General features: G+C 40.9%; 3 protein-coding genes and 1 long non-coding RNA gene across 5 annotated transcripts; 2 read left to right on the top strand and 2 right to left on the bottom strand.

Moving 5' to 3' along the window:
• The first annotated feature begins 109,729 nt into the window (after positions 1 to 109,729).
• On the top strand, positions 109,730 to 355,782 carry RTTN (rotatin). The gene is made up of 50 exons (XM_075826473.1): positions 109,730 to 109,842; positions 116,034 to 116,103; positions 128,250 to 128,437; positions 141,272 to 141,446; positions 150,250 to 150,342; positions 155,083 to 155,176; positions 159,250 to 159,364; positions 159,946 to 160,096; positions 160,860 to 161,019; positions 162,965 to 163,146; positions 167,100 to 167,215; positions 167,651 to 167,821; positions 171,452 to 171,664; positions 188,730 to 188,839; positions 193,207 to 193,333; positions 194,284 to 194,409; positions 196,093 to 196,209; positions 200,569 to 200,705; positions 202,080 to 202,251; positions 202,524 to 202,623; positions 203,738 to 203,826; positions 207,275 to 207,392; positions 208,748 to 208,844; positions 210,608 to 210,667; positions 217,661 to 217,852; positions 220,002 to 220,241; positions 225,315 to 225,459; positions 227,458 to 227,612; positions 254,006 to 254,225; positions 265,345 to 265,473; positions 266,192 to 266,302; positions 272,690 to 272,848; positions 277,744 to 277,821; positions 284,774 to 284,960; positions 285,946 to 286,028; positions 291,143 to 291,224; positions 293,986 to 294,184; positions 301,440 to 301,530; positions 302,152 to 302,302; positions 314,437 to 314,574; positions 315,198 to 315,394; positions 316,046 to 316,151; positions 319,366 to 319,460; positions 321,534 to 321,611; positions 325,632 to 325,758; positions 327,155 to 327,357; positions 329,757 to 330,024; positions 332,612 to 332,715; positions 352,944 to 353,013; positions 354,976 to 355,782. The coding sequence occupies exons 2-50, from the start codon at positions 116,073 to 116,075 to the stop codon at positions 355,053 to 355,055; spliced, it is 6,630 nt and encodes a 2,209-aa protein (XP_075682588.1). The 5' UTR covers positions 109,730 to 109,842; positions 116,034 to 116,072; the 3' UTR covers positions 355,056 to 355,782.
• A 34,858-nt stretch (positions 355,783 to 390,640) lies between these two features.
• Positions 390,641 to 449,048, top strand: CD226 (CD226 molecule). Of its 2 annotated transcripts, XM_075828381.1 has the most exons (6): positions 390,641 to 390,683; positions 390,789 to 391,121; positions 421,955 to 422,305; positions 440,992 to 441,085; positions 445,859 to 445,925; positions 448,930 to 449,048. In XM_075828381.1, the coding sequence occupies exons 1-6, from the start codon at positions 390,641 to 390,643 to the stop codon at positions 448,987 to 448,989; spliced, it is 948 nt and encodes a 315-aa protein (XP_075684496.1). In that variant the 3' UTR covers positions 448,990 to 449,048. The 2 variants fall into 2 exon arrangements, 1 of the variants encoding a protein (XP_075684496.1); XR_012847896.1 differs by lacking the exons at positions 390,641 to 390,683; positions 390,789 to 391,121; positions 421,955 to 422,305; positions 440,992 to 441,085; positions 448,930 to 449,048 and adding an exon at positions 445,558 to 445,655 and having other exon boundaries at positions 445,859 to 445,931.
• A 56,615-nt stretch (positions 449,049 to 505,663) lies between these two features.
• DOK6 (docking protein 6) lies at positions 505,664 to 1,106,071 on the bottom strand. The gene is made up of 9 exons (XM_075828380.1): positions 1,105,769 to 1,106,071; positions 877,837 to 877,944; positions 842,676 to 842,790; positions 786,996 to 787,115; positions 768,892 to 769,081; positions 743,700 to 743,838; positions 663,830 to 663,947; positions 606,609 to 606,682; positions 505,664 to 507,933 (listed from the first exon to the last, which is right to left on the bottom strand). Exons 1-9 carry the CDS (start codon positions 1,105,832 to 1,105,834, stop codon positions 507,661 to 507,663), a joined length of 1,203 nt encoding a protein of 400 aa, XP_075684495.1. The 5' UTR covers positions 1,105,835 to 1,106,071; the 3' UTR covers positions 505,664 to 507,660.
• Positions 546,715 to 578,346, bottom strand: LOC142652708 (uncharacterized). Its single transcript, XR_012847895.1, has 3 exons — positions 578,229 to 578,346; positions 577,949 to 578,042; positions 546,715 to 546,817 (listed from the first exon to the last, which is right to left on the bottom strand). It is a non-coding gene; the product is annotated as an uncharacterized LOC142652708 (long non-coding RNA).
• Positions 1,106,072 to 1,153,433: the final 47,362 nt, after the last annotated feature.

Below are 1,153,433 nucleotides of genomic sequence, written 5' to 3'. Positions count from 1 at the left end.
CAAGTAGACTGAGCAATCCATCGACTATTAGCTCCACTTTACTCCCTAAATTATTAGGCTCTTTCAAATGTGGCCATCAACGTTGTATGTGCTGTACTGTGATCACTCATAGAGCCACTAAATATACTTCAACAGTGACTGATGAATCTTTTAAAATTAATAATTTCCTTAATTGTGGGAGTTCTTATATTATTTATATGCTTGAATGCCCTTGTCGTTTGCAATATATAGGCCGCACTACTCAGTGCCTGCGAACCAGAATAAATAGTCATAGGTTTAATGTCACCTCTGGTTTTATGAAACATAGTGTTTCACGTCATTTTGCCTCCACTCATAACAATCATTTTAATGAAAGAACGGTCACACCCATCGAACTAATCTCATCAAACACTGCAAATAGGTTTAATAAACTCAAGCAGCGCGAAAACTATTGGATCTTTAAACTCAGGACTCTACAACCATATGGTCTAAATGATCTAACTGAATCTTCCCTAGATTAATTATCATTTATTAACAGTACATTTTGTCCATCCATTCATCATTAATTTCTCTGCCCGTTCGTTTGGGTCCGTTTTTTCCTCACATTCGTGAGTATTTTGCATTTCCTATTTTTATGTACTCCTTTAAATTCGTTTGCTTCATAATTTAAGGTCATTTTTATGTAGCGGCTTTTTTTCGCAATTAAATAAAGATCATTAGTGGTTTTCCTTCCTGCTCTTCATTTTCGTGATACCCGATTTTTCAATTACTCCCTCACATTTTGGCTCTATATATGTTGCCTTTACCCAGCCCCCCTATGATCTTTCTATATATTGGTGTTCATGCAACTTGTTCCCTTTTACCCCGGTTTTTTTTTTTTTATGTCTATTATCATTTGATTTTGATTTTGTTTTGTAATGCATCTACATCATTGGATTCCGTAATTGTACATAATCGCATAATTGTATTTCATAACTGTATAACATCTCATCGTAACACCATTTTTAATGGTAGTTTATAGTATAACTATGTATATCATGCCCATTACAGTTTTCTATGCCCGTCTTTTACCGACAATTGCGCTATCTCTTCTGTTCATTTCACCCATTCTACATCTTCATTTTACATCATTATGTACACTTTTCCCAACATCCATTTGTATGTTAGTTTTTAAACATCCATTTGGATGTTAGCTATTCCGAGTAAGCATTTTGCGGCACAGTTATCTTTTTACTGTATATCTGAATCCTTTTTTGTTTCTCTTTTATATGTGGCTTTTATTACTCTTATTTCAACATTATTTGCATTTTATCATTGATTATCCCTTCTGCAATTTCGCATTTTTATACCCTATGTACCATTATTATCCTGTCGGCTATGTACTTTCCTTTTATACAGTTGCGTATGTTTGACACTACTGCTGTCCATGGTCCTGACTGCTGTTTTACTATCTATTGCCTCGTGCGAACTGTTACATTTCTTTTCATTCATGACGTCATCTGAGAACTTTGACCCCAGTCATATTGGCGGGTTTTTTAATTGGTCAGTGTGTATTTAAACTGTGCAGATGTTTTATTTCTTTTATGGCCTGATGAAGATGCCGGTGCGGCATTGAAACGCGTAGCCTTGTTTCCAATAAATCACCTTTACTTGACACATCGTTTGCTTATTGCTTTCCCGTGCAGCAGCGCCTTGGAGACTCAATTTTTTTCTGTATATCAGCATTACTTTTGCGGTCTTCCTTGGATCACCGGCACCGAGTCCTGGCAGCAGCAGCAGCATTTCTCTCCATCGTTCGTTGTCCTTTGATTCTAGGTGAGCACCTATTTGGACTTCGGGATTTTGCTTCCTCTTACCTTTGGTAATCTACACTATGTGGCGCCGTGTTTTGTGTCTTTTTTCTGTTTAAGCAAAGGAGGAACAGGAAAGGCAGGTATAAATAGACAGAGGGCGGGAGCTAGCTCCGTCTGGCCAGGCTGTGATAGGTTCTCCCACTCCTAAGCCTGCCACCCTGAGTGGTGGAAGATGGAGTCAGTCTCACAGACATAGAAGCAGGTGCAGACTGATTATCTATGGGCGTTAACCCCGAAGCTGTGCCTGGCAGATCCTTTACACTTTAATGTTCAGAAATAGGGGAAGTGTTACAAAAAGTTCGCTCACCACATATCCACTGCGCTTCCACTGCGTTTCCACTGCGTTTCCAATGCATTTGAATGATGCAAGTTGGTATAAATGAATCCAAATACTGCAGGTGCTCGTAGATATTCCCAAACTGGTCCTGTGTCTACAGCAGGTAATCAAGGCAATAGTGGTGTATAGTGTAGGTATATCCAGCACTCAGAATAAAAGTTATAAGGTTTATTAGATCATTTTTAAAACAAAAAGGTTAAAACAAAAAATCCCAGAACCACGCTTACGCATTTCAGACCAGTGAGGTCCTTAAGGACCTCACTGGTCTGAAACGCGTAAGCGTGGTCCTGGGATTTTTTGTTTTAACCTTTTTGTTTTAAATATGACCTAATAAACCTTATAACTTTTATTCTGAGTGCTGGCTATACCTACACTATACACCACTGTTGCAGTGTAATGTTCAGGGCAATGTTCTGCTGGGAAACATTGGATCCTGGCTTTCATGTGAATTTTACTTTGAAATGTACCACCTACCTAAACATTGTTGCAGGCCACATACACCCCTTCATGGCAACAGTATTCCCTAATGGCAGTGGCCTCTTTCAGCAGGATAATATCTCAATCCGATCAAACATCAGCGGGTTGTGCTGCAAAAACAAGTGCAATACACGGAAGCCCAACCTTGCAATTTACAGGACTTAAAGAGGACATGTCACCTCACTTGACATTTCTGTTTTAGTAATTACTTATAAGAATATAATATAAGAACTTTGAGGCATCTTTTCTTTGTGCCGTTCCCCCTAGAAAATTCTGAATAAATTGGCATCTGGGTGTTAACAGTTGGGGGGTTGACCATGCACAATCTTACAATGTCCAACCGGTTCTGACAGTTTCATACTGTGTTGACAAGGGTAATGATAACACCCAGTTGTAAATGTATTCCTTAATTTATAGGAAGAATAACAGATGCTCCGGAATTGTGATTTTATGGGGAGTACAAGTATTCACTAAAACAGATATGTCATAAGAGAAGTTTCTCTCTATGCTGCATTCATCCATGCCACATACAACAGATAAAGTGAGCCACCATTGCGTGCAATAATGAGCGCATTACAATAAAATAAAGCAATCACAAGTATATGCAGTACATATAAAAGATCTCCAATAGTCTTCTCCAGGATATGGACCTGTAGGGAAAAACAGTTAAAACAAACATAAATCTATGCACTTAAACAGTAGCATGTTCACTGGAAAGGGACCGCTCTCCATCCTTACAGTTCCAAATGTATTGATGACTGAAATCTCAATTTATTGTCTCTTTAGAAGCAAATAATTTTTGGGGTGTCCTTGACACCCCCGAAACGCGTTGCTTTAATTGAGACTTAATAAATTGAAATTTCATTCATCGATACTTACCAAAGAATAATTATTTTATTAGAGGAGTTTGCGCCTGAACTTATTCCAGACCAGCAAATCTATCTACATCTTCCGAACCCATATTTTGTTAAGCTGCTAAGAATGAATGTCTAGTCGATATGAGTGAATGGATTATATGCGAATCGTGACAAATTGGCGGTCCCAGGCAAGCGAAAGATGCCATTTTACAATTAGCAAAAGGATCACATGACCTGCGCCATGCTTTCTCAAAAAGCCTTGTTGGCAGCCTTCTTAAAATGCGCTGGTTATTCCTCCCTCTACCTATATATGTCGCTGTCACTTACATTCATATTACATGCTGACTTAGCGTTAAAGAGTTGGAAAAGGATTGGATTAAACTTGAATACAGTTCTAGAAGACATCAGAGAGTCAGACATGAGTTTTCAAGGCAATTGGACCAAATTGAATTGGCATTCTGATTCAGCCAAATTGGACCTGAAATGAACATTGCAAAATTCGCTTGTCTGTAGTGTCTGGACACTTGCACTATCTCCAATACATGCTTAAAAGTAGCGTTGTGCCTATATAACAGCACAACCTGATCAAACTAGCAACTTTTCTGCCTTTAACCTTTATGTGCTCACAGAAAATGTGTAGAGTCAATGTATAGTGTAGAATATGTATCTATGTAGAGCCAATACACTGCAAATAGGGTTTGATTGAAATGTCATGGAGGGTCATAAAGATGACTCTGTTCTCCCAGCTGCTTTATTAGTTCATTGCCCTGCAGATACAATTTCCACCAGCACCTTTATGATCAATAAGAATGGAAATCATATATTTATTAGGAAGGAGAGCATTCTCAGTAAGGCATAGCCTGAATAAGAGTTAGGAAACATTAGTTTCAAATTCTGAGCATTACTACAATATCAGATCTGATACTTTATCGTTGTGACAATGAGGAGCCTGCATTTTTGGGGTTTGTAACATAATATCTGGGTATTATATTTTTATTATTTTTCTCTACTACATACAGTAGCTCATTAATTAGAAATGGAAATGAGCAAATATTCACATGTTTGATCGGTGAGGGGCCGAGCACTGAAATGAAGCAGCAGATGTGCTCGGGTGAGTTTGGAGCTGCTTGGTTTCTGATCGGCTGTTTTCGGAAAGCCGAGCAGTTGGTGTACGGACTCAATAGGAAGTCTGAACGTTTCACCCGATCTCTTCTGCCACTTCATTTTAGCGATCCGTGGGGGTCTCAATGCTCAGACTACCTCCGATCAAAACTTCTGACATGTCACTATGACCACAATTCACTGTAAATATTGGTTTACTTGTAGTTTTCCCTTGGATTTAAACTAAAATTCACTGTATTTCATATCACAAAGGATATATTAAATTATTACTACCATCTAGCCATGTTTCATTCATTTGTCATCTTGACATGAACAGATTATGACAACAATGTGTCCTTATTGCTAGCGCCTGTGCACTTTATATTGACACCATAAATGTAGTGAGGTAGATTAATAAGTTTAAATTGCTGCCTGTCTGAAACAGAAATTCCTCTATATTTGTTTTTATTTTGTTTTTATATTTTTGTATTTTTATATTTTTATTATTATTGTTATCATTTATTTATACAGTGGATGTGCTTCCTATTCCACTCTGTTTCCAAGCTCCTAGAACCTAAATAGAGGAGGTTGCAGGAGATCAGGGGATATAGCACAAATGCAGTCAGACGGCGCTATTTAGTTATCTACCTACTACTAGCCCTACGCGTTTCTTTACTAGATTATGTCTCTGCCGTAAACCATCAGGTGCTTGCAGAGTCAGAGTGTTGTAGCTTCTAGCATTCTAGAAGTGTCCAATTTATTAAACCAGAATCGTTTATAGCGTGGATATCAATGCCAGCCGGCAGGCCTGAGGAAGACGCTAGTCCAGCGTCAAAACGCGTAGCATTATTATCATTATTATTATTAAATTCACTTTTCAATTTCTACTCTTCATAATCTCGAACTACTTTGACTTCCTATGTAGCAGCGCAGTATATGGTCTATTTTTTCTGTATATTGTGCTAAGCAATAGAATAGTAATGGCAGAAAAATACCAAGCTGTACATCTAGCATACCTCTTTTTGGATGTTTTTTTTTTCTTTATAATATTTTCTCTTCTTTTGTTTGTTTGTATTTGCAAATGGAAATCAGTACCCTTTACTATTCCAGGAAAGCTTAAAGGGGTTGTCTGAGAGTATAAAAAAAAAGTGCATGAGCTGCCATACCAGACACAGTCCATATATAAGAGTAGCACTTGTTTTTAATACAAGCAGAGCTTTTTTTTTATTCTATTACAACCCTTCATGGCCTCAATTACGTATTTCTCTTTATGGCAGCTTTTTATGGCCACGAGAATGAGATTTTCTAAAAATGTCTTCTTTTCCTAGGGCTGGCTGTGCTTCTTTTACTTATTTTTTTAGTTCAAATTTCTGCATTCTCTTGCTTTTATGTTTTCATGGACTTGTTTCCTCATAAACTTGAATGAGGAAAACAACAAGTCAGGAAAATTGTATGTAAAAAAAATGTGATCAAGCTTATGACATGCGATATTGTGATGCAGTTTTTCAATGAGTCTTGGTGCTGTAACACTACTGCAGAGAGAATAAATCTATAATCATTTAAAGCTTTCTTATCACATGCTTCCTTTCCCTTGTTTTCTCAGGAATACATATTAAGACAAAATGACTCAGAACTAGAGCATTATTGTACCAAATCATGCCACAGAGCTCCACAACAATTAGGCTTTTTTAGCTGAGAATGTGCTACTGGGTATACAAGAATATGATGTTCCATTGATCTAAAGAAAACAGAGGAAGAAAGTAATGATTTATTTATATATCCTGAAAATCATTTTGAAAGCTGATGTGATGATCACAAGAAATATTGCAACCACATGAGAAAATAAGGGTGCAATTGAAGCAATATATTAAATCGAATTTGTCTATGGCTTTAAAACTGTTTATGTTTTTATTTGCTCTCAGCAGATCTCAGTCGTACTATGATATTATGACATTCAAAACGTATGACTGTTTCATTATTTATGGGATAGAAAATTGTGTGTCCTATTCTCCATACAAACATGCCGATTTCTTCAGCGTGTAGGAAAAAGTTGATCAAGAAGTATTTCCTTTCTTGGAAGGCAACTTGCATTGCACAGTTAAGGGTATACATACGTAAAAATAAAAGATACTTATAAAGATGTCTTCTACGTAGAATTATTTTAGACAATGTTTCCCCATCATACATGAATTTACAAAACTCTTTTCTGCTGTTGACTCTTTTGGTTCTGCTGGACCATGAGCTTGGCAGCAGAAAACTGCAGGTAGTATCCAGGTGGAGTTGCAGGTGATACGCCTCCCTGGAAGTCATAAATGCCTATTCTTCTCATCAGTTAGGCTAGATTCACACAAACATGTCAGTTTTCCGTGCGTAAAAAACGCAGCGCTTTTCTTGCGTTGCAGTTCCGTGTGGCATCCGTGTACAGTGCGCATCTGCGTTTTGTACACGCGTATGTCATTCGCATGTCATGCGTTTTTTACGTCTGCAAAAACAACTGAAGGAGGGGGGTTTTTTTCTCATCTTTTCTTTAGCAACTGGTATGTGAATCACAGACAGCACACAGATGACATCCATGTGCTGTCCGTTGTTTTCACGCACCCATTGACTTCAATGGGCTGTGTGGTGCACAAAAATAGGACCTGCAGTAAGTTTCAGACAGCGGACACACGTTGAGTGAAAAACTGAATAGCCCCATTGAATTACATAAGTCTGTGCGACGGCCGTTGTTTTAACGTCCGTAACACGGACGTAAAATACGCACGTGTGAATCAGGCCTTACCATGTATATTACTAATAGGAGTTAAGAGCTTCTCTTTAGGCCTAATTAACACCCCTATTTCACCTCCGTGTGCTGTCCATTTAAATAACGAACAGCACACTCACCAATGAAATTCAATGGGGGTATTCACATATCTTTTTTTTATTTATGGAGCATGTGTCTGCTGCGTGAAACTTACTTCATGTCCTATTCTGGTCTGTTTATGCACATAAGACTCGCCCTTTAAAGTATATGGGCGCGTGAAAAAAATGGACAGCACGCTGACGACAACCGTTTTTCACGCATCAGTTGCTAAAAAAATGCAGAGAGAAAAAAAGAAAAGTAAGACCAGGATGTGCTTGCAGAGGAGAAACACGGACGAGAAAAAAGGATGACAATTGAAACCACCCTTACACAACATGGACAGTCATATGCATGAAGAACGGCACGTTTTTTGTGCACGCAAATCCAACACGCTTGCTTGAATAAGTCCTTAAGCTTCTGATTTAAGCCATTAGTCATGCCTATTTTCCATATCTCATAGGAGCTATAAACTAAATAATCTTGGGGAGCTCCACAAAAATAGCGCTCAATTGTAAGTCTCTTAATGAGACGGTGTGCAGCAAGGGCATATACAAAATATTAAAGGTAGTCTGTGAGGACCTTTATGGCAACTAAACAAATAACAGCGACGGGTAGGGGACTTGAACATTGTTAGGGATCTGCCAGGTACTTCATCTAGCTATACTCCTGGGATTAATCAATCCACACCTGAGGCCAGACCTGTTCGACTGACACCATCTCCCACCAACCAGGGTGGCAGGCTCAGGAGTGGGAGAGCCTATCGCGGCCTGGTCTCTCGGAGTTAGCTCCGCCCCCTGCCCTTTATTACCTGCCCTGTGCTCTCCCTCAGTGCTTGTAATTCTTTTGGATTCCTGGCCCCACTGCTGCTTGCTCCAGCCTGCTTCTGCCGTGCTTCTGCCTTGCTGCAGTTCTGCTTGACCTGCTTGCTTGCCCTGGCTTGCTTCTGTCTCCGTGCCCGCTCGGGTGTACTCACTTCGTCCTGGTCCTGACTGTTCGTTCGCCGCCCCGTTTCCTCGTGGCGTTCCGTGGCTACTGCCCCTTCCCTTGCGTGTTCCCTGTTTGTCTTCCTGTGCACTTAGCCAGCGTAGGGACCGCCGCCCAGTTGTACCTCGTCGCCTAGGGCGGGTCGTTGCAAGTAGGCAGGGACAGGGCGGTGGGTAGATTAGGGCTCACTTTCCCTTCACCTCCTTCCTGCCATTACATAATTACAAGCCCTTACCTAGTCTACCATTTCTCCTACGCTGACGCTATCATGGACCCCCTTGAGACCCTGACCCAGCAGATGCAGGGCCTCTCCCTACAGGTCCAGGCCCTGGCCCAAAGGGTCAATCAGGGTGACGCTGCTTTAGTAGTACCCCTCACCTCACCTCTAGAACCCGACCTCAAGTTACCTGACCGGTTTTCAGGGGACCGTAAGACGTTTCTCTCCTTCCGGGAGAGTTGCAGACTGTATTTCCGCCTAAAGCCCCACTCCTCAGGTTCCGAGAACCAGCGGGTGGGTATCATCATATCCCGACTCCAGGAAGGGCCCCAAGAGTGGGCCTTCTCCTTGGCTCCTGACGCCCCTGAACTTTCCTCTGTTGATCGTTTTTTCTCTGCCCTCGGACTCATTTACGACGAGACTGACAGGACTGCTTTAGCCGAGAGTCAGCTGGTGACCTTACGTCAGGGTAGGAGACCGGTTGAGGAATACTGTTCTGATTTTAGGAAGTGGTGCGTAGCTTCTCAGTGGAACGATCCGGCCCTAAGGTGCCAGTTTAGGTTAGGATTATCTGACGCCCTGAAGGATCTGCTGGTTAGCTACCCCTCGCCTGACTCCCTTGACCAGGTTATGGCCCTAGCAGTACGACTTGACCGACGTCTCAGGGAACGTCAGCTAGAACGCTTCAGTGTGCTCCCCTCTGACTTTTCTGCGATTCCCCCCGAGGTCCCGTCTCCTCGCCCCTCCACGGAGGACTCGGAGGTACCTATGCAACTCGGGGCCTCCATGTCCCCTCGACAACGTAGGGAGTTTCGCAGAATGAATGGTCTCTGCTTCTACTGTGGGGACGACAAGCATCTACTGAACACCTGTCCCAGGCGCAAGAATAAGAAGCCGGAAAACTTCCGCGCCTAAGTGATCATCGGGGAGGTCACTTGGGCGCACAGGTATTTCCCGTTAATGTGAAACGCAATAAAATTTTGCTTCCCTTTCAGGTCTCGTTTGCTGGCCGGTCTGCCACGGGCAGTGCTTTCGTGGATTCTGGCTCATCTGCTAATATCATGTCTGTGGAATTTGCTATGTCTCTAAAGATGCCTTGTATTGATTTACCTTATCCTATCCCTGTAGTAGGAATCGACTCAACCCCCCTTGCTAATGGTTATTTTACTCAGCATACTCCTGTTTTTGAACTCCTGGTTGGCTCCATGCATTTGGAGCAGTGCTCTGTACTGGTGATGCAGGGATTATCGTCTGATCTGGTTTTAGGCCTTCCCTGGTTGCAGTTGCATAATCCCACATTTGATTGGAATACTGGGGATCTCACCAAATGGGGTAATGAATGTCTTATGTCATGTCTTTCTGTTAACTCTATTTCTCCCCGGGAGGAGGTAAACACGCTTCCTGAGTTTGTTCAGGACTTCGCCGATGTGTTTTCTAAGGAGGCCTCCGAGGTGTTGCCCCCCCATAGAGATTACGATTGCGCCATCGATTTGGTGCCTGGTGCCAAGCTTCCTAAGGGTAGGATATTTAATCTTTCATGTCCTGAACGTGAAGCGATGAGGGTGTATATCCAAGAATGCCTGGCCAAGGGTTTCATTCGCCCCTCGACTTCTCCTGTAGGTGCTGGCTTCTTCTTCGTGGGGAAGAAGGATGGTGGTCTTAGGCCGTGCATTGATTATCGTAACCTGAATAAGGTCACCGTAAGGAACCAGTACCCACTTCCTTTGATTCCGGATCTTTTTAATCAGGTTCAGGGAGCCCAATGGTTTTCTAAGTTCGATCTACGGGGGGCATATAACCTTATCCGCATCAAAGAGGGGGATGAGTGGAAAACTGCGTTCAACACACCCGAGGGTCATTTCGAATACCTGGTCATGCCCTTTGGGTTGTGTAATGCCCCTGCTGTCTTCCAGAATTTTATTAATGAAATCCTGAGAGAGTACCTGGGTAATTTTCTTGTTGTGTACCTTGATGACATACTGGTGTTTTCCAAGGACTGGTCCTCCCACGTGGAGCATGTCAGGAAGGTGCTCCAGGTCCTTCGGGAGAATAATCTGTTTGCTAAGACTGAAAAATGTGTCTTTGGGGTACAGGAGATACCATTTTTAGGGCAAATCCTCACTCCTCATGAATTCCGCATGGACCCTGCCAAGGTTCAAGCTGTGGCGGAATGGGTCCAACCTGCCTCCCTTAAGGCGTTACAGTGTTTTTTAGGGTTCGCCAACTATTACAGGAGATTTATTGCCAACTTCTCGGTCGTCGCTAAGCCTCTTACGGACCTTACACGCAAGGGTGCCGATGTCCTCCATTGGCCCCCTGAGGCCGTCCAGGCCTTTGAGACTCTCAAGAAGTGCTTTATCTCGGCCCCCGTGCTGATTCAGCCCAACCAAGAGGAGCCATTTATTGTGGAGGTTGACGCTTCCGAGGTGGGAGTGGGGGCCGTCTTGTCCCAGGGTACCAGCTCCCTCACCCATCTCCACCCCTGTGCTTACTTCTCTAGGAAGTTTTCGCCCACGGAGAGTAACTATGATATTGGCAACCGCGAACTTCTAGCCATTAAATGGGCTTTTGAGGAGTGGCGGCACTTCCTGGAGGGGGCCAGACACCAGGTAACGGTCCTTACGGATCACAAGAATCTGGTTTTCCTAGAATCGGCCCGGAGGCTTAATCCTAGACAAGCTCGGTGGGCACTATTCTTTACCAGATTTAATTTCTTGGTTACCTATAGGGCTGGGTCCAAGAATATTAAGGCTGACGCTCTGTCACGTAGTTTCATGGCCAATCCTCCTTCCGAGAAGGATCCCGCTTGTATTTTACCCCCTGGTATAATCGTCTCTGCCACGGATTCTGATTTAGCTTCTGATATCGCGGCTGATCAGGGTGCAGCTCCCGGGAACGTCCCTGGGGACAAACTGTTTGTTCCCCTGCAATACCGGCTGAGGGTACTCAGGGAAAACCATGACTCCGCTCTATCTGGTCATCCTGGCATCTTGGGCACCAAACACCTCATTACCAGAAACTATTGGTGGCCTGGGTTGCCTAAAGATGTTAGGGCTTACGTCGCCGCTTGTGAGGTTTGCGCTAGGTCCAAAACCCCTAGGTCCCGACCTGCGGGCCTACTACGTTCCTTGCCCATTCCCCAGAGACCTTGGACCCATATCTCCATGGATTTTATCACCGATTTGCCTCCATCTCAGGGCAAGTCGGTGGTGTGGGTGGTAGTCGACCGCTTCAGCAAGATGTGCCACTTTGTGCCCCTTAAGAAGCTACCTAACGCCAAGACGTTAGCTTCTTTGTTTGTGAAACACATCCTGCGTCTCCATGGGGCCCCAGTCAATATCGTTTCTGACAGAGGGGTACAATTTGTTTCCTTATTTTGGAGAGCTTTTTGTAAAAAGTTGGAGATTGATCTGTCCTTCTCCTCCGCCTTCCATCCCGAAACTAATGGCCAAACGGAAAGGACCAACCAATCCCTGGAACAATATTTAAGGTGTTTCATCTCTGACTGTCAATTCGATTGGGTCTCATTCCTTCCCCTTGCTGAATTTTCCCTGAATAACCGGGTCAGTAACTCGTCAGGGGTCTCCCCGTTTTTCTGTAATTTCGGGTTTAACCCAAGGTTCTCCTCCGTCTCCCCTGGTTGTTCCAATAATCCTGAGGTAGAGGAGGTTCATCGGGAACTGTGCACTGTCTGGGCCCAGGTTCAGAAGAACCTAGAGGCGTCCCAGAGCGCACAAAAGATTCAGGCGGATAGTAGACGTTCTGCTAACCCCCGGTTTGTCGTCGGGGATTTGGTCTGGTTGTCGTCCAGGAACTTGCGCCTTAAGGTCCCGTCCAGGAAGTTTGCTCCCCGATTTATTGGACCTTATAAGATCATTGAAGTCCTCAATCCTGTATCCTTCCGTCTGGAGCTCCCCCCATCCTTTCGCATACATGACGTCTTCCATGCCTCCCTCCTTAAACGCTGCTCCCCGTCCTGGTCCCCCTCGAGGATACCTCCTGTTCCCGTTCTCACCCCTGAGGGGGTGGAATTCGAGGTGGCCAAGATTATGGACAGTAGGATGGTCCAGGGCTCCCTCCAGTACCTGGTCCATTGGAGAGGATACGGGCCGGAGGAGAGGACTTGGGTACCTGCCCGTGATGTTCACGCTGGGGTATTGATCAGGAGGTTCCACCTCCTCTTCCCCACTAAACCGGGTCCCCTTAGTAAGGGTCCGGTGGCCCCTCATAAAAGGGGGAGTACTGTTAGGGATCTGCCAGGTACTTCATCTAGCTATACTCCTGGGATTAATCAATCCACACCTGAGGCCAGACCTGTTCGACTGACACCATCTCCCACCAACCAGGGTGGCAGGCTCAGGAGTGGGAGAGCCTATCGCGGCCTGGTCTCTCGGAGTTAGCTCCGCCCCCTGCCCTTTATTACCTGCCCTGTGCTCTCCCTCAGTGCTTGTAATTCTTTTGGATTCCTGGCCCCACTGCTGCTTGCTCCAGCCTGCTTCTGCCGTGCTTCTGCCTTGCTGCAGTTCTGCTTGACCTGCTTGCTTGCCCTGGCTTGCTTCTGTCTCCGTGCCCGCTCGGGTGTACTCACTTCGTCCTGGTCCTGACTGTTCGTTCGCCGCCCCGTTTCCTCGTGGCGTTCCGTGGCTACTGCCCCTTCCCTTGCGTGTTCCCTGTTTGTCTTCCTGTGCACTTAGCCAGCGTAGGGACCGCCGCCCAGTTGTACCTCGTCGCCTAGGGCGGGTCGTTGCAAGTAGGCAGGGACAGGGCGGTGGGTAGATTAGGGCTCACTTTCCCTTCACCTCCTTCCTGCCATTACAAACATATGTTTAAACCTACCCTTGTGGTTGGAGATAGACGTAGTATTTCAGAGAAACATAAATTTGTTTGCATAAGCAAATAAGGTTGCAAGAGCCCTGAGGACTGTCCCAAGTACTCCAGCTCTCATAAGTAAACCTTGCCCGACACCTACCCCTTTGTCTTTATTGACAGCACCAGCTTTTGACGACATCACTGTCATTAATGCTGGAGCCGCCAATCAAGGCAAAGGGGGAGGCGTTGGGCAGGATTTACTCACAGTATTCGGAGCACTTGCCAGACTTAGGACCACACTTAGGGTACTTGCAACCTAATTTGTATATGCAAACAAAGTAGTTTTTCTCTAAAATGCTTTTTATCTGTGGCCACATAAATATATTTAAATGTACCGGCACTGTTATTGGTTTAGATGCCATAAAGGAACAGACAGACTTATTTTACAGGGCTGGCCTTTTCTAATAAATAGCTGTCAGATGTCATATGCCACAAATAAAAAGTTTTCACACTTACAAATGCCATGTATTATTACATTCCTCTTCCTCGGGTCATCTGTTAGATGCACTGCAGGATAGGCACATGTAACTGTGGTGGCAATAATGGAGGTGTCCATAGCATCCCTGATTGCTAGGGTTGCCACCAGGCCTATCGTTCTTTACACTTGGAGGCCAGTGGTAGTGTATGATGGGGTAGGGAAACAGACAAGTGAGCCCTAATCTACCTGCCACTCAGTCCCTGCCTACTTGCAACGACCCGCCCTAGGCGACGGGGTACAACTGGGCGACGGTCCCTACGCTCAGTAAGTGCACGACAGACAAACAGACAAGGGTACACAGAAGCCAAGGGAAATGGGGCAGTTGCCCACGGCAACACCGTGAGCAACAAGAGTGGTGAACGAGCCGAGTCAAACCAGGAGTGTACGAGGTACCAAACGCAGAGCAGGAGAGTAGTGAACAAGCCGAGTCAAACCAGGAATGTACGAGGTACCAAACGCAGAGCAGGAGAGTAGTCAGTAAGCCAGGGTCAGTATGAAGTAGGGTCAAATAGTTCAGAAGCTGCAGCAGGGCCAGGAAACCAAACGAGAAGAATCACAAGCAAGGAGGAACAGGAAAGGCAGGTATAAATAGACAGAGGGCGGGAGCTAGCTCCGTCTGGCCAGGCTGTGATAGGCTCTCCCACTCCTAAGCCTGCCATCCTGAGTGGTGGAAGATGGAGTCAGTTTCACAGACATAGAAGCAGGTGCAGACTGATTACCTATGGGTGTATACACAGAAGCTGTGCCTGGCAGATCCTTTACAGGTAGTAAATGTTTTATTAGCAATAGCTATCATTTTGCATAATGCGTGCACAGTCAGATTATTTCCTATTTCGAATGGATACTCCTTCTTTACCAGTCCCATCTAGCAGATCCTCTCCACCATGAGCTTCAGGTAGGTTTTCCCTGTGCTAAACCTGATAGGATCTGTTTTTACTGGGCTCTATTATACTGTAATGTCAAACTCTGGGCCCACTGGGGGTTCCTCTGGTGGTCCAGTCTGACCCAGACCCTGATATTAACGAGTCCCTAAATATAGAAATAGAGATATGTCACAGTACAGCAAGTGGATATGTGCCATCTGAATCTAGAGTCTTTTTGAAGACAATTAATATGGTGTTTACTTTATCGCTGAGCATTTTTGTATTGCACTCAATAAATATAGTAGAAGAAAATAAATTGGCTATTTCTTCATCTCATATAACTTTATGTTTGCCTTTGTATTAGGCTCTGTTCTCTGTGTATTGGCTTGTAGATGGTTGACTGTTTGTGACTCCCTTGATTAGTTCCAATCTTCATTTGTTTCTTAAGTGTTTCAAGACCTTGCAAAAATATTGGCTCTGATTTCTTTGTTCACATCTGTCAAAGGCTCCATTCTTAGCATTCATCGCAGATTCCATCAGATTTGACAGGAAGAATAGCATGGCATGTTGCTATATTTTTCCCATCAAAATGACAGAATCCAACAGATCCCATTATAAGTCAATAGATAAAAATCAGACCTCGTAATGTGATTGACACACAAGTGCTCCTCTTGCTTCATGAAACAGCACTCATAACAGTCCTGCACCTATATGTCTGTAAATGGGTCAGACATGAACCACACCAGTTGTTCAGCAGAAATTGTATCATTATTATTCACTTTGTTTGTACATCACTGGGGTGGTCGAAGCTGTAGCGCAGCTGGGGAGCTCAATCCTGCGGGAGTCGACCTTGAAATTGTTGCGACAGAGTATGTGTACGACTGGTCAATCACGTCTTATCTGCTCCTCCACAGGGGCTACCCAATACCTTGTAAAATCCCGAAGTAGTAAGAGCTATGCCCCACAACTACAGTCTCCACTACATTATAAGGTTAGCTTCCACCCTTTCACTACTTTCGCCTATGCGGGTCCTTGCAGTTGATGGAGAACCCCGTCTTTAGACTTACCTAACGACAACAGTGATTTAAGATTTATGACAGTATTGCTAAGAATTACCAGTCTTAATTCCCTCATCTATTTGCCCTGTGGCTCCGTCTCTATACCGGGGTACTCTTGACATTATACAGAATGTATACAACTTCAATTTCAACAACGGAACCCCATCAACATGTGAACGTAATCCAGTATATAAGTAAGGACGAGAGGGTGATCTAGGAAGACCATAGGTGAAAGAAAAGGATTAGTAATGTTCCTACATTATGTCTGACATGCCTTACTGTTAGCAGCTGTACACTATTCCCTCAGCCTCTTTCTTTTCTGTCACACTTGCTGGGTACTGAGGAGGACTTCACTCCCCAGCACCTCTCTTCTCATTCAGATGCTCAGTGCCTGACTGAGAACAGGCCATACTTTCTCTGAGGACACAGACAGCTCTACTGTACTACCCTCAGCCAACATCTCACACACTCGACCCCCCATCCTGCAGTTCTCCCTTAAAAGACTCTCCTCTCCTGCGACTCAGATTGACATTCAATTGGGCAATCAGCCAGTCCTCCACCAGCACTGTTGTCAAGAAACAGTAACTCCCACAGCGTCACAGTGCCAGGGCTGTTCTCTGCTGTCTTCCTTAATTCCGCCCCTGCGCTAGAGGCTTTATTACCAACAGCCTGCAGCCCTCACAGCAAGCAGAAAAGGACAGATAGGACAGGCAAGAAGAACCTTGTAGGCAAGTCAAAATAAGTTCCTATTGAAAGACTGCAGGCAGAGATCTTAAAAACCGTGAGGAATTGATTCATAAAGTATATGGTAAAATTGTATAACTTTTCATTACACAACAAAATAACATAAAAATAATTGCTAAACCCAAGTACCCTTTTTAACCCCAAAAATCCAGGCTCCTGAGTTACCTTATAAACCGGCAGAGATGACTTCAAGTGGAGAATGTAGAATATTCAGCAAGAGAGAATAAATAAGATGAATACAAGCGACCAATGATAACATGTTTTCAGGGTCAAATTTTCTTCATCAGTTTATAGATAAGATGTGTTTGATCTGAGGAAGGAATTTTAAACCTAAAATTTTTATCATTGGACATTTTTATTCATCTTTAAAAAAGATACCAAATATGTAGAGTTTTTTTTAAAGTTTTAGTACTATTGCACAATTAAACATGTTTTATGGAGAAAAGTCATTTTTGTATTGCCACATTCATAGAGTCAAACCTTTTTTATTTTTCCACTGATGTAGCCGTATGATGGCTTGTTATTTGCGGGATAAGTTGAAGTATTTAATCGAAATATTTTATATTGACTACATTTTTTTTGTTATTTAAGATGTGCGGTATAAATAATAAGTTAACTTGGGGTGACGATGGTTGTTATGGCAGCCCAGGGGCCTAATGAAGGCCCCTAGGGCTGCCTTCACTCTGCCTCTACTAAGCCCTGTGGCAGGGCTTAACAGATGCCTGTAAAAATGATGATATACTTCAATACGTTAGTATTTCAGTATATTGTACCAGCGATCTAATGATTGCTGGTTCAAGTTCCCTAGGGGGTGGCTAATAAAGTGTGTGAAAAAAAAGTAAACAAAAGTTTTTAGTAGTGAAAAAAAATAAAAAAATTACAAGTTCAAAAAAACTCCCCTTTTACTATTTTCCCCCTAAAGTAATGTAAAAAATAAAAAAGTTAACAAAATTGGTATCGTTGCATCCGTAAAAGTCTGAACTATTACAATATAGTGTTATTTAATGCACACGGTGAACGCCGTAAACAATAAAAAATGTAAAACGCCAAAATCGCTGTTTTTTGGTCAATTTAGCTTTAAAAATTTTTTTTATGAAAAGTGATAAAAAAGTTCTATGTACCAAAAAATGGTACCGATAAAAACTACAGCTCGTTCCACAAAAGTAAGCCCTCACACCGCTCAATTGGTGAAAAAAGAAAAAAGGTATGGCTCTCAGAATATGGCGACAGAAAACATTTTTTTTTTTAACAAAGAGTTTATTATCAATAAAAATAGTAAAATATAAAAAAACCTATATTAAATCACAGTTTTTTCCAACTTCAGCCCGCAAATATTTTTCTTTCAGTTTCCCAGTACATTATATGGAACTATAAATGGTACCAAAAGAAACTGCAACTCGTCCCGCAAAAAATAAGCCCTCACACCACTCTATTGACCGAAAAATAAAAAAGTTATGGCTCTTGGAATGCAGGGACTGAAAAACGAAAATGAAAAAAACAAAAAATGGCTTCGTCCCGAAGGGGTTAAATTCAATTTCACTTTTTTTGTCCAAATTTGGGACTTGAAGGAGCGATCCTTTGATCGCTTTTATAATGCTTTGGAATAAATAATATTCCAAAGCATTATTGCTTGTCAGTGTACCACTGACAGGCAACCGATTAGACAGTTGCTCAGGGCACATCTGGGGGCCTTTGTTAGGCCCCCAGCTGCCATGGTAACCCCTTCCCTCTGTCTTACACCTTACTGTATGACAGCCGTGCTCCTGCAGCTGATCTCGTTAGTACAGTGGCAATACCCACAAGATCCGAGTGATGGATATATTCGTCACGATGAGGCAACTAGCACCCGCTCGTGATCGATATATCTGTTGCTCATCGTTAGTGGGTTAACCGCAGTCATAGCATCCTGCCATGTTTCTGTTATTCCCACTATGTCAAAATTTTCTTCTTACATTATCTATTCAAGTTCATTCATCTTGTTTGTGCGTTTTTTGCCATTTGTAAACATTATATGTGATTCATCTGTTGCAGATCAAAGACATTTGCAATTCACTAAACTATACAAATGTCTGAAATTTCCTACAAAACTAAAATTTGACAAATTGGTTTGCTCATCTGTCAGAGACCGCTAAAAAATTATTATCTTCCATCTACCCTACGTTTCGCTATGTGCACATTTTTTTAATTTAAGATGCATTGGATGCAATGGTGGAATGGTGTTCAAATGCTTTAAATTTATCAACCACATACCCACCTACTTTGCCAACTAGGTAGTGGCTGGTAACATATGGGAAATAGCAAAGTATAAGGCCTCATGCACACGACCGTAGTGTTTTTCTGGTCCGCAAATTCCAGGACCGTGTTCCGTGAAAAGTCCTCCGCAGTTCATCCGTATGTAATCCGCAGTTCATCCGTATGTAATCCGCAAAATGCGGATAAAAAAAAAAAAGGTTCAATTTAAACAGGATGTCAAAAGCTTGTCCCAACCCCTTTAGAAGGTCACATGATCGCTCAGGAGCCATTTCCTTGTGCATTTTTCCTGATCTTTGCTTTGTGCGAGGTCGGTCAGATTGCGCTGCTGATATAGCTGTGGTTTTTGGCAGTTCCTCACTGCGAAGATGTCTTCTGATGATGTGGATGATGGACTCCTGTACTGGCTCCTCTCCAGGCGATTTGGACAGCAACCACCAATGCTGGACGAAGAACCGAGGAGGAGGAGGAGATATTGGGTTCACCCCATTGTCTCCCAACGGCTTAGGAAGGGGCATTTTAACATGCTGTACTCAGACCTGCGGCAGCACCCGGACAAGTTCCTCAGCTACTGCCGTATGTCCGTTCAAACTTTTGACTGTCTGCTGGTGGACCTTCGTCCTGGACTGATCTTCCAGGACACCACCATGAGACGTTGCATTTCTCCAGAGGAACGCCTGATCGTCACTCTGAGGTAAGAAAACCTAAATCCCCTTCTACGCCATGTCTCTACCCTGCAAACAATATTAGTATACTTGTCCCCTGTGCATATTGCCGCCATGTCACCGTGGTGCAGGTATTTTTCCTGTATGTGCATATTTTTATATATATATATATTTTTTTTACAGATTTCTTGCAACCGGCAACTCCTTTGCATCGCTACATTTCCATTTTCTGCTGGGATGCTCCACTATTTCTAAGATTGTCAAGCTTACCTGCGAAGTCATCTGGCAGCAACTTCGAGCAGCAGTGATGCCAAAGCCCAAGCCTGAGGACTGGATTCGGATTGCCGATGGCTTCTTACAATCAGCACAGTTTCCCAACTGTGTTGGTGTGCTGGATGGTAAGCACATCCGCGTAAAAAAGCCTGCTCACTCAGGGTCACAGTATTTCAATTATAAACAGTTTTTCTCGGTGGTGCTGTTGGCCTTGGCTGACAGTGACTATCGGTTTATAATTGTCGATATTGGGGCCTATGGAAGCTCTGCGGATGCTGGCATCTTCAGGGCTTCCAGAATGGGTGAACGGCTAGCATCTAACCAGCTCGACCTTCCGGAACATAGACAGCTTCCAGGATCTACAGGACCACCAGCACCCTTTGTCATTGTGGGTGATTAAGGTTTCGGACTGTCCCCTCACCTGATGCGTCCATTCCCTAGGCGTGGCTTAGATGAACGGAGGCGCATTTTTTACTACCGTCTTACCCGTGCGAGACGGTATGTGGAGTGCGCCTTCGGAATTCTAAGCAGCAAGTGGCGTGTGTTCCAGAGCTCCATTCAGATGAATCCTGAAAATGTGACAAAGGTTATCCAAGCCTGTGTTGTCCTCCACAATTTTCTGAGGATACATGAGTCGGCAGTGGACGCAGAGCTGAACCATTTCTCAACAAATTCCATCGCTTTGGACTACACACAACATGGAAGACCTGGAGTGTCTTGACTGTCAGTCCGTAATTTGTATACAGACTATTTTGTATCACCTGAGGGAGCAGTTCCTTGGCAAAGGGATGTGCTTCGTCTGCCAAATTAAAATTTAATAGGGACTGTTGTATTTCCTGTTTATGTTACAAATGTTAGTAGTTTAAATTTGCAGTATGTAGAGTAGGGACTCGCAAGAGAATGAGGACCCTTGACGCGGGTTGCGAGCTAATGTATTTCTGTAGTTTTTTTTTTTTAAATTATTTATTAATTTAAAAAAAAATATGTGATTCTTTGCATTCGGCAGAAATGCAAACCAATACCTCATTATGTTTTTCAATAATAAGAAATGCAAACACATAATAAACTATAAACTTCTTTTATTCTTTACACAAAACAGTGTCATGAAACAAAAACAAATCTATATAATATTACAAAATTATAAATCATAAAATAATTGAGAAGGTGCAGGGTCGTGATGGGGTCGTGGAATAGCCTCCCCCTGCTGCATGTGCCGATAATGCTGTGGCGAAGGTCCAGGCATGCCATACCCTGTACGATCTTGACTGAATAGTGGCATTGAGGCTTCATATGGTGGCTGCTGGCTGGCTTGAGCGGTTGCTGCAGGTGTTGGAGGGACACAGCGGAAGTTGCTTCCATCACACCCCCGCCTATGATACTTTATGGCTTGATGGATTTCACGTGGGTCTGGATGTGTTGCAAAAATTTCTACAACTTCGATTAGGGCTGTTTGGCACCTCATCTGCCTCTCAATTGGCACTCTTTTTAGCAGATTTGAAAGAGAAAGACAGAAGGTGCCCTCTTCTGTTTCTGTCGCTCTTTTTTCAAGGTGTTCTAAAACACGCAAGTCGACCTCCTGCCTTGGCTCTGTACGTGTTGGACCTTGATTGGCAGAACGTCGGCGTTTACCTCGGGGTAGAATTTCGGCTTCTGGATCTGTGGCACAGACTGGATTATCCACTGGTGTATTTTCCGCAGGCACAAGAGTGGAAGTGGACCTAGCACTCCCCAAACCTACATCAGCCTCTTCTATTAGAGTGGCATCAGAGTCGTCTTCCGCCTCCAGATTATCCTTGGTTCTGTTGGAAAATTAAAACATAATGTTAGGGAATTTTAGTAGTAATTTAACGTCATGTCTACAGCAGGGCAAATACACTATGTAAACATATGCAGCTTATCCGATGGGCTGCCTAGAGGTAATTATGTGCTTGAATAGACCGCATAATTGGCCACACCAATACGTACTCTTTTAACATACTCACATGCATCACTACATGCAGGGGCGTAACTAGGAAAGACTGGGCCGCATAGCAAACTTTTGACTGGGGCCCACCCTCCACTGGGTGTCATACAACCCCCCCCCCCTTGTAGATAGTGCCTTTTTTACAGCCCCCCACCCCTGTAGATCACGCCATACAGCCCCCCTGTAGATAACGCCATACAGCGCCCCACTGTACACTGTATGGCATTATCTACAGGGGGACTGTATGGCGTTATCTACAGGGGGACTGTATGGCGTTATCTACAGGGGGACTGTATGGCGTTATCTACAGAGGGGGCTGTATGGCGCTAACGCCATACAGCCCCCACTGTAGAGAACGCCATACAGCCCCCCCCCTGCAGGGAACGCCATACAGCCCCCCCTCCCCCCCCCCAAAAAAAATGCGACCTATAGTGTGTCCTACAAATAACATGCATCCTCTATCCACAGGATAGGGGATACATGTGTGATCGCTGGCAGCGATAGGGAGAACGGGGGACTGAAAGTCCCCTGAAGTTCTACATGACTAACCTCTGACTTCCGGCGTCTGCGCAGCTCAATAAAAGTGAAAGGAGCGCTGGTCACGCATGCGCACAAGCGCGACCGGCGCTCCATTCATTTCTACGGAGCTGCGGACACAGCCCGGAAGTCCGAGGTTTGTGATGGAGAAGTTCAGGGTACTTTCAGTCCCCCGTTCTCCCTGTCAATGCCAGCGATAACACATTTATCCCCTATCCTGTGGATAGGTGATACATGTCTTTTGTTTAATGGCAGAGTGGGGAGATACCTCCCTGCTCTGCCGTACTATTCAGTGACGTCCCGCTGTAGCAACCATAGCGGCTGCTAGCGGAGTCTCCGTACATGGTGGAGCCCCCTCATGCCGCGGTCCCCGTAGCAGTCGCTACGGCTGCTACGGCGGTAGTTACGCCACTGACTACAGGGCCAGACTACAATGATCAAAGTATATAAGCAATACTTACAGGCCAACCTGCATGACATCCAGAAGGAACGACAGCTGTTTTGTGTATAGGTATGGTCTTTTTTTCTGCCGTCCGTCTCCGCTCCTCCCCTTGTCATTCAGCTCACGCTTGAATTGGTCACGGCACGTGTTCCAGCGTGTTTTCACGTAGTCAACTATGATATAAAATAAAACAATCACAGATCAACATATTTGAAGTGTACATTACTAAAACTTAGGAAATGTTGTTTTTTCGCTGAAAATGTTGGTGCAGATTTTGGGCGTTTACGCAACAAATCTGCACCAACATTTGCATATTTGACAGGTAATTCAGACGTTGCAGAAACGACTGCGTACTTGCCACAGTTTTCTGTTTTCTCATTGAATTCAACATCAATTCCACCACGTCTGCCCGTGCCCACACGACAGCGTCCGTAACGGCTGAAATTCCGTTGATGTTTTCAGGAGAAAAAATCCCCGTAATTTCAGCCGTAAAGGCATGTGCAGGCGCTTGAACGCCGCGTCCAGTACGGGCGTAATTGGCGCTGCTTTTCATTGGAGTCAATGAATAACGGCTCCAATTACGGCCCAAGAAGTGACAGGTCACTTCTTTGACGCGGGCGTCTATTTACGCGCCGTAATTTGACAGCGGCGTGTAAATATACACCTTGCTTGAACAGACAAATGTCAGCCCATTGCTTTCAATGGGCAGATGTTTGTCCACGCTATTGCGGCGTATTTAGCGGACGTAATTCAGGGCAAAAACCCCCGAATTACGTCCGTAATTAGTGTGTGTGAACATACCCTCATAGTGACATGTCACGTTTTGATCGGTGGTGGTCCGAACCATGAGACCCCCACAATCTCACGTGCACTTCTGCAGCTTCATTTCAGCGATTGGTGGGTGTTTCAGTGATCCAACCCCCACCAATCAAAACTTCAGGCATGTCATTATGACATGACAGGAGTACTATTTAAAAAATAAGAAACCGCATCAATGTGTGAAACTTACCCATACGTTTCTTTTGCGCTTTCGTTGCCTTCTCCCACTCTGAAAGATGCAGCTCACCGCAGACCTCCTGCCAGGCAAGATCTTTGAGATTCCTGTCAGCATACTCTTCCAGGCGCTTATCCCATAGACAGGACTTGTGCTGGACCAGGATGATTAGCTTCTCCACACTGATAATTGAAGCCATGCTGCTCTCTGCTGCTTTCCTGCACTGTCTCCAGCCTTCACGACGACAGAACTTATTCCCGGTCGTCGCCTAGCAACATTTCCGCAAATCCGCAAACTGCGGATGACACACGGAGGTGTATCCGCAATTTCCACGGGCCCATTGACTTCTATTGCCATGTCCGCATCGAATTTGCGGGCCGTAATAAGACATGTCCTGAGTTTCTGCGGCACGGATGTGCGGACATGCAGAGACCCGTGAAAACACGGATAGTGTGTATGGGCCCATAGAAATGAATGGGTCCGCAATTCTCCCGTGGATTTGCGGGGGAATTGCGGACGCAAAAACACGTTCGTGTGCATGGGGCCTAAGAAATGATAAGATGGATCATATAGAAGTCAAAACCTCATAAGGCAGAGTAAACAATGACGTGACAATGGATCCGTGCCTGAAAGAAGATGTAACATAAATCCCAGAACCCTTTATGCAATAGTGTATATAGTGTATGCAAAGTTGACGTACACGAGGAACATAGGAAAGTAGCAAAAACTAGAGTATTTAATAAATATGTAAATTAGTGACAGTCTTTGTACATCAGTTAGTTCATTTTAGGAAAGTACATAAACGACAGTGTGATATTTACCAGAGGTCAATATCTCAAGGCACTAAATCCCATCATCGAAAACTATTACAATCAAGAAATGAGCACATATAGCCTCGTAACAATATTTCTAATTCTCATCAAAGGATGTCATATGCAATCTCTAGAAGAGATTGTCAGGATAAATCATATCAATCAATGTCTCAGATCATGACACAATACTAAGGACTTTTGAACATGCCATTTGCAGCCTTAATAGACACTGTTTGGTTTTCTGCATGGACCCATTTAAGCGAACATAATTTATCATTTTAAGTAAACCTTTTATTTTAAAGGGAACCTGTCACCAGCATTTCACCTATTAAACCGACTACACCTGGTGGTAGTGGGTGAAAAATCATTTCTATATAACCTATAATTGTCTTCTTAGTCGGCTCTGTAGCTTTAGCATTTAGCTTTTTAGTGTTCCCACACCGTATGCTAATGAGCAGAAAAGAGTCAGATCTTCATTTGAAAAGAGTCAAATCTTCGTTTGGAAAGAGTCATATCTTCATTCCTCAAGTCTTTCCAAGTTTACTTCGCCTCCTTACTTTTGATTGACAGCTCCTCGCCTTCCCTCAGCACACAAAATCCTGCGCTTGTGCATTGATGTCCTCTTTTGGTGTGTGCACACAAAAGGACACCGGATTATTACGATAAAAGGCGCGAAACGTTTGCAGACCGATATTTACAGTCGGAAGAGGAGTTTAGGAGCGGGGATAACGGCAATTAACTTTTTATAGCAGCGGCCAGTGAGGGATAAGTAAAGTTCAATAGGTGAAATGCTGGTGACAGGTTCCCTTTAATGACAGAAACTGTATCTCTGGCTATATTTCCATTATCAACGCTAATTAATATTCCCATATACAAAGGGTCCCAAATGCATGTACAAATGCACAACCAATTTGAAAGATTAATGCAGGGCATAAAACATATTAATCCAGTAAGACACGCCAATTGTTTATTATTTTCATTAAATAATTTATTCAAGTACACTAAAATCAATAAAAAAATTAGTACACACATGGTAATCACATATGTATGTGGCCGTATAATCCAAAGGTAATTTCGAAGTCAGCTAAGTGCCACGAAGTGCAGACTATGATCGTAAATACAATTAAATGGATGTAAGTTGCAAATACTGCTAGAGTAATGGCCCCCAACACAGGAATAAACGCAGCATATAATAGAGAAGGAGCTGAGCAGATTGATATATAGTTTTGTTCAAAAAGATAACTTTAAGATAGTTTATTCATTTAAATTCCTGCTCAATGTGAGCTAAAGAGTCCAATGGGTGGTCCTACACAGTGATTGACAGCCTGTATGAGTCTAAATACAGAAATGACCGTCAATTACTGAAGAGTACTGTCCACTAGAATCTTAAACCCAGAATTAACAGGGATTTAAAACAATAAATTACAGATTATCCTTTATCTTTTCACATACACCTACAGTGGATATAAAAAAAAGTCTACACACCCCTGTTAAAATGCCAGATTTTTGTCATGTTACTAAATCAGTCCAAGATGAATAATTTCAGAACTTTTTCCACCTTTAATGTCACCTATAATCTGTACAACTGTGTTGAAAAACAAACTGAAATCTTTTAGGGTGGAAAAATAAAAATAAAGAACAAAAATAATGTGTCAGGGTCTGGGCTCTGACTGGGCCATTCCAAAACGTTGATCTTCTTCTGGTGAAGCCATTCTTTTGTTGATTTGGAGGTATGCTTTGGGTCGTTGTCGTGCTACAAGGTGAAATTCTGAATTGGCTTTTTAGCAGAGGACTGAAGTTTTTTTTTGTTGCCAATATTGACTGATATTTGGAACTGTTCATAATTCCCTCCACCTTGATTAAAGCCCCAGTTCCAGCTGCAGAAAAACAGCCCCAAAGCATAATGCTGCCTCCACCATGTTTCACTGTGGGTATGGTGTTCATTTGGTGATGTGCAGTGTTGGCTTTGCGCCAAACATACCTTTTGGAATTATGGCAAAAAGTTCAAGCTTGGTCTCATCAGACCATAACACGTTTTCCCACATGCTTTTGGCAGACTTGATGTAGGTCTTTGTAAAACATAGCTGGGCTTGGATGTTTTTCAGCCCAGACATATAAAGAATATGGGAGATTGTTGTCACATGCACTACACAACCAGTACCTGCCAGTAGGTCCTGCAGCTCCTTTAATGTTGCTGTAGGCCTCTTGGTAGCCTCCCGGACCAATTTTTGTCTTGTCTTTTCATCAAGTTTTGAGGGACATCCAGTTCTTGGTAATGTCACTGTTGTGCCAAATGTAATCCACTTCTTGATGACCATCTTCACTGTGCACTGTGTTCCATGGTATCGCTTATGTCTTGGAAATTCTTTGGTACCCTTCTCCTGACTGATGCCTTTCTACAATCAGATCCCTTTGATGTGTTGTGGAGCACTTTACAGACCATGGCTTTTGCTGTCACAAAAAAAATGTCAGGAAAATCCTAATAGAACAGCTGAACTTTATATGTGGTTACTCAGGAACACTTTAAATAATGGCAGCTGTGTACTGATGACTATTTAACATGAGTTTAAATGTGATTGGCTAATTCTGAACACAACCACGTCCCCAATTATAAGAGGGTGTTCACACTTATGCAACCACATTATTTTTGTTCTTTATTTTTATTTTTCCACCTTAAAAGATTTCAGTTTGTTTTTCAATACAATTGTACAGATTATAGGGGACATTAAGGGTGGAAAAAGTTCTGAAATGATTCATCTTGGACTGATTTTTTGACATGACAAAAACTTGGCATTTTAACAAGGGTGTGTAGACTTTATATATCCACTGTATATATCAATCTGTTCTGCTCCTCTTTCTCTATAACATGCTGTCCACATATCGGATTGCATGTTTGACGTGAAATCTTCAATATAAAATTACAAAAGCATGACAGTTTCCTGCCAAAAACAGTGCCACTTTTGTCCATGGACTGTGCCTCGTATTGCAGTAAAGTGAATGTGGCTAAGCTGTAATACCAGATATTACCTATAGACAAGAGTGGTGCTGTTTCAGGATAAAAGCTGCAATGCTTTTTAAATCTCATACAGGTCCTTTAATAAAAAGTTAAAACAAACAAACAAAAGTAATGGTAGAGCTAATAAATAATGTACTGTATGAAAACCGATAAATGGAAATGGAAACTGATAAATAGAAATGTACTTTGTGATTTTCATATACATTGTTGTCTATTAATTATATATTAAAGGGGTTTTCCACTACCGGAAAACTGATGACCTATCCACTGGATAGGTCATCAGTATATGATCGGTGTGGGTCTGACAACCGGACCCCGCATCAATCAGCTTCTCTGGCTGCCTATGGGCACCGAATGTCATTGCACAGTATGCAATGTACGGAGCTGGAATCAGTTGACTCTGTACATTGATTAGTGGCTGTGTTGCAAAATTGCATCTCTGGTGGATAGGTCATCAGTTTTCCGGTAGTGGACAACCCCTTTAACTTTAGTTTGCTAGTACAGTACTAAGCATTGTAGCAATAAGAAATGAGCCCTAGATGCCAAGTTACAGTAAATGAATACAACTGATTGGGATCCAGATTTATAAGATTTGAGATTTATAGCAGTTTGTAGGGAAGTTATAATAGCATTCTCCATATGTAGAAAGAAACAATATTTGCTGATCCCCAAAATGCATAAAACATGTACATATCTCATGCCCTACAACAGGAAATGAACCTACTGTATGTGCTCAATGTAAAGTATAAATATTGGGTACTGATATACACAAAAGTTCTAAAACGTCTGAGGTAAACTGTATATAAATAGCAGATTGAAGGCAAGTCATTTTTTTATGTTATTTTTACTCTGTACTTAAAGCTATGTTCATTATGGTCACTTGTTTGATTTGTGGAAAATGTGACTAAAAATTCTATAATGCAGTTGTTGGCTTTTTCAATCATCTAAAGTAAAGTAATCCTTACTGTTCAGTGAAAAGTGCAGCTCAGAAACAGGATGCATCACATATCCATCTATCTATATTGTATTAGAATAGGGCTTTGTTTAGGAATGAATGGGTACTACTGTAAGACGTAACCTGCAGTAAGTAAGGATTTAGGGGTGTCTAAATGTTTCATAATATTGCTATTAGAACTGGTACCTGCAAGGTACATTCATTTATAACACACCTTGTAGGTCATGCAGCTTATCTATTTGGACAAAATACATCCATAGACTACAATGCTGGAAAAGCTGCATGGACAACTATGCCTGCACCATAGATACATGTGTCGGTCCTTAAAGAGGCTCTGTCACCACATTATAAGTGGCCTATATTGTACATAATGTGATCGGCGCTGTAATGTAGATTTAGATTTGTAATGTGTTTTTTATTTAGAAAAACGATCATTTTTGACGGAGTTATGAACTATATTAGATTTATGCTAATGAGTTTCTCAATGAACAACTGGGCGTGTTTTACTTTTTGGCCAAGTGGGCGTTGTGGAGAGAAGTGTATGACGCTGACCAATCAGTGACCAATCAGCGTCATACACTTCTCCCCATTCATTTACACTGCAGATAGACACAGCTATATCGCTATGTGCAGCCACATAAACACACTATAACATTACTGCAGTGTTCTGACAATGAATATATATTACCTCCAGCCAGGACATGATGTTTATTCAGAATCCTGACACTTCGCTAATACAATCCCGACACTAGAGCACAGGAAGCATAATCTCGCGAGATTACGCTGTAAACTGTCATTTCAAACGAGATTACGCTTCCTGTACTGTAAAATGTCCTTCTTTTTTTTAAAATCAGATATTTTTTATTGAAGTTTCAAATTTAGACAATGCAAAACAGAGCATACAAAACCTTCCCCTAAACCTCCCCCCAGGCACTATCATATATTACATAAATAAAAGACATATGTGGTGAGACATATTCCAAACATTGAATAATCAATTCACATGAGAACAATTACAATACATTTTCAAGACAGACATAGAACTCCCTTAATCCCCCCATCCTTTATGAGATAGATATGAGATTATGAGATAGATATGAGATTATGAGATAGATATGAGATTATGAGATAGATATGAGATTATGAGATAGATATGAGAGAGATAGATATGAGAGAGATAGATATGAGAGAGATAGATAGATATGAGATAGATAGATATGAGATAGATAGATAGATAGATAGATAGATAGATAGATAGATAGATAGATAGATAGATAGATAGATAGATAGATAGATAGATAGATAGATAGATAGATAGATAGATAGATAGATATGGGATAGATAGATAGATAGATAGATAGATAGATAGATAGATAGATAGATAGATAGATAGATAGATAGTATTCAAAAAATAGGCAGCACTCCGCAGTAAATGTGAAAATAGGGTACTTTTATTGCCCCCTGTGCAACGTTTCAGCTCTGTCCTCTAGAGGACAGAGCTGAAACGTTGCACAGGGGGCAATAAAAGTACCCTATTTTCACATTTACTGCGGAGTGCTGCCTATTTTTTGAATACTATCAAGTTTGGAGCGTGGTCTGTTCCTGAGGATTTGCACCCACCATACACCGGTGCTGCTGGATATATTTGTTTATCTAGATAGATAGATAGATAGATAGATAGATAGATAGATAGATAGATAGATAGATAGATAGATAGATAGATAGATAGATAGATAGATAGATAGATAGATAGATAGATAGATATGAGATAGATAGATAGATAGATAGATAGATAGATAGATAGATAGATAGATAGATAGATAGATAGATAGATAGATAGATAGATAGATAGATAGATAGATAGATATGGGATAGATAGATAGATAGATAGATAGATAGATAGATAGATAGATAGATAGATAGATAGATAGATAGATAGATAGATAGATAGATAGATAGATAGATAGATGATAGATAGATAGATAGATAGATAGATAGATAGATAGATAGATAGATAGATAGATAGATAGATAGATAGATAGATAGATAGATAGATAGATAGATAGATAGATAGACCTTGTATGTGATTTTTGAGCAATAGAATGCTTCTCCATGTGAGGGATGAGACACAGATCATGGAATATACTTTGGGCTATGGGGGGAGTCATGACTGTACAGATTGAGTACAGCCCTGGCATCTATGCCCAGTCTTCTGTATAAGGGCAATCATTCTGTAAAGAAAAGGGAAGTTTGTGCAATTTCTCCATTACACAAATGAAGTCTGCAGAGCTGGAATAACAATGCTAAGAGCAGTAGGCTGTCTTTAAATTGCAGGTGTAGTGTTGGCACATTCTCAATGTGATGTGAAAACGCGTTACTTTGACGTGTGATTTTATTACACCTTCTACAACACGACCTTGCTGATCATTCCTCTTTTTTATTTCTTTTCTATGTGCGTTGGGTGAGCATTAGACACCTCGTTGAACACTCTGAATAAAACATCTCTTCTGTAACTTACCAGCTCACAACACTGGCTGCTAAATTTAACAACAAATACTTTCATCATAACGGCAAACATACACTTCCACAAATGGTAAGTATCGAACATTCTTATGAGACACTGCTAAGTGGTACCTTAAATGCTGGGAAAGTGGAGCTGTCAGCAGGCTGAATCTGAAATTGGATATGTTCTATCTATAACAGACAGAAATAGTAGTTCCCTTTCCTGTGTGAAGGTATTTTATGTAGAGCACATGCCTTAGCTCCTGGGAGACAAGTTACATAGAAACATATCCTTCTTAATATTATCTACTGATCACAATGAATTATATCATATTACACATCCTCATTTCATGACAGACAAGGACAGTTAGTCATAGACTTCTTTTCACTTCAACAAGGATATGGAAAGAGCATTAGTTATAAGCCGAGTTCAGTTACAGTGTATTTGGTGCATAAATGAATTATGTACTGGAATATACTAGATTGTGGTTATTTGTGCTAATTGCGTAAAACTTCCTTTACTGTTACTGTAATGTTTTTGTGTCACAGTAACACAAAAACAAATGGCACGCAAGTTTGGCAAAATAATGTGTATAAAGTTTCCTAGGTGGTATCTTAGTGTGCTTTGTAGTAAAAACCAAACAAACATGGTGTCTTGAGGTCACTTGGGCATGTGGTGGTAATTGACACATCACACTTCCGCTGCCTGTTTGTCAAAAGTACAGTCATTGTTTAGTAACTGGTGGGCAGTATTTTTGTTAGCATCACAGTGTGTATTGGTGTGTTGAACTTTCCGGTTTTGGTCGCAAGTGGCCTAAAGCACATTCATTGGCTTCACCCCTGGTACTGTAGTGAGGATTCCTGTAATCCTTGGTGGTCCATTGCAAACTTTTAGTTTGCTAGTGGGATATTGTAATTCTTGGTAGTGTAGTATTATAGAGATTAAATTCCTGCGATACCCAGAGAAAGAACCTACCGGACGGCACAATTTCACCTACAGCACCCCTCTTTCCCACAGCCAGTTATAGTCAAGGTACTTGGCTGGTCCCTGAACTTAGGTTCCTTTAGGTAGTCCAGTGACTAATGCTTGAAAAAGGCTGGGCTACAGCCGAAACGTGGCATGTTGGAAACCCCTTGTTTTTCCACTACCTCCTGAATGGACTGAGTGCTGTAGCCTGTTACCATTTTTCTTACGTTACTTGTTGATAGTATATGGGTGAGTCGGACCAAGCCCATCAGGTGATGTGCACCAGAAAGACTTCAACTTGGGTGCTGCTTAAACTTGCTTTATTATAATCCTTACGATAACGTTTGGAGGTAGGGAATCAGACCAAATGAGAAAAATAGGAGATACGGTTGCTATGGGCAATAATACTCGTGAAAGTCACTAAAGTACTAGAGATTTTACTGAAATTTAGTCAGCTAGCCTAGGGTCGATAATAGAGATGATTCAGAGACGGGTATGCAGTATAGGAGCAGGCAGTTCAGAGGGAATTCAGACGAGCCGAGGTTCTGTAACAGTGATGTATCAGTGTCATGTATGTGGTACAATTTGGATAAAGCAGTAGAGAGGGGAAACAAGCCAGATCAATCAGGAGTCAAAAGACAGCTCAGAAATAAAGCGATAAAGGGAGCACTGAGGTCAGTGCTTTTCAGTTGTAAATATGGCTCCTTTAACTCTGATTGGCGAGTTGGCATGCCCTTTGCAGATGAGCCATCTGGCAAACCTGCTTGCCCCCCATGAGACTCATTACAGTGGCGCTTGGCAGACTGAAATGGCGCCGGAGCCTGCCGAACTAAGGACCTGCGGGTTTAGTTAGGGTCCTTAAAGAGGTATTCCCATCTCATTTTTTGGCATATCCAACAACAATTTCTAGAATGGAGCTCCCTGATCACATTCTACTGGTGATGTCGCTCGGTTCTGGCCACTTACTTACGAGGTGGCCAGGTTTTCGGAAAACAACTAAGCACGTTTTGGAACTCTGTTTTTGGAACAGCTATAGAAGTAAATGGGAGTTATGGAAACAGCAAAGCACAGCAAGCTACGCTGTTTTCAGAACTCAGGAGCTTGGGTCCTTTTGTAATCTGAAACAGGGGTGTTCCTGTATTAGTTTATTAGTACAGTTAGGAATTTTACAGTTGTCCTATAATGCGATAATAACTACACAATCTTAAAGGTAATTCTCAAACTAAAATAAAGACATTGTATCAATTTTGTATAGTTTATATTAATAAAATAGTAACTATTTTTCAATATTTTCATTTTGCTTATTTCAGTGAAACAATTTACCGATTCCAGTAAAAATATAGTCGATTTACATTAAAAAATGTTTTTTATGCATTTCTGAACTGAATCATGTATTTGTTTATTGGACATTTGACTGGCCATTGCGGAGCTACAGGTTTGTTGGCTTTGTTTTCTTACATGTCGTTCTGATGAATGATTTATGTTGTCATTCCTCCTTAAATTTGCTGCTTTCTTTCAGCCACAGAAGTGAGAACACAAGGGCATTTGGCCAAAATAAATGACATAGCTGAAAGAAGATGTCAGCACTGATTGATTTCAATGTTATGTAAGCGAACTCATAAAGTTGTAGTGATAGGTGTAATACTACACTTTTATTCAAACCATTGACTATTTTAAAGTATTGCCATACAAATATGGTCTCTGCCTTGACTGTTGCCTCTCGACATCAGTGTCACTGAACGCTCCAAAAAAATATGCACTTTAACCCATAGTTGTGAACAAATGTCTGTTAGTTTTAGCACAATTTGGCATTAATTGACAATCAAACATCTGTCTATACCCATGAGTAACCCGCAGCCCAACAGGTGCACGTTGTCTGCATTGCCTCTCTATATAGTTACACAAGGCAGCGGCGTAACTCCTAGGCCCAGATGTAAAACTTATAACTAGGTCTCCAACTGTCATGCTGTTTCGTCCATGGCCGGGGGTCGTCGTTCAAACTCATCCCTTGACGATCCCGGCCATGGACAGCTCTCTTGTCGGCGTCCGCTCCCTCCCGGGAGACGCCGGCACCAGCCCAAATGGCTGCTGGACTATAAAAAGGGGCTCTGCCCACTGGTTCCTTGCCTGAGCGTTGTTGTATACCCTAGTTTGTCTTGCAAAAGGTCTCCCAGTGTTTTCCTGCTGCATCCGTGGTGTTACCTGCTGTGAAAGTCAAGTTGTGCCTTCCCGCTGCATCCGCGGCGTTACCTGCTGTGAAAGTCAAGTTGTGCCTTCCCACTGCATCCGCGGCGTTACCTGCTGTGAAAGTCAAGTCCTGCTTCCGCCACTGTCTACATTGCCTCAGGTACCCGTTCTGAACTATAGACATTATTTTGTACCTTGTTGGCCAGCTGCTACTCCGCTACGCGGTACGGCCCAGTAGGTCCACACCCCGCGCCGTGACACATGCGTCATTAATAGCACTGGTCTCTTCAAATGGGTCAGGAGCCACCTTTTGGGCCCCCTCAGGATCCAGGGCCCAGGTGCGACTGCTACCTCTTCACTGTTTATAATTACAGCCCTGACAATAGACCCCCATATCAAAACTGTCATGGAGAGAAAAAGTGTTCTTGTCGACCATTGTAACTAATCAGAGTTTAGTTTTCATTCTTTAAACTACTATGAAATTGTGACAGGTGGCCATTTCTGATACATAAGACCCCAACCCTTTTATATAGGATTTTTTTTTAAACTGGGGATAAGAGGAATATATGGCATTTATCAATATGCTGTTTTTAGAAGTTTTGCCCTGTTATCCATGTCTCTTCTTGCCCACCAGGAAACTAGTGCAGATGAAGTTCATTACAATAGGAGAGGCTGATGGACGGTGTCACATCATATGCCACCCTTAAAGTTTCTAATTTGATGAGCAAATTACACCAAAATTGTGGACGTTGGACGCTTTCATATAGATAATGTTTTTTAAACAGTAGATGGCTAAATGGAACTTATTAATATACTGTGTTTAGAAGTTCTGCCCTGTTTTGTTTCATCTTGATCTCAAAAATAGGTGCTGATGGAGGGACACGTTACGTGACTCCATCCATCAGCGCTCCGATTGTAATGCACTGCGCCTGCGCTAGTTTCCTGGAAGTGTTTTGAAAGTATTATGCAAAGTTTTTATCTGTGCTTGCGCATCAGGAAACTAGCACAGGCGCAGTGCATTACAATAGGAGATGCTGATGGACAGGGTTGCATCACGTGTTCCTCCATCAGCGGCCATATTCAGGTCGAGAGCAGAGCAACTGAAAAGGGTTCTATACAATCCTAGAAGACATCAGAGAGTCAGACACAAATTTTCAGAGCAATCGGGGCATTTGTGATTCATGGCGGATTTATTCGGCCCGAATTGAATCGGACGGCCCAAAACCAATTTCGATCACAACAAATTTTGGGAAATTTGCTTATTTCTAATGCTGACACATACTATAAACTGTATCCAGGGGATACCTATCCCGCACCTATCTCTGAAGCAGGGGTTACCTAACTTCCATCCTGACTGGTCAGGCAGCCGCAGGCCTCTGCATCCAGGCAGAGAAAGAATAAAAAGAGGTGGCCATGCATGTGCACAGCTCTCTATGCATTCCTATGGCAGTTACGGAAACAGCCGAGCTGGCTTGCTCAGCTGTTTCCATAGCTCCCATAGAAATGAATGGAGAAAGCCACATGATCACCTGTTTCTATAACTTCCATAGAAACGAAGGGAGAGAGTCGAGCACATGCGTAGCAGCCACTCAATTCATTCTCCGCTTGGATGCGGTGGCCGTTCTGGAGATAGGTGCGGATCCCAGTGCTGGGACCCCCATCTATCAGACATTTATGGCATATCCTGTGGGAATATTCCTTTAAGTCATTATTTGAAAATGAATTATCCCATCTGTTCTATCGGCTCACAATCCCATAGGATGTGCTGCTATAGGACGCACGAAAATGTATAAAGCCACCAAGATTATTTATTACAGAGAAAGACTACTATATGAAAAATCCCTTGGTGGATAGCAATGGAAACTGGTTTACTTGATTGGTGAATAGCACAATGTCTAGAAAGAGACTGTGCTATTTGGGTTGGGCAAAGCTGTTATGTCTCTCTTCACTCTTTGTCTAAAAAGTCCTGCTATCATATTTGAGATTTTATACTTTTACAGTTCCAAGTCAATAATAAAATAGTAGGCAATAAGCTCCTACACTCCCCCTAGTGGTGGCTGCAGGCAGCTAAAATTTTTATGTATAATCCAATTTTATTGCGTTTTTTTTAATTTTTTATATGAAACAATAAAGAGATCCATAAAAGTAATTCTTCATCAATAAAGTAATACAATCAAAAATAAACATTGCTTCAGAGCATCTGTTCTTACAATTGGTTGATAAAGAAAGTTAAACATCTGGGCCAACACAAAACAGAGCACAAGACAATATGTTTAGCCTAAGGGTATGTTCATACGACCTATTTTTGCCCGTTTTTCGGGCCGTGAACGCCAAAAAACGGCAGAAAAATCGGAAGCAGAACGCCTCCAAACATCTGCCCATTGTTTTCAATGGGAAAAACGGCGTTCTGTTCCGATGGGCCGTTTTTGTACGCAGCCGTTTTGAAAAACGGCCCTGTAAAAAAACGGTCGCGAAAAAGAAATGCAGGTCACTTCTTCAGAGGTTTTTGGAGCCGTTTTTCATAGACTCTATTGAAAGCAGCTCCAAAAACGGCCTTAAAAATGCAGCGAAAAACGCAGCGAAAATCGCTAGTGGCTTAAAAAACGTCTGAAAATCAGGAGATGTTTACAGCTTTGTATTTTCAGACGTTTTTGACTCGTGTGAACATACCCTATGGAAAACTTCTCAGAAAAATCCCCCTTTAATATATGTATTACTTAAAGGTTATGCTGATCTCTCCTAGATTGATCAGTGAAATAAAACAGATTGCCAATCCTTGAGAACAACTGCATATGAAATGAAGGTATGAACAAAATGATCTGGGCACGCCTAAGATGTGCCAGAAGGCCAAGAATAAAGAGAAATGTTACGCAAAAGCCCTGGTCTTCCAGAATAAACATTGAGGAATTCAGAATTTAACACAAATAAATGTGAATATGAAATATGAAAAGAAGGAAAAGGAGCAGAAGGAAAAAGGCAGGGGAACATAATATTATTATACAAAGAGTCATAATGCTCTCTGAAAATATTAGCTATTTGACAGGGATTGTGTACGTCATCCCCCTCAGGGCCTCTAAAGGATGGGATATAAGAGAATTTTTAAGGTGCAGCATACGCGTTAAAGTGTGGCCGCATTTATTTGAGTGTTCGTTTAAATAACTACAAAAGCATTTGTAGCATCCATGGCCGCGGACCATCGGGATTACTCAACCCTCCACGGCCACAGCCATGGACTTGTGAGCGCTGGCCCAGATCTCCTCCCCAGGAGACGACAGCGCTCGCTGCCGCCCCGCTATGCTGTGTCCCGTAGGGTGCGCGTTCATACTCGCGCCCGTCCTTAAAGAGCCAGTGCGCGCACATATAAAACATCATTAATTATCCCATGATCACCCTGGACTATAAGAACGGCTCTGCCCTTTTACTACTTGCCTGAGCATTGTTTGTATTCCTCTGTTAGTCTTGCAAATGGTCCAGTAGTAGTATCCTGTTCCCTGTGTTCCTATGCCCTGCTACCCGTATCCTGTATACCGTTCTGTACTTGTTCTTGTGCAATCCCTAGTGTGGAGTGTCCCATTGTGCTGTCTATTACACCTGCTGTGTTACCCCACGTCTAATGTCCTCCGCCACGTCTTGCATCACCTGCTGCCAAAGGTCCAGTCTGTGCCTAGCAACTACTACTGTCTGGACTATCACAGGTACCCTTGTGCTTGGACTACATATATTGACTTGGTACACTGTTCTTTGGCCAGCTGCTATCCCGCTACGGCAGTGTGGCCAAGTGGTCCACACACCCACACATCGTGACAGTACGCTCAGGCCATGGACCACGTAGGCCAACCCAAGACGATGACCACGTCACAAGCCATGCAGGCAGACATATGAGACCTTCGGTCGCGATGGGACCAACTCCTCCTGGCGGTGAATTCCATTGCACATCGGCTGGATGCGCAAGCTGCAGCTGCCACAGCACCTGTTGTTGTTGCTCCGGCTGTTCCAACTGTTACACCTCCTGTCAGTACCAGGGCCGACTTCCAATTTTCGCTGCCAGTACCTCCTCGCTACAACGGAGACGGAAGGTCGTGCAGGGGATTTCTGAACCAGTGCCAGATCCACTTCAAATATACTATATGGGTAAATCCTGGCTCTTTCTAGCTATTGAGATAGTTGATCATCACTGGAGAGGGGAGGATTACATTAAAAAAAATTAGCAAACAAGAGTGTTTCTGGATATACCAATTGAAAATGCTCCAACCCCTTGGACTTAATTCAGACTTTGAACTTAAGTGTTTTCTATAGAATATGCATGATTAGTCTTGCAAACATCTGGTTATAGATTTTTCCTCTGTCCTTACATACTTTAGAGTGTAGTGCTTACAATTGCATAATGTCTTTAATGTTCCTTTGAATGAATATAAAATATAAGTTCTAAATTGTTTAAATATTTTCTAATTATGGTAAACATATTGCCAACTATGTTGTTTCACATTTAATTAGGATAGCCTATGGACTTTCTGTTCATTAACTACATTACTATATAAATATTCCCCGTTTGCTAGATTTAGTAAGAATATAGCAAGGATAGCAACTTAGTACTGAAAGCGCAACTGCGTTCTCTCTGTGATGTAACAACTATATATTTATTAATCTCTTTGATAGTAATATAATGCTAAATATGCCACTGAATTTATCCATAGTGTTGATTATGTTCTTCTCCATCTAGATGTAATAACAAAATATCCACTTACGTACTTGCGGATAGCAGTGTGGTGCTGAATATGTTACTTTGTTCTCACTTAGTAGCGCAGATCGCTCTATTTTGTCTTTTCTTATCTTGATTTAATTATAATAATATTTCTATTTCATGTAGTGTTGTGCTGATTGTGTTATTTATTTTAATAACGCTGAATGCACGATTTTATTTAAAAGTTTTTTTCTATTTATGTCTATGTGGACAGCATTGTGGTGCTGAACTCACCACTCAGTTCTCTCATAGTAACCTCACAGCTGTGACAGATTGTTGCTGATAGTCTTTTTTCTCAATGAGAGCAGTCAATCTTTTGAGCTGGCTCGTGATTGGTTTAAGTGTTTTCTCATTCCTATTGGTGGGGAGATTAGTTTTGGGCTTGGTCACAGCGGCAAATTTGAAAGTGCTCAGTTCAGTATTATGAATATACAGATATGTCATTTCTCATATGTCATATGTCATATGTCATTTCTCATTTCTCATTAATATCTCATATGACAAACTGTTGTTAATTTCTATATATAGAAGATATGAATTAAGATGTTTTTTTAAATATATATTTGTATATGTATTTTATATATATCATATATTTATTTTATTTTTTTCATATATTTTGAAAATTTATATATATATGACAAAGATCCCTTAGAGAGGGATCGAAACGTTGCCTGCCTGGGGTGAATAAATACACCACTTTTTTTCACCAATTCCCTTGGAGTGCTGCCTCTTTTTTTCATTTTTTATTTATTTTAGATTTTATATATGTATATATATATATATATATATATATATATATATATATATATATATATATATATATGCATAGGATATGGTGATTCACAGTCGTACATGTTGACTATTTTTATTTTGTTATATTATGTTGCACACTTGTATAATTGTTCCAACATCTATTTAAACCATGATTATCTAGCACGTCACTCATGCCCCAGAGGAAGCCGGAAGGGCGAAACCCAGTGTAAAGGATCTGCCAGGCACTACTTCTGTGGATACTCCCAGGATTAATCAATCTACACCTGAGGCCGGACCTCTTAGACTGACTCCGGCTCCCACCAATCAAGGTGGCAGGCTCAGGAGTGGGAGAGCCTATCGCGGCCTGGTCAGTCGGAGTTAGCTCCGCCCCCTGTCCATTTACTCCTGCCGTTTTCTCTTCCTCATTGCTTGTGATTCTTCCTGGTTTCCTCGCCTTGCTACAGCCTTGCTCCAGCCTGCTACTGCCTTGCTTCAGCCTTGCTACAGCTTCCGCTTATCCTGCTTCGCTCTGACCCCAGCTTGCTTTCTGCTCCTTGCTCTGCGTTCGTATACTTCGTGTCATCCTGATTCTGACTGGCTCGTTGACCACTCTGGTTTCCTCGCGGTGTTCCGTGGGCTACTGCCCCTTCCCTTGCTTGTTCCCTGTTTGTATTCCCTTGCACTTAGTCAGCGTAGGGACCGCCGCCCAGTTGTACCCCGTCGCCTAGGGCGGGTCGTTGCAAGTAGGCAGGGACAGGGCGGTGGGTAGATTAGGGCTCACTTATCCCCTTCCCCTTCTTCCGGCCATAACACCCAGGGTCTGGCTAGTTTGTTTGACGTGCTCCTACTGACTTTATTTGAATCATTAATGCTTTTATTCTTCTTCTTTCTGTAAATATGGAATAAATCTTGCGTATTGCAAAAAAAAACAGAGGGTGTTGCACTATTTCTCCTTTTCTCTAATGGAGTCATAGGATTTATCCTGCCTGGAGCTTGAACATTGGGATACACTGCAAAGCTCCGTAGCACTACAAGGAAAAGAACAACTGCACACACCTTCTCTGGATCGTAGATTGTCTATCGCTTGTGGACTGAGCAGAAACGTTTATATGACTACAGGTTGGACTGTGTTTCTCGGTGCTGTTTGAGCGGTGGAAAACTTTCTTTACCAGATCCACTTCAGCATACATGCCAGAGCATTTCCTTCCGACGGCACTAGAATCGCATTCATAGTCTCTCTCCTTGCTGGCAAAGCTCTGTCATGGGCGAATCCCATCTGGGAACCTCAGGAACCAGAGACACCTGACTTACAGTGCTTCCTACAAACTTTCCGCACAGTATTTGAGAAACCTGGACGAGTCTCTTCAGCAGCTGCATCCATGCTGACCCTGTGCCAAAGAGACACCTCTGTGGTCGAGTACGCCATTCGGTTCCGTACACTGGCGGCCGAGCTGACCTGGAACAACGACGCCTTCTCAAATCAAAGACGAGCTTCCCGCTCGAGACCTGTCTTCTACCCTAGATTACCTCATTCTTCTAGCTACCCGGATTGACATACGGATTCAGGAACGGTATTAAAAGGTGCGCCGGTCCAGAAGACTTCCTAGGCTGGCTCCTACATTTCAGCAACCCCTGTTGCCCTCATCAGCTGCTCTACCTGAGAAGCCTATACAAGTAGACCACCTCAAACAACGCAGACACACTTCGGGACTATGTCTGAATTGCGGCCTCGGAGACCATTTTGTGCATCTGTGTCTCCAAAAACCAAAAAACCCCAGTTCCTAGCTTTGGTTAGAGAGAGGACCCAAGGCGGAATGGCGCTAAATAAAAGACTCTCTCCCAAATTGTCCATTTCCGTGTCCATAGTGTCTACTGAGAAGACGCACCGGGTCTCTGCCTACCTAGATTCCGGGTCCGCGGCAAACTTCATCCAACAGGCCCCAGTGGATCAGCTCCAGTTGCAGATGGCTCCCTTGGAGACACCCCTCGCTGTTGCCTCGGTGAACGATCTTCCTCTGCCTGATCTCATTGTGACCAAGTCCAAGCCACTGAAGCTCCAAGTGGGTGCTCTTCATAACGAGCAAATTACATTTCTTGTCTTCCCAAAAACGATCAATACAGTGTTGCTGGGCCTGCCCTGGCTCCGGCTTCATGCCCCGGTCCTGGACTGGAATTCCGGAGAAGTTCTCCAATGGGGCTACAAATTTCTCCACCGCTGCCTGTTACAGGTTCATCCTGTTCTGTATCCTATATCTCAGTCATTGACAGGACTACCTACTCATTTTGCACAGTTTGCGGACGTCTTTGGCAAGAATGAGGCTGAGATGCTTCCCCATACCGGGCGTAAGACTGCCTGATTGAACTGGTTCCTGATGCTTCACCTCCCTGCAGACACGTATATCCCTCTCCTTGCCAGAGACTCAGTCCATGTCAGCCTATATCAAGGAGAATCTGGAGAGGGGTTTCATATGAAAATCATCCTCCCGGCCGGTGCTGTGTTCTTCTTCGTAAAGAAAAAAGACAGATATCTTCGTCCCTGCATTGACTACTGTGGTCTCAACCAGATAACGGTCAAAAACAAATACCCTTTGCCACTGATCTCGGAATTATTTGATCCCATACAAGAAGCCAAGATTTTTTCTAAACTATTCTTACGTGGGGCCTACAACCTAATTCGGATCCGTCAAGGTGACAAGTGGAAGACGGAATTTAACACTCGAGACGGGCACTATGAATACCTGGTGATGCCCTTCGGCTTGTGTAACGCTCCCGCGTTCTTCCAAGAATTTGTCAATGATATCTTCCGGGATCTCCTCTATGTCTGCATTGTAATCTATCTTGATGACATTTTGATGTTCTCCCCTGATCCGACGACACATCAGAGACATGTCCGTCAAGTCCTGCTGCGATTAAGGGAGAATCGCCTGTATGCCAAGCTGGGGAAGTGTACTTTTGAAAAAATGTCCTTGTCCTTCCTGGGCTATATCATCTTGGATCAGGGTCTCAAGATAGATCCTGAGAAAGTAAACTCCGTCCCGGTGTGGCCACGTCCTCAGGGCCTGCGGGCCATACTGGGTTTTCTGGGATTCGTTAACTTCTTATGGTAATTTATCCCAAACTTCTCTTCACTGACGTCCCCATCTCTACCCTTACCAAGAAAGGTATGAACGCCAAAGTGTGAACTCCAGAGGCAGAATCAGCATTCAATAAGCTCAAGAATGCCTTCACTTTAGCCTCGATCCTCCATCATCCTGATGTGTCTCGTCAGCTCTCGTTGGAGGTGGACGCTTCTTCTGTTGATGCAGGTGCACTTCTGTTCCAGAATAGCTCCAAAGGAAAGGCAGTAGTATGTGGCTATTACTCTAGACTTTTTTCTCCCGCAGAGCTCAATTACTCTATTGGGGGATCGGGAAATACTGGCCATCAAATTAGCTCTGGAGGAGTGGAGACATCTGCTGGAGGGCACAGCTCACCCTATCCTGATAAATACCGACCACAAGAACCTCACCTATCTTCAGTCTGCTCAACGGCTGAACCCATGTCAAGTCAGGTGGTAGTTGTTCTTTACCTGGTTCCAATTTGTGCTCCACTACTGTCCCGCTGACAAAAATGTGAGGGCTGATGCACTGTCCAGGTCGTTTGAAACAGAGGACACTGTGAAGTTCCCTCAATGTATCATAGACCCATCCTCCATTATTTCTGCTAATCCCCTGCAAGTTAGAGAAATCCCTCCTGGGAGGACTTTTGTGCAGTTGGCAGACAGGAAGAGAATCCTTCGCTGAGGACACAGTTCCAAACTAGCTAGACACGCGGGTGTTCATAAGACTAGAGATCTGATTGCTTGTAATTTCTGGTGGCCCATGCTGCCCAAAGATATTGTAGACTTTGTTGCTTCCTGCACTGTCTGTGCTTCCAACAAATTTGCTCACTCCAAGCCTGCCAGTCTGCTCCAAACTCTGCCTGTGCCCAATGCTCCCTGACAGCATATAGCAATGGACTTTGTCACAGACCTTTCTTCCTCAGCAGGATGCAATACGGTCTGGGTGGTGGTGGACCGATTCTCGAAGATGGCACATTTTATCCCGCTTATCGGCCTACCTTCTGCCTCTTGACTGGCTAATCTCTTCATCCAGCCTATCTTCCGCTTGCATGGCCTGCCCCTCAACTCAAAATTCTGGAGAGTCATCTGTAAACACCTAGATGTGAAATTGGACTTTTCCTCAGCCTACCATACCCAGTCCAATGGCGAAGTCGAGAGGATTAACCAAATCATGGAGAATTATCTTCGCCACTTCATCTTCATGCAGCATGATGACTGGGTATAGCTTCTTCCAAGGGCCGAGTTCTCATGCAACAACCACACAAGTGAGTACACTGCTTCCACACTGTTCTTCATTGTCTACGGCCAACATCCACGAATCTCTCTTTCTGTGTTGCCTACATCTCAGGTACCCACATCTGACTATGCATTTGGAGACTTTCTGCAAATCTACCAACAGTCCTGTTCTTCTATTTTGCTGGCAGTCGATCGCATGAAGGGAAAGGAGGATACTAGAAGAGAGACAAATTCACTGAGTTTTGTATCTCAAAGGATGTATTGTATATATTACCATCTAAATGTGGTTACATTTGTTACATTGTTTTGTGAATTTTGCTCTAGCTTCAAGGGAAAACTACAAGAAATTTGTTTTTTACAGTGAATTTTTTGCTAAAGAAAAAGAGAGCTGCCTCAGTATCTTCCGGGTACCAAAGTCTGGCTGTCCTCAAGGAAAACCCATCTGAAGGTGCCTTTGTAATGACGGGGTAGGGAGACAGACAGGTGAGCCCTAATCTAATCGCCACTCAGTCCCTGCCTACTTGCACGGCCCGTCCTAGGCGACGGCGTACAACTGGGTGACGGTCCCTACGCTCACTATGTGCATGACAGACAAACAGACAAGGGTACACAGAAGCTAAGGGAAATGGGGCAGTTGCCCACGGCAACATCGTGAGCAACAAGAGTAGTGAACGAGCCGAGTCAAACCAGGAGTGTACGAGGTACCAAACGCAGAGCAGGAGAGTAGTCAGTAAAGCCAGGGTCAATATGAAGCAGAGGTAAATAGTACTAGCAGGAGCAGCAGAGCCAGGAAACCAGACAGAATCACAGGCAAAGGAGGAGCAGGAAATGAAGGTATAAATAGACAGAGGGCGTGAGCTAGCTCCGTCTGGCCAGGCTGTGATAGGCTCACCCACTCCTCAGCCTCCCAGCCTGAGTGGTAGCAGATCGAGTCACTCTATCAGACTTAGGAGCAGGTGCAGACTGATTAACAATGGGCGTCGACACAGAAGCTGTGTCTGGCAGATCCTTTACAGTACCCCCCTTTTATGAGGGGCCACTGGACCCTTTCTAGGTGGACCTGGCTTGTTGGGGAACCGAAGATGGAACCTCCTGAGCAATACCCCAGCGTGAACATCCCGGGCGGGTACCCAAGTCCTCTCCTCAGGCCCGTATCCTCTCCAATGGACCAGGTACTGGAGGGAGCTTTGGACCATCCACAATCTTGGCCACCTCGAATTCTACCCCCTCAGGGGTGAGAACAGGGACCAGAGGTTTCCTCGAGGGAGCCAAGGACGGGGAGCAGCGTTTCAGGAGGGAGGCATGAAACATGTCGTGTATTAGAAAAGACGGGGCTAACTCCAGTCGGAAGGAGACAGGGTTAAGGACTTCAATGACCTTGTACGGCCCTATATACCGGGGAGCAAATTTTTGGGACGGGACTTTAAGGCGCAAATTTTTTGAAGACAGCCACACCACATCCCCAACCACGAACAAGGGGTTAGCAGAACGTCTTCTATCTGCCTGAGTCTTTTGTTTGCTCTTCGACGCCTCTAGGTTCTTCTGAACCTGGGCCCAGACTGTGTACAGTTCCCGATGAACGACATCTACTTCGGGATTGTTGGATGGTTTACGGTCCATATTAAAATCATCAGGATCACCCGTACCCGGATGATCCTATTCGTATGATTTGGTGAAGCGAATGGAAGTTAGGAATAAGAAAGGTATTGTATGTTATATGTATTAGAAACCACAGGACCAGCCGCCGCCCGGTAATGGCCGCCGTACCTCATGTTGAGTGTGTCCTCATTGTGTCTTCCCCCCCCACCCATGATGAGGTCACGCCCGGCCCAACCAAATCAGTATAAAATGATAGCCTTGTTAATTTTGTAATTTCCCTCAGTAACACATGCTGCAGTGTTTTCTTCTATTTTAGCTTCCGTCCCAGCTGTACAGGACGCTGTGCACTGGTGAGGAGACACGTCATCATAATATAGAGATTGGACACTGTTACAGATTATGTGTTTGATGTTTTGAACGTAGAAAGTTCCTATACAATAGTGTGATGAATGATTGCAGATACGTATGTTGTTTTGCCGGCATTGAAATTGTTAAGATTGTGAGAATAGAAGTTGTGAGGAGTGAGTGTGTGACCCCCTCCTGTAGAATTCGGTTGGGAGGGGGCTGTGGGCTGTCTGCAGTGGTATACAGGGCGTGAACTGATTTTGGATCTATATTCTATGCTCTTATTGTTAACAGCAGTAATGTCTAAAAACAATAATTCTTAGTGTTTTGAGTATGGGGTTATGATCAGTTTCTTTTTTCCTGTGTACGGGAAAGTTTCTTATCTTTGCGCATGCGCTGTTGATGTGATAAGATTTAATGTGTTTTGATGTTAATTCAAATGTATTACACTATAGATATTGTGAGACACGGGGTCTTGAAAATGTATGTGCCCCCACTGTTCCCTATTCTTATATACAGTTTATTGGTTTGTAGTAATTAATATTACCAGATATAATATTTTCCGTTTTATTGTATAACTAATTACAATTGTTTTGTTTTTGTTTTCACACATGAGGCACGTGCTATGGTGCTGCCTAAATGTTATTTTGGAAAATGTGAAATGTTTTACAGGTAAATGGTTGCAAGTCATTTTAAAGATAAAATGTATTTTTGTCAGGAGAAAGTCCTTTTTGTTCCAGGCTGTTGTGTATTACAGGGGGTTAAACTAGTGCCCCCCAGATAGAGTGCCGCGACCTTATTATGTTGAGATGTAGTTTTGAACTCTGCTACATTACTTTCGCAGAGTCCACAAAGGGGAGAATGGTGAAGGGACTGATCCGGTACAATTTTGGTTTGTTTTGAATTAATGAATTTGTTTTCAGGAGATCTACAAAATGTGTATGAGACCCCAATGAGTAATCCAGATTAAATGTTTATGACAGTAACCTATATTTTGAGGTTTTTCTGTGTAGATGGTTCCAGATCTTTCCAGAACGGTGAATATGGCACTGGGTAAGCTGTGCTGTAGTCTCCACCCAATATGAGGTATTGTGTAAAAGACCATCCCCCTCCAGCAAATTTACAAGGGAGGTGAGGTGACGTCACTCACAGATGAGTCTTTATAGATTTAGATGGGGGAGAAGGCAAAACAAAAAAAATTGTCTGAACATTGTTTATTTTATGCCAGATTTCAGTAACATATTTTTATTTGTTTTTGTATTAATCAAGTGTTTACAGAACCTGATAAAAGTGAGATTCTCAAAGTGTTCTGGATTATCGGATGAGTGTGGAGAAGTGTATAACATTTGTTTTTATTTTAGAGGATGAAGACGCCACCCCTTTGAAATGTTCTATCTATATGTGACATGGGTTTTAATGTAAATTTGTAATGTAGAAATACTTAATCATATACAGAATGTACAAGACAGGATACGAGGCACAAGGTAAATCATCCAGAAACCACTCTCACCTTCTTGTTCATCTCAAGGAGCGGAGCTGGAGGTGCTCGCTGAGGCTGTAACCTGGCAGAAGGAAGAGTCCGACTCCGAATGGAGGCGTGAGAACCAGATTCTAACAGATGTGGACGATAAGGGAAGGTGAACCGGTAACACCCCAGGCACTCTTGATGGCACTTGCATTGATGGTGTATGACCTCACTTATGTCCCAAGACTGCAAGGATACATGTGGTAAGATCTAATTGGTATGCCCCAGGTTTTACAGCTGATGCTGCTAAATTCTGTTAGAGCTGTTTGATTTGCCTACACAACAGTCCTGGCAGACCGGTGCCAACCTTATCATACCAGCCTCCCACGAAGAGAACAGACCTTGAGAGGCCTTCCCATGCAATACAAATTAGAGTAAGAAAAATTGGTTTGCGACGCTTGTCAGATAAACATGTGGAATCTATGTATATTTCTGTGAATAGGAGATGTTCCAGGTAAATCAGCTGAGAATAAGGTATAAATCCTGCTGGAAAGTTTAAACACCAAGTTCAAATATAATGTACCCAGTAATCACACATCTTCTAGCTGCCCTGTCCAGTGGAACAGAGAAGTTTTTCTTATATAAAGGTGTTTGAGGTGGTTTAAGGGCCTGTCATTATTATTGTATGTACTAAGAACAACGTTTATAGTGTATTCGGATGATGTTATCACCAGATTAGTATTTATTTCAACAATTGACAAGGGTTGGGGGTCCCCAGCAAGTGCCAGTAAACATGAACTAGAAGACTTTTAATATGATGAACTCCATCACTGAGATGCGGCAGGCGCGTTTATCATGAACTGACGGCAGTGTCACAATTCTAAGCAGCCGTGCAGACAAGTAACTTGCCAGAGGAAGAGGACAGATGCGGAGGGTTTGTGGTAGTCACAATAAAACTCCACTAATCCGTCTACGTGGGAACTCACCCCAGGCTCACATCATGAGGTGCTATGTACAACCCGGTGATGTATACTAAGAGAGACGGTGTCTGACAGACGAGAAGGACCAAACCAAGTACTGATGACATCAGCAAAGATCAAAGTAAAGACCTGAGTGAATCCGTCAGCAGTATCAAGTGTTTTAATAAGTAAGTGACCAGGTGGAGGATAGTAATAAATCCCCTACTGGACACCACCGTACAGTCCGACTCCACAGAAGAGCAGAAGCCAGAAGAAGAAGAGGACGATGATGTACAGGAGTGGCAATGAACTGATGGGACCCAAATCCTGAGGGTGATAGCATGAGATTGGTGATAGCATTATATTATTAGTTGAGGCTCTATTGTTTATATTGTCTGAGGTTTATAATTATAATGTGTGTAAGTATGCAGCGGCGCTGCAAATTACGATCTGAGGAGGTTTATGTGGAGGTCACTGGTTGTTGTCACTCATATGTAAGAAGTACATGGCAGCAATGAGAGCCCGGGGGTTATGTTACCCGGGGTTCTTTAGGTTTGGGGAAGATGCTGCCCATCACCTGTTATGTCTGCAGGGGTAGAAGTCCCATTAGGACAGTAAGTGACAGTGCGACAATTATTATCATTAATAAAATGTAGACTGGATTAATTATATATATTACAACCAGCAGCGGTTTGTAGATTATACCAAGACAACCATCCTGTATCCTGAGGAGAATAGGAAAAGTTAGGACCACTCCGAAACCTTGGAAGTCCAGGTACAAAGGGGGGTTACTCATCAGGAGTAGCTCGTCTCAAGCTGGTGAAGAAATCAAAACCCCTACCCGCCTGGTTCGAGTGGTCATTGGTAGGTTGCTAGGCAAGACTCAGGGATAGTGTAATAATATTTTTAGGGGGGACTGTACGGGATCATTACCATGTATATTGTTTGCAAAAATATTATCCTCACATATGTATGTATATATCAGTATATTACACAAAGAACTGGAATCTAATAAAATGAAGAATGTATAAGGGGCACGCCTATGGAGACACCGCCCCTGGAATGCAAGAGGAGTGTACAGAAGAACTTATAGCTGAATAGAGCCAATGGGGCTTAAAGGGAACCTGTCACCAGCATTTCACCTATTGAACATTACTTATCCCTCACTGGCCGCTGCTATCAAAAGCTCATTGCCGTTATCCCATCTCCTAAACTCCTCCTCAAACTTTAAATAATGGTCTGCGAACATTTTGCGTCTTTTATCGTAATAATCCGGTGTCCCGTTGTGTGCACACCCCAGTAGAGGACATCAAAGCACAAGCGCTGGATTTTGTGTGCTGGGGAAAGGCGAGGAGCTTTCAATCAAACGTAAGGAGGCGGGGTAAACTCCGAAAGACTTGAGGAATGAAGTTATGACTCTTTTCAAACTAAGATTTGACTCTTTTCAAACGAAGATATGACTCTTTTCTGCTCATTAGCATATGGTCTAAGAACATTAAAAAGCTGAATACTAAAGCTACAGAGCCGACTAAGAAGACAATCATAGGTAATATAGAAACGATTTTTCACCCACTACTGCCTGGTATTGCTGGTTTAATAGGTGAAATGCTGGTGACAGGTTCCCTTTAAGCACGTCCCACCTTCCTACAGAGAAGATTTCTTTGTGTTTCTTTGTTCAAATAAAGTTTCAGTTCACTTCCAACTTGACTGAGGGAAAGATGTCTACCAACATTTGTCTGTGTGGTGTACTTTTTCCATGCATGCATGCTTTCAGTTTTCAATTTACAGAGGTGGTTATTCGGTGTGAGATAACAGGAAGAAGGAAGCTACCCTGTCAGCGCCACTCTTCAAATGCCCATTTAATGGCTAAGAGTTCGCGGTTGCCAATGTCATAGTTACTCTCAGTGGGCGAGAACTTCCTGGAGAAGTAGGCACAGGGACGGAGATGGGTGAGGGACCTGGTACCCTGGGACAAGACAGCCCCCACTCCCACCTCGGACGCATCAACCTCCACGATGAATGGCTCCATTTGGTTAGGCTGAATCAGCACTGGGGCCGAGATAAAGCACTTCTTAAGGACCTCAAAAGCTTGGACCGCCTCTGGAGGCCAGTGGTGGAGATCAGCACCTTTGCGAGTAAGATCCGTAAGAGGCTTAGCGATGACCGAGAAGTTAGCAATAAATCTCCTGTAATAATTAGCAAACCCCAGGAAGCACTGTAACGCCTTCAGGGAGGCAGGTTGTACCCATTCAGCCACAGCCTGAACCTTGGCAGGGTCCATGCGGAATTCATGAGGAGTGAGGATTTGACCCAAAAATTGTATCTCCTGCACCCTAAACACACATTTTTCGGTTTTAGCAAACCTTCCGGTTGGAGCAACTTCCTGACATGCTCAATGTGGGAGGACCAGTCCTTGGAAAACACAAGTATGTCATCAAGGTACACTACAAGAAATACCCCCAGGTAGTCTCTTAAAATCTCACTTATGAAATTCTGGAAGACCTCGGGAGCATTACACAACCCAAAGGGCATGACGAGGTATTCGAAATAACCTTTGGGCGTGTTAAACGTAGTCTTCCACTCATCCCCCTCTCTGATGCGGATAAGGTTATACGCCCCCCGTAGATCAAACTTAGAGAACCATTGGGCACCCTGAACCTGATTGAAGAGATCAGGAACCAAAGGAAGGGGATACTGGTTCCTTACAGTGACCTTATTCAAGTTTCCGTAATCAATGCACGGCCTAAGACCACCATCCTTCTTCCCTATGAAGAAGAAGCCAGCACCTACCGGAGAAGTAGAGGGGCGAATGTAACCCTTGGCCAGGCATTCCTGGATATAGAGAAAATATGGGGGAGAGATCCTCCAGCTCACCTGACACGTAGCTTATGTGTCGTAGACGTCGCTCGGATCCTCGTGTCGGTGCACGATAAGTAGAAGGCAAGAAGCAAGGGGTTGAATCCAGCGCTGTAGAGGTTAAAACGGAATGTCGTTCCAAGTTTACTAATATATGGTTAAAAGGTCCAAAGATATGGAGTCCTAATGTGCAGGAAGGAATGTCAGTCCAGTCGTGGAGCCTACGCGTTTCAGACGTGTTAGACGTCCTTAATCATGGCTGATTAAACAGCCATGATTAAGGACGTCTAACACGTCTGAAACGCGTAGGCTCCACGACTGGACTGACATTCCTTCCAGCACATTAGGACTCCATATCTTTGGACCTTTTAACCATATATTAGTAAACTTGGAACGACATTCCGTTTTAACCTCTACAGCGCTGGATTCAACCCCTTGCTTCTTGCATTCCTGGATATACTCTCTCATGGCTTCATGTTCGGGACAAGAGAGATTAAATATCCTACACTTAGGGAGCTTAGCTCCTGGCACCAAATCGATTGCGCAATCGTATTCTCTATGAGGAGGTAACACTTCGGAGGCCTTTTTAGAAAAAACTTCAGCGAAGTCCTGAATAAACTCAGGTAGAGTGTTCACCTCCTCATGGAGAGAAATAAAATTAACAGAAAAACATGACGTCATAATTACCCCATTTGGTAAGATCCCCAGTATTCCAGTTAAACGTGGGATTATGCATCTGCAACCAGGGAAGGCCTAAAACCAAATCGGATGATTATCCCTGCATCACCAGTACCGAGCACTGCTCCAAATGCATGGAGCCAACAAGGACTTCAAAAACAGGGGTATGCTGCGTAAAATAACCATTAGCAAGTGGAGTGGAGTCGATACCCACTACCGGGACAGGTTTAGGCAAATCAATCAATGGCATAGCTAGAGACATAGCAAATTCCACAGACATAATATTAGCAGAAGACCCTGAATCCACGAAGGCACTGCCGGTAGCAGACCTACCCTCAAAAGAGACCTGAAAGGGAAGCAAGATCTTATTAGGTTTCATATTTACGGGAAATACCTGTCCGCCCAAGTGACCTTCCCGATGGCCACCCAGACACGGAAGTTCTTCCGGCTGCTTATTCTTACGCCTAGGACAGTTGTTCACTTGATGCTTGTCATACCCACAGTAGAAGCAGAGACCATTCTTCCTGCGGAGCTTGTTGGGGAGACACGGAGGTCCCGAGTTGCATTGGTTCATCCGAGTTTTCCGTGGAAGAACGAAGCACCGGAACCTCGGGAGCCATCATGGGGGAGCCAGAGGAGAAAGCACAAAAACGTTCAAGTCGTCGTTCCCTGAGACGTCGGTCAAGACGTACCGCTAAAGCCATAACCTGATCTAGAGAGTCAGAAGAGGGATAGCTAACTAACAGGTCTTTCAGGGCGTTCGACAGACCCAATCTAAACTGGCACCTCAAGGCAGGGTCATTCCACCGAGAAGCTACACACCACTTCCTAAAGTCAGAACAGTACTCCTCAACGGGTCTCTTACCCTGACGTAAGGTCACCAGCTGACTCTCGGCAAAGGCAGTCTTGTCAGTCTCGTCATATATGAGCCCGAGAGCTGAAAAAAAAAGATCAACAGAGGCAAGTTCAGGGGCGTCAGGAGCCAAGGACAAGGCCCATTCTTGGGGTCCGTCCTGGAACCGGGACATACTTATACCCACTCGCTGGCTCTCAGAACCTGAGGAGTGGGGCCTTAGACGGAAAAAGAGCCTACAACTCTCCCGAAAGGAGAAAAAAGTATTCCGGTCCCCTGAGAACCGGTCAGGCAACTTGAGGTGGGGTTCAAGCGGTGAGGTGGGGGGCACTACCAGGGTAGCATCATGCTGGTTGTCCCTCTGAGCCAGGGCTTGGACCTGTAGGGAGAGGCCCGTCATTTGCTGAGCCAGGGTCTCAAGGGGGTCCATTGTTGTGTCAGGGACCAGGGTAGAAAAGGTATATGGGCCTGTGATTATGTAATGACGGGGTAGGGAGACAGACAGGTGAGCCCTAATCTACCCGCCACTCAGTCCTTGCCTACTTGCACGGCCCGTCCTAGGCGACGGCGTATAACTGGGTGACGGTCCCTACACTCAATATGTGCACGACAGACAAACAGACAAGGGTACACAGAAGCTAAGGGAAATGGGGCAGTTGCCCACGGCAACACCGTGAGCAACAAGAGTAGTGAACGAGCCGAGTCAAACCAGGAGTGTACGAGGTACCAAACGCAGAGCAGGAGAGTAGTCAGTAAAGCCAGGGTCAATATGAAGCAGAAGTAAATAGTACTAGCAGGAGCAGCAAAGCCAGGAAACCAGACAGAATCACAGGCAAAGGAGGAGCAGGTAATGAAGGTATAAATAGACAGAGGGCGGGAGCTAGCTCTGTCTGGCCAGGCTGTGATAGGCTCTCCCACTCCTCAGCCACCCAGCCTGAGTGGTAGCAGATCAAGTCACTCTATCAGACTTAGGATCAGGTGCAGACTGATTAACCACGGGCGTAGACACAGAAGCTGTGTCTGGCAGATCCTTTACAGCCTTCATACAAATTTGCTCCCAGGTTCCACTGACCTTTTGAGATCCTGCATCAAATTTTTCCAGTTTCCTATAAGCTTCGCCTGCCTCCTACCTCCAAAATCCCCAACTCCTTTCATGTGTCCCTCCTGAAGCCTGTGGTTCTGAACCGCTACACTAAAACTCCTAGTCCTGCAGTTACTCCCAGTGGTTCTTCCGATGTGTTCAAGGTAAAGGAGATCCTGGACTTCAAGAGAGTAGGAGGAAGGACTTTTTATTTGGTGGATTGGAAAGGGTTTGGTCCAGAGGAGAGGTCCTGGGAGACAGAAGAGATCCAAATGCCCCTACTCTCGTTAAGAAGTTCCTCTCCTGCTTTGGTCCCTAGAAGAGGGGCATAAGAGCGGGATACTGTAGCATCCACGGCTGCGGAGCGTCATGATTACTCACCCCTCGATGGCCATGGACTTGTGAGCGTTGGCCCGCATCTCCTCCCCAGGAGATGCCAGCGGTCACTGCCGCTCTGCTCTGCTTTGTCCTGCTGAATCCCTGTAACTACACATTTTAGGGCCTCCCACTGCAAGGAAGAGCGGTTTGATCAGACACATGATCCTCAATAAATTTAGAAATGGCCTCTCCGTCACGCTTTTACAAACACTATCTTTCAACAACGCCTCATTCAAACGCCATGTGCATTCCCTAGCCTCCAATTTGGGCAGATCCAAGGTTAGGTAAATGGTTGAGTGATGAGACCAGATGGCCGTACCGATAGATGCCACTGGATCGAAAGTCAAAGCATACTAGAATACAAAGAACATATTCAATCTGCTATGAGTACCATGTGTTGGGGTGTAATAAGAGTAATCTCTATCCTTAGGATTAAGAATTTGCAACATGTCAACCAACTGATGCACTTTAAAAGCGGCTTTCGCAGCGTTGAGTATGTGTCCGGACATCGAGGACCTGCCGGAAGAGGTGTCCAAGAAAGGGACATGACAAAATTAAAATCTTGCTCAATCATCAACACCCCCTTCTACGAATGGATCCAGTTTCAAGAAGATATCTCTAAAAAATCTGGCCCTGATCTACGTTTTGGAAAAAAAGATACTCCCAATGGTATATACCTTCATTGAATTTTAAATGTCAAAAAAGCATATATGCCCTCCGAGCTGACTAAGGTATCAATGTTAAAATATGGTAAAGATCTGTGTACTGCAATGGAAGCACCTTTGGATTTGGATCTAGGAGTGGTGCTATGAAGCCAATAGTTATAAGGTCTGGTGTAATGACCCCTGATCCCCGCATTGTACTTACCTTTTCCCGGCATCTTGGTCTACACCATGCCTCTCCTTCCCGCTTTGTGTCTAGCGGATGCTCTTGCATGAGCTGACCCTTGCTTTCTTAAAGGGCCCACACGTGCTAAATTTATTTTCCCCCAGCTTCCCTAAGTATTTAAGTCCCTCCACTTTTCTTGCTCCTTGCCAGGGCAATTTGGCTCTTCTAGTGTTCTTAGTGTTCCTAGAGTCTCAGCTATCTCATTTTTTTAATTTCCCATGTTTTTTACTTAAGCTTGTAACTTGATTATCTGTGCCTGCCGCCTGCCCTGACTTTATGCTTTGTTACCCGTGACAAACTACTGCCGCTTGCTCTAGCCACTAGCTACATTACCTGTTTTGTACTTTGCAACCTGCCCTGACCACGCTTATTTCCCACTCTACCGGTTATGTTGGCAATCACCAAGGGAGACTTCCCTGTGTGTAACGACTTTGGGTTCCCCTGCAGCGAAGTCCATATCCCTGTAGAGGGGTTAAAGGGTGAAGACCAGGGGTTCCCTTAGACACCTCTCCCCAGTTTAACCCCACGTCAATTCCTTAGGTGACAAGATAGCGCATTCCAGAAACCTGGCCAGTTTTAAAGAGGCTCTGTCACCAGATTTTGCAACCCCTATCTGCTATTGCAGCAGATAGGCGCTGCAATGTAGATTAGAGTAACGTTTTTATTTTTAAAAAACGAGCATTTTTGGCCAAGTTATGGGCATTTTTGTAGTTATGCAAATGAGGCTTACAAAAGTCCAAGTGGGTGTGTTTAAAAGTAAAAGTCCAAGTGGGCGTGTATTAGGTGCGCACATCGGGGCGTTTTTAATACTTTTACTAGCTGGGCGCTCTGATGAGAAGTATCATCCACTTCTCTTCAGAACGCCCAGCTTCTGGCAGTGCAGACACAGCGTGTTCTCGAGAGATCACGCTGTGTCGTCACTCACAGGTCCTGCATTGTGTCAGACGAGCGAGGACACCGGCACCAGAGGCTACAGTTGATTCTGCAGCAGCATCAGCGTTTGCAGGTAAGTAGCTACATCGACTTACCTGCTAACGCCGATGCTGCTGCAGAATCAACTGAAGCCTCTGGTGCCGGTGTCCTCGCTCGTCTGACACGATGCAGGACCTGTGAGTGACGACACAGCGTGATCTCTCGAGAACACGCTGTGTCTGCACTGCCAGAAGCTGGGCGTTCTGAAGAGAAGTGGATGATACTTCTCATCAGAGCGCCCAGCTAGTAAAAGTATTAAAAACGCCCCGATGTACGCACCTAATACACGCCCACTTGGACTTTTACTTTTAAACACACCCACTTGGACTTTTGCAAGCCTCATTTGCATAACTACAAAAATGGTCATAACTTGGCCAAAAATGCTCGTTTTTTAAAAATAAAAACGTTACTGTAATCTACATTGCAGCGCCTATCTGCTGCAATAGCAGATAGGGGTTGCAAAATCTGGTGACAGAGCCTCTTTAAATGCGTTTCTTGCAGAATGTGAACCCTCTCCCTGTGCATTGCATAGCTGATCTTTTTTCAGAAGTTTTAAATCTTCTTACATTGAGGGAAGCCAATTTGAATTCCCACACTGACCTATACAGCTAACTAGCTTCCCAATGTAGGGAGTAACAATGCCAAGAGGCACAAACCCTAGATAAGGAGCAGTCTTTCAACAACAGTATTAAGGAGACTGCCACAAGGCTCCTAATCTTTCTAGCTAATAAGAATGATACCCAGACATATTAGTGCGCTCAAGATCTATTCATTTCATAAACCATTAAACTAGGAAAAGGAAAAACCCCTAAAGACTAAGGCATGGCTCTAAAGAATCTTTTTATCAAGCCTCGGTGGGATTGCCTGCTTGTGACCAAAAAAATGGAACATAAATGCTCCTCAAGATGGGAATTGCAACACCAAGAAGCAAAGGTTTTGGAATTGTGGAAATCACAGGATCGATAGACATGTTAACAATATGCAAATACTAATAAAATGGAAACAAAATCTTCCAAACATCTTCATTTATTCAGTATCACATATGAGCGCCACACGCTGAAATACACGCACTTACACGCATTGGCATGCTATCAATAAGGTTATTAATGGTTGTCTGGGGAATGTTATGCCATGCTGAATGCACTTCGGCATGCAAATTATCAAGATTGACTGCTGGCAGCTCCCTTTCCAATTGCCAACCAATGACATCCCAGATTGCTCGATAGGAGACAAGTCCAGAGACACTGCAGGCCATGGTAGCACATTTAGGCCAGGCAAACTGCTCACAGTAGCTTGACCAACATGCGGCCTGGGGTTGTCCTGTTGAAAAACGGCTTCTGGGACACTTTAGAAAAATGGCTGTAACACTGATTCCCCCGACCAAATCAATGTAAAGCCGAGCTATTACTGTACATGAAATGAAGACCAGAGGGGTCCAGCTACCGTACATTATGCCACACCACACCATAATCCTGGGAGTAGGACCGATGTGATGTTCGCTTGTGAAGGCCTCTTCATGACATTGCCCCTGTGGTCTCTAGACCAATCTCCGGCTATCATTGAATCCGAGAGAAAAGCGGGACTCATCACTGAAGAGGATAAACCTCCATTCCAGCCTCCATTGCCGTTTTGCTATGCACCATGATAGCCTTTGACAGCGGTGGCGTGTGGTCAATGAAACACTTGTAGCGGGACGTCTGGCTCATAGCCCAATGTCGCTTAAACACTTACTGATGGTTTGTGTCAATACTGGTTGGTGCCCTAAGCTTGGGATGTGATGTCCAATCTCACTTGCATGTACAGAATGGATTACTACGCGCCATTCTTCCAATCAGACGATCTGTCCGTGCAGAGGTTAGCCTCAGCGCACTTCTTCCTGTCATTTCCGTCTACTGTTCTCCTAACCTCCGGGACACGCAACGTTGAACAGTGCTGACATCTCGGCCTAGAAGCGTAGCAATCTGCTGGAGTGATAAACCAAGGTCTCTCAGAGAGGATTCTGTCCCTCTCAGTTTGCGACAAGTGGTGATAACTGGCACATTAACAAACAAGAGGCATCGCACAATCATCCCACACCATTTGACCCGATTTTTGAGGTTTCATGTGGCTAAAAAACTTTGCTTTCAATCTGGCTTTTATGTTCCTCCCACATGCCAGAGATTGGAGCTAGGTGCTTGAAAATATAATCATTTGCAGATCTTAGCGACACCTGCTACTTCCTCGATTTGCTTAACCTTACAGATTGCCCTTCTTGGTGTTGCAATTTCAACGTTGAGTAGTGTAGCTGTAAGTCAGCTATATGTGCCCAAACCAAGCCAAACGCGATTACAGATACCAGGACCCTAGACGTTGGGTTGTGAGCTTTGCGTATTTTGGCCAAAATAACAACTAATACCCCATGTTCCATGGATATTTTTACTATGTATACTTTTTTTCAGGACGCGGCCAGGTCTTATATGCTGGGAGGGCATGATGTGCTGGTGTTTGGTTTGGCATGCAGAGCAGCTAACAGTATAGGCGTTACAAATAGGCTGTGATTCGGCAAGATATGCTTTGCCTTACGACTAGCACATTATCCCTCCACGTATTACACATAGTACTGACACCCCATGTACTTGTTAGGGATCTGCCAGGTACTTCATCTAGGTATACTCCTGGGATTAATCAATCCACACCTGAGGCCAGACCTGTTCGACTGACACCATCTCCCACCAACCAGGGTGGCAGGCTCAGGAGTGGGAGAGCCTATCGCGGCCTGGTCTGTCGGAGTTAGCTCCGCCCCCTGTCCTTTATTACCTGCCCTGTTCTCTCCCTCAGTGCTTGTAATTCTTTTGGATTCCTGGCCCCACTGCTGCTTGCTCCAGCCTGCTTCTGCCGTGCTTCTGCCTTGCTGCAGTTCTGCTTGACCTGCTTTGCTTTGCCCCTGGCTTGCTTCTGTCTCCTTGCCCGCTTGGGTGTACTCACTTCGTCCTGGTCCTGACTGTCCGTTCGCCGCTCCGTTTCCTCGTGGCGTTCCGTGGCTACTGCCCCTTCCCTTGCATGTTCCCTGTTTGTTTTCCTGTGCACTTAGGCAGTGTAGGGACCGCCGCCCAGTTGTACCTCGTCGCCTAGGGCGAGTCGTTGCAAGTAGGCAGGGACAGGGCGGTGGGTAGATTAGGGCTCACTTTCCCTTCACCTCCTTCCGGCTTTTACATAATTACAAGCCCTTACCTAGTCTACCATTTCTCCTACGCTGACGCTATCATGGACCCCCTTGAGACCCTGGCCCAGCAGATGCAGGGCCTCTCCCTACAGGTCCAGGCCCTGGCCCAAAGGGTCAATCAGGGTGACGCTGCTTTAGTAGTACCCCTCACCTCACCTCTAGAACCCGACCTCAAGTTACCTGACCGGTTCTCAGGGGACCGTAAGACGTTTCTCTCCTTCCGGGAGAGTTGCAGACTGTATTTCCGCCTAAAGCCCCACTCCTCAGGTTCCGAGAACCAGCGGGTGGGTATCATCATATCCCGACTCCAGGAAGGGCCCCAAGAGTGGGCCTTCTCCTTGGCTCCTGACGCCCCTGAACTTTCCTCTGTTGATCGTTTTTTCTCTGCCCTCGGACTCATTTACGACGAGACTGACAGGACTGCCTTAGCCGAGAGTCAGCTGGTGACCTTACGTCAGGGTAGGAGACCGGTTGAGGAATACTGTTCTGATTTTAGGAAGTGGTGCGTAGCTTCTCAGTGGAACGATCCGGCCCTAAGGTGCCAGTTTAGGTTAGGATTATCTGACGCCCTGAAGGATCTGCTGGTTAGCTACCCCTCGTCTGACTCCCTTGACCAGGTTATGGCCCTAGCAGTACGACTTGACCGACGTCTCAGGGAACGTCAGCTAGAACGCTTCAGTGTGCTCCCCTCTGACTTTTCTGCGATCCCCCCCGAGGTCCCGTCTCCTCGCCCCTCCACGGAGGACTCGGAGGTACCTATGCAACTCGGGGCCTCCATGTCCCCTCGACAACGTAGGGAGTTTCGCAGAATGAATGGTCTCTGCTTCTACTGTGGGGACGACAAGCATCTACTGAACACCTGTCCCAGGCGCAAGAATAAGAAGCCGGAAAACTTCCGCGCCTAAGTGATCATCGGGGAGGTCACTTGGGCGCACAGGTATTTCCCGTTAATGTGAAACGCAATAAAATTTTGCTTCCCTTTCAGGTCTCGTTTGCTGGCCGCGCTGCCACGGGCAGTGCTTTCGTGGATTCAGGGTCATCTGCTAATATCATGTCTGCGGAATTTGCTATGTCTCTAAAGATGCCTTGTATTGATTTACCTTATCCTATCCCTGTAGTAGGAATCGACTCAACTCCCCTTGCTAATGGTTATTTTACTCAGCATACTCCTGTTTTTGAACTCCTTGTTGGCTCCATGCATTTGGAGCAGTGCTCTGTACTGGTGATGCAGGGATTATCGTCTGATCTGGTTTTAGGCCTTCCCTGGTTGCAGTTGCATAATCCCACGTTTGATTGGAATACTGGGGATCTCACCAAATGGGGTAATGAATGTCTTATGTCATGTCTTTCTGTTAACTCTATTTCTCCCCGGGAGGAGGTAAACACGCTTCCTGAGTTTGTTCAGGACTTCGCCGATGTGTTTTCTAAGGAGGCCTCCGAGGTGTTGCCCCCCCATAGAGATTACGATTGCGCTATCGATTTGGTGCCTGGTGCCAAGCTTCCTAAGGGGAGGATATTTAATCTTTCATGTCCTGAACGTAAAGCTATGAGGGAATATATCCAAGAATGCCTGGCCAAGGGTTTCATTCGCCCCTCGACTTCTCCTGTAGGTGCTGGCTTCTTCTTCGTGGGGAAGAAGGATGGTGGTCTTAGGCCGTGCATTGATTATCGTAACCTGAATAAGGTCACCGTAAGGAACCAGTACCCACTTCCTTTGATTCCGGATCTTTTTAATCAGGTTCAGGGAGCCCAATGGTTTTCTAAGTTCGATCTACGGGGGGCATATAACCTTATCCGCATCAAAGAGGGGGATGAGTGGAAAACTGCGTTCAACACACCCGAGGGTCATTTCGAATACCTGGTCATGCCCTTTGGGTTGTGTAATGCCCCTGCTGTCTTCCAGAATTTTATTAATGAAATCCTGAGAGAGTACCTGGGTAATTTTCTTGTTGTGTACCTTGATGACATACTGGTGTTTTCCAAGGACTGGTCCTCCCACGTGGAGCATGTCAGGAAGGTGCTCCAGGTCCTTCGGGAGAATAATCTGTTTGCTAAGACTGAAAAATGTGTCTTTGGGGTACAGGAGATACCATTTTTAGGGCAAATCCTCACTCCTCATGAATTCCGCATGGACCCTGCCAAGGTTCAGGCTGTGGCGGAATGGGTCCAACCTGCCTCCCTTAAGGCGTTACAGTGTTTTTTAGGGTTCGCCAACTATTACAGGAGATTTATTGCCAACTTCTCGGTCGTCGCTAAGCCTCTTACGGACCTTACCCGCAAGGGTGCTGATGTCCTCCATTGGCCCCCTGAGGCCGTCCAGGCCTTTGAGACCCTCAAGAAGTGCTTTATCTCGGCCCCCGTGCTGATTCAGCCCAACCAAGAGGAGCCATTTATTGTGGAGGTTGACGCTTCCGAGGTGGGAGTGGGGGCCGTCTTGTCCCAGGGTACCAGCTCCCTCACCCATCTCCGCCCCTGTGCTTACTTCTCTAGGAAGTTTTCGCCCACGGAGAGTAACTATGATATTGGCAACCGCGAACTTCTAGCCATTAAATGGGCTTTTGAGGAGTGGCGGCACTTCCTGGAGGGGGCCAGACACCAGGTAATGGTCCTTACGGATCACAAGAATCTGGTTTTCCTAGAATCGGCCCGGAGGCTTAATCCTAGACAAGCTCGGTGGGCACTATTCTTTACCAGATTTAATTTCTTGGTTACCTATAGGGCTGGGTCCAAGAATATTAAGGCTGATGCTCTGTCACGTAGTTTCATGGCCAATCCTCCTGAGAAGGATCCTGCTTGTATTTTACCCACTGGTATAATCGTCTCTGCCACGGATTCTGATTTAGCTTCTGATATCGCGGCTGATCAGGGTGCAGCTCCCGGGAACGTCCCTGGGGACAAACTGTTTGTTCCCCTGCAATACCGGCTGAGGGTACTCAGGGAAAACCATGACTCCGCTCTATCTGGTCATCCTGGCATCTTGGGCACCAAACACCTCATTACCAGAAACTATTGGTGGCCTGGGTTGCCTAAAGACGTTAGGGCTTACGTCGCCGCTTGTGAGGTTTGCGCTAGGTCCAAAACCCCTAGGTCCCGACCTGCGGGCCTACTACGTTCCTTGCCCATTCCCCAGAGACCTTGGACCCATATCTCCATGGATTTTATCACCGATTTGCCTCCATCTCAGGGCAAGTCGGTGGTGTGGGTGGTAGTCGACCGCTTCAGCAAGATGTGCCACTTTGTGCCCCTTAAGAAGCTACCTAACGCCAAGACGTTAGCTTCTTTGTTTGTGAAACACATCCTGCGTCTCCATGGGGCCCCAGTCAATATCGTTTCTGACAGAGGGGTACAATTTGTTTCCTTATTTTGGAGAGCTTTTTGTAAAAAGTTGGAGATTGATCTGTCCTTCTCCTCCGCCTTCCATCCCGAAACTAATGGCCAAACGGAAAGGACCAACCAATCCCTGGAACAATATTTAAGGTGTTTCATCTCTGACTGTCAATTCGATTGGGTCTCATTCCTTCCCCTTGCTGAATTTTCCTTGAATAACCGGGTCAGTAACTCGTCAGGGGTCTCCCCGTTTTTCTGTAATTTCGGGTTTAACCCAAGATTCTCCTCCGTCTCCCCTGGTTGTTCCAATAATCCTGAGGTAGAGGATGTTCATCGGGAACTGTGCACCGTCTGGGCCCAGGTTCAGAAGAACCTAGAGGCGTCCCAGAGCGCACAAAAGATTCAGGCGGATAGTAGACGTTCTGCTAACCCCCGGTTTGTCGTCGGGGATTTGGTCTGGTTGTCGTCCAGGAACTTGCGCCTTAAGGTCCCGTCCAGGAAGTTTGCTCCCCGATTTATTGGACCTTATAAGATCATTGAAGTCCTCAACCCTGTATCCTTCCGTCTGGAGCTCCCCCCATCATTTCGCATACATGACGTCTTCCATGCCTCCCTCCTTAAACGCTGCTCCCCGTCCTGGTCCCCCTCGAGGATACCTCCTGTTCCCGTTCTCACCCCTGAGGGGGTGGAATTCGAGGTGGCCAAGATTATGGACAGTAGGATGGTCCAGGGCTCCCTCCAGTACCTGGTCCATTGGAGAGGATACGGGCCGGAGGAGAGGACTTGGGTACCTGCCCGTGATGTTCACGCTGGGGTATTGATCAGGAGGTTCCACCTTCTCTTCCCCACTAAACCGGGTCCCCTTAGTAAGGGTCCGGTGGCCCCTCATAAAAGGGGGAGTACTGTTAGGGATCTGCCAGGTACTTCATCTAGGTATACTCCTGGGATTAATCAATCCACACCTGAGGCCAGACCTGTTCGACTGACACCATCTCCCACCAACCAGGGTGGCAGGCTCAGGAGTGGGAGAGCCTATCGCGGCCTGGTCTGTCGGAGTTAGCTCCGCCCCCTGTCCTTTATTACCTGCCCTGTTCTCTCCCTCAGTGCTTGTAATTCTTTTGGATTCCTGGCCCCACTGCTGCTTGCTCCAGCCTGCTTCTGCCGTGCTTCTGCCTTGCTGCAGTTCTGCTTGACCTGCTTTGCTTTGCCCCTGGCTTGCTTCTGTCTCCTTGCCCGCTTGGGTGTACTCACTTCGTCCTGGTCCTGACTGTCCGTTCGCCGCTCCGTTTCCTCGTGGCGTTCCGTGGCTACTGCCCCTTCCCTTGCATGTTCCCTGTTTGTTTTCCTGTGCACTTAGACAGCGTAGGGACCGCCGCCCAGTTGTACCTCGTCGCCTAGGGCGAGTCGTTGCAAGTAGGCAGGGACAGGGCGGTGGGTAGATTAGGGCTCACTTTCCCTTCACCTCCTTCCGGCTTTTACAGTACTATTAACAGCACTGACCCCTATTCATCACACTTATTTATTTTCTATTACATTATCACACAGTTCTGACACTTCCATACATACACATTTCTTTTTTACCATACATTCACACCCTTGCACTACACTAACACTGACACTCATTTATCGCACACTTGTGAGCACTTAGTTCGCCACTCCCCTCAAGACTAGTGGGAGTGGCTATTACTATTTAATGCACCCTCCTTCTGCAGCATTTTTGACCTGTCTGCGTCCTGCTGGGAACGGGTTTTCACCAACCCACTTAGTAAGTATGGCCTTTTTTGTGGTTTTGAAGTTATCTATGTCCCATTTTTTTCTGCTGGCGATTACAGATAGGACCAAAAAACTCCCTGCTATAATATGACAGGACCTGAAAATATCTATTGTGGTTAATGCAATTAAGGCAACAAATTAAGGTATATTCTGACTGAAGCTGGCAATGGACTCTATCTTCCTCCTCGCCATCGGACCTCAGGAAGGGCACAATTGTGGTTATGAGCTGTAGAATAAAGCCTTGTGGTGGGAGATCCACAGAGATGCCACGACATGTAGCCGCAGCTAGAATTATTTTCAAATGTAAATCTAGGGCTGTATGACTGTACAGGGGATTTGTAACTCTGTCCCAGAAAAACATATCTCCAACTTTTGTAAAGATATATTATGAAATTAATCAGAAGAGAATTTTTTACCTAAAAATTTAATGAAATGGTGTTCATGGTTGGCGTTAAATGTTTATTTTCAGCACAGGTATAACTCAACTAGTTTAGATAAGTACTTTTACCTACTAACACATTATTTGACCTACTTAGCTGTGCTGTGTTATTTTTGGCTGAAGGAAGGAAATATTTTCTTACTTGCAGATTCTTTGATCCATTCCTATATTTGCCCAAAATAATGTACAGAGGTAATAGGGATCAAAACTACAGAAGCTTTACTTTAGATGTACAGTATATAAACGGAGATTGTTCCAAACTTATAGAATTCCATGCTGAGGTAACACACCAAATATAGACCAGAAAGTGATCAGCGAGTGCAGTTTAGGTGCTTTGTCTAATAAGAGATTGAGGTAGTTAGAAAGCCACCTCCTGTCTGAATAGAGGCTATGTTCACCTTCTAACATCATGTCATTTCTTAGTATATATGTATAGTGGTCAGAGCTCTGTTATTCTGATACGAAGCACCAAAACCAAGTTTCTGACTGCCAGCGACCACCAATGGGGAATAAGAGTTTTCTCAATACTCTTTCTGTATTAATATGTAGTAAGCTCCCAAACTCCCCCTAGTGGTGGCTGTAGTCATCCAGAATTGTATCATTTAACATATACATTACGAAATCAATTTTGTTTTCAGGAGAACTTAACACAGAACATGACGTATTTAGAAAAAAAGAAAAAAACATTCAAGGTTTATCATTCACTTTATGCTATTGCTTTGTTCCTCACCAGTGTTTTACAGTTCTGTTTATTCAGATTGGCTGCTTTATATGGATAGAATTTCTTAGACTTTAGATTAAAGTGAATGGCAACCTTTTTACACCATTTCATTTTAAGATCAAAATTCTGTGGTGATTATTTTTTTCTAATATATTTTTTTAAGAGTCATAACATTTTCTGATATAATTTGAAATCTCCTGCATAGACATAGAGTAAAATGAAAAAATCTGGACCGCCTGCAGCCAGCATTTACTGTATATGACTTATACATTGCACTCAATAATTACACAGTATGCAGTAATATCCTAATCTCCCTCTAGTGGTGGCTGCATGCAATCAGAATGTAAACATTTAGCAATGCAGTAAGTCTACGCAGGGGATTTGGCACTTTGTATGTGAAAAACTGAGCTCTAACCCCTATAAATGTATATTAGGATTATTTTTTTCCGCACAGAATATTGGATGTATTTAATTAGAAATGGATGATTTTTAACTGCTTCAACATATACTGTTTTTATTTTATAATGGAAACCATAAGCAGAATATTCTGACCCCAAACTACAGCTCAGGTCAACTACATTTCCTTTCCATCATCAGCTGATCTATTGCTGACAGGTTTATTTTATCTAGTAGTTCACACTTTCAAGCGTTATATTTTTGGCTAGAATGAAAAATTAAATAGCAAAAGTTAATACAGTATATAGAAATATGATATAATATTTCTAGAGAAACTAAACACACTATCCAATCATTATGAATACCTATAAAATATTAGAATACTCTGGCTTAAAAAAGAAGAAATAGAGCCCTGTTAATAGTGAGGACAGTTTGATGTCTATAATGCAAAGCCAGTGTGGATCTTCCTTGACCCAAAGATTTCAGTGTTCATTTCTTTCAGGAAAGGGCACTTTGGAAAATGTGTCATTTACCATCTAGCTGAAGCGAAAAAATCACATTGATTTTTTATGTGATAGACGTTTCTTTACTCTTGTCAGTAACAAGCACTTTCCAAGGATAACATGAAATTAAACAGCATGTTAGACATGGAAAGAATAGGTTATGATGGATAGTCATAGAAATAAATTTATATTATTCTGGCTCTGACAGCAGAAGTAAAACTTTATCATTCGTTTGGTGAGAAAGTACACATTATCTAAGAAACATTTTGTTTTGATGTTACTTTTACAGTGAGTGATGCTTTTACAATACTGTATCTAAACTAAACAAAAAAAAAATCACATAGTGTGTGGAATGTATTTGGGTGAAGACAGCAAAGTGTCATTTAGAAAAAAAAAATTGTTAATGAATGTGTAGTTAAGGGTGTGTTCACATCAGCGTCACCCTTCTGTTCATGGGTTCCATTAGACCTTTCTGTCGGAGGAACCCATGAACGGAAAGGCAAACTGAAATCATAGCATCCATATGCATTACCATTGATTTCAATGGTAACGCTTCTCTTGCAAATGATTTCCGTCTCTTTCTGTTCCGTAAGGTTTCTGTTTTTTTGGCGGAAACAATTACGCAGTCGGAAACCATTTGCAGTGGAAGCATTACCATTGAAATCAATAGTAATACAAACAGAAGCTATGGTTTCCATTTGCCTTTCCGTTCATGGGTTCCTCCGACGGAAAGGTCAAACGGAACCCATGAAAGGACGAATGACGCTGATGTGAATAGGCCCTAACACAGTGTCATTTTATATATGTGTAACTAGATTATTCCAACAATAAGGTATTTAAACAGAAAGTTCATGCCTCAATTTTACATAGTAGCGGAGCATATAATAAGTAGGGAAAAATTAACCCCTTCCCGCTGCAGCCACATTTGACCTTCCTGACAGAGCCTTATTTTTCAAATCTGACATGTGTCACCAGGGGCGTAACTAGGAAAGACTGGGCCCCATAGCAAACTTTTTACTGGGGCCCCCCCTCCCGTGGGTGTCACACACCCCGCCCCCCCTTGTAGATAGTGCCTTTTTTACAGCCCCCCCTGTAGATAACGCCATACAGTCCCCCTGTAGATAACGCCATACAGCGCCCCCCTGTAGATAACGCCATACAGCCCCCCCTGTAGACTGTATGGCGTTATCTACAGGGGGGACTGTGTGGCGTTATATACAGAGGGGGACTGTGTGGCGTTATCTACAGGGGGGACTGTGTGGCGTTATCTACAGGGGGGACTGTGTGGCGTTATCTACAGGGGGGACTGTGTGGCGTTATCTACAGGGGGGACTGTGTGGTGTTATCTACAGGGGGGACTGTGTGGCGTTATCTACAGGGGGACTGTGTGGCGTTATCTACAGGGGGGCTGTGTGGCGTTATCTACAGGGGGCTGTGTGGCGTTATCTACAGGGGGGACTGTGTGGCGTTATCTACAGGGGGACTGTGTGGCGTTATCTACAGGGGGGACTGTGTGGCGTTATCTAAAGGGGGGACTGTGTGGCATTATCTACAGGGGGACTGTGTGGCGTTATCTACAGGGGGGACTGTGTGGCGTTATCTACAGGGGGGCTGTGTGGCGTTATCTACAGGGGGGCTGTGTGGCGTTATCTACAGGGGGGACTGTGTGGCGTTATCTACAGGGGGGACTGTGAGGCGTTATTAACAGGGGGGACTGTGTGGCATTATCTACAGGGGGGACTGTGTGGCGTTATCTACAGGGGGGACTGTGTGGCGTTATCTACAGGGGGGCTGTGTGGTGTTGTCTACAGGGGGGACTGTGTGGCGTTATCTACAGGGGGACTGTGTGGCGTTATCTACAGGGGGCTGTGTGGCGTTATCTACAGGGGGGACTGTATGGTGTTATCTACAGGGGGACTGTATGGCATTATCTACAAAAAATTTTTTATTTCCACAAGAACTAAAAGAGAAAATGCAGTTTTTGTAGATCAGTTTCTCCCGAGTACAACAATATCCCATTTGTGGTCATAAACAGCTGTTTGGACAGACGGCAGGGCTCAGAAGGGAAGGAGCGTCATTTGACTTTTGGAGCTCAAATTTAGGTGGAATAATATGCAGAGGCCATATCGCATTTGCAAAGCCCCTGAGGGGACAAAACAGTGGAAGCCCCCACAAATGATCCCATTTTGGAAACTACACCCCTCAAGGAAATTATTTTTACAGAGGTGGTTGTGTATGTTGTGCTTTTACACGTGTATATCAAATTTAAAAGGACAAAATTTAAAAAGGAAGAGAAGAAAAAGAACAAAAGAATAAGATAAAAATTTTGTTAAGAGACAAAATGTACTGAACTTTCAATATAAAACTGTAATAAAACCTAACTACATGACACTAACAAATTAACCCTAAACTGTAAAAAAAAATTGAGCCACAACTGTGTCACTACGCTATAAAAAATTTAGTGTCCGAACTGCAGTTAAAGAAAACCTGAATGTCCTTCACTAACAGACGCCAACAATAACTCTGTAAATTTACACTAAAACTGTCGCTATGATATCAAAAAATTAGTAAACTAATTTCACATAAAAAATATGAATGTCCGTCACTAACTGACGCTAACTATAACGCTGTACATTTACTCTAAAACTGTCGCTATGCTATCAAAAATGTAGTGAACGGACTTCAATTAAAAGAAACTGAATGTTCGTCACTAACTGATGTTAACTGTAAGGCCCCATGCACACGACTGTAAAAACTCTCCGTAATTGCGGACTGTAAAATGTTTTGCAATTACGGATCAATTCAGTTCTATTGGCCGGGGACACCTTTCCGTATTGCTATGGATGGGTGTCCGTGCCATAAAAATGTTCTGAAAATTATGGAACATGTCCGTTCTTTTGCATTTTACGGGCCGTGCTCCCATACCAAATGCAGGCGGCCGTGTGAATGGGGTCTAACTCTGTAAATTTACACTAAGACTGTAGAAAAAATATATAGCTAAAACTTCTGCTATATATTTTTTTTACAAAACGGACGTCAGTAAACGTCAGGTACTCTAACGCCCTACCTATGCAGGTACGAACTACACCTAACTATTATTTTTTTTAACTCTTTTTTACAGTTTCATATTAAAAAATGGCCCAAAAAAACCTGCGTTAACAAATTACCACTGAGGCTTATTATAGACTCAGCACTCAGTGGCCGCAGCGCACACACAAGAAGATGGTTCAGTAAAAATAGGCCAAAAAATATAACCTGCGCCATAAATGAGCACAGATGCCAATCAGTGATAGCAGTCACTGATGAGCGCTCAGTGGCCGCAAGACACACACAGGGAATTTGTGCAGGTTGAAAAATAATTTAAAAAGAAGGCCAAAAAAACCAGAGTCAACAAATTACCACTGAGGCCGATTCTAGGCTCAGCACTCAGTGGCCGAAGGGGCGCACACAGGTAAAAAGAAAAAGGCAAGAAATTTAAAAACCTGCGCTAAAAATTTAGCTCAGGTGCCGATCAGTGATGGCAGTCACTGATCAGTGCCCAGCGGCCGCAGAATGCACACAGCGAGTTGGGGCAGGCAGAAAAACACGAAACAAAACCATGCATTAAAAAAATGACCACAGATGCTGATCAGTGCTGGTGGTCACTGATCAGTACTCAGTATCCGCAGGGTGCACATAGGAAGACTGTGCAAAAAACAGAAAAAAATAGTCCAATGCAAAAATGTTAGCACACAGGCCGATTAAGTCATGGCGAACTCAGCAGCTGCAGGATGTAAAATGGGGAGGGGGAGGGGTACAGGAACAGGGACTGGGAAATTTATGGACAGAACTAGTGCTGCTGCTAAAATAAAAATAAATCAGCAGCAGCACAGATGATGGTAACCACAGCAGCAGTGATCACACAGCAGCAGGATGTAGACGACTCAAAATCGCAAGACCAAAAGGTCTCAGAACAGGTAAGTATTGGCTCACAGACGGTCACACGAGCTCTGTTTACCGTTCATAACTGGAATGAGGTGGGCAGAGCAGGTGCAGGGTCTTAGAAATACCCGCTATGGCTGCAATTAGTCGGTCTATGCAGAACGACCAATCGTAGCGATCGGGGGTTGGCACCATCGGCACATTCTCATCAATACATGCTAGGGATTGGCGCTGTCCTAGACAGCACCCATCACCACCATAACATTGTGCCCTGTGGCACAGTGATTAGTTAAAGCCGCAAACAGCTGGAATTGGCCGGTCTGAATTGACCGACCAATCGCAGCGATCGCCCATACGGGGGTTGGGAACAACAGCCATCTTTAAGAAAAGACAAAAAATTGGATCCAGCGCTGAGTTTTTTAAGTCTGTTTAAAATAGGAATCTTCTTCCAAGTTTTATTGGCAAAGGATAAAAAAACAAGTGCGGTGAAGTAAGAATAAGAATAATGACAGCAGCCATGACTAAGGACGCAGCTAGCGTCAGAAACGCGTAGGCATCGCTCACATTGCTGTACCATTCCTCTATTTGTACTTTGGAAATTATTCTTACTTCACCGCACTTGTTTTTTTATCCTTTGCCAATAAAACTTGGAAGAAGATTCCTATTTTAAACAGACTTAAAAAACTCAGCGCTGGATCCAATTTTTTGTCTTTTCTTATGCTTGCACGTGTGCCGACACGGGGATCCGTGCGTGAGTGACTCTACACATCCATAATAAGGTGAGCTGGAGGAACCCTCCTATTTTTTCAACAGCCATCTTTACTTAGTAACGTTCTACTTTTACATAGTAACCGCTTCCCTGTTTGTCGTAGGGATATGGCAATTTGCGGGAAGCACTGGCTTTCCATGACATATTCATACCACAAATGTCGGGAAGGGGTTAAAATGTGGTACCAGTCATGGTGCAAGCCCTAAGTCGGCAACCCAAACCTCCACATCTCCTTTCCCATGTGCAAGCTCTCTATGCCTTACTTTCCCCCCGTCAATTGAGATCACTCTATGAGAACCATGTAGAATGAGAGCAGGGTAGATAAGCAGTTTAGTGCCACAGGATAAAACAGAAAAAAACCTTCAAGCCTTATTCCGGTCCACATAAAAGCGTTTACAGAATCATTTGCAGAAAGACACCACCGCTTATGTGTCTCGAACGCAAAACACGTTCTTAATCATAAGCAGCAGGTTCAAGGTGCAGTCACATTTTTAAACAGACCTTAACCAATAAAAAACGTCAAATAAATTGTGATTCATTGCCATGTCAATATCATATATGTAAAGTAGATTGCGATTGTGCAAATAATCTTACAGCATGACAAACACATAGATACAATACAATGTTGTAGGCAAAACAGTTATCTATCTGTTACAGTGTTACAAGTGCAAAAGTACCTGCATTAAGTATATATCAATATTCAGATCCCAAACCGGTAATAATTTCCTCAGGGATCATTAAATATTGCACTCTTTTCCAGAAAAATGAATATTTGGGAAATAACTGCATAATATATATGTGTTATTAATAGTGGAACATCATTTCTCTCCTTAAAAATAACCTTTCACCTGGCCATACATGTGCAGCTGAGTGCACCATGTAATAGGCAGGGCTGCACAGAACCTGGGGCACTTTACATTTTTTTCCTATCCTCCCCTGTTATTTAGATATCGGTGCCGTTATATTTGGCGCCCGATATATAAATAACCCCTTGAACTGTCAATGGGGCGTGTAATTGCCAAGGGGGCATGTAACCTCGCTGTGATACTCTCCAATTAGCTACAGACACCTGGAGAGAGGAGAGCATGTGCGAGAGATCACACGGTCCTGTCGTCCCTGTCTGCCGAGAGCTGGAGTGAAAGCTTGCACGTGCATGCTCGCACAGCTCCGAGCTGTGTGCGCACACGCTCTCCTCTCTCCAGCTCTTGCTGTGACACTGTCCGTAGCTGATTGGACAGTGTCACAGTGATTTTACATGCCCCCTTGCCATTTACACGCCCCATTGACAGTTCAGGGGGTTATTTAAATATCGGGCGCCAAATATAACGGCAGCGATATCTAAATAACGGAGGAGGATAGGAAAAAAATGTAAAGTGCCCTAGGGTTTGTACAGCCCTGCCCATTTCATGCTGCATTCAGCTGCACATGTATGGGCAGGTGAAAGGTTCTCTTTATTGGCACTTCAAAACTGAACTGGTCCACAAAAAAATCGGTTTTGGAAATTTTCTTGAAAATGTGAGAAATTGCTGCTTAAAGAGGCTCTGTCACCAGATTTTGCAACCCCTATCTCCTATTGCAGCAGATCGGCGCTGCAATGGAGATAAGAGTAACATTTTTTATTTTAAAAAAACGAGCATTTTTGGCCAAGTTATGACCGTTTTTATATTTATGTAAATGAGGCTTTCTAAAGTACAACTGGGCGTGTTTAAAGTAAAAGTACAACTGGGCGTGTATTGTGTTCGTTACATCGGGGCGTTTTTACTTCTTTTAATAGCTGGGCGTTGTGTATAGAAGTATCATGCACTTCTCTCCACAACGCCCAGCTTCTGGCAGTGCACAGACACAGCGTGTTCTCGAGAGATCACGCCGTGACGTCACTCACTTCCTGCCCCAGGTCCTGCATCGTGTCGGACCAGCGAGGACACATCAGCACCAGAGGCTACAGTTGATTCTGCAGCAGCATCGGCGTTTGCAGGTAAGTCGATGTAGCAACACTCGTCCCATTAACTCTGACATCTCTTTCCATAGGGTCCCCAATATTCCGCAGGACCAAAACATGTGAAAAATATCCGCCTTTTCTTCCGGACACCGAGGACACCTGCCATCCGCCCGTAAGCCCATACTTTTCAGAACCCAGGGGGTCCTATAACCCTATGTATCAGAAATAGTTGGGACCTCCTTTGCGCTACATTAATAGGCAGAGTACATGGTGATGCCAAGACAGCCTCCCAGTGGTCCTTGGGGATAGGACCCACATCTCTTTTCCCATTTAGCTTTAACTGGTGCCATAAGATCGCCCAGATGTTCCGACAGTAACCTGCGATAGACCAACGAGATCAACCCTCTTGATGTAACTGCTTTCGCAATATGTTCCAACACTCCCGTTGCATGGATCGTCATGTTCACCCTAGCAGCTTGTGGGAATCCAGCAAAAACCCATTCCTTAGTTGCTGAAATTATTTGAGTATGTCCCCCTCGTACAACTGACTCAGTCTTATAACGCCTCGCTGCTCCCACCCCTGCATCCCTTCCAATTTTGTACAATTCCCACAGATACGGATTCCGCCAAAGCGGAGTATATTTATTGCATTCCCCTATCTCCAACAATTGCTTACACTGCCACCACACCTTATGTATGAGAAGCAGGGTGGGTCGATTACTCGCTAGCCTCTTATAACTGTGTGCTTCCAGTCCTGCCAGCGGATTATCCCCACCCCCCAGATATGATAGAATACGTGCACAGGACCCCCAGGTTTCCTCCCGCTCCCACCCCCAAAAGTGCTGGCACTGAGCAGCCAAGTAATACACCCATGCATTGGGCAGAGCCAAGCCCCCCTCATCCTCAGGCAATTGCAGCTTCTCCAGTTTAATCCTGGGCAATCCCCGCTTCCACACTAGGTCTCTAAAAAGGTTATGCAGCCTCCTAAACCAATATTTGGGGATCCACACCGGGTAATTATGGATGACGTATAACACTTGAGGCATAAGCATCATTTGGATCAAATTAGTCCTACCCAGATCAGATAGTGGGAGCTTGTTCCAAGCCTCCACTTTGGCCTTTATCTTTGGTAACATTGGCAACACATTAAGGGACATATAATCCTGCACTTTCGCCGTCATCTGAACCCCCAGATATTTAAACTCTGTGACCACCGGTATCACAACTTCCCCATCCCCAGTCTGGATAACCCCCGGATCCATGAACATAAGTGCAGATTTCGACCAATTTATTAGTAATCCAGAATATTTCCCAAAGCGTTTAATCAGGGCCATGACTAATGGTAGGGTGTGCTCGGTATCCGCCATGAACAACAACATATCATCCCCATATAATGCAATTCGCTCCTCCACTCCCCCATATCTCAACCCCTGCATGTCTTCATGTTGGCGGACCGCACATGCCAATGGTTCCACCGCCAGCGCAAATAACAATGGTGACAAGGCACAGCTCTGGCGCGTTCCCCGTGCCAGCGCAAACCGATCAGAGGAGGCACATTTCACCCTTATTCTTGCAGTTGGGGCTACATATAACAGCCTTACCCATTTTATAAAATTAGGACCGAACCCCATTTTATCCAGGACTGACCATAAATAACCCCACTCCACGCAATCGAAAGCTTTAGCAGCATCTAATGAAAGAATGGCTCTCCCCCTAGGATTATCCGGAAGCAGCTGCAAATTCAAGAACAACCGTCTCAGATTCACTGCCGTTGACTTAGATGGCATAAAGCTGGCCTGGTCTCCATGTACCACCCCAGCCACTGCTCTAGAAAGTCTAAGTGCCAAGACCTTCGCCATAATTTTAATATCCTCCGTCAATAGGGACACTGTTCTATAGGATTCCGGCAGCTAAATATCCTTACCCTCCTTAGGCAGAACCACTATAGTAGCCTCATACATTGAATCCGGGAGCTGCCCCCTATCAAAACTTTCCAGCAGAGTAACTAGTAACTGAGGTGTTAGCTCCTCCCCATATTCCTTAAAAACCTCTACCGGAAGACCATCCGGCCCTGGAGCCTTTTCGTTTGCTAGTATCCCTATGGCTGCCTGGAGTTTCTCCAGAGAAATAGGCTCCTCCAATGTCGTTCTCTCCTCCCCTCCAAACCTGGGAAGACAAACCTCCCCTAGATACTCCTCCAACTGTTGAGATGTGTGCTCTGCTCTCGAGGCATATAAATCTGAATAAAACTGCTAAAAGACTTTCAATATCCTTCCTGTATCAGTCTCTGGCCTTCCCCCCTCCCCCTTATGGTATGTATATAATTATTCTCCATCTGGGCCTGTGCCATTTTGGCTAACAACCTTCCTGTTGTTTCCCCTTCCTCATAATATTGGCGCTTCAGAAACATCCTTTTGTTATCCGCCCTCACCAACTGGTGCTGTTTTAACAACCTCTGCGCCTCCACCCAATGCCTCAAAGTGTCCGGCGTATTATCCACGATATGTAACCGTTCTGTCTCCGCCACCCTTTCCAACAATGTGTCCCCCAACTATCTAGACCTCCTGGTTTTTACCGCCGTAATGTGCTGGATGAACACCCCTCTCAACTATGCCTTCATTGTGTCCCACAGTATCTCTTGTGGCACTGTACCAGAGTTGAACTGAAAATATTCCTTTATTAGGTCTAGAATCTTTTTATTATCTATCAACTTCAGCCTAAATGCATTGAGCTTCCAGTACCCCTGACCCCGCCCTGTCCTCCCCTCCGTCTCTACCTTCAGTAACAAAGGAGAATGGTCCGATAAAGCTCACTGTAGGTACTCTATCTGGGCAACAAAGGGTACCGCTGTAGGCGGGCACAAAACTAAGTCAATCCTGGAGAGAGACTGATACGTTGAAGAAGCACAAGAGTACTGATACCGGCTTGGATGCTTATCTCTCCATATATCCCGCCAACCCATCTCAGCAATAAGACGACCAAACGCTGTTATCCCTCCCCCCACCGTACCAAATTTATCCATACCAGTATTCATCACAGCGTTAAAATCCCCCATCAAAAGTAAAGGCACCTCCGGGAATCTAGACAGTTCTTCCACTACTTTCCTATTACACCCACTTGAAAAGGGAGGAGGAACATACAGCACCACCAACACACATTCCCAATGATAGAGAGAACAATGCACCCCTACATACCACCCCTCCCCATCCTGGAAGGAAGAATGATAAATAAATGGTACTGCCCTATGTATGAGAAGACTCACCCCCCTGGAATAAGTAGTGTGGTAGAAATGAAAGCTATGGCCTATCCAGGCCCTATGTATCATGGAGGCAGAGTCCCTAGTCATATGCGTCTCCTGTAATCCAATCACCCGTGCCTCCTGTTGCTTGAGAAGTTCAAACACCGCCTGCCTTTTCCTGGAGTCACGGAATCCCCGAACATTCCAGGACAGACAATTAAGTGATCCCATCAACCCTCAACATAACCCAATACTTCGTACCCTGTAGCTGTATTTGTGCATATCTGACCGGCTGAGTCAAACTCCCCCCACCTCTTCCCTACCTCCCCCCCCTGTAACAACCCAAATAAACCTACCCCCTTCAAAGGGTCGGGGAGACAGATAGTGTCTGTCATAGCCCATAACGACAAGCATCGGCAGGCCATCACCGCCCACCACACAATCAGTGATACCATATCCTGCATTCCACTCACCATACTCAACTGACCATTACTCCCACTGCCCTTTGCAAATAATCAGCAATCCCTTCAACATATTATTTCCCCTCAATGTCCATAGACAAACCCCCCCCCTCAGTATTTACAGCAGAAAGGCCCACAGAGGCAACCAGATATCCCACCAGGAAACCATACACAGCCATGGGCAGTCAGTGCCAGTTCTTGCAATAGTCTACGGCACCTGCCATAGTCCCGTATCACCGGCCTCGTCGTCCCAGCCGGTCCACTCCAGATCAGCGCTGTCTCTACGCATCCTCCAGTCTCAAATGGCTTTCATGGCTGTCCAAACATCTAACCGCTTCTCTCGGTGTCTCGAAAAATGAAGTCGTTCCCAGGGCCACCACTCTATGCCTGGCAGGATACATCATGGAGTATTGCACTTGCAACGCCCTGAGGCGCCTCTTTATATCCATAAATTGCGATCTTTTCCGTTGCACTTCCATAGAGAAATCAGGAAAGAAGGATACTCTCACCCCATTGAAGGAGATATCTTGACGTTCTCTCGCTTTCCTCAGGATCTTGTCTCTATCCTTGTAGTGTAAAATCTTTATGAGAACGGGTCTCGGTGATCTCCCGGAGGACCGGGTCTGGTCGGCACCCTGTGCGCTCTCTCCACTGCAAACAGAGGAGTCAATTCCTCTCTGCCAAATGTTTCGATCAGCCATTTTTCGAAGAAATCATCCGGATTCGTGCCCTCCACTCGTTCCGGAACCCCCACTAGGCGAACATTGTTCCGTCTCAGCCGATTTTCCATATCGTCTGTCTTTGCTAGTAAGGTAGCCACAGCCTGAGAATGTGCTTGTACATCCAGCCGTATGTTAGGAATAGCATCCTCCATATCTGATACTCTCTCCTCCACAGCAGTGGTGCATTCCACTACTTTTTGCAGATCATTTCTAAGCGACAAAATGTCCTCCTTCAATCCACCCATCTGGCATGATAAGGCAGTAAGGACCATGGAATTCTGCTTTACTGCAGCAAAAATGTCCTTTAATGAGGATTCCCCCTTTCTTGCTCCACTCTGCCCCCCAGCACCTGGCTGACTCCGCATGGCACCGCACACCTCCTCATCCTTACTCCTCGTGTCCCCTGCCAAATGGGAGTACCTTGATCCATATGAGGAACCTCCAGCAGCCTGATCTCCTGCCGATTTTCCCTGGAGTGCAGCCGCACCCCCTGCTCTCGGCGTGCAGGCGAACCGCTCCAGCTTCTCTGCTGCTTCCTGAATGAGGCCTCTGGTCCGGCTGTCCTTCTCGCCGGCACCATCTTGGGATTTCTGTTTCTTCGAGCGGGTCATCACGGCCGGGCACTCCAACACCACCACCTCCAGATCGAGGTTAGGCACAGGGGAGAAAGTTTTCCCCGAATTCATCGGGATATAAAGGATGGGTACAACAGGAGCTCCGGTCAAAACACGTCCTCTCACATTCACCACTAGGCCACGCCCCCGGATCTGGTCATTTCTAATAATGCAGATCTTGTTGGGAATGTCAATGTTCATGAAAACCTCGGTAACAGTGATCACAATATAGTGACGGATGGGCCTATGCGATGTCACACAGGTACCTGTGGGACATACCATATCCCCATGCGTTACATGTAAACACAATATCAAGAATAGCATGTCCCCTGGCAACATAGCAAGGTGTGATGGATGGGGCTATGCAATGTCACACAGGTATCTGTGGGACATACCATATCCCCATGCGTTACATGTAAACACAATATCAAGAATAGCATTTCCCCTGGCAACATAGCAAGGTGTGACGGATAGGGCTATGCGATGTCACACAGGTATCTGTGGGACATAATATATCCCCATCCGTTTAAATTAAACACAATAGCATGTGACATTTGACATAATTGTATACTTACGGTCCAATGTCCATCACAGCTTTCAAGAACTGTAGTTGTTGCGTAAATATGTACGCCTTTCAACACCATCTCGCGGCGGAATTGGTCGCGACAGGTGCTCCATCGTGCCTTAGCATTAGACACTGTGGGAAAGAAAACAAAGAGAATTGGAGTATACATTTGCATTAAAACATAGCGTGATTGCAATAACATTTGGGGGGAGGGGGTGGCAACTTACCTAGTTTGCGATGCTCCCTCACCCTTGCCGACTCCCATTCCTCAGGATGGAGGGACTTCACCACCTCATTCCAGGCTTGCTCCTTTGCCACGGTATCTTTATACTCCTCCAGGCGTTTGTCCCATATCACTGGGTAGTCTTGGACAAAGGAAATGAGGCTCACCACTTGTACTTTTGTCAGTGCCATCTTTCTCTTCATCCACTCTTATAATAAATGAAGACGGTGGCCTGCAGACAGGGAAATCCCCTGACGTCGCCTAGCAACGGTCCCGTAATTACGGGTGCACACACGTAGCTACCCGTAATTACGGGAGCCCCATAGACTTCTATGGGCCTGCCCGTGCCATAATTACGGCCTGAAATAGGACATGTTCTATATTTTTCAACGGCACGGGCACCTTCCCGTAAGCAAACTGGGAGGTACCTGTGGCCAATAGAAGTCTAATTACGGGCGTTTTCACATTCGTGTGCATGGGGCCTAAAAATGTAATAAAATTAGCAAACATACAAAATGAAAGGCAGGTGGCCAAGGATAGTAAAACAAATTCGAAAAAAATCTTCAAGTATATAAATGCAAAAAAGCCAAGGTCTGAACATGTAGGACCCCTAGATAGTGGTAATGGGGAGTTGGTCACAGGGGATCAAGAGAAGGCAGAGTTACTAAATTGGTTCTTTAGCTCTGTATATACAACAGAAGAAAGAGCAGCTGATGTAGCTGTGCCAGTGCTGTTAATATATCAGTTGATATACTGAATGGAATGAATGTAGATATGGTCTAAGCTAAATTAAATAAAATAAATGTGCACAAGGTCCCCGGGACCAGATGGGATACACCCTTGAATTCTTAAAGAGCTTAGTTCAGTTATTTCTGTCCTCCTTTTCATAATATTCAGAGATTCTCTAGTGACTGGTATAGTGCCAAGGGACTGGCACAGGGCGAATGTAATGCCTGTTTTCAAAAAGGGCTCTAGGTCTTCCCCGGGTAATTATAGACCAGTACGCTTAACATCCATTGTGGGGAAAATGTTTGAGGGGCTATTGAGGGACTATATACAGGATTATGTGACAAAAAATAGTATTATAATTGACAGCCAGCACGGTTTTACTAAGGACAGAAGTTGTCAAACTAACATGATGTGTTTTTATGAAGAGGTGAGCAGAAGCCTAGACAGAGGGGCCGCTGTGGATATAGTGTTTTTGGACTTTGCAAAGGCATTTGACACTGTCCCTCATAGACGTCTAATGGGTAAATTAAGGACTATAGGTTTAGAAAACATAGTTTGTAATTGGATTGAGAATTGGCTCAAGGACCGTATCCAGAGAGTTGTGGTCAATGATTACTACTCTGAATGGTCCCCGGTTATAAGTGGTGTACCCCAGGGTTCAGTGCTGGGACCACTATTATTCAACTTATTTATTAATGATATAGAGGATGGGATTAATAGCACTATTTTTTTTTTTTCAGATGACACCAAGCTATGTAATATAGTTCAGACTATGGAAGATGTTCGTGAATTTAAACAAACTAAGTGTTTGGGCATCCAGTTGGCAAATGAAGTTTAATGTAGATAAATGTAAAGTTATGCACCTGGGTACCAACAACCTGCATGCATCATATGTCCTAGGGGAGCTACACTGGGGGATTCACTTGTTGAGTAGGATCTGGGTGTACTTTTAAATCATAAACTAAATAACAGCATGCAGTGTCAATCAGCTGCTTCAAAGGCCAGCAGGATATTGTCGTGTATTAAAAGAGGCATGGACTCGCGGGACAGGGATGTAATATTGCCACTTTAGAAAGCATTAGTGAGGCCTCATCTGGAATATGCAGTTCATTTGTGGGCTCCACATCATAGAAAGGATGCCCTGGAGTTGGAAAAAATACAAAGAAGAGCAACGAAGCTAAGTTATGAGGAAAGATTAAAAGAATTAAACCTATTTAGCCTTGAAAAAAGACGACTAAGGGGGGACATGATTAATTTATATAAATATATTAATGGCACATACAAAAAATATGGTGAAATCCTGTTCCATGTAAAACCCCCTCAAAAAACAAGGGGGCACTCCCTCCGTCTGGAGAAAAAAAGGTTCAACCTGCAGAGGCGACAAGCCTTCTTTACTGTGAGAACAGTGAATCTATGGAATAGCCTACCACAGGAGCTGGTCACAGCAGGAACAGTAGATGGCTTTAAAAAAGGGTTAGATAATTTCTTAGAACAAAAAAGTATTAGCTCCTATGTGTAGAAATTTTTCCCTTCCCTTTTCCTGTCCCTTGGTTGAACTTGATGGACAAGTGTCTTTTTTCAGCCGTACTAACTATGTAACTATGTAACGTCCTGGAAAAATAAAAGGATGTTCAAAAAACGATGCAAAAATAAAGTAGACAAATGGGAAATGTTAATTAGTAACTATTTTGTGTGGTATTACTATCTGTTTTACAGGCAGATACATTTAAATTTAGAAAAATTTTAATTTTTGCAAAGTTTCTCAAAAATGTTGGTGATTTTCACAAATAAATACTGAATTTATCAACAAATTTTTCCACTATCATAAAGTAGAATATGTCACGAAAAAACATTTGCATAATTTCTTGAATAGGTAAAAGCATTCCCAAGTTATTACCACATAAAGTGAGACATGTCAGATTTGAAAAAATTGGCTGCGTCCACAAGGCCAAAACAGGCTGTGTCCTGAAGGGGTTAAGCAAGAATATTTGCAAGTTGCTTCATTTTTATTTTAAACGGATTGTTACAACATAAAAAAAAGTGGTTGCAAAGGGGTATTCTAAAAACTAACATTTATATCATAAATGTCCTATTGGTGGGGGTTTCAGCGGTGGATTGCTAGAATAAGTCTAGACAAAAATAAGAATACAAGTATATGGGAAATGCAAATGTATTTGGTCCCTGTTCACCTTACTAGTGGGGTCCCACAGGAGTTACCCCATCAATCTTCAATTTATTGCATATGCTATAAATATCTGTTATCAGAATACTCCTTTAATGTTAGGAAATCACTTAATCTTTTCACTAGGAAATAGCCTTAATATGTTTGTTGCCATACTCAAACTGCTGATATGCCTCATATTTCCTGAAAATCATTTATTTCATCTACACTGAGTTGCTCACCTCTTACACACGTACAATAACATATTGGTGGTACCATGGCAGAGATATTGAGGAGCTGCTATATGTTCAATACAGCTGATTCACTCCCACTATACATATGGCAACTGCAGGGAAATCAAATTCCCCACAGTTGTATTAGAATCCTGTCAGTAGACTACAGATCAATTTTTATAGCAATCTATAGTCCTCCTTTAGAGTACAGACTATAGACTAAAAATAATCTATAACCTGATGGCAAACTCAGGAAAAACTGCTAGGATATAAAATTTCCAAATGGCTTCCCTTCTCCAGCTCATTCAGGCTTGCAGTAGGAGTAATTCGACTAAAAAAAGTATTTAAAAAAAAAATACTTATAATGCAATTCCCTACTATTTTACTCAAGGTATCTCCAAATCAGAACTACATTTTAAAGGGTTTGTCTCACCCAGACAACACTATATTCTATTGAAATCCGCTTGGCTTTCAGTTCATCATTGGACTTCCATCTTTGCAAACAGTTGTTATTGCTGGGGGCTTCCCAAACATTTCTACTACATTGGCCACTGAGGGGAAATGAAGTATTACAGGCCGACAATAGAAATAAATAGCTGTCCATGAAATACATTGACAGTCATGATCCAACAGAGCGATACTCTTTGTCAGTCAGCAGCTCGCCACTCTGGCTTAAACATGGGGATCCCAAAAGATGTGGTGAGAGAGCACATTTAAGTTAAGGTGGTGTACCAGAAGGTCCTGAACTACCACTTTTTTAAAGGTTACAATTCTCTTTAATTATCGTTAGTACAAATATATTTTCATGTATCATGTACACCCATAAAATGGTTTATAAATGCAAAAACAAATTTGCAATATTACAGCTGGTTAAGCTACTAAAGCAATAGGATAAGGACCTATGTTGCTCAGCAACAAAGGTTAACACAAGAATAGCAATACTCAATAATTAATAAGGGAAAACAGATAAAGTAAAAGAAAAATCTTCAAATTAGCAAATCATCCGTGTAGCAATTCTTGTTACAGTGAATAGTGTCTCTGCTGGCAACCTCAATCACTACTTTCTAATTAGGTTCCAATTTTGTTGTTAGCGCACTAATAGGAATGGGAAAGTTTCGAGCTAACCTATAGCGTTGCTGCGGCAACTTATTACTGGTGGACATCATCTTTGATGTATACAGAAGTGCATACCATTTTATGCAGCTATTTGCATGTACACTTTGCAGATGTGAATAAGTGTTTCCCTTGCCCAAGATCCCCGAGCTGTTTTGTCAAACGCATTTCTGTGCCCATATCTCGGATTTAACTATTACTTTATACTTTAACGAGCATCTTATATCTAAAGTATATGTATATTGTACTTAAAAAGAAAGACTTGTTTTGCTTACGTTTGTGTAATTCAGTAGTACAGTATTAACTGCTTTGTAAAGAAAAATGTATTTTCAGACTGGCATTACATTGCAGAGCCATTTCTCATTTGAGTGGTAAAGATATTATATAAAAAGCAAAGATGTCCTGATCCTGAACTGAAAGCTATTCGGATTATAGCACAAAAATAACTCATTATTAATAAGGCACATTTTACAAGCATGTATTGCTGGAATCACTTTTATGGCTAGTCCCAGACTTTTTGCAATACCATTTCAGTAAATTTTGTCTCAGAGCCTATGGGAGACACATTTAATGGAGTACAGAGGACACCAACGGTAAATTACCATCTTATGGATGACTACAAATCTGTCCTCTTTGTTGTTAACTGCAAAAACAACACTTTGTCTCAATTCTCTGTGTCCTTGTTAGAATAGATGCTAAAATGTGCAAACATTCATATTATTTATCAAAACAACAGTGTCACATGAACATGTTTGAGTTTAAAGGCTATGAAAACTTTTGATGGCATTTTTTTATGTAATGAATGTGTTTGGACATAATAAAAAATGTTCTAATATAGTTTTATTACAAATTTTATTTTGTTCCAGCGCTGCAGCTTCTTTGTATCAGCTATGCATAGACACTGCATAACACTGCTGTAATTCTAATCTGTCAGTCTGCTGGACTGACAGCTCTGCTCACAGCAGTTCCTGTGTGCCTCTGACACACAATCTAACCCTGTTATGCCCGCAGTCACTGACCACCGACCTCTCCCTCTTTCCGGCAGCCGCATCTTCCTCCTCAGAGACGCCGACACATATGGCTGCAGCGCTCTCCTGTGTCCCGTAGTGTGCGCGCGCGCTCACTTCTGGCCCTAAAGTTTCCAAACCAACCCAGTGACACCCTGATCTTTAAAAAGGGCACTGCCCTTCCTCTCCTTGCCTGAGCAGTGTTAGTCTTCCTGTGTTCGTCTATGCAAATGGTCCCTTAATTGTATCCTGCTCCCAGTGTTCCCGTTTCCTGCTTCCAGTATCCTGTATCCTGTTGCTGTGTTTCGTTCCTGCTCCTAAGCCTATTGTTGCAGTCGTGTGTGCCTCATCTGCCACGTCTGATATCATCTGCCACGTCTGTTATCACCTGCCATGTCTGATATTATCTGCCACGTCTGATGTCATCTGCCACATCTGGTGTCATCTGCCACGTCTGGTGTCATCTGCCACGTCTGGTGTCATATGCCACGTCTGGTGTCATCTGTTACATCTGGTATAATCTGCCATGTCCTGTGTCATCTGCCACTCCAAGTATCACCTGTGCCATGTGTTTGCTACTCCGAGCATCTGCCTGAACATCCTCCCAGGTACTCCTGTCCGAGTGACTGTTATTGACTATTGTTTGGCCAGCTGCTTCTCTGCTACGGCGGAGCGGTCTAGTGGGTCCACATACCCCACAGCCGTGACAAATCCTAGTAATGATCAAATCTAAGACTAGGGAACTTTTACTTCAATATTTTATTTTTAACCATAGCGTAATGTCAAATTTCTATATGACATTACATTATTGCCTGTGCATGTAAAATGCACATGCATTTGTTAGGAAATACCTAAGGTATGCACTAACAGGCTACACTAGTGTACAGCTCAGTCAGCCTCTGTTACACCAGGGTTGTCAGTAGTAGACCACCCTGCAATCATGATGCCAAGGCTGACGGGCACAGTACATACCGTCTCATAAAATTCCAATGGAGCTCCAAACAAACTTCTTCTCACCTGGTCATTTGTATGAGGCAGAACTCAGGAACTCCATTCTCGTAATCTAGCAATTAAATATTTGTGGATATGTGATAAATGTATTTGGTTGGTGAAGCTTCTGAAGGCTCATATACTCGTAACCATTGCAATTCATAGGTTTGTAAGCAAGAATTGCCCAGTATAATTCCAGAAAATCATAATCAATAAAGTATAATTTATATATTTTGTACTGTAAATAGGTGTTGCCCAACTTACCATATAGAACTAAATTTCTAGTATCATACTTGCATATAGAATTGTCCTATAATGTTTAGGTATAATGATGTGAGTATCCATCTTGGGGGTCATAATGATTTTGTGTGTTGGGGATCATTTATTGGTGGTTTAGAAAAATTGTGACACATATAATAATCACTGGAATAGTTTCAATTGTGTGCAAATTCACCTGTAACTGGAAGGTTCAGCTGCTGAGGAATCAGTTTCCTGACAAAATGTATACCATAAAGACAAAATAAAACACGCCAAACAACTGTGTGACAAAATTATTGAAAAGTACCAGTTAGTACTGAATAGCTCTCAGAGTACAGTTAAGCCAATCATTTAAAAAATATAATGAATGTGGCAGAGGTGCAAAGGTCGCCATTAAGCTAATATAGTTATCGTCCTTACATAATTTGGCGACAGATAATTTACCCGCCTCACCACAAAAAAATGCCTTTCTAGAATGTAATTTCTATGGAAAGAGATAAGTAGCTGAATCATCCTGAGGGCGATGCTTCTCCGATGCGAGCGTTAAGAAGCTTGTAAAGGTACAGTGTAAATATAAGTAGCACAAAACAAGGACTTTGAAAGAAACCCTGCTGCAGTCTACAGGGGAACTGAGAACTGTGCCACATAAGACAACTTACCCACATATACAGCCAACGCTATTTAGGATTGGCTTAAATATGACAACTCAGAGTCTAGACCAAAAATCATATGAACATTGTACTGTTTTGCAATTAAGTACAAGTACAGAGCTGATAGAGACCTATCCATACAGGCTGATATTACTGCCTAAGGTGCCTGTACTAAATAGTGGCATAAATGGGTAAACAGTTAATTTAATTATTGAATATTTTTAATCTATGCATTTAATGGTTGTAATAAGTGTAGCTCACGGTAAATAAATTTGTTTTTGCTTAAAGAAACATTAAAATGGCAGTTTAGTTATACTCTCCCGCTCGAAGTGACATCTGGCACGCTTAGCAGTACTGTTATCATGGCAACCATACGACGGCCGGTGAGTATCGAGCACGGGTCCAATTCGAATTACTTTGACACATACACGATACTCTCTGGCCGTTGCACGGTTGCCTCGACAACAGTACCGCCCAGTGTACAGGAGGATCTCTCCACGCCTGATGTTAATTTGGGCAGGAGAGTAATAACTAGAGTAACACATTAAAGAAAGTTACCAAAGTAATGCATAAAAGTAAAAGGTAGAAGTGAACACACTTTATGGACAATTAGTCAGATTTGTGTCTGCATCTAGAAAGTGTCAGAAAATGCGCCAAATTTTGGTGCATTTTGGCACATTTTCCTAGACACGCTAGACACTTTTCTCTACCTTATACCAACACTTTGTTGGCCTATATTTCATTTTAGACTAACTTAAGAACAGATGTTTGCCTCCCACTAGACACATTTAAAAAGTGTCTAGAAAAGGGGCGTTGTTTAGTAATAAGGGAGAGTGGCTTAAAATGTTGTCAAATCCGCCAAAAAATAAGCCAACCAAGAATTGGTATTAGAAAGAGAAAAGTGCCTAACATGTCTAGCAAGATGTACTACATTTATCATACAGCGTGCACCACTGTGATAAATTCGGCACAACTTGCGACTGCCTATTTTAAGTTTAGGATGTCTAAATCTTACACAGCATTAGTAAATTTGTCCCAATCTGTATTATTACATTATGGTATAAGCAAGTCCCTGATAGACTATGAAGAGTAACATTAAAAAATGTGCCCCTGTGTCTTGCGTTTATACACTTGTACATGCTGCTTTGCAACCTTTTTGCGAAATACATTTCATTTTTATACTGATGTTAAAAAGACATTAATATGATGCGACTGAGCTAACTTTATTTCATAGTATATGAGGAAGTGCTTTAGAAAATAAGCAGATGCCCTTTTGAAGATGAAGGCACACATCTGTGGGAATGTGATTTAATTTGATTTATGTGCATGTTATAGAGCGCTTCCATTGTGAGATCATTTAAAATGGTTGTCATGTCAAACAGACCCTTTTCAAATACCCTATTTGAGTTTATAGATGGATGTACCCCTGTTGGGACCCCCTTCTATCAACCAAAGCAGAATGCTGTTACAAGCAGGAGGTCCTTTTAAGGTAAAAGCGGTTATCCATGATGGACTAATGTAATACTTATTAAATTAGTAAATTTCCTAAACTGTCTCTCTGCTAAAGTTTTCACTACAGAAAATATCTGGTTGTGAGCTTAAAATTGAAATGGAAGGCCGTACTCAGTACCTATAGGTGCTGCTTACCTGATATTGATTTTACTCAGTGTTTGCTGCTTGGCTGCCTATTAGCTCCACTCCATTAGAGGATGATCTATGAATAGAGCTTAGCTAGAGTGCCTACAGGGAGTCTGAGGTAGTCTGAAAATCCGCCTCCTGCCTCATCATTGCGTCAGAATAGTTGTTTTCCATTTTAATTATGTGGCCCAGCATTCTTGTTTTCATTTTGCTAGGGGTTGAAGTCCAGTTCACATTATTCCTCTCCCCCTCTCACAGACATTGACATTTATTTACAGCTGCCTGCATGCCTCTCTACTACAAGGTGTGAAGATGTGTGGTAATTACGCACTGTTTGCTGCTATCTGCTGCCCAGCATGTGAAACATAATCCCTCCAGAGACAGGGTGGGGGGAGATTTGGGCGCAGAGGAGATAAGATGCATGTGATGTGTAACATACACTACAGAGAGGGGGAGAGGGGAGATAACCTCATGTTCAGTGTACAGAACGCCACACAAGCAGTATCCACTTCTGTCTTCGGTTAAAGAATAAATATAGTTATTCAACCCCTGTACCATGCTAAAATCTCGCACATGCTCAGTATAAGCTGCCGTTTCCCTGACTCTGCAGGAAGAGCCTGTCTACCAGCAGCAGTATTAGTGTAGAATTAAAGCTTCTTACTCCATCTGCTGCTTTCTTTTACTGCATAGCCAGGGAGACTGCAGCTTGTACTGAGCATGTGTGAGTTCAGCATAGAAAGGAAGAACGAACACTAATAGGAGCTTGTCTTTTTAGGTGAGGGGTGATTGAGATTACAAATACTTGGTCTCATAAAATGCTTATATTAATATCAGGCAGGAAAATTTGAGAAAGGATTATACAGCCATTCTTACACAGATTTTCAAAGTAACTACAACAGCTTCATCAGGTCTAACAGATGTATTTAATAATGTATGCCGTTTATATTGTGAAATCTGGTGACAGACCATCTGGTCATGAGCATAATGCAAAAAACAGCATTTTAAATCAACTTGAAGTTAGAAAATGTACATTTTAACCCCTTCAAGACTGAGCCTGTTTTGGCTTTCATGACGAAGCCGATTTTTCAATTCTGACATGTATCAATTTATGTGGTAATAACTTCGGAATGCTTTTACCTATCCAAGCGATTCTGAGAGTGTTTTCTCGTGACATATTGTACATTATGTTAGTTAAAAAATTTGGTCAATAAATTCAATATTTATTTGTAAAAAAACACCAAGATTTGAAGAAAATGTGGAAAAATTAGCATTTTTCTAAATTTAAATATATCTGCTTGTAAAACAGATAGCAATAGCACACAAAATACTTACTAGTTTATATTTCCCATATGTCTTCTTTATGTTTGCATTGTTTTTTGAACATTCTTTTCTTTTTCTAGGACGTTACAAGGATTAGAACGTTAGCAGCAATTCCTCATATTTTCAAGAAAATGTTAAAAGGCTATTTTTTTCAGGGACCAGTTCAGTTCTGAAGTGGCTTTGAGGGCCTTATATATATTAGAAAGTCCCCATAAATCACCCCATTTTGAAAACAGCATCCCTTAAAGTATTCAAAACAGCATTCAGAAAGTGTTTTAACACTTTAGGCGCTTCACAGGAATTAAAGCAATGTATAGGTGCAATTTACAAATTTCCATTTTTTTTTTTCCAAAATTCATTTGTAATAAAAAAAAAAATTCTGTACCACAGAAGGTTTTACCCCAGAAATGCAACTCAATATTTATTGCCCAGATTCTGTAGTTTTTAGAAATATCCCATATGTAACCCTAGTGTGGTAATGGACTGATACACAAGCCTCAGAAGCAAGGGTTGGGATTTTGGGGCCACCTTTTTTAGAATATATTTTAGGCACCATGTCAGGTTTGAAGAGGTCTTGTGGTGCCAAAACAGTGGAAACCCCCCAAAAGTGACCCCATTTTGCAAACTACACCCTTCAAGGTATTTATCTAGGGGTTTAGTTAGAATTTTGACCCCAAAGTTTTTTTGCAAAATTTATTAGAATTAGTATGTGAAGATGAAAATCTACTTTTTTTCGGAAAAAACGTAATTATTATTTTTTTTTACAAGGAATAAAGGAGAAAAACACCCCAACATATGTAAAGCAATTTCTCCCGATTATAGCAATACCCCATATGTGGTAATAAACTGCTGTTTGAACCCACAGCAGGGCTCAAAAGGGAAGGAGCGCCATTTGGATTTTGGATTTCTGATTTTGCTGGAATAGTTTTGAGTGCCGTGTCACGTTTGCAATGTACTGGATGGACCAAAACAGTGGAAACCCCCCAAAAGTGACCCCATTTTGGAAACTACATCCCTCAAGGAATTTTTCTAGGGGTAAAGTTAGCACTTTCACCCCACAATTGTTTTGCTGAATTCATTGGAATTAGTCGGTAAAGGTAAAAATCTACTTTTTTTCCTGAAAAAACCTAGACATTCTTAATTTTTACAAGGAATAAAGAAGAAAAAGCACCCCAACATTTGTAAAACAATTTCTCCCGATTACGGAAATATGCCATATGTGGTAACAAACTGTTGTTTGGACCCATAGCGAGGCTTAGAAGAGAAGGAGCGCTATTTGGCTTTTGGAGCTCAAACTTTGCTGAAATGGTTTTTGGGTGCCATGTAGAATTTGCAAAGCCCCTGAGAGACAAAAACAGTGGAAACCACACAAAAGTGACCCCATTTGGGAAACTACAACACTTAAGGAATCTATCTAGGGGTATAGTGAGCATTTTGACCCCACAATTAGGCCGTGAAAATTAATATCAACATTATTTCAACTAAAATGTTGAATTTTTTCAATTTCACAAAGGATAAAGGAGGAAAAAGCACCCCAACATTTGTAAAGCAATTTCTCCCGAGTATGGCAATACCCCACATGGGTGTAAAGGATCTGCCAGGCACAACTTCTGTGTATACGCCCAGAGACTGACTCCATCTTATACCACTCAGGATGGCAGGCTTAGGAGTGGGAGAGCCTATCGCAGCCTGGCCAGACGGAGCTAGCTCCCGTCCTCTGTCTATTTATACCTGCCTTTCCTCTTCCTCCTTTGCTTGTGATTCTTCTCGTGTGGTTTCCTGGCCCAGCTACAGCTTCTAACTATTTGATCCTGCTCCATACTGACCCTGGCTGACTGACTACTCTCCTGCTCTGTGTCTGGTACCTCGTACACTCCTGCTTTGACTCGGCTCGTTCACCACTCTTGTTGCTCACAGTGTTGCCGTGGGCCACTGCCCCATTTCCCTTAGCTTTGTGTACCCTTGTCTGTTTGTGTACCCTTGTCTGCTTGCACTTACTGAGCGTAGGGACCGCCGCCCAGTTGTACCCCGTCGCCTAGGGCGGGTCGTTGCAAGTAGGCAGGGACAGAGTGGCGGGTAGATTAGGGCTCACTTGTCCGTTTCCCTACCCCCATCATTCTTTTTCGTGTGCTTTCCTGGCCCAGCTACAGCTCCTGCTATTTTTGATCCTGCTCCATACAGACCCTGGCTTACCGACTACTCTTCTGCTCTTCGTTTTGTACCTCGCACACTCCTGGCTTGACTCGGCTCGTTCACCACTCTGGTTGCTCACGGTGTTGCCGTGGGTAACTGCCCCTTTCCCTTGCTTGTGTTCCCTTGTATGTTTGTCGTGTTTGTCGTGCACTTACTGAGTGCAGGGACCGCCGCCCAGTTGTACCCCGTCGCCTAGGGCGGGTCGTTGCAAGTAGGCAGGGACAGAGTGGGGGGTAGATTAGGGCTCACTTGTCCGTTTCCCTACCCCCATCATTACATAATCACAAGCCCATATACCTAGTCTACCCTGGTCCCTGACACTACTATGGACCCCCTTGATACCCTGGCCCAGCAAATGCAGGGTCTCTCCCTACAGGTTCAGGCCCTGGCTCAGAGGGTCAACCAGCCTGACGCTACCATGGTAGTGCCCCTCACCTCACCTCTTGAACCCCACCTCAAGTTGCCTGACCGGTTCTCAGGGGACCGGAGGACTATTCTCTCCTTTCGGGAGAGTTGTAGGCTCTACTTTCGCTTAAAGCCTCACTCCTCAGGTTCTGAGAGCCAGCGGGTGGGTATAATTATGTCCTGGCTCCAGGAAGGGCCCCAAGAGTGGGCCTTCTCCTTGGCTCCTGACGCCCCTGAACTTTCCTCCGTTGATCGTTTATTTTCTGCTCTCGGACTCATTTATGACGAAACTGACAGGACTGCCTTTGCCGAGAGTCAGCTGGTGACCTTACGTCAGGGTAAGAGACCTGTTGAGGAGTATTGTTCTGACTTTAGGAAGTGGTGCGTAGCTTCTCGGTGGAATGACCCTGCCTTAAGGTGCCAGTTTAGGTTGGGTCTGTCGAACGCCCTGAAAGACCTGCTAGTTAGCTATCCCTCTTCTGACTCCCTAGACCAGGTTATGGCTTTAGCGGTACGACTTGACCGACGTCTCAGGGAACAACAACTTGAAAGTTTTTGTGTTTTCCCCTCTGACTCCCCCATGATGCCTCCCGAGGTCCCGTTGCTTCGCTTTTCCACGGAAGACTCGGAGGTACCTATGCAACTCGGGGCCTCCGTGTCCCCCCGACAACGTAGAGAGTTCCGCAGGAAGAATTGTCTCTGCTTCTATTGTGGGGATGACAAGCATCAAGTGAACACCTGTCCTAGGTGTAAGAATAAGCAGCCGGAAAACTTCCGCGCCTAAGTGATCATCGGGGAGGTCACTTGGGCGCACAGGTATTTCCCGTAAATATGAAACGTAATAAAATCTTGCTTCCCTTTCAGGTTTCTTTTTGTGGTAGGTCTGCTACCGGCAGTGCCTTCGTGGATTCAGGGTCTTCTGCTAATATCATGTCTGTGGAATTTGCTATGTCTCTAGCTATGCCTTTGATTGATTTGCCTAAACCTGTCCCGGTAGTGGGTATCGACTCCACTCCTCTTGCTAATGGTTATTTTACACAGCATACCCCTGTTTTTGAACTCCTTGTTGGCTCCATGCATTTGGAGCAGTGCTCTGTACTGTTGATGCAGGGATTATCGTCCGATTTGGTTTTAGGCCTTCCCTGATTGCAGTTGCATAATCCCACGTTTGACTGGAATACTGGGGAGCTTACCAAATGGGGTAATGAATGCTTGACGTAATGTTTTTCTGTTAATTCTATTTCTCCCCCTGAGGAGGTGAACACGCTACCGGAGTTTGTTCAGGACTTCGCTGATGTTTTCTCTAAGGAGGCCTCCGAAGTGTTATCTCCTCATAGAGAATACGATTGCGCTATCGAATTGGTACCAGGAGCTAAGCTCCCTAAGGGTAGGATATTTAATCTTTCTTGTCCCGAACGTGAAGCCATGAGAGAGTATATTCAGGAATGCCTGGCCAAGGGTTACATTCGCCCCTCTACTTCTCCAGTAGGTGCTGGCTTCTTCTTCGTAGGGAAGAAGGATGGTGGTCTTAGGCCATGCATTGACTACCGTAACTTGAATAAGGTCACTGTAAGGAACCAGTATCCCCTTCCTTTCATTCCTGATCTCTTTAATCAGGTTCACGGGGCCCAATGGTTCTCTAAGTTTGATCTACGGGGGGCGTATAACCTTATCAGCATCAAAGAGGGGGATGAGTGGAAGACTGCGTTTAACACGCCCGAAGGTCATTTCGAATACCTCGTCATGCCCTTTGGGTTGTGTAATGCTCCTGCGGTCTTTCAGAATTTCATAAATGAGATTTTAAGAGATTACCTGGGGGTATTTCATGTAGTGTACCTTGATGACATACTGGTGTTTTCCAAGGACTTGTCCTCCCACATTGAGCATGTCAGGAAGGTGCTCCAGGTCCTTCGGGAAAACAAACTGTTTGCGAAAACCGAAAAATGTGTGTTTGGGGTGCAGGAGATACAATTTTTGGGTCAAATCCTCACTCCTCATGAATTCCGCATAGACCCCGCCAAGGTCCAGGCTGTGGCGGAATGGGTCCAACCTGCCTCCCTGAAGGCGTTACAGTGTTTCTTGGGGTTCGCTAATTATTACAGGAGATTTATTGCTAACTTCTCGGTCATCGCTAAGCCTCTTACGGACCTCACTCGCAAAGGTGCTGATCTCCTCCACTGGCCTCCTGAGGCTGTCCAGGCTTTTGAGGTCCTTAAGAAGTGCTTTATCTCGGCCCCGGTGCTGGTTCAGCCCAACCAAATGGAGCCATTTATCATGGAAGTTGACGCATCCGAGGTGGGAGTGGGGGCTGTCTTGTCCCAGGGTACCAGGTCCCTCACCCATCTCCGTCCCTGTGCCTACTTCTCCAGGAAGTTTTCGCCCACTGAGAGTAACTATGATATTGGCAACCGCAAACTCTTGGCCATTAAATGGGCATTTGAAGAGTGGCGCCACTTCCTGGAGGGGGCTAGGCACCAGGTAACGGTCCTTACCGACCACAAGAATCTGGTTTTCCTAGAATCTGCCCGGAGGCTAAAACCGAGACAAGCTCGATGGGCGCTATTTTTTACCAGATTCAACTTTTTGGTTACCTATAGGGCTGGGTCTAAAAATATTAAGGCCGATGCACTGTCGCATAGCTTCATGGCCAGCCCTCCTTCGGAGGAAGATCCTGCTTGTATTTTGCCTCCTGGTATAATCATTTCTTCTATTGATTCTGATTTAGTCTCTGAAAGTGCGGCTGATCAAGGTTCAGCTCCCGGGAACCTTCCTGAGGACAAGCTGTTTGTTCCCCTGCAATTCCGGCTAAGGGTACTTAGGGAAAATCATGACTCCGCACTATCTGGTCATCCAGGCGTCCTGGGTACCAAACACCTCATTGCCAGAAACTATTGGTGGCCTGGGTTGCCTAAAGACGTTAAGGCCTACGTTGCCGCTTGTGAGGTTTGTGCTAGGTCCAAGACCCCTAGGTCCCGACCTGCGGGCTTACTACGTTCTTTGCCCATTCCCCAGAGACCTTGGACCCATATCTTCATGGATTTTATCACCGATTTGCCTCCATCTCAAGGCAAGTCGGTGGTGTGGGTTGTAGTAGACCGCTTCAGTAAGATGTGCCACTTTGTGCCCCTCAAGAAATTACCCAATGCCAAGACGTTAGCTACCTTGTTTGTCAAACACATCCTGCGTCTCCATGGGGTCCCTGTCAATATTGTTTCGGACAGAGGGGTACAATTTGTTTCATTGTTTTGGAGAGCCTTCTGTAAAAAGTTGGAGATTGATCTGTCCTTCTCCTCGGCCTTCCATCCTGAAACTAATGGCCAAAGTGAGAGGACTAATCAATCTCTAGAACAATATTTAAGGTGTTTTATTTCTGACTGTCAATATGATTGGGTCTCATTCATTCCCCTCGCCGAATTTTCCCTTAATAACCGGGTCAGTAACTCGTAAGGGGTCTCCCCCTTTTTCTGTAATTTTGGGTTTAATCCACGGTTCTCCTCCGTTTCACCTGGTAGTTCCAACAATCCCGAGGTAGAGGTCGTTCATCGGGAACAGTGCACAGTCTGGGCCCAGGTTCAGAAGAACCTAGAGGCGTCCCAGAGCGTACAATAAACTCAGGCAGATAGAAGACGTTCTGCTAACCCCCTGTTTATGGTCGGGGATCTGCTGTGGTTATCGTCTAGGAACTTGTGCCTTAAGGTCCCGTCCAAGAAGTTTGCTCCCCGGTTTATTGGGCCGTATAAGGTCATTCAAGTCTTCAATCCTGTCTCCTTCCGACTGGAGTTGCCCCCATCTTTTCGAATACACGACGTGTTTCATGCCTCCCTCCTTAAACGCTGCTCCCCGTCCTTGGCTCCCTCGAGGAAACCTCCTGTTCCCGTTCTCACCCCTGAGGGGGTGGAATTCGAGGTGGCCAAGATTGTGGACAGCAAGATGGTCCAAGGCTCCCTCCAGTACCTGGTCAATTGGAGAGGATACGGGCCTGAGGAGAGGACTTGGGTACCCGCCCGGGATGTTCACGCTGGGGTATTGGTCAGGAAGTTCCACCTTCGTTTCCCCAATAAACCAGGTCCACTTAGAAAGGGTCCGGTGGCCCCTCATAAAAGGGGGGGTACTGTAAAGGATCTGCCAGGCACAACTTCTGTGTATACGCCCATAGGTAATCAGTCTGCACCTGAGTCTATGTCTCTGAGACTGACTCCATCTTCCACCACTCAGGATGGCAGGCTTAGGAGTGGGAGAGCCTATCGCAGCCTGGCCAGACGGAGCTAGCTCCCACCCTCTGTCTATTTATACCTGCCTTTCCTGTTCCTCCTTTGCTTGTGATTCTTCTCGTGTGGTTTCCTGGCCCAGCTACAGCTTCTAACTATTTGATCCTGCTCCATACTGACCCTGGCTGACTGACTACTCTCCTGCTCTGCGTTTGGTACCTCGTACACTCGGCTCATTTACCACTCTTGTTGCTCACGGTGTTGCCGTGGGCAACTGCCCCATTTCCCTTAGCTTTGTGTACCCTTGTCTGTTTATCTCGTGCACTTACTGAGCGTAGGGACCGCCGCCCAGTTGTACCCCGTCGCCTAGGGCGGGTCGTTGCAAGTAGGCAGGGACAGAGTGGAGGGTAGATTAGGGCTCACTTGTCGGTTTCCCTACCCCCATCATTACAATGGGGTCATAAATGTTTTTCATTAGAAAGTAATTAACCCTTTCCAGATTGATCTATTTTTGCTTTTTCTTTTTCGTTTTTCCCTCCCCGCTTTCCAAGAGCCATAACTTTTTTATTTTTCCGGTAATAGAGTAGTTTTTTGGTAGAGCTAAGGTGACCAAAAAACTGTGATTTTGCAGTTTTAAATTCTTTTTTTTTTCACGGCGTTCGCCGTGCGAGTTAAAAAATGCTATATTGTAATAGTTTGGACTAGTTACAGACACAGCAATACCAATTTTGTGTATTTTTTTAAATTACTTTAGAGAAAAAAAATGAAAAAGCTTTTTTTTTGGACTAATATTTAATATTTGATATTTAATTTTATATTTATTTTAAAAAAATCACTAATAATAATTTACTTTTGTTTTTACACATTTTATTAGTCCCCCTAGGGGACTTGAGCCAGCAATCAGTAGATAGCTGGTACAATACACTGCAATACTAATGTATTGCAGTATATTGTAATTTTTACAAGATCCTGTAACAGCGCGACCGCTGTTCCTGTCCGTTAGTCCCGGGTGTTAGCTGTAATACACAGCTGACACCCACAGCGTATGGCGCGGGCTCAGTGCGTGAGACCGCTTCATACATCACCCCCCACACCACGACATGCTATTAAGTCGTGGTGCGCAAAGGGGTTAATGCGCAACGGATGGGGCGGAGTGAAAATTCACATTTTCCGCCGATATGCCATTTTAATGCACAATATGTTATGCCCAGTTTGTGCCACTGAAGACAAATACCCCATAAAATATTAACCGGGTTGTCCCGGGTATGGCGATGCCATATCTGTGGACATAAACTACTGTTTGGGCACGCTGCAGGGCTCAGAAGGGAGGGAGCGGCATTTGGCTTTTGGAGCGCAGATGTAGCTTGGTAGTTGTTCTGTTTAGCGTTTTGCTGGTATTACAGTTTATAATGTGGGGGCATATGTAATCTGTGCAGAGTACATCAGGACATAATAAGAGGGTATAATAATGGGGTAATTAAATAATAATCCACAGATATGTGACCATCTTCGCACTGATAAATGGTGCCCAATCTTATCCGCTTTTGGAACACTCTGCACATTTTTCATAGCCTAAGGCCTCATTTACACGAGCGTAATATACGCGCGTGCGACGTGCGTGCTTTTCACGCGTGTCGTACGCACCTATATTACTCTATGGGGCAGTGCAGACAATGCGTGAATTTTGCGCAGCGCAAGTGCGTTACGTAAAACTCATGACATGTTCTATAATCGTGCGTTTTTCGCGCATCACGCACCCATTGAAGTCAATGGGTGCGTGAAAACCACGAAGGTCGCATGGAAGCACTTCCGTACGAACTGCGTGATTCGCGCAAGAGTTGTCAAACTGAATGTAAACAGAAAAGCACCACGTGCTTTTCTGTTTACAAACATCCGAACGGAGTGTCTTAGAGATGAGCGAACCGAACTTCACCGGGTTCGGCCGAACTCGTTTTGACCGAACCCGGCAGGAGACAGTCACTGTCCAGGGTGCTGAAAGAGTTAAACTGGTTCAGCACCCTGGACAGTGACTTCCGATCCCAATATACGTGAACGTGTAAAAAAAAAATAGTTCTGACTTACCGATAACTCCCGGCTTCTTCCTCCAGTCTGACCTCCCGGGATGACAATTCAGTCCAAGTGACAGCTGCAGCCAATCACAAGCCAAGCACAGGCTGCAGCGGTCACATGGACTGCCGCGTCATCCAGGGAGGTGGGGCCACATGTCAAGAGAGGCGCGTCACCAAGGACGTGTCTCCAACGGCCGGGAAGTTCTCGGTAAGTATGAACCTCTTTTTTTTTTAAACAGGTTACTCGATATGGTGATCGGAATTCACTGTCGAGGGTGCTGAAAGAGTTACTGCCGATCAGTTAACTCTTTCAGCACCCTGGACAGTGACTGACTTCGACTAGCCTCATCTCTATGATGGCGGCTGCGCGAAAATCACGCAGCCGCGCATCATACACTGATGACACACGGAGCTGTCAAGTGCATTTTGCACACGCAAAACGCTGCGTTTTTTTGCGTGCGCAAAACGCACACGCTCGTGTAAATGAGGCCTAATTCTGAGAGCCAGAACTTTATTTTTTCTTCACCAGAGCTGAGTGAGGGCTCATTTGTTGCGGAACTATCTGTAGTTTTCATTGGTACCATTTTGGGATACATGCGATTTTTTTGATCACTTTTTAATCCATTTTTTGGCAAGCCAGGTGACCAAAAACCATCAATTCTGACAATGGTTTTTATTATTAGTTTTTTACGCCGTTCACCCTGGGCTATAAATGACCATTTTACTTTATTCTGTGGGTCTGTATGATTACGGTGATACCATATGTATATAGTTTTTTTTAATGTTTTGCAGCGTTTGCGGAATAAAATCACTTATTCATAAAATAATTTATTGTTTGTGTCACCATATTCTCAGAGCCATAACTTTTTTATTTGTCAGTCAAAAAAACTGTGTAAGGGCATGTTTTTTGCGGGACGGGTTTTAGTTTTATTGGTACTATTTTGGCATGCAAGCAAATTTTTGATCACTTTTTATTGTATATTTTGGGAGGGGTGGTGACTAAAAAATAGTGATTCTGGCATTGTTTTTTTACTTTTTTTTTTGCGGTGTTCATCCTGCAGGAAAAATAATTTTATAGTATTATAGTTGGGGTCGTTACGAACGCGGTGATACCAAATATGAGTACTTTATTAAAAGACTTATTATAGGAAAAAAAGCATTTTTTGTTTATGTAACTTAAAACTTTTATTTTTACACTTTTTTAAAACATTTTTATCTTTTTTTTTTCTTTTTTTACTTGTCCCACTAGGGGACATTTAGACTTGCAGCTCTGATCGCTGCTAGAACACATTACACTACCTACATCATCTTGAAGATTCGGATCAGGTACAGGGGGGGTAGATGGGGGGAGTTGATCGGGGGTGTAATAAGGGGGTGCTGGCCCTTATTTAGACCATTTCTCTCTTCTCTCACAGAATATATTCTGTGAGGGAAGAGAGAGAACGAACCGCCGCTGTTTTTACAGCGATCGCCGTTATTCGTTGAATAACGGTGATCACGTGACCGGTGACCGGACAAAACGGTTTAAGCGCCTCCCGGGGGCGCTATCTTTGGCATAAGTACCCTTAATGGCCGCCGTGAAAACACGTATAGGCGGTCATTAAGGGGTTAAATATTTAAAAGAAAGAAGGAGAGGATCCAGTGATGTATAATAAATGTGGGGAAACTCGGTTTCCACTTTTATTAGATGTGAACAATAAATAGCGAACACTGGAAGAGTAACAAGGTGGTTAGAATGGCAAATAGGTGGAAGCTTCCACCTATTTGCCATTCTAACCACCTTGTTACTCTTCCTGTGTTCGCTATTTATTGTTCACATCTAATAAAAGTGGAAACCGAGTTTCCCCACATTTATTATACATCGCTGGATCCTCTCCTTCTTTCTTCTGCATTGTCTGCCGTGTGCCGTCGCGGAGATCCGGGCGAGATCCGAATACAAGAACGTGGAGCTGGTGAGATGGAGGTTTCCTCCTACCCTCTCTTTCCCCTCTACAATTTCTGTTAAATATTTAAAATTCGGCCTCCATTACACATTCCAGTCAAAACTTCAGGCACAGAGGGATCTGTTAGGCTCTAATGGTATCTGGCGTATGCTGGATCCGGTTGTGGTTTATAAACAGATATGAACAGAGCCTTAAACATATTTACTGTAAAAAAGCGTTGCTAGTTATTGGGGACAGAGCTCAGGCCACCACCAGCTGTGGACTATACACTTCACCAAACGGTAACTGAATATGACTCTTCTTTATAGCAAAGTATGAATCAGTAAAAACAGTACATGACTTGGATGGCTTGATAGTTGCCTGCAAAAAATTGCTATATTCAGAATTTTTTTTAATAGATGCACAAAACTTCAGTAAAATTATTATAAGAATGCAACAATTAAAGCTGAACGTATATGAAATTCTGGTTACAAATTGTATTGCTGTGCTTAATAATGCTATATTCAACTAGACTACAGTATATTACTGAGGGATGTGTCTGTGGCTTGCTCACATGGAGTAAAGCAAATCATTGGGGAGAATAGAAGGGTAAAAAAATGTGTAGGATGATAAATGGCCTCCTTAGTCTTGTCAAATGAACCTTTAGTGGATCCTTTCAGAGTATGACTGTATTCCAATTAGTAAATCCTATGAATATGTGAATATGTTGATACCGAAAACATAATTAAGGAAAGTCGTTCTGACAGTGCAAGGATGCCCTCTTGTGTCTGTGAAAGTCTCTAAGTCTCCAAATGTTTGCCCTGCGTAGAATATTACAATGTTAATTATGTTTGATGATCATGTTTTACAGCCAAATAGAAGCACTTAAATACAGATAATAGTGTTTTTAGAGTATACTTAGACGTGAGAGACTGTACAACTCCCCACATCCCCTATTGTCAGTACTCCCTCTTACAATAGAGGATGTCGGGAGTTGTAGTCAAATGGTAGGTATAAAGTCAAAGCCCTGTAGAATACTTTCCATTGCAACATATGATAAGAGCAATGCATTCGAAATCAAAGACTGATCGACTGCATACAGCTGTAGGTACTTCACACACAGACTGTGCTGGGTATGATTTTTTTTATTTTTGAAACAAAATATTAAAATCTAAAAAACAAAGGTGCTTCATTCTCCCTAATTATTCGTTTAGCATCTCGAACTGTGAGTTAGACAATGTTTCAAAGCCTTTGAACATCAAAGTGATAATTGTAAGGAAAAGCAAAACAAAGGATGAGAAGTGCGGCTTCACAACTTTACAGAGTAGGCATCTTTCATAAAAAACATATTTTAATTGCTTCTACAGTGAGCTTTCATGCATAGACATAAGGCAGATTGTAGTTACGGCTTTACATGGCTTTGCTGAAAAAATGGGATGTGTATATATAAATGTAATTGATATTGCTGGAGTAATTATGACTCTCATTTACACAATGAGTGGATGGGACTGTTTTATGTCTTAGATTATTTTCCATTTATACAAATATACAGTGATAATAGCACAGATATGCTTATAGCATCAATACAGTGGGGGTTTTCTTTTAAACAAGGTTTGCTAAGTATGAGTTGTGTTTTTTTGTGAGTGCAACCATGTTTGAATGCTCACAGAAATGAACATTTGGTTCTAAATTTCAGGGAGTTGTGCAAAGGATGGGAAAATAAGAGCAAGCTCTGAAAAACATTTTCTAAAAGATGCACCACCCCGAATGTCAGGACATGGCGTTGCCGTGCTGTGATGTCCTGGTGCCATCATGGGGCGGCAGAAACATTTATCAAGATGATCTCTGGGCCGTTCATCCTGGCGCCAAGCAATTTAGAACTTCAGCCAGTCAACCATCTGCTGCACCTACCATAGAAAAGAGTAACGTTACAGTGCAATAAACAGCAGCACAAGTACAACAGGCCATACCGGCTACTTCTTCTGAGGAACGCCACCTGGGGAATCAAAACCTCATAAGCAGCACACATCAAAGGCAAAGTTCACAATATTAGGTATCTTTACTGCTGCATAAATATTAAATAAATCTAAGTCCCCCAAAAGTTGTTGAACCATAGGTTGTTGATCTAAACATAGAACCTATATAAGTATTCCTAATATAAAAAAAAGCACCTCCAAACTACAAAGATGTACAAAAAGGCATTCAAGTTTATTAATTGGACCATATAATATTTTACATACAATGCACATAAATAATCATGTAATAAGAAACCAGGGCCAAGATGACACTGCCCAGACACTATAAGAAACGGAAGACACCTCCTTAATGTCAGACCAAACAAGATTGTCCAGCCCCAGTATAAGCCAAAGTTTTTTGATCATACCTAGGCAAAGAAATATAGATAATAGTATGGTGATAGTAGGTCAGAGATTAAAAATGAATGTATCAATTTAATATACATATTGTGCTTTCATCATAGAAATATTTAATAGATGACCAACAACTCCAGTCCCCTAACAACATAATGCTGAGTGTATGTGGATCAAAAATGTTCAAGTATCTCACCCCTGGACATGGTGTCCGTGAGATAACTTGGTCATAAACTTTTCAATAAACTTTGAATAAATCAATAGTACAAGTCAATATAAGAATCTTTTTAATATATACCATATAGAGAAAAGTATTGGGACACATCATTGAATTCAGGTGTTTTGTTTAGTCCCATTGACACAAGAGTATAAAATCAAGCACCTTGCCATGCAGTCTGTCTTTGTATATATGAATGAATGAATGAATGGGTCTTTCTAAAGAGCTCACTGAATTCAAGCGTGCTACTGTAATAAGATAAAACCATTCATTGCAAGAAGTAAGTTTGTGAAATTTCTTCCCTCTTAGATATTCCATGATCAGCTATGAGTAGTATTATTGCAAAGTGGAAGTGTTTAGGAACCACAGGAACTCAACCACAAAGTGGCAAACCAAAGTTGCTTAGTGCTGAGGTGCATATTACATAAAGGTTGCCAACGCTCTGCTGACTCAATAATTGCAGAGTTCCAGATATCCTCTTGCATTAACATCGGCACAAAAACTGTGCACCGGCATCTTCATGGCCAAGGAGCTGCCTGCAAGCCTAACATCACCAAACACAATGACAAATGTCGGATGGAGTGTTGTAAAGCGCGCTGCCACTGAACTCTGGAGCAGTTGAAACGTGTTCTGTGGAGTGACAAATCACGCTTCTCTATCTCACAGTCTGATGGACAAATCTGGGTTTGGAAAAAGCCAGGAGAACGTTACCTGCCCAACTGAATTGTGCCAGCTGTAAAGTTTGATGGAGGAGGTATAATGCTATGAGGTTGTTTCTCAGGGGTGGGCCTAGGCCCCTTAGATCCAGAAGGGAAATCTTAATTATTCAGCATACCAAGACATTTTATATGCTTCCAACTTTGTGGAAAAAGTTTGGGGAAGGCCTTCTTCTGTTCCAGCATGAATGTGCCCCAGTGCACAAAGCAATGCCTATAAATGCAAGGTTGGGTGAGTTTGGTGTGGAAGAACTTGACTGGCACAGACGGAGCCTGGACCTCAACCCCATTGAACACCTTTGGGATGAACTAGAATGGCTTTTGTGAAACGGGCCTTGTCCAACATCAGTGTCTGACCTCACAAATGCTCTTCTGGATGAATGGGCAAAAATGCCCACAGACACAGTCAAAAATCTTGGAGAAAGCCTTACCAGAAGAGTGGAAGCTGTTTTAGCAGCAAACAGGGACTAATTCCACATGAATGCCTGTAGTGTCCATGGCCACGGACCATCGTGTTTACTCACCTCCCGATGGCCGCAGCTGTGGATCTGTGAGCGCTGTCTCGCATCTCCTTCCCAGGAGACACCAGCGCTCACTTCTGCTCCGGTCCGCTGTGTCCCGTAGGGTGTGCGCGCACGCTCGTGCCCAACCTTAAAGGGCCAGCGTGCGCACAAGTGGAAATCATCATCATCAACTGCCCATTAATTCCCAGACTATAAGAAGGGCCCTGCCCTTCTGATCCTTGCCTGAGCGTTGTTAGTTACCTGTGCCCTGTTATTTTTATCCTGTATCCCATGCTGTGTTCTTTTTCCTGAGCCTATTTGTGTTGGTGTCGTGTCCTACTGCACCTGCTGTCATTTGCCATGTCCAGTGTCGCCTGCCACGTCCAGTGTCGCCTGCCACGTCCAGTGTCGCCTGCCACGTCCAGTATCGTCTGCCGTGACCAGCGTCCTCTGCCACGTCTAGTGTTATCCACCATGTCTGGTGCAACCTGCTGCACCCACCTCCATCCATGCTGAAGCCTCGGCCTCTGTCTGGACTTTCCCTTGTGTTACGAACTGCTAGAGACTCTTGTATAGACTGTGACTAGGCCAGCTGCCTCTCCGCTACAGCGGAGCCGCCTAGTGGGTCCACATACCCCGTGACAATGCCTATGGATGTCATAAAAGCTCCTGTAGATGTAATGTGGACGTTTCCCAATATTTTTGTCCATATCATGCATTTTTTTGAGAAAAATGCCTCTTTTCCACTATCAATCTCTCCCCCACTGATCAATCACTCTGAATTTACTGCTAAATCCATCTCCTCAAGACGAAAATGGACTATCAGATCACTGAGGGATCAGGTTACATGCTGTCTAGAAGCCTATGGAGAGGGAGGGCACAGGAGGGAGGAGTAGAGTAAGAGAGAAGCAGAGAGAGACACAGATACACTGCTGCAGCTTCCAGTAAGTGTTATAGCTAACCCTGGTGCTGAATTTACATCTACACTGCTTATTACTGCTGCATAATCTCCTCCATGTTGCTACTGCTTCAATGGACAAAAGTATTGGGACACACCACTTGGTCTTTTATTGTTTTATTCACTCCCATTTCAACAGGTAAAATCCAGCACCTAGCCATGCAGTCGGACCTTCAGACATTTGTGAAAGAATGAGTCGTTCTAAAAAGCTCACTGAATTCAAACGTGGTTCTGTAATAGGATGCCACCGTTGCAACAAGTCAGTTCATAAAATTTCTTCCCTCCTAAATATTCCAAGATCAACTGTGAGTGGTAATATTGACAAGTGGAAGCCACAGCAAGTGGCAGACCACCAGGGGCTGGCTGGCAGATTTGACCCTTGGGGCAAGCACACAGCAGTGGCCAATGAGTAGCGGCGCCTCAGTAACCTGCTTACCTCTGATTGCTGTATAAAGGCGGCAGAGGTAACTGGGCTTTATATCCAGCCGACAGCTGGAGGTGATGTTCTTACGTTGGGATCGCACACGCACGTAAAGTTTTACATAGATGATTGAGATGTTAGCAATAGAGGGACTAGGAACTAATAACTATTGGTTCCTGACTCTGTGATTACTGTAATAACAAATCTCCCCCTTACTATATATTACACGCAGGCTAGAGACCCTTCTCCTCCATTACTATAGATTACATGCATTCTGGAGACCCACCATTAATATATATTACCTGCTGGCCAGAGACCACTTCCCCATTGCTATATATTGCATGCAGGCTAGAGACCCTCCTTATTATATATTACATTCAGGCTTGAGACCCCCCCCCATTACTATACAGTATATTACATGGAGGCTAGAGACCCCCATTAATATATAGTAGATGCAGGTTAGAGACCCGCTATTACTAGATATTACATGCAGGGTAGAGACCCCTCCTACCCCTTACTATATATTACATGCAGGCTAGAGACCCCTCTCCTCTCTTACTATATATTACATGCAGGCTGGAGACCCACCTTACTATATACTAAATGCAGGCCAGAGACCCCTTCCCTCTTTTACTATATATTAGGCTGGGTTCACACAACCTATTTTCAGACGTAAGCGAGGCGTATTATGCCTCGTTTTACGTCTGAAAATAGGGCTGCAATACGTCGGCAAACATCTGCCCATTCATTTGAATGGGTTTGCCGACGTACTGTGCAGACGACCTGTAATTTACGCGTCATCGTTTGACAGCTGTCAAACGACGACGTGTAAATGGACTGCCTCGGCAAAGAAGTGCAGGGCACTTCTTTGCCACGTAATTCGAGCTGTTCTTCATTGAACTCAATGAAGCACAGCTCAAGATTTACGAGCGTCTCAGACGCCTCGCAAAATGCGAGGAGGAGCATTTACGTGTGAAACGAGGCAGCTGTTTTCTCTTGAAAACAGTCTGTCTTTTCACACGTAAATGACAGCTAGCATGTGAACATACCCTTACATGCAGGCTAGAGACCCCTCCTTACTATATATTATATGCAGGCTAGAGACCTTACTTATTATATATATTTTTTGCAGACTAAAGACCCCCCTCCTCCATTACTATATATTATATTCAGTGTAGAGACCCCCAAAGGTCAAATTAAAAGTGTGTCCCCCACTTTAACAAGGGTCAAATTGTTATGTCTAGATGACTGGGTCAGAGCATCTCCAAAACGGGCAATCTTATGAGCGTGTTCCCGGTATGCAGTGGTTACTAGAGGGGCGGATCAAGGATTGAAATCTATGGGGGGGAGAGCAATGTACGCCGCATCGAATTTCACTTTATTTGGTTACGCCACTCCCTTAAATATGTAAACCACACCATCATAACAAGGAGGAAAATAAAAGTGGGACTTAGAAACACCTAATCACACAGTCAGGGACAGACCTACACTATAGAAACACCAATATATTTCCGATAATACCGCCATACAGCGACCATACAGTGGTCAGACACCAGTTATACATGGTGCTCTGCAGAGTATTATCATGCTGCAGACCATACAAGAAAATATAGAACTGATCAGACACAGTTACAGGCAAAATACCTAACAATTAAAGAGGACCAGTCACCACTCCTGGCATGTATTTTTTAGTAAATACTTGCATTCTCCATAATATAAGAATTCTGGAGTATTTTTTCTTAGAACTTTGTATTGTGCCGTTACTCTGTTATTCCTACGGGAAATGTAGGAATAAATTGACAGTGGGGTTTTACCATTCCCCCTGTAAAAATGGCTGTGTTTCTACACACTCTGACAGTCTCCAATCATCGCTGGCTGTATGTTTAGGGAAACTTCCTATTGACAAGGGGAATGGTAACACACAGTTGTCAATTAGCCCTGGAATACAGCCTCGTCAAAAGAAGTGCAGGACACTTCTTTGGACGTTTTTGGAGCTGTTTTCTCATAGACTCCAATGAAAACAGCTCCAAAAACGGATGTAAAAAACGCCGCGAAAACGGCGTGAAAACGCCGCGAAAAATGCGAGTTGGTAAAAAAAGTCTGAAAAGCAGGGTCTGTTTTCCCTTGAAAACAGCTCTGGATTTTCAGACGTTTTTGTTGACTACGTGTGAACATACCCTAACCTCTACAACATGGGCAAGACCAAAGAGCTTTCTAAGGATGTCAGGGACAAGATCATAGACCTGCACAAGGCTGGAATGGGCTACAAAACCATAAGTAAGACGCTGGGTGAGAAGGAGACAACTGTTGGTGCAATAGTAAGAAAATGGAAGACATACAAAATGACTGTCAATCGACATGGATCTGGGGCTCCATGCAAAATCTCACCTCGTGGGGTATCCTTGATCCTGAGGAAGGTGAGAGCTCAGCCAAAAACTACACGGGGGGAACTTGTTTATGATCTCAAGGCAGCTGGGACCACAGTCACCAAGAAAACCATTGGTAACACATTACGCCGTAATGGATTAAAATCCTGCAGTGCCCGCAAGGTCCCCCTGCTCAAGAAGGCACATGTACAGGCCCGTCTGAAGTTTGCAAATGAACATCTGGATGATTCTGAGAGTGATTGGGAGAAGGTGCTGTGGTCAGATGAGACTAAAATTGAGCTCTTTGGCATTAACTCAACTCCAGTGTTTGGAGGAAGAGAAATGCTGCCTATGACCCAAAGAACACCGTCCCTACTGTCAAGCATGGAGGTGGAAACATTATGTTTTGGGGGTGTTTCTCTGCTAAGGGCACAGGACTACTTCACCGCATCAATGGGAGAATGGATGGAGCCATGTGCCATCAAATCCTGAGTGACAACCTCCTTCCCTCCACCAGGACATTAAAAATGGCTCGTGGCTGGGTCTTCCAGCACGACAATGACCCGAAACATACAGCCAAGGCAACAAAGGAGTGGCTCAAAAAGAAGCACATTAAGGTCATGGAGTGGCCTAGCCAGTCTCCAGACCTTAATCCCATCGAAAACTTATGGAAGGAGCTGAAGATCCGAGTTGCCAAGTGACAGCCTCGAAATCTTAATGATTTACAGATGATCTGCAAAGAGGAGTGGGCCAAAATTCCATCTAACATGTGTGCAAACCTCATCATCAACTACAAAAAACGTCTGACTGCTGTGCTTGCCAACAAGGGTTTTGCCACCAAGTATTAAGTCTTGTTTGCCAAAGGGATCAAATACTTATTTATCTGTGCACAATGCAAATAAATATATATAATTTTGACAATGTGATTTTCTTTTTTTTTTTTAATATAATCTATCTCTCACTGGTAAAATTAACCTAGCCTAAAAATTCTAGACTGTTCATGTCTTTGACAGTGGGCAAACGTACAAAATCAGCAAGGGATCAAATACTTATTTCCTTCACTGTATATTGAGAATTGGGGTTCCCTAATTCTGTCACCGTCCGCATCCAGGCGTAGACTCAGTGGATAGATGGCCGGGATTACGGAAACAGCCGAAATCGCTGTGCTAGGCCGTTCCAATAAGGGTATGTTCACACACACTAATTACGGACGTAATTCGGGCATTTTTGCCCCGAATTACGTCCGAAAATAGCGCCTCAATAGCGCTGACAAACATCTGCCCATTGAAAGCAATGGGCAGACGTTTGTGTGTTCACACGAGGCGTAATTTACGCGCCTCTGTCAAATGACGGCGCGTAAATAGACGCCCGCGTCAAATAAGTGACCTGTCACTTCTTTGGCTGTAATTGGAGCCGTTATTCATTGACTCCAATGAATAGCAGCGCCAATTACGTCCGTAATGGACGCGGCGTTCAAGCGCCTGCACATGCCGTTACGGCTGAAATTACAGGGATGTTTTCAGGCTGAAACATCCCCGTAATTTCATCCGTTACGGACGCCCTCGTGTGAACATACCCTAACTCGCACAGAAGAGAATAGGAGTTATAGAAGCGGCATAATTCCCGTCACCTCTCCACGGAGTCTGCGCCTCGATGCGGGGGAGGCTGTCTGCAACTGACTTTAGGAACATTCTATCTATACAAACTATTGCCTACAACTTCTGTATCTATTATACTTGCCTAGAAGCCACAAATAATTATTTCAATTTCATATGTATATTTTCTTAATTCTTTTTATCTTTATTATCTAGTAAAGTGTTCGTGATTTTATTTATATATATTATGTCCCTCTTTTGCTTTATACCATATCCATTCCCTTCACTCTCAAATATGTTAAAACTCAATAAACAGCGGAAAAAAAATTATATTATATTAGCATATATATAAATATATATATATATATATATATAATATTTATTATATCAAAATATACAATAAAAATGTGACATTTGCAGAAGGTTTTTTTGTGAAATTGTCAAGGACAGCTGACTAGTATAAAATCCATGTGAAGCATCCCCGAATAATGTGGCTGCAGTGTGAACAGACGTCACAGCTCCACTAGTAAAGTTACAAATCTCCCTCCTTTCTTCCCTCCACAGCAGCATGTATACATTGTCAAACCGTCAGACAGCTGCTTCCAGCCAATAACAGCGCTTCTCTGGTGGAAGCAGATGTAGCGGGGGCGCTGATTGGTCTCTGGTAAGAGATATGCCGATTAGCTATGAATGGATGGGTGGGCGGAGCTTAGAGCAGCCGGGAAGTGTAGTATTTTCATGTTAGTGTGAAGCTTCCTGTCATAGTGGTTGTTCGTTACACTGTGCCTGTGACTACCTGCAGTGTGCTGAGTGATGAGTGGCCCTGACTGGTGGCATACAGCTGTCATTGTTACTGTGTGAGGTAGGTGACGCTTTGTGTTCCATCAGATAATCAGTTTATGTATTAATGCACAACCATAACAGTGTACTATAAAGCCCAGCAAGTCTTCTTGCCACAGAATGTGTGTGTGTGGGGGTTGTAATATATTCTATTACATTGTATGGGGGTGATGTCACATATTTTAATCCGATGTTTATGTAGGTTCTACATCTAAAATCTTCAGCAATTTATAGCACAATACATGTAGATAAGGTTTTCAAAAAGTGGAAAATTCTCTGTGGAATTCTGGGCATTCCGTGGATTTTCAAATGCGCAAAATGTCAATTCTGTTGCAGATTTGTTGTAGTTTTTCCACTGCAGATTTCACGTTTGACAGCGCATAAGGTGAAATCCACAGCAAAATCTGCATTTAATTTGGCTGTGGATTTGTGGTGAAATCTGGGGCAAGGAAAGTCTATTACATGTGGACACGGAAACGGAATCCGCGCCCAAAAAAACGTCCGAAATTGCCTCCCATTGATGGGCAGTCATTAATTTTCCCGGGTGGCTTTTGGCATGTCCTTTCTTGCTGCAGTTTTCGCTTCTGACCTCCCATTGAATTAATGGGAGGCTGTAAAAACCTGCTTCACTCGCTTCTGAGCATTTTCCGTGGCGTTTTCTTGCTCACGGTCCTTGCATCAGCTTAGATGGCCGCAGGTGGAAAAAGCTGCGAAAACCATTAAAAAAAAAAAAAGCGCGGGCAGTTCAAAATTCCTGAAGGATTTCTGAGGCAGATTTTATTCTGCCAGCAAAAAACTCAATGAATCCACAGTGTTTCCGCAGCTAAATCTGCATGTGTTACAGGTAGGGAGGCACGATGCATCGAAACTTCGATACTGTTTCGATACTCTGCATCCCCAAATGGTTTAATACCGTTATTTCGTGTATTTCGATACTAAGCTGTGCGGCCGCACAGCTCAGTATAGTAACACATGAATGTATGAGAGCGGGGCTGCGGGTGTGTGATACAGTCATTGCCCCGCTCCTGAGTCCTGAGGAGTGCGAGCCGTCAGGATGATGCGGCCGGCGCTGCACTAATGAGCGGCGGCACTGAAGACCGATCATGGCGGGCACGCTGCAAAATACCCCCATGTTCTGTCTTCAGTGCCTGAACCGCCGCTCATTAGTGTAGCGCCGGCCGCATCTCCTCAGGCTGACCGCGCACGCACTTCCTGTCAGGAGCGGGGCAATGACTGTATTACACAGCCGCAGCCCCGCTCTATAACGGCGGAGATCAGAGAAACCCCTTATCTCCGCCGTTATTCTCCTGAATGTTGCGATCAAAGCTGACTGCAGCGTTCAAGAGGAAGTGAAATCCTACAATCCTACATTTAAAAGGGTGAAATCCGCAGTGAACATCCGGACAGAACGAGCATGCTGCAGATTTGAAATTCCTCAGCATGATTTAATTTTTGCATTGATAATGTTCTGCATCGTGTGGATGAGATTTGTTCGGATCTTGTTCACATGGCTGGTACTGTAATCCGCTGTGGATTTTGCGTGACATCCGCACAGAAATCTGTATCCTTATAGTTTGGTTCTTGGAGATAAATCAACTCGTCATGTCACTTATGTAAATGCAGTTACCAGAGATGCGTTGTGTTCTTTCTGTACCATTAGGCCCAGTTCAAACTAAGGTTTTTTGGCGCTGATTTTGATGCGGACGCTACATTCGAATCGGCGCCAAAAGTCATCCGAAACATTGAGACCTTGATTTCAAAAAGAGGCGGAGGTGTCCGTGTCATCAGGCCTGCTCTCTCCTTGCTGTAACCCCATGCCGATAATTGACAATAGCGCCTGTCCCCTACGTCCTCCAAATCTCGCTGCAAATCCCATGGAGGGTGGGATCCAATGAGATGGTGTCAGGTGATGTCGCGAGGCCATTAACCCAGCGTATGCGCAGTTTTACCGTGAGGCTACGGTAGACTTGTGTACACTATTCTGAGCATGCGCTGAATAGTATGCTGAATGGGCATGCACGGGATTTCATTTCTAGTAGACAGGGAGACACTCTTAGGGCAATAACGCAATATGAATGGGCCCTAAAGAGGTTTTCCCAGAATCATAAGTGATCACCTATCCACTGGATAGGTGATAGTTCTCTGATCACTGGAACCCCCACCATTCGTGAGAACAGGGTTCACTGTAAACCCCGCAGTGAGGAGGACATTGAATGGATCGGCATGCGGTCGCTGCTACATTCACGGTCTATGGGAATGACGGAAACAGCCGAGCGCTGTACTGGGCTGTTTCAGTTACCATAGACTTTGAATGGAGCGGTAGCACGCATGCTCGACTGCCGCTCCATTTAACGTCCTCCTCACTGCAGTCGAGCAGTAAGGAGGAATGTTGAGTTTGGGGCCCACGTTCTCACGATCAGTGGGCCTCCAGCGATCAGAAATCCTGTGGATAGAGGATTGTTTATGATTTTGGGAAGCACTCTGGCTTTCTTTTCCCATAACCTCCCATTTGAAAATATAATATTGTGTATTGACTTACCTGGGGCTGTATTTTATGGGACACTGCTCTGAGCTGAGCCGCCGTGGGTCACGTGATCTTCTTTCTGACGCCGTCTATCCTACAGGCTGTGAGAGCCTCCATGTGAGTAATAGACTCTCATTGAGAGACTGACCTATTTCTACAGTAGACCCCACGGCAGCCCACAATCGAGCGGCGTCCTATGAAATACATCACCAGAAAAGTCAATATACATAACTACATTACATTTTCACACCGGAGAGGAGGGGTCCTAAATGATGCGCTAGTTTTTTTTACTTTTTTCCTCTCCGCATTTCAGCAGACATAATTTTTTTCATTGATGTGGCTATATGAGACCTTGTTTTAAGTGAGAGAATTAATTTTTTTGTTGCTGGTACATATATATTACTGTGAAATTTCAATAATTTGCACACATTTTAATCTACGGATTATTAGGCCCCGTTCACACAGTTTCTTGGCACGATTTTTGACGAGGAAACTGCACTAAAAAACATCCGAAATCGCCTTTCAAGGCGGAGGTATTTTTTTTCCTGCCAACCAAAAAAAAACGCTCGTGGGAAAAAGAAGCGTCATGCCCTTTCTTCAGGCGTTTGTCTCTCAAATCCCATTAACATCAATGGGAGGCAGAGAAAGTGGCTTTCGCTGCGTTTTTTGACGCGGCGCTCAACCGCTGCGGCCAAGAAACGCTGCAGAGCGTGCAGGCAGGTCAAAATCTGCCTCAAAATTCCTGGACAAATTTTGAGACTGATTTTTCCTCCTGCGAAAAACTCTGTGTGAACAGGGCCTTGCAGTGGTTTGGATATATATATTTTTTTAATCATTTTTTTTTTAATAAACAGATTTTTATTGATCCAGTATACATCTAATCATTACATACAGCAATGAAACATTGCAAACAAAGCATTGGGATAAGGATCACATTTTTTACAGAAAAAAACAAAAAAGAAACATACAAACAAACAAAACTCCGGATCCAGACACAACAAATTGACCACATATTAGACTAAGGTAATCATAAGAGTATGTCGGAGTAAGTAGAGTCAGTCCATTGATCCCATAAGGAAGTACGAGCGTAGGACCCTTGAATAGAGGCTAAAGCGCGTTCCATAACACAATTATTGTTATCATATAAAATCACTTCACTCATACTAGGCACTTTTGTAGATTTCCAGTATTTTGCAATCAATATTTTTGCAGACCGCAATACATGAAAAAGTACGTTTCTGACACCCGGAGAGAAATCCACCAATCCCACATGCAGTAGGGCTATAGCAGGGGCGAGCTGAATGTCAACCCCTAAAAGAGATCGTAAGAAATGTTCTACTTGCTGCCAAAAGCTGGACAATACTGTACACTCCCAGAAAATATGGAGGATGGTACCCTTAGAAGTGAGGCACCTCCAGCACCTATCTGATGATGTTGGATATATTCGCGACAAACGACTAGGAGTGTAATACCACCTATACATTATTTTCCTAGACGCTTCCAAATGTGTAGCGCACTTAGAGAGAGAGAACAAGCTAGATTGAAAGTGGCTTCCCAATCCTGCGTACTTATAGGGATTCCCAGATCTCTCTCCCAATGCCCCAGACAAGGAAATTCCTCCCGAAGCAAACCCTCACATAATACCTTATAAATTTTTGATATCCCTTTGCATGTTTTATCCAGATTAGTGAATGACAATTCAAAAGGCGTTTCAGGGGAATCAATCAGAGGAGGCAATGTACTCAACAAGTGACGTATTCTGAGGGATTTATAGAAGTCCCTACGGGGTATGTTGTACTTCAGACATATATCATTAAATGCCAGTAGATGAGTTCGCTCCATAATGTCAGAAATACACTCAATGCCGGACAACAGCCAATTTTAGATATCAATATCAGGTATCAGAAGCGGAAGCAGTCGAAGAGGAAGATCAGAAAATCTCACCGGGATTATAGGGTGAATAACAGTCAATTTTTTCCAGACCTGGAGCCCTGCATCAATCGTTAAAGAAGATTTCGATATTTTAGCACCAGTAGACAATAGCCACATGCGCGCTTCTACAGAAGATCCATCAAGTAATTCCTTTTCCATAGAAATCCAATGTTTCATAGGAACTTTAGTCTTCCACATTCTGGCTTGATCCAAAATTGCTGCATAATAATAATGAGCCAAGTTCGGGAGACCCAAACCCCCTTTAATAATTGGCTGGTATAATACCTCCGCCGCTACTCTAGGGCGGGAGTTTTTCCATATATATTTATTCATTATACCTTGGAGTCTTTTAAGATAAGATACCGATAGCAGAATAGGTACATTTCTAAATAGATATAGTATTTTTGGGAGGATCATCATCTTAACCGCAGAGATTCTCCCTACCCATGATGCCTCATACTTTATGTACTTGGATAAGTCTGCTTCTATCGCAGATACCAATGGTATATAATTGTAATCATTTTTTAATATTTTTTTTTTTTTGGCCTGTTTTTATTGATGTCTATGGAAATTTTTATTTCTAACTATCCCAAATTGGCTCCTGGACTGGTCTAAGGGTATGTTCACACGCTTAACCAAAAACTTCTGAAAATACGAAGCTGTTTTCAAGGGAAAACAGCTCCTGATTTTCAGAAGTTTTTTAAGCCACTGGCATTTTTACTGCCGTTTTTGGAGCTGTTTTCAATAGTCTATGAAAAACGGCTCCAAAAACGTCCCAAGAAGTGACCTGCACTTCTTTTTCACGGCCGTTTTTTTACGCGGCCGTTTTACAAAACGGCTACGTATAAAACAGCCCGTCGGAACAGAACGCTGTTTTTCCCATTGCAATAAATGGGAAGATGTTTGGAGACGTTCTGCTTCCGATTTCTCGGCCGTTTACGGGCCGAAAAACGGCCGAAAATAAGCCGTGTGAACATGCCCTAAGGAGGCGTTCACACAGAGTTTTTTGAAACCGCGTCAAAAAATGGCCGAAAATGCCTCCCCATTGATTTCAAACTGAACTTTGAGGCAGATTTTCCTCCTGCAAAAAACTCAGGGTGAACTCACCCTAAGGCCTTATTCACACGAACGTGTGCATTTTGCGCGTTGCAGTTCCGTGTGTCATCAGTGTTTGCTGCGTGATGCCATCCTTATGACACGCGGTTTTGATGTTTAGAAAAATAAATGAGGGAAGTGCTTTTATTTTTTCCTTCATTTCTTTATCTACTGTTTCCGCGAATCACGCGCGACACACGGAAGTGCTTCCGTGTGCGGTCTGTGATTTTCACGCACACATTGACTTCAATGGGTGCGTGATGCGCAATAAACGCACACGTATAGGACATGCAGTGAGTTTCACGCTGCGGACACGCTGCGTGAAAAACACTGGCTGAATGGCCCCATTGAATTGCATAGGTCCGTGTGACGTCTGTTATTTTAACGCACGTAACACGGCCATGAAATACGCTGGTGTGAATAAGGCCTAATATGTATGGCCAGCTTTAATCTGAGAGGTTCTTTCTGCTCTGTCTTCTGCCTCAACATTATATTGCAATTCTATGCTGGGAACAAGGGTCAGATTATCAGACTTTCTGGAGTATTTACTGTATTTTTTCTTACATCCTTTCTTAATGCTACTGTAGCACTAGGTCATATCTATAATTGTGATATACGGCTTACATTCGGTTACAGTCATGATCTTTTTGTCTTTTTTACAGAACATATTACAGTGAAAATAGAAGATTTAATAACTCATCATGGATCTATCTTCACTGGTGAAGAAGCTTGGTAATATTTTATCTACAAGTATGCATGTTTATAGGGAAGTCGTAGTGAGCCCTCGGCCGATGATCTCATGTGTATGGCCAGTTTTCACACTCCCAGTCGACTGCGCTATTGCTTCTGTCAAGAACAACGGAACCCTGTCACAACGGTGACAGACGGAAACCATTAGCTAGGTTTCCGTCACCATTGATATCAATGGTGTGGGAAACGGAAGCTGAGGTTTCCGTTTGCCTTTCCGTTGAGGGGTTAACACGACCGAAACCTCAGATGGAAACCCCTCAACGTTGATGTGAACAGGCCCTGAGCTGTGCGGACCACAATTTCTTCTTTTGTGTTTACTATATATTTTTTGTGCAGAAAATACTCCTTTTGGTTATGTTGCTCGTGTTCTCATTTTGATCCTCCCTGTTAGGCTCTATTCACATTATGTTTGAGCCTTCCGTCAGAGGTATACATCACAACATTTCCCGACGTAGACCACTGTATAGTTGGACATAGAGTAGCATTGCAAAAAAAAGTATACATCACAGTATATGACTGTTTGCGGGATGCCTCTGTGTAGTATAGTGTAGTCTTTGGTGTGTCATGAATTCTTATTTGTTTTTCTAGGATCCTTATTTTAGGTCGGCAGATCTACAGTAATGTAAACAAACTACCCGCTGACCATGATTTTAATAATGTACAGTCTGCCTTATTTTCCATAATGCTTGAGCTATAAGAATGACCTCTCTTAGGCCTCATGCACACGAACGTAAAAACGCCCATAATTACGGGCCCATAGACTTCTATTGGCCACGGGTGCCTTCCCGTTTGCTTACGGAAAGGTGCTCGGGCCGTTGAAAAATATGGAACATGTCCTATTTCAGGCCGTAATTACGGCACGGGCAGGCCCATAGAAGTCTATGGGGCTCCCGTAATTATGGGTGGCTACGTGTCTGCACCCGTAATTACGGGAGCGTTGCTAGGCGACGTCAGGGGATAGTCACTGTCCAGGGTGCCTAAAGAGTTAACTGATCGGCAGTAACTCTTTCAGCACCCAGGACAGTGACTACCGCTGGAGTTAATAGTATTAAAAGTTAACTTACCTGCTTCTTCCTCCAGTCTGGCCTCCCGGGATAACGTTTCATCCCTTGTGACCGCTGCACCCAATCACAGGCTGCAGCGGTCACATGGACTGCCGCGTCATCCAGGGAGGTCGGACTGGATGTCAAAAGAGGGACGCGTCACCAAGACAACGGTATGTATGAACTTCTTTTTCTTTCAATGGCTGCGGAAACTCTGCCCGAAAGTGCTGTCCCTTCTCTCTTTCCAGCACTGATAGAGAGAAGGGGCTGCCGATTAGTGCAGAGAAAACGGGTCCGTAAATACGGGTGGTATACTGGTGACACCGGACCCGTATTGACTGGCACGAGTCTGTAAATACTGGTGGAATACGGATCGAATACGTGTGACAAAGGACCCGTATTTACGGGAGGAAAAAAATAAGTTCGTGTGCATGAGGCCTTACTCTGGATTACATATTAACCCCTTCCCGACATTTGCCGTATGGGTACGCCATGGAAAGCCATGACTTCCCGCAAATTGCCGTATCCATACGCCAAATGTTTGGCACTGGCTCAGAAGCTGAGCCGGTGTCATGATCGCCGGATCTCAGCGGTATCCAACAGCTGACATCCGGCTGTAAGGCCGGATTCACACGAGCGTGTGGGTTTTGCGCGCACAAAAGGTACTTAACAGCTCCGTGTGTCAGCCCCGTATGATGCGCGGCTGCGTGACTTTTGCGCAGCCGCCATCATTATGACGCTCCGTTTGGATGTTTGTAAACAGAAAAGCACGTGGTGCATTCCTGTCTTCATTCATAGTTTTACAGCTGTTGCGCGAATCACGTGCATCCCACGGAAGTGCTTCCGTGTGGTGTGCGTGATTTTCACGCACCCATTGACTTCAATGTGTGCTCGATGCGAGAAATACGCACAAAGAACGGACATGTCGTGAGTTTTTCACAGCGGACTCGCTGCGTAAAAATCACGCAACTATCTGCACGGCCCCATAGACTAGTATAGGTCCGTGCGACACGCGTGTACCACGTTCGTCTGAATAAGCCCTAATGGTGGGGACCGAAATTAGCTTTGATCCCTGCCATTAACCCCTTAAGTGTTGCTTTCAAACGTGATCGCTGCACTTAAGGTGCTTGCAGCTCATCGGAACCCCAGCAATGAAATTGCCGGGGTTCCGGTGGGTGCAATGGCAACTGGAGGCCTAATACTTGCCTCCCGGTCTGCCTAGCACGGAAGCCGGTCAGGACCCGCCCGGCGGCGGAGCCTGATCGGCTTCCGTAGCCGCCGGCAAGATGGCGCCGGCTCAGGAGCTGATCCGGCTTCATCAGAGGTGGAAGTCAACTGGAATGTTACAGCTGACATCCACCTATAACGACTGGAACCGGAGCTAGCTCCGATTCCTGCCATTAACCCCTTCGATGCAGCAATCGAAAGCGATCGCTGCATCTTAGTGGTTGCAAGGAGATCGCCAGCCCTGACAGGCAATCAGGACTGGCGACTGCTGCTATGGCAACAGGAGACAATGGCCTCCTGCTCTAGCATTGCGGAAGCCGATTAGGCCCCGCCAGGAGGCGAAGCCTAACCGGATTGATGTCAGTGAATAACTGACAGATTTAATACATTGCACTACGTAGGTAGTGCAATGTATTAGAAAAAAAACATCAGACGGTTGGACCTTCAAGTCCCCTAGTGGGACTTGAAAAAAAGTGTAAAAAAAATATAAAAAAAGTGAAAAAATAAAAGTTTGAAAACAATAAAAGTTTAAAGTAATAAAATAAAATACAATCGCCCTTTTTCTCTTATCAAGTCCTTTATTATTGAAAAAAAACAATAAACCATACATATTTGGTATCGCCGCGACCGCGACCGTAACGGCCTGAGGTATCAAAATATTCTATTATTTATTGCACGCAGTGAACAGCGTAATAAAAAAACCTCGTAAAAAAACTATACCAGAGTTTCTGTTTTTTGGTCACTTTGCCCTACAAATATTGGAATAAAAAGTGATCAAAAAGTGGCACGTATCCAAAAATGGTACCTATAAAATCTATAGCTTGTCTCCCAAAAAACAAGCCCTCATACAGCTCAGTCGATAAAAAAGTTATGGTTCTCACAACTTGGCGACAGAAAAAATACATTCCTTTTACAAAAGTAATTTTATTGTGCAAAAAGTTGTAAAACATAAAAAAGTTCCCTAAATTAGGTATCACTGGAATCGTACTGACCCGCAGAATAAAGTTAACATGTAATTTATAACGCGTGGCGAATGCTGTATAAAAAAAACTATGGCAGAATTGCGTTTTTTTTGTTTACCTGGCCTCCCAAAAAATAGGATAAAAGGTGATAAAAACGTCGCATGTACCCCAAAATGGTACCGATAATAACTACAGCTCGTCCCGCAAAAAAACAGCCCTCATGCCGCTACGTCTATGAAAAAATAAAATTCGTTATGGCTCCAATAAGTCAGGAAATAAAAAATATGCAGTTGTGCAGGTCCGAGGGGAACTTTTCTTCTGTTTCAAGAGGCGATTTATCAAGGGCCTAAAATTAGGGAACGAGGAAGGGGAGAGCCCAAACATATCTGCTGGAAGCGACGATGCCTGTATTATACCAGGACAACACTTCCCAGCAAAATTCCCCAAACTGCAAAGGCGCGGAGTGTGGATCAAAAGGGGGATAATAAAGGACGCCATATATCAGTGCGACACCGGCCTGTGCAGAAAGGATTGCTTCACAGCGTAACACACATCTATGGATCATTTTATTGTTTTTTACCCCATTATTATACCACCTGACTATGTCCCTGATATACTCTGCCCAGCTTACATGTACCGCCACATTATAAATGGAAACACCAGCAATGCTCCAAACAAAACTACTACCAAGCAAAATCCGCTCTCCAAAAGCCAAATGGCGCTCCCTCCGCTCTGAACCCTACAGTGTGCCCAAACAACAGTTTCCTTCCACATATATGGCATCGTCCTACCTGGGAGAACCCTTTTAACATTTTTTGGGGTGTGTTTCTCCAGTGGCATAAGCTGGGTATGACATATTTGCCACTGAAATGGCATATCTAGGGAAAAATAGACATTTTTAATTTGCACCATCCGCAGCGCATTCAATTATGGAAAAGACCTGTGGGGTGAAAATGATCATTACACCCCTTAATAAATGCCTTGAGGGGTGTAGTTTCCAAATGGGGTCACTTCTCAGGGGTTTCTTTTTATTATTTCACATCTGAGCCTCTGCAATTGTGAACCAATTCTTTGTAAATCGCCAAATTAGGCCTCAATTTTACATGGTACGCTTTCACTCCTGAGCCTGGTCGAATGTCCAGGCAAAAGATTAGGGCAACATGTAGGGTGTTTCTAAAACCGGGAAACACCGCATAATAATTAGAGAGCAGTCTAGTTATGATGGCACAAGCTGGGCACCACATATTGGCATATCTATGGAAAAAAATCCAATTTTCACTCTGCAACATCGAGTGCACACTAATTTCTACAAAACACCTGCAGTGTTAACATGCTTACTACACCACTAGGTAAATTCATTGAGGGGTGTAGTTTCCAAAATGGTGTCACTTCTGGGGGGTTTCCACTGTTTTGGTCTCACAGGCGCCCAGAAACCAATCCAGCAAAATCTGCACTGCTAATGGCGCTCCTTCTCTTCTGATCCTTGCCGTGTTCCCAAACAGCAGTTTATGACCACAAATGGGGTATTGCCGTACTCCAGAGAAGTTGCTTTACAAATGTTGGGGTTCTTTTTTTCCTTTATTTGTTGAGAAAATGAAAAATTTTGCTCTAAAGCTGCGTCTTATTGAAGAAAAAGGATTTTTTTTATTTTCACTGCCCAATTCTAATAAATTCTATGAAACATCTATGGGGGTCAAAATACTCACTACACACCTAGATAAACTCCTCAAGGGGTGTAGTTTCCTAAATGGAGTCACTTTTCCGGCGTTTTCATTGTTTTGTCCCCTCAGGGGCTTTGTAAATGCGACATGGCCTCCGCAAACCATTCCTGCTAAATGTAATCTCCAAAAGCCAAATAGTGCTCTTTCCCTTCTAAGCCCCGCCGTGTGTTCAAACAGCCGGTTATTACCACATGTGAGGTATTGTTTTTGTTGCAGTGCTTTTTCTACTTCAGTCCTTGTGGAAATTAGAAAAAATTAGCTAAACCTAAATTTTCTTTGAAGAAATGTAGATTTTTATTTTCAGTGCCTACTTCCAATAATTTATGCAAAAAACCTGTGGGGTCAAAACGCTCAATATACCCCTAGATCATTTCCTCAATGGGTCTAGTTTCCAAAATGGGGTCATTAGTGGGGGGTTTCAGCTGTTTTGTCTCCTCCGGGGCTTTGTAAATGTGACATGGCCTCCGCAAACCATTCCTGCTAAATGTGAACTCCAAGAGCCAAATGGCGCTCTTTTCCTTCTAAGCCGTGCCATGTGTCCAAACAGCCATTTATTACCACATGTGGGGTATTGTTTTACTCGGGAGAAATTGCTCTACAAATGTTGTGGTGCTTTTTCTACTTTAGTTCTTTTGGAAATGGAAAAAAAAATAGCTAAACCTACATTTTATTTGAAAACATGTAGATTTTCATTTTCATGGCCTAGTTACAAATTTTTTTTCAAAAAAACTGGCGGGTCAAAATGCTTGTTACACCCCTAAATAAATTCCGCGAGGGGTGTAGTTTCCCAAATGTGGTCACTTTTGGGGGATTTCCACTGTTTTGGCGCCGCAAGAGCCCTTCAAACCTGACATGGTGCCTAAAATATATTCTAATAAAAAGGAGGCCCAAAATCCTCTAGGTGCTCCTTTGCTGCTGAGGCCTGTGTTTCAGTCCATTACCACACTAGGACCACATTTGGGATATTTCCTAAAACTGCAGAATCTGGGCAATAAAATATTGAGTTGCATTTCTCTGTTAAAACCTTCTGTGGTTCAAATAAAATTGATTCAAAATGAATTTCTGGAAAAAAATAATGAACTTTGTAAATTTCACCTCTACTTTGCCTTAATTCCTGCGCAATGTCTAAAGGGTTAAGAAACTTTCTAAATGCTGTTTTGAATACTTTGAGGGGTGCAGTTTTTAAAATGGGGTAACTTATTGGGGGTTTCTAATATCTAAGGACCTCAAAGCCACTTCGGAACTGAACTGGCCCCTGTAAAAATAGCCTTTTGAAATTTTCTTGAAAATGTGAGAAATTGCTGCTAAAGTTCTAAGCCTTGTAATGTCCTAGAAAAATAAAAGGATGTTCAAAAAACGATGCCAAACTAAAGTAGACATATGGGGGATGTTAATTGGCAAAATTTTTGTGTGGTATAACTGTGAAAAATGCTAATTTTTGCAATTTTTCACTAAATTTTGGTGTTTTTCACAACTAAATCCTTAATGTATCGGGCAAATTTTGCCAGTAACATAAATTCCAATGTGTCATGAGAAAACAATCTCAGAATCGCTTGGATAGGTAAAAGCATTCCTAAGTTATTACCACATAAATTGAAACATGTCAGATTTGAAAAATGAGGCTCTGTCAGGAAGGTCAAAATGGCCAAAGAGGGAAGGGGTTAAAGCAAACGTTGAAAACATAAAAAAAATCAGAAAAAAGTGGCGGAAATTAAAAAAAAATTCTCTCTCCCCTGGAAATAATGAGTAAAATATAATCAATAATTTAAATGCACCCCAAAATTGTTCGAAGAAAAACCAGCCCATATAAAGCTACATCGACAAAAAGTTATGGCTTCTGTAATGCAGCGACATGAAGTGTGCTATTATTGTGCAAAAGTAGTAAAACATATCCATATTTGGTATCGCTGTAATCATACCGACCCATAGAATAATAATAATAATAATAATCTTTATATAGCGCCAACATATTACGCAGCACTTTACAATTTAGAGGGGACATGAAACAAACAATATCAGACATTATATAGTGACAAAGCGAATTTACAATTCAAACCTGGGGAGTGAGGACCCTGCTCGCAAGAGCTTACAATTTATGAGGAAGTAAAGGAGACACAAAGTGTAACAGTGTTTGTTCTGTACAATGGTCCGGCCATTTTTATACACATGCGGTGGTAACATAAAGCTGCATGAGCCGGTCACCAGCCAGTATCCGTGTATGACGGACATGAAGAGAAGGAGTGTGAGGGAATCTTATTCTGATGACTAATCTAAAAGGAGGGCCATGGAAAGGAGTCAGATTAGGGAATGTTATAGGCCTGTCTAAATAGATGTGTTTTCAGGGCACGTTTTAAGACTGTGGATATTGGGAATTAATCTGATTGTCTGGGGTAGCACATTCCAGAGGACGGGTGCAGCACGAGAGAAATCCTGGAGACGGTAGTGGGAGGTTCGGATTATGGAGGATTTTAATCTAAGGTCGTTGGCAGAACGTAGAGCCCGAGTAGGGTGGTAGACAGAGATGAGGGAGGAGATTTAAGGAGGTGCAGCACTTTGTGGGTGAGAGTAATAAGTTTGAATTTTATTCGGAAGGGGATGAGCAACCAGTGCAGTGACTGGCACAGATTAGAGGCGTTGGTGTAGCGGTTGGTCATAAAGATGAGCCTGGCTGCTGCATTGAGGATAGATTGGAGAGGGGAGAGTTTAGTGAGGGGAAGACCGACTAGTAATGAGTTACAGTAGTCAAGACAAGAGTGAATCAGAGCAACAATGAGAGTTTTAGCAGTTTCCTCCGTAAGAAAAGAGCGGATTCTGGAGATGTTTTTGAGGTGAAAATGACAGGAGCGTGAAAGTGATTGTATGTGAGGAGTAAAGGAAAGATCTGAGTCAAAAATAACCCCGAGACAGCGGGCGTGCTGCTTAGGAATGATGATAGTGCCACACACAGAGAGGGAGACATCAGGTTTAGGGAGGTTAGTAGATGGTGGGAACACAAGGAGCTCAGTTTTAGAAAGATTCAGTTTCAGATAGAGAGAGGACATGATGTTAGAGACAGCGGACAATCACTGGTGTTCTGTATTAGAGCAGGGGTGATGTCACGGGAAGAGGTATATAATTGGGTGTCATCAGCGTAGAGATGGTACTGGAAGCCAAATCTGCTGATGGTTTGTCCAATAGTAGCTGTGTAGAGAGAAAAGAGCAGCGGACCTAGGACTGATCCCTGAGGAACCCCGATATCAAGGGGAAGAGCAGAAGAAGTGGAACCAGCAAATGACACACTGAACAAGCGGTCAGAGAGATAGGAGGAAAACCAAGAGAGTGCCGCGTCCTGGAGGCCAATAGAGTGGAGCATGTTAAGTAGGAGTTTGTGGTCTACAGTGTCAAAGGCTGCAGAGAGATCCAAAAGAATCAGGAGAGAGGATTTACCGTCCGATTTAGCCGCCAAGAGATCATTTGAGACTTTAGTAAGGGCAGTTTCTGTGGAGTGTAGAGTGCGGAAACCAGATTGTAAGGTGTCAAGAATGGAGTTAGCAGAGAGATAGCGGATAAGGCGAGAGTAGACCAAGCGTTCCAAGAGTTTGGAGATCAAGGGCAGATTAGAGGCTGGTCGGTAGTTGGCAGCGCTGGATGGGTCAAGAGTTGGTTTTTTCAATAATGGGTTTATAATGGCATGTTTAAAAGCGGAGGGAAAGATACCAGAGGAAAGAGAGAGGTTAAATATTTTAGTCAGGTGACTAGTGACAGCTGGGGCGAGGGACTGGAGGAGGTGTGAGGGGACAGGATCACTAGGGCAGGTAGTAGGACGAGAAGAAGAGAGGAGCCTAGAGACTTCTTCTTCAGTTATTGGGTCAAATGCTGAGAGTGAAGAAGAGGGAGTGCGGGAGGGAAGGGGATCGATGTTACTAGGGGACTGGGAGAGAATATCATGCCGGATGTTGTCAATTTTAACTTTAAAATAATTGGCCAGGTCTTCAGCACTGAGATCTGTGATTGGCGTCTGCACTCTAGGACTAAGGAGGGAGTGAAAAGTATCAAAGAGGCGTTTTGGATTATTGGAGATGAGAGAAGTGAAGTAGACTTGTTTGGCGCGGTGAAGGGCAGAGTTGTAAGTTTTGAGCATAAATTTGTAATGGAGGAAATCTGCATCCAAATGCGATTTTCTCCACAGTCGTTCGGCACATCTCAAGCACCGCTGAAGAAAGCGGGATTGAGGCGTGTGCCAGGGTTGTCGTCGTCTTTGTCGGGTGGTACGGAGTGTAGGGGGGGGGCTGCTTCATCCAATGCATTTTTGAGAGTGTTATTGTAAAGTTTGGCAGCCAGATTGGGACAGGAGATGGAAGAGATAGGGGACAATGAGGACTGTAGACTGTCTATGAATTTCACAGTGTCAATGGCATGTAGATTTCTGTATGTCTGATACGTAGGGAGGACCTGAGGAGGCAGAGAATATTTGATAGTAAAGGAGAGAAGATTGTGGTCAGAGAGCGGGAGAGGAGAGTTAATAAAGTCAGAAACTGAGCAGAGCCGGAAGAAGACCAGGTCAAGTAAATGCCCGTCTTCATGTGTAGGAGAGTTAGTAAGTTGTGACAGACCTAGGGAGGAGGTTAAAGATAAAAACTGGGAGGCAGCTAGGGAGATTGTGTTATCAATGGGGATGTTGAAGTCACCCATGATGAGAATGGGTGTTTCAGAGGATAGAAATTGTGGAAGCCAGGCAGCAAAATGATCCAGGAATTGGCGGGGTGAGCCCGGGGGGCGGTAGACAACTGCCACTCGGAGGGAAAAAGGGTGAAAGAGTCTGAGGGTGTGGACTTCAAAAGAGGGAAATGTGAGTGAGGGGACCGGGGGAATGACCTGGAAAGTGCAGTGTCAGACAGGTGTAGCCATGTTTCTGTAAGAGCCAGGAGGTTGAGAGAGTTAGAAAGGAATAAGTCATGAATAAAGGTGAGCTTGTTGCACACGGACCGAGAGTTCCAGAGAGCACAGTTAAAAGAGACAGGAGAAGACATACAGGGAATGGTAAGAAGATTTGCAGGGTTTCTATGTGTGGCAGGTAAGTGGTTGAGCTTGGCAGAAGAAAAGGGAGGCCCAGGGTTGGGAGAGATGTCCCCTGCAGCTAATAGCAGGAGAATGGAGAGAGACAGCAGATGGTTCTGTGATTTATGTGAGTGTTTTTTATGTTGGGCAGTGGGATGAGATGGGTTAAGTTGACTGAGGAAAGTGAATAATGAATGGGAGCTGTACATGGGCGAGGCAAGGAGAGAGGAACTGATGTGGACTGTTTTTTTGGCAAGGCTTAAATGGGCGATAGGATTGTAATCCAAGAGCAGCTATAATGATGAGAGCAGTAGCAAACATGTTTGTTTACAGATAGTTAGTATTCTAATATTTAGAGCGTGGGCTAGTTTGTTTGGTTTGGTAATGCAGCTTACCTGTCACTGACCCTGTCCAACTGCCATGTATAACTGCCATGTATAACTGCCATGTATAACTGCCATGTATAACTGCCATGTATAACTGCCATGTATAACTGCCATGTATAACTGCCATGTATAACTGCCATGTATAACTGCCATGTATAACTGCCATGTATAGCTGCCATGTATAGCTGCCATGTATAGCTGCCATGTATAGCTGCCATGTATAGCTGCCATGTATAGCTGCCATGTATAGCTGCCATGTATAGCTGCCATGTATAGCTGCCATGACACTTAGACAGAGATGACTTCTGCCTTTGTGCCCCCCTGCACGAGTGCCTTCCCCATATGCTACATCTAAATTTATAGGGGAGTAGATGCTCAGATCTAGGCCTAATTAAGCTCGTTCAGCTATTCATCAAATCAACTAGACACATGAGGTGAAAAGCTCTGCAGAGATAAACAAACAAACTAGCAGGTCTGGATGATCATAAAACTTAACGACGATCAAACACTTTGACAAAACTTAGAGATAACATTAGACTATATAGCAAAACATAGCATGCTATTTGTGCCGCATGGTCAGTGAACGGTGTGAACTTAAAACGCAGAAACACAATGGAGGATTTGATGTATTTTTTTTGCAGGTTGTATTTTTTATTGGCACACATTATACAGCTAATGGAGAGGAAGGTTGTTCTTCTGCCCGCCGAGTGCTTAATTGCCTTTGAAGGATAGTGGAGGAGAGACGTGTGGAGGCGCTGGGCATTGCTGTATTTGCAACAACGGTGCTTGAGGAACTTTTATTTTAAGGAACTTTTGTTTTTTTTGCAAAGCAAGTAAAAAATAACTCGCTCACGCGCCCTGTACACGGAGCACTCCCTCTACCTGCAAATAGAAGATCTTCGTTACACAGGCTTTAGAGGAATCATGCAGCGTAGGGTCAAGAAGATCTGCTAGCATCATACAGTAGGTGGCAAACGTATGTGCAGATAACGTTTCTTAAATATTTAATACCGTTTTGCTCTGGCTCGTATGTGCGGCTCGCTGAAGATACTTCTCTATATGCTAATTAGAAGCAGGACTCGTGACAGCGCACACTGCCCAAAGGCAGTCTGGGAGATGTAGTCTCCCGTGGATGAATGCGGTCATGTGACTTCACACTAAATGCCTCGCAAAGAGAACAGATTTGCAGTGCTCCTACAAGACCAAAGTTAAAAACAGTAGTTTTATATGGAAAACAACTAAAAATGACAGTTTAGTGGGAAAACCTCTTTAAGTAGCGCGTTCGTAGAGGTTGTATGGACCTATGGGTATATATAAACAAAAGCTGCACGTACATATAGCCCAGCTGAAAGACCAAATTTTCAATGCAATTCTATTAGTTTGCGCGTCTTGGAGGGTTTACACCTAAAATGTGTAATGGGCCATGGATTAGTAAATCAGAAGTCAGAGCAGTATTCTGTTTGCTAATTTTGTTTATTTCACATTACATGCAGATATTAGAATTTTTCTGTTGTGTTGCAGCAGACAATTTTTCGAAAAGTGACAACAGGAAGTGCAGACAATTTGGTTGTCACCTTTGAATTTGCTCCTGAGGGTAAAATATCTCACAAATCTGTTCAGTCAATAACAGTCACAATTTACAGAGCAGAAAATTCAGTGATGACAACCAATATGGTAACTTTTTTTAGGTGATGTCCCTCTAATTTATGGAGATCCTTTCTTTGAGTTACAGATTTTTTTTTTCTCTTTTAGGCCACCACCTTGCCGAAATTAGAGAGCGAGCACTAAAAAACATAATTTGTAAACTGGACCATAACCTTCTTATTCCTGCGGATCTAGTGCAAGAAAAGTCATTGTTTGTATGTCTTCTAGACTGGTTCAACTTCCCTAAAGTTCCAATGAAGGAAGAAGTTCTACAACTTCTAAATAACTTGGTAAAGGTGCGTATTTAACAACATATGTATGCATTATGTCAGCACATTGTTAATGCTTCTGTATATGTGTAGTATTTGATGACTGATAATTAATTGTCTTTCGTTTTCTATAATTAGACTTTATTAGGCCCTGTTCACATGACGGGTTTTCCCTATGTTTACCGTATACACCAGCAAAAGCTCCCGATGTTTGTTAACCCCTTAAGCCCTTGAGGACCAAGCTCATTTTGGCCTTCAGGACCAGACCCATTTTTTCAAATCTGACATGTTTCACTTTATGTGGTAATGACTTGGGAATGCTTTTACCTATCAAAGCGATTCTGAGATTTTCTTGTGACATAGTGTATTTTATGATAGTGGAAAAATTTGGTCGATAAATTCAATATTTATTAGTGAAAAACACAAAAATTTTGTGAAAGCATTTTTCTCAATTTAAATGTATCTGCTTGTAAGACAGGCAGTTATACCACACAAATTTGTTGCTAATTAACATCCCCTATATGTCTACATTAGATTGGCATATTTTTTTGAATGTCCTTTTATTTTTCTAGGACGTTACCAGGCTTAGAACTTTAGCAGTAATTTCTCACATTTTCAAGAAAATTTCAAAAGGCTATTTTTACAGGGGCCAGTTCAGTTGTGAAGCGGCTTTTAGGGCCTTATATATAAGAAACCCCCAAAAAGTCACTCCATTTTAAAATCTTCACCCCTCAAAGTATTCAAAACAACTTTTAGAAAGTTTCTTAACCCTTTAAACATTTCACAGGAATTAAAGCAACGTAGAGGTGAAATTTTTCACATTTCATTTTTTTTTGCAGAAATTAATTTTTTATCTATTTTTTTTTTTTGTAACACAAGGTTTTACCAGAGAAATGCAACTCAATATTTATTGCCCAGATTCTGCAGTTTTTAGAAATATCCCACATGTGGCCCTAGTGTGGTAAAGCACTGGCCTCAGAAGCAAAGGATCACAGTGGATTTTGGGCCTCCTTTTTATTAGAACATTTTTTAGGCACCATGTCGGGTTTGAAGGGCTCTTGCGGTGCAAAAACAGTGGAAATCCACCAAAAGTGACCCCATTTGGGAAACTATACCCCTAGATAATTTCCTCAAGGGCTGTAGTGAGCATTTTGACCACACAGGTTTTCTGCAGAAATGATTGATAATGGGCCGTGAAAATGAAAATCTACATTCTTTCAAAGAAAATGTAGTTTTTGCTAATTTTTTTTCTAATTTCCACAAGGACTAAAGGAGAAAAAGCACCACAACATTTGTAAAGCAATTTCTCCCGAGTAAAACAATACCCCACATGTAGTAATAAACGGCTGTTTGGACACACGGCGGAGCTTAGAAGGGAAAGCGCCATTTGGCATTTGGAGCTCAAATTCAGCAGGAATGGTTTGCCCATGTCGCATTTCCAAAGCAAGTGAACCAGTGAAAACGCCAAAAAAGTGACTCCATTGAGAAAACTACACCCCTTGAAGAATCCATCTAGGGGTGTAGTGAGAATTTTGACCCAACAGGTGTTTCATAGATTTTATTAGAATTGGGCAGTGAAAATAAAAAAAATCCTTTTTCTTCAATAAGACGTAGCTTTAGCTCCAAATTTTTCATTTTCTCAACAAATAAAGGAAAAAAAGAACCCCAACATTTGTAAAGCAACTTCTCTGGAGTACGGCAATACCCCACACCTGGTGATAAACTGCTGTTTGGGCACACTGCAGAGCTCAGAAGGGAAGGGGCACCATTTGCTTTTGGAGTAAAGATTTTGCTGCATTTGGTTTCTGGTCGCTATGTCGCATTTGCAAAGTCCCTGTGGGACCAAAACAGTTGATTCCCCCCCCCCCCCCCAGAAGTGACCCCATTTTGGAAACAACACCCTCAAGGTATTCACCTAGGGGTGTAGTGAGCATGTTAACCCCACAGGTGTTTCGCAGAAATTCATGTGTACACGATGTAGGAGAGTGAAAATGGGATTTTTTTCCATAGATATGCCAATATGTGGTGCCCAGCTTGTGCCACCATAACTAGACTGCTCTCTAATTATTATGCGGTGTTTCCCGGTTTTAGAAACACCCTACATGTTGCCCTAATCTTTTGCCTGGACATTCGACCAGGCTCAGGAGTGACAGTGTACCATGTAAAATTGAGGCCTAATTTGGCGATTTACAAAGAATTGGTTCACAATTGCAGAGGCTTTGATGTGAAATAATAAATGAAACCCCTGACAAGTGACCCCATTTTGGAAACTGCACCCCTCAAGGCATTTATTAAGGGGTGTAGTGCATTTTCACCCCACGTGTCTTTTCCATAAATGATTGCGCTGCGGAAGGTGCAAATTAAAATTTTCCCCTAGATATGCCAATTCAGTGGCAAATATGTTGTGCCACTGCGGACACACACCCAAAAATTGTTAAAAGGGTTCTCGCGGGTATGGCGATGCCATATATGTAGAAGTAAACAACTGTTTGGGCACACTGTAGGGCTCAGATTAGTGGGAGCGTCATATGGCTTTTGAAGCGTGAAATTTGCTTGGTAATAGTTTTGTTTGGAGTCTTACTTGTGTTTCCGTTTATAATGTGGGGCATATGTGAGCTGGGCAGAGTACATCAGGGGCATAGTCAGGTGGTATAATAATAATGTAAAAAAAATAATAAAATAATCCATAGATGTGTGTTACGCTGTGATCGAGCCTTTCTTCACAGGCCGGTGTCTCACTGATAAATGTCTTTCCTTATCCCTGTTTTGGTCCACACTCCGCACCTTTGCAGTTTGGGGAATTTTGCCAGGAAAGTATTGTCCTGGTATAATACGGGCGCCCTCGCTTCCAGCAGATATGTTTTGGCCCTCCCATTCCTGGTTCCCCAATTTTAGTGCCTTGATAAATCGCCTCTTGAAACAGAAGATTTGTTCCCCTTGAGCTGCACAACTGGATATTTTTCTTTCCTTACTTATTGGAGCCTAAACTTATTTTATTTGTTCATCGACGTAGTGGTATGAGGGCTGTTTTTTTGCGGGACGAGTTGTAGCTTTTATCATACTGGGGTACATGCGACTTTTTGATCACTTGTTATCGCCTTTTTGGGAGGCAAGGTGACAAAAAAAACAGCAATTCTGGCATAGTTTTTTTAGTTTTTTTTTTTATACAGCGTTCACCATGCGTTATAAACTACATGTTACCTTTATTCTGCGGGCCAGTACGATTACGGTGATACCTAATTTATAGAACTTTCTGTCGCCATGTTGTGAGAGCCATAACTTTTTTTTTTAATTTTTTCGTTGATGGAGTTGTATGAGGGCTTGTTTTTTGCGAGACGAGTTATAGATTTTATAGGCACAATTTTTAGATACATGCGACTTTTTGATCACTTTTTAGTTCAATTTTTGGAAGACAAAGTGACCAAAAAACCGCAATTATGGCAGTGTTGTTTAGTTTTTGTTTTTTTTACGCCATTCACTGCGCTGGATAAATAACATAATATTTTTATAGTTTAGGTCGTTACGGTCGCAGCGATACCAAATATGTATGGTTTATTAGTTTTTTTTCAATAATAAATGACTTGATAAGGGAAAAAGGGAGAGATTGTGTTTTTATTTTATTACTTGAAACTTTTATTTGTATGTTTTACAACTTTTATTTTTACTTTTTTTTACACTTTTCTTTAGTCCCACTAGGGGACTTGAAGGTCCAACTGTTTGTTTGATGTTCTAATACATTGCACTACCTATGTAGTGCAATGTATTGGAACTGTCAGTTGTTCACTGACAGCAAGCCGATCAGGCTCTGCCTCTGGGCGGGGCCTAATCAGCTTCCGTAATGGCAGACAGGAGGCCATTGTTAGGGCTCCTGTTGCCATAGTAGCAGTCGCCAGCCTTGCCATCGCATGGCAGGCTGCCGATTTCCTACAAAACTCTAGGATGCAGAGATCGCAGTGGATTGCTGCATTGAAGGGGTTAATGCCAGGAATCGGAGCTAGCTCCGGTTCCTGCCGATAGATCGGGGTGTCCGCTGTAACATACAGCGGACACACACTGCTGATGACGCCGGCTGAGCTTCTGAGCCGGAACCTGAGCCGGCGCCATCTTGCTGATGGTACCGGAAGCCTTTTAGGCCCATCCGCCGGGCGGGGCATAGGAGGCTTCCGTTGCTGGCAGACCGGGAGGTAAGTATTAGGCCTCCGATCGCCTTTGCAGCCACCGGCAACCCAGCGATCACGTTGCTGGTGTGCTGGTGGCTAAAAACTCCTCACATGCTGCGATCTCTATTGAACGCAGCATCTGAGGGGTTAATCGGCCGAATCGGATGCTAGCTCCGGTCCTGGCCGATACCTCAGGGTGCCAGCTGTAACATACAGCTGTCACCCGGCGGTGATGGTGCGGGCTCAGCTCCTGAGCTAGCTTCATCTCCATCACGTACAGTAACGTGAAAACGCGTTAAGACACCAGTTTTCATCACGTTACTGTACGTGATTGGGCGGGAAAGGGTTAAGGACACAGACAATTTTTTCAAAACTGACGTGTCCCTTTATGTGGTAATAACTGGAATGCTTTTATGTATCCAAGCAATTCTGAGATTTTATCGTGACACAATGTGCTTTGTTAGTGGTAACATTTGGTCGATTTTATATTCAGTGTTTATTTGTGAAAATCCTCAAAATTCAGAGAAAATTTGCAAAAATTTGCATTTTTCTAAATTTAAATGTATCTGCTTGTAAGACAGATAGTAATACCACACAAAATCGTTACTAGTTAACATTTCCCATATGTCTACTTTGTTTGCATCGTTTTTTTAAAAATATTTTTTTTTTTTTAGGCCATTACAAGGCTTAGAACTTCAGCAGCAATTTCTCACATTTTCAAGAAAATGTCAAAAGGCCATTTTTTTTCAGAGACCGGTTCAGTTCTGAAGTGGCGTTGAGGGCCCTTATATGTTAGAAAGTCCCCATAAATCACCCCATTTTAAAAACTAGACCCCTCAAAGCATTCAAAACCGCATTCAGAAAGTGTTTTAACTCTTTAGGCGTTTCCACAGGAATTAATTCAAAGTAGAGGGGAAATTTTCAATTTTCATTTTTTTTGTCAAAATTCATTGGTAATAAATTTTTATTAAACTTAATATTTATTTCCCAGATTCTGCAGTTTTTAGAAATATCCCACATGTGGCCCTAGTGTGCTACTGGACTGAAACACAGGCCTCAGAAGCAAAGGAGCACATAGTGGATTTTGGGGCCGCCTTTTTTAGAATATAATTTAGGCACCATGTCAGGTTTGAAGAGGTCTTGTGGTGCCAAAACAGTGGAAACCCTCCAAAAGTGACCCCATTTTGGAAATTACACCCCTCAAGAAATGTTTCTAGGGGTATAGTTAGCATTTTGACCCCATAGTTTCTTTACTAAACTTATTGGAATTAGTCTGTAAAAATGAAAATCTACCTTTTTCGAAAAAAACTTTTCATAAGGAATAAATGAGAAAAAGCACACCATCATTTGTAAAGCATCTTCTCCCGATTACGGCAATGCAACATATGTGGTATTAAACTGCTATTTGGACCCACGGCAGGGCTCGCAAGGGAAGGAGCACCATTTCGATTTTGGAGCAGATTTTGCGGGAATAGTTTTCAGTGCAATGTCGTGTTTACAATGCCCTGGAGGGACCAAAACAGCGGAAACACCCCAAAAGTGACACATTTTTGAACCTACACCCCTCAAGGATTTTTTCTATGGGTATAGTTAGCATTTTGACCCCACACGGTTTTTGCAGAATTTGAGAATTATGCCGTGAAATTGAAAATATGAATTTTTTCTAATAAAATTTAGTTTTAGCTCAGATTTTTTCATTTTTACAATAGATGAGAGAGGGAAAAGCACCCCAACGTTTGTAAAGCAAACTCTTCTGAGCACAGCAATACCCCATATGTGGTAATAAACTGCTGTTTGGACACACGGCAAGGCTTAGAAGGGAAAGTGCGCTATTTGGCTTTTGGAGTTCACATTTAGCAGGAATGGTTTGCGGAGGCCATGTCGCATTTACAAAGCCCCTGAGGGGACAAAACAGTGGAAACCCCCCACAAGTGACCCCATTTTGGAAACTACACCCATTGAGGAAATGATCTAGGGGTATATTGAGCATTTTGACCCCACAGGTTTTTTGCATAAATTATTGGAAGTAGGCCCTGAAAATAAAAATCTACATTTTTTTTCAAAGAAAATGTAGGTTTAGCTAATTTTTTCTCATTTCCACAAGGACTGAAGGAGAAAAAGCACCGTAAAATCTGTAAATCAATTTCTCCCGAGAAAAACAATACCCCACATGTGGTCATAAACGGCTGTATGGACAGACGGCTGGGCTTAGAAAGGACTGAGCGCCATTTGACTTTTGGAGCTCAAGTTTTGCTGGAATGGTTTGCGGCGCCATGTCACATTTGCAAAGCCACTGAGGGGCTAAAATAGTGCAAACTCCGCAAAAGTGACCCCATTTGGGAAACTACACCCCTCGTGGAATTTATCTAGCAGTATAGTGACCATTTTGACCCTACTGTTTTTTTGCTGAATTTATTTTCACAAGGAATAAAGGAGAAAAAGCGCCCCAACAATTGTAAAGCAATTTCTCCCGAGTACTGCAATACCCCATATGTGGTAATAAACTGCTGCTTGGACACACGGTGGGTCTCAGAATGGCAGGAGTGCTACTTGGCATGTAGATTTTGGTTGATTGTTTTTTGGGCGCCACATTGCATTTGCAGAGCCCCTGAGGTACCAGTACAATAGAAACCCCTAGGAAGTGGCTCCATTTTGGAAACTATACCCCTCAGGGTAATAATCTAGGGGTGTAGTGAGCATTTTGATCCCTCAGGTGTTTCATAGATTGTATTAGAATAAGGCAGTGCAAATGAAAAAAAAAAATGTTTTTCCGAAAAATATGTAGTTTTGCACCCAATTTTTTTTCTACAAGGAGTAATAGGAGAAAAAATTTGTTATTCAATTTCTCCCGAGTACGGCAATACCCCATGTGTGGCCCTAAACTGCTGTTTGGGCACATGGCAGAGCTCAATATGGAAGGAGAACCATTTGGCCTTTAGAGCGCAGATTTTGCTGGACTGGTGTACGGGCGCCATGTCGCATTTGCAGAGCTCCCTGAGAAGTGACCCCAATTTGTAAACTACACCCCTCAAGGCATTTATCATTTGCCTGGACATATGACCGGGCTTAGGAGTGAAAAGCGCATGTGAAGTCTATTTTGGTGATTTTCGCAGCATTAGCCCACAATGGCAGGGCTCTGCGGTCAAATAGTAAAACAAACCCCCCAAGTAGTGACCCTCATTTTGGAAACTGCACCCCTGAAGGCATTTTATTAAGGGGTGTAGTGAGCATTTTGTTTTTTTTATTAGAAATTAATGCTCAGTGAATGGTGCAAAGTGAAAATTGCACATTTCCACAGGTATGTGACATTTTAGTGCACAATATGTTGTGCTCAGATCGTACCACTGAAGACAAAAAAATTCAAACTGTTAAGCGGGTTCTCCCGGGTATTGCGATGCCAGATCTGTGGATGTAAACTGCTGTTTGGGCACGCTGCAGCGCTCAGAAGGGAAGGAGAGACATTTGGCTTTTGGAGCCCAGATTTTGCTTAGTCGTAGTTTTGTTTGGGGTTTTGCTGGTATTTCAGTTTATGATGTGGGGGCATATATAATCTGTGCGGGGTACATCAGGGCATAATAATGGGGTAAATAAATAATATTTCATAGATATGTGGCCAGCGTCGCACCGATAAATGATACCAGATGTTATCCACTTTTGGACACTGCACATTTTGTATCGCCATATTCTGAGAGTCTTTATCTTTTCTCCACTGGAGCTGTGTGAGGGCTTATTTGTTGCAGGACAATCTGTAGATTTTATTGGTACCATCTTGGTGTACATGCGATTTTGTTTTATTTTTTGATTACTTTTTATTTCATTTTTTGTCAAGCAAGGTGACCAAAAACCAGCAATTGTGATGTTTTTTATTATAGATTTTTTTTACGGCGTTCGCCATGCGCTATGAATGACAATTTTACTTTATTCTGCGGGTCGATACGACTACGGCGATACCATATGTACCCTATTTTTCTAACTATAAGACGTACCTGACCATAAGACGCACCCAGGTTTTAGACAACAGAAAATATGAAAAAAATTATTTGTTAAAAAATAATTTAGTCTTCACCACATTCTGAGAGCCAAAACTTTTTTTTTTATATTTGTTTTTATCGATTGAGCGGTGTGAGGGCTAATTTTTTGCAGGTGAGCTGTAGTTTTTATTGGCACCATATTCACGCTGTGCAGTGAAAGAAGCTGGGCTGGAACAATGAGAAGTGTATGAAGCTGATTGGTCAGCATCATACACTTCTCTGTACAAGGCCCAGTTGGTAAAAAGTAAAAACACGCCCAGTTGTCTATTAAGAAACAAATTAGCATAAATCTAAAATTGCTTATAACTTGCTCAAAAATGATCGTTTTTCAAGATAACCACTGTTATCTACATTAGATCGCCGATCAGATTATGTAGGAGATAGGGCACTTCTAATCTGGTGACAGAGCCTCTTTAAATGCAGGCTGTTACAGATGCAGAGCAATAGCATCCGTCACTCCTAGACTATTAGGGGACATATTAAATGGATATGTCATAAACTCATACAGCATACGTTAAACAGCTGCCTTCATCGCCTATGGGAGACGGATGCCAATGCTAGGCCTCGGTCACAGCCATTCGTCACCCATAGGCTATTATGGTATCTGTGCAATGGATACGTCATGAAAAGCTCATGACATATCTGTTTATCGGATTCCTGTCATACAGTGGCATCTGTCACCCACTCGTCCCATGTTGAGAAAACGTAACTTTTTTTATTTTATTTTTATGGAATCCCGTTATAGCGAATAGCCCAGTCTACTACGCTATTCCATACCTCTAAAACAAAAAAAAAAGGAAAAAGGTAGACCCACATATACCAGCCCTCTTTGCCTACGTCGGGCTGATGGAGCCCTATGGACACGTTTAGCATGTACTTTAGGAACTTTTCTGACGTACGCGCTAAACGTAGGGAAAAAAGTGATGTGAATGGGAATCCATAGTGCTGTGAAAAACTCCATAGTGAGTACTCGATATTCATGAGGTGCGGGAAGCCCTGTCCACCAGCTGCTGATTTTTAGCTTTCTCCCAATGAACAATACGGGGAGAAAGTGGTCATCGGCCGGTCTGCTGGGCTAGCAGCAGCTAAAGATTACTACCGATTGCTGGCAAGTATGTAATACAGCGTTGGGAAACCTTGTGAAAGACTCCCTTTCAGGTGATTCAGGAAAGTGAATATTGCATGTGAGCTGCACTATTTGTGTATTTCTCTTTCCTGACAACCACTCTGATGACACAACCTGTGGATATACTCGTCCGGTGGAGGAAAATCATTGCCTTTGTACAAGCGTATATTCGTTTTGCCAAACTTTTCAGATATAAACTCAACCAATACAAAAATACCAACCCCAAGCTTCCAAAGTGTCTTATTGAGAAAATTATATATATTTTGCCCCAGCCTTCTGACTTCACCAGTTAACTTTCTTGTGTAACTTAATTTTTCATGAAAGCAGTAATCTAATGGAAGTATGATTGCACTAATACAGATTAGGACTCTTTGTGCTAATCCTAAATGAGTATTAACTGTATAGAGAGCAGATCTGACTGATGCATCTCCTTTCTTTTGTGTTTGACTCAAATAACTGAGCCAAAAGCTGCCACAAAAACTGTATCAAATCGATTTGTGTAATCCTGGCCTGAGGCCCTGTTCAAATGGAAACCACGGCAAATTCAGAGACAAAAAAAAAACAGCCGTAAATCTCCCTATATTGATTTCAATGGGAAATAGGTCTTTTTTTTTTCCTGGATGTTTTCTGTCCAATTGCGGAAAAAAAAGCGTCATGCCCTGTCTTGGAGTGGTATCTTGAAGTGGAAATCAATGGGAGGTGGGAAAAACCGAAGCCGTTCATTTATAGCGATTTTTGTTGGTGTTTTTTCCATTTGCTAAATTTCGCCTCAAAAGAGCGCTAAAAAAAGCTTGCATTTTACAATCTGCCTTACAAGTTCAGAAGGAATTTTAAGGAAGGATGCAGCTGTATACTTCAACCTAAAATAATCTGTCTTTGAGGTCTGCTTTCCGAAACCAAATTCAGAAGTATTAATATTGAAAAAATGTGAGCACTTCTTCAGGTTCTTAGTATAGTGGGCCCTGTTCATTAATTCAAGTGACCCTCCGATATACATTTGACCTCTTCTCAACATGTACGACGGAAGTCAGACAGGGAAGTATAGATCGGGGTCACAGGCTGAGCCTTCTCAGTACGTTGTTGGTGTCTGTTGTGTATTACAGCTGACTTACTGCATTAATGTCCGTGATCAGAGATCATCCTGTCCGTTTAACTGCTTAGTCAATAGCTTCATCATAACTTTAGATGGGGAGGGACGTTCCCGCTGTCGCCAAATCGGCAAAGCTTAGCCCCTTAAGGACGCAGCCTACTTTTGGCCTTAAAGAGGCTCTGTCACCACATTATAAGTGCCCTATCGCTTACATAATGAGATCGGCGCTATAATGTAGGTAACAGCAGTGTTTTTTATTTAGAAAAACAATCTATTTTCACCAAGTTATGAGCGATTTTCGCTTTATGCTAATTACTTTCTTAATGCCCAACTGGGCGTGTTTTTACTTTTGACCAAGTAGGCGTTGTGGATAGAAGTGTATGACGCTGCCCAATCAGCGTCATACACTTCTCTCAATTCATGTAATCCGCACATAGTGATCCTGCGTTGTTCACTATGTGCAGTCACATACACCCACATTAACTTTACTGAAGTGTTCTGACAGTGAATAGACATCACTTCCAGCCAGGACGGGATTTCTATTCACAATCCCGACACTTCGCTAACGTTTCTATGGGACTTACAGCACAGCAAGCGTGATCTCGCGAGATCACGCTGTAAATGACAGCTTACAGCGAGATTACGCTTGCTGTGCTGCAAGTCCCACACAAACGTTCGAGAAGTGTCGGGATTGTGAATAGACATCCCGTCCTGGCAGGATCCCTATGCGCTGAGGAAATGAATGGAGAGAAGTGTATGACGCTGTTTGGTCAGCGTCATAAACTCCTCTGTAAAACGCCCACTTGGTCAATAGTAAAAACACGCCCAGTTGTGTAAAAATATTTTTACACCACTTTTTAACTTTTGATTTTTATTTTGTCCCATTAGGGAACTAGAAGGCAGGAGGCCCTGATCACAATTCTAATACACTGCACTACATGCGTATTAGAGCTCTCAGCTACTTGCTTACAGCAAGCATAGTGGTTCCTGACTTTGTCAGGACCCACTAGGCTTCCGTAGGTGTCATAGCCGGAGGCCATTGTAAGGCCTCCGGTTGCCATACCAACCATCGCTGCCCGCTATCATGTAGCAGGATGTCGATGGTGGTTAAACCCCCTAAGAAGCCGCGATTGCTATCGAACGTGGCTTCTAAGGGGTTAATCAGCGGGGACACCGCGATCGGTCCCTTCTGAAGGTGCTGCGGCAACTGCTGTGCGAGTCAGCAGTTGTCACAGCTCCTGTATGTACCGGGAGGACGGCCGAAATGGAGGATCCTCCCGTGATGTACTGTTAGGTCATGGAGCGCGAACGATGCAATTACCATGACCTAATAGTACGTCAAGGTAATGATCGCTTGTTCAATTCCCCTAGTAGGTTTAAAAAATGAAATAAGGTTTTTAGGAATATACAAAACCTTAAAAAAATAAAAATAAATTAAAAGTCCACAATCCCCCTCCCATGTCTTATTTTTCCACGAATGTTATGAAAGCAATGAAAAAATAAACCTAATTGGTATTGCCAGGTTTGCAAAAGTCTGAACTATTATAATATAGCGTTATTTTCCCGCACAGTAAAAAATATATAAAAAGCGAAAGAATTAGGCCTCATGCACACGACCATAGCCATGTGCACGGTGATTTTCGGGTCGGCCGGCAGCGGACTGTCAGCCGCAAGCCGCCTGCAAATCGCGGGCAATGCACATGGCCGCGGCCATTATTTTCAATGAGCCCGGACCACAGAATACGGCCATAATAAAACATGTCCGTTCTTACTGCGGTGCGGGCTCCCGGGCCATGCACAGACCGTAAAAACTACGGTCGTGTGCATGGCCCCATAGAAATGAATGGGGCCGCAATTCTCCCGTGGATTTTCGGGGGAATTGTGGCCGCAAAAGCATGTTCGTGTGTATGGGGCCTTACTGTTTTGTTTTTTTTTGTCACCTAACCTCACAAAGTGGAATAAAAAGGGTTCATAAAGTCGTATGTACCTGTAAATAGTATAAATAAACACTACAGCAAAAAAAACCAAAAAAAAAACCTTATAGAGCTCCATTGATGGGAAAATACGATATGGGTCTCAGAACATGGCGACACAAAACAAATTTAATAGGTAAAAGAAAGTCAATAGGTCGGCACTACTCACAGGCTTCGCTTTATCTTAGGAGCGGGTATGTCTTCAGGGGGATGTTTGAATAACAGGTCACGGTGGTGCTCGGCTGAAGAGTAAGTATCTGGCTATCCATCAATACAAAGAAAAGGCGGCAACTCCCCATCCTGTATAAAATTCTGTTTATTTCTGCTCATGAAATGTCCATATACAAGGGGTAAGGGAGGATGATCCCAGCGGACAACAGCCTGTTTTGTGTAACAACACTTTCTCTGGCCCAATCATGGTGATTTTCTTTGTATATAATCTTTATCCGTAATATATTTTCTGCTTTTTTATTTTTTGCAGTATTCTGTAGCAGCTCAATGGTTGATTGATATGGGGGCAGTGGATTTCTTCTCTCAACTTCGTCCAAATTTAGAGCCAAATCTCCAAGCTATAGTGGATGATATCTTGGATGGTCTTTTTCTTCTTCCTACAGAAATACCATGTGATTCATCATGGCAAGCACAAGACTATCCAGGTAATTACTGATATCGTCAAGTCTTTCCTCTACAACTGTATTTTTACAGATAAAGCAAGGGGGGGCTGTGTGGCACTGCCTGCAAGGGGGGGGGGGCTGTGTGGCACTGCCCACAATGGGGGGGGGGGCGCTGCCCACAATGGGGGGGGGGCTGTGTGGCAGCATCTACAGAGGGTAGTGTGTGGCAGAAAATGTACAAATTAAATTCATCCGTTTATCAGTTAAAACGGACAGGGAATAAATCTGATGCAAAATGGGTCAAAATCGCTTGTTAAAAACGGAAACACGGCCTGTAACGGAAACGGAAAGCATGCAAAACGGCCGAGAAAAACGGACCAAAACGGCCGTTTTTATCGGCCGACACTCGGACCCTGTCGTGTGAATAGAGCCTTATTTCAGGAAATTAAGTATCCGAGTTCAGTCTTTCTGATGCAGTGTGCCAATCCCTGCATAGGCATATATTTTATACCCTAATATTCTGGAAGCTTAATAATAATAGCAATAATAATCTTTTTATATAGCGCCGACCTACTCTGCAGCAAGAGTAAGAAACAAGTCCAACAAGAGGAGTGAGGACCCTGCTCGCAAGAGCTTACAATTTATAAGGAAATAGGGGTGGCACAACATGTAAAAAGTGCTTGTTTTGTATAATTGTCCAGACATTTTTTATTAACATAGTGTAGAACACCTGAGCCAGCCACCAGCCAGTATCTGTATAGACGAGAAAAGAAAAAAGCAACAAAGCGCACATAGGGCATGAAACAGTAACAACCCTGATATGTAGTAGGTTCAAGATATGCTAACCTTGAAAAGTTATGCTGGGAGCATAACATCCAAAATCGTGTGGTCCAGTAGTCCTCTGGGGCTTCAGTATTTTTGGTCTGGGTGCAGCCGGAGATCCGATTCGAGGGCTGGAGGAGTCTCGATATTTCAGTAGGAAGAATACACAGGAAAATGTGGATATTTCCTCTGGCACAGCCGCTATTGGTTTTGTTTGTTCCACCCAGTCACAAAGCAAGGTGAGTAAAAAAGGTTTTTTATTTCGTGCAAGATACAACCACAAAGTGTTTCAAGACCGGACTGGTCTCTTCCTCAGGTGGTGTACAAATAGTCAGTGTAAACCAGATCCATGATATATAACCGAGAGAGGAGTCGGCTAAAATAACGACTACCGGGTCATGGTTACACGTCATATTAACGGGTAAACACGTAGAAAAAAATAATATATATATGATATAGATAAGAACACATTTAAAAAATAAGTATACAGTTTAAATCACATTTTGTAATATCTCTTATATTAGAAAACTATTTTTTAGAGTTAAATAGGTTAAAATTTAATAAAATACGATCTTTAGTGGCATAAAAATTCATGGATTTAAAAATCTATATAAATACATCTACATGGTTGTGTGTCAGAGTAAAATAAGAAACCTGATAAAGTTGACTGAAATTTGGAGAAAACTATCTGCAGATTTTAGCTTTCATTGCAACGCGTCGCTGGTTGTCATGGTGATGTACCGCTGTATTTCTAATAGGATTTTTATTCGAGTCTTGTTTGAAATAATTACCACAGTAAAAAAAAAAATAAGTAAGAAAAAAATGGACTTGGATAATAAGATAAGGAAAGGGAAACGAGGATAAAAATGTACTGGCTATATAGGTCATTATTTTGGTGGTTTGAGCGATGATACAAGCCGCAAATATTCGGCTGAAAGTTTTTATATAGATATAGATATATATATATTGTATTTTGTAGAGGCACGATTTTCTAAAATAATAATTTAATCAATATATCGATCTTTGGTATAAATTTTGGAACTCTCTTAGAGATTGCCCTTTTGTAAAAATAATAATATTATCTAATAATAGTTTTTATTAGTTGCAGTATTCCTTCTGATTAGAATATATTAGATACATTTTCTCATATCAAATGATTGTCTCCATTACTTCATTATTAGGGTTTTTAATTTATATATCTAAAAAAAATCTCTCGTTTACAGAGGAATCAAACCGATCTGCTCTAGATTCAGCTATTTGTTCAATTGGTATGATAGCAAAACATTCAAAATTATTATTGTGTACAGTGTTTTGAAACACTGTGTAACAAAAATGTATTTTTACAGTTTAATCGACGTTTGTTAACACGACAATGTAGGGGTTGTATTGTTCTACCCACATATTGTAGACCACACTGACAGTTGATTAGGTAGATTACATATTTTGATTGACAGTTCAATTTTGTGTTGATTTCCAGTTTGATTTCATTCAAAGCAGTCAGTGTTAGGGATCTTGCCACAACAAAGGCACCTCTCTGTATAAAGTGCATTAGGGTGCAAGGAGTGTGGGGGACACTGCTGACTGAAGGAGTCAGGTTCTGATGACAAATGTAACAGGGGGCAAAGGGAAGGAGTCAGATTAGGGAATGTTATATGCCTGTCTAAATATGTGTTGTCATGTCACTCCTAAAACTGAATGTTGGGAATTAATCTGTTTGTCCTGGATAACGCATTCCGGATAACTGTTTCAGCACAAGAAAAGTCTTTGAGATGGGAGTGGGAGGTTCGTAGTCTTAGATGGTTGGTATAATGTACAGTAGTCAAGATGAGAGTGAATCAAAGCAGGGATGAGAGATTTGGTTATTTCCACAGTAAGAAAAGGGCGGATTCTGGAGATGTTTTTGAGGTGAAAGTGACAGGAGCGTGAATGTGTGAAGTAAAGGAAAGATCTGCGTCAAAAATAACCCCAAGACAGCGGGCGTGTTCCCTAGGAGTTATGCTAGTGCCACACACTGAGATGGAAATATCAGATTTGGGTAGGTTAGTACATGGTAAAAACACAAGAACCTCTTATTTTGAACGATTCTATTTCAGATAGAAAAATAACATGATGTTATAGACAGCTGACACACAATTAGTGGTGTCTTGTAGTAGTTCAGGGGTGATGTCACAGGAAAAGGTATATAATCGGGTGTCATCAGCGTAGAGATGGTACTGGAAGCAAAAATCTGCTGATCGTTTGTCCAATAGGGGCTGTGAATAGAGAAAGAGGAGAGGACCTACTGTAGGACTAAACCTTGAGGAACCCCAACAGCAAGAGGAGAAGTAGAAACAGCAAATGATACACTGAACGAGAGGCCAGAGAGGTAGGAGAAAAACCAAGAGCGCAGTGTCCTTGAGGACAATGGAGTGGAGCATACTGCGTAGGAGTTGATTGTCTACAGTGTCAGACTCTGCAGAGAGATCCAGAAGAATCAATAAGTGTAGTTGCCGTTTCAGGAGATCATTTAAACTTTAGTATGGGCAGTGAGTGCATTGTGCAGAAACTGTATTGTAAGGAGAGAAAAAAGATGATTAGGCGAGAGTAGATCAAGTGTTTCAGGAGTTTAGAGATAAAGGGAATATTAGAGACCGGTTGGTAGTTAGCACCGCAAGAGTTGTTTTTTTCAGTAATGGGGTTATAGGGACATACTTGAACAAGGCTAAATATTTTAGTTAGCTGACTAGTGACAGCAGGGCGGAGAGAGACTGTACGCGGTGAGAGGGAATAGCAGTCCGTGTAGGGATGCTCTGCTTCATCCAGGGCACTTTTGAGCACTTCATTGCAATGTGTGGCAGCCAGATTGAGAAAGGAATGGGAAGAGATTGGGAACAATGAGGACTGTAGACTGTCTACAAGTTGCTCAGTTTTCATGGTATATCGATTTCGGTCTGTGTGATGGGTAGGTATAACCTGACCAGGAAGATAACTTTTAATAGTAGAAGAGAGAAGGTTGTGGTTAGAGAGCGAGAGAGGAGATTTAAATAAAACAAAAACGAGAAACTCAGCAGAGCTGGAAGAAGACTAGATCAATTGAATTCCCATCCTTATGTGTAGGAGAATTAGGAAGTTGTAAATGGCCTAGGGAGGAGGTTAAACATAGAAACTGGGAGGCAGATGAGATTTGGTGATGTTAGTCACCCATAATGAGAGTGGATATTTCGTAGGCTAGGAAATAAAGCCAGGCAGCAAAATGATCCATGAACTGGCAAGTTGAGTCAGGGGGGATGGTAGACAATCGCCACTTGCAGGGAGCATGGGTGGAAGTGACTTAGGGTGTAGACCTCAAAGGAGAGAAATATGAGCGAGTGGGTACTGGGGGAATGAACTGGAAAGTACATTATGGGAAAATAAGTATTCCTACTTGTGGAACCTGCTTGTTCTCAGGTCTGGTGATATGAGAAGTGTAAGATAGAGCATCAGCGGGAACAGTGTCAGACTGTTGATGCCATGTTTAAGAGATTCAAAGAGTTGGAAAGTCATTTACGCCTTCCTGCCCAATGCCCCCTATTGCGTCATGGAAATTAAGTGGTTCCCGTAAACTGACGTAACAGTACGTCGTGGTGATCTTGCGGGTACGCCATCACTTGCAGGTGTTGGCTCTAACGGACAGGATCGGTGAGAACACCGTTGACGAACGTTTAAAGAGAACCTTTCACCTGCACATACATGTGCAGCATGTAACAGGCAGGGCTTCACAAACACTGTCTCACTTGAAATAATTTTTCTAACTTCCTCCGATATTTACATATCGGTGCCATTATATTTGGCGCCCGATATGTAAATAAGCCCCTGATCTGTCAATGGGGCATTTCTATCTAAATGTCAAGGGGGCCTGATGTCTTTGCTCTGACACTGTCAACTCCGCTACGGACAGTGTCAGGGCGGCTTGCACTGTTTAGCCTCACATGAATCCAATACTTTTTTCGTTTTTCAGCTAAGTGGCTCTGTTGCAGCGATAATCAATTTATTCCTTAAATGCAAATAATATTTTTGGAGCAACGAGGGCATCACTGTTGCTTAATACAGCTCTACCTTCTCTGCACAGTCCGATACTCCCTCCCTCCCTTCCTTCTTTGATTGACAGGGGACAGGCCGTATAAAAGCCGTGATCATGCCTGGCCTCGTTTTCGCCTCAGCGTGCCCGTGCCTCTGCTTCCAAATCGGCGCATGCGCAGTACATCCCTGAAGTTTCACAGGTCTAATCAGCTGCATGCCTGGGCATAGTGTGACATAATCGTTGCTCCAAGAAGCTCATTTGCATATAAGGAAAAAAGTGATTATCGCTGCATCGGAGCTGAAAAATTAAAAAAAAAAAAAAAAAAAAGAATTGGATTGAGGTGAGGCTTCGCTATATTACTGTGCTGCTGGTTTGATAGGCACGTTTCTGGTGACAGACTCCCTTTAAAAAAAAAAAAAGTTAAAATGTTTACAAATATAAAAACAAGTAAGTACACAAACCCCCCCCCCCATTAAATTTTTTTTGTTATATCAAAACGTATAAAGAAAATAAAGCGTGTATATACTAGTCCTTCTCAATTAATTAGAATATCAAAAATGTAATTTATTTCAGTAATTCAAAAAGTGAAACTCATATATTCTATAGATTCATTACACACAGAGTGATCTATTTCCAGCATTGTTTTTCTTTAATTTTGATGATTATGGTAACAGTTAATGAAAACCCAAAATTTAGTGTCTCAGAAAATTAGAATATTATATAAGCCCAATTTAAAAAATGACTTTTAAAACCGAAATGTTGGCCTACTGAAAAGTATGTACAGTATATGCACTCAATACTTGGTCGGGGCTCCTTTTGCATGAATTACTGCATCAATGTGGTGTAGCATGGAGGTGATCAGCCTGTGGCACTGCTGAGGTGTTATCAATGCGGCGTGGCATGGAGGCGATCAGCCTGTGGCACTGCTGAGGTGTTATGGAAGCCCAGTTTCCTTTGATAGCGGCCTTCAACTCGTCTGCATTGTTGGGTCTGGTGTCTCATCTTCCTCTTGACAATACCCCATAGATTCTCTATGGGGTTTAGGTCAGGTGAGTTTGCTGGCCGATCAAGCGCAGTGATACTGTGGTTATTACACCAGGTATTGGTACTATTGGCAGTGTGGGCAGGTGCCAAGTCCTGCTGGAAAAAGAAATCAGCATCTCCATTAAGCTTGTCAGCAGAGGGAAGCATGAAGTGCTGGAAAATGTCCTGGTAGACGCTGCGCTGACTCTGGACTTGATATAACACAGTGGACCAACCCTGCTGCTCAGTGGTCCAAAGTCCTGTTTTCAGATGAAAGTATATTTTGCATTTTATTTGGAAATCTCGGTCCCAGAGTCTGCAGGAAGAGTGGAGAGGCATCAATCCAAGTTGCTTGCGGTCCAGTGTGAAGTTTCCACAGTCAGTGATGGTTTGGGGAGCCATGTCTTCTGCTGGTGTTGGTCCACTGTCTTATATCAAGTCCAGAGTCAACGGAGCTGAAATTTTAGAACACTTCATGCTTCCCTCTGCTGACAAGCTTTATGGAGATGCTGATTACTGAAATCAACTTTTTGATATTCTAATTCTAGTGTATAATGGGTATCGCTGCATATGTAACAACCTGTCCTATAATATTTTTACATTATTTAACCCGCAATAGGAACGTCGTATAAGAAAACCTTAAGCAAAAAAACAGCAATTCTGTCAAAATGTATTATCATGCCTCACAAAAAAAATTGAATAAAAAGCAATCAAAAAGTCATATGTACAACAAAAGGGTACCAATTAAAACATCAACTTATCCCGCAAAACCAAGCATTCATACGGCTATGTTTAAAGAAAAATATAAAAAAAATGATGGCTCTGAATGCAGCGACTAAAAAGCATGAATTAAAAAAAAAAAAGTGCTTTTACTGTGCAAATGTAGCAAAACATAAAAAAAATTATATAAATTTGGTATCGCCATAATCGTACAGAGGACCTGCAGAATAAAGTTAGCATGACAATTATACCACATCGTAAACGTAAAAACCAAACAAAGGCTTGCCACCCTTGGATCGCCACTTGTTTTTCCTCCTCGTCACAAATGAATCTTTTTTTTTTTTTTTATATAAGGGCAGATTCACACGAACGTTGCGTTTTTGCGCGCGCAAACAACGCAGCGTTTTGCGAGCGCAAAAACCATTTGACAGCTGCGTGTGTCATGCGTGTCTGATGCGCGGCTGCGTGATTTTCGCGCAGCCGGCATCATAGAGCTCATGCTTGTCAACGCCCGTCACTGTCCAAGGTGCTGAAAGAGCTAAATCTTTCAGCACCCTCGACAGTGAATGCCGAACACAACAGCGAAAAACCTGTAAAAAAAAAAGATAAAGTTCCTACTTACCGAGAACTTCCCGGCCGTTGCCTTGGTGACGCGTCCTTGGTGACGCGTCCTTGGTGACGCGCCTCTCTTGACATCGGGCCCCACCTCCCTGGATGACGCAGCAGTCCAAGTGACCGCTGCAGCCTGTGATTGGCTGCAGCCTGTGCTTGGCCTGTGATTGGCTGGAGCTGTCACTTGAACTGAAGTGTCATCCCGGGAGGTCGGACTGCAGGAAGGAGACAGGAGTAATCGGTAAGTTAGAACTTCGTTTTTTTTTTACAGGTTAATGTATTTTGGGATCGCAAGTCACTGTCCATGGTGCTGAAACAGTTTAACTCTTTCAGCACCATGGACAGTGACTATCTCCTGACGTCGCGTACCGATAATTTTTTTGCCGGGATCGGCCAAAACGAGTTTGGCCGAACCCGGTGAAGTTCGGTACGCTTGTCCGGCTTCGCTCATCGCAAAGACACTCCGTTTGGATGTTCGGAAACAGAAAAGCACGTGGTGCTTTTCGGTTTTCATTCATCCTTTTCACTGCTGTTGCGCGAATCACGCTCGTCCCACGGAAGTGCTTCCGTGTGGTGCGCGTGATTTTCACGCACCCATTGACTTCAATGGGTGCGTGATGCGCGAAATACGCAGAGTTATTGAACCTGTCGCGCTTTTTGCGCAGCAGACAAACGCTGCGCAAAAAGCACGGACTGTCTGTACTGCCCCATAGACTTGTATTGGTCCATGCGTGCCGCGTGAAAACCACGCGGCCCGCACGGACCGAATACACGCTCGTGTGAATCCCCCCTAAAAGTTACACTATTAATTATATTTAGACCAAAATGGTGCCATTAAAAAATACAACTTATCAAAAAAACAAACAAAAAATACGGCTGTCGACGGAAAAAAAAAAGTTATTGCCTTTTGGAATGAGTTGATTTAAAAAAACAATAATAATAATTGACGCGTCTTGAAGGCCAAAACAGGCGGCATTTTTAAAGGCTATGTGGATCTTTTGTAGCTTTTTTTTCTTTTTTAGTTAATATATGTGCTGGCCCCCTCTCCTCCTCCACATGGGTTAAAAGGAGATCTGCAAATATATGCAGCTGCCACTTCAACTTGCTCTAACTTAGGCTAGGTCGCAGCTAAAGCTGCAATCCAGGAAGATGGGAAAAAATAATTGTATACCATAAATTAAAACTTGCAGTGATGAAAATAATGGTTTAGCAGAGAGAAAATTCAATGACACAATTTGAATAATTAAAAAAAAAATGGTTTCAAGGTTGAGTATTCACTTTAAGAAATAGAAACCAAGATGCTTTAGATATAATTGTATTTATCCTCCTTGATCAGCACACATAAATTTACATGTATAAAATCGGGGCCATTTGTATAAGATTTGATTTCTAGTTCATGCTTCCATAGATATAATAGTAATTTTAGCTGTTAGAATACAATCCCTCCTGTACATGTTGTAACCGTTTAGGCTTAACCTAAAAGTATTACCGCTAGTAGTTTCACTCGGATATTACCTGGCAGAATGTCTGCTAAAAATATACTTTGCAAAATACAATGTATGGCTAGAAGTCTGTGCCAGGGGACAGGATGTACCGTTGCAGTCACAATTTGTATTTTTCCCTCTCTAGTTATACAGCAAAAGGAAGCTCTTTCTGTTGGATATTTTCAGCAAGACACTTTAAGGCTTCAACCCACCGAAATGTGTCAAGAAAAAAACAGAGGTATGGATCATGAAACTTTTGTCATTTTAAATAACTTGATAGTTGTGCCTATATATTTTCTTGTGTACATAGGTAAAAACATAAGACCAGAGCAGGAGGACCTGAGCAAATTGATAGGTACTGTATTTTTCGGACTATAAGACATAACTTACTATAGGATTCACCCAGATTTAGACAACTAAAATTGGAAAAAAACATTTCATACGAATTAAAACTTCTCTGGTGGTCTACGAAAGTGGCGATCTTAATATCCCTTACTTTGGTAGTCCTTACTATTTAACTTTTTAAGTTTTCCTTTACGTTTTTTAGTTATCTTTATGCATCCCACATCCCTGCTCTATTCCGCATTTTCACATCCATATATTAGTGCACACCATTCTGCCAGTGCTAATCACCCCCAACACCCGTATAAGGAGCAGCCTTCCAGGAATCGGGCATTACTCCTGTACACACTGTATATCTAGGCAGCCTCTAAGGTACAGGGCCTCCATCATCCGCACACAGCACTAGGTACTGTGTACTCAGCATTATCCAGGAGTGTGGCAGGTTGTAATCACTGCAGACCCAGAGGTTCCTCCTACCCGACTCCCATAGCTTCCAGCCCCGTGGAGGCGGCAGTCCGTGTTGGATGTAGTGGCAGTATCCTTGCTTCCTATACCGGGACACATCTCTCTTCATTTACCGCTAAACTGCTTCCTTTGCTCTGCCTTGAACTTATTAGCAACACGCCATCCCCTTTATTCTGCCACCCCAGTAGCAAATATGGCTCGGATGTTCAGAGCACTTTTTGAGCACTGTGCCTGATCATTAAAGGAGTGGTTGGGGGGGGGGGGGGTCTGGTGCTGCCAGGCCCCCCCTGACTGTGGACTATAAGAGGCAGGGACTTTTTGGTTCTGTACAAAAAGATTCAGGATAGACAGTAATTTATTCAGTTTAAAGGGGTTATCCGGGGACCAAAAATTGCATTGCAATAATCTATTTGTGTGAAACTAAGTAACTTACTAATATACTTTAATTAAAAATTCTGTGCTAAATGGTGCAGTTCAAAGCTGATGAATTATTCAGGAAGTGCTGGAGCTTTTCTAAAAGTGATGACGCTCCGACGCGGCCCCACGTGACTGAGCTCTTGCTTCATGTTCTGTTCGTGAACATGACCGCAAGGGGCTGGCACATTTCCTATTGCTTGAGTCCCAAGCAGATCATCAGCTAGCGCTTTTTTTGGGACTCCAGCACTGCTCCCGATGTCCATATTTGGTGAATTCAGGGGTTTCCTATCGCTGGAGTCCCCAGGCAGAGCATCATCTGATGCTCTGCCTGGGGACTCCGCAACTTCTGCCGACGGCACTGTCCATATATGGACAGTGACGTCGGCAACAGTACTGGAGTCCCGGAGCAGAGCATCAGATGATGCACCGGATAGGTAATCAGTACATGATCTGTGGGGGTTCGACAACCGGACCCTACACAGATCAGCTGGTCCGGCGCCTCCGTGCACCAGACGTACTGGCCGGAAGCAGTTAGCTCTGGCCACGGAACAGCGGCTAAGCTGCACTACTGCAGCTATGCTCCTATTCAAGTGTATAGAAGCAGACCTGCAGTTCTGCAGCACAGCCGCTATGCTATGTAAGGAGCCAACTGCTTCCGGGCTCCGTACATAGCATTATGTGCCACAAAATCCCGAGGGGTGTCGGACCCGCACTGATGACATACTGGTGACCTATCCGGTGGATAGGTCATAATTTGTCTGGTAGTGGAAAACCCCTTTAATAGATAATTCATTGACAACAATGTTTATGAAAATCACACAGTACATTTCTGTTTATCAGTTTCCATACAGTACATTACTTACTAGCTTTTACCATTACCTTGTTTTGTTTATTTTAACTTTTTTTTGAAAGGAGCTATGGGATATATGAGATATAATAAGCATTGCAGCTTTTATCCTGAAACAGCACCACTCTTGTCCATAGGTAATATCTGGTATTGCAGCTTAGCCCCATTGACTTTACTGCAATACGAGGCAAAGTTCATGGACAAAAGTGGCACTGTTTTTGGCTAAACCTCTGATCGCCGCCGCTATTCTCTTGAATGCCACGATCAAAGCTGACCGCTTCATTCAAGGTGAAAATGCGAAGGGGAATACCCCTTGGATCCCGTCAGAGGACATACCATATATGGGCAGACAGCCCAGGTCCATTGAAGGACCCCAGGGCTGTCTGACCATATTTCCTGTTGTTAGGGCATACTTCGGTATGTCCTAACAACTGCTTGTGTAGTATAAGTCTCAGTACATAAAATATACATATATTCGGTATCGTCGTGACCATAATAACCTGCACAAGAAATTTATAGCGTCATTTATGTGTACGATCTAAAAAAATAAAAAACGGCTTTCGTTTATTAATGTGAGGCACGAGGTGTGATGAATTTAGTACCTCCATGTGCCTCACATTAATAGTAATTAACCCCATCATGATCCTCACACTTTAACCCAATGTTGTCTATTATGACTGAGAAACATCATGGGGTTAATTACTATTAATGTGAGGTGCATGGAGGTTCAAAATTCATCACACCACGTGCCCCACATCAGAAAATGGAAGAAATTTTTTCTTTTTATTAGGCCTTGTTCATACGGCGCTCGAAAAAAAACTACTTGTAAACACGTAAAAAACGCTACAGTTTTTCAAAGTGCTATAGTACAGGCGTTCTCGACGCATTTTCTTCGTCGTATTTTACCGAGTTTTTGGTTGCGTAATTAGGACTCCCATCGACTATGGGAATTAGGCGCGTCTTCTGACCTTTTTTTTTTTTTTTCCCTTTTACGCACCAAGAATTGACCTGAAGCTGCTTTTTTTTACATGATGCGTTTTTTAAACACTTGTTTAAATGCGTAAAAAAAAACACCTCGTATGCACTACTATGCATTTTCCAATTGATGTCAATGGGAAGCTTAAAGCAAGCATTTTTGACTAGTTTTTCGACGCATAAAAAGCTTTAAAAACGCGTTGAATATACGGCGTGTGAACAAGGCCTAATTATTGTTGGCAAAGTATTGTTTTGGTATCGAGAATCGCAATACTATACAAAGTATCGGTATCCGTCTAAATTCTGGTATCATGACAACCCTGGTGCAGACAGCACAAATTTCACTGTGCAAAGAAATGTAAAGCAACTGGTGAGGCTACCTGCGGCCATTACCCCATCAATCAGCAAGTTACATGCCGTCACTTGCTGTGGCTTTGCGCTGCCAGTGGTTTCGGGACAATTTTCACACATTTTACATACACAAATAAAACCTACATTAGAAAATAAAAAAGTTATATTATACCCCGATACCCATATGTGCTCTGAAAGGAGACACTTGGCACATTTTGAAAATACCAGCCAGCGCTTTTTATACGTAACGTTTTGAACAAAATGCATAAAAAAAGAAAAAATCATGTTTGTGGCTTCATCAATGACATTTTATGCCTATTTAGTTTTTGTTTTTTTTATTATCTTTTCATACATTAGTAGAAAATCCCCAGACTGGGGAGAAAAACAAACAAATATAAGTGTATGTAACACCCCCCCCCCCCCCCTTACAAAGCCCAGGCTGAAGTGGGAAAACAAACCCAACAAAACACAGGAAAGGGAACCCACGTTTTCTTGTCCCTCTCTCTCTCTACCCTCCGATACCTCACCCTCTATTTACCCCTAAATTTACAGTTTTTCTAATGAAAATCAAACCTCTAAACCAAATTTATGCCTATTTCTACATGTACATTTTGCAAAAATCCGCGAAACATGTCTGCAATCCATATGGCAGTAAACATTTCAGACATTCAGTTGAATTTGCCATGATAAAGCGCAGGGGGTGGTGATTAAATAAATAAGTGCCCTATATGTTAGTCAGAGAGCACATATTCTTTCTAATTGATAAGGGGTTGGGGGGAGATATAATGTATCACATTCCTGGAGTCACTAGAAGGCTGTTCAGAGGGGAAGATCACAGTAAAGGACTCTATTCTTCTAACTTGCAGCTCCCCACTTACCCCTTCCCCTATATCTACACACACATAACCAGGAGGTAAATCTTTTCATCCTGCTCCCTGACGTCCTACATGTGCTGCGCCCTGATTTATTGCAGCTTTTATTTTGGTTCTTAAATAGCCCTTCTATTCTAGATGCGGCAATCCTTTTAAGTCATGATGTCTTATCCGTCCTCGGCAGTGAAAGGGTTCATATTAAGCAATGTATGTGAAATCGTGTTTCGTATCATTTTTGATATCACGAAGTTCTCCAGCAGAAGTTCAAAAAGTAATGATATCCATCTAAGATTGGCAAGGAATGTGTCTTCTGTCCGTTGTTATGCCGCCTACAACACACATTATTTGTGGTCTTCTTTTGGTATTTGGTGCGATTTTGAGATAATGATATATCCTATTCCTAAAATAAGGTTTTTGTCTTTTTTATAATTCCGACTATCAAAAGGAATATTGTTGAAATAATATAGTGAAATTGTTGATGAGCATACAGAAAAGCGTCCTCGAATATCTATTTTATTTTTTGCTTTCTCCTCACAAAATGGAGCTCTGTTTGGTTCCATAATTTCAGGCATTATTTTTATGATCGCAATTCCTCTATGACCGGTTGGATGAAAGGGAACATTGTGGTGACTATGTCTTCATGTTTGCTCTTCTATGCTTTTCTATCAATGAAATCTATACTTTGTATCTTCTATATTTCCACAACCAGTACTTCATGGTAAAACCACATGTTTGAAGTTCTCTACATTTCCCTGGTTGACATTGACTACGACAGATAAGCATGTGCTGTCCTCAAATGAATCGTAAGTAAAGCATTTTTTTATGAAGGTCATACTGGACTGGGAAGACATATTGCCAATTATTTAAGGTTTTCACTTTGATATTATAGGTAATATCAGGATGAATGTAGATCAAGGTAGAATGTGATTTACCTACCTTCTAACCACTGCTAGTGGCCCATGGGCATACATAGAACTCTTCAGTGCTGACTTTAGGGGGCATAGGGGCAGCCGACCATCGTTTTAATCACAGACCCTGATATGCCCAATAAGCAGAGACGTTTCCTTATACAGGGCATAAGATTCATCCTGTTACAAAACACCTTTAGCTTCAACGCATGTATTTATCAATGAATTAAAGGTTGTGCTATGGGGTCGTGCTTCGCAACGGCTTATGCAAATTTATACATGGGATTCTTTGAAAGTCAATTCATCAAGAACCGCCACAAGTACAGAGAACATATTTTATTATATTGTAGGTATATTGACAACATTTTCTTTTTTTGTCAACGGAGTGAGAGCGAAGCCAACAAATTCATTAGGGCCCTCGATAATAATCTTTCACTATAATTTACACACCAACTCTCACCTGATGACAAAATTAAATTTCTAGTCCTAGTGATCGGCAAGGATTGCCAGGGTAATCTGACCACCAGCACCTTTTCTAAATCAGTAGACGTGAATCGTTTTCTGAATTTTTGTAGTGCCCATTATCCACCATGGCTTAAAATTCAAGTGTATCAGGAAAAAAGTGTTCCGTTGAGAACACCTTTGAGAAACAATGTGAAACACTCCGCAATCGTTTTCAGGCTAAGCATTTTCCGGACAGCCACATTAAGGGTATGTTCACACGATTAACAAAATACGTCTGAAAATACGGAGCTGTTTTGAAGGGAAAACCGCTCCTGATTTTCAGACATTTTTTGAGCAACTCGCGTGTCCTGCACTTCTTTTGACGAGCCGTCATTTTACGCGCCGTATTTTGACAGCGATGCATAAAATGACCGCTCGTCTGCACAGAATTTCATAAGACCCATTGCAAGCAATGGGCAGGTGTTTGCCGACGTATTGGAGCTGTCTTTTCAGGCGTAATTCGAGTAAAACGCCCCCATTACGTCTGAAGAGAGGTCGTGTGCACATACCCTTTAGCCTCACCCAGGGGGTCTTTAGCCTCACCCAAGGGGACGGTCTACTCCAAAGGGGAGAGGGGACCATAAAGGACAACGCATAATTTTATAACGACCTTCAACTCTAGGCAGAAGGACCGTGAAAATACTGTCCCGGTACTGGCATATCATCTGCAACGACCCCTATCTGTAGGCGACAATACCAAATAAACCACAGCTGACGTACAGGAGATCGGTAACTCTGAAAAATATCATCGCACCTAGTAGATTGCGTACAATAAGACCAAATGTACAGAATATGTTCCCCCCCACTGTGGTTGGCTCCTACAGATGTGGCGAACATAGATGTTTGTGTTGTCAAAGTATTTTGCATGGAGTGGCTACGTTCCAATCACTAAGCAAGTTGGAAGAGTTTTCCATCAAATCCTTTTTAAATTGCAGCAGCGATTATGTAATATACCTACTTTGTTGCCCCTTTGGACTACAATATGTAGGGCGTACTATACAGGCTTTGCACATCAGAATCAACAAACCTAGATCTAACACCGAGCTGGGGTACCTCAAGCACAGTGTGTCACGACACTGCACAACCGCTTGTAATTGAACCTTCGCTGGGGTTAGTGTAACCCCAATTGAACATAATTGGGTCGCCACTCCAAACAGATTCATTAAGCTCAAGCAAAGATAAATTTTTGGGGATATAAAAACTGTCAACATTACATTCAAATGTGCTCGATTATTACGCATCTCTACACACGCACACGCATGCACACACGCACGCGCGCAGAGACGCAGATTTTCCACCTTGTCATTTGCGGCATGCCATGTCAAGTGTAATTTTAACCCATCCTGTCGTATGTGACAAACAATAGTGTGACTCCCGGTAAACCTGGAGACAATTAGGTTTTTAGCCTCCTACGGTTGGTAATGACTTTTCATTTTAACTCCTGTGCACTGCCGTAATAACTTGTGCTGTAACCCCCACCATGTCCAACGTGATGATGAATCTAGTGGTTTTCCCCATAATCCGAATACATCTCATCATTTTATTGTGTTTTACATTTACAACTTCTCCTTATTATTGCCAAGATGTGCTGAGTTGTAGTAGATTTAATGCTATTGCAGATAAACTGCAGACACCAGAAGAACTAAGAGATTTCACAGTTGGTGCAGTACACATGCGTATATTCCTCAACTCCCCTGAGCCGAACAAATGGGCAAAAGATATGTAGTTATCAGGCAAGCGATAGAAGGCATAAATACTCCGAATATAGAAGCTTTGTTCCAGTCCACTGAGAATTTAGCGCTGTTCATAAGCCTTTATTCCCAGATCTGTTTTTGTTTAGCCTTGCTATGTGGTGACATTTAAGGCTGCATCATGTAAAAAAGCAAAGTCAATGGAGGTTTGAAGTGCAGTTTAATTTCTCTTTTCCTCAAGTCACCGATGGCATCGCAATCTGCTGAGATGATTGAAATCTTTGTAGCTGAGTACAGTTTAAATTGTCACTTTGTAAGCGGCGGCTCGTGTTCTTGACCAGAGTACTACGCAGGTGTCTTGAGGAGCGTTCCATAGTGTCTCATTTTTCCTGTTTTTGTTTTGTTACTTATATTAATTTAGTAACGGATTCCAGTAAACGGTTCAGTACCTGAGTCATTTTCATTAATGGAGGAGCTTTGTTCCACTCAAAAAACATGTGTCTGCTTGATACAACATCTCATGTAGTACAAACACTATTGTAAGTGCTTTTTAATTGCTTAGCCACTTGATCAGTCAATTGCATTTCAAAATTCATTTCCATGTTCAAAGACGACCAAACATGAATCATTCTTGGATTAGAATTAAACAGGTTGAAAAAAAAAAAAGCCACAAAAGCCATGAATAACATACAGAGTTTTCTAAAATGCCCCTCTTTTCCATTACATTTCAATTTGTGCCTATGAATGACGTCACAGTAACATGATTCATGTCCGACATGAAGAAATGTTAGGGTTTTTTTTGTGTAAAAAATAAAATGCAAAGCAAATTGTAGTTTTATATTTTTTAGATGATGCCTACTGTAAGCGTTTTTTGAGAAATAATCAAATATTTCGAGATAAGTATTTAGTATAATGGCACATGCTGAGAAAATGAAGGCGAGATGGTGTGTTTGTAAGAATGTAGGCCAAATAAAATGACTGTAATTTTAGCTATTACTCTTTGTACAGTGCTCTATGCCGCGCTGAAAGAATCGCTAGAACAAGATTGTTACTCGGCAGTCCTCCGGTTCCATGAATTGTACACAGAATTGTTTGTCGCATATCTTTCTAATTTAGGAAATCAAAGGGAGTAAAGTAAATAAACTCTGGTAACATGTTTTTGTCATTCTTCCATTAGCTATTTTTTTTGTGGAACCTTTATCTTACCCCTTTTTCATTTCTAGACCTGTTTTGTCAGTCATTTACTAAAAAGGGAAGATTTATCAAAACTAGTGTAAAGGAAAAGTAATGCAGTTGCCAAAGGGGAGCTGGGGGGGAATCGGTTGCTGTGGGCAACCGCAGCACTTTTTTCTTTGCACTAATTTTGATAAATCTCCTACAATGTGTCCAAGGCGGAACCCGCACCTATCACACATTTATGGCACATCCTGTGGATATGCCATAGATGTGTGAGTTGGGAGTACTCGAAGCCTGAGGCTGCACTACTGAAAAATTCTAATAACATGCTCCCTTTATGATGTCTGTGAGGTCTACATTGTTGTAAAAGAGACCTTGTGCAAACCCAAATCATCCGTTTTTCTGCATGAGACACATTGTGTGTGGATTTTAGAATGAAACCTTTTTGTATAATTCTTTACATGAAATGTCAGTGTTGTATGACACATAAATTCTGATAGAGCATGGGCATTTTTACACTGTTCATATAAGACCTATATCAAAGTTTATGAAAAGTTTGCGTTATACGGTATGCTGTTAAAATATTACTATTTTTAGCTCTCTGAGAAGCAAAGACCATGGTTTAATATGGAGAAGTTGTCATCTACTACAAGATGTTGTAATGGAAGATTTTCCATCTGAAATCTTTCTTCAAAGACCGAAGATTGTGAAGGTTAGTCAAAAACTGATAATGTTTATGGGATTTTAATTGTTCTATTTAGTTCTCTAAAAGGACCAGCTTTACAAACCATTATTGTATTGCTTCTAAAATGAAAAATGAAGCAACTTTGCGATTTTAGTCTTCTTGAAAATTTCCTCCTATCCTTTTGTGTTTACAGCTCCTATAGAGAACTGTGTGTCTCCATAGTAACAGACTGCAAACTAACCCTGTGTAGACTGATCCTCATATTGCCATCTGCTATCCCCTACTTCTTACTAACATACATTTGGTAGTTTAGCCAGAACTGGTCACCAGCTCAATCTAGTGAATCGTGGGCTCACTCAGAATGATGAGGAGACAAGGAATTCCAGCTGTGGGCTGCTGTTTTGTGCCATAGTGAGGGCACACTTGTTTGCAACTGTTTTCATCTGTGATTACTTATTTAAACATTTTATTATTGCTAAGACAGGCGTTTTACTTGTTGTAGTTTTTATTTTCTTGAAATATAAGACTATTATAATAATTTACGTATTAGTAGTTTTGCGTATCAAATCACTTTCATTAATACGTGCTAAATGTATTACACCCTTTAGAGCCTTTTGTCTTTGCTGAGCTTTGCTTTTGAAAAAGATGGGCAACAACATTTGGCATTTCAGTCTGCTTCCTGTTTACATCGCTTGTGTGTACTGCTAAGAAGCCGACTGAACTTTCACAGCGATCCTGGCTTCTTCAGTGCTAAACAAGGTACTTTTTTTTTTTTTCAATAATTAGAAAGTGAGTTTATTAAAGTATTGTTTTTAATTTAATATAAGATTGCAGATTTGTGAGTCATAGGTTTTGTATAATATTTTTCTAAATCTAGTATTAATGGTTGAACCATCATGACAATCCGTGTCTACATGCTCTGTTCGGGAATAGGAAGGTCATTAAGAGGGTTCTTGCTCTTGCGGACTCATTCTGACTGGCCATTCATCTGAATAGAAGCCATGTAATATTACATTTCTGAAAGGTTTTCCCTTTGGAAACATCTGTTTTTTTCAGGGAAAGCCGCAGTCAGCCAGAGGATTTCCCTACTGTGGCTCCCATATTAAAGTGGTTGTCTGTGATGACCCAATCCCTTTAAATGGAATCTCTAGATGTAATTTACAAAAAACCTTAATGAATTTCTACTTCCCGAATACAAGAGGCTCTACTTTCGTCCAGGCACATAGTTCCCCAATGTATTTTATTGCCCCAGCAAAAAGGTCAAGCCTTGTATCCTTCCTGTTCCTCAGTCATACTTCCAGATTGTCTTTTTTCTTTTTACCTCTTTTCTTTTTATTCCTGTTTTCCCTTTTTTATTGTGTTTTATATTTCTTTTTTAGCTTCTAAAACCTGTGTCTATAACTCTAAATGCTGGTGAATGGAGATAAAATTCATAAAACATTGATCACCGCTTTAATTGTTGATGATCACTGAGACTTTACCGTACATATTTGAATATATTTTTGCATTGGATATTTTGCAGATGTCATTTCCCAAAATTCCTCTGTGTCATACCATACTCCAGCAGCTCGAATTTCACAGAATGTTTCGCCTGAAAATGAACATCTCCGACCTTCTGCGGTGGGACGAGCTAACCAAAGGCTTAGTGGAGATGGGCAGGATTGGGATGCTACATCCTCCAGGTAAGCGACTATTAGACTGTGAGCCTTCCATACGTTTTTTCATAACTAGATACATGTATGACTTAAAATATTCTTTTTACTTTACAATATGTAATACATTTGTCGCAACCCACGGGACATTAGACTTTTACAGAACACTAGACCCATTTCCTATGCCACTTCTTATGCCACCTCATAACCATGTGTGCCATTGTAGCAACTTTGTTGCATGTGTTATGGTATATATTGCAGATCAAGAATAAATATTGCCCACACTGTAATGTAATGCACGCCACTTTTCTGGTGCATTTTGTTCAATATTTTACTAAATCAGTCACATTTATCATTGTATGTATTTTTCAGGGAGAAATTATATTTATTGGTACTTACCTTTTAACTGGGTACAGTCATGTAATACGGTTTTCTTGCTCGGTCTTTACTTATTTCTCTGAATATTAAATTTAAATTGAGCTCTCCTTTTTTTTGCTGCTTTTTGGGGTTTAGGAAATGTGTTCCACAAAAAGTATTTTAATCCCTCCCAGCCTTCCAAAAGCCATAACTTCTTTTTTTTTTTTTTTTTTTTCTCCGTCAACATAGCTATGTTAGGGCTAGTTTTTTTCGCGGTGCATGTTGTCATTTTTAATGGCACCATATAATGTACTGGGAAATTCAAAAAACTTCTTTTTGGGATGGGGAACCCTGCGATTCCTCTTGTGTATTTTGGTTTCATTTTACAATGTTCACAGTGCTGTCAAAACGACGTTACCTTCATTCTGCGGATCAAAACAATCCATACCAAATTTATGTATTTTTTTTATGATGCACTAAAGAAAATCTGTTTTGTGTCTCTATTCTGAGTCGCAACTTTTTTTAATTTATCAGTCAATGGAGCGGTGTTTTTTTTATTTTTTTACACACACACACACACACACACACACACACACACACACACACACACACACACACACACACACACACACACACACACACACACACACACCTATCTGTCTGGACCCTCAATACAGTCTTTCAGCAGAGCAAACAGGCACATTTAGGCAGATGTAAAAGTTCAATTTGTGCAGGATTTATTGAAAATAGAATAACCGCAAACGTGCTTAATTCAGCAGATAATCAGAAATTGAATGTCCTTAATGTCAGCCTTTAAACCTGAACTCAAAAAACAAAACTTCTCACCAAACTTTGGCGGTTTAGTTCCAATGGGCTTCTCACTTTGCAGATTGATTATTTCCAGCTCCGCTTTCCCAACTCCTCAGACCAACACACATAACTCTGGTGTCCGGCAGTTTGTTTTTTCTTAATCCTTGTCCAAGCCACACCTCGGCTATGGCAGGGGCCTTCCCACCCAGGCTCTTCAGTCACTCCTAAATCCCGGACCCAAAATCCAGTATAAAAACTAACTCGGTGATAAAGCACCACTGGTCACAAATTTCTCCAGGACTAGATCACTGAGACAAGAGTCCTCTATGACACACATCTGCCATCCACCACTTTGCCACCTGGCTGTTCTTAAAGTTTCTGTTTATTATCAGATTCACAAAAGCATTCTATTGGTTGCAATTTATTATGTTTGGTAAGGCCTCATGCACACGACCGTAGCCATGTGCACGGCCGTGATTTTCGGGTGAGCCGGCAGCGGACTGTCAGCCGCAAGCCGCCCGCAAATCGTGGGCAATGCAGAAGATGCCCGGACCGCAGAAGATGGCTGTAATAAGACATGTCCGTTCTTTCTGCGGTGCGTGCTCCCGGGCCATGCACAGACAGTAAAAACTACGGTCGTGTGCATGGCCCCAAAGAAATGAATGGGGCCGTGGATTTTCGGGGGGAATTGCGGCCGCAAAAGCACGTTTGTGTGCATGGGGCCTAAATGTTCCTTTTTTTTTTTTTTTTCGTTTTTTTCTTTAATATCTGAGGTTGAGTAACAAAAATATAAACCCTTCTTTTAAAGCGGAACCAGTATTCAAGCACATGCAAACTCCAGGACCTCACATTGGTCCCCATTGGACAGAGGCCATTCAGACCCCGCAGAACTTGAAAATGAAGATACATTAGATCTGCAATTTCAACAGCTCAGTCTCCCTCAGTTTTGTGTTCTAGTTTTGGAAAATACAGCATCTCTACTAAAATCAGGTCAGTTTTACATTTTGGTCACATTGTAAAAAAATATATGGCACCACCAGATACATTATGGTTTACATATTTACCCATAAAATCTGAATCTAGGATTGAAATGTTTAAGAGACCCAGACAAATTTTCTAGCAAAATTCTGAGATTCACTAGTTATATACAGAAGATGTGTGGGTTATAGACTAACCTACGCTATATGGACTAAAGCATTGGTAAACCTACAGGAGCTTTTACGACATCTTCTATATTTATAGGCATCAATATGAAGGGTGTCCCTCCCCCCCCCCCCTATCCGCTAAAGCAGCTTGCACTCTACTAGGAAGGCCTTCTACAAGATTTTGGAGTGTGTCTGTAATAGAAAGTATAAATTGCACAGAATCAAGTGGGAGAGAAGAGGAGATGGGGATAGGAGAGGTGACAGTAGCATAGGAGAGGTGACTTTGGGATAGGAGAGGTAATAGTGAGATATGAAAAGTTTTTAATTGCACATAGCAGGGCAATGGATAGATTGCATTGAACTATAACAACAACATTGTCAGGAGACCTGTGTGCCCTCTTTACTAAACTTCTCTTAAGCGTGGGATTATGCCCTGCCCTGTATCCCATGACCTCCTTACCTACTGAGCTTTGTGGTAATTTATTCTTAATGATGTCCTTGCTTCTCCGGTTGTGCCAGCTTTGTCAGATGCAGCTTTCATTGTGCCTGACTCTCAATGCTCCCTGCTGAGTGCCCCCTGTGGAGCCGCTCTACTTCTTCTGTGTTGCCTGGCAGAGGTGGTGCTATGTTGTAACGTCATCACGCCACCTATGTCGGGGCGCCTAGGTCCTTAGCCTCTTGTAGGCTACAGGCTGATAGTGATGTGTTGCCTACTAGAGTGAATGGTGGAGCAGGGAGCTGATGGCTCCACCATGGTTTTCAACCGTTTATATTGCCATAGGATGCAGACACAGGTAAAAATGGTGCCCCTGCCAGGGGGCCTATACTGGAGCACCATTTGCCCCTGTGGTTAAAGCGGCCCTGATGACAAGACTTATAAATAATTATTTTTTTCATCACTTCTCATAATTTTATTAAAAAACCTCACGTGTAAATATAGCCTAACTAAAAACCTTTTGAATGTTTTATTTGACTAAACAATTATTCTTCATAACTAGGCAGATTACCTGAGGAACTGTTGAATTATTGTATGTACAGTAGATCAAAGCATAGCCTGGTATTAATAACAGTAGATTTCTCAGCCTGGTATTAATAACATAGTAGATTTCTTAGCCTGGTATTAATAACCTAGTAGATTTCTTAGCCTGGTATTAATAACATAGTAGATTTCTTAGCCTGGTATTAATAACCTAGTAGATTTCTTAGCCTGGTATTAATAACATAGTAGATTTCTTAGCCTGGTATTAATAACCTAGTAGATTTCTTAGCCTGGTATTAATAACATAGTAGATTTCTTAGCCTGGTATTATTAACATAGTAGATTTCATAGCCTGGTATTAATAACCTAGTAGATTTCTTAGCCTGGTATTAATAACAGTAGATTTCATAGCCTGGTATTAATAACCTAGTAGATTTCTTAGCCTGGTATTATTAACATAGTAGATTTCTTAGCCTGGTATTATTAACATAGTAGATTTCATAGCCTGGTATTAATAACATAGTAGATTTCTTAGCCTGGTATTAATAACATAGTAGATTTCATAGCCTGGTATTAATAACATAGTAGATTTCTTAGCCTGGTATTAATAACATAGTAGATTTCATAGCCTGGTATTAATAACATAGTAGATTTCTTAGCCTGGTATTAATAACCTAGTAGATTTCTTAGCCTGGTATTAATAACCTAGTAGATTTCATAGCCTGGTATTAATAACATAGTAGATTTCTTAGCCTGGTATTAATAACATAGTAGATTTCTTAGCCTGGTATTAATAACCTAGTAGATTTCTTAGCCTGGTATTAATAACCTAGTAGATTTCTTAGCCTGGTATTAATAACCTAGTAGATTTCATAGCCTGGTATTAATAACATAGTAGATTTCTTAGCCTGGTATTAATAACATAGTAGATCTCTTAGCCTGGTATTAATAACATAGTAGATTTCTTAGCCTGGTATTAATAACCTAGTAGATTTCTTAGCCTGGTATTAATAACCTAGTAGATTTCATAGCCTGGTATTAATAACATAGTAGATTTCTTAGCCTGGTATTAATAACATAGTAGATTTCTTAGCCTGGTATTAATAACATAGTAGATTTCTTAGCCTGGTATTAATAACATAGTAGATTTCTTAGCCTGGTATTAATAACATAGTAGATTTCTTAGCCTGGTATTAATAACATAGTAGATTTCTTAGCCTGGTATTAATAACATAGTAGATTTCTTAGCCTGGTATTATTAACATAGTAGATTTATTAGCCTGGTATTAATAACATAGTAGATTTCTTAGCCTGGTATTAATAACATAGTAGATTTCTCAGCCTGGTATTAATAACCTAGTAGATTTCTTAGCTTGGTATTAATAACCTAGTAGATTTCTTAGCCTGGTATTAATAACCTAGTAGATTTCTTAGCCTGGTATTAATAACCTAGTAGATTTCATAGCCTGGTATTAATAACCTAGTAGATTTCATAGCCTGGTATTAATAACATAGTAGATTTCTTAGCCTGGTATTAATAACCTAGTAGATTTCATAGCCTGGTATTAATAACATAGTAGATTTCTTAGCCTGGTATTAATAACATAGTAGATCTCTTAGCCTGGTATTAATAACATAGTAGATTTCTTAGCCTGGTATTAATAACATAGTAGATTTCTCAGCCTGGTATTAATAACCTAGTAGATTTCTTAGCCTGGTATTAATAACCTAGTAGATTTCTTAGCCTGGTATTAATAACCTAGTAGATTTCTTAGCCTGGTATTAATAACCTAGTAGATTTCTTAGCCTGGTATTAATAACATAGTAGATTTCTTAGCCTGGTATTAATAACATAGTAGATTTCTTAGCCTGGTATTAATAACATAGTAGATTTCTTAGCCTGGTATTAATAACCTAGTAGATTTCTTAGCCTGGTATTAATAACATAGTAGATTTCTTAGCCTGGTATTAATAACCTAGTAGATTTCTTAGCCTGGTATTAATAACATAGTAGATTTCTTAGCCTGGTATTAATAACATAGTAGATTTCTTAGCCTGGTATTAATAACCTAGTAGATTTCTTAGCCTGGTATTAATAACATAGTAGATTTCTTAGCCTGGTATTAATAACATAGTAGATTTCTTAGCCTGGTATTAATAACCTAGTAGATTTCTTAGCCTGGTATTCATAACATAGTAGATTTCTTAGCCTGGGAGCACCAATCACACAAGTTGTGGTGCTTTGAAATCTAGAATGTATAGCTGGTATCGTGCTGCGTGGACAAACAAGAGGAAGGGGGGGCTCCACGTACCCAGAACTTACTAACCATACATTTTGTTTGCATAGTCTTTGTTTACATGCTGCCAGCGATTACTCCCTGGCAGCCTGTAAACAAAGACTGCCGGGGCCGCCGAAGCATCTGCGCTGCATCAGCGAGGGATTGAAGAGGTGAGTACTGATTATTTTGATATTTTAGAACATTTTGCTGCTTCTGTTTTTTGTTTTCTCCCAAATTCTCGGACAATGCCTTCATCTGTGGGATGTAGTAATTGCAGAAAGTAGACAAAGTGAGAATTATTGGGGCTGGAGGAACAAGGGGAATCTTGCCATCTTTTTTGTGTTCACCAATTCGCTTGTAAACCTCCCTTTTTGAAATACAGTGGTTTTGTACATCAGATGTATTATGTTATAAATAGAGTTTATTTTAGGTGCAAATCTACAACATAACTTCTATTGTACGTAATTTACATAATTTTGTTATTTATGGTAGTTCTCCATCATTTAAGTAAAAATCTTTTTTTTTTTGTGACTGTTACAGAAAGACGTAAGCTTCTAATCTTGATCCTTGAGCTGCTCACTGAAAACTTGGTTCTGCTTGGTGGGGCCATTTCAGAAAATGTTTGGGAGGATGAAAGTCTCATAGGACAAGAGCTGGTGAGGGAGCACTATTGTGATTATAGATAGATTAATGCATGTGTAAAGTATCTCCTCGTCCGGGAATTAAATGATGATATTGGTTGTCATCCTATATTAAGTTTGCATCAATAAAAACATGCTTTCAAAGCACTTCTTTGCTCATCATGAAATAAAAGGTCTAGCCAGCCGTCGGCGTTGCTTTGGTAACCTTAGAAGGCAAGCAATAAGACAATGTCAATAACACCTTTTATTTCTCTATTTCCTTTTTTTTTCTAAAGGTTATGCATGGACAACAACGCTGCAGAAATCTGAACTTAATTAGGAATGATTTTTTCGGAGGGGGTTTTTTATATTTTTTTTCATCTTTTGCTATAAATTGCACATTTCTTATAGGATTTAAACCTATTTCAATAATGTAATAAGAACTCAGTTTGCATTTTCTTTTTTTCCCAGAGATGTAAACTGCTTTTCGTGCTTGATACACTTGGGGAGACTATATTGTATCATAAAAATAACAATAGTTCTGAGAAGCCTGACTCTTCTCTTGTGAACCACAGAATGGCATTTATCAGCATCTCTCTTTTTACAATGCGACTACTGCAAACACTTATCCCAGTGGAAAAGGTAAGAGATGAAGAGCAATCCTGAAAAGTAGAAACCTTTTAAAGGCTTCTTTCTCAAGATTGTTTTGGTTAATATTAATGCCCCAGGTTATACTTTGCAATCTTCACTCCTCAGCTACACTTTTCAGTTGAAGGTGTACAGCGACCACTCTTTAGACCTAAATTTACAGTCGTGACTTGTTTATCTATACACACTATTGATCTGTCCATTAACCAGTGTGAAATAATGCAGTGCCAGGACATATGATTTACAAGTATAATACACAGTAGTTGATTTCTCTTTCTTTTTTAATGTCTAAAAGTGCATTGTTTAAAGGGAACCTGCCACCAGCATTTCACCTATTGAACTCTACTCACCCCTTGCAGGCCGCTGCTGTCAAAAGTTAATCGCCGTTATCCCCTCTCCTAAATTCCTCCGCCGACCGTAAATAACAGTTTGCAAACATTTTGCACCCTTTTACGGTACTAATCCTGCAGTCTCGTTCGTTCCTCTTCTTATCCCTGCCCATCGACAAAAACTGGCCCACCCTGAATGACAAAATGTTATCTGAGAAAGCACGCATTCGCCTGTCATGTATGGTCCGCCACCCTTCCCTGCTTCGTTTGGGCCTCAAATCTAGTTATTGACGGTGCCCCGCTATGGTGTTCCGTGGTGCGCATGCACCAGAACAGGACATCAATGCGCAAGCACAGAATTTTGTGTGTGCTGTGGGGAGGCGAGGAGCTGTCAATCAAAAGTAAAGAGGCGGGGGAAACTCGGAAAGGCTCGAGGAATGAAGATATGACTCTTTTCAAACGAAGATATTACTATTTTATGCTCATTAGCATACAGCACAGGAACACTAAAAAACTGAATACTAAAGCTACAGAGCTACTCTGTCACCACATTATAAGTGGCCTATCTTGTACATAATGTGATCGGCGCTGTAATGTAGATTACAGCAGTGTTTTTTATTTAGAAAAACTATCATTTTTGACAGAGTTATGACCTATATTCGCTTTATGCTAATGGATTTCTCAATGGACAACTGGGCGTGTTTTACTTTTTTACCAAGTGGCCGTTGTGGAGAGAAGTGTAGGACGCTGACCAATCCGTGACCAATCAGCGTCATACACTTCTCCCCATTCATTTATACTGCAGATAGCGATATAGCTATATCGCTATGTGCAGCCACATAAACACACTTTAACATTACTGCAGTGTCCTGACAATGAATAGACATTACCTCCAGCCAGGACGGGATGTGTATTCAGAATCCTGACCACTTCTCTGCACTTCTCTGTGAGTTACAGCATAGCAAGCGTAGTCTCGCGAGATTACGCTGTAAACTGTAATTTACAGCGAGATCTCGCTTGTAGTCTCACAGAGACCCTACAGAAGTGGTCAGGATTCTGAATACACATCACGTCCTGGCTGGAGGTAATGTATATTCATTGTTAGGACACTGCAGTAATGTTAGTGTTTGTGTATGTGGCTGCACATAGCGATATAGCTATATCGCTATTTGCAGTGTAAATGAATGGAGAGAATTGTATGACGACTGATTGGTCACTGATTGGTCAGCGTCATACACTTCTCCCCACAACGCCCACTTGGTCAAAAAGTAAAACATGCCCCGTTGTCCATTGAGAAACTCATTAGCATAAAGCTAATATAGGTTATAACTCCGTTAAAAATGATAGTTTTTCTAAATAATAAACACTGTTGTAATCTACATTACAGCGCCGATGACATCATGTACAATATAGGCCACTTATAATGTGGTGACAGAGCCTCTTTAAATGATAATTATAGGTTACATAAAAATGATTTTTCACCCACTTCCACCAGGTATTGCTGGTTTACTAGGTAAAATGCTGGTGACCGGTTCCCTTTTAAGGTGAAAAATGCTTAATTAATTAACTTGGAGACTAGAGCAGAGTGTCAGTAGATCATGTCATGGTGAGTTGTAAGCTTGTACCTCTGCTGATTTCTAAAGCATCCAAACTCATTTGGCACCATTTAGATATTTTCCCAAATAAAAATCTATATCGCAATATTCTAAGGAAACTGCCCCTGATGTGAATGTCCCTTTTGTTTAGAATGTTGTGCAAAAGATTTCCAGTAAGTAAGGGATGCTGAATAGGCCACAGACCACAGACCATTCTCCCTGAAAATCCATAGAGGTACGGGCTTATAGACTACCTTGTTATCTTCTGACACATATCTATTACATGCAAGAAGATCTCAACCAATGATCGCCTTCCCTGTAGAAGTTTGAATACAGAAATAGCTGTCCATCAATGTGTAAGACCGCCCACTGGACTCTTAAGACCAGAGTTAGCAGGGATTTAAAACCGTAAATTACAGATCATTCTAAACTTTTACCTACACAACTATATATCATTCTGCTAATCTCCTCTTGCTCTATTACATGATGACTGCAGATCGGGCTGCATGTTTGTTGTGACAGGTTTCCTGTAATGGGTTGCTGTGTATTACATAATATACAATTTCTTCTGTAAGGTCTAATATCTTCTGGTTCGAAAATATCTACAACTGCACTTGTACTAGTACATAGTACTAGAATACTGATTGGAGCACGGGGAACGTTTATAGATGTTTTATAGGATTATGTCATGTTTTTTGGATGGTTTTCCATTAAACCTTATTGCAATCATAATCCACAATACAGATTTTTTTATTTATTTTTTTTTTTTAAACAGCTAGACGATAATTAAATTTTAATTTCCAGTGTAATACTGTCTTAAGTCTTGTGGTTAATATCCCAGTAGCCGCGTATGTATCTCCGGTTTCTCTTCAGTGACAGTCATGTAGATGTAAAACTGCTTCTCCTATCATTCCTGGGTGTCTGCTGCCCTCTGCCTGTCTCCAGATGTATGCTTAATCCCTTTAGTTTATAGTATCTGCTTTCTTTCCCCTTATATTGTGTTTTGATAATTTTAAGCTTTACAAAATTTCTATCACGGCAATATACGTCACACTATACATTGCAATACAATATTTAGCAGGTACATTCTCAAGGCACCCTCGAGTCCCATTATCATGGTGTTAATTATCAAACCCTGGACCACTGTGTTTGGTGTAATGTCTTAGTAATAACACCAATTTAGACGATCAAGATTTCAGAAACCGCCAGATTTAAAGAAAACTAAACACCTTTTGTTATAGAGATGCGCTTCACCCCAGTGGCTTGAAAATAATGAGGACAGAATGGATAGGTTGATATTCTGCTCATATTCCTAGTCATTGAAAATACATGCTGTGCTAAGCACATTAAGTCACAAAAGTGACTCCCTTTAGTAAGTTTGATTTCTGAAGACATTACAGTAGAGCTAGGAATTCTAATCAGCACAGGCACTATTCCGTAGAACGCTGGAGAGCTCACTGAACAAGCTTCTCCAAATTGGTCCTTTAGGGAACTGCACTGGGCACATTGATGGCATGGTTTTATGTCTTTGTGTCTCTCAATGAAATATTTAAATATAATGTGTCTCGATGAAATATTTAAGTATTTGTACAGTTGGGACTTTAGCTTAAGGTTGTCATGGTGCAAATAAAGTCTTGACCTTTTATGCATTGCATATGTGTGTTTTTTACATGTTTTTTGTTCTTTTCTCTTTTCCAAAGGCAAATCATGTGTTGCCGGAGAGCTCGATGAATGCTTTGTTTCTCTTATCTGTCGACCTGCCGTTCCGTACTGCATACCCCAGTGTACATGAATCTGTTATAGCTTTTATGGAGCAGCTCAATTCTGAAGACTTTTGGGTTTATAAACAAGCCTCGGAGACCGCCTATTCAATTGAATGTACAACTTCTTTCATGTCCTGCTCCACCAAAGAGGTTTGTGCAGCGTGTATTTATTTGGGGCCACTACATATATAATGTGCAATCCCGAAAAAAAAAAAATATATATATTTGTGTCTATATATAATCATATATGTACACACTTAATATTGCATAGCTTCCGTTTTTTAGCCAAAATATATTAAAATGGTGTTCCAGGGGAAACCTTTTATCACCTGTCCAGTGGAGCGCTCACGCAGCGGTTTCCGTTGGTCCCATAGAGTTTTATAGCATGGCAGTACACATACTCTAACTTCACTTCATACAAACTCCTCCTCACTGCTGTCATGTAGGTGGAAGGATTGGGAACAAGAGTCCCTCAGTCTAATAATTGTTCGGGGTCCTAGCGATCAGACACCCACCAATTTAACATATATCACCTATCCAATGGATAGATGACAAATATGTTTCGCTGCACTGCTCCTTTAACTCGCATTGTAAAACATTATGGCGTATCGCTAGGATAGGCCACAACCTTTCCATCGGTGGGTGGCCAGGACCACCATTGTGCTGGGAATTGCAACACAGCCCAATTCAAGTGAGGGAACCCCGGTATTCATGTTGAATTTAATGTAATTGGGTAGTCTGGTTTATGAATTATTTGGTTTATAAATTAAGTGACTGCTGTGAATTGGGGAAGGGAAGATTTTAGGGGATAGCATGAAATCCGTCACCTGTGAACTCCTGCATTTGATGACTCTAGTGTTGACTACACTGCAGATTCTACTGCAGCCTGGAGTCAGAAGCCCATCATAGGTGAGTACAGTATGTTGACAATGGGGATGTGTTCTTATGAAGTAGCTCGGGGTAGAATAATTTAATTCTAGCTTGTTTTAAGAGTTGAGTTAGAGCAATTTAAAAATGTCATTACTATAAGAGTGCAGCTACTCATTATAAAAGCAAAAAGAACTAAGGTAAAGTTGTGACAATCTTTCAGTCAAGCTAACTTGGTTTTAATAAATGTAATTAAAAAAAAAAACAACTAAAGTGTTCCTATCACTTCTCTTTTTTTGAAATTCTAAATAGTTACAAGATTCTGTGCTTCATAACAAATCTTTTATGGGGATCACTGCTGTATTTTCCTGGTGAGTTTTCCCTACTCACAAATGAAAACGTTCTGTCTGCCTGCAGCCACCCCAAGGGAGAACATAGGAGCTTCCTGAATACGGATTTAATATGGAGTTGAATGGGAGCTGTTTAAAGGGGACCTGTCACTGGGTCATAACTCGTTTACTGACCTGAATAGTGCTGTCTCCCTGATTCCAGCACTGCCTGTTTTTTTTTTTTTTTCTGGACCCGATTTCCAGAGATATGGCCCACTGTTGTTTTGGCTCCATCTATGCTAATTTGCTATAGTTAGCCAACAGGACGTGAGGTTGCCTCGCACTCGTTGGTCAACATCAGATGCAGGGAAGCTAGCTCCAACCTGTTGGCTATCTATGTAGCAAATTAGCATATCGAGAGCCAACACAACAGTTTGCTGTATCTCTGGAACCGGGGGGTCCAGGAAAAAAACCAACAGACCTTGAATCAGGGAGACAGCGCTATTCACGTCAGCTAACCAGTTCAACTTATATGACCTAGTGACAGGTTCTCTTTAAAGACTTTGTACACCTTTTTGAAAACTTTATTTTTTCGTTTTTTAAAAGCAGGATATACCTGTTATCGATCATGTAAGTTATGGACTTAGATGTGAGCGGTAACCGCTCGATCCTGCGTGTCCGAGACAAGCCACTGAACCCGTCAGTGCCGCTGATCTGACGGATACAAGTTTCAGCACAAGATACAGCTGCTCTGTATACAGGATACAAAGCAGAGGTATCTCAAAAAGTAAGTCATTTTTAATCATAAGTAATTAGGAAGTTGCACCAAACACACTGAAAAACTTTTTTTTATATATATAAATGTGTATCAAAGTGTAAATAGCCTTTAACCCCTTCAGGACCAAGCTCATGTTGGCCTTCAGGACCAGTCCAATTTTTTTTCCAAATCTGACATGTCACTTGGTGGTAATAACTTTGGAATGCTTATCCAAGCGATTCAGAGATTTTCTCATGACATATACTTTCTTAGTGGAAAAATTTGGTCAATAAAGTCATTGCCTATTTGTGAAAAACACAAAAATTTGTAGAAAATCTGAAGAAATTATGATTTTTCTAATCTTAAATGTCTCTCTAGATACATTTAAGATTAGAAAAATCATAATTTCTTCAGATTTGTAAAACAGATAGTAATACCGCACAAAATAGTTACTAATTAACATTTCCCATATGTCTACTTTTATGTTTGCATCGTTTTTTGAACATTCTTTTATTTTTCTAGGACGTTACAAGGCTTAGAACTTTAGCAGCAATTTCTCACATTTTTAAGAAAATATCAAAAGGCTATTTTCAGGGACGAGTTCAGTTCTGAAGGGGTTTTGAGGGCCCTATATATTGGAAACTCCCCATAAAACACCCCCTTTTGGAAACTGCACCCCTCGACGTAATCAAAACAGCATTCAGAAAGTTTTAACCCTTTTAGGTGTTTCACAGGAATTAAAGCAAAGTAGTGGTGACATTTCCAAATTTAATTTTTTTTGCTAAAATGTATTTAGGTAAGGGTATGTTCACACGGCCTATTTTCAGACATAATTCGGGCATTTTCCGCCTCGAATTACGCCTGAAAAGACTGCTCTATTATGCCTGCAAACATCTGCCCATTGCTTGCAATGGGTTTTACGATGTTCTGTTCAGACGAGGTGTAAATTTACGCGTCTCTGTCAAAAGACGACGCGTAAAAAAGACGCCCGCGTCAAAGAAGTGCATGTCACTTCTTTGGACGTTTTTGGAGCCGTTTTTCATTGACCCCATTGAAAAACAGCTCCAATTACGTTCGTAATGGACGCCGCGAAAAACGCGAGTACTTGCAAAAACATCTGAAATTCAGGAGCTGTTTTCGCCTGAAAGACTTTTATGGGCCTGCCTGTGCTGTAATTACAGCCTGAAATAAGACATGTTCCATATTTTTCAACGTAATTACGACCCGTGATTACGGACGTTTTTACGTTCGTGTGCATGAGGCCTTACAATGACTACAGGAGCAAAATGGTAGTAAATTTTAATGACGACGATTTAGAAAGTTGATACGTTTTTCATTTAGAAAGCAAATGAAAACGTAAAAAATATATATTTAGCATAAATGCAGACCAAGGGTTAGTGACTATCAGGCTAGACTACATCGAATTCTAGTCTAATTTCTATCAAACTACAGGAAGGTTTTATTTTAACATGTTAATAAGATTTAGGCCCCATGCACACGAACGTGTTTTTTGCGGCCGCAATTCCCCCGAAAATGCACGGGAGAATTGCGGCCCCATTCTTTTCTATGGGGCCATGCACACGACCGTAGTTTTTACGGTCCGTGCATGGCCCGGGAACCCCGCAGAAAGAACGGGCATGTCCTATTACGGACATCTTCTGCGGTCCGGGCTCATTGAAAACAATGACGGCGGCCATGTGCATGTCCCGCGATTTGCGGGCGGACCGCGGCTGACAGTCCGCAGCCGGCCGACCCGAGAATCACGGCCGTGCACACGGCTACGGTCGTGTGCATGAGGCCTAATTCATTAGTTTTTATTGTTGCCATTTTGAGGTACTTGCGAATTTTTGAGCACTTTTTAATTTCATTTTTTTGGGGATACATCGTGACCAAAAAAGGAAATTCTGCCATTTTGTTTTTTATTTTATCTTTTTACAATTTTCACCTTATGGGATAAATAATATATTTTTATAGGTCAGGCCAATACAAACGCAGCGATACCTGTTATGTATAGTTTTGTCTTTTTTTTATTTATTTTTTGTTTTTTTTCTAATTATAAAGGACTTGATCAGGAAAACAGGGCGACTTTATTGTTTTTATTACATAAAACTTTTTTTATTTATCTAAAACATTTTTTTTACTTTTTCACTTTTTTTTTTTTTTACACTTACCTGGGGACTTGAAGATCTGATCTTCTCATCCCCAGTACAATACACTGCAGGATTTATGTAGTGCAGTCTATTGTAACTGTCATTTTACAACTGAGAAGCCTATTACGTCCTGCCTTAGGCAGGACGTAATAGGCTTCCGTACCTGGCAACCACGAAGCCGTTGCTAGGCTTCCTGGTTGCCATAGCCACCATAGTCACCTCGTGATTTTTCGTGGGGTACAGAGGGAGCCCCCTCCCTCTGTGCCAATTACTAAAATACTGCTGTTGCTATTGACAGCGGGATTTAAGGGGTTAAACGGTGGCGATCGGAGATCACAATGATGGCCGCCGTTGCAGTGGGATGTCGGCTGTATATTACAGCTGGCACCTGCTGAAGATGTAGCGCGCACAGCTTCTGTGCCCGCTTCATCCTCAGGGCATTACTGTACACCCATTGCTGGAACGCACCGCTAAAAAGGACGTACAGTAACGCCCATTTTGTTATATACTTTTTCAGTTAGCTCCCCCTAGTGGCTGCTGAAGGAAGCCTGAGTTGTTTTATTTAACTGCATGGGTAAGTGAAGAGAAGCAGAGGACTTGGAGCTCTGTATCAGAATGAAGCTCCCAGCTCCATAAAGATATATTATGATGTTATGCCTAGTACATTGCCTGAGGAGGAGGTGCATGACACAGGAATTCTCTCTGATCTTCTTTGAATCTTTGTGTCAGGCACCATCCCTCAAACCTTATACTAGGCATAACAGATTGTATAGATTTTTGCCTAGTTTGTTCCTTCACAATAGCAAGCAGTGGATTTCTATATCAGAAATAAGGAGACCCGACTGCTTTGCAGATATATTAATCACCATAAAAAAAAAAATTTTCGCTGTGTTTTTCGCCTGCGGCCATTGAGCACTGCGGGCATAAAACGCCGCAAAATACACTTTCTCTGTCTCCCATTGATGTCAATGGGAGGTCAGAGACGTAAACGCCCGAAGATAGGGCATGTTGCTTCTTTTACCTGCAAGACGGTTTTTCCGCTTGCGGGAAAAAAACGTCTCCGCCTCCCATTGAAATCAATCGGAGGCATTTTTGGCGCGTTTTCCGACGCGGTTTCAGTGACAAACGTGTAAAAAAACTCTGTGTGAACTGGCCCCAAGGCTTCATTCACATCTTCGCCGAGACTCTGTTCATGGGTTCCGTCTGAGCTTTCCGTCTGAGCCTAACTGGATTTGCCGGACTCCTTAATGTTCGATACATACTGATTCGGTGCTTTATAGATTCCTTCAAATAAGCTGGGTTAAAAAAATCTATTATAGGATTAGTCCTTTTGCTTTTCAGCATTCATAGGGGAAATGTTCAAAATATAGGCTGTTAGGGCTAAGTAATCTAGCCCAAATAATACAGTAGGTATCCCCTGACTTTACATATTGGCCATTTGCTGCAATGTGCCTTAATGGTAGCAAGGTGTTCTTTTGTTTGATGCATAAATGACTAAACTGCACTTCTCACTGCCTTAGTGACCATTGATCTTTGGAAATAGTGCCTTCTTTTGATCAGGCTATTGCCATGCTGTCAAGTGGTGGGAACTTTCCCTCGGCACCTATGAAGCATTTTATTATAGACCTAGGAGCAGAAATGAAGGATTTCATCCCCCTCCCACACCTACACAATCCGTTTACTGGCAGACCTCTTCTAAATATAGTGTATTTACTAGTATAGAGCTTCTGCATGTGAAAACCGGCGTAGATGTGGTTATAATTAATATGATGTAATATTTCTCTCTCAATATCCTTGCATAACAGCTAGGATTCATTCAGAGTCTCCGTTGCTCCATTTACTGTTTATCTCTTGCTGTAGATGTAACTATCAGGTCATTAACAATATTCTCATTACTGCTGCAGAGATAATAGGGACTGCATTGTGTACTGGCAGTTAGTCCATTAATGAAAAATGGGACCATAGGGAAAATAGAATGGATCCGTGTAAGATTTTTAAAGCGGTCTATAAACACTCACAGTACAATTGATGCTAGATATAGCATATCTTAAATTTTAGCTTTGTAAAAATAACACATCTAGAATGTAATCTCTGCTGGGTAGTTTTCTAAGTGTCTGACTGAGCGCATGCATTGACTATAAATGCTGACTTGGTGTAAATGATAACATTCAAAAACATTAATGGAGCTGCCAGCTGAGGGGATGTTTAATAGGAGCTTCCCAAGCCAATTGATGCCCATCGGGTGAATGATATCAATTAACATGACTTTTTATGAAATCAAGAAGTAACATTTTTCATCCTGCTCCACAAACAAGTGCTCTGCCCCAAATATTAAACCTGGAATGTTCGTCGTATTTGAAAGCTAAGATTCTGTTCTTTAACCCTTTCATGACCAAGGGTCATTGATGCCCCTGTGTCCAGGTCAAATTTTTCATTTTTGATATGCACTTCTTTAAACGATAATACCTTTGTAACTGCTTTGAATATCATAACGACAGTATTTTTACTTTGTTTTTGTTTTTTTACAAGACTTCTAAGGGTTTTCTTTTTTTAGATTCATTTATAATTAATTCCATGTTTTAAGTTTTTATTATTTTTTATATATATCTAACGTGTGTGTGTGTGTGTGTGTGTGTGTGTGTGTGTGTGTGTGTGTGTGTGTGTAAGTAAATAATATACAGCTCTATAACAATTAGTCCTCTTCTCTCTCAGTCAGCCTGGATCGCTGTGAGTGAAGAGGGCTATATTCACACAACAGTGAAAAAAAGGGCAGTTAACAATGGATCAACTGTCAGTTTTTCATGGCTGTTTTGCATGAGTGTGTCTCAAAATTTGAATTAATTTCCTGGCCGTCTGAGCATTTTTTTTTTTTCCCCAAAAATAATTTTTATTGGGTTTTTAAGAATAGTATACAACCGTACATAATAAACATTGCATAAAGAAAACAGCAATGTTGCTATGGCCTAGGAACAATCCTGGCTTAATATGCTACCCGTTGTAAAAAAAAACAACTCTACAGGGTACAACACCTGCGGACAAAGAGCTTTTATGCAAGTAATAACAAAACAGTCAATTACCACACTGAACATTGATGAAGTGTAAAGTAATGATATCAACACCGCAATGAAATATATCCAATTACATAGGTAACCACAAGTAACCTGAAAAAAAAAGGGCAAATCGGAAGGAATAAAACAAAATAATAAAGATCTAGTGGCTTGTGATATAAGTGCAGTTATAAAACCTGAGTTAAAAAATGGAGTTAAAGCCCCTGTAAGTACCCTTCTTTTACTTTGACAATTGTTCACAGTTTTTTTTGTAACTGGGATAATGGACAGCAAGATTCAAAGTTTTCTTCAGTGCACAGTTTGCCATATGTATGCATGACTGGAGCTGGAATTCCAGGGTGAATACCTCTATGGCAGATGTGAGCATGTTGTTCACCTGGAAGCTCGCATTAGAGATCTGGAGGAGCAGAATGCAACACTGAGGGCGATAGACAATCTTGAGCAGAGCATGCTTCTGACTGAGCAAGCAGTTAGTGGGGTAGAACTGGAGGATGCAGACATGGGTCAGCAGGATCAGGCAAGTAGCGTGCTTAATGTAGTTGGGGGCAGTACAAAGGGGTCCAAGAAAAGGAAGGCCAAACCTGTTTCTGATATTCCAAGCAAAATTGCCAAGTTGCATGATGATGCGAGGGTGCCGGTCTCAGAAATGGCAGCCCTAGTGGATACTGATCTCCCTAACAGCCGGGAGAACAGCCCAGCTAATAGTCAGCGGGATGGTAATGTAGGTAAGGCAAAACAATTGGTAGCTGTAGGGGATTCTATAATCCGGAAGACTGATAGAATCATTTGTCGCCAAGACCGCCTCAACCGAATGGATTGCTGTCTCCCTGCTGCCAGGGTTCGGCATGTGGTGGAACGGGTGGATAAATTACTGGGAGGGGCTGGTGATGATCCAGCTGTTGTGGTACATGTAGGTACCAACGATAAAATAAATGGTAGGTGGAGGAGCCTTAAGAATAATTTTAAAGAACTAGGCTACAAGCTGAAGGGAAGGACCTCCAAGTAGTATTCTCAGGAATACTGCCTGTGCCATGCGCATCACAGGAAAGACAGCGGGAGCTCAGGGAGTTAATTGCATGGCTTAAGTCTTGGTGTAGAGGAAAATGCTTTGTGTTCCTAGAGCATTGGGCTGACTTTTCATTGGAGTACAAACTGTATTCTGCAGATTTGTACCTAAATGCAAGGGGGTCGGCTGTGCTGGGGGAGAGAATTCTAGCTGGGCTGGCAGAGTATTTAAACTAGGGCTGAGGAGGGAGGCCAATGTAAGAAATAAAGGGGTAGTTAGGTTAGAGAGGGGTCAGACTATATTGGTGGCGGGAGAGGACTAGACAATAGGATATGGAGATCATTTCGTTACAAAACAGCAATGAAAATAAAAATGCCCAAATAATGTCAAAAAACATTTCTGATACTGAAAGTGAAACGTGTAAAGGCAAGTTAAAGTGTATGTTCACAAATGGCAGAAGTCGAGCAAGAAAAATGGGGGAGCTGGAGGTTTTGGTACTGGAAGAAAATTTAGATATACTGGGTGTCGCTGAAACATGGCTAGGCTCTTCACATGATTGGGCTGTAAATCTACAGGGTTTTACACTGTTTCGGAAAGACAGGGCGAATAGGAAAGGTGGTGGTGTATGTCTGTATGTGAGAAGCGATATGAAGGTGAGTGTGAAAGAGACCATAGTGGGGGAAGATTGTGAGGAGGTTGAAACCTTGTGGGTGGAATTACAAAGAGAGGTAAAAAAATTACTTTTGGTGTAATCTATAGACCCCCCAATATAACTGAGGAGATGAAAGGTCAGCTATATAAACAGATGGCGTGGGCTGCACAGGGGGGTACTGTAGTATTAATGGGAGATTTTAATTACCGGGATATTGATTGGTGTCATGGTTCGGCTTCAACTGCAAAGGGGAGAAATGTCCTCAACCTGTTGCAGGAAAACTTTATGGGCCAGTTTGTGGAAGACCCGACTAGAGGTGAAGCTCTGTTGGATCTGGTCATTTCTAATAATGCAGAGCTTGTTGGGAATGTCAATGTTCGTGAAAGCCTCGGTAACAGTGATCACAATATAGTTACATTTTACCTATACTGTAAAAAACAAACACAGGCTGGGAGGGCAAAAACACTTAATTTTAAGAAGACCAATTTCCCCAGGATGAGGGCTGCAATTCAGGATATAGACTTTTGTAAAAAGGTAATAAAATCCGCAAAAATGCAAAATGAAAGGCGGGTGGCCAAGGATAGTAAAACAAATCCCCAAAAATTCTTCAAGTATATAAATGCAAAAAAGTCAAGGTCTGAACATGTAGGACCCCTAGATAGTGGTAATGGGGAGTTGGTCACAGGGGATCAAGATAATGCAGAGTTACTAAATGGGTTATTTTGCTTTGTATATACAACAGAAGAAAGAGCAGCTGATGTAGCCGGTGCCAGTGCTGTTAATATATCAGTTGATATACTGAATTGGATGAATGTAGAGATGGTCCAAGCTAAATTAAACAAAATAAATGTACACAAGGCCCCGGGACCAGATGGGTTACACCCTAGAGTTCTTAAAGAGCTTAGTTCAGTTATTTCTGTCCCCCTCTTCATAATATTTAGAGATTCTCTAGTGACTAATATAGTGCCAAGGGACTGGCGCAGGGCAAATGTGGTACCTATTTTCAAAAAGGGCTCTAGGTCTTCCCCGGGTAATTATAGACCAGTAAGCTTAACATCCATCATGGGGAAAATGTTTGAGGGGCTATTGAGGGACTATATACGGGATTATGTGACAAAAATAGTATTATAAGTGACAGCCAGCAAGGTTTTACTAAGGACAGAAGCTGTCAAACCAACCTGATTTTGTTTTTATGAAGAGGTGTGCAGAAGCCTAGACAGAGGGGCCGCTGTGGATATAGTGGTTTTGGACTTTGCAAAGGCATTTGACACTGTCCCTCATAGACGTCTAGTGGGTAAATTAAGGACTATAGGTTTATAAATTATAGTTTGTAATTGGATTGAGAATTGGTTCAAGGACCATAGCCAGAGAGTTGTGGTCAATAATTCCTACTCTGAATGAATGGTCCCTGGTTATAAGTGGTGTATCCCAGGGTTCCATGCTGGGACCACTATTATTCAACTTATTTATTAATGATATAGAGGATGGGATTAATAGCACTATTTCTATTTTTGCAGATGACACCAAGCTATGTAATATAGTTCAGACTATGGAAGATGTTTGTGAATTGCAAGCGGATTTAAAACAAACTGAGTGTTTGGGCGTCCACTTGGCAAATGAGGTTTAATGTAGATAAATGTAAAGTTATGCACCTGGGTACGAACAACCTGCATGCATCATATGTCCTGGGGGGAGCTACACTGGGGGAGTCACTTGTTGAGAAGTATCTGGGTGTACTTGTAAATCATAAACTAAATAACCGCATGCAATGTCAATCAGCTGCTTCAAGGGCCAGCAAGATATTGTCATGTATTAAAGAGGCATGGACTCACGGGACAGGGATGTAATATTACCACTTTACAAAGCATTAGTGATGCCTCATCTAGAATATGCAGTTCAGTTCTGGGCTCCAGTTCATAGAAAGGATGCCGTGGAGTTGGAAAAAATACAAAGAGCAAAAAAGCTAATAAGGGGCATGGAGAATCTAAGTTATGAGGAAAGATTAAAAGAATTAAACCTATTTAGCCTTGAAAAAAGACGACTAAGCACACGAACGTAAAAACGCCCGTAATTACGGACCCATAGACTTCTATTGGCCATGGGTACCTCCCCGTATGCTTACGGGAAGGTGCCCGTGCCGTTGAAAAATATAGAACATGACCTATTTCAGGCCGTAATTACTTCACGGGCATGCCCATAAAAGTCTATGGGGCTCCCGTAATTACGGGTGACTACGTGTGTGCACCCGTAATTACGGAAGCGTTGCTAGGTGACGTCAGGGGATAGTCACTGTCCAGGGTGCTGAAAGAGTTAAACGATCGGCAGTAACTCTTTCAGCACGCTGGACAGTGTCTTCCGATCACAATATAGATCAACGTGTAAAAAAAAAAATAGAAGTTCCTTACTTACCCAGAACTCCCTGCTTCTTCCTCCAGGGATGACGTTTCAGCCCATGTGACCGCTGCAGCCAATCACAGTCTGCAGCGGTCACATGGACTGCCGCGTCATCCAGGGAGGTCGGGCTGGATGTCGAAAGAGGGACGCGTCACCAAGACAACGGCCGGGTAAGTATGAATTTCTTTTTTTTACTACGGAAAGGGCTGCCCCTTCTCTTTATCCTGCACTGATAGAGAGAAGGGGCTGCCGATTTAGTGCAGTGCAATTTTACAGCGAAAACGTGCCTGTAAATACGGGTGGAATACTGCTGACACCGGTCCCGTATTTACGGGCACGGGTCCATAAATACTGGTGCAATACGGGTCGAATACGTGTGACCAAGAACATGTATTTACGGGACGAAAAAATACGTTCGTGTGCATGAAGCCTAAGGGGTGGACAGGATTAACTTATATAAATATATTAATGGCACATACAAAAAATATGGGGAAATCCTGTTCCGTGTAAAACCCCCTCAAAAAACAAGGGGACACTCGCTCCGTCTGGAAAAAAAAGATTCAACCTGCAGAGGCGACAAGCCTTCTTTACTGTGAGAACTGTGAATCTATGGAATAGTCTACCGCAGGAGCTGTCACAGCAGGGACAGTAGATGGCTTTAAAAAAGGCTTAGATAATTTCCTAGAACAAAAAAATATTCGCTCCTATGTCTAGAAATGTTTTACTTCCCTTTTCCCGTCCCTTGCTTGAACTTGATGGACATGTGTCTTTTTTCAACCATACGAACTATGTAATACCAGGCATTTAAGGCTGAGCGTGGGGAATCCTAGTAATGAGAGGGAAAAAAATATATAAAAAAATGTAGAAATGACCGGACACATCTATTCTCCTCCACTCTAAAATGACAAAAGATAAACACTCTCCACCACAACTCTAAAATCTCAAGTCTTGAGAAAGGTGTGATTTGAGAAATTCCGGGACCCAATGTTTTAGAATGTCCCCCTCCCTGCATTGCCTGAGCATTGTTGTCATACCTTAGTCTGCCTAAGCAAATGGTCTCCTAGTGTTTCCCAGTGTTTCCCGTTCCTGCTACCTGTATCCCTTGCTATCCTGGTCAAGTACCGTGTTGAAGAAAGAAAGCAAAAAACACACGGCGCCACCTTGTGCAGGTCAAAAGGTTGAGTGGGTGAGACAGGGGGGCAATTGTCATGCTCACCTAGGTAGGATGTTTTGAAGCGTGAGGATATAACCACAGTGCTGCTGCCAGATCCGAGTCGGTACCCCGAAGGGACCGCTTTGTTGACGGAGAGAGAGGGAGAAAAAGTTGGATCTTGTGGGGGCGCTGCTGCGTGGCGAGATTTATATGAATGAAGTCCAGGGTATGATAAATAGGAATAGTTTATTTCAATAAATGGCTACGCGTTTCAACGCTGAACAAGCGTCTTCCTCAGGCCATGTACACACTGTGCTTGCAATACTATGTAATACTATGTAAGGCTACCCAAATATCAATGGAAGGAATCATAGAGTTAAGGTAAAACAGAGGCATGCTATGAAGGGTCACAGAGTCAGAGCTATTAGCTACATATTTACTCCATGCTAAAGTCGTAGCTTTGCCGTCTGACCATTTTTAACTGCCATTTAACATCTATTTTTTATGGCTGTCAAAAAATAAGTAAAATGTATGCATTTTATTTCTTAGGTTTTTTTTGTCCAAGCCACCTGAAAACACCACAGTGCCGATGTACAGGGTGGGCCATTTATATGGATACACCTAAATAAAATGGGAATGGTTGGTGATATTAACTTCCTGTTTGTGGCACATTAGTATATGGGAGGGGGGAAACTTTTCAAGCTGGGTGTTGACCATGGCGGCCATTTTGAAGTCAGCCATTTTGTATCCAACTTTAGTTTTTTCAATGGGAAGAGGGTCATGTGACACATCAAACTTATCGAGAATTTCACAAGAAAAACAATGGTGTGCTTGGTTTTAACGTTACTTTATTCTTTCATTAGTTATTTACAAGTTTCTGACCACTTATAAAATGTGTTCAAAGTGCTGCCCATTGTGTTGGATTGTCAATGCAACCCTCTTCTCCCACTCTTCACACACTGATAGCAACACCGCAGAAGAAATGCTAGCACAGGCTTCCAGTATCCGTAGTTTCAGTTGCTTCACATCTCGTATCTTCACAGCATAGACAATTGCCTTCAGATGACCCCAAAGATAAAAGTCTAAGCGGGTCAGATCGGGAGGCATTTCTTCTGCGGTACCTTCCTGTTTGCTTACGGGTAGGTGCCCGTGCTGTTGAAAAATATGGAACATGTCCTATTTCAGGCCGTAATTACGGCACGGGCAGGCCCATAGAAATCTATGGGACTCCCGTAATTATGGGTGGCTACGTGTGTGTACCCGTAATTACTGGAGCGTTGCTAGGCAACGTCAGGGGATAGTCACTATCCAGGGTGCTGAAAGAGTTAACTGATCGGCAGTAACTCTTTCAGCCCCCGGGACAGTGACTACCGCTGGAGTTAATAGTATTAAAAGTTAACTTACCTGTTCTTCCTCCAGTCCGGCCTCCCGTGATGACGTTTCATCCCATGTGAGCGCTTCAGCCAATCACAGGCTAATTACAGGCTGCAGCGATCACATGGACTGCCACGTCATCCTTGGAGGTCGGACTGGATGTCAAAAGAGGGATGTGTCACCAAGACAACGGCCGGGGTACGTATGAACTTCTTTTTACTTTACTTCTTTTACTTTCAATCGCTGCAGAAACTGCCCGAAAGGGCTGCCCCTTCTCTCTATTCAGAACTGACAGAGAGGAGGCTGCCGATTAGTGCAGAGAAAAAATGGCTGTAAATACGGGAGGAATACTGGTGTCACCGGACCCGTAATACGCCAGGATTTACGGGAGGAAAAAAATACGTTCGTGTGCATGAGTCCTAACTCCTTTACCGAGCTGGAGTCCTGCAAATTCTGACATAAATCAGAGAGAACACGGTTCCTTTTAGGGGCTGATGTCATATGCTCTCCCCCTCCCTTCTCTTAGTGTTACAGATGGCAGCAGGGAGGAGGAGGTTGTACACAACAAAGCAAGCTGTATTCGATAGGGAGGAGAGAACCCAGAATCGGCAAGGGGAGGGGGAAGATCAAGCAGATTGTACATAGGGAGTAGAGAACCCACAGCAGAGTACAGATGTGTCCTTCCATACCTTTTCTTTCATTTTAACACATTCTGAGATATGTGGTGCAAGATTACCAGCTTTGGTTAAAAATAAAATCAAAACGCTATCTTGCGATTCTCAGACTCATATGGTATAGAGTTCTCATAACAATGTGTGGCCACTCAGTGGATATGATGCAAATTGCAGTCTGTGAAGGGTTTTTCTAGCATGTCACAATAAGGTAAGAGTGTTCACATTTGTATGCAAGGGGATCACAGTCTATCGTGATGACACCATCACAATCTGTACTGTAGCACAGTGTGGACAGAATGATACACTCAGGCAGCATCAATGTCTGTTTCCACACAGGAGAGAAAAGATCACACATGGGTTGTATAACTATTTCTAGGAGGGAAAGCAGTACAGGAATGAAGCTGTGCTAGTAGATGAGAGCTAGTGAGGGCAGCAGCATCCCTGATTAACATACAGCATGTTTTACTGGGAGGGACATGTTCACATGAGAAAATTCTGAAACTAGGAGCAGGTTATAAACTGAATATCCAGGGTCTGAAAATTAATGCAGAGAAGATTGCAGCCTGAAACTCCTGGCAAGCAGTAACTATGTAAAAAACATTTTTTCATGTCAAAGTTGTCCATGGCCTTTAAGCTCTTGTAAAAATCCATATAAATATACAGTTGCAAGAAAAATAAGTGGAATTACCTGGATATTTGCATTGAGTACTAATAAAATATGGTCTGATTGTTATGTTATAAAAATCTAAACTAATTAAACACATAGTTGTACTATTCATGTCTTCTATTGAGCACATTGAGTAAACCTCCATAGTGCAGAGAAAAAAGTAAATAAACTTCTCTGTGTTAATGATTTCTTAAGGGCGAATGGCAAAAGGTGTTTCACTTTAAAGGTTTTTTCTACGTTCTGACAACTGATGACCTATCCACCAGATAGGTCATCAGTATATGATTGGTGCGTGTCCAACACCCGGACCCCGCACCGATCCGCCACTCTGGCTGCTTGCGGGCAGCGGGCGATATTGCTGGAAGCAGATTGCTCTGGTCAAAAAATAGCGGCCGAGCTGCAGCTCTGCTCCTATTCGAGTGAATAGGTGCAGAGCTGCGGTTCCGCCGAACGGCTGCTATGCAGTGGTTGGAGCCATTTGGTTCCGGCTCCAACTACAACATACCGTTCAAAAACATCCGGTGCACGGAGGCAGCCGGAGTGGCGGACCGGTGCAAGGTTTGGTTGTCGGACATGCACCGATCATATACTGATGACCTATCCGGTGGATCATCTGTTATCAGAAAGTGGAAAACCCCTTTAAGGAGATGAATTTGGAAGTGTGGGTTGAACACTTACTTTGCCCATTAAATAAAGGCACGCCAAAGTATTGGTGCTTACAATTATGTTCCCCTCAAGAAAGATTGGTTAGTGTGAACCAAGCCTCGAAGCAAATAACTTCCGGAAAACGTGTTCCACGGTTAAACAAAATGTCTACAAGTTGAGAAATTTCAGAACTGCTGCTACTCTCCCTAGAAGTGGGCATCCCATTAAGATTACGCCAGTAGCACAATGGGTAATCCTGAAAGAGGTGTGAGGGAACCCATGGGTAACAGCAAAAAACCTACTAATGACTACAAACTGCTAAAACTTTTTTCCACGTGTCTACTATTAAAAAAACTGATCAAGAATGGTGTTGCTAGTCACTGTTGTCCAGAAAAAAAACATTGCGTCTAGTCTAAGTTTGCCCGAGGCCACCTGTATTTTCTACAATAATTCTGGAAAATGTTTTATGGACAGATGAGACAAATGAGACAAAAGTGGAACTTTTAGCACAAATGTACAACACGATGTTCGGAGGAAAAGAACACTGCACACTCAAACCTCATCCCAACTGTGAAGCATGGAGGAGGGAGAATCATAATAAGGAATTCAAAGGTGTTTTTAAAAATATTTTACAGAAGAATGTAATGGCAGCAGGGATGCAGCAAGATAATGACCTAAAGCACACAAGTAAATCCACTAAAGAATGATTGAACAAGTAGATTTTGGTTTTGTAATGGCCAAGTTAGAGTCCTGTCTTTAAGGGTATGAGCACACACAAACTCAAAAACGTCTGAAAATATGGAGCTGTTTTCAAGGGAAAACAGCCCCTGATTTTCAGCCGTTTTTTAATCATACTCGCGCTTTTCGTGGCGTTTTCAACGGCCGTTTTTGGAGCTGTTTTTCTATAGAGTCTTATGGAAAACCTCTCCAAAACACGGCTGAAAAAGTGACATGCACTTCTTTTTTGCGGCCGTTTTTTTATGCAGCCGTTTAAAGGGGCAATTGTCCAAACTTCCTTCACAATGTTGTCCAAATCTTATTTGCAGCTACAGGAAACATTTGGTGGAGGTGATTGCAGCTACAGGGGGATCTATAGGTTTTTAGATTCAAGGGTTCACTTACTTTTTCTTCCTGCACTGTAAATTGTTTATTCAATGTGTTTAATAAAATACATGCACAGTACAACTGTTTGTGTGTTATGAGTTTATTAAGTTTTCTGTTTGTCTATAATTGTAACTTCAATAAGTCAGACCCCATTTTAATAGTACTCGATGCAGAAATTACAGTTAATCCCAAAGGGTTCACTAACTTTTTCGTGTGTGTGTGTGTGTGTGTGTGTGTGTGTGTGTGTGTGTTCCTGCAGAAACGCCACAAGTGTATAAGATGGAAAAACCCCTTTAAGTAATTGAATAAATACATGATCTACCAATCCCTCCATGGTAAATTGTTTTAATAGTTACCTTTTTATTTTTTCTTTAGGGTGCAAACTTTTTGGAATTGGTGGAACTTGCAGAGAAAGCCATCACTAGCCTTCCTTACCACAAATATTTCCCTTTGGTTCGAAAATTCATCCGTATTTGTTCAAACATGTAAAGTATATATTTCTTTGTTGCATTCTGTCATTGATATATACTGTATAAATACTGTATTTCTGCACAGGTAGAAAACCAGAATTGCCAAACAGAAGTGTCTCTTACTTTTTCATATATATATATATATATATATATAGCTAACAAGAAAGCAGCAGCACTCACACGGAATCAATCGATCAGGTGCCCAGCAAAACGTCCCGATCCTCGGACGTGTATTGATATACAAAGAAAGAAGATTTGCAGCACTCCAATGTGAAAAAAGTGGTGGTTTATTCAATCCAAGAACAACAGCAACGTTTCAATCCTACAATAGGATCTTTCTCAATAGGATCTATTATTTTACTTTTTTCATTAAAATATATATTTCTGTTTTCATTTTCTAAAACCGTTTTTGCCTGATAATAGTTTATAAAAAAAAAAATATAAAAAGAAAAACAACGCTGCACAGCAGAGCTCTTTGCGTTTGAAGCCAGCAGAGGTCAGGCAATACCAATTAAAGGAAGTCCTTCTTTATATTTAGCTATTATTTTCCTTGCATCGTTCTTCTTACATGCATGTGTTTATGCAGAGAATGTGCGGTTTCTTCCTAAAAATCTAAAAGTTCAATTAATTTACTAAGTCTTTGAGTTCATATGTTAACTTCAGTTTGATAATTTGATTTTTTTCTTGTTTTTTATTTTTTCTCTCAACTGTATTCTATAGTATACTGGTAACATTAGTTTTCTACAATATCTTGTGTCAACCATTGGCACTACTATTAGTACTACTTCCTCACCCGATGAATAGTGCAAATATAATAACATTGTTCTAATACTAAAACTAACCACAGAAAGGACTACTTTGTCAATTTATCAACAAATTTATTAAACGCGTATGTTCACCTTTTTTAGATAGCATTTTATATTTTACATCTAATATTACCGCATTTTTCGGACTATAAGACGGACCTGACTATAAGACACACCTAGGTTTTAGACAACAGAAAATACTGTTCATTTTTTTTGTTTCACTACATACTGAGAGTCGTAACTTTTTTTATGTTTTTTCATTGATTGAGCGGTGAGAGGGCTTATTTTTTGTGGGATAAGCTGTAGGTTTTATTGGCACCATTTTTTGGTACATGCACTAAGGTGACTAAAAAAAACAACGATTCTGGTGTTTTAAAAATGTTTTTTACGCCGTTCACCGTGCGAGTCAAATAATGCTATATTGTAATAGTTTGGACTTTTACGAACGTAGCAATAGCAATTTTATTTTTGAATAATTTTTTTTATTTATTTATTTTACATTGTGCTTGGGGAAAAAGTTTTTTTTTCTTCAACTTTTAATGTTTTTTTTACACTCCTGAAAATGTATCTAACTTTTTTTGTTTTTACACATTTTATTAGTTCCCCTAGGGGACTTGAACCAGCGATCGTTAGATCGTTTGATCGCTGGCACAATACACTGCAATACATGGATGAATTACAGAAACTGCGTAACTCGCTGAGCTACGCTGTTTCTGTAACTCCCATAGTAGTGAATGGCAGTTAGGGCATGACCACACGTGGCGGATTTCCTCCGCAACTGTCCGCATCAATGCCGCACAGAATCTGCGTTGCAGATTCTGCTGCGGATCTGCACAAAATGTGCAGTACATTGATGCGGACTAGCTGCTGCTGACTGCGGGAAAAGTGCTTCCCTTCTCCCTATCAGTGCAGGATAGAGAGAAGGGACAGCACTTTCCCTAGTGAAAGTAAACGATTTTCATACTTACCGGCCGTTGTCTTGGTGACGCGTCCCTCTTTCGGCATCCAGCCCGACCTCCCTGGATGACGCGCCAGTCCATGTGACCGCTGCAGCCTGTGCTTGGCCTGTGATTGGCTGCAGCCGTCACTTAGACTGAAACGTCATCCTGGGAGGCCGGACTGGAGACAGACGCAGGGAGTTCTCGGTAAGTATGAACTTATATATTTTTTTACAGATACATGTATATTGAGATCGGTAGTCACTGTCCCGGGTGCAGAAACAGTTACTGCCGATCGCTTAACTCTTTCAGCACCCTGGACAGTGACTATTTACAGACGTCTCCTAGCAACGCTCCCGTCATTACGGGAGCCCCATTGACTTCCTCAGTCTGGCTGTAGACCTAGAAATACATAGGTCCAGCCAGAATGAAGAAATGTCATGGTAGTAAAACCAATACGCTCCGCAGCACACATAAGATCTGCGGACTTCATTGCGGAATTTTGACTCTCCATTGAAGTCAATGGAGAAATTCCGCCATGAGTCCGCCACTGCTCCGCAACAGACAGAGCATGCTGCGGACACCAAATTCCGCTCCGCAGCCTATGCTCCGCAGCGGAATTTTACGCCTCGTCTAAACGAACACTGCTAAATTAAAGTGTAAGTCAATGGACAAACGGCTCCGCTGCGGATTAACGCTGCGGAGTGTCCGCAGCGGAATTTAAGTGAAATTCCGCCACGTGTGAACCCAGCCTTACAGAAGAAGCGTAGCATGCGAGCTACGCTGTTTCCGTAACTACTATTCAGTTCGATAGGGGTTACGGAAACAGCGTAGCTCAGCGAGCGCTCAGCTGTTTCCGTAACTCCGACTACCTAACCAGGAAGTGGATGGATGGCAGCGGAGCCGAGTAAGATGGAACGGGGTTTAGGGGTTTAAAAAACAGCTGACACCTGTAGTGTATGGTGCGCGCTCAGCAGTGAGCCCGCTCCGCTCCAAACATCATCCCCTCCCTGCCGGCACATCATGGGTCGGGAAGGCGTTAAGTACTTTTTAGCAAGACCTATTCTTGCGAAAAACTGCATCGTATAGTCTGAAAAATACGGTAATCTGCATAAGGATTTGGGTAAATAAATACATTGCTTTACTTACTTTTTCTTTTTTGTACAATTTCTTTTTTCATAGCAAAACACAAAGATATAAAACAATCATATTATCAACCACAAATAAAAGCCAGAATTACAGCAAAAAATAGATTGATTTAAAGCAAACTGGATCGGTACACCTCAAAACATGTGTTATTTTGCCATCTAGTACAAATTTATTTTCTCAAGTCTGGAAAGATCAGTCTTGATTTTCTGACAACAATTAATTTCCGTTTATTTCCCTTGTTTTATTTGTCTTTTTGTTAATGTAAATCTCTACGTAAAAGTACCTATTCCAAAGTTAGTGTGTTTAAAATCCCTTTGTATTATTTTTAATAGTATCCAAATCCGTAATTAATGGCAGTAACAATGGTTTATTTAAAAAAAATTAATACTCTCGTATAATCTTATTTATATAATGTTACAGAGACAATGGGATAATTTATGGATAAAATAATCGGCATAGAGTGTGAGTTTATAGTTATCTAGATCGGTCTCTATACCTAGAACTGTCTCCCTTTCTCTGATTTCTCGATGAAAGACAAGGGGTAAGACAAGGACATGAGTAGTGCCATTTGTAATGTTTAAGAGGACCTGTCGCCTCTCTTGACATGTCTATTTTATTCTCCATAAAACAACCGGTCTGGAGCTCGTTTTCTTAGAACTCTGTGTTGTGCTGTTCTTCTGTTATCCCTCTACGGAATTTATGAATAAGTTGACGCACCACCACCTGGTAACACCCAGTTGTCTTAAATTCACAGGAGGAATAACAGAGGGACTGACACAATGCAGAGTTCTAAGAAAAGATGTCCTAGAATATTTATATAATTGGGGCTACAAGTATTTACTATAACAGACATGTCTGGGGATATGATCGGTTCTCTTTAAAGCTATTAGACATTTTTCTTTTATATTGGACTCTTGCTTGAGGTGTAGAATACAAGGACAGGATTGCTCTGGAGCACGGACCTCATGAAGCCCCAGCACACACTCTGTGAAATGCTTTCTCTGCATCTGGTGCACTGGGGTATCCAAGCTGCCTGGCAAATAGAATTAAGTCGATGGCCTTGCGAGTGGCATCCCTTGCTTGCCTGCTTGCGATAAATACTTTACTTATCTTGTCCTGATCTGGAGGTACAGCTTGTTTTATAGTTGCATTGACAATTCTGCAGGTTTTAGAGCTGAAGTTTCCTAGTATTTTTTGCTTTCTCAGCAGGTTTGCATTCTTGGAATGAAGTCTTTACAAGCACTGTATAGTAACCCAGTGTTGTAAAAACTGTTTCACTGCGTTATTGGAGCTCAGCTAAGTTATTAGGGGTGTGTCAACAAGTTTGACTGTTTCCCATAACAACCAGCAGAATGGTTAAAACCGCTCCAGACCACGGTATACAAACTGCGATTCAGCATGAGGGCACTGCAATGTGTTTACAAAGTTACTCCAGTTGATCTTCAAATGTGTGCATTGTCTTTTTATGATGATCTTTGTCTTTAAACAGCTACAGTTCTGCGCAGAGTGGCCCTGTATTACTGGAGGAAAGTCAGAAAGTTCTCTTGCGAATGATGTCCAATTGGGTGCCTGCAGTGAGAGCAGAAGCTTATAACTGCTGTCTTGAAATTGTTAAGGTATAAATGCCAATTTTATTTTATTTTTTTATTGCAGGAAGTATGTGTAATCCGAAGAAGCCGAAGAGGGCTTTAATGTTGTAAGAAAACTATTTTTCTTATATAGGTGCCATAAGCGTAATCCCTATTCATGATTCCAACATCATTCATGAAGTATAAAATAGGTCCCACTGTTAACCAGTAGCTTGGGAGCCGCATATGGCTCTCCGATGCCATGCATGTGGTTTGCTGCTAATATTGTGCATTATGGCATATTTACACCTTCCAATTTTGTTATGGGTGCGAAACCAACAAGTAAAAACCTACACAGAAATGTTATACGTGGTACCACATGTGGCCTCCTAGACCACTAAATCTTTTTATTTATTTCATGAACGAAGGTCACATGTAAATCATTAAGCTGCAATTGTCTTGGTGAAAAAGGTCAGGAGCTGGTGCTACAACTTAAAACATATTATATGTACTAAACACTACACCTCTACACCTATTAGTACGTGAAATATGTTTTTGACTAAAGTATTAGAATAGGGTGGCTTTGCTTGATGCCTGATTCAGTCAGAACAGTAGGGAACATCTCCACTATCCCCCAGCCAGAGAAAAATCAATCTAAGCCCCATCTTTCCTTCTTTATCCATTCTCTTAGCTGGTAACCTAAACATAGGAAGGGGAGATCAATGAACGTGACATAGAAGAATGAAATTATTATTTTTTTTAAACTGGTTTTGATTAAAATTTGCAATAGAATACTAGAATAGTATCAGGGGAGAGTGGATATTCAACTAGGCAGCTGGTATTACTATCTTTTATTTATTTTTCATTTTAGTGCCTCTATAACCCTTTCATGGTTATATCAAAGAGACCTGTTTTTAAAGTAAATATGTTTTATAGTAATAAAAAAACAAACTCTTATTTAAATGTTTTATTTATCCTTTATTTTGTTGTCATTTTAGGATTCTTTAGGGGTTCACAATGTCACCAAGCCCGTGTCCTCTATTTGCAATGGTATACATTTTCTTCTGCAACCAAAAGTTCTGTATGAAATCACTACATTTGGCCTACAGGACTCCAACAATGAGGTGCTCCCTTTACTTTTGTCTTCTACGAAACATGTTCCAAACACATACAATATGCGTATGAGATGTTTATAGTGTTTTACTTGTTTATTTGTTTTCTGACTTCATTTTTCCACGTGGAACGAGCAATAATGGAAGGTATTTAGGAGAGGCCAACGTGATGGCAATAGGGAGACTGGTTACTGCAAACCCAATTAATCATTGTATGTACCACTCTATTATTGACTCCCCCCCCCCGACTGCTGCATCACTGCCACCTTCTTTTTACATATTTACCATTAAAAAATCTAACATAATGGATATCTTCACTTGCAAACACTAGACACACATTACTGATAAATATTGAAATTTACGATACGATACCTGACTTGCGCAGTACAGGCAGTACGTCTCATGCTGTCCTGGCAAGCTCTCGCTAGTGCGCGTGCTTGGCTTTCTTGCAGAGGAGCAGTGAGAAAGCAGAGTATGATTCCGAGGCAGAGATCAATACTCCACTAGGAGCCCTGAAGATCCTTGGTACACTCCTGTCTGCGGGTCCTCCAGCTATAGCATGGTCTGATGGACGTGCAAAGAGTGTGACTTGGCTACATCAGGGGGCGCTAGTTTAAGTAAATACTTCCTATCTCCCAGACTAGCTAAAGGCTTTTTCTTTGTTTTTAACTATTTCAATTGTAGAAAGAGTTAGTTTCCTATAAGGAATAGGATCCCATGCACACAACCATATTTTTCATCCATCCATAAATACTGTCCTTAAATATCCGTAGTCATCCGTAAATCATCAGCATACATTGAACGGTGTCCATAAATAAGGTCCACAGTGCATCCGTATATACGGATCCACAAAAAAAAAGAGGAATCTTGGCTAATCACATGGCGTCGCATAGCAACGCTTCCGTAATTACGGACGGCTACAGGTACACATCTGTAGCCGTCCATAATTACATAAGCGCCCATGGACTTCTATGGGGAGTCCATGCCGTAATTACGGATAAAAAAAGGACTCATTCTATAATTTAGACGCCACGAACACCCATCCGTAAAAATACGGAAAGATGTCCGTAACCCATTGAAATGAGTGGTTCCGTAATTACGGTCCATAATTACGGCTGAAAAATACGGTCGTGTGCATGGGGCCTAAGAAGTTGTTGCGGGACAACCCCTTTGAAATAACTTGCATAAATTAATATTACCAATTTTTTAATCTGTTTAAAGTTCTCCTGAACATGTCAGCATTTTATAGTAATACAATGAAATAACAATGTAATATATTGCATAACCAGCAGAAAAATAAACAAATATATAAACTTCTATACATTTTTGTGAGTATGTAAAGGGGATTTACAATATTGCTGTGTGCATTGATCTCCTAGTAAGCTGTCAGAATGGGACTGGAGAGCAACTTGTCTATTTGACCGCAGTCCTGCCCACATTCAGCTGCTGTGTTATATGCAGTGTATTGTTTCGCCTGGACAACCACTTTCACATGGATCTTGGATTATTTTTTATGTTCTATTACAGTAGACAATCCAGTTTATTATGATTGGTTTACATTTGATTATGGATAAGGATTATAAAATTTGGTCAGCAAAAATATTTCTCACGGAAGATCAATTTATTAAAGTTTTTAGAAATGTTTTACATTCTGAAAAAAATTGCAGAAGTCTCATAACTTTTCTTTGCTTACAGGTTTGTTTGGCTGCTAAAGCTGTTCTAACATATTTCCTACAAGGGCGTCTTGTGATGACTGCATCATCTTGGAATATGTTTATTGAAGCACTATATCCAGTAATGCCACTTTTACAGGTAATATGCCCACCTATGAATAACTTGAAATGGTTTATGCTGAGAAAGTAGAAACGCTGGCTGCCTGAATATTGCAATATTGAATATTACATGCTCTAGTGAATAAATGACTTTTGTATTGTACTGAGGCTGTAATACTATTAAATGTTTTGATTGCTTTATTTTCAATATTAACTAGAAGTAAATTTAAAATTTTCTGTCGTGACCTAGTGGATACTGATCTCCCTAACAGCCGGGAGAACAGCCCAGCTAGTAGTCGGTGGGATGGTAATGCAGGTAAGCCAAGACAATTGATAGTCGTAGGGAATTCTATAATCAGGAAGACGGATAGAATAATTTGTCGCCAAGACCACCTCAACCGAATGGTTTGCTGTCTCCCTGGTGCCAGGGTTAGGCATGTGGTGGAACGGGTGGACAAATTGCTGGGAGGGGCTGGTGATGATCCAGCTGTCGTGGTCCATGTCGGTACCAACGACAGAATAAATGGTAGGTGGAGGAGCCTTAAGAATAATTTTAAAGAACTAGGCTACAAGCTGAAGGGAAGGACCTCCAAAGTAGTATTCTCAGGAATACTGCCTGTGCCATGCGCATCACAGGAAAGACAGCGGGAGCTCAGGGAGTTAAATGCATGGCTGAAGTCTTGGTGTAGAGGAGAAGGATTTGGGTTCCTAGAGCACTGGGCTGACTTTTCATTGGGGTACAAACTGTATTCTGCAGATGATTTGCACCTAAATGGAAGGGGGTCCGCTGTGCTGGGGGGAGAGAATTCTAGCTGGGGTGGTGGAGTATTTAAACTAGGGCTGAGGAGGGAGGTCAATGTAGAAAATAAAGGGGTAGCCAGGTTAGAGAGGGGTCAGACTATATTGGTGGGGGGAGAAACAGAATGTGGGGAGAGGACTAGACAACAGGATAAGGAGATCCTTTCGTTACAAAACATCAGTGTAAATAAAAAGGCCCAATTAATGTCAAATCACATTTCTGATAATAAAAGTGAAAAACTGACTGGTAAGTTAAAGTGTATGTTCACAAATGGCAGAAGTCTGGCAAGCAAAATGGGGGAGCTGGAGGCCTTGATACTGGAAGAAAATATAGATATAGTTGGTGTTGCTGAAACATGGCTGGACTCTTCACATGACTGGGCTGTAAATCTACAGGGTTTTACACTTTTTCGGAAAGACAGGACTAATAGGAAAGGTGGTGGTGTATGTCTGTATGTGAGAAATGATATGAAGGCGAGTGTGAAAGAGACAATAGTGGGTGAATACTGTGAGGAGGTTGAAACCTTGTGGGTGGAACTAGAAAGGGAGGTAAACACTGAAAAAATTGCTTTTGGTGTAATCTATAGACCCCCCCAATGTAACTGAGGAGATGGAAGTTCAGCTATATAAACAGATGGAGCGGGCTGCACAGGCGGGTACTGTAGTGATAATGGGAGATTTTAATTTCCGGGATATTAATTGGTGTCATGGTTCAGCTTCAACTGCAAAGGGGAGACATTTCCTCAACCTGTTGCAGGAAAATTTTATGGGCCAGTTTGTGGAAGACCCGACTAGAGGTGAAGCTCTGTTGGATCTGGTCATTTCTAATAATGCAGATCTTGTTGGGAATGTCAATGTTCGTGAAAACCTCGGTAACAGTGATCATAATATAGTTATATTTTACCTATACTGTAAAAAACAAACGCAGGCTGGGAGGGCAAAAACATTTAATTTTAAGAAAGCCAATTTCCCCAGGATGAGGGCGGCAATTCAGGATATAGACTGGGAAGAACTAATGTCAAATAATGGAACAAATGATAAATGGGAGATTTTCAAATCTACTTTGAGTTATTATAGTGCAAAATTTATTCCTACAGGTAACCAGTATAAACGACTAAAATTAAACCACACATGGCTTACACCTTCTGTGAAAGGGGCAATACATGACAAAAAAAGGGCATTTAAAAAATACAAATCTGAGGGTACAGCTGTAGCCTTTGTAAAATATAAAGAGCTTAATAAAATCTGTAAAAATTTAATAAAATTAGCAAAAATACAAAATGAAAGGCAGGTGGTCAAGGATAGTAAAACAAATCCCAAAAAATTCTTCAAGTATATAAATGCTAAAAAGCCAAGGTCTGAACATGTAGGACCCCTAGATAGTGGTAATGGGGAGTTGGTCACAGGGGATCAAGAGAAGGCAGAGTTACTAAATGGGTTCTTTAGCTCTGTATATACAACAGAAGAAAGAGCAGCTGATTTAGCCGGTGCCAGTGCTGTTAATATATCAGTTGATATACTGAATTGGATGAATGTAGATATGGTCCAAGCTAAATTAAATAAAATAAATGTGCACAAGGCCCCGGGACCAGATGGGTTACACCCTAGAATTCTTAAAGAGCTTAGTTCAGTTATTTCTGTCCCCCTTTTCATAATATTCAGAGAATCTCTAGTGACTGGTATAGTGCCAAGGGACTGGCGCAGCGCAAATGTGGTGCCGATTTTCTAAAAGGGCTCTAGGTCTTCTCCGGGTAATTATAGACCAGTAAGCTTAACATCCATCGTGGGGAAAATGTTTGAGGGGCTATTGAGGGACTATATACAGGATTATGTGACAATAAATAGCATTATAAGTGACAGCCAGCACGGTTTTACTAAGGACAGAAGTTGTCAAACTAACCTAATCTGTTTTTATGAAGAGGTGAGCAGAAGTCTAGACAGAGGGGATTTAGTGTTTTTGGACTTTGCAAAGGCATTTGACACTGTCCCCCATAGACGCCTAATGGGTAAATTAAGGACTATAGGTTTAGAAAATATAGTTTGTAATTGGATTGAGAATTGGCTCAAGGACTGTATCCAGAGGGTTGTGGTCAATGATTCTTACTCTGAATGGTCCCCAGTTATAAGTGGTGTACCCCAGGGTTCAGTGCTGGGACCACTATTATTCAACTTATTTATTAATGATATAGAGGAAGGGATTAATAGCACTATTTCTATTTTTGCAGATGACACCAAGCTATGTAATATAGTTCAGACTATGGAAGATGTTCATGAATTGCAGGCAGATTTAAACAAACTGAGTGTTTGGGCGTCCACTTGGCAGATGAAGTTTAATGTAGATAAATGTAAAGTTATGCACCTGAGTACGAACAACCTGCATGCATCATATGTCCTAGGGGGAGCTACACTGGCGGATTCACTTGTTGAGAAGGATCTGGGTGTACTTGTAAATCATAAACTCAATAACAGCATGCAGTGTCAATCAGCTGCTTCAAAGGCCAGCAGGATATTGTCATGTATTAAAAGAGGCATGGACTCACGGGACAGGGATGTTATATTGCCACTTTACAAAGCATTAGTGAGGCCTCATCAAGAATATGCAGTTCAGTTCTGGGCTCCAGTTCATAGAAAGGATGCCCTGGAGTTGGAAAAAATACAAATAAGAGCAACGAAGCTAATTAGGGGCATGGAGAATTTAAGTTATGAGGAAAGATTGAAAGAATTAAACCTATTTAGCCTTGAAAAAAGACGACTAAGGGGGGACATGATTAACTTATATAAATATATTAATGGCACATACAAAAAATATGGTGAAATCCTGTTCCTTGTAAAACCCCCTCAAAAAAACAAGGGGGCACTCCCTCCGTCTGGAGAAAAAAAGGTTCAAGCTGCAGAGGCGACAAGGCTTCTTTACCGTGAGAACTGTGAATCTATGGAATAGCCTACCGCAGGAGCTGGTCACAGCAGGGACAGTAGATGGCTTTAAAAAAGGGTTAGATAATTTCCTAGAACAAAAAAATATTCGCTCCTATGTGTAGAAATTTTTCCTTCCCTTTTCCCGTCCCTTGGTTGAACTTGATGGACGTGTCTTTTTTCAGCCGTACTAACTATGTAACTATGTAACAAGGGCATCTATAAATTGCCCTCGAAGGGTTAAACCTACTATACAGAGATCAGAACCAGAGTGCGTGGGGATGCATACTGTGTCTGGAATCCAGCTGAAGAGAACAGATGGGAGAAGCCCTGTCCAACCCAATCGGCATAAAACAGAGTGTTCTAAGCAATGCTGATCGGCCGAGCGTAGCTGACAGGGCTGTACTCACAAATGTTCTTTTTAGCTCTATGCCAAGTACAGTTTACAGCCCTTCCACGCAATGGTCCTGTATAGTTGGGGACTCTAGCTCAACCCATCATGGACATCTTATAAAGTGTCACAATCGGAGTTACTCTTTAACTTGGATATGCTACACTAGCTGCAGTCCACGATGTCTCCTTTTCATTCTCGCAGCCTCTTTTGTGTATAATGGGATGGTCTTCACTGTGATTTTATATTGTTTGTGTTGTGCACCGCCATCAACTAAAATTCATTTTGTCAACTCAGGGTTTTGCTGACACGGAGGAAACGCTAGGCACTTCAATTGTGGCTTTATGTGAAACATCGGAAAGTGGGGAGGGAGTTTTGCCCAAAACAACTCTGTTAAAAGCAGCAGTACGGTTTCTATTTGCCAAAAAACTAACGTAAGTGAAGAACTTTTTCTTAATAAATTTTGTAATAGTTTTCAATTCTCTGGTTTGTTTTTAAATCAATAACTCTTTCAGCATCATATCCAAAAGTAGTAGTTTGTGATATTTCACACTTTTGCGCCTCTTGATAATATAGACATAATGGGCCAACCTGTGGGGTTTATTAAAACATGGCAACAACAGAATGAAGTAGGTTGGCACTCAGTGACTTCATCAGCTGTGCCTGCCCAGACTGTTGGCATCTATTACAAGCCCCGGCACCGTCTTAGACTACTGCTTCCTCCCATGTTGCCACTGAAGGCAAACGGCAGTAGCGCAATTCTCGTGAAATAATCTAAATAAAACTACTCAGCCCTGACATCACATTTAAAATGAATGCACACTGTTGCTATGAAGAAAACACCTGTCCATATTATTCATTAGGGCATATGGACGTCATATAGGGGATACACCGCTCGGCCTCCAATGAGCCAAAACTCTGGAGGACTTGAGCTGACCATGTATTACATGGCCGGCCATTCCTCTGAATTGCCACCATGCAATAATACATTTCCCCTAACTGGCTGTGGTGATGCCGGGAGCCAGACCTCTAATCTGAAATGTGTTGTCTGTGATAAGTCAACACCTTTAAAGAGGTTTTCCGGACATTTTAGATTGATAATCTATCCTAAGGATAGACTGTCAATATCAGATCGGTGGGAGGTTTCATAACGGCTGTGCCTGGGATTGTAGTTCCGGATTGTAGCCGCAATCTAAGACACAGTCGCTATAGAAGTGTACGATGCTGTGCCTGGTAAACACTAAAAAGGCTGCGGTTACGAGCGCCGCACCCCGATCAATCAGCTGATCGGTAAGGGTGCCGAGAGTCGGACCCCCACTGATCAGATATTGATGGCCCATACTAAGTATAGGCCATCAATATAAAATGCCTGGACAACCCTTTTAAGTATCTTGGCAAATACTTTTGCTTTAGTGTTTTTGTATGATTTCAAGTTATTTCGCGCTATTTTCCTTATTCATGCTGCTTTCAAAATTCTTCCTGTTGACCTTGAAATCAGACAGCAAGTCTTTCTTCCTCCACTGTCCGATAAATAATCGACTATCTTAACTCTTCTCTTTATAAATCTGTTCATTAGTTTTGTTATACTTGAATTTACCATTGGTGTTGGTAAAGAAGCTTCTCTATAGTATGATCACTTTTAAACGTTCTGTTGGAGCTCGAAGTACTGCAGCAAATTGTTATAGCTGTCATAAAAATGGGAATAGGTTATTCCAGGTTTTTGTGTCTTCTCTTATCAACTATCAATATACTTCTTTATAAGTCACTTTACAGTTTTTCACCTGCTTTTTATGGTCTTATTTTTCTAGGCTACGTTCATTGGGCATTAAGTGGTTATCAGTCCATTTAATGAATGAGAAGGAGTCGAATTGCAAGCGCCCCGAGCTGCAAGGACATTTAATATCTAAGGCTGTCAGTCTTTATATCGCTGAGCGACCAGTTGACTTAAAGCTGGATGACAAAGGAACATCTTTTTTCAAGGTAATATTGGTATTAATCACATTATATGAGATCACTGATGTACATTCGGTGTAAAGCTCTTATTATGTGCTTGTATGCATACACAAGTATACACATGGATTTTAGTGTTGGGATTCTTTGTGCATCTAGTTGTGCGTATTTGTATTTATTGTAGTTTAACTTGGATGAGTTGTTGAATACATCTCGCCATTATCGCTCTGAGCAGTGTGCTTTTATTGCCGTGTGCCAGGTTTTTTTTTTTAATCAGTATTCAATGTGCATTGAATCTGTAGGCAGACACTGTCAGGAAAGTGGCTGAAGTCTTTACTTCGGAAACTGTGGACATGGCACTCCGCAAATCAGCAGCTGAACAGCTGGCAGTTATAGCACAAGGTAAGATAAGCAAGATGTTTGTTTTTATTCCTCGTGTCACCTGAGAATAATCAGTTAGATTAACTTTGCTCCTCTACAGAAAAGATACATCAGCAGGTCGCACGGAATCCATTACATTTGTTCTTGTAAACTTGCCGGTTATTAGAATTCCTTTTGGAAAGTTAATTTAAATGGATTTTTTAAAACATGAGATGAGCGTATATAAACCACACACGGCCTATAAAACAGGCTAAAGAATGGGTCTTTTTTGGAGGACAAGTGACCACTTATTATAGAAAAAAAATTCATAGCGGCCGGTGTTAGGCCCTGTTCACACGGCAGATTTTGCGTGGCGGGAAGATTCAACCACCCGAAAATCGAGCAGGGCGCTTATTTTTCCCGCTATCTGAAAAAAATCAGCTATCGGGGAAAAAGAAGCGTCCGCCTCCCATTGAAATTAATGGGAGGCGGTTTTTTGCAGCGGAACGTGTAACAGGGCCTTAGTGTGATACGTTTATTTTGTGTGTCAAACGTGTTTTCAAAGTGTCTTTGACTAGATCTTAATATACATTTTTCAGTATATCCCATGATTTTAAGTATATGCCTGATTATCGTCACTTAAAGAGGACCTGTCGCCTCTACTGAAATGTGTCTTAGTAAAGAATTGTATTTCCCATGAAATGAAAATTCCGGACCATCTTTTCTTAGAACTGTGTTTATTCTGCTGTTCCTCTATTATTCCTCTTAGAAATGTATGAATAAATTGACAACTGGGTGTTAGAAACGTATGACTAGTCATACGTTTCTAAGAGGAATAACAGATGGGAACGGCACAATGCAGACTTCTAAGGAAATAAGTTCCAGATTTGTCTTATAGGGAAAACAAGTATTTAGAGGGGACAGGGTCCTCTTTAAGTGATCGTGCACCCTCTCAGACATTCTGCACATGGCCAGTCTAGCTCTTCTTAATCGGTCATTATATCCATTCTTCACCACTATGGTTTGTCACCATTTCTAATTTCAGGGAATTTACATGGAAGAGCGATGTGCATTAAGCTGTAGATGGTATTTAATAAGAAAAATAGGATTGATGTTATAACAATTATTTAATTCTAGATGACTCTTTTATTTACAGACGTGGCGATGCACAGTGTTTTTAAGGAACTGGGGATTGTGCGAAAAATCTGTAGCATATTACAGAAATGTGTGCATCATAGTGGAGAGGTAAGTGCAGCTACTATGGAAGAATTGATAGTGAACAGGCTAGCTGTGATAGAATCAAAGGGGTATTCCCATCTTGGGCATGTATGGCATATTCACCGAATACCCCTTATAGAATACCCCTTTTAAGCCTAATTTGCTTTGCTGTAAAAGTTCAACTGTAGAGATGTATTATAGGACTTTTTCTACCTACAATAAAACCACCTGTTCATATAAGTTATTTTGTCCTCTTTCTTTCTTAATAAATAGTCTAATTTGATAGTTTAATAAGTTTCTGGGAAAGCTGGGTGACTACCAGTATGGCAGATTCCAGAACAGCAAATCAGCCTAGTTATGCAATAAAATATATACCTTTTCTCTACCATATTGCAGAACATTCTTTAAAGGTTGACTAACCAAGACCACCCCTGTCAATATGCCTGTTAGGGCATGTGGACGTCATAGAGGTCTCCTGCTCTAGACCTCCCTGTGTCGGAACGGACACAGAGACCCAGCAAGTCAATGCATTACATGGACGGACGTAAATATTTGAATGGACAGCATTTAATGCTACGTAACCGATCGTGGCTTCCCCCAGCATAACAGCTGATCTCCAATGGTAGAAGAGCTGGACGCTTATAGTTGCGCCAACTTCTTTTTAAAAAGGAGGAACAACCCCTTTAAGTACTTAACAAGTTTTTTCAACCACTTTTTATCGTAAAAAATAAAATATATATTTTTTTAATGTTATGGGAGAAATGCAAGGAACAGCTTGAGCTCATTGCAATAAACATTGAGGGAGTTTCATGACAACTGTCTAACAGAAAATCATAGCAACCGATCACAGCACAGTTTTAATTTCTTAAAGAGCTCTTAAAAAAAATAAATCCTGGACTGTGGTTGATTTTGACAACAAAGACCGTTTTTCTGTTAGACCGTTTCCTTGAATCTTTGAGTGTAGTTCTGCACTATTTATTATCGTTCTTATTCTTTATTATTACACAGTGCTATATATATATGTGGGTGTATATCCAAAGGAGAAGCGCGCAGCACTGTAGAACAGAAAACCTCCAGAGTATTAGGATGCAGGCCTCCAGGCATCCGACTCGTAAATCCACAAATGCAGACAAAATGGAAAAAGAGGCAGCACTCCACAAGTCAAAAGTAGCAAAATGTATTCACCCATCAGTGAAAAGGTGCAACGTTTCAGCTGCTCATTGCAGCCTTTGTCAAGCAATGTAAAACAGATGGTTCAGTACATTTATACAACCCACAATGGGATGAGCCATAATCAGAGGTAAACATCTTCGTAAAAAGATTTTACATTTTATAAGCGCATAATTGATCATACAAGATCCATAGTGTCAATATCATAACATAGAAGAACCACGTATTTGTGAACATATGAACAGCAATAAGAAGTGACCTAATAAAAATAACATCGCAATATCCTAAATCAGACTCAAAGTTTAATATTCACCAGCTGTAAAGTTTCAGGTGTATGGAGGAAATACATATAAGTGTATAATCACTGGCATTCACCCAAAGCGAAGGCACATAGCACTCACGGGTCCAACGCATCACACTACTCCGGCATCCATGAAACGCAACTGCGCATGCGTGGCCCACAGTCACGTGATACTAATGTCAGCCGTATAGCCGTACTCGGGCGTAATTGCTTTACAAATGTTGGGGTGCTTTTTCCTCCTTTTATCCTTTGTGAAATTGAAAATATTCAACATTTTAGTGGAAATAATGTTGATCTTAATTTTCACGGTCTAATTCTAATAAATTCTGCAATAGACGTTTGGGGTCTAAATGCTCACTATACCCCTAGATAGATTCCTTAAGTGGTGTAGTTTCCCAAATGGGGTTACTTTTGGGGGGCTTTGCAAATTCGACATAACACCCAAAAACTATTCCAGCTAAATTTGAGCTCCAAAAGCCAAATAGCGCTCCTTCCCTTCTAAGCCCCGGTGTGGGTCCAAACAGCACTTTATTACCACATATGGCGTATTTCCGTAATCGGGAGAAATTGTTCTACAAATGTTGGGGGGGCTTTTTCTCCTTTATTCCTTGTAAAAATGAAAAATGTCTAAGTTTTTACAGAAATTAGATTTTTACCTTTACAGACTAATTCCAATGAATTCAGCAAAACAACTGGGGTATTGCTATAATCGGAAGAAATTGCTTTACATATGTTGGGGTGTTTTTTCTACTTTATGCCTTGTAAAAATACTAATTCAAATTTAGCAAAAAAACTGTGGGTTCAAAATGCTAACTATACCCCTAGATAAATTTCTTGAGGGGTGTAGTTTCCAAAATGGGGTCACTTTTGGGGGTCTTTACTGTTTTGGTACCACAAGACCTATTCAAACCTAACATGGTGCCTAAAATATATTCTAAAAAATGGAGGCCCCAAAATCCACTGGGTGCTCCTTTTGTTTCTGAGGCCGGTGTTTCAGTCCATTGGCACACTAGAGCCACATGTGGCATATTTCTAAAAACTACAGAATCTGGGCAATAAATATTGAGTTGCATTTCTCGGGTAAAATCAGTGGTACAGAAAAAATGTATTACAAATGAATTTTGGCAAAAAAATCAGAAATTTGTACGTTTCACCTCTACTTTGCTTTAATTCCTGTGAAACGCCTAAAGGGTTAAAATACTTTCTGAATGCTGTTTTGAATACTTTGAGGGGTGCAGTTTTCAAAATGGGGTGATTTATGGGGACTTTCTAATATATAAGGCCATCAAAGCCACTTCAGAACTGAACTGGTCCCTGAAAAAATAGGCTATTGAAATTTTCTTGAAAATATGAGAAATTGCTGATAAAGTTCTAAGCCTTGAAACGTCCTAGAAAAATAAAAGAATGTTCAAAAAACGATGCAAACATAAAGTAGACATGTGGAGGATGTAAACTAGTAACTATTTTGTGTGGTATTACTATCTGTTTTACAAGTAGATACATTTAAATTTAGAAAAATGCAAATTTTTGCTAATTTTATCTAAATCTTGGTGTTTTTTACCAATAAATATTGATTTTATTGACCAGATTTTTTCACTAACAAAGTACGATATGTCACGAGAAAACAATCTCAGAATCGCTTGGATAGGTAAAAGCATTCCGGAGTAATTACCACATAAAGTGACACATGTCAGAGTTGAAAAATCGGCTTCGTCCTGAAGGCCAAAACAGGCTCAGTCCTGAAGGGGTTAATATAAAAACGTATCAGAGTAACAGATTATACAATACAAGTGTGAACTTGGCCTTAGCACACAGATTCTAAGATATAAACTGCGTCTTATAGTCCAAAAAATACAGTAGATGTTTTCAGTTTCTTACTGTATTTGGTTAATTATGTTTCTTATTGAAAGAGAAAAGAAATGATGGGCTTCCAAATATGTTTAGTATGTATAGTATTGTTAGTATGCTCAATCTGTCTTTTTTTTTTTTTTTAACAATCTGCAGGATTTTGAGTGTTTGGTTTTGCCATGTCTGGCTTTACTACGGAAGATGGTGTATGCAGATCCTGTATTGCGCTTGTCACTGGCACAGGATGCAGAGTTCTTCTTAATTTTAACTAGAGGTAGATAAAAACTTGTTTTCATTCTGACACGTGTAAATTAGATTTTTTTTTTTTATTCCAATATGAATTCAAAATATTGATCCATTTATTAAGGTGCAAAGGGAAGACCTAGTTAACTTGTTATTAGACATCAGTCCAGTACGATGACCTTTATTTATGATAATTTTTATGCAGGTCACATTGTACTTTAAGGTTCTTGATAAGTTTGACTTTCCCTTCTCTTCAGTTTAAAGCTATACATCATAATCTTGACTCTTAAGGTATGTTCACACAGAGTTTTTTGCAGGCTGAAAATTCTGCCTCAAAATTCCGTCTGGACTTTTGAGGCAAATTTTGATCTGCCTGCACGCCGTTTTTCATGGCGTTTTTTGCCCATTGAGTGCTGCGGGCAAAAAAACTTGTCCATATGGCTCAGTTAGCCCAATGGAGGCCAAAAGAGTATCCCTCTGTCCGTTGGACTGTTATACGTCTGGAGCAGCACCATATAGATAAAGAGAGATGCGGATGCAGGCCCTGTAGGATGAAGGCTATATCCTTGGTAGTAGATTCAAAAAAATAGGGCAGCACTCAGGGATTTCAAAGTGAAAAAATCAAGTGATTGACTATATTTCATAAGCGACGTTTCGGCAGTTGCAACTTTCACGTATGCTTGAAAAAGGCAGTTGCATCTGCCGAAACATTGCGGAGCCCGCAAAAAAAAGTATGTACCGTGTGGTATACTTTTTGTTTTTTGTTTTTTTAACATTGGAAACTATGGGTGACATATTCCACTGTATGCCATATTTCATAGGCATCCTTTTAACAGATACATAATGGATTTTCCAATAGCTTTTCGTGACGTATTAACGGATACATCATTAAAGGGGTTTGCCCATCAGGGACATTTATGGCTAATCCTCAGAAGTGAATTGCCATTCACTTCTATGGGAGTTACGCTGTTTTCCTGATTACATAGTCAGAAATTACGAAGTGGCCCAGGGGAGGCGGAACTGAGAAAGGTAGAACGGGGTTTAGTTTAGGGTGCCCCGTTCTAGTGATAGGTGCTGGTCCCAGAGGTGGGACCCGCATCTATGTGGCCTTTATGGAATATCCTGTGGATATGCCATAAATGTCCCCAATGGGCAAACCCCTTTAACTCTCATGACCCCATTTCACTATGTATCCGTTTAGGGTTACCATTAAAGTCTATTGTGTCAGATGCCATTGTTGGGCATCTGTAAAAGCCTATGTTTAACGTATGCGTCAGGAGCTTTTTCCCAACGTATGTGTTAAAGATAGGTTGTGTTCACATCACATATTTTTGCCTAACTGTGAACTATAAACTGAAATTCAATGCATATTCTATTTATTTTCAGCATCCCTATTGTTACAAAATGACAGTGTTTTACTGGGTGAAGCAGCAGCTGTGATGTGTCTTCTTCTGTTTGATGAAGTCTCAAGAATGGACACATGGTAAGATCACGCTTTTTCAGAGCTCCACTCTTTCAGAATACAAATAACAACACACTTTAGGGTTGTATTAGAACTGTCTTTTAACAACCAAGCAGAGCTCTGCTTTTTTTTCCCTGACTTGTTCTTGTTGCTCATGGTAACCAACCAATTTTCTCTGAGATTGTTCTAGCAAGAAGTAGTTCTGATTGTGCTCATATTCTTAAATGCAGGGCCAGCCTTAGGGGCGTGCGACCTTTGTCCCTGCTTAAGGGGGTGCCACCAATGGCTTGACACAGGAGGTCTGTGACCTCTGTAAATCTGAAATGGGTCTTCTGGGATTTTAGCATTGATGGCCTAGGTTTTTTGGCAAAAACAGGAGCTGATTCCATCAGTGGAAAGCGGAAACACACTATCACATCTTTCAGATGAAATTCCATTCTGTTTTGAGAATGAAATATACGGATGTAACAAGGATTGAATATACGCCCAAATTTATACAATTTCATGTCTGGTCTAGGTTATCACATGTCATGAAATCAGTAAAGTGGATTTATTTGAGTAGATGAGAATGTTTTAATGATGCAACTATATATATATATATATATATATATATATATATATATATATATATATATATATAATATGGTTTCATATTGTGAACATCCATAGCATGCGAGTAGGTTAGCGGTAGTTTGTTCTCTCAAAACTTTAGGCAGGAAAGTGGTTACTTAAAGGGATTTTCCACTGGATAGATTATCGGTATATGATCGGTGCCTGTCCGACCACCGGACCACGCACTGATCCGCCACTCCGGCTGCCTCCGGTCATCAGACAATTTTCCGGAAGCAGATGGCTCCGGAAGCAGAATACTGGCCGGACTGCAGTATTGCAGCTCTGCTCCTATTCAAGTGAATGGGAGCAGAGCTGCAGTTCTGCCGAACGGCTGCTATGCGGTGGTCGGAGCCATCTGTTTACCGGCTCCAACTATTGCATTGCGTTCAAAACATCCGGTGCATGGTGATAGCCGCAGTTGCGGATCGGTGCGGGGTCCGGATGTCGGACACGCACAGATCATATACTGATGACCTATCCGGTGGATAGATCGTCAGTTTTCAGAAAGTGGACAACCCCTTTAAGTTTCCCGTTCTCCCTAATGTCACACTTATAGGGATCCAGGAAGTCGGGATCTAGAGAGTTGCTTGCATGATTTTTTTTATTGAAGCGTTGTTTAAACTTTTCTTTTTTTTTGCCTGTTAAATGGAGAGGGAAATATGATCAGTTTTAAATAAAAAAATAATAATTTTATATATATATATATATATATATATATATATATATATATATATACACACACACAAAAGATCTTGCAGCACTCCGAGTTAAAGGTATAAAACTGGTTTATTCAGGCAACATCAAAAGGTGTGACGTTTCAATCCTTAAATCCCACATTGGGATCTTTCTCATGCTTGAGAAAGATCCCAATGTGGGATTTAAGGATTGAAACATTGCACCTTTTGATGTTCACTGAATAAACCAGTTTTATACCTTTTTAACACGGTACTGCAAGAACTTTTTTGTATGTTTATACCGTCCCTAGGATCGGGATTACTTGCTGGGCACCCAGACTTCATATGCCTTTTTTGTTATTTATTATATATATCGCATAGTGGACTTCTACAAGATATGCTGCAGATATGTGAGGTACTTACCGCTGACATGAAGAGGTCAGGAGTAATTATGTACTAGTCGTGGTTAATTATTTGCGCTTTGTACTATATTCATAGGTCGGAGGATGTACCTACCTCTCCACCTCCATTCAGCTTGCCTGTATCTGTAGTTAGACGGTAAGTAACCTGTGAACTTTTTATAGTGTCTTATGAAACACTTTTTTTCTGCGACTTTTCCTGTTCTAGAGCAAACCAGTCCCGTCAATATTTCTTGAAACTTAATTGACTTGGGTTAGTTCACCAATGTATCAAGTTTGCGTATGTAAATGGTACTTCTCTTAACATGGAGCATTGATAACTCGGTAAAAACTTTTAAACTCAAGTCGTCTGGAAAAATGTGCACCTACAAAACTATATTAACTGGTTAATGCATCTGAATGAACATATACTAGTCCTTCTCAATGAATTAAAGAGGCTCGGTCACCGGATTATAAGTGCCCTATCTCCTACATAATCTGATCTCCGCTGTAATGTAGATAAGTGGTTTTTATTTTTGAAATTTTTTTAGATTTATGCTAATTAGTTTCTTAATGCCCAACTGGGCGTTATTTAACTTTTGACCAATTGGTCATAGTAAGGAGAAGTGTATGATGCTAACCAATCAGCGTCATACACTTCTCTCCATTCATGTCCATTTGTATTCACAGCACATCGTGATCTTGCGAGATCACGCTGTGCTGTCACATACACCCACATTAACTTTTTACTTTAGTGTCTTGAGAGTGGACATTGCCTCCAGCCAGGATGCGATGTCTATTCACACTCCCGACACGTTGGTAAAGTTACTGTGGGACTTACTCATGGCACAGCGTGATTTCGAGAGAGCAAGCTGTGCTGTGTGATTAAGTCCCACAGAAACTTTACCGAAGTGTCGGGAGTGTGTATAAACATCGCATCCTGGCTGGAGGCAATGTCCACTCTCAAGACACTAAAGTAAAAAGTTAATGTGGGTGTATGTGACAGCACAGCGTGATCATGCGAGATCACGCTGTGCTGTGAATACAAATGGACATGAATGGAGAGAAGTGTATGACGCTGATTGCTTACTACGCCCACTTGGTCAAAAGTTAAACGCCCAGTTGGGCATTAAGAAACTTATTAGCATAAATCGAAAATTGTTCATAACTTGCTCAAAAATTATCGTTTTTCAAAATAAAAAACACTTATCTACATTGCGATCCGATCAGATTATGTAGGAGATAGGGCACTTATAATCCGGTGACCGAGCCTCTTTAAAGAGGCTCTGTCACCACATTATAAGTGCCCTATCTCCTACATAAGGAGATCGCCGCTGTAATGTAGGTGACAGCAGTGCTTTTTTTATTAAAAAAAACGATCTGTTTTCACCACTTTATTAGCGATTTTAGATTTATGCTAATGAGTTGCTTAATGCCCAAGTGGGCGTGTTTTTACTTTAGACCAAGTGGGCATTGTACAGAGGAGTGTATGACTCTGACCAATCAGCCTCATGCACTCCTCTCCATTCATTTACTCAGCGCATAGGGATCCTGCTAGATCCTTATGTGCTGTCTTATACTATCACATTAACGATACTGAAGTGTTTAGACAGTGAATAGACATTCCACGGGATGTCAATTCACAATCTCTGCACTTCGTTACTGTTTCTATGGTAGTTACAGCAGAGGAAGCGTAATCTCGTTGTAACCTGTCATCTACAGCGTAATCTCGCGAGATTACGCTTCCTCTGCTGTAACTACCACAGAAACAGTAACAAAGTGTAGAGATTGTGAATAGACATCCCGTGGAATGTCTATTCACTGTCTAAACACTTCAGTATTGTCAATGTGTTCGTATAAGACAACACATAGCGATCTAAAAGGATCCCTATGGGCTGAGTAAATGAAGGGAGAGGAGTGCATGACGCTGATTGGTACAACGCAAACTTGGTCTAAAGTAAAAACACGCCCACTTGGGCATTAAGCGACTCATTAGCATAAATCTAAAAACGCTAATAAAGTGGTAAAATAGATTTGTTTTTTTAAATAAAAAGCATTACTGTCACCTACATTATAGCGCCGATCTCCTTATATAGGAGATAGGGCACTTATAATGTGGTGACAGAGCCTCTTTAAAATATCATCAAAAAGTTAATTTATTTCAGTAATTCAATTAAAAAAGTGAAACTCCTGTATTATATGGATTAATTACACACAGAGTGATCTATTTCCAGCATTTTTTCTTTTAATGTTGATGATTATGGGAACAGTTAATGAAAACCCAAAATTTTGTATCTCAGAAAATTAGAATATTATATAAACCCAATTTCAAAAATTATTTTTAATACAGAAATGTTGGCCTACTGAAAAGTCTGTACAGTATATGCCCTCAATACTTGGTAGGGACTCCTTTTTCATGAATTACTGCATCAATGCGGCATGGCATGGAGGCGATCAGCCTGTGGCACTGCTGAGGTATTATGGAAGCCCAGGTTGCTTTCATAGCGGCCTTCAGCTCGTCTGCATTGTTGGGTCTGGTGTCTCATCTTCCTCTTGACAACACCCCATAGATTCTTTATGGGGTTTAGGTCAGGCGAGTTTGCTGGCCAATCAAGCACAATGATACTGTGGTTATTACACCAGGTATTGGTACTTTTGCCAGTGTGGGCAGGTGCCAAGTCCTGCTGGAAAATGAAATCCGCATCTCTATAAAGCTTGTCAGCAGGAGGAAGCATGAAGCACTCTCAAATTTCCTGCTAGACGGCTGCGTTGACTCTGGACTTGATATAACACAGTGGACCAACACTGTTGCTCAGTGGTCCAAAGTCCTGTTTTCAGACGGAAGTAAATTTCACATTTCATTTAGAAATCGGGTTCCCAGAGTCTGGAGGAAGAGTGGAGAGGCACTTAATCCAAGTTGCTTGTGGTCCAGTGTGAAGTTTCCACAGTCAGTGATGGTTTGGGGAGCCATGTCATCTGCTGGTGTTGGTCCACTGTGTTATATCAAGTCCAGAGTCATCGCAGCCGTCTACCATGAAATTTTAGTGCACTTCATGCCGGGAAAAAGAATGCCTCTGCCTCCCGTTTAAATCAGGGGCGGTTTCCGCATCAAAATCGGTGCCAAAAAACACTGTGTGAACTGGGCCTTACTGTATTGTGCTCGGTGGTGTTCACATTTTATATACAGACAGTCTGAATCTTTTGAAAGGAGACAAAATCTTTCTTGTTATAGTAATTGTCAAGATATACCTGAAGTAGAGTAATAGGACTAATAGTATGTTAAAATATTTCCAAATAAAGTTAAAGAAGCACTCTTTTTTTTTTTCTTTTATTAGTTACCCATCCCCCCCAATATATATACTCCAGTATTACCTTTATTTAGTTATCCCTTTTAATCTGAATTATTCTCTTCAGTTAGGTCATGTGATGTCGCTCTGACCTGATAAAATCTACGGCAGTTAATGTAAATAAGAGTCAGCTTTCCTGACTTATGGATTGTACCAAACAGGTTCTCCACATAGGGCATACAGAAACCACTGTCACTAGCTACTGATGACACATAACTACCATGCAGTTATAATGAAGGAGGTTGCAGGTCAGCCTCTTCACTTATTACACTGATGGTTATGTGTCTGCTCATCAGAAGCTTTTTTTTTAAAATAGTTTATTCAGTTATAATTAAAAATAACAGATATTACCATACAGGTTATGAAAATAGATATATTTATTCCCCACAGGCTTACAAAAGCAAATCCCCCTTACATGAGCACAAAGATACAAGCCCTAAGATTTTAATAAAAAAACATATATATCTTGTTTGTCAAACAAGCGTCTCATTAATCTTTCAAATATTGACTCTGATATCCTTGTTTCTGATAGATATGAAGCCATTCTAAGGTAGTGTAAAATGTAAGTGTACTTAGAAACTCTGACTAGGGCGGTGTACCAGATTTTGACCATGAGTTCAAAATGATCTTAGCTGTCAATGTCAGTAAAGAAATAAATCTCCTGGTTTCTATTTCATATATTGCTAAGTCTGAGTTGAAAACAAGTGTCCAGGGATCTAGAGTTACAAATTCGAACCAATACGGTGTTTATAAATCCACTGATCGCCGAAACCTGTGGACCTTTGGGCATCTCCAGAGTGCCAAAGTCCAGCCTTAGGAATTGCACATTGTGGACAGAGATCAGTAGGATATTGTTTCTCAAGAGTTACTTGATTCCCAGTGGTTTTAGGTGTAAATGCAACATTAAAAGCGCCATAAACTGAAACTTATCATCCACTGAAGTTCCCTCAGTATCTACGACTTTAGTGCTAGATTGTTCTACCCGTCCTTGTATATTATTTTTCTGGATCTGAGGTGCTGATATTTTAATATCTGGGGAGATCTATTTTACCCATTTATTTAAACGATTATTATTTAGCTTCTTATTAATTATTTGTTTCGTATATAGTATATGATAAATACGTGATATTGAGGGTCTCCCTTCTGTTTTTAGGTATTTTATAAAAATCTGTCGGATTCCATAAATTGGCATGCTTTATGCAAATCCAATTTATTGAATGTCTCAACTGGTGATAATATAGGTAGTCCTTTGGTGTGAGCGAGTATTTATTTAATATTTCTCAAAGTATAGATAAGCCCATTTTCTCGATGTATCACTTGTGTGATCTGCTTCAGCCCAAGTTCTTGCCATTTTAAAGTAACTCTTTTGTGTATAATAGCAAGCAATGCCGGATGTTCTCCTACTACCGAGAGTCTGGTAATATGTGGAGAAATTTCAAATATTGTAGTACACTTGCCCCAAACCTTCCAGGTATCTCTGAACAAAGCCCTATTCCTCTGTACTAATTACATGTCTTTGTTCCTTGCCAGAATCATAGAATTTAGTGGAAACGGCGAGAATAGAAACTTCTCAAGTTCAGTATCTACAGGATATGGTGGCCTCATGCACACTTCCATCACCGTTTTCTCGGCCGTTTTTGATGGATCCGTGTGTCCGTTTTGGTTTCCGTGTGTACTCATTGTACGTTCCGTGTTTCCGTTTTAAACGGACGGTGTGCTTCTGTTTCGTTACCGTGTTTCCGTTAAGAAAACGGAAGGTATTAAACTTTAAACTTGTCACATGTCCCAGTCTGTGAACTTTGTCACGCCCTGCCATTGCTATGGCAACGGATCTGTCAAAAACGGACGGCACACGGAACGCTTCCGTGTGCCGTCCGTTGTTTTTTGACAGACCCATTGACTTCTATGGGCCTTACGGTCACGGAATCACTGACCAAAGTAGGACATGCTCTACTTTTGACGGAACTAAACAGATCCATCAAAAATAACGGAAGTGTGCATGGGCCCATTGAAATGAATGGGTTCAGGCTGCTATCAGTGACAAAAACGGATAGAGCCCTGAAGGAAAAAACTGAAGTGGGCATGTGGCCTAAGAAGTTTTTTTTAATCCATTTTAATAGGATATCTCCTAATACATGCCCAGTTGTATTTTTTTAATTCGGGAAGGATATGACACCTCCGGGCTTGGTGGCCTATAATATCTCAAGAGACATTTTATGCCTTTTCCCTATACTAATAAATTGGAGAGAGGCTCTTACCAAATGTTTTTTTTCTTTATTTTTAATTAGAAGTTATCATTTGAACTGTATATAACATTTTTGGAAGTATTACCATCTTCACTAGTGACATTCTAACAAACATAGAGAGTGGCAAGTCCTTCCATTTCTGTAGATTTTTTTCAGTATTGACTACTTTGTCTTGCTTTGCGATAATTTTTTTTACATTTTTTTTAAATGTACTTATTTATATTCCCGGTCTTTGAACTTCCAAGTGTCCTTCAGCGTATTGTATTTAATCAATGAACAGAACCTCAGTTTTATCATGATTTACTTTAAAACCTGAGATAGGGCCATGTTCATCTAAGATATTCATTCCTTTAAAAAGGTCTTTGTCTATGTTATCTAAGGAGACAAGCAGGTCATCTGCAAGCATTGCCGAATATATATACAGTACACTTAAAGAGGCTCTGTCACCAGATTAGAAGTGCCCTATCTCCTACATAATCTGATCGGCGCTGTAATGTAGATAACAGCAGTGGTTTTTATTTTGAAAAACTATCGTTTTTGACAAAGTTATGAGCAATTTTAGATTGATGCTAATTAGTTTCTTGATGGACAACTGGGCGTGTTTTTACTTTTTACCAACTGGGCGTTGTGGAGAGGAGTGTATGACGCTGACCAATCCGTGACCAATTAGCTTTATACACTTCTCAATGTTCCAGCCCAGCTTCTTTCACCGCACAATCACGCTGGGCTGGAACAATGAAGTGTATGACGCTGATTGGTCACCGATTGGTCAGCGTCATACACTCCTCTGTACCACGCCCAGTTGGTAAAAAGTAAAAACATGCCCAGTTGTCTATTAAGAAAGTAATTAGCATCAATCGAAAATTGCTCGTAACTTGCTCAAAAATGATAGTTTTTCTAAGTAAAAACCACTACTGTTATCTACGTTACAGCGCCGATCAGATTATGTAGGAGATAGGGCACTTATAATCTGTATATATACACGCACACTCACTAGGTATCCAATGATAGAAAATTAAATAAACTTCATTGAATTAATGAACCCCATAACTATAGTGACCTGTACAATAAAGTTATCTATAATAATGATTGGTAAGGGGTGTAGCAAATGAAATAAATAACAATGACGGAATAGCTAACCCACAGTGAGGTAAAAAAGTGCTGCTTGTCCTCCAAAAACAGCTATATTCATCTAAAAAGAAGTTATGACTGCTGCAATGCAGAAAGATAAAATCAAACAAACAAAAAGTCTTCTAATCCTCAAGGCCAAAATAATATCCTTAAGGAATTACATGATTAGCAGCTCCTTGTTATCTTATCCGAATGATTCCCCTTGGGAGCAGGAGCTTTATGGGAATACTGTGGAGAATTGCCAGCATTTTTCCTGCAGATCTGTCAGCAGGCTTGTAGTCTGTGGATGGGACATAAACTGTGTGAGCCTATCCTAGCTGTATATTTATAAATGCTAAAGGTTAGCAGAGTCTGATCATTGAGAGATGGCGAAGTTCTGCGCTGCTCCAAGAGCTTCTATAATTCCTTATCCAATGTTATTTTCTATAGGTTTCACCTTCCTGTTTCTGCAAGTACCCATCATGCAGTAAGTCCATACACAATGGCTTCTCCTTTGTGCTCAGAGTGGATAACATTGAAGCCAGTATCAGATATGCTGCGCATCGCATGGAATCTGTCATGGAACCAAGGAATGGATAACTTTTTGAATAATCTAGCAAAAGAACCAGTTGAAAATGAAATGTAAGGCACTACATGTAGAAGTTTCTTATGTTTCTTACATACTTTCAATTGTATGTCACCCGTAAGTGTTTGTTTTTTTATTTAGGAGTGTGGTGATTATATATATATATGTGTTCATATACTGTTGGGCATTTATGGACTATTCTGTACGCTGATGAGGGCTTTGTAACCAGAACAAATTACATTAGACTGTAAATACCTTATAAAGAAGGAGCTCCAAAATAACTTTAAGTGGCGGCAGAAATTAAGATAATTATTTTGAGCCATCCGTGATTTAGTCACAGTAGCATTTAAAGGGGTTGTCCCAAGATGAAAAGTTATCTCCTAACCACAGGATAGGTGATAACAAGCAAAACGGTGGGGTCTGACCGTTGGGACCCCCACTCATCACGAGAACGGCGGTTCCGTTCCTCCGGATGAAAGGAGCGGCTAGTCGCCCATGCACCCTGCTGCTCCATTCATTCTCTATGGCACTGGCAGAGATTTTCAGCTGAGATTTTCCATGTGGATCAGTGTAAGAAATGCTATAAGTTTTCCATATGACAGACATAACACTGCATTCATACAGGACTTTTTTTCCCAGCGTTTTTTTACTTTGCACAGCAGGCTGATCTGCGATCTCAACAAATGGGATGGTTTTTGAAGGACGGTTTCCTGGTGTTAATATGCTAATTTTGAGTAAAGATACAGAGGAGACCTCATCTCTCCTCAGTATGCGTTGCCTCCTGTAGCACTGTGATTCTATCCAATCAGAGCAGACCGCCTCAGTGATGCAGAAGACCCGCTGTGATTGGACAGCGGCACAGTGATGCAGGAGGAGATAAGCTCTCCTCCTCTCTGTACCTTTACTCAAAATTAGCATATTAGGCGAGGAGCAGGGGCAGTAGCGGGACAACTGGAGGGCCAAAAAAAATTAAAATTACAGCGCTGGAATCGAGAGGATGCCAGGAAAAAGGGAAGGTATGTGGTTTAAAAAATAAATAAATCTTTGACGGGTACATTTTAAGGGAATTAATGTACCTATAATTTCATTAGCTGTAGTCTAAATAGGTACACCATTTTTTTTGTATAGGGGTCAGAGGACTGTTTTTTTTTTTTTGTTTTTTTTTCTCTGATACAGAGCTCCTAGTCTTTTGCTTCCCTTCACACAACAATAAAGTTAGGCTGGGTTCACAGAGTTTTTTTCAGGAGTAAAATCAACCTCAAAATTCCATTTGGAATTTTGAGGCAGATTTTCCTCTGCTGGCACGCCGATTTTCGCGTCGTTTTTTGCCCACGGCCATTGAGCACCGAGGGCATAAAACGCCGCAAAATACGCTTTCTCTGCCTCCCATTGATGTCAATCGGAGGTCAGAGGCGTAAACGCCCGAAGATAGGACATGTCCCTTCTTTTTCCTGCGAGCTGGTTTTTCCGCTTGCGGGAAAAAAAACTCCTCCGCGTCCCATTGAAATCAATGGGAGGCATTTTTCAGCCGTTTTTTGGCGTGGTTTCCGCGTAAAAAAAGTGTCAAGTCTCTGTGTGAACTGGCCCTTATATTATAAAATTCTGCTGTCTACAGCTACCACTAGGGGGAGCGCACTACATAGAGATTTATACAGCTCCCATTAAACTCTATAATAAATCCATATGCATTGAGCTTCCCTTGTAGTGGCAGAAAGAGTTAGTGTTTAATCCTGCTTCTCATGAATGATTCAGATTGAGGTGTTCATGTTGGGACGGTGCAGTGTCAGATATGACAGAACCATTAGGATGCGTTTTATATATCCTTTATGGTTCTTTCCCCCACCCCTTACATTGACTTCCAGTGGATCTAATGGGTTGGTTTTTTTGTTTGTTTTTTTTTTTTGTATGCTACTCTTCAGACGGACAAATGTGATCAGAGCCTAAAATATAAACGTGCAGTTTAATTTTTTTTTGGTCGTTTTTCCCTACATTGTTTGACACGATAATGTGTGAATGTAAGGCTAGCTCTCCTATCGGAAAGGCATGAGCTTGTTTAACTACCTGATGTTCCAGTGTTTAGCTTCCTATGAGGCATTAATATGACACGCAGCTACTCATAGCAGCTACAAGGTTTTTTTTATTGCTGTACCTGTGTGTATAACATTTCAAACTGTGACTATTTTTTATTTTTTTTCCTCTCCCAAGTTTTTCAGATACATTAAAGTTATCCCCAGAAGAAGTCCTGACATTGAGGATGACACACTCAACCAGTGGACTGCAAGATTGCCTGAGTTATATCATTCAGGCTGTGTCTCATGGGGAAGTTCGTTCTGCTGTTGCTAGGATGAATTTTTATCTCCTAAATGACAGACTGGTTCTAAACTGCCTCACCGACTATAACATGTCTTCCTTGAAGTGTTTGCCTTGGCATTCTGCATTAAGCAGGTAAGACTCGCTGCACAATTTCTAATATAAAATATGCCCACACGATTGATGATTAAAGTGGCCCGTGCAAGCAGATTTTTACATTCCACAATATTTATTTAGATATTCAGGAATCATAAATATTTATTTCTTGAGTAAAGTATTCATTTGGGGACATCTAATTTCTTTAATAAATCCTCATTCTACACTTACTGCTGCTTAAAATAAATATGTAATATTTCTATTTATACTGGTTCTCCCAAAATTGTCCATTTTTCCAGAACTCCAGGTACCTTCCTGCATATATAAAACCTATAGAATCATGCCCTCAAACTTTCTTTGTAATTTATTTCTATACTTTTGGCCTCTGGTTCCTCCGTTCAACTCTATGCACGGATGGCCCTGATGAGCATCCCACATGACTATTGATCCAACGTGATATACTGCATTTGGTCCGTCGATCTTTACGTTGACAATTGAGGAGCTTTAAAACATTTTATTTGCTCTCTTCACCGTTCAGCCATAACATTAAAATCGCTCACAGGCGAAATGAATAACATTGATTATCTGGTTAAAATTCCCTCTATCAAGGGGTTGGATCGATTAGGCAGCAAGTGAACAGTCAGTTCTTGGCGTTAATGCATTGCAAGCAGGAAAAATGGGGAAGTGTAAAGGACCTTTTACACTGGCCAATTATCACAGAACGCTTGTTCCCGATAATTGCCCAGTGTAAACAGGGCAACGGTCAGCCGATGTACGAACAAACGCTCATTCATTGTCTGATTTCATAGGTTTAAATGCTGAAACTATTATCGTTGTTTGCAGCACATCTCCCTGTGTAAACATGGAAATGTGCTGCCGACATGATAAAAATGTATGGGGACGAGCGCTCGTCCCCATACTAGCTCCTTGTGATAGCAGTAACCGAGCTGTTTGTCTCGTTGATCGGCGCTCGTTTACACTGCCCAAGTCGGGCCGTGTAATATCACCTTAAGGACCTGAGAAAGAGGCCAATCTTTGGAAAGAGGTCAATTGTGATAACTAGACAACTGGGTCAGAGCATTTTCAAAACGTCAGGTCCTGTGGGGGGTGTTCCCAGTATGTCGGGGGGGTTAGTACCTACCTAAAGTGATAGGTGAACCTGCGTCAGGATCATGGGCTCCCAAGGCTTATTAACACCATTGGGGAGCGAATGATGGCTCACCTGGTCTGATCCTACAGATTAGCTACTGTGCTGAAAAAGTTAATCCTGGCAATGACAGAAAAGTGTCAGGACACACATTGCATCACATCTTGCTGCATAGCTGCAGACCGGTCAGAGTTCCCATGTTGAACCCTGTCCACCGCTGAAAGCGGCTACAGTGAGCACATGAGCATCAGAACTAGATAGTGGAGCAACGGCAGAAGGTGGCTTGGTCTGATGAATCGCATTTTTATTTTCTCGTTAAATCGTTCATTGGGGGACATAGCACCATGAGTATATGCCCGGACACTAGAAGGCTAACATTAGGAAAAAAACTAAAAAAGTGTTGGCTCTGCCCAGTGGGCTATATCCTCTCCTGTTACACCAAGCTACTCCGTTTTAGCCTAGTGTCTGTAGGAGGCAGACATTACCTGCATACAGGCCTTTTGCTTTTTATTTTATTTTTTTCAGGTTGCAGGGGGGTCGTCAGCGTGTACCTCCCTGCGGGCGCTGGGTGCAATTTATGTTTCCTCACTTTTTAGGTCATCCAGTCCCCAGCGGCTGCAGAGGCGGCAGGCATGCTGGTGATCCTATTCAGTGTAAGACCACCGAAGGGGTGACAAGGCATGTGCCCGAAGACCCAGACGGGTAAGTGAACATTCCCAACCCCCCCGGCGTCTCATCATGTGGCCCCCCTTTGAGGTTCCCCTTGGGAGGCTGTGCCTTATACTGCTGCTGGGGCTGTTTTCTCTATTATTGCTGTTATGTGATGTACTTGCTGCTGGTCTGATGCATGTTATCTCATGCTGGGCCCTTTTTCTGTACACTCCGGCAAGGATATGGCTTCAGGAGCTCCCCTTCTGTTTTTCGGCATTCCCGGGCATCCGTTTTCGGTCGCGCTGGTGATGCACGGTTTGCGGCAGGCTTCATAACTTTAGTACCCAGCCTAGGCTGCGATTATGCACGCCCCCTTTCATTCAGTCTCAGGATTCCTCAGCCTCCCCTTGGTCGCAGAGTGGGCTCTGGTTACATGGTCTTGATCGGTCTTATCTACCTCTTTCCGCCTTTTCCCCTCTTGCCTCAGGTCCTCAAGTCAAGGACACGGGGGTTCCAGCCATTCTAGTGGCTCCTGATTGGCTGCGCAGGGTGTTGTATGTGGATCTCCTCTTCCTGCTCGCAGACGTGCCTTGGCCTCTCCCTCGGTGGCACGACCTGCTTTCCCAAGGTCCTCTGTTCCACCCTATTTCACCTCGACTGCGTTTGACGGCATGGCTGTTGAAGCAGCGGTTCTGAAGTTTTGCCGTTTCTTTGAATCGGTCATTCAGACCATGATAAAGGCTCGAAAGCCTCAGTCCCAGAGGATCTACCGCCGCACGTGGTGGGTGCATTTCAGGGGGCGTGAGCTTTAACGCTTCCACCCCCTTCGCTGTTCTGGCCCGTGCATCCTGTCCTTTGTTCGGTTGGGCATGGACAAGAGACTTAGTCTGGCGACACTGAAGGGTCAGATTTCTACTCTGTCGATTCTTTTTCAGCACGGGCTGGCTTTCCGTGCTGCAATTAAAACGTATTTGAAGGGGGTCACCCACTGTGCCCCTCTGGAGCCCTGGGATCTCAACTTGGTCCTTGGCACTCTTCAGTCGCCGCAGTCTCACGCCGTGTCTTGTCCTGGAAGATTGCTTTCTGGTGGCCATCACTTTGATCCGCAGGGTGTCTGAATTTGCCGCTTTATCTTACAGACCCCACTTCATGGGCTTCCATAAGGACAAGATGGTACTTCGGCCAGTTCCGTCCGTCCTTCCTTCCACCACAATGAGAACATTGTTCTGCCTTCGTTCTGTCCTAACCCCTATCATCCGCGGGAGCGTTCTCTGCACCAGCTGGACATGGTCCAAGCACTCCGAATCTATCTATTGGTTATGGAGTCTTTACGCCGCTCTGACTTTTTTTTTTGTGGTTCCTGAGGCTTGGTTTAACAGCACAGAACATTACCCTCTGGGTGTAGCCAACACTTTTTTTATTAGTTTTTTTCTAGTGTCAGCCTCCTAGTGGCAGGGGCATATACCCATGGTGCTGTGTCCTCCAATGAATTAAACAAGAAAATTATACAGGGAATACAAAAATCACATTTGACATCACGTGCATGGCTGAGTGCGTGTGTGTCACTTACCAGGTCAAGATAAAGCACAAGGATGCATTATGGGAAGAAGGCAAGCTGGCGCAGGCAGTGTGATACTCTAGGCAATGTTCTACTGGGAAAACCTGGGTCCTGACATTTATGTTCATGTTATTTTGACACACCTACAAAACATTGCCTCAGACCTTCTATGACAACGGTATATCCTAATGGCAATGGCCTGTCCCTGCAAGATAATTATTTCTCCCCTCTAAATGATTTCAGTTTGTTTTTCAATGGAATTGTAGAGATTATGGGTCACATTAAAGGTGGAAAAAGTTCTGAAATGATTCATCTTGTGCTGATTTTTTAACATGAAAAAAACGTGGCATTTTAACAGGGGTGTGTAGACTTTTTATATCCACTGTACATCGCAGAGCTGAATTTGTTGTTTACTTCAGAACTGAATTGATTGTGCATACTACAGTAGTTTAAGTTAAAAAAAAAATCGCTGCAGAATATGTAATGCAATGTTCATAATTTACAAAATCACTGCTTTATATCAACAAATGTAAAACCTATTTTTTAATGTGCATTTAGAGGCTAACAAACCTGTCCTGAACATGTCAAACTGACACAGGTCGATTTGTTAAAGCATACCTCCATTAAGCCACTTCAATATCTCTTAGGATATGCACCTTAGTGTGTCAATTCAAGTTTCTAATCTAGAATTGAATTGTGAATGCTCTATCATGGTTATTAGCTTAATTAACTTTTGGATGGCACACCCCAGTAAAGCGTATCTGTCATCATACTATGCTGCTCTGGTCAGCATAACATGGGGACAAGTCCGCTCTGCTATTAGCCCTAACGGCATGTGGGGGTAGTGCTTCCTTCATGGACTTCCTTCATTTATTAGACTCTTTTAGCCAGTAGAGTGGACCACACTATGCTGCCCTTAAACAACACAGCATGGTATAACAGATCTGCTGTCATTTCACTATGGCGCAGAGCAGGAGGAGACTTGAATTACTGCAGCGCTTTGCTGAGGAAGATAGACGGCTAGATAAATAGTGAGAGTGGCAAAGAATACTACAAAGTCAAATAACTTTAAAGTCTACATCAAATAAGCTGTATTTATCATACATAAAACAGAAAAACTCCTCTAAGGCCTCATGCACACTTCCATCGCCGTTTTTGACGAATCAGTGTGTCAGCTATGGTAACAGTGTGGTTTCCGTGTGTTCTCCGTGTCCGTTCCGTGTTTCTGTTAAATAAACGAAAGGTATTAAACTTCATTTGAACTTGTCACATGTCCCAGGAAACACCCATAGGAAGACCACAAGTTTTTAGTGCGGTTTCTAGTGAACTTTGGCACGCCCTGCTGTTGCTAGGGCAACGGATCCGTCAAAAACGGACCCATTGACTTCTATGGGCCTCACGTTCACGGAATCACTGACAAAAGTAGGACACGCTCTACTTTTGACGGAACGGAACAATGGATCCGTGAAAATAACGGAAGTAGGCATGGGCCCATTGAAATGAATGGGTCAAGGCGCTATCAGTGGAAAAAACTGATCGCACCCTGAAGAAAAAATTATCGTGTATGTGTGTGTTTTTTTTATTGCATGTATACATTCTTTTATATTTATTCATACACGCACTAATATATTCTCACAAACCCGCACGTTTGTTTTTTTGTTGCATAAAGTATATAAATACAGGCTTTAGTTTGCCGTCAGAGTTTACTTTGCCCCAAGCAGCAGAAAGGTTAATGTTTGTTCTTCTTCCTCTGTAGGTTTTTGCTGGTTCAACCAGCGTGTGCTGAAGATGAAAAGCTACTGGCAGATGTGATAAGTTTCTTAAACAAGATCCTGAGAGAACAGAGGAGAAGCTCAGACTCGCTGGATCTCCAATGGATACTAGAGATGCTACTTAAACAAGTAAGAACAGTACCTTAGAGTATTGCAATTGCCACTTCTGTCAGATGATACAGCATTACCATCCATGGCCAATAAAGATAATTTAGCTGTAAAGAGTATACATTTATTTTGTTCACCTGCCAATGGAATTCTGATGGGACCTCTGAATCTGTCTCACACAATGCTCTGGGTCTCCATAAAACAGCACATACTGCAGCAGGAGTGACATTGTATGATGATCAGAAAAGATTATTATTTGGTTGCTGGCGCCCCGAGTGTACTTACTGGTCTTATTCTGCCTTGCATTTATGGACTAATGCAGGACCGGGAAATTGGACCTTCGTCGTGGCTTTTTACATTCTTTCTGTCTCTCATCTTAACATTACTGACTCATTGTCTGCTCTTCTTTCTAAAGGTTAAAGTTAGGTTAGTAATGCATTTTATGACCACTTAAGGATGCATTCACAATATATTTCTCATGTGAAGTGACTTGAGTGGCATTTAATTGAATATTTCTTTCACATCACCTTGCGGACATTGCAGTAAGATATCTGCAGGAACATTACCACTGCAGGGCTGATCCTGAGCGCTGTGTACTGTACTACTTATTGCATTGCAGTGGTTTGTAGTGTTTATTCTCTTTCAGGGAAACTTGAATTGTATAGATTTAAAGGGGTTGTTCAGGATTAGATAAAAATCCTGTCCATGTGCTGTGTTTTGTATTACAATACCAGACACAGCCCTTCCACGGATGTGGTGCTGTTTGTAGAAGAAAAATAAGAAGATCCTCCTTTTTTTTTTTTTTTCTCCTAACCCTGGACAACCCCATAATTGTCCATTGCATTGTATTCTTTCAATAGATACCTTAGGAGGTCTAAAACCTTAAGATAACCCCATAGGTTTAGCTGCATTCTACAAAAAGAAACACCGATAAGACATTGTTTATCATAATGCGTTGTCTGATAATACCCTCCTGCATTGTAAAACGCAAGTATTCTAAATCGGTATTTACTGTAGTCTGTGTAACGGGGGCAGACATTCTACTCTAACTTTACAATATTCTTTGGATTTGGTCCCCAAGTGCTGAAGTCAGGGACTGCGGCTGAACACTGGAGATTGTTAATTTAGAAGTAGATTATCCTCTTTATATTTATCATGTCCATTAAGAAGTCAAATAAAAACAAATCTCAGTCCGCTGCCTTGTCCCCACGATCATGGACCAAACATTTTTGTGCCCAATGCTATGACGATTTAGAAGCACTTTAAAGCGTACGATGTAGCTACATGCTGAGACCGTTTTACAGAATGTGAATACACCTTCTGTGAAATGCAGAAGAATGGAGTTACAATGCGCTTGGGTAAATGAGCCCCTGCTATTAGTCTTTTGTAACGCTTGGAGGATATGTAGAAGTTCACATTGCTGTATTTTCAAGTTCCTTCGATATCCGTTTTAGTAAATTGTCCTACATGCTAGCAGGTAACTTTTTAGGTCTCCGCATTTGAGAACAAATCCGCCATATAATTACTGAAAACATAATATCAAATAAAAAAGTTGAGGCTTGTCTTCCTAACCTGACTTTTCTCTTTTACTTTGTTTATCTTCAGTTATAATGGAGCTATGCAGGCTGATAGACCTTATTAATGATGTATTGCTTACTAGCTAATGATGAATACTTTGTAGCACTTAGAGCCCTGCGGCTACAAGCATTTTAGAAAATTTGGCTGCCGAACTAAGATTTTGGTTTATGCAAAGTAATTAACGTTATTGATATTACATTGTTATAAAAATGTGAAAAATATAAGCATATGTGTTGCTCTTTTATAGTTTTATCTTGGCTTTAGTAATTTGTGAGAATAGGATGCAAATGTCACCTTGTAATTCACCGTTCTGTGCTGTTAATTTTATCTGCTTGTTTATAGACCACTGATGTCAATCACAACTTTCCATCATTACATAATACTTGGGCAAGTACCGTGTATCACCAAAGCACACAGTTAATTTTAATGTTACTTTTTTAGAGTCCAAGTCCACTACTAGATCTAATCGTCCAGAAAGAGCAAACAGCCAAAAAGGACTTGGATGATACACAAGCAGCTGTGAGGCAGCATCTGCAGAAAGAGCTGATGGTGTTTTTTAACACGCTAATGCTCTGTTTAACTTCAGTTACTGATCGGTAAGTGCCAACTTGCATTTTAAATCCAGATTTTGAGTGTGCCGGATTAGTCACACAGGGCTTTAAGGACATTTGACTTTTGTGTTGATTTATAAACCATTAAGATTGGAACATTTTCTTTGCTTACTTGTTTTCTTTTCGCCAAGCATTAAATTAAGAACTGTTCCTTTTATGTAGAAGTTTAGTGATCCTTGCAGCTTTTGTTTTTTTAAAACTTCATATTTATGGGGCTTGAAAATATAATGATTCTCTTTAGTCCAAGTAAATATGAAACCACTTTCTCAGTCTTATTCAGAGTTTTACGGTAAAATTCACCCCTGTAATGGTGCGGTTATATTAGGTTTTTCTGTAATTTTTCAAAAATCGAGATATGTCCGCAGTGTGTGAATACACCATAATTCTGTTAAATTAAAGTGTTTTAACCCCTTAGTGACCAGCCCATTTTAGGCCCTAATGACCAAGCTATTTTATTCGTTTTTCTATAGTCTCATTCAAAGAGCTATAACGTTCTTATTTTTTCGTCTACATAGTTGTATGAGGACTTGTTTTTTGCGGGATTAGTTGTGCTTTTTAATGGCACCATTTTTGGGTACATATAATTTTTATATTAACTTTTATTAACCTTTTTGGGGGGGATTATAAAAAAAAACTGAAATTCCGCCATTGCTCTATGCGTTTTTAAATTGACGCCGTTCACTATGCGACGTAAATAACAGGTTACCTTTATTCTATGGGTCGGTACGATTACGGCGATACCACATATGTAGAGGTTTCTTATGTTTTACGACTTTTGCACAATAAAAACACTTTTGAACTAAAATTATTTGCTTTTGCATCGTCGCTTTCCAAGAGCCGTAATTTTTTTATTTTTCCATCAATGTAGTGATTTTTTGGGCTTGTTTTCTGCGGGACAATACGTAGTTTTGAATGGTACTGTTTTGGGGTGCATGAGACTTATTGATTCATTTTTATTATGACTTTTTTGGGGGGCAATGGAAAAAAATTGCAATTTCGCCATGGTTTTTTCCGTTTTTTTTTTACGGTGTTCACTTTGCGGTTTAAATTACATATTAACTTTATTAATGGAGTCATTACGGTCGCGGCGATACCACATATGTGTACTTTTTTTTATTTTTTTACACTTTTACTAAATAAAACCACTTTTTATGGAAAAAAATGGTTTTATTTATTTTTACTGTACTTTTTATTAATAATCTTTATTTCACTTTGATGACTGATTTTATTAGTCCCACTAGGGGACTTTACTGTGCGATATTCCGATCGCTGCTATAATGCTCTGGTATACTTCGTATACCAGAGCATTATTGCCTGTCAGTGTAAATCTGACAGGCAATCTGTTAGGACGTGCCTCCGGCGCGTCCTAACAGGAATATGTCCAGGGCAGACCTGGGGGCTTTTATCAAGCCCCCGGCTGCCATGACACCCCATCGGAGACCCGCGATTTCATTCGTGGGCCGCCGATGGGTGACAGAGGGAGCGCACTCCCTCTGTAAACAAAGTTAAATGCCGCGGTCGCTATTGACGGCGGCATTTAACGGGTTAAACGGCATTGGAGCAGGAGCTCAGCTGTCATCACGGGAGACCCGTGCAGGACTTCGACTAGGCTGACGTGAAAAGGCGTCAGCCTAGCCTAAAGCCCTTTAGTGACCGACGTAAAAAGGCGTATTAGTGGTCACTAAGGGGTTAAAAAAAAAAAAAAAAAAAGCAGGCTTTGTACATTATAATTATCTAAGTTTTGCTATGAAATGAAGGGTACCAGGATTATTTCCAAGATAATCACACCCTTTCTTTAGCGTAAAGCCAACTGAAAAAGTGAATCTGGGCACGCGCACACACATACGTTTTCTTTACAGATTCCCAAGCAGGGCATGACTACTACTGCTTAAGGCCTTAGCGCAGTATTAGACTGCAAGAGCGGCATGCAACAAGTCCCCACAGTACTTTTCCAGGAAAAATCCCCTTATCCACTGTATTTCAAGAGAGAACTTGTCAACTGTGCTCAGTGATGGGTATGTTTGTTAAAAAAAAAAAAGTAAGCAGAAGGTCGATGCACAACTCCCTTCAAACGTTTTATCGTAAAAATAACAAATATTGTAGATAGGACAGCCCTAACAGAATGTTTGTCCTGAAAAGGATATCTGGACAGATGTTCCATTAAGTTCAGAGGTAGATTTGATGGGACTAATAATATTTGTAGCAGTAGCGTAACTACCGCGGTAGCAGCCGTAGGGGCTGCTACGGGGCCCGGGGCTTGAGGGGGCCCGTGCCGCCAGCCGACACGCCCACCCAAATGCCCGGTGGCGCCGCTAGCAGCCGTTATGGCTGCTACAGCGGTAGCGCCGCTACTGTGCGGCCTGCGCCGCCGAGCCTTACACAGGCCCTCTCATGCCTGTAGGTGTCGCTAGCACCGGAGGGGGCACCAGTGCTAGCGGCAGCCAAATACATGTATTAGCACTGAATGGTCGGGCATGTTCCGTGCCTGACCATCCAGTGCCTTACAATTACAATGATTGGCTAGCGGCGCGATGACATCATCGCGCCGCTTCCATGCTTGGAAGGTGCTGATTGGCGGGGCAAGTCATTCTGCCCCGTCAATCAGCGTCATTGGAGGACGCTCGTTCAGCTCCTGCAGACATGCTCAGAAGAGAGCATGTCTGCATCGCCAGTGAACAGCGTGGGAACGGGATCATGCGAGTATGTCAAGTTTATATATTTTTTTCCTCATAAAAATGAGAATGGCATTATCTATAGTGGGGGATCTATCTACAGGGGGGGGTCGTCTTTATGTGGGCTGTTATATATAGGGGGGTCTATATGTGGGGCAGTAGCTACAGGGGGTCTATATGTGGGGGTGTGGGCCACTATATACAGGGGGCTCTATATGTGGGCCATTATATACAGGGGGGTCTATATGTGGGGGTGTGGGCCACTATATACAGGGGGCTCTATATGTGGGCCATTATATACAGTGGGGTCTATATGTGGGGGTGTGGGCCACTATATACAGGGGGCTCTATATGTGGGCCATTATATACAGGGGGGGTCTATATGTGGGCCACTATATACAGGGGGGGTCTATATGTGGGGCACTATATACAGGGGGGGTCTATATGTGGGGCACTAGCTACAGGGGAGGTCTGTATGTGGGGATGTGGGCCACTATCTACAGGGGGGTCTATATGTGGGGCAGTATATGTGAGACACTATACAGGGGTGGGCTATATGTAGAGCACTATCTATAGGGGAGCTATATTTTAGGGTACTTTTTATAGGGGTGGGCTATGTGTGGGACACTATATACAAGGGTGCGTTACCTGTGGGGCACTAGCAACAGGGTGGCTATATGTAGTGCACAGTCTACAGGGGTGGGCTATATGTGGGACACTATATATAGGGGGAGCTATATGTGAGACACTATCTACAGAGGTGGGCTATACGTGGAGCACTAACTATAGGAGAAGCTATATATAGGTCAGCACAGTGGCTCAGTGGTTAGCACTATTGCCTTGCAGCTCTGGAGTCCATATGTGGGCACTATCTACAGGGGCTTCTATGTAGGTCACTATCTACAGGGGGCACTGTGTGTGTGTGTGCGCGCGCGCGTGTGTGCGCGTGTGTGTGTGTGTGTGTGTGTCAGTTATATTTAGAGGTGTTTTGAATTTTAACTTTGTTTATAGGTGCAGAAATGTTTTAAAAGTGATAAGCTGAAGACATCTGAACGGAAAACTGCAGAAATGGGTCATGGCCGGGAGAAATCCATCATAGATGTCTGAACCGGAGAGAGAAGAAAAGAACTAGAATCTGAGACGTCACCGGTGAGTCACTTAATGTAAATGTTTATTCTGCCTCTAATCAGTATTGTAGTCACTGTATGATCTGCAGCGAGATGATGGTGGTATGATTTTATTTTTGTGAAACCGCATCTCCCAGCATATCCTTACCATTGTTCCGGCCATGCTGGGAGCTGTAGTTTTACGCCGTACAAACCTATACACAGTGGCGTAACTACCGCTATAGCAGCCGACTTCTACGGGGCCTGCAGTATGAGGGGGCCTGTGCCATCCGCCGGCACGGCCCCCTCCCATGGCCGCAGGCTCCGCTAGCAGCCGCTATGGCTGCTACAGCGCGACGCCACTGAAGGGGTTGTTCCTACAAAATAAATGTATCCCCTATCCACAGGATAGGGGATACATGTGGGATCGCTGGGACGCCCAGCGATGAGGAGAACGGGGGACCGAAAGTCCGACCTAAGTTCTCCATGACAAACCTCGGACTTCCGGGGTCTGTGTCGGCAGCTCCGTAGAAATGAATGGAGCGCCGGTTGCGCTTGTGCGCATGCGTGACCAGCGCTCCTTTCATTTTTATTGAGCTGCGCAGACGCCGGAAGTCCGAGGTTAGTCATGGAGAACTTCGGGGGACTTTCAGTCCCCCGTTCTCCTTATCGCTGCCAGCGATCACACATGTATCCCCTATCCTGTCGATAGAGGATGCATGTCTTTTGTAGGACAAACTATAGGCCGTTTTTTTTGGGGGGGGGGGCTATATGGCGTTATCTACAGAGGGGGGCTGTATGGCGTTATCTACAGGGGGCTGTGTATGGTGCTATCTATAGGGGGCGCTGTGTGGTGGAATCTATAGGGAGGCACTATCTACAAGGGGGGGGGTTGTGTGATACCCAGCAGAGGGGGGCCCCAGTCAAACGTTTGCTATGGGGCCCAGTCTTTCCTAGTTACGCCCCTGATTTGTAGTGTTTCTAAAGATGCAAATTTAAATTTAGCTGTTTTTATGCTTCCCCCTAGGATTTGAGAAGGTCAAAAAAGTATACGTCTTAGGGCCTGTTCACATCAGCGTTGCTTTACGTTGAGGGGTTCCGTCTGAGCTTTCTGTCGGGGGAACCCCTCAATAGAAAGGCAAACGGAAACTTTAGCTTCCGTTTGCATCACCATTGATCTCAATGGTGACGGAAACTTTGCTAATGGTTTCCGTTTGTCACTGTTGTAACGGTTCCATTGTTTTGGCGGAATAAATACCGCAGTCGACCATAGGCTGAACTATACTACATCGCTGGGTGTCATCTGCAAAGATTACATAATCCGATCCTCTATATCATTAATTAATAAGTTGAATAATAGTGGGATACCTCACTTATAGCCGGTGAGTATTCAGAGTAGGAATCAGCGTCTGAGGGACAGTGTCAAATGCCTTTGCAAAGTCCAAAAACATTATATCCACAGCGTCCCCTCTGTTCAGGCTTCTACTCACCTCTCAATACCTATACCAAACCCGGCCAAAAGAATACATATGATATGCGTATATCAAAGCTTAGAGATGATCCCTATAGTATATACGTCGACACTACCATATTGAGACTGAAATAACACAATAGCACACCATAGGTATCATACAAAAATACTTTTATTATATTTTAATCAGATATTTAAGAGCAATGGCCATCAAGACCTAAAATAACACACAAATTAAAACCACATGGTGGTGGTGGGAGGGACTACAATACACAGAACCGCATATCACACCAATAGTAGAACAAGAAAGTACTAGTAATATAAATATATCTCATAGAATATCACCCTCTATACAAATTAACATAGTTTCAAGAGACAAAGAGTATACACTCAGTATAATACTGAATATCAGTGCGGTCTCCAAGATAAAAAGCCATTCAAAACATAGATACTGCCAAGGTGGAATACCAACCACTGTACTCCATAATGAGTCCCAAATCACACCAGACAACCACCACAGAACCCCAACGCACATTTCGCCGTCGGCTTTTAATTATTATTTTTTTTGTGTGACAGTTTAGATCACACTTTTTAGGAACCACAAAGTCAGAATGACATAAATCTTGAACATGTTCTCAATATTTTAAAATTAATTATTATTACTATATGCATACCTTATTACAGAATTGTAACCCTAAATACGATGATAGATGTGTGTGTGTGTGTGTGTGTGTATATATATATATATATATATATATATATATATATATATATATATATATATATATTAGTGTGTGTTAAAGGGCTGGTATAATAGTGGGGTTGACTGGCTCGTGTCACCCACTCTTACTACTGATCAATACATATAATAACTTAATATGTACTATGTATACTAATACTACACGTGGCACAGTACCTGTACAGTATACAATATAATGGACTCACACTTCTGTGCCCCCCTCACCTGGCTCCACCGGTTACTAAAGGGTTAATCTTGAACACTAAGGGGAAAGACAGAGGGCAGAGGGTAGGTTGTGTTTGCAGCTGTATTTTAAGGGTTCGTGTAGTGTAGGGTTAATACAATTACTGCTGTATTTGTGTGTATTCTAAGTAATGTTTGAGGGTGTAGGTCCAGCGGAAGTTGCAGGGCCAAGACGGGAGGTTTGTAGGGGTTAAATGTATGGGGAGAAGGGTAGGATAATGACCAGAGAAATGCTCATTGTATAGGGGAAGAGAGAGTTCACATGGAGAGGGGGCGGATACTTAAAGGTGCATCGGGTCCTTCCTTTGTAGAGATCCTCCTCTGGTGGGAATCACGGAGAAAAAGAGGGAAGTGTAGGACTGTGTCCTTTTTTTTATTCCTTGCCCGTGCACTTCTTTATGACATCACCGTGCCAGACTCGTGCAGGTGGGGGGGAGGCGGCAACAACTAAAATTGCTCCAGCCCCCCACCCCCTGCTGAGTGGGGAGACAAGAGAATATAAGGATTGTAAACAAGACCATGCAGTCGGCTGGAGCCAACTCTTCCAAAGGGCATATGTGTGAATACAAACCTATGTCTGATGGGACAATATATATCTACATACACATGCATTTAGATATAAATACATAAAATCCTTCCCTTTACTCTATATATCCAAGTATCTTCCTTTTGATGTTTTCACTCTTTATTATTTCTTGTAGATGAACCATCCCTTGTGGTGTAATGCAGTTTTGAGTTTTGTAATGATTACATTTTTCTCTGACCTGCATTGTTCGTAATTTAGTGCTCATTGCTAGTTTTGTATGAAAAGATAAAAGACTAAAACTTTATTAAGACCAAAAAACTAATTGTTGGTTATTACACTGTAAAATAATGAATCCTCTTAACTTTAATAGTAGAATGCATGCGGCTAAGGAGTCGAAGACATATCTTTTTCTCCACTGCAATATTGGCTAACCACAAACCTAATGATAAAATGGCCTCACCTGAATGCCGGCTGTTCTTTTCACTTCAATCTTAATAGGATTTTTCATGGTTGATATGTTTTCTAATGGTAATTATCCTTTAATGAATGCTGTGTCAAAAATTAAGTTCTATCTATCCACACAGAGCCTAAAAGGTTCATTACCCGTTTTCTTTTCTCTGCCTTCACTTACGGAGCCTGGATATGTAAAGTCAATCGGTCTCCATTTGTGTCAATAGAAGTCCTGCTTTGTTTTGGACTGTTAATATTTAGACGCAAACCCACCAAATGAAAAAAGAAACGAGTGCATACAAGCCAATATGTAGTAAAAATAAGAACAATGTTTCATTGGATGTACATAAAAAATTAGTCCCACAATAACGGGGACGCCAATCAGTAGTGTGTGTATTACACTTATAATTTTCTATCTTAATGTACAATATCCCCAAATAACCAGACTATTGAACATTATTACATAATAAAGTGCCACTGTACAAGAATCTGATAGCTATAATCATATAGTCAAACAGTACTGTCTATGTACCCATGTTAATTCTACCACAGCATTTCGGTTTAGGGCCTTCATCTGGGGGTGGTGCTCAATAGATGAGTCACTCCATTAAAACCCCCCTTCCACCAATCATGTAAAGGGGTTTAAATGGAACGCTATCTTTTTGCCTAATTGTTGCTAGTTGGAGGCTTTGCTTACTTAGGACTCACTTTTTTTTGTACTAAAAACATTGATCCTTTCGCTAACAGAGGTTTTGGGTTGATACAATGAACAAAAGTTAATGCTTTTCAACCCTGGGACCACTGGAAGGGCTGTACACGAAGCGTTCTTTGTTCCTGCTCTTGATTGGAGCTTTCTCCGTCCCTCCTTTGTGTTCACACCTGTGTTGGAGGCTCCGTTACGGGCCTCCGTCGCAGATCTGGCAGGTTTTGCTGGAGTTTACCGGAGACAGTAGCACAGTATGATGCGCCATTGTGTCCGGTGAAATCACGGACACGCCGACGGAAGCCATTAAAGTAAATGGTTTCCGTCGGCAACCGGCAGTATCCATTGTGCAATGGAACCGTTGTTTCCGTCGTTCCCTTGTTCTGCTCCTCTGAGCAGAACAACGTAACACCAACGCATGTGTAAACCCAGGAAACTCCTCCTGCTCTCCAAATATTGCACTTAATGCTTTAATTTGAAATCTAAGATTCTCGGCTTTACAATTATAATCAAAGCTCTTGTATTCTAGCCAAAACGTACAATCCGTGTGTCTGTATTTTGTATCTGTATTTGTAAGCCAGGTGTGGGTCCAAAACATAGAAGAGGTACAAATCTTTCCATTATAGTATTTTCTGTGTAGGTTTCTCTCCTGGTTTAGACTTACATGTACTGAAGTAAAATACTGACCAGAATACAGCCGTGTAAAAGTGGCCTATGTCCTTCACCGCTAAGCTGCTAAGTTACTTGAAATCTATGGTCCTAGTACTGCAGTAGTATAAACTACTGAGACACAGTGCCACTTGCAATCTGAGACTAAGCCCATATAATGCAATTATAAGACCTTGTGATATGCCCAGTTGCAGATAAGTAACATATGACAACTTCCAACTAAAGTAACACTCGCAGATTATTGTAATTGTAAAACCTAAACAGATTTTATTTGTCACATCTAAAGGTCCTTTTACACCAGCCAATTTTAGGACAAACGCTCGTTCATAGCACGTTCGTTGCCGATAATTTCCCTGAGCAAGTAAACACGGCAGCGATCAGCAGATGAACAAGCAAATACTCGTTCATCTGCTGATCATATCGTTTTAAAAATGAAAAATATGTAAACAGGGAGACGTGATAATAATGTATGGGGACGAGCGATCGGAGTAATGAGCGATCATCCTCATACATATCTCCTTGTGAAAGGACTGGCAGTGTAAGAGGAGGCTCTGTCACCAGATTTTGCAACCCCTATCTGCTATTGCAGCAGATAGGCGCTGCAATGTAGATTACAGTAACGTTTTTATTTTTAAAAAACGAGCATTTTTGGCCAAGTTATGGCCATTTTTGTAGTTATGCAAATGAGGCTTGCAAAAGTCCAACTGGGCGTGTATTATGTGTGTTACAACTGGGCGTGTTTACTTCTTTTACTAGCTGGGCGTTCTGACGAGAAGTATCATCCACTTCTCTTCAGAACGCCCAGCTTCTGGCAGTGCAGACACACAGCGTGTTCTTGAGAGATCACGCTGTGACGTCACTCACTTCCTGCCCCAGGTCCTGCATCGTTTCGGCACCAGAGGCTACAGTTGATTCTGCAGCAGCATCAGCGTTTGCAGGTAAGTAGCTACATCGACTTACCTGCAAATGCCGATGCTGCTGCAGAATCAACTGTAGCCTCTGGTGCCGATGTGTCCTCGCTCGTCCGACACGATGCAGGACCTGGGGCAGGAAGTGAGTGACGTCACAGCGTGATCTCTCGAGAACATGCTGTGTGTCTGCACTGCCAGAAGCTGGGCGTTCTGAAGAGAAGTGGATGATACTTCTCGTCAGAACGCCCAGCTAGTAAAAGTAGTAATAACACCCCGATGTACGCACATAATACACGCCCACTTGGACTTTTACTTTAAACACGCCCAGTTGGACTTTTGCAAGCCTCATTTGCATAAATACAAAAATGGTCATAACTTGGCCAAAAATGCTCGTTTTTAAAAAATAAAAACGTTACTGTAATCTACATTGCAGCGCCTATCTGCTGCAATAGCAGATAGGGGTTGCAAAATCTGGTGACAGAGCCTCTTTAATACTCTTAGCCCTTTAGCCTAAATTGAAAGTGCATGTCACCATGGATTAAGATTTGTTAAACATCCTGATTCTGTTATTCCAAGCAAAATTGACAAGTTTGGTGATGATTCGAGGGTGTCCGTCTCATAAATGGCAGCCCTAGTGGATACTGATCTCCCTAATAGCCGGGTGAACAGCCCAGCTAGTAGTCGGCAGGATGGGGATTCTATAATCGGGAACACGGATAGAATAATTTGTCACCAAGACCCCCTCAACCGAATGGTTTGCGGTCTCCCTGGTGCCAGGGTTCGGCATGTGGTGAAACGGGTGAATAAATTACTGGGAGGGGCTGGTGGTGATCCAGCTGTCGTGGTCCATGTGGGTACCAACGACAGAATACATGGTAGGTGGAGGAGCCTTAAGAATAATTTGAAAGAACTAGGCTACAAGTTGAAGGGAAGGACCTCCAAGGTTGTATTCTGCCTGTGCCATGCGCATCACAGGAAAGACAGCGGGAGCTCAGGGGGTTAAATGCATGGCTTAAAGAGACTCTGTCACCACATTATAAGTGGCCTATCTCCTACATAAGGAGATTGGCGCTATAATGTCGGTGACAGCAGTGCTTTTTATTTAGAAAAATTATCTATTTTTAGGAGCGATTTTAGCTTTATGCTAATTAGTTTCTTAATGCCCAATTGGGCGTGTTTTTACTTTAGACCAAGTGGGCGTTGTACAGAGGAGTGTATGACGCCGACCAATCAGCGTCATGCACTCCTCTCCATTCATTTACACTGCACTAGCGATATAGCTATATCGCTATGTGCAGCCACATAAACACACTATAATGTTACTGCAGTGTCCTGACAATGAATATACATTACCTCCAGCCAGGACGTGATGTGTATTCAGAATCCTGACACTTCTGAATCTTTTCTGTGAGATTTCCTGCAAGGCGAGATTACGCTGTAAACGGTCATTTAAAACGATATTTCGTTTGCCTTGCTGGAAATCTCACAAAGATTCAGAAGTGTCAGGATTCTGAATACACATCACGTCCTGGCTGGAGGGTAATGTATATTCATTGTCAGGACACTGCAGTAACGTTAGTCTTTGTGTATGTGGCTGCACATAGCGATATAGCTATATCGCTATCTGCTGTGTTAATGAATGGGGAGAAGTGCATGACACTGATTGGTCAGCGTCATACACTCCTCTGTACAACGCCCACTTGGTCTACAGTAAAAACACGCCCACTTGGGCATTAAGAAACGAATAAGCATAAAGCTAAAAATCGCTCATAAAGTGGTAAAAATAGATCGTTTTTCTAAATAAAAAAACACTACTGTCACATACATTACAGCGCCCATCTCCTTATGTAGGAGATAGGCCACTTATAATGTGGTGACAGAGTCTCTTTAAGTCTTGGTGTAAAGGAGAAGGCTTTGGGTTCCTAGAGCACTGGGCTGAATTTTCATTGGGTTACAAACTGCAGATGATTTGAACCTGAATATAAGGGGGTCCTCTGTGCTGGGGGAGAGAATCCTAGCTAGGATGGCAGAATATTTAAACTAGGGCTGAGGAGGGAGGTCACTGTAGAAAATAAAGGGGTAGTTAGGTTAGAGAGGGGTCAGACTATATTGGTGGGGGGAGAAATTATACCGAACGTGGCCATTTGAAATGCAAGTTAAAGTGATTGTTCACAAATACCAGAAGTCTAGCAAGCAAAATGGGGGAGCTAGAGGCCTTGGTACTGGAGAAACCTATAGATATAGTTGGCGTTGCTGAAACATGGCCAGACTCTTTTTATGACTGGGCTGTAAATCTACAGGGTTTTACACTGTTTTCGAAAAGACAGGGCAACTAGGAAAGGCTGTGGTGTATGTCTGTATGTGAGAAGTGATATGAAGGCGAGTGTGAAAGAGGCAATAGTGGGTGAAGATTGTGAGAAGGTTGAAACCTTGTGGTTGGAATTACAAAGGGAGGTAAACACTGAAAAAATAAATTTTGGTGTAACCTATAGACACCCCCCCCCCCCCCAATATAACAGAGGCGATGGAAGGTCAGCTATATAAACAGATGGAGCAGGCTGCACAGGCTGGTACTGTAGTGATAATGGGAGATTTTAATTACCGGGATATTAATTGGTGTCATGGTTCGGGTACAACTGCAAAGGGGAGACATTTCCTTAACCTGTTGCAGCAGGAGAAATTTTATGGGCCAGTTTGTGGAAGACCCGACTAGAGGCGAAGATCTGTTGGATCTGATCATTTCTAATAATGCAGAGCTTGTTGGGAATGTCAATGTTCGTGAAAACCTTGGTAACCGTGATCACAATATAGTTATATTTTACCTATTCTGTAAAAAAGAAACGCAGGCTGGGAGGGCAAAAACACTTAAATTTAAGAAGGCCAATTTCCCCAGGATGAGGGCTGCCGTTCAGGACATAGACTGGGAACAACTAATGTCAAGTAATGGTACAAATGATAAATGGGAGATCCTAAAATCTACTTTGGGTAATTATAGTGCGAAATTTATTCCCATTGGTAACCAGTATAAAAGACTAAAATCAAACCCCACATGGCTTACACCTTCTGTAAAAAGGGCAATATATGACAAAAAAGGGCATTGGAAAAATACAAATCTGAGGGTACAGCTGTAGCCATTGTAAATTACAAAGTGCTTAACCCCTTTCCGACATCCGCCAAATATATACGGCGCTGTCGGGAGGTGCTTCCCGCAAAGCGCCGTATAGGTACTGCGCAACGGGAAACAGTCATCGGTGCTATTTGCACCGTGACAAAGTAAAGACGTCTGCTGTCCCTGACAGCAGGCCATCTCTACTACTCGCCCAGGGTGCCGTTTCGCCCCTCCCCCCCCCCGCGCATCGTCGATCGCTGCTATTGGTCAGTGAATTCTGAACGGCCAATAGCAGGGATTTTTGTTAAAACTGCGCACAGTTAGGGCACAGTTAGACAGTGGCGATTGGTGCTGTCTAAGACAACACCCATCGCCACAAACGTCACCTAGGGAGGTGGCAGTGATGCCACCTCTAGGAGCGCTCTGATTGGTCGGTCTGTAATGACCGACCAATCAGAGCACTGGGGAGTGTTGTGAACATAGATATTGATGCATAGCGGTTGAGAGATTGTCTGCTGCAGATTTCCTGGGATTTGTAGTGCGTCCTGCACTACTGTGTAAAAAATAAGAGAGCCCTTTTGCTACATCTGTCTGATCACCAGTCTTTTTTTTTTTTTTTTGTGATCAGACAGATTTTTTTGGGCCTGTCCCTGTCCCAATCCACCCCCTCCCTGTCCCAATCCACCCCCTCCCTGTCAATAAGTTTGATGTCACATGACCCTCTTCCCATTGAAAAAACGAAAGTTGGATACAAAATGGCCGACTTCAAAATGGCCGCCATGGTCAACACCCAGCTTGAAAAGTTTCCCCCCTCCCATATACTAATGTGCCACAAACAGGAAGTTAATATCACCAACCATTCCCATTTTATTTAGGTGTATCCATATAAATGGCCCACCCTGTATAATAGTAGTTAGGTGTAGCTAGTAGGTAGGGAGTTAGGTTAGTATGCGCCAGCGTTAGAAACGTTCATTTAGTTTTAGATCTAGATAGATATTTCTAGCAACTTTTTTCTGCAGTTTTAGTAGAAATTTACCGTAGTTCAGTTAGACTACAGTTTTTTTTAGTAATAGATAGCGTCAGTTACTGACAGACATTCAGTAGTTTTTTTTACTGACGTTCGTCCAGTAAATTCTATTCTTTTTTTCCTTTTCGTCTCTTCTTTCTTATCTTCTAATTTCTGTACACTATACACGTACATACACACCCCCCTGTGTAAAAATAAAAGTTGATTAGACGTGTAAAAACACCACACAACCCCCTGTAATAAATCAAAATGTCTCAATCGTCCAGAAGGATGTATTCAGTCGAGGAGGCATACGCCATCATTGCCTCTGTCACTGATTCGGCCAGCGAGGGAGACGAGGAATATGCCCCACTCCTTTTAGTTTCCTCCTCTTCCTCCTCCAGTGATGAGGAACCCCCCCCAAAGGCGACCGAGGAGATAAGCTGATTGATCCCATGTGGACTCCACTCCCTGAAAATTATGAGCCTCAAATTCCTGATTTTTATAGGCAGCTCACAAATTCAGTTTGAGACTGAAGGCCTCACAGAAATTGACTTTTTCAAGGTTTTTTTCTCTGAGGAATTTGTTAATTTAATGGTGGCCGAGACGAATCTGTACGCCCAACATTTTTTAACCCAAAACCCCACTTCATCATTTGTTAGGTGGACCCCAGTAGATGCAGCGGAGATGATGACATTTTGGGGCCTTGTGCTGCATATGGGACTAGTGAGGAAGCCAGAGGTTAGGCAATACTCGAGTGTGGATATTTTGTACAATACTCCAATTTACCGCATGGCCATGACCCGGACTCGCTTTGAAGCGATTTTAAAATTCTTGCATTATAATGATAATGCACAGTGCGCGCCCAAGGACGACCCCACATTTGACCGTCTATTTAAAATCAGGCCACTCATTGATCATTTCTGCACCAAATTTTGTACAAAAGTGTACACCCCCGATAAATATATTTCCATAGACGAGTCCCTTGTTCATTTTAAGGGGAGGCTTAAATTCCGCCAATACCTGCCCAATAAAAGGGCAAGGTATGGAATTAAATTGTACAAACTGTGTGAGAGTACATCTGGGTATACACACAGGTTTTCGGGTTTACGAAGGGAAGGACTCTATTATTGAACCCCCAGAATGCCTCTCCGTCCTGGGAGTTAGTGGGAAAATAGTGTGGGATTTAATACACCCATTGCTGGGCAAGGGTTATCACCTTTACATAGATAACTTCTATACCAGCATCCCACTATTTAAGTGCCTTTCTGCCAGAAGTACTGTAGCATGCGGTACTGTGTGCAAAAATCAGAGAGGCATCCCTAAAACACTGCTTAGCCAAAGCCTCAGAAGGGGTGAGAGCAGGGAACTATGCAGCGAGAACATGCTGTTCGTCAAATATAATGACAAGAGGGATGTCCTTATATTGACCACAATTGATGGCAGCGGCAGCACCCCTGTCCCTGAACGAGGTACCACCACAGTGACCCAGAAGCCAAATTGCATCCTGGGCTACAATAAGTACATTGGCGGGGTTGATCTTTCTGATCACGTACTGAAGCCTTATAGTGCCCTACGGAAAACAAAGACATGGTACAAAAAGCTGGCCGTGCACATTATAAAGATGGCATTGTATAATGCTTACGTACTATCCCGATGTGCAGGCCGGACAGGGACATTCCTTAACTTTCAAGAGGTGGTGATCAAGGCAGTTCTATTTGGGAACCAGTCAGGGGCGGGCATAAGCACATCTGCTGGTAGCGATACTCAACGTATTATACCAGGGCAACATTTCCCCAATGAAGTGCCCCAAACGGCAAAGAAGGGAAGGACACAAAAAAGGTGCAGAGTGTGTTCCAAAGGGGGAATAAGAAAATACACTATTTACCACTGTGAAACCTGCCCCAAAAAATCAGGCCTGTGTATCAAGGATTGCTTCAAAGAGTACCATACATCAATTTCATGCTTCATTAACCCCTTTATTATGCCAAAAGCAACATTGCGTCCACACACGTATCCAGCTAAATCCTAGTTCCAAAAGTTAAATGGCGCTTCTGAGCCCTGTCGTGTGTCCAAACAGCAGTTTATGACCATAGGTGGGGTACTGTTTTACTCGGGAGAAATTGCTTTACAAATGTTGTGGAGCTTTTTCTCCTTTAGTCCTCGTGGAAATGAGAAAAAAATTAGCTAAACCTACATTTTCTTTGAAAAAATTTAGATTTTCATTTTACTGCCTACTTCCAAAAATTTCTGCAAAAAACCTGTGGGGTCAAAATGCTCACTACACCCCTAGATAATTTCCTCAAGGGGTGTAGTTTCCAAAATGGGGTCACTTTTGTAAGGTTTGCTCTATTTTGGCCCCTCAGGTTCTTTGCACATGTGACATGGCCTCCCAAAACCATCCCTGTCAAATTTGAGCTCCAAATGCCGCTCTTTCTGTTCTGAGCCCTGCCATGTCTCCAAACAGCTGTTTATGACCACATGTGGAGTATTGTTTTATGCGGGAGAAATTGCTTTACAAATTTTGTGGAGCTTTTTCTCTTTTAGTCCTTGTGGAAATGAGAAAAAATAAGCTAAACCTACATTTTCTTTGAAAAAAATGTAGATTTTCATGTTCACTGCCTAATTCCAAAAAATTCTGCAAATAACCTGTGGGGTCTAAATGCTCACTATACCCCTAGATAATTTCATCAAGAAGGGGTGTAGTTTCCAAAATGGGGTCACTTGTGGGGGGTTTCCACTGTTTTGGCCACTTAGGGGCTTTGCACATGTGACATGGCCTCCGCAAACTATTCCTGCTAAATTTGAGCTCCAAAAACCAAATGGCGCTCTTTCCATTCTGAGCCCTGCCGTGTGTCCAAACAGCCGTTTATGACTACATGTGGGGTACTATTTTACTCCAGAGAAATTGCTTTACAAGTGTTGTGGAACTTTTAGTCCTCGTAGAATTGAGAAAAAATAAGCTAAACCTACATTTTCTTTGAAAAAATTTAGATTTTCATTTTCACGGCCTACTTCCAAAAATTTCTGCAAAAAACCTGTGGTGTCAAAATGCTCACTATACCCCTAGATAATTTCCTCAAGGGGTGTAGTTTCCAAAACAGTGCCACTTGTGGGGGGTTTCCACTGTTTTGGCACCGCAAGAGCCCTGCAAACTTGACATGCTGCCTAAAATATTTTCTAATAAAAAGGAGGCCCCAAATTCCACTAGGTGCTCCTTTACTTCTGAGGCCTGTGCTTCAGTCCATAAGCACACCAGGGCCACATGTGGGATATTTCCTAAATATGCAGAACCTGGGCAACAAATATTGAGTTGCGTTTCTCTGGTAAAATCTTCTTTGTTAGAAAAAAAATGTATTCAAAATGAATTTCTGCAAAAAAAAATGAAATTTGTAAATTTCACCTCTACTTTTGCTTTAATTCCTGTGAAACGTCTAAATGGTTGATAAACTTTCTAAATGCTGTTTTGAATACTATGCAGGGTGCAGTTTTTAATATGGGGTGACTTGTGGGGGTTTGTATTGTGTAGGCCCCTCAAAACCACTTCACAACTGAACTGGCCCCTGTAAAAATAGCCTTTTGAAATGTTCTTGAAAATGTGAGAAATTGTTGCTAAAGTTCTAAGCCTTGTAACGTCCTAGAAAAATTTAAAGGATGTTCAAAAAACTATGCCAATCTAAAGTAGACATATGGGGGATGTTACTTAGCAACAATTTTGTGTGTTATAACTGCCTGTCTTAAAAGTAGATACATTTAAATTCAGAAAAAAAGCAAATTTGTGCGATTTTTCGCTAAATTTTGGTGTTTTTCACAATTAAATACTGAATGTATCGAGCAAATTTTGCCAGTAACATAAAGTCCAATATGTTACGAGAAAACACTCTCAGAATCGCTTGGATAGGTAAAAGCATTCCGACGTTATTACCACATAAAGTGAAACATGTCAGATTTGAAAAACGAGGCTCTGTCAGGAAGGTCAAAAGTGGCCAAAGCGGGAAGGGGTTAATAAAATCTGCAAAAAAAGTAATAAAATCAGCATAAATACAAAATGAAAGGCAGGTGGCCAAGGATAGCAAAACAAATCCCCAAAATACTTCAGGTATATAAATGCAAAAAAGCCAAGGTCTGAACTTGCAGGCCCCCTAAATAGTAGTAATGGGGAGTTGGGCACATGAGATCAAGAGAAGGCAGAGTTACTAAATGGGTTCTTTAGCTCTGTACATACAACAGAAGAAAGAGCAGCTTATGTAGCTGGTGCCAGTGCTGTTAATACATCAATTAATATAGTTAATTGGCTGAATGGACCAGATGGGTTACACCCTAGAGTTCTTAAAAGGGTTTTCCAGCGTCTGACAACTGATGACCTATCCACCGGATAGGTCATCAGTACATGATCCGTGGGGGTCCGACACCCGAACCCCACACAGATCAGCTGGTCCAGTGTCTCCGTGCACCGGACGTACAAGCCGGAAGCATTTGGCTCCGGCCACGGAATAGTGGTCGAGCAGCAGTACTGCATCTCTGCTCCTATTCAAATGAATAGGTGTAGACTTGCAGTTCTGCAGCACGGCCCCTATGCTGTGTACGGAGACAACTGCTTCTGGTATCCGTACATAGCATTATGTGTCAAAATATCTGGTGCCCGCAGGCCACCGGAGCGGCTTATCGGTGCGGAGTCCGGGTGTCGGACCCGCACGGATGACATACTGATGACCTATCCGGTGGATAAGTCATCAGTTTTCAGAAGGTGGACAACCCCTTTAAAGAACTTAGTTCAGTTATTTCTGTCCCCTTCTTCATTATATTCAGAGATTCTCTAGTGACTTGTATAGTGCTTAGGGACTGGCACAGGGCAAATGTGGTGCCTATTTTCAAAAAGGGCTCTCGGTCTTCCCCGGGAAATTATAGACCAGTAAGCTTAACATCAGTCTTGGGAAAATGTTTGAGGGGCTATTGATGGACTATATACAGGATTATGTGTGAAAAACGAGTATTATAAGTGACAGCCACCACGGTTTTACTAAGGTCAGAAGTTGTCAAACCAACCTGATTTGTTTTTATGAAGAGGTGAGCAGAAGCCTAGACAGAGGAGCCGCTGTGGATATAGTGTTTTTGGACTTTGCAAAGGCATTTGACACTGTCCCTCATAGACGTCTAATGGGTAAATTAAGGACTATAGGTTTAGAAAGTATAGTTTGTGATTGGATTGAGAATTGGGTCAAGGACCGTATCCAGAGATTTGTGGTCAATGATTCCTACTCTGAATGGTCCCTGGTTATATGTGGTGTACCCCAGGGTTCTGTGCTGGGACCACTATTATTCAACTTATTTATTAATCATATAGAGGATGGGATTAATAGCACTATTTCTATTTTTGCAGATGACCCCAAGCTATGTAGTATTGTTCAGTCTATGCAAGATGTTTGTAAATTGCAAGTTGATTTGATCACACTGAGTGAGTGTTTGGGCATCCACTTGGCAAATGAGGTTTAATGTAGATAAATGTAAAGTTATGCGACTGGGTACCAACAATCTGCATGCATCATATGTCCTGGGGGGAGCTACACTGGTGGAGTCACTTCTTGAGAAGGATCTGGGTGTACTTCTAGATCATAAACTAAATAACAGCATGCAATATCAATCAGCTGCTTCAAAGGCCAGCAAGAAATTGTCATGTATTAAAAGAGGCATGGACTTGTGAGACAGGAATATAATATTACTGCTTTACAAAGCATTAGTGAGGCCTCATCTAGAATATTCAGTTCTGGGCTCCAGTTCATAGAAAGGATGCCCTGGAGTTGGATAAAAAAATACCAGGAAGAGCAACAAAGCTGATAAGGGGCATGGAGAATCTAAGTTATGAGGAAAGATTAAAATAATTAAACCTTTTTAGCCTTGAAAAGAGACGACTAAAGGGGGACATGATTAACTTATATAAATCTATGAATGGCACATACAAAAAAAATTTTTTTTAGTGGGTTTTACATGAAACAGGATTTCACAAGGGGACACTCCATTCGTCTGGAGCAAAAAAAGTTCAATCTGCAGAGACGACAAGCCTTCTTTACTGTGAATCTGTGGAATATCCTACCGCAGGAGCTGGTCACAGCAGGAACAGTAGATGGCTTTAAAAAAGGCTTAGATAATTTCCTAGAACGAAAAAATATCCGCTTCTATGTCAATGTGTAGAAATTTTGTTTCTTTCCTTCCCTTTTTCCCATCCATTGGTTTAATTTGATGGACGTGACTTTTTTTCATCCGTACTATGTAACTACAGTATCTGAACTGAATAAGCATAATTTTGACCCGTATACGGTAATATATTTTTATTGAACCAACATTTTAGAATCCCTTTAAATTTTCATAAATGATTAATTTTTATCAAAAAATTGCTAAGTAAATGCAGATTGGGAAACTTAGACGCTCTTTATCTAAATGTATAAAAATATTAGAAAGTCTGCTTAACATTACAGCTTTAAATTGGGACTGGCATGGCATCACGGCTGTCAAGCTCCTTCTCCCATTCTTTTCTCTGTCAGCACATTGGGGGATCATATTTTAATTGAAGAACTGAGTAATGTCTGACTGTCAGGATATTAGAGAGAGGGTGCATTTACACATTGTGGGTTTATCGAATTTTTTTTCGTGTGCTTTTTTGTTAAAATCTTGTCCACCGCTACTAGACCAAGGGCAGAAATTGACCGAGGTTTGGCCGAGCTTGAAGTGTACCTATCAGTCCATAATTCTGTGCTGAGTGATTTCTTATTCATCTTTATAGAGGTCAGATCTCCTTTTTTTCTGTTATGCTATTTTCACACAAGACAGAATTGCTGCATTTTCCTTCCGGATTTATGAACGGAAAAAATCAGATGCGAAAACACTGCATAAGTTGACCTTTAGTGGGGATTTTGTTTTCGCAGCATGTCAATTTATAAGGTGGAAAAATTGCACATTTGTTGCGATTTTTGCGTCAGAAAAGCTGTAAATCTGCCGCTATAATCACAAATCTAAAAATAATTAACCTTTTTCATGTTTACATTTAATTAAAAAGTCAATACTTTCCTTACTGACGTTACTATAGTTGAAGGGTCTTTGTTCCCCTCGCTTTTCATTGTGTTGCTAGCATCCATGCTTTTCCCCTCTCCAATGCTGCTGTGCATCCATTTCATGCCCCTCCCCCAATCAAATGTAATGCTTTTGGGCATTTTGTCCCTGCCCTCTCACCTAACAATTTCAATTCTGTTGAGCATTCTTTCTTGTCGTCCTAATCAAATTTAAAGCTGCTGGGCTAGCACAATAAAATCGATTAGCAGTTTAAAGAAGCCCACTTGGCTCCCAAACCTATTGACTAAAACACGCTGCCTATAAGTTCCAAGCCACGACAGGGAGAGGGAGGGAGACCAGCATTGTTTCTCTCTATCGTCTGCAGCTAAGGCCTCACCCACACGACCGTAGTGGTGTGCACAGGCCGTTACTTGCGGCGTGGACGGCCGCGGAGTGTCACCCGCGGCCACCCACAAATCTCGTGCTGTGCACATGGCCGCCTGCATTCATTTCTATGAGCTTGGACCGCAAAACACGTCCGTAATAGGACATGTCCTTTCTTTTTGCGGTCCAGGCTCCTGGGTAATGCACGGACCGTGGAAACCACAGTCGTGTGCATGGGCCCATTACAATGAATGGGGCCGCAATTCACCCTCAGATATGCGGGTGAATTGCGGCCGCAAAAATATGTTTGTGTGCAGTTAGTGCTGATTGAACCTACGTCCATAGATACACCAGTCCAGCCTCCAAATAATATTCCCTGTCAAAACCATATATATGTAATGTGCACATATAATAGTATAACTAGCTAATACCTCCACACCACTATGACATATAACTACCATAAAGACCAATATTACCACAATACGGTGACCATATAGTAGAAGATTCAGTTCTACCCTGATGCACTGCAGACCATGTAAGTGATTACAGTACAGTAATATCCAGTGGCTCATAGGTGACGTCTTCTCTGATTGGAGTCGTTTGCTTTACCTTTTATTCTCCATCTGACCCAAAAAAAAATTCGGACACAACTTGTTTCTGCAGAGTTTGCTGCTCAGATGTGCTTGGCTTTTTGCTTTTCCAGCACATCCTTTCCATCCTACTGTCCTGTCAACATGGCTCTCCAGCTGCAAAAATAGTGCCACACAGATAGTGCCGCTAAAAGTTATAATGGCTAACTGATAGAGCCCCCTTAAGTGCTCCTTAGTGCCGTATATAGTAATAGTGCCCCCACACAGTAATAGTACCTCCCTTTGTTGCAGACACAGTGATAGTGCCCCCTTAGTCCCTCCCACACAGTAATAGTGTCCCACATATTCATAGTACCCCTTAGTGCTGACGGTGTAATAATGCCCCCACTGTAATAGTGCTCCCCACACTGTAGTAGTGCCCCCCTGTAGCCCTAGAGTTATAGTGCCCTTACATAGTAATGGTGCTCCCATTTAGCAACACACAGTATCCGTACCTCTTTTTGTACCCCACACAGTAAGTTATTTCCTCCAACCAGTAATAGTGCCCTCCTTTTGTGTCCCATGCAGATTTAGTGCTCCCTTAATGCCCTCACAATGTAATAATGCCCCCCACTGTAATAGTGCCTTCCTTTAGCCTTCTACAGTAATAGTGCCCCCTTCATATCAATTGTTCTTCCCTTTAGCCCCAGACAGTAAAAGGGCCCCCGCACAGTAATAGTACCCCTTACCCTCTTTATTATCCCCTCACAGTATTGATGTAATGGGTCTCTTTAGTTTCCCCCACCAGGAAATCATGTCCCCTTAGTGTTTCAAGCAGTGTAATGGTGTCCCCCACAGAATTGGTGCACCCTTAGTGCACTTTAGAATAATAAAATGTATATTCACCAAGACCCATTCCCACAACGAACAGAGCAGTAGTCTACAGGCTTCTTCCAGCATGTACAGTTGGTGGCGTGCCAAGCCGCCGGTGGAGTGAATGGTGGAGCAGGAAGCAGATGGCTCCCTGCTGTACTATAAAGCACCAACTGCCGCTCAAGCACCTTCTGTCCATGGTGCTACTGTGCCTGTGAGCTAGGAGGTTGTGCTCATGAAAGAAGAAGTGCCCTACTTACCAGAGGTTATCATGACCAGCTATGCATCTAAATAAAAGACTGGGTAGTTTATTAAATAAACTACTCAGTTACTATATGGATGCATAGGCGACCGAGAGCGAGGCTGTGGCGAGAGCACAGTGTAGGCTTGGAGGGGCGGGCTTTGACTACACAAAGAGGTGCACTTCTTGGTTTATGGGCCTACTAGGGAATTCACTGGCTCCCGGTTGGGTCAATCCGAGCCTGGGCACTCTGCATTTCTGTAAGTAGCGTTCCCTGGCATCCGCCAAACCCAGATTCGTCCATCAGACTGCTATACAGTAAAATGGGATTCATTACTCCTGAGAACATGTCCAATGGCGGCATGCTTTTCACTCCTCCAGCCGACACTTGACTTGTTCATGGTGATCTTAGTCTTGTGTGCAGCTGCACGAAGACCATGGAAACTTATTTCATGAATCTCCCTACGCACAGTTCTTGTACTGATGTCACTTTCAGAGGCAATTTGGAACTCTGTAGTGACTGATGCAACAGGGGAAAGCCAGTTTTTACACGCAACCTGTTTCTCCACTCGGCAGCCTTGCTCTGTGAGTTTGTGTGGTCTTTCACTTTGTGGATGAGCTGATTTTCCTCTTACACGCTTTCACTTCACAATAATAACCATTACAGTTGCAGAAGAGGCATCCTATGACAGTGCCACATTTACTGGTGTCTGTACTATGGGTCAATAAAATGATGTGCTTTTTTGGAATGCTGACGTCATTGCTGCTTCTTCCAGTGCCACATTTTAAGTCACTGAACTCTTCAATATGGCCCGTACTGCTAGCAATATTTGCCTATGGGGATTGAATGGCTATGTGTGTGATTTTACATACCGCTTTGCAATGTGTGTGGCTGAAACACCTGAGCTCCATAATTAGATGTCCACATCCTTTTGATCATAGTGTATATTCATATAGTGTATATTTATTTGATCTACGTACCTAGGATTTTTTTTTGTGTCTTTTTTAAACTAATAGTCTGATAAAACAACTGCATAAAACCAGTAGGCTGGTAAGATTATTTGATTCTGCCAGTGTGTCAGCCTGCCAGATCTCATCCCGTTTTCTCTCTTTGTTTTTCCACCTCCACTTATTGCCAAATTGGACAACAAATCTGGCATTTGATCAACAGGATCAGCCCATCTGTTGCAGTCATAAAGAATTTCTACCATGGATTGTGTATAGGGAGCATGTTGTATAATGTTCTGTCACTGGGGGAACATGTCACTGGTGTAAGGTCACTGGAAAGGTTCTTTAGAAACCTATAATTCTTTTACACTATACGAGGCTTTGTACAGAGTAAAGTAATGTATGACTTGAATGTAATTTATGCTTCATAACAGACATTACAATTTGGCTGCAGCTTTGTTTGCTGCAGAGAATAGACTGGAATACAGATCTCTGTACATCATTAAACAGATGTGTTTCCATCTCGGTGTATCGGCTTCATATTAGTCTAACATCAGAATTTGGCTGTTAATTTAACCGTAAAATGACTACTGGTGTTCCGTTCAGGTTTGTGATTTATGTATGTTTGCTAAAATATGTTATTTTCTTACGTTATTTTAAGGCTTGTTATACGCTATAGATTTTTAGAAATATTGCCATTTTGATTACTGGTCAGTGACCAGCTGTGTCTTATTATTTATTTGCTGACTTAAGAAATTTTCCTGTTCTTGTTGCTAAGTGTTTAGTGATTAACCCTACATGTGGGACCGGTGCATCGTTGCAGTTTATTGCCTAAAATAATTTATTAAATATCATGGGACTCCTCTCAAAATATAGTTATTGGGCCCCATGTCTGTCTGACCAATGAGCCGCTCCTGTTTAATCTGTATGGAGTTTTTTAGTAGCCCATCTACAGATCTACAGCCAATATCTACCGAATATTGCTGCGTATAACATAACAAAAATAGTTTTCCAATAATCTTTTAATGCAAGCGGGACTACGTCATATAGGAGAGGGAAATCACAAGTTCAACACACTGACCAATGGCCACACACACCTAGGTGGATGAATGCTCAGCTTTGCAATGACACAAAGTACACAAGCACTTGGTCACATACTATTAAATCAGGCAGGAATCCCAGCACCTTGCATACACCGAACAGTGCTGCAAGTTTCCAAACTTCAACATTTATATGGCAACTCCGTGAGGGCTCGCTTTCTACCGACTGCTATCATTTAAAAGTCAGTGGCTCAAAGTTGAAGAGAATGTCTACTCGGACCTCCTGAGATCAGCTGTAATCTATGAAGAACAGAGTAGCAAGTGTTCAATTGCACTGCAGAGAAGGAGCACTATACAGTACCTGTTGAAATCCATGCACCGTGCAAGTAATGCACAGATGTAGATCCTCTAAATTGAGAGACACATTTTCTAACTGCTCCTCTCTCTGTCTAATAGATGAGTCCTCTGTTCATGTCTCTTATCGATTACCTCAGAAACCCCAATATGGTAAAATTCAATTTATTTTGCAGGCAGCATGGCGCAATCTGGTCTCTGGTGCCTGCATGGTGACGTGTGTGCATACGTACATTTTTCTATCCGGGCCGTCTCACGGACCTTTGTAATTCAATGTGGTCGTTCACGCAGCAGTTGTTTCAACGGACGGTGTGGAGGGTCCATGACATGTCCTATTTTTTCACGCGTCACGCATCCCTCCATAGACTCCTCTTTTGGGGATGGGAGACATTGCGCCCCGCAGCACAGAGCACGGATGCACCTTGGATGTGAAAAACTACAGTTTTTCACGTCCGAGATGCGCCACGCTCGTGTAAATAAGGCCTAAGGCTCCTGAGACACTTTTACAGTGTGCCTATCATTTAAAAGAAATACACTATGCAGTTGAAGATGTATATTAAGTGCAGCCACAAATTGTGGGTGTAACCTTTTTTGTCTTTTTCCATCCCACTGCTTTATTTTTTTAGGAACTGCATCTTGCTCTCTCTATGCCCACCTAGTAGGTGGGCACTTCCTGATTTGATACTCCTACACTCTGATCCAATCCGATATCTCCCCACTTCTGCTATCCTCTTGGCCTGCCTCATACACATCAAGAAATTGCAGCTGCATCACCTTAATTTTTCTATCTATTCCTATTGTGTTTACTGTATAACTGCAGATGGGTTTTTGGGGACTAAGTTGACCTTTTTTGATAATGAGATATATTACATAATATAGTTACATATACCACAGGTTTATGCAAAACAAATTATACAATTGGACACATGATTCGCACTGTTCAGGTGCATGTGACTGGCACTGTTAAATGGCCAACTGTAACATGGATCTCTCGTCAAACATTTTTTTGCTGCAGAACATCTACTGTACAGTGTATTTACCATGTTAAATGTCAAGTTACATTTTGCTACATCTGTATAAAATGTTTACCAGTGCTTCTCTCAGGCCATTAAGAGTAAAATGTGTATTTTGAAATGTAAAGCGTTCCATTCATTCTAACAAGATAATGAGATGTGTTTCTTTGGCATGTTTTTATTTTTGGTCTGAAATATTCAACACAATATAGTAACATTGTAGAAGTATAAACCTGGTAGATACAATGAGTAATAAAATGTCTCTTCCTGTGATTATTCTACCTCTTGATCTAATTTTATTCTCCAGGAAGTGTTTAGCCCTTGCTGGATCCTTCCGGACGCTACTTTCCTTGCAGTTGATTCACTGTTTAAAAGTGTCGGATGCTCCCCATTTTTATGGACTTCCATCATTGGCAAGAACTCTTAAAGGGATGGTACATGTGACATCACTGCCTGGTTGGAGCTCACATTGTTCATCTTCTGAACCAATGACAATATGTGTGAAAGCACTGACCAGTCTTCTTGAGGTATGGGACTATAGTGGTGTTACCTAAGAAATAATCTTCACTAATATATCACAGGCATTGTGTTTACCGGTTTAATGACTTTATTTGACTCTATGATCGCATCCTTTTGAAAAGGCAAAACTTTAATGGCACATGTGGGGAGATTTTTGGGGAATTTCTCAAAGCTTTAAGGTTATGCATTTATATTGGAGATGTGTACAAATAGGTAAAACAAACCGTCTCAAAAATGTATCTTAGGCCTTGTTCACATCTGCGTTAGGGCATTCCTTTGTTCTGCTCCATCAGAGGAGCAGAACAAGGGAATGCCAGATGCGATGGGTCCGTTGCAATACGGACACCACTTTAATGGGTTCCGTCGTTTTTGCATTGCTTTAGCAGAAACATTAGCACAGCATGTCGCGCTATTGTTTCCGGTAATTTCTGCTGGATCTGCGACAGAGGCCCCTAACGGCGCCTCCAATGCAGATGTGAACAGTCCCTTAATGGTTATCTGTGCTGGTCCTTAGTTTTAACGGATCCGTCAAATTTAACGGAAACGTATGTACGTATGTTTAGAAGCTGAGCCAGCCCGCGCCATCACCAGCTATTGTCAACTGTATATTACAGCGGACACCCTGCTATAACGGCAGGGACTGGAGCTAGTGCCGATCCATGTCTTTAACCCCTCAGATGCCGTGGTTAAAAGCGACCTCGGCATCTAGGTGGTGGTTAGCCAATCGGCACCCTCTGACGCGATCGCGGCGGTGCCAATGGTTCCTATGGCATCTGTAGGCCTAACCAGGGTCTCCTAGTCTGCTAAATACGGAAGTCTATTAGGCCCTGCAGGAGGAGCGGCATAATGGGCTTGCTGTCAGCACAATACAGATGGTGCAGGCTCCGCTCCATCAGCTGCGGGTGTCAGCCCTATGTTACATTTGATACCTTGCTGTAATGGCAGGGACTGGAGCTAGCTCCGTTCCCCGTCGTTAACCTGAGATGCAACGGTCGCTTTTGGTCAAACGTATCCGCTGCATCTAGGTGGTTTGTAGCCGATCGTCACCCCCGGTCGCTATGGCAACCGGAGGCCTAACAATGGCTTCCTGGTCTGCCAAGTACGGCCCATTAGTCCCTGTAGGAGGCAGGGCTTAATAGGTTTGGTTTCAGAGTGACACTGACCGTTTCTAATGCATTGCACTATGTAGATCATGCAATGGTTTAGAATAGAGATTAGTGATACAGATCTTCAAGTCCCCTAGTGGGTCTAAAAAAAAAGTTAAAGTGAATAAAAATGTTGTACACAAGAATAAAAATAAGTTTCAAGTTAAAAAAACAAAAACCGCCTTTTTTCCCATAAGCCTTTTACTATAGGGAAAAAAGTATTAAAAAGTATACATATTTGGCATCGCCGCGTTCGTAACAACCCAATTTATAGTACTATCATGTTTTTTTTCCCACACGGTGAACAATGTAAAAAAAAAAGCCAAATTTGCTGTTTTTTGGTCATTACCCCTCCCAAAACATAAAAAGTGATCAAAAGTCGCATGCACCCCATAATAGTATCAATAAAAACTATAACCGTCCTGCAAACAACAAGCCCTTACACAGCTTTTTTTTATATAAAAATAATTATTGCTCTTAAAATATGGTGACACAAAAAATGATGGCTCCTAAAATATGGTGACACAAAGAATAAACACTGTATCACATTAAAAAAAACGATATACATTTGGTATCGCTTTAATCGCATCAACCTGCGGAATAAAGTAAAAATTTCATTTATAGCACACGGTGAACACTGTAAAAAATAAAATAAATTAAGACTAAAATACAATGTCAGAATTGCTGGTTTTTAGTCCCCTTGCTTGCATAAAAAGTGATGAAAAATTCACATGTCCCTTAAAATGGTACCAATGAAAACTACCACAAAAAATAAAGTTCTCGCTCTCAGAATATAGCGGCACAAAATGTGCAATGTTCAAAAAGGGAGGTAAGATCGGGCACCATTCATCAGTGCGACACTGGCCACACATCTTTGGATTATTTATTTACCGAATGACTATACCACCTTATTATACCCTGATGTACTCCGCACAGCTTGCATATGCCCCACATTATAACTGAAATAGCAGCATAAATCCCAAACCGAACTACTACCAAGATAAATCTGCGCTCCAAAATCCAAATGGTGCTCCCTCTGTTCTAAGCGCTGCAGTGTGACCAAACAGCAGCATATAGCATATTTGTCATTACCGTATCCGGGAGAACCCGCTTAACAGTCTGAGGTATTCGTCTTCAGTGGCACAAACTGGGCATAACATATTGTGCACCAAAATGGCATATCAGTGGAAAATTTGCAATTTTCACTTTGCACCATCCGCTGTGCATTAATTTCTAAAACAAACAAACAAACAAACAAACAAACAAACAAACACCTGTCTGGCCAAAATACCCACTACACCCCTTAAAAATCCTTTAAGGGGTGTAGTTTTCAAAATAAGGGTCACTATATGGGGGTTTGTTTAACTATTTGACCTTAGAGCCCTCTAATTGTGGGCCAATGCTGCAAAAATCACCAAAATAGTCCTCGAACGGGAATTGTGCTTTTTCACTTCTAAACCCTGTCCTATGTCCAAGCAAGTGATAAATACCTTGAGGGGCGTAGTTTCCAAATTGGGGTCACTTCTAGAGGATTTCCATTGTACTCTGATACCTTAGGGGTTTTGCAAATGCGAAATGGCACCCGAACATCCAGTAAAATCTGCGCTCCAAATGACGCTCCTTCCCTTCAGAGCCCTGCCATGTGCCCAAACAGCAGTTGATGGCCACATATGGGGTATTGCTGTACTCTGCACAATTTTTTACTCAATTTCTTCCGTGTATTTTCTACTATTACTACTTGTGATAATAAAGAAAAATGGTAGATTTTCACTGCCTAATTCTAATCAAATCTGTGGGGTAAAAATGCTCACTACACCCCTAGATGAATGCCCTGAGGGGAGTAGTTTCCAAAATGGAGTCACTTTTAAGGAGTTTCCCCTGTACTGGTACCTCGGGGGCTCTGCAAATGCGACATGGCGCACAAAAAACAATCCAGCAAAACCTGCATGCCAAATAGCGCTCCTGCCTTTCTGAGCCCTGCCTTGTGTCCAAACAGCAGTTGATGGCCACATATGGGGTATTGCCGGACTCGGGAGAAATTGCTTTTTCAAATGTTAGGGTGTTTTTTTCTCCATTATCCCTTGTGAAAATGAAAAAATGCAACAGTTTATTGGAAAAAAAAAATATTTTAATTATTCAAAAGGCCTGTAGGGTCTAAATGCTCACTATACCCCTAGATAGATTCTTTGGGGGGTGTAGTTTCCGAAGCGGTCACTTTTGGGGGGTTTACACTGTTTTGGTTACGCAGTGGCTTTGCAAATGCGACACGGCATACAAAAGCCATTCCCGCAGAATTTGAGCTCCAAATGGCGCTCCTTCCCTTCTCAGCATTGCAGTGTGTCCAAACAGCAGTTAGACCACATATGGGGTATTTCCGTACTCTGGAGAATTTTCGTTACAAATGTTGGGGTGCTTTTTCTCCTTTAATTTTCTGTGGAAATGAAAAAAGTCTGTTTTATTGAAAAAAAATATATTTTCAGGTCCCAATACAAGTGTATTCTGCAAAAGCCCTGTGGGGTCAGCATGCTCACTCTACCCATAGATGAATTCCATGAGTGGTGTAGTTTCGTCAGTTTTCGGGGGTGTCGCACAAGACCTTCAAACCTGACATGGTGCCTAAAATATATTCTAATAAAAAGGCCCTGAAATCCACTTCGTGCTCCCTCATTTCTGAGGCATCTGTTTGCGTCAAATAGCACACTGGAGCCACACGTGGGATATTTCTAAAAACGATAGAATCTGGGCAGTACATATTGCGTTTCATTTCTCTAGGAAAACTTTGTGTCACAGAAAGAAATGGATTAAAAATGAATTTCTGCAAAAAAAACAAATTTTACCTCTACTTTGCTTAACCCATTTACGACGAAGGCCATCTTATGCAGGAGATAGCGCTCTCCGATTCTGGCAGTTTAACCCATTAGATGCCGCTGTAAATAGCTTCAGCGGCACCTAATGTGTTTGACAGAGGGAGGGTGCTCCCTCTGTCATCCCATCGGCACCCCCCACAAAAATTGTTGGGCGCCGTTGGGTTACCATGGCAGCCAGAGGCCTGACAAAGGCCCCCAGGGCTGCCTCCTGTAACTGCCTATTAGGCCATGCAGGTCAGTTTAAGGGCCCATTCACATGAGCGTGAATAACGTCCGTGTGCTGCGCATGAAAATCGTTCACAGCCTACGGACCTATTGATTTCAATGGGGCCGTTCACACGTGAGTTTTCACAAAGCGAGAGTCCACTGCGTGAAACTCACTGCATGTCTTTCACGCACCTATGTGCCCATTGAAGTCAACGGGTGCGGGATAAAGGGTTTTTATTGTGCAAACGTAGGAAAACATATAAAACCTTTCTATAATTGGTTTCCCAGTAATTGTGTCGACCCATAGAATAAAGGTAACAGGTTATTTATGCTGCATAGTAAACGGCGTAAATTTATAACGTGAAAATCAATGCTAGAATAGCTGCTTGTTTTTAATTCTCTCCAAAAATAAAGTTAAAATAAGTTTAAAATCTGGTTATTTATGGAGTGTTTCTAATATATAGGGCCATTAATGGCACTTCAGAACTGAACTGGTACCTAAAAGAAGATAGGTACTGGAAAATGTGAGAAATTGCTGCTTAAGGCCCCATGCCCACTTCAGTTTTTTCCTTCAGGGTGCCAGCCGTTTTTCTGACGGCTAGCACACTGACCCATTCATTTCAATGGGGCCATGCACACTTCAGTTTTTTCCTTCAGGGTGCCAGCCGTTTTTCTGACGGCTAGCACACTGACCCATTCATTTCAATGGGGCCATGCACACTTCAGTTTTTTTGAAGGTCCCATTGCTCCGTTCCGATCCAAAGTAGAGCATGTCCTACTTTTGGTCCGGGATTCCGTGACTGTGAGGCCCATGCAAGTCAATGGGGCCATCAAAAAAACTGAAGGCACACGGAAGGCTTCCGTGTGCCGTCCGTGTTTGACGGAGCCGTTGCCTAGCGGGCAGTAACACATAACAGAAATATTACACTAATCGGCAGCCACTTGTCTCTATCAATCACTGATAGAGAAAAGAGGCTGCTGATTAAAACTAAAATAAAAATCAGTTCATACTTACCCAGTCATTGTCTTGGTGACGAGTCCCTCTTCTTCCTCCAGTCCGACCTTCCAGAATGACGCGGCAGCCTGTGATTGGCTGCAGAGGCCGCTGCAGCCTGTGATTGGCTGCAGAGGCGGTAACGTGGCATGAAGCGTCATCCCTGGAGGCCGGCCTTCTGACGTCATCCTGACGTGCGTGACCGCCACTACAGCCTGTGATTGGCTGCAGCGGCGACATGGATGAAACGTCATCGCTGGAGCCGAGCATGGTACTGTCCAGGGTGCTGAAAGAGTTACCGCCGATCAGTGCAGCCCTTTAACTCTTTCAGCACCCTGGACAGTACCATGCTCGGCTCACGAAAATGGAAACACGGAGTGCACACGGCCGATAAAACGGACACACGGATCCATCAAAAACGGCCGTGAAAACCGTGTCGGAAGTGTGCACGAGGCCTAAGTTATAAGCCCTGTAAAAGCCCTCCAAAAAAATGAAGCAAACCTAAAGTAGACATACGGAATGTGTGAACTAGTAACTATTTTGTGTGGTATTATGATCTATCTTACAAGCAGATGCATTTAAATTTAGAAAAATGCTAATTTTTGCAAATTTTCTCTAAATTCTGGTGTTTTTCATAAACACTGAATTTATCGACCAAATTCACCATTAACATAAAGTACAATGTGTCATGAGAAAACAATCTCAGAATCGCTTGGATAAATAAAAGCATTCCAAAGTTATTACCACATAAATTAACTATGTAACTCAGATTTGAAAAAATTGTCTGTCCCCACATGGCCAAAACAGGTTGCCGCCTCAAGGCTGGGATCACAGTTTTTTGCAGGTAGAAAATCTGCCTCAAAATTCCGTTTGGAATTTTGAGGCAGATTTTGCTCTGCCTGCGTGCCGTTTTTCGCCCCCGCGGCCATTGAGTTCCGCGGGTAAATAAACACTGCGAAATACGCTTTCTCTGCCTCCCATTGTTGTCAATGGGAGGTGAGAGACGTAAACGCCCGAAGATAGGGCATGTCCCTTCTTTTTCCCGCGAGCCGCTTGTTTCCGATCATGGGAAAAAAACGCCTCCGCTTGAAATCAATGGGAGGCATATTCCGCAGTTTTTTGGCGCGGTTTCCGCGTCAAAAAGTGTCAAAAAAAACTCGGTGTGAACTGGCCCTAAAGGGTTAACCCCTTAACGCTCCAGGACATACTATTATGTCATGGTAAGTGCATCGTTCGCGCTCCATGACATAATAGTATGTCATGGAGTAAACACGGCGCCGTTCGCGCGGGGCGCGTTCATGAGCTGTGATAGCTGCTGTTTCCGACAGCAGACTATCATTGCTCAATGTGCCGGGACCGATCGCGGAGCTCCCCCGCCGATTAACCCCTCAGAAGCCGCGTTCAATAGCGATCGCGGCTTCTTAGGGGTTAATCCGCCATCGCCGGCCTGCTACACTATAGCGGCCGGCGATGGTGACTATGGCAACTGGACACCAAACAATGGCGTCCGGCTATGCCATAGACGGAAGCCTAGTGGGTCCTGACAACGTCAGGACCCACTATGCTTGCTGTCAGTGAGTAGCTGACAGTTCTAATACACTGCACTACGCATGTAGTGCAGTGTATTAGAATTGCGATCAGGGCCTCCTGCCCTCATGTCCCCTAGTGGGACAAAGTAATAAAGTAAAAAAAAAGTCAAAAAAAGTTGTGTAAAAATAAGAAAATAAAAGTTTTAAAGGTATTAAAAGCAAAAATCCCCCTTTTTACCTTATCAGTCATTTATTATTAATAAAAATATATAAACAAACAAATAAACTATACATAATTGGTATCGCCGCGTCCGTAACGACCTGAACTACAAAATTATTTTGTTATTTATCCCGCACGGTGAACGCCGTAAAAAAAAATAATAATAAACCGTACCACAATAACAATTGTTTGGTCACTTCACCTCCCAAAAAATGGAATAAAAAGAGATCAAAAAGTCGCATGTACCTAAAAATGGTACTGATGGAAACTACAGTTCGTTACGCAAAAAATAAGTCCTCGCACGGCTTTATTGATTGAAAAATAAAAACGTTCTGGCTCTTAGAATAAGGTAACACAAAAAGTGAATGATTGTTTACAAAACGTATTTTATTGTGCAAAAGCCATAAGACATAAAAAAAAACTATAAACATCTGGTATCGCTGTAATCGTATCGCCACGCAGAATAAAGTGAATAAGTCATTTATAGCGCACGTTGAACGCTGTAAAAAAAATTGAATAAAAAAACAATAGTAGAATTGCTGTTTTTTAGTCACCACGCCACCTAAAAATAGAATAAAAACTGATCAAAAAGCCACATGCACCCCAAGAAAACTACAATGGATTCCTCAAGGGGTCTAGTTTCCAAAATGGGGTCACTTTTGGGGGGTTTCCAATGTTTTGGCACCACAAGACCTCTTCAAACCGGACATGGTGCCTAATAAAAAAGAGGGCTCAAAATCCACTAGGTGCTCCTTTGCTTCGGAGGCCGGTGCTTCAGCCCATTACCGCACTAGGGCCACATGTGGGATATTTCTCAAAACTACAGAATCTGGGCAATAAGTATTGAGTTGCGTTTCTCTGATAAATCCTTTTGTGTTATAAAAAAAAATGGTATAAAGAGGATTTTCTGACAAAAAAAAAAAAGTAAATTTCACCTCTACTTTGCTCTAAATTTCTGTGAAACACCTAAAGGGTTCATAAACTTTCTACATGCTGTTGTGAATACTTTGAGGGGGTCTAGTTTCTAAAATGGGGTGTTTGATAGGGGTTTCTAATATATGGGCCCCTCAAAGCAACTTCAGAACTGAACTGGAACCTAAAAAAATAAATAAATGAGGCAATACTTCGCTTCTTACATTATACTGATAATGAGCCGTGCCAACCCAGAGATGACCCCAGTTTTGACCGTTTGTATAAACGGAGACCCCTATTAGACCGTTTCAGTGCCCGGTTTTCCCAAGTATACACCCCCGAGAAGTGTATTTCTATTGAGGAGTCCCTGGTACATTTTAAAGGGAGGGTTCAATTCCGCCAGTACCTGCCGGGTAAGAGGGCAAGGTATGGCGTGAAGATGTATAAGCTGTGCGAGAGTGCATCAGGGTATACCTACAGGTTTAGGATATATGAAGGAAAGGCCACCCCCAAACCAGACTGCATCCTGGACTACAATAGGTACATGGGAGGGATGGACTTGTCAAATCAAGTCCTGAAGCCCTACAGCGCCATGCGGTGTGGTATAAGAAGCTGGCCGTGCACATCATACAGATGGCTTTGTACAATGCGTACGTGCTACGTCGATGTGCAGGCCAGAGGGGAACTTTCCTGGAATTTCAAGATCTAATCTTTAGGGACCAGGAAGGGGGGGCACCCAGTACTTCTGGAAGCGAGGCCACACGCATCGTACCAGGGCAACACTTTCCAGGAGAAGTTCCCCAAACCGGTGGAAAGGGAAAGAATCAAAAGAGGTGCAGAGTCTGCTTTAAGAGGGGGATAAGGAAAGTCACAATATACCAATGTGACGCGTGTCCCGAAAAACCAGGGATCTGTATAAAAGATTGTTTTAAAATGTATCATACATCCCTTGATTTTTTATTTACCCTGATGCACTCCGCACAGCTTACCCCCCTCATCTTTCCCTTCTGAGCCCTGCTGTGTGCCCAGGCAGCTGATAACAGCCACATGTAGGGTATTGCCGTACCCAGGAGAACCCACATTACAATTTAAGGGGTGTATATCTCCGGTGGCGCATGCTGGGCACACTATATAGGACACTGACATGCCATATATATATATAAAATTGCAAATCTCACTCTGCACCATCTGCTGCGCATTCTTTTACACAGTACCTGTGGCGTCAAAATGCTCACTACACCTCTAGATGAATGCCTTAAGGGTGTAGTTTTTAAAATGGGGTCACTTCTCGGGGGTTTCAACTGTACTGGTACCTCAGGGGCTTCTGCATACATGACTTAGCACCAGAAAAGCTCCAGTAGGCCAAATGGTGGTCCTTTCCTTCTGAGCCCTCCCATGGGCCCAAACGGCAGTTTATCACCACAAATGGGGTATTGCCGCACTAAGGACAAATTGGGCAACAAAATGGGGTATGTTGTTCCCTGTGAAAATAAGAAATTTTGATCAAAAATGACATCTTATTGGAAAAAATATCATTTTTTTTCATTTCACAGCCCAATTCAAATAGGTGCTGTGAAAAAACTGTGCGGTCAAAATGATAACAAAAACCAATAATGAATTCCTTGAGGGGTGTAATTTCCATTGTTTTGATACCTCAACACCTCTTCAAACCTGGCATGCTGCCTAAAATATATTCTAATAAAAAAGAGGCCTCAAAATGCACTAGGTGCTTCTTTGCTTCTGGGGCTTGTGTTTTAGTCCACGAGCGCAGTAGGCCACATGTAGGACATTTCTAAAAACTGCAGAATCTGGACAATACATATTTAGTAGTGTTTCTCTAGTAAAACCTTCTCTGTTACAGAAAAAAATTTAATAAAATTGAAATTCAGCAGAAAAAATGAAATTTGCAAATTTCATTTCCACTTTTCTTTAATTCCTGTGAAATGCCTGAAGGGTTAAAAAACTTTCTATATGCTGTTTTGAATACTTTGAGGGGTCTAGTTTTTAAAATGGGGTGTTTTATGGGGGTTTCTAATACATAGGCCCCTCAAAGCCACTTCAGAACTGAACAGGTACCTTAAAAAAAAGGCTTTTGAAATTTTCTTAAGAATATGAGAAATTGCTGTTTATGTTCTAAGCCTTGTAACGTCCAAGAAAAATAAAATAATGTTCAAAAAACGATGCCAATCTAAAGTAGACATATGGGAAATGTGAACTAGTAACTATTTTGGGTGGTATAACTGTCTGTTTTACAAGCAGATGCATTTAAATTCTGAAAAATGCTATTTTTTGTAAATTTTCTCTAAATTTTGCAATTTTTCACAAATAAAGACTGAATATATCGACCAAATTTTACCACGAACATGAAGCCCAAAGTGTCACGAGAAAACAATCTCAGAATCGCTTGGATAGGTTTAAGCATTCCGACGTTATTACCACATAAAGTGAAATATGTCAGATTTGAAAAATGGGCTCTGAGCCTTAAGGCCAAAACTAGGCTGCGTCCTTAAGGGGTTAAGGATCTGTCTGTCTTCTATTTATTTCCTTTTTTTTTTTTTTTTGCCTTATTTGGATGTAGTGAGTGATTTGCATAACAAAAAACTAATCTGTTAAATGGAATAAATAACGAATACAAACGGAACACATTCTGTATGAATCAGTCATTCATTGACATCCATGTAAAAGAAAACAAAAAAACAGAAGTCTCTCTTCAGTCAAGTTTCTGTCATTTTGGATGGAAGAAAGTGGCTCCGCAAATTATGCAATTGTTTCAAACAAAAAGATGGAAACCTGACGGAACGGAGCCAAACTGAGCACAACCGAGGTAAAAAAACGAAAACCTAATTGAATTCAGTTGGTACCTTGTTGGAAGCGTTTCTCCGTGAAAAGAGGTGGTGGTGTTTTAGTAGCTTTCCTTTTATATTCGGATCCCTGTATAATGACTGCGGCTGTACCTAAGAGTCAAGGCTGCACGGTTTCCTGAGAGAGGCTCACAGTGGGGTGGAGTATCTGTGACAAGTTATTCTACAGCCCCCCCCCCCTCTCAGATTTGACAGTTTTGGGGTCTGTTTAGTGAGCATCATACCAAAACCCAAGCTTCCTTTAAACCATGCAGTCCGCTGTATTGACTATTAACTTATACTAGGTATTGAGTAGACTCAAGTATACATAGTTTAAAGCGGTATTGTGCCATTTTATTTTGTACTGCGATGACTTGAGTCAAGCTACCATGAAATTGTTTTTCTCTTATCAGATCATCTCATCTTTTTATGTCGAATGGGGAGGAAATGCTCTTTCCTATATGGGGAAAGGTGTCACAAAGAGCACAGTATTGTGCTTGCTTCACTTGTCCCATGAGATGACAGCTGAAGCCAGGAACACGGTAAGCAAGGAACGGCACTCTTTGGTACATGCGATGTGTGGTAAGAATTTTCTGTGAAGTGGCCGAGATGTAAGAATTCATTTTCTCGTTTGTCCTGTTTTATTGATGTAATGTTTGCGCTTTGCTGCAGCAATTTCCTCGTTCTCGAATGCTTTTAACATGGGTACTGTTCTGAAATAAGCGGTTTCTTTCAACCACTACTATTATGCTAACCATGCAATTAAACACATGTGGAAAATATAATTTTTTTTTCTGATAGCTGAAGAAGGATGTTTGTTGACAACAATGGTTCAATAGTGTGGTTTACAAAAATATATTCATCCTTTAGAATCTCTTCCCTACCTATCCGATTATGTGCAGATGGCTGTTTGAAACTGTATCTCCTTTGAGGCACTGAAGCAAAATACCAATTAATTCTGCCTTATGGCGTACTTTTTGCTTTTTCAACGTTCTACAGCTTTGTTTTGTTCCTTATTTGGATTTTTTTTTTCCCCCTTGTAAATATTGTCTACGCAGCCATATATATTTTGACATATTGGATCCTTATTGGGTCATTTTAAGTTCATGAATCTAGCAGATGTGGAACATTAATAGAAGCAATTCTGTTTATGCATGTCCTAGTACAAATCATTTGCATAATCTATATATCTTTTTCACAGGAATGAATCTATAATAGTACGTATGATATATGAAACAACTACTGTTATCTGTCTTACAGGACTGGGTAAAACTTTGGTCTTTACCTTACGACCATGGCAGTGAAGAACAAGTCATATCAAGGTTGGGTTTAGAGTGGTTGATACCCTTGTGGGTGGACAGAGATCCCGAGGTTAGTACAAATTGTAACCTTGGGAGTAAGGCCCCATGCATACGACCGTAGTTTTCATCCGTAATTACAGATGAAATTGCGGACCAATCTATTTCTATTGGTCACGGACACCTTTCCGTATATTTATAGATGGGTGTCTGTGACGTAGAAGGCATCCGCAAATTATAGCCAACGTCCATTTTTTTTGTCCATAATTACGGCACGGATTCCCCATAGAAATCTATGGGAGCTTCCGTAATTCTAGGCGGTTACTGATGTGCATCCGTAGCCGTCCGTAATTACGTAAGTATTGCTATGCGGCACCAGCGGATTACCCAAGATTCCTCCCTGTTTTTTTTGCGGATCCGTATATATAGATGCACTATGGACTGTATTTGCAGACACCGTCCCGTATATGCATATAAGTTGCGGGTGACTGTAAATTACGATGGATCCGTATTTGCGCATGGATGAAAACTACGGTCGTGTGCATGAGGCCTTCGCGTTATTTGAGTTCTTGACCTTGTGGATGTTTATGTATTAATTGTAATGAAGTATTGTTGTGTAATGTAGATTAGGTGGCAAGCAATGAATTATTTATCTTGCTTATTTGACATCTGTTTGCCATTATCATTATAGTAATGGATCTTTCTGTCCTTCTACTGCCTGGGTACATTTGATTTTTTTTTATCTTAACACCAATTATTTTATAATGCCTAGAGTCAATAAGTCCTCAAATACAGTCTTTAAAAGTGTATTCTAAAACACTCCATCTTTATATAGTTATTCTACATCTTCTCATTTCTTATGCTAAAGATTAAGGACAACAATATATAGTGTATTTAACATGTGAAGACTGAATTTTATTTACCAACTTCAAATGATAAAGAATACAAATGCTAAAATATACCAATGGCCTCCTATGCACAGATCACATCGTATAGGTAGCCTTTGTGAAACGGTTACTGGTAATATATTTAGGCACATTACATTCAGCGTGTTATCTGCAGTTGTTCTGCTCTGTTTTTAAATAAATGATGTGATGGTTCTCTGATGTGTGTGCTGTTCTTCTCCGCAATGCTCCAGGGAACCGTCCACACAGAATATAGAATGTAACTTTAATTTAGTTGGTAATTAAATGTCATTGACTTGTTTCTGACCTTTCATGGTAGGATCAGCTACAGTGAACATCTGCTTTTCAATTTCTTGGTATTAAATAGTTTAAAACACTGAAAGGTATCATCAGTCCAGAGGGAAGATTTTTGAAGAAAAACTATGTAAAGCATTAAAGTGCTGCTTTCGGTTTAAACTACTTGTTGAAATATATTAGAGAATTGTTTTTTGGTTTTTTTCCACTTCTCCATAGTGTAATGTGATAAATAAAAAAGCTACTGTTAGATAGTTTTTTTTTTTTTTTGTTTTTTTTTTATCCCTTCCCTCCACCTCCTTTTGGGTTATGGGTGGGGGTGGGTTTTCTGGGAATCAAAAAAAGGAAAATAATTGAAATATTTTTCTGTGACCGCTCCATTCTTCTGTATAGCCTGAAAATAAGGTTATATACCAGCCTGTGGTCTTCTAATGGATAGTATGAATAGGGATGTTAATTCTGTAATAAAATCACAGGCTCCCCCTTTACCTGCATAACTAACTACTGTATATTTGGTAAGTACAGTAGAAAGGCAATGCTGTTATCCAGGTGGGCGATACAGACTTTTATGGCCATATAAGAAAGAATGGTTGGGATCTGAGAACCCAACTAGATCTGAGAACCCAACTAAATCTGAGAACTGGGATTATGGTTGGGTCACCCTCCATTAAAGTCAATGGAACATACTGAAACCCAGAGTGTCTCAGTATGATTAGTTTGCATGTTGAGTGCTTCAAATGCCCATATGACATAGCGGTAATTACTGATAAAATATCAGGTAAACTATGACATTTATTAAATACTGTTTACCTATTTTGGGCTTGTAAATTATTTTATCAACCAATATATTAGCAAAATCCAAAAACATTCAAAGCTAATATATCAAAAATATTCCACTGACTGGGAGAACTTCTTATCCAGTAAAAATAAACAGAAATAAATTAAGTCTCAGGAGTGGCTCGGGACTAGTTAATAAGTCCGTAACCAAGTGTCAAACATTACACTAGCAGTGTACCTTAATAAAATAAGATCAACCTTATCAAATAAAAATTTGAATGTCCGGAAACGTACGGGGTAGCCGCACAAAAAAACGACTGCATTAAGTCTAGAGACCCTGTCCTTTGTACAAATGTGTTCCCTACAGCAGTCTTATAAAAATATATGGAGCATTTGCCCTGAAAAAGTCACCCCACTCACCCTTTAACCCCTTCGCGCTCTACGACGTACTATTCCATCGTGCTGAGCACATCGTTAGCGATCAGTGACGGAATAGTACGTCCTGGGGAAAATGCATCGCCATCTTTCCCCGGCGTTTCATCGAGCTGTGATGCCTGCTGTTTCCGACAGCAGGCTATCACATCTCAGTGTGTCGGGACCAATTGTAGTAATCCCGCTTCCGCGATCGCTGCTATTGGTTAGTCAGTGACGACCGGCCCATAGCAGCGATCGCATTCATAATTTCCTGGTCTGACCTCAGATCCGGCCGCACCTGCTCTCTGTTGGAGTTAGTTAGTGGTAGAGAGCGGTTGTGAAGAGTCAGTCAGAGCAGATTTAGAATAATAACAAAAATATCAGGGTTTTTTTGCTTTTACCAACTTTTATCCACTGCCCACTCCTGTCATTGTGTTCTTCTTGTGTTCCCCTTCTTACCCACGTTTTTGGTCAGTGATCTCTATCACTGACCACTTTTGAGTCTTCAGGGCCACATTTCTTGGTCCCTGTGGATTATTTTTCTTTTTTTTTTTCTTTATACAATATAATGAAAACTATTTATTTATTTTTTTAAAGTTTCGTTTAACAGCTAGTTAGTTTAGTATTAGGGTTATTTAGTGTCAGGGAACCGTCAAAAAGCGTAGTTAGGTATAGCGTCAGTGAATTTAGCGTCAGGAATGAGTCACCGTAGTTAGGTTTAGCGTTAGGGATCCATCACTGTAGAGTTCACATAAAATAAGTTGTTAGTGTCAGGGAAACGTTCGGTATAGCCTCAGGGAATTTAGTGTCACTGTAGTTAGGTTTAGCGTCAGGGAATCGTTGCCGTAGTTTGGTTTAGTGTCAGGGAAGGTTCACATAAAATCTAGTTAGGTTTAGTGTTAGGAACCCTCGCCCTAGTTGGCTTTAGTGTCAGGGAAGTCTACTAGTTCTATAAAAACAAAATTAAAAAATATATATATATAAAAAAAAGTTTAGATACTTAGTTATCTGCAGCATCTCAGCTAGTATTAGGGTTTGTTCGTGTCAGGAAATCGTTTGATATAGCGTCAGGGAATTTAGTGTCAGAAATCCGTCACTGTAGTTAGGTTTAGCGTCAGGGGAGCTTGGAATAAACTAGTTCGGTTCAGTGTCAGGGAATAGTCTCCGTAGTTTGGTTTAGTGTCCGGGAAGTTCACATAAAATCTAGTTAGGTTTCGTTTTCGAGACCCTTGCCCTAGTTAGGTTTAGTGTCAGGTAAGTCCACCCGTTCTATAGAAAGAATTTTTTTTAGCAGTCTATTGCTTCTAGTTGGGGAAGTATACTTTTATATTGTTCTTGTCATACTTTCTAATTTTTTATTTTTTTACTGTATACACAATACACGTGTCTAAGATGTCCCAAAGGTAATTTTTTGCCGAAGAGTCCTATACGTTTCTTGCCTCTGACAGAGACTCGTCGGATGGCGAGACCATTTTATTTGTCAACCTCCTCATCCAGTGATGAAAAGGAGAGACCCCCTAGGAGATGCCCCAGGACCACCACTACAGTTGAAACCCCTGAGAGAAGTGACCCCATTTGGACCACCACACCAGACAATTATGAGCCCCAAATCCCTGAGTACATGGGCAGCCCAGGGATAAAATTTAATACAGCAGGGCTCAGTGAGATGGAATTTTTCAAGATCTTTTTCGCGGATGAATTTATAGAGCTTATGGTGTCCCAGACAAATTTATATGCCAAACCGTATATAACAGAGAACCCCACATAATTTTATGCCCAATCCCACAGGTGGGCTCCTGTAGACGCAGCAAAGTTGGGCAAGTTCTGGGGACTGCACTTGAACATGGGGCCTCTGAAAAAGCAATCCATTAGGACCTACTGAAGTACAGACCTCTTATACCACTCCCCGATGTACCGCATGGTCATGTCCAGGATGCGTTATGAGGCAATACTTTGCTTCTTACATTATGCTGATAATGAGCAGTGCCCACCCCGAGATGACCCCAGTTTTGACCGTTTGTATAAACTGAGACCCCTATTAGACCATTTCAGGGCCCGGTTTGCCCAAGCATACACCCCCGAGAAGTGTATTTCTGTGGATGAGTCCCTGGTACGTTTTAAAGGGAGGCTTCAATTCCGCCAGTACCTGCCTAGTAAGAGGGCAAGGTATGGCGTGAAAATGTATAAGCTGTGCGAGAGTGCATCAGGGTATACTTACAAATTTAGAGTATATGAAGGGAAGGACACCAGTATTCAGCCCCCAGAATGCCCCCCCCCCCCTTACTGGAAGTTAATGCAAAAATTGTGTGGGATTTGGTGCACCCACTGCTGGACCAGGGTTACCACCTCTACCTGGTTAATTTTTATACCAGCGTCCCACTCTTCAAGTGCCTCGCTTCCAGAAGTACTGTGGCATGCGGCACTGCTAGAAAAAAATCTGAGAAGCCTCCCTGAGACTCTGCTTGGGCAAACACTCAGAAGGGGTGAGAGCAGGGCACAATCTAGCAACAACATATTGTGTGTCAAGGACAAAAGAGATGTCCTTGTATTGACAATACATGGCCACACCAGTACCCATGTGCCTGTACGAGGTACCAGTACAGAGACCCCCAATCCATACTGCATCCTGGACTACAATAGGTACATGGGAGGGGTGGACTTGTCATATCAAGTCCTGAAGCTCTACAGCGCCATGCGGAAATCGAGGGTGCGGTATAAGAAGCTGGTCGTGCACATCATACAGATGCCATTGTACAATGCGCACGTGCTACATCGATGTGCAGGCCAGTGGGGAACTCTCCTGGAGTTTCAAGAGGTGGTTATCATGAACCTAATCCTTAGGGACCAGGAAGGGGGGGGGGGCACCCGGTACCTCTGGAAGCGAGGCCACATGCATAGTATCAGGGCAACATTTGGCAAGAAGGGAAAAAGTCAAGAAGTGCAGATTCTGCTCAAAGAGGGGGATAAGGAAGGACACAATATACCAATGTGACACGTGTCCCGAAAAACCAGGGCTCTATATGAAAGTGTTTTTAAAATGTATCATACATCCTTTGATTTTTAATTTACCCCAGTTTTACTTACCCTGATGCACTCCGCACAGCTTATCCCCCTCATCTTTCCCTTCTGAGCCCTGCTGTGTGCCCAGGCAGCTGATAACAGCCACATGTAGGGTATTGCCGTACCCGGGAGAACCCACATCACAGTTTATGGGGTGTATGTCTCCGGTGGCACATGCTGGGCACAATATATCGGACACTGAATTGGCATATATGTATAGAAAATTGCAAATCTCAATCTGCACCATCTGCTGCGCGTTATCTTTTTACACAATATCTGTGGGGTCAAAATGCTCACTACACCTCTAGATGAATGTCTTAAGGAGTGTAGTTTTTAAAATGGGGTCACTTCTCGGGGGTTTCAATTGTTCTGGTACCTCTGGGGCTCTGCAAATGTGACATGGCACCCGAAAACCAATCCAGCAAAACCTGGACTCCATGGGCTAATACTCCATGGGGTATTACCACACTCAGGACAAATTGGGCAAAAAAATTGGGTATTTTATTCCTTGTGAAAATAAGAAATTTTCTATATATTATTGGAAAAAATTAAACATTTTTTAAGTTCTGTGAAAAAACTGTGGGGTCTAAAAGGTCATAACACCCATAAATGAATTCCTTTAGGGGTGTAGTTTCCAAAATGGGGTCACTTTTGGGGAATTTGATGACCTTCATTTAACTTTATTAAAGAGCACACAGCTATAGTTTTGGAAACACTGCATTAGGATGCGAAAATTGTTAGTCAATGAAAATGCGTTCAGTTTCCTGAAACCCATCTTATTTGGTACTTTTAGCAAAGTAATATATATAGTAGTTTATATTTTGTATGTTTGTTTTTGTAACTGCATTTTCGTTTTACAAATCGTGATAATAATAATAGGTGAAAACAGTATCTTTAAATATGTGAATAAATATAAATAGCCCTATTTTTATATCTAAAATTTTTTTTGTATAAAATCAGTTATAAGATACATTTTTTTTACATTTTTCTATTTTTTAAACTATTTGTAGGTGAGGTTTGCAAGCCTAGCTATTGGGTCAGCACTGACATCCATTAAAGAAGGCTGTGTTATCTTGTCTGACAGCTGTCAGAACATTTCTGGAGGCTTATGGGGAACAGTTCTAAGTATCTTTGTCGACCAGTATGAATGCAGCATGGTGCGCAGAGAGGTGAGTCATTCTGTTGCCTAGCTAGGATTTGATTTTATAAAGAACAACTTCATCGCATCAATTTTTTATGTTTACCAGGACAGAAATACAAAGCAGCTTTGAAACTAATATATGGGAAGTAGTAATGTTGGGAATGTTCAGTTGATATTGATCGGTTACTATTAGAGCTGTCCATACATCAGAGGTGCTGGAGACAAATGAGAGTAATTTACATAATCCAGAAAGAAGCCCATTAGCAGGTTTTAATCAGTGTTTACGGTGGAATCTTCAAAATATTCTAGATTTATTACTTGAGATCAAACCCTACCTCAGACTAGTGGATGAGCCATGAATGTTGTCTGTATAAAGCCCGACTATGAAAAAAGGGGTCATGCGCTTTGGACAATTCCTTTTTGCTAGAAAGCTCTCCTGATAAGCTAATTGCTGAGCATCCCGCAATTGTTTAAGGCATACCTCCAGTTATAAATAACTAAGCATAAATCAACAGTACAAGTGAGTATAAGAAACTTTTGTAATATATGTTTTTCAAGAAAAAAAGCTTCTTATCAGACTCTCTTCGTCATCACCCCATTTTCTTAACTCTACTCAGAATTCACTCTTGGAATCCATATTTAGTGAAGCAGAGAGGATATGGTTTCTAAGCTCCACTGAGAGATTAGGTTACAGCTGCCAATAGAAGTCTATGGAGAGGGGAGGGGAGGGGAGAGCAGGAGGAAGCGAGCAGCTGCAGATTGGGGACGTGCACACAGACACTCCAGCTTTTGGTACGTTTTTTTACTTTCTCACCCCATTGCTGGATTCACAGTTAGACTGCTGCTTACTGCTGGATAAAGGATATTTTCTGTATGCTGTGTTCGCTATTATTCTGCTTCTGCCTTCCCTATCCATAGACTTCTATGGGCAGCTGTAGCCTGATCTCTCAGTGAAGTAGTAAATCTGTCTCCTCTCTGTTCTAGAGATTGTATGAGTGACTTCCGAGTAAGCGCACAGGGGGGAGTCTGCACTCTGGCAAATAAATGAGAACCTTGTACTGGGTGCCTCCATCTATTAACTCTGTATTCTCTAATAAAGCATTTTAAGCATTAGTTTTCAAAATCAGACATCCCTTTAAACTAGTTTGTGATGGAAGAGGATAGGCTAACATTGGAGAAAATGTTTACTACAGTACTCCTTTATGTTAATTTCCTCGCTGTATAGGGGGACTGGCCTATATCAGTAATATGTAAAGCCTGTAATTCCACAATTTAAATGTAGCCGTTAGTATTTTTCATCTTTTTACAAGTTGCTATTGTATAATTGGATTCAGTCATACAGCTGTATTTTCTATAAATGTTTTGCATACAATGTGCAAAAAATAACAAACACCATTCTAATATGGCATTCTTTTTAGGTTATGTTCACACGCACAATTAAAAATGGCTGAAAATTACAGCGCTTTTTTCAAGTGAAAACAGCCTCTAATTTTCAGCCATTTTTGAAGCAGAAAACAAGATTTGAGGCTTTATTTTGGGACTTTTTGGAGCTGTTGTTTAATTGACCCTATGAAAAACAGCTCCAAAAACTGCTCAAGAAGTGACATGCTTGAAGGATCCTCTCCGCACTGCATCAGCAACTGTCAGCGGCTACTACCTCCCCTCACACCGTCACCTGCCCTCCAAAGAGTAGTTCAGGTGCCCAAGATTCCCAGGAAACGAAAATCGGCGTCCAACCCGGCAAAGCTAATGGATTTTTATTTCCCTCATGATCGGTGGGCAGACCAAGTTGGTGCCTATGACTGCTCTCAAGCGGGATCTTTAACATCAGACCCGGGCTCTCCCGAAGACCTGTTACAGCACCTCCGCCCCGGTGTTATCACCATACGCACTAGCGGACACTCAAAGCTCTCCTTCAGAACAGCTTGTGTCTCCACACCCCGTGCTGCCAGATCTTCGAGGTCGCCATTTTGAGGAACGCTCACGAGGCCCTCTACCTTCTTCACCGCTGTTTACTGAGTCCAGGAGCCCAGCTAAACCAAAAAAAAAAAAAAACACCTGCACACTGCCCAGCACTTGCTGGAGCAGGTAGGAGAACAAATAAGGGATGACTGTCTACCTTCTGTGCAGAATGACATGTTTGATTCTATCCCGTCAACATCTTATCCTGTCACAGGACATACTCTTTAAACTATGCTACAAGCTTTCCAACACTGTCTTCACTCAGGATTCGCTCAATTACTTAAACCTATGTCTGCAGCTGTTAATGCCATAGAAGACCAGGTACAATATGCAGAATTCAAAGTGCCTTTGCTTCATCTCACAACAGACTTATTGACGGTCATTATGACCTAGAATCAGACCTGTCTCAAATGAAAGCAAAAATTGTCGATATGGAAGACATATCTCGCCGAGGCAACGTTAAATTTCGGGGTATCCCTGAAGAAGTAGCAGCTAAAGATTTGACTCCTTACATTTAGCCATTCATCAAAACTCTTCTTCCTAAATGTTCACCCAGAGATCAGATAATAGACAGAGTTCATAGGTTCCCAAGACCAAAACACTTAGCAGATGATGTCTTCGCTTGCTTACATTTTTACCACATTAAGGAGCTCTTCATGGCGGCGTCAAGACAAAAGAAAGTATTACCCGCTCAGTATAACGTGATCACTGTCTATGCAGACCTATCCCCCACCACTTTGCAGTTCCGGAGACAACTCTATCCATTACTACTGCACTCAGAGATAACAAGATTCTTTTATAAATGGGGATTTCCGGTCCGTTTGCTGATCAACAAGAATAATTCTATGCATATAATTGGATCCTTGGAAGATGGGATTTTGTTGCTAAAACAATGGGACATAACGATCATCCCCTCAAATCCTATCCTCAGGGCTTCTCCGCAACCTTTCAGAGATGAATGGCAGTCAGCCAAAACCCTCACCCGTCCACATCGCTGAGGTAACTTGTATGGAACATGCAGTGTTGTGCTTGATACCTGAAAGTCTGGTTTACTTTTCTAAGTCCTGTCCACTCAAAACATGGAAAACAGAATTGGGTCGTTCTTTAGAAGACAAAACTTGGATGGCTTCCTTTAAACTTCTACATGCTTCTCTTCCGTGTATTCAACATGTAGAAGCAGCCATTAAAACATCTTTGTGATGGGACTTTACTTCGGACTGTCTACACAGGATGTTCCCTGAATCTTCACCTATATGCTGGAGTGGTTGCGGCCACATAGGCACTCTTTACCATATCTTATGGATATGTCCTAAATTAGATGTATACTGGACCCAAGTGTTTGACCTTCTATCGCAAACTCTTCAATGTCAACTTCCACAAACGCCCCAATTTGCATTGCTCTTTATAGACCTGGGCAAAATACCTGTTAAAACACGGTGTCTGGCTTGCAAAATTCTTGTAATGGCAAAACCAGTTCTAACTCGACACTGGAAAGAGGTTGATACTCCTCCGCTGAAAGAACTAATATCCCTAATTAATACCACATATGCATATGAAAGACTCTTAGCTTTAGGCAATTCCTCGTTCCACAAATTCATTAGTATATGGAATTCCTGGTCTCTCTGTGTTTATCATAAAAGCTGCTATTGATTTGTTTTGTCTTTCCATATTACCATGTATACTATAAAGCTGTGTATAAATGATATCTTGCAGAAGTCCAACTAATCTCAAGTTCTCGCCGATTTCTGCCCAAGTTATTGTTTTTTCGTTCTCTACTGTTTTTTATTTGTTGTACTTACTATTCCAATCGTGCCAGTCACGGCTTTCTTCTTTGAATGAGATGCTTTCTTTAACGCAATTGTACTTCATATGTACAAAACCGGTTTTCCCATTGATTACAATAGGAAGATGTTTATCGGCGTTTCACTGGCCTTTTTTCAAGGCGTATTTTGAGGCGTTTACACCCCGAAATATGCCTGGAAACTCTGTGTGAACATACCCTTACTCTGAACATTTTGACCTGTCCGAGTAAGCACTGAAATATATTCAACTAGATTGATGGAAGCAGTATTATTTTCAATCTCCTTCCCTTTGACTGTAAAATCACTGAACAGGCTATACTTGCTCACAAGGGCAGGTACACACACCACTTCCCAGCAAGACGCAGATAAACTACAATACTACATAGAGGGAGATTGCACAGGTGCAATATACTGATGAACAGACACTCTAAGGCTATGTTCACACGGGGTCTTTTGCCGAGTTTATTGACGCGGAAACCGCGTCGCAAAACTCGGCAGAAACGGCCCGAGAACGCCTCCCATTGATTTCAATGGGAGGCGTCGGCGTCTTTTTCCCGCGAGCAGTAAAACTGCCTCGCGGGAAAAAGAAGCGACATGCCCTATCTTCGGGCGCTTCCGCGTCCGACCTCCCATTGACTTCAATGGGAGGCAGGAGAAAGCGTGTTTTATGCCCGCGGCGCTCAATGGCCGCGGGCGAAAAACGGCGCGATAATTGCTATTCACACGGAGTGTTTTGGGGGAGGAATATCTGCCTCAAAATTCCGTTTGGAGCTTTGAGGCAGATATTCCTCCCCCAAAATACTCCGTGTGAACATAGCCTAACGCTTACTGTTGATGAGGGGGGTGGCTGCTTGGTGTTATCATTGTACACAGATATAGCTTTTAGAAGTGTGTCAGTCACATGGTTACATGTAGTGCACCGTTCTTGCATACAGCCTATTCGTTACCCGCATACTATTAGACCAGGCCGGCTGCCCAGCAGCTTCCAAATGTACCACACAATATACTGATACACTATTCTCCCCCAGCACTACAAGGCCTGACTGCATCCTGAAAAGATATCCATGATAAACGATAAATATCCATGATATTGTTGACTGTACTTGCAAGCAATTTCATCTAGATGGCAGTATTGAGATTTTTTTTTTTTTTGTTTCAGACTGCATTTATTCTGCAAAACATGCTTGTTATCAAAATGTCAGAAAACACAGAAGATTCTAAGGAGTCAACTTTTCAGGTTTGTAGCATTTTATGTACATAATGCAGTAAAAACAAAACATAGTATCTACTTTACTAACCAAATAATAATAATAATTTCTAACATCAATTTACAATATGGTATTCTATGTAATTATGCTCATTCACATTTTTCATTGCCTCATGTTAACTAGCATTCTAACTTCTCCTCTGCTCTAATAGCGGAAAAAGTCATTAACTGTACACCTAGAGAAAAGCTATAACAACTTACAAAACTACAGGCAACTGGCATCCTGCAGCTTAGAAAGATCCAGAAAAGTAATAAGCTCTTTAGCTCTGGCTTTCATGCACATGTAGGATTAAGGAAATCAACAAAAAAGGATTTCGTTTTTATCCTAATGGATTTTAAAATAACTAACCTCTTCATTACTAGTGGTTATTTCTGTCCTTAAAGGGTTTTTCCCATAATCAATATTTATGACCAATCCACAGGATAGCTGTTAAATATTTGATCGGTGGAGGTCCCACCACTGGGACCCCCACCGATCACGAGAACGGGCTTACCTGGGAGCCCCATAGGAATGGAGTGGTAGTTTGCGTGCTCGGCCACCGCTTCATTCAATTCTAAGGGTCTGCCGAAGATAGCGCTCGGCAGCCCCATAGATATCGAGCTATGGTTGACCATGCACACTACAGATCCATTCCTATGGGGCTCCCAAGAACGGCACAGTAAACCCGTTCCGGTGATCGTGGGGGTCCCAGCAGTCGGACCTCCACCGATCAGATATTTATTACTTATCCTGTGGATAGGTGATAAATAATGATTATGGGAAACCCCCTTTAAGGGGTTTCTGTAATTGGGGTGAGGCTAGTAGGAGACTTAATAGGAGCAGCAGCAGTGTCTGTTTTTGTCATTCTGCAGCAGCTCCCTCACCTCTCCATAAACATCTTTGGGCAGCAGCTGTAACCTGATCGATCAGTGAGGCTGATAATCAATCTTCATCACTGCCTCACTAAATTCACTGGTAAAGTGCGTTTTCAGAGTCCGTGTACAGTGCATAATGCAGAGGTGGGGGCAGAAGGGCCTGATAAGTGGAGAAAGAAGAATTTTTCAGTAATAAGACATATTCCAACTTTTGTCATCTAGTCTTGTACTATTAATTTATGTCAAATCAGTAATGCTTTAACCCCTTAACGACGAGTGACGGATATATCCGTCGCAAGCAGTTGTTCCCGCATAGCGACGGATATATCCGTCGCTCTGACCGTGTGGGTACTGTCCGTGTACCCATGCGATCAGCGGCAGGATCACGGCTGTTATACACATACTGGCTCCTGCCCCAACTGCCGGAATCGAAGTGCGCTCCGATTCCGGTAGTTTAACCCATTGGATGCCGCTGTCAATAGCGACAGCAGCATCTAATGTGTTTGACAGAGGGAAGGAACTCACTCCGTCACCCCATCGGCACCCCCCTGGGTTTCCTTGGCAGCCGGGGACCTAACAAAGGCCCCCCAGGTCTGCCTTCAGCAACTGCCTATTAGGCCATGCCTCTGGCATCTCAGTTTTACACTGACAGGCAATGATGCTTTATATAAGCGATCAGCAGATTGCATGGTAAAGTCCCCTAGTGGGAAAAAAAAAAAGTAAAACCAGTTAAATAAAGATTATGGGGAAAAAAAAATCAAATAAAACCACTTTTTTTCCCCAAAAAGTTGTTTTATTCAGTAAAAGTGTAAAAAATAAATAAAATAACACATATATGGCATTGCCGCGATCGTAACGACACAAACAAAGTTAAAACCTTAATTAAACCACCAGGCAAATGGCGCCCAAAAAACAATGGCAATATTCCTTTTTTTCTCCTATTCCCATCATAAAAAATAAAATAAAAGTTAATCAATAAGTCCCATGTACCCCAAAATACTACCAATGAAAACTACACCTTGTCCCGCAAAAAAACGGGCCCACATATAACTACATTGACAGAAAAATAAAAAAGTTACGTCTCTTGGAATGCAGTGATGCAAAAACAAACAAGTTATTTTTTTTATTTTTTTTTTAAAGGGTTTTTATTTTGCAAACGTAGGAAAACCTAAAACTGTTACATATTTGGTAGCTCCGTAATCGTGCCGACCCATCGGATAAAGGTAACATGTTACTTATGCCGCATAGTGAACGGCGTAAATTTATAACGTGAAAAACGATGCTGGAATAGCTGTTTATTTTCAATTCTTTTTTAAAATAAAGTTAATAAAAGTTAATCAGTTTATTACATGCACCCAAAAATGGTGCAATTGAAAAATACAACTCGTCCCGCAAAAAACAAGCACTTATAAAGCTATGTCGATGGAATAAAATAAAAGTTACGACTCTTAGACTTCAACAGTGAAAAAACAAAAAATACTCCTTGGTCATTAACACACAAAATGGCCTGGTCAGTAAGAAGTTAATATTTATAATTTAATATTAATGTATAATGTTACGCCATTCACCAATCACCTCAAGTAATGTTACAGATTTATATCTCAGCTTGTTACATTTACAGTGATATCTACTATGTGTGGATTTGTTTTGTAACTGCTATATAAAAAAAGTTATTAAATGTAAAAATATTGCTGCTCTTATTTTTTTAATTAATTTATGTGATTTTTGCTATCCATGATTTTCTATAATAATGTACTTGTACTTAAATACATGTATAAATGCATCAGCCTGTGCACTAATAAAGCAACCTGCATTTGTTACGGCTTTATAAACAGACAGCCATAGGGTCCTTTAATGGATCCTTGTCCTTCTACCTATATAAGGTATGGGTATAGATCAAGTCAGACTTTATCACACCATGACCGTGTCTAACCAATCAGAGCAGTGTAATGGTACGGCACAGGTCCACTGAGGAGTTAAATATTGCATTAGGGGATTTCATAAATGAACGGTTTCATTATCTGATGTTGGAACCTGCTCTTTTACAGGGAATTTGTTTCCCTGCAGGAGCTGTCATTTATGGCATCCTGTATATGTTAAATGCATTGCAGAAACATGATTATGTAAAACTCCGTCGTTATCGTTGCCTTACTCTCACTTCTTCTGAAGGCAGCAATTCCGATAATCATATTTAATTAGTCCTATGTGATATGTCGTCGTTTTGTGACCACATCCAGGTGGGCAGCAATTCACATGACATGTCACTACATAAGTATATACACAGACCTCAATAGGGAGCTGTGCTGGCAGTAAAATGTTAGGCCTTTTTCATTCCCTGGAAAACCCTTTAGGAAAGGTTCACACACAGTTTTGATGCAGTATTTGTGGCAGTTTTTAGTCCGTTTTTTTGAGCCAAACACAGAAGTGAACACAAATGAAAGGAGATACATAAGACTACATTCAGAGTAACGTAGCCAACCTCACATGTGAAAAACTGCTGTTTTCCGCGTCCGTGGTGCACCTGTGCAGGAAGCGTTATCACGCATCCCTCAGACTAGAGTCTATGGAGGGCTGCGTGAAGCACAAAAATAGAGGACATGTCCTATTTTATTACGGACCCGTCACACGCTCCGTTGAAACAATGGTCGTGTGAACGGCCCCTTTGAAGTACATGGGACCACATATACTCTCGTCTGGATGAGCCCATAGTCTTTTCTTTATACCTTTCCTTTTCTTTTAGATTCACTTTTTTGGCTTTGGCTCAAAAAACAGCCAAAAACGGCATCAAAATTAGGTGTGTGATCCTGGCCCTTAAAGTGGTTGTCTCATGACCCCTAATGACCGCATATTGCGAAGATAAGCCATCAACGTCCTAACAGCAGGGATCCTCTTCATTTGCTAGAATAAAGTTCCGACAGTGCCAGGGAAAGCACCATACCAGTTTGTCTGTCACCTATCAACTCTGATTTCCTTTTTTTTGGAGGCTACATAGTTGGCCCATTGTGCCACCAGCAAAAGTGTAACTAACTAACAAAGTTTCTCATGTCACCCTCTAAGTCAACCAAGCAGAATATAATCAATGTTTGCAAATGTACTATCCTCCTTCCCAAATATCTGTGTAGTTGAGTTTCTATTCTATAACAAGTCTATGCAGGATTTTAGTTTTTTTGTATGAAAATAAATTATTCTGTAGCCTAAAAGTGTTTGCATCTCCACAGCCAAACAATAGTCCGCGTGGTTAATAAGGAGCTCCTCTGTCATAGACAATTCTTTTTGTTAAGCTTCAATTACACAGATCTAGTGATTCAGTGTTTGTCTTTTAGCAGTCAAGCACAAAAACTGCTTATGTTGATATTTCTCTTAATAACTATGCAAAGTTCCAGTTTTTTCACTTTCTTGATTTACATTTCCTTGCAATAGAGATCGCTTAGTCTGCATTTGTATACCACGCAAAGTAGAAGAACTTGTGTTATATAATTCTTAATTATATTGCTAACGTTATTTTTGGCAGCACTCCGTAAAGCATAACAGGAATGAATAGGAATTTAAAGCAGGTCCAATATTTTTTTATTGTTGAAATGATCAAATCTGTTCACTATTATAAGACTTCTAGAAGCCTATAGAAATGGTGACAGCCGCAATGAACAGCGTTTTTCATGGAGATTAGTAGAAGTTTGCGATTTACGCTAATGTATAGAGTATGAAAATGAATATACGGTATAAAGTAAAATTCATTCAATCCAGTTTTCCATAATCTAGAGAATCGAATAGTCTGGCTTGTTTTCAGGAAAGGATTTTACAAGGATGTAAGAGCAGAATACTGAGCAGAGATATCTAATTGGGACTTTCCTGTAATATAAAAACAAAGATATAGTTGCAGATTTTATGTTGGCAGTTTTTATTTTAGGCTTTCCTAATGAAGGTTTTGTACCCTTACAAGTGACATACCTATACTTTTTTATGACTGCTCAATATCCCAGAAATTTCATCGTGTGTGCATAATAAATAAATATATATATATATATATATATCTCCCAATATGTTTAAACAACATGTATTTTATTACAATGGTTTGTGAAACACTTAAGTTTCCATTTCAAAAAGATAAATTTTTAAAAGGTTGATAAAAAAAGAAGGGTAGAATTACATGGAAGTTGGCTATGTTATGTTGTCATAAGCTATATGCTCACGTTTTTGAATATTTCATCATGCTTAATACATTTTTACTAAACGTATAATATTTTACTATGTATTATTACATTTTTCACGTTTTTTAAATATACAGAACAATATGTGGGATAAAACTAGAACAAGATCCCATAGTCATGATATGTGACTTTAAAAGTGGTGGTAAGGCCGGTAGAACAACGATCTGCAAAAAACGGATCTGCATTTTCTGGTTTTTTTATCGGGGGGGGGGGTGGAATAATAAGCATTGCAGGAATGTTCACTACAGGGTGTGGTAATGTGAGGGGCTACTTGTTTTCCCGGTGCAGAATGGATGTGGGTTGAGAGGATTTGATTGAAGAAATGACAAAGCTCTGAGGAAAGTGAGCAGAAAGAATCTGTTGCATCTTACTGCATCTAAAAACATTGAATGAAATGTTTTATTTTCTTTACATACATTTCTAGTGTGTCACGTATTACTTGAGTTTTTTAGTTTGTACAAAAGCATTGGATATGATTGAATATGATTTATTAGGGTTCATAAGGGACAGAATTGTATTCACTGGAAATAAACAATGAATGTTCCTACTGAATAACAAGCAGAGATCTTGAAAACCATGAGGAATTAATACAAAAATTATATTGGAAAATTGTAGAACTTTTAATTATATAAAAAATATTGTGAGAGTGCATCCTTTAATCCTGGGAAGTAATTAGAATATACCGTAACATACAGTATTCTAAGTAAAAGTTATGGTGTGATTCCTATTTGGATATAACAAAACACACATATGGGTATGTAAATGGGAAACGGACTAAATAGTCACTACAAAATTACACAGAAATAAGTTTATTTAGAAATGAGCACACTACATAGACATGTTTAAAATCATTTAAAACTGCACATCATGCTTGACAAAAATACAAAGGGGGGGGTTGCCACCTTGATAAGCAACCAAATATATAATACCCCCAAAACCACCTAAAGCCCTCAGCTTGTATAGTTAAAAAGACATAAGAAATGTTGCATCAAACCGTAAACATGGGGACGACATGGATATCAAATAGCCAAATGGTTTGGATGAAGGGGTCTGACTGCCCCACGTGTATCGCCACAAATGTGGCTTCCTCGGGGGTGATTCCGATTTGGACTTATCAACATTTTTTAACTATTTCATTGCATATGTGGTGAGTTGTTGTTTGATTTTTGAATTGCTACGAGATAAAGAGGATCTTATTACCAAGTATGCTTATTCAGTGCTACTATACTTTAGTTACATTGCCACCAGTTGTAGTTGTGCTAACTGCTTTACTAAACTTTTTTAGTCCTGGCAAGCCCTGGTCATAGAGCATTGTTCTTTAGCAGCAAGTTTGGTTCTTTAAATACTTCCCTATTTCAAACCAAGAAAGATATGAGAATCTCAGACCCTCAAACAGCAAGATCAGCAAACCGCGAGTGACTTCAGTCAAAAACCTGGTGAGGAGTAAAAAAGTGGTTGGTGCAACGTCTAAGATTGCTTCAGAGATGAGCAACGTGACCGGCTTGATGTTTGGATGGGTACAAATGCATCTTCCACTTCCTAAACGATGACACTGATAGTATGTATGTAATTACAGATGGAAAATTAGCTGAATGTTATTAGTTCTCTGATTGTTAAAAAATAATTCTGTTTATTAAAAATTGCACGGTCTAGTTGATTTGTGAAAAATGACTGAACAATACTGTCCGGTTCCGTGCGGAAATCCTTCACACTATATAATAAATAACACCGTACTGTATTCAAACAATTGACACATGTAAAAGTGGATCTGTCCGCTTAATGTGCTGCCCTGTGGATAGCTACAGGTCCGTATTGGTGGTCAGTTTTAGTCATGTGTAGCTTTTTTTTTTTTGTCCCAGGGCCCAAGCACACAAGACGAAGAGTCAGGAATGGCTTTAACAGGAAAACCTGCAATTGTAGCCCTTTTTAGAGACTACCACTTCTATGAACATGTGATCCAAATGGCCAAGAACTGCTATCTTGGGCGTTTTACTTTTGACCTGGATAATTCCATGGAGGCATGTGAAACTCTAGAAAATGTTAATTGTAAGTATTCTTAACCTTTATTAAATGATTATTTTCCCTTGGCATTTAAAGGTTGGCAAATGAAGAAAGAATTTAAAGACCTAAACATATAACCTTTAGAAAGCGTGATGTCATGAAAGTGATATCAACTAGACTAAAGGAAGACTAAATGTGATGTTCTATATCATGCACCTGATTGCGATGCTTTTCCAAAGACATTCAGTCTTCACTATTTACGTGTACTCTATTCGGGGGGGGGGAATGTTCACCCAGTTTAAAGAATTTTAAAATCCAGTCAGATTAACCCTCGGATGTCATAGATGCACATGAGAATATGACATTGGTGTAGTCTCTGATCTTGGACCACCGAAGATTTCCAGTGCTTACCTCCTGCAGTGCCATGTTCTGGAAATTCTAGGCAGTTCAATATCAAAGTTTTCCCTGTGTGTGATCTTCTCGCATGCATTCATTACATATCACAAGATTAGGCTCTGTTTACATAATTTTTTCCTTGTACGTTCAGCATACACGCGAGGGAAATCTCCCGGCACATTCAGCAAACATATAGCCTCAGCTGCATATATTGCCTATTGACAAAAACGTATGCAGTACATTACTTTGTAGAATCTCTATATATCCGATTATATATCTCTACATAGCCGATTATACTGTACAATAGAGTAAAAATGGGACATTATTTTGGCATATGTCCGCTCCATTATAGTCTATGTATACAGTAAATTTCCTGACCTTACTTTGATGCTTGAAGAAGGTATTAAAACAAGACACACACACCTCCTACTGAGTCTATACCTACCATTCACCCAGAACCTCTCCTCTTTTTTTTTTTCCCCTCTTACAATCTTGTTATGCTTATTTCTTATTTGTTGTTGAATTGATTGATAGTACAAAACCTAAAAAACATGAGCCCTGAGGTGGTATCATTGATTTTGTATTTGTATCGTCTTAGTATTTCAGTATTATACCTATATGATCTAAATTTCAGGCTCTGAAGATTCGCTTTATGTTTGGAATAGTGCTACCAATGTTTCCAGCACATCTGGTTCAGAATCGACACTAAGCACAATAGTAAGTAACCTTTACTGACTCGTGTACACATATATTTGTGTGTGTATGTATGTATGTATATATATATATATAATTAATTATTATTATTATTATTCTATATATATATTTTTTATTTTTTATTTTATTTGACTGGTCTGTCTAGATGACTAATGGTAAACCATCTCGTCCTGTACAATTAATATCTAGTTCTAGTTCTATTTTCACACTTCTATATATTTCTGTTTCTCTATTGGTCAAGTGTAGCTCTAAATCTATTCACTTGATATCAAATTGTAGACTTTGTTTAGTGGTCAAATGACTGAGCTTTATTCAAATTCTAGAACTTTATATTTATATAAGGAAATTATTTTAATGTCCTCTCCCTATTTAGAGTTCCTACCTAAACCTGTTTTAATAGTGAGCTACCGCTCTGCTTTATTTTGTTGTATTTTATTACTTTTAAATATTTCATCATATATAAACTAGGAAAGCCAGGGATTACACTTCTTTTTGAGGAGAAGTAGAACTGCATTTTAAACAAGTCCGTGGTTGTCAGTCAGCAGCTTTCTCCAGCCATAACTGCACAGCCCTTATCACAGTGCCAAAGAAGATAAGCAGACACCAGGCTGTGACACAGTGACCGTGCAATCTGTTGTACAACACATAGCGGCCAATGAGGAAAATAAATGATTCAACTCGAGTCATGTCAGTACACGGCCTTTATTTAATGGTTAATTGATCATCTTCAAAGAAATTGTGTGTCCATGTAAATCTATCTCATATCTATCTATCTGAATCATATCTATATCTATCTCATGTCTATCTATCTGAATCATATCTATCTATCTGAATCATATCTATATCTATCTCATATCTATCTATCTGAATCATATCTATATCTATCTCATATCTATCTATCTGAATCATATCTATATCCATCTCATATATATCTATCCATCTGTTTCTAATATAGCTACATTGAAATGTTCTACTGCTTTTTGAATGAACTGCTGTTGGAAGCAGAGGTCACGATGAGGTCTCTGCAGGCAATTTAGAGGATCTGTCACCACTTTATCAATTCCCATCTCCTAACTAATCTAATAGGCGCTTTCCTGCTGATAACTACTGTGTGATTTGTTTTTGTTTTTTAAATGTTTATTATTTGCAAAGTTATGAGCATTTTTCTAAATATGTAAATGAGCCTTTATTAGACAAGTGGGAGGTAACCGCAGCGATTCTCCTGGGGTGGAGCTACCTCACAGCCTCTGACGCTGTCCTATCAGCATGAAGATGCTTCACACAGTGTGAGAGACTGAGGGTAGAGGGAAGGGGGAATCACTTCAAACAGCCATCTAGAACAACGGTACTGGTGGCATATGAAAGAGTAGATTCTAATTTTTCATATGACACCAGGATCTAGCTGTGACACAACCGGAGATATCGCCAGTTGAAAACACAGTCGAGAATGGAAGCTGTATACTATATGATCACACAGTGTTGATGGGTAGGAAGGCGGAGAAGCTGTATGCTGATTGGACAGTGTCATACAGAAAATATAACACCACCCAGAGTGAAAAGAGTCACCTCCTATTTGGCTATTAGAGTTACATTAGCATATATAGAAAAATGCTCATAACTTTGAAAATAAGTTGTTTTTTTTTTTAAAACAAATCACACTAGTTAGCAGCAAAGTGCCTATTAGACTAGTTAGGAGAAAGGGAATTGATAAACTGGTGACAGAGTGCCTTTAACTCTCTCTTTCATACCGGAGCTTTCAGGAACCCTGGTCTGCATGAGTAGACATCACCGCTGAGCTGGTGACGTGTATTGATGCAGCGCCATGGTATCGACACCCGTGCGGCTGTTAGGCAGCTCTGCTATGAGGAGACACTTCCTCCAACATGCTGGCCTACTTGTCTCCATTCTGGGGAGTTAGGGAAGGTGGCGCTGCCCGTGCTGTGTGGCATCAGCTGATCATGTTTTCCTCACTTCCATTAAGGAAAAAGCTTTCGACTGACAGTGGTATGCATCACATGACCCCTGATGACTTTCACATACGGGAAAGCATTGATGATGGAGCAGGCAGGGATATGTGTGGATTGGCCGCAGGTGCAGGGCACTGACATAGAGTTGTATAACTGCTAACATGGGGGATCTCACTACAGCATGTGTTTATGCTCTGCAGTTAGCTTGTAATCCTACAATCACTTGTACTGGTGGTTGGGAATCACCACAACATTGACTTCAGGCTGTGTCAATGCACTTGTTTTGCATATGAATAAGGGAATTCATTGGAAACTTAATGCTGATCTGTCACAGAGCGAGAGGTTATTGTGCGATTCAGCAACTTAAGTTATAGTAATGTTTTCCTGCATAAATATCGAGGTTTAACACCACATAATTTGAATTACCCTAAATTACGTACTCCGCCTTGGCTGGAAATACTCCTCAAAAATGCTAAGAGGAGTATTTTTATTCTCTTTGAAAATATATTTTTTTCTTTTTAATTTATTTGTATTACTTCAATTATATACCATTCAATCAGAAAAAAAGAATACAAAAACAGAGAAATCCATCAACAAAAATCAATATACATATTCCCACCCATAACCCAACCAGCCCCCCCCCCCCCTCCGCCAATTCAGCCAACCAGGAAAATAAAGAGAAGAGGAGGGACATCCCTACAACAAGAACGGAGTCTACCAAATTTTCCATCTTTCCTGAAAGAGAACTGGCTCTTGAAGTTTATCGGTAGCTGCAATCTTATTCATCAGAAGCACCCAAGAGGAGACCATAGGTGGTTTATGATCCTTCCGATTTTATACATTTTTGGAAAATATGTAGTTCGTCCTCTGGTTGGCAGTTGTAACTTATAAGATCTGTTTTTCTCTACATTATTCAGGTTTCCATCACACACATTTATTGTGTGGCTTGTTTTCAAAATAGTTTTTGTTTTCTAGGTGGCATTTTTTACATTGTGTCAATGTGAGGAATCTTGATTAACATCATTTGCAATCATAATTTTTTTTTTTTTGTTAAATCTATGGGGAAAAAAGCCACTAAATACTGGAAAAAAAAACTCCAGTTCAAGCCTAGCTGCGATTTTGTGTAAATTCTACCAAAAAAAAAAAAAAGCACTGTTTTTAGTATGTCTAACTACCCCATTACTCCCTACTGACTTCAAGCTAACATCTGACCGTGGTGTTTTTCCTAAAAACGCTGCCCGCGAAGCCTCTCACATTTCCTTTAACATATCTGTTCACTTTTCTGATGGTAGATGCCATCAGTTGGATTCAATTAGCCTCAATTCAGTCAGGTTTCTATTGATTTTGGTGGAAAGAAAAGCATTTTCTACCCAGTAAAAATAAGGCCAAACGTGACGATCCCATTAACTCCTTCCCACTGCAGCCAGGTTTTTTCGTTGTTCTCTCCACACATTCCAAAACTCATAACACTTTTTACTTTCCATCAACATGCCCTATGAGGGCTTGTTTTTTTTCTGCAGTACGAGTTGTATTTCTTAACAGTACCATTTAGTGTGCCCTATAATGTGCTGAATAGAGCTGTGTGAGGGCTTGTTTTTTCGGGACAAGCTTTATCTTTTATTGGCACCATTTTTACGTACATGTATGACAAATGTTGGGCAGGAGTTAAACTTCATGAGATCCAGTCTTGGACTGGGCTTCTTGGACTCACCAGAGGAAATTAACATGACGGCCCACCCTCCATCTATACAGGACACATGTACGTCCTATCATTGCACACACAGGACATATCAATAAGGTCAAATATGTTGTTTGTGAATTAGCCAAAGAGATAGACCCTAGTAGCCAGGGATTGGCTCCAAAGTTCTCTACAAATGGGGTTGTCTTGTGCTCAACGCTTTGTGCCTGTTATTCTATCGGAGCCTGAACCTACTGGAGGATCCTCTGGCACTCTGGTGGGCCAGTCCGACCCTGATGGGATCGATCATGCTTCCCATTCTACCTGTTAAAACCTGATCTGTCAAATGGAAGCCGCGACACAGATGTAAACGAAGCCTTATAAATTTATGAACTACTAACACTAGAAGAAACCGAGCGATATGTGCCCATTGTACACATACACACAGGTATGCCACACAGTGGAAAGTGACTGTCTCTATGATTTGTGTGTAGAATGCAAAAACTCTGGACCCTCAATTGCTTGTTCCGAAAATATGCAGTGTTGCCATATTACAGCTAATTAATACATGTTTGCCAAGTGGAGGATGGCAAGACACAGATTCATGTGATCAGAGGATGGCACACAGAAGTGAAGGCAGATTTACCTTCCAGTTCTTCCCGTTTCTAACTGGAGATTGGAAAATGAAATACTGTGAAGTTTAGTCCTCTGACATAAATAGATTTTCTATGTTACCTGTGTGGCACAATAAAGTGCCAATCATAACTCCCATTCATTCTGCCTCACAAAGTTTGATGAAATTGAAAGTCAAGTCCACCCTGCAATTACAAGTCGCAGTATGATTTTAATTGTATTCTATTGATCAGCTTGAGTTTTTCCAGGATAATATTACAGATGATCCGATATTGAGCCGTATGGTGAATTTTGTTTTCTTTTTCCCCTGTGAGTGACATTTGTTCATTTCATTTGGATGTAATGTATTTGCAGCATTTCTCACTTTTGAGCGATGTCCTTTATTGCCTTAAAGCAATATGTACATCTTTAGAAAGGACGCCGCCTTCATCCTGTAGAAAGCTGAGCATTTTTGCTTTTCCATTAACAGCAACATTGTGTGAAACAAAATTGCCCAAGGTGCACTTCATTGTAGAGGAGATTGATTTTTCAAACCAACAATATTTGTCAATCTCGTTCCTTTCAGCAAAACTTTGTATAATTTATAGTTGGACAACAAGTTGTTTGAGTTTTGGACTGAAGCTGAACATTTTAAGGGTAAAAAGAACTTGATTTGACTAAAATGGCATTTATCTTTGCATTACCTTCTCCTGAATGTTACTAGACTATATAAAGAGGAACGCATGGAGACTATTAGGTTTAATGACATGGCATTCTGCGTTTAGGATTGCTGCACCCGGGGGCTCTAGTTTAAGCTTAGTTACTTCATTTTGCATTCCAATCTTGTTTTATGTTTTCAGATTCTCACTTCATCTGTGAGCAGCTCGGAACGCATGGTTCCAATCTGTGCTTCTTCTGTCTTGGAAAATGCAGCTGATCAAGGTGTGTATACATTGTAATTGTGTCAAGTTTTAGGAACCAAATTAACCCCTTAGTGACCAGCCTCTTTTAGACCCTAATGACCAAGCTATTTTTTTTTTCATAGAGACCTTTTTTTATTTTTCCATCAACATAGCTGTATGAGGACTTGTTTTTTGCGGGATTAGTTTTACTTTTTAGTAGCACCATTTTGGGGTACAAATCATTTTTTTTTTATCAACTTTTATTAACTTTTTTTGGGGGGAATAGAAAAAGCACCTGAAATTCCGCCATTGTTCTATGCGTTTTAAATTCACACTGTTTACTGTGCGGCGTAAATTCTTACAGATATTCTATGGGACGGTGGGATTACGGCGATACCACATATGTATGGGTTTTTTATGTTTTACTACTTTTGCACAATAAAAACTAATTTGAACTAAAATTATTTGTTTTTGTATCGTCTCCTTCCGAGAGCCGTAATCTTTTTATTTTTCCGTCAATGTAGTGATATGAGGGCTTGTTTTTTTGTGGGACGAGACGTAGTTTTGATTGGTACTGTTTTGGGATACATGGAACTTATTGATTAACTTTTAGGCCTCATGCACACGACCGTAGCCATGTGCACGGCCGTGATTTTGAAGTCGGCCGGTCACGGAGTGTCAGCCGCGAACCGCCCGCAAATCGCGGGCTATGCACATGGCCGCGTCCATTACTTCCTATGAGCCCGGACCGCAGAACACGGCCGTAATAAGACTTACCCATTCTTTCTGCGGTCCGGGCTACGGGGCCATGCACGGCCCGTGGAAACCACGGTCGTGTGCATGGCCCCATAGGAATGAATGGGGCCGCAATTCTCCCGTGGATTTTCAGGGGGAATTGCGGCCGCAAAAGCACGTTCGTGTGCATGGGGCCTTATTATGACTTTCATTGGGGGCAATGGAAAAAAATAGCAATTTCGCCATTGTTTTTTGTATTTTTTTTTATGGTGTTCACCTTTGCGGTTTAAATTACATATTAACTTTATTGTTTGGGTCATTACGGTCGCGGCAATACCATATGTGTGTACTTTTATTTATTTTTTACAAAATAAAACCACTTTTTATGGAAAAAATGTTTTTTTGTTTTTTACTGTAATTTTTATTAAGATATAAATGTGAAATAAAAATTTTTTGTTAGTCTCCCTAGGGGACTTTACTATGCGATTTTTAGATTGCTGCTATAATGCTTTGGTATACTTAGTATACCAAAGCATTATTACCTGTCCGTATAAATCTGACAGGCAATCTATTAGGACGTGCACCCCATCGGAGGCCCACGATTGCATTTGCGGGCCGCCGATGGGTGAGAGTGAGCTCTCTCCCTCTTCAAATGATTTAAATGCAGCAGTCACTATTGACCGCAGCATTTAACGGGGTTAAACGGCTACGATCTAAGTAAACTTCGATCGAGGCCATTGAAGCAGGAGCCCAGCTGTCAGACAGCCAAGCCCCGGCTCCAACCCGTGCAGGACTTAGACTGGGCCGCCGTGAAAAGGTGACGGCATAGCCTAAGGCCCCTTAGTGACTGCCGTGAAAAGGCGTATTGGTTGTTACTAATGGGTTAAATGCATTTTTTCCCATATTATAAATACATATTCACACAGCGTTTTTTGTCTGCCAGAAAAAAATCAAGGAATTTTGAGGCAGATTTTGAAACGTCGGTGTTTGTGGTTTTGTTTTTTTTTAAACACTAAGTTTTTTGCAGTGTGTTTGCCGTATTTTTTTTTAGCCATATGAATCTAATGCAAAAAATACGTTAAAAAAATGCTCAAAACAAGTGCTGCAGGTTTTTTCTGCCTCCCATTAATTTAATTGGGATGTCATAGACGAAAACCTACTCAAAGAGCATGCCGCTTTTTTTGTTCCGTGAGCGGTCAACTGCCGCTTAGGTAAAAATATCTCTCCTTCCATTGAAATCAATTGGGGGGCAATATGCAAAATCAGCGCTGTGTGAACTTCACCTTACACTACAATCCGTCCATTGTTTGGCATACCGTTTTCTGTTTGATGTTTTTCTGCTAAATTATTTCTAACTTCGTGTCCTTTCAACTAGAGCAGGGGGTGGAACTACCTTATGTCTGCACCACATATCTATGTGATGATGTATATCTGTAAATATGTATATGTGTCGATTTATCTGTTTGTGTGGGGGGGGCGATGACACTAATCCATGTTTTTCCACATGAGTGCTTCCTTTGTAGTCTATTCAGTTCTAGTGTCTATTCCTGACTTTTCTTCCTTATCAAGCTCTCCAATATGAACGTGTGTTTTAATAGATTCCATATATAATCCGAGGGCAATGTTCTGACATTAGGGTGCGTTGGGCTATATAGAACACCAAATTCCTTTACCGCTAGCAATTTGGAGCATTCTGGGGAGATGTATGTTGATTGTTTCTTAATACCTCAAGTTGTCAACTACAGTATGTATCCAGAAGCGCTAGCATGTAGCACAAATGTAATGCAGATCTGAAACGCTAACATGCCTTTCTAAGCTGATAACTTAGTCATAATTATGCAGTAATAAACTCTGACTGGTGGCTTGTGAATAATATGTATGTACTAGGGGCTGACTTAGATATGTAACATTTCCATTTAGCGTACATTAAGTAGACCAAGACTTTTCATGTTTTACAAGCCTCAGATATTTTTTAATTGGGCACCAGAATGTACATTGTCAGGAATATGAATTATCTGTCAGTGTTTTAATATAATATGGATTATCCTTTTGTCTTTTCACTGCAGGTCAGAATAATAAAGCAAGAACAGCATCTCTGAGCTCAGAAGAGATTTGCGCTGCTGTGTGCATGCCTGACCAGCGATCCTTAGTCACACCGTCTCTCTTGTCAGCAGTATGTGGCTTACTAGAGAATCTGCTAGTAATGAATCCAGAAGACATAGGAATTGCCTTGTCTGAGAGACATTTGCTGGCAGATCTCATTAGGTACAAGAAAGGAGCAGGTCTCTTAATTTTGTGGAGATTTACAATTTTTAATAGTTTCAGCCATCTTCTGAAAAAGAAAAAGACATTCATGACTTTAAATTTGTTCAAAATTGCTTAAACGTGAAAAGTTAAATATTTGTAGGGTGTTATTTTTATATATGTAAAGTTTTTTTTCTGCCTGATTTTAATATGTACCGTGATGGAGTAAATAGTTCCTGAGCATATGCAGAGCTGCTGATATTGACAACATTTTAACCACTGTTGGCTACAGTTGCTCTGGAAAAATGCCTTTACTTAGAGTTAAAGGGGTTGGCCATGATTCATTTTTATTTTTACTTAATGCGTCCATGCCCCCTCCTCTCGCTGCGTTACCCGCCCCGTCTCCTCGCTGCATCCATGCCCCCTCCTCCTCTTGCTGCGTCCATGCCCCTCCTCCTCTCAGGCATTACCCGCCCCGCCTCCTCTCGCTGCGTCACGTACCCCGGCACCTCTCGCTTGGGAAAGCCCTTAACATCACTGTCCATATGTGGACAATAATGTCAGTGGCTCATCCAGGAGCGGAATATCCAGCAATTGGGTTGCCGACGCTCTGGCCAGGGATTCTGCTTCTGGCGAAGCCCCTGGTGCCACTACTCCTATATGGACAGTGACGTCAGGGCTACTCCTGGAGCGGAATCCCTGGCCACAGCGTGGCCGATGCTCGAGCTGGAGATTCCGCTCCCAAAGGGAGTCCCAATGGCGTGATCTACAGGGGGTGGAGCTATCGTCATGGGCAATGTGGCACTGTATGGGTACTATCTTCAGGGACACTGGTGCTATCTACATGGGCACTGTGGCACAATCTATGTGGGCGCTGGCCCCCTTAACCGCCCCTAGTGCATTATACGTAATGGGGCATCTGTATGGACATTGTATGGTATGGGGGCATTACACTGGGGCAGCTGTGGTGGCATGGGGCAGCTGTGGGGGCATCTGTGTGGGCATTATACTGTATGGAGCAGCTATTTGGATATTCTAGTGTACGGAGCCGCTATGGGGGCATTATGCTGTTTGAAGGCAGCTACGGGGTATTATGCTGTATGGGGGAAGCTATGGGGGCGTTATACTGTATGGGGGAAGCTCTGGGGGCATTATACTGTAGGAGGGCAGCTATGGGGGCATTCTACTGTGTGGGAGGCACTATTGGGCATTATACTGTGGGGGGGTTTCTATAGTGTGGGGACACTCTATGGGAGAATGATACTGTGTGGGCTGACCCAAGTTTGTATGGCCGGGGTTAGAGGCGAGGGTAAAAATTGCCGTGCCATGCTACGCTCAACGCATCGGTCTTCCCTCTTTGTGATATTTGACATTTGGGAGGTATGCAGACAGAGACTTACATACGTTTATGGTAAATTATGTAAAAAAAACTTTACTGCCATAGTCTAGAGTAGTGTTTGGTGTTTGCTTCACTGTAATACAGGATCTTTTGGCACAGATCCAGCAGCAGGTGAGGAAGATGTGCTGACTGGATTGTGTGTACCAAGATGTCTCACATAGGTGGAATGGTCGGACTTGCATCTATCGGGCTGTGAAAGGGAGTGGGGGATTGAGCTGGGTGCCTGTGTCTCCATCTGTCCCTGCTCTAATTACACGCACCCAGCTACCTCCCTGCACAGTGTCACAAACACTTACTAATAATCATAATGCTCCTCTGTGTCTCCATCTGTCCCTGCTCTAATTATAGAGGAGCATTATGATGATTATTGGGTGTTTCAGACACTGTGCAGGGAGGGAGCTGGGTGCCTGTAATTAGAGCAGGGACAGATGGAGACAGAGGAGCATGATGATTATTAGTAGGTGTCTGTGACAGTGTGCCTTAACGGAGCTAGGTTGCTGTCATCAGAGCAGAGAGGGACCCTGTAAATATAAAAGGGTGTGGCGGTATTCAGATAGCTGGCCGGAATGCTGTGGAGGGAGGAAGGGAGGGGGGTTTGTAAGCTGTCTTCTCAGTTAGGCTGGGTTCACACGACCATGTTACGTCCGTAATGTACGGAACGTATTTCGGCCGGAAGACCCGGACCGAACACACTGCAGGGGGCCGGGCTCCTAGCATCATAGTGATGTACGACGCTAGGAGTCCCTGCCTCTGCGTGGAACTACTGTCCTGTAATCATGATTACAGTACGGGACAGTTGTCCTGCAGCGAGGCAGGGACTCCTAGCGTCGTACATCACTATGATGCTAGGAGCCCGGCTCCCTGCACTGTGTTCGGTCCGGTTCTACCGGCCGAAATACGTACCGTACTTTACGGACGTAACATGGTCGTGTGAACCCAGCCTTACAGCAAGGGATCATGGGCATGGTGGGTTACAAGACAGGAAATAGCCAGGACCAGAAGTAAGGGATGTAAACAAACCGAGCAGCACTGAGATTTTGATTAACCCCTTTAGGACACAGCCTGTTTTGGCCTTGTGGACACAGATGATTTTTTTCAAATCTGACATGTGTCACTTTATGTGGTAATAACTCCGGAATGCTTTTACCTATCCAAGCGATTCTGAGATTGTTTTCTCGTGACATATTGTACTTTATGTTAGTGAAAAAATTTGGTCGCTAAATTGAATATTTATCTGTGAAAAACTTCAAATTTTAGCAAAAATTTGCAAAAATTAGCATTTCTCTAAATTTAAATGTATCTGCTTGTAAAACAGATAGTAATACCACACAAAATACTTACTAGATAACCTCCCCCATATGTCTACTTTATGTTTGCATCATTTTTTTTCACATACTTTTATTTTTCTAGGACGTTACAAGGCTTAGAACTTTAGCAGCAATTTCTCATATTTTCAATAAAATTTCAAAAGGTTATTTTTTCAGAGACTAGTTCAGTTCTGAAGTGGCTTTGAGGGCCTTATATATTAGAAAGTCCCCATAAATCACCCCTTTTTGAAAACTGCACCCCTCAAGGTATTCAAAACCACATTCAGAAAATATTTTAACCCTTTAGGCGTTTCACAGGAATTAAGGCAAAGTAGAGGTGAAATTTACAAATTTCATTTTTTTTGCCGAAATTCATTTGTAATAAAAAAAAATCTGTAACACAGAAGGTTTTACCAGAGAAACGCAACTCAATATTTATTGCCCAGATTCTGCAGATTTTAGAAATATCCAACATGTGGCCCTAGTGTCCTAATGGACTGAAACACAGGCCTCAGAAGCAAAGGAGCACCTAGAGGATTTTGGGGCCTCCTTTTTTTGAATATATTTTAGGCACCATGTCAGGTTTGAAGAGGTCTTGTGGTACCTAAACAGTCGAAACCCCCCCGAAGTGACCCCATTTTGGAAACTACACCCCTCAAGGCATTTTTCGAGGGGTATAGTTAGCATATTGACCCCACAGTTTTTTGGCAGAATTTAGTGGAATTAGTCTGTGAAGATGAAAATCACCTATTTTTCTGTGGGAACATAGATTTTTTTCATTTTTACAAGGAATAAAGGAGAAAAAGTACCCCAAAATTTGTAAAGCAATTTCTCCCGATTACGGCAATACCCCATATGTGGTCGTAAACTGATGTTTGGACCCACAGCAAGGCTCAGAAGGGAGGGAGCGCCTTTTGGATTTTGGAGTGCAGAGTTTGCTGGATTGGTTTTCAGTGCCATGTCGGGTTTGCAACGCCCCGGAGGGACCAAAACAGTGGAAACCCCACAAAAGTGACCCCATTTTGGAATCTACACCCCTCAAGGAATTTTTCTAGGGGTATAGTGAGCATTTTGGCCCCTCAGGATCTTTTTTAGAGCTAAGGTGACCAAAAAACAGCGATTTTGGCGCTTTAAATTATTTATTACAGCGTTCACCGTGCGCAATAAATTACGTTTTAATTTATGCTGCCGGTCGGTACGATTACGCCGATACCATATGTGTATCATTTTTTTAAAGTTTTGCAGCGTTTGCACAATAAAATTACGTTTCTATAAAACAATTTCTTTTCTGGGACACGCTATTCGGAGCCGTAACTTTTTTATTTTTTCGTCAAAAAAGCTGTGGGAGGTCTTGTTTTTTGCGGGACGGGTTGTAGTTTTTATTGGTACCATTTTGGGGTAAATGCGACTTTTTGATCACTTTTTATTCTATATCTTGGGAGGGGTGGTAACCAAAAAATAGCGATGCTGACAGTTTTCCGTTTATTTTGTTTGCGGCGTTCACCGTGCGGAACAATTAACATTATAGTTTCATAGATTGGGTCGTTATGAACGCGGCGATACCAAATATGTGTACTTTTTTTTAACGTTTTCATTTTTTCCCTATAATAAATGACTTATAGGAAAACAAAACCTTTTATTTTTACACTTTTATAAAACATTTTTATTAACTTTTTTTTACTTTTTACACTTTATATTTTTGACCTGCAGCTCTGATCGCTGCTAGAATACATTACACTACCTAGGTAGTGTAACGTATTCCAACTGTCAGTGTGACGTCACAGTCACTCTGACAGTTGGTCTACGAGGACCAGCAGAGGCTGATCCTCATAGGCTGACATACATGGCAGACCTGGGGGCCGTTGTCTTGCCCCCGGGTGCCATCACAAGCATCAGAAGCCCCCACGATTGCATGGGGGCTGCTGATGCGCTACAAACCCGCTACATGCGGAGATCGCAATCGAGCCCCGCATGTAACGGGTTAATTGCCGAAATTAGCGGCGATGAGCCGCTGATCGGCAACACTGGAGAGTGTCAGCTGTCGGGGACAGCTGATCTCCAAGTTCCCGATGCACACTGTCGCCGACAGTGTGCATCGGGAACGACACATTGACTTCCTGTCACTCTGGCAGGAAGCCTATCAGGACCAGCCGAAGGTTGGTCCTGATGGGCTTCTGTCCATGGCAGACCCGGAAGCCATTGTTTGGCTTCCGTTTGCCATACTAACTATCGGCAGACCCCGCGATTTCGGACGGGGGTCTGCCGATATGTTAGAAACCCCTAAAATTCGGCGATTGCACCCGATCGCCGAATTTAAGGGGTTAATGCGCCGAAATCAGCGGCAAAGGACCGCTGGCCGGCAAGAGGGGAGTGTCAGCTGTCGGCGACAGCTGACCTCCCGGTTCCCGGTGCACACTGTCGCCGACAGTGTGCACCGGGATTAACTCAGTAACTGTACGTCCTCGTGCGGGAAGTAACCTCCCGAACCGACGGACAGTTACGTCCTGGTGCGGGTAGGGGTTAAACAGAAACTGGTTAGAAGTTATGTATGGGGTTTTAGGGAAGGCAATCCAAGGCTGGGGGACATTTTTTTTTTTTTATATTTTTTCCCTAGCCAACCCCTTTAATATTTGTGCACTCTGACAAAATGTATGAATTACTGGAATCACTCAAGGAGTAGAGCGCTGCAGGCAACTCATATTCCCCACTGCTGCCCTTAGTCACAACAAAGTACTGGAAGCTAACAAAATGAAAACATGTATACTTGACTGAACCTCTTGAGTAAATAGTCTCTTTATTATAACATCAGAAAATGCAAAAGACAGAGACAACAATTAAGAACATTAAAAATGCACAAACATGTGCAGGACATGAGTCCTAACCTCTTATGTCCATTTCACACTGAGTTTTTTTTACGCGGAAACCACATCAGAAAACGTCTCCCCGCGAGCGGTAAAAAACGCTGGCGGGGAAAAGAAGCGACATGCCCTATCTTCGGGCGTTTACGCCTCTGACCTCCCATTGACATCAATTTGCGTTTTTGCCCGTGGGCACGTGCTAAATACGAGGCAAACGCCGTGCAGGCAAATCAAAATCTGCCTGCAAAAAACTCTATGTGAACTCAGTCTTATTGGGCTAAAGGAGGAAATAAATAGCAAAGCATAGGTTACAAAGGATATAGAATATAGTGAGTACCCACAATACATGCATATATGAAGGCATAGCAGGTGGTAAAAAAAACAATGCAATATCAAAACGCGTACGGTTAAAAAGTAAAGGATCTTAGGACTAATGCCCATGCTGTGGTTTTTTGTGTGCTATCCGCACATCCATTCATATATATGGATCCATGCACACGATTGTGATCCATGGATCTATGTGGGGTCTGCGAGTCCGGGCCGCAAAAACGAAGCCATTTTTTTTTTGTGGATCTGTGAATACTGATGACACACAGATGCACTACAGAAGGTTTTTTGCAGACAAATGGACCACAACGGATACGTGGTTTGGTGGACCGCAAAATCAGTACGGTCTTGTGCATTAGGCCCTACAATGGCAATCAAAATTTTTTTTTGCTTATGCCTTCATGTGGATGAGAAGACCCATCAAATAACTACCGCCATTTTTAGCACGCTTAGTCTATTATTAATAAAGAAGGCAGAGGTGCTCTCGCCTTAGAGAGGTTTTCGTATAGTAAATTGTGGCATATCTCTGGAAAAGGTGGAAATCTGACCGACCATGATCCCTTATCTCTGCATAGTGCCTTTACCAATCAGAATCTTCTGAGGGAAATTCAGCATACCCCTATACAAACAAATGTGCTAAGAAAAGGCAGACTAGGAATTGTCTGGATTCCTTGCCCAATTTCGGCAACAAGGGTCATGGACCCCTCACAAACCCACAAGATTTTAAATTAAAGTCATTTTTTAAGATTACCAAGTATTGCAAAAGCCCTGACAACCTCCTGTACAAAATAAAAATGCTTTTACTATTCTCAATTCTTGCCTGTTCCCTGCCCCTTTATTTCACTCTTTGGTGAGATAACTAGGCCACAGTGAGGATGTGACTATTGTTATGTCCCGCCACGTGGTCCCATCATTTAACGGCTTCCCTGGGACTTTATATACCTATAGATCCTATGACCATTCTAGCTGCCTGCATATGCATTATACAGTGCCTGATTCTCCAAATGGTCAGTTTCATACATTAATTCATTAACCCATATGTTTGTATAAAAAAAGCTGCAAACATGTTGTTTTTCTATAAACACACATTCCTCTTTTCTTTATAGCCATGTGCACTTTTTTTATATATTTTTTTTTTTCCTATTCAAAAAGTTTTCTTTTTACAAATCACAGTGTAATCGTTTAATGTGAAGCTTCGATTGAAGCGCAAATATGCATATGTCATTATATTTTTATTGCATGAGAAGGAGCTGCAAAACTGAAATGATGGAGCCCAGAGCAGCAATTCTTTGAATATTTCAGTGTCCTTGCTGCATCTGCTGTGTAATGTTATCTGGCCATGTAGAAAAAGCTTCTGATTTTCCTTTGTGTCCTCTCATTTACAGTCTCATAAAGCCAGCTGTGCTAGAAAGATGTTTTTCTGATCTTAAGACTTCATTCATCCCTGAAGGTCGTGCAAGAAATGTAAAGTCACAGGTCAGCTTTTATTCCCGCACATAGGTTAATGTTAGCGCTACACAGTAAATATGTGTTGAGCTCCTTTGTCCCTCTATCGGACAATGTAGTTGACCATATTAAAGTGGCATTACCTGTATTTCACTGGTCTCTGTCTAGTAAAGAGAAGTAAATTTCTCACACACAGGTGTTTACATTAGTCAACAAATTCCGAGGCAAAACGACATGTTTATGACTGGTGATTTCTGTGACATAGTCTCTGGGTGTCTATTGGAGATCCCTATTATGACTGGTAACAATGGTTCAAATCTACATAAGCCATACACAATCATTGACTTTCACGACAACTTTAGATTTTCTTACAATTTACAAGTCACATTAATAAGGCTGAAAATGTGATATTACATGTATCTGTTCATGTGTTCTGTTCACATAATAATCAATAAGATATACCAGTGCAAGCGTAGTCCCACATTAGAACATTTATTTAACCAAAAAATAATCACATTTTCCCAAAGTAATTTTTTTTCTCATCCGTTCCCGTTTTGGAGATCAAAAGCAAGTTAGAGTAAAAAAGATCTTTATTTTATATATTTTTTGGGTGTCTTTTTGTGTTTAACAGTTTTTGTTTTTGTTACATAGGTGCTTATTCTGCTTCAGTTCCTGTCTGCATTGACCAGATTTCTGCAGTCATGTTTGCTGGTCAATGCTAGTTTGCTGACAGAAGACAAGATATGCCCGTTATTGGCAACTTTATTTTCGTTGCTGTTTATACAACACAAGAAAGCTTTTGGTATGTGGTGTTTAATGCATTTTGTAGTTATCCATGCAATGCAGATGTAAAGCACACGTAGGCCTTGTTTACACAGTGCGGATTTGCTGCATATTTTGCATGCTTTTTTTTTTTAAGCCAAAATCAGAATTGGATCCACAAGAGGACACGCTTTAAGGCCTTCCTTTTTAAATTTTTTCCGTTTTAGGTTTCGTTCCTAGTTTTGGCTTAAAAAAATATATGCATAATCTGCACTGTGTGAACAAGGCCGTGTAGTGTTCATATTCGAAAATTAAACTCCGTTCCCAAGATCAGCTTTGAGGAGAAACACTGTTTATGCACACTCAGTAGCACAATTGTATAGTCTTTTAAAGGGACACTGGCTTGTAAACGGTGATCAGTGTACACCGGTCGTCCGTATGGCTGCTGAAATTGATGCCCATAAGTAAACCATGATCAATGAGAACAGACAGAATGAAAATTGTTGGGGACTAAATTTTGGCAATACATTGAATGTACTTGTTTTATTCACTCTTTAAGACATTTCCTGTTCACTTTACAAAAACGTGTATGGAAGCAAAAACTGTGTGGAGGTTTGAAGGGTAGTTCCAAAACTCCTTTACTGGAGAGGCTTCCGACGTCCTACAGTTGTCTAGGCAACCAGACCGCCCGCTCTCCATTCTGTGTTTCCAGCCGACACTTTTTTAAACTTCTGGCAGGAGACAAATCCAAAGCCATATCTAGAATTACCCTTTAAATACCTCATTCTTTCTAATTACTTCACGAGGATTACCTGCTCCACCAAAAATACATAAGAAAAAATTACTACTAAATATATAAGTACTTGAGTTATGTTCTTCACTTTATTTTCATTTTTGAGCTGCTTTTTAACTGTAGCTTTTACCTCCTACTTGGTTTCCAAGTGACAACAAGAAATGACAGCTATTACAGCTCCTACATCGGATGTCACCTGTTTTTCCTAGACTCCTAAATGGCTAATCTGTTTTTACAATGCAGTGATAATGGGGCATGCAAGGAATCACTGCAAACATTACTACGCAGATTAATCATTCCAGGAAGAACAGTTTTAAGAAACCGCTGAACTGAAGAGAACAACTCAAGGAAATATACAGTGTGTGTGTATGTATGTATGTATATATATATGTATATATATATGTATATATATATATATATGTATATGTATATATATATATATATATATATATGTATATATATATATATATATATATATATATATATATATATACTAGTCCTTCTCAATGAATTAGAATATCATCAAAAAAGTAATTAAATTAAAAAAGTGAAACGCATATTTTATATAGATTCATTACACACAGTGATCTATGTCCAGCATTTTTTTTCTTTTAATGTTCATGTTTTGGGTTTTCATTAACTGTTAGCCATAATCTTCGTGTCTCAGAAAATTAGAATATTATATAAACCCAGTTTCAAAAATGATTTTTAATACCGAAATGTCGTCCTACTGAAAAGTATGTACAGTATATGCCCTCAATCCTTGGTCGGGGCTTCTTTTGCATTTATTATTGCATCAATGCGGCGTGGCATGGAGGCAATCAGCCTGTGGCACTGCTGAGGTGTTATCAATGCAGCGTGGCATGGAGGCAATCAGCCTGTGGCACTGCTGAGGTGTTATCAATGCAGCGTGGCATGGAGGCGATCAGCCTGTGGCACTGCTGAGGTGTTGTGGAAGCCCAGGTTGCTTTGATAGCGGCCTTCAGCTCATCTGCATTGTTGGGTCTGGTGTCTCTCATCTTCCTCTTGACAATACACTATAGATTCTCTGTGGGGTTTAGGTCAGGCGAGTTTGCTGGCCAATCAAGCGCAGTGATACTGTGGTTATTAAACCAGCTATTGGTAGTGTGGGCAGGTGCCAAGTCCTGCTGGAAAATGAAATCCGCATCTCCATAAAGCTTGTCAGCAGAGGGAAGCATGAAGTGCTCTAAAATTTCCTGGTAGACGGCTGCGTTGAGTCTGGACTTGATATAAATATATAATATTTATTTTGATTCCAGGTGGAAAACCTTTTTAAATATTTAAGGGTTATGTTCACTCAAAGCAAAAATAACATGATTTTCAAAAAAAAAAAAAAAGGCATAGATGTCCTTTTATCGATAAATAATTCGGACCACAATTATATACCAATCAGATTCTATCTTTCATTTTCCAGAGCAGTTTTTTAAATGGATGAACTGCTCTGATTGGTTGCTAGAGGCAACGCTAACATACTTGTTTCGATTGTAATGCTGGGGATGAAAAAAGTGCAGGCAGCATGAATGACTACAGAACTATGAAACATAATAAAACGTGAATTGTTTGAGAACTACGCATTCAGGCCAGTATCTGGCAGTATAAACCTGGTTAAAATGATTTTGTTGCCTAAATTTCTATATGCCCTTCAGCACAGTCCGGTTGTCGTACCTAAATCCTTTTTTAAACAGCTCAACTCCTTGTTAACACCGTTTATATGGGGGAATTCTAGACATAAACTCAGGATGTCCACGCTCCAAAGGCCTAAGGCATGGTCAGGGACGGCTCTACCAGATTTCTTTTTATATTATTTAGCGGGTCAACTGAAAACTTTAAGTTCCTGGATGCCTGAAAAGGATCTTTCCAACTCCGAGCACCATTTGGCTCATGTACTTGGGAGTCCATGTCTGCTCGGCTCCCTTGAAGTAAATTCTCTCCCTGCTCATATTAAACCCCTGCCCTTACACAAGCTGGCCCGTGTGGTTTGGAGACCAGCGAAAAAGCAGCTGGGTTACAATGATATTGTGTCTGAAATGCCTCTATGGAATAATGCTTCTTACTTTCCTTTAATGCCCCACGGTTATCTCCAGCTATTGGAACTATAGGGGACCTATATGATGATAATGTCCTACTTTCATTCACTCAGTTGCAGACTAAGTATGACATACCACGCACCCATTTTCATAGGTATCTACAGACCCGACATATTTTACAAACCCAATTCCATCACTTGAGAAATAACTTGACAATCTCTTCCTTTCCACTGATAGGGATTCTTAACTCCCAGGGTCCACGAGGCCTGATATCCGCTCTATATACCCATTTGTTATCCGTCACGGTGAATTCCACTCCACTAGCTATAGAGAGTAGATGGAAACGATGAATTCCTACCATTCAGACAGATGAGTGGGATGATATTTTGGAGTCTCATCTTCAGGTTTCCCCATCCGCAAACCATAAAATGATCCAGCTATATATAATACACCAGGCATACTTGACCCCGGTTAGGATACACAAAATGGGACGTTTGCCCTCTTCAGAATGTCTGAGATGCCATGTTCTGGAGGCAGATTTTTGGCATATGATGTGGTTATGCACATAAGGGACTTCTGGAACGACATACTATCCCTGCTATCGTCCTTATTGCATGTAGGCATTCCTTTATGTCCTAAGATATGTTTGTTTGGTATACTGGATGGGGAGACATGGAATCACCACACTAGAATATTCTTGAGAGAAACTCTGTTTCTAGCACGGAAAACAATAGCACAACATTGGATGAATGATCGACCTCCATCCATTGGTTATTGGAAAGGATTGGTAAATTCTGTAATACCTTTTGAGAAGGTCGTATTTCTGAATCGTGGTTGTAGTACTAAATTTTCTAAGGTTTGGGATATTTGGAATAACTCCCCTCTGACAGTTAACCCCGCCGCTGGTTCACCAGATACTGTGAGATAGTAATATAGGTGACCCACAAATTTTTATTATGTATCTCCATGAACTTGCTGTACCAGATTTATCAGTTGCTCGTGGGTAACATGGGTCCTAGGTTGTTTTGTTTTCCTTTATATCTGTTTTTGGTTTGTGTCTTTTTATTGCAATTGTCATACATACGTCCAAGCAAATCAGTCTAAGCGCCATTATTTGTGGAAAATCATCTTTTTGAAATGGTTTATATGTACTCATTACTTGACTTGCTATTTGTACATCTCCTTGATCCAATATGCCATATATTGTAATTAGTGATATGTGACTGATTTTATACATTTTACTGTAACAGTTCTTAATAAAACGAGTTTAAAAAAAAAAAAAAAACTACGCATTCAGGCATATATTTAAGCGTACATTCTTTTAAACTAGCCTTTACCTAATACTGTCTCTTGCTTCTCCTTATTACTATCCCTCTAATGCAATATCCTAGCATGAAATGTAAGTGGAATCTAAAGCCTTCAGTAATGCACCATTAAATCTTCCTGAAATTGTACTTGCTCTACGATTTTATTCAAATTGCCAAGTTTGTTTTTTCGCAATCTAATAAGTGCAGTTGAAAGGAAATTAATGGTAACTCAGCAGTGTACAGAAAAAGGAACCATTGCGTTAATGGATTTTTTAAGAAAAAATATTTGTGTTCACATTTTTCAGAGCATTACACTGTGGATGTTGCCGTATGTTTTGGCCAGCAGAGAGTAGCATGAGGAATCCACCTTTCACTTCCCATGTTCCTGACTTTATTGTATCCGTTTTCCCTGGTGCTTTTTCTGAATGCAACAATAATTCCGTAAAAGTGGAATTTCAGCCAATAATGTGTTATGGGTGGGAAAATGTCTTTACATTGTGATTGAGCCAAGACAAGTGCAGATCTTAAACTCAACAGGACTATGAATAAAATACTATTGCATGATATAATGACATTGCTGATGATAATTTGTGTATATGAGGCTGCATTGCGTCCATTGGTCTTATCCAACCAGAGAAACCGTTTGTTTGGGTGTGTGCATTTCCATTCTTGAGATATTAAAATTTGCTTGAGAGCCCAATGTGAGTGATAGACAAATTATGGATTATAAGTAAATAACTATAGAATAGTCATATATGAGTCTTCAACAGACCACATTCAATAAATTAGATATCTTTTCACTGGATCTCTTGTTATATGAATACAGCCAAGTATATGTATAAATATATATACAGCCAAACCTTTAAACCACTTGCGTAATCTTGTGTAGGTTCCACTCAACCTGACAGAACACCTCTGACCAGTCAAGACATGGACTCCACAAGACCTATGACTGTCTCCTGTGGTATCTGGCACTAATACATTAGCAGTAGATCCTTTAACCCATTAGTGACCGCCAATACGCCTTTGAACGGCGGCCACTAACGGGCTTTATTCTGATGCATATGCCTTTTTACGGCGCTGCATCAGGATAAAGTGAACAGAGCAGGGAGCGTCAAATCTCCCTGCTCTCAGCTGCCAGAGGCAGCTGGGGGCGTCCCTGCACTGCCGTGTGAGATCGATATTAGTACCGATCTCACCCGTTTAACCCCTCCGATGCGGTGCACAATAGCGTGCACCGCATCTAAGTGGTTTTGGAGAGAGGGAGGGAGCTCCCTCTCATCCCACCGACACCCGGCGATACGATCGCCGAGTGTCTGTGTCTCTAATGGCAGCCGGGTGTCTAATAAAGGCCCCCAGGTCTGCCTGGAGCGAATGCCTGCTAGATCATGCCGGAGGCATGTCCTAGCAGATGCCTGTCCGTTTTAAACGGACAGGCAGTAATACACTGCAATACAAAAGTATTGCAGTGTATTATAATAGCGATCGGAGATTTGCTTATTAAAGTCCCCTGGTGGGACTAGTAAAAAAGTAATAAAAAAGTTGAATAAAGTTAATTTTAAAAAAAAATTGAAAAAAGAAAAACCCAGCTTTTCCCCTTACAAAATTCTTTACTATTAAAAAAACAAAATAAAGTAAAAAAGCTAAACATATTTGGTATCGCCGCGTCCGTAACGACCCCGACTATAAATCTATTTTATTATTTAACCCGCTCGGTAAACGCCGTAAAAAATGTAATAAAAAACTATGGAAAAATTGCTGTTTTCTGTGAATCCTGACTTTAAAAAAATGTGATAAAAAGTAATCAAAAAATCGCATCTACTCCAAAATGGTACCAATAAAAACTACAAGTCTTCCCGCAAATAAAAAGCCCTCACACAACCGCATCGGCGAAAAAATAAAAACGTTACGGCTCTTCAAATATGGAGACACAAAAACAAATCATTTTGAAAAAAAAGCGTTTTTACTGTGTAAAAGTAGTAAAACATACAAATTTGGTATCGTTGCAATCGTAACAACCCGCTGAATAAAGTTATTGTGTTATTTATATCACAAGGTAAACGGCGTAGATTTAAGATGCGATAAAGAGTGGCGAAATTTCAGGGGTTTTTCTATTTCCCCCCCCCCCCAAAAAAAGTTAATAAAAGTTAATAAATAAATAATATGTCCCCAAAAATGGTGCTATTAAAAAAATACAACTTGTCCCGCAAAAAACAAGACCTTATACAGCTATGTCGACGCAAAAATAAAAAGGTTATAGCTCTTGGAATGCGACGATGGAAAAACGTAAAAAATGGCTTAGTCATTAAGGTTTAAAATAGGCTGGTCATTAAGGGGTTAAGTGCTGTGTAAACACTGGACATGGAAATAAATTATGTTTATATGTGTTTGTGGTTACCTGGAATTAAAAATTTTGCGCTGAGTTTCAGGTTAAAATCTTTATTCATTTTCTTTCCCCCTGATATTCAGTTTGCAAGCTGACGTAGTTTCAGACTTTTCTCCTGTGGATGCATCCGTCCCAGTAATACATGCTGAATGTCAGGTTTACATGTCCAGGAGGCTGCTGCCTTCACTTTATATTATGTATGAGCACAGCTTTCTCCCTACACTGATAGCCTGTGTGATTCTCCTTCCTATGTACACTCTGATACTGACAGCATGTGTGATCTGCCCTCCCTGAACATTTAGAAGCTTTCCCACATCTCCACTCTCTGATCCGCTGTGTACAACTTCCTCCCTCTACTTCTATCTCTAGCACTGAGAGAAGGGAGAGCGGATTACGAAAAGTGGACTGACGGATTTGAATTAGAAGCAGAAGCGCAGCCTCTTATCTACAGGAGCTTCACGTACTCTTAGCAGCAAAATGGTAGGAAATATTTAGTGAAGACCGTTTAGAAAGTTCCCTTATTTTACATTTAGGAAGCAAATGAACAATAAAAAATTCAGTGCAAAGTTGTCCATAGCCTTTATGTATGGCAAGGTGGGGTACAGATGCTCAATTAAATTAAACTTTTCGGCATGTTTCTTGAACCATTCCTCGACTGTTTTTCAGTGTGGCAGGGCGCATTATCATTCTGAAACAGACCAAGTACACCTCTTCATGGCAAGGGTATTCTCGAATAGAATTGGTCGGCAACAATGTTCAGATAGATGGTACGTGTTAAAGTTATATCCACATGAATGCCAGGACATAAGGTTGCCCATCAGAACATTGCTCTGAGCATCACACTGCTTCCATAGTGCATCCTGGTGCCATATCTGTTCACGCAATATAAAAAAAACTGTGGAAAACGTTATCAGACCTGGTCACCTTCTTGCATTGTTCCATGGTCCAGTTCTGATGCTCACGTGCTCATTGCAGGAGTTTCAGAGGTGGACAGGTCAGCATGGGCGCCCTGACTGGTCTTCGGTAATGTAGGTTAAACGCAGCAAGCTGTGATGTGCTGTGTTCTGACGCCTTTCTATCATAATCCGCCTTAACTTCTTGAGCAATTTGTGCTATAGTAGCTCTTCTGTGATATCGGACCAGACTCATCGATGAGCCTTGGTCGCCCATGACACTCAGATCCTTACTTTTACCCATTTTTAGTGCTTCCAATACTTCAACTTCAAGAACTGACCATTCACTTGCTGCCTAATATATCCCACCCCTTGACAGAGGGCATGGTCACAAGATAATTTCACGAGATAAACTATGTTATTCACTTAAGCTGTCAGTGGTTTTAATGTTATGACTGAATGTTTATTATATAATTGTACTTGTGCAAGTTTGAAATTGATTATCTTATATTAGTATGTTTTTATAGCCCTGAGCTGCATGTAGAATTCTGCTGGTTGCTACTTAAATCTGTAAACACTGTCCACAGACAGAACTCTGGCAGCTATCGACCTAGCTATTAATACATATTATGGTAATGCCCTTTTAAAGAGACTGTCATCAATAAGTGCCCTATCTCCTACATAATGTGATCGGCGCTGTAATGTACATAAGTGTTTTTTTTATTTTGAAAAACTATCATTTTTTACCAAATTATGAGCAATTTTAGATTAATGCTAATTACTTTCTTAATACCCAACCGGGCGTTTTTTAACTTTTGACCGAGTGGGCGTTTTGAAGAGAAGTGTACGACGCTGACCAATCCGCGTCATACACTTCTCTCCATTCATGTCAATTTGTACTCAGCACAGCATGATCTTTCGAGATCATGCTGTGCTGTCACATACACCCACATTAACTTTAGTGAAGTGTCTTAGGAGTACAATACAAAACCCCCATAAATCACCCCTTTCTCAAAACAGTATTCAAAACCTTTAGCATTTAAAATGTTTCTTAACCCTTTAGATGTTTCACAAGATTTAAATAAAAGTAGGGGTGAAATGTACAAATAAATTTTTTTTGCAGAAATTCATTTCTAATCCTTTTTTTCTGTAACACAGAAGGTTTTACCAGAGAAACGCAACTCAATATTTATTGCCCAGGTTCTGCCGTTTTTAGAAATATCCCACATGTGGCCCTAGAGCAGTACTGGACTGAAACACCAGCCTCAGACGCAAAGGAGCACCTACAGGATTTTGGGGCCTTCTTTTTATTAGAATATATTTTAGGCACCATGTCAGGTTTAAAGAGGTCTTGTGCGACCAAAACAGTGGAAACACCCCCAAAAAGACACCATTTAGGTAACTACATCCTCAAGGAATTTATCGAGGGGTATAGAGAGCATTTTGATCCGACAGGTTTTTTCTGAATTTAGTGCAATTAAACCATTAAACCATAAAATTGAAAAGATCATTTTTTTCCGATGAATCGTCAACATTATCATCAACATTATCAATTTTTACAAGGAATAAAGGAGAAAAAGCACCCCAACATTTGAAAAGCAATTTCTCCAGATTACGGCAATACCCCATAAGTGGGCATAAACTGCTGTTTGGACACACGGCTGGGCTCAAAAGGGAAGGAGCACCATTTGAAGCTCAAATTTAGCTGGAATAGTTTTCGGGTGCCATGTCACATTTGCAAAGCCCCTGCATTGCGAAAACAGTAGGAGCCCCCTAAAAGTGACCCCATTTGGGAAACTACACCCCTTAAGGAATCTATCGAGGGGTATAGTGAGCATTTAGACTCCACTGGTCTTTTGCAGAATTTATTGGAATTAGGCCAATTTCCCTAGGGATAAAGGAAAAGAATCACCCCAACATTTGTAAAGCTATTTATCCTGAGTACGGCAATACCCCATATGGGGTTGATAGACACACGGCAGGGCTCAGCAAGGCAGGAGCGCTATTTACATGCAGATTTTGCAGGATTGGTTTTTGGGTGCCATGTCGCATTTGAGGTACCAGAGTACAGTGGAAGCCCCCAAGAAGTGACCATTTTGGAAACTACACCCCTCAAGGCAGTTATCATTTTTCTGGACATATGACCGGGCTCAGAAGTAAAGAGCACCATGCACATTTGAGGTCTATTATGTTGGCTTTCACAGCATTGACCCACAATTGCAGGGCTCTGAGGTCAAATAGTAAAACAAACCCCTTAGACGTGACCCTTATTTTGGAAACTACACCCCTTAAGGCATTTTAAGGTGTGTAGTGAGCATTTTGCCCCCACAGGTGTTTTTCCATGGCAATTTTCACCATTCGCTGCATATTAATTACCAATTTTTCCCCTGATATGCCATTTTAGTGCACAATATGTTGTGCCCAGTTTGTGCCACCGGAAACACACCTCGTAAACCGTTAAGCGGGTTCGTCCAGGTATGGAGATGCCATATAAGTGGACGTAAACTGGTGTTTGGGCACGCTGAAGGGCTCAGAATGGAGGGAGTGCCATTTGGCTTTTGCAGCGCAGATTTAACTTGGTGGTTATTCTGTTTTGTTTTTTTTAGTACTTCAGTTTATATTGTGGGGGCATATGCAGACTGGGCAAAGTACATCAGGGCATAATATGACCGTACAATAATGGGGTAAAGAAATATCTTTTACGGATTTGTGGCCAGTGTCGCACTGATAAATGTTACCCAATCTTATCTGCTACAGCACATTTTGTCGCTATATTCTGAGAGCCAGAACTTTTTTCTTTTGTCTCCGTATTTGTAGTGGGACAATCTGTAGTTTTCATTGGTACCATTTTGGGATGCATGCGATTTATTTATTTTTTTTTGGATTTTTTTTTATCACTTTTTATTCAATTTTTTTGTCAAGCAAGGTGACCAAGAACCAGCAATTCTGACAATATTTTATATTCTTTTATTTATTTTTTTACAGTGTTCACTGTTTGCTATAAATGGCAATTTTACTTTATTCTGCATATAGATACGATTACGGCGGTACCATATGTATAGATTTTTTTTATGTTTTGCAGCGTTTGCACAATAAAATCACTTTTTTTAAAACTTATTTTATGTCTCCATATTCTAAGAGCCATAACTTTTTTTTATTTTTTAGTCAAAAAATATTATTTTTTGCGGGACAGCTTGTAGTTTTTTATTGGTACTGGTTTGTGGTACATGTGTCTTTTTTTTTTTTTATCACATTTTTTTTTCTATGTTTTGGAAGGGGTGGATAGTTTTTTTTTTTGTCCCACTAGGTCACTTGAAGGCCTGCACCTCTGATCTTTATTCTAATGCATTTCACTACCCGTGTACTGCAATGCACTAGAGCAGTCAGTTACTCACTGACAGCAAGTCTATTATTCTCCGCCTCTGGGCGGGTCCTAATGGGCTTGTGTAGATGGCAGACAAAGAGGCCATTGTTAGGCCTCCGGTTGCCATAGCAACCATCCGCATCGCGGCAATGCCGATGGTTTACAATCCCTAAGATGTCACGATTGCTATTGGTATCGGCATCTAAGTGTTTCATGGCATGGAGCGGAGCTAGCTCCGTTCCCTGCCGTTACAGCAGGGTGTTGGCTGTAACTTACAGCCGACACCCGCGGCTGATGGCACAGGCTCAGCTTCTGAGCCTGCGCCATCTTTTTGCGATCGGAGGCCTTACAGGCCCCTTCTCTGGGTGGGGCCTAACGGGCCTCTGTATTTGGCAGACAGGAGGCCATTGTTAGGCCTCCAGTTGCCAAATCAGCCATCAGAACCCTATGATTGTATCGTGGGGTACCGATATGCTAGTAAACCCCATGGATGCAGCGCTCGCTTTTGAGCGCTGCATCGCAGTGATTAATCAGCCAGATCAGTGGTTAGCTCTGGTACTGGCCTTGCAGCAGTGATAGCGTTAAGCTATCACTGCTTTAGAACCGTGTCTGCAGACAAAGTAGCCGGTTAACGCGATGACATAATAGTACATCACTTCGCGTTAACAGGTTAACCCCCGTTCTATAATAGTACAGTACGTCTCAGGGCATTATAGGGTTAAGGATGTGTCCTATTTGGATTTCCAAATGCAGACATTTTATTTATTTTTTCATCCATGCCTTCTGACATTACTTTTTATTTTTTTCGCTTTTTTTTGTGAGGTGGGTTGTATTTGTGGACTTTTTATTTGTGAGGTGGGTTGTATCTTTGTAATACTATTATTGTGGGGTACATATAATGTATTGAAAAAAACCGCAATACCGCCATTGTTTTTGGGTTTCATTTTTACGGCGCTCACCCTGTATTATAAATAACAGGTCGGGTCATTACATACGCAAGATCGTGACTTTTGTTTATAACATAATCCAAAACGCAGTGCCGGTTCCATCGTCCAACCGAGTCCGTTGGGCATCGGTGATATCTATTGACCTATAATTAGTTCCATCACAGTGACCATCGTTTCACGGGAAGATTTGACCTATAGCGCTATTCTTCCTGTCAAATCAGGGTATAGTGCAGTATTGGCTGGAAATATTTAATTTTGTAAGATTTGTTTATTTCAGTCCGCACATCAAAAATTTGGTAAAAGCTTTTATTGTTTTGTGCCCTATCGTTTTATGCAGCTCTTTGCTTTTACTAATTTTTTTCCCAAATGTTTCCTAATGTGGTCATTGCAGGCATTTTTATTTTCTAATATATTTTTATGTTTATTAATATTTCAGATATCGAGCTAAAAGCTGCAGTTTATCAGTCGTGGACAGACACATTTTCATTTTTAACCACCTTGCTAAGAAAAAATGGCCCTGGTGTTATCTCTCCCATAACAGCAGCCTTGTCAAAGTACGGGATTGCATTCTTTGGTAAGGCTTTTCTTTTTTTTTTTTTTTTAACGTACAGACTTTTCTTTCAGTTTTAAACAACATCCTTAGTAGAATGTATACTTCATGCTTTCTTGACCTAATATAACCCCTATAAATAAAGTTAATTTCCACATGTTATAAACCATATTGTTTTAGGTCCAACATTCTGAGCTCCAAATCACTTGCTTCTGTCAGATATTTGGAGACTTAAATGCTAAAATTCTATCTCCCTGCAGCTGTTGCTATAAAGAGCTGTGGAGCTTACTGCAAACAAATATGTTATTGAGTTTAATATATAAATCACATATGTAGTAAACTGCTATGCTCCCCCCTAGTGGTGGCTGCAGGCAACCAGAATTTTAGCATTTAACTGTGGCTATGCAGAGGACTTGGAGCCCTGTATCAGAAAAATGGAGCGGTGACTGCTTATGTCCAGAATTTTTTAAGCACAGAATTTTGAGTCTATTTAGATTAAAAAACAAAATCGTGTCAAATGGTGAACCATCACTTTAGTCATTGTATAATGAATAGTTATGCAACTTAGTCATATACTTTTGTCTTCCAATTCCTTACTGGTTTCTTCTAGAAATGTTGGACATTACTACTTTTTATATTTTTCCTAGACACCATTTCTGAATGCATAGCGCTATCTGGAAAACATCTGAATTTGTACATGGCCAGCCTGCAATTTCTATCAGTTCTTTTAGCAGAAGAAGGAAATCGACAACCTTATGAGGCACATGAGTCAAGTACAACCTTCCCTTCTCTGTTAGATGGAAATCTCAAAATAGGAAGTAGCCTCTGCAAAATAATTGTACAGGTTCGTATCTGTTCTATATACATTCCGTGTATATGTATATACATACATTTGTTATGTATATAGCATGTTCAATATAAATAAAATAATTTTAATAAAAATGACCCAGTCGCGTGTTTCACTATTGCGTACTTTTAGAGTGCAAAATACTGCAAAATCCAATGTAAAGAAAGCAGCCAAGCAGATTTAAGTAGATAGAATATTATGTTATTTATGCTGTGGAAGAATACTTATATATTGTCAGGGAGTTTCTTCCTTTTCACGTCGAGAGCTATGTGGTTTTAGTCATGGGAGATATTCATCTTTTCTGGCTCTGCTCACAAAGAATTTACGGTCATAACATAACATTTCTTGAATTGTGAAAGCTATTTTAATTTTATTTATTTTTTCTCGTCAGAGCTTGCCAGAAGATGAATTTCCTATTTTTGCCGTTGTCCAGACTTTAAAAAAACATGGCTGCGTTCCTCCATTAACAATACCACAAGTAAATGGGGATGAGTTGCTATACCACACACAACCAGGTGTGGTGCTGTTTATGGTAGAAAGCAGCCATGATTTTCTAATCCTGGACAAAATCTTTAACCAGGTTATAAATGTTTGCATGTCTAGTTATATTTTGATTTTCTTAATTCATCCTCTTGATATTTGATGCAGACCTATGAAGATAAATCAACAGAGGACCCTCTAAAACAAATCTGTGTAAATTGTTTAACCTTGTTGTTGGCTGTCAGCAGAAGCGCCCAGGCATACAGTCTACAAGGTGAGCTTTTTTTTTTTAAATTCAATTTAAAGGCACCATAATGCTGTTCGGTTTATTTTATGATTTATTGAACAATAGTTACCTATGAAATGTAAGAGACTGCCTGAAGTTGTATCTCTTCCTAGGACTGTGCTTTAGGCCCCATGCACACGACAGCAAAAAACCTCTGTTTTTGCGGACCGCAATTGCGGTCCGCATAAACGGAGCCATTCACTTTCATTGAACACTGACACCTTTCCGTAGCACTACGGAGGGGTGTCAGTGCCGTGTCAGTGCCGTGGAAATGTTCCGGGAATTATGGAACATGTCCGTTCTTTCGCATTTTGCGGGCCGTGCTCCCATACTTTGTATGGGAGCACGGCCCGAAAATGCGGCTGTCAGTCAGCGGCCGGCCGTGATTGCGGGCACGGTCGTGTGCATGGGGGCCTAACTCCAATATAACCTCCTACAAGTAGTTGGATGACTTCCCAATGATCATAAAATAAATTGGTATCCAAAGCTTGTCTGCCTGGCTGATTGTAAGGAAAAAATATACAGCGGTGACTGTCCCTTTTATTTTATGCAAAAATGCTTTTTTGACTACATAATGTACAGACCCCTTCGGATATCTTAAGGACGACGTTCTTGAGTGCACTCTCTCTTTAAGTTGCTTTCTCAAGACTGTCCTAATGTCACAAAACAATATTTGGGTGGCTGTTTCCTGTACGGCTGCTCCTGTCTGCGTAATGTGATTATAAAGAGTGTACAATTACTTACTATCTGCTAACTGCATTGCTGCTATGAGATTGTTTCATCTGCCATAGGAAAATATTGGGTCCCTGCCTAATGCACTCTTTTCTCAATACTGCATAAGAACGTATGTACTGAGCCTAGATATTAAGTACTGCACCCCGGAGCCGGCATCTCCTCATAGAATTATCATTCTAAGACTGGTAAATTAACATTTGAGTGGCTTTCCATTGCACTTGTGTTCCTGTTTGCATAATGAACCCATAAAGGGAATGCGATTACGCCTTGACCACTCACTGTATCGCTACTATAAAACGCTCTGATTAACGGCTGTCTTTTCTTATTGCACAAAAATCTAGATGTATCTGACCACTCTATCCATGTTGCCTTGAGCATAAATAGTGACCTTACACTAAGAATAGACATCATAATTGTCATATTCCAAAAGGAGTATACCTGCTCATTGAAGTGTCATTTTTAAGACTACCTTACCTGTTGTCTAACAACATTTAGGCGATTTACTTGTTGTACTATCCTTTAAGGCCGCATGTGGTACTAATGAAGGTGGATGACTAGCTGATAAAAGTTTTATTGAATTGTCAACACACGATCTTCTTAATGGCTGCTTAAAAAGAAAATAAAAATGTGGACATATACCCAGTGCATCTGTGACTGGTGATTTGCATAGGGTGCATAAACTGCGCTTCGATATACAGGCCATTTTGATCAACATAAGGCTCCCATTTGTTTGAAATAAGAGCCTGTTGAAGAAGCCTTAATCACTTAATATCAAGAATAACGGCAGAGTTGGCATTTTCTCAAACCGTCTACTTAAAAGCGGAGAGAGGAAAAAAGAGAAGGGGGAGAAAAAAAAGAAGAGAAAGGTCAAGAGGTACATGACAAGGGACCGCATAAACCACAAGATCTTTCTTAAAGACACATACTAAGTGCAGTGCAGTCATGTAACAAAGAAATAATGGCAGTATCCACACAGACCGCCTACATCCACACAGAGAGAGCACTATTTTGACAAGACGTGATTACGATTAGGGACCGTATCAATGAAACAGAGAATTGGCTGAGTATGCTTGAGGATAAGCTCCCCAAAATTAATAAAAAGACCAGGAACTGGCAGAAGAGAAGATTATATGTCATAAACATACGGGTCTAGAATATCGATCACATCTCTATAACAGTCGGCTATGGGGCTTTCCGGAAGTGTCAGAAAGAGGTGACGCTACGAAGATAAGTGGCTTGCTTCTGGATAAGTTTGGAACAGAATCCTTCTCTGAACTATGCCACATAAAAAGAGCCCACAGGATACCAACGTTACCATTACCACCTGGCAGCAGACCACGCCTGATACTCGCTAAACTTATTCTTTTGGGTGACAGAGATACAATTCTGAGGAAAGCAGATCAAACCCAGAACTGACATACGATGGAAATAAAATAAGTATACCCAGCACACAAAAAAAAGCGGACTGCTTTTTAGAAAGTTAAAAAGGATCAAAAGAGATTGAATATTTAGTACACATCTTTGGAAATGCTAAAAAAAAAAGGCTTGTGACTAGCAAGATAACGCTTTGAGGAACGACCGCCTCACATTAGGAATATTGTTCAGGGGAGGAGATCAGGTGGGGGTGAATGCTGCAATGACGGTCTATTCATGGATTGGCAGTACGTAATAGATAGTTGAGGATTAGGACCACGGCACATAGACGAGGGCCTTACTTTCCTTATTTTTTTTCCTATTTTTTTTCCACTCTTTTTTTTTTTCTTGTGTTTTTTGTGAATTCTAAAATAACAGCATGGAATGTCCGTGGGATAAATGACAAACTGAAAAGAACTGCTGTATTTGACTTATGTGACTCTTTTCTGGGCTTTTATCCTTATTTTAAGGCTCATCTCCTTATCTATACATTATGTGCAAAGACATTGGGTTAGAGCAAGTTATAATGCAGTTTTCTCTACTTAACAATTATTATGGGGAGAGGGGAAAGAAGTAGGAATTATGTGGCTCCAATGATTGAATTGTGGAAATAAAATAAAAAATTCTTTCTTTTATTGAAGTAAGCAAATTATTAAAAAAATCCAATGTCAGTGATCGCAGATGTGCAGATGTCCCCTAACTCTGCACTAAGGACAATGTAGTCCAGATATTTAAATTGACTCTGTAATTCCAAATAAACCCTAGGACAAATGAGTCCAATAATCGAAGTTTTGCTAGTGTTTTATTTAAATGGTTGAGAATATAAACTTCATAGTGAGAGGTCCCCCTTTTATAGCCATTATGGGAATAAGCTGCAAAGTGAGGATCTGGTGAGCTTAGCACAACCTTGTAGTAAATGGTCATCCATTAATTGAAATTGGTGCCATGTAATTCTATACACAAGGGAAAGTGTGGCCAACAGCACAGTTGGGATCACCCTTTTAAGCCTATGCAATTTCGGTTTTCATAAAGCTGTTTATATTTCTTTTTCTAGCTAACCTTATAGACACCTGCATTGAGAAGATGAAGCATATTCATGCACAGCTGACTCTGGAGTCCTTGAAATCCGGAAAATCACAGAAAAAAAAGGTATTTACTGTAGTTTTATATAGAAATGAAAGCTCTAAAAATGATACAATGTTTTCTCCTTGTATCGTTAAAGGGATTCAGTATTGAAATAAAATACTGAAGGGGAGTGTCATCTGTGTAGATACAGGAGATCACATCCTGGAAGTCTTGGCCATGAAGTACTCCCGTGTCTACAAAAGTGCCTATTCTATAAGATGTAGACAAGACTCCCAGGTTCTCCTGTATCTGTATATTAGAAAATAGTAGAATCCCTTTAAATATCATGACAAGTGTAAGTAAATATTATGCAAAGAGTTAACATTCAGCAGCTGGTCCTTTTGTATTGCACGTCTAAGAAGTGTTCCTGTATGTCCAGGGCAGTTTGATGAAAATACAAACTGCTTAATGCATTTTATAAGCTCGCCAACAAGTTTCCTGAGGAAGTAACTGAAGGAAGCAAGTATATTAAAGATTGAATGTGGTTAACCTGTGAAACTGTTGCTCTATCGGTAATGATGACAGGTTTCTAGGTGCTGAATCCGAGGCATCCTGTTCTTTAGTTTCATCTTATGTCCATCTCACAAATAATGAGTGTACATAGTTACTGTATTTACACACCAACTGAGCGATCACTCCATTTGAGATTATCAAATATTATCAAATATTTAAGAGAATGCAAATGCATAACCACCTGAAAATAAAGAAATTGCAGTAAATTTATTTTTTCCCAGGTTTTTTGGCCTATATAGTGCAGCATAGGCTGTTGTTAAAGAATAATCTATAGGCTCTTGTGTTTTTATTGTGTACACTTGTTTTAGTTAATGTGCCATTTATGGGTTGTCTGCCATTTTGGTTCCTTCTTCCCCATCTGATATGGTTTCCCTAATGCAGTCTAAATTTCACATAATCCTTCTGGCTTTGCAGAGGGGTGAAATCTCCTCACACTGCACTTGCTCTCCTATCTATATCGGTGACATAGAACTTCTGTACGCTCACTGCAGAGTCTGTGTGTTCCTGTGAGATGCAGCTCTGCTTGTCTCCTTCTTGTCAGTCTTTACACTGTAGGCAGTGAGGTGTAGCATCTCATAGAAATACACTGGACTCATTGACTCGCCTATTATATCACTGCACTCCTGGTCCCTTAAATAGGGCAAAAATTATCTCTTCAGCAGGATCATACAGATGTAGCCGTCTTTATCTTGACTGTTAACACATTAAATACACAGTGGCAGGATCCTTTATCTTGACTCTTTCAATTACTTTTCAATGGCTTTTGTTGTGTGATATCACGCTGCAGCAAGTTATCAGTCAAGATAAAGATGGGTTCATCCGTATACATGGGGGATATACAGAGGAACAAGACTGGTGGTGGTGGGGGAGGGATCTCAGAGCTTCAGGTGGGATTTGGTAGGTGGTGATGTAATCCTGTAGTTCACAGGAAGTCTGCTACACAGGAGACCTGTCTACACATGAGAGCATGGTCTATTTTGGTGGTCCGGCAGCTATCACATGACACAGCTGCCAATAATGAAAGGGATCAAAATCTATAGAAGAAACACATGACACGGCTAGAATATTTCTGGTGAGTTAACGTGATATATGGGGGGAAAAAAATCCCAGAGTTCTATACATTTTAAAACCATTTCTATAGCTTCTCTACAGGGCTTTTCACCAAGAGTTCTGCATGAAATGAAAATCTTCCCAGTCCTAAACACTGTATAACATGACAAACTTTGTGTTCAAAAGTCTTGAAAAGCTGTGTGACAAATGTGGCACGGTACATTACAGCCATATTGTCACTCGGCTTTCCAAAACATTGTAAATTACCCAAGGAAGTGTACAGATGTAGCCAAGTCTGGACTCTGATAACTTGCTGCAGCCTGATATCGCACAACAAAAGTCATTGAAAAAGTCAAGTTAAAGTTCTTGCTTATTTAATTCTTTAAGTCGAGATAAAGATGGCCACATCTGTACTGTAAGTGCAAGTCATTTTGTGTAAGGTGAAAATGCTCTTTAAGGAGATCACAGACAATGCATTTTCAATTAAATGTTTGACACTGGTTATTAGTGAACGCGACTTCTCTTCTATTACAGGAGGAAAATCTTTGCAAGCAGTTAAAAGTTAATATGCATCTTTTGAGGAACTGTATTTACAAAAATGAAGAGTGCAAAGTAAGTAGATATTGGTTGATATGACCTGAATGAGGAGTGTCATGTGTATCCTGCATTGTGAGTAAACACATGGAAAACCCCTTCTCCAAGCGTGACGGCAGGGGAAGCATTTTAGAAGTGTATGTTCTGGCAGGGATTTGTCATCTGCACATACATGGCAATGGGTGAGATTTATCAAAAGTGGTGCAAAAGACAAGTAGAGTAGCTGCTCATGGCAACCAATCAGATTTAAAAGGGGGGGGAAGGACAACTCTGGATCACAATGCTGAGTACGACTCGCCCCTACGAATAATTGATATTTAAGCTGGAGAATTACAATGTAAATGGGGCACCCATTTGTTTCAAGGAAACCCTGTAATACTGTACTCCCTGAAATTAGTGGGCGTCCATTGTTTTCAGTATATGTGATAACTGTGCTGGATGTAGTGGTTTGTAGCTTCATCTTGTAGATGGGTCCTGACCAGCAGAACATTCTGTTACCTCGCCATGTCCTAATAGGGCAGGTGACAAAATATTTGTAGTTCACTTCTCAGTGATAGCGCTTGAGTTCTTATTATATTTATTCATTTGAGTTCTTCAGTCAGAATAAAAATTAACTTGGAAAATATAGAATTGATAGTGGGCACCGCTAGAAGGCATAAGAAGGAATATAGAGGAGATAAACCGTTTTCCACTCACTCCATGTGTATTATATCTGTATTGACAGCTGCATACCTAAATCTTTTAGATATGTTATCAGTTTTGTAACAGATTGCTGGAAACACTTGTTTCTTAATCATAATGAAAATCATTGCTTCGGGCTGTGTAAGAATGTAAGAGCTGTGATATGATTCACATAGTGTCTATTAGAAGTGCAGTCTCTTCACTGAAAATACCATTTCATGATCTAGGTAGAAGGTTGGAGCATGAGCAGTCTTGGTTTCCATAGAGTTGACTTTATATCCTCCAGAATTTGCACATGTAATTGACCATGAGAAAAGGGTCACGCTTTTGTGTTGATATAATTTAACAGCAAATTCTGTTGTGATATTTAAAAAATATAAAAAAATGTAAGCTTTACTACAACCAGATAAAGGCGTAGTGGTTCAGATCGCACAAGACTGGGTAGGTGCACAAATAGGGTCCCAACCCAATCGTAACAACAAAAAAAAAAGTATTCGGCACACAGGTATGAAGCTGAAGAAATGTCGTTTTTTGTGTTTGTAATTATGCCTGGGGCTTAGTTTCGCGTGACGTTTCGGTCGTAAATGACCTTTATTGGGCACTGAGCTGTACTGGGAATTGGTATAACCTGTAACTGCCGCTGTTTTTGGAATGGCGCTGGCATAATTCCAAAAATAAATAACGATACCTCTGTGCCGAATACTTCTTTTAGCTACAACCAGATAAACTCAGCCACAAAGTATTATGGATAAGACTACAACACCCATCAGTGAGGTTTTTTTTGTTTGTTTACAGCATTTGTAGCAGAGCATTAAAGAGCAGATACACTTAAAGCTAATCCCTTTTACACGGGCAGATGATATGAACACTCGTTCCCGATCATTGCCAATGAAAAAATGATCGTTTGTCGACAGCATATCTCCCTGTGTGAACAGGGGATGTTTTACAAACTGTATGGAGAAGAACGATCAGATTAACGTTCGTCCATCATTGTTCCATGTACATTCCCAGATAGAAAATATGACCCTTAGGCCAGCCTTTTACACAGCAGTTTTTAGTCCGTGTGATACGGACGGTATGTCGACCAGATTTCTCAGACTGAACACAGTTAAGGGATCCGGGATCCTAGCATAATAGTTCTCTATGATTCTAGGAGTCCCTGCCTCTTTGTGGAAATACTTTCCTGTACTGAAAACATGATTACAGTACAGGACAATATGCCTGCTGGGAAGCCGGTACACCTGGCATTATAGAGAACTATGATGCCAGGAGCCTGGCTCGGTGAACTGTGTTCGGTCCGGGAAATACGGCCGACACATGGTCCGTATCTCACGGACTGAAAACGGCTGTGTGAAGCAGGCCTTAGTTAAAGAGTCTTTAAAGATCCCTCACAAACCGGATCAGCGGCTGCAGCCTGCTTGTAAACGTTGTCTGTATAATGCAGCCTAGCGCTTTGTGCGCGTCATATCAGCACATTGAATTACAGCGTTGCTGATGGGTGCAACAAAATCTTAATGTTTTTAGCAAGAACTGACACAGAATGTTGAGTAACTCAATGCATAATAAGCTAATATGAAATAAATTATACATTAGATAAATTCAAGTAAAAAAATGTAAAACAAGTCCATGCACTACTAATGCTTAGTTCTTAGACTCTTTAGTGTGTCAATACTTTCCCTGCCAACAATGATAATAGTTTCAGCATTTAAAACAATGCACAGGGCAATTATCGAGAGTGCTCGTTTGCCCCATAATTGACGGTGTAAAAGGGCCTTTAGTCTTTATACCAGAAAATTCTTGAGACAAATGTAAATCTCTTCAGCAGCTTAAGCTGGAACAAAATTTGGTCATGCAGCAGGACAATGATCTCAAGCACTAGGAGTCAAAGTCCAGACCTCCATCATTGGGATCATGCTGAGGTGGGATCTTTAGAGAACTGCATAAAGGAACTCCCTCAAACCTAAATTTACTGAAGCAGTTTTGTGGGCCAAAGTATTTCCAAAACAATGTGAGAAACTGATCAAGGCGGTTGGTTCTACATGTTACTGAATTACAGGGTGTACTTCTTTTTTCCCACCTGGTTTTTGAATGTTACTTTACATTTAGGAAAAAAAATTACAAACATGTTGAAATCTGTTTGGGTTTTTTTCACCAGAGGTTATTTGTTTGTAGAAATTGGTCAGCACATAATTGTTATTTAGGCCCTGATCTATAATAACCCAGAGGTAAAAAATTAACTTTTTTTATTTTATTTTCTTTAAAGTGCCCGGCCAATTTCAATCTGTAGCGTTATCTACCACCAAATGAACCTAAATGACTCATTATATACCAAAATAAAAGTAGGGTAGGGCAGACGCCTTTTTTTTTTTTTTTTTTTTTTAAAGACCGTTTTAGGGTTTCTTATCTGTAAAAAAAAAAACAATTGCAAAGATTCCATCACAGCAAAAAGTTTTAACCGTTAAACCAGTTTTTACTAAAAAATAATTGAATAGTTTAAAAAACCTCTGTAGATAAGATCTGTTCAGTCAGTGTTTTTTTAATGTCTTGCGAAGCCTCATGTAAAAGCAATAACTCATAACTATATTGATAATTAGAAGTGTACATTCTGCAGTCCTTGGCCTCTTCAGTGTTTTCATAGCTGTAGTTGACAGATCTCTTCGTATTTTCAGCATTTCTCATGCTTTTAAGTAGCTGTACAACTGGCAGCCGTCAATCAGCGGTGTACAGGGCAGGGGAGCAGGACCCCCAGGTACACTGGCAGTGAATAAACAGCTTTTCATATGAAAGTATTGACAGGTGTAATTTGGCAACTACCCAATACTATAAAACTTGTTTCCAATAACTTCCCGAAACCATATCACTCCCACTCACCATACTGCTTCCAGTAACCCCCTCCCTTATCCATTGGTTTTTTTTAGTGGCCCATTGACAACACTACTAGTGATTTTTGTGCGCCAGGCCATGTTATATATTCAAATATATTAAAACAAGCAAATTCAAATCACCGAGAACTGTACACCCTCGAGTTCACCATACCCCCCCTTATCTGATGCTGAATAGGGTGACATAGGGGAGTATAGGAGATATCATGACCAATTTTTCATAATAAACGGACAATGGATATAAAGCAAAAGCGAGAAAATAACACATTTTAATTACGTTTTTTACATTTGTATTACAATGCTACTGATGTATTTATCAAAGTTCCTATGTTTTTGTGTATATTTTATCTTCATACACTCATATAATTATTATACTAGGCTTTTACATGTTATTTTGAATGTGGAGATAAATTATGATTTTTTTGAGGCAAGCTGGACCACACATTCTTTTTTCAATGAGCTTTTCCGTTGGCAGGCAGCTGCCCTCGAGTCTCAGTTTGTTCCTGTGCTGTATTCTCTTTGGCCGTGGCTTTTGATGGATGATACGCTGATGCAAGGTGCTCTGCAATTACTTTGTGTCTACACAGCAAACTTTCCCTCAGGTATGGAAAAAGATGAACAAATTCTCCTTGCCCATATATCTAGAATGCCTAAATTTCATAACTGTAACTGAAAAGATGATCGTTTCAGAAGTTCTTCATTTTGCTCTATGCTTAGGTATTGAAACGCTTTATATATGTATTAAAGGTTGTGACTGTTTGTACTGCCCTTACAACTCTCTTTGTAGTACTCGTAGTACTCACTCATACTGTTCCTCTATTTCCAATTCCCCTTTCATTTATAGCGGGAAAATGTAGTTTTATTGCATTATAATAGGCTTTTTTTTGGGGGGGTGGGGGGGTCAAAATTGGTTTATTCAAAGGTTTCCTTACAAGTCTATGAAGTCCGTGAGGACTCGTCCGTATATGTTAGAAAACATATCCAGCGTTGCTGTCATCGCTTTGTTATGCACAGAAGCCATGACGCTAATGTAAACAGAGCCTTAAAGGGAATATATAATTGTATATTTTTCTTTTACTAATTAAAACCAGATAGTGAAACATATATATATTTTTTTCTAATCTTTTGGGGTTTTTTTGGTTGTAATTTTTTTAATTCTATTTTCTGCACATGATTATGGGGGCAGCCATCTTGCTTGAGCTGCTGTTAACAGATGCTTTACAGCAGCCACATGGACCATAGGAACTTGTAGACTGGAGATTGTCATTGACTTCTTTGAGAGGGTTTTCTAGGCATGCTTTGTGATCTGTGCAGAGATCATTGTGCAGGAAGGGAACGGTGTCCAACAGCGCCATGACACAGTGGCCAGCCGCTATCCGCACCACTAGCGCTCGTCCATGCAGTTTTCCAGCACGGCTCAGTGCCTAATGAAGGTCGCTTAGACCGAAACGTCGCACTCTGCCACTGGCATTAAAAACAAAATAAAAATGCCTTTGTTTCAAAATTGGTGTGCCGGATACTCTTTTAGAGCTTATTCAGACAAACATAAAATACGTCCGTGCAACGCGCGTGATTTTCACGCGCCTCGCACTGACCTATGTTAGTCTATGGGGCCGTGCAGACAGTCATTTTTGCGCAGTGTGTGTCCGCTGCGTAAAACTCACGACATGTCCTATAGTTTTTCGCGCATCACGCACCCATTGAAGTAAATGGGTGCGTGAAAAGCACTTCCGTGGGACGCGCGTGATTCGCGCAACAGCAGTAAAAAGTATGATTGAAAACAGAAAAGCACCACGTGCTTTTCTGTTTACAAACATAGAGTGTCATAATGATGAAGTGTCATATGGTGAAGTGCCTTTTGCGCGCGCAAAACACACACGCTCGTGTGAATCCGACCTTATACTGTAGAGACAATTACTATTATGCAACATTAAGCAGAAAGATTTTTTTTTGTCGCTCAAGGTTTTACTAAATGATGTAATTTTTCCTATTGTCAAGCATCTAGTTCATTGTGCTGGAGTAACACCGCCGCAGTCTCCACCCAGCCATCACCAAAATCTCCAACAAGCAACTCCATGCTGCACAATGTTTTAAAGATTGCTGCAGACCCATCATCCTGTAGCAGCCATGTACAACAAGTGGCGTTTGGGCTCCTTTCTAATGTTGCAGATACTCAAGACTGCAGGTGTATTATTCAGAAGGTATGGATAATAGGAAGACTGAAAAGTAATAATACTGTATGCAGCATACTTACTGGTAATGATTCTGTCAATGGCTGCCTGCTTGATTGGTGGATATTATCAATGATGGTTCTAAATATGGAATTAATAAAGTTATGTAGGTTAAAAAAAAACAAGTCGATTTTGTGCAGCCATTTGTCTTCTAGCAAAAGATCAGATATAAGTTGACCTGAGTTGTATCCGCTAAAAGTTGATACTGCACGCTTAAGGTATGTTCACACGACAACGCCAAATACGTCTGAAATTACGGAGCAGTTTTCAGGAGAAAACGGCTCCTGAATTTCAGACGTTTTTACAAGTGCATGCGTTTTTCGCGACGTCTTTTTCGGACGTAATTGGAGCTAGTTTTCATTGGAGTCAATGAAAAACGGCTCCAATTATATCCCAAGACGTGTCCTGCACTTCTTTGACGTGGCCGTAAATTTACGTGCCGTCTTTTCACAGCGACGCATAAAATGACAGCTTGTCTGCACAGAACATCGTAAGACCCATTGCAAGCAATGGGCAAATGTTTGCCGACGTATTGGAGCCGTCTTTTCAGGCGTAATTCGAGGCGTAAAACACCTCCATTACGTCTGAAAAGAGGTTGTGTGCACATACCCTTATATATTGTGTGATTTCCACCTGTACTACATTTTATTACGTGAGCGCGGAGTGCTATGAAAATATATGGGCAGGAGTGTCAGATCTGCATAACAAACATTGAGTGTAATTAGGTATACACAGTGTTCCAAATTATTATGCACATTGGATTTAAGTGTCATAAACATTTAATTATTAGTTTTTCAATTACACTCATGGATGGTATTGTGTCTTGGGGCTCTTTGGATCATTGCAATCAATCTCAGACACCTGTGATAATTAGTTTGCCAGGTGTGCCCAATCAAAGGAAAACTACTTAAGGACATTCCACATTATTAAGCAGGCCACAGGTTTCAAGCAATATGGGAAAGAAAAAGGATCTCTCTGCTGCCGAAAAGCGTGAAATAGTGCAATACGTTGGACTAGGTATGAAAACATTGGATATTTCAAGAAAACTTAAGCATGATCATCGTACTGTGAAAAGATTTGTGGCTGATTCAGAGCACAGACGGGTTCATTCAGATAAAGGCATAATGAGGAAGGTTTCTGCCAGACACATTAATGGGATTAGGAGAGCAGCTGCTAAAATGCCATTGCAAAGCAGCAAACAGGTATTTGAAGCCGCTGGTGCCTTTGGAGTCCTGCGAACCTCAAGGTGTAGGATCCTCCAGAGGTTTGCAAGTGTGCATAAAGCTATTATTTGGCCACCCCTAAACAATGCTCACAAGCAGAAACGGTTACAGTGGGCCCAGAAATACATGAAGACTAATTTTCAAACCGTGTTGTTTACTGATCAGTGCCGTGCAACCCTGGATGGTCCAGATGGACGGAGTAGTGGATGGTTGGTGAATTGCCAGCATGTCCCAACAAGGCTGCGACGTCAGCAAGGAGGTGGCGGAGTCATGTTTTGGGCTGGAATCATGGGGAGAGAGCTGTAGGCCCCTTTAGGGTCCCTGACGGTGTGAAAATGACCTCTGCAAAGACGTAGAGTTTATGACTGACCACTTTCTTCCGTGGTACAAAAAGAAGAACCGTGCCTTCCGTAGCAAAATTATCTTCATGCATGACAATGCACCATCTCATGCTGCAAAGAATACCTCTGTGTCATTGGCTGCTATGGGCATAAAAGGAGATAAACTCATGGTGTGGCCCCCATGTTCCCCTGACCTCAACCCTATTGAGAACCTTTGGAGCATCCTCAAGCAAAATATCTAAGAGGGTGGGAGGCAGTTCACATCAAAACACAAGCTCTGGGAGGCTATTCTGACATCCTGCAAAGATATTCAAGCAGAAACTGTCCAAATACTCGCAAATTCAATGGATGCAAGAATTGTGATGGTGATATCAAAGAAGGGGTCCTATGTTAACATGTAACTTGGCCTGCTAAGTTTTTGTTTTTTTTATTGAAAGAGCTTTTGATTTCCGTAAATATGACCACCTGATGCTGCAAATGCAACAAATTACCATTTTAGTTCTCTTTACAACCTTTAAAATGTTTTGATCTCTGTTGTGCATAATAATGTGAAACAGTGCATTTTGAGTTTTTTACTTCTAAAAAAAAATCTGTTATCATTAGGAGATTTGTTCAATAAAATTTGCATTATACTCCAACGGTTGATGGCTTGAAGATTATACTGACTGTCATTTGCATCGACTATTTAGGAAAATCAGCGAAAAATAACATTTGCATAATAATTTGGAACACGGTGTAGAATCCCTAAATGAATTGTAAATGCATTTTGTTTTTCTAAATTGTTTTTTTTCTTCTTCATTTACAGAGTAATTTTCTACAAAACTTTTTAGCCCTCTCCTTGTCAAAAGGCAGTAACAAGAGCCTTAATGTTGGAGCTAATCTGTGGCTGAAATTTTTGTGGAATTTGTCACTGGGAAGTGATGGTCAGGTGATGATTATGAAGCTGAACGGGAGCTTAGATCTTCTTCTAGAGTTTACGAAATACAAGCAGAAGGTTAAGTTCCCCACTGCCCTGCTTATTTTACATAACATGTGCTTCAATCCAACCAATAAACCAAAGATGCTTTCCAATGGTAAGAAATCATCTAGAAATGTTTGATATTTGAATCCAAAATTGTATTTTTATTTTATTTTTATAACACATCCTCGTGTGGAAGATTTGCCTTTCTTTCTTTTTTTTTTTCCTTCAAATCCATGTTTTTTCAGTATCTATACTCTAGTGTCAGTCTACTAGCAAAAGCTGCATCAGAAATTCTTCCGTGATATTGATCTAATTTAGCACAGTCCAATTACAGAGAAAGTTGCAGAATAAATTAGGCATACATAATTTGGTGAATGACATTAAAAAGAATCTGCCAAGATAGATAGACTACTCCATTTAAAAGTCTATATACTCGTGCCCTGAAACACAGGCTTTGTCTCCAATACAGTGATATAAATTTCCTAGGATTATTTTCTGCCCTAATCGGTAAGATGTTTTGTTTCCACTCATTTTGCATATTGTGCAGACATGAAGTATGGATGATAGATTCTCAATAAATATAAATTATCCATCCTGCAAATTGACTGTACGTCCATTTTAGCGATACATTCCAGCAAATGGACGTTATGGTACGTCTAGAAGATGGCACAGGAGCTGTGCCCGCGCTGTCTGCAGCTAGTTCTGTCTGTGCGGGCTGTCATAGACCGCTAATAACTGGCTGCAACAGCTCTGACCCAACCATTGATCCTGTTCGATGCCGCAGTCAAATCTGACCCCAGCATCTAGGGGGTTTTGGGGGTATGGCTACCCCCGTTCTGGGACCCGCATCTATCAGACATTTATGGCATATCCTGTGGCTATGCCATAAAAGTCTGAGACGGGAATAACCCTTTAAAGAGGACCTATCACTTAATTGGAAACCTCATGAAGTAATCTAAACCGAAATATAAATCCTTTCTCAAATACATAGAATAAGGAAAATCCCCAATTTTTTTTCTAAGTTATGGCTAAAAAATGCTGCCCTTTAAGAAAGGGAGACGACTTCCTGTTTGTGCTGGGAAAGCCCGCTATGAGAGATTAAGGCCTCATGTGTGATACCCAGGAAAATTGCTGTTTATTTACTGTCATTGTACTGTTGCTTTAGTATGCAGGTTTTAATGTGCTTTATTCTGTAATCGTGGTTGGTACTGAATTCACTTCCCTATATGACTCAGCAGAAACATAAATGGGCTGCTTCACCTTTAAGATGTATTCTCCAGAGAGAGGGGAGGGGTGTAGCTAGCTGGGGACACAGGAACAAACCTCAGGCAGTGCAGTGTGTGGAGCAGCGCAGTGCAGAAGTGAGGAGAAGTGTTCAGCAGCGTGCAGGCAGAGGAGAGCAGACAAGTCAGTGTCTAAAGTTGGATTCAGGGAGATGCTGCAGCAGACATGTGGATCTGAGAGGATCAGCTACAGCCATGTGGAAGTGAAAGGAGTGCAGGTCAGTGTGTGTTGCATGTGGCACAGAAGCCAGACATGGAGCTTGGACACTACTGAGAGTGCCTAGAGCAAAGCAAGGAGCTTGCACACAGCCTAGAATCCCCAAGGGACACCATTCCTCTGTGATAGTGCAACTGGATTGGGACAGTCAGCAGCACACCTTCCAGCACAGTATAGAGAAGAAAGAGGAGCAGAACTCACAGCACACTTGGAGGAATTACAGACAGAGTCAGGGAGGTGAAGCAGGTACCACCATTTGCAATACCCTGTGATATGTTTATACTAATTAAAGACATTGCCTCTGTAACAAAAGTAACCACCAAGCATATTGTGCCCAGTAAAACTACTGTGAAAGTTTATTGAACCCTGTCTCCTGGAACATCCTTATTTTGGGGTACACCACATAACATCCCAGGGGATAGAGAACAGTGTATCCTACAAGCACCACTTATTTCACTGGTTCTGCGGCCCGAGGCGCGGGAGAGAGAAAGTGCGCCACCGTGACCAAAGGGCGCGAATACCAACTTCAGCTCAGAGAGCCCCGCCCACCGCGACTCGGCGCCCGCGTTACCACACATGCACACACACTTTTTTTGCGTCCTCCGGTCATCCACCAAAATGCGCATTATTTGCGGACCCATTTATTTCTATGGGCCCATGCACACGACCGTGGTTTACACGGACCGTGCGGGGGCCGCAATTACAGACCGTAAAAACTGCGGTCCAACACCATTGAAATGAATGCACATCTTTTGGCAATGGAAGATGGATTCCTGTGTATTATGGTGGAGTAGGAGACTAAGAGAAGCAGCAGAGGTCACAGCTTTCTCCTCCGTGACTGTTGCCGGCTCTGTGTGTTTTTTGTAGCGCGTTTTCGCTAATTTGTCGCCTATGACAATGCATTGGCAAATTAATTCAACAGGGTTGAGATTCGCTTAGAGAGAGTTTGACAGAAATTGGGGAATCGATTCTCTCATTGTATTCTATGGACCAGCAAATCAACAAAACAGTGAGATAGACAAATTGATTTGCTTACCCCGAATTCTGACAAGATCTGAGCACAAGACTCCACTTTGCCTTTCATATGCTGTATAGAATCCGCTCCACCCCCTCACAGATTCTTTGGTGCTTAAATTCTAGTTGTAATTTTAATGTTTTCCTTGTACTTGGTACTCCATTAATTACTTTTTTTGTTCTAGATAAACTTGTGACTGCTCTATGTGACTGTCTGGAAAATGAGAACCCCAATATTCAGAGAATTGGAGCTTCTGCATTATGGGCTTTACTTCACAATTATCAGAAGGTGGGTGCAATATGAAAGGAAAAAGTAAGTGTTGTCATTCTTAAAGAATAGATGAATGTTTTGTACAATACAGTGTAATGCATTGGTGTAACTTTTAAAAAAATCTTTATATAGTGGTAGTTAAACCCTTCCCGATATCTGCCGAATATATACGGCACTGTTGGGAAGTGCTCTTGTACACGTACAGCAGGGTGATGGTGCAGGCTCAGAAGCTAACCAGACCCCCACAAGCTGTTTGAAGTATACTATACTGTGTGCTAGCTCAGATCCCGGCCGTTTTAACTTCTTACATCCTGAAGTCAATAGCGACAGCCGCATCAAAGTGGTTTAAACCCCACCCCTACGACGCAATCACTATACTATCACAGCCAGAGGCCTAGCAATGGCCTACAGGTCTGCCGTCTACAGAAGCCTATTCAGCCCTGCCATAATACACTGCAATACATATATACCAGTGATCAGGAAGTTGGGTCTTCATGTCCTCTATTGGGACTAAAAAAAATGTATTAAAATATAAACTATTCTTATTCGGAAAAAAAACTATGCATAATGGGTATTGCAGCGTCCTTAACCCCTTCAGGACCCAGCCTGTTTTGGCCTTCAGGACACAGCTGATTTTTTCAAATCTGACATGTCACTTTATATGGTTATAACGTTGGAATGCTTTTACCTATCCAAGCGATTCTGAGATTGTTTTCTCGTGACATGTTGTACTTTATGTTAGTGAAAAAATGTGGTCGATAATTTTGGTATTTATTTCTGAAACACCAAAATGTAGGAAAAATTTGCAAAAATTTGCATTTTTCTAAATTTAACCCCTTTAGGACGCAGCCTGTTTTGGCCTTGTGGCACAGCCGATTTTTTCAAATCTGACGTGTCACTTTATGTGGTAATAACTCCGGAATGCTTTTACCTATCCAAGCGATTCTGAGATTGTTTTCTCGTGACATATGGTACTTTATGATAGTGGAAAAATTTGGTCGATAAATTCAATATTTATTCGTAAAAAACACCAAAATTTCGAGAAAATTTTCAAAAATTTGCATTTTTCTTTTTTAATTTAAATGTATCTGCTTGTAAAACAGATAGTAATACCACACAAAATAGTCACTAGTTATCATTTCCCATATGTCTACTTTATACTTGCATTGTTTTTTGAACATCCTTTTATTTTTCTAGGACATTAAAAGGCTTAGAACTTTAGCAGCAATTTCTCACATTTTCAAGAAAATTTCAAAAGGCTATTTTTACAGGGGCCTGTTCAGTTCTGATGTGGTTTTGAGGGCCTTATATATTAGAATCCCCCAATAAATCACCCCATTTTAAAAAGTGCACCCCTCAAAGTATTCAAAACAGCATTCAGAAAGTATTTTAGCCCTTTAGGCGTTTCACAGGAAATAAAGCAAAGTAGAGGGAAATGTACAAATTTCTCTTTTTTTTTTTGCCAAATTTCATTTGTAATAAAAAAAATTGTGTAACACAGAAGGTTTTACCAGAGAAATACAACTCAATATTTATTGCCCAGGTCCAGCAGTTTTTTTGAATATCCCACATGTGGCCATAGTGTCCTAATGGACCGAAACACCGGCCTCAGAAGCAACGGAGCACCTAGTGGATTTTGAGGTCTGCTTATTTTTCGATTATATTTTAGGCACCATGTCGGGTTTGAAGAGGTCTTGTGGTGCCAAAACAGTGGAAACTTCCCAAAAGTGACCCCATTTTGGAAACTAGACCCCTCAAGGAATTTATCTAGGGGTATAGTTAGCACTTTGACCCTGCAGCTATTTTGCTATATTTATTGGAGTTAGTCTGTGAAAATGAAAATCTACTTTTTTTCTGAAATAACATAGAAATTTTTAATATTTACAAGGAATAGAGAAGAAAATTCACCCCAACATTTGTAAAGCATCTTCTCCCGATTACGGAAATACCCCATATGTGGTAGTAAACTGCTGTTTGGACCCACGGCAGCGCTCAGAACGGAGGGAGCGCCATTTGGATTTTGGAGCGCAGATTTTGCTGGATTGGTTTTTAGTGCCATGCCCATTTTCTAGGGGTATAGTAAGCATTTATACCACATAGGTCTTTTGCAGAATTTAGTAGAATTAGGCCGTGAAAATAAATATAAACATTTTTGTCCACTAAAATGTTGAATTTTTTTCATTTTCACAAGGGATAAAGGAGAAAAAGTCGCCCTAAATTTGTAGCGCAATCTCTCCCGAGTATGACAATACCCCACATTTGGTAATCATTTATTTTTTTAATAGAAATTAATTAACCTTTGCAGGGCTGATCCTTTTTTTGCTTTTCCATTTTAGTTTTTCACTCCCCGCCTTCCAAACGCCATAACTTTTTTATTTTTCCATGAATTGAGCGGTGTGAGGGCTTATTTTTGGCAGGACGAGCTGTAGTTTTTATTGGTACCTTTTTTGTACATGCAACTTTTTGATCACTTTTTATTACGTTTTATTTAGAGCTTTGGTGGCCAAAAACAGTGATTTTGGCGTTTTAAATTCTTTATTTCTTACGGCGTTCATAATGCGCTATAAATTACAATTTTACTTTATTCTGCGGGTCCATACGATTACGGTGATACCATATGTATATAGTTTTTTTATGTTTTGCAGCGTTTGCGCAATAAAATCACTTCTTTATAAAATAATTTATTTTCTGTCTCACCATATTCTGAGAGCCGTAACTTTTTTATTTTTCAGTCAAAAAAGCGGTGTAAGGGCTTGTTTTTTGTGGGACGGGTTGTAGTTTTTATTGGTACTATTTTCGGCTACATGCGAATTTTTGATCACTTTTTATTCTATATTTTGGGAGGGGTGGTGACCAAAAAATAGTGATTCTGCCATTGTTTTTAGTTTGTTTTTTTTGCGGCGTTCACCGTGCGGTAAAAATAACATTATAGTTTTATAGATTTGGTCGTTACAAACGCGGTGATACCAAATATGTGTACTGTTATTTAACGGTTTAATTTTTTCCCTATAATAAGAGACTTCTAGGGAAAAAAAAGTCTCTTATTTTTACACTTTTGTAAAACATTTTTATTAACTTTTTTTTTTACTTTTTTCTTTACTTTTGACACTTTCTTTCTTTACCTGCAGCTCTGATCGCTGCTAGAATACATTACACGACCTAGGTAGTGTAACGTATTCCAACTGTCAGTGTGACGTCACAGTCACTCTGACAGTTAGTATACGAGGACCAGCCAGAGGCTGATCCTCATAGGCTTGCATACATGGCAGACCCGGGTGCCATCTCAAGCATCAGCAGCCCCCACAATTGCATGGGGGCTGCTGATGTGCTACAAACCTCCTACATGCAGAGATTGCAATCGAGCCCCACATGTAACGGGTTAATTGCCAAAATCAGCGGCAATGAGCCGCTGATCGGCAACAGTGGAGTGTCAGCTGTCAGGAACAGCTGGCCTCCCGGTTCCCGGTGCACACTGTCGCCGACAGTGTGCACGGGGAACCACTCAGTAACTGTACGTCCCTGTGCGCGAAGACACTGGCCACATGGGCGTACTGTTGCGTCGTGGTGTGCCTAGGGGTTAAACGTATCTGCTTGTAAAACAGATCGTAATACCACACAAAATAGTCACTAGTTAACATTTCCCATATGTCTACTTTATGTTTGCATCGTTTTTTGAACGTCCTTTTATTTTTCTAGGACGTTACAAGGCTTAGAACTTTAGCAGCAATTTCTCACATTTTCAAGAAAATTTCAAAAGGCTATTTTTTTCAGGGACCAGTTCAGTTCTGAAGTGGATTTGAGGGCCTTATATATTAGAAAATCCCCAGAAGTCACCCCATTTTGAAAACTGCACCCCTCAAGGTATTCTAATCAGCATTCACAAAGTGTTTTAACCCTTTAGGCGTTTCACAGGAATTAAAGCAAAGTAGAGGTGAAATGTACAAATTTAAAAAATTTTTGCCGAAATTCATTTCTAATACATTTTTTTTTGTAACACAAAGTTTTACCCAAGAAATGCAACTCAATATTTATTGCCCAGTTTCTGCAGTTTTTAGAAATATCCCACATGTGGCCCTAGTGTGGTAATGGACTGAAACACAGGCCTCAGAAGCAAAGGAGCACCCAGAGGATTTTTGGCCTCCTTTTTTTTAGAATATATTTTAGGCACCTTGTCTGGTTTGAAGAGGTCTTGTGGTGCCAAAACAGTGGAAACACCCCAAAAGTTACCCCATTTTGGAAACTACACCCCTCAAGGAATTTAGTTAGGGGTATAGTTAGCATTTTGACCACACAGGTTTTTTGCAGAATTTAGTGGAATTAGGCAGTGAAAATGAGAATAGTTTTTTTTTTTTCTGAAAAAGCATAGAAATTTTACATTTTTACAAGGAATAAAGGAAAAAAAAGAACCACAACATTTGTAAAGCATTTTCTCCTGATTACGGCAATATCCCATATGTGGTAATAAACTGCTTATTGGACCCATGGCAGCACTCAAAAGGGAAGGTGCGCCATTTGGATTTTGGAGCACGGATTTTGCTGGATTGTTTTTCGGTGCCATGCCGCGTTAGCAACGCACTGGAGGGACCAAAACAGTGGAAACCCCCCAAGTTACCCCATTTTGGAAACACCCGTCAATTTTTCTAGGGGTATAGTGAGCATTTAGACCCCACGGGTCTTTTGCAGAATTTATTAGAATTAGGCCGTGAAAATGAATATCACAATTTTTTTCCACTAAAATGTTGCATTTTCTCATTTTCACAAGGGATAAAGGAGAAAAAAACAACCAATTTTTGTAAAGCAATTTCTCCCGAGAACGGAAATACCCCACATGTGGTCAAAAGTTTTTTTTTCATTAAAAATGAATTAACCCTTTCAGGACAGATCCATTTTTTGCTTTCTTATTTTCGTTTTTCACTCCCCGCCTTCCAAGAACCATAACTTTTTCTCTTTCCATCAGTAGAATGATGTGAGGGCTTATTTCTTGCGGGAGGAATTGTAGAATGTACTGGGAAACTGAAAAAAATAGGACTATAGGAAAAAAATCTGATTCCATTTTTTGGGCTTTTCGTTTTTACAGATTTCGCCGTGCAAGTTATATAATGATATATTGTAATAGTTCGGCCTTTTACTGACGTAGCGATACCAATTTTGTTTGTTTTTTTACATTACTTTAGAAGAAAAATGTGAAAAGGTTTTTTTTGTTTTTTTTACTTGAAACTTTTTTTTCTTTCTCACTACTAATAACTTTAATTCTTCTACACGTTTTATACTGCATACTAATGTATTTCAGTATATTGTTATTTTTACAGGCTTCTGTAACCGCACAATCGCTGTTCCTGGTTTAGTCCTGGGTGTCAGCTGTAATACACAGCTGACACCCGCAGCGTATGGAGCGGGCTCAGCACGTGCGCCCGCTCCATACATCAACCCCCGCACCATGACGTGCTATTAAAGGGAATGTTTTTTTTTTTTAGTTAAACAGTTAGTGTATGAATGCTTAAACACTGTCCAAATTTTTTTAATTTTTTCACGAGTCAGGAAATATTATAAATTAGATTCTAATTTATAAAATTTCCCAGTGCTGGTCACTAGATGGAGCAATTCCCAAAATTGCAGCATTGCATGTGGTAAAGCAACCACATTGCTTTATGCTGCAAAATTTTGGAATACTCACTCACTCTAGTGAGCTCACAGAATCCCCCCTCCTTTATCCTGGCTAGTGCCATGAGAAAGGAGGGGATTGAACGGTCAAACCGCCTACACTGTGTGTCGCCATTTTTTGAGCTAACACACAGTGTAGTAGGTTAACATACAGTAGTAAACACACAGTAAAACACGTACATACACAGACCTAACTTACCTGCTCCTGCCGCCGCCGTTCCCTCCGGTCCGTCCGCTCCGGTCTGCTCCCTCCGCTCCTCGTTCTTGCTTCAGAACACAAGTCCGGAAGTCGTCATCTCACAGTCCGGCCACGGCTTACGTTCGACATGTACATGGCGCCGGATTTCGCTCTAGTGAAGACCTGTCTTTTGGTCTGTGTGGGAGCGGCGCATGCGCCGCTCCCAAACAGACCCGGTACGCTATAGTGGATGGAACGGCTCCCGTTCGCATTCTCTATAGGGATGTGTGTGCCGTATTCCATCACTGTATGTGTCGTTAATCGACACATACAGAGATGGCAAAAAAAATGGCAGCCCCCATAGAGAAGAAAAAGTTAAAAAATAGAAAAAAGTAAAACACAAACACACACACAAATAAAAGATTTTATAATAAAACACTAAATGCAAATTGATATGAAATTTATTTTTTTTCGTGACACTCGTCCTTTAAGTCATACTGCGCAAAGGGGTTAATGCACATCGGATGGTGTGAATATTGCAATTTTCCACTCATATGACATTTTAGTGCATAATATGTTGTGCCCAGTTTGTATCACTGAAGACAAATACCTCAAAGCGTTAAGCGGGTTTTTGGGTATGGCGATGCCATATATGTGGGCGCAAACTGCTGTTTGGGCACGCTGCAGGGCTCAGAAGGGAGGGGTGCCATTTTGCTTTTGGAGCGCAGATTTTGCTTGGCAGTTGTTCTGTTTGGGGTTTTGCTGGTATTTCCGTTTATAATGTGGGGGCATATGTTTGGAGAAGATCAGGGCATAATAAGAGGGTATAATAATGCAGTAAATAAATAATTCATAGATGTGTGGCCGGTGTCGCACTGATAAATGGCGCCCAATCTTATCCGATTTTGGAACACTGCACATTTTGCATCGTCATATTCTGAGAGCCAGAACTTCTTTATTTTTTCACCACCGGAGCTGTGGGAGGGCTTATTTTTTGCGGGACAATCTGTACTTTTCATTGGTACCATTTTTTTTTTATCACTTTTTACAGCCCCCTGTATATAGCGCCATACACAGCCCCCTGTAGATAACGCCATACAGCCCCCCCCCCTGTAGATAACGCCATACAGAGTCCCCCCTGTAGAGAACGCCATCCGGAGTCCCCCCTGTAGAGAACGCCATCCGGAGTCCCCCCTGTAGAGAACGCCATCCGGAGTCCCCCCTGTAGAGAACGCCATCCGGAGTCCCCCCTGTAGAGAACGCCATCCGGAGTCCCCCCTGTAGAGAACGCCATCCGGAGTCGTCGTCCCCCCCCCCCCAAATAAAAAACGGCCTACAGTTTGTCCTACAAAAGAGATGTATCCCCTATCTTCAGGATAGGGGATACATGTGTGATCGCTGGCAGCAATAAGGAGAAAGGGGGACCAAAAGTCCCCCAATGTTCTCCATGACAAACCTCGAGCTTCCGGCGTCTGAGCAGTTCAATAAAAATGAAGGGAGCGCTGGTCACGCATGGGCACAAGCGTGACCGGTGCGCAAGTCATTTCTATGGAGCTGCAGACAGACCCCGGGGGGCTGCCGATGTGCTTCAAACCCCTTAAATGTGGCGAACGCAATCTGTCGCCGCATTTATGGGGTTAATTGCCGAAATCAGCGGCGATGGTCCGCTGACCGGCAAGACTGGAGTGTCAGCTGTCGGGGACAGCTGACCTCCCGGTTCAGTGTGCACAGGGAACTACTCCGCAACTGTACATCCTGATGCGGGAAGCAAGCCCTCTGCAGGACGTACAGTTGCGGAGCAGCGCGTGAAGAGGTCGACAAACAAAATTATAAAATAGGCACATTATTTATCCCGAACAATGGATGCCATAAAATAAGCAAATAAAAACAATGTCAATTGGTTTTTTTTGGTCACCTCTCCGCCCAAAAAGTTAGTAAAAAGTGATCAAAGAGTTACATGTAGCCCAAAATGGTTTACAAAAAAACTACAGCTTGAAAACTACAGCAAAAATAACCGTTCTCACACAGCTTAGTTGATGGAAAAGTTATGGCTCTTAGACTTAGATTTTTTTTTTATTTATTTTTTCATTGTGCAAAAAAATAAAATAAAAAGTGATCAAAATGTCATATCTACCACAAAATGGTCCCAATGAAACTATAGCTCATCCTACAAAGACAAAACAAGGCCTCACAGCTCAGTCGACTAAAAATTTAAAAAGTTAAAGCTCTGCGCATATGGTGACACAATTTTATTTATTTTTTTTACGTTTTTATTATACAAAAGTAGTAAAACAAAAAAAAATAAGAAAAACTATATAAATTTAGTATTGCCGCAAACATATGAACCCACGATCGTTGTCGTGAAAACAATACTCAGCAATTTCGCATTTTTTGAGGTTTGCTTTGGTGGTTTTTTTTTCAGTCCCCCCTCCCCCCAAAAAAAAATGGATTACATTTTTTTCAGTACATTGTATGGGACATAAAGTCAAAGTGGTATATCTCTATCCACAAAATCTTTTAGTCAATTTCTAAAGTCGTTTAAAATTAAGGTGTGGTACAATAAGCTGGCGTGCACGACAGACAGATGGTATTGTATAATGCCTACATGCTATCCCAATGTGCAGGCCTGCCGGGAATATTCCTTCAGTTTCACAAGGTGGCTATCAAGGCCCTTATATTTGGGAACCAGGAAGTCCAGTGCCTAAGCACATCTATTAGAACCAAGGCCGCCTGTGTTGTACCAGGAAGACACTTTCCCAGTGAAGATCCCCAAACTGCAAAAACCAGGTCTCTAAAAAGTTGCGGACTGTGTTCCTAAAGGGGATAAGAAAGGATACCATACATAAAAATAATTGCTTTAGATCTTACCGGACATCCATGGATTATTCATTTTATCATTTATTTACCCAATTATATACCACGCTATTATCCTAATGTACTCCGTACAGCTTACCTATGTGCCGGGACCTTTATAATTAACATACTAGTAAAACTCCAAACAAAACTACTACCATGCAAAATCCATGCTCCAAATGGCGTACCTTCCCTTCTTAGCCCTACAGTGTGCCCAAACAGCAGTTTATGTCCACAAGTAAGGCATTACCATACCCGGGAGAACCCGTTAAAAAACAATTTATAGGGTAAGATTCTCCAGTGGCACAAGCTGGGCACACCATATTGTGCGGTGAATAGGCAGATCAGTGGAAAAATTGCAATTTTCACTTTGCATCATCTACTGCGTATTAATTTCTGAAAAATTCTTGTGGGCTCTAAATTCTCACTACACCCCTTGATAAATGCCTTTTAGGGGTGTAGTTTCTAAAAAAAAAAATGTTGTTACATCAGGGTTTTTGCAAATTCAATATGGAGTCCGCAAACCATTCCATCTATGCTCCAAAAGCCAAATAACACTCCTTTACTTCTGAGCCCTTCCATATTTGTAAACTGTAATTATAACCAAATATGGGGTGTTACCATAGTCGGGAGAAATTGCTTTACAAATGTTGGGGGGCTTTTTCTTCTTTATTCCTTTATGAAAATGAAAAATGTTGATCTAAAACTACACCTTATTGGGAAAAAAAATCAATTTTTCATTTTCACGGCTTAATTCTAATTAATTCAACAAAAAACCTTATAGGGTAAAAATTCTCACTATACCCCTAGATGATTCCTCAAGGGGTATAGTTTCCCAAATGGAGTCACTTTAGTAGTGTTTCCACTAAACTAGTACTAGAGGGGCTCCACAAATGTGACATGATGCACAGAAACCATTCCAAAATCCAAATGGTGCTCCTTCCCTTCTGAGCCCTACCGTGTGTCCAAACAGCAGTTTATGACCACATATGGGGTATTGCTTTACTCGGGAGAAATTGCTTTACAAATGTGGTGCTTTTTCTCCTTTAGTCCTTGTGGTCCTCTTTTATATCCCTAGATAATTTACTCAAGGGGTGTAGTTTCCAAAATGGTGTCACTTGTGGGGGTTTTTCACTGTTTTGTCCCCTCAGGGGCTTTGCAAATGCGACATGTCCTCCACAAACTATTCCTGCTATATTTGAGCTCCAAAAGCCAAATGGCGCTCTTTCCCTTCTAAACCCGGCTCGGTGTCCAAACAGCCGATTAGGACCACATATGGGGTATTCGTTTACTCGGGAGAAATTGCTCTACAAATGTATTGGTGGTTTTTCTCCTTTAGTCTTTGTGGAAATGAAAAAAAATTACCGTATTTTTCGGACCATAAGACGCACCCAGGTTTTAGACAACAGAAAATAGGAAAACAATTATTTGTTAAAAAATTATTTTTTCTGTTTCACCACATTCTGAGAGCCAACGTTTTTTTATATTTTTTTTCATCGATTGAGGGCTTATTTTTTGCAGGACGAACTGTAGTTTTATTGGCACCATTTTTTGGTACATACGATTTTTTTGATCACTTTTTTTATTTCATATTTTAAGCACTAAGGTGACGAAAAAACTATTTTGATGTTTTACATTTTTAATTTAATGACTAACTTACCGTGCGAGTGGAAATGAAAAAAAAAATAGCTAAACCTACATTTAATTTAAAAAAAAAGTTGATTTTAATTTTCATGGCCTACTTTCAATAATTTCTGCAAGAAACTGTGGAGTCAAAATACTCCCTATACCCCTAGATAAATTCCTTGAGAGGTGTGGTTTCCCAAATGGGGTCACCTTTGGGGGATTTCCACTGTTTTGGCACTGCAAGAGCTCTGCAAACCTGACATGGTGCCTAAAATATATCCTAATAAAAAGGAGGCACCCAAATCCTCTAGGTGCTCCTTTGCTTCTGAGGTCTGTGTTTCAGTCCAGTACCACACTAGGGCCACATGTGGGATATTTCCTAAAATTGCTAAATCTGGGCAATGAATTTTCAGCTGCGTTTCTCTGGTACTCTTTTAATAGAAAAATATAAAACATTACAAAATAAACGGTTTTTACAAAACAAACACAACAAAACAAAACTTATGTACATTTCTGTACAATTTACCCAGCCTGACCCTTCTTACATAAATCCCCATGCATACATAACTATAATCCCATACTCATTCATACACACACCTAAACCCCCCCAACCCCAAGAAAACATAACTATAACACTATATACAACATACTCTTAAAAACCATGTGCCAACCAATGGCCCCCTAAAAAAAAAAACCACCACATATATAAAACAAAATAAATAATAATCATAATAAAAATAAACAAAATAATAATAATAATAATAAACTCTAAAAATAAAAGTTACCATCTCATGGTGCACTTACTTCAGTGCACCATGTAAATGAAAAGAAAAGAACAAAACATAAAAAACAACAAAACAAACCCCAAAAAACAAAGATTTTTTTTTTTTAATTTTTTTTTTCTTTTTTTTTTTTTTAAATTTATTTTTATTTTTTTTTTTTTTTTTTACATTTTTTTTTAATATTTTTTTTTTTTTTATTTTTTTTTTTTTATTTTTTTTCTTTTTATTAACTTATCCACATTCATACCTAACCCTGTACATACTACCTTATCCATCACCACCCATCACCTCCCCCAACCAGCATCACGCCTCATGTCCTTCCATGTCCGCATAGTTCAGATGCTGGCCCCCACCACCCAACACATCACCCAACCAGCCCGATCCCACGTCTCATGTCCTCCTCACGTCCACGTAGTCCAGAATCAGGCTGGGCACACCCCCAGGCCCCCCACCCCACCTATCTACTGCCCATCTTACCTAAACATTCACACAAACCCATGCATAGACCTATACACCATATCGACACATAACTATAACCAAATACCATACTATATACATAAACCCGAAAACCTAAGTTTGGCTGCTTGTAAGCCCTTTTTCTGTCTCCAAAAAGCTCAAAACAAAAACCTACTTGTGCTTACTCAGCCCATCACCAGAGGAGAGAGAGAGGAAAGCCCCCCTAGAGCACCAGACCAGAGGCCAAAGCCAACCCCCAACCACCACCCCGGTCCCTATCGCTAAACCTATCCTGCTTGCCCTATCTCTATCCCTTATTACTTTATAAACTAATCTGTCCCTCCTGCTGTCTCTCATTCTGTCCCTATCGCTATTTCCCGGTGTCATGGCCAGGTGCAGACCCCCACCTCCAGTCTAATACCCAGGGGCACTCCCTCCCCTCCCCCTGAAGGTTGGTTCCACCTAGGGCACCCTAAAATTGAAGCCCCTCCAAAGTCGAGAGGCCTTGGATGCACCCAGTTTCTCAACCTCCAGAGACCGGACCTTCACCAGGTCACCCATGATATTCCTACACACCTCGTCCTCCAGGAGGATTTTACACTGAGTCGATACTAAGCACCGTGCGTTCCACGTGAAATACCTGATCACTAAACTAACTAAAAAAGAAGTGCAATGATCCCTTCCACCCAGGTCTCCGAATGCCCCATAGGCCCAACCAGCGTAGGAGAGGTTGGTCAGACCGGGCCAACCGATGGAGGCACCCACCCGTTTGTAAACCTCTGCATTGAAGGGACACTGAAGCAAGAAATGGTCCATGCTTTCCAGCGTGTCATCGCACTCCTCCCGAGGACAACCTCTTTCATCGGAGTTTCTAAACTTCAGATTGCCCCTTACATACAGCCTCCCATGGAAGCAGCGCCAAGCCAGATCCCAAAACTTCTGGGGAATCCTCACAGAGTTTAAAAGTTTTAATCCCACCCCGAGGTCGCTACTTGGGCAGTCCCTGAGCGCCAGGGGCTTCTGGAAGCAGGTCAACAAGACCTTTCTGTCAAGAAATTTTCTCGACATGGTCTTGATCTCCCTCGCCTCCAGACCCCACCGACGAACAACCTTCAGAACCGGGGCGGCATAAGCCGGGAGGTGCCCATGGGGTACACGCAGGTCTTTCGCTTGGCCTCCTGTCTCCCATTCCTGGAAGAAAGGCCGAAACCATCCCCTGCAGGAGGATATCCACAGAGGAGCCCTTTCTCTTTCAAAGAGGTTCGCCAAATTAATTTTAATGAAGGTGTTTACTAGAAACACCACTGGGTTAACCATACCTAACCCACCTAGTTTCCTCGGTAGGTAAGTAACCTCCCTCTTGATTAGGTTAAGCCTGTTTCCCCATAACAGTTGGAAGAACAGGCTATAGACCCGAGTCCAGAGAGGCTCTGGCAACATGCACACGCTGCCAAGGTAGAGCAACATGGGCATCAGGTAAGCCTTGGCCAGGTGAACCCTTTCCCTAAGGGACAAAGACCATCCCTTCCATTGGCCAACCTTCTGGGCAGCTATTGATAGCCTACCTTCCCAGTTTTTCTTGGGGTAATCACCCGGGCCAAATTCAATGCCTAAGATTTTAGCAGACCCTTTGGGCTCTGGGAGGGTGTCCGGGAGATCAAAACTAGGATCCCCTCCCCCCAGCCAGAGACTTTCACACTTGTCCCGGTTGATCCTGGACCCAGATGCCCGTGAGTAGCGCTCAACTTCTGACATCACCCACTCTGCCTCCCCTCTCGAGGAGACAAAGATAGTGACGTCATCCGCGTACGCAACCACCCTCTGAGTGGCTTCCGGCTCCTCCAAGTCCATCCCCACCCCCGCCAATGGCCCACGATCGAGCCGCCTAAGAAAGGGGTCGATCGCGAAAACATACAGCAAGGGGCTTAAGGGACAACCCTGGCGGACACCAGACCCAACCTCAAAGGGGGTTCCAGTCCAACCGTTCACCAGTGCAAAAGACTCAGCCCCAGCGTATAGGGTCTGGAGCCAATTAACGAACTCACCCGGTAGGCCATACCTCAGAAGGACTGACCATAGGTACTTGTGATTCACCCGGTCAAAAGCTTTGGCCTGATCCAAGGACAGCATGTACCCCTCCCATCGGCCAGAATGTCCCTGCTCCACTGCCTCTCTGACACTGAGGACAGCACTAAAGGTGCTGCGGCCTGGAACAGAGCAATGCTGGGCCGACGAAAGGAGCCGGGGTGCAAACTTCACCAGCCGATTAAACAGTACTTTTGCGAGAACCTTTCTGTCCGTATTGAGGAGCGCTATGGGACGCCAGTTCTCAATACGGGTCGAATCCTTACCCTTTGACAGAATGATCAAGGCCGACTTGCCCATTGACTTTGGCAGAGCGCCCGAGGAGAGGCACTCATTAAAAACCGCAGTCAAGAGGGGAACTAAGGTTCCCTTAAAAGCCTTATAAAACTCAGATGTTAAGCCATCTGGGCCTGGCGACTTTTTGATGGCCAACCCATCAATCGCCAGCATCACTTCCTCTTCCTTGATCGACTCTGTCAAAACACCAAGCGAGGGGTCTGCTCCTGGCTCAGGGATGGTTTCAGCCAGGAAAGCCGACATTTCGTCTCGGTTTAGATCCTGCTCACCCAAAAGCTGCGAATAAAAGGATCTGATGACCTCCAGGATCCCTGATTTGGATCTCATCAGGGAGCCTGTACTATCTACCAGTCCTGTCACCACCTTACGACTCACTGACATCTTGCAGTTCTTGTAAGGGTCGGGCGAGCGGTACCTCCCGAAATCCCGTTCAAGAACCAAAGACGTGTGCCTATCATATTGGCATCTTTTGAGCAGAGCTTTCACCACGGAGATTTCCTCACGGCTACCTCCGGTTGAGACTAGATGTTCGAGTTTCCTCCTCATGTCTTGATACAGGCGATACCTGCTCATAGACCTGAGGCACGAGATCTGACGGAAAAACTCAGCCACCCGTTCTTTGAACACCTCCCACCACTCAGACTTAGTACCACCTAGATCCAATAAAGGTACCTGGCTCTGAAGAAAATCCTCGAAGGCCTGTCTTATCTCTGCTTCTTCCAGGAGAGTAGAATTCAGCCTCCATATACCTCTTCCCATCTGGAGGGACTCTGCAACATTCAAAGAAAAAATAATCATACAGTGATCGGAGAACTCCACCTCAACGACGGACACTGCCGAAGAGATGGCGTCCTCCTTTAAAAAAAACCTGTCTATCCTGGACCTACGACTACCACTATGATAGGTGAACCCCGAGTGGCCTGGGGTATACCGAATGTGGATGTCCTCCAGGCGAGCATCACTAGCTATTCTATTCAACTCGACACTATCATAGGCCAGTACCTTTCTGGAACCTCCTCTGTCTTGGGGCCTAACGACAGTGTTAAAGTCCCCTCCAAAAATGACTTGTCGGCCTGTAAAAAGGAAGGGCTTAATCCTCATGAAGAGACTTTTCCGGTCCCACTTTGTCTGGGGACCGTAGATGTTGATAAGTCTTAGTTCTTGTCCCCTCATGAGAACATCTAAGATCAAGCACCGCCCCATTTCTAACTCGATCATCCGCCGGCATGTGACCGGTGCGGTAAAAAGTACCGCCACCCCGCTATATGGCTCAGCCGCAAGAGACCAGTAGGAGGGCCCACGTCGCCACTCCCTCCTAGCTTTCACGACCTCTGCCAAAAGTGACAGTCTGGTCTCCTGCAAAAACAAAATGTCAGCTTCAACCCGGCCGAGAAAATCAAAGGCTGCAAATCTAGCCATATTCGACTTAATGCTGGCAACGTTAATCGATGCCAGCGTCAACGGAGTGGGTGCCGCCATCATAAATGATTGAGTTAGACGGTTTTCTTCTTCCCACCCCTTGCTTTCTCCTCTGAGGAGGACCCCTCACCCTCTTTACCTCTTTTTTTTGTTTTTGAGGAGTCCATAACCTCCACCACCCCCCTCCCATTCTCATCTCCTGGGTCCGGGCCGACCCCCTCCCCCGGGGACAGTGGCCCCCGCAGAAGAGGAGGCTCAACGACACCTAGACTCCCTACCGTGCTCTCCCCCCCGGCCTGGGGGTCTGGAATATCCATGAGAACACGGTATCGGTTGGGGGAGCACACCAGGGGGGTGCAGGTTTTGCCTTCCTTGGCCGGGGCAGGGCCAGATGTTTTTAGCCCTGTTTTGATGTTACCCGGTGTCCCCTGTTTTGTTTTAGGCTGTGACCTCCCTTCCTCTTCCACACTTTCATAGTGGGAGGACTGGGAGTCCTCAGCCCTCTGCTCTCTCTCTATCCTCCTTATCTCCTCGTCCAGTACGGCCCCCCCAAGAGCATCAGTATCCTGGGGGGCATCCAGGTCCGAGCCAGAGGAGTCCCCAGTTTCCTGGGTCCTCCTCAGCTCTCGTTCCCTTCTGCGTTTTTCCGCCCTTCTCTGACGAGAAGGGGGTCCCCTCCTGGCGTTCGTCCTTTGCTCTTGGGCTCTATCGTCTCTGTCCACCCCCTCGCCCACGGAGACCTCCCTCCTTACATTCTCCGTAGGGTTGGAACAGACATTGACGACTGAACGCGGACACCGACTGAAAGGGTGACCTAGGTCACCACACAGGTTACACCTAATCTGCTCACACGATGCGGCCAGATGGCCTACCCCCCCACAATGAGCGCACTTCTGCACAGTGCAGCTTGCGCTCAAGTGTGAGGGGTCGCCACACCGGTGACACAGCTTCGGCTGCCCCTGGTAGAAGACAAGGATTCGATCTCTTCCCAAGAAAGCAGATGATGGTATGTGGGACACCGTCTGCCCCAGACGCTTAAGTTTGACCATAAACGTCCAGGCTCCCGACCAGATGCCAAACTCATCGCAGTTCTTCCGTGGCATCTCTGCTACCTCACCGTATCTTCCCAACCAGGTCATGATGTCCACACAGGAAAGCGACTCGTTACGGGTAAGAACGGTCACTTTCCTGAGACCATTCTGGCGAGAGATTGCTTGCGCAGCAAACCCTCGCCAGCCGGGCTCGCTTTTCACCAGCTCATAGTTCCCCCAGAAGACCTCAAGGCCCCCCGGCTGAACAAAGCTGATGTCAAACTCAGCCGTACCATGAGGATGTATCAAGGCGTAGATGTCACTCGCCTTGAAGCCCATCTCCAGCAGCAGCTCCACCACCCTCTTACGAGGAGGGCACGCATCATTGCCACGCCACTGGAGACGGACCACATTCCTCCTGGCCACGGCCGGCCCGGTTGTTGGGAGCGACCACTGATCTCCCCGTCTCTCTCGGAAGGCATCCAGACCATACCTATTTATCCAAAAGGATAGGTCCTTCTGCACTCCCCCTACTGTTATCGTCTGCTTCCCCTCCCTTAAGGCTTCTAGGAGGCGCTGTTGCAAACTGCCGTCCCCGGGCCCAGAAGATGAGGATGGGTGGGCCGACGGTCCCCCCACCACAACGCCCGCATACGACCTGCCGGGCGCTCTGGCAGAAGGAGCAACCGGCCCGCCACTGGTTGACACTCCCCCCACAATATTACAACCCACATTAACATCCACAACATTACCACCACCAACAATATTACCAACACTACTAACATTACCATTAATATTTACATTTTCACTTACATTCCTCTCCACAACTTTCATACCGGCCAGGCTGGTTACAGAGTTCTTCCTCTTGTCGATGGGCTTTTTATAAGTTGTTTTTGTCGTTTTTGGGGTCTCCACATCATCAGGTGCCGCTACTTCTGGGGTGCCGCCGGATATCTCAGGCGGCAATCCCTCAGCACCCTCCGCTTCACCGACCTCCATATCTGCTGCGCCACCAATACAATGTTCGGGAGGAGGGGTGCCGTCACCCCCCGTGCCCGCTAAACCCCTCCCACCGCCTTGCGGCGATGCAGATGGAGGGGCCGCAGGCACCGCTAGAGCCGCTCCCGGCACCAAACCAACCCCCCCTCCCGTCGGGGGTTGGCCAGCAGTGCCGGAGCCTCTCCTACCGCCACTACTCGCTTCCGCAACACTTTCTGGTGCGTCCGCCGGCCGAGTCACATGACCAGCAGACTTCCGGTTTTCCGGCGCCACATCCGGTTTCCGGTTCCCCCCGTCCCCCGGTCTCCGGCTTGCGCCAGAGGCCAGCTTCTGAGGTTCCCCATCCGCCGGACACGGGGACACGCCCCCTAGCGCCACGTGGCCATCGACACCACCTCCTTTACAGGAGACGGCGTCTGGTGCCATCTTGGCCACATTGCTCAAAACCAGCACCATATCTTTCTGCCCACTTACCCGCCACGACCCCACTGCAGAGGCCGGAGCTGGGGGATTTGCGGGGTTTGCGTCCCGAACCGAGCTCTCACCCGGTCCGGAACGCAAGGAAGACAGGTAGGAATATTTGTAAGATACTCCACCTGTCTTCCCCTTTGCATTTTTCCGCCTCAACTTCCATAATTTTTTCTTTTTTTTTTTCTCCTCCTCCGGTGGCAACTCATCTCCAAAAGTAAAGTTCTGGAGGGACACTGGGGACTCCTGCAGCCGTATTTGCGTGAGCAACCCCGGGGGGTGCCCACTGCCCGATTCAAAGTTTTGCACAACTTGGCTGCAGGAAAGTTCCCCACTTGCCCCTCCGTTACTGCCTTCCCAGGGGTCCTCCGAGCCCGTCTCCTCCCGGGTTGGCGTCCTCTCCACATCCACGCTTTCCTCCATTTCTGTGGCCCCCACTTCTGCGGCCTCCACTTTTGCGGCCTCCACTTTTGCGGCCTCCACTTTTGCGGCCTCCACTTTTGCGGCCTCCACTTTTGCGGCCTCCACTTTTGCGGCCTCCACTTTTGCGGCCTCCACTTTTGCGGCCTCCACTTTTGCGGCCTCCACTTTTGCGGCCTCCACTTCTGCGGCCTCCACTTTTGCGGCCTCCACTTTTGCGGCCTCCACTGCCTCTGCACTTTTAACAGCCAATGCCTTTACTCCCCTTTTGCAGGGGGTTTCATTACTTTGCGTGGGGGACGCCATCAGGGAAAACCTTTCATCATTCTCCAATTTCTCCCCGAAGGCTCCCCCACCGACCACAATCTCCATCTTCCTCTCCTCCACCATATTAATTTCCTCCAAAATTGTCTTTACCTGTAGATTATACCGGGACCTCTTGGCGCCTGATGTTTTCGCGGCTCGTCCCCTTGCGACCGCCAGATCTTCACGAAGCCGCCGCAGGGACTTACCGAGGTCCCGGTATTCTTCCAGCCGGGCAGCTAGGCGGGAGCTGAAGGTTTCCACCGACTCTCCCGACCGCAGTAGCCCCCATTCCTCTACCGTGCTCTGGTCCTCAGGTCTGGCATCTGGCCTTGCTGGGCCTTCTGGTCCTCCACCTGGATGATCCGCCATGTCTCTCCTCCTGGCTCCTTCCAGAGCCCCAGCATCAGGGGGGGCCGCACAGATCTTTCCACGGGATGACCTTCTCACCCCTGATGCTGGCTGCACGCTCCCAGCAGGTTGGGAAGACCCCCTACCCCCCGCCTGCATGCTCCAGGGGGTAGAGGTCTGAGGCTCCATGTATGAATGGAGCCTCCTTCAGGGAAGCTTCCTTAGCCCAGGCAGGTGATAGAAACCTGGGCTGGTGAAAGAAAGGAAACTCCCTGGATTCCGGGTGTGGTCCACACTCACAGCACACACTCAGCAGCTCTCTCACACACAACCTCCCTCCTTGCTAGTCACTGCTGGTGTGGCGTTTCTCTGGTAAAACCTTCAGTGTTCCAAAACCTTGCAACGTCCTAGAAAGATAAAAGGATGTTTAAAAACTGATGTAGACATATGGGGGATGTTAATTAGCAACTATTTTGTGCGGTATAATTGCCTGTCTTACAAGCAGATACATTTAAATTTCGAAAAATGCTAATTTTTTTAATTTTTCGCTAAATATTGGTGTTTATCACAAACCAGTAACATAAAGTCCAATGTGTCACAAGAATCGCTTGGATAGGTAAGAGCATTCCGAAGTTATTACCAGATAAAGTGAAATATGTCAGATTTGAAAAATGAAGCTCTGTCAGTAAGGTCTAAAGTTGCCACAGCGGGAAGGGGTTAAAGATGGATCTGTTTGCTGACATGATGACAGATGTGGTTTACAATAATTAGGTAAACTTATTTAGCACAAACCTTATTCAATACTTTTTACTATGCGGTTTTTTTAACATTAAAGTCGATGGGAGGACATGTGCAGCAGTACAAAATGCATGTCATGGATCACATCAATATTTTTATTTTATTATCCCTTTGATTTCAATATAAAAAAAAAAAAATCTTTTGACTTGTGTGGTTTAAATGGGTCAACGGATGGGAAACCGAAGCAATTAATGACTGGTTTCTATGATGGAATTGGTGATGAATCCTGTTCTTCAATGTTTTGAAAAGGGAATGCTGAGGAGATATCTTTTTGTACTATTTTATATCTTTGTTCTTTTTTGTTGTTGTTGCACTTATAAATATTCCTAATTCTGTTAGGTTAATGAAAAAGGTAATTTTTTACATGTAAGCTTAAAATAATTGAAGATACTTCAACCATAGGTGAAAAACGGGTGGCTGTAATGAGACATTTAATTGAATTTCATTTTAGATAATAATGCGATATTTGTTCTGCAAGATATGTTCCAATAACAGATTAAACTCCAATTTGTATTTTAGGCAAAAGTTATTCTGAAGACTCCACTGTTAAAAGGGAGAATAGAAGATGCCATATCCACATTTAGGAAAGGTAACTGACGTAACAGTGTAGATATTTTATAAATTACACATCCCATGAGTTGTGGTTTTCAGATTATTTTTACTATGATATTAAGCTTTCATGTTAATTAATGTACTGCTATTTTTATGGTTATTTACATGAAATACTCCATATATTAGCAAATCGGAAGTTACCGTGTTGCCTTATATTGACATTTTGTTTAACCCTTTCATGACCAAGGGTCATTGATGCCCGTGTCCAGGTAACCTTTTCAATTTTTGATCTGCACTTAAACGATAATATCTTTGGAATCGCTTTGAATATCACAACTATTTTTACTTTGTTTTTTTTTTACAGGACTTATGAGGTTTTTATTTTCTAGATTAGTTTAATTCATTCTGTGTTTTTCAATTTTATGAGTAGACAAATCTCTAAATTTAAAAAAAAACACTTTTTGTAATTTTTTTTATCTATCCATCTATCTATCTATCCTGTAGAGCTCTGTAACAATTAGTCCCCTCTCTGTCACCCTGGATCGCTGTGAGGGGAGAGTGAAGAGTGCTATATACATACGACCATGGAAAAAAATGGCAATCAACAACGAATCAACTGTCAGTTTTTTATGGCTGTTTTGCATCAATGTGTCTCAAAATTTGAATCCATTTCCCGGTCGTCTGACCGTTTTTAACAGGCATTTGCCATCCGTTTTTCATGGGCATTAAAAAAAATTGAATTAATTTTATTTATTAGGGTTTTCTGTCCCAACCCCCTGAAAACACCACATTGCCCATTTAGATAGTGATGCAATACCGTTGTAGATAGTGCAACATTGCCCACATAGACAGTGCCAGTGCCCACATAGTACCACATTTTTCCTTGTAGATAATACCCTCATAGTGCCACACACAGTGCCCATGTAGATAGCACCACAGCTATGGAGCATCGGCAGTTAGAACGTATATAGCCGTATGGCAGTCGTGAAGGGTTTAATTCTGCTTATGGAATTTCTGCTGAAGCGACAACAGTATCCACCACCATATTGAGCACACCAAACTGTGTTTGTAAGGGTATGTGCACACACACTAATTACGTCCGTGATTGACGGACGTATTTCGGCCGCAAGTCCCGGACCGAACACAGTGCAGGGAGCCGGGCTCCTAGCATCATATTTATGTACGATGCTAGGAGTCCCTGCCTCGCTGCAGGACCACTGTCACGTACTGAAAACATGATTACAGTACGGGACAGTTGTCCTGCAGAGAGGCAGGGACTCCTAGCATCGTATATAAGTATGATGCTAGGAGCCCGGCTCCCTGCACTGTGTTCGGTCCGGTACTTGCAGCCGAAATACGTCCGTCAATTACGGACGTAATTAGTGTGTGTGCACATACTCTAACAGTTGTTACTGCTTGAGCAAGACCATGCCGGTGTAATGGGGTGAAACGTTGCTCATCGTTTGTCTGACAATCTGGACACAATAAATATGGAATATTGAATAGGATGCTGTTGCCTTTGCTTCTATTTTGAAGCCATGTTGTATGTAATGTTGCAGAGAACTAAATGTAACTGTTATTAACGGTCCATACTGAGAAAGTTTGTATTGCGGCCACCCACCTGTAACTCAATGGTGGAGAAACAAATGTCAGGCACGTTGAATTTGCCGGATGGTGGTGTGTAAGTCGCTGCCAGAAATGTCTGCTCGTGATTCGTGTGACTGTTTATGGGGAAGTTGGAGGAGATAGAGGTCTGCCAAATTAAGGTTATCAGCGGTCTTTTTATAAATGCTAGGTTATATTTGTAATGGTACTGCCATAAATGTTTTCTTTGCAACCTTGGTTTCTACACTCTGTACCCAGGATGATGTGTTCAAGAAGGGTCATAAGGTAAACCTCACAATCATTGTGTTGATTTGTGGTCTGAGATATATGGTACATTACTTGAGGATATTCTATAATAGCAGATGTTTCTACATTTATGCTTCTCTGTTTACAGACGGTTCTTCTTTCGGTGAAAGGCTTGAAGTTTATCATTTGAAATGTCTGGAGAATCTGGAGCTTGTTCTTGCCAGTTGAAGCTGATGCACTTATGAATAACCCTCAGAAAATGTTTTAAAGATTCAGCACAGGCTTGGCCTATCTTGTACAATGGGAGGAACTGTTTTTGAGAGCCTGTACAGTCATCAGTATACAGTAGAATGTGGTTTCATACTTTGCTGCTTTCTATATACAAATTCTCAGTTAATGTTTATCTAGTTTAGCACACTACACAAGGTTTTACATCTGCATTACACTTTCTGAAATGAAGATTTTCCTTCATAATTTGAGGTAGGACAACATGTTACAGCATATGAAGCTTGTCTTATTTTGAAACTGTAAGGAATTATGTTTTCTGACTCCTGTGGCAGTCTATGAAGTTCCATTATGTTCCATGTAAACCAAGTAATTCACTAAAAGTACAAAAAGCCCATTTTCTCTTTCCATGAGCAATAAAGCTCAAGATCCTGCTGTACATATAAAATAACTACCACATACATCTAGAAATCTCTACCTATACTTCTAAGAATTTGATTTAAGGCGATGACCGGTGGTAAATTCTGGACATGGAAGGTTAAATTAGAAAAGGAATTAGAAGCGGTTTGGTAGTTTTCGTCCTGGTCTCTTAGCTGTGAGGTAATACTGCTGGGGGGCGACCATTGCCTCATTAGTTTGGATTGTCTTTTGTATGCATACATTTATTTTTTTTCTGGTGTGTTTATATTCGCAGTAAGATTTTTTTTTTTTAATTTGTAAGTATGTATTTATTGGTATAATAAAATGATTCTTTATATGTTCGTTTTTCCAAATTTCTTTCATTATTATTGGAAACCATATCTAAACATTTATCTGTCTCTATAGCGCATTTTATAAGTTTAGCTTTTCATTGTCTTTGACTTAATTTGTGCAATTAGTTTTCACATTGAGAAAATTTGTTTTATATTACTCTTTATTAAAACTTCAGTGAGCGCAGCTTCATGAATATATAAGCTTTTCAGTTCATAAGAAGTTGAAGAATGATGTTTTGTAAGTGATGAGAAATGATAAGTTTTACATGGTATAGACAGACATTCTTAACTCACCTTTTTCAAGACTATGTATAACTATAACGCAAGGTGTAGCTTGAATGTCCTGAGTCAGAATGGAAAAGCTCTACCTGGGCCCTCGACCAATCAGCTAATGACATCACATGTCACTGTACCTAATTATGACCGGCTATAAAGAATCTATATACATTATAAAATGTAGTAATTTGTATGGCAAGGTAACTATATACATGTATACATTATTATGCATATAGAAGTGAACAATGTACTACCTTCCTATAATCCTGCTTTCTAATGTGGCTGGGTGAACTATCGAGACCAAAGGTATTTGATCCAGTTGAAATTACTTCCCCTGCGTCCCCTATAGCTTACACTCTAAAGGGTTTCTTTTTTTTTTTTTTAATAGATGGCATACAGAATTGTGTTTGTTCATTTGTATATTATAATCAACATTTTTTGCTCACTCTAATTTTTTTTCATGTGACGGTTAGCGTCTGTTCACATCAGCGTTGCCCTTCCGTTTAGGGGTTCTGTCGGAAGTTTCCGTTAGGTTAACCCCTCAACGGAAAGGCAAACTGAAACCTCATCTTCCGTTTCTGTCCCCAATGAGAACAATGGTAAGGGAAAATTAAGCTAAGGTTTCCGTTGAGGGGTTAACCTGATGGAAACCTCCAACGGAACCCCCTCAGCATAAGCGCAATGCTGATGTGAACAGGCCCTTAGACTAAGATGATTTAAATTGCAGTAGCTAGAAGCTGAAATCCTGAATCTGTTACTTTTTATTATGGATGAATTTATATGAAGACACTATCGTACAAGGACGTTCAAATATAAAAATAAACAAGGTGGCTATAGGAACTAAAAGAAGGCTTGCTCAAAGTGTGCTTTATCTGTTTTCCTGTTTAAAAAGAAATACCCACATAGTCCGAAGACCAAAGTAGCATCATTTCAGGAGCTGATTTGAAGCAGAATTCAGTAATCCGACACTATTATTAGCAGGGTCACCCATTCCACGGGGCTAAGTAGATGTGTGTCGGATTGGGGGACCTGGAAGTCTAGGAAGATCCTGTTATCATTGATTAGAATTGTGTGAATTAAAGAGGCTACAGTATGGAGAGCCAAGGAGGCAGTGCTATCTGTGCCTACATAATTTTGTAGGTAAAAAATTCCCACTACATTATACTAGAACCTAAACACTGAGATGTTGATCACTTTGCTGTCACATGGGTTGTTATGCTGTGGCCGCTAGTCAATAACAGTACAAAGAGAATAAGGTATTACTATTCAAGTACATTAGAAAAAGACAACTTACCTAGAGAAAACTTTTTCATATTAGTACTTCTATATCAAAGCCTTAGAGCCAAATATTCCAAACATGGCACTTAAAATCATGTGATAACTCTGATTATTATTTATTGACTCCCACTGTAGGCACCATAATGCATCATTTACAACTGTTATTTTATAAATGTTACCATTGTTATTTTATAGATGTTACCATGGGCGGATTGCAAATATCTCATGACTGTATGCAACAATAGGACGGATAAAATTTGCTTACCTGACATTTTTCTTTCCTTGAGTCCAAAGGAAGCATGCAAGTGGTTAATGTCAAGCTCTTCCTAATATACAAATACACCAAAAAATATCCCTTACGCAAGAGCCACACGTTTTTAATAATGCATTGCTTCATAAAAGGAGGAAAAATTTGTACTGCCTTTAAAGTCAAAGACAAAAAATTCAGGTAAGCTAAATTTATCCATCCTTATTCTACAGGCAGCACGCAAGGGGATTTGAAAAGTGATAATTAAATAAAAGTGGGTGGGTTATGTTTGTAGCGCTAGAAAGCACTTGTCTGCAGATTTGGGATGGCTGAATCTTTTTCGCAAGTGCAAACCATTCCTGTATTGGGGAAGCAAAGGTGCCGTCGGTGAAGTCAACAGAACACCACCACTGTGATCATCGCTTTTCCTTTTGATGGCACTAGCAGAGAAGCAAAGGAGCTGCTAAAGTTGCAGAATGGAGGCACATACCCTGGAAATTCAGGCTGAGCAGTGTCACACACAGTAAACCTGTAAGGATCTCAGCCGTGCAGAAACAACTCCCAGATGCCCGAAGGCCATAGAAATCACCAAACTCCTGGCTTCAGTAGACAATACATTTAAATTGGAAAAACTTGTGCACTGGGAGCCCAGAAACCATCTCCAGTTCAACGACACATGGCTCTCTTGGGCCACTTTTTGTAGTGTTTCTCCAGGGATTGCTAAACACTGATATAAGAAGACTCAACATAATTCAAGATCAAATTAATATATAAGATATGACCTTTTCATCATAACATCCTAAGGAACTATGTTGACACTTGCACTCACCTAATCCAAACAATAGCATAGTAACTTGATCTGGTCTCGGCCAACTCTTTGTTACCTCACCAACACCGTACTCTAATCACCCAATGCACCTGTTCTCCCCCGGTTCAATGTTATAAGACTGACATCAACGGTAAAGTTACAAGAGGCACCGCACATAGGGTTCAACCGCATTGACATCTAGTTTCTTATCTGACCTCTGTCAAACTAAACCCCCACTTATCCGTCCTACAGTTTGTCTATTATAATTATATACAGTATGTTAATTACTGTAATCCATTTCTAGATTCCCCAAACTGGAAATATCTTTGTAAATATCCCTTTTCCATATGTGTGCTACACTGGCAATGTCTGTTAATGGTAATATCTATTTACTCTTTTAAATTAAAAGAAAATGTATAAAGCTAATTATCAATGTGCTTTTCAAAGAATTTGACATTCTTATTGTAAATAATCAACAGCCCTTATTCTTTTGGGAAGACTTTCTTCATAATCTTGGAGTGTGTCTGTGGAAATTTTTGCCCATTCACCCGAGAAGCATTTGTGAGGTCAGGCACTGTTGTTGGTTGGTCCGTTCTACTTCATCCCAAAGGTGTTTGGGGTTGAGGTCAAGGCTCTGTGCAGGCCACTCCACACCAAGCTCATCAAACCATGTATGTTGTAGTTAGAGATGAGCGAACTTATCAAAAGTTCGGTTCGGCTAGTTCGCCGAATTTCACAAAAAAGTTTGGTTCGGACCGAACTAGTTCTGACCGAACCTGTCACTTACGTGCGCCGAGCATGCTACTGTCCGGGGTGCTGATAGAGTTAATGGGCTGCACTAACTCTTTCAGCAACCTTCACAGTAGATGCTCGGCGCGCGGAAAATACAATTTAAATGTAATAAAAAAATAAAAATTATACGTTCGTACTTACTTTCCTCCTGTCTGGCCTCCAGCGATGACGTTTCATCCCTTTCGCCGCTGCAGCCAATCACAGGCTGTAGTGGCGGTCACGCACGTCAGGATGACGCTTCATCCCACGTGACCGCCTCTGCAGCCAATCACAGGCTGCAGCGGCGACATGGATGAAACGTCATCGCTGGAGGCCGGACAGGAGGAAAGTAAGTATGAACGTATTATTATTATTTTTTGGCATGTATGTATGTTGGCATGTATGTATGTTGTCATGTATGTATATCTGTGCATGTATGTTGGCATGTATGTATATATGTGCATGTTTGTATGTATATTTGCATGTATATATTTGCATGTATGTATGTATGTTTGCATGTATGTATGTTTGCATGTATGTATTTTTGCATGTATGTTGTCATGTATGTATGTATGTTATGTATATATGTGCATGTGTGTATGTATATTTGTATGTATGTATGTATGTGTGTTTGCATGTATGTATGTATGCATGTTTGTATGTATATTTGCATGTGTGTATATTTATATATATGTATGTATGTATGTTGTCATGTATGTATATATGTGCATGTATGTATATATGTGCATGTGTGTATGTATGTATTTGCATGTATATATTTGCATGTATGTATGTTGTCATGTATGTATGTATATATGTGCATGTATGTTTGCATGTATGTTGGCATGTATGTATACATGTGCATGTTTGTATGTATATTTGCATGTATATATGTTTGCATGTGTGTATGTATGTTTGCATGTATGTATGTTGTCATGTATGTATGTTGTCATGTATGTATGTATGTATATATGTGCATGTATGTATGTTTGCATGTTTTTATTTTTGCATGTATGTTTGCATGTATGTTTATATATATGTGCATGTATGTAATTATGTTTGCATGTATTTATGTTTGCATGTATATTTGTGCATGCTTGTATGTATGTATGTATGTATCTTTGCATGTTTGTATGTATGTTTTCATGTGTGTATGCATGTATGTATGATAGTTTGCATGTATATATGTGTGTATGTTTGCATGTATGTATATATGTGCATGCTTGTATGTTTGTTTGTATATATGTCTGTATGGCCATGTATGATACTGTCTGCTGGCGCCCTGTATCTAAGTCAACTTCACGGCAGGCTTCTATACATGGTATAACAGTCAGTATCACACATTAAACTGAATCTAAGCCTACAACATGTTTTATTTCATTTTTTTTATTTTTTTTTTACAGGTTTGGTGTTTGGACTACGTCGGTTTCGAGGACTACTTAGATGAGGTTATTTTTTTCTACAATAAAATGGTTAATGAGGGTTGTGTTGGGGGTGCTTTATTTCAATAAAATATTTTATCTATATCTTTGTCTTTTCAAATTTTATTACTACCACTTTAGTAATGGCCGCTGTCTGAGTGACCACATCCATTACTAAGGCGAGGCTTAGTGTTAGCCGGTGCAGAGGCTAACACTAACCACCATTTTTACCCCGGTACCCACCACCACCAGGGGTGCCGGGAAGAGCCAGGTACGATCCAGTACCCGACCATCTGTTGTGATGGTCGGGCTCTGGGGCGGCTGCAGGCTGGTATTATGAGGCTGGGAAGGGCCAAAAACAGTGGACCTTCCCACCCTTGTAATGCTAGGCTGCTGCTGCTGTGTTGTATCTGGCTGGTTATAAAAGTGGGGGGGACCCCACGTCATTTTTTTAAATTATTTATTTACATTTTTTTTTTAAAAAAGACATGGGGTTCCACCCAATTTATCATAACCAGCCACATACAACACAGTGTTATTAGCCTGGGAATGGACAAAACCAGTGGCCCTTCCCACCAATGTAATGCCAGACTGCTGCGGCCTTGTATATGGCTGGTTATTAAAAATGTGGGGGACCCGTCTATTGCTAAATTTGTTAAATTAAAAAAAAAAAATGACGTGGGGGTCCCCCCCATTTTTATAACCAGCCCGATACAACACAGCAGCAGCAGCCTAGCATTACAAGGGTGGGAAGGTCCACTGATTTTGGCCCTTCCCAGCCTCATAATACCAGCCTACGGCCGCCCCAGTACCCGACCATCACAACAGATGGTCGGGTACTGGATCGTACCAAGCTCTTCCCGGCACCCCTGGTGGTGGTTGGTACCGGGGTAATAATGGGTGGTTAGTGCTAGCCTCTGCACCGGCTAACACTAAGTACCGCCTTAATAATGGACGCTGTCAATCAGCCAACTACCATTATCTAGGCACTAATAAAGTTTAAAAAAAACCACAAAGACAATTCTTTTTTATTGAAATAAGAAATCCCCAACAAAACCCTCGTTAACCATTTTATTAAAATTTGAAAAAACGTAGATCTACGCAGTAGTCCAACGAATCGAAGATGTAGTCCAATCGGTACATCAAAATCTGCAACAACATAAAAAAACAGTTATCAATGTGAACAATACCAATACTTCTACTCACCTACACACATATATACACGCACACACACACAAACAACCATACACAAACACACACATATATACACAAACACAACAAGATATACACACACACACACACACACACATAAACAGACAAACACACACACATATACACGAACTCACACATATACAAACAAAAACACACATATCCAAACACACACACGAACACATATACACATATACAAACAAAAACACACATACACAAACATATACACAAACACACCCATATATACACACAAACACACACATATACAAAAACACACACAAACATCTACACACAAACATATACACAAATACACCCATATATACACAAACACACCCATATATACACACACACATATACACAAACACACATATAAAAACAAAAACCGACAAAGTCACATACCCAAACACACATATATACACAAACACACACAAACGCGGTTTCTTTTAAATGCTGCTGGGGAACCCGCTCGATCCACTATATAAGGCTGCGCTACAGTGCAGCATTTAAAAGAAACAGGATCCTGACCTGTCCATAGAGTTTAAGGCAGCACAGAGTATTTTAGGAGATGAGCGTGCAGATTCAGTGCTGCTGTGAACTCTGCTCTTACCATTACGTAGCTCTCAGTCTGTTACCTCTCCTCCACTCCTGTCCTCCAGAACACCTTCACATGATTGGCAAGTCACCACGTAATGGTAAGAGCAGAGTTCACAGCAGCACAGAGTATTTCAGGAGATGAGCGTGCGGATCTTGTGCGGGGTGGTGACTTGCCAATCATGTGAAGGTGTTATTGAGGACAGGAGTGGAGGAGAGGTAACAGACTGAGCTACGTAATGGTAAGAGCAGAGTTCACAGCAGCACTGAATCTGTGCTGCTGTGAACTCTGTTCTTACCATTACGTAGCTCAGTCTGTTACATCTCCTCCACTCCTGTCCTCTATAACACGTTCACATGATTGGCAAGTCACCACCACGCACAAGATCCGCACGCTCATCTCCTGAAATACTCTGTGCTGCTGTGAACTCTGCTCTTACCATTACGTGGTGACTTGCCAATCATGTGAAGGTGTTCTTGAGGACAGGATTGGAGGAGAGGTAACAGACTGAGAGCTACGTAATGGTAAGAGCAGAGTTCACAGCAGCACTGAATCTGCACGCTCATCTCCTGAAATACTCTGTGGACAGGTCAGGATCCTGTTTCTTTTAAATGCTGCACTGTAGCGTAGCCTTATATAGTGGATCGAGCGGGTTCCCCAGCAGCATTTAAAAGAAACAGTATCCTGACCTGTCCACAGAGTTTAAGGCAGCACAGAGTATTTCAGGAGATGAGCACGGGCAGCCGTTCGTTTTTCCGAGCCGTGCTCCCATTATGCACACGACCGTAAAAACACCCGTTATTGCGGGTCGTAATTACGACCCGCAATAACGGGCTCATAGACTTCTGTTACCCACGGGTACCTTTCCGTTTTCTCACGGGAAGGTGCCCGTGGCGTTAAAAAAATAGAACATGTTCTATTTTTCTATTTTACGGGCCGTGCTGCTATAATTATAATGACAGCACGGTTCGCAAAAGCGGCCGGCTGCCCGTGGCTGGCCGGCCGGCCGTGCTCGTAGTTACGAGTCGTAATTACGAGCACGGCCCGTAAAATAAAAAAATAGAACATGTTCTATCTTTTTAACGGCACGGGCACCTTCCCGTGAGAAAACGGGAAGGTACCCGTGGCTAACAGAAGTCTATGGGCCCGCTATTTCGGGTCGTAATTACGACCCGTGATAACGGGTGTTTTTATGGTCGTGTGCATGAGGCCCCGTAATGACGGGTGGCTACATGTGTGCACCCGTCATTACGGCAGCGTTGCTAGGCGACGTAAGTAAGGGTATGTGCACACACACTAATTACGTCCGTAATTGACGGACGTATTTCGGCCGCAAGTACCGGACCGAACACACTGCAGGGAGCCGGGCTCCTAGCATCATATTTATGTACGACGCTAGGAGTCCCTGCCTCGCTGCCGGACAACTGTCCCGTACTGAAAACATGATTACAGTACGGGACAGTTGTCCTGCAGAGAGGCAGGGACTCCTAGCATCGTACATAACTATGATGCTAGGAGCCCGGCTCCCTGCACTGTGTTCGGTCCGGTACTTGCGGCCGAAATACGTCCGTCAATTACGGACGTAATTAGTGTGTGTGCACATACCCTAAATAGTCACTGTCCAGGGTGCTGAAAGAGTTAACTGATCGGCAGTAACTGTTTCAGTACCCTGGACAGTGACTACCGATCACAGTACCTGTAAAAAAAAAGACGTTCATACTTACCGGGAACTCCCTGCTTCCTCCAGTCCGGTCTCCTGGCCGTTGCCTTGGTGACGCGTCCCTCTCGACATCCGGCCCGACATTCCATTATGACGGTGCAGCCCATGTGAGCGCTGCAGCCAATCACAGGCGGCCTCTGCAGCCAATCACGGGCTGCAGAGGCCTCTGCAGCCAATCACAGGCTGCCGCGTCAGAAAAGGTCGGACTGGAGGAAGAAGAGGGACTCGTCACCAAGACAACGACCGGGTACGTATGAAATGCTTTTTATTTTATTTTTAATCAGCAGCCTCTTTTCTCTATCAGTGATTTATAGAGATAAGTGGCTGCCGATTTGTATAATGTTTTTGACCGGGTTCGGTCGAACCCGGTGAAGTTCGGATTCGCTGCGAACCGAACTTTTCCGGAAGTTCGGACCGAAACCGGGTTCGGTTGTCCCGGTTCGCTCATCTCTAGTTGTAGTATTAACATGGCCCTTTATTGGAAATAAAGGGGCGAACCAAGACCATTATCCTTCCCTCATCAAATTGTACAGTAGGCATTATGCATTCCAGTAGGTAGCGTTCTCCTGGTATCCGCCCAATCCAAATTGATCTATCAGACTGCCAGATAGTAAAACATGATTTCATCACTCAAGAGAAGATGTTTGCACTGCTCCAGAGTCCAGTGGTGATGTGCTTCACACCACTCTAGCTGACACTTGGCATTGTGCATGGTAATCTTATATTTGTGTGCAGATTCCCAACTATGGAAATATGCAAACCCATTTCATAAAGCTCCTGACGTATAGTGCTTGTGCGGATGTCTGTAGTGAACAATACAGCAGAGGATAAACTATTTTTGTTACATTTTTGGGAAGTGTCATTTTGTTGCTTCTTTCCCCCAAGTTATCATTATGAGGCTTTTGAGACCTAACAATGTCCGGTAACTTTTAAATTTGCAATGACACAAGAGAAAAAAATTAAAACCCGTATAGGGTAAAACTGTTCAGGAGGGCAGGTCATTTTCTTTAAAAAACAAAAAAATATGGCACTTCATGTTGGGGTTTGATTTTTAAACCTTGTGTAAATGCAGGACCATATAGAGCATTGGTGGGGAAATTTTTTTCTGCCAAGGGCCATTTAGATATTTATAACCTGATTCGCGGGCCGTACAAAATTATTAACTTAAAAATTTGCCTGCTATATTTGGTCGACTCTTTGCAATGGTATGTTTTGAAAAGAAGTTCTCGCAGGAGTAAGTTACTTATACCCGTTTTCCCATCAGGGACATTTATGACCTATCCAGTCCCACCTCTGGGATCCGCACCTATCTCTAGAACGGGGCCCCCTAAACCCCGTTCTACCTCTCTGTGTTCCGGCTGATTTCTGACCATGAAGAAGAAACCAGCATAGCTCGCTGAGCTACGCTGTTTCCGTAACTCCCATAGTAGTGAATGGCAGTTATGGAAGCAGCGTAGCATGCGAGTTACGCTGTTTCCGTAACTACCATACAGTTCTCAGCGAGTTACGCTGATTTCTTATTCATGGTCGGAAATAATGAGCTTCAGCCACAACACAAAGAGGTAGAACAGAGTTTAGGGGGCCCCGTTCTAGAGATAGATCTGGGACCCGTACCCATCTGAGATTTATGACCAATCCTGTGGCTATATCATAAATGTCCTTCATGGGAAAACCCATTTATTCACCTGACCTCACTTCATGCGTTTAGGACAGGTCCTATGTCTACACTACAGCTACATTTCTACATTTAGGCCTCAGCTAAGTTTCTAAATTTTTGAACAGGACGAGGGCAGATGGAGCCAAGTACTGTCATTCACTACTTGTGAATGAGAATGCGGTGCTCTGCGTTAGGTGAGGTCAGTGTGTGCTGGCCTCTGGTCAGGTGACTGGACTGGTCCACTCCCGGGCCGTCATGCATCGATCTCACTCAGACCGCTGCCATACTTGGCACTGTCCGCCCTCCTCCTAAATGTGAGTGAGTAGGGTTGGCAGAGCCAAGCAGGGAATGACACGGTGGTGGTCAGAGTAAGGTCGGTGCGTGCGGTTACGGGAGTGGACCAGTCCAGTCACCTGACCTCATGTAGCTGACGTGAGGTCAGGTGATAGGGTTGTGCGGGCCATACTTGGCTCAGTCTGCCCTCCTGCTCCTAAATGTGAGTGAGTAGGGCAGACGGAGTCAAGAAGCTAATGACGCGGCGGCAGCATGGTCTGAGTGAGGTCGGGCCAGACCAAATGATCTTGCAGGCCCGACGTTCCCCACCCCTGATATATAGAAAGGAAACACAAACCACAACTCTTCTGTTGGACACCAGTACAATGAAACCTAGCAGAGAATTAATATCAAAATATCTTTCTACCGAATGGTTTGCTGTCTCCCTGGTGCCAGGGTTCAGCATGTGGTGGAACGGGAGGATAAATTGCTGGGAGGAGATGGTGATGATCCAGCTGTCGTAATCCATGTGGGTACCAACGAAATAATACATGGTAGGTGGAGGAGCCTAATTTTAAAGAACTAGGCTACAAGCTGAAGAGAAGGACCTCCAAAGTAGTATTCTCAGGAATACTGCCTGTGCCATGTGCATCACAGGAAAGACAGCGGGAGCTCAGGGAGTTAAATGCATGGCTTAAGTCTTGGTGTAGAGCAGAAGGCTTTGGGATCTTTGAACACTGGTCTGACTTTTCATTGGGGGTACAAACTTCTGCAGATTTTCACCTAAATGGAAGGGGGTCCGCTATGCTGGGGGAGAAAATTCTATCTAGGATGGTGGAGTATTTAAACTAAGGCTGAGGAGGGTGGTCAATGTAGAAAATAAAGAGGTAGTTATATTAGAGAGGGGTCACACTATATTGGTGGGGGGGAATAGACTTGTGAGAGGACTATACAACAGGATAAGGAGATCCATTTGTTACAAAACGGCTATGAAAAAAAAAAAGCACCAAAATAATCACATTTCTGATACCAAACGTGGCAATTTGAAATGCAAGCTAAAGTGTATGTTCACAAATGCCAGAACTCTAGCAAGCAAAATGGGAGAGCTGAAGGCTTTGGTACTGGAGGAACATATAGATATAGTTGGTGTTGATGAAACATGGCTAGACTCTTCTCATGACTGGGCTGTAAATCTACAGGGTTGTACACTTTCGGAAAGACAGCAAATAGGAACGGTGGTCGTTTATGTCTGTATGTGAGAGGTGATATGAAGGTGAGTGTGAAAGAGACAATAGCGGGTGAAGATTGTGAGGAGGTTGAAACCTTGTGGGTGAAATTACAAAGGGAGGTAAACACTGAAAAAATAACTTTTGGTGTAATCTATAGACCCCCAATATTACTGAGGAGATGGATGATCAGCTATATAGACAAATGGAGCAGACTGCACAGGCTGGTACTCTAGTGATAATGAGAGACTTTAATTACCGGGATATTAGTTGGTGTCATGGTTCGGCTTAAACTGTGAAGGGGAGAAATTTCCACAACCTGTTGCAGGAAAATTTTATGGGCCAGTTTGTGGAAGACCCGACTAGAGGTGAAGCTCTGTTGGATCTGGTCGTTTCTAATAATGCAAAGCTTTTTCGGAATGTCAATGTTCGCGAAAACCTCGGTAAGGGTACGGCCACAAGGAGCGGCACTGACATGGTCGCAATGCGGCCAACAACCGCGCTTGCACTATGTAGGAGCGGCTGTCAAATACCTAGTTAAGGGGTATTCCAGTTGCATACGCACTGCCGCTCCATTCATTCTCTATGGGAGCACCGGAGATAGCCGAGTGCAGTGTTCTGCTTTTTCCGGCGCTGCCATAGATAATGAATAGTGGGTAAGTTGTTGTAATTTGCAAAATCGTGCGGCCATAAAGAGTGTATTAATTCATGGCCGCACAATTTTGCAGATAAAGGGACGGTTTACCTGCGTTAACAATGCGGCCACTAACAGGCTGTTTGACAGCCGCACCGAACATCGTGCCGGTGCGGTTGTTAGCCGCGTTGTGACCGTGTCAGGGCCGCTCCATGTGGCCCTACCCTAACGGTGATCACAATATAGTTGCATTTTACCTATACTGTAAAAAAACAAACACAGGCTGGGAGGGCAAAAACACTTAATTTTAAGAAGGCCAATTTCCCCAGGATGAGGGCTGCAATTCAGGACATAGTCTTGGAAAAACGAATGTCAAATAATGGTACAAATGATAACTGGGAGATCTTAAAATCTACTTTGTATAATTATAGTGCAGCATTTATTCTTCTAGGTAACAAGTATAAACGACTAAAATTGAACCCCACGTGGCTTACACCTTCTGTTAAAAGGGCAATACATGACAAAAAAAGGGCATTTGAAAAATACAAATCTGAGGGTACAGCTGTAGCCTTTGTAAATTATAAAGAGCTTAATAAAAATCTGCAAAAATGTAATAAAATCCAAAATACAAAATGAAAGGCAGGAGGCCAAGGATAGTAAAACAAATCCCCAAAAATTCCTCAAGTATGTAAATGGAAAAAAAAAACAGTCTGAACGTGTAGGACCCCTAAATAGTGGTAATGGGGAGTTGTCACAGGGGATCAAGAGGAGGCAGAGTTACTAAATGGGTACTTTAGCTCTGTATATACAACAGAAGAAAGAGCAGTTGATGTAGCCGGTGCCAGTGCGGTTAATGCATCAATATACTGAATTGGCTGAATATAGATATGGTCCAAGCTAAGTTAAATAAAATAAATGTGCACAAGGCCCCAGGACCAGATTGGTTACATCCTAGATTTCTTAAAGTGCTTAGTTCAGTTATTTTGGTCCCCCTCTTCATAATATTCTGTGATTGTCTGGTGACTGGTATAGTGCCAAGCGACTGACGCAGGACAAATGTAGTGCCTATTTTCAAAAAGGGCTCTAGGTCTTCCCCGGGTAATTATTGACCAGTAAGCTTAACATCCATTGTGAGAAAAATGTTTGAGGGATTATACAGGATTATGTGACGAAAAATATTATAAGTGACAGCCAGCACAGAAGTTGTCAAACCAACCTGATTTGTTTTTATGAAGAGGTGAGCAGAAGCCTAGACAGAGGGGCCGCTATGGATATAGTGTTTTTGGACTTTGCAAAGGCATTTGACACTGTTCCTCATAGACGTCTAATGGGTAAATTAAGGACTATAGGTTAAGAAAATATAGTTTGTAATTAGATTGAGAATTGGCTCAAGGACCGTATCCAGAGGGTTGTGGTCAATGATTCCTACTCTGAATGATCCCCGGTTATAAGTGGTGTACCACAGGGTTCCGTGCTGGGACCACTATTATTCAATTTATTTATTAATGATATAGGGGACTGGATTGATAGCACTATTTCTATTTTTGCAGAGATGACACCAAGCTATGTAGTATTGGTCAGTCTATAGAAGATGTTCGTAAATTACAAGCCGATTTGGAAACACTAAGGCCTTATTCACAAGAACGTATTTAACCCCTTCGCGCTCAGCGACGTAATAATCCGTCGCGCTAACTGTATCGTTAGCGCTCAGCGACGGATTATTACGTCGCGGGGATAACGGCCATTTCGGCCGTCCTCCCGACACATGCAGGAGCTGTGACAGCTGCTGTCTCGTACAGCAGCTGTCACAGCTCCTACAGCGGGGACCGATCGCTGTGTCCCCGCTGTTTAACCCCTTAAAAGCCGTGTTCAATAGTGATCACGGCTTTTTAGGGGTTAAGCTACAATCGCCAGCCTGCTACGCGATAGCGGCTGGCGATGGTGGCTATGGCAACCGGACACCAAACAATGGCGTCCGGCTCTGCCATCGACGGAAGCCTAGTGGGTCCTGACGAATTCAGGACCCACTATGCTTGCTGTCAGTGAGTAGCTGACAGTTCTAATACACTGCACTACGCATGTAGTGCAGTGTATTAGAATAGCGATCAGGGCCTCCTGCCCTCAAGTCCCCTAATGGGACAAAGTAATAAAGTTAAAAAAAAGTTAAAAAAAATGTGTAAAAATAAGAAAATAAATGTTTTAAAAGTATTAAAAGTAAAAATCCCCCTTTTCCCTTATCAGTCCTTTATTATTAATAAAAATATATAAACAAACAAACTATACATAATTGGTATCGCCGCGTCCGTAACGGCCTGAACTACAAAATTATTTCGTTATTTATCCCGTGCGGTGAACGCCGTAAAATAAAATAATAAACCGTACCACAATAACAATTGTTTGGTCACTTCATCTCCAAAAAAATTGAATAAAAAGAGATCAAAAAGTCGCATGTACCGAAAAATGGTGCTGATCGAAACTACAGTTCGTTACGCAAAAAATATGTCCTCGCACGGCTTTATTGATGGAAAAATAAAAACGTTATGGCTCTTAGAATAAGGCAACACAAAAAGTGAATGATTGTTTACAAAACGTATTTTATTGTGCAAACGCCATAAGACATAAAAAAAAACTATAAACATCTGGTATCGCCGTAATCGTATCACCCCACAGAATAAAGTGAATATGTCATTTATAGCGCACGGTGAACGCTGTAAAAAAAATAGATTACAGAAACAATAGTAGAATTGCTGTTTTTTAGTCACCACGCCACCTAAAAATAGAATAAAAACTGATCAAAAAGTCGCATGCACCCCAAGAAAACTACAATGGATTCCTCAAGGGGTCTAGTTTCCAAATTGGGGTCACTTTTGGGGGTTTTCCACTGTTTTGGCACCACAAGACCTCTTCAAACCGGACATGGTGCCTAATAAAAAGGAGGGCTCAAAATCCACTAGGTCCTCCTTTGCTTCGGAGGCCGGTGCTTCAGTCCATTACCGCACTAGGGCCACATGTGGGATATTTCTCAAAACTGCAGAATCTGGGCAATAAATATTAAGTTGCGTTTCTCTGGTGAAACCTTTTGTGTTATAAAAAAAATGGTATAAAGAGGATTTTCTGACAAAAAAATGTTTTTAATTTCACCTCTACTTTGCTCTAAATTCCTGTGAAACACCTAAAGGGTTCATAAACTTTCTAAATGCTGTTGTGAATACTTTGAGGGGTCTAGTTTCTAAAATGGGGTGTTTGATAGGGGTTTCTAATATATGGGCCCCTCAAAGCAACTTCAGAACTGAACTGGAACCTAAAAAAAAAAAAAAAATCAGGCAATACTTCGCTTCTTACATTATACTGATAATGAGCCGTGCCCACCCCGAGATGACCCCAGTTTTGACCGCTTGTATAAACGGAGACCCCTATTAGACCGATTCAGTGCCCGGTTTTCCCAAGCATACACCCCCGAGAAGTGTATTTCTATTGATGAGTCCTTGGTGGATTTTAAAGGGAGGGTTCAATTCCGCGAGTACCTGCCGGGTAAGAGGGCAAGGTATGGCGTGAAGATGTATAAGCTATGTGAGAGTGCATCAGGGTATACCTACAGGTTTAGGATATATGAAGGGAAGGACACCAGTGCTCAGCCCCCAGAATGCCCCCCCCCCCTTACTGGGAGTTAATGCAAAAATTGTGTGGGATTTGGTGCACCCACTGCTGGACCAGGGTTACCTACTCTACCTGGATAATTTTTATACCGGCGTCCCACTCTTCAACTGCCTCGCTTCCAGTCCTGTGGCATGCGGCACTGCTAGAAGAAATCTGAGAGACCTCCCTAAGACTCTGCAGGGCACATTGTAGCAGCAGCATATTGTGTGTCAAGTACAAGGACAAGAGAGATGTCACACCAGTACCCATGTATCTCTACGAGGTACCAGTACAGAGACCCCTAAACCAGACTGCATCCTGGACTACAATAGGTACATGGGAGGGGTGGACTTGTCAGATCAAGTCCTGAAGCCCTACAGCGCCATGCGGTGTGGTATAAGAAGCTGGCCAGGCACATCATACAGATGGCATTGTACAATGTGTACGTGCTATGTCGATGTGCAGGCCAGAGGGGAACTTTCTTGGAATTTCAAGAGGTGATTATCAAGAACCTAATCTTTAGGGACCAGGAACGGGGGGGCACCCAGTACTTCTGGAGGCGAGGCCACACGCATCGTACCAGGGCAACACTTTCCAGGAGAAGTTCCCCAAACTGCCAAGAAGGGAAAAAGTCAAAAGAGGTGCAAAGTCTGCTATAAGAAGGGTATAAGGGAGGACACAATAGATCAATGTAACGCGTGTCCCGAAAAACCAGAGCTCTGTATGAAAGTGTTTTAAAATTTATCATACATCCCTTGTTTTATAATTTACCCCAATTCTACTTACCCTGATGTACTCCGCACAGCTTATCCCCCCTTAGCTTTCCCTTCTGAGCCCTGCTGTGTGCCCAAGCAGCTGATAACAGCCACATTGAGGGTATTGCCATACCCGGGAGAACCCACATTACAGTTTATGGGGTGTATCTCTCCGGTCAAAATGCTCACTACACCTCTAGATGAATGCCTTAAGGGTGTAGTTTTTAAAACAGGGTCACTTCTTGCGGGTTTCAACTGTACTGGTACCTCAGGGGCTTCTGCATACATGACTTCGCAATAGAAAATCCCCAGTAGGCCAAATGGTGGTCCTTTCGTTCTGAGCCCTCCCATGGGCCCAAACGGCAGTTTATCACAACAAATGGGGTATTGCTGCACTCAGGACAAATTGCGCAACAGAATGGGGTATTTTATTTCTTGTGAAAATAAGAAATTTTCAGCCAAAACTACATATTATTGGAAAAAAATTATTTTGTTTTAATTCCAAGCCCAATTCAAATAAGTTCTGTGAAAAAACTATGGGGTCAAAATGGTCACACCACCCATAAATGAATTCCTTGAGGGGTGTAGTTTCCAAAATGGGGTCACTTCTGGTGGGTTTCCATTGCTTTGATACCTCTGGGGCTCTGCAAATGCGACATGGCACCCGAAAACCAAACCAGCAAAATCTGTACTCCAACAAACACATAGCGCTCCTTTCCTTCTGAGCCCTCCCATGGGCCCAAACAGCAGTTTATCATCACAAATGGGGTATTGCCGCACTCAGGACAAATTGGGCAACAAAATGTAGTATTTTATTTCTTGTGAAAATAAGAATTTTTGAGCTAAAACGACATATTATTGGAAAAAATATTATTTTTTTTAATTCCCAGCCCAATTCAAATAGGTGCTGTGAAAAAAGTGTGCGGTCAAAATTGTAACAACAACCATATTTGAATTCCTTGAGGGGTGTAGTTTCCAAAATGGGGTCACTTCTGTGGGTTTCTATTGCTTTGATACCTCTGGGGCTCTGCAAATGCAACATGGCACCCGAAAACCAATCCAGCAAAATCTGGACTCCAACAAAAACATAGCGCTCCTTTCATTCTGAGCCCTCCCATGGGCCCAAACGGCAGTTTATCACCACAAATGGGGTATTGCCGCACTAAGGACAAATTGGGCAACAAAATGGGGTATTTTGTTCCCTGTGAAAATAATAAATTTTGATCACAAATTACATCTTATTGGAAAAAATGAAATTTTTTTAATTTCACAGCCCAATTCAAATAGGTGCTCTGAAAAAACTGTGCGGTCAAAATTGTAACAACAACCATAAATGAATTCCTTGAGGGGTGTAGTTTCCAAAATGGGGTCACTATTCGGGGATTCCTACTGTTTTGGCACCTCAACACCTCTTCAAACCTGGCACGCTGCCTAAAATATATTCTACTAAAAAAAGGCCTCAAAATGCACTAGGTGCTTCTTTGCTTCTGGGGCTTGTTTTTTAGTCCACGAGCGCACTAGAGACACATGTGGGACATTTCTAAAAACTGCAGAATCTGGACAATACATATTTAGTAGTGTTTCTCTGGTAAAACCTTCTGTGTTACAGAAAAAAAATGAATAAAATTGAAATTCAGCAAGAAAAATGAAATTTGCAAATTTCACCTCCACTTTGCTTTAATTCTTGTGAAATGCCTGAAGGGTTAAAAAACTTTCTAAATGCTTTTTTGAATACCTTGAGGGGTCTAGTTTTTTAAATGGGGTGTTTTATCAGGGTTTCTAATACATAGGCCCCTCAAAGCCTCTTCAGAACTGAAGAAGTACCTTAAAAAAAAGGATTTCGAAATTTTCTTAAAAATATGAGAAATTGCTGTATATGTTCTAAGCCTTGTAACGTCCAAGAAAAATAAAAGAATGTTCAAAAAATGATGCCAATCTAAAGTAGACATATGGGAAGTGTGAACTAGTAACTATTTTGGGTGGTATAACCGTCTGTTTTACAAGCAGATGCATTTAAATTCTGAAAAATTCTATTTTTTCCAAATTTTCTCTAAATTTTGCAATTTTTCACCAATAAACACTGAATATATCGACCAAATTTTACCACGAACATGAAGCCCAATGTGTCACGAGAAAACAGTCTCAGAATCGCTTGGATAGGTTTAAGCATTCCGACGTTATTACCACATAAAGTGAAATATGTCAGATTTGAAAAATGGGCTCTGAGCCTTAAGGCCAAAACTACGCTGCGTCCTTAAGGGGTTAACGTCCGTGTTACGTGCGTTTGGACGTCACACGGATCTATGCAATTCAATGGGGCCATTCAGACATTGTGTTTTTAAGCAGCGTGTATCCGCTGCGTGAAACTCACTGCATGTCCTATACTTGTGCGTTTTTTGCGCATCACACACCCATTGAAGTCAATGGGTGCGTGAATATCCCGGACAGCACACGGACGCACATCCGTATGCTGTCCGTGATTCACGCAACAATTGCTAAGGAAATTATGAAAAAAAGAAAAACCCCTCCTTCAGTTTTTTATGCTGACGTAAAAAACGTGTGAGATACGGATGACAAACGCGCGTAAAAAACGCAGACGCGCACCATACACGGATGTCGCACAGAACTGCAACGCAAGAAAAACGCTACGTTTTTACGCACGCAATACGGACACGTTCGTGTGAATTAGGCCTAAATGTTTGGTCATCCACTTGGCAAATGAGGTTTAATGCAGAAAAATGTTTCTGGGACCCAACAATCTGCATGCATCATATGTCCTAGAGGGAGCTATACTAGTAGAGTCACTTGTTGATAAGGATCTGGGTGTACTTGTAGATCATAAACTAAATAACAGCAGGCAATGTCAATCAGCTGCTTCAAAGGCCAGCAAGATATTGTCGTGTATTAAAAGAGGCATGGACTTGCGGGACAGGGATGTAATATTACCACTTTACAAAAGATTAATGAGGTCTCATCTAGAATATGCAGTTCAGTTCTGGGCTTCAGTTCATAGAAAGGATGCCCTGGAGTTGGAAAAAAATGCAAAGAGGAGCAACGACGCTAATAAGGGACATGGAGAATCTAAGTTATGAGGAAAGATTAAAATAATTAAACCTATTTAGCCTTGAAAAGAGACAACTTGGGAGGCATAATTAACTTATATAAATATGGTTGAACTTGATAGACATGTGTCTTTTTTCAACCGTAGTAACTATGTAGCTATATGACATATACAATGTATACATTTACAGTATTATATGCGGAGTTAAATAGGGCTTTGTTAATATGTATGTTTTGCATCTTACGGTCGTGTGTAAAATCAAACCATATGGTCCCAGTAGCCAAGAGTTTTTTTTTAGGGGGTCTACAGGTGAATTGGTTTCCTTAAACAGGCTCTGTCACCACATTATAAGTGCCATATCTCCTACATAAGGAGATGGGCGCTATAATGTATGTGACAGTCATGCACTCCTCTCCATTCATTTACTCAGCACATAGGGATCCTGCTAGATCCTTATGTGCTGTCTTAGGCCTGATTTACACGAGCGTGTGCGTTTTGCGCGCGCAAAAAAACGCTGCGTTTTGCGCGCGCAAAAGGCATTTGACAGCTCCGTGTGTCATCCGTGTATGATGCGCGGCTGCGTGATTTTCACGCAGCCGCCATCATAGAGATGAGGTAGTCGACGCCCGTCACTGTCCAAGGTGCTGAAAGAGCTAACTGATCGGCAGTAACTCTTTCAGCACCCTCGACAGTGAATGCCGATCACAATATACACCAACCTGTGAATAAAAAAAGACGTTCAAACTTACCATGAACTGCCTGCTTCCTCCAGTCCGGTCTCCCGGCGGTTTGCTTGGTGACGCGTCCCTCTCTTGTCATCCGGCCCCACCTCCCAGGATGACGCGGCAGGCCATGAGACCGCTGCAGCCTGTGATTGGCTGCAGCCTGTGCTTGGCCTGTGATTGGCTGCAGCTGTCACTTGGCCTGAATTGTCATCCCGGGAGGTCGGACTGGAGGAAGGGGTCGGGACTTATCGGTAAGTCCGAACTTCTGTGTTTTTTTTCACGTATATGTATATTGTGATCGAAAGTCACTGTCCATGGTGCTGAAACAGTTTAAGTCTTTGAGCACCGTGGGCAGTGACTGTCTCCTGACGTCGCGTACCCGAACATTTTTTGCCGGGTTCGGTCAAAACGAGTTCGGCCGAACCCGGTGAAGTTCGGTGCGCTCATCTCTAATTTGACACTCCGTTTGGATGTTTGTAAACAGAAAAGCACGTGGTGCTTTTCTGTTTACATTCATTCTTTTGACAGCTCTTGCGTGATTTTCGCGCATGCAACGCAGTAGCGTCCGTGTGGCATGCATTGTTTTCACGCACCCATTGACTTCAATGGGTGCGTGTTGCCTGAAAAACGCACGATTATAGAACATGTCGTGAGTTTTACGCAACGCACTCACGCTGCGCAAAATTCACGCATCGTCTAAACTGCCCCATAGAGTAATATAGGTGCGTACGACACGCGTGAAAAGCACGCGCGTCGCACGCGCGTATATTACGCTCGTGTAAATGAGGCCTTATACTAACACATTAACAATACTGCAGTGTTTAGACCGTGAATAGACATTCCACGGGATGTCTATTCACAATCTCTGCACTTCGTTACTGTTTCTATGATAGTTAGGGTATGTTCACACGGCTTATTTACGGACGTAATTCGGGCGTTTTACGCCTCTATTTACGTCCGAAAATTCGCCTCAATAGCGTTGGCAAACATCTGCCCATTCATTAGAATGGGTCTTACGAAAACAGCCCCGTAATTTCAGCCGTTACGAACGCTGCCGTGTGAACATACCCTTACAGCAGAGGAAGCGTGATCTCGTTGTAACCTGTCATCTGCTGCGTAATCTCGCGAGAATACGCGTCCTCTGCTGTAACTACCACAGACGGAGTAACGAAGTGCAGGGATTGTGAATAGACATCCCGTGGAATGTGTATTCACTGTCTAAACACTTCAGTATTGTTAATGTGTTAGTATAAGACAGCACATAAGGATCTAGCAAGATCCCTATGCGCTGAGTAAATGAATGGAGAGGAGTGCATGATTCTGATTGGTCAGCGTCAGACACTCCCCTGTACAATGCCCACTTGGTCTAAAGTAAAAATACGCCTTCTTGGGCATTAAGCAACTCAATAGCATAAATCTAAAATCGCTAATAAAGTGGTAAAAATAGATCGTTTTTTTAAATAAAAAGCATTACTGTCACCTACATTATAGCGCCCATCTCCTTATGTAGGAGATAGGGCACTTATAATGTGGTGACAGAGCCTCTTTAACAGGGATGGAAAAATTTCCCCGGCCAACTTGCTACATAAATTACATCACACATTTTTACATAGGGTAGTTTAGAGGTAAGCGTTAGTATTCCTGTCCTACCCCTGGTGGTTTAGAGTGGATTATCGGTTAATAGCTAATATGATTAATGGCGATGAATGATTTAATACTGATACTCATTATACCTTGTGGTCTAGGGTGATTGTGGGTTATTATCTAATACTCCTGGAGGTCTAGGGTTGTTTAGTGGTGAACATTAAAGGGGTTGTTTCATGTAGGTAATACCTTTCCATATGCCCTACTCGGGCATATGTTAGTGGGGGGCCCTGCTCAGGACCTCCTCTATGAGCCGCCATGTAACACTACTTTACTCCTGCGGCTTCCTCTAGTAAAGTTTGCTGGGATGTGGGTAGGTGCGTTGCTGGGATTTAAACAGATCAGGGGCACAAGACCCCAGGCAAATCTTTTGTCCCTTCACCCACAAAACCTTTTAGAATACAAAGACAGCATAGCTATAAAACAACTTTTAGAATACGATAGGCTTACATACACCATTTTATCAGCACACTGCCCCTGGTAATTACTTTTGTATGGACATCTGTACATATAGTCATGCTGTTACCAAATAATATTTCTATCCACCACAAGGACCAATAACACTACTACTATACAGTGACCATATAATGGTCACATACCCACTGGCGCTCTGCATAGTATTCTCAGTCTCAAGACGTATATGTGTATATATATATGTGTATGTATGTATGTATGTGTGTATATATATATATATATATATATATATATATATATGACAAAACCATAGAAGACTGAACGGCACCAGGACTTCAGTGTAGATGAAAACACGGTTGTTTATTCACCTCAAGTGGACGACGTTTCAGTTCAACACAGAACCTTTCACAAGCTAATGCACTATACAAAGTGTCAGGTATAAATAGAAAGTGCATGTAGTGATTTACAGAAACATAGTTGTCTAAAATTTATATAGAATATAATAAACGATCAGTAATTTCACTCACTAAAAAGCAATCTATTTAGTGTATGAGAAATACGTAGTGAATTAATGTTAAACGAATTTGATCGTCACAATGTACAGTGTACAAAAATATAAAAAATGTGTAATTAACAGTTAAGTTAAATTGGAAAGGTACATAGGCCAATCAAGAACATTTTGCATAGATTACGAAAAAATGAAGCATCACCAGGTATGGAGGCATCGGAAAAATGGCGTCTGCCCACATCTACTGGACATGTCAAAAAAATGGAGTCCAAACCGGAAATCTGGTAGATGGAACGCATAGATCCAAAGAGACACTACTGCATATAAACCAATATGGTGTTTGCGTTTCAATACTCCTGCGCATGCGCCAACTACGGTGCTTACATTTCAGCACTGGGCATGGCAAATGACCCAAATTATTTCTCCCTACACAGGGCAGTTTAATAAATCAGCCATATATAGACCTGCAGCTTGATATTAAATCTGCCAACCAACAGACCACTGTGGAATACAGGGTTTAAACACAAAACAACTGATAATCAAGTTAATACATCCAAACTAATATATGCATAGGTTCAAAAATAGATACATAAGATGTGATAAAAGGTTACCTAGAATTTTTCATGTTAAGAATAACCCTAATAGGAACAATACCAGGGTACCTACAATATATTTTGTCATAGATGGTATCTAACGGAGAAATATGACCGCTCCAAAAAATAACGTTAACTGCGTATCTGGAGTATTTACTCAAAATTAGCACATCATAAATCCCATGAAGTGATTAACCCCTTAGTGACTAAGCCTGTTTTGGCCTTCAGGACCAGCCCCATTTTTGCAAATCTGACATGTGTCACTTTATGTGGTAATAACTCCAGAATGCTTTTACCTATCCAAGCGATTCTGGGATTGTTTTCTCGTGACATGTTGTACTTTAAGATACTGAAAAAATTTCGTCGTTAAATTCAATATTTATTTGTAAGAAACGCCAAGATTTAGAGAAAATTAGCAAAAATTAGCATTTTTCTAAATTTTAATGTATTTACTTGTAAAACAGATAGTAATACCACACAAAATACATACTAGTTTATATTTCCCATATGTCTACTTTATGTTTGCGTCGTTTTTTGAACATTCTTTTATTTTTCTAGGACGTTACAACGCTTAGAACTTTAGCAGCAATTTCTCATATTTTCAGGAAAATTTCAAAAGGCTATTTTTTCAGGGACCAGTTCAGTTCTGAAATGGCTTTGAGGGCCTTATATATTAGAAAGTCCCCAGAAGTCACCCCATTTTGAAAACTGCACCAATCAAAGTATTCAAAACAGCATTCACAAAGTATTTTAGCCCTTTAGGCGTTTCACAGGAATTAAAGCAAAGTAGAGGTGAAATTTACAAATTTCATTTTTTTTCTTCAAAAATTCATTTGTAACAAATTTTTTCTGTACCACAGAAGGTTTTACCCAAGAAATGCAACTCAATATTTATTGCCCAGATTCTGCAGTTTTTAGAAATATCCCACATGTGGCCCTAGTGCGGTCATGGACTGAAACACCGGCCTCAGAAGCAAAGGAGCACCTAGTGGATTTTGGGCCTCCTTTTTTTTAGAATATATTTTAGGTACCATGTCAGGTGTGAGGAGGTCTTGTGCTGCCAAAACAGTGGAAACCCCCCAAAAGTGACCCCATTTTGGAAACCATACCCCTCAAGGAATTTATCTATGGGTATAGTTAGCATTTTGAACCCACAGTTTTTTTGCTACATTTATTTGAATTAGTATGTGAAGGTGAAAATCTACTTCTTTTGTGAAAAAAAATGGGGAAATTTTAAATTTTTACAAGGAATAAAGTAGAAAAAACACCCCAACATATGTAAAGCAATTTCTTCCGATTATAGCAATACCCCATATGTGGTAATAAACTGCTGTTTGGACCCACAGCAGGCCTCAGAAGAGAAGGAGCACCTTTTGGATTTCTGATTTTGCTGGAATAGTTTTCAGTGCCGTGTCGCGTTTGCAATGCACTGGAGGGATGAAAACCGTGGAAACCCCCCAATAGTGACCCCATTTTGGAAGCTACACCCCTCAAGGAATTTTTCTAGTGGTAAAGTTAGCATTTTGACCCCACAGTTGTTTTGCTGAATTCATTGGAATTAGTCTGTAAAGGTAAAAATCTACTTTTTTTTCTGAAAAAAGGTAGCCATTTTTAATTTTTACAAGGAATAAAGGAGAAAAAGCGCCCCAACATTTGTAAAACAATTTCTCCTGATTACGTAAATACCCCATATGTGGTAATAAACTTCTGTTTGGACCCACACCGGGGCTTAGAAGGGAAGGAGAGCTATTTGGCTTTTGGAGCTCAAATTTAGCTGGAATAGTTTTTGGGTGTCATGTCGAATTTGCAAAGCCCCTGAGAGACCGAAACAGTGGAAGCCCCCCAAAAGTAACCCCATTTGGGAAACGACACCACTTAAGGAATCTATGTAGGGGTATAGTGAGCATTTAGGCCCCACACGTCTTTTGCAGAATTTATTAGAATTACGGCGTGAAAATTAATATCAACATTATTTCCACTAAAATGTTGAATTTTTTCAATTTCACAAAGGATAAAGGAGAAAATGCACCCCAACGTTTGTAAAGCAATTTCTCCCGAGTACGGCTATACCCCACATGTGGTCATAAATGTTTTTTCATTCGAAAGTAATTAACCCTTACGAACTGATTCATGTTTTGCTTTTTCGTTTTTCCTCCCCGCTTTCCAAGAGCCACTACTTTTTTATTTTTCTTTCAATAGAGCGGTGTGGGGGCTTATTTTTTGCGAGACGAGCTGTAGTTTTTATTGGTACCATTTTTTGGTACGATGCCATATCGGTGGACGTAAACGGCTGTTTGGGCACGCTGTAGGGCTCAGAAGGGAGGGACGCCATTTGGCTTTTGGAGTGCATATTTTGCTTGGTAGTAGTTCTGGCGTTTTGCTGGTATTTCAGTTTATAATATGGGGCATATGTAGACTGGGCAGAGTACATCAGGGGCATAATAAGAGGGTATAATAATGGGGTAAATAAATAATAATCCACAGATATGTGGCCAGTGTCGCACTTATAAATGGCGCCCGATCTTATCCACTTTTGGAACACTCTGCACATTTTGCATCGCCATAATCTGGGAGCCGGAACTTTTTTTATTTTTTCACCACCAGAGCTGCGTGAGGGCTTATTTGTTGCGGGACAATCTGTAATTTTCATTGGTACCATTTTGGGGTACATGCAATTTTGTTGATCACTTTTTATTAAATTTTTTCGGCAAGCAAGGTGACCAAAAACCATCAATTCTGACAATGATTTTTATTTATTTTTGACGGCGTTTACCCTGGGCTATAAATGACCATTATTCTTTATTCTGCGGGTCGGTACGATTACAGTGATACCATTTGTATATAAGTTTTTTTATGTTTTGCAGCGTTTGCGCAATAAAATAACTTATTTAGAAAATAATTTATTTCCTGTGTCACCATATTCTGAGAGCCGTAACGTTTTTATTTTTCAGTCAAAAAAGCTGTGTAAGGGCTTGTTTTTTGCGGGACGGGTTGTAGTTTGTATCGGTACTATTTTGGCGTACATGCGACTTTTTGATCACTTTTTATTGTATATTTTGTGAGGGGCGGTGACCAAAAAATAGTGATTCTGGCATAGTTTTTCGTTTATTTTTTTTGCGGCGTTCACCGTGCGGGAAAAATAATATTATAGTTTTATAGTTGGGGTCGTTACGAACGCGGTGATACCAAATGTGTGTCATTTTTTTTTACGTATTCATTTTTTTTCCTATAATAAAAGACTTATAATAGGAAAAAAGCAGTTCATGTTTATGTCACTTATAACTTTTATTTTTACACTTTTTTTAAAACATTTTTATTCTTTTTTTTACTTTTTTCACTTGTCCCACTAGGGGACACTTAGACTTGCAGCTCTGATCGCTGCTGGAATACATTACACTACACACGTAGTGTAATGCATTCCAACTGTCATTGTGACGTGACAGTCACACTGACAGGAAGCCTACGACGACCACCCTCGGGGTGGTCCTCATAGGCTTCTGTACATGGCAACCCGGAAGCCATTGTCTGGCGTCCGGTTGCCATGGGTACCATCGCCAGCCCCCGTGATTTCACATGGGGGCTGCCGATCGGCGCTAAAGACCTTAATTGTGGCGTTCAAAATCGAGCGCCGCAATTAAGGGGTTAACTGCCGATATCAGCGGCGACAGGCCGCTGATCGTCAACGGGGAGAGCAGGGCTGACACCCTGCACAGTTAACCACCGCTGCGGTGTAGCGCCGCGCGGCGGTTAGCTGTCAAAGCACTGACGTAACTGTACGTCAAGGTGCGCGAATTTACTGCTCACCATGACGTACAGTTACGTCATGGTGCGTTAAGGGGTTAAATTATGACCTTAATGGGCAAAAACTACAGTTCTAAAATCATATGCAGAAACATATGTAGAAGAGTAAAAAAAAGATCCCAACAATTTTGTTGGTAGTGTTTCTATGGTCTATATTGAAAAAAAATATATATTTTTTTTGCCATCAGAATATCCCCAACATCTGGCAAAAACAGTCTAGGAAATAAACACATAGCCCTACTGAAATGAGTATGAATAAATGTACCAAAAAGCGGCCTCTGTTCCTTTGCAAAAAAAAATAAAATGTCCGTTTCCCAATACAGTAAATATCTGTAAACAAAGAATAAAAATTAATAATAAATCTACAATTTATATAGATAGACATATATAGACAAGTCAATAAAAATATTGAAAATATATATACATGGAAAAAAAATCGAAATTACACTGTATATATAGCACGCAGACAAACTAGCTAAACCAGAGAGAGACACGAAAGGCATATGTCAAGGCCACGGCAAGTCACCTTCTACAGTTCTAGGTATGTGGGCCATACGAATATTCAATATTTAACTCTTTGGGGGACAGAGTATCAAGCCTGCAGATCCACTCCAATTCTTTCCTTTTCAGGGCCAACTCTCTATTCCCACCCCGTCTCATTGTTGGTACTGAATCTATAATTCTAAATCGTAATTGCGATATCCCATGTTTATGTTCCAGAAAATGTCTGGAGACTGGTAAGTCACGTCTCTTTGTAATAATGTTTAACTTGTGATTACTCGTCCTGAGGGTCACTTCTGTTGTGGTCTCCCCTACGTAGTGGAGTCCACAAGGACAGATAAGTAGGTAAATAGCATAGGAAGTATCACATGTGAAAAACCAATTGATTTTCATTTTTTACTTGTCTGTGGATGATCAAATGTATTACCCCTAATCATATTATTACAGACATTACATCCTAAACACAGGTTACATTCTAATTTTGGAGGAGCCAAAAATGTTTGTGAAATACTTTTGGACCCAATGTCAGCCTTAACCAGGCGGTTCTTGATTGTCCTCCCCCCTCCTATATGCCATCATGGTCATTTCTTCAATTCCACAATTTTTGGGAATGCTCTCCTTAAGACACTCCAATCCTTTCTCAGGATAATACCAATCTCTGGGCTAATGGGGGAAAAGGTCAATACAAAGGGTATAAGAGCACCCTTTCTCTTGGTTTTAACAGTACTCAACAGATCATGCATATCTAGTGTCTGTACCTTTCTTTTGTTGATCTCTAACACTGTCTTCGGATAGCATATATATATATATATATATATATATATATACACACACATGAAGTCTTCCCTGACTGGATTCACTTTCCGTTTCTTCTTCTTCCGTACCAGACCTTGATAACGACTTCTTCCAGCCACCACTGGTTTCTGCACAGTTTGCTGCCCCCTTTAGTGCACAGCAGGGTATTAGTGCCCCACACAAAAATAGTGGTTTCCTAGGGCCCGCCATAGCAGCAGTACCCCCACACAGTAATGGTGCCTCCATAGTTTCCCACACAGTAATAGTGCCACCACACACAAAGTTGCCCCCCCAGTATTTTTACCAACTTAGTGCTCTCCACACAGTAACTGTGCCGTCACTCAGCAATTGCGCGCTTTATTGCCTCCACTCAGTAATAGTGCCCCCTTAAAACCCCCACAATAATTATGCCCCCATAATTCCCCCCAGTAGTACTACCCCAATAGTACTTTCTCCCAGTAATGTTGCCCCCTGTCACGGTTGGCGGGTATGTGGACCCACTAGGCCGCACCGCCGTAGCGGGGAGGCAGCTGGCCAAACAAAAGAGCGCCCTAGAAATACTAAGTCCCGTACTAGGGTACCTGGGTAGTCCAGACAGTGGCCGCAGCTCTGGCACGGATGAAGGTGGGTTCAGCAGGTAACACCAGATGTGACGGATGACAGTAGGTGCCGCAGGTTGCGCCAGACGTGGCGAATCACTACGGACGTGGAAGATGATACTGGACGTGGCAAATGACACAGGACATGGCAAACGACAACAGGTGCAGCAGACACGACTCCAACACTAGTAGGCACAGGAACAAGAACACAGCACGGGATACAGGAACAGGTAACAGGGCACGGGTAACAACTGGAACGGGAAACACTAAGGAGCCATTTGCAAGACAGACTTGGGATAAACTAACAACGCTCAGGCAAGGTTCAGAAGGGCAGGGGCCCTCATAGTCCAGGGAATCATGTGAGTTGATGATGATGATTGTTTTCATGTGCGCGCTGGCCCTTTAAGAGCGGGCACGAGCTTGCACATGCACCCTACGGGACACAGCGGACCGTAGCAGAAGTGAGCGCTGGCATCTCCTAAGAAGGAGACGGTAACAAGCTCTCATGGATCCATGGCTGCGGGCGTCGGAAGGTGAGTAAACCCGACGGCCTGCGGCCATGGACGCTACACCCCCACAGTGCCCCTTACTTAATTATGCTCCCCTAGTTAGTAATGCTGCCCCAAGGTCCCCCCCACTCAGAAATACTGCCCCCCACTAAATAGTTCAATGTCCTCCTCACTGCGGTCGACCAGTGAGGAGGAAGCGATGTATGGGACATCTATTCTCGCGATCGGTGGGATTTCCAGGGGCCCCTAGTAATCAGACAATTATTACATATTGATTCTGGTGCAAAACCTTCAACACCGGTTTTGAAACCATAACCATCCTAGAACAACATACAGTTAGGTCCAGAATTATTTGGACAGTGGCGCAATTCTCATGATTTTGGCGCTGCATTACACCACAATTGGATTTGAAATGAAACAACTGAGATGCAATTGAAGTGTAGGCTTTCAGGTTTAATTCAAGGGGTTGAAAAAAATATCCTGTGAAATGTTTAGAAATTGCAACCATTTCTCTACACAGCCTTCTCATTTTAAGGGCTCAAAAGTAATTGGACAAATTAACATTACCATAAATAAAGTTTTTTTTTAAATACTTTGTAGGGAATCCTTTGCAAGCAATGACTGCCTGAAGTCTGGAACCCATGGACATCACCAAATGCTGGGTTTCCTCCTTTGTGATGCTTTGCGCGGCCTTTACTGCAGCTGTCTTCAGTTGTTGCTTGTTTGTGGCTCTTTCTGCCTTAAGTTTTGTCTTGAGCAAGTGAAATGCATGCTAGATTGGGTTGAGATCTGGTGATTGACTTGGCCATTGCAGAATATTCCACTTATTTGCCTTAAAAAACTTCTCGGTTGCTATCGCAGAATGTTTTGCGTCATTGTCCATCTGCACTGTGAAGCGACGTCCAATCAACCTTGTTGCATTTGGTTCAATATGAGCAGAAAGTATATCCCTGAACACTTCAGAATTCATCTGGCTGCTTCTGTCTTCAGTCACATCATCAATAAACACTAGTGACCCAGTGCCTTTGGCAGCCATGCATGCCCATGCCATCACACTTCCTCCACCATGTTTTACAGAGGATGTGGTGTGCTTTGGATCATGAGCCGTTCCAAGCCTTGTCCATACTTTCTTCCTCCCATCATTTTGGTATAGGTTGATCTTAGTTTCATCTGTCCAAAGAATGCTTTTCCAGAACTGGGCTGCCTTCTTTAGATGTTGTTTGGCAAAGTCTAATCTGGCCTTTCTATTTTTTAGGCTGATTAATGGTTTGCACCTTGTGGTGAACCCTCTGTATTTGCGCTCATGAAGTCTTCTCTTTATGGTAGACTTAGATACTGATACACCTACTTCCAGGAGATTGTTCTTCACTTGGGTAGTTGTTGTGAAGGGGGTTTTCTTCACCATGGAAGGGATTCTGCAATAATCCCCCACTGTTGTCTTTCGTGGACGTCCAGGCCTTTTGGAGTTCACAAGGTCACCAGTGCACTCTTTTTTTTTTTTTTTTCCAAGAATGTATCAAACTGTTGATTTGGCCACTCCTAACATTTGTGATATCTCTCGGATTTCTTCAATTGTTTTCTTCAGCCTAACGATGGTCTGTTTCACTTGCATTGAGAGCTCTTTTGACCTCATGTTGTGGGTTCACAGCAGAAGGTTCCAATTGCAAATGCCACACCTGGAATCAACTCCAGAACCTTTATCTACTTAATTGATGATGGATTAACAGGGGAATAGCCTATGCAGCCCATTAAATCACTTTTGAGATAATTGTCCAATTACCTTTTGGTCCCTTGAAAAAGAAGTAGCTACATATTAAAGAGCTGTAATTCCTAAACCCTTTCTCAAATTAGGATATGAATACACTCAAATTAAAGCTGAGGGTCTGCACTTTAAGCTCATATTGATTATATAACTGTGTATTCAATATGTTTTGGTAAACAGCTAAAATACCAAAACTTGTGTCACTGTCTAAAAAATTATGGACCTAACTAGGTATTTCCATTAACACCTTCACCAACCTAGGCCATCATATATATTCAATACTAATACCAAAACCACTGTTGACCACAGGGATAGCCTAAGGGTATGTTCACACGCAGTGTTTTCAGGCGTATTTCGGGCGGTTTACGCCTCGAATTACGCCTGAAAAAACGGCTCCATTATGCCTACAAACATCTGCCCATTGCCTGCAATGGGTTTTACGATGTTCTGTTCCCACGAGCCTTTATTTTATGCATTGCTGTAAAAAAACGGGGTAAAAACACGCTCCGTAAAAAGTAGTAGCATGTCACTTCTTGAGGCGTTTTTTGGAGCAGATTTTCCACTATGAAAAACGTCTCAAAAAACGCCTCAAAAGAAGCTCCAAATTTAATTTTCAGCTTCAAAAATGCCTGAAAATCAGAGGCTGATTCTATTAAATCAGCTCCATATTTTCAGACGTTTTTTGTTAAGCGTGTGAACATACCCTAAGGAGTTCGCTGCAGGGATCTAGTGTTAAAGGTTGTCACAATACATGATGGTACTATCGCAGTTTTTTCATGATTTTTTCAGCGATAATACCTCCAGCAATCTGAGCGGAGAACCAGGTGAAGAAAATAGCTCCCTACTCATAGAGATCCATCCTGGCTCGCAAAGGAAGGACTGAGGACATCTCCTGCTGTGTAAGTGTGCCTGTGTGTGTGTCTATACAGTATGCATATGTGTGTATACATGTGCATGCCTCGCAAACCTTCCTGAATCCAGCAGGACAGTCCTGGATTCTGGGCGCTGCCCCTGGAGACCTGCGGCATGTCCTTAGGATGCATATACAGTTGAATATAATTGCAGGGAGCCACCAACTCCTTGCTTCAATTTTCACCCTGTTACGTTGTCGAAAGAGGGCTAGGTGAGTATTTTAGGGTGCATTATATTGTGTGTAGGGGGCACTTGGGGTGCATTATACTGAGTGTGGGGGCTTTATGAGGGCAGTATACATGTGGGGAGGCACTATAGGGGCTTATACTTTGTGCAGGAATTATAATGTGTGGAAGGCACTATAGGGGCATTATACTGTGTAGTTGGCAGGCACTATGGGGGCAATATACTGTTTGGGGGCATGATACTGTGTGGGAAGGCACTATGGGGGCATTATAATGTGTGGGGAAATGATTTTGTGTGGGAGCACTACGGGGGCATGATTCTGTGTGAGGAATGACAGAAACCACCATCAATTGACCCTCTTTCTGACAATTATGGGGGCTACAGCATCAGACTCCCACCTAATAAACATTTATGGTAATTCCTGTGGATTAATTGTGCATCAATTTAATGATGTGTGGCTGCATTAACAGGTCTGAGGATTACAGTTGATATTAAAATTGTACTAGGGGTAGGTGGCGGCATTAATAGTATTGGGGGTGGGGGCAGCCATTACAAACACTTTTTCAGAACTTGGATAACCCCTTTAATTGGACACTGATTTGCAGAATTAACTGATTAATAGTTGTATAGGCAAAATTAATTGAGTACTGCAATGGGGCACAAAGTAGGAATTAATTGGAGAAAACTGTGAACCTCCACTTTGAGTAACATCAATTCTCTCTTGTGTTGCTTTTTATGCCTTTTGTATTTTATCATTTGTGATTGATGTATGCGTGAATTTACACTAATGACAACACTCCAGTGTAATATGTTGCCTGCTGAACAACATTTTCTTAATAATTCGCACCGATCCGCTGTTCCATCTGCCTCCGGGTACCTGAAGTAGTAGGCGTCAACCACTATATAGCAGCCTAGCTGCAGTACTGAAGCTCTGCTCCTATTTAAGTGACCTGCAGTAAACCAGCATGGCCCATATTCAGTGGTTGGAGCCTTCTGCTTCCGGCACCAGCCCCTGCATAGCTTCCGGCGCCCAGAGGCAGCTGGAACAGCTGATCGGTGCGGGGTCCAGATGTCGGACCCCCACCAATCGTATACTGATGATCTATCCTGTAGCTAGGTCATCAGTATAAAAAACAGCCCCAAATCTGGACAACCCCTTTAAGCTTTATGGGTTTACCGCCTATAGTCACAATTAATTATAGAATATGGTAAGACATTAAATTTTTAACCTTTTGCCGACTAATGATGAGTATGCTTGATGATCTCCTCTGATCTCCGCAATTAACCCCTTGAATGCCGTGATTAAGGCTGAATGCGGCATTCAAATGAAAAAGAGTGGTTGCGTCATAGGAAATCCTTGTTCCTACCTTGTCCCTTGTAACTTGTATGACCATATATTCTCTTGTTAGGGCATACTTAGATATTAATATATGCCAGTACATCATCATTTAAAAAATAAAAATCTAAATTTAAAATACCCTTATGAAATAAAATAAAAAAAGTTTACATTTATTTAAAGAAAATTTAGGTAAATAAAAAAAAAATGTTTAAAAACAAATACACAAATGTATGTTTTACAATAAATAAACTTTAAGTAACAAAACAAAACATACACATATTTGGTATCATTACAACCATAACAACCTTTACAATAAGTTTATAGCATAATTTATGATGATTGGTGTATGTTGCAAAAAAATTAATTTAAAAAAACTGCAGCGGAACTACTTTTTGCCAAAATAGAAATTAATATAAATTGAACGCTGATGTATATGTACCAAAAAATGTCACATACATAAAGCTCAACTCATCCCGCAAAAACAAAACCTCAAACAATTATGTTGAACAAAAAAATAACGTTATGACTGCCGAGATGCAAAGAGGAAAAATAAAGAAATTGTTCAGGTCCTATTGGCCCGGTTCTTAAGAGGTTAAATAAAAATAGAATTGTATTGCTGCACCTTTAAGAACATCAGTTCAAGAATTTTTGAATAAATAGCTGTAAATAAGTTTTTTTATACTATGAACATAGGATTGTCAAATGTAATGCCCAGAGCTGTTACAAGCATACAAGAGAATCAGAAAATAAATATATCTGGTGACTGTATGTTGAAATTGACTTTCAACTTTTATTCTCTAGTTTTCTAAGGAGAGGAAGAGCTATTTTTGAGACCACTTAACTGCTTCACCCTGATAGAACGCTTTCTGTGTCTTTACTGGCTTCCGGAATTAGTTTCAAGAAAGGAAATGATGTTGCTGTGCACAAGCCAAAAGCTGTCTTTACTTTCCTCTTGCTTAGAAGTGCGGAGATCTACATGAGAAGATGAAAATTATCATTGGTCTATTTTTCCTGCACATAATTAAAAGTAAGAGTTTGTATTTAATACCACATTTCTGAATGTGATGAACTGTACAGTGCAAATACCTTGAGATGTTTCTTCTAAGTTTTGTGGTGTTTTTTTTCCCCCTAGCTATTCAAATTGAAGATATAGTGGATACCACTTTAATGCTCAGAAGTACAATAACTTTGGACTGCAAGTATTCAGGAAATGAAACCGTCATTCAGATTTACTGGACAAAGTTCAATGGATCATTTGAAGAAGCAATATGTACTATTCATCAGAATTTTGGAAAATACATTTCACAAAATTACATGGGTAGAATGTCATTTGCAGTTAAGAATTTATCATCAGATCTATCCATAACATTGAGAGAAACATCAGAAGCAGATATTGGGATCTATTTCTGTTACCTGACTTTGTTTCCAACCGGAACCATGAAAAAAGTTATAGCAGTGCAAGCAGGTAAGATTGCGTGTTTCATCACTAATATAGGGATTAACAGCAGCATAAAATAGGTATCAATATAAATGTTTCGCTGCTGTATATATGGTGTATATTTATAAAATATAAATTTTATGCTTTATATACTGTGTTGCATGATAAGCCCTTCCCTCCTCAACCATTTTTGGGATTTTCACTTATGTTTTTTCCTTCCCATCTTCCATAAGCTATAATTTTTTTATTTTTCCATCTATATAACCATATGAGGGCTTGTTTTTTGCAGGACAAGTTGTAGTTTTTCATGGCACCATTTATTCGACAGCATAATGTACTGGTAAGCTGTAAAAAAAATATTTCTGGGATGAAATGGGCAAAAAACAGCAATTACGGCATCTATCAGGCAGTAAAAACGACATATTCACCTCATTCTACAGGTTGATACGATTACGGCGATAGCAAATTTATATGTTTTGTTCTATGTTTTACCAATTTTTTTAAAAATAAAACTATTTGCTAAATTAAAAAATCTTTTGTGTCTCCATGTTCTGAGAATTTTGGAAGAAAACATGGCACTCCAAAAATTCTTTGTTTTTGAAAAATAATTTTAATTGCAATCTACAGACTTGGACAATGTGACGTTTCGGCCAAAATAACCAGACCTTTTTCAAACAGTCTGTAAAATTAATAAAGAAGTTTTTTTCTATTAACCAATAACAATATTCATGTCATCACCATCAAAAATTGAAATTTTAGCTAATATAATAAATGACATATTCTGAAACCATAACTTTTTCATTAATTTAGCGATGTGAGGGCTTAAATTTTGCAGGGCGAGCCGTAGTTTTCAATGATACCATTTTGGGGTATATGCAACTTTTTGATCCCTTATTTATTTCATTTTTTTTGAGCACTAAGATGACCAAAAACCATATATATTTTTACCCCATTCACCGAGCGGGTTAAACAACGCTATATTGTGATATTTCAGACTTTTACGGACACGGCGATACCAGTTCTGTTAACTTTTATTTTTTTTAACATTGATTTAGGGAAAAATGTGAAAAGGGTTTTTTTTTTTTTCACTTTTAATAATTTGTTTTGGAACATAACAAAAAACGTTATTTAACTGTTTTTTAGGAGATTGAAAGCAGCGATCGTTGGACCGCTTGCATGGTATACTGCAATACTAATGTATTGCAGTATATCGTGATTCTAACAGTCTCCTTTGGAGCTTCAAAGGAGTACAAAGTTTGTAGGCCTGGGCGCCTTTGTTAGGCCCCCAGGCTGCCATAGCATCCGTTGTTACCAGCCGATCACGGCGCAGGGGGGGGCGATGGCTTGTTTGAGGGGGCGCCCCCCTGATTCTAACACTTTAAATTCCCACGGTCACGATTGACCGCGGCATTTAAGGTGTTAAACGGGCGGAATCAAAGTGATCTTTGTTTCCGCCCATTGCAGTGAGGTGTCGGCAGCGTAAGACAGCCGTTACCCGCTGTGTATGGAGCGAGCTCAGCCCGTGAGCTTTCTCCATCCTTCCCCTTAAACCTTATCACTAAGGCCTCGTGCACACTTACGTCACCGTTTTCACGGCCGATTTTGACGGGTCCGTGAACCCGTTTTAGCGGCCGTGTGGTGTCCGTGTGCACTCAGTGTTTCCGTTTCCGTGCGCCGAGCATGGTACTGTCCAGGGTGACAGTACCATGCTCGGCGCGCGGAAAATACAAGTTCATACTTACATTCCTCCTGTCCGGCCTCCGTCGATGACGTTCAATCCATGTCGCCGCTGCAGCCAATCACAGGCTGCCGCGGCCTCGGCAACCAATCACAGGCTGCCGCGGCCTCGGCAGCAAATCACAGGCTGCCGCGTCACAAAAGAAGGTCGGACTGGAGGAAGAAGAGGGACTCGTCAACAAGACAAATACCGGGTACGTATGAAATGCTTTTTATTTTATTTATAATCAGCAGCCTCTTTTCTCTATCAGTGATTGATAGAGACAAGTGGCTGCCGGTTAGTGTAATATTTTTCTAATGTTTTTCTGCCCACCCGGCGGTTGCTAGGCAACGGCTCCGTCACACACGGACGGCACACGGATTTTGACGGCCCCATTGACTTGCATGGGCCTCACGGTCACGGATTCTCGGACCAAAGTAGGACATGCTCTACTTTGGAACGGAACGGAGCAACGGGACCGTCAAAAAAACTGAAGTGTGCATGGCCCCATTGAAATTAATGGGTTCAGGGTGCTATCCGTGACAAAAACGGATAGCACCCTGAAGGAAAAACTGAAGTGTGCATGAGGCCTTACAGTTACGTGATTTTGTGTTAAGGGGTTAAGGAAAGAATAAAAGAAGCAGGGGATTGATGGCATTTCAATTTTCAAGTAGGCAGTGACTTATTTCAACTCAAGATGTAATTTGAATCCTATAATTTTATTTCTTCCCATAGAGTTCAATGGAAATCACAATTGTACATGATTCCCTTTGACTTTTTATGAAATGCAACTGTTCTTTTAACAATGTTGGATTGTAAAAATGTTGTAGTTTGCTACAGCTTTTTGTGGCTTCTCCTTTGTAAAGGTATAAGTTTGCCGAAGTAGCTGTGAAAGAAAAATAAATACAAAATATATTTGTTGGAAGGGCAGGCACATAGATACATTAACTGAAAACTTATACTTGTGCTGCCATATGCCAAATGCACATTACCTCAACATGCCTCCATACAAGTCTGACAAAGAAAAAGATTGTAGCATGCTCCATCGGACTCCATATATACAAAGCAGAGGTGTTCTTTCTTAAAAGCATTGTTTTTAGGGAATAATATCTCTGTACATATTCTGCCTAATAGAGACTTGTAGAGCGGGTCACAGAGGCAGTGCGGCTTCACACTCAGGTGACGTACGGCCTCCATGTAATGCCGTACAGATTCCATGCCTATATACATGACCCCTTACTAATATTCATGGCATGGGTGCACAACCAGTGGCCCACAATGCCGTATTTGCACCCCCAACCATCAGGACACAGAAATGCCTGTCTTTGACCTAATAGTTTAGAAAGACATATCTGTCAAGATAGCTGCATCATTCTGATGCAGAGAATGGATTGCCACTATTAGACAGCAGTTGCATTCCGTCTTCCCTGCACTGATCATAGATATCAGTGCAGGTTTTGGAAGATACGTGAGTGTCCCCTTGTGGCTGCTTGTTTCTTCCATGTCAGAAAAAAGAGGAGCAGCACAGAAGCAGGGACAGGCAAGTGCTAATGGTGCACTGTCTGTCTGACAATTTATGGCACTGTCTGACTGGCACTCTTATGAAGGCCACTAGAGGAGAGAATCACCACTGTTGTGGGGTCACTGCAGCGCTGTATTTGTTTTATATTTGAAACAACTTAAAAGAGCCAATCAAGACAAAACTTTTATAGTGTTATGCCTAGTTCAGGTCTGAGGGGCAGTTCATAACAGGTATACTCTTTTTGGTGCTCGTCCCTGTAGCCCGGCACTAGGCATAATACAGTGCATCAGTCTTACGCAGAAGGGTCCTTTAAAGGGTTATTTCCACCGTAGACATTTATGGCATATGCACAGAATATGCCATAAATCTCTGATAGTTGGGGCTTTCATCTCTGGGACCTTCATATATCTAGAGAACCAGTGTCCCATGATCCATTGTTAAACACTGCATAGAAGAGGTGGAGAGGTGGCCGTTCATGTATATCACTCTCTCCATTGTAGTTTATGGGAATTGTGAAATTCTCTGATGTTTCATTGTTCTCCTGATATGTGTGTAAAGGGAAGTGTCCCCTTTTAATGGAGATGGAGGGGGGTATGTGTAGTGTGTGTGTGTGTGTGTGTATATATATACAGTGAAGGAAATAAGTATTTGATCCCTTGCTGATTTTGTAAGTTTGCCCACTGTCAAAGACATGAACAGTCTAGAATTTTTAGGCTAGGTTAATTTTACCAGTGAGAGATAGATTATCTAAAAAAATAAACAGAAAATCACATAGTCAAAATTATATATATTTATTTGCATTGTGCACAGAGAAATAAGTATTTGAACCCTTTGGCAAACAAGACTTAATACTTGGTGGCAAAACCCTTGTTGGCAAGCACAGCAGTCAGACGTTTTTTTGTATTTGATGATGAGGTTTGCACACATGTTAGATGGAATTTTGGCCCACTCCTCTTTGCAGATCATCTGTAAATCATTAAGATTTCGAGGCTGTCGCTTGGCAACTCAGATCTTCAGCTCCCTCCATAAGTTTTCGATGGGATTAAGGTCTGGAGACTGGCTAGGCCACTCCATGACCTTAATGTGCTTCTTTTTGAGCCACTCCTTTGTTGCCTTGGCTGTATGTTTCGGGTCATTGTCGTGCTGGAAGACCCAGCCACGAGCCATTTTTAATGTCCTGGTGGAGGGAAGGAGGTTGTCACTCAGGATTTGACGGCACATGGCTCCATCCATTCCCCCATTGATGCGGTGAAGTAGTCCTGTGCCCTTAGCAGAGAAACATCCCCAAAACATAATGTTTCCACCTCCATGCTTGACAGTGGGGACGGTGTTCTTTGGGTCATAGGCAGCATTTCTCTTCCTCCAAACACGGCGAGTTGAGTTAATGCCAAAGAGCTAAATTTTAGTCTCATCTGACCACAGCACCTTCTCCCAATCACTCTCAGAATCATCCAGATGTTCATTTGCAAACTTCAGATGGGCCTGTACATGTGCCTTCTTGAGCAGGGGGACCTTGCGGCAACTGCAGGATTTTAATCCATTACGGCGTAATGTGTTACCAATGGTTTTCTTGGTGACTGTGGTCCCAGCTGCCTTGAGATCATTAACAAGTTCCCCCCGTGTAGTTTTCGGCTGAGCTCTCACCTTCCTCAGGATCAAGGATACCCCACGAGGTGAGATTTTGCATGGAGCCCCAGATCGATGTCGATTGACAGTCATTTTGTATGTCTTCCATTTTCTTACTATTGCACCAACAGTTGTCTCCTTCTCACCCAGCGTATTACTTATGGTTTTGTAGCCCATTCCAGCCTTGTGCAGGTCTATGATCTTGTCCCTGACATCCTTAGAAAGCTCTTTGGTCTTGCCCATGTTGTAGAGGTTAGAGTCAGACTGATTAATTGAGTCTGTGGACAGGAGTCTTTTATACAGGTGACCATGTAAGAAAGCTGTCTTTAATGCAGGCACCAAGTTGATTTGTAGCGTGTAACTGGTCTGGAGGAGGCTGAACTCTTAATGGTTGGTAGGGGATCAAATACTTATTTCTCTGTGCACAATGCAAATAAATATATATAATTTTGACAATGTGATTTTCTGTTGTTTTTTAAAATATAATCTATCTCTCACTGGTAAAATTAACCTAGCCTAAAAATTCTAGACTGTTCATGTCTTTGACAGTGGGCAAACTTACAAAATCAGCAAGGGATCAAATACTTATTTCCTTCACTGTATATATATATATATATATATATATATATATATACAGTCCAGAGTAGATGAACACAGCACTCCAATGCTATAACAAATCAGGCCATGTGCACGTTACCTGGGGGTGAATCAATTCCCCAAAATCCAATAGAGAAAGATGTAGAGCACAGTAACGGCACCAGGACTTCAAGGTAGATGAAAGCAAAAGTGGATTTATTTCACCTCAACACAGCAACGTTTCGGTTCAACAGGAACCTTTCTCAAGCCAGCCTTGGCTTGAGAAAGGTTCCTGTTGAACCGAAACGTTGCTGTGTTGAGGTGAAATAAATCCACTTTTGCTTTCATCTACCTTGAAGTCCTGGTGCCGTTACTGTGCTCTACATCTTTCTCTATATATATATATATATATATATATATATATATATATGATATGTATATCTTGATGTCCCAGGAGCCAGGTCTGTAGAAACACAGACCTGGTCGTGGGAATCTACTCAAAAGAAGACAATTAGTCATTGTCCTGATTTGATTAGTGAGACAGGAGATACTGTCTTTGATATCCTGTCTCCATTCTCTGACAGGGACTGGGGATGTATCCTGTGATGCACTCTTGTACCACAGGACATCCCCCACTGATTAACAAACCTCCCTCCCCCCTCACCAGGTAATGAGATTCTGGGGGAGCAAAAGATACCCTTGCCTCTTACAATGCCATGCCCCCCCCCTTGCATGTGCATGGGTATGTGATGTCATACAGACGTGCATGGACAAGGTATAAGAGGGGCAACAGGCATGCTGATCCCTCTCTTGGTCCTGCCTCCCTCACCAGACACCAATTCTTGTTTCTGACTCACCAACCTAGGACCACGTGCACCACTAAGTATCCACGTGTAGCAGCAGATAAACGTAACCCTCTCCCCCTACACAATTAACCCTTCACCTCTCTCCCCCTATAAACTTAACCCTTACTCCCCCCTAAACAAGGAGCTGGTGCCCCATCTTACCCTTCTCCCTACACAACACTTCCCTGATCAACCCTTTCCCACCTCCCTGCACATTACCTGCATATCCCCTGGTACCTGTACATCCCCTGGTACCTGTTTAACCCTTTCCCACCATTTACCTGCTATCCCCTGGTACACAGCAACCCATTCCCCTTGTTAACCCTTTATCCTCCTTATCCCTTGTTCACAGGGACAGTTCTAGCTAGGAGGGAGTGGGACAGAAACAGTGAGCGTGTGTATTGTAAAGCAACTTATATGTATGTTAGTTAGAGCTAGGTGGGTGAGGGTATCACAGAAGCAAGCATGATTGAGTGCACTGTAACTTGTATGTATGTTTATTTAAGTGGGTGGGTTTTAGTATAGTATTGTAATATATTGAACTGGTACTGTGGCACGTGTAGTATAGTATACTTAATACATATTAAGTTATTATATGTATTGAGGCGTGCTGATACTATATTGTGAATTATGTTAGCTAAGTGGGGGGTGGTATAGAATAGTATTGTGTTTATACTGCAACAAGTGTATTCAATACATATTAAGTTGTTATGTGTATTGGGATACACTGACACTATACTGTAACTATTAACTTTTTTCTGTGTGTGGTGTTTTATTTCAAAGTGTGATTACTGTGTGTATTAATAAATATTGCTTTATTTACTATACAGTCCTATACACTTACTTAGTAGCAAAGCAATTAAATTGCCCTACCCTGAAAAAGGTAGGGGAACTAGGCATAACCCTAGTAACCCTTATACAAAGGAGGTAGTAGGAGTGGGCGACGCGAGCCAGTGAACCCCACAAATTATGAGCCCTTTTACAACGTGTGAGTCCCAAAAGTGGAACCTCCACCTGAAATGTATGGCTGTTTAAATGCCATACATGTGGGAATATCTTTTTAAGTTTCATTGCCGCCTTTTGGAGTTATACAATCTGACAATGTGGCCATCGGACCAAAAAAGGTTGTGTACCCCTGATTTATGGTAATTACTTTGAAACTAGGAGATTTGATTTTCACCCCTCTCTCATTGGTAACTTCCTACTTTCACAAGTGTCATCTACAATACAGAGTAGTCCGCATATGTTGATTTTTATAATTGTAAATCCTTTATGATCAGACTTCTTTTTGCATTTTTTTGTCACGTGTTGGTTAAAGGCCTGTAATGTATTTATTCTGTCGTTTGATTCTTTTTTTATTTGGGTTTAAAGGGGTTGCCCTATTAGGACAACAACTTTTTTAAATGCAGACCCATTGGCAATCATTGTCGGGGAAAGCTGCAGGTGGCCACTGCACGAGAACTGTATTACATGGTGCACATTTAAGTAAATTAGCAGTTATGTAATACATGTTTGAGCCGAGTCTACCAGGACGGGAGCAACTTTTCTCTCTCGCTACTAGAGAAGGCTCCTGAACGGGAAACTCTCCCACCTATAATATCCAAACTAAAGACAAAGTTTTGTCATAATGAATTATAATATTTTGAAAATGTAAGTTTTTTACTGTGCCTTTATTTTCATTCACAAAAATATGGGTGTGGTAGTATACGTTCACTTGTATTGACTTATATTTAGAACTGCCTGTGTAAACGTTTTAAAACAAATTTTATTAAACATAATTCATTATTAAAAAATGTAGGGCAACAGTTGCCAAAGAAATCAGCTACAGGCGTTGGCAAGCAAATCCGGATTGCACACAATAGATTGCGGTGTGTGAACATGTAGTCAGCACCAAAATAGAAGTGCCTAGCATGTAATAAACACCCCACACATTCACAGCTGCTAGGTGTGCTGGCAAAATATTTGAATGGGTTTGCCTGCCACAGATATAAAAAGACCACTTCCCAACGCGTTTCTGCACCAAGTAGGGGAGCGTCCTCAGGGGTATATCTTGTCTTATTAATCTTTATTGGTAAAGGGCCGGTCAGCATGTATTATGCTGTTTAAATTTCAGTTACGGCACGTATGAGACATCTGATGTCGATCCCAACACGTGCCGGCAGAACCCTGGGATCTTATGCACATCAAGCCCCACCTCCCTGGCCGGAGGCGTGATCGAGCCGTACCAATCAAAACACAAGACGTCAGAACAGACGCCCATTCGATCAGCCGGCCCCCTTGTAACCACTCAGCCAAAGTGATCGATGCAAACAGCATCGTTAGTAACATGGGGGGAGCCAAAGGCGACCGAACCCAGCAAGACGACATAGCACCAAACTGAACGCTGTGATACAGCAAGGGAAACAGAATCGGAAAATGACAGCCCGAAGGCCGTAAATGGATGTGCGTACAGCACAGAGTAGAGAGCCAGGACGACATAGATGCCGGCATCAGTCGCCGACACCAAGGCACAAACATACCATAAAGTACGCACATCAGGATCCAATTAAAATGCAGCAAATACACCGCATAGTAACATAGGCGGAGATCAGACGAGTCACAGAGAGAAAGCACGAATCAGGCCGATAAAGCGAGCAAACCCCCCCCCCCCAATAAAAAAATAAAAAAATAAAAAATAAATAAATAAATAAATAAATAAAAAAAAATAAAAAAATTTAAACTGAAATTTAAACAGCATAATACATGCTGACCGGCCCTTAACCAATAAAGATTAATAAGACACGATATACCCCTGAGGACGCTCCCCTACTTGGTGCAGAAACGCGTTGGGAAGTGGTCTTTTTATATCTGTGGCAGGCAAATCCATTCAAATATTTTGCCAGCACACCTAGCAGCTGTGAATGTGTGTGGTGTTTATTACATGCTAGGCACTTCTATTTTGGTGCTGACTACATGTTCACACCCCGCAAGCTATTGTGTGCAATCCGGATTTGCTTGCCAACGCCTGTAGCTGATTTCTTTGGCAACTTTTGCCCTACATTTTTTAATAATGAATTATGTTTAATAAAATTTGTTTTAAAACGTTTACACAGGCAGTTCTAAATATATGCCTTTATTTTCAGTGACATTTTCATTGACATGTACAGAATGTAAAGAGTCCTGGGATCATTTGATAATATTTTTCAGACAAGGGGTTAATGTGGGTCATGAAATCACTAGAAACAGGATATGGAAGCATGTACTTTGTTTACATTGCATAGTGATCAGAGGCAAGTCTAAGAAAAAGTCCCAAAAGTCTCCTGGCTCTGATGGCCTTACCAATGATTATTTAAAAAAAATTCCATTCCATTCTTGCTCCACAACTTCTCCAATTATATAACCATATACATTCCACAGGAAAGATTCCCCCGGAAATGCCTTGAGCCACGGTAGTCAACTTACGGGGAAACCATCGAACAGGCCGCAGAATTTTAGGCCTATTAGTCTATTTAACACAGACTTAAAGTTGTATTCTAAGATATTGGCTTCCCGTCAAAAACGGTTATTTGCCGATGACGTGCTTATCGCATTACCTGATCAAGGTAATTCCCTCTCACAAGTGTTAGAACGTTTCAGTTCCGTTTCCTAATGTGAAAGTAAGTAAGTCTCAGATTATGAATATGGGCTTATCACCTGAAGTCGCACAAATGTTAGTCAATTTTCCTATTCGTGGACTTCCCGGGGTTTCCAATACTTGGGGATCAAGTTGTTGTATTCTGCACCACGTTTGTATGCACTTAATTATCTCCCACTACTTACCCGGGAACTTTATGACTACCTTAGATTTGAAACCTCCTGGATAGGCCGTATTGCAGCCATTAAAATGCTAGTCTTACCCAAGATTCTTTATGCCTTAAGGAATCTTCCTATACTGGTTCCGGTCTCCTGTTTACATAAACTTCAAAATGTATTTGTGAAATATGTTTGGAAGAGAGGCAGGGTTAGAGTTGGCACTCATATTTTGTATCTTCCTATAGCGAAAAGAGGCTTTTCTCATATTGTAGCATATTATCATTCTTCCATTCTGCACCGAATTAGACAATTGATGACCCCCATAAATCTAAAGCTTTAAAAAATATTGTGGGCATTGTAGTTCACTTGATACCTACTTAGGGGCCTTCGCATTTAAAGAGGCTCTGTCACCACATTATAAGTGGCCTATATTGCACATGATGTGATCGGAGTTGTATTGTAGATTACAGCAGTGTTTTTTTATTTAGAAAAACTATCATTTTTGATGGAGTTATGACCTATATTAGCTTCATGCTAATGAGTTTCTCACTGGACAACTGGGCGTGTTTTACTTTTTGGCCAAGTGGGCGTTGAGGAGAGAAGTGTATGAAAATGTATAGAATTTTTGTGTTGAATGTGGATTCAGTCTGATCGCCATTTGGGTTCAGAAGCAACATTTTTCCTTTTTAGGGCAGATTGGTTCATGCCTCGTGGATTTTTTCCCTTTCTCTGGATCAATAGATGTAAAACAAATTTCTACCCATACCCCTTCCCTTCATCTACGTCCTGTGCCATTCCTTGGTTGAATGTACCATGTATTTTTTTCAAGCATACTAACTATGCAATTATAAAAGAAAGGAAAAACGTGTTTTAAATTAAGAAGATGTCCAATTGTGCTGCAGCAGATAAAAGTCAAGGAGTAAAAGAGTGTATTTTTGTGGCAATAGTGATAGCTGTAGTATGCTTACCTTTACATAGGATAAGCAAACTTAAAGGGGTATTCCCATCTGAGACATTTATGGCACTCTCTCCATTCAAGTCTTTCAGAGTTACAGAAAGAGACGCGCAAACACCTGTTCGATTGGAGGTCAGGGAACCCCCACTCTCCCGATATATGGAACCCTTACCTATTATAAATTTATGGCCTGAACATACCCTAAATGTCTCAGATGGGCATACCCCTTTCAGTCCTGAGCAGTAACAGACCTTCTATAAAGGCAGCAGGAGGGGAACTTTATACTGAACTGTTTATCTCTGAACCCTTGATTACACATTCTAAAACAAGAGCATTGTCTTTTGTAACCTCTGCATGCCTTCTTTTTAGTATCTACAGTACTGCATGGGGTATAGAGGAGAATACATCCTCTGTAGTGATGCTTATCTCAAAAGGAAGAGTGTTATTACTCATCAGGAAGGAGGAACGAGAGTAAGGCTTGGTACACATCTGCGTTGGAGGCTCCGTTAAGATTCTATCATATTTGCCAAACAAAATAGCGCAGCATGCAGCAGTATTTTGTCTGGCAAAATGAGGGGAACCTAATGAAGCCTAATAAAGTCAACGGGTTCTGCTGGGTGCCGCTAATGACATTTGTCATTTGATGCATCTGGCGCTTCCATTATTTTCGTTACTCTGTTCCTATGATGGAACAGAATAGCAGAAATACAAGTACAGATGTAAACAGAAACTTAGCGGTTAGCAGATTGAACACCAGTAAAATGAGCAGTTGGGCCATTTCAGGAAAGTTCAGGCACTAATAGAATGTGCTTCGATTTCCCATCCAAGAAATATACCTGAAATTCCACTGATTTTATAATTGGAAGACCTTTATATATAGAGGAGCACTGTCTATCTGACCTCATTATCACAACACTTAGAGAATTGTAGGATGTTTGTTTGCGCAGGAGTACTAGCGATCTGACCTCCTAACCTGCAGGAGTTTGAATATAGAATTATCTGACATCAAGGTCCAAGATAAGCTTGGAAATGTTGCTGGACCTTGTAGCGTGTCATTTTAGTTCAGAAGCAATGTGTCATTTGATGACCCAATTCCTTATACATACTGTAAACCTATGGTGCTTTTATACAGTAAGCAGCGCCAATCGACAATCAGCATGTCGATCGGCACTTGTTACCTTCATTTACATATATGGGGCGATGGTTAATACAATCGTTCGTCTCGATACATGTTTACAAAGAGAGGTACACTGCTGACAAACTACCATTTTTATTGCAGCATAAAAGATCCATTCAGTCTATTTAATGAACCATTGCTCGTTCTTCAGATGATGTTTACACTGGCCAATGATCGGGAACAAGTCCTCGTTCATCCGATCCTCGGCACATTTAAGAAGGCCCTTAAGAGGACAGCCAGAAAGACCCTTGTCATCCTTATCAGCTTTAAATAGGGAAAGTAAAAGAAATTCTTTATAAGAATAAATTCCTCCCAAGACTTTACGTTAAGTTTTATGTGGAATTTCCCTTTTAGTCCCATACATAGACCAGTTGATACACTAGATGTGATCTTAAAGTTTTTCAAATCTAGCTGTAATATAATGTTTAAAAAAGTTATAAAAAATAAAAAAAAGTGATGTTCAAATTTCAGATCTAGCAGTACAACTGCTACATTACATTTTTCATTTTATCATTTTCAAATAAAGTTTAAAATGGTTGCACAACTTTACAAAGGGAAAGGTACTAAGTATAGGTAAACCATCTAAACAAAGGTACCTAGTATAGTTGCCTTTATTTTTGGTGCATTTGTTGAAAGGCATAATTTTATTTTTTAAACCATGAAAAATAATAGTATTTGTGTGAAAATGATCAGAAAAACAGTAATGCTTTAGTCTTTCTTCAATATCACAAGAACGGTAATATCTGGCAGTAGCTCTACATCATGCCACAGTAAAAAGCAATACATTTATGGAGCAGTTATTCTTTTTCCTTAATGCAAAATACAGTTTAAGATAAAGTAGTTTGAATAGAATAATTGGATACAGATCTACAAAGAAATTGAATTTATAAGGAAAAGCATCAAGAATGATTTAGGAGGTGAGGTGTAAATTACATGTGTTGTAGATTTCATAAACAAAAGGGATTGTTTAATTATAGAAACAAATACATTTCTATGTAAATTTTTCAGAGGCTCCAGTATCCGTTAATAAATGGATTTCAGTGTAAATTGATTAATTCTATTCATTTGAGTTATTTATTGAATGTAATTGCCAGAAAAGATAGATTCTTTAAAAAAAATTACAATCATCATTTAACTTGTACAATGTACTGCTACTTAAAGGGGTTGTATAAGATTAGCAATTATTGCTTCTCAGAAACAGCATGACACTTGACCAAGGACTGTGTCTGGTATTGCAGCTCACTTGAGTGGAGCGGAGCTGCAATACCAGGCACAGCCTATACACTAGAGTGGGACAGGTTTTTTTTTTTTGGGGGGGGGGGGGGGGACGAACCTTATTTCTGATCTTACACAACCTTTCTTCTTTTATTAAACATTAACAACATTTCTTTCCCGACGTGTCCTCTTACATGGGTGGCACATTGATCTAAATTTGGGTCTCACATATGTACTTTTAGTAAAGATTACTTTTGTCCAATATTTGCCTAACATGAGGGGCTGAAAAAAATTAATATATTTATTACAAAAAGTAAAAAATATTTTTGTACCATGTTTGCCAGCAGGTAGAAAAGAAGAAAAGTGTCCGTTGTCATTAAGTATAGTTAACATTTCCCTGCAACCAGAAAAAAAGTAAAACCTGTCCATACATAATGACCACAGGTAAGGTAAAGATTCGAAACACACATTAGGATTACTCGAGTCACATTCAAATGCACCTCAACAAATGTGGTCTACTTACTTCATCTGTACAAAATGGAGGTGAAATAGGACAGAATCTAAGAACAAGAATGAACTCTCATCATCACACAATAAAGGGATTTATGCAAATTAGTTAGAAGAAAACGGTTTCTCTAGACCCAATTATAGATGACTACCCCGTAAGTCAATATACGACCCTATATAGAGCCTTGAAGCATGACTCGGATTAATAGTCGAACCAAAGTCAGGTCATTTTTCAAGACGTGTACAGTTCGAAAAAAAGGGAAATCCCACTGCTCCTCTCCACTGATGTGTTCTTAGCGTTTTCATCGACAGACCATTACTCAAACGATATTGCATATTTTGTATACCATAGAAGCAATACATGAAGCCCTTTCTCTGGGTTATTATTATTATTATTTTTGTTTTATAGTAACAACATCACTAGATAAACACAATTTAATTTATCATACTTACGGGACCCCAAGCCGACCGCTTCTTCTTTTCCATTTTTTCTTTCTTCTTATACATGTCCTGCATAAGATGTTTTTAGACTATATCTATGATATTCCAAAACCCTCTGATGATATTCAGGATGAATCCTTATGAGGAACATTCTGCTTTTTAATGGTTCATCTAGGCTGCCGTCGAGTCTGGTCGGATTACCTCCAGTCCAGGTTGGCGGTTTGACAAAATAAACCGTTCATACTATATGATTACCGAAGGGTCTATCACACATTCTAACGAGGCCTTTGTAAGTAATTAATTAACCCCTTAATGACCGCCAATACGCCTTTACACGGCATAGCCTTTTCATAAGCCCGGCATGGGTGTCCTGTGCTGGCTAAAGCAGGTGTCCGGCCGTCTAAAGACAGCCAGACACCTGTACTAACGAGCGGGATCAATTTTAACATCGATCTCACCCGTTTAACCCCTTAGATGCGGCGCTCAATAGCGAGCGACACGTCCAAGTGGTTTTGGAGGGACCCCATCGGCACCCTGCAATTGCAATCGCAGGTTGCCAATGGCTTCTATGGCAGCCGGGGGCTTAACAAAGGCCCCCAGGTCTTCCTGTAGCGGATGCCTGCTAGGCCATGCCTGAGGCATGACCTAGCAGGTGCCTGTTAGTTTTACACTGACGGGCAATAATACGCTGCACTACAGAAGTATTGCAGTGTATTATAAAAGCGATCAGAAGATCGCATAGTGAAGTCCCCTAGTGGGACTAAAAATAAAGTTATCAAAAAGTTTAATAAAGTTAATAATAAGTAAATAAAAATCCCAAATAAAAAAAAATTAAAAAGCCACTTTTTCCTTTATAAAATACTTGAATATGAAAAAAAATAAATTAAAACATTACACATCTGGAATGACCCCACCTATAAAGCGATTACATTATTTAACTCGCACGGTGAACGCCGTAAAAAATACAATCATAAACAATGCCAGAATTGCTGTTTTCTTTTCATCCTGCCTTCAAAAACATTTAATAAAAAGTCGCATGTACTCCAAAATGGTACCAATAAGAACTAGAAGTCGTCCCGCAAAACACAAGCCCTCATACAGCTGCATCGGCGTAAAAATAAAACAATTATGTCTCTTAACCCCTTAACGGCGAAGTCCTCCTGCAGCTGCTAGTTCGCGCAGGAGGACGGATATATCCATCGCGCGGGTACTGACAATGTACACACGCGATCAGCGGCAGGAGCACGGCTGTTATACACAGCCTGGCTCCTGCCGGAATTTAAGCGAGCTCCGATTCCGGCAGATTAACCCATTTAATGCCGCTGTCAATAGTGACCGCGACATCTAATGTGTTTGACAGAGGGAGGGAAATCGCGGGTAGCCGTCGGGTTTCCATGGCAGCCGGGTGCCTAAGAAAGACCCCCAGGTCTGTCTTCAGCAAATGCCTGTTAGGCCATGTTTTACACTGACAGGCAATAATGCTTTGGTATACCAAGTATACCAAAGCATTATATATGCGATCGGCAGATCGCATAGTGAAGTCCCCTGGTGGGACTAAAAAAAAAATGTAAAGCAGTTAAATAAAGTTTGTGAAATAAAACAAAATAATGTACAGTAAAAATCAAATAAAACTCTTTTTTTTTTGCTCAAAAAGTGGTTTTATTTAGTAAAAGTGCCAAAACAAATAACACATACACATAACACATAACATGAACACATTAATTAAACCGCCGGATGAACGGCGTCCAAAAAAAACACAAAAAACAACGGCAAAATTCTCCCTTATCTCCCATTTCCCCCATAAAAAATGTAATAAAAGTTCATATATAAGTCCTATGTACCCCAAAAATAGTACTAATGAAAACTACACCTTGGCCCGCAAAAATCAAGCCCACATACAGTCACATTGACGGAAAAATAAAAAAATTACGGCTCTTGGAATGCGGCGATGCAAAAACAAGTAATTTTTTTCTAAAAGGGTTTTTATTGTGCAAACGTAGGAAAACATATAAAACCTATACATATTTGGTATCCCCGTAATCGTGCCGACCCATAGATTAAAGTTAACATGTTATTTACACTGCATAGTAAACGGCGTAAATTTATAACGTGAAAATCAATCCTGGAATAGCTGCTTATTTTCAATTCTCTCCTAAAATAAAGTTAATAAAAGTTAATCCATATATTATAAGCATCTAAAAATGGTACAATTACAAAATACAACTCGTCCCGCAAAAAACAAGCCCTTTTACGGCTATGTCAACGGAATAAAAAAAAAGGTTCGACACTTGGAATGTGACCGTGAAAAAACAAAAAATAATCCTTGGTCATTAACGCGCAAAATGGCCTGGTCATTAAGGGGTTAAAACAAGGCGACACAAAAACAAATAATTTTGAAAAAACTGTGTTTTTACTGTGTAAAAGTAGTAAAACATAAAAAATCTATATAAATTTGGTATCGCCACAATCACTGTGACCCACTGAATAAAGTTATTATGTTATTTACACAACACAGCAAATGGCGTAAATCTAAGACGCAAAATTGGGGCGAAATTTATGGGTTTTTTTTCCATTACCCCCCAAAAAAAGTTAATAAAAGTTAATCAATAAAGTATATGTACCACAAAATGGTGCTATTATAAAATACAACTTGTCCCGCAAAAAACAAGACCTTATACAGCTATGTCGACTCAAAAATAAAAAAGTTATAGCTCTTGGAATGCGACGATGGGAAAGTGCAAAAAAATAGCTTGGTCATTAAGGGGTAAATGACCTATACGAATATTGAATAATGAAATTAAATTTTATCTGTATCGATTTCTATTTTTCTGTTTGTTCATTTTTATATATATATTTATTCCTATCTCAATTTTTATTTAATTTTATTGAATTTAATTTCATTGTATCGACTGGCGTGCTGATGGCTAGAATAACAATGCCTTACTAGTAACAGTGTCTAAGTGTATTGTGCCAATACCGAACAGGAGAACTGTTTGTACTTTATCAAATTTATACAACCATTTGTGAACTCTGACCCCGGAACCTCCCTATGGGTTTGTGGCCAGTTATATAAGCAACTGTCAGGGCAGAGTACTGTCCATGTGTTTTTTCAGCCTGATGAAGAGATCGGTCCGGTCTTGAAAAGCGTAGCTTTCTATATTTTAACTTTTAAAAACACAGCAATAAATAGCCAACCATCCAGTTTTTGGTCATGGACCTCATACATTTACGGAATATCGCCAGTGTTCATCCACTGGCGAATCTCGGTAAGAACACATCAGTGGAGAGGAACAGCGCTGATAAGTGGGATTTCCCTTTTTTCCAAATTCTACACATCCTGCCTAACGGAACCCTACGGGTCTCCCTAAGAATTTAGATTTACACTTAAGGCAGGGCGTTGTGCTCCCAGCACAACGCTACCAGGTGAGCACCACCAGATCTCCTCTGACACTGTATTTGCAAACCTCTTGGGATGATGTGCCGTGTGCGCCATGTACTTTTTATCTTTTTCTAAACAGGTCATTTTTCAAGGCTCTATAAAGGGTTGGCCATTGACTTACGCTGTAGTCACCTATAGGTGGCTCTAGAGAGACAATTTTCTTCCTTCTGGAGGAGAGCTATTCTGCATTCTTTTTTCCCCAGGAAGCATTGCCATTAAGACTCCATATAGCTGGTTCTCTGCAAGGAGAATTAGTACTGTCCAATATATTCTCTTAAGACATTATGGGGGCATCACACTCATGGAACAAATCTCAGAGGACAATAAAACTTTCATGCTCATTCCTTATGACCTTCTTCAATTATTTACAGTTACAACTGTGTACTCGCCTACCTATATTGATAGTTATGCTTTTCATCACTTGTCCTATTTACCACACTATTTATTTGTTCTTTTGTGTATAAATATGTGATTCTTCAGGTTTTGTGTTAAGCCATGCCTTATGAAGAGACATAAGTAGCCTGGAAAGCTTGCTATTTGTCATTATCTTTTTAGTTAGTCATTAAAAGGTATCAACTACTGAGGACTCAATTTTCATATTTTTTACAAGAAGTCATACTTTTTTGCTATGTTAGCCTATTTTTGGTTAGGGTGGATTTATGACTGAAATCCTGAATCCATGTGTGATATAGATAAAATGATATGGAGCTTCTGTTAACAGTCAGGAGAAGTATGTGAAAATTAGTTGATCATTTCTCTCTCCATTTCCTTTAAATTATTTAATAGCCCATGGCACCAGAGCTAAAAGTTTGCAATAGATATGTGCAAGACATGCCCTGTAATTCCACTAAGGTAGAACTTCCTTTAACGTGTGTTCAGTGATTCCCATTTTGGAATGTAATGGTATATTGGTAAAATATGACATAACACTATGATTGGTGGGAGCCAACCTCTGGGATCCTTTTAGATCCTGAGTACAATGGGATTGTGGTACCTTGAGCTGTTTCCCTAATGAAGTCTGCTCCCATCCTTCCACTGTGCAGAGAACTCAAGTTAAAGGAGCATGTTGCAGTTTTCTAGAATTAGCACTAGAATTAGCACTATGATCTGTTCATTTGGTGATCTCGTGGGTCCCACCAGTCAGACCCACACCTAGCAGGAAATTATGTCTTATCCTAGCGATATGCTATAATTCTTCTGGTGGTTAAAACTCCTTTAATGGGAATTTATCTAATGTATGCAATTTTAGTTTCATTAATTTAAAGTCTGTAGAAGAGGAATACTGTCATGTGGACTCTATTATTATAACTTTTTTAATGTTGTAACTTTTTTTTTTTTTTTTAGAAATGTCCTTGTTGGCAACCATATTGGAGGCATACATCCTTTCTGTATTATCTTACAGCAGGGTGTGTGCTTTGTGGCAGCTGAAATTAATGGGAGTTAATGTAAATATGAATACAGCCTCCTTGAAGACCTGGAGTACAGCTTTCCTTCCCACCATAGACCAGGGATTCGAAGGGTGAATACATACAGAGCCTTATCTGTGTGTATAGTGTTGTTAGCCTACCTTACCTAGTCCTCAAGCAGTACAAGAGAGCTGTCACCTTTGCCCTCTAATGATAACAAGATGAAGATGACTTTGCTATTCCTGCTTATACATCAAAACTGAGAAGTGAACTGCAGAAAACAGGAATTGTCAGCCTAACTGCAATATTTCATTATATTTTCTTTCAACTCCTAAAAGACGCTACCTAGTTTCATCCATTAGGACGCAGAAATACTGTGCTTTCTCTCAGATTTCCAAGAGCCATGATGGCATAATGTACTCACCTCATCCTACTCCAGTGCTGTCTCTCCCTGCCAGCCACTGCTCCAGTGAGACTCTCGCCATGGCTTATAGGGATACTGGGAAGAGTGCAGGGCCGCCCATCCAATTAGAGAGTAAGGTGCCATACAGATGTAGCACTCTTTGTCTTAACTCAATGCATTAAATACACAGTGGCAAGAAACTGACCTTTTCAATGGATTTTTAATTTGACCTAGCTCATTTAACTCCTCTTCTGCTTTATCCCCGCTGCAACGCAGACTCGGCTCTGCTACATTTCCATTACAGAACCTTGGCTTGTCTGATAACTCTCCTAAATTACCTTCTACTATACCGCATACCTGGCTCTGCTACTTACCATAGGATTAACCACTGGACCAGCTAGAGGCACCAAAGTCCTGGGGCCAGCTGAGTATTTTGACCCTAACTGAAGTCATACGTAGTACTTTTTTTATTTTGCCATCGACTAAACCATATGAGGGCTTGTTTTTTGCAGGACCAGTTGTATTTTTTATTGACACCATTTTGGTGGTTACAATTTCGGCAATACCATATATGTATTTTTTTATAGCTTTTTTGTTTACTATTTTTACTCAATTATTGTGGAAAAAAGGGTTGTTTATTTTTTCACCTGTGGCAGACCTGGGGCCTTTGTTAGGCCCCAAGCTGCTAGGGTAACCCTTCAGCACCCCGCAATCACAGCACAGGATCGCTGATGGGCTAAAAAAAAGGACTCCCCTTCATCTGGCAAAATCCTTAGGTACTGCCGTCGTTATTGACTGCAGAATCTAAGGGGTTAAACGGCTGGAGTCAGAGTTTTTATCATCTACACTGCATTAGTATGACAGTTTGTGGGAATGATCCTTGAACCACAATGAACTATTGCAGCACAGAGAGCGGAAAAGGGTTAAATATGGATAGCTACCATTTAAAAATATGTTTGCAATAAAAACCAGATTTAAAAAATTTCATATATTTTCCGATTGAATATACTGTCACGGTAACAGGGTATGTGGACTCACCAGGCTGCTCAGTCGTAGCAATTCTATAGCAGTTCGTAACACTCGGGTGAACTAGTCCAGACAGTGGCTGTGGCTTCAGCACGGATGGAGGTTGGTGCAGCAGGTTGGGCCAGACGTGGCGGACAGTACAAGATGTGGCAGAAGACCCTGGATGTGGCAGAAGACAATGCACGTGGCAGAATACACTGGACGTGGCAAATGACAGCAGGTGCAGTAGGACACGACTCCAACACTAGTAGGCACAGGAAGAAGAGCACAGCATGGGATACAGGAACAGGTAACAGGGCACGGGTAACAACTGGAACAGGAAACACTAAGGGACCATTTGCAAGACAGACTTGGGATATACTAACAACGTTTAGGCAAGGATCAGAAAGGCTGGGGCCTTCTTATAGTCCAGGAAATCATGTGAGTTGATGATGATTGTTTACATGTGCGCGCACTGGCCCCCAGCGGACCAGAGCAGAAGTGAGCGCTGGCGTCTCCTAGGAAGGAGATGGGGACCAGCACTCACAGATCCATGGCATGCGGGCTTCAGGAGGTGAGTAAACCAGACGGCCTGCAGCCATGGACGCTACAGTATCCCCCCTCTTATGCCCCTCTTCTTGGGGCCAAAGCGAGAGAGGAATTTCTTAATGAGAGCAGGAGCACTGAGGTTCTCTTCCGGCTCCCAGGACCTGTCCTCAGGACCAAACCCTCTCCAGTCCACCAACTAGAAAGTCCCTCCTCCTACCCTTTTGCAGTCCAGGATCTCCCTCACCTCGAACACATCGGAAGAACCGCTGGGAGCAACTGTGGAACTGAAAGTCTTGCTGTAGTGGTTCAGGACCACTTGTTTCAGGAGGGACACATGAAAGGAGTTGGGGATTCTGACGGTAGGAGGAAGCCGCAGCTTATAGGAGACAGGGTTTATCTGTTGCAAAATCTCAAAAGGACCAAGGAACCTGGGAGCAAACTTGTATGAAGGCACCTTCAAACGAATGTTCCGAGAGGACAGACAGACTTTGGTACCCGGAAGATACTGAGGTGGCTCTCTTCTTTTTGTATCCGCTTTTCGCTTCATGCAATCAACTGCCATCAAAATAGAGGACCGGGTCTTTTGGCAGATTTCCAGAAAGTCCCCAAATGCAGAGTCAGCAGCGGGTACGTGAGATGTAGTCGACACTGGAAGAGGGACTCTAGGATGTTGACTGTACACAATGTAAGACGGAGTGGAAGTGGTGGACTCACTTGTGTGGTTGTTCTACGAGAACTCGGCCCATGGAAGAAGCTGTACCTAGTTATCGTGCTGTAAAGAGATGAAGTGGCGGAGATAATTCTCCATGATCTGGTTGATCCTCTCGACTTGACCATTGGACTGGGGGTGATAAGCTGAGGAAAAGTCCAATCTCACATCCAGGAGTTTATAGAGGGCTCTCCAGAACTTTGAGGTAAATTGAACCCCCCAGTCGGACACAATGTGAAGGGGCAAGCCATGCAAGCGAAAGATGTGCTGAATGAAGAGACTTGCCAGTCAGGGAGCAGAAGGTAGGCCGGTCAATGGGATAAAATGTGCCATCTTCGAAAACCGGTCCACCACCACCCAGACAGTGTTGCATCCTGTTGAGGGAGGAAGGTCTGTGACAAAGTCCATCGCAATGTGCTGCCAGCGGGCATTGGGTACAGGTAGAGGCTGAAGCAAGCCGGCAGGCTTGGAGTGAGTAACTTTGTTAGAAGCAAACACCGTGCTAGAAGAGACAAAGTCCAGAACATCTTTACGTAGCGTCGGCCACCAGAAGTGACGAGCAATCTAGTCTCGGGTTTTACGAACACCAGCATGCCCAGCCAGTTTAGAACAGTCCTCCCCGAAGGGATGTCTCTAACCTGCAAAGGATTAGCAGTGACAATGCAGGACGGGTCTATGATAGTTTGATGGGACTCCACCATGTCATCTGTCTCAAATGACCTGGACAGGGCATCGGCCCTCACATTCTTTTCAGTGGGACGGTAGTGGAGCACAAATTTGAAACGGGTGAAGAACAGTGACCACCTGGCTTGACGGGTATTTAGTCGTTGAGCGGACTGAAGATAGGTAAGGTTCTTGTGGTTGGTGTAGACCAAGATGGGGTGAGCTGCGCCCTCTAGAAGATGTCTCCACTCTTCCAGAGCCAATTTGATGGCCAGTAGCTCCCGATCCCCAATAGAGTAATTGCAGAAGAAAAAAGCCTTGAGTAATAGCCACATACTACTGCCTTTCCTTTGGAGCTCCTCTGGAACAGAAGTGCACCTGCACCAACAGAGGAAGCGTCCACCTCCAATGAGAACTGCCGAGATACGTCAGGATGATGGAGGATCGAGGCTGAAGTGAAGGCTTTCCTGAGGCTAATAAATGCGGACTCTGCCTTTGGAGTCCACACCTTGGCGGTCACACCCTTCTTGGCAAGGGTAGAGATGGGAGCCATCAGAGATGAGAAGTTTGGAATAAACTGCCGGTAGAAATTTGCGAATCCCAGGAACTGCTGTATGGCCCTCAGGCCTTGAGGACGTGGCAATTCCAGGACAGACTTTAGTTTCCCAGGATCCATCTTAAGACCTTGATCCGAGATGATGTAGCCCAGAAAGGGCAAAGATCTCTTTTCAAAGACGCACTTCTCCAACTTGGCATATAAGCGATTCTCCATTAGTAGTAGAAGAACCTGACGGACATGCCTCCGATGGGTCATCATATCTGGGGAGAAAATCAAAATATCATCGAGATAAACTACAACACACATATAGAGGAGATCTCGGAAGATATCATTGACAAATTCCTGAAAGACTGCGGGAGTGTTACACAGTCCGAGGGGCATCACTAGGTAATCGTAGTGCCCGTCACAGGTGTTAAATACCGTCTTCCATTCGTCACCCCGGCGAATCCGTATTAGGTTATAAGTCCCTCGCAGGTCTAGCTTAGAAAATTTTTTGGCTCCTCGTATGCGATCAAACAGCTCGGATATAAGTGGCAACGGGTATTTGTTCTTGACTGTGATCTGGTTGAGACCACGGTACTCAATGCAGGGTCGAAGAAATCCGTCACTCTTCTTAAAGAAGAAGAAGCCGGCCCCAGCCGGGGAGGAAGGTTTTCGTATAAAACCCCTCTCCAAATTCTCCTTGATATAGGCTGACATGGATAAAGTCTCTGGCAAGGAGAGAGGATATACCCGTCCACGTGGAAGAGAAGCATTTGGAACCAGTTCAATGGGACAGTTATAATTCCTATATGGACGCGACGTCTCAGCCTCTTTTGCTTGCAGAAGACATCTGCAAAACTGGCATACTGAGATGGTAGATCTGAGAGTGACTGAGGCAGAGGGGACATAACAGGACGAACTTGTGACAGGCAAAGGCTATGGCATCTGGAACCCCATTGAAGAAACTCTCCGGCACTCCAGTCAAGAACCGGGGTGTGTAGGCGAAGCCATGGCAGACCCAGCAGGATAGAATTGATAGCCTTAGGTAGTACAAGGAAGGCAATCTGCTCCGAGTGAAGAGCTCCGACCCGTAGTGTCAACGGCTCCGTGATGAACACAATCGGATCGGGCAATGTTAGACCATTCACAGAGGCAACAGCCAGGGGTCTCTCCAGATGAACTGTGGGTAGATGTAAACAATCCACTAGAACCTGCTGGATGAAATTAGCCGCTGCTCCGAAGTCAAGATAGGCAGAGGAGGGATGTGACGTCTCTCCGGAGACGATGGCCACAGGAATTGATAATTTGGAAGAGGTTTTAAAGTTTGGAGACGTCCCACCTAGAGTTGCCTCTCCAACCAACCCTAGGTACTGGAGTTACCCGGTTTCTGTGGGTATTAGCGCACAAAATGACCCTTAACACCTTCCCGACCGCCCACTGTCTTTTGACGTCAGGCGGTGCGGGTGCTTAGTCTACAGAGACGTCTTTTGGCGTCGCTGCAGATCAGGCTGATGAGCGCTCGTGAGAGCTTGTCCTCTAAGCAGGAGCTGTAACTAACAGCTCCTGATCTTAGAGCAGCCTCCTGAACACAGCTGGGGCCGGCAAACATTTGGACCCCAGCCGTTTAACCCTTTGATTACCGCGGTCCGTGACCACGGCATGATCAAAGGGAATTCCCCTCTTTGATTGCATCACCGGGATTCCAGTGATGTGATCAAACACTGGGGAATCCCTCTGCAGGTAGTGCACTAGGGGAAGGCAATAGTGATCTCTGGACTGAGGGTGCTGGTCTGTGGCCCCTGCTCTCCTGTCGAACCTCTTGAGTGCGCTCCCGGATTCTCATGTCAAGGTAGAAGGAAGGTCGTGGACAGCCAGTTCGTCCTTGATGTGAAAGGATAGTCTCTGCCAGAAGGTCGTCACCAGGGTACGGAAGAAGATAGCATACTCCCCTACTGTGGAACCCTCTTTCTTGAGGGTCAACAGAGTGGCTGCGGCAGAGGATGTTCAACCCAGCTCCTCGAACACGGCACAAAAGGACTGCAGGTACAAGGCTAGGTCCGAGGATACAGGTCCTGTTGCTCCAAGACTGTGTTCGCCCATGCGAGGGCCTTGCCAGCAAGAAGGGAGATGATAAATGCTAATTTGGCCTCCTCGGAGGGGAAGAGATGAGCCCGTAGCCTAAAATGAACCGTGCATTTGTTAATAAATCCTCTACATGCTCTGGGATCACCGTCATAGCTAGGAGGAAGAGGCAGAGGATCTGTGGATCCGGAACAAACAGGAGGAGCAACGGGCAGTGGCACAGCAACAGCCTCTGGAGGAAGAACTGGAGGTGGAACAGTTGATCCAGATGGACCATGATAGAATTTAAAGCCTCAAGGAGTTGATCTTTACGTGTGCGTAGGTCATGCATCTCCGTCTGTATCTTCTGGACTGCGGTCTTGGGCTGGCCAGCGGGTTCCATGGCCTGAGCATACTGTCACGGTCACAGGGTATGTGGACCCACTAGGCCGCTTCACCGTAGCGGAGAGGCAGCTGACCAGGCCTCAGTCTATACAAAAGTCTATAGCAGTTCGTAACACTCGGGTACCTGAACTAGTTCAGACAATGGCTGTGGCTTTAGCACAGATGGAGGTCGGTGCAGCAAGTTGAAAGTACAAGATGTGGCAGAAGGCACTGGATGTGGCAGAAGACACTGGACATGGCAGAAGACACTGAACGTGGCAAACGACAGCAGGTGCAGTAGGACACGACTCCAACACTAGTAGGCACAGGAACAAGAACACAGCACGGGATATAGGAACAGGTAACAGGGCACGGGTAACAATTGGAACGGGAAACACTAAGGGACCATTTGCAAGACAGACTTGGGATATACTAACAACACTCAGGCAAGGTTTAGAAGGGCTGGGGCCTTATAGTCCAGGAAATCATGTGAGTTGATGATGATCATTGTTTACATGTGTGCGCTGGCCCTTTAAGAGCGGGCACGAGCGTGCGCGCGCGCACCCTACGGGACACAACAGACCAGAGCGTAAGTGAGCACTGGCATCTCCTAGGAAGGAGATAGGGACCAGTGCTCACAGATCCATGGCTGCGGGCGTCGGGAGGTGAGTAAACCCGACGGCCTGTGGCCATGGACGCTACATATACCATTTAAAACTGGCAATTGTGGAAAACCCTAATCCAATGCAACCTATTTTATTTATGCATAAGGCAGGTTCCCTTACTTCTTACATACAACCATCCACCAACACATGTTCTTTGTCAACAAGGGCACAGTCTTGCTGTAACAGGAAAGAGCCTTCCCCCTGTGGCCACAAAGTTGGAAGCCTACATTACTATAAAATTTATTTGTATGCTGTAGCACTAACAATACCCTACACTGAACCTAGCTAAATCCCTGAAAAACAGCCCCAGACCATTTTCCAGCCCCAGACCTCCGTCACCATATTTTACAGTAGGCACTATGCATTCTAGTAGGTAGAGATCTCCTGGCATCCGACCGTCAGATAGTGAAATGTGATTCATCACTCCAGAGAACATGTTTCCACTGCTCCAGAGTCCAGTAACGGCATGCTTTACACCACTCCAGCCGAAGCTTGCCATTGATCATGGTGATCTTAGACTTATGTACATCTGCTTATGGATATCGATTTCGTGAAGCTCCCGATGCAAACTTCTTGTGCTGATGTCAATTCCAGTGTCAGTTTAGAACTCTAGTGAGAGATGCAACAGATTACATGTGATTTTTACAGTGAAGGAAATAAGTATTTGATCCCTTGCTGATTTTGTAAGTGTGCCCACTGTCAAAGACATGAACAGTCTAGAATTTTTAGGCTAGGTTAATTTTACCAGTAAGAGATAGATTATATAAAAGAAAAAACAGAAAACCACATTGTCAAACTTATATATATTTATTTGCATTGTGCACAGAGAAATAAGTATTTGATCCCCTACCAACCATTAAGAGTTCAGCCTCCTCCAGACCAGTTACACGCTCCAAATCAACTTGGTGCCTGCATTAAAGACAGCTGTCTTAAATGGTCACCTGTATAAAAGACTCCTTTCCACAGACTCAATTAATCAGTCTGACTTTAACCTCTACAACATGGGCAAGACCAAAGAGCTTTCTAAGGATGTCAGGGACAAGATCATAGACCTGCACAAGGCTGGAATGGGCTTCAAAACCATAAGTAAGACGCTTTGTGAGAAGGAGACAACTGTTGGTGCAATAGTAAGAAAATGGAAGACATACAAAATGACTGTCAATCGACATCGATCTGGGGCTCCATGCAAAATCTCACCTCGTGGGGTATCCTTGATCCTGAGGAAGGTGAGAGCTCAGCCGAAAACTACACGGGGGGAACTTGTTAATGATCTCAAGGCAGCTGGGACCACAGTCACCAAGAAAACCATTGGTAACACATTACGCCGTAATGGATTAAAATCCTGCAGTGCCCGCAAGGTCCCCCTGCTCAAGAAGGCACATGTACAGGCCCGTCTGAAGTTTGCAAATGAACATCTGGATGATTCTGAGAGTGATTGGGAGAAGGTGCTGTGGTCAGATGAGACTAAAATTGAGCTCTTTGGCATTAACTCAACTCGCCGTGTTTGGAGGAAGAGAAATGCTGCCTATGGCCCAAAGAACACTGTCCCCACTGTCAAGCATGGAGGTGGAAACATTATGTTTTGGGGGTGTTTCTCTGCTAAGGGCACAGGACTACTTCACCGCATCAATGGGAGAATGGATGGAGCCATGTACCGTCAAATCCTGAGTGACAACCTCCTTCCCTCCACCAGGACATTAAAAATGGCTCGTGGCTGGGTCTTCCAGCACGACAATGACCCGAAACATACAGCCAAGGCAACAAAGGAGTGGCTCAAAAAGAAGCACATTAAGGTCATGGAGTGGCCTAGCCAGTCTCCAGACCTTAATCCCATCGAAAACTTATGGAGGGAGCTGAAGATCCGAGTTGCCAAGCGACAGCCTAGAAATCCTAATGATTTACAGATGATCTGCAAAGAGGAGTGGGCCAAAATTCCATCTAATATGTGTGCAAACCTCATCATCAACTACAAAAAACGTCTGACTGCTGTGCTTGCCAACAAGGGTTTTGCCACCAAGTATTAAGTCTTGTTTGCCAAAGGGATCAAATACTTATTTCTCTGTGCACAACGCAAATAAATATATATAATTTTGACAATGTGAGTTTCTGTTTTTTTTTTTAAATATAATCTATCTCTCACAGGTAAAATTAGCCTAGCCTAAAAATTCTAGACTGTTCATGTCTTTGACAGTGGGCAAACTTACAAAATCAGCAAGGGATCAAATACTTATTTCCTTCACAGTATGTGCCTTCGCTCTTCAGCACATGGCGGCTCCACTCTTTAACTTTGCATGTTCTCCCGCTTCGTGACTGAGATGTAATTACTCCTAGGCACTTACAGTTGACAATAATAGTACTTAAAGTTGACTAGGCAGATTTAGTAGATCACAAATTGACTTGCGGCCAAGGGGACATCCCATGATAGTGCCATGCTTAAAGTCCCTAAGCTCTTCAGTATGACCAAATGTGGCTATATCACAGTAAATTCCGCAACTATTGGCACTTGTTGCGGAATTTGACTTCCCCCATTGAACTCAATGGGGAAATTTTGCAACAAATGCGTAGCTTTCCATAACATAAATTGACACCCTATGGACTTATCAATTCATGCACATATTTTGTGTGGAATTTGTCCACAGCATGCGGATGAGATTTAACCCGTTAGTGATCGGCCCATCGTGTTTCTACGTCGGTCACTAACGGGCCTTATTCCGATGCCATAGGCTTTTTACGTCGCGGCATCGGAATAAGTAAACAGAGCAGGGAGCTGTCATATCTCCCTGCTCTCAGCTGCCAGAGGCTCTGCCGGGTGAGATCGATATTAGTATCGATCTCACCCGTTTAACCCCTCAGATGCGGTGCACAATAGCGAGCACCGCATCTGAGTGGTTTTGGAGAGAGGGAGGGAGATCCCTCTCTCTCCCACCGACACCCGGCGATACGATCGCCGAGTGTCAGTGTCTCCAATGGCAGCCGGGGGTCTAATAAAGGCCCCCAAGTCTGCCTGGAGTGAATGCCTGCTAGATCATGCCAGAGGCATGACCTAGCAGATGCCTGTCCGTGTTAAACGGACAGGCAGTAATACACTGCAATACAAAAGTATTGCAGTGTATTATAAATGCGATCGCAGAATTGCATATTATAGTCCCCTAGTGGGACTAGTAAAAAAGTGAAAAAAAAGTTTAATAAAGTTAATTTAAAAAAAAATGTGAAAAAAAATGAAAAACCCAGCTTTTCCCCTTTTACTATTAAAAAAACAAAATAAAGTTAAAAAGTTACACATATTTGGTATCGCCGCGTCCGTAACGACCCCGACTATAAATCGATTACATTATTTAACCCGCACGGTGAACGCCGTAAAAAATTTAATAAAAAACTATGGAAAAATTGCTGTTTTCTGTGAATACTGACTTTAAAAAAATGTGATAAAAAGTGATCAAAAAGTCGCATCTACTCCAAAATGGTACCAATAAAAACTACAAGTCTTCCCGCAAAAAAAAAGCCCTCATACAACCGCATCGGCGAAAAAATAAAAACGTTACGGCTCTTCAAATATGGAGACACAAAAACAAATAATTTTGAAAAAAAAGCATTTTTACTGTGTAAAAGTATTAAAACATACAAAAACTATACAAATTTGGTATCGTTGCAATCGTAACAACCCGCTGAATAAAGTTATTGTGTTATTTATACCACACGGTAAACGGCGTAGATTTAAGACGCGAAAAAGAGTGTCGAAATTTCAGGTTTTTTTCTATATCCCCCCCAAATAAAAGTTAATAAAAGTTAATCAATAAATAATATGTCCCCCAAAATGGTGCTATTAAAAAATACAACTTGTCCCGCAAAAAATAAGACCTTATACAGAAAAATAAAAAGGTTATAGCTCTTGGAATGCGACGATGGAAAAACTTAAAAAATGGCTTGGTCATTAAGGTCTAAAATAGGCTGGTCATTAAGGGGTTAAGATGCATGAGATTTGTAAACAAATTTGGAATTTCTGCACAGAAAATCCGGTCGGAAATTCCACAGCATATCTGGCTCACGCTTCGCACGCAAGGTTCCCCCTGTCCCTTGATACAACAAACATTACAAAAAGGGTATATACATTGAGGGCTCAACGAGTAAGGGGCAAACACAAACAGATATTTTTAACAATATGAATAATTTACCCATGGAATTTAATTTCCCAACAAGCATGTACCTCAGATGTAGATACAGTAAATTATAAAACCATGGCACTTATCACTTACTATGAGTACATTTCTGACAGATGAATGATAAATGATCTGACCAATGGAGTAGATTTAATTGGTTGGAACTGGTCATTTTTAGTATTGTTAACAATTGTATAAGTATATTAATTACATCTATGGCCAACTTTACTGAGTGACTATCAATCTACAAACCACTATAAAGGGATAAACCCTAAAATGTTGGTCACTTCTAGAGCAAAATTCAGCAACCTAACACCTAGGCTATTATAACACAAATAGTTTTGTACAATTTCTTTTTTCAACTAAAAAGAGAATTCTATAAGAAAATCCTTGAGAGAAATACTGCTCCTGTTATGTTTTATTTCCATATACAAAAATATGTTGCATGATTCCATACTAAAGTGATTTTATTGAAATTTTTTAATTGTTTTTTTACATTTATACCTTTTATATTATTTCTTTGTAGATGATTTTGGACACATTATTCCCTCATCACATCAGACCTTAAAAGAGAATTCAAGCATTATATTAAACTTCCTATATACCTTATTAGGAGATGTGAACAAAGTTACTGTACAAAGATTTGCAAATGGAAAGATTGACTTTGTTGCTCATTGTGAACATTCAATGAATGGAGGAAAACTAACATACGGTTTTGATTTTATGAAGCGCAGTTTTGTGAACTGTTTAGACCTTAAAAATATTACTTTAATAATCCACCAAGCTGCCATCACTGACGAAGGACTCTATCAGTGCCATTTTTGTTCAGATGACAAGAACCAAACTATTGCAGTTAATGTGCACTTACAGACGATAGGTAAGGTCAGTCTTATTATTATTTATCTATTTTTATTCAATGTTCATTAGAATGCTAAAAAAGTATGTAAAAAACACCTATGTAAACATAGTCTGAACTTATACATCGATATCCAAAAGAAGAATGAGGTCAGCACTGCCACTAGACACATACACAAGAGGGGTAACGCTGTTGTAATGTCTAAAAAGATATCATGTATAAGAGGCAAAGTTAATGACAAAGACACGTCAAAAAATGTAAACAGATCCAACACTTGGGTCTCAGTGTAAATTAGAGACGCTGTTGACAAGGTGTCGAAGATGGAAATTTATCCAAACAAATTGCTGAAAAATTGTTACCCTAAAACCCACAAAAAATAAATTGGTGATTTTTCCCAAAATTCTACAATACATTAGAGGGGCCACCTAGGTGTCCCATAGTATTTGGAGTGAATTTGGTTACCGAACCCTTCTCCTGATACGTGGATTGGTTTTTGTGCCCCCTTTTTACAAATGTAACACTTATGATTCTCAATACAATTTTCTTTTTTTTACGGGTCTTGAGTGATTTAGTGTGGCAAGATAGGTTTAATAGTGATAATTGATGTCTGTATATTATATTATACATGGATTTCCCATGTAGCAGGGAATGTTATGCACAAAAAAATGGGACTGCGATAGGTACGCCATGGGTACGGATACTTTGAAGAAAAATATATCTATACAACATTGATCCGCTTTAGTAAATATATCAATCATTTTTAAGATTTATAGATTATATTTTTATGGTGCGGTCTAGTAAAGCTTAACAGTTTGAGAACTTCAATGCATATAATCAAGATACTGATGAAATTTACAGCAAGTTTTTGGGATATCAAGATGTAGTTCCTTGATGTTTGTATAATGGTTGCAAAGGGTGAAGTAGTAACCAAGAGTTACTACAAGCCAACTGCTACTAATTCCCTTCTACACTATAATAGTTATAACCCCCTCATGTAAAAAAAAAAAAGAAGCACTGCTGTATTGTCAAGTTTCATGACTGAATTGGATCAATAGTGATAATGTAAGTTTTAAACAGCAGGCAGATTTAAAAAAAACTACTAGATATAGAGGTTACCCTAGCAAAGATATGAATTAAACTTACGATAGAGCAGCAGTGAAGGACAGAAAATTACTTTTAAAATTCAAAGAGTTTAACATCACTGTCCTTCGCTTGATATTATTAACCCATTAGTGACCGCCCCATAGTGTTTTTACGGCGGCCACTAACGGGCTTTATTCCGATGCATAGGTCTTTTTACGACGCTGCATCGGAATAAATAAACAGAGCAGGTAGCCGTTAAATGTCCCTGCTCTAAGCTACCAGAGGTAGGGCTGGGGGCATCCCTGCTCTAATGGGTGAGATCGATATTAGTATTGATCTCACCCGTTTAACCCCTCAGATGCGGTGCTCAATAGCGAGCGCCGCATCTGAATGGTTTTGGAGAGGGAGGGAGCTCCCTCTCCGATCGGAGATCGCCGAGTGTCTGTGTCTCCGATGGCAGTCGGGGGCCTAATAAAGGCCCCCAGGTCTGCCTGTAGTGAATGCCTGCTAGGTCATGCCAGAGGCATGGCCTAGCAAATGCCTGTCCGTTTTGCACGGACAGACAAAATACACTGCAATACAGAAGTATTGCAGTGTATTATAAATGCGATCAGATGATCGCATAGTAAAGTCCCATAGTGGGACCACTAAAAAAGTAAAGAAAAAAGTTTAATAAAAAGTTTTACAAAAAAATTGTGAAGAAAAAAAAAGAAAAACCCACTTTTTCCCCTTACAAACTGCTTTATTATTAAAAAACAAAATAAAACAAAAAAGTTACACATATTTGGTATCGCCACGTCTGTAACGACCCGAACGATAAAGTTATTACATCAATTAACCCGCACGGTGAACATCATAAAAAATTTAATAAAAAACAATGCAAAAATTGCTGTTTTCTTTGAATCCTGCCTTAAAAAAATGTGATAAAAAGTGATCAGAAAGTCGCATTTACTCCAAAATGGTACCAATAAAAACTACAAGTTGTCCTGCAAAAAAAAAAAAAAGCCTTCATACAACTGCATCGGCGAAAAAATAAACAAATAATTTTGAGAAAAAAGTGTTTTTTCTGTGTAAAAGTAGTAAAACATACAAAATCGATACAAATTTAGTATCATTGCGATCACAGCAACCCGCTGAATCAATTTATTGTGTTATTTATACCACACGGTGAACGGCGTAAATTTAGGATGGAAAAAAAGTGTGGCGAAATTGCAATTTTGTTTCCATTCCCCCCAAAAAAAAGTTAATAAAAGTTAATCAATAAATTCTATGTAACCCAAAATGGTGCTATTAAAAATTACACCTTGTCCCGCAACAAACTATGGAAAAACGTAAAAAATAGCTTGGTCATTAAGGACTAAAATAGGCTGGTCATTAAAGGGGTTGTCCGAGATGTATTTTTTCAGTAAATTTAAACACACATTGCACATAATATACTTACCCGTGCAATCTTGCTTCTGTTCTCCGCTCTGGCTGTTCTTTTCTTCGGATCACATGACTTCTGACGTCACTATTTCAGGCTCCTCCACTGTCGTGTCGTATCCCGATCACATGGTCTCGCCCCAGAGAGACCTCGGATGGGATACGACACGTCACTGGTGACGTGTCGTTTCGGCGTGTGCTGGTTGATTATTGCCCGTCCAGCCTATGTAGCTTTTCACTGTGAGCGCTCCCATGACCCCAGTCAGAACGCCGTAATTTCTTGGCTCCTAAAGCTGCTGCAGGTGTCCGACATACGGGGCGCCTGTCAGCAGCGATCAGCTGCTCTTCAGCGCGCCCCCCGCGCCTGTCAGCAGCTGATCGCTGCTGACAGGCGCCCCGTATGTCGGACACCTGCAGCAGCTTTAGGAAGAGCCAGGAAATTATGGCGTTCTGACTGGTTGTCTGTGACGGCCAGGGAGTGGACCAGTCCAGTCACCTTACCGGTCATCTGACCTCACGTCAGTGACATGAGGTCAGATGACTCAGGTCACGGGACAGGTCCACTCCCGTGCTGCAGCCTTCCAGCTCTGCCTCTACTCTGTGCTCTGCTGTTACACGCCGAGAAGCAGAAGAGGACGCTCCGCCCACAGCCCGTCCTGACTTGTGAAAGCTGTCAGTAAGGAGACATGGTGAGTGTCTGTGTGTGTGTAGTGTGTATACAGTGTGTGTCTCTGTCTTTGTATGTGTATATGTTACAGTGTGTGTGTGTGTGTGTCTCTGTTTGTCTGTGTCTCTGCATGTGTTTGTCTCTTACATTATTTGTTCTCAGAGAGTTATCACTGTGTTATCTGTGATGATACATAGGACTGCAGGCAACATCTACCACATTATCTGTAATCAGAGAGTTATCATTGTGTTATCTGTGGTGTTACATAGGACTGCAGGTAACACTACTATCTGTACTCAGAGATATCACTGTGTGTTATCTGCAGTGTTACATAGGACTGCAGGTAACACAACTACATTATCTGTACTCAGAGAGTTATCAGTGTGTTATCTGGGGTGTTACATAGGACTGCAGGTAACATCTACATTACAGGGTATCATGGGTATGGTGGGTTACAAGACAGGAAACGGACAGTAAGGGATGTAAACAAACTGCAAGGGATGTAAACAAACAGAGCAGCAGTGACGATGGAAATCAAACAGAAACTGGTTAGAAGTTTAATAGGGGGTATTAGGGAAGGCAAACCAAGGCTGGGGGACACTTTTTAGATTAATTTTTTTCCTGGACCACCCCTTTAAATCTAAAAGTATAACGCTTAAATATATGGATATTTTTATGCACTTTTAACAGTTGGGTATATCAATGTAAATAGGTATTACCCACTGAATCTATATAAAAAATATTTGATATATTGAAATGTTTCCACAAAGATTTTATATATTCTTTCATGAGCATAAACTAAGCGAGCATTTGGGAGAAATTTGGTTATGAGACGTCAGTCCAGTGAAGGCCATTCTGGGAATATAAACAATTTTGATTTGCAGATACCATTTTAGTTATATTACTTACTCTTTAAAAGGTAATTTATCAATTGTTTTGCAACAATATTTTGGTGTAGAAAAGGGGGAAATTCTGGCGCACGCCTTTATTTAATTCGATTCTTTGCTTTTCAGTTTAAAGTCAGAAAATGGCACAAAAAATTGCAAAAATCTACGCCTGCTCCTAGCAGTTATACATTAAATTTTCTGGCTTTAGCACAGCCCAAGAAGTGCCACAGGCATTAAAGCCCCTCCCCGTCAGAGCTGATTAAAATACAGAGAATCAGGCTGGCTTAGCTGATAAATTGAGCCAGGCAACCAGCCCCTTCATCTACACAGAGAAGTGGGGGGTGCTCCTTGTCCCTGGAGACTGTGAAGACGTGTCACAGCTACAAAAGCAACTCCGAACTTCTGGGTCTACGTGATGGGGGCTGAAAACCTGCAAAATGCAAAATAATATAGAGCTTTACCTTTCGTCAGGCAGCCCCTTTAAGAGGCAGGCGCCTCTTAATAAATTTGGCGCATTTTGCTGATACAACACTTCAGAGTAAGACTGGAATATAAAGCACTAGTCTTAATAAATCTCCTCCTTTTGTCTTTCTTGGTGAAAACTATACTGAGACATATAGCACAGTTTCACCTTTTTCCATGCGGTCATATAAAGTCTGGCTAACTATCAAATGACACCTAAAAATGCTAAATTATTTACGTAAAGATAACACTTAAAGACCATATATAATTGCTGACAGACTTACTATGTGGTAAAATCTACCTACTAGGCGCTGAAGGTCCTGTGCTTAGAGTGGCGCTAGTGGAGGGCAGCAGCAGCAACAACTATTAAAAAAAATCCACATATATATTTTTCTATCAGTCCTTTCTTCGCCAGACATAAAAATCGGCGTCTTCCAATTATTTGCAAAAAAAATCTCAGCAAAACTATGATAAGACTGCAACGTGACTGCAGAGTTTGACCTGGACTTCAACTACTCTTTGGGATTAGTAAAGAAAGGACTGGTATCTGGCACACATTCCAAGATATAAAACCAATATCATTTATTTTATCTAGTTAAAACAAGTAAACCATTCCTGGGAAGGACACTTACGCGTTTTGAACAGGAGGTTCTTAGTCATAGCTACAGATGTAGCCATCTTTACCTTGATTTTTAACGCATTAAATAAGCAATGGTTAGATCTCTTATCTTGACTTTTTCAATGGCTTTTGTTGTGTGATGTCACACTGCAGCAAGTTATCAGAATCTGGTTAAGGATGGCTACATCTGTAGCTCCCCTATTATAATATTCCGATTTATATCAGCTGAAGGAATCACATGTGTGTGTGGGATAAATTCAATCCTACAATTCCCTCTGAGTTACATGTTTGCAGAGAGTAGTATATATTTTCATAAAGATCTGGTACTGCTTAATACTCAATAAAAGTATATTAAGTCTGATTTGCGGTTTAAACCCTTGTTAAAATGTCTATCCAATTTTAATATCCATTGGGCTTACCTATTCAATAATAGTTTAGGCCAGTCTCCTCTTTTGGACATGGAGACTCTTTCTATCGCTAGTACTCGTAAATGTTCTGTATTTCCCTGGTATATAGCCATAGAATTGTGTTTGTTAGGATATTTCTGGCCATTATATTACTTTCATCCTGCCATTTTTAGAAGCTTTACCATCTTCAGGTTCTATCTCTAATTCTCATTTTTCCCTAAATTAGTAGATCCTAACTGGGTAGAGCCTAACTGCTGTGTCTTCTATACACAGCATACATAGAGAAGAGAACATCCTTTTCTCCTATCTCTTATCTATCACATATATAGAAACATCATCAACATGGAGAACATTATTCAGCAGTAATAAGGAGTTTAGCTGTGAATCCAGCACTGTGGTGAGATAGATCACGTACTAGAAGCTGCAGAAGCGTCTCTGTGTCTTTGCATGTCTCTTTCACTGTGCTTCTGCTCCCTCCTCCCCCTCCTCTCTCCATTGACTTTTATGGGCAGCATGTAACCTTATCCCTCAGTGAGCTGAAAGTTTGTCTTGTTTTGAGAAGATGGATTTAGTGAGTGAATAGTTAGAAGGGGGTGATTGAGGAAAGGAGCCTGATAAGTGGAGAAAGAGGAATTTTGTTTAAAAAGATATATTAAAAAGTTTCTTATATTTGCTTGTACTATTAATGTATGCTACACACCAAGAGTAGCAGAAACTAGACCTCCCAAGGGCCAAAAGAATGCAAGCCTCCAGGAATCTGACTTTAAGTTCCCACAGTGACAGGCAAAATGGAAGATAGGCAGCACTCCAACATTAAATCGCTAGTGGTTTATTCACCCATATGTGCAAAGAATGCAATGTTTCAGCTGCTCAATTGTCAAGCAGTAATACACAAGTATTCTCACATATGGTCATATGACCCATTAGTTGGTCAGATGACAGTGCTAACATTGAGACATTCGCAGTGGCATGCACCAGATGACGGGTTACGGTGTGTTGTATGGATAAGCTATTATGCTGCTTGGCACGTTTTTGTCTACCATGAGGGTGAGTGATGGCGATTTACATAATACTGGCTATTTGCAGAATGCGATGACGCCTTTGTTTATATTCACTTGATTGTTGATGCTAACATGTGAAACAATGTGTTACTTGTGTAAAGCATGAAATCACATGTAGCACTAATTTATGAATGCTATTATGCATTGATAGTTTGTAATATAATTCTACAATTAGCACTATGAATCTTATTAAGATTTATGTATATATGTCAATATCAATGTATAACTCTGCCCATTGTGGGCAGTGTAAATATGTGGGAACACTTGTGTATTTATGCTTGACAATGGCTGCATTGAGCAGCTAAAATGTTGCATCCTTTGCACATGTGGGTGAATAAACCACTTTCGAATTAATTTTGGCGTACTGCCTCTTTTCCATTTTGCCCATTAATTTATGCTAAGTGTTAAAAAGTTAGTGACCATTTATCTATTTTAACTATTGAGTAAAGAGAAGTTCACTGCATTTAATGTGACACAAAATAATTCTGGGCTGCAGCTGTAATTAATGAAAACTAGAAATTTGCGCTACAGAAGTTGCAATAAGGACCCAGCCTTAAATTAACCCTTGCTCTACAAGTGGAAGTATATTTGATCTAACTTCGGAACAGCTGATCTGTGTGCTAGTGTCTGAGTTCCTAGCTACTGCGCCTGTGCCTGCTACATTCTCTGCTTTGAAGAAAATCTTACAGGCCCTGTATTTGTAAGTCTCTTTTTCCTACTGTCAGCTGCTGGCGTCAGGGTCTAATTTTTCAGTCAATCGCGGTCTCTTGAGCAACTGTAAGTACTAGATTGTGCATTTGTCTGCTTACAAAATGGGCCTAATAATGTTATTGTTTTCTTTTTTATTGATTATTTCTGTCATTTCTGTAATGAAAATCAGCATTCCTTGCACTGACTTCCTGATTAGTTTGCGGTGGGCTTCTGCATATAAATAACAGCTAATATAATGAAGCAGAGCTGCAGTGAACAACATAGCGGAAGCAACCAAAACCTGTGATTCAAAGGTTTGTCTTCAGCAGAGATAATAATAATAAAAAACTAAACAATACTCATTTAACCACAACTAGATGTCACAAGCTATTCTGACTTGATGCAGTTGGAGCACTGATATACTACTCTTGGCATAGTTACCAGCTATTTCTGGATAAACACATTCAAAGAAACTGACCTTAGTTTTCTTTGTTCCGATCAATTACGGGAAGTCTGGAGTGTGTAAGATAATGTTTCACTAGTATTTCTTTCCGATAGATTCTTGTTTTTTGTATAGTGACTTCTATTTTTACATATGTTGTAAAACAATTGGCTTGAACCCTGTTGTAAATTATCACCATACAGAAAAAAGCAGCTTTTTCATGACTATTTAGTAGGTAGTGGTGCTCAGTATTTTCAACAAATTATTTTAGTTGTGAGAAAAACATGAATTAATTCACCATTTGAAGATGAAAATGTCCTTGTAGGCATTAGTGGGCACTTCCGTTTCTCTGCATAAAACAGATCCCCTGCTCTTACAGGAGAGATTACCAGAAGATCTTTTTTTGCATGAACTTTCTTAAAGGAGTTGTCTCATGAAGTCAACCCCTTTTTAAATTGAAGCCAGCATGGTGATAATCTGATCACTGTGGATCTAGCTTCAGAATCCCCAAGTGATCAGCTAGGGGAAGTGTAGTTATACATGGCAGCAATTGAAATGAATGAATCACCATGTAATACATTAAAGGGGTTTTCCAGTTAGAAGAAATGAATGGCCTATCCTCAGGATAGGCCATCAATATCTGATCGGTGGAGGATGACTCTGGGCTCCCCCGCCGACCAGCTGTTTTGAAGGTGCTGGAAAACACCTTTAATTTACCAGGTCCATCAGAGTGAGAGCTGTTCACCACTCTGGCTAGTGGCTAGTAGAGTGTCTATATGGTACAGTAAGGGAAGGTTAATTAAATGATACAAAGTCTGGAATCTAAAAGAAAAAGATAATCAAATGCAAATACAGTATATTAGATGTTAACTTTTGCCATATGCATTATCATATATCTATATTATATAACCGAGAAGGACGTGGTATTCGAAGCTCACATAGAGCTCTGCCCACATAGAGCTCCGCTCACAGCCTAACCGCCAGTTAGCGCCGCCCACAGCCAGAAGACTGAGGAAGGAGATGTGAGTGATTAGTGGCGTAGCTATAATGCCCCCCCTCCCATACACCGTATAATGCCCCCCTCCATCCCATACACAGTGTAATGCTCCCCATCTACGTCCCATAAACAGTATAATGCCCCCATATGTACGGACCTAATAGAAAATAATAACATACATACTTACCTATCCCCATTCCCCCGGCGGGTGGAGGACCCTTCTCCTCCAGTCTGTGCGATGTGAGTGACTCGGTGTAGACAGGCGCGATGACGACACTACATCGTGCCTGCCTTCGCCGAGCCACTCACAGCACACTGAGCACAGTGCAGAGGAGGCAAAGGATCCTCCACCCGTCGTGTGAACAGGTATGTATGTTATTATTTTTCTACTTGGTCCATACATATGGGGGCATTAAACTGTGTATGGGAGGGAGGGGGGCATTAAACTGTGTATGGGAGGGAGGAATGGGGGGCATTATACTTTGTATGGGAGGGGGGCATTATACTGTGTATGGGAGGGAGGGGGCTTATACTGTGGGGGCAGCTATGGGGAGCATTATGCTGTGTGGGGGCAGCTATGGGGGCATTATACTGTGGGCAGCTATGGGGGCATTATTCTGTGTGGGCAGCTATGGGGGCATTATTCTGTGGGGGCAGCTATGGGGGGTATTATACTGTGGAGGCAGCTATGGGGGGCATTATACTGCGTGGGGGCATCTATGGGGGGCATTATACTGTGTGGGGGGCAGCTATGGGGAGCATTATACGGTGTAGGGGCAGCTATGGGGAGCATTTCTATATATTAACAGACCACTGCATTCCTTTTTCTAGCAAACCCGTGTAATAGGTTTTCTGTACTAATTTATCTATGTTTGTATTTATTACATTTTAAGATTTTAATGCTTATTTGCATTTCAAATTTAATTTGCTGATGCTTAATAGATAACATCTTACAAGCACTAAAAGAGAGAAACATAATATTTTATTTTCACACAATAATGTATTTTTAATCAAAGCCTTATTTTCCATTTCTTTTTCTTTTTTTTTTCCAATTAGATTTTTATCGAAGGTTTTGTCAATACATTCACCATAGAAAACTGAGACAAAAATCATGCGTACAAAATTTGCATAGTATTGTCAAGGTGTAGAAATAAACAGGAGGGGAGAAGGAAAGGGAAAAAGGGAAGGATAATAACAAAAATATACCGGAGTACAAAGATAAGGAAGCATACAAGTGAAAAATCAACACTGGTCAATTGTATTTCAATACCTGGCAGTTATATACAGACATATACATGCACATTCATATATACATGCTGTATATATCTATATACATATTTGGCATCCACTAACAAAGAAGACAAAATAAAGAGCACCTTCATATAAGAACCCATCTAAGTGCAGGTACAAGTGGAGGTAGGTATTTACATGGAAGCAATAGCTTAAAAGAGAGTCCATGTGAGTCACACAGATATGTCTGCTCGGAACTTGGGATATCTAGAAAAAATAGCTGTTCCACCTTACAGGAATGAAAACCAGAGTAAATTACCTCTTAGAAAGAGGGAGAAACAGGGGATTTCCAATGCCGAGCAATTACCAATGAGCAGCAAGTAGAATATGACTTATGACCACTGCAAGGTCCTTGGAGAGATGTTTCGCCTCCAATAACCATAGTGCCAATGCTGGGTTAGGTGAGATTGAGTATTTAGTCACTGTGTGTATGAAGGTAAATATTGAAACCCAGAAAGATTTGATTATCAGGCATAACCACATATAGAAATAAGTTCCTTTATAACCACAACCCCTCCAGCAGGCCTCCGGATAGGTGTTATCCATTGTTGCAAATTTAGCTACAGGTTAAGATACCAGCGGAGAAACTGTTTCTGAGCAGATTCCTAGTCACTAATTTCATGAGACACTCTTTTTTTAACCTAGGAGAGGGTATATTTCCAGTCAGCCAGAGAAACCGTCTGTTAAAATCCTGTTCCCAGGTGAGCATGTGTGGAGATTTCAAAAGAGGTTTGAAACATAGAAATTCCCCTAGAAGAACAGGAGGACAAGGAGAAAAAAAACAAATGCCAATTTAGGAAAAACAGGAGCAGTAGTATCTACAGGTAATAATGCATGTCTGATTCTAAGAAACGTATTAAAATCCATGTCAGAGATCTTAAATTTACGTTAAAGAACAGAGAAGTCAGACAAAGCTCAGTTTTCATATAAATCTATAAATCCCCGACTTTTCTAATACCCAAAGATTCCCAAGTGGACAGGTCAACCTGTGGGAGAAAAGTATTCAAAAATCTTAAAGGTAGAACCAAGATTGTCACCATGTCAGAGGAGTTTGAAGGCCATGAAGAGACAAGATATGACCATGCCTGAACTGCAATTTTAATACTTGCTATCTGCGGCAGAGAGTGTGGAGGAGGTGGAGTCAACGGGTTCAGTAGGTAAATAATAGGGGCTTTTACATGTGCTGTTTATGTGTGGAAGAGGACCACCAATGTTTAAGCTGATCTAAGATAGTGGCATAGTAATACCATTTAATATCCTGTGCTCCCATGCCACCAGAAATATATGGTTTACATATTGTGGAAAATGTAATACTATTCTGAGATCCCCCACATATATTTGTTCAAAGGGGATTGAAGTTTAGTAAGAAATTATATAGGGATAGGTACAGGTAAAGTCCTAAACAGGTATAGGATTTGTGGGAGGACCATAATTTTAAGTACTGCTATACGTCCTGCCCAAGAAATAAAAGATATACGAAAGCTAGCTAAAAGTTGAGGGATAGAGGATAATAAAGGAGAATCATTTTTTTGCAAAAGTCAGGAAGCTCGGACTAGTTAAAGAGATGACTAAGTAAGGCATGCAAGAGTCACTCTACTGAAAGGGAAAAGAAGTCCCAATAATGTTCCTAGTATGCGAATATATACCTATATTAAGAAGTAGAGATTTTGTGTTGTTGACTTTGTAATAAGAAACCTGACCAAAATCTAGCAGAAGGGTTTGGGCATAATGTAATGAGGTAACTGGACTTGCCAACGTCAAAATTACATCATCAGCATAAAGGCAGATTTTATGTTAATTTTGTCCCACAGTGACTCCTTGTATTTTAGGGGTAGATCTGACCAATTCTGCTAAAGGTTCCATTATGTGTGCAAAATTAGAGGCGACAGGGGGTCGCCCTGGTGCGTTCCATTTGTGATGCGGAAAGGACTAGAAATACCACCAGATGAAAAAATCTTCGCAGAAGGCGTCGAGTAAAGTTCCATTATAGCAGATTTAATGTGGCCTGAGAAAATCAAACTTTGTCAAAGTTACCTCAAGAAAACCCCAGTAGATGCGATCAAATGCCTTCTCTGCGTCCAAGGTGAACAACAGTGAAGGAGTTCGAGCGAGTTCTGCAGATCTAATAAGAATCAAAAATCTATTTGTGGTGTCAGGGGCCTGTCTATGGGGAACAAATCCCAAATGATCAGGAAAAAGTCAAGTCAGGTAAGATAGTGAAAAGACGGGTAGATTGGAGGAAGCAGCCCAGTGGGTCAACAAATGTGGAATGAAGGGAGAAGGCTACAGAATCTTTAATTGCGATTAGAACTCTTCTCTTCTTTTCTTTTTATATACATCTAAGCCTACAAAAACATAAGGAAGTTTAGGATGAGCACATTTCAGATGTTTATTTTGAAGGAAATTAGTTTCCAGAGCAAAGAATATATTGCAATGTCCATTAAGGGCTTCTTTCCATAACACACTACATTCACATGGGCTGTGTAATGCCTTTACATTAAGAGAGGCAATAGAGATTGGCATAATATATTATAGAAAAAAAATGCTTGGTGGCCATTACGGATCCAACAGCAGAGATAAGGATACATCATATATAGTAGATACCAGATAAAAGCAAACCGGAAAAATACGGCGTATTCAGGTATACATCAAAAAAGGAAATAAACATACAATATAACTATATAACAAAATAGTGAGAGTCACCAGGCATAAAACTCACTGCAGGTGAGAGTTGGGAGTAAATTAACAGTATCTAGAGCACATAGACGGGCTTCCATATGCAGGTTAGTAGGCCAAATTGGCGAACAGCAAAAATAAAGAAAAATATGCATTCAAGAGTGGTGACCATTTCTACTCACAACTGTCCATTCCTGAGGGATGTGAGCTGATGAGCAGGAGGTAATGTGGTAGATTCAGAGATGACATTCCATCTTTTCAGTAGAGAAAGACCTTCTAGATGTGACGGTATAGGAAGCTCCATTTCGGTGGATAAAAAGCTTGGTCGGAAAGTCCCAATTATATTTCATATTGGCATTATGAAGGTACGAGGTACCTGGAGAAAGTCAACGACATAGTTGTAGGGTTGTCGGTGAGAGGTCAGTGAACATAGACACCATGTCATATGAAGCTGGAGGAGCGCCTTTCTTCCCACATTCAGCTAGTAGCATATTTTTGATCTGGTAAAAGTAATTGCACGCAATCACATCACGCGGAGCGGATTCCGGAGCAGCTTTAGCTTTGGGAATTCTATGCACTCTGTCAATGGTGAGGTGCAAAGCAGAACAGGATGGGAGCAACATTTCCATGAGTTATCGTGATAGGTCAGATGGGAGAACTTCCTCCGGAATTCCTCAAAATGTAATATTATTTCTCCTACATCTGTTTTCAGGGTCCACCACTTTGTCTCTCAAACGGCCAACTTCTTCTTCAAGTGTGGAGTGGGCATCAAGCAAATCGTTGTGGCCAATAGAAAAACGTCCCAATTTTTGTTTAATAAAAATCTCTTGGATGAATATTTTTCTTTCTTTTTGCTGGTCGCCAATTTGGCTTACCATGCAAGATCCCAAGTTATCAATATTAGACAAAGGAGGTAAAGAACTGTATCCAGCGCTAGAGTTTGGTGCATGTGTTAAAAACGGGAAGCTTCTTCCAAGTTTTATTTTCATAGGTTTAAAAGCAGTGAAATGTAGAAGGAGCGGATTTAATCCAGTACAAAGGATGAGTGGCAAAAATAGGCAGTAGCTTACGCGTTTCAGACGCTTTCTGCGTCCTTAGTCATGGCTTGTAGTGTCTCTGACTATGCAGTCTAGACATTTATATCCGGTCATTCTGATTAACATTTAATTGCGGTTCAACTGAGGGTGAATCCCTTGGAACGCAAATCATTTCCTCTTTCCTAGGATGTTTATCTAAGGTGGAAAACGCGAGCCGACTACACTTAAACCAGGTAACTTCTCTATGTCTTGTTACATAATCATTTATGTGATAAATGTTGTTAGTTTGGAAATGTTTTGTTTTGATAATGGAAAAAGAAAAGACGGGTTCAAATCCCGTCATTTTAATGATTGATTGCGGTCCAAGTTTGGGGGAATCTCATGGAACGCAAATCATTTCCTGAATCTTGAGAATATTTACCTGAGGAAAGGAAGAAAACAGGGACTAACTTTATTTAATTCAAATAAGATATTTTAATTATTGTAGATCAGTATTTGTCTGATTGTATCGTTAGTTTGTGATGTTTCGCTTTTTATTCAATTATTTGCGTGATAGGAAGAGAATGACTGGATAGTATTTGATCTGATCGTATCATCTGGGGAAATAGAAAATAGACTGATAAAAAACATATGTGTAAATGTAACGTGAGTTTAAAAACTTGTTTCTTCTGCATCAGATATTATTCACAAAGTGTTGCTGGTTGTATTTACGAATGGGGAAAATTGTCCATTTGATATTTACGTCAAACATTGAATCTTGTTTGTATATTTTTTAGTATTATTCATTTTGGGAATAATGATGTGTATTAAACCAAAATATAAATATATTATGGTTGTGGGAACTTTTTCGTCTATATTTATATTTTGGTTTAATACTAAAAAATATACAAACAAGATTCAATGTTTGATGTATATATCAAAGGGATAATTTGCCCCATTCGTAAATACAACCAGCAACACTTTGTGAATAATATCTGCTGCAGAAGAAACAAGTTTTTAAACTCACGTTACATTTACACATATGTCTTTTATCAGTCTATTTTCTATTTCCCCAGATGATACAATGAGATCAACTACTATCCAGTCATTCTCTTCCTATCACGCAAATAATTGAATAAAAAGCGAAACATCACAAACTAACGATACAATCAGACAAATATTGATCTACAATAATTAAAATATCTTATTTGAATTAAATAAAGTTAGTCCCTGTTTTCTTCCTTTCCTCAGGTAAATATTCTCAAGATTCAGGAAATGATTTGCGTTCCATGAGATTCCCCCCAAACTTGGACCGCAATCAATCATTAAAATGACGGGATTTGAACCCGTCTTTTTTTTTCCATTATAAAAACAAAAACAAAACATTTCCAAACTAACAACATTTATCACATAAATGATTATGTAACAAGACATAGAGAAGTTATCTGGTTTACGTGTAGTCGGCTCGTGTTTTCCACCTTAGATAAACATCCTAGGAAAGAGGAAATGATTTGCGTTCCAAGGGATTCCCCCTCAGCTGAACCGCATTAAATGTTAATCAGAATGACCGGATATAAATGTCTAGACTGCATAGTCAGACACTAAAAGCCATGACTAAGGACGCAGAAAGCGTCTGAAAAGCGTAGGCTAATGCCTATTTTTGCCAATCATCCTTTGTACTCTGGATTAAACCTGCTCCTACTATATTTCACTGCTTTTAAACCTATGAAAATAAAACTTGGAAGAAGCTTCCCGTTTTTTAACAGATGCACCAAACTCTAGCGCTGGATCCAGTTCTTTACCTCCTTTGTCTATGCAAATTTGTGTGCCGACACGAGGACCCATGCGCTAACCACCATACCTGTGATAAGGTGAGCTGGAGGAACCCTCCCATTTTTTGTTCCAATTATCAATATTAGCTTGTAGTTGCTTAGCAACAGCATTGAAATCTGAGGGATACATCCCAGTGCAGCAAAAGCAGCATATCTTTTAAAATGCTGGTAGTAAGTGGACCCTAAGACCCCTTCTAAGCACAGAGTACTGATGGAGATTCAGGGATGTAGGGGAACTCAGTGGGAACCAGGCGAGCTCGCCCGTTATGTGCTGGACCTATCTTATTAGGAGATGGCTGGGGAAAGTCAGGGCTAGCCCTCTTACCCAGATCAGTAGACGTGCTGCCAGACATAGATGGAGAGGAGGCATTTGATCCAGGTCCCATCCGGCTGGCAGTGAGATGGCTGGCTTGGGAATCGGCTGGAGGGGAGACAGGAGATGTGGCATGCAGGCGCGGCTTGGTGCCATCTTGTGCAGGCCCGGAGCCGGACTAAAGAAATCAGTCAGTCTCAGAGGAGCTGCAGGTTTTACCTTCCTCCTCGCAATTGCTGAGGAATGAAGAGAAGAAACGCCTGCTGCAAGCAGAATCGTGGGGCCAAATGAAGCGCTGTGAGCCGCTGGAAGCCCTGTTAGTAGCGGGAGATTAGCAGAACGTAGCCATTCAGAGCAGTGGCCAGACTCTGCCCCCTCCATTTTTCATTTCTAATTACTAGTTTCCATGTTGTGGGATTAAGGAAAATATAATAAATGACAAATCAGTTTTAGATTCCATACAAAAAAACACATGTAATATGAGTGCTTTTTCAAGTTATGTATGGAAAGTTAGCCCTTTGAGATAAGTTAGACCTGTGATTAAAAGCTATCATGGCCCATAATTACAGTGTGTAAAGATTCTTATATTTTGTATATACACACTGAATGTCACCTTATTAAAGACACCTATCTAGTAGAGTGTTGGACCTCCTTTGGCCTTAAGAACCGCAGCAATTCCTTGTGGCATAGAAACCACTAGATGTTGAAATCATTCTGCAAGTATATTGTCCCATGCGGACAGGATAGCTTCTCACAGTTGCTGCTAAGTGCCCTCTGCCATAGGGTAAACAGCTGCCATGAAGGGATGAACTTTGTTAGCCACAATGCTTAAGTAATCCCTACTGTTTAAACATCCATCCACAGGTATCAGAGGACCCAGGGTGTGCCAAGATAACATTCTCCACACCACTACAACACCTCCACCAGTCTGGACTGTTGACACCTAACCGGAAGAGTTCATTGATACATGCTGCTTGCGCTAAATTCTGACCCAGCCATCAGCATGGGGCAACAAAAATCTGGATCTGAAACTAGTCTTGCTTTTCTGTTTCCCTTGGAAGGCAATGGAACTCAAACTGGTCATCTGCTGTATAGCCCATATGTGCTAAGGAGCGACGAGTTGTGTGCTCTGACACCACGTTAGTTGGAGCACCAGCGTTGTATTCGGCTGCAATTTACTTCACTGTGCACTTCCTATTCCTTAAAACAATTCTTGACATCCTCCTCTGACTCCTTTCGTTGACGAGTTGTTGATGTCCACAGGATCCTCTTTCGGATGTTTTTCCTCGATCACACAATTCCTGATATACTCTCGACACCATTGCCTAAGAAAACCCCACAAGGTTGGCAGTTTTTTAAGTACTTGCCCTGGCTAGTCTAGCATCGATGCAACTTTTCTTATCAATAATCAAGTTAAAGGGGTTTCCCCACAAACATATGTTGCTGCCTGGGCCTCATCAGTGGTCAAAGTCCATGGCAAGCTTTCAAACTAAAAAATCTTAATTTTCTTTTATTGATCTTCTAAACGTAGTATAACATTGAGCCTGGGGCCAGACCTAGATTTTTTTTTTTATCTCACTCCAAAAAAACAAAAACTGTTATATCGCTATGATATCTTTTCAAAATCGCTCCAGACAAGTGTGTAGCTGTGAAGTCCCAGTATGTAGCGATTAAAAGAAAAAGCGCCTAGCAAATCGCTTGACTGAAGCAATTTTGAAGAGATTTTTAAGCTATTTAATGCATTTCTATGGACTGCAATTTCAAATTTTTTGTAGTGAAATCTTTTAGGCCGCAGCCTAAAATAAACCCAAAAGTCAATTATGTTGCCAAAGCGGAAATTGCTGCAGCCAGAGAAAGACCTTTGCAATTGTATAATCACATCTGTCAAGTCTGTCTCTTCTGCTGGGCCTCACCAGTGAGACCCACCTCACAGTTTGAGAAGCACTGTCTTAGATTATAGCAAGTGTGCCCACGGTGTTGCCTGGACGGCAAAAATAAATAAATCGCCATTTCTACCTGCATGTGGTTTTCTTTTTGGTTTATCCTCATACTTTTGGTTTATCCTCATACTTTTTTTACATACACTGGTAGGAGAGGTGCAGTAAAACTCCTCTAAAATGTATTGCTCACCACCCTGAGGACTAACTGACTCCAGGGGTATAAAATGAGTCACCTTTTTGTGTCCCTCAACACAAGTATCTCCCTCTTACTTTTCTCATTTAGACTCTGTACCTTTAAACAAAACTCTACTTCAACAAAGTCTCCTCCTACTTTGAAATGAATGAAGGGTTTATCCTGCAAGTGAATGAAGCGCATAGAGCACTTATTATTTTTATTCTAGATTGGAAACTTGAATTTACACGCTGAGGTCCATATCCTATGAAGTTTTTAAGTGGATGAAAAAAACTTTTTTTTTGGTTATATCAAGAAATAATAATTTCTTTGCTGATTTGCAAAATAGGTGGAATAGTATTTCTCTATTGATTTGTTTCTGATATAGATATCATTCATTTTATTTTTTTTTAAATCTTATATATTTTTCTTTACCTTTTTTATATAATTTTATAAATAAACTTATCTTATTTTACAGAGAAAATAAGATAAGCTGTGTCTGCAATTGCAGCTTAGCTCTATTTACTTGAATAGTTTTGAGCTGCAAAGCCCATGGCAAAGGGTGGTGATGTTTCTGGAAAATATTATGGCCCTTTTTTTAATCTAAGACAGCCCCTTTAAGGCCATAGAGATTACTGTTGGCCCAAGGGTTGCTTTATAAGTTTTGTTACTGACTGTATATGTGTTTACTGTAAAATTGTCTTTATTAATGTGATATGCTATTTCTTTAGGTATAACAGCAATTAGCACTTTTGCTTTATTGTGTGGGGTGTCGTTACTTGTTATTATTGTGATCTTCACTATAGCAACTTGGTGTCTTATAAGGTAAGTGCCATAATAGTTTCACTGTGGCAACTTAAGCTCATATACTCTAGCAATGAGTTGTAAAATTATATTTCTTAAAAATAAAATAAAACAAAAAATAATTAACTTACACCCTTTTCAGATGAGTTTAACGTTTAGTTATGAAACCTTACATCTGTTCTTTGGCATACCTGTGCTACAAACAGTACAATGTGCATACATGTATAACTAATTCATATTTTTTACTGCTGGAGTTTCAGCCCATGGCCCTTTATTATTTGCCTTCTATATGGCTATCATTTTTTTAAATCTTTAAACATTTTTTAAGTTAAAAAAAAACATTTAGATTACATTTACTAGTGTCATATGGTATGTTGACTTTTATGTGGATCTGGGAGGATATGAAAATTTGGGCTCCTTGTAATGACTCTTGGCTGGCGGGGATCAACAAGCAGAGCATGATGGAGAAAGCAGGATCAGCCAGTGCTGCCCAGCAGACCATGTCCAATCAGATGGAATTATACTGTACCTGGAGGGACTTCAGCCATCTGAAATGGTTAACTATCTGCTTTTGCGACAGTAGGTCATCACAGTACAAATTCGGGAATCAGAATACTTGTTTCCAGGCAGGCAGTCTGCATCAGACAGGGTATAACTAGCAGAAATTACAAGACAAAAGTTGAGACCAGATGAAGCTGGGTCCCAAACAAACAAAAAGCAGAGATGCCACAGGAGAGATGTAAAAGTTGCCATGCAGGGCAGGGATGCCACATGAACATGATACTATTGGGACAGAGGAGGGATGCAATAGGAATGAGGAACAGGATACCACTGGTGCAAAGCAGGATCCCACCAGATAATATGATACACCTGGAATGGATCAATGATGCCCCGAGAACAGGGGTTAGGAATTCTCCACACAAAAATGGCTACTTAAACAGGCACTAGATGCAACAAATCGCATCAGAAGTCTCATTGTCATATCACTGACAGCTGTTCCAAAATCTGATTTTCCAAAGTCTAGCAAGGTACAGGTAGGGTTATGGGTCAGGTATGTGTGGCTGCCAATTGAACTGGCACCCTTGTATCGATTGATGATGTGACTTCTGACAATGCAGAGTGTATTCTGAGGATTGTAGGGCTACATTATATTTTCAGATTCAGCCAAGTGCTTCAAAACTTGTAGGCAAAAACTGAAGTTAAAAAGCCCCAAGAATGAGTAGGAAATGAAGACAACAGTAAAAGCCTGGCAGAGCATCACGAGCGAAAAAACTATTCTTATAACAATAACTGAGTTTTCAAATATTTATGAACCTAACTGTTTGTTGAATCAGAGATAAAAAAAAAAAGTGTGTTATACCAATTCTAAAACGCTGTTGAATTTTTATTGCATTTGGTCCTTTTTTTTTTGCTATTGATGGTTCCATAACAATTAGGTTTTCATCCATAATGGAAGTGTGTTTTAACCTTCTAAGCATTATGGATGTAAGCTTATTCCTATTGCATGGTTCACATTAGCTAGACCTGAAATGTGTTTTTTCATTACAAAAAAGCAGCTGTGCAGGGTCATAAATATATAGATATTTTACCCAGTAGGCAAGGAGACAGCTATAGCAGCTCTACAGTGTGAGAACCCCACCAAACAACTCCCCATATCTAAGCTTCCTGAACCCTTGTGAGTTTGACATGGATGCAAAAAAGGTTAATTAACTGCAGTTTTGAAGGGAACTAGGCATTAAGAAATATTGCCACAAGTTTGTGTATTGTAACTGACAATATCTTCTGTACCAGGAAAAGGAGATAAGAAATTGTTATTTATATCCACATATAAGAAAGCACAAGAGCCACAATTAACCGTTTCCTTTTGGTCAAACTTCTCAGTAGACACTGTCAGTTAATATGCCCCTGTCTAGCCGGCTATCAGAGAGAATTTTCATCTTTTTCCAAAAGAAACCTCTTGACGCATGTACAAATGCTTGCCTGTCCCATAAAATATTTAACAAATCATTAGTCTAAAAAAAAAATTCTAGCGAGTTAGCAGTGGGCATGAACCATAAGTAAAACGTCCATCTGCAGATAAGTGCTGTGTGACCTTCAGTGTTAAAATTGAATATTTTGCTATCAAGGAATACTGTTTTTATGTATGAACAAAATAAAACAGAACACTTTATAATGTAACTAACTGCTCCTTGACCCATGCCTCAAACTTTTATAACTTTTTTTAATTCAATTTTACCACTTGTATCTAGTTTGTAGATGTCATATTTCCTGAATCTTTCATCATTTTGCCTCTCTGAACTAATACTACTTCCAGTTACCAGTTTATACCTTGCCTGAGAGATGACATGTTCTCCTACATCAACCTCTAAGGGCGGGTTCACACGTGGCGGAATTTCACTGAAATTCCACTGCGGACACTCCGCAGCGTTAATCCGCAGCGGTGCCGTTTGTCCATTGACTTACACTTTAATTTAGCAGTGTTCGTTTAGACTAGGCGTAAAATTCCGCTGCGGAGCATAGGCTGCGGAGCGGAATTTGGTGTCCGCAGCATGCTCTGTCTGTTGCGGAGCAGTGGCGGACTGGTTGCGGACTCATGGCGGAATTTCTCCATTGACTTCAATGGAGAGTCAAAATTCCGCAATGAAGTCCGCAGATCTTATGTGTGCTGCGGAGCGTATTGTTTTTACTACCATGACATTTCTTCATTCTGGCTGGACCTATGTATTTCTAGGTCTACAGCCAGACTGAGGAAGTCAATGGGGCTCCCGTAATGACGGGAGCGTTGCTAGGAGACGTCTGTAAATAGTCACTGTCCAGGGTGCTGAAAGAGTTACGCGATCGGCAGTAACTGTTTCTGCACCCGGGACAGTGACTACCGATCTCAATATACATGTATCTGTAAAAAAAAATATAAGTTCATACTTACCGAGAACGCCCTGCGTCTGTCTCCAGTCCGGCCTCCCAGGATGACGTTTCAGTGTAAGTGACGGCTGCAGCCAATCACAGGCCAAGCACAGGCTGCAGCGGTCACATGGACTGGAGCGTCATCCAGGGAGGTCGGGCTGGATGCCGAAAGAGGGACGCGTCACCAAGACAACGGGCGGTAAGTATGAATTTCTTTGACTTTCACTAGGGAAAGTGCTGTCCCTTCTCTCTATCCTGCACTGAATAGGGAGAAGGGAAGCACTTTTCCTGCAGTCCGCAGCGGCCAGTCCGCATCAATTTTCTGCACATTTTGTGCAGATCCGCAGCAGAATCTGCAACGCAGATTCTGTGCGGCATTGATGCGGACAGTTGCGGAGGAAATCCGCCACGTGTGGTCATGCCCTTACAAGGTCTGGCTTTCTGACAGTTTTTGTCCTGGGTGACCTCTATAAAATCTTATTATTCTGCAAGTATTATTAACATAAATGTCCTCAAACGTCCAATCTGTAATTCAATCTAATAAATTGAATAAAAAATACAAATGTATTTTATGATATGTCTCAATGAACTTGCGCAGTATTACAACAGTACTTTAAATGACACAAATGTCTGACGTGTCTAGGGTTGCTATGTGGTCCATTCAGTAAGAGGGGCCCATCCCCACTCAGAAGGGAGGTGCAGTTAGTGATGACTATGAATGGTGGAAGAGGAGAATGGAAAATTGAAAAAAGATCATTGTGATTTCAATGAAAGTACATAATTCATGTACAGCGATATCACATTGTCTGTACTGTGAATTATATTTGTACTGTGACCTCACTCTGCATTATATCACTTCTGTGACATCCATGATTTCATGATTTCTAGGCTGTAACCTTTCTGAGTGATTTATCTCTGTGAAATCACACCACTGTATACATTATGTGTATGCTGTGAAATCAGGTGCATAATTTCTGTATTGTGTTATCGCTAGTAGCATTAGCTTTTCATGTTCTCTATTGGCTTACTACTGAAGGTGGTTGGACTGAATTTTGGACATTACAAATTTGTCCTTATTGGTTTATAATATTTACATACAAGCCCTTGTTGTACCTGAAATACATATTTAGGATATGATAGGTTTCCTAATTTTTCAAATATTGATGGGATTTTGGCAAGAATCACAAAATGATATTACAGTATTTTATATGGCACTAGTCATTTGCTTCATAAAAGTGCCACTATTGAATGTTTGAGAACATGAGATTTAAAATACCCATAACAAAAACATTAGTATTTTTTATCGTTTGTGTGGACTTGAATAGAGGACGTTCTCTACAATTATTGGACTGGCACAGACTAAACCTTAGTATAAAGAAACTTCAGAATAAAGAAACCACTGGTTCTTTACTTGTAAGGAGGCATAGTCTTTTCTGCAAAGTTATCTACAGGTCGTAGCCCTCACATTAGTGTCTGATGAGTGGTGGCTGACAGGCAAGTCAGGAATCTGGATCGTAGATGACATCACAAAAGTATCCTTAGTCAAAATAAAGAATTAGAGTTGCGTCTGAGTAGGGTTGATAGGAGGTTACAGGATGATAAGATCAAAACCATAGCTGAGATGGCATCATCAATAATTGCTTGTTTCTATGCCAACATGATGCCACCTCCAGGAGGGAAGGAGAAGGTGGGAAATGATAGTATCGGTTACTATAATGATGTGAAACAGCCGTCATTGCAGTGGTTGATAATGTCTCTGCAAAACATAAATATTTCCCTTCGGGAACTTTTTTCTAATCTAATTACAGTTGTAATATAATAGAATATACTACAGTTTAATAAAGTTACATTTATATTGTTTATTACAAACATCTGTATTTTTAAATTTAGGACACGGAAAAACAAGAGAATCCAGGCAAAACAAGTTAATGTCAGCTTCAATTCAACATATCCTCAGGTAAAATTACTAATTATAATTCATCTAGGTAGGTGAAGTGAATAGCATTGATTATCTTGTTACAATGATGCTTGTCAAGAAGTGGGAAATATTAAGCAGCAAGTGAAGAGTCGGTTCTTGAAGTTGATGTGTTAGAAGCAGAAAAAATGGTCAAGCATAAGGATCTGGGCGACTTTGACAAGAGCTTAATTGTGACGACTAGACGACCGGGTCAGAGCATCTCAGGGTTCTTGTTAGCTAATGTGGTCCAAGTAAGGACAACCGGTAAACTGGCCACACTGTCATGGGTGCTCAAGGCACATTGATGAGCAGATTTCTGCTTATGGGGCTTTGTAGGCATGTAGTACATAATATTTGACAGGTGGTTTTAATGTTATGGCGGATCAGTGTAGTTATGATGAAAGGCCTTAAGCCCCACCTTCACTTTCTTTAATCTTGTACAGCATTGGATTCTTAAAATGTTCCCATCACAAATCCCTACAAAAAGACTTTCATATCTAATTTTAAGATTATGGAAGAAAAGGAATAATTTGCATAGCTCGGCCCACTATCCTAAAGGGATACATGAATCCCTTGCATTTTGGATTTGCATGAACACCTTCTTTTTTAACCCCTTAGTGACCACTAATATGCCTTTTTACGTCGGTCACTAATGGGCTTTAGGCTAGGCTGACGCCTTTTCACGTCAGCCTAGTCTAAGTCCTGCACGGGTCTCCCGTGCAGGCTGGAGCCGGGGCTCTGCTGTCTGATGACAGCTGAGCTCCTGCTCCAACGCCCGCGATCGAAGTTTACTTCGATCGCGGCCGTTTAACCCGTTAAATGCCGCCGTCAATAGCGACCGCGGCATTTAACTTTGTTTACAGAGGGAGTGCGCTCCCTCTGTCACCCATCGGCGGCCCGCGAATGAAATCGCGGGTCTCCGATGGGGTGTCATGGCAGCCGGGGGCTTGATAAAAGCCCCCAGGTCTGCCCTGGACATATTCCTGTTAGGACGCGCCGGAGGCACGTCCTAACAGATTGCCTGTCAGATTTACACTGACAGGCAATAATGCTCTGGCATACGAAGTATACCAAAGCATTATAGCAGCGATCGGAACATCGCACAGTAAAGTCCCCTAGTGGGACTAATAAAATAAGTCATCAAAGTGAAATAAAGATTATTAATAAAAAGTACAGTAAAAAAATAAATCCATTTTTTTCCATAAAAAGTGGTTTTATTTAGTAAAAGTGTAAAAAAATAAAAAAAGTACACATATGTGGTATCGCCGCGACCGTAATGACTCCATTAATAAAGTTAATATGTAATTTAAACCGCAAAGTGAACACCGTAAAAAAAAAACGCAAAAAACCATGGCGAAATTGCAATTTTTTTTCATTGCCCCCCAAAAAAGTCATAATAAAAATGAATCAATAAGTCCCATGCACCCCAAAACAGTACCATTCAAAACTACGTCTCGTCCCGCAGAAAACAAGCCAAAAAAATCACTACATTGATGGAAAAATAAAAAAATTACGGCTCTTGGAAAGCAACGATGCAAAAACAAATAATTTTAGTTCAAAAGTGTTTTTATTGTGCAAAAGTCGTAAAACATAAAAAAAACTCTACATATGTGGTATCGCCGTAATCGTACCGACCCATAGAATAAAGGTAACATGTTATTTACGTCGCATAGTGAACGGCGTCAATTTAAAAACGCATAGAACAATGGCGGAATTTCAGTTTTTTTTATAATCCCCCCCAAAAAGGTTAATAAAAGTTAATATAAAAATTATATGTACCCAAAAATGGTGCTATTAAAAAGCACAACTAATCCCGCAAAAAACAAGTCCTCATACAGCTATGTAGACGAAAAAATAAGAACGTTATAGCTCTTTGAATGCGACTATAGAAAAACGAATAAAATAGCTTGGTCATTAAGGCCTAAAATGGGCTGGTCACTAAGGGGTTAATAAACTATATATTTGTTTATTTATATTTTTAAACTAGGAGGCATGTTTTACAGTGACTTGCAGGGGTTTTCCGGGAATACAAATTCATGGCCTAGACTTAGTCAAACCTAACAATCACACATTATTGGACAATCCTAGCAGTAAGCCAGCATTGTGTAGTCCTGGAAAACCTCTCTTACTACAGGCTGTTACGATCTGTGGGTATGTTGACCCACTGGGCCATATCGCCATAGCGGGATAGCAGCTGGCCAAGAGAGTACCAAGTCAAAATATAAATAGTCCAAGCACAAGGGTACCTGTAGTGGTTCAGACAGTAGCAACGGCTAGGCACAGATGGGACCTTGACAGCAGACACCAGACGTGGTGTAACACAGCAGGCGGAACCGGTGGCACAACACGACTCCAACATGTTTAAGGCACAGAAAAAAAATAACACGGGATACAGGGTACAAGTAGCAGGGCACAGGAACAACGGGAACAGGATAGCACTAAGGGACCATTTGCAAGACTAACATAGGAAAACACAACAACGCTCAGGCAATGAGCAAAGTGGCAGAGCCCTTCTTATAGTCCAGGGTGATCATGGGTTAATTAATGATAATTCCCATGTGCGCGCGCTGGCCCTTTAAGGCCGCACATTGAGCATGCACACGCACCCTACGGGACACAGTGGACCAGAGCGGAAGTGAGCGCTGACGTCTCCTGGGGAGGAGATACGGGCCAGCGCTCACAGATCCATGGCTGCGGCTGTCAGGGGGAGAGTAATCCTGACGGTCCGTGACCATGGACGCTACACAGGCATTATTATATTTTAACTTTTATATGTATTTGCAAACCCTGAAGATTTTGAACTCAAATATCCGCTGCTTTCATTAAGTGTGATTATTTTTTTACAAGCAGTATAAATGAAATGATCAAATTACTGCAATGTATATTTTATAACTATTTAAGAATATGTGTAACGGTCCATGGCAAATGGGCCCATTTGTTGATCCAAGAAAATTTAATTTCATATTCTATTTGTTCTGATAATATTTCCTTTTTTTCCTTTTAGATTAAAATAGACACCTTGGACGAGGAGCACACGTATGCCAATTTTGTTCCGAATTTTTAATTCTGAGCATCACAGACTTGAAAATTAAGCCTATAGATGCATTTGTTGGTGTTATAAGTGTGCAGCAACAGAACTGTTAAAAATACCTAAAAATGTAATTCTTACCAAATGTGTAGGTAACATATTTGCTGGTTTCTATGATTAATGGCAACCCCACTATTCTAGTGATGTTATACACATTTCCATTCTACAACAATGAGGGTCTGGAAAAAGCTAGATGACAATCCCTAAGGTTACTGTAATGGCTTTCTTTAGAGGGTGCCCTAAAATCTCTTGAAAAAGGTATTGTGTTTAAAAAAGACCTAAAATACATGCACTGGCTGGTGCCATATGATTGTCATTGTGGCATATTAATGTCCAGTTACAGTACTGTGCAAAAGTTTAAGCCAGTTAAGTTGTGAAAAAATGCTGCAAAGTGAGAATGCTTTCAAAAATACTTAATACGTTTTTATCAATTATCAAAATACAAAGTGAATAAACAGAAGAGAAATCTAAATCAACTCAATATTTGCTGTGACCACCCTTTGCCTTCAAAACAGCATAATTTCTTCTAGGTACACTTGCACACCGTTTTTGAAGGAGCTCAGCAGGGAGTTGTTTCAAACATCTTGGAGAACTAACCACAGATCTTCTGTGGATATAGGCTCCCTCAAATCCTTCTGTCTCTTCATGTAATCCCAGACAGACTGAATGATGTTGAGATCAGGGGGGGCCATATCATCACTTCCAGGACTCCTTGTTCTTCTTTGCGCTGAAGATAGTTCTTAAAGGCTATGTACAGCTTTGAAAGGATTCTTTTTTTCTTTTTAAATAAAAAGGTCAATCAGTTTGTTTGGTGCAAACAGCTGTATCGTTCGCTAAGACCTAAAGACGCCAGTCCCGCAGACCTGATGGGTTGTGTCAGGGTGTCAGAGACATGTAAGATCCACCTGTAATCTATCACATCTAAGTTGCATTGGCACGCAGGACCTGCTTTCACTGAACCCGTAAGTCCCACGGATCTTACAGGAGCAGGATTCAGCGTAGGATACAGCTGCTCTATATGCAGTAGCCCGAGCAGCTATATCTTAAAAAGCAAAAATAATTTTTAATAAAAACTAATTATAAAGTTGCACCAAACACACTGATCTTTTTATTAAAAAAAAAATAATTCCTTTGAAAGGTTTACATAGTTTACCTTATGTAGTAATAACTTGGGAATGCTTTTACCTATCCAAGTGATACTGAGATTGTTTTCTTGTGACATATTGTACTTTATGTTGGTAAAAAAACTTTGGTCGATAAATTCAATATTTATGTGTGAAAAACACCAAAATTGTGAGAAAATTTGCAAAAATTAGCTTTTTTCGAAATTTAAATGTATCTGCTTGTAAGACAGACAGTAATACCACACAAAATAGTTACTATTTCATATATCCCATATGTGTACTTTATGTTTGCATAGTTGTTTTGAACATTTTATTTTTCCAGGACGTTACCAGGCTTAGAACTTTAGCAGCAATTTCTCATATTTTCAAGAAAATTTCAAAAGGCCATTTTTACAGGGACCAGTCCAGTTCTGAAGTGGCTTTGAGGGCCTTATATATTAGAAAGTCCCCATAAATTTTGAAAACTGCACACCTCAAAGTATCCAAAACAGTATTCAGAAAGTGTTTTAACCCCATAGCCATTTCTCAGGAGTTAAAGCAATGTAGAGGTGAAATTTACAAATTTCATTTTTTTTTGCTAAGTTCATTTGTAATAGTTTTTTCTGTAGCACAGAAGGTTTTACACGAGAAATGCAACTCAACATATATTGCACAGATTGTGAAGTTTTTAGAAATATCCCACATGTGGCCCTAGTGTTCTAATGGACTGAAACACAGGCCTCAGAAGCAAAGAAGCACCTAGAGGATTTTGGGGCCTCCTTTTTAAAAAAAAATATATTTTAATCACCATGTCAAGTTTGAAGAGGTCTTGTGGTGCCAAAACAGTAAAAAAAAATAATAAAAAAATGTGACCCCGTTTTGGAAACTAAACCCCTCAATGAATTTATGTAGGGGTATAGTTGGCATTTTGACCAAACTGTTTTTTTACTAAATGTATTTGAATTAGTCTGTGAAGATGAAACTCTACTTTTTTTTCTGAAAAAAACGTAGAAACTTTTAATTTTCACAAGGACTAAAGGAGAAAAAACAACCCAGCATTTGTAAAACAATTTCTCCCAATTACGGCAATACCCCATATGTGGTAATAAACGGCTGTTTGGAACCACAGCAGGGCTCAGAAGGGAAGGAGCGCCATTTGGATTTTGGAGCGCTGATTTTGCTTGATTCGTTTTCAGTGCCATGACGCATATGCAATGAACTGGAGGGACCAAAACCGTGGAAACCCCCCAAAAGTGACCCCATTTTGGAAACTACACCCTTCAAGAAATTTATCTAGGGGTATAGTTAGCATTTTGACCCAACAGTTTTTTTTTATAAATGTATTTGAATTAGTCTGTGAAGATGAAAATCTACTTTTTTTCTGAAAAAATTAGAAATGTTTCCTTTTTATAAGGAATAAAGGAGAAAAACAACCCCATCATTTGTAAAGCAATTTCTCCTGATTACGGAAATACCCCATATGTGGTAATAAAATGCTGTTTGGACCCACAGCAGGGCTTAGAAGGGAAGGAGCACTATTTGGCTTTTGGAGCTCAAATTTAGCTGAAATGGTTTCATTTTGCATTTGCAACGCCCCTCATAGTGACCCTATTTGGGAAACTACACCACTTAAGGTATCTATCTAGGGGTATAGTGAGCATTTTGACCCACAGGTCTTTTGCAGAATTTATTAGAATTAGACCGTGAAAATTAATTTTTTTTTGCTTTTTTATTTTTGTTTCTCACTCCCGCCTTCCAAGAGCCATAACGTTTTTATTTTTACGTCAATAGAGTCGTGTGAGGGCTTATTTCTTGTGGGAGAAGTTGTATTTTCTATTGACACCATTTAAAGTACCATTTAATGTACTGGGAAACTGAAATAAAATGCTTTGCAGACTGAAACTGGAAAAAAACGCAATTCCTCCATTGTTTTTTGGGTTTCGTTTTTACGGCTTTAATCGTGCAGTAAAAACTTCATTTTTTTCTGCGACTCAATACAATTTTTTTTATTTTTTAGTCGATTGAGAGATGTGAGGGCTTATTTTTTTGTGGGATGAATTGTAGTTTTTATTGGTACCAGTTTTTGGTACATACAACTTTTTGAGCACTTTATAGTAACATTTTTATTAGAGCTAAGGTGACTAAAAAATAGCGATTTTGACGTTTTAAATTCTTTATTATTTACGGCGTTCACCGTGCGAGTTAAATGATGGTTTATTGTAATAGTTCGGACTTTTGCGGATTCAGCAATACCAATTTTGTGTATTTTTTTTATTTTTTACATTGCTTTAGAGAAAAAATGGGAAAAGGGTTTTCTTTTGGACCTTAAATATTTATTTAATTTTTTTCACTAATAACTTTATTTATTTATTTTTCAGATTTTATTAGTCCCCCTAGGGGACTTGAACCAACGATCATTAGATTGCTGCTACAATACACTGCAATACTAATGTATTGCAGTATATTGTCAGTTTTACAGGCTCCTGTAACAGCGCTGTTCCTGTCCGTTAGTCCCAGGTGTCAGCTGTAATACACAGCTGACACCCGCAATGTATGGCAAGGGCTCAGCGCATGGGCCCGCTCCATGCATGCCCGCCCACGACATGCAATGAAGTCATGGTGCCCCGAAGGGGTTAATGCGCAACGGATGGTGAGGAGTGAAAGTTACAATTTTCAACTGATTAATGAAAATGTTGTGCCCAGTTTGTGCCAGTGAAGACAAATACCTCATAAAACATTAATCGAATTCTCCCAGCTATGGCGATGCCAGATCTTTGGACGTAAACTGCTGTTTGGGCACGCTGTAGGGCTTATAAGAGAGGGAGCGCCGTTTGGCTTTTGGAGCGCAGATTTAGCCTGGTAGTAGTTCTGTTTGGGGTTTTACTTGTATTTCAGTTTATACTGTGGGGCATATGTAAGCTGTGCGGAGTACATCGGGGGCATAATAGAGGGTATAATAATGGGGTAAATATATAATAATCTGCAGATGTGAGGGCAGTGTCAGCGCATGGGCCCGCTCCATGCATGCCCGCCCACGACATGCAATGAAGTCGTGGTGCCCCGAAGGGGTTAATGCGCAACGGATGGTGAGGAGTGAAAGTTACAATTTTCAACTGATTAATGAAAATGTTGTGCCCAGTTTGTGCCACTGAAGACAAATACCTCATAAAACATTAATCGAATTCTCCCAGCTATGGCGATGCCAGATCTGTGGACGTAAACTGCTGTTTGGGCACGCTGTAGGGCTTATAAGAGAGGGAGCGCCGTTTGGCTTTTGGAGCGCAGATTTAGCCTGGTAGTAGTTCTGTTTGGGGTTTTACTTGTATTTCAGTTTATACTGTGGGGCATATGTAAGCTGTGCGGAGTACATCGGGGGCATAATAGAGGGTATAATAATGGGGTAAATATATAATAATCTGCAGATGTGAGGGCAGTGTCACACTTATAAATGGTGCCGGATGTTATCTGCTTTTGGAACACTGAACATTTTTCATTGCCATATTCTGAGAGCCAGAACTTTTAAATTTTTTCTCCAACAGAGCTGTGTAAGGGCTTATTTGTTGCGGGACAATCTATAATTCGTATTTTTTTTTTATTGGTACCATCTTGGGGTACATGCGGTTTTTTAGATCACTTTTTATTTCATTTTTTGGCAAGCAAGGTGACCAAAAACCATCAATTCTGACAATGTTTTTTATTCTTTTTTTACAGCGTGCACCCTGGGCTATAAATGACAATTTTACTTTATTCTGTGGGTCGGTACGATTACAGCGATACCATATGTATATCGTTTTGTTTATGTTTTGCAGCGATTGCGCAATAAAATCACTTTTTTCTATAAAATTGATTTTTTGTCTCACCATATTTTGAGAGCCATAACTTTTTTATTTTTCAGTCAAAAAAGCTGTGTAAAGGCTTGTTTTTTGCAGGACGGGTTGTAGTTTTTATTGGTACTATTTCGAGGTACATGCGACTTTTTGATCACTTTTTAATATATATTTTGGGAGGGGTGGTGACCAAAAAATAGTGATTCTGTCATTGTTTTTTTACCTATTTTTTTTGCGTTGTTCACCATGCAGGAAACATAACATAATAGTTTCATAGTTTGTGTCATTACGAACGCTGTGATACCAAATATGTGTACTTTTTTTAATGTGTTCATTTTTTTCCTACAATAAAATTATTATTATAGGAAAAACTTTTTTTGTTTATGTAACTTATAACTTTTATAAAACATTTTTATAAACTTATTTATACTTTTTTTTTACTTTTCCCACTAGGGGACTACGAGACACAGCTCTGATCGCTGCTATAATACATCACACTACCTATGTAGTGTAATGTATTCTAACTGTCATTGTGACGTGACAGTCACTGTGACAAGACGCCCATGAAGACCAGCCTCCGGCTGGTCCTCATAGGCTTCTGTACATGGCAGCCCAGAGGCCATTGTCTGGCTTCCGGTTGCCATGGCTACCATCGCGAAACCCCATGATTTCATGTGGAGGCTGCCGATCTGCTCTAAACGCCTTAAATGCGTCAATCGCAATCGACCGCTGCATCTAAGGGCTTAACTGCTGAAATCAGCGCTGATAGGCCACTGATCAGGAACAGGGAATGCAGGGCAGACACCCTGCACAGTTAACCACTGCCGCGGTGTAGCGCCGCGCGGCGGTTAACTGTCAAAGTACAGACGTAACTTCTCGTCAAGGTGCGCAAAGTTACTGCTCACCTCGACGTGCAGTTACATCAAGGTGCGGGAAGGGGTTAATGACATTGGCTGTATGTTTGGTGTCATTGTACTGCTGCAGTATAAATTTGGAGCTAATCTGATGCCTGAACATATTGCATGATGGATGAGTATCTGCCTGTATTTGTCAGCATTAAGAACACCATTAATCCTGACCAAATCCCCAAATGCATTTGCTGAGATGCAGCCCCAAACTTGCAAGGAACCTCCACCATGCTTCACTGCTGCTTGAAGACACTCATTATTGTACCGCTCTCCAGCCCTCCGGCAAACAAATTGCTTTCTGTCACAGCCAAATATTTAACATTTTGACTCATCAGTCCAGAGCACCTGCTGCCATTTTTCTGCACCCTAGTTCCTATGTTTTCCTGCATAGTTGTCACTTGGCCTTGTTTCAATGTCGAAGGTATGACTTTTAGCCACAATTCTTCCATGAAGACAACTTCTGGCCACACTTCTCCGAACAGTAGATGGGGGTACCTGGGTCCAACTGGTTTCTGTCAGTTCTGAGCTGATGGCACTGCTGGACATCTTCCGATTTCGAAGGGAAGTAAGCGTGATGTCTCTTTGATCTGCTGCACTGTTTCCTTGCCCAACTACTGCATCTACGGTCCTCAACCTTGCCCGTTTCTTTGTGCTTCTTCAAAAGAGCTTGAACAGCACATCTTGAAACCCCTGTCTGCTTTGAAATATTTGTCTGGGAGAGACCTAGCTGAAGCAGTATAACTACATTGTATCTCGTTGCTGTGCTCAGTCTTGCCAAGGTGAACCTGTCACATGAAACTGTCTTCCACAACTTTACCTTTTGTATTAGAGTTTGGGCGTTCCTCATCCAATTTTAAGCCTCCTACACAGCTAGTTTTGTTACAAATAATGACTTTGTTTCAAACAACATATAAAAATGATGATCATTATCACCAGTTTGGTATAATTGGTTAATCATACACCTGATTATAATACTACAAAATCCATGACTTTGTGCAAGTGTACCTAGAAGAATTGATGCTGTTTTGAAGGCAAATGGTGGTCATACCAAATATTTATTTGATTTAGATTTCTCTTCTGTTTATTCATTTTGTATCTTGTTAATTGATTAAAAAAAAGTATTAACATTTCTATTTTTGAAGGCATTCTTACTTTGCAGCATTTTTCCACAACTGCCTAAAACTTTTGCACAGTAATGTATATGCCATGCGCTTCTAACATACTCCGTTCTGACATAATTCTTACGTTGCTAAATCTAGTACTCATCTTGTTTTAGAGATTCGTCAGAGGATGGCATACTGTCATATTGTCTTCTAGTGCACAATTTCTGCCCCATTGTATCTTAGTCTTTGCTACTTTTTTGGTGTAAACTTAGGGAATATATATTTCACATTGAGTCATAGTTAAATTATAATCACTCCTATTTGGAAACTTTCTATCTTAAGCCTGTTTATTTAAGTGTGTTGTAGTTATAATTTCCTAAATCCTGGATTTATTATGAAAACACGTTTTTCAAAGAGTTCCAAGATCCATACTTCCCTTCAGACACTCCTGATGAGAAGCACCACTCCATAGTATGAAGAGAGGAGAGATGTTCTTCAATCGATACAAGGGTCAATTTATTGTATGTTTCAGACTTGTTTTTTCAAGCTGGGGAGCACCCCACTATCAGGAGTTCCATAAACAGTTCATATGAGAGGTTCTATAATTGTATTTGGTAGACTTACACAATGGGCACTCTAACAAGTTTCAGTTTTCTGTTCTAAGAAAAAATGGCAGTGTTCCCTATAGTAACTAATCAGATCCCTTCTTTAAAGGGAATGTGTCGCTAGAAATTTTTTTTTTTTTTTTTTTTTAGTTAAACAGTTATTCTATAAATGATTAAACATTGTTCTAATTTTTTTAATTTTTTCACGAGTCAGGAAATATTATAAATTAGATTCTAATTTATAACATTTCCCTGTGCTGGTCACTAGGGGGAGAAATTCCCAAAATTGCAGCATTGGCATGTGGTAAAGCAACCACATTGCTTTATGCTGCAAATTTGGTGTAAACACACACGCTCTAGTGAGCTCACAGAATCCCCCCTCCCTTATCCTGGCTAGTGCCAGAAGAAAGGAGGGGATTGAATATTCAAACCTCCTACACTGTGTGTCGCCATTTTTTGAGCGAATACACAGTGTAGTAGGCTTACATACAGTGGTAATCACACAGTAAAACACGAACAAACACAGACATAACTTACCTGCTCCTGCCGCTGCCGCTCCCTCTGGTCCGTCTGCTCCCTCCGCTCCTAGTGCTTGCTTCAGAACACATGTCCGGAAGCCGCGACCGGAAGTAGTAATCTTACTGTCCGGCCGCGGCTTCCGATCCACAAGAAAATGGCGCCGGATGTCGCTCGGCCGAAGACCTTCCATTTGGACTGTGTGGGAGTCCCAAACAGACGGCGTACACCATAGTGAATGGAACAGCTCCCGTTCGCATTCTCTATGGGGATGTATGTGCCGTATTCCATGTCTGTATGTGTCGTTAATCGACACATACAGGGATGAAAAAAAAAATGGCAGCCCCCATAGAGAAGAAAAAGTTAGAAAATAAAAAAAAAGTAAAACACAAACACACAAATAATTTTTTTTTTTTTTAATAAAACACTAAAAGCAAATTGATATAAAAAAAAATACATTTCGCGACACCCTTCCTTTAATTATTACATTTTTTCTGAAAAAAAAATAAAAGCTAGAGTCAGATTGGTTGACAATTTTTGTAAGACTAGTTTTTACATGAGGCTCATGGTGTAAATATTAAGCTCCTGTCCTGTTACACCTGTCATTAGTCTGTGTATGTTAGGCCCTGTTCACATCTGCGTTGTGGCTTCTGTTTATAATAGAAGCTGTAATGCAGTCTGAAGTCCGGTGCGCGGCAGACCTTATTGACTTATAATGGAGACGGTAGGGTACTGCTGAAGTGTCCGTCCTTTTGACAGAAAAAATAGTGTTGCATGCAATTCTATTTTTTGCGTCAAAAACAACAGAATCTGCGACAAGGGTTCCTAATGGAGCCTCCAACGCAGATGTGAACAGAGCCTAACTAGTGCATCCAGTTACATAATTCTGACTTTACTCTTTAATATTTGTATATCCCTTTTCAAGCTGGATCTATAATTTAAAACCCCCAGACTATATTCCAATGAATATGTAAGCTAATGATCATAAACATGAGTGAAATCCATAATCATCATATATTTAATCTGGCTGCAGTTTTGAGACAAATTAACAACATTCAGCTATAAAAGATTACGAATTGTATTTCATAGGTCTCTTTCTTCTTTGATGAAGAAGATGGTTCTTAGATTATTGCTTAGTTTTAATGAGTTCTGTGTTGGCATCTGGTAATGAAATGAGACAGAATGTGGGAAATGTAAAACTCTCATTGCATTATTTGGCAAGTACTGATTGCTCATGCTGTGTTAAAATCAGTTAATCCTTTTGTTCCAGATGTCTTCTTGATTTTGAAAAAACCGAAACAATAAAAAATTACATACATCTGCATTGGTTAATAAAGTTGTTGATGTTTTACATGACGTTATGCTTTATTTTTTTTCTTTCCATTTTAACATCTTATTTGCTAATGTATTTTATGGGTAAGTGGAATGCTCATTGCTAATGCCCTGTTCATATCACGTTTTTTCTCTGCATTTAGCATGTATGCTGGGAAAGCTCCCGACGTACATGCTAAATATATCCATAGGGCTCCATTGTCAGAGACTAAAGGAACAATCGCTGCAGTATACCGCCAAAAGAAAAAAGTATGAAATAGCGTATTAGACTACGGTATTCCATCCCGTAGAGTGCAGTAAAATAAGTATATATTAAACGTATACATTTTTTAACAATAAGAGCCTATGGGTGACGGATGCCACTGTATGCTTCCAACGTAAGCAAATAACGTGATGTGAACAGGGCCTTATTCTGAACTTATAATGATGGGAGCCATATTTACATAGTACAGTTGAAAAAAATCATATGTCCATCAAGTTCAACCAAGGGATGGGAGAAAGGAAAGCGATGAAACAAGAATTCTACACTGACATAGGAGCTGATATTTTTTCATTCTAGGAATTTATCTAAGCCTCTTTTAAATCTATTCCATAGATTCACCGTTCTCACAGTAAAGAAGGCTTGTCGTCTCTGCAGGTTGAACCTTTTTTTCTCCAGACGGAGGGAGTGCCCTCTTGTTTTTTTAGGGGGTTTTACATGGATTTCACCATTTTTCTTGTATGGGCCATTCATATATTTATATGTTTATCATGTCCCCCCTTAGTGGTCCCTTTTCAAGGCTAAATAGGTTTAATTCTTTTAATCTTTCCTCATAACTTAGATTCTCCATGCCCCTTATTAGTTTCATTGCTCTTCTTTGTATTTTTTTCCAACTCCAGGGCATCCTTTCTATGAACTGGAGCCCAGAACTGAACTCTGAACTTCATATTCTAGATGAGGCCTCACTAATGCTTTGTTGCTGGTGGTTGTATAGTAAAAGGCTTATGCAAGTTAAATTAAAGGGAATGTGTCGCTAGAAAATTATTATTATTTTTCTTTAGTTAAACTGTTAGTATATAAATGATTACACATTGTTCTAATTTTGTTAATTTTCTCACAAGTCAGGAAATATTATAAATTAGATTCTAATTTATAACATTTCCATGTGCTAGTCACTAGAGGGAGCAATTCCCAAAATTGCAGCATTGGCATGTGGTAAAGCAACCTCATTGCTTTATGCTGCAAAATTGGAGAATACACACTCGCTCTAGTGTCCTCAAACAATCCCCCCTCCTTTATCCTGGCTAGTGGCAGGAGAAAGGAGAGGGTTGAATGTTCAAACCTCCTACACTGTGTACCACCATTTTTTGAGTGAATGCACAGTGTAGGAGGATTAGATACAGTGGTAATCACACAGTATAACACGAAAATACACACACATCACATACACAAACATAACTTACCTGCTCCTGCCGCTATGGCTGCCGCTGTCTCCGCTCCTAATCCTTGCTTCTGACCATATGGACGGAAGCCGCGACCGGAAGTAGTCATCTTACATACAGGGATGAAAAAAAAAATGGTAGCCCCCATAGAGAAGTAAAAGAAAGAAAATAGAAAAAAGTACAACACAAAAACACAAATAAATCAAATTTATTTTAATGACATACTAAAAGCAATAACATATATAAAAAAAAAATATTTCGTGACACCTTCCCTTTAAGTGTAATAGACAGCAATTATAAAGATAACAAATCTTATGTAAACTTTACCTGAAACAGCATTGTTTCTTCACTTTGGGGATGATTCATAAGCGTTAAAGAGTATGTACACCGTTACAATGCATCTAAAATGAAAAAATAACGTAACTTTGTAAATAGACTACTTTAAAAATATCCCACTATTTTGTGTCTAAAGCTGCTATACATATCCATGGTAACGGACTACAAAACCTGTGAAGACTTATTTTGCAATTTCCTTCTTTAACTGTCTACCAGTCTCTAATATTAACCTGTAGAATTTATTTCAAAACTCTTCCATGGAGAATTTCATAGCTTTCTCATGTTTGAGAGATTTGCTTGCACAGCTTGATTAAAGAGGCTCTGTCACCACATTACAAGTGCCCTATCTTGTACATGATGTGATCGGCGCTGTAATGTAGATTACAGCAGTATTTTTTATTTAGAAGAACGATCACTTTTGACAAAGTTATGACCTATATTAGCTTTATGCTAATGAGTTTCTTAATGAACAACTGGGCATGTTTTACTTTTTGGCCAAGTGGGCGTTGTGCAGAGGAGTGTATGACGCTGACCAATCAGTGACCAATCAGCGTCATACACTTCTCTCCATTCATTTACTCTGTAGATAGCGCTATAGCTATATCACTATGTGCAGCCACATACACAAACACTAACATTACTGCAGTGTCCTGACAATGAATATACATTACCTCCAGCCAGGACGTGATGTTTATTCAGAATCCTGACACTTCGCTAACACAATCCCGACACTACAGCACAGCAAGCGTAATCTCGTTTTAAATGACAGTTTACAGCATAATCTCGCGAGATTACTCTTGCTGTGCTGTAGTATCGGGATTGTGTTAGCGAAGTGTCAGGATTCTGAATAGACATCATGTCCTGGCTGGAGGTAATGTATATTCATTGTCAGGACACTGTAGTAACGTTAGTGTTTGTGTATGTGGCTGCACATAAGCGATATAGCTATATCGCTATGTGCTGTGTAAATTAATGGAGAGAAGTGTATGACGCTGATTGGTCAGCGTCATACACTCCTCTGTACAACGCCCACTTGGCCAAAAAGTAAAACACGCCCAGCTGTTCATTAAAAAACTCATTAGCATAAAGCTAATATAGGTCATAACTACGTCAAAAATGATTGTTTTCTAAATAAAGAACACTGCTGTAATCTACATTACAGTGCCGATCATATCATGTACAATATAGGCCACTTATAATGTGGTGACAGAGCCTCTTTAAATCCAGGGTTTGACTTTCAACCCTCTGTTTATTATTTTTCAGCTATTCATTGGTGGATTTACTGAAATATTTAGGGTTGTTGTCAAGTTGCAAGGTCTACTTTCGGACTGAGCGTCAATCTTCGTACCATAATGTTTAGCTTTTGCCTCTCTTTGCCTACTCAGGTTAATGTTAATGATGCAGAATAAACCTCCAGATGTATGGCAGCTAATTAACAATGAACGAATTACGTAGTAAAAGTACGTTAGAATAACTTCTTAGAATAACTTGAAAAATGGTGAATATACTGGTTCTATCATTGGTGAATATACTGGTTCTATCATTGGTGAATATACTGGTTCTATCATTGGTGAATATACTGGTTCTATCATTCACAATGTTATTGTATATTGGAAGAAATCCTGAAAAATTGTCTTCCTGCTAGAAATGAAAACTTGAATGAATTCTTATGTGCAGTAATTGTTTGCAGTTTTATTGTAAGCATTTCCGTTTGTTCTCTAGAAATGTTCTGTTTTTAAGAAGAATCTGCTGCTCCCCATCTTCCGTGAGAAAGTCCTGTGATTCCTGTTTCTTGTGCAGGGAAGATCTTTGAAGGGGATACAGAACTAAAGCAGCCTTATAGCGCCTTCATTCTATGAACAAATTTTATTTATTTCAATGTACACCATGCAAGTAGATGAGTTGGGGCAATATACTTATGTGCACATGACCGTGCTTTTCTTCAGTGGGCTATCCACTTTTTTTATGGATAGCGCACTGGCCCATTCATATCTATAGTGCCATGCACACATCAGGCTTTTTTGCTTATCTTTTGTTCCGTTCTGCAAATTATAGAACATGTTTACAGACCGGTGGCGCACATTCAGGTCTATGGGTCTGCAAAAATAACGAAAAGCACAGGGAAGCCATTTGTGTGCTGTCCGCATTTTGCGTATATGTTGCTAGGAAAGTACTCAGAGATTAGATCACGTGATCTTCCTATTGGTGTTTCCAGTGGGTTGGGAAAAATAATGTAAATTTCCTCCTTCCGTTTGTTTTGTGGACCGTGAAATACGGATGACACATGGAAACAACACCCCCTTAGTCTACGGACATATGGAACGGTTGCAGAAGCCACTAGGGTCCAAAGTTTGTGGCCTGATCAACGGCAATGGTCATGAGCATGAGGCCTAAGGTACAAACATTATGTTTTATTTGATACAGTCAATTTCTTTTACTCTCAGTGGGGTTCAGATGTGCAGGAGAATTTCTATCCATGTATCTCCTGCCTGCTGATCATAACCGATAGCTATTGATAAATAATGCTATAAATACTTGTTATTTTTCAATTGGTGGAGTATAAAGTATTTCTGTTTTTACACAAGGCCCACAATACTGTAGCCTACAGGCTCCTTGTAGGAAATTTAGATAAATGAACTGACACCAGCTAATAGTGAAACAACTGTTAACAGACCTTCTTCCTCCCATCTGCTAATATGTGACATCCTGACTGCTCTGTAATAGATGACATGTTGTATTTTGCTTGTTACTGTTAGAGTTCTTTTTAGGCTTCATTTTTCTAAGCCACAAAAGCACTCAAGTGAAAGAAAAACAAGGTCAACGTGACATGAAAAATATATCATATGCCAACATTCCGTATCAGCTGTCAGATGGGACACCTTGTCATTCGGTAAATTGAAGAAAGATCTATGCAAAATGATTGCTAACTGTTGCAGTCACATAACCAAAAATCTATACATACTAATAAAAGAAGGTTCAAAACATGAAACCGTTAATGACAACCTATTAATCCTTAAAAGAAGGTAAGTTACTTAATAATATTGTTACCTAGATACTGTGCTCTGTGCATTTCTATCTTGTACGGCTGAGGTTCTTTAGTTTCAATGCAGGAACAATATTAGCTATCTTTTAGATCCAGCAAATCAATTCTTCATTTCTAAGCAGTGAACAAAACCTCATGTTACCACAGGCAGTTTCGTTAGTCATTCTTTATACTTTATTCATACAGAAAATATCACTTTGAGTATGTTTGTGGCTTATTCTACGTTTCTCACTTGACATTCGGTTTATTATGAGTATTTGTAAATTAAACTTCTGCATTGCTCTTGTGTGCACATCATGACCTCCTGCTTGTTTTTAAAGGATGTGACGAATTGAAAACAAGTCAAATGACTTTTATATGACTTTTATATATTATTTATGTATTTTATTCATTTATACAGACATCTGTATAATGTTCAAAATAGGTGAAATCAGTGGGAAGTCACTGTGCACTTACCCTTGAACAGCAGGAGGGAGTTGAATGTGAGTGAAATCCTTCTACTTTGCTATTGGCCCCTTAACATTGCACAGAACTGTCTCCCAATAATATGCAGAAATTCTGCCACTGCATAGCCTAGATGATTGATACAAGTTTGTGGAAGCATTCTTATAAAGGCTAAGTACACCTTTGTAAGCATTTTTTAATGATTATTAATGTATTTACTGTTGTTAAGAAACTTTCACAATTTTTAAGATTACACCTATGTGTCCAGTATACATAGATAATGTATCGTTCTGTTTCAGCCGATTCCGTCAGTTCAGCTGAACTAACGGCTCAGGTTATAGTGGGTCCTGCGTGTCTCTGACACACAGGAAGCCAGCTAATAACGATCACATGTACGTTCATAACTTAGATGTGATCAATATTAGTTAGATACCCAAAGCCAAATATGCAAAAGATTATATGTAACCATTAAAACATTAAATATCAAAATATATAAGAAATAGTATATAAATAAATAAATTAAATAAAGTGGAAGGGTAGAGATAGGGGATAGTAACCTAGTTAGCCATGAGTCCAGTCCCCTAACGTAAAAAAAAAGTGTAAAGATACATATAATAATTAAGTAAAATAATTAAGTAAAACATAATATTAATAATTACACTATCAAAATTAATACATGCTAATAAGACATAGTATAGTGATGTTAGTATACCAAATACATTTATAACCAGGGAATCCCACCAAAAATAATGAAGAGAAACTCAGCCACGTGAAACAAATGTTGCATAAAGGGAAATGGGTAAGACAAAGTCCTGACGCGTATCGCCATTTATCACATCTTCCTCAGGGGCAATGAACCATAATAACACTTGTCTTTTTATTACGTCCATGTGATCCAGTTTGATGACCTTGACCTGAGTCACGTACTGTGTAATCTGACGCTTAATATATCTATCATCAATCCAGCTACCATAGCTTAAAGTAGCCTCAATGACGTGACATTCACTTGTCTCCAATGCGATCACATTGGACATTATTGGCTGCCAATACAGTACAGCTCATCAATGTACAATGTAGATTCCAATCACATGACTTACATAGTAGATATCTTAAGCCGGGCTAATGGAATAATAATATGAGTAAGTAAACCGCCTACAGTAAATCCCACCCAAATTTAGAAAGCAATAAATATGCTCATAATAATTAATAATATACCTGATACTTTTGGCTGTCCTTTACATGCGTCAAGAAATAAGATACTGTAAAAAAACAAATGTAAGTAGAGAAATAATCACTAAATAACAGTCTATTTTACAATTTGATTTAAAAAAATAAATTATATATATATATATATATATATATATATATATATATATATATATCCAAGAAGAAAATTCAGCAGCACTCCGATGATCAAGGTGAAAAAGTGAAATTTATTGTGCCAACATGACAATGCAACGTTTCCGTCCCACCTTGGGACCTTTCTCAAGCATAGTGATACATACATATTCAGTGGTTTATATAGTGTGTATCCAGTCAGTATCGTCAATCTCATTAAAATAATGAGGTTGATATATACATCTCAAAACAACGTGATACAAACAATAAAAGAGTATCGAAGTGACATAAATCGATACATATTGTGAAAACAATGAATTAATATTAAAAGCAACATAAAACATCCATTTTTCATGCAAGAAAATACATAATTACATGAATCGCAATATTCAACAGCTGGGTGAAAATCGGAGACTGCACGACCACTTAGCCAATCAGAGAGCAGGTATTGTTGTTTGACGTATGAAGCCTGTCATTCACAGCCCGTATCTGTCCGGCTCCAATGCGCATGCGTCGGATCAGTCCGGACCGGATATGACATCTCGCTTTAGTAACTAGGATACCGATCGTTTAGTAAACAAAGTCCTCTCAGCATTCAGTTGTAGGTGATCGATCAGTATATCCCGGAGATGATATGTCGCTCCGAGAATTTAAAATATCGATCGCCAAAAACGCTTGTATGCAATATAGATAGGAAATATAAATCGGATTAGAAAATTGCTCATACTGTCTGTACACAGCACCTAAAGGGTAAATATACCCAAATATTGTAAATGCATGGACATGGGCAGTTTATCGCACATCATAAATAAAAAATCAACAGATTACTTATGATAATATATAAGATAAATAAATCAGAAGAGTCCACACGTGGAAAGAAACGCACACAGCTGTCGTGTACGCGGTCCCAGCCATATCCCCTATAACTCGTGTAACGGACTCAATACCTGCTCTCTGATTGGCTAAGTGGTCGTGCAGTCTCCGATAGGTGTCTTTCGATGTCGTCTCCCTCTATACCTCTATAGGACATGATAGAGGTATTGGGGCAGTGAGACGGAGACTTATGGATTCTGATTATGATACCCCATGCAGGGAATTCATTATGTCTCTTTTGGAGCTTATTTTGACCAATAATTACTTCATGTTCGATGAAAAATTTTACATTCAATTAAAAGGTACGGCTATGGGGTCTAACATGGCCCCTACCTACGCCAATATTTTCATGGACATGATGGAGGAGACATGCGTCTATGTGTCCCACCACTTCACTCATGTACTGGGGTGGTGGAGATACATAGACGATGTCTTTCTCATCTGGACTGATACTGTAACGAACTTGGAATCTTTCCATCAGTTCCTTAATCGGATTGATCACAATATTCAGTTTACTATGACCTATTCCAGTGAGATGGTCCAATTTTTGGATGTCAATGTAATGTTGAGGGATAATGTCCTAACCACTGGGTTATATACGAAAGACACAGATCGTAATACCCTTTTACAATTTGAGAGCTGTCATCCTAAGAACATGATACGGTCTTTGCCATTTAGTCAGATGATGAGAGCAAAACGGATTGTGGATGATCCGAATGATTTAGATACGTCCTTAGACCTCATGATGTCTAATTTTGCACAAAGGGGATACCCCAAACATTTATTATATACTCACAAAATGAAGATTAAGAGTATTCCGAGGGAAACATTGATTAAGACGTCTAAACATATTAAAAATAAACGGATACCATTTATATCCACATACAATCCGTTAAGTGGCAGTGTTTCCAGAATTTTGAACAGACATTGGCCTATCATTAAAAATTGCTATAACCATATTTGCGAACTAAACAACCCGCCTTTAATGTCTTATCGTAGATCTAAGAATCTACGTGATAATCTTGTCAAAACCAGAGTTGGTGAACAACAGCTTAAAGGGAAACAAACCTTGTTAAAATCTTTAAGACCAGGGAATTTCCCATGCCCTAGATGCATCAATTGCAATCTTATGCAGAGGGGGAATACTTTTGATCATCCTGTGACACATAAGGCATTTAAGATTAAACACCATGTACCCTGTTATACAGACTCGGTTATTTATGTACTTTGGTGCCCCTGCCACTTACTGTATGTAGGAGAAACTACATGTGATTTTAAAACGAGGTTGAATAACCATCGGTACTCAATAAGAAAAAAGAAATGTGACTTACCTATAGCAAAACATTTCACTGAGCATGGTCATACTGAAAAGGATCTCAAATTTATGATCCTTGACCACATTCCTTTATCCTATAAGGGTGGTGACCGACATAGGGCACTACACAAATGTGAACTCAAATGGATCTTTTTATTGAATTCTCTGCGACCTAATGGTCTTAATGTTGAATTTAATGTATCCAGAGTTGCTCCCTGAGATTGTTGCCTTCCGATGTGTTTTGACTTCTGGCACTATCCTCCTCTTTAACCCCTTAATGACCGGGCCATTTTGCACGTTAATGACCAAGGATTATTTTTTGTTTTTTCACGGTCACATTCCAAGAGTCGTAACTTTTTTTTTATTCCGCCGACATCGCCGTATAAGGGCTTGTTTTTTGCGGGACGAGTTGTATTTTGTAATTGTACCATTTTTAGATGCTTATAACATATTGATTAACTTTTATTAACTTTATTTTAGGAGAGAATTGAAAATAAGCAGCTATTCCAGCATTAATTTTCACGTTATAAATTTACGCCGTTTACTATGCAGCATAAATAACATGTTAACTTTATTCTATGGGTCGGCACGATTACGGAGATACCAAATATGTAGAGATTTTATATGTTTTTCCTACGTTTGCACAATAAAAACCCTTTTAGAAAAAATGACTTGTTTGTGCGTCGCCGCATTCCAAGAGCTGTAACGTTTTTATTTTTCCGTCGATGTGGCCGTATGTGGGCTTGATTTTTGCGGGACAATGTGTAGTTTTCATTAGTTTTGGGGTACATAGGACTTATAGATTAACTTTTATTTTATTTTTTATGGGGGGATTGGGAGAAAAGAGAGAATTTTGCCATTGTTTTTTGCGTTTTCTTTGGACCCCGTTCATCTGGCAGTTTAATTAATGTGTTCATTTTATTGGTCAAGTTATTACGATCGCGGGGATATCATATATGTGTATGTGTGATTTGTTTTGACAAAGTTTGACAAAGTTTTATTTGATTTTTCACTGTAATTTATTTATTTATTTTTTTCACAAACTTTATTTAACTGATTGTCATTTTTTTTTAAAGTCCCATCAGGACACTTCACTATGCGATCTGTTGATCGCATATATAATGCTTTGGTATACTTAGTATACCAAAGCATTATTGCCTGTCAGTGTAAAACTAACAGGCAACCTATTAGGTCATGCCTCCGGCATCGCCTAACAGGCAGTTGCGGAAGACAGACCTGGGGGTCTTTGTTAGACCCCCGGCTGTCATGGAAACCCGACGGCGACCCACGATTTGTTTGCGGGGGCGCCGAACGGGTGACAGAGGGAGCTCCCTCCCTCTGTCAAACACATTAGATGCCGCTGTCACTATTGACAGCGGCATTTAATGGGTTAAACTGCCGGAATCGGAGCGCGCTTCGATTCCGGCAGTTGCAGCAGGAGCCAGGCTGTGTATAACAGCCGTGCTCCTGCCGCTGATCGCGTGGGTACGCTGTCAGTACCCGCGCGATCACAGGACGGATATATCCGTCCTCCTGCGCGAACTAGCAGCTGCTGAGGACGGATATATCCGTCCTTCGGCGTTAAGGAGTTAAATGAAATGTGTGATACATGAACCTTTGATATATTTTTAACATAAATTTTTCTATTATAGATAAACATGGGACTGCAGGACCACTTCAGATCATCTAGATTGATATAACGATAAACCAATATAAGCTATATTTGTGATGGAATGATGGTTGAATTGTTCTCTTGCTCAATGTGTCTGGTAATCAGCATATTTGATATTATATATATTTCTTTTCCTGTTTTCTCCATGGCTGGGCTGTATTTACAGCACATCTCTCCCTTCCTTCTTGTTTTTATTTTTATTTCTGAATACCTTGAGTCCGTTACACGAGTTATAGGGGATATGGCTGGGACTGCGTACACGACAGCTGTGTGCATTTCTTTCCACGAAACCTGAATGATGGAGACCGCCGAACACATAATGTGATCGGGGTCCCTTCTTCCTCGTGTGGACTCTTCTGATTTATTTATCTTATATATTATCATAAGTAATCTGTTGATTTTTTATTTATGATGTGCGATAAACTGCCCATGTCCATGCATTTACAATATTTGGGTATATTTACCCTTTAGGTGCTGTGTACAGACAGTATGAGCAATTTTCTAATCCGATTTATATTTCCTATCTATATTGCATACAAGCGTTTTTTGGCGATCAATATTTTAAATTCTCGGAGCGACATATCATCTCCGGGATATACTGATCGATCACCTACAACTGAATGCTGAGAGGACTTTGTTTACTAAACGATCGGTATCCTAGTTACTAAAGCGAGATGTCATATCCGGTCCGGACTGATCCGACGCATGCGCATTGGAGCCGGACAGATACGGGCTGTGAATGACAGGCTTCATACGTCAAACAACAATACCTGCTCTCTGATTGGCTAAGTGGTCGTGCAGTCTCCGATTTTCACCCAGCTGTTGAATATTGCGATTCATGTAATTATGTCTTTTCTTGCATGAAAAATGGATGTTTTATGTTGCTTTTAACCCCTTAAGGACGCAGCCTAGTTTTAGCCTTAAGGCTCAGAGCCCATTTTTCAAATCTGACATATTTCACTTTATGTGGTAATAACGTCGGAATGCTTAAACCTATCCAAGCGATTCTGAGATTGTTTTCTCGTGACACTTTGTGCTTCATGTTCGTGGTAAAATTTGGTCGATATATTCAGTCTTTATTTGTGAAAAATTGCAAAATTTAGAGAAAATGTACAAAAAATAGCATTTTTCTGAATTTAAATGCATCTGCTTGAAAAACAGACGCTTACACCACCCAAAATAGTTACTAGTTCACATTTCCCATATGTCTACTTTAGATTGGCATCATTTTTTGAACATTATTTTATTTTTCTTGGATGTTACAAGGCTTAGAACATAAACAGCAATTTCTCATATTCTTAAGAAAATTTCAAAAGCCTTTTTTTGAAGGTACCAGTTCAGTTCTGAAGTGGATTTGAGGGGCCTATGTATTAGAAACCCCCATAAAACACCCCATTTTAAAAACTAGACCCCTCAAAGTATTCAAAACAGCATATAGAAAGTTTTTTAACCCTTCAGGAATTTCACAGGAATTAAAGCAAAGTGGAAATGAAATTTGCAAATTTAATTTTTTCTACTGAATTTCAATTTTATTACATTTTTTTCTGTAACAGAGATGTTTTTACCAGAGAAATACTACTAAATATGTATTGTCCAGATTCTGCAGTTTTTAGAAATTTCCCACATGTGGCCCTACTGCGCTCGTGGACTAAAACACAAGCCCTAGAAGCAAAGAAGCACCTAGTACATTTTGAGGCCTCTTTTTTATTAGAATATATTTTAGGCAGCATGCCAGGTTTGAAGAGGTGTTGAGGTATCAAAACAATGGAAATCCACCAGAAGTGACCCCATTTTGGAAATTACACCCCTCAAGGAATTTAATTTATGGTTTTTGTTATTATTTTGACCACACAGTTTTTTCACAGCACCTATTTGAATTGGGCTGTGAAATGAAAAAAATGATATTTTTTCCAATAAGATGTCATTTTTTATCAAAATTTCTTATTTTCACAGGGAACAACATACCCCATTTTGTTGCCCAATTTGTCCTTAGTGCGGTAATACCCCATTTGTGGTGATAAACTGCCGTTTGGGCCCATGGGAGGGCTCAGAAGGAAAAGAGCGCTATGTGTTTGTTGGAGTACAGATTTTGCTGGTTTGGTTTTCGGGTGCCATGTCGCATTTGCAGAGCCCCAGAGGTATCAAAGCAATGGAAACCCACCAGAAGTGACCCCATTTTGGAAACTACACCCCTCAAGGAATTCATTTATGGTTTTTGTTATCATTTTGACCGCACAGTTTTTTCACAGCATCTATTTGAATTGGGCTGTGAAATGAAAAAAATGATATTTTTTCCAATAAGATGTCATTTTTTATCAAAATTTCTTATTTTTACAAGGAACAACATACCCCATTTTGTTGCCCAATTTGTCCTTAGTGCGGTAATACCCCATTTGTGGTGATAAACTGCCGTTTGAGCCCATGGGAGGGCTCAGAAGGAAAGGACCACCATTTGGCCTACTGGAGCTTTTCTGGTGCTAAGTCATGTATGCAGAAGTGCCTGAGGTACCAGTAGAGTTGAAATCCCCGAGAAGTGACCCCATTTTAAAAACTACACCCCTTAAGACATTCATCTAGAGGTGTAGTGAGCATTTTGACACCACAGGTACTGTGTAAAAGATAATGCGCAGCAGATGGTGCAGAGTGAGATTTGCAATTTTATATATATATATATATATATATGGCATGTCAGTGTCCGATATATTGTGCCCAGCATGCGCCACCGGAGATATACACCCCTTAAATTGTAATGTGGGTTCTCCTGGGTACGGCAATACCCTACATGTGGCTGTTATCAGCTGCCTGGGCACACGGCAGGGCTTAGAAGGGAAGGACCACAATTTGGCCTACTGGAGCTTTTCTGGTGCTAAGTCATGTATGCAGAAGCCCCTCAGGTACCAGTACAGTTGAAACCCCCGAGAAGTGACCCCATTTTAAAAACTACACCCCTTAAGACATTCATCTAGAGGTGTAGTGAGCATTTTGACCCCACAGGTACTGTGTAAAAGATAATGCGCAGCAGATGGTGCAGTGTGAGATTTGCAATTTTATATATATATATGCCATTTCAGTGTCCAATATATTGTGCCCAGCATGCGCCACCGGAGATATACACCCCTTAAATTGTAATGTGGGTTCTCCTGGGTACGGCAATACCCTACATGTGGCTGTGCATACGGCAGGGCTCAGAAGGGAAAGATGAGGGGGGTAAGCTGTGCGGAGTGCATCAGGGTAAATTAAAAATCAAGGGATGTATGATACATTTTAAAACAATCTTTTATACAGAGCCCTGGTTTTTCGGGACACGTGTCACATTGGTATATTGTGTTCTTCCTTATCCCCCTCTTATAGCAGACTCTGCACCTCTTTTGACTCTTTCCCTTTCCACCGGTTTGGGGAACTTCTCCTGGAAAGTGTTGCCCTGGTACGATGCGTGTGGCCTCGCTTCCAGAAGTACTGCTTGCCCCCCCTTCCTGGTCCCTAAAGATTAGATCTTGAAATTCCAGGAAAGTTCCCCTCTGGCCTGCACATCGACGTAGCACGTACGCATTGTACAAAGCCATCTGTATGATGTGCCCGGCCAGCTTCTTATACCACACCGCATGGCGCTGTAGGGCTTCAGGACTTGATTTGACAAGTCCATCCCTCCCATGTACCTATTGTAGTCCAGGATGCAGTCTGGTTTGGGGGTGGCCTTTCCTTCATATATCCTAAATCTTTAGGTATACCCTGATGCACTCTCGCACAGCTTATACATCTTCACGCCATACCTTGCCCTCTTACCCGGCAGGTACTCGCAGAATTGAACCCTCCCTTTAAAATCTACCAAGGACTCATCAATAGAAATACACTTCTCAGGGGTGTATGTTTGGGAAAACCGGGCACTGAAATGGTCTAATAGGGGTCTCCGTTTATACAAACGGTCAAAACTGGGGCCATCTCGGGGTGGGCACGGCTCATTATCAGTATAATGTAAGAAGCGAAGTATTGCCTCATTTATTTTTTTAGGTTCCAGTTCAGTTCTGAAGTTGCTTTGAGGGGCCTATATATTAGAAACCCCTATCAAACACCCCATTTTAGAAACTAGACCCCTCAAAGTATTCACAACAGCATTTAGAAAGTTTATGAACCCTTTAGGTGTTTCACAGGAATTTAGAGCAAAGTAGAGGTGAAATGTACTTTTTTTTTTTTTGTCAGAAAATACTCTTTATACCATTTTTTTTATAACACAAAAGGTTTTACCAGAGAAACGCAACACAATACTTATTGGCCAGATTCTGCAGTTTTGAGAAATATCCTACATGTGGCCCTAGTGCGGTAATGGACTGAAGCACCGGCCTCCGAAGCAAAGGAGCGCCTAGTGGATTTTGAGCCCTCCTTTTTATTAGGCACCATGTCCTGTTTGAAGAGGTCTTGTGGTGCCAAAACATTGGAAACCCCCCAAAAGTGACCCCAATTTGGAAACTAGACCCCTTGAGGAATCCATTGTAGTTTTCTTGGGGTGCATGCGGCTTTTTGATCAGTTTTTATTCTATTTTTAGGTGGCGTGGTGACTAAAAAACAGCAATTCTACTATTGTTTTTTTATTCTTTTTTTTTTACAGCGTTCACCGTGCGCTATAAATGACATATTCACTTTATTCTGCGGGGCGATACGATTACGGCGATACCAGATGTTTATAGTTTTTTTTATGTCTTATGGCGTTTGCACAATAAAATACGTTTTGTAAAAAATCATTTACTTTTGGTGTTACCTTATTCTAAGAGCCATAACGTTTTTTATTTTTCAATCAATAAAGCCGTGCGAGGACTTATTTTTTGCGTAACTAAATGTAGTTTCGATCAATACCATTTTTAGGTACATGCGACTTTTTGATCTCTTTTTATTCAATTTTTTGGGAGGTGAAGTGACCAAACAATTGTTATTGTGGTACGGTTTATAATTATTATTTTTTTACGGCGTTCACCGTGCGGGATAAATAACAAAATAATTTTGTAGTTCAGGCCGTTACGGACGCGGCGATACCAATTATGTATAGTTTATTTGTTTGTTTATATATTTTTATTAATAATAAATGACTGATAAGGTAAAAAGGGTGATTTTTACTTTTAATACTTTTAAAACTTTTATTTTCTTATTTTTACACAACTTTTTTTAACTTTTTTTTTACTTTATTACTTTGTCCCACTAGGGGACTTGAGGGGAGGAGGCCCTGATCGCTATTCTAATACACTGCACTACATGCGTAGTGCAGTGTATTAGAACTGTCAGCTACTCACTGACAGCAAGCATAGTGGGTCCTGACATTGCCAGGACCCACCAGGCTTCCGTCTATGGCATAGCCGGACGCCATTGTTTGGTGTCCGGTTGCCATAGTCACCATCACCGGCCGCTATCGTGTAGCAGGCCGGCGATGGCGGATTAACCCCTAAGAAGCCGCGATCGCTATTGAACGCGGCTTCTGAGGGGTTAATCGGCGGGGGAGCTCCGCGATCGGTCCCGGCACATTGAGCAGTGATAGTCTGCTGTCGGAAACAGCAGCTATCACAGCTCATGAACGCGCCCCGCGCGAACGGCGCCGTGTTTACTCCATGACATACTATTATGTCATGGAGCGCGAACGATGCACTTACCATGACATAATAGTATGTCCTGGAGCGTTAAGGGGTTAATATTAATTCATTGTTTTCACAATATGTATCTATTTATGTCACTTCGATACTCTTTTATTGTTTGTATCACGTTGTTTTGAGATGTATATATCAACCTCATTATTTTAATGAGATTGACGATACTGATTGGATACACACTATATAAACCACTGAATATGTATGTATCACTATGCTTGAGAAAGGTCCCAAGGTGGGACGGAAACGTTGCATTGTCATGTTGGCACAATAAATTTCACTTTTTCACCTTGATCATCGGAGTGCTGCTGAATTTTCTTCTTGGATATGCGTATGGTCTTTGGATCGGGACTATCAGCTGGCACCCTTCATTACTTGAATTTATACGTGGAAACAGAGTGCTGCCGTTTTTCTACTGGTGTATATATATATATATATATATATATATATATATATATATATATATATAAATATACGGCAGTGGTAGAAAAGAAAAACATGCGGCACTCACCCAGATGCAGTAAAAGTCATTTATTATGGCATCAAACAAGGACTGTGGAGGGGGATGAACAGACCAATGCGGTGTCTTGCGGAACTCCTGACACTTGAACTTCAGTGTTGATGTTTGTAACTTCCATGTATATACAGTTCGCTCTCACTCAAAGTATAAGGCAAAAGTAAATAAAGTCTATAATATACTTTATATATCCAAACAAAATCATGTATGTATATACATATATTAAGCGTCTGAGCCGGCCTTGCTGCAATGGAGGTATTGGGAGGGATGTTGCCAAACATTCTATGTATATTATATTTAGCTGACCTGCCAGGTATAAAACTGTTTTGGTCTGGGTGGACCAGGGCCGGTATCAATTTGGCCAGCCTTCTTGCCAAAACCTTAGCAAACAGTTTGGCGTCAGTGTTCAATAACATAATTGGATGGTATCACTCCACTTGTAAGGGGTCTTTTTCTTTTTTTCAGTATTAATTTTAGAATAGCTTTTGTCATTTATTTACGCAGATGACCAGACTAATTCTCGAATTCTGAGCAAGGAGGGCAGGAGTTTCTGTTTGTCTTATAGACTGGACCGGGCAAGGAATGTGATCCAGATAGTCTTCCAGATTGCAGGGCTATAATAAGCCTTTGAGCAGTTTGAGTTTTAAAATCAATGATGTCATAAATTGTAACTCTCATCTAGTAGTCTATTCTATCAATTACACAACATGCTTTTTACTATATGTAGGGTGTACCATTCGGAAACTAAAAACTCGAATTCCAGATTAAAAAAAATCTACTATTGTGACGGGTGCTGCCAAGCATTTTTTTGAAGTTGTTAAAATTGTGAAAACTCTCCGACATGGAATTTTGTATGGACAAGAAATATTCGACTGCTCCTAAACCATCCTTATGCACTATGTTTACATTTATGGTGACCGTGCCACATATTACTTATATAGTACATATTTGAAATCCTGGAAACTATGGTAGTGTTTTAAAGAGGACATGTATAATGTCACAGGTAAAATAAATAGCCTGTGATAATACATACGTATGTGTAGGACTAAAAATGCCTGCTTTTCCAGTATATTCCAATCAGTTGTAAGATTATATAGCTCGGATTTTAAGAACAGCATATAAATATTTAAATATCTTAAATCTTATTATTGAAAATCTTCTTTTGACAAAGGTAGCAATACCTACAGTATCATAGGTATGTGTTGGAAACGCCACCTCATTTGCTGAGCACATATTCCCCATCAAGCGTTGCTTACATGCTAAATACTAACATGTCTGTCTGCCTGTGTAATAGAGTTTGTGGAAGTTGTATGGACTATATTGTTTCATTTATTATGCACCTATTAATAATAAGAATAATACAATTACTGGAATAATTATCTAGGTGGCAGACATTATTTTAAAAGGATTTTGTGACATGTTAATCAGACATGTCCTACTAGTTTTCTCGACCTTTTCACATGATGGATGTACATGCATACAACAAGCACATTACGTTGGGCGCGGCAGCGACTAGTGACTGAAGAGATATTCCTATTACGCTTACTAAAGACTGCAGTTTAAAAGTTGCACGGCATATGAAAACTTTACCAAAGTGACAAAACATGTTAAACAATTACGTTTTTATTTGAGAAGATGAAATCAATAGAAAATAAAAAAAGCAACAACTCAAACTTTGGAAAAATCATTCCTATAACTTGATGTACTGTTCCAATAACCTGCTGACATATGCCAAACAAACAATAAACCATGTACTGTAGCTGGTACAAAAAAAAGCAAATATCTGTAGAGATAACACAAAGCTCAGGAGACAAAGACAGACAAACAATAAAAAGTGAAGGCAGAAAAGGCCATAAGACCAGACTGCTATGGGGCTTTATACGACCACTGGAATTAGGGCCTTTCAAGCTATTGTTCTGCACAAATAAATGATGTATTCTCGATTTCATTATTTGTGGGGCAGGGTATAAATGTCAGCAGCTCATTATTTCCACATATACGTATACCTTTAACCTTACAGAGACATAAACACTGTCTCTATTGTATTTATATAAGGGGAATCCACTTGGTATAGATATTCTTGTGAACAAAGTATATCTTCATTGATCAGTGTTGTCCAATAGAGATATATATTAATTACTACTATAGGCCATATGTTTATAGCCAAGATTTTGTCATGTAATAGAGCGAGGGTGGAATTAGTGTTTTTTCACTGAGGTAATACCGGAGGACTCTGGGCAGTAATGGACTCACAAACCCCTCTCAATAAGCAACAGATAACAAAGCTGTATTGTGACAACATATTCTTCAGCGCTGTATAGACATTGTCACAATACACATCAGGCCCCATGGGGGATAATAATCTATTTTCCCTGTCCCACATTCCCTGTCAATTAATCTATTCACATGTTTTTGAAGTGTGGGAGGAAACTGAAGTACCCAGAGAAAACACACACAAAGAAAACATTTAAACTCCATGAAAATGTTGTATTTGGTTGGAATTGAACCCAGGACTAAGGGATCTATTGAGCCGCCGTTTGTAACAACATTACCTGTTTCTGCTCCAGTAGCCAGACAAAGAGACAGGAGGGGCGTGGCCTGAGACCTGTGGCTAATTCACCTGTTCCAACTCTAGATTAAGCAGAAAAGCAGATGGGGGCTTGACTTGAGAATCAATCAGTTAGATCTGTGCTCTACTTAATTACTGTCTCTTTGCCAGTTATGGATTCACCCTGAATAGTCTGCGCATGTAGTGAGAATTCCTGAATTTTTTGACCCAGCTTGTTTGCCCGACTACTCTTCTTTCTTCCTAGTGTTTACTACTGTGCATCACCTCGGACCGTTTCCTGACTTCTCTTCTTTCTTCCTAGTGTTTACTACTGTGCATCACCTCGGACCGTTTCCTGACTACTCTTCTTTCTTCCTAGTGTTTACTACTGTGCATCACCTCGGACCGTTTCCTGACTTCTCTTCTTTCTTCCTAGTGTTTACTACTGTGCATCACCTCGGACCATTTCCTGACTACTCTTCTTTCTTCCTAGTGTTTACTACTGTGCATCACCTCGGACCGTTTCCTGACTTCTCTTCTTTCTTCCTAGTGTTTACTACTGTGAATCACCTCGGACCATTTCCTGACTACTCTTCTTTCTTCCTAGTGTTTACTACTGTGCATCACCTCAAACCGTTTCCTGACTACTCTTCTTTCTTCCTAGTGTTTACTACTGTGCATCACCTCGGACCGTTTCCTGACTTCTCTTCTTTCTTCCTAGTGTTTACTACTGTGCATCACCTCGGACCGTTTCCTGACTACTCTTCTTTCTTCCTAGTGTTTACTACTGTGCATCACCTCGGACCGTTTCCTGACTTCTCTTCTTTCTTCCTAGTGTTTACTACTGTGCATCACCTCGGACCGTTTCCTGACTACTCTTCTTTCTTCCTAGTGTTTACTACTGTGCATCACCTCGGACCGTTCCGTGACTACTCTTCTTTCTTCCTAGTGTTTACTACTGTGCATCACCTCGGACCGTTTCCTGACTTCTCTTCTTTTTTCCTAGTGTTTACTACTGTGCATCACCTCGGACCGTTTCCTGACTACTCTTCTTTCTTCCTAGTGTTTACTACTGTGCATTACCTCGGACCGTTCCGTGACTACTCTTCTTTCTTCCTAGTGTTTACTACTGTGCATTACCTCGGACCGTTCCGTGACTACTCTTCTTTCTTCCTAGTGTTTACTACTGTGCATCACCTCGGACCGTTTCCTGACTTCTCTTCTTTTTTCCTAGTGTTTACTACTGTGCATCACCTCGGACCGTTTCCTGACTTCTCTTCTTTCTTCCTAGTGTTTACTACTGTGCATCACCTCGGACCGTTTCCTGACTTCTCTTCTTTCTTCCTAGTGTTTACTACTGTGCATCACCTCGGACCATTTCCTGACTACTCTTCTTTCTTCCTAGTGTTTACTACTGTGCATCACCTCGGACCATTTCCTGACTACTCTTCTTTCTTCCTAGTGTTTACTACTGTGCATCACCTCGGACCGTTTCCTGACTACTCTTCTTTCTTCCTAGTGTTTACTACTGTGCATCACCTCGGACCGTTTCCTGACTACACTTCTTTCTTCCTAGTGTTTACTACTGTGCATCACCTCGGACCGTTTCCTGACTACTCTTCTTTCTTCCTAGTGTTTACTACTGTGCATCACCTCGGACCGTTTCCTGACTACTCTTCTTTCTTCCTAGTGTTTACTACTGTGCATCACCTCGGACCGTTTCCTGACTACTCTTCTTTCTTCCTAGTGTTTACTACTGTGCATCACCTCGGTCCGTTTCCTGACTACTCTTCTTTCTTCCTAGTGTTTACTACTGTGCATCACCTCGGACCGTTTCCTCACTACTCTTCTTTCTTCCTAGTGTTTACTACTGTGCATCACCTCGGACCGTTTCCTGACTACTCTTCTTTCTTCCTAGTGTTTACTACTGTGCATCACCTCGGACCGTTTCCTGACTTCTTTTCTTTTTTCCTAGTGTTTACTACTGTGCATCACCTCGGACCGTTTCCTGACTACTCTTCTTTCTTCCTAGTGTTTACTACTGTGCATCACCTCGGACCGTTTCCTGACTACTCTTCTTTCTTCCTAGTGTTTACTACTGTGCATCACCTCGGACCGTTTCCTGACTTCTCTTCTTTCTTCCTAGTGTTTACTACTGTGCATCACCTCGGACCGTTTCCTGACTTCTCTTCTTTCTTCCTAGTGTTTACTACTGTGCATCACCTCGGACCGTTTCCTGACTTCTCTTCTTTCTTCCTAGTGTTTACTACTGTGCATCACCTCGGACCGTTTCCTGACTACTCTTCTTTCTTCCTAGTGTTTACTACTGTGCATCACCTCGGACCGTTTCCTGACTACTCTTCTTTCTTCCTAGTGTTTACTACTGTGCATCACCTCGGACCGTTTCCTGACTTCTCTTCTTTCTTCCTAGTGTTTACTACTGTGCATCACCTCGGACCGTTTCCTGACTACTCTTCTTTCTTCCTAGTGTTTACTACTGTGCATCACCTCGGACCGTTCCTGACTACTCTTCTTTCTTCCTAGTGTTTACTACTGTGCATCACCTCGGACCGTTCCGTGACTACTCTTCTTTCTTCCTAGTGTTTATTACTGTGCATCACCTCGGACCGTTTCCTGACTTCTCTTCTTTTTTCCTAGTGTTTACTACTGTGCATCACCTCGGACCGTTTCCTGACTACTCTTCTTTCTTCCTAGTGTTTACTACTGTGCATTACCTCGGACCGTTTCCTGACTACTCTTCTTTCTTCCTAGTGTTTACTACTGTGCATCACCTCGGACCGTTTCCTGACTACTCTTCTTTCTTCCTAGTGTTTACTACTGTGCATCACCTCGGACCGTTTCCTGACTACTCTTCTTTCTTCCTAGTGTTTACTACTGTGCATCACCTCGGACCGTTTCCTGACTACTCTTCTTTCTTCCTAGTGTTTACTACTGTGCATCACCTCGGACCGTTTCCTGACTACTCTTCTTTCTTCCTAGTGTTTACTACTGTGCATCACCTCGGACCGTTTCCTGACTACTCTTCTTTCTTCCTAGTGTTTACTACTGTGCATCACCTCGGACCGTTTCCTGACTACTCTTCTTTCTTCCTAGTGTTTACTACTGTGCATCACCTCGGACCGTTTCCTGACTACTCTTCTTTCTTCCTAGTGTTTACTACTGTGCATCACCTCGGACCGTTTCCTGACTTCTCTTCTTTTTTCCTAGTGTTTACTACTGTGCATCACCTCGGACCGTTTCCTGACTTCTCTTCTTTCTTCCTAGTGTTTACTACTGTGCATTACCTCGGACCGTTTCCTGACTACTCTTCTTTCTTCCTAGTGTTTACTACTGTGCATCACCTCGGACCGTTTCCTGACTTCTCTTCTTTCTTCCTAGTGTTTACTACTGTGCATCACCTCGGACCGTTTCCTGACTACTCTTCTTTCTTCCTAGTGTTTACTACTGTGCATCACCTCGGACCGTTTCCTGACTACTCTTCTTTCTTCCTAGTGTTTACTACTGTGCATCACCTCGGACCGTTTCCTGACTACTCTTCTTTCTTCCTAGTGTTTACTACTGTGCATCACCTCGTACCGTTTCCTGACTACTCTTCTTTCTTCCTAGTGTTTACTACTGTGCATCACCTCGGACCGTTTCCTGACTACTCTTCTTTCTTCCTAGTGTTTACTACTGTGCATCACCTCGGACCGTTTCCTCACTACTCTTCTTTCTTCCTAGTGTTTACTACTGTGCATCACCTCGGACCGTTTCCTGACTACTCTTCTTTCTTCCTAGTGTTTACTACTGTGCATCACCTCGGACCGTTTCCTGACTTCTCTTCTTTTTTCCTAGTGTTTAATACTGTGCATCACCTCGGACCGTTTCCTGACTACTCTTCTTTCTTCCTAGTGTTTACTACAGTGCATCACCTCGGACCGTTTCCTGACTACTCTTCTTTCTTCCTAGTGTTTACTACTGTGCATCACCTCGGACCGTTTCCTGACTTCTCTTCTTTCTTCCTAGTGTTTACTACTGTGCATCACCTCGGACCGTTTCCTGACTTCTCTTCTTTCTTCCTAGTGTTTACTACTGTGCATCACCTCGGACCGTTTCCTGACTACTCTTCTTTCTTCCTAGTGTTTACTACTGTGCATCACCTCGGACCGTTTCCTGACTACTCTTCTTTCTTCCTAGTGTTTACTACTGTGCATCACCTCGGACCGTTTCCTGACTTCTCTTCTTTCTTCCTAGTGTTTACTACTGTGCATCACCTCAAACCGTTTCCTGACTACTCTTCTTTCTTCCTAGTGTTTACTACTGTGCATCACCTCGGACCGTTTCCTGACTTCTCTTCTTTCTTCCTAGTGTTTACTACTGTGCATCACCTCGGACCGTTTCCTGACTACTCTTCTTTCTTCCTAGTGTTTACTACTGTGCATCACCTCGGACCGTTTCCTGACTTCTCTTCTTTCTTCCTAGTGTTTACTACTGTGCATCACCTCGGACCGTTTCCTGACTACTCTTCTTTCTTCCTAGTGTTTACTACTGTGCATCACCTCGGACCGTTTCCTGACTTCTCTTCTTTCTTCCTAGTGTTTACTACTGTGCATCACCTCGGACCGTTTCCTGACTACTCTTCTTTCTTCCTAGTGTTTACTACTGTGCATCACCTCGGACCGTTCCTGACTACTCTTCTTTCTTCCTAGTGTTTACTACTGTGCATCACCTCGGACCGTTTCCTGACTACTCTTCTTTCTTCCTAGTGTTTACTACTGTGCATCACCTCGGACCGTTTCCTGACTACTCTTCTTTCTTCCTAGTGTTTACTACTGTGCATCACCTCGGACCGTTTCCTGACTACTCTTCTTTCTTCCTAGTGTTTACTACTGTGCATCACCTCGGACCGTTTCCTGACTACTCTTCTTTCTTCCTAGTGTTTACTACTGTGCATCACCTCGGACCGTTTCCTGACTTCTCTTCTTTTTTCCTAGTGTTTACTACTGTGCATCACCTCGGACCGTTTCCTGACTACTCTTCTTTCTTCCTAGTGTTTACTACTGTGCATTACCTCGGACCGTTTCCTGACTACTCTTCTTTCTTCCTAGTGTTTACTACTGTGCATCACCTCGGACCGTTTCCTGACTTCTCTTCTTTCTTCCTAGTGTTTACTACTGTGCATCACCTCGGACCGTTTCCTGACTACTCTTCTTTCTTCCTAGTGTTTACTACTGTGCATCACCTCGGACCGTTTCCTGACTACTCTTCTTTCTTCCTAGTGTTTACTACTGTGCATCACCTCGGACCGTTTCCTGACTACTCTTCTTTCTTCCTAGTGTTTACTACTGTGCATCACCTCGGACCGTTTCCTGACTACTCTTCTTTCTTCCTAGTGTTTACTACTGTGCATCACCTCGGACCGTTTCCTGACTACTCTTCTTTCTTCCTAGTGTTTACTACTGTGCATCACCTCGGACCGTTTCCTGACTTCTCTTCTTTTTTCCTAGTGTTTACTACTGTGCATCACCTCGGACCGTTTCCTGACTACTCTTCTTTCTTCCTAGTGTTTACTACAGTGCATCACCTCGGACCGTTTCCTGACTACTCTTCTTTCTTCCTAGTGTTTACTACTGTGCATCACCTCGGACCGTTTCCTGACTTCTCTTCTTTCTTCCTAGTGTTTACTACTGTGCATCACCTCGGACCGTTTCCTGACTTCTCTTCTTTCTTCCTAGTGTTTACTACTGTGCATCACCTCGGACTGTTTCCTGACTTCTCTTCTTTCTTCCTAGTGTTTACTACTGTGCATCACCTCGGACCGTTTCCTGACTACTCTTCTTTCTTCCTAGTGTTTACTACTGTGCATCACCTCGGACCGTTTCCAGACTACTCTTCTTTCTTCCTAGTGTTTACTACTGTGCATCACCTCGGACCGTTTCCTGACTTCTCTTCTTTCTTCCTAGTGTTTACTACTGTGCATCACCTCAAACCGTTTCCTGACTACTCTTCTTTCTTCCTAGTGTTTACTACTGTGCATCACTTCGGACCGTTTCCTGACTTCTCTTCTTTCTTCCTAGTGTTTACTACTGTGCATCACCTCGGACCGTTTCCTGACTACTCTTCTTTCTTCCTAGTGTTTACTACTGTGCATCACCTCGGACCGTTTCCTGACTTCTCTTCTTTCTTCCTAGTGTTTACTACTGTGCATCACCTCGGACCGTTTCCTGACTACTCTTCTTTCTTCCTAGTGTTTACTACTGTGCATCACCTCGGACCGTTCCTGACTACTCTTCTTTCTTCCTAGTGTTTACTACTGTGCATCACCTCGGACCGTTCCGTGACTACTCTTCTTTCTTCCTAGTGTTTACTACTGTGCATCACCTCGGACCGTTTCCTGACTTCTCTTCTTTTTTCCTAGTGTTTACTACTGTGCATCACCTCGGACCGTTTCCTGACTACTCTTCTTTCTTCCTAGTGTTTACTACTGTGCATTACCTCGGACCGTTTCCTGACTACTCTTCTTTCTTCCTAGTGTTTACTACTGTGCATCACCTCGGACCGTTTCCTGACTACTCTTCTTTCTTCCTAGTGTTTACTACTGTGCATCACCTCGGACCGTTTCCTGACTACTCTTCTTTCTTCCTAGTGTTTACTACTGTGCATCACCTCGGACCGTTTCCTGACTACTCTTCTTTCTTCCTAGTGTTTACTACTGTGCATCACCTTGGACCGTTTCCTGACTACTCTTCTTTCTTCCTAGTGTTTACTACTGTGCATCACCTCGGACCGTTTCCTGACTACTCTTCTTTCTTCCTAGTGTTTACTACTGTGCATCACCTCGGACCGTTTCCTGACTACTCTTCTTTCTTCCTAGTGTTTACTACTGTGCATCACCTCGGACCGTTTCCTGACTACTCTTCTTTCTTCCTAGTGTTTACTACTGTGCATCACCTCGGACCGTTTCCTGACTTCTCTTCTTTTTTCCTAGTGTTTACTACTGTGCATCACCTCGGACCGTTTCCTGACTACACTTCTTTCTTCCTAGTGTTTACTACTGTGCATTACCTCGGACCGTTTCCTGACTACTCTTCTTTCTTCCTAGTGTTTACTACTGTGCATCACCTCGGACCGTTTCCTGACTTCTCTTCTTTCTTCCTAGTGTTTACTACTGTGCATCACCTCGGACCGTTTCCTGACTACTCTTCTTTCTTCCTAGTGTTTACTACTGTGCATCACCTCGGACCGTTTCCTGACTACTCTTCTTTCTTCCTAGTGTTTACTACTGTGCATCACCTCGGACCGTTTCCTGACTACTCTTCTTTCTTCCTAGTGTTTACTACTGTGCATCACCTCGGACCGTTTCCTGACTACTCTTCTTTCTTCCTAGTGTTTACTACTGTGCATCACCTCGGACCGTTTCCTGACTACTCTTCTTTCTTCCTAGTGTTTACTACTGTGCATCACCTCGGACCGTTTCCTCACTACTCTTCTTTCTTCCTAGTGTTTACTACTGTGCATCACCTCGGACCGTTTCCTGACTACTCTTCTTTCTTCCTAGTGTTTACTACTGTGCATCACCTCGGACCGTTTCCTGACTTCTCTTCTTTTTTCCTAGTGTTTAATACTGTGCATCACCTCGGACCGTTTCCTGACTACTCTTCTTTCTTCCTAGTGTTTACTACAGTGCATCACCTCGGACCGTTTCCTGACTACTCTTCTTTCTTCCTAGTGTTTACTACTGTGCATCACCTCGGACCGTTTCCTGACTTCTCTTCTTTCTTCCTAGTGTTTACTACTGTGCATCACCTCGGACCGTTTCCTGACTTCTCTTCTTTCTTCCTAGTGTTTACTACTGTGCATCACCTCGGACCGTTTCCTGACTTCTCTTCTTTCTTCCTAGTGTTTACTACTGTGCATCACCTCGGACCGTTTCCTGACTACTCTTCTTTCTTCCTAGTGTTTACTACTGTGCATCACCTCGGACCGTTTCCTGACTACTCTTCTTTCTTCCTAGTGTTTACTACTGTGCATCACCTCGGACCGTTTCCTGACTACTCTTCTTTCTTCCTAGTGTTTACTACTGTGCATCACCTCGGACTGTTTCCTGACTACTCTTCTTTCTTCCTAGTGTTTACTACTGTGCATCACCTCGGACCGTTTCCTGACTTCTCTTCTTTCTTCCTAGTGTTTACTACTGTGCATCACCTCGGACCGTTTCCTGACTACTCTTCTTTCTTCCTAGTGTTTACTACTGTGCATCACCTCGGACCGTTCCTGACTACTCTTCTTTCTTCCTAGTGTTTACTACTGTGCATCACCTCGGACCGTTTCCTGACTACTCTTCTTTCTTCCTAGTGTTTACTACTGTGCATCACCTCGGACCGTTTCCTGACTACTCTTCTTTCCTCCTAGTGTTTACTACTGTGCATCACCTCGGACCGTTTCCTGACTACTCTTCTTTCTTCCTAGTGTTTACTACTGTGCATCACCTCGGACCGTTTCCTGACTACTCTTCTTTCTTCCTAGTGTTTACTACTGTGCATCACCTCGGACCGTTTCCTGACTACTCTTCTTTCTTCCTAGTGTTTACTACTGTGCATCACCTCGGACCGTTTCCTCACTACTCTTCTTTCTTCCTAGTGTTTACTACTGTGCATCACCTCGGACCGTTTCCTCACTACTCTTCTTTCTTCCTAGTTTTTACTACTGTGCATCACCTCGGACCGTTTCCTGACTACTCTTCTTTCTTCCTAGTGTTTACTACTGTGCATCACCTCGGACCGTTTCCTGACTTCTCTTCTTTTTTCCTAGTGTTTACTACTGTGCATCACCTCGGACCGTTTCCTGACTACTCTTCTTTCTTCCTAGTGTTTACTACAGTGCATCACCTCGGACCGTTTCCTGACTACTCTTCTTTCTTCCTAGTGTTTACTACTGTGCATCACCTCGGACCGTTTCCTGACTTCTCTTCTTTCTTCCTAGTGTTTACTACTGTGCATCACCTCGGACCGTTTCCTGACTTCTCTTCTTTCTTCCTAGTGTTTACTACTGTGCATCACCTCGGACCGTTTCCTGACTTCTCTTCTTTCTTCCTTGTGTTTACTACTGTGCATCACCTCGGACCGTTTCCTGACTACTCTTTCTTCCTAGTGTTTACTACTGTGCATCACCTCGGACCGTTTCCAGACTACTCTTCTTTCTTCCTAGTGTTTACTACTGTGCATCACCTCGGACCGTTTCCTGACTTCTCTTCTTTCTTCCTAGTGTTTACTACTGTGCATCACCTCAAACCGTTTCCTGACTACTCTTCTTTCTTCCTAGTGTTTACTACTGTGCATCACCTCAGACCGTTTCCTGACTTCTCTTCTTTCTTCCTAGTGTTTACTACTGTGCATCACCTCGGACCGTTTCCTGACTACTCTTCTTTCTTCCTAGTGTTTACTACTGTGCATCACCTCGGACCGTTTCCTGACTTCTCTTCTTTCTTCCTAGTGTTTACTACTGTGCATCACCTCGGACCGTTTCCTGACTACTCTTCTTTCTTCCTAGTGTTTACTACTGTGCATCACCTCGGACCGTTCCTGACTACTCTTCTTTCTTCCTAGTGTTTACTACTGTGCATCACCTCGGACCGTTTCCTGACTACTCTTCTTTCTTCCTAGTGTTTACTACTGTGCATCACCTCGGACCGTTTCCTGACTACTCTTCTTTCTTCCTAGTGTTTACTACTGTGCATCACCTCGGACCGTTTCCTGACTACTCTTCTTTCTTCCTAGTGTTTACTACTGTGCATCACCTCGGACCGTTTCCTGACTACTCTTCTTTCTTTCTAGTGTTTACTACTGTGCATCACCTCGGACCGTTTCCTGACTACTCTTCTTTCTTCCTAGTGTTTACTACTGTGCATCACCTCGGACCGTTTCCTGACTTCTCTTCTTTTTTCCTAGTGTTTACTACTGTGCATCACCTCGGACCGTTTCCTGACTACTCTTCTTTCTTCCTAGTGTTTACTACTGTGCATCACCTCGGACCGTTTCCTGACTACTCTTCTTTCTTCCTAGTGTTTACTACTGTGCATCACCTCGGACCGTTTCCTGACTACTCTTCTTTCTTCCTAGTGTTTACTACTGTGCATTACCTCGGACCGTTTCCTGACTACTCTTCTTTCTTCCTAGTGTTTACTACTGTGCATCACCTCGGACCGTTTCCTGACTTCTCTTCTTTCTTCCTAGTGTTTACTACTGTGCATCACCTCGGACCGTTTCCTGACTACTCTTCTTTCTTCCTAGTGTTTACTACTGTGCATCACCTCGGACCGTTTCCTGACTACTCTTCTTTCTTCCTAGTGTTTACTACTGTGCATCACCTCGGACCGTTTCCTGACTACTCTTCTTTCTTCCTAGTGTTTACTACTGTGCATCACCTCGGACCGTTTCCTGACTACTCTTCTTTCTTCCTAGTGTTTACTACTGTGCATCACCTCGGACCGTTTCCTGACTACTCTTCTTTCTTCCTAGTGTTTACTACTGTGCATCACCTCGGACCGTTTCCTGACTACTCTTCTTTCTTCCTAGTGTTTACTACTGTGCATCACCTCGGACCGTTTCCTGACTACTCTTCTTTCTTTCTAGTGTTTACTACTGTGCATCACCTCGGACCGTTTCCTGACTACTCTTCTTTCTTCCTAGTGTTTACTACTGTGCATCACCTTGGACCGTTTCCTGACTTCTCTTCTTTCTTCCTAGTGTTTACTACTGTGCATCACCTGGGACCGTTTCCTGACTTCTCTTCTTTCTTCCTAGTGTTTACTACTGTGCATCACCTCGGACCGTTTCCTGACTACTCTTCTTTCTTCCTAGTGTTTACTACTTTGCATCACCTCGGGCCGTTTCCTGACTACTCTTCTTTCTTCCTAGTGTTTACTACTGTGCATCACCTCGGACCGTTTCCTGACTTCTCTTCTTTCTTCCTAGTGCTTACTACTGTGCATCACCTCGGACCGTTTCCTGACTACTCTTCTTTCTTCCTAGTGTTTACTACTGTGCATCACCTCGGACCGTTTCCTGACTTGTCTTCTTTTTTCCTAGTGTTTACTACTGTGCATCACTTCGGACCGTTTCCTGACTACTCTTCTTTCTTCCTAGTGTTTACTACTGTGCATCACCTCGGACCGTTTCCTGATTTCTCTTCTTTTCTTCCTAGTGTTTACTACTGTGCATCACCTCGGACCGTTTCCTGACTACTCTTCTTTCTTCCTAGTGTTTACTACTGTGCATCACTTCGGACCGTTTCGTGACTACTCTTCTTTCTTCCTAGTGTTTACTACTGTGCATCACCTCGGACCGTTTCCTGACTTCTCTTCTTTTTTCCTAGTGTTTACTACTGTGCATCACCTCGGACCGTTTCCTGACTACTCTTCTTTCTTCCTAGTGTTTACTACTGTGCATCACCTCGGACCGTTTCCTGACTACTCTTCTTTCTTCCTAGTGTTTACTACTGTGCATCACCTTGGACCGTTTCCTGACTTCTCTTCTTTCTTCCTAGTGTTTACTACTGTGCATCACCTCGGACCGTTTCCTGACTACTCTTCTTTCTTCCTAGTGTTTACTACTGTGCATCACCTCGGACCGTTTCCTGACTACTCTTCTTTCTTCCTAGTGTTTACTACTGTGGATCACCTCGGACCGTTTCCTGACTACTCTTCTTTCTTCCTAGTGTTTACTACTGTGCATCACCTCGGACCGTTTCCTGACTACTCTTCTTTCTTCCTAGTGTTTACTACTGTGCATCACCTCGGACCGTTTCCTGACTACTCTTCTTTCTTCCTAGTGTTTACTACTGTGCATCACCTCGGACCGTTTCCTGACTACTCTTCTTTCTTCCTAGTGTTTACTACTGTGCATCACCTCGGACCGTTTCCTGACTACTCTTCTTTCTTCCTAGTGTTTACTACTGTGCATCACCTCGGACCGTTTCCTGACTACTCTTCTTTCTTCCTAGTGTTTACTACTGTGCATCACCTTGCACCGTTTCCTGACTTCTCTTCTTTCTTCCTAGTGTTTACTACTGTGCATCACTTGGGACCGTTTCCTGACTTCTCTTCTTTCTTCCTAGTGTTTACTACTGTGCATCACCTCGGACCGTTTCCTGACTACTCTTCTTTCTTCCTAGTGTTTACTACTGTGCATCACCTCGGGCCGTTTCCTGACTACTCTTCTTTCTTCCTAGTGTTTACTACTGTGCATCACCTCGGACCGTTTCCTTACTTCTCTTCTTTCTTCCTAGTGCTTACTACTGTGCATCACCTCGGACCGTTTCCTGACTACTCTTCTTTCTTCCTAGTGTTTACTACTGTGCATCACCTCGGACCGTTTCCTGACTTGTCTTCTTTTTTCCTAGTGTTTACTACTGTGCATCACTTCGGACCGTTTCCTGACTACTCTTCTTTCTTCCTAGTGTTTACTACTGTGCATCACCTCGGACCGTTTCCTGATTTCTCTTCTTTTCTTCCTAGTGTTTACTACTGTGCATCACCTCGGACCGTTTCCTGACTACTCTTCTTTCTTCCTAGTGTTTACTACTGTGCATCACCTCGGACCGTTTCCTGACTTCTCTTCTTTCTTCCTAGTGTTTACTACTGTGCATCACCTCGGACCGTTTCCTGACTACTCTTCTTTCTTCCTAGTGTTTACTACTGTGCATCACCTCGGACCGTTTCCTGACTTCTCTTCTTTCTTCCTAGTGTTTACTACTGTGCATCACCTCGGACCGTTTCCTGACTTCTCTTCTTTCTTCCTAGTGTTTACTACTGTGCATCACCTCGGACCGTTTCCTGACTACTCTTCTTTCTTCCTAGTGTTTACTACTGTGCATCACTTCGGACCGTTTCGTGACTACTCTTCTTTCTTCCTAGTGTTTACTACTGTGCATCACCTCGGACCGTTTCCTGACTACTCTTCTTTCTTCCTAGTGTTTACTACTGTGCATCACCTTGGACCGTTTCCTGACTTCTCTTCTTTTCTTCCTAGTGTTTACTACTGTGCATCACCTCGGACCGTTTCCTGACTACTCTTCTGCCTTTTGTCACTGTAGCTTTTGTCTCCCTTGGTTGGATCCAGCTTATCTCTATAGTGGATATTGGTTAACTCTTTTCCCCAGAAAGAGCATTACTCCATAGGCTTTGCCTAGTTTTGCAGATCAGCCCCATATAAGCTAATTAGATTGAACTGTATTACCAGACACAACCCTTGAACAAGAGTAGCATTGTTGCTGTAAAAAAAAAAAAGCAGTCAATTTTTTTTCTGATCTGTGGTGTCCAACCTGTGCTTCTCTAGCTGTTGTTAAAATGCAATTCCCAACAATCCCTAACTTGCTGGGAGTTGTAGTTTAACAACAGATGCAACTCTTTTTCTTAAACCAATACAGCTTGCTTTTTAATAATTTTTACACATACTGTCGTTCGTTTGTTTTTTTCTGGAATATATTGCTCATAGTTTATAAAAATAGTAAAGAAATTTAACATTAAAATACATGTAATCTTTTTAGAACAAAATTGGTCACCTGTGCATGGATCTGTGTAACAAAAAGGAGGTATATCCAAAAAACAAGACTGTAATTGTATGTAATTAACTACCAAATTGACTTTGACACCAGCTTGTGGCTGAGCTTCGATTCTCAGAGTCTTACACCATTAGGCCTGATTTACACGAGCGTGTGCGTTTTGCGCGCGCAAAAAACGCTGCGTTTTGCGCGCGCAAAAGGCATTTGACAGCTCCGTGTGTCATCCGTGTATGATGCGCGGCTGTGTGATTTCCGCGCAGCCGCCATCATAGAGATGAGGCTAGTCGACGCCCGTCACTGTCCAAGGTGCTGAAAGAGCTAACTGATAGCCAGTAACTCTTTCAGCACCCTCGACAGTGAGTTCCGATCACAATATACACCAACCTGTGAATCAAAAAAAGACGTTCATACTTACCATGAACTTCCTGCTTCCTCCAGTCCGGTCTCCCGGCCGTTGCCTTGGTGACGCGTCCCTCTCTTGTCATCCGGCCCCACCTCCCAGGATGACGCGGCAGTCCATGAGACCGCTGCAGCCTGTGATTGGCTGCAGGCTGTGCTTGGCCTGTGATTGGCTGCAGCTGTCACTTGGACTGAATTGTGATCCCGGGAGGTCGGACTGCAGGAAGAAGCCGGGGAGTTATCGGTAAGTCAGAACCTCTTGTTTTTTTTACACGTATATGTATATTGTGATCGGAAGTCACTGTCCATGGTGCTGAACCAGTTTAACTCTTTGAGCACCGTGGACAGTGACTGTCTCCTGCCGTCGCGTACCCGAACATTTTTTGCCGGGTTCGGTCAAAACGAGTTCGGCTGAACACGGTGAAGTTCGGTGCGCTCATCTCTAATTTGACACTCCGTTTGGATGTTTGTAAACAGAAAAGCACGTGGTGCTTTTCTGTTTACATTCATCCTTTTGACAGCTCTTGTGCGAATCACGCAGTTCGCACGGAAGTGCTTCCGTGCGGCATGCGTTGTTTACACGCACCCATTGAGTTCAATGGGTGCGTGATGCGCGAAAAACGCACGATTATAGAACATGTCGTGAGTTTTACGCAACGCACTCGCGCTGCGCAAAATTCACGTATCGTCTACACTGCCCCATAGACTAATATAGGTGCGTACGACACGCGTGAAAAGCACGCGCGTCGCACGCGCGTATATTACGCTCGTGTAAATGAGGCCTAAGTCCTTCTTCAGAGCGGGTGAACATGTTATTCAATACACAGTACTCATTGAGTGCTGTGTATAGGAAATCAGAGAAGAAAAAGTGGTGAAAACCACTTCTGTCTTCTCTTCTGGGCGCTTGGCAGTCTCTTAAACCCCTGCCATAAATATTAAATTCCATTGGTTTAAAGAGAACCTTTCACTACCCCATACATGTGCAGCTGAGTGCACCATGTTAGAGGCGTTGCTGCACAGACCCTAATTCAGCTTTTGGCTAAAGTTACGGTGCTCCTGGTGATGAATGTATTTAAAGTTATTGAGACTTGTAGAGAGAATGTATTTAAAGTATTCCATAAATATAGTGAATTGGTACACAAAGTCTTTCTTAACGACATCCGACTTACTATTACATCGCTGTTGTTAAGGACTTAATGCAAGACAACATATAGGTACGTTGTGTTGCTGGTGCGGGCTCAGAGGCTGAGCCCGCACCATCGCCAGTGGGGGTCAGCTGTATATTACAGCTGACACCCTGCTGGATGGCCAGGACAGGAACTAGCCTCCGATCATCCGGCCGATTAACCCCTTAGATGCAGCGCTCAAAAGCGAACGCTGCATCCATGGGGTTTACCAGCAGATCGGAACCCCGCAATGCATTCCAATGGCTGCTTTGGAAAACCGGAGGCCTAACAATGGCCTCCTGTTTGCAAAGTATGGAAGCCTGTAAGGTCCCGCCTGAAGGCGTGGCCTAAAAGGCTTCCGGACACTGAAACAAGATGGCGCAGGCTCAGAAGCCGAGCCTGCAAAATCAGCTGCGGGTGTCAGCTGTATATTACAGCTGACACCCTGCTGGGATGCAGGGAACGGAACTAGCTCCGATCTCTGCCATTAACCCCTTATATGCCGCGATCAAAGGTGACCACGACATCTTAGTGGTATGAATCCGATCAGCAGGGGTGACGATCATCGCTATGGCAACAATGGCCTCCTGGTCTGCCACGTGCGGAAACCCTTTAGGCCCCGCCCAGAGGTGAGGCCTAATAGGCTTGTTCTCCGTGAATAACTGGCAGCTCTAATGCATTGCACTATGTGAGTAGTGCATTGTATTAGAGTAAAGATCAGAGGTGCAGGCCTTCAAGTCCCCTAGAGGGGAAAAAAAAAGTTAGTAAAAATGTTGAATAAAAGTGTAAAAATAAAAGTTTGAAGTTAAAAAAAAACAAACACTGTCTTTTTTTCCTATGATGTCTTTTCTTATAGGAAAAAAAATATTAAAACGTTAAAAAAGTACACATATTTGGTATCACCGTGTCCGTAAGGACCCAAACTAAAAAAAAAATATTAAAAAAATATGCCAGAATCGCTATTTTTTGGTCACCACCCCTCCCAAAACATAGAATGAAAAGAGATCAAAAAGTCGCATGTACCCCAAAATTTTTCCAATAAAAACTACAACCTGTGCTGCAACAAACAATCTCTTACACAGCCATGTTGATGCAAAAATAAAAAAGTTATGGCTCTCAGAATATGGTGACACAAAAAAAATAGTTTTAAAAAAAAGTTGTACAGACGCTGCAAAACATTAAAAAAACTATATACATATGGTATCGCCGTAATCGTATCGACTCGGAGAATAAAGTAAAAATTCAATTTATAGTCCACGGTGTACATTGTCGAAAAAAGAATAAAAAAAATTGTCGGCATTGCTTGCCCAAATTTTTTTATAAAAAGTGATAAAAAATGGTACCAATGAAAACTACACATTGTCCCGCAACAAATAAGCCCTCATACAGCTCCGGTGGAGAAAAAATAAAAAGTTCTGGCTCTCAGAATATGGTGATGCAAAATGTGCAGAGTGTTCCAAAAGTGGATAATATTGGGCACCATTTATCAGTGCGATACTGGCCACACATATGTGGGTTATTATTTATTTACTGCATTATTATACCCTCTCATTATGCCCTGATGTACTCCGCACAGATTACATATACCCCCACATTATAAACTGAAATACCAGCAAAACCCCAAACAGAACTACTACCAAGCTAAATATGCGCTCCAAATGCCAAATAGATCTCCCTTCCTTCTGAGCACTAAAGCGTGCACAAACAGCAGTACCGTACCTGGGACAACCCACTCAACAGTTTATGAGGTATTTGTCTTCAGTGGCCCAAACTGGGCACATCTTATTGTGCACTAAAATGGCATATCAGTGGAAAATTGCAATTTTTACTTTGCACTATCTGCTGCGCATTAATTTCTAATTAAAAAACACCTGTAGGGTCAGAATGCTCACTACACCCCTTAATATGCCCTAAGGGGTGTAGTTTCCAAAATAGGGGTCACTACTTGGGGGTTTGCTTTACTATTTGATCTCAGAGCCTTGCAATTGTGGGCCAATGCTGTGAAAATCATCAAAATAGGCCTCAAATGCGCATGGTGCTCTTCAATTCTGAGCCTTGTCATTTGTCTAGGTAAATGATAAATTCCTTGAGGGGTGTAGTTTCTAAAATAGTGTCACTTATCGGGGGCTTCCACTGTGCTCTGGTACCTTAGGGTTTTTCAAATGCGACATGGCGCCCAAAAACCAAATCGGCAAAATCCTGCATGCCATATAGCGCTCCTGCTTTTATGACCACATATGGGGTATGATCGTAAGCGGAAAAAGTTGCTTTTTAAATGTTGTGGTGCTTTTTCTCCTTTATTCCTTGTAAAAGTTTAAAATTTTCGCATTTATCTGAAAAAATTTCATTTTCAATTTCACTGCATAATTCCACTAAATTCAGCATAAAACCTGTGGGGTCAAAATGCTCACTATACCCCTCGATAATTTCCTTCAGGGGTGTAGTTTCCCAAATGGGGTCACTTTTGGGGGATTACCACTGATTTGGTCCCACAGGGGTTTTGCAAATGCGGCATGACACCCAAAAACCAAATCAGCAAAATCTGCATGCCAAATAGCGCTCCTTCATTTCTGAGCTCTGCTGTGTGTCCAAACAGCAGTTTCTGACCACATGTGGGGTATTGCCGTACTCGGGAGAAATTGCTTTACAAATATTGTGGTGTATTTTCTCCTTTATCCCTCGTGGAAAGTAAGACATTCAACATTTTAGTGTAAAAAAAATTTGATATTCATTTTCACGGCCTAATTCCACTAAATTCAGCAAAAAACCTATGGGGTCTAAATGCTCATTATACCCATCGATAAATTCCTTGAGGGCTGTAGTTTCCCAAATGGGGTCACTTTTGGGGAGTTTCCACTGTTTTGGTCCCTCAGGGGCTTTGCAAATGCGACATGATACCCGAAAACCATTCCAGCAAAACTTGATCTCCAAAAGCCAAGTGACGCTTCTTCCCTTCTGAGCCCTGCCGTGTGTCCAAACAGCAGTTTATTACCACATATGGGGTATTGCTGTAATCGGAAGAAATTGCTTTTCAAATGTTGGGGTGTATTTTCTCCTTTATTCCTTGTAAAAAATGGACATTTCCAAGTTTTATCCGAAAAAAATAAAATTTTCAATTTTATTGCATAATTACACTAAAATCTGAAAAAAACCTGTGGCATCAAAATGCTCACTATACCCCTCGATATATTCCTTCAGGGGTATAGTTTCCCAAATAGGGTAACTTTGGGGGGTTGCCACTGATTTTGTCCCGCAAGGGCTTTGCAAATATGACATGGCGCCGCAAAACGTTTCATCAAAGTTTGAGCTCCAAAAGCCAAATGGTGCTCCTTCCCTTCTGAGCCCTGCCGTGGGTCTATACAGCAGTTTATTTCCACATATGGGGTATTGCCGTAATAAGGAGAAATTGGTTTTGAAATGTTGGTGTGCTTTTTCTCCTTTATGACGTTTAAAAATGTAAAATTTCTAATGTTTTATTGGAAAAAATGTAGATTTTCGTTTTTACGGCCGAATTCCACTAAATTGAGCAAAAAAGCTGTTGGGTTAAAATGCTCACTATACCCCTTGATAAGTTCCTTGAGGGTGTAGTTTGCCAATTGGTGTTTTTTTGGGGTCTTTCCACTGTCTTGGCCCCACAAGTCCTCTTTGAACCTGACATGGTGCCTAAAATATATTCTAATAAAAAGAAGGCCACAAAATCCACTAGGTACTCCTTTGCTTCTGAGGCCTGTGTTTCAGTCCATTAGTACATTGGGGCCACAAGTGGGATATTTCTAAAAACTGCAGAATCTGAGCAGTAAATATTGAGTTTCTGTGTTCCAGAAAAAAAATGCATTAAAACTGATTTTCTGCAAAAAAATAAAATTTGTAAATTTCATCTCCACTTTGATTTAACTCCTGTGAAACGCCTAAAGGGATAAGAAAATTTCTAAATGATGTTTTGAATACTTTGAGGGGTGCAGTTTTTTTTTTAAATTGGGTGATTTTTATAGGGGGTTTCTAATATATAAGGCCCCCAAAGACACTTCAGAACTGAACCATGAAAAAAAAGGCTTTTGACATTTTCTTGAAAATACACATCAGGGTTTAGAAGGGAAGGAGCGCCATTTGGCTTTTGGAGAGCAGAATTTGCTGGATTGGTTTTTATGCACTATGTCGCTTTTGCAAAGCCCCTTCGGTACCAGTACAGTGGAAACTCCCCAAAAGTGACTCCATTTGGCAAATTACACCCATTGAGGAATTCATCTAGGGGGGTAGTGAGCATTTTGACCCCACAGGTGTCTCATAGATTATATTAGAAATGGGCAGTGAAAATGAAAAATTACATTATTTTCCAATAAGACATAGCATTAGTTCAAAATGTTTCATTTTCTCAACAAATAAAGGAGAAAAAGCACCATAACATTTGTAAAGCAACTTCTTCAGAGTAGGGAAATATTAGAACCCCAGCACACACAATAGAACAAGATGCAAAAATATTTCGGTTTTATTGCAACATAAATGGCAATATTATGGTAATGAGTGACTTGATAGGGACGTTTCGGCCGATCCACAGACTTTGTCACTGTCGTTGAAATACTGAAAGAGAGGATTCTTTTAACAAAATAGCAATTTAACAAGTTAATGTATAATTAACAAATAAAAGTTTTAGCAAAATAATCATATAAAGATCAACATATAGATGATATAATCTTTTTTTATGTTAGTACAGTATGTGGATATATCACCTAAGGTATTCTCAAGAGAACAATAGAATTTCCATAAGTATAATAATCACATGTGAAATTCACAATAGAGGCTGAGTAATATACCAAGAGATCATGTAACAATATTCAATACAATTTATAAAGATATCTTCAATCACATCTGAAAATCACATTGGTGGCTGAGTAGCTAAAATTGGAATAACAATGTACTCTAGTGAAGTAGAGAGAGGAGAAGATCCTCATTGTAGTAGACCATACCACAAAATACCGGGGAGTAATAAAATAGAATGAAAAAAGCCAAAAACAGAAAACAGGAAAGACAGACAAAAGAGAGAAAAAGAAACAAGAGAAGACATGAGAGAAGACATGAGGAGCTGTACCTGATCGTGAGTGTCACTGGTATGGGATGTCCGCCGGATCTGCCCTGTGTGTCTAGAACGTGTTCGTATCATTGGTGTTTATATGTGATGCACCAGAAGTACATCGGTGCCGAGAAGCAGAAGTGACGTCAGCGGCGCTGCGATTTCCGTCTGACATCTGGTACAGGAGTGGAGTCAAGTTGGAAAGGTAAGTATGATGTAAATATATGTATTTATGTTGGTGGTTACGTACATATTCTATAGAATGATCATGAAATGAGTTTGGAAAGAATACTTTGGAGGAGTAGTGTGAGGTTATTCCAATTTTTGATTATCATATTCTAACCTTATGTTTCTCTCCTGTTTTAGACACGCTAGCAAAACACATCTATATGGACCAGGTAACAAGTATAGATCAGGCCGTTCCGAACGCGGCGATACATATTATGTATAGTGTTTTTTTCATGTTTTCATTTTTTTCTAATTATAAAGGAGTTTCTCAGGGAAACAGGGCGATTGTTGTTTTTATTAGTTAAAACTTTTATGTACTTATTTTTCTTTAACATTTTTTTTTTTTACACTGACCTGGGGACTTGAAGATCTGGTCTTCTGATCCGCGGTACAATACACTGCACTACTTATGTAGTGCAGTGTATTGTAACTGTCATTCTTCATCTGACAGTTAGTGTATTAGGACCTGCCTCAGGCAGGACCTAATAGGCTTCCATACCTGGGCAACCAGGAAGCCTAGCAATGGCTTCCTGGTTGCCATAGCACCTGGTTGCCATAGCAACCATCTCCACCCGCAGTCCATCGCGGAGGGGACCGAGGGTACAGAGGGAGCCCCCTCCCTCTGTCAACCACTTTAATCGGCGGACGCCATTGACAGCCGCATTAAAGAGGTTAAACGGCGGCGATTGGTGGTAACTGCCATCGCCTCCGTTGCAGCGGGATGTCAGCTGTGTATGACAGCTGACAGCCGCTGAAGATGAAGTGCGCACAGCCCCTGTGCCAGTTTTATCTACAGGGCGTGACTGTACGCCCTTGTGCGGGAATGCACTTTGTATCTGGATGTACAGTCACGCCCAATAGCGGGAAGGGGTTAATGAGTTTGTCAGGTAATTATAATGCATTCGGAATGTAGTCAGACCCTTTACATTTTCTTATGTTGAGGCCTTGTGCTAAAATAAAAAATTCAAGTTTTCCCCCATCATTCTGCACTAAGTACCCCATAATGGCAAAGTGAAAACAGAATGTTAGTAATCTTTGCTAATTTATTGAAAAGGAAAAACTAAAATATTGCATTGACATAAGTATTCAGACCCTTTATTCAGCACTTAGTTGAAGCACCTTTGGCAGCGATAACAGCCTCCAGTCTTCTTGGGTATAATGCCACAAGGTTTGCACACCTGGATTTGGGGATTTTCTGCCATTCTCCTCTGCAGATCCTCTCACATTTGGTGGACAGCCATTTTCAGGTCTCTCTAGAGATGTTCGATTGGGTTCAAGTCAGGGCTCAGGCTGGGACACTCAAGCCCAATCACAGAGTTGTCCCTAAGCCACTCCTGTGTTGTCTTGGCTGTGTGCTTAGGATCATTGTCTTGTTGGAAGGTGAATCTTCGGCCCAGTCTGAGGTCCAGAGCACTCTGGATCAGGTTTTAATTACGAATATCTCTGTTCTTTGCTCCATTCATCTTTTCCTTAACCCTGACCAAAAATACCCCCACAGCATGATGCTGCCACCACCATGCTTCACTGTAGGGATGCCATTGGGCAGGTGATGAGCAGTACCTAGTTTCCTTCAGACATGGGGCTTAGAATTGAGGCCAAAAAGTAAAATCTTGGTTTCATCAGACCACAGAATCTAGTTTCTCACAATCTAAGAGTACTTTAGGTGCTTTTATGCAAACTCCAGGTGGGCTCGGAAGCGCTGCATGAGCTATGTGTGTCCCTAACCTTAAAAATGAACTATATCTAAATTTTTAGTGCATGTACTCTATTAGAAACACATGGGATTGTTAAAAAAAAAGAAAACAAGTTGAATTAATCAAAGCCTTTTATTCCAACAAAGTAGGCATTACGGCATACAGACCAGGACTTCCAATAAAATTAATAACTTATGTAAATCACTTTTGTTCATCTGGAGAGAAGTCTTCAGTTTTTATCTCAATTCTAAAAAGCTGGCATAATATTTACTGAAGCTGAAGGACTACTTCTAACAAAAAAAAGAGTCTTAGGGCATGTGGCTAAAAGCGTTTTGGTTTGAGTTTTGAGTTCATAAACAGAAAAGGTAGAAATTTTTAATTAGGATTAAAATGCCTTTCTACCCAAATGCTAAAACTTTGCATGTGCTCAAGAACATTTCTCTTCCCTTAAACTGTACTAGAATTTCTCTAACCAGCTAAATAAAAGTTTTGACACAAATCTGATCGGACATTTTGCTGGCATAAAACTGAGGCTTCTGGTCACCCTAACACTTATCTACATACAAATTTACACAGACAATTCCCTGTTTTCTCCTCCCTATCTTTTCTTTTAATGTATGTGAATCTAATGTATATTACTCCCATAGCCATGCCATGTGCCTACATGGATTAGTTCATAAGCAGAAGGCACACCTACGCTGAGGTAGGAACATACATGTGATAGCCCACATGCACTCTGGAATTCAAGCTCCGTCCCTTACCGTTTCCATTGATTTGAATGAAGGCACTGTGAGGAACAGCTCTGCTAGAAACTTGGAAAACGTAAATGGTAATACACTTCGAATGTGTCATGCTCTGGACATTCCAAACCATCTAGCCACAAAAGGTCCACACAGTTGCTATGTCAGGTACATATCAAGTTGCCCAGAACAGGTTTTTATACTTCCAAGATTAAAAAATAGCCAAATCAGATAAGAAAGCTGGAATTAATAAGTCCTGCTCGTGATAAAAATAATGTTTGTGGGCATCCAGATAATTAAATTGTTGCAGAATACAGAGAATTTAACAGTTAAATTAAAGTTAAAATTGACTAAAAAGACAAAGGTGACAAGCCAAATAACCATAGGAAACCTAACATGCAAATATTCAGTGCAGGCAACATGATCCAACTTCTAGCTTTTGAACATGTAGAACCATTGAAGGCTTATCTAGAGGAAATCATGGAATTAATTTATTTTTTCAATTCTGCTGTTATTTATGCATAATACTGAAATTAAGTATTTGAACACAGTTATTTATTTATTTTTCACATATTCTATTTGTGTCTGTGAGAAATAGGGTATACATTTTATGCAGCGTTTCTAACTTAACATGGTAATATCATTAATTTAACTGGACTGATTCGGAGCAGTATTCACGGAGATAGCAATAGTATTATATCAGACATGTTTGGCTGTGACTATTTAAAGGTAAATTTACAGCTGCTAAAAATAAATAAATATATAACATCCTAACTTAAAACTCAAAAATGTATAGATGCCTGTGTGGAAAATATGTAATTAACTAGTAAATAGTAACCATTAAAGTCTGCTGTGAAGAGCCATAAAATCCAATTTCACTTGTTTTTAGTGTGCCAGAATTTGCATATTTGACCTTCAATTGGGAGACCCATCAATCACATGACTGAAAGTAATGTCGATCCCTGACTTGACCCCACTAATACCAAGAAAAGGTTGGTTCTGGTACTGACCCTCAAATATAGATTTATTTCTGGATTAGCACACTACTTACTTTGTACTTTGAGGTAGTTTGACCCTAGTCACATTTTTTTTTAACTGCAGTAGCCAGATGTTACAAGTAAACAGGATTTTGGAAAACGTTTAAGTCTTTTTTAGGGCATGCTACATGATAACTTCATCATACTAAATCCCTGCTATTTTTGTCAAACTGCTTCTTAACATGCAGCTTTTTTATGTGCAGTTACTATTATTATTATTTGTTTTAAAACCCCATTAATTCCACGGTACTGTACAGTACATATGACAAAAAATTTAAGTACATGACATGAGACAATAAAAACAGGTACAATAAGCATTAATTAACTGTAATTCATAGTTCTGGTAAGGGGGTTGAGTGAGATGGGGGAAAGATTATGAATACAGTTTTCTCTATGTTGAGTTTAATGTGTAACTAAACTTTCAACAAACTTCTGACTTGTCATAGTAACATATCAGAACTTTTGATTGGTGTGGGTCCGAGCACTTAGACCCCCACCAATCGCTAAAACAAAGTGGCAGAAGCGCTTGGCCGCTTAATTTCTGTTTGACTTTTTCCGGAAAGCCGATGTAGCGGAGTACGGGCTCATAGACTTTCTATTGAGTCCATCCTCCGATATATTGATTTTTGGAAAAAGCCAAACAGAAGTTAAGTGGCTGAGCGCTCACACGAGCACTTCTGCCGCTTCGTTTTAGCAATTAATGGGGGTCTCAGTGCTTGGACCCCTCCAATTAAATCTTCTGACATGTCACTATTACATGTCAGAAGTTTGTCGAACGTTTAGTTACACTTTAAGGAAGTGGGAGGAGAAGAAGACGGATATAGCTGTTAGACATTCTGGAACTCTGAAAAGTACAGAGGTGACATCTGGGCTAGAGAGGTAAATTTGTGTGTTGTAAGCATAGACGTGGTACTGAAAGCCATGGGATTTTATGAGCTGTCCCAGGCCATAGGTGTTGATGAAAAAGAGCAATGGTCCCAGGATAGAGCCTTGAGGGACACCAAAACAGAGAGGGTGAGAGAAGGAGGTGTTGCGTGAGTGGGAAACGAAATGTTATGTTGGTGATGTATGAGAAGATCCAGAAGAGGGCCAAGTCTGTGATGACAAACAAATGAGAGAATTTGTAACAGTGACTGTGTTGAAGGCAGAGGACAGGTCTTGAAGGAGCAAAGAGTAATGTTTTGAGGCTATGGCAGTTAAAAGATCATTAGTCACTTTGGTGTGGGCAGTTTCAGAAGAGTAGGGTTGAAAGCCAGATTGTAGATGGTTGAAATGAGAGTTGGATAAGAGATCAGAGGACAATTCAAGGTAAAGCTGTTGTTCAAGAAGTTTAAAATCAAACAGGAGTAGTGAGATGGGATGAGATTTGGACAAAGAGGATGGGTTAAGGGATGGCTTCTTAAGTATCTGTGTGATGGTTGCATGTTTAAATGTACAACGACGATAAATTTTGTAGAGGTGGGTTAAGGCTGGGATAAACACAACACTTCAGCATTAGTGTGAATTGGGTGATCACTTACATTTTTTACAGTATGTGTTTTAAATAAGTTGATATGAGACCGTTTGATCAGATATTGTGTATATGTCTGCTAATGTCTATTTATTGTTTTGCTTTATTTATCTTTAATTTTACATTTGTATTTCTGTTATGATAGTCACTATGAAAGGAAGTGCTAATGTTCTTAAAGGGGTTATGTGGGGACCGAAAATTATTAGCAGTGTACTCATTGGAGTATGTGAGTACACTTGCTAATATACATTCCGGTCCCCCGTCGCGATATTTATGAGATTAATATAGATTTTTACAGTGCTGCCGGGGGACCGGAAGTCTAGTGGCACAGTCTAACTTCATGACGACACGAGTCGTCATCATGAAGTTAGACTGTGCCACTAGACTTCCGGTCCCCCGGCAGCGCTGTGAAATCTATTAAAATCTAATAATCAGCGCGACGGAAGACCGGTATGTATATTGGCAGTGTACTCACATACTGCACTGAGTACACTGCTAATAATTTTCGGTCCCCACATAACCCCTTTAAGAACATTAGCACTTCCTTTCATAGTGACTATCAGAACAGAAATAAAAATGTAAAATTAAATATAAATGAAGCAAAACAATAAATAGACATTAGCAGACGTGGTCTGAGTGAGTGGCTCCATTAAGTGCCGAGCTATCAATAGCAAGTAGAAAATATACAAAAGAAATTGGTCTGCTCACCACTCATTTGAAGTAAGGATGCCACATTCCATGTTTGATCACTGCACGTACAAGAGATTTACATCGAGAGTAGGTAGAAATCCAGGGAACAAAGTTAGAGGTCCAGCACACGATATGATATGAAAAAATACAAAACTGTTCTTTTTAAGTCAAAATTAAAACAAGAAGTTAAAAATCCCAGGGAGAGAGCGCCTACCCGTTTCGAACTTCTCAGTTCTTAATCATAGCTATTCTCTAGTGTATAGAGTCTGCTTTTATGGATCAGATGTTGGAAAAAAAAAAGGCAGTGGGAGTGCTTAGAATTAACCCCTTCAAGTTGATTGGCTATTGGCTACACAGTTTCTTTACACATTTTTAAGCAGCATACTAAACAAAATCACAAAAAAGGAGAGAATGCACAATGCAAACAATTAGATAAACAATATAAGTGTGACATTCTATTATATTAGAGTGTACAGTAAAGGAAATAAGTATTTGATCCCTTGCTGATTTTGTAAGTTTGCCCACTGTCAAAGACATGAACAATCTAGAATTTTTAGGCTAGGTTAATTTTACCAGTGAGAGATAGATTATCTAAAAAAAAAAAAAAACAGAAAATCACATAGTCAAAATTATATATATTTATTTGCATTGTGCACAGAGAAATAAGTATTTGATCCCTTTGGCAAACAAGACTTAATACTTGGTGGCAAAACCCTTGTTGGCAAGCACAGCAGTCAGACGTTTTTTGTAGTTGATGATGAGGTTTGCACACATATTAGATGGAATTTTGTCCCACTCCTCTTTGCAGATCATCTGTAAATCATTAAGATTTCGAGGCTGTCGCTTGGCAACTCGGATCTTCAGCTCCCTCCATAAGTTTTCGATGGAATTAAGGTCTGGAGGCTGGCTAGGCCACTCCATGACCTTAATGTGCTTCTTTTTGAGCCACTCCTTTGTTGCCTTGGCTGTATGTTTCGGGTCATTGTCGTGCTGGAAGACCCAGCCACAAGCCATTTTTAATGTCCTGGTGGAGGGAAGGAGGTTGTCACTCAGGATTTGATTTACATGGCTCCATCCATTCTCCCATTGATGCGGTGAAGTAGTCCTGTGCCCTTAGCAGAGAAACACCCCCAAAACGTAATGTTTCCACCTCCATGCTTGACAGTGGGGACGGTGTTCTTTGGGTCATAGGCAGCATTTCTCTTCCTCCAAACACGGTGAGTTGAGTTAATGCCAAAGAGCTCAATTTTAGTCTCATCTGACCACAGCACCTTCTCCCAATCACTCTCCGAATCATCCAGATGTTCATTTGCAAACTTCAGACGGGCCTGTACATGTGCCTTCTTGAGCAGGGGGACCTTGCGGGCACTGCAGGATTTTAATCCATTACGGTGTAATGTGTTACCAATGGTTTTCTTGGTGACTGTGGTCCCAGCTGCCTTGAGATCATTAACAAGTTCCCCCCGTGTAGTTTTCGGCTGAGCTCTCACCTTCCTCAGGATCAAGGATACCCCACGAGGTGAGATTTTGCATGGAGCCCCAGATCGATGTCGATTGACAGTCATTTTGTATGTCTTCCATTTTCTTACTATTGCACCAACAGTTGTCTCCTTCTCACCCAGCGTCTTACTTATGGTTTTGTAGCCCATTCCAGCCTTGTGCAGGTCTATGATCTTGTCCCTAACATCCTTAGAAAGCTCTTTGGTCTTGCCCATGTTGTAGAGGTTAGAGTCAGACTGATTAATTGAGTCTGTGGACAGGAGTCTTTTATACAGGTGACCATTTAAGACAGCTGTCTTTAATGCAGGCACCAAGTTGATTTGGAGCATGTAACTGGTCTGGAGGAGGCTGAACTCTTAATGGTTGGTGGGGGGTCAAATACTTATTTCTCTGTGCACAATGCAAATAAATATATATAATTTTGACTGTGATCTTCTGTTTTTTTTAAATATAATCTATCTCTCACTGGTAAAATTAACCTAGCCTAAAAATTCTAGACTGTTCATGACTTTGACAGTGGGCAAACTTACAAAATCAGCAAGGGATCAAATACTTATTTCCTTCACTGTATGTACATTTCCTCTTTAGATTAAAAGAGCCAATAGCCAATCAACTTGAAGGGGTTAATTCTAAGCACTCCCAGTTCCTTGTTTTTTTCCCAACATCTCTTTTATCCCCTAATGAACCCAAACGTCGTGGACGAATGCGCTGGGACACTTTACTAGGGAATCCTGATGGAGTACTATGGTTAGTGGAAGGGATTACCTCCTTGGGGCGAGTTCACCATTAATTAGGTTATGACCCTGTCTTTACTTATTTAGTCTGTACCCACCAGTATCCCTGTGTGCTTCACTCAATACCTAATATGTTTATTGTGGTACCTTCAGGTATTTAGGACCCATTCCATATTTTTGTGCGATTAACTTTGTTGGTTTTGCTTCAATTCTATATATTTTTTTATCAGATTACTGTGGCTCAGTGATATTTTGTTTTTATTACATAGCCCTTTGTTCAATCATTGACCAAGTTTTTTCCCCGCAATAGTTGAAAAATGTTGGGGTCAGTTTGTTTCAGTTAATCTGAAGGCACTTGCCCTCCGTTAGTTGAGACTAACCATAATACAAACCTATATTAGTAGGAAAGTTTTGAGAGGAATCTGTATACAGAATATGCTGCAGAATTTCTGCAACAGAAAATCTGCAGTTAATTCAGTCACAGAAGTCAGTTTATTTAGGCCATAAGCACAACTACCACCATAGTAGCTATTTGGGTCTTGCAGTCTTTGGAGGCCCAAAAGTATCCTTGGCACATCCGGCTCTGGAATACCTTGAATTATCTTTATGACCTGATTGACTGATTGAGACTCGTTATTTAACTTTTTACCAGAGACATGAGTCTTTGGAAATTATTTGTATTCTGTCTGTAATATTCTCTGTAGCATTTAGAGTTTAGATTGCTAAGATAAAGCACGCTGCCTGGATTCTACAACTACACGTGGTCCAAAATTCAAGTGTAAAAATAGGCTCAGTCATGCAACACAAGTCTAAATGATGCTCCAGATTAATGGTATCCAGTTTCCTTGTCTTCGCTTCTATAAAAGGGACAACATGACCTTATTTGTTCTGTGGACCCTACACCAATATAAGTAAACATATGTAGCCCTGGCTCTCCGTAGTCATTTTCATAAATAACAAGATAAGACTGCAAATCAACACAAGTGGCACTCCTGAAACACTGCTTGGACTAATAATACTACCTGGAGCTACAAACAGTTTCAATCTATTTTTAATTATTAGAACAAATTGAAGTTGAGAACATTTGCCAATCCCATGAGTATCTTGCACTGTTATTAATATGTAATTTTGATATTGGTCTCCGGAGTATTTATATAAGGGTTTAAGTAAGTCTATTTCCATAGACTAAAATAGCCATAGAGGGACAGTAAAAATAGATCCTGGGAAAGTTTGCTATAAAAGCCAAACTATTTTGATAGCTTTAGTTGCAGCCTACTGGTACTCTAGTAGTGGGTACTCTACTTTACTTTCTGTAGTGTCAGCATTTTTTGGATAGCAATAATAATAACAACAGCAATCATCTCGTCATTATCCATTGTGGCGTCATAATCTACAGAAAGCCCACTTTTGTATATTCCCCAGTTGTACTTATTGTAGTCATAGGAAAGGGTTCAAATCAAATATAGACACAAATATTTTGCCTGTTAAATTCACTATTCAAGTTGGTATTAGCTTGATTCATGAGACATGATATTAGACCACTCTTTGACCAATCACAATTACATCACAAACTCTGCACACCATTTGGAAAGGTGAAATAGTTCCCACAGTCTACTCCAAGGATCCATGTCATAGTGAATCATTGATAGCTTACATGTTAATGAACTTGGCCCAAAGCATGTCTATAAACTGGTATTAACAGCAACAATAAGATGAAATAGTTATATAAATAAATAACCAATAATAGGTAAATAATAAATAACTGAAAATACACATCTTCTAAGGGGATTTCTTAGTTTTCCATTTGAAATCTCCGATCTCTGCCTTCATTATAATCCATCTTTCTTGGGTGCACAGGGTGCAGGTGACTTGATGACCCAACATTCCAGTTCACATTGTCTCGATAGTCAATAGCCTTCTGAATGTCACTAGAGGATGCACGAGCAGTAGATGGAGTCATAGCCACTAAACACTGACAAGGGCTGCTGGTACTTCTTGCACGGCTCAGAGGAGTAACTGGAAAACGTCTGTGCACGAGACATCTTTGTTGTACTGAAACGGTTACCTAGACAGACCAGATTAGAAAACTCAATTTATACAAGCCAACACACACGTATTTATTTTACTTTACATTTCCTTATATCTATTTTTTATCGGGACTACTAGAAGTACAAGAGTGACGCTGACATGGCTTTAAGGACAAAGCCCATCATTATTGTATTTTAATCTACTTAAATTGATTTATTTTTATAGATGTATCTACTGTATCTAAAAATATATATCTATAAATGCTTTGTAGGTCAATAAAAGAGGTGGGGTGAACATTAGTGGACACTAGGGTGAACTTGTCAAATCAAAACATGTACCAAACGTGTATAGAATTAACCTTTCGATGCAATATATATATGGTGGATACAATATATGCATATTCAATATTCACCCAGAGAGATTATAGTAGATTCTAATGCAATATAAACCAGATATTGAATGCAGAAAGAATTAATACTTTATACTTGTCATAAAAGTATATATATTTAAAACAGCATGTTTTACGTTTATAGGTGGATAGCTCTGCACCACTTTTGATATTTGAAATATAAAAAAAGCAGAAAAAAAAAATCTAATCACAACAGTGGCCATAATTATATAATGTTCGCCTGAATAGTGCCAGTACAATTTTCAGTGCCCCCAAATATAAAGCAGTTTCCTTGCAATACTGTATACAGCAGCACCCTAAGACTATATATCAGTGCAATATAATAAACTATATGGGCAAAAGTATGTCTACAACTGACCATCACACCTATATAAGCTTGTTGGAGCTTATGCAGCTCCATTCTTCTCAGAAAGGTTTTCACAAGATATTGGAGTGTGTTTGTGGGAAATTGTGCCCATTCAGCCAAAAGAGCATTTGTGAAATCAGGTACTGACCTTGAATGAAAAGATCTGGCTCAATCAGCAATTCAATTCATTCTGAAGGTGTTTGATGGGGTTCAGGTCAGGGCCCTGTGGAGGCCACTCTAGTTCATGTTTTTATGGACCTTGTTTTGTGCAGTGGGGCACAGTTATGCTGGAACATTAAAACTGTTGCCACAAAGTATGAATAATACAATTGTCTAAAATTTCCTTGTCTGCTGTAGCATTAAGATTACCCTTCACTTCAAATAATGGGCCCAGCCCAAATCTTGAAAAACAGCCCCAGACCATTATCTTTCCTCCTGAAAATTTTACAGTAGGCACTATGCATTCCGGTAGGTAGCATTCTCATGGCCTCTGCCAAATCCAGACTACCAGATAGTGGAACGTGAATCATCACTCCAGTGAACAAGTTTCCACTGCTCTAGAGTCCAGTGGTGGTGTGATTTACACCACTCTAGCTGACGCTTCTTTTCAGATTCTCAGCAGAGAAGATCCTCTAAGCAGGCCCATATTTGCCATTAGTCACTGGGGGTGCAGCGCCTAGGGCATCCAGTAGAGGGGGCAGCTGCAGGATGCTTTTTTCCCCCCTAAAATAAATAATTAACTGTGGTCTGACTGACCGACAGGCAGGTTACTTCCATGGGGGCGGGGGGGGGGGTGTGTGAAGTCTCGGGGCAAAGTATCTACTAGCGCATATATGGACAGTGGCTTCAGGGGTTACCTTCGAGCTGCTATCCCCAGGGCAAAGCAGCAGCTAGTGCACTTCCCAGGGACTCCAGCAATGCTCCTGATGTCATTGTCCATACATTGTCAGGAGTTTCCGATCACTGGAGTCCCTGAGCAGAGCATCAGATAGCGCTCTGCCTGGCAACTTAAGGAATGCTCCTGATGTCACTCCCCATATATGGACAGTGACACCAGGAGCTTTTCCAGGGCCGGAGTCCGAGCAGAGCGTCAGCTAGCACACTTGTCAGGGGCTCTCAGGCCTGGAATACCGGGGCAGAGCCTCTATTAGTTCTCTGCCCATGGGATTCCCCATATATGGGCAGTGACATCAGGAGCTTTCCCTGGACCAGAGTCTCGGGGCAGAGCCTCTACTAATGCTTTGCTCAGGGATTTCAGCACTGCTCCTGACATCACTGCCCATATATGGACAGTGATGTCAGAAGTTCCTATCTCTGGAGTCCCTGAGCAGTGCCTCTATTAGCGCTCTGCCCGGGGACTCCAGCCAGGGCCGACCTTAGGGGTGTGCAACCTGCACGAGTGTACAGTGCGTTGCACCGTCCCAGCATCTAGGGGACACCACTGGGCTCTGCCTCTGCTTTGTCCTCTGCTGTTTGTTACAAACATGGAGGAAACAAGAGAAGAGGAGGAAGCTTTGCCCACAGCCCACACCTGCAAGAAACCTGTTAGCCTGTCAGCAAGGAGACATGGTTAGTGCCTATCTGTGTATATGTGTCTGTATTTGAATGTGAATATGTGCCTGTGTGTATCCAAAAAAGAGAGATAGAAGCAGCACTCAAAAAAACTCTGGTTTATTCATCCAGCATGCTGGATGAATAAACCAGAGTTTTTTTGAGTGCTGCTTCTATCTCTCTTTTTTGGATACAAGTTTGTGCAGGGAGAGGTCACTCCCTGTTTGAAAGCTAAGCACCAGCCTTAACAGGCAAGGAATCACAGTGCTGCTCCTACCATTGATTTGTCTATGTGCCTGTGTGTATATATGTGTCTGCATGTGTATGTATGGCTGTGTTAGCGTGTATATGTTCCTGTGTGTGTGTGTGTGTGTGTGTGTGTGTGTGTGTGTGTGTGTGTGTGTGTGTGTATATATATATATATATATATATATATATATATATATACTGTGCAGCTACTGGACAGTGCAGAAACTGTCAGGTTTTTAAGCAACCAGAGAGCATGTACAGCAGAGACGGTTTTTCTCTGCTGTTGCTTGGGTGTAAGGCCCGGAATAGGACCTGGTTTGCTGGAGTGTGAAAGAGAAGGGCGGGCTTCCACTCCATACAGACAGTCCATGTCTTGGGCTGTCTGATGAGCCTAAGTAGGCTTCACCTGAGGTGGCTCTTTAATTGAGGTGTGTGCTGTTCACACAGGGCTCTCAGTCTGGGGAAGACAGGCATGCTAGCCTGTGAGAGTCACCAACGTGTAAGGTACAAACTGTCTATGTTTTGAGGTGCTGGGCACAAGGCTCAGTGTCTCGTAGTGAGGGACACTGAATGTGTTAGTTAGAGGCTGGACGGCCTAGGGTTTATTTTGTATGTTTTTTGTTGTGACACTGCTTGCTGTGGTGAAGACAATAAAGCTAGCTGCGGCTGGTTTAAACTTTTATTCCATGAGTTGGAGTGAACTTTCTATGTGTGCCAACCATCTCACCCGGGAGATGGCGATCCTGTGAGCTAAGTGATCCCCAAGTTGTCACAATATATATCGTATTTTTCCGACTATAAGACGCAGTTTTTAGCAAGAATAAATCTTGCTAAAAAGTCTCTGCGTCTTATAGTCCGCAGTCAAGGGACCCGGCATCGCCGGGCGCCATGACCACTTCATTACTTAACCCCTTCCCGACCCATGACGTGCCGGCACATCATGGAGCTGGAGGGGGGTTATGTATGGAGCGGGCTCATGCACTGAGCCCGGTCCATACACTGCAGGTGTCAGCTTCTAACACGCTGCTCTAACGGCCAGGAACAGCAATTTCGCTGTTCCTGGCAGTTTAAAGGGGTTGTGCCATAAATCACATGTATCCCCTATCCACAGGATAGGGGATACATGTGTGATCAATAAGGAGAACGGGGACCGAAAGTTACCAAGACCACTGCAGGAGAAGCTGTGACTTCCGCGTTCTGTGTCCGGCAGCTTCATAGAGATCAATGGGATTCTTCTGCGCATGATCTCTATGGAGCTGCGGAACAGATAAGACGGACACAGAACCCAGAAGTTCAGGCTTCTCATGTAGCGCTCTGGGTGACTTTTGCTCCCCTGTTCTCCTTATTGCTGTGGGTCCCAGCGGTCGGACCCCCAGCGATCCCACATGTAGCCTCCATCCTGTGGATAGGGGGATACATGTGTTTTATGGCAAACCCCTTTAACTAGTTAAATGCCGTGGTCAATAGCGACCGCGGCATTTATAGGGGTTTTTCTATGAAGGACATTTATGACATATCCACAGGGGACTATAGGGGAGCCCTATCTACAGGGGACTTTACAGGAGGCCATATATACAGGGGACTTTACAGGGGCCCTATCTATAGAAGGCCCTATCTACAGGGGACTCTACAGGGGACACTATTTAAAGGGAACTCTACAGAGGGCACTATTTACAAGGGACTTTACAGGGACCACTGTCTACAGGAGGAACTATTTACAGCCTGTAGACTACAGGGTGCACTATCTACAGGGAGCACTATTTACAGGGTCCAATATCTACAGGGAGTATTATCTACAGGGGACACTATGGGGGCACTATCAACAGGGGACTCTATGGGTGCACTATTTACAGGGAGCTCTATGGGGAGCACTATCTACAGAGGACTGTATGAGGGATCACTATGTTTACAATGGGCAAACAAAGGATGTACTTTGATCTGCAGGTGAGGAGTAAAGGCTGAAGTCCACTTTAAATAGGCCACCAGGACCAACAACATCCAGGAACACAAGTTGCCTTAGCAGCCCATTACTAACGTCCTTACAGAAAAGGAGGGCGACAGCAGATTCCGCAGCTGAAGACAGGAGCAGAAGAGAGGTGCCGCTGGAGCTGGGTCAGATAAGTGTCAGCTTCCCATTGCAGATGGTGATTTTAGGCTTGAGTGCAGCTGCTCAACACAGTTATTGTGCTGATGTCACTTCCAGAGGCAGTGGAACTCTATAGTAAGTGATTCAACAGAGGATAGATGATTTCTATGTGCCATGCTCTTCAGCACTTGGTGACCCTGCTCTGTGAGTTTGTGTGTTCTACTCTTTCGTAGCTGAGCTGTTGTTACTCCTAGATGCTTCCACTAGTGGCGTAGCTATAGGAATCGCCATGGCACCCTGCACCACGTCCATCCACTGTTACTGTAGTAACTGGAGCCTATGTAATAAACTACATGGGCCACTGCTACTAAAGTAACTGTCATGGGTGCATGCATAGGGGGTTTCCGGTTGCCCAAAACCCCTCCTGTGCCCATGGCCGGAAGGCCCTTACATAACAGTGGCATCGCTAGCACCTGGCATTGGCCCGGTTCCCCCGGCCGACTGCCACATTTAATTGTATCTGCATCTTCAGAACGCAGATAAAATTGAATACTATGGTGGAGCAGGGAGCCTGCTCCTTGCTCTGCCATTCACTGCAGCCTATAAGACACTGGGACAGGATCCCTGTGCGTGCCGGTGCAATCACGTCACTGGATCGTGCCAGCCTACACTAGGATACTGTATCGGCATCTAATAGACTGCAGGACTGAGGAGGATGAAGGAGCTACATTCTTCGCAGGAATGGGGCTAGGTGAGTATAAGTATTTTTTATATATTCGGGGGCACTTAGGTACTATCTACAGAGCGCATCTAAAAAGGGGTTGTTTGGCACCATCTACAGAGGGTACTATGGCACTATCTACAGGGGCCGTGTGCCACTATCTACAGGGGTCACTGTGGCATTATCTACAGGAAGCAGCGTGTGACAATATCTACAGGGAACTATGTGTGGCATTATCTACTAGGGCACTGAGGCACTATCTACAAGGAGGATGTGTGGCACTCTAAACAAGGGATGTGTGTGGGACTATCTACCGGGGCCTGTGTGTGGCACTATCTACCGGGGCCTGTGTGTGGCACTACCTACAAGAGGGTGTGTGTGGCACTATCTACATGGGGGGGTGTTTCTATCTAAAGGGGGATGTGTGACACTATCTACAGCAGGCGGTCTGACACTATCTACAGGGGGTGTGGCACTATCTACAGAGTCCACTGTGGAATTATCTACAGAGAGCACTGTGGCACTATTTAAAAAGGGGTGTATGGCACTATCTACACAGTGCACTGTAGCACTATCTACAGGGTACCGTGTGGCACTATCTTAAAGGGGCTGTGTGTGGCACTATCTACAGGGGGCACAGTAACATTATCTACTGAAAGCAGTGTGTGGCACTATCTACAGGGGGCACAGTAACATTATCTACTGAAAGCAGTGTGTGGCAATACCTACAGGGAGCAGTATGTGGCACTATCTACTGGGGGGCACTGTCGTACTATCAACACGGGCTGTGCGTGGCATTATCTACTGGGGCACTAAGTCACTATCTACAGGGGGCAGTGTGTGGCAGTGTCTACTGGCGGCAATGTGGCTCTATCTACATAGGCTGTGTGTGGCGCTAACTACAGGAGACAGTGTGGGGCAACATCTACAAGGGGCACTGAGTGTGGCACTATCTACACTGGTGGATACATGCAGACCAATACTTGTAGCATAAAAAACAGAGGGTAGCGGGAGCTTGATGAAAATAACTTGGTTTGAAAAGTATGCGTTTGGAAACCCCCTTTAAAAATCCTGCATTTGCCCCTGACAGTATACTTACCGACCTTGTTCCTGAGTTGGGTCCGAGCTTTCAGCATCACGGCATCACAACGTTATGTGCATAACGCTGTGACGCTGTATGGCGTCAGGACCCGCACTGCGCCTGGAGTCGAAAGATGACCCGGCTCAGGAGCAAGGAGGTTAAGTATCAGAATACTGTCTGATGTGGTCCTGTATCTAAGCATACCATGTGGTTGGCTTAGATACAGGGCAGAGCAGACAGTATCACACATGTCTGCTGGCAATAAAGAGAAGTTGGGGGCCCATAAAGGACTTTTGCACTGGGGCCCATGAGCCTTTAGCTACATCCCTGGCTTCCACTTAATAATAATAATAATAATAATAACACTTATAGTTGACCGGGGCAGATCTAGCATATCAGAAATTTTGAAAACTGACTTATGACAAAGCTGGCATCCTATGGTAGTGCCGCGCTTAAATTGCTTTGCTCTTCAGTACGACCCATACTTCTACCAATGTTTATCTCTTTAGATTGCATAACTGTGTGCTTGTTTTTATGCACCTGTTTGCAGCTGATGTGGCTGAAACACCTGAACTCAATAAATAGGGGTGCCCACATACTTTTGTCCATATAGTGCACCTATTCCAGGGGCCTCAACACGTGGCCCCTGAGGCTGTCATCTGTGGCCCGCGGGGCACTGTAGCTCCCTCGGGAGAGGAGAGAGCAGGCCGAAGGAGGAGTGCGCCGGCGCTCCTTCATGACGTTCCAGAGCATAGCTTATACTAGCGCTCTGCTTCGGGACTCCTGCTCTGATGAAGCCCCTGACATTACTGTCCATATATGGACAGTGATGTCAGGAGAAGAGCTGTGGTCCCAGTCAGAGTGCTAGAATTGGCTCTGCTCCTGGACTCTGGCTGGGGAAGCCCCTGACATCCCTATCTACAGAGGGCACTGTGGCGTTATCTACAGAGGGCACTGTGGCATTATCTAGGGGGGTGTGGCATTATCTACAGAGAGCACTGTGGCATTATCTACAGAGTGCACTGTGGCATTGTCTACAGAGGGCACTGTGGCATTATCTGCAGGGGGGGGATTTTCTACAGAGGGCACTGTGGCATTATTTACGGGTTGGTGTGTGGCATTATCTACAGAGTGCATTGTGGAACTATCTAAAAAGGGGCTGCCCAATCTTTATATTCTTGTGTCTACCAAACGCTGCCAACTGAGCAGCTAGACTGCATTTCGTGACATTTAAACCTGAAAACTGGATTGTTAAAATAAGCACATGGAGCAAACTCGCAAATTTCCGTTAAGTTTAAAACTAGCGCTATTATTATAGTAATGTAGTGTTATTATAGTAATGTAGTACTCATATAGTAATGTAGTATTGTTATAGTAATGTAGTATTATTATGGTAATGAAGTCTTGTTATAGTAGTTCAAATAACGAATTGATTAACAATACTCTTGTATTGTATCAAATGTGAAAGTAATGCGGCCCGTCAACTTCACATTTTTTCTATGTGCGGCCCATTTATCCGGCCGAGTTAGAGACCCCTGACCTATTCCACTGTTCTCTGTTATGCCTGCAGTCACTGACTGCTGGCACGTCCCACTTACCGGCAGCCACGACCGCAGGACTGTATCTTCATGTTGGCGTCTTCCTCTGCAGAGACGTCGACACACACGGCTCTTCTGTGCTCTTCTGTGTCCTGTAGGCTGCGCGCGCCTGCTCACTCCTGGCCATAAAGGGCCAGCATGTGCACCTGTCCAAAGTTTTCCAATCAACCCAGTAACACCCTAGACTTTAAAAAGGGCTTCTCCTTTCCTCTCCTTGCCTGAGCGTCGCTTGTATTCCTGTGTTCGTTTATGCAAATGGTCGCTTAGTTGTATCCTGCTCCCAGTGTTCCCGTATCTTGCTTCCCATATCCTGTATCCTGTTGCTGTGTTTATTTCTGAGCCTGAGCCTGTTGTTGGAGTTCTGTGTGCCTCATCTGCCATGTCTGGTGTCATCTGCCACATCTGGTGTCATCACCACATCTGGTGTCATCTGCCACACCTGTTGTCATCTGCCATGCCAAACATCATCTGTGTAACGTGTCTGCTACTTCGAGTAACTGCCAGATCATCTCCCCAGGTACTCTTATCTGAGAGACTGTTATTGACTGTTGTTTGGTCAGCTCCTTCTCCGCTATGGCAGAGTGGCCTAGTGGGTTCACATACCACACAGGCGTGACAGTACGCTCAGGCCATGGACCCTGTTGGTCAACGAAAGACCACGACGGCATACCAAGCGATGCAAGCAGACATGCAAGACCTTCGGTCACAGCAGGATCAGCTCCTACAGGCAGTGAACTCCATCACGCATCGATTGGATGTTTCTGCTGCAATTGCCACGGTACCTCCTGCTGTTGCTCTTCCTGTCAGTCCTGATTTCAGAATCTCTCAGCCGCTACCACCTCGTTACGACGGGAATGCGAAGACCTGCAGAGGTTTCATTCAGCAATGCCAGATCCACTTCAAGCTGCACGCAAGTCTGTTTCCCTCCGAGGAGACAAAGATCGCCTTCATCATCTCCCTCCTCTCTGGCAAGGCCCTGGCAGGGGCTAATTGCATATTGAAACGTGAGGGTCTGGAGACCTCCAATTTGCAGTTGCTTCTACTAACTTTCTGCACTGTCTTTTAGGAGCCTGGTCGGTCATTTTCCGCAGCTGCATCTCTTCTGACCCTCTGTCAAGGAGAAAACATGATTGGGGAATATGATATCCAGTTCCGTACCCTGGCAGCTGAACTTACCTGGAACAATGAAGCTTTAGTTGCTACATTCTGCCAAGCACTGTCCTCGCAAAGAAAGGACAAGCTTGCCGCTTATGACCTCCCATCCTACCTGCATTCCCCCCATTTTGTTGGCGACCCGGATCGACATGAGAATCCAGGAACATGCTCAGGAGGCCCGCCGAGACAGAAAGCTCCCCAGACTGGCACCCAAGTTCCAGCAACCTCTACTGCTCTCTTCTGTTGTTCCACCTGAAGAACCCATGCAAGTGGACCGACTCAAATTATCCAAACAGGAGAAACAGCAAAGACGCATTTCTGGACAATGTTTGTAATGCGGCCACGGGGGCCATTTTGTGCGTCGATGTCCTCAGAAGCCGGGAAACTTCAGCACCTAGGGTTGGTTAGAGAGACAGCCCTAGGTGGAATGACGCCAACTACCAAATCCTCTCCCAAACTGTCCATTTCAGTGACCATTGTTACTGGTGAGAAAACACGTCTCTGCCTAACTGCCTTCCAGAACTGCTGTAAATTTTATTCAGCAAGATCTAGAAGATCGTCTCCATTTGCCCACGGTTCCTTTGGAAAGACCCCTGGCAATCGCTTCTGTGAATGGGCAACCTATACTGTTCATGACAAAACCACTGAGACTTCAAGTCGGAATCCTCCACGCAGAACAGATTGACTTCTACGTCCTGTCTAAAGCCGTCTAAAGCCGTCAACCCTATTCTGCTGGGCCCGCTTCGTTTACATGCTTTCGGTTCTTGACTGGTACTCCAGAGAGGTCCTCCAATGGGTCTCCAAGTGTCTCCACCGCTGTCTGACACAGGTTCGTCCTATCCAGTCTTCTCTGCCTCAGTCACTCTCTGGACTACCCACACACTATGCTGGTTTCGCAAACTTCTTCAGTAAAAAGGAGGCAGAAGTTCTTCTTCCTCATCGTTCCTACGATCGCCCTATTGAACTGCTCCCAGACGTCTCACTTCCTCGTGGACAGGTATATCCTCTCTCCTTACCAGAGACCCAGGCCATGTCGGCCTATGTCAAGGAGGACCTTGAGGGGGGGTTCATCGGGAAGTCTTCTTCTCCTGTCAGAGCCGAGTTCTTTTTCGTTAAAAAGAAAGATGGATCTTTTCGACCCTGTATTGATTACCATGGTCTTAACCAAATCACGGTCATGAACAAGTGTCCCTTGCCGCTGATCTTGGAACTCTTTGATCACATTCGTGGAGCCAAGATTTTTACCAAGCTGGACTTACGCGGGGCTTACAACCTTATCTGGATCCGTCAAGGTGACAAATGGAAGAATGCATTCAACACTCGAGATGGACACTATGAGTATATTGTGATGCCCTTTGGTCTGTGTAATGCTCCAGCGTTATTTCAGGAATTCGTGAATGACATCTTCCGGGATCTCTTCTATGTCTGCGTGGTGGTATATTTGAACGACATCAAGATTTACTCACCAGATCTGATGACCCATTGGAAGCATGTTCGTCAAGTCCTGTTGCGGCTAAAGGAGAATCATTTGCATGCTAAACTTGAAAGGTGCATATTTGAGAAGAATTCTCTGCCTTTCCTGGGCTACATTGTCTCCAATCGTGGACTCAAGGTGGATTCAGACAAGTTGAAGACTGTCTTGGGGTGGCCACATCCTCAGGGCCTTCCGTCTATATAGCAATTTCTAGGATTCAAAATATCTACCGGCAGTTTATCCCAAACTTCTCATCACTAACTGCTCCTTTTTCCGCCCTTACTAAGAAGTGGGTGAATGCCAAAGTGTGGACCCTGGAGGCAGAGTCAGCGTTTTTCAGCCTCAAGAGTGCCTTCACTTCAGCCTCAATTCTTCACTATCCTGACGCATCTCGACAGTTCTCTTTAGAAGTTTATGTTTCTTCTGTTGGTGCAGGTGCACTTCTTTTTCAGAAAAAAAACCAAGTTAAGGCAGTGGTCTGTTGTCATCTGCCATGTCTGGTGTCGTCTGCCATGTCTGGTGTCGTCTGCCATGTCCGGTGTCGTCTGCCATGTCCGGTGTCGTCTGCCATGTCCGGTGTCATCTGCCACGTCCAGTGTCATCTGCCACGCCAGATCATCTCCCTAGGTACTCTTATCCGAGAGACTGTTATTGACTGTTGTTTGGCCAGCTGCTTCTCCTCTACGGCGGAGCGGCCTAGTTGGTCCACATACCCGACAGGCGTGACATTCTCCTGCTCCTCGCTCCATTTGCTGTCGCAGAGAAACATTTTAGCACCGTATCATCTCCTGTTCACATGTTATTTTCTCTTCTTATGAGACTACTTCTATTGGCACAACACATTCGACAAATAGAAGTGCAAGAGGCTTGACCGCTCTGTTAGGAGTCAGGGAGGTCATTCAGTCCTCAATATCAGGAGTATGCCTGGCATCCCAGGAGGGAGACCAATGGATAGTTCCCCATTAATTTATCTCACAAAGATGTATTTCTCCTATTAGAACACTGACTTCTTGTCAATTACTTCTACCTATAGGTCTTGTAAACATTTAATATATTGATTAATATTTTCAGCTCTGGGACTTTGGGCTCAATGATAACAGTAATGTTTATATCTTACTGAGATTTTGAGCCTGTTGTCAATTTTATATAATGCATTCAAATAGGCGTAAGTATTTTATGTACTGTATGCTTAGTAATATACTAAATAAATAATTGGCGCTATGGTGCAGCCATTGCTACCATTCTGTGTACTTCTAAGTTGCTACCATTCTATGTTTTAATTTGCTACCATTACATGTTTTTTTGAAGTTTAACAGGACGACACAAGTTCATCTTAATATACAGTACAATGCAGTGTTAAGTTAATAAGAATAATAACCTTGTACCACTCAGGCACTGCTTGAGTAATTGTATACACATCTAATACTTTCAAGATGTTGGAAGTTTGCAAATTGTTTTTATATGGATTTAATAAAAATGGAAATTTCATATGCAGTAAGATACTTTCTGCTTTGTTTTACGGATTTCAAGTACTCTACAGGACCTTAGGAGCACCTATACAATATTATTGACTTAGATTACAAGTGCAGTATGCTCACTGGAGGATGTCATTTATACTTCATAAAATTATCATACCAAGTTAATCTGCATGCAGCACTGAATATTACTCGATTTTAAAACCCTGTAATGACTAGATTAGTTTCTATCAGCTACAATACATTTACACATATAATAATATAAATGTAATATAAATAAATATAATATGTTCTACTCTAGATATTTGAGAACAATTCAGCAAAAAGGGCTACAGCAAATAACATAGGATTCTGGCTTTGTCATAGGCTCCGTCAGTCCCATAGACTTTGAATAGAGCAGCACCGCACATGCCTGACTGACACTCCATTCAAAGTTATACTCAATGTGATCATGCAGTGAGGAGAATTGGGGAGTTCGGGACCCCTGTTCTTGTGATCGGCGTGGACCCCCAGCAATCAGACATTTATCTCCTGTGAATATGTGATAAATGTTGATTCTGGGAATATCCCTCTATAAGGATCAATTCATTTTTATTTATTTTTTTTGCCACCTTGCATAACTTTTTTTTATTTTAAGGCTATATAACTATTTTAGGCCTTGTGTTTTTGCGGGACAAGGTGTACATTTTTAGACATTATATTCAGATACATACTGTGTATGGTAGTGCTTAATTTCTATATATATATATATATATATAAAAATTATAATAGTGGGATGCTTAAAAAAAAGCAATTCTGCCATTGGGAGTATGGTAATATCTTATATGCATTTGATAGTTGTATGCAAGTTATTATTTTATGATACGTTTTCACATTAGTTTTCTCTTCAACTTTTGAAATTAATTGAAATGGAAAAGTCAATAGTAAAAAAGTACAACAGCACAGTACAAACAGGTATGAACAAAATCCTTCAGGTTGGGACAGACTGTTCTGTATAATTCATAGAACACACTAGAATTTATTTTCATCACAGCAGTACAATATAGAGTAATGGAAAAAAAAATGTCCTCATCGACAGAAGAAGTAGTAATGGGTTGCCACTTTATATTAGTATTATTGTTTTTAAAACGAAGATGGTTTCTTGAGTCTAATTGAGAGACATGAGGCCTGAAATAGCCCTGGGCATCAGTAGAAACACATTGTCAAACTATTTGGAAGCACCAATGTAAAAGGAGGTGAGCAGATTGACTTAGTTTGCATAAATGACTGAACAGCAGACAGAGCATTGAGGTCAAGCCTCAATGACTGTGGCTTGGAATTAGGCTCACCATCAAGGCAGTATAGCCGGTACTGCCATCAGGGTCCCAGCTACCTACTGTAATACACAGTGCACAGTTACTGACATGTCTGTGTGTGCGTAGATAGCATCTTCAGTGTAATGATTCTTTTTAATGGTCAATATTTGGCAACAAAGCATCTGCCTGCCAACTTGTACCCCGGTAATGGAGACTAGGGCCAGGCTGTTTGGCTGAATGTAGCTCAGCCATAATGAGGTGGTCAGGAGCACCTTCCTAGTGATAGATACGGATTCCTGAGTCGGCACCTGCATCTATCGGACAATTAATATGCCAGAAATGTCCAGGATGAGAATACCCCTTTAAATCACCTGCCTTTTGTATTACCCTGTACCAGTCTACACAGCAAAGCTGACAAGTGAGCTGCATAAGAGAAGGAAATATCACCTTATTGCATGTGTTCTAGTGAGAAATATTTCAATATTATTTTCATTGTCACATAAAAAAAACACCACCAAAAATGTAAAAATATATGGAGTGGTGTAAAGCATGTCGTCACTGGACTCTGGAGCAGTGGAAATATGTTCTCTGGACTGATGTATCATTTTTTACTATATAGACGTCTGAGGAATGAATCTGGGTTTGGTGGATGCCAGGAGAGCACTACCTACAGGAATGCATTCTGCTGACTGTAAAATTTGGTGGAAGAGGGATAAGGTCTGGAGCTTTTTTTATGGTTAGTCTAGACCACCTATTTCCAGTAAAGGGTAATGTTATTGCCACAGCAAACAGACATTTATATGAACATTATGCTTCCATCTTTTTGGCAAAAGTTTATGTTCCAGCATAACTGCCCCTGTGCACAAAGTGAGGTCCATAAGACATGGTGTGACGAGTTTGGTGTGGAGAACCTTGACTGGCTTGCACAGAGCCCTGACCTCAATCCCATCAAACACCATTAGGATGAACTGGAATGCCAATTGGGAGCCAGACCTTCTAGTCCAACGTAAGTGTGTGAGATCACAAATGCTCCTTTGTCTGACTGGTCACAAATTCCCACAGACACATTCACACATATTAACGCCCAAGGTTTTGGAATGGAATGTCAAACAAACTTTTATAGGTGTGATGGTTTGCTGTCCACATACTTTTGGCCACATAATAGTGTATGTTTATAATAAAAACCTGGTTTAAATAATATGTCATTTAGTTCACCGTTTAGAGGGAACAGTGTTCTTCAGCACTAGAAGATTATAGCATTTAACATGAAGTGTTTGCAGGATAGCTGATAGATAAAAAATAACTAAATTAATTGAGTAGTGGATAGTTAATAAAGTGGAGAAGTCCTTGTTTTAATGCTTGAGTCAAACTTCTGCAATATTAGTTGTAGAAAAAGATCAATGAGTCCAAATCTATCTCCAACTTCTAATGTTTCTCCAAGTTTTTATTTTCAATGTATTTTTCTGTTTAAGAATCAATGATATTCATAATCTTTCATTAGTGACATACTGTAATTTTCTAATTCCAATTATGTCTTTTGTAAATTTATCCTCTGGAGCACACAATATTTTAATTATTTTCCTAAATGCAAACAGTTGATATTTTTACTTATTGACTGCAAAATAATTTCAAAATTATAATTTTATATCATGTACTATTATAAGTATAATAGGAATATTTTGGAACTCATCTTTCACATTGACGGTTTATTGCTATAATTCCTTCTGCTAATACAACATGTGAGTCACTATTTTGGAAATGTTCTTTTTCATCTCTTCTAGAATTTTTTTTTAATTTTGAATGTGACTTAATATTTGTCTAGAAATTTTCAGGGATATCCATTTTCATATGCTGTGCATTCGTTGTTTTTGTTTGCAAGACTTACCCCAAAAATATTTTAATGTAATTTTTACCAAAACTTTGGCAAAAATCACAGCAAAAACGAAGAAATTGACACAAATTGACCATGACTTGTGAATACAGCCTCAAGACTTTTTGCGTTCAATCAGCAGAATCAAATTACTCATTCAATTTGGTCACCTGACTAATGATATGCCCGTGTAAAATGGCCTCAAGGCGGCAGTTAACTCTCCACATGGGTCACATGGGTGTTGGATAACGTGGTACCTTTTGGTCCTCTGCACACATAGAGGAAATATCTGCTGCAAATCCACCTTTTGAAATGTTAAACTCCCAGTGCAGTTCATTTTCTTTGCATAAAAATTCTACAGCATATAGATGGGATTTGTTCAAATCTCATCTACATGGCTGGTATTGTATTTGGCTGTGAATTTGATTGTTGGTAAATCCATGCTAAAAAAATCTGCAGCTGATATGCAACATGTGAAGGACCTAAAATAATGAATTGACTTTTACCTGTATTTTTATTTACTCACATTCCATTTGTCTAATATTAAATAAACAATTCAGTGTGCCAAATATGTAATAATCGCACCATAATTACCCATTATATCAGAAACAAGAAGGTGGTCTGCTTGTGAAAATATAAGACATTTAAGATTTATTTATTTAGATTTATTTTTATGCACAATTTAAGATTGGTAGGGAAATCAAAGGGCATCTGTTAGCAGACAGAGTACATATTGTTAGCACATCTGTGAGATGCCTTAAAGGGGTTGGCCGGGAATAATTTTTATTTTGATTTAATTTGCCATTTACTACAAATTTAGTAATATACTATTTCTTTCAATGTGCCAGCGTTTCTTTGTTCTTTAATGCGGTCACGTGACCGCACCTGCTCTCAATTTTTAATTTCCTGTGACGTTCCGTGCCTCAGCCGAGCCTGCACTTCCGGCTGAGCCAAGGCACGGCTTGTCATTAATTACAGGTACAGGCAGTGGGTCGGGCGAATATATTCCCTGAGCTCTGCCTCTTCTGGTTTCACTGCCTGCCTGCCTGCCTGCCTCCTCTTGCATTGTCCACGCCCCTTCCTCCTCTCAGCACTGAACAGCTAGTAATGTGCAGGTAGTACAGGGGAGGAGGTACTTGTCACACGTCACTGCAGAGAACCCTGCACCTGGTAACCTTACTCCAGCACAGGACATGCTGAAAGGAATGTCAGCACAGTCTCTTAAAAGTGATGCCTATTGAATATAATGAAAGGACAATAAAGATTTGTGTATATTGCTAAAAAAAACTCATATTTTATTTACAAATTACTGTATATCTTGCACATACTACTTGCTCATATTTTACACATGCAATAATGTGTTTTTATGAAATGATAGGGCAAAAATGACACTCTTGCCTAGGCTTCTGTTCCTGGAGGAGCCTCTGATGTCACTGTTCATATATGGACAGTGATGTCAGGGGCTCCGCCTGGAGAGGAATCCCCGGCCTTAGCGTGGTCGATGCTCTGATGAGAGATTCCGATCCCAGAGGTAGCCCCAATGGTGCCATCTACAGGGGGGTAGCGCTATCTATAGAGGGTGTGTGGCACTATCTACATGGGCACTGGGGCACTATATGGACATTCTACAAGGGACACTGTGGCGCTATCTACATGGGCATGATGTGTGGCACTATCTACATGGGCACTCTGGCACTATCTACATGGGCACTGGCACTTTATATGTGGGCACTGGCACTTTATATGTGGGCACTGGCACTAGGGGCATCTAAGGAGGCATTATACTGTATGGGGGCATCTGTATGGGGGCTTTTGTGTCTGCATTTTATTGTATGGGGGCATTATACTGTATGGGGGAAGCTGTGGGGGCATTATACTGTATTAGGCCACTATGGGGGCATTATACTGTATGGGGCAGCTATGGGGGTATTATACTGTTTGCGGGCATCTGTGTGAGCATTATACTGTATGGGACAGCTATGGGGACATTATACTGTATGGGGGAAGTATAGGGGCATTATGATGTATGAGGGCAGCTAGAGGGCATTATACTATGTGGGGGCAGCTATTTCGCATTGTATTGTGTGGCACTATGGGGCATTATACTGTGTGTGGGGCAACTGTAGGGGCATTATACTGTGTGGGGGTTCTATAGGGGCATTATACTGTGGGGAGGCACTATGGGAGCATGATACTGTGTGGGCTGAACCGAGTGTATGGGCGGGGTTAGAGGCGTGGTTTAAAATAAAGAAATTCCCGTGCCACGCTATGTTCGCCACATCGGTTGTCCCTCTTTGCGATACTTGAAAGTTAGGAGGTATGGAGTCAGAGAGAGATTTACATATATTTATCATAAATTATGTAAAAAAAAAAGAAAACGTAATTACCATTCTGTGGAGTTGTGTTTGGTGTTTGCTTCACTGTAATACAAAATCTCTTGGCACAGATCCAGCAGCAGGTGAGGAAGACGTGCTGACTGGATTCTGTGTACCAAGAGGTCTCACATAGGTGGAGTGGATGGAATTATATCTATCAGGCTGTAAAAGTGGTGGGGATGGAGACACAGAGGAGCATGATGATTATTAGTGGGTGTTTGTGACAGTGGGCAGGGAGGTAGCTGGGTGACTGTAATTAGAGCAAGGAGGGACCCTGTGAACATAGAGGGGGTGGCAGTATGAAAAGAGCTGGCCGGGATGCTGTGGAGGGTGGAAGGGGGGCAGGACTGTAAGCTATCTTATCAGTTACAGCAAAGGATCATGGGTATGGTGAATTACAAGACAGGACACAGCCAGGGCCAGAAGCAAGGGATGTAAACAAACAGAGCAACAGTGATGATTGAGATCAAACAGAAACTGGTTAGAAGGTATGCTTTTTTAGAAAATAATTTTTGTGCTTATTAGGACATCTTATTGGTGCCCTAACAAGCAGGGCTCAGTCTATTGACATTTGTCCTATAAAGAAGACATTTGCCCTTTAAATTTGTAAATGTCCACATTTTAACAATATGTTATTCTTATTTATCTTTATGTTTCAAAGTTTTTTATTTAATTTTAAATTAGAGAAACGCAGTAACTATATACCATTACAGCTTGGGTAAGAGTTAACCATCTTATATGTGGATGTAGCCATCTTTATTTTGACTCTGATATCTTGCTGCACCGTGATATCACACAACAAAAGCCATTGAAAAGTAATTGAAAAGTAAAGATAACGGATCTAGCCACTTTGTATTTAATGCGTTAAAAGTCAAGATAACGACAGCTACATCCAGATTAGAATGCCATCGAGATTCAGCTAGTAGTTGTAAATTATAATAAATGCGATGGGACATAGGTGGCCACGCCCCCTCCCGCTACGCTCCATTCACTTTTTAGAAAAGTGTCGAGGGCGGCGGAAATGGCCTAAACTGGTGTAGAAAAGTTTATATATTCCCCTTTAGCATTAAATGATAAAATTCTAACTGCCTGCAAACACCACTAGGGGGAGCATACTGTTTTATTATTGAATTCAATACATAACTAGAATGCAGTGAACTCCTGTGATCACTCTTGTGACAACCACAGGAAGTCAGAGCACTGGCAGTTATAAAGATACAAAATCCGTAAAGTTGTTCTACATCTCAAACTCATATCGGCAGAGACAGTTATTTTATCCTCTGATTGCTTATTTCAATTTGTATTCGTATATCTTGCAACACATAACCTGTTTCCCTTCCTTTCTGCATTCTCTTTCTTTACTTCTCCCTTTCCTATGTTTTAAAAGGAAAAGTTAAATAAAGAATTTACATAAAGATCTATAAATTATCAGCACAGAATGGTGGATCTATTTAGCTAAAAATCAAACAAAATAATGTTCAAGGATGGACATTCACTTTAAATAAATGTGATTCTAGATGTAAAGTTGGCCACTAGAGCAAGTAACAATTTGCATGTGTCCACCCAATAATTATAAATTAGGATTACCCCCTTCATTGAATATAAGATGGAAGTGAGCTTTTGATTCAAGATGGACTTGCTATGTTAAATCAATGCATTAATAATTAAAAACCATGTCTTCACTGAGGTTCCATTTCTCCAATATTCTTTTTTGCTTGAAGTAATTAATTGTGACAAATCAGAAATATTAGGGGATAACTATGGAGTGGGGTGAGTTGTACACATACCAGTTCAGGTATAACCTGCTGCCCGTCACTGTATAACATGTAGAAAGGAGGCAGTTAACAGTAAGCCTGGTACAGATCCTTAGGTCTTGGCAGACTCTTTTCACTTAACAGATTGGTAACTTGTTCTGGATGTTATTTTCCCCCTATCTCTCATCTGCTGTAGTAACATCTATGGGAAATGCAAATAGAACTCTCCAGGTCATCAATGAGATTTTTGTGCCAGCATAGTGGCTTACTGCAGGCAACAAAACAATTCTACAAAATACGGCAGATTAATTTCTAGGGCGACTCTCTTCATCTCTTTAACAATTAACTCTGTAATCTTGTTAGCTGACTCTTACGAAATGTTTTATATGTAAGAAGTATAATCTAATTTATTAAATGTTTTTTTAATAACTCATGGAATATTTTAGAAAACATCTATCTATCTATCTATCTATCTATCTATCTATCTATCTATCTATCTATCTATCTATCTATTATCTATCTATTCTTATAGAAGGATACAATAGGTAATATTTCTATATTTTATTTTTTGACTGTAAACCCAATTTTTTCATGTCATTAGTTTACCAATAGTCTCAAAAGAACCCTACTTGATAGTAATTATCCAATCAAAATCTTCTGATTATTAGATATGTTGGTAAATGCAAATGAGAAACGAATACAGATGGGTACTATTGGCTAATGTGCATGATCCTAATTTGGCTGCACTAATAGACCCTGGGATGCTGGACAGGACAGAACTGTTTATTTCAGGCCAAATATTCAAATACAGTCTAATGTTATTTATCCTAAGTGGTAGAATGTTAGCTAATGGAAATAATATGAGTATACAATTATGTAAATAAAACAGGAATGGTGGAACAAGCCAATACCGCAGCGGTATATCATAATGGTAAACCAGACTAATGGTTTTTGTTTTTTTTAAACTTTCATGACACATAGCAAAGCAAGGGACATTTATATGATATTTATGTTTCTAGCTGTCTATTTCTAGAACCTGGCACATACACAATGCTGTAAATATTGATTTCATGAATCCCAGAACAGCATTTAACTGTAATATAAATTGCTAAACACGTAGCAGAGTTATTATAACGTCAAGAGTATCAGACAGTATATGTGTAAACATAGTCATTATCCAGACATTGCCCAATTCTCCCACTTTCTGATCATAATTATAATCATTACACTAATGTTGCAATTTGTCAGTCTCAGAAATGGCAGCCCTAGTGGATTCTGATCTACCTATGTAATGTCGGGGTAGGGAGACAGACAGGTGAGCCCTAATTTACCCGCCACTCAGTCCCTGCCTACTTGCATGGCCCGTTCTAGGCGACGGCGTACAACTGGGCGACGGTCCCTACTCTCAATAAGTGCACGACAGACAAACAGACAAGGGTACACAGAAGCTAAGGGAAATGGGGCAGTTGCCCACGGCAACACCGTGAGCAACAAGAGTAGTGAACGAGCCGAGTCAAACCAGGAGTGTACGAGGTACCAAACGCCCGAGCAGGAGAGTAGTCAGTAAAGCCAGGGTCAATTTGAAGCAGAGGTCAATAGTACTAGCAGGAACAGCAGAGCCAGGAAACCAGACAGAATCACAGGCAAAGGAAGAGCAGGAAATGAAGGTATAAATAGACAGAGGGCGGGAGCTAGCTTCGTCTGGCCAGGCTGTGATAGGTTCTCCCACTCCTCAGCCTACCAGCCTGATTGGTAGCAGATCGAGTCACTCTATCAGACCTAGGAGCAGATGCAGACTGATTAACCACGGGCGTCGACACAGCTGCTGTGTCTGGCAGATCCTTTACACCCTAACAGCCGGGAGAACAGCCCAGCTAGTAGTCCGCGGGATGGTAATGCAGGTAAGGTAAGGGAATTAGTAGTTGTAGGGGATTCTATAATCAGGGAAACGGATAGAATAATTTGTTGCCAAGACCGCCTCAACCAAATGGTTTGCTGTCTCCATGGTGTCAGGGTTCAGAATGTGGTGGAACGGGTGGATAAATTGCTGGGAGGGGCTGGTGATGATCCAGCTGTCATGGTCCATGTGGGTACCATCGACAGAATAAATGGTAGATGGAGGAGCCTTAAGAATATTTTTAAAGAACTAGGCTACAAGCTGAAGGGAAGGACCTCCAAGGTTGTATTCTGCCTGTGCCATGCGCATCACAGGAAAGACAGCGGGGGCTCTGGGAGTTAAATGCATGGCTTAAGTCTTGGTGTAGAGGAGAAGGCTTTGGGTTCCTAGAGCATTGGACTTACTTTTCATTGGGGTACAAACTGTATTCTGCAGATGATTTGCACCTAAATGGAAGGGGGTCTGCTGTGCTGGGTGAGAGCATTCTAGCTAGGGTGGCAGAATATTTAAACTAGGGCTGAGGAGTGAGGTCAATGTAGAAAATAAAGGGATAGATAGGTTAGAGAGGGGTGAGACTATATTGGTGGGGGGAGAAATAGATCGTGGGGAGAGGACTAGACAACAAGATAAGGAGATCCTTTTGTTACAAAATAGCACTGAAAGTAAAAATACCCAAATAATGTCAAATAATCACATTTCTGATACCAAACGTGAGAAATTGAAAGGCAAGTTAAAGTGTATGTTCACAAATACTAGAACTCTAGAAAGTAAAATGGGAGAGCTGGAGGTCTTGGTACTGTAAGAAAATATAAATATAGTTGCTGTTGCTGAAACATGGCTAGACTCTTCTCATGACTGGGCTGTAAATCTACAGGTTTCAAATAGATTAATGAATTTAGTTTGACCGCTGGATTTGTGGAACTGTCCTATACAACCTACTGTGACTTAGGGCTTGTCCACACATAACGGAATTGTTGCGGAAAAACCGCACCTTTTCCTGCGTTTTTTTTACAGCAGAAAATAGTGTGGATTTTGCTGTGTTTTCTTCAATGATGAGAGATGGTGACATCTCCTCTGAAGAACGCAGTAGTTCAGTCCACTTTATGCAGCAGGAATTAACATGCTGCGGAACGAAAAATACGCACCGCGGACGTACTGGACGTAAATTTTACGCAGAGTATGGATGAGATTTCTTAAATCTGACCCACTTAGCTGCTACTGTATTCCGCTGCATATTTTCCATCCGCAATTCTGGACAGAAAATATGCAGCAACTTCATTATGTGTGGACAAGCCCTTACTGAATCCATTAAAAGTGTATACAATTAATATATGAGGGTATCTTCACACGGCTAAGCAAAATACGTCTGAAAATACGGAGCTGTTTTCAGGCGAAAACAGCTCCTGATTTTCAGACGTTTTTGTAGCCACTCTCGTTTTTCGCGGTGTATTTTACAGACGTTATTGGTGCTGTTTTTCAATGGATTCAATGAAAAACTGCTCCAAAAACGTCCCAAGAAGTGACATGAACTTCTTTTTCGCGGGCGTCCTTTTGCGGTATTTTGACAGCGACGCGTAAAATAACACCTCGTGGTAACAGAACATCATAAAACCCATTGAAAGCAATGGGCAGATGTTTGTAGGCGTAATGAAGCCGTTTTTCCAGGCATAATTCGAGGCGTAAAACGCCTGAATTATGTTTGAAAACAGTGCCTGTAAACATACCCTAAGTGATTTAAAATGGCTTTGACACTGTTATGGTCACATACCACAGATGTGGATTCTCTAAGCCATAATCTGTCTGGATCTGGCTCAGATGGTGGATGGGGCAGCAGAGGAAGAAGCAACCATTTGCCTAGCAACCGGACCCAGGCAGAAGCAGCTGTCACTCGCTAGCACGTGGCGCTGGAGCCGGGCGAGGTGAGTAACAGATACAAAATAAATAAAATGCTTCATACTGCATGATGACTTTATATGGGGTAATTTGCTAATTTTTATGGAGGTTAACCACCCACTAGGCTGAAATTCTTTTACATTGGCTTGGTTTAACTGGTTGCCGACACAGGACGAGAACATTCGTCTTGAGCGGTGGGTGTTTGCCACATTAGAACGAGCATTCTCGTCCTGTGTGACACACGGTGTGCGCGCGCGATCAGGTGCGGGGCAACAGCTGTAATACACAGCCGCAGCCCCACTCTAACGGCGGAGAGGAGAGAAACCTCTTATCTCTGCCATTAACCCATTGAATGCCATGTTCAAAGCTGAACGTGACATTCAAAGGGAAAAAAAAAAGGGAGGACCTCCCTTTGTTCACCTCTCAGGGAATCCCTGTGACGCTATCGATGAAGGACCCCAGGGCTGTCTGACCATATTCCCTATTAGGGAATTCTGAGGTATGCCCTTACAACTGCCTGTGTACAATCAGTACACAGGCCAATGTACTGGCACATAGATATGTTTTATAATTTATAAATTTTACAAAATCTAAGTCCCAACACATATTTGGTATCGCCATGACCATAACAACATGTACAAGAAATGTATAATATTATTAATGATGATTGGTGTATGGTGTAAAAAGAAAATGAAAACTTCAGCGGAACTGCATTTTTGCCAAAATAAAACATTTCTATAAATTAAACGATAATGTAAATGTACCAAATGATGGCACCTACATAAAGTAAAACTCATCTTGCAAAAAAACAGTCTCATACAGCTACGTTGATCCAAAAAAAAATTACAATTATTAGCGCCGGGATGCAAAGAGGGAAATATAAAAAAAAATTCTGTCCACAAGGCCAAATTTGTCCGTGTCCTTAAAGGGTTAATGGTTGTTCTTATTCAATCTGATTCCATGTGACTTTCTAAATAGATGATAGTTTATTGGTTTGTGCTGGTGGCCGGCATTATGTTAGATGATTTTAAATTATCAAAACTCTGTATTCACTACATAAATAATTAATAAACAGTGATACCCCTGGTGTCAGGTGGCTGGAACAATACTTACACCAGGCATTAGACCCTTCATGAGACCACTTACTACACGGGTTCAGACAACTCACACAGCTCTGATCACATAGCTCTAATGGCTACTTCCAGAAGTCTCACATCATGATACAAAGCAAATATAATGTCAAGTTGATTGCATGAACAGAACAATGAATTTAGTTTATTCCATTGGTCTGTAAAGTCCCTCAGTCACAGTCCAATAAGAGCACCTTCAGGATGTGATGGAACAGGAGATTCGCAGCACCAATGTGTAATAACTACATGATACTAATATGTCAACATTAAATACCTTGTCAAATCCATGTCATGCAGTAATTGGGTACCCCTACGGGCAAATAAGGGGTCCTACACATGAAGGCTTATAATAAAATACTGCCTAACTGGTATGGGTATGTTTTTAAATATATATATATTTTTTTTATAAAACCATGTGAATTTTGCAAGCAGTATTCAAAACTTTAAAAATGTCATATTCACACACTTTACTTGTATAATTATCAGGAATTCTTGGCACATAAAAAACAAACAAAAGCAGTCAATTGGAAAACTCTTGGAGACAATCCCTTTTCATATGCTATATTATGGAATATGGATATCATAGAAGTGAGGTGGTCCTCCACTTGGAAACCCCTCTAGTTTGTAAGCTTGTATAGGCACGGCACCTATCAAATGTATCTAGTAAACAATTGTTTAATTTGTCCATAACACACTCTCTTTTTTAAGGCTTCGTTCACATCTACGCCAGGGTCCCATTCCAACGTTCCTTTGGAGCTTTCCGTCGGAATGGGACCCTGACTGACACAAACGGAAACCAAAGGTTTCCGTTCCCATCACCATTGATTTCAATGGTGACGGATCTGGTGCCAATGGTTTCCGTTTATCTCCGTTGTGCAAGAGTTCCGTCGTTTTGACAGAATCAATAGCGTAGTCAACTACATTGATTGTAGTCAATGGTGATGGGAACGGAAACCTTTGGTTTCCGTTTGTGTCAGTCAGGGTCCCGTTACGACGGAAAGCTACGTTAGAACGGGACCCTGGCGCAGATGTGAACAAAATCTTATTATTACAATGTTTTACCCTAATATTATGCTATATAAAGTGCTACGAAAGTTGATCACAACGCTATATAAATAAATAATAATAGTTAGACAGAGCAGAGAGCCGCAAGCAAAGAGCAACTCCTCCTGCCTGACTCGACGTAGATGTACATTAAAGAGGCTCTGTCACCACATTATAAGTGGCCTATATTGTACATTATGTGATCGGCGCTGTAATGTAGATTACAGCAGTCCTTTTTATTTAGAAAAATGATCAATTTTAACTGAGTTATGACCTATATTAGCTTTATGCTAATGAGTTTCTCAATGGACAACTGGGCGTGTTTTACTATATGACCAAGTGGGCGTTGCACAGAGGAGTGTATGACGCTGACCAATCAGTGACATACTGATACTGCAGTGTCTTGACAATGAATATACATTACCTCCAGCCAGGAGGTGACGTGTATTCATTCTCCTGACCACTTCTCTGCACGTCTCTGTGATATACAGCACAGCACAGCGAGATCTCGCTGTGGATGACAGTTTACAGCGTAATCTCGCGAGACTACGCCTGCTATGCTGTTACTTACAGAGACGCTACAGAAGTGGTCAGGAGAATGAATACACGTCACGTCCTGGCTGGAGGTAATGTATGTTTATTATCAGGACACTACAGTAACTTTAGTGTTTGTGTATGTAGCTGCACATAGCGATATAGCTATATCGCTATCTGCAGTGTAAATGAATGGAGAGAAGTGTATGACGCTGATTGGTCACTGATTGGTCAGCGTCATACACTCCTCTGTACAACGCCCACTTGGTCATAAAGTAAAACCCGCCCAGTTGACCATTGAGAAACTCATTAGCATAAAGCTAAAATAGGTCATAACTCCGTCAAAAATGATAGTTTTTCCAAATAAAAAACACTGCTGTAATCTACATTACAGCGCCGATCACATCATGTACAAGATAGGGCACTTATAATGTGGTGACAGAGCCTCTTTAAATGAAGTGCAGTCAAAAGTTTTGTATCTTATCTGTGATTTTTGTATCTTTTTCCATGTCTAGTGAGTGAAAAAGCTCAGCTATTCCTTGCGTAATGCTAGTATTAATTTATTCTCATTTCACGCCCTCTCTCCTCTCATAGCATGCGGTCTCACAAATAGACACAGAGGGAAACTGCAGCTGCTCTCTCTTCTATTTACTGTATTATACTTGATGGATTTTTTGGTGTCTGAGGAGGTTTCAGAACAATTTTAGACAGCATGCAGGCAGGGAAATGGGAACTACAAACTGCTGGAATGGGAGGAAGATGCCAATTTCCACTTATAAGATATATTACAAAGTTTTTACATGTTCTGCGGATTTGCTGATTTCTAAAAAAAATAATAAAAGAAATTAACAGTAACTATGCTGTCAGCAGTGGAATCCATGTGAGTGCTGACATATATAATGATTTTAAATATCTATATCAATATTTATTTTTCAGTTTACACCTTTTTTAGAATCAAAAACAAAAAACAGACATATCTTTAAAGTAAAAACAAATTTATAGAACACAAATTAAAGGATATTCCCAACTCAGACATTTATGGCATATCCTCAGGATAGGTGCGTGTCCCACCTATCTGACATTTATGACATCCTGAGGATATGCCATAAATGACTGAACTGGGAATATCCTTTAATCATTTTTGAAGTGATGCATATCAATGGGTTGTATTTATGCAGTCTTCAGTTTTGGTTGTTTTGTCCATCTGTAGTTGTGCAGTCACCATAAACGATATACACTGTCATTAGAAAGGAATATGATGTTATCTTTCCAATACTTACATACAAATCCCAATGTTTTAAATGTCGGTCCACAGTTCATGGAGATCCTTGGTTTTCCAAAGCAATAGTTTACTAATATTTCATATAATGGGGATTAGGAGTATCTGATTTCAGCTCTTAAAGCTTTTAGCCTTCATGTGCTACTTTAAGAAGGTTGCTTAGTGACGCTTCTGGGCTTACAGCCAAGCATGTAACCACAATTTATCATTGAGCAGGCGGTTGACAAAGCATGACTGCTTACTTTGACGTTTGGGGTCTAGAATATATTGTATAGTTTCACTTTTTTTTTTTTTTCAACCACGTATGGGTTATGTAACATTTTGCTCCAATATGTGTGGAAGAATTGTGAGTTTTAAAATAGATGTTATAATCCAACAATAATCTTTTCAATGATACATCGCGAGTTTTCAGCACTTAAACTACGTATGTTTCGTTTTTGCTTTATTTAAACATGTTTTGCATGGTACAATCAAAAGTAAATATTCTTACATGAAAACATGACATCATTAATTCAGTGTGGAATATATAAATGTGAAAAAAAATTGTGTATTATATATATATATATATATATATATATATATATATATATATATATATATATGTACACATATATATTTTGATTATTTAATCTCAATTACATTTTCCTTGGACCTTAATGGGGCTGCCTGCCTTGTTTATATGTCCTGTTGGACCTTCTCAATATAACACATGCTTCCACCCGCACCCCCCCCCCACAGCCCCCGTGCTCAGCTCACCATTTGTGGACCAAATAAGACAACCCCTTAAATTCAGTCATAATAGTCTAAATGTCACACTAATCATCAGGCACTAGACAATATATATACAATTGACCAGACAGTACCACATACTGACAACACTTGAAATGCCTTCCAATTTGGCATAGGGGCAAATTTACACTTAGCAGATTTGTTATAAAGATTTCTGCGACTGAAAATCTGATCCATTCATCTGAATGTAACTTGCACAAATTCATGCACCTGCTGCAGAAACAACCACATTCAGATGAATGGAACAGATTATAAGTTGCAGAAATGTCTGCAACAAAATCTACCGTGTTTAACTCCACCCTAATATGTCGTCTTGGCTGCATTAAAGGGGTTGTCCAGTTTAGAAAAAGGGTCTGTTTTTTCTTCTTCACAGAAACAGTGCTATGTCCGTAAGCGGTGTCTGGTTGTGCAACGCAGTGCCATTCACATGAATAGGGATGAGCTGCAATACCAGACACAGCCCATGGACAGACATGGCACTGTTTATGGAAAAAAAGCAGATCCTAATCCTGGGTAACCCATTAAAGCCCTTGAAACTTATCTTGAATGTCCTTACTCCTGTTGCATCATAGTAAGAGTATGTTCACATGGCTTATTTTCAGGCGTTTTTGGGGTTTTAAAAGCCCCCCAAAGAATGGCTGAAAAAACGGAAGCTGAACACCTCCAAACATCTGCCCATTGATCTTAATGGGGAAAACGGCGTTTCGGTCCAACAAGCCATTGTTTTACTCGGCTGTTTGAAAGAGCGTCGCGTAAAAAAAAGCCCCATAAAAAGAAGTGCATGTCACTTCCTGAGCAGTTTTTGAACCGTTTTTTATTGTGTCAATAGAAAAACACCTCCAAAAACAGCCGTAAAAAACGCCTCAAAAAACGTTTGTGGTTTGAAAAACGGCTAAAAATTAGAGACTGTTTTGCCCTGAAAACGGCTCCGTATTTTACAGCTGTTTTTCGTTTAGCATGTGAACATACCCTAAGGCTAAGTTCACACGCTTAACAAAAAACGGCTGAAAAATACGGAGCTGTTTTCAACGGAAAACAGCCTCTGATTTTCAGCCGTTCTTTATGCATCAGGCGGTTTTTGCAGTGTTTTTTATGGCCGTTTTTGGAGCTGTTTTTCTATTGAATCAATGAAAAACGTCTCCAAACACGTCTCAAGAAGTGACATGCACTTCTTTTTAAGAGCCGTTTTTTTAGGCAGCCATTTTTAAAACGGCTGCATATAAAACGCCCCGTGGGAACGGAATGCCATTTTTCTCATTGAAATCAATGGGCAGATGTTTGGAGGCGTTCAGCCCCCGCATTTTTAGCTGTTTTTCGTGGCATTTACCTTGTGTGAAGGTCTAAGGCCTAATTCACACGAGCGTATTTCACATCCGTGTTACGCGAGTGAAAATAACGCACGTCACACGTGACATACTGATGACATACGCATGTAGAAAACGCAGACACGCACCATACACTGATGTCACACGAAACTGGAACGCAGGAAAAATGCTGCGCTTTTTACGCGCGCAAAATGGACACGTTCGTGTGATTAAGGCCTAAGTGTTACATTTCTCACTGGTGATGTGGATCCTCTAAGCCACAATTAGCTTTGTGATGGCTAAATTGGGGTACGGAGACTTCTATGAAATTTCCCTGTTCCCCACCTTTAACACTCGCAAGGAGCTATGGTCTTTCCTTGTCGGATTCTCAGGTCGCGGTCCGCAGAATTGTCAACGATTGGTAGCAGGAGCGCAAAATGAGCAATAGCATAGTCTGGAATGGAGCCAAGGGTCATCACCAGGGAAGTGGTCAGGGATGCAATAGGCAAAAGGTTGAGACAAGAGCATAGAAGATATCCAGAAGTCAGAACGAGGAGTGAAACAACAGATGCTTGGCGAACAATCCAAAGGGCGAGATGTCAGTGAAATCCAGAAACAAGCCCAAGATCAGGGTCAAAATCAAGTACAAATTCATGTAAGATACAGAAATCTGAGCAAGTGCTAGAAAACACTTCTGTCAGTAGGCAAGGCGGTGAGGCTGGAGCCCATTTTAAATAGGACACCAGGGCCGAAGTCAGAAGAAGGTGCCGGTCACCAGGGCAACCCAACAAGATGGAGGAGAGGAGGAGAAGAGGGAGGAGGGCCTTGGCCAGGAATCTCAGAGCCGCAGACGACCGCAGAGTCAACATTAGAGAAGAGATTAGTTAGGTTGCCTAGCAATCTGATGCGGCTGACGGCTTGGGCTACGGCTGCCAGTGGGGACCCGGCGCTGGAACAGGGAAAGGTGACTAACAGTAAGCACTCTTTAGAAGAAGAAGGTTGGATGGTATAGGACCCTGAAGAAACCCTCCCGCTAAACATAACTATGCCTGATCACTTCATATGTTTAGTGTACATAGCTTTTCAAAAGCTTTGATGCTGTTAGGTAGGGGACCCAAATGCAGGTTTTTCATGGGTTTCGATTAAATTTTACCTAAACCTCAGTTTTTTTTGCATATTATGAATATTATTACTTGATGGACATATATTTTTTCAACCGTACTATGTAACTATTTTCTCAGGAAAATGTCTAATAGATCTAATATTGTCATTATAGAATGATGTTAATGTGTAATTATACATGTCATTTGATAAACAGAAACATGTATAAGAATTATGGTTTAAGATATGAATATGTAGCACCCTGAAAATGATGTGTTTGTTGCTCACTCATGCTAAAGATTCTTTCTATTCTTTTTGTTTTTTTTATTACTCTAGTTCGTACAGCTGTACTGCCGAAGGGCCTGTTCATTATTTTATTCTCTGAATTTCAATTGCTGCTCTTATATGAGTTTAAGTATTAAACATCAAACATACTTATTTCAAGACATGGAATGGATCTCTAAAAGTTTAAAGAGGTATTTGAAGACTTTTACTTTGGCTACATTGGGTTTTTACTTTAATTTCCTTTGGGAAGTATGAGAGAAACTCTTATTGCAATGGTACAGGCAGTGTGAATAAATATACTGTTACTGCTGCAATGAAATAAGGTACTTTTATAATCTACGGGGCATGAAAAAAAAACCAATAAGTGGAAACTAGTTTTTCAATCGTGCATAAAGTATGTGGCAACACTATAGATTGATACATTATCAATTGTGCTATCTATACACTGTTCTGCGATAACATTGAGCGGTGAAGTGAATCACCTTGATCATCTCGTAAAAATGGCACCTGTTAAGGGGTGGGATATATCAGGTATCACGTGAACAGTCAGTTCTTGAAGTTGATGTTTTGGAAGCAGGTAAAATGGGCAAGTGTAAGGATCTGAGCGACTTTGACAAGTGCCAAATTATAATGACTAGACGACTGGGTCAGAGCAACCGCGGTTACGGTTGGAGGTTAGGGTCAGTTCACATGTTGCGTAAATAACGCGAATTTTCCATAACGGAATTCGTTGCGGAAAATCCGCAGAGTAATACAGTAGCAGCAAAGCGGATGAGATAAAACAAATATCATCTACACGCTGTGTAAATAGTGAGCGTAAGAACCGCTCAGAAATTGACATGCGGTGCAGAGTTTTATTCCGCAGCATGCCAATTGTATTTGCGTAAGCACTTCTAATTTGTTGCGGCTTTTCCCCATTGAATTCAAGCGATTCCCACCGCAAAAACACAGCTCAGAAAAAATATAAAAACTAAAAATACTTATACTTACCCAGAAGTCTCTGTTCTCTCTCCAGGCCAGCCTCCTGGGATGACGTTTCATCCCATGTGACCGCTGCAGCGGCTTTTACATGGGATGAAACATCACCCTGGGAGGCCGGCCTGGATGACGTTAGAGGGCCGGCCTCCTGGGATGATGTTTCATCCCATGTGACCGCCGCTGCAGACAATCACAGGCTGCAGTGATCTACTGGGATGAAACGTCATCCAAGGAAGGCAGGCCGGCTAAATGCTCAGCAGTTTTCCGCAGCAGACATTCCGGGTGAAAAACGACACCACAGTTTGGTGCGGTTTTTCACACGAAATTCCCTGCGGCCACCAGGTCAGATACCAGATACATCGGCCTGGCACCAAATGATCCTCGACCCGGTATTGGTCAGAGACCTGGTGTTTGGGGATCACTGGTTTAAAGAACATGACACAGAGTTCAAAGTTTTGACTTGGCCGCAAAATTCCCCAGATCTCAATCTGATCGAGCATCTGTGGAATGTGCTGAAAGAACAAATCCGTGGAGGCCCCACCTCACAACTTACAGGACTTAAAGAATCTGCTGCTAACATCTTGGTGCCAGATACCACAGGACACCTTCAGGGGTTTTATGTAGCTCATGCCTAGACAGGTTAGGGTATGTGCACACGATAACTGCAATTCCGTCTGAAATTACGGAGCTGTTTTGAGGAGGAAACAGCTCCTGAATTTCAGACGTAATTGCATGTACTCGCGTTTTGCGGGGCGTCTTTTACGGCCGTAATTTGGAGCTGTTCTTCATTGGAGTCAATGAAAAACGGCTCCAATTACATCCCAAGAAGTGTCCTGCACTTCTTTTGACGAGGCTGTCATTTTATGCACCGTCTTTTGACAGCGACGCGTAAAATGATAGATCGTTGGCACAGTACATCGTAAAGCCCATTGAAAGTAATGGGCAGATGTTTGCAGACGTATTGGAGCCGTTTTTTTCAGACGTAATTCGAGGCGTAAAACGCCTCCATTACGGTGAAAATAGGTCGTGTGAACCCAGCCTTAGAGCTGCTTTAGCAGAACGAGGATTACCTACACAATATTAGGGAAGTGGTTTTATTGTGATGACTGATCAATGTATATTTATATCATATCCCCATATAGATATGAAGTCCTGGCATACAATACTAAATATGCTGTGGATATAGAAAGAAAGGTTTTCCTCATAATGACTGACACTACTACACCGAATGTCAAATCTATCAGCAGACACTAGTTGTGTTTTGGCAGTAAGTAGCGCTATATTTTGCGGATAGTCCTAACAGGAGGTTTGGCAGGATATTAATGTAAGGCATCTACAACTCAAGCGTACATTTCTACTATTATACAGTTTCCTTATATATTCTACTGCGCTTCATAATTTTGTCTAAAAAAATGTTGCTTCCTATGACATACAGAAAAACATGAGTAACGTTTTGGTAGTTAAGTAGTAGTAATATGACTCAATATGGTATAAATAAAATAAAATATGAAGTATTAGTGAGGGTCATGCATCAGTAGTTTGTTGTGACAACAAATGTTGCTTATCATGTACAGAGAAAGTGTCACTTTGGGTGCGTGGGCCCACAGGGTCGCCATCAGGAATTTCTGGGTTCCATACAGCCAAGATGTCTGGGCCCCGCCTTCCATTACCGGGAGTGGGCAACGGAAAGTGTGGCACTCACGTTTGCACGTTATACACATTAACTGATTTTGGTGCTAATGTAAATTACAGTGAACGAAACCATGGAGCAGGCAGTGACCGGTTAATGCTCTGGATTTTGATCTATTTAGCCAAAACGTATCCGACTGTATGGCACACAGTGGGATACGTCACCCGGGGAATGGCCCAGGGGAAACTCCTGAAGTCACTGTGCATGAACAGGGCTGGAGCATTCTACTAGCGCTCTACCCATGGCGCTGTTCCTGATGTCCATATACGTAAAGGGACATCCGAAGCTTTGCAAAGCCTGAGTATATGACCGGAGCGTCGGCAACGCTCTGGCCAGGGATTCTGGCCCTGGAGAATCCCCTGACATCACTTTACATATATGGACAGTGATGTCAGGTGCTTCCCCAGGGACAGTCCACGGGTAGATCACTTGTGATTCTCTGTGGCGACTCCGGAATAGCAAAGTCTACTACGCTATTTCATCCTTCAAAAATAAGGTATACTGACGTCTACCAGCCTGACGTAGGTTAAAGGACATAATGGAGCCCCATTAATTATTGTCTATATTGTTTATAGTGTACGTTAGGAGATTTCCTGATGTACATGATAAACTTAGGGAAACAACATGATGTGAAGGGGCCTTAAGTGAGGATGTAAGGAGCACTAATGCTCCGTTCTTACGTTGCCATTAAAGTTCAATGTGTTTTGTCCACAGCAAAAATCTGAGGCTTTCCCTTTGATTTCTGAAGCAGATGTGCCACAAGCGTGTAGCAGATCCGCACAAGAATAAGGCCCTTATTATATAGAGTTTTTTGACGCACTTTTTGCAGCGGAAACCGCGTTGGAAACTGCGGCAAAAAACAGCCAAAATCACCTAAGTAGCTTTTTTCAGACGTCCATGTTCGGTCTGTGATATACAGAGCGTGCATCGGCCACATTTCCCGGACCGACCACAGTTCAGGCAGCCGGGTTTCTAGCATCACAGTTATCTATAAACATAGGAGTCCCTCCCTTCCCGTGGGAACACTGTCCCCGGTCCCGTACTGAAAACATCATTACAGTATGGGACAGTATTCCCGTGAAGAGCCAGGGACTCCTAGCAGCATTGATAACTGTGATGCTAGGAGTCCGGGTCCATGAATTGTCGTCAGCAAGGGGAAATGCGGCCGATACACGCTCCGTATATCACGGATCGAACACGGCCATCTGAATAAGGCCTTAGTCTGGTTACACAGTGCTGTCAAATCCCATTTTTTTGCCACAATTTTGACCGCTCTGTGAGAATATCGCCTAACAGCACTATTTTTTAATTTTTTGTGTCTTTTTTTTAATGCAATTTTCATAATCACGGCACAAATCACTCTGTTTTGCCGCAATTTTTATATAATCGTGGCAAAACTGCGCCATTTTTGCTGCGATTGCAAAAAAAAAACAAAAAACATTTTAACATACTTTATATATTCTACAAGTGGGGTCAGAAAGAATGGGAAGCAGGATGGGGAGGGTGGCACTCACCAGCCAGCAGGTCCAGTCGGAGGTGAAGAGAAGGAGCTAGCTGGGGGGGCGGGATCTCCACACGGAGCTTCTGCTTACATGCTGCATCTTTCCCGTCCAGTTTGTGAAGCAACAGGTCTGAGGGGGGGCAGCAAGCATTGCGAGGGGGAGCACGAGGGTTGCCCGCGAGGGTTGGGAACGGGCCAAAAGTCTGGGGGGGGGTGACGACAGCCCGGCAGGCCCCTTTTCTTCAGCCATGTGGCCGGGCCCCTGACAGAAGTGCTACTAGTACTGCCCTGATGGTGGCCATGCTGGGCCGTACCGCCTTAACGGTATGGCAGCTGGCCACAGGACACAGGTCAAAGTCTATAGTTCAAATATGTCTACCTGTTGTAACTTCGGACAGTAGCAGGACAGGCTCGGATGGGACTCTGGCAGCAGGCAGACACCAGGCGTGGTGTTACAGGACAGACGTAGTACTCAGCGCAGCATGACTCCAACTCTATACGGGAATTGGTTCTGGATAGCATGGGACACAGGATACAGGTAGCAGGAACGGGGAACACTGGGAACTAGGAAACACTAAGGTTTCATTTGCAGTGACGAACATAGGTAAACGACAACAATGCTTAGGTAATGCAGTAAGGGGCAGGGTCCTTCTTATAGTCCAGAGTGCTCATGGGCTAATTTGGTCTTTAATTCAGGTGCTCACACTAGCGCTTTAAGAGCGGGCACGAGCGTGTGCACGCACCCTATGGGACACGGCCGAGTGAAGCGTAAGTGAGTGCTGGCGTCTCCTGAGGAGGAGATGCGGGCCAGCGCTCACTGATCCATGGCTGCGGCCGTCAGGAGGTGAGTAAACCGGACGGCTCGCGGCCATGGGCTTTACAGATAGGTTTGATGGTTTGAAGCTTTGTCTGTCAATTGGACAGTGAATGTTATCAAAAACTATATAAAGGATGTTGTTATCAATTTTCCCCTTCTTTTTTCCCCAGTTACTAAACCTTTTTAGAATCATTGAAAGGAAAGGCTGATGTCCAAAGACTTCAGTGGTGGAAAAAGTGATATTTATCATCAATTGTAATAAATAGAATGATAAAGTGAAAAACAAGTACAATGGATGACCGCATTTTTCATCACTTGCATCACTTTGCAGTCATCTATTTCACCAAGTGTGAATATACCCTTACACAGTGAAAACAATCAGTATTACGTTTACTGTTCAAAGAAAAAGAAGAAAAATAACACAGAGGCAGATTGTTTACATTTAGGTTACAGGTCTTCATGTTCACCCGTAATGTGGTTGTTCATCTGCAATGTTCTCAAGAACAATGAAGACTCAATGAAGCAAGCAATCTTTGCTGGTTCTCCAGTATAATAAGGAATTAAAGGCCCTATTACACCGGCCGATTTTGGCCACGGCAGTAGGCGTCGAACAATGAGACAGGTCATTGATCGGCGCTCGGTTGCTCCTGTCACATGGAGCTATGGATGGGGACGAGCGGTCGTTACTCCGATCGCTCGTAACCATACATTATTATCATGTCGGCAGCGCGTCTCTATGTTTACACAGGGAGATTTGCTGCTGACAACGATAATATTTGACTTTTTTAAAACGATACGATCAGCAGATGAACGAGCGTTTGCTCTTTCATTTGCTGATCGCTGCCCTGTTTACACCGGCAAATTATCGGCAACGAGCGTTATATGACCGCTTGTCTGCCCGATAATCGCCTTAAAGACGCTCTGTCACCAGATTATAAGTGCCCTATTTCCTACATAATCTGATTGGCGCTGTAATGTAGATAACAGTGGTTTTTATTTTGAAAAAAAATCATTTTTGAGCAAGATATGAGCAATTTTAGATTTATGCTCAGTGTCATACACTTCTCATTGTTCCAGCCCATTGTTACAGTGTGATTGTGTAGTGAAAGAAGCTGGGCTGGAACAATGAGAAGTGTATGACGCTGATTGGTCACTGATTGCTCAGTGTAATACACTCCTCTGTACAACGGCCAGTTGGTAAAAAGTAAAAACACGCCCAGTTGGTCATTAAGAAACGAATTAGCATAAATCTAAAATTGCTCATAACTTGCTCAAAAATGATAGTTTTTAAAAATAAACAAAAAACACACTGTTATCTACATTACAGCGCTGATCAGATTATGTAGGAGATAGAGCACATATAATCTGAAGACAGATCCTCTTTAAGATAGACCAGAAGCTTAGATAGAAAGTGTGAGTCTCAAAGATGCACTACTTCTTACCTAGTCCTGTGACCTTGACAAAAACGTTTAATGAAAGAAGGTTTCTACATCATCATTGATGGGGTACAGTTATTGTAATTTTACTATCCATATTACAGTACTATGCAGGAGTGATAACCACAAATCTGAAGTCCAACTTATTGTTTTATTTATTATCCTTTGTTCCTTATTATCTTTTCAATAGTTCCTTCCCTTCTTTTGCCCTATAAAATGATCTAGTGTTACATTGTATTTATATTACACTTAATAATCTGACTTATATAATATAAACAATTCCCTTCAGATAATGCATTGCCCAGTGCCACCTGACAAATCAATATTCAGACTATAAATTCTCACCGTTTATGAACATTTCATCAGACTACAGATTTACTCATTTTAGATGCTCAAATGCAGTGACAAGAAGTTTGATGTGACGTGGTGGAGGAAGGAGAAGAAGGGAAGCATTGGTTTTCTTTACTGTTATCACAACCCTACAGGCTACAAAATATACTTTGGCGACTGAAAGATTATGAATATCCTTTATCCGATAACGGAAGTTTTCTCTATTCGCCAATTGACTGTAAAGAGGATTATCATAAGGGCAGGTTTAAAACTCTTGCAGTTATACGTGCATCATATGTATAAACCAAAACCCCAACGGCTTAAGAGTAATAAAAACATGAATGACAAATTTCTTAAGGAATTTCACAAATAATGGGACATATTACTAAAATTGTTTCCAATATTTTGAAATATAGTAAACTGACAAAAATGTATAAAGCAATTAGTTGTTGCAAGTGGTATTGCGTGCAATATATTAGACATTTTTTAGCACAGTTGAGGAAATCAACACAATTTTCCATTTCCAACTCTATTTTTCTTTTTATAAATGGTTGATAACCCCCCCCCCCCCCCACAATCTTATATACTGATAAAGGCAAAGGGCCCTTAAATATTACTAATTGTGTTCTAATAAATATATATGTGTCTATTTGTCTATATTTATATGTTTATTATATATTTTCTTAATTGGATGTTTTTACTGTAAAAAGTTTGGTACAAGTCTTATCATTTTTGAATATCTATTCTGAGACCTAATTTTCCACCATAGTTGGAGATTCAGAGGTCACTTTAGCTTAGGGCCTGTTCACATTACCGTTAATTTCCGTTCCGGGGTTCCGCAGTTGACTACGCTATTGATTCCGTCGGAAAACCGGAAACCAGATGGAATGGTGACGAACGGAAAGCATTAGCGATGTTTCCGTCACCATTGAGATCAATGGTGACTGAAATGGAAGCTGTGCTGTCCGTTTCACTTTCCGTTGCGGGGTTCACCCGACGGAACCCTCCGATGGAACCCCGGAACGGAAATGAACGGTGATGTGAACAGGCCCTTAGCCATTTCTAGGGGATACAAGACATCTGGAGCCCTTGAGGCTGCTTTCAGTGATATACAGCAAGTAGCTGTTGGTGCATAGTTGCTGAATACGTACTCAAGGTCAGAAAACAGCAGAGTTTAAAAAAAAATCAGAATTGGACATGAATAATTTAATGAGTGGATTTGTCGACACAAAATTTCTTGTGAACCTGGTATATTATGATCTAAAACGATAAAAATGTATTAGTTGATGTCTATGTATTCTGTGTGTTTGTTTAGCTGTGTTTTATTCCTTTATATATTATGTTTTCCTTGCACGTTATAAATATTTACCACATTTTCCCTCTCATTGAATTCAAATGATTTTCAGATGCCAGAAATACACTTAATATTCAGGTTCCATATCATTACCATGTGATTATGACTGTTCATTTAGTCCTGTAAATAGAAACATAATTTCTGCTTTATTTGTCTTTGCTAGATTGACTCATACATTATTTGAAGGTGTTTATTGGTGGTAAGACAATTATCTTAGATAATAATACAATTCTGGTCAATAATATTTTATGATAAGCTGTATATGCCAGTTAAACAAAGAGTAATTGATGTAATGGAGAACACACAGATGTTCATTGGAAAAAGTGTGTAGAAAAAAATAAAATATGATAATTTACTTAAGTCAGTGGCTTACACAGAGGGTGGGGAGGGAGGGGGTCATAGTAAGGATAAGAATTTGGCCTTTTTCAATTGCTGCTTTACACCACCACAAAGACCACATTCCTAACCACCTGGGACAGGAGGACTTGGTGCCCCCATCCCGTTTGCATGGTTGTAGTATATTTTCTACTTGCTTGTTAACATTGCAGCATCTGTGGAGACCATATCACTGTGTATAGTAGTTGCTCACAACTTATCTAAATGGTGCACAAGACTAACCTGAATTGGGCCCCCTCTCTTCAGGGGTCTTACTGTAGCCACATGGGCTGCCTCTATGCTATGTACAAACTTGACTAAAGTAAAACTGTTTTTTGAAGGTAAACACATGGGTTTGTGGAGCGATATGATGCCAATGACAAATTTTCACCTTCTTACAAAGCTAGAGAAGCAGCAGACATACATTTGTCATTTAACCTTTACAGGAATGGTCTTATTTACAAGGGAAAATTTACATAAAATACAACAAAAGATCAAGTTGTCACAACCATGATGGAGACTAGCACTTGGTAGAGCAATTATTTTCGGTTGTCTGTGGAAACTGACTTTAGATTTGTCTGTGTTACACTATTTTCTGTTCTTCATGAATATGAAAGCTGAGCAATATCAAATAATATTGGAAAATTGTAGAAAGTTGGGGAAATTTAGTGGTGAGGAAAACTTTTGTGAATATTTTGAAAAGCAAAAAAAAACCAAACAAATGGTTTCTTGATCAAATCAATATTATTCTTCCGCTTTTGACACAATTTACTAATATGAGGTTATGTTATTATGGATGTACTGTATTATAATAAAACTTCGTTTTATAGAAATATCAGTTCTGCACAAAATATGCAGATAAAATCCAATCGGACAACAAACAACAAGATGGGTGGATACAGAAATCTGGGATCATTAAGAACATATGTCCATAATATAACCTCTTAGGGTTTTTTTTTTTGCGGGATGAGTTGTAGTTTTTTACTGCACCATTTTTTTGTACTGTATAATATACTGAAAAACTGGAAAAAACTTAATTCAATAGAAAAAAAACTGCGATGCCTCCATAGATTTTAAGGTTCTGTTTTTACACCATTCATCATGCAGTAAAAATTACATATCAACATGTCAATACCATTACAGCGATACCAAATTTATTTGTTTTCTTTTTATAATTTACTACAGAAAACTATTTGTTAAAAAAAAATTGGTGAGAGCCATAACTTTTTTTTTCCTGTCGATGGAGTGGTGTAAGGGCTTATTTTTGGTGGGATGATCCTTAGTATTTATTGTTTACATTTTGGGGTACATACAACTTTTAAATTTTTAGGAAGCTAAGGTGAGCAAAAAAATTTAATTCAATTTTTGTTTTTGACAGCGTACATACTGAGGGTTAAATACAGTTATATTAGAATAGAATATATTAGAATAGTTTGGACTTTAACTCCTTCCTGACACTTTTCGTAAGTATATGTCATGGAAAGCCAGTGCTTCCCACAAATTGTCGTATACTTACGACAAATGGATGGCACCGGCTCAGGAGCTGAGTTGGTGCCATCATCCCCGGATGTCAGCTGTATCTTACAGCTGACACCCTGCTGTAGTGGCAGCTACTGAAGTGAGCTCAAATCCCCGCCATTAACCCCTTAAATGAAGCGGTCAAAAGCGATCGCTGCATTTACGGTATTTGCAGCTCATCGGCACCCCAGCAATGAAATTGCCAGGGTGCCGGTGGCTGCAATGACAACTGTAGGCCTAATAGTGGCCTCTCAGTCTGCCAAGTATGGAGACCCTCCAGGCCCCTCTCAGAGGCGGGGCCTGAAAGGCTTCCATAGCTGTCGGCAAGATGGCGCCGGCTCAGGATATGACCTGGTGTCATCAGCGGTGGATGTCAGCTGTATGTTACAGCTGACATCCACCTGTAATGGCAGGAACTGGAGCTAGCTCAGATTCCTGCCATTAACCCCTTAGATGCAGCGATCGCTGCATCTTAGTGGTTGGCAGCAGATCAACAGCACTGCCCTGCAATCGCAGGGCTGCCGACTGCTGCTATGGCAACAGGAGGCCTAACAATGGCCTCCTGCTCTGCCATTACGGAAGCCGATTAGACCGTGCCCGGAGGCGAAGCCTAATCGGCATGCTGTCAGTGAATGACTGACAGATCTAATACATTGCACTACACAGGTAGTGCAGTGTATTAGAAAAAAAAATACGATAGTTGGACCTTCAAGTCCCCTAGTGGGACTAAAAGAAAAGTTGTAAAAAATATTATAAAAGTTTCAAGTAGTACAATAAAATACTATCGCCCTTTTTCCTTTATCAAGTCCTTTATTATTGAAAAAAATAAATAAACTATACATATTTGGTATCGCCATAAATATTATGTTATTTATTCCATGCGGTGAACGCCGTAAAAAAAATTATTAGAAAACAAATTCCAGAGTTTCTGTTTTTTGCTCACTTTGCCCTATAAAAATTAAAATAAGAAGTGATCAAAAAGTTGCATGTATCCAAAACTGGTACCTTTAAAAACAATAGCTCTTCTCGCAAAAAAACAAGCCCTCATAAAGCTCCGTCAACTAAAAAATGTAAAGGTTATGTTCCTCACAACATGGCAACAAAAAAAATACATTCTTTTTCTAAAAGTTATTTTATTGTGCAAAAAGTTGTAAAACATAAAAAAGTGCTATAAATTAGGTATCTGCAGAATCGTACTCACCCGCAGAATAAAGTTAACAAGTAATTTATAACGCATGGTACACGCTGTATAAAAAAAACTAAATAACTATGCCAGAATTGCTGTTTTTTGTTCACCTTGCCTCCTAAAAAATAGGATAAAAAGTGATCAAAATGTCACATGTACCCCAAAATGGTACCAATAATAACTATAGTTCGTCCCGCAAAAAAACAGCCCTCATACCACTACGTCTATGAAAAATTTAATTAGTTAAGGCTCCAATAAGTCAGGAAATAAAAAATATGCAATTGTGCAGGCGATTTATCAAGGCCCTAAAATTAGGGAAACAGGAAAGGTAGGGCCCAAACATATATGCTGGAAGCGAGGGTGCCCATATTATACCAGGACAACACTTCCCAGCAAAATTCCCCAAACTGCAAAGGTGCGGAGTGTGGACCAAAAAGGGGATAAGGAAGGATATTTATCAGTGCGACACTGGCCTGTGCAGAAAGGATTACTTCACAGCATAACAAATATCTATGGATTATTTTCTCATTTTTACATGTACCCCCACATTATAAACTGAAATACCAGTAAAACTCCAAACAAAACTACTACCAAGCAAAATCCACGCTCCAAAAACCAAATGGTGCTCCCTCTCTTCTGAGCTCTACAGTGCGCCAAAACAGCTGTTTACTTCCACATATATGGCATCGCCATAACCGGGAGAACCCTTTTAACAATTTTTGGGGTGTGTGTCTCTAGTGACAAGCTGGGCACGACATATTTGCCACTGAAATGGCATATCTAGGGAAAAATTGAAATTTTTACTTTGCACCATCCGCAGCTCAATCATTTATGGAAAAGACATGTGGGGTGTAAATGCTCACTACACCCCTTAATAAATGCCTTGAGGGCTGTAATTACCAACATGGGGTCACTTCTCAGGGGTTTCTTCTATTATTTCACATTAGAGCTCTGCAATTGTGAACCAATTGTGAAACAATACTGTGTAAATTGCCAAATTAGGTCTCAACTTCGCATGGTACTCTTTCACTCCTGAGCCGAATCGAATGTCCAGGCAAAAGATTAGGGCCACATGTAGGGTGTTTCTAAAACTGGGAAACACAGCATAATAATTAGCTGTCTTGTTACGTTGGCCCAAGCTCGGCACCACATATTGGCATATCTATGGAAAAAATCCCATTTTCACTGCAACATTGAGTGCACACTAATTTCTGCAAAACACCTGTGGGGTTAACATGCTCAGTACATAACTAGGTGAATACCTTGAGGGGTGTAGTTTCCAAAATGCGGTTACTTATGGGGGGTTTCCACTGTTTTGGTCCCACAGGGGCTTTGCAAATGCTACATAGCGACCAAAAACCAATCCAGCAAAATCTGCACTCCAAAAGCGAAATGGCGCTCCTTCCATTCTGAGCCCTACCGTGTGCCCAAAAAGCAGTTTATGACCACATATGGGGTATTGCCGTACTCGGGAGAAAATGCTTTACAAATGTTGGAGTGCTTTTTCTCCATTATTTTTGAAAATGAAAAATTTGGAGCTAAAGCTACGTCTTATTGGAAAAAATAAAATTTTTATTTTCACTTGCCAATTCAAAAAAAATCTTTATGAATTCCTCAAGGGGTGTAGTTTCCTAAATGGAGTCACTTTTTGGGCGTTTTCACTGTTTTGGTCCCTCAGGGGCTTTACAAATGCGGCATGGCCACCGCAAACCATTCCTGCTAAATTGGAGCTCCAAAAGCCAAATGGCGCTCTTTCCCTTCTAAGCCCTGCTGTTTGTCCAAACAGCCGTTTATGACCACATGTGGGGTACTGTTTTTCTCGGGAGAAATTGCTTTATAAATGTTGCAGTGCTTTTTCTCCTTTAGTCCCTGTGGAAATTAGAAAAAATTAGCTAAACCTACATTTTCTTTGAAAGCATGTAGATTTTCATTTTCACAGCCTACTTCCAATAATTCCTGCAAAATATCTGTGGGGTCAGAATGCTCACTATAATCCTAGATAATTTCCTCAAGGGGTGCAGTTTCCAAAATGGGGCCACTTGTGGAGGGTTTCTATTGTTTTGTTCGCTCAGGGGCTTTGCAAATGCGACATGGCCTCCGCAAACCATGCCTGCTAAATTTGAGCTCCAAAAGCCAAATGGCGCTCTTTCCCTTCTAAGCCCTGCTGTGTGTCCAAACAGCCATTTATGAGCACACGTGGGGTATTGTTTTACTCTAGAGAAATTGCTTTACAAATATTGCAGTGCATTTTCTCTTTTAGTCCTCGTGGAAATGAGAAAAAATTAGCTAAACCTACATTTTCTTTGAAAGAATGTAGATTTAATTTTCACGGCCTAATTCCAATAATTTCTGTAATAAACCTGCAGGGTCAGAATGCTCACTATACCCCTAGATAATTTCCATGAGGGGTGTAGTTTCCCAAATGGGGTCACTTTTGGGGGATTTCCACTGTTTTGGCACCGCAAGAGCCCTTCAAACCTGACATGGTGCCTAAAATATATTCTAATAAAAAGGAGGCAAAAAATTAACTAGGTACTCCTTTGATTCTGAGGCCTGTGCTTCAGTCCAGTAGCACACTACGGCGACATCTAGAATATTTCCTAAAACGGCAGATCCTGGGCAATAAATATTGAGTTGTGTTTCTCTGGTAAAACTGTGTTACAAAAAAATTTATTCAAAATAAATTTCTGCGAAAAAAAATAAAAATGAAATTTGTAAATTTCATCTCTACATTGGTTTAATTCCTGTGAAACGTCTAAAGGGTTAAGAAACTTTCTAAATGCTGTTTTGAATACTTTGAAGGGTGAAGTTTTTAAAATGGGGTTAGATATTGGAGATTTCTAATATATAAGGCCCTAAAAGCCACTTCACAAATGAACTGGTCCCTGAAAAAAAAGCCTTTTGAAATTTTCTTGAAAATGTGAGAAATTGCTGCTAAAGTTCTAAGCCTTGTAATGTCCTAGAGAAATTAAAGGATGTTCAAAAAATTATGCCAATCTAAAGTAGACATATGGGGGATGGTAATTACCAAAAATGTTGTGGGGTATAACAGCCTGTCTTACAAGCAGATACATTTAACCCCTTCCCGACATATGACATACAGTTACGTCATAGCCGGGAAGGCAAAGTATGGAGCGGGCTCACACAGTGAGCTCGCTCCATACGATGCCGGTGTCGGCTATATGTTACAGCCGACACTTCAGAGTAACTAGTGGCATCGTGCTTGAGCGCGATCTCGCTAGTATAACTAGTTAAATGCCGCGGTCAATACCGACCGCAGCATTTAAATCGTGAGAAAGATGGAGGCCGACCCCATCTAACAGCTCATTGTGCCCTCCGCAACGCAATCGCGGGGGGGGGGGGGATGGTTGCTATGGCTGCCTGGGGGCCTAATGAAGACCCCCAGGTCCGCCATCTTTGTACACCTATTAAGTCCTGCCTCTGGCAGGGCTTAATGGATGCCTGTCAGAATCACGATATACTGCAATACATTAGTATTGCAGTATATCGTGCAAGCGATCTAACGATCGCTGGTTGAAGTCCCCTAGAGGGACTAATAAAAAAAGTAAAAATGAGTTAAGCAAAGTTTTTTTTTGTGTAAAAAACCAAAAACAAAAATTACAAGTTCAAAAAACCCCCCTTTTCCCATTTGCCCCCTAGAGCATAGTAAAAAAATAAATAAATATACATAATTGGTATCGCCGCGTCTGTAAAAGTCTGAACTATTACAATATATCATTATTTAACCCGCACGGTGAACGCCGTAAAAAAAAAACTGTAAACGTCAGAATGTCTATTTTTTGGTCACCTAATCTCCCACCAAAAAATAAATAAAAAGTGATCAAACCGTCGCATTTACACCAAAATGAAATGGCATATCTAGGGAAAAATTGAAATTTTTACTTTGCACAATCCGCAGCTCAATCATTTATGGAAAAGACATGTGGGGTGTAAATGCTCACTACACCCCTTAATAAATGCCTTGAGGGCTGTAATTACCAACATGGGGTCACTTCTCAGGGGTTTCTTCTATTATTTCACATTAGAGCTCTGCAATTGTGAACCAATTGTGAAACAATACTGTGTAAATTGCCAAATTAGGTCTCAACTTCGCATGGTACTCTTTCACTCCTGAGCCGAATTGAATGTCCAGGCAAAAGATTAGGGCCACATGTAGGGTGTTTCTAAAACTGGGAAACACAGCATAATAATTAGCTGTCTTGTTACGTTGGCAGCAATTTCCCACATTTTCAAGAAAATTTCAAAACTACAGCTTATCCCACAAAAAATAAGCCCTCATGCCACTTAATCAACGGAAAAATAAAAAAGTTATGGCTCTCGGAATTTGGCGACACAAAATAAATTTTCTTTTTTACACTTAGGTTTTTAATTGTAAAAGTAGTAAAATATAGAAACAATATATACCCGCAGAATAAAGTTAACATGTTGTTTTAATTACACAGTGAATTCCGTAAAAACAGCGCGCAAAAAACCATGGAGGAATTGCTGTTTTTTTTCATTTTCTACCCCACAAATATTTTTTTTCCCGTTTTCTAGTACATTATACGGCAAAATAAATGATGCTACGAAAAACTACAACTCGTCCTGCAAAAATCAAGCCCTCATAGTACTATATCGATGGAAAAATAAAGATGCTTCTGGAATGTGGAGAGGAAAAATCTAAAATGAAAATCTGAAAGTTGTTTACGTCAGGAAGGGGTTTTATTTAGAAAAATGCTAATTTTTGCAATTTTTCACTACATTTTGGTGTTTTTCACAATTAAATACTAAATGTATCAAGCAAATTTTAACAGTTACATAAAGTCCAATGTATCACGAGAAAACAATCTCAGAATTCCTTGAATAGGTAAAAGCATTCTGAAGTTATTACCACATAAAGTGAAGCATGTCAGATTTGAAAAATTATGCTCTGTGAGGAAGGTCAAATGTGGCCAAAGCGGGAAGGGGGTCAAACCCCGCCCAATCCCCGTCCATACACACAAAGTTCAGCCCACACAGTTTCATGCTTCCCTAGTGCCTCTACACAGTATAATGCCCCCATAGAACCACCCACACAGTATGACACCATAGCTGCCCCCACACAGTATAATTCCCCATAGTGCCTTCTACACTGTTTAATGCTAAATAGCTGCCCCCACACAGTATAATGCCACCATAGAACCCCACACACAGTATAATGACACCACAGTTGCCCCCAAACAGTATAATGGCCCATAGTGCCTGCCTCACAGTATAATGCTAAATATCTTCCCCCACACAGTATAATACCCCCATAGCTGCTCAAATTTCAGTATAATGCCCACACAAAATGCCCTCAATACAGTATAGTGCTGCAACCATACAGTATAATGCCCCAAAAGCCGCCCCATACAGTATAATGCCCCCTTAGCTGATACCATACAGTATAATGCCCCCATACAGTATAATGCCACCTTAGCTGCCACCATACAGTATAATGCCCCAATAGTGCCTAATAAAAATTATAAAATACAACTCACTTAGCCCCGTTCCCTTGACGAGTGGAGGAGATCCCTCTGCTCCGTGCTATGGGTGGCTGGTCCCAGACAGGTATGATGACGTCACTGCATTGTGCCGGTCTCTGCCGAACCATTCACGGATGGCGTTACATAGAGAAAATTGAAGCAGGGAACTCCCTGCTTCACTTCTGGATTCAACTGTTTTGGATTCAACTGAGGACGCAGTTAAAGTTGAGACATACCACCGACCGCCTGGGACAGCTGGACACCGCCTGGAATCCGGTACTGTCCCACTGAATCCGGGACGGTTGTGAGGTATGCCAGATACCACCAAAAAAATCTTAATGTAGACTTTTATTTTCACCCTTTAGTGACCAGCCTATATTGGTCTTGATGACCAATAGTTATTTTCCGTTTTTTTATCTGCGCAATTCGAAATTCATAACTTTTTTATTCTTCTATAGAAATAACCACGTGAGGGCTTATTTTTTGTGGGACAAGTTGTATTTTTGAATGGCACCATTTTATTGCTAAACTTTTTTTTAATTTTTTTTGGGGGATAATGAAAAAAAAGGTCGAATTATGCCTTACCGATAATTCGGTTTTCATGAGCTCACCATGACAGCACCAACACCAGAGAGATTGCCCCTTAACCCAGGAACAGGAAACACAGAGGTTAAAAGCCCCCTCCCCCTTCCTGTGGCCCCAGTTTTTCCCAGCTCATTTAAGGCTATCAGGGAATTGATACAAGTATACATTTAAAAAAAAGAATGTATCAAGTGGGAGGGAAATAAACGGTGCTGTATGGTGAACTCATGAAAACCAAATTATCGGTAAGGCATAATTCTACCTTTACATATTGTCACCATGACAGCACCAACACCGGAGAGGTGCCAAATCAAAAAGAAATTAGGGAGGGGCAACAGCCTGCAGAACTTTGCGCCCAACAGCTAGATCTGAATATGAATCTATATGTAATTTGTATTGTTTGAAGAAGGTAGCTGCTTTACAAATCTGCTCTAGTGATGCAGAGAACTTCTGAGCCCATGAGACCGACTCTGCTCGAGTGGAATGAGCTTTGAGAGCCTCTGGAGGATCCTTCCCTAAATTTTTATAGGCCACACAGATGGCTATTTTCAGCCAACGTGCTATAATTCCTTTAGAGGCTTTCTTGCCTTTGTTGGCTCCTTGAAACTGTAAAAATAAATTTTGATCCTTTCTTAAAGGCTTGGTTAGCTGACGGTAAATCAAAATTATACATCTAACGTCCAGAGTATGGAATTATTTTCCCCACTAGACTTAGGATTGTTGCAAAATGATGGAAAAAATTATGTCTTGTAATCTGTGAAAATCTTAGTAAGAAAGGCTGGATCTATCCTTAGAGTAACCATGTCTTCTGAGATAACTAGAAAAGTTCTTGGATGAAAAGTGCTCGTAGCTCACCCACCCTCCTGGCCGAAGTAATGGCTACCAAAAAGGCGGTTTTTAAGGTGATTAACCTAATAATAGAGTCTGAAAGTGGTTCAAACAGACTTTTCGATAGGGCCGATAGGACTAGGTTTAAATACCAAAGAGGTGTTAGATTTCTAATTCTGGGTTTTAACGTGGACACCGCCCTGCAGAATCTTATTATCCAAGAATGACTGGCTAACTGGGTGTCAAACATGCAACCTAAAGCTGATATCTGCACTTTAAGAGTGCTGAGGGAAAGGCCTTTTTCAAACCCAGCCTTGAGAAAATCCAAGATTTGAGGAATGTTAGGATTTAATGAATCAGGTTGGTGTGGGCCACACCAAGACAGAAACTTTTTCCAATATTTTTGGTAAATTTTTAGTGTAATACTTTTCCTTGAAGCAAGTAGAGTGTTGATTACATTTGAAGATAGGCCCTTTTTTGTTAGGACTGTCCCTTCAGCTTCCAGGCCGTCAGATGCAGATTTTGTAGGTTCGGGTGAAACAGGGGACCTTGTAGCAGAAGATCCTCCCTCAGAGGAAGCAACACAGGGGCCTCGACTGACAATAATTTTAGGAGGGTGATCCAGCTTCTTTTGGGCAGTATGGGGCAATGAAGATGACCTAGAGACCTGCCTTCTGAATTTTTTGGAGGAACCTTGGTATTAATGGCAGAGGTGGGAAGGCATATGCCAGCCAAAAGTTCCAACTCTGTGCTAAGTCATCTACAGATGATGCTTTGTCTCTTGAATCTAGCTTGCATTTTTTTTTTTACTTTGCTGTTGTTGCTTGAGGCAAATAGATCCACTTCCGGAAGGCCCCAGCTGCTGGTCAGAAAATGGAAGATTTCTGGATTTAATGACCACTACCCTGGATCCAGATGTGTCCAGCTCAAGAAATCCGCTATTTGGTTTTCTTTCCCTTTCAGTTGAACCGCTGCGTTTGACAGGACTCTTGACTCGGCCCTTTGAAAAATGTTTCCTGATAGGAATTGAAGGAGTTTGTGCCTTGTCCCACCTTGATGTCTTAGGAATGCTACTGCTGAGGAATTCAGCAATATTCATTGTGCACCTTATTGCATCTAATAGTATACCGGTATCTTCAGCCGAAAAATAAAACTTCCTAAATTCCTCAGATTTCGGTCTTAAGGGGACTTCCCCTTCTTCAAAATACTCAGTTACTAGAGTTTCCAGATCTGAGTCTTGTTCCGACTCTGATGAAACCACCATTCTTGTTTTTTATACTGGTGGTGGGGCACAAGGCCCTGGTAAATTTAAAGCCAAAATTGATGATTGTACTTCTTGTTTCGCTACCTGTCTTATTTCCTATGAAATTTGTACTCTCTCCTAACGTATGATTTAAGCCGTACAGTCGTTACAAAGTGTTTTTTTGTAGTCAGGTGGAAGTTTTTTGGTGCATATTGCTAATTTTAAGGACTTGGATTTAGCTTTTGCGGAAGGAGTCTTATCGCTTTAGAAAAAGAATGACAAAGCCTCCTTTAGTAACTACATTCCAACATTAACATTGTAAAACATATTCCCCCCTAGGCTCCACATAATCAGGGTGCTGGGAAACCTGGCCGTCAGAAGTAGACATCTTGACACAGACTAAGCAAAGCGAAAATGTCACTTTAAATACCTTTAGATATTGATGACGTCACCGCGTCCACCACCAGGTACTGCCCCCTCCATCCACATTTCCATTTAAAACCGGCACCAAAGACCAAGCGGTTCCGGCCACCACGACATCCTGACGTCGCTAGCTGATGACATGCCTCAGCGCCGACATTCCCACTGCGCCGTAAGTGACGTCGGATATAAATGACGCGTCAAACGTTTACCGGGCGCCACCTTTCATAGACGCTGCGTTCAACCCCCAGGAGAGCTGTGCAGAAGAGAGCAGGTCTTCATGGCTGCTGGACGGCGTGGGAGCGGGATTAAGGTGAGTTTGAATAGTTTTTTGTTTTTTTTTAATTGTAATAAAAGTGTGTGCCATTATCTACGGGGGGACTTTATCTACAAGGGGGACTTTATCTACGGGGGGGACTTTGTCTACACGGGGGGGCCTTTATCTACAAGGGGGACTTTATCTACACGGGGGGGGGGCTTTATCTACGGAGGGGGGACTTTGTCTACACGTTGGGGGCTTTATCTACGGAGGGGGGACTTTGTCTACACGGGGGGGGGGGATTTATCTACGGAGGGGGGACTTTGTCTACACGGGGGGGGGGCTTTATCTCCGGGGGGGACTTTGTCTACAAGGGGGACTTTATCTACACGGGGGGGCTTTATCTACGGAGGGGGGACTTTGTCTACACGGGGAGCTTTATCTACGGAGGGGGGACTTTGTCTACATGGGGGGGGGCTTTATCTACGGGGGGACTTTATCTACGGGGGGTGTCTATCTACAGGGGGCTATATACTGGAATGGGCTATCTATGGAGCACCATATACAGGGGTGGGCTATAGCTACAGGGGGGGCTATATAGTATATAGCCCCCCTGTATATAGTCCCCTTGTAGATATAGCCCACCCCTGTAGAGATAGCCCACCCCTGTAGATATAGCCCACTCCTGTAGATATAGCCCACCCCTGTAGATATAGCCCACGACTGTAGATATAGCCCACCCCTGTAGATATAGCCCACCCCTGTAGATATAGCCCACCACTGTAGATAGTCCCCCTGTAGATATAGCCCACCCCTGTATATAGTAGCCCACAAATAGCTCCCCCTATAGTGCTCCACAGAAAGCCCACCCCTGTATATAGCCCCCCTGTACATATAGTCCACCCCTGTATATAGTGCTCCACAGAGAGCCCACCCCTGTATATCGTACATACAGGGGTGGGCTATCTAGTGGAGCACTATATACAGGGGTGGACTATATGTACAGGGGTGCTATATACAGGGGTGGGCTATCTGTGAAACACTATATACAGGGGTGGACTATATGTGGAGCACTATATACAGGGGTGGACTATATGTGGAGCACTATATACAGGGGTGGGCTATATCTACAGGGGGGCTACATACAGGGTTGGGCTATCTGTGGAGCACTATATACAGGGGTAGGCTATATCTACAGGGGGGCTATATACAGGGATGAGCTATATCTACATGGGGGCTATATACAGGGGTGGGCTCGCTGTGGAGCACTATATACAGGGGTGGGCTATATATACAGGGGGCTATATACAGGGTTGAGCTATACGTGGAGCACTATATACAGGGCTGGGCTATATCTACAGGGGCTTTATACAGGGGTGGGCTATCTGTAGAGCACTATAGGGGGAGTTATTTGTGGGACACTATATACAGGGGTGGGCTATATAGGGGCACTATCTACAGGGGGCTCTATGGCAGGCACTATCTACAGGGGGCACAGTGTGTGTGTGTGGGACACGGTGTGTGGTGCTATTATAATTAGAGGTACAGTGTATGGTGCTATTATATTTAGGGGCGTAGTGTGTGGTATAATGATAGCTTTATCTTTATTTATAGGTGCAGAAAGGTTGGAAAAGTGAGAAGCTGAAGACATGTGAGCGGCAAACTGCAGAAATGGGCTGTGACCGGGAGAATTCATCATAGAGGTCTGGACCGGATGGAGAAAAATAACTAGAATCTGAGACGTCACCGGTGAGTCACTTAATGTAAATCTTCATTCTGCCTCTAATCAGCACTGTAGTCACTGTATGATCTGCAGCGAGATGGTGGTATGATTGATAGGATTTATTTTTGTGAAACAGCATCTCCCAGCATATCCTTACCATTGTTCGCGCCATGCTGGGAGCTGTAGCTTTACGCCGTACACACCTATACAGCAGGGGTTGCACTAAATTGACCTGTATTTGTGCTGGTGCTGTATATATGTACTGAGCTTGGTTCTGGGGCTGTGTTTATGTACTAAGCACTATTCTGGTGTTGTGTATAGAACTATATTGCTTGTAAAATGTACAAATGTTTTTATGCTCGCGTTACATAAAAAGAAATGTGGAAAAGAAATGACACGTCGATTGGTAAAGAAAACAAACACGGCGAGGGGGAAGGAGATGTCGGGAAAGAGGTTGGGGGGGGGGCGCCAAACTGAATCTTTGCCCCGGGTGCTGGAGAACCTAGCTACGCCTCTGCTATCTATCTATCTATCTATGGTACAAAAAATAGGCAGCACTCCGTTCAAGTAAAGGTGAAAAAGAGGGTACTTTATTGTCCCATAAACAGCAACGTTTCAGCTCCTTCCACTGGAGCCTTTCTCAAGCAACTAACATGTGATTGATACAGTGTATAAATCCTAGTGTCAATCAACAATCAATAAAAGAGCAATAAGGTCAGAGCATATAAAAATACATGAATAAAAAAGGAAATTTCAAAGCAACACACATCATTACAAAAAGTGCAAACACGTCATGTACAATTAATATGGATACTAAAAAGTACAGAATCTCAAAGCAGCAATCTCTTTAAAGTCCCAATGTATACAAGTGGGAACATCTGTGAAGTGCATATGTGCATAATATAAATAATTAAAAACGGAGATCAACTCATCAAGCCTCCTCATCGCGGCGCCGCCATTAAGGAAATCAGAGAGCGCAACTGCGCATGCGTGAAGAATTAAAACGCGTCTAGGGCATCAGAGATATCTGAATGACGCCCAACATCCAGGATGCAGACGCGGCCATCTTACATGTGGGAACAACAGGGAAATCGTGTTGAATGTGACGTAAGAACAATAATATATCAATAATTTCCATAAATAGATCCCTTAAAGTGCATGTGCAGTGTACATATGTAGTGTACCTAAAGATTATAAAAAGAAAGGAAAACGGGTGTACCGCGTAGTGAGAATGTAAGTCTGAACACAGACAGCGACCTCTACAGTAAATAAAACAGAATGCAAGTGTCAGCTAAATTAAGAATGGTAAATGGAAATTAAAGAGAAAGACAGATTAATTTGACTGTATCCTTCGAACTAGCCGAACCAAACTTTTCATAAGTTCGCTCATCTCTAGTCTTAATGTAGATTTTTCTCTTAGTTACCTAGTGTGAAGGATATTGGCCTTTTCCTTTTCTCGGATGTATCCATGTTAGTACTTGATGTTTTTTCATTGGTATACATACATGATATTTTTTAATATTTACAGATATTTTATTTGTTTTTCAGATTCTCTCATGTTATGTTGAAGATCACCTCTGGAGTTACAAGTCATCACGAATTTCTATATAATAAACTAAGCATTTTTCTCAAAATTTTCTATGATGTATTGTGTCTTTGGGCATCATATGAGATATTTTTTAATGGTTTTATTATCTATTTATACCAGTTCTATTTGGGTCTCACATAGTGGGTGCTCGCTCTTTTGTCCCTTTTTTTCTTTCTACAATTGCAGTTATTTTTTGGACAGACTATTATAAACAATTTATATATATATAGGATTTTGGGGTTACATTGCAGCACATAGATGCATTTTGTATCTTTGGTGCCTGTACTCCCTGTGCCCTATTTTGACAGAAGGATACAGTCAAATCAATCTGTCTTTCTCTTTAATTTCCATTTACCATTCTTAATTTAGCTGACACTTGCATTCTGTTTTATTTACTGTAGAGGTCGCTGTCTGTGTTCAGACTTACATGCTCACTACGCGGTACACCCGTTTTCCTTTCTTTTTATAATCTTTAGGTACACTACATATGTACACTGCACATGCACTTTAAGGGATCTATTTATGGAAATTATTGATATATTATTGTTCTTACGTCACATTCAACACGATTTCCCTGTTGTTCCCACATGTAAGATGGCCGCGTCTGCGTCCTGGATGTTGGGCGCATGCGCAGCCGTCATTCAGATATCTCTGATGCCCTAGACGCGTTTTAATTCTTCACGCATACGCAGTTGCGCTCTCTGATTTCCTTATTGGCGGCGCCGTGATGAGGAGGCTTGATGAGGTGATCTCCGTTTTTAATTATTTATATTATGCACATATGCACTTCACAGATGTTCCCACTTGTATACATTGGATACTTTAAAGAGATTGCTGCTTTGAGATTCTGTACTTTTTAGTATCCATATTAATTGTACATGACGTGTTTGCACTTTTTGTAATGATGTGTGTTGCTTTGAAATTTCCTTTTTTATTAATGTATTTTTATATGCTCTGACCTTATTGCTCTTTTATTGATTGTTGATTGACACTAGGATTTATACACTGTATCACTCACATGTTAGTTGCTTGAGAAAGGCTCCAGTGGAAGGAGCTGAAACGTTGCTGTTTATGGGACAATAAAGTACCCTCTTTTTCACCTTTACTTGAACGGAGTGCTGCCTATTTTTTGTACCATATACAATTGGGATCTTCGTCTGCTCTCGTTGGCTTGCACCCACACTATACCGGTGCTGCTGGATCTATTCGTCTATCTATCTATCTATCTATCTATCTATCTATCTATCTATCTATCTATCTATCTATCTATCTATCTATCTATCTTATTGTGGAGCTTATACTGTCTATATCTGAACCAAAAAAGAGACTATTACCTATATAGAAGTGAATTGGACATTCATAGACCTCTGCACAGACTACTGATGTATAACATGTAACAAATCCTTTCTTTCTGTTTCTCCTTTAATACTGTTATTCATTAAATTGACCAATATATAATAACCAAATCTTTTATTTTATCCCAGCCCAACCCCCCCCCCACTGCCTAAATAACCCAGTAACTCCCACTCTCACCCACCTACTTAACCCCTACAGAAGCACACTGGTTGAATAAAAAGTTGCATTTGTCTGTACTTCTTGGTTATATTCGTTTTCTTTCTAAGTTCTACTAATTCCTGGCAGAGGACTAATAGTCTAATCTACTGTTGTTGCACAGTGGCCCTATACTGTCCATGTCTGCCCCTGTCCAAGACCCTAAATTACTAGAGATCATGAAGGCTTAAATCCAATGGATGCACATCCAAGAAGGTGATACATTTTGTCAGCCTTGCCTTGGGAAAACTTTTTCAAAAGTATAATTTCACCAATCACCTAAACCTAATTAGAATCAAACCTGATCTATGGTAGACCAGCAAAGACTCTCCAGACATCAGCTAGTGTTTTTTATACAGTAAGTTGATTTCCACCCTGCTACTGTACTGTTAGGATTTTAATGCATTGTTAGTGATTATCTAAACAGAAAAGCAGTGAAAGTTCTAGCAATTTATTTGAGCTTTAAAATTCTAAAAGATGTTTGAGTATTGAACTAGAATCATGTAGCAATACAGGGGATGGGGTGAAGAAAATGAATTACAATATAAAATGTCACAATCTAAAATCACACGGTTAAAGGGCAGAAAATAAGCAGAGTAATAACATCATAAATCCAGAGAGGTTAAGAGAAAATGAAATATTAACCAAGAAGTAGAAATTATGTATTGAATTCCTATAACTACAAATGAATTTAGAGTCCTTCACAAAAAGTTACAGTAAATGCTTATGTTTAGTGAAATAGGATCTAATAAACCTTTAGTTCCTGCGCAACAGAGATCAATGACATTTGTTAAAACACTTGTTAATGGAAAAGTTGCCAGATTTTCCATGTGTTACATTTTAACTAAATAAAGCATAATTACAATTAATTAAAGTTGAAGGAGTTCATAAAAAAATGGGAATTTAAAATAGGACACAATTACATTCAAGTTGCATCTCTTTTGGGACTGCAATCTAAATTCCATGTCTATGAGTTATGGAGAGAAATTAATAATGCACGAGAAGTAGTGGATAATGGAGTGCCAAAAGACCAAGAAACGGAGCAAATGTCATACAGGACAGAATGAAGACCATAACCTTGTTCTTGAACTTAGTTGCTAATATTGAAAAAGGGACAAGGATCTCTTTTCCAATTTTTTGGGCCCCTCTTTACATTAAACTGCTAATAGAAAAATGGAGAGGAGTTATGAGGAATGGAAGTTCTCAGAAACCAAAAACTTGGATGACATCCAGATTCGGACTGGCCCACCGGAGGACTCCTCCGGTGGCCCAGGCTCCGACCAATGAAATGGTTGCATCCTGCTGGTTGTGGATGAATCAGCATCTCAGTGGCACCGGGAGTCGGCCAAGCTGGGAGATGCTTGCGCCTGTAACTGTGTTTTCCCTGGCTACTGTGTACCGCTACGTGCGGCTATAAACTCTGCTTTTAAGCATCGCACTGGTTGACTTATCTTTAGCCAAACAGTGCTATGCTTGTTTCTGCTCCGCCCCCCGACTTAACTGCTCAAGTCAGTGCAGTCTGGTGGTGCCGCGCAGGAGTCAGGAAGGACTCCATTTCCTGCAATAGGTGATTCATCAGCATTTATTCATTATAAATGGCTGCACTATGCCCTGCTCTGAAGTGGTGGGCCTCAAGCAGTGTATGGAGCCCCCCACACAACCCCCCCTATCCCACTACAACCATCCCCTCCCCTACCAACCCCCCCAGCCCTCTACAACACCCTCTCCCCAGCCCACTATAACCCCTCCATCCCCCAGCTTACTACAACCCCCCCACAACAAACGTCATATTTTCTAAGGGATATTAGGGTACGTTCACAAAGGGTGGATATGCTGTGTAAAAGGTACACAGCGTATCCCCCTGGTGACCGTACGGAATTCCGGGGTGAAAAACCGCACCAAATTGTGCAGAATTAGCCAGCCTCCAGGGTTTCATCCCTATGTGATCACTGCTACAGCCTGTGATTGGCTGCATGAGTAACATGCGATGACACATCATCCCAGGAGCCCGGCCTATAGAACGTCAGAGGTAAGTATAAGATTTTTAATTTTTTTTATAAGTTGTGTTATGGTATAAATATATGTATAATGTATCTGGGGCTCCAAGGAGTGAAAGGTTATAAAGGAGAACATGTGTTACAATAGAATGAATATTTTAGAAAGGTTAAGAGAGGAAATAGTTTGCAGCTGCTTTGCCGTCCCTTGAAATTGCAAACAGATGGTGGTCAATCACTTGACCACCCCCTAAGCATAAAGGAAACCTAAGGGAATACCTGGTGCTCCGCCAATGAGTTTTATGGGAAAGAAGGATGTAAGGATTGAATATACAGATGACTCATATGTTATGGAATGTTCTTTGTTCGTCTGATGCTATAAATACGAGCACTGTGGTTAAATAAAGTCAGAAGGATTTTTACCTTGAGAAACGTCTCAGTGTATCTGTTGCTTCTCCGAGCTCGCACCCCCCCCCCCTGATTTGAACCTGCATGGAGATCAAGGCGTAACGTGACCTCATTGCGATCACAGAAATTGGCGCCCGAAACAGGGACTTGACCAGAAGGACGGCACCCCACCTAGGGGATCTCCCGGGACTTGAATGGCGACCTCACGGACGAAGGAACGTGCAGACCACTGCTGCAGCAAGGTAAGAAGACTTAATTCTTACAAACTCTGCTCTGCACCTTCCTGTCTGGTAGGTCACCTTCCCGGTAGTACTCCTGAGGGATAGAGGGGCCACATGAGGGTATTTTTAGTGTAAAAATCTGGTCAAGTCTATATGTAATCCTACCCTCAGGATAAAGTGCCTGATCTCCATGGCAGTATTTGTATGAATGTTGTAGAAACCCAGTTTTGTGTCACAAATGCATTTTAGAATAAGGAAATTGTTTTTGGAAAAAACTTCCGATAATCCGGCAAATTACCAGAAACATGTGTACATGCTTCAGGTGACTACGGGGATTATGATAGGCTAAATTTAAGCCCGGAAATCGAAAATTTTGTGCAATCTGATAATCCGGAAAAATGCCGAAAATGTGTGTACAGCATTGAGGTACTTGCAGAGATTATCATGCACTGATTTTCAGCTCAAAATTCCAGAATTTTGTGCAATCTGATAATCCGGCATGTCAAAAGAACAGCTTGATTTTACGTTTGCCTTGTTATTTGGATTAGGAATATTCTTATGGTGCGGAGGGCACGTACTCGAGTGGTGTCTCAGACGAGGAAAGTAAGCTAGTTATAAAAGGACTGTGAAAGGGGAAGATTCTCTGGCCAGAGTAGAAAAGTAAGTACGGAAACTAGAACTGTCTAAAATAGATGAGAAAGAAATTCATCTGTCAGTAGCTAAAATCTGTAACAAAATAAGAAGTATCAAGGGGATAAGTAACTGTCGAAAATAGGCAAGAAAGAAATTTGTTTATCAGGAAAACTACCCCTTGAATTACTTAGGGTGTGCCAAAAAAGGCCACCACTTACAGTCACAAGATGAGGAACTTGGTGTTCCTATTAAGAAGTTTCGAGGGGATAAGTAACTGTCTAAAATAGGTGAGAAAGAAATTCACCTATCAGGAAAATTACCCCCTACATAACTTAGGGTCTGCCCATAGGCGACCACTTATAACTAGTGAACAATGGGGAACTTGGTGTTCCTATTACGAGATGAGCACCCACAAGGACTGACAGCCAAACAGGTAGTGGCGGAAAGAGAAGGTAAAAAGGCAACGCAAGGAACGAATCAGTTAATGAAGGCATGTGGAATGGGAAAAGCGGGAAGATTAGATCATGAAAAATATAGATGATATAATGAGCAGATCCTTTGTGGGATTATTGTTTAGTTGGTTGTAATTTGGCTCAGTTGGATAGTGTATACAGAGTGTACGTAGGAGATACGTAGTGTGGGACTTTCCCTAACAGCCAATAGCCATAGTGTTTGTTAGTGAAGATAAAAACTGAGAGAGAAGGGTATGAGTCCCCTCCATCATAGCAGGGCTATGGGCAACAGTCACGGCAAACGAGAGTCTGGCCGATCACCAGATTACAGAGTAGGGCGTCCGCAGGCTTCTCTGACCCCACAGGAGAAGATGAATTTTGAGGTATGGCATATGGGTGAGCAAGCACCGGTTAAAATGGTGTAAGTTTACTAGGGGATTGTAAATCCAGAATCACTGAGCCAAATGACAAAGCAGATTGGAGTAGATGGATTGTAGCATCTTTTAGAAAGCAACAAAGAGCCTACAAATGTATGTAATGTTAATACACTGAAGTAAAAGTGCAGGAGGTTGTCAGAGGAAATTCATATTTTATAAAGAAAAGTTTAAAGCAAAGGAAGTTATAGAAGTAGTAGTTGTTTTAATGTTGCAAATGACCTTATAGTAAATTCCCATATGGTATAATTTAGAATCAACTAGTGTGATAAGAGAAGGGGGAGGTGAAGAACAGCTGCTAGTGAGATAAGAAATGTAATCTTGTTCTTGAAATGAATGGACACAACATTAAATGCTGATATAGATATTTTGTATGACTTTGTGTCATTTTGTAGATTGAATCAGGAAAAGTGATAAATGTAATAATGTATAAGCAGTCCTTCACAGCCAAACCACCAGACACCTCTGTCTTATATTATGAGACCCTTGATCCTGTCATACATTCTGCACAGAGTGCAGAGTTGCTTGCCCTGATCAAGGCATGTAAACTGGCAGAGGGAAAAAGAGGAGGGCGGCTCCAAGCCGCAGATTGGGCAAAAGGTAATCTGGAGAACAAAGGGAAGTTGGAAGGTAGAAAGTTGATGGAAAATGCTTTAGAGGGATTTGCAGAAGAGGAAGTTAGGAATAAGAAATGTATTGTATGTATTAGAAAACAGGACCAGCCGACGCCCGGTAATGGCGTCCGTACCTCATGTTGAGTGTGTCCTCATTCTTGGTGGGAAACCCCCTGCGCACTGTTTCCAATGGGAGAGGCTGCCCCCCCCCTGCCCCTGATGTGGCCACGCCCGGCCCATCCAAATCAGTATGAAATAATCACCTTGTTAATTTTGTCATTTGTAGTGTTTTTTTTCTATTTACAGAAGTTCCAGTCTAGTTCACTGATGAAACAACACGTAATCATAATATAGAGATGGTGGCCGACAGATTGTACGGTTAAACATTAACGTAGATAATTCCTATACAATAGTGTGATGAATGATTGCAGATACGTATGTTGCTTTGCAGGCATTGAAAGTGTTAAGATTGTGAGAAGTTGTGAGAAGCTGTGAGTTTGTGACCCCCCTCCCCCCTATAGTGTGCTGTGTTTGGGAGGAGGAGGAGGGGGGCTGACTGGGTGCAGTCTGCAGGGCTGATGAGACAAAGGGATCTCAATATGCACTGCTGAGATATATATATATATATATATATCAGTAATGTCTACAAACCGAAATAAATTTCTTCTCTTTTGCGCATGCGCTGTTGGTTATAAAAGTTACGATATTTATGTGTTATGATGTGATCAGATTTCATGTGTTTTGATAATTCAGATGTATTAAACTACAGATACTGTGAGACACGGGGGGTTTGAAAATGTATGTGCCCCCACCGTTATACTGTTTATTGGTTTGCAGTAATTAATGTTATCAGAGATAATATTTTCTGTTTTGTTGAATAACTAACTACAATTGTTCTATTTTTGATTTCACACATGAGTTATGTCATTGTAAAGATCAAATGTATTTTCGGCAGGAAAAAGTCATTTTTGTTTCAGGCTGTTGCACATTACAAGGGGTTAAACTAGTGTTATGTTGAGATGTAGTTTTGAACTCTGCTACATTACTCTCGCAGAGTCCACAAAGGGGGGAAGGGTGAAGGAACTGATCAGGTACAATTGTGGTTTATGTGTAAGAGACCATCCCCCTCCAGCAAAGTTACACAGGAGGCGATGTGACGTCACTCACACGAGTCTTTATGGATTTAGATGAGGGAGAAGGCAAAACAAAACTTGTCTGGACATTGTTAATTTGATGTAAAGTTTTTGGGAATGTTTTATTTTTATTTGTTTTTGTATTAATCAAGTATTTGCAGAACCTGATAAAAGTGAGATTCTCAAAGTATTCTGGATTATCAGCTGAATGAGGAGGAGTTGTGTTTGGTAGCGGCTTGTGACACCAATCCATGGAGTACCTCTACGCAAGCATACGTCCAAGCATATACTTTGTACTGTACTGAACAAAATGGACATGCCACTGCAGTTCTCACACAAAGTCATGGACCACAGCAGCGCCCGGTAGCATATTATTCAGCTAGACTAGACCCTGTGGCCCGAGGTTCCCCATCATGTGTGAGAGCTATTATTGCTGTAAATTCAATGTTAAACAAAGCCTCAGATTTGGTTCTGGCATTTCCAGTCCAAGTTTTTGTACCACATGATATTACTGCTATTCTTACTCAAGTACAACCTAAGCATTTGTCCACTGCAAGACATTTGAGATTAACCTGTGCTCTTCTTCTTCCTGAGCAGGTTACTTTACACCGCTGTACTACATTGAACCCAGCTACCTTACTGCCTTTGGAGCAAGGGGGAGAAGACGTAGGTAAAGTATGGTCACAATTTTTGCCTGAAACTGATGAACATGATTGTATGGCCCTTATGGCCCAGGAAACAGTGGGCTTTGCACATGTGAAAGATACCCCACTCCAAAACCCAGACCTAATACTCTTTGTGGATGGTTCAAGGTATTGTGTAGAAGGATCTTTTCTTACAGGATATGCAGTAACCACCGAAGATGTAGTCCTAGAAGCAGCCTCCTTACCAGCGTCCCGCTCAGCACAAGAAGCGGAGCTTAAGGCCCTGGCAGCAGCATGCCAACATGCAGAAGGAAAGACAGCAAATATATACACTGACTCTCGATATGCTTTTGGGATTGCACACGATTATGGCCCCATATGGAGGGCAAGACAATTTTTGACCTCTGCAGGTACACCTGTAAAGAATGCAGACTTTGTAAAATACTTGATGGAGACCCTGATGTTACCCACTGAGGTAGCAGTAATAAAGATAAAAGCTCACACTACGGCCAACACACCAGAAGCAAGGGGAAATGCCCTGGCAGACGAAGCAGCAAAGCAAGCAGCACAGAAGCTACCCGTGTTAGCAGCCGTATGTCAGATAAAAGATCCAGAGGAAACAAGACCAGCTGTAAGCCCGGAACTACTGCAAAAACTTCAAGGAGCAACGCTACGAAAAGATGGCCTCTGGCAATGCAAGAATAAACTGTGCCTGCCTAAGACAATGTTCCCAATGATGGCCCAGATAACACATGGAGAGACACACCAGTCAAAAACGGCAATGATGGACTTGGTTAACAAAACCTGGTATGCTCCAGGGTTTAGTGTGATGGCCAGCAGTTTTACACAAGGATGCATGATCTGTGCAACACATAATATTGGAAGAACTGTAAAAGTACCACAGAAGCACACACCCAGACCTATATATCCGTTCCAGAGACTACAGATAGACTATATTCAATTACCAAAAGTCGGTACCTATGAGTATGTGCTTGTTTGTATTGATCTCTTTTCAGGATGGCCAGAAGCTTTTCCAGTAACCAAAGCTACAGCCGTAGCCACAGCAATGAAACTGATCAACGAGGTGGTGTGCAGATATGGAGTTCCAGAGGTGATCGAGAGCGACAGAGGAACTCATTTTACGGGTGAAATCATGAACCATGTGTTGTCAGCTCTAGGCATAAGTCAAGCCCTACATACACCATACCATCCACAAAGTAGTGGGAAGGTTGAGAGACTAAATGGGACTCTCAAATTGAAAATCCAAAAAGCAATGGTAGAAACCGGGAAACCATGGACCGAGTGTCTACCATTAGCCTTGTTCTCAGTAAGATATACGCCCACAAAAAGAACAGGTCTCAGCCCATATGAGATGTTATTTGGGTCGGCTCCCAGATTAGGATGTTATTTTCCACAGGTGCTCCAAATGCAGTATGGTAGACTAACAGATTATGTATCAACGCTGAACAAACAATTGACCAAGGTGCATGCACAAGTTTTTGCTTCCATTCCAGATCCTGATTCAGTTGAAGGGACGCATAAGCTAGAACCAGCAGATTGGGTCGTTGTCAAAAGACACGTGAGGAAAAGTCTAGACCCAAGGTTTGATGGTCCTTTTCAAGTCCTACTCGTTACAAGCACCTCAGTGAAGCTCGAAGGAAAGGCAAGCTGGATTCAAGCAAGTCATTGTAAAAAGGTTCTTCAGCCAGAAGAATGAAGATCTTTGCGGTTGTTGCGGCGGTTGTTGCGTGTGCTCTTATACAAAAAGGCAGAACTGCTACTCCTGTACACGTAATCAGTACAGAATCACTGGAACAGTTCAGGACAGGGTGGGCGAATGCCACAGTGGATAGAAAGCAGGGTAACTACACCTGTAAGGCCAATGCCTCGTGTTATACTACAAATGTGACTACAACCGAAGGGACTTGGAGAAAAGGACCACATGGAGGGACTGTGTACCTTCACATAGACAAAACAGCCAACATTAGCATACAAGAAGAGACGGCTGTTGTTTTGTTGTTATGAACCAGATTTACAGTAGCTATAGAAATATACAACCAGTAAAAATAGAAACAAAATGATAAATAAGACTTATGAAAGATGCAACAAGGAGAGGCTCAACTCTACGATTGTAATAAAAGAAACTGATGGGATGATATTATGTATGAATAATAGCGAAATAAGAAATAGAATATATTTTGTATTCTTGATAACAATTTTAAGAGATAGTTTTAAGCCACATATAACAGTACAAAGTCTGGAAAGAATCCCACACACTTGTAAGAGCGCTGTAACCCAACAGCAGAAAAAGAATGTACACTTCAATATTTCCTTCCCTGAATCCCCCAGCTGTCATAGACAAAAAAGAGAATGGTATGACCCGCTATGAGGAGGGGTAGGAACGGGATTAGGAGTATTGAATGGTATACAGTTAGAAACAGTTATGAACAAATTAAACTCAGTGGGAGACGACACATCTACTGCATTAAGGATAGGTGCGTCATGGTTACCTACTACCTTTGACTTACAGCAGAAAGGGTTAGCTATAGATGAACTGTTCCTAAATGTTTTTAATGAAAGTATGCTAACCGAATATAGAACATTACAGAATGTATCAACTTTTGTAAATTGGACAGTATGTACGCTTAAAACGATGTGGCAATAAGAACAGATGAATCATTTTAAGAATAAATTGTTTAGTAGTCATGTTAGGCAATGGACAGACATTCTGCCCATAGGAGAGAGAAATGATACGTGGTTATTGTTACAGCCTGAGTATACTGAGTGTACACCTAAATGGTGTGCAGGAAGACTAATAGCATTTCATGTGAAAAATCCTACTCTATTATGCAAATTTATTGTTATGCCAATGGTAATGATTGATCCGGTGACATTATTAGGACAATATTGGATGCCGGAAATGAAAGGAACACACATAGATTCTCAAAATAAGACAAGGAATATAGATTTGTGCCAGTTAACAGAGCAAGGATATGTATGTAATGAACAGTCAGGGATATATGAACCCTGTCTAATGCAGCACCAGGATAATGTATGCGCACTCACTATAATCCCAGAAGCTAACCTACAGGTTTATATTGAAGTAGGTCCACAGCATGTATGTTTAATAACTAACGACAAGCAGACCCTTAGCCAGTTTAATCTCATAGGACCATTTTCAGGATGTCTATACAATGTGACGCATTTGACTTGGGGGAACCAAACTATAGTGTTCCTGCCTACTTTAGAAGAAATAATGTCCACTGTATGGGTACCTGAACCTTTGCCCTATGGAAATTTTAGTTTGCCACTGGAAGAGTTAAAACAAGTGTTACAAAAGTCTAAAGACGTAAAGAAATTGATAGCAGCCCATAATGTAACTCTAAGTAAAGTGAAAATATTGGCTACAATAGCAGCTAAGGAAGTAATAAATTTATCGTCAGCAATAAAAGATGCTAGTGCCCATCACTGGTATGACATATTTACAGGATTTTCCCCCACTGCCACTAAGATACTGCATGTGTTATTCCAACCCTTGATATGTTTCATAATATTGTTTATATTGCTTACATGTTTCAATTGTTATACATTTTGCAAAATAAGGGAAGCATTCAGTCAGAGGCCTATACATTATGATGAAAGAGTGTTGTGAGATTACCCCACCTACATACCTGTGTGAATCAAGTGAAGAAATGGAGCGAAGCCTTGCTATCAGGAGATAGAAGTAGCATTGGAATTTAGGTGTTGGTAAAATCACAAAAGGAGGGATTGTTATGGTATAAATATATGTATAATGTATCTGGGGCTCCAAGGAGTGAAAGGTTATAAAGGAGAACATGTGTTACAATAGAATGAATATTTTAGAAAGGTTAAGAGAGGAAATAGTTTGCAGCTGCTTTGCCGTCCCTTGAAATTGCAAACAGATGGTGGTCAATCACTTGACCACCCCCCTAAGCATAAAGGAAACCTAAGGGAATACCTGGTGCTCCGCCAATGAGTTTTATGGGAAAGAAGGATGTAAGGATTGAATATACAGATGACTCATATGTTATGGAATGTTCTTTGTTCGTCTGATGCTATAAATACGAGCACTGTGGTTAAATAAAGTCAGAAGGATTTTTACCTTGAGAAACGTCTCAGTGTATCTGTTGCTTCTCCGAGCTCGCACCCCCCCCCCCCCACCTGATTTGAACCTGCATGGAGATCAAGGCGTAACGTGACCTCATTGCGATCACAGTTGCGATTTTTGCGGCGTAATCACTGCGATTCCGCTTCAAAAGTCTCAACACTTGACTGTTTGTTGCGGGTTTTCCCCATTGAATTCAATGGAGATCTAAAACCTGCAACAAACTACCGGCGATTCCGCAACCACTATTGACATGCTGCGGCTTAAAAAAAACACACTGCGGATCAATTTGTGTGCGGCATCTCCACATATCACATACACAGCATGTGGATGAGAATTGAAATCTCATCCACTCCTCTGCTACTGTATTATGCTGCAGATTTTCCGCAACTAAATACATTGCAGAAAATGTGCAGTATTTACGCCACAGGTGGACTAGCCCCTAATGTGCTCTATATTATCTGAGGGAACCCACTATTCGCACCCATACACTTTCTATTAAGTGAGCTCACCATCACCCATAAGCTGACTGAGGGCCCCCTCCCCATCACAGGTGGGAAAGGGGGCCCTCAGTCAGCAAATTTGTGATATGGAGCTCCCTTGAAGGGGTTGTCCGGGCATGGGGCGGTTTTTCATACAGCCCCTATAAGTAGTGTTCAGGGGTGGCCCCCTCTCACGTGCCATCGGTCCCCCGGATGCAGAACTTATTAGGTGCATGTCAGAAGCACAATATACTGCAATACTAATATATTGCAATAATTTATTGTGTAAGCGATCCAACGATCGCTTGTTCAATTGCCCTAGGGAAACTAGTATAAAAAAGTTAGACAATTAAATAAAAGTCTTTGTTTCATAAAAAAATATATATATATTAAAACTTCAAGAAAAAAACCTTTTCCCATTTTCCCCCTAAAGCAATGTAAAAAAAAAACATTAAGATTAGTGGTATCACCGTAAAAGTCTGAACTATTACAATATAACATTATTTAATCTGCACAGTGAACGGTGTAAAAAGTCTCATGTACCCCAAAATGGTACCAATAAACACTACAGCTCGACCTGCAAAAAACAATCCCTCATAGCTCTCAATCTACGTAAAAAATAAAACTTCTGGCTCTCAGAACGTGGCGACACAATACTATTTTTTATTTATAACAATTAGTTTTTCCCTTGTAAAAGTAGTAAACATAAAAAAACTATATCAATTTGGTATCGCCGTAATCGTATTGACCCGTAGAATAAAGTTAGCATGTAATTTTTACTGCACGTTGAACACCATAAAAACCAAACCTCCCAAAAATGGAGAAATCACTGTTGTTTTTTGCCATTCCATCCCATAATTTTTTCCCAGTACATTATATGGTACAATAATAATAATATGGTGCCTTAAAAATCTACAACTTGTCCCGCACAAAACAAGCCCTCAAATAGCTGTATTGACAGAATGAGGGTATGTTCACACGCAGTGTTTTCAGTCGTACTTCGGGGCGTTTACGTCTCGAAAAACGCCTGAAAAAACAGAAGCTGAATATCTACAAACATCTGCCCATTGAAATCAATGGGAAAAACAGCATTTAGTTCATACGGGGCGTCTTTTTACGCCGCTGTTTTAAAAAACGGAGCGTAAAAAATGCTCCGTAAGGCCCTGTTCACACAGAGTATTTTGATGAGCTTTTTGGAGCAGAAACCGCTCCGCAAAACTTGTCAAAAACCAGCCGAAAATGCCTCCCCTTGATTTCAATGGGAGGCGGGGGCGGTTTTCTCCCGCGAGCAGTAAAACCGCCTCGCGGGAGAAAGAAGGGACATGCCCTATCTTCGCGCATTTTCGCCTCTGACCTCCCATTGACATCAATGGGAGGCAGAGAAAGCATATTTCGCTGAGTTTTTTGCCCGTAGCACTCAATGGCCGCAGGCGAAAAAGGCAGCGAAAAACGCCGTGAAAATCACGGCAAACGATTTGCAGGAAGGACAAAATCTGCCTCAAAATCCCAAACGGAATTTTGAGGCAGAATTTTCCTCCTGCAAAAAACTCTGTGTGAACGAGGTAGTATGTCACTTCTTGAGGCATTTTTTGGAGCTGATTTTCCATTGAACACTATGAAAAACACCTAAAAAAATGCCTCAAAAGAAGCTCCAAATTGAAAGAAGCTTAATTTTCAGCTTCAAAAACGCCTGAAAATCAGAGGCTGTTTTCTCAGAAAACAACTCCGTATTTTGAGACGTTTTTGGTTAAGTGTGTGAACATACCCTAATAAAAAAGTTATGGCTTTTGAAAGGTGGGAAGGATAACACAAAAGTGAATATCTGAAAAATGGCTGCGGAGGGAAGGGGTTAATTATCCTGTAATTCTTCATTTTTTCTCCATGAGACTTTCTCTCATATGTTAATTTTCAACTGGAGCGCTGCCTCTCCTTTCTACTTGTGTAAAATGAAAGGGACACCAGCAGATGCCACCCCCACAAATCTGATTTGAATTAATTTTGGGGTCTGGCGTTTGATTTCATTCTACATTTTCTACATATGTTATTGATAGTGTGTGGTACCATTGTTTGTACTTTATCCTAAATTGGCCCCTTGGAACAGCATGTCACATCAAACGGATAGCTAGTGAGCAGTGCTTGAAGGGGTGAAGATCGCACCAGTGCAGACTTCAGCACAGAGAAAGAAACCTTTAAAAACAGATTAAAACTTGTTTTGGCGCAGTACACCCGCATCTCTCCTCCACATGGCTGTCTTTTAGGGAGAGCAAGCGGGACCCATGCTCTGGGCCACACACCTGCACCTCCACATCTATGTACATACCCTCCATGCAACTGAATTAGGTCCTCTTCGGCTCCGGGTGCAGTGCTGGGTTCTGACACAGTTGATCGTCAGAACGTTGTATACGTGGTGCAGAGGAGTCAAGAGAGAGACTCCAGGAGCGGGGAGATTAAGTATATGGATACTGACTGCTGGGGCACTATATCTAAGCCTATCACGTGTGATACTGTCTGCAGGAGCCCTGGATCTAAGCCTATCACCTGTGATACTGTCTGCTGGAGCCCTGGATCTAAGCCTATCATGTGTGATACTGTCTGCTGGAGCCCTGGATCTAAGCCTATCACGTGTGATACTGTCTGCTGGAGCCCTGGATCTAAGCCTATTACGTGTGATACTGTCTGCTGGAGCCCTGGATCTAAGCCTATCACGTATGATACTGTCTGCTGGAGCCCTGGATCTAAGCCTATCATGTGTTCACGAAATTAATAAATTAAACGGACAACATGGAGTCGCCCCCACAAATCCTCAACTAATGCCTTGCCTGGCAATCTGGTGACTGGTTTTCCCTAAAACCCGCTGCCCCATGCTGTCCATTTGATTATTTATTTACTGGTTTATTCTAGCACAGTCAATGGTAAAAGGTTTTATGCTGTTTTACTGCGCAACAATATAAACATGTTTTACGGCACAATAAAGAGGGGTCCTGTATTATTTCTATATAGCTAATGGGTGGGCCCCAAGAATGATTTTCTCTAGTGGGCCCAAGATGCTCCAGTCCGACACTGATGGCTCCTCCTTAGAAAAGGCCATTATTGTTTAAACATGGGGTTTGACATAGTGCTAAACCAGAGAGCTGAGTCTAAGGGGACCCCAGGTATTCACTCTAACTCCTATACAGGGATCTGGGCTTTGCTGCTGGGGAACCCCAGGTTGCTGCCCCCAGAGTAGTTGCCCTTGGTGACAGACAACGTAAACAGATGTGGTACTAAAATCGGCAAACAGTATGCAGGGTCAGGTATAGAAAAGATCAGGGCAGGCGACAAACGGGCACTCACTGTTGGTCAAGCAAAAGGTCAGGGCAGGCAGCAGAGGTCCATCACAGGAGACTAGCAAGTGGTCATGATAGGCAGCAGGCAAAGATAGTCAAAGCTACAAATAAAGTAAAAAACAGGAATCTTCAAACAAACGATCAGCAGAGAATCACTAGCAAGTCAGGAGGAACCAAATTTCTCAGGAAATGAATTAAACCTGGGAGGATCCCTTTAAACTCTGGGAAAGCTGGGTGGATAATTAGGCACGCACTGTTCCTTTAAGAATAGTTAGGTTAGCTCTTACACACTAGGGAGTGCAGGAAGGACAATGGAGGGTGCGACCAGCCCAGAGTGATGGAGGGATTCTGCAGCGGCCAGGAGCCAGAGGACGCCGTGGAGAGAAAAGTATACGGCGGCCACCGTAAGCGGCGACCGTTGCAACAATGAAGAAGCTGCTGTTCTGGAGCTCCTCCTATTTATGAAACATTAATGACAATTAATATTTATGCGACCCTTAAAGGAGCATATTGGAAAGAGGTAGTGCAGGAAGAGAGGGGCAGCGATCGAGAGCGCCATCAGCCTAGAGTGATGGAGGGATGCTGCAGCAGGCCAGGAACCAGAAGAAGCCATGGAGAGATAAGTATACAGCGACCGTTTCAGCAATAAATAAGCTGGTCTACTGCAGCTCCTCCTATTAGCAAACATTAATAGCATATAGGAAGAGGGAGTTAATTTCCTAGAATTCAACTCTTTTGCAACCAATTCTATTTTTTTTTACTATGTCAATGCATAAAATGCTGGAATAAAAAAAGTTTGTAAATGGTCTTGCTTAAAAAAATCCTACTGTTCTGTGTTTGATCCTGCAATAAAGTGTTACTCCCTCACACCTTCTACTCTTTGTAAATCACAATAAAAGGTGGGATACAGTACAGAGTAAAATACATCTGCGAGATCAGACTACACAGGGTTTGCTTGTAGTCTGTAACCATGGAGATACATTTTTTTTGTAGGAACCATACGTGTAAAATCGTATATTTTTAATCGGGACTATTTGCGAAGTCGTTTTTATTTTAATTTTAGATGTATTGAAGTCTGTTGTGAGAAAGAGGAGGAGGAGCTGCTGCTGGCATGGGGGGAGAGGCAGACATTATTCCCTTGGTAAGTGTTGATGTCTTGTCCTCTGTCGCCATTTTGTGTGCTTCCACCTTTTGTCCCTGTGGTGTCTTCCCCTGTGGTGGTTTCCATCTGTCTTCTCTTGCCAACGTTCAGCGGGCTGCTACCAGACCCTGGCAGCGTCACTGGTTGCCAGGAAACAGAGTATAGCATCTGCTTGATGCTGATGTTGGTGCAGTGTTACGCCACTGATTGCTGTACCATGGTGTGCCTGCATAGGGTGGGACACAAAGGAGGGCATATAGAAGGAAAAAGGGGAATGAGCTGGGGAAACTGCGTGTGATGCCAGAAGAACCTGCTGCTTGGATATGCTGGCAGCTGGCCATGTGCAGCTGATGTCAGAGACAAACAAAATGTGGGAGCCATTACCAGGTCAGCGGTGGGAGTGACAGACCAGAGTTGGAGCATTCGGAGACAGAGGCCTATTCCTCTAAGTGCAGCAGAGTCAGTGGACTGGTGGTACAAAGAGAGACAGGCAAAGAGGGAATAGTTCAAACCAAGTTAAAGTGAGTTATTCCTCCTACTGCGTATCAGAGTGAAAATCCAAGTATTGCATTTTGCTCTGTAAGTGTTAGAAATCCTGTGTTGAAGTTACTATTGTACTATTGCTGAAATTTGTCTTCAGGGGTCCTTTAAAGAGACGGTACCCCATTTCGAAAAAGGAACTAGGACTAGAACTGTGTTTGTCACTCTGTGGCCTCGGCACGTACTCCAATGTAGAGTATTATGCAACATGTATGTTGTACGCTCGCGGCCTTGGTTGGTCAGGTATTCCGTGAAAGGTAGTTGTGTAATAGCCACAGGGGCCCGTGGATACGCAGAGTAATTTCTTTAGTTAATGACTGGTGCAACCCTGTGAGTTGTGAGAAGGCAGGGCAGGCTCTGGTAGAGAGTAGCCACTTTGGGACCCATAGCGGCACAGTAAATCAGACAGTAAGCCGACAGTCACTTTGGTGCTACCCAGCTTGGGGATTCCCATCTGGTCAATATCCCCAGCCCAGGTTTTAGGACCACTCAGAAAGGTTGTGCAACTGTGTTTACAAATAAAGTTATCTATTCGACTGCAACTGAATTGTCTGTGTCCTTAAAGGGGTGCTCCTCTTTCAACTTTGTCTAAATGGATGCTACATAATTTTAATAGGTCTCCTCAAGTAAATAAACCAAAATGATTGACTTGATACACACACATATATCAATGATGGGCTACAGAGTGAATTTTTGGAAGAAGCATATTAACTGCACCATTTCCTTCAGGTAGTAAGAGAATTTGTTTCAGGAGGGCGACTTCTATAGGATTAACAGTGTCTGAAAATGATGGTATGGATCATGTCTATTAACATCTTAGAAAGAATATAATCAAGGGTATACAGAGAAGTGGGATATTTTAGGATGTGAATAGATAATAACCATGTAAGCTGTAAACAGGTGATCTTTTGCAACACAATGACACGAAATTGCTGCAGAATAAGCAAATGGAATATGGAGATGTACTGATTTAGAAGGAATAATGTTAATAGTTCACAGCAGATAGAAAATAACTACTTGGAAACATCTATTACAGGGTCTTTATAGTGACAACAATCATTACAATTTAGTTCATTCAGCAGAAATCTGTTGCCAAGCTGGCAGGATCATTTTATGTATTTGATGTAAAAAAACCTTTTATGACACAATCCCTGAAAATACTTTCTGACTTTTTACTTAATTCAAATGGATAATAATCCTATCATTTGATGAGACTGCATGAACATTGAACTTTTGTCTGCCCTGATTTTGCCACATTTTAATTAGCTTCAAATATTTTAAAGTGACAAGGAAGAAAATGAATAGATAACAGGACGTCTTCTGCAATCTATGAAACATTTTACTATGTTCATTTTAAGGAACGGATAGATCCTATCATTGGCAATGAAAAGTATGGCTGGATTTACTGTACCAAGGTGCTAATCTTATTAAAGTGCACTGAGAGTAATATATTCAAATGTTATGACTCTGTCAACTGCGGTGCTCCTCTGTTTATGAACTATAGAACATCAGTAAAGTAGGCAGTCAAATGTAATAAATGCTGTCTACACATTTTATGAAATTGGAAGAAAAATATCAGCTAAGCCAAACATAAGACATTATTTTGTTTAAGCAACTGTACATAGAAAAGTCTCTAGAACGTGCTGCTAATCATAGATTTCCAGTAAAATCATAAAATACTCCCCATTTATTGCTGAAATAGCTTTGTAAGGTACTAACCTAGTAACAGATTGGGGGACATTTAACTATTTTTTAGGCATATTAAACAAATTTCACTTTCTTACGCCACGTCAGTGCTGGCCTACTGTACTTTACACCAACAATTTGGTGCAAGGAATGGTGCACGTCTTTAATAAATTTGGCACATTTTATACCTTCTCTTAGCCATCCCCTTTTTTCTAGACTCCCCTTTATTCTAGTATTTTCACAGCTGTAAGTGTAAAAAGTGTTCTAACACATAATAAATTAGGGTGCACACCATGTATTATACTTTTTGTTGTAATTCGAATCAAAATTTACAGATGTTTCCATCCTCACCTTTGCTTCAATTTGGTTAAGTACTCCAATTTCTCATTAAACCAATTAAATACAATATCGCGACATGCTAGCAAAACCCTTAATGGGCTGCAATTCATACCACAGGGTGGCCACACATAGACACATAAAGCATAGACCTCTTGTGATAGAGTTTCGCAAAATCATGTTTTTTTTTAAATGCTGTGTATCCCGTGCCACACATCTCAGCATATGTTGAGATAATATAAAAGTTAAGGAAGTAAACATTGTATTATCAATTTTGCTAAGCTGTCTACCCAAAGTGACCAAGAAGCATAATAATGTCATAAACCTAGCCAAATAGTGTATTTGGAAGCTAAATTGCTGGTGCAGACATTGCAGAGCTATGAAAAAGTTCCCAATGTACACAATAAACATGTCCATAGGGCACTATTAGCCTTTCGGCCTCCGTCGGACCGGTATACATCAGTATGACTTTTTTTTAAGGCTGTAATAGCGTAGTAGACTGTGCTATTTCATACCGCGCAGCATATGTTATTTAACATATACGTTGGAAAGCTTTAGTGACGTGACTGTCCATATTCCTTACTGTCTTTCCTAATATGTTTTGTTATGCAGCCCATGAACCATTGTTTTTCCCTCCTCTTAAAAAAATATTCAATTTTATTGATGTCTTTCTTGAAATAGGGTCTCCAGAACTGTACACAGTACTCAAAGTAAGGTCTTACTGGTGACCTATAAAGTGGAAATATAACCTCCTTTTTCATACTACTAATATATCTACATAGTAAGGTCTCACTGGTGACCTATAAAGTGGAAATATAACCTCTTTTTTCATACTACTAATATATCTACATATACAATCGAGTAATGTCCTGGCTTTCTCCATAGCTTGACTACAATGCATGCTTACTGCATGTGCTTGGGATGAACACCTTTATTTGGAAATTTTTCAGACTTATTTACAGCGTGCTATCTATATCTCAATTAGATCTAGGCTCAGGTAACAAACTTGTTACTCAGTTTCTCTGAACTCAAGAGGTTTGCATTAGGGTCCTATTACGTAGGCCCGATGAGGGCCCTTGTAAACGAGCACTGATCAACGAGATAGCTTGTTGATCGGCTCTCATTTCCACCTCTCACAAGGAGCTATTATCAGTAATGTATGGGGACGAGCGCTCGTCACTCCGATTGCTTGTCCCCATACATTTCTATCATGTCGGCAGGGAGATGTGCTGCCGACAACGATAATATTTTAGGCTGCATAAATGGTACAATAAGCCGATGAACTGTTCATCGGCTGATCGTTGCCCTGTTTACACAAGGCAATGATCAAGAACCTCTTTTATTTTTGGCTCCCATATCTCAGGAGCACATAATCTTATGGATATCAGTTCTGTAAATGTTACAATAGAAACACTTAGAAAACAGTGTGTGTAAATACTGTCTAAGGCATCATTCATACTTGTGGGAGATGACTCAATTTTCTGTGTATGGAGAATATGCAATGATTTGATGTTATTCTAATGTAAAGTTAACACCACTGACTTTCCAGCAACAGTTTCCTGCATACACTGCATATTTTTCAATAATCAGCATATTCCAATCAAATGCTATTTTATACAACATATTCAGTGGCGTAACTACCGCTATAGCATGGGGGGGTCCATGTCGCCTGCCGGCACGGGCCCCCACCATGGCCGGAGGCTCCGCTAGCAGCCGCTATGGCTGCTACAGCGCGACGCCACTGAACATTACGGCAGAGCAGGGAGGTATCTCCCCGCTCTGCCATTAAACAAAAGACATGTATCCCCTATCCACAGGATAGGGTATACATGTGTGATCGCTGCCACTGATAGGGAGAACGGGGGACTGAAAGTCCCCTGAAGTTCTCCATCACAAACCTCGGACTTCCGGGGTCTGTGTCGGCAGCTCCGTAGAAATGAATGGAGCGCCGGTCGCGCTTGTGCGCATGCGTGACCAGCGCTCTATCCATTTTTATTGAGCTGCGCAGACGCCGGAAGTCAGGGGTTAGTCATGGAGAACTTCAGGGGACTTTCAGTCCCCCGTTCTCCCTATCAGTGCCAGCGATCACACATGTATCCCCTATCCTGTGTCTTTTCACACTGTAGGTCGCATTTTTTTGGGGGGTTTGGGACGCTGTATAGCGTTCCCTACAGGGGGGGCTGTATGGCGTTCCCTACAGGGGGGGCTGTATGGCGTTCCCTACAGGGGGGGCTGTATGGCGTTCCCTACAGGGGGGGGCTGTATGGGGTTCCCTACAGGGTGGGGCTGTATGGCGTTCCCTACAGACCCCCCCTGTAGATAGCGCCATACAGCCCCCTCTGTAGATAGCGCCATACAGCTCCCTCTGTAGATAGCGTCATACAGCCCCCTCTGTAGATAGAACCATACAGCCCCCTCTGTAGATAGCGCCATACAGCCCCCTCTGTAGATAGCGCCATACAGCCCCCTCTGTAGATAGCGCCATACAGCCCCCTCTGTAGATAGCGCCATACAGCCCCCTTAGTAGATAGCGCCATACAGCCCCCTCTGTAGATGGCGCCATACAGCCCCCCCTGTAGATGGCGCCATACAGCCCCCCCTGTAGATAACGCCATACAGCCCCCTTTGTAGATATCTACAGAGGGGGCTGTATGGCATTCTCTACAGGGGGGACTGTATGGCGTTATCTACAGGGGGGGCTGTATGGCGTTATCTACACGTGGGCGGTAAAAAAAGGCACTATCAACAAGGTGGGGGTTGTGTGACACCCAGGGGAGGGGGGCCCCAGTCAAAAGTTTGCTATGGGGTCCAGTCTTTCCTAGTTACGCCCCTGAGCATATTCCCAATAGTATCAGTGCTTTGAATGCTTCCCAGAGGAAATATGCCCATTATGACATCCGTACAGAAATGTACTGACTGCAAAACGGGGCGCCATGCCATATTGTGCGCTCAATTAGAGATTTTTTTGCCACACTATACAAATCAGGGCAAAAATGGATGAGATTTTATTGCAAATTGCCACGGTTTTGCAATGAGGTTTTTTGCCGTGCGGTTTTTACAGCTGAACCATATCTATTTTACATGTTTCACCTGTGAAAACTGAACAAATAAAAACCGTATCGCAAACCATGGCAATTCATTCTTAAAGAGGCTTTGTCACCACATTATAAGTGCCCTATCTCCTACATAATGCGATCAGCGCTGTAATGTAGATAACATCAGTGGCTTTTATTTAGAAAAACAATCAATTTTGACCAAGTTGTGACCTATTTTAGATTTATGCTAATGACTTTCTTAATACGTTTTTTATCTTTTGACCAAGTGGGCATTGTAAAGAGAAGTATATGACGCTGACCAATCAGCATCATACACTTCTCTCCATTCATGTACTCAGCACATAGTGATCTTGCGAGATCACGATGTGCTGTCACTTACTCACACATTAACTTTACTGAAGTGTCTTGAGAGTGAATAGACATCGCTTCCAGCAAGGACGCGATGTATATTCACAATCCCGACACTTCGGTAACGTTTGTGTGTCACTTACTCACATCGAGATCAAGCTGTGCTGTCATTTACAGCGTGATCTCGCAAGATCACGCTTATTGTCATTAGGTCCCGCAGAAACGTTACCGAAGTGTCGTTACTGAAGTGTCTCGCAAGATCACTATGTGCTGAGTACATGAATGGAGAGAAGTGTATGACGCTGATTGGTCAGCGTCATACACTCCTCTTTACAATGCCCACTTGGTCAAAAGCTAAAAAACGCCCAGTTGTGCATTAAGAAACGAATTAACATAGATCTGAAATAGGTCATAACTTGGTAAAAATTGATCGTTTTTCTAAATAAAAAATACTGCTGTAATCTACATTACAGCGCGATCACATTATGAAGGAGCTAGGGCACTTATAATGTGGTGACAGAGACTATTTAAACCGCGGGCAAAACGGCTCGTGTATTTTTTAAGCCAAAACCAGGAACATAACCTAAACAGGAGATATATAAACAAAATCCTTAAAGTGTCTCCTCTCCTGAATACAATTCTGGATTTGGCTTAAAAAAATGCATGCAAAATCTGCCGAAAATCTGCTTTGTGTGAACAAGACCTAAGGGTACTCTTACATGGCCCGACAGGGGGGGCCTTGTAAACGAGTGCCAATCAATGAGACAGCTCGTTGTTCAGCGCTCGTTTGCTCCTTTAACAAGGAGCTATGTACGGGGACGAGCGCTTGTTACTACGATCGCTCATCCCTATACATTCTTATCATACAGGGAGATGTGCTGCCAACAACGATTATATTTTCGACTGCGTAAACGATACAATGATCCGATGAACAAGCTTTTGCTCGTTCATCGGCTGATCATTGACCTGTTTACACAGAGCAAAGATCGGGAATGAGCATTCTGTGAACGCTTGTTTGCCCGATAATTGGTCCGTGTAAAAGGGTCGTAAGGGTATAGTCACACACGGCAGATTTTGTTGCAGCCCTTTTCTTTAACTGAAAATCTGTTCCATTTATCTAAATGGAACTTGCAGAAATCCATGCACCTACTGCAGAAACAACCACATTCACGAGAAGATTTCTGCAACAAAATCTGCCACATGTAACTGCCCCATTACACATAGAAATTTACCCATAACTTTAAGGCCTGGGCTTCACAGAAACTGTTTGTCTTGCAACTGAATGATTTTAATCGAGTGAAGGTTACAGTCCACAAGATTGCATGCAACTCAATGTATTAATTTAGACTTCGGCTGTAGCTCAATAGTTAAAACGTGACGTCGTGACCTGACTTTGTAGCGGAGAGGGTAAGTATACTGTTATTGGGCTCATTACTTAGGGGCTCATAACAGGGGCTCATAACTTAGTCCTCAGTTACTACAGTAACTTTAGATAGACGTGGTGTGGGGGCCATGTGCTCCTCTGGCTTCAGGGCCTGAATTTCGACCACTGCGACCCCTATAGATGCGCCACTGGTCGTGCTACAAAAAGTCTGGGTGTTTTTCAGGCCTCAGTTAAACTACTAGGATGAGATCACAAGGAGCTGCAGTCTCATGCGGCAGAAACCACAACCACATGCGATGGCGAATTGCTGCACGATTTTATCAGTAATTCCACAATTTTATCGGCAAAATCGTGCCGCACATGTAGACTTGGTTTTGAATGCGTGCGGGTGCTGCTCCGTGTATTCTCACCCTTAGGTCTTTTTCAAACAGCAGTATTTTGGTCAGTATTTTGTTTTATTATTTAAAAGCCAAAACCAAGAGTGGAACCTAAACTAAAACTATAATGGAAAGATTTGCACCTCTTCTATGTTTTTGATACAGTCATGGTTTTGGCTCACAACTACTGGCCTAAGGCCACTTTTACATGGCAGTATTTTGGTCAGTATTTTGCATCAGTATTTAGAAGCCAAAACCAGGAGAGGAAATTAAACAGAAAGAGTTTGAGGGCATGACCAGACGTGGCGGAATTGCTCTGGAATTCCGCAGCGGAAATCTGCAGCGTACACGTTTCTCCATAGCTTTCCACACCTTTTTCGTTAGGTTTGTTTACACGTTGCGGTGCGGAATTTGGTGTCCGCAGCATACACTGGTTGTTACGGACGTGTAGCGGACTTGTTGCGGACTCATTGCAGAATTTCTCCATTGACTTCAATGGAGAGTCAAAATTCCGCAATGAAGTCCGCAGATGTTATGTGTGCTGCGTAGCGTATTTGTTTTACGATCATGATCTTTCTTCATTCTGACTGGACCTATGTATTTCTAGGTCTACAGCCAGACTGAAGCCCCATGCACACTAACGTAAAAACGCCCGTAATCACGGGCCGTTATTACGGCACGGGCAGGTCCATAGAAGTCAATGGGGCTCCTGTAATTACGGGTGACTACGTGTGTGCACCCGTAATTACGGGAGCGTTGCTAGGCGATGTCAGTAAATAGTCACTGTCCAGGGTGCTGAAAGAGTAAAACGATCGGCAGTAACTGTTTCAGCACCCTGGACAGTGACTTCCGATCACAATATACATCAACCTGTAAAAAAAATAGAAGTTCATACTTACCGAGAGCTCCCTGCTTCTTCCTCCAGTCCGGCCTCCCGGGATGACGTTTCAGTCCAAGTGACGGCTGCAGCCAATCACAGGCTGCAGCGGTCACATGGATTTCAGCGTAATCCAGGGAGGTCGGGCTGGATGTCAAGAGAGGGACGCGTCACCAAGGCAACGGCTGGGTAAGTATGAATTTCTTTTACTTTTACTAGGGAAAGGGCTGTCCCTTCTCTCTATCCTGCACTGATAGAGAGAAGGGAAAGTACTTTCCCCTCAATACGCAACAGCTAGTCCGCATAAATTTAATGCCCATTTTAGGCAGAGCCGCAACAGAATCTGCAACGCAGATTATGTGCGACATTGATGCGGACAGTGGCGGATAAAATACGCCACGTCTGGTCATGCCCTAAGGGTCAGTTTACACCGATTTCTTTGGCACTGATTTTGATGCTGAAACCGTGTCAGAATCAGCGCCAAAAATATGAGAAATATCCCCCATTGATTTCAATGGGAGGCATAGGCATATTGTTTTCCAAGGCGGCTTTTGGACATCTGCAGGAAAAAAGAAGCGGCATGTCTTTTCTTGCCATGGTTTCCCTCTCTGACCTCTCATTGAAATCAATGGGATGCAGAAAGTACCCGCTGCACTAGTTTCTGAGCGTTTTTCGCACCGTTTTTGCCCACGGTCCTTGGATTAGTTTCAATGGATGCGGGTAATAAATGCTGCAGAAAAATGCTGAAAAATATGTGCAGGCAGTTCAAAACCTGCCTTAAAATTCCTGAAGGAATTCTGCGACAGATTTTTTTCTGCCTGCAAAAAACTCAGTGTGAACAGGGCCTTATAGAAAGATTAGCACTTCTTCTGAGTTTTGGATCCACGACTGGTTTTGGCTTACAAATACTGATGGAAAATACTGACCAAAATACGCATGTGTGAAAGTGGCCTAACTCTGCACCATTTTGCAATAATCATAAGCATCCTATATAAACTGCTCACGTCATGTGCCTAAATTTGGTCTGTCAAAACTACGTTACTGAAGCAAAAAGCTAAGTTCACTCCACCTTAGGTCACAAAACCTGAAGGTTTGAAACAAATGAACGTATACGGTCAAGAAAGTCTAAATTTTTGGCGTCAGTTTGATTTATGTTTCAAAAGAATCCATAAAAAAAGGTATCCAGTTGCATACAGTTAGCATCCATTTAGCAAATCCATTTTTTTCCATAGGAATGCAAACATATATAAACATACACTACCATTCAAAAGTTTGGGGTCACCCAGACAATTTTGTGTTTTCCATGAAAACTCACACTTATATTTATCAAAAGAGTTGCAAAATGACTAGAAAATATAGTCAAGACATTGACAAGGTTAGAAATAACGATTTTTATTTGAAATAATAATTTTCTCCTTCAAACTTTGCTTTTGTCAAAGAATGCTCCATTTGCAGCAATTACAGCATTGAAGACCTTTGGCATTCTAGCTGTTAATTTGCTGAGGTAATCGAGAGAAATTTCACCCCATGCTTCCAGAAGGCCCTCCCACAAGTTGGATTGGCTTGATGGGCACTTCTTGCGTACCATACGGTCAAGCTGCTCCCACAACAGCTCTATGGGGTTGAGATCTGGTGACTGCGCTGGCCACTCCATTACAGATAGAATACCAGCTGCCTGCTTCTTCTCTAAATAGTTCTTGCATAATTTGGAGGTGTGCTTTGAGTCATTGTCCTGTTGTAGGATGAAATTGGCTCCAATCAAGCGCTGTCCACAGGGTATGGCATGACATTGCAAAATGGAGTGATAGCCTTCCTTATTCAAAATCCCTTTTACCTTGTACAAATCTCCCACTTTACCAGCACCAAAGCAACCCCAGACAATCACATTACCTCCACCATGCTTGCCAGATGGCGTCAGGCACTCTTCCAGCATCTTTTCAGTTGTTCTGCATCTCACAAATGTTCTTCTGTGTGATCCAAACACCTCAAACTTCGATTCGTCTGTCCATAACACTTTTTTCCAATCTTCCTCTGTCCAATGTCTGTGTGCTTTTGCAAATATTAATATTTTCCTTTTATTAGCCAGTCTCAGATATGGCTTTTTCTTTGCCACTCTGCCCTGAAGGCCAGCATCCCAGAGTCGCCTCTTCACTGTAGACGTTGACACTGGCGTTTTGCGGGTACTATTTAATAAAGCTGCCAGTTGAGGACCTGTGAGGCGTCTATTTCTCAAACTAGAGACTCTAATGTACTTGTCTTGTTGCTCAGTTGTGCAGTGGGGCCTCCCACTTCTCTTTCTACTCTGGTTAGAGCCTGTGTGTGCTGTCCTCTGAAGGGAGTAGTACACACCATTGTAGGAAATCTTCAGTTTCTTGGTAATTTCTCGCATGGAATAGCCTTCATTTCTAAGAACAAGAATAGACTGTCAAGTTTCACATGAAAGCTCTCTTTTTCTAGCCATTTTGAGAATTTAATCGAACCCACAAATGTAATGCTCCAGATTCTCAACTAGCTCAAAGGAGGGTCAGTTTTATAGCTCCTCTAAACAGCAAAACTGTTTACAGCGGTGCTAACATAATTGCACAAGGGTTTTAAAGTGTTTTCTAATCATCCATTAGCCTTCTAACATAGTTTGCAAACACAATGTACCATTAGAACACTGGAGTGATGGTTGCTGGAAATGGGCCTCTATACACCTATGTAGATATTGCATTAAAAACCAAACGTTTGCAGCTAGAATAGTCATTTAGCACATTAACAATGTATAGAGTGTATTTCTGATTAATTTAATGTTATCTTCATTGAAAAAAACTGTGCTTTTCTTTCAAAAATAAGGAAATTTCTAAGTGACCCTAAACTTTTGAACGGTAGTGTATACCGAGCAAATGTGTAAACATATGTTTGGCTACGTCTGCCAGAAAGGGAAAAGGAAAAATAAAGAGACACACGATATACATGTATGCAGTATTTGAGTTTTTTGCATGAGGAAAATTCTGCCTCAAAATTCCATTTGGGATTTTGAGGCAGATTTTGTCCTTCCTGCACGTCGTTTGCCGCGTTTTTCGCTGCGTTTTTCGCTCGCGCCCATTGAGTGCAACGGGCAGAAAACTCAGCGAAATACGCTTTCTCTGCCTCCTATTGATATGAATGGGAGGTCAGAGACGTAAACGCGCGAAGATAGGGCATGTCCCTTCTTTCTCCCGAGAGGCGGTATTACCGCTCGCGGGAGAAAACCACCCCGCCTCCCATTGAAATCAATGGGAGGCACTTTCGGCCGGTTTTTGACGAGTTTTGCTTAGCGTTTTCCGCTCCAAAAAGCTTGTCAAAATACACAGTGTGAACAGGGCCTATAATAGGTTATTTTTTATAATTTAGCTGTGGCATTAGGACATTATCTAACTTCATATTCATTTAACACAGGTCTAATAAGGTAGAAACAAATTTAACATTATGAGTTATTAATGCATTTTTAATTTTTCTGTTTTAGAATTAAATGGACAATATTGCAAATTACTATTTAGCTATTTTTGCTTTTGTAGTGATAATATGTTTGATTTAATTCTAATAGTTTATTGGTCTTTATGGTCGTATAAATAACATTATTGAAGAAGAAAGTTGTATTAAATTTCACTGTATAGTAGGATTTTTCATGGTTTAGATGCCTGATCCTGTGTTTAACGCTGATATTTCAGAGTAGCACCTGGTATTAATAAATCTCTACTAGCCCTAAAAGGCACCATAAATGTTATTCAGCGAAATGACAGAGTTTCCTTCTATTAGTTACATTTTACATTCTTCTGTGGTTTTATACTGAGCAGCTGGACAGGCAATTTGTAAAAATACCTGTCATCATGATTTATCATTCTTTGATTGGAGACTACATAAAAATTATCTTCATGTCTTGCTTCTATTAATTACACAAATGCTTGATTTTACTAGTAATTTCCATTTTTATATCTGTATTGTTCACTGTTAGGCCTCACGCACACAGCCGTGCCCGTAATCACGGCCCGCGATTGTGGGCACGGCCGGCCCGGGGCCGTATTTTCGGGCCGTGCTCTCATACAAAGTATGGGAGCACGGCCCGTAAAAAATGAAAAGTAGGACATGCTCCATAATTCTCGACACGGTTCTACGGCATGGACACCTATTCGTAGCCAATAAAACTGGGCGGGTCCGTAATTGCGGACCATATTACGATCCGCAATTACGGAGTTTTTTTACGGTCGTGTGCATGGGGCCTTAGGGTATGTTCATACAGGGCGGATACACTGTGTAAAAGCACACAGCGTATCTGCCCTGTGCACCGCAGGGAATTCCGGATGAAAAACCACAACAAATTGTGTGCAGTTTTTCAACTGGAATGTCCTCTATGGAAAGCTGCACATAAAGAAAAATATTCATACTTGCATAGCAATGGCGACGCGTCCCTGTGCCCTCCTGCAGCCCGCCCTCCTGCAGCCCGCCCTCCTGGGATGACGTTTCATCCCATGTGACCGCTGCAACCTGTGATTGGCTGTAGCCAGGGTCGGCCTTTGGGATGTGCGACCTGTGTCACAGGTGCATCACTCGAGCAGGAGGAAGGGGGCGCAGGCTCCCTTCCCCTGCTTGTGTTTTAAAGTGCCCGGGCTCGGCGACTCTGCAGCTGCCATTCCACCCGGACGCTCCTTCTCTGCTCTTGGCATAACTACTGCCATAACAGCCATATCTTCTCTTACGGGGCCCGCGGCATGAGGGTGCCCATGCCCGGTGGCGCCGCTATGTCTGCTACAGCGGTAGCGACGCTAAATTCTATAGTATCTGCGTCCTTAGGATGCAGATACTGTTGAACACTATGGCAGAGCAGGGAGGTATCTCCCTTCTTTGCCATTTACTAGGCTACAGGCCGTTCGGCAGGCCGGCGTGATGACGTTACAGGATCACGCCGGCTTATGCAAGGATCCCGTCAGTGTTGTGGAGCAGCTCCGTTCATCTACAAGGGAGAGGTGGGAGGCTGTATGGCATCGTCTACAAAGGGGGGGCTGTATGACACCGCCTACGAGGAGGAGGTACAAGGCTGTATAACACTGTCAGCAAGGCGGAGGTGGGGGCACTGTCTACAAGTGGGAGGTGGGGGGCTGTATGGCACTATCTACAAGGGAGAGGTGGGGGGCACTATTTACAAGGGGGAGGTGGGGGCTGTGGCACCCAGGAGAGGGGAGAGGTGGCATAAGGAGGCAATATTTATAATATGTGGGGGTCACAAGGGGGAATTATACTATGTGGAGGTCACTAAAAGGTATTATGCTGTGTTGAAGCAGTAAAGGGGGACATTATAGTTTGTGGGGGCACTAAAGGGGGCATTATACTGTGTGGGGGCACTAAAAAGGGCATTATACTGTCGGGGGCATTATACTTTTTATGGGGTATTTTTTTTATTATGGGGTGGGGCAACCAAAAAAAATCTCACATTGGGCACCATCTATCCTAAGGCCGGCCCTGGCTGCAGTGGTCACATGAGATGAAATGTCATCCCAGGAGGCCGGGCCTGGATGAAGAAACACAGAATTCTGGGTAAGTAGATTTTTTTATCTGAGTTGCGTTTCTGCAGCAAAAAATGCAACATCTGCTATTTGTTGCGGTTTTTACCCCTTCCCCATTGAATTCAACAAATAATCAGCTATTACGCAAACACAATTGACATGCTGTGGATTAAAAAAACGGACTGCTGGTCAATTTCTGTGCGTTTTTTCCACTTCATCTACTTTGCTGCTACTATATTATGACCCTTAAACCCTTTCTAACAATGGATTCACCATGTGTCACTTTGTATCCCTGCTCTGCTGCATTATAACAACCACCCCCTTTCCCCCCGAGAAAAATAGAATAAAACATATATTCCCTATTGACTGAAATGGGAAAAACACGACTACAAAACCAACCTGTGTTTTGTGCATATGACACAGTTCTAGAAAAGCATTATACTCCTTTTAAGATTCACTAAATACTGTAGCATTTTTTGTGCAAAAAAATCTGGTGTACATGCCTTGCACCAGATTTATTATGTGCTTTAGCCTTACTAGACAGTTTGGGAAAAGTATAGAAAAGGGGTGTGGCCATACCTCCCAAGTATCGCAAAGAGGGACAAATGATGCGACGTACGTAGCGCAGAATTTTTTTTCCATTTAGGCCACTCTTCTAATCCCGCCCAAGCCCTGCCCATTCACATCCGATTCAGCCCACACAATATCATGGTCTCATCGTGCCTCCCACACAGTATAATGCCAAATAGCTGCCACCACACAGTATAATGCCCCCATAGATGCAGCCATACAGTATATAGTCAACACAAATGCCCCCATACAATATAATGACCACACAGATGCCCCCATGCAGTATAATGTCCAAACAAATTCCCCCATACAGCATAATGCCCATAGCTTCCCACATCTTCATAATGCTGCCATAGCTGTACCCATACAGTATAATGCCCCCATAGCTGCCCCAATACAGAATAATACCCACACAAATGCCCCCATACAGTATAATGCCCCCTTAGCTGCCACCATACAGTATAATGCCCCCACAGCTGGTTCGCCCTAGGAGCGGACTCCCCGGCCAGAGCATCTGGCAGGGGATTCCACTCTTGGAAAAGCCACTGACGTCTATATATGTACAGTGACGTCAAGGGCTTCCCCGGGCTCAGTGCTTAAATTAGTGCTGTGCCCGGAGAGTGCTTGACGAGTGGAGGAGCTCCCTATGCTCTTCCGCTCTGTACTAATGCTGAAGCAGGGAGCGGAGGGTTCCCTGCTTCAGCAGTGGCTTCAACTGTATTTGCGTCCTGAGAACAGAAATGCCCCCGGCCGCGCGGGACTGCGGGACGCCGCCCGGAATCCGGGACTGTTCCGCTGAATCCGGGACAGTTGGGAGGTATGGGTGTGGCTTAGTAAATGGGACATGGCTTAAAATGTGCCAAAATTTGGCTCAAATATTAGTCTAATGTAAGCCAACTAAGAGGTGGTGTAAAGAAGAGAAAAGAGTCTAACATTTCTAGCAAGATGCGACAAATTGATAATATAGCATGCACCACTGTAAAGAATTTTGTGCATCTTCTGCTGGCCTGGTCCAGTTTTAAGCTAAGTTTAAGACAGTAATAATAAATCTGCCTCTATGTCTGTAATGGAGCCATAATGGTGACCATATTGGTTTTCACTAAGCCTTCCCAGACAGACATAACTGAAAATCTACTGAACAGACTGTTTACCAATTTGATGGAACAGGCTAGTCAGTGACTTTTTTTATTTTTTATACTAGTGGAAGTGCTCTTTAAAGGGAAGAAGCCCGTAATGTGTGAATGCGGTTTTGAAAACACCATTCACTTACATTGCACCATATTTTGCTGCGGTTTCTTGTGTGCAGAATACACCCAGTGTGCAAAATTGTGGTGTCTGCGGCGATTTCGCAAAAAACATGGCAACAAATAAGTCCTGTGAATAAGTGAAAGTCCTATTGCTACCTGAAACTGTCATCAATCTGCTGGCGGCTGATCTAGTATTCGTCTTATTTTTTTATTTAGTAATAATGGTGCGCTACTGTCAATGTTCTATTGGTCTGATATCTCAATATATAGCTATATTTGATGAGATCATGTGAAAAGCTATTCCGAGTATTCCAACTAGTTATACTGAGAAGAAAAGCAAATCCTAAAAAGATCCATCAATGGCAGCTAAACCGCTGGAATGAAGATTTTCTTTCTACACGTTACTGATCAAAAACAAAATGAAAAAATAAAGGAAAACAGTAAAAAAGATCAGGTATATTTACCAAAAATGATACTTATTACATTTGCCGGCTATGTAGCCAATGATAATCAGAGGAGGAGCTTCACTTTAAGTATCTGGATATTAGAACAGACTGTTCAAGTACAAGTCTTCTATCAACAGTAAAATTTTTAGAGGGATAAAGCTAATTTTAATGAATGTTTAACTTTAATGAATGTTTAACTTTTACACTTTTGAACTTGTATCTCACGCGTTCTGTACATATTAGCTTTCCCGGCTTTTCGCTGATTGAATTTATTTGTAACACTTATTGGATTTGTTATGCTTTATAACAGAACACTGTGTTCTCAAGCTTGTTAATCTTGTTTTTCTATCTAAGTTGCTAACGGCAACACGTGCTTTCTCCGTAAATTGAAGTGCAGTTGTATCCCCGTTTTAGCTTTCACAGATTAGTTTTATTTTGCCCTATATGAAGCTATAGTATATGTTTTCTGCATTTGTATATTTATTTGGTGTTTTTTTTTTACCTTTTTTCTTTATGTAATTTGTTTTAACCTTTTTTGTAATGATTTTTTATTAGTTTTAATTATAACAATCAAAAGGTGCTAACTAAACTGTATTAATGTATGCTTAGCTATACGTGATGTTCCAGGAAGCATCAGTAATTGTTTTACGAATAAGAAAAAGTGGCGGAGAACATTTAGCTCATCGGTTGTACTTTCTGATTACTTTTTACTCCCTGTGGGCTGGAGTAGAACTTTTAAAGCTTTCGCTATATAGTGACACAATCTCACACATGAATTGCAGTAGTTACTGTTGTTATGTAACTTCAGTTAGTCCCCATGTGACTATCACAAAAATTCAGTGTAGTTTATGCTTTTTACCTCATAATTTAAAGTTTTTTGGGTTTTAATGTAGATAAAGATTAATCATTGTATAACTAATAAATATATATTTTTTCTAATATACTCTATGTTTCAATTATTCACCATTTCCAAAATTTATGTTTGCTGTCAGTGAATAGAAACATTCTTGTTTACATTTTCGCACTGTGCGGTTTTGCCGTGTGGCCAAAAACGGCACCGGAAAAATGCATGCATTTTTACCACAATTTGTGAATTCACAGCAAATCGCGGTAAAAACTCATGCATTTTTTTTACAGGACTCCTCCATATGAAATAGAACAGTGGAATACTTTATTCTATACAGTTCAAGAAAAGATTTACAGACTTATGACAAAAGGATACTTTTTTTGCATTTCACAGGTGAATGGGGCCCTATGGATACGGTCGGGGCATGAGCTTTCCCGGTGTGGTATGTGAGGCATATATACCAAACAGACACTGTAAGCGCAGTGTGAATAGAGCCCTATTTAGCGATTAAGCTTTATTTACAGAAAAAAACAAAAACGAACATCCCTTTAACTTCCCTAAATGCCCCGACAATTGTATGCAACATCATGTCATGCCTGTAATGTATGGGAGATGCATCCCCATAATTAAAATGGGAAAATGTGATGTTACATGCGTTGTGGTATTTTAGTCCCTCGTGGCAATGCAACTACATCCTTGGTGAAATTATGTTTACCTGCTATGCTGTGTCGTTGCTTTTGTTTCTTTATTTCTTTAATAGGTGGTACTTGTGCAGTGGTGAAATCGACCATTGTCTGGCAGTGTATGGAAGAAGATATGCTACAATATTCTGTATTAGGGAGAAGGGTGTCTGACAACGAAGATGTGCGTTTCTTGACTGTTTGAACCAGGTAGGACAAGGTGGTTGGCTTGTTCACACCTCTAAATTTATAGTGCCAGGATGTATGGCCCGGGTGCCATTTTGGGCTGCATATACTGCTCTGTAACAGGGTAATGAGGGTAGCATGGACGGGCATGTGTTATTATGCCTGGGGACATCGCTGGGATTATAAAAGTGCGGTTAGCCTGCCAGTCCATGCTCAGTGTTGGGAAGAAGTTGGCGTGACCTGAGCTCTGCATACTATAGAGAGGAAATGTGTTGTTGCAAGAAGAGGAAAGAGATAAAAGCTGCTGTGGAGGTTCATGGAAAGAGAGAAAAAAAACAACTGCTTTGAAGCGAAAACTGAACAAACTAAGTTTGACTGGTAAAGGCAGAACTAGCCAGTATCACATCATTGAGCCTGGGGTGGGGACAGGTCCTGAAAAGCAGGCAGAGGTGGTGTGTGAGGCCCCACTGTACTGATAGCTGGGCTGGGCGGTGCAGGGAACGTAGAAGAGACATAACCCAAGACAATGAGTGAGAGGTGTACCGGCAGTGGCCAGCAGTAGTGCAAGACTAAAGGAGGAGCCGGTCCATGTGGAGGATTTTAGCTGCTAAGCAGCTAGCAACCGCTGTCACAAGGGGCAATAGCCCCAAAACACACAACAGCAGCCACCATCTTGAGGCCTACAAGGCCCACGGCAGAACAACCCTTGTTCTTCCTTCTCAAGGAGAATTGCCCTAGACCAACATCTATACAAAACAAGCCAGCTATCTTGTCAGCTGGAACTGTAACTAAGTCGGTGCCTCCCAACAGTGAGAAGAAGTGAAAATATTACGATTATTCATGTGTCACCCAAAGAGCGGGAAGATTTCAAATATCAAAATCGGTCATGTGCACTATTAGCAGTGCCAAGAACGGTGTATATATTATTTGAGAGGGCAAGTAAAGTTTTTCCATTAATCCTCTCCTGTTTCATCTTCCACCAGACACATTACACACCAATTGATTTGCCTAAAGGCTCATTCACATGAGCGTATCTCAGATCCATGAGGTACAATTCCATAATACACTTGTTTCTCGCTGTTTCCTTAGAAGGATAGCGGACCTATATTTTGAGTTTTTTGGAAAACTTCCACACAACAATGAAACAGACAAAGGTTTATGAGCAAATTAAAGAACTAGAAATAAATGATAGAGAAAAGTAATGAATGTCTATAGACCAGAATGCTAATATGAACACATCAGCTGCATTTACCTTGAACTGTAAAATGATAACTACAGACTCAACATTTTGTAAAACCTTCTTGGCGTCACAATCTCTAATTGGCAGTTATTCAACAATCACTTCTATGCACAAAAGTGACCGTTTCCAGTTGTTGCCATGGAGACAGAATTATGGCATGCGGTAAATCTCAGGGAGATTCATTTATTCTTCCTGCAAACTTTTCCAGCATGTGTAGTCCACATAGCAGTCCGGCTATGTGGACTTGTAAAATGCATTTTCTCTCTAACTATGGGTTATGCTGCCTCAAAAATGTACAAGAAAAGATAATTCACTACTGATATAAGTAAAACTTGCATATTATTATAGTTATAACAAGACCAAAATTCTATTTTACTAAACTTTTTTGGGGAGAATGTTGGCATGACAGCAAGCAAAGCAAGCAACTAAGATGAGATCTGTGTAATTCAATCACTGGGAAGCAAGCCATAATCTTAGTCAGCTTTCTTCACACTTTCTACAGCCAAATAATTGGTGTGACATTTCATTTCTCCTTATTGTGAATGATTCCCTGTGAGAAACTTCACTATGTACTAAAACCCAGAAACAACAGTCCTATGGCTTTAAATACCAAAACCAGATCTATCATAATGTTCTTAGGGGACATGTTCTATCTTTTGCGGTACAGTTCTACTGCACGGAAACCTATCCGTAGCGATACGGAAATGCATCCGCGGCCAATAGAACTGAATGGGTCCATAATTGCGGACCGTATTACGGTCCACAATTACAGAGAGTTTTTTACGGTCGTGTGAATGGGGCCTGACCCTTGGGACATCCACGCCTGAGGCATTTAATGGAGCACTGCTGCCCCTTCAGTATTTATAGGTGTGGCTGTGCTTGGTACTGCATCTCAGACCTATTCACTTGAATGGGCTGTTGCTATATTTATGTCTCAACATACAGTATGTCAACAGATCTATCTATCTATCTATCTATCTATCTATCTATCTATCTATCTATCTATCTATCTATCTATCTATCTATCTATCTATCTATCTATCTATCTATCTATCTATCTATCTATCTATCTATCTATCTATCTATATCACATATCATAAAGGAAGCACCTTCATGCAAGCATCATGAAAAGTTAATGCAGACAAGCAAGTTGTAAATAAATTATTAACTGTGAAAAATCTGCTTTTATTAACACTCAATAATATATGTTAAGGACCGGTATCTTAAAGGGGTATTCCCATCTCACGGATCCAGTCTCCCAAGATAGCTGATAAATGAAGCCAAGATAAGGGAAACGGCAGCGACGTCCATGCCACACATGTAAGCGGGGAGATGGGAAAACCCCTTTAACTGCGCTGTTATGGATTCAGTGTACATATATTGGCTATATATTTGAGCAGTATAGTAAATGGTGAGGATAACTTTATGAAGTAAAGGCTCTATAAAAACATAATTTTGAAACCGCTTTTTGTGCTTGCCAGACATCTACTTCAGAGCTGAAGAATGGATGCCATGGTCTCAAGAATTATTACATGCTTGGAATTTTAGTAACCTAAATCCAGTGTTATCATAAGAAAATAATGCAAATACATATATTAATTATAGCCTTCCAATCTTTTTTTAAACTGATTGTCTGGTTTAGACAACCCCTGACAACAAAACAGGTCCCCCGATGATGAGATGTTATTGCTGGGGGAAGTAGCTGGTGAGTCCTCATTTTCCCTGCAGTAAGGCTGCAGGAGAAATTAAGCATTGCCCAGTTCCCATTGAAATCAGTGGTCCACTCATGTACTGAATGAAACCGGCTTAGAACCAGATGTTGATGGTGACATCAGTATTTTGAATCCCTATTTGGAAGCCAAAACCAGGAGTGCAACTAACACAGAGACAAAGTATAATGAAACATTTGCAACTATTCCATATTTTGGATACACTCCAGGTTTTAAAGTAGCTGCAAAATTACTGCCATATGAATGTGGCCTTGCATGTATCGAATATCAGTTGATGTGATCAGATTAGTCTATTTACAGAAAACGCTGTAGCATGTAAAGTACGATAGCAAGGTTGATTGTTATTTGGGTAAAAGGGACGTTTTTTACTGTCTTTACCACTTTAGGACAAAAACACCTAAGTGGGACATTCCAACCAAATATGAGACATCGGGGCAAATTTACTGCTCTATCTGCGTCTAGAATGCGTGAAAAAATATTAGTCAATTGTTCGCGCCTTTTGGCAAATGTCCTTTTTAGTCTAATTTAAGAATAGATGTTTGTGCCTAGCTAGACACTTTAAAAAAAAAAGGTATAGAAAAGGAGGTGTGGCTTAGCAGGGAAGGGGCGTGGTTTAAAATGCAGCAAACTAAAACTAAGCCAACCAAGATTTGGTATAAGGAAGGGAAATGTGTCTAGCAGGATGTGCCAAATTTCTGCAGTGGGCGCAACTGTAATAAATTTGGCGCGTCTTCCAACTGCCTGGTCTAAGTTTATGCTGTCTAAATCTTAGACAGCATTATCCCCATTGTGACTGTGATGGGAGTCATCACATTTCTCAGAGATAAGTCTAAAATGTTTTTTTTCAGGAATACACCTTGATGGCCAATCCTAAGGACCAATGAGGTGCCCAGGGGTATGCAGAATCAAGGGGTCACTGTGCGCTGTAGAGCACTCCGACCCCTACAATGTGTATCCACACATAGCAGCTTACTGTCTCTTAGCCCCATTCACTTCAGACGGCTGATTGGTGGTGGGGGGGGGGGTCCCAGTGGTTGGAACCATGCAGATCACTCATTGATGGCCTAGATATCAAACTGAGTGCATAGAAGGCACATGATGCAACTTGGAAATAGTTGTACAATTTTAAGCCCTTGAAAAGTTCAAGCCTAGTGGGTAAAAAACAGGATTTAATCTAAATAATATAATTGAAGGTACAGCCTGATTTTTTATCCCCTTTGTGGAGCATATTGGAATTTTCTCTGTGTGAATTATTTTGATCAGGGTGATTTTACTTTTTAACTATTATTTTAATCTGTAAACTTTGGTAGGCACGTGAAGATAATTGATTAAATTACAATTTTTCACCCTTGTAAAGTATAGTTCTTGACGGCCTTTATCTTTTATTTTCCATGTATTGTATGTTCTGCGGTTATGGCTGTCTTTTCTTGTATTGTTATAATTTATAAATATTATTCTAATCAAGTATAAGACTTAGAGAAAGCATCCTTTATTACATGTCTCTGCTTCTAATGAAATATAACAATGACAAATTCAAAACAGATGCAGACCATAGTGTTACACTGCAGTTCCCTGTGACTTTACAGATTATAAACAAACCAACGTCCCACTGTCATCATTCATACGATTATTCATTATAAGAGTAAATTGTGCAATCATTGGCAGCTCAATTATTAATGATGAATGTTGTATCCATTTTTAGGTGTCTCATTTTACTTCCAAGAAGTTGGCTCACCGAGAAAAATCTGCTGTTTTGACACTAATGTTAATGTTTTTCTAGGCAGATTGAGGAATGAGTCTGCTACCTTACAGTGCACCAAGCCATCAATTGACATCCACATTATTGTGTTACCGTAATCTACTTCGCCAGTTACCTTAAAAACATAATAGCGTCTAGCATTGATATTGAAGATGTGTGAATATTTATGGCTATGAATAACTAAGGGTGTGCCCTTGACATCAGTAATTATTTTGGCTTTATGTATGCATTAAAGGTTTTCTTTTGTTAATTTAATTGTACAGAATAAAAGCATACTTGGACTTCTTTATTCAGTTTACACTTGACATTAGTGTACAGATGGGGCCAAGTTTATCTTGACTCTGATAACTTGCTGCAGCGTGATATCATGTAACAAAGGCCATTGAAAAAGTCAAGTTAAAGCTTTTTGACACTGTGTATTTAAGGCTGTGTTCACATCACTGTCTGTGTTCCATTGAGGGGTTCAGTCTGAGGTTTCCGTCGGGTTAACCCCTCAGCGGAAAGCAAACGGTAAACTCAGCTTCCGTTTCCCTCACTATTGAACTCAATGGTGACGGAAATCTAGCTAATGGTTTCCATCTGTCACCTTTGTGACAGGGTTCCGTCGTTTTGGCGGAATCAGTAGCGGAGTCAACTGCGCTATTGATTCCATCAAGAACAATGGAACCCTGTCACAACGGTGACTGACCCTAACCATTAGCTAGGTTTCCGTCACCATTGATATAAATGGTGAGGGAAATGGAAGCTTAGGTTTCCGTTTGCTTTTCTATTGAGGCGTTAACCCGACGGAAACCTCCGATGGAACCCCTCAACAGAAGGGCAACGGTGATGTGAACAGACACTAATGTGGTAAAAGTCAAGATAGCTTAATCCGTATTTACCTCAGCATAGTTTGAAGCAGCAGTTTATGCTGCAGGGCTGCTCTTACTACTGCAATAAGAAGTCAGCCATTGTAGTTTCGTTTTTTTAGTGACTCATTTACCTAGGGTGCCTTGAAGTAAAAAGAGACATGTCTTTGCTCTAGCCTCCCTTCATTCCCTCCTAGAGGCATAGCTAGGTTCTCCAGCACCCATCCCGGGCAAAGATTCAGTTTGGCGCCCTACCCCAAACCTCTTTCCTGACATCTCCTTACCCCTCCACATGTTTGCTTTCTCTATTAATCAATGAGATGTAATTTTTTTTCCCCCTTTATTTTTATGTAACTCGAGCATAAAACCATTTGTACATTTTACAAGCAATATAGTTATATAAGGGAGTTAACATAGCAATAAATTTAAATAAAATTAATAAAGAGGTCAGTGCCGGTCTAAAACAGATTGTATAACTGAGGCTAAAGAGACTATATGGTGACATAATGAACAAGTTCCTCTTGTAGATAGTGCCACACACCCCTGTAGATAGCGCCACACACCTCCCCTTATAGATAGTGCCCCAGACACCCCCCTGTGGATAGCATCACACACAGCCCCCCTGTGGATAGCGTAACACAGCCCCCTTGTAGATAGTGTCACACAGTTCCCCTTGTAGATTGTGCCACACAAACCCCTGTAGATAGTGCCACACACCTCCCCTTGTAGAAAGTGTCACACACAGCCCCTTGTAGATAGTGCCATACACAGCCCCTGTAGATAGTGCCACACCCCCCTTGTAGATACTGCCACACTTTCCCCTCCAGGAGATAGTGCCACACATGGCCCTTGTAGATAATGCCATACACACCCCCTTGTAGGTACTGCCAGCCCCCCTTGTAGATATTGCCCCCCTCCCCCCTTGTAGATAGTGCCACACACGCACCCCAACTGTAGATAGTGACATGCACACCCTCCTGTAAATAGCACTACACCCCCCTCCCTGCACATAGCGCCATTGGAGCTCCCTAGAGGAGCCCCTGACATCACTTTCCATATATGGATAGTGACGTCAGGGGCTTCTCCAGGAGTGGAATCCCCAGCAAATGTGTCGGCAATGCTTTGCCCGGGGATTCCTCCATACCTCCCAACGTTTAAGTATTATAAAGAGGGACAACCGATGTGGGCACATAGCAACACTGTATAATGCCCTCTAGATGCCCCCACACAGTATATTGCCCTCTAACTGCCACCATACAGTATAATGCCCCAAAAGCTGCCACCTACAGTATAATGCCCCCATAGATGCACCCATACAGTATAAAGCCCACGCAGATGCCCCCATACAGTATAATGCCGAGACAGATTCTCCCATGCAGTATAATGCGCACACAGATGCCCCCATGCAGTGTAATGCCCAATCAAATTCCTCCATACAGCATAATGCTCCTATAGTTGCTCCCATACAGCGTAATGCCCCTATAGCTGCCCCCATACAGTATAATTCCCCCATAGCTGCCCCATACAGTATAATGCCCCATAGCTGCCTCCACAGAGCTTAATACCCCCAAAGCTGCCCCTATACAGCATAATGCCCCCATACAGTGTAATCCCCTATACCTGCCGCCATGCAGTAGAATGCCCCCACAGCTTCCACATACAGTAGAATGCCCTCTTAGATGCCACCATACAGTATAATGCCCCCACAGCTGCCCCATACTGTGTAATGCCCCTATAGCTTCCCCATACAGTATAATGTCCCCATAACTACCCGCATACAGTATAATGCCCCCTTAGTGCCCCTAGTGCCAGTGCCAACGTAGATAGTGCCACAGTGCCCATGTTGACAGCGCCAGTGTCCCCTGTAGATAGTGCCCCTATATACTGCCACAGTGCCCATGTAGATCATCCCACACCCCCCTTGAAGATAGCTCCAACGTCCCTGTAGATAGCGCTACCCCATCCCCCTGTAGATAGCGCCATTAGGACTCCCTCTAGGAGCGGAAGCCCCAGCCAGAGCATAGGCTGAGGATTCCGCTCCTCCGCTCTCTACAAGTGCTGAAGCAGGGAGCTGACTGTTCCTTGCTTTAGCATTAGGTTCAACTGCATCCTGAGGACGCAGATACATTTGACTGTGGCACATACCCCAGGCCGTCTGGGACGGTTGGGAGGTATGATTCCTCTCCACAGATTAGATCTGACCTTTCACGTAATCCAAAGTAGTCAACCTCTTTAAACAGTTCCCACCATATTTTCTTTATGATACTGTAGATGTAAGGATGAGGATAATATTGTAAAAACGTGTAATTAAATTTGCATATAAAATGTGAGAACTTCCTGCCAATATATATTCTGAACACCCTTTATATTCAATATATATATATGGTTTTTATACTAACCATAAGCATGTGCACATACAGTCTTATGTAATAGCTTGGGCACCCTTATAGAGTCACATGCTTTGTTATTTTTCGTGAAGAAAGGATAACATGACCACTGCAGGAAAAATGCCTAAGTATTATATATTTTTACATTTTCAATGCACTATTGATGTTTATTTGTTTATTCCGCTGAAATACTCAAATATAAAATTCGGCATGTGCAAATGTTCGAGCACCTTTCCAGTTGATCCAATACTATCATTGTTTTGCAACGCGGTACACTTGCTAGTTTTGGAGAGTAAGCCTAAACTGTGGTGCTTACACTCAACAGTACTGGGCTCCTGTAAGTAGTTGAATAAGTATCGGAAAGAAAATATAATTGACTCTCACAAAGCAGAAGAAGGCTATAAATCTAAATGCTGATGTGAGGATAGAGGTATGAATGGACTCTACTAAATATCCATAAATACTGGAAGCCAATAGCTCCCAGACAGTTAAGAAACTGACGCTGAATAGAGGTTTGATATTACAAGAGAACGATCTAAAACAGACTACAAAATCAACATGCAATTGCTTCAAGAAAGAAAAGTTTAGGGTTTTCTAATAACCTTCACAGTCCCAGATTTGAATTTATTTTTTTTTTTAATCTGTGGTTTAAACATTCTGTGAATGCAAGATGACCAAAGAATAATTCTGAACTAAAAGTGGGAAAAGTGGAAAAAAATTCTTCAGCAAGAATACAGAAACTGTAACCTGGCTACAAGAAATGTAAGCTATGGTTTCTAGCATGGACCCACATTTTCCCTAAATTTTTGCATGTGTCAAATGTTATGTTTCTTTTTTTCATTATTATGAATTGAGTAAATAAACAGTAAGGGCATGTTCACATGTGGCGGAATTGCTGTGGAATTCCGCTGCGGACAGTCCGCAGTGGAATTCTCCAGTGGCCGTTTTTTACATTTGTTTCAATACATTTTTAGGCAAGTTAGTTCAGACATTGCAGAAAACTCCACCGCGGACTATAGGCTGCGGTGCGGAATTTTCCCTCCGCAGAATGCACTGTCTGTTGCGGAGAAGAAGCGGAATTTCACTGCGTATTTCAGCCTTTGCAATGCAAAAACTGAAATCTGTGGCAAGTCCGCTGTGTTTTCTGCAACACCTGAATTACCTGTCAAATATGCAAATGTTGGTGCAGATTCATTGCGTAATCTGCACCAACATTTGCAGCGGAAAAACGCCGCCACGTGTGAACATGCCCTAATAGTGGATGCTTGCAGAAGTTGTCTTAACTTGGAACATGCATTTATAAAACGGGTGTCCAAGCTTTTGCATGGACAGTAACTATGAAGGAATGCTAAACATATCAAACATTCATGTCCATGGCCAATCCTGTGCACTTATTTTACTTTTCAAACAATGATCCCATCTTTTACATAATATTAGAACAATTTATTGTATATAAGTACCTGCATCCCTGGCTTGATGTCATCAGTCCTTGACCATGAAACCAAGAAATCTGAAGAATCTCCCATCAGACATCCTAATGGCAGCAAATAAAATTGTTTTGTGAATCTCTCAGAAATTGCACTTATACAATGGTATAAGTATACAGCATACATTACTACTATTACTCAACGTAATAAGCATAGTTGTACTGCCTGGAGCTATGTATGAAGTTACAAAGGATTTTTGGAAGTCAATAAATGAAGTGATTTCTATTATTACACAATAGTTACTTTTGAAGCTTTTTTTCGTAATTCCTCAGAAATACAGTTGAAACTAATTTATGAGCATATTTCTTTTATTATCACTATTATTCTAATTATTTTTACCTTGTCCTTTGGAATGCAATGTTTACAGATTTTTTCATTTTATACGTCAAGATTATTTCCATCTAGTATAAAGTTAGATAGGAATAAAATGAGCATTGTGTCTAAATTCCATAACTAAGAAAATGTAGAAAGATAAGTGTTAACTTGAGACCATGATACACTGGGGAAGGACCAGAGTTGGACACACCATATGGACCCCCTGTGCAGCTATACAGAGGCCCAGGAGGTAAGGGGCCCACTACCACCTGAAAAGCAGCCGGAAGCTTCCTGATGTCTAATAAATTGCATGTAAGGAACTGAGCTAATAAAATTAATAGATAGCTCACCATTACTGCTGTATTGTGAGGCTGTTCTATGAAGAGCTATTGGAGAGCAAGGAGCCCACACACTGTTCTTGCACGATGGTCCTGCTGTCTATGTCCACCCATTGCAGGTTCACTGAATTCTAACACTTGTTTTTACATTATGGAGGTGCATGACATCTGTCTTTTATTATCTTTGCATCTGAGTCACAGATTGCTACATCAGGCCCTGTACTAGGTATATATATGTATATATATATATATATATATATATATATATATATATATATATATATATGTATATATATATACATGTAATATGTGATTTTTTCTCTGTTCCCAAAAATTTGGGGAACAGAAAAACAAATATCACAGGTTGAAACATTAGTAGTGTAAGGGCTTGTCCAAACGTAACAGAATTGCTGCGTTTTTGAGTGCAGATAATGGTGCGTATTTTGCTGCAATTTTCACAAAGCTAGGAGATGGTGACATCTAATTGGAAAAACGCAGCAATTCTGTCCACTTTCCGCAGCAGGAATTGACATGCTGTGGTCTGAAAAATATGCACCACAGGTCAATTTCTGTTCTGAATATTTACGCAGCATGTGGAAGAGATTTGTCAAATCTCACTGTATTCCACTGATTTTTTTTCCGTTCGCAATTCCGGACGGAAAATACACAGCAATTCCGCTATGTGTGGGCGAGCCCTAAGAGAGATGTGGAATCACAGGAATCTTTACTTTTTCTGCCAACATGCTTGAGGATTTATAGCCGTATGCTGCCTGTGACTAATACTCCGCTTTCTTTTTTGTCTATTGATAATGACAACCTGGGGAGCAAAAGATATGAAAAAACCTGTGAAGATTTATCAGTAATATTGTAGAATGTGTGAACTTACAAGTCAATCAAAATTAAGCAAATTTGCACCAAATTAATGAAAATGTCACATGTGGCATAATATATTTTGGCGCTCGACTGGTTAAGTGCATTTGTCTTCCTTTTGTCACCTCCTAGCTGGCATACAATTACACCAATATATTGCGTTATTTTTTTCATCTATACCTTCCTATCTTTGGTACTTGTCCTTCCCAGTATATGCAATGAATATTCACCTGCTCTTAGTTTTTCCTGCAGTGTATCATGCATGGGTCCATTGTACTCCATAGAATAACTACAGCTGTGCATCACACCCCCCCCCCCCCCTGGACAGATCATAAATTCAACTGTCTATATACAGCATGCAAACCTCTCCCCTATGTTTCCAAGCCATGGTATATTCTCCCATATTCTATGATCTACAAGAAATCCAATCAATGTAATGTTAATATAGAAAGTTATATTGTTACTAAACACTGGCTATCACGTATATTAAATATATTTGGTGGAGCCTCACGGAAGTCTAACAATTTCATTATCCTTTCTCATTATCATACACCACTTAAAACCTTACTTAGCCTTTCCATCTACAAAGTATATTTTGTCCAGTCTAGAGAGGAGTAGATGGCACCAAAGCCGAAACAACTCATGTCGATAGCATATCAAAATCATCATGTTTTTTTTTGATTCTCATAATAAGGGAAGGGGCATGTCCCACAAAATTTTGCAAGATGGGGTGCTGTATAAAGGAACCGCAGCGCTCTCCCGAGAATCTAAATATTGCAATAAAAAGAAGAACACAATTTGGATAAATTATACATGGGAGTTCTATTCTTTTTGCTGGTATTTGCTATTCTCTGGACTTTATGATTGTTATTTAGCAGCTATGGTGGGGACTTTTGTGATAACAGGTCTCTGTACTACTTGACATTGATTGAGGGCCAGCCACACTGCGTGTTTTAAAACATAAAACCAACTGCAAGACCACTCGTTCCCGACAGTCTGTAATTCAAGGTACTCAGTTATTTCTAAAGACAATATCTGAGATTTTTTTTAAGCCTTCCTGCAAAAACATGTACGTTAAGTGAAGGTCTACCTTCCTTGTTTTTTATGCTGTTAACTGTAAACAGTTAACAGCATAAAAGAATTGATGGGACATTACTTTTTTTCATGTAGTCCTTTAACATTTTATTAAAATAAACTTTTTATATTAAAATATATGTGCCCCAAAATGATGTCTTGCGATGGAGAAAAACAACAAGGATTAGAAAAAAGGGTCTACTTGTGTTCTAGAAACCGTGCCACGTCTATCTATGGGCTGTGTCTGGTATTGCAGCTCAGTTCCATTCACTTGAGTGGGGATGAGCTGCAATACTAGACACAGCCCATGGACAGATGTGGCGCTGTTTCTAGAAAAAAAGCAGACCATTTTTTCTAATTCTGGACAATCCCTTTAAAGCCAAAATTGGCTTGCTACTTAAAGGGGTTGTCCAGTCCCAAAAAATTGATGATCTATCCTCCAAGATAGGCCAAAAATAGCTGTTCCGTCGGGATCTGACTCCTGGCACACCCACTGATCAGCTGTTTTGAAGGGGCCGTAGTGCTTGTACGAGCGCTGCTACCCCTTTATTCCTGTCACTGGGCATACTGTGAATCAACAACACACTGGTAGCTGCGGTTCACATTATTACAGTCTTCTCTCATTGAAGTGAATGGGAGAAGGCTGTAATACTGTGAACCGCCGCTATAAGTGTGTCAGTGATTCACAATGAGAGCAGTAAAGAAAATGAAGGGGAAGCAGCGCTGGTACGAGCTGATCGGCGGGGGTGCCAGGAGTCGGACATTGACTGCTGCGATCCCATTAAAACAGCTGATCGGCAGGGGTTCCGGGAGTCGAACACTGACCAATCAAATATTGATAGCCTATCCTCAGGATAGACCATCAATTTTTGGGACTGGACAACCTCTTTTAAGAGTTGGGCTTTGTGATTCCGGAATGTGCGGCACATTATCGCTGGCAGCTTGTAAACAAAGACCGGTGGGGGGTCAGTAGAGAATCTGCGCAAAATTGGCAGGGAATTGAAGAGGTGAGTTGTGTCTTGTTTTGAGTATGTTTAAACATTTGCAGCCCATTTTTTGTTTTACCAAAACACCGGACAACCCCTTTAATATTTTTATTTAAATGCATTACGTCTTATTAAGTAAAAACTTCAATAGTCTGGATTTTTAACATAATAATGTAATTGTTCAAATACTTCTGTAACAGAGCCCTTTAATCTACAGTATCTGACACAAAGGGGAGTATTATTAATGCCATCTATCATAAGTTGCACATTAGAAAATATGTTGTTCAGCTTGTTCCCTCCCCTGACATTGGCTGCCAGTTTGTACTACTACTAATGAAGCTGCCAACCTAACTTTTCAGTCTACAAAGAACAGATTAAATTTGCCAGCAGCACTGAACGAATGGAAAGGATTGATTATTTGGTTTTATTTCAAATTATAATACTATTAAAAAGTAATGCATTCTTCACACGATTTAAATAAAATGTGAAAACAACACATAAATAACCTACATTATAAATTAGGCCTTTATTTTCTAGTGTGAGAAACACAAATGGCATAAAACTCTGATCATTGATATAAGGTAAGGGAGAACACAAAAATGCATTTGATACAATTCATGTTATAGTATGTGATAACTACTCATGTTTGTAGCAGTTAGAGAAAAGGACCATCAATACGTTTTAGGCTTCGTTCACATCTGCACCAGGGACCCTAACTGACACAAACGGAAACCATAGGCACCGGATCCGTCATGGTGAATGGTGATGGAAACGGAAATCTATGGTTTCCGTTTGTGTCCGTCAGGGCTCTGTTTTGACAGAAAGCTCCTACGGAACGTCGGAACGTAGCGCTGATGCAGATGTAAACCAAGTCTTACACTTTGAGTTGTTCTCAAACAGTAACATTTATTATATTCTGCCTATCCAGTTATCTCAGAATACCTGTTTGAAGCACAAAAGGTCACTGCATAGGGTGATTTTAAGGCACACTTTACAAAAAGGTGACTTATCAAACTGGGTCATGAGGGGCTGAATGTTCTTTCATGTCTTACTAGTGACCCATTGCCATTCTCCAGAGTCTGTGTTATGTGATCATTTATATGGCGGAAATGGAATGGAAACTACAAACATTTAAAAAATGATAGGGTTTGTGCTTCTCCCCTGGCTGTTTAGGATGGGTGAGATGAGGAACCCAGGAAAGTTGGGTTCCTTAGCAAAATTTGGTTTGCTGAAACTTTCTATTAAGTCTTTTTTTTGGGCCTGAAATTCTATAAGATGGCAGGTAGGATTTTTAGACTGACTTGCTATTCCAGGGGACAGCAACCTTCGGCACTCCAGCTGTTTTAAAACTACAACTCCAAGCATGCACTGAAACCAAAGACTGTCAGGGCAGGTAGGGAATTGTAGTTTCACAACAGCTGGAGTGCCGAAGGTTGCTGAGCAATGTTCCCTCAAAGTCTTGGCAGCTCCTGAGCGAAGCAGTTAGGGAGCAGGGCAATTCTCCATCAATGGTGGGTGATCTGATCACCAAAAGTAATACCCCCAGTAAACGCTGTTATAGTGTACTAAATAAGAGAATAAGAAAACTTATTGTAAATTAGTTTTAATTACTTTTTAAAATACTAAAATTGTTAAGGATCTGCAAGGCACAGCTTCTGTATCCACGCCCATAGGTAATCAGTCTGCACCTGCTTCTATGTCTGTGAGACTGACTCCATCTTCCACCACTCAGGATGGCAGGCTTAGGAGTGGGAGAGCCTACCACAGCCTGGCCAGACGGAGCTAGCTCCCGCCCGCTGTCTATTTATACCTGCCTTTCCTGTTCCTCCTTGCTTGTGATTCTTCTCTGTTGGTTTCCTGGCCCTGCTGCAGCTTCTTGAACTACTTGTCCCTGCTTCGTATTGACCCTGGCTTACTGACTACTCTTCTGCTCTGCGTTTGGTACCTCGTACACTCCTGGTTTGACTCGGCTTGTTCACTACTCTCCTGCTCTGCGTTTGGCACCTCGTACTCTCCTGGTTTGACTCGGCTCGTTTACTACTCTTGTTGCTCACGGTGTTGCCGTGGGCAACTGCCCCGTTTCCCTTTGTTCTGTGTTTCCTTGTCTGGTTGTCTGTCGTGCACTTACTGAGTGTAGGGACCGTCGCCCAGTTGTACCCCGTCGCCTAGGGTGGGTCGTTGCAAGTAGGCAGGGACTGAGTGGCGGGTAGATTAGGGCTCATTTGTCTGTTTCCCTATCCCTGTCATTACAATAATATTACAAGTACACCAGTAAAATAGACAGTTATAAACCCCAATTATAGGCATCAATGAAAGAATCCCTCTCTTACACCACTAACCCTGTAGATAGCGCCACACAGACCCCCTGTAGATAGTTACACACAGCCCCTGTAGATAGCATTACACACACACACACACACACACACACACACACACACACACACACACACACACACACACCTATATACAGATGTAGCCGTCTTTACCTTGACTTTTAACGCATTAAATAAACAATGGCTAGATCCCTTATCTTGACTTTTTCAATTACTTTTCAATGGCTTTTGTTGTGTGATATCACACTGCAAGAAGTTATCAGAATCAAGTTAAAGATGGCTACATCCATATAGCGCCCCACACAACCCCCTGTAGATAGCATCACACAAAGTCCTACCTATAGATAGCGCCACACTGCCCACCTGCAGATAGCGCCACACACAGACCCCCTGTAGATAGCACCACACAGCCCTCCCCCTCTTGTAAATAGTGCCACACAGCCCCCTTTGTATATAGTGCCACACAGCTCCCCTGTATATAGTGTCACACAGCCCCCCCTTGTATATAGTGCCACATGTCCCCCTTGTAGATGGTGCCACACCACCCCCTCATGTAGATCGCGCCACACAGCCCTCCTTGTTCATAGCGCCACACAGCCCCCCTTTGTAGATAGCGCTACACACCTCCCCTTGTAAGTAGCGCCACACAGATCCCTGAGTAAACAGTGCCACACAGCTCCCCCTTGTAAATAGCGCCACATAGCCTCCCTTGTAAATAGTGCCACACAGCCCCCCCTTGTAAATAGAACCACACAGCCCCCGTTGTTAATAGTGCCACACAGCTCCCCCTTGTAAATAGTGCCACACAGCTCCCCCTTGTAAAAAGCGCCACACAGCTCCCCTTGTAAATACAGCCACACAGCCCCCACTTGTAAATAGCGCCACACCTCCACTTGTACTTGGCACCACACTGCAAAGGGAGCGGTAGTGGTAGCCTACTGCTACCACTTACCACTCTTCCTGACGTGGCTCACCGTCAGGAGGAGCCCAAGAGGTCATGCGGCACAGCAGCGGAGTTCCACTTCTGACTGGGGTCGGTGACGGCCCAGGAGTGGACCAGTCCAATCACCTGACCTGAGTCACCTGACCTCGTGTCATCAAATCCCGGGCTGTGTTTTTTTTCAGCAGGATGCTACGGATGGCAGAAAAAAAACACCAATTTTTGCAGACTGTCCGTAAATTTATGGATGGTTGACAACCGTGATTTGCCCACCGCCCGTGACAGTGCACAGGCTTTAATGTTTAATGAGCGGAGGGACCGTGGAAGGTGTACGGCCTCGCAGCCAAGCACCTTATAGGGAACATTGTTGCCGACTCCTGTGCTATTCCCTTCCTGCTCTAGTACAGTTTCCCCTAGTCCAAATCAGTACAGGTGTTCTCCCTGGGCTATTTCTGGCTGAAATAAATGCAGTTCAGAGTCAGGGCCCGGGAATCTGCACAAGGATAGTGTGTAAAGCCTGATCCAAGGAACATGTTTAACTTTAGGTGAGGAAACCTGCTATTAAGTTAGTGTGCAGATGACAAGGTGCTTGTTTTGCTTGTATGCTGCAAGTCTTGTATGCTGTATAAGCACTATTTTTGGACTGCAATAAAGTCAAGCGTGGACTTTAAACTTGAGAGGTATCAACATTTTCCTTACCAAACACAATATATATATATATATATATCTATATATATATATATATATATATATATATATATATATATATATATATATACACACACACACACACACACACACACACACACACACACACACACACACAAACACATTATTATTTACAAGAATTATTACACTCGAAGGAAGATAGAAGTCTTCTAATAGTCATTTAGTGAGTTTTACCAGCTTAGGATTGCCTTTAGTGTCATTTGAGTTTGATGTTTGATTTAGTTCTGTCTTCTCATCTTTCAGTGCTTGGTTTTTTTCATCATAAAAATTTGTAAATGTTTCTTCCTGCCAAGCACCGAAGTTCAATATATTTTCTAATGAACAGCAACTTCCAAAATGCTTCTAGCTTCACTGTGGGACAAAGAATACTTCACACACACTTTTTTCCAGCCTTTTAAAATGCATGTAAAAGCACCATGTATTTCATGCTTGTTTAATGCCGTTCTTTACGTTTGTTTTTTTATTTAACGTCATTTTGCAAATTTTCTTGCATTTTTGAAGTCCAATAGATAACCCTATGAAAAAAAAAACAGAAAAAAACCCATGCTTACATGACGCTGTATTTTTTGTAAGAAATGCCACTGACCCCAAAAACGCTACAATACCTCTACAAAAATGCTAAAACTAAAATCCTGTGTCTGCAGGCTCTCATATTTTACCATAGACTTTAAAGTGACATCCGGTCCTAGCATTTTTGGTCACAAAAACAATTGTTAAAAAAGATTGTGGAAAAACGTCGTTATACGGTTAATAATCAATATGTGAGGATCCAGCCTACGCCTGACTGTTTGGCAGTTGGCAGTTGGATTCTACAACATAGAAGTTTTTCAAAAGGAGTTCTGGGTACACTTGTTGGTTCTATTGTAGGCTCTTGGGTTCTTTAAAATAAAAATGAGTATTGGCAGAAAAGGGTTAACCGCCTAAAATAAAGGATGTTTGACTGCTGTGACTGGCACCTGTAGCCCTTAGAGCCTCGACGCCACTGCACAGTTTGAAAGTTGATGGACAATCATAACAGTTATGTTCACATTGCCTATTTTCAGCTGTATTTCGGGCCGTAAACACCCCAAAAAACATCTAAAAATGCGGGGGCTGAACGCCTCCAAACATCTGCCCATTGATTTCAATGGGAAAAATGCCTCGTAAAAAGAAGTGCATGTCACTTCTTGAGCCATTTTTGGAGCCATTTTTCATTGACTCAATAGAAAAACAGCAACAAAAACGGCTGTAAAAATGCCACAAAAAACGCAAGTAAAAAAACAGTAAAATAATGTTTTTTTTAACAAATAAAAAAATATATATATTAAAAGTTAAAAAAAAAACATTTCCCATTTTCCCTCAAGCAAAATGTAAAAAAATAAATAAAAAGCTAACATAACTGGTATCGACACATCTGTAAAAGTCTGAACTATTACAATATATCATTATTTAGTCCGCACGGTGAATGGCGTAAAAAATTAAAAACATGTTTTTTGGTCCCTTCATCTTCCACAAAAAATTAAATAAAAAGTGACCAAAAGGTCTCACGTACCCCAAAATGGTACCAATATAAACTACAGCTCACCCCCGCAAACAATAAGCCCTCATACCGCTAATTTGACGGAAAAAATAAAAAAAAGTTATGGCTCTCAGAATATGGCGACAAAACTCAAATTTAGAAAAATATATAAATTTGGTATCACAGTAATCATATTGACCCGCAGAATAATATATAATGCCATAAAAACAAAACCACCCAAAAGATTGAGGAATCGCTGTTTTTTTCCTTTTCCACCCCACATATATAATTTTTCTCTTTTCAAACTACATTATATGGTACAAAAAAAGGTGCTGTGAAAATCTACAACTAGTCCCGCAAAAACAAGCCCGCATACGGCAATATTGATTGAAGAATAAAAAAGTTATGGCTTTTGGAAAGTGGGGAGGAAAAAACAAAAGTGAAAATCTGAAAAATGGCTGCGGAAGGAAGGGGTTAAAAATGGCTGAAAATTAGAGGCTGCTTTCCCTTGAAAACAGCTCCGTATTTTCAACCGTTTTTTGTTAAGCGTGTGAACATAGCCTTAGAGGTTTAAAAGTCGGAGTCGGTTTCACCTGACAAGTGCCAGAGGAGGGGGTCAAGTAAATCCCCAGGGGTGGTGTAGCCACTTGCTTTTGCTAATAATATTGCTTATTTAGCCTAAGTTTCTTCTCCTAGCTTTATGGCTGCTCTGCAAAGTGAGGACCATAAGGTAAAGGTTTCTCAACTCTATGGGTGTTAAGTGTACTTTATGCTAAAATATACACATATATATGTATCTGTTTCCATAACTGCCATTCCCTACTATGGGAGTTACGGAAACAGCGTAGCTCGGCGAGCTATGCTGTTTTCTTCTTATATGGTCGTAAATCACAAGCGTCAGCGGGAACACAGAAAGCTAGAACGGGGTTTAAGGGGCCCCGTTCTAGAAATACATACGGGTCCCGGAGGTGGGACCCGCATCTATCTGACATTTATGACTTATCCTGTGGATATGTCATAAACGTCTCTGATGGGAAAACCCCTTTAAGTTTTACAATTTTTCTTGACAACAATTCCATACAATGTCGTGCTATCCAGTATAGGAAACATATACATTCCATATACTTTTTTTAACATGAGAGTCTATGGATGACAAATGGTCAACGGATGTCAGACGAATGGCATCAGTCAGAAGCATCTGTCACAGCCATCTAATAAAAAAAAGTATCCAAAAAAGAGAACGTGAAGCAGCACTCAAATAAAATGAATTTATTCATCCAACATGGAACCACAACGTTTCACCTCCTCTATGAAGGCATTTTCAATTTCAATTTTGAAAATGCCTTCATAGAGGAGGTGAAACGTTGTGGTTCCATGTTGGATGAATAAATTCATTTTATTTGAGTGCTGCTTCACGTTCTCTTTTTTGGATATCTAACACATAAGGAGAGGTCACTCCTTTATTTTTGAAGCTTTGCACCAGCCTAGTCAGGCATTTGTTCACAGTGCTGCTCCAATCCTCTGCTTTTTTCTAATAAAAAAAGTATATGTTACACGTATACATTTTTTTATCATGGGAATCTATGGGCAACAGATATCATAGCGATGGTATCCATTAGGGTATGTTCACACGACCTATTTTCAGCCGTTTTTCGGGCTGTAAACGTCCCAAAAAATGGCTGAAAAATTGGAAGCAGAACGCCTACAAACATCTGCCCATTGATTTCAATGGGAAATACGGCATTCTGATCCGACAGGGTGTTATTTTACGCCTCATTTTCAAATAACGGAGCGTAAAAAGACGCCCCCGTAAAAAGAAGTGAATGCCACTTCTTGAGACGTTTTTGGAGCCGTTTTTCATTGACTCAATAGAAAAACAGCTCCAAAATTGGCCGTAAAATCTACCACGAAAAACGCTAGCTTGATTAAAAACGGCTGAAAATCAGATGTTTTAATTTAAAATCAGCTCTGTATTTTCAGCCGTATTTTGTTGAGCGTGTGAACATACCCTAAGAGGTATCTGTCGGAGGTATACTTTTTCTTCTATCTTTGTTTAACATGTTGCCCCACATCTTGGGATATGTCAGGTTTAGAGAAAAGTTAAAGCAGGACATATCTGTTTGTTCACAACATAACAGCACTCCTCTGCAATGACCAGAGTCAGATATGATGCTATAAGGGCACAGTGTGGCAGTAATATCCCATAAGATTTTTCATATTACATAAAAGTATGATTGTTAACTATGTAGCCTTTATGTGGCAGTATCGTTTGGCTTGTATTGAGGTTTCAGTAATGTGCTAGGGCAGATGTACACTGACAGTAGCTTGTCAGCTTTAGGTGGGTGGAGATTGATGTTAATACATGAATACACTTGGACTCATGAGCTCTCTCAGTCTCTGACTGGAGTCAGAAATTCTCATTAAATGGGAATTCCAATCTTAAACATTTATGGCATATCCACAGTCTATGCCATAAAAGTCAGAGACGGGTCCCAACTCTGGGACCTGCACCTATCTAGAGAATCCTGTGGCTATGCCATAAATCCTAGGGATATGCCATAAATCTCTAAGTTGGAAATAACCCTTTAATGTCAGGCAGAAAAATTTCAAAAAGGATTATATAGCCATTCTGATATGGATTTTCAAAGTAAGTACACCATCCTCACAAGGTCTAAGCAATCTATTTAATAATACGAAAAGGCAGTTTGTATTGTGGAATCTGGTGACAGATCCTCTGCCTATAAACCTAGGGGATATTACAGTATATGTCCCTTCAATACATTAAATAGGTTATTTGCTATAGGTAATCCTTATTCATATAGCAAACTATGGCATATGGCCATAAAAGCCTGGAAATCCCTGGCTTAGGCTTCCCCTCTATTACCTAGAACATAGGGCTGCTAAAAAAGTGGCTCTTCAACTGAAGGACCTGGCTTGTCCATACATAAGTGCTCATCATCATTACAGCACTTGGCTATCTCTGTCAGTCCTATAGAAATAAATGAAGCAGAAGTGCACATGTCCGACCATCGCTCAATTCAAACAGGGGACTACCATTCTCGTTACCGGTGAGGGTCCTAGTGATCAAACACTTATCACCTATCTTGGGAATAGGTGATGAATGTTGTTTGTGGAAAGACCCCTTTAAGGGATTGTCCAAACAATATCCAAAGCAGTATTTTTGGTGCATTTTGTAAAGAGGCAATAGGTGGCATCATTTGTTTAGAAGTTTTCCAGCTTCATCTCTATGTCTCTTGAGACTGAAAATATATAAAGGTTTTATTGTTAATGTTTTTAAAAATTTTTTTTTTTATAAAGCTGGGATCTAGCAATGTGCACAAATACAGAAATATGACAGTTCTTCTCTTTGAATGAGAGAAAAAAAAACTGTTTATATCAGTATGTTTTCATTGTCCATTCTAATCAGTCTACTGTATTCAGAACCTAACATTTGGAAAACATTTCTCGCCGGTTATATTACTAGTTTATTAATTTGATTTCCCATTCAACATTTCTTCTGAGCAGAGTTTGTGTTCTTCCAGTCAGACTGTTGCAGATATTTTTTAATATGCACATTTCAATTCTGGCTGTACTGAACAAAATCTTCCTGCTGTGAACGAGAAAACTGAAAATTTCTATCTCCATCCATGTGAAAAGTGTGTGTTCATTTGCCCATGGTGTTCCTCATGTTCTCTATCATAAGAAGTCATAGTGAAAGAGCTTGTATTTTCTTAACTTTAAAACATGTGTATTGGACAAATACCTTCAGGAAAATATGTTCATGAAATTTTTGGGATATGAGCTTTAACCCCCTAATGACCAGCCTATTTTAACCCGTTAGTGATCGGCCCATAGTGTTTCCATGTCGGTCACTAACGGGCCTTATTCCGATGCAATAGACTTTTTACGTCACTGCATCGGAATAAGTAAACAGAGCATGGAGCTGAGGGCTGGGGGCGTCGCTGCTCGACCGGGTGAGATCGATATTAGTATCGATCTCACCCGTTTAACCCTTCAGATGCGGTGCTCAGTAGCGTGCGCCACATCTGAGTGTTTTTTTTTTTTGTGGGACGACATGTAGTTTTTATCAGTACAATTTTGGAGTAGATGCGACTTTTTGATCACTTTTTATCACATTTTTTTTTAAGGCTGGATTCAAAGAAAACAGCAATTTTTGCACGTTTTTTATTTTATTTTTTATAACGTTCACCGTGCGGGTTAAATTATGTAATACGTTAATAGTTGGGGCTGTTACGGACGCCCGCATAGCAAATATGTGTAACTTTTTTTTACTTTATTTTGTTTGTTAATAATAAAGCTGTTTGTAAGGGGGAAGAGTGGGTTTTTCATTTTTTTTTTCTCTTTTTATTAAACTTTTGTTTTAAACTTTTTTACTGGTAACAGGCATAAACAATTGGCACCAAGATAAATGTGAGAGTGCTAGTGACAGGGAGCATAAGCTCCATTCAAAAGTATCTAGCAACCCCTCTCATATGTCCAAAAAGTAGTGATGCAAATTGCTAGTAAATGAACTCCTGAATAAATAAGCAGTGTCCCTATGCGTTTCTGCACTCTATTTTAAGAGTGCATCCTCAAGGGTACACAAGCAAACAGGCGGTCCTCTGATATATTTCATGACTTAAGCCCAGTTTGCGTATTTTACAGTGAATGCCGGACAGCACTGAAAAGTGCTGTATCGTGTCTCCCGGCGTGCAGATGACATTGATATCTGCCCGCTCACGCACAGGGAGAACGCAGGAGTATATATGGACTAAGTCCCGCCCATACAATCGGAGGACCGCAGCCAATCATCATTCAGGGCGTCATACATGACGTCCATGACTAGGAACGGCCCCACTGTCAGTAAGCCGCCAATAGAGTTTGTGGGATGTTCTAGCGTCCCTGGTTACCAAGGAAACCCAGGCGGTTTGTTTACAAAGATCACTGGGGATATCCACAGGAGCGATTAATACATAGGGTAAGTTATAACTAAGTTAAAGGATTATTACGGCCCACACTGTACAAAGAGCATTATAGTGTATCATATTTGTGGGAACAAACTATCAATAGGGTTGAAAACTTCACAATAGGGAAGAACTCAGAGCGGAATGGAACAACATTGGGAGTGTATGCATTAGATGTATACCTAGGGAATGGAAAAAAATCGAAGGATATAAACTGAGTTGGTAAACCCAGTGGTACTGCACAAACGTCTGCACAATTAACAGTTGTTGAAGAGGACAACCAACAAGAGAGCCTTACCTATGGGTCCCACGGGATGAGGCCATAGATACACAAAGCCCCTGATGTTCAAAGAAAGTATGTAAACGAAATATGTTCATTTAGACCCATTGGTTTTGTTGTCTCCATCTCCCTGGTGAACATCCCATAAATGCCGAGAGATAGGGGTATCTGCTTTCCTAAGGATGTCACATACGTGATCTCTGATACGTCTCCTAAACTCCCTGATGGGTTTTCCTATGTATTGGATGTTACAAATGCACGTTAGAAGATAGACCACACCTTTGGTTTTACAGTTGATAAAAGACCTATTTTCATAGGTCCTTCCGGTAGAATTACTTTTGAAAGTTTTGCTCGTCAGAATAGAGTCACATGCCTTACATGTCCCACACCGATGTATACCCTTAATGGGCGAAGGCAACCACGTTGTCATTTTTAGTGGAGTGGGATGACTATGTATCAGTCGATCTCTGATGTTACGCCCTCGTCTAAATGTAATTGAAGGGTATTCTCCTACTGAATCACCCACATCAGGGTCAGCCCTTAGAATCCCCCAGTAGGTTTCGAGGATTTTGCATATTTCCCAACTAGCTGTGTCAAAAGTCCCTATAATTCTAGGTTGATCTTCCTGGATTTTCTTTTGCTTAAGTTAAAGGAGTTGGTCTCTGTTACATCCTATGGCATGTTGGTATGCATTCTTTAAAACTCCCTCAGGATAACCTCTTCTTTTAAATCTCTCTTTCATCTCCTGGGCTGAAGTCTTAAAGTCTGAGATATTGGCTCTTGGGTATCCCCTTCTTTAGGGCTAATGGATGACAACTCTCCAATTGCAATAGATTATTCGTGGCTGTATTCTTCCTGTACATATTTGTCCGAATAAATCCCTGTTTTTTTAATTGAGATGTCTAAAAAATTGATTTTGTTTTCATGAATTTCAGATGTAAAGAAAAGGCCCAGATCATTGACATTGAGGACCGAAACAAAATTGTGAAACTGTTCTTTGGTGCCAGACCACAGGATAAAGACATCGTCTATAAATCTAAGCCACAGCAAAACACTCGACGTTCACTTCTCCATTTCCTCACAGAACACCACTTCCTTCTTCCACCAGCCTAAAAAGAGATTGGCGTATGATGGGGCACAAGGGCTGCCCATCGTCACACCACTTATCTGCTGGAAAATTTTGTTGTCATAAAGGAAGAAGTTGTGCTGTAGCACAAACAAGAGTAATCTAATGACAAAGCGGTTATGGGCAATACAGTGTGTACCTCTTCCCTGAAGGAAGTTCTCCACAGCCCTACTCCCAAGGTTGTGGGGAATAGAGCTGTAGAGAGCCTCTACATCTAGACTGGCCAGAAATACCTCTCCTTCACACCTGACATCCTCGAATTTTCTGAGGACATCCATCGTGTACCTAATGTATGAAGGAAGGGAGCTGACGAAAGGTCTTAAAATTGTGTCCACATAGAGACTAGCATTTTGGGAGATGCTGTTGATACTGGACACAATTGGTCTTCCCTTAAGAGGATCAAGACTTTTATGGACCTTTGGCAAGCTATAGAACGTCACACGTTGGTGATATTCACCCATAATAAAGGCTTTTTCTCTATCATCAATTAATTTCTCCCTATGGGCATCAATAAGAATATCTTTAAGTTCATTGAGAAAGGCCACAGTAGGGTCATTTGCAAGAGTTCTATAGCATGCCTGCTCCTTTAATTTGCGATCACACATCTGGCCATATTGTGTTCGACTCATGATCACAATATTTCCCCCTTTATCTGAGGGTTTGATCACAATAGAGTCATCATTTTCCAGTGACTGAAGTGTGTGCATCTCTCCCCTCGAAATTTTGTAATCTGGTCGCTTAGTACTTCCAAAAATACATCATTGGGGGTGTTATCGTTAATGGGGGGGATTTTTCACTGAAGACAGTCTAAGGTCAGTCTCTTGCCTTCCTCCCATAGGTCACCCAGCAGTCTCACTTGGTGTAAATCCTCCTCAAGGATACCCAGTTCTTGGCATTGTAGTCTGTCATGGGTTTAAAAAAAAAAAATCCATTTAAGTTTGCGTGAAAATAGATTCAAATCCTTCACCCAAGTGAAAGCATCAAAGCTATTAGTAGGGACAAATGATAGCCCTTTTTTCAAGAGACTAATCTCGTTGGTAGTCAGTGCACGTGATGATATTGTAATGACAGGGTGGGGAGACAGAAAGGTGAGCCCTAATCTACCCGCCACTCAGTCCCTGTCTACTTGAAACGACCCGTCCTAAGCGACGGGTACAACTGGGCGACGGTCCCTACGCTCAGTAAGTGCAAGACAGACAAAACATACAGGGGTACACAGAAGCAGGGAAATGGGGCAGCTGCCCACGGAGACACCATGAGCAACAAGAGTGGTGAACGAGCCGAGTCAAACCAGGAGAGAGCGAGGTACAAAACGCTGAGCAGGACAGTAGTCAGAAAGCCAAGGTCAATAACAAGCAGAGGATCCATAGTACAAGCAGCAGCAGCAAGCCGGGAAACAAGCATAGAAGAATCACAGGCAAAGGAGGAACAGGAAAGGCAGGTATAAATAGACAGTGGGCGGGAACTAGCTTCGTCTGTCCAGGCTGTGATAGGCTCTCCCACTCCTAAGCCTGCCATCCTGAGTGGTGGAAGATGGAGTCAGTCTCACAGACATAGGAGCAGGTGCAGACTGATTGCCCATGGGCCTCGACACAGAACCTGTGTCTGGCAAATCCTTTACAGATATATTGATAATCTGGAGATTATCTTCAGAATGAGTTTTCACAGCATTTAGATATCCCTTCTGTCTAGTAGGAGGTAGTCTGAGATCAGATGGCTCTTGGATAAAAAAAAACTTCCCGATTGGGGCCCTTTCCCCTAGCTCTTCCTCTCTGATTGGGGCGACTAGGATATCTATTCTGGGCACAATTCCCTCTAGGTCTCCTTGAGGGATACCTTGGATTCTCAGTGTCAGATACATCCTGTTCAAAGGACGACATTTCCGTGTCCACCTCCTGATGTACATTCTGTCTGCTACTGTAATCAAAGATTCTACCCTCTTTGAAATCAGTCGTATCTCTAACAAACTGTAAGTGCTTACGCTCCTTTATATGGGCGGTAAATTTCTCAATCGCCTGCTGTATTGTAGTTTCCTTCCTTTCAATCTCCTGACTACCCGAAAAAAAAATTATTGACTCAATCCCATCTTTGAGATCTTTGGAGCTTCATTCAAGTAGCGCTTTTTCTTCCTCTAGAAGAATGTACATGAATCTAAGGGAAGACTGGATAGATTCCTTTTCCCGCATTTTGATCAAATCCCCAGATCTCAGTCTAAGTGCTGGAACCAAGGTGATTCGTAGACCACTCGGTACAATGGAATTTTTAAGTATGTTTCAATGGTCTGGACCTCCCACCAAGACCTGATGTGGTCCTTATAAATTTTGGTAAGACTGCAAAATGCAGCTGTAATGCTCAAATTCTGGGACTGTTGGGCAAATTCGTTCCCTGAAAAAACCTCCCAAGCATCATTAATCCATTTATCCATATTGAGATCACCAGTAAGAAAGCCTGCCATTCTTTCTAATGAAAATGTTGTATAAATAATAATTACACCCAATGAAGATATATTGTGTATAATATTGTACATAATATAATACTGCCTGAAAGAACGATTAAGAAAAACAATTAGACATTTTATTAACTATATTTTGTTTAAAATGGGCTAATAGCCAAAGGTAACTCTGGTAACAGGCATAAACAATTGACACCAAGATGAATGTGAGAGTGCTAGTGACAGGGAGCAAAATCTCTGTTCAAAAGTATCTAGAAACCCCTCTCATACATCCATATAGTAGTGATGCAAATTGCCAGTAAATTAACACCTGACTAAATAAGCAGTGTCTCTACGCGTTTCTGCACTCTATTATTTTAAGAGTGCGTCTGTACACAAGCAAACAGGCGGTCCTCTGATAAATTTCAGGACTTAAGCCCAGTTTGCGTATTTTACAGTGAATGCCGGACAGCACTGAAAAGTGCTGTATCGTGTCTCCCGACGTGTGAACGACACTGATATCTGGCCCACTGATATCTGTTTGCTTGCTACTCACTGACAGCAAGCCTAGTGGGTCCTGCCATTGTCAGGACCTACTACGCTTCCGTAGATGGCATAGCCAGAGGCCATTCTTAGGCCTCCGGTTGCCATAGCAACCATCGGTGCCCGCAATCATGTCATGGGACGTCAATGGTGTTTTAACCCCTAAGACGCCGCTTTCACTACTGAACAGGGCTTCTATGGATTTAATCGGCGGGGACCACCGCAATTGGTCCCTGGGGAAGGAGCTGCGGCAACTGCTGTATCAGACAGCAGTTGTTACAGCAGCTCCTGTGTGCGCGTGGGAGGGGTGCCGGAATGGCAGTTCATCATGACGGAATAGTACATCAAGGAGCAGGAAGGGGTTAAACCCATTGTAAATGTAGAGCATGGTTTGAAAAATTCTGTTCGTGATCGCTGAGTTCCCCACTGGAACCGCAGAGCTGCTGGGTCTTAAAAGACCCAGATCATCTTTGCCAGACACTGATATCTACACATGGCGGCTGCATTTCCCTGTAACTGAGGCTTTTATGGATGCCCCAGTTACAATGGAAAAGTAGTAAAATAACATAATAATAATGATAATAATTATGTATATCTATATATATATAATTTAGGGAGACAAATGAACAAAAATAAGAAATATATATATGTGTGCGTGTGTAAGTATATATACAGTATATGTATGTATGTTTGTATATATATATACACACACACACACACACACACACACACACACACACACACACATATATATATATATATATATATACACACACACACACACACATATACTGTATATACTATATGTATATATAAAATACAAACAAAGTAAAAAAACAACAAAAAACACAGGCCAACCCAAACCATCCCAATAGCTGCCCGATCACCCAAGGCCAAAAATATATGTCAAAATGACTGAAACAAAATAATGTGCATTTCCAAACTTTAAAAAATAAATACCTATAGATTTAATTCAATTATTTTTTTTATACAAATTAAAATTACATATTGCTCTAAGAATGATATGAAAAAAAGTCTCACTGTATGTGTCACAAAAGGAAAATGTAAGAAATATTTTGGTAGCCAAAGAAATAAAACCGTTAGGAACGCAAAACCTCCACGTATGCAAAATTCCTGGTTATTTAGGACCAAAACACTCGAGTTATAAGGGGTTAAATAATGGGTAAGAAATGAGAAACAAACTATAAAAGTAAATACAGTAGTGGTAATATAGCTGTTGGGGAACCACTAGTTTGATTATATTGAAATAGTGCTGTATAGCCTCAACTTGACAGCAATGCAAAATACAGTATGAAGCAGAAGCTAATTATAAAGTAGATACTTGTAATTATATTTCTAAAGCGCCTGGCACTAGAACTTCTAGCTAGCTACACCGAGGACTGCTTATCAGTGATTAAGAATCTTGTGTATTCCCAGATTATCTTTATTGGTCTTACTGGCTAACCCTACAGTTTAGTGATATTGCAGACACTGTGATAATATATGTGGATGCACAGTAAATGATCCAGAGGAGTGTTCAGCAATAAGAACGTGCAAGTGATAGAATTACGGCAAGGAGAAACACCCACATTAGAAAGCAAAAACATAAACATTTAAGAAAACATTTTTTTTTCTTAATCCACATATATTGCATTGTAAGGATCCCTCTAAGTAAAGTAAGTGAATTCTCTAATGCTTATTTGCAAAAGTTTTCAAAAACAAGACATCTAAAGTTTTGTGATCAGAGGCCATGAGTCTGCCACAGAAATCCAGTGAAAGTCTTGGATTGCTTCTCACGAAAGCACTAAAGTTAAGACCTCCTTCACGCACACTTTTTTTTTCTGCATTATTATTTGCTTGTAAAAAAAAGCCGAGAATTTTCAGTGTTTTGGATTGCGTTTTTTACAAGCGTTTTTAATGGCGTTTTTCTCTATTTATTACATTTGTAATAATATGCATTTTTTTCTAGCCTTTTTCTCATCCTACAGAGAAGTCTGAGGGAGAAATGCCAGAAAAAAGCTATATGCAGTGCATGCTGAATTTTGAAAATAACTTTACTAAACCAAAAAACAAACTAAAAGGCCAGAAAACGGCACAATCAAAAAAGTATTGTTGGAAGTGTGTTTTTTAGAGTTCACTATAAATTTCCAGCTAACACATGATTGCAGTGATTTTGTAAAAAAAAAAAATGCAGGAAAAAAACGGCACAAAAAACGTGGCAGTTTCCCACAAAACGTTATGTGGGAAACTGCCCTAAGCTGATAGCTTGCTGTTCATCAGCCATGTCTTAATGTTTGAAAATATCCTGGTACACATATGCTTGAAAGCTATAGGCGTATGCTATAAAGAGACACATTTGTATGTTCTTTTTGCTTTTTCTTCTGTATTTTATGCTTTGGTTAAACACATAAACTGTTGTGGTCACTACAAGAACTAGATTGCAATTCTACTGTAAATTTTATACATGTAATTTATGCTTACTATTTGTATTGAATTTCTTTTGCAATGCATTTTACTTATTTAAGGCAGTCTCATAGTAAAATAAACCATGACGGGCCTTTCAAACTTCAAATTATTTCTCTATTTATATTTCATTTGTTTTCTGATTTCAGTATTACTAGTGGCAATACTAACGTCGTAGCAGCTGCAACTGGCCTTACACACTGCTTTCAAGTAAATCGCAGATACAAACTTTCAATTGTATCTGCATTCTCAGGATGTAGATACGACTGTATACAATAGTGGAGCAGTGAGCCATCGGCTCCTTGCTCTATCATTCACTCTGGGATCCCTGACTTCCGCACACAGGCCGGCATGATGCAATGTTGTCATTGCGCCTGCACAGGCAAGAAGATTCCTGAAGAATGAGCTGCTCCGTTCATCATGGAAACAGGGCTAGGTATTACTTTTATTACTTGTAGGGGAACTATAGGGGCATCACTACTCTGTGGGACATTACTTTGTGGGGGCCACTTAGGGGGCACTAACAGGGCATAACTACTGTGGGGTTTTAAGGGGCATTCTTGCTATGTTTGGGCACTAAGGGCGCATCCTTATTGTCTGAGGGGCACTAAGGGGGCATCATTACTGTGAGGTGGGACTAAGCAGGCATTTTTACTGTGATCTTTACTGTGTGAGGGGTGTTAAGTGGGCATTATTAATGGGAGGAGGCCCTAATGGGGCATTATCATTGTGTAGGGGCACTGTTTCTGGTGCGTCACAAAGAAAACACTATGAAATTGTGTAGGAAACAAAGGGCCTTTTACGGCAACACTATCACTGAGCATAGGCACGAAGGGGAAACTATTACAGTGTGGGGTAATATAAGGGCACAATTACAGTATGGGGCACTATTTGTTTGCCATTAATATTTTCAGTGGCACTATCTTTGCAGCAGTAGAACAATGCTAAATGCTCGCAAATTTTTTCACAAACTTGCATAAATTAATAGTACGAGTGAATATAAAAAAAAAACTTATAATATAACTTATTAGCAAAAAAATGCCTCTCTCCACTTATCAGCCCACACCCCTTTCCTCATATCTGTTTCCTCACTGAATTTACTGCTTTTTCCATCTCCTTAAGACGAGACAGGCAATAAGCTCATTGAAGGATCATGTTACAGTCGCCCTTGGAGTCTGCAAGAACAGAGTGAGAGAGGCAGAAAGAGACAGACACAGATGCTGCCACAGCTTCTAGTTAGTGTTCTATCTTACCCCAGTGCTTGATTTACAGCTACACTGCTCATTACTGCTGTTTAATCTCCTCAATGTTGCTGGGGCTTCAATATATGTGATGGAGATTAAAGAGAAAGATTCTACTCTTCTCCGTGCGCAGTATATAAAAGACATGAAATCAGTTAGGCTCCCCTCATTAGCTCAGAAAAAACTGAGAATAGGAGATAGAGCTTGCCGATGGGAAAACTGCATTAAAAAAATGCAGAATTCAAGTCATGTAATGGCCAGAAATAGTGCTATTCCTCCTGTACACACATATGACAGCTTATTTTGAAAAGCCACCATCATGGTGGTCTGGGTCAGATTGAGAGAAAGGGGAAAGTAAATGAGTCCAATTAGAAAAGACGTCAGCTGTAAATCACTGGATTAAATTGTACTGCATTCATTGCGCTGTAATCACAGCAAGATAATACTCTGCAGAGCGCCAGATAGAACTTGCATGGGGCCACTTTATGAGCACTGTACGGTGATTATACTCTGCAGTGTAGTACTGATTATACTCGCCAGTGTAGTACTGTTATGTAACTACTTTATGGACACTGTGGTGGTATTATTGATTGTATTGGTCTTTGTGGTAGATACATGTGTTTATGGTGGGTATACTTTATTTGGTATTATTTGGTAAGTGCATGTCTGTATTATTGAAGGGAATACTATCATATATAGAGTACATTAGTGTTTATGACAGAGAAAATTATTTGTGGGAAGAGCTGATGCAATTACGGATACAGGTTCCAGGCATCACAATGCTGATTTTCATTATAAAGTAATATCCATGGACAGTGTACTGCTGAGGCACTGTAGCAAAGGCTATCTTGTGTTCTAAAGTTTTCTTATAGCTATACTGTCTTCAATAATAGGGGCGACTACAACATATTCCTTTGGGCTTGTGCCTCTGATCTTACGTCACTGGTCTAGTGTCTAGGGGAAGACATTCAAAAGTTTGCTATTGGGCCCAGCCTTTTCAAGCTTCGCCCCTGAGTATTACCATACAATAACTTAAGACAGGAGGAAGTTCAGCTGCATCTGAGCAAGTTAAATATTGATAAAGCCCCTGGCCCAGACGGCATTCATCCACGGTTATTAAGGGAATTGAGCTCACTGTTGGACAGACCATCTCATCTTCTCATCTCATGTATCTAATCTTTTTAGACTTTTTTGTAACGGGATCAGTGCCACAGTATTGGAGGATGGCTGATGTTGTACCAATATTTAAGAAAGGTAAGTAAGTGGAACCATGTAACTACCGTCCAGTAAGATTAACAAATGTGATATGTAAAATATTAGAAGATATTCTAAGAGATGGACTGAAAAAGTATAAAGCAGTGAATAATCGAATAACTCAGAACCAGCATAGATACATGAAAAACAGGTCGGGCCTAACTAACATGATGGTTTCTATGAGGAGGTATATGCAAATCTGGATGCTGGTCATGCAGCTGAAGTGCTATATCTGGATTTTGCAAGAGCCTTTGATATTTTACCACACAATAGCCTTGTACTGAAGCTACAGAGTCAGGGACTGGGGGACCATGTCTGCATGTGGGCAAAGAATTGGTTAAGGAACAGAAAACAAAGAGTCGTTATAAATGGTACTTACTCAACATGGACTGAAGTCAGCAGTGGGGTACCGAGAGGATTGGTGTTAGGCGCAATTACTTTTAATATTTTTATTAATGACTTTATGGATGAGATTGATAGTAAGGTGTCAGTTTTTGCTGATGATACAAATATTTGTGGAATACTTAAAACTTTGCATGACTATAAAATTTTACAAAATGACCTAGATAAGCTGGCAGCATGAGCAAAAACATGGCAGACTAAATTTAATGTTGACAAATGTTAAGTAATGCACCTAGACCGGAATAATAGTATTAATTCATATACATTAGGCCGGATTTACACAAGCATGTGCGTTTTGCGCGCGCAAAAAAACGTGGCATTTTGCTCGCGCAAAAGGCACTTAACAGCTCTGTGTGTCATCACCATATGATGCGCGGCTGCGTGATTTTCGTGCAGCCGCCATTCATTATGACACTCGGTTTGTATGTTTGTAAACAGAAAAGCACGTGGTGCTTTTTTATTTTCAATCATAGTTTTGACTGCGGTTGAGTGAAAAACGCGGGTCCCACGGAGGTGCCTCCGTGTGGCATGCGTAATTTTCACGTACCCATTGACTTCAATGGGTGCGTGATGTACGAACAACGCACAAATATAGGACATGTAGTGCGTTTCACGCAACGGACATACGCTGCTTGAAAATCACGGACTGTCTACACGGCCCCATGGACTAACATAGGTCCGTGCGACGCGCGTGAAAAGCATGTGCGTTGCACGGACGTATTACACGTTCGTGTAAATCCGCCCTTAAATGGAATAAAACTGGAAATTACAGAACAAGAAAAGTACCTGTGTATTTTGGTTACAAATAAGCTAAGTAGCAATGCACAATGTCAAGCAGCATCTATTAAAAGCAAATAGCATTTTAGGATGTATAAAAAGAGATAAAATGATTCAAATTTAATATTAACCCTCTATAAATACCTTGTGTCACGTAAGGTGCGTGGACCCACTAGGCCGTACCACCTTGACGGTATGGCAGCTGGCTAACAGGGTACAAGTCAAAGTCTATAGTTCGAATAGGTGTACCTGTGGTAACTTCAGACAGTAGCATGATAGGCTCGGATGGGACCTTGGCAGCAGGCAGACACCAGGCAGGTGTAGTACTCAGCACAACACAACTCCAACTCTAAACGGCACTTGGACCAGGATAGCACGGGATACAGGATACAAATAACAGGAATGGGAACACTGGGAACTGGAAGACACTTAACCCCTTCCCGACATTTGCCGTACATGTACGTCATGGAAAGCATTGACTTCCCGCATCTTGCCGTACATGTACGCCGAACGTTTGGGACCGGCTCAGAAGCTGAGCCGGTGCCATCATCACCGGATCTCAGCTGTATCTTACAGCTGACATCCGGCTGTAACGGCGGGGACCGAAATTAGCTTCGATCCCCGCCATTAACCCCTTAAGTGCAGCGCTCAAACGCGATCGCTGCACTTAAGGTGTTTGCAGCTCATCGGAACCCCAGTAATGAAATTGCCGGGGTTCCGGTGGCTGCAATGGCAACCGGAGGCCTAATACTGGCCTCCCGGTCTGCCTAGCACCGAAGCCGGTCAAGATCCGCCCGGCGGCGGAGCCTGATCGGCTTCCGTAGCTGCCGGCAAGATGGCGCCGGGTCAGGAGCTGATCCGGCGTCATCAGCGGTGGAAGTCAGCTGTACTGTACAGCTGACATCCACCTGTAACGGCAGGAACCGGAGCTAGCTCCGATCCCTGCCATTAACCCCTTCGATGCAGCAATCGAAAGCGATTGCTGATCGTAGCGGTTACTAGCAGATCGCCAGCCCTGACAGGCAATCAGGACTGGCGACTGCTGTTATGGCAACAGGAGACACAATGGTCTCCTGCTCTGCCATTACGGAAGCCGATTTAGGCCCCGCCGGGAGGCGAAGCCTAATCGGCTTGCTGTCAGTGAATGACTGACAGATCTAATACATTGCACTACATAGGTAGTGCAATGTATTAGAAAAAAATAAATCTGACCGTTGGACCTTCAAGTCCCCTAGTGGGACTTGAAAAAAAGTGTAAAAAAAGTATAAAAAAGTGATCAAGTAATCAAATAAAACACAATCCCCCTTTTACTCTTATCAAGTCCTTTATTATTGAAAAATAATAATAAACCATATGTATTTGGTATCGCCGCGACCGTAACGACCTGAGGTATCAAAATATTATATTATTTATTGCACGCGGTGAACAGCGTAAAAAAAAACGTAAAAAACTTTACCAGAGTTTCTGTTTTTTAGTCACTTTGCCCTACAAATGTTAGAATAAAAAGTGATCAAAAAGTCGCACGTATCCAAAAATTGTACCTATAAAAACTATAGCTCGTCCCGCAAAAAACAAGCCCTCATACACCTCCGTCGACAAAAAAATTAAAAAGTTATGGTTCTCAAAACTTGGCGACAGAAAAAATACATTCTTTTTACAAAAGTAATTTTATTGTGCAAAAAGTTGTAAAACATAAAAAAGTGCTATAAATTAGGTATCGCCAGAATCGTACTGACCCACAGAATAAAGTTAACATGTAGTTTATAACGCATGGTGATCGCTGTATAAAAATTATCGAAAAAAGCTGTGCCAGAATTGCGTTTTTTTGTTTACCTGGCATCCCAAAAAATAGGATAAAAGGTGATCAAAAAGTTGCATGTACCCCAAAATGGTACCAATAATAACTACAGCTCGTCCCGCAACAAACCAGCCCTCATACCGCTACGTCTATGAACAATAAAATCAGTTATGGCTCCAATAAGTCAGGAAATAAAAAAATATGCAGTTGTGCCCGAGGGGAACATTTCTTCTGTTTGAAGAGGCGATTTATCAAGGACCTAAAATTAGGGAACCAGGAAAGGGAGGGCCCAAACATATCCGCTGGAAGCGACGGTGCCCGTATTATACCAGGACAACACTTCCTAGCAAAATTCCCCAAACTACAAAGGCGCGGAGTATGGACCAAAAGGGGCATAAGAAAGGACGCCATTTATCAGTGCGACACTGGCCTGTGCAGAAATGATTGTGTCACAGCGTAACACACATCTATGGATTATTTTATTGTTTTTTTTTACCCCATTATTATACCACCTGACTATGCCCCTTATATACTCCACCCGGCTTACATATGCCCTACATTATAAACGGAAACACCAGTAAGACTCCAAACAAAACTACTACCAAGCAAAATCCACGCTCCAAAAGCCAAATGGCGTTTCCTCCCATCTGAATCCTACAGCGTGCCCAAACAGCAGTTTCCTTCCACATATATGGCACCGTCATACCCGGGAGAACCCTTTTAGCAATTTTTGGGGTGTGTGTCTCCAGTGGCATAAGCTGGGCACGACATATTTGCCACTGAATGGCATATCTAGGGAAAAATATAAATTTTTAATTTGCACCATCCACCGCGCATTCATTTATGGAAAAGACCTGTGGGGTGAAAATGCTCACTACACCCCTTAATAAATGCCTTGAGGGGTGCAGTTTCCATAATGGGGTCACTTCCCAGGGGTTTATTTTTATTATTTCACATCTGAGCCTCTGCAGTTGTGAACCAATACTTTGTAAATCGCCAAATTAGGCCTCAATTTTACATGGTACGCTTTCACTCCTGAGCCTGGTCGACTGTCCAGGCAAGAGATTAGGGCCACATGTAGGGTGTTTCTAAAACCAGGAAACCCAGCATAATAATTAGAGTGCTGTCTTGTTATGGTGGCACAAGCCGGGCACCACATATTGTCCACATATCTGTGGAAAAAATCCCATTTTCACTCTGCAACATCGAGTTCACACTAATTTCTACAAAACATCTGCAGGGTTAACATGCTCACTACACCCCTAGGTAAATGCATTGAGGGGTGTAGTTTCCAAAATTGGGTCACTTCTGGGGGGTTTCCACTGTTTTGGGCCCACAGGCGCCCAGAAACCAATCCAGCAACATCTGCACTCCAAATGGCGGTCCTTCCCTTCTGAGTCCTGCCGTGTGCCCAAACAGCAGTTTATGACCACATATGGGGTATTGCCGTACTCGGGAGAAATTGCTTTACAAATGTTGGGTTCTTTTTTTTCCTTTATTTGTTGCGAAAATGAAAAAATTTGCGCTAAAGCTACGTCTTATTGAAGAAAAAGGATTGTTTTTATTTTCACTGCCCAATTCTAATAAATTCTATGAAACATCTGTGGGGTCAAAATGCTCACTACGCCCCTAGATGAATTCCTCAAGAGGTGTAGTTTCCTAAATGGTGTCACTTTTTGGGCGTTTTCATTGTTTTTTCCCCTCAGGGGCTTTGCAAAAGTGACATGGCCGCCGCAAACCATTCCTGCTCAATGTGATCTCCAAAAGCCAAATAGCGCTCTTTCCCTTCTAAGCCAAGCCGTGTCTCCAAACAGCCGTTTATTACCACATGTGGGGCATTCTTTTACTCGGGAGAAATTGCTTTACAATTTTGTGGTGCTTTTTCTCCTTCAGTCCTTCTGGAAATTAGTAAAAATAAGCTAAACCTACATTTTCTTTGAAAAAATGTTGATTTTTATTTTCAGGGCCTACTTCCAATAATTTCTGCAAAAAACCTGTGGGGTCAAATTGCTCACTATACCCCTAGATAATTTTCTCAATGGGTGTAGTCTCCAAAATGGGGTCACTTGTGGGGGGTTTCCACTGTTTTGTCTCCTCAGGGACTTCGTAAATGTGACATGGCCTCCACAAACCATTCCTGCTAAACTTGAGCTCCAAAAGCCAAATAGCGCTCTTTCCCTTCTGAGCCCTGCCGTGTCTCCAAACAACCGTTTATTACCACATGTGGGGTATTGTTTTACTCGGGAGAAATTGCTTTACAAATTTTACAGTGCTTTTTCTCCTTTAGTCCTTGTGGAAATGAGAAAAAAAATCGCTAAACCTACATTTTCTTTGAAGAAATGTTGATTTTAATTTTCACGGCCTACTTCCAATAATTTCTGTAAAAAACCTGTGCGGTCAAAATGCTCACTGTACCCCTAGATAATTTCCTTGAGGTGTGTAGTTTCCCAGATGGGGTCACTTTTTGGGGATTTTGACTGTTTTGGCACCGCAAGAGCCCTTCAAACCTGACATGGTGCCTAAAATTTATTCTAACAAAAATAAGGCCCCAAAATCCACTAGGTATTCCTTTGCTTCTGAGGCCGGTACTTCAGTCCAGTAGCACGCTACGGCCACATGTGGGATATTTCCTAAAACTGCAGAAACTGGGCAACAAATATTGAGTTGCATTTCTCTGGTAAAACCTTCTGTGTTATAAAAAAAATTGTACAAAAAATGTATTTCTGCAAAAAAATATGAAATTTGTAAATTTCACCTCTACTTTGCTTTAATTCCTGTGACATGTGTAAAGGGTTAAGACATTTTCTAAATGCTGTTTTGAATACTTTGAGGGGTGAAGTTTTTAAAATGGGGTGACTTTTTGGGTGTTTCTAATATATAAGGCCCTCAAAGCCACTTCACAACTGAACTGGCCCCTGTAAAAATGGCCTTTTGAAATTTTCATGAAAATGTGAGAAATTGCTGCTAAAGTTCTAAGCCTTGTAACGTCATAGAAAAATAAAAGGATGTTTAAAAAACGATGCCAATCTAAAGTAGACATATGGGGGATGTTAATTAGCAACAATTTTGTGTGGTATAACTGCCTGTCTTACAAGCAGATACATTTAAATTGAGAAAAATGCTAATTTTTGCAATTTTTCGCTAAATTTTGGTGTTTTTCACAATTAAATACTGAGCAAATTTTGCCAGTAACTTAAAGTCCAATGTGTCACGAGAAAACAATCTCAGAATCGCTTGGATAGGTGAAAGCATTCCGGAGTTATTACCACATAAAGTGACACATGTCAGATTTGAAATATGAGGCTCGGTCAGGAAGGTCAAAAGTGGCTAAAGAGGGAAGGGGTTAAGGGACCACTTACAGATACGAACATAGGTAAACGACAACAACGCTCAGGCAATGCAGGAAGGCGCAGGGCCCTTCTTATAGTCCAGGGTGCTCATAGGCAAATTTGCGTACCTAATTCAGGTTTGTGCGCTGGCTCTTTAAGACTGGACACGAGCGTGCGCGCGCACCCTACGGGACACAACAGAGTGAAGCAGAAGTGAGCGCTGGCGTCTTCTGAGGAGGAGATGCGGGCCAGCACTCACTGATCCATGGCTGCGACTGTCAGGAGGTGAGTAAACCTAACGGCCAGCGGCCATGGGTGTTACACCTTGTATGGCAACATCTTGAATATGGAGTTCAGGTGTAAAAAGGATATAGGACATGGCTCCAAATTGTAAAAATAATATGAGAACTGAAGAGGGTGTAAAGGCGGGCAACTGGATTAAGGAATGGGAGGTGTCCCTTACAATGAGGCTAGAGAAATTGGGCTTGCTCAGCTTGGAAAAAAGATGCCTTAGAGGTGAATGTATTAACATGCAGGGGCGTAGCTACGGGGGCAGACGGGGCATGTGCTCTGGGTGCAACTAAGAGGGAAGATGGTGGGGCGCCAGGGCCTGCTGCTTCTCAGAGGGGGTGGCGGTGCCACTGAAACCAGCGGCCGCCACACGCTCCTGCACTATAGGCGATGAATGGCTGGGTACGTTCCGTGCCCGGCCATTCACCGCCTTTCAACGAGTCAATCGTTACGATTACTTCTTTTCGCAGCTTGTGTCGTTGAAATGCGCTGATTGACCGGGCAAGCCATAGTGCCCCTGCCGATCAGAACCTTTCATAGACGCGTTGTTCAATTCAGAATGACTTTCCCTGTCAATCTGCGCCTTTCAATGACACCTTTGTCAACCCCAGCAGACCTGCTCAGAGGAGAGCAGGTCTGGTGGTGTGGGAACGGGATCAAGGTGAGTATGTAAAGTTTTTTTATCATAATAAAAATGTGAGTGACATTACCTACAGGGGGCTCTATCTACAGGGGTCAGCTCTATCTACAGGAGGGCAATATACAGGGGTGGGCTATATTTGGAGCACTATATGGGAGCTATATGTGAAGCACTATATAAAGGGGGGCTATATACAGGGGTTGGCTATATGTGGAGCACTATAGGGGGTGCTATATGTGAGGCATTATATACAGTGGTGGGCTATATACAGGGGTTGGCTATATTTAGAACACTATAGGGGAGCTATATGTGAGGCACTATATACAGGGGAAGGCTATATGTGCAGCACTATTTATAGGGGGAGATATATGCAGGGCACTATCTACAGGGGTAGCTATATGTGGGCACTATCTACAGGGGTGGCTATATGTGGGATGCTATCTGGGGGGCTGTATGTGGGGCACTCTCTACAGGGGCTCTATGGGGGTCACTATCTACAGGGGGATCTATGTAGGGCACTATCTACAGGGGGCTCTATGGGAGGCACTATCTACAGGGGGAACGTTGTGTGTGTGGGACACAGTGTATGGCACTATTATAATCAGGGACACACTGTATGGTGCTATTATAATCAATGACAGCGTATGGTGCTATTATAATTAGAGGTGCAGTGTATGGTGCTATTATAATTAGAGCCACAGTGTATGGTGCTATTATATTTAGGGGCACAGTGTCTTGCACCATGAGAACTTTATCTTTGATTATAGGCGCAGAAATATTTGAAAAGTGAGAAGCTGAAGACATCTGAGTTGCAAACTGCAGAAATGGGCTGTGGCTAGGAGAAATTGTCACAGAGAAGTCTGGACCATATGAAGAAGAAAAGACAAAAAGAACAACTAGAATCTGAAATCGTCACCTGTGAGTCACTTAATGTAAATGTTTATTCTGCCTCTAATCAGCACTGTATGATCTGCAGCGAGATGATGGGTGGTATGATTCATTTTGTGAAACAGAATCTCCCAGCATATCCTTCATTTATTACTGCCCCCTATATTTCACTTATAGTATTACACTTGCACACACACTATTCATTTATTATTTCTTACTACACATCCCATGCACCACACACCACTCCCCTCAAGACTAGTGGGAGTGGCTATTATTATTTAAAGCACCTGCTCGCCCTTTCATCAGCATTTCTGGCCTGGCTGTGTCCATTTGTAAGTATGGCCTTTTTCGGTGTTTTTGTATATGTCCCTGTGTTTTTATCGGTTCTGTTTGTGCATCAGGAACGTTCTGTTCCAGTTTAGGATTTAGGGACTCGCAAGTCTGGGGATCCTTGTCGTGGATTGCGAGCTTGCATCCTTTTGGCCAAAATGATTACCAATACCCCAGGTATTTTTCATTATTATGTATATTCGCTTCTCTTGGACACAGCCGGGTCTTTGATGCTGGGAGAGCATGGTGTGTTGTTGTTTGGCATAGCAAGCAGGGTAGCCCGCTCTATGAATTATCAAGGCGTCACAAATAGGCTTTTACCTGGCTATACACGTTGTGCCTCATGACGTACACACTATCCCTCCATGTTTCACTCACTTGCACCCCATTATCCATTTATTTCCATTGAGGCACTTCATTTATTACTGCCCCCTATATTTCACTTATAGTATTACACTTGCACACACACTATTCATTTATTATTTCTTACTACACATCCCATGCACCACACACCACTCCCCTCAAGACTAGTGGGAGTGGCTATTATTATTTAAAGCACCTGCTCACCCTTTCATCAGCATTTCTGGCCTGGCTGTGTCCATTTGTAAGTATGGCCTTTTTCGGTGTTTTTGTATATGTCCCTGTGTTTTTATCGGTTCTGTTTGTGCATCAGGAACGTTCTGTTCCAGTTTAGGATTTAGGGACTCGCAAGTCTGGGGATCCTTGTCGTGGATTGCGAGCTTGCGTCCTTTTGGCCAAAATGATTACCAATACCCCAGGTATTTTTCATTATTATGTATATTCGCTTCTCTTGAACACAGCCGGGTCTTTGATGCTGGGAGAGCATGGTGTGTTGTTGTTTGGCATAGCAAGCAGGGTAGCCCGCTCTATGAATTATCAAGGCGTCACAAATAGGCTTTTACCTGGCTATACACGTTGTGCCTCATGACGTACACACTATCCCTCCATGTTTCACTCACTTGCACCCCATTATCCATTTATTTCCATTGAGGCACTTCATTTATTACTGCCCCCTATATTTCACTTATAGTATTACACTTGCACACACACTATTCATTTATTATTTCTTACTACACATCCCATGCACCACACACCACTCCCCTCAAGACTAGTGGGAGTGGCTATTATTATTTAAAGCACCTGCTCGCCCTTTCATCAGCATTTCTGGCCTGGCTGTGTCCATTTGTAAGTATGGCCTTTTTCGGTGTTTTTGTATATGTCCCTGTGTTTTTATCGGTTCTGTTTGTGCATCAGGAACGTTCTGTTCCAGTTTAGGATTTAGGGACTCGCAAGTCTGGGGATCCTTGTCGTGGATTGCGAGCTTGCGTCCTTTTGGCCAAAATGATTACCAATACCCCAGGTATTTTTCATTATTATGTATATTCGCTTCTCTTGGACACAGCCGGGTCTTTGATGCTGGGAGAGCATGGTGTGTTGTTGTTTGGCATAGCAAGCAGGGTAGCCCGCTCTATGAATTATCAAGGCGTCACAAATAGGCTTTTACCTGGCTATACACGTTGTGCCTCATGACGTACACACTATCCCTCCATGTTTCACTCACTTGCACCCCATTATCCATTTATTTCCATTGAGGCACTTCATTTATTACTGCCCCCTATATTTCACTTATAGTATTACACTTGCACACACACTATTCATTTATTATTTCTTACTACACATCCCATGCACCACACACCACTCCCCTCAAGACTAGTGGGAGTGGCTATTATTATTTAAAGCACCTGCTCGCCCTTTCATCAGCATTTCTGGCCTGGCTGTGTCCATTTGTAAGTATGGCCTTTTTCGGTGTTTTTGTATATCCTTAACATTGTTTGGGCCATGCTTGGAGCTGTATACAATTTAGTGCAAAACCTTTACGGCAGTGGTTGCACTAAATTGAGCTGTATTTTTGCTGGTGTTGTATTTATGTACTGAGCTTTGTTCTGGTACTGTATATATGTATTGAGCTTGGTTCTGGTGCTGTATATATGTACTGATCTTGGTTCTGGCACTGTATATATATATTGAGTTTGTTTCTGGTACTGTATATGTGCACTGAGCTTGGTTCTGGCACTATATATATGTACCGATCTTGGTTCTGATGCTGTATTTATGTACTGAGCTTTGTTCTGGTACTGTATATATGTATTGAGCTTTGTTCCGGTGCAGTATATATGTACTCATCTTGCTCCTGGCACTATATATGTACTGAGCTTGGTTCTGGCACTGTATATATGTACTGAGCTTGTGTCATGCCAATGGCCACGGGCCGTCAGGCTCACTCACATCCTGATGCCCACAGCCATGGAACTGTGAGCACTGGTCCCCCATCTCCTCCTCAGGAGACGCCAGCGCTCAGTTCTGCTTCTCCCGGCCAGGTCCTGTAGGGTTCCTGAAAGTTGTACAAAATTAGCCCATGAGCACCCTGGACTATAAGGGGGCCTAGCCCCTTCCTGCCTTGCCTGAGCCTTGTTGTCTTACCCTAAGTCTGTCTAAGCAAATGGTCTCCTAGTGTTTCCCAGTTCTTAGTGTTTCTCGTTCCTGCTACCTGTAATCAGTATCCCGTACTATCCTGGTCAAGTACCCTGTTGAGCTGAAGTTGTGCTGTGCTGTATACCATGCCTGTTCTGCTACACTATGCCTGGCGCCTGCCTGCTGCCTAGTCCCAGCCGAACTGTCTTGCTACTGTCTAAGCTACCACAGGTACACTATACAAACTATAGTCTGTGACCTGTGTCCTTTTGGCCAGCTGCCATACCGTTAAGGCGGTACAGCCCAGTGGGTCCACGTACCCAATGTGACAGTTTGGTTCTGGCACTGTATATATGTACTGATCTTGGTTCTGATGCTGTATATATGCACTGAGCTTGGTTCTGATGCTGTATATATGTAATGACCTTGGTTCTGGTGCTGTATATATGTTATGATCTTGGTTCTAGTATTGTATATATGTACTAATCTTGGTTCTGGCACTGTATATATATAATGATCTGGGTTCAGATGCTGTGTATATGCACTTTGTTTTGTTCTGGTGCTGTATATATGCAATGAGCTTGGTTATGGTGTTGTATATAAAACTATATTGCTTGTAAAAGTACAAATGGCTTTATGATCGAGTTACATAAAAAAAATTGGAAAAATATGACACCTCATTGATTGGTAGAGAAAACAAACATGGCGAGGGTGAAGGAGATGTCTGGAAAGGGGTTTGGGTTGGGGGCGCCAAACTGAATCTTTGCCCCGGGTGCTGGAGAACCTAGCTACTCCTCTGTAACATGTATAAGTATATGTGTAGTCAATACAAAGAACTAAAACATAATCTGTTATTTTCAAGGACTTTACTAAGGACCAGGGGATATTCATTGCGTGTGGAAGAAAGACATTTTAGACATCAATACAGGAAAGGGTTAGAGTGGTCAAACTATGGAATGCCCTATCCCAAGAATTAGCAATGGCAGATACTATGTCAGCATTTAAAAGAGGGTTAGATATTTATTTACTAATGTTCAGGTTTATTATTAATCTAGCAATGAAAAACATGTAATTGAGTGAGAAAAGTTAAAGTTCATGGACCTGCGTCTTTTATCAACTTATGAAACCATGTAACTATAACCACAGAGATTGCTGCAGCCAGATAAAGGCCTATAAATAATGTGATCATGTCTTTCAAAACTGCCTCCCCAGCAGCGCCTCATCAAATATTTGGGTGTGCTACTATGGTGAGATTCCATTGGTCTTCTTTTTATGGTTCAAAGGCCAGAAATGGAAAGCAAATATGAGTTGAGCAACAAGTCCAAACAATTTAGAAAGTGCCACCAAGAAAAATGCACCTGTCATGAAGTAAAATAGCAACAACTACAGTACATGGTGTTTGTAAAGGGTTACAACATTTGGCTCTGCGAGTGCCAGCTATACAGAGCCCCAGAAAAAGTTCAGGGTTGTGTAATATGCTTCATCAGTCCTGATGAATTGGACTGATGGGTGTTAAGCTGTTTCTGTAACTCCCTTAGACTGGAATCAAGAGAGCCATGAATATACATGGCCAACTCTATATTCAATATCTGCTTCCAATTATGAGGGATCCCAGAGGTGGGACTCCCACCTATCAGACATGTATGGCATATCATGTGGATGAGGATTAGCTGATTAGTCTCTGTGACCAATCAGCTAGTCCGAAAAAGATGTGGACATATGGGCACTACTTTGTAAGAAAGAAATCTATATGGGGTGCTGCAGTAACATGCAAAAAATATGCATACTAGGAAAGAGGAAAAGGCACATGTACAAAAATGCGCACACCCAAAATAATAATAAAGGGATATGAAAAAACGGGAATGAAAAGACGAAACTTTATTATACACTACATACAAAATATTTTTTAAATGGTTTTATATTTTGTATGTAGAGTATAATAAAGTTTAGTCTTTAGTTTAGTTTTTTCGTATCCCTTTCTTATTATGTTGGGTGTGCGCATTTTTGTACCTTTTCCTCTCTCCTAGTATGCAAATAGCAAGTCCTTGAGCAGATAGCAATGGTTCTAAGGCACTCAAGGGGTTAAATTATCCGGCTCGGGGGTTTGGTAAGGTATTCCTGCAGCCGTCAGCGTAGCCAATAGGGGCAAGGAAGTAGAGATATAAGTCGGTCCATACAGCATCGCTTCAGTATTACCTCAAACATTTAGAAGTAACCTTTACTTGCGTTTTCAAGGGCATCATGAGAATGAAGAAACACACCCCAAAATCTATCACCCTGTTTCTCCTGTTTTCAAAAATGTCCCCATTGTGACCCTAATGCGTTGCCTGGACACACGGCAGGGCCCGAAAGGGAGGGAGCACCGGGAGGCTTTCAGGACTCATATTTTGCTTGAAAATGTTTTAGGCCCCACTGTACATTTGGAGAGGTTTTGAACTACCAGAACGATAGAAACTCCCCATAAACGACCCCATTTAGAAAACTAGACCCCTTAAGGTATTTATCTAGGGGTGTAGTGTGTATTTTGACCCCACAGTTTTTTGCTAAATTTAATGCATAGCTGGTGAAATAAAAAAAATAAATCACTTTTTATATAAAAGTATCACTTTGAAGACCGATTTCTTTGTAAAGCGACCATGAGAATGAAGAAACACACCCCAAAATCTATCACCCTGTTTCTCCTGTTTTCAAAAATACTCCCATTGTTGCCCCAATCTGCTTATTAGACGTGTGGCTGGGCCAAAAAGAGAGGGAGCACCCTTTGGCTTTCAGGGCACAATTGAATAAATTCTCGGCCCCATATCATGCATTTAGAGGCATTGAGCAGCCTGAACAAAAAAAAAAAAACACGCAGAAATGACCCCATTTTAAAAACTAAACCCCTAAAGGTATTCATCTAGTGGTGTAGTGGGCATGCGGAACAAAAATTTTTAAAGGAGGAAATAATGGTTATTATTTCAGACACTATGGGTATATAATGTTTTCTTCGGATAAAATAGAGGAGACGTGGTAGAAGGTTATTTTGTTAGAAATATGCCACATTAATAAATTTGTGCGGCATACAGAAGAGAAGTGAAGCCGTGTATTCATAACGGATACATGTTGCTATAGACATATTTGCCTGTACTTATGACTATGTCTTGCTGAAGAAGCAGTTGGTGCCATTATGATGTCATTGTGGACAGAATTCTGTCCTAATATCAAATCAGTCAGAGAGGAAAAAATATTTTTTTTTGAGCAATTTAGAAGACTTACAAGTTTAGTAATGATTTTATACATTTTGAAGTACATTTTGTTTTCCTGCACCAAGCCAGGTTTCCAGAGGCTCATAGGTGTCAGAATGGTGGAAACCCCCACAAGTGACACCATTTTGAAAACTACACCCCTTAAGGTATTTATTAAGGGGTGTTGTAAGTATTTTGACGCCACAGTTTTTTTGTAAGAATTCATGCAAAGCAGGCGTAAAAACATATAATTTCACTTTTTTCATAAAATTATCACTTTGAAGACCGATTTCTTTTTAAAGCGACCATGAGAATGAAGAAATGCACCCCAAAATCTATCACCCTGTTTCTCCTGTTTTCAAAAATGCCCACATTGTGACCCTAATGCGTTGCCTGGACACACGGCAGGGCCCGAAAGGAAGGGAGCAACCGGAGGCATTCAGGTCTCATTTTTGCTTGAAAATGTTTTAGGCCCCACTGTAGATTTGGAGAGGTTTTGAACTGCCAGAACGATAGAAACTCCCCATAAACGACCCCATTTAGAAAACTAGACACCTTAAGGTATTTATCTAGGGGTGTAGTGAGTATTTTGACCCCACAGTTTTTTGCTAAATTTAATGTATAGCAGGTGAAATTAAAAAAAAAAAAACACTTTTTATATAAAAGTATCACTTTGAAGACCGATTTCTTTGTAAAGCGACCATGAGAATGAAGAAACACCCCCCAAATTCTATCACCCTGTTTCTCCCGTTTTCAAAAATGACCCCATTTTGAAAACTAGACCGCTTAAGGTATTCATCTAGGTGTGTACTAAGTATTTTGACCCCACAGTTTTCGCAGGAATTAATGCAAAGCAGGTGTAAAGAAAATTTTATTTCACTTTTTTTCACAAATGTGTCATTTTAAGGTTAGATTTCTTGTACAGAGGACATGAGAATAAGGAAATGCACCAGAAAATGTATCACCCTGTTTCTCCTGTGTTCAAGAATATCCCCATTGTGGCCCTAATGTGTTTCCTGGACACACGGCAGGACCCAAAAGGAAGGGAGCACCCGGAGGCTTTCAGGACACACATTTTGCTTTGAAAATGGGAGGATTCTACTTTTCTAGATTGAGAAATAGATGTCCCTAACAGTTTCTACACCCTATGACTATGTTGTGCTAAGAAAGCAGCTGTCCTGAAATCATGTCAGTCCATAGACATTATGTATATCAACCCGCTCTGATATATAGTAAGTTAGAGTGGGAAAATGTATTAAACTGTTGGCGGAAAAAGGCAATATATCCAAAAAAAAGGAGGAGGAATGTATCCAGCTATGTGGAAAACTAGAGCATGTTCACAGGATGAAAGAAAATTTGTAGGGCTGTAATGACTATTATTCAAAGTGACTGGTCATACAACGTCTCTTTAGCTCCATCAATCCCTATATAAGGGACGAATGTGCCAAGTGACGCGGTACACCATAACAAGCCCCTGCCCGGCAAGGTAGGAACCGCCATGTGCACAAAACAACCAATCACCTGTAGAATATATAAAGGGGCAGTGTCCCACACCGTATGTATAGATACAGTAAAGGACCACTACTCCCCAAATTAATGTCGCTATTTCTAGAAGTATTGTCGGGTGTAAGAGGTCCACCAAAAACCCGAACAAAACTGTAATAAAGCCCATAGTGTATTGATAAGGACAAAACAGGGACTTATGCATAGACCAGGGTTGGAAGGACAAGCGGAACAATAATATCGTGACTCACTTCGCTGTCCTCGTTTGCTGCAGACCCGACACCGTTTTTTGGGGTATTTTTAGTTAGATGTTGAAGGGATGGGGTGTAAAAAATGTTTTTCAACAAGTCGGTGTACATCGTCTGACTCATGGACTACTCTCTGGTCTGCAGATTGAAATAGGAGATCTTCAATCACTTTCTCCTGAAATTCAAAGAATGTCGCCCTGCCCGCTGATTTTTTGTACAGGACAAATGCGTTCTGCATCGCAACCTGAATTTGTTATAGCCGATGACACACACAGGCTTTTGTCTATCTGCAGAGGCCCCACATTCTCTAATAGTTGCTGTTGCACTTGAATGGACAGTGCTGATCATGTAGACGTCCTTGCGGTCACTAAATTTTAAAGCCACCATCTTCTCAATTTGAAAAGTGCATGACTCCCCCTTTCGTAGTTTTTTATCCACAAGTTGACGTGGGAAACCTTTGCGATTCCTGCGTATTGTGCCACAGGCTCCAGTGTTGGCACAATGAAGGGCGCTAAACAATGGCACACTGGCATAAAAACTGTCCGTGTATACATGATACCCCTTGTGTAGGAAAGGGCCAATTAAATCCCACACAATCTTACCAGTGGTACCAATATTTGGAGGGCACCCTGGTGGATTAAATTCACTGTCTTTACCCTCGTAGATCTTAAATGCACATGTGTAGCCAGTAGTGCTTTCACATAACTTGTAGATCTTTACCCCGTATTTTGCACTTTTTGAGTGTATGAATTGACGGAATGAGAGACGCCCTTTGAAATTTGTGGGATTCCACAACCTGGCATTAGGTGACGAAGGCTTATTGGCAATGTACTGCCTGGCATACAAATTTGTTTCCTGCACAAAATGTTCCAAAACTTGGTCCGTAATAAAAATATTCAAATAATTTAGTGGTGAAAAATTACTGACATTGGGACTTATGCCAGGAGTAGCAATAAAGTCATTTATGGTGGGAGAAAATAAACTCGTGGGTTCCCACACTAAATCGGTTTGGTGGGGTTGTGCAATTTCAGGGGCTGCACTTTGAACGGACGTTGTGGCAACTGCGGCGTCTCCCATATCACTGGTGCTGGGTCTCATATCCATAGAATCCCTTGAAGCGACACTTTCGCTGTCGCTTTCAAGTAAGGCTGGGTTCACACGACCTAATTTCAGACGTAAACGAGGCGTATTATGCCTCGTTTTACGTCTGAAAATAGGGCTACAATACGTCGGCAAACATCTGCCCATTCATTTGAATGGGTTTGCCGACGTACTGTGCAGACAACCTGTCATTTACGCGTCGTCGTTTGACAGCTGTCAAACGACGACGCGTAAAAATACAGCCTCGTCAAAAGAAGTGCAGGACACTTCTTTGGACGTTTTTGGAGCCGTTTTCTCATAGACTCCAATGAAAACAGCTCCAAAAACGGACGTAAAAAACGCAGCGAAAACGCAGCGAAAACCGTGAGTTGCTCAAAAAACGTCTGAAAATCAGGGTCTGTTTTCCCTTGAAAACAGCTCCGTATTTTCAGACGTTTTTGGTCACTACGTGTGCACATACCCTAAAAGCTCAACTTCAGATGCAAAATCCGTATCTGAGCATAGCATCTGATAGGCTTCCTCAACGCTGTATCTTCTGGCAGCCATAATGATAATACAGTCTAAACCGCAAATAATAAATGGAACTAGTGGTTTCAATTTTTTTTTTATCAACTAAGGCCTCATGCACACGACCGTAAAAACACCCGTTATTGCGGGTCGTAATTACGACCTGCAATAACGGGCTCATAGACTTCTGTTACCCACGGGTACCTTCCCGTTTTCTGACGGGAAGGTGCCCGTGCCGTTAAAAAAATAGAACATGTTCTATTTTTCTATTTTACGGGCCGTGCTGCTATACTATACTATACTGCTATACGAGTTGTAATTACGAGCACGGTCGTGTGCATGAAGCCTAATCAACTAAGAACACTAAAAGAATTAAACTTTTTTTTTTTTTTTTTTATTGTTTTTTTTACGTTTTTTTTTCAAACCTAAACCTAAACCCTACGCCTAACACAAACCGTAAACCCAAGCCCAGAACAGCACCCTACGCCGTCTAAGGCCCCATGCACACGAACGTGTTTTTGCGGCCGCAATTCCCCCGAAAATCCACGGGAGAATTGCGGTCCCATTCTTTTCTATGGGGCCATGCACACGACCGTAGTTTTTGCGGTCCTTGCACGGCCCGGGAGCCCGGACCGCAGAAAGAACGGGCATGTCTTATTACGGCCCTGTTCTGCGGTACGGGCTCATTGAAAACAATGGTGGCGGCCATGTGCATGTCCCGCGATTTGCGGGCGGCCTGCGGCTGACAGTCCGCAGCCGGCCGACCCGAAAATCACGGCCGTGCACACGGCTACGGTCGTGTGCATGAGGCCTAACAGCGTACATGCCGTCTAACAGCGTACCCTAAAAAGAAAGTCGTTTATAGTACGATTCTTAGTATATACAGTAAATATATTTATATTTATATGTATATACTATATACTATAAAATACTGAAAAAAATGTCTTTTTTTTTAATAAACTGTGTAAGGGACAAGTGATTTTGTGTGGGGACACTGACACACTTGTATCTGTTTCTCTCCACAGCTAGAACAGTGAGGAGAAACAGATACATGTTTTTACTTTTATTTTACAGTAGTGATCACTATGATTGGATCTCATAGTGATCACAAAAGATCAGGAACCAATACTATTGGCTCCTGATCACTGCTTTAAGAACAGAGCTGCTAGCAACAGCTCGTTCTTAGAGCAGGAGCTGTCATTTAGACACTCCCGGCGGCTCTGTACACAGTAACAGCATGTGACCGCTGTGATTGGCTGTCACAGCGGTCACGTGCTGTTACGACGAAATCGGCAGGTCCTGATGGCTGCACTAAGAACCGGACCTGTTACTTACAGCCGGATTTTAGTGCAGATGTCACCAGGGTGCCGTTAAACCCGCTCTACTACAGCGACGCCAAAAGGCATCGCTGTAGACTGAGTACCTGCACCGCCTGACGTCAAAAGACGGTGGGCGGTCGTTAAGGGGTTAAAAATAAATCATTTAGAAGGGTGATTAATGGCCTTAATTTATTAAGCCGATCATAGGCTGGGTCGCTTCTTGGGGGGACTTGGGAATTGTCAGTAAAATGCATGAATAGCATTAGGGCCTCATAGCGGTTTCTGGACATCACTGCTGCAAATACAGGGGTAGCGTGGACAGCACTAGAAGTCCAGTAGGACCGGACAGAGGGTTTTTTAACCAAACCCATATTGAGGGTAATGCCTAAAAATTTTTTTATTTCTGAGACACTTGTGGGGCTCCACATTCTGGAGTACATAGACGCAGGCTTTTGTAGAACAAACTGCCTAGCATACAGATTAGTCTGCTGGACTATCAAGTCTAGGACCGTATCACATATAAATAAATAAAAAAAATTATGGGGGGTAAAATTTTGGACCTCAACACTAATTCCTGGGGTTGCTTCAAATTGGGGTACTTGGGGGGAAAATAATAGTGCAGGATCCCACATCACGGGAGGGACTGCAACACTCGGCCCTGCACTTGACACCTCTACAGCGACTGACGTATCCACCACCATAGGACTATGGGGTTCAGTGGTAGAATTAGAATCGTCACTGTCACTGTCGGGAACAAATTCTGAAGCGGTGTCTGTTTCGCTTTCAGAAGTGTCGGAACATAGCAAGGCGTAGGCTTGCTCTGCGCTGTACATACGCTGAGACATATTTATAGATATGTGTATATATATATATATATATATATATATATATATATATATATATATATATATATATATGCCCTATAAGTCCTAACCCTAAAGTAAACCTAAAATCCTAAAAACGACACAAATTTTTTTTTATTTTTTTTTATATATATATATTTTTTTTATATAACAGACATAAAATAAATTCTAACGGCCCTAAACACAAACGCTAAACTAGCCCTAACCCTAAAGTAACGCTAAACTAGCACTAAACCTAAAGTAACGCTAAACTAGAACTAACGCTAAACTAGAACTAACGCTAAACTAGCACTAACGCTAAACTAGAGCTGACGCTAATATAGATTTTATATATTTTATATATATATATATATATATATATATATATATATGTATATATATATGTATATATTAGAACGATGATTTTTTTATCACTTTTTCTTTCTTTACAGAACAGGACGCAGACTGATTTCTCTCTCCTCTCAGAACAACTACAATGGGAGGAGAGAGAAACACAGCCCATGTCCTGGCTGTGTTATGAAAATAACTGTCAGTGATCTCTGTGATAGGTTTTATCACAGAGATCACCTCATCAGGGACCAGTCACAACGGTCCCTGATTGTTGCTGTGCCAGCTGCCGACACAGGTAAGCTATGCACTGCGCATGCGGGTGCCATTTTGGGGGGGGGGGATCGGACCGGGGGTGGGGGGGAATCGGACCGGGGGGGGGAATCGGTCATGAAGGGGAATCGGACGGGGGGGGGGGATCGGACGTGGGGGGGGCGGCCGCACTAATTACCCGTTCTCTCTCCTCTCTAAGGAGTTATTCCATGAGAGGAGAGAGAAATGGCGATGATCTGCCGCTTTAGCGTGAACGCCGTGAAATAGCGATTCACGGCGATCATGTGACCAGAGACCACTCGATATGGTCTCTGGTCGTTGCTCCGAACTCTCAGCTACCTCCGGTAGCTAAGAGAACGGAGCTCTGATCTTTCATTTCGGCGCTACTTTAGGCTAAAGCGATCACGTGAAAAGGCGTCGCCTTAGCCTAAAGCCCATTAGTGAGGAACATAAAAAGGCGTACTGTTGGTCACTAAGGGGTTAAATCTATCTGCTTGTAAGACAAATAGTATTACATAGCAAAATAGTTACTAGTTCACATATCCCATAGGTCTACTTTATGTTGACATCGATTTTTCTAGGAGTGACTTTTAGGGCCTTATATATTAGAAACCCCCAATAAGTCACCCGATTTTAAAAACTGCACCCCTCAAAGTATTTAATTATTATTATTTTTTTTTTTTTCCAGAAAATCAGATTTAATCCCTTTTTTCTGTAACACAGAAGATTTTACTAGAGAAACACAACTCAATGTTTATTACCCAGATTCTGCAGTCTTTATAAATATCCCACATGTGGACATAGTGTGTTAACAGACTGAAGCACCGGCCTCAGAAGCAAAGGAGCACCTAGTGGATTTCGGGGCATCCTTTTTATTAGAATATATTTTAGGCACCATGTCAGGTTTGAAGAGGTCTTTTGGTGACAAAAAAGTGGAAACACACCCAAAAAGACACCATTTGTCAAAATACACCCTTTAAGGAATTTATCAAGGGGTATAGTGAGCATTTTGACCCCAGAGTTTTTTTTCCAAATCTAGTGGAATTAGGCTGTGAAATTTTAAATCTATCTTTTTTTTTTTTTACAATAAAACGTAGACATTTTAAATTTGTACATGCATAAAGGAGGAAAAGCACCCCAACATTTGAAAAGCAATTTTTCCCGGTTATGGGAATGCCTAATATGTGGTAAAAAAAACTGCTGTTTGGGCACATGGCAGAGCCCAGAAGGGAAGAAGCACTATTTGTTTTTTGGAACTCAAGTTTTGATGGAATGCTTTTCGGGTGCCATGTCACATTTGCAAAGCCCCTGTGGGACAAAATCAATGGAAAGCCCCAAAAAGTGACCCTATTTGGGAAACTACACCCTTCAAGGAATTTATTGAGCGGTATAGTGAGCATTTTGATCCTACAGATTTTTTGTTTAATTTAGTGTAATTAGGCTGTGGAAACTAAAATCTACGGTTATTTCAAGTAAGATGTAGTTTTAGCTCAGATTATTCCATGTTCACAATAAATAAAGGAGAAAAAACAGCCCAACATTTGTAAAGCAAACTCTTCTAAGCTTGGCAATTCCCCAAATGTGTTCATAAACGGCTGTTTGGACACACGGCAAGGCTTAGAATGGATGGAGCACCATTTGGCTTCTGGAGCTCAAATTTTGCTGAAATGGTTTTGCGGCGCCATGTCACATTTGCAAAGCCACTGCAGGACCAAATCAGTAGAAACCCCCAAAAGGGACCCCATTTGGGAAACTACACCCCTCAAGGAATTTATTGAGGAGTATAGTGAGCATTTTGACCCCACATTTTTTTTTGCTGAATTTAGTGGAATACTCAGTGGAAATAAAAATCAAAGTTTGTTTTTTTTCAAGTAAAATGAAGTTTTAGCACAAATTATTCCATGTTTATCACAATAGATAAAGTAGAAAATGCACCCAACATTTGTAAAGCAAACTCTTCTAAGCATGGGAATACCCCATATGTGGTCATAAACTGCTGTTTGGACACACAGCAGGGCTTAGAAGGGAAAGAGCACCATTTGGCTTTTGGAACTCAAATTAGCTGGAATTGTTTGCAGAGGTTTTTTGTAGAAATTATTGGAATTAGGCCATAAAAATGAAAATCGACATTTATTCCAATAAAATGTAGGTTTAGCAAATTTTTTTTCACATTCACAAGGACTAAATGAGAAAAAGCACCCCAAAATTTGTGAAGCAATTTCTCCTGAGTACGGTAATACCCCATATGTGGTCATAAACTACTGTTTGGACACATGGCAAGGCTCAGAAATGATGGAGTGCCATTTGGAGCTCAAATTTAGATGTTTTCCGGATTCCATGTAGAATTTGCAATTTGGACTGAATTTGCAATTTGGACTGAAACTGTGGAAACCCCCCAAAAGTGACCCCATTTGTGAAGCTACAACCCTCAAGGAATTTATCTAGGGGTATAGTGAGAATTTTGAATCCACATGTTTTTTGCAAAAAAATATTGGGATTAGGCCGTGAAAATTAAAATCTATATTTTTTTTTCGATAAAGAAATTGTTCAAAAAAATTGTTTAATTTCCACAGGGACTAAAGGAGAAAAAGCACCCCAAGCCTTGTAAAGCAATTTCTTCCGAGCATGGTCAAACCCCATATGCAGTCATTTACTGCTGTTTGGACACACAGCAGGGCTCAAAAGGGAAGGAGCGTCATTTGGCTTTTGAAGCTCCAATTTATTTGGAATGGTGTGCACAAGCCATGTCGCATTTGCAAAGCCCCTTAGCCCCAGTTGAAACCCCCCGAAGCGACCACATTTTGGAAAATGTACCCTCGAGGAATGCGTAGTTGCCCTATATGTGTAGAATACCCACTGTTTGGGTATTTTTCAGGGCCTCGAGGTGAGTGTGTGCATTTTGGCTTTCAGCTGGCATTTAGAAAATATATTACTTTGCTTTTGTGAAATGAAGAAACTTTCTAATATACTTCATAAAACCTGCACGGATTGGGTCCCCGTTGCATAGAACCAGCTGTTCTTGCTGCGACGATTCAACACAGACTCTAGGACCCTAGGAGCTCCCTCTCCTCTCTGTTTGTTGATGATGTGTATAAAAGAGCTGGTTGTCTGGCTTAATTCATCAGCTAAGCCTGAAGGGAGGAAGGGGCTCCATAGTTGATAAATTGAGCCAGGCAGCCAGTTCCTTCAACCGCATTATCAACACACAGAGAGAAGGGGGATGCTCCTTCTCCCGGAGCTTGTGTTAATGCGTCACAGCAAGAATCGCAGCTCCACACTTCTGGGTTCACACAATGGGGACTGAAAACCTGCAATCCGTGCAGGTTTTAAAAATAGAGTATATTAGAAAGTTTCTTTATTTCACAAAAGCAAAATGCTAAAAAGTTTTTCTTTTGATCGGACAACTTCTTTAGGTAAATTTTTATTTTTGGGTATACTTTGGCCATGGTTCATTTATGGATATGGGTTTTTGACAAGAATGGCAAGAACAAAAATATCCAAGTAAAGTTTGGCACACTAAATATAAACTACATTATATACTTGAATGTCTTAAATGGGACAAATTAATAAAGAGTTTAAAAACATGGCTCTGTGTGGAAGATTTTAAAACAGTCAGTGGCTGGGAATGGCTGGGAATGATGGGCAATCTGGGCAATAATAATGGGTATCACATACACAACATCTTCTCTGAAGGTACTTTATTGTCTCTGACAGATTCACATTGTAATGGATGAGAGGGGCCAACATTTGCAAAAACAAGATCTTCAATTAACTTTTACTGGTAATCAAGAAAAGTATCTGAATTTCCTGCCTTTTTGTATAACACAAGTATGTTATATGGGGCAACTTGAAATAGGTAAATAACAATTTTTTTGCACCAGGTATATGATTTTCTTAAAACCTTGTATGGCTGTAGAACCTAATCAGCAAGGTCTACTCTCTCCATGTATTTGTTGTAATCAATGATTCGCACAGGTTTTTGCTTTGGGGTAGTAGAACCTTGTTCTACAACATCCATTGTTGCATCAGTGTGGATCAAGCTGAGGATTTCCTTTTCGTCTTTGTATTTTACGGCAAGCAGCTCTCCGCTGCGAACACCGCTTGACTGCCCCTTTTTGTACATTTCATTGACCAAAGATTGTGGAATCCCCTACCGGTTTTTACAAATGGTCCCACAAACCCCTGTGTTATATTCAACCAAACTTTTAAAAAGGGGTATGCTAGTGTAGTAGTGGTTTACATACAGGTTATGGCCCTTTTCTAGAAATGGGGTCATAAGCTCCCAAACAATTTTTCCACTTGTCCCTAGATTGGGGTGGGGCATCCTGGTGGGTTTAGTTGGCTATCTTTTCCCTCATAAATGCGAAAAGCTGATGTGTACCCTTCTGCTAAGTCGGTGCCATCATCCCTGGATGTCAGCTGTATCTTACAGCTGACATCCTGATGTAATGGCAGGGACCTTCGATCCCCGCCATTAACCCCTTAAATGCAGTGGTCAAAAGCGATCGCTGCATTTAAGGGGTTTGCAGCTCATCGGCACCTCATCAATGAAATTGCCGGGGTTTCAGTGGCTGCAATGGCCACAGGAGGCCTAATAGTAGCCTCCCGTTGTGCCTAGTATGGAAAACTTCCAGCCCCACCCAGAGGCGGGGCCTAAAAGGCTTCTGCAGCCGTCGGCAAGATTACGCCGGCTCAGGAGATGAGCCGGCGTCATCAGCGGTGGATGTCAGATATATGTTACTGCTGACATCCACCTGTAACTGCAGGAACCAGAGCTAGCTCTGATCCCTGCCATTAACCCCTTAGATGCAGCGATCGAAAGCGATTGCTGCATCTTTGTGGTCGTCAGTAGATCGGCAGCTCTGCCCTGCAATTGCAGGGCTGCCAACTGCTACTAAAGCAACAGAAGACCTAACAATGGCCTCTTGCTCTGCCATTACGGAAGCCAATTAGGCCCCGCCCGGAGGCGAAGCCTAATCGGCTTGCTGTCAGTGAATGACTGACAGATCTAATACATTGCACTACATAGGTAGTGCAATGTTTCCGAAAAAAAACATCTGACAGTTGGACCTTCAAGTCTCCTAGTGGGACTAAACAAAAGTGAAAAAAAAGTTATAAAAAATATAATAAAAGTTTCAAGTAATAAAATAAGACACTATCGCTCTTTTCCCCTTATCAAGTCCTTTATTATTGAAAAAAATAATATAAACCATACATATTTGGTATCTCCGCGACCGTAACGGCCTGAAATATGAAAATATTATGTTAATTATTTCACGTGATGAACGGCGTTTAAAAAAATCCCATAAAAACCAATGCTAGAATTTACGTTTTTTGGTCACTTTGCCCATCAAGAATTGAAATAAAAAGTGATCAAAAAGTCGCATGTATCCAAAAATGGTACCTATAAAATCTATAGCTAGTCTCGCAAAAACCAAGCCCTCATACAGCTCAGTCGACGAAATAATCAAAAAGTTATGTTTCTCACAACATGGCGACAGAAAAAATACATTCTTTTTACAAAAGTAATTTTATTGTGCAAAAAGATGTAAAACATAAATAAGTGCTATAAATTAGGTATCGCCGGAATCGTACTGACCCGCAAAATAAAGTTAACATGTCATTTATAATGCATGGTGAATGCTGTATGAAAAAAAACTATGCCAGAATTGCTGTTTTTTTGTCATCTTGCCTCCCAAAAAATAGGATAAAAAGTGATCAAAAAGTCGCATGTAGCCCAAAATGGTACCAATAGTAACTACAGCTCGTCCCGCAAAAAACAGCCCTCATACCGCTACGTCTATGAAAAAATAAAATTAGTTAAGGCTCCAATAAGTCAGGAAATAAAAATATGCAGTTGTGCAGGCCCGAGGGGGACATTTCTTCTGTTTCAAGAGGCGATTTATCAAGGACCTAAAAGTGTGGACCAAAAGGGGACACCATTTATTGATTAATTCTTTAAGGGGTGTAGTATCCCAAATGGAGTCACTTTTGGGTAGTTTCCACTGTACTGGTACATTAGGGGCTTTGCAAAAGCAACATGGTGTCAAGAAACCAATCCAGCAAAATCTGTGCCCCAAAAGCCAAATGGCACTCCTTCTCTTCTGATCCTTGCCATGTGTCCAAACAGCAGTTTATGACCACATACAAAGTTTTTACTGTACGTACTCCGGAGAAGTTGCTTTACAAATGTTGGGGTTATTTTTGTTCCTTTATTTGTTGAAATACTTTTGAGCTAACACTACATCTTATTGAAGAAAAAGGATTGTTTTTATTTTCACTGCCCAATTCTAATAAAATCTGTGAAACACCTGTGTGGTCAAAATGCTCACTACACCCCTAGATTAATTCCTCAAGGGGTATAGTTTCCTGAATGGAGTCACTATTTGGGCGTTTTCACTGTTTTGGTCCCTCAGGTGCTTGGCAAATGCGACATGGCCTCCGCAAACCATTCCTGATAAATTGGAGCTCCAAAAGCCAAATGCCGCTCTTTCCCTTCTAAGCCCCGCTGTGTGTCCAAACAGCCATTTATGACCACATGTGGGGTATCATTTTACACGAGAGAAATTGCTTTATCAATGTTCTTGTGCTTTTTCTCCTTTAGTCCTTGTGGAAATGAGAACAAATTTGCTAGACCTACATTCTCTTTGAAATAATGTAGATTTTCATTTTCACGGCCTACTTCCAATAATTTCTGCAATAAATCTGCAGGGTCAAAATGCTCACTATACCCCTAGATAATTTCCTTGAGGGGTGTAGTTTTCAAAAAGGGTTCATTTTTGGGGGATTGCCACAGTTTTGGCACCGCAAGAGCCCTTCAAACCTGACATGGTGACTAAAATATATTCTAATAAAAAGGAAGCCCAAAATCCACTAGGTGCTCCTTTGATTCTGAGGCCTGTGCTTCAGTCCATAAGCACACTAGGGATATTTCCTAAAACTGCAAAAACTTGACAATAAATATTGATTTGCGTTTCTCCAAACGTCTAAAGGGTTAAGAAACTTTCTAAATGCTGTTTTGAATAATTTGAGGGGTGAAGTTTTTAAAATGGGGGGACTTATTGGGTGTTTCTAATATATAAGGCCCTAAAAGCCACTTCACAACTGAACTGGTCCCTGAAAAAATAGCCTTTTGAAATTTTCTTGAAATTGTGAGAAATTGCTGCTAAAGTTCTAAGCCTGGTAACGTCCTAGAAAAATAAAAAAATATTCAAACAACGATTCTAATCTAAAGTACACATATGGGGGATGTTAATTAGCAACAATTTTGTGTGGTATAACTGCCTGTCTTACAAGCAGATACATTAAAATTTATAAAAATGCTAATATTTGAAATTTTTTACAAAATGTTGGTGTTTTTCACAATTAAATACTAAATGTACCAAGCTAATTGTAACAGTATCATAAAGTCCAATGTGTCATGAGAAAACAATCTCAGAATCTCTTGGATAGGTAAAAGCATTCCGAAGTTATTACCACATAAAGTGAAACATCAGCTTTGAAAAATGAGGCTCTGTCAGGAAGGTCAAAAGTGGCCAAAGCAGGAAGGAGTTAGTTTGGAAAATATTATGTTCCAGCAAATCATATGTTAGAAATAAGTAAAAAAAATTATTTGGTTCAAAACCTTCCACCTCCACATTTGTACCTGGGGTGGCATTAAAGTCAGGGATGAATGGAGTACCAGAATTTGAAGCCTCCCATCTAATAAATGCTACATCTAGTGGCAAACTCCCTTGTAGGTTGGCATGCACCACTTCCCTAAAACTAGGCATGTCGCTTGTACTGGGCATCGTGCCCTGATTTGGATATGTTTCTCCAACAGCCCTCTGTACCTCTCCTGTACTGGTCCTTGCCATTTTTGGGGATGGCCCAGAATGACTGCTAGATTCTGAGCTGTCACTTTTGCTAAGAGCAAAACACTCAAAATTGTCATCGCCATCTGAGAAGACGCTTTCTTCGCTGTCAGTACATAAAAGGGCATAAGCCTCCCCTGCAGAATAAAATTGACGTGCCATTTTATTACATTTATATTTTTATACGTAAACGTACATAAACGTAAATGGTGTCAAATTAGTTCATTTAATTAATTAAATTAGAACAAATTAATTGCCACAACAAATTAATTAATGGGCACAGAACTTCCTGTCAAATTGATTACTAATATAACTTATACTACCCTAACCTTCACCCTAAATTATTACTAACTATACCCAAATAATTAATAATTATTACTAACTATACCCTAATACTAAAACCTAATACTATACCCTAATCACCCAGCCTGACCCTAACCTAACCCTATATCCTACCTAACAAGGCGGATTAATGGGATTGGGGGAATTGGTTATATTGTGTGTTTTTTTTACTTATGTCTTATTCTGTGAAATTAACAGATCTGACACTCTCTCCTCTGTTTGCTCTCTGACAGAACAGCAGGGGAAAGACAGTGCTTACACTACCATTCAAAAGTTTAGGGTCACTCAGAAATTTCCTTATTTTTGCAAGAAAAGCACAGTTTTTTTTTAATGAAGATAACATTAAATGAATCAGAAATTAACTCTATACATTGTTAATGTGCTAAATGACTATTCTAGCTGCAAACGTCTGGTTTTTAATGCAATATCTACATAGGTGTATAGAGGCCCATTTCCAGCAACCATCACTCCAGTGTTCTAATGGTACATTGTGTTTGCTAACTGTGTTAGAAGGCTAATGGATGATTAGAAAACACTTGAAAACCCTTGTGAAATTATGTTAGCAACGCTGTAAACAGTTTGATGTTTAGAGGAGCTATAAAACTGACCTTCCTTTGAGCTAGTTGAGAATCTGGAGCATTACATTTGTGGGTTCAATTAAACTCTCAAAATGGCTAGAAAAAGAGAGCTTTCATGTGAAACTCGACAGTCTATTCTTGTTCTTAGAAATGAAGGCTATTCCATGTGAGAAATTGCCAAGAAACTGAAGATTTCCTACAACGGTGTGTACTACTCCCTTCAGAGGACAGCACAAACAGGCTCTAACCAGAGTAGAAAGGGAAGTGGGAGGCCCGCTGCACAACTGAGCAACAAGACAAGTACATTAGAGTCTCTAGTTTGGGAAATAGACGCCTCACAGGTCCTCAACTGGCGTCTTCATTAAATAGTACCCGCAAAACGCCAGCGTCAATGTCTACAGTGAAGAGGCGACTCCGGGATGCTGGCCTTCAGGGCAGAGTGGCAAAGAAAAAGCCATATCTGAGACTGGCTAATAAAAGGAAAAGATTAATATGGGCAAAAGCACACAGACATTGGACAGAGGAAGATTGGAAAAAAGTGTTATGGACAGACGAATCAAAGTTTGTGGTGTTTGGATCACACAGAAGAACATTTGTGAGACGCAGAACAACTGAAAAGATGCTGGAAGAGTGCCTGACATCATCTGTCAAGCATGGTGGAGGTAATGTTATGGTCTGGGGTTGCTTTGGTGCTGGTAAAGTGGGAGATTTGTACAAGGTAAAAGGGATTTTGAATAAGGAAGGCCATCACTCCATTTTGCAACGCCATGCCATACCCTGTGGACAGCGCTTTATTGGAGCCAATTTCATCCTACAACAGGACAATGACCCAAAGCACACCTCCAAATTATGCAAGAACTTTTTAGGGAAGAAGCAGGCAGCTGGTATTCTATCTGTAATGGAGTGGCCAGCGCAGTCATCAGATCTCAACCCCATAGAGCTGTTGTGGGAGCAGCTTGACCATATGGTATGCAAGAAGTGCCCATCAAGCCAATCCAACTTGTGGGAGGGGCTTATGAAAACATTAGGTGACATTTCTCCCGATTACCTCAGCAAATTAACAGCTAGTATGCCAAAGGTCTGCAATGCTGTAATTGCTGCAAATGGAGCATTCTTTGACGAAAGCAAAGTTTGAAGGAAAAAATTATTATTTGAAATAAAAATCATTATTTCTAACCTTGTCAATGTCTTGACTATATTTTCTAGTCATTGTGCAACTCATTTGATAAATATAAGTGTGAGTTTTCATGGAAAACACAAAATTGTCTGGGTGACCCCAAACTTTTGAACGGTAGTGTATATATACTTGGTCACAGGGAAAGTTTGTTGCTACAACAAACTTTCCCTGCGATGGCCATAATTTGTTACCATGACCATCACATGATCGGGACCTGAACCTATCATGTCATGCCATAAAACACATGTAGCCCCTATCCACAGGATAGGGGCTACATGTGGGATTGTTGGGGGTCCGACTGTTGGGACCCCCCCAGCAATAAGGAGAACAGGGGACCGAAAGTCACCCAGAGCGCTACATGAGAAGCCTGGACTTCCGGATTCTGGGTCTGGCTTATTTGTTCCGCAGCTCCATAGAGATCAATGGAGAGCCGCTCGCGTATGCCCAGAAGAATCCCATTCATCTCTATGCAGCTGTCGGACACAGAACGCAGAAGTCACAGCTTCTCATGCAACGCTCTTGGTGACTTTCGGTACCCGTTCTCCTTATCCACAGATAGGGGATACATGTGTATCAACACTTTTAAACGGCCAGGAACAGCGAAATTTCTGTTCCTGGCCATTAGAGCAGCATGTCCGCTGTAAAACACAGCTGACCCCTGGAGTGTATAGAGCGTGTTCAGCGCGTGAGCCTACTGCATACATCAACCCCCCCTCCATGATGTGCCAGCATGTCATGGGTCAGGAAGGGGTTAAGTAATGAAGCTGTCATGGCGCCCGGCGATGCCGGATCCCTTGACTGCGGACTATAAGACGCAGGGACTTTTTAGCAAGATTTATTCTTGCTAAAAACTGCGTCTTAAAGTCCGAAAAATACAGTATACGTTTGTCATGGTGGAGTATCCGAATAATACTAATACTAAACAACACAACCCAACTACATGGAATTTATGAATAACATGGAATGTAATTTTTAGAGGCTTTCATTCATCCATAAATTTGTGAACCACAAATATGATAAAAGTATGCTCTGTAGGCATGTCATTGTCAACTACAGCATTTTTAGCAAGTGCTTTTTGTAGATTCATAAGCATTTGGGCATGGAAAAGTTGCCTATGAATACAGTATACGTTTTTATTTATTTATGTTATTTATATAGCGCCAGAATATTCTGCAGCGCTGTACAGGTACTGTAATCACTCACATCAGTCTCTGTCCCCATTTGGGCTCACAATCTAAATTGCCTTTCTCAAACATACTAGGTCCAATTTCACAGAAAGCCAATTAATCTATTAGTTTGTTTTGGAGTGCGGGAGAATACTGAAGTACCTGGAGGAAACCCACACAAGCACTTGGAGGACATACAAACTCAATAGAGATGTTGCCTTTGGTCGGTTTTAATCCCAGGCCCCAAGTGCTGCCGTGATAACCACTAAGCCACTGGTGGTTTTAAGTAATATTTATTAATAGTGTTTGTTCTTTAAATTAATATTGGAGTCACTCCAGTCAAAAAGTAAAAATTCAGCTTTTTGCCAGTGTAATGGAGCTCTACAAGGCCCCAAAGGGTAATTTACCTGAATGGCGCCGTTACAGAGATCCCCTGGCATCCCTACAGCTGAAGCTTGTGCTGGCCAAGACAACAAAGCAGCGCTGTCCTGAGCCGCTTTAGAGTCATTATACAAAATATACTCGAACAGCATCATATGATTTTACAATGATGACTACTCCGCTGCAGGATACTAATATGACACCAGTGATGATGGGGCTTGGATAATGTTAAGATGTATTCATTCCTAATTTTTTTGTCAGTAAGTCTCCATGACGCATAGTTTCTAACAGCCAGTTTTACAGTTTCCCACTTTGAGTTATGGAGATAGTAACCACTTGATGCTGTAATGTCGAAAATATGCAGTAACAGCAAATAACAGGAAGCACAACGACTACACAATGTAAAAGTAAGAAATAAAACATGATGTATTGGATGATTTGAAATTTTTGACCAGAGTATTAATATATGGCCACTTTCAAACGTGGCACAATTGCAGCAAAGCTGTGGCAATCTACATCCATGGAAATGTACAGTAATATATATATATGGATGGGGTTTTCAAAAGCACATCCACACAAAGTGAAAAAATTCCACTCGGAAATATGAGCTTGCTGCGGATTTTTATATTCACAGTATGCTCATTCTTCTGCAGAAATCTTGAAGATTTGAACAATGGATTTCAGCCTTTAAATGTATAGGGTGAAATCCGCATTGAATCTGCAGCACAATCTGCACCAAAATCCACATCTAACACGGACTATGGCCAGACGTAGCCAAAGAAATCTAAGTGTTAAATGTACTGATTACAAAATGGTTAGTCACTTTTACTGAAATCTAAAAATAATAAAAATGGCCCACCAGCTAAGATCTCTGGGTCCGGCTCTCTATGGCAAGTATGTGTTGATTTACATGCTCTCACCAGTACAGCTTATTCTATTGAAAGCCATGTACATATGCACGCACGCACACACACACACACACACACACACACACACACACACACACACACACACACACACACACACACACACACACACACACACACACACACACACACACACAAACTGAGCCTGCATAGTAGTCATGTCAATATGTGTGGATTGTCCAAGTAATCATATCTGGCAAGCATATATTACATAAAATTGTTTATTTTGTTGATATTTTTTACTTATGCTACTCATACAGCTATTATAAAGTAAGGTACATTTGTGCCCTTTACGCATCATGCACACGACCATTTCCGTTTTGCGGGCTGCAAAACATGCATCCTAGATGCTTCCGTGTGCTGTCTGTTCTTTCTGCGGACCCATACACTAGAATGGATGAGACGGACAGCAAAAACGGACAAGCATAGGACCTGTTCTATCATTTCAAAACTGACACAAGGATCAGCACAAAAAAAAACGTTTGTGTGTATGACCCCATAGAAATAAAAGGAGTCACTGTGAGATCCACAAATAAAAACAAATAGATAGGACTCTGAAGGAAACAATGGTTATGTGCATGAGCCCTTAAGCAGGAGGAGACCGAGAAACAAAAAAATGAATCCGGCAGTTTCTATGACAAATTACCAAATAGTTACTCATTAGTTGCATGGCGTCAGGAGCAAAGATCCTACAAATAAGCTTTGAATTGCATTTGTCCACTTTATGGAAATCAGAATATTCTATTTTGTTACATCTAAAGATCTCATCAGGAGGCACAGTAGAAAAGACTGATGTAAACAGATACTTTGATGATAGCAATTTGCCGTGTAAAGTTCAAAAAGTCACCTCTAAATTGCCTGAGAAGAATACACAGTGATTTGCCATCACTTGCTAAAATGATAACAAAAAAATGCCAATTTTAAGAATCAGAGTTCCCACAGAGGTTTATGACAGCTGATAAATTGAAAAGAAAGGGAGACAAGCAACCCAAAGAAAAAGGCAATTTGAATGAGCCTGGCTCAGCATGAAATAAACACTAAGAGGCACGATGTTTTATTTTTAAACCACTTGCCTTGTAAGCTGTAAATTTCACCGACGCTATTTTGTCTTGTGATATGATGCCAGTACGCACTTCGAGGAAGGGATATGGACTTGGATAAGGTCATTGGTTCAGTCAAACTAGTCTGCAGCTGAAAAGAAATAATGTTTTACTTTTATATGAAATCATATACAGCATTTCACTGGTTAATAATAGTCATAAAACGAAATAAACCAAACAAACAGATATCAGCATTATATGTAAGCCAACAGATGTCATCCCAGCAGATTTACTTAACAAGCAGGTTAAATAATGGTTATACACTTCATTTTTTTCCTCTCTTAGGAGAGGCTGATTTCTCAAAACCTTGTGCACAGTCATTACTATTCCATATTTTAAATGCAAATGAATATAATCCCTCATCTCTCTGGAGTCACAAGTCTTTAAGTGACAGAATCCGGAGACATTAAGTCAACTTTGGATATATCTGAGGGATAGCAGTGTTCTATTTGGAAAAGTGCCTTAAAAGGCTTTAAAGGAAGAATGTATAATTATCTGCTGACAGTTCTTATATGTCGAAGTAACCCAGGAGTTAACAAGATGCAGCGTGAGATATATAGCAAACCAACATATTATTGAGATATTCAGGGTGGAGGGCAATTCTCTTGTTATTGCACACACAGTATATTTTTTTAATACAATGATTAATTTGTGAAATATTGTTAGGCAATGTTTAAAGGCTTTTCGCAGCATTGACAGGTGCCTAATTGCAGCACAGCTCTAAGACCACTTCATCCTTTTATCCCATTTTTAGAAGAACTTGGACGTTCTTATTCTCACTGAGGATTTATTTTCTTGCCTCCTGACCAGGTGCAGTCTAGGGGCAAGAGTCATACTTTATATTTACACCATTTTAAAAAGTTTTAGGAATCAATGGGTAGTTAATTTGGCTCCATATTTCTTTTCAGTGCTCTATTATTGCCTTATCAAAATCCACTAGAAAAACAAGCCATAAAATGCACTTTGAACATGTATTGACTGCAAAATCAGCTTTCAAACTGGAACGCCTCCGTTTCAATGAGTCAGTTTGTGAAATTTCTTTCTTCCTAGATATCCAACAATCAACTATGAGTGGTATTATTATTGCAAATTGGAAGCCTTTAGGAACCACAGCAACTCAGCCACGAAGTGGCAGACCATGTAAAGTTGCAAAGTGGAGTTGCTGAGTGCTACAGCGCATAGTGCATAAAAGTCGCCTACACTCTGCTGACTCAATAACTGAAGAGTTCCAAACCTCCTCTGGCATTAACATCTGCACAAAAACTCTGCGCCGGAAGCTTCATGGCATGGGTTTCAATGGTCGAGCAGCTGCAGGCAATCCTTACATCACCAAACACAATGACAAGCAGATGGAGTGGTGTAAAGCACGCTGCCACTGGACTCTGGAGCAGTGAAAACATGTTCTGTGGAGTGACGAATCACGATTGCCAGGTGAACAATACCTGCCTGACTGCATTGTGCCAACTTTACGTTTGGTGGAGAAGGGATAATGATATGGGGTAGATTTTTCTGTAGTTGGTCGAGGCCCCTTAGTTCCAGTAAAGAGAATTATTCATGCTTCAGCATACCGAGACATTTTGGACAATTGTATGCTTCCAACTTTGTAAAAACAGTTCGGGGAAGACCATTTTCTGTTCCAGCTGGACTGTGCCCCATTCCAAAAAGTAAGATCAATAAAGGCATGGTTGGGTGAGTTTAGTGTAGAAGAACATAACTGGCCATACAGAGTCCTGACCTAAACCCCATTGAACAGCTTTGGGATGATCTAGAATGGAGATTGCGAGCCATGCCCTCTCATCCAACGTCTGTGTCTGACCTCACAAATGATTTTCTGGATGAATGGGCAAAATTTCCAACTGACATTCTCCAAAAATTTGTAGAAAGCCTTCCCAGAAGAGTGGAAACTGTTTTAACTACAGGGGGGGGGGGGGGGGGAGGGGGGACGAACTCCATATTAATGTGAGAAAAGCTTCAGTAGGTATAAAGTTTAGATGCAGTTATCCATATCGTGTATATGCACCTGTTTCACAGTGGGAAACAATGGCAGCTAACATTATATACATATTCTAGACAAAACAAATAATCCAGGAATTACTATTTTAATCAAATATAAGCACGCTACCACAAACATATTCAGAACACAATGTTGACATTTTAAAAGTTATTTCTCTACTGCAGATATATTTGAATTGATATTGTATTTTATTGGTGATGTTTTGTATTGTAACTGGTGGCTACTATGTATAGTGTTTAGCGTTGTATATAGACATTTACTCTATTCAAACTACATGTAGGGAATACTGTATACTGAAGTGTATGCACTTATCTACAAGGGGGCTGCGTGTGACACTCTACAAGGGAGGCTCTGTGACACTACGTACAAGGGGGGCTGTGTGGCACTACATACAAGGGGGGCTGTGTGTAGCACTATCTAAAGGGGGCTGTGTGTGGCACTATCTACAGATGGACTTTGTGTGGTACTATCAACAGGGTATGTGTGGCACCATGTGACACTATATACGGGGTGCACAGTACAATGAAGGTGAGGGATCAGCGGTGCTCCTCTGTGAGCATACGTGGAGTGAAGTGATGTTTTGTACTGGCTGCCACCCACTGCGGTCCCTCGGTAGTAGAATCCTTCTTACCAGGGACAAAACATATAGGGGAATAATGTGCAGAAAAGTAGCAGTGTCGTATCGGGTATCGGCGCCAGGCTCGGAAGATAAAGAACTAATTCTCTGGTTATATTGATCAAGGTACTCTTTTATTAGAATGACAACGCGTTTCTGGACCGGACCGGTCCCTTCGTCAGGTCTGTCACAGTGTTTGCACATGCAAGGTGCTTATATATGCAATGAAAAGGCTGGGAAAAACCCGGTACGGTGCAGTTGGTTTTACACATTTAAAATTGCAAAGCCTGTTGCGGGGTTAAAACCACCCATATGGCTTGATACATTTGAAATTTACACAGACTTTATATAAACAGTATATGTCATCCACATTTTAGACATTTAACAGTATACAATTGTTCATTAGAATGTTCAACTCTTAGAATACGAGTTAGAATAAGAGTTATTATGTTGTACTGTATTTGAATGTTATACAAATTTCTATTTGGATAATGATTATTCCAAATTTCAAATAGATGAAAAAAATAATGAAACAATGCTCGTTATAGTGGGTACACTTGAATGATTTTTTTGTGTTGTTAGTACTGTACTCTGTACTTTTATTAGTTAAAAATAAACTTGTGCCGGTTCTATGCTGATCCCTCGTACATCTCATCTACACAATTTAAAATATATAATTTATCTTATCACTCTTATTGTTGTTATTATTAGATTTCTTTGCACATGAATATTGGCTATTCCACATTGTTTGTGGACAGCATTGATATTTGGGAAGAATGAAGGTTAAAACAAAACATTTAAAATAAAATAAATGATGCAGACCTGCTTATTATACAGTGTGTACTATAAAAGGTTTGTTATATAATAAAAATGCTGTACTACCATATTTATTAAAATAGATTCATGCCTTTTTATATGCTCACATCTTGTATTTAAACCTTGGAGTGCATAGTTTTTCGTTTAACAAATATATATTCTCATATTGAAATTTGTTCTTCCACAATTCAGTTGAATTGCGATAAGGTTAAAAATAAAAAATGAAAAATTATGAATGTACAAAATGAATGTAAGTATACAACTGATTAGTGGTGCAGACCTACTGGTAATATAGATAAATTTTCGTTGGTGATATACTTCGGGAAATTATTTAAATATATTGTGTTAATACAGATGTTATATGTATCGGGGTTCGAACATTCTTTATCTAAAATATTCCGCTAATTCGTTATAAAGTAGCATCTGTGCCGAAGATACATAATGTTTAGATTTTTACTGTTATTCTTCATTAGGGGAATTGTTTATACACACATAAATGATTTAGGTTTCCTCAGTGTAGTGTAGAGTTGTGATTTTGTTTGTTTTCTATATGGTTCTACAGGAAAACTTTATGTGCGGTGGAACCTATCTACTGATCCTGTCTGATCTTATCGGACTTTCTAGTGAGGGGTATCCGTTCCATTTGTGGAAATGCAAACGGGGAAAATATATAAGAATGATTTTTAGTTATCATTAGTATTTTCAATGGTTTCGTTTAGTCCGTCAGGGGTCAAACTGTGGTACTTATACATCCAGTAAGCCTCCCGGTTTTTTAGACGGGAGAATCTATTATTGATGTTATATGATATATGTTCTAGTGGTGTAACTGTTACTGCAAAGACTCCCTCATGTTGGTAAAGGAGGTGTCTGGATACGTTATGTTTTAGAAAATGATTATTGGTGTTTGATCTGTGTTTATTAATTCTAGTTCTAAGGGGCTGTATGGTTCCACCTACGTATTGGAGGCCACATGTACACTACAATAGTTATATGACATAGTTTGAAGCACAATTCATGAATTGTTTTATTGGAAAGGTTTCTTTTGTGATGTTAAATGTTGATGTGGTCTTTCTATGGCTTATGGTGTCACAACATTGGCACCTAGCCGTATTACATCTATAGGCGCCTACTATTTTTGGAATGAAATTTGTGGAAGATTTTGTGGTGATTTCTTTTAATCTACTAGGTGCGACCATATTTATTATACTACGTCCTTTCCTGTAGGTGAAACCTGGTCTCTCAGGTATGATCATTTTCAGGACCGGGTCACTACGCAAGATGGTGGTTTTCCAAGATGGTCCTTAAAGTCTTGTGTCCACTATTGAAATCAGTAATAAAATTCTGTTTGCATCTGTTAGTTTGTGAAATGTCTGGTGTACAAAAGAGTACCTGATCAATATAACCAGATAATTCGTTCTTCTGAGTCTGGCGCCGATACTCCATACGACACTGCTACTTTTATGCTCATCATTCCTCACTATATACAGGGAGCACTGTGTGGGGCACTCTCTACAGATGATCTACCCCCCAGGGCCCCCTCCTATTTTATGAGATCCTATTTTATGGGATTTTATGAGCGCCCTGATTGTTGAACAGTATGGGCCCAAAATTTAGTAATGGCTGTCGCCAATTTTATAAAACAGGTTTAATATTCATATATCAATACCTATACCAAACCAGGCCAAATATTCCATATAATGATATACGTATATCAATATACAAACATAATCCCTATAAATATATATGTAGATACTACCATGTAATTACACCAGTACAGTTCAAAAGTAGCAAAAAATAGCACAAAATATCACATGCAATAACAATAAATACTGCCTAAAGAGACAAAAATATATAGACACTCAGTACATTACTGTATATCAGTGCTATCTCAAATATAAAGAGTTATTTAAAGAAAGCAACAAAATGTACGTACATTTGTAGTGTGCGTGCCTGTATGTACATAGTGAGTGTGTGCATAATACGTAAGAGCATTTAGGTCGTTTATGTGTGTATGCCTGTGTTTAGTGAGTGTACGTTTGTCCACTTGTATTATGTAGTGACCATATGTGTCTCTATTGTGTCAATATAATTTTGGATTTTTACGATTGTATTGTTTGAAGGGGTTGTCCGACGCCAGAAAATTTTGTTAATTGTTTAGCAAATGTACAATTCAGACACTTAATATACTTTCATTTTCAAAACTGCACAGTTGTCCAGATTTCTACACCCTGTCGTGGTCCTGGAAGTAGCGCTCCTCCCCTTAGCTGTGATGTCCCGAAATAGTAGCTATCTCCCCTTCTCTGTGTTGGTGACTAAATGGAAGGGCTGGCTGCCTGGCTCAGTTTGATAGATAAGCCAGCCCGTTTTTCACGGCTGGAAGACAGTACCCCTGTAATAAAGACAGCTCAAACTGAAAAAAGATAGCTCCGTGCTGACAGTCAAGGGGGGAATAACAGGTAATAAGGGGAGCAGGAAGAGGAGGGACGATTGCACACTAGACAAGGCGGCTACTGTTTTCCAGCCGTCACAGAGAAGGGGCTGGCAGCCTGGCTCAGTTCATTAGGTAAGCCAAGTCCATCACGTCATGGACGCACAGAGAGGGGGCAGCGACCTGCATCCTGAGTCTGTGTCGACACGTCACAGCTAAGGGGAGAAGCTCAACTTCCAGGACTAGACAGGTCATGGAAATCTGGATATCTGTGCAGTTTTAAAAATTAAAGTATATTAGTTAGTGTCTTCATTTTACAATTGCTTTACACGTAGATAGATTTTCTAGAATCGTACAACACCTTTAAGCACTTTTTATTGTTATATTAGCACTGTATCAGAGATTACACTTGGTGTGATTCATGAATAAATCACTCTTTTAATGACAGCTGGATTTAAAGACCAATTATCTCTGCCACCTTTATACGGCAGACATTACATTATTTTCTATGAGCTTGGACCGCAAAACACGGCGGTCCAGGCTCCTGGGCCATGCACGAACTGTGGAAATCACGGTCGTGTACATGGGCCGATTGAAATGAATGGGACCGCAATTCACCCGCTGATTTGCGTTTGAATTGTGGCCGCAAAAATACGTTCGTGTGCATGGGGCCTTAAGGTAATATTCACATATCGCATAATCTGCACCGAAATTCTGCAACAAAGTACAGTACAATGTTAGTAAATGGGGTTTTAGCAAACTACATTCACTCACAGCATAGGAAATCTGTTGCTGGTTCCAGGTATGCTTTCAAATCTGCAGCAAGCACTATCTGTTGCAAAAATTAAGTTTTTCATGGCGGATTTCATTCATCTGAACAAGTTAAATCCGTGGTTATATACTGTACTAAAATCTGCATGTAACACATGCAAATTCTTTTGCGGATTTTGGTGTAGATTTATAGGCCGGTGATTTTTTCACGAAGTCTGGACCTAGTCTAATGCTTCTGTCTTTTGTATGCACTCCTGTATTTGGCTAAAAAAAACTGCATCAAAAACTGCATGAAAAAAATTGCATGCACATTATGTGTTTGAGTAAAAAAAAAAATACGAAGCTGATGCAAAGAGAAAACAGCCTCTGCATCCTGGCATTTCTGGAACTGATTTTCAAATTGCTTTTGGTGTTTGCAAGTGTATTTTGAAGCATTTTTTTTGTAGTGGGAACTCAAAATCAGTTTAAAAAAACACCTCAAGATGTGGCATGCCACTTTTTTTTTACGAGGCGTAATTTTACGAGGTGTGTTTGAATTCAGTGGCATACAAATACGCCTTATCTGAACTACACAATTGGAGATGTTACTAGGCATATTGCAAGTCTATTTCAAGGCGTATTACGAGGCGTTTTACGCTCTGAAATACATCTGCAATTTGCCTAAGCCCTGTGCAGGAGACTTTATTATGGTACAGATAGCCATTTTATAGAGATATTCTGTGGGAGCATACTAGCGTCATTTTGCATCTGATGTAGCATGCCACCATTTTTTTCTGTGACATACATACTATATATTTGCATTTTTTACTTAAGATTTATTTTCATGTTTTAAAAGATTATTTTTTTTTAACACTCTTTTTTTAATTGTCAATATAGCATAGAGGAAGAAAAATAGTCTCAAAACACAATTAAAGTCAAGTGACATGTTTTAAATTATAAGAACTTAAAAGTACCAGTCCTTTAAAAAAAAAAAGGGTAAGGTGGGAAGGTCGGTGGTCCCTGGGGATGGAAAAGGGTGAGTGTGTGGCCATTAGGTGAAGTAAAGGGAGGTTGGCCCATGTTAAGGGCATTTAGGTTAAATTTGACAGCAAGTTTACTACAAATATAATAACTTTTGCTGCATTCCTCTAGACCATAAAACATTCTTATAAAAAAGGTATAAAGAAAAAGAATTTACAAAAAAAAAAAAAAAAACCTCTTCAGTTCAGGAATGAACTAATTTACATAAGCATACACCAAGTAATAAAATCATGGCATTTGCTACACAATGTGTTTCCTGATTTGGGGTTTTCATCTTTTATTTGCAGAGAGTTTGTTTTTATGGAATAGTCTTTACAGTCTTTTATAGAAGGGATTAGAAGCATCTGGCATGCTGCATTAACAGAGCAGAATCCATTCTAAACACTATATTTGGCCTGAATTCACTCCATTTCTTTTTAGTGAGAAATGTTCCTGCTCATTTAATGTTTTTATATTTCTAACACAACAGGGATAGATATTGCCTCACTAAACGTACAGACTAGTAAAAAGACAAACGGCAGAATAATTGGGGAATTCTATTCTTAAGAAAGGCTATAAGTTTAAGTTTTGTGATTCGTGACCTATGTAATCTAAAAAAAAGAATAATAAAAGAATAAAAAGTAGAATTCTAAATAATACATTGTCTTTCTGCTCCTTGAACAATTTGTCCTTTAAATGTTATCTAATTAATTATTGAAAACCCTTAAATAAAAAAGAAAATGTCTTGTACAGTACTATTCATTGGACAACCTAAGATGTTTTGTGTGAACATAACAGATCTATTAGGGCACATTCACACGTGGCAGAATTGCTGTTGAATTCTGCTGCGGACAGTCCGCAGTGGAATTCTGCAGCAGCCTTTTTTTACATTTGTTTCTATCCATTTTTAGGAAAGTTAGTTCAGACGTTGCAGAAAATAACTGTGTGGAAATCAGGCTGCGGTGCAGAATTTTCCCTCCGCAGCATGCTCATGACGTTGCGGAGAAGAGGCAGATTTTCACTGCGTATTTTAGCCTTTGCAATGCAAAAACTGAAATCTGTGGCAAGTCCGCTGTGATATCTGCAACGTCTGAATTACCTGTCAAATATGCAAATGTTGGTGCAGACTCGTTGCGTAATTGCCCCAAATCTGCACCAACATTTGCAGCGGAAAAACTCCGCCACATGTGAACATGCCCTTAGGTTACTGCAATCAGTGCAGAATAATTTTATAGCGCTTTTTTATTTGTTTTAAAACAACACTCATAATACGTGGACATTGTAATAAAAAGACCTAACATTTCTAAGCTCAAAGATCTGAGCTTTATTATTTCTCTTCAGCTGCAGTATTACTGTTTGTCTTTTAGAGGTTTTTTTAATGATTTCTGTCCAATGTTCCATTCCATAGATCAATAGAATGCAGTTCTCCCTTCAGAGCACAAAGTATCTGCCATGTTGAGAAGAAATGTCAACATTCATTTGATATGTCACGTAGAGCTCTGGTAACATGTTCAATTCCTGTTGGTTTGTGGAAGTAGGACTTGGACAGCAAGCTGTTATAACTATTCCGAACGCAGGCAGTAACACTGCACTAATTAGGTAAATATTTCAGCAATCAAGAAGTTCTCGGGAAACAAAAACACAGACTGAAACCAAGCATTAAATTGCTAATTATCTTATAAATTGCAGAGGACTGTTCTAATTCCTTTTTTTTTTTAAACTGAATAACATATGGTATGTAAGATAAGTCATCCATAACAAATACTGAGAATATGCATTAACTTGTCCTTTTATCGGTATTGATACAATGGAAGATCAACTTCTATTTACATAGTGATCCCTCAGTTTCCCATAACTAAGAAAATGTTTTCATTTGCTATGAAGCCTCCACATAATAACCAATGCAAGACAAAAACAGGCTAAAAAAAATACACAGAAATAATAAAATAAAAAAATAAAACAGGTAGGAATAAAATACACTATAATGCATAAATAATGCTATAGCATTATACACCCCCCCCCCACCCTGTGCTTAGCACTGTCAGCAGTTTGGAGTGATCCAAACTGCTGACAGATTCCCTTTGATGCCAATTCAGTGGTCCCATTCTCCCACCACACAGGAGAACTTATATTGTGAATTTAGTATTTCCTCACTTTAAAATTATCCATAAACAGCCATGATAAGATAAATTGATTGTAAATAGTGATGAGCAAATCAGCGAAAATTTGCCTAGCCTGAAAAGCACATTTCCCATTACAGAAACAATAGGGACTGCAATAGGGATCTGCAACAAAAAATTCAGTCTCCATTGTCTTGTGTATGGGAAATACAACTCCATAACAAGAAATGTATTTGTAAAAAATGTTGGGGTACAAAAATGGGTCAATTGTAAAGCAAGGGATTATGGTACATTAGTACAGTAGGTAAAAAAAATGGTGCATGCGGTTGAATAAATTACTAACAGCTTCTTGGAGGGATTGCTGTTGAGTGCTGCACAAATTCATTTACTAACATCAACTTATAGATGCTCTTCATTCCAGATCAGACTTATCAAAAATTAAATTTGCTATAAAATACTCAGATGTTTTTTATGAGGTACATACAAAGGTGGGGAATGAAAATAATCATTCCATGCTTTCCTACTGCTCCCTTCCTGGGTACACAGTTTACCTTGCTAAAAAAAAAAAAATTTCACTCCTCTTATCAATTAAGTTGTTGAGGTTGTTTAGTGTTAGGCTGGATTCACACGACCATGTTACGTCCGTAATGGACGGAACGTATTTCGTCCGCTAATCCCAGACCGAACACACTGCAGGCCGAAATACGTTCCGTCCATTACGGACGTAACATGGTCGTGTGAATCCAGTCTTAGTGTTGACAATGTGGCACATTTTTGGACAGAGGCAGGAGGAAAGTTCAGCACCAGAACAACTCTCACCCAGGCATCAATTCCAGAATTGTGAATTGGCCCCTGGGGGGAAGAGGATCAGCATTGGGCCGCCGCTCTTCTATCACCTCCTGGTACAGTGGAGATCTGCCTCGTTGGCTGGTAACCCACTGTTTATTATTTATCATGCAACGTAATGATAATTGTTAACTTCTAATTGCTAATTATTTTTAGTTGTCATGTGCACATTTCTTCTCCAATAGATTAAAGTCACACAACAAAAATAAAGTTATAACGTTTTGCTCCACCATATAGCTGCAAGGTTTACTTATTTTACTGAAATAGCTTTTATAGCAATTTCCTGTCAAACTTTTACAGGTTGATTTAAACTGTTGCCGGCAGTCTGTAGTTGGCAAGGGATAGGTAGCCAAGGGAATTTGTAAAGTGCTGCAGCTGCTAGCTCATTAGTAGGAGATAGCCAATATACTATGTATCAGTAACAGAGCTATTACAAGTATATTAGCAAATTGCTATAAAATGCCAAGCTACACCTCAACAAAACCTGTGTAAATGGTCCAGTCATTATAGTATACAATCAATGGCCACTTTACTAGGTAAACATATACATCTGGTAAACAATGCGAATACTCTCATGAAGACAACCCAATTCTATAGTGTCATAGAGGGATGACCGCTTTGGAACCCATCTGTAAGCCAAAAAAAGAGAGCCATTAACTTACCCTGGCGGGCCTGGTATATCGCATTGTCAGCCTTTCATCTCAATCATTGGCATGTAATACTACTATTTACCTGTAGGAGGAAAAAATATTGCCAGCCGGAGAGGTTCATGTGTTCGAGCTGCCAAACACCAGAATGGGGAGGAAATGGGGGCTCAGTATCTAGATGTGGAATACATTTTGGTGTTGGATTGATTATATCACAAATTATTATCTACTGGGATTTTTATGCACAACAGTCCCTACAGTTTATAGAGAATGGTACACAAAACAAAACATCAAATGTGTAAAGGATCTGCCAGACACAGCTTCTGTGTCGACGCTCGTGGTTAGTCAGTCTGCACCTGCTCCTAAGTCTGATCGAGTGACCCCCTCCTTCTACCAATCAGGCTGGGAGGCTGAGGAGTGGGAGAGCCTATCACAGCCTGGCCAGACGGAGCTAGCTCCCGCCCTCTGTCTATTTATACCTTCACTTCCTGCTCCTCCTTTGCCTGTGATTCTCCTGTTTCCTGGCTCTGCTGCTGCTTGAACTATTTGTCCCTGCTTCATATTGACCCTGGCTTACTGACTACTCTCCTGCTCTGCGTTTGGTACCTCGTACACTCCTGGTTTGACTCGGCTCGTTCACTACTCTCCTGCTCTGCGTTTGGTAACTCGTACACTCCTGGTTTGACTCGGCTCGTTCACTTCTCTTGCTGCTCACGGTGTTGCCGTGGGCAACTGCCCCATTTCCCTTAGCTTCTGTGTAGCCATGTCTGTTTGTCTGTGGTGCACTTATTGAGCGTAGGGACCGTCGCCCAGTTGTACGCCGTCGCCTAGGACGGGCCGTTGCAAGTAGGCAGGGACTGAGTGGCGGATAGATTAGGGCTCACCTGTCTGTCTCCCTTCCCCGTCATTACATAATCACAGGCCCATATACCTTTTCTACCCTGGTCCCTGACATAACTATGGACCCCCTTGAGACCCTGGCTCAGCAAATGCAGGGCCTCTCCCTACAGGTCCAAGCCCTGGCTCAGAGGGGTAACCAGCATGATGCTACCTTGGTAGTGCCCCCCACCTCACCTCTTGAACCCAACCTCAAGTTGCCTGACCGGTACTCAGGGGACCGGAAGACCTTTTTCTCCTTTCGGGAGAGTTGTAGGCTCTATTTCCGTTTAAAGCCCCACTCCTCAGGTTCTGAGAGCCAGCGAGTGGGTATAATTATGTCCCGGCTCCAGGATGGGCCCCAAGAATGGGCCTTCTCCTTGGCTCCTGACGCCCCTGAACTTTCCGCTGTTGATCTTTTTTTTTCTGCTCTCGGGCTCATATATGACGAGACTGACAAGACTGCCTTTGCCGAGAGTCAGCTGGTGACTTTACGTCAGGGTAAGAGACCCGTTGAGGAGTACTGTTCTGATTTTAGGAAGTGGTGTGTAGCTTCTCGGTGGAATGACCCTGCCTTGAGGTGCCAGTTTAGATTGGGTCTGTCGAACGCCCTGAAATACCTGTTAGTTAGCTATCCCTCTTCTGACTCTCTAGATCAGGTTATGGCTTTAGCGGTACATCTTGACCGACGTCTCAGGGAACGACGACTTGAACGTTTTGGTGCCTTCTCCTCTGACCCCCCCATGATGGCTCCCGAGGTTCTGTTGCTTCGTTCTTCCATGGAAAACTCGGATGAACCTATGCAACTCGGGGCCTCCGTGTCTCCCCAACAATGTAGAGAGTTCCACAGGAAGAATGGTCTCTGCTTCTACTGTGGGGAAGACAAGCATCAAGTGAACAACTGTCCTAGGTGTAAGAATAAGCAGCTGGAAAACTTCCGCACCTAAGTGATCATCGGGGAGGTCACTTGGGTGCACAGGTATTTCCCGTAAATATGAAACCTAATAAAATCTTGCTTCCCTTCAGATCTGCTACCGGCAGTGCCTTCGTGGATTCAGGGTCTTCTGCTAATATTATGTCTGTGGAATTTGCTATGTCTCTAGCTATGCCATTGATTGACTTGCCTAAACCTGTCCCGGTAGTGGGTATCGACTCCACTCCTCTTGCTAATGGTTATTTTACGCAGCATACCCCTGTTTTTTAACTCATTGTTGGCTCCATGCATTTGGAGCAGTGCTCTATACTGGTGATGCAGGGATTATCGTCAGATTTGGTTTTAGGCCTTCCTTGGTTGCAGATGCATAATCCCACGTTTAATTGGAATACTGGGGATCTTACCAAATGGGGTAATGAATGCATGACGTCATGTTTTTCTGTTAATTTAATTTCTCTCCCTGAGGAGGTGAACACTCTACCTGAGTTTATTCAGGACTTCGCTGATGTTTTTTCTAAAAAGGCCTCCGAAGTGTTACCTCCTCATAGAGAATACGATTGCGCAATCGATTTGGTACCAGGAGCTAAGCTCCCTAAGGGTAGGATATTTAATCTCTCTTGTCCCGAACGTGAGGCCATGAGAGAGTATATCCAGGAATGCCTGGCCAAGGGTTACATTCGCCCCTCTACTTCTCCTGTAGGTGCTGGCTTCTTCTTCGTAGGGAAGAGGGATGGTGGTCTTAGGCCGTGCATTGACTACCGAAACTTGAATAAGGTCACTGTAAGGAACCAGTATCCCCTTCCTTTGATTCCTGATCCCTTCAATCAGGTTCAGGGGGCCCAATGGTTCTCTAAGTTTGATTTACGTGGGGCTTATAACCTTATCCGCATCAAAGAGGGGGATGAGTGGAAGAGTGTGTTTAACACACCCGAAGGTCATTTCAAATACCTCGTCATACCCTTTGGGTTGTGTAATGCTCCCGCGGTCTTCCAGAATTTTATAAATGAGATTTTAAGAGACTACCTGTGGGTATTTCTTGTAGTGTACCTTGATGACATACTTGTGTTTTCCAAGGACTGGTCCTCCCACATTGAGCATGTCAGGAAGGTGCTCTAGGCCCTTCGGGAAAACAAACTGTTTGCTAAAACCGAAAAATGTGTGTTTGGGGTGCAGGAGATAACATTTTTGGGTCAAATCCTCACTCATTCTGCATGGACCCTGCCAAGGTTCAGGCTGTGGCTGAATGGGTCCAACCTGCATCCCTGAAGGCGTTACAGTGCTTCCTGGGGTTTGCTAATTATTACAGGAGATTTATTGCTAACTTCTCAGTCATCGCTAAGCCTCTTACGGATCTTACTCGCAAAGGTGCTGATTTCCTCCACTGGCCTCCAGAGGCGGTCCGGGCATTTGAGGTCCTTAAGAAGTGCTTTATCTCGGCCCCAGTGCTGATTCAGCCCAACCAAATGGAGCCATTCATTGTGGAGGTTGACGCCTCCGAGGTGGGAGTGGGTGCTGTCTTGTCCCAGGGTACCAGGTCCCTCACCCATCTCCGTCCCTGTGCCTACTTCTCCAGGAAGTTCTCGCCCACTGAGAGTAACTATGATATTGGCAACCGCGAACTCTTAGCCATTAAATGGGCATTTGAAGAGTGGCGCCACTTCCTGGAGGGGGCTAGGCACCAGGTAACTGTCCTTACCGACCACAAGAATCTGGTTTTCCTAGAATCTGCCCAGAGGCTTAACCCGAGACAAGCTCGATGGGCATTATTTTTTACTAGATTCAACTTTTTGGTTACCCATAGGGCTGGGTCTAAAAATATTAAGGCTGATGCACTGTCGCGTAGCTTCATGGCCAGCCCTCCTTCGGAGGAAGATCCTGCTTGTGTTTTGCCCCCAGGTATAATAATTTCCTCTGTTGATTCTGACCTAGTCTCCGAAATTGTGGCTGATCAAGGTTCAGCTCCCGGGAACCTTCCTGAGAACAAGCTGTTTGCTCCCCTGCAATTCCGGCTAAGGGTACTCAGAGAAAATTATGACTCTGCACTATCTGGCCATCCAGGCATCCTGGGTACCAAGCATCTCATTGCCAGAAACTATTGGTGGCCTGGGTTGCTTAGAGACGTTAAGGCCTACGTCGCCGCTTGTGAAATTTGTGCTAGGTCCAAGACTCCCAAGTCCCGACCAGCGGGCTTACTATGTTCTTTGCCCATTCTTCAGAGACCTTGGACCCATATCTCCATGGATTTTATCACCGATTTGCCTCCATCTCAAGGCAAGTCGGTGGTGTGGGTTGTAGTAGACCGCTTCAGTAAGATGTGCCATTTTGTGCCCCTCAAGAAACTACCCAATGTTAAGGCGTTAGCTACCTTGTTTGTCAAACACATCCTGTGTCTCCATGGGGTTCCTGTCAATATTGTTTCTGACAGAGGGGTACAATTTGTTTCATTGTTTTGGAGAGCCTTCTGTAAAAAGTTGAAGATTGATCTCTCCTTCTCCTCAGCCTTCCATCCTGAAACTAATGGCCAAATGGAGAGGACTAATCAGTCTCTAGAACAATATTTAAGGTGTTTTATCTCTGACTGTCAATATGATTGGGTCTCCTTCATTTCCCTCGCCGAATTTTCCCTTAATAACCGGGTCAGTAACTCGTCAGGGGTCTCCCCCTTTTTCTGTAATTTTGGGTTTAATCCACGGATCTCCTCCGTTTCACCTGGTGGTTCCAACAATCCTGAGGTAGATGTCATTCATCGGGAACTGTGCACAGTCTGGGCCCAGGTTCAGAAGAACCTAGAGGCGTCCCAGAGCATACAAAAGACTCAGGCAGATAGAAGACGTTCTGCTAACCCCTTGTTTGTGGTCGGGGATCTGGTGTGGCTGTCTTCTAAAAATTTGCACCTTAAAGTCCCGCTCAAAAAGTTTGCTCCCCGGTATATAGGGTCGTACAAGGTCATTGAAGTCCTTAACCCTGTCTCCTTCCGACTGGAGTTACCCCCGTCTTTTCGAATACACGACGTGTTTCATGCCTCCCTCCTGAAACGCTGCTCCCCGTCCTTAGCTCCCTCGAGGAAACCTCTGGTCCCTGTTCTCACCCCTGAAGGGGTAGAATTCGAGGTGGCTAAGATTGTGGACAGCAGGATGGTCCAAGGCTCTCTCCAGTACCTGGTCCATTGGAGAGGATACGGGCCTGAGTTGAGGACTTGGGTACCCGCCTGGGATGTTCACGCTGCAGTATTGCTCAGGAGGTTCCATCTTCGGTTCCCTAATAAGCCAGGTCCACCTAGAAAGGGTCCAGTGGCCCCTCATAAAAGGGGGGGGGGTACTGTAAAGGATCTGCCAGGCACAGCTTCGGGGTTAACGCCCATAGATAATCAGTCTGCACCTGCTTCTAAGTCTGATCGAGTGACCCCTCCATCTACCAATCAGGCTGGGAGGCTGAGGAGTGGGAGAGCCTATCACAGCCTGGCCAGACGGAGCTAGCTCCCGCCCTCTGTCTATTTATACCTTCACTTCCTGCTCCTCCTTTGCCTGTGATTCTCCTGTTTCCTGGCTCTGCTGCTGCTTGAACTATTTGTCCCTGCTTCATATTCACCCTGGCTTACTGACTACTCTCCTGCTCTGCGTTTGGTACCTCGTACACTCCTGGTTTGACTCGGCTCTTTCACTACTCTCCTGCTCTGCGTTTGGTACCTCGTACACTCCTGGTTTGACTCGGCTCGTTCACTTCTCATGTTGCTCACGGTGTTGCCATGGGCAACTGCCCCATTTCCCTTAGCTTCTGTGTACCCATGTCTGGAAGTCTGTCGTGCACTTATTGAGCGTAGGGACCATCGCCCAGTTGTACGCCGTCGCCTAGGACGGGCCGTTGCAAGTAGGCAGGGACTGAGTGGCGGGTAGATTAAGGCTCACCTGTCTGTCTCCCTTCCCCGTCATTACAAAATGTTTGGCAGTTTTATGGATGTAAATACCTTGTAAATTAGAGAGATCAGAAAACAATGGATAGACTGGCTCAAGAAGAAAGAAAGGTGGAAGTACCCCAGATAACCTGCATTACTGTAAGCATGCAGGGCCCCTGAATCTGCAGGTCGTTTTACTAAATAAATGGTACGAAGACAGAAGGTATAGTTGCAAACTCAGAACTTTATTTCAGACTGGTGCCAGTGGTGGACATGGCAACATGTGTACTCAGTTCTTCTCAATAGGGGAAGCGCAAAATTCGACATGGCTCAGGCAGGCTAAGATAGCTGGCTTGCTGAAGTACGTGTCACAGACAAGGCCAAGGGCGCCTTTCTCTGTTACAAAGTTTGATCTGACAAATAGGCCTAGTGGGCAGTAAAATGGTTGCTCATTTGATTGATGTACTGTGGGTTGGCTCGCACACGCACTTATCACTGCTCATACAATCGGACACCACAATATCGGAAACACAGGCCTCAACCCCACAGACCCAACGATAGACACTGTCGCCTTCCAACAGCTTTTTCCAGAACCGCTCTCCCCCTTAGCATTTTTCCCACAACTACTCCTCTCGACAGCACAGATAAGCCGAGGTCACACAAACTCCCTCCAGACACTGAACACTATATGGCAGGTTCACCGCAGTTTTATTAAAGCGACACCCCCAGCGGGAAGATGCAACACACGTACTTGAACGCCTTATCACTATGCACAAGAGCGTCAGACACAGCTATAATGGTGTGCGAGCCGTAGATCCTAACCTATCACCTAACAGTTTGAAAGCCAGCAAGCCAACCATCCTTTTCCATACCTGCAAAGGAACAATATTAAGTGCAACCAAAAGTACAATATACAAATTCATGCAATAAAATGTACACAGGCAGAACTGGCCAGACAATATAAATGCCATCATCCCAGTGGCCGGACTAACCACTCTCCATCTGGATACTCCACCTGATGGAAACACCAGATAGCAGCGAACAATAGCACATTTAAAGGTACAGTACAAATATATAGCTACAATGCCACGGAGGGCCAAAAACACAAGGAAAGATAAAGTGTAATATTCCCTTCAATTTAGGGATATATTCCCCACATTTTACATTATAAGAGTAGTATTTACAACTTCTAAATTAATAGCATGTTGAACCTTGACATGGATTGGTACAGCAGTTTCACTCCATTCAGCTAGGAGAAGGAATAGCACAGCCTGGCCAAAATTGGGCAGTTAGGGATTAAACATTGTTGCCTGGTCTAACAAATCTCGATTTAAACACAATTCACATGCATTAATTCATGCATCCATCCTGCCTTGTGCCAATTGCTGAGGCCGTTGAATGTGTAATGGTGTGGGGAATATTTACATGGAATAAATTAGGTCCCTTGATACCAAGTGAGCATTGTTTAATCCCCTTGAAGTCCAAGCCATATTCTGGTTTTTTTAGTTTTAGTTTTTCAATCCCCGTCTTCCAAGAGCCATAACTTTTTTATTTTTCCGTCAATTGTGTGGTTTAAAGGGGGGAGGAGATGTAGTTTCTAATGGCACTATTTAAAATGCAATATAAAGTTCTGGGAAACGGGAAAAAATTATTTCAAAAGTTATTTTTTTAACTTCTAATATTTTTTTATTTTTTGTACACTAATGAAAACTTTATTTTTAATATTTTTGTACATTTTTTATTAGTCCCCCTAGGGGATTAGAACCGGCGATTTGAACCAGATCGCTGTTCAATACACTGTAATACTAATGTATCGCAGTGTATTGTAATTTTTACAGGCTCCTGTTAAGCTCTGCCAGAGGAGAAGAAGAACCATGACAACCATCAGAAAACCCGTGATCGTGGCACCTTTTTCTAACAGCTAAGATTGCACGGTTGCTATTGACCGTGGTATCTATGTGGTTAAACGGCCATGATTAGGGCGATCTCTGTTTCTGGCCGTAAGCGCGAGGTGTCAGCTGTAATACACAGCTGGTACTGATACCCGCTGCGTATAGAGCAGGCTCTGCACGTGAGCCCGCTCCATATTTCAAGCTCCACACCAGGACGAACGGTCAGGTCGTGGTGCGTCATGGGGATAATTGTCAAAACCTACAATTCACAAATTTGCATCAACAATGTGATGTTATCATGTCACCAAGGTCCAGAATCTTCCAGCACCTTATTAAGTCCATGCCACTAATAATTCAGGCTTTATTGAGGGCCAAAGAAGGGAACCTAGGAGAAAGATATACCTAACAAAGCGGCCGATGTAGATCAAAAATTCCACTCTAACTTTACTTTTGTTTTTCAATCTGTTATATTCTGATGCAATAAAATATCCATTAACATTTTCTTTCAATACTCTCACTATATTTTTCCCCTAAAACCAGATGACTAAAATTACAAAAATTGCATTTGGAAAAACCTGAGTGAAGGGTGATTATTTTAGTCTTAAAGACATATTATAGAAAGACATGAATCGGCTCACAAGACTGCCGAAAATATCATTGATGCTGGGGTGTATGGAAAATTGGGTAAATTATTTCAAATGATAAGGAAGCGTGACTCATTTGGCTAAAATAATCTTGTGTTTATGTTCCAATAAAAAATTATACTTTTTGTTTGATATATTTGTTGCATTTAAAAGAGCAATTTTTTATAGCCTTCAAAGTAATTTAAATAAGCTGTAATATTTACAATTACATTAATGCAGCAATAAACAATATGTAAAGGCTTATATCCCTGTGGAGTGACAGTCATTGGCCCTGGACTTACTATCCTTTGACCAGCATCTACTTTCATAGGTGAATTATTTGAAGTAATGTACTGAAGTTCTAGCTGTAACTTTCATTTAAAGAAAACAATTAGTGAATGATTGGCCCTGGTAATGCCAACTGCTTCTTTCAGCATCAAACACAGAGCTTTTCTATCTTCAAAAATGATTTGACTGCAGTTGTATTATTTAGCATTTACTTTCTCTTTTTTCCATTTATGATTTTCTTTTTCTCAACAAAAATAAAAATTTTAATTGGTTAATATATAATAGTTCTCATGCAGAAAGTCAGTTAATGAAACAGTGCAACTAAACATAGTGTTTAATTTATTAGAACTTCTGATATCATCAGATATAATATACACAAACATCTGTTAGACATATCAAGTGTATGGCAAAAGTGGAATTATAAAATTACCACCCTGTAGTCCTTTGTAAGGAATTGGGTTTCCTCTATATAATAACAAAAAGGCCATTATCTTGGTCCAATAGAGAAACATCTCTCACTAACTGCGATTTGTCTAAAATGTAACATTTATTTCTTCAATAAATAAGAATATTGTCATTTTAACAGTGCCCAAGCAAACAAACAAACAAATGTGTTTAAAAGGGGTTTTTGGTGGAAAGGAAGCGTAGTCAGAAAACAGAGAATTTATCTCTGCAAATCTATTATAATTGGGCCAGATACACTGGGAGACATATATAGAGACGTATATAGGTTGCTGGAACATACGTAGTCAGTATATGCCAGTACTGATTTAGTCAGTGAATACCCACAGATTTAATTAGGTGTATATTAGTATATACTAGTATTCCCTGTCTTTTAGATTTACCACGATAAACACACTTTAGCTGGGATGCAAACACTAACACAAAACACATAAACCCAGAGTTAGTAAAACAAAAAAGAACATGCACAAACTGTCCTAGATTTATATTATTAGTCCAAGGAAGAGAAACGGATTGAGCTGTCGCTCATTCCTGTATTCCCTATATCCAATATGTCTCTGTATCTAGAATTGGCACCTAACTAACTAGTATTCTATGATGAACCTCAAACTCATCACTATATTTTATTATTTTAGTTTTTTTTAAAAGAGCACCACTAACTTCTCTACATTTTTCCTTACTTATACTGGTGTCCTCTCTTATAGATTCTCTGGTCCACATCTGCCTTTGCCTACAGCCAAACAGCCGGCGGCAGGTTTCCCTATTCTGATAGTTACACTGCGAGGGCAACATAGTGGGACTGCCTTTGAATTAGGGGGACGTGTTGAAAGAGTGCATTCTTCGTCTTATATCTAGGATCTCTACCTCCATGTTGCATATTCCAGGGTAAACTCTCATTGAGCTACAATATAAAGGCCCAATTGACACTGAGTTTTTTTTGGTGCTTATTTTGATGCAGAAACCACGTCAGCATCAGCGTCTCATAGGTACAGTGGTAGTACCCACGGCATATCAGTGACAAATATATCAGTCACGATGAGGGAACTAGAACCCGCTTGTGACGGGTATATCCATTGCTCGTCATTAAGTGGTTAAAATAGCACACAGGGGACAAAAATATGTAAATAGTCATTGATAAAGAGAGGAAGGGGGATATACAGATAACTTTCTATAGCGGGATATCACATAACAAAAGCCATTGAAAATGTCAAGTAAAAGTTTCTTGACACTGTATTTAATGTCTTAAAAGTCAAGATAAAGACGGCTACATCTGTAGGCACATCTTATTAGTGCAAATCAAGGAATATCAGTGACTACTATATGTTTCAAGGCATTTTTATTTATCTTTTTTTTTTTTTTTTTTTTCGCAATTAGGCATTAACAATACATACCAGTCCTATTAACCCCTTCCTGCAAATTGACGGGTCTGGTACATCGGCATTGCAAGTAACTTCCCGCAATCCGACGTAGCAGACCCGTCATGAAGATGAAGCTGGCAAAGGAGCTGCGCTCTTCATCTTCAGCGGGTGTCAGCAGGGTGTCACAGTTACTGACGATTGCCGCCAATTAACCCCTTCAATGCGGCGGTCAATGGCGTCTGCCGCATTGAGTGGTTGACAGAGGGAGGGGGCTCCCTCTGTAAACCACTGACCTCCCCTGCAAGAGATCGTGGGTTGCTATGGTTGCTATGGCAACAAGGAAGCCAAGCAACGGCTTCCTGGTGGCCAGGTACGGAAGCCTATTATGTCCTGTCCAAGGCAGGACCTAATATGGTTAACTGTCAGATGAAAAATGACAGTTACAATACACTGAAGTACATAAGTAGTGCAGCGTGTTGTACAGGGGATCGTAAGATCAGATCTTCAAGTCCCCAAGTAAGTGTAAAAAAAAAAAGTTAAAAATGTAAAAAAAAATGTTTAAGATAAATAAATAAAAGTTTTAAGCAATAAAAACAATAATAATAATCACCCTGTTTCCCTGATCAAGTCCTTTATAATTAGAAAAAAAACAAACAACTATACATAATATGTATCGCCATGTTAAGAATGGCCAGAACTATAAAAATATCCCATTATTTATGTTATCACATTAATTTCACCACACGGTGAACACCGCAAAAAAATTCAATAAAAAACAATGACAGAATTTATTTTTTGGTCACCTTTTGTCTCAGTCAAAATGTAATAAAAAGTGATCAAAAAGTCGTAAGTACCCACAAAAACTACAGTTCGTCACGCAGAAAACAAGCCCTCCCACAACGATATCAACTGAAAAATAAAGAATTTATTGGCAATACTAAAACATGATTTTTTTTTTTTAGAAAAGAGAATTTTTATTGTGGGAAAGTAGTAAAACTTAAAAAAATGATATACATTTGGTATTGCTTTAATCGTATCGACCCGCAAGAATAAAGTTAACATGTTGTTTATACTGCATGGTGAACACTGTAAAAAAGAAAAAAGAAAACGGAAAACAATGCTAGAATTGCTGTTTTTTGGTTTCCTTGTCTCCCAAAAAATGTAATAAATAGTGATAAAAATTGCATGTACACCAAAATGGAACCAATAAAAATTACAGCTCGTTCCACAAAAAAACAAGCCCTCACACAGCTCCATCAATTGAAAAATAACACGTTATGACTCCCAGCACTCAATGATGCAAAATTATGCTAAATGACGGCCCAAACTAATTTTTGTGGTTCAGTAGTTTTTCACTAAAAACAACACATCATCATTTGCTAGACCCCACAGGTGGTGCATATATGCAGCAGAGATGAGGAAACTTCAGGGCCTAATAGGACTAGTGAAGAAGTCAAAGATTAGGCAATACTGGAGCACATATATTTTGTAGAATACCCAAAAAACCCATCCTGTGCATAAAGGATTGTTTCAAAGCGTAGCACACCAATCAATGGATTATTAATTTTATTATTCATTCACCCCATTATTACATCATCCTATTATGCCCTGATGCACTCCGCCCAGCTAACATATACCCTGATGTACTACACACAGCTTACATATACCCTGATGTACTCCACACAGCTTACATAAACCCTGATGTACTCTGCACAGCTTACATATTGCCTGATGTACTCTGCACAGATTACACATGCCCCCACATTATAAGCTGAAATACCAGTAAAATCCCAAAGAAAACTACTACCAAGCAAAATATGAGCTCCAAACGCCAAATGGCGGTCCTTCTGAGCCTGACAGTGTGACCAAACAGCAGTTTATGACCACATATGGGGTATTACTGTATTCTGGAGAACCCGCTTAACAATTTATGGGGGGTGTGTCTACAGTGGCACAAGCTAGGCACAACATATTGGTCACTGAATTGGCATATCAGTGGAAAAATGGCAGTTTTCAATCTGCAACATCCACTGTGCACTAATTTCTGCAAAACACTTGTGGGGTCAAAATGCTCACAATTCCTCTAGATGAATATCTTCAGGGATGTAGTTTCCAAAATGGGGTAATTTTTCGGGGCTTTCCAATGTACTGGTACCTTAGCTCAATGCAACATGGTGTCAGAAAACTAAATGTATAAAATCTCCACTCCAAAAACCTAATTGCGCTCCTTCCCTTTAGAGCCTTGCTGTGTGTCTAAATAGCAGTTTATGACCACATATGGGTTATTGCCATACTCTGGATAAATTGCTTTACAAATGTTGGGCAGCTTTTTCTCTTTTATCCCTTGTGGAAATTTAAAAAATGCAACTTTTTAGTGGAAAAAATGTTGATATTAATTTTTACGGCCTAATTCCAATAAGGTCTGCAAAAGACCTGTGTTTTCTAAATGGTCACTATACCACTAAATAGATTCCTGAAGGTGTGTAGTTTCCCAAATAGGGTCACTTTAGGGGGGCTCCTACTGTTTTGGGGCCACAGGGACTTTTGAAATGTGACATGACACCTGAAAACCATTCCAGCTAAATTTGAGCTCCTAATGGTGCTCCTTCCCTTGTTGGAGCCTGCAGCAGTTTATGACAACTTATGGTGTGTTGCCGTAATGAGAAGAAATTGCTTTTCAAATGTTGGGGTGCTTTTTCTCTTTTATTCCTTGTAAAAAATTTAATGTCCACGTTTTATCGGAAAAATGTAGCTTTTCAATTTCATGGCCTAATTCCACTAAATTCGGCAAAAAAACTGTGGGGTTAAAATGCTCACTATACCTCTTGATAAATTACTTTAGGGTGTAGTTTCCCAAACGGGGTCACTTTGGGGGTTTTCCACTGTTTTGTTCCCACAGGGGCTTTGCAAATGCGACATGGCACCTGAAAACCATTGCAGCAAAACTGAAGCTCCAAATGCCAAATGGCGCTCTTCCCTTCTGGGCTCTGTCATGTGTCTAAACAGCAGTTTATTACCACATATGGGTATTGCCCTAATAAGGAGAAATTGCTTTTCAAATGTTGAGTTGTTTTTTGTCCTTTATGCCTTGTAAACATTGAAAATTTCTATGTTTTTATTGGAAAAAATTTAGATTTTCATTTTCACAGCCTCATTCTACTAAATTCAGCAGAAAAAACTGTGGGGTCAAAGTGCCTACTATACCCCTTTATAAATTCCTTGAGGGGTTTAGTTTCCAAAATGGTTTGTTTTTGGGAGTGTTTCCATTATTTTGGCACCACAAGACCTCTTCAAACCTGAAATGGTGCCTAAAATATATTCTAAAAGAAAGGAGGCCCAAAAATAGTCTACATTCTCCTTTGCTTCTGAGGCCTGTGTTTTAGTCCATTAGAACACTAGGGCCACATGTGTGATATTTCTAAAAACGGCAGAATCTGGGCAATAAATATTGAGTTGTGATCCTCTGGTAAAACCTTCTTTTTTTATTATGTATGAATTTCAGGCAAAAAAAAATTACATTTCTAAATTTCTCCTCTACTTTGCTTTATTTCCTGTGAAACGCCTAAAGCTTAAGAAACTTTCTGAATGTTGTTTTGAATACTTTGAGGGGTGCAGTTTTTAAAATGTGGTGATTTATTAGGGTTTGTATTGCATGGGCCCCTCAAAGCCACTTCATAACTGAACTGGTCCCTGAAAAAAGAGCCATTTGACATTTTCTTGAATATGTGAGAAATTGCTGCTAAAGTTCTAAGCTTTGTAACGTCCTAGAAAAAGAAAAGAACGTTAAAAAAAGAATGCCAACATAATATAGTCTTATGGGATATGTGAAATAGTAAATATTTTGTGTAGTATTACTATCTGTTCACAAGCAGATAAATTTAAATTTAGAAAAGCGCTAATTTTTGCAAAGTTTCTCTAAATTTTGGTGTTTTTCACAAACAATTTATCGACCAAATTTTTTCACTAACATAAAGTACATATGTCACGAGAAAACAATCTCAGAATTGTTTGGATAGGTAAAATAATTCCAAAGCTATTACCACATAAAGTGACACATGTCAGATTTGAAAAAATCGTCTTCGTCTTTAAAGGGAACCTGCCACCAGCATTTCACCTATTAAACTTTACTTATCCCTCACTGGCCGCTGCTATAAAAAGTTCATTGCCATTATCCCCTCTCCTAAACTCCTCCTCCGACAGTATATAACGGTCTGCAAACATTTTGTGCCTTTTATCGTAATAATACGGTGTCCCTACGCACACACCAGAAGAGGACATCAATGCATAAGCGCGGGATTTTGTGTGCTGGGGAAGACGAGGAGCTGTCAATCAAAAGTAAGGGGGTGGGGTAAACTCGGAAAGACTTGAGGAATGAAGATGTGACTCCTTTCAAATGAAGATTTGACTCTCTTCAAACGAAAATCGGACTCTTTCATGCTCATTAGCATACGGTGTGGGAACACTAAAAAACTGAATACTAAAGCTACGGAGCCGACTAAGAAGACAATTATAGGTTATATAGAAATCATTTTTCACCCACTACCATCAGGTATTGCTGGTTTAATAGGTGAAATGCTGGCGACAGGTTCCCTTTAAGGCCAAAACAGGCTGTGTCCTGAAAGGGTTAATATTCAAATTTTTAAATAAAGGTCGTAAAGGAGAGACCCTCATTTATGCCACTAGGGCTAAAACTAAATCCTGCTTTCTTGGGCCTAGTTTAACTTGTTGAATTCCCCAGAATTATAGTATTTTCCAATTGATATTATTTACATAGCAAGTGGTGTATCTGTCTGTATAGCACTAATATATTGTAAGATTCTTATTCACAGCTGTTGAATTGTTTTACCCATGTATAACAGAGAACAGCTTCATTGGGCTACATATGTCACTGTAAAGGGAAGTGTTTTATATATTTATATCTATGTACATGTGAGTGTAGATATATATTTGTCCCTCCAGAGAGGTGTAGAGAGGGGGGGAGAAGACATTGGACACATCCAATGCATTCACAGTGTCTGCCCTTCCATCCCCCTCACCAAGTAATGAGACACCCAGGGGGGTGAAAGCCATAAGCAGTGAACAAATCCTGTATTTCCAGGAAGCAGGAAGTTCATACTGCCTGCCCTCCCCACCCTTTGCCAGGTAATGAGCACATGGCCCCCCCACTTCCATGTGCATGAGCATGTGATGTCACACAGATGTGCACGGACAAGGTATAAGAGGGTCAACTGTCCCACACTCAGTCTCTCCTGTTTCCTGCCTCCTTCAAGACATACAAACTCACCAACTTGGACCACATGAAATCCATGTGTAGCAGCTGCTACATGTTACACTCTCCCCCCTCCTTACTTCAATCCTTTACCTGCATATCCCCTGGTACCTATACATCCCCTGGTACCTGTTTAACCCTTTCCCACAATTTACCTGCTATCTCATGGTACACAGCAACCCATTCCCCTTGTTAACCCTTTCCCTAGTAACCCTTGCTACCTGATTAACCCTTAGTGTACAGGGATAGTTATTGCTAGGAGGAAGTAGCACAGAAACAGTGAGCATGTGTATTGTATTGTAACGTAACTGTATTCATATGTATGTTTGGGTAAGTGGGTGGTGGTATAAGGTAGGATTGTGGTACCGTGTTTATACTGTACTACATATAGCGTGAGTATACTCAGTATATATTAACTTGTTATATGTATTGGGGTATACTGATACTATGCTGTGATCAGTTACTGTGTTCTGTGTTTGGTGTATTTGATATGTAATTGTGATTATTGTTAGTAATAAATATTTATTTACTATATAATTGTATTTACTCAGTCGTATACACTTACGTAGCAGCAAAGCAAGTAGACAAACGTTAGTATAAGGAAAAGGTAGGGGAACTAGGCATAACCCTAGTTACCCTGATTATAAAGGAGGTAGTAATGGTGGTTGACACAAGTAGGTGAAATCCATCATTATTCTAGCCCTTTAACAGTCACTCTATTGGTTTTACAGTTAAAGGGGTTGTCCACCTTCTGACAGCTGATGACCTATCTACCGATAAGCCGCTCAGATGGCCTGCGGGCACCGGATGTTGTGGCACATAATGCTATGTATGGAGCCCGGAAGCAGTTGGCTCCGTACATAGCATAGTGGCCGTGCTGCAGAATTGCAGGTCTGCTCCTATTCACTGCAGCTCGGCCGCTATTCCGTGGCCAGAGCTAACTGCTTCCGACTTCTACGTCCGGTGCATGGAATCACCAGATCATCTGATCTGTGCAGGGCCTGGGTGTCGGGCCCCCACAGATAATGTACTGATGACCTATCCGGTGGATAGTGCATCAGTTGTCAGAAGCTGGAAAACCCCTTTAATAACTATTCGATGTTGTATTACCTTTTATTTTGTGGATTACATTTTTTTTTTGTGGGAATATGTAAGGGACAATAGCTACACTCTACACATCTATAACAGCCCTCATGTCTAGAAGATAGACAATTACCACTCGAATAATATTTAATGGATTTAAAAAAAAAGTGCACTAAGGAATCCCTCCGATTTTTTCCCCCTTCTATATGTAATAGATAGTTGAGTGAGAAAGGACTTCTCTCAGATCTGTATTGTCAGTTAGTAATGACCAGTGACGAGACAGGACCTTGCTAATGTCCCTATTTCTTTCATCATAGGTGCCAATGTACTGAATAATTTTTGATTGACCTGTTTCCGTTTTATTTTTCTAATAAGTAATGAATTTATGTCTATAGTTTTGTCTCTGTGGAAAACTCTTTTTAGAGATTTATGGGCATATCCCCTTGAGATAAAACGACAATATAAATACTCACTCGCCTGAACGGAATCCTCATTTCATGAACCGTTTCTCTTCACTCATAATTACTGTTTAATCCTGATGCCTCATTTCAGACTTACTGGATAATGACTATTCCATGCAAGTACATTATTCGTAGATGTAGATTTTATATATACTTTGCTTTAAATCTGTAGGTTCTCATCAATCCACACAATTAAGTCAAGTGTGTCTTTGTGAATTTTTAAAATTAAATATATAGCCAAAGGATTTGAGTTTAAAATATCAACAAAATTGTGGAAACTATCAAGGTCACCTTGCCATATTATTAGTACATAATCTATGTACCTACTCCAGAATATTATATGGGGGAGTGAAAAAAATTAAACCATCATTAAAATGTTGGTCCTCCCACCAGCCCAGGAGGAGGTGTGCATATGATGGGGCACATGTTGTACCCCATCGCTGTGCCCCTGAGCTGGTGGTAGAAGCGTTCCTTAAAATATTTAAAAAAATATGCACTAAAATAAATCTTAATAATGCCAACACAAAGAAATTGTTTTCACGTAGATAAGAACCTATTGTTTTTAGGAATTGTGATACTGCTGCAACCCAAAACTCATGGTGTAAGCTACTGTACAAAGATTCTACATCTAAAATGGCCAGCCAAATATCTGGCAGAAATTTAAAATCTTGTAAGTTTTTATTTACTATGTATTTCATATCTTTAAATCGTACGTAACTTTTCAGATGACTTTTAGAATAAGTTATCATATGTGTGTACATTAGTAATAAAACTATTTCTGGCCATTATATGACTTGTATATGGCATTTTTAGCAGTTTTCCTCTCTACAGGCTCTAGCTCTAAGTCTCAGTTTTCTCTGAGTTAGTTGGTGGTACATAACTAGTATCGTGTCTGCCAAACAAAACACATATAGAGAAGAGGAGAATCCTGCTTCCCTAGCTCTAGCTATTATATATATATATATATATATATATATATATATATATATATATATATATATATATATATACACGCAGCATCAGCATGCAAAACATTACATCGTCACAATGGGCAGTGTAGCTGAGAATCCAGTACTGGGGTGAGATATAAATCTTACCAGAAGCTACTACTGCACATTTGTGTGTGTCTTTCTCACAATGCCCCCCATCCCCTCTCCATAGACATGTATGGGCAGTGTATGTATCTCCAATTCTTCTCTAAGATCATACAATAGATTTTCTAAATAAATAGCAATGATTTTTCAACAGTTGATTTTTAAGAGAAACCCTACTTACATAGCCAAGGTAGGATTTCCTGATCTTTGTGACTTTGTTGGAACATATGCTGTAGGTAATATTGAAGCTGCAACGAGGGATTCCCTGGACAGTATCATTTAGAGGTAGGGCCGGCATTAGAAGAGACCAGGCCTGCATCACTGGAGGAGAGGATGGTGTAGGAACGGGGACAGGTAAGTGTGGTGCTATTTACAAAGGAATTATTTTCAGAGGCATTATCTACAGGGGCCACTGTAGCACTACCTACATGGCCACTGTGGCGCTAACTACAAGGTCATGTGGCACTATCTACATGTTCACTGTGGCACTATCTACAGGAAACACTGTGGCACTATCTATGTGGGCAGTATGTGGCACTATCTATATGGGCAGTGTGGCACTATCAACAGCGGCCGCTGTGGCATTATCTACTTGGGCACTGTGACATTATCTACAGGGGCACTGTGGTGCTATCTACATGGGCAGTGTGTGGCACTATCTACAGGGGGCACTATGGTGTGGGGGCACTATGGTGCCATCTACATGGACAGTGAATGGCACTATCTACATGGACATGGTGACGCTATCTACATGGGAATTGTGCCACTATCTACAGGGGACACTGTGTGGCACTATCTACAAGGGACAGTGTGTGGCACTATGTACAGGATGCAGTGTGTGACACTACCTACAGGGGCAGTGTGTGGCATTATGTGCAGGGGCAGCATGTGGCACTATGTACAGGGAACACTGTGACACTATCTACATGGGCACTGTGGCACTTTTTACAGTGGCACTATGGTACTATCTACAGGGGGCACAAAGGTGGCATTACTGTGTGGGGGCACAAATTTTTCCCCATCATTCTGCACTCACTACTACATAATGACAAAGTGAAAACAGAATGTTTTATAATCTTTGCTAATTCATTGAAAAGGAAAAACAAAAATGTTGCATTGATATAAGTATTCAGACCAATTACTCAGTATTTACATGAAGCACCTTTGGCAGCAATAACATCCTTTAGTCTTCTTGGCTATGATGCCACAAGGTTTTGGTCACCTGGATTTGTGGATTTTCTGCCATTCTTCACTGCAGATCCTCTCAAGCTCTGTCAGGTTGGATGGGGACCATCGGTGGACAGCCATTTTCAGGTCTTTCCAGAGATATTCGATTGGGTTCAAGTCAGGGCTCTGGCTAGCCCACTCAAGGACGTTCACAGAGTTGTACCTAAGCTACTCCTGTGTTATCTTGGCTGTGTGCGTGCTTAGGGTCATTGTCTTGTTGAAAGGTGGACCTTCGGCCCAGTCTGAGGTCCAGAGCACCCTGGAACAGGTTTTTGTTAAGACTATCTCTGTACCTTGCATCATTCATCTTTCCCTCAACCCTGACCAGTCTCCCTGTCCCAGCCGCTGAAAAACACCCCCACAGTATGATGCTGCCACCACCATGCTTCACTGTAGGTATGGTATTTGGCAGGTGATGAGCAGTACCTAGTTTCCTCCAGACATGACGCTTAGAATTGAGGCCAAAAAGTTCAATCTTGGTTTCTTAAGACCACAGAATCTTGTTCCTCACAGTCTGAGAGTCCTTTAGGTGCTTTTTTGCAAACCACAGGCAGGCTTTCATGTGTGTTTTACTGAGGAGAGGCTTCTTTCTGGCCACTTTGCCTTAAAGCCCAGATTGGTGGAGTGCTGCAGTGATGGTTGACCTTCTGGAAGTTTCTCCCATCTGCAAACAGGATCTTTGAAGCTTAGCCAGAGTGACCATTGGGTTCTTGATCACCTCTCTTACCAAAGTCCTTCTCCCCCAATTACTTAGTTTGTTGGGGCAGCCAGCTCTAGGAAGAGCCCTGGTTTTTCCAAATTCTATTTAAGAATTATGGAGGCCACTGTGCTCTTGGGAACTTTCAGTGCAGCAGAATTTTTTTTGTACTCAAGATCTGTGCCTCCCCACAATCCTATCTCTGAGCTCTACAGGCAGTTGTATCCTCCTCATGACTTGGTTTTTGCTCTGTTATGCATTGTCAGCTGTGATACCTCATGTATACAGAGGTGTGTCTTTCCAAATCATGTCCAATCAAATGAATTTACCACAGGTGTACTCCAAAGGAGGTGTAGAACAATTTTAAAGATGATCTAGACAAATGGGAGGCCCCGAGAGATAAATTTCAAGTGTCAGAGCAAAGGGTCTGAATACTTATGTCCATGCGAAATTTGTGTTTTTCCTTTTTAATAAATTTGCAAAAATTACTAAAATTCTGTTTTTAGTTTGTCATTATGCGGTATTGAGTGCAGAATGATTGTGAAAAACTCTCAAGGTCTCAACATAACAATATGTGAAAAAAGTGAAAGGGTCTGAAGATGTTACGAATACACTATATTCTTTGGGGTTTGCAAAATTCCTGGACGCACTAGAAATCAGCGATGCAGTTCTCTGCGTACCGCTTTCTGAATTGACTACATTAGTGATACAATAATTCAGCATTTGGGGTCCCACTTTTAACTTTGCCCAGTGCGACACACTTTGTCTAAAACCGGCCCTGCTTAGAGGCAGGACACTCTATGGCCACACCATAGAGTGGTGCAATTAGTTTCCCTTGGACTGTGCAATGTGGAGGCAGGAAATGTTTTGGTGACATGCCTCCTTTGATTGACGCTGCATACAGCAACGGAGTAGCTGAGGAATCCCTCCAGAGATCCTAGATACAAGATGATAGTTGTAGGAATGAAGGTGGATATGTAGTATTGGAATAATTGACACAACCAAGTGGTATAGTTTTGATCGGTTTATTTGATAACTCACAGGCTATGTGTTTCAATACCGAACTGGTATCTTCACCAGGTCAGAGTATCCGTTCAAGCAGCGCCCACATCCCCACTTTAATTCCTACAATCATCTACCCAGGTGACATTGGGGACATTTCTCACCAGCCGCCCGAGAGGAGCAGTAACTGACAGAACATACAATTTTGCTATGCTTTTAACAGCGTTGTCTCTGCTGTTGCGCAACTGCTCAAGACCTATTCAAGTGTAACCAATCACATTTATCTGTGGATATCTACACTATGAGGCACCATATGTTATCCTTTTCTCTTTAGAACCTTTCCTAGATACAATCTGAGGGATACACCCCCTCAACTCGTCACCATGATTCGGAGGCAATCCCACTATCTTGCACTCATGATCCAGCTATCAGAATATAGAATCCCCCCACAGGCCAATTGGCTCTAAAGGAAGGCAGGTATAATGACGTGGACCAGAGAATCTATAAGAGATGACACAGAACCAGCTACAGGCTCCATTAACATTAACTTTGTCCCCTGTTGACGCCACTATAAGTAGTGAAACATGTAGCGAAGCTAGAGGTGCTCTTTTGTTTTAAAAATTGCGATGAGTCCGAGTTTCAGTACAAAATAGAATACTAGTTAGTTAGGTGCCAATTCTAAATAGGGAGACATAATGGATATAGGGAATACAGGAATGTTCAGTCCATTTCTTTTCGTTGAACTAATAATATAAATCTAGGTCTTTTTTTGACTGACACAAAACACATAAACCCAGAGTCAAAGTGTGTGCATCCCAGCTACAGTGTGTTTATCGTGGTAAATCTAAAGGACAGGGATTACTAGTATACACTGATATACACCTAATTATATCTGTGGGAATACACTGACTAAATCTATACTGACATATACTGACTAGGTGTGTTTCAGTAACCTATATACAGTACATTAATCTATATATGTCTCTACTCGGGTATCTGGCCCAATTATAATGGATTTGCAGAGATAAATTCTCTGTTTGCTGACTATACTTCCTTTTCACCCACAAACCACTTTTAAACAAGTCTGTTTTTTGGGCACTGTTCAAATAATAATAGTCTTATTTATAAAATAAATAAATGTTTTGTTTTAGACAAATCGAGGTTAGTGAGAGGTTTTTCTCTATGGGGCCAAGATAATGGCCTTTTAGTTACTACTATATTATTATATTTAATCTCACCTGTAATTACTTATATTTACTGTGGCTATCTTACTAATATATATACATGGTTTCAAGCTAACTCCTGGACTTTAGTTAGTACACAGGTACCTTCCCGAATTTACTGACATTGCAGCTTCACTCATGGAATTCTGCTTATATTCAATTGCAAAATGAAGGCATGGTAAAATCATTGCCACTATTATTTTTTGTTATTAGAGTAACCAAGCTCGACAGAATAGACTCATCATTAACATTTCAATAAGAATATATAGTAACATAATCTGTGCTGCAGGGTGATTACTGAGTTGTGAATATTACTGATGATCCCAGTGAGAAAAAAGCATGGCCTGTAGACATCAGAAACGTTGCTTATTCATCAGTAATCTAAATTTAGTACTACTGTATTATTTTGTATCTTCTACATCCATCCTTATAAACAGAAAATATGTAGTACACGTATGAAAACTGAAAGTGATTTATTGCTGGTTTACTGCTTGAAACAGTGATGGATTGCTAAATACAAGTGGTTGCATGAACATTTTCACATTGTACGTACTGTATTAAAGCATGAGAACATGTCCTAAAAATCATCCTATTGTTAGCGTTATCTGCAGAAATATGTTAAGTTAAGTCAACAATTAATCAAGGGAAAAAACCTTTTATTGTACATATTTTTCTAAAAATACATTAACCCCTTACCGTCATCCGCCGTATATATACGGCGCTGTTGGGCAGGGCTTCCCACAAACTGCAGTACTATTACATTGTGGTAATAGTGCGGGTTCAGGAGCTGAGCCTGCACCATCACCGCTAATGTAACGGCCAGGACCGGAGCTAGCATCCAATCCGGCCGACTAACCACTCAGATGCTGCATTCAATAGAGATCGCAGAATGTGAGGGGTTTCTAGCCACCGGCACCCCAGCAACATGATCACTGGGTTGCCGGTGGCTGCAATGGCAACCGGAGGCCTAATACTATATATATATATATATATATATATATATATATATATATATATATATAAAAAAACTAAACACCAGCGATCATGATGCCAGGGGTCAACAGTAAAATTACAAAGGAAGTCCCTTCCCTTGTTAATAGTGCAATCATTAGTAAAAAATAAAAGTTGTAAAATATAAAATAACAGTTTCAAGTAATAAAATAAAACACTATCGTCATTTTTCCCTTATCAAGTCATTTATTATTGAAAATAATAATAAAACCATACATATTTGGTAACGCCGCGTCCGTAACGACCTGCAAAATAAAAATATTATGTTATTTGTCCCATGCAGTGAACGCTGTAAAAAAAACAACTAAAAAATACTGCCAGAATTGCTGTTTATTTGGTCACTTTGTCTTCTAAAAATTTAAATAAAAAGTGATCAAAAAGTCGCACGTATCCAAAAATAGTACCTATAACAACTATAGCTTGTCTCACAAAAAAGAAGCCCTCATACTGCTCCGTCGACGAAAAAATAAAAATGTTATGGCTCTTACAACATGGCGATAGAAAAAAAAAATTTTTTTTACAAAAGTAATTTTATTGTTCAAAGAGTTGTAAAACAGAAAAAAGTGCTATAAGTTTGGTATCGCCGGAATCATGCTGACCCGCGTGATAAAGTTAACATGTAATTTATTGGGCTTGGTTGCTTGCAGGCAGCCTTTCTTGTGTAATTGTAACATGTAATTTATGACCCGTGGTGAACGCTGTATATAAAAAACAAAAACTGTTTTTTGATCATCTTACCTCCCAAAAAAAGGATAAAAAGTGATCAAAAAGTCGCATGTACCCCAAAATGGTACCAATAATAACTCCAGCTCTTCCTGCAAAAAGACAGCCCTCACACTACTACGTCTATGAAAAAATAAAATTAGTTAAGGCTCCAATAAGTCAGGAAAGAGAATGATGCTGTTGTGCAGGCCCGAGGGGAACATTTCTTCTGTTTCAAGTGGCAATTTATCCAGACACTAAAATTAGGGAACCAGGAAGGGGAGGGCCCAAACATATCTGCTAGAAGCAAGGGTGCTCGTATTATACCAGGACAATGCTTCCCAGCAAAATTCCCCACACTGCAAACATGTTGTTTTCATTTTCACGGCCTACTTCCAATAATTTCTGCAAAAAATCTGTGAGGTCAAAATACTCACTATACCCCTAGATAATTTCCTCAAGGGGTGTTTTTTCCAAAATGGGGTCACTTGTGGGAGGTTTCCACTGTTTTGTCCCTTCGGGGGCTTTGCAAATGCGACGTGGTCTCCGCAAACCATTCCTGCTAAATTTGAGGTCCAAAAGCCAAATGGCGCTCTTTCCCTTCTAAGCCCTGCGGTGTGTCCAAACAGCCATTTAGGACCACATGTGGGGTATTGTTTTATCTTGAGAAATTGCATCACAAATGTGGTGGTGCTTTTTCTCCTTTGTGGAAATTAGAAAAAATTAGCTAAACTCTTTGAAAGAATGTAGACTTTAATTTTCACGGCCTACTTCCAATAATTTCTGCAATAAACCTATGGTGTCAAAATGCTCACTATACCCCTAGATAATTTCCTTTAAGGGGTCTAGTTTCCCAAATGGGGTAATTTCTGGGGGATTTGTACTGTTTTGGCACCACAAGAGCCCTTCAAACCTGACATGGTGCCTAAAATATTTTCTAATAAATCGGAGGCCCCAAAATCCACTAGGTTCTCCTCTGCTTCTGAGGCCGGTGCTTCAGTCCGTCAGCACACTAGGACCACATGTGGGATATTTCTAAAAACTGCAGAATCTGGGCAATAAATATTAAGTTGAATTTCTCTGGTAAAACCTTCAATGTTACAAACAAAATGGATTCAAAATGAATTTCTGCAAAACAAAATTGCATTTGTAAATTTCACCTCTATTTTGCTTTAATTCCTGTGAAACGTTTAAAGGGTTAAGAAACTTTCTAAATGCTGTTTTGAATACTTTGAGGGGTGAAGTTTTTAAAATGGGGTGAGTTATTGGGGGTTTCTAATATATAAGTCCCTCAAAACCACTTCAGAACTGAACTGCTCGCCTGAAAAAATAGCCCTTTTCTTGAAAATGTGAGAAATTGCTGCTAAAGTTCTAAGCCTTGTAACGTCCGAGAAAAATAAAACGATATTCAAAAAATGATGCTAATCTAAAGTAGACATATGGGGTATGTTAATTAGCAACAATTTTGTGTGGTATAACTGCCTGTCTTAAAAGCAGACACATTTAAATTTAAAAAATGCAAATTTTTGGAATTTTTCACCAAATTTTGTTTTTTATTACAATTAAATACTGAATGTAACAAGCAAATTTTGCCAGTAACATAAAGTCCAATGTCTCATGAGAAAACATTCTCAGAATTGCTTGATAGGTGAAAGCATTCCGAAGTTATTACGACATAAAGTGAAACATCAGATTTGAAAAAAGAGGCTCTGTCAGGAAGGTCAAAAGTGGCCAAAGTGGGTAGGGGTTAAAGTGTTATTTCCATCTCATAAAATTATGTCATATCCTAGTGAAATCCCATCGCTCTCTGGTCGGTGGAGGTCCAACAGCCGTGACCCCCACGGTTCATGAAAATGAAGGGGCCACAGTGTTGGTTTAGTGCTGCACTCCTTTCACTGTATCACCCTGCATAACGCTGCTCTTTTATTCTTAGGTTAGGTGGTGATCCCGGCAGTTGGACCCCCACCATTAAAAAGTGCTGGTATATATTAGCGATATGCCATAATTTTATGAGATGAGAATAACCCTTTAATGTGTATCAGATAAGGGTACCAATATATACTTGAATATTTAAACCGTCATCTGCCTTGTAAAACTTTTCTTAACATACTTTATCTGTATCCTATCCTTTATTTGTCATACGCTGATTTTTTATTTTCCCAGAGTTAACTGTAAAAATTTTGCTAGACAACAAGTGCTTCTTGGGATTTCAATCTGTTTATATCTGTATGTGACTCCTATTGACATGATCCTGTTCTTTCAAATAATTTCTGGAAAAATTGAAACCTAGTTTTGGTTGTCCCTTTCATGAAAATGTCATTTAACAAGAATATAAATTCGAATTCTAAATCCTAAGTAGAAGAAATGAATCACCTCCAAAGATTTCTTCTTAATTAACAATCCCTAGAACAGCATCTCCCTACCCGGCATCCATGGAACTACTACACGGGTTCCACAGTGATTGGGTGCAAAAGACACCCTAAAGTCTTTGTCCTACGGCCACCGCTCACCATTGATTCGCGGGGCCTACTGTGCAGCTCCAAGTCTTGCGTTTTGTCTCTTAAATAGTGATGCAGATTGACCCTTTGAAGCTGTTATCCCAGTCAGTATCGGCATTCAAGAGTCATGATTCAAGACTAGGAGCTCTGCAGAAGGCCTTCTCCTTCTCAACGAATCCCATATGAGTGGTGGCATCAGGGCAGAGAGGCAGAGCGGTACAGAGCTGTTTGGATTTTAATGGCGTGACATCAAAGGAGCTGGGACTCTGGGATATTGCCCATGATTTCTGGTGGCGTGCACACCTCTCAGGGTCAAGTCCTCAAAAACAAAGGAGCCAAGACTAATATCAAAACGAACGGAGCACCTGGAGTCCTCTGAGCAGTATGATAAGTGTCCCTACTTTCTATCTGCCAACGCTGAAGAGGGAGGCATAAAGGGGTCAATGACAGGTCCAATTCATGGATAAGGTGGGGCACATTATATTTAAATAATTAACTCCAAGGATAATTATCCATTTTCACACTGCAATGGAGCTCTGGGTGATGACAGCACTGGAAGGGAACATGTGAATTGGAGATGTAAGAGAACAGATAAAGGAGAGGGGCTCTTCTGTGTCACAAGGTTGCAAAAGGGGCAATAAATGTTAAAGGGGCACCAAAGAGGCACTGAACAGAAGGGCACTAATGGGGCAATGAAGGAATTAACCCTTAAAGCTCAAAAAAATTCTGTCACTTATCTGCACGGAAAAAAAGTGGTGTAAAAATGTTGTATGTTGGCCTTGACAACAAATTATTAAAAAAATTATGTAATTAATTTATCAGGGTCACCAGTTTGTTTTTTTTGTTTTTTTTACAGGGGTTCCCCCACTGCTAAAAAGGTTGGAAATCACTGCCCTAAAAAGTATCACTGGTCAACTTGCTGAATTTCCAAGATAGTTCACTTTTTTTTATAAATCACTGTGTTTCCTCCTTTTAGTTGCTGTAGATCAACAAAGTGTTAAAATCTGTATATATGGAGAGTATATATTAAATATTAAACAGGGTTTCAGTAGCAGGATAAGTGAACACATGAAGGGTTTGATGGACACTTACAAAGTTATATTCTGTAGCGATTTTCTTTTTTTTTAACAGAAAATTGTTTTATGTAAAATGCACATGACTGTAAGTAAAAAGTAATATAACTTGGTGCTTACCTTACCAATTTTCATAATATAGTTATTTTGACGATTTTGATGCATCCTCTCTTATGTGGAAGATATGTGTTTGTTTTGTTACATGAGTGTTAGTGGAGCGCAGCACAATTAAACTTAGCTGAAGGGAGCTATGACTCCTGTCAAGTCCTGCTCTCTGCTCTTCCCCTCTAGAGGGAAGCTGGCGAATCAAGACAGAGGAGGTGGGACATGGGAGTTTGAACTCTCTCTGCCCTGGGGTGATGTGTGGCAGTTGGCGAGATGGAAATATGCAGAATGAAAACCGATGCACAGCAAACCATGGCAGCTACAGTTGAGACTCTCCTCATCCGCCATCTCTCTCCAGATTGGCCAGCATCCCACTAGAAGGGAGGAGCAGGACTTCATATGAGTCACAGCTCCCTTAAATTAAGTTTGGTTGTGCTGAGCTTCACTATCACCAATGTAATAAAACCTACAAACTTCTTCTGCATACAGTAACATTACAAAGGGAGGGGGTACGATGCATGCCCTACATCTTCATCAGGGGAAACCCCCCTACACTTGTGTCTAGTGATGAGAGGGGTCCATTAGCAAAGATAAAAACGGGGGCTTTCTGGTGAAGATTAACACCATTACACCTCTGGCAACTTGGCATAGGAAGACTTGGTGCTTGTTTTCCTACCATCTCCTTTCCATGATCCTTGGGTAAATCCCCACAACCTTGTTTGCTAACATTTTAGAGCCTGTGGAAAGGAGATCCATTCTTAACTTCCCACCACTCATTAAAATAAGGAATGTATCTATTCTGCGCTGGATCTTTTCAAGGAGCAGTATAGATGCTGTACAGGCTGCCTCTATAGTGCCTACACCCTTGGTATGAAGCCTTTCTGTGTGGCTATTGTTATAACGATTAGCGACCATACGACCGTCTTATTATAAAACTAATGGCAAAGGTGAGTCTCATTTTGAGATAATGATAATAATAGTACTTAGCCATCCAAGGCTTATGGGGTCCCAGAGGACTGAGGTACATAACAGTAGTATTGTGCAGGAAAAACTAAATATTGGATGCACTGGTTAAATTTATTATTGATGTATTGTCTTTATAAAAATAGCTTTGACAAGATACAGGATAATACTTTTTTTTATTTATTTCCTGACTTTTCCACATTGACTAGTGAAAATACTGCAGGTGCTCTGAAATGAGGATTCTAGAAAGCTTTGTGTGTGGTCTTATAACTGGCAGAAACATGTCTTTGTGATTCAGTAAATTACCTTTGCTTCTACATTACTTAATAGAACATATTTGATATAATGGAAGAAAAATAAAAATCTTTTGAGACAGATTTTGTTTTGCTCTTTGCTGCCAAAAGGCGTGAGCTCACTATGCCGGCTTAATACATTCACAGATGTTTTAAAAGCCTGGCAAAAAAGAAAATGCTGTAATCCCAATGCCAACAAGCACGGACTGCTTTCATCAACATATTAAACGTGTTTATCAAGACCCAAAAGAGAAAAACTGTAAAGGGACAAGTCACTTCACATTTGTTTGGGATAAATCCATAGCTGTAAAATACAGAAACAAATAATAACTAAAAGGTTAGAATTATAATACAGATTGTTGTTTTAGTACAAAGCAAAACATAGAATTGCAAAATGGTCCTTATCTGCAGGGATCAGTATAGAAATAAAGATCCAAGCTTAACCTAAGCTGAAGAGCAGATGAATCTAGAAGGATAGACTATTGGAGGTCATTGTCACAAGAGATATGTCATAATTTTGCAAACCTAGTTTGGTCAATGAAAATTTCAATTGTCATTTTATGTGACAGGAGAATGCCTAGTTAGGTGTATGTTTAAAGTATGAATAAAACTTGCACAAACAGTATGTTTTTTCATCTAAAGACACCGATAATACAGGGGTAAAGAAATCTAAGTTGTTTCTAGCTTTGCATGGCGGAACTTCTGCAAGTGGTTGCAACCTAATTTGACAGTCAAAATTTTAATGGAAATATTGCAAACCCAGAACGAATCGTAAAGTATCTATTAGTATTTATAGCTCAGATACTAATATGAAAACATAAGCAGCATTTATTTGTAAAATTATGATAATTTCATTGATCTGCAAATGTTCCTCCAGCTTGAGTGTCATTAGTTTCATATGTCAAGGCAGCGTCAGACTGATGTTCCTTGGGCCCACCAGTGGATATGATTTTGAGGGCCAACCTTTATTTATATAGAACATGACTACTTTTTATTCCAACATAGTCCTTGTTTTTATCATTGTACACACAGGACATATCATCAATAACGTCTAATAGGTTATTTGTGAAACAACTCATGAGAGATAGACCCTAGTGGCAAGTGATTGGCTCCAAACTCAACTCCAAATGCGGTTGTCTTCTGCTCGATCTTTAAGGCTTATTATTGTGTTCGAGCCTGGGCCCACCGGAGGATCCTCTGGTTCTCTGGTGGGCAAGTTTGACCATGTTTGTGGGACAACAATAGAGCATAGTACTGTGCATACACACAGGCAGAGCTGTGTGAGTATTTATAATTAACAAAATACAATTTTCTTCCTGTATGTATAAAGACTATATGATCTATGTGAAAGTAAGAAAAATATGTCTGTGTTAATCCATTTTGTATGTGACTCCATCTTGTATGAAGCATCCATTTTATGTTTTGAAGAATCATCTATTTCTCTGTATAATTAAATTCATGCTGGGATTGTCTGGACACTCATAAGGTTAAATATTCTTAGCTATGTTTATCATTCTTTATCTGAGACTGCTATGAAAATGTACGTGTTGGCTTTGCAGCTGTAGGTTGTTATAGGGAAATAGAAGGATTTTGGGTATACAAAGTAATGTCTCTTTGTGTCTTACTTCTCTCCGATATATCAATATAACTAATGGATTTGGATCTGGGCAAGTGTACTGAAGGGTGTACGTTGACACACCCATCAAAACTTTCAGTCTAATATATTTTGGACAGGATTGCATCCACAATCTGAAATAAGATGTTTTAAGCATCAAAAACGCTGTGGCCAGATTTTTTAAGTCTATGTAGAAATATACACAGTATTTTGGTTTGTAAAGTCTTGGTGGCGTTCTTGGATTCAGTGGTGTGTTTTTCAAAATACAACATGCTCTGGGTATAGTATTTTTTTGTTATTTTTCCTATAGGCTTCTCTATAGGACTTGAAAAATGACATAAAAGTGAATGTTCAAAATGTTACAACATAAGAAAAAACACCACCAAAAATGCTTGTAAAAAATAGCATGAAAAACCCATGTGTTTTTACAAGCATTTAAAAGCGCTGAACAAATAGTGTTTGAGAAGGCAGCCTAATACTGTTTTATATCATACATTTTGTGTGGGTATTATTTATAAAATAAGACTTATTTCTAAAGGGGTTCTCAAAAACGTTGTCAAATAGTATATACAGATGTATCCGTCTTTACCTTGACTTTTAACGCATTAAACAAACAATGGCTAGATCCCTTATCTTGACTTTTTCAATGACTTTTCAATGGCTTTTGTCGTGTGATATCACGCTGCAGCAAGTTATCAGAATCAAGTTAAAGATGGCTACATCTGTATATATATCACTACATGCATAAGTAGATTGTAATGACTGACTGTCTTTTATATATGGATGGGGAGAAAAAGAACACCACACGGCGCCACATAGTGTAGATTACCCACGAGTAATATGCACAGAGATAAGGTGAATTGTACTCACCTAGAGAGGTTATGCTGAACAGGCACAACACTGTTGAAAGGGATAAATCAGCCTACGTGGTAAACACTGCTACTTAGGATGTGTTAGAAGCAGACACACCCAGAGTGTGCGTAGGTAGATCAAAGATACAGCTGCTGCCCAGGTCCAAACCGGTAAATGGAATTTTACTGCCAGGTATAGGATACAATCAGGGAGAAAAAATAGGACCAAATATGCTAGGCGCTGCTATTAAGAAACATATTTAATAGATAGAAGGAAATACAGGCTACGCGTTTCGACGCAGGACATGCGTCTTCATCAGGCTTTAAATATATGATAACAACCAAACATCTTATATATATACATATGTATCCAAAAGAGGGACCAATAACAGGGGGGAAATAGGGAGGAGATGGAAGAAACTTCGGAAAAACGGAGTCACACATATAATCAGGCATCAACACCAAGATTAAATAATAAAATATATAATAAATTCATAAGTTACTAATAAAATCAAAAGTTAGTAGTAAGATAAAAAACATATGCTTAATTTTCACTGACAGTGTAAATATTGAACAGAAACAGAGAATGTGTACCTTATTCGTTTTTAATTTATGTTGCTATATGTTTTTATTGACATTTTCCATGTTTTATCAATAATTTATTGTACGCTTATTTCATTCTTTGTTTCTGTTCAATATTTACACTGTCAGTCAAAATTATGCATATGTTTTTTTATCTTACTGCTAACTTTTGATTTTATTAGTAACTTATAAACGTATTATATATTTTATTATTTAATCTTGGTGTCGTAGCCTGATTATATGTGCGACTCCGTTTTTCCGAAATTTCTTCTGTCTCCTCCCTATTTCCCCCCTGTGATTGGTCCTTCTTTTGGATACATATGTATATATACACTACCGTTCAAAAGTTTGGGGTCACCCAGACAATTTTGTGTTTTCCATGAAAACTCACACTTATATTTATCAAGTGAGTTGCAAAATGACTAGAAAATATAGTCAAGACATTGACAAGGTTAGAAATAATGATTTTTATTTGAAATAATAATTTTCTCCTTCAAACTTTGCTTTCGTCAAAGAATGCTCCATTTGCAGCAATTATAGCATTGCAGACCTTTGGCATTCTAGCTGTTAATTTGCTGAGGTAAATCGGGAGAAATTTCACCCCATGCTTCCAGAAGGCCCTCCCACAAGTTGGATTGGCTTGATGGGCACTTCTTGCGTACCATACGGTCAAGCTGCTCCCACAACAGCTCTATGGGGTTGAGATCTGGTGACTGCGCTGGCCACTCCATTACAGATAGAATACCAGCTGCCTGCTTTTTCCCTAAATAGTTCTTGCATAATTTGGAGGTGTGCTTTGGGTCATTGTCCTGTTATAGGATGAAATTGGCTCCAATCAAGCACTGTCCACAGGGTATGGCATGGCGTTGCAAAATGGAGTGATAGCCTTCCTTATTCAAAATCCCTTTTTCCTTGTACAAATCTCCCACTTTACCAGCACCAAAGCAACCCCAGACCATCACATTACCTCCACCATGCTTGACAGATGGCGTCAGGCACTCTTCCAGCATCTTTTCAGTTGTTCTGCGTCTCACAAATGTTCTTCTGTGTGATCCAAACACCTCAAACGTCGATTCGTCTGTCCATAACACTTTATTCCAATCTTCCTCTGTTTAATGTCTGTGTGCTTTTGCCCATATTAATCTTTTCCTTTTATTAGCCAGTCTCAGATATGGCTTTTTCTTTGCCACTCTGCCCTGAAGGCCAGCATCCCGGAGTCGCCTCTTCACTGTAGACGTTGACACTGGCGTTTTGCGGGTACTATTTAATGAAGCTGCCAGTTGAGGACCTGTGAGGCGTCTATTTCTCAAACTAGAGACTCTAATGTACTTGTCTTGTTGCTCAGTTGTGCAGCGGGGCCTCCCACTTCTCTTTCTACTCTAGTTAGAGCCTGTTTGTGCTGTCCTCTGAAGGGAGTAGTACACACCGTTGTAGGAAATCTTCAATTTCTTGGCAATTTCTCGCATGGAATAGCCTTCATTTCTAAGAACAAGAATAGACTGTCGAGTTTCACATGAAAGCTCTCTTTTTCTAGCCATTGTGAGAGTTTAATCGAACCCACAAATGTAATGCTCCAGATTCTCAACTAGCTCAAAGGAAGGTCAGTTTTATAGCTCCTCTAAACAGCAAAACTGTTTACAGCGGTGCTAACATAATTGCACAAGGGTTTTCAAGTGTTTTCTAATCATCCATTAGCCTTCTAACACAGTTTGGCTGGGTTCACACGACCTATTTTCAGACGTAAATGAGGCGTATTATGCCTCGTTTTACGTCTGAAAATAGGGCTACAATACGTCGGCAAACATGTCCATTCATTTGAATGGGTTTGCCGACGTACTGTGCAGACGACCTGTAATTTACGCGTCATCGTTTGACAGCTGTCAAACGACGACGCGAAAATGGACTGCCTCGGCAAAGAAGTGCAGGACACTTCTTTGCCACGTAATTTGAGCTGCTCTTCATTGAACTCAATGAAGCACAGCTCAAGATTTACGAGCGTCTCAGACGGCTCGCAAAATGCGAGGAGGAGCATTTACGTGTGAAACGAGGCAGCTGTTAACAGTCTGTCTTTTCACACGTAAATGCCTCTCATCGTGTGAACATACCCTCAGCAAACACAATGTACCATTAGAACACTGGAGTGATGGTTGCTGGAAATGGGCCTCTATACACCTATGTAGATATTGCATGAAAAACCAGACGTTTGCAGCTAGAATAGTCATTTAGCACATTAACCATGTATAATGTGTATTTCTGATTAATTTAATGTTATCTTCATTGAAAAAAACTGTGCTTTTCTTGCAAAAATAAGGACATTTCTAAGTGACCCTAAACTTTTGAACGGTAGTGTATATAAAATGTTTTGTTGTTATCATATATTTAAAACCTGATGAAGACGCATGTCCTGCGTCGAAACGCGTAGCCTATATTTCCTTCTATCTATTAAATATGTTTCTTAATAGCAGCACCTAGCATATTTTGTCCTATTTTTTCTCCCTGATTGTATCCTGTCTTTTATATCGCCCAACTCAAATGAAAAAAAATCATAATTATTAGCATTTATTCACAATGATATGATATTCCTTTGAGCAAAGGAATAGATTTTTTAATTATTTCAATAGTAGAAAACATGCTTAGTATTTAATTCCAGTAAGGATTAACTGTAATCCAATTGGATTGTGTTTAATAAATAATAGGGCACTCATGAATAATCAGATGGAGAATCATGGACAAATCTTTCCAATTAATTAACATTATGATTCATGGTGTGAAAATATTTCAAATACATTAACAGGATTTTCTTTTGTTTGCATTTACAGAGTTTTTGTTGAAACTGTTTACTTTTCTGCAGGTTAAGCGTTTCATTGTATTGGTTAATTATATTAATTGTTCAAAATACTGTGCTAATTTAATTACTAAGGACTGTTGTTTAGAACCTTTGACCCTATGTAATGTAGGTATTTGGCTTTGGTTTATAAAAAAATAATTAAAAAAAACCCAGTAACAGGAACTAATATTTATATTGTGATAACGTTATTAAAAAAAGTTTGCGTTTTTATAGTTGAAAGCTTCTTAAATCATAAAAAAAAAAATGAACACCTAACTTTAAGTTATACTAGTCTAAGAGAGAGAGAGAGAGAGAGACACACGCTGTCCATAGAAGTCTATAGAGAGGGGAGGGAGGATGAGGAAGTAGGATCAGAGAGAAAGACAGACCTTGCTGCCCATAGAAGTCTAGGAAGAGGGGAGGGGATCCGAGTCTACGGAGAAGAGGGAGAAGGAGGAGGGAGTAAAGCGAGACAAAGGCACACAAAGACGTGCTGCAGCGTCTGGGAAGATTCATATGTCACCCCAGTGCTTTGTTCTCAGGTCAACTGCTTATTACTGCTGTATAATGTCCTCCATACTGCTGCTGCTTTTAAATATGTGATAGATAGAGATAGGAGAGCAGAATTCTACTCTTCTCTGTGTGCAATGTATAGAAGACATGATAGCAGTTAGGCTCCGCTCACTAGCTCAGAGACAACTCAGAAATAGAGATAAAACCTGCACAGGGTTAAGCTGCTAAATAATACAGAATACAAGTGATATAATGATCAGAAATAGCATTAGGCTCTGTTCACATCTGCGTCGGGGTCCCGTTCTAACGTTCCGTCGGAGGTTTCCGTTACAATGGAACCCCGAGCAGACACAAACTAAGACCGACGGAATCCAGGGGTTTCCGTCTCCATCACCATTGATTTCAATGGTGACGGAGCTGGTGCCCGTGGTTTCCGTTTACCTCTTTTGTGCACCGGACCCGTCGTTGTGCCGGAAGCAATAGCGTAGTTGACTACGCTATTGCTTCTGGCAAAACGACTGATACGGTGCACAAAAGTGACAAACGGAAACCAGGGGCACCGGCTCCATCACCATTGAAATCAATGGTGATATAGACGGAAACCTCTGGCTTCCGTCTGTGTCAATTTGTGTCTGCTCGGGGTCCCGTTGTAACGGAAACCTCTGACGGAATGTCAGAAGGGGACTCCAACGCAGATGTGAGCAGAGCCTTATTCCTCATGAACACACACATATGACAGCTCATTCTGAAAAGTCCCCAGCAAAATTAGGTACACTTTAACGTTAGCGGATTCACATATCTTGATATTTATGATTAATGTGAGCCTCTAATAAATAGATTGAACTAAAATTTGACTTTTATCTCATTTATATTCTAACCCCCTTAAAGAGGCTCTGTCACGACATTATAAGTGTCCTATCTTCTACATAATGTGATCGACGCTGTAATGTAATTTTTTATTTAGAAAAACGATAATTTTTGACGGAGTTATGAGCGATTTTAGCTTTATGCAAATTACTTTCTTAATAGATAACTGGGCGTGTTTTACTTTTTGACCAAGTGGGCATTATGGAGAGAAGTGTATGACGCTGACCGATCAGCGTCATACACTTTTCTCCATTCATTTAGTCAGCACATAGTGATCTTACTAGATCACTGTGTGCAGCCACATACACACACTAACATTACTGAAGTGTCCTGAGAGTTAATAGACATCACCTCCAGCCAGGACGGGATGCCTATTCACAATCCTGACTCTTCGGTAACGTTTGTGTGGGATTTATAGCACAGCAAGCGTAATCTCGTGAGATTACGCTGTAAATGACAGCCCAGCGTGATCTCGTGATCAGACGTGATCAGACGTGACCAGCGTGATCAGACGTGATGTCTATTAACTCTCAGGACACTTCAGTAACGTTAATGTGTGAGTATGTGGCTGCACATAGTGATCTAGTAGGATCACTATGTGCTGACTAAATGAATGGAGAAAAGTGTATGACGCTGATTGGTCAGCGTCATACACTTCTCTCCACAATGCCTACTTGGTCAAAAAGTAAAACACGCCCAGTTGTCCATTGAGAAACTCATTAGCATAAAGCTAAAATAGGTCATAACTCCGTCAAAAATGATCGTTTTTCTAAATAAAAAACACTACTGTTATCCACATTACAGCGCCGATCACATCATGTACAATATAGGCCACTTATAATGTGGTGACAGAGCCTCTTTAAGGACGCAGCAGTTTCTTTCGTTTTTTTTATCACCGAATTCAAATAGTCATAACTTTTAGATTTTTTCATTGACATAGCTATATGAGGGCTTGTTCTTTGCAGGATGAGTTGTGTTTTTTTTTGTAGCACCATTTTGAGGTTCATATAATGTATTGAATATCTCTTATACATTTTTTGGGAGGGTGGGTGAAAAAAATGGGAAAGATCAGTCGTCTGACGAGTGGGGGAAATTTTTCTGTAATAAAATATATTACATTAAAAAGTTTCTTATCTTTGCTTGTGCTATTGATTTATGGAAAGATGTTTATAATTGAAGGTACGCTTTAACTATCCCTTTACTATGACATGCACAGAGTGAAGACAAAAATAATCATAAACTTTTCATGTTCTCAACTCACTGCTGAAGTGGTCAGGGTGTAGTGTGGCACTATTCCAAGTATTACTATGGAGCCCGATGAATACTTGTCTATGTTCTCTGCAAGAATTCTATAAAGCTACTTGTTCCATACATCTGAATGAGGTTTTTTTTGCAACATGTGCATGGAGTTTTGCAAACCCATTCAGATGTATGGGACGTACTTGTGAACATACTTTAGAGTTTCAGCAAAAGGACCTTTACCAATGATAATTTATTTTGCATGTGGAAACAAATAAAATAATATAATATATTAAATGTAAATTCCCAATATGTCTAGTGGTTGTCACTATTGGTTACTCATGAAGGAGACAAGAGTGCACGTCATGCACACTAGTATATTACGGTTCGATACCTTATTGATGTATCCCATGGGTGCCATATTATGGCTCCATCTGTAGTTTTCCAAATTCACATGGAGACATACAGAGTTTATTTGCTCGTTAAATCCGTTTGAATCCAGCTGTAAAAATATTGTGATATTATACAACTATTTTTCCCTAAAAGCATTTTTTCTAACCTGTAATGCGTTACAATAAGTGTTGCTACAGATCCATAGAATGTCTTTGCCGTGTGCATATTATCTAAATCAGAAATGGTTTCACAGAGTATTAAAAGACCTAACACAAGTAAACAACTTGGACATTGCAGGTCACTTTTTGATTATATGGGAAAATGCTTTCTTATAAAAACAGACAAAAGTTCATACTATAGTAATGGTTTTGAATGCAGTAGTCGGACAAAGCTAAATTACACAAGAAAGATAACTTAGTACCATTTTGCTCTCATCATTGTTTCCAAATAGCATTTCTGAAACACAGATTTGTTAACAATTGCAAAAGACAGTTACAATATTGATGTTTGTTTTTTTAATCAGATACTTTTTATTGAAATTTTCAAAAACAAAACACGAGAATATTGCTGTTTTTAAACCCCTTCTCTCGCTTGCATTCTGGACGTTAATGACATGCAATTATTTTAGTTTTTCAATCGTCACATTCAAAGTGCTATAACTTTTTTATTTTTTCGATATAGCTGTATGGGGACCTGTTTTTTGTTGGATAAGTTTTATTTTTCAATGGCACCATTTTGGGGTACATATAATTTTTTTTATTAACTTTTATTTACTTTTTTTGTGGGAATAGGCCAAATCAATTTCGCCAATGTTCTATGCATTTTAAATTTACACTGTTCACCGTGTGGCATAAATAACATGCTACCTTTATTCTATGGGCTGGTATGATTACGGCGATATCACATATGTAGAGGTTTTTTATGTTTTACTACTTTTGAAGAATAAAAACACTTTTGAACTAAAATTATTCGCATTTGCATTGCCGATTTCCAAAAGCCACAACATTTTTATTTTTCCGTCAATATCTCCATATCAAGGCTTGTTTTTTTGAGGGACGAGATGTAGATTTCATTAGTATCATTTTGGGGTACATGAGACTTATTGATTAACTTTTATTATTTTGGTGGGGAGCAATGGCAATGGAAAAAATAGCAAGTCCACCATTGTTTTTTTTTTGTGTTTTTTTTACGGTGTTCACCTTGCAGTTTAAATAACATGTTAACTTTATTTTTTGGGTCATTGGGATTGTGGCAATCTTTTGATCACTTATATAATGGTTTGGTATACTCAGTATACCAAAGCATTATTGCTTGTCAGTGTAAAACTGACAGTCAATCTTTGGCCTTGCCACTCGCACAGCCTTATAGGCATATAGACAGGGCAGGACCCCGGCTGCCATGGCAACCCATCGGCGGCCTGCGATCGTATTTGTGGGCCGACGATTGGTGACAGAGGGAGCCCCCTCCCTCTGTAAACCACTTAGATGCTGCGGTCGCTATTGACCGTGGCATCTAAGGGGTTAAATGGTCGCAATCCAAGGAAACTTTGATTGCTACCGTTAGAGCAGGAGCCCGGCTGTCATGACGAGAGGCACACTTCAGAGGCACAGTCTCCGGGGTACAACTCTGGTTCAGGCAGGCGTATAATGACTGGCTGTTACTCACACTTGTCAAATAGAGTCAAGGGTAGTTGTCCATGATGCAGGGGCACAAATAAATGGATCATAATCTGGCATAAGAGGCAGATATAAATTATATGCAAACAAAGTCCCCTTAAATGCTATGTAAATGTTTGAAAGTGCTTTTGTTTTTTAATAAAAATGGGTATTAGTGTGGGTTAATAAACTTTGTAAATACATTTTATTAAAAATTATTTCAACTTTTTAAGATACAGCTACTCTGTATTCTCTATACAGAACAGCTGTATCTAGTGCTATTCACTGAATCCATCAGTCCTGCACACCTGCGGACTTGACGGGTTCAGTGACAGCGGGTCCTGCGAGTCTCTGACATGCAGGATCCACCTGTAAACTATTACATCTAATTTCATAGCAACGTTTTAACATATGTATATGTATAGATGATAGTTAGATTTTTCTTGTGTGCTAGATAGATATATGTACAGTATATAAAAATATGTAAATGATCCTGTCCATCATTCCTTCTGCTGTAACATGGTGCCTGCAAATAAGGTAGAATGCATCATGTGACTTTTTAGATTGCATTTATAGTGTAAATTGCATTATTTTAACCAGCTTTATTTATTTAGTCAGATACATTTGTGAACCAGTGAGATTTTTGTCTGAACACGGACTAAAACTCTTCCAGACAGGATAAAGGGTTTAACAAACAGAAAATAAAACTACAGCAGACAGCAATTTTAGAAACCAATGCAAAATAAAATAAATCCTCAAAAAATAATCAGCCTGTTAATATACTAAGATTAATTATCCTTGCATACAATTAGTATCAGCGTGAAATTATAGTCCACTCAACCTTCCTTTATCCAGTAAGCATTACTATCAAAATAATACAAACAAAAACCATATAATAAGGTACTACTAACATTAACCCCTTCCCCCTGCTGGCATTCTGGGCCCTCATGTCCAAGCCATTTTTTAGATTTTTCCATTGTCACATTCGAAGAGCTGTAACTTTTTTATTTTTGCGTCGGCATAGCTGTATAAGGTCTTGTTTTTTGCGGGACGACTTGCAGTTTTTATTGGTACCATTTGAGAGTAGATGCGACTTTTTGATCACTTTCTATCACATTTTTTTTAAGTCAGGATTAACAGAAAACAGCAATTTTTCCATTGTTTTTAATTTAATTTTTTACGGCGTTCACCGTGCGGGTTAAATAACGTAACAGCTTTATAGTCGGGGTCGTTACGGATGCGGCGATACCAAATATGTGTAACTTTTTTGCTTTATTGTAGTTTTTTTTAATAGTAAAGCATTTTGTAAGGGGAAAAGCTGGGTTTTTCATTTTTTTTTTTCACTTTTTTTTTAAATTAACTTTATTAAACTTTTTTTACTTTTTTACTAGTCCCACTAGGGGACTTCACTATCCTCCGATCGCTATTATAATACACTGCAATACTTTTGTATTGCAGTGTATTACTGCCTGTCCGTTTAAAACGGACAGGCATCTGCTAGGTCATGCCTGCGGCATGATCTAGCAGGCATTCGCTGCAGGCAGACCTGGGGGTCTTTATTAGACCCCCGGCTGCCATAGAAGACACAGACACTCGGCGATTTTATCGCCGGGTGTCAGTGAGATGAGAGGGAGCTCCCTCCCTCTCTCCAAAACCATTCAGATGCGGTGCTCGCTATTGTGCACCGCATCTGAGGGGTTAAACAGGTGAGATCGATACTAATATCGATCTCACCCGGCAGAGCAGGGATGCCCCCAGCCCTCAGCTGCTTCTGGCAGCTGAGAGCAGGGAGATTTCACGGCTCCCTGCTCTGTTTACTTTATTCTACAGCAGCGACGTAGTTTGGCGGCGCTCTAGAATAAAGCCCACTAATGACCGCCGTAAAAAGACGTATCGGCGGTCATTAAGGGGTTAAGAAGACACAAGTGTACTCAGATGCAGTCACATAACAATGAAGATTTTGCATGGAAAATAATAGTGTTATTCATCTTCATTATTGGGTAGATGAAGGATCAGAGAAAGCAATTTCAATCCCTGCATAGAGGAGCACTGGAAAAAGTGAATCATCATGGACTATAAACAGCTCAATAAGGTCTGTTGCTGCAAACCACAGAAATCTAAAGAAAGCGGACGATGGATGGTGACATAAGCCTTTATATTTCACAGCCTTAGGATATGTTAAGATTGTGACACTACATATGCTAGTCACAATAAATAAATATAAAAGCTATCAGTCTACGATAATTAAACAATACTGTTCTGCTTTCCATTGGCAGTACATAAAAACAGAAATAAAGAAAACTCTATGGTCCTCCTAGGGACAGTCACGGAATAAGACTGAAAATGGGATGATATGTAAAGTGCTAAGATAAAATTTGTAAAAACTTACAGCCCTACACAAGCTGAAACCTCTGTATATTGGCATGGCAAAATAGAATATACTACAATATTTATAAAAACTATATAGCCAAAAGTATGTGGACACACTCCAAATTATTGAGTTCAGGGGTTTCAGCCACACCCACAGCTATGCAATCTCCATATAAATCCATTGATAATACAGTAGTATGGGTCGTACTGTAGAAGCTAGGGGACTTTTGGCACTGTCATAGGATGCCACCATTGCCACAAGTCAGTTTATGAAATTTCTCATCTGCTATATCTGTCCTGAACTGAAAGCATTATTATTGTGAAGTAGAAGTGTCTAGGAGTAACAGTTCAACTACGAATCAGTAGACCACACAAACTCAATGAGGGGGCCGCCGATTGCTGAAGCGTGTAGCGCTTAAAAACCGCCTATCGTCTGTTGCATCACCCACCACAGAGTTCCAAACTGCCTCTAGAATTTATATCAGCACAACAATTGTGCGTCGGGAGCTTTATTAAATAGGTTTTCATGGTCAAGCATGCGAAGCATCGGCTAGAGTGGTGTAAAGCGCATTGCCACTAGACTATAGCTCAGTGGAAACATGTTCTCTGGAGCGATTAATTATATTTCACTATCTAGCAGTCTGATAGACAAATCTAGGTTTGGGGAGGCTAGAGGAGTGCTAACTACTGAAATGCATAGTCCCTTTGAAAAACTTGGGTTTGGGATAGGGCCCTTATTTCCAGTTAAGGGTTTTTATGCCAGATGACTAAACTTGCAGCAGCTAAAAAGCAAAAATAACCTACCGCATTTAAAATAAACAGCTAAGCGTGGGAGCTTGGGAGTGTGCATTGGTCTAAATTACAGTATGCAGTGTCTTAAGTGTGACTAGAGTTTCAGTGTCTTTATATTAAGGTCATTTAACAAACATTGTTATTTGTAGTTTGCAGTTATTTTTTTCCTTTCAAAACTTGTACTTGCTGTGCTGTAAGTAGATTATACAGTATATCCCCATTTTCCACAATGAACTCCTGTGTGCCATGTGTGCCCTCCTTGAACAACTGTTTGGAAGGGCATAATACTGTGGCAATTTCCAATATTCTGACTCTAAATGAGCAATTTTCAAAACTGGGCAATTGACAACATGGTGAGGAATTTGCTGCTTACTGAGCAAACACTCACTGTGGCAGATGTGGGTGTCTTTATGGAAGCATAGACGTTCAGGCTGATGAGGCAGCTAGCTGGGTAACAGAAGGAGGAGTAACATAGTAACATAGTTTGTATGGCCAAAAAAAGATATACGTCTATTTAGTTCAGCCTATTATTTTGCAATGTCGATCCAGAGGAAGGCAGAACCCCCATAAGGCAAAAGCCAAAATTTCCTCCCGACTCCAATATGGCAATCTGAATAAATCCCTGTATCAATGACCCATCTTCAGTAATCTAGTAACCACAACTCTTAATATTATTACACTCAAGAATGGTATCCAGGGAGGACAGACAAAGACGTGCTGACTGATGTATGCATAATCCTCGAGATTTTCACCACGCCACTATAATCCTACAGCATAATGGGCTATTGACTTTCCAGAGATGATGAAACCAGCTAAGTGCACCCACAGGGCACTCCTTGATAGGCTACCATGTTATCCGAAATGGACAAATACCTGAAAAAGAAACATCTTGCTGCGGCAAGATGGCGCCTGAAGATTAGCTTGAACATGACTCAGATAATGATAGCTCCTGCGTGCTCTCCGATGCCATGGGACTCTCCGAGTCCAGCCACATGTCGATCATCAAATCCTTCTTCAAAAAGACGTTACAACAGACTCTCCTGTTTTGAGGGAGCTAGCAGACATAAAATCCGATATAAAACAGATAGGCACCTCTTGAAGACTCCCAGGTGGTCATTAGGCAGCACAATGGGGCAATTCAGGGGTTCCTGCTCTCCTTTCACACTAATTTGAACATTGTGCGCTTACAACTGGAGGATCAGAAAAAACACAGTAGGCGGAAAATCTCAGTATTAGAGGTTTTCTTCAGACAGTTGCTAACAAGGCACTTCCTCAAGTGGTTAAGCAGATGTTTGCTATTTTAATAGGCCCAGACCAAGCTGAGCAAGTGGTTATCGAGTGGGTACACAGAGCGTTCAGACCGAAACTAGGGAGACAAAAGACATTTTGCCTAAAAATGCCCAAATCCTGTTATTACAAGATCAGGCAGTCAGTAATTTATAGAAGTGGACCTTAAACCGCTCATTGAGGCCATGAGGGTGAAAAGCTCTCAGATTGCTGGCTTTTTCCCTTTAGGCTAGTCACTACTATATATAGCCATCAAATAACTATCCGCACACCTGATAACCTTGATTCTGCTTGGGTGAAATAACTGGGAATAACCCCAATTGCTATACCCTCTTAGTTGCCTGTTTTTGTTGACACAAAACTCCCAAGCCTCCCTTAATAACCACCATGGCAAGTTGCTTCCAAGAAAAAGTCTCCAAAATCCAGAAGTAACACCATCAATGAGACTGGAACATGAAGTGAAGGATTCACTTAGTATTTGCTCTGAGCGCCTTGCGTTCCATATTGGATAGTCTGGTTTATGGGAGTAACAGTAACACCTTTAGTTTCCTATATTTGCTCTCAAATATCACTATGCTGTCTCGAGGGTCTTCCTACTTCCACTATGTAGTAATGTTTTTATAGGGAAAAAAAATATTCTATATACTAATAACCATTGACCCTTTTACTTAGTCTTGTCCACCTCAATACATAATCTTGTAATACGTGATTGACTTTGATATGGCTACCTCGCCCCCTCCCAATATATAGTTGGTGCATATTGGAATCTATGGTTACATAGTTACATAGATAGTATGGTTGAAAAAATACATATTTCCATCAACTTCAACCAAAGGATGGGAGAAAGGTAAAGGATGGGAGAAATTATAGAACTTTGCTTTACCCCTATTGATCCATAGGAAGGTTAAAAAAAAACACAGCTAAACTAAAAATATTAGAAAAATAAATAAATATAAAAATTACCCATAAGTCATTAACCAACTTCCCTAAAAAGGAAAAATTCCCTCCTGATCCCAAGTGGCAATCAAATAGATCAACATACAGACCAGCCCCTCCGGTAAGTTATTCCACAGACTCATAGTTCTTATTGTAAAGAAGGATTGTCGCCTCTGGAAATTATTCTTTTTTTTCTCCAGGTGGAGGGAGTGCCCCCTTGCGTTTTGAGGGGATTTCACATGGAACAGGTTTTCACTATATTTCTTGCATGGATAATTTATTTACATACACAAGTTAATCATGCCCCCTCCTTTACCTTGTACTTTTTCATTTTCATATTAAATCTGTTCTTCAGCCTATAATACAGTTTCCACATTATGAACATAGTTTTGTTATTACTTGTTACTAGAAGACTTTTTATCTATATACCTTGACCATAACCACATTGGAATATGGCTAAACTTAAAGCAAATTCGCTTAACATCAATGGTTTAAACATAGTACAATTCAAGTCTTTAATCTTTGCGGAGGGATAGGTCAGACATTGTCCTCCTACAAGGAAACACATTTCTGCCACAACCACACACCTCAAATACCTATAACGCAATACTCACAATAATCATTGGTACCATAGTAGCCATTCCTCGGCATCACTAGGAGTTTCCATAGCTATTGGAAAGTAAACATAATATCAGCAGGGTACTACACACTTTTTTATCATACCAACAGAGGAAGCTTTAGTCCTTCTTGTCACTAGTGTCCAAATGACCTTTGATAGGGGACGTTCTGTAAAATTGTAATCCTTCATCGCTGCATATTTTTACCATTTACACATCCCCCTCCGCACGAATACTGGCTAATATATCCATGTTCACTATTAGAAACGGGACCAGACAGGGTTGTTCCCTTTCCGCAACATTATTTATCCTCTCTATGGAAACATTACTAATACAAATTATACAATCTGACCACATTCAGGGCCTCAATGTTGGGAAATTCACAAACAAAACTGCAGCTCTCACAGATGATTTGTTAGTAATAATTACAAACCTTATTGCAGCCTTCCCTTCTATTTTACATATATTCAACACTTTGGGCCTCGTCTCCAATCTCAAAATGAATTTGTGCAAGTCTGAGGCTCTAAATGTCTCAGTTGACCCACATCAACTTCCTTCAAGTGGCCACCCACTGCAATTAAATGTTTGGGTACGGTATAATGCTTCGTGCAGACTCTAATCTCCTTTTTAAATTAAACTTTCTCCCTTTATATAATAAAGTGTAAACTCTCTGCTCAGGATTTGAAAAATTCCTTATGTTTCTTGGCTAGGTAGAAATAAATTCTTAGCTACATACTGTATATTCTACCACAGGTTTTATATATGATTTAAGCTATTCCTATAACTGTGCTCAACTGGTACTTTGCTAAATTTAGAAGTCTTTTTACCAAATTTCCATGGAAATGTAAACAGCCTAGAATGGCGTACTCCCTTTTAATGAGGAAAAAGTTCTAAGGCAGTATAACACTACTTGACCTATCATTATATTATTAAGCTGACCAATTAATTAGATGGTCTCAATTGTCTAACGCAGAAATGATTACACCATATGTTGACATTGAAAGATGGCTTTTAGGGAGACAGCTATAATATCTTCTATGGGTTATATCCCACTTACTGGCATAAATCATGAAATTAGTGATTTAACAAGAGGTATGTTAAAGGTTTGTCAACAGAAAAAAACCATAAACTTCTCCAGCGGCTCTTTATCCCCAGTAGCCCCTCTCAGCATTTTTTACCTTTTCTATGACAGTAAACTCTCATATGTGTCTGAATTATTGTACTCTCTACACTTTGCAAATGTCACCAAATTACTGAAGTTTACACTGAATCTGCCAGCACTTTTAGAAAATTAGGACACCCCTCAGCCAACTTTTTTCTAAACAAAAAAATTTACTATAGTCCACACATTTCATTTATTACTTTAGTTACCTGCAATTGAACCCACTTAGGGTTTACTATGTTTTTTTAGTGCACTAGGCAGTCTGATTAATAATTTAAAAGTGGTAGAACTATATTTTAATTATGTGCATATATGCCTTTTTTTCTTATTTGCCTTGGCAGCAGTTGCCTGACACTGGGTGTTACAGTTAAGATTACTGTCAACTAAAATTCCTAGGTCCTTTTCCATGTCAGTTTTACCCAGTATTCTCCTATTTCGTATGTAATGGTGACATTACATTTATCAGTAGTAAACCTCATTTGCAACTTCTCTGCCCAAACCTCCCACTTATCCAGATCCATTTGTTACAGAATACCAACTTCTTTGTGTTAATAATATATACAGTTTAGTATCATCTGCAAACTTTTTAATTTTACTGTGCAATCCCTCTACAGGGTCATTAATAAATATATTTAACATACTAGTGCCAAATCCTGAAACTTGTGGTACCAGACTGGTTGCTGTGACCTAATCTGAATATGTACCATTAATAACCACCCTCTGTTTTCTATGACTGAACAAGTAAATTACCGACTTACACACATTTCCCCCAGTGCAAGCATTCTCATTTTAAGCACCAGCATTTTATGTGGCACAGTATCAAACATCGAATGACTCAGCCCGGTCCAGTCTAGAACTCACCTCCTCACAGAAGCTGATCAGATTAGTTTCACAGGACCCATCCCTCATAAACCAATGCTGATATGGAGTTATACGTTTATTTTATACTGCAGGATAGCATCTCTCAGAAAACATTTAAACATTTTAACAGCAATGGAGGTTAAACTTAAAGGGCTATATTTTTCGGCCTCACCTTTTGACCTCTTTTTAATATTGGCATCACATTTGCTATGCGACAGTCCTGTGAAATAGACTCGTTCCTTATAGAATCCTTAAATATCAGAAATAATGGTCTGTCCATCACTGTACTTACCTCCTTTAGAACATGGGGTGCATGCCATCTGGATCCAGTGATTTGCATATTTTTAAGCTTTTTAAGGTGGCTCAGCACTTCTTACTAGGTTATTCCTCTGCATTTCACCTAACATTTAATTTTCCTCTGTGTAGACAGTGGAGAAAAAAATGTTTCACAAATTCACTTTTTCCTCATCACCCTCCACAATTTTCCCCTCATTACTTTCATGTAATGAGGGAACAACACTTTAAGTTCACTTTAACCTTTTTACTATTTATCTAATTGAAGAACATTTTACGGCTAGTTTTACTCTCTTCAGCAATGAGTCTCTCTGTCTCCAATTTTTCTGCCTTTATCTGTTTCTTACATAATTAATTTTTTCCCTATAGCTTTTTAGTGCTTCTTCACTGCCTTCCTGTGTTAATAGTTTAAAAGCTTTCTTTAAGTTATTACCAAAAACCTCTATTTAATTAATTTAGACCCTAATGTTGGTCTAAATGAATCAAATAGGGGGCAGTGAATGTTTGAATGTAATAGTAATAAAGCTTAGACAGATAGACAGATTCTGTTGTGCACCTGGATCGGTGATGAGGCATTAAATAATCATAAAGAAAAAAAATATGTTGGATAAGATACAAATAAACGCATCAAAGATTAAAACAGAGAAACTTGTTGCCAAAGAAAAAAAATAACCCCAAAATATTTTTTAACTACATAAATAAGAAAAAAAAAAAAATTAAAACTGAAAGTGTTGGCGCTCTCAGAAATTTTCTGGGTGTAATTGTGGAGAAGGAAGAGGAAAAGGCCCATCTACTAAATGTCTTCTTCTCTACTGTGTTTACACAATAAAATCCAATGACAGATGACATGATTAGCGATAACGTAAATTTTTCATTAAATGTTACCTGCTTAGCTCAGCAAGAAGTGCAGCGCTGCCTTTACAACACTAAAATAGACAAATTACCGGATGGCAAATACCACTGAGTTCTGCAGGAATTAAGTACCGTGATATACAGACCCTTATTTGTAATGTTTAGGGATTACATAATGACAGGGCCAGTATCACTGGACTGGCGCATAGCAAATATGGTTGCAATATTCAATAAGGGGTCAAAAAGTGAGCCAAGAAACTATAGACCTGTAAGTTTAAAGGGGTTTTCCCATCAGGGAAATTTATGACATATTCACAGGATATCCTCAGAAAAAGCGTGGTTGAACAGCAGCACACGTCTCCAAAATTTCAATCAATATGTTCTTTTATTGGTCAAACATCCAGTAAAAAATGGCAACGTTTCGACCCGTGACAAGTGGAGGCTCTTTCTCCATGGCTCCAGGCTTGAGAAAGACCCTCCACTTGTCACGGGTCGAAATGTTGCCATTTTTTACTGGATGTTTGACCAATAAAATAACATATTGATTGAAATTTGGGAGATGTGTGCTGCTGTTCAACCACGCTTTTTCTGAGGATTACATTACGTCAGACTGGGTTTGTCTGATCTTACAGCGTGACACCGCTCCTGATATCGAGATTTGTGCTGCTTCAAATATTTAATTTTTTGGAATATGCACAGGATATGTCATAAATGTCAGATAGATGCGGGTCCCACTTCTGGGACTCGCACCTATGCCTAGAACGGGGCCCCCTAAACCCCATTCTACCTCTCTGTGTTGCTGCTTAAGCATGTGATTTCCGACCATAATGAAGAAAACATCTTAGCTCGTTGAGCTACGCTGTTTCCTTATCTCCCATAGTAGTGAATGGCAGTCACGGAAGCAGCGTAGCATTCGAGCTACGCTGTTTCCAAAACTAACATTCAGTTCTATGGGACTTACAGAAACAGAGTAGCTCAGCGAGCTATGCTGCTTTCTTCTTCATGGTCGGAAAACACACGCTTCAGCCGCAACACAGAGAGGTAGAATGGGGTTTAGGGGTTTTAGAGATAGGTGTGGGTCCCAGAGGGGACCCACATCTATTTGACATTTATGACATATCCTGTGGAAATGCCCCTAATGGGAAAACCCCTTTAACCTCCATTGTGGGTAAAATATTTGAAGGTTTTTTTAAGAGATGCTATCCTGGAGTATCTTAATGAAAATAAACTTATAACAATGCATCAGCATGGGTTTATCAGGGATCGGTCCTGTCAAACTAATCTAATCAGCTGCTATGAAGAGGTACACTACTGTTCAAAAGTTTAGGGTCACTTACAAATTTCCTTATTTTTGAAAGAAAAGCACAGTTTTTTTCAATGAAAATAACATTAAATTAATCAGAAATACACTCTATACATTGTTAATGTGCTAAATGACTATTCTAGCTGCAAACGTCTGGTTTTTAATTCAATATCTACATAGGTGTATAGAGGCCCATTTCCAGCAACCATCACTCCAGTGTTCTAATGGTACATTGTGTTTGCTAACTGTGTTAGAAGGCTAATGGATGATTAGACAACACTTGAAAACCCTTGTGCAATTATGTTAGCACCGCTGTAAACCGTTTTGCTGTTTAGAGGAGCTATAAAAATGACCTTCCTTTGAGCTAGTTGAGAATCTGGAGCATTACATTTGTGGGTTCGATTAAACTCTCAAAATGGCTAGAAAAAGAGAGCTTTCATGTGAAACTCAACAGTCTATTCTTGTTCTTAGAAATGAAGGCTATTCCATGCGAGAAATTGCCAAGAAACGGAAGATTTACTACAACGGTGTGTACTACTCCCTTCAGAGGACAGCACAAACAGGCTCTAACCAGAGTAGAAAGAGAAGTGGGAGGCCCTGCTGCACAACTGAGCAACAAGACAAGTACATTAGAGTCTCTAGTTTGAGAAATAGACTCCTCACAGGTCCTTAACTGGCTGCTTCATTAAATAGTACCCGCAAAACGCCAGTGTCAACGTCTACAGTGAAGAGGCGACTCCGGGATGCTGGCCTTCAGGCCAGAGTGGCAAAGAAAAAGCCATATCTGAGACTGGCTAATAAAAGGAAAAGATTAATATGGGCAAAAGTACACAGACATTGGACAGAGGAAGATTGGAAAAAAGTGTTATGGACAGACGAATCGAAGTTTGAGGTGTTTGGATCACACAGAAGAACATTTGTGAGACGCAGAACAACTGAAAAGATGCTGGAAGAGTGCCTGACGCCATCTGTCAAGCATGGTGGAGGTAATGTGATGGTCTGGGGTTGCTTTGGTGCTGGTAAAGTGGGAGATTTGTACAAGGTAAAAGGGATTTTGAACAAGGAAGGCTATCACTCCATTTTGCAACGCCATGCCATACCCTGTGGACAGCGCTTTATTGGAGCCAATTTCATCCTACAACAGGACAATGACCCAAAGCACATCTCCAAATTATGCAAGAACTATTTAGGGAAGAAGCAGGCAGCTAGTATTCTATCTGTAATGGAGTGGCCAGCGAAGTCACCAGATCTCAACCCCATAGAGCTGTTGTGGGAGCAGCTTGACCGTATGGTACGCAAGAAGTGCCCATCAAGCCAATCCAACTTGTGGGAGGGGCTTCTGAAAGCATGGGGTGACATTTCTCCCGATTACCTCAGCAAATTAACAGCTAGAATGCGAAAGGTCTGCAATGCTGTAATTGCTGCAAATGGAGCATTCTTTGACAAAAGCAAAGTTTGAAGGAGAAAATTCAAATAAAAATCATTATTTCTAACCTTGTCAATGTCTTGACTATATTGTCTAGTCATTTTGCAACTCATTTGATAAATATAAGTGTGAGTTTTCATGGAAAACACAAAATTGTCTGGGTGACCCCAAACTTTTGAACGGTAGTGTAGGTTTTAGACTGGAACTGAGTAAGGCTGTGGATCTGGTGTATCTAGACTTTCAAAGGCGTTTGTTTCTATTCCGCATTAAAAGGTTGGTAAATAAAATTAAAAAGCTGGGACTGGGTAAAATGTGTAATTGGGTTAACAACTGTCTCAAATATAGAAAACAAAGGGTGATTATTAATGGTACATACTCACAGTGGGTCACAGTTACCATTGGGGTATCACAGGTGTCAGTATTGGGCCCTCTTCTTTTTAATATGTTTATTATAGACTTTGTAGGGGGCTTACAGAGTAAAATTTTAATATTTGCAGATGATATTAAGCTCTGTAAAGCAATCAACACAAAGGAGGATAATATAATATTGCAGAGGGATTTGGGGAAGCTGGAGGCGGGGATGGAGAAATGTCAAATTAAGTTTGATGTAGATAGATGTATGGTTATGGGCAGAGGAAACAAATTCTACAACTATGTATTACATAGTAAAAGTCTGGGTAAATGTCACTGAAAAAAATTTGGGGATGTTAGTGAACAGTAAACGTAACTTCAGCAACCAGTGCCAGGCAGCTGCTGCCAATGTAAATAAAATAAAGGGAGGCATCAGAAGAGGCATATATGCTCATGAGAACATAGTTTTGCCTCTATACAAATTATTAGTCAGAACACAAATGGAATATTGTGTAAAATTCTATGCACCTAAAGACATAGCTGAGGAAGATCGGGAGCAAAGTAGGGCAACCAAGGTACCAAGAAAGGTTATCAAACTTGGAGTTATCCAGCTTAGGAATAAGACGGCTTAGGAGCGATACTTACAATATCAGGATCTAATTACAATAATACAAAAATATTGTTGGTACTACAAGACATTGACAGTATATTCTACTACTGTTCTTGTATTTTGACCTGAGTATTACTTAGAATCCTATTCCTATATCAGTGACTTTATATCACAGTACCACTAATAATGTTAAATTCGACATGTGTATGGAGATATTTTAATTGTGTTTTAATGGATGACACTAAATTCATTCAAATTTTTAATTCGTGAGTTAGAGTTATGTTTTATTGTTGAGTAGTAGTTGGCTATTAGGCTCATTGTAAATCCCATTATATGCTAGTTTTCAGGATATATATTCCTTTAACATCTGTATAAGTTGAGTGGAAATTTTAGATTTGAGTTTATAGCTTTGTGAAGATCGTAAAAATTTACTTTTATGGTCCAAAAAACAAGTTGGACCTTGGTTTCTGTTATATTTTTTATGGAATGTCTGAACACAAAGATAAACCTCCATGCTCTGCATGTAGGAAGAGTGTGGGAGGGGCATGAACTATTTGAAGCGTTAGAGTGTTCCTGTCCCCATCACGCACAGTTACCTTGGACTATGTCGCAAACATGACTATTATTTTCTGGTTGTCAATTTAATTGAACCATATATCGTGATAAAAAATAACAATGTTTGACAGGAACATAGTACCGGAAAATCTGAACACATAAACTGGATGACTGCAGTTATTTAGCCACATATTCTCTACTATATAAAACAACTCAACATCCATTAGACATGTAAGAGCATTCTATAAAAATAGCAATATCAATCCAAAATTATGCAGAATTGAGGTGGTCTATCTTCATGCCAAATTTCTAGTTTTCATTGAGTCAAACAGTTTTGAGTTTGAAAATTAACAGCTGGAAGCAATTCTCCTTTGGTTTATTGCCCTGTTCAAAATGTTAAAGAATGCATAGAACCAAAACTTAGGAAAACAAAGATAATTTAGTAAACATTTTTTGGGGCCAGAAGGGATGTATGGGGATGAGTAAATGTTAAAAACATGTATTCAGTATATAATTCTGCCTTGAACTCAGAGAACATTCTCATATAGACCTAGTGAATCTCTTCAGAACCAAACACAAAACCGAAACATGGCAATAAAAACGGAACCAAAACTAAAGAAAACTTATCTGCACGATAGATAGATAGATAGATAGATAGATAGATAGATAGATAGATAGATAGATAGATAGATAGATAGATAGATAGATAGATAGATAGATAGATAGATAGATAGATAGATAGATATGAGATAGATAGATATGAGATAGATAGATAGATAGATAGATAGATAGATAGATAGATAGATAGATAGATAGATAGATAGATAGATAGATAGATAGATAGATAGATAGATAGATAGATTAATAAAGATTCTTAGATAAAGTGTAATTTGGTAGTTTATGTAGCAACAAATTGTTTAGCAACATAATAAAAAGGATAGATGTAGAGTTCATAAATTGAATGTTGGCTTCTGTATGGGAAAATTTACCCTAATAATATATGGTAATCTAGATGATGATCGAATCCTCACTTTATTGTTATCCCCCCAATATCTCTCTAATTGTTCTGCACAGACACTGAACAAGCAGGGATTTAGGAAGAAAACAATTATCATGAGGTATGGGAGTTGTAGGGTCAACCATGTAGGTCAATCAGGTCAGAGAGGGTGATCATCAATAAATGCCCTTTTCAGGGCTGGTACACTCTGGGTATCTAAACTAAAATATAGACTCCATCTGCTCTTTTAGTGAAGTTTGACTTGTACCCTGTTTTTCCTCTTTTTTTTCTTTTTGCCCTAATACACCTGCCTAGGCCCTTATGCTCCTGAATTGGTTGTATCATTATAGACCTATCAGGGTCTTCCATTTCTAACTAAGGTTTTTTTTGTGAACTATTGAATAGGTAGAGTTATCATACACAGAGTCCCTTTTAGCAGGTATATATTGGTAGCAATCATCACTCTGACTAAATTACTTTAAGTTGAAAAGTTTTTGCTTTTTCTAGTAAAATGACGGTTAACTATTTCTACCTCATAGCCCTTCATTCAAGATTTGACTTATATTAATTTGTTATTGTTCAATAATAACAACTAACAAAATTAAAGTTTAAGGAAAAATCTGCCTCTAAATTCCTTCAGGAGTTTTGAGGCAGATTTTGACATGCCTGTGCTTTTTTGCCATGGCTTTCGCAAAGTTTTTGACAGCGTTTTTCACCCGCGGCCATTCAGGACCGTGGGCAAATAACGCAGTGAACAATTATTTTTCTGCTTGATTTCAATGGTTGGTCAAAGGCGGCATTGCGGCATGAAGGGACATGCCGCTTTTTTTCCCGGCAGGGAAAAAAGCATCCGCCCCCTATTGAAATCAATGGGAGGCGATTTTGGATGTTTTTTGGCACTGATTCCAATGCGGTTTCCGCATCAAAATCAGCGCCAAATAACTCTGTGTGAACTGACCCTTAGAGTACACATTTTTCAGTGAGTTGCTAAGGTACACAGTAAGGAACTCAGAGAAATCTATACCCTCTCTCTCAGTGATATTTATTTGCAGAATTAAACAAACTCCAGCAGTAGTGTTACACTTGAAAGACTAACAACTTTGTCAGTTCAGCATGTACTGGTGAGGTTATGTTCAAATAAATGAGTCAGGAGAGTTGCCTGAGGTTACAACTAGCCTTTAGAAGTAATGATATTTACTATACTTCTTGTGAAATATATAAAATGTTTACTTTAACTGAGCTCTGTAAAATACGGTAAGTTTTTATATAAGTATAAATTTCCTATGACATATTTCAAACAGGAAATAAGACTAGAATCTCAGGAAACATGAAAGGACCCATAGTGTGTCACCTGCAGCAAGTGGCAATTGCAGTTTGTCAGAGACTCCCTCCTCGGAGACGCCAACTCACGTGGCTGTATCCTCTTGCTTCTAGGGTGCGCACGCTCATACCAGACTTAAAGGTCCAGAGCGCACCAAATTAATGTTCCCTAAACTATCCACTTAATTCATGCACTATATAAAGGGCTCTGCCCTTCTGCACCGTGCTACAGCGTTGTTGTTGTTGTTTTCCCATGTTAGTCTTGCAAATGGTCCCTACTACCTGTATCCTGTAACTGTGCTTGTTCCTGTGCCACATCTAGTGTTGGAGTCGTGTTGTCATCTGCCATGCTCTGTGTCATCTTCCACAACTTGTATCATCTGCCACTTCTGGTATCATCTGCCAAGCATCACTTGTACCACTTATCTGCTACTCTGAGCATCTGCCTGAAAATCCTCCCAGGTACTCTTACTCCAGAGACGGTCAATGACTGTAGTTTGGCCAGCTACTGCTCAGCTACGGTGGAGCGGCCTAGTGGGTCCACATACCCCACAGACGTGACAGTACGCTCAGGCCACGGATCCTGCTTGTCAACCTAAGACGGCGATTCAGTTCATGCAAACAGACGTGCGTGATCTGCGAGCATGCCAGGATCAGATTCTACAGGCAGTAAATTCTATCATAACCCATTTGGATCATCCCACTGCACCTCCTCTGGATGCTGCTTCTGTTCCATTACCTATTACCCCTCCTGCCTGCCCTGGATCTACAATGTCGCAGGCCCATTTCTTCACCTCAGATGAGGCCAGGGTAGCATTTATTATTTCTCTCCTCACTGGAAAATCCCTGGTACGTGAGGGCCCAGAATTCTCTGATCTATCCCTCTTCCTAGAGACTTTCTGTACTGTGCTCGAGGAACCGGGTCGAACATCCTCTGCAGCTGCCTCACTGCTAAGCCCTGTTGCCGACCTTTCGGCAGGGTCTTGCTCCTCGTATTAAGGCTGAACTGGCAGCTCGAGAACTTCCTGTGAACTTGGATGCCTTAATACTTCTGGCTACCAGGATCGATATGCGGATTCAAGAGCGCACTCTGGAAGACAAGATACCTTGTCGACTGCCATCAAAATTCCAAAGGCCGCTATTATCCTGTTCTGCTGCACCTTCGGAGGAGCCCTTACAAGTAGATAGACTCCAATTGTCCAACCAGGAATGGCAACGCAGACAATCGACTTGTTTATGTCTGTATTTTGGCCACAAGGGACATTTCGTGTGCCAATGCCCTGAAAAGAGGGGAAACTCCAGCACCTAGGTTTGATTGGAGAGACTAACCTAGGTGAATCACTCTCTACCACTAAATTCTCTCAAAAATTGTCTATTCCCATGTCTATTGTCACCAGTGAAGGATCACACTGTGTGCCTGCTTGGATTCCGGTGAAACTTCAAATTTCATCCAACAGTTTTGTTAGATAAGAAGAAAAAAAAGGAGAAGTGCTTCATGTGTGGGAACCTTAGGTTATTTGGGTGAGGTTGTTTGAAGTTAGTCTCACCTTGTTGTGCAGTGAGGCACAAATACTCAATGCATGTTATAGTCAATGTATCACATCCACGGATCTGTCAGTCTTGAGTCGTTCCCGAGTCTCTCAAAGAAAGCCGGTAATTCAATAGGAATAAAAAGGTATAAAAATGAGTAGTTACTCTGAGACTCTCTGCTGCGCTGTTCCTCAGGGAAAATGCAAAGTCTCTTTTGTCTTCATGTGTAAAAGAGTTTTATTGCATAAAAAGTAATTGCAGTGCACAAGATTAATGCATTTCGGGCCCAAACCGTGGCTCTTCATCATATACAAACAATGCAATAAAACTCTTTTACAGATGAAGACAAAAGAGACTTTGCATTTTCCCTGAGGAACAGCGCCACAGAGAGTCTCAGAGTAACTACTCATTTTTATACCTTTTTATTTCTAATTTTATCCAACAGGACATAGTTGATCATTTACATTTAACCACAGTTCCTCTGGAGAAACCCTTGGCGTTCGCCTCTGTAGATAGACAGAATCGGGTCATGCATCACCAAACCACTGGGGCTGCAGATAGGAGTACTTCATTCTGAGCTGATTGCTTTCTACATCTTGTCCAAAGCTATCAACCCCACCCTATTGGGATTACCTTGGCTTCACCAACCTGCTCCAGTCCTTGATTGGAATTCCGGAGAGTTTCTCCAGTGGGGACTCCAATGTCTGCACCATTGCTTGCCTCAGGTTCGTCCTGTTCTGTCTCCACTACCTCAGTCTCTTTATGGATTACCCTCACAATATGCCAGCTACACAGATGTCTTCAGTAAGAAGGAGGCAGAGGTCCTTCCACCTCATCGTCCATATAACTGTCCCATAGAGTTCTCTCCCTCGTGGACGAGACTACCCGCTTTCCTTGCCTGAAACCCAGGCCATGTCAATAGTATGTCAATTAGAATCTGGTCAGGGGGTTCATCAGAAAGTCTACTTCTCCAGCCGGAGCCGGATTCTTCTTCGTGGAGAAAAATTATGGGTCACTCCAACTATGCATCGACTACTGGGGATTAAACTAAGTCACGGTAAAAATTAACTAACCCTTGCCGCTTATCTCTGAGCTCTTCGCCAGGATCTTCGCCAATTACTTGATTTGTATATGTAAGGGTGACGAATGGAAAACCGCATTTAACACCTGGGACAGACACTATAAGTATCTTGTCATGCCCTTTGGACTGTGTAATGCTCTTGTGGTGTTCCAGGAGTTTGTGTACAACATCTTCCGTGATCTCCTGTATGTCTGTGTGATGGCATATCTGGACGACATCTTGAGCCACACACTTGATCTGACGACGCATCGGAAGCATGTAGGCCAAGTCTTGTTGCGGCTAAGGGGGAATAAATTATACGCCAAACTGGAGTATTTTCATATTCAAAAGAGGTCCTTGCCCTTCCTGGGCTATATTGTCTCCAGTCGTGGTCTTGGAGTGGCCACGTCCTCAGGGTCTCCAAGCTATACCAAGATTTCTTGGATTCACTAATTTAATTCAAAACTTCTCGTCCCTTACTGCTCCCATCTCTGCTCTCGCCAGAAAGGGAGTGAACGCTAAGGACTGGACCCCTGAGGCGGAGTTGGCATTCTCCAACCTCAAGAATGACTTCACGTCTGCTTCTGTTCTTCATCATCCTGATGTTACTCTGCAGTTTTCCTTGGAGGTTGATGCCTCTTCCATTAGTGCTGAAGCGCTCCAGCTTCAAAAAAATTATAACGGTAAGGCAGTATCCTGCGGATTCTTCTCCAAACTCTCCTCTCTTGCTAAGCGCAACTACTCTATTTGGGATCGAGAGTTGCTTGCTATCAAGCTGGCCTTGGAAGAATTGAGACACCTGCTTGAGGGTTCTATCCAACCCATCATCATCTACACCGACCACAATAATCTTACATATCCGCGGTCTGCACAGCAACTAAATCCTCGTTAAGCTAGGTGGTCACTGTTCTTCGCCAGATTTAATTTTCTTCTTAATTTACGCCCTGCGGACAAAAACATTAAGGCCAATGCCTGGTTTCGATCATTTCAGATTGACGACTCAGAAGAGAAACCTCAACATATTATTGATCTTTCTAGAATTATTTTTGCCGTAAACCTTCTCCAGATCAAGGACAGTCCTCCTCGAAAGATCTTTGTCCGTCCTGCTGACAGGAAAATAATTCTTCGCTGGGGGCATAATTCCAAACTGGCCGGGCATTCTTGTGTTCAAAAGACTAGGGTCGAGGTGTTACAACAGATCAACCCAGTGTCCTATAAACTTCGACTGCCTCCTACTCGCAAGATCCCCAATACATTCCATATTTCCCCCCTAAAGCCTGTGGTCCGGAACTGCTGCGTAAATCTCCTGGTTCTGCAGTTGCTCCCAGCAGTTCTTCTGATGTCTTTGAGGTGAAGGAGATCCTGGACTACAAAAGAGTAGGAGGAAAGACCTTCTATCTGGTGGACTGGAAAGGGTTTGGTCCTGAGGAGTGGTCTTGGGAGCCAGAAGAGAACATCAATGCCCCAACTCTCCTCAAGAGATTCCTCCTAAGCTCTGGACCTAAAAAGAGGGGGCGTACTCTTGGGTCCCCACTTACCGGCAGCCGCGACCACGGGACACTAAGAGCTTGTTGGCATCTCCCTCCTAGGAGACGCCAACTCATGCGGCTGCATCCTCCTGCTTCTAGGGTGTGCGCACTCATCCCCAGCCTTAAAGGCCCAGTGCGCGCACCAACTAAACGTTCCCTAACCTATCTCCTTACTTTCTGGACTACATAAAGGGCTCTGTCTGAGCGTTGTTGTTGTCTTCCCATGTTAGTCTTGATTATGGTCTCTTAGTTGTTATCCTGCTTTCAGTGTTCCAGTATCCTACTACCTGTATCCTGTATCCTGTAATTTTGCTTATTAGTGAGCAGCATCTAGTGTTGGAGTCGTGTTGTCATCTGCAATGCCAAGCATCACCTGTGCCACATGTCTGCTACTCCGAGCATCTGCCTGAACATCCTCCCAGGTACTCTTACCCCAGAGACTGTTATTGACTGCAGTTTGGTCAGCTGCTGCTCCGCTACTGTGGAGCAGCCTAGTGGGTCCACATATCCCACGGGTGTGACTGTACTACTGCAGAAAAGTGGTATAGATACATTGTCTTTGTTTATATCCAAGTGATAAATTTATTCCATAATCATAACTTTATGTGATTCTAGATGTCAATGTTTGAATCTCATGTCTTGCCAAAGCTTTTATTAAAATCTCGAAAACATGACAGAATTATTGACAATGTAATACTGGAAAAATACAAAGCAGAATTTCATATGCTATAATGTATCCACTACTCTAAGAATATTAAATCATTTTACTGATACAAATGCAAAAAAATAAAATGTATCAGCAAATGTGATATACATTTTTATAAACGTATGTATATGCATTATCAGTAGTATTGGTATGCCATCATAGTCCCCAATAAATCCTGGGTCACCTATTAGTTGTTTGGCTGTGTTCCATTTTTAAAGGTTACAGAAAAATGCAGTATTAGCAAAAGAATCCTGACACTTTTAGGATTGTTTGAATTGAATTTAGTTATGGGCAAAGGAGTCCTAGGGAGTCAGAAAAATTAGAGGGATCATATTTCACAATGAACAGGTGAACCTACACTTATATGCTATTGATTTACAAAAAAATAAAAAATACAAATATCCCTAATAGATTATTATTGGAGTTGTTATTTATGTATGAACAGGAGTTATCTGCTAACAGTGGGGCAGCAGTAAGGGAATAAATACCACCTATGCCCTAAGCATCTGTTATCAGAATACTTGCTGGTTGGCCTAAAGCTGCCTGTATCAGAAAATACACCTTGACATCCCTGCTCTATACTTTATAGCAAACAGCTTCAGTCACAAAAAGAATCTAGGAAATTCCAATTATTCTCAGAAACAAAAGAAAACAATAGCAACATCCATAGTGTAGTAAAGTTAAGCGACTTCCATTGTGTAGTGAAGAAATCCCTACAACTGAGATTTTAAATCAGCCAATAGCAGAAGTAAAAGTAGAGGGAACTAGGACATTAACATAAGTACAGCTATAACAGACATAGCAGCTTCTATGAGGCCCACACACTTAGGAGGCCCACTCAGGTAGAGGCAATTATATGTGTCCTATTTTGTGTACAGAAGCAGAGGCATAGCTAGGTTCTCCAGAACCCCGGGGAAAAGATTCAGTTTGCCCACCCCCCTCAACTCTTTCCCGACATCTCCTTCCCCCTCGCCATTTTTGCTTTCTCTACCAACCAATAAGGTGTAAAAAAATAAATAAAATCACATTTTTTTTATGCAACTCGAGCATAAAACCATTTGTACATTTTACAAGCAATATAGTTATATCAGGTAGTCAACAAAACAATAAATTAAGAGAAAATAAATTAAAGAGGTCAGTGTGCCTGACCAAAACAGATTGTATAACTGAGGCTGATGAGACTATATTGTGACATATTGAACAGCCTCCTTTTGTAGACAGTGCCACATAACCCCCTGTAGATACTGCTACACTCCCCACTAGGAGATAATGTCAATCCCCTGTAGATAGTGCCACACCCCCCCCTTTGTAGATAGTGCCACACACCCCCTTGTAGATACTGCTACACTCCCCACTAGGAGATGCCACACACCCCCTTTGTAGATAGTGCCACACATCACCCCCCCCCCTTGTAGATAGTGCCACACTGCCCCCCTTGCCACACAACCCCCACGAAAACAGATTGTATAACTGAGGCTAATGAGACTATAATGTGAAATAATGAACAGCCTCCTTTTGTAGATAGTGCCACACAACCCCCTGTAGATAGTGCCACACAGCCTCCCCTTGTAGATACTGCCACACAGCCCCCCTTGTAAATACTGCCACACAACCCCCCTTGTATATATTGCCCCACACCCCCTAGTAGATAGTGCCACTCATCCCCTTGTAGATACTGCTACACTCTCCCTAGGAGATAATGCCACACCCCCTGTAGATAGTGCCATACACCCTCTTTGTAGATAGTACCACACTCCCCCTCCTTGTAGTGTCGGCAACGTTCTGACTGGGGATTCCGCTATATGTACAGGGACAATCAGGGGCTGCCTCTAGAAGCGGAATATCCGGCCAGAGCGTCGGCAATTCTCTGGCAGGGGAGTGCGCTCCAGGAGGAGTGAATGGCAGAGCAGGGAGCAGATAGTTTCCTGCTCTGCCAGAATATTGAATTGTATCTGCGTCCTTAAGGAGTTACTACCACAGTTTTTTCACCATTCTTTTAATCACATTAGCAAAAAAAATAAAAAAAATGGGTTCCAATCTCACTGTATTATTAAGTATTAACCCTTTCCTGCAAATGGACGTGCCTGGTACGTCAGGATTGCAGCTAACTTAGTGTAATTCGACGTACCAGGCACATCCTGAAGATGAAGCATTCACTGCAGCTGTGCTAGCTTCATCTTCGGTGGGTGTCAGATGTAATATACAGCTGACATCCCGCTGCAATGGCGGCAATTGCAGTTACCTCCGCCGTTTAACCCCTTCAATGCGGTGGTCAATAGCGACTGAAGCATTTAAGTGGTTGACAGAGGGAGGGGGCTCCCTCTGTACCCCACCAGCCCCCTGCGTGAGCAATCGCTGGGTGCCGATGGTTGCTATGGCAACCAGGAAGCCTAGCAACGGCTTCCTGGTTGGCCATGTACGGAAGCCTATTAAGTCCTGCCCAAGGCAGGACCTAATAGGCTGTCAGTTGGAAAATGACAGTTGCAATACACTGCACTACATAAGTAGTGCAGTGTATTGTACAGGGGACCAGAAGATCAGGTCTTCAATCCGCAAGGTAAGTGTAAAAAAAGTTAAATAAATGAAAGTTTTATGTAATAATAACAATAATCACCCTGTTTCCCTGATCAAGTGCTTTATAATAAAAAAAATAAAATGAAAAACAACTATACATGTGTTCTTTTTACCGCACAGTGAACACCGTAAATTTTTTTTATATAAAACAATGACACCATTTATTTTTTTGGTCACATTGTCTAAAAATATTTTAATAAAAAGTGATGATCAAATAGTCGCAAGTACCCCAAAATGGTACCCACAAAAACTACAGTTCGTTACGCAAAAAACAATCTCTCCCACAGCGATATCAACTGGAAAAACAAAAAAGTTATGGCTGTCAGAAAATGGCAACACTAAAACATGATTGTTTTTTTTTTAGAAAAGTGTATTTTTATTGTGGGAAAGTAGTAAAACGTAAAAAAACGTAAAAAAACACATGATAAATTTGGTATCGCTGTAATCGAATTGACTCACAGAATAAAATTAACATGCTGTTTATACTGCACAGTGAACACTGTAAAAAAGAAAAAATTAGTGCTAGAACCGCTGTTTTTTGGTTTCCTCGACTAATAAAAATTACAGCTCGTTCCACAAAAACCAAGCCCTCACACAGCTCCATCAACAGAAAAATACCTTGTTATGACTCTCAGAACGCAATGATGCAAAATGATGCTAAATGACGGACCAGATTAAATTTTAGGTCCAGTACTTTTCCACTAAAAACCCCACATCATCATTTGCTGGACCCCACAGGTGGACCCTGAAGATGCAGTGAAGATGAGGACACTTTAGTGCCTTTTGCTGCTTATAGGGCTAGTGAAGAATTAAAAAGGGAATACTGGAGCGTAGATATTTTGAATAATACCCAAAAAATCCAGCCTGTGCATAAAGGATTGGTTCAAAGCATACCACACCAATCCATGGATTATTAATTTTATTATTCACTCACCCCATTATTACATCATCCTATTATGCCCTGATGCACTCCGCCCAGTTTACATATACCCTATTGTGCTCTGCCAAGTTTATATATCATCTGATGTACTCCGCCCAGCTTAATTGCAGTTTAGAACCACATATGTGGTACTGCCTTAATCAGGAGAAATTGCAAAACAAATTTTGGGGTGCCTTTTCTCCTGTAGTCCTTATGAAAAATGTTAACCGCTTCCCGACCGCCCACTGTATATTCACGTCGGCACTTGCTGGGCTCTGTGCAGTGCCGACGTGAATTCACGGTGGGTGTTAAAAGCACGATCCGGGTGTCTCAGAGTAGCGCTGACACCCGGATCGCGCTGTTATCACCTGCCTCTGGTCCCGGAGATATGATCGGGACCTGATTAGTTCAGGTCCCGGTCATGTGATCGCAGGGAAAGTGTGTTGTAGCAACGAACTGGAAAGTTTGTTGCTATAACAAACTGGAAAGTTTGTTGCTACAACAAACTTTCCCGGGGACCGATTGCTGGTGCTGCAGTCGGTTATAAGGCAGAACCGGGGGCCATATAACAGCCCCCGGGTCTGCCATGCACAGCAGCCTATGAGAACCAGCCGGATGCTGGTTCTCATAAGCTTCCTGTCAGTGTGACTCTCAGCGTCACACTGACAGTTTATAATACGTTACACTACCTAGGTAGTGTAATGTATTATAGCAGCGATCAGTGCTGCCAGGCTTCAAGTAAAAAGTAAAAAATAAAAAATAAAGTAATAAAAAAGTTTTATAAAAGTGTAAAAACAAGTTATAAAAGTTACAAAAAAAAATAATGCTTTTTTTCCTATAATAAGTCTTTTATTATAGGAAAAAAATGAAAATGTTAAAAAAAGTACACATATTTGGTATCACCGCGTTCGTAACGACCCAAACTACAAAACTATAATATTATTTTTCCCGCACGGTGAACACCGCAAAAAAAATAATTAAAAAACAATGTCAGAATCACTTTTTTTTGGTCATCAACCCTCCCAAAATATAGAATAAAAAGTGATCAAAAAGTTGCATGTACCCCAAAATAGTACCAATAAAAACTACAACCCGTCCCGCAAAAAACAAGCCCTTACACCGCTTTTTTGACGGAAAAATATAAAATTATGGCTCTCAGAATATGGTGACACAGAAAATAAATAATTTTATCAAAGTGATTTTATTGCGCAATCGCCACAAAACATAAAAAACCTATATACATATGGTATCGCCGTAATCGTACCGACCCGCAGAATAAAGTAAAATGTCATTTATACCGCACGGTGAAAAGTGTAAAAAAAAAAATACAAAAAACATTGTCAGAATTTATGTTTCTTTGTCACTTTGCTTCCAAAAAAATCTAATAAAAAGTGATAAAAAAAATCACATGTACCATAAAATGGTACCAATGAAAAGTACAGATTGTCCCGCAACAAATAAGCCCTCACACGGCTCCGTTGGAGAAAAAATAAAAAAGTTCTGGCTCTCAGAATATGGCGATGCAAAATTTGCAGAGCGTTCCAAAAGCAGATGAGATCGGGCGACCATTTATCAGTGCGACAACGGCCATATATCTGCGGATTATTATTTATGTACCCCATTATTATACCCTCTTATTATGTCCTGATGTTCTCAGCACAGATTACATATCCCCCCACATCATAACTGAAATACCAGCAAAACCCCAAACAGAACAGTTACCAAGCAAAATCTGCGCTCCAAAAGCCAAATGGCGTTCCCTCCCTTCTGAGCCCCACAGCGTGCCCAAACACCAGCTTACGTCCACATATATGATATTTTATATCCGGGAGAACCCGCTCAACATTGTATGAGGTATTTGTCTTCAGTGGCACAAACTGGACACAACGTATTGTGCATTAAAATGGCATATCAGTGGAAAATTTTAATTTTCAATTTGCACCATCCGCTGTGCATTAATGCCTTGGCGCACCACGACTTAATAGCATGTCGTGGTGCGAGGGGTTATATATGGAGCGGACTCACGCGCTGCGCCCGCTCCATATTCTGCAGGTGTCAGCTGTGTATTACAGCTGACACCCGGGACTAACGGACAGGAACAGCGATCGCGCTGTTACAGGAGCCTGTAAAATGACATTATACTGCAATACATTTGTACTGCAGTGTATTGTACCCGGGACCTATTGATCGCTCATTCCAGTCCCCTAAAGGGACTTTTGGGAGGTTTCCACTGTTTTGGCACCTCAGGGGCTTTGCAAATGTGACATGACACCCGAAAACCATTCCAGCTAAATTTGAGCTCCAAAAGCCAAATATTGTTCCTTCCCTTCTGAGTCCTGCCGTGTGTCCAAACAGCAGTTTATTACCACATATGGTGTATTGCTGTAATCAGGACAAATTGCTTTACAAATTTTGGGGTGATTTTTCTACTTTATTCATTGTAAAAATTAAACATTTCTATGTTTTTTCAGAAAAAAGTAGATTTTCATTTTCATGGCCTAATTCCACTAAATTCAGCAAAAATCCTGTGGGGTCAAAATGCTAACTATACCCCTAGAAAAATTCCTTGAGGGGTGTAGTCTTCAAAATGGGGTCAGTTTTGGGGGGATTCCACTGTTTTGCTCCCTCCAGGGCGTTGCAAACGCGACATGGCACTGAAAACCAATCCAGCAAAATCTGCACTTCAAAATCCAAATGGCGCTCCTTCCCTTCTGAGCTCTGCTGTGGGTCCAAACAGCAGTTTAGTACCACATATGGGGTATTGGCGTAATCGGAAGAAGTAGCTTTACAAGTTTTGGGGTGCTTTTTAATCTTTATTCCTTGCAAATATTATTTTTTTTTATATTTTTTCAGAAAAAAAGTATATTTTCACAGACTTACTCCAATAAATATAGCAAAAGACCTGTGGGGTCAAGATGCTAACTATACCCCTAGATAAATTCCTTGAGGTGTGTAGTTTCCAAAACCGTCTCATTTTTGGGGGATTTCCACTGTTTTGGCACCACAAGACCTCTTCAAACCTGACATTGTGCCTAAAATATATTCTAAAAGAAGGAGGCCCCAAAATCCACTAGGTGCTCCTTTGCTTCTGAGGCCGGTATTTCAGTAAATTAGCGCACTAGGGCCACATGTGGGATATTTCTAAAAACTGCAGAATCTGGGCAATAAATATTGAGTTGCATTTCTCGGGTAAAACCTTCTGTGTTACAGAAAAAAATGTATTACAAATGAATTTCAGCAAAAAAAAGAAAATTTGTAAATTTCACCTGTACTTTTGCTTTAATTCCTGTGAAGCGCCTAAAGGGTTAAGAAACTTTCTGAATGCTGTTTTGAATACTTTGAGGGGTGCAGTTTTTAATATGGGGTGATTTATGGGGTCTATCTAGTACATAAGGCCCTCAAAGCCACTTCAGAACTGAACTGGCCCCTGTAAAAATAGCCTTTTGAAATTTTCTTGAAAATGTGAGAAATTGCTGCTAAAGTTCTAAGCCTTGTAACATTCGAGAAAAATAAAATAATGTTCAAAAAACAATGCAAATATAAAGTAGACATATGGAATATGTAAAATAGTAACTATTTTGTGTGGTATTACTATCTGTTTTACAAGCAGATACATTTAAAATGAGAAAAATCATAATTTTTGCAAATTTACTCTAAATTTTAGTGTTTTTCACTAATAAGCAATGAATTTATTGATCAAATTTTTCCACTAACATAAAGTACAATATGTCACGAGAAAACAATCTCAGAATCGCTTGGATAGGCAAAAGCATTCCAGAGTTATTAACACATAAATTGACACATGTCAGATTTGAGAAAATGGGGCTGGTCATGAAGGTCAAAATGAGCTCGGTCTTGAAAGGGTTAAGCTAAATCTACATCTTATTAGAAAAAAAATATAGATTTAAATTTTCATAGAACATTTATTGGAAAAAATTAAATTTTTTATTTTCACTGCCCAAGTCTAACAAAATCTATGGAACCCCAGTGGGGTCAAAATGCTCAATACAACCATAGATGAATTCCTTGTGGGGTATAGTTTCCAAAATTTGGTATTTTTTTAGGTGTTTCCTTTGTTTTTGCACCACAAGACCTCTTCTAACCTGACAAGGTGCCTAAAATATATTCTAGTAAAAAGAAGGCCCCAAAATCCACTAAGTGCTGCTTCTGAGGCCTAAGTTTCAGTCCATTAGCACACTAGGGCCACATGTGGGATGTTTCTAAAAGATGCAGAATCTGGGCAATTAATTTTGGGTTGTGTTTTTCTGTTAACCCTTAATGTGTTACAGAAAAACTTGATTAAAAATGAATTTTTGCAAAAAAAAAAAATGAAATTTGTAAATTTCATCTCCAATTTGCTCCAATTCCTGTGAAACGACCAAAGGGTTAATAAACTTTCTAAATGCTGTTTTGAATACTTTGAGGGTGCAGTTTTTAAAATGGGTTGATTTATGGGGGTATCCCAAAATATAGGCCCCTCAAAGCCACTTCAGAACTGAACTGAACACTATAAAAATAGCCTTTTGAAAATTTCTTGAAAATGTGAGTAATTGCTGCTAAATTTATAAGCCTTGTAAAGTTATAAATAAAAGAATGTTCAAAAAACAATGCAAACATAAAGTAGACATATGGGAAATATTAACTAGTCACTATTTTGTTTGGTATTACTATCTGTCTTACAAGCAGATACATTTAAATTTAGAAAAATGCAAATTTTTGCTATTTTTTTCTAAATTTTAGTGTTGTTTTTTACAAATAAGCAATGAGTTTAATCAACCAAATTTTACCCTTGACATAAAATACAATTTGTCATGAGAAAACAAACTCAGAATCGCTTGGATAGGTAAAAGCATTCCAAAGGTATTGCCACATAAAGTGACACATGTCAGATATGAAAAATGGGGCTCTGTCATTTAGCCCAAGTAAATATATTTTGGATATATTGATGACATGAATAATATACTTACTCTTGCTTTTTTCTCCAGTTCTAACATAAGCCTTTCATGTTGCTCAGCTATCGCCAGTGTTGCAGAATGGACTTTCTGATAGATCATCTCTCCTTCTCTTGTTTGAAATGTAAATAGCCCTTCACCCGTGTCACACATTCTATGAATAAAAAATATATATATCAACCAATTGCAATTCAGCAAATAATAATAGCCGTATCACTAACGTACTAAGATTATTATATAATTGTTTTAACTTCAGGTTTTTTTTTTGTTGTTGTTTAATTTACACTTCCAGAACAATGAATTAGTGAGTAATTCCTTAGTTTTCAATCATTTTAATGTTTCTAGTGCAGGATTATTAAAGCGTGACTAGATGTTTATCTGTAAATGCAATTAAGCGATTGTGATTAATGGTTTAGCCTTGCCTGGTCTCCATTGCATATAAAGCAGTGAGACAAGGCTACAGGCCACCTCCTAGTCAGGACAAAGCTACCTAAACTCTGATTCTTTGCCTACACCTATTGTAGCTATAACTGTAGCATTGTAGTGATGGGGAGAAGGAGAGTGAGACAAAGGGAATTAAATGCCCTCAGGGAAATACATGCTGTACTCCCTTTATGTATTAACCTTTGGATTAAGATTCAAAACAGAACAAGATCAGGGCAGAGCAGGATATACATATATATATATATATATATATATATATATATATATATATATATATATATATATATGTATATATATATATACACGCAAACACACACACGCTAACTTTAGTATCCCTTTCACTAAGATTCTCTTAATCAATCATGGATGAAACCAATCTACTGTACCAGATAAAGTATTGTATTTGAATAGTCAAGCACCTTGAATTAACATTCTTTATACAATAGCTGCAAACCCATTTTATATGAAGCTTTAGCCAAGGATAAAATGTTTTATATTTCAATGCATAAAAATGAATTATAGACTTTATATTTTTAACTATAGATCATTTAAATCCTTAAAATGAAATGATAGGAATTGTAAAAGAATACATAGGATAAATTACCATGTTAATTCTAAATATATGTAACCAAGTCATGTTATGACATCAGAGTAAAGAATGAAAGAAAATATAAAATATGTTAATGTTACATGGATTACAGGGCAATAGCACCATAAACACATATGGTTTATCCAATGTTCTTTATAGAAATATAGGCTAATATTTATGTAACAAAAATCAGTGAATGCCATAGCAGAATATTCAATCAATTCTGCTATTTTCAGAGAACCCAAAAAGATTAAACGCTATGTGGTAAAGGACACGGAGGTGTATAGACAGAAATACTCAATTTTGATGAATCCTATAAGATCACATACATTTTGGAACTTTTATTAACCCTTTAATGACCAGCCTATTTTGGACCGAAAAGGCTATGTAAACCTTCGAAAATGTATATATATATATATATATATATACACACACTCACACACACACACATATATATACACACACACACACACATATACAGTATATATGTATATATACACACACACATATATATATATATATATATATATATAGTAATAGAAAAAGAAGCACTCAAAGATAAATTCCAAAATGGATATGGGTGCCCAGCAGGTAATCCTGATCCAAGGATAATATATGTATATAGAAAGAAATCCTGCAGCACTCCGGTATGGCAAATAAAGGTGATTTATTTCAAACAACAAAACAGGATGCAACGTTTCTGTCCAACCTTAGGAACTCTTTCAAGCATTGACAAAATAAAGACTTTTAAAACCCTTTTTTTTCCATAAGCTTTGTTTCACATTAATTAACTTTTTTATTAGTCCCACTAGGGAAATTTACTATGCGATTTACATATAGCTTCTATATAGGTATACTTACAATACCAAAGCATTACTGCCTGTCAGTGTAAAACTGACAGGCATTCTATTAGGCCGTGCCTCTATTACTGCCATGGCAGGCCTGGGGCCCCAGGCTGTGACGGCATCCCATCAGGATGCTATAAAGGGGTGACAGAAGGAGCCCCCTCCCTCTGTAAACCACTTAGGATTCCGCTTTGCTTTTGATTGCGGCATCTAAGGAGTTAAATGACCGATACCGGAAGTTAACCATCTAAGGGGTAAAACTACTCCAATCCCAGATGTTAGAGCAGGAGCCCGGCTGTCATCACTCAGCCGAGCTCCCGCTCCTATCTGCATGGGACAACTATATCAGGTTTATTTCCATGCGCCATGAAAAGCTTGCTTAGTGACCTCCATAAAAAGGCGTATTGGCGGTCATTAAGGGATTAAACTCCATTTTTTTTCAGAGAATATGTGGAGGGACAATACAAATACAAATGATAAACTAGTATCTACTTGTGATCATATGCAAAAACTGACAACATTAAATTTGATGCAACCACGGCACGATAGATAGAAAGGCCCCTGTCATGTTCTTTTTTTTTTTAACTTGAGGCTCATGTCGCAAAACAAAAGTAAAAATGGTGCATGTCTTTTATAAATAAGACAACAACCCCTTTAGGAAATTGAAGCAATTTTGTTTGAAAGAAACTATAAAATATACCAAATGCTCAGGCTAAAATGGAATGGATACTGTTTATAGAGGAGATTATGTCAACTAATGTTGTGTGCCTACAGGCTCCAGAAAGGTAAATCCAACCTTTACGGCAGTATTAAATTAATATAATACATATTTATCCTTTTCATTACCCCTCTTCATCACCCGAATATATTTATGTATGTATTATAAATGTAAAATGCTCCGGCTAAAATAGGAAATACATCCTGGTTGGGGATGAGCTTAGGTCAACTAATGCTGTGTGTCTATAGGTGCCAGGAAGGTGAGTCCAACTTTTCCTGCCATATCAAATTGGCATATTATATAATACCTATTTACTCTCTTCATGACGCCAAAATATGTATTTATGTAATCTTTGTATTATGTTCTTATGTCGCTCCCCAGTTCAAACCCCCCCCCTCCATTCATACATTGATTGACAGGGGTCAAGCAGCGTAATCGGCGCATTCCTTACGATTACGCTGCCTGGCCCCTGTCAATCAATGTAAGAAGTGAGGAGGGGGGGGGGGGTTTGAACTGGGGAGCGACGTAAGAGCATTTAGGAGCAACGGTGATGCCCTCGTTGCGCCTAAATGCTCATTAGCATAAAACTAATAAAACCTATTTCTCTACAAAGGAGGCAGTAAGCAGAAATTGGAAATAAATGTTAGAAACAGGTTATTCTCCTCTACAATACACGGTTACTAGTTTAATACGGACATTCTGGTGACAGACTCCCTTTAAGAACAGAACTCATGCACACAAAACTAAAACCTCTGTACATGCCACGATTTTTTAATTTTACATACTGGAGTTTAACTCTCACTTGTACCTACAGGGACAGGACCCTTTATTGGTATATTTATTTTTAATTGCGTATATATGTCTCTATTCAGAAACCATTTTTTTGTTGCATTCAGCACAATATGGGGCATTGCAATGTTATCTAAGTGCTACTTACACATACATTATATATCCCGATTCCTGTAGTATTTGATATGTAGTCATGATTCTGTGAGGTCCTTCGTCTTTATTACAGGTCGATGACATGTTTTTATACTTTGAGGTAGATTTATTAAGCACTATTTCCCAGATTTATGGTATAGAAAAGCCGCAATTTGTGCAAAACCTGAGTTTTTGTGCAAAAATTTGTTGAGTTTTCTCTTTTATGCTTCCTTTGCTGCTTTTGCATGAAGTGGGCGGGACTTAGTTAAAGGGTGGGGCCTGACACAGCCCTACATATTTGCATAAACTGGCAGAAATTAAAGCGGAAGTCTACGTCAACTTGTAACTGGCATAGATTTCCCTTTCAGGTGAATGGACACCTCTTAATAAATTAGGTGAATCTTACTCAAGTGATCTGTATAGTAAGACTGGCATATTTATTATGTGCAGTTTTAATTATTTTTAAAAACATTGGGGGGAATTTATTAACTTTTCTATGCCAGTCGCAAATGGAACAACAGTCGTAATTTAAATATTTTTCAAAAATGTTTTGCCGTTTCCGCTGCTCTTTATCTAAAATGTGGGAGAAGCTTAGTGGAAAGGGATGGGGCCACGTGCAGCCCGACAAATTTATCATAATTTAAAATGATGTAAATGATGCCACAAATCTACACCAGCTCTTCTGGCGTCGATTTCACATTCTGGCTCAAGGACGGCCAGAGATGCTCCTAACCTATTAAGAGGCCTCTTCATAAATTAGGTGAATTTTATCCAACTTTCTTCATATTACGATTGGTGTATGAAATGTCAGTCTTAATAAATATGTGATATTAAAAACACTCTTGTTGAAATAAAGCTATTTTGGGGATTTTACAGAGATTTAACTCTGAAAACGATGGCTTACTTTAATGTACTGTTTTTCTGTTGCAGAAAACAGGACATTGCAATAGAAAATAGCTGATTATTTCTACAGTAAACAAGTTGGGTGAGAGCTGATCTGTCATTCAAAAGGTTGAGCTATTTATGAGTTATACTGTTTTGTTTGACTGCCCTCAGTTTCCCAGTATCATTTTGTTTTCCTTCAGAACATAGAAAATGCCTCCAGGCTAAAACATACAGTATTTCTGCAGTAAATATTACATATTTTGGACAGCTGTTTTAATCTATAAACCTACTATTCAGGCCATATACTAACCAGCAATAACCATAGTAGCACATATATTACACAAATACTGTACTTAAAGTGGTACACATATCACTCATATATTTACCGTAATACACATATTGCATATTTAGAGTATGTCATATAATACACATGTATATATATATTTATATATTGTACAGATCTTACACAAATACTTCTAGCAGTACATATATTACACAAAAACTTTTAGTAGTAAATATATTACCCATATATTTGAGTGGTACATATATTACAGAACTATTTATAGTATCTGATATAGTACACATATATTAATAGTAGTGCACATATTACACAAAGTAGTACATATAGTACCCATACATTTAAAGTAGTACATGTATCACCTACTGTTCATATTTATAGTACTGCAAATATTACACAAATACACACATATATTTATTTTACGTCCTACTGCAGCACACAAGAGATTTATTTTCCCTTCATTTTGTGATAGAGGACAAGTGATTTTCAAAACAAATCTAAAAAGAAAACTCAGACCAAATAATTAGCATAGTTCATAAATTAACAGCATAAAGGAGCCCACATCCCCTAAAACATGATTTTTTTTTCTCATTGTTCATTGCAAAGGGAAGCAAGGTTTCCACTTATTATATTCCTACTAATGTTCCTATCATGTGGTCCTGTAGTGCTGTGGACTTTTGGAACTTGAAAGCCTGGTGTGATAAGAGGAGGTGGGCCATTCAAGAAGCAGTATCCCAGGAAGCATTCCATTCCAGAAAGGGAAATTGGTGAACAGCTCCCTCAGGGTCCATCCACAGATCCACTCATATGTTTGGGAGCAGGGCTTATAGTGTGGGGGCTGAACTTAATTCAGGCGTGAGTTTTGTAAGTATATATGACAGCTAGGACAGCAAAATATTGGGTTCTGCTATTCCTCTACAGGCCGCTACTTGCAGCCTGTATAAGAGTATCAGAACACAACTGCTTGCTGCCCTAGCTGACATATACACTTACAAAACTCATAAAACTAACAAAACTCATGTCTGAATTAAGCCCAGCCTATCTCTCTCTCTCTCTCTATTCTCTCTCTCTCTCTCTCTCTCTCTCTCTCTCTCTCAGTTCTAAATAACGAGAAGAATGCCTCTTTTCCACAGAGCAGACCTAGTTTTAGATACTCTCATCAATCCTTCCAGTACGGAGGACAAGGTTATCAGTAGAGAAACATAAGGAACTTAAGACAGAGGGATACAGAGAAGAAAAGGTCAGACAAAATTCTGATGCCAGAAAAAATACAGTAAAAATAGGAGGAAGATGAGCACTTTTTTTTATCAAGAGTGGCAACTGTTTATCAAAGATCTTTGAGTCCTCTCCACTATGAAATCAGACCTTCATTTGGAGCTTACTAGGCCTCCAAGACCTGGTTCAGGTTTCAGACATTCGTCTTTAGAACAATGTTACTTGTGGCCAAAGCGGTGGAAGAAGTTAATCACAAGCAACAAGGCACAGGAATTTACTTAAGAATTGTCCCCAAACCTCAGAGCAACGTCAGAGTCATTATAGACTTTTGCTATTTGAATGGACACCTACAATATAAACCTAAAAGAAAGAAGAGAAAAAACCACGGCACCACATGGTGTAGATCACAAGGATGATATAGGTGGATGAACAGTGGTAGTGATTGTGCTCACCTATTAAGGTTGTGCAAGGGTAGGCACAACTCTACTGTAGACAAGGTTATAATTTATGATGACGCTGCAGCTAGGTCCAAACCGGTAACACACACGGCAACCACTCGTTTAGGCATATATAAAAAAATGAAAAGCTGAACCAAATACAGCACTGCTATCATCAAGACAAATCCAGGAGATGGAGGTGTATAATAATAATAATTGATTGTATTAACCCACGCGTTTCGACACTGCACCAGCGTCTTCCTGAGGCCTTTAGACATACAGAACTAAAGAAATACCTTATATACTCACAAATCATATACAAAAACAGAAAAAAAAAACAAATGCAAGGAGAGACTAACTGCTATGATGTCACAAGGTAGGGAATGTAAACAACCCTTAATGTTGCTATATGTTTAAAAGTAAAGGAATTATAATAACAAATCAAGGAGTAATGTCTGAAATGTGCACATATTAATGTAATCTTACAACAGGAAGAGTTTTGGAAGCAGTTATATATTGATAGCGGCGGGTGTTTAAAATATCGCTGACAAACGGACAATGTAAACTAAGTGAAAATGGAAAAAAACTATTATATCCATATAGATAATAATACAGTCTTATCAACCAAAATGTATCCTAAGCATATACTGTACGATCAAAACACAAAATGTCTCTTCATAAACTCCCTAAAATATGTCTGATCCAAAAAATACATAAAGTCTTAATTAATTTAGAAAAATATAAATCTTTATTTTCCCATTAGGGAAAATTACCCACTAAGTAACATACAATTAAAAAACAATGAATTAAAAACACCCCGGATAGGAATGTCCACCATGACCCATAATCATAACCATGAAATTATAACCATGTAATGTTATGCAGAGTATTGCGCAGAGAGCAGGAATCTAGAATTTGATCTCCCCAGTACAGCATAGGTATGTTGTACAACAATTTTTTTTTTTTAGATAATAATACAGGTAGATAAAAAGCTAGGAATACACATATAAATAAAGATAAAAGAGAATACTTAGGTTCTCCAGTCCAGCCAGCATCCAGAATGAAGGCCGAACGGGTAAAAACATTCCTGTAGTCATAGCGACGTAAGTGCAGAGAGAAAACTACGGCAAGCGAAGTAGGTCAAAAAGAGCATGAATGAATGGGCTGGTTGTGTTGAGAGCAGCGGTACACAGAAGATCTCAGCTGAATAGCCGTAAGGAGTATGTAATATTACAATAACATAATTATGCATTGGTAGACTGAATCAATTAAGTGAGGGAGAGAATATAATAGTGATATAATAATGTAATGATAAAATCATCAGACATTAGGTAAGAGCGAACATGTGAAACAGACAGGCATTGTTTAAGATTTGCAAGTCAAATTTTAGCTATGCCCTTTGGGCTTTCCCTTGCACCAAGAGTGTCTACAAAAATTATTTTGGTGTTGGTACAGAGATTTCGGAATATGTATAGTTCCATATTTACATTGACTGTTGAAAAAAGTTATAGAGGATTTACTTCAAGTACAGATTCAGACAACTTTAAAAATGTAATAAAGACACGGTTTCATTTTAAATCGGCAGCGTTCCCGCCTCATTTCATCTGAGAAGACTAAATTCCTGGGGTTTTTACTGGATTTCAAGCAGATGACCTTGATACTTCTTCTATCAGCACAAATCAAAAAGATAACGTTTATGGCAGAGTGAATATTATCCCGGCCTTGTCATTCAGATTTATTAAAAGGGTTCAGGGTCACCTATCTTCTGCAACAGATGCAGTCAATTTGTCTCATATTCACATGAGGCCACTACAGTAGAAGTCCACATAGCTTTGACTTAGTGGCTCCAGCAAGATATATTGTCCAGCGGTCAGTCCTTTAGAGAAACCAGCAAAGTCTTGGTTAATACTGACACATCCAAACTTGGTCCAAAGAGAATATTTTTTTCCTGCTATCTAAAAGAGCCTAGAGTTGTCCACCAGCATTTGTTATCTTTTCATAATCTCATCAAGGACCAACATGTTCTGATGCAGAGAAATAACATGATGACTATGTCCTATATAAACCACCAAGGAGGTACTAGATCTGTTCCACTGATGAAAGAGGATTTTCTTCTAGGCAGAATGAAGTCTCTTATCCTTGACACTAGTTCACATCCAAAGCAAGCAAAATACAATTGCGGATATCTTTATTTCTAGGAGAGTGAGAACTCAGTCAAGAAGTCTTTTGTCTAATTACAGAGAAAATGGGACAGCGAATCGGTTTCCAAGGTTCAGTCCGCTGATCAAACAAGATAGTCTTTTTCATCTGGATGCAATGTCACTAGATTGGAATCTGGTATCAATGATAACCAAAGTTCTCAATAAGATAAACAAAGACACAGCAACTGTTATTGCAGTGAAAGCTTACTGGCCAAGATGAATATCGTTCTACTGCAGTTATCCCCATTTCCTTCAATAACATTGTCATCCAGCAGGGACCTATTCATTCAAAACGGCCTGTTTCGTTGGAATCCAGAATTCTTCAGCTTGAAAGTGTGAAAGCTGGTAGGGTGTACCTTCTGTCTAAAGGGTTGTCTGAAGAGGTTTTAGAAACTTTCTTATATTCCAAAAGACTGCTAACGCTACCTACAACCGAGTTTGGAACACATTTTTGAGATGGTGTAGTTCTGCTCTAGTCAGACCAGAAACTATATTCGTTCCACAGATTTGACAGTTTCTCCAATAAAGAGTTAAGAAAGTATTAAACTGAAATTCACTTAGAGTTCAGTGCTCTTCAGTGCCTTGTCTATTCTTTTATCTAGAAAACATTTTTTAAACCTTTGGTGAATCACTTTTCTAAGGCTCTAAAGAAAATTAGACCTCCGAAAAGGAATTTCTTTCCGCCTTGGTATTTGAACACTGTTCTGCAGCACTTGATGAATTCTCCCTTTGAGCCTTTGCACTTAGCAAATATAGTGTTTCTATAATATAGCAATGGGGCAAATTTACTACTTGTGTCTGTGTCCAGAAAGTGGCAAAAAATGCTCCAAAGTTTGGCATAGTTTTGATGTTTGTACCACACTATACACTTTTAAATAGTGTACCAAAAAGGGAGCGGATTAACGGTAAAGGGGCATAGTTTTCTAAAAAAAAGGGGCATTGCTTAAAATGCGCCAAAAATGCGCTAACAAAACTGACATAAAATTCTGGCCCAAAATGAGCTAAATCAAAAGTGGTATAAGGAAAAGAAAAGTATCTTACAGGTCATGCAAGATGCGCCAAAATTATCATGGAGAATGCACTACTGTGATAAATTTGGCGCATTTTGTGCCTGCCTGGTCCAAGATTATGCTGTCTAGACAGCATTAGTAAATGTGGGCCCGTGTTGAGATATATGTACAGCCAAAATGAGAGCACAATCTCAGATTTGTTTCTCTCTCTGGCATGACCTAGCAGGCATACACTACAGGCAGACCTGGGGGCCTTTATTAGGGCCCCGGCTGCCATCGGAAACACAGACACTCGGTGATCTTACCGCCGGGTGTCGGTGGGATGAGAAAGAGCTCCTTCCCTCTCTCCAAAACTACTCAGATGCGGCGCTCGCTATTGAGCGCCACATCTGAGGGGTTAAACGGGTGAGATCGATACTGATATGGATCTCACCCGTTACAGGAGGGATGCCCCAAGCCCTCAGCTACCTCTGGTAGCTGAGTGTAGGGAGATTTAACGGCTCCCTGCTCTGTTTACTTATTCCGATGCAGCGCCGTAAAAAGGCCTCTTCATCGGAATAAAGCCCGTTAGTGGCCGCCGTAAAAACACTATGGGGCGGTCACTAACGGGTTAGGAAAGCTGGTGTTCTTTATACGAGGTGCAAAATAAAAAATTGTGATACCCTGTGTGAGGCCCTTGATGAAATCCTTCTACTATCTCCCTCCACAATTTTTCTGTATTTAACCCAAGATCTCTTTCCCATTTACTCTTGAATATTTCAATATTTGATTGTCTAGCCCTCATCAATATGTTATTAGTTCTTGAGATAAATCCCCTTAGTCTACTATAGGAGATGATTTTTATCAATGGTCTCAGATGAAGCCTTTTTATAACAATCAAGCGACGATGCTTAAAAAAAAACCAGCATTTCTTACCTGTAAGTATTTATAAAAGTCCCTCTGTGAAATTCCAAGTTCCTTTTTAAGAGTACTAAAATCTTTCAGTACTTCTCCATCAAAAATACGACACAAAAGATATAGCCCTTTTTTTGCCAGTTTATAGTTTAAATAGTATATACGTTTTTTCATTTCCTTTAAGTCTAAATTATCCCATAGTGGTGTAAATTTTAAATAACCTTTCACCCCCAATATTCTTTTCATCGCTCATTCATCAAATTTGATTATTATTATCTCTAGTTCCTAATATTCCAGACTCAGAAAAATAGTGTTTCTTGCAATCCCTTATTTCTCATTTTATTCTGCAAAATTTTTAATATATAATCTATCTCACCCCTCCTTTTAAATGTGAGCTGAGAGGCCATATAGTATTGGAGTTGTAATACTTCACTTCTGATTCCAGACTCACTTCTGATTCTAGATGGTCCCACCCCCCCCCCCCACATATATATATATATATTCTCTCATTATTGCATCCAAAGGCTTAAAGAAATTCTTTGGTATCCATATTGGTGAATTTTGTAACACAAATAAAATCTGGGAAAGGAAAACCATCTTAATCAGATTAGTTCGACCTGCCACCGATATGGGCAGTTTACTCCATATTTTAACTTTGGTTCTCAGCTTGCCCAGCAAGGGTAAAACATTTAACATGATATAGTCATCTTTTGTGAAATGTGAACCCCTAAATATTTGAAGCTAGCTTCCTTTGCTACTATCTGTACTTCTGCTTTCCCAGTCATATTGTTCTCCCCTAGCACCATCAAATGTGACCTTCCCCAATTTATTTTTAACCATGAATAATAGCCAAATGATTTTAGCAATGTCATCATTTCACCCAAATCTGTATTTACATCCTCCAAAAATAGTAACATATCATCTGCATACTATACTACTTTTTCCTCCACCTCTCCATATTTAAATCTCTTGATAGCTACACTATTCCTAATGTGTATAGCTAAAGACTCTATAGCCAGGGTGAAATACAGCGGGGATAGGGGACATCCCTGCCTAGTGCCCCTAGTAAGGGCAAAAGGCAGGGATGTACCCCCATCCACCGCCACACTCACCTAGGAGTTAGAAAACAGTAATTTAATCCATCTGATAAATTTGTTACCAAACCACTTAAAACTTCCAACAGATATCCCCATTCTACACAATCAAATGCTTTTGAAGCACCAAGGGACAGAATTCAATTTTTTCCTCCAGCACATCTCGCAGATAGATTTACAAAAACTCCTCATGCGTTTTATTATAAACTCCTCCGTAGAAAAAAAACAAGTTAGGTCTTTTGTGGATTAATCCATTCAAAACGTCCAAAATTAATTTAAAGGGGTTTTCCCATGAGGGACATTTATGACATATCCACGGCTCCGGGCTTGAGAAAGACCCTCCACTTGTCCATGGGTCGAAACGTTGCCATTTTTTACTGGATGTTTGACCAATAAAAGAACATATTGGTTGAAACTTGGGAGACGTGTGCTGCTGTTCAACCATGCTTTTTCTGAGGCTTACATTACGTCAGACTGGGTTTGTCTGATTTTACAGCATGACACCACTCCTGATATCGGGATTTGTGCTGCTTCAAATATTTTACTTTTTGGATTATATCATGTGGATATGTCATGAATGTCCCTCGTGGGAAAACCCCTTTAATGTCTGTATTCAATAACGAGATAGGCCTGTAAGATTCTGTCTCTAAGGGATCTTTATCTATTTTAGGGATTATTATAATTACCGCTTTTTCAATTGAGTCTGGGAGTTTTTCCTTGTTATAGGCCTCACACAGGTTCTCAACCAATTGTGGAATCAATATATTTTTTAATTCTTTATAGATTTCAAAGGGTAATCCATCTTCTCCTGGGGCTTTTTTTATCCTTATCTCTTCTTAAAAAAAATTCTACCTCTTAATTTTGGATTGGTTTGTCTAAACTATCCCTTTCTTCAGTCAACATTTTTTTAAATAAAATATCTTTGTTTTTTTAAAATCTTCGTCCTCGTATTCTATTTTAGACGTATATAATTCTTGGTAATAGTCTTTAACTATTAATGTTTTTTGTTCGGGTTCTTCCAATATCTGGCTCTTTCCATTTCTAATAGCTCCAAAAACATCAGGGTTCGGGACTTCGCTAAGTATAACTCTCTAAGTTTGGATTGGGCTCTTTCCCATTTACCCATATTGGCCCCTGCACATGGTTCTTTTACTTTGCAAGATCCTTATTCAGCCTTGTCAAATTTTTAATTTTAAACATGTGCTGCTAACATGATGAAAATGTATAGGGACGAGCGATCGTAATAACAAGCGCTCGTCCCTATACATATCCAATCATTCCACGTGATAGGAGCAAATAAGCGCCGATCAATGAGCTGTTGATCGGCGTTCGTTGACACAGCCCATGTCGGGCCGTGTAATAGTACCGTAAGTCCCTGAACTTGGAACACCACTTATTTCCAGAACGAAAACCTCATGCTCTGTATAAAACACCCAAACCAATCAGTTTAGTTACTAGAAATCTCTGACACAACATGCTATGCAAAGTGATAATGATGTTAAATGCTCTTTTGTTTAGAATGTTGTGTCAGAAATGTCAAATGATGGTAATCTCAGTCTACGTCTGAAGAGGTTTATGCGCTATAGTTTTGAAAATGTATGCAGGTCTTTGCTAATGGACTCCACCGTCAAGGGCGTATCAATAACATTGAAGATCACGTTTAGGCAGAATTCCCCTTTAAATATGTAAGAATGCAATTTCATTTCTAATGAAATGTCTGTGTTCTCAACATGCCAGTAATTTATCCTAAAAGAAGACATAGAGGTCATTGACAAACTGAAAACAGGTTAATATACAAAATGTATATGCCTTAAACTATGCTGGTACCACTGGTTTACAGAAAATAGAGTTGAATAAATGAGGGCAGGAGGATACTAGATGCAGCTTTAGTTAAGTATGACCATAGAGTCTTTAATAAATTTCTGTTTTAAAGTCAAGGATTGAAGAGAATACATTTCATTGATATAAGCTAGGATACACATCCAGTTAACAAGTGAATTCAGACAAGTGGTTCTCATGAGTATATACAGTGTATACAATTCACAATACAATTAGGAGAGCACAAGACATCTTATAATCCACTACTATATATACTTTGTACTCTGCAAGGCGACCTCATTGACAATGTTTGGGTTCTAGGATTTATTTATGTCATGTCAATGGATGAGGGAGAAGAATGTGAAGTAGACTTTTTATTACAGTATGTCACTTGCACTATGTTGAGGATTCTGTTTTGTTTGCATGAACAATTTTTTGATGGCTCTTTAATCCTTCTGATCTTCCTTGATGCCAGATGTTCAACTTAAATTCCATATTGTAACAATGTCTGACAGTTAAAAATGATTCATTAGCTGTTAGTTTTTATGACAATGAACTGTCACTTAAAAATTCTTAATCTGCACTGAGCCTATCAAAACTACCATTAGACAAAACAAAAACCGGAAGGTTATGAGAGTTAACATATTTGACAATCATTGTTCTATATTCTTATGCGAGGTGCATGTGACACATATTACAGAAAAAGCATATTTGTGCTCTCCGCCAATTATTTTAATTTTATTCCAATTTTTCACACTACATGTTATTCTTGGAGGCTTTAAAGAGCATCTGACAGAACTCTTTAAGTTAGGACAGCTATAGGATACAGTAGAAAATAGAGAAAATAGTCAAAGGGTAATAGTACCTTCACCCATATGCAAATAAGACATAAGCCGTTTCCATACTGCTTGCTGCCTGCTCAGACCAAATGGAAGTCTGAGCAGATAAAAGGAGCCCTCACATGAGCCCTCTTTAGCAGTAGGGAGAATGTAGAGGGCTTTTACACCCTCATTTGCATATGTTGAAGCTAATCTTTTAGTCTAATGGGCGCAGGAGCACACACGCTACCTCCTCTTTCGCAAGGCACATTATGGATGACAGATAACCTAACGGGTAGGTCCACCTACACAACTATTTTTAATTAATTGTCACAATGCATCTAAATTTAAAAACTTTAGCATTTTTGCCCAAAGTCCTAATTAAAAAATTCCTATTTACTTGTGTGTGTATAAATGTTCAATCTAAAATGAAAAATAAAGCAACTTTGCAAATTGTTTGTAATGGATTTGCCTGACACAGCTTCTTTGTCGACACCCGTAGTTAATCAGCCTGCATCTGTGCCTAGGTCTGTTAGAGTGACTCGATCTGCTACCACTCAGGCTGGGAGGCTGAGGAGTGGGAGAGCCTATCACAGCCTGGCCAGACTGAGCTAGCTCCCACCCTCTGTCTATTTATACCTTCATTTCCTGCTCCTCCTTTGCCTGTGATTCTGTCTGTTTCCTGGCTCTGCTGCTCCTGCTAATACTATTGACCTCTGCTTCAAATTGACCCTGGCCTTACTGACTACTCTTCTGCTCTGCATTTTGGTACCTCGTACACTCCTGGTTTGACTCGGCTCGTTCACTACTCTTGTTGTCACAAAAATAGAAGAAGAGGGGGGAGGAATCCTCCAGCTCACCTGACACTGTGGAGTGTGTCACTGCAGCACCCGGAATCTCGTGTCGGCACACGTTCAGAAGCACGGAAAGGAGAGGAAAGAGTTGATCCAGCGCTGCATAAAGTTTAAAATGGAAGCGGATTTCCAAGTTTAATGTTCCTTGATTTAAAAATTGTCCAGAGGTATAGTCCTGGTGTGAGGGTAAGCGGGCGGTGATGTCCTCAGAGCCTACGCGTTTCGGATGCTACTGCGTCCTTAGTCTTGGCTGTAATGTCAAGACTAAGGACGCAGTAGCATCCGAAACGCATAGGCTGCTGTTGGTCTGTCATGCACTTATTGAGCGTAGTCGCCCAGTTGTACGCCGTCACCTAGGACGGGCCGTGCAAGTAAGCAGGGACTGAGTGGCGGGTAGACTAGGGCTCACCTGTCTGTCTCCCTACCCCGTCATTACATTGTTCTAATTAAATATAGCCTATTGTTATGAATCTATAGCCTTTATATAGTCTTTTACTGCAGTCAATTTGCCATCCATCTGTCCCCTACTTCTGGAGGGAGGGAGTATGACTGGTTAAGTCTACACAGAGTATATAGTCTGTTACAATGGAGACACATTGGTTGGTGTAGAGGCTATAAGTACAAAACAATAAAGTATTTTTAATAAGGACAATTTGCAAAGTTGCTTTACTTTTTTAATTTTAGATGCAGCCAATAAATTATTGTAAATGTGGACTTTCCCTTTAAACCTACAGTTAGTTTAACACATTTCTAACACACAAAATGCCTACTTATAATATATAATCATGTGGGAATTCTTATTCCTTGGTTCAATAACAGGCATTATACATTAACAAGGGCCATTAAGTAATTGGCTCAAAGGAACACAAAACATATGGAGTACCATATGACATACAGCTCCATAGAAAACATGTTTGTGTGGGTATATAAAAGGCATGTACACAATTCTCTGCTAGTGACATTCAAATGACTCATGTATTAGAAGTATGAACCAAAGGAAATAGTTTATTTTTCCACTATATAGGTTAATTGACTGCGACATCTCTCACCACCACCAAACTGGCCTGCAGAAGAATGGCAGACAAATGAAATATATTTGTCAGATGTACTGCCTGCAGCAAAGGTTGCACTTTCAGCTTCAAATAACCCTGGCATCTGTGTATCTTCTATTGGGAAAATTAATATATCAACCTTGGGTCACATAAAAGGAGAGAATTTTCAAAGAACTGTGCCTCAGTATTTATTCCAAAGTCAGCAATCCTCATGGTTCAATAAACAGCACGGGTAATGCGTTTTCATCCATACAAAATGGATTCTAGGTAAAGAAAGCAGTTTACAATGACATGTTTAATTATAGCTTTCCAGAAGAAGAAAAGAAAAAGTAGGAAGGCTTTTCTGATTATTTGTTTGTTATAATGGCCTCTATGCCTCTGTGGAATCTATATACTTTGATATAAGGCACACATCCTTCAAAGAGCAACATCTGTCAGTGCACAAAGTTGAAATGTGTGTAAGGAAATTGGCTCCATGACTAGACTGCTAAAATAAAGTCTCAATGGACATAATATAATGTGTATTCTGTCAGCATTTCCATAAATACAATTTAAAACAGACAGCTGATTATAATTCATATAAAAATTGTGGTATCTACCCCATCTCATGGTCCCATTAGGGAATTTACATATATTTTTTAAAGAATTAGCTAAATGTATTACTTGGTGTTGTTGTTAGTTTTGTCATTCGGAAAGTGCACAAAAGTAACAATAAATTGCATAATGAAATTTATATAGTGCACATACAGAGAGATGGATTTATATACCATCTTGGACACCGTTGAGAAGGACTGCTCCAACAATTGAGATCCACCCCAACAGGCAAAAAGCCTAAAGTCCACCATGATGATGTGTTCAAAAGACATCAATAATACTGTCACTGAGTGTCGGGATAGGCAAAGGTTATTGGTATCATTCCCCCCGAGTCTCGTAGCTCACCAAGGTCACCAGGCATCCCTGAAAGATCAGTCCACTAGATATATATCAGAGATGATGGGTACCTTCTCTTCTTATAATATCACAAAGTATCAAGATACTACTACCCTTTATCAATGAATTCTAGAGATGATTCATGCAATTATCCACAAATTTTATTGTTTTACTTGCAAACAGACTACTTTTGTGTCCTTGGGATTCCACAGTAAAAAACAGGTTTTTGAGTCTCTTGGTTTGAGAAAAGAGTTAGTATAACTTGTTATTTAAATCCTTGTTCCCTCTAAGATTATGAGTCCAGTGGGTGTCCTACTCAGTTATTGACAACTATATCATTGTGTAGGACACACCACTGGGCTCATAAGTTCAGAGGGAACAGGCATTTAAATCAATAAACTACAATTTGGAGTATTGGCAACAGGCAAGAGTTCATTGGAGCCTAAAGTTTCCCAGTTTCAAGATTCTATGCAGTCTTAATGGTTTATCTTGGAGCAAAAAAATGTTAAATATTGAAAACATTATAAATTCAGAGGGGATCACAGTTATTCACACAGTGGATTTCAGTTCCATAATGAAAAGTTTTTCAGAAACTCTTACGGTATACTAAATAAATAGTTGAATGACATTCAGTTCTGTTACCAATGTGTGGTCCATCAGGACACTTCATATATACCTTTCTATGCAATTTGAAGATGGAATGGCACAGAATATTAGTGACTAAAATAAAAAGGTTAATATTACAATTTCTTCCTTAAGTATTTTATTTATCCATTCTACTAAAATGAACCTGTTATTGACAGTCAATAAATTGAGATGTTTTAGTGTTAATCGCTATACTATACAAAGAACCTGTATAGCATTCCTCTTTAGTGCACAGGGTGTAAGGCATTCTGTGTTGTAACCTCAGTGCTTGGTAGATTGGAGTCTAGTTAAGTGGCACAATTCATAATCAACTATCAACGAGGAGGTTTTTGTGAATTAAAGGCGCAGGTTTCTTGAGATGCTGTGTACCTTATTCCAGGAGTATCACTAGACATAAAGCACAATTCTAAAACAAATCTACTGTATCTGCCCATGATCATGTAAGTGTCTGACACCATAAAGACGTAATGGGATTCTCTATATCTGGAACAGGTGATAGGAATGCAGGTAATTTATGATCTGTGTCTTCTCTGAATTGATAAGTACTAAAACTTGATGCCTAAATGCTTCCATTGGGGTTCTGTATGTTTGCCTGTTTAGTAAGTTCCTTAAATGTGTTATAATCACTCACTGATGTGAATCTAAATATCATGTCACTTAATATGATAACATCCTTTTTAATTTTGTGCTACGGCAAGTCTACCTTATAAGACATGCATAACTTTTTTTTATGGTACTACTTAAAGAGGCTAATATCTTTTTTACATCTTTGGCTACATGAAAAAGCACTCAAACTTTTCAATCAATCAATCAATCAATCAATCAATCAATCAATCAATCAATCACGGTTTTTATTTTCAAACATGCACTCATTTTATTATAACAGTATGTACAGATGTGTCAACCCTTAAAGAGGACCTGTCAGCAGGTCCTAACATCTAATGTACATATATTACCTTTACTTCGCTCCCTCCCTGTTTCCATCACCGTTTTTTTTGTTCTGCCCACCCCCTGTTCCTGAGTAATTATGTTCTCCACTTTCGGCGCCTGATATGGTAATTCACTGTAGATAGCCAACGGCTATCTACAGTGGTCCAGTCCAAGCCCTGACATGAACCCAATTGAACATCTCTGGGGAGACCTGAAAATGGCTGTCCACCATTGGTCCTTATCCAACCTGACAGAGCATGAGAGGATCTGCAGTAAAGAATATAAAAAAATTCCCAAATCCAGGTGTGCAAACCTTGTGGAAGACTGGAGGCTGTTATCGCTGCCATTGGTGCTTCTAAGTACTGAGTAAAGGGTCTAAATATTTATATCAGTGAAATATTTTAGTTTTTCCTTTTCAATAAGAAAACAAAAATTACTAACATTCTGTTTTCACTTTGTCGTTATGGTGTAATGAGTGCAGAATGATGGGGAAAAACGTGATTTTTTTTATTTTAGCACAAGGCCTCAATATAAAAAAAATTGAAAAAGTTGAAAGGGTCTGAAGACTTTCCAAATGCATTGTATTGTATAGACATCTTGTGACGGAGTATTGCAAATTCATGTTTTCTTTTTAAAGCTGGTCATCTCATGTCACACATCTCAGAATAAGTTGAGATAAAAGGAAAGGTAGTGCAGGAAACATCTGTATGTTATAAACTTAGAGCATATTTATCTAAACTTTAGAACCCATGTAATCCTACTGGAGTTCTCAGACAGAGGCATGGGATTTAATATGATTACAATAATTGCATCCTATTCATCCACGGAGGACATGCAGTTTGACTGCAAAATGATAGGACACTGTTGCCCTTTAACATGGTATCAATAACATAACAATACAAACTGCCATTGAATATTGCTGTTTGCCTGTACTTTTGTATCAATGTTGCTATCGTGGCTTAAAGTAAAAAAATAACTGTGTAGCGCTTTTCAACATGCTACCTAACTTTTTATGTAGATTACAAGATGTATATATGCTACATTCTATAAGTCTCATGCCAGGTGGGTTAGAAGCACCATCATTCCAATGGCCACGCAGGAGAACCTCATGGGTCACATGTTGTAAGTTTTTGCTACAGACTGGTACACTGAAAATGTTATGTCATGATATGCAGTCTGTCTTATAGACCCCAAGGATGTCGGTGCCATACAAACAGAAATCTATGGACCAACCATCACCTCTTATTATCCTGTTTAGTTATCTTAGGATTTTTAAGAATTATAAAATTCTAACATCAAATGACAAATGACAATTTAACGGACGTTATGTGAAGTACTAAACCTGATTTGTGACACAATGGCTTTATAGTATAATAGGCTCATTTAATTATATTAACACCACATATTCAATATAAACATTCAGTGTCGATGTGGAAAATATAGTGAATTATAAGATATTAAGTATGACAGAAAACAATTAGCCTGCCTACCAATCAATAGGAGAGCGAAACTAACCTGCCATTTGTCACTCAAAAGTAAAATATGATTAAAATAGGCGTTTTAAATTTATGCACAAATTTTAAAGAAAGAACACTTATCCTCTAATTTATGTCTTGTATTTTACCATGTAATGACATAGTGCTGCATACAGACCTTGTGAAATAGCCAGGGATTTTGAGTAATGACACGGAAACGCGTACTCATTGGCTCATTTGCATTTCATTATCCAGCATCCCCGGCTTCTGTGGAAGCAGTGGCCTAAATTAACCAAGGCTCACTGATTGCCTGAACAGTACGGAGATGTGCCATCAGTTCTGAGAAATTATGTTCTGTACATAATTGATCATTTATAGCTAGACCTTAATGCAAAGATAATGCTCTAACAGTACAAAAGCCATTACTGAATCTGCATCTTAAATTACCAAGTAGAAAGACTTTAACTTAACAATGGTATTTTTCCTTATTGTTAATTGAGCTTAGTACAATTGTGAAAAACTAAGAAGCGTATACAATAATATTTTTGACAGATATTTTCCTTTACTTTCTCTCTAAGGTCCTGTTTATATGCGGTGAAGGTTTCGTCAGGAGCCTCTGTTGCAGATTCCATTATTTTTTCTGGACAATATAATGTATAATGCAGTGCTATTTTGTGAGTCAAAATAACAAGAAACCATGACCGTCAATGAGGTTTTGTCTCGTGCCGTTGGGCGCCAGCGCTTCTGCTTTTCAAGTTATTTTCTTCCACTGACGGAACAGAATAACGAAAATCGTAGTGCATATGCGAAGAGACCTAAATCCGACATAACTCAATATGTATGGTGCGAAATGTTAATCAAATATGTAAGAAACACATCTGTCTAACAAATGCCATTTGTCAGCTATCACTCACCCATAGACTTTTATGTTAAAAGAAATGATAACGCCACAGCCATCCAGTAAGAACGTATACTATAAACTTTTTTTTTAACATGGAATTATATGGGCAACGAATGACCAACGGACATTATTCATCAGAGGCATCCGTTGGCCATTCGTTACCCATAGATTCCCATGTCAAAATAGTGTATACATTTAACGTATACATTTTTTACTGGATAACTGAGATGAACGCCTCTGACGGATGCCATCGGTCATACATCTGTCGCCCATAGACTTGTATGTTAAAAAAAAGTATACGTTTAACGTATGCTTTTTTTACTGGAATGCACAAGATTATATTGAATCATGACAAATTAATGCAATTCAAGAAAAGGTAGGGTGGACAATCTTTACTTTGTAAACCAGTCTGAAATTGTACAGACATACAATAATATATACCGTAGTATCGAAAAACTAGAGAGGTCCCCTAAGCATCAATCAAAATGGGGCCCCATTCTGGTATTTATTTGTCTTATCATAACTGCTTCATGTTAGGACAGTTGAGATCAACACTTTTTAAACTCTTTTTTTCTTCCATGCAGGAGAGAAGGACAGAGTTATCATTGGCCTGGTTTGCTTACAATGCCATTTATACCACTTTAATGACTTTACCGATGTCAACAAAGTTCTGAATGATTTTCATAGGCAAAAAAGCCTACCAAGATTTCAAGGAAAACCAAAACCAAAATAACAATAACCTTTCAAAAAGACCACCTCTTTGAAAAGACCACCTCTGATCTAGACCAAATTTTTCTGTTATGGATTTTTCAATTCTTTTATATCCTATGTATACCGACCATCTCCTTTAAGGCAACAAATGCAATAGTAAAGGCTAGAAAAGTATTTCTGCTTACAGGAATCTTGGCAAACACTGTATAGAGTTTTGACATTCTTTAGTCCTATGGGAAAATCATATACAGAAAAAGTTTTTCATACCTGTAGTGTCCCTAGTAAATCTGGTAAGAAGGGAAATAATGTCTTTCTTTGGCTTGTACATAATGCATTTTACTTTTATATTTACCAACTGAACTATTCTTTTCTGCTTTAGGCTCTGTTCACATCTGTACCCTAGTTTCACTTTCTAATGGCAACCAGGACGCTCTGGCGCACACGTTGTACGATCGATACTACTGCTGCTCGACGGAGTCTATTGACTTATAAGGGTATGTTCAGACGTAGGGGACTTGCTGCGGAAATCCACAGCAGGCTTTTCTTTCTTTGATTTCTATAGCTTTTTACTTTACTTAGTGCAGATTTTGAAGACAAAAACAGTGCGGTATATAGCTTGCAATGCAGAATGTACATTCCGCAGCATGCTCAGTCTATTGTGGCGAAGCAGCAGATTTTCACTGCAGATTTTAGCCTTTGTAGCGCAGAGGCCAAAAACTGTGGCAAATCTGCTGCTAAATAAACAACAAAATATGCATGTTTCATATGCAAATTTTTACCCAGTTCCATTGTGGATTTGCAGCGGCGGAAAATATTTGCTGTGTCTGAAGATGGTGTTCATCAATTTGATGGGGAAAATAGCCCTGTATGTAGAGCTATTTTCCCTGCCAAATTTGCTGGAATCTGTGATGGAGGCTGCATGCAGCAGTATTTTACCCGTCAAATATGATGAAATCTGCGATGGAGGCTCAAATAGAGCCACCAACACAGATGTACACGTAGCCCAAGACTATACAATACAGGTTCCCATTTAATCATTGCAAGTAGAGATCTTGAAAACCATGAAGAATTGATACAGAAAGTGTATGAGAAAATTGCTTATCTTTTCAATATAAAATGAATATGGGTTATTTACTGAAACCGGAATACCCTTTAACATAATATTTAATGAAATGCAAATAAGTGTTGTAAAGTTTTAATGGAAAATGGAATGTGGGCTTTTAACCAAAGCTTGAGACAGCCAGGTTAACTATGTTTTAAATATTAAATGATTTCCCATTTTCTACTTTCTGGAAGGGGCCACAACATTTCTCTTATGGTTGGGGGTAACCTCTATTTACTTAATTTTTAGTCTCTCCATTTGCCTTCTGTCTCTGTTTGGTCTTAAACTCAGTACCTGTTGTATGTGAATCATATGCTACACTGCCTCTAATTTGTTTATTTTCTTTGCCTAAATCCCTCTAAATTATTATTTTTAACCCAATAGTGACCACGCACAAGTGTTTTACGGCGGTCACTAATGGACTTTATTCTGATGTATTAGCCTTTTTACGGCGCTGCTTTAGAATGAAGCAGCGTCCCTGGGAGCAGTATAAGCTCCCTGCTCTCAGCTACTGGCGGTAGCTGAGAGCTTGCAGCAGACCTGCTCGAGCAAGAGGGATCGAAATCAACATCAATCCCGCCCGATTCTCAGTAGCATTAGAGTCGGCCTCCCTCTTTCACCCCATCGACACACTCGTGATGCAATTGCGGGGTGCAGATCGTTTTGATGGCAGCCGGAGGCTGTCAACTTGTCCCGCAAAACACAAGTCCTTATACAGCTACGTAGACTAAAAAAATAATAAAGTTATAGCTCTTTGAATGCGGAGATGGAAAAACGTAAAAAATAGCTTGCTCATTAAGGCCTAAAATAGGCTGGTCACTAAGGGGTTAATATTATTATTATTATTATTATTATTATTAATAATAGTCACAGGTATAATGTACTGATACACAGAAACATACCAGGACAGTATAGGTATAAAAAAAAAAAGATGAAAATTAAAAGTCCACTAATGGGACAAAAAAAAGTTGTTGGAAAGGGGGAATGTAAAAACATAAAAAAATGAATCCTCTTGCCATATGAACAAATTCAGGACCAAAATTTCCATCAGTGAAAGGGATAAATTACAAACTTTTCAGCATGCAGTTGCCTCCCTCCCGCTTAGGATATGATCACATTTCCTTTTGGCCGCATTTTTTGCCGTTCTTTGTAAAAATGACAGGAAAATATATTCATAACATTTCAAAAACAAACAAACGTGTGAAAATTGAACTGGTGGCATTAGAAGTGGGTGAAAGAAGCTGACATATAAGGCGGCCCATAGTTACTCTATTGCCTAAGGGCCCACATAAACCTGCAGCCGTCTCTGAATGGTATAAATATTTCATGTTTCTGCTGGAGTTTCTCTTTTTGATATCTGTATATCTTCTGAATACAAATGTTATATCATTCTAGCAGGAGAAAACATATAAATATCAGCACAATCCTAGAGCTGCTATTATTTGAATGTTTTTAATGCTATGTGTGACAGACTGACAATTCTAGATGTGGTGTAGCCTAACGTTATTAACAAAGAACAATAATCAAGCAAATTAGTTGCAAAGGATCTGCCAGGCACAGCTTCGGGGTTAACTCCCAGAACTAATCAGTCAGCACCTGAGAATACATCCCTGAGACTGACTCCTGCTTCCACCATTCAGGCTGGCAGGCTTAGGAGTGGGAGAGCCTATCGTAACCTGGCCAGACTCAGCTAGCTCCCGCCCTCGGTCTATTTAAGCCTGCCCTTCCTGTCCCTCTGTGCTTGTGATTCTTTTCTTGTGTTTTCCTGGCCCAGCTACAGCTCCTGCTATTTTTGATCCTGCTCCATACAGACCCTGGCTTACCGACTACTCTTCTGCTTTTCGTTTTGTACCTCGCACACTCCTGGCTTGACTCGGCTCGTTCACCACTCTGGTTGCTCACGGTGTTGCCGTGGACAACTGCCCCTTTTCCTTGCTTGTGTTCCTTTGTATGTTTGTCGTGTTTGTCGTGCACTTACTGAGCGCAGGGAACGCCGCCCAGTTGTACCCCGTCGCCTAGGGCGGGTCGTTGCAAGTAGGCAGGGACAGAGTGGCGGGTAGATTAGGGCTCACTTGTCCGTCTCCCTACCCCCCGCCATTACATTAGTCTTTACTATTTTCAGACAGAGGAATTAAAATGACACTTTTAAATAATTGACACTCATAGAGAAGTTATTTGTTCATTTAACTTGACAGATAGCCAAAGTATTTATCAATAATATGTCTAAGTGAAGAAAAAAGATTTATCTAGCTAAAACTTTTAATAAAGTATACTTCGTTCTTTCTTCATGTACATAAATAACAGATGGATTTCTAAGTTTCATTAGTACGAATTGCCATTGGGTTAGAGAAGATAAACAAATAGAAGGCACACAGTTACAGGTTCCTATTAAAAAAAAAAAAAAAAACACGATTGCTTACCTTCCTGATTCAAAGGTAAACCATGTGGAGTCCCTTCCATATCTTCTTAAAGAGCTTAAAGGCCACATAACCAACTTCACTTTTGCATTGTGAATATCCCACAGGTAGATGTTTTCATGTGTGATCTGCATTGTGCATTCACCATAGATGTCTAAATTTGGTGTTGGCATAAGATACACATTGAACCTCTCTAGATAAATTGAGAAAAACAAAACGGAGAGAGCAAGTGAAACTTTTTTTTAATGATTTAATTTTAATAATCAATATAATATTCAATTTTATATTATTTAATATACAGTAGAAGCTTTGCACAATGTTATCTACTGTATAAAAATTGACTGTCCAATTTTTTCCAATATACCGTAGTGCAGTTGATTCAAATTAAATAGTAGGGATGAGAGAATTTCCCGAAATTCGTTTTGGGTTCAATTTGATCGAATCGGTGGTCCAACTTGATTCTGTCCAAATAAATTTGAGGCAAATCGCTTTGCTTTGAAAACTTATGTCGGACTCTCTGATGTCTTCTAGTACTGTTTTTAAGTTAAATCCAACCCCTTTCAATCTTTTTAACGCCAAGCCAGAATGTAATTTTAAAGAGACAGCAACATTTATGGGTAGAGGGAGGGCAATGGCACTGGCAGTCACCATTTCTCCGTGATTCACACACTGCGAGTCCAAAAGTTTTGGAACTTGGTTAATCCAAAATTTGTTGGAAACTCTGACTGATTTCGATTTGTGTAGAATTGATTCACTTATCTCTATTAAAAAAGTAAATCCACTTAAAATTCATGATTCCCTTGTTGGTTGGTTAGATTTTCTTCATAACACATTTTTTATATTTAATCAGGTGTTTCTGAAATCCATACAGCTTATGTTAAAGTATCTGTTATATAATTTACTAATGGCACTTTCATGGGATTTATGTTATTAAATAATAATTAAAACAATATTTTATTGGACAGCTCTGTCTGCTGTGTTTATTAAAAGGTTTAACTACATAAAATTTCAATAAATAATACATAACCTTTTAAACTTTTCCTTTAAAGGGGTTTTCCAAGTCAGTCTAAAAAGTGGCCACGGGGGAAATGCAATAAAACAATATATAAGAGCCATTTCTCACTTGTCAGATCCCCCAGCATTCCAACATAGCTGCTTTGGTCTTCCCCAACTCTGTTTTTTTAACATGGCTGAAACGATGACGTGCCCGTTTACCAACGTGATCACTGCAGCCAATCACTGGCCTTAGTGCACTAGCATAACGCTGTAGCAGCATAACGCTGTAGCAGCATAGCGTCTTCTATGGGGCCTGCGGCATGAGGGGGCCCATGCCACCTGCCATCGCGGCCCCCCCATTCCGGTGGCGCCACTAGAAACCGCTATGGCTGCTACAGCGGTAGCGATGCCACATTCAGTATTATCTGCATCCTTAGGACAGGTATCTCCATGCTCTGCCTATTACTAGGCTAAAGGCAGAATCTACAGGGGGGGCTGTATCGCACAATCTACGGGGGGGTGTGGCTGTTCGTGGCACCCTGCAAAGGGGGCGCAGGCAAAAATTTGCTATGGGGCCCGGTCTTTCCTAGTTACGCCCCTGCCTAAGTGGATATATGACACAGGACTGCCGAGGCCAGTGATTGGCTGCAGCGATCACGTGAGTATACGGCCATGCGAACCTTACAGTCATGTCAAATAACAGCAGCAGGGAGGACTGAAGCAGCTACGCATTCCCAACCATGACCTCTTTTTTTTTATCAATTCGGAAAACCCCTTTTCAGAGGACCTGTCACTAGGTCATAAAAGTTGAACTAAGGGGCTCTTCGTGTGGTTACTGCTTGTTTGGGCTCATTATGCAGCACATGGGTTGGTACTTGGTCTAGGGCCTTCATGTTTGGTTATTTCCTGGTGCTTATGAAGTTGTATTCTTGTTTCATAATTGACCCTTGTACATGAAACTTGCTTTTCCGTGTAACCTACTAAAGCTGCATTACGTCCTATTCTGTTTGTATGACAACAGTATGTCATTTTTGTAGTCCCTACTCATCCCCACACTATTGTATTTTAATTGTATGTCTATTTTTAGGTCTTGATGGCCAATCTATTTTTATTATAAACTCAATAAAGTATTTGTATTTTGCATGGTACATATTTTGTACTTTGTATTATTATATTTTCCTGGATATTGATATGTCCTCACATACATTTATAGGTATTGATAAAAGTTGAACTGTTTACCTGACATGAATAGCGTTGTCTACCTGATTCCAGCACTGTTTTTTTCCTAGATCCCCCCCCCTTTATTTTGAGAGATATGGCCCACTGTTATGTTGGCTCCCTATATGCTAATTTTCTGCAGTTAGCCAACAGGCCATGGACTACCCTCATGCTGCCTCGTGCTTATTGGTCAGCATCAGAGGCAGGTAAGCTAGCTCCACCCTGTTGGCTAACTGCAGCAAATTAGCATATAGGGAGCTAACAGTGGGCCGTATTTCTGGAATAGGGGGGTCTAGTAAAAAAATAAGCGATGAAATCAGGGAGGCAGCACTATTCAGGTCAGTTAAACACTACAATTTATATGACCTAGTGACAGGTCCTCTTTAATCTTTAAGTCGCAATTATAGAGAAACGCAATCTAACTAAACTATAAACACACAAACAGTTGTACTATTTAATTATTTTATATAAAACATTGAGTAAACATCCACAGTGGAGAAAACATGAACCTCTGAGCTAAATATTTCTCTAAGAGCAAATTGGCAAAGGATGTTTCAATTACAGAGATGAGTTTAGAAGTGTGGATTTCACAGGTGCTTTGCAGACTAAATAAAAGCACACAAATCCTCGTTACTGACAAATCTGTTCTTCTCAATCAAGATTGGTTAGTATGAAACATACTTTGAGGCAAAAAACTTTTAAAAGATCTCAGAAGACATGTTGTAGAGACGCATGAAACTGGAAACGCATACAAAAGCATTGCTAAAGACCTAGGTGTACATCAATCCACGGTTAGACAAATTGCTATAAATGGAGAAAATTATTGAGCACCTGGGTGTACATCAATTCACGGTTAGACAAATTGTCTATGAATGGAGAAAATTCAGAACTCCTGCTACTCTCCATAGGAATGGGCATCCTGTTAAGATCACTCCAAAAGCACAACGGGTCATCCTCAAAGAGGTAAGAAAGAATCCAATGGTAGCAGCAAAAAGACTCTACAGACTGCAGAAACATTTTCATGTGTCCACTACTACAAAATCTCCGAACAAAAATGGTGTTCAGGAAAGGACACCAAGAAGGAAACTATTGCTGTCCAAAAATACTTTGCTGGACAGATTCAAGTTTACCTGAAACCACCTCGATGTTTCACAGTGCTTCAGGGAAAATGTTCTATGGACAGTTGAGACAAAAGTGGAAGTCTTTAGCACAAAAGTACAAAGCTATGTTTTGAGAAAAAACAATACTGAACACCAACACTAAAACCCCATGCCAACTGGTGGAGGGAGCATCATAGTTTTGGGCTGCTTTGCTGTCTCAGGGCCTGTACATCTTGTGATCGATCACTAAGGGAACAATGAATTTAAAGCTGGTTCAAAACCTTTCACATGAGAATGTAAGGGCAGCAGTCCATGACCTCAAGCTGTAGGGAAGTTGGGTGAGGCAACACGACAATGATCCAAAGCGAACAAGTAACTCAACTTAAGAATGATTGAGAAAGAAGATTTGTGTTTTGGAATGGGCAAGTCAGAGTCCCGACCTTAACCCTATCAAGAGGCTGTGCACGCAAGGCATGCCAAAAATAATAATAAACTGAAACACATTTGTAGGGAGGCATGGTTTAAAATTCCTCCTTAAGGTTGTGCAAATCTTCTTTGCAGCTACAGGAAACGTTTGGTGGAGGTGATTGCTGCTAAAGAGGGATCCACAGCAGTGGCGTAACTAGCTACAGGGCCCGCAGGGGAATTGTGCACTTGTCGAGCTTGTACGCATGCGTGACCAGCGCACCTTTCATTTTTATTGAACTGCGCAGACGCCGGAAGTCTGAGGCTTGTCATAGAGAACTTCGGGGGACTTTCGGTCCCCCGTTCTCCTTATCGCTGCCAGCGATCACACATGTATCCCCTATCCTGTGGATAGGGGATGCATGTCTTTTGTAGGACAAACTATAGGCCGTTTTTTTTTTTGGGGGGGGGGGCTATATGGCGTTATCTACAGGGGGGGTGCTGTATGGCATTATCTACAGGGGTCTGTATGGCGTTATCTACAGGGGGGTTCAGTATGGTGTTATCTACAGGGGGGTTCAGTATGGTGTTATCTACAGGGGGGGTCTGTATGGTGTTATCTAAAGGGGGTGGTTCAGTATGGTGTTATCTACAGGGGTGTTCAGTATGGTGTTATCTACAGGGGGGGTCTGTATGGTGTTATCTATAGGGGGTGGTTCTGTATGACGTTATCTACAGGGGGGACTCTGTATGGCGTTATCTACAGGGGGGTCTATATGGCATTATCTACAGGGTGGGTCTGTATGGCATTATCTACAGGGGGGTCTGTATGGCGTTATCTACGGGGGGATGTATGGCGTTATCTACAGGGGGCTGAGTATGGTGCTATCTATAGGGGCGCTGTGTGGTGGAATCTATAGGGAGGCACTATCTACAAGGGGGGTTGTGTGTTACTCAGAGGAGGGGGGACCCCAGTCAAAAGTTTGCTATGGGGTCCAGTCTTTCCTAGTTAAGCCCCTGATCCACAGGTTATTCAATTCAAGGGTTCCCTTACTTTTTCTGCACTTTGGATGTTCGCTCATTGTGTGTTATTAGTTTAGTTAAATTGTGCTTGTTTAGTTTTGTGACTTAGATAACAACTAACAGAAACTTTATTAGGGGGAGTGTTAGGGCATGTTCAGACGTGGCAGAATTTTCCCGCTGCAAATTCGCAATGAATCTGAAGCAACATTTTCATATTTGACAGGTAATTCAGACGTTGCAGATATCACAGCAGACGGCGCAGATTTCAACCTTTGCACTGCAAAGGCTGAAATTCGCAGTGAAATTCCACTGCTCCTCCGCAGCAGAATTTGCATACTGCGGAGTGAAAATTCTGTACCGCAGCCTAAATTCTGCACTTTTATTTTCCACAACGTCTTAACTAAGTTTCCTAAAAATGTATTGAAACCAATTTAATAAAACGTCTGCTGCCGATTTCCACTGCAGACTGTCCGCAGCAGAATTCAACAGCAATTCCACCACGTCTGAATGTGCCATTATTTGCAATGTGCCCTTCAGGAATTTTGAGGCATATTTTGAATTGCCAGCATTTATTGACCCCTTTTTCCAATTTTTTGTACAGTTTTTGCCTGGTTTTTTTTAGCCATTGAATCCAATGTAAGAACTGCAGGCAAAAACTGCCATGTTTTTTTCCTGACTTACTTTGAATTGAATGGGGGGGTCAGAGGTGAAAACCACTTGAAGAAAGAGTGTGCCGATGTTTTTTTTTTCATAAGCGGTCAAAGCAGCATCTGCCTCCCATTAAAATCAATGGGGGGGGGGATATTTGGGGCGTTTTTTGGCACTGATTCCGATGTGGTTTCCGCGTCTAAATCAAAGCCAAAAAATGCAGTGTGAATCAATGTACAAATCCAAATAATTCCAAGGGTTAATTCCATAGATACATATACACAGTTATTTGATGAAAAATTGATATTTAATATAGCACAAATGAGTAGAACATTTTATTGTCTAATTTTGTCAAATTAGAAATGACTATTTTAGTTGATATTCCATATCACTATTGGTTATTTAGAATTATAATACAGTTTAACCACAAGTAGCAGATGAGTAATATTTCTTATCGTCAATGGTTAATTATGTTCCAAAAGCTGTAATATAATGATAATGGAACAGACACCAAAGGAAATGGTTTTTAAGAATTATTAGTGTAATCAATAGAAGCAAATGAAAAATGTGACTGTTAAATTGCTTTAGGCTTGTCATTGGTTATATCATTCTTTCAGCTGACAAGTCTGTTCCAAGTGCAGCAAAACCTACAAACACTATCACATTAAATATTCAACAAGTTTCCATACAAGTCTACTGTGCAGAAGGATCTGAATCATCAATAATAAAAGCAAAATAATACAAAATCTCAAAACAGTTTCATATGGAAGAAAGATAGAGAGAAAAAGAAAATAAAACAAATGCCAAAATAAAGAATTTACGTTAACACTGAATAGAATTATGTTAAAAAAAAATATTTTGTTGCAATCGTGTTTAATTTTAGTTAATTATGTGGGTTCCAAGAACAGTGCTATTTTTTTCATTTTTCTAGAAATAGAAGGCAAAGGCAAATAAATGCAGACAGCCTGATTTAGAAAATCCATTTTCAAATATATTATGAGTTAATTGATGAGGTTTCCCATTCACGACCCTTATCTATTATCCAAAAGAAAAACAAATATAAAGAACATATCTGCATTACACAGACAGATCATTCAATTCAATAAGAAATGTGTAATGCTTAATTTCACCTGTGGTGGCACTGCAGGAAAACTGAAAACATAGGCCGGATTCACACAAGCAAGTTTGGTCCGCATGTCGGCAATATGTCTCGAACCGAATACACTTCAGAGAGCCGGGCTCCTAGCATCATAGTTATGTATGATGCTAGAAGTCCCTGCCTCGCTGCAGGAAAACTGTCCCGTACTGAAAAAATGATTTCAGTACGGGACAGTTTTCCCGCAGCGAGGCAGGGACTGCTAGCATCATAGATAATTATGATGCTAGGAGCCTGGCTTCCTGAAGTGTATTCGGTCCGAGAAATACTGCCGACATACGGACCGTATATCATGGTCTGAACCTGCTCGTGTGAATCCAGCCTTATTGTCAGGTTTCTACACAAATTACAGCAGATTGCTGAGGTCTCAACAGTGAGATTTCTTATGATCAGCTGACTGTTGGAATAACCTTTTAACAAAAAAAGAAGACGAGCTCTTTGGATAATTGTATGGCTGCTCTGACACAGGGTGTACTTGCATTCTATTTCCACAGTGTAAACACATGCTGTGGAAAAATGTATAATAAATGTCTATGGGAAAAAAATATTCCGCAACTCAAGAACATGAGAAAGCGATCTCAGTTGTGGAATATTTTTTACATAGGCAAACATTGTCGTTTTCCACAGTGTATTCTTACGCTGCGAAAATACAATGTAAATATGCCATATGTAAGCACACCCTATGACACTGTCAAACAAATTGAAAATATGTTATCATAGGAATCATTTTATCTCAGATTGCGAAATACACACCAATGTATGGAATATGAATAAAATAATTTATTCTATTCTCAATAAAATATATACAATAACATACATACTTTAATGGGGTATAATGTCCAAATGATTACAATATGAAAACAATAAATAAGTAAATAAATAAATAGGTATAACAATAATTTCTTTGTCTAAAACTTTTTTTTACACTAGAAATGAGAATAAATAACAATCTAGCAACCAATCCATATATTTTTTTTAACCAATTCACATATTTCAAATATGTAATTCCATCACTATAAACAATGGAGAATGAAAAAACATGCACCTATTTTTCAGGCACCTTTGACTTCTATTGGAAAATCAATGCAGCTGTATTTTCACTAGAGGTTAGAGAGCTTCCAGCCCTGGTTTATTTATGAGGGATAGAGTTATTATACAGCTTTACTGACATACAGCCAGAAAAAGGTGAAAGGCAAGCTTGGATTACACGGAAGACTTCATAGTGTATTTGACCACACTTGCAGATTTAAGATGATTTATAATTTACTGCATGGTGTGAATGGCCACAATCTACTGTACAAATTTAACCTGGCAATTCAGATTAATATCTAATGAAGACCTTTTATGTTTTAGAATAATATGATTGGTTATAATCTTAATTTAAGATTATTTAAGTAATGAACCAGAAATGGAATATTCATATATTTTGTATAAAATAAATATAATTAACCAAAATTATTATAAATTGATTTTGTTTTTTAATGTTTCGATTGAACGAAAACTAAACAAAAAAAATAATAAGAAATAATAATGTAAATAAACCATTTCTTATTCCAGTCTTAAAGAAATTTTGCAACCTCATAAAACAAACTTTATGCAAAAATTTTGCAGCCAAAAGATGGTCCATCTCCTCTTGAGTCTCTCATATTTTAGGGCTTAGGGTAGGAACACACACACAGCGTATTCAGGGTGGATACACTGCGTCAAGCTGCGCAGCGTATCCGCCCTGAACACCGCAGGGAATCCCGTCCGAAATCCCACACCACACTGTGGTGTGTTTTTTTCGGGTGTAAATTCCGCTGCGTAAATTATTGCACATACTTATCCCCTCCCTCCTCTGACGTCCGCTCCGGCCTACCTGGATGACGTTGCAGGCCATATGACCGATGCAGCCTCGGATTGGCTACAGCGGTCACATGGCCTGCAACGTCATCCAGGGCGGCCGGACTGGAGAACAAGCAGGAAACTCTGGGTAAGTATAACTTTATTTATTTTTTCTTACTTTCGTTTTTTTGCCGCGGAATCAGTGTTATTCCATCGCAAATATCGCATCACGCACCACTTTTTTGCGGGTTTAAGCACCCCATTGAATTCAATGGGAAAATCCGAAACAGAAGAGCTGCAATTCCGCAGCATTAATTGACATTATGCGGTTGAAGTAACCGCACCGCAGGTAAATTTTTGTGCGTTTTTATCGGCGGCATTTTTCCGCAGTGTGGGGACAAGATTTGTTGAAATCTCACCCCCACTGCTGCTACTGTAGTACCCTGTGGATTTTCCCGCAATTAATCAGTTTACACTGTGTGTATTCGTACTCTTACCATGCATTTTCTACTAAAAGTTGCAAAATATCTCCTCTTTTCTATGTCAGTTTCTTGACAATCCTTTCAAGGCTGCGGTTATCCTTGTTGTTTGTGCACCTTTTTCAACCACACTTTTTCCTTCCTCTCAATTTTCCATTAAAATGCTTGGATACAGCACTCTGTGAACAGACAGCTTCTTTAGCAATGTCCTTGTGGTGGGTGTCAATGACTGTCTTCTGGACAACTGTCAAGTCAGCAGTCTTCCCCATGATTGTGTAGCCTACTGAACCAGACTGTTGGACCATTTAAAGGCTTAGGAAACTTTTGCAGGTGTTTTGTGTTGATTAGCTGATTAGACTGTGACACCATGAGTCTACAATCTTCAACTTTTAACCAATTTTTTAATTTTCTGAGAAACGACATTTTAGGTTTTCATTAACTGTTAGCCGGCCCATAATCATCAACATTAAAAGAAAAAAATGATGGAAATAGAGCACTCTGTGTGTAATGAATCTATATAATATATGAGTTTCACTTTTTTAATTGAATTACTAAAATAAATAAACTTTTTTATGATATTCTAATTAATTGAGAAGGACTAGTATATTGGCACTATATAGGGAGGGGGAAACAGATTTTCTCATAGGACGATTATAGAAAACTTGTTATTTTAGTTTTTTATTATTATTTTATTATTTGGTGTGTGATATGTGACAGAATATGGAAAAAAAAATATTTTAAATGGCAAAAGTGCTGCTCAAATATATTTTATATAAATGATTCATCCATCTCCCTATTTAAGATGCAAATAAAGTGTATAGTTTTAATTTCAAATCATACAAATTGTCAGAAAGTTATGATACTTAACACAAGAAATTCAGAAATGATAAATATATTGACCAAATGATCATTAAGAGCTTATTTTTAATGTAATTGTTTCCTATTCTGTTATTTTTATGATTATATTATTGGCTTAGTTTAATTACTATTATTTTTAATTGCAAAAATTAACAATATAAGTGGTACTTGAAATACACCGTCAAGTTATATTATTATGACCACCTCCTACTTTCTTGAAAAAGACTCCAGCAGGGTCGAAGCATAGCCTTATTGTATATTTGGGATGTGTTAATAAACACAACAGTTGTTTGCCTTTATTGATGCTCTCCTCAAGTTTTTTCACCTCCTACTTTCGACGTAGACAGCGCGTAGCCCATGTGGGCTCGCACAATTTGATCAAACTGAGCACTAAAAACCTCACATTTATAAACATAACTATAGCAGTAATGCAATTAAAATAATATAAATGCATAATAAACAAGGTGGCAATATTTCTCAAACAGTGCAGTTTGTGAACTGTTTGCATGCTGCAGTGGTAAAAGTGTATTGTGAGTGGACAAATGGCCCCATTGGGAATAACCGACGTGGAAACTGCTGAGCACCACGTGCCATTGATGTGAGAGCTTAACGTCAGCTACAAAGGAGCGCGAGGGCCAAATTACATTCTCCAGTAGAGCAGCTGACCGTGAAAATCAACCAGAGGGCTACCAGACATGTGTCTAAAACAACAGTTCAGCAAACCCTACTGCGTATGGGGCTCCAAAGCAGATGGATAGTCACTGCTCCTATGCTAACAAAGGTTCATCAGAAAAAAAGGCTTCAATTTGCACGGCAGTATCGGAATTGGACCACCGATGATTGTCAAAGGATTGCCTTCTACGATGTGTCACAAACACTGTGCAACCATTGCTGGAAGAACATAATCTGGTGGCAGCAGGCTTATGGTCTGGGGAAATTTTTCATGCCATTCTCTGGGCCCACTCATCCACGTGGAAGGCACTCTGAACCGATTTGGGTATTAATCCATCATTGCAGATCACTTCCACCCATACATGCTGTTTGTCTACCCTTGGGCAGATGAAATCTTCCAGCAAGACAATGCAACATGTTACATGGAAAGAAATATCCAACAGTGGTTGGAAGAGTACGACAAAGACTTCCAAGTACTTCCCTGGCCCCCTAATTCATCAGACTTAAACCAAATTTAGCATCTATGGGACAACCTCGATCGTCTTGTTCGCTCTATGGATCCCCCCCACGCACCACCCAGCAAATGTGGGATGCACTGCAGTCAGCATGGTTGCAGATACCTGAGACAACCAACCAGCACCTTATTGAGTCATTCCCAGCCCGTCTAGCTGCTGTCCGTGCTACACATGGCGGTTACCCTGGATATTTGCTATGGTCATAATAATGTGACTCGACTGTTTATAATCCATATTGCTAGTAATCCACAAATGAAATGTATTATAAGAAAAGTACAGTCTTCAAATAAAAAAATATCATTAAGTAAAAGATCTAGAAAGTTTTATAGCATATGTATGTAAAAATGTAAGTTGTTTTGGTTCTTGGCTAGCCCCTTTGGAAGGCAGTTTTTTTGTCTCCTCTGGAAAAAAGTTGCATGAAGAATCATGCAAGTACATGCACAGAGCCCGGTTGTCAGCAACAGTAGTGGCACTGCGAGAAAATGTAAAACTTGCTGCCAGATTCCCTCACAGATAACTGATTTCTGGGGGTACCAGCAACAGGATACATTGTAATCAGTTTATTGTTGGGGGACCTTTTTAAAACAAAGATATTTTACAAAGTGGACAACTCTTTGAAGCACACTTTATTTGATTAAAAAGTATAGGGGTTTCTAATGAAAACAAGCCCAAAATACCTATTTTCATAAGACATGTATTATTAGTGAACATTTAGTGTAATGTTATCTGTAACCATTTGCCGGGTTATAAGATATTTATATTATGAATAGCTAGTGCTAGACAAAGTAATAACTCCTCTTATAGCAGTAGAACCAAGGCTCTATATAGCCATATTGTAGAGATTAATTGGTGTGACACTAGAAGGTAAAACAAAAGTACATGGCCTGTATTTTATAATCTAGGATGATTTATTGCTTTGGGTCATAGAAGTACAAGTGGAAATTATTGAACTACTTTTAGTTCCCAAAAGTCATTGTACGGCAATGATGGATTTAGCCCATGATCATTTATTCAGTGGGCACCTTGAGTTCACACATGTCTAAAAGTAGAATCTGGAGGCATGCTTCACATGCAATCTGTCATAGAAAAATATATTTTTTTTCTGGTGTATTATAACATAACTACTTTTACAGTATTATGTTTATAAAATACAAGAAAATTAAAAAAAATAAAACAAATAATGATTACATAATATTGACTTTATTACTAAACCACTATCCACATATTTACATGCTAACCTCTGCTATTTAGGATAACAACACTTAAGTGGATAAAGTTTTGTATCCAGACAATGTCCCTATGATAACATTAAACTGCTGTTTTCCTAAATATCATAGGAAAACAACAGAGGTGGATTTATCATATGTGCAACCTGGAGAGCTTCACAGGAACCAAGGAAGTAAGAAAAAGCACTGCCACCTTTATACCCTTGACGCACCAGGATGTTCTGGTACGTTCCGGAGCAGGGGGAGAAGTATAGAGTGCGCTCCATATGCTGCGGGTGTCAGCTGTGTTTTACAGCTGACACCTGGAACTAGCGGCCAGGAACAGCAATCTCGTTGTTCCTGGCCGTTTAATCTCTCAAATGCTGCGGTCAATCGCAACTGCAGCATCTGAGGCGTTAGAAAGAGGGGGGCTGCCCCCTCCAACAGCTCATCACCACGCCTGCAACACAATTGGGGGGTGTCAATGGTTGTCATAGCAGCCCAGGGGCCTAATGAAGGACCCCAGAACTGCCCTCACTCTGCCTCTGTTAAGCCCTGCCTTTGGCAGGGCTTAACAGAAGCCTGTAAAAATGACAATATACTGCAATACATTAGTATTGCAGTGTATTGTACCCGCGATCTAACGCTTGCTGGTTCAAGTCCTGTATTGGGAATAATGAAATGTGTAAAAAAAAAAGTGAAATAAAGTTTTTAGCATTGAAAAAAAAATATTAAAAGTTAAAAAAAACTTTTCCCATTTTTCCTCTAAAGTGTTGTAAAAAATAAAAAGTAAACAAAATTGGTATCACTGCATCCGTACATGTCTGAACTATTACAATATAGCATTATTTAACGTGCACGGTGAACGCCGTAAAAAATAAAAAAATTAAACCGCCAAAATCACTGTTTTTTGGTCAACTTAGCTCTCAAATTTTTTTTATAAAAAGTGATCAAAAAGTCGTATGTACCAAGAAATGGTACCAATAAAAACTACATCTTGTCCCGCAAAAATTAAGCCCTAATTGTGCTCAAACCACGAAAAAAACATAAATATTTTTGTTTCACCACATTTTGAGAGCCATAACTTTTTTTAAACAAAGAGGTTTTATTTAAAAGTAGTCAAATATCAAAAAACCTATAGAAATGTAACACTATAATCCCATTGAGCCACAGAGTAAAGTTAAGTTGCTATTTTTACAACAGAGTGAAAGCCGTAAAAACGAAACCCAAAACATAATGGAAGAAGCACATTTTTTTTTCCAATTTCAGCCCACAAAGAATTTTTTTCGGTTTCCCAGTACTTTATATGGTACTTTAAATGCTAGCAAATATAAACTACAACTCCTCCCACAAAAAATCAGCTCGCACACCTCTCTCTATTGATGGAAAAATATAAACGTTATGGCTCTTGAAAGGTCGGGGAGTGAGAAACGAAAATCAAAAATCAAAAAATGGCCATGTCCTTAAGGGGTTAGAGCAGTCGGCACCTTCCTACTGTATGTGAGATTGCATGTAAGAGACTAACGAAAACCCAACATTTTGTGTCTCAGAAAATTAGAATATTATATAAGCCCATTTTAAAAAATTCTTTTTAATACCGAAATGTAGGCTTACTGAAACGTATATGCAGTATATGCCCTCAATACTTGGTCGGGGCTCCTTTTGCATGAATTACTGCATCAATGCGGTGTGGCATGGAGGTGATCAGCCTGTGGCACTGCTGAGGTGTTATGGAAGCCCAGGTTGCTTTGATAGCGGCCTTCAGCTTGTCTGCATTGTTGGGTCTGGTGCCTCTCATCTTCCTCTTGACAATACACTATAGATTCTCTATGGGGTTTAGGTCAGGCGAGTTTGCTGGCCAATCAAGCACAGTGATACTGTCGCTATAAAACCAGGTATTGGTACTTTTGGCAGTGTGGGCAGGGGCCAAGTCCTGCTGAAAATCAGCATCTCCATAAAGCTCGTCAGCAGAGGGAAGCATGAAGTTCTCAAAAATTTCCTAGTAGACGACTGCGTTGACTCTGGATTTGATATAACACAGTGGACCAACACTGTTGCTCAGTGGTCCAAAGTCCTGTTATCAGATAAAAGTAAATTTTGCATTTCATTTGGAAATCAAGGTCCCAGAGTCTGGAGGAAGAGTGGAGAGACATCAATCCAAGTTTCTTGCGGTCCAGTGCGAAGTTTCCACAGTCAGTGATGGTTTGGGGAGCCATGTCATCTGCTGGTGTTGGTCCAGTGGCGTAGCTATAGGGGTCACAGCGGTTGCAATTGCGACCGGGCCCCGAAGCCAGGGGAGCCCGCGGCCCCCCACACCACATCAATAAAAAGTTACTATAGTAACTCGGGCCGCGGGCCCCTGTTACTATAGTAACTGACAGTACTTACCTTCCTGGTTCCGGAGCGCAGCAGAGGTCCTGACGTCACAGTGCTGTGCGCAGCGCATGACGTCACAATGCTATGCGCCGCGCACAATATTGTGATCCTGGATAGAGTCGGGACTTCTGCCGCGGCTGAAGAGGAGGGTAAGATTAATATGCCTGTCTGCTGAAGCTGATTGGCGGAGTCCGACTCCCGGGAGCCGGCCAATCAGCTGTTTTGAAGGGGCCATAGCACTCGTACGAGAGCTGTTTCCCCTTCATTCTGGTCACAAGTTCACACTGTGAATACGTGTCGGCGATTCACAGTGTGAGCGAGTAAGGGAAATTAAGGCGAAGCAGCTCTCGTACGAGTGTTGCGGACCCTTCAAAACAACTGATTGGCCGGCTCCCGTGAGTTGGACCCTGACCCATCAGCTATTGAGGGCCTATCCTGAAGATAGGCCATCAATGTTTAGGGACTGGACAACCCCTTTAAGCCTACGATGTAGCAGGCTTAGAGGGCCCATGAGACAGGATCACAGATTGTGTGATGCTGTCTGCTGGGCCCTGTATCTAAGCCAATCACATGGTAGGCTTAGATACCTCCCCCATGTGTGATCCTGTCTAATGGGCCCTGTATTTAAGCCTACCACACGGTAGGTTTAGATACAGGTCCCCAGCACACAGTAATCTTATACTGTATAAGATTACTGTCTGCTGGACCCTGTATCTAAGCCTACCTTGTGGTAGGCTTAGATACAGGGTCCCACAGACAGAATCACACATGGGCCCTGTATCTAAGCCTAACACATGTAAATCGTGTTTTTTTGTGTTTTCTTACAGGTTCGGTCTACGTCGGATTCCAGGACTACTCCGATGACGGCTTTTTTTATTATCAATGAGGGTTGTGTGTGTTTTTTTTTAATTTCATTAAAATATTTTTTCTCTGTCTTTGTGGTTTTTTTTTAAACTATATTACTACCACCTTAGTAATGGCCGCCGGCTGATTGACAGCATCCATTGCTAAGGCGGGGCTTAGTGTTAGCCGGTGGGGTTAGTGTTAGCCTCTGCACCTGCTAACATTAAGCCCTGCCTTAGTAATGGAGGTTGTCAATCCGCCAGCGGCCATTACTTTGACGGTAATAATAAAGTTTAAAAAAATACAAGCAAATTGAAAAAATATTTTATTGAAATAAAAAAACACAACCCCCATTAACCATTTTATTGAGAATAAAAAAACGCTGTCATTGAAGTAGTCCTCGTATTCGAAGTAGTCCAACAACCGAACTTGTAAAAAAACAAAAACAAAAAAATAATTATTAACACATAAAGAAGCAAAACAATTATTATTCTTACCTTTCCTGGGTCCAGCGCTGGAGCCACAATGTCAGCGAGCTGAGCCCTATATCTAATCCAATCATGTGTGATACTGTCTGCTGAGCCACTGTATCTAATCCTATCATGTGTGATACTCTCTGCTGGGCCACTGTATCTAATTCTATCATGTGTGATACTGTCTGCTGGGCCACTGTATCTAATCCTATCATGTGTGATACTGTCTGCTGTGCCTTATATCTAATCCAATTATGTGTGATACTGTCTGCTGAGCCACTGTATCTAATCCTATCATATGTGATACTGTCTGCTGAACTACTGTTTTTAATCCCATCATGTGTGATACTGTCTGCTGGGCCCTATCTCTAATTCTATCTTGTGTAATACTGACTGCTGAGCCACTGTATCTAATCCTATCATGTGTGATACTGTCTGCTGAGCTGTGTATCTAGGCCTATCATGTGTGATACTGTCTGCTGAGCCACTATCTAATCCTATCATGTGTGATACTGTCTGCTGGGCTACTGTATCTAATCCCATTATGTGTGATACTGTCTGCTGGGCCCTATCTCTAATCCTATCATGTGTAATACTGACTGCTGAGCCACTGTATCTAATCCTATCATGTGTGATACTGTCTGCTGATCTGTGTATCTAAGCCTATCTTGTGTGATACTGTCTGCTGTGCCACTGTATCTAATCCTATCATGTGTGATACTGTCTGCTGAGCTACTGTATCTAATCTCATCATGTGTGATACTGTCTGCTGGACCCTATCTCTAATCCTGTCATATGTAATACTGACTGCTGAACCACTGTATCTAATCCTATCATGTGTGATACTGTGTGCTGATATGTGTATCTAAGCCTATCTTGTGTGATACTGTCTGCTGTGCCACTGTATCTAATCCTATCATGTGTGATACTGTCTGCTGAGCCACTGTATCTAATTTTATCCATAGCTGATAGGGTCATAGTGATATATATATGCTATGCTGTCTCCTATACACACACACGCACACACACACGCTATTTCCCCTGACATTTAAGTCCTTAGTGACGCTCCTGGCTGCTAGTGCTGCATTGTTGCGTCACTTAAGAGACCCAGCGATGCAGCTGAAAGCTGCGGACCATCGGTCATGTGAAGTTTGCGGGGGGGGGGGGGTTTCATTTTCCAGCAGGACTTGGCACCTGCCCACACTGCCAAAAGTACCAATACCTGGTTTAATAACCACAGTATCACTGTGCTTGATTGGCCAGCAAACTCGCCTGGGGTATTGTCAAGAGGAAGATGAGACACCAGACCAAACAATGCAGACGAGCTGAAAGCCGCTATCAAAGGAACCTGGGCTTCCATAACACCTCAGCAGTGCCACAGGTTGATCACCTCCATGCCACGCCGCATTGATAACACCTCAGCAGTGCCACAGGCTGATCGCCTCCATGTCATGCCGCATTGATGCAGTAATTCATGCAAAAGGAGCCCCGACCAAGTATTGAGTGCATATACTGTACATACTTTTCAGTAGGACAACATTTCGGTATTAAAAATCATTTTTGAAATTGGGCTTAAATAATATTCTAATTTTATGACAGACTAAATTTTGGGTTTTCATTAACTGTTCCCATAATCATCAACATTAAAAGAAAAAATGCTGGAACTAGATCACTCTGTGTGTAATGAATCTATAGAATATATGAGAGACACTTTTTGAATTGAATTACTGAAATAAATTAACTTTTTGATGATATTCTAATTCATTGAGAAGGACTAGTATACTATACAGGGATCCCCTAGCTGTCTGTGTCCGCCCCTGGAAAGCTAACATATCTCTTTTCACCCATGGCCTAGAAGTTTATTTGCCATTTACTTACAAACATAAGGCATAATAATAATTTTTTTTTTTTAATTTAACATGCCAAAAGAGAGAAGGGAGAAAGGACATTGAAGTTAAAGGGAATTCTAAATATTCCCATTTAAGTGAGATTCCTGTGAATAAGACTAAGCTGCAGTACCAATATATATACAGATGGGTAGCTGGTGCTCCATGGCCCATTTGTTCTGCTGATAGGTGAGAGTTCTGGGGAGTCGGACCCTCACCAATCATTCTGTACTCTTATAAAAAAAATAATCATTTAATAAGCTTTTTTTGTGCGTTTTTTTTGTCTATGTATTTTATAATGCATACATCACTTTATCTTGAATTAGAGGAGGATATGTTGACCAAAATGAAAGGCCTGGTAATTGTTTTTTTTTTGTGTTTCAGGAGTAACACAGAATACATTGAATGGTAATATAAAGCAGATACTTACCATTCTGTTCCCTTTGCACCCCAGCAGCTAGTAGGTCTGGTTCACCGAGGCTTATATCATTAAGTCTTGTTCCTAAACACTCCATACATAGAGACTTGCACCATTCCTCTGCTTCCAGCTCTGAAAAGAATGATATATAAAAATGCAGAAGAAAATATAGTGTATAGAACTGCTTATAAAGTGATTGGTTTATAAGGCTTAGTGTAACCCTAATATGTCGTGCAGTGCAGATTTTTATAAGAACTGCAGTTGTACTTATCTTCTATCATGAATAATTGTAGCTGTACTTGCTCATGTCAAAATTGTAAAGCAAAAAAAAAAGGAATTGTTTCCATATTGTAGTCATAGTAGCCAATTTCTAAATTATTTAAGCAGACTGGACAGGGGTGGACCCCTAATATATATTTATGATTTACCATTTTCAATAGGAAACACCTTTGGAATTTAGGATGTTTCAAACGTAAGATAAAGAAAATAACTCATGCACATACTAAAATGATTTGTGTAAAAATATACAAAAACAATATTTTGTTGACAGATGTTTTTAAAAACAAGAAAGATAAGAAGACAAAATACACTACCCAAATAAATGGTTTAGAATTTATAATAAAGTAATAGACCTTATTAGGCTCATTATTTCAATGAAGAGTTAACAAATAATCTATTGTGACCTATTTCTCAGATAAAGACCTTGAGATTTTACTGTAGACAGAAGAGCATTACAATACAAATAGCCTGGTAAACTGATTATTAATTAAAGAGTAACTGCACTTTTGCAAAACTTTTGATGTGTCAGATTTTCGATGTCTTTAGCCTACTGAAGAAATAGATAACAGCGGAAGGTGCACAGCGCATTTAGTTAAGTGCTTTTGCACCTTAATTTCATCAACGCTGGGTGTCTCGGCACTCAGTCCCAAACAAATCCAAAATTCTGATATGTCTGTATGACATATCAAAAGTTTTGCGAAAGCCACTATCAGAAGGTGGGGGAAAAGCAATCTCTATTTGGTCTCTTACTATAGAAACAATAATGATCTACCTTTCCTTTCTTTTGTTTTCAATTTTTTTTCTTCCTTCTCTTGTCTATACATCCCTGGGAAGGAGGGGGAGCATTTATGGCAGGAGGGACGGCGGGATGAGCTATTAGTAGAAAGTAGAAATAACTGCTTGATCTTTTTGTGATTTTATATTGTACTTCTGTATGACGTACATTTTCTACCTCCTGAAAAAACAATAAAAAGATTTAAATATCTATAAAATCAGTTTTGCAAAAGTGAAGTTACTCTATAATTATTTATCAGTTAAGCAGGCTTTTTATATTGTATTGCTCTTTTGTCTACAATGGAATCTCAAGGTCTTTATCTGAGAAAGTGCAGTTACTCCTTAAACATCTTGTTCTATGTGAGTCGCTCTTCAGCTTAATAAGGAGCACTGAACACAGCCGAAGGTGCAGAGCTCTGAGCTTTTGCACCTTCATTTCTTCGATGGTAGGGGTCTAGGCACCCAGATCCCCAACGATTAAAGCTTCTGATATGTCTCTATGTCATATTAAAAGTTTTGTGAAAGTGCAGTTACTCTATAAACATCTTGGGAGACTTGTTTCAGTTGGGGCTGGATCTATTCTTAAAGTGTAGCTAAATGTTTGATAAACTTCTGACATGTCTTAGTGACATGTCAGAAGTTTGGATTTGTGGGGGTCTGTGCACTGAAACCCCCACCAATCGCTAGAGCGTAGCGGCTGAAGCACTTGTGTGAGCGCTCAGCCGCTTTGTGTCTGTTCGGCTTTTTCCGGAAATAAATGTATCGTGTACGGACTCAATAGAAAGTCTATGAGCCCGTACTCCGATACATCGGTTTTCCGGAAAAAGCCGAACAGACACGAAGCGGCTGAGCGCTCACATGAGCGCTTCAGCCGCTATGTTCTAGCGATTGGTGGGGGTCTCAGTGCTCGGACCCCCACCAATCCAAACTTCTAACATGTCACTATGACATGTCAGAAGTTTGTCAAACGTTCAGCTACACTTTAACTACTGAATAATTTTATGGAAACATTTCTTCATTGACTTTTTATAGAATAACTCTATAATTGACGACAATAAATAAATCAGGACAAATAATTAATTTATGTTCTTTACTCTTTTATGTATCGAATCCAATTGATTCATCTTGGCAATTACTTTCAATACCAAGTATAATAACAACAAATACTATAAGGCCTTGTTCAAACAGTGCGGATTTGATGTAAACTTTGCATGCATTTAAGCCCAAACCAGAATGGGATCCAGGAAAGGAGACATTTTAAAGCCTTCCTTTATATATTTCTTCTGTTTAGGTTCCCTTCCTGTTTTTGATTTAAAAACAACATGAAAAATCTGCATCAAATCTGAAATGTGCCAGCAAGGCCTAACATTTATCAGTTAATTTCAATAAAAAGACTTTAAGAATAAGGGTATGTGCACACGGTAGCAGGCTTTTACGTCTGAAATGACAGACTGTTTTCAGGAGAAAACAGCTGCCTCGTTTCAGACGTAATTGCTCCTCCTCGCATTTTGCGAGGCTTCTCTGACAGCCGTAAATTTTGAGCTGTGCTTCATTGAGTTCAATGAAGAACGGCTCAAATTACGTCTGAAAGAAGTGTCCTGCACTTCTTTTGACGAGGCTGTATTTTTACGCGTCGTCGTTTGACAGTAAATGACAGGTTGTCTGCACAGTACGTCGGCAAACCCATTCAAATGAATGGGCAGATGTTTGCCGACGTATTGTAGCCTTATTTTCAGACGTAAAACGAGGCATAATACGCCTCGTTTACGTCTGAAAATAGGTCGTGTGAACCCAGCCTCAAGCTATTTATTTCGTTTTTTATTTTGTTGGAAAAAAGAACAATTCCTTTATCGTTTTTTTTTGTTGTTGCAATTTTGTTATTATGCGCTTTACCTTGCTGAATAACTAACATGTTAACTTTATTCTACAGAGCGGTATGAATATGGCAATACCAAATTTATATCGTTTTTGCATGCTTGAGGACATTTGCACAATAACAGCATATATTCTGAAAAAAAAATAAATTTTTGTGACGCGACATTCTGAGAGCAATAACTTTTTCATTTTCTGTTGATGTTGAAATATGTTTCCATGTTTTTTGTGAGATAAGTTGTCGTTTTTATTGGTACCATTTTGATGTATATAGAATCTACTTAATAACTTTTTATACATTTTATTTGGGTGGAATAGGGAAAAAAGGTAGATTCGCTATACTTTTTTTTTACGCCATGCACACTGCACTATAAATATTATTTAATTTTATTCTACGGGTTGTTACAATTGTGGAGGTGCCCTGTATGTATTTTTGTTTGTATTGTTTACTATTTTTAAACAATAAAATTTTTGTTAATGAATAAATGGTTAATTGTTTTTTTAGGGTAGGGGCTTTATTTTTTATTTTATACATTTTATTAAACTTTCGTTCCCTTTACTATGCCTTTGTAGGGGACTTGAATCTGCAATAATTTCATTGCTTAAACTGCTTTGGGAAACTTAACATTCCAAATCATAATTGCCTCAGTGGCATGGACTAAAAGACAGATGTGCTTTGATTAAGAACCAGTTTGGTTTGGTTTTAATACTAAATAAAGAAAGAAGGTTTTTATCTTTGGATGATTGCTGAATTCTATTTGTATAGTTATCCCTGAAGACCAGAACAGTTTTTGTGCTGTGCACCATCCATTTGGGATTACTTTCCTTCACATGTGATTTTACCTAGGAGCGGTGAGCTGATTCAAACTTCTAGTTTTCTGTGTTATATCTAAAAAGCAGATATCTCTGGCAGACCTGGGGACATGTGTTAGGCCCCCGGTTGCCACATTGGTAACCCATTGGCTTCCCTGGATTGAGTCGTGGGCAGGGTTGGACTGGCCCACCAGAGAACCAGAGGATCCTCTGGTGGGCCCAGGCTCTAAAACAGTAATGAGCCTTTACGGTGCAGAAAATGACAACTCCATTTGGAGCTCTTTGGAGCCAATCACTTGCCACTAGGGTCTATTTCTTAGGGTATGTTCACACGGCCTATTTACGGACGTAATTCGGGCGTTTTTGCCCCGAATTACATCTGAAAATAGCGCCTCAATAGCGTTGACAAACATCTGCCCATTGAAAGCAATGGGCAGACGTTTGTCTGTTCACACGAGGCGTATATTTACGCGCCGCTGTCAAATGACGGCGCGTAAATAGACGCCCGCGTCAAAGAAGTGACCTGTCACTTCTTTGGCCGTAATTGGAGCCGTTATTCATTGACTCCAATGAATAGCAGCACTAATTACGGCTGTATTTGAAGCGGCGTTCAAGCGCCTGCACTTGCCGTTACGGCTGAAATGACGGGGATGTTTTCAGGCTGAAACATCCCCATAATTTCAGCCGTTAAGGACGCCCTCGTGTGAACATACCCTTATAGGGTAATTCACAAATTACCTATTAGACCTTATTGGTGATATGTCCTGTGCATACAATAACAACAAGTACTATGATGAAATGAAAAGTGGACATGTACATGTTCTATATAGATGGAGGGTGGGCTCTCAAAATCATCTCCTCTGGTGAGCCCAAGTAACCTCAGTTCGACAATGGCCGTCGGGTATTCATGGGAAGAGGGAGCAGCTTCTTCATGTCAAGCTCCTTAGGTGCCGTGGATGCTTTTGGCCTTGGCATATAAGGGGTTAATTCCAGATCAGTGATGCATGTACATTATGGTGCCTTAAAAGGTTAATATGGTTAAAAAATCTCTTATGGAGGACTTTTTACAGAGCAAATGCCCACCATCATGTTACAAGCTGCATATGTACATCATTAACATGGGACATGCACTGTAAAGGATCTGCCAGGCACAGCTTCTTTATCAACGCCCATAGGTAATCAGTCTGCACCTTCTTCTAGGTCTGTGAGACTGACTCCATCTTCCACCACTCAGGATGGCAGGCTTAGGAGTGGGAGAGCCTATCGCAGCCTGGCCAGACGGAGCTATCTCCCGCCCTCTGTCTATTTATACCTGCCTTTCCTGTTCCTCCTTGCTTGTGAATCTTCTCTGTTGGTTTCCTGGCCCTGCTGCAGCTTCTTGTACTATTTGTCCCTGCTTCGTATTGACCCTGGCTTGCTGACTACTCTCCTGCTCTGCGTTTGGTACCTCGTGCTCTCCTGGTTTGACTCGGCTTGTTCACTACTCTCCTGCTCTGCGTTTGGCACCTCGTACTCTCCTGGTTTGACTCGGCTCGTTTACTACTCTTGTTGCTCACGGTGTTGCCGTGGGCAACTGCCCCGTTTCCCTTAGGTTCTGTGTTCCCTTGTCTGTTTGTCTGTCGTGCACTTGTTGAGTGTGGGGACCGTCGCCCAGTTGTGCCCCGTCGCCTGGGGCGGGTCGTTGCAGGTAGGCGGGGACTGAGTGGCGGGTAGATTAGGGCTCACTTGTCTGTTTCCCTACCCCCATCATTACATGCACAATGCATTATTTGCTTATGTGTCAGAAGTGCTTATTGGGGCTCATGGGTCTAGACCTCTAAAACTTCCAGGCATCCTCAAATTGTGTTCGCATTCATTTATGGGCCTAGTTTTAATAACATCTTTACGTAATAGCCTGCTCTTGAGTAGTCGGGCGTCAAATGAGTGTGTTTTGAAAGTTATCATGATACGTGGGCACACTCTGTAAAACTGATCCATATAACACGTGCAGATAAAAAAGATATTTATTTTGTGATTGTTACAGATACCCTCCATATATACTTTACATACATGTTTAGTACATTTCCATTAAAGCGTTTATAACTTAGATGTGATAGCTTACAGGTGGATCCTGCATGTCACAGACACGCAGGACACGCTGTCACTGAAGCCTTCAAGTCCGTGGGACTAATGAATTCAGTGAAAAGCGCTAGATACAGCTGCTATGTATAGAAACTACAGAGCAGCTGTATCTCAAAAAGTAAAAATAATCTTTAATAAAAAGTATTTACAATGTTACACAAAACACACTTTTTATGAAGACATTTTTTTTGCTTTTCAAAGGTTTACATAACCTTTAAAAGTTTATTTTCTATAGCATGGAGATTTTTTGGTTTAGGGTGCTAATGGTATCGGTGGTAAATTTTCCTGTCAATGTCAGTTGTTTCTTTCAACCAATAGATCTCAAACAATAAAATTCAAAGTAAATAATTCAGCGGTAAAGGTATTATGAAATGATGTAAAGTGTGATTACAACGCCTAATGTTAAAAAACAAATAAAAATATCTAAATCTCAAATGGCAAACACATTTGCAAAGCCATTTTCAAAGAAGAACACAATTTGCATAAATAAGTACAACTTATATTACAGATTGAGTTATTATTGCCGAAAGGGCAAGTATCTTCATAGCAACGTTTAGTAGCTCTCAGCACCATGAATGCTTTGTCTGCATTGGCTTAATACTTTTATGCTCCAAAGCACAAACAAACAGCAATAAAACTGTTTTGCTTCAACAATTTATATTTTATATTTAGAAAAAATACTCAAAGGTGTTATTAAAGTTGTTAAAATTGATGGCCTATCTTAAGGATAGGCCATCAATTTTAGATCAGTGGGGGTTCGACTCTTGGCACCCCCGCCAATCAACTATAGTTTTTTTTAATAAAATTTTACGTTCGAAAAAATTAGATTTTTCAGATTTGTGATTTTTGCTGCTTTTCCGCTGCAAAACTCACACTTGCTTTTTGTTGCAGCATTTTACCTTCCCGCTGAACTCCATGGGGAAATCCTGCAGCAAAAGTGCACCAATTCTGCAACATAATATGACCTGCTGCAACATAAAAACCGCACCACAGGTCAATTTATGAATGTTTTCTTAGCGGATTTTTTCCGCAGCATGTTCATGAAATTTGTTCAGATCTCATCAACTTTGCTGCTACTGTAATAAGCTTTACATTTTCTAGAATGAAATCCATTGCAGCTCAACGAATACATTTAGTTGCATGCAATCTAGTGGACTGCAGCTGACACTCGATAGTTAAAATCAATCAGTTGCATTTCAAAATGCCAGTGTAGCTCAGGCCCTGAGGCTATGTTCAGACAAGTGTGTCCGATTTGCATGCCGTGCGTCTTCAGTGTGCGTTATGTATTGGCATCAGTGTGCTTTGCGTGTGGCATGCTTTTTTTCACATCCGTCAAAGCACTTTTTTTTACATTTCACCGCATTTCATTGCAAGTGATGCGTAAAACACGGATGTTGTCCGTGTGCTGTCCGTGGTTTTCACGTACCCATAGACTACAATAGGCGACTAGGTGTGCAAAAATGCACCAATAAATGACATGCAGTGAGTTTCACACAACGGACACTCGCTGCGTGAAAACACACGCATGTCTGAATAGCCCCATTGAAATGAATGGGTCCGTGTGCTGTAAGTTATTTCAACGTACAGCACACGGATGAGGAACACGTTCGTCTGAACGAGCACTTAACAATCAGTCTAATCTTACAAGTAAATTGGCAAAATTTAATATGGGCCACAGTGATGTGCAACAAATTCAATCGTGATATAATTTGTAACTTATTTTCATCGCTTGCCAAATTTGGATAGTGATGAGAAGAGGGCATGGTCTCCAAGAGATTCGCCACATGCAGCAGATTTTGTTACAAATTTCTGCGACGGAAAATCAGATCCGTTCTTCTAAATGGGGTTGTTTTTGCAGCAGGCACGTGGATTTCTGCAAGCTCCATTCAGATGAATGGAACGGAATTTCAGTGACAGACATTTCTGCAAGAAAATCAGATGCATGTGACTGCGCCCTTTTGGCCAGAATCACACATACAGTTTTGATGCAGTTTTTCACCCCGTTTTATTTTAGTCAAAACAGAACTGGATCCAAAAGGAAGAAATGGTATAAAGAAAAGACTGATGCATCTGCGTTCTTTTCTTTTCACTCCTGTTTTTGGCTCAAAGAACTGAACCAAAAACTGAATCAAAACTGTGTTTGTGTAATCCTAGCTTAACACTTTTTTAGACAGTCTGATACTGTCTGTGAAAATGAGCGCCGATCGACGATGCAGGAGCAAACCTATGGAGACAAAGCAAATCTGCAGCGTAACGCCAAATGCACACGGTGCGTAAACCGTGCATATTTGCCTCGCGTATTTTTGTGCAGCTTATCCGCAACGTAACACAGTACCAGCAAAGTATATGAGATCAAAAGTAATCTCATTTACACATCTCAGTTGCATGTTGAAACAAATGGCACGCCCATAAAAAATGTACGTATTGAATAAAACCATTTAGATGAATTAATATGATCCGATATCGGGTGTGAATGAGCCCTGATGTTGGGTTGTGGTTTATCAATCTTATTTAATTTAATAAATTGCCGATATTAGGTATGCAAAAATATCTATTTAGACCCAGAGGTATTTTTCATAGATGATGATTGGACAAAGTATAATTAATCATATATTTCATTTAACACAAGATAAATATGACATATACAAACCAAGCACAATACAAAAGAAGAACACTTTATTCAATTTAAATAAATGTGTTATTTATTTTACCTAAATTTGAGAGAATGAAAGTATGCGTTAAAGACACTTAACGTGGATTGAAACAAAGTATTTGGACTAGTTATGAAACTCCTTCATAAATCATATTATTGGCCAATTTTCACTAGTCATGAGGTAACAGAAGAAAATGTATAGAATATTTTGGATAATGAGACAATAAGGACATGTTCACAAGGCATATGTTCAGGGTGACATTTTTTTTATTTTTTTTAGTGTATTTTGAAAAATGGGAAAAATCTGCATTTAACATGCTTCAAGAAGTGACAAATCACTTATTTTTACGAAGTGCATTTTTATGAGGCGTTTTTTAATTCAGCAGCGTAATACATCTCATATGAACTACGCAGCACATTTCTCGTTTGAAATCAATAGAAAGCTGTTTGCAGGCGTATTTCAAGTGTATTTCATAGTGAAATACGAGCGTTTTACGCACCAAAAATATGCTGTGTGAACAAAGCCTAGGTTTTAAAAAATCTTGAAAAACTGTGGCTCCCTTATGATTCATTTTTCTATTTCAGATATGATCAGTTTCAATCATAATGCTTTTCACTTGTATGAAAAATTTGTTGAGTAGAAGTAAAGGTAGTGTATACAGAAGATAAAGAACCATTCATTATATTTTATGACAGTGCCAAAATAAAAAAATATAAAGCAGATATATACTTTCTACATTTGTCAGAAATGTGCAATACCACTTTAAGTAAGTTGGATATGCTGAAGCATAGTTTTTAGTTATATGCTGCTGGGAGAGCATGGTGTGTTGTTGTTTGGCCTAGCAAGCAGGGTAGCCCGCTCTATGAATTATCAAGGCGTCACAAATAGGCTTCTACCTGGCTAGACACGTTGCGCCTCATGACTTACACACTATCCCTCCATGTTTCACACACTTGCATCCCATTATTCATTTATTTTTTAGGCACTTTACTCATTACTGCCCCCTATATTTCACTTACATTATTACACTTGAACATACACTATTCATTTATTATTTCTTACTACACATCCCATGCACCACATACCACTCCCCTCAAGACTAGTGGGAGTGGCTATTATTATTTAAAGCACCTGCTCACTCGCCTTCATCAGCGTTTCTGACCTGGCTGTGTCCATTTGTAAGTATGGCCTTTTTCGGTGTTTTTGCATAAATGTCCTTGTTTTTATCTGTTTTGTCTGTTCATCAGGAGCTTTTCGCTCCAGTTAGGGACTCGCAAGTCTGGGGATCCTTGTCGTGGATTGTGAGCTTGCGTCCTTTTGGCCAAAATGATCACTAATACCCCAGGTATTTTTCATTATTACTTATATTCGCTTCTTTTGGACACAGCCAGGTCTTTGATGCTGGGAGAGCATGGTGTGTTGTTGTTTGGCCTAGCAAGCAGGGTAGCCCGCTCTATGAATTATCAAGGCGTCACAAATAGGCTTCTACCTGGCTAGACACGTTGCGCCTCATGACTTACACACCATCCCTCCATGTTTCACACACTTGCATCCCATTATTCATTTATTTTTTAGGCACTTTACTCATTACTGCCCCCTATATTTCACTTACATTATTACACTTGCACATACACTATTCATTTATTATTTCTTACTACACATCCCATGCACCACATACCACTCCCCTCAAGACTAGTGGGAGTGGCTATTATTATTTAAAGCACCTGCTCACTCGCCTTCATCAGCGTTTCTGACCTGGCTGTGTCCATTTGTAAGTATGGCCTTTTTCGGTGTTTTTTAAAAAAAAAATATAAAGCAGATATATACTTTCTACATTTGTCAGAAATGTGCAATACCACTTTAAGTAAGTTGGATATGCTGAAGCATAGTTTTTAGTTATATTGTTTGCTACAATAGACAGTAAAGACCCTTTTACACGGGCTAATGATCAGGCGAACGAGTGTCTGTACAAACGCTTGTTCCCAATCAGAAATCAGCCGACAAACAAGATCTCTTACGTGGACACATCTTTCCGTGTAAACAGAGGGCGCGCTGCCCACAAGATGCAAATCTAAACGGATGAACAATTGTATTAATGATTGTTTGTCCCCATACATTTCGATCATTGCTCCGTTTGAATGAGAATATCTGCCTGTGTAAAAGGACTCTAGAATTGAGGAATTGTTTCTGAAATTCCTGAGATCGTCATTTTGTTTTTTGTAAGCTTACTTTGACCTTATTAATAAAACAGCAGTCAAATGTTATCAATGTGTAGTAAATAATACAATTCAATTACACTGTATTGAGCCCTACTATTAGTAAGCACTAATTCACATGAACGTGAATCTCGTCCGTGTGACAACGGCTGTCACACGGACCCATGTATTTCAATGGTGCCGTTCACACGACCGTTGTTTCAACGTAGAGTGTGAACGGTCCATTGAAAAATAGGACATATGTCCTATTTTACTGCGTGTCACGCATCCCTCCATAGACTCTAATCTGTGGGGGATGCGTGACAACGCATCCCGCACGGGTCCACCTCGGACCTGGAAAACGGCAATTTTTCACGTACGAGGTGGGCTACGTTTGTGTGAATGTAGCCTAAGCGCCTTGATAGGAGTCTGATTATTGAAGCAGTATTACATAATCACCATTACATTAACACAGTAAATCAGCTTATTGTAGCGGTGATTATTCTAAACACAGTCACTAGTGATATAATAAAGCGATTAAGGCCTTATTCACACGAACGTGTCCATTTTGCATGCGTAAAAAACGCAGCATTTTTCTTGCGTTGCAGTTTCGTGTGACATCCGTGTAGTCACAATTTTTTTACGCACGTATATCACGCATTTTATAAGTCAGCAAAAACAACTGAAGGAGGTGGTTTTCTTTTTCTGATCATTTCTTTAGCAACTGTTGTTTGAATTATGGAGAACACACAGATGACGTCCGTGTGCTGTCCGTGATTTTCACGCACCCATTGACTTCAATGGGTGCGTGATGCGCAAAAAACGCACAAGAATAGGACATGCAATAAGTTTCACGCAGCAGACACACGCTGCGTGAAAAACACAATGTCTGATTTGCCCCATTAAATTGCATTGAAATACGCTTATGTGAATAAGGCCTAAGGCTTCTAGTGTTGTAGACAATGTTTAGTGTGAAGGTGAAATAAAAGACATCTAGAAAGTAGGCCTATATAAATTTATATAAGTCTGGGCTTGGATTGCAAGCTATTGGTCTCTGTATGAAATGGAAGTGTCTTATTTTTCCATTTTTGAATCACATTTATTTAATGGGAATTCATCTTAAATGATCAAGGGAATATATTGTCTTTGGTCAAAAAATAGAGCTTTCAAAATGATAGAATGTTATTTTCCACTAGAGTAGAACATAACCATTATGGGCAGGACTGGCGTTAGCATCCGGCAAACCCAGGCAAGTGCCGGGGCCTACTCCACTTGGGGGGGCCACTCAGCCGCTGGGTGCTGTTGCTGCCGTCAAGGCATCACTGTCCATATATGGACCGTGATGTAAGAAGGAGAGGAGTCCCAGGCAGGGCGTTAGTGGCTCTGCGCCAGAACTTTGTCTCTGGGAAAGCCCCTAACATCGCTGTCCAAATATGGACAGTGAATATGGACAGCGATGCCAGGACCAGAGAAGTGTCCCAGCCTGACTGCGCTGGTCCCGCCTCCAACCGAGCCTACATCTGCAGGACGCAGATTCAGTGAGGTTGAATGCTGGAGCCTCGCTCCAGCATTCACTGTGCTGTGAGCAGCTCGGCACAGGCAGGCGCGATGTAGTGACGTCACTACATCACGCCTGTCTGCGACGAGCCACCCACAGCACAGTGCAGAGGAGGAGAAGGATCCTCCACATGGCGTGGGAACGGGGGTAGGTAAGTAATTATGTTATTATTTTTCTATTAGGTACATATGGGGGCATTATACTAGGTATGGGAGGGGGTTCTATTGTAGCTGCTGAGGGGGGCATTATACTGTATGGGACAGCTGTGGGGGCATTATACTGTATGGTGCAGCTATAGGGGCATTATACTGTATGGTGCAGCTATGGGGGGCATTATACTGTATGGTGCAGCTATGGGGGGCATTATACTGTATGGTGCAGCTATGGGGGCATTATACTGTATGGGGCAGCCATGGGGGGCATTATACTGTATGGTGCAGCTACGGGGGGCATTATACTATGTGGGACAGCTACGGGGAGCATTATACTGTGGTGGTCAGCTACGGGGGGCATTATACTGTGTGGGCTGCAGCTATGGGGCATTATACTGTGTGGGGGCAGCTATGAGGGGCATTATACTGTGTGGTGGATTTATACTGTGGGGCAGCTATGGGGGACATTATACTGTGGGGGCAGCTATGGGGGCATTATACTGTGTGTGGGCAGCTATGGGGAGCATTATACTGTGTGGTGGCAGCTATGGGGAGCATTATACTGTGTGGGGGCAGCTATGGGGGCATTATACTGTGTGGGGGCAGCTATGGGGAACATCATACTGTGGTGGTCAGCTATGGGGGAATTATACTGTGTGGGGGCAGCTATGGGGGTTATTATACTGTGGGGCAGCTATGGGGGCATTCGGGCAGGACAGCTGGGCATAGACGTGTGCAGGGGTCTGGTGGTGTTGGGGAGTGGTAGGAGGGCCTAAGCTGATTTCTTGCACCAGGGCGCATGAGCCTTTAGCTACGCCACTCCCAGGTGGCTGTGTGGCACTACCTGGGAGGAGAGGGCTATGTGGCACTACCTGGGAGGGGGGTCTGTGTGGCACTATCTATAGAGGGCACTAAATTTATGGGGGTACAAACTGGGGGCCTATCTTCTATATGGGGGCATAAATAGGGCCTAACGTCTATATGGGGGCACAAAGTGATGATTTTTGGCATTTTACTGCCGCCGTGAGTTCCCCCGCAAAAGGGCCCACTAAGTCTGTGTCCCCCAAGGGCCCACATAAACCTGGAGCCGGCCCTGATTATAGGTGCATTATTTATAGAAACATGGCAACTATGCATTGCCAGAATTGTCAGGAAATACTTCAATAACTCATGTTAATTCACCTTTTATGGACAAGGGTTCGTAATGACAAAATAGAGACAATCGGCTACTATTTTCCTCTTTAATATGAGAGCAAAGTGAAATGTATTCACACTCCAAAAAGTTTCTTATGAGTCTCTCAGATCACAGATGCCGAGAGTTCTCCAATACATATAGAAGTTTAAAGTGAAATAATATTTCAGGGCAATTTCAAGAAGTCTCATTGTTATGCCAACTCATTTAGCCTTCATATTCTATCCTGAAGCATGATCAAAATATATAACAGAAACTAACAGAAAAGCGTCCATCTGTGGTATGTGTCATTTAGAAATGAAAACTAGTCTACAAATTTAGGAAATTGCAAACTATGTCCAGTCTTCCCATAATTGGATGCCCAGCTGAAATATATCAGCTTATTTAATATAGAACTATATTGCTTTTTTCCTTATCAATTAATTAAAATAACCTTAAAGAACAACCATTAATTCCACCATTACAAATGAATTTAAAGCCTTTGTTATCAGCAGCATTAATTGATGCTTAACTGCTGAGATCCACCTCCTGTTTCATCAGAGCCTTTAGGCCACTAATCTGTCCCTTCTCATAACTTAAACCCTTAGGGTATGTGCACACAATAGCTGTCATTTACGTCTGAAAAGACAGACTGTTTTCAGGAGAAAACAGCTGCCTCGTTTAAGACGAAAATGCTCCTCCTCGCATTTTGCGAGGCTTCTCTGACAGCCGTAAATTTTGAGCTGCGCTTCATTGACTTCAAACTTCAAGCGACTTCAAAGGACGACGCGTAAATGACAGGTTGTCTGCACAGTACGTCGGCAAACCCATTCAAATGAATGGGCAGATGTTTGCCGATGTATTGTAGCCCTATTTTCAGACGTAAAACGAGGCATAATACGCCTCGTGTACGTCTGAAAATAGGTCGTGTGAACCCAGCCTCAAGGACGCAGCCTTGTTTTGGCCTTAAGGCTCAGAGCCCATTTTTGAAATCTGACATATTTCACTTTATGTGGCAATAATGTCGGAATGCTTAGGGTATGTGCACACACACTAATTACGTCCGTAATTGACGGACGTATTTCGGCCGCAAGTACCGGACCGAACTCAGTGCAGGGAGCCGGGCTCCTAGCATCATAGTTATATACGATGCTAGGAGTCCCTGCCTCTCTGCAGGACAACTGTCCCGTACTGTAATCATGTTTTCAGTATGGGACAGTAGTTCCACGGAGAGGCAGGGACTCCTAGCATCGTACATAAGTATGATGCTAGGAGCCCGGCTCCCTGCACTGTGTTCGGTCCACTACTTGCGGCCGAAATACGTCCGTCAATTACGGACGTAATTAGTGTGTGTGCACATACCCTTAAACTTATCGATTATGAGACTGTTTTCTCGTGAGACATTGGACTTTATGTTAGTGGTAAAATTTGTTCGATATATTCAGTGTATATTTGTGAAAAACTGCAAAATTTAGAGATTTTGAAAAAATAGCATTGTTCTGAATTTAAATGCATCTGCTTTTAAAACAGATGGCTATACCACACAAAATCATTACTAGTTCACATTTCCCATATGTCTACTTTAGATTGGCATCATTTTTTGAACATTCTTTTGTTTTTCTTGGACGTTACAAGGTTTAGAACATAAACAGCAATTTCTCATATTTTTAAGAAAATGTCAAACGCCTTTTTTTTAAGGTACCTGTTCAGTTCTGAAGTGGCTTTGAGGGGCCTATGTATTAGACACTCCCATAAACACCCCATTTTAAAAACTAGACCCCTCAAAGTATTCAAAACAGCATTTAGAAAGTTTTTTTTAACCTTTTAGGCATTTCACAGGAATTAAAGCAAAGTGGAGGTGAAATTTGCAAATTTCATTTTTCTTGCTGAATTTCAATTTTATTCCATTTTTTTTCTGTAACACAGAAGGTTTTACCAGAGAAACACTACTAAATATGTATTGTCCAGATTCTGCAGTTTTTAGAAATGTCCCACATGTGGCTCTAGTGTTCTCGTGGACTAAAACAAAAGCCCTAGAAGCAAAGAAGCACCGAGTGCATTTTGGGGCCTCTTTTATATCAGAATATATTTTAGGCAGAATCCCAGTTTTGAAGAGTTGTTGAGGTGTCAAAACAGTAGAAAGAGTGTTGTGACCATTTAGACGCCACAGTTTTTCACATAACTTATTTGAATTGGGCTGTGAACTTAAAAAAATTAATTTTTTTCCAATAATATGTAGTTTTGGCTCAAAATTTCTTATTTTCACAGGAAATAAAATACCCCATTTTGTTGCCCAATTTGTCCTGAGTGTGGCAATACCCCATTTGTGGTGATAAACGGCTTTTTGGGCCCATGGGAGGGCTCAGAATAAAAGGAGCGCTATGTGTTCTTTGGAGTCCAGATTTTGCTGGATTGGTTTTCGGGTGCCATGTCGCATTTGCAGAGCCCCAGAGGTATCAAAGCAATGGAAACCCACTAGAAGTGACGCCATTTTGGAAACTACATCCCTTAAGGCATTCATCTAGAGGTGTAGCAAGCATTTTGATCCCACAGGTATTGTCTAAAAGGTAATGCGCAGCAGATGGTGCAGTGTGAGATTTGCAATTTTCTATATATGTATACCATTTCAGTGTCAAAATATATTGTGCCCAGCATGCGCCACCAGAGATATACACCCTATAAATTGTAATGTGGGTTCTCCTGGGTACGGCACTACCCTACATGTGGCTGTTATCTGCTGCCTGGGCACACGGCAGGGCTTAGAAGGGAAGGACCACCATTAGGCCTACTGGAGCTTTTCTGATGCTAAGTCGTGTATGCAGAAGCCCCTGAGGTACCAGTACAGTTGAAACCCCCAAGAAGTGACCCCGTTTTAAAATCTACACCCCTTAAGGCATTCATCTAGAGGTGTAGTGAGCATTTTGACCCCACAGGTATTGTGTAAAAGGTAATGCGCAGCAGATGGTGCAGTGTGAGATTTGCAATTTTCTATACATATATGCCATTTCAGTGTCCAATATATTGTGCCCGGCATGCACCACCGGAGACATACACCCTATAAACTGTAATGTGGGTTCTCCTGGGTACGGCAATACCCTACATTTGGCTGTTATCAGCTGCCTGGGCACACAGCAGGGCTCTGAAGGGAAAGATAAGGGGGATAAGCTGTGCGGAGTGCGTCAGGGTAGATTAAAAATCTAAGGGAGCTATGATACATTTTAAAACACTCTATCATACAGAGCCCTGTTTTTTCGGGACACGTGTCACATTGGTATATTGTGTCCTCCCTTATCCCCCTCTTATAGCAGACTTTGCACCTCTTTTGACTTTCTCCCCTTCTTGCCAGTTTGGGGAACATCTTCTGGAAAGTGTTTCCCTGGTACGATGCATGTGGCCTCGGTTAGAGAAGTACTGGGTGTCCCATTCTTGGTTCCTAAAGATCAGGTTCTTGATAACCACCTCTTGAAATTCCAGGAGAGTTCCCCTCTGGCCTGCACATCGATGTAGCACGTACACATTGTACAATGCCATCTGTATGATGTGCACGGCCAGCTTCTTATACCACACCGCATGGCGCTGCAGGGCTTCAGGACTTGATCTGACAAGTCCACCCCTCCCATGTACCTATTGTAGTCCAGGATGCAATCTGGTTTGGGGGTCTCTGTACTAGTACCTCGTACAGGTACATGGGTACTGGTGTGACATCTCTCTTGTCTTGTACGTGACACACAATATGTTGGTGCTAGAATGTGCCCTGCTTGTTTGCCCAAGCAGAGTCTTAGGATGGCCTCTCAGATTTCTTCTAGCAGTGCCGCATGCCGCAGGACTTCTGGAAGTGAGGCAGTTGAAGAGCGGGACGCTGGTATAAAAATAATCCAGGTAGAGGTGGTTCCCCTGGTCCAGAAGTGGGTGCACCAAATGCCACACAATTTTTGCATTAACTCCCAGTAAGGGGGGGGCATTCTGGGGGCTGAATACTGGTGTCCTTCCCTTCATATATCCTAAATTTGTAGGTATACCCTGATGCACTCTCGCACAGTTTATACATCTTCACGCCACACCTTGCCCTCTTACCCGGTAGGTACTGGCGGAATTGAAGCCTCCATTTAAAATGTACCAAGGACTCATCAATAGAAATACACTTCTTGGGGGTGTATGCATGGGAAAATCGGGCACTGAAACGGTCTAATAGGGGTCTCAGTTTATACAAACGGTCAAAACTGGGGTCATCTCGGGGTGGGCAATGCTCATTATCAGTATAATGTAAGAAGTGAAGTATTGCCTAATTTATTTTTTTTAGGTTCCACTTCAGTTCTGAAGTTGCTTTAAGGGGCCTATATATTAGACACCCCCATCAAACACCCCATTTTAGAAACTAGACCCTTCAAATTATTCACAACAGCATATAGAAAGTTTATTAACCCTTTAGGTGTTTCACAGGAATTTAGAGCAAAGTAGAGGTGAAATGTACATATTAATTTTTTTTTTGTCAGAAAGTCCTTTTTATTCAATTTTTTTCTGTAAAAAAGATTGAGAAGGTTTTACCAGAGAAACGCAACTCAATACTTATTGCCCAGATTCTGCAGTTTTGAGAAATATCTAGTCTGGTAATGGACTGAAGCAGCGGCCTCAGAAGCAAAGGACCACCTAGAGGATTTTGAGGCCTCCTTTTTATTAGGCACCATGTCCGGTTTGAAGAGGTCTTGTGGTGCCAAAACAGTGGAAACCCCCCAAAAGTGACCCTATTTTGGAAACTAGACCCCTTGAGGAATTCATTGTAGTTTTCTTGGGGTGCATGCGGCTTTTTGATCAGTTTTCATTCTATTTTTAAGTGGCGTGGTGATTAAAAAACAGCAATTCTACTATTGTTTTTTTATTCTATTTTTTTTACAGCGTTCACCATGCGCTATAATTGACACATTCAATTTCTTCTGCGGGGCGATACGATTATGGTGATACCAGATGTTTATAGTCTTTTTATGTCTTATGGCGTTTGCACAATAAAATACACTTTGTAAAAAATCATTTACTTATTGTGTTGCCATATTCTAAGAGCCAGAACTTTTTTATTTTCCCATCAAGAAAGCTGTGCCAGGACTTGTTTTTTGCGTAACGAACTGTAGTTTTGATCAGAAACTTTTTTAGGTACATGTGACTTTTTGATCTCTTTTTATTCCATTTTTTGAGAGGTGAAGTGACTAAAAAATTGTGATTCTGGTACGGTTTATTGTTATTTTCTTTTATGGCATTCACCGCGCGGGATAAATAACAAAACAATTTTGTAGTTCAGGCCGTTACGGACGTGGCAATACCAATTATGTATAGTGTCCGGTTGCCATAGTCACCATCGCCGGCCGCTATCGTGTAGCAGGCCGGCGATGGTAGCTTAACCCCTAAAAAGCAGCAATCACTATTGAACACGCCTTTTAAGGGGTTAATCAGCGGGGACACAGCGATCGGTCCCCGCTGTAGGATCTGCGGCAACTGCTGTATGAGACAACAGCTGTCACAGCTCCTGCATGTGTCGGGAAGACGGCCGAAATAGCCGTTACTCCCGTGACGTACTATTAGGTCATGGAGCCCGAACGATACAGCTGCCATGACCTAATAGTACGACCAGGAGCGGGAAGGGGTTAAGGCCCTTTTACATGGGCAAATGTTCATATGAACGTTCGTTTCCGATCATTGCTATTAGTAAACAGGGCAACAATTAGCTGATGAATGAGCAAAGGCTTGTACATTGTTTGATCTGCTAGTTTATGCGGCTGAAAAAAGGGTCGCTAGTCGGCAGCACATCTCCCTGTACAAACAGGGAGATGTGCTGCCGACATGATAGAAATGTATAGGGACGAGCGATCATTTGTCCCAATACATTACCGATCATAGGTTTTGTGAAAAGAGCAAATGAGCGACAATCAAGGAGTTGTCTCATTGATCGCCGCTTGTTTTCATAGCCCATATCAGGCCATGTAAAAGGACCCTTACACTGCAGCTCTGTCTGTCCAAATTGACTACTATGTATAAGCACACCATCAAAACATAACATCAGTGCAGGGGAGCTGATTTCGCTAATTTCCATTACAGCATGGTCAGAATGGTTACAAACAATTATACTACTAATACATAACTCCTAATAATTGACCCCTTATTAGTGGGACATTATTAAATCCACTTTCAATCCACCCAGGAGTGCCCAAAAAACCTTCAAGAAATGCCCACTGTTGGGCATATATGGATACTGCCCTCCCTTTGACGGTACAATCCCGCAAAAAATGGGACGCTCAGGAGATATGCTAATGAGAAAAGAAGATTATAAATTGACGCAAAATTGACACATATATGTTTGCCAAAATTATTCATGCAATATAACCCCTCTTTACATTTAGCATTGACCTCTAAACCCAAAAAATATATATTTCAATTTTTTATGTTAAAGTTTTTCTTATTACTTTTATTTATTTATTTACTATAAAGAGTGCAAACTTCTGATAAACCTACAGCTTTCAAATTTGATTGATCTGTTAATGATATTAAATTACTCTTCCCTTGCATTGACTGTAAGCCAAAAAACTGCGCACAACTCAAGCATAAAATACACAAACCCAAATTAAACATTTCACTAAATTAATGGACTGGTTCTGATTTGGCTTTGAGAATACAAGGCCCTCAGGTACAGGTTTGACAGTTTATTTAATTGAAAGACTTGTTTGTGACTAGGAAGCATAACATTCTGTTAAATTTTTGAACAAAATAAAATTAATCTGTTCTTGTAAACAGATGTATTTTGAGACTGCAGCCATTTCCATTTTAATATAAAGCCAGAGCTGTCTAATGTGATTAATTACATCATTTACAGATGCAAATACCGTATGAATGCCACTAAGTACCTACAGAGCAAAAACTTTGTTTCTCTTAGTCTGAATAACAAGAAATTAAGAGATTATAAACATTTATTTCTGGCACTTACAGTTTGCCATTATTCCATTGCATATAGATATCATATAACGTGACTTTATAAATGGAGAGCAGAATTCATATACATTATGGAACTAAGTGGGTTTTGCCATATTTTATAACATACCACAAATTCACTGGATTTTACAATCATTGGCTTTCTTATGGATAATTTAGACCAAAATTTAGACTAAAAGGAGAGTTAAACTTACAAATACTTGGACAAACACAGACATAAATGGATTAAGACGTTTCTTAAATTTAGACTGGATGAATCCTGCTGGATATTATGGAAATGTAACAACGAAGTCTTAGCAGTAAACGCATTCAACTTCTGTAAAACATGTAAAAATAGGTTTACTATTGAATGTTTACTGTCTCATCCATCCCTGGTTTGGAGTGAGAGTCCCTACTTTTGACCCAAGTCTCTCTGTCATTCTTTGCGTCTTGAATGTTCTGACTGCTTTTTTTTTTTACTTGGGAATTAGATGTGCATTAATCTATTTACTATAATACCCTAGAAACAATCTGTCTGGTTTGAACTGCATATTAGACACCAACATGTGATTATTTCATCATTTGGTGCAATTTGGATCTTGAAAACTCCTATATAAGGCCTAGTTCACACTGAGTTTTTGCAGGCGGAAAAATCTGGCTCAAAATTCCTTTGGGATTTTTGAGGCAGATTTTGACTTGCCGGCAGAACACTTGTCGAGTTTTGTGGCATGTTTTTCGGCCGCGGGAATTAAGCAACGCAGGCAAAAACCACCGCGAAAAATGCTTTCTCTGCCTCCCATTGATGTCAATGGGAGGTCAGAGACGTAAACGCTTGAAGAAAGGACATGACGCATTTTTTTCCAAATTAATGGGAGGCAATTTCAGATGTTTCTCGGCGAGGTTTCCGATGCGGTTACCGCGTCAAGAACAGTGCCAAAAATAACTCAGTGTGAACAGGCCTAAAGATGGTGTTTGTGCTAATATTTTCATTAAAAACTATTAAAGCATATAGACATGCATTAAAAAAAAAGGATCTTTCACACAATGAGTAATAGGCGTCCACCCTTTGACCATCCAAAAAGGTATGATTGTCTACATATGCTCCGCCAACCGGACTGTTATCCTTATAAGCTATGCCTTGGGAAGAGAAACCGGATACTACACTGAACACTGAACATTTTTCATTTGACTTAGTGTAGAACATCGCATATTTTAATCTTTTGTTACCCCTACTTTGATTTTGACCTTGAAGAAGCTGATACAAAATATAGTATTTCATGCCAGAAAATAAATTTGAAACTCATCTAATCAGCTCTTTGTTTTGTGTGGTATGTTTGGTGTGTGGTTTTTCTTCAATAATGGCTTCTTTCTGGCTATTGTCCTATACAGGCCATTTGTGTGCAGAGCTATTAATATGGTTGAATGGGGCACCTTCAATCCAGTCTTAGATATTGGACTCTGTAGCTTTATTAAATTGAGGGTTTATGCACTTGGGTGTATTACGGCTCAGTCTTATATGGAGCTGTAATAGGGCTGTCATAGAGGTCCATGAAACTGTACTCCTGTATGCCTTCGATTTTACATGGAGGCAAAGAAATTATTTTTCCTTTGGGAATTGTACAAATCTGACAAAACTCATAGCATTTTCCATAGCATTGCTTCTAGGTGAGAATATCTTTGTACAAACACAGCAGGGAGGCTGCGTACATGGATCGTGTGTGTGTTCATGAGCCCTGATTTTTGGCCTCTCTGTGTTTTTTTTTTTGCTCTGAAGCGGACTTTGAGGTAGTATGAACAAGAACAGAACAAGTGGTATACAGTAAAACCAACAAATCACTGTACAAAGTAATGTACAGTGCACAGTATTCTAAGGTTAATAAAGAAAGCTGCAAGAATATGGGACCACAGCGAGCACTCAGAACGACATCATATAAAATTAATTATTTGTTGTAATACATAAAAAACTCATAGAATAATATTCATTAACACTGTGCACATAGTACACAGACCTAGCCGAAGCCTGTCCTACAGACTAGCCAGTGTAATCAATAAATGCTAGTATAGTAGATAAATAACAGTAATCATAGTCATATTTATGTCCAAGGCAAGATGTAATGAAATGGCGGGGTATATAATATGTCTGGGCTTTTTCCAATAATGGCAAATAAATAAGTCAGGATTCAAGAGTACTTCACTGCTCCAAATATAAGAATTACCAAATCTGATGCAGGTTTATATGCCACATAAACGGTAGAATGTATATAGTGTATAATAGGGGGTTTGTTTTGGTGTTACTCACAGATAATGCATTCAAGCAGATGCTCACCGCTTGTACGTCTGCTGAGTTGGCAGTGTGGCTTGATATACAAAATTCCCAGCTCAATCTTGTAAAAAAGTTAAAGAGGCTCTGTCACCACATTATAAGTGGCCTATATTGTACATGATGTGATTGGCGATGTAATGTAGTTTACAGCAGTGTTCTTTATTTAGAAAAATGATCATTTTTGACGAAGTTATGACCTATATTAGCTTTATGCTAATGAGTTTCTCAATGGACAACTGGGCGTGTTTTACTATATGGCCAAGTGGGCGTTGTGCAGAGGAGTGTATGACGCTGACCAATTAGCGTCATACACTTCTCTCCATTCATTTACACTGCAGATAGCGATATAGCTATATCGCTATGTGCAGCCACATAAACACACTATAACATTACTCAAGTGTCCTGACAATGAATATACATTACCTCCAGCCAGGACGTGATGTGTATTCAGAATCCTGACCACTTCTGTAGCGTCTCTGTGATTTACAGCACAGCGAGATCTCGCTGTGAATGACAGTTTACAGCATAATCTCGTGAGGCTACGCCTGCTGTGCTGTAAATCACAGAGATGTGCAGAGAAGTGGTCAGTTTTCTGAATACACATCACGTCCTGGCTGGAGGTAATGTATATTCATTATCAGGACACTGCAGTAACGTTACAGTGTGTTTATGTGGCTTCACATAGCGATATAGCTATATCGCTATCTGCAGTGTAAATGAATGGAGAGAAGTGTATGACGCTGATTGGTCAGCGTCATACACTTCTCTCCACAACGCCCACTTGGTCATATAGTAAAACACGCCCAGTTGTCCATTGAGAAAGTCATTAGCATAAAGCTAATATAGGTCATAACTCAGTCAAAAATGATCGTTTTTCTAAATAAAAAACACTGCTGTAATCTACATTACAGCGCCGATCACATCATGTACAATATAGGCCACTTATAATGTGGTGACAGAGCCTCTTTAACTAGCCCACGAGATAGACTGTATCCATATCTCTCTTGAGAACCACCGCTTTGTTAGATACATGCCATTCCAGCCCGGAGGTCCCAACACATGTTTGCGGTGTCTAAGGTAACCAATGCTTTTTATCCAATCAGGACTCCATCAAGACCCTATGATGCAGCATTTCCTCTCAATTCATCCAACAGTATTCACTGGGACATCAAAACTTGACTAACTTTATTTTTAATTTTCTTGCTCTGTGCTCTTCATTTTCATAGATTTTTTTCAGATTCATAGTCTGACTAATGGTACTTTTATTCAGAAAAGTTGACCTTTTTAACGATTCACACCTAGAGAACAATTGTAAGTTAAAGGGAACCTGTCACTGACTTTATGCTGCCCTCTCTGAAGGCAGCATACAGTAAGTAGCGACAGACAGTGCCGGCCTTAGGCTACAGGGTGCCCTGTGCGGAATTGCCCTTTGGTGCCACCCATTCCATTTATCATTGTTATGTATTGTGGGCATTTGGTGCTTTTGTTTGTGCATTTGTCATGCCGGAAAACGCGTAAAAAATGCTTGGTTTAAGCGTCCCATTGACATCAAAGGTATAGCGCGACGTTAGTGCATACGATGCGTTTTGTTTAAAAATGTGTTGTCAATACTTTGGCATGTAAAATGCGCGGAAAATTCGCCAAAAATGCGCCTACTTTCTATAGTCAATGGGAGTTTTGATTGAATGGCAAAAAAACACACCGAAGGCGTGCAAAAACGTGATTAATACGCGTCAAAAGCGCCTGTAGTTTATAAGGAAATTATCTTTAGGCTGAGTTCACACGGGGCGGATACGCTGCGTAAAAGGCTTGCAGGCCGGCCTCCTGGGATGACATTTCATCCATGTGACCGCTGCTACAGCCTGTGATTGGCTGCAGCAGTCACATGAGATAAAGCGTAAGCCCATGAGGATGAAACACATATTCCTAGGTAAGTATAATATATTGTTTGTTTTCTGAGTTGCGTTTTTTGAAGCGGGATTGCTGCGAGCCCGCCGCAAAAACACAACAATTTGTTGCGGAATTTACCTCCCCATTGACATGCTGCGGAATAAAACTCTGCACCACAGGTAAATTTCTCATCATTTATGCAGCGTATGGATGATATTTGTTTTATATCATCCACTTTACTGCTACTGTATTTGCTACGGATTTTTTGCAACCAATTCCGTTGCAGAAAATCTGCAGTATTTACGCAACGTGTGTACTAGCCCTTACTCCGTTTTCCCAAAGGCTATCTTTTGTATAATAGAAAAAAATATTAAAACTGCTGTCGACGTGGGCAATGTTGGTACTTTTTATTACTTCTTATTTAACTCACACTGTGAAGGCTGTAAAAAAAAAAGTAAATAGCCAAAATCGATGTTTTTTGTTCACATTAGCTCTAAAAAAAGTAATAAAAATGATCAAAAAGTTGCATGTACCAAAATATTGTACCAATATAAGCTACAGCTCTTCTTGCAAAAAATAAGCCCTCACACCGCTTAGACAAAAATAAAAAAAAAAGCTATGTCTCTCCGAATGCGGGGAAACAAAACATTTTTTTTTTGTAACAGATAGTTTTCTTTGTAAAAGTAGTACAATATAAAAAGAAACTATATAAATTTGGTATCACCGTAATAGTTTTGATGTCGTTTTAAGCCGTAAAATTGAAACCCAAAAAACTATGGAGGAATCACCGTTTTTTCCAATTTCAGCCCACAAAGTTTTTTTTTTCAGTTTCCCAGTATATTATATGGTACTTTAAATGGTGCCAATAGAAACTACAACTCCTCCTGCAAAAAAACCTAGCCCTCACACCACCCTATTGATGGAAAAATAAAAAATAGTTATGGCTCTAGGAATGTGGGGAGTGAAAAACGAAAATGAAAAAGCAAAAAATGTCTCAGTCCTGAAAGGGTTAAAATAAGAAAGCAGCACATACTTACCTCCCTCTTTCCAGACATTCCTGAGTTGGGGGCTCCCGTCTCCTCTGTTCTCGGTTTGTATACAGAGCGACGGCAGTGGTGACATCACGTCGACAGTACATCACCGCTGCAGCTGCTCTGTATGCAAACAGTGAACAGAGGTGACTGGAGCCCCCAGCGCAGGAACGTCTGGGAAGAGACAGGTAAGTATAAGTTCTTTTTTTATTTTAACTTCTCCTCTACTGCTTCAACAGAATTGATTTTTAACCCCTTTAATGTAATGTGTACAGGGTCGAAAAAGGCAACAAATGGTAAATGTGCACTATGGAGCAACTGAATAATGTGCCCATCTGCCATTTATTACCAGTGTCGTTCAGTGCCACCTTGGTGCCCATTTGCCACTTTTTTCCCCTTTAGTGTCCTTATGTCCAGTGCCCCCTTGATGCATATTTGCCATTTACTGCCCCTTTAGCACCCTTTGTCACAGAACAATAAATGGGCAATAAATGGCAAATGGGCATCGAAAGGGCACTGAACAGGACACTAAAGGGGCAATAAGTGGCAAATGGGCACCAAGGTAGCACTGAATCCTATGCCAATTTGCCATTTTAGACCCCCATCAGTGACCCATACAACCAAAGCGCACAATGTGACTGACCTGCTGGGCTTCTTACAGTGCACTGTGCCCACTGATGCTGCTGGAGATGAGCCCTGGGGATATAGCAGTTCATGCCAGAGCAGGAACACATGGTAAGATAGTCTCCTCCCTGTCTTGCGTCCTAAGTGATGTCATCACGCCTGATCATCACTCAGGACGTAAGACGAGGAGGGGGAGCGGGGGAAGCGGGTGAGCGGTAGTTGCGGCGCAGCCAGTATTGAGGTCAGTGAGCGACACCTGACCCGCTGGCGCCTCGAGCAGTAGCCGCAGCGCGGGGTATATTCACTTGCTGGCTCCCCCCTAACAGCATGGCGGCCGGCGCCCGGTGTGACCGCACCAGTCGCACATAGCTTAGGCCAGTCATGGTGACAGACACATTGATTTCAGTGGTCTGTCAGTCATGTTTGATAATTTAGCAATTTAGAATAACGTACATTTCAAAATGTTGCAAACGCTGGGAGAAGGGAGTCTGGCGTTTTCATGAGCTGCAGCTCCATTCGCCCAGCTGACGAGGATTGACAGCTTTCTCCCTATTCACAGTAATAGTCAATCATCATGAATACGCAGAACTTCTTTCTCCCAGCTGCAACATTCAAAATGTAAGTTATACTAAATCACTAAATTATCATACATGCGTGACAGACCATTGAAATCAGCCTGTCACTACTTTACGTAGTACCTATAAGCATATACGTAGAAACATCCGTAGACAGATCTTCTGTAATGGTAGCATAAGGTCAGTGACCTGTTCCCTTTAATTGTAAGTGAAATTTCTTTAATTTGTGTAAACCCGGAGTTTTCACAGCACAAAGGTTGAACACTTATGCAAGTTTTTATTACGATTACTTATTTATTTATTTTTTATTTATTTTAAATCTGCTGACAAATTATTAATTGTTAGATTGTAAATACACGTTGCCAGCATATTGGTTTACTCTTGGGGGGTCGAATATTTTTGAAAAATCAAATATATTTGCTTTAAGGTTTAAAAAAATATTTGCTTATGTAAAATCTATTGTGGGTATTCCATGTCACCAGAATATACTACAGTTTAGAATAAGAGGATCATATTGATTGTTTGGGATCATGACTACCTCATGATCATGGTAGTGTCATGATGTGCCTCCAAGGCATCTCAATAAAAACACCCATTGCAGAAGAAAGACAGCCCTTGATATCTACAATACAGGATGAGTAATAGATGTTTACTATAAGATCTATAATTTTCCCTATGGATAATTGTGTATATTATAGGAAATACTGTATATTTGGATTGGCCTACATGTAGTTTTCTTGGATCATAAATTAACTATGCAGATGCTAAAATGTCAAGTTTTTCCATTTGGTTTGGTCGTATCCTAAGATATAGGGTTTTGGAAATAAGTGGTTAAGTTCCTCAATGACAAGATGGATACACTAGATTCGCTCTGCCTGAATATGTGCGTCTTCCCCTCAGTCCCTGAAAATGAAACTCTCGATACACACATATACACCTTTCTTGTAGAAACTCTGCATTATGCCAAAAAGTTAATTTCTTAAAGGAAAGGTGTCATGATTTGTTTTTGTTTTTTTTATAATATTATTGGTTTTTATATATTTAAATATATTAAACTAGTTTATTTATTTTGTCCCCTAAATTTTTGTTTTTTATTAGTACTTTTTCCTTTCTTAGGGGGCTGCCATTTTTTATGGCATCTGAGTATGTGTTGCTTCACTACACATACACAGATCTATATGGCACTTACAGGGCTATAGGAGATAGGAACGGGACCCGTTCATAGCTCCTAAGCTTGTGCTGTCTAAATGTGAACTGCGCATGCTCTGTGACATGTGTAGTTCACAGCGACCAGCGTAGAAGCTGGTTTGTAGGGGGAAAGCAGGCGTCATCTTGCTGAAGCCTAGCAGCATAGCAGGTAAGGGAGTGTCTGTGGTGGGGGGCATGCAGGGTGCTTGTGTGTGTGGGGGTGCGTGCAGGGGTGTCTGGTGGGGTTGTGTGGTGGTTTGTGGGGGTGTGTGTGTGATGCGTGTGGTGGGGTGCGTACAGAGTGCTTGTGTGTGTGGGGGGGTACATGCGGTGGTGTCTGTGGGGGGGTGAGTGAAGTATGCTTGTGGGGGGTGTGCATGCGGGGGTGCCTGTGGGGGGGTGCGTGCGTGCAGGGAGCTTGTGGTGGTGTTTTTGTGGGGCTGCCTAGGAATTTGCGTGGTGTTTTGCGAGGTGTATGTGGGGGGTTGTTGTGTGTGTGTGTGTGGGGGGGGGTTTGCGAGGGTGCATGCAGGGGCTTGTGGGGTTGGCGAGTGTCGGTGTGGGGGTGCATGCATGTGCTTGTGGGGGGTGTGTGCGGGGGTGTCTGGGGGTTTGTGTGGTGTTTTTTTTTTGTTGTTTCTATTTTAGATTTTTATTATTACAATTATTATTCCAGCAGATACATACAGCCATGCAATTATGACATATAATATAATTATACTTTCAGCCTCATCATAAAGTAGTAAACAAAAAATAATATTGCTTGCTACAGATATGATAGATATGATACAGATATGCACCCCCTGAGGAAGCACACATCGCGAAACGCGCGGTGGGGTTCTATACATGGCATTCAGGCTTCCATGATCATTGACATGGGTAAGGTTTCCTTTATTCTTTTGATATTCAGGCTTCCCTAACTTCTCCCAAGACTACTGTGTCCACAACCTGATGGTTTTTTACATGAGGGGTCAGCCACCTATAGGATAATATACCACCCATTCCATATATCCACATTGTAAGGACCACAGTGCATTACCTTATTGCTGCAAATATATGGATAGTCTGTTTTCCTGTTATACCATGTAACATTATAGTCTTTCTATTCATTATGTACCTTTTTAAATGTTTGTCTTATTTTTGTGATTAATAAAAATTTGTTATATTTTTATATATATACGGCTTCGTACTCCGCTTGTTCTCTGCATAAATGATAGATTACGTAGGGCATTAACCCCCCACCCTACAAAGGAAACACCCTAAAAAAAAATTAAAAAGCCCCCCCCCACCGATCTCCCCTAGTTAATTATAATTCTATTATTCAACATATGCCTCTGTTCATCTGTCATACATTTAATCCATGGCTCCCATATTTGCCTGAATTTCTGTTTTTTGTTCTTGCTGTTATAATGGCCAAATTCCATATTTACATTCCTCACTATTAATCTATGCCAGTCTATGACCTTTGGAGCTATCTGTGCCATACATTTCCATGCTATAGTTAACCTTGCAAAAAAGGTCACCAGTTTTTTTCTCACTCTGAAGGATATGCAACTTATCCAAGGTTCCAAGTAGCCAAATCTCCGGATCTTCATGAAACCCAAATTTAACATTTTGTTCTATACATTTCAAAACATCTAACCAAAATTGGTATACCCTGGAACATTTCCAATATAAATGAGAGAACTCCGCGTCTAAAGCCCCACACTGAATACATTCCCCTGTATATTTCTTAGAAAAATTCTCTTGGAGTCAAATATAGGAGGTGTACAATAAAAAATTGTGTGATTCTATTCCAAAGAAGATTACTAATACCAAAATTAATCTTCTTCCATTGTGTATCATCAATTATGCCCAAAGATTTTTCCCAATCCTTCTTACTCCTTTGATTCCCCTCCTCCCGAGTTTCCCTTTTTAATTTCTTTTAGATCCGGGATAATAAACCTCTTTGTCCCCCTAACTGGTATAAGTTCCATAGTGAATCAGAAGACTCAATAGAGAATAGGGTTTTATCCACTGTTGCTTTCACCGCCTGGTGTATTTGAAAATATTTAAATCCCATATGTGTAGGAATATTAAATTATTTACTCAATATATTCCACTGTTTCAAATCCCCATTATGATTTTTTTTTTTAACTAACCTTAGTCCATGTTTGGACCATCCACTCCAGTCATTTAATTTATTGACCTCAAACATATTATAATTGCAGATCAGTGGCGTGAAACTCAATGTTCCCCTCGTGTTATACAATTTTCTTAATTTAATCCATAGTTCAGAGATCATGTGTATCAGCGGAAATTCATTACAATTTCTATCTCTAAGTCGACCAGATTCAAATACCTCCAAAATATTTTGCAGGGTTCCCATACTAGTATGAACAATGTCCTGTATAAATGGAGATGGTTTCCTAGTCACAAGAGTTTTCCCCTGTCCAGCTTAGAAATAAATTCTTAAATCGGGCACTGCTAATCCTCCTTCATCCTCACTATCCATCAAATATTTGAATTTTTACCTAGGTCTCCTCCCCCTCCAAATTATTGAGAGAGAGACTTTCGATAACTTTAAAAATGTTTTCCCCTATCCAGATTGGACTATTGATCAATGGGTACAGCAATTGTAATAGCATCTTGGTAATAGCTATACGGTCTGCCATGGAAAGGGGTAGTTTATTCCAAATTTGTAGTTTTATTTTTTTCCTAGTATTATTAATAACCGGGCCTACATTTAATTTGACCCATTGTCCTATATTTCTTGAAATGTTAATGCCGAGCTATCTAATTGACGCCTCTTGTTTCAATATCCTTATACCTAGGTAATATTCCCCCTTATCTATCATAAACAGAATAGTATTTTGCCAATTGATTTCCAGTCCCAACATTTTTCTGAACCTGTGTATCTCAGCTGTACCTCCAGGAAGGGTATCTGCTGTATTTTCCAAAAATAATAAAATGTCATCTGCATTCAGTGCGATCTTGTCCTCTCTCCCCCAACATCCAAAACTATTACTCTCTCTATTCTGACGGATCCTCGCATCGAATGGCTCCAGATACAATGCAAATATAAGGGGAGAGAGAGGATAGACTTGTCGTGTGCCCCTAGTTAAGATAAATTCTTCTGTTAACCCTTGATTCTCTAGGACCCTTGCTCTAGGTTCTCTATACAAGACTTTAACCCACCTTAAAAAGTCACTACCCAACCCGATTCTATTCAATGTCTGCCACAAAATCGGCCAGTCCACCCTGTCAAATGCTTTAACAGCATCCAATGACAGGATGGAGCGAGATCCCCCCCTTCCCACCCAAATCCATGCATGTTTTCAAAGCGGCGTCTAATATTAGTATTAGTGGATTCATTGGGCCTAAACCCACACCGATCCTTCCCTACAATACAAGCTATATTCCAAGCCAACCTTCCTGCCTAAATTCCTGCCTAAATTTTTGCCAGGACCTTAGCGTCCGAGTTGATAAGAGAAATCGGACGGTAAGCTCACGGGTTTAACTCTTCCTTATCTTTTTTAAAATGAGTATTATCTGAGCATGATACATTTAATCCGGTAGGATATCTGTTTCCAGTGCCTTAATTAAGACTTCTAGAAGCAGTGGGGCTAATATATCACTATATGTTTGGTAGAACTCATATGGGAGTCTGTCCGGTCCTGGTGATTTAAGAGTGGGCAACTCCTTAATGACTTTCACCACTTCCTCTAATGTTATCTTATCATCCAATATGAGGTTTTGTTCAGGAGTCAAACTGGGCAATATACATTCATCTAAGTAGTTCTCTATCTGCATTCCCCTTCCATTATATTCCGCAGTATACAATCAAGAGTAAAAGGAGAAAAATACCTGTTCAATTTCTTTCTGATCTCTACATATCTTTCCACTTTCATCCATAATTGCTGCAATTCCCCCTCGCATCTGTTTACACTTTAACATATTTGTCAGAAATCTACTTGGTTTCCCCACCTCGGTATACTGCCTTTGATCCTGAAAAAAACATCCTATTTTTTGCTTTACGCAATTGTATTTTTTCATATGTTTCCACGGCTATGTTCCATTTTTCACGAGATCATTTTCTAAGAATATATATAGATTCAAATTGCTGTACCCTGTTCTTAGCCTCATCTTGTTCTTGCTAAAACTGTTTATTCATTCCGGTTATATACCCCTTCATCATCCCCCTAACGAATGCCTTTAACCCCTGAATGATCAGCCTATTTTAAACCTTAATGACCAAGCCATTTTTTACGTTTTTCCATCGTCGCATTCCAAGAGCTATAACCTTTTTATTTTTGTGTCGACATAGCTGTATAAGGTCTTGTTTTTTTTGCGGGACAAGTTGTATTTTTTAATAGCATCATTTTGGGGGACATATTATTTATTGATTAACTTTTATTAACTTTTTTTTGGGGGGGAATAGAAAAAAACCAGAAATTTCGCCACTCTTTTTCACGTCTTAAATCTACGCCGTTTACCGTGTGATATAAATAACACAATAACTTTATTCAGCGAGTTGTTACGATTGCAACGATACCAAATTTGTATAGTTTTTGTATGTTTTACTACTTTTACACAGTAAAAACGCTTTTTTTTCAAAATTATTTGTTTTTGTGTCTCCATATTTGAAGAGCCGTAACGTTTTTATTTTTTCGCCGATGCGGTTGTATGAGGGATTTTATTTTGCGGGAAGACTTGTAGTTTTTATTGGTACCATTTTGGAGTAGATGCGGCTTTTTGATCACTTTTTATACAAATTTTTTTAAGTCAGGATTCACAGAAAACAGCAATTTTTCCATAGTTTTTTATTACATTTTTACGGCGCTCACCGTGCGGATTAAATAATGTAATAGATTTATAGTCGGGGTCGTTACGGACGCGGCAATACCAAATATGTGTAACTTTTTTTACTTTATTTTGTGTTTTTAATAGTAAAGCAGTTTGTAAGGGGAAAAGCTGGGTTTTTCATTTTTTTTTCACATTTTTTTTTTAATTAACTTTATTAAACTTTTTTTTTTACTTTTTCACTAGTCCCACTAGGGGACTTTAATATGCGATTCTCCGATCGCTATTGTAATACACTGCAATACTTTTGTATTGCAGTGTATTACTGCCTGTCTGTTTAAAACTGACAGGCATCTGCTAGGTCATGCCTCCGGCATGACCTAGCAGGCATTCGCTCCAGGCAGACCTGGAGGCCTTTATTAGACCCCCGGCTGCCATTGAAGACACAGACACTCGGCGATCGTATCGCTATTGTGCACTGCATCTGAGGGGTTAAACGGGTGAGATCGATACTTATATACTTATATACTTATACTTATATACTTATATCGATCTCACACGGCAGAGCAGGGACGCCCCCAGCCCTCAGCTGCCTCTAGCAGCTGAGAGCAGGGAGATTTGACGGCTCCCTGCTCTGTTTACTTTATCCTGATGCAGTGCCGTAAAAAGGCATATGCATCAGAATAAAGCCCATTAGTGGCCGCCGTTAAAAGGCGTATTGGCGGTCACTAACGGCTTAAAGCATCTCACACAATTTTTGTTGAAGTTGTATCAAGATTAAAATGTATGAATTCAGTCATCTGTTTACAGACACAATCTTGATCCGTTATCAATGTAAACCAGTGGGGGCTGAGTCTAAAACCACGGGAGGGATTATAAGAGGTAATCGGCTTAATTACCAACATTAGTAGTGAGTGGTCGGATATTGATCTTTGTTCATATTTAATCTTTTGGACCATAGAAATAGTGTCGATTGATCCAAAGACCATATCTATCCTTGACAGAGTGTTACTTGTCTTATTAAAACAAGAATATTGATTCCTATATGGGTTATTTACCCTCCAAAGATCAACCCAACCCACCTCCTTTACAAATTTACATATTAAAGTTTCAGGTCTCAGTTCTACCCTACCATTTAGTCTTAGCCTGTCGACACCTTCATCCAACACACAGTTATAGTCACCCAGCATGAATATCGGTACATTATTTTTATCCAATAAAAATTTACATAGCTCAGTCATGACGGGGTGATGGTTTGTGGGGTGTGTGTGGGGGTGGGTGTTATGTGTGTATGTGTATCTATTAATATTTCTGGTGCATCTCTATGTCCCTTGCGCCACAATAGAAACTACAGTTCATTGATCACTAGTATTTATTGTGGCGCAGGGGAGAAGACATAAGGCTTCGTTTATATCTGTGCCAGGGCTCCGTTCTGAAGTTCCGTCTGAGCTTTCCGTCAGAACGGAACCCTGACTGAAACAAATGGAAACCATAGGTTTCTGTGGTGAGAGATCCAGAGCAATTGGTTTCCGGTTGTCTCCGTTTTGCAGCGGCTCCGTCGTTTTGACGGAACGGATACCGTAGTCGACTGCGCTATTGATTCCGTCAAAACGATGGAACCCTTGCATAACGGAGACAAACGGAAACCATTTGCACTGGATCGGTCACCATTGAAATCAATGGTGATGCAAGCGGAATCCTATGGTTTCCGTTTGTGTCAGTCAGCGCTCCATTCTGCGGGAAAGTTCAAACGGAATGTCGGAACGGAGCCCTGACGCAGATGTGAACGAAGCCTAAGATTGCTGTAGGTAATACTGAGTATAAGTATTCATATTTTTCATATTGCTAACTTCTATTTTTTTTGTTTTGCAGATTCCGCTGGACCTATTGGACTACGTTGTAGATTCGCTGGAATACTGCGATGATCTACGTTTTTTTTTTTTAAATAAAATGGTCAACGAGGGTTGTGTGGGGAAGTTTTTGAATAAAAATATTTTCTTATGTCTGTGTTTTTTATGCATTTTATGTGTGCTTTTTGCACATTTTTGGAGCATAATTAGGACTCCCTATGGGAACATTTGGCACATTTTACGTGCCAAAGAATTTACTCGACACTTCTTTATTTACGCAACGCGTTTTTTTAAAAAGGCTTGCGTAAAAAAGCGTGTTGTATGTACTAACGGTGCACGTTCCCATTTATGTAAATGAAAAACGTAATCAAGAGTCATGTGACAAAAATGTGCCAAATAACACGTCAAATACACACCATGGGAACCTGTCAACTGAAAAGTAATTCGCCACAGGGTCTCCCTCTTCACTTTCATCATTCCTAGGGCTTGTTCACATGTAGCGGAATTGCTGCATATTTTCTGTCCGGAATTGCGGAAGGAAAATATGTAGCAGAATACAGTAGCAGCAAAGCGGGTGAGATTCAACAAATCTCGTCCACACGCTGTGTAAAAATTTCGAGCAGAAATTTACCTGCAGTGTGTATTTTTCAGACCGCAGCATGTAAATTCACCATCTCCAAACATTGTGAAAAATGCAGCAAAATACGCACCATTTTCTGCAGTAAAAAACGCAGGAAATGGTGCATTTTTTCCACAGCTCAATGTCTGCTACTTTCAACGGAATTGCTGCAGAAATTTTCAGTGAAACAAGCTTTGGTGTAATGGAGAGAAGTGTATGATGCTGATTGGTCAGCGTCATACACTTCTTTGTAATACGCCCACTTGGTTAAAAGTTAAAAAATGGCCACTTGGGCATTAAGAAACGAATTTGCATAAATGTAATAAAGGTCATAACTTGCTGAAAAAAGATTGTTTCTCAAAATAAAAACACTGCTGTTAACTACATTCCAGCGCCGATAAAATGATGTAGGAGATAGGGCATTTTTTATCTGGTCACAGAGCCTCTTTAAATGCATGGGTCATTGGTATTTCTTTTTTGACAACCTCATATTATGGGCTCTGCTTCCCTCATGTTTGATTATTCTCAATTGTGTGCCATGAAGCTCTTAGGGTATGTTCACACGCTAGCTGGCTTTTACAGCTGAAATGACAGCCTGTTTTCAGAAGAAAACAGCTGCGTCGTTTCAGCCGTAAATGCTCCTCCTCGTAATATACGAGGCGTCTGAGACGCCCGTAAATCTTGAGCTGCTCTTCATTGAGTTCAATGAAGAACGGCTCAAATTACGTTGCAAAGAAGTGCCCTGCACTTCTTTGCCGAGGCAGTCAATTTACGCGTCGTAGTTTGACAGCTGTCAAACGACGAAGCGTAAATTACAGGTCGTCTGCACAATACGTCGGCAAACCCATTCAAATGAATGGGCAGATGTTTGCCGACGTATTGTAGCCCTATTTTCATAATACGCCTCGTTTACGTCTGAAAATAGGTCGTATGAACCCAGCCTTACTTTACTACTGGCTATTAGAAATGAGCGAATCTATTCTACACAAATTAAATGTGTTCCGAATTTCCCAAAAGTTTTGGTTTCGGCGAAATTCAACACCTTTGGGAATTATGGCACATGAATCGTGGAAAAATGGAGGACACTGGCAACTTTGTCTGATTCTTTGTACCTGCTTGCGTTTGTAACAATAAAATGTGTTTCTTTAACCAAAACTACACCCCAAAACACTGTGATTGAAATATTTACCACTAATGATTGAGTACAATTTTATAGCATGAACACTGTCTTGACTGATTGACAGATTTCTATTAGGCTAAGTTCACATCTCATTTTGTGCACACGTTTGTGGTATACGACGACTTATAAGATTTAAAGTTACAAAAACATATGCATTTGTAACATACGCTCAAGTTTTTTGTAATATATGTCGTATGCATTTTTATACGTTTGTATCCGTTCTTTTAAAACGTTACATTTTTTTGTTCTTGAGCTAAATCAAACTTTGTAATGTCAAGATTTCCCATATATTGGGTTACAAAAACGTATACATTTTACGTATGCAAACGTAGGGTATAAGATTGCATATGTCTTCCATAAGTTGCCATTGACTTCAATACAAATAAAAACTTGTATGTGTGGTATGTGTTTTGGAAAAGTACTGAAAAGCGTAGTAGACTACGCTTTCAGGACATGGAAAAAAAAAAGGATACAACATAAGCACACAAAACGTATGCACAAACGACACCATTAGGGCATCTGCCCTGACCATAGAAATCAATATAAACGCTGTGGTACACGTTTTGACACTGTTTTTCATGTCAAAATGTAAAAACAGTAAAAACAAGATGTGAACTTAGCCTTAGTAGGATCTGATGCTTTTTAGTACTCGAAGGCCTTGTTCACAGAGGGCAGATTTGATGCAGATTTTGCATGTATTTTTTAAGCCAAAACCGGAAACGGAACCTAAACAGAAGAAATATATAAAGGAACTCTTAAAAGTGTCCTACTCCTGGATCCCATTCAGATTTTGGCTTTAGTAATGCATGCAAAATCTGCCTACACGATGCAAATTACATACGGATTTGCCACGCATATTTTCGTGCGGAAAATCCGCAGAGTAATATAGTACTAGCATAGTAAGTGAGATTTCAAGAAATCTCTTCTACATGTTGTAGATTTTTTCTGCGCGTAAATTGACCTGCGTATTTTAAAATCTGCAGCATGTCAAATTATCTTGCGTTTCCTCTTACGAACTGTATCTGAAAAAATTACACCAAAATCTGCAGCATAAAAATTCAGGCACGGTTAGGTGCAGATTTTACCTGCGCAATTGCCTGCATTTACCTGCGGTTTTGATGCGGATTTTCTGCACCAAATTTTGCAATATGTGCATGTAGCTTAAGGGTGCAGTCACACGTGGCAGATTTTGTTGGAGAATTGTCTGCAACTAAAAAATAAGTTCCATTGCATTCCATCTGAATGGAACTTGCAGAAATCCATGTATATGCTGCAGAAATTTTTGCAACAATATCTACCGCATGTGACTGCATCCATAGATTGTCCCAAAAAAATAATAACGAGACAGAGAAAAAAACAGTTGTTAATAATTCATTACCTAAAAAATAAAACGACCCTCTAGCCAAAACCTAAAAAAATAACTATAAACTGGAAAATTATAGTTAACATACCTGGGTCCTTCTTCGACTTGTTCTTGGCTCCCTTCCTGCCTTCCAGTCCCCGTTATCTATTATCCAAGATGGCTGCCGCTGTCTCAGACTTTTATAAGGAGACAGTGCTGATGTCATCAGTGCAAGTCCATCTGAGGGTAGCGGAGGGGTAGGAGCATGTCTCAGACTTGCAGGCAACGTTCTCCAAATGCAAGTATGGGACAGCAACGGCCATCTTGGCTACCAAACAGCGGGGACCGGAACGTGGGAACAGAGCCAGAAACAAGCAGGAATAAAAACGATCATTTTGCAGTTTATAGTAAATTTTTGTTTTTTGACTCGATGGTCGCTTTAATTAACATGAGCAACATTTTAAACGAAATGCTCTCCTCAACATTGAAATTGCAACACCAAGAAGGGCAAGCCGTAAGATTAAATCAAGGAATTAGCAGGTGTCGCTAAGATCTGCAAATTATGAAATTTTCAAGCACCGAGCACCAATCTGTGGCATGTGGGAGGAGCATAAAAGCCAGATGGAAAGCAGAGCTTTTCAGCCACATGAAACCTCACGGATCAAGTGGTGTGGGATGATTGTGCGATGCCTCCTGTTCGTCGACGTGCCAGTTATCGCCACTTGTCGCAAACTGAGAGGAACAGAATCCCTGAACTGCGAGACCTTGGTTTATCACACCGGCAGACCGCTATGTGCCTAGTCCGAAATTTCAGCACTGTTCAATGTTGCGTGTCTCGGCATTCGGGAGAACAACAACAAACGGGAATGACATGATCATCTGATTAGAAAAATGGTGTGATCCATTTTGTACAGCAAGTATAATTGGACATCACATCCCAATCCTAGGGCGGCATCCAATGTCGACACAAACGACATTGGGCTATGAGCCAGATGTCCAGCTGCAGGTGTTCCATTGCCCACACGCCACCACTCTCACAGGCTATCATTGTGCACAGCAAGACGACAGTGGAGGCTGAAATAGGGATCTATCCCATTCAGCGATGGGTCCCGCTTTTGTCTCGGACGCCATGATAGACGGAGATTGGTCCGGAGACCACGTAGGCAACGCCATGAAGAGGCCTTCAGATGGGGAACATCACATCGGTCCTACTGCCGGGATTATGGTGTGGGGTGACATAATGTACGGTAGCCGGACCACTCTACTCTTCATTTCAGGTACTCTTCAGGTACTCTTCATTTGGTCGTGGAACCAGTGGTATGGCCACTTCTCCAAAGTGTCCCAGAAGCCGTTTTTTTAACAGGACAATGCAATGCCACATGTTGCTCGTGCTACTGTGAGCAGCCTGCATGGCCTAAACGTGCTACCATGGCCTGCAGAGTCTCCGGACTTGTCTTCCATCAAGCACATCTGGGACGTAATTGGTTGGAAATTGAAAAGGGAGCTGCCAGCAGCCAATTTTGATGATTTACGTGCCCAAGTGCATTCAGCATGGCATAACATTCCTCAGACAATTATTAATAACCTCATTGATAGCATGCCAAGGCGTGTAAGTGTTTGTATTTCTACACGTGGCGCTCATATGTGATACTGAATAAATCAAGATGTTTGGAATATTTTGTTTCCATTTTTTATCATTTGCATATCATTAACATGTCTATCGTTCCTGTGATTTCCACAATTCCAAAACTTTTCCTCCTTGGTGTTGCAATTCCAATGTTGGGGAGTGTAAGAATAAACTGTGTTTGACCAATATAGTAGAACAACACTTATTTCCTACTTGTAAGATGAGAGTATATTACAATGACTGAAGATCATTTTACATTTTTGTATTATTAATAGTTAGTGAAAAATCAATCTAAACTCATACATCATTAAATGCATTATTGTATTTTTTCTGTGTGGACAACAACAGAGAATAAATTAAATTTTTGCAGTGTGATTTCTCCATGTAATTTCAGTTTTGAGTAATACCTCATAATACGAATTAAACACAACAGCACAGCAGTGACTTACCATCATTTTACATAATTAAAAACATCTATCTTGCTATTCCTTTAATTATACATTTGTCTCTGTTGGAGTATAGCAATGGACTGTCTATACTAGAATATGTTTCTATAGTGCTGTCTAGAATGATATTAAGGAGAATTCATTATAAGGACATATTATCAAGCAGATAATGTGCTTTACCACTAAAGTAATGCCCAATTCAGCAATATTTTAATGGCCAGAGAAATTTATCATTCAGTTATGATTTAATGAACTCAATTTTTACTCCACCACTCTAGATTTTCTTTTTTTATATATTGCTGCATCAGTAGAGAAACAAGACCAAATCTTTTAAAATGTATAACTGTTACAACCCATGCAACATAGTTAACACATTATTTTAAATGCATGTTGAACATCGTAAAATAATAGTTTTTTTAAAAACTTTTTGCCCCTCACATAAAAATATATTAGTTAAATGCCACATTATGAATACCCCAAAATAGTGCAATAAATAATACAACTTTCTGTTCTGCAAACATCAAGACCACATTCAGCTATGCAAAGAAAAAAAATTATACCTATCAAAATGCAGTGAGGTATTCTTGCGTCATTAAATGATTAAATACCATACATAACCTAGAATATTAGTGTATTACCTAATAAACTCCAGCCAGGTGACAAGCATAGGCGGAACACCTCAACATATTATATTCATGATTGGGAAGTTGCACATAAAATAGTGCACACAAAAATTATTGCACTAGTGTATGAGCTATTGTACAAAACCACTACAAAAACTTGTACGTAATACGGTTGCAAAAAAGATCCCTTAGGCTGGGTTCACACGACCATGTTATGTCCGTAATGTACGGAACGTATTTCGGCCGGAAGACCCGGACCGAACACACTGCAGGGGGCCGGGCTCCTAGCATCATAGTGATGTACGACGCTAGGAGTCCCTGCCTCTGCGTGGAACTACTGTCCCGTACTGTAATCATGATTACACTACGGGCCAGTTGTCCTGCAGCGAGGCAGGGACTCCTAGCATCGTACATCACTATGATGCTAGGAGCCCAGCTCCCTGCACTGTGTTCGGTCCGGGTCTTCTGGCCGAAATACGTTCCGTACATTACGGACGTAACATGGTCGTGTGAACCCAGCCTCATTATGCTCGTGTCTGCCAAAATGAACTGAACTTTTCAATGCTGCAGTATCTAGTCACAGTAAAGTCTGTGGTAGAGTGGCATTTGGCACATATGCCGCTCTTGCTTGTGTGGCAGGATAATAATCTTAGCCCACATAGAGGGCATGTGTCAGCAACCGTCGAATCCAGGCAAGTGCCGGGGCCCACTGCATTTGGGGGGGGCCCACTCGGCCGCCAAATGGTTTACGCTACCGCTTTACATCACTGCGGGGGTGGCCGCGTACTGGCCCACTAGAGGAACGGTGTGTTAAAGCGCCGAACAGCATCAGTAAGCTTTGCTTACTAATGCAGAGCAGACTCATGCAAGGGACATCAGCATCCCGACGCAGGTGATGTAATCAAGCCAGCGTGACGTTAATATGTCACTGCGCTGGGTCACAGAAAGAAGACACAGACAGGAGTGACAGGACCCATCTGCTAGTCGAAGAAACGGGTAAGGTTAGTTTCTTTTTATTTTTACTGGGCAAATAGGGCCTAACTTCTATATGGGAGTACAAACTGGGGGCCTAACTTCTATATGAGGGCATAAACAAGGCCTAACTTATATATGGGAGCACAAACTGGGGACCTAACTCTTTTATGGGGGCATAAACAGGGCCTAACTTCTATATGAGGGCAAAACTGGGGCCTAACTTCTATATGGGGGCATAAACAAGGCCTTACTTCTATATAGGGGCACAAACTGGGGGCTTAACTTCTATATGGGGGCATAAATGGTCCCTAACTTCTATATGGGGCACAAACTGGGGGCCTAACTTCTATTTGGGGGCATAAAGGGGGGTCTAACTTTTGTATGGGGGCATAAAGTGGGCCTAACTTCTATATGGCGGCATAAATGGGGCCTAACTTCTCTATGGGGGTACAAAGGGGGCCTTACTAATATATGGTGGCACCAAGGCAGCCTAATTAATACATAGGGGCACAAATGGGGCCTAACTTTTTTTATATTCGGTGTCTAGTTTCTGCCATTTTACTGCTGTCGCGTGAGTTACACCGCAAAGAGGCCCACTGAGGCCCACATAAATCTGGAGCCGGCCCTGCCCACACAACCCGAGTTTTGATGCAGTTTTTGGTGAAGTTTTTGACTTTGTTTTTTTTAGCCAGAGCCAAAAGTGGATCCAAAAGGAAGGAAAGGTATAAAGAATAGACTGATGCAACTCCTTTCTTTTGTGTCCAGGCTCAAAAAAACAGAGTTAAGAACTGCACCAAAACTACGTGGGTGATCCTGGCCTTAGAAAAGTGAAATCTGCCCTTTACCATGCTAAAAGTAGAGAGGAATATTAACCCTACAATTAACAGCAACACATCTGCTGATGCAGAAACACATCATACTACATTATACTACATACATCAGACGATGCAGTGTGCGGCTTTATTCCTTCATCTCCACTCAATGAATTGTGTGTAAAATTACCACTAGCAGCTGACTGAGCATTTCTACAGGCTGGGAAATTTTCCATACCTTAATTTAAAGGTGAAATTCTCAAGCATGGTTTTCACCGTATAATGACATGTTAGGTACAGTAACTTTGTGCTTCAAGTGCTCAAAATTTTCAAGATCTTTGCTTGCTGTTAGTAATTGAAAGCTTTCTTCTTTATATTCATAGTTATAAAATCTGTTCTGAAAACAGATACATGGTCTGACACAGATTTCTTAGAGCTTTTCCTTTTCTAAAAAGCCATGCAACAATTTTTGCAGGATGTGTTCAGGATAAGTACTCAGCTACTGAATGTAAACTAGAGTGTTCTCATTCACTGACTGCTACCAGAGACCTTGACAAATCTGAAAAATTAATACGCTAAGGCCAGAATCACACACACAGTTTTGATACTGTTTTTGTGTCAGTTATTTTGCTCAGGTTTTTTTTATAGTGAGACACACTATAAGAAAAGAGATGCATCAGTTTTTCATAGCTTTCCTTCCTTTTGGACCACTTTTGGCTTTGGCTCAGAGCCAAAACCTGGGCAAAAATCTGCATTAAAATTGTGTGTGTGATTTTGGTCTAATTTGCATAGCCTTTCATTATACAATTAATAAATGTTTATTTACTTAAAACAAGAAATCCTATTTAAGTGCGTGGCTTGCTATTAAGTGAGGAATTATTGCTGGTAACCTGCAGCAAACAGTGGTTTTCATTACTGAGAGGAGTGTTCACATTTGTGTTGGAGGCTCCTTAAGGAGCATCCGTCGAAGATTCCAGAAAAAATGCCAGAAAAAAAAAATGCAACATGCTGGTCCATCACGTAACGGATCTGGTACCGCCGTTATTTTTGTTTTATGTTCCTATGACGTAACAGAAAAACAAAAATACAAACGCAAATGTGAACATAGCCTTAGTGAATATAATTCTGAACACCCCAATAAATTTGCCAAGTTATTAGATGTTGGGGATGCTAGTTCAGGAGAAGTACTGCAGCTCCAGAGTAGTTCCTCTGACAGCCAGGGTATTGATTGCTCCATTAAGACTAGGGCTGCACCTATGGAGTAAGAGCTGCAGTTCACAGGACTGCACTGACTTGCACTCCCTCTTTGAGCTCATCGACGTCTCGTGACGTGATCACATGGAGGCCAATGGGATACTATTGCAAATGGGGGCGTGACAAAGGCCCCAGGTATGTGCAGCTGAGTACAGCATGTAATGGGGAGGGCTGCACAAACCCTGGGGCATTTTAGATTTTTTTCTACCCTCCTCCGTTATTTATATATCGGTGCCGTTATATTTGTCTCTCTCTCCTCGCTCTTGCTTTAAAACTGTCCATATCTGATTGGACAGTGTCACAGCCATAGTAACACGCCCCCTTGCCAGTACACGCCCCGTTGACTGTTCAGGGATTATTTAAATATCGGGTGCCAAATATAACGGCACCGATATCTAAATAACGGAGGGAGGTAGAAAAATTGCCCCAGGGTTTGTACAGCCCTCCCCATTACAAGCTGCACTTAGCTGCACATGTATGGGGAGGTGAAAGGTTCTCTTTAATGACTAAAAAAAAAATTGTACCGCCGCAATCCTCATTTCCACAAGAATAAATATTCATTATTATTTATATTTTACGGTGTAAAGCGTATATAAAATCCACAAAAAACGATTTGCAGATTTGCAGAAATTTGGAATTTAGCGACACAAAAAGTTATTTTCCCACCAAAAATGTTTTTATTGTTCAAAAGTACTAAAACATATACATATTTGGTATTGCAGTTTTCGTCCTGACCTGTAGAATAAAGCTAACTTGTTATTTTTACCACATAGTAAACATTAAAAAACACAAAATGAAAAAAACAATGGCTGTACTGGTAATTATTTTTTTTAACACCCCCCCCCAAAAAAAAATTATAATAATAATATTATTATACTCGTCCTGGTGTTGATTGAATAAACTCTGACAGTTTTGGAGGGGAAAAAAACTTTGAACTTTGGTGAAAAATAAACTTTCTACACATTAATTTGGTAACAATATGATATTTTCATTTTTGACTATAGTTATGTCTTACAAACAAAACTTTGATGGTTAAAGTAATACAACATCAGACGGTTGACTTATTTGCACCTATTTACTAAAATACCTGTCACATTCTTCAAACCGTTCATGCGACACTTGTTCGACCCGGAAGACCGCCGCACTGATCCTTGCAGCACGGATGCCGCCCAATTTATAGATCCAGGTGACTCGGTCAGCAGCCCAATCATTGAGCTTGGTGCTCTATCTAAATGCTGGTTATTCCCTTGCTCTTCGCCATTTATTATATATTATTCTGGTTCCTTAGTTACGTAGCTATTTGATATTGTATCCTGCATTTTTGAGCCGTCTTTCCTTGATTACTCGTCTAATTAACCCTCCATTGCCTATTTTGCGTTTGACGTTGGACTGCCTGACCATCTGTTTACCTGACATTCTGTGACTTGTTGTACTTCTCTTTATTGACAAGGCCATGTCCAGATTCTGTTTTTTGCATATCCTCTAACTTTGATGTCCTCTATTCTGATTACCAGGTATTTTTCCATTGGCTTATTTGGTTTACTCTTGCCTCTTTTCTCCACCTGTCAGCGGCTACTCTGCCGATGCAATCTGCGGATTTGTTGCAGCAAAGACCAGATCCCTGTACAGGGGCTAAAGGGTGAAAACCAGCGGTCCCTTAGCCTCTGCTAAACAGAGTAGCCAGTGCCAAGACTGACTGTGGAAGTACTATTGCTAGACAGGCATCTTGTTTATCTGCTATGTTACAATACCTCTTGTGTCTGACATGACCCTAAAAGGGATATTATTTCCCTTCACCCCACACCCAGTATATATATATATATTGTTTAATCTTTTGATCAATGGGCCTTTTACACATGATCATTTGATCGAACAAACATTCCCAACCATTTTCCAATGTAAACATCTGCAGCAAGCAAATCAACAACAATAATTCGCTTATTTGTCGTCCATCTCATATTTTAAGCGGTCTTAAAAACTCATAGTTTATTTAGAGTACATCCTCTCATTTGTAATTTAAAGAGCATGAAAGGAGGAAAGACAAGTGAATTATCGCAGTTACTGTATGAAAAAAACACCCGATTATAGTAAAATAGAAGTGCAAGTCTTCGGAAAGTTAACGACTTTCAGCGCTCATCGTTTGTTTTAGCAATCTATCTTTCCATGTAAAAGGAGCTTTAGTTGTCTGTTTAAATTGTTAGTTAACTCTTTACAAATTTTTTATACCTTGTTATTTCACTTTAGTATTGTGTGTTCATGAATTTGTCAAGTTTAACCATTTGCTCAGCAGACTAAACTTACAAAAACACCTTAAGGTAGAGGCAAATTAGACAATAATGACGTCTTTAATGGATCTTGGCCATAGATTTTATTTTATAGGAACAATTTTATTAACGAAGTTCCCAGAAGATACCATGATATCTTTATTTTTTTTTCAAGATTTTCATGTGGTACTAAATATCTCTTCTATTAACGCCAAAGGAGTTAATGGTCCTTTTAAAAGATAACTCCCCTGGAAAGAAGATAAAGCCCCTAATGATGATATCTTATGATGTCTTCAAGACACTCATCTAACTACAGAAGATTAATTTAGTCTCAAACATGAGATTTCCTATACTATACCATGCCTCTAACACTAACAAAGAAAGGCATTAAAAGCCTTGCATGTGATCTTTGATTCTGGAGTTAGGTATCTTATTGCAGTATGTACCATTAACAATAGCACATATCCCCATGCATCATTGTAGTCCACTATTAAGAAACCAAACAAATTCTTTACTTCTTGTAAAACTGAAGAAAGACAAAAGGCATATGGATGTTGGTGACATTGATTACATTTTTTCCCTCTAATTAGTCTCCACTTCCAAACTCTATAACCATTATACATAATCAATAAAATCTGAGTTTCATTTTAGACAATAATATTACATCTTTTAACCAATTTGCCTGAACATGCGATTATTAGCCTATCTGTCTATAAGCAATACTAAGCTCCCAAACTAGCTCCCAATATTCCTCCTTGAAAAGAAAAAAAAATTCTCCTACAATGCCCCTCTCTCACCTAACTATATGCCACCATTAACTTATTAACTTATTGACATAACTAGAGATCCCCACATTGACTCTATGATGTTCCTTCTGAGCAGGTACAGATGTGTCCACTTTTACTTTTGCTTAAATTTGTTTAAAGGGGTTTTCCAACCAATAAAAATTGATGGCCAATCCTCAGGATAGGCCATTAATAGCTGATGAGTCGGGTCTGAGTCCCGGGACCCCCACCGATCAGCTTTTTTAAAGGGGCCGCAGCGCTCATATGAGCGCTGCTTCCCCTTCATTTTTTCTTGCTCACTGTGAATCTTCGACATACATTTAGCGGCGATTCACAGGTATTGCAGGCTTTTCTCCCATTCACACCAATTTTTATTGACTGGAAAACCCCTTTAAGGATTCCAATTTCTCATGAAATAAACCCTTGAAAGGCAGCAATTCACATCACAACCACTGGGTAGCCATACATAGACACCTATAACATAGACATCTCGTGACAGAGTATTGCGAAATTATGTGTGTTTTTTTTCAAAATGGATTATCTCACGCCAGACATCGCAGGATATTTTAAAAAATATGTGAGGAAAGGTAAGGAAGGACATGTCCGTATATGTATGTTACAGGTGGCAATAGGGTAAAAACACTATTAAAATGTATCAGAATATTCTAGGGCATTTCAGTTGTAGGCCAGCTCAAGGATACTTTTCATATAGTTACATAGTTGATAAGGTTGAAAAAAGACACAAGTCCATTAGGTCAAGCCCATATTCATACAGAATTGATCCAGAGGAAGGTAAAAACCCCTATGAGGCACTTGCCAATGCCTCATATCAGGAAGAAAAATTTCTTCCAGCTCCAAATTTGGAAATTAGACTAAATTCCTGAATCAACAACAATTCTCCAGAAATCTAGTAACTATAACTTGTGATAATATATCTTTCAAGAAAGGCATCCAGGCCCCGTTTGGACGTGTTATACAAATCAACCAGCACAGCATCCTGTGGCAGAGAGTTCCATTCTGAAGCTTATATAACCTCTCCAATCATGTCCAAGGGACCGAGGTGCAGGACTCATTAAATGTATAAGATGCCCCTCTTGTCATGAGCTACTGTGTCAATTGGACATTTTGTGAACATAAAAGTTACATTATTTTTCATTATATAATGAAGTTCATTTACATAAGAAAGGAAAACTTTAAGTACGTTGTTTGTCTAGCATTAGTGCAAACTGGTTAATTAGTCTATTTTTTCTACTATAACAGTTGGAACAAAGTTACCATTACAGACTGAATTAGTGGTCCAAACAGACTTTTCTCATAAACTGACATTTTCTACTTACTTTTCAGAGCCTGTTCCTATGTAAGTACATCGTAACCTAAATGCAAGTTATTGATATGTAACCAAAACATAAAAAAATCTCCTAACCTAAAACATTTCTTCATACTTGTACATTTTATTGTGGTTAACATCTGTCTATAAGAACTTTGCTGCAAATGATGTATAAGGCAGCAATTAAAGATAATGTATACAATAAACATTACAGATTCCAATTCAGCATTGAAATTTTACACTATTTAGCCGGATACTTTGGTCCATATCTCAGCTAATTGACAACAGATGTTTACTATGTTAATGCTCTGCTGTTCATTTGCATTCACACAGTTATAAATGTTTGCGTAAGTAAAAAAAAAGTTGAAAAGTTATACAAACTTTTGGAGGCATTTTGGTTTTTTTTTTGCATTACAGATGTGCACCCTTATCTTTGCTTGAATTTGGTTATGGACTCCAATTTCTCATGAAATAAATTCCATACAACATCACGACATGTTAGCAAAACACTTGAAAGGCTGCTATTTCCATCTCAACTACTAGGTCACCACCCATAAACACATAGTATCGCAAAATAATGTTTTTTCAAAGTTGGTCATCTTGTACCACACATGTCAGGATATGCTTGGAAAAGGGTATAAAAAAAGAGGGAGAAAGGGCTCTCCTCTGGGGTGAAGTTGTATTTACTCTGAAATATCTTTTTATGGTGAAGTTGTGATCGACTCACCTGGTTTGGTTGTGCAGGATCACCAGCACAACTTGACTTAATTGCTCGTCTGGTTAACTTTCCGGTACACTGTGCAAGCCTCGGGAGCGGACCCAAGGTGGAAGCCTCCAAGCCTGAAGTTTCCTCGACGTGGTCTTTTAATTTGCTTTTCGGGATATAGAAAAAACTCCTTGTTTCGGGCGCTTCTGTGTAGCAGGATTTTCGTTCACTCCAGACCCATTTTTTGTGATAAAAATGTTTTTATTTGTACATATCGTGAATAAAAACTTAGAAACATAAAATAATAAAATGAATGTGGACTGCAACGCGTATCAATGCCGGACCGGCGTCTTCGTCAGGCAGATAAAAAAGAGATATTCTACAGATGTATGTATATATAGATATGTTGGTTGTTTGTGGTAATGCTGATTGCACTCATTAAGATGGAACTTCAAAGAAAAAAACGCCAAAACACGACAGCGGGTCAGGGTTCAAAGGTATAAGGTGGAGACATGCGTTATATAAACAACTTAAAAAGGTAATGTAAAAAAGCACACAGATAATCATATCGATATATAGTTTTCTCAAAAGAGTACTTCCTATGTCCATATTCAACTGTTTTTTGTATCTCTCTAGCAGGGGTATTTTGAGTCTTACTCTATTGGTAATATTTTTTTTATTTTTTTTTGGGGGGGTGTGTATTGTTGTTAGTACAAAAGGTTATACTGAGTCTATTTTTTCATTGAGTCCGTTTGGGCCCAGTGATTCAAATTTAAAGATCCAAAACGATTCTCTTTTGTTCAATCTTTGTATTCTGTTGTGTGTATTTGCATCTATTTGTTCTATGGGCGAAATGTTGATCTTTTTAAAATTTGATTGATGATGCTGTAGCTGATGTCTTGATAAACTGTGTTTAAGAAAACCCTTTTTAGCATTAAAACGATGTCCATTCAGCCTGCTGCGGAGTGTCTGTGTCGTTCTCCCTATATACTGCAGCCCGCATTCGCATTCAATCATATAGATCACATTATCCGAATCACAATTCAAGTGTGAGTGGATTGGAAATTTTTCTTTAGTTATATTTGACATCATTTCCTTCCTCCCAGCACTGATGCTCTGACAGCATAAACAGGTTTTTTTGGCACATTTGAAAATCCCTATAGGTTTTTCGAGAATGTCAGTATTAGAATTACGGGTTTTGGCTCTAAGTCTACTCGGTACTATGATATTTTTTATTGTTCTTCCTCTACGGAAGGTGATCCCTGTTTTTTTCGGGATAATTTTATTTAAGATTGGGTCACTTTGTAGTATACCCCAGTGTTTGCTTAAAGAGTTTCTGATCACTTTGTGATCATAATTATATCTGGTTACGAAATTACTGGAGTATTTTTTATGTACAATGTCTGTGTTGTACAATGTCTGTGATGTAGTGGATAAAAGTTTGATTTTCCTTTTACTTGTAGGTGAATGTATTAACCCTCGGTGTCAGAGTGAGTTTCTGGTTATTTTGGTTTGCTGTTCTCGATAGCAAAATCTCGTTGTAGTCTGAGTTTTCTGATGTAGTTATTAAGATCTAGAAATAATTGGAAATCGTCTGCTTTTTGGGTAGGGCAAAAAGATAGTCCTTTTAGTAAGAGATTTCTTTCATCTTTTTTAAGTTTGTATCTTGATAGGTTAAAAATATGTGGATAAAAACAGCTTTTTAAATTTCAAGAGTGCTCATTATAAAAAATGGACCAGTAACATTCCACACAGTCAGTACAGGAGGATCAGGAAAAACTGCTCATCAACAGAAGTGTACATAGATCAATCGAAGATTCTGAAAGAAAGATTTGAAGAAAAAGGCTACCCCCAGAAATTAATTAAACATGCCTACTAAAGAAACCTGGCTATTACACAAAACACTTGCCTTGAAGAAAAAGAAAAAACGAAATAAAGAAAAAACTATATTATACTCCAACACAGACATTGTACATAAAAAAATACTCCAGTAATTTCGTAACCACATATAATTATGATCACAAAGTGACCAGAAACTCTTTAAGCAAACACTGGGGTATACTACAAAGTGACCCAATCTTAAATAACATTTTCCCCAAAAAAACGGGGATCACCTTCGGTAGAGTAAGAACAATAAAAAATATCATAGCACCGAGTAGACTGAGAGCCAAAACCCATAATTCTAATACTAACTTTCTCGAAAAACCTATAGGGATTTTCAAATGTGCCCAAAAAAAAACTGTTTATGCTGTCAAAGCATCAGTGCTGGGAGGAAGGAAATGATGTCAAATATAACTAAAGAAAAATTTCCAATCCACTCACACTTGAATTGTGATTCGGATTATGTGATCTATATGATCGAATGCAAATGCGGGCTGCAGTATATAGGGAGAACGACACAGACACTCCACAGCAGGCTGAATGGACATCGTTTTATTGCTAAAAAGGGTTTTCTTAAACACAGTTTATCAAGACATCTGCTACAGCATCATGAATCAAATTTTAAAAATATCAAAATTTCGCCCATAGAACAAATAGATGCAAATACACACAACAGAATACAAAGATTGAACAAAAGAGAATAGTTTTGGATCTTTAAATTTGAATCACTGAGCCCAAACGGACTCAATGAAAAAATAGACTCAGTATAACCTTTTGAACTAACAACAATACACACCCCCCAAAAAAAATAAAATAAAATAAAAAATATTACCAATAGATTAAGACTCTGGTGAACATAAATAAATATAAGAAAAAACAGAACACTTATGAGATCATAACATCACCATTGTCTGTGCTCCTGTTCGGGTTGCGCTCCGCGATGCAGAGAAAAACCATGATACTCCAAAAGGAAGCTGACAAGAAAAAATAAATAGTAATAGGACTTTTTTCATAATAAGACATTGGAACGAAATTATAATATCCCCATCAGAGAGAAACGAAAAACCAGTAAAATATAGATACAAGTAAAGTGGTGTCCCACGAGGCAGAGAAGAAACATGACACTCCAAAAGGATGTTTAAAGTAAAAACACTATTTAGACTGTTCAAAATAAGACACCAAAACAAAATCATAATACCCTGGCTAGAGAGAAACGAAAAACTTTATAAAATATAGATAAAAGTCAAACAGTGTCCCTCAGTACAGAGAAGTAATATGATACTCCAAAAGGAAGGTGTTAATGAAAACACTGACGGGACCTCTCACAAAACGAAATCAAAATACCCCTGCTAGAGAGATACAAAAAACTGTTGAATATGGACATAGAAAGTACTCTTTTGAGAAAACCATATATCGATATGATTATCTGTGTGCTTTTTTACATTACCTTTTTAAGGTGTTTATATAACGCATGTCTCCACCTTATACCTTTGAACCCTGACCCGCTGTCGTGTTTTGGCGGTTTTTTCTTTGAAGTTCCATCTTAATGAGTGCAATCAGCATTACCACAAACAACCAACATATCTATATATACATACATCTGTAGAATATCTCTTTTTTATCTGCCTGACGAAGACGCCGGTCCAGCGTTGAAACACGTTGCAGTCCACATTCATTTTATTCTTTTATGTTTCTTCGTTTTTATTCACGATATGTACAAATAAAAACATTTTTATCACAAAAAATGGGTCTGGAGTGAACGAAAATCCTGCTACACAGAAGCGCCCGAAACAAGGAGTTTTTTTTCTATATCCCGAAAAACATGTCAGGATATAGTATGTTGAGATAAGAGGAAAGCTAAGGAAGAACACATCTGTATGTACAATAGTTATATCATTACCTTGTTATTATATTATTTATTATTAGTTACCCAATGCGAGGAATTAAAAGTCCCTGTTATCAGCAACAATGGACCACAGTTTATAATTGTTTAAAGAAGTGGTCTCCAACTTGTGGCTGTCCAGCTATTGCATAAATAAAGATCACAGTGCATAGATTTGTTGCAGATTTTCCCCAATGGAATTCAATGGGGAAGAAAAAACCTCAAAGCAAATCCTATTATTACAGATTTTTTTGTGATTTACCTGTGGATTGGCAGAAGTTCAAATAGTTTAAAATAAATAAAAACAATTAAAAAAAACTATACTTACCTCTCATGGTGCTCCAGTGGCATCACTTCCCTGGTCCTCGGCTGGTCTTCCTTACCAAAATATGCATGATTTGGTTTGGCCCTCTATTTTTTTTTTTTTTAGCATATTTGCTGTAGAAATTGAACACAGCAAATCCACCATGTGTGGATGTAGCCTTATGTGTAGCAAGGTCGATGCAAATTTAATGATAGCAACTCCAAATGAAAAATCTGAATTTCCTACTGTTATTCCGTGCTTCTATGGGAGTTAGGTTCTGTTCAAACTTCCTTGTTGCCTTACATCGGAAGTATACGTCGGCAGGATTTCCCAACGTAAACCTCTGATGGAAGGTTGCGATATATACTACTCTATAGACATATAGTGTCATACTTTGCCCATAGGACCCCATAGTAAAAACCGTACACTATACATTTTTTACTGTATGACTCTGCATGGAATAGCACAGTCTACTACACTATTCCCTACAGCAAAAAAGGTATGCCGATGAATACCAGCCTGGCGTAAGCTAAAAGAACCCACTTCATGGGGCCCTATTGATACATTGTGCTTATGCGCAGGGAGCTTTTCTGGTGATTGACAAATGTAATGCCACCTAAGAATGTAAAAAATCTTGAATATGCAATATGACTAGAAAATAAAGTACACATAACACTCCACGGGAAAATATTAAAAAAGAACGGAGAGCGTAAAGGAAGGAAAAAGAATGGAACCAAATTTATGTTGTATGTTTACACATGTGCCGGCACAGTCCTAGTGAGGGTATGAAAGAGGAAGAAGTTAAACCCCTAGGCACTTTCACATGATCATATTAGTAAACATTCATAATACGGTTATATTGCAGATCATATTGCATCACTATATCATCAGAATTGCATCTGTCCTACAGATCTGTAATACTAAGGGGCAATATTTGAAATACAGATGCAATGCGGATGCAATACTGATGACATACTGATACAATACATTTGAAAATAGTTTAAAAAGACCAAAATACACATGGGTGCTGCTCATTAATAACAGATGGCAAATGGACACCAGATAAAGCTGTATTTTGTTTATATGTGAATGCTATACATTTCAGAGGCAGCCGACCTCCACAGTCAGGGACCAGGAAGATCTTTGGGCTCATATCATCTGTATTGCAATTTATAATATGGAACACGGAAATTACTAGCATTGTCTAGAGATGTGTTTCTCAACTCCAGTCCTCAAGTTCCCCGAACAGGTTATGTTTCCAAAGTTTCCTTAACATTGTACATTGCCAGTGCATCATGAATTAACAGAGGTGTATTATCTATGGGATATCCTCATATTATGACTTGTTGGGGGTGCTTGAGTATAGAAACGCTGGTCTAGAAAATACCCAAATACCCGCTATATTTATTTTACAGGAGAAAATGTCATGACAATGTGCAATTTAGTTACTAGTACTTATGGCTGTTAATACTCTCTTCTTGATGGTCTTTATACTGTATGTGAAAGTGCAAAAACACTGCTTATCATATAACGTATTCTAACTAGTCATATTATTGTGAAAATGTACTGGAATAACAGACATAAAAAATAAAAAATGATTCTCAAGAGAAGAGTGTTGTATCACCAAGGAAACAACAGCGAATGTTCCACCTTTCATTTCATTCTACACTATTGTCTAGATATTTGCTGTGGCATAACAAAACAAAGAAAAAATACAACATTTTCAACAGTTTGAGATATTGTGCGAAAGATAGGAAATATGTTGCTTTACTGCAGAAATGAATTCTAAGCTGTAATATAATTTGTAGTTCTCTAGGAGTAACCTGAAATATTTTTCACCATTGCTGATAATGGTGCAGTATTATCACTCCACTTTGAATATTCATGCTTGGGCGACATTCAGACCTTAATTTCTTGGCAAAATGTTTTAAAATGTAATCACTGGTACCAAATGGATGGAACGATCTATCAGAAATGACCTTATAGTCAACATAATGCATTCACATTTTGGTATAGACAAATTTTGTCCATAAAAGCAAAACTATAGCAAATACCTATACTACATCACACATCAAGCTCATTTTCTGCTTGAATTTTACTACTTGTCTTATTACGATCTACTAAATAATGATTCCAGATAATGATTCCAGACTTCTGTAAGATCACTTTATATGCATCCTACATACTTATGAACCATCTCTGCCTCGATGGTGTTCAAAGGGATAATTATAATCCTTTAACCATACACATAGATCTCCTAATGATGAGTCCAGCCTTTTTTCCACATATATTTTAAGTTATTAAAGACATTGTAGGGCTTGCTCTCTATACACATTGCACACAACTATGGACAAGCCTGGCCATCGTACTCTCTAACGATCGCTATCTCAAAAGATTGATACAAACTAAACAACTGGATATTTTCTTATTTAGACTTCTTTACAGTTTCCGGTTTTAATAGTAGCGCCCACCAGCACAACTCCGAAAGGGGAGTTTATTATTTACCACCTGTACCTTATCTCCCTTTCGATGATAATGCACTATGACGTGTTCCTTTGGTTCTGTTTTTAAGTTTCTCTACAGTATCTTGGCCTAAATATCTTATCACTAAATACTAGTGAATTGCAAAATTTGTATTTGTATTATGATATCTCAGTCAATACAAGAAACACAATCCATTAAATAGCTATACATACATTAATGTTCTTATTTTGGATGATACATGATATAATCTAAAAAAAAATAATTGGCAAAACCTTGCATGGTTCCACTGTGTAAATAAAATAATTTATCATGTTTTAGACTATTGTTTTGAAACAAGCTGAGGTTCCTTGTACAGCAAATATAGTAGTAATTGCTTACCTGACTCACAGGCAAATGTCTTTGAAGTCTCATCATGAAAGATAATTGCTACCGCATGTTTCTTGGTCTCTCGAGGCAGTCGTGTTATAGTTTTGATGTTGTGCAGTTCTGTTACCTTGAACAAGAAAGACTTATGTTTGTTTTCCATAAAGTAAAAAACTCTTCTGTGCTAATGGCTTTTGAAAAATATTATTATAATATAACTTTTGATTTGCTACTTTATTACATGCTGATTTTATTGTCTATTCCTATAATTCCATTTTTAATTACACCTTTATTTTCAAGGGATAGATTGCTAAAAGTAACAATAAAAGTATTTAGTTCTGGAAAAATTCTTTAAAAATGGATTTTGATGCTTTGACTGATTTCTACACACAAAGTGCAACATTTTTTATTTTTTTGCATTTCTGTTCTTAAAATGACAACTAACTAGTCACTAACGTATAACATATTATTGTTGATGATGATGTTTCATATATACTGTTTTGAATATATCCCATATTCCACTGAGGTAACTTACTTAAATCAAAATGCATAGTTCATAATTTCCCAACCAGGGTCCCATGGAACCCTGGAGTTCCTTGGAATCTGGTCAGGGGTCCTTCAGAAGAATGCAGCAGAAAAAACTTTTAGGCTGGGTTCACACGACCTATTTTCAGGCGTAAACGAGGAGTATTATGCCTCGATTTATGCCTGAAAATAGGGCTACAATACGTCGGCAAACATCTGCCCATTCATTTGAATGGGTTTGTCGACGTACTGTGCAGACAACCTGTCATTTTTTTGCGGGACGAGCTGTAGTTTTTAATAGCACCATTTCCTTGGTACATACGATTTGTTTATCACTTTTTATTTAATTATTTTTAGCGATAAGGTGACCAAAAAACAAAGATTATGGGGTTTTAAATGTTTTTTTTTTTAACGCTGTTCACTGTGTGAATCAAATAATGCAATGTTGTAATAGTTTCAGACTTTTACAGACACAAAAATAATTTTTTTTTTATTATTATTATTTTATTTTTACATTGTGCTTGTTTTTTCTTTTAACTTTAAAAAAAAATTGTACACAAATTTTTTATCTAACTTTTTTTTTACACATTTTATTAGTTCCCCTAGGGAACTTGAACCAGCGATCATAAGATCGCTGGTACAATACACTGCAATACATGGATGAGTTATGGAAACAGTGTAACGCGCTGAGCTATGCTGTTTTCGGAACTCCCATAGTAGTCAATGGCAGCTACAGATGCAGCGTATCATGTTACACTGTTTCCGGAACTACTATTCAGTTCTATGGGAGTTATGGAAACAGCGTAGCTCAGCGAGTTCGCTGTTTCCGTAACTCGACCATTTTAACCAGGATGTGGCTGGGAGACAGCGGAGCTAGGTAAGATAGAGCTGCATCTTTCTGACATTTATGACATATCCTGTGGATAAGTCATAAACGTCCTTCATGTGAACACCCCTATAAATGCCACGGTTGCTATTGACTGCAGCATTTAACTATTTAAACGGTCAGGAATAGCTCCATCGCTGTTCCTGGCTGTTAGCGCAGCGTGTCAGCTGTAAAACACAGCTGACATCTGCAGTGTATGGAGCAGGCTCAGCGCGTGAGCCCGTTCTGCTCCAATCATCCCCTCCCCACTCCATGATGTGCCGCCACATCACGGGTTGGGAAGGGGTTAAGTAAGAAGCGCTGCCGGGTCCTTTGGCTGCCGACTATAAGACGCAGGGATTTTTTAGCAAGATTTATTCTTGCTAAAAACTGCGTCTTATAGTCCGAAAAATACGGTACAACTTGAGGGTTCAAGCATACTTCAGGGAAATTCTTCAGTGTGCTATCCGTTTTTTTACACTGACCCATTCATTTCTATGAGGCTATTCCTGTCCGTTTTTTTGCGGATCAGTCACGGCCATTCTATTCATTGGTCTATTAAAAATACAGACCACACACGGAAGACATCCGTATTTTGCGGCCGTATAAAAGGTCCCAGATGTGTGCATGAGCCCTTATAAAGAAAACAATTATTTTGTGTTGCCATATTCTGAGACCCATAACTTTTATTTTCCAGTCAATGGAGTAATGTGAGGGCTTGTTTTACAGCGGTGTCATTTTGAAGTGCATATGCCTTTTTGATCACTTATTGATCACTATTCTATTTTTTGGGGGGAAGCGAGGTGACTAAAAAACAGCAATTCTGACAATTCTGAATTTTTATTTTCCTTCGGCGTTCACCTGGCGGTTTAAATACAGTGATATTTTAATAGTTCAGACCTTATGTACACAGCGATACCAATTATGTGTACTTTTTATATTTTTTACACAACTTTAGGGGAAAATGGGAAAAGGTTGTTTTTTAAAAAAAAGCTGTTTAATTATAACAAATGTTAGTAGAAGCAGAAAGATGGCAGACCTGGGGGCCTTTATTAGGCCCCCAGGATGTCATGACAACCATTGGTATTACATAATCACGTTGTTGGGGCCGATGGGCTGATGGAGGGAGTCACCCTTTCTTTCTAATGGCTTAGATGACGTGTTCACTATTGACCACAGCATCTAAGTGGTTAAACGGCCAGAATCAGAGTTATCTCTGATCCCGGCTGTTAGTGCGAGGTGTCGGCTGTAATACACAGCTGACACTTGCAGTGTATATGTATGCATATTGATGCATTGAGCAATAGCAAGCAACAGCATGGTCCTTTAATTATTTAGGTGGTGAAATGGTGAAGGAAGAACAAAATTCAAAAGAGATAAAGGAGCAGCACTGCACTGCACATTGAAAATGGCCATTGTTGTTACATTGTAGATAGAATTACAGGCACAACATTAATGTATAGTATCGATACTGACATATTACTGTAGATAATAGTTGAAAGACATAGTAATAAAATAACTAAGTAGTGCAACATATTAGTAGTTTTCAACATAGACACAAATCCATCAGGTTCAATTTATTATTCTAAATTATTGACCTGTAGGATATGGCAACTTCCTCATATTATGGGTTAAAAAGTCAATCCGGCTCTAAATATGGCAATCAGAATAAATTCCCGGATCAATAATTCATCTCAGTAACTTGAAATTTTATTTTCTTAAGAAAAGCATCCAGACCCCACTTACACTTCTTTAATGAATTAACCATAACAGCAACCTGTGCCAGAATTCTATTGTCTCACTGATCTTAGTAGTAAGAAACCCCTTCTATGATGATGACAAAACCTTCTTTCCTCTAGACATAGTAGATGGCCCCTTCTCACAGTTACAGACAGATCTCTGTAATGTCCTTGGAAATAAAGTATATGTAGATCGCACCTAAGCAACTTCTTTCCCAGCTAAAATAACCGTAATCATAATCATTCTTGGTTCTGCCTCTGCACCAGTTCATATGTGCAACCTGTGCAGCTGCACGGAGATCAAGTTGGTAGGGGAGACCTCTGTTACTTTAAAGTAACACCGTACTATCTATTAGATTGCATGTAAGGAGCTGAACTAATGAATTTCGTAGCTCAAAATTACTGGTGGATTGCAAGAGAGATCTAAAAGGCATCCACTATGATGAGCTACTAGAGATCAAGGGATGCATATCCAGTTCTTGCAAAAGGTCCCTCTACTGTATGAGCCTGCTCTGCACCTGTTCCAGTTCAGCTCCTATCTTTTTTATACAATGGCACCCAAAACTGTATAACATTTTCCATATGTGCCCTGATTGGTGGTTGATAGAATAGACAAAACAATGTTTTGTTTTTTTATTCCTGTATGCCATTTTTAATAAATCACAAGAATGTGTCTTTCCAGAAACTGCTAAAGTGAAGTTTGCTGTCTACTAGTATCCTCAATTCCCTTAAGTTATCACTTTTTAACCTTTTATGATTTGACAACCAGGTCCTAAAAAACAGACATTTTTTTTTTTTTACAACATTGAATTTTTATTGGTTTTAAACATAGAAAACATAGAAAACATTGTTGTACATAAGCATATAAATTATACCATCAAGAAGATGATCACAAAACAGAGTAATACCATCCTGTACAACTGAGGTAGGCAACCTGAAAACATTATCTCGTAAGGGAAGGTGGGGAGGAAAGGGAGGGATAGGGAAACAGGGAAGGCTTTCTCAGAACATTCTCATATCCTTTATTGTGTTCCACCATTATTATTAACCCCTTCTCCTCTTATTGCATTGTAATCCCCGTGTAAGTCCCCTTTTACCTTCGTCTGTCCTAACCTGGGAACATGTCAGTCCACCTTTGCCACTGAGCTTCAAATCTATTCATTCTGTTCTGACGGAGTGCAAATAATCTTTCATATACACAATGGGATGAGACTTCTTCTATAATTTCCCTCAAAGACGGGACCGAGACTGACTTCCAGTTTCTGGCCACCAATAGTTTAACCGACAGACAGATATGGCAAACCAAGGCTCTATCTTCCGGTGAAATTATTCCCATATTTAGGGACAGAAGGGCTAGATCTGCACTTGGTGTCACTTGAACCTCCAACAATCTGGAGGCCAGATTGAACACTGAAACCCACACCGAAGCGATAATGGGACATTCCCAAAATATGTGATGTAGGGTCCCCAGCCCCCCACACCCCCTCCAGCACTCCGCGTTAGCCCCTGGATATATCTTGGAGATCTGAAGGGGAGTATAATACCAACGCAACACCAGTTTGTGATAGACTTCCAGGAGGTTTGAGTTCATGGTGGAGCCTAACGTCCACTTAATGGCCCTGGACCAATCCTCTATGGTATAAGTGGATCCCAAGTCCCTCTCCCATTGTAGCATGTGTTTATTTTTGGCCAACATCGTATCTCCCAATAGCACTTCGTAGAAGGACTTTGTTAAGCTAGATTCTATAACTGAGGCCTCAAATAGCAGATGATGTATCCTGGAGGGGATGCAAACCTGTGTGTGTGCCCTTGTCGGGAGGAGATGTCGAATCTGCAAGTATTTAAAGAACTCGGAATGAGCCAAGGCAAATTCTTCTCTTAATTCTGAGAAGGGTTTAATACTATCCTCTCCATAAAGATCTGCCAGCGTCGCTACTCTTAACCTAACCCAGTTACGTAGATTCAGATCAGGTATTAACAGTTCAAGAGCATCTACTGGTAAAAAGAGTTTGTACCCCGAATTAGAGGAGGGTGTCACTGTCAGGATATGCCTCCATGCTTGTAGCGACACTCTTACTGTAGGAAATTTAGGAAGTACCTTCCTAGGAAATTTTGCATGAATTAATAGTAGCGAGGTCAGAGGAATATCCCCTATCAGGTGTTGTTCAATCGTCGGCCAACTAGAGCCAGAGGATGCGGTGCACCAGTATCGCAATTGTCGTACCACTATGGCCTTATGGTAGGCCTCTAGGCTCGGTACCCCCATTCCTCCTCTCTGTCTATGTATGTATAGACTTTGTCTGGCTACCCGAGGTTTCTTATTTTTCCATATAAACCGCATCAGCTGATCTTGTAACTTACGGAGAATAAAGGCCGGTAGAGGCACCACCACTGTCCTAAACACATAGAGTATCTTGGGGAGGATAAGCATTTTATACAGGATTATTCTGCCCATCCAGGATGGTTCTGTATCTGACAAACGATTTAATTCGTCTTGCAATTTATCCTGAAGAGGGAGAACATTAATATGAGCTAATTTAGATGTTGGCGAGCACAATTTATGCCTAAATAAGGGATCGACATCTCCTCCCAGCCAAACGGAAATTCCCTCTGTATATCTTGTCGCAGTGTCAATGGTATGGCCACTCCCAATATCTGAGACTTGGAGGCATTAACCTTATAATAGGACATGTTGCCAAATTGTGCTAAAATCTCTGCTACTCTGCGGAGAGAGGACAACGGTTCTGTAAGGGTCAGTATGACATCGTCCGCAAACAATCCAATTTTATGCTGTCTATGTCCTACAGAAATCCCTCGCACCCCCATATCCATTCGTATCAGTTCCGCCATCGGCTCCATCACCATAGTAAAGAGCAAACGAGACAATGGGCAACCTTGTCTTGTTCCATTGGTGATACTAAATGGCTCAGACAGCATCCCATTAGCCAACACCCGGGCTGAAGGTGCAGAGTACAAGGCCCCGATTGCCCCTAGTATGGCTCCCGAAAATCCAAATCTCCTCATAGTTTCAAAGGCAAATCCCCAGTGTATCCTATCGAACGCCTTTTCTGCATCCAGAGTAAGGAGAACAGAGGGCGTTCGACCTGCCTCCACCCTGGAAATTAGATTTATAATGCGCCTTGTGCCATCTGGCGCCTGTCTCCCCTTAGTAAATCCCACTTGATCGTTATGAATTACTGTGGGGAGTATTGTCAAAAGACGTTGGGCCAATATTTTTGCATAAAGCTTTGTGTCGCAATTTAACAATGAGATGGGTCGGAAATTGGCTGGGAGAGTCGGGGGTTTCCTCTGTTTAGGTATTGTTACAATAGTAGCCTGCAACATCTCGGCCGGGAGGCTTCCCCTATCTATCGCTACATTAAAAATACGAGCTAAGTAAGGGGTCAAAATAGATTCGTTAAATTTGTAATATTCGGATGAAAACCCATCCGGCCCCGGGGCCTTACCTGGTTTAACTAATTTTATAACTTTGGACACTTCGCCTGGCAAAATAGGAGCGTTTAGCTGCTCTAGTTGAAGAGGAGTTATTTTCGGCAACTGAATCTGATCTAGAAATATATCTATTGCCTCTGCTGTAGGTGGCACTATACTGGGGTCTCCTTGTAAGGTGTATAATTTGGAGTAGAACTGGCTAAACCTATCCGCTATCCCTTGGGGATTCGAGATTTTTGGCTCACTTCCTTCCGCTATCAAAAACGGTATCTTCGACTTCTGCCGTCTTTGTTTCACTCTATTTGCCATATATTTACTCGCCTTATTGTGTGAGGTGTAGTATGTCATGCGGAGGGAGGTTAAACTTTTATCAAAGTCTGCTATCAGTATTTCTCTCAATTCCCGTCTTAGTTTAGCCAGAGCATCGTGGACCGTAAAAGACGGGGAGGATTGCTGTTGCATCTCCAGGGATTTAATCTGTGCTAGTATGCGGTCTGTGTTCAGCTGTTTTTGTTTTTTATAATGGGAGCTTTGTTGGATCAACAGACCGCGCATCACAGACTTATGGGCGTTCCACAGCACAAATGGGTCTATGTCCGGTGAATCGTTTAGGTCAAAATAGTCCTTTATCTGGGAGGAAATACGCCCTCTATACTGGGTCAAGGCCATCAGAAAAGTATTGTTCCTCCATGACCTATGCGGCCGATTCCAGGGTGACAGCGCAACCTGCATGGAGACCGGGGCATGGTCCGACCACGTAATGTCTGACACCTCAGCTTTTATCACTGAATTCAGCAACCACTTATCTACCAAAAACAGGTCTATCCTAGAGAAAGTGTGGTGACAAGGCGAGTAAAAGGAGAATTCTCTTGTCGAAGCATTGTGACATCTAAACACATCATATATGTCCTGTTGCTGAACCCACTTTGACAAAGTGGGGAGAGACCTCCTGCTCCTACTAGTAGAATCTAAAATTCTGTCTGGAATGATATTGAAATCTCCACAGAAAATAAGCTGTCCCTGCTGGATTTTGCGAACTTTCCTTATGGTTTTGTTTAGAAATCTAATCTGAGAAACATTAGGAGCATATATATTGACTAGTGTGATTAGGGTATCGTTAATGGAGCATATCAGAGCAAGAAATCTCCCCCCCACATCCACCCGGGAGTCCACCAGTTTAAAATCTATCGTATCCCTGATAGCTATCAAAACTCCCGCCTTTTTTTTTCCCGCATTAGACATAAAAACATGAGGAAAGTTAGCATTTGTAAAGGCCGGACATTTCAATTGCTGAAAATGCGTTTCTTGCAGACACATAATATCCGCCCCAGATTTCAGAGCCTCCTTCCAGGCTGACGACCTTTTGAAAGGGCTATTTAGACCTTTAACATTAAGAGACATTATTTTAACCGCCATAATCCCTATTACAGAGCTGCAATATAACATACATAAGGCACTGTATCATTTTTACATTACATCCTTGGACTGTACTGAAAAGGATATTCTTGAAAAAGCTGTTTGGATAAAACAACCGGGAAGACAACCGGGAAAAACAGAAACATAAAAAACTGCAATCGTTTTTGAAGAACCACATTCCCCGGAACCAGGAACAGTTCCAGTAGGATCCCATCAACCTTGGCGATCCCGTAAAGGTTTCGGGGGTCAAAGTTCGGCTAGATGAGACTCGACCTCTCGTTTAGCCAATAAAGCCAGTCTTTCATCTAGTATCTGTGCTCCTTGACCACTCTGGGGAGATCCTCGCCGGTCCCCTAGGAGATATTTTCCGCTGTGGACCAGGGAGTAGGAAACCCCAGTCTGACATCAATTTTTCTCCATCAGCAGGTTTGAACAATACATGGGTGCGTTCATCTTTCCTTATCAACAGCTTCGTAGGGAAGCCCCACTTATAAGGTATTTTATGATTCCGAAGTACCAGGGTTACCGGAGAGAAGGCCCTCCTTGCTTGCAGCGTAGCTTGCGAGAGATCCGCATATAAATGGACACCTCCAAATGGATCTGGTAAGGGCTGCCTTTTCCGCGCAGCGAACATCAAGGCCTCCTTGACATGATAAAAATGAATGCGGGAGATCACGTCGCGTGGTATGTCAGCCGGCAGAGCTTTGGGTTTAGGCAGACGGTGAGCACGATCAATGATCCAATCCGGAGGATGGGTGTCGGGTAATAAGGTTTTAATCAGCTTCTGGAGATACCCCTGAAGATCTGCTTGTGCCACCGATTCCGGAATGCCTCGAAACTTAACATTGTTCGTCTATTTCGGTCCTCCATATCCGCCATTTTATTTTTCATAGCTTCCACCTCCTCTTCTAACACATAGTGCGCATCCACCAGATCATTATGGGCCTGTGTGAAATCTCCCATCTTGTTTTCCACGTGATCCACTCTAGTACCCAGATCTTCTATGGAAGTATTTAGCTTGGCAGTGATTTTGGCCATATCCTGCTGCAAAGATCCTCTAAGCGCCATTACAATGCCTTTAATAAACTTTTCTGACGCCACCTGATCTGTGGTGGGCAGATTAGATATGGGGTCACCTTCCCTTGCAGCTTCTTCCTCCAAAACCCCTGGACTCTGTCTGTCAGGGTTTACTATAGGCCCGTCTTTCTCCCTTTCCAGCCTCTGATCTTCTGCCCTGTCAGCATGCGGTATCGGCAAAGGGCTAACTGCATGCACCCCATCTCTTTCTCTCTCCTTAGATCTCTGTCTGGGGCACACCAGAGTGTGTGATGACTCACCCAGAGAAGCTGTAGGAGAAGCTGGTCCGGAGCCTCTGCCACAGGCGCCGGAATCTCCTGGAGAAGTCCCGCCGGCGCCATCTTGGATGTCGTCTCGCCTCATGCTGCGGGTGGAGAAGAAGTCCGTCAGGCGCTTCGGGCCGGTTTTATTGCCCCTCTTACTGGTCATCATCTCGCCTGCACTCCGGGACTCCGGCACAAGTCAGGTAAGTCGGCTTTCTGTCGCTTATTTAGTGTCGCTTAGAGGTCTGAGGACGGAGCTCCGAATCAAGCGTCCGCCACGGTCAGCATCCAGGCCACAAAACCAGACAATTTTTATCAATTTTGCGCACAGGGTTGTTTTAACAGGGCTAGTTTATTTTTATTTTTTTGGGCTAACACAAAAATGTTTTGCATCATTTCTTGTTTCATGCATTTTTAATAGCAAATATTTTTGTTTACTTTTATTAGGGACATATAGTACAAAACTAATATTAAATTAATAAAAATGTAAAATATAGTAGTTTTGGGGAATTTATTGTTCTTTATTTTTTAAATTACCAAATTCACACTAAGGTAAAGTATGGGTTCCCTATTTTAATTTTTTAATTTACTTTCATCATTTAAATATATAATTTATATAGTCTGAGATTAATGGGGTGGCTGTGGCAATAGTATTCATTGGCAAGGAGTGGTGTGTGCGTTTGTTCTTTTTTGTTAAAGGGTAACTAAACTTTCACAAAATTTCTTACATGTCATAGTGACATGTAAGAAGTTTTGATCGGTGAGGGTCTGAGCACTGAGACCCCCACCGATCGATTAAAACTAAGCGGCAGAAGCGCTCGGGTGAGCGCTGAGCCGCATGGTTTCTGACCGGCTTTCTCAATGGAAAGACTATGGGCTAGTACACCATTACATACGCTTTCCGAGAAAAGCCAATCAGAAACAAAGTGGCTCAGCGCTCACCCGAGCGCTTCTGCAGCTTCGTTTTAGTGATCGGTGAGGGGTCCCAGTGCTCAGACCCCCACTGATCAAAACTTCTGACATGTCACTATGACATGTCAGAAGTTTTCTGAAAGTTTAGTCAACCTTTAACTTTGTTTGGATTTGATATTTAACTTTATTAACAACATGACAACATAATCTAGAGGCAGGCATTTATTTTATAAATCATCTAGAGACAGTGAATACAGGCACAGTGAATTAATTAATTGTTTATTATTATTCCACCATTAGTCCTATTCACATAGCCCATGTTGCCACAACAAATTGTGTATGTGTCTGTCACACCTTTGGGGTATGTGGACCCACTAGGCCGTTCCGCCGTAGAGAAGTAGCAGCGGGCCAAACGACAGTCAATAACAGTCTCTAGGGTAAGAGAACCTGGGAAGATGATCTGGCAGATACTCAGAGTAGCAGACATGTGGTGAAGCAGACACTTGGTACAGATGATGCTAGGCGTGGCAGATGACACTAGACGTGGCAGATGACACTGGACGCGGCAGATGATACTGGACATGGCAAATGAGACACACATGACTCGAACAATAGACTTCGGCTCAGGAACAAACACAGAAAAATATACAGGATACGGGTGTAATGACGGTGTAGGGAGACAGACAGATGAGCCCCAATCTACCCTGCCTACCTGCACGGCCCATCAATGGCGATGGCGCACAACTGGGCGACGGTCCCTACGCTCAATATGTGTACGACAGTCAAACAGACAAGGGTACACAGAAGCCAAGAGAAATGGGGCAGCCGCCCACGGCAACACCGTGAGCAACAGGAGCAGTGAATGAGCCGAGTCAAACCAGGAGTGTACGAGGTACCAAACGCAGAGCAGGAGCATAGTCAGTAAAGCCAGGGTCAAAATGAAGCAAGGTCAATAATAATAGCAGGAGCAGCAGAGCCAGGAAACAGGAAAGAATCACAGGCAAAGACAAGCAGGAAATGAAGGTATATATAGGCCGAGGGCGGGAGCTAGAACCGTCTGGCCAGGCTGTGATATGTTCTCCCACTCCTGAGCCTACCAGCCTGAGTGGTAGCAGATCGAGTCACTCTATCAGACCTAGGAGCAGGTGCAGACTGATTAACCACGGGCGTCGACACAGAAGCTCGGTCTGGCAGATACTTTACAGTACCCCCCTTTTATGAGGGGCCACTGGACCCTTTCTAGGTAGACCTGGCTTATTGGGGAACCGAAGATGGAACCTTCTGAGCAATACCCCAGCGTGAACATCCCGGGCGGGTACCCAAGTCCTCTCCTCAGGCCCGTATCCTCTACAATGGACCAGGTACTGGAGGGAGCCTTGGACAATCCTGCTGTCCACAATCTTGGCCACCTCGAATTCTACCCCTTCAGGGGTGAGAATAGGAACCGGAGGTTTCCTCGAGGTAGCCAAGGACGGGGAGCAGTGTTTCAGGAGGGAGGCATGAAACACGTCGTGTATTCGAAAAGACGGGGGTAACTCCAGTCGGAAGTAGACACGGTTAAGGACCTCAATGACCTTGTATGGCCCTATATACCGGGGAGAAAATTTTTGGGACGGGACTATAAGGCGCAAATTTTTTGAAGACAGCCACACCAGATCCCCGACCACAAACAAGGGGTTAGCAGAACGTCTTCTATCTGCCTGAGTCTTTTGTATGCTCTGGGACGCATCTAGGTTCTTCTGAACCTGGGCCCAGACTGTGCACAGTTCCCGATGAACGACATCTACCTCGGGATTGTTGGAACCACCAGGTGAAACGGAAGAGAACCGTGGATTAAACCCAAAATTACAGAAAAAGGGGGAGACCCCTGACGAGTTACTGACCCGGTTATTAAGGGAAAATTCGGCGAGGGAAATGAAGGAGACCCAATCATATTGACAGTCAGAGATAAAAAACCTTAAATATTGTTCTAGAGACTGATTAGTCCTCTCGGTTTGGCCATTAGATTCAGGATGGAAGGCCGAGGAGAAGGACAGATCAATCTCCAACTTTTTACAGAAAGCTCTCCAAAACAATGAAACAAATTGTACCCCTCTGTCAGAAACAATATTGACAGGAACCCCATGGAGACGCAGGATGTGTTTGACTAACAAGGTAGCTAACGTCTTAGCATTGGGTAGTTTCTTGAGGGGCACAAAGTGGCACATCTTACTGAAGCGGTCTACTACAACCCACACCACCGACTTGCCTTGAGATGGAGGCAGATCGGTGATAAAATCCATGATCAGCCACAATTTCGGAGACTAAGTAAGAATCAACAGAGGAAATGATTATACCTGGGGGCAAAACACAAGCAGGATCTTCCTCCGAAGGAGGGCTGGCCATGAAGCTACGCGACAGTGCATCAGCTTTAATATTTTTAGACCCAGCCCTATAGGTAACCAAAAAGTTGAATCTAGTAAAAAACAACGCCCATCGAGCTTGTTTCGGGTTTAGCCTCCGGGCAGATTCTAGGAAAACCAGATTCTTGTGGTCGGTAAGGACCGTTACCTGGTCCAAGGCCCCCTCCAGGAAGTGGCGCCACTCTTCAAATGCCCATTTAATGGCTAAGAGTTTGCGGTTGCCAATGTCATAGTTACTCTCAGTGGGCGAGAACTTCCTGGAGAAGTAGGCACAAGGACGGAGATGGGTGAGGGACCTGGTACCCTGGGACAAGACAGCACCCACTTCAACCTCCACGATGAATGGCTCCATTTGGTTAGGCTGAATCAGCACTGGGGCCGAGATAAAGCACTTCTTAAGGACCTCAAAAGCCTGGACCGCCTCCGGAGTGGGTAGGGAGACTGACAGGTGAGCCCTAATCTACCCGCCACTCAGTCCCTGCCTACCTGCACGGCCCGTCCTAGGCGACGGCGCACAACTGGGCGACGGTCCCTATGCTCAATATATGTACGACAGACAAACAGACAAGGGTACACAGAAGCCAAGGGAAATGGGGCAGCCGCCCATGGCAACACCATGGGTAACAGGAGCAGTGAACGAGCCGAGTCAAACCAGGAATGTACGAGGTACCAAACGCAGAGCAGGAGCGTAGTCAGTAAAGCTAGGGTCAAAATGAAGCAAGGTCAATAATAATAGCAGGAGCAGCAGAGCCAGGAAACAGGAAAGAATCACAGGTAGACAAGCAGGAAATGAAGGTATAAATAGGCCGAGGGCGGGCGCTAGAACCGTCTGGCCAGGCTGTGATAGGTTCTCCCACTCCTGAGCCTACCAGCCTGAGTGGTAGCAGATCGAGTCACTCTATCAGACCTAGGAGCAGGTGCAGACTGATTAACCACGGGCGTCGACACAGAAGCTGTGTCTGGCAGATCCTTTACAACGGGAAGCAGGACACGGGAACACAGACTAACATGGAAATACAACAACGCCCAGGCACAGGAAGGTGGGCAGGGCGGATTAAAGTAGAGCAGGATGGACAGGGATAGGTAAGTGAATGAAATAGATGTGCACACTGGCCCTTTAAGTGAAGACCAGGGCGCGCGTGCACACCCTACAGGAACGAGCAGCAGGGAGAAGCAGTACTTGCCAGCATCTCCAGAGAAGGGGAGGAAAACTCTGGCATAGAGGTAAGTTAAGCTTTTGGTCACCATGGGAAGCCGGATAGCGGCGAACGGCGGCCGCCAGCGCTACAGTGTGTATGTGTGTGTATATATGTGTGAGTGCGTGCTGGTGACGCCATGTCTAGTCATATTCAGTGAGCCTATGGATGGATAACGCAGGTCTAATCTGTGGGCTATACCCCATTCCACTGTGACAGGGGCCTCATGCACTATAATATATGTATGTGAGTAGAATTTCTAATACATGTATATTAGAAAACTGTATGACTTCCTATTCTACAAAGAAGTAAAAAAATAAATAAAAACTGGACAACCCCTTTAATGTCTCCTGGCTTCAACTCTCATGCCTCTCTTCTCCTGCCAAACTGTCTGAAATGGTTTCCGGCATTGCCTTTGTGGTCTAAGTCATAAACTTGAATGACCTCTCATGTCTGCTGCTCTTTTATCTGAACTGCCACTTCAATACCAACACTCTGCAGACATATTTTCTAAAAAGACTGTCTGTCCTTTTTCCTGGCCACACTCTTCCCAGTATAGAATACTTAATAGAGATTAAGGCGATGTCAGCCAATATCAAAGAGAATTTTATGAAGTTTTTATTTATGAATCCTCTTCCTGGACCGGAGCTGGATTCTTCTTCGTTAAGAAGAAGAATAGAACTTTGTATTGATTATTGTGACCTGAACAAAATCACAGTCAAAAACAGATACCCACTACCATTGATCTAAAAATTAATGAAGTTGGATCATGCATGGGGCCTACAATTTCAACTGGATCAAGAAGAAAGGCGAGTGGAAAACTGTCTTCAACACCTAGGATGGACACTATGAAGACCTGGTAATGCCATTCAGCCTCTGTATTGCCCCTGATGTTTTCTAACAATTTGTGAATGAGGTCGTCAAGGATGTTATCATTATGTTGGAGTGTTGGTGTACCTAGACGACTTCTTAATCTACTCTCAAGATCTGAAAACTCATCGTTCTTATGTCCGTTATGTATTTCTCTAGCTCTGACAGAATTCCCTAAACACGAAGTTTGAGAAATGCCAGTTTGAAAAATCAGACCTTTCATTCATGGGCTTTCCATAAATCCAGTTAAGATTTCTGCAATTTAAAATTGGCCTCAACTTGTGGGTCTCTAGTCTCTCCAAAGATTCCTGGGCTTCGTGCATTATTATCATCAATTTATTCAAAATGTTCCTCAAGTGGTCTCCGATCACTGCTCTAACCCGAAAGAGGCTAATACTCTGGAATCGTCAGTTTATACAGTTCAAGCCTTCTGCCTGCTACGAATATTCTAACTGCTACCAATATTTTTCAGTGCAAACCTTCCAGGCAGGGACCAACCCTGGACCAAGATCCCAATAAACCTTGTCACCAATTTGCCACCAGCTCAAGGATTTACTACCATCTCAGTAGTGGTGGATAGCTTCTCTAAAATGGCCTATTTTCTACCAATGTCAGGTCTGCCATCAGCTGCTCGGTTGGCTTAAAAAAATGTCAAATAAATATTTTGCTTTCATGGTCTCTTAGCTTGCAATGTCTTAGATCGAGGAATAAAGTTTGTTTGTTATTTCTGAAGGAAACTGTGTAAAGCTTTAAAAATGTATCTGGACTTTTCCTCAGTGTAACAGTCAAACTGAATCATCTTAAGAAGTATCTACAAACCTACAGTATGCTAATGTTCATCAGGTTTGAGTTGCTACATTGGGCTGAGTTCATCCATAACAATCACAACTCCGAGTTGTCAAGTAAATTTCCATTTGAGATAATCTACGGTCAAAGTCTATATACTCCTGTTGGTGGGGTTTGCAATAATCTTCATGACATCCAAACGTTGGTCCATAAGAACTTGGAGACTACTGCTGCTATGGCCAAAAGGGGTACTGATAAGTACCGAAGCCCAAATCCCAAAGTTATTCCCTGTTATAGAGTTTGGCTGTCCATGAAGAATATATGACTTCCTCCATGTTTTATTGGGCCATTACAAAAACTTAAGCAAATGAACCAAAATTCCTAATAGTTTTCATATTTTTCTTCTTCGACCTCTGGCCATCAACAGGTTTTCTACAAGGGTCAAGACTTCTTCTACCGCTCTCTCAAATCCTCATCAGATTTCGAGGTTTAGCAAACCTTGGATTGTAAGAAGATTTGTGGGAAACTCTATTACCTAATTGAATGGATATTGTCCCGAAGGTAGAACCTGGATTCCTAAGGAGGACATTTATGCTCCACAGCACATCAAGACGTTTATCTGAAGTATCCCCTTAAGCCTCTTGGAACTCATTCAGGGAGGGTGTAGGGTGTGCCCGGAACCGACTTATGTATATATGTTAAGCACCTAATGTTATGTTATGTAATGCAACTGTATTTGTATTAGAAGAAAAGGTTATTTTCCATAGAGCACTATATATTTTGTACAGACGGGACTCTGTGAAGGCACATTAGCGTGAGAGGTCAGGTGTGGCATGTGACCCTTTTAAAAAGAAATGAGAGAAGCCTTGTCTTTAAAAAAACATAATAATAACGGTTGGTGAGTGATGGAGGAGAGAGACAGAAAGAGTGATACGTGTGGTATAAGCAGGAGAGGGAGAAAGAAGTCAGTACAAAGTGGGTGGATTTGCCGAGCGGGGCGTGAGCCGCTGCTGTATAGCCAGGCAGGGCGAGAGCTGCCAATTGAGATTGCCAGGTAGGGCGCAAGCTACCAAGTGATTGATCCACCAAAAATACTTTGTATTGCTAGGCTTAATAGCATATCGCTAGCACAGTACTTCATATAAGAACAAAGTTTAACTTGAGACTGAACCTATAGCCAACATGGTGTCCCGTTCTCACCAGTTAAATCACAATCTGCCAAGTATAGAGCCTATTTATTGGTGAAACTGTCAAGCTTATGTACCAAATATTGTAACCATGAAGATTGTGCCTCTGTTGGAGTAAAGTTCTGTTCAGCATCTTATACCTGTGTCGTCTGAAGTTCTTGCTGTGCAATTTCCTCTGTGGGGCAGTAACCATCCTAAGCCCTCTCCCACCTGCTACATTGGGCCCTAAGAGGGGGGTACTGTTACTTACCTTGCCCAGTTCCAGTGATGCATCTCCCCAAGCTGCTGCACCTCCAGCCGATGGCCACATCTGGTTGCTACGCACTGCTAACATATTTTGGTGATTTTAGATGAATGGTCAGGGTGAGGGGATACATTTCACAGTTAACTGTTCAATGGATAGAAGTGCTCCACAGTAGAAAGGCTTTGGTGTTTACAATTATCTTTGTATTTTTAGTCCATGTTTTTCCACTTTACATAACATATAGTAAGAATCTGCGCTTTTTCCACACCCTAACATATTTAGGTTTATTATATTAATAAGGGGCCTTACATATACTGTCATGTCTAGATTTATAGTATCAGTAATTTCTCTCACATTTTTACAGAACCGGAATTTTTCACATTATATAAACATTATAGTTGGAAGTTTACTACAAGGCAAGAAAACAAAATGTCAACATCATAAATTGTGTTCCTTACCTCGGTAGCTCCTGAAACTTTATGTAATTGAAAATGTCAAAAAATGTCTATCTTGTACTGTAAGTCTAGTTGGTTTAGTTGAACTTTGAAATCTGGTAATTTTTGGTCTTTCTAAATATTGTGTTTATTGCATTCAGAAAACAATACGCACCTATTAAAGCTGAAAAAGTTCAGACTAGTATTACTTGGACATTGATATTTTAAATTAACTTACATTATTACCTAAATGTTAAATACTGGGAAAAAAAAAGAGATCACATAAATAAAAAAGACACTTCTTTCACTAAACATTTTATTTAAAGGATAGAATTTGCACGTAGAGATCATTTATCCTAACACACTGCAGTATGACCATGCTTTTAAATGCCATGTAAATGTATTGAATTAGGCCAAACTGTAGAGAAGCTTCACAGCGACCTATTTTAAGTGGGTCAAGTGGGCTTATACCATTTGATTAAAATGTTTACTAAGAACCCAGGGGCGTAGCTAAAGGCTCATAGGCCCTGATGCAAAGGTTCTTCTTGGGCCCCACCGAACTTCTCATGGCCGATGGCCCGCAGCTTTCAGCTGCATCGCTGGGTCTCCTAAGTGAGCCAACAATGCAGCACTAGCAGCAAGTGACGTCACTAATGTCTTAAAACATCAGGGGAAAGAGCCCCAATACATATGTGTCCCCCCAAAAAAAATGTGTGCGTGTAAGTATATATGTGTGTGTATATGTATGTATATATATATATATATATATATATATATATATATATACAGTCCAAAAACAGATGAACACAGCACTCAAATGTACCTATATATTAGGTCATGTGCTCGTTATCAGGGGATAAATCAGTTCCTCAGCTTGTATATAGACCATAGAACAAAATAACGACACCAGGACTTCAGAGTAAATGAAACAGGGTGAATTTATTCACCTCAAGTGAGTGACGTTTCGGTTCGTCACAGAACCTTTCTCAAGCTACTGCACACTACATACAGTGTCAAGTATAAATAGGCAATACATACACCAATCAGTGAAAATCTCGTTAATGTACAATGTGCAAAAAACAGTTGTATAAATATGAATAACATTCCTTATCAAAAGGCAGTTATTTAAAGTACATGGTTTTCCTAATAAATATGTATAGCAAATTCACAATATATAAATACATATTTCAAACAAGTGATGGACAGTGACTTGATTGGCAATTAGGCTGAACCGGAAGCAGACGGAGGCCACTAAAAGAAAAAAATAAAAGAATATATATATATATATATATATATATATATATATATATATATATATATATATATATATATAGAGAGAGAAATGTAGAGCGTAGTAACGGCACCAGGACTTCAAGATGGATGAAAGCAAAAGTGGATTTATTTCACCTCAACACAGCAACGTTTCGGTTCAACAGGAACCTTTCTCAAGCCATGGCTTGAGAAAGGTTCCTGTTGAACCGAAACGTTGCTGTGTTGAGGTGAAATAAATCCACTTTTGCTTTCATCCATCTTGAAGTCCTGGTGCCGTTACTACGCTCTACATTTCTCTCTATCTGGATATTGGGGAATTGATTCACCCCCAGGTAACGAGCACATGGCCTGATTTGTTGCATTTGGAGTGCTGTGTTCATCCACCCTGGACTATATATATATATATATATATATATATATATATATATATATATCATGCAAAAGCATGATACAGTACCCATTCCTGGATGTATCCAGAGCACAGCGTCCACGCGCATCCATTGCGCATGCCCAAAGATGGCGTCGAAACCGGAAGTTCGGCCAAATGGAATGCACACGGCAAGGAAATCCCTGCTGCGCATGCGCAGACGCCGCGCTGTCCTTGCGTTCCAGCCGTACTGCGCATGCGTGGGCTGCGACGCTAGTGTAAATACAAATATATTGACAAATAGAGAATGGACTAAATAGAAAGGATCCATGGGCAATACAGAATCAAGTAGACTCTGCAAAGATCACATGGAAAGGAAACTAACAACTGTATCCACCCAAAGATTTGTATACCATACAAAAGCTCAATAGATACATATTATCAGAATGCAATACCCTGGGACTCAACATTATACTTAGACTATCAGAATTGCTAGAAATAATCTCATCATACTTTGAGGTTTCTTGGATAGACCCATAAAAAAAATTTCAAGAGATAGAGATACTGCCAATATAAGCAGTAACCATAATGGAGAGAGAATAAATTGACATATGACATACATATGGAATACAGTTAGGAAAGGGACCATATTGTTTATTAAATAATCATTTCATTCAATATTTCTATATTTCTGGAATAGGAAAGAATTAGATAAGTATCAATTTTGCTTAGCACATTTCAGGGGAAATGGGCCTCTACTACCCTCCAACAGCCATCAAATTGCTTCACAAAAATAATGTGTATCTAAAAAAAATACAGAAAGAAACAAAAATAATTAATATACAGTATTTATGAACCAATAATACAGTATGGATAAAAAAATGCATGCAGAAGGTCCAAATAAGACCCAAAATCGTACATATACATGAACTAACTACACCATCGAGTAGATCTACCAACCACGTCCACCAGAGGCCAGGGCAAGTTACCCCCCCCCCCCCACTGTATTAAATATGTGGACCATATAGGTATTCTACATTTAATCCCTTGGGAGACATAGTTTCCAATCTATAGATCCACTCAAGCTCCTTTCTTTTAAGGGCCAACTCTCTATCGCCACCACGTCTCATTGGAGGTACTGAATCTATGATTCTAAATTTTAATTGTGTCACCCCATGTCTATTCTCCAGAAAATGTCTTGACACCGGTAGATCCCGTCTCTTTGGATTTATATTAGATCTATGGTTCCACATCTGAAGTGTTACTTCTGTCGTGGTCTCACTAACATAGTGAAGACCACAAGGACAGCTTAGTAAATAAATCGCAAATGATGTCTGACATGTAAAGAATAGTAATTACTTTACCAGTTTGTGGATGATCAAAGGTACTACCTTTAGTCATGTTGTTACAGTACAGATGTTACAACCTAAACATGGTAGCAACCCTGTTTCGGAGGAGCCGGAAAGGTTTGTCTCTTGCGGTTTGACCCGATATCTGCTTTAACTACACTATTTTTAAATGTTTTGCCCCTTCTATAGGCCATCATTGGTTTCTCCTGGAACTCAACAATTTTAGGAAAAACCCTGCTCAATACACTCCAATCCTTCCTCAGAATATCACTAATGTGTGAACTGTTCATGGAGAAAGTTGAAATAAAGGGTACACGTGTCTTCTTTTTCTTAATTAGATTCCCATTTAGTAGGACCTGTCTATCCAACATTTCAACCTTACGTTTGTTAGTCTCTAGAATATTTTTTGGATATCCCCTGTTGCCAAATTTTGTGCACATTTGGTCAAGCCGTGAGGACAGCCTATCCTCCTGGCTGACTACCCTCTTGACACTGATCAACTGGCTAAAAGGCAATGATTTTAGCATTGTCCTAGGATGGCCACTTGTATAATGTAAAAGATTATTTCTATCTATTTTTTTTGAGAAAAGATCAGAAATCAGACTGTTGCCAACCACAAAGATTTGGGTGTCTAGAAATTCAATAGATGAAAAAGAGTACGACATGGTGAACTTAATTGTAGAATTCATATTATTAAAAAAGACAGGAAATTCCTGTAATTGACATATTGAGCCAGTGCAGATGAGGAAGACATTGTCTACGTACCGCCAACACTGTATAACATGACTGAAGTGGTGGGATACATAGACGAGGTCCTCCTCAATCCTCCGAATAAAGATATTTGTGTAAGTGTGGGCCATGTTGGACACCATTACCGTCCCCTCTTTTGTAAATAGAACCTATCTCCTACCAGAAAATAGTTTTTTATAAGGATGTACTCAAGAAGCGATCTAATGAATTAAATGTTTTCATCAGACAACTCCGACCTTTTAAAATAGAAATGGGAGGCATCAATCCCCTGTTGATGATCAATTGAGGTGTAAGAACTCCCCACATCAAGCTAACCAAGACCGTCCGGTCAGGCACCACAAGATCATGGATTCTGACCAGGAAGTATGAGTTATCCCTGATGTGAGAGTCTGCACCAATGGCAAATTGTCTTAAAATTTTGTCTATAAGCATCGCTGCAGGAAAAAATAGGGAATCACTCCCTGACACAATAGGGCACCCTGGAGGTCTAACAGGGTCCTTATGAATCTTCGGCAGAAGATATAGTACAGGGGTAACTGGAAATTTTACATGCAAGAATTCACACAGATTTTTATCAATAATTTTGTTAGTGAATGCATTGGTGACCAAGGTGACCAGCTCATGAAGATATGTGAACTTAGGATCCCCTGACAGCAATGCATAGACAATGGTATCACTAAGCTGACTGTCCATTTCGTGCAGATAAAGGGAAGTGTCCATAACAACTATGGCACCCCCCTTATCTTCAGGTTTGATCATCAAATCACTGTTGTCTGCCAACTCTTTTAGTACCAGATGTTCAACTCTAGCTAAATTTCTATGAATAAAAAGCTTTTTCTGCATTCGTTTCAATGACTCAACCTGGTTTTTAACAAATGAAATGTACGATTCAATAGCATGAACAGTCTGAGGGGGCTGAAATCTACTTTTGTTGTATAGCCCATAGTCACTCAGATGGGACATCTCATTGGTTGTCTCAACAGATAAACTATTTACATTTTGTAATTTAGAGTGTTCAGAAAAGTATACCTTTAATCTTAAAGATCGGAAAAAAAAAATCCTGATCAAGATCCAAGGTAAACCAAATCTACAGGATATTAATAGGACAATATAACAGACCCCGATTAAGCACTTTAATCTGTGGGCCAGTTAAAACATTTGATGAAATATTCACCACTAGGTCAGAGGATTTCTCTTCTGAGTTGGATATTGTTGCGTCCCACGTGCTGGAATCATCCTTCCTGTGGTTTGGTTGTAATTCACCTTTCCTCCTGTGTTTTATACTGCCACTGCGGGATCGCTTTCTCCTATAGTTGGAGTGTCCATAGTGCCTCCTAAAAAAGGTATAGTATACTGATCATCAGAAAGTTCTGAATCTGTAATGTAGGGCTCAACTCCCTTATAGCATCTCCTGGGCCCTCTTTCATTTCTTCTTGGACCCCTAGAGTCAGATTCCTGTCCCTGCCAACAGTAGATTTTCCCTGTGGCATAGTCATCCAGATCTCGCTGCCATTTCTGGCATTTAGTTTTCTCAATATCGCCACAAAATTTCTGTAGGTAAGTGGTCATCTTATCTTTCAGGGTTTGTAACTCCTGTGTGGGTACCATCTCTGTCAGCTGAACATCCCTTTCATTAAGCCGTATGTTGACAAGATCAATTTCTTTCTGTAAGAATTCGATATTTAGTAGCAGAAGATCTTGAGAGTATTTGTTAGATATGGCTTCAAATCTTTCCTTAAATGGCACATTTGTAGGAAAGAGATTGGGTCTCAGATGAGAGCGCATACCACGTGGGATGCGGAGTCATCTATAATATTCACCAAGGGTTGATAAATGCAATTCAAGAGAGATCAGCCATTTGGAGTCTGCCTTACATTTTCGCTTCACATTCTCCACAGTGGGCACACTTAGAAAGGTAACATCTCCAGATATACCCAGGAGGATACGGTCAGCGTCCTGACTGGTTTAGGCATAAGTATAAATAGGCAATACATACACCAATCAGTGAAAACCTTGTTAATGTACAATATGAAAAAACAGTTGAATAAATATGAATAACATTCCTTATCAAAAGGCAGTTATTTAAAGTGCATGTTTTTCATAATAAACATTGTATAGCAAATTCACAATATATAAATACATATTTCAAACAAGTGATGGACACTGACTTGATTGGCAATTAGGCTGAACCGGACACAGGCAGAGGCCTCTGAAAAAAATAATTAAAAAAAATAATATATATATATATATATATATAAATCATGCAAAAGCATGATACAGTACCTATTCCTGGATGTATCCGGGGCACGGCGTACGCACACATCAATTGCGCATGCCCAAAGATGGCGTCCAAACCGGAAGTTCGGCCAAATGGAACGCACACGGCAAGGAAATCCCTACTGCGCATGCACACACGCTGTCCTTGCGTTCCAGTCGTACTGCGCATGCGTGGGCTGCGGCGCTAGTGTAAATAGAAATATATTGAAAAATAGAGAATGGACTAAATAGAAAGGATCCATGGGCAATACAGAATCAAGTAGACTCTGCAAAGATCACATGGAAAGGAAACTAACAACTGTATCCACCCAAAGATTTGTATACCAAACAAAAGCTCACTAGATTCATATTATCAGAATGCAATACCCTGGGACTCAACATTATACTTAGACTATCAGAATCGCTAGAAATAATCTCATCATACTTGGGCTTTCTTGGCTAGACCCATATCAAAAATGTCAACATATAGAGATACTGCCAATATAAGCAGTCACCATAATGGAGATAGAATAAATTGACATATGACATACATATGGAATACAGTCAGGAAAGGGACCATATTGTTTATTACATAATCATTTCATTCAATATTTCTGTATTTATCAAGTATGCCTTGAAAAAGCGACTGGAGGATGTGAAACGGTCGTAGGCTCTATTGTCTTCTAACAGTGTTGCATGCACAATATACTGTAGAGTAAAAATAAACCTTTTTTTGCAAGTGGTGAGTGCCGTGATGTCTATTTTTCTACATGTTGACATTTGTTAAAGTCTTACTTCTATACGCACTGAGCACCGCTACACAAAGGCTATCGAACTACAAGTCCCAGTAAGCACAAGCACAGGAATCTGTGACGCTGCAAGCTAAAGGTAGTGCCAACCATTATCCCTTCTACATGTTGCACAATACTTGATTCTGTATTGCCCATGGATCCTTTCTATTTAGTCCATTCTCTATTTTTCAATATATTTCTATTTACACTGGCGCCGCAGCCCACACATGTGCAGTACTACTGGGATTCAAGGACAGCATATGCGCATGCGCAGTACGGATTTCCTTGCCGTGTGCATTCCATTTGGCCGAACTTCCGGTTTGGATGCCATCTTTGGGCATGCCCAATGGATGCGCGTGGACGCCGTGCTCTGGATACATCCAGGAATAGGTACTGTATCATGCTTTTGCATGATATATATATATATATATATATAGGATCCAAAAATCAGGCAGCACTCCAAAGTAAGAAGAAAGTAGAAAAAGGTGCTTTATTGGTCCATATAAACACGACGTTTCAGCTCAACACGGGAGCCTTTCTCACTTGAAAAAGGCTCCTGTGTTGAGCTGAAACGTCGTGTTTATATGGACCAATAAAGCACCTTTTTCTACTTTGTTCATACTTTGGAGTGCTGCCTGATTTTTGGATCCTACTACATCAGGTCTTGACACAGAAAAAAAGGGAGGATTCCTCCAGCTCACCTTATCATAGGTATAGTGGTTAGCGCACGGGTCCTCGTGTCGGCGCACGTACTTGCATAGAAAAAGAATATAAAAGATTAGATCCAGCGCTGGAAATTGGTGCATCTGGTAAAAACAGGAAACTTCTTCCAAGTTTTATTTTCGTAAGTTTAAAAGCAGTGAAAAGTAATGGAAGCGGGTTTAGTCCAGAGTACAGAGGATGGTTTGAAAGATAATAGGCTGTAGCCTTGATATCTAATAGTGTATTAAATGGGTCAAAATTTTGAGTAGGTGCAAAATTAAGACCTAATGACAAAACTTCGGTTTGTTCTTTGGTAAGAATGGTTGATGAAAGGTTGGTGATGTTCAGATTGGATGATAATTTCTGCGGGTACGGGGGCGACAGCTCTGCTCTTAGTCCATGGTGTTTATGCTTACGGCCGCCTCTCCTGCCTCGTTTTTTGACGTATATTTGTTTTTGTCGAATCTGGAATTATTTTTGAATCTTCCTCTCAAATCTTCATTATCTGTTCCCTCGTTTTCTCCATCCCCATAATCAGGCTCGGTGGAACTAAAACTGACTCTGTTTTGATATTGTCCTTATTTTCTTTGGTATTTTCGTTGTTTTAGAATGGGTTTTATTTTGTTGTAATTCCTCCCCCTATTTTTCCATTCATATAGCTCGTTGTTTGCGTAATTGCGCAGATCTCGTTGAAACTTAGTTCTTTTAATTTCTGCTATTGATTTGTCAACTTTGTCTATGCTGTGAGAAGTACAAGTTTCCAGTGTGATGAAATTGGGTAAGCTGGAAAAGGACTCCAACTTTCCTTTAATTTATCTCAACAATATATATATATATATATATATATATATATATATATATATATATATATATATATATATATATATTCTTTCAGTGGCCTCTGCCTGCTTCCGATTCAGCCTAATTGCCAATCAAGTCACTGTCCATCACTTGTTTGAAATATGTATTTATATATTGTGAATTTGCTATACATCTTTATTATGAAAACCATGTATTTTAAATAACTGCCTTTTGATAAGGAATGTTATTCATATTTATACAACTGTTTTTTTGGAAATTGTACATTAACAAGATTTTAACTGATTAGTGTATGTATTGCCTATTTATACTTGACACTGTGTGTAGCGTGCAGTAGCTTGAGAAAGGTTTTATGACTAATCGAAATGTCGCTCACTTGTGGTGAATAAATTCACCCTGTTTCATCTACTCTGAAGTCCTGGTGCCGTTATTTTGTTCTATGGTCTATATATAAATCTAAAAAAAAAAAAAAATTATATATATATATATATATATATATATATGAGACAGCATATCTATAGCACTATGACCCTATAGCTATGGATAGGATTAGATACAGCGGCTCAGCAGATAGTATCACACACGATCGGATTAGATACAGGGCCCATCTCGCTGACATTGCGGCTCCAGCGCTGGACCCAGGAAAGGTAAGTATAAGAATTGTTTTGCTTTTTTATGTGTTACTAATTATTTTTGTGTGTTTGTTGATACGTTCGGTTGTTGGACTACTTTGATAACAGCGTTTTTTTTATTCTCAATAAAATGGTTAAAGAGGGTTGTATGTGGGATTTTAATTTCAATAAAATATTTTTTCTATGTCTGAATCTTTTTAAGCTTTATTAATACCGACTTAGTGATAGCTGTTGGCTGAATGACAGCATCCATTACTAAGGTGGGCCCAGTGTTAGACATAGTTAGAAGAGGCTAACACTAACCCCCATTATTAGCCAGGTACCCACCGCCACCAGGGGTACCGGGAAGAGCCAGGTAAAATCCAGTACTCGACCATCTGTAGTGACGGAGGGGTATTGGCGCGGCCACAGGCTGTTATTATCAGGCTGGGAAAGCCCAAAAACAGTGTCCCTTCCCACCCTGGTAATGCTAGCCCTATGCTGCTGTGTTGTATCCGGCTGGTTATAAAAATGGGGGAACCCCACGTCGTTCTTTCCAATTATTTATTTATTTAAAACTTACGTGGGGTACCCCATTTTACATAACTAGCCAAATACAACACAGCAGCAGCTGCCTAGCATTACCACTGTGGGAAGGGCCACTGTTTTTGGCCTTTCCCCTGCCTGTTACCAGCCTGCGGCCGCCCCGGTGCTCGACCATCACTTCAGATGGTCAGGTACTGGATTGTACCCGGCTCTTCCCGGCACCCCTGGTGGCGGTGGGTACAGGAGTAATAATGGGGGTTAGTGTTAGCCTTTTCACCAGCTAACACTAGGCCCGCCTTATTAGTGGACGCTATCAATCAGTCAGCGGCTATTACTAAGGCACTAGCGATAAAGTTTAAAAAAAAATACAAAGACATAGAAAAAATAGGTTTATTGAAATAAAAATCCCCCACACAACCCTCATTAACCATTTTATTGAGGATAAAAAAAGACGTCCTCCAATCTGACGTAGTCCAACGACCGAAGCTCTAAAAAAACACAAAGACAAAAAAAAAACATTAGTAAGGGCCTGTTCACATCACCGCAGCCCTTCCGTTGAGGGGTTCCGTCGGAGGTTTCCGTCGTGTAACCCCCCAACAAAAAGGCAAACTGAAACCTCAGCTCCCGTTTCCCTCACCATCGATCTCAATGGTGACGGAAACGTTGCTAAAGGTAACCGTTTGTCACCGTTGTGACAGGGTTCCATTGTTTTGCATTGTCAACTGCGCTATTGATTCCGCCAAAACAAGGGAACCCGTTCACAACAGTGACAAACGGAACCCATTAGCAAAGTTTCCATCACCATTGAGATCAATGGTGATGCAAACGGAAGCTAAGATTTCCGTTTGCCTTTCCGTTGAGGGGTTAACCCGACAGAAACCTCAGACGGAACCCCTTAATGGAAGGGCAACGCTGATGTAAACAGGGCCTTAAAAATAGGGCCCATGTGCATGTGTGATACTGTTTGTTGGACCCTGTATCTAAGCCTAACACATGGTAGGCTTAAAAGGGGTTGTCCAGTCCCTAAACATTGACGGCCTATCCTCAGGATTGGCCATCAATAGATGATGGGTCGGGGTCTGACTCTCAGGACCCCCGCCAATCAGCTGTTTTGTAGAGGGTGCAGCGCTCGTGAAGTACGACTCCCGAGACCCCCACAAATCAGCTGTTTTAAAGGGGGTGCAGCACTCGTGAAGTCATGCTCTGCGCCCAGCGCTGTGACGTCAGTGCCTCCTCTGAACTCCGGAAAAAGTGGGGGGAGTACTGTCAGTTACTATAGTAACGGGGGCCTGTGTAGTTTATTGCATGGGCCCAAGTTACTACAGTGACTTTTCATTGATGTGGTGCGGGGGCCATGGGCCCCCTTCGCTTCGGGGCCCAGTCGCAATTATGACCGCTGCGACCCCTATAGGAACGCCACTGTAAGAACCTCATGTTCATGTTTATACATTTTGCTTAGGATCAATAGATCAATGTAGAAAAAGTGAATGTGCAGTCCATGTCTTTTTTCACCTGTTGGATAAATATATTGTCTGTCCCCTCATTATTATTTTTTTACCTTGGTACCTGCACTTCACCCATTTGTCCCTGGATTTTTGAATTAGCAGGAGACTGAATAAGACTTTGTTCAGACAATGCAGCATTGCTGCAGATTTTGCATGTGTTTTTTTTAAGTCAAAACAAGGAACGAAACCTCAACAGAAGAAATATATAAAAGAATGCCTTATAGCTTATAGGTATGCTCTCCTAGATCCAATTCTGGTTTTGACTTAATAGATGCATGCAAAATCTGCAGCAAATCTGCACTGTGTCAACAAGGCCTTATAGTTTCTACCAATTTGCTCTCAGTTTGTCCACTGAGACCACAGTAGCTGTTCATATGGTTGTTCATATATCTGTTCATATGGTTGTGGTGTTGTGTGGTATTTTTGTGTTGCTGTAGAGCTGTGCCTGTGGGGGGACATGGTCCATAGCGAAGGTGGCTTAACCTGTCAGCATGGGTGCTGTTGGGCTCTTGGTTTACTCCACCTACAGGTGCTGTATTGCGACTGCAGTGGTTGTGTAGAGACCCACTTCAAAGAGGTCACCGTACATATAATGTGGCGTTGCCCAAGATTAGTCAGGTGCTGGCAGGAAGTGATCGACATCATCAACTCCACATATCATGTGAATCTTGATAGTAGTCCACTGGAATGTGTGCTTGGATATGAGGAAGACCTGCCAATATTGAATGGTGGAAAACTTTTTTATTTACATTGCTGCATTCCGAGGGCCATAAGTTTTTTCCTTAAATGTGGCTGTATGAGGACTTGTTTTGTAGCAGGAGTCGTCAAATTTTTAATGGCACCATTATGAGGTACATATAAGTTGTCGATTAAATTTTATTTACTGCTTTGTGGGGAATGGAAAAAAAGCATTTCTGTTATTTTTTTTTGCAGGTATTTTGTACGTCATTCACCATGCAGTATAGATTATGTGTCCACTTTAATATATGAGTTGTTATGAAAGCGGCGATACAGAATATGTATAGGAATATTTTTTTAACACCTTTGCACAAAAAAGCAATTATTATGGAAAAATATTTTTTTTCGTTAATTACTTTTTTAATACATTTTATTTAACTTTATTTTGTTATTTATTTTTTAGTCCCACTAGGTGATTTCACAGTGCAATCTTTTGATTGCTGTTATGGTGCTTTGGTATGTTCAGTATACCAAACCATTATTTCATGTTAGTAATAAACTGTGCCTGATAAAAAAAAAAAAATAGACATGGCAGGCCTTGGGACCTTTGTTAGGCTCCTGGCTGCCGTAGCAATTCATTGGCTCACCGTGATTACCTAAAGGGCGCTGATTGGGTGGCAGAACGAGCCCCCTACCTCTCTAGCCACTTGGATGCTGTGGTCGTTAATGACTGCAGCATCTAAGAGGTTTTTTAACTCTAATCCCAGCTGTTGCAGCGGCATATTGGCTGTATATTTGAGTCTGCACCCACTGCTGATGGTATGGGTACAACACCTTTGCCCCTGTCATTCACTGGACATACGATTCCATCCTATTGTGGTAATAACACAACAATTAGGACGTAATAGTACATCCAAATGAAAAAGGGGTTAATTATAATGACAAATTCTGACGATTTCATTTATACCATGAAATAACACCCAGTGGGACCTCTGGTGATGTTGGCTATGAGCAAATCAACTCTCTTCAATTAATACATTTATGATGTTTCTATTAAAAATCATTTAAGGCACATGAAAATGATATTTACATGTAACTTTTAAATTTCATCTCATTTCATTAAACAGGCATTTATGAACAAAAATTTAATTGTTACTCATTATACTAATGAATCATATTCATGTTGAAAACATACAATAGGTATGTAAGGACATGTCAGGGTATAGGTAGAATGACTCTCATTTGATATCTTATCTTATAGTGCATAAACCAGGTCAAGGAGTGTTGTTATTATTTGATCCCACTAGAACCATTTGTCAAATGAACTTGATTTATTTCTATCTTACGAAGCATTCACATGAGGAATGAATTTTTACACTGGCTCAAGGGTCACATACATTTTAAAGTCTGATGAACATTTTAGGAACAATTTGTTCTCATTGATCCCACAAGACTGACATAACGGCAGCTCAGTATGAATCATTATTGAGAGGATAGGCTAAACTAAATATTTTAACATTGTAAAAACAGTGTAATACAAAAAAAATAACGCTTATAAAGGAAATAAATAGGCATTTGACCAACGTTACTAATTAAAAACAGTTTCCTTAGTAATTGGTTATTGCTTTGTGAAATGTTTTAACAACTGTAAAATGTAGAACATGTAGGATTTATAAATTCTCTTACTATGCTCTCCTATTCATAGAGTGATCTTACTCCAGCTACGTAGAAACATGTACTCACAAAACTAATTAACCCCTTCCTGACATTTGACGTATTCATACGTCATGAGTGAACCCGCTCCATACGATGCCAGTGTCGGCTGTATGTTACAGCCTACACTTCAGAGTAACGAGCGGCATCACACTTGAGCGTAATCCCGCTCATTTAACTCGTTAAATGATGCGGTCAATAGGGCTTAATAGAAGCCTGTCAGAATCACGATATACTGCAATACACTAGTATTGCAGTATATCGTGCAAGCGATCTAATGATCGCTGGTTAAAGTCCCCTAGGGGGACTAATAAAAATAGTAAAAATGAGTTAAATAAAGGTTTTTTTTTAATGTAAAAATAAAATAGAAAATTAAAAGTTCAAAAACCCCATTTTCCCCCTAGAGCATAGTAAAAATAAACATAATTGGTATCGCCGCGTCCGTAAAAGTCTTAACTATTACAATACATCATTATTTTACATGCACGGTGAACGCCGTAAAAAAAAGAAAATTGTAAATGCCAGAATCTCTATTTTTTGGTCACCTCATCTCCCACAAAAAATGAAATAAAAAGTGATCAAAACAATGCATGTATACCAAAATGGTATTATTAAAAACCACAGCTTATCCCACAAAGTATAAGCCCTCATACCACTTAATCGACGGAAAAATATAAAAGTTATGGCTCTCAGAATTTGCCGACACAAAATAAATTTTCTTTTTTACAATTAGGTTTTTACTTGTAAAAGTAGTAAAATATAGAAAAAACTATATATATTTGGTATCGCCGTAATTGTATTGACCCACAGAATAAAGTTAATGTTGTTTTAATTGCACAGTGAATTCCGTAAAAACGGCGTGCAAAAATCAAGCCCTCATAGGACTATATCGACGGAAAAATAAAGAAGTTATGGCTTTTTGAAGGTGGGGAGGTAAAAACTAAAATTAAAATCTTAAAAAGGGCTGCGGCGGGAAGAGGTTAAAGAATCTACTGAGATTTTTTTTAAAAAGGCGTTAATTACCTGTAAACTGTCATATTGGCATGAAAACTTAATGAGATGATTGGTACATTTAATAAACATAAATTAAAGGCAAGATATTAATAGAAAAATAATTAGAAATTAAATTATGTACTTATGTATATTTGTAATATGTCCTTAACATAGTCTTTGGGTAGTCAAGTGTGAGGAAGTATGTGCCTATCTCCTTTCTGTGCCAATATGTGCCACCAAAATGGCTGACATGAATTTTAATTGGTCACGTGCCGAGAGAGAGAGAAACAGAGAATCCAATGCACAGCCTACACCAGCTGGAAAGTTCAGTGAATACGTGTAAGCTGTGTGCATTCCCATAAAATGTCGTTTGGGTTTTGCATAGCAGGTGCTCATTATTTTAACCCTTTGAAGACTTTAACCATACACCAAACAAACATTAATGGGGATAATATTATTAATAAAAAGCAATCACTGCCTTTTAAAACTGTTTCATATATTACTCTGTAAGAACATTGAACAACTGTAGATTTTACCTTTTAATATCAATTATTATACACAAAATGACTGAATCCTTAAGTATTTAACCTTGTTACTATGACCAACCTAAAACATCACTTGTAAAAAAAAATATCATAAGGCTGGAATTACTGTCATAGCTGCGTCTCCTAAACTGGCTTAAAAGGGTGGAAAATTGTAAAATTGAGAATTGTATTTTAGAATATATATTATGTTAAGGGAAATGTTTGAGCTCGATAGAAGAAATGGAAAAAAGTTATAAAGCTATATTGCAAATGTTTGCTCTCCTGTTCCATGATGGCACACCCACTCACCAGAAGGAAATACAACATTGGATCTACAAGAAACACACAGTCTCAAGCTAAAAACAAAGTTAGACTCTATTCATATCGCGTTTTTGCATACTGTTTAAAGGTACTGTTTAATTTTCTGGTCAAATTTACCTTTAAAACATGATGCAACAGGACACAAAAATGATGCAGGCCCTTTTTTGTCCAATTGAAATTCAATGGCAAAAGGATCCTGTTGAATTATTTTTTAAAGGAAACCCAGTACAAGATTTTAGGTCACTAAACCACCAGAATGTCATTATAATGCTGGGTTTTGGAATCCTAAACATACCCCTTTCAAAAATATTAGTCCTGAATGTAAATTATAATCAAAGAGTCCTGAGACAAGTACAGCCGGTACACCTCGACTTACTGCATAGGCACCGGATGCCGCTAGACTCGTCTCACCCGCACTCTATTAGAATTTATATTTAGACAAAATGCTAAAATGTATATATAACCTATAACTCACTAAGAATTAACCAAATCAGTATAGTGCAAAAAATATATAATTTTATTAATGCATGGCTTAAACTACTGCTATAAAATCACATGCAAATACATAAGACATTTAACATCACAAGAGAGTAGAGAATCATGACCAGCAAAAATGTATTACTATATATCTGAGAATCTAATACTAACTCAAGTTAGTCATAATGACAATATGCCTGTCCGTCCTTCACCTCACTTTCTGATGTGTGTTTTGGAAGGAAGAACATAGCAAAACGCACATTGGAAGGTGAAGTGGAGGACGGACAAGCATATAGTCATCTTGACGTCGGTATTATATTCTTGGGTATTGTGCCATACGTTGTTGCAGCTTCATTGCAGTATAAACTAGATTATGGAACAGATTTCCCATTGACAACAATGGAAGGTGTAATGCACATGGACTCCGACTCAGATTTCAGCATGGAATCGGCGTCAGAATCAGTACCTTCTGGCTTTACACAACACTGCACTCTTGGGCCGAATTCAGACGACCGCTGTATACGTCCATGTGACGGTCGTTAAAATAATGTCCGTCACACGGACACATGTATTTCAATGGGGCCGTTCACAGGGCCGTTGTTACATAGAACATGTCCTATTTTCTTCCGTTTTCACGGATCCCTTAATAGACTCAAGTCTATGGGAATCTGTGAAAACGGGACCCTCACCGGTGCAACTCGGACGTGAAAAACTGAGATTTGAGACGAAATCCGATCAGTTACCCAAAAGCAGCCCAACATTTGTATAATACCAATACATACATTTTAAACTATGCACAAAGTTCATCCGATGCAGCATATTAAAAGGAAAATAAATAATTCTATAACGTCACCTTGCAGAGTTCTCTTTAGTCAGAAAAATGTGCTGCTTTTTGGCAAACTCTGCATAAAACACTTTCTAAACTCAAATGGTCCAAGAAAAACCCTTTAATCATTTATCAGTTCTATATTAGCACAATGGAATGGCCCTTGTTAAATGAAACCTAACAGAAGAAATTAAAACTGTTGGTTAATATCATATTTCTCCGATTGCTTAAAGTTACAGGCCCAAAGCCTGAAGCTGTACTACTGAGAAATTCTGTAAAATCTATGAATACTTCTGATTTAGTTTAGGTGTAGTGTTGTCATGTTGGAGTATTGTGTATCCACAAAGTTGCTGTGTAGTGTGATTTAAATAAACATAAGGCCTTTATGAAAACACTAGGGCAAATTTACTAACGCTGTATAATAAAGCATGTATAATACATTCAGTGCATCTTGCTGGATATATGACACTTTTTTCTTCCATATACCATCTCTCGATTGGCTTAGTTTACAACAGTTTTTTGCAACAAATTTTGGAGCAGTTTGGTGCATTTTAAGCCATGTCACATTTTCACAATAAGGCTATGTTCACATGCTTAGCAAAAAACGTCTGAAAATACACAGCTGTTTTCTAGGAAAAACAGCTCTTGATTTTCAACCGTTTTGTTAGCAACTCGCATTTTTCTTCTGCATATTTTATGTCCGTTTTTGGAGCTGTTTTTTTTATAGAGTCAATGAAAAACGGCTCCAAAAACGTCTCAAGAAGTGACATGCACTTAAAGCAAATTTAATGTGACAGATAACAAAAGAGGTTTAGGGGAGACAAGGTAAATAGCATTTAGTGATTTTATAAAACCTGATTATGTAACCTATAGTTTGAAGCAATAAGATATAGACCATTAAATATTAATATAAATGTTCCGTTTTTAAAACATAAGAATATAAATCATAGACAGTAGACACATCACATTTATTAAGACCTGTGTTTCATACGTCAATTTTAAACTGAATTTCGTTGCAGTGAAATGTGCAAAATGTATTAATAGGCACATCCGAAAGACAGAAAATAAAATCTACGCCTGTCAGAAACTTGGGGTCCCTGCCCCCTCCCAGTTACCCCTTCTCACTTTCTTTGCCACTTTCAAAAGTGTCGAGAGGAGAGAAAAGCCAGAAAGTGCTGCGCAAATATGACATTAGGCCACAAATCATAGTCTTTATTTTAAACCATATATATTTGTTAAGAAATAAAATTATGTAATTATTAAACAACAATATATATATATATACCTTTATTTCAATGCAAACTTACTTTATGAAATGTCCTAAAGTATGCAGCTTTTTCATCTGGGAATTTTTCTAGCCTTCTTGGTCCTTTACTTGAGGCCTTCTTAAAAACTAACCAGCAGCGCCTAAAAATCTGAGAATAAAAGTATAAATCAATAAATTCCAATTTAACTTGAAGAAAGATTTAGTAATCTAAAAGCAGCAGAGCAGAACACAAAAACACTTTAATAGGTTAGATAAAAAGTTAGCTTTAAAATAGTATGTATGTTTCATCCAGATATTTTTGGGTTGCAGGAACTTTATAGTCTATGCTTTTACTCACTGGGCTGTAGTTATCCTACTGTGTTGACATTTATGTATAGTGATATTTTAAATACACTCCTCTTCTGCCACTGGAATTTACCAGTGTTTTCTGCACAACTGAACATATCTCAGACTAGTATTTGGTAAAACACACATTAAAAAGTAACGTTGCTAATTTATATTTCATGTATTTTTCACAATAAGCGTTTCATAAATAATGGTGTGGATATATATAGCATAGTATCATAGTTTGTAATGCATAAGTCCATCCAGTTAAGCCTTTTATTCTGCAATGTTGATCCAAAGAAAGGCAAAGCCCCCATGAGGCAAAAGCCAATACTCCTCATCTTAGGGAAAAAAATCCTTCCTGACACCAATATGGCATTTAGAATAAATCTCTGGAACAACGATCCATTTAACATAAACTAGCACACAAAACGTGTAATATTATTATACTTAAGAAAGACATCCATATACATATATGTTCGTTTTTTTTAAAAAAAAAACTTTTTATATGCCATGTACAGATGGAGCTGTCTTTATCTTGACTTTTAACACATTAAATACACAGTGGAAAGATCCATTATCTTGACTTTTTCAATGACTTTTCAATGGCTTTTGTTGTGTGATATCACGCTGTTATCAGAGTCAAGATAAAGATGGCTACATCCGTATATACATATATGCCATGAAGCTTCCAGCGCATAGATTTGAGCTGATGTTAGTTTTTGGGGAGGTTTGGAATTCTGAACTTGTTGAGTCAGCAGAGCGTTGGCAACTTTTATGCACTACGAGCCTCAGCACTCGGCGACACCGCTCTATAGCTTTAAGTGGTCTGCCACTTCACGCTGAGTTGCTGTGGTTCTTAAACTATTCCACTTTGCAATAATACCACTCTTAGTTGAACATGAAATTTCACACATTGACTTGTTCTACAGTGTTATCCTATTACACAGTACCATGCTCAAATTCAGTGAGCTGTTTAGAACGACCCATTCTTTCACAAATGTTTGTAAAGACAGACTGCATGGCTAGGAGCTGGATTTTATACATCTGTGGCAATGGAACTGAACAAAACACCTGAATTCAATGATTAAGAGGTGTGTGTCCCAATACTTTTGTCCATATAGTGTATAGATTTTATTATTATAATTTGCTTTTATTGCAGAAAAATAATTTTAACACTATTTGTTTCAAATAACAACTAAAGTCTAATACAATAAATATGCTCACCAACCTCTAATTTTTTTATTGTTTCCTCCCCAAACTTATTGACTCTAAGGGTATGTTCACACGGGCTATTTTCGGCCGGAAAAACAGCGTTCTGTTCCGACGCAGCATTTTTTACCACGTAAAGAAACAGACGCGAAAAAGAAGTGCATGTCACTTCTTCAGCCGTTTTTGGAGCCGTTTTTCATAGACACTTTAGAAAAACGGCCATAACAAAACGCCCCGAAAAACGTGAGTGCCTTAAAAAACGTCTGAAATTCAGGAGCTGTTTTCCCTTGAAAACAGTTCCGTATTTTCAGAAGTTTTTGATTTTGTGTGTGCACATACCCTCAAGATATACTTACATTTGGCTTATGTGCTCGTACTACAATGTAAGCCTACGGGAAAAACATTCCGCAATGCAAGTACTAAAAAAATCTGTTCAAGCATATTTTTCCTTTAGGTATACATTGTCGTTTTACACATACGCCACTTATGAATGCACCTTAAATGTAAAATCTGAGAAAGAGAAAATTTCCCAGTATAAAAATAAATAAAAAGGATCCAGAAATGTCTTTATGAGTTTCCAGGACTTTTTAAAGTCTCTAAATATTATAGGCAAGAATCAACAGGGTGCAGGGCTTACGACTAAAAAAATCCATTCACTATCGTGAACCCGATGGGTTTTCCCGGTCACCCACATAAGTAAAACTAAAGGATGACAGAATGCAACACTGCCACATAAGGTAAAAGTTTCGTTTTGGGAGGAATTTCGGCACTGATCTAATAGTAGGCCTGAATGCAACTGGCTGAGGATCACTGCTCTAGCTATTAAACAAATGGAACACATGAGGCCCAATTTGGTTATTTACATGACACGCAGTTGCTATATTTTCCGCTGGTTTTGTAAATAACAGCTATTAACATATATACTGTAGATGGAAATATAACGTGTTGAGTCAATACATTTAATACTTTTGATTAATAATGAAACATTTTACATTGAAAAATAACCTGAAAAGGATTCTATTTAAGATTCTAAAAAAAGGTGAGTAATGTGTACAATGCAATATACAAAGATTATAAAGTAGATAAGAAAAAGTAATATTAATATAAAGGAATTCAAACAATGTTCAGTTCAGGTGAATAATATAAAATATATCAAACATCAACAACCTAGAAAATATCTATGGAGGTGACAGTAAAATCAATTGTTGAGGCACTGGGTTAGAAATAATACATGTTTTGCAAGTATATATATATATATATATATATATTTTTTGGCACTGGCAAATAAAACAAGTCCCTAAAATGAAGACCCTCTATTCCCTTTTATTATCCGGATTAGGCCAATAAGTCTCGTTGCATTGCCTACAATAAGGAACTGACACTTCTCTGTATTTAGCAGAGGCTATTTGTTAGTGTTTTCTCCTTTAAATCCCAGATATGTTATTTAATGACATAATGAATGAATAGGAATTATTTTCTGATAGGAGCATATTATTTTATTGTTGTGTTACAACAGAACTTGTTCAAATTTGGTTAGACATTGTAGAATTTCAATGCGGATCAAAATCTGCAACAAATTACAGAACATTAAACTAGAAATCACATCAATGTGTAGCGGATATAAATCTGCACAGAATTCCGGGTATGCTGGAGATTTTCAAATCATGCAATGCAAAGGGTGAAATCCGTGGAAAATCTGCAGCAAAATCCACATGTCTTTATGTATCCTTAAAGTGTAGCTAAACATTCCACAAACTTCTGACATGTCATAGTGACATGTCAGAAGTTTGGATTGGTGGGAGTCCGAGCACTGAGACCCCCACCAATTGCTAGTACGAAGCAGCTGAAGCACCCCTGTAAGAGCCAATGTATCAGAGTACGGGCTCATAGACTTTCTATTGAGTCCGTACACCGATACATTTATTTCCAGAAAAAGAACAGAAACGAAGCAGCTGAGCGCTCACACGATCATTTCAGCTGCTTCGTTCTAGCGATTGGTGGGGGTCTCCGTGCTCGGACCCCCACCAATCCAAACTTCTGACATGTCAGAAGTTTGTCGAACGTTTAACTACACATTAAACGGGGCACTATCTTTTTAATTACCTTCTCTCTATGTTAAAGACCATCTGCCAAATAGCAAATTTGTGAATCACTTCATTAACTGTAAATAAAGTTTTACCACCATAGAATTGCTCCAAAGTGCCAGGTACTAGGTGTCTCACTCCATGCCAAGCTTAAAAGAGAGTCAGACTTCAGTTCTGGGAAGGTGTCTGATTGTACTGTAAGGCCGAATTCAGACGACCATAGTATACGTCCATGTGACTGCCGTTAAAACAACAGTGTGAAGTGTCCGTTGAAAAATAGAATGTGTCCTATTTTCTTCTTTTTTATGGTTGCCTCGAAAGACTGAAGTCTATGGGGATCCGTGAAAACGGGACCCGCACGGGTGCAACTTGGACGCAAAAAACTACAGTTTTTCACGTCCGAGTTTTTCACTCGTTCGTGTGAATCTGGCCTAAGTAAGGGAAAGGTTGTGCCAGCATGTATAGTGCTGGCAGATTTCACGGGCTGTATAGAAGCCCCCAAAAATATAGTGAATTGCTAGAAGCAGTGCAACTGGTTCAGGCTACTCTGAGGGGGGGGGGAATAAGGTATGAGCAGCAACGCCACTAGTTAAACAATCAAAAGCATGAATGTTAGAACATTTTATTTCATATTTTAATGAAAGGACAGGTACGCTTTAAAATGTTTTGGGGGGATCCACAAATTGTTTTACATTATATTCTCAAATCAGCTTTCATGACATCAGACTTTTACTTTGAGAAAACAATATAATATAAAGTATGAGCTATGTGAACTGACAATTTCATCTTTACTTTAAAAGTTACATCTGTCAATATCACAAGAGAACAAAAATACATACTATACACCAATCAGCCATAACATTAAAACTAAATGCCTAATATTGTGTAGGTCCCCCTCATACACCAAAACATCTTTGACCGGTCGAGGCAGGGACTCTACAAGATCTCTGATGGTTGTCATGGCAGTCCAGGGGCTTAATGAAGGCCCCCAGCACTGCCTTTATTAATCTCCTCTGCCTCTGGCAGGGCTTAACAAGAGCCTGTAAAAATGACAATATATTGCAATACATATATTTTACCATTTTTCCTCTGATGTAAAAAAAAAAAGTCCCTAAAATTGGTATCGCTGCTTCCGTAAAAGTCCTAACTATTACGGTGAACGCTGTAAAAAGACAAAAATTCACAAAAAAAATCAATAAAAAGTGATTAAAAAGGCTCATGTGGCCCAAAATTGCACCAACAGAAACTACAGCATGCCCCGCAAAGCATAAACCCTCATAACGCTCAATCGATGGAAAATAAAAAAAGTTATGGCTCTCAGAATGTGGCGACAAAACACAAATTGTATATTTTACAATTAGTTTCTTCCTTGTAAAAGTATTAAAACATAAAAAAATACAATTTAAATTTGGTATCTCCTTAATCGCATTGACCGATAGAAAAAAATGTAACATAACATTTTTACTGTACGGTGAAAGACGTAAAAAGAAAAGCACTTAAAATATTGAGGAATCACTGTTTTTTCCTATTCCACCCCACAAAGAATGTTTTTCCAGTTTCCCAGTACATTATATGGTATAATAAATGGTGCCATGAAGAACTACAACTGGTCCCACCAAAAACAAGCCCTCATATGGCTTAATCGACGGAAAAATAAAAAAAAGTTAGGGCTTTTGGAAGGTGGGGAGGAATAAATTAAAACGAAAATCCAAAAAATGGCTGTGACGGGAAGGGGTTAAGTCCTGTAAGTTGTGAGGTAAGGCCTCTACGGATCAGACTTGTTTTTCGACCACATACGACAGATGCTCGATCGGATTGAAATGTGGGGAATTTGGAGGCCAGGTCAACACCATGAGCTCTATGTCCTGTACCCCAAACCATTCCTGAACAGTTTCTGCAGTGTGGCAGGGCACATTATCCCGTTGCCACGAAGGGGTGTACTTGGGTTGCAAAAATGTTTAGGTCAGTGTTTTGTTTTAAAGTGTCATTGATCAGTGCATCAAGAACTGACTGTTCACTTGCTGCCTAAATTATCCCACTTCTTGGCAGGTGCCACTATTACAAGATAATATATGTTATTTACTTCACCTCTGATTTTGATGATTTTTGTGATTTTAATGTTATGGCTGATCAATGTATATTCTAGTTCAGGATCAAAGTTTCAGTACCATGGAGCAGAACAATGATTTTGAGCTACAGCACAGAAATTGGTGGAAACCTAATTACAGTTTAACTGGTTCCCAACCATCCATGGTATTTATACGGCGGGCAGTCCAAGTCCTTAAAACCCACTCCATGGTATATCTAGTATATCGAGCGATCGGGCAGCTAAATGTCGAGTGCCCGGCAGTCAGAGATCCTGGAGAAAAGATAGAAGCAGTTTTCACTACTTCTTTCTTCTCTGATCTCTTGTACACAGCGCTCAATGAGCGCTGCGTATAGAATAGAGGCAGCAACAGGGCCACTGCCTCTATTGGTCCCGGTGATGATGTGACGGGTGAGATTTTACTTGCGATTTCGCTGCGTAAAATTTCCAACCAGAAATTGACCTGTGGTGCATATTTTTCGTACTGCAGCATGTCAATTCCTGCTGCTGAAAGTGGACTGAATTGCTGCGTTTTTCAGAGGAGATGTCACTATCTCCCAAAACGGAGAAATCCGCCGCAAAATCCGCACCATTTTCTGCAATAGAAAATACAGGAAATGGTGCCGTTTTTCCACAGCAAAATTTCGGCTTCTTTCTGCGGAATTGCTGCAGAAATTTTCTGCAGCAATTCCATTACGTGTGGACAAGCCCTAACAGTGACAATAGTCTAATAGTATAATAGGGCTGATTTAGCCGAAAGGTGTTTTCTGACCTTTGAGGGACGAAGATATAATAAAAAAATAAAAGTAAAATAAAGTATAATAAATTCACATAAAATACCCACCCAACAAAAAAGTTCTTAATCATTTTTGTAATGCTAGCACTGAACCAATTACCCTAAAATAGTTATGTAATAAATAATAATTTATGGTAGACAAAGATGATCACAAATAAAAGGCCTTTTTTAGGGTAAAACTATGTTATTACCAGAACTATATTATGTAAGCTTAAATATTCTAAAATAGCAAAAAGGATGTATAAAAATGCTTAAAAAAAGAAAACAGTATTTTTTCGCTAGCCTAACAAATAAAAAAGTTCTAGCAACTAACGCGCGCTAAAAATGGCTTAAAGGTGTCTGGTCCTGACGGCTCAAAATAGGCAGCTCCTGAACTGGTTAAGCAAGCTTATTCTTTGCATAAAGAAAAGTTATAAAATTTTCCAAAATACTAAAATAGTAAGTGCATTCACACGGTGCTAAAAAAATATGGCGTGTAAACGTGTCAAATATTTTTCTTTTTAAAATACAGGCGTTTTTGACTCATTTTCCATGTGGTTTTGACAGATTTTGTGTACGCTTTTTTGCAAGTTTTTTGGCACGCAATTAGGACTCGCATTGACTGTGGGAGCAGTTGGCGCGTTTTTGGTGCGTTTTACGCGTCAAAGAATTGACCTGACGCTTCTTTTTTTACACAATGCGTTATTTTAAATGAGCTTGCGTAAAAAAACGCGATGTATGTACTAACTGCGCTTTTCCATTGATTTGAATGCAATGCGTAATGCAGCATCTTTTGCCGTGTATATCGGCACATAAAGCACGCCAAAATACACGTCAAATAAATGCTGTATGTGAACAGGGCCTAACTGTATTAATTACTCATGGTTTTAAGATCTCAGCTGTCACTAAATATGAAACATTAGTGAACACAATGGCGCTTGACTTGTTACTCGTCCATTTTTTTCAAATACATTTTTGGGGGGATCCACAAATTGCCTTTCATTATTTTTGTCACCATTGAAAGTTGTCAAATACACAATAAAGATTTCAGATGTGAATTAGCAAACATTTACTGACAGTACGGAGCTGTGATAAGGAATTTTCTTTTTATGTACATCACTTACGCCCTATTCAAAACTTTCCACAATGAAAGGGGGAAGAGAAAGCATCACAGCTGCAAAATAGAACAGGAAACAATCTCACTTTTTAACAAAGGACACAGAAGATAAAGAAAAATTGCTATCCAGATGCTTTCACTACATGTTCAACATTTTATTTTTTCTAAAATCAGTTTTTATTAGAATTTTTACAAAATGCAAAATAACAATTTAAGTGCAAATACAGAAAGTGGCAGCTAAGCAGGCACATGAATCCAATAAGCTGCAAACAATTTAAAAAAAATCATCAACTCACATAAATGTGGTACAAAAGACATTACCATACTTTTAGACAAAGCATGTTATTACAGCTATTTAGCACTTGACTATAAATATAAAGAAAAAAATTGGGAAGAATAAGAATAAAATAAATAACTAGTCAAATAAAAAAGACAAAGGGGAAATTAGCATTGATTATTACAAAACATAGTTAAATTAGTCAAGTAGTTTTCAACCATAAGGTCCTAATATATAGGGGTTTTTCTTGTTTGTCTTAAGAAGGGAGGATCTTCATTCTTAAATAGATTTTTGTAGGCTGTGAGAGGGGTCAGTCCCAAACCTTGCTGTAGTGTCCTTTATAGTACCAACTAAGCTGTTTTCAGAGGCATGGGGTAGGACAGGGGCATAAGGGTATCATGCCATCAAAATGAAGTCTCTGGCCTCAAGATGTTGCCTGTAAGTGAGTTCCGTAAAGCATCCATTAGTTACTAATGCATAATCACCTCATGTGCAATACAACCCAGAAAATAAACTACAGCAGAGACACTCAGAGTAAGAAGGTGATGCAAAGAGGAAAAAACAAATCACTATTTATAAGTATGAAAGACGGCTCACATACATATTTTAGTTGAGGGTCCCCATTAGTATGTGGGTACTTATTTTCAACATAAGTGTTGAAGGTAATTTCCATTCCTGACGTTTTGTAGGGTGTTTCCCCAATTTTTCCCTCCACTGTTGACCTCTGCCCATGTTTGATTGTTACATAGTACGGTTGAAAAAATACATGTCTATCAAGTTCAACCATGGAATAAGATAATGGGAAGGGATATGGGTAAACTAAATAACTTTGTTTTACCCATATTAATCCAGAGGAAGGTTTAAAAAAAATAAAAAAATTACCCTTATGGCATTAACAAATCTCCCCTAAAAGAAAACATTTCCCTCCTGATTCCAAGTGGCGATCAGACTGAATCAACATTCAAACAAGAAATGTATATAGTGACATAGGCACTGATATGTTTTCGTTTTAAGAATTGATCAAAGCCTTTTTTAAAGCCCTGCGTTGACCAGCTCCTATTCCACAGATTCACAGTTCTTAAGACTTGTCACCTCTGGAGATTGAAGCTTTTTTTCTCCAGGGCGAGGTAGTGCCCCCTAGTCTTTTAAGAGGATTTTACATAGAAAAGGTTTTCACTATATTACTTGTATGGGTCATTCATATATTTATACAAGTTAATCATTCCCCATAACAAAGATACTCCATGCCACTTATTAGTTTAGTTGCTCTTTTTTGTATTTTTTTTCCAACTCCAGGACATCCTTTTTATGATCTCGAGCCCAGAACTGAACTGCATATTCTAGATGAAGCTGCACTAATGCTTTGTAAAGTGGTAATATTATATCCCTGTCCTGCGAGTCCATGCCTCTTTTAATACACGACACTATCCTGTTGGCCTTAGAAGCAGCTGATTGACATTGAATGCTGTTATTTAGTCTATGATCTACAAGTACACCCAGATTCTTCTCAACAAGTGACTCTTCCTGATTAGCTCCCCCTAGGAAATATGATGCATTCAGATTATTAGTACCCAGGTGCATAACTTTACATTTATCCACATTGGACCTCATTTCGTCAAGTGGATGCTTAAACACTCAGTGTATCCAAGTCAGCTTGTAATTTATGAACATCTTTCATAGACTGAACTATACTACAACCTTGGGTACACAACTTATAACTGGGCATGGCCGCACCATCCATGAAGCCAAATGAGCTTCTTGCCTCAGGCGGCGGCCTGCTGCCTCTCTCTGGGGGCGGCGGTGCCACTGAAACCAACCGCCGTCACCCCCGCCTGCACTATAATTGTACCTGCGTCTATAGGACGCAGATGCCATTACATGCATAAGCGCTGAATGGCCGGGCATGTTCCGTGCCTGGCCATTTGGCACCTTTCAATGACACAAGTGGCATGATGACATCATCTTGTCACTTGCATCGTTGAAAGGCGCTGATTGGCAGGGCAGAATGACTTGCCTTGTCATTCAACGCCTTTCAACTACATAAGTGGCGCGACTTGCGTCATTCAGGCCCAGCAGATCTGCTCAGAAGAGAGCAGGCCTGCATTGCCACAGGACAGTGCGGGAACAGGATCAGGTGGGTATGTAAAGGTTTTTTTTCTCTTAAAAGTGTGAGTGCCATTATCTGCAGGGGGGCTATATGAGTGGCACTATTTACAGGGGGCTATATGTAGGGCACTATCTATAGGGGGCACTATATGTGGGGCAATATCTACAGGGGAGCTATGTGTGGGGCACTATCTACAGGGCGAAATATGTGGGGCACTATTTTCAGGGGGGCTATATGTGGGGCACTATCTACAGGGGCTATATTTGGGGCACTATCTACAGGGGGCTGTATATGGCGCACTATCTACAGGGACTACTATCTACAGGGGGATCTATGAGAGCCACTATCATCAGGGGGAACTATGTAGGGCACTATCTACAGGGGGTTCTATGGGGGTCACTATCTACATGGAACTCTATCGGGGGCACTATCTAAAGGGAGCACTCTGTGTGTGTTACAGTGTATGGCGCTCTTATAATTAGAGGTGCAGTGTATGGTGCTATTATATTTAGGGGCATAGTGTGTGGCACCATGATAATTTTATTTTCGGTTATAGGTGCAGAAATGTTTGAAAAGTGAGAAGCTGAAGACATCTGAGCGGCAAACTGCAGAAATAAGATGTGGCCGGGAGAAGTCAACATCGAGGTCTGAACCGGATGGAGAAGAAAAGAGAAAAAGATCAACTGAAATCTGAGAAGACGACACCTGTGATTCACTTAATGTAAATGTTTATTCTGCCTATAATCAGCACTGTAGTCACTGTATGATCTGCAGCGAGATGATGGGTGGTATGATTATTTTTTGGTGAAACAGCAACTTCCAGCATATCCTTACTATTGTTTGGGCCATGCTGGAAGCTGTAGTTTTACGCTGTACATACCTATACGGCAGGGGTTGCACAAAATTAAGCTGTATTTGTGCTGGTGTTGTATTTATGTACTGAGCTTGGTTCTGGTGTTGTATCTATATACTGAGCTTGGTCCTGGTGCTGTATATATATGTACATAGCTTGGGTCTCATGTTGTATTTATGTACTGAGCTTTGTTCTGGTGTTGTATATATGTACTGAGCTTTGTTCTGGTGCTGTATTTATGCACTGAGCTTGGTTCGGGTACCGTATTTATGTACTAAGCTTGGTTCTGGTACTGTATTTATGTACTGAGCTTGGTTCTTGAGCTGTATTTATGTACTGAGCTTGGTTCTTGAGCTGTATTTATGTACTAAGCTTGGTTCTGGAGCAGTATTTATGTACCGAGCTTTGTTCTTGTGTTGTATATATATACTGGGCTTTCTTCTGGTGATGTATTTATGTACTGTGCTTGTTTCTGGTGCTGTATTTATGTATTGTGCTTTGGTCCGCTGCTGTATTTATGTTCTGAACTTGGTTCTGGGGATGTATTTATGTATTGTGCTTGGTGCCGTATATATGTATGAGCTTGGTTCTTGAGCTGTAATTATATAGGATATATATATATATATATATATATATATATATAAAAGAACAAAATTGCGGGGCAGATGTAATTATTTTCAGTTCATTGTATATTTAACATCTTAATGACCAGCCTATTTTAGGTCTTAATGACCAAGCTATTTTTTTATAACTTTTTATTGTTACGTTGACACAGCTGTATAAGGTCTTGTTTTTTGCGGGACAAGTTGTATTTTTTATTAGCACCATTTTGGGGTACGTATAATTTATTGATTAACTATTATTATCTTTTTTTGGGGGGGAATAAAAAAACAGCAATTTTGGCACACTTTTTTGTGTCCTAAATTGACGCCGTTTACCGTATGGTATAAATAACAAAACAACTTTGTTAAGTGGGTTGTTAGGATTGCAACAATACCAAATTTATATAGATTTTGTATGTTTTACTACTTTTTCACAGTAAAAACATTTTTTTATTAAAATTATTTGTTTTTGTGTCTCTATATTTCAAGAGCCAAATTTGTATTTTTCCGCCAATGCAGTTGTATGAGGGCTTTTTTTTATTTTTGCAGGACGACTTGTAGTTTTGATTGGTACCATTTTGGAGTAAATGAGACTTTTTGATCACTTTTTATCGCATTTAAGGCAGGATTCACAGAAAACAGCAATTTTTGCATTGTTTTTTATTTTATTTTTTTACGGCATTCACCGTGTGGGTTAAATAATGTAATAACTTTATAGTTGGGGTCGTTACGGATACGGCGATACCAAATATGTGTAACTTTTTTTTTTTTTAATAATAAAGCATTTTGTAAGGGGAATTATTTTATTAACTATATTAAACTTTATCAATGAAGCTTTCTATCTATATGGGATATATATATAGCATGATTGTGTTGCGATAAACTAGGTGTAATAAAATTAATTCCATTTAGAAACAGTATCAGAGGCTTTTTTCATATGGTAATGCCTGCATACTGAAGACAAATTTAGTTTTTATTCTTCTGAAATGTCTATTATAGTACCAATTCTATTTTCTTTTTTTTATTTCTTGTTTTTTATTTTTTATGCCACACATTATGGTACTGAAATGGTTCATTTTTTTAGCCCAACCCACAGGAAATCATTTGACTTAAGATGTGGGGTATAAAAATGTGAACTCACAACTGGGTAACTAAGCTATGATTAAGAACCCGAGAGTTTTTAAATGTGTAAGCGTGGTCCCAGGATTATAATTTTAATTGTCCTGTTTTTAGATATGACCAAATAAAACAAATAAGAAGTGATGTTTTGTTAAATCTGGTGATTTTTAACAATGCAGAGCTTATTGTGAATGTCACTGTTTGTGAAAGCCTTGGTATCTGTGACCACAATCTAATTTCATTTTTAACCCCCGGGTCTGCCATGCACGGAAGCCTATGATAACCAGCCGGAGGACGGTCCTCATAAGCTTCCTGTCAGTGTGACTCTCAGCGTCCAGCTGACAGTTTATAATACGTTACACTACCTAGGTAGTGTAATGTATTATAGCAGCCATCAGTGCTGCAGGTCTTCAAGTAAAAAAAGTAAAAAGTAAAAAAAAAAAAGTTATAAAAATGTTTTATAAAAGTGTAAAAGCAAGTTATAAGTTACAAAAACAAAAAATGCTTTTTATCCTATAATAAGTCTTTTATTATAGGAAAAAAATGAAAATGTTAAAAAAATGTGTACACATATTTGGTATCACCGCTTTCATAACAACCCAAACTATAAAACTATAATATTATTTTTCCCGGACGGTGAACACTGCAAAAAAAATAATTAAAAAACAATGTCAGAATCACTATTTTTTGGTCATCAACCCTCACAAAATATAGAATAAAAAGTGATCAAAAAGTCGCATGTACCCCAAAATAGTACCAATAAAAACTACAACCCGTCCCACAGAAAACAAGCCCTTACACAGCTTTTTTGACTGAAAAATAAAAAAGTTACGGCTCTCAGAATATGGTGACACAAAAAATAAATAATTTTATTGAAAAGTGATTTTATTGCGCAAACGCTACAAAACATAAAAAAATATACATATGGTATCGCCGTAATCATATCGACCCGCAGAATAAAGTAAAATGTCATTTATAGCGCACAGTGAACAATGTAAAAAAAAAAAAAATACAAAAAACATGGTCAGAATTAGTTTTTTTGTCACTTTGCTTGCCAAAAAAAGTCTAATAAAAAGTGATGAAAAAAATCACATGTACCCTAAAATGGTACCAATGAAAACTACAGCTTGTTCCGCAACAAATAAGCCCTCAAACAGCTCCGGTGGAGAAAAAATAAAAAAAGTTCTGGCTCTCAGACTGTAGCGACAGAAATTGTTCAGTGTCCAAAAGCGAATAAGATCGGGCGCCATTTATCAGTGCGACATCGGCCACATATCTGCAGATTATTATTTATTTACCCCATTATTATAACCTCTTATTATGTCCTGATGTACTCCGCCCAGTTTACACATACCCCCACATTATAAATTGAGATACCAGCAAAACCCCAAACAGAACAGTTACCAAGCAAAATCTGCACTCCAAAAGCCAAAAGGCGCTTCCTCCCTTCTGAGCCCCACAGCGTGCCCAAACACCAGCTTACGTCCAAATATATGATATTTTATATCCGGGAGAACCTGCTCAACATTGTATGAGGTATTTGTCTTCAATGGCACAAACTGGGCACAACAAATTGTGCATTAAAATGGCATATCAGTGGAAAATTTTAATTTTCAATTTGCACCATCTGCTACGCATTAACGCCTTCGGGCACCACGACTTAATAGCATTTCGTAGTGGGGGTGTTATATATGGAGCGGGCTCATGCGCTGCGCCCGCTCCATATTCTGCAGGTGTCAGCTGTGTATTACAGCTGACACCCGGGACTAACGGACAGGAACAGCGATCGCGCTGTTACAGGAGCCTGTAAAAATGATATTATACTGCAATACATTAGTATTGATCTGTATTGTACCAGCAATCTAATGATCGCTCGTTCCAGTCCCCTAAAGGGACTTTTTGGAGGTTTCCACTGTTTTGGTACTTCAGGGGCTTTGCAAATGCGACATGACACCCGAAAACCATTCCAGCAAAATTTGAGCTCCAAAAGCCAAATATTGTTCCTTCCCTTCTGAGTCCTGCTGTGGATCCAAACAGCAGTTTATTACCACATATGGTGTATTGCTGTAATCAGGACAAATTTCTTTACGAAGTTTGGGGTGATTTTTCTCCTTTATTCATTGTAAAAATTAAACATTTCTATGTTTTTTCAGAAAAAAAGTTGATTTTCATTTTCACGGCCGAATTCCACTAAATTCAGCAAAAAAACTGCTAACCATACCACTAGAAATACCTTGAGGGGTGTAGTCTTCAAAATTGGGTCACTTTTGGGGGGTTTCCACTGTTTTGCTCCCTGCAGGGCGTTGCAAATGCGACATGAGACTGAAAACCAATCCAGCAAAATCTGCGCTTCAAAATCCAAATTGCGCTCCTTCCCTTCTGAGCTCAGCTGTGGGTCCAAACAGCAGTTTAGTACCACATATCGGGATTTGGCGTAATCGGGAGAAGTAGCTTTACAAGTTTTGGGGTGCTTTTTATTCTTTATTCCTTGCAAATATTTTTTTTATTTTTTATATTTTTTCAGAAAAAAAGTAGATTTTCCCTTTTACAGACAAACTACAATAAATATAGCAAAAGACCTGTGGGGTCAAGATGCTAACTATACCCCTAGATACATTTCTTGAGGTGTGTAGTTTCCAAAACCGTGTCACTTTTGGGGGATTTCCACTGTTTTGGCACTACAAGACCTCTTCAAACCTGACATGGTGGCTAAAATATATTCTAAAAAAAGGAGGCCACAAAATCCACTAGGTGCTCCTTTGCTTCTGAGGCCGGTGTTTCAGTCCATTATCACACTAGAGCCACATGTAGGATATTTCTAAAAACTGCAGAATCTGGGCAATAAAAATTGAGTGCATTTCTCTGGTAAAACCTTCTGTGTTACAGAAAAAAAGTATTACAAATAAATTTCAGCAAAAAAAAAATAATTTGTCAATTTCCCTTCTATATTGCTTTAATTCCTGTGAAACGCCTAAAGTGTTAAGAAACATTCTGAATGCTGTTTTGAATACTTTGAGGGGTTCAGTTTTTAATATGGGGTGATTTATGGGGTCTATCTAGTACATAAGGCCCTCAAAGCCGCTTCAGAACTGAACTGGTCCCTGTAAAAATAGCCTTTTGAAATTTTCTTGAAAATGTGAGAAATTGCTGCTAAAGTTTTAAGCCTTGTAACGTCCTAGAAAAATAAAATAATGTTAATAAAACAATGCAAATATAAAGTAGACATATGGAATATGTGAAATAGTAACTATTTTGTGTTGTATTACTATCTGTTTTACAAGCAGATACATTTAAAATTAGAAAAATCATATTTTTTGCAAATTTTCTCTAAATTTTGGTGTTTTTCACAAATAAGCAATGAATTTATTGAACAAATTTTTCCTAACATGAAGTACAATATGTCATGAGAAAACAATCTCAGTATCGCTTGGATAGGCAAAAGCATTCCAGAGTTATTACCACATAAATTGACACATGTCAGATTTGAAAAAATGGGGCTGGTCCTGAAGGCCAAAATGAGCTTGGTCCTGAAAGGGTTAAAAATGAAATTAGATTGTGGTCACAGATACCAAGGCTTTCACAAACAGTGACATTCCCAATAAGCTCTGCATTGTTAAAAATCACCAGATTTAACAAAACATCACTTCTTATTTGTTTTATTTGGTCATATTTAAAAACAGGACAATTAAAATTATAATCCCGGGACCACGCTTACACGTTTAAAACCTCTAGGGTTCTTAATCATAGCTTAGTTACCCAGTTGTGAGTTCACATTTTTATACCCCACATCTTAAGTCAAATGATTTCCTGTGGGTTGGGCTAAAAAAATGAACCATTTCAGTACCATACTGTGTGGCATAAAAAATAAAAAACAAGAAATAAAAAAAAGAAAATAGAATTGGTACTATAATAGACATTTCAGAAGAATAAAAACTAAATTTGTCTTCAGTATGCAGGCATTACCATATGAAAAAAGCCTCTGAAACTGTTTCTAAATGGAATTAATTTTATTACACCTAGTTTATCGCAACACAATCATGCTATATATATATATATATATATATATATATATATATATATATATATATATATATATATATATATCCCATATAGATAGAAAGCTTCATTGATGATCACCCCAAGTCACATCGATTTCTATACTATCACTTCTCTCTTTATCTGTTCCAATACTTCTTTTTTTGCTTTAAACATATGCATGCTACAATATAGGAGCTGTCTTTCAGCACCACTTAGCAGCACCCTTAAAGAGGCTCTGTCACCACATTATAAGTGCCCTATCTCTTACATAATGTGAGAGGCGCTGTACTGTAGATGAGAGCAGTGGTTTTTATTTCGAAAAAAATATAAATTTTAGATTTATGCTAACGAATTTCATAATAGATAACTGGGCGTGTTTTTACTTTTTGACCAAGTGGGCGTTATAAAGAAGTGTATGATGCCGACCAATCAGCGTCATACACTTCTCCCCATTCATGTACTCACACACAGCGTGATCTCACGAGATCACGCTTGCTGTCACATTGTCACACATTAACGTTACTGAAGTGTCTTGAGAGTGAATAGACATCGCTTCCAGCCAGGACGCGATGTCTATTCACAATCCCGACACTTTGGTAACGTTTGTGTGGAACTTCTCTTCAATAGTTTTTATTAAAGTTTTCAGATGAATACAAAACAAATGACTTGACTTCAAACATTGTATCATCTCATAACATTGGTATATGATATGCACTTATAAAACATCAATTATCATGACGTGTTGTCTTTAATCAAAGTACAAACATACTCCTCAGGTACATCAATGTTGGTGTTGTTAGCAAATGCGAGATGACACAAACATAAATAACAAATAAACAACGCATAACATTATCTGCCAACAGAACCGATATCACAAATACATGCTCTATTTCTGTGTATATCTTTATTTCAGGGGGGGGGATAATAATAATCCAATCTAATTTTCAATTCTCATCCTGTCTGGGTTATTCTTCTTCTACTGTTTGGAACAAAAATGAGAGTTTGTCCACGCTATCCAATGTTTCTCAAAGGATGAGATTGTAAAGTTGCCATATGCTATCGCCTTCTCATATTTATATGATGTGTTTATAGCTATGACTAGTTCAGTAATTGGGGGAATTCCTACTTGTTTCCAATACCGTGTTATGACTAATTTTGCCATAACTAAAATTTTACAGAACAACCTCCTATGTTCAACAGGGATCGTATCTAATTCCAAGAAAAGTAAGATAAGATGTGGGTTTGGTGCAACTTCCATAGAAAATATAACAGACAGTAAGTTAATCACCTCTGTCCAATAATTCCTAATATTCGTACACTCCCATAATACATGTATGAGCGAACCTTCCCTCCCACAATTCCGCCAACATAGAGAGGATACATTTGAAAACATGGCGTGTAAGCGATCTGGTGTATAATACCATCGCATATATGTCTTAATTGCTGCTTCTACATGGGATACACATTTTAGTGAAGTATGTATCCACCTAAAGGCTAATATCCAGTGATGGTCTGCAAACGATCTTCCCAGGTCTAGTTCCCATCTTACAATTGGACCATTTCTTTGGAACTCTGAGTGGAATGAGATGGAGTTATATAGATATTTCAACCCCTTCTTCCCGTTATTAAAACCATTCAAGGCTATGAGGTTACCTTGGTAAACAAGGTTTGCGTGGCTATGTATAAAATGTTTAACCCTAAGGTATGTAAATAGTTCTCTCTGAGGAATATCGTTCGCAGACCGTAAGTGTTCGAAGCTTATCATTTGATTATTTTGGAACAATTGTTCACAGGAGGTCAGACCCTTTTCTATCCATCCCTGGAGCGTCATATGTGGTATAGCGAGTTCTAAGAACTCTAATTGCAGATACGACCTAGATATAGGTAGTCTCTGTGTTGCGTGGGTGTGTAAAAATGTCCAGCATGTCAGAGTAGTCTTGGTGAGGGGGGAAATTCCAGTCGGTAGTGGTATGTCACATAGTGTGAGGAAGAGAAGCGATTTTAAGCTACCTGACCTTAAATAGGATGCCTCCAAGTCTACCCAATGTTTCGGGCTATCTTCCTTCCACCACGCCCTTACTTGGGCCGCTACTGTCGCGACATAATATCCAAATATGTTGGGAACTCCCAGACCCCCTACTCCTTTGTCTTTGGTAAGAATGTGGGAAGCTACCCGTGGTTTCTTTTTGTCCCAAATGAAGTCCATCATGATACGTTGGATGCGAGAGAAATAAGAAACAGGAACATGTATGGGAAGAGTTCGAAATAAATATAATAATTTTGGTAGGAGAAGCATTTTAAAAGCGGCAATTCTGCCCAGCCAAGATACCTCTACTTTCATCATTCTATCTAATTCTTCCTGAAACATCTGTATCAGTGGTAAGTAATTTACTCCAAATAACTTTTTGTGTGTGGCTGTCAATGTGAGGCCTAGATATGTGATTTCCATTGCGTTCCATTGAAATGGATATTTGGATTGAAGAAAGTGTAGGGTCGAGGTATTAAGATTTAGGGGGAGACTCTGCGACTTTTGTGCATTCAATTTATAAAGAGATATCTGTCCAAATTGCTTTATACAATCCATTGCAGCTTCTAGAGATGTCTCCGGCTCAGACAGGGATAAAATTATATCGTCTGCATATAAGGACACTGTGTGGGTTTTCGTCCCTACTTGGATACCCTTTACGTCTTTATGTGTTCTGAGTAATTGTGCTAGTGGTTCTATGGACAACACGAATATGAGGGGTGATAATGGACATCCCTGTCTGGTGCCATTCGAGATATCGAATCCACCTGAGAATACTCCATTTGTGTAGACCTTAGCAGATGGTTCCGAATATAAAGCTTGGATGGCCGACAGTATACTCCCTGAGAAGCCCATGTGTTCCAATGTAGAAAAGGCGTATTTCCAGGAGACTCGGTCAAATGCCTTTTCTGCATCTAACGCTAATAATACTGCCGGGATGTGTTTACTTTCAATGTGGTGTAGTAGGCCTGTCACCCTTCTTGTGTTGTCCGAGCCTTGTCGACCTTTTATGAAGCCCGTCTGATCGTCTGTTACGAGGTGTGGTAAAATGGGAGCCAAACGATTCGCTATTAATTTTGCATATATTTTCAGGTCAATATTCAGTAATGATATGGGCCTAAAATTTTTTGGTTGATCGTTCGTTTTTCCACTTTTGGGCAGCGTAATTATGAGTGCCTCTTGATTTTCCTTAGGAAAGGATCCTGAGGATTGAGCTGCTTGGAAAAATCTGCTTAGGTATGGGGCAAGAATTTTATGAAATGTTTTGTAATAAGCGTTAGTTAAGCCGTCGCGACCTGGTGCCTTATCTGGTGGTAAGGATCTAAGAATGGCAGATATTTCCGTTTCTGTGATTGGAGCATTTAAACTATTTAGTTGACTCGGTGATAATTTTGGTAAGGGGATGTCCTTTAAAAAATTTCTGATGTCGTTTTCCCTTGGTTGTGATGTGAAGGGATCTCTGTTGATGTTGTATAATGCTTCATAAAAATCTTTAAATTTATTAGCAATATCTACTGGATGTGTAATTTGAGCCTGCGTATTTGAGTCTATGAGATATGGTATTCTAGATTTTTGATGGTGGTGTTTTAGACGTGCTGCTAGTAATTTGCCCGCTTTGTTGTTTTGAGAGTAATATCTCGTTTTAGTTTTGCGTAAATTTTTTTCATATTCAGAGATCATGGTCAATCTGAGCTCCTGGCGCAAAGTATTTAAATTGGTGGCATGTATAGGGGAAGGAGCTGATTTATTTAGTGTTTCTAGTTCGTGGATTTGTTCCGTTAGCTTTGTAATGTTGCTCAGACGTACTTTCTTAGCTATATGTCCCATCCGTATTAGTGATCCCCTTATGAATGCCTTATGTGCATTCCAGAGTGAGTTGATATGGATTCCACATGTATCATTCATCTCAAAATATTCCCCCAGATCTCTGATTATATCCCGTTGAAATCTAGAGTGGGATAACAAGAATGGACTACATCTCCACATAAATGCGGGATTGGAATTATGATATTCTTTTAAGGAAAGCGTTATAGCTGCGTGATCAGACCATTTGATAGTTTCTATGGTAGCTTTGTCCATAAGGAGTAATAGTTCCTTATCTATGAGGAACATGTCGATTCTGGAGTAACAATTGTGTGGATTAGAAAAAAAGGAGAAATCCTTCTCTGAACCATGTTGTATTCTCCAACTATCATATAATTCTTTGTTCCATATCAGTTTCCTCAGTGATGTTTGATCTATTCTATTACCAGATGTGGAGTCTAAGGCCGTGTTCATTACCATGTTGAAATCTCCGCACAATAACACTTTACCTTCTTTAAATTTCTCTATAAACCTGAATATTTTATGTAGAAAATGTATTTGACGTGTATTAGGTGCATACAGTGCTACTAAAGTGTATTTAACATTATTAATTAAGCACACTAACAAGATAAATCGACCATTGGGATCTATGTGTACCTTTATCTGTTGAAATGCTACTGTGTTCCTGATGGCCAACATAACTCCCCGGGATTTGTTCTTATAGTGAGATTGATATATATGTGGGAAATTATGGCATTTGATACGATGAGCATCTTTAGATAGGACGTGAGTCTCCTGCGCACAAAAAATATCGCATGCTAGTGTTTTAGCCTCTGCCCACATAAAACTCCGTTTCTGTGGAGTGTTAAGGCCCTTGACATTTAGGGATGCAAACTTAATAGTCATGGTTTAAATCAATAAATGTGCTAGCCGTTGATATTACTTCTCCTACTGCGCAGTATCTGAACAGATGGAACCCAAAATTCTCACATTCAACTATGGGAATACAAGTAGTAAATATATACATTACATGTTCATTCAATAGGGATGAACTCCAGGTGATGTTGGTGTGTTCTGGTCTGCTAAGAGGTAAGAGCCGTATACTTCTCGAGAGAGGATCATGTCGGATTCTGTATTTATGAATTAGTTCTGCAAAGCAAAAAACTGTAGAACAACAAATTCTGTATAACAAACAGACGTGGGGGGGAAAAGTCAGCCTAAGGTCAAATCAAGATGAATGCCTTGAGCACCCGCAAATTCTGGTCACCTCCATTCTGGAATCTTATGTCTGTCAGTGGTGTGTGGATCTATGCCTGGCTACCTTCTTCCATTCTTCCATAAGGTGTTGTGGAGGCTTACTCTTTGGATTAGTTGGATGTTTAATCATGATATTCCAACGGTGTAGAGTCTCTTCACCTTCCTCCAGATTGTTGATAACATGTAGGACATTCTGGCGTTTGATCAGCAACTTAACAGGAAATCCCCATCTGTATAGGATTTGGTGTTCTCGGAGTGCAGTCGTGATTGGGGTCAGTTGTCTGCGCAGTTGTAGTGTCGCTGCTGAGAGGTCAGCAAATACAGAAATCTTTTGGAATTGTGGTGATCTCCCTTCTTTCTTTCTGGTCGCTTCCATCAATTTTTCCTTGATATGGAAGAAGTGTATGCGCGCTAGTACATCTCTAGGAATATCTGCATCAAGATGTTTCGGTTTAGGTATACGGTGTATACGATCTATGATCAGGTCACTCTGTGAGCATTCCGGGACCATGCTTTTGATAAAGTGTTGCGCAAATTTATTGAGGTCTTGAGGTAATATGTCTTCTGGGATCCCCCTGAATTTGACGTTATTACGTCTCGACCTGTCCTCCAAATCAGCCATTTTGGCTTTAATTTGAGTAACTTCTTCTGCCAAGCCATAGTGAGCATCTACGACTTCATTATGAGAGGAGGTAACTTCTCCCATCTTGTTTTCTAAGTGCAGGACTCGCTGTTCCACTTCTTGCATGGAAGTAGATAGTGGGTGAATAAGGCCTGCCAGGCTAGTGTGTAGAGACTGATGTAACGCCTGCAACATGTTTCTCATCATATCTACTGTTACTGGGTCTGTGGATGCAGGTAAGTGACCCAAAAAGTCAGGTGTCTCTGTCAGAGATTTGTTAGTGGTAGTTGGAAGATTTCTTACCTCCTCTAAGCGATCGTCCGCTCTGTGTTGTTGCTGGTGAAGACGCTCTGAGCTATTACTCAGGGGAGAAGATGGCGCCGATCCGACAGCACCTCGTGGAGTGAGGCCTTGCGGTCTTCTTGTTCTGGTGATCCTGTGTACCTCCGCCTCCTGGCGTCTAGGGCTCCCAGCCAGAAATCTCATCCCCGGACTCCCAGACGGTTCCGAGCTGTGTCTGGTACGTATGGGGGTTTTCTGTTTCCGATTTTGAATGTATTCTAGCGGTGCCTCAGATGTCGATGAGTCCGCATCTTCTCCGTCCTTCTCCCCGGACGACCGGCGGGGGTAAAAGTCCGTCAGTTTAGCCGGTCTTGCCGCCGATTTCTTCTTCCTTGGCATCTTAGGAGTAAGAGGATCCACTGTGAGAATCTTTATAAGTGTTTGAGAGATCTTATTATCGTTGTTTGCCGTTAGGGTGCAGGAGCTCTCTGTTCAAACGTCCATCTCCCTCAACAGCCAGGCCACGCCCCCGTTTGTGTGGAACTTAATGACAGCAAGCGTGACCTCGATGTGCTGTGCTGTAAGTTACCAAAAGTAAAAACACGCCCAGTTGTCTATTAAGAAAGTCATTACCATAAATCTCAAATAGGTCATAACTCCGTCAAAATTGATCATTTTTTTAAATAGTAACCACTGCTGTTATCTACAACACAGCGCCTCACATTATGTAAGAGATAGGGCACTTATAATGTGGTGACAGAGCCTCTTTAAAGTTTTTCAGCTTGCTGTCCTTTAGCACCACGGGCAAAATGTCGTAACCAGCACGGAATTGCTTTCAGTTTCCATAAACATGAAAATTATATACTTCAATAAAATCTCTCTCATTTTCAACACAAAATATTATAATTGTACACACTATAATAAATTCTATCTTAGTAGCAAGTATGAAAAATCATTACCTTTGAACTCCCTCTTTGGATTGTTGCATCATTGCCCATGCCGACTTCTTTTTTTCTGTGTGGCATTGTAATTTAAACACACCTGATTCAGTCTAGAGTCAATTAAGAAATTTGGCCATAAAATGTTTTCAAATTATTATCTCATAAGAACAAAACTGTGCTCAACATAGCACATTTATTATTATCAATGGTAAGCTCTAAATAGTAAAGTTTTTTTAATTTATTCTGAACTAAATGTATTATCGATGTTGTTACTTAACACAGTATGGTACTGAAATGGTTAATTTTTAAGCTCAACCCACAGGAAATCATTTGACTTACGATATGGGGTATAAAAATGTGAACTCACAGCTGGGTAACTAAGCTATGATTAAGAACCTAGAGGTTTGAAACGCGTCAGCGTGGTCCCGGGATTATCATTTTAATTGTCCTGTTTTTAAATATGATCAAATAATTTTTTTTTTTTACAAGAATGCTGGATATACTGCCTTTTCCTTTTTATTGCCTTATATACCTGCTGTCGACTCAGGACTTCTCTCGGGATATCTTCGAGCACCATCACTATTCACAATGTGGTCTGGGCAAACGCATGGATTATTGCAGTGGAAACGCGGTGAGTGAACCCTTGTATATTTTTTCTATTTGCTATCACTTCTTATTGGCTCTTCCACAAACTGGCTCATAAAATTATCCTGCAACAAGTTGTGTAAGTTTTTCCCCTTTCAGTTGAAGCCGAACCATGACACCAATCAATATCTTGGTAATTAAAACCTCCCATTATCACTACAGTACCAGTCTGTGCAGCTCACTTCATTTGTTTATATAGCTGACCTTCCATCTCCTCAGTGATGTTGGGGGTTCTAAACAACCCTCCCTTTGTAATTCCACCCACAAGGTTTCAACCTCCTCACAATCTTCACCCACTACTTTTTCACACTCACCTTCATATCACTTCTCACATACAGACATACACCCCTGTGAAAGGAAATGTATTTTTCCAAAGTGTTTTATACCTACTGTATACCTTATATACTTATATCCTTATATGTTTGTACAAGTTAGTTATATTAGAAGGTAGGTGCTCTGGGACTTTAAGGCATAGTGCCGTGTGCAAAACACTACGCAGCAATAACAATAATTAAAATGGAGAATTATAGTGCCGTGTGTAAAACACTACGCAGCAATAATAGGGAAGATGAGGGAACGGCCCCTCTAAGAGCCAATTGAGTGGTGGAACTATATCTAAACTTTCTGACTCATTTGTAATTGTCATTTTGTTATTGTCTGACTTTAAATATCCGTGCTGATAAGAATAAAGTAGAAGCATTTTCATACAGTAACGTGTCTGTGTGTTTTTGCTACTCCGAGCTGCTCGTATTCATAAATTGATTTTTAAAAGCTAATTTGGAACTGGATGGAACTCAAGGCATAGTGGGATGCTAGATTGCACTCACACCCCCACTTTTACTATTTGTCCTGTCTTTCCAAAACAGTGTAAAAACCTGTAGATTTACAGCCCAGTCATGAGAAGAGTCTAGCCATTAACCCCTCAATCAAATTGCCCCTATATTAGTGTCCAAATAAAAGTAAGCAAGTAATTTCCATATAGTAGTGCGGCCAAACAGTAGTGCTTCCTTAGGCTAGTGATTTTTTTATGCTCCTATACTTTTGTGATATCTTTAGGGCACAAAAAAACACAATCTTAGCCACCAGGTATATATATATATATATATATATATATATATATATATATATATATATATATATATATATATATATATATATATATATTTTAATAATCATTCCAAACATCCCTTACTTCACTTCACTAGCTGTTTATCCCATTGCTGCCCTGATGCCGTCCCACAGTGGGACACGAGTTCTGTCATTTTTAGATTTATGTGCACGGCAGTCTCCATAGGAGTCCCTGGAAGACCCCATAAATAATCTTTTCTCAGACATCTTGAATATGGAATTAATGGAAGTGAATGCATCAATACATACAACTATATGTTATTGTATATTTTCCTTAATGCAGCATCTTTGATAATGTTCATAACGGTTCTGTGTTTTCCAAGCAGAAGTCAAAGAAGCCTAAGAAATGTATGACCTTGGATTGCATTTATTTCCATATTTATGCACATATTTGAAACACAATTATAGGGAGAAAATACTGCTCACAAATGACTAAACTTTATAAAGTGAATGCAGATACAATACAGAAATAAATATGGCTTTAAATAAAGATAATACATGTTGCCAGTGTCCATACCTAATACTCTTTTGTAATTGTACATACCGTTATATATGTATTTTAATAAGCTATGTGTGAAAGAGGCTCAATAGTGATACACATATATATATATATATATATATATATCTATATATATATATATATATATATATATATATATATATATATATATATATGTATATATACACACACACACACACACAAACACACACACAGGCATACAAAGTATTCTCTTCCATCATGCAAATGTTGTGTTGAAAGCAACATCTTCCTGACAACAGTGTTACCAGCATTAGTCTATTGGGTATTTGTATATTAATATTATTTCATCGAAAGTGTTAATCCACAATAAAACAATAATTATACTTTAGTTTGTAATAATAAAATCTTTTTTGCAATTCAGCCTTGCTAGCATGGGGTTGTGATACAACACTGCATACTTGTATTGTGCTTCCCTCAAGCATATGAATAATTATGCAAATTACATAAAAGTATGTACTGTAGCTATTTGAACATAATAATTCACAACTGTTCAGTTAGGATGCTAGAACAACATCTTTACAAGCAGCCCAGAGTAATAACATACTTTTATTGCTTCATGTCAACAATGACCTCCTGAAATGATTACAATTACCATTTAGAATGAGAGAAAGCGACCTAGTTCAGAAACCTTTACAGCCATATTAGTCACACTATAAATCAAGCTTACATATCACAAAAAGGTATGTATTAGAATAAGTCGAGAGTTCAATCGGCCAATGATACTCTTGTAAATATCCCACGTAATGGTCTAACAATGTACTTCATCATAATCTTTGTATTTTAGGAAGCTGCGGTATAACTGATGTTGCACGTTTTGTCAGTGTACTTACTAAGGCTTTAATCCTTATTTTCTTCACTAAAAAGCCTAAATCCAGACACGCATTCCTTACTTGGGTGGCCTACTTCTATCTCCAGGGGTCCCAACTGAATTTGATTGTTTAATTGTTATGTACACATTGAGGCAGATTTACTAGTTACTATTACACCAGAATTGTAGCCTGAGTTGCAGCCTCTTAGTGGAACAAATCGATTTAGAAAAATTAATCATAATTGAAATTCGCCAAAATAATAGATTTTGCGAGACACCTGACAAAGGTGTGTAGCAGGGGCATTGCTAGGGTCTTAAAAGATCAGTGGCACAAGCCCCGAGACATATATTTACCCACAAAAAAAAAATGTATTCATTTTTACATACATATCGGAGATAGCATATCTATAAACTAAGGCTCCTATAGCTTCACCGCTGAATAGAATTGGATGCGTTGTCTCCGCAGACAGTATCACACATGATAGGCTTAGATACATGGCGCCAGCAGACAGTATTACACATGATAGGCTTAGGGCTCATTCAGACGAGCGTGATTCCCGTCCGTGTGCTGTGCATTGAAATAACACACAGCACACGGACCCATTGATTTCAATGGGGCTATTCACACATGTGTGAGTTTTCACATGTGTTTCACATGTGTGAGTTTTCACTGCATGTCCTATATTAGTGCATTTTCCCGCCCCTAGCCACCCATTGAAGTCAATGGATGCGTGAAAACCACAGACAGCATACCGACTACATCCGTGTGCTGTCCATGTTTCACGCATCAATTACATTAAAAAAAAGTGCTTGTGAGTGCATTAAAAACATATGCCACACGCGAAATACGCTGTTTCAAAACGCAAGGCACACGAACAGATTTACGCATGTTTTTTACGCACGTAAATATGTCACGCTTGTGTAAATGTAGCCTTAGATACAGGGCCCCAGCAGTAAGTATCCTTGTACTAACCCTCAGGGGCAAATTTAGCATTTCTGGGGCCCCAAACAAAGTTATGTCTCGGGGCTCTAATCAAAGACACCTGTAGAGCGTTCCCCACACAATGCCCCCTTGATATAGTGTCAAAACCCCCCCAGTATAGTTCCACAGACAGTCACCCTGCCATATATCCCCCTTGAAGACAGTGCCATGCAGTCCCCTGTAGGTTGTCCCACATACCCACCTTGTCTCAGCAGACAGTATCATACATGATAGACTTAGATACAGTGCCCCAGCAGTCAGTATCACACATGATAGGCTTAGATACATGGCCCAGCTGACAGTATTACACATGATAGGCATAGCTACATGGCCAGTGGACAGTATCACACTTGATAGGATTAGATATAGGGCCCCAGCAGTATCCTTGTACTAATATATGTTCACCCCCCAAAAAAAATTTGAGTGTCTGTATGTATGTATGTGTGTATATATAAATTACGTCATATCTATAGTACTATGACCCTATAGCTATGGATGGGATTAGATACAGTGGCTCAGCAGACAGTATCACACATGATAGGCTTAGATACATGGCCCAGCAGACAGTATCACACATAATCGGATTAGATATAGAGCTAATATTGGGGGTTAGTATTAGCCTCTGCACCAGCTAACACTAAGCCCCACCTTAGTAATGGACGCTGTCAACCAGCCAGCGGTCATTATTTAGGCGGTAGTAATGAAGTTTAAAAGAATATACAAAGACATCGAAAAAGTATATTTTATTGAAATAAAAAACCCCACACAACCCTCGTTAACCATTTTACTGAAAATAAAAAAAGCAGTCATGAAAGTAGTCCTCGAATCCGACGAAGTCCAACGACCAAACCTGTAAAGAAACACGAACACAAAAAAAACATTAGTAACACATGTGGTACACTGTGATACAGGGCCTATGTGTGATACTGTCTGTTAGACAATGTATCTAAGCCTATCACAAGGCAGGCTTAGATACAGGATCCCAGCAGACTTGTATACTGTATAAGATTACAGTCTTCTGGGGTCCTGTATCTAAGCCTGTCTTGTGGTAAGCTTAGATACATGTCCAACAGACAGCATCACACATGGGCCCTGTATCAAAGCCTACCACATGTGTTACTAATGTTTTTTTTAGAAAACAAGGGAAGAAGGTAGGATCCAGCGCTGAAGCGTTTAAAATGGAAAACGATTTTCCAAGTTTAATTGTTAAATTCTAAAAGGAAGTCCAGTGGTATGAAGTCCAGGGTGTATAAGAAATTGAGGGAGGGTATCCTCTGTAAGCCTACGCGTTTCGGACAACGCTATGTCCTTAGACTTGGCTGTGATAATTTTGAATAGAGCGCGCTGTCATTTATATCATGTGGGGGTTGAGAACAGCTGATAGGGATATGTTGATTGCGTGTCATGGTTTTGTTTGTTGTGGAACGCAACCTCGTAGTTAGATATCAAGTTAGCATGGTTTGTGTCGATATATATGATAATCAAAAAACTTCTGCATACAAGTATGTACCATGGAATTACCACAGTTTAATGTGTATTTAATTAGCGATTTGTACGTTTGTGTTTAAAACAAGTCTGTTTTGATAAAGTTTTGTTTGCTTTGGTTGCAATTCAGGACTCGTTCTGAGATCAGCTTCCGAAGCTGATCTCAGAACGAGTCCTGGAATGCAACCAAAGCAAACAAAACTTTATCAAAATAGACAATATGCTAAACAGACTTGTTTTAAACACAAACGTACAAATCGCTAATTAAATACACATTAAACTGTGGTAATTCCATGGTACATACTTGTATGCAGAAGTTTTTTGATTATCATATATATCGACACAAACCATGCTAACTTGATATCTAACTACGAGGTTGCGTTCCACAACAAACAAAACCATGACACGCAATCAACATATCCCTATCAGCTGTTCTCAACCCCCACATGATATAAATGACAGCGCGCTCTATTCAAAATTATCACAGCCAAGTCTAAGGACATAGCGTTGTCCGAAACGCGTAGGCTTACAGAGGATACCCTCCCTCAATTTCTTATACACCCTGGACTTCATACCACTGGACTTCCTTTTAGAATTTAACAATTAAACTTGGAAAATCGTTTTCCATTTTAAACGCCTCAGCGCTGGATCCTACCTTCTTCCCTTGTTTTCTACTTGATACTCCGTGTGCCGACACGAGGATCCGGGCGCTATCAACGACACACAGGAGTGTGTCAGGTGAGCTGGAGGATTTTTTCTACTTTTTCTAATGTTTTTTTTGTTTGTGTTTGTGTTTTTTCACACATGGGATCCGGGGCACGCGGCCAAAGATCCAGGGCTTGTGCCACGGAGGTCCGGTGCTAGTGACGCTGCTGGTGTGTAGTTTAGCAGAAAGGAGGCGTGGCTCAAGATTTTTGGTGCAAAACAAGTAGTCTAAAATAAGCTTACCAAGAGGTGGTATAAAGTTAGACAACAGTATCTAAATGTGCGCCAAATTTATCATCCAGCATGAGCAAGTGATACATTTGGCACATCTAGTCTAATTCTAAGGTGTCTGCAATCAAAACAGTATTAGTACATCTGCCATATTGACTACAAATATTTAATGTTCCAAATCCAATGCTTCTAAAAAAAAGCACGTCTGTTTGCAAATAGTCTAGTGTATACAACTCTAATGCAAACCTATATGCGTCTATTGTTGCAGAATGCAGACATACTGTACCATGTGTAGCTTGATCATGTGTTAATAATAATAATAATAATAATAATAATGTGTTCATATTAGTATCCCGAGCTATAGTATATATTACTTATAACCTTTATGGTTTTGCAATGTGACCATAACAATTTTAGATGTCTGTAATTTTTTGGCTAAGATATCAAGAAAAAACAAAAGATTAGTTGGCATCCCATCATGTTTAGGCTCTGTTCACATTAGTGTCATGATTTCAGGTTATAAATGAGCCATGACTGCTATCCCTGATCTATTATCAAATAAATACTAGCAAAGCCTGATAGACTTAAATGACTATGAAGGGATCTGTCAAGTTTTTGTTGGGGTTTTAACATTTTTGAAACCATGAATAGCGCTACAAATTTTTGTTGTCAAAACTACTGGAATGGTTGATGGTTGATTTAATGATTAATGTGTCTCACAATTAATGTTGGATTTAGATCTGCAGAGAAATTGGCACACCGGAGAGGGGTTTGTTATGAGAGTCATACTGGAGATGTTCTTTGATGTGCACTCCACTATCACCAAATTATCTGTAGTAGAGCAAGGAACCCACATACACTATTTTGACTAAGGTACCACGTAAAGTTACAGAGCGGAGTCGCCGAGTGCTGAGATGCACAGTGCATAAAGGTCACCAACGCTCTGCTGACTCATTAACTGAGGAGTTTTAAGTTTATTTTTCATCATGATCCCAATGATCGAAGCAAGGTCCATGAAGGGATGGTTGGGTGACTTTGGTTTGGAAGAACTTGACTGCCCCGCACAAAGCCCTGAACTCAACCCTTCAAACTCTTTTGGGATGAACTAGAATGGAGATTGCTAACCAGGCCTTCTCGTTCTGTTCATACTTCAGATGAAGGCAGATGAAGGCCATGCTTGTGAGCTAAACAAAGCTTTCATTATGCTCTAGAAGTTGTTTTGCCTTACTACAGTATGCTACATTAATTTTAAAGTCACCAACAACACAATACAAATGAAGGACAAAAAGATTGCTGAATTTATATTTTGTCACATACTTTCATTTACAAACCACTTCAGTGTTATTAATTATACATTTAAACATTCTCTGCTTTTCCTACTTTAGTCTGAACCCGTCAGTCCCGTGAACCTGACGGATTCAGGTCTCAGGGGATGATACAGCTGTTCTGTATGCAGAATACAGAGCAGCTGTATCTCAAAAAGTAAAAATATTTTTTAATAAAAACTAATTATAAAGTTGCACCAAACATACGGATTGACCTTTTTATAAAAAAAAAATAATTCCTTTCAATAGTGTATACAGCCTTTAATTCTAACAAGACTTTGAATTAGACTTAGTATAAAAAATATGCACAGAAATCTTGGCATTTTGTAAATCATTTGACATGAATAAAAGTCAAATAATATCTTATTTTGTGTATACATCTGGTTATCTAGAAAGTCACTCATACTGCAAACTAATTAGTTTTATATCTAGGGGGTTTACATTGATGTTGCGCTCTAGGATTAGCCCTTATTCACACGACAGGGTTTCCCGGCCGGGTGACAGTCGTTCATAAAACGGCCGTCACCCGGCCGCAGTAGGAACAATATACCCCTAATGGGGCTATTCACACGACCGATTTTTTGACGGGCCGGGGAAACCCGGCCGTCAAAAAATTGTACATGCCTTATTTTCGGCCATTCACCCAGCCACCCGGCTCCCATAGAAGTCTATGGGGCCCGGTAATACACGGCCATCACTGGAATGTGTCCCGAATGACGGCCATGTCTACCGTCGCTCGCTCTCTCCTCACAGCGCAAAGTGCATGTGAGGAGGAGGAGTTTATGCCATTCGGACGAAGCGCTGTATGCTGCAGGTAAGTTTCTACAATGTGGGGGTGCCCTTATACAGGGGTACTGTGTGGCAGGGCCGGGGTGTACAGCAGGTCGAAGGGGGCGCTGTGCTGGCTCCCTTCCCCTGCTTGTTTTAAAAGCGCCCTGGCCAGGTGACACCTCCCATGGCCGATGGCGCTGCTAGCAGCTGCTGCAGCTGATACTGCTGTAGCGACGCCACTATAGCAGAGCAGGGAGGTATTTCCCTGCTCTGCTATGTGCTAGCCCCACTTTAGCTCCCTGAAGGAGTGGAATCCCCGTGTTTTCGGAGATTCCGCTCCTGGACAGAGCGCTTGATGTCTCTGTCCATATATGGACAGTGACATCAGGGGCAACTCCTGAAGCAGAATCCCCAAACACTCTGTGATCGGGGATTCCACACCAGGAGAAGCCAGTAACGTTCAGTGTCCATAAATGGACACAGACGACAGGGGCTTTTCCTGAAGTGGAATCACCAGCCACATGGGAATTCCACTTCAGGAGTTGCCCCTGATGTCACTGTCCAGATATGCCCGGCCCGGAACAGAATCGGAACGGATGCAAAATGGATGCAAACCTGGATGGGAAAAATGGCCCACACTATCGGCCGACACTCAGACCCAGTCAGGACCCTGTCGTGTGAATAAGGCCTTACCTACTCGAATGTAGAAACCTAAGATTCATAAAATTAAATTAACTAATGATAAAGTTCAAAGGCACACAGGTCATTCAAGGTGAAATTGCTTTTATCCCTGCCTTTTTCCAAATGTGCCAGTCCTGTGTATGTTATTCCTATGGTCATACCCCTTTGTCTACTTGGAATAGTACACAAGGGAACACAATACCTATACTGAGATAGGAACATCCACATAGTAGCCCACATGCACCCTTAGTGCATATCTTGCCCTATATATACAGGGGGTGCATAGGTACGTAGGTATACAGGGGGAGATTTTTCAAACTATTTCATTTCTAAAGAGGACTACCAGATATCACTATACCTTAGGCCAATTAATCCAACTTCCAACTTTCAGGTGGGGTAATAGGCACAACTGTGTTTATTACTCAACAGAAACCCCCCCTGCAACTTTTGAAGAACAGTGGAATCAACCTGGGGTTACAGTTTGGGCGGCCCTTTCATGTAATGGGTTAATTGGACCTATCTTCTTCAATACAACAGTTACCTCAGACCTGAACCTTTACATCCTCCAAGAAAATATAATACCACAATTGCATTTGGAGCATAAAAATGAAGAATTCTATTTTCAGCAAGATGGAGCCCCTCCTCACTGTGCTTTAGTGGTGCGTAATTTTCTTGAAGAAAAATGACCCAATAGGTGGATAGGTAGACGAGGCCCGGATGAATGGCCACCATGTTCACCAGACTTTTTCTTTTGGGGAGTCATCAAAGATAATGTATAGTTATGAAAATCTATGCACGGTTGATAACATCATTCAGTTCATAAAAGAAGCATGCCAAGAAATGAATGCCAATAAAGTGCCAAAGTGTAAAAACTAGATTACAGCAATGTGTAAATAGTGAGATTGTGCATATGAGAGATTGTACTTAATTGTTTAGTTATTGTATAAATACTATTTGAACTGTAAACCTATTCTTATTTTATTAACCTATTATTTAAACTATATACCTACTTATGCACCGCCTGTATATTACCAACACATATTTTGCTTTTGGGAAGTCCTTACAAAAAATCCATCTAGCTAGCACCTAGAAAGAAACAATTCAATTTGTCGTTTGATGTACATGAATTCCTGACATTGTCATTGCCTTCAGCACTTTTGTGTACACCCACAATCATGCATATTGCAGGGGACACATATACAGAAAGAATCCATCTCTAGAACTATTTGCATGAATTTCATTGTCTTTTGTATTTTTGTTAGGTAAACATTCATAAGGGAAAACGCCAATATAATGATACAAGTCAGAGCATAACTTCTGATAATATGTCCTTTACCTTATATGAGAAGTGAATTTTTGCACTAAGGACCCGTGCACTTGACCATATTACTGATTCGTTTTGTATTGATTAACAATATGGTGCCCATAAATTGCAATGAACCTATACACTACCTCTGTCTGACTCTGATTTTACACCATTTTGTTTCTCACAGATTCATATTGAATTCATAATACAAAAGATGTGACGTTTCAACATTTTCCGGATTACAGAGAAGCAAAGTTTCTAGAGGAGATGCCACACACGGTGCACCTTCGAGTTAATATTATGGAACCATATAGGGTTCGTGCATACGGCTTTGCTACTGATTGGATCTTCATACCTTATGAGTTTCATTAAAAGTCCTTTGAATTTGACACTTTAGTTCACATGTTTTTTAAAGCAACCATGCATAATCCAAGAATAAAACATTTTTTTCGACAAAAATTTGTGTCAAATACTATAACACCAATGAATGTTTTTTTTTTTTAATGGAAGTATCTTTGCATGCAATACAGTATTAAAATACAATTTCCACATCTATTTTACGACATACATTATGAACCCCTAGGATGAAATCTTCAAAACAAAATCAACACCATCAATAAAAATAACAAAAATACTGATAAAATGGGAAAAAGTCTAGACTCAAGGCTACCTCTATATTGTTGTTTAAATGAATTGACATGCAGAGATTTGGTGCATTCCCAGTGTAATTGTAATAGTGTTCTCAGACAGAATGATGAATGGGCAGTTACACTAGGCTTATTGAACACATGCATTAGACCAAGAAATAAAATGTGATTCATGGCTCATTTTTACAGTAATATGAACACATGCATCTATTTGGTGGATTTTAATTGTAACAGTTCATTTCTTTGCTGTATTTGTATTAACCTTACAAAGTTGTAAGTTATAATCAGAAGGCAAAATATTTAGCTTTTCTTTACATAGTCTAAGTGTTACTGCAGACGTTTCAGTAAGAAATATGCTGTACAACAAACAGACCAGGTTCCACAGCATTGAACCGCTGTAATGAGCTGAAGGCATGGCTCAGTAGTGAAGGAATATTCTACTGTTATAATGTCTTCCATTACCAGCTCAGAGAAAAACACATTATAACTTGATTATAAAACTTCACAACAGATGTATTACAGAAAGCAGTGAAACAGCGAGACTCCTGAAGAACAGATTCACCTTTAAACCTTCTAAAAATGACTACTACAAAAGGAAACCATCTATTGAAAGTGAAAAATAAGCCTTGGCATCTGATATTACTTTTGCATTTACAAGGAGTAAACACCGGAGAAGCACAGACTGCTTGCTTGATCAGCCACTGGTGAAAACAATGTTATGAGCTTTCTCAATCATGAAGTTTCCCCAAAAAAATAAATTACTACAAGACAAGGGCAGCAGTAACTAAATATGCCAGTAGCATTGTCTGTGCACCCCTTCAAAGCTCATAAATGCCACTGTTTAGCATTATTCACTAGACTAAATCCATCAGTTACATTATAATAATCTGTATTTATATAGAGCCAACAAATTTCCACAGCGCTTTGCAATTGGGCAAAAAAACCTGCTAAATGACAATGAGCACAACTGAACAAAAGGAGAGAGGTCTCTGCCCATAAAAGTTTACCATATAAGTGGAATGAGAGGGGTGGCACAATAGGCACAAGGTCTTAATTTTGTACATCGAGCCACTCCTTTATATTGTCAAGGGGAAATATAGTGAAAGTCTGAAACAAGACAGAGTGATGTGACAAGTCTAGCTAGTTGAAGACAAGGTGGAGTGGAGATATCTGTGACCAGGTCAGGTTGTGTATGGTCTATGCATACATATATATTTCAGATCATATTAGTTGGATTAAATGAGCAGCTTAATTAACCATGATTATTAGCAGTGAGGTCAAGTAACTACCATTCCAACTTTTGATCCATTGCTATCAGTGCAGATTCCGGAATATGATCTTAAAGGGGTTGTCCGAGATACCATCATATTTTCAAAAAAAACCTTTAATGCATGTAAGTTCTAAATACAAATACTCTTGTAATATGCTTAAGTTTTCCAAAGTGGCCCCGTTTCCAGATCCTGCCGTCGGGAACTTGATTGTTGACGTCTCTCTCTGCTCCGGCTCTGCCGCTTTGTTGCTCTTGAATTCTTTGCCGGGTACACGACACGTCACTTGTGACGTGGTGTATATCGGCTTGTTCTGTTGTAACGCGCTTGCGCGGCCCGTGCTGTTATCTCGAGAACAGCAGGGACCGCGAGAACAGCAGTGACAGCGCATGCGTGTTACAGGCTGTGAAGCAGAAGAAGCCGATATACAGCACGTGACAAGTGACGTGTCGTATACCTTCCGAGGTCTCTCTGGTTCGAGACCATGTGATCAGGATACGACACGACAGTGGAGGCGGCTGAAAAGGTGACGTCAGAGCTCATGTGACCAGAAGGAAGAAAGAAGCCAGAGCAGAGAACAGAAGCAAGATTGCACAGGTAAGTCTATTATGCAATTGTAAATATGTGTAATGTGGTTTTACATGTAAAAAAAACAAAAACTCAGACAACCCCTTTAAAGGACATCTGTCAGTTTATTATGCTGCCCTATACGAAGGCAGCATAATACAGATACAGGTCTGTACTCCTAGTAGCCAAAACAGCACAAATTATTTTTTTGTGGCGTTTGACTATTTGGAGCACTGTAATAATACAGTGGACAGTTATCAGTCCGTTGTATTAATGAGCACTTCCCCGCTCTTCTCTGTAGTGACTGGCATGCTGCTGGGTATGCACGTATACACAGCAGCCTGCCAATCACAGTCCTGAGGGGCGGGGGAGGTAGAGGAAGTCAGGGATAGTGCTCTACTCATGAAAACAGCAGACTCAAAACTATAAGGGCACGGCCAGACGTGGCAGAGTTTTTCCACTGCAAATGTTGGTGCAGATTTGGGGCATTTACGCAACAAATCTGCACCAACATTTGCATATTTGACAGGTAATTCAGACGTTGCAGAAAAGACAGCGGACTTGCCACAGATTTCAGTTTTTGCATTGCAAAGGCTGAAATCCGCAGTGAAATTCCGCTTCTTCTCCGCAACAGACAGTGCATGCTGTGGAGGGAAAATTCCGCACCGCAGCCTATAGTCCACGGTGGAGTTTTCCGCCCCGTCTGAACTAACTTGCCTAAAAATGTATTGAAACAACTGTAAAAAACGTCCGCTGGAGAATTCCACTGCAGACTGTCCGCAGCGGAATTCCACAGCAATTCTGCCACGTCTGGCCGTGCCTTAAGTCTGCTGTATTCTTTCAGCCATCGATTAGCTAAATCATATTAATCTGACAGATCTGATCTATATATTTCAGTGTGAATGCCTAAAAAGAGTGTGCAAAATAGCAACAGATTTAGGGTATGTTCACACGCAGTGCCCAAAAACGTCTGAAAATACGGAGATGTTTTCAGGCGAAAACAGCTCCTGATTTTCAGACATTTTTGTAACAACGCCTCCAAAAACGTCCCAAGAAGTGTCCTGCACTTCTTTTGATGAGCTGTCATTTTACGCGCCGTATTTTGACAGCGACGCGTAAAATAAAGGCTCATGGGAATAGAACATCGTAAATCCCATTGCAAGCAATGGGCAGATGTTTGTAGGCGTAATGGAGCCATTTTTTCAGGCATAATTCGAGGCGCAAAACGCCTGAATTACGTCTGAAAGCACTGCGTGTGAACATACCCTCAAAGATAAAATGACTAAGATTGCAATTGTAGTTTTAGAGTGACAATAGGGCTAAAACAGAATATTTTACGTTTTATTTTACAGAGAATGTGTCTTAAGAAAATGAACTATTGTTTAAATCAATGTCATTATCTATATGAAAAAAATAATTTAAAAAAGATGCCTGTTCTGTACAGATCACTTCTCAGCAGTCATTTCATTATTATCACAGACAGGATTACAGTGAAAGGTAACACCTCTATATAGATAACACAGGAACCGCCACTTACAATAGGTGATGGACACAAATTACCTCCTATTCATTCCTGCACAATGACCTCTGCACAGGTCACAAAACATGCCTAGGAAATCCTCCCATAGAAGTTAGTGGGTCCCCTCCTGTTCACAGGTTACTATGGTTCATGTGACTGTTGTAAAGCATAACTCTAAATGATGTCAACAGCAGCTCAGGCAAGATGGCTGCCCCCCTTACTCATGTAGAGAAAATATAATAAAACATTCCACAATCAAAGAATAAAAACAGATTAGAAAAAATATTATATTTCACAATCTGCTTTAAATTAGAAAAAAAATATAGCAGTACATTCCCTTTCATGGATTTGTATAAGACTATGTTCACACACTTAGCAAAAAACGTCTGAAAATACGGAGCTGTTTTCTAGGGAAACAGCTCCTGATTTTCAGATGTTTTTTTAAATTAACTAGCATTTTTCAATACCGAAGCATTTAAGTGATTGACACAGAGGGAGGGGGCTCCCTCTGTGCCCCGTTGGCCCCCTGTGTAAAATTGCGGGGTGTCGATGGTTGCTACGGCAACCAGGAAGCCTAGCAATGGCTTCCTGGTTGCCAGGTACGGGAGCCTATTAGGTCTTGCCCAAGGCAGGACGTAATAGGCTTAACTGTCAGTTGCAAAATGACAGTTACAATAGACTGCACTACATAAGTAGTGCAGTGTATTGTACTGGGGATCAGAAGAGCAGATCTTCAAGTCCCCAGGTAAGTGTAAAAAAAAAGTTAAAAAAGTTAAAAAAAGTTTTAGATAAATAAATAAAAGTTTTATGTAATAAAAACAATAAATTGTCCTGTTTCCCTGATCAAGCCCTTTATAATTAGAAAAAAAACAAAAAAAACCCCTAAAATAATAGGTATCTCTGCGTTCGTATCAGCCTGACCTATAAAAATATCATATTATTTATCCCTTACAGTGAACACCATAAAAAAATAAAATAAAAAACAATGGCAGAATTTCCTTTTTTGGTCACATTGTTTGAAAAAAAATAGAATAAAAAGTGATCAAAAAGTCGCACATACCCCAACATGGTTTTGTCATGCAAAAAACAAATCATCACACAACTCAGTCGACAAAAAAATTAAAAAGTTATGGCTCTCAGGATATGGTGACACTAAAACATTTTTATTTAGAAAAGAGTGTTTTTATTGTGTAAAAGTAGTAAAACATATAAAAACTATATAAATTTAGTATTGCCATAATCGGATTGAACTGTAGAATAAAGTAAACATGTTGTTTACACAGAGAACACTGTTAGGGTATGTTCACACGGCGGGGGTCCGTAACGGCTGAAATTACGGGGATGTTTCAGCCTGAAAACATCCCCGTAATCTCAGCCGTACCGGCATGTGCAGGCGCTTGAACGCCGCGTCAATTACGGCCGTTATTAGCGCTGCTATTCATTGGAGTCAATGAATAGCGGCTCCAATTACGGCCAAAGAAGTGACAGGTCACTTCTTTGACGCGGGCGTCTATTTGCGCGCCGTCATTTGACAGCGGCGCGTAAATATACGCCTCGTGTGAACAGACAAACGTCTGCCCATTGCTTTCAATGGGCAGATGTTTGTCAGCGCTATTGAGGCGCTATTTTCGGACGTAATTCGGGGCAAAAACGCCCGAATTACGTCCGTAAATAGGCCGTGTGAACATACCCTTAGAAATTTATAAAAAACAGTGAGAGAATTTCTCTTATTTGGTCTCCTCACCTCCCCAAAAAATGTAATAGAAACTGATCAAAATATCACATGTACCCCAAAATTAGACTATTAACAGGTTCCCGACCGCTGGCCGTATTTATACGGCCAGCGGTCAGGGTCTCTGAAGTCCGCCGTATAGACTATTTACGGCGGCACTTCAGAGACTGTGCACGCGCGATCGCGTGCACACAGCTCTATGCCCTGGCTGTTGCTAACAGCCATGGGCACTGGGCAGAATGTCAGGGGCCAATCTTTTGGCCCCTGAACATGTGATCGCTGTGACAACCAATCACAGCGATCACATGCATTTCTGCATAGAAAACAGTGTGCACGCGATCGCGTGCACACAGCCCTGTGCCCACGCTGTTACCAACAGCTCTGGGCACTGGGCAGAGTATCAGGGACCAATCTGATGGTCCCTGAACATGTGGTCGCTGTGAAAACCTATCACAGCGACCACATTTGTTTTATTTTGACTTTTCTGGCAGTAAATCTCCTGCCTCTTTTCTTCTCCTCAAACATTGTTTCAGTTTGAGGAGAAGAAGAGACTCGGGAGAATTGCTGCCAGAAGATTACAGTTACAGTTACAAAAAAATACAGTTACACTCTAAAACATTCTCTGTATAGATAGATTTCTATCTATCTATACAATCTATCTATCCATCTATCTTTTTTTCTATCTATCTACCTTTCTTTCTTTTATTCTATTAGAATAGGCAGGTAGGGAGTATATAATTATATATATATATATATATATATATATATTCACATATATATATAACATATATAGCAATAGCGGTTTATTTTTTTGTTAGCGGTAGTGTAGATATATATAGCAGTTAGTTTGTGTGTTTTATAAAAAAACTAAAAAAAAATTTGTTTAGTTAGTGTTAGTGTTAGTTACGTTATGGCGAGGAAGTTGTTTAGCGCCGAGGAGGCATACGCCATGCTGTGGTCTGAGTCGGAGACCGCATCAGAGCTGGCGTCCGAGATGGAACCTGTTTTAGGTAGTGACGATGACAGCGTCACTTCAGGTTCATCTTCAGGGGACGTTGTCCCTGATGCAGTTGAAACTGCAGAACTTGAAAGCGCAGGGCCAAGTAGCGCTGTAGCACGGGACAGCCTGGTCCCTTCAGTCCAGGCTCTTGTATGGGCACCTGCCCCATCTTTTGGGCCTAGAATCCACGGATTTACTGCGACTCCTGGCATAACCGTGGACAATACAAATTTTGTCCAAATGGATTACTTCCATTTATTTATAACGGACAACATCCTAAATCAGATTGTCCACTAAACTAATTTATATGCCACTCAATATATAAGGCAGAAACCTTCATCCACCCATGCCAGAGATTGGACGCCCACCAATTTGCAGGAATTAAAAAAATTTTGGGGGCTCACCCTAAATATGGGTATTGTCAAAAAGCCCTCCATTAGGTCTTACTGGTCAACAAGACCCGCCCAAGCCACCCCAGTATATTCTGCAGTAATGCCCAGGTCTCGTTATGAGACAATAATGAGGTTCCTCCACTTCAATGACAACGCACAGGCCCCCCCAAGTACCGATGCAAACCGGGATCGGTTGTTCAAAATAAGACTGCTAATAAATTCCCTGAATAATTTATTTCTGCAACTCTACACCCCTGAGCAGAATGTAAGCGTGGACAAATCCCTCCTCAACTCTCATGGCAGACTTAGCTTTTGCCAATATCTACCTTCCAAAAGGGCAAGATATGGCGTTAAGCTCTACAAATTGTGTGAAAGCGGGTCAGGATATACCCCCGCCTTCAGGATTTATGAAGGGCGGGACCGCACAATAAATGTTCCTGGATGCCCCCCTGATCTTTCCACCAGCAGTAAGATCGTGTGGGAGATAATGCAGCCTCTGCTTCACAAGGGGTACCACCTGTACTGTGATAATTTTTATTCCAGTGTGCCCCTGTTTAGGCATTTGCATGCTGCAAGGACTGGGGCATGTGGGGCATGCGCAAAAACAGAATTGGTTTTCCACAGCAATTAGTGGGGAAGTGCATGGTAAAGGGGGACTCCTGTGCTTATGCATCTGAAGAATTGCTGGCGGTCAAGTTCAGGGATCGCAAAGATGTGTATGTGCTAAGCACGATTCATACCGCAGGAACAGTGGCAGTGAGGGAAAGGGGGGCAACATCGGACAAGCACAAACCAGTGAGTGTGTCCGAATATAACAAGTACATGGGGGGGGTGGATTTAAGCGACCAGGTTTTACAGCCCTATTTAGTAAAACGCAAAACTAAAACCTGGTACAAAAAAGTGGCCATTTATTTGTTACAGGTGGCCATCCACAACTCATTTGTGCTCTACAAAAAAAAACAGAGGCAGAGACACATACCTGGATTTCCAGGAAAAAATTATTGAAGGCCTCATTTTTGATGTTCAGGACACCCGAGAATGCCCCCAGTCTGAGGATGTCACGCGACTGACTGAAAGACACTTCATCAGTCGGATTCCCCCAACAGCAACCAGAAGCAAACCCCAGAAAAAGTGCCGCGTCTGCAGAAAAGACGGGCACCGCAAAGATTCCCGATATTTCTGTCCCTCATGTCCCTCACAACCAGGCCTGTGCATTGAACCATGTTTTAAAAAATACCACACTGTTCTGAATTATTAGATTTTAGTTAATTCGTTGAAAATATATTTGCCCTACATTACATTTTTATTTTTCCCCTGATTTTACTCCAAGGGTGAGGGAGGGAATGGGTGGGGGGTGGATGTCATGTTTGATGTTTTCTAAAGTTCATCTGCTGGAGAGCTCCATTTGCATAAACCTGCAATTTCTTATTTTAGAAAACCCCAAAAAATAATTTCCCATTATACCCCTAGATGAAGATTTTGGGATTTCTGCTTCAAGAGCAGATATTTTGGAAGTGTTATAGAAACTCTGTTGAGTTTTGTAAAACCAGCTTTGAAAAAAAGCGATTTGTGAAATAAGCTTCTTCTATCGTCCGCCCTCCTACTTCTCTATGTGATAATAAGGCCCACATATTTGGTATCCCCATGCACAGGAGAAGTGGCAGAATGTGAAAGGAGATTAATTTTGGCCGTGGTCTATACCGTGTGTGAAAAATACTAGCCTAAACTGACGCATTTGCTAAAAAAGTGCTGATTTTATTTTGTTCCATCTTATTCAAGAAACTTTCAGAAGAAAACTGGACTTGCTAAAAATATGATAAACCCCTTGAAGGAAACCTTGTGGGGTCTACTTGTGTGAATGAAGTCATTCATGGGGTGTTTCTAATCTTTCAGCAGCATTACACCCCCCAGAAAACAGTATGCTGCTATAAAATCAAATGCAGAATTCCTGGACCGAAAAGGCCAAAAAGCCTCCTTTTATGCCAAGCCCTGGCACATGCCCGCACAGTGAATAAGGCACACATATTTGGTATCCCCATGCACGGGAGAAGTGGAAGAATGTGAAAGGAGATTAATTTTGTCCGTGGTCCATACCGTGTGTGAAAAATGCTAGCATAAACTGACGCAATTGCTAAATTCTTGCATTTTTTACCAATTTTGCCCACTTTATTGAAAAAAATTAAAATGATATATACTGACAAATGCAACTAAAACAAAGTCCTATCTGTCCTTTAAAAAGAGTGTAAAATTCAAAGATGAACTTTATTCACCTGCAGAGTTATAGTCATCTAAAGAAGTGCATAGCAAAATTGTGAAATTTGCTCTGGTCATTTAGCTGTAAAACAGCCTAGTCCTTAACCGGTTAAAAACAACAGCTCGTCCCATGAAAGTCAAGCACTCACACAGCTCGTCAACGGGAAAATAAAAAGTTATGACTCTTGGAATGCAATAATGCAAAACGACGGCCCAGACTAATTTATATGACCAGCAGTTCTTCACCTAAAACCCCACGTCATCATTTGCTAGTCCCCACTGGTAGACCCTGTAAATGCAGCGGAAACTATGACATTTTGGGGTCTGTGCTACATATGGGGCTAGTGAAGAAGTCAAAGATTAGGCAATGCTAGAGTGCGGATATTTCGTACAATACCACGGACACCCTTTAGAAGTGCGACTCCTGCACCTAAAAATCTGGCCTGTGCATAAAGAATTGGTTCAAAGCGTACGTCACTATTCATGGATAATTAATCTTATTATTAATTTACCCCAATATTACATTATCCTATTATGACCTGATGCACTCCGCCCTGCTTACATATACCCTGATGTACTCCACACAGCTAACATATATCCTGATGTTCTCCACACAGATTACATATACCCTGATGTACATCGCACAGCTTACATATACCCTGATTTACTCCGCCCAGCTTACATATACCCTGATGTACTCCACACAGCTTACATATTTCCTGATGTACTCCGCACAGCTTACATATACCCTGATGTACTCCGAACAGCTTACATATAGCCTGATGTACCCGCACAGATTACATATACCCTGATGTACTCCGCACAGATTACATATACCCTGATGTACACCGCCCAGCTTACATATACCCTGATGTACATCGCACAGCTTACATATACCCTGATTTACTCCGCCCAGCTTACATATACCCTGATGTACTCCACACAGCTTACATATTTCCTGATGTACTCCGCACAGCTTACATATACTCTGATGTACTCCGCACAGCTTACATATACCCTGATGTACTCCGAACAAATTGCATATACCCTGATGTACTCCGCCCAGATTACATATGCCCCCACATTATAAACTGAAACTCCAATAAAGCACTAAACAAAACCACTACCAAGCAAAATCTGCGCTACAAAAGCCAAATGGCGGTAATTCTGTGCCTGGAAGTGTGCCAAAACAGCAGTTTATGACCACATATGGGGCATAACTGTACTCTGGAGAACCCGCTTAACAATTTAAGGGGTGTGTGTCTGCAGTGATACAAGCTGAACACAACACATTGGGCACTGAAATAGCATGTCTGTGGAAAATGGCAATCTTCAATCTGCAACATCTACTGTGCACTAATTTCTGCAAAATCTTTGGGGTCAAAATGCTCACTACACTTCTAGATGAATTCATTGAGGGGTGTAGTTTCCTAAATGGGGTCACTTCTCTGGAGTTTTCACTGTACTGGTACCTCAGCGCAATGCAACATGGCGCCCAAAAACTATTTAGTAAAATCTCCACTCCAAAAACTAAATTGCGCTTTATCCCTTTAGACCCTTTGCTGTGTGTCCAAATAGTAGTTTACAACCACATATGGTGTATTTACCTACTCAGGAGAAATTGTGTAACACATTTTGGGGTGGCTTTTCTCCTGTATTCCTTGTGCAAATGAAAAATGATGAGCTAAATCTACATGTTATTGGAAAAAAAATATTTTTTCATTATCACGGCCCAATTCTAATAAAATCTATAAAACACCTGAGGGATCAAAATGCTAACTACACCTCTAATTTAATTCTTTGAAGGATATAGTTTCCAAAATAGGATTACACCTGGGGAATTTCCACTGTACTGGTACTTCAGAGGCTCTGCAAATGCGACATGGCTCCCAAAATCAATTCAGCAAAATCTGAGCTGCAAAATCCAAATGGCGCTCCTTCCCTACTGAGCCCTGCGAAACAGCAGTTTACCACATATGGGGTATTGCCGTAATCAGGAGAAATTGCATTACAAATTTTGAGTTGCTTTTTCTCCTTCATTCCTTATAAAAATTTGAAAATTCTATGTTTTTTCAGAAAAAAAGTAGATTTTCATCTTCACAGACTAATTCTAATAAATTCAGCAAAAAAACCTTTAGGGTCAAAATGGTTACTATACCACTAGAAAAATTTCTTGATGGGTGTAGTTTCCAAAATGGGGTCACTTTTGGGGTTTTTCCACTGTTTAGGTCCCTCTAGTGCATTGCAAACCCGACATGGCACCAAAATCCATTCCAGTAAAATCAGCGCTCCAAAATCCAAATGGCGCTCTTTCCCTTCTGAGCACTGCCGTGGGTCCAAACAGCAGTTTATTACCACATACGGGGTATTTCCGTATTCGGGAGTAATTGCTTTACAAAGGTTGCATTGCTTTTTCTCCTTTATCCCTTGGAAAAATGCAACAAATTTAAGTTTTTCCAGAAAAAAAGCGGATTTTCTTTTTCACAGACTAATTCGAATAAATTTTGCAAAAAACCTGTGGGGTCAAAATGCTAACTATACCCCTAGATAAATTACCTGAGGGGTGTAGTTTAAAAAATGGGGTCACTTTTAGGGGGTTTCTACTGTTTTGGCACCACAAGACCTCTTCAAACCTGATATGGTGTCTAAAATATATTCTAATAAAAAGAAGGCCCCAAAATCCACTAGGTGCTCCTTTGCTTCTGAGGCCGGTGTTTCAGTCCAGTAGCACACTAGGGCCACATGTGGGATATTTCTAAAAACTGCAGAATCTGGGCAATAAGTATTGAGTTGCATTTCTAGGGTAAAACCTTCTGTGTTATAGAAAAAAATGTATTACAAATAAATTTTTGCAAAAAAAATATGTCATTTGTACATTTCCCCTCTACTTTGCTTCAATTCCTGTAAAACGCCTAAAGGGTTAAAACACTTTCTGAAAACACTTACTGTCCGGCCGCGGCTTCCGGTCCACAAGGAAATGGCGCCGGATGTCGTTCGGCCGTAGACCTTCCTTTCGGACTGTGTGGGAGCGGCGCATGCGCTGTTCCCACACAGACGGCATACACCATAGTGAATAGAACGGCTCCCGTTCACATTCTCTATGGGGATGTATGTGCCATATTCCATCTCTGTATGTGTCGTTAATCGACACATACAGAGATAAAAAAAAAATGGCAGCCCCCATAGTGAAGTAAAAGTTAGAAAAAAGTAAAACACAAACACACAAATAAATACAATTTATTTTAATAACACACTAAAAGCAAATGCATATATATAAAATAAAATAAAAATTGGCAACACCTGTCCTTTAAAAATGGGGTGTTTTATGGGGGCTTCTAATATATAGCATCCTCAAAACCACTTCAGAACGGAACTCATCCCTGAAAATATAGCCTTTTGAAATTTTGTTAAAAATGTGATGCAATGTTAAATACTTTTGTGTCAAAAAAGACAAAAGTATAGAAGGTATGATACCTTTATTGGCGAACCATAAAAGTTCTATATGCAAGCTTTCAGTGCACACAGGCTCCTTCTTCGGGCACCTTAAAAATGAATGTCTTCGTCAATCTTCTGGAGCACAAAAAGAAGGAAGACAACAGCAGGGTGCCCCTAGTGGTCATATACAACCCCCAAAAGAACATCATCAGGAAAATTGCTGCTGATCTCCAACCTGTATTTAACAAAGACAATAAACTAAAGGAAATATTCCCGGATTTACCTCTCCTTGCATACAAACAGCCACCAAACCTAAGGAATCTCCTGGTCAGAAGTGTCCCTCTCATCACCATCAGAGACTGGCACTTTTCCTTGCAACAGTAGAAAATGCAAGACCTGTACCAACATCTTGGCACGTTCTCCTGTACATCCTCCAATGTAGTGTACATGATCCTGTGTACAAGGTGCATTAATAAAGGAATCTACATTGGAGAAACAATACAAAAACTACAAACCAAGATGAATCTACACAGACATACAATAAAACAGGAGGTGGATACACCCGTGGGAAAAAATTTCTCTGGACCTGATCACAGCTTGGCAGATTTAAAAGTCCTAATACTAAAGGGTCATTTTAAAAACAACAGAGAGAGAAAAATTTGGGAATTCAAGCTGATGATAAAATTCCAGTCATTGACACAAGGTCCCAATCTAACACCTGGATTTATGAGCCACTACATGGACACACATCACATTCCCCATCAAACTGACTCCAGATCCCTTAACTCCTAAGTCATCACCCCTATAACCTCAGTTTTATTGCCCCGGCTTATCTTAATGATGTATCACCTCATGTACTAATTGTCTTTGTGTAACATCTAAATGTTGTGCTTTTTGTTATGCATTCATTTGTAAACTGCCTGAAGAAGGAGCCTATGTGCTCTGAAAGCTTTCATATAGAACTTTTATGGTTAGCCAATAAAGGTATCATACCTTCTATACTTTTGTCTTTTTTGACACAAAAGTATTTAACATTGCATATTGTTTCTGGCTAACATGGTACTACACTATTTTTGACTGTACTTCTTAAAAATGTGAGAAATTGCTGCTAAAGTTCTAAGCCTTGTAACATCCTAGAAGAATAAAAGGATGTTCAAAAAATGATGCAGACATAAAGTAGACATATGGGAAATGTTAATTAGTAACTATTGTGTGTGGTATTACTATCTGTTTTACAAGCAGATACATTTCAATTTAGAAAAATCATAATTTCTTCAAATTTTCTTTACATTTTGGTGTTTTTCACAAATAAGCAATTAATTTAAATCAACCAAATTTTTCCACTAACATAAAGTACAATATGTCACAAGAAAACAATCTCATAATCGCTTGGATAGGTAAAAACATTCCAAAGTTATTACCCCATAAAGTGACACATGTCAGATTTGAATAAATGGGGCTGGTCCTGAAGGCCAAAATGAGCTTGGTCCTGAAGGGGTTAAGTGAACAACAAATATAAATTTTATATTTCCGTTGCTGTTCCTGGACACTTTGTTGATTATATATAATTGGACATATAAAATCCTACAACACTGAGTAAGTGGAAACAACAGAATTATAGAATCCTGCTTTTAGAAAAGCGCTATTATATAAATTAGTCTCCAAATGGAGCGTATGGATTGCACACCTGAGTGAGTAGCAAAAAAATCGTATTTGGAAGCTAACATAGTGCAATGTTAAATACTTCTGTGTCAAAAAAGACAAAAGTATAGTAGGTATGATACCTTTATTGGCTAACAGAGAAGAGAGTCTACTTTTTTTATGTTATTTTCTCCTCATCATCTATTTAGGATGGGTAAAGGTGGGTTTATGTTTAATATTTTGACTATTTTATCCTAGGACTATTTTATGTTACTACTAAATTACAATTCTTGTCTTGTTTTATATACCGTAATTATTTTAGTGGCATGATATAACATATATCCCAGCTAATCATATCCCCGCTTTCATTTTTCAGCTGTACATGTGCACTATGGAAGACACTATATTGACCATGACAAGTGCCTATTATATGAACACTATGCCAAGCACGAAAGCTGGAATTATAGGTATTATAGCAGACACGATTATATGGGAACTCTACTATTATATGGGAACTCTGGTAGGTACTAATATATTGGCATTGATGCGGCATGCTTTATTATATAGGCACTGAAATGTCTGGTATCATTATATTGACATTGATAAAGAAGGTTTAACATATGGGCACCATGGCTAGTATTATGATGTAAGCACTAAATGGGCTGATACTTTTTCAGGACTCTACAATGTATATTTTGTGAACTGTAATCCACTGTTATTTGGAACTGTACCGCAGCATTATTTAGTGAAATTTGAGACAGAATAATTGGGGACTGTTTGGCACTATAATTTAGTCCGTTTACTATTTCAGGGTTTTATGGTAATAAGGAGGCAGTTTGGCACAATTATTTTGACATTATATAGCTGCATTATTTGGTCACAAATTAAACCGATTCAAGACCGGGCTATTTTGAGCCTTCAGGACCAGACACCGTTTAGTCATTTTTAGCACGCCTTAGTTAGGGCGGGTTCACACGTGGCGGAATTTCACTTAAATTCCGCTGCGGACACTCCGCAGCGTTAATCCGCAGCGGAGCCGTTTGTCCATTGACTTTCACTTTAATTTAGCAGTGTTCGTTTAGACGAGGCGTAAAATTCCGCTGCGGAGCATAGGCTGCGGAGCGGAATTTGGTGTCCGCAGCATGCTCTGTCTGTTGCGGAGCAGTGGCGGACTCATGGCGGAATTTCTCCATTGACTTCAATGGAGAGTCAAAATTCCGCAATGAAGTCCGCAGATCTTATGTGTGCTGCGGAGCGTATTGTTTTTACTACCATGACATTTCTTCATTCTGGCTGGACCTATGTATTTCTAGGTCTACAGCCAGACTGAGGAAGTCAATGGGGCTCCCGTAATGACGGGAGCGTTGCTAGGAGACGTCTGTAAATAGTCACTGTCCAGGGTGCTGAAAGAGTTAAGCGATCGGCAGTAACTGTTTCTGCACCCGGGACAGTGACTACCGATCTCAATATACAGCAACCTGTAAAAAAACATATAAGTTCATACTTACCGAGAACTCCCTGCGTCTGTCTCCAGTCCGGCCTCCCAGGATGACGTTTCAGTGTAAGTGACGGCTGCAGCCAATCACAGGCCAAGCACAGGCTGCAGCGGTCACATGGACTGGCGCGTCATCCAGGGAGGTCGGGCTGGATGCCGAAAGAGGGACGCGTCACCAAGACAACGGCCGGTAAGTATGAAAATCGTTTACTTGCACTAGGGAAAGTGCTGTCCCTTCTCTCTATCCTGCACTGATAGGGAGAAGGGAAGCACTTTTCCCGCAGTCCGCAGCAGCTAGTCCGCATCAATGTACTGCACATTTTGTGCAGATCCGCAGCAGAATCTGCAACGCAGATTCTGTGCGGCATTGATGCGGACAGTTGCGGACGAAATCCGCCACGTGTGGTCATGCCCTTAAAAGGCTATAACTTCTTGATATGTTGGGCTAGTGACAAAATGTATTTAATTTTTTTTCCATAGACAATGTAGGTTTCTTCTTCTTTTATCATTTTTATGCACACCCTTTTTGTTATTTTAGCATTTTTAGGCTTAAAGTTAGCTAAAAACCGAAAAAGCTTATTTTTTTACTATTTTCAATTTTTTTCTGGTAGTAACATAGTATTAGCCTAAAATAGACCTTTTATTTGTTATCGCCCTTTTCTACCGTAAATTTTAATCTATTACATGTCTATATTAGGGTAATTGGGTCAGGGCTAGCGTTACGACAATGATTGGTGGGGGGGAACAATTTTTTTTAGGGTGGGTATTTTATGTGTATTTATTTTACTTTTATTTTTTTATTACTATACTAGTAAGACCCAGCAGCAGCCTGCCACGAACGGAATCCTGTCGATCATGTGACGAGTCACATGATCTCCGGCACTTGCCTCCATTCATATACACAGCGCCCATTGAGCGCTGTGTAGAAGAAATAAGAGAAGATAGAAGCAGCGAAAGTTTTAAGGACCCCGACCACCGGCCATAAATACACAGCCGGTAGTTCGGAACCGGTTAAAGTATAAAGCTCTAAGTATATCCCAGCATAGGTTTAAATGAACAAGTATGGCTTGGAAGTTGCCCATTGCATTACAATGTTTACTCAACTGCTACATATACATGTGCATTTTTTCCATTTCCAAAGAGTTATAGGCAGAAGAATTATAGTTAATTGTATTTAACTTTATCCATACTGAGCCTCATTTATCAAAACTTTTTAAAAGAAAAACTGTCCTTCTTGTCCAATACAACCAATCACTGTGCTACTTTCATTTTTCCAAAGCAGTTTAAGGAATGGAAGCTGCAATGATATTGGTAGTGATAGGCTACAAATGTAGTTTTTCTGTTAGACACTTTTGATTTATGAGGCCCAGTGTATTGTGTATGTTACAAGTATACCTCTTTTTAAGAGTTGTGCACATGAGTGCATGAGCAGCAGCTAAGAGTAGTGTGATAAAGATAGACTGCTACAATGTATGTGAAATTATTTAACCCCTTCCCAACATATGGCATATAATTACGTAAAAAGTCAAGTAGGGGAAGTATGGAGCGGGCTCACGGGCTAAGTCCACTCCATACTATGCGGGTGTCGGCTGTATGTTACAGCCGACACTTCACTGTAACAAACGTAATTATGCTTGAGCAAGATCCCGCTCATTTAACCCCTTAGATAGCAGGGTAAATAGAGATCGCGGCATCTAAAGCTTTAGAAAAAGGGGGGTGACTCCCTATGACAGCCCATTGGCCCCTGCGACGCAATCGCGGGGTGTCGATGGTTGACAAGGCACTATGGGGGCTTAATGAAGGCTCCCAGGTCTGCCATCTTTGTACTCCTATTAATCCCTGCCTCCGCCAGAACTTAATAGGTGCGTGTCAGAAGCACAGTATACTGCAATACATTATTATCAAACGATCGCTGGTTTAAGTCCCCTAGGGGGATTAGTAAAAAATAGTACAAATCAGGTAACTAAAGTTTTATTTTTATGTACAAAAAAATATGAAAAGTTAAAAAAAAACTCTTTTCCCATTTCCCACCTAAAAGATTTAAAATAAACAAAATAATAAACATAATTACTATTGCCGCATCCAAAAAAGTCTGACCTATTACAATATAATATTATTTAACTTGCACAGCGAAAGCCGTAAAAAAAAAAAATTGTAAAATGCCAGAATTGCTGTTTTTTGGTCACCTCATCTGCCACAATAAAATGGAATAAAAAGTGATCAAAAAATTGTATGTACCCCAAAATGGTAACATTAAAAACGACAGCTCGTTCTGCAAAAAAAATAAGCCCTCATACCGGACAATTGAAAGAAAAATAAAAAAGTTATAGCTCTTAGGATTTGGCGACAAAAAATAAATGTTATTTTTAACAATTAGTTTCTTCCTTGTTAAAGTAGTCAAATCTAAAAGAAAACTATATAAATTTGGTTATCCGTCAATACAAAAAAAAGCATAAAAGAAAGAGTGGCAACTCCCCATCCTGTATAAAATTCTGTTTATTTTTGTTCATTAAATGTCCATAGACAAGGGGTGAGGGAGGATGATCCCAGCAGACAACAGCCTGTTTCGTGTAACAACACTTCCCCTGGTCCAACTCAGGATGGTGAGTTGCCGCCTTTTCTTTTATGCTTTTCTTTGTATTGATGGATAGCCAGATACTTACTCCTCAGCTGAGCACCACCATGACCTGTTATACAAGCATCCCCCTGGAGACATACCCGCTCCTAAGATAAAGTGAAGCCTGTGAATAGTGCCGACCTATTGACTTTTTTTTTGTTTAATATATAAATTTGGTATTGCTGTAACTGTATTGACCCTCGGTAGGGGTCTCCGTCACGGACTAAAATGCTGGAAACAATTGTTTCCGTTAAAATCACCGGTAAAATTCTGGTAAAATTGTTGTGATTTTACCGGAAACTATGTTTCCGGTAAAATCACAAACACCCTGACGGAAACCCAATGGAACCCATTAAAGTCAGTTGAACATTCTACAACCTACTACGATTCCACGCAGTTATATGTAATCTTCATAATAAGTGAATGTACTTGCACATAGCTTTTAAAGTATCAAAAGAGGCTAAGAACTGTGGTAATTAAAACATTTAAGATAAAAATCTTTTATCTCAAACCTAGCATTTTTTTCAACAATGAATACATGCAGAATAAATGCTGAGTGCGTTTCAGTATCTGCAGTTTTCTCAAATGTCATGGACTTGATTAGATCATTTCTTTCTACTTCATGTTTATAAGTGACACAAATGAAAGTTCAGAGCAAACTGTTCTATATAAAATTATTGATGGGTCATACCAATTTTAGTTAATTTAACCTTCTGCTAAGTATGTCAATGTTAAATTGAGCATTTTCATTGCATTGTGGAACCTTTTGGTCTCATTGGTATAGTCAAATATTCTTAAATCACCTTCCCACTTACATTGTTTTCAAGTTGCTCAGCCAAAAGAGGATAAAACTGGGATGAAAAAGTAACTTGAATTTGTTCTTTATTCTGAAGACTCATCCTCATACGTGCTAATATTTGTGATTGGCTTTTCTTGGAAAGCCGAGCAATTGGTGTACAGGCTCATAGACTCTATTGAGCCCGTACACCAATTGCTCGGCTTTCCGAGAAAAGCCGATCAGAAATGAAGAGGCCCAGCACTCACCCGAGCGCTTCTGCCGCTTCATTTTAGCGATCGGTGCTTCTCAGTGCTTAGACCCTCACTGATTCAAACTTATGACATGTCACTATTACAAGTCAGAAGTTTTTTGAAAGTTTAGTTACCCTTTAAGTACTTTGTATGACATTGCTAACAACTCACGCAATTAAGCAATATTGTCTACTAGTAATGGTTCAGTTACATAATAATTGAGTCTTATGAGTCTAAATCTAAATCAATAAATCAGCGTGCAAATGCTCGTTCATCTGCTGATTTAATCTTTTACACTGGCTTAAAAATAACCGCTTTCGGTAGCATATCTAACTGTGTAAACAGGGATGTGCTGTTGACATTATGTAAACTGTATGGGGACAGAATAATTTTATTAACAATTGTTCATCCCCAAACAGTTTACAAGGGCCAGTGTAAAGGGCCTTTAAATGAGCGCAGATCGACCTGTAGTTATTGGCAATAGGCCCACTTTATGGAAACATATCTGTCCGTGTATACCCAATTTTAGTCCCAGTTTTTTTTTGTAAATCTCTGTTTATTGGCAAATTTAAACAAACAAATACAAAAGTGTAGACGTTACACTAGACTTTATCTGTATATATCGTAAAGAGATTGCATGCTCGGCACAGTAATAACATTACAGATCAGACTCAAGAGATGAGTACATAAAAAGAACAATAGAAAAAAAAGAATGTACACAAATCAATGCCTGTAGTGTAAATGTAGGAGTGCTATGTACGGTTATAAGAAGAAGTGAGGTATATTTTGAATAGGAAAGAAGGAAATTATGTATCAATGACCAGTTCCCTCTAGAGGAGTACCAAGGGCCCCACATCCTTGTAAATTTAGAATGTTGCCTGTCTTCCCAGCTGGTGTGCTCCTCCATCCTACACAAGTGGTTCATTTTGTCAACCCACATCCAAATTTAGGGATTTTGAGATTTCCTTTTCAATGGGATCAGACATTTTGCTGCAGTAATCATAAAAAGTGATAAGATCGTTCTCAGATGGTTTAAAGTGTGGGTCAGTCTTCCAAAGTAGGACTAATGTCTCTGAGATTTTGTACCGATTTTTTTGATAAAAGAGGACATAGTCAGCCATAAAAGTTTTATCCCTATTACAGTGCCAACACAGATCACAAGAGTTTTTAATGAGTTCTACTGGACTGGAGTTGCAGAGGATATGTTTCAGATCAATGTCGTTGGAGGCTGCGTTAGGTTCATCTTCCTATGCTAGTATATAGCTGGGTTTACTTGGAGCCTTTTGAAAGATAAATTGAGAATAGATTTTAGACAGCATCTTTGTTTGCTAAGCAGAGAAATGCAATAAAGTGTCTATACAAAAGGATTTGAGAATTCTAAGGTATTTGAGTATAAAATTATCACAGAGTCTCCAAACGGCTGTTAGGCCCAAAAAGTTCAGATAGTTAGGGGGTGATAAGGAGGTTGTATCTAAAATCTGTAGTGTTTTAAAGACTCCTGTGAGAGCGGTCACCTTCATCTGAGTCCAGATCCCTTAAAGAGTGATTGTAGAACTCATTATCACCGGAATCAGACTTAAAGGCATTAGCGGGGTGAAAGATTTAGGGGGGTTTAGGGAAGAGAGATAGTTGTGGAATGTCACTATTGTCCCTTTAGGTATAGGTTAAATATATTTTGTGATGGATATGCGTGTGAAACGTCTCCACAATAAAGGAGCATAAATAGAGACTAGGAGCATAAATAGGGACTAGGAGCAGGGTCAGCTCCAGACTGAGTGTGCCCATATGCAGCGGAACTACGGCAGTTTGTGCCCCAATATAAAACTGAGGCACCCAGTTTGTGCCCCCATATAGAAGTTAGGTCCTGTTTATGCTCCCATATAGATTTTAGGCCCACAATTTGTGCCCCCACATATACAGTGCCCTCTGTAGATAATTCCACAGTACCCTTTGTAGATAATTTCACAGTGCCCTCTGTAGATAGTGCTTCACACACCCCCTGTAGATAATGCCACCATGCCCTCTATAATGCCACACAGCCCCCTGTAGTTAGTGCCACACTCCCCTGTAGATAGCGCAACACCCCGGTGTAGATAGAGCCACACACACCTCACCGTGTAGATAGTGCTACACCCCCTCCTTATAGATAGCACCATTGGGGGGAGCCCCAATGGTGCTATCTATAGGGAGGGGGTGTAGCACTATCTACACAGTGAGGTGTGTGTGGCTCTATCTACACCGGGGTGTTGCGCTATCTACAGGGGGGTGTGGTACTAACCATATATGGATCGTGAAGTCAGGGGCTTCTCCAGGAGCAGAATCCCTGGCCAGAGCGTTGGCAACGCTCCAGCTAGGGTTTCTGGTACTAGAGGAGCACCTGATGTCCATGTATGGACAGGGACTTCAGGCGCTCCCTCTAGGGGCGGAATCTCCGGACAGAGCATCGGCAAAGAAATGGTGGAATTCCGCTCCTAGACGGGGCTCCCTCTAGGAGTGGAATCACCGTCAAGTGCGTCGGCACTGCTCAGGCCGGGGGTTCCGCTCCTGGAGAAGCCCCTGAGGTCACTGTAAATATATGGATAGTTAAGTCAGGGGCTTTTCCAGGAGCAGAATCCCCGTTCAGAGTGTCGGCAGTGCTCTGGGCAGGGATTCCAGTCCAGAAGGAGCCCCTGATCCCCCTGTCCATATATGAACAGGAACGTCAGGGTCTCCCTCTATTATCGGAATCTCCGGCCAGAGCATTGGCAATGCTCTGGCTAGTGATTCCGCTCCTGGAGGTGCCATGACAGCAGTGTAAAGCACCGGGCGGCTAAGTGGGCCCCCCAAGGGCAGTGGGCCCTGGCACTGACTAGGAGGATAAGTTCAACCTCTAAATGTGGTAAGTTTTCTGTTTAGGTGTGTAGCTTGATAGTAGACGTATGGGTGTGGAAGATGCATACCACACTGGAATCTCTTGAGGACAAACAATCTGTAAAGTAGCCTAGGATGCTTTTTTGACTACAGAAAGTATGTGAAGGATTGGGGAGACAAATAGGGACCATCTGCTACACATATAGAGGTCTAGGTAACAAATATGTTTTTACTGTGGGTAATTCTTCCTATTGATCCAGGACATAGAGGGGAAATGAACATTGCATTGTGGGGCCTTAAAGGGAACCTGTCACCAGCATTTCACATATTAAACCGGCAATACCTGGTGGTAGTAGGTGAAAAATAATTTCTATGCTACCTAGAATTATCTTCTAAGTAGGCTCTGTACCTTTAGTGTTCAGTTTTTTAGTGCTCCTGCACTGTATGCTAATGAGAATAAAAGAGTCATATCTTCAGTCGAAAATAATCATATCTTCATTCCTCAAGTCTTTCCGAGTTGACCCCACCTCCTTACTTTTGATTGACAGCTACTCCCCTCACCCCAGCACACACGGAATTCTGCATTTGCGCATCAATGTTCTGTTCTGGTGCATGCGCACAACGGGATTTCGTAGCGGTAACTATTACCATAAAAAGCGCAAAATGTTTGCAGGCCATTATTTACGGTTGGAGGACGAGTTTAGGAGAGGGGATAATGGCAAAGAACTTTTGACAGCAGCGGCCAGTGATGGGTGAGTAGAGTTCAATAGGGTAAATTCTGTTGACAGGTTCCCTTTAAGCTGCTGCAGAAGAGGCAGCTAATTTAAGGAAAATAAAAGGGTTGGGTCAATAGGAAGGACTATTCCCAGATTTGTGATAGCTTTATCTAACCATCTGAAGGGTGTTTGAGAGGATTAATTTCTAAGGTAGACCCAGTTCTTTTAATGTGTTCAGTAATTATTTTATGTACAGAATGAAAAGAAGTGGCAGTATTTCTTAATTATGAAAAATGATGAAAAACAATTGAAGCTTGGCATGATTGATACATATAACAGAAAGCCCTTAATAATCTGGCATCATAGTAATGTAAATGGCAGGTGAATGTTAATGCTGAATAATGTAAATTTATACACCGAGGATTCAACAGTAGCATGGATTCACATACATTAAAATGATTACAGAAGGGGATAACAGAACATAGAAAAATGGATAGACTATAACAGTAATCTAAGCCCTTATGCACACGACAGGGTTTCCCGGCTGTGTGGCGGCCGTCCAAAAAACGGCCGTCACACGGCTGCAGTAGGAACAATAGACCCCTAATGGGGCTATTCACAGGACTGATTTTTTGTCGGCCCGGGAAACACGGCCGTCAAGAAATGGGATATGCCCTATTTTCGGCCATTCTCCCGGCCGCCCGGCTCCCATAGAAGTCTATAGGGCCAGGTAACACACGGCCATCACTTGAATGTGCTCCAAGTGACGGCCGTGTCTTCCATCACTCGCGCTCTCTCCTTCTCCTCCCCACAGTGTGAAATGTATGTGAGGAGGAGGAGGAGGGTATTTTTTTTGCTCCCTGTAGGAGCAGAATTCCCAATCCCCGGCCACAGCTTCGGTAATGCTGTGGCCGGAGATTGGGGATTCCGCTCCTGCAGAAGTCCCTAACTTCACTGTGTCCATTTATGGACACAGGGAAGTCAGCGACTTCTGAAGCAGAATCCCCGGCGATCTGGACATATATGGACATTGAAGTCAGGGACTTCTCCTGGAACGGTGGCACTATCTATAGACAGGTAGGGGAGTGCCATCTATGGGGGGTGCTGTGTAGAACTACATGCAGGGGGCTGTGTGGCATTACCTATGGGGGGCTGTGTGGCATTACCTACAGGGGACTGTGTGGCATTACCTACAGAGGGCTGTGTGGCATTACCTACAGGGGGCTGTGTGCCACTACCTACAGGGGGCTGTGTGGCACTACCTACAGGGGGCTGTGTGGCACTACCTACAGGTAGCTGTGTGGCACAATCTACAGGGGGCTGTGTGGCATTACCTACAGGGGGCTGTGTGGCATTACCTACAGGGGGCTGTGTGGCACTACCTACAGGGGGGCTGTGGCAGTATCTACAGAGGGCAGTGTGTGGCATTATCTACAGAGGGAAAATTTACAAATCAAATTCATCTGATTTTAAAACGGACAGGGAAAAAAACTGATGCAAAATGGGTCAAAATCGGCCGTTAAAAACGCCAACACGGCCCGGAATGGAACGGATGCAAAACGGCCCAAAACATACGATTATATCGTCCGACACTCGGACCCTGTCGTGTGAATAATGTTTAAGCAAAACAACTCCATGCCAAGCAGTAGCTGCAAAAGTAATATGATTATTGTGGGCAAATCTAGAATATGGAGCACAGATTTGGAAAGTAAAATTTTGAGTGCAGTTGCACACGACCGAGTTTGGCCAGTGAAAAACGGTCCGAGTGTCGGCTGGATTTCCCGGCCCTATTGCGGTACAGGTGAACGGGACTCCTGGCATCATAGACATTTTATGATGGTATGAGTCCCTGCCTCCCCACGGAACTACTGTTCCATACTGTATAATTTTGTTCAGTACGAAACAGCAGTTCCGTGAGGAGGCAGAGATACTCCTTGCATCACAAATATCTGACCGTTTTTTATGGCCTGAACTCGGTCGTGTGTAAGAGCAATAAAGGTTATTGGAGGGAGTTCAAAAACATACAACTAGATTAATAGACAGATAGACAGATATGAGAGGTCCCTTTGACAATAAAAGAGTAAAAAAATGGGCTTATTCAACTTAGGAAAGGTGATTACATTGATATGTATAAATTCTTATGTTTATCGTGAGACTGTGAAGGGTAGTCATGTTTACTTAAAATATATGCTGTCACAAATTTACATACTACATAGGGCATATTAGACCACCTCTAGAATACCCTGACGAATGCCCTAAACCTGGGCTACCTTTTACCATCTGGTGTGGTCCTGCCCTAAGGTAGCCAGGTTCTGGGATCAGGTTATCAAATTTCTGAACGATGAGATGGGGACTCCTGTCCCGCTGTGCCCTAAAACTTGTTTATTCACTCCTGACCCTGCGGAATATGACTCACGTCATATCCATACTTTTGTTGTGGAGACATTATACAGTATTATGCCAAAAAGCTGTTAGCCAAAACTTGGTTATCCTGTCCTGCCTCTACATTTGCAGAATGGCTGTCTTTGGTTGGTAGTATGTTACCCCACAAGAAGGGGTTACTCCAACATAGAAACTGTCCCCTCAAATTCACCAAAATTTGGGATCAATGACTGCAGTCTCCAGCTACTGTCTGCTCTTCCCAACACAGAATCTTTGACTAACCCCCGAGCCCTTAATCTATTTACTACCACGGACGTGGCTCCTATTTGGCCCCTATCCAGTTGGCTCGTCTTGCATTCCATGTATGCACTATACACTATAGAATTTCACTTTTAACGCAGTATAAATATAGGTCCTGATCTTCTGCTGAATGTTACCTGATGTGCTTGTGTTATACTACTGTATTATGCATCTATACCCGTGGAAACTGTTTGATTTTTTTATTAGCTGGTTACGTTTTTATATTATGCCTTAGGCAGTGATTGGCTCTACATACGGATTCATAAATATTCAAGGAGTGTATACTTACCGGATGCCTTGCTCGCTTCATATTGTTTTGTATGCTATTATTTTGTATCTCATTTCTTTACTCAATAACTTTCCATGTCCTAATTGACTGAACTTATGATACCTCTGACGCATTGCTGTATTGAATCACGGTTTTCTTCTGTTCTTGCAGTAGAAATGTTGTTTACACATCTCAATACCCTCTATTTAATTCTGATGTTTTACAATAAACTTTATTTGTGAATTTAAAAAATACATATATACGCTGTACTTTTCTATTGTCATTGAAGAAGAATCTGCTAGCATTCTTTAACTTGTCTCCTATTTTACAGCTCATATATAATTACTGTAATCAGTTCCTTTAACCCCTTCCCAACATTTGACGTATCCATATGTCATAGCTGGGTAGGGGAAGTATGGAACGGGCTCACGGAGTGAACGTGCTCCATATGATGCATGTGTCGGCTATATGTTACAGCTGACACTTTATAGTAAGTATAGTATAGAGCGGGACCGTTAAATGCCGCGATCAGTAGCGACCACGACATTTAAATCATTAGAAAGAGGGAGGCAACCCCCTCTAGCAGCTCATCGCGCCCCCCGCAATGCAATAGCATGGTGGCGATTGTTGCTATGGCTGCCTTTGGGCCTAGTGGAGGCCCCCAGTTCCGCAATCTTTGCGCTCCTACTAAGCCCTGCCTCTGGCAGGGCTTAATAGAAGCCTGTCAGAAAGATCATATACTGCAATACATTGGTATTGCAGTATATCGTGCAAGTGTTCCAACGATCGCTAGTTGAAGTCCCCTAAGGTTTTTTTTTAGGTAAAAAAAAATGTTAAAAATTAGAAGTTCAAAAAACCCCACTTTTCCCCTAGAGCATATTAAAAAAATAAAATAAACATAATTGGTATCGCCGCATCCGTAAAAATCTGAACTATTACAATATATCATTATATAACCCGCACGGTGTATGCTGTAAAAAAATTAATTGTAAACGCCAGAATCTATATTTTTTGGTCACCTCATCTCTTACAAAAAATGGAATAAAAAGCGATCAAAATGTTGCATGAGCCCCAAAGTATTATTAGAAACCACAGCTTATCCCGCAAAAAATAAGCCCTCATACCTAATCGACGGAAAAATAAAAAAGTTATGGCTCTCAGAATTTGATGACACAAAATAAATTTAATTTTCTACACTTAGTTTTTTACTTGTAAAAGTAGTAAATTATAGAAAAACTATATATATTTGGTATCGCCGTAATCATATTGACCCGCAGAATAAAGCTAACCTGTTGTTTTAAATGCACAGTGAATTTCGTAAAAAACGACACGCAAAAAACAATGGACGAATAGCTGTTTTTTTCATTTTCTACACCACAAATAATTTTTTTTCCTGTTTCCTAGTACATTATATGGCACAATAAATGGTGCTACGAAAAACTACAGCTCGTCCCGCAAAAATCAGGCCCTCATAGGACTCGACGAAAAATAAAAAAGTTATGGCTTTTGGAAGATGGGGAGAAAAAACAAAAATTTAAATCTGAAAGTTGTTTAGGACGGGAAGGGGTTAAACTATGAATACAATGCAAGCTAATGGGTATAGGAATTAGAAAGATCTATCTTTTACTATTACATGATATATCATATTGCTAGGTGAATAGTGAGCACTCTAAGGGTATGTGTACACGGCTTATTTTCGGCCGTATTTCAGGCCGTAAACGGCCGAAAAATCAGAGGCAGAACGCCTCGAAACATCTGCACATTGATTTCAAATAGAAATACGGAGTTCTGCTCCGACGGGCCATTTTTTTACGATCCGATTTTAAAAACGGCCGCGTAAAAAACGGCCACAAAAAAGAAGTGTATGTCACTTCTTGAGCCGTTTTTGCAGCAGTTTTTCATTGACTCTATAGAAAAACAGCCCCAAAAATAGTCGTAAAAACGCAGCGAAAAACGAGTTTGCTTAAAAACGGCTCAAAATCAGGTACTGTTTTCCCTTGAAAACAGCACCGTATTTTCAGACGTTTTTTGCTAAGCGTGTGAACATAGCCTTAGGCCAGTTTCACACAAACGAGTGCAAACTCGGATGTGAAAAGCGACATATTACAGAATTCAAAGAGGTCTAAGATCCCACTATAGCTATGTATGTCACTGATTTAAAAACTGTGGCTTTTCTTCTAGGGTAGAGTGTATCTGTAATACATTTTGTGCTGCCATATAATGCCTTTGTAAAGCAGAGTGTCTATGACTCCATAGTACAGACCCATAGGGACTCAGTTTGCCTCTGTACAGGCTGTGTCCACACGACTCTGCCATGTGCATAATGGCTTATTTAGACAATGACAAGAAATACTGCCAAAAAGTGCATTTCACGCTCTGTTGTCTGAAACTGGGCTAATATCTAGTTGTACAGGTTCATGAAAACTTCACATGGTTTCTAGTTATGAAAATGTATATTACTTTAAGATTACTTTGAACCAATCATTCATGCTGTTCATATACTATATCATGCAGTAACAACTAGATGATTATTGATATTATTACTATTGTTAACCCTTTGGTGACCAGCCTATTTTGGGCCTTAATGGCAGAGCAATTTTTCCCGTTTTCTCATTTCAAATGCTATAACTTTTATTTATTTTACTTTAGACCTAGCTGTGTGAGAGCTTGTTTATTCTGAGAGATTTTGTTAACTTTTTGGGGGGGTAATGGAATAAAAACTGAAATTCTACCACTCTTTTTGCATCTTAAATTGACACTATTTACCGTGTGGTATAAATAACATATTAGCTATTTTTCTGCGGGTCGTTACAAATACGGCGATACCAAATTTATATAGTTTTTTTTTATGTTTTATTACATATGCACAATAAAAACACGTTTTTAAGTATTTGTTTTTGCGGCGCCATGTTCTAAGAGTCATCACTTTTTTTCCACTCTGACGTAGCAGTATAAGGGTTTATTTTATGCGAGATCACTTAGTTTTTATTGGTACATACAAATTTTAGATCTCTTTTTTCATTGTCATTTTTGGATTGCAGAATGAACAGAAAATAAGAACTCGGTATTGTTGTTTTTTTTTATGGAGTTCACCAGGCAAACTAAATACATAATATTTATACTTGAAAGTACATAGGAAAATGGGGGAAGGAGGGATCCTCCAGCTCACCAACTCAGTGTTCCGTCCTCAGAACTCGCCCGGATCTCCGTGACGGCACGCGGCAAACAACATAGAAGAAGCAGAAGAAAAGTCCAGCGACGTACGGTGGGTAAAAGGAAATCCTGGTTTCCACTTTATTAAGGCAGTCTATGACATATACGACACGGGAGGAAGAACGCAATATGTCATAGACTGCCTTAATAAAGTGGAAACCAGGATTTCCTTTTACCCACCGTACGTTGCTGGACTTTTCTTCTGCTTCTTCTACATAATATTTATCGTTTGGATCATTATGTACACGGGATATCAATTATGTGTAGCGTTTGTAATTTAAAGAACAAAATTGTAATAAAACATTTTTAAGGGGAAAAATTGTTTTTTTTAATTGTGATTGGAATTTTTCACTTATTTATTCAACTATTTTTTACTTTTCATATACTGAAGGCAGACCTGAGGGCCTTTGTTAGGCCCCAACTGCTATGGAAACCATCTGTACCATGCGATCGTGTTGCAGGGGTGCCAGAGGTAGCCCCCTTCCTATGAAACCATTTAGATACAGAGGTCGCTATTGACCACTGCATCTGAGGGGTTAAACAACCAGGATCAGCGATAATGCAGATTCAGGCCATTTGAGCAGGAGCACCGCTGTTCTGAAGAAAACGTGATAAACATCTCTAGCTGGCACGAGACACCAATTCTGGGCTTATGACACAGCACTGTGAAAAGGAGGCACGATGGCATAGCTACCCATGATTACCGCCATGAAATGTGTATGGGCGGTCATAAATGGGTTAATGTTATAGCAGGGTTCTAATTAGGAGAACCCATATATAAGCTCAACATGCCCTATTAGGACATAATTGAGGTTGTCAGAACCACATTACCTCTTTACCCATAAAATTACACCATGTACATGAGTAAATGCACAGAGAAATTTGAACATTTTGTCACCTCTAACTAACTATTGACATGATCTAAATTAAGATCAATAAAATAATTTTGTATACTATATGCAATTATGTTATTGATAATCTTTAAATAACACTTAAATGCAAATTCTATTGGTAGACAGTATTTAGTGAAGTTATTAGAAAATACAATTAGGTAAAATAAATGTAATCAGTTCCACTTGAATTAGTTCACAAGTATATCGGATGAAAAATGCAGCTATTTATTTCATGCCTAAGTAATTATGTTAATATGGTAATTGGCTTATATTTCTATTGTACCACATGGGTGAATGTAATTGGTTACATGTAATGTAAAAAGTCCGGCTTAAGGCAAGTTTTGAATTACTTAAATGAAAAATGAAATGCAGATGGAAAGAAGTAGAGAAGTACGGGCTTTTTGCAAAAGTTTTATTTTGTATTTATATGTATTATATATTTTGGTAAGTTAAAGGGACTGGTAATATTAGAGAAACTAGACATTCTAGTTGATTTTGTATAATATTTGCACAATAATAAATATTTAAACATGTTTTATAAATAATGTCATTATAGACAGTTGAGCTGATTGTATGGAAGTTATATGTTGGTAAATTAGTAATATTTCTACTGTAGTGTCACTTGTATTATGTTGGCTAGGTTAACACCATGTTTGGGCTCTATTATCTAACATGTCCATGGACTATCATTAGCTAAACATATGCAAAATAGTGTTCTTTTTTTGCATGTTTGACCGGTATATGTTGAAACATGTTTGACTGAAATGTATTAAAAAGCGCAGTTGGCTAAATGACAAACTGTATAAAAAAAACATATACATTTTTTTCAATGTCGTATATGTCTGGGGAAAATGCTTGGCAGAATGTTTAAATGAACATTGACGTTTCAAAATCGCATTAATAGGAGTATACACTTCTTAGTAAGCTTTAATTACAATGCTGTATGTTTTGGACCAATCATTTTAGAATGATATAATCAAATATTGCAATATTGTAAAATCTTGTAATACTGTACGTATTATTTTTTCTTAATAATTAACATTGTAGATTTTTATCTGAGTTGATAATTGCGTCTCATAATGATAATTGCTACTCAAATATTTACTAATTGACCTTTGCTTTTTCAGTCATTTTATAATACATAGTTTAATAGCTTCTACTACATGCTGATAGCTTAGGGCCTGTTCACATCAGCATTGTCCTTCCGTTGAGAGGTTCCGTCAGAGGTTTCCGTCAGGTTATCCCCGCAACGGATAAGCAAACGGAAACCTTAGCATCCGTTTCCCTCACCATTGATCTCAATAGTGATGTAAACGTTGTCAATGGTTTCCATTGGTCACCGTTGTGACAGGGTTTCGTTGTTTTGACGGAACCAATAGCGCAGTCGACTGTTGAGGGCTTTCGTCTGAGGTTCCATTGGGTTAACCCCTCAATAAAAAGGCAAACTGAAACCTCAGATCTCAATGGTGACGGAAACGTTGCTAAAGGCCTTGTGACAGGTCCGTTGTTTTAACGGAATCAATAGCAATTCCGTCAGCACAACAGAGCCCTGCCACAATGGTGATAAATGGAAACCTTTAGCAACATTTCCGTCAACATTGAGATCAATGGTGAGGCACACGGAAGCGGAGATTTCAGTTTGCCTTTCCGTTGAGGGGTTAACCCGACAGAACCCCTCAACGGAAGGGAAATGGTGATGTGAACAGGCCGTAAGGCTTCGTTCACATATCCGTTAGGGCTCTATTCTGACGTTCCATCTGAGGTTTCCGTCAGAATAGAGCCCTGACTGACACAAACGGAAACCATAGGTTTCCGTTTTCATCACCATTGATTCCAATGGTGACGGATCCGGTCCAGATGGTTTCCGTTTGTCTTCGTTGTGCAAGGGTTCCATAGTTTTGACAGAATCAATAGCGTAGTCAATGGCGATTAAATAATAACTGTAAAAAAAAAATGCATATAATGAACTAATTAAGTATTTAAATAAAGGAATTACATATTTACATTGTGGAAGGCCAATTTGCATTTGGTTTACATGCTTGATGTTGTGCTTGGAGGGGCGCCATTTGCCTTATCTGCCTGCGGCACCAGAATACCCTGTCCCAGCCTTGAGTGTGGGTCCAAGAGTTGGGATCTGCTTCTATCAAACATTTATGGTATATCCTGTCATAGATGTGAATACCTCTTTGACAATACAAGCTCCGCACCACAGACTTGTACAGAAATAAGTAAGCCCCTTAACTCTGTTTTCTCCTAATTAAAATTTTCTGAAAAATGGTACACAAGAAAAGTTATTATTATATTGACTATTGCTAAGAGACTGAATCACAATTTAAAATGAAAGGGATTTTGCTTTGGACAATCCCTACATGTTAGAGGGGCCCCTTAATAAGCAGATCACAAGTGTCCCTCTGCTGAGACCCCCATCGATTAGCTGTAATCTATGTGGAGACCTGGCAGTAATTGTTCAATTTCTCTACAGTGCCACCAAACGGAAAATTAAGCATTATGCAGTACCCATTTGAATCCTCTAGAATGAGAGATGTTCTTTGTAATGACTTTTCACTCTGGCCAAGAGATGAGAATCTTTAACAGAGGACCCTCTCTATTAACTCAGAATTCCCTAATAGGGTACTGTATATGAAATTGGGTTTTCTAAACTGGACAATTCCTTTAATGACAGATATAATAAATAGTATATGTAAATATTCTAATTTTAAATCACCCTGTTTACAGGGTAACCAAACTTTAAAAAAAACTTTTGACATGTCATAGTGACATGTCAGAAGTTTTGATCGGTGGGGGCTTGAGCACTGAGACCCTCACCGATCTATAAAACGAAGCAGCTAATGTTCTCGTGGGAGCGCTGTGCCGCTTAATTTCTGCTCAGTTTTCTACGGAAAGCCGAGCGAGCAGTGTAGAGATTCAATAAAAAGTCTATGAGCCCGTACATGCTCTTGAGGACTTTAAAACAGACAAAAACAAATTCTAGCAGTTTCTCACACAAAACACACAAAAAAAACTTTTAATTCCATATTTAGATGCTACCATTTTTAAACCATAGAAAGAGAATAATAATGTTAATTATTAAAGAGAAACTGAACTTTCGCAAAACTTTTTCTATGTCATACGGACATATCAGAAGTGTTGAACGATGGTAGACCAGGTGCTAAAACTCCCAACATCGCTGAAATGATGGGGAAAACCTCCTAAGCAGAGTACTCTGCACTTTCGGCTGTGATCAGCTCTCCTGGTCAGGCTAAAGACGAGCATAAATAAAACATCTATCAGCCAGTCTTGAGCTTAACCATCAGAGCTGATCACAGCTTATCAAAAATTTTGCAAAAGTTCAGTTACTCTTTAATTAAGCTTTAATTTAAATCACACATTTTATAAATTTATATTTTCCCAGAGTATATGATAAATTATTTTTTTAATTAGAACACATAAAATATTTTTAATGAAAAGTCGTCATGCCTACTTTTTTTTTTATCTGTTCCTACTATGGAAAGGTCATGATTGACATTTCAGATTACCTGCACATTAGGAAAGAGGTAGCATGGTAGCCATATTTCATTCATTTCTTTTCAATGGGAATTCATGCAGAGAATTGACTGCCAAAGAAGCTGTATGTTTGAAGGTCAGTGGGATGTAACGTCAATGCTGATTTGAGAAACAAGTGAAGCCATCATTTGCAGAATGTCATGACCAAGTGACAAGTGGATATGTCAAAATGAAATAATAGATAAGGCAAAGCAAAAGATAAAACTGAATTTTTAAGAAGACGTAGGTATTTTCACTATTTTATATAACGTCTTCACAACTTAGAAAACTACCTTCTATATAGGCCATTTCTATTTCACTGTCAAACTAAAAAAGCGATTAAAATTTAGAGATACTTTCAATATGCTCTGGAGAAGACTTTGCCTAAAGCTGTCATGCTTCTAAAATATGTCATTAGCAACAGCTGTCATTCTTGCCCACTGGTATTTATGGATATATGCACCGATTATTGGAAACAAGAGCAATAACTTACTTGTTTATTGAAAAACAGAAGTTAAAGAAACATAATAATATATATCTTAAAATTGTACGGATATCTCAATATTAATTACACAGTATAGAGCGGTAAGTGCTTGATCTACCTATCACAATTGAGAAACAAACAATGTACCAAACTGGTTAATACAACAAGCTGTTCCAATTTATGATCTCAATTATCACTATATAAATGGAAAGCAATAGGAAACAAGTAACTAAAAAAAGAGAATGTGTTGGAAAGAAAACAGAAAAAAATCAATATAGGAAAAATCAATAAGAGCAGAAACTATAAATTACAGACAAGTTGGTGTGATACTATGTCATTATCACTTATGTTAACACCTGTGCAAAAGGTTCCTTATGGCTTCACCTCTGCTGTGTTCCATGCCGTTTGGTGTTATATATACTGTGCAAAATGTTTAGATATTATTCTTTTCACTGGTACAAGAAGAAAATAAAAGTACTATACAAAAATAACTGCAAATAATAGATGACCAACTGCAAAGCAACATTCACGAGACAGAATATTTAATGTTACCTATTTTTGTTTACTAATACAACAATACAAAGAAGATAGAGAGACAGACAATATATAGATAAATAGATAGACAGACGATAGATAGATAGATAGATAGATAGATAGATAGATAGATAGATAGATAGATAGATAGATAGATAGATAGATAGATAGATAGATAGATAGATAGATAGATAGATAGATAGATAGATAGATAGACAGACACAGACAGACAGACAGACAGACAGATAGATAGATAGATAGATAGATAGATAGATAGATAGATAGATAGATAGATAGATAGATAGATAGATGATAGAGAGAGAGAGAGATAGATAGATAGACAGACAGACAGACAGACAGACAGATAGATAGATAGATAGATAGATAGATAGATAGATAGATAGATAGATTAAAATTACTGTCTTTGCACTGGATTATGATTTCTGTATACCCTTAATCCACATAGTATTTTAACTTCATAACTAAATATTAGAAGTGTATTTTTTATACAGGGTGGGCCATTTATATGGATACACCTAAATAAAATGGGAATGGTTGGTGATATTAACTTCCTGTTTGTGGCACATTAGTATATGGGAGGGGGGAAACTTTTCAAGCTGGGTGTTGACCATGGCGGCCATTTTGAAGTCGGCCATTTTGTATCCAACTTTAGTTTTTTCAATGGGAAGAGGGTCATGTGACACATCAAACTTATCGAGAGTTTCACAAGAAAAACAATGGTGTGCTTGGTTTTAACGTTACTTTATTCTTTCATGAGTAATTTACAAGTTTCTGACCACTTATAAAATGTGTTCAAAGTGCTGCCCATTGTGTTGGATTGTCAATGCAACCCTCTTCTCCCACTCTTCACACACTGATAGCAACACCGCAGAAGAAATGTCTCCCGATCTGACCTCCTTAGACTTTTATCTTTAGGGTCATCTGAAGGCAATTGTCTATGCTGTGAAGATACGAGATGTGCAGCAACTGAAACTACGGATACTGGAAGCCTGTGCTAGCATTTCTTCTGCGGTGTTGCTATCAGTGTGTGAAGAGTGGGAGAAGAGGGTTGCATTGACAATCCAACACAATGGGCAGCACTTTGAACACATTTTATAAGTGGTCAGAAACTTGTAAATAACTCATGAAAGAATAAAGTAACGTTAAAAACAAGCACACCATTGTTTTTCTTGTGAAATTCTCGATAAGATTTGTCACATGACCCTCTTCCCATTGAAAAAACTAAAGTTGGATACAAAATGGCCGACTTCAAAATGACCGCCATGGTCAACACCCAGCTTGAAAAGTTTCCCCCCTCCCATATACTAATGTGCCACAAACAGGAAGTTAATATCACCAACCATTCCCATTTTATTTAGGTGTATCCATATAAATGGCCCACCCTGTATATTAAATTAAAATAAGAATCATTATTATAATATTCTTTTGCCAAAGAGTCAAATAGTTCTGGAGAAGGTGGGTTACCTCTTTTTTTTTATAGTTAATGACGATTGGCAAAAGTCATTTAAAGGGATCAATGAGCCCTCTTAGAAATCCCATTAAAGAACTATTTGGTTCTTCTTAACAGAATAATGCTCTAGTGGAAAGGCAATTGCTGATGTGTTCCATTTTAAGTTATAATCACCATTCTACACCGTTCATATGGCTGAGTGACCTGACATTATCATTTGTAAACCTCTACATATCGTTTATGGTAGCAGTGCACGCACACTTTTCTTATTAGTATTTACGGCTTTTCTGCAATACTCTTTTTATTTTGACTTCTTTTTAAAGTGTAGCTAAACGGTTGTCAAACTTCTGACATGTCATAGTGAAATTTCTGAAGTTTTGATTGGATTAAATATGGCTCATATTTGAATATACAATAGTTCATTGATAAAACTAATTGCAACCGATCTTTATATATACGTAAAAAAAAAATAAAATGATTTTAACATTGTCACATTTATTATATGTATAAACACTTTCACATTTCATTACGATTAATTTTAAAGTTTTACTAATTACAAGCAAAGGAACGGGAGTTTACCACTCCCACTCTGAACCGTCACCCGTACCTTTGACTCAGAAGTATTTCCTTTCAATGGATATAAAAGGAAAGCATTTGTTTGTTTTTTTAATAAGCCTGATGAAGACCTAGGTTATAGCATTTTTTTTACTAGTGTTTCTTATGTTTTAAAGTTTATTTGGAATAAATAAGAAAAAATAAACTTACTCTCCATTATTGTAAATTGTGCACACATCACCAACAGGGGCGCCCCACACAGGAGCTTTTTTTCTTTCCTCACTCCATTTTTTCATTAAAAGTCAAGATAAAGAAGGCTACGTCTGTACATACATACATATGCACACAAACACACACACACACACACACACACACACACACACACACACACACACACACACATTCAAGTAGCGTTATTATGACCACCGGCTAATATCCAGAGTAACAGCAGTGTGCAGTACGGACAGCAGCTAGACGGGCTGGGAGTGATTCAGTAAGGTAGGTTGTCTCGGGTATCTGGAGCCATGCTGACTGCAGTGCATCCCACATTTTCTGGACGGTGCGTGGGGGTGGATCCATAGTGTGAACAAGACGAACAAGGTGGTCCCACAGATGCTCAATTGGGTTCAGGTCTGGCAATTTAGGGGGCCAGGGAAGTACTTAGAAGACTTGGTTGTGCTCTTCCAATCACTGTCGGACATTTCTAGCCGTGTGACATGTCGCATTGTCTTGCTGGAAGATTCCACCTCCCCCAGGGAAAACAAACAGCATGTATGGGTGGACATGATCTGCAACAATGGATTCATACCCAAATCGGTTCAGAGTGCCTTCCACATGGATGAGTTGGCCCAGAGAATGTCCTGAAAAAATTCCCCAGACCATAACGCTGCTGGGACCAGCTTGTGTTCTTCCAGCAATGGTTGCAGGGTGTTTGTTCTATGATCTTTCTCATCTAACACACCAACGTCCATCCGTTCGATGAAGCAGAAAATGTGACTCATCAGAGAAGGCAATCATTTGTCAATCGTTGGTGGTTTAATTCTGATACTGCCGTGCAAATTTAAGCCTTTTTCCGATGCACCGTTGTTAGCATAGGAGCAGTGACCATCCATCTGCTTTGGACCCCCATATGCAGCAAGGTTCGCTGAACTGTTGTTTTAGACACATGTCTGGTAGCCCCCTGGTTGATTTTCACGACAAGCTGCTCGTTTGGCCCTCGCGCACCTTCGTAGCCAACATTGACCTCTCACATCAATGGCACGTGGTGCTCCGCAGTTTCCAAGTGATACTTGTTCAGACAGCCTATTGCACACTTTATATACCCACCAAACAAGCCCACGACACATCACTTCCTTCATAAGCAATGTGATGCCAACGTTGAAAGTAGGAGGTGGTCAAAATAATGTGACTCCACTGTGTATATATATGCACTCTGCAAACACTAATGGCACCTAAGCACAATCAATAAATAAATATGCATTACTGCTGAATCTACTTACAAAAGTGAGGTTCTTAGCGCACATTTTGATCAAATTGTGTGAGCCCACCTGCCTTCCTTCTTTCACTTCCACTTCCTTCATGGACTGTGCATGGGCTACGCGCTGCTGTCGTCGAAAGTAGGAGGTGGTCATAATAATGTGACTCCACTTTGTATATATACAGTTAGGTCCAGAATTATTTGGACAGTGACACAATCTTCATGATTTGGGCTCTGAAACAACAGGGATACAATTGAAGTGTAAACTTTCAGGTTTAATTCAAGGGGTTGAACAAAAAATATCCTTTGAAATGTTTAGGAATTCCAACCATTTTTCTACACAGCCTCCTCATTTCCGTGGCTCAAAAGTAATTGGACAAATTAACATTAGCATAAATAAAAAAATTTTTTTTTAATAGTTTGTAGAGAATCCTTTGCAGGCAATGACTACCTGAAGTCTGGAACCCATGGACATCACAAAACGCTGGGTTTCCTCCTTGGTGATGCTTTGCCAGACCTTTACTGCAGCTGTCTTCAGTAGTTGCTTGTTTGTGGGTCTTTCTGCCTTAAGTTTTGTCTTAAGCAAGTGAAATGCATGCTCGGTCTGGCTGCTTCTGTCTTCAGTCACATCATCAATAAACACTAGTGACCCAGTGCCTTGTGCAGCCATGCATGCCCATGCCAGCTCACTGCCTCCACCATGTTTTACAGAGGATGTGGTGTGCTTTGGATCATGAGCTTGGAACGCCTTCTCCCATTAAATAGCTTTGAGATAATTGTCCAATTACCTTTAGTCCCTTGAGAAGGAGGCAGTTACATATTAACCCCTTCCCGTCGTAAACCATTTTCAGATTTAAATTTTCGTTTTTTCCTCCCCACATTCCAAAAGCCATAACGTCTTTAATTTTCCGTTGATATAGTACTATGAGGACTTTATTTTTGCAGGACGAGTTGTAGTTTTTTGTAGCATCATTTATTTTGCCATATAATGTACTAGGAAACTATAAAAAAATTATTTGTTGGGTAGAAAATGAAAAAAACAGCGATTCCTCAATGGTTTTTTTCACGCCGTTTTTATGGAATTCACTGTGCAATTAAAACAACATGTTAACTTTATTCTGTGGGTCAATACGATTACGGCGATACCAAATATATATAGTTTTTTCTATATTTTACTACTTTTACAAGTAAAAACCTAAGTGTAAAAAAGAAAATGTATTTTGTGCTGCCAAATTCCGAGAGCCATAACTTTTTTTATTTTTCCGTCGATTAAGTGGTATGAGGGCTTATTTTTGTGGGATAAGCTGTCGTTTTTAATAATACTATTTTGGTGTACATGCGACAGTTTGATCACTTTTTATTTCATTTTTTTGTGGGGGATTAGGTGACCAAAAAATAGAGATTCTGGCGTTTACATTTTTTTTTTTTACGGCGTTCACCGTGTGGGTTAAATAATGATGTATTGGAAAATGGGAAAAGGTTTTTTTTGAACTTTAATAAAAAAAAAATTTTACAGAAAAAAATTTTTTATTTAACTAATTTTTACTTTTTTTATTAGTCCCCCTAGAGGACTTCAACCAGCGATCGTTAGATCGCTTGCACGATATACTACAATACTAATGTATTGCAGTATATCGTGATTCTGACAGACATCTATTAAGCCCTGCCGGGAGCAACGTATGGAGCGGGTTCAATCCGTGAGCCCGCTCCACACTTCCCCTACCCAGCTATGACGTAACTGTGTGTCATATGTCGGGAAGGGGTTAAAGAGCTGTAATTCCTAAACCCTTCCTCAAATTAGAATGTGAGTACCCTCAAATTAAAGCTGAGAGTCTGCACTTTAAGCCCATATTGATTATATAACTGTATATTCAATATGTTTTGGTAAACAGCTAAAATGATAAAACTTATGTCACTGTCCAAATAATTCTGGACCTAACTATATATATACACACACACATACGCTTTTTTAAAAAAAAAAAATTAATTAACTATATGACCTGACTGACTGACAATCAGGTCACTCACAGGGAAAGGTGGGCACACACTATTGTACTTAATTGTATCTGCATCCTTAAGAAGAAGATACTGTCAATCAGACAGTAGCCATTGCTAAAGCAGTACTAATAAAGTTAGAAAATAAACAGACACATAGAAAAATATTTTATTGAAATAACCCCCCCCCATTGAACCATCATTAACCATTTTATTTAAAAAGAAAAAAAAAAAGACATAATTGAAGGAGTCCAACAAGCGAACCTGTAATAAACAAACATAGAAAAAAAAGTTATAAAAAAGGGTGAAATAGTGTAGTAGACTATGCTAATCCATCCTGAGGGATGCCATAAATTTTTTTTATACAACACGGTATACGTTTTTTTAACATGAGAGCCTATGGGTAACGGATGCCACTGGATGGCATCCGTCACAGGTATATGTTAAATGTATATTTCTGGGAGCTCCCGACATCATTGTCCATATAAGGACATTGATGTCAGGGGCTTCCCCAGAGCCAGAATTCCCAGGAGGTGCGCTAGTAGACATTGCCCCAGGACTCCAGCCCTGGGAAAGTTCCTGGCATCACTATCCATAAATGGACAGTGATGTCAAGGGCTTTCCCAGAGCCGCAGTACCAGAGCAGAGATTATACTAACTCTCTGCTTGAAACTCCGGCTCTGGGGAAGCCCCTGACATCACTGTCCATATATGGACAGTGATGTCAGGGGCTTCCCCAAAGCCAGGTTCACAGAACAGAGCCTATACTTATCGAGGAAGGCATGCTCCAGTGAATGTGAGTGTAACACAATACTCATGACTGACAGATATAGAGAGAGAACAGGTAAAAGTCATTGTATACTCTGCTCTGTGACTACAGCTTTGGGAGAATCCCTGACATCACTGTCCATACATGGACAGTGATGTCAGGGGCTTCCCCAGAGTTCCGGAGCAGAGCCTATACTAGCACTTTGCTCTGGGACTCCAGGTCTGGGGATGACCCTAACATCACTGTCCATATATGGACAGTGATGTTGGAGGCTTCCACAGAGCCACAGTACCAAAGTAGAGCCTCTACTAGCGCTCTGCTCGGGACTTCAGCTCTGCTCCAGACATCACTATCCATATATGGACAGTGATCTCAGGAACAGTGCTGTAAATGGGGCCTGGTGTGAGGCTCGGGAGCGCACATGTCAACATAGTGGCTCCCCCTCAGACCCTGTTCTTCATTGATTCCGTAGCCAGCGTCTGATGTTGCTGGCTACGGATTCAAGTTAACAACGAGCTGGGACTGCAGAAGTTGAAGAGACGGAGGAGAAGCAAGAGATGGAAGAAGACTACAACATAGCAGGCTAACGCTTGCAAGAAGGAAAATGTTATATACTGAAAAGTTTTTTATTACGTTAAAAGGAACACATAAATAAAATTCTCTCTCTTTACAGGTACATTTTAAGGTTTTTCAGTGAAAGTGAACTCATAATAGTACTAGTGAACTTAATAAATAAGGTGATATTGTGAAATTCAACTCAAAAGATTGGACATCTACATAGGGAATCATTTCTCAGAAATAAACTATTGTGTTTTAGGTTAATTTTATAATGAATGGTTTAAATTATTTTATTGGGTACTTTTAGAGATTTGCGTTATATAACACATTTTCTGACTATATTTTGTGTACATCTATTGGTCTCTGGTTTTGAATTGAGTAAAGATGGAAATATAAGATGACAGATGGTGCTGTGAGGAAATAATTATGCCACAGATCATTTAGATGACATGAGAGTTTTGATCTCAAATGAAGGGAATAATCTGTACATTCCTGTGACTGAAATTGGTGTTATGAGAAATATAGGAGAAAGCATAAGATTTAACATTTGAAAAAATGTTTTTAGGAGGCATCTACAGTAAGTTCATGCAGTTATATGAACTAAATGTGTATAGCAATCAATTCTGGGTTTACTATCATTACAGAGCATACTAATGTGTCAAGCAGTTTACTTAGATTATGTAGAGTATTGTAATCCTTCCATTTTTAGTAGATCATGCCCAAAGAAAATAAAGGAGAATAATAATTAGAACCATTTGACATTTTAGCTATTTCATTGGAACAATGCTAAACCACTGTAATCAAATAAGCAAATAAATAACGTAACCTTGAAATAATTATACATACTAATGTATATACATAAGATTAATGTATTTATACACATACAGTGTATATGTGTGTATATATATATATATATATATATATATATAAAATTTACATACATACTGTATACACACATTATATACATATATATTTATTTAATTTATAGAGCATAAACTTAGACTAGGCAGACATACAATGCGCCTAATTTAGCGCAGTGGTGCATGCTGCATGATAATTTTAGTGAATCTTGTATGAAATGTTAGACACTTCTTTCTTCCTTCTACCCATTTTGATTTGGTTGAATTTGCACCAGAATTGTGTGCCAGTTTTTTGGCATATTTTTGGTGCACATTGGTGCATTTTAAGCCACACAAAACTATCCATAAAGCCACGCTTCCTTCCTAATAAGTCACACCCCCTTTTTGGAACAATTGTAAAAAGTTTCTAGTGAGGTGCAAACATCAAAATCGTGCCAAACTGCACCAATTTGCGCCCAAATTTTGTGCATTTTTAAACACTTTCTAGATTCACAGTAGTTAATCTGCCCCATTGTGTTTAATGCAATGGCCTCTTTCACATATCAGTATTTTGGTCAGTATATTGCTTCATTATAGTGGGTTTAAAATGAGGAAGACGTGCAAGTATTTCCATTTTACTTTTTCTCTATGTACGTTTCACTCCTCGTTTTGACATACAAATAGTGATGCAAAATATTGACCAAAATACTTTTTAATCACTTTTAATTCCTTTTTTAGGGAGAGGGAATGAACAAAACACCACAATTCTACAATTATTATTATTATTATTTTTACATCGTTCACAATGCGGGAAAGTCACATACATGTACGGCACTTGGCGTTTTCTGTATAGCAGCAGTCTATTAAAACAAACTGTGTGTAATGTCGGTGTAAGGAGACAGACAGGTGAGCCCTAATCTACCCGCCACTCAGTCCCTACCTACTTGCACGGCCCGTCCTAGGCGACCGGGTACAACTGGGCGACGGTCCCTACGCTCAATAAGTGCACGACAGACAAACAGACAAGGGTACACAGAAGTTAAGGGAAATGGGGCAGTTGCCCACGGCAACACCGTGAGCAACAAGAGTAGTGGACGAGCCGAGTCAAACCAGGAGTGTACGAGGTACCAAATGCAGAGCAGGAGAGTAGTCAGTAAAGCCAGGGTCAATTTCAAGCAGAGGTCAATAGTACTAGCAGGAACAGCAGAGCCAGGAAACCAGACAGAATCACAGGCAAAGGAAGAGCAGGAAATGAAGGTATAAATAGATCGAGGGCGGGAGCTAGCTCCATCTGGCCAGGCTGTGATAGGTTCTCCCACTCCTCAGCCTACCAGCCTGAGTGGTAGCAGATCGAGTCACTCTATGAGACCTAGGAGCAGAAGCAGACTGATTAACCACGGGCGTCAACACAGAAGCTGTGTCTGGCAGATCCTTTACACTGTGTGCAAACTTAGACAAAGACCAAAATATGTGGAGTAAGATAAAACCCTATTTAATATTTGCACTTTATGCATTTTATATTACATTATATGAATTTTAGGTATGCCTATTAATAAATATTTACATTGACTAATGTGCATTACATAGTATATCAATAATTGACAGTTCTATTGCAGGTTTGGAAAAAAATTCTTAAATGCTTTTCTACCTAAAATGCCTTATTTTGTTAGCTTAGCTAAGCGTACAGTTCTTTGACTAATTCCAAATGCTTTCATTATATTTCTTCTAATTACCTGACCCATAGTAAAATGTAGTAGCATAATTGTATGTAATGATTGGGCATATTGATTTTGATAATACATATAAAAGGTAAAAAATAATTATTCAAATATATTCTATTATGTCTGGCTGCCTGTTTCATGTATACTGTATGGTGTTTATTAGTTAAGTCACAGGGTTAGTTCAATTTTTATTTACAGTATTAGCTTCAGAAGTCTGGATTTTGCCTCAAATTTGCAACAAATTTGGGTCAAGATCTGCAGGTATTACATATAAATTTTGCTGTGAATTCAACCCTTGGCAATTCCTCGTCATAATAGACATGCTGCGGGTTTCGATGTTGCGTTGATTTTTTTTCTGCTACATGTGGATATAACACCCAACATTCATTTGTATTGAACTGTCATTTGTTGCAGATTTTTGTTGCAAAATCTGCACCGTACATCTATGATAAATCCAATCTGCCTGAATGTAGCTTAAATAGTCGTACTCTTGGACAAAGGACCGTGGTATAATCCCAGAGAAGCAGTCTGTAAATCAGACATAGGGCACTAAGGCATTTGCTTTTTTTCCCCTCCCCTGTTTGCTGCCTAATGTCCGCAGCTCACAAAAAGGATGAATAGGAGATTAATATCTGCACTACATCTTTAGAGTCCTTTTACATTTTTAACACACAGAAGATTCAGCTGGTCAGTGTCACCTAACAACATGAAAAGTAGACATGCATTACCATTCCACCCTCCCCCTTGAATATTTCTCTTGCTTGCTCTTGCCTGGCATTTATATATATATATTTATTTATTTATTTATTTATTTAATTTATTTTTTAACCCATTCATGGACTAAAAAGACAATGTTTTCTGTATGAAATTACATTCTTCCCCTTTCCCTTTATTTATTTTAGTTGGTGATATGCTCATTTAATTCCATTATAATCTTTTGGCTATTTATTTATTAATTTCTTTATTCTCAATTAAAATTGACATAGTTGGAGGCAGAACAACATCATGATCAGAATGGCACCTTAAACGGTAACCAATCTTACCTCCTACTTGAATGACTTGATGCTTCTGCAGGCTCCTGAAATAGAGAAAATTGAGTAGGATAAGAACCATAGGGCACTTAGAATTAGGTTATGGTTAGTTATTGCCCTATTTCTGTTTATCACTGAGGATAAGGTCCTAAATAGCTTTCAGTGGAATCACCTATGTTGCAATTTAGCAGGAAGGATCATAACAAATGCAAAATGACAATTTTGTCATTGTATAGAAGAAATCTTATTGGTTACATAGAACAAGGAGGGTCATATAAAGTGGAAACTAGTATTAATTGAGCGATGAACAGTCAATGGTAGTTTCTAAGACCCTGTCATTTTCTAACACTGAAAGCTTCATGACACTTTAGTAATAAGCTTACATTTACAGAAATGATAATCTAGCAGGCAATAAGTAATATCATTAGTGTGTAGTTTTAAGGCCAAAACTATCACTAAGTATAATTTAGAGTAAAATCCATTATAAAATTCATGACCTTGTTTTCAGAGAAGGCCACTATTATAATCTGTATAATTCAGATAGATAGATAGATAGAGGACTTCATGTCCGAAATCATAAAGTACTGTAAACTGTGGCTCTGGTTCTAGCTCTGTTAAGATCACATACATTGTATGCATTTTGCTTACTCTGCAGATAGGGGGGAGGAGGGGGAGGAATCAGAGAGAGAAAGAGACACAGACACACTGCCTATTAAAGTCTATGAAGAGAGAAGGGTAGAAGGAGAAGGCAGCAGAGAGAGAGAAAGACACAGACACACTGCCTACTAAAGTCTATGAAGAGGGGACGGGGAGAAGGAGGAGGGAGCAGAAGGACAAAGACACGCTGCCCATGCAAGTCCATGAAGGGGGAGCAGGAGAAGACTAAGACAGAAACACACAAACGTGCTGCAGCTTCCTGTGTTATTTCTCCCCTTAGTGCTGGATTCACCGCTACACTGCTCATTACTGCTGCATATTCTCCATGCTGCTTATGTATATCTATATATATATATATATATATGATAGATAGAGATACGAGAATAGGATTCTCACCTTCTCTGTGTGCTGTGTAGAAGACATGATAGCAGTTACGCTCTCCCCACTATCTCAGAGACAACTGAAAATTAGAGTGTAAAGGAACTGCCAGACACAGCACCTGCTCCTATGTCTGTGAGACTGACTCCATCTTCCACCACTCAGGATGGCAGGCTTAGCAGTGGGAGAGCCTATCCCAGCCTGGCCAGACGGAGCTAGCTCCCGCCCACTGTCTATTTATACCTGCCTTTCCTGTTCCTCCTTTGCCTGTGATTCTGCTCTGCTTGTTTCCTGGCTCTGCTGCTGCTGCTTGTACTACTGATCCTCTGCTTGTTATTGACCTTGGCTTACTGACCACTCTCCTGCTCAGCGTTTTGTACCTCGTGCACTCCTGGTTTGACTCGGCTCGTTCACTACTCTCCTGCTCTGCGTTTGGTACCTCGTACACTCCTGGTTTGACTCGGCTCGTTCACTACTCTCGTTGCTCACGGGGTCTCCATGGGCAGCTGCCCCATTTCCCTAGCTTATGTGTACCCTTATCCGTTTGTCTGTCGTGCACTTACTGAGCGTAGGGACCGTCGCCCAGTTGTACCCCGTCGCCTAGGACGGGTCGTTGCAATTAGGCAGGGACTGAGTGGCGGGTAGATTAGGGCTCACCTGTCTGTCTCCCTACCCCGTCATTACATAATCACAGGCCCATATACCTAGTCTACCCTGGTCCCTGACACTCCATGGACCCCCTTGAGACCCTGGCTCAGCAAATGCAGGGCCTCTCCCTACAGGTCCAAGCCCTGGCTCAGATGGACAACCATCATGATGCTACCCTGGTAGTGCCCCCCACCTCACCTCTTGAACCCCACCTCAAGTTGCCTGACCGGTTCTCGGGGACCAGAAGACTTTTTTCTCCTTTCGGGAGAGTTGTAGGCTCTATTTTCGCTTAAAGCCCCACTCCTCAGGTTCTGAGAGCCAGCGGGTGGGTATAATTATGTCCCGGCTCCAGGAAAGAATGGGCCTTCTCCTTGGCTCCTGATGCCCCTGAACTTTCCTCCGTTGATCTTTTATTTTCTGCTCTCGGGCTCATTTATGACGAGACTGACAAGACTGCCTTTGCCGAGAGTCAGCTGGTTACCTTACGTCAGGGTAAGAGACCTGTTGAGGAATATTGTTCTGACTCTAGGAAGTGGTGTGTAGCTTCTCGGTGGAATGACCCTGCCTTGAGGTGCCAGTTTAGATTGGGTCTGTCGAACGCCCTGAAAGACCTGCTAGTTAGCTATCCCTCTTCTGACTCCCTAGATCAGGTTATGGCTTTAGCGGTACGACTTGACCGACGTCTCAGGGAACGATGACTTGAAAGTTTTTGTGCCTTCTCCTCTGACTCCTCCATGATGCCTCCCGAGGTTCCGTTGCTTTGTTCTTCCATGGAAGACTCGGATGTACCTATGCAACTCGGGGGCCTCCATGTCCCCCCAACAACGTAGAGAGTTCCGCAGGAAGAATGGTCTCTGCTTCTACTGTGGGGATGACAAGCATCAAGTGAACAACTGTCCTAGGCGTAAGAATAAGCAGCCGGAATACTTCCGCGCCTAAGTGATCATCAGGGAGGTCACTTGGGCGCACAGGTATTTCCCGTAAATATGAAACCTAATAAAATCTTGCTTCCCTTTCAAGTCTCTTTTGGTGGTAGGTCTGCTACCGGCAGTGCCTTCATGGATTCAGGGTCTTCTGCTAATATTATGTCTGTGGAATTTGCTATGTCTCTAGCTATTCCATTGATTGACTTGCCTAAACCTGTCCCGGTAGTGGGTATCGACTGCACTCCTCTTGCTAATGGTTATTTTACACAGCATACCCCTGTTTTTGAAATCCTTGTTGGCTCCATGCATTTGGAGCAGTGCTCTATATTGTGATGCAAGGATTATCGTCCGATTTGGTTTTAGGCCTTCCCTGGTTGCAGTTGCGTAATCCCATGTTTAACTGGAATACTGGGGATCTTACCAAATGGGGTAATGAATGCATGACGTCATGTTTTTCTGTTAATTCTATTTCTCTCCTTGAGGAGGTGAACACTTTACCTGAGTTTGTTCAGGACTTCGCTGATGTTTTCTCTAAAGAGGCCTCCGAAGTTTTGCCTCCCCATAGAGAATATGATTGCGCAATCGATTTGGTACCAGGAGCTAAGCTCCCTAAGGGTAGGATATTTAATCTCTCTTGTCCCGAACGTGACACCATGAGAGAGTATATCCAGGAATGCCTGGCCAAGGGTTACATTTGCCCCTCTACTTCTCCGGTAGGTGCTGGCTTCTTCTTCGTAGGGAAGAAGGATGGTGGTTTTAGGCCGTGCATTGACTACCGGAACTTGAATAAGGTCACTATAAGGAACCAGTACCCCCTTCCTTTGATTCCTGATCTCTTCAATCAGTTTCAGGGGGCCCAATGGTTCTCTAAGTTTGATCTTCGGGGGGCTTATAACCTTATCCGCATCAAAGAGGGGGATGAGTGGAAGACTGCGTTTAACACGCCTGAAGGTCATTTCGAATACCTCGTCATGCCCTTTGGGTTGTGTAATGCTCCCGCGGTCTTCCAGAATTTCATAAATGAGATTTTGAGAGACTACCTGGGGGTATTTCTTGTAGTGTACCTTGATGACATACTTGTGTTTTCCAAGGACTGGTCCTCCCACATTGAGCATGTCAGGAAGGTGCTCCAGGCCCTTCGGGAAAACAAACTGTTTGCTAAGACCGAAAAATGTGTGTTTGGGGTGCAGGAAATACCATTTTTTGGTCAAATCCTCACTCCTCATGAATTCCGCATGGACCCCGCCAAGGTCCAGGCTGTGGCGGAATGGGTCCAACCTGCCTCCCTGAAGGCGTTACAGTGCTTCCTGGGATTCGCTAATTATTACAGGAGATTTATTGCTAACTTCTCGGTCATCGCTAAGCCTCTTACGGATCTCACTCGCAAAGGTGCTGATCTCCTCCCCTGGCCTCCAGAGGCGGTCCAGGCTTTTGAGGTCCTTAAGAAGTGCTTTATCTCGGCCCCAGTGCTGGTTCAACCCAACCAAATGGAGCCATTCATCATGGAGGTTGACGCCTCCGAGGTGGGAGTGGGTGCTGTCTTGTCCCAGGGTACCAGGTCCCTCATCCATCTCCGTCCCTGTGCCTACTTCTCCAGGAAGTTTTCGCCCACTGAGATTAACTATGATATTGGCAACCGCAAACTCTTAGCCATTAAATGGGCATTTGAAGAGTGTCGCCACTTCCTGGAGGGGGCTAGGCACCAGGTAACGGTCCTTACCGACCACAAGAATCTGGTTTTCCTAGAATCTGCCCGGAGGCTAAACCCGAGACAAGCTCGATGGGCGTTATTTTTTACCAGATTCAACTTTTTGGTCACCTATAGGGCTGGGTCAAAAAAAAAAATGGAGGATGATGCACTGTCGGGTAGCTTCATGGCCAGCCCTCTTTCGGAGGAAGATCCTGCTTGTGTTTTGCCTCCAGGAATAATAATTTCCTCTATTGATTCTGATTTAGTCTCCGAAATTGCGGCTGATCAAGGTTCAGCTCCCGGGAACCTTCCTGAGAGCAAGCTGTTTGTTCCCCTGCAATTCCGGCTAAGGGTACTTAGGGAAAATCATGACTCTGCACTATCTGGCCATCTAGGCATCCTGGGTACCAAGCACCTCATTGCCAGAAACTACTGGCGGCCTTGGTTGCTTAAAGACGTTAAGGCCTACGTCGCCACTTGTGAAGTTTGTGCTAGGTCCAAGACTCCCAGGTCCCGACCAGCGGGCTTACTATGTTCGTTGCCCATTCCCCAGAGACCTTGGACCCATATCTCCATGGATTTTATCACCGATTTGCCTCCATCTCAAGGCAAGTCGGTGGTGTGGGTTGTAGTAGACCGCTTCAGTAAGATGTGCCACTTTGTGCCCCTCAAGAAACTACCTAATGCTAAGACGTTAGTTACCTTGTTTGTCAAACACATCCTGCGTCTCCATGGGGTTCCTGTCAATATTGTTTCTGACAGAGGCGTACAATTTGTTTCATTGTTTTGGAGAGCCTTCTGTAAAACGTTGGAGATTGATCTGTCCTTCTCCTCGGCCTTCCATTCTGAAACTAATGGCCAAACTGAGAGGACTAATCAGTCTCTAGAACAATATTTGAGGTGTTTTATCTCTGACTGTCAATATGATTGGGTCTCATTCATTCCCCTCGTCGAATTTTCCCTTAATAACCGGGTCAGTAACTCGAAGGGGTCTCCCCCTTTATCTGTAATTTTGGGTTTAATCCACGGTTCTCCTCCGTTTCACCTGGTAGTTCCAACAATCCCGAGGTAGAGGTCGTTCATCGGGAACTGTGCACAGTCTGGGCCCAGGTTCAGAAGAACCTAGAGGCCTCCCAGAGCATACAAAAGACTCAGGCAGATAGAAGACGTTCTGCAAACTCCTTGTTTGTGGTCGGGGATCTGGTGTGGCTATCTTCAAAAAATTTGCGCCTTAAAGTCCCGTCCAAGAAGTTTGCTCCCCGGTTTATAGGGTTGTACAAGGTCATTGAAGTTCTTAACCCTGTCTCCTTCCGACTGGAGTTGCCCCCGTCTTTTCGAGTACACACGTGTTTCATGCCTCCCTCCTTAAACGCTGCTCCCCGTCCTTGGCTCCCTCGAGGATGATTATTTACTGACAAATGGCATTAAAGGCTATAATAAATGAATCAAGCAATAAATGCCGTGTAACTGATTGAGAAAGGTTGAACTTGATGGACCTGTGTCTTTTTTCAACCTACAGTGCATTCGGAAAGTCTTCAGACCCTTTCACTTTGTTCACATTTTGTTATGTTGTGGCCTTATGCTAAAATTAAAAAAAATCACGGTTTTTTCCCCATCATTCTCAATACCCTATAATGACAAAGTGAAAACAGAATTTTAGAAATTTTTGCAAATGTAATAGAAATAAAAAAATACAATTTTGCATGGACATATGTATTCAGACCCTTTGCTATAGCACTTGAAATTTAGCTCTGTGAGACTCCCATTTCTCAAGATCATCTTTGAAATGTGTCTACACCTTGATTGGAGTCCACCAGTGGTAAATTAATTTGATTGGACATGATCTGGAAAAATACGCTCTTGTCTATATAAGTGTCTCACCGATGACAATGCATATAAGACCAAAGACCAAGCCATGAGGAGAAAATAACTCCCTGCAGAGCTCACAAACAGGACTGTGTGGAGGCACAGATCTGGAGAAAAGTCCAAAAAAAAATTCCAAGAGCACAGTGGCCTCCATAGTTTTTAAATGGAAGAAGTTTGGAACAACAAGGACTCTTCCAAGAGCTGGCCGTCCCATCAAACTAAGTAATTGGGGAGAAGGGCCTTTGTAAGAGAGGTGACCAAGAACCCAATGGTCACTATGGCGGAGCCCCAAAGATCCTGTGTGCAGATGGGGGAAACTTCCAGAAGCTCAACCATCACTGCAGCGCTCCACCAATCTTGGCTTTATGGCAGAATGGCCAGATATAAGACTCTCCTCAGTAAAAGACACATGAAAGCCCACCTGGAGAGTGCAAAAAAAAAAGCACCTAAAGGACTTTCAGACTGTGAGAAATAAGATTCTGTGGTCTGATGAACCTAGGATTAAACTTTTTGGCCTCAATTCTAAGGATCATGTCTTGAGGAAACCAGGCACTGCTCATCAACTACCCAATACCATCCCTACAGTGATACTTAGAAAAAGAGAAAAAGACAACACACGGCGCCAAATAGTGCGGATTATCCACGAATCATTGGTCAAAAATAAGGTAAATTCTACTCACCTAGAGAAGTTATGCTGATCAGGCACAACACTGATAAAAGATGTAAATCAGCCTACACGTTGTTCACGTCTGTTTGAGCTGTGTTGAGAGCAGACACACCCTGGGTGTGTGTAGGCAGATCACGGATACAGCTGCTGCTCAGGTCCAAACCAGTGAACAGAAGTTCACCGCCAAGTGTGAAGTAAAAAGGAAGGACAAAAGGACCGAAATATGCTAGACGCTGCTATAAATGACTTATTTATTAAATAACATGAATTACAGGCTACGCGTTTCAACGCAGGACATGCACCTTCATCAGGCCATAAAAATATCTTAATGGCCTGATGAAGACGCATGTCCTGCGTCTAAACGCGTAGCCTGTAATTCATGTAATTTAATAAATAAGTCATTTATAGCAGCGCCTAGCATATTTCGGTCCTTTTTTTTTCCTTCCTCTTTACTTTAATCCCTACAGTGAAGCATGGTAGTGGCAGGATCATGCTGTGGGGGTGTTTTCAGCGGCTGGGACAGGGGAACTGGTCAGGGTTGAGGGAAAAATAAATAGAGCAAAGTACAGAGCTATTCTTAATGAAAACCTGATGCAGAGTGCTCTGGATCTCAGACTGGGTCAAAGGTTAACCTTCCAACGAGACAATGACCCTAAGCACACAGCCCAGACAACACAGGAGTGACTTAGGGACAACTCTGTGAATGTCCTTGAGCGGCCCAGTCAGAGCCCTGACTTGAACCCAATCGAACATCTCTGGGGAGACCTAAAAATTGCTGCCCACCGATGGTCCCCATCCAACAGGACAGAGCTTGAAAGGATCTGCAGAGAAGACTGGCAGAAAATCCAGGTGTGCAAACCTTGTGGCATTATGCCTAAGAAGACTGGAAGAAGACTCGAGGCTGTTATCGCTGCCGAAGCTGCTTCAACTAAGTACTGAGTAAAGGGTCTGAATATTTATGTCAATGCAATATTTTAGTATTTTGTTTCCAATAAATTAGCAAATATTACTAACATTATACTTTTACTTTGTCATTATGTGGTATTGAATGCAGAATGATGGGGAAAAACTCTAAAAAATATATATATTTTTGCCCAAGGCCTCAACATAACAAAATGTGAATAAAATCGAAAGGGTCCTAAGACTTTCCGAATGCATTGTATGTAACTATGTAAGAGTAAAGCACTAATTTATGGGCGTTCGGACTAGACCGATAAGAGACTTTAAATATGCTAAGCCAACCCCACCAGGGTGGGTCCAACCCACTTAATCAGCTGATTCCATGAGTACATGTTTGCCAATTAGCCAATCCTACTGTATTAGTACTAAATAAATTACTACATTTTTAAGCATTAATTTCAGGCAGTCCAATAATATAATGTGATATCATGCAACTTTTTTTTATATGTCTTATGTATAATTTTCTCTCCAAGATCAATGCTTGCTTTTCAGGGAAAACTTTCTGCCTTTTTGCATTAATTCACAGCAAACAACGATCTTAAAAACTGATTGGATTATTTAAATTAATACACAAGTAGGTTAGAACAGTCTTTACAGAAATATAAGTAGTGATGAGCGAATCAATTCTACACAAATCAAATTTGTCACGAATTTGCCAAAGGTTTTGGATTTCAGCGGATGCCATTTTACAGGTCAGAAGAAGACAGCAAAGAGGATCACATGACCTTGGGCTACAGCTCGGCGGGCTTCCCTATAATGCCTTGTAGGCTGCCCTCTCTCTAGCACATGAGTATAGGTGTGAGTCACTGATGACTCAGTGGATGACAGTCATATAAATCATAGACACTATAAACAGCCCAACTAGGAAATGCTGCAGCTTTGTGAGGATACAGAGAGGAGAGGATGTTAGACAGAAATGGAAGATAGTAAAACACAGATTACAGATAGATAGTGGATTAGTGTCAGTGAGTGTATTTCATAGTGAGGGGAAGATAATAGATAGTTAGATTTACAATAATTTGATAAAGAGATAGATTTTAGAGAGAGATAGGAGTCAGTTGGTGTTATTGTGTTAGTTAGGCAGGCACAGGCAGCTATTGCTGTCATTAAGTGCTGCTGCAGCTATACAATTCTTACATTAATTTGTGAATCACCAATCTTCATCACATCATTCACAAATCTTCATTAATAATATTAGTTCTGAGGCTCATACACAATTTTTCTGAGCAATCTGAGCACTTTATATTTGCAACAAATTTATTCGAATCTAAACAAATTTAACGGCTGGTTCGATAGAATCGGACCTTAAACAAATAATCATGAAATTAGCTTATCTCAAATTATAAGCTTTATTCACATAAAAACCCTTTAACAACTATTCAATGTTTCAGCATGCAGAAGAATTTAATTCTATTTACAGACTTCGTATTGCACATAGACATTGCAGATCATGTATAATAATTTACACAGTTACAGAAGCCGAGCTTATAGAGGTCAAGCAAGAGCAGTTTATAATCACTTCTGACTCTACACAGAGCTGAACACTGTGCAAAAAGACCAGAATGTAGTATTACAGGATACTGTCTCTGACACTAATCACATCAACAACTCAGATTAGCTCTCAGTACGAAAAGTGTTAAATTATCAGCAAAGGCAATAATTTTTTAGGTATGTACAATCGATTTAGATCAGCGATAAAAAACTGTTTTAGTGTTAATAATTTATCTTTTTTGCGCATTTACATTGAACAATTACTATTTGGAAATTAATCATAACAATATTAATATTAGCCTAATATAAGTAAGCCCTAAAAGTTTTATTTGCAACTGTAGGTCTAATGAGCGTTACCGAAACTAAAGAGCTGCTGTAATAAAAAAAAATAGTTCTAATTATAAGCTTTATTCACATAAAACCCTCTTAACTATTCACTGTTTCAGTGTGCAAAATAATGTAATTCTGCTTACAGACTTCTTGTAGCACAAAGACATTTCAGATCCATGTACTATAGTTTTACACAGTTACAGAAGCTGAGCTTACAGAGGTCAAGCAAGAGCAGTATATAATCACTTCTGACTCTACACAGAGCTGAATACTGTGCACAATGACCAGAATGTAGTATTACAGGGTACGGTCTGTGACACTAATCACATCATCAATAACTCAGATTAGCTCTCATTTTGACAAATTTTGAATTTTCAGCAAAAGCAATAATTTTTCGGTATGTACAATTTAGATCAATGAAAAATAACTGTTTTATTGTTGATAATTTATATTTTTATGTTTGTACACTCGGCAATTACTAGTCGGAAACAAATCATAACAATATTATTATAATAAAAGTTTTATTTGCAACCTAGTAGAAAGGATGGTTACAGAAACCAAAGAGCCTGCTGTAAATAAACAAAAATAATGTATACACTCTCTATATACACATAAATACACACACACACACACACACACACACACACACACCCACACACACACACACACACACACACACACACACACACACACACACACACCCAAACAAACACACACAGTCGGGTCACATTATTATGAACACCATCTAATATCCAGAGTAACCGCCTTGTGCAGCATGGACAGTAGCTAGACGGGCTGGGAGTGACTCAATAAGGTGCTGGTAGGTTGTCACAGGTATACTGACTGCAGTGCATCCCACATTTGCTGGAGGGTGCGTGGGGGCTGATCCATTGAGCAAAGAAGACGATCGAGGTGGTCCCTCAGATGCTCAATTGGGTTCAAGTCTGGCGATTTAGGGGGTCAGGGAAGTAATTGGAAGTCTTGGTAGTGCTCTTCCAACCACTGCCGGACTAGCTGTGTGACATGTCACATTGTCTTGCTGGAATATTCCATCTGCTCCAGGGAAGACAAACAGCATGCATGGGTGGACGTGATCTGCAATGATGAATTCATACCCAAATTGGTTCAGAGTACCTTCCACATGGATGAGTGGGTCCAGAGAATGGCATAAAAAAATGACCCAGATTTTTTTTTTCGATACACCTTTGCTAGCATAGGAGCAGTGACCATCCGTCTGCATCAAAGGCCCATACACAGTAGGGTTCGCTGCACTTTTGTTTTAGACACATACGTCTGGAAGCCCCCGGGTTGATTTTCACTGTGAGCTGCCCCACTGTAGTTCGGCCCTCGCACACCTGTGTAGCCGACGTTCACCTCTCACATCAATGGCAAGTGGTGCTCCGCAGATTCCACGCCGCTTATATCCAATGGTGACATTTGTCCACTCATGATACACTTTCACCACAGCAGCACGCAAACAGTTCACAAACTGCGCTGTTTTAAAAATACTGCCAACCTTGGCCCGAAAGCCAATAATCATCCCTTTTTGCAACTCTGATAAATCGCCCCTTTTACCCATGGCAACAACGAGTGATATGTGCTCAGACAGCCTATCACAAACTTTAATATATAATATATAATATAAACAATAAAGCACAACTGTAATCCTACCTCCAACAGTAATGTGGCTGTAAGGGTCTGTTCACATCAGCGTCAGGCTTTAGACTACGCTATTGTTGCCCCTAAAACAAACAGGATCCTTACGGAATGAAAACAAACGGAAACCAATTGCAACATAAGCATTACCATTGAAGTCAATGGTAACGCAAACGGAAGCTATGGTTTCCGTTTGGCTTTCCGTTCATCGGTTCCTCTGACAGAAAGGTCGAATAGAACCCATGAACGGAAGCCAGCGCTGATGTGAACACAGACTAAGGCTTTATTCACGTTACATTTGTGAACTATATTTAAACTTATGTTTAGGACTGCTTAGGCCTCATTCACACGACCGTTGTTTTCTTCGGTATCCTATCCGGTATTTTTGAGGATAGCACTGTGAACCATTTATTTCTATGGGGCCATGCATGCATTCTTTTTTTGGCGGTTCCGTGTGTCTGTTTCACACCTTAGAGAACAGGTCCTATTGCTGTCTGTGTTTGCATCTGTCTTCATAATCCTTCCAGTGACTGCTGTATAAATTGGCATAAAAAAATTTCCACTTGATTTCAGAGCCTCTCAAATGTCTCCCCTATTTCAGTTATTAAAGCTCCCCTATTCTAATTCATATTTTTTATAGGACTTTGGCTGAACTCCAACACGAATGCCCTCATTGCACAATTCTTTTGGGATGGAGTGCACAAGGCAGATTAATAGATGTGCAACATTCATCCAATTCTTTTAATAATAGCTTAAACTGTACTTTAAAATTCAAAAGAAAAATAAAGGCTGCCCCCAAAAAATAATACCACAAGAGTTCAACTCCTAAGCCCATAACACATGTAATAAAAAAGCGATAAAAAAAAGAATGCATACAACATACAACAGCACATCCCAATATGAATGTATACTTAATGACATTTTTATTGAAATCACTAATAAAAAATCTGTATACAGAGAAAAATATAGGAAACATTTTTTTTACAATAAGTTCACAAATTTAAATATCTTGCACCTGCGTTAATGCATTTAATAAATATCTTCCAGTATTTCAGCTATTTAATGTTATTAACCCCTTGGTGATGTGCTGTATCTATACAGAATTGAAGTCTAGGGGTTTGTGCAACTTGCCATAACATGCAGCTGACCTCCTGCTGCAATGGCTGGAGATCACTTTGATCCTGTCCGTTTAACCCCTTAAATGACATAGTTAATCCTGGGCATGTGGCACTATGCTCAAAAAAGAGACCTCCCTAGGTCGCTACTTGAGAAAACGCTCAGAAAACATGAGATTAGAACACTATGCAGCGAGAACATGTTGTTGGCCAAGTATTAGAACAAGTGATGTCCTTAAATTGAACAGAAAAGTTGAGGTACCAGTACAGTGTACCAAGTACCAAGCCAGATTGCATCCTGAACTATAATAGGTATATGGGAGCAGTTGATCTCAAAGATCAAGTGATAACGCTGTATAGTGCCATGCAGATAATGAAGGTGTGGTAGATAAATTACACTCATGAACTTTGCACAGTTTACATTTGCCCGCTCATTACAAATTGAAATACCAGTAAAAATCCAAACACTAATTCTTATTATTATACCCCTAGATGATTACACATTGGGTGCAGTTTCCAAAATGGGGTCACATCTCAGAGGTTTCCACTGTACTGGTACCTCAGAGACTCTGCAATAGCGACACGGCACTCAAAAATCAACTCAGCATTGTCTTGTTGCCTAGTCCCAGTCGAGCTTGTCTCACTACTGTCCGAGCTGCCACAGGTACACTATACGAACTATAGACTGTGACCTGCGTCCTGTTGGCCAGCTGCCATGCAGTCAAGGCGGTATGGCCCAGTGGGTCCACATACCCAACGTGACACATCTATAGACTAATTCCTTGAGAGGTGTAGTTTCCAAAATGGGGTATCCACTGTACTTGTTCCTCCTGACCTTTGCAAATACGACATGGTGCTTAAAGACGATTTCTGCAAAATCTGTGCTCCAAAACCCAAAGTGCCTCTTCCCTTCTAAGTTTACAACTACATAAGGGGAACAGCCACACTTTACACAAATTACATAACAAATGAAACCTTGTGAAAATTAAATTTTTCATTTTCACAACCCAATTGTATGAAACACTTTTGGGGTCAAAATTCTTACTACACCCCTTTAATGGTGTGTTTATGGAGGGTTTCCACTGTACTGGTAGCTCAGGGGCCTGAAAATAATTCCAGAAACCCTGCGTGTGCCAAAACAACAGCTTACAACCACATATGGGGTATTGCTGTACTTGGATGAAATTGTGTAAGATATTGTAGGGTGCTTTTTCTCCTTATACCCCTCTTAAAAAAAGAAAATTTATAGCCAAAACTACATATTATTGGAAGATGGTAGTTTGAGCAGGTGGTAGTCTTTTTGGTCTGTATGCCTTTTGTTACTTATTAAAATTACGCCACTATACTTTTGTCTATTTATGCTAGCATAAGAGATATTTTTGCTGCTACCCCATGTTCAGATTTATGCATTAATATATTATTTATTGCACTTTATGATATTCATTTCATATTCTGTGATGTAGGCATTTATACAACCTTGCTGCTACCACATTGCAAGAATGTGATGTCATTTTAGTGTCTATTGTATGTTTTACCATGTATTTCACTAATAAAGTACTTATGTCTTGATATAATTTTTGTCTAGTGCAAGCCTCTTTGTAGGGGTTCTATTTGGGAGAAATTCTGTAACAAATTGTGGAGTGCTTTTTCTGCTAATAACCATTGTAAGAATGAAAAATTTGGAGATAAAAGTACATATTATTGGGGAAAAAATAATTTTCCATTTTCACAACCCAATTTCAATAAATTCTATGAAACTCCTGTGATGTCAAAATGCTCACTACACACCTAAATTAATGCTTTGAATGGTGTACTTTGCTAAATTGTGCCTTTTGAGGGTGTTTCTTATGTTCTGGCACCTCAAAGCCTCTACAAACCTGCCTGGTGCCTGAAAAATATTCTTATTAAAAGGGGGCCCCAAAATCCACAAGGTGCTTCTTTATTTCTGAGGCATGTGTTTGATTCAAGTTGCACACTAGGACCGCATATGAAATATTTCAAAAACTGCAGGACCAGGGTAATAAATATTGAGTTTAGTTTTTTGTTAACACCTGCTGTTTTACAGATATTTTTTTTTAATTAAATTTAAATACCTGCAAACACTATAACACCACATTTTTACACTTCCCCTCTACAGTGTTGTAATTCCTGTAAAACACCTTAAAGGTTTAACAAACTTTCTAAATGCTGTTTTTAATAATTTGAGGGGTGCAGTTTTTAAAATGGGGGGATTTATGTGGGGGTTTCTAATATAAAGGCTCATCATAGACACTTCAGAACTATGCCAACATGAAGTATACATATGGTAAATGTTAATTACCATCTATTTTGTGTGGTATGACAATTTGTCTTACAAGCAGGGAAATTTACATTTTGATAAAATTATGTGGGTTTTTTTCACAAATAAAACACAGAATGTATCGACCAAAATGTACCACTAACATAAAGTACAATGCATCAAATGATCAATCTCATAATCACTTGGACTATTTTTGCTATTTTTGAGAGACAAACTCTTTGGTATTGCACATGCATTGTTGGTATTTGATAGATATAATGCAAGTGTCATAATCCCTGGGTATGTGGACCCATTAGGCCGCACCGCTGTAGCGGAGTAGCAGCTGGCCAAACAACAGTCCTAGTACAAGCGTACCTTTGATATTGACAGTCGCGGAGACTAGGCACAGATGAACTTGCAGGAAGATAACACCAGACGTGGTGTATAACTGCAGGCGTAACAGGTGGAACAACACTCTAAGCTACAGGAACAAATATAGCATGGGATACAGGATACAGGTAGCGGGGCACGGGAACAACGGGAAAAGGATAACACTAAGGGACCATTTTCTAAGACTAACATGGGTAAACACAACAACGCTCAGGCAATGAGTGAAAGGGCAGAGCCCTTTTATAGTCCAGGGTGATCATGGGCTAATTACAGATTTTACACATGTGCGCGTACTGGCCCTTTAAGGCCGGGTGTGAGTGCGTACCCTACGGGAACCAGCACAGTGATGCGGAAGTGAGTGCCAGCATCTCTCAGGAGGGAGATGCCACCCAGCACTCACTCGTCCAAGGCCACAGCCGTCGAAGGGGTAAGTTAGATTGACGGTCCGTGGCTGTGGACGTTACAGTTTCCCCCCTCTAACGCCCCCTCTTTTTGGGGCCAGAAAGAGAGAGGAACTTCTTAATGAGGGTAGGAGCATTAAGGTTCTCTTCTGGCTGCCAGGACCTCTCCTCTGGACCAAACCCCCTCCAATCCACCAAATAAAAAGTTCTTATTCCTATTTTTTTAAAGTCCAGGACCTCCTTCATTTCAAACACATCGGTGGAACCGCTGGGTGCATCTGCAGGGCTAAGAGTCTTAGAGTAGCGGTTCAGGACCACCGGCTTCAGGAGAGACACGTGAAAGGAGTTGGGGATCCTGAGGGTAGGAGGCAGCCGAAGCTTATAGGAGACAGGGTTAATTTGCTGCAGGATCTCAAAGGGTCAGAGAATCCTGGGAGCAAATTTTTATGACGGCACCCGCAGGCGGATATTCCTTGAGGACAGCCAGACTTTAGTACCTGGAAGATACAAAGGCGGCTCTCTTCTCCTAGTATCTGCCTTTCGCTTCATGCGATCGACTGCCTGCAGAAAAGAGGCACAGGTTTGCTGCCAGACCTGTAGAAAGTCTCCAAATGCAGAGTTCGCTGCGGGTACCTGGGATGTAGCCAGAACAGGAAGAGGGATTCGTGGATGTTGACTGTACACAATGTAGAATGTTGTGGAAGTAGTGGACTCACTTGTGTGGCTGTTGTATGCTCCCTCCAGCTATTTTCGGTTCCAATCCACGTGGACATTGTTCTTTCTGCCCTTTTATGCCAAAAATCAAGAAATTTGTCAATCCCCTTGATGGGAAGTTTTACGAGATTAGAGAGTTCATAAATTGCCAGAGTATGGGAGATGTATATATTTCACAATGCCCATGTCCTAAAGTTTATGTAGGCAAAACCATCCAACAGTTTAGAAGAAGAATCTTTCAAACATTTAAGTTCAATTAAGCGACAGGAAGATACCCCATTATCTAGACACATGAGATGTGTGCATGAGAATGATACTAGATCCATCAATTTTGGGGTGTCACCCTGTTGAAACCTGGTCCCAGAAGAGGTAATTTAGACCGTTGGTTGTTACAGGAAGAAGCACGGTGGATTTACCGCCTAAACAGAGTTAGTACTGGTGAACTTAATGAAGGTTTTACTTCTGTGGCCTTCCTGTGAATAATAATGTAAATATAGCCAAGGATCTTGATCTTGATCTTGAGCCTTGCAGACAATTTTTGTATTTTCAAATAATTCTTGTCTTTCTAAATATTGTGAACACTGATTTAACCTTATAAACACTTTAAATATGGTCGCGTTCGCATATGAAAACTCTACTGATATCTTGTCTTGAAATATATATATACATCGTTGGTGTTTTAATTCTCTTGTGATTATTCTCAGATCCTCCAAAATCTTTTATACATACACCTCTATATAAAGTTCCCTTTTATCATCTACATATCATAATCTATAGTGGATATCGTTGTTATTATTATTATGCAACATTTTGGCCCATTAATATGTATAATGGTCTCTTCTCATACTCCTGACAGTCTTTCCATCAAGTTGAGTTCTGTTTGTACATTGACTAATATTTTTTATATTTCCTTACTAAGGATCGTTAGATATTCTTGATATGATATTGGATATTGATATTAATTTATTGACAGTGGATTATTGTTATCTCTTATTACAATCTATTTTCCTAATAAACTTACATCTGTATTCTCCATTGTCTTCTGTCATTCAAGTCTACCAACACGTACAGTAGCTTTCTTTCTCTCTCTCTACTTGGTGTTCCTGTGATAGATATCTTCGCTATACTTGTAATACGATCGTGCCTGAAGTTTTAAGTTCACTGACATGCGCATCTGGCGTAATATTTTTCCACTGTGCAGGCGCGAAAGTGAGTCCTCGATTGGCCGGGCAGTAGCGCTGCGGGATTGGGACAAATTGCTGTCAATCATTTTTACCACAGGAGCGATAGCGAGTCTCTCATTGGTTTGACGCTAGCTGTACTTGATTGGAGCATAGTTTTCCGTTTAGGGGCCGTTCTTATGAGTATCACCGCGATTGGTAGCATCAGTTTAGATGATGTCAGAAGTGAGGTCATAAATAGGAGACGTTCGCCACCATTAGCCCCATTTTTCCCTGAGGATGCCACTTCGGTGGTGAAACATGTCGGGAGGTGGCTTTTCTTTTTAAAAATTCACTGTGTTCTGACAAATCTAAATCTTAGTTGTTTTATATAGGTGGTGCGGCCATCCGAGATGGTGGTTTGACTCTGCACTTAGACGGTACTAACTACAGAGTATTATTAGTATCATTGTATGGAGACTTTTCAGTTTACATTGCGCTTTTAATCTTCATTTGTATGCTTATAGTTATTCATAATAAAGTTATACGTCACAATACTAGTAAGCATTCAATAGGTATCTGGGAAACAAGGGCTAATATTTTTGCCTTTGGTGATATTGATGTGTTTTTGTGTGTACCTCAGCCCACCAGATACCTGGGTCCTCTCTTTGTTTTTTGTATGAGAACTCGGCCCATGGAAGAAGCTGTACCCAGTCATCATGCTGCGTGGAGATGAAGTGGCGAAGATAATTCTCCATGATTTGGTTAATCCTCTCGACTTGGCCATTGGACTGGGGATGATAGGCTGAAGAAAAGTCCAAATTTATGTCTAGGAGTTTACAGAGGGCTCTCCAGAATTTCGAGGTGAACTGAACCCCCCGATCAGACACAATATTAAGTGGCAAGCCATGCAGACGGAAGTTGTGCTGGATGAAGAGGTTAGCCAGTCAAGGAGCAGACGGTAGGCCGGCCAGCGGATTAAAATGAGCCATCTTCGAGAACCGGTCCACCACCACCCAGACCATATTGCATCCTGCAGAGGAAGGGAGGTATTTGACAAAGTCCATTGCTATATGCTGCCAGGGAGCATTGGGCACAGGCAGAGGTTGGAGCAGAACGGCAGGCTTGGAGTGAGCAACTTTGTTGAAGCACACACAGTGCAGGACGAGACAAAGTCCACAGAATCTTTTGGCAGTGTGGGCCACCAGATACGATGGACAATCAGATCTCGGGTTCGGAGCTTTGCCCCCAGCGAAGGATTCTACTCCTGTCTGCCAACCGCACAAAAGTTCTCCCGGAGGGATGTCTCTAAGTTGCAGAGAAATATCAGAAATAATACAGGACGGGTCAATGATACTTTGCGGAGACTCCATGGTGTCCTCTGTTTAAAACGACCCGGACAGGGAATTGCCCCTCAAATTTTTGTCAGCAGGACGGTAGTAGAGCACAAATTGGAAACGGGTGAAGAACAGCGACCACCTGGCTTGACGGGGGTTCAGCCGTTGGGCCAACTAGAGATAGGTGAGGTTCTTGTGGTCGGTATATATCAGGATGGGGTGAGCTACGCCCTCTAGTAGATGACTCCACTCCTCCAGTGCCAATTTGATGGCCAGTAACTCCCGATCCCCAATACATTAATTGCGCTCTGCGGGAGAAATAAAAGTCTAAAGTAATAGCCACATACCACTACCTTCCCTTTGGAACCTCTCTGGAACAGAAGTGCACCTGCACAACAGAGGAGGCATCCACCTTCAATGAAAACTGCCGAGACACATCAGGATGTTGGAGGATTGAGGCTGACGTGAAGGCAATCTTAAGGCTATTGTATGCAGATTCTGCCTCTGGAGTCCACACCTTGACATTCATACCTCTTTTGGGGAGGGTAGAGATGGGGGCCGTCAGTGAAGAGAAGTTTGGGATAAACTGCCGGAAGAAGTTTGCGAATCCCAAAAAACCCTGTATGGTCCTCAGTCCTTGAGGACGTGGCCATTCCAGGACGGACCTTTTCAGGATCCATCTTGAGGCCTTGATGCGAGATGATGTAGCCCAGGAAGGGTAGAAAATTCTACTCAAAAATGCACTTCTCCAGCTTTGCATACAGACGATTCTCCCTTAATCACAGTAGAACTTGACGGACATGCCTCCGATGAGTTGTTGGATTTGGAGAGAAAATCAAAATATCATCGAGATAGATCACAACACAGACGTAGAGGAGATCTCGGAAAATATGATTAACAAATTCTTGGAAGACCGCGGGAGCGTTACACAGACCGAAGGGCATTACTCGGTATTCATAGTGCTCTCCACGAGTGTTGAATGCCGTCTACCATTCGTCACCCTTGCGGATCCGCATCAAATTGTAAGCCCCATGCAAGTCTAGTTTGGAAAAAATCTTGGCTCCTCGTATGCGGTCAAATAGTTTGGAAAATTAGTGGCAACGAATATTTGTTCTTGACCGTGATTTGAGACCACGGTAGTCAATGATCGGTCGAACAGATCGGTCTTTTTTCTTGACAAAGAAGAACCCGGCCCAGTACTGGGAGCAGGAATTTTGTATGAAACCCCTCTCCAGATTCTAATTTATATAGGCCGACATGGACTGAGTCTCTGGCAGGGAGAGAGGGTATACCCATCCATGGGGAGGGGATGCAATTTGGAACCAGTTCAATGGGATAGTCATAAGCCTGGTGTGGAGAAGCGTCTTAGCCTCCCTCTTGCTGAAGACATCCGCAAACTGAGAGAAATGAGGAGGCAATTCTGCCAAAAACTGAGGCAGAGGAGGCAGGACAGGATGAATCTGCAAAAGACAGCGGCCGAGACATTTGGAGCCCCATTGGAGAACCTCTCTGGAATTCCAACCGGAGCCAAGGCAGGCCCAGTAGAACAGGATTGATTGTTTAGGCAAAATAAGAAATGAAATCAGTTCAGTATGGAGGGCTCCAATTTGGAGCTTCAGCAGCTTGATTTCAGATAGGATCGGATCGGGCAGAGGCAGTCCATTCACCGAGGCAACAGCCAAAGACGTCTCCAGAGGGACTGTGGGCAACTGGAGATGATGCACCACTTATTTTTGGATAAAATTTGCCGCGGACCCTGAGTCCAGATAGGCAGAGACCCGTTGCGTCTTTTCTCTGGTTACTATGGTCACGAAGATGGACAGTTTAAAAGATAATTTTTTATTCAGCGCCGTTCCGCCTAGGGTTATCTTTCCAACCAATCCTAGGCATTGGAGTTTTTTGGCTTCTGGGGACACAAACACACAACATGGCCTCTGAGGCCGCAATACAGACAAAATCCCGAAGTGCCTCTGCTTCTCTCCTGGGCTGACAATTTGAGCCGGTCCACCTGCATAGGCTCTGCTGGAGGAACAACTGGTGAGGGCAACATAGATTGTGGGAATGTAGGAGCCAGTCTGGGGAAACTTCTCTCCCGACGAACCCCTTGGGAGCGCTCCCGGATCCTCATGTCAATCCAAGTGGCAAGAAGAATGAGATCATCCAGGGTAGGTGGCAGATCACGGGCGGCAGGCTCGAATTTAATCTCAGAAGACAGCCCCTGCCAGAATGTTGCCACCAAGGCCTCGTTGTTCCAGGACAGCTCTGCCGCCAGAGTGCGGAACTGAATGGCGTACTCGACCACGGAGATGTCTCCTTGGCAAAGGGTCAGCAGAAATGCAGCTGCTAATGAGACTCATCCAGGTTCCAAAAAATACCATGCGCAATGTCTGTAGGAAACACTGGAAGTCACGGGTCTCTGGTCCCTGACGTTTCCAGATAGGATTTTCCCATGCTAGGGCCTTGCCAGTAAGGAGAGAGATGATGAAAGAGATCCTTGCGCCATCGGAAGGGAATGCTCTGGCATGTAGACTGAAGTGGATCTGGCACTGGTTCAGAAAACCCCTGCAGGTACTCGCGTCTCCGTCGTAGCGAGGAGGTAGTGGCAGCGAGAATCGGGAGTTGGCACCGGTACTGACAGGAAGTGTAGCAGGAGTAACAGCCGGGGCAACAAGAATAGGTGCTGTGATGACAGCAGCTTGCGCATTCAGTCGATGTGCAATGGCATTCACTGCCAGGAGGAGTTGGTCCTGTTGTGACCGAAGGTCTCGCAGGTCTGCCTGCATGGCTTGTGACGTCGTCATGGTCTTGGGTTGACCAGCGGGGTCCATGGCCTGAGTGTACTGTCCCTTCAAGGCCGGGCACGAGCACCCTACGGGAACCAGCACAGTGATGCGTCTCTCAGGAGGGAGATGCCGTCCAGCACTCACTCGTCCTTGGCCGCGTCCGTCGAGGGATAAGTTAGAACAACGGTCGGCGGCTGTGGACGTTAAAGCAAGCATACGCTAACACTTTGCACCTCTCTGCTTCATAGTCAACTCTTATGCGCATGCCCCTATGTTATTTTCTGCGCAGGTGCATTATTAATGTTTGGGACCCCATATTTGTTATCTTCTTTGCAGACTCAGTATATTCCTACATATGTAAGTTGTTTTATTTTTTAATTTATTTACCTAAATTATTTTAATTGGTCTTTTCATTTGATTTGCCAACCACATAATTAATGTTACACTGGGAATTAGGTTATACCATCGATAGACATGGGGCTGTTTATGGTGTTTGTACCTTTTTTGCTTTATACTTTATCTATTGTTTATTTTTTTCTTTGTTTGGTTTACTTTTTCTCACAATTGATATAACTTTTTTATATATATATACACGAATTAATGTAAATTTGTTTATTTTTCTTTATTGTATATTTATAATTTTTGCCATTGTGATCTTATTATGGACCACCACATAGTTCTTTTTCTCTGTATACAGATTTTTTAACAGTGGTTTCAATAAAGTGTTGCATTCAATAAACAATTATTGTGGGGTATGAATTTCCATTTTATTGCCTAGTTTTTTCCCCCTTTTTTAATGCAGTACATGATTAAACTTGCACTTTGACAGATGGTATATGAAATAGATTTTTTTTAATTTTTAGGAATATTCCCTTTTTCTTTATGCCATTTTTTTTTTTTAAGGAAGCTTATTAAAGAGTATTCCAGGTAGAAACATTATTTACTTAGTCACTGGATAGGTGAAAATATTTTTTATTAGTGTGGCTCTGACCACTGAAACCCACACTGAATGTTAACCCAATTGCAGTGAAGGGAATGGTCAAGCATGTGGGCTGCCACTCCATAGAAACTGTATACGTAAACTGACAAGTGTAGTGTTAGGGCATGGCCAGACGTGTCGGAATTGCTCTGGAATTCCGCTGCAGCCAGTCTGCTGCGGAAATCCGCAGCGGACATTTTCTCCATTGGTTTGCACACCTTTTTAGTTAGGTTCGTGCACACGTGGCAGAAAACTCAGCTGTGGACCATAGGCTGCGGTGCGGAATTTGGTGTCCGCAGCATACACTGGCTGTTGCGGATGTGTAGCGGACTTGTTGCAGACTCATTGCGGAATTTCTCCATTGACTTCAATAGAGATTCAAAATTCTGCAAAGAAATCCGCAGATGTTATGTGTGTTGCGTTGCGTATTGGTTTTAAGAAAAGGATATTTCTTCATTCTGGCTGGACCTATGTATTTCTAGGTCTATAGCCAGACTGAGATGAAATCTTTTAAAAGAGAGCAGGAAGTACTCTTCACCTGAATACGCAACGGCTAATCCGCATCAATTTCCTGCACATTTTAGGCAAAGCCGCAACAGAATCTGCAACGCAGATTAGGTGCGGCACTGATGCGGACAGTGTCGGCAGAAATACGCCACGTCTGCCCATGCCCTTAAAGTTATAATATTGTTTTGCAATAATGAGGGAATATCTCTTTTTTGTTATTTGAATTATAATGAATGTGGATAACTTTGTAGGGCTTACATTAAAATAAAATTATACATTAAACATTATACATTTTTAATCCATTATTCAATTTTTACCTCTTTATTTTTTGGTGCCTTTTACAAGTATACAATGGTTGCCGACGTTTTGATTTAATCAACACTGGCCAGGCTGTGTAGAAGCAGCACTTGTCCTGCCTGGCAGTTCACTCCTAAGGGTATGTTCACACGCAGAGTCAAAAATGTCTCAAAATACTGAGCTGTTTTCAAGAGAAAACAGCTCCTGATTTTCAGACATTTTTTGTGCCACTCGCGATTTTCGCTGCGTTTTTTGCAGCGTTTTTTTACAGCCGTTTTTGGAGCTTTTTTCAATAGAGTCTATGGAAAAGGGCTCCAAAAACGTGCCAAAAAGTGTCCTGTACTTCTTTTTCGCAGTCGTTTTTATATGCATAAAAAAACATTGCGAAAAACGCTTAGTCGGAACAGAACGCCGTTTTCCCATTGAAATCAATGGGTAGATGTTTGGAGGCGTTCTGCTTCCGATTTTCACTGCGTTTTCGGGCGTTTCCGGCCCGAAAAATGGCCGAAAATAGGCCGTGTGAACATACCCCAAGGGTGAGTTCACACAGAGTATTTTGATGAGTTTTTTGGCGCGGAAACCATGCCGCAAAACTTGCCAAAAACCGGCCCAAAATGCCTCCCATTGATTTCAATGGGGGACGGAGGCGGTTTCTCTATCTTCGCGCGGTTACGCCTCTGACCTCCCATTGACATCAATGAGAGGCAGAGAAAGCGTATTTCGCGGCGTTTCATGCCCGCGGCCCTCAATGGCCGCGGACGATTAATGCAGCGAAAAACGCTGCAAAAATCGGCGTGCAGGCAGAGGAAAATCTGCCTCAAAATTCCAAACTGAATTTTGAGGCAGATTTTCCACCTGCAAAAAACTCAGTGTGAACCCAACATAAGGCGAAATTCACACGAACTTGTGCGTTTTGCGCACGCAAAAAATGCAGCGTTATTTGCTCGTTGCAGTTTCGTGTGTCATCAGTGAATGGTGCGTGGCTGCGTGATTTTCACGCACATGCCATCCTTATGACACGCGGTTTTGTGGTTTAGAAAAATAAATGAACGAGGTGGTTTAATTTTTCCCTTGATTTGTTGATCTACAGTTGCGCGAATCACGCGCAGCACACGGAAGTGCGTCCGTGTGATGCACGTGATTTTCACGCACCCATTGACTTCAATGGGTGCGTGATGCGCAAAAAACGCTCAAGTATAGGACATGTCGTGAGTTTCACGCAGCGGACACGCTGCGTGAAAAACACAGAATGTCTGAATGTCCCCATTGCCTTACATAGGTCAGTGCGACGCGCGGGACTTGAACGCTCGTGTAAATAAGGCCTTATACTATAAATGGGAAAATAATGCAATATATACCTAAATATGTACAGGAATGTTTAGTAATGGGCTGCTGGCTATATGGTATTTTTTATCCCCTTTGAGGACCAATTGTGATCTTAAGGACAATAACAATATTTTTATTTTACCTTTTTGTATTCCGACAGTCAAAACTTTCAGTTTTTGTTCGACGTAGCTGAATGAGGCTTTGATTTTTATGAAACTAATTTTACTTTATTTATGTTAGCGTTTAATTTGTATATTTATATTTTTAAAAAAAAGCAAAACAAAGCAAGTCCACTGTATTTTCTATAAGGCTGGGTTCACACGACCTATTTTCAGGCGTAAACGAGGCGTATTATGCCTCGATTTACGCCTGAAAATAGGGCTACAATACGTCGGCAAACATCTGCCCATTCATTTGAATGGGTTTGCCGACGTACTGTGCAGACGACCTGTTATTTACGCGTCGTCGTTTGACAGCTGTCAAACGACGACGTCTATGTTGACTGCCTCGGCAAAGAAGTGCAGGACACTTCTTTGCAACGTAATTTGAGCCGTTCTTCATTGAAGTCAATGAAGAGCAGCTCAAGATTTACGAGCGTCACAGACGCCTTGCATAATGCGAGGAGGAGCTTTTACGTCTGAAACGAGGCAGCTGTTTTCTCCTGAAAACAGTCTGTCTTTTCAGACGTAAAAGCCTCTCATCGTGTGCACATACCCTTATTCTCCTTTTACTCCATACACAGATGATGATATAAATTTATTGTACAGGTTGTTACAGTCGGCAAAATAAAAAACGTGTCTATATTATTTTATTTCTTGGGACTTAAATTTAATAACGTTTATTCTACTTTCTTAACTTATTTTTTTACATTACTTTTATTTTTTTTACATTTTAATCCCATTGGGGAATTTTTTATCTTTATTTTTATATTTTATCTATAATTCACTTTCATACATCTGTATGGCAGTACATTAGCCTGACTTCTGATAATACACAGGCAGTTTTTAGGACAAACATAAGTATGTCCTAACAACAGGGAATATGGTCAGACAGCCCTGGAATTCCTCAATGGACCTTGAGCTGTCTGTCCATACATGTTAGGCCTTATTCACACGAACGTATATTACGTCCGTGCTACGCGTCGCACGGACCTATGTTAGTGAATGGGGCCGTTCAGACAGTCCGTGATTTTCACGCAGTGTATGTGCGCTGCGTAAAACTCACGACATGTCCTATACTTGGCCGTTTTTCGTGCATGACGCACCCATTGAAGTCAATGGGTGCGTGAAAATCCCACACGGCACACAGAAGCACTTCCGTGTGCCGCGCGTGATTCGCGCTACAGTAGTAAAATAAATGAATGAAACAAGAAAATGTTTGTAAACATAAAAACAGAGCGTCATCATGCTGCCATATGTGCGGAAATCATGCAGGCACGCACCACATACTGATACCACACGGAACTATTGCGCGCGCAAAATGCAGCCTTTTTTACTCGTGCAAAACGGACACATTCGTGTGAATAAGGCTTGCAATGGGATTTACGATTTTCTGTTCCCACAAGCCCTTATTTTACACGTCGCTGTCAAAATAGGGCGCGTAAAATGACGATTCGTCAAAAGAAGTGCAGAGACACTTCTTGGGATGTTTTTGGAGGCGTTTTTCATCGACTCCATTGAAAAACAGCTCCAAAAAGGACCGTGAAAAACGCGAGTTGCTACAAAAACGACTGAAAATCAGGAGCTATTTTTGCCTGAAAACAACTCTGTATTTTCAGACGTTTTTGGTCACTGCGTGTGAACATACCCTTATAGGTCCAGGTCACTTCACAGGAATTTCCTGTTACGTGATCAAAGAAGGTTTCCTTCACAGTCTCTCTCTTATTATGCCACGATCAGCATTGGTTGCTACATATGCAGGGTTAAAATACAGAGATCATGGTGGGACTGAAGTTTTGTGTCACAGCCATTGCCCAGCTCCTGGTTGCATGGGCACAGTAAGAGCATGTTCAGACATGCTGGAAATTTTCCACTGTGGACTTGGTTGCAAATTTGTGCCAATTAACCAATGAATCTGTTGCAAAATCCGCATATGTGAGGGTTCATCTAGGCGTGGCGGATTTCGCAGCAGACCAACAGGTTTTAGCATTTGTATTGCAAACACTGAAATCCAAATTGAAAATCTGCTGCTTCTATGCAACAAATTGAGCATGTAAATCCCGCTTTGCAAGCTTTTTTTCACAGCGTTGTTTTCTGCAAAGTCTGCACTAACTAAACTAAGAGTATGTGCACACGGCTTATTTTCGGCCATTTTTCGGGCCGTAAACAGCTGAAAAATCCACGACAGAACGCCTCCAAACATCTGCTTATTGATTTCAATAGGAAAAACGTTGTTCTGTTCCGACGGGCCGTTTTTTTATGCGGCCGTTTTGAAAAACGGTCACGTAAAAAGAGCGGTCGCGAAAAACAAGTGCATGTCACTTCTTGAGACTTTTTGGAGCCGTTTTTCATTGACTCTATAGAAAAACAGCTCTATAGAAAAACAGCTTAGAGGATAAGCGCTTACAGGAGCGCTCATCGGCCTCTTCTAAAGCGACGCCAAAAGACATCGCTGTAGACTAAGGACATGCACCGCCTGCCGTCAAAAGACGGTGGGTGGTCATTAAGGAGTTAAAATAAATCATTCTATCATGTGATTTCAAGACAAACCATTAAAATAATGTCTCTATATATTTAGGCGTAGTAGGGCTCTACAACATTTATTTGAAGCAGAAACCATAAAATAAAAATTCACAGGTGGTTACATTTCGTATGGATTGACATATGGAGTGTATAATTCATTTTTGCCATGTACATATTAAGCTTTAATAAATAATGGAAATAATAGTTTGCTGTTTATGCAGTTTAAGTGACTTACAATCTAAAGTAGAGTGGTTGGAGCTCATTAGAACATTCACCTCACAGTAGTTGCTTAGTAACTGGATATGAAAATGGTGTCCAAAACAGAGATTCAAGAAAATAGCATTTCTCAATGATCCACTCTTTTCTCAGAAGTCCAAAAATTTGAAATGTATTGAAGAAATTTCATCTTGTCACATAGTAGATCAGTATGGTTACACTTATCACTGTAAAACTATAGCTATTAGAAATATGACAACAATTATCTGTTAGAAATTGGATTTATCTCTGAGAAGTTGGAGGCACATAGGAAACAAAGACTATACCTTTAGACATAGTTTTATGTTGGTAAACAAGACCCAAATTAGATATGTGAGGTAACTGGAATGATGATCGCAGAAATCACACACTAGGGCAAAGGTTCACAACCAGGGGCGTAACTAGGAAAGACTGGGCCCCATAGCAACCTCTTGACTGGGGCCCCACCCCAGGTGCCACACACAGCCCCCCTTAAAGATAGTGCCCCTGTAGATTGTGCCATACAGCCCCCCTGTAGACAGTGCTATACAGCCCCGCCTGTAGAGTCACACCCCACTTTTAGATTGCGCCCCCACTTCCCCCTTGTAGATAGTGCCATACAGCTCCCTGTAGATATTGCCATACAGCTCCCCCTGTATGTAGTGCCACACAGCTAATACCACAAAAAAACAAAACTTTACATACTCACCCTGATCATGTTCCCGCGCCATCCGGTGGCAATGCAGATCTGCTCTCTTCTGAGCAGGTCTGCTGGAGCTGAACAACGCAAGCGTCGCATCGTTGAAAGGCGCTGATTCACAGTTACGCACAGTGCCAAAAAAAATATGCTTCTGTCTTGACTAAACGATTTTCCATTCATTCCTACCCTACCCATCAGACATTTTTCATCTTTGTGAAAGTGTGGGACAGGAAGAGGTAGTCACATGTGACTAACCACTGACTGGCTGCTCGCATGTGACTTCCTGCAGAGCAAGCACACTGCGGTAAGTATACTGCTGAGGCATACAATATCATGGGGAGCACTATGACTGGCACTGTAGTGGGCCTCTAACTCTGACTCCATTATGGAATATTCTATTACTGCTATGAGCAAGCATTAGGAACACTGTTTTAGTCACTAAAATGAGGTCACCATGACTGTTACTGCCATGTGACACAGTGGCAACTCTATACTTTCTAATTAATTCTAACTTTCAGTAGCATTAATCATAAGATGCAGTATTTAGTCCTTAAATTCTGCTAATAATTTTGCCATTACTGCCTCTTGAAGTAAGACGTTCTACAGCTTAACAAGCCTTACTGTAAAGTATCTCTTCCTCTACTGGTGATGGAAATAGCTGTGATCCATGTGCAACAAATATCCTATTGTACAGTTCTTAGAATGAATAGTTTATATCCCTCTTCCTCATATTAGACCTGGATATATTTAGATTGTTTAGGAACATCTTAGAATCTTCTCAGGCTCTTCCATATCCTTTTTTTAGGGTAGCATCCAAAATGTTATCGCACACTTGAATCAAATATTTGATTTGATATGCAACCTAAAATAGTATTTTGTTTTGGATCCACTGCTTGGCATTGAGAGATGACAAATAGTTTACTGTTTATCAGTAAATCCAAGGCCTTCCACTTTTATCTTTTCCTTACAAGTATTCTATTTAATATAAAGGCAAGCATTTCTGCATTTTTGGTGAATAACATTAAATTTACTTGCGCTAGTTGCTAAGGCTCTGTTTACCTCACATTCATGCTTCTCGTCTGATCTATACGTTGAGAGGATATCCCGACATATACCTTCAATGAAAAGCTGTGGCGTATGCCACTGTATAGGCATACAATGGCATACAAAGCCCATAGGATCCTATTGTGTGGAAAATATATAGTGGAAAACTGTTTTCTAATGTATGCCTCTGCAAAGAATAGCGTAGTGTACTATGCTATTCCATACTGCAAAATTGGGGGCCTATGAACACGTTCGGCATAATTGCGAGGAGATTTCTCCAAAATGTGGGGCTCTAAAGTGATGTGAACAAAGTCTAACTTGCCACCATGATAAGTTTTAAAAACGGCTTCTTTACTTTCTATTAATATTCAATTACTTTCTTTTCCACTTTCTACTCCAGTCTTGTGAAAAAGTAACTGTGCCTTTAAACTTAAAGCTACCTTACAAGTCTAAATTTGGTGGACTAACATTGCTTACTCTGAACGACGACCCCCAGCCATGGACATCTGTCTTCGCGGCGTCAGCTCCCTCCAGGGAGACGCCAGGACTCACTTCTGCGTCCTCGGACTGTTTCCCACAGGGCGCGTGCGCCCGCACGGCCTTAAAGGGCCAGTACGCGTCCAGCTGTCACCCATCAATAATTAGCCCAAATGGCTGCTGGACTATAAAAATGGGCTCTGCCTACTTGTTCCTCGCCTGAGCATTGTTGTATACCTAAGTTTGTCATGCAAATGGTCTCCCAGTGTTTTCCAGTTCCCAGTGTTAACCGTTCCTGCTGCTTGTACCCTGTATCCCGTGCTATCGTATCTACTGAGAAAGTCAAGTCGTGTCTTCCGCTGCACCCACGGTGCCACCTGCTGTGAAAGTCAAGTCGTGCCTCCGCTACTGTCTACATTGCCTCAGGTACCCGTTCCAAACTCTAGACATTGTTTTGTACCTTGTTGGCCAGCTGCTACCCCGCTACGCGGTACGGCCCAGTCTGTCCACACCCTGCGCCGTGACTCTTACTATATGCGTACTGTGCCTGTCTGTGATTGTATCCTTGCCCTTGTGGTCTCTATTCTTACTTCCCTAATTTACTTTCTGTAAACGTCATGTCAGGTTCATTAAGACTACCACTAAATCTCCTGCAACCACATGTAAGAATAGTCGCTTACATCATTCCTTCTCTCATGTGTAGTGTCATCATGATGTCTGCAGGAAGCATTACTTTCAGCAGCCCAGATTATGGAAGTGAAGGAGGTGCCTTGTTCTGCAGTTTTGCGTCATCACATGTAACCACTGTACGGTGCATTTGGAAAGTCTTCAGACCCATTCGCTTTTTTCAAATTTTGTTATGTTGAGGCCTTGTGCTAAAATAAAAAAAATCATCTTATTTTCCCCCATCATTCTGCCCTCAATACCCCATAATGACAAAGTGAAAACAGAATTTTACAAATGTTTGCAAATTTATTAAAAATTAAAAACTCCTGAAATTTATCTCTGGGGGCCTCCCATTTCCTTAGATCATCTTTGCAATGTTTCTACACCTTTATTTTTACCTGTGGTAAATTCATTTGATTGGAAATGATTTGGAAAGACACACCCCTGTCTATATAAGGTCTCACAGCTGACAATGCATATCAGAGCAAAAACCAAGCCACGAGGAAGGAAAAACTGCCTGTAGAGCTCAGAGACAGGATTGTGTGGAGGCACCGATGTGGAAAAGGGTACAAAAACATTTCTGCTGTACTGAAAGTTTCCAAGAGTAAACTAGCCTCCATGATTCTTAAATGGAAGAAGTTTGGAACAGCCAGGACTTTTCCTAGAGCTGGCCACCCCACCAAACTAAGGAGAAAGGCCTTGGTCAATCTGGCTGAGTTCCAAAGATCCTGTGTGCAGATGGGAGAAACTTCCAAAAGATCACCCTCACTGCAACACTCCACTAATCTTGGCTTTATGGCAGAGTGGCCAAAAAGAAGCCTCTCCTTAGTAAAAGACACATGAAAGCCCGCCTGTAGTTTGCAAAAAAGCACCTAAAGGACTCTCAGACATGATTCTGTGGTCTGATAAAACCAAGATTTAACTTTTTGGCCTCAATTCTAAGCATCAGAGTTGTGAAAGTGAGTTATACAAGTAAAAAAGGGAACAAATGAAAGTTTATGTTAATAGGTAAATAGAGCTTCTCGTGACATCATCTATTTTGTTTGTATGCAAATTCTATAGTATAGCATCTATACTATATGTATTGGACCGTGTCTCCTCTCCTGGTTTAAATTCTGGTTTGGGCTTAAAAAAATACATGCAAAATCTGCAGCAAAGCTGCACTGTGTGCACAAGGCCTCAAGGGTGCAGTTACATGTGGCAGATTTTATTGTGGAAATGTCTGCAACTGCAAACCAGTTTCAATCATCTGAATGGGGCTTGCAAAAATCCATGCACCTGCTGCAGAAACAACCCTCATTCAGATGAATGGAACGGATTTTCAATTTCTGCAACAAAATCTGCCATGTGTGACTGCAGTCTAAGGCCTTGTTCACACAGTGCAGATTTGATGCAGATTTTGTATGTATTTTATTAAGCCAAACCCAAGAATGGAACCTAAACCGAAGAAATATAGGCAGGAAGGCCTTATAGGTCTATTCTCCTGGATCCAATTCTGTCTGGTTTTGCCTCGATAAATGCATGTAAAATCTGCAGCAAATCTGCACTGTGTGAACAAGGCCTAATAATACCTACCACCCGGGCGTTTCCATGGCGACACATCCCTTTGATGAGTACAGCCCGGCCTATTAGGATGATGCTGTGGTCCATGTGACTGCTGCAGTCACATGGGCTGAAACATCATGCCAGGAGTCTGGACTGCGCTCAGAACAGGGGATCGCGTCGCTATGATAATGGCCGGTGGTAAGTATGAAACTTTTTATTATTTTTCAAAGCAAAAATAGCTTCTTTTTTCTGAATTGTGAAATTGCAACATTTGCCTATTTGTTGCGGGTTTTACCTCCCCATTGAATTTAATGGGGCAAACTCGCAATAGAAGAGAAGCGGTTCCGTAGCATAAATTGGCATGCTGCAAATTTAAATAACGCACCACAAGTCAATTAATTGTTTTCTGGCAGATTTTTTCTGATGTCTGTGGATGAGATTTGTTCAAATCTCACCAACATTGCTTCTGCTGTATTAGGCCTCATGCACACTACCGTAGCCATGTGCACGGCCGTGATTTTCGGGTCGGCCGGGGGTGGAGTATCACGAGCCGCCCGCCCATTAATTGCTATGAGCCTGGACCGCAGAATACGGCCGTAATAAGACCTGCCCGTTCTTTCCGCGGTCCTGGGCCATGCACGGACCGTGGAAACCACTGTCGTGTGCATGGCCCCATAAAAATGAATGGGGCCGCAATTCTCCCGTGGATTTTTGGGGGAATTGCGGCCGCAAAAGCACGTTCGTATGCATGGGGCCTTATTCACATGAACGTGTTTAACGTCCGTGATACGCGCGTGACCTATGTTAGTCAATGGGGCCGTTCAGACAGTCCGTGATTTTCACGCAGCGTGTGTCCGCCGCGTAAAACTCACGACATGTCCTATACTTTGGCGTTTTTCACGCATTACGCACCCATTGAAGTCAATGGGTGCGTGAAAATCACTCGCAGCACACGCAAGCACTTCCGTGTGTCGCTCGTGATTCGCGAAACAGTAGATCAGGAAATGAAGGGAAAAATAAAAGCACTTCCTTCATTTATTTTTCTAAACATCAAAACCGCGTGTCCTAAGGATGGCATCACGCAGCCACGCAGCAAACACTTATGACACACGGAACTGCAACGCACAAAACGCACACGTTCGTGTGAATAAGGCTTAATACTGCAGATTTTCTGCAGTGATATCCTTTGTGGAAAATCCACAGTGTTTACGCCGTGTGTGTCCCTACCTTTAATCATGGCATACAATCACATTTCTTGTAGAAACTGTGGTGACCGATTCCTCTTCATGGTATAATTCAATGTATAGTAAAAAGTAGATTCAGTAGGGCTGGCTACAATAAATAAATCAGATAAATCTACAATTTTCTCATGTAGTAAAATTCAAAAACTTTGTTATGATGTTCCTCAGCTTTCCTTTGCCTAATATTACACTTAATTTAAAGATCCAAAACCAATCAGCAATGATGGATAAAATCTGGAAAGTGGCAAATACTGTTTCACAGCACTATAGAAGCCAAGCGTTTTACCCTTCTCAAATGAAAGCACATCATCAGCCATACAGCAGCCGCATAGAACAGACCAGGCTAAAATAGAATCAATTACAGACTTCAATTTCTTTAGCACACATTCATGGATATCAGCTGGGCCAGATGCTTTATTTTACTATTTTTTTTTTACCAAGTCTTCCTTGATAATGACAACATATAATGAAATGAAATATAAAAAAAAAGTGGAAGGATTTTGAAAGCAGATAGTTAATTTATTATCATCCCTAAGCTCACATAAAGTTTTAATAGTAATGCATACTTATTTTATTATTAAGGTTTCTAATATTTCATGTGATATACAATTCTAGGTAAAATCAAAGTTTAGTTATATTATTATATTAATTTTATTATCATTCTAATATATTATGGACTGTAAAAACGAATATAATATGTAATATAGACTACTCCACTCTGTAGTAACTAATGTAAGCTGCGAGCTGTTGGAGAATTGATTTCTGTCCATTCTTCATTGTGTTTCAAATATTAATGGGTAGCAAAATCTTACTTTAAGACGACCGTATTTTACGTCCGTGTGCGGTCTGTTGAAATAACTGACGGCACATGGACCCATGCAAATTAATGGAACTATTCATGCATGTATTTTTTCCACACAGTGTGTGCTCGTTGCGTAAAACTCACTGCATGTCCTATTTTGGTCGGTTTTTGCGGACCACGTCACCTATTGAAGACTATGCGTGCGTGAAAAACAAGGACCGCACACCGACGACATCCGTGTACTGTCCATGTTCATGCATCAGTTGCTAAAGAAATGCTTAGGGTATGTTCACACGGCAGCGTCCGTAACGGCCGAAATTACGGGGCTGTTTCCAGGAGAAAACATCATTTCAGCCATAACGGCATGTGCAGGCGCTTGAACGCCGCGTCCATTACGGACGTAACTGGAGCTGGTTTTCCATGGAGTCCATGGAAAACGGCTCCATTTACAACTGAAGAAGTGACATGACACTTCTTTGGCGCGGGCGTCTATTTACGCGCCGTCTTTTGACAGCGACGCGTAAATATACGCCTCGTGTGAACAGACAAACGTCAGCCCATTGCTTTCAATGGGCAGATGTTTGCCAACGCTATCGAGGCGCATTTTCAGACGTAAATCGAGGCGTAAAACGCCCGAATTACGTCCGTAAATAAGCCGTGTGAACATACCCTTAGAAAAAACCCCACAAAAAAAACAGAATGTGTTTGCAGAGGAGAAACACCGTTATACACAATTTAGCCATAACATTATAACCACCTGCCCAATATTGCGTAGGTTCCCTCATGTTGCCAAAACAGCTCTGACCCGTCAAGGCATGGACTCGACAAGACTTCTGAAGGTGCTTTAGAAGTCCTGGTAGTTGAAAGGTGAGGCCTACATGCAGTGGCGGATTTTCATAAGGCTGGATTCACACGAGCGTGGCGTTTTTGCGCACGCAAAAATGCGGCGTTTTGCATGCGCAAAAGCCACTTAACAGCTCCGTGTGGCAGCAGCATATGATGGCCTGCAAACGCTGATGCTGCTGCAGAATCAACTGTAGCCTCTGGTGCCGATGTGTCCTCGCTCGTCTGACACGATGCAGGACCTGGGGAAGTGATGTCACAGCGTGATCTGCCAGAAGCTGGGCGTTCTGAAGAGAAGTGGATGATACTTCTCGTCAGAACGCCCAGCTAGTAAAAGAAGTAAAAACGCCCCGATGTACGCACATAATACACGCCCAGTTGTACTTTTTCAAGCCTCATTTGCATAAATACAAAAATGGTCATAACTTGGCCAAAAATGCTTGTTTTTTAAAACTAAAAACGTTACTGTAATCTACATTGCAGCGCCTATCTGCTGCAATAGCAGATAGGGGTTGCAAAATCTGGTGACAGAGCCTCTTTAAGGCAGCACAGAGTGTTTCAGGAGAGGAGCGTGTGATTGGCTGCAGAGGCCGCTGCAGCCTGTGATTGGCTGCAGATGCCGCTGCAGCCTGTGATTGGCTGCAGAGGCCGCTGCAGCCTGTGATTGGCTGCAGAGGCCGCTGCAGTCTGTGATTGGCTGCAGAGGAGGTCACGTGGGATGAAGCGTCATCCCTGGAGGCCGGCCTTCTGACGTCATCCTGACGTGCGTGACCGCCACTACAGCCTGTGATTGGCTGCAGCGGCAACATGGATGAAACGTCATCGCTGGAGGCCGGACAGGAGGAATGTAAGTATGAACGTATTTTTTTTATTTTTTTTCTTACATTAAAATTGTATTTTCCGCGCGCTGAGCATGTACTGTCAAGGTTGCTGAAAGAGTTAGTGCAGCCCATTAACTCTATCAGCAACCTGGACAGTACCATGCTCGGCGCACGGAAATTACAGGTTCGGTCAGAACTAGTTCGGTCCGAGTCGAACTTTTTCGTGAAATTCGGCGAACTAGCCGTACCGAACTTTTCATAAGTTCGCTCATCTCTAATTATGACACTCTGTTTGGATGTTTGTAAACCGAAAAGCATGTGGTGCTTTTCTGTTTCCAAACATACTTTTGACTGCTGTTGCGCGAATCATGCGCGTCCCACGGAAGTGCTTCCGTGTGGTGCGTGTGATTTTCACGCACCCATTGACTTCAATGGGTGCGTTATGTGCAAAAAACGCAGAAATATAGGACCTGTCATGAGTTTTACGCAGCGGACTCACTATGCGCAAAAATCACTGACAGTCTGCACTGCCCCATAGACTAGCATAGGTACGTGAAAAACACGCACGTTGCACGGACGTATTACACGTTCATGTAAATCCGCCCTAAGGCTGGGTTCACACAACCTACAATACGTCGGCAAACATCTGCCCATTCATTTGAATGGGTTTGCCGACGTACTGTGCAGACGACCTGTCATTTACGTGTCGTCGTTTGACAGCTGTCAAATGACGACGCGTAAAATGACTGCCTCGTCAAAGAAGTGCAGGACACTTATTTGGATGTTTTTGGAGCCGTTTTCTCATAGACTCCAATAAAAACAGCTCCAAAACGGATGTAAAAAACGCCACGAAAAACGCGAGCTGCTCAAAAAACGTCTGAAAATCAGGGGCTGTTTTCCCTTGAAAACAGCTCCGTATTTTCAGACGTTTTTGGTCACTACGTGTGCACATACCCTTAGAGTCCAAAAAATATGGTAGGTATGGAAATGTACAGTAGTTTAAAAATTGAACTCATCCATTATGAAGATGTCACAAGATGGGGAATTCTATAATGTTTACAAATCTTAGAAAAGTGTCTTTTACTGTTACCATTTGTTTTACTCTGATATGAAATTTATTTGAGCTCTCAAGAGATCTGTTATTTAAGGGTATACAAAGCTTTTATTCTGGATTAGCTATTCTTAGCTTTGAGGTTTTTACACCGTGTTCCAAATTATTATGCACATTGGATTTAAGTGTCATAAACATTTAATTATTAGTTTTTCAATTAAACTCATGGATGGTATTATGTCTTAGGCTGGGTTCACACGATCTATTTTCAGACGTAAACGAGGAGTATTATGCCTCGTTTTACGTCTGAAAATACGGCTACAATACGTCGGCAAACATCTGCCCATTCATTTGAATGGGTTTGCCGACGTACTGTGCCGACAACCTGTCATTTACGCGTCGTCATTTGACAGCTGTCCAACGACGACGCGTAAATTGACTGCCTCGGCAAAGAAGTGCAGGACACTTCTTTGCAACGTAATTTGAGCCGTTCATTGAAGTCAATGAAGAGCAGCTCAAGATTATGAGCGTCAGATGCCTCGCATAATGCGAGGAGGAGCTTTTACGTCTGAAACGACACAGCTGTTTTCTCCTGAAAACAGTCTGTCTTTTCAGACGTAAAAGACAGTTCTCGTGTGCACATACCCTAAGGGTATGTGCACACGGTAGCAGGCTTTTACGTCTGAAATGACAGACTGTTTTCAGGAGAAAACAGCTGCCTCGTTTCAGACGTAAATGCTCCTCCTCGCATTTTGCGAGGCTTCTCTGACAGCCGTAAATTTTGAGCTGCTCTTCATTGAGTTCAATGAAGAACGGCTCAAATTACGTCTGAAAGAAGTGTCCTGCACTTCTTTTGACGAGGCTGTAAATTTACGCGTCGTCATTTGACAGCTGTCAAACGACGACACGTAAATGACAGTACGTCGGCAAACCCATTCAAATGAATGGGCAGATGTTTGCCGACGTATTGTAGCCCTATTTTCAGACGTAAAACGAGGCATAATACGCCTCGTTTACGTCTGAAAATAGGTCGTGTGAACCCATCCTTAGGGTTTTCTGGATCATTGTTATCAATCTCAGACACGTGTGATAATTAGTTTGCCATGTGTGCCCAATCAAAGGAAAATAAGTTAAGAAGGACGTTCCACATTATTAACCCCTTAAGGACCCAGCCACTTTTGGACCTTATGACACAGCCTCATTTTTTAAATCTGACGTGTCACTTTATGTGGTAATAACTCTGGAATGCTTTTACCTATCCAAGCGATTCTGAGAGTTTTCTCGTGACATATTGTACTTTATGTTAGTGAAAAAATTTGGTCGATAAATTCAATACTTATTTGTGGAAAACACCAAACTTTTGAAAAAATGTGCAAAAATTAGCATTTTTCTAAATTCAAATGTATCTGCTTGTAAGACAGATAGTAATACCACACAAAATAGTGACTAGTTAACATTTCCCATATGTCTACTTTATGTTTGCATCATTTTTTGAACATCCCTTTATTTTTCTAGGACGTTACAAGGCTTAGAAGTTTAGCAGCAATTTCTAATATTTTCAATAAAATTTGAAAAGGCTATTTTTTTAGGGAACAGTTCAGATCTGAAGTAGCTTTGAGGGCCTTATATATTAGGAACCCCCACAAATCACCCCATTTTAAAAACTGCACGCCTTAAAGTATTCAAAACCGCATTTAGAAAGTTTTTTAACCCTTTATGCGTGTTACAGGAATTAAAGCAAAGTGGAAGGGAAATTTGCAAATTTCATTTTATTTATTTTTTTTGCAGAAATTCCATTTCAAGCCATTTTCCCTGTAATACCGAAGGTTTTTACAAGAGAAACACAACTGAATATTTATTGCCCTGATTTCTGCCGTTTTTAGAAATATCCCACATGTGGCCCTAGTGCGCTACTGGACTGAAACAAAGGCCCCAGAAGCAAAGGAGTACCTAGTGGATTTTTCGGCCTTCCTTTTCTTTAATTATATTTCAGGCACCATATCAGGTTAGAAAAGGTCTTGTGGTGCAAAAACAAAGGAAACCCCCCAAAAGTGACTCCATTTGGGAAACTACACCCCTAGAGGAATTCATCTAGGGGTGTAGTGATCATTTTGACCACACAGGTGTTTCATAGATTTCATTAGAATTGGGCAGTGAAAATGAAAAATTACATTTGTTTCCACTAAGATGTAGCTTTAGGTCAAAATGTTTCATTTTCTCATCAAATAAAGGAGAAAAAGCACCATAACATTTGTAAAGCAACTTCTCCAGAGTACGGAAATACCCCATATGTGGTAATAAACCACTGTATGAATACACATCAGGGCTCAGTAGGGAAGGAGCGACATTTAGCTTCTGGAGTACAGATTTTGCTGGATTAATTTCTCGGCACCATGTCTCATTTGTAAAGCTCCCAAGGTACCAGTACAGTGGTAACCCCCAAAAAGTGACTCAATTTGGGAAACTACACCCCTAGAGGAATTCAACAAGGGGTGTAGTGAGCATTTTGACCCCCCAGGTGTTCCATAGATTTCATTAGAATTGTTCAGTAAAAATAAAAAATTACATTTTGTTCCACTAAGATTTAGCTTTAGTTAAAATTTTTTAATTTTCTCAACAAATAAAAGAGAAAAAGCACCGTAACATTTGTAAAGCAACTTCTCCGGAGTACGGAAATGCCCCACATGTGGTCATAAACTGCTATTTGGACACACAGCAACGCTCTAAAGGGAAGGAACGCCATTTAGTATTTGGAGTGGAGATTTTACAAGATTCGTTTTTTGACACCATGTTGCATTGAGCTATAGTACCAGTACAGTGGTACTCCCGAAAAATTACCCCATTTTGGAAACTAGATCCCACAAAGAATTGATCTAGGGGTATAGTGAGCATTTTGACCGCACAAGTGTTTTGCAAAAATGAGTAAACAATAGATGTTGCAGATTGAAAATTGCTGTTTTCCACAGATATGCCATTTCAGTGCCCAATGTGTTGTGCCCAGCTTGTACCACCGTAGACACACATCCCATAAATTGTTAAGCGGGTTCTCCAGAATACAGTAATACCCCATATGTGGTCATAAATTTCCGTTTGTGTACACTGCCAGGCTCAGTTGGTCCACCATTTGGCTTTTGAAGCGCAGATTTTGCTTGGTGTGTTAGTGGTATTTCAGCTTATAATGTGGGGGGCATAATATACTACCGTTCAAAAGTTTAGGGTCAGTTAGAAATTCTTATTTTTGAAAGAAAAGCACAGTTTTTTTCAATGAAGATAACATATACATTGTTAATGTGCTAAATGACTATTCTAGCTGCAAACGTCTGTTTTTTTTTTAATGCAATATCTACAGAGGTGTATAGAGGCCCATTTCCAGCAACCATCAATCCAGTGTTCTAATGGTACTTTGTGTTTGCTAACTGTTAGAAGGCTAATGGATGATTAGAAAACACTTGAAAACCCTTGTGCAATTATGTTAGCACCGCTGTAAACAGTTTTGCTGTTTAGAGGAGCTATAAAACTGACCTTCCTTTGAGCTAGTTGAGAATCTGGAGTATTACATTTGTGGGTTCGATTAAACTCTCAAAATGGCTAGAAAAAGAGAGCTTTCATGTGAAACTCGACCGTTTCTAATAGAATAGACTTGTTCTTAGAAATGAAGGCTATTCCATGCGAGAAATTGCCAAGAAACTGAAGATTTCCTACAACGGTGTGTACTACTCCCTTCAGAGGACAGCACACACAGGCTCTAACCAGAGTAGAAAGAGAAGTGGGAGGCCCCACTGCACAACTGAGCAACAAGACAAGTACATTAGAGTCTCTAGTTTGAGAAATAGACGCCTCACAGGTCCTCAACTGGCAGCTTCATTAAATAGTACCTGCAAAATGCCAGTGTCAACGTCTACAGTGAAGAGGCGACTCCGGGATGCTGGCCTTCAGGGCAGAGTGGTAAATAAAAAGCCATATCTGAGACTGGCTAATAAAAGGAAAAGATTAATATGGGCAAAAGCTCACAGACATTGGACAGAGGAAGATTGGAAAAAAGTGTTATGGACAGACGAATCGAAGTTTGAGGTGTTTGGATCACACAGAAGAACATTTGTGAGACACAGAACAACTGAAAAGATGCTGGAAGAGTGCCTGATGCCATCTGTCAAGCATGGTGGAGGTAATGTGATGGTCTGGGGTTGCTTTGGTGCTGGTAAAGTGGGAGAGTTGTACAAGGTAAAAGGGATTTTGAATAAGGAAGGCTATCACTCCCTTTTGCAACGCCATGCCATATCCTGTGGACAGTGCTTGATTGGAGCCAATTTCATCCTACAACAGGACAATGACCCAAAGCACACCTCCAAATTATGCAAGAACTATTTAGGGAAGAAGCAGGCAGCTGGTATTCTATCTGTAATGGAGTGGCCAGCGCAGTCACCAGATCTCAACCCCATAGAGCTGTTGTGGGAACAGCTTGACCGTAAGAAGTGCCCCTTCAAGCCAATCCAACTTGTGGGAGGGCCCTCTGGAAGCATGGGGTGAAATTTCTCCCGATTACCTAAGCAAATTAACAGCTAGAATGCCAAAGGTCTGCAATGCTGTAATTGACGAAAGCAAAGTTTGAAGGAGAAAATTATTATTTCAAATAAAAATCATTATTTCTAACCTTGTCAATGTCTTGACTATATTTTCTAGTCATTTTGCAACTCATTTGATAAATATAAGTGTGAGTTTTCATGGAAAACACAATTGTCTGAGTGACCCCAAACTTTTGAACGATAGTGTATGTAAGCTGGGCAGAGTACATCAGGGTATATGTAAACTGGGCGGAGTACATCAGGGCATATGTAAGCTGGGTGGGGTGCATCAGGGTATATGTAAGCTGGGCGGAGTATATCAGGTCATAATAGGATGATGTAGTAATGGGGTGAATGACTAATCCATGGATTGGTATGGCTTTGAACCAATCCTTTATGCACAGGCCGGGTTATTGGGTATTCTACAAAATATCTGCGCTCCAGTATTGTCTAATCTTTGACTTCTTCACTAGCCCTATAAGCCGCACAAGGCCATAAAGTTTCATCAACTCCGCTGCATCTACAGGGTCCACCTGTGGGGTCCAGCAAATGACGATGTGGATATTTAGTGAAATTCTACTGGACCTAAAAATTATTCTGGGCTGTCATTTTGCATCATTGCGTTTTGAGAGTCATAACGTGTTATTTTTCCGGTGACGGAGCTGTGAGAGGGCGCGTTTTTTGTGGAACGAGCTATAATTTTTATTGGTTCCATTTTCGGGTACATGCGTTTTTTTTAGGTTTTTTTTTTATCAATATTTATTCAATTTTTTGGGAGATGAGGAAATCAAAAAACAGCAATGCTAGCACGTCCTCTTTTTTTTTTTTTTTACTGTGTTCACCGTGCAGTTTAAACAACATGTTAACTTTATTCTGCGGGGCGATACGCTTACAGCGACACCAAATTGATTTCATTTTTTTACGTTTCACTGCGTTCCCACAATAAAAATACTCTTTTCTTAAAAAAAAATCATGTTTTAGTGTCGCCATTTTCTGTCAGCCATAATTTTTTTATTTTTTCGTTGATATCGCTGCGGGAGGGCTTGTTTTATGCGTGACGAACTGTAGTTTCTATTGATACCATTTTGTGTTACTTGCAACTTTTTGATCACTTTTTATTACATTTTTTTTGAGACAAGATGACCAAAAAATAAAATGCGGTCATTGTTTTTTATTCAAAAAATTTACGGTGTTCACCGTGCGGGTAAAAATAATGTGATATTTTTATAGCTCAGGCCATTCCGAACGCGGCGATAATTATGTATAGGTTTTTTTTTCATGGTTTCATTTTTTTTTTCTAATAATAAAGGAGTTGATCAGGGAAATAGGGCAAGTGTTGTTTTTATTATTTATTAACATTTATTTATTTTTCTTTTACACTGACCTGGGGACTTGAAGATCTGGTATTCTGATCCCCGGTACGATGCACTGCACTACTTATGTAGTTTTGCAGGACACTTCTTTGCAACGTAATTTGAGCCGTTCTTCATTGAAGTCAATGAAGAGCAGCTCAAGATTACGGGCGTCAAACACGCCTCGCATAATGCGAGGAGGAGCTTTTACGTCTGAAACGACGCAGCTGTTTTCTCCTGAAAACAGTCTGTCTTTTCAGACGTAAAAGACAGTTCTCGTGTGCACATACCCTACTTCTTTTTACAGAGCGTCTTTTTACGCTCCGTTTTTTGAAACAGAGCCGTAAAAAGACTGCCCCAATGAACTAAATGCTGTTTTTCCCATTGATTTCAATGGGCAGATGTTTGTAGGCATTCAGCTTCCATTTTTCCAGGCGTTTTTCGAGGCGTAAATGCCCCAAAATACGCCTGAAAACACTGCGTGTGAACATACCCTTGGGGTATGTGCACTTGATAACTGCAATTACGTCTGAAAATATGGAGCGGCTTTCAAGGGAAAACAGCTCCTGGTTTCAGACGTTTTTTGAGCAACTCACGTTCTTTGCTGCGTTTTTGATGTCCGTTTTTGGAGCTGTTTTCATTGAAGTCTATGAGAAAACGGCTCCAAAAACGTCCAAAGAAGTGTCCTGCACTTCTTTGATGAGGCAGTCGTTTTACGCGTAAATTACAGGTCTTCGGTACCGTACGTTGGCAAACTCATTCAAATGAATGGGCAGATGTTTGGAGCCGTATTTTCAGGTGTAAATCGAGGCATAATACGCCTCGTTTATGCCTGAAAATAGGTCGTGTGAACCCAGCCTTAGAAGGATGTTCCACATTATTAAGCAGGCCACAGGTTTCAAGCAATATGGGGAAGAAAAAGGATCTCTCTGCTGCCGAAAAGCGTGAAATAGTGCAATATCTTGGACAAGGTATGAAAACATTGGATATTTCAAGAAAACGTAAGCGTGATCATCGTACTGTGAAAAGATTTGTGGCTGATTCAGAGCACAGACTGGTTCGTTCAGATAAAGGCATAATGAGGAAGGTTTCTGCCAGACAAATTAATAGGATTGGGATAGGAATAGGATCCTACACCTCAAGGTGTAGGATCCTCCAGAGGTTTGCAAGTGTGCATAAAGATATTATTTGGCCACCACAAACAATGCTCACAAGCAGAAACGTTTGCAGTGGGCTCCGAAATACATGAAGACTAATTTTCAAACCGTGTTGTTTACTGATGAGTGCCGTGCAACCATGGATGGTCCAGATGGTTGGTTGGTGAATGGCCACCATGTCCCAACAAGGCTGCGACGTCAGCAAGGAGGGGGTGGAGTCATGTTTTGGGCTGGAATCATGAGAAAAGAGCTGGTAGGCCCCTCTAGGGTCCCTGACAGTGTGAAAATGGCCTCTGCAAAGTACATAGAGTTTATGACTGACCTTTTTCTTCCGTGGTACAAAAAGAAGAACCGTGACTTCCGTAGCAAAATTATCTTCATGCATGACAATGCACCATCTCATGCTGCAAAGAATACCTCTGTGTCATTGTCTGCTATGGGCATAAAAGGAGAGAAACTCATGTTGTGGCCCCCATGTTCCCCTGACCTCAACCCTATTGAGAACCTTTGGAGCATCCTCAAGCAAAATATCTGAGGGTGGGAGGCAGTTCACATCAAAACAGAAGCTCTGGGAGGCTATTCTGACATCCTGCAAAGATATTCAAGCAGAAACTGTCCAAATACTCACAAATTCAATGGATGCAAGAATTGTGAAGGGGATATCAAAGAAGGGGTCCTATGTTAACATGTAACTTGGCCTGTTATGTTTTTTTTTTATTGAAAGACCTTTTGATTTCTGTAAATATGACCTGATGCTGCAAATTCAACATTTACCATTTTAGTTCTCTTTACAACCTTTAAAATGTTTTGATCTCTGTTGTGCATAATAATTTGAAACCGTGCATTTTTAGTTTTTTACTTCTAAAAAAAAATCTGTTATCTTTAGGAGATTTGTTCAACAAAATTTGCATTTTACTCCAACGGTTGATGGCTTGAAGTTTATACTGACTGTTATTTGCATCGACTATTTAGGAAAATCAGCGAAAAATAACATTTGCATAATAATTTGGAACGCGGTGTAGAAAATGGGGGTTTTATTAAGCTCAGATGGGCAAGCAAATTTGCATATACCCCATCAACTTTGCGACCTGTTTGCGGTAAAAAATGTACGTTAAGGTGGCTCTAATTGTGTTCTAGATTTATTATTGTGGTGCACTATATAAATTTGGCATATCGCCACTTGTGCCACACTGCGTCAGAACATCTTCAAACTTGACAGACTCCGTTTAAACCTGGTATGGGGTAGTATGAAATGCACCATTTATTTGCGCCAAAAACTAACTTTGAAATGTAATAAAATGTATTGAAATTGTCGACTCTTCTTAATGACACCCACTTTCTAAGTTTAGGCACTGAATTTTCTTGAGTGATGGAAACATCTGTTCTTGTTGGCGCCAATCAATAATAATTCTTTTATTTGATCTGTTCCAAAAAAAAAAAAAGAGAGAAGCAAGCCAGACCAGGCAACAGTTACATCCATAATAATATATCTGCCTCAAAGTGTTTACGCCTATGTTATTTAACCCCTTGGGAACTTGTCACGTACTATTACGTTGCTGCTGCAAAGGGGTTAGTGCATTGTTACGTAAGGGTATGTTCACAAGCTGAGTCAAAAACGTCTGAAACTACGGAGCTGTTTTCAAGGGAAAACAGCTCCTGATTTTCAGGCGTTTTTTAAGCCACTTGTGATTTTCGTGGTGTTTTTCACGGCCATTTTTTAAAAATGGCCGCGTAAAAAAACAGCCAGTCGGAACAGAACGCTGTTTTTCCGTTTGATTTCAATGGGCAGATGTTTGGAGGCGTTCTGCTTCTGGTTTTCCGGGCGTCTACAGCCCAAAAAACGTCCGAAAATAGGCCGTGTGAACACACCCTAACTGTGCGTCACAGGGATGGCGCAGGCTCAGAAGCTGAGCTTGCTCCATTACCAATGGGTGTCCACTTTATATCACAGCTGACACTCTGCTGTAATGGCAGGGACCGGACTCAGGCTCCAGACTTGCGACCGCAGCATTTAGTTGGTTTGCACACCATCGGATTCCCTGTGACGCAATTGCAGGGGTGCCGATAGTTGCTTTGGCAACCAGAGTCCTAACAATGGCCTCCTGGCTGCCAAGTATGGAAGCCTATTAGGCCACGCCCAGATGCAGGACCTAAAAGGCTTGCTGTCAGTGTATCACTGACGGCTCTAATACACTGCACTACGTAGGTAGTGCAATGTATTAGAATAGCGATCAGGGCTTCAAGTCCCCTAGTGAGACAAAAAAAAAGGGTTGAAAAAGTTAATAAAAATGTAAAATAAAATAAAAAAAATACGTTTCAAGTTACATACAAAAATAACGCCTTTTTCTGCCATAATAAATCTTTATTATAGGAAAAAAACACTTCAAAAAGTATACATATTTGGTTTTGTAACGATCCCAGCTATAAAAAAATTTCCGCATGGTGAACGCCGTATTTTTTTAAAATAAAAAACAATGACAGAATCCGTCTTTTTGGTCATCAAAAAATCCCATATGGCCCAAAATGGCACCAATAAAAACTACAGCTCATCCCGCAAAAAATAAGCCCTTAGGGCTTGTCCACACACAACTAAATTGCTGCAGAAAATTTGAAAAAGTTGAAAAACGCAGACATTCTGCTGCAGCAAAAATGCACCATTTCCTGCGGTTTTCATGTATTTTTCTGCATTTTGCACAATGTTAGGAGATGGAGACATCTCCTCTGAAAAACGCAGTAATTCAGGCCACTTTCCGCAGCAGGAATTCACATGCTGCGGTCCGAAAAATATACACCGCAGGTCAATTTCTGCTCAGAATTTTTACGCAGCATGTGGATGAGATTTGATAAATCTCATCCACTATGCTGCCACTGTGTACTGATGCATTTTTTACATCCAAAATTCCGGCTGGAAAAAAACACGGTAATTCTGCAGCATGTGGATGAGACCTTACATAGCCTTGTTGACGCAAAAAAAAATAATTATAGCTCTATGGGCTTATTCAGACGAACGTGATATATGTCCGTGCAACGCGCGGACCTATGTTAGTCTATGGGGCTGTGCAGACAGTCAGTGATTTTTTGCGCAGCGTGAGTCCGAATTATTGAAGTTAATGGGTGCGTGAAAATCATGCGCACCACACGGAAGCACTTCCGTGGGACGCGCGTGATTCGCGCAACAGCAGTAAAAAGTATGATTGAAAACAGAAAAGCACCACGTGCGTTTCTGTTTACAAACATACAAACAGGGTGTCATAATGATGGCGGCTGCGCGAAAATCACACAGCCGCGCATCATATGGTGATGACACACGGAGCTGTTAAGTGCCTTTTGCGTGCGCAAAAGACAGCGTTTTTGTGCGCGCAAAACGCACACGCTCGTGTGAATCCGGCCTAGGAGCAACTCAAAAAATCAAAGATTTTTTTTAAAAAGTGATTTTGTTGTGGTAATGCTGTAAAACATTAAAAAACAATATACAAATGGTATTGCCGTAATCATATTGACCCAGAAAAAAAAAGTCAATATGTCATATATAGCACTTGGCGAATGCAATAAAAAAAAAATTGAAAAAAATATAATGAATAAAAAACAATACCAGAATTTCTGTTTTTTGGTCAACTTGCTTCACAAAAAAATTAAAATGAAAAGTTGCATGTACCCCAAGACGGTACCAATGAAAACTACAGATTGTCCCACAAGAAATAAGCCATCACACAGCTGCAGTGGAGAAAAAATAAAGAAGTTCTGGCTCTCAGAATATGAAGACACATAATGTGCAGAGTGTGTTCCAAAAGTGGATACAATTGGGCACCATTTAGCAGACACTGGCCACACATCTATGAATTATTATTTATTTACCCAATTATTATACACTGATAAACTCTGCACAGCTTCCATATGCCCCTACATTATAAAATGAAATATCTTAAAACCTCAAACAGAACTACTACCAAGCAAAATCTGTGCTTCAAAAGCCAAATGGCGCTCCTTCCTTTCTGAACCTTACACTGTGCCCAAACATGAGTTTACCTCCACATATATAGCATCGCCATACCCGGGAGAACCTGATTAACAGTTTATGAGGTATTTGACTTCAGTGGCACAAAATATTGTGCACTAAAATGGTATATCAGTAGAAAAGTGCAATTTTCACTTTGCACCATACGCTGCGCATGAATTCCTTCCTTATAAATGTTTTGAGGAGTGTAGTTTCCAAAATGGGATCACTTCTTGGGAGTTTGTTTTATTATTTGACCTCAGAGCCCACCAATTGTCTGCCAATAATACTCAAATCGCCAAAATGGCCTCAAATGCACATGGTGCTTTTTCAATCCTGAACCCCGTCGTATGTCCATGCAAATGATTAGGGCAATATGTGGGTAGGTGTATCTAAGGCCAGCAAACACAGCATAATAATTACAGAGCAGTTTTTTCATAGTGGCACAAGCTGGGCACCACATATTGGGCACTGAAATTACATATCTGTGGAAAAAAATTACACTTCGCCTTGAACCATCTGCTGCGCATTTATTTCTAATAAGAAAAAAAAACACCTGTTGTAAAGGATCTGCCAGGCACAGCTTCGGGGGTTAACGCCCATAGATAATCAGTCTGCACATGCTTCTATGTCTGTGAGACTGACTCCATCTTCCACCACTCAGGGTGGCAGGCTTAGGAGTGGGAGAACCTATCACAGCCTGGCCAGACGGAGCTAGCTCCCGCCCTCTGTCTATTTATACCTGCCTTTCCTGTTCCTCCTTTGCTTGTGATTTCTTCTCGTTTGGTTTCCTGGCCCTGCTGCAGCTTCTTGTACTATTGTCCTTGCTTCATATTGACCCCGTCTTGCTGACTACTCTCCTGCTCTGCGTTTGGTACCTCGTACACTCCTGGTTTGACTTGGCTTGTTCACTTCTCTTGTTGCTCACGGTGTTGCCGTGGGCAACTGCCCCTTTCTCCCCCTAGCTCTGTGTACCCTTGTCTGTTTGTCTGTCGTGCACTTATTGAGCGTAGGGACCGTCGCCCAGTTGTACCCCGTCGCCTAGGGCGGGTCGTTGCAAGTAGGCAGGGACTGAGTGGCGGGTAGATTAGGGCTCACTTGTCTGTCTCCCCACCCCCGTCATTACACCTGTTGTGTCAAAATGCTCACTACACCCCTTACATTTTTTTTTTTTGATGGGTGTAGTTTTAAAAATAGCATCACTTCTTGTTTCACTATTTGACCTTGGAGCCCTGCAATTGTGGGCCAATGCTGTGAAAATCACCAAAATAGGACTCAGATGCGCATGGTGCTTTTTCAATTCTGAGACTTGTCATATGTCCAGGCAAATGATAAATGCCTTGAGGGGTGTGGTTTCAAAAATGGGGTCACCTCTCGGGGTTTCCACTGTACTCTGGTACCTCAGGGGCTTTGCAAATGTGGCATGATGCTCGAACAGCAATCCGGTAAAACGTGAGCGCCAAATGGCGCTCCCTTTATTTTGAGCCCTGCCATGTGGCTAAACAGCAGTTGGTGCTAAATCTAGATCTTTTTGGAAAAAAAAAATATTTTTTTATTTTCATTGCCTTAGGCCTTATTCACACGAACGTGTTATACGTCCGGGCTACGCACGTGACTTTCACACGCGTCGCACGGACCTATGTAAGTGAATGGGGCCATTCAGACTGTCAGTGGTTTTCACGCAGCGTATGTGCTCTGCGTAAAACTCACAACATGTCCTATACTTTCCCGTGTTTTGTGCAGCACGCACCAATTGAAGTCAATGGGTGCGTGAAAATCGCGCATGGCACACAGAAGCACTTCCGGGTGCCGCGCGTGATTCGCGCAACAGTAGTAAAAAGAATGAATGAAAACAGAAAAGCACCACATGCTTTTCTGTTTGTAAACATAAAAACAGAGTGTCATAATGATGCCGGCTGCGTGAAAATCACGCAGCCACGCACCATATGCTGATGCCACACGGACCTTTTGTGCGTGCAAAACGGACACGTTCGTGTGAATAAGGCCTAATTCTAATAAAATCTAGGAAACACCTGTTGGGTCAAAATGCTCACTACACCTCTAGATGAACGCCCTGAGAAATTTAGAAACTTCTCAGAGGCTTTTACTGTCATACCTCAGGGGTTCTGCAAATGCGGCTTGGCCCCTAAAAACCAATCCTGCAAAATCTGCATGTAAAATAGCGCTCCTGCCATCCTGAGCTCTGCCGTGTGTCTAAACAGAGGTTTAAAACCACATATGGGGTATTGATGTACTCGGGAGAGATTGCTTTATAAATGTTGGGGTTCTTTTTCTCCTTTATCCCTTGTAAGAATGAAAAAAATTCTACAATTTAGTGGAATTTTTTTTTCGATTTTCATGGCCTAATTCCAATAAATTCTGCAAAAGATTAGTGGGTTCTAAATGCTCACTATACCCCTAGATAGATTCCTTGAGGGGTGTAGTTTCCCAAATGGTGTCACTTTTGGGGGGTTTTCACGGTTTTGGTCCCTCAGGGGCTTTGTAAATACGACATTGCATTACGACATTACGAAAACCATTCCAGCCAAATTTGAGCTCCAAAAGTTAAATTGTGCTCCTTCCCTTCTGAGCCCTGACATATGCCCAAACAGCAGTTTACAACCACATATGGGGTATTGTCATACTCCAGAGAAATTGCTTTACAAATTTTAGTGTGCTTTTTTTCCTTTTTGCCTTGTGAAAATTAATAAAATGTACATTTTGATTTTCACAGCCTAATTTCAATATATTTAGGAAAAAAAACTGCTCACTATACCGCTAGGTAAATTCCGTGGGGTCTTTTTGGGGTTGCTTCCTATGTTTTGGCACCACAAGACCTCTTCTAACTGGACATGGTGCCTAAAATATAATCTAATAAAAAGGAGGCTCCAAAATCCACTAGGTGCTCCTTTGCTTCTGAGGCCTGTATTTCAGTCATGTAGCACACTAGGGCCACATGTGGGATATTTCTAGAAACTGCAGTTCCTGTGTCAGGACCCACTATGCTTGCTGTCAGTGAGTAGCTGACAGTTCTAATACACTGCACTACGCATGTAGTGCAGTTTATTAGAATAGAGATCAGGGCTTCCTGTCCTCAAGTCCCCTAGTGGGACAAAGTAAAAAAGTTAAAAAAAAGTTAAAAAAGATGTGTAAAAATAAGAAAATAAAAGATTTAGAAGTATTAAAAGTAAAAATCCCCCCTTTTCCCTTATCAGTCATTTATTATTAATAAAAATATCTAAACAAACAAATAAACTATACATAATTGGTATCGCCGCGTCCGTAACGGCCTGAACTACAAAATTATTTCGTTATTTATCCCGCGCGGTGAACGCCGTAAAAGAAAATAATAATAAACCGTACCACAATCACAATTGTTTGGTCACTTCACCTCGCAAAAATGGTATTGATGGAAACTACAGTTCGTTACGCAAAAAAATAAGTCCTCGCACGGCTTTATTGATGGAAAAATAAAAACGTTATGGCACTTAGAATAAGGTAACACCAAAAGTGAGTGATTTATTACAAAACGTATTTTATTGTGCAAACACCATAAGACATAAAAAAAACTATAAACATCTGGTATCGCCGTAATCGTATCGCCCCGCAGAATAAAGTGAATATGTCATTTATAGCGCACGGTGAACGCTGTAAAAAAAATAGAATAAAAAAACAATAGTAGGATTGCTGTTTTTTAGTCACCACGCCACCTAAAAATAGAATAAAAACTGATCAAAAAGCCGCATGCACCCCAAGAAAACTACAATGAATTCCTCAAGGGGTTTAGTGTCCAAAATTGGGTCACTTTTAGGGGATTTCCAATGTTTTGGCACCACAAGACCTCTTCAAACCGGACATGGTGCCTAATAAAAAAGAGGTCACATAATCCACTGGGTGCTCCTTTGCTTCGGAGGCCGGTGCTTCAGTCCATTACCGCACTAGGGCCACATGTGGGATATTTCTCAAAACTGCAGAATCTGGGCAATACGTATTAAGTTGCGTTTCTCTGATAAATCCTTTTGTGTTGTAAATAAAATGGTATAAAGAGGATTTTCTGACAAAAAAAAAATTTACATTTCACCTCTACTTTGCTCTAAATTCCTGTGAAACACCTAAAGGGTTCATAAACTTTCTAAATGCTGTTGTGAATACTTTGAGGGGTCTAGTTTCTAAAATGGGGTGTTTGATAGGGGTTTTTTAATATATGGGCCCCTCAAAGCAACTTCAGAACTGAAGTGGAACCTAAAAAAATAAATAAATGAGGCAATACTTCGCTTCTTACATTATACTGATAATGAGCAGTGCCCACCCCGAGGTGACCCCAATTTTGACCGTTTGTATAAACGGAGACCCCTATTAGACCGTTTCAGTGCTCGGTTTTCCCAAGCATTGACCCCCGAAACGTGTATTTCTATTGATGAGTCCCTGGTACATTTTAAAGGGAGGGTTCAATTCCGCGAGTACCTGCCGGGTAAGAGGGCAAGGTATGGCGTGAAGATATATAAGCTGCGAGAGTGCATCAGGGTATACCTACAAATTTAGGATATATTAAGGAAAGGCCAGCCCCAAACCAGACTTCTTCCTGGACTACAATAGGTACATGGGAGAGGTGGACTTGTCAGATCAAATCCTGAAGCCCTACAGCGCCATGCGGTGTGGTATAAGAAGCTGGCCGTGCACATCATACAGATGGCTTTGTACAATGCGTACGTGCTACGTCGATGTGCAGGCCAGACGGGAACTTTCCTGGAATTTCAAGAGGTGATTATCAAGAACCTAATCTTTAGGGACCAAGAAGGGGGAGCACCCAGTACTTCTGGAAGCGGGTCCACACGCATCGTACCAGGGCGGCAACACTTTCCAGGAGAAGTTCCCCAAACTGGCAAGAAGGGAAAAAGTCAAAAGAGGTGCAAAGTCTGCTATAAGGGAGGACACAATATATCAATGTGACACGAGTCCCAAATAACCAAAGCTCTGTATGAAAGAGTGTTTTAAAATTTATCATACATCCCTTGGTTTATAATTTACCCCAATTTTACTTACCCTGACGCCCCCCGCACAGCTTATCCCCCCTCGTCTTTCCCCTCTGAGCCCTGCTGTGTGCCCAGGCAGCTGATAACAGTTACATGTAGGGTATTGCCATAACCGGGAGAACCCACATTACAGTTTATGGGGTGTAGGTTTTCGGTCAAAATGCTCACTACACCTCTAGATGAATGCCTTAAGGGTGTCGTTTTTAAAACGGGGTCACTTCTTGCGGGTTTCAACTGTACTGGTACCTCAGGGGCTTCTGCATACATGACTTTGCACTAGAAAATCCAGAGTAGGCCAAATGGTGGTCCTTTCCTTCTGAGCCCTCCCATGGGCCCAAACGGCAGTTTATCACCACAAATAGGGTATTGCTGCACTCAGAACAAATTGCGCAACAGAATGGGGTATTTTGTTTCTTGTGAAAATAAGAAATTTTCAGCCAAAACGACATATTATTTGCAAAAATAATTTTGTTTTCATTCCCAGCCCAATTCAAATAAGTTCTGTGAAAAAACTATGGGGTCAAAATTGTCACATTATCCATAAATGAATTCCTTGAGGGGTGTAGTTTCCAAAATGGGGTCACTTCTGGTGGGTTTCCATTGCTTTGATACCTCTGGGGCTCTGCAAATGTGACATGGCACCCGAAAACCAAACCAGCAAAATCTGCACTCCAAAGAACACACAGCGCTTCTTTCCTTCTGAGGCCTCCCATGAGCCCAAACGGCAGTTTATCACCACAAATGGGGTATTGCCACACTAAGGACAAATTGGGCAACAAAATGGAGTATTTTGTTCCCTGTGAAAATAAGAATTTTTCATAAAAAATTACATCTTATTGGAAAAAATGACATTTTTTTAAATGTCACAGCCCAATTGAAATAGGTGTTGTGAAAAAACTGTGCTGTCAAAATGCTAACAACAACCATAAATGAATTCCTTGAGGGGTGTAGTTTCCAAAATGGGGTCAGTTATGGTGGGTTTCCATTGCTTTGATACCTCTGAGGCTCTGCAAATGCGACATGGCACCCGAAAACCAATCCAGCAAAATCTGGACTCCAACAAACACATAGCGCTCCTTTCCTTCTGAGCCCTCCTATGAGCCCAAACGGCAGTTTAACACCACAAATGGGGTATTGCCACACTAAGGACAAATTGGGCAAAAAAATGGGGTATTTTGTTCCCTGTGAAAAGAAGAAATTTTGATCACAAATGACATTTTATTGGAAAAAATGAATTTTTTTCCATTTCACAGCCCAATTCAAATACGTGCTGTGAAAAAACTGTGTGGTCAAAATGGTAACAACAACCATAAATGAATTCCTTGAGGGGTGTAGTTTCCAAAATGGGGTCACTATTGGGGGATTCCTACTGTTTTGGCACCTCAACACCTCTTCAAACCTGGCATGCTGCCTAAAATATATTCTAATAAAAAAGAGGACTCAAAATGCACTAGGTGCTTCTTTGCTTTTAGGGCTTGTGTTTTATTCCACGAGCGCAGTAGAGCCACATGTGGGATATTTCTAAAAACTGCAGAATCTGGGCAATACATATTTAGTAGTGTTTCTCTGGTAAAACCTTCTTTGTTACAGAAAAAAAATGAATAAAATTGAAATTCAGCAAGAAAAATGAAATTTGCAAATTTCACCTCCACTTTGCTTTAATTCCTGTGAAATGCCTGAAGGGTTAAAAAACTTTCTAAATGCTGTTTTGAAAACTTTGAGGGGTCTAGTTTTTAAAATGGGGTGTTTTATCAGGGTTTCTAATACATAGGCCCCTCAAAGCCACTTCAGAACTGAAGCGGTACCTTAAAAAAAAGGCTTTTGAAATTTTCTTAAAAATATGAGAAATTGCTGTTTATGTTCTAAGTCTTGTAACGTCCAAGAAAAATAAAAAAATGTTCAAAAAACGATGCCAATCTAAAGTAGACATATGGGAAATGTGAACTAGTAACTATTTTGGGTGGTATAACCGTCTGTTTTACAAGCAGATGCATTTAAATTCTGAAAAATTCTATCTTTTCAAAATTTTCTCTACATTTTGCAATTTTTCACCAATAAACACTGAATATATATCGACCAAATTTTACCACGAACATGAAGCCCAATGTGTCACGAGAAAACAATCTCAAAATCGCTTGGGTAGGTTTAAGCATTCCGACGTTATTACCACATAAAGTGAAATATGTCAGATTTGAAAAATGGGCTCTGAGCCTTAAGGCCAAAACTAGGCTGCGTCCTTAAGGGGTTAAGGCCTTATCAGCCTCCCTTTTTTACATATCTAGGGCATCATTCAAATGACAATGTCCGATTTACGTCCATAATAGATGGATCGTTTCACTACCGTGTGTATGTCCGTGTGCTTTCCATCTGCCCATTTTTTACGTACGCGTATATGTCATCCATATGATATCTGTGTTTTTTGTCCATTTCCTGGTTTCACGTTTTTTTTTTCTACTTCCTTAGCAACTGTCTGTGAAAAAGAGATAGCACACCAATGTGGTCCATGTGCTGTCTGTTAAGTAGTATAAGTAGTGAGTTTCCCGCAACGGACACACGCTTAAAAAAACACAGATGTGTGAATGGCCCCATTGAATTGGTTAGTGTGGTGTCCGTTATTTAAACGGACATCACCTGGGCATGAAATACGTTTGTGTAAATAAGGACTGTGATTCGACTCCTAATGAAGCTTTGACACCTGGGCCCCGTGCCTGCAAGAGCAGGGCCAGCCTTAGGATAGATGGCGCCCTGGGCAAAATTTTTCTTTTGGCGCCCCAGCCCATCATAAAAAAAAATGCCCCATAAAAGAGTATAAGGCTCCCACACAGTGTATTGCCTCACACACCATATAATGTCACTCTAATGCCCCCAACACCTTATAATGTCCCCCAAGTGTCCCCCCCAAAGTATGAAACATGCATTGGAGGCCCAGGCAGTGAGTGTTGCTTGGTTTTCACTCACCACTGGGCGCTCCTTCGCTGCATCGGCCCCGGCGCTGCATTGATTCTGACATATATTGCATTGCACCAGCACCGGAGCAGAAAAGAACCACCTTTGCCGGAAGGCAGCTGCAGAGTCGCCGGGCCAGTTTTAGACAAAGTGTTGCCCTGGGCAAAGTTAAAAGTGGGGCACCGAATGCTGAATTGTTGTATCAATATTGCAATCCATTCAGAAGGGAGTGTTCAGAGAACTGCATCGCTAATTTCTACCACGTCTAGTAGTGTTGCAAGCCCCAAAGCATATGTCCCCCTCTCATACAAAAAAATAAAAAATAATAATAATAAAAAATATATATATATATATATATATATATATATACACATACACACGGTTACTGAATAATACCTCCACGCCATAACCACATAGTGACTGAATAATACTCCCATACTGTTACTGAATAATACCTCCACACTATAACCACATAGTGACTGATTAATACCCCCATACTGTTACTGAATAATACCTCCACGCCATACGGTCCAAAAAACGGCTGGAAAATCGTAAGCAGAACGCCTCCAAACATCTTCCCATTGGTTTCAATGGGAAATACGGCGTTCTGTTCCGACGAGGCTTTTTTTACGCGTTTTTCAATACGGGCGCGTAAAAAAAAACGCCCGCGAGAAAGAAGTGCATGTCACTTCTTGAACGATTTTTCATTTACTCTATAGAAAACAGCTCCAAAAAAGGCCATAAAAAGCGCAGTGAATAACGCGCTTTTGAATAAAAAATGTATGAAAATCAGGAGCTGTGTTCCCTTGAAAACAGCTCCGTATTTTCAGATGTTTTTTGCTAAACGTGTGAACATACCGTAATACCCCCGTACTGTTACTGAATAATACCCCCATCCTGTTACTGAATAATACACCCATACTGTTACTGAATAATACCACACCATAGCCACATAGTGACAGAATAATAACCCCAATACTGTTACTGAATAATACCACCACACCATAACCACATAGTGACTGAATAATATCCCCATACTGTTACTGAATAATACCCCCATACTGTTACGGAATAACACCCCATACTGCTACGGAATAATGCCCCCATACTGCTACTGAATAATTTCCCAATACAGTTAGGGTATGTTCACACGCAAACGCAAAATACGACTGAAATTACGGAGCTGTTTTCAGGCGAAAACAGCTCCTGAATTTCAGACGTTTTTGCAAGTACTCGCGTTTTTCGAAAAACGGCTCCAAAAACGTCCCAAGAAGTGTCCTGCACTTCTTTGACGCGTGCGTATTTTTACGCTCCGTCTTTTCACAGTGACGCGTAAAATTACACCTCGCCTGATGGGCCGATGTTTGCACACGTAATGGAGCCATCTTTTCAGGCGTAATTCGAGGTGTAAAATGCCTGAATTACGTCTGAAAATAGGTAGTTTGCACATACCCTTACTGAATAATACCGCCACACTATAACCACATAGTGACTGAATACCACCATACTGTACTGAATAAAAAACTCTAAACAAAGACCAAAATTACCACCATATAGTGACCATTTAGCGGTAGATGTCAGTTATACACATGAGCTCTGCAGACAATATAAGTGATTACAGCCCATTTATATCTAGTGACTCACAGGTGATGTTTTCCCTGATTAGAGTCCTTCACTTTTTTTTTCTCCAGCTGGCCCAGACCACTCTGACTTATTCCAACCACGACTCTTCTCGACAGAATTTGACACAGACATGTTGGTAACTTGCTTTTCCAGCATCCTCCACACCTATACCCCATCCTCTAAACAAACTCATAATCCACAGTGCCCCAGACAGTAATAATGATCCCTCAGTGCACAACACAATAAAAGTGCCCCCACACAGTAATAATGCCCCTTTGTGCCCTGTCGATAGTGCCACTGTGTCCCCTCTAGATAGCGCCACACACAGTCTCCCTCTTGTAGATAGTGCTAAACACCCCCCCTTCTAGATAGTGCCATGTCCCTCCTGTAGATAGCGCCACATCCTCCACTTGTAGATAGTGCCATATCCCCTCTCATAGATCCTCCCCCTCCCCCTGTAGTGCCATACAACCCTCCCCATGTAGTGCCATACAGCCCTCCCCCTGTCTAGTGCCACACACCCCCCTTGTAGATAATGCCACACAGCCCTCTTGTAGATAGTGCCAGACAGCCCCTCCCCCGGTGCTATCGACACCACCGGGCCGTCCAGACCATAAACCAGGGGCGTAGCTAGGGGGGGCAGGCGGGGCATGTGCCCCGGGCGCAATTAGGTGGTAGGAAAGGGGGGGCGCCGCAGAGTAGCTGAATGCTGCTGATTGGCGCCTTGTATGTCGGACACCTGCAGCAGTGGCCAGCTTCAGGAAGAGCCAGGAGATCACGCAGCGGCGTTCTGACTCGGGTCCACTCCCGTGCTGCACCCTCCCAGCATGTAGGGGGCGCCACTGGGCTCTGCGTCTACTCTGTGCTCTGCACACACACGGAGTAAATAACAGCCGAGAAGCAGAGGAGAAAGCTCCGCACACAGCCCGTCCTGCAAGAAACCTGTTATCCTGTCAGCAAGGATACATGGTGAGTGTCCATGTGTGTCTGTGTGTGTATATGTGTGTGTGTGTGTGTGTGTGTATATACAGTATGTGTCTCTGTGTATACAGTATGTTTCTCTGTGTTTTGTATGTGTATATGTTACAGAGTGTGTTTGTGTGTGAGTGTGTGTAGTGTGTATACACATATACAGTATGTTTATCTGTGTTTGTATGTGTATATCGTGAGTGTCCATGCGTGTCTGTGTGTGTGTGTGTGTATATACAGTATGTGTCTCTCTGTATTCAGTGTGTGTGTGTGTGTGTGTGTGTGTGTGTGTGTGTGTGTGTACATGTCTCTGGATGTGTTTATGTCTCTTTGTAAAAGTGTATGTTCAATATTAACCCCTTAAGGACGCAGCCTAGTTTTGGCCTTAAGGCTAAGAGCCCATTTTTCAAATCTGACATATTTCACTTTATGTGGTAATAACGTCGGAATGCTTAAACCTACCCAAGCGATTCTGAGATTGTTTTCTCGTGACACATTGGGCTTCATGTTCGTGGTAAAATTTGGTCGATATATTCAGTGTTTATTGGTGAAAAATTGCAAAATGTAGAGAAAATTTTGAAAAAATTGCATTTTTCAGAATTTAAATGCATCTGCTTGTAAAACAGACGGTTATACCACCCAAAATAGTTACTAGTTCACATTTCCCATATGTCTACTTTAGATTGGCATCGTTTTTTGAACATTCTTTTATTTTTCTTGGACGTTACACGGCTTAGAACATAAACAGCAATTTCTCATATTTTTAAGAAAATTTCAAAAGCCTTTTTTTTAAGGTACCTCTTGAGTTCTGAAGTGGCTTTGTGGGGCCTATGCATTAGAAACCCTGATAAAACACCCCATTTTAAAAACTAGACCCCTCAAAGTATTCAAAACAGCAGTTAGAAAGTTTTTTAACCCTTCAGGCATTTCACAGGAATTAAAGCAAAGTGGAGGTGAAATTTGCAAATTTCATTTTTCTTGCTGAATTTCAATTTTATTCATTTTTTTTCTGTAACACAGAAGGTTTTACCAGAGAAACACTACTAAATATGTATTGCCCAGATTCTGCAGTTTTTAGAAATGTCCCACATGTGGCCCTACTGCGCTCATGGACTAAAACACAAGCCCTAGAAGCAAAGAAGCACCTAGTGCATTTTGAGTCCTCTTTTTTATTAGAATATATTTTAGGCAGCATGCCAGGTTTGAAGAGGTGTTGAGGTGTCAAAACAGTAGGAATCCCCCAATAGTGACCCCATTTTGGAAACTACACCCCTCAAGGAATTCATTTAGGGTTGTTGTTACCATTTTGATCGCACAGTTTTTTCACGGCACGTATTTGAATTGGGCTCTGAAATGAAAAAAATGTCATTTTTTCCAATAAAATGTCATTTGTGATCAAAATTTCTTATTTTCACAGAGAACAAAATACCCCATTTTGTTGCCCAATTTGTCCTTAGTGTGGCAATACCACATTTGTGGTGATAAACTGCCGTTTGGGCCCATGGGAGGGCTCAGAAGGAAAGGAGCGCTATATGTTTGTTGGAGTCCAGATTTTGTTGGATTGGTTTTCGGGTGCCATGTCGCATTTGCAGAGCCTCAGAGGTATCAAAGCAATGGAAACCCACCAAAAGTGACCCCATTTTGTAAACTACACCCCTCAAGGAATTCATTTATGGTTGTTGTTGTTGTTAGCATTTTGACCACACAGTTTTTTCACAGCACCTATTTCAATTGGGCTGTGACATTAAAAAAATGACATTTTTTCCAATAAGATGTAATTTTTTACCAAAATTTCTTATTTTCACAGGGAACAAAATACTCAATTTTGTTGCCCAATTTCTCCTGAGTGCATCAATACCCCATTTGTGGCAATAAACTGCCGTTTGGGCCCATGGGAGGCCTCAGAAGGGAAGGAGCGCTGTGTGTTCTTTGGAGTACAGATTTTTCTGGTTTGGTTTTCGGGTGCCATGTCGCATTTGCAGAGCCCCAGAGGTATCAAAGCAATGAAAACCCACCAGAAGTGACCCAATTTTGGAAACTACACCCCTCAATGAATTCATTTATGGGTAATGTGACCATTTAGACTCCATAGTTTCTTCACAAAACTTATTTGAATTGGGCTGGGAATTAAAAAAATATATATTTTTTCCAATAATATGTAATTTTAGCTCAAAAATTCTTATTTTCACAAGAAATAAAATACTCCAGTTTGTTGCCCAATTTGTCCTGAGTGCGGCAATACCCCATTTGTGGTGATAAACTGCCGTTTGGGCCCATGGGAGGGCTCAGAAGGAAAGGAGCGCTGTGTGTTCTTTGGAGTACAGATTTTGCTGGATTGGTTTTCGGGTGCCATGTCGCATTTGCAGAACCCCAGAGGTATCAAAGCAATAGAAACCCACCACAAATGACCGCATTTTGGAAACTACACCCCTCAAGGAATTCATTTATGGGTGTTGTGACCATTTTGACCCCATAGTTTTTTCACAGAACTTATTTGAATTGGACTGGGAATGAAAACAAAATTATTTTTTTCAAATAATATGTAGTTTTGGCTGAAAATGTCTTATTTTCACAAGAAACAAAATACCCCATTCTGTTGCGCAATTTGTTCTGAGTGCCGCAATACCCCATTTGTTGTGATAAACTGCCGTTTGGGCCCATGGGAGGGCTCAGAAGGAAAGGACCACCATTTGGCCTACTGGGGATTTTCTAGTGCGAAGTCATGTATGCAGTAGTCCCTGAGGTACCAGTACAGTTGAAACCCGCAAGAACTGACCCCGTTTTAAAAACTACACCCTTAAGGCATTAATCTAGAGGTGTAGTGAGCATTTTGACCGGAGACCTACACCCCATAAACTGTAATGTGGGTTCTCCCGGGTATGGCAATACCCTACATGTGGCTGTTATCAGCTGCCTGGACACCAAGCAGGGCCCAGAGGGGAAAGACGAGGGGGGATAAGCTGTGTGGAGTGCATCAGGGTAAGTAAAATTGGGGTAAATTATAAACCAAGGACTGTATGATACATCTTAAAACACTTTCATACAGAGCTCTAGTTTTTCGGGACACGTGTCACATTGATATATTGTGTCATCCATTATCGCCCTCTTATAGCAGACTTTGCACCTCTTTTGACTTTTTCCCTTCTTGCCTGTTTGGGGAACTTCTCCTGGAAAGTGTTGCCCTGGTACGATGCGTGTGGGCTCGCTTCCAGAAGTACTGGGTGCCCCCCCTTCTTGGTCCCTAAAGATTAGGTTCTTGATAATCACCTCTTGAAGAAAGTTCCCATCTGGCCTGCACATCGACGTAGCATGTACGCATTGTACAATGCCATCTGTATGATGTGCCCGGCCAGCTTCTTATACCACACCACATAGCGCTGTAGGGCTTCAGGGCTTGATCTGACAAGTCCATCCCTCCCATGTACCTATTGTAGTCCAGGATGCAGTCTGGTTTGGGGGTGGCCTTTCCTTCATATATCCTAAACCTGTAGGTATACCCTGATGCACTCTCACAGCTTATACATCTTCACGCCATACCTTGCCCTCTTACCCGGCAGGTACTCGCGGAATTGAACCCTCCCTTTAAAATGTACCAGGGACTCATCAATAGAAATACACTTCTCGGGGGTGAATGCTTGGGAAAACCGGGCACTGGAACGGTCTAATAGGGGTCTCCGTTTATACAAACGGTCAAAACTGGGGCCATCTCGGGGTGGGCACGGCTCATTATCAGTATAATGTAAGAAGCGAAGTATTGCCTCATTTATTTATTTTTTTAGGTTCCAGTTCAGTTCTGAAGTTGCTTTGAGGGGCCCATATATTAGAAACCCCTATCAAATACCCCATTTTAGAAACTAGACCCCTCAAAGTATTCACAACAGCATTTAGAAAGTTTATGAACCCTTTAGGTGTTTCACAAAAATTTAGAGCAAAGTAGAGGTGAAATTTACATTTTTTTTTTTGTCAGAAAATCCACTTTATACCATTTTTTTTATAACACAAAAGGATTTATCAGAGAAACGCAACTTAATACTTATAGATTCTGTAGTTTTGAGAAATATTCCACATGTGGCCCTCGGGCGGTAATTGACTGAAGCACCGGCCTCCGAAGCAAAGGAGCACCTAGTGGATTTTGAAGCCTCTATTTTATTAGGCACCATGTGCGGTTTGAAGAGGTCTTGTGGTGCCAAAACATTGGGAACACCCCAAAAGTTACCCCAATTTGGAAACTAGACCCCTTGAGGAATCCATTGTAGTTTTCTTGGGGTGCATGCGGCTTTTTGATCAGTTTTTATTCTATTTTTAGGTGGCGTGGTGACTAAAAAACAGCAATTGTACTATTGTTTTTTTTTTCGTTTTTTTTTTACAGCGTTCACCGTGCGCTATAAATGACATATTCACTTTATTCTGCGGGGCGATACGATTACGGCGATACCAGATGTTTATAGTTTTTTTTATGTCTTATGGCGTTTGCACAATAAAATACTTTTTGTAATAAATCACTCACTTTTTGTGTTGCCTTATTCTAAGAGCCAGAACTTTTTTATTTTTCCATCAATAAAGCCGTGCGAGGACTTATTTTTTGCGTAACGAACTGTAGTTTCCATCAGTACCATTTTTAGGTACATGCGACTTTTTGATCTCTTTTTATACCATTTTTTGGGAGGTGAAGTGACCAAAGAATTGTGATTGTGGTTCGGTTTATTATTATTTTATTTTACGGCGTTCACCGTGCGGGATAAATAATAAAATAATTTTGTAGTTCAGGCCGTTACGGACGCGGCGATACCAATTATGTATAGTTTATTTGTTTGTTTATATATTTTTATTAATAATAAAGACTGATAAGGGAAAAAGGGGGATTTTTACTTTTATTACTTTTAAATCTTTTATTTTCTTATTTTGCCACATCTTTTTTTAACTTTTTTTTTACTTTAATACTTTGTCCCACTAGGGGACATGAGGGCAGGAGGCCCTGATCGCTATTCTAATACACTGCACTACATGCGTAGTGCAGTGTATTAGAACGGTCAGCTACTCACTGACAGCAAGCATAGTGGGTCCTGACGTTGTCAGGACCCACTAGGCTTCCGTCTATGGCATAGCCGGACGCCATTGTTTGGTGTCCGGTTGCCATAGTCACCATCGCCGGCCGCTATCGCGTAGCAGGCCGGCGATGGCAGCTTAACCCCTAAAAAGCCGCGATCTCTATAGAACGCGGCTTTTAAGGGGTTAATCAGCGGGGACACAGCGATCGGTCCCCGCTGTAGGAGCGGTGACAGCTGCTGAACAAGACAGCAGCGTCACAGCTCCTGTATGTGTCGGGAGGACGGCCGAAACGGCCGTTACTCCCGTGACGTACTATTATGTCATGGAACGCGAACGATACAGCTGCCATGACGTAATAGTACGTCAAGGAGCGGGAAGGGGTTAAAGTAGAACAGATAAAATGCAGATATGTGTGCTGCCCCTATATACCCTGCTGCCCCTATATACCCTGCTGCCCCTATATACACTGTTGCCCCCTATATACCCTGCTGCCCCCTTTACACGCTACTGCCCCTATATACCTGGCTAACCCTTATATACCCTTCTGACCCCTATATACCCTGCTGACCCCTATATACCCATGTGTTATCTGTGGTGTTACATAGGACTGCAGGTAACACTACTACATTATCTGTACTCAGTTATCACTGTGTTATCTGTGGTGTTACATAGGGCTGCACATGAAATCTACTACAATATCTGTACTGGGTATATATGGGTCTGTTTGTGAATGTGTCTTTGTGCTTCTATATATGTGGATTTTATGTATTTGTATATGTTCCCGTCTGTGTATTTATCTGCCGGTGTGTGTGTGTATATGTGTCTGCACGTCTATATATTTACCTGTATGTATATATTCCAGATGTGTGTATGTATATTTGCCTGTATGTCTAAATATCTGTCTTTATGTATGTACAGTATATATGTTCCAGTATGTGCGTGTCTATATATGTGGTTAATTTTAGTTTTTTGTTGGGGGCGGCAATAGAGAGTCCCGCACAGGGCACCATCCAACCTAAGGCCGGCCCTGGCTGTCACCGACCCTAGTCAGAAGGAATTCAGCCGCTGCTTGCGCCACATGACCTCCTCGGCTCCTCCGGTAAGTTACATCAGGCAGAGCAAAGCGTGGTAGCGGTAGGCTACCACTCACCACTCTGTTTACAGTGTGGTGCTAAGTACATGGGGGTGAGTTTGACGCTATTTAAAAGGGGGGAATGTGCCGCTATTTACAAGGGGGGAGTGTGGCGCTATTTACAAAGGGACAGTGGGCTGTGTGTTGCACTATTTACAAGGGGGGGAGTGTGCCGCTATTTACAAGGGGTGGAGTGTGCCGCTATCTACAAGGGGGAAGCCGGCTGTGTGTGGCACTATCTACAAGGGGGGCTGTGTGGCGCTATTTACAAGGGGGGCTGTGTGTGGCACTATCTACAAGAGAGGGGCTGTATGTCGCACTTTCTACAAGGGGCTGTGTGTGACACCTCATTGATTTGTAGAGAAAGCAAACATGGCTGGAAATAAGTTGGGGGGGGGGGGCGCCAATCTGAATCTTTGCCCCGGGTGCAGGAGATCTTAGCTACGCCTCTGCATAAACGATCACACAGGTCGCACAACCCAAAGGCTGGCACTGGCGAGGGCCCTAAGAATCCTATTTCACATTACACTATACTAATCAGGGGTGTAGCTAGAGGCTCATGGGCCCCGATGCAAAAATTCTTACTTTCCCCCCCCCCCCCGCAAACTTCTCATGGCCGACGGTCCGCTTTCAGCTGCATCGCTGGGTCTCCTAAGTGACCCAACAATGCAGCACTAGCAGCCGGGGCGTCACTAAGGCTGGGTTCGCACACACTATTTACGGACGTAATTCGGGCGTTTTAGCATTGAATTACGTCCGAAAATGCGGCTCAAAAGCGTCGGCAAACATCTGCCCATTCATTTGAATGGGTCTTATGATGTTCTGTGCCGACGGTCATTTTTTTTTTACGCGCCGCTGTCAAAAGGCGGCGCGTAAAAAAGTGCCTGTCACTTCTTCAGACGTAAATGGAGCCGTTTTCCATGGACTCCATGGAAAACCAGCTTCAATTACTTCCGTAATGGACGCAGCGAAAGACGCCTGCACATGCCATTACGGCTGAAATTACGGTGCTGTTTTCTCCTGAAAACAGCACAGTAATTTCAGCCGTAACAGACGCTGCCGTGTGAACATACCCTCAGGGCTTAAAATGTCCGGGAAATAGCCCCAATACATATGTGTCCGCCCCAAAAAAAAAAATGTGTGTATAGGAGACCGCATAGCATATCTATAGCACTACGACCCTATAAACTATGGATAGGATTAGATACAGTGGCTCAGCAGACAGTATCACACATGATAGGATTAGATACAGTGGCTCAGAAGGCAGTATCACACATGATAGGATTAGATACACAGCTCAGCAGACAGTATCACACATGATAGGATTAGATACAGTGGCCCAGCAGACAGTATCACACATGATAGGATTAGATACAGTGGCTCAGCAGACAGTATCACACATGATAGGATTAGATACAGTGGCTCAGCAGACAGTATCACACATGATAGGATTAGATACAGTGGCTCAGCAGAGAGTACCACACATGATAGGATTAGATACAGTGGCTCCGCAGACAGTATCACACATGATCGGATTAGATATAGGGCCCAGCAGACAGTATCATACATGGTTGGATTAGATACACAGCTCAGCAGACTGTATCACACATGATAGGATTAGATACAGGGCCCAGCTCGCTGACATTGCGTCTCCAGCGCTGGACCCAGGATAGGTAAGAATGATAATTTTGCTTCTTTATGTGTTACTGATTATTTTTGTGTTTGCGGTTTTTTTTACAGGTTCGGTTGTTGGACTTCGGATACGAGGACTTCAATGACGGCGTTTTTTTTATTCTCAATAAAATGGTTAATGAGGGTTGTGTTTTTTTATTTCAATAAAATATTTTTTCTATGTGCTTGTATCTTTTTAAACTTTATTATCACCGCCTTAGTAATGGCCGCTGGCTGATTGACAATCTCCATTACTAAGGCGAGGCTTAATGTTAGCCGGTGCAGAGGCTACACTAACCCCCATTATTACCCCGGTACCCACCGCCACCAGGAGTACTGGGAAGAGCCGGGTACGAACCAGTACCCGACCATCTGTAGTGACGGGCAGGCACCGGGGTGGCCGCAGGCTGGTAGCATAAGGCTGGGGAAGGCCAAAAACAGTGGCCCTTCCCACCCTTGTAATGCTGCCTGCTGCTGTGTTGTATCTGGCTGGTTATGAAAATTGGGGGGGACCTGACATCGTTCTTTCCAATTATTATTTTTTTTTTTAAATGACGTGGGGTCCCCCCCATTTTCATAACCAGCGAGATACAATAAAGCAGCAGCAGCCTAGCATCACCAGGGTAGGAAGGGCCACTGTTTTTGGCCTTTCCCCTCCTGATAATACCAGCCTGCGGCCACCCCAGTGGCCGACCATCACTGCAGATTGTCAGGTACTGGATCGTACCCGGCTCTTCCCAGCACCCCTGGTGGCGGTGGGTATCAGGGTAATAAAGGGGGTTAGTGTTAGCCTCTGCATCCGCTAACACTAAGCCCCGCCTTAGCAATGGACGTCGTCAATCAGCCGGCGGCCATTACTAAGGCGGTAGTAGTATAGTTTAAAAAAATAAACACAAAGACATAGAAAAAATATTTTATTGAAATAAAAAAAAACCCACACAGCCCTCATTAACCATTTTATTGACAATAAAAAAAAAGCTGTCATCGAAGTAGTCCTGGAATCCGCCGTAGTCCAACGAAAAATGATTAGTAACACATGTGTTAGGGTATGTGCACACACACTAATTACGTCCGTAATTGACGGACGTATTTCGGCCGCAAGTACCGGACCGAACACAGTGCAGGGAGCCGGGCTCCTAGCATTATAGTTATGTACGATGCTAGGAGTCCCTGCCTCGCTGCCGGACAACTGTCCCGTACTGAAAACATGATTACAGTATGGGACAGTTGTCCTGCAGCGAGGCAGGGACTCCTAGCATCGTACATAACTATGATGCTAGGAGCCCGGCTCCCTGCAGTGTGTTCGGTCCGGTACTTGCGGCCGAAATACGTCCGTCAATTACGGACGTAATTAGTGTCTGTGCACATACCCTAAGGCTTAGATACAGGGCCCATGTGTGATACTGTCTGTGGGACCCTGTATCTAAGCCTACCACAAGGTAGGCTTAGATACAGGGTCCAGCAGACAGTAATCTTATACAGTATAAGATTACTTTGTGCTGGGGCCCTGTATCTAAACCTACAGTGTGGTAGGCTTAGATACAGGGCCCAGCAGACAGGATCACGCATGGGCCATGTTTCTAAGCCTACCATGTGATTGGCTTAGATACAGGGCCCAGCAGACAGGATCACACAATTTGTGATCCTGTCTCATGGGCCCCCTAAGCCTGCTACATCGTAGGCTTAGGGGTTGTGCAGTCCCTAAACATTGATGGCCTATCCACAGGATAGGCCATCAATAGCTGATGTGTCGCCCGGGACCCGCAAATCAGCTGTTTTGAAGGGGCCGCAGCACTCGTACGAGAGCTGCTTCCCCTTCATTTCACTACTCGCCCACACTGTGAATCGCCGACACCGATTCACAGTGTGACCGGAATGAAGTGACAGGAATAAAGGGGAGCAGCTCTCGTACGAGTGCTGCGGCCCCTTCAAAACAGCTGATTGGCGGGTCCCGGGAGTCAGACCCCGCCAGTCAGGGCTAACCTTACCTTCCTCTTCGGCCGCGGCGGGAGTTCTGTAGTCTCGATGCTGTGCGCGGCGGCATAGCGCTGTGACGTCATGCGCTGCGCACAGCGCTTGACGTCAGGACCTCCGCTGCGATCCGGAACCAGGAAGGTAAGTAAAGTATGTTACTATAGTAACAGGGGCCCGCGGCCCGAGTTACTATAGTAACTTTTTATTGATGTGGTGCGGGGGGCCGTGGGCCCCCCTGGCTTTGGGGCCCGGTCGCAATTGCGACCGCTGCGACCCCTATAGCTACACCAGTGATACTAATGTTATAAATGGCATATGGTAGTTGGGGGCCCTTTTCAGGATTTGCATTGGGGCCCAGGAGATACAAGTTATTCCTCTATTCAAAATTAATATCTTTATTCTATGGAAATTGATTGTTACAGTCTCCCCAATACTAGATACCCAATGGTTTCTGTTTTCCAATTAGTTATAGATTTAATTTTACAATAGTTTGAGGCTCAGATTTTAGACAAAAGAATGGTACAGTCGATGGCCATCTTATTTTACTGTGTCACTGGTGATGTCACTACATTTTAGAAGATCAGAGTAACATTTCTGTATGCAAACTGTAAACACCGTACAATGAAAAGTATAATTTAAGTGGGGATAACTTTTTGCTCCAAATTCTGACTTTAATATTATAACATTTAGTCCAAAAAATGTAGAAATTCCAAGTAAAATGTTAATTTTTACTTTTATGTACAAAATATCTAGTACACAGTTTTTCTTCAGGCAGAATCCTTTATTACTGTGACATAATGTAATTATTATTTGCTTGATCGGATTGGTGGAAACAAGTGAACCATTTTTATAGGAATTCGTATCAGGCAGGAAGCATAATAATCTAGTTTAGCTATATGTCATTTGTTTTGGGTACATTTAACTTAGCTCAACGTACAGAAGCTTTGCTGAAGGCATGGGATGCATGCTACGAAGGCATTATTTTTAGTATGGTAAATACGGTATCTCAGAAGAATTACATTAGCAAATATTACATGGTCAATCTCAGTTTGAAACTGATAGAAGATAATTACAACATTATTGCTTACCGCTGCTTAGCCATATCAATACAAATTTATGCGTATATCATGTGTAAGGCTTCATGCTCACTTCAGTCTTTTTCTTCAGGGTGCTAGCCGTTTTTCTGACGGCTAGCACCCTGACACATTCATTTCAATGGGGCCATGCACACTTCAGTTTTTTGACGGTTCCGCTGCTCCGTTCTGACAAAAGTAGAGCATGTCTTACTTTGATCCGATATTCCGTGACCATGAGGCCCATGAAAGTCAATGGGGCCGTTAAAAAAACTGAAAGCACATGGAAGGCATCCGTGTGCCGTCCGTGTGTGACCGAGCCGTTGCCTAGCAGAAGTACATTAGAGATATTACACTAATCGGCAGCCAGTTCTCTCTATCCATCACTGATAGAGAGAAGAGGCTGCTCATAAAAATAAAATAAAAGCAGTTCGTACGTACCCCTGTCGTTGTCTTGGTGACGAGCCCCTCTTCTTCCTCCAGTCCGACCTTTCTGTATGACGCGGCAATCTATGTGGCCGCTGCAGCCTGTTATTGGTTGCAGAGGCGGTCACGTGGGATGAAGCGTCATCCCTGGAGGCCGGCCTTCTGACGTCATCCAGTCTTGCGTGACCGCCACTACAGCCTGTGATTGGCTGCAGCGGTGGCATGGGGTGAAAAGTCATCCCAGGAGGCCGGACAGGAGGAAAACGCAGGGAGTTTTAGGTAAGTATGAACTGATTTTTTTATTTCATTAAAATTGTATTTTGTGAGCACCGAGCATGGTCATTCTTCAGCGCTAGTCACTGTCCAGGGTGCTGAAAGAGTTACCGCCGATCAGTGCAGCCCGTTAACTCTTTCAGCACCCTGTACAGTGACTAGTGCTGAACAACCATGCTCTTTCAGCGCCCTGGACAGTACCATGTTCGGCGCTCGGAAACAGAAACACGGAGTGCACACGGAAACCACACGGCCGCTAAAACGGGCACACGGATCCGTAAAAAACGGCCGCTAAGACAGTGAAGGAAGTGTGCACGAGGCCTTAAACATGATCGCTTCACTTTACAAAGGAGGGAGTTCACTTGCAAAGGAGAAACCTAGCCCGACTTTTTTTTTTTTTTGAGCAAAAAAAAAATACTGTTTTTTTTCCGACTATAAGACTCAGTTTTTAGCAAGAATAAATCTTGCTAAAAAGCCCCTGCGTCTTATAGTTGGCAGTCAGGGTACCCTGCACTGCCGGGACCCCTAACCGCTCCTTACTTAACCCCTTCCCGACCCGTGATGTGCCGGCACATCATGGAGTAGTGATAAGGATGATGTATTGAGTGGGCTCACGAGCTGAGCCAGCTCCATACACTGCAGGTGTCAGCTTCTGACTCGCTGCCTTAACGGCTAGGAACAGTGATGGCACTGTTCCTGGCCGTTTAACTAGTTAAATGCTGCGGTCAATAGCGATCGCGGCATTTATAGTGGTTTTCCCATGAAGCCCATTATGACATATCCACAGGATATATTATAAATGTCAGATAGATGCGGGTCCCACCTCTGGGACCCGCATCTATCTCTAGAACGGTGTCCCCTAAGCCCAGTTCTATCTTACCCGGCTCCGCTGTCTTCTGGCCACTTCCTGCTTACATGGTCGAGTTACGGAAACAGCGTAATAAACGCTGAGCTACGCATTTTCCGTAACTCCCATAGAACTGAATAGTAGTTACGGAAACAGCGTAGCATGCTACGCTGCTTCTGTAACTGCCATTCACTACTATGGGAGTTACGGAAACCACGTAGCTCAACGAGTTACGGAAACCACGTAGCTCAGCGAGTTACGCTGTTTCCATAACTAATTCATGTATTGCAGTGTATTGTACCAGCGATCTAATGATCGCTGATTCAAGTCCCATAGGGGAACTAATAAAATATGTAAAAATAAAAAAATATTGATAAATATTCAGGAGTGCAATTTTTTTTTAAAAAGTAAAAAAAAAACAACCTTTTCCCATTTTTCCCCAAGCACAATGTAAAAATAAATAAAAAAAATTGTTATAGCTGCGTCCGTAAAATTCCAAACTATTACAATACAGCATTATTTGTCTTGCAAGGTGAACGGCGTAAAGAAAATAAATTAAAACCCCAGATTCGTTGTTTTTTGGTCACCATATCGCTAAAAAGAATGAAATAAAAAGTGATAAAAAAATCGTATGTACCAAAAAAATGGTGCTAATAAAATCTACAGCTTGTCCCGCAAAAACTAAGCCCTCACACCGCTCAAACGATGGAAAAATATAAGTTATGGCTTTCAGAATGTGGTGAAACTGAACAAATTATTGTTTTTTTAACCAATAGTTTTTTCATTGTAAAAGAAGTAAAATATGAATTTTTTTCCTATTTTCTGTTGTCTAAAACCTGGGTACGTCTTATAGTCAGGTGCGTCTTATAGTCTGAAAAATACGGTAAGCGTATTTTAAAAAAATAATTAAATATATATTTATTAAAAAAAAACATAACATAAAAATCTAACTGCTACATACTTGGTATCCCCATGACCATAACAACTTATACTAAAAATATATGTACTTGTAACTTCCCATCTTAAACTTCATAAAATGCTAATGTAAACAAAATGATATGTATAGAAAGTACAAATTGTGCCGCAAGGCTTCATAGACCCGCACTGATGCAAAATAAAAAAAAGTTATACAATCTGGAATGCGGAGATGACTAAAATGTATCCTATCTTTAAGGCCAAAAATTTCATAAAATAAGCCAAAATTTTGCAAAATTTCTGCTGCATAATATCGCATCAAGTTTAAGGCCCCACGCACACGACAGTATTTTTCATCAGTAATTACGGACAGTAATTACTAACAGTAATTATGGACCCATTCATTTCTATTGGCCTTTCAGTATTTTTACTGATGGGGGTCCATGCTGAAAAAATTATAGAACCTGTCCTAATCTTGTCCGTAATTACGGCAAGGACTCTCCCAGCGAAGTCTGAGAGCTTCCGTAAATTCGGACGGCTACTGATGTGCATCTGTAAACCGTCCGTATTTACGGAAGCTGCAACCTCCCTCTTTTTGTACTGATCCGTATATAGCATTGGAATATGGATGCAATACGGACTGTATTTACGGACACCCTTTCGTATATACGGATGAAATACGGATGCTTACTGATCTGTATTTATGGACAGTATTTCGGGATAGATGAAAATACTGTCGTGTGCATGGGGCCTAAGATCTTTTTATTAGCAAATTTATTAACCCCTTAATGACTGCCGATAAGCGTTTTCATTAATTAGTCATTAATGGGCTTTATTCTACAGCCCCGCCTTTCCACGACGGCGCTTTTGAACGAGATTGCGCTACAAGCAGCGCGGATATCTCCAAACCTCAGCTGTTAGGTGACAGCTGGAGGCTTGGAGACAACGTCAGGGGACCCTCTGATAGGAGAAGGTGATCGCTGTGAATACCCTATCACAGCGATCACCACCCGCTGAATGTAAACAGCGGGCTCTCTCCTCTGCTCTTCGCCTCTCCTCTCAGTTGTGTTTTTTTGAGAGGAGAGACAGAGATCTGTGGAGAGAATAGAAACAAACAGTGAAAAATACATTACATTACATTGTAACAACCCCCCCCCCTGTTTTTTTAGTTAGTGTTTATTTAAATTTTTAAAGTAAATGTCATAAAATGAAAAAATTGCCCTGATTCAGGCAGTGACACAGGAACCGCTTCAGAAGCGGAAATATGTTATGACGACACTACAAGTACTGCTTCATACGCTTCCGCAACAACTCCCCGTATGGAAGATGCTGCTGTTGCCAAAGCCACAGGCGCACGTGCGGGAACTAGTAAGCAAACTGCAGCAAACTTTATCCCTCAGGTGCCCCAAATTATGTCAACTCCGGGCATAAACCTTGACACCACAAATTTTGTCCCACGCTATTTTTTTCATATTTTATTTATGGATGAGCTTTTACAATTAATTGTGGACCAGATGAACCTTTATAAGAGGCAGTTTTTGACGGAAAAGCCTGCACGTGGTTATACAAGGGTCTGGGTTCCTACCAATGTCCGCAAGATAAAAAAAAGTTTAGGGCTCATTCTGAATATGGGCATTGTAAAAAAAACGTCCACCCGTTCTTACTGGGAAGCAAGTCCTATTCATGTAACCCCAGTTTTTTCATCAATTATGTCCCGGAGCAGGTATGAGGCATTAATCAGTTTCCTGAATTTTAGTAATAATTTAGAAAGCCTGCCAAGAAGTGATCCCGGGGACGATCACATTCACAAGCTGAGGCCCTTTATAACTACGCTAAAAGATTCATTTCTAAAGTCCTACATTCCTGACGTGAACTTGAGTGTGGATGAAAATTTGTAAATTTTAAGGGGCGATTGTGTTTTAGGCAGTACATACCATCAAAGAGAGCGAGATGTGGCGTAAAGCTATATAAAATATGTGAGAGTAAGACCGGTTACCCATGCGGCTTTAATATATATGAGGTCAGAGACCGTGAAATAAATCCCCCAGGATGCCCACAAAACCTTGGCGCCAGTGTAAAAATAGTCTATGACCTTATGCAGCCGTTCCTTCAAAAAGGCTAGAGTGTACACTGACCATTTTTATTCTAGTGTGCCACTTTTCAAAAGCCCTCACGCTGACAAAACAGGGGCCTGTGGGACGGTTTGCAGAAACCGCAAAGGATTGCCACCACAACTTCTCCCAATGCGCCTGGCAAAGGGGGAAATCAATTGCTTTCGCAAGTGATGAACTTCTTGCACTTAAGTGCAATGATTGGAGAGAGATTTTTATGGTGAGCACTAGACATGCTGACATCAAGGTCACTGTCAGAGAGTCGCTACCGCGGACAGACAGAAACCGCTCTGTATTACAGAGTACAACAGGTTCATGGGTGGCGTCGACCTTTCAGACCAGGCTCTCCAACCTTATTTGATCAAAAGGAAAACAGAGCCTGGTACAAGAAGATGGCAATATATCTGATGCAGGTTTCTACTTTCAATTCCTATGTAATATACAAAAAGGCCCAGGGAACCATGACCTATCTGGAATTCCAATAAAAAATTATTGAACATCTTTTATTTGAAAGAGGGGAAGTAGGACGCCATGAGTCAGAAGATGTCAAGAGACTCACGGAGCGTCACTTTTTACATCCTGTCACTGCCACTGAGACGCAAAGGTATCCGCAGAAGAGATGCAAAGTTTGCCGAAAACATGGCCGAAGAAGCGATTCACCTTTTTTTGCCCCTTTTGCCCTTCAAAACCAGGACTGTGTAATCACCCATGCTTTGAGACCTACCATACAGTAGCAAATCACTGAATTAGGGAAAGCCAAAATAGGGAGGGATTCCTTTTGCGAAAGTGAACCTGTCAATGATAATTCTGGGTGTGGGGGGGGGGTCTTTACATCTGCAGGGAAAAGTTTTTTCTTTTTTCATTCTCCCTATACCCCTAGATGAATATCTTCAGGTCTGTGATAATACATAGTGTCATAAACATTTTATATATTTTGTCAGATTTCAACAAAAATCTGAAAAAATATGAAAGGCCTTGGTACAAACTATACCAATAGGTAAAACCCTGTGGGGTCTTCTTACCCAGATTGGGTCATTTTTTAAGTGTATTTTTATGATCCGACACCACTGGGCCTCTGCAAAGACACTATTGTGCCTAAAAATCAGATTTGGAAACAGTCATCCTTAGGCCAAATTGGACACCTTTAGTTTGAGGCCTTGCCAAGTGCCCGTGTGATAACATACACCAATATATTTGGTATCCAAGCAATCAGGACAAGTTCAGAAATAAATCTAGAGGCATGCAAAAGTAAACACATTATTTATTTAAAAACTTTTACACAACAAATTGAAGAAAACTGATATTTTTCCACATTTTTTTTCATTTTTGTAACATTTTGAAAAAAAACAAAAAAGAAAACCTATAGTATATACCACCAAAATAAAGCCCTGTTTCTGCTGATAAATACCATACCAAATTTGTAGGGATACATTCGATATCTACAATGTTATAACCAGATAAATAAAGACATAGTGAAACTGCTAATTTTGCTATGGTCATTAAGGCTCAGAATTCATGCAGGGGGAAGGGGTTAAAAAGAATAAAAGCTAGTGCCTCACTAAACACTTTTAAAAAAGGGGTGTGGCTTAGCAAAAAAGAGGGCACGGCTTAATATTGTGGCACATTTTTTTGCGAAAACACGGTTGTACTCTAACCAAACCAAAAACTGCTATAAGATCAATTTGTTGTATCCAAGCCTATTGACAAATTATTCGGAGGTTTTGAGGAATAATAGAGGTCGTGGTGCACATTATCACTAATCACAAAGATAAAGCTAGGTGGAAGGTCCACAAAAAAAGATTTCAGGGATTAAAGCTCTAAAACAGGGAAAGACCTTAAAGATAGTATTTTAAATATTTCTACTTGTACCAAATTTCATACCATAGAGTCAGAAGGGATATTATTAGGGTATGTTCACACAACAAACTAAAAACGGCTGTAAAATACAGAGCTACTTTCAAGAAAAAACAGCCTCTGAATTTTAGCCATTTTTTATGCATCAATGGTTTTTTATGTGTTTTAACGGCCATTTTTGGAGCTGTTTTTCTATTGAGACAATGAATAACGGCTCCAAAAACGGCTCAAGAAGTGACATGCACGTCTTTATTACACGCTGTTTTTACAAACGCCCTAAGGTATGTTTTTTTAAAACTGCGGCATAAAAAGACGCCCCGTTTGAACTAGATGCTGTTTTTCCAATTGATTTCAATGGGCAGAAGTTTGTAGGTGTTCAGCTTCCATATTTTTCAGGCGTTTTTCGAGGCGTAAACGCCCCAAAATACGCCTGATAACACTGCATGTGAACATACCCTCAGTGATTATAAAGAAGGGGCTGGACGCAGCCTGCAGGGCTTAAGGGGAAGCCTCCATGACCTCCCTGGTAGGGAAAGGGTTAACAGGTAAGGGAGAGTCGGAGGGGGGGACAAGGAGGAGTCAGGGGGCCGTTGCTGCGCTTCCCGCTGTTTTTGGCATTGAGCCGGAAGCAGCGGGAGGAGTAGCACAGGGAAGACAAGCTCCCCGTTGCCCGCGCTCTTAACATGTCGGAGGCAGTTTTATTAGAGCAGCTGCGTGCCGCTGCTGTGCACCACGGTCCCGGATGGCTGGAGGAGACCGTGGCTGCATTAGCGAGGATCCCGGACGCCGTTTCGCCACGTCAGGCCCGGCGTTCGGGGGCTGTTGCAGGGGACAGGCTCCCCTCCCCCGGCCCCCTTCCTAGCATGGCGGCGGGGGGGGGGAGTCGGCAACATCCGCTCCTGCTCGGAGCAGGCAGAGAGCGTTGCCGGGGGTGACGGCGACTCAGGCCGGGTCGACCCGTCCCTCCCGGCGGTCCCGACCTCCAGAGCGCCTCAGTCCTGAGGCAGTCCCGCGGACACGGCGTCGCAGAGGGAGCCCGATCACGGACGCTGCAGGCCAGGCAGCTGGGAGGACCGCCCCTTCCCAGGCCCTGCGTCCTGGCAGGAATCCCAAGCCGCGACGGGGTCCGGCGGTAAGCAGGGAGTCGCAGGCCGGGCTACCTGTCACCCCTCCCCCATCGGATGGAAGATTTGGAGGACAAGGTACGGCCGCCCCGCCTGGTGATGTTCCGGCCAGGGGGCAGGCTTCTTCAGGATCATCGAGACGGACGCCTAGATCTGCAGCGATGTTGAGGCAACAGGTCCGGTCGGAAGTCTGGGTTCCAGCGGTCGGGCGGCAGGTTGCCGGCCCATCGGTCAGCGCTTCATCATCTCCGATCCGAAGATGTCGGTGGGATGGCCAGTCGTCTGCGAGAGAAGAGCTGGAGGAAAGTGAACTGGACGCGTATCGTCGAGGTCAGGATGGTCCGGCTGACGGGAACACAGCGCCTGTGCGGCCCGGTGAGTGTGTAACTCCATCATTGTCATATCCAGCGATTTTTATGTCGGGTGTCGGCTGGGGGGCTGCTAGCGTTGCATCGGTGGCCGGTAGTGGCGCGGGCGGGCGCGATGGCGCGGGTCTGGCAGATTTAGTGGGTTGCTTGAGGGAGCTGGTCGGGCGCCTAGATAGGGCGGCGGCGCCGGTAGTCACGGAAGTGTCCCCGGCGGTAGTGTGGGAGGGCCCCAGGGACGTGGGATTGTTACAGGCGCGGCCCGTGCCGGCGGTTAGGGAGGCGGTCGCGGTGTCGGTACAGACCGAGGCACAAAAAGATGGCGATCGGGTGCGTATTGATGATCGTGCTCGTGGGGAGGTGTACGTTTGTTTCGAAGGTCCGTTGGGGGCGCATTTAAAGCAGGAGGTGCGTGAGCGGATCTGGAAGGACGAATATGTTGAGATTTTTTCTCTCTTGCCGCTCGCTAAATTTAATTTGGATAAGAGCAAGCGGGACGAGAGTAAAAAGGACGAGGAGGAACGGCGGCGGTATAGGCTTATCCCGCAGACGTTCGTTAATTGGTCGCAGGCGTTCGCCATATTGGCTAGTGTGATAGGGGAAAAGGCGCAGGAAAATTGTTCGGCGTTGTTTTGTTATTTTGATGCCATTGGGGAGGCTCATAGGGCGTATGGGGGTCAGGCGTGGCTGCGATACGATGAGCAATTCCGTCAGCGGAAAGCGGTTCGGCCGGCGATTCGGTGGGACCAGAAGGATATTGCTCTCTGGTTACGGGTTACGGCTCCGGTTAGGCAGTCCTTTCCCGGGAGCGCCGGCCAAGGAGGCCAGTCTAGTCAGGTTGGACAAGGCGGCGGGGGAAAGGCGGGTTTTTGCTGGCAATTTAATGAAGGCCAGTGTAAGTTCAGGGCCACGTGTAAGTTCAAGCACGTGTGTTCCGAGTGTAATGGTGCATCACACGGGGCGGCAAAATGTCTGCGAAAAAAGAGGTCAGGGAACCAGTCCTCCGCGGCTGGTCAAGGGGGTGTCACCGGTGAGGGTGGAAAAGATGGCCCCTTATCTAAATGAGTATCCGGATAGGGCGGCGGCTAAGTTGCTTTACGAAGGGTTTTGTGTTGGTTTTGTTATTGCTCCGCCTCCTTATGAGGTTCCGGTTACGCGGAGGAATTTAAAATCGGCTTACTTGCATGCCAAAGTCGTGTCGGAAAAATTGTTAAAAGAAGTTTAGTTGGGTCGCATGGCGGGGCCTTTTGTTGAGTCGCCTGTAAAAGATTTAGTTGTGTCCCCGTTGAGTATTGTTCCTAAGCGCGAGCCCGGAAAATTTCGTTTGATTCAACACTTATCGTATCCCAAGGGTTCGTCGGTAAATGATGGGATTGATCACGAGTTGTGCTCCGTAGTCTATACCTCATTCGATAAGGCGGTGTGTTTAGTGCGGGCTGCGGGTCCAGGCGCGCTGCTAGCAAAAACCGACATCGAGGCGGCGTTCAGGTTGTTGCCAGTTCATCCAGAAAGCCAACGGCTGTTGGGTTGTTTTTGGAATGGGGCTTTTTACGTGGATCGGTGCCTTCCGATGGGGTGTTCCCTTTCTTGTGCATACTTCGAGGCGTTTAGTAGCTTCGTGGAGTGGGTAATGAGGGGAGTATCCGGGGTCGACTCGTTGATCCATTACTTAGATGATTTTTTGTGCGTTGGCCCGGGGGGTTCGCCGGTTTGCGGTAATTTGCTTTATGCACTACAGAAGGTGGCGAGGGATTTTGGGATCCCTTTGGCGCCAGAAAAAACGGAGGGCCCGGTAGCGACGATTTGTTTTTTGGGAATTGAAATAGATTCGGTGGCAATGGAGTGTCGTCTCCCTGCGGATAAGTTGGGTGCTTTGAGGCTGGAGGTACGGCGGGCTTGTAGACTGAAGAAAATGACGCTGCGGGAGCTTCAGTCGCTGCTGGGGAAGTTGAATTTCGCCTGCCGGATTATGCCAATGGGGAGGGTGTTTGGTAGAAGGTTGGCGGCGGCAACGGCGGGAGTGCGTGCGCCGCATAATTTTGTGCGGCTCAAGGAGGAGCATCGAGCTGATCTTCAGGTTTGGGATGACTTCTTGGGCCAGTACAATGGTCGCTCGCTATGGATGGCCCCAGCGCAGGATACGAGTGATTTGAATATTTTTACGGATGCGGCTGGGGCGGGCGGTTTTGGAGCTTACGGGGGAGGTCCGTGGTGCGCAGGTCAATGGCCGGCTAGTTGGGTGTCCAGTGGACTCACGCGGAATCTGGCCCTGCTCGAGCTGCTCCCCATCGTGGTGGCGGCGACCATTTGGGGGGACAGGCTCAGGGATAAGAAGGTTCGTTTTTACTGCGACAACATGGGGGTGGTGCTGGCCATTAATAACATCACGGCGTCCTCTCCTCCGGTAGTTCAATTGTTGCGACATTTAGTGTTGGTGTGTTTGTCGTTGAACGCGTGGGTGGTGGCGGTGCATGTGCCGGGAGTACGGAATTGTATCGCTGATGCTCTTTCTCGCTCGCAGTGGGACCGGTTTCGGCAATTGGCACCGGGAGCGGAACGTCTCGGTTTGGCTTGTCCGGAACATCTTTGGGATCTGGTCTCGGTCCCGTAGAACAACTGGTACAAAGGTCTTTGGCGCGCACGACGTGGAGTGCTTATGCTGCTTGTTGGAGGCAGTGGGAGGAGTGGGTAAGAGAGTTGGGTGACGTCAATACGGATAGAGACAGGTTGGTGGCATTTTTGTACTGGTTAGGGGACGCCTGGGAGGCGGGGTTTTCAGTGGCAAAGGTGAACCGGTTCATATCTGCGGTGGCGTTTGGTTTTAAGTTGCGAGGCTTTCAGGATGTATCGAAGGAATTTCTGGTGTTGCAGGCTTTGAAGGGGTTGCGCCGAGGTAGAGTGGAGGTGGATAGTAGAAGGCCTGTGTCGTTTGCTTTGCTTAGCGCGTTGGGCGGTTCATTAGCATCGGTCTGTCGTTCTTCAGACGAAATGGATTTGTTTCGGTTAGCTTTTTCGTTAGCGTTCTTTGGGGCATTTAGAATAGGTGAGTTGGTGTCGCCAAGTACCAAACAGGCAGGGGGGCTGAGATCTGGGGAGGTGAGCCTATTCGCAGATCGGCTGGAGGTATGGTTGCGTCGGTCGAAAACTGACCAATTAGGGAAGGGTAAGCTGATAGTTTTGTTCGCCCTCCCGGGGTCGGTTATGTGCCCAGTAGAGTGCATGCAGGGTTTTAAGCCGCAAGGGGGGTCTCCAGATTTGCCTTTGTTACGTCATGTGGACGGGTCGTTTTTGTCCAGGTTTCAGTTTGGAGCTGTATTTAAAAAATGTTTGACGGCGGTTGGTGTCGCGGCGGGCTCATATTCATCTCATTCCTTCAGGATTGGCGCAGCAATAGAAGCGGGGCGCTGGGGGTTGGATGATGAAGGGGTGCGGCGTATTGGTCGTTGGGAGTCCAACAGATTTAAGTCCTATGTCCGCCCCCATTTGTTATGAGGTTTGTTGTTAACGCTTAAGAAATGTTATATGGTGGTGTCTAATTGTTTTTTCAGTTTCAGATTTGCCTCCGTGTTTGGTGTGGTTGCTGGGTCATTCTTACGTGCACTGGGGGGCTTTGAGGGCGGACGTCCGCCCGGACGGTCGCCAGTTGCGCATTCCGCGACAGGATGCGGTTGTGCATTGGCTGGGATTTAGAGGTATGTCTTGGAGCAGGGTGTTGGCGGAATTCCAGACATATGCCCGGCTTGATAGGGTTCCGGAGGTCTTAGTGTTGCACGTGGGTGGGAATGACTTAGGAGTCCGCCCCTTTCGTGAGTTGGTGCGGGATATCAAACACGATATGTTGTGTTTGTGGGTTTCTTATCCCAAGTTGGTAATAGTGTGGTCGGACATAGTCCCAAGGAAACATTGGCGGTTGGCTAGGTCTGTGGAGAGAGTCAATAAGGCTCGCATTAAAGTTAATCGGGCGGTGTCCCGTTTTGTGGCAAAAAACGGGGGCATTTGCGTGAGGCACAGGGATTTGGAGTCAGGAGTGGGGAACTTCTGGAGGAGTGACGGGGTTCATCTGACCGAGGTTGGCATTGATCTTTGGAGCTTGGCGATAGCAGAAGGAATAGAAAGGGCGGTGGTGGTGTGGCGGAACTCACAGGCTTAAGGTGGTCAAGGCCTGTTTCGCTGTGGCGGGGGGAGTCCTTGAGGCCAGTCAGTACAAAATGGTGGGGGGGTCGCATCGGGGGTATGCGTCCCCCAAAAAAGGTACATGGTTGAAGACTTCATCGGGTGTTATCCCTTTGATGTGGTCTTCTGGTGGAAGGTATATCACTTGAAGGCTTCATCGGGTTTTATCCCTTTGAAGTGGACTTCTAGTGGTCGGTATATCACTTGAGGGCTTCATCGGGTGTTATCCCCTTGAAGTGGACTTCTAGTGGTTGGAGCCATCTGCAGAGGTGAACGGTGCTTCCGAGCTGGTTTACGGCTGGAGGTAATTGGTGGTTTGCAGATGGCTAACTCGGTGTGTTCTTAAAAAAGGAATATCTGAAAGGGCTTCAAGGACTTCCTCTGCTCGGGTTAATGTTAACGTTAAATTGTTATTTACGATTCTGACCCATGTTGGGTCATGTGAATTATTAGAAGGAATTCTCTGGTGGATTCCTAACTAGTTATCCGAAGGTTTCGGATTTAAATTGTTTTTATAAAACTGTGAAATTAATAAACGGCTGCTGTGGCCATTTCACATCCAACCTCGGTGTCACGTGTCTTTCCTAAAGGTGGGGGTGGGGGGATAGGATGGGTAAGGGAAGGTTCATTAACACACGACTCTACTTAGGCAGGTCATGGAATTAACAGAATACCTGCTACAAAGATAGCTAATCATAATGAAATAGTTATTGTCATAGTGAGGTTTTAACTACCGAGATTTTAACTGAAAAACTTTTTTGAAAGACTTTTTTTGTCAATAATTAGATACACGGGGACAATTTCCGAGAAGGATTTTGCTACTAATTCGTGGAAAATCCCCAATGAATCTGCGGCAGGTTCCACATTTGTGTTACATGCAAATTTTGTCACAGATTTAACAGTGGATTTGCCAGAGGTTTCACCTTATACAATTCTAAGGTTATGTTCCCACACACCGGATACAAATCTCTAGAAAAACGCTGCTAAATCTGTCACAGAAATCCGCTCCAAATAGTAAGTTTTTCCTGCTCATATTGCTGCGGAAACACTGTGTGTTTTCTGCAGCGGTTTTAACTGCGGATTTAGTGTTAAACATTGGCTATAGCAAAGTATATGTGCACCTGCAGATTTCCAGCGTTTTTTACTGCGTTTTCGCTGTAAAAACCGCAACAATATAAATCTGTTGCGTAATTTCTGCTCCCCATTGAAGCTTATGGGCCAAACACGCAGCATCTTTGCACAGAACACACAGCATAAATTGAGATGCTGCAGATTTGAAAAGTGCACCGCAGAACACTATCCACACAACTTTTGTGCCTTTTTTTTCCCGCAGAGTGGGCATGGAATTTTCTAAATCACATTCACTTTTGCTGCTTCTGTAAATGCTGCTGAATTTCCGAACAGAATTCCATTGCAGAAATTCCACAGCGTTTACGCTACATGTGAACCCAGCCTTAGGGTAAAAAAAAAACTGCTTTCAGTACGGATTGTTTGTGGATGGGGTTTTGAAAATCCCATCTATTGTACTGTAAATTGCTTCTGATTTGCGATATGGAATCCGCACAGCAAATACACAAGAAATCTGCCACGTCTTGACGTACAATAAAATGAATTACCTTTTTTGTGCAAAGCCCAATTACAGAATGGATTCTTTGAACTTAAATAATATTAACCAATAGACCAAAAAGAATATTAACCCGTTAGTGACCGCCAATACGCCTTTTAACGGCGGCCACTAACGGGCTTTATTCTGATGCATATGCCTTTTTACGGCACTGCATCAGGATAAAGTAAACAGAGCAGGGAGTGTCAAATCTCCCTGCTCTCAGCTGCTAGAGGCAGCTGAGGGCTGGGGGTGTCCCTGCTCTGCCGGGTGAGATCGATATTAGTATCGATCTCACCCGTTTAACCCTTCAGATGCGGTGCGCAATAGCGTGCACCGCATCTGAGTGGTTTTGGAGAGAGGGAGGGAGGGAGCTCCCTCTCTCCCCCACCGACACCCGGTGATACGATCGCCGAGTGTCTGTGTCTCTAATGGCAGCCGGGGGCCTAATAAAGGCCCCCAGGTCTGCCTGGAGCGACTGCCTGCTAGATCATGCCGGAGGCATAACCTAGCAGATGCCTGGCCGTTTTAAACGGACAGGCAGTAATACACTGCAATACAAAAGTATTGCAGTGTATTACAATAGCGATCGGAGAATCGCATATTATAGTCCACTAGTGGGACTAGTAAAAAAGTTAAAAAAAAGTTTAATAAAGTTAATGAAAAAAAACATTTGAAAAAAAATGAAAAACCCAGCTTTTCCCCTTACACAATGCTTTACTATTAAAAAAACAAAATTAAGTAAAAAAGTTACACATATTTGGTATCGCCGCGTCCGTAACGACCTCGACTATAAATCTATATCATTATTTAACCCGCACGGTGAACGCCGTAAAAAATTTAATAAAAAACTATGGAAAAATTGCTGTTTTCTGTGAATCCTGACTTTAAAAAAATGTTATAAAAAGTGATCAAAAAGTCGCATCTACTCCAAAATGGTACCAATAAAAACTACAAGTCTTCCCGCAAAAAAAAAGCCCTCATACAACCGCATCGGCAAAAAAATGAAAACGTTACGGCTCTTCAAATATGGAGACACAAAAACAAATAATTTTGAAAAAAAAGCGTTTTTACTGTGTAAAAGTAGTAAAACATACAAAAACTATACAAATTTGGTATCGTTGCAATCGTAACAACCTGCTGAATAAAGTTATGGTGTTATTTATATCACACGGTAAACGCCGTTGATTTAAGACGCGAAAAAGAGTGGCAAAATTTCAGGTTTTTTTCTATTCCCCCCCCAAAAAAAGTTAATAAAAGCTAATCAATAAATAATATGTCTCCCAAAATGGTGCTATTAAAAAGTACAACTTGTCCCGCAAAAAAACAAGACCTTATACAGCTATGTCGACGCAAAAATAAAAGAGTTATAGCTCTTGGAATGCGACGATGGAAAAACGTAAAAAATGGCTTGGTCATTAAGGTCTAAAATAGGCTGGTCATTAAGGGATTAAATGTACAACTCAGTGGTTCCATATATAGGGACAAAAAAAATACGGTAATATATTTCCACTTATCCTTTAACCTTTTAATGCCGAGATACTTTTAAGTGATTTAAAAAAAAAAATTGTACAAAGGGCACACAGAAGGGGTGCACTAGATAAGCCCTAAATACAATGGAAAAACACACAAAACAAAGCGGGAAAATCACTAGTAATTGCAGATGCCAATAAATAAAATACTAAATATTTATTATTTCATTATGCCACAAACGCACACATTTAAAACACCATATATGGTAGTATCAATTATTTCAGTTTGGTGAGTTGACAACATTTGATACCATGCATAAATTGGGCAAATATATGCCTCCCCAAATATGAGATAAGTGTGAGGCTAACCTCAATCCCTTCCCCACACGTATCACCAGAGAGAACCGGCTTTCTCAGCGTTCTGTTAAAACTGTGGCTAAATCAAGGATTTGTATATAGGTAGCTGCAGGTGTAGTAAATATATAATTTTAATAATTGATAGTTAATTACCAATATGGAGCAATGGTTAAGTCAACATGTGTCCACAAGAATTCCACCAATCCCCCAGGCTGTCCGATCATCTCGGGCATTGGTGGTCTCTGCGAGAACATCTGCAGATTTGTTGATTTTTTTTTTCTCCAGAAATGTGTGGAGAAACTGGAGATGTTACCGTAATTTATTAAAGATACAACTGATGCGTTGCGACGTCTTGATGGTTTACATCTCGATGAAGATATGCTTCTAGTCACATCCGACGTGGAGTCCCTGTATACGTCTATCTGTCATGACCATGGGGTACGGGCATCTAAATACTTTTTACATATGACCAATTACGATTCTGATCTTATTGATTTTGTGATATCTCTTTTGGATTTTTCCCTTACACACAATTTTTTTACATTTAAGGATCGTTTCTTCCTGCAGCTCTAGGGCACGGCAATGGGGGCGACATGTGTTCCCTCCTATGCCAATTTGTTCCTGGGGCTGTGGGAGAGAGAAATAGTCCAAAACATTTCTGGTCATGACGCCGCACTCCTATGGTCAAGATACATAGACAATATTTTGTTTATCTGGCAGGGCTCCACAGAGAATTTAGAGTCCTTCTTTTCCTCTCTTAACCCCTTAAGGACGCAGCCTAGTTTGGGCCTTAAGGCTCAGAGCCCATTTTTCAAATCTGACATATTTCAATTTATGTGGTAATAACGTCGGAATGCTTAAACCTATCCAAGCGATTCTGAGATTGTTTTCTCGTGACACTTTGGGCTTCATGTTCGTGGTAAAATTTGGTCGATATATTCAGTCTTTATTTGTGAAAAATTGCAAAATTTAGAGAAAATTTACAAAAAATAGCATTTTTCAGAATTTAAATGCATCTGCTTGAAAAACAGACGGTTATACCACCCAAAATAGTTACTAGTTCACATTTCCCATATGTCTACTTTTGATTGGCATCGTTTTTTGAACATTCTTTTATTTTTCTTGGACGTTACAAGGCTTAGAACATAAACAGCAATTTCTCATATTCTTAAGAAAATTTCAAAAGCCTTTTTTTGAAGGTGCCAGTTCAGTTCTGAAGTGGATTTGAGGGGACTATGTGTTAGAAACCCCCATAAAACACCCCATTTTAAAAACTAGACCCCTCAAAGTATTCAAAACAGCATATAGAAAGTTTTTTAACCCTTCAGGCATTTCACAGGAATTAAAGCAAAGTGGAAATTAAATTTGCAAATTTCATTTTTTCTGCTGAATTTCAATTTTATTCAATTTTTTTTTAGTAACAGAGAAGGTTTTACCAGAGAAACACTACTAAATATGTATTGTCCAGATTCTGCAGTTTTTAGAAATGTCCCACATGTGGCCCTACTGCGCTCGTGGACTAAAACACAAGCCCTAGAAGCAAAGAAGCACCTAGTGCATTTTGAGGCCTCTTTTTTATTAGAATATATTTTAGGCAGCATGCCAGGTTTGAAGAGGCGTTGAGGTATCAAAACAATGGAAACCCACCAGAAGTGACCCCATTTTGGAAATTACACCCCTCAAGGAATTCATTTATGGTTTTTGTTATCATTTTGACCGCACAGTTTTTTCACAGCACCTATTTGAATTGGGCTGTGAAATGAAAAAAATGATATTTTTTCCAATAAGATGTCATTTTTGATCAAATTTTCTTATTTTCACAGGGAACAACATACCCCATTTTGTTGCCCAATTTGTCCTTAGTGCGGCAATACCCCATTTGTGGTGATAAACTGCCGTTTGGGCCCATGGGAGGGCTCAGAAGGAAAGGAGCGCTATGTGTTTGTTGGAGTCCAGATTTTGCTGGATTGGTTTTCGGGTGCCATGTCGCATTTGCAGAGCCCCAGAGGTATCAAAGCAATGGAAACCCACCAGAAGTGACCCCATTTTGGAAACTACACCCCTCAAGGAATTCATTTATGGTTTTTGTTATCATTTTGACCGCACAGGTTTTTCACAGCACCTATTTGAATTGGGCTGTGAAATGAAAAAAATTATATTTTTTCCAATAAGATGTCATTTTTGATCAAAATTTCTTATTTTCACAGGGAACAACATACCCCATTTTGTTGCCCAATTTGTCCTTAGTGCGGCAATACCCCATTTGTGGTGATAAACTGCCGTTTGGGCCCATGGGAGGGCTCAGACGGAAAGGAGCGCTATGTGTTTGTTGGAGTCCAGATTTTGCTGGATTGGTTTTCGGGTGCCATGTTGCATTTGCAGAGCCCCAGAGGTATCAAAGCAATGGAAACCCACCAGAAGTGACCCCATTTTGGAAACTACACCCCTCAAGGAATTCATTTATGGTTTTTGTTATCATTTTGACCGCACAGTTTTTTCACAGCACCTATTTGAATTGGGCTGTGAAATGAAAAAAATGATATTTTTTCCAATAAGATGTCATTTTTGATCAAATTTTCTTATTTTCACAGGGAACAACATACCCCATTTTGTTGCCCAATTTGTCCTTAGTGCGGCAATACCCCATTTGTGGTGATAAACTGCCGTTTGGGCCCATGGGAGGGCTCAGAAGGAAAGGAGCGCTATGTGTTTGTTGGAGTCCAGATTTTGCTGGATTGGTTTTCGGGTGCCATGTCGCATTTGCAGAGCCCCAGAGGTATCAAAGCAATGGAAACCCACCAGAAGTGACCCCATTTTGGAAACTACACCCCTCAAGGAATTCATTTATGGTTTTTGTTATCATTTTGACCGCACAGTTTTTTCACAGCACCTATTTGAATTGGGCTGTGAAATGAAAAAAATGATATTTTTTCCAATAAGATGTCATTTTTGATCAAAATTTCTTATTTTCACAAGGAACAACATACCCCATTTTGTTGCCCAATTTGTCCTTAGTGCGGCAATACCCCATTTGTGGTGATAAACTGCCCTTTGGGCCCATGGGAGGGCTCAGAAGGAAAGGACCACCATTTGGCCTACTGGAGCTTTTCTGGTGCTAAGTCATGTGTGCAGACGCCCCTGAGGTACCAGTACAGTTGAAACCCCCGAGAAGTGACCCCATTTTAAAAACTACACCCCTTAAGACATTCATCTAGAGGTGTAGTGAGCATTTTGACCCCACAGGTACTGTGTAAAAGATAATGCGCAGCAGATGGTGCAGTGTGAGATTTGCAATTTTATATATGTATATGCCATTTCAGTGTCCAATATAGTGTGCCCAGCATGCGCCACCGGAGATATACACCCCTTAAATTGTAATGTGGGTTCTCCTGGGTACGACAATACCCTACATGTGGCTGTTATCAGCTGCCTGGGCATACGGCAGGGCTCAGAAGGGAAAGATGAGGGGGGTAAGCTGTGCGGAGTGCATCAGGGTAAATTGAAAATCAAGGGATGTATGATACATTTTAAAACAATCTTTTATACAGAGCCCTGGTTTTTCGGGACACGTGTCACATTGGTATATTGTGTTCTTCCTTATCCCCCTCTTATAGCAGACTCTGCACCTCTTTTGACTCTTTCCCTTTCCACCGGTTTGGGGACCTTCTCCTGGAAAGTGTTGCCCTGGTACGATGCGCCCCCCCCCTTCCTGGTCCCTAAAGATTAGATCTTGAAATTCCAGGAAAGTTCCCCTCTGGCCTGCACATCGACGTAGCACATACGCATTGTACAAAGCCATCTGTATGATGTGCCCGGCCAGCTTCTTATACCTCACCGCATGGCGCTGTAGGGCTTCAGGACTTGATTTGACAAGTCCATCCCTCCCATGTACCTATTGTAGTCCAGGATGCAGTCTGGTTTGGGGGTGGCCTTTCCTTCATATATCCTAAACCTGTAGGTATACCCTGATGCACTCTCGCAGCTTATACATCTTCACGCCATACCTTGCCCTCTTACCTGGCAGGTACTGGCGGAATTGAACCCTCCCTTTAAAATGTACCAGGGACTCATCAATAGAAAAACACTTCTCGGGGGTGTATGCTTGGGAAAACCGGGCACTGGAACGGTCTAATAGGGGTCTCCGTTTATACAAACGGTCAAAACTGGGGTCATCTCGGAGTGGGCACGGCTCATTATCAGTATAATGTAAGAAGCGAAGTATTGCCTCATTTATTTATTTTTTTAGGTTCCAGTTCATTTCTGAAGTTGCTTTGAGGGGCCCATATATTAGAAACCCCTATCAAACACCCCATTTTAGAAACTAGACCCCTCAAAGTATTCACAACAGCATTTAGAAAGTTTATGAACCCTTTAGGTGTTTCACAGAAATTTAGAGCAAAGTAGAGGTGAAATTTACTCTTTTTATACCATTTTTTTTATAACACAAAAGGATTTATCAGAGAAACGCAACTCAATACTTATTGCCCAGATTCTGCAGTTTAGAGAAATATCCCACATGTGGCCCTCGGGCGGTAATGGACTGAAGCACCGGCCTCCGAAGCAAAGGAGCACCTAGCGGATTTTGAGCCCTCTTTTTTATTAGGCACCATGTCCGGTTTGAAGAGGTCTTGTGGTGCCAAAACATTGGAAACCCCCCAAAAGTGACCCCAATTTGGAAACTAGACCCCTTGAGGAATCCATTGTAGTTTTCATGGGGTGCATGCGGCTTTTTGATCAGTTTTTATTCCATTTTTAGGTGGCGTGGTGACTAATAAACAGCAATTCTACTATTGTTTTTGTATACTTTTTTTTTTACAGCGTTCACCGTGCGCTATAAATGATATATTAACTTTATTCTGCGTGGCGATACGATTACGGCGATACCAGATGTTTATAGTTTTTTTTTATGTCTTATGGCGTTTGCACAATAAAATACGTTTTGTAAACAATCATTTACTCTTTGTGTTACCTTATTCTAAGAGCCATAACGTTTTTATTTTTCAATCAATAAAGCCGTGCGAGGACTTATTTTTTGCGTAACGAACTGTATTTTCCATCAGTACCATTTTTAGGTACATGCGACTTTTTGATCTCTTTTTATTCCATTTTTTGGGAGGTGAAGTGACCAAACAATTGTGATTGAGGTACGGTTTATTAATATTTTTTTTTACGGCGTTCACCGTGCGGGATAAATAACAAAATAATTTTGTAGTTCAGGCCGTTACGGACGCGGCGATACCAATTATGTATAGTTTATTTGTTTGTTTATATATTTTTATTAATAATAAAGGCCTGATAAGGGAAAAAGTGGGACTTTTACTTTTATTACTTTTAAAACTTTTATTTTCTTATTTTTACACATCTTTTTTTAACTTTTTTTTTACTTTATTACTTTGTCCCACTAGGGGACATGAGGGCAGGAGGCCCTGATCGCTATTCTAATACACTGCACTACATGCGTAGTGCAGTGTATTAGAACTGTCAGCTACTCACTGACAGCAAGCATAGTGGGTCCTGACGTTGTCAGGACCCACTAGGCTTCCGTCTATGGCATAGCCGGACGCCATTGTTTGGTGTCCGGTTGCCATAGTCACCATCGCCGGCCGCTATCGCGTAGCAGGCCGGCGATGGCAGCTTAACCCCTAAAAAGCCGCGATCTCTATAGAACGCGGCTTTTAAGGGGTTAATCAGCGGGGACACAGCGATCGGTCCCCGCTGTAGGAGCTGTGACAGCTGCTGAACAAGACAGCAGCGTCACAGCTCCTGTATGTGTCGGGAGGACGGCCGAAACGGCCGTTACTCCCGAGACGTACTATTACGGCATGGAGCGCGAACGATACAGCTGCCATGACGTAATAGTACGTCAAGGAGCGGGAAGGGGTTAATGTTAATGATGTGAACATCAGACTTACATGGAAGTATAGTAGATCATCTGTGGAGTTTCTGGATGTTTTGATCACTAAAGACTATGATGATGTTGTCTCCACAGACATTTTTAGGAAAGAGACCGCGACCAATGCACTCCTCCATGCCACTTCTTTCCATTACCCAAAAGTCAAGAACGCCATACCAACAGGCCAATTTTTAAGGGCCCTGCGTATCTGCTCCAATTTAAGTAACTTCGAACATCAAGCATCTGATATGTCAGCACGTTTCCGTGATCGTGAATATAACCAGAGAGATATTAGACGGGGGTATCTGAGAGCCAAATATTCATCTCGTGACGGATTGTTGGTGAGTGAGCCCAAACAAAAACAAATGTTTGACCAGAATGTTAGTTTTCTTACTACATTTGACTCCCAATGGGTAGAAATCCGTAAAATCTTGCAAAAGCATTGGAATGTACTCCTTACTGATCAAGATCTATCCAGTAGTCTGCCTCAGAATCCCTCCATTACTTGGAGTAGATCCAAGAATTTGTGAGATCTTTTGACATCTAGTCATTATATCTCTAAGACCCAGACCAACCCATTTGGTAGTCATGGTCCTCCATGGGGATCATGTAATTGTGGCAGTTGTGCCGCGTGTAAATACATTTTGCGTTCGTTTTCTTTCTACAACTCTAGAAGGGACAGGGACTATAAAATTGTGTTCAACATTACTTGCAAAACTGAAGCTGTGATTTATTTTACTATATGTCCTTGCGACTTAATTTATATTGGGATGACTAGTAGACCCTTGAAGACACGAGTGCTTGAACATGTTAGCAAGATTCAGACAGCTATCAATGCAAAGGAGTTAGACCAACTACAACCTATTCCTCGTCATTTTCGTCAATATCATTCTTGCGACCCTACATGCCTAAGGGTTCGGGGTATTGATAGGGTGAGTTTGGGATGTAGGGGAGGTGACCTCTGTAAAGCTGTTCTAAAAAAGGAAATGAAATGGATCAAATTGCTTAATACAACCACACCTTTTGGTCTGAACGAGGCCACAAGCTTCAAACCCCTTCTTTAATAGTCACAACCTGCACAAATTTTATTTTATTTTTATGTAGGGTTTTTTTCTTTGTAGATTTATTTCTAATGTATGTTCTTTATATTTCAGTTTTGCTGGTTATACCATCATGATGTTGATATCTACTGAATTCTATTTTCTACATATATTATCGTTATTACTTACTATGAAATGAGACCATCATCGGATTTTTCCTCAAGTTTTTTGTGGGATGGAACTGTATTACTGTATTGTTGGCTATGTATGGTGATAATTTGTATTTTTCTATTATTTTTTATTTTGTTTTTTTAATCTCTTATTTCATATTTATTATTAATATTTTTTATTCATTATTATTCATTATTTATTTATATTGTTATTTTTATTATTATTTACTAATTATTAAATAATTATTTATTTTTCTTTGTTTTATTATCATTTATTTATTTTGCATTATATTACTTTATTTATTGTATTTTTTTTATGCCCTGTCCTTATGGCACTATGCACCCAGTTATTTGCACATAATTCATTCACTTCTATGCTATATATTTTTTTGTATATTTGTATAACTGTAAAATTTTATTTTTGGATAATTTGTATATTGAGATTTGCACTTTGTATGCTTCTTTTTATTCAATGTTTGGGTTTGTACTTCATACATCTATTTTATTTATTATTTTTATTTATTTTGATTATATATATTTTTTTATCACATTTCACTTTTTAGTTTTTTTCACTAAATAAATCTTTTTATTATTCATTACTTAGTTGATAGTTTGATGGCATATTTGTTCTATTTTGGTCACATAAGTATTTATATTTTACAAAATATATATATATATTTTTAATCTTTTTACTTTACTTTTTTATATTTTTTATCCTCATTTATATCTAATATTTTTTTTATTTCATTAATTTTTTTGTTTAGCTTACATATTTTGTGTTTTGTGCATATATTAATTATATACGAGATTATATATCAATTTCTGTATACATTAATTTATTATGTATAATATATATTCACTTTATGATTATTTTTGTTATGGCAATATATATTCATGTATTGATCTATTGTATGATGAATTCCTCTATATGTATATAATTCAGTTCACTACTGACTTCATGCTGTGGGAATGTGTATTGATGTTTAGTCTCTGTAGATCTGTACCTGTGATCTTCGTCCTTATAGTCGATATCATGCTCCGCTTATTCTTTTTCGCCTGTGTGCTTTATGCACAGACGCTTATTTGCGTATGCACTGAGGGCACCGTATTCCGGAGTGCCTCTTTTGATTGTCTGCATTACCTTGGTGATGAGCGTCTGACGTCATCTGACAGGGCGCTCTGTCACCACGCAAGACACATGGCGCTTCCGGTGATGCGGGGCCATCATCATGTGTATTATGCGCCGATTTTCAGATCACCCACAGGTGAAAAACATTTTGTGTTTCCAGCATTTCTACTTAAACCCCTGATATTTTAGTATCGTCAGCCTCCTGACGAAGCCGGTCTTAGGCGAAACGCGCGTCGATGCGTTTTTTTCTGAGCCACATCTCCTGACATGCCCACCTCCTTCCACCATGTCTTTAGGTACGGTTTCTTATTTTTTAGTGATATACTACTACCATTATTGATATTGCTATATTTAGGTTTGTATCTTATACGTATTCACCACTTACTTGCGTACCTATAACTTTACATCTGGGTATTGGGCCCTTGTTGTTTGTTTTAGCAACATATGTTTTTGTATTCTATTGTGTGTTAGGGTATGGGACGTCTTGTCTGAGATGGCTTGTTCTGTTTACCCCTGGGTATAATTATATATATACCTCTCTGATGCTGCTCTTCGTATGTGACTTATTTTATTGTGTGTATATTTTTTGATATCATGTAGTTATTGTTAATGATTATTAATAAATATTTCTATTTTTGACGATACGTGTCAGTTATATATTTACATATTTATATTGGGTGCTATGTCCCCTGTGCTTTTTGGGTGTTCTAAGTCAACATGTGTCCCAAGTACCGGCATCTGCAGTCCTATGTTGCGTCTGTGTATACACATTTGTGCAACAAGTACATCGGCATCCACTGATTGGGTCAGGAGTAGACCCGAACAGTGGATTGCCGATGCAAGCCTGGAAATGTGTTAGGGTTTGTCCACAGGTAACGTAATTGCTGCGTATTTTCCTTCCGGAATTGCGGACGGAAAATACGCCTAAAAATACAGTAGCAGCAAAGTGGGTGTGACTGAGCAAATGTCATCCACACGCTGGGTAAAATTTCAGTCCTGAAATTCACCTGCGGTGCATATTTTTCGTTCCGCAGCATGTCAATTCCTGCTGCAGAAAGTGAAATCCTGCATTTTTCAGAGGAGATGTCACCATCTCACAGAATTGGAAAAAAACTCCGCAAAATTCTGCACTATTTTCTGCAGTAAAAAAACACAGGAAATGGTGCGTTTTTTCCGCAGCTAATTGTCTGCTAGTTTAAGCGGAAATGCTGCAGAAATGTTCTGCAGCAATTCCGTTATGTGTGGACAAGCACTTAGGCTGGGTTCACACGTGGCGGAATTTCACTTAAATTCCGCTGCGGACACTCCGCAGCGTTAATCCGCAGCGGAGCCGTTTCTCCATTGACTTCCACTTTAATTTAGCAGTGTTCGTTTAGACGATGCGTAAAATTCCGCTGCGGAGCATAGGCTGCGGAGCGGAATTTGGTTTCCGCAGCATGCTCTGTCTGTTGCGGAGCAGTGGCGGACTGGTTGCGGACTCATGGCGGAATTTCTCCATTGACTTCAATGGAGATTCTAATTTCTGCAATGAAGTCCGCAGCTGTCATGCACATGTTATGTGTGCTGCGGATGCGTTTTGCTTTTTTAACTTGACATTTCTTCATTCTGGCTGGACCTATGTATTTCTAGGTCTACAGCCAGACTGAGGAAGTCAATGGGGCTCCCGTAATGACGGGAGCGTTGCTAGGAGACGTCAGTAAATAGTCACTGTCCAGGGTGCTGAAAGAGTTAAGCGATCGGCAGTAACTGTTTCTGCACCCGGGACAGTGACTACCGTTCCCAATATACAGCAACCTGTAAAAAAAATAGAAGTTCATACTTACCGAGAACTCCCTGCTTCTGTCTCCAGTCCGGCTTCCCAGGATGACGTTTCAGTCTAAGTGACGGCTGCAGCCAATCACAGGCCAATAACAGGCTGCAGCCAATCACAGGCTGCATCGGTCACATGGACTGCCGCGTCATCCAGGGAGGTCGGGCTGGATGCCGAAGGAGGGACGCGTCACCAAGACAACGGCCGGTAAGTATGAATTTCTTTGACTTTCACAAGGGAAAGTGCTGTCCCTTCTCTCTATCCTGCACTGATAGGGAGAAGGGAAGTACTTTTACCGCAGTCCGCAGCAGCTAGTCCGCATCAATTTACTGCACATTTTGGTGCAACGCAGATTCTGCATTTTGCAACGCAGATTCTGTGCGGCATTGATGCGGACAGTTGCGGAGGAAATCCGCCACGTGTGGTCATGCCCTTATATCTAAGTGCCTGGACTCCCATGAGCTGTGTTAACATTGGCATTCACTGATCAAGTCTAGAATAGACTCGACCAGCGGATTGCTGATGTGGGGCTGAAAGTGTAATACGTGTGTCTATGTGCTTGGGCTTGCCGGCACATGCAAAAAAATAAGGGAAAGAAAAATAAAATGAAATAAAAAATAAACTTTTAAGTGATTTTATGCACATGTTGGTTTAATTGCTGTAACTTGTACATATGTTAGGTTATGAAAATGTTGATACATTTTTGACCATTTTTTAAGCATTAGGATTTTGTACATAAAAATAGTAAAACAAATACATGTTTCCTTGTTCTCACATTTTATTTTAATCAAATAAAGTAACACAAAAATAATTTCAATTTGTGTTTGTCATTTACCGTTTATTTTGATATACATCATGTATTAGTAAGAGTAGTTATATTGGGGCTATATTATGTAGTATAGTAGAAAGTTGCAGACATTTTTATTATACAATAAACCAGCTTACATAAAAATTTAAAATCTCCTTAACCCCTTCACGACTTCCATATGGCTATATACGTTCTAACTGACGATGTCCTGTGCAGTTAGCACATATATAGACGTTTGCAGCGTGCATCGGGGTTTAATGAGTGCAGAAGCTGCTTCAGCGTGAGCAGCTCTGCACTAATTTATATGCCTGCTCTCTTTACAAGTGCCGACACCTCCTTGACTTCGTTTCATAAAACAAACATGTTGTTTTTTTTTAAACTAAAGTTACAAGTGCAGCTCTGCTCACAATGAAGCAGTTTGCACTTTTCTATCTCCCCCATGTGTGTCGGCACCTCCCCTCTCCTTCTCCCTCTGTCCGCATCTGCCCAGAGATAACGGAGCCAGTGTGCTCGTTATCTGAGCAGATAAGGTACTAAAAGTTTTGTTTAAACTCTTTAGTCTTCTCCCCTCTCCTGGAGAGTGAAGAAGGCTAACTGTTAAAGAGCTGCAATAGTGTGTGTGTGTGTGTGTGTGTGTGTGTGTGTGTGTGTGTGTGTGTGTGTGTGTGTGTGTATATATATATATATATATATATATATATAATGTATACGAACACACACACACTCATAAATAGCATAGATACATATATAAAAAAATTACAAAAGTTTTTCTTTTCAAATTTTTTGTGATTTGTCTGCTCATAATAAAAATGTAAAACATGCAATTAATTAAACTAATCTAGAAAATTAAAGCCTCATAAGTCTTAGGTAAAAATAGTTAGGATGTTCAAAGCGGTTGCAAAGTTATTATCGTTTAAAGAAGTGCATATCAGAAATGGAAAATTTGACCTGGATACGGGCATCAATGACCCTTGATCATGAAAAGGTTAAAGATACATATTTAATTTGTTGATAACATTTATGTTTGGTTAGCTCCTATATTAAATTTGATATATAATGGGTGATTTATTTATGAGCAGCAATATTAGTATTGTCCTGTATAGCAGAGCGGTCTGGATTGCATGATTATAACTACTGAAGAATTCATTACAATTATACAGTTATATAAAATGATCATTAATAAGTTGTGTAGGACCACACTTGATAACACTGTACATCATTTAATTAAATATTGTGGTTATAAAAAGCAACACAATTTCAGTTGACATTTAGTATATGTAATGACTCAATAACAAGTGCCTTGTAGATGAACTGAACAGTTCAGCATGACTCACACACTACAGAAAATCAATGTGCCACTTCGAACAGATGCTATAAAGCAGTTGAAGAAAAGTCATACGTCTATAGCTCCAATTCATGGAATATTTGCATACAGTTTTGTAAAACTTGGCACTTTCCTATGCCACTTCATTTTAATTTATGAACTATATAGCGTTAAAATACCCTGATCCAAGCATCTAGCTGCCATTATAAACGATTAAAGATCCGCTATAGTCACCATTGTGGTGTCAATTTGATCAAGAAAACATTAAAATTAAGTGAACCTGCCACCTTCACAATGATGTCCAATCTAACTTGTAATTTATTAATTTAAATTCCTGCTCTGTCTACATTTAGGCTGGGTTCTCACAAAGCGCAAATGCTGCAGAATTTCAGGAACGGACTTCTATGCGGAATATCTGTAATATGTAATATATTAACAACACCTTTGGTTCAGCATTAATGATTGCGGGCTAAGTAATGTAAAAAACATATACCCAAGATTGAGGCTACTTGTCCCATTGCTTGTAAATTATCTTTAACAGAGTAAGATTATTCAAGACATTTATTTGTCTCTACAGTGTCAAGTGAGGGGTCATTGGCACTGTGAATTTTACATTTAACATTGTTATTTTAACTATTTACTAATAAAGAATTTATTATTTTCAAAATTAATTGATCACACTACTTTCCTTTCCTGTTTTTATACATACTATGCGGAATATCTGCAGCTTATAACAGTAGCAGCAAAGTTGAAGAGATTTGAACAAATCTTATCCACATGTTGCAGAAAAAAATCAGCTGAGAAAACGTGCACTTTTGTTGTGCGTGAAATGGGTAAAATGAACTATTTACATCTAGATTCATTTTTTATTAGTGGCAAAACTGGCAATTTTTCTCTTTCACCAGCCCTTTTAAATTAGGTACAAAGGGGGTGACTGCCTTCTACTCAGCGGCAGATTTGACATTACTGGGGCCCAAACAAAGTTATGTCTAGTAGCCCTATTCAAAGTCACTTGTAGAAAGTGCACCACTCAGTGCCCCCTGTAGATCTTGTCTTACCCCTCTCTGTACAGTGCCTCACACAGTACCTTTTGTAGATAGTGCCACAAACAGTGCCCCCTGTAGATGGTGCCACCCACCCTATAGATAGTGACACACAGTCCCCTGTAAATAGTGGCACACAGTTCCCTGTAAGTTGTGGCACACAGCCCCCTTTGGATAGTGCCTAAGAAGCCCCATGTAGATAGTGCCACACATCCCCATGTAGATAATGCCACACAGTCCCATGTAAATAGTGCCACACATCCCCCTTGTATGTAGTGCCACACCCCGACCCTTTGTAGATAGTGCAAAACACCCTGTAGATAGTGCCCCCATTGAGAATAGTGCCCTTCAAACAAATAAAAAAAACTTGTACTCACCTATCCACATTCCCACGACTGCACAGAAGACCACCTCAGCCACGTTATGCCTGCAGACTATGAGACGCCGGGATCCTGTCCCAGTGTCTTATAGGATGCCTGGTGCCAGCGATGCCACTGGTCCAGACAACTGGAGTCCGCAGTCCATGTTTAGACCATCGTCCACCAGTTGAGGACCCCTGCCTTAGGCTAGATTCACACGAGCGTATGAAACGACAGTTTTTCAAGTCCGAGGTGCATCCGTGCTGCATCTCCCATAGACTAGAGCAGGCGCTTCAAGCATATATTGCATATATTGTTATAGTAATGTAGTATTATTATAGTAACGTAGTATTGTTATAGTAATGTAATATTTTTATAGTAATGTGGTATTATTATAGTAATGTAGTATTATCATAGTATTGTAGTATTATTGTTATAGTAATGTAGTATTATTATAGTATTGTAGTATTGTTATAGTAATGTAGTAGTATTATTATAGTAGTTCAAATAACTAATTGATTAACAATAATTTTGTATTGTAATGCAGCCTGTCAACTTCACATTTTTTGTATATGTGGCTCACTTACCCGGCTGAGTTTGAGACCCCTGGACTAGAGTCTATGGAGGGATGCGTGAAGTGCAAAAAAATGGGACATGTCATATTTTTTAACGCACCCTTCCCATGGTCCGTTTAAACAACGTGCCCATTGAATTACATTGGTCCGTGTGACGGCCGTTGTTTTAACGGCCGTCACTCGAATGTATTAGACGTTCCTGTGAATAAGGCCTTAGGGTAGTTTCCAACAGGTAGGATAGGCTGTAGATTTTCTGCAACAGAAAATCTGCAGCGGAATGTTAAATAAAAAGCAGGTAAATCAGTCACAGAAATCTGCAGTAAATAGTGCTGACTTTCGGCAGCGGTTTTACCAAACACCACATACCAAATCTGCCAAATACGTAGCATCATCACACACAATACACAGCATAAATTTACATGCTGCAGGTTTGAAAATCACACCACAGAACACTTTCTGCACAAATTTTCTGCAATTTATTTACGCAGTGTAAACCTAAAATTTACTAAATCTCATCCACTTTGCTGCTACTGTAAATGCTGCCAGAGGTCTATTAGTTTGCTTGTCGGTGTAAGATTTGGTACAGACGTGGGGGACAATTAGGGCACATTCAGACGTGGAATAATTTTTCCACTGCAAACGTTGCTGCAGATTCGCTGCAATTTTGCAACGAAGCTCCAGCAACTTTTGCATATTTGACAGGTAATTCAGACGTTGCAGATATCACAGCGGACTTGCCGCAGATTTCAGTTTTTGCTTTGCAAAGGCTGAAATACGCAGTGACATTCCGCTGCTTCTCCGCAACAAAACGTGCATGATGTGGAGTGAAAATTCTGCACCGCAGCCTAAATTCCGTACAGTTATTTTCCGCAGCGTCTGAACTAAGTTACTTAGAAATGTATAGGAACCAATGTAAACGTCTGCGGCAGATTTCCACTGCGGACTGTCCACAGCGGGATTCAACAGCAATATGCCACATCTGAATGTGCCCTTACTGTTGCAAGTTTTGCTTTAAATTTGCAGCAAATACAAAACATTTTTAAAAAGTCTACCCAAACAAAATTAATGTAAAAAAATAAAAATGTTTCATCCTTTTTTACAATAATTTTTTTTAAATAGTTCACCATAAAAAAATACATAGCCACAATCATAATGATCCGTAGAATAAAATTAACTTTAACCCTTTCCCTCCACAGTCAATTTTCACTTTTTTCTCTGCACCTTTCAAAATATTTCTCCCATATTCTATTTTTCTGTCTATTGAGACATATGAGAGCTTATTTTTTTTTTGTGGGGCATGCTGTAATTCTTTTGGTACCATTTTGGGATATATAAGACTTTTGAATTACTTTTTATTTAATTTTTTTTGTGGGAGATAAGGTGACCAAAAAACAGGTCACCATGTCGGATAAATAAATGACTTTTACGGAAGCAGCGATATCAGTTATGTTAATTTAAGACCTCATATGCATACGTCGACAGGGAAAAAAAATGTTCTGGGTCTTGGAAGGTGGTAATAACCCTATTAGGTCTCAATGAGGGCTTCACCTATGCCGCCTTTCTTTGATAGAAGGGACACTGCCTCACAAATCTTTGATTTTCTCTTCCCCTCTCTTTAAGGGGCCTCTCTGATTACTGTAGTTTTTCTACTTCCCCTGATCATTACTGATCTGTCATCTCAATTGTATATAATATATAAAAAAAATATACATATCGTATATTTGAAAAATTCTCAGACAAATAGGTACTACTCCTCAACATGACCCACTTTATGGCGTTTTATATCTATAGTCCTGGTCTTACATCTGATTTCCCATCCACCTCCTTCCTCTCAGATGTTTTATTTTATATTTACCTTCCTGTCTGTTTTATTTCAGTTTTCAAGGGATTCTACATTAGTATTTCTCTTTGTAGATAGTACATTCCTTATTTTTTCATCCATTTCACCTTATTCTTCCTATACTTGCTTTGGCAACGCCATAAGCACTGCCATTTGCCTTATACTTATCACTAGGTTTCTAAGTCCCGTAAATATGTGAGTATTCTTCCTATCACTTAATCCATCTCACCATTTCTCTTTTTTTACTCCTCATATATTCATACACGTATAGTGTTAGCTATCGTCACATTTCACATTCCATTATTATTTTCGTTACCCACATTGATTTTCATCATAATATTTATTTATTTTTCCAATGTTAGCACCTACGTTGTGTGGCTCCTCCACACACATTGTCTCTGGGACTTGTAATTATTGGCTGGCTGAATGTATGGATGTCGTTTCTCCCTGGCTCCATGCAGTTCCAGCTTACTTACCTGTTGGTTTTTTCTCTTCCTACACTCTAAGTGCAGTGACATGCACACCTTCTGCCTTATCGCACTTCTCTTTTCCCGATGTACGCCGATTTCTTGTGCGCAGGTGCGCTTTCCCGGACTTCTGATTGGTGCAGTCTATAGGCCATTCTGATTGGCCTACGACCCGCTCGTCTCACTGATGACGGCCGGTCTGTTTAACATCTTTTCATTGGGTCCTTGCGGACCGACGCCCACTGTCATGGCGGCCTGAGACTTTAAAAGGGGTGGATCAACAACACGCCGTCAGTAGCCCCAATTGAACCCCTGAGGATGCTACGTTTGTAGCGAAACATGTCGGGGGCGCTTCTTGCTATGTTTTAAATACAATATCTCACTGACTATCAGCCACTGTTACGATCCTATTTAGCAATCTCAGCGTACTGCAGATGCTGTTTAGATACTGACAAATTACACTGTACTGACTGTTTGCATCCTTAGTATGCAAATCTTCTACTGCCAGTGAGCATTGGCTAATTTTTAAATGAGTGTGTCGTTTTGTTTTTGATTATTTACTTATTTAATCATACCTAATAAAAGTTAAATTTAATCTTATTCAATACTTTTGTAGCTGGCTGGAAATAAGGGCAAACCTTCTTTTTTGCCTAACCGCAGATTCGTTTATTTTTGCGACTTATACAGTATAATGCCCTTATAGCTTAACTCATACAGTATAATGCCCCCATAGCTGCCACAATTCAGTATAATGCCCCTCTAGTTGCCCCCATTCAGTATAATGCCCTATAGCTGCCCCATACAGTATAATGCTGCCTTAGCTGCCCCCATACAGTAAAATGCCCCCTTGGCTGCCACTAGTGCCAGTGCCCACATATAAAGTGCCAGGGTCCATGTAGATAGTGCCACAGTGTTCATGTAAATAGTGCCACACCCCATTAAAGATAGTATAACTCCCCTGTACATAGCGCTACCCCCCCCTGTAGCCATTGGGACTCCGTCTAGAGGCGGCATCCCCAGCAAGAGCATCGGCCACAGCTGGGAATTCTGCTCCAGTAGGAGCCCCTGACATCATGTCCATATATAGACAGTGACGTCAGGGATTCCCTCTATGAGCGGAATCCCCGGCTACAGCGCTGGCAACGCTCTGTCAGGGGGTTGCACTCCAGGAGGAGCTACTGACTTCACTGTCAATATATGGACAGTCATGTCAAGGACTTCCCCGGGCTCAGCGCTTAAAGTAGTCCTCTGTACTAATTCTGAAGCAGGGAGCTGACGGTTTCATGCTTCAGCATTGGGTTCAACTGTATCTGAGTCCTGGGGATGCAGATACAGTTGACACCGGGAGTCTGGGACATACTACTGGCCGCCCGGGACATTACCCGAAATCCGGGACTGTACCACAGAATCCAGGAGGTATTGACGCTGCTGCAGCTTCTAGTAATTGTTATATCTCACCCCAGTGCTGGATTCACAGCTACACTGCTCATTACCGCTATATACTGTCCTCCATGCTTCTTTATATGTAATAGATAAACATAGGAGAACAGGATTCACCTCTTTTCTGTGTGCAGTTTATAGAAGACACAATAGCAGATAAGCTCTGGCCACTAGTTTAGAGAAAACTGAGAATTAGACATAGAGCCTGTAGAGGGGAAAATAATGCAGAATACACATTATGTAACATCCATAAATAGTGGTATTCCTTATGTACACACATTTGACAACTTATTCTAAAAAGTAATCTCAAAGTGTAGGTATACTTAAAGGGGTTTCCTATCTTGGACATATCCACAGGATATGCCATAAAAGTCCGATAGATGCGGGTCCCACCGCTGGAACCAACACCTATATCTGGAACGGAGGCCCCTAAACCCCGTTCTAGCTTACTCGGCTCCGCTGCCTCCCGGCCACTTCCTGGTTAGGTGGTTCCATGGATAAAGCCCATGCATATGGCAGTTTCCTCTACACCTTGTTTTATGGATGCCCTAGAAAATGTACCGTAAGTGATATGTAACTTGAGCATTGCATGGCAAAAGATTTATGTTGTATAATTTCCTTTAAATAGAAGTCTATGCTCAGTAATTATTTCATAGCCAACACATTTTGGCATTTTTTATTATGAAATTAAGAATCTCTGCTCTATATTGATGTTTCTTGGGTTCAGAATTTTTTTGTTAATTAGTCTTGGTAATATTTATATTATCTTACTTAGAGACTTACAGTTAATCATTTTACACTCTGGTGAAATGTAACATCTAGAAGGAAAACGTATCTTGTCATACACATTAGCTTAATTGAAAATGATAACGAGGGATCTAGTCAATTACATTTACGTGTATTCACTATTTCTATGATGCATTTTTGACTTTCAGAATCTCGGCCTTGTTGAAATACAATATGTAAATGACAGCTCTACTGTAAATCAGGTACTAACAAATGTTTACATACTGTAATAACTTCCTGTAGCTATACCATTTCAATTTACTGGGATTTTGAACCATTATAAAAGAACATTACTGTTATGCCTATTTTGTCTAGTGTTTCCTCTGGCAACCTAGCTGCCTTTATCAAAGCAATATCTTTACTTGAGGAACTCTTTACTTTGTGTGACTATTACATTAGAAAGATATATCCAGGTTTGGGCAAGTGCCATCAATTATTAAATTTTATATAATGTAATTACTTATTTTCTCTTATTTCAGGAATTGAAATTTTAACTAGTGTGATATCTGTTTGATCTATTTAAGCTACTCTGCTGAAGCTGACAGAGCACCTTATCAGGCTGCAGCCCAGATGGGAGAATGCAACAATTGTTACATTGATGTACAGGACCACACCAGTAGGTCTGTGCCTGTAGGTGGCCCTAAGGGAAGAACACTCAGTAAGGCTACGTTTTAGACTATAAGCCCAAGACCATACCTTGATGCTGGTACCCGGCTAGAGTAGTCAGAAAAATAGTGGAGAAATTGCAAATAAACTTCCTGTAGAAGCTATCAAAACCCAAAGATTCTTAAACTTCCTTTCAACTAGATGGATCAATCTGCATCTGCTGGGGGGAAAGAATAAACCAAGGAAATTCACTTTGTCTTTATGAAACTCAGGCTTAGCGAAAAGGTTATGGATCTCTATCTGGTTAAGAACTTTCTTCATAAGTATTTGGTGTTCGTCCAAGGATGCAGAAAAGATGAATAATATAACAAAAGTGCATAAAACATTAAAAGTAACAATAATGTGCAGGAAATGTCAGAAAATGTAATTAACAAAATGTTGAAAAGTGGCAGGAGAATTACAGAGCTCCAAAAGCATCACCAGGTATTCAAAATGTCCATAGTGGGCGCTAAAATTGGTCTTCCACTCGTTGTCCTCTCGGATGCGGATAGGGTCATAAGCACCCCTCAGGTCTGATGAAGAAAAAAATCTTGACAGACCTTAGTCTTTGAAGGAGCTTGAGGAAGGGGATAGCGATTATTGAGGGTAATATGATTGAACTCTCAATAGTCAATACATAGTCAAAGCGAATTATCTTCTTTTTTTTTTTTTAACAAAGAAAGTCTTGGCATGAGAAGTAGATGGCTGAATAAATCCCTTATCCAGATTATTTTGTAAATATTCCCCAAAAAATGTTAATTTTAGTTCAGACAATACAAAAATGTGGCCAAAAGGAATATTAGCCCACGGGAGAAGATCAATCAGGTAATTATAGATGTGATGAGGAGAGAAAGAGAGTACAAGAGAGTTTGCCTTCTTTCTACAGATTTCCCTTAGGATTGTATGGTATGCGCTGAGAATTAGTATAACGTAGTGTATCCGTATCAAACTGGGATGAGATATCTGGGAAAGTAAACATCTCAAAAGGGTTTTGAACAGAACAGAGGTACTGATGGTCTCAAGAGGCAGACAACATGAACGGCATTAGGAATAGGGAAAGGAGATTGCATTACTAAACCACTTAAAGACAGGGTCATGTGTCCTCAGGCAGAAGGCACACAAAATGACAGGGAACAATGGGGACTTGACAACAACTAAATGTAACCAAGTCCTATGCATATCCCGAAGTGTAGTATACAATGGAATATTCTCCCAGTTGGGCCAGAATCGAGAATGGAACCATGCACTAGCTTTCTTTGGTTAAAGACGAATCTGGTGTAGTTCAGTGAATGTAGTAGCCATGAAGCAGCCACTGGCATCTGAATCAAGCATTGCTAAGGCGAGTATTCGGTTCTGGGACCACTGGAAGGAAAGTGATATGATTAAATGAGTAGCGGAAGGGTAGTATGTAGCTTACCTGCATGAGGTGCTCAGGAAATGTCTGGTTTGTCCACAATAGAGTCAGAAATTGGCTTGCAGTTGGCTCCTCACCAGTTAGGGCAAATCGGGTTCAGGGCTCCTAAAGGTGATGCTATGTGGCCCAGCATTGGCTGAAAATGTTCCTGACATTGCTCTGCGGTGTATCTGGATGGACAACTGGATCAGACTTTCCAGTGACTCCGGAACACCTGTGCAAGCTAATGAATCCGTAAGCTTGCTCCAGACAAAATTGTAACTTGAGTGCTGCGTCATTCAATTGTGTATCAGCAGCAGCATAATATCTAAAACTCCATAATACTGTATAGTTTTTTACAGGCCTTCGACCCTGACATAAAGAGTTGCTGGTAGACTCAGCAGATGCAAGTCTGTGGGGGTCATCATTCATAACCATAGCATCTAAGAAGACATTAACATCCTGGAGTGGAGTGCTATCCTGTTCAAGAAGATTTGTGTCCAGGACAGATGTTTGTCTTTCAACATAGTATTATTGGCTTAAGGAAAAAACTAAGAAGCAGCTGTAGATAAAATGTTAGAATAAGCTTCTGTCACCGGAAAATGTATCAGGTAGGGGAACCTTCTGTTTGGGTGCTAGTGGAACTGGGTCAGCCACTGTAAGTCTCGCTGGCTGGGGTCCTAGAGACAGTGCAGTGACAGAGGCCAGCAATTCCTGAACCTCTCATCGTAGCTGCACCTATTCGCCTTCCAATTCTTTAATTAAAGTGGCCATTCCATCTACCTCAGGTAGTTCAATTAGCACCCTCGCAACTTCATTTGTCTCCATACTACATTGCTTATTTGGCTTGGTTACACCATAGCACTATAAGACCAAAAATACATCTGGATTCCAGACCCCAGCCAGTGTAGTCAGATGAGGTATTGAAGACAGTTAAGCAGAGATGAGCAGTGTAGCAGGACTTCTCAGGAACCGTGAAGCAGAGTAGCACAGCGTAGCAGGTTCAAGTTTCAGTGTTCCCAACTCCACCTTTTCTACCGAAATGCTCATTGGCGAATCATATAGAGACTCGTATAGGCCAGCGCATTTAGCTGGTGCGGTTCTCACGCACCTCCTGAGAGCTAATATGCACTGTATGATATCAAGGAAGAGGGGAGGATCAGCAAGATCATGTATGAAGAAGACTACTGCAATAAATAACTATTTGTGGCTGCTATCACTATTATAGGGGCGCTGGGACATCTGAAACAGAAACAAAAAAACATTTGCAGCAGTGTCCTCTGCATGCTACAAATATTTGTGCCTGGTTCCCTGGTAGATTCCTAACACAGACCCAGGCTACAGTAATTACAGTGAAAAAAATATTATATCTTAACTGGTATGTGATTTCTCTACTTTTAATTCTCTTCGATTTTATTATAGTTGACATTTATTAGAAAATTACATAAATGACACATATGATGCTGAGGTGCATAATTTCATCTTGTAGGGATATTTTTTTTCTGCAAGTATTTACAGTTTGGTTTCATGCTAGATAAATGTGCATTAGTATATTAGGGACCGTATTTACATGATGGAACTGCTCGTGATTATAAACTTCATACAGGTAGACTGTGAACTAGAGATGAGAAAATGAATTCTATACTAGTGAAATTTGGTGCCAATTTCCCAAAAGTTTCTGATTCAATTAAATCCCAAAATTTTGAGGTTTACAGCAAATGAATCGTGGCGGACGTTGGCCACATTATAGGTTATGTTTTTTTAAGTGTATAAGGATAATATATGGCACTTACTACCATACTGTGTTTATAAGTTCTGCACCATTTTTTTTTCATCTTGCAGAGCCACCCCCTGGTTATCTGAGTCTCCTCCCCAGGAAGCCCCTCCATTCTCATCCCAAAAATAGCCACTGATGGATGGGGCATGTGACGCCAACCCGTCCATTAGCGTCTCTATTGTAATGCACTGTGCCTGCTCTGGTTTTCTAGTGAGCAAGAGCAGTTGAAAGCTTCAAAATGCAATAATACATGGCAGAACATCTAAACACAGTTTGTTAGTAGGGGCCATATATCTCCCTTATCTGTTTAAAAACATTACATCTAGGATATACTCCTAAAAGACAACATGGAGTCAGAAACAAGTTTTCAGGGCCATCGGGGGCCTTGCTATCCGCAGCGAATTTATTTGGAATTAATTGAATTGAACACTAAGCAAATTTGGTAAATTTGCTTATCTCTACTATGAATCCATTAACAGTGTTTTACCACAGCCTGTATCTGCTGATATCCAGAAAGAATATCTGATGCTATAAATGGCAGCCTACATTGTGCTGACAGATTACCAGGGCAACACTGCGGAATTTGAAATTGTGAGCTTATCATTGAAATAAAAATAACTTACATGTTAAAAACAGTAAAAATGTGTCCTCTTAAAATGGTCAATTATTCATTTTGCATATAAAGTACATTAGATAACAAATAGAGTATCGCTTTCAAGATGGTACCCATGTAGTGCTTTATTTTCTTTAATACAATAAGAACTATATATTTGAGGCTATAATATAATATTTGCAGATTTTATGTTCCACAAATAATAAAGAAGGACATTTTTCACTAGTAAATATGGTGGCAAAAATCTTATAAACGTTTTATAGTTTATATAGCCAGACGTTTCTGGTGCTGTTTTGCTATTTATTTCTCACCACCTGTACTTGAAGGGAACCTGTCACTTTAACCCACTGTGTACGTGTAGTAGTGGAATTGCATCTACTAAATAGCCCCCAATGTACTAAACAGAAAGCATTTCCTGCGTCTGTGGTTAAAAAAAACTTCATGACTTCTCAGAAACAGGAGTCACAGATTATAACATGACCCTCTTGTTTGGCACTTTGGGGTACTGTTTAACACTATTGGAGTATCATACTGATGTCCTTACTTTGATACTTTGATAGGTCTGCCATAGTGACATGTTCACTTTAACCTAGAGATTTAATGAGTATACGTGAGCAGGTACTAATGAAAGGAGCAGTTGTAGAAAATTCTATTTGTATGACAGGAGACATAATGAAAAGACACCCATTAGTTTTCCAGAAAAGCACTTAATACCCTTCATTTACCTTATTCTCAGGCCTTATTCAGACGAGCGTATTTCACGTCCGTACACAGTCTTTTTTTCACGGACGCCACACGGACCTATGAAATTCAATGCGGCTATTCAGACATGTGTTGTGAAACTCACTGCATGTCCTATTTTGGTGCGTTTTTGCACAGCACGCAGCCCATTGAAGTCAATGGGTGCGTGAAAAAAACGGACAGCACACGGACGATATCTGTGTGCTGGCTGAGATTTTCACGCACCAGTTGCTAAAGAAATAATGAAGGAAAAAAAAACACCTCCTTCAGTTTTTTTTGCTGACATAAAATCAAATGAAATACAGATGACATATGCACGTAAAAAACGCAGATGCGCACCATACACGGATGCCACACGGAACTACAATGCAAGTAAAACGCTGTAAAAGTAAAAGTGCAAAACGGACACGTTCATGTGAATATAGCCTAAGTCTGCTGCTCGGCGCTGCGGGACGCGATATCTATGGAGAGTCTATGGAGGGATGCATGATGCATGTAAAGATGGGACAAGTCCTATTTTCCCACAGACCCTTCACACGGTCCAATGAAACAACGGCTGTGTGAACGGCCACATTGAATTACATAGGTCCGTGGGACGGCCGCTGTTTCAACGGCCCTCCTACGGACGTTTAACACACTCGTGTTAATAAGGCCTAAGAGAGATCTTATCATGAGTAACATTATTAATCCCTTAACCTTTAATAATGGGGTACTTTTTCTCTGCTTCCTAGTTCCTGGGTATATAAATAAGGGCTCCATAGAACCTCAGATTACCAGACACTGTCAATTTAAATCTTCTAACCATTTCAATATTTTTTGGATAATCCTGCTGCAAGTGGTGAAAATTTTTAATGGAAAAGCAGCCTTACCGAAATAATAGTAGGATCAACAATGGCACTGTGATATGGACTGGATGATCCACATCTTTTCCCCACCTCAGTTTTAGGCTGGGTTTACACAGTTTTTTGCAGGCAGAAAATCAGTCACAAGCGTAAATGCCCGAAGATAAGACATGTCCCTTCTTTTTCCCGCGAGCCGGTTTTTCCGCTCACAGGAAAAAAACGCCTCCGCCTTCCATTGAAATCAATGGGAGCCATTTTCGGCCATTTTTTGGCGCGTTTTCCGACGCGTCAAAAAACTTGTCCAAAAACTCTGTGTGAACTGGCCCTTAAAATTCTTTTAAAAGTAGTGTAATTGCTATATACATAATATTATTATTACAAAACAATAATATAATAATGACATTTAAATCTCCTGCGTTGTTCTAGTATGTATGTAAGCATGGAAGGTTGTCAGTATATCATGTGCTTACATAGTATAATTGTACACAAACCCATGGAAATTTTTTAGAATAAAGACATTATCACAGGATTTTATGACAGCCCGAAGCCTAGGTTAGTAATGGAACCCAACCCTTCCATGCAAATGGGATTTGGTAAATATATTGAGTATATAATATTTGTTAACTAATCTCACTAACCCCTTAGTTATAGTTTTCTGCAGCAATCTCTTGTTTAGAAATTTAATTAAGTAATTTTGTACTTACGTTAATGTAATTCTGCATTCAGGAGACAAATAAAAGGTTAATTGAGCAATATTTAAACATTTTTGCATGGACTGCGACCACGAGTGGTGAGGCCCAAACATCACCGTGTTCTGGGTGGTGAGGCTATAGTAATAAAAGTTTAAAGGGAATGTATAACCTATGATTTTTTCTTTTTACTAATTATAACCAGGTAATAAAACATAATCTGTTTTTCTAATCTGTTTTTATTGTTTGGTTGTAGATTTTTTTAATTCTATTTTCAGCCATCTTGCCTGAGCTGCGGTTAACAGCATTTAGAGATATGCTTTACAGCAGCCACATGGACCATAGGAACTTGAGAACAGGAGGGGATCCATTGACTTGAAGGGAGGGTGAGGAGGGGGAGCAATGTCCATCACCTATTGCCAATAGTGGATCCTGTGTTACCTTCATAGAAGTGTTACCTTACATTTTAATCCTGCGATGATAAGGAGATGACTACTGGAAAGTGATCACCACAGAAAGTGTCAGTCTTTTGTGAGGCCCAGTGGCTGCGAGATTTTAGAATTATTTTGTAATATAGATAATGATAGAGAAAATTTTTTAATCTAAAAACTTAATTTGAATAATAGGTCATTTACAGAAACAGTTTTAGCGCATGGCCAGACGTGGCGGAATTGCTCTGGATTTCCGCTGCGGACAGTCCGCTGCGGAAATCCGCAGCGTACACGTTTCTCCATAGCTTTCCACACCTTTTTCGTTAGATTCGTTTACACGTTGCGGACAATTCCGCTGCGGAGCATAGGCTGCGGTGCGGAATTTGGTGTCCGCAGCATACACTGGTTGTTGCGGACGTGTAGCGGACTTGTTGCGGACTTATTGCGGAATTTCTCCATTGACTTCAATGGAGAGTCAAAATTCTGCAATTAAGTCTGCAGATGTTATGTGTGCTGCGAAGCGTATTGGTTTTACCAACATGACATTTCTTCATTCTGGCTAGACCTATGTATTTCTAGGTCTACAGACAGACTGAAGCCCCATGCACACTAACGTAAAAAATGCCCGTAATCACAGGCCGTTACTACGGCACGGGCAGGCCCATAGAAGTTAATGGGGCTCCCGTAATTACGGGTGACTACGTGTGTGCACCCGTAATTTCGGGAGCGTTGCTAGGCGTGTCAGTAAATAGTCACTGTCCAGGGTGCTGAAAGAGTTAAACGATCGGCAGTAACTGTTTCAGCACCCTGGACACTGACTTCCGATCACAATATACATCAACCTGTAAAAAAAATAGAAGTTCATATTTACCGAGAACTCCCTGCTTCTTCCTCCAGTCCGGCCTCCCGGGATGACGTTTCAGTCCAAGTGACGGCTGCAGCCAATCACAGGCTGCAGCGGTCACATGGACTGCCGCGTCATCCAGAAAGGTCGGGCTGGATGTCAAGAGAGGGACGTGTCACCAAGACAACGGCCGGGTAAGTATGAATTTCTTTAACTTTTACTAGGGAAAGGGCTGTCCCTTCTCTCTATCCTGCACTGATAGAGAGAAGGGAAAGTACTTTCACCTCAATACGCAACGGCTAGTCCGCATCAATTTAATGCATCACAAATAAGATGCTAACAATTACCCATGTAGCTATAGCTTTCCATACATATTCAATTATGGTGGGTCGTCTGACTATCTAATGTGTTTGGTGGCCATGTCAAGGAAAAGAAGGAACAAACATGTTGGATTTGTTCCTGCACTGGATAAGCCACTGCCAGCAGGGTCTAATAGCGGCTTATTTCCCTCTTCCCATTAAAAGAGTGAATTTAGTCAGAAGAAATAGATGTCAACCGAACAAGAGTGTCATGTGAATGGCCAACATTAGAAGTAAATTTAAATAGATATTACATAATTAGCATAAAACATTACAAGCTGGGACAGGACCATGCATTTAATAATAATCACCTAGGTTAGCAAGAAAATGAGATGTTAAACAAAGCATTTCCCTTAGGCCACATTCAGACGTGGCGGAATTGCTGTTGAATTCCGCTGCGCACAGTCCACAGTGGAATTCTGCAGCAGCCGTTTTATACATTTGTGTCTATACATTTTTAGAAAACTTAGTTCAGACGTTGCGGAAATTAACTGTGTGGAAATTAGGCTGCGGTGCAGGATTTTCCTCCACAGCATGCACATTATGTTGCGGAGAAGCAGCGGAATTACACTGTGGATTTCAGCCTTTGCAATGCAAAAACTGAAATCTGTGGCAAGTCCGTTGTGATATCTGCAACGTCTGAATTACCTGACAAATATGCAAATGTTCGTGCAGATTCATTGCATAATTGCCCCGAATCTGCACCAACATTTGCAGCGGAAAAATTCTGCCACGTGTGAACGTGGCCTTAATTTCTTTAGACAATAAAACAATATAATTCACTCACGCTTATCTACGGTTAATGAAATGCTTAAAATATCGATTTTGTTATATCAGAAATATACTTTGTCATTAATAAGGATTCGAAAATGTTCACAGATTGTTTAGCTTGAAACGAATCTTTATAGCTGAGTTGTTCGAGCTTAAAAATGCAAGTCAATTATTAGTTAAACACGGACAACAAGGTTTTATTTTGTGTTCTTTTCACCTTGTATAGTTGTGGCAAGCATGTTGCATAGTTAAAGAGACTGCGGCAAGACACTGGCGCTTTAATAATCCTCCAGGGATAATGTGTTCACCAGCCAAACGTTGCCTCATTATACTCTTAATCACACTGGACTAATGCACAGGAAAAGTCGAGCTTGAAACAAGGCCATTAACTTGAAAATCCCCACAGACAAGATCTTTACTAAGTACATTACTTTAAGAAGAATAACCTTAAACTGGGTGGCTGTATTTGCATATCCTTATAATTAACATCATAATGGCATTACCTGCGAATAGCAATATATTATAGGAAATACCATGAGATGTTTCATTAGACAACATAAAGAATGCTAAATAGTTTTTCATTTATCTCAGGTATATAATCTACATAATTCTGTTCTTCATCAGCTATTATATTTTATTAACAGAGGTTATGGCATTAATTTAGCCGAATTATCACATCTAATGTTTTTTATGAAGTATCACGTCAATACAGTATTATGAACATGAAGTAGTTCATTTTAGAAAATCTATGTTTCCATCCAGATACTGAAGCTGTTAATGTTTGGAAGTAGATTCAGAATCCAGTGGCTGAATCAATCTGGAAAGTGGGTGATAATAGCAAGAGTACTCAAGTAACAATTCAAGTTCAGTACACGGATAAGCGTCAACAGTTTGTAGCGTAGGGGCTTGTCCACACATAACGGAATAGCTGCAGAATTCTGCAGAAACTAGCAGGATTTCCACTGCCGAAAAACTGCACTATTTCCTGCATTTTTCTATTGCAGAAAATGGTGGAGATTTTACTGCGTTTCTCTAAATATTGGGAGATGGAAACATCTCCTCTAAAAAAAAAATGTAGCATTTCAGTCCACTTTCCTCAGCAGGAATTGACATGCTGCGATATGAAAAATACGTTCCGCAGGTCAATGTCTGGTCACAAATTTTACGCAGCGTATGGATGAGATTTGTTAATTATCATCCACTTTGCTGCTAATGTATTCTGTTGCGTATTTTCCGTCCTCAACTCCGGACGGAAAATATGCAGCAATTCCGCTACGTGTGGACGAGCCCGAAGTCAGAGATGTGGTCAGGAAATATTTCAAGTTCGGTACACAAATAAGTAGCAATAGTTTGTAGCGTAAGGCAGCAATGAACTAGACTAGGGGCAGGAAGCTTAAAAGTATGGCAAGAAGGAAATGTAAGGGCCGGGCTTATCTAGGAAGGCAATAGGGTAAAACTAATCAGGTAATCAAGGCAAGGAATGGGACTTCTAGCACACAGCAGTTCCTGGGATTGAATCTTACTGAAAACGTACATGTGTTCATGAGTATTCATGCCATCTTAATTTGCACAGTATTTCAGATCTACTCGTCATACTGTCACTGGGAATGTTGTGATTCAAGGAGCATACAAGTATACATAGACTATGTCAGGATTCTGTTGTTGTACTGCAAAATTACCACTAGTGGCCGCTGTTTTACACTTTGAAGAATTGTGCTGCACTTTTACTCCTTACCACTGGAGGCTGCTGTTTTGCCCTTAAACTTGCCCTTAACCAAGATGGCAAATGTTGCATCGTGTGGAACCATCTTGTTTCCTGTTTGGGCCTACTTCAGACCACATGGAATACCAAACAGTGCTTGAGTATTGTGACTTGTTCCAGTCTCCTGCTCCTGAGAACTGTCTTTGCCAGACTGTTCCTATTTACTACTACTCGTGTTCCACCCTCCAAGCACTGTTCCTGGGGACGTCTCACCGGGTTCTGCACTGTGCTCCGCTCGCTACTTCTGACCATAGGATTCCAGCAGTGTTCGCCAGTATCGTAACAGGATACTCAAGCCATTTCCATGGAATCCGCCAGAGAAGCAAGTTTGGAGGTTCGTGTGAACAATATGAACTGTTTGCTTACCAACATCTTTGCTGACATGCAAACTTTAAAGACGAAATGTTTGGCGTTTGAAAATCAAACAACCCATGATGTTCAAGTTTATGGACAAGCTACACAGGGTTTACAAGGCATGGTGGCTCAGCAAGCAGAGCTGATCCGGGAACTTCAGAATCGAGTTGTGACCCCAGCCTCTTCATCTACCCTGCCGCTTCCACCATTCAGGTTTGGTGGGGATCGTGACAAATACCGTGGATTTATAAACCAATGCAAGTTAGATTTTGGTGCACATCCTGCTCACTTCCCTACTGATAATTCAAAGGTGCTGTGTATTATTATGCTTCTGACACATAAGACTGTAGCCTGGGCAAGCCCTCTTATTGAAACCAACGATGCTCGGCTTGATGACTTGGACGCCTTCCTAGCAGCCATGGTCAAGTATTTGATGATCCTAACCGGTGTACTACAGCAGAAGCAGCGTTGATGGCTCTGCGTCAGGGCAGACGCTCTGTTGCCGAATATGCCACAGATTTCAGACAGTGGGTGATGGATACTGAGTGGAATAATGCTGAAAAATTAACATTCTTTAAAAAAGGACTATCTAGTGCACTTAAGGACGAGTTAGCACGGGCTGAAGCTCCCACAGAGTTTGATGATTTTGTACACCATTGTATTCGAATAGACACTCGGCTGTCAGAGCGTAGACAAGAAAAATGGGGTTCTACCTGGTCCCGTAATAATAACTATAACTCGTCTGCTTCAGCTCCCACTCCTAGAGACTCTGAAACAAAGAATTACCAAGAACACCAAGCTGAACCTATGCAAATTGACAGTATACAAAAGCGTGAAAGTGCCGACAGAAGAGAACGAAGGTTTCGAGAAAATCAATGCTTCTATTGTGGTAAAACTGATCACTTCCTTATCAATTGTCCATGTCGTCAACGCAAGATGGTGGCGGTAGTAACAGAATCCTGACAGACTATTTCCTTCTCTTTGCCTTTTGATTCTATAGTTAATTCCTTGAAATTTCTGTTTACTTGGAATCATACACAATTGGATAGCACTTTTACTCTGTCGTAGAAATGTCCAGATGACAGCCCACATAATAATAATCATAATAATAATGGTATGTTCACGCAGGATTTTTTGCAGGCAGAAAAATCTGCCTCAAGTCCTGAAGGAATTTTGAGGCAGATTTTGCTTTGCCTGCACTTTCTTTGCAGTGTTTTTAACGGCGTTTTTTACGGTGTTTTTTGGCAGCGGCCATTGAGCGCCGTGGGCAAAAAACGCTGTGAAAAATGTGTTCTCTCCCTCCCATTGATTTTAATGGGAGGTCATAGACAGAACCGCGTGAAGAAAGAGCATGTCGCTTTTTTTTTCCCGTGTGCGTTTTTTTCCGCTCGTGGATTTCGGCCATTTTTTGGCGCGGTTCCTGAGACAAAGCCAGTGCCAAAAAACTCCATGTGAACTAGTCCTAATAATGGAAACTTCTTGCCTTACAATCTCCTTTTTAATAGAATGGATGGTCAGACATTGCCTTGACAATCAGATGTAAAGAGTTAGGCCCCATGCACACGAACTTATTTTTGCGGCCGCAATTCACCCACAAATCTGCGGGTGAATTGTGGCTCCATTCATTTCAATCGGCCCATGCACACAACCGTGTTTTCCACGGTCCATGCATGGCCCAGGAGCCTGGACCGCATAAACAATGGACATGTCTTATTACGGCCGAGTTTTGCGGACCAGGCTCATAGAAATTAATGCACGTGTCCAAGTGCACGGCCCGCGATTTGCAGTGTCACCCACGGCCGTCTGACCCAAAAATCACGGCCGTGCACATGGCTACGGTCTTGTGCATGAGGCCTTAGATTTCTCAAGAAATTTTTTCTGTAATAGAAAAACCTGTTAAGCAAATTACATAACATGGCCTCAAGTGTTTCTGAGGTTTTCTCTACTTATTTCTTATAAGTGACGCTTTATTGTCTATTTCTTTCTCTCTGTGTGCAGCACACACAATGAATCAGAACTGCATACAGGGTGCCTGCATTTAAAATATCATTATTCACGTTTATCATAGATATGTTTTCATTATAAGCATAAATTTATCTACCTTAATTTAATGCACATTTGCTTTTCTTTTTTTGGTCCTTTTTATCTCGTCTCTATAATACTATAGTACAATAACAACTACCTATGCTACATTGGGCAGACAGACCGAGTGACTACTCCATTTTTTACATATACATTTAGCTGGTACATATGTCATGATATAGGCTGATATACGCTGTATTAATGGCCCTTTTCATAGGTACATAGTATTATCGACTGTGATTTTCACTCATTGATACACCATTACCCATCTGCATTATTGGGATTCATATGTAGTGTCTTGCTGACTGCTATCATGTCTTGTGTATACGTTAACCATTTTAGGATTTCTTCTCAAAATGAATGTCTGTTTTAGTAATATATCATAAGATGTATTTTTTATAACCAAACTATGAATAGTATTTGACTCTCTTTTCTTTGGTATAAGCAGAAATGCATAAATAGCTGTTTTTCACTTCTGTAATTTCTAGAGAAAAACAAAGAATTTACTTTATTAAGTTTGTTGTGCCATCATTCAGCAACACTTCGGTTCTGTTCCGAAAAATTTGCATTGTCTGCTAAACTACATTGTATTTAGCAAAAAAAATGTAAAATTACAATTATTGGGATCCATTAGGATTTCAATCCATTAAAAATGGATTAATCATGGATCCATCAGAAATGAAAGCCTTGATGCTAGCCTGTTCCTGTGCATATATTAAACTGATTCTGTAAAGAGTCTTCTATACAGTAGGAGCATAATTGTGCAACACGCTTGTACCAGGCATCACACTCTACAAGTAACTGTCTAGCTCTGGTATCTAGCTGTACAGAACAGAGGATTAGGGTACCAACTATACCATCTAGATTTGCGATTTCTCTACTAAGTTTTCTTGGATTACATTTGCATTTACAAGTTCACACCTTCAAGGTTTTGTTGTCTTCTCAGGATCATCAAAATAAACAGATCACCTTCTTTACTTGTCCAGATGAACATTCATGTGCCTTTGCTTTATTACCTCTAAACAGACAGATGATTGATAACTGTTTATTGTCTCCAAAATTAACTAACATTAAAATTAGATATTTCACACTAATATCCACAATTTTCTCAATCATTTAAATTAACTTTTGCGTAATTGAGCTAATTACTAGACACAGAGGGGGAGATTTATTTAGACTGGCGTTTTATACGCCAGACTTAAAAAGCAATTTGCTGCAGTAAGATGTTGCCTCCTAATGTGTTGCATTTTTAACTGGATGTTTGACCCACAATTGTGAAACAATCGCGGTCGCAGGAAGTGCAATCATGATCAGAGTCGAGCCCCATCCCTCTTCGACCCTCCCAATCAGACATAAAATTTACTCACCTCACCATTTTGCTTCTCTCCCCCTGGATCACATCAGGTTCTCAGAGCAGGCCACGGCTCATACAAGGTCCTGGTGCCGAGCAGCGCCAGGGCCTTACATGCGATGCAACACTCAACTTCCTGAGTGCTGCGTCACATACAACAGATTTCCACTATAATTTACGCCAGTTTCTGGTTTAAATTATAGAAAATTTTGCTATGCATGGCCACCTTTTTAAATGTGTCATGAGCAGATTAAACTGCCCAAAAGTTGCAATATTGTGACTTTTAAGAATTTTGCGACTTTTCTGTGCCAGAAATCTGGTGTAGAAATGTTAATAAATTCCTCCAAAGTTGCCAACCATTTAAGAAAATGTAAAGATACTATGTTACTCCCAAGGGCATAGCTATAAGGGGTGCAGAGGTATCAGGCCCTGGAGCCTGATGGGGCCAAAAAGCCTCTCTGGTAGGAAGATGACAGTATTATAAATGGTACATGGTTGGTAGGTAAGCCCGGTTTCAGATCCTTTATTGTGGCCCAGGAATTTAAAGTTTAGACTCTCGTTTTTCCTTAACTTTACATAATCACCAATTTTCTTCAGGCCAAGTCATACTACTAAGAAGGGGGCTGCATTTATGATTTCCTTGAATTCCACTTGCTTCTATTAGTACTTAGTATCATTAGTGATTGTGTAATGTCCATTTAAGGTCCCGAAATCAATTGGATATACTTTATTTAAAATGTTCGTTTTCTTTTTAGAAAAATATAAAAAGTATATCAACAATCACATTTCTTAGAGGCTTCTACAGTTTTATAGACTACCAGAAAAATTATATATAAAACCCTATGTTGTACATGCAAATGTTGTATTTTAACAGCTTACAGATGTATTCTTCCATACCTTTTTTCATATCTCAACATATCCTGAGATGTTTGGCGAAATGACCAGTTTTGAAAAAGAAACAGAAAAACATTATTTTGTGATACTCTGTCACAAGATGTATATACTGTTTGTTTCTATGTGTGGCCACCCAGTGTCTGTGATGTAAATTGCAGTCGGTCAAGGGTTTTGCTAGCATGTCGTGATATTGTATTGAATTTTTTCCATGAGAAATTGGATTCCTTCACCAAATTCAAACAAAGGTAAGTGTGGACACAGCCCCAGTCTCTGCAGCACCTCTGCTTCAGTGTCTGCCTGAATTAAGAGAATTTGTACTTGAATAAAGAGTATACAGTTTAGAAATGTATATATTCTCTCTTTGAGATACCATAACTTTTGAATATTGGTTGACTGTGCTGTGGGACTGCGGTATATGCAGGATCTATGAACTCATCAATGTAGCCACATGTTGGTATTTCGATTCATATTTAGATAACTTAACAAAATATAATGGGTATCTATATCTAGGAGAAAACAATAAAATCTTATGCATCTCAGAAGAATGTAGTCTCCACATCCTCTAAATTTCTTAGACCTTCTCATGTAACAAAGTGCACTATAAAGCTTAAAAATCATTCAACATTCTCGATTGCTTTCCACCTCAAAGGAACCAAAGCAGTATACACAGCAGAGTTTCTGCATTCTAAACATGTACTATCCTCTTTGATAGATGTATTTCTAGCAATAATGAGAAGAAGCTTGAGTGTCCATTACACCTTAATAAGGAAACGAATAACAGGCACCTCACAATTGAATCTGCAGTCAAGATTCAAATATCACAGTGCTACCGGAGAAAAATATCCCAACACACTGGATTTATTGCAGAAACAGACACATTTCAATGTATTTGTTTTTATTTGTCATTTACAAATTGTAGGTATAGTAAATACACAAAGCATTATTACATGTCAAGTATCAATTAAACGTTTAGAACTAGATCGCAAGACTGTGTGCACCAGGCATGTACTGCGGCATACGGAGTCCCTACGCTTTCAAGCTACAAAGTTCTAGGCGCACCATGTGCCGCCAATGGCTCCATGTGGCATGATATCACTGAGGTATCATCTCTTAGAACCAAGAGTACTGTATCTCAGTACAACAACAACACAATTTATATCTGTTGGATTCCATATGAATCCCGGAGAAGAAACCTCTTTATGCCTTCGTATGAAATTTGGGGTACAGTATGGGTTCATAGACGTCTATGGGTACCATATGATGGCTTAAAACACAGCTATGAATGTAGGCAAAGAATATTCCTTACTGAAACAAAATAAAAATTATAAGGAAACAAAAAAAACACATTTAATTTGCACTGTATTATATTATAGGGGATTTCCAGGGATTAAAAGGGTTTTCCCCATGTGGGACATTTATGATATATCCACAGTTCTAGCTTTTTGTGCTCACGCTGACTCCCGGCCACTTCCTGATTACATGGTTGGGACATGATCGGGAGTTACGGAAACAGCGGGAGTCAGCGTGAGCACAAGAAGCTAGAACGGGGTTTAGAGGGCCCCGTTCTAGAGATAGGTGCTGGACCTGCATCTATCTGACATTTATGACATATCCTCTGAATATGTCATAAATGTCCCTCTTAGGAAAACCCCTTTAAGGAATATTACATTTAAGCTACATATGGCATAACTTAATGGAAAAAAGCTTGTATTAACCTGTTAATACCTCGCTGCTCTATTTTGCATAGCTTTATGGACATTTATGTCACTGGAGCGTCCCAATGTCTACAGTATGTTTAACATATACCTGTGACAATAGATATACAGTATTTATTAAGAAAATGCAACAAAAAGAACAGTTCTTTATTCCTTGCTAGACTCTTTTAAAAAAGGCCTAACACAAAGGAGGCATGGCTTAAAATGCGATGGAGGGTGCCAAAACTGCACCAAAATTCTGTCACAAAATTCTGTCACAAAATAAACTAAATCAAAGGTGGTATAAGGAAGAGAAAAGTGTCCAACAGGTCACGCACAATGCACCCAATTTATTACAACAGCATGCACAACTTTGATAAATTTGGCACATCATCCAACTGCCTTGTCTAATTTTTACGCTGTATAAATCTTAGACAGCATTAATACATCTGCTCCAATGTGTAACATCACAGGGGAAAGAAGTACGGGTAGGCACTGCACAACATAAAGTCCCACTTCGATATCAGTCCCACTTCAGTGCCTGACCGGTTCCATGACTTAAGTCAAAGGAGGTGCTCTGCTCAAAGACAAAGTCCATCAAGTATACAGAAGTAAAAGAAGAAAGAGCTGCACTCACCCAAGTCAACTTTTCTTTATTGCTCAATAGTAAAAAACTAACATGTTCGTTTTTTTAAAATGAGCAATAAAGAAAAGTAGAGTCGACTTGGGTGAGTGCCGCTCTTTCTATTTTTACTTCTGTATACCCATAACTCTGCTGCAAACTGTACCAAAAAAGTGGAGTACATAGCATGAACGAATTTATTATGTGACTCTTTTGATGCCCTTTTGACAGCTTTGGAAAAGTATCTAGAATAAGGGTGTAGGCAAAAGTAGAGGTAAAATGTGGCAAATTAATTCTGACGTGCGCCTCATTTGCCAGTCACAAAGCGATGTCAGGACGATAAAAGTGCCAAACATTCCTATCATGGATTAGCATCAAAAGGGCGTGGTCGAATGTAAATCGGTTGTAGCTTAAAGGAAGGGTGTCGCAAAAAAATAAATTTTTATATCAATTTGCTTAACCCCTTCCCGCATTTGGGCGTAACTGTACGTCCGAAAACCAAGTGATTTCCCGCAGACGGGCGTACAGTTACGCCCTGGAGATAAAGCGAGCACAGGAGCTGTGCGCGCTTTATCTTCAGCGGCTGTCAGCTGTTATACACAGCTGACATGCCGCTGCAATGGCTGCGATGGCTGTTACCGCCGATCGCAGCCATTTAACCCCTTCAATGCGGCTGTCAATGACGTCCGCCGCATTGAAGTGGTTTACAGAGGGAGGGAGCTCCCTCTGTAACCCCCGGGCCCCCCCGCGATAAATCGCGGGTGGTGATTGTTGCTATGGCAACCAGGAAGCCGTTACTAGGCTTCCTGGTTGCCCAGGTACGGTAGCCTATTAGGTCCTGCCCGAGGCAGGACCTAATACGCGAACTGTCAAATGAAAAATGACAGTTACGATGCACTGCATTACATAAGTAGTGCAGTGCATCGTACCGGGGATCAGAAGACCAGATCTTCATGTCCCCAGGTCAATGTAAAAGAAAAAGTAAAAAATGTAAAAAAAAATGTGAAAGTAAAATAAATAAATAAATTAATAAATAATAAATAAATAATAAAAACAACACTTGCCCTGTTTCCCTGATAAACTCCTTTATTATTAGAAAAACATGAAAATATGAAAAAAAAACTATACATAATATTGCCGCGTTCGGAACGGCCTGATCTCTAAAAATATCACATTATTTTTACCGCACGGTGAACACCGTAAATTTTTTTAATAAAAAAGTGATCAAAAAGTTGCAAGTAACGCAAAATGGTACCAATACAAACTACAGTTAGTCACGCATAAAACAAGCCGTCCCGCAGCGATATTAATGAAAAAATAAAAAAGTTATGGCTGTCAGAAAATGGCGACACTAAAACATGATTTTTTTAGAAAAGAGTATTTTTATTGTGGGAAAGTAGAGAAACGTAAAAAAACTATATAAATTTGGTGTCGCTGTAATCGTATCGCCCCGCAGTATAAAGTTAACATGTTGTTTATACTGCACGGTGAACACTGTAAAAAAGAAACGTGCTAGAATGGCTGTTTTTTGGTTTCCTCATCTCCCAAAAAATGGAATAAATAGTGATAAAAAAAATTGCATGTACCCCAAAATGGAACCAATAAAAATTACATCTCGTTCCACAAAAAACGCGCCCTCACACAGCTCCGTAAATGGAAAAATAACACGTTATGACTCTCAAAACGCAATGATGCAAAATGATGCTAAATGACGGCCCAGACTCCTTTTTAGGTCCAGTAGAATTTCACTAAATACCCCACATCATCATTTGCTGGACCCTATAGATGCAGCTGAGATGAGGAAACTTTAGGGCCTTGTGCGGCTTATAGGGCTAGTGAAGAAGTCAAATATAAGGCAATACTGGAGCGCAGATATTTTGTATAATACCCAATAAACCCGACCTGTGTATAAAGGATTGGTTCAAAGCCATACCAATCCATGGATTATTCATTCACCCCATTATTACATCATCCTGTTATGACCTGTTGCACTCCGCCAAGGTTACATATACCCTGATGTACTCCGCCTAGCTTACATATACTCTGATGTACTCCGCCAAGCTTACATATACCCTGATGTGCTCCGCCTAGCTTACATATACCCTGATGTACTCCGCCCAGATTACATATACCCTTATGTACTCCGCCCAGATTACATATACCCTGATGTACTCCGCCCAGCTTACATATACCCTGATGTACTCTGCCAAGCTTACATATACCCTGATGTACTCCGCCAAGCTTACATATACCCTGATGTACTCCGCCAAGCTTACATATACCCTAATGTACTCCGCACAGCTCATGTATACCCTGATGTACTCCGCCAAGCTTACATATACCCTGATGTACTCCGCCAAGCTTACATATGCCTTGATGTACTGCGCCCAGTTTACATATACCCTGATGTACTCCGCCAAGCTTACATATACCCTGATGTACTGCGCCCAGTTTACATATACCCTGATGTACTCTGCCCAGCTTACATATGCCTTGATGTACTCCGCCCAGCTTACATATACCCTGATGTACTCCGCACAACTTACATATACCCTGATGTACTCCGCCCAGCTTACATATACCCTGATGTACGCCGCACAGCTTACATATACCCTGATGTACTCCTCACATATTACATATACCCTGATGTACTTCGCACAGTTTACATATACCCTGATGTACTCCTCACAGCTTACATATACCCTGATGTACTCCTCACAGCTTACATATACCCTGATGTACTACGCACAGCTTACATATACCCTGATGTACTCCTCACATATTACATATATCCTGATGTACTACGCACAGCTTACATATATCCTGATGTACCCGCACATATTACATATATCCTGATTTACTCCTCACAGCTTACATATACCCTGATATACTACGCACATATTACATATACCCTGATGTACCCGCACATATTACATATACCCTGATGTACTCCGCACAGATTACATATACCCTGATGTACTCCTCACAGATTACATATACCCTGATGTACCCGCACATATTACATATATCCTGATTTACTCCTCACAGCTTACATATGCCATGATACCACATATGGGGTATTCTGGAGAACCCGCTTAACAATTTATGGGATGTGTGTCTACGGTGGTACAAGCTGGGCACAACTCATTGGCCACTGAAATGGCATATCTGTGGAAAACAGCAATTTTCAATCTGCAACATCTATTGTTTACTCATTTTTGCAAAACACTTGTGCGGTCAAAATGCTCACTACACCCATAGTTCAATTCTTTGAGGGATCTAGTTTCCAAAATGGGGTAATTTTTCGGGGGGTACCACTGTACTGGTACTATAGCTCAATGCAACATGGGGTCAAAAAACGAATCTTATAAAATCTCCACTCCAAATACTAAATGGCGCTCCTTCCCTGTGTGTCCAAATAGAAGTTTATGACCACGTGTGGGGTATTTCCCTACTCTGAAGAAGTTGCTTTACAAATGTTATGGTGCTTTTTCTCCTTTATTTGTTGAGAAAATGAAAATTTTTTAACTAATGCTGCGTCTTATTGGAAAATAATGTAATTTTTCATTTTCACTGCCCATTTCTAATAAAATATATTAGACACATGTGGGGTCAAAATGCTCACTACACCCCTAGATGAATTCCTCAATGGGTGTAGTTTGCCAAATGGAGTCACTTTTGGGTGGTTTCCACTGTACTGCTACCTAAGGGGCTTTGCAAAAGCGACATGGTGCAGAAAAACCAATCCAGCAAAATCTGCTCTCCAAAAGCCAAATGGCGCGCCTTCACTTCTGAGCCCTGATGTGTATTCATACAGTACTTTATTACCACATATGGGCTATTTCCGTACTCTGGAGAAGTTGCTTTACAAATGTTACGGTGATTTTTCTCCTTTATTTGATGAGAAAATGAAACATTTTTACCTAAAGCTACGTCTTAGTGGAAAAAAATGAAATTTTTCATGTTTACTGCAAAATTCTAATGAAATCTATGAAACACCTGGGGGGGTCAAAATACTCACTACACCCCTAGTTGAATTCCTCTAGGGGTGTAGTTTCCCAAATAGAGTCACTTTTGGGGGGTTTCCACTGTACTGGTACCTTTAGGAGCTTTACAAATGCGACATGGTGCCGAGAAATCAAACCAGCAAAATCTGTACTTCGAAAGCTAAATGGCATGCCTTCCCTTCTCAGTCCTGCCGCTTCCCCAAACAGCCGTTTATGACCACATGTTGGGTATTTCCGTACTCTGGAGAAGTTGCTTTACAAATGTTGGGGTGCTTTTCCTCATTTATTTGTTGAAAAAAATAATAATTTTGAGGTAAAGCTACATCTTATTGGAAAATAATGTAATTTTTCATTTTCACTGCCCAATTCTAATGAAATCTATGAAACACCTGTGGGGTCAAAATGCTCACTACACCCCTAGATGAATTCCTCAAAGTGTATAGTTTCCCAAATGGAGCCACTTTTGGGGGGTTTCCTTTTTTTCGGTACCACAAGACCTCTTCTAACCTGACATGGTGCCTGAAATATAATTTAAGAAAAGGAAGGCCCAAAAATCCTCTAGGTGCTCCTTTGCTTCTGAGGCCGGTGTTTCAGTCCAGTAGCACGCTAGGGCCACATGTGGGATATTTCTAAAAACTTCAGAATCAGGGCAATAAATATTCAGTTGTGTTTCTCTGGTAAAAACCTTCAGTATTACAGGAAAAATGGATTAAAATGGAATTTCTGCAAAAAAAAATGAAATTTGCAAATTTCCCTTCCACTTTGCTTTAATTCCTGTGAAACGCATAAAGGGTTAAGAAACTTTCTAAATGCTGTTTTGAGTACTTTAAGGGGTGCAGTTTTTAAAATGGGGTGATTTGTGGGGGTTCCTAATATATAAGGCCCTCAAAGCCACTTCAGAACTAAACTGGTCCCTAAAAAAATAGGCTTTTGAAATTTTCTTGAAAATGTGAGAAATTGTTGCTAAACTTCTAAGCCTTGTAACGTCCTAAAAAAATAAAAGGATGTTCAAAAAACGATGCCAATCTAAAGTAGACATTTGGGAAATGTTAGCTAGTAACTATTTTGTGTGCTATAACTATCTGTCTTACAAGCAGATACATTTGAATTTAGAAAATGCTAATTTTTTGCAAATTTTCTCTAAATATTGGTGTTTTTCACACAAAAATATTGAATATATCGACCACATTTTTTCACTAACTTAAAGTACAATATGTCACGAGAAAACAATCTCAGAATCACTTGGATAGGTAAAAGCATTCCAGAGTTATTACCACATAAAGTAACACATGTCAGATTTAAAAAATTAGGCTGTGTCATAAGGTCCAAAAGTGGCTGCGTCCTTAAGGGGTTAAAAAATGTTTTATTTATTTGTGTGTTTGTGTTTTACTTTTTTTTATTTTTTAAGTTTTTCTTGTCTATGGGGGCTGCCAGTTTTTTTTTTCATCTCTGTATGTGTCGATTAACTACACATACAGACATGGAATACGGCACATACAGCCCCATAGTGAATGCGAACGGGACCCGTTCCATTCACTATGCTGTACGCCGTCTGTGTGGGAACGGTGCATGCGCCGCTCCCACACAGTCCAAATGGAAGGTCTTCGGCCGAGCAACGTCCGGTGCCATTTTTTTGTGGACCGGAAGCCGCGGCCGGACAGTAAGATTACTACTTCCGGTCGCGGCTTCCGAACTTGTGTTCTAATGCAAGCACTTGGAGCAGAGGGAGCAGACGGAGCGGACGGACGAGAGGGAGCGGCGACGGCAGGAGCAGGTAAGTTATTTCTGTGTATGTACGTGTTTTAGTGTGTGATTACTACTGTATGTAAAGCTACTACACTGTGTGTTCGCTCAAAAAATGGCGACACACCGTGTAGGAAGTTTGACCGTTCAATCCCCTCCTTTCTCCTGGCACTAGCCAGGATAAGGGAGGGGGGATTCTGTGAGCTCACTAGAGCGAGTGTGTTTTCTCAAATTTTGCAACATAAAGCAATGTGGTTGCTTTACCACATGCCAATACTGCAATTTTGGGAATTGCTCCATCTAGTGACCAGCACTGGGAAATGTTATAAATTAGAATCTAATTTATAATATTTCCTGACTCGTGAAAAAATTAAAAAAATTAGAACAATGTTTAATCATTTATACACTAACTGTTTAACTACAAAAAAAATGAAAACATTTTCTAGCGACACATTACCTTTAAGATGCACCAAATTGTGGTCTAAAATAAGCCAACCAAGAGGTGGTATAAAGTTAGACATACCTGTCTACAAATGGGACAAATTTATCATCCAGCATGAGCCACTGTGAACAATTTGGGACATCTAGTCTATTTGTAAGCTGTCTAAATGTAAAACAGTATTAGTCAATCTGCCCCATAATTTTGTGGCAGGAGTGGTGAAGAGTAAAACCAATAACTTTTTCAAATTTAAATAATTTTATTTTCTTAATCAAATAGAGGTAGCATAAAATAAAATTGATGTTTGTGTCCGCTAGCATCAAATGTTTGTTTTAATATATAACATGACCTAGTTAGTGTAATTGCATTAGGGCTATGGCTTTAAATACGTTGGCATGTATTTTAGGTTTTCTTAATTGTTTATTATTATCATTATTTCTTCATTATTTTGAAGTATTTTTTTTTTTTTGTATTTTACAAAAGTAATATCTCTCTCTATTCTCCTACAAGGGATAATAAGGAAGTTTACCATGATGTAATGACGGGGTAGGGATACAGACAGGTGAGCCCTAATCTACCCGCCACTCAGTCCCTGCCTACTTGCAACGGCCCGTACTAGACGACGGCGTACAACTGGGCGTCGGTCCCTACGCTCAATAAGTGCACGACAGACAAACAGACAAGGGTACACAGAAGCTAAGGGAAATGGGGCAGTTGCCCACGGCAACACAGTGAGCAACAAGAGTAGTGAACGAGTCGAGTCAAACCAGGAGTGCACGAGGTACAAATCGCAGAGCAGGAGCATAGTCAGTAAAGTCAGGGTCAAAAATGAAGCAAGGTCAATAATCATACCAGGAGCAGCAGAGCCAGGAAACAGAAAAGAATCACAGGCAAAGGAGGAGTAGGAAATGCAGGTATAAATAGACAGAGGGCGGGAGCTAGCTCCGTCTGACCAGGCTGTGATAGGCTCTCCCACTCCTCAGCCTCCCAGCCTGACTGGTAGAAGATTGTGTCACTCTCTCAGACTTAGGAGCAGGTGCAGACTGATTACCCACGGGCGTCGACACAGAAGCTGTGTCTGGCAGATCCTTTACACATGATATGTGCAATGGGGCCACCTCTGATCTATGTAAGTCACTCTCTGTTTGCAAACTGAAGCATAATCAGATCATGCAGCAATGAAATGATCCACAGCAAGTTTACTTGTATTGCTGGGGAGTAAATAAATTAAAATTGAATGGGCCCATTCAAAGTCTTACATTGAACCGAATAGGAAGAATTGGTAGAACCACAAATTAGCAGTTCATGGGCAAAAACTTACAATTGTGTCTTAATTAAAGTTCATTAACAACAATGTGTAAGACTTAAGGTACTATTACATGGCACGACATGTAAACTCGTTGATCGGCGCTCGTTTGCTCCTATCGCATGGAGCAAAAAAGCGCTCATTATTCCAATCGCTCTTCCCCATATATTTTCATCATGTCGTCAGCGCTTCTCCCTGATTACACACGGAGATGTGCTGCCGACAAAGATGATTTTTAATTCTGCATAAAAGAGCAGATCAGCTGATCATACGAACGCTCGTTTGCCCGATCATTGACCTGTGTAATAGGGCCTTTATATAAAACTGAAAAAGCTTGCAATTTTTCTTGCTTAAGATGGTGCATCCATTAAAGTTAGATAAAACATAGAAAATACACAAAATAAACAACGCCTCTCTTCTGATCCTATTCTATCTCAAATTGAAATTAAAACTGAGAATAATTTAATATATAGATATCTCCTGGCACAAAAAAATAAATAAAATAGATAAAAAGGCATAAGCGGCACACCAAACAATTTCGCCCAACCCTGGTTTTCGCCCTTACGGCTTCCTTTGGGGTATTGATTTTTTCGAATTTATGATGTTTTATCTTCTGCAATCTTAGATATAGGATCTTATCCTGCCAGGAGTACATACGTCTGAAATTACGGAGCTGTATTCACCTGAAAACAGTTCCTGATTTTTAGACGTTTTTTAACAGCTCGCATTTTTCGCTGCGTATTTTACGGATGTTATCAGAGGTGTTTTTCAATGGAGTCAATGAAAAACGGCTCCAAAAACGTTCCAAGAAGTGACATGCACTTCTTTGACGAGAGCGTCTTTTTACGCGTCATCTTTTGACAGCGACACATAAAATTACACCTTGTGGGAACAGAACATCGTAAAACCCATTGAAAGCAATGGGCAGATGTTTGTAGGCGTAATGGAGCCGTTTTTTCAGGAGTAATTCGAGGCGTAAAGTGCCTGAATTACGTCTGAAAACAGTGCATGTGAACATACCCTAAACAGGGAGACATGCTGCCGACATTATAGAAATGTGCGGGGACGAGCAATCATAGTAATGGGCGCTCATCCCTATAATAGCTCCTTGTGAAAGGAGCAAGCAAGCTGTCCCGTTGATCGGCGCTCGTTTTCTCCTTTCACTAGGTGCTAGTATGAGGACGAGCACTCATTACTACGATCGCTCGTCCCCATACATATCTATCATGTTGGCAGCACATCTCCCAGGGAGATGTGCTGCCGACAACGATAATAGTTTCAGCATTTAAAGGGAATGTGTTGCCAGAAAAACATGTTTTTTTAAAAAAAATTAAACATTTAGTGTGTGGGTGATTAAACATTGTTCAAATTTTTTATATTTTTTTCACGAGTCAGGAAATAGTCAGGAAATATTATAAATTAATTCTAATTTATAATACTACCCATTTTTGGTCACTAGATGGAGCTATTCCCAAAATTGCAGCATTGCAACAATGGGTTAAAAGCCCTCGCTCTAGTGAGCTCTCAGCATCCCCCCTCCTTTATCCTGGCTAGTGCCAGGATAAACGAGGGGTTTGAACGGTGTAACCTCCTACGCTGTGTGTCGCCATTTTTTGAGCATGCGCAGTTCCCACACAGACGCCGTACACTGAAGTCAATGGGACGGGAGCCGTTCGCAGTCCCTATGGGACTGTGGCTGCCGTATTCCATGTCTGTATGTGTCGTTAATCGACACAGACAGAAATGGAACAAAAAATGGCAGCCCCCATAGGGAAGAAAAAGTGTAAAAATAAGAAAAAGTAAAACACAAACACACAAATGAATATAAACGTTTTTAATAAAGCACTAACATCTTTAACATATAAAAAAATAATTTGTGATGACACTGTTCCTTTAAAGCTATACAATCAGCCGATGAATGAGCGTTTGCTTGTTCATCGGCTGATCGTTGCCCTGTTTACATAGGGTAATTATCGAGTGCGAGCGGTCTGTGAACGCTCGTTTGCCCGATAATTGGCCGGTGTAAAAAGGACCATTGCTGTCAGCTCAGTCTACAGCTCCTCTCTCCTGAAGACTGATCAAAGCTGACATATTATTTGACTTAAGTTTATTTTCTTTGATTGTAAAGATATGAGCTTAGATCAGCATTTACGTTAAAAGCACCTGCCTTATATTGTATAGGTCCCTCTCGTGCCACTAAAACAGCTCTGACCCATCTAGGCATGGACTTCACAATACTTATGAAGGTGTATGAAGATGTGTGGTATCTGACAGCAAGACATTAGCAGCAGATCCTTTGAGTCCTGTATATTGTGAGGTGAGGCCTCCATGGATCGGACTTGTTTTTCCTAAACACTCCTCATATTTTCAATATAGTTATTTTGAGGATTAGCGTGTAAGTGTCCATTTACACATGCCGTGTTTGACACATAATTACTACAGGTTACTGAGGAATTTCTGTCAGATTTACTTAAAATGTGCTGTGGGTGTGCTGCAGATTTGCACGATGTATAGCACCATTGTGATTCAATGGGGCTAGCCCTCGGCTTTTCCGAGCATGGTAACATGTTACGTATTTCCATGGCTGATTGTTTTTTCTTGGTTTGCACAAAAATCCTTGCGGACATTTTCCAGAACATGTGAACAGGGTTCCAGAAACCACATTCACATGTATGGGATGCAGATTGGCACCGGATTTGATATTGATTTTGGCACGGAGTGGGACCTAAGAGTGTTACTATTAAGAAGAGGTTACAGAAGGGCTAGAGGTTGTGTGTGGTCAGCATGTGTGACAATGGACAGGAACTGGTGAGAAGGAGGCCCCATAAAATAGCTGCTCTGTGCCAATAATGCCCTTCATCTGGCCCGACTATCAGTGGTTGTCAGGAAACAGGACTTAAGAAGGAAAAGAAGTGGTGAAATATGAGGCTGTAAAAAAACAAAAATCAATGTTAAATACCTCTGTCTTTATTACTGTAGTCATTCTTTCCTTCTTCCTTTCTCAGATGCTGGTCCCTGAGGGACATTGATAGTGGGATTATCTTACAAACAGTTGAACTATCCCTAAATGTGGTAGAAATGGGCAGAAAAACTTGCCTCTAATCTAATAGTAAAATTACATAGAAATACAATACTTACAATTACAATATATGCATGTCTCACGATTGGCGGAAAAAAATGGAATATTGATTTATCTCGGAATTGTTTTTATTTCTAAATGTAAATACAGGTTCTGCCATGAAACTATAATGCACATGTGTAAGCAGTTTCATCAATTTCAATAGGAAAACCTTTGTCGATCTGAAGATCTCAGAGACAAAATACAAAAGACATAGCGCCCAGAGCTTCGTCCATAGACTAATATATGTCAAACCAAGGAAATGGGATAGTGTCTTCTTGTGACCATATACTGTAAAGTCCATGTCAAGTAGCTTTATTTTCAACACAAAGAAACATTTTATTGTAGTCTACATGGCAAACTGTGTTGGAACGACAATTCTATGACCACAGTAGTTTTATTTTGCAGCTATGAGGCAGCCATGCAACGATTAACCACATTAGGCAACAGGTCAGATAGTTGTGTTTCTGTATGACCTAAATATTTACCAAATAGGCTTTGTTCTGAGCTTGGAGAATTAAGTGGCTTGTGATATAAGTGGAGTTATAAAACTGGATTGTGTTGCTGTATTTCTGTATTTTGTTGCTGTATTTCTCTGTTTGTGAATCTTTGTGAGAACTTAATTGATTGCTTACAAATATAAGATAGCGAAAACTGACACAATTTAAAACCTTTTTTTTTTCCATGCAGATTCGTTCCAGCTGAGCAGGTGACTAGGGGGAGGGGTTAATTGGTCTCAGGTGATATAAATTAGACTGCAGAACTCAGTTTGAGCTTGGCTCTGTTCTGAGCTTGGTGAATTAAGTGGCTTGTGATATAAGTGGAGTTATAAAACCGGATTGAAAAAGAGGAGTTAAGGCCCCAGTAAGTACTCTTCTTTTCTTTTACTTTGACAATTGTTCACTATTTTGTTGTAACTCGGATAATGGATAGCAAGATGGGAGGTTTTCTTCAGTGCACAGTTTGCCATATGTATGCACGACTGGAGCCGGAGTTCCAGGGTGAATACCTCTGTGGCGGATGTGAGCATGTTGTTCACCTGGAAGCTCGCATTAGCGATCTGGAGGAGCAGAATGCAACACTGAGGAAGATAGACAATCTTGAGCTGCGCTTGCTGCTCACGGAGCATGCAGTTAGTGGGGTAGAACTAGAAGACATGGGTGAGCAGGATTAGGCAAGTAACTGGGTTAATGTAGTTAGGGGCAGTAGAAAGGGGTCGAAGAAAAGGAAGGCCAATCCTGATTCTGACATTCCAAGCAAAATTGCCAAGTTGCGTGATGATGCGAGGGTGCCGGTCTCATAAATGGCAGCCCTAGTGGATACTGATCACCCTAACAGCCGGGAGAACAGCCCAGCTAGTAGTCAGCGGGATGGTAATGCAGGTAAGGCAAGGCAATTGATAGTTGTAGGGGATTCTATAATCAGGAAGACGGATAGAATAATTTGTCGCCAAGACGGCCTCAACCGAATGGTTTGCTGTCTCCCTGGTACCAGGGTTCGGCATGTGGTGGAATGGGTGGACAAATTGCTGGGAGGTGCTGGTGATGATCCAGCTGTTGTGGTCCATGTGGGTTCCAACGACAGAATAAATGGTAGGTGGAGGAGCCTTAAGAATAATTTTAAAGAACTAGGCTACAACATGAAGGAAAGGACCTCCAAGGTAGTATTCTCAGGAATACTGCCTGTGCTATGCACATCACAGGAAAGGCAGCGGGAGCTCAGGGAGTTAAATGCATGGCTTAAGTCTTGGTGTAGAGGAGAAGGCTTTGGGTTCCTAGAGCATTGGGCTGACTTTTCATTGGGGTACAAACTGTATTCTGCAGATGATTTGCACCTAAATGGAAGGGGGTCCGCTGTGCTGGGGGAGAGAATTCTAGCTGGGGTAGCGGAGTATTTAAACTAGGGCTGACGGAGGCCAATGTAGAAAATAAAGTGGTAGTTAGGTTGGAGAGGGGTCAGACTATATTGGTGGGGGGAGAAACAGACTGTGGGGAGAGGACTAGACAACAAGATAAGAAGATCTTTTCGTTACTAAACAGCAGTGAAAATAAAAATGCCCAAATAATGTCAAATAATCACATTTCTGATACTGAAAGTGAAACATTTAAAGGCAAGTTAAAGTGTATGTTCACAAATGCCAGAAGTCTAGCAAGCAAAATGGGGGAGCTGGAGGCATTGGTACTGGAAGAAAATATAGATATAGTTGGTGTTGCTGAAACAAGGCTAGACTCTTCACATGATTGGGCTGTAAATCTACAGGGTTTTACACTGTTTCGGAAAGACAGGGCGAATAGGAAAGGTGGTCTTTATGTGAGAAGCGATATGAAGGTGAGTGTGAATGAGACATTAGAGGGTGAATATTGTGAGGAGGTTGAAACCTTGTGGGTGGAATTACAAAGGGTGGTAAACACTGAAAAATTACTTTTGGTGCAATCTATAAACCCCCAATATAACTGAGGGGATGGAATGTCAGCTATATAAACAGATGGAGCGGGCTGCACAGGCTGGTACTGTAGTGATAATGGGAGATTTTAATTACCGGGATATTAATTGGTGTCATGGTTCGGCTTCAACTGCAAAGGGGAGACATTTCCTCAACCTGTTGCAGGAAAATTTTATGGGCCAGTTTGTGGAAGACCCGACTAGAGGTCATTTCTGATAATGCAGAGCTTTTTGGGAATGTCAATGTTCGTGAAAACCTCGGTAACAGTGATTATAATATAGTTATATTTTAACTATACTGTAAAAAACAAACACAGGCTGGGAGGGCAAAAACACTTAATTTTAAGAAGGCCAATTTCCCCAGGATGAGGGCTGCAATTCAGGACATAGACTGGGAAGAGCTAATGTCAAATAATGGTACAAATGATGAATGGGAGATTTTCAAATCTACTTTGGGTAATTATAGTGCAACATTTTTTCCTATAGGTAACAAGTATAAACGACTAAAATTAAGCCCCCCATGGCTTACACCTTCTGTAACAAGGGAAATACGTGACAAAAAAAGGGCATTTGAAAAATAAAAATCTGAGGGTACAGCTGTAGCCTTTGTAAAATATAAAGAGCTTAATAAAATCTGTAAAAAGGTAATAAAATCAGCAAAAATACAAAATGAATGGCAGGTGGCCAAGGATAGTAAAACAAATTCCAAAAAACTCTTCAAGTATATAAATGCAAAAAAGCCAAGGTCTGAATATGTAGGATCCCTAGAAAGTGGTAATGGGGAGTTGGTCACAGGGGATCAAGAGAAGGCAGAGTTACTAAATGAGTTCTTCAGCTCTGTATATACAACAGAAGAGCAGCTGATGTACCTGGTGCCAGTGCTGTTAATATATCAGTTGATATACTAAATTGGATGAAAGTAGATATGGTGCAAGCTAAATTAAATAAAATAAATGTACACAAGGCCCCGGGACCAGATGGGTTACACCCTAGAGTTCTTAAGGATCTTAGTTCAGTTATTTCTGTCCCCCTCTTCATAATATTTAGAAATTCTCCAGTGACTGGTATAGTGTCAAGGGACTGGCGCAGGGAAAATGTGGTGCCTATTTTCAAAAAGGACTCTAGGTCTTCCCCGGGTAATTGTAGACCAGTAAGCTTAACATCGATTGTGGGGAAAATGTTTGAGGGGCTATTGAGGGACTATATACAGAATTATGTGACAATAAATAGTATTATAAGTGACAGCCAGCACGGTTTTACTAAGGACAGAAGCTGTCAAACCAACCTGATTTTGTTTTTATGAAGAGGTGAGCAGAAGCCTAGACAGAGGGGCCGCTGTGGATATAGTGTTTTTGGACTTTGCAAAGGCATTTTACACTGTCCCTCATAGACGTCTAATGGGTAAATTAAGGACTATAGGTTTAGAAAGTATAGTTTGTAATTGGATTGAGAATTGGCTCAAGGACCGTATCCAGAGAGTTGTGGTAAATGATTCCTACTCTGACTGGTCCCCGGTTATAAGTGGTGTACCCCAGGGTTCCGTGCTGAGTCCACTATTATTCAACTTATTTATTAATGATCTAGAGGATGGGATTAATAGCACTATTTCTATTTTTGCAGATGACACCAAGCTATGTAATATAGTTCATACTATGGAAGATGTTCATGAATTGCAAGCAGATTTAAACAAACTGAGTGTTTAGGCGTCCACTTGGCAAATTAATTTTAATGTAGATAAATGTAAAGTTATGCACCTGGGTACGAACAACCTGCATGCATCATATGTCCTAGGGGAGCTATACTGGCGGATTCACTTGTTGAGAAGGATCTGGATGTACTTGTAAACCACAAACTAAATGACAGCATGCATGTCAATCAGCTGCTTCAAGGGCCAGCAAGATATTGTCGTGTATTAAAAGAGGCATGGACTCACGGGACAGGGATGTAATATTACCACTTTACAAAGCATTAGTGAGGCCTCATCTAGAATATGCATATCAGTTCTGGGCTCCAGTTCATAGAAAGGATGCCCTGGAGTTAGAAAAAATACAGACGAGCAACGAAGCTAATAAGGGGCAAGGAGAATCTAAGTTATGAGGAAAGATTAAAAGAACTAAACCTATTTAGCCTTGAAAAAAGACGACTAAGGGGGGACATGATTAACTTATATAAATATATGAATGGCACATACAAAAAATATGGTGAAATCCTGTTCCATGTAAAACCCCCTCAAAAAACAAGGGTGCACTCCCTCCGTCTGGAAGAAGAAAGGTTCAACCTGCAGAGGCGACAAGCCTTCTTTACTGTGAGAACTGTGAATTTATGGAATAGTCTACCGCAGGAGCTGGTCACAGCAGGGACAGTAGTTGGCTTTAAAAAAGGCTTAGATAATTTCCTAGAACAATAAAATATAAGCTCCTATGTGTAGAAATTGTTTACTTCCCCTTTCCCATCCCTTGGTTGAACTTGATGGACATATGTCTTTTTTCAACCGTACAAACTATGTAACTATGTAATGTATAGAGCTACCGTACTTACCACCAGGATCCAGAAAATGTTAAATTATAGAAAATAGCAAATAGAATATAAGACATAAAGGATAAAACCATGCCAGTGTTGCTCAGTTCACCTGTGCCATGCAGTATTAATCATGGCATTTATGTAACTTGTGTCTATTTAAGAGACATGTGGTAGACCCTGTCACATTCTAGTTATCTCTAACCATCTCTATCTCTAACCTTGGTTTAACCCCTTTAAGACACAGCCTGTTTTGGCCTTGTGGACACAGATGATTTTTTCAAATCTGTCATGTATCACTTTATGTGGTAATAACTTGGGAATGCTTTTAACTATCCAAGCGATTCTGAGATCGTTTTCTCGTGACATATTGTACTTAAGATAGCGAAAAAATTTGGTTGATAAATTCAATATTTATTTGTGAAAAACACCAAAATTTACATAAAATTTGTAAAAATTTGCATTTTTCTAAATTTAAATGTATCTACTTGTAAAACAGATAGTAATAACACACAAAATAGTTACTAGTTAACATTTCCCATTTGTCTTCTTTATGTTTGCATAATTTTTTGAACGTCCTTTTATTTTTCCGGGACGTCACAAGGCTTAGAACTTTAGCAGCAATTTCTCACGGTTTCACGAAAATTTCAAAAGCCTATTTTTTCAGTGGCCAGTTTAGATCTGAAGCGGCTTAGAGGGCCTTATATATTAGAAAGTGCCCAAAAAATGCCCCATTTTGAAAATTGCACCCCACAAAGTATTCAAAACAGCATTCAGAAAGTTTATTAACCCTTTAGTCGTTTCACAGGAATTAAAGCAAAGTACAGGTGAAATTTACAAATTGTAATTTTTTTTTCCGAAATTCATTTGTAATACATTTTTTTAATGTAACACAGAAGGTTTTACTCAAGAATTGCAACTCAATATTTATTGCCCAGATTCTGCAGTTTTTAGAATTATCCCACATGTGGCCCTAGAGTGCTAATGGACTGAGGCACCAGCCTCAGAAGCAAAGGAGCACCTACTGGATTTCAGGGCCTCCTTTTTTTTAGAATATATTTTAGGCACCATGTCAGGTTTGAAGAGGTCTTGTGGTGCCAAACCAGTGGAAACCCCCCAAAAGTGACCCTGTTTTGGAAACTACACCCCTCAAGGAATTTTTAAAGGGGTAAAGCTAGCATTTTTTCCCCACAGTTTTTTTTGCAGAATTTAGTGGAATTAGTCTGTGAAGATGAAAATCTACTTTTTTTCTGAAAAAACATAGAATTTTTTCATTTTTACAAGGAATAAAAAAGAAAAACACCCCAACATTTATAAAGCAATTTCTCCTGATTACGGCAATATCCCATATGTGGTAATAAACTGCTGTTTGGACTCACAGCGGGGCTCAGAAGCAAAAGAGCGCCTTTTGGATTTTGGAGCGCAGATTTTGCTAGAATAGTTTTTGGTGCCATGTCATGTTTGCAATGCCCTGGAGGGACCAAAACAGTGGAAACCCCCCAAAAGTGACCCCATTCTGAAAACTACACCCCTTAAGGAATTTTTCTAGAGGTATAGTTAGTATTTTGTCCCCACGGTTTTTTTGCAGAATTTAGTGGAATTAGTGAAGATGAAAATCTACTTTTTTTTACGTAAAAAGCATAGAATTTTTTCATTTTTACAAGGAATAAAGGAGAAAAAACACCCTAATTTGTAAAGCAATTTCTTCTGATTACGGCAATACCCCATAAGTGGTAATAAACTGCTGTTTAGACCCACGGCAGGGCTCAGAAGGGAAGGAGAACCATTTGAAGCACAGCTTTTGCTGGAAAGGTTTTCGGGTGCCATGTCGCATTTTCAGAGCTCCTGAGGTACCAGTACAGTGGAAACACCAGAAGAAGTGACCCCATTTTGGAAACTGCCCCCCTCAAAGAATTTATCTAGGTGTGTGATCACTTTTATTACCCCATATTTTCTGGGGCTGAATTTAGTAGAAGTCTGCCATTAAAAATAAAATGTTAAATTTTTCACAAATGCGTTATTTATAGGACAGATTTTTCAGACACAGCATGTAAGTGCAGGAAGACACCTCAATGTTTATTGGGATTTTTCTTCTGAGTTTAGAAATAGCCCCAAAGTGGTCTAAATATGTTGTCTGGACACTTAGCAGTGCCTGGAAGTGAAGAAGCATCACAAGGGTTTTGAGGCCTTATTTTTACTTGGATGATTTTTGGCCACAAGCATAGGCCTGAAAAAATCGTGCAGATCATACACATTTGTTAGAGTATTAGGTATTCATCTAGGGGTATATTGAGTTTTTTTTTTTTTAGAGTGTCCAATTTTAAAAAAGGGTAAAAGACCAGAATGATAAAGGAAGGGGTGGGGGTTTTAAAAGTATAACATTTTTAATCCAGGGAGGTGTGGTAGATGCGGAAGCACTCCTTCATGCACAGTCCGGGTTTAGATGGGCAAGTGTCGCACTGATATGTGGTATTCTTACGGATACCCCTTTTTGTGCAGACACGGCACCTTTTCTGTGCCCTGGATGGAGGAAAACGGCGTCTGATGCGGGGTACAAAGATGGCGCTGCCCCACTTCCTGTGCCGCGTCATCAGAGAGGATGTGGGGCAGCGAGGACTGACCGTGCCCCCCACAGCCTACTCCAATTGAAGACAGCGGCACAGGAAGTGGGGCAGCGCCATCTTTGTACCCCGCATCAGACGCCGTTTTCCTCCATCCGGCCACACCTACCTCTTTCCTTTCAACTCAGAACACCTGGGATGCGTATCATATAAGAGAGGGCACGAGTAGTTAGACCCCAACCCCGGACGAAGGCAGTTGCCGAAACGCGCGTCGGGTGCAGACGTCTCATCCACATTTTACAATGTCCACTGGTATGTCCAAACAATCTCTGTCTCTCTGTAGCAGCCTGCATTGAATCCTGTTTGTCATCCTTTGACTGTATTTGAAATTGGTTCTTCATATTCTCTTACACTTTCTGTAAATTGGTTGCGGTGTATATTATGCTTATACTTACCTAGGAACCGCCACCATTTTACCATATACAGCCATATATCCATTATAGTCTGGTTTGACCCCCTTTCTACAGTCTGGCTTGACTCTATTTACCTTTTTGCTGCTGCAATATCATGCTCACTTATAACACGCTGAGAAAACAACCATACCTGGCTCATGATTGATTTGACGTCTTTTTTATTGTGTGACTTATCCTCCTTTCCATTTTTTAACTTGTTTAATGTCTTTATTTAATAAAATTTGTATATTCTTTGTATCTTTATGTGCCTCAGTCGATCATTCTTTCTTGGTAGTTTCTCATGTTAATCATTGATCGATGCACCAAGTATATCTTGGTCAATACCCAGGATACAATATAGTGCCATTTACACAGCTAGCAATGGTGTTTTACAGTTTAATGGTGACCGTTTAAGCACTACTTTTATTTTATTCCTTTCGTTGGTATTTTTTTGGTTTGAATTTATTGTATGCCTGAATGCACACAGGCTTCATCGTGGATGATTTGAATCCACGTGTGGTGACAGGGGTGCAGCTGGCGTCATGTATAGATGTCAGCATACAGACCACTTTTTTGTCTCCAAATTTGAGACACAGGATTCCAATACTGCAGCAATGCCCTGCTTTCGCCAATTTGCAGGGATTGGCTGATGAGGGTCTTGGGAAGATGCCTCTGATTTTTTCGAACCGTCCCACATGCCACTGTTTTTTTGTCTTTTAGACATTTGAACAGGGGTACACTTGTGTACCAGTTGTCCAAGTACAAGTTGTACCCCTGATCAAGCAGTGGGTGCAGGAGGTCCCCCACTATCTATCCTGTTGTGCACAGGACGGGGGGGACAATTTGGGGGCTGAATTGTCCTGTCCTTCCCCTCATAAACCCGGAAAGCGTGTGTGTATCCGTTGTCCGATTCACACAGCTTGTACATTTTTATCCCGTACCTGGCGCGCTTATTTGGTAAATATTGGTGAAACTTCAGCCTGCCCTTGAAGTGCACCAGGGATTCATCTATAGATATTTCTTTTTGAGGGGTGTAGACTGATGAAAAATTTTGGGATAAAATGTTAATGAGGGGCCTAATTTTAAAAAGTCTATCGAAGTTTAGGTCATCCGCAGGGGGGCATTGGGAATTGTCACTAAAGTGAAGAAATTTATGGAGGGCCTCAAAGTGGGATCTGGTCATATTATTGCGGTACAGCGGACAATGATATAGAATGTCCGTGGACCAGTAGGATCTCACTTCAGGCTTTTTAGTGAGACCCATGTTGAGGACTAACCCCCAATACTTGTGCATTTCTTCACAATTAGTCGGTGGCCACCAATTGGCCTGAGCATGAAAGGCGTTGGGGTGTTCCGAAATAAACTGCTGGGCGTAAATGTTGGTTTGATTAACCATGAGCTGGATCAAATTGTCTGTAAAGAATAATTTGAAAAATCCAATAATAGGCAGCCCTTCTGTCTGTACGTGAATGCCTGCCGCAGCAGTAAATTCTGGGATTTGGGGGGTGTAATTGATTGGGGTTGACCAATCACTGCTGACTGTACCAGGGTCAGGCAGATCGGCAGTTTCAGGGTCAGGCAGAACCTGGGCACTAACCCTCCTGCGACTACGAGGAGGTTCCTCACTGTCACTGGAGGAGGAGGATGAGAGAAAGAACTGTGGTTCCTCACTACTCACGGAGTCCGTATCGGACGCGATCATGGCATACGCCTCTTCAGCGGTGTAAAGTCTTGCTGCCATTTTGGGTTTGTGTGTGTGCGTATGTGTATATATATATATATGTATATGTAGTGTTTACATACACGTAGCTCAGAGAACTGTAACAAAGTCTAACAAATATTTTTTTGTTTTTGTTTTATAGCACTTAGTAAACTCACTAACGGACACTGAGGCTGACTGACTCAGACGCTACGTATTGACATTGATAATGTATTGACGCTGTCTAACTGACACTTACTGACAAGTGACGCGAGTGACAGTAATGGATTGACGCTGACAACGGATTGACGCAGACTAACTGACAATGGACACTGACTGACACTGACTAACTAACGCGACAAATTGACATAGACGAGCAACTACCTACGAACTAAATCAAATTATTTGTGATCAAAAAAGAAAAAATATCTCCCTTATACACTGGGAGGCAGTGGGGAACAGGGGAAGTGAAAATTAGGGGTTTTTCTCTATTTTCACTGACTACACGATACAGGCTCTGATCTCTCCAACTACTAAACACAAACTAAGAGATCAGAGCCTGTATCCTGTATTTTTCACCCGCCCTGCAAGAAAATGCACGGTGATTGGTGGGTCTGAAAAGACCCACCAATCACAGCTCTCGCCGGCAATGGACCAATAGCAGCAGTCCATTGCCGGTCACATGGGACATGGGGGAGAGGGGAGGGACATGGGGGAGTGGGGGAGGGACATGGGGGAGTGATGGTGGGAGTACAGGAACAGTTTTGAAAACTTTTCAAAACTTTTCCTAACTTTTATGGAGGATGGGTGTATTTGTACAGATCTGTACAGATCCACCTATCACATCGATCGCCGGCATTGGACCGCTTTTACGGGTCCGTTGCCGGTGACTGACATGTGTAAGCTGTCGGGGGGGGGGGCATTTTTAACCCCTCCCTGGCTAAAAGTGCACTGTGATTGGTGGGTCTGAACAGACCCACCAATCACAGCTCTCGCCGGAAATGGACCAATAGCAGCTATCCATTGCCGGTCACGTGGGACATGGGGGAAGGTAGGGGGACCTTTGTAACCATTCCCGGACTTAACTACGAGTCCCGGGAACGGTTTTAAAAACTTTTTACAGTTATAACAATGTGATCGGTGGATCTGTACAAATCCACCGACCACACAGACACCGGCTGTGTACACTGGGAACGATTCAGTAACTGTACGTCCTCGTGCTGGAAGTAACCTCCCGCAACGACGTAAAGTTACTTACTCGTGCGGGTAGGTGTTAACACAGACATAATAAACACACTGTGTAATTTGAATTATTATCCCCCACTCCAAATTATTGTCTATTAAAGTAAAGGACCCCTGATACAAACTTTCTTATCGCATAACTTTCTTAACACCTTGGCATCGCAGACAGTTTTTGCCTCCATGACACAGATTTTGTTTTTTCGTTTTTTCATCCCGCTTTTTGAGAGTCATAACTTTTTTATTTTTCAGTTGACATAGTCATATGAGGGCTTGATTTTTGAAAGGCAAGTTATATTTTTTATTGGCACTATTTAAGTGTACATATAATGTATTGAAAAATGTCTATTAATTTTTTATGGCGGGTAGAATTGAAAAAAACATTGTTTTTTTGGGATTCATCGTGCGATATGAATGACTTATTAACTTTATTCTGTGGGTCAGTACGATTACGGCGATACAAAATGTATAAAAAATATTGATGTTGCACTAAACAATAAATAATTTTCAAAAAATTATAATTTGTTCTTGTGTCCCCTTATTTTGAGAGCCATAACTTTTTTATTTTTCCATCGATACAGCTGTGTGAGGCAGCAATTCTGGCATTGTATTTTTACTGTGTTCATCATGCAGGTTAAATAACATGATTATTTTATAGTTCGGTTAGTCACAGATGCAGTGATACCAATTATGTGTACTTTATTTTCAGTTTTTTACATAATAAAGAATTTTTAATGGGAAAAAAGTTTTTTTGTGTTTCATTCTTTTTCTTTCTTTTATATTATTAAACATTTTATTTGACTTGTTTCTACATTTTATTTTAGTCCCACTAGGTGACTAGACTAAGTTATCAGTTGATCGCTCACATAATACACTGAAATACTTCAGTATTGCAGTGTCTTATGCCTCTCATTATAACTCTGACTGGCATGCTCTTAGGCAGAGCCTAATAGGTGGACTAAAATAGCAGACATGGGGGTCATTGTTAGGCCCCAGCTGCCATAGCAACCCATTGGCACCCAGTGGTTGCATCGTGGAGGGCCAATGGGGGAGGGCCTTGGTGGGAGCGCCTTATGTTTTTGGCACATTTCACCAAAAGGGTTAAAGGGATTCTCTCATAACAAGCAACCCCTTTAATCTTAGAGCCATTGTGGTGATCAACTAGTCACCGTGGGTCTGACTTCCAAGACCATTACCAAAAGACTGATTTTGCCAGGGGAAGTTCTGACAGGGGCAATATAGTACTATATGGCGTCTTTTTAGATGAATGCCCATCCACATATTACATGGATAGCTGAAGTCTGTCACAACAAGAAAAGGTGCGTTCCTGATGGCACAACCCCTTAACCCCTTAGTGACCAGCCCATTTTAGGCCCTAATGACCAAGCTATTTTATTCGTTTTTCTATAGTCGCATTCAAAGAGCTATAACTTTTTTATTTTTTCATCTACATAGCTGTATGAGGACTTGTTTTTTGAGGGATTAGTTGTACTTTTTAATAGCACCATTTTAGGGTACATATAATTTTTTTATTAACTTTTATTAACTTTTTTTGGGGGGATTATAAAAAAAACTGAAATTCCACCATTGTTCTATGTTTTAAATTGACTCCGTTCACTGTGCAGCGTAAATAACATGTTACCTTTATTCTATGGGTCGGTACGATTACGGCGATACCACATATGTAGAGGTTTTTTATGTTTTACGACTTTTGCACAATAAAAACACTTTTGAACTAAAATTATTTGTTTTTGCATCGTTGCTTTCCAAGAGCCGTAACTTTTTTATTTTTCCATCAATGTAGTGATTTTTTGGGCTTGTTTTTTGAAAGACGAGATGTAGTTTTGTTTGGTACTGTTTTGGGGTGCATGGGACTTACTGATTCATTTTTATTATGACTTTTTTGGGGGGCAATGGAAAAAAATAGCAATTTCGCCATTGCTTTTTGCGTTTTTTTTTTGTAGTGTTCACCTTGCGGTTTAAACTACATATTAACTTTATTAATTGAGTCATTACGGTCGCGGCGATACCATATATGTGTACTTTTATTAATTTTTTACACTTTTACTAAATAAAACCACTTTTTATGGAAAAAATGGTTTTATTTATTTTTTTACTGTCATTTTTATTATTAATCTTTATTTCACATTTATTACTTATTTTATTAGTCCCACTAGGGGACTTTACTGTGCGATCTTCTGATCGCTTCTATAATGCTTTGGTATACTTCGTATACCAGAGCATTATTGCCTGTCAGTGTAAATCTGTCCAGGGCAGACCTGGGGGCTTTTATCAAGACCCCGGCTGCCATGACACCCCATCAGAGACCCGTGCATGCATTTGCGGGCCGCCGATCGGTGACAGGGGGTGCTCACTCCCTCTGTAAACAAGTTAAATGCTGCGGTCGAAATTGACGGCGGGATTTAAAAGGTCAAACGGCCGCGATCGAAGTAAACTTCGATCGCGGGTGTTGGAGCAGGAGCCCAGCTGTCACCAGACAGCAGAGCCCCGGCTCCAGCCTGCAGGGGACACCCGTGCTGGACTTAGACTAGGCCACCGTGAAAAGGCAGCGATCTAGCCTAAGGCCCCTTAGTGACCAACGTGAAAAGGCGTATTGGTGGTCACTAAGGGGCCTTAGGCTAGGGTTAAAGATACAAGAAAGGTTGTTAAATGCATTTCATTAAAATTATCAACCTAATAGTAATCTTTCATCTTTATGTGCTTTTTATTTCACTATAATAGGTAGATGGATGGGCTAACCCTAATAATTTGCAATGGACAAAACAGCGGCTAAAGGTTACACAGAATGTATCATTAAGCCTATACATTTAGCACTGTAGAGTCCTGATTCTATATCCATTTTAGTAACCTGGGTGATCTTTTCTATTAAGTAAGACATAAAGTGAAAAGGATTCATCCCTGTAACAATAAAGCCTGTGAGTCACTGATTTTCACAGCAGATGAAATAATGCACTTCATTCTGTCATCAGCTCATCCTTGAGTATACTCTACAGTTGATTTTAAAACACTGAATCCAGTAATGTAGTTTAAATATAACGTGTTACAATAGGTCAGTATATCTTGAGCTTCCATTGCTCACAGGCACATAGGAAGAAAAAAGCGCATCTGTCTCAATGGAGGAATATCTGTCTAGGGCTAATTAAAAGCCTTCAGCTTATAGGACTTTTTATTGTCCCGTTGACATTTAAAATGCTATTAGCCACCTACATTTCTTGGTATGACATAGCATAAAATCTTCTGCTTAGATTAGCATGTCCTAAAAATTAATCTCTTGATTAATAAAATGAAAGACACATCACATTATCATGGCTTTATTTGTACTAGTTCTGAAAAAAAATATTATTTTAATCCTTCAAATGCTTTAATATATTTTGCTAGTTTTTCATAGTGATTTGACATTCTGATTCTAAAAATATTTGAAAAAATCAGTAGGCACACATTGACACAATGCGGTCAGGAACTTTGCATATTGTGAAATAGTTTTCTGTGTCATCATTGACAAATTCCATTCAAAAACATAGAGTGTAGATAAACCAATCATCAGTGGACCAAAAGTTGGCTTCCAGTGTAAACCTAATGGATGAGCAATATATCAGAGCCAGTAGTTACTTATATCAGGCCACAACTGCCTCTTCATAATGCCAGTTACAAACATTCAATCAGTTTTACAAATGAACACAATTTGATTAAACCATTTGCTTATTTTGTTCATTGCTTTGCATTAATTAGACATATAATGTTTTCATTGAATGGAATGGTGATTAGATTCAGTAATGTTATGACAAACACACCATGATAAATCTCTGAAAGTGAAATAAAGTCTTTTCAGCCTGTACTTAGTATTTACTGCATTTCCTCTGCATTTTCCATCATTACGAAATTCATTTAATAACAAGGCAAACTTATTTTTTTTCTCTAAAAAAAACAACATACTGAACAAAAGAACACTATGTTGCAAAAATGGAAAATACTAAAGGAAGTTTTCCACAATTGTTTCAAAAATGTAAAGTTTACCGATACAGTATTTTTCAGAATGTATAAAGCTCAAAAATCTGAAATATTTTTGTTGTTCATTGTGGTTGTAGTAAAAACAAAGCAAGACAATCAAAAGTTAGTGAGTAAAATCAACACTAAATCAACCATATATTACTTTACATATTCAAAAGCATAAAAATGGCATTCATCAAGTCTCTAGAATTGAGAAGGGTTTTTATTATGAACATATGGAATTGGCTGTAGCTCACACATGTTAAAAACTAACTAAACAGCCAACATTCAAAAATAGACATTTATCTCTTTCCAATTTTCGCATATATATCAATTTATTTATGCTACAGATTTATGACTTATATTGTAAAACATTACAGCAACCATATGAAATGAAGGATCGTAATAAGTATATGTGGCTGCAATAGTGATGTATAATATTAACATTAAACCCAAAGTGTAACATCAAGAATACATATGTCTAAGGAAATATATAGAAATAAGCCAGTCAAGACAACAAACTAGAAACAAATAACTACAAATAACCATAGAAATGGGCAATTTGTGTACTTTGACAAGTTCCTATGTCACTGTTAAAATCCTTCATTTTAGTGATAAGAGATCCTGTTAAGATCCAAGCTACTTGAGGAATTTTCATTTCTGAGTGACTCTGGCTTATCTGAGACAGTTTGGGGAAGCGGTTCATTATTTGACAGGAGTTCTCCAGATAACACAGGTGCTAGACTATGCCTCCAGCCTGCTGTTGTCTGTCTGTTGGCATCATACAGTCCAACTCTGATGTTTAATCATTCAGCCATGTGCCCGAGATAAGATAACCATCACAGCATTAGTGTCTACCTTTTCAGTTCAGCAAAACATGTTCATCCCTCATCCATTGTTTATGGATGCTTAAAGTCAATGACTATAATAGAAGCAGACACGCTGAACACAATGCTTGCTCATTAGAATCTTGGAATTAGCGACATACTATATATATATATATATATATATATATATATATGTGTACATATATATATATGTGTATATATATGTATATATATATATATATATATATATATATATATATATATATAAATAAATATTATCACATTACATGATGTAACCAACTACTTTATCCAATTAAATATTAAGCTGTTTCCATGCATGACCAGTGATACTTTTCAGGATCAGTCAGATATGAAGTGGGGGTGGGGGTTGCCGCCAAAGGTAACAACATTTATCTCAATGAAATAAATCTTAAATTCAATTTTAATATTCTGCAGCCTTTATACTTTTTACAATACTAATCCGCGCTTTTCTCAGTTAATCCTTACAATGCAAAGTAACAAATAGCAGGCGGTTATCCACTGTACAAAACTCCCATGTGGGTCCATTCCTCAGACTATGCTTAATCCACTCAGGGACTAATGTCCACAGCAACACAGTGCAAAGCTTAGAAGAGTCTGGCAAGGTTATTCCCCTGAATCCAAACCAGATAATCAGTCTGTTGTGTTTGGCATTGGGATGCAATATAAGACTTAGAGGGAATGTTACAGTGATCCATACAGAGCAGGTGATGCCAGCAAAACATGCACAACAAGGCTGAATGTCTTTTTCTTTTCTGTCCCTATGAATATCAGAGCAATTGCTGTATACATGCAGATGATCTCAATACTGCTGTACACAAATCATCTCTCCATCTCATTCCTCCCCATGGAATATACAGTGTACATTGGAGTAGCTAAAGATAGTACAGTAGCTGCCTGTCACACAAAACTGTACGGCACAATCTAGTAAAACAAGCAAGATAAAAGAAGCAAAAAAGCATATAGTGTGGAATTAGGACTTACCCCAAGCTTTTTGCTTCTGATTTTTACATAGCCTTGCTTTACAATATCATTGAAGTTGGATGCCATAGTGAATAGTATGCTTCCTCTAAGTAACCTGCTTGGCTCTGTCTCTTTTGCTGTATTACAGATAGTCTCATACACCCTCCCCAAGGTTCTGCAAGTGTTTGACAAGGCGGCAACAACAGCAGTAGCAGTAGATGACAGGATGGCTATGTTAAAGAGTCCAGCCTTAGACTAGCTGAGCATTCTCTGTGTCTATGAGCCCAACAGCATCACTAGCTGACTGGCTGAGCTGTCTCTGTGTCTATGAGCCCAACAGCAGAAGCTCTCTGCAAAAGCAGCCACTCAGTGTCAGCGCTCAGCCCCCTCCTTTCCCCCAAGCATGCTTTACTGAATATCTAAATTGCAAAAAACAAGGCAATGTAAAATAGGTGATTATCTAGAAAAGGCAAGAAAAGCTTAATGGGAGCAATGCAAGGCATATTTCTTAATTGAAAGTGAGTACGATATTTTCATACCAACTTCCATCACAAATTCTTTGCTTTCATTGTTCCAGGGATAGCAATTTAAGTGAGTCAAAAAATGATTTGTGACATAGAATAATGTGCTATGTAATGATGTGGCCTACATTATTCTGTGACTGCTTCCACAATTACACACATGATGCTCATAATATGACTCACTTCATAAAGGGCAGCACAGTAAAATACAAAAAACATACAATGTGCGATTATAAGGCATAGTTATTCAAATTTGTAGAGAAATTTGTATTTCTACATTTCATAAAATGTGAATATTGTTATTACAGACCCGTTTTTAACTCTAGTCACCTTATCCTGATTTCATTTATTTAAAGGCATTATCCACTTTTCAACAAGCTCAGCAACCTTTACTATTGGAATTCTTCTTCTGTCTCCCTCCGCTGTTCTCCGTCTGTGTGCTATATTCATTAGTACACAGTGATGTTACGCTCATAGTGACATGTCACATGTCTGTACCCCCCAATAGCTGAAGGATATGTTTGTCGTTGGCAATGTAACATCATAAGGCAGCCATTGGCGTTTGTGGGCACCTAACATTATATCACTGTGAATGTAAATTACCTGCAGTCTAGTTAACACACCAGACATGAGGAGACAAAAACATAATTTTTTACAGTAACTATACTAAAATAATTGTAATTTTGTCCTACATTTTACAGGTCATTTGCTTTGCTAAAATTCTATAAAGTCTGGCGCCTGGAAATGCTGTTATATAACAGCAGGTGTAGTAGCTTGGCGGGCTATTATTGAAGTAAAGAGAGCACATCTGATAACCATTTGCTCATGCCTACATCTCTAGTATTCCCAGATAGCAACTAATTTCCCATAATTCACCTGGATTTAAGGGACAATGTCAAAATAATGGTATTCAGACACCATTGAATTTCTATCACTACTGAGGAATACTGTGCTTTGGTGCCTCTAGCTATTGGTTGTTGCCCATAGTAGCCGACATTATTGCTGTGACCTGGCCAGCTGTCCCCCCATGTCACTTCAAAGTCTGGTCAATTCTCCTTTCCTGCTATATCTAAGTCTGGCCAACTGATCTTCCCTGTCGGGTCATCTGATTGAGTCCTTCGTTGGAATCATCAGTCAGATGTTGTAGTGATACAATGAGTAGAGTGTATGATGAGGAAAAGGTTCACAGATCAAGGAGGTGAATTCATTTGTTCCAAGAGGTGGTCTTATCCATTGTAAGAATAGTGTTAATGTCTATAGTAGATTCAGAGCCCAGTGGCTGAAACAATCAGACAGAAGGGGGATAATAGCAAGCGTAGTGAAGTTACAGTGCAGGTTCGGTACACAGATAAACGGCAACAAAAGCGGAAACAATTTGTAACATGAGTCTCAAACAGGAACAGAAAACAATGCAAGTTCAATACACAAATAAGTGGCAACAGTTCGTAGTGTAAGGCAGAGACTTCATCAGGAAACAATACAAATTTGGTACACCGATAAGCGGCAGGAGTTTGTAGCATGAGGCACAGATGTAGTCAGGAAACAATTTAAGTTCGGTAAACAAATAAGCACCAACAGTGTGTAGAGAAGCAACAGGTAACTTGACTAGAGGTAGGAAGTTCTATACTCTGGCAAGGAGGAAGTGCAAGGTCCAGGCTTACATAGGAAACCAAAAAGGTCAAACCAATCAGGTAATAAAGGCAAGGAAAAAAGATTGACAAAAATCAAGAGAAGCTAAACAACAGATTCCGCAGTGGACCTGTCAAACGTCCCTGATGACTCTTTGACCAGAGATATTGACAATACTCCCCTGATTCCAGGATGTCCTCTGGACATCCTAGGGGCAGGCTTGCTAGAATATCTCTGATGAAATTATTTTGTCAGCCTAGGAGCATGAATATTTTCTTCTGGTTTCCAAGAATTCTCCTCAGAGCCACACCCCTTTCACTGGATCGAGCACTACAGCTTCTGATAGATTCTAGAGTGCAAGATCTAATATATTAATCTTCACCTTGCACATTCATTGGTGATGGAGGAGGCTAATTGCATCCGTTAAAAGGATTTTCTTGAAATGGTTTAAAGAGAGAGCAATGGAAACCAGGATGCACCTTATATCCTCAGGAAGTTTTAAATTAATTTTAACACCTTAACGACATGTCACGTACTAGTACGTGACAGCCATTAAGGGGAAGTATGGAAGTATGGCTGAGCTCTCTCCATACTCAGTGGGTGATGGCTGTGTTATACAGCCGACACCTCACTGCAACGGACGGAATCAAAGATCACTTTGGCTTCAAAGGAGACTGTCTGAATCACAATATACTGCAATACATTAGTATTGCAGTATATCATGCAAGCGATCCAACAATCGTTGCTTCAAGTCCCCTAGGGGGACTAATAAAAAAAAGTAAAAAACTGTTAAATAAAGAGTTTTTTTATGTTCCAAAAATAAAGTATTCAAAGTTAAAAAAAAAAACCTTTTCCCATTTTCCCCTAAAGCGATGTTAAAAAAAATAAATGTTAACATAACTGGTATCGCCGTGTCCGTAAATGTCCGAACTATCACAATATAGTGTTGGTTAACCCGCTCAGTGAATACCGTAAAAAAAAAAAGATATATATATAAAACATGCAAATTGCTGTTTTTTTGGTCACCTTAGCTCCCCCAAAAAAAAGAATAAAAAGTGATCAAAGTTGCATGTACCCCAAAATGGTATCAGTGAAAACTACAGCTTGCCCTGCAAAATGTAAGCCCTCACACCACTAAATTTATGGAAAAAGAAAAAATTTAGGGCTCTCAGAATATGGCAACAAAAAAACAATCGTATCAACCTGTAGAATAAAGTGAATATGTAGGTTTTACCGCCTGATGGACTCCATAAAAACAAAACCCCCCAAAAAATTGCATAATTGCTGTTTTTTGCCCATTTCACCCCACAAATAATTTTTTTTCAACTTCCCAGTAAATTATGTGGTACAATAAATGGTGCCATGAAAAACTACAACTTGTCCCGCAAAAAACAACCCTTATATGGCTATGTTGACAAAGAAGTAAAAAAAGTTAGGGCTTTTTGAATATGGGGAGGAAAAATCGAAAATTAAAAAACTCAAATTGGCCGTGTCCTTAAGGGGTTAAGCTTATTTAAGCTATTTTTATTTATTCTTTAAAGCCACACTGGAAAAGCAGAAGTTGCTTTCCATTGTTTATTAGCAGCCTGTTTAAATTGTTTTTGAACATCGTGCACTCGCTCAACATTCTTTTCTTGAATCTTTTGTAGCGTCATCAAGCGTTCAGTCACTGCTGGAAGAGAGGTAGAAATTGGTAAATCAGGAATGAAGACTGGGTGAAGGTCTTTATTCGCATAGAAAAGACTTTTGAACTTTGCTTGCAGTTATTATATGCAAAGTCACCTAAGTGTAAGTTAAGTGACAGTGCCTCAAGATATCGTTTGTACCCAACAACCTTACCCATAGCAGCAAGGAAAAAGTAGTAGTCAGTGCTTCACATGAACCCCAACACGCGTTTTGCTAACGGTGCTTCCTCAGGGGGATGTGTGTATATATGTCCTGATATTATCGGCCCTTAAATAGTGTGTGGGATGTTACAAGTGCGACGAATAGCGGCGCATCCCCAGCAACGAGGCCAGCCCCACTTCTGGCTCCAGAAACTGCAACGCACATCCGGATTCCCGACGCGTACGGATATGCGCAGTGTGCCCTTGGAGAAGGAGAGGGCAAAGCGTTGCTGCCAGCAGCTGACACAGACATGCACACTTCATCACATGGAGAGATTTCAGTAGCGTAAGTAGAAAGATTTGTATCCTGTAATGTTATTATATTTATGCATCAAAAAAAACCTGTTGGGGGCAAAGATGGTCATAAAAAACAGGATGTCTATATATAGGGAATGGTATTGTATAACTCTCAGATGACCATTGGGGACTTAATTGGCAATAAAAAACCGAGTGCCTATCAATATGTTTCAGAGATGATGCAAAATATCCGTAAGGTATAGATCTATAGGAGAAAACCCTGCATAGTATAGATGTATGATGTGATGAAGTGAAAATTTAGGACGCAAATGAAAATAATAATAAAAGGAAAAGGATTGCGATTAAAGTGAAAATTAAATGTGTTAATGCAATAAAATAAAAAACCCCAAAAGCAAATAAAAAGCAAGCAAAATTATATATCAATACATACAACTAATATAAGGCTAAGTGACATCTAATAATTCACTGTAATTTCACGATATATATTGACTTGTGCTCCCACAAAATATGGACAATAGTAAATTCACTGAAGTGATATATGAGTAAAACGTATAACTTTTATTTCATAACTCTCTAAAAACAGGGGTACAATCACCACTGTGAAAAGCCCCACCGTGTGCATTAAAAACGTATTAAACAAATACTCCAAGTCCTGATTCGTTTGTGAACCCTCTCTGACTGGGTATACTTCAAAGATACCAATATGGAATCAGCGTTTCAACATTGGTGTAAAAGTGGATTAGACCCTAAAACACACCGGAGCCTGCCATAACCGCACCTAAATCTCCTGATGCTAAGGTATACAACAATGCCACTGTTCCCTACGCTAAGATCCCTCACTTAACCTGACCCTACGCGTTTCAATACTTATCATCAGGGGTCTGTAGCTTGGTCACTCTGGCTAGGATGCCAGCGATATTTCTTCACCAGCAGATATTCTGCTGTACAACACGGAAGCGTGCTCGCATAGATGTCAGCGCCATGCTTCACTACGGGACTCAGAGTTGATATAACCAAATACTCCTCCCCCTGGCCTCGGCAGCGCACTTCGAACCAGCCAATCACACTAGCCCACCTCATTCGTGACGCCTGACCATGTGACTCCTGGCCGTCAGCTGACATACCCGGAAGCAACATCGACAACATCAAACCGAACGCGCAGGCGCAGTGGGAGGCTGGAGGTGCATCTCCTTGCTGCACATAATCTCATTCTCATCGAGGATAGAGTATAACAATAACAGATAGGGTAGATATTGCGGATCAGCTCAAAACCGCAACTAGACTGCCATAGATAAAGCACCTTCCCTGTAAATACATGTTGTATGGATAAATAAGCAATATTAATGTCTGCCACACTTAGGAATTTAAAACACTTCTCCTGAAAAGAACAACCATGCCTGTTAACCTTGAATGGCATACACCAAGTAGCTGTACTAGGACCAGAATTGACGGCCATACACCTACCTAGAAAACCAAAATGATAATATATATTCACATAGATTGTATATTTAAATAAAACAGGTATAATTTGTTTGCTCCTTTAGACCTTCAGGCTGTACACACGCCAGTCTGTAAATCCATTGGGCCTCTTTGCGCGAATGAGGTTGTCCCAGTCCCCTCCCCGTTTTGGAGGACGTACTTGTTCAATCGCCTGAAATTTTAAACATTCTGCCCTGCCTTGATGTTTTGCATGTACATGTTTAGATATGGGAGTATCTCTAAAATTTATAACATCTCCAACATGTTCTCTAATCCGGTGCCGAAACTGCCGCACCGTTTTGCCCACATAATTCAGTGGGCATGGACATGTTATTAAGTAGACCACCCCTGCTGTTTTGCAGTTCACAAAGTTTCGAATGTCATACTCGACCTTAGTGGTAACACTTTTGAATTTTTTCCCATTTTGGATAAAGTCACAAGCTTTACAACTGCCACATCTATGTGTGCCCGGTATCTGCCTATCCAGCCAAGTTCCTTTTTGTGTTATAGGGTCAAAACAGCTCTGCATCAACCTGTCCCTAAAGTTTTTACCTCTACGTAACGTAACTGAAGGCCATTGTGTAATTTGATCTGCCAAATCCACATCAGCACCTAGGATACGCCAGTACCTTTTCAATATTTGCATGATCTCAGATTGTTTGGAGTCATAAGTGCCTATGAGTCTCGTGACCCTTTCATCTTTTCATTGTCTGGGGACTAGAAGGCTCTGCCTATCTGCATCCCTCGCTCCCTCATAGGCCTTTCTAATTACCCCCTTAGGGAAGCCTCTCTCCTTCAATCTATTTGTGAGGTCCTGTGCCTGTATCTCAAAATCATCCATCGAGCTACAGTTCCGGCGTACTCTCATAAATTGGCCTCTGGGGATCCCTCGTTTCAGGGGATAAGGGTGACAACTATTCCATTGAAGGAAGCTGTTAGTTGCTGTCTCCTTTCGGTGTACTTTAGTACGTATTGTGCCTTCCTTCGTTTTTATGATCTTGAGATCTAGAAAAGATAGTTCCTGATCACTGATTTCACATGTGAACCTTAGCCCTAGGTCGTTCTCATTAAGGGCTGCCACAAAGGTATTGAATTCCTCCACTGTGGAATTCCAGAGCAACAACACGTCATCAATATATCTAATCCAGATACCTATTGATGAAGTCCACTTAGCAAATTTATCCCCAAACACTACTGTCTCTTCCCACCAGCCAAGATATAAATTTGCATAGGTGGGAGCAGTAGGGCTCCCCATTGCTGTGCCACGTTGCTGGTGAAAAATGCGGTCCTCAAAGATAAATACATTCCTTTCTAACACAAAGTGTAGCAATTGTAAAACAAGCTGGTTGTGAGCCACATATTGAGTGCCTCGAGATTTAAAAAATATTCCACTGCCTCACAGCCAAGTCTATGTGGAATAGAGGAATACAAAGCCTCCACGTCTAGGCTGGCCAAAAATGTATTTTGTTCCAATGTAATACCCTCAATTTGTTTTAAAACATCCATGGTATCACGTACATATGATGTAAGGCCTAGCACAAACGGACGCAACACCTGGTCTATATATGTGCTCACATTCTGGGTTAGATTGTTAATACCTGATACAATAGGTCTGCCACGTAAGGGAGGATACCCTTTGTGGATTTTAGGCAGGCTATAAAAGCATGCCATGATGGGAAATTGTGGAAACAAAAAGTTAAATTCACTAGCACTAATCAGGGAACTGCTCTTTGCATCACGTAGGATGCCTAAAAGCTCCTTTTTGAACAGTGCTGTGGGGCTCTCTTTTAAAATGGTGTAGCAGTCAGGATTGAGCAAGATGTCTTCACACATTCTTTTATAGTCTTCTCTACTCATGACCACAATGTTCCCACCCTTGTCGGATGCTTTCAAAATTATATTTTGTCTTTTTTCCAAAGTAGTAAGAGCTACACGTTCAGACCGCGACAGATTGTTGTCAATACCCCTCACATCCTGACCCAAAGCCTTAATCTCATCTCCCACCAAGTCAACAAACAGATCTACATTTGTAAAATCTCCCAATGGCGGCAATTTCCTACTTTTAATTTTTAAATTGGTAAAGGGACCTAGTCCTGGAGCTCTACTTGATTCCTCAAGCAACCCTTCCAAGGCTTCTAGGCCTTCCAAATCAGATTCCTCTAAACCCATTTCCAGACATTTTTTCCTGTTGTAATGCTTGAAAAACTTAATCCATTTTAATTTACGAGCAAACAAGTTCAAATCCTTGACCCAAGTAAATGAATCAAATTTCACTGTGGGGACAAATGAAAGCCCCTTCTCTAAAAGCATGATCTCAGATGGACTAAGATTGTGTTCAGATAAATTGATAATTTGTAACTTATCTGTTCCTCTTCCCTTTATATAGCATCCGACAACGGTGGGAACATTGTGGTCATGAGTAGAGAAGACTATAAAAGAATGTGTGAAGACATCTTGCTCAATCCTGACTGCTACACCATTTTAAAAGAGAACCCCACAGCACTGTTCAAAAAGGAGCTTTTAGGCATCCTACGTGATGCAAAGAGCAGTTCCCTGATTAGTGCTAGCGAATTTAACTTTTTGTTTCCACAATTTCCTATCATGGCATGCTTTTATAGCCTGCCTAAAATCCACAAAGGGTATCCTCCCTTACGTGGCAGACCTATTGTATCAGGTATTAACAATCTAACCCAGAATGTGAGCACATATATAGACCAGGTGTTGCATCCGTTTGTGCTAGGCCTTACATCATATGTACGTGATACCATGGATGTTTTAAAACAAATTGAGGGTATTACATTGGAACAAAATACATTTTTGGCCAGCCTAGACGTGGAGGATTTGTATTCCTCTATTCCACATAGACTTGGCTGTGAGGCAGTGGAATATTTTTTAAAATATCTAGGCACTCAATATGTGGCTCACAACCAGCTTGTTTTACAATTGCTACACTTTGTGTTAGAAAGGAATGTATTTATCTTTGAGGACCGCATTTTTCACCAGCAACGTGGCACAGCAATGGGGAGCCCCACTGCTCCCACCTATGCAAATTTATATCTTGGCTGGTGGGAAGAGACAGTAGTGTTTGGGGATAAATTTGCTAAGTGGACTTCATCAATAGGTATCTGGATTAGATATATTGATGACGTGTTGTTGCTCTGGAATTCCACAGTGGAGGAATTCAATACCTTTGTGGCAGCCCTTAATGAGAACGACCTAGGGCTAAGGTTCACATGTGAAATCAGTGATCAGGAACTATCTTTTCTAGATCTCAAGATCATAAAAACTAAGGAAGGCACAATACGTACTAAAGTACACCGAAAGGAGACAGCAACTAACAGCTTCCTTCAATGGAATAGTTGTCACCCTTATCCCCTGAAACGAGGGATCCCCAGAGGCCAATTTATGAGAGTACGCCGGAACTGTAGCTCGATGGATGATTTTGAGATACAGGCACAGGACCTCACAAATAGATTGAAGGAGAGAGGCTTCCCTAAGGGGGTAATTAGAAAGGCCTATGAGGGAGCGAGGGATGCAGATAGGCAGAGCCTTCTAGTCCCCAGACAATGAAAAGATGAAAGGGTCACGAGACTCATAGGCACTTATGACTCCAAACAATCTTAGATCATGCAAATATTGAAAAGGTACTGGCGTATCCTAGGTGCTGATGTGGATTTGGCGGATCAAATTACACAATGGCCTTCAGTTACGTTCCGTAGAGGTAAAAACATTAGGGACAGGGTGATGCAGAGCTGTTTTGACCCTGTAACACAAAAAGGAACTTGGCTGGATAGGCAGATACCGGGCACACATAGATGTGGCAGTTGTAAAGCTTGTGACTTTATCCAAAATGGGAAAAAATTCAAAAGTGTTACCACTAAGGTCGAGTATGACATTCGAGACTTTGTGAACTGCAAAACAGCAGGGGTGGTCTACTTAATAACATGTCCATGCCCACTGAATTATGTGGGCAAAACGGTGCAGCAGTTTCGTCGCCGGATTAGAGAACATGTTGGAGATGTTATAAATTTTAGAGATACTCCCATATCCAAACATGTACATGCAAAACATCAAGGCAGGGCAGAATGTTTAAAATTTCAGGCGATTGAACTAGTACATCCTCCAAAACGGGGAGGGGACTGGGACAACCTCATTCGCGCAAAGAGGCCCAATGGATTTACAGACTGGCGTGTGTACAGCCTGAAGGTCTAAAGGAGCAAACAAATTATACCTGTTTTATTTAAATATACAATCTATGTGAATATATATTATCATTTTGGTTTTCTAGGTAGGCGTATGGCCGTCAATTCTGGTCCTAGTACAGCTACTTGGTGTATGCCATTCAAGGTTAACAGGCATGGTTGTTCTTTTCAGGAGAAATGTTTTAAATTCCAAAGTGTGGCAGACATTAATATCGCTTATTTATCCATACAACATGTATTTACAGGGAAGGTGCTTTATCTATGGCAGTCTAGTTGCGGTTTTGAGCTGATCCGCAATATCTACCCTATCTGTTATTGTTATACTCTATCCTCGATGAGAATGAGTTTATGTGCAGCAAGGAGATGCACCTCCAGCCTCCCACTGCGCCTGCGCGTTCGGTTTGATGTTGTCGATGTTGCTTCCGGGTATGTCAGCTGACGGCCGGGAGTCACATGGTCAGGCGTCGCGAATGAGGTGGGCTAGTGTGATTGGCTGGTTCGAAGTGCGCTGCCGAGGCCAGGGGGAGGAGTATTTGGTTATATCAACTCTGAGTCCCGTAGTGAAGCATGCCGCTGACATCTATGCGCGCACGCTTCCTTGTTGTACAGCAGAATATCTGCTGGTGAAGAAATATCACTGGCATCCTAGCCAGAGTGACCAAGCTACAGACCCCTGATGATAAGTATTGAAACGTGTAGGGTCAGGTTAAGTGAGGGATCTTAGCGTAGGGAACAGTGGCATTGTTGTATACCTTAGCATCAGGAGATTTAGGTGCGGTTATGGCAGGCTCCGGTGTGTTTTAGGGTCTAATCCACTGTTACACCAATGTTGAAACGCTGATTCCATATTGGTATCTTTGAAGTATACCCAGTCAGAGAGGGTTCACAAATGAATCAGGACTTGGAGTATTTGTTTAATACGTTTTTAATGCACACGGTGGGGCTTTTCACAGTGGTGATTGTACCCCTGTTTTTAGAGAGTTATGAAATAAAAGTTATACGCTTTACTCATATATCACTTCAGTGAATTTAAGTGACATCTAATAGACAACATTACATCAATTAAGGGGTAACTTATTGACCCAATAAAACTAAAACAGACAGTGTGCTAATGTAATCATGAAATTACAGAAACATATAACATCCAAAGTGATGAGGATTAGTGTAAAGTCACGAAATAAATAATTATTGCATCATACTACTATTGCAGGGAGGAGTGCTGAGATTGCCAAACATATGTCTTAACTAATATAAGACAACAATTAATACGAAAAGTAAAATGAATAAATACACCAAACAATAAATAATTATTGAATCTTATATATGCGCTCAATTTCATGTATGCTTTGAAAAGAAAAAAGGGAAATTAGGATAAGCATCCCCTTGGCTTAATCTGGCAGAAGTAGAACAGCGGGTCGGCATTTTCAGTCAGTGCCATTCAACGAAGGACAGCAGGTCCACATTTTCGGACACTATCCATCTGTACAGTATTAAAAAATTTCTGGATCTCTCGTATTCCAAATATCGGGCATAGGGCAGATATGTGCATCGTACATAAACCTATTAAAACAAGCAATACAGAACATAATTAATAAAAACACATAGATAATAGAGATTATAAGAATGGAACAAAACGAAGCTTTCGTTGAGACCTTGGGGTGTCATCCCAGCATGACGATCCATTTACACACTCTTTGTGCCAGAGCTCTCTTCACATTGCCCCCCCTGATGCCACAATGTATTCTATCTATACCACGTACTGATAATGTTCTAGGGTTACAATTGTGGTATAATTTAAAATGTCTGGGTAGGGTTTTAAGCATTGTTAAATCCTCAGTTTCACTTGCTCCTATAATGTCTCGTACATGCTCCCTTGTACGGATTCTCAATTCTCTGGAAGTGAGTGCTATGTATATTTTAGGACACCCACATGTGGCCTAATATACCTGTAATGGCAGGAAGGAGGTGAAGGGAAAGTGAGCCCTAATCTACCCACCGCCCTGTCCCTGCCTACTTGCAACGACCCGCCCTAGGCGACGAGGTACAACTGGGCGGCGGTCCCTACGCTGTCTAAGTGCACAGGAAAACAAACAGGGAACACGCAAGGGAAGGGGCAGTAGCCACGGAACGCCACGAGGAAACGGAGCGGCGAACGAACAGTCAGGACCAGGACGAAGTGAGTACACCCGAGCGGGCACGGGGCCAGAAGCAAGCCAGGGGCAAAGCAAAGCAGGTCAAGCAGAACTGCAGCAAGGCAGAAGCACGGCAGGAGCAGGCTGGAGCAAGCAGCAGTGGGGCCAGGAATCCAGAAGAATTACAAGCACTGAGGGAGAGAACAGGGCAGGTAATAAAGGACAGGGGGCGGAGCTAACTCCGACAGACCAGGCCGCGATAGGCTCTCCCACTCCTGAGCCTGCCACCCTGGTTGGTGGGAGATGGTGTCAGTCGAACAGGTCTGGCCTCAGGTGTGGATTGATTAATCCCAGGAGTATACCTAGATGAAGTACCTGGCAGATCCCTAACAGTACTCCCCCTTTTATGAGGGGCCACCGGACCCTTACTAAGGGGACCCGGTTTAGTGGGGAAGAGAAGGTGGAACCTCCTGATCAATACCCCAGCGTGAACATCACGGGCAGGTACCCAAGTCCTCTCCTCCGGCCCGTATCCTCTCCAATGGACCAGGTACTGGAGGGAGCCCTGGACCATCCTACTGTCCATAATCTTGGCCACCTCGAATTCCACCCCCTCAGGGGTGAGAACGGGAACAGGAGGTATCCTCGAGGGGGACCAGGACGGGGAGCAGCGTTTAAGGAGGGAGGCATGGAAGACGTCATGTATGCGAAAGGATGGGGGGAGCTCCAGACGGAAGGATACAGGGTTGAGGACTTCAATGATCTTATAAGGTCCAATAAATCGGGGAGCAAACTTCCTGGACGGGACCTTAAGGCGCAAGTTCCTGGACGACAACCAGACCAAATCCCCGACGACAAACCGGGGGTTAGCAGAACGTCTACTATCCGCCTGAATCTTTTGTGCGCTCTGGGACGCCTCTAGGTTCTTCTGAACCTGGGCCCAGACCGTGCACAGTTCCCGATGAACATCCTCTACCTCAGGATTATTGGAACAACCAGGGGAGACGGAGGAGAACCTTGGGTTAAACCCGAAATTACAGAAAAACGGGGAGACCCCTGACGAGTTACTGACCCGGTTATTCAGGGAAAATTCAGCAAGGGGAAGGAATGAGACCCAATCGAATTGACAGTCAGAGATGAAACACCTTAAATATTGTTCCAGGGATTGGTTGGTCCTTTCCGTTTGGCCATTAGTTTCGGGATGGAAGGCGGAGGAGAAGGACAGATCAATCTCCAACTTTTTACAAAAAGCTCTCCAAAATAAGGAAACAAATTGTACCCCTCAGTCAGAAACGATATTGACTGGGGCCCCATGGAGACGCAGGATGTGTTTCACAAACAAAGAAGCTAACGTCTTGGCGTTAGGTAGCTTCTTAAGGGGCACAAAGTGGCACATCTTGCTGAAGCGGTCGACTACCACCCACACCACCGACTTGCCCTGAGATGGAGGCAAATCGGTGATAAAATCCATGGAGATATGGGTCCAAGGTCTCTGGGGAATGGGCAAGGAACGTAGTAGGCCCGCAGGTCGGGACCTAGGGGTTTTGGACCTAGCGCAAACCTCACAAGCGGCGACGTAAGCCCTAACATCTTTAGGCAACCCAGGCCACCAATAGTTTCTGGTAATGAGATGTTTGGTGCCCAAGATGCCAGGATGACCAGATAGAGCGAAGTCATGGTTTTCCCTGAGTACCCTGAGCCGGTATTGCAGGGGAACAAACAGTTTGTCCCCAGGGACGTTCCCGGGAGCTGCACCCTGATCAGCCGCGATATCAGAAGCTAAATCAGAATCCGTGGCAGAGACGATTATACCAGGGGGTAAAATACAAGCAGGATCCTTCTCGGAAGGAGGATTGGCCATGAAACTACGTGACAGAGCATCAGCCTTAATATTCTTGGACCCAGCCCTATAGGTAACCAAGAAATTAAATCTGGTAAAGAATAGTGCCCACCGAGCTTGTCTAGGATTAAGCCTCCGGGCCGATTCTAGGAAAACCAGATTCTTGTGATCCGTAAGGACCGTTACCTGGTGTCTGGCCCCCTCCAGGAAGTGCCGCCACTCCTCAAAAGCCCATTTAATGGCTAGAAGTTCGCGGTTGCCAATATCATAGTTACTCTCCGTGGGCGAAAACTTCCTAGAGAAGTAAGCACAGGGGCGGAGATGGGTGAGGGAGCTGGTACCCTGGGACAAGACGGCCCCCACTCCCACCTCGGAAGCGTCAACCTCCACAATAAATGGCTCCTCTTGGTTGGGCTGAATCAGCACGGGGGCCGAGATAAAGCACTTCTTGAGAGTCTCAAAGGCCTGGACGGCCTCAGGGGGCCAATGGAGGACATCAGCACCCTTGCGGGTAAGGTCCGTAAGAGGCTTAGCGACGACCGAGAAGTTGGCAATAAATCTCCTGTAATAGTTGGCGAACCCTAAAAAACACTGTAACGCCTTAAGGGAGGCAGGTTGGACCCATTCCGCCACAGCTTGAACCTTGGCAGGGTCCATGCGGAATTCATGAGGAGTGAGGATTTGCCCTAAAAATGTTATCTCCTGTACCCCAAAGACACATTTTTCAGTCTTAGCAAACAGATTATTCTCCCGAAGGACCTGGAGCACCTTCCTGACATGCTCCACGTGGGAGGACCAGTCCTTGGAAAACACCAGTATGTCATCAAGGTACACAACAAGAAAATTACCCAGGTACTCTCTCAGGATTTCATTAATAAAATTCTGGAAGACAGCAGGGGCATTACACAACCCAAAGGGCATGACCAGGTATTCGAAATGACCCTCGGGTGTGTTGAACGCAGTTTTCCACTCATCCCCCTCTTTGATGCGGATAAGGTTATATGCCCCCCGTAGATCGAACTTAGAAAACCATTGGGCTCCCTGAACCTGATTAAAAAGATCCGGAATCAAAGGAAGTGGGTACTGGTTCCTTACGGTGACCTTATTCAGGTTACGATAATCAATGCACGGCCTAAGACCACCATCCTTCTTCCCCACGAAGAAGAAGCCAGCACCTACAGGAGAAGTCGAGGGGCGAATGAAACCCTTGGCCAGGCATTCTTGGATATACACCCTCATAGCTTCACGTTCAGGACATGAAAGATTAAATATCCTACCCTTAGGAAGCTTGGCACCAGGCACCAAATCGATAGCGCAATCGTAATCTCTATGGGGGGGCAACACCTCGGAGGCCTCCTTAGAAAACACATCGGCGAAGTCCTGAACGAACTCAGGAAGCGTGTTTACCTCCTCCCGGGGAGAAATAGAGTTAACAGAAAGACAGGACATAAGACATTCATTACCCCATTTGGTGAGATCCCCAGTATTCCAATCAAACGTGGGATTATGCAACTGCAACCAGGGAAGGCCTAAAACCAGATCAGACGATAATCCCTGCATCACCAGTACAGAGCACTGCTCCAAATGCATGGAGCCAACCAGGAGTTCAAAAACAGGAGTATGCTGAGTAAAATAACCATTAGCAAGGGGAGTTGAGTCGATTCCTACTACAGGGATAGGATAAGGTAAATCAATACAAGGCATCTTTAGAGACATAGCAAATTCCACAGACATGATATTAGCAGATGAGCCAGAATCCACGAAAGCACTGCCCGTGGCAGACCGGCCAGCAAACGAGACCTGAAAGGGAAGCAAAATTTTATTGCGTTTCACATTAACGGGAAATACCTGTGCGCCCAAGTGATCTCCCCGATGATCACTTAGGCGCGGAAGTTTTCCGGCTTCTTATTCTTGCGCCTGGGACAGGTGTTCAGTAGATGCTTGTCGTCCCCACAGTAGAAGCAGAGACCATTCATTCTGCGAAACTCCCTACGTTGTCGAGGGGACATGGAGGCCCCGAGTTGCATAGGTACCTCCGAGTCCTCCGTGGGTGGGCGAGGAGACGGGACCTCGGGGGGGATCGCAGAAAAGTCAGAGGGGAGCACACTGAAGCGTTCTAGCTGACGTTCCCTGAGACGTCGGTCAAGTCGTACTGCTAGGGCCATAACCTGGTCAAGGGAGTCAGACGAGGGGTAGCTAACCAGCAGATCCTTCAGGGCGTCAGATAATCCTAACCTAAACTGGCACCTTAGGGCCGGATCGTTCCACTGAGAAGCTACGCACCACTTCCTAAAATCAGAACAGTATTCCTCAACCGGTCTCCTACCCTGACGTAAGGTCACCAGCTGACTCTCGGCTAAAGCAGTCCTGTCAGTCTCGTCGTAAATGAGTCCGAGGGCAGAGAAAAAACGATCAACAGAGGAAAGTTCAGGGGCGTCAGGAGCCAAGGAGAAGGCCCACTCTTGGGGCCCTTCCTGGAGTCGGGATATGATGATACCCACCCGCTGGTTCTCGGAACCTGAGGAGTGGGGCTTTAGGCGGAAATACAGTCTGCAACTCTCCCGGAAGGAGAGAAACGTCTTACGGTCCCCTGAAAACCGGTCAGGTAACTTGAGGTCGGGTTCTAGAGGTGAGGTGAGGGGTACTACTAAAGCAGCGTCACCCTGATTGACCCTTTGGGCCAGGGCCTGGACCTGTAGGGAGAGGCCCTGCATCTGCTGGGTCAGGGTCTCAAGGGGGTCCATGATAGCGTCAGCGTAGGAGAAATGGTAGACTAGGTAAGGGCTTGTAATTATGTAATGGCAGGAAGGAGGTGAAGGGAAAGTGAGCCCTAATCTACCCACCGCCCTGTCCCTGCCTACTTGCAACGACCCGCCCTAGGCGACGAGGTACAACTGGGCGGCGGTCCCTACGCTGTCTAAGTGCACAGGAAAACAAACAGGGAACACGCAAGGGAAGGGGCAGTAGCCACGGAACGCCACGAGGAAACGGAGCGGCGAACGAACAGTCAGGACCAGGACGAAGTGAGTACACCCGAGCGGGCACGGGGCCAGAAGCAAGCCAGGGGCAAAGCAAAGCAGGTCAAGCAGAACTGCAGCAAGGCAGAAGCACGGCAGGAGCAGGCTGGAGCAAGCAGCAGTGGGGCCAGGAATCCAGAAGAATTACAAGCACTGAGGGAGAGAACAGGGCAGGTAATAAAGGACAGGGGGCGGAGCTAACTCCGACAGACCAGGCCGCAATAGGCTCTCCCACTCCTGAGCCTGCCACCCTGGTTGGTGGGAGATGGTGTCAGTCGAACAGGTCTGGCCTCAGGTGTGGATTGATTAATCCCAGGAGTATACCTAGATGAAGTACCTGGCAGATCCCTAACAATACCACATGTGTCGTACTACATGACATATACTCCCTAATATCAAAGTGCCTCGTTCCGTCAGCTGAGGAGAAGTTGATTGCCCGACAGATATTCGAGCAAGCTCTAAAGTCGCCACATGGATAATATCTCTTTCTTGGCACCCGAGAGCCAAAGGGACATACCTGACGTGGTATGTAGTGGCTTTTGACAAGAAAATCTTTCAGATTTTTAGCTCTTCTAGCTGTCATCATTGGCCTTTCAGATAGATTTTGGGCCAATTGTGGCTCAGATCTCAGAATAGGCCAGTGTTTTTCCAAAATGTCTCTCATTTTGTTCCACTGTCCATTATATGTTGATATAAATCGTACCCCTGGCTTACTCGGCCGTTGTTGTTTAGGTCTTAAGAGATCGTTCCGTGGAGTTGTTCTCGCTCTCCTATAGCCAGACTTAATGGTTCTATTGCTATAACCCCTATCTCTGAATCATGATCTCAGATCTTTTGATTGCTGTTCAAATAGGACATCAGAGGAGCAGATCCGCTTCATCCTGAGGAATTGCCCAACTGGGATGGCTTTGATGGTAGACGGAGTGTGGGCTGACAGTGCATGCAGCAAAGAGTTAACTGATGTTGATTTCCGAAAGACATCAGTATGTAGAAAGTCCAGACCATCTGTAAAGATTTGTATGTCCAGGAATTCTACATGTTGCTGATGATATTTGTATGTCAGCTTAATATTAAATTGATTTTTATTAAGTTGCTGCATGAAACTTGTCAGTCCAGACTCCGATCCTTGCCAAATAAAGAAAATGTCACCGATGTAACGTAGCCATAAATGCACCTGGACAGCGGTGCAGGTGCCATCCCCATGAAAAACCTGTCTCTCGGAAAATCCAAGAAACAGGTTTGTATAGGATGGTGCACACGCCGCACCCATTGCAGTACCTTGCACCCTGCTTCTGTAAATAATAACAGTCTTTGAAAACAAAAAAAATATGACTCAGGATGAATTGCAGTAATTACGAAATGAGATCACATAGCTGGCCATCACGGTTGCCAATCCCCAGGAAGAAGCGGACAGCCTCTAACCCATCATGATGTCTTATACTCGTATAGAGTGACTCTATATCTGCTGTCACAAGATACGTATCTGGTTCAATTTGGATCCCATAGATCCTCCCAAGCAGATCCGTCGTGTGATTAAAAAATGAAGGCAAATCAACTACCAAGGTTTTCAAATAATGATCAATGAATTTGCACACAGGATCGCACAATTCATCAATACCGGATATGATCGGACGTCTTGGGGGGTCAATGGGATCCTTCTGAATCTTTGGCAGAAGATACAGAGTGGGAATTTTGGGATCATTGGTCACTAATCCATCATAGATTATTTGGGGGATAATACCCCTATCAAGAGCTGTGTCCAAAATTCTCCGTACTTCTTGAGAGAAAAGACACATGGGGTTTGTGGATAGCCTAGCATAAGTCTGCCTATCCGTAACTGTCTGAAAGCTTCCCTCTCGTATTTTACTATTGGCCAAACCACAACATTTCCCCCCTTGTCCGCAGCCTTAAAGACTACATCATCCAATGCTTGGAGTTCATTTAGTGCGTTTCTTTGATCTGAGGTTAAATTATCATTGGTCCTATTGGTGGGTTTATATATAGCTTATACAATTGTCAATACAGCCCCTATATCCATATATATTATTCAGCAAGTGTCAATAATTGCTCCGCTGTTTACACTAGGGTCTTGTCCTTATACATTTTTAAACATTGTCTGTCATATGTGTTAAATAAATTCTACTTTTTATATAAATCGGCTATATGGCTCTGCTTTGTTCTTCTGTGTATGGCATATAATTAATGAAGCATCAAATATACTGTTCAAGATTCTGATTAGTTCCTTCACTTTGTCCATTTGAATGCGGATGAAAGGCAGAAGACAAATTTATCCTTATCCCAAGAGCAAAGCAAAAACTTTTTTTCAGCATTTAGAAGTGAGCTGTACCACTCGATCAGTGGGTATGCTCTTGATTGGAATAAAATGGGCCATCTTTGTGAAACGGTCTACAACAACAGGAGGTTGTTCATTCCTTTGGAAGGTGAACAACAAAATCCGTAGAAACTAAGTCCAAAGTGTGAGATGGAATAGGGAGTGGTTGTAGAAAGCTTAAAGGAGAAGAACATGGAGTTTTATTTTGAGCGCAAATCACACATATAGAAACATATTTTTGAATATACTTCTTAACCCCTTCCCGCTCCTTGACGTACTATTACGTCATGGCAGCTGTATCGTTCGCGCTCCATGCCGTAATAGTACGTCACGGGATTAACGGCCGTTTCGGCCGTCCTCCCGACACATACAGGAGCTGTGACGCTGCTGTCTTGTTCAGCAGCTGTCACAGCTCCTACAGCGGGGACCGATCGCTGTGTCCCCGCTGATTAACCCCTTAAAAGCCGCGTTCTATAGAGATCGCGGCTTTTTAGGGGTTAAGCTGCCATCGCCGGCCTGCTACGCGACAGCGGCCGGCGATGGTGACTATGGCAACCGGACACCAAACAATGGCGTCCGGCTATGCCATAGACGGAAGCCTAGTGGGTCCTGACAACGTCAGGACCCACTATGCTTGCTGTCAGTGAGTAGCTGACAGTTCTAATACACTGCACTACGCATGTAGTGCAGTGTATTAGAATAGCGATCAGAGCCTCCTGCCCTCATGTCCCCTAGTGGGACAAAGTAATAAAGTAAAAAAAAAGTTAAAAAAAGATGTGTAAAAATAAGAAAATAAAAGATTTAAAAGTATTAAAAGTAAAAATCCCCCTTTTTCCCTTATCAGTCCTTTATTATTAATAAAAATATATAAACAAACAAATAAACTATACATAATTGGTATCGCCGCGTCCGTAACGGCCTGAACTACAAAATTATTCCGTTATTAATCCCGCACGGTGAACGCCGTAAAATAAAATAATAATAAACCGAACCACAATCACAATTCTTTGGTCACTTCACCTCCCAAAAAATGGAATAAAAAGAGATCAAAAAGTCGCATGTACCTAAAAATGGTCCTGATCGAAACTACAGTTCGTTACGCAAAAAATAAGTCCACGCACGGCTTTATTGATGGAAAAATAAAAACGTTCTGGCTCTTAGAATAAGGTAACACAAAAAGTGAGTGATTGTTTACAAAACGTATTTTATTGTGCAAACGCCATAAGACATAAAAAAAAACTATAAACATCTGGTATCGACGTAATCGTATCACCCGCAGAATAAAGTGAACATGTCATTTATAGCGCACGGTGAACGCTGTAAAAAAAAAAAGAAAAAAAAACAATCGTACAATTGCTGTTTTTTAGTCACCACGCCACCTAAAAATAGAATAAAAACTGATCAAAAAGCCGCATGCACCCCAAGAAAACTACAATGGATTCCTCAAGGGGTCTAGTTTCCAAATTGGGGTCACTTTTGGGGGGTTACCAAAGTTTTGGCACCACAAGACCTCTTCAAACCGGACATGGTGCCTAATAAAAAAGAGGCTTCAAAATCCGCTAGGTCCTCCTTTGCTTCGGAGGCCGGTGCTTCAGTCCATTACCGCACGAGGGCCACATGTGGGATATTTCTCAAAATTGCAGAATCTGGGCAATAAGTATTAAGTTGCGTTTCTCTGATAAATCCTTTTGTGTTATAAAAAAAATGGTATAAAGAGGATTTTCTGACAAAAAAAAAATGTAAATTTCACCTCTACTTTGCTCTAAATTTTTGTGAAACACCTAAAGGGTTCATAAACTTTCTAAATGCTGTTGTGAATACTTTGAGGGGTCTAGTTTCTAAAATGGGGTATTTGATAGGGGTTTCTAATATATGGGCCCCTCAAAGCAACTTCAGAACTGAACTGGAACCTAAAAAAATAAATAAATGAGGCAATACTTCATTTCTTACATTATACTGATAATGAGCCGTGCCCACCCCGAGATGACCCCAGTTTTGACCGTTTGGATAAACGGAGACCCCTATTAGACCGTTCCAGTGCCCGGTTTTCCCAAGCATTCACCCCCGAGACGTGTATTTCTATTGATGAGTCCCTGGTACATTTTAAAGGGAGGGTTCAATTCCGCCAGTACCTGCCGGGTAAGAGGGCAAGGTATGGCGTGAAGATGTATAAGCTGTGCGAGAGTGTATCAGGGTATACCTACAGGTTTAGGATATATGAAGGAAAGGCCACCCCCAAAGCAGACTGCATCCTGGACTACAATAGGTACATGGGAGGGATGGACTTGTAAGATCAAGCCCTGAAGCCCTACAGCGCCATGCAGTGTGCTATAAGAAGCTAGCCGGGTAACTTAATACAAATGGCATTGTACAATGCGTACGTGCTACGTCGATGTGCAGGCCAGACGGGAACTTTCCTGGAATTTCAAGAGGTGATTATCAATAACCTAATCTTTAGGGACCAAGAAGGGGGGGCACCCAGTACTTCTGGAAGCGAGCCCACACGCATCGTACCAGGGCGGCAACACTTTCCAGGAGAAGTTCCCCAAACTGGCAAGAAGGGAAAAAGTCAAAAGAGGTGCAAAGTCTGCTATAAGAGGGCGATAATGGATGACACAATATATCAATGTGACACGTGTCCCGAATAACCAGAGCTCTGTATGAAAGTGTTTTAAAATTTATCATACATCCCTTGGTTTATAATTTACCCCAATTTTACTTACCCTGATGCACTCCACACAGTTTATCCCCCCTCGTCTTTCCCCTCTGGGCCCTGCTGTGTGTCCAGGCAGCTGATAACAGCCACATGTAGGGTATTGCCATACCCGGGAGAACCCACATTACAGTTTATGGGTTGTATGTCTCCGGTCAAAATGCTCACTACACCTCTAGATGAATGCCTTAAGGGTGTAGTTTTTAAAACGGGGTCACTTCTTGCGGTTTTCAACTGTACTGGTACCTCAGGGGCTTCTGCATACATGACTTCGCACTAGAAAATCCCCAGTAGGCCAAATGGTGGTCCTTTCCTTCTGAGCCCTCCCATGGGCCCAAACGGCAGTTTATCACAACAAATGGGGTATTGCGGCACTCAGAACAAATTGCGCAACAGAATGGGGTATTTTGTTTCTTGTGAAAATAAGAAATTTTCAGCCAAAACTACATATTATTTGAAAAAAATAATTTTGTTTTCATTCCCAGCCCAATTCAAATAAGTTCTGTGAAAAAACTATGTGGTCAAAATGGTCACAACACCCATAAATGAATTCCTTGAGGGGTGTAGTTTCCAAAATGGGGTCATTTGTGGTTGGTTTCTATTGCTTTGATACCTCTGGGGCTCTGCAAATGCGACATGGCACCCGAAAACCAAACCAGCAAAATCTGCACTCCAAAGAACACACAGCGCTCCTTCCCTTCTGAGGCCTCCCATGGGCCCAAACGGCAGTTTATTGCCACAAATGGGGTATTGATGCACTCAGGAGAAATTGGGCAACAAAATTGAGTATTTTGTTCCCTGTGAAAATAAGAAATTTTGGTAAAAAATTACATCTTATTGGAAAAAATGTCATTTTTTTAATGTCACAGCCCAATTGAAATAGGTGCTGTGAAAAAACAGTGTGGTCAAAATGCTAACAACAACCCTAAATGAATTCCTTGAGGGGTGTAGTTTCCAAAATGGGGTCACTATTGGGGGATTCCTACTGTTTTGACACCTCAACACCTCTTCAAACCTGGCATGCTGCCTAAAATATATTCTAATAAAAAAGAGGACTCAAAATGCACTAGGTGCTTCTTTGCTTCTAGGGCTTGTGTTTTAGTCCATGAGCGCAGTAGGGCCACATGTGGGACATTTCTAAAAACTGCAGAATCTGGACAATACATATTTAGTAGTGTTTCTCTGGTAAAACCTTCTGTGTTACAGAAAAAAAAATGAATAAAATTGAAATTCAGCAAGAAAAATGAAATTTGCAAATTTCACCTCCACTTTGCTTTAATTCTTGTGAAATGCCTGAAGGGTTAAAAAACTTTATAATTGCTGTTTTGAATACTTTGAGGGGTCTAGTTTTTAAAATGGGGTGTTTTATCAGGGTTTCTAATACATAGGTCCCACAAAGCCACTTCAGAACTCAAGAGGTACCTTAAAAAAAAGGCTTTTGAAATTTTCTTAAAAATATGAGAAATTGCTGTTCATGTTCTAAGCCTTGTAACGTCCAAGAAAAATAAAAGAATGTTCAAAAAACGATGCCAATCTAAAGTAGACATATGGGAAATGTGAACTAGTAACTATTGTGGGTGGTATAACCGTCTGTTTTACAAGCAGATGCATTTCAATTCTGAAAAATGCTTTTTTTTCTAAATTTTCTCTACATTTTGCAATTTTTCACCAATAAACACTGAATATATCGACCAAATTTTACCACGAACATGAAGCCCAATGTGTCACAAGAAAACAATCTCGGAATCGCTTGGGTAGGTTTAAGCATTCCGACGTTATTACCACATAAAGTGAAATATGTCAGATTTGAAAAATGGGCTCTGAGCCTTAAGGCCCAAACTAGGCTGCGTCCTTAAGGGGTTAAAGCTTGGCCACTATAAGAAACGGTAAAGAAATTCCTGAGTGTTTTTAATGTGTAAACCTCTAGCCAGTTTAGAATCATGGACTAATTTTAGAACATAAAGTTGTGATTTTCTGGTACATACAAACAATAAAGTTCCATCCAGAATACATCTTTGTAAAAAAAAAAAAAAATGACATGCTTTGGAGGATGACTGAGCAGTGAGTCATTTTCATATCCATTCATAAGTAGAATCAGTTCTTTTCAGATAAAATTCTCACACTTTGTTTTCTGTGTGGTCTCACAAATCACAAAATTAAATCAAGATAAAAATAAACTCTGTCTTGCTTTTCTGGGAGATAATCTTTTGGCATCACAGATTCATTCCAGATTTTTATGATCAATAAATACAGTGACAGGATTAGCAGTTCCCTCCAAAAGATATCTCCACTCAGAAAATGCATTTTTTTTTATTGGTAGCAGTCCTTTATTTCTGATATCATAGTTCTTTTCAGATGAGGACATTTAACATTTAATTTTTTTTTAAAAAAAGTGGCAAAGGCGGCGTCAAAATAGAGAAGTTGCTAAATGTTTTGCAAAAAAAAGGATTTTTTTTTTTGCGTGAATTTAGACTGTTTTACTCCAGAAAACGAGCGTAGAGGGCTGCATACATTTTCCCCCTGTAACTCTGGATTTGGATGGGTTATTATGATATAAAGAGAGTCTTTAATTTAATTAAAGCACCCTGAGCCACAGGTGTAAAAGTAAAGTAAACATTTTTCTTTCTGAGTTGAATGATTTGTGCTATGATCTTGGAGAAGTCTCGAAAGAACTCTGAAAAAGTTAGCAATACCAATAAAGCTCTGAACTTCTTTTCATTTTTTGGGGTTTTCTAGTCAACAGCAGCCTTGATGTGAATAGGGTTCATACTCAGACCTTTTGGATATATAATGTACTCAAGAAATGGAATTATAATCTGTTCCAACTCACATTTTACAAGTTTGAAGGATACATAATATTCTCAAAGTCGTTGTAGTAAGATGCACACATATTTGGGATGTTTACAAAATTGTATGAAAAAAATTAAGATATTATTCATGTAGGATTTTACAAATTGATCCAATAAGTCCCTGAAAACATATTGATAATATATTGGAAAGTGGCTAGGGCATTAAAGGGTTATTCCCAAGTTGAGTAAAAAAAAAAAAAAATTTTTTTAGGCATTCTAATCTGGAATGAAATAATAAAAAATTCATTCCCTAACTACCTTTTTTTCAAACTTGATAACTCAGCTAGTGCTGGTTATCTTTTCTAAAAAGGGGCGTGAGCGGCTCGATGTCAATCAAGCCGCTCTGCAGTATGCGCGCTCCCGACGTTGCTAGATACTGTAGTTGTAGCAGCATCGGGAGAATGTTCATCTCAACCAGGCATGGTAAGCCTGGTTGAGATGAACACACCGTCAATGTAAACAACACGCAACCCTTCTATGCAACACTCTATTACCCCCGTTTTGGCAAGCCACTTCTCCCTCCCCCCCCAGCTAAGCTGCCCCACCTCTCACCCCATGTAATATCTTTAGCCGCCGCACCGGTGCTGCATCAGCACCCGGCGAACAACTAAAAAAATGTTTTAAAAAACAACTCACCTAAGACGTTCCTATGGAGATCTGAATGGTCCCGTCACTTCTCCTAGCGAAAGTTGCCTTGCCCTGCATCTACTGCGCATGCGCCGATATGCGCCGATATGCGCGTTCATGCGATGAATGACATCCTCTACTGAGGACGGAGAGGATGTAATTGCGCATGCGCGGCCACTGCTTAAGGTAAATAGCGGTGGCCGGATCCCTAGACAATGAGCTACAAACAAAGAGGGACTGACAGCGACTTCAATCAACAATAGCAAGAAAACGACATTGCTGGGCTACAGACAGGTAATTAGAAAAATTATTAACTTTAGAAGGGTGAGCTTAATAGCTACATTTATGAAGATGGGAATAACCCTTTAAGAAATCCAAAAGACCCACATATATCAATGTATTTGACCCTTTTTTTGGCACATTTTACTGCAAAATAATATTTTATTTGCTGTTTGTCATATTTATTTACAATCTGTGCCAGAATTTAGAGCTATTTGCTCCATGCATGTCAGTTTGTAAAAGTTGAGTGAAAAGTTGGGGTGGCTTACTGCTTGGCCAGGGTTCAGACACATTTATAAAATGTTACCTTTTTAAACCACACAGACCCTGGCATAGAAAAAGTGGAGTGAAGTTATACAATGTGATAGTTGATGACCGTGATGTATTATATGACAGATTTATCAAAGGGGGCAAATGCAGTCATAAATTTCTTGCAACATAAAGTGCATGCCAATAGATCAGATTAGCTTTTACTTGGACGTTGGCTAAAATAATGACACTTTGATAAATGTGGGCAAAAGTGTCAATACCTTGTCCTGAAGCAGTCTTCCATTCATCCCCAGAATGGATTTGAACAAGCTTATATACTACTCTCAGATCAAGCTTAGTAAATATTTTATCTGTATGAAGCCTTTCAAGTAATTCTGGAATTAAAGGTAGAGGATATTCAGGTACCTAAGGTGGAATCTTTTTTCTCAACAAAGAACAAAAGTGCTTAAGCAGAAGATGTAGAAAGTCTGATATAGCCTTTTTTTTATTATTATTCCTATCTAATTATTCCCATAAGGCTTTCAGTTCTGGTTCAGAAAGAGAGTAGATTATTTTAGCTCTGAGTAAGAGTCCTATTGCGCAATCATATGAACGATGCATTCTCTTTATTACAGACATCCTGAAATTCTTTGTATTGTGAAGGCAATGAGCCTTTGACAGAGAGTTTAGAAATGAATGTGCTCTCAGGTAGTTAATAGCTAGGTTTTAAAAATATATACAATGTGTTTCCCATTGATGGATGAATTGTGAGTAAAAAGCTAAGGAATTTTAAAAATAACTGGAAACTTTGGAGAAGCAATCAGTTTGAAATGTATAACTTATTGATGATCGGGTTTTAAGAGAACTTGAAGCTGCACAGTCTCATGAGTTGCAGATGATAGGGGGGACCGATCAACTCTTTCCATGTCTACTGGTGTGGATTTTGTTAACAATGCAATATTATTATCATGAGCAAAGGTTATGTCCTTGAAATCTCCACCACTCTACTTCCAGTGGAGAAATTGAATACATTTTTTAATCCAGCAGATCAGATATCTCAAGTTTCAGCTGTTCTTTTACATCAGTGACCGCGATTGTCCTACGGATCTAATTTAGGCCCTGAGCCCCAGCAATGAAGGCAAAGATTTTCTGTTCATCTTTCTTTTTCTGCTGTTGTAAGGAGTTTTTTTTAATAACATCAATTTGCATAGGTTCAAATATAGATTAGTAATTTAGCTGGGTCTTCAGTGTTGATTGACCGAAAGAGAAGACGGGATTTTTTTTCCAAATGCCCACAGCGTTTCCTTTCTTATTTCAGTAAGTCTCTAATCAATTTGTATGCACAATTGAATAAAGGCCTCTTACTCATCTGGGGTTTCCACACTGAAAAGTTCAACCTTCACTTGCTCTGAAAGCTCTCACCAAAATGAACTCTTCTGGGCTACTAGATTCCATGTGGTATTCGCTATCCAGCGGCGAAATTCTGCTGTGTATTTTGCAACAAGAACGTCTTCCTTTCCGCAAATTATGCAATTTAGCTTCAGCTGTGGCTCATCGATTAGAATCATCAATAACTTGATTCTTAGCAGTGACAAAGTCATTCAAAACATTCAGAAGATAACTATTATTTTATACAAAAGAAGATGCCCACGCTAGAGCTTTATCTGTCAGAAGATTGATTATAACCAACACATTTTCCTTTCACTTGTAAATGGGGCAGGTTGCACCTGAAAATGTATTCGGCATTGGTTAAGAAAACCTCAGTAATGACGACGATCACCACTGAAATTTGATGGTAGTGGCATATGTTAACTTCAATCTGCAGCTGAGCCATGCACATCCAGAAGTTGTCTTTGCAATTCAATAATCTCTCTTTTGTTGATCTCGCATTAAATTTGGCAGCTGAGAAAATTATTCTTGATAGGTGGTGCCAAATGCTTATAGTTCAGCAATTTGTTGTTTTATAGTTGTCAAAAGACTTGTTCCAGCGGAATCCATATTTGGGCCAGACTATTCTGTCAAAATCAGAATAGAGTTTTAACCTCAAAAATGCTATTCTTGGATAGGTTATAGATTACTAGGACCTTTAAAAGATGCATTTGTTTTTATGTTTTTTTTCTTTGTAATCCTCTTTTACTCATGACTTCTACCTTTTCAGGTTGGCTCCTAATCGAAATTCAAGATGAGAGCCCAGTCAGCATCTTTTCCATACTCCCGACCACTTCGTGACTCAGTGGCCGAAGACCAGCGGGAGCAAGAGGGTACAGTGGGGACGGGGCTCAGAGGGGTCTATTCTAAATTTAGGCGTGGGTCACAGAGGTGGGACTCACATCTATCGGACATTTATGGCATATGCCATAACTGTCTGAGATGGGGAATGCCCCTTTAACTAGTGGATCACATATGGAAAAAAGTATTGGGACATACTTCTTAATCATTGAATTCAGATGTTTCAGTCAGCCCGTTGTCACAGGTGTATAAAATCAAGCACCTAGCCATGAAGTCTTGTGAAAGAACATTTCGTTCTAAGGAAGTCACTGAATTCAAGTGTGGTACTGTAATTGGATGCCACCCTTGCAACAAGTCAATTTATGATTTTTTTTCCCCTCCTATATATTCCATGATCAACTGTGAGTCATGTAGTATTATTGCAAAGTGGAAGCATTTAGGAACCACAGCAACTCAGCCACGAAGAGGCAGACCACATAAAGTTACAGGGCAGAGTCGACGACTGCTGAAGCTTATTAAAAGTTGCCAATGCTCTGCTGACTCAATAACTGCAGAGTTCCAACCTCTCCTGGCATTTATATCCACACAAAAACTGTGTGCCGGGAGCATTGTGACATAAGTTTCAGTGGCACAACAGCTGCATGCAAGTCTTACATAACCAAGCACAATGCCATGTGTCGGATGGAGTGGTGTAAAGCATGCGACCACTGGAGTCTGGATCTGTGGAACATGTGGAAACGTGTTCTGTGGAAAGACGAGCAATGGTCTAGGCCAACCCCATAAAAAACAATACCATAGCATTATCCCTACTACATCAAGCTTTATAGTTGGCACAATAAAAAGGCAGGCAAGTTTCTCCAGGCATTCACCAAACCCAGATTCATCCATCAGACTGCCAGATAGAGAAGAGTGATTCGTCTTTCCACAGATTCACTTGAAGGAGAGAAAAATACACAATGGCGCAGACATAGGGCATTATCCCACGTATGAAATTGTCAAGAAAAAGGGACTGTTGAATAGTACTCACCTGGTGATGTCGTGCTAGGAGCACAGCATCCCTGTAGACGTATTCTGTGGAATGTAGAGATCCAGGAAACTGCAAGCTGCAGGTTCGTCCGGATGCAAAACTTTATCCGTTTACAAAACGGGAAAAGGTGGTATAGGTATATTGACCTGTTTCTAGGAAGCTATACTTAAAAAGAAACCTTAGTGCGGGGCTGTTCCCCACTCGTGAAGTCCTTTAAATGGTTCCCAGTAACAAATATCCAAGAGTGATATTGAGGTTATGCAAAAAAAGGGGTTTTAATTGTGATCATAAAAGCAACGCGTTTCAGGGCCATACCGTCTCCTTCATCAGGTAGCACAGTAATACTGCCTGATGAAGGAGCCGGTACGGTTCTGAAACGCGTTGCTTTTATGATCACAATTAAAACCCTACGTGCCCTATGTGATTGGAAAGACGAATCACGTCTCTCTATCTGGCAGTCTGATGGATTAATCTGGGTTTGGCGAATGCCTGGAGAAACTTACCTGCCTATTTATTGTGCCAAATATAAAGTATGATGGAGTAGGGATAATTCTATGGCATTGTTTTCTCAGGGGTTGGCCTAGGCCTCTTAGGCCTCATTTACACGAACGTAATATACGCGCGTGCGACGCGCGTGCTTTGCACGCATGTCGTACGCACCTATATTAGTCAATGGGGCAGTTTAGACGATGCGTGAATTGCGCTCAGCGCGTGTGCGCAGAAAAAAACTCACGACATGTTCTATAATCGTGCGTTTTTCGCGCACTCACGCACCCATTGAAGTCAATGGGTGCGTGAAAACCACGCATGCCGCACGGAAGCACTTCCGTGCGAACTGCGTGATTCGCGCAAGAGCTGTCAAACTCCTGAATGTAAACAGAAAAGCACCACGTGCTTTTCTGTTTACAAACATCCAAACGGAGTGTCAAATTCGAGATGAGCGCACCGAACTTCACCGGGTTCGGCCAAACTCGTTTTGACCGAAACCGGTAAAAAATGTTCGGGTACGCGACGTCAGGAGACAGTCACTGTCCACGGTGCTGAAAGCGTTAAACTGGTTCAGCACCATGGACAGTGACTTCCGCTCCGAAAATCCATGAACCTGTAAAAAAAAAAAGACGTTCTGACTTACCGATAACTCCGGTCCGACCTCCCGGGATGACAGTTCAGTCCAAGTGACAGCTGCAGCCAATCACAGGCCAAGCACAGGCTGCAGCCAATCACAGGCTGCAGCGGTCTCATGGACTGCGGCGTCATCCTGGGAGGTGGGGCCGGATGACAAGAGAGGGACGCGTCACCAAGGCAACGGCCGGGAGCCCGGACTGGAGGAAGCAGGAAGTTCTTGGTAAGTATGAACGTCTTTTTTTTATTCACAGGTTGGTGTATATTGTGTTCGGCATTCACTGTCGAGGGTGCTGAAAGAGTTACTGCCGATCAGTTAGCTCTTTCAGCACCTTGGACAGTGACGGGCATCGACTAGCCTCATCTCTATGATGGCGGCTGCGCGAAAATCACGCAGCCGCGCATCATACACGGATGACACACGGAGCTGCCAAGTGCCTTTTGCGCGCGCAAAACGCAGCGTTTTTTGCGCGCGCAAAACGCACACGCTCGTGTAAATGAGGCCTTAGTTTCAGTAAAGGAACAATGTCAATGCTCCAGCATGCCAAGACACTTTGGACAATTGTATGCTTCCAACTTTCTGGGAACAGTTTGGCAAAGGCCCTTTTCTGTTCCAGCATGACTGTGCCCTAGTGTACAAATCAAGGTCCATAAAGGAATGGTTGGGTGAGTTTGGTGTGGAAAAACTTGACTGGCCCGCACAAAGTTCTGACCTCAACCTCATCTAACTCCTTTAAGATGAATTAGGATGGAGATTGCGAACAGGCCAACATCAGTGTCTAATCTCGCAAATGATCTCCCAGAAGCGTGGTAGCTGTTTTAGCTGCAAAGGGGGATCAACTCCATATTAATGCCTATGGATTTAGAATGGCATGTCATAAAAACTCCTTTAGTGTCACGTTTGGGTGTGTGGACCCACTGGGCCGTACCGCCTTGACAGTATGGCAGCTGGCCAACAGGATGCAGGTCACAGTCTATAGTTCGAATAGTGTACCTGTGGCAGCTCGGACAGTAGTAATGACAGGCTTGGCTGGGACTTAGGCAGCAGGCAGACGTCAGGCGTGGTGTAGCAGGACAGGCGTGGAATACAGCACAGCATGACTACAGCTCAGCACGACACTTGACCAGGTACTACGGGATACAGGATACAGGAACGGGGAACACTGGGAACTGGAAAACACTAGGAGACCGTTTGCTTAGACAAACTTAGGGTACGACAACAATGCTCAAGTATGGCAGGAAGGGGCTGAGCCCTTCTTATAGTCCAGGGTGCTCATGGGCTAATTTTACATTAACTTCAGGTGCACCCTACAGGACCCGGCCGAGGTAAGTGAAAATGAGTGCTGAGGAGGAGACTGGGGCCAGCGCTCGCAGACCCATGGCTGTGGCCATCAGGAGGTGAGTGAGCCTGACGGCTCACGGCCATGGACATGACATTTAGGAGTAATGTGTAGGTGTTCCAATACTTTGTTTTCCATATAGTGTATGTGTTTAGTTAAGATTATAATTGCTTTTGATCGTGGCATTTAAGATAATGTGTTTCACTATCGTTATCTGTTATTATTATTATTATCTATGTATTTCTGTAAAAAAAACTATGTGTGAAAGGTTAATTATTGTGCAAATGCAATCTAAAAACAAATGTGAAAAATATCTTTGTGCTGTAAAATATTTTAAATGAACGATTATTTATATCTACACAAACATCCTGAAAACAAGCAGCATGTATACAGTCAATCTAATAAAGTAAAGCAATTGTGAACAAAAATGTTACTTTATGGGACTTTTACTTTATGGAGAATTTTCTGCCATTGAAAGTCATATTTGGAGATTATTGAAATACATATATAAATGAGTAACCTTTAAACCTTTTCTTGCCTCTCCAAGGAGTAATTCATCCATAATCATCAAGTCCAGCTACCAGATTTGTGAGATGTGCAATATTTAAAATGAATATCCTGGCTAGAATCTTGCACTTACTATAGGCCATAATGATTTTGATTTTTTTTCGACATGGTTTAGTTCATTTTTATCTTTGAAAATAATTTCAGTTGTGCCACCAAATGTCTTTAAGTGAAATGGTTGTTATGTCTTCCATGTACAGTATATAATATGGTATCTGATTTGAATAAAAATAAACTGGTTAAAGCTGTCCATACACTTATGAGCCAAGCTGAGCGCTCATTCATCTGATAGCTATACAGTAACTCCCAACTCCCCAATGTACATGCATGCTTGGCTAGTGCGAACATACAGTACATGTGTTTTCAATAGGGAATAAGGAAATAAGCTGTTGCCAAACTCATTGTTCAATGAACAGTCTTCACCTTTATTTATGCTAGAATGCATCCTTTAGAATGGAGAAAAGGTATTTTCCATTGTTAACACTATTTTGCATCTAATAATAATTGGGCGTCTGTCCCCTTTTTAACAGATATTCAGTGTAATTTTTAATTGACTTTTCCAAATGCCCTCATGAGTCTTTAGGGAGAATACAGTTTTTGAAGAACTGTGTTAAAGAGGCTCTGTCACCAGATTTTCAAACCCCTATCTCCTATTGCAGCTGATCGGCGCTGCAATGTAGATAACAGTAACGTTTTTCTTTTTCAAAAACGAGCATTTTTGGCCAAGTTATGAGCATTTTTATATTTATGCAAATGAGCCTTTCTTATGGACAACTGGGCGTTTTTAATCTTATTTCCAACTGGGCGTGTATTGTGTTCGTTACATCTGGGTGTGTTTACTTGTTTTACTAGCTGGGCGTTACATCTGGATGTGTTTACTTTACTAGCTGGGCATTGTGAATGGAAGTGTATGATGCTGATGAATCAGCATCATCCACTTCTCTTCGTTACCACCCAGCTTCTGGCAGTGCCCAGACACACAGCGTGTCCTCGCGAGATCACGCTGTGACGTCACTCACTTCCTCCCACAGGAACTTCATCGCGTCGGACTCGCGAGGACACGCTGTGTGTCTGTGAACTGCCAGAAGCTGGGTGGTAACGAAGAGAAGTGGATGATGCTGATTCGTCACCATCATACACTTCCATTCACAACGCCCCGCTAGTAAAGTAAACACACCCAGATGTAACAAACACAATACACACCCAGTTGGAAATAAGATTAAAAACGCCCAGTTGTCCATAAGAAAGGCTCATTTGCATAAATATAAAAATGCTCATAACTTGGCCAATAATGCTCGTTTTTGAAAAAGAAAAACGTTACTGTTATCTACATTGCAGCGCCGATCAGCTGCAATAGGAGATAGGGGTTTGAAAATCTGGTGACAGAGCCTCTTTAAGCTCAGAGATTACTGAGATATTTTATGCCACATTTCACTCAAAACTTCCTTCTGTCCAACTGATCCTTTGATACTTTTTGACTTGGAAACGGCATCTCAGACTCCAACACATCTACTCACTCACAAATCCTCAATTAGCATTTGTAACAAGGTGGAATATAAAGTTATTTACAACTAGTACTTACTTTCAACTAAACTGCAACATCATTCACTAAAGTGTTCCAGGTTTATGAGATGTAATAGAGAGAAGTCCTAACTTATAAATTATATTCTTACACTTGATTCTACTTTTTGATATATATTTTTAAGAATCTCTGTTCCAGTTAGGGGCATCCACATTCTCTAGGATCTGGAATTATTTATTTTCTTAACACTTTGAACGTCTCTTGAAGCAATATAGGAGATTGCGTCTGAGAAAACATATCAATGATGATCATAAAACAATGTAATAAACATTGCATGACATTGGTGCCCCCTTTTTGAGCACCTGACTCAAAGGGATCAAATTTCCGAAAAGCTAAATTTTTAACTGCCCAGCTGGGGCACATTGGTAACTATATGACAGAGTTTACCTTTCTCTTGCTTAATATTAAAAGGGTTTTCCAGGATGGTAAAAACATGACTGCTGTCTTCCAGAACCAGTGTCACATCGGTCCATGATTTGCATCTATTATTCTGGTATTCTTTACTGAAATTCAATGATGTTGAGCAGCAACACCACACACAACATGTGAACAGGTGGAGTGCTGTCTTTGAAAGACAACAGCTATTTTTTTTCTAATTGTGGACAACCTATTAAATACAGCAAGAATTTAAAACAGGTTCAAGTTAAAGGGCTTGTGATATATATATTTTTTCAATATAAGTAAACATTTTAGCATATAAAGAGAGAACTCCTGAAAAATAGATATAATGCTAGTTACAGATGTGTCCTTCCTTACCTGTCCTCTTATCTCAACATATGCTCAGATTTGTAGTGTGAGATTACCAATTTTGAAAAATAGATTTCGAACCTGTCGTAATATTGCAAATTTATGTCATTATAAAGTGAAGATCTTTACCAAATTCGAGGTTAGGGTAGACACATCTGTATCTGCAATACAAAAAAGTGTATAACATATAGGTGTAGTAGGAACCAGCATGTATGTTGGTTCATCTAAGCCACATAAAATAGCTGTTAAAATTAGAGATGAATGAAGAAATTTACCAGAGTTGAGGTTCAAGGGGCATTTTGGATATTCGCAGTTGCATGAAACTTTTTGATCCACTGCATTTTTGGCATTGGGATATGTTCTGGTTTCCTATCTGGTCTTGCTGCTATTTCCATCCTGACTTTCAGCCAATCATGAGAAGATATGTGAAATGACACATCTTTCCACATAAAATCTAGAGCAAGAGTACCAAGGTATAATTTCATATATCCATATAGAGAGCCACATGTATCCAGCCCCTGCACTTCATCAGTGTCATGATAGGGCTGCTGCCTAATATTATTGCTAGCAGGGGGCCAGGAGCACATAATGTGTAGTGCAGTGCAGTGGGAGGAGGCTTTGCGCTAATCTGCAATTTTAAGAGAAAAGCCAAAACTTGGCCCTTGCCCTTCATATGTCCTGACCTCATGTAGTGCACTGTCAGTGCAGCCTGCAGACCTACTCCTCAAGCCCTTGGCCTGCAACCACTGAGCCCGCGGGGACAGTGCTTCTTAAAACATCTGGTTAGTCTTATGGTCCCCCAGTCCAGAATTCCTCTTCGTGCAGTTCTGCTCAGTCTCTAGCCCTGCTCAAGTAGCCTGTAGGTAAGCTTCTGTGCTCCAGACCAGGGTATCTGTAGGTTTCACTCTTTTCTGTATCACACGGAACAAACATCATCATAATATCAACAATATATAGGAAATCCATGAGAAAAAATAAATAAAACATGCATGTAATACAGAGCCATATGCACTCTGTGTGCCATTGCATAATGCGTCCATGTGGAAAATGTATTACAGAGGTATTTTCCTATAGAAGCAATGCTTCTATAGGAAAATATCTCTAATATTCAGCCTGCAATGGAGCATGCCACCCTTTTTCTCTGTTAGATTTGTACAGAATCCAACAATAAAAACCTCTTTGTGATCTGAGGTAGCCTAATATAAAATCTAGCAAGGCAAAACCCTTATAACCACATCAACCACTACCATTTACCACCAATGCCCCTTCGACCATCCCTGTTAACTCCAATACCACACCCACATTAAACTCTATTGTGAGAAGAGAAATCTGCTGTAAAACATGGCAATACATGCAGATTTAACGCAGATTAGTTTTTTACTGTAGCTCTATCTCTAGTAACTTATCCTTACAAGTTTCCCCCAATCAGAAATGTTACGCTTTTATTAATTTTGTTATAATTAAGCGTTTTTATTCTGATATTCTTTTTTCCCTTTGATTTAGATTTGGTTAATTTTAATTATTTAATGTTTATCTTCCATATGTCTAAAGCATATGTTTTGTAGTGTACTAATGTGTTAAATAATCTGCATAGTTCTCCGGGCAGCAGTAAATTTAATCTCATTGTCACCTTAACTTTGTTACTTCTTTTGCTTTCAAATGTTTAGAATTTTCAGTACACACAGTCATGTTTCATGTAAAAATATCCTGTAATTCAAATAGATGCAAATACTTCCCTTGATTTGTATAAATGTTTAATTTATCTCAAAAGCTTATTTTGTATACAAAATAGACTATCAAAGCTAAGCAAACATTTTGAGAAGAGTAAGGTCTCGCCAATGAAGTGTGTGATTAAACATTCAATATATTCTGTGTAAAAATATGCTTAACGTTCAATATCTAATGATTTCACCATCTGTTTATTGGTTGGACTTTTATGCTATATTTGTATTTTGAGATCAAATAATGAATATTTTATAGTTGATATTCTAATTTATACTTCTTTCTGTACATGTAATTCAAATATAAAAATATTACGATTAAAATATATAATGTGCTGTACAGATTGGTAGATACAGCATCTTATACAGAGGCGTAGCGTAAAGCTCCTGGCCCCTATAATAGATCTGTAACAGGGCCCTTCAACTATTATGTGTCATTTATAAAACTGATCTCTTCTTATGGGGCAGGGGAACCTTTCTGGCCCCCATCAGGCTCCAGAGCCAGGGTGTGAATGCAACATTTGCACCCCCTATAGATTAGTCCTTGTCCAGGTAAAATGCAATATACATAAAATCCTAGGCCACAGCAACAACATATGCTTTAGTAAGCTTCACCCTAAATAAACACCACACTTATTATTTTGTTACATATATAAATATATATATATATGTATATATATATATATATATATATATATATATATATATATATATATATATATCTTAAAACCATAAACAAATATTAAACAAAAGGTCTTGCTACAATGTTGTCTTTTTTTAAATCCAAATAATTTCTAGAGTTTTATTTTTATTCTTTTACCGTTTGACCTGGTTTCTGTGTGTGATTCCAAACAACATAAATGCTTTGTCTGATTATGAATATTTAATCTTTATAACCTCCACTATTATTTGCAACGATTCAATCAGACTCCCACATAGTATAGACAATAAATACAGTGATTATCAGGAAGAGTGGATACATTCCAAACCTGATTAGTAGAGCCTGCCCTCCTTCGCCTCTCTATTATTAACCACTGCCATTTATTTTTTTCAAAACCCTCTTTTGTTTTAACCACAACTCTTAGGCCCTGTTCACACAGAGTTTTTGGCACTGATTTTGATGCGGAAACCGCATCAGAATCAACGACAAAAATGTCCGAAACCACCCCCGTTGATTTTAATGGGAAGCAGAGGCGGGTTTTTTCCAGAGCGGCTTTTACCGCTCACTGGAGAAAAAACCGACATGTCCCTTCTTGCCGCGGTTTCCGCATTTGACCTCCCATTGAAATCTATAGGAGGTAGAAAAAACATTGGCGCTCGTTCCTGAACTTTTTAGTAGCATTTTTTGGCTGCAGTCCTTGCACTAGCTTCAAAAAATGTTGCGAAAAACACTGAGAAAAGCGCATGCAGTTCAAAATCTGCCTCAAATTCCTGAGGCAGATTTTTTCTGCCTGCAAAAAAACTTTGTGTGAACAGGGCCTAACATTTAGATTTTTTTTTTTGTAGATTTCGTAATATTTATGCAACATTTCAATGAGCACTCTCTTTAGAACAATGTTTTGGTAACTGGTTGATTAGAATTTTTCTTATTAAAGCACATAAACCTAGTAGTTGCTAGTTATCTACATTATTTGCTGGACACTATAACTTTGTAATGTCAAACAGAACTGACCGTATAGCTAATAGTATTATTATGTGTGCAAACTACCGTATGCCATCTCAATGGCAATTTTTAAAATGGATTGGTTGTACATAACCTAAAGGGTCATTTTGTATGGGATTGGCTTAGGCTAGAATATACATTAGTCAGAAGAATGCATAAAGAGTGTTCTTAAAGCATGTTTGGCAAATGTAACTTTGCTTCAACTGTATAGTAAAGCATAGTTAACTAAGCTCTGTGCAAGTTCAAATAGACCATAGCAAAGGTAACTTTATCATGAGCCCCAAAGCAGCTGAATGGGCTGAATCATATGTATGAATTTGGCTGAAAGGGATCAATCTGCAGACTACAGGCTACTGTTTTAGAATAGGACACAGACTGAAGGCTGCTATAAAACATCCTGAAGTCCGATATTTGAATAGGCAGGAAAGCTGTAAGGAATTTCAAGTCTCCAGTTGCCCTTCTATATTCTATTTCCTGCTATTGTGATAATATTATATTAACCCCTTTCCGACATTTGTCGTAAGTGAACGGCATGGAAAGCCAGTGCTTCCCGCAAGATGTATATTTCCGACAAATACATGGCAACGACTCAGAAGCTGAGTCGGTGCCATCATCCTCGGATGTCAGCTGTATCTTACAGCTGACATCCTGCTGTAATGGCGGGGACCGAAGTTAACTTCGATACCTTAAATTAACCCCTTAAATGCAGCCGTCAAAAGCGATCGTTGCATTTAAGGTGTTTGCAGCTCATCGACACCCCAGCAATGAAATTTACCGGGGTTCCGGTGGCTGCAATGGCAACCAGAGGCCTAATACTGACCTCCCGGTGTGTCTAGCATGGAAAACTTTCAGCCCCCGCTCGGAGGTGGGGCCTGAAAGGCTTCCGTAGCTGCCGGCAAGTTGGCGCGGCTCAGGAGATGAGCTGGCGTCATCAGCGGTGGATGTCAGCTGTATGTTACAGCTGACATCCACCTGTAATGGCAGGAACCGGAGTTAGCTCCGATCCCTGCCATTAACCCCTCAGATGCAGCGATCGGATGCGATCGCTGCATGTTTGTGGTTGTTAGCAGATTGGCAGCTGTGCCCTGCACACGACTGCCGACTGCTATTATGGCAATGGGAGACCTAACATTGGCCTCCTGTCTGCCTAATCGGCTTGCTATCAGTGAATGACAGATCTAATACATTGCACTACATAGGTAGTGCAATGTATTAGAAAAAAAATATGACTGTTGGAACTACAAGTCCCCTAGTGGGACTACAAAAAAGTGTCAAAAAAAGTGAAAAAAGTTGTAAAAAATATAATAAAAGTTTCAAGTAATAAAATAAAACACAATCGCCCTTTTTCCCTTATCAAGTCCTTTTATTATTGAAATAAAAAGAAACCATACATATACATATCGCTGCAACCGCAACGGTCTGAACTATAAAAATATTATGTTACTTATTCCACGTGGTGAATGGCGTAAAAAAAACGTAAGAAAAAATGACAGAATTTCTGTTTTTTAATCACTTTGCCCTACAAAAATTGAAATAAAAAGTGATCAAAAAGTCGCATGTTTCCAAAAATGGTACCTATAAAAACTATAGCGCGTCTCACAAAAAACAAGTCCCCATACAGCTCTGTCGACGAAAAAATTAAAAAGTTATCTCACAACATGGCGACAGAACAAATACATTCTTTTTACAAAAAGTAATTTTATTGTGCAAAAAGTTGTAAAACATAAAAAAGTGTTATAAATTAGGTATCACCGGCATCGGACTGACCCGCAGAGTAAAGTTAACATGTAGTTTATAATGCATGGTGAACGCAGTATATATAAAAAAAAAAACTAAAAAAACTATGCCAGAATTGCTGTCTTTTGGTCACCTTCCCCCTCAAAAAATAGGATAAAAAGTGATAAAAAAAAATCGCATGTACCCCAAAATGTTACCAATAATAACTACAGCTCGTCCCACAAAAAAACAGCCCTCATGCCACTAGGTCTATGAAAAAATAAATTTAGTTAAGGCTCCAATGTGTCAGGAAATAAAAATATGCGGCTGTGCAGATCAGAGGGGAACATTTTGTCTGTTTCAAGAGGCGATTTATCGGGGCCCTAAAATTAGGGAACCAGGAAGGGGAGGGCCCAAACTTGTCTGCTGGAAGCGGGGGTGCCCGTATTATACCAGGACAACACTTCCCAGCAAAATTCCCCAAACTGCAAAGGTGCGTAGTGTGGACCAAATGGTGGATAAATAAAGACACCATTTATCAGTGCGACACCGGCCTGTGCAGGAAGGGTTGCTTCACAGCGTAACACACATCTATGGATTATTTTATTGTTTACCCGATTATTAAACCACCTGACTATGCCCCTAATATACTCTGCCCAGCTTACATATGCCCCACATTATAAACTGAAATACCAGTAATACCCAAACAAATCTACTACCAAGCAAAATCCACAACACCAAAAGCCAAATGGCGCTCCCACCCTTCTGAGCCCTACAGTGTGCCCAAACAGCATTTTACTTCCACATATATGACACCGCCATACCTGGGACAACCCTTTTAACAATTTTTGGGGTGTGTCTCCAGTGGCATAAGCTGGGCACAACATATTTGCCACTGAATTGGCATATCTGGGAAAAATGTAAATTTTTACTTTGCACCATCCGCAGCGCATTCATTTATCGAAAAGATCTGTGGGGTGAAAATGCTCACTACACCCCTTAATAAATGCCATGAGGGGTGTAGTTTCTAAAATGGGGTCATTTCTCAGGGGTTTCTTTTATTACTTCACATCAGAGCCACTGCAATTGCGAACCAATACTTTATATGTCGCCAAATTAGGCCTCAATTTCGCATGGTGCGCTTTCACTCCTGAGCCCTGTTGAATGTCCAGGCAAAAGATTAGTACCCCACATAGGTTGATTCTAAAACCGGGAAACACAGCATAATAATTAGAGAGCTGTCTTGTTATGGTGGCACATGATGGGCACCACATATTGGCATATCTATTGAAAAATCCCATTTTCACTCTGCAATATCGAGTGCACACTAATTTATGCAAATCACCTGCAGGGTTAACATGCTCAGTACACCCCTAGGGGAATACCTTGAGGGGTGTAGTTTCAAAAATGTGATTACTTCTGTGGGGTTTCCACTGTTTTGGTCCACAGGGGTTTTGCAAATGCGACAGAAACCAATCCAGCAAAATCTGTACTCCGAAAGCCAAATGGCGCTCCTTTCTACTGAGCCCTGCCGTGTGCCCAAAATTAGTTTATGACCACATGTGGGGTATTGCCGTACTTGGCAGAAATTGCTTTACAAATGTTGGGGTTCTCCTTTATTTTTTGAGAAAATGAAAAATTTGGCGCTAAAGCTACGTCTTATTGGAAAAAATATATATTTTTATTTTCACTGCCCAATTTAAATAAAATCTATAAATCACCTGTGGGGTCAAAATGCTCACTACACCCCTAGATTAATTCGTCAAGGGGTGTAGTATCCCAAATGGAGTCCCTTTTGGGTAGTTTCCACTGTACTGGTACCTTTGCAAAAGCGACATAGTGTCAAGAAACCAATCCATCAAAATCTGTGCTCCAAAAGCCAAATGGCACTATTCTGATCCTTTCCAGTTTATAACCACATATGGGGTATTGCCGTACTCCAGAGAAGTTGCTTTACAAATGTTGGGGTTCTTTTTTTCTTTTATTTGTTGAGAAAATGAAACATTTTGAGCTAAAGCTACGCCTTATTGAAGAAAAAGGATTGTTTTTATTTTCACTGCCCAATTCTAATAAATTCTATGAAACACCTGTGGGGTCAAAAAATGCTCACTACACCCCTTGATGAATTCCTCAAGGTGTGTAGCTTCCTAAATAGAGTAACTTTTTGGGCGTTTACTGTTTTGGTCCCTCAGGGGCTTGGCAAATTGGACAAGGCCTCCGCAAACTATTACTGCTAAATTTGAGCTCCAAAAGCCAAATGGCGCTATTTCCCTTCTAAGCCCTGCCGTGTGTCCAAACAGCCGTTTATGACCACAGGTGGGGTATTATTTTACTCGGGAGAAATTACTTTACAAATGTTGTGGTGCTTTTTCTCCTTTTATCCTTGTGGAAATGAGAAAAAATTAGCTAAACCTAAACTTTCTTTGAAAGAATGTAGATTTTCATTTTCACGGCCTACTTCCAATAATTTCTGCAAAAAACCTGCGGGGTTAAAATCCTAACTATACCCCTAGATAATTTCCTCAAGGGGTGTAGTTTCCAAAATGGGGTCACTTGTGGGGGTTTCCACTGTTTTGGTCCCACAGGGGCTTTGCAAATGCGACATGGCCTCCGCAAACCATTCCTGCTAAATTTGAGCTCCAAAAGCCAAATAGCGTTCTTTCCTTTCTAAGACCTGCCGTGTGTCCAAACAGACGTTTATGACCACATGTGGGGTATTGTTTTACTCGGGAGAAATTGATTTACAAATATTGCGTGCTTTTTCTCCTTTAGTCCTTGTGGAAATGAGAAAAATTAGCTAAACCTAAATTTTTTTGGGATAAAATTTAGATTTCCATTTTCACGGCCTACTTCCAATAATTTCTGCAATAAACCTGTGGGGTCAAAATGCTCATTATACCCTTAGATGATTTCCTTAAGGTGTGTAGTTTCCCAAATGGGGTCACTTTTGGGGGATTTCCACTGTTTTGACACCTCAAGAGCTCTTCAAACCCGACATGGTGCCTAAATATATTCTAATAAAAAGGAGGCACAAAATCCTCTAGGTGCTTCTTTGGTTTTGAGGCCGGTGCTTCAGTCCATTAGCACACTAGGGCCACAGGTGGGATATTTTCTAAAACTGCAGAACCTGGGCAAAATATTGAGTTGCGTTTCTCTGGTAAAACTTTGTGTAACAAAAAAAATGGATTAAAAATGAATTTTTGCAACAACAAAAAATGAAATTTGTAAATTACATTGGTTTAATTCCTGTGAAATGTCTAAAGGGTTAAGAAACTTTCTAAAGGCTGTTTGAATACTTTGAGGGGTGAAGTTTTTCAAATGGGGTGACTTTTTGGGGATTTCTAATATATAAGGCCCTAAAAGTCACTTCACGTCTGAACTGGCCCCTGCAAAAATAGCCTTTTGAAATTTTCTTGTAAATGTGAGAAATTGCTGCTAAAGTTCTAAGCCTTGTAACGTCCTAAAAAAAATAAAAGGATGTTCAAAAAATGATGCCAGTCTACAGTAGACATATGGAGGATGTTAATTAGCGACTATTTTGTGTGGTATAACTGCCTATCTTACAAGCAGATACAGATAAATTTAGAAAAATGCAAATTTTTTTAATTTTTCGCTAAATTTTGGTGTTTTCCCACAATTAAATACTGAATGTATCGAGCAGGTTATTATTATTGTTATTAATAATAATAATAATAATAATAAAAAAACAATTCCCTAACTAAAATTTTTTTATGGTTCAGCAATTTTATAAATGTAACTTGCAGTATATTCAAGACATTTTTAATAAGTCCAGTTTTAGATAACTTAACTATAACATATTCTCTAAGATGGTTTATTTACTTGTATATCAGAATGTTTTTGTCTGGGAACTAATATTTTATGATTAATCTAATTTCAAGCATGTCCTGGAAACAAATAAATATTGCATTGAGCTCATAAATGCTTAAATATAAATACAGACACAACAAGCATATCAAATAAAACAACTGGAATTGGAGCCATATTTGGAGCTATCGCACAGACAATTGCACAAGAAAAATGTCAGTTAGGCCTCGTGTTAGGGTGCCGTTCCGTTTGAGCTTTCCGTTAGAACGGGACTCTGAACAGACAAAAACTGACACAAACAGAAACCAGAGGTTTTAATTTCCTTCACCATTGATTTCAATGGTGACGGATTCAGTGCCCATGGTTTCCGTTTGTCTCTGTTGTGCACCGGATCCGTAGTTTTGCCCGAAGCAATAGCGTAGTCGACTCTGGTTTCCGTTTGTGTCAGGTTGTATCTGTTCAGGGTCCCATTCTGACGGAAAGCTCCGACGGAATGTCAGAACGGGACCCCAACGCAGATGTGAACGAGGCCTAACAGATGATTGGTTGTTCTGGTTATCTTTGCCTTTTTCTAGTGCCAAGCTTAATATGGATTCTATATAACAGAAAACATAAATAAATATCCAAATGAAAATAATGTCTACAGCAATAGTCTGGCAAAAAAATAAAAGGAAGCGCTCAGAGCACGCATGCACAATAATGTATCCTGATTAAAGTAAAATAGTCTTGAAACGTGTAGAATCTAAAGATTTGCCATGGGTTATGAATGGAGAAACAAAAAATCGTCAGGTTAATAAGAAACATTGGATAGACAAAGAAAGCAGAGCTCACCTGGAACTGCAGTGTTCAGGAGCCCTGCGCCATTCTCTTTGGACCGTCTGGGTATAAAACATCGGGTTCTCCCCAGATAAGCCAGATGAATACTCAGCTGCTTTTATATGTTTTGTCTGTTTAGATACTTCTTAGTATTTTTGTGTATCTTTTGCACCTAAGTAAACTATCTGTATTCACTTAGCGGTTTGTGTGAGAACCTATTTATTTGCACAATCTTCAAATCCATTGTAAAGCAACATGTAGGACAAGTAACAGATACTGTATGTTCTAAGTCCATTTCAGCATATTAACCCCTTAAGGACACAGCCTGTTTTGGCCTTATGAGCCTTTTTTTTTTTTTCAAATCCGACATGTGTCACTTAAAGTGGTAATAACTTTGAAATGCTTTTATTTTTCAAGCGATTCTGAGATTGTTTTCTCGTGCCTTCTCTTTAAGTTAGTGGTAAAATTTGGTCAATACATTCAGTGTTTATTTATGAAAAACTCTGCTTGTAAGACAGATAGCAATACCACACAAAATAGTTACTAGTTAACATTTCCCATATGTCTACTTTATGTTGCCATAATTTTTTGAACGTCCTTTTATTTTTCTAGGACGTTACAAGGCTTAGAAATTTAGCAGCAATTTCTCACATTTTCAAGAAAATGTCAAAAGCCCTTTTTTAGGGACCAATTCAGTTTAGAAATGGCTTTGAAGGCCTTATATATTATAAACCTCCATAATCACCTCATTTTAAAAACTGCACCCCTCAAAGTATTCAAAACAGCATTTAGAAAGTTTCTTAACCCTTTAGGTGTTTCACGGGAATTAAGTCAAAGTGGAGGTGAAATTCACAAATTTATTTTCTGTTGCAGAAAATCTGTTTTAGTCCATTTTTTTCCCTGTAAACACAGAAGCTTTTACCAGAGAAAAGCAACTCAATATTTATTGCCCAGATTTTGAAGTTTTTATTCCACATGTGACCCTAGTTTGCTAATGGACTGAAGCACAGACCTCAGACGCATAGGAGCACCTAGTGGATTTTGGGGCCTCATTTTATTAGAATATATTTTAGGCATCGTGTTAGGTTTGAAGAGGTCTTGTGGTGCCAAAACAGTGGAAACACCACCAAAAAGACACCATTTGGAAACTAAATGGAATTTATCAAGTGGTATAGTGAGCATTTTGACCACATAGGTTTTTTGCTGAATTTAATGGAATTAGGCCGTGAAAATTAAAATCGAGGCTTTCTTCCAATAAAATGTAGTTCTAGCTCCGATTTTTCCATTTTCACAATAGACAAAGGAGAAAAGCACCCAAACATTTGTAAAGCAAATTCTTCTGAGAACAGAAATACCCCATATGTGGTAATAAACTGCTGTTTGGAACCACGGCAGGGCTCAGAAGAGAAGGAGCACCATTTGGCTATTGGAGCTCAAATTTTGCTGAAATGGTTTGCGGAGCCATTTCACATTTGCAAAGCCCCTGCGGGACCAAATCAGTGGAAACCCCAAAAAGTGACCCCATTTGGGAAACTACACCCCTGAAGGAATTTATCGAGGGGTATAGTGAGAATTTTGACCCCACAAGCTTTTTTACTGTATTTAGTGGAATTAGGCCGTGAAATTTAAAAGCTTAACAAGGATATTTTCAATTTTTACAAAGAAAAAAGGAGAAAAAGCACCCCAACATTTGAATAGCAATTTCTCCCGATAACGGTAATACCTCATATGTGGTCATAGTCTGTTGTTTGTACACACGGCAGGGCTCAGAAGGGAAGGAGCACCATTTTGCTTTTGGAGCTCAAATTTAGGTGGAAAGGTTTGCGGAGGCCATGTTGCATTTGGAAAGCCCCTGCGGGGCCAAAACAGTTGGTATCCCCAGAAGTGGTCCCATTTGGGAAACTACACCCCTTAAAGAATCTATCTAGAAATATAGTGAGCATTTAGACCCCACAGTTCTTTTGCAGTATTTACTGGAATTAGGCTGTGAAAATGAATATCAACATTTTTCCACTAAAATGCTGCATTTTTTCATTTTCATAAGGGATAAAGGAAAAAAATTTGTGAAGCAATATCTATCAAGTACGGAAATACCCCACATGTGGTCATAAACTGCTGTTTAGACACACGGCAAGGCTCAGAAAGGCAGGAGGGCTATTTGGCATGCAAATTTTGCTGATATGGTTTTTGGGCACCATGTCGCATTTGAAAAACCCCTAAGCTACCAGAGTACAGCGGAAGCCCCCAAGAATTGACTGCAGTTTAGAAACTACACCCCTCAAGGCATTTCTCATTTGTCTGGACATATGACAGGTGGGCCCAGAATTAAAGAGCACCATGCGCATTTGAGGCTTATTTTGGTGATTTTCACAGCATTGGCCCACAAGTGCAGGTCTCTGAGGTCAAATAGTAAAACAAACCAACAAGAAGTGACCCTTATTTTGGAAACTACACCCCCTTAAAGGACGATTGTCACGGAAAAAAAAATTTTGATATCAATTTGCATTTAGTGTTTTATTATAAAATCTTTTATTTATGTGTGTGTTTGTGTTTTACTTTTTTCTTTTTTCTAACTTTTACTTCACTATGGGGGCTGCCATTTTGTTTTTCATCTCTGTATGTGTCGATTAACGACACATACAGAGATGGAATACGGCAGCTACAGTGCATAGGAGTCAATGAACGGGAGCCGTTCCATTGACTTTGCTCTATGGCTCTGTACTGCGCAGACGCAGGTCAGAGTCACACAGAGCAGAGCAGCTGTTTGCAGGGAGAGAGCAGGCGCCATCTTGAAGACCAGCTGCACTGCAGGTAAGATGTGTGTCTCTGCATGTCCCACTCTCTATCTCACAGACCCCCGCTCTCGTGACCCCCGACGGCCCCCCCCCTGACGGGCCCCCCCCGACGCCCCACCCTAACGCCCCCCCCCCCCCCGACGCCCCCCCCCCGACATGTCAAATACACGGCGTGTGAACCGGTCAACTGAAAAGTCATTCACTTCACTTTCATCATTCTAAGGCTGGGTTCACACAACCTATTTTCAGGCGTAAACGAGGCGTTTTACGCCTCGATTTACGCCTGAAAAGATGGCTCCAATACGTCGGCAAACATCTGCCTATTCATTTGAATGGGTTTGTCGACGTACTGTGCCGACGACCTGTAATTTTACGCGTCGCTGTCAAAAGACGGCGCGTAAAATAACAGCCTCGGCAAAGAAGTGCAGGACACTTCTTGGGACGTAATTTGAGCCGTTTTTCATTGAATTCAATGAAGAACAGCTCCAAATTACGGCCGTAATTGACGCCTCGCAAAAACGCGAGT

This window comes from Rhinoderma darwinii, chromosome 5 (assembly GCF_050947455.1).
Source record: "Rhinoderma darwinii isolate aRhiDar2 chromosome 5, aRhiDar2.hap1, whole genome shotgun sequence".
Classification (NCBI taxonomy): Eukaryota; Metazoa; Chordata; class Amphibia; order Anura; family Rhinodermatidae; genus Rhinoderma; species Rhinoderma darwinii.
This window is presented reverse-complemented; position numbering and strand designations above follow the sequence as displayed.

Bases quoted from the DNA above. Each gene is read 5' to 3' on its own strand.
- RTTN (XM_075826473.1), top strand. From the start codon at position 116,073: ATGGATCTATCTTCACTGGTGAAGAAGCTTG. The intron at 167,822-171,451 runs GTAAGAGATGAA...TCTTTTCCAAAG, and splicing joins CACTTATCCCAGTGGAAAAG to GCAAATCATGTGTTGCCGGA. The intron at 227,613-254,005 runs GTAAGTGCCAAC...TTTATTCTCCAG, and splicing joins TTAACTTCAGTTACTGATCG to GAAGTGTTTAGCCCTTGCTG.
- CD226 (XM_075828381.1), top strand. From the start codon at position 390,641: ATGAAAATTATCATTGGTCTATTTTTCCTGCACATAATTAAAA. The intron at 441,086-445,858 runs GTAAGTGCCATA...TTTTAAATTTAG, and splicing joins GCAACTTGGTGTCTTATAAG to GACACGGAAAAACAAGAGAA. The intron at 445,926-448,929 runs GTAAAATTACTA...TTTTCCTTTTAG, and splicing joins TCAATTCAACATATCCTCAG to ATTAAAATAGACACCTTGGA.
- DOK6 (XM_075828380.1), bottom strand. From the start codon at position 1,105,834: ATGGCATCCAACTTCAATGATATTGTAAAGCAAGGCTATGTAAAAATC. The intron at 663,948-743,699 runs GTAAGTATATTA...ATTTCTTTTCAG, and splicing joins AACTGGAGAAAAAAGCAAGA to CTGCAGACTAGTTTGACTGA. The intron at 507,934-606,608 runs GTACTTATATAC...TGGTCTGTCTAG, and splicing joins ACATCAAGCCAGGGATGCAG to GTAACCGTTTCAGTACAACA.